Source organism: Lissotriton helveticus, chromosome 9 (assembly GCF_964261635.1).
Source record: "Lissotriton helveticus chromosome 9, aLisHel1.1, whole genome shotgun sequence".
NCBI classification, from domain to species: Eukaryota; Metazoa; Chordata; class Amphibia; order Caudata; family Salamandridae; genus Lissotriton; species Lissotriton helveticus.
The window spans coordinates 866,182,267-867,335,699 of NC_136070.1; positions in this window are offsets into that span (position 1 = coordinate 866,182,267).

A 1,153,433-nucleotide genomic window follows, 5' to 3' on the forward strand; every position below is an offset into this window, starting at 1 on the left:
GTATACAGGCAAACATACACGGTGGGGGTGTCTGGAATCAGTCTGGGCACCAATCCCACAGTCTATGTTGTCTAAACATGCAGATCCTATATAGGTTTATAGGAACTACATGACAGTTTGCCTTCTGTGGTGTTTAATGATTATTTATTGGCCAGGCTCTGTCTCTGCCCATTGTTGGGTCTGACTGCTCCTTGTTTATCTAGAGCTCTAGACATCTATAGTACGTCTATATGGCCTATTTCATTTTTACATCTGGCTGACATTTTTTTTGCTATTTTTTAAATTGGACAGTCCAGGCCCTTTCTGCATTTAGAGGAAACAAAAGGCTTTTTATACGTTTAATTTCTGTAAATCTGTTTCTGTTTTTTGTTTTGTTTCCCTCCTTCCATGTCCAATCCTACCTGGGATCTTCTAATACAGCTTCCTAGTTCCAGAAGATGACTGCACTGGTATTATGAGGCAGTGGTGGGGCTGGAGGAAATCTCTGTGAGTCACCATTGCAACACTGCTCCTCACCAGTATGGGGCTGTTCTCTTTTGACACCCCCTCTCTTACAACATTCCATTTTTATCTTCATATTGTGCCTAAATTGTCTTCAGCATACCTTCTTTATTAAACGTGCCCAAGGCTCAGCATGTGGACATCTGCCACAAGACTCTGCTGCTAGGTGTCCTCCACTTTTCAGGAGAGCTCCAACCATTTTGCAGGAGTAGGAGGGGTTAGTGTAAGTTTTCAGGGGGGTAGGGTTAGTTATTAGGAAGTTGGGGGGTTTGCTTAGGTGTTTAGGGGTGGGCGGTGGGGGGTACAGTGTAGATTTTAAGGAGTGGGAGAGGTTCGGAATAGATTTTAGAGGGTGGTTTACCAGCATTCCTTTATCACGAAAATTTGTGGTAAAAGAATGCGCGGTAGAACAAATTGTTATTGAGATGCGGTTGTAGTACAGACCGCATGGTTTAGGGAGTCGTTGTTGAGGAATTTGTTATTCCAACATACAACTCTGGCTTAATCCTACTTCCCTGAAAGGTCCTGCAGGGTGTTATATCCAAAATACAATAGGTAATGGAGACCTGGCCTTGTAGCTTGGTGTGGTCTGGTGAAATAGGAATAGGACAAGACCAAGGCAGATAAGCAAATTTCTGGTGCTTGCTTGAGGTGGCATTTTGGCAAAAAAAGATGGGCTGGAGGGACACTCAGAGTAATTGCCAGTTGTGAGGTTAATTTTAAAGAATCTGTCCATCACTTTTTGTGGTCCTTTCATTTCATTTTATTTTCATCTCATCTCATGTCCACTCTAACAACAGAATACCACACGGTTCTGCCATCTCTCTTTTTGCCTTCAATGTATACCTCAGTCTCCCCTTGGACCTCATTAACCCATTCAATTTAGGATGATAATAAATTTGGACATTACCAAGTTCATCCTCAAACTCCAAAACCAGGAAAACCTGAGTTCCTCTGCCATACACAAGTGCCTTTAAGCTGTGGCCTTATGGATGGTGGACAATCAGTTGAATGTCAACACACTAAAAGCCAGATCCTCATTTGAGGAACTGTCACTTGCTATTATCTGGCACCTAAATCCCCAATCATCTCCACAGAAGTCGGAAATCTAAGAGAAAATATGGCCTCTGAACTATTTTTACTAGCACAACACATCAAATACCAAAAAGCACCTTCCACCCTAACTAAATCACATATTCCATCATCTAGGCTTCCTCATAAGGTAAAGATCAGAATTGACTTTTCCCTGTAATACTGTAAAGTTGTCTTTTTTCGAAGTTCATCCACCCCACTTTTTGCTGCTAGATTTGATCTGAAAGTGTGCTGGGTCCTGCTAACCAGGCCCAGCACCAATGTTCTTTCCCTTAAACTATAAATGTGAATTGCTACTCCCAATCGACAAGTACTGTTGCACCCCTGTAAGGCCCCAGTATATGGTACCAGTGGTACCCAGGCAGGGATCTAAAATGGGTACCAGCCCTGCAGCCCTTATTGTGCCACCATGAGTGCCCCGAGCAAAACCGAAGTCTGCAGGTCTGCCATATTAGCCCTACACGAGCAGCTTGCCTGTTCCAGTTTGTCCCTGAGCACACCATGTGTGAAAGGGTCACCTCACTGTATCTAATATATTTCATATTTATTAAGCATCAAAAGGAGAGAGAGGATTAGAGAACTAGTCCTTATCCCCAAAGTTAATACATATCAGCAAGAGGAACTAGTCTAAGTGTACGTGATATCGAAACTGAATGATTTTTGTAATAAAAAGAAAAAAGCTTTTTTCTTTTCATAAAGCCCTCACCGACCAACCTAGTTGGTGGCATGCTTCATCATCGGGCCCACCTGGTGACACCAAGTGTGTCCTGGGTGTGCTACAATGCCTGATTTACAGCAGAGCAGGTATATATACTGAGCGTTCAGTGAGGTGATGTGAAAGTGAAGTTAATAACTGTCCAGTGGTCCCATTACCCAAAGGGTTTATTTTAATGTTTGGGCCTCTGGCCGTAATAAAAAAAAGGTAGTAGATGTACATGGAGTGGTGATTAAGAACTCCTACATCCAAAAACGGTCTACATGTTTCAGCCAGGCCTTGAATGTGTACTGGCTTTCCTTAGGACCTAGAAATATGTGTTAAGTGTGAGATCTAAACCAGACTTATATGTTAGATCCAAAGTGTGTTGCACGCACTAAGGTGCACTATATGTAAGAGGGGAATTCCCTCTTGAGGCATTCCTGTAATTCAAAAACATATAACAAGACAAACAAACAAACATACAGATGTATACAAATTTAGGCAAAGTTGGTGTTAGTCACGTACATAAGTATTCTGCCTTAGTGTCCATGTGAAATGCGGCAAAAACAGCAGTGTAATACTGAGGTGGCGGAAAAACGTGGCAATTACCGGTGTATGCGCTGCAGTGTAAAAGGTTGATCATATTGGTAAATTAATATGCTGTATATTCTGTTGAAAACCTTTCTTACACTTGCGATTAGCTGAAATGCCTCATGAGATTCCGGCAGGGGTTCTTGTTTTTTAATTTTTTAAAAATATTTTTTATGAAAAGTTTTTCACATTTATCTTCCAATACTTTTACATCAAAGCACAGCTTTATACAGTATATCTAAACCGTCAGTACTTATATACAGTATATATACATTGCAATCGAGCTTCATTACAATATACTATGATAATATAAACTATCTATATTCGTCCAAAAGGGATCGAGCACTCCAGCCTGGAAACACTCTTATTACATTTTACAAAAGAAAGAAAAACAGGGAAAGGGTAAAGATAACTAAAAATAGAGAAAGGAAAAACAAATACACAAGATCAAGTATATCCAACAAAGAGCAACGAGTTAAATTATTCCATCACTCAGGACAGCTCCAATCCCCCTTTCCGTGCATAGATTGATTTTTCCAAGTTATAGGCAGCCAAGAGGTTTGCCAGCCAAGTTTGTAATACCAGGAGGCTTTTATCCAGCCAGGCCCTGGCTATGCATAATCTATAGACTGCCATAGCTACAAACATAAAGTCCCGCTGAGAGATGTCAACATCTGGACTAATCCCCAATAATATCCAGGTTGGTGTAAGCGTTATTTGAATGCCTATTGATCAAGCTAAGAATAACTCTATATCTCTGATAAAGGGTATGCAATTGGGGGCAAGTAGCAAAAATGTGTACAATATCTGCTTCTGAGAGAATGCAACGAGGACAGCAAATCCCCGAAGTACCGCCTCATTTTGCTATCCTTGCTGGGGTAAAATAAAGAGAATATAGTGTTTTGTAGTGCTGTGCCTGCAAAGGTGCTGAACAAAGGATTGTACGCCCCAGCTCCAATGACTCCTGGAACCAGTGTATTTCGCCGCTCTATTTCTCAGCCCATTTAGTACTGTATTTACCTATATCATCTGGTTTCCCTGCCGCTAAACTTGCATAGAAACTACGGATCGTACAGTCACCCCCCTTTTCCTATTTTATCCAGGATTTCATTAATGCCAAACCCTGCAGGCCAACCCTGTTTAGCATTAAAAAAACTCCTAACCTGTAGGTATTTAAAAAAACTCCTAGTGTCTATACCGTATTTATTTTTTAGTTCAGTGAACTGCACCATCCTGTCCAAATCCATAATATGACCAATCTGTACTACCCCATTATCAGCCCAGGCTGCCATAGTTGAATCCGCGAAGACCGCCTCTGGGAATGATCTATTTTTATACAACCTTGTGTATCTATTATATCTGCCTAGACCAAATTTTTTCAAAAAGGCAGTCCAGATTCTGATAGCAGCACTAACCATCTTGAACCTCGTCCTCTTATAATATACGAAATCAGTGCAATTTAAAAAACAATTTTCCACCTCCTCCCCAAAAACCGCTGCTTTTACCTCTGTGGAATTATTAGTAATCCTTTGATCTATACCACCACCACCAATCAACCTCTGCATATATTGTAGAGCGCCGCCCAATAGTATAGCCTAAAATCCGGGGCGCCCCACCCACCTCTATCTCTGGGGAGGGAAATAGACCTATATGCCCGCCGTGTTTTGCCATGAGCCCAGGTAAATCTATTCCGAATTGATTCTAAAGCATTAAACCACCTAGCCTCAATATATGAAGGAATGGCTCTAAAAAAATAAAGAAATTTAGGCAAAACTAACATCTTGATGACATTGGTGCAGCCAACAAGGGATAGATGTAGGTTATTCATTCTCTCTAAATCTACCCTTACTCTAGCAATTAGCAGAGTCATATTGTTTTCCACCACCTTATCCAAATCTGCCGAGATCTCAACCCCCAAATATACTGCAGGGCTAGTGACCCGTGTATGGCTGCAGCATGTGAAGGTATTTTTAACTATCTGGGTCTTAGTTCTGTTAAGCCTGTAGCCTGAGACCTCACCGAAATGCTGAGCTTCAGCTTCCACCTCCCTGATAGCTATAGTCGGGTTAGATGTTAAGATGGCCACATCATCCGCGTAAGCCAATGTTTTAATCTCCCTGCCATTTATCCTTATTGGTGGGATAACAGGATTAGCTTCTAGGCTACACAGCAAAGGGTCCAGGTATAGTGCGAACAGCAATGGAGAGGAGGGGCAGCCTTGTCTAGTCCCTCTGAAAATCTTGGCCACCGTTGAATACCCTCTATTAACCCTGATCCTGGCTGTTGGTTCTCTATACAAGGTCTGGATAGCCTTTATGTAGCCCTCTCCTATACCACACCACCTCATTGCTGCCCACAGTTAATCCCAAGAGACCCTATCAAATGCCTTTTCCGCGCCTAGGAACAAGGCCGCCATAGGGTCTCCCGGGACTCCCGCCGCATCAAACATTGTGACTACCTGTCTGACATGCTGAGTAGTGCTTTTGCCAGGGATAAAGCCATGCTGTCATGGGCTTACCAAACTCGCGATAATCCTAGCAAGTCGTTTTGCTAATATTTTAGAAAAGATTTTCGCGTCAGCATTCATTAATGTGATTGGCCTATATGACCCTGGTGCTAATGGGGGTTTCCCTTTCTTTAATATTACTATGATGTCCGCCCCCCCCATGAATTAGGAATCGATTCCCCTTGCTGTGCCTGCAACATAATGTTAAACATATCAGAGACCAGCACTCCTTGAAATACTTTATAAAATTCTACCGGGATCTGATCCGGGCTGGCAGCCTTACCCAAAGGGAGGCTGCCCAAAGCTGCGGTAAGATCCTCTAACTGGAGTGCTAAATCTAAAGCCACCTTTTCTTCCTCAGGCAGGCTCGGGGTTGGATGTCTCTAAGGAACCTTGCTATTTCAAACGACCCCCTTTCATTATCAGGAGTATATAGATCTGTGTAGAATTGCCTAAACACTTCCCTCACCATATCTGGTTCAGAAACACAGTTGTCCTGTCCATCAGTGATCTCCTTAATATCAGATGAGGCTAGTCTCTGTCTGGTACGGAAGGCTAATATGTGACCCACTCTCTCACTTAGCTCATAAGCAGTTTCCTTTTTAATAAGATAGTGCTCTGCGGTTTTATTGGCAATGCATTCTGAAGCTTCTGCTTTGAGCGCCACAATTTTAAGTAAGTGTTGCTCCAACGGGAGTTGTTGCTGGATATCTCTGGTTAACTCTTCTTCCGCCTTAAGCAGATTTTTACTCAATTCCTCTGCCCTAGCTTTTTCCCTCTTCTGCTAATGCAATGAGAAACTCAGTGTCTCTCCCCTGATCCTGGCTTTAAGAGCATCCCACACCATGCCTGGGGATGCTGACCCTCTATTTATTTCCCACAAATTCCTAATCCATACTTCCATATGTTTAAAATATGCCTCATCTTTCAACAATGCCCTCTCAAAAGTCCACTGCGTTTCCCGTCTTTGTGCCTGACCTATTTTAATCGTTAAGACTAGTGGGTTATGGTCTGAGATAACCCGGGGCTGTCTTTCTATTGGGGCGCCAGGAACCAGAGAGTTGGATATAAAAAAAATCCAATCTTACCATAACTTTGTGGGGAGCCGAGTAGAATGTACTGCCATCTATATACGGGTGTATCTTAACCCAAGGATCTACCAAAGAATTATGCTGCACCATGTCAGGCAGTGCTCTATACGTTTTCCTCTTCCTTCATGAGTACTGTCCCCCTACTTGTGTGAATGAACTAACGAGGTTGTGAATATTAAAGTTGCCGCAACAGACAATTGGTTCAGGCCACTGAGCCAACTCTACGTCTAAAAATTGGAAAATATCGGGGTCATCCTCAGTGGATCCATAAATTGTAGCAATCTTGAACTTCTCTCCTTTATATGTTATTTCCAACAGCACCCACCTACCCCATTGATCCTCTTTTTTCCTAATAATGACCACGTCTCTGTTTCTACCCAAAACTGCTACTCCTCTGGTTCTTGACCCCTGCTTAGTGTTTGCCAGTAGTGAGAACCCCAGCTGCTCCAAGAGGTACCCCTTCGCCCCCTCTATGTGCGTTTCTTGTAAGCAGAGCAGGTCTAAACGAAGTGTTTTAAGAAGTGCAGCAACTCTAACTCTTTTGTTCACGTCATTAAGTCCACAAATGTTAATCGATGCAATTTTGCATGTCATTAGAATACATCAAATGCTTTGCCTGCAAGCACATTAAACATAATAGAGCGAGAAAAAAATACAATTATACTGCATTGTGCGTACTGAAAAAGATGTGCAGACTGTGCGTGCTCCCCCTTCCGACCCCCCCTCCCTTCGGCTCCCCTCCCCCCCACTGACCCAACCTCCCATCCCACCACCCCCCCTACGGGCAAATAGGTCACACATGACCTATGTGTGACGGCTGTTGAGTGCAGTAGCCGCAGCCCCCCCTCCTCTCATTTTAACGCTCCAGTAAACCTTCCTTCTCCTGACCTCACTTAAAGTATGACAAAGTATGACACAAACCCAGATACCATACATCCGAATCATACTCTAGTTATCCGCCCTTCTTATCGCCCAGGTCCTTAATGTATTGCTGTACTGCTGGCTCAGAGGTAAACATCCTGACATTCCCCCTCACAATAGTTTTGAGCCTTGCTGGGTACAGTAGACATGCCTCATGACCCAAATTTTTTAGGGGTGAAATCAACTGTCTAAGCCTCCACCTCCTCTCCACTGTGGCATGGCAAAAATCTGGTCGCACAAAAAAGGTAACCCCTTCAAATGTACGTCTTGCCTCTGGTCTCGCCTTGTCCATGATGTCCTGCCTAGCCAAAAAGTTACCGGTATATACCAAAATTGCTCAGGGTTTTGAATCTCGTGCTGCTCCGTAATTCTGCCTCTGAACCAACGGAAAGCGGTGCCCCCTCTGCACTTCGGACTCCCAGACCCAAGATGTAATGTCCGGAAATGCACCCTTTAGCAGCTTGATTACATATGCCCTTGCGTCCTGGCCTTCCATTCCCTCCGCAACCCCCAAAAGTCTTATGTTGTTTTGCCACTGGCAATTTTCAAAATCTTTGAGTTTCCATTGTATATTCGAGGATATTTCCTCTTGCGCTTCTTTAAATTCCTGCCACCTGGTAACATCATCTTCTAGTCTACCAGTCCGTTCTTCCACGTGGGACACCCAGTCTGCCATCTCTTCGTATAGCTTGTTCATTTTCCTCATGGAGCTCTGCACCTTTTTAGCAGTCAGTTTGGCCCACCGACTCTCTGATCAAGCCTCAGATTGCATCTGCTTTAGGGTCGCATATACAAGGTCCAGTGAAGTGGCTTGAGGCGGACTCCCCCCTTTCTCGCCCTCCGTTTGCAGGCTCCCATCGGCTCCCTCGTGGTATAGAAGAGAGGTTGCTGAGTAGTCCCAGCATAATTTCGTATTTGAGCTTTGTGCTGATGGACTATTTGAGGGATTATATTTAGTTTTAATTCTTTTACGTATTTTCTGTAAGTTCTTATGTCCTGGCGGGGCTTTCTGAACCGATGACTTCCTTGCAGATTCAGATTCAGAGTCTGTACTTAAAGACAGACTCTCATCTCCCTCCTCACTTGAGAGATAAGAGTCAGAATCTTCATTTAAGGAGACAAAGCAGTCACCTTCAGGGGTTCCAGGAATTCCAGGGCCCCCCCTCTGTCAACTACTGGGGCATTGCCAACCCCCTCCTCTGAAGCGATCCCGCCAGTTGCCCCTTTTATCGCCTGGTTTTGACACCCGCTCATTGTATGATGAGCTGATTTTGCTGATTGAGACCTTCAGGGATTTCGGCCCCTACTGTCCCCTGTTTTTCCACCGTCAGAACCTCCACTGCTTGAGCTGGAGTCCCGGTAGCCTGCTTGTTCTGCCTCTGCTCCTGCTGTGGCTGTTGCCCGGCAACAGCTTTCCCGGCCTCTCCAGCTGGAGATGCCTCGCGTCTTGCCAGAGCCTCCGGGGGTTTCAAGGAAACCGATTCTTTCAGGGTTGGTTGGCTCAGTGCTGGATCTCTTGGGTCTTTGAGCATTCTCGCCGTCTGTTTTGCTGAGGCACTGTCATTACCGCTGACCTTGCCGGAGTCCCCGATCTTTTCCTTCATGATGCGCTGCTCTCCAGCGCTGCCTCAGCCGCTATTGCCACGAGACTCCGGTTGCCTTCCAAGATTTCTCCGCTGCTGGGCAGAAGTCCGTAAGGCCGCTGCTGCTAAGGCGTCCTTATCTCCACTCAGTGGCACTGGGCGTTTCAGAGGGCCCGCATCTTTCTGCTGTCTAACGCCCTTCGGTGCCATCGGTGCGATCGGTCTGCTGTCCCTGAAGTGACGAAGCCTCCAGCGCCGAGGATGCTGAAGCCGATCCCTGAGTGCTACGTTAATTTTACTCAACCAGCGAACCAGACCTGACTTCTGAATAAGGTAAGGGAGCACAATTATTCCAATCATTCCGATATTCTATTATTACAGCATCTCAGCGGCCAGGTTTCTCTTTTGGGAGGAGAGTGAGCTTGCTGCGACTGTCCGCTGCAATCAGTCAGCGGCCATCTTGCCACTCCCTACTGAAATAATTACTAATAGAGGGGTCCTGGCTGATTGGTAAAATCTGGGGGGAAAAAAAGAAGAAAGGATGGCATGGTGGCCATGGTGAACGCTGGAAAGGAAAAGCTTACCCTTGGTAGTTGCGGAAGAGCGGTTCCCCGTTGCCCAACTTACTACATCGCAGCTCATATTTCTAGGTCCTGAGGAAAGCCAGTTCACATTCAAGGCCTGGCTGAAACATGTAGATCGTTTTTGGATGTAGGGGTTCTTAATTACCACTCCATGCACACCCACTGCCTTGTTTTTATTCATGTCTGAACTGGGGTGGCAGAGTGGGCTAAAGAACGGTGATGGATTAAACCCAGATCTTTTGACTGGGTGTGAGTGTTTGATTGGTTCAGATGCTCTGTCCATCACCACCCCTTTTGTACCGCTTTGGCCGCCATAAGTGTGGCAGAGTATGCTCAGACGTGAATCCCTTGCTCACTTTGCCACTGGATTCAAGCAAGCCGGGCTGAAGACGGCTGTAATGCCAGAAACCGGTCCTCGGAAGCTTGTTTCCGGTCCAGGCAAGGCATGGCTTGGCAGTTCGGGCTGGACGTCCATCACCACCCCCTTTTGTACCGCTTTGGCCGCCATAAGTGTGGCAGAGTATGCTCAGACGTGAATCCCTTGCTCACTTTGCCACTGGATTCAAGCAAGCCGGGCTGAAGACGGCTGTAATGCCAGAAACCGGTCCTCGGAAGCTTGTTTCCGGTCCAGGGAAGGCATGGCTTGGCAGTTCGGGCTGGACTGTTCCCATGACCTGCTTTCATTACAAAAGTTTTTTTGATGTTTATGCGTAGGTCCAAGTTACCCATAAATTGTGAATATCTATTTAACGCATTCTGTAGTTCTAAAGGGGTACGGGCAAGTATCACCGCATCGTCGGCGTAGAGAAGAGCTGGAACCGGTCAATTGTTTATTAAAGGAAGGTCCCGGCTCCCCTTTCTCATGTCCCTCTCCAGCCCGTTGGTATAAAGCATGAAGAGGAAGGGAGTCAGGACACAGCCTTGTCTTATTCCTCTCTCTACCCCGAACGGTGCCGTTAACTCACCCTGTACCCCAAACCTCACCCTTGCTGATGCGATAGAATACAATTCTCGCAAAATATTCACCAGTGGTGCATCGACTCCCATTTCCGATAAAACGGACCAAAGTTTGGCATGGCAAACGCAGTCGAAGGCTGCTGATAAATCTACATATACCATATACATGGAACCTGCCTTCGCATTAACGTATCTGCCTAAGAGCATTGTCAGGTTTAGGGCTTGTTCGGTCGTCCCTAGGCCCTCCCGGAACCTAAATTGGAGGTCCGAGAGGATCCCTCCATCATCTGCCCACTGCTGGAGACGTTCAAGAATAACTCTGCCAGCCACTTTTCCCAGTGAATCCAGCAGTAAGATCGGGCGATAGCAGGATGCCTCCTGACGGTCCCCCTTTTTAAAAATAGGGACCATAATTGATTTGGACCATGAGTCTAATAGCCCCACCTCACACGATGCCTTAAGTACTCTAGTCACCAGTGGAGCCCACAGATCTAAGTTTGATTTGAATAGGTCTATAGGTACCCCGTCAGGACCGGGGGCCTTACCATTCTTGCTAGATTTCAGGGCCTGGAGTACCTCCTCAATAGTAATATCTAAGACGATTGGATAGGGGGTGCAGGGTGAACTGCAGTTGTTTTTTCTTGTCCACCAATATTGGCTAGACCTTTCGCAAAGATCTTTGAAAAATGCTCCACCCAGACTGTTTCGTCTATGGCAACGTCAATGGTAGGTGTATCTTTATTGTCAGTTAGAAATGGGGATTTAACTACTGCCCAGAAAGCAGAGCTATCTTTTTGTGTGCAGCTATTATGTAGCTGATCCCATGAAGCCTGTTTTAATCAGACCCTTCAGGATTTCGCGATTTCGCGATTTGCAAAAAAATCACGAAATCTGCACTTTTGTAAAAAGGCCGCGCTTTTTACAAAAGTGGCCGCGAAATCGATGGTCGGAGAGTCAGGGTAGAAATACTAACAATGTAAAGGGCACATAAGGTCATGTAACACCTGGCTGTATCCGCAGCCTATGAAGTCAGCAAATGCATTGATCAAGGCTTCCGTCCTTTTCGAGACATTGTTGCAGGAACCCTGGGTGGTTGTCTGTTCTGGAGCCTGTAACTCGCTGGGGTCCGCAGATGCTGAACCTGCCGCTCTGCCTCTTCTCTGAGTAATGAAGAGAAGCGTGGCCCCACCCCAAAAAGATAAAAACTCAATACTACTGGTGCGAAAAAAGCTTTAGAGGAGCAAGAATTAGAAAGGGCTTACATTACCTGTTGGTTCAGCTAAAGATCACTTTGGCAGGGAAAGTCTGGCTTCTGTTCATTTTCAGACAAAGCTTCCTACAATGTGGAAGTGCGCTTGCCTGATTCCAGAGGTAGGGCACTCCAACTTATGAGATGAGCCCGAGTTGACATTCAAAAACGTTAAACTAATTCTACTGCAAGTCAAACTAACTCATAAATGAACAGTAACAACATCACAAATCCAATTGAAGTCGATCACTCTCAAAAGAACAGCTCGCACTAACTACGCTCGTGTATGGAAGCCCCAGCTTGTGATTTTGACCATTTTTTCTTCATTTTTTGTTCCGAGACTGCACTTTAGAGGGGAAAATGTCCCAAAAACCAACATTTTAAAGCAATGTGGTTTTCTTTGTCTTTTTGGACCCATTTCACAGGGGAACCAATGAAGGTAAAAAAGAGGGTAAGTGCCGTTTCTTGAACTCAAGGGGGCAGATCTACGAGGAAGTGCCACGGCGTGGCACCGCAAGCCCTTTGGCTGCGCCACGCTGCAGCACTTCCAAAGCACAGGGATGCAACATATTTACAAGATTAAGTTGCATCTCTGTGCTTCCCCCTGCGCTGGCGCACAAAATGCAGCCATGCGCCAGCGCAGTCACCCTTGCACCATGGTGCAAGGCTGCCTGCATCATGGGGAGATTGTTTTTGTGCAGGAAGGATTACCTTGCGCAGGAAGCGGCACCTTCCTGCACAAAAACAATCACTGCAGGCATATTCCTCCTTCAATGCGTGCTGTAGAATGCATCACGCATTGAAATAGGAAAAAAAACGAGGAGAAATGAAAACATTTCTCCTGGTTGCACCTCGCTACGCCACCTCTAGGGTGGCATAGCATTCACACGCATCTCCAGATTTACGATTTCTCGTAAATCTGGAGATGTGTCTTGTTCCATGGAGGTTGCATGGGAACACCCACAGCAACACCCATCCATGAAATGCCCCTTCAACGCAAAGTGCTGCGTGTGAAGGGGCCGTATTTACGAGGAGAGGAAAAGCCACGCAGGATGCTTTTCCTCTCCTTGTAAATATGGAGGAGCCCTCTGCGCCACCAGTACGTCATGAAAAGTGACGGTCTGGTGGTGCAGGGGGGTTGTAAATCTGCCCCATGGTTTTCCGCAGGTGAGGAAGAGTGAGTTAAAGACAGAATGAGGGGAGAGGGAGAGAGAGCGAGAGAGGGGAGCATTTTTTTCTTTTAAAAAGAAATAATTTGGGCGTGCTGTGGTCAATTTTTGTTTTGCTTTTAAAAAGAAACAAACATTATTTGCCGCTAAAATGCAGCAAAATTTCAATTTTTGTGCCGCTATATTCATGTTTTTGCGCCGCTAAATTTACTAATTTATGCCGCTATAACCTGGGGGGTCTGTTTAATTCGGATTTCCTATCCTTGATCGCTGCATTATATTCCCTCCTAAGGATTGCTATTTCTTGAGGGACCCTATTCATTTTTGGAGGGCTATTTTCAATTTAGAATGTGCTACTGTGCATATATGGTTAAACCATCACTTTTTTTTGGATTGGATATTTTTCAATTTTACAGAAAGCTCCTTATTTATTGCGTTTACAATCGCCCTGAAATTACTTAGTACTTCCTCATCTGCGGTAGACAGATCTAAACACTTAAGAATTGGTAGGAAGACTTTGTTTACAACTCTCCTAGTGTTCTCTGGAGGATCCACTTTCTCCCATTTTAAGGAGAATCCATTGGTTCTATCCAAATATAGGCTATTTTGCTTCAGTGCGCTGGCTATGCTTTGCGTGCTCTGCTTATGGAGCGGTCGGAATGTTATACTAAGCGTGCAATGGTCGCTCAGTGCATTTATGTGTAGTGAAAAATTTGTGGCACGCTTTTCGAGTGTGTTAGATATAAGGATAAAATCAATGGTACTCTGCCTGCCCCTACCGAGGAAGGTTGGATCATGCAGCAAAGAGGAAGCATTCTTTTTGTTTGCAATTACAAGATCCAAATGGGAGAGTATTTCATTTAGACAATTTCCGATATTTGAATGGGAAAAATGGGCTGTTAAATCATCCTTTTCATCTGCTATCCCACAGAAAATGAGGCTGGTATGATGGCATAGTTGGTGATTAAAATCGCCCCCCCCAAATAATTGTGGCGCCTTATGCTAAACCCCTTATTGAAGCGGATAGTTCAGAACGCAGCTGTCACAGTACTGTCAATAGTTCTCCATCCAAAAGATTATTATAAAAGTTTACCAGGAGAACAATGTCCGCTTTATTAAAACAAAGACTGAGTATCTGGAAGTTAGCCTCCAATTTTATGGGGGTCACTTCCAGACTCCCTAGCATATTGGAGATGTATGTGATTAAACCTCCCTTGGCTCTGCCGGAGGCTACAGGTAGGGCAGGGGAAAAATAAGTTTTATAGCCTGCCAGATGGACTTCAGTAGTTGTCCATGTCTCCTGGAGGCATATTATTCCAAAATTCAAAATGAATTTTGCCAAATACTATTATCTGCCTTAGAGCGCTGTCCGGCAAGGTTCCAGGAAAGTACCCTTATTGAGGAATTATCTAAATCTAGATTATTTCCCAATACCATTTTAACCGATTTCAATTGCGAAACCGCTTTTAATCTCTTCCCTGCCTCTCTCCGTGTACCAATCTCCGATGTGTGTAATTGCCCCATTGTCTCTAAAGGTAATAATAATAACGTCCCCCTTAATATCCTTTGGTCTATACCCCACCCAATCAAGTCTTCTTACGTGAAGGATTTCACCATTAATGTTGGGGGGTAATGGTCTATTTTTCCTTAACCAGTATACAACTTTGTTTTTTAATTTGTGATAACCTTCAGTTTTTCCAACCTCTAATTTCGGGACCCCGGTTAATACCACAACATAGGGTGCCGCCTCTGGTGGCAAGTCTATTTTTGGGAAATTTGCTCTTAACTTCTTGAGAGAAGGGGTTTTCCTGGCAAAAATTATTTTGGAACTATCTGGATTATTAGTTTCGCCACCCACTGTTACTCCCCTATCTGTAGTAGTGGGCTTCTCTGTAGTCAGTGGTGCCAGCGTGTTCTCTACGGGGACAAGCGGTGGAGCCACACTATTCATTTTGTTTGTAAGTATTGGCCCTGAGAGTATAGTGTGTGTGGACTGGTTCTGTTTGTGAGTTGTCAATTCCCTAGTTAAATCAATATTAGTTGCAATTTCTTTTTGTATGAACCCCAGTTGTTCTGCCATTCTTTTGACCCTCTCTACAAGAGGTAATAAGAGAGATTTAACTAGTTGCTCAATACCTCCCATTAGTTCTTGGGTATAATGGGAGGGTGGGAGAAGGTGGTCTGACATAGTGTCTCTTACAGATATTCCTAAATTCATTGTAGGTCTCTCAAGAACTTTTGGTGTTTTTGCGCGTCTTCCATTTTGAATGTTCCCCCTGCGCTTTCTTTTCTTCGATGTCTGCCCTGGTCCTGTTGTTTTATTAGATGTTTTCATCCTCGGGATGAGGTTGGGGGAAATTATAGATGCATCTTCCTCGGATGTAATTTCTACTAGTGTATCTATATTTGCATTGTCTGCGTAAAGGTCCCTATTTAATTCAATTGGGTCGGTTATATCTTGTAGCTGTAGCGGAATACTAGTATCCCCGATTAAATCTTTTTGCGTACTTTCAACTGGGGGTGTGATCGCTTGCTGGATGGGACCCAGGGACGAGCGTCTGTTATATAAAGGTTCCGAAGACAGACGCCATTCCGTGATTGCTATTTTGCGTTCGAGCACTGAAGCAGCCCTCGTTATAAATTGGTCTAACGTCCCTCTGACCGACCCACCCACCAGGGATTTCCTGCCTTTACTAAGGCGTGAACTCATGGTCCTGTAAGGGATAAGTGCAAGAGCTAAAATCAGATGCAACTGGGATTACACGATGGAAGATAAAATTTATTCAAAAGACAGCACTAGGGCGATACTACAAGCTTACTGTAGATATGAATACACCGATGTAAGGGGGGGCCCCAGCCCAGCCTCGGACGGCCGCAGACGGCCCGCCCTTTGCCCGGGCTTCGCTCGGTGCGCGCCCGCGCTCGTTCCTCGAAGCGGAGAAAGGGATTGGCTAAATACCTACGGGCAAGGGGCGAGTCACCGGGAAGAGGACACAGCTGTGTTTAGAACCGGGCTGCTGGTCCTCGCAGTCCCGAGTGCACAGTTAGTCCACAGGCTCCAAAACAGTCCTACCGCTGCGAGGGGCTCCCGAGGAGCGGGGGCCGCGAGCGGTCTTAAGGTGCAGGCAAAGGGCGGAAGAGGACACAGCTGTGTTTAGAACCGGGCTGCTGGTCCTCGCAGTCCCGAGTGCACAGTTAATCCATAGGCTCCAAAACAGTCCTACCGCTGCGAGCGGCTCCCACAGAGTGGGGGCCGAGAGCGGTCTTAAGGTGCAGGCAAAGGGCGGAGTCACCGGGAAGAGGACACAGCTGTGCTTAGAACCGGGCTGCTGGTCCTCGCAATCCTGAGTGCACAGTTAGTCCACAGGCTCCAAAACAGTCCTACCGCTGCGAGCGGCTCCCGCGGAGAGGGGACCGCGAGCGGTCTTAAGGTGCAGGTCTTAAGGTGCAGTTGAGGGATAAAGTTGATGTATTCAGGGGTAATTTTGTTACAGAAGAATTTAGAGAGCTTGTTGCAAAGCTCTTGGAGGCGACAGGAGGCACAGTGAAATCTTTGATGATTTTGAGAGGACCTACCTTGACAATTCAGGCTGGGCTGTTCCTATCGGAGTCTTGCAAAGGCTGATTTGCATATAACTAGGTCTAATCTGTGGTGGCATGGTGGTCAAAAAATGATAGGGTTAATTCAAGCATAACATCCATCACTTTTTGCATTTCTCAGGGTGCCGCCTTAAGTGCTGTGGGTACGTCAGGATGTGGGTCCCGTGCTCACTGTGCCACTGAAACCAAATCCAACTGACGAGGCCCCATTAGGCTGCAACCGGTGTTGGGTTGCTTGTGCTCTGGTTCGGAGGGGACCTGGCTTTGTAATTTGGGCAGGAGTATTCCTATTAGAGCAGGTCTAAACTGAGATGACATAGTGGGTGAAAAAATGATGTAATGGAATGTGACCCGGAGTAGTTACCAGTGGGTGAGACTAATTCAAGCACTTCATCCATCATTGTTTTGTTTTCCTCAGTGTGGCGCCCTAAGTACAAAAGGTATGCCTGGATATGGATCCTGTGCTCACTGTGCCACTGGTTAAAAGCGGCACACAACTAAAGAGGACCAATTAGGCAACACCAGTCTTTAGGAGCTCGTGTTTCATTCAAGAGAAGGACTGGCTTGGCTGTTCGAGCTGAACTGTTCAAGATCAAGACTGATTTTCATATAGCTGAGGTGGTAATTCAAGCATTCCATTTCATTAAGTTAAGCACCCTAAGTGGGATGGGCATGCCCAGAGGTGGGTTCTGTACACAGTGTGCCACTGGAATCCGGCTAAATCGGGGTGATGAGCCCTGATAGGGGCAAAACGGGTCAAATGTTGCTTATATTTGAGTTCAGAGAGGACCTGGGCTGGCTGCTTGGGCTGGATTGTTCCTATGGAGCAGAACAAACATTCATTTTCATATGGCAGATTCTAATCTAAGGTGGCACAATGGACAAAACAATGAAGGCTTGGGATGTGGTCCCAAGTTATTACCGGTGGCTGGTGTTAATTCAAACATGCGTTTCACTTTTTTTTTTCCTAATTTGGAAGCTGTGCTCAACACCGAAATTATTCCCACTTAGGCCACTCTATAAGCCCGTACTCTACCACTGAAGTGCATACAATGCTGTATTAGCTGACTCGTTTCCCTGGATATTCTTTTGAGATTCAGCGCGGAGATACTCCCCTGGGAGTTTATTCAAGCGCTCTACAAACACGCAAAATAAATAAATAAATAAATAACAGCTATGTGGCGCTATGCAAATAAAATTCAATGAGGCTTTTTAATTATGCATACTTAATTACTTAGCGTAATATTCTGGCACAAATGCTCGTTGTACAACACATATTCTGCTCTCTGCGCTTGATTCATAATTTACTAGCCCAGACAAAAAGAGATGTATTAACTGATTAAGTAATCATTATCTATCGCACTTTCTCTCACGACAGGTATCCCTCTAAAGAACTAGTAGTACGTGAGGTATTTCAGTCATAAAGATAAACAAGCACAGTTTATGGAATACCGTATTTGACGTACACGGATCCCAGTTAGGTCCCCGACCCATAAACGCGACTGTGCGGCTTAACAGAAAGGCCCTGTGCCTTTAAATTCTCGTCACGCCCACAAGTCCTACCACAGTGGTAGCTGCCGGTATCGGCTTTGAGTCTCCTGCCGGCGCCTTCAGAAGCCTGGACAGGTCCAGGCTGTCCTGGCGGGGGAGAGCTAAGGATTTCGACGAGTGCAGGTTCCTCATTGGGGTATCAATAAAAGTGCAAGCAATATTAGCAGGCCCAGGACATCGTCCTTGGAGAGAGGAGGGGTTGTTTGCATGTGGCTGGGCCTCTGCCGCGGATGAACATCTGAACATAGCAGGAGGCGGGAGGGAAACTTGCAGAGCTGCTCCAGATTCACAGTGGAGTGCTGGGCTTTTCTCACGTTTATAAACTCATCTCTCTCCTCGTTGTCCTTTCCATGTGGTTATAAACAAATCGCGTTGCTTAGAAGAAGGCGACTGCAAAGCGGAGAAGAGCTCGCCAGCTCCGGGAGCTGCGCGCTGCTGTCCGTGGTGCTGATCCGAGCTGATTTCCAAAGGGCTGTGCACACCACAGACAACCAGACAAGGGGGAGTCGTACCCCCACCGCGCTTCGCAGGTGGGAATACCACATCTCTGGTGCTCCTTGCTTTTCAGATATCCCTGACAGCTGATAGCAGAGGGTGGAAGTCAGGTGATTACTGCATGCAAACCTGAGCTCCCTCTGCTGGGCTCCCGGCTCAGTCATCACTTCTGTGTGTGTTTTTTTCTAGGTCCTTAATTTCCACCAGACTCTGATCTCAGCAGAAAGCAGCAGGGCTGCGCTGGATGTCTGCAGCGGCTGCTGGGGCGCCCTCCTGGACCTGGGATCGGCCGCCAGCCTACCTTTCTAGTCTTTCCACCACATCCCGGAGCTCGCTCCCTTGTCAGCCGGGCCCCGGTTGGCGTTAGTGGCGGGACCGGATGCGGCGCACCGCAGGGGCGTCTGGAGCCAGCATCTAGCAGAGAGCTGATACACTGTGGAAGCCTCACCCACTCGCCCTTCTCCAGGGCGCCCGCACCTGTCTAAATTACTGTTTTCACCTCTGTAAAGAAGCAGGGGCTGGCGCGTGACATTGGATTACAGACACCCACTCCCGTTTGATATGGAGACGCAGGGAAGCGTTCTTGGATTTGTGTTCGTACAGATGTGACATCCTTGTGCTCACATTTCTTCGGGATTCATCTTTTTTGCTTCTTTTTTTTGTATCATTGGTGGTTAGAGTGAGAACGCGGATGTGTTCCCTCCAGTTTACAGAGCACCACTGCCTTCGAACTGGGAGAGAGTTGGCATCGGGCACCGAGGCAGCACCAGACCTCTCTGTCTGCCCTCTCTGCTGCCCGAGTCCGGGAGTTGCTTCGCCACTTCTCCAACCAAGGAGGGGCAGTTTGGCACCTGGCATCTTGCGATAAAAGCGCCCTCACTTTGTTTTCTCCGCTGGTATTTTTTTTAGTCAAGAAAGAACGAGTTGACAGCCTTTATGGATGGGATTGTAAGCTGTGTGGAACCCTGGGACCACTGGCAGCGCGGCTCGCCCCCCACCCTAAGGTAATGTGCATATGTGCCCGCAGGACATCCGACTGCCTCCAGTGTTGATGTTGGTTAGTAAGAGATGCATGCCCTTGCCCTGAGATTTGAGTGCGGAAACCAATAATACAATGGTAGAGCGGATGAACAAAATAGGGCTTTACAGATGGGGGCGTGTAAATTATGTATAGGTGGCAGGCACTGCTTTGTGTATACGTCCCGCTACGTTCTTACAAATATGTACACTTTTATATTCGCCCATTTTCAAAAATCTAATGGACATTTCGAGTTGCCTGGCAAAGGCAGCGGGCTCCTACCAATAACAACATGTGCGCTATGTCATCAGAGAGTCGCGCGCACGCACACACACACTGACACACTCAAACGCGCACATGCACACATGATGTTACACAGACACGCACTCTTCCACTCAAGCACGCACGCATCATCCGTGTGCACGCTCACTCCCCGGAAGACACAAACGCGCGCACAAAGTGTTTCGAATTGTCACACAGCCTCGTCATTCCGGTCTGCGGCACTGAAATCCCTCTCTGTGATATCACCGGGGGTGCTAGTGGGTGCGGGGTTGAGCTGCATTTATAATCCGCGTTGGAAAATATGACACTGATTAGAAAACGTTTTCCCCGAACCAGTATCCGAGCATATGGGGCAGCTCTTTCCAAGATTCTGATCCCAGACAGCAGTTGCACTGTCATCACGTGTTCCAGCACACAGCGGATCATTGCAGTGCCTCCCTTCAAGAGCAGGGCTGGCGCGTTGCAATCTAGCAATGGAGGAAGCGTTGTGTAGGAGGCAGAGCGGCTAAAGCGCCAAGGTGTGACGGACTGGCGCTTTCTGATGGTGACGAATCGCGCTGTCATTGCGAGAGGAGGTTTCGGCAGTTGAATTTATGAGTACGGCTCCTCCCTGAACACCTGCGGGAAGATAAAAGCGGGCTGGGGGGGGGGGGGGGGGGTCATCTCCAGAAGATCTCGGTGCAATGGTGAACCATAATGACATGTAGCATTTTTTTTTTAATGGAGTTGGCGTGTTTAAATGTCTCTAGCAGAAAATACTTGTTTTTACTCTGTTTCTTTGTATTATAAATTGTCAGCAAAGTGAACCGGAGAGCAAAATGGCTTGCCCAGGATCACACAGTGTGAACAAACTGGAGGAGCCGGAACTAGATGTGTCTTAATCCGCGGTCTACATAGGTCCGCACACTCTCCGGCTGTGTTGCATTCGAATGCGTGAAGGAATGTATTTTAATTTAAATATGTTAATATGCGATTTCCACATTGGCTTTGCCCTTGAACTTGAGACACCACGATTACTCGCACCTCAAATCTACGTGGTCCGAGGGTGTCCAATTCTGCGAATGCAAAGCGGACTTCAGAGCTATAAATATGTGCCTTGAGTTAATATCCTAATTTTTGGCACTTTCTTGGCAAAGTGGCACTTGACACAGGTCCGTCTTTTAACACTTAACATCGCTTGTGGCTTTTCCATCATCCTTGGGGCTCTTGTCCCATTATATACTGTGTGCCACGAGGCAGTATCCCACAGCCACTCCCAAGTGTCACACGTTGGAAGCGGATACGGCTGCACCGCCCCCTCCCTTACATGCACTGGGTACCAGGATTATGCAAAGCATTTGTCATGTGATGTAAATCACTGCGGTTGTCAATCAATGCAATGTACGCTCAATACGCTTGCCTACCAATGTGTGCAGGACCAGCCTAAAGAGTTGGGAGATGGCTTTTGGGTCTGCTTGGCACACAGCTGTTAGCAAACTCGTTGGTTATTAATGATCACAATTTTCCAAAAAAAGCAGACAAATATAGATAATTGGATTAAAATGGCACATACGAAAATAGAAATAATAGATGGAATTCTCTCGAGCAATTAATCCAGATATATTAAATTGGGCAGGACTGCTTTCTATTTGAAGTGCTTCATTATCATACTGCATCCTCGAACCAGTTGGGTATTTCAAGGGCGCTCACATCTTTTTCTATCTATCCCATCTTTGTATTTTAGTCCGACTGTGTACAATCGAAGATGTTTAAAAAATTAACAACAAAAAAAAACAATGGTTGGGCGGAAAGAATCAAAGGGTATGGTAGCTCAGTGGGTTGAGATCCTGCATGCAAACAGATGTGTAACCACACCGTCACAGACTTGGCAGGGCCCACTCATCTAACTTTCAGACTATAGTAAAAAAAAGACTATTTTGTAGGGTAATCCGAATCTTCTATTGCTTTTGTCAAGAGAAAAATCCAGTTTGTGGAGAGTGCTGTGTAAATGGTCCAATGATATTATGGGTTCAGCCTGCTGGTCACAGGTTCGAATCCCCAGTTGCACGTTGAGTGTAATTGGCTATTAGCAGAACCTCAGTAGGGCGTGGCTTATCCCCAAAATACTTTCCAGGGCTTTTTTTTTTCAGGATGAACCTACTGCGATAGCAATGACACAGCAGGTCACTACACGCCTTAGTACTTTCTCCCTAAGGGCCATGCCATGGGCTCAAAAATGACCTAGTGATGGGTATGGGAAAAGTGCACGGGAAGCCCCCACTAGCCCGGAAGGGGGCACTGCAGAAGCCATTCCTTATACTCCCACTACTGGCACAAGCACCAAACAATAGGCTGAGACTAAGCTGCTCTCTCCTACGAAAACAGGCGCCAGATCATATATCAGCCATCTCACGCGCAGTCTCTCCTTTAAATCAATAATTATTTCCAAGGGGAGCAAGGCGCAGTGTGAATCGCTGGAGTGTAAATGCGGCTTCATGAAAAAAAATATCAGTTAAACACACACCATGCGCCTGAAAAACACATGTTTACCCAAGCTTTTAGATCTGAATGCTACTGAATCCCACAGGAGCTCGAGACAAGTGCCGTGTTTTATGAAACGCGCCCACACTTGCAGACCACAACATGTGGCGGGAGCTGTCCCACTGAAAAAAAAAGAACCGGCGCTGAGGGCTGGTGCTTCCACTCTCGCGGAAGGATAATGGCCGAATTACTTACACTCAGTTTCATTTCTCCTCAGAGGCACTGCTTCCAATGGTGGATTTGAGGAGCGGCTTTGGGGCAGGCTTTGCCGCTGCGGTGAAACCATTTCACAGAGGTCACGTTACCTGCCTTTGCTATCTCGTGCACCGCCTTTCACCTTAAGTAGAGTTACAATTGTCATGCCTGAAAGGATTTTGCAAATTTGTGTTCGAGCGATGTCCGATCATTTTCCAAGCATTTGCCAATGTAAGCATTGCCCTGTTTTTGTTTGTGTGGCCCGTGGTTACAGAGCCAAGCAGGGCCCAACCATTGCCCAAGGTTCACGCTCAGCCCCTCGGAGATCATAGAGTTTTCCCTGCAGGCTCGACTCATGGGAACAGTACAGATCATAGAGAACGACGTCTTAATAAGCCTGGATTAGTGAACGATCAGCAGTAAAGCTGTATTCGGCTGCATTATGGGGCAGTGGGTGTTATTGATCGAGGGCCCAGGGAATCAGCGTTCTAACCTCAAGTTCACCATATTGTGTGATCCTGCTCAAATCACGTCATCTCATTGTGCGTCCTAGATTTCTTCTAATAAATCAATTTAGTAATGAATTCGTATTAGAGACAGATGAGTCAGATTGTTGGGCTGTTGACTGGAGCTGAAGGACCTGCTCTCTTTCCAGCGTTCCTCAGTTGACCAAATAGTGTGATCTTGTGCAAATCACTCCATAATGGTAAAACAATGGTGACGACTACAGGTTAACCAAAATGATTAAGTTGATAATCAAGTGGGATTTTTTTACAAGCTATCCAAATGGTTTAACACACTGCTAACAATTACATATTTTTCTTATTGAAAGATGAAAAATATTCTAATGTATATTCTAGCAGGAGCAAGTTATTTGAACACTTTCAGTATTTTTGAGACAAGGTTTTGTTATGTGGCTGAAATTTCTGGAATATGTCATCACAATGCTGACTCGTCATTTCTTAACTTTAATTTACCTTAAGATACTGTCAAAACACATGGCACCCCTCAACCAATCGACACTTGAGGTAAAGCTTAAGAGAATATCTTAGAAATGGAGGTGAACAATCTAGTAGGGACTGGTTTGTAGCTGTACAGATGTATCCAGATCCAAACAACAACAAGAGAGAAAGGGTTCGAGTAGACACTCCTATACCCCGTAACTCATATCTTTTAAACAACTAAGGAGTGGCTTTAGAATAGATTAATGTGACCGAGCCAAATATTGACTACATAGAAATCATAACACCCCCTTCAACCGACAGTGCCCTTTTTGTGAAAAAAGGAAATTCTTATATAAAAGGACCCTTTTATATAAGAATTTCCTTTTTTCACAAAAAGGGCACTGTCGGTTGAAGGGGGTGTTATGATTTCTATGTAGTCAATATTTGGCTCGGTCACATTAATCTATTCTAAAGCCACTCCTTAGTTGTTTAAAAGACAGATGTATCCAGAGTCAGCCAATGAGACTGGCTGTGTGATTATGTGTCCAGACTAACACTGCTGCTCACATATTTGAACACAAATCAATACCCCCCAGTTTAAATAATCTTATAAAAACTCATTATTAGTTCTTTAATTTAGAGTTTGTTCATGAAGAAGTTGGGTAGTGGGGCGCTTATTCTATTTGCCTCACGCAATTTTAAAATAGCCACTTGAGAACTTGATATAACTATCCAATGAGACACATCTTAGGATGTATTTCTAAAAGTGCCAGTTTGTTGTAAAGTGTTTTTTGAAATACAATGCTGCCACAGTTATATTTAAGTTTGCTGTTGAGCCTAGAGGCGAATTCAGACATGCCGATATATAGGTGAATCAGGTTGTGCCCAATGATATGGGCTGACAGGTCAGTGTGTGGGCCATTTTTCTGAATATTAGGCCTGTTTTCGCGTCTGCTGGATCGGGTTTTACTGCTGATTTTCCTGATATCAAACAAACATTCCTGCAGAAATCTCAAATCCATGCAGTCTCCCACACATCCTTACACAGCTTGAATTTACAAGTTCAAAACGGCCCCAATTTGCAAACATAGGCCTTTTATTAAGCTATCCGATTCACTGATGGGGGGGGCACTTAAATTGAGTACCCGGAACTACTTTTTGTCCCAGTCCAGCACAGCCTAGAGGTAGCAACAACCAATTTTGACAAAATAAATAATGTTCATCTGTCCTTGGACACTGAACTAACAATGCAAAAAACGGTTGCGGGGATTGTTAATAGGCCTTTCCTCAGCTTCAGCAGGTATGAAAATCTACGTTAGTGACTGTAACATTTCAAATGGGTAAATAAGGCCTAAAAATGATTTTAATGTCAGCTAAGAGCTCAACAAAATCATAGGTCCATGCTGTGTTTTTTTGGAAACTTTCCTACTACTTCCAAATCTCTGTAGCAAACCCCATGGCGTCAACTTATCTTTTTTGGCTGCGGCTGACTCAGCCAGGTAATCCTTCGCACGTGCTCTGTTTTTCACACTCTTTTGGCCTTCCCACGATCCTCTATGCTTCTAACGCTGAAGCTTAATTGCTGTTGCAATCCCCTAGGAAACTCACTTATTGGTTGATCCTGCAAGTCTTCCACCAGAGCGCTGACAGTTCAGGAGTCTGGCCTATGCCCTTCCCTACACTACACAGCAGTGAGAATAACTTAGGCACTGAATAAGAGACCAACCATGGGGACTGTAGTATTTGGAATATTTAGAACTGGGCTTGCTCATTTAGGCCCACATTATGAGTAGCCAAACATATAATCTGTTAGTCGCCCTGCTAACAGGCATGCAAGTAATTCCAGAGTGGACAGTAATCCGTTCCATACTTTTGGGGAATAACATGTCGTATTTCGATGTACTGTGCCAGTTCCAGCATGTTTCTTCCAGTGATTGACCTCGGAAAACTCTATGATGATATACCCTGGACACGGTATTCTAGGAAAATTTGGAATTCCGTTGGGGCTGGTAATTCCTAATACCAGCAGCACTGGAATTCTGGACCAATTGTAATGACCTAAATGTGCGTACAAGAGATTGATCAGCTTCTCCCTATCTTTGAAGGACCTTCTTTTGATTGGTTAATTCTTCTGTCTTCTGCTATCTGTCAGTGCTTTTTAACTACAAATGGGGGAATGCTATGGTGGTTATGTCACTCTCTCACTTTCAAAGCGGCTTGAAGGTGGATTTTATGGGATCCCCACCCACATTCTACCGCAATAACCACCCCTACCTCTTCCTTTACGTCACATTTTCAGCATTTTCAGTCCTTCAAATATTTTATGATTATTAATAACCTCCACATTTTACGCTTACCCATTTTGGTGATGCTTCGATAACTTGAGGGTCTGAAGAGCGGATAAAGTTGTTGTGATGATGATGAAGATCTGTCTGTGATGAAAGAAAGAAAATTAGGAAGGGTATATGTCTCTTTAACAGGAAAGTAGAAACTATATCGGTGACGAGGGCAGGTCCTTGCAGCTGTGAAGTGCTCCATGAATTGTGCTCTCTTAGTGAACATGATCAGGACATCATTAGCGGAGTCCTTGGCTTCAATTAGTTTCAACTACACAAATTACCTCCACTCTGTGATTTCTTTAGGAATAGGGATGCGACTTCCGATTAGCACATTGCACAATAGCTAGTTCGAACCTGTCCTTCATGTATTTAGAGTTGATCCCCCAAAAGTTCCCTCTTACATTCAGTTCTTTCATAACCACCTATTGAGAACTGCATACTATGGGTTTTAGCACCTTGTATACCAGTCATTCTTTACCTAGGCCTGAGTTATGCATTCTTTGCTATTCTGGCCAGGCAAGGCTGTTACAGAGAATTTTCTATACTCAAGGCCAAGAGTCAACGACTCTTACTTTGCTGTCTACAGTGGAACTTGCTTGTAATGAAGACGTAGAACCTCCTAAGAGTACAGATCTTCCACGTGTTTCGCTAGACTATGGTACTCATTGGAGACTCTCTTTGGATAAACCCACTATGGTCCTGTTCAGTATGATTTAGCGGATCATAGCATAGTGCCAATTGAATGCTCAATTAAGGTGTACCAAACATAGGTACTTGTAGTTATGACAATATAGTTACAGTTGAAACCCAGTTGTTAGTATACTTTCAGTAGAACTGAATCTGATAGTATTTGTCAGAGAAATGGAGTGTTATTCTGTCACATCTCTGATCTCCCCACATAATGAGGAAAGAAGCTCATTTTCACTTCCTTTTATCAAGACACCTTTTGTATGTTCATAATGTACAGTTAGGTTTACCACTAATTGTTGATTTTGCTAGAAAGGCAGGAGGAAAAAAATACAATTTTAGAGTATGTTGTTTACATAGAGTCACTGTGCTGGTGGTAGGGAGCCTGGTGCATTTAGCAGCAGTGGATCTTTATAAAGTTTGGTTGTCGATTTGGAGTGTTTGATGGTGTGTGTGTGCCTAATACAGAAGTGTATGTTTATACTTAAAATATGAATAAAAAAGGCTCCTGCAGAGCCTATCCTAAAACCCATAAACTGAAATGTGCTAGGATCTGTAGAAAGAACATCATGTTTTTTTCTAGAAAATGAATGGTAATGGGACAAAGTGAAAACCTGCCGTTATTGATTAGGGTCATCCAAATCACCACCTATGGAGCGTATCTCCCAATTTTATTGGTTTCTATTTTAAGACATATTTGACACTCCTGGCCCAAACCTTACCATCACTTCATAGGTTAGTTGTGAATAGATTACACAGTTTTAAATGCTTGAGTTCACATCTTAGAGGTACTAACAACCGTAGATACTTTTTTTTATACTTCTTTACCAATTTCTCAGATAATCATATCACGAAAAACACAGTACCCCATAGCAGTTGGCTGAATATGTTCCCTGTATTGCTTGTATTGCTATCCTTTCAAAATATTTTCTTTTGCCAAATGTTGACCCCACAAAAAAACACACAAGATGATGGACGGAATGTTGCACAATGGCAAAACATTCACCCCCAGTCACAGATCTAGGTTTAATCCATCGTTATTTTGCTCACCAAGCCACCCCAGTTCAGACATGGCCATATGTTGACCCCACAGCAGGGTTTGATCAAGACTAACCATAGAAATAGTGTGCTCATGATTGTGAGTTGATTTACTAGAGATCAAGGCTGTAGAACACGTGCCACCACCAGATCAACAAACATTGTGTGATTATGGGTTTTGTTATATTTTTGTTTCTTGTACAATGGAATGCGTGTTGTTGTGATATGTTGACTTATGGGGATGATTTCCAAAGAAGACAATGGTTGCAATGAGAGGAGCTTATGTAAGATATTAAAAAAATAGATCTTCATATTTTTAGAACGCCGATCTAAAATGGGTTTATTTCATTGTGAAATGGATGTAGCAGAATGTTTCTCTCAACTGAAATTAACCCTTGTTATGTACAAGCTAAATGAATCAATGTTTGATGTCTTTTTATGTATCATCACTTTAAATCTTATTTTTGTGTTATGTATGCCATATTAATAACTTACAATTTAGCATGTAAATAAATCACAGCTTTCTAGCAGTGGCGACTGCTACCGAATGGGGGTGGTGAGGAGGAATGAAAACAAATGGATGTATGTCACTACAACGCGGGCTATTACCACGCGTGCCATTACATTGCTGTTTTTACAACGCAAGTCGTTACAACGACTTGCGCTGTAAGGGCTGGATAGTGGAATAGTTTAATTTTCTATTCCAACTCCAGCCCACGTTGACAGTAGGGAAAGTGTTGGAATAGAAAATTAAACTATTCCTTTGCCAACTGCGCCCTCCAGCGCAAGTCGTTGAAACGACTTGCGTTGTAAAAGCAGCATAGTATTGGCAGCGCGTGGTAATGCCTGCGTTGTAAAGGCTGTTCCCCAAACAAATATATAGCACTTACCTGGGTATGGCCCCCGTCCTCTTCTCTTTGACTCCCTGCAGCATGGAAGCACACAGGCTCCCAGACTCCCCTAGCCAATCATGACACTGCTGTCACCAGCCTGACAGCAGCATCGTGATTGGTCTTACAGGCCTGATTCTGCGCACAGACTGGGAGTGGGAACCTGTGCATGTTCTCCACCCAGCTGTGCAATATAGCCGGGTGGAGAAATGCTAAGTGCACATGACTGGTTGGCCGGCAACAAGACGGCCACCCATACCATCATGCACACTTAGAGAGTGCCCACCACTACTCCCGCTGCTCCCGTCAGCCCAGCCCTGCCCACCCCACACTGCCCGCACCTACAATGTAAACCTACTGAGCCAGTACGGAAAAACAAAATGATAATAACATTGCGTTATTCTCAATTTATTTTTCCTTTCTGAACTGTTCAGACAGCAGTGGGGCGACGCTACTTTGCCTTAGTGGAGGAGTTGCCGTTGCTTTCTTGTATATGTCCCTGTCAATCTTCCAAAATAAAGGAATCAATGACACAAATATAACATTGAAACTTGCGTTTGAAAAAGTGTAGGTATCTCTGAAAGAGCAAAATAATGTAGAACAGATAAAGTGAACCATTATCATCCCATAGATATGTATGCAGAGGTACATGGGCATTTTGGACAAAAATCAGCATGTCATACCTGTTGATTACCTGGAAAGGACAATTCTGTAAAGAGGATGGTCTTAAAATACTGCAAACATGTTTTAATAGTTCAGACCTGGGAACTCTAGTTCAATCCTTTCACAACAAATCTATTTTAGGGTAATGTATTTCAAGGTAAAGTACAATCACCTAAAATCAATTATAAAAACTTGTGCCTCAGACACATATGGGTATTTGCGAGCTTTACAAGTTGCTTAAATAAATAAATAAATAAATAAAATTACTCATAAGTTACCAAAATGTATATTACTTTCCACTGTTTGAAGAGATTGGTAAATATTAGGCTTACTTCAGCATTAATGTTATCACTTGCTATACTTTTTAGGTCGAGCTGGAGTTAGCATCCAAAGTATGCGTCCAGCTGGAGACCTAATGTTGCCTGTCTCGGGGGAAGGAAGGACAAGAGGGTGTTACGAGCTTGAAAGCTGGATTTGTGTGCGCGAACGCGCACGTTCCGTCCCGCGCCGGGCACTTCCCTCCCATACTCCCAGCAAGTCAGCCTAACGCGCATGCATGCACACAGACACACACACGCGCGCACACGCACTTACACTTACTTACTTACTTACACACACACACACACACACACACAGACACACACGCAGGCACCCAGACAGGCAACCCCCTCCCCCCTCCTTTCTCTTACCTAACCGGGCTTCACAGGAGCCTCGCAGAGCACTCGAGCTGCTCTGCCATGCCTGCAAGATGCGGGGCTCTCCCCTTAGGCTTGGGGGTCCCGCTGGTCTTCACCCGGGCCCCCTCCTGGGTCCCGGGACTTCAGGAACGGCACTTCGCTGTCGCTCCGGGGCCGGGCTCGCGCTTGGAAACGAAACTTGGAAATGTTGCGCATGCGCAGGCAGCCCCCGCCCTCCCACTCCTCCCAGGCCGGATACTGAGCTTGTGTTCATCGCAAGTCGGCGAAGTACATTTCCAAGACCAGCAGTGCAGGGCCCACCCAACTCGTAGTTTGCAGAATATGGCCGAGAACCTGGAGTCAAACACTGGTCTCTTTCTTGCATGCGCAACGACTTAAATACATCCACTTCCGAAGGCCATCCTGGCAAATGTCCATGTTTTTGTGGCGCATTAAAAATACTACGGTCTTAGCTCGAACTTTACATTTACATTTTTTTGCCTTGCTGGGTAGGCGGGGACATCCACTGTACATAGAAAGGATTTAAGTAAACGGATTGGCGTTTTGACCTATTTCTGTCATCGTGTGGACTAGTTAATGGCGGGGACGAGAATGGTGTTGCGTTTTGAACACTGCAGAAGGTGTGGACAGAGTGAGGGATAGAAGAGCAGAGAGGCAGAGGCTGCGCGAGAATGGATTTGTTTCTCGTTTTACACCAAATTCAATATTTAGCACTATGTAGATGCACAATGGCGGACATATGTATCAAAATAGAATTGAAATACAGATATTGCAATTGTTCTGATAATTAACCTAAAGGTGTATTTTGGAAGTTTCAACGCGATCGTGAAGTCGTTGTTTTTGTGCATGTGCACCCTTCTTTTGTAAAATGATCCTTTGTCGTGTTACGAAATGAGCGTGTAAATGTAAATGACAGCAAGGCACTCGGCAGTAGCCGTCTCAATAAACCATCGCAGCCCAATTCTGTCATTCGTATTTGCTTGCATATCTGTACTCGCACAAAGGACTGTTTTAACATTTTTCAATAGGGCTTTCCATTAACAAACAGTGGGCGTGCCCCAAGTTACACCGACTCGTGCATTTGTCGTTGATGCCGCGCATACCCCTTTGTCTGATGATGTTCATATTTTCAGCTTTGTTTAAATATGTAAACTGAATTACAGAGTATACCGAACCTGGGTATAGTTCAGGCTTCCACCAATCTGACCTTTTCTCGCCCACCCTCGCCTGAAATACACTAGAGGATCAAACCTGTTTAACTCTCTGATAATGCAGGTTGCACATTAAATGTTTTTCCTCCTTACTACGAGAAGGAATCACGCGGTTATACAATAGTTTACACGAGCCCAAAGTGCTATATTTCCTAAGGAATTTAAACAGGCACCAGCATGCTTTAGTCTCGAAAGACACAAAAACATACTAATTGTTCTGGATATAGTCATATCCATAGGATACCATCTACTGTAACGTTCAGAACTACACTTTTTCCTTTTTAATCACCCATTATTGCTATTCAAATCCGACACTGCATTTATAACCTCTAACCGTATATGTTCCAGTCACTGACCTGAAAATATTGACGCATAGGGCAAAATTGGTTGATTCATCTGGATAAGACACTCTTATTTTCTCACTGGGAATCAGTCCAGATAGTTGTAGGTGTAAAGATATGAACACCCATCAAGCGTTGGTAGATGGGTGAAGTTTCCAACTGTGAAACCACTACTGTGTGAACCAGTCAAGTTCTCCCAGAGAAAAAAAAACACTGCCTTCCAAGGTTTATGCATATTATGGTAGTCCATGTGCAATGAATTATGGGTCACATGTGCCCTGTGTAAGGGCTGTTGGTGTAAATTAGACTTCCAGTGAAAGGATCACTCGTTTTGGATGTTTCTGAGACTCCGGAACGCATAATTTGATTTGTATTAATGTTTAATCTTGCCCACAGGTATTTTTTACTTCCGCTGGGCTTTCTTGTCGGCTATAATCACTAGCAGCGGTGCTGTGCCCAGCATCTGGCCAGGCCTCTATGGTGGGAATGTTCACATAGCCGAGTTTATCGATGAGAACTTCCCATGACAGCGCCTCTGCCTGCAACATGTTTCAGCGTCTCCCACACTGCGCCCTGCCCCCCTCTCCCCAGCACAGCGGGGGAATTACCCCCACAGCGAAGGGGCTAAGCTATTAGCATTGTAAATGTTTAAAAACAAAAACATAAATAAAAGGCATTGCCATTTACAATGCCAATAGCTCTAACTTTAATAATGCGAGACCTATTGCATTGCAAATGCTTGTTGAAAGAGGAACCAGATTCAGCTGTCGGTCCTCTGGTATGTGACAGTCGACAATTTCATTAGGAGGTATAATAAAAGCAAAGCCTTATTGTTGACAAACATTGAGTAACACTATTCTTAATATCTCAAAGGGGATCTTCCAGAAAACTAGACAAAGAGGAAACAGAGTTGCCCTTTGTATTTTGGAATACTGGAAACATGCCACAAAGTACTGGATCGTGTCTTCTTGTTAGGTGAATTGGAGTTATTCCAATTAAGAGTTCTGTAACATTATTTTTGTCTTCAGAACTATCTCACAGAATATCTTCAGTATCACTTTACTTAGCCTTTTAGTTGCTGACAGGATAAGTTACATTCGTATAAAACATAAGATGGAGTTTGAAGAACCAATGTATTGTTTGCTTAATTTGTGTAGCGGCAGATTTGTTTTCAGATTAATTACAGGTTACCATTTAAATATTTATTTTTCTAGTTCAGAAAAAAAGACTAAAAACGGAATTGTTAAGTGCACAGATGCGCCATCTAAATTATTATTGCATATAAAACGTGAAAACTGTTAATTAGTTCTTATGCACACCCACATAAAAACATTGATGCAACAGGAATATAGCTAGTTCCATGTATGCCTCACGTAAGCACCACAAAAACTAAACGAAATGTCGAGCATGTGAAATGATTTTAATGACATGATCAAACAATAGTGATCTGTGAAAGAGGTGACTAATTGCATACTATTTTTCAGTCAATCAGGTATGCCATCCTTGCACACAAACATCTACACAGAACACATGCTGACTAAGAGATGGTTCTCTTTGGCACTCTTGTCTTAGTCATTGTCTACTGATGAAGATCTTGAATGGTGGTGTTTACAAATGTTATAAAACCGACTGGGGACTCCCCAAAGGAGACCATTTTAAATTCAGTCACCAAAATCTTAAATGGTTATCCTTGACTAAGGGCCTTGTTTAAAGTTTGGTGTAAGCGACACTGTTAAAACGTGACGAAGGCCTCAGCTGTCATATTACAAGTTCACTGTAGTCTATGGCACTTGTAATGGTTGGGATATCCATCACCTGTTGATGGAATATCCCATTCCCAAAATTCTAAATAAGTCCCTAAAGGTCTTGGATGTGCAGTGTTCTGTCTTTTGTATGGAAATTAGCCACAAGTATCAGTAAAACTTACATCCTCGTTATAGGCCCTGATCTGGGCTTATTAATGCCCCGGGGACCACCACTCACCAGGGTTTATTTATTGGTAAATGGGTGGGCCTCTCAGACCCCGCTATACTGTTATTATTATTAAGGAATTTTATACCGCGCCTGGTTACCCTTGGGCATCCCCGCGCTTATACTGTGCCTGTTGGAACATATACATATATACATATATATATTCACTGAAAGAATCAAAGGTTACAGGGAAGTTATAGTTGGTCTCAGATTTCACTCATACAAAACCATAGAAATTCAGTAGTTAGTTACCGGAGCTAACTATAACTTACACCCCTGCAATGTGCTGCTTATGACTTTACATATTACATAATTCATGACATGTGAGTAACGTCACTGATGACATCACTGATTTCATTATCCACAGTACCACTTACACATCATATCATAAGCAGTGCTTTAAATGGGAAAAAATAAGTGCAGGTACTCATTAAAATGAGCAAGAGGTGTAGTGAGGGGGCGGGGCTAGTGAAGGGGCTAAGGGCAAGACATGATGATACTTAATGACTTCTATATTAATTGCAGCACATACCATAACACATGAGAAATGTGTTTATAAAAACAAAGCAGGTTAACTCATTACACAAAATGAATGAGAAATGCAATAATATGTTAACATTTCCTTTTTTTGCAATAGTTGCACCTTTTTAATTTCATACTGTTAATTACTGTTGCTTGGAACAATACTATATATTTTTGAGCACGCGAGTAGGAAGAAACTGAAAATGCCTCCACTTTGAACCAAAGCTCTTATGGCACCAAGCAAATTAAGTAAACAATCATGATCCTCCCCAGAAGATATCTCTTGTCTCGTTCATCAATCTATCCATTCATCTTTTCATCCTACTATTTACCTGCTGATGTCCACATTTAACCTTTATATTCTATTGTCTATTCAGTCTTTCATCCATCATTCAGTTTCTCAACCTTCCGTCTATCTGCCCTTCATATCCAAACCTACCCATCCATCGCCAAACCTATCCATTCATCCTTTCGGTCCTCCATCTCTTTATCCACCCTTTCCCTCATTCATCAATCCTTTCGCTCAGCCATCCATCAACCCTTTCGCTCCTTTATTCCATCCACCCTTTCACTCAATCCTTCATTTCACTCATCCATCATCCACCCTTTCATCTATCCTCCCTATCTTTCATTCATCCAATCTTTCACTTATCCACCCATCATCTGCCCTTTTATCCAATCATTCACCTTCTTTCACCCATGCATGCTTTTCACTCTTCCATCCATATATTCAACTATCCATCCATCTATACATCCACCCTTGCTCACTCACCCACCCACCAACCCTCCCTTTTACGTTATTTATGAATCGTTGTCACAGAGCAGACATGTACAAACAAAGTGCCACCCATTTTCTTTAAAATACCTCCTGAGAGTGTCTTGATTCTCACTCTATTTCTCTCACTTTTTTCTTACAAGCACAGCCATACAAATGCATGCAAACACATAAACATAGACACACAAAAGACTCAGGTATGTCAAAAGCCACATTTTCTCCTCACCTACCATGGCTTTTTTAATTGCCTCCAGGGGCGGACTGGCCGTAGCCTGATTGCCACTGCCAGGTGACTGACATGATTCATGTTTTTGCATAAATGCACAAGATAGTGTGAATGTGATTGACAGCACAGGGCCTGAATGGACAATGCTCTGTCAAGCACAGCGTGATAGTGAGCACCCGACCATAATGCAAATGAGCACTGCTGAATAGCTCAGCTGGGGCTCTGATCGGGGCTGCAGAAGTTGTGCCTTGGCTTCCAGACACACGTTCTACTCCTGCTCACCAGCACAGCCAATGAGCCTACCTTTTCATGAGTATCGGTACTCTGCTCGGAAGTAGAGAAGTGCCGGTACTCAGAGCTATAAATCTAAGAAGTGCTGGTACTAAGTACCGGTGAGAACCGGCCCATTTAAAGCACTGATCATAAGTGATGTCGTTTGAGATGTCATGAGTGATGGCATGAGTGATATCACTGACCATGTCATGAGTGATGTATATGTGAAGTCATAAGCAGTGCAATCCGGGGCACAAGTTATAGTTAGCTCAGGTAACTATAACTACTGAATTTCTATGCTTTTGTACGAGTGAAATCTGAGACTAACTATAACTTCCCTGTAACCTTTGATTCTTTCAGTGAATATATAGGTATATGTGCCAACAGGCACAGTCTAGCTGGAAATGTAAGGCCTAGCTCCTTCTGAATGGGAGCACAAACTTCCACAAAGTAGTTTCAGTGTTCTTGGGCTTCTTTAGTGAGGTGCAGTTTGGATCCAATTAAGCACAGGACCACACAAACACAATCTAGACAGTCCTCAAAAACAGTATTGTCATGACTGAAATCAAAAGTAGCAAAATGCCTTAATTTTAATGGCATTGCCACCTTTGACTTTTTAAATAGTTGATGTTATGTTTACTGCTGCCCTTATCCCTCACCCATCCCTATAGCAATGTTTATAATACCATGCTACTTCCTGGATTTGCTACAGCTACCATAATATGTGTATTACCTTATTGATGCTCCGTCATTTGATGAGCCATTTCCAGCCTACGTCGCTATCGCCACAGTGCACAGACCCTTCACCAATGTATTTATGTAAATCACCCTGAAATTCTGAAGTAGAGTATATAAACCCTAAATACATTCATAAACAAATAAATGCGTATATAAATAACATATAAAGAAATAGAAATAGAGCTCTAGGAGCAGATATGAAAATAGAACACAACTTGGAGACAAACTCAAGTGACATGACAGATATTTCTGCTTTGAAACACCTTCATTGCTTTGCAAGAACAGCATTAATTAGACATTTCAATCTCAATTTGTGCTAAACATAGAGAAATGAAGCACTGACTGCGATTTCCCAGCAGTACTACCACAGCAGGGCTCCGGAACATGTATGAGAACATTCACTTAGTTCCCACACCTCCAGAGTTGGATCTCTATTAAGGATTTTCTAATAAATAAGTTGATCTGTTTGCCTTAACTGCTATATTGTGTACAATATGCAAAACTAATATCACTGCACCCATGCCATGGGTTTCTGTTCATATATAAAATATCACATGACTCAAGTGTCAATTTCCCACATATATACACTTGCCTGCTAAATAGTTACATTTTTGTTATAAAGGATTGCGCAGTAAAGGTATATGCTTGGAAAAATTGTGCGTGGCAAAGGCTTGCGTGGTAAAAGCATGTGTGTGGTAATGGATGTTTGGTAATGGTATTGTGTGGTAATGACCACCTTGTAAAGGCTATTTCCAATTGAATCTTAAGAAAGTGGATAATTAAAATGAGAGTAAAGTGAAGGTGTGTGTTATCCCATTTCTGTTAAATTTGTTCATTAGTTATCTACTGGATTCCCTGCAAAGATCAAATGAAATACGCCAAAGAATGCATTCCCTTTGCATGCTGAAATATCAGTATTTGTGGACAAGATCATGCAACTTTATACAGATGCTTCTCAAATGAATATTAGTGTACTGTGAGGAGAAAAATGTATTAGTTAAAAATATCAAATTAAAGAAATTGGGATTATTCAACGTCAGTATACTAAGACAAAACAGTTCCATAATTCCAATACCTGGAGTGGCAATCTGTTATAACTCAAACTGGAGAGAACATACTGAACAGGAGATTGTGAACGGTGAGAGAGCCACAGACATAGTTCTGTGCTTCGTAGAGAACATATTGCAATATTTTCCACAGAAATGGAGGAATTTGTGTCTCTGGAAATCTGGGGAACATTAGACTCCTCAACAAATAAGAGAGGACTTCCTAGATAAACCCTCAGAGTGTTTTACTACAGTCATGGGTCATTTCTAGATTAAGATTGTGTTCTGTTCTGTTGAGCCTGAAGGCAGAGGGAGATAGGATCAGGTATGCAATAAAGGATGGAGATCCATGGCAATTTACCACATTTTGTTTTTGAGATCATACTAAGTTCACTAAGTTGACAATGTCCATGACCACAATTGCAACATTCTTCACTCTATGAGAAGGACACGTTTTTGGAATTTAGCTACAAATGCCACCAAATGGAATTTCTGGGACAATTTGAAAGGAGAACCCAATTTTAAACAAATAGAAAGATATGAAAAAAACTGCAAAATTCTACCTGAAGAAAGAAATCTTCAGGTGACATGTGACATCAAGATTATTTTTCTGTATACTCCATCCTCACAGTGCAGGAGAAGGTTTACCATGGTTAAAACGTATTGTCTTGATGCTTCCGATAACCTGGCTAAATGGTAAAGAATGTTATCACAAATTGTCGACTATCGCCTAGCAGTTGCTGGAAGCTGGTCCAACAGCTTTTGATATACCTTCACTATCATGAATTGAGGAAGAAAGTCTACTGACGCCTGTGAGAAAATTGGAAATCAAATCATATAAGAATGACCGTGTAACATTTAGGGGTCGATTAGGATCGCGGACGGACTTGCGTCCGTCAGCGACCCCAGAGCAGGAGGGAACCTCCGCATGGCATGCGGAGTTCCCTCCTGTGCAATTAGGATGTGACCGCAAGGGTTGCGGTCACATCCTCTATTTTTAACATTGCGGCGGGTGGAGCTTCAAGCTGCACCCGCCGCAATGTTAAAAATGCACGCATTGCATTTGCATGCAGTAAGAGGCAGGCACCGCGCGGTGCCTGCCGCTTTCTGCATGCAAATGCAGGGGGGTACCATAGGTACCCCCCATGTGCACCCCCCACCCCCCCTTCACCTAGGGGGCCCGCAACGGGCCCCCGCAGTGAAGTTCCGTATGTTTTTCCACGGCGGAAAACCCGCCGCGGAAAATCATACTTTACAGGCCATCCTAATATGGTGGACGGTGTCTGACAGACACCATCACCATATTAGAGCTTTTCCGCCGCGGTTGTAAGCCAGCCGCGGCGGAAAAGCTGCGGACGGAAACCAGGACCCACCAGCATCCTAATGTGGCGGTGGGTCTTTGGTCAGTCCGCTGAGGTTTTTCCGCATCCTCTGGGCCGGCGGTGCCTTCCGCCGGCCCCGAGGATGCGGAAAAACCGCGATCCTAATGACCCCCTTAGTCGGGAAACTGGAGTACATGAGGTGGACAAGATTTTCTGATGTACTATCAAACTTGTGTGGGAAGGAAGCCAGACACATATCACACACATGTCACCTAACTAATGAGATAATAATGAGCCACTTAGTTAAAACCTAACCATTGAAAGAATAATGTGTCTAATTTTCAGAACTTGAGTCCATATGAACCAACTGACCATACATATTCAGCGTGAGACAGGCTCACATTAAAGGTACTTTTCATTAGAGATATCCTAGTCAGTAAATTGCATTTATTTAGAAGATTTCTATCTAACATTTTGAGATTGTATCAACATATTCTCAAAAAAGGCCTGGATCTACAATTGGTGAAGTAAGAATTGTTTTCCTTTTGGCATTTTACAAAATGTCATCACTGCCATATACCGTACAGCAAACAGCTTGGGCGACTCCTTAACAAGGAGCTATTGCACAAGAATAGGCAGTGGGTGGCATAGTTGGAGTGCCCTGGACAAGTAAAATGGGTCACCTCTCCCCAGTGCGATAGTAGACACAGCCAAAGTTGTGGCAGAATTGGTCCCTCGCCCCACTGGGTCACTGCCACCGCACCTGCTGCATTATTGAAGATCACGCCCCTGGGAATATGACCACATTAGACTCATCCAATAAAATGAATATTTGAGACGCTAGCGCATTCCTACAGATATTGAACAATAGATAAAAAGTGTTCCTGGCTTACATCAGCGTCATTTTGGGTATAGACTTAAACTGGGCACAACAGCTTCCTGGCCAAGTAACATTTACACTGAACATTTTTCGAAGTTTGCCCCCGATTTTTACACTCTGCAAAAAAAAAAAAAAGCAATTCCTGGAACTGACATTTTGATCCATTTTCCACACGTTTTCTCTTCATTTCTGTATATTCCAAAGTATTTTTATAATTCCCAATAGCTGAAAGATAATGGTAAATGCGAGTACAAACCATGAGGGAGCGCCCAACTGTATGCAATTCTAATTCGTTGCTAAAGTTAAAACAGGTGTAAATGCTATTTGTGTCCAAATTAGCACTCTGGTGTGAGGTTCACACTTGTGAAATAGTCTGTAAAATAACCGATGAAGATTAAAAGCCGGAAAAACTAGAGACCAGAATGAATGATACACGATGAAAGTAACAGAGCACAACAGTGTAGAGTACAATACATCAATTCAACTGATGCACAGTAAATTAAAAAATAAATGAAATACGCTCGGTTACTTAACAAACAAAATGATTACATATGAATTAAAAACAACATGTAAGCAAATATAGTTTGAGTATTTGGAATATAGGAACTCTCCAGGTGTATTAATATTTGTTAAAGAGACACTTTTGGTCTCATTTTGGGCTCATCCGAATCGCTGGCCAGTTTGGTATGTAACGTTTTGTTTCATGAAATTAATAAAAAATCATAAAACTAACATGAAACTTTGCTACATCAGTTTTACACTACCTTACATTAAAGCTGTATGTGAAAATTCCAAAAATATTTGGACATAGAAGCTAGGCCTGGTTCTTGAAGAAGGTGTCTCCAGGAAGACGTTTTCTGTTCAAAACAATCTCCTTCTGAAAAAAATGTGCAAAATTGTGCAAATGTTCACAGCCATGAATTTGGTGAATTGTGAGAATCTAGTTTAATGTGATTTTAACGGACACAATAAAAATGTCATACAAGTCTAACATTAGTGTTTTAATCCTCCGTCCTCATTACACCAGAGGAATACAACACTCATTGTGCAATGGGACTACCGTACTGTAAGAATTTGAGCCCTGGTGTGGCCAACTCTACCCTTTATCTTTCCATAAGTGACAACGTAGGTGCCATTGACATTGGCAATATTAATATATGTTACTAGAGGCCCAGCGCACAATTCAGTTTGTGTTATTTACCGAAGTTAGGTGTGTATGTGTATTATATAAATATAAATAATATATATTTGTGTATGTATATATATATATTCACTGAAAAAACGATAGGTTATAGACCATATATAGTTAGGAATTAGCATTTACAAAACCTTATTTTACTCACACAAAACCATTCAAATGACATCACTGATGACATCTCAAATGACATCACTGATGACATCACTGATGACATCCCTGATGACATCTCAGATGACATCACTGATGAAATCTCATTTGACATTACTGATCACATCACTGATGACATCATTCATGTGATAATACGATGAACCTCTTCAGACTCTAATATAACCTTAGATACACTCAGTGTAAACAGACACTCACAGACTGTCACTCATCCATGGAGTTACTCACACACCTAGTCAGTCATGCAAAGAATCAATCACACCTCCATTTCCTCAACTATACAGTTATACACACCTTATTTATTCAAACATATACTAACACATATTTACTCTCTTATACAATCCCTGATACAAGTTCACAATGATCCATACAGCCACTCACACATTCACTGGCTCTTATGCACAGTTATTTATATATGTCAACTCTCACATGTACTGTGTTTTACATATGTACTTACTTTGACATGTAGCACTGAGATATCCATTCACTCACCAATACACTCATGCACACAGTCAATCGCCCATACAGCTGTTTCCACATGCACTTTTGAACCCATACATCTAGTGAATCAACTGCTCACACATCTATGCACAGAGTCATACACCTCCCAGCCACCCACACACACACTCAGTCTCCCATACAAATACTTGGGCAACCAATCAATAACCCATATACTTACTCATATAGCTACTGATCAACACATGCAGCAGTTTACAGAACAACAGACATAATGATGCACAAATTAAGACAGTTTAGTCACTAACCCATACACTCAGTGAGACACATTTAATCACTCACTCATACAGTCAGTCATGCACCTACTAAATCCTTCATCCAGACACTTATACATCCACTCATTCTTCAATATGTAAGACATATTTTAACTTTACAGAAACATACAGTCACTGGATGTTGTCATCAGTGATGTCATCAGTGATGTCATTTGAGATGTCATCAGTGATGTCATCAGTGATGTCACTGACCATGTCATGAATGATGTAATATGTGACATGATCAGCAGTGGATTGCGGGTGCGCGATATATAGTTAGTGCAACTAACTATATATGCGAATTTCAATGGTTTTGTGTGAGTAAAATAAGGTTTTGTAAATGCTAATTCCTAACTATATATGGTCTATAACCTATCGTTTTTTCAGTGAATTTTCAAGGTTTTGTAAATGCTAATTCCTAACTATATATGGTCTATAACCTATGGTTTTTTCAGTGAATTTCAATGGTTTTTTAATAGCAACTATCAAAAGCTGTAAAATGTATTCTTCTTTTAAAGGAAAAATATATTTTATATGTATTTAATATAATTTTTTTATGTATATAAATTTTTTGAGGGAACGAATTTATCAACTATCATGCTGAAGAAGAGTGTGGGGAAAAAAACCAAAGAGGAGGACTAAGAGGAAAGAACAATCAGTTCAAAAATACTTGCTTTAAAGCATGCTTTAAAGCATGAAGTGCTTTTCCACACATTTACATTTAAATACCCATATTGGAACATACAAAATATCTACAGAGGAGACGGTGTACATTGAATTTTAGACTCTTCATTGGTACCTACATGTTGGTACTTACATCACCCACACAACACAACAGCTCTATTCAGAGCTAGCCTACCTCAAAGCACTCTAAAATAATATTTTAATATTGCCCTTGGTGTTACCACTTTATTCCAATCAAGATGACTTCAGGTGTGCCATACTTTTGTCATAAGTAAGACTGTTAGCGTTCTAGTTGTTCTTTAAAACACTCTGGGACATTCTGTCACTGGGCTATAGTTGGGCTACATCTGGCTGATATTTGGGCTACATTTGTTTTTTTTTGTCTCTGGCGGCCATCTTTGGGCTACATTGGGCTTCATTGGGCTTCATTGGGCTACATTGGGCTACATTTGGGCTCCAACATATATATAGCCCAATGTAGCCCAATATATATTTTTCAAAGTTAATTTTCGTAAAAACCACTGGAGCATATATCTTGAGACATAGCAAAGGCACATCGGGCTACCAGTCCCTACAATTTTGCCAAGTTTCGTGGAAATCCATTCAGCCGTTCGAGCTAAAAGTGAGTCCAACCGCCCTATGGAAAACTCAATGTTAAAAACACGTTTTGGGACCCCCCTTTTTTCTCGGCCCCCGCTTGACGAAACCCCCCCAAATTTTCAGGGGCTGCTCAGAAACAAAATGTTCCATTTTCCAGAAAATTTCAGCCAATTCCGTCCTCAAACGCCAAAGTTATTCAACATAGAATTTTCAAAAATCCCATAGGAAAAAAATCCTAACTATATATACCTACTGGCGACCGCCAGTAGGTAATATATATATGTGTGTGTGTGTTTGTATATATATATATATATATTCACTGAAAAAAACATAGGTTTCACACCAGTTATAGTTAGGAATTAGCATTTAAAAAACCTATTAAATTCCCTGAAAAAAACATAGGTTTCACACCAGTTATAGTTAGCTGGAAATTTTACTTGCATAAAACCAATGAAATTCCCACATTATAGTTAGTTGGACTCACTATAACTTGCGCGTGCAATGCACTGCTGATGACGTCACATATTACATCACTCATGACATGGTCAGTGACATCACTCATGACATCACTGATGACACCATCCAGTGAATGTGTGTCTTTCTGAAAAATAAATGTTATGTTATGTTATGCAGGGGTTTTGTATAGCGTACGGCTACTCAAAAGAGTGTCCCGACGCTTTAGATTGCGCACTAATCTCATAACACAACAGGGAAAATAAGAGACAGAAATAAGAGACCTAAAAGGGGCCGAAATTAAGAGGAAAAGAGCCAGGTTTTAAGCCCTTTCCGGAAGGCCAACAGATTAGGAATGCTGCGCAGGGACACAGGAAGTTTATTCCATAACTGAGGTGCTAGTAGTTTAAAAGAGCGGCCTCCGATGCGGGCTCTCTTCACACGAGGAACCGCCGCAAGAGACAGGGCTTCAGACCTGAGCGGCCTAGCAGGCAAATAAAAGGCAAATAAAAGGCCTTTTAAATATTAGTGAGTAATGTTTAAATATTTAAATATATGTATTATTGTTTCACTTTCTGTATAAGTGGCTGCATGGGTTGGTGAGTAGGTACATGTGTATGTATATGGGTTATTAGATGTTTTTCTTAGTATCAGTATGAGTGTTTGTATGGTTTGGTGGGGGTATTACTTAGGACATCGATGCATGAATGACTGACTCTCTCTTTGTATGTTTTTTGAAGGCAGCATATGTGCAGGACTGTATGGGTGGATGAGTGTGTATATGTGTGTGTTAGTGAGTGAATGACTATCTCACTAGTGCCTTTATCAGTAACTACATATGTTTTAATCTAGTATATGTGAATATTGATGTATATAAGTGAGTATATGTAAGAGTGAGGAATTGTAAGAGTTCCTGTTTAAATTAGTATGTGTTTCTATAAGTGATTGTTTAAATGAGTAAGTATGTGTAAGTTTCCTTAGAAGTAAAGTGGTAATGTGTGTATAGCTGTATATGCAAATAAATGGATGTTCAATAGTTTATTTGCATGTGTGAGTATGTGTGTGAGTAACTTTTGGATGACTGTCGGTGTGTATCAGGATGTATAGGTGTATCACTACATATGATGAGTGAGTATATGTATGAGTGACTATATAGAACTGTTGGTGAATGAGTGGATGTGTATATAGATGGTAGAATTATTGAATTGGTTGTTGTAACTGGTATGGGTATCTCCATTTTTTTGAAAATTTTAGTTTCCATTTTTGAATATGTGTTTCAAGGGCTACATTACAGTGAAAGGAGGTCTGTCACTCTGTCACAAGGATGGTGTCATCAGTGATGTCATGAGTGATGTCACTGACCATGTCATGAGTGATGTAATATGTGACGTCATCAGCAGTGCATTGCACGCGCAAGTTATAGTGAGTCCAACTAACTATAACGTGGGAATTTCATTGGTTTTATGCCAGTAAAATTTCCAGCTAACTATAACTGGTGTGAAACCTATGGTTTTTTCAGGGAATTTAATAGGTTTTTTAAATGCTAATTCCTAACTATAACTGGTGTGAAACCTATGGTTTTTTCAGTGAATTTCAATGGTTTTTTAATAGCAAATCTCTAAAGGTATGAAAAGTAATATTTTTTATAACAAATTTTATATTGTATAATTATGTAATTTTTTTAATTTTTTGCCCTGGGGCGCTCCCGGGGCGCGTACCGGTGAAGTGCAAGAAGCAGAAACATAAAATGGTATTATAAATACAATTTTATGTTTCTACTTCTCAAACTGCAGAAATCAGAAGGGTTTTGTTTGGGGCATGCGGGTGGGCAGTCCTGCTCCAGGGCAGGGGAGGAGTGGCTTGCCCACTCTGAGGGCGCTGACTGTTTGGTCGGCTCCAGGGCCGACCAAGCCAGGCATATGCACTCTCCCGTTTCTCCATGCAGGTTGCATGCAGCCTACATGGAGAAAATGGCCTCCCTATAGATGCAGATGTAGTCGGTGTCCCAGCCAATCACAACAATGCCATTGCAGCGTTGTGATTGGCTTACGGGAGGGGAGGGAGGCTGCCTTCTTCTTGTGAGGAGTCGAGAGAGAAGCAGCTGTGATGCAGGAGTGGACCGGACGAAGGTAAGTTAAACTCTTTTTTTTTTTAAATAAATCTCCCTCCACGCAACCCCCTGCTACTCCACTCATGAGTCATGCCAGCCACGACTGGTGTAGATAGGGACTGTGCTCTCCTTTCAGACATCTCTCTCAGATGACGGCTGTACGAAGTAGGGTGTGTGGAGAGATTGGCCTCTCTGCTGAGACCTCTCTTTGTAATGATAGGTATGTGTAGTAGGTTGTGGGGAGGGACTGGTCTCTCCTATCAGACCTCTCAGTTAACAGGCAGGGGTTCTATAGTGTGCGGAGGGACTGATATCTGTGGTGAGGCCTCTCTCTGTAATGATAGGTGTGCAGGTGTGCAGGTGTGCATAGTAGGGAGTGGGAAGAGACTGCCCTCTCCTTTTGGACTTATTTCTCAGATGCCCGTTATGCTCAGTAGGGTGTGGGGAGGGCCAGCCATCTCCTGTTAGACCTCTCTCTCAGATGACAGGTGTGCGTAGAGGGTCTGTGCAAGGACTGGCCACTCCTTTCAGACCTCTCTCTCAGATGATAGGTATTTGTATTAGGGTAGGGGAAGGGAGTGTTTTCTCCTTTTAGACCTCCCTCAGATGAGTGGTGTGTGTAGTATGGTGTGTGTAGGGACCTCTCTCTCAGATGACGTGTGTGCTTAGAAGGGTTTGTGGATGGATTGACCTCTCTGCTTAGACATCCCTCTGTAATGATAAGAGTGCTTAGTAGGGTGTGGGGAGGAACTCGGGTCTCCTTTCAGACCTCTCTTTGATGGTTGGTGTGCATAGTAGGGTGTGCAGTGGGACTGGCCTTTCTACTGAGTCCACTCTCTGTAATGATGTGTGGGAAGGGGGCTGCCCTCTTGTTTTAGGCCTCTCTCTCAGTTGTCAATTGTGTGTAATACGATCAGTGGAGCGACTGGCCTTTCCTTTCAAACTTCTCTCACAAATATTGGATGTGCGAAGTATGTTGTGCGGCTAGATTGACCTCTCCTTTTAGATCTCTCTCTCAGATGACAGGTGTGCATAGTAGGCTGTGTTGGAGAGACTGTCCTCTATGCTGAAACCTCTCTCAGTAATGATAGGAGTGCATTGCAGGGTATGGGGTTGTACTGGGCTCTCCTTTCAGACCTGTAATATTTTTTTTTAACAAATGTAACCATTTAATCCTCACAGTACTTGTCTCCATCACATTTCTTCTCACAAACAAGGACACTAAAATGCATTCCTGCTAATAGAGTGTATTGAGAACTCATCTACTCCTTTTTTACTATTCCTGCGAGAGTCCCGGGAGATTGTATAAATAAGTTTAAAACAATATACATTTATTATCTTAACATTAGTTATCTCTTAGACAATCTAATCAATCAATCAATCTAGGGGAACAGAATACCTTTCTCCTTCCCCTTAAATAGCTTTTTTTCATAGCAAACAGTACTGCCGGCCATTTCATTCCTAGTATTCCAACAGCCGGGCAATCAGAGCGCTCACTCCTGCAAAAGCTTGAGGGCTCATGGAAAAAATAGCACACTTGCCCAATCACAGGGTTCCATTTTGGATTACTTGCTGTCGCAGGACACCCACGGAACTCTTGCAAGCCAAACTGCCAAAATACACAATTATTTTTGACACTTAATATCTCAAAAACTACTGAACGGATTTAAAACCAAAGCACAAACAGCACAATCCACAGACCAAGATCTAGCTTCTGCCGAATTTGATGTAATTCCATTTAGTGGTTTTTGATAAAACTGTCTTAAAGAAGTCCATGGAAAATGCATGGAGATTTTATGTTTTGGACCCCTTTTTTTCTCAGCTCCTGCTTGACAGATCACCCAGAAACTTTCCAGGAAGGAGCTGAGGTGGCTAAACATTTTTTCCGAAATGTTTGTAAAGATTTGTCATTAGAGAAAAAAATATTTATATTTATATATTTATATACATATTCACTAAAAAAGCAAAAGATTACAGGGACATTATAGTTAAGCTCAGATTTCACTCATGCAAAACCATTGAAGTTCAGCAGTTATAGTTACCTGAGCTAACTATAACGTACAGCACTGCAATGCACTTTCTATGACCTCTCATATTACAAAACTCATGAATGGTCAGTGACAATAATGATGACATCATTTATAACAGCACTGATGATATCATCCAGTAAGTGTTTCATAAAAGTTTCTGAGAATTAAAGATATATACTGAGCTACTGCATAAGTTAAATTATTATTCTTTTGTACTACTAATGAGTGATACTCTTTCTAATATATGTCATCTAAATGGGACTGTGACTGTCTGTATCAGTGTGGGAGTCGGTTTGTGTGTGGTTATGTGTGGGATTGGCTGTATGGGTAAATAAGTAGGTGTTTGAGTAGCTGTATGGGTGAGTGAGTGACAGTGAGTGGTTTTAAAGGTGAGCAAGTGTGTCTGTGAGTGGCTGTATCAGTGTCTGTGGTGGCTGTGTCAGTGGCTCTATGGGAGAATGAGTTTGTGTGTCTGAGTCTCTATATGGGTAACTGAGTGGCTATGTGAATGGTTCTATACGTGCGTGACCGGGTGTGTAAGTGGATGTATGGGTAAGTGAGTGGCTGTTTGGGTGTATTTGTAAGTGAGTAGGTATATGAGTGGCTGTTTTGCAAAGTAAGTATTTGTGTGAGTGGCTGTATTTATGTGTAGGTGGGTGTATGAGTGATTGTATTGATGTGTGAATTGGTATGTAAATGGTTTTCTGTATGAGTGAATGGATGTATGAGTGGCTGCATCAGTGAGCGAGTAGCTCTGTTAGTAGCTATACAGCTGAGTTAGTGGTTATGTGAGTGGCTGTGTTGATGTGTTAATGGGTGAATGGGTTTGTCAGTGGTTGTATGGGTATGTGAGTGAGTGCATAAGTGGCTGTATGGGTCAGTGAGTGGGAGTGGTTTGTAGGTGTGTGAGTAGCTGTATGGACCTGAGAGTGGCTGTATGGGTGCGAGAGTGGTTGTGTGAGTGGCTGTATGAGTGAGTGAGTGTGTGTCAGTAGTTGCATGAGTCTGTTAATGGGTATGTGAGTATGTGTGTGAGTGGGTGTATTAGAGACTATATGGAGTGTGAGTGGGTGTTTGAGTGTGTCTGTGGATGATGTAATCAGTGATGTCATTTGAGATGTCATCAATGATGTAATCTATGATGTCACTCACCATGTCATGAGTGATGTAATATTTGAGGTCATTAACAATGCATTGTGAGGGCATACGTTATAATTAGCTCAGGTAACTATAACTGCTGAATTTCAATGGAAATCTGAGCCAAACTATAACATCACTGTAACATTTGTTTCTTTCAGTGAATTTCTGAAGTTTTTTATATTCTATTTCCTGACTATAATGTAAATGTAAATGTAAATGTAAATGTGGGATACTTGTAAAGCGCACTGTTACTCTACCCGAGTGTCCTGGCGCTATAGACCGCTGGGGAACCCGTCCTGGTTTTCCCTGTGAGATGGTCCCTTTCTGGGTATCTCCAGGGTGAAACCAGGCATCCCCGGCGTCTGTGGGGGGCCGTTGTAGAGATGAGGCAAGCTTAATGCCCAGAGTTACCGAGTGTGTTCCCTGGTTAGAGTAGGCACTGAGGCGAGAATTATCGAGTCCGTTGACCCTGGTCCAAGACCCTGCCGCGTCGGGAATTGAACCCTGGTCCCGGGCCGTTCTCTGCTTACAGGTCTGCCGCCTCTAACCAGTGAGCCACACCTCTCCAATGTCCCTATAACCTTTGTTTTTTAGTGAATTTTGAAGTTTTTTAAATTTTATTTTTCAACTACAACCTGTAATATTTGAGAGTTTGAGTGAAAGTGGCTGTATAGGTGGGCTGAGTGGGCTAGTGAGTGGGTGCATAAGTGTCTGAGTGGATCTGTGAGTGGCAGTGTCAGTATCAGAGTGGGTCTATGAGTGGGTAGGTCACCAAGTATCTGAGAGGGTCTAGGAGTGGGTGCCTGAGTCTCTTAGTAGATCTATGAGTGGGTGCATGAGTCTCTGGGTGGGTCTGTAAAGAGAACATGATTGAGTGGGTTTGTGAGTGGATGGATGTGTGTCTGAGTGAGAATGTCTGAGAGTCTCTGAGTGTGTCTGTGAGTGGGTGAACAAGTGTCAAAGTGGATCTTAGAGTGGGTGAATGAGTGTCTGAGTGGGGCTGTGAGTGGGTGTGTGAGTCTCTGAGTGGGTCTGTGAGTGGGTGAATGAGTGTGCGAGTGGGTGTGTGAGTCTCTGAGTTGGTTTGTGAGTGTGTTTGAGTCTCTCAGTGGGTCTGTGAGTGGGTGAATGAGTCCTTGAATCAGTCTGTGAGTGGGGGCATGAGTGTCTGAGTGTGTCTGTCAGTCGGTATGTGAGTGTCCAAGCGAGTCTTTCAGTGGGTGTGTGAGTGTGTATGAGAGTGTATGAGTGGGCTTATCAGTGGGTGCACAGTAAATAAAATAGGGGGCATACGGAAACATGTCCTTGGGCCAGCTCCCCTGTGATGGTCCTCCTGTCCAGCTTACTTGCAGTCCACTACTCTCTGCTGCCTTCAGGTTTGTGTCTCCTCGGCTAATTTTCACCTTGTTTTTCCTCCTCTTTTCTGCTCACTCCTGCCCTCTACGTTGCCTCCGTCTGCTCGTTCTGACCATTATTTCGCTCTTTCTACACACTTCTGACGTTTATTCTGCCTCTTGTTACTTTTTTCTGACCTCGATTTTGCTTCTTGCTGCTCGTTTCTCACCTCTATTTTTCCTTTATCTGCTCATTCTGCCAATTATGTTGTCTCTTTCTGCCCACTTATGATGTATATTTTGCCTCTTTCTGCTCGTTTCTCACTTTTATTTTGCCTCTTCCTGATGGGTTCTGACTTCTGTTTTGACTGTCTGCTCATCTCTCACCTTTATTCTGTTTTTTCTGCTCCCTTCGGAAATTCTTTCTGCCTCTTACTGCTCGTTCCTCACCATTATTTATGCCTCTTTCTGCTCAATTCTGCTCCTTATTATGCCTCTTTCTGACCTTTATTTTGACTCTTTCTGCTTGTTTTGACTTTTATTCTGCTTCTTTCTGCTCATTTCTGACCTTTATTCTGCCTCTTGCTGCTGGTTTCTGTCCTGTATATTGCCTCTTTCTGATTATTTGTGACCTTTATTTTACCTCTTCCTGTTTGTTTCTGACATTTAGTCTGCCTCTTTCTGCTCCCTTTTGACTTTTATTCTGCCTCTTTCAGAATTTAAACCATTATTCTGCCTCTTTCTGCTCATTTCTCACCTTTACTTTGCGTCTATCTGCTTGTGGTTGACCTTTACTGACCTTTCTTTGCCTATATGTGCGTGTTTCTCACCTTTATTTTGCGTCTTTCTGATGGTTTCTGACTCATTTCTCACCCTTATTCTGCATTCTTTCCGCTCTCTTCTGAGCTTTTTTCCGCCTCCTTCTGATTGGTTCTGCCCTTCATTTTGCCTCCTTCTGTTTGTTTCTCACTTTTATTTTACCCCCTTTTGCTTAGTTCTGACTTTTATTCTGCTTCTTTTTGCTAATTTATGCTTGTTTCTGACCCTTGTTCTGCCTCTTGATACTAATTTCTCACCTCTATATTGCCTGTTTCTGCTCGTTTCAGATCTTAATTCTGGCTCTTGCTGCTCATTTCTCATCTTTATTCTGTCACATTCCGCTTATTTCTCACCTTTATTTTGCATCTTTCTACTCGTTGCTGACATGTATTCTGCCTCTTTCTGCTAGTTTTTTACCTTTATTTCTGCCTCTTTCTGCTAGTTTCTCACTTTTGTTTTGCTTCTCTCTGCTCATTGCTGACCTTTATTCTGCCTCTTTTAACTCGTTGTTTACCTATCTTCTGCCTTTTTTGTGCTCGTTTCCCACCTTTAATTTGCCTCTTTTTGCACAATTCTAACCTTTTTTCTGCTAATTTCTGACCCTTATTCTGGCTTTTGCTACTTGCTACTCATTTTATCTGCTTGCTTCTGAACTGTATTCAGCCTCTTTTTGTTCACCTTTATTTTGCCTCCTTCAACTCATTACTGACCTTTATTCTCGCTCTTTCTGCTCACTGCTCAACTTTATCATGACTCTTTCTGCTAATTTCTGACCTTCATTTTGCCTCTTGCTGTTTGTTTCTGAGCTTTATTCTGACTCTTTCTGCTCGTTGACAAAGTTTATTCTAACTCTTTCTGCTCATTTCCGAACGTTATTCTGCCTCTTTCTGTTCACCTTTGTTTTGCTTCCTTCTACTCATTACTGACCTTTATTCTCACTCTTTCTGATAATTTTTTACCTTTATCATGACTCTTTCTGACCTTTATTTTGACTCTTGCTGCTCGTTTCTGAGATTTATTCTGACTCTTTCTGCTCATTGACAAAGTTTATTCTTAACTCTATCTGCTCATTTCTGAACTTTATTCTGCATCTTTCTGTTTGTTTCTGACATTTAGTCTGCCTCTTTCTGCTCCCTTTTGACTTTTATTCTACCTCTTTCAGAATTTAAACCATTATTCTGCCTCTTTCTGCTAATTTCTCACCTTTACTTTGCGTCTATCTGCTTGTGGTAGACCTTTACTGACCTTTCTTTGCCTATTTGCACGTGTTTCTCACCTTTATTTTGCATCTTTCTGATGCTTTCTGACTCATTTCTCACCCTTATTCTGCATTCTTTCTGCTCTCTTCTGAGCTTTTTTCCACCTCCTTCTGCTTGGTTCTGCCCTTTATTTTGCCTCCTTCTGTTTGTTTCTCACTTTTATTTTACCCCCTTTTGCTTAGTTCTGACTTTTATTCTGCTTCCTTTTGCTAATTTATGAGCTTCATTCTGCCACTTCCTGCTTGTTTCTGACCCTTGTTCTGCCTCTTGATACTCGTTTCTCACCTCTATATTGCCTCTTTCTGCTTGTTTCAGATCTTTATTCTGGCTCTTGCTGCTCATTTCTCATCTTTCTTCTGTCACATTCTGCTTATTTCTCACCTTTATTTTGCATCTTTCTCCTCGTTGCTGACATGTATTCTGCCTCCTTCTGCTAGTTTTTTACCTTTATTTCTGCCTCTTTCTGCTAGTTTCTCACTTTTGTTTTGCTTCTCTCTGCTCATTGCTGACCTTTATTCTGCCTCTTTTTACTAGTTTTTTACCTATCTTCTGCCCTTTTCTGCTCGTTTCCCACCTTTAACTTGCCTCTTTTTGCACAATTCTGACCTTTTTTTTGCCTCTTTCTGCTAATTTCTGACCCTTATTCTGGCTCTTGCTACTTGCTACTCATTTTAGCTGCTTGTTTCTGAACTGTATTCAGCCTCTTTTTGTTCGCCTTTATTTTGCCTCCTTCAACTCATTACTGACCTTTATTCTCGCTCTTTCTGCTCACTGCTCAACTTTATCATGACTCTTTCTGCTAATTTCTGACCTTCACTCTGCCTCTTGCTTTTTGTTTCTGAGCTTTATTCTGGCTCTTCCTGCTCGCTGACCAAGTTTATTCTAACTCTTTCTGCTCATTTCTGAACTTTATTCTGCCTCTTTCTGTTCACCTTTGTTTTGCTTCCTTCTACTCATTACTGACCTTTATTCTCACTCTTTCTGCTCATTTTTTACCTTTATCATGACTCTTTCTGATCTTTATTTTGACTCTTGCTGCTCGTTTCGGAGATTTATTCTGACTCTTTCTGCTCATTGACAAAGTTTATTCTTAATTCTATCTGCTCATTTCTGAACTTTATTCTGCCTCTTTCTGTTCACCTTTATTTTGCTTCCTTCTGCTCATTACTGACCTTTATTCTCTTGCTGGAGAACAACAACGACCGCAACACCACCACCCTGCTGGACAACCTCGCCAACCTCGGTCTCAAGCAGCTGGTGACCAGCCCCACCCACTACGCCGGACACACACTCGATCCTGTATTCTCATCCAGCAAGGACATCACCGTCAGCCACGCCACCGGACTCCGCTGGACGGACCACAGCTGCGTCCACTTCAGCTTCAGAAGGACCACAATCCACCACCACCAGCAACAGGTTGCACGCAGAAGCTGGAACAAGATCACAGCCGACCAGCTCGCGTCCTCCCTGAGCATGAACCCTCCCACCAGCGCAACAAACCCAAGCCAGGCGGCCACCAACCTCACGAAATGGATCAGCAACTGCGCAGACAACCTCGTCCCTCTGAAGACCCCGCCTAGCAGACCCAGCAGCAAGAAAGCCCGATGGTTCACCGACGAACTCAAGAGCTCCAAGAAGAACTGCGGAGCACTCGAGAAAGCCTGGCGCAGAGACCCAACACCGAACAACATGACTGCCCTCAAGCTCGCCACCCGGAAACACCACCAACTGATCCACGCCACCAAGAAAACTGCATTCAAGGAACGACTGGACAACAACGCACACAACAGCAAGGAACTCTTCAACATCGTTAAAGAGCTCTCCAACCCCAACGCCGGAAACAACGACATCACCCCCTCGCAAGAACTCTGCAACGCCCTCGCCTCCTACTTCCACAACAAGATCGCGGACATACACAACAGCTTCAACACTCAACCGACGCACGCCACGACTGAACCACCGCCCCCCACCACCACCCTCCGCGCCTGGACCCCGATCAGCACCGAAGACACCATCTGCACGATGAACTCCATCCACTCCGGATTTCCGACCGACCCCTGCCCTCACCACGTCTTCAACAAGGCCGACGCTGTCATCGCACCTCACCTCACCTGCGGGACATCATCAGCACCTCCTTCGACACCACTACCTTCCCGGAGAGCTGGAAGCACGCCGAACTCAGCGCTCTACTAAAGAAGCCATCAGCCGACCCCACCGACCTCAAGAACTACCGCCCCATCTCGCTGCTCCCGTTTCCTGCAAAAGTTATCGAGAAGACCGTCAACAAGCAGCTGGCCGCCTTCCTCGAGACGAACGGATCCCTCGACCTCTCGCAGTCTGGCTTCCGGGCCAACCACAGCACCGAGACTGCCCTGATCGCAGCCACCGATGACATCCGAGCCCTGCTCGACAACGGAGAAACAGCGGCCCTCATCCTCCTAGACCTCTCCGCAGCCTTCGACACTGTCTGCCACTGTACCCTAGTGCGGCGTCTCAGCAACGTTGGAATCCAGGAGAAGGCACTGGAAAGGATCATTTCGTTCCTCGCCGGAAGGACACAGAGAGTCCGCCCCCCCCCGTTCAAATCTGAAGCCACCGAAGTCATCTGCGGCGTTCCTCAAGGCTCCTCGCTCAGCCCAACCCTCTTCAATGTCTACATGAGCCCCCTCGCAGCCATCGCACGCCAACACAACCCCAACATCATCTCCGACGCCGACGACACCCAGCTGTTCCTCTCCCTCACCAACGACCCCGCCACCGCCAGAGCCAACCTACACGAAGGGATGACAGACGTAGCCAAGTGGATGATGAACAGCCGCCTGAAACTGAATTCGGACAAGACGGAAGTCCTCATCCTGGGATCTTCACCCTCCGCCTGGGATGACTCCTGGTGGCCCCCCGCCCTGGGCAGCGCACCCAAACCAACAGACCACGCACGCAACCTGGGCTTCATCCTGGACTCCTCCCTCTCCATGACCAGACAAGTCAACGCCGTCTCCTCGTCGTGCTTCAACATCCTGCGCATGCTACGTAAGATCTTCCGGTGGATCCCCACCAAGACCAGGAAGACGGTCACCCAGGCCCTCGTCTCCAGTCGTCTGGACTACGGCAACTCCCTCTACGCCGGAACCACCGCCAAACTCTAGAAGAGACTCCAGCGGATTCAGAACGCCTCAGCACGACTCATCCTGGACATCCCCCGACGCAGCCACATCTCCGGACACCTGAGAGATCTGCACTGGCTCCCGGTCAACAAGAGAATCACCTTCCGTCTCCTCACCCACGCACACAAAGCCCTACACAACCAAGGCCCAGGATACCTCAACAGCCGCCTCAACTTCTACGCTCCCACACGCCAGCTACGATCGACCGGCCACGCCCTCGCCTCCTTCCCCCGCATCCGAAGAGCCACCACAGGAGGAAGGTCCTTCTCCTACCTGGCCGCCAAGAATTGGAACTCCCTCCCGACCCACCTCCGCCTGACCCAGGACCACCTTGCCTTCAGGAAGCAGCTCAAGACCTGGCTGTTCGAGCAGTAGCGGACCCCCCCTCCGCCAGCGCCTTGAGACCCTCCGGGTGAATAGTGCGTTATATAAATGCTTAATTGATTGATTGAATTGATTGATTGCTACTCGCTTTTCAGCTTTATTTTGCCTCTTGCTGCTTGTTTTTGAGCTTGATTCTGCCTCTTTCTGCATATTGCCTACGTTTATGCTGTTTCTTTCTGCTCATTTTGGACCTTTATTTTGCATCTTCCTGCTCTTTTCTCACCCTTATTCTGCTTTTTCCTGCTCCTTCAAAACTATTTTCTTTCTTCTTTTGCTTGTTTCTTACCTTTATTTTGCTTCTTTCAGCTCGTTTCTGACCCTTATTCTGCTTCTTTCTGCTCGTTTCTGACCTTCATTCTGCCACTTTCTCCTTGTTTCTGACCCTTATTTTGCTTCTTGCTGCTGGTTTCTGACCTCTATATTTCATCTTTCTACTAATTTCTGATCGTTATTCTACCTCTTTCTGCTCGTTTTCATCTTTAGTCTGCTACTTGCTGCTCATTTCTCACCGTTATTTTGCATCTTTCTGCTCATTGCTAACCTTTATTATTCCTCATTCTTCTCGTTTCCCATCTTTATTATGCCACTTTCTGCTCATTTCACACCTTTATCTTGCCTCTTTCTGTTAGTTGTTGACCTGTTATTCTACCTCTTGCTGCTTGTCTCTGACCTTTGTTGTGCTTGTTTCTGCTCATTGCTGACCTTTATTCTGCCTCTTGCTGCTCATTTATGCCCTATGTTCTGCATTTTCTGCTCATTTCTCTCTTTAATCTTGCCTCGCTCTGCTTTTAGTTAACCTTTATTTATTTTTCTCTGTCTGCTCCTCGTTTCTCACCTTTATTTTGCCTCTTTCTGCTTGTCGTTGACCTTTCCTGACCTTTATTTTCCTATTTCTGCTCATTTCTCTTCTTGATGGTTTCTGACTTCCATTTTGATTCAATCTGCACGTTTCTCACTCTTATTGTGCTCCGTTCTGAAAATTTTTATGCCTCTTTTTGCTTCTTTCTTGCCTTTATTTAGCCTCTTTCTGCTCGTTTCTGACCTTTTTACTGCTTCTTTCTGCTCATTTCTGACCTGTCAGCTGTCAGCTGTCAGCTCCCACCAAACAAAAGCAAAGAGATATGTTTGGGTCGCCCATTGCATCCCCCAGACATAGCAGGATCAGGCCTTGGTGGTGACCGTCCCATGGCCGTTAATAGCTGCAGGACGGGGAGTGGTGCAGCCCCACTCCTTCTTTTTTCACAGGTAGGTCCCAGGGAGGTGGTGGGCCCCGGGCCGTATAAAGCCCAGGAGGGAGGCCGTGGCGCCACACCATATGTATTTCACTTGCTGCCCGAGGAGTTGGTGGTCGCTGAGACACGGGATCTGTGTGTCCCCATTCTAAATATTCATTTTGAGCCCCAAGGAGATGATGGTCCCCAAGGATAAAAAGAGCCCATGGAGGGGGTCCGCACGCCCCCCTCTGATATTTTAAATTAAGGTCCGGGGAGCCTGCGCTTGTTTAAAAAAAAATGCATGGATTTGCGGCTCTGTTGCATTTCTGTAGCAATTTCTTTAAATAAAAATATGCTTTTTGTCACTGTTGCTGTCACAAGGCGACCCCGGGACCACATTAGGGGTCAGGGTATTCTTACCCTGGCCTCTTTTTTTTTTTTCAAAATTGTTTTGTGGACTCACTTGAAGACAAGTCCCAAGATGACTGCCAGCACTTCCTGGTTGAAGTGTTCACACCCAATCAGATTTCAGCAAAGGGATTGCGGGATCCTCAGAGAATCTGCGTCCCTATATCAAAATTTGGATTTCTTTCAATATTTCAAAAACTACTGAACAGATTTACACCAATTCACAAAAAGGTCACTTTCTGAACCAACAGCTACCTTTCTGCGAAATTTGGAGTAATTCCGTTCAGCAGTTTGGGCTGTAATCGTGACTAAAATCCCTATGGCAATTTTTATGAGGAAAAGGCATTTTGGGACCCTCCCTTTTTCTCAGCCTCCACTTTCACTCAGAAACTTTGAAGACAGCAACTGAAGTGAGTGTCGTACTAACTTTAGAACTGTTGTGAGAATTTGTGAAATGGAGCCAAAGTTATTGGCAAAACAAAAACACTTTTCCTATGGAAATAAGGTCCTAACTAATTACCTACTGGCAGCCTCCTGTAGGTAATATATATGTATATATATATATATCCACGATAGTCTGCTCTCACAACTTCCAATCCCCACACAGCAGCGGCGAAGAAGGAGGCACAGACCCCACAGGACGTCAGGCAAGATGTTTGTTTATTTAACCTCACACACAAAGCGTTTTGAGCAACAAGCCCTTATACATATATATATTACTTTCTTCTGGCGGGGATCCACAATACAGGAAACCAGAGATGGCCACGGACCCAGAGTTAGTGCTAAAGTTGTTTTATTCTTCCATTGTCGTCAATACTCGTTTCGGCTCTTGCGAGCTTTGTTCACTTGACATAGGAATGCTTTTTCTGTGTGCTTTTGAAGTGACCATGCAACTAGAACAGACCCCACGTGGTCAACAGTACTCTAGACATAAACGGGTTACTTGTGTAAATAGTTGTCTATGATGATGCGATATTAACAATGACATTCACTGATGAAAAAATAAATATATATGTTAACACATGACATGTGAATTGTTTTAAGATTAATGAACAATTCTAAAATTCGCAAATATTGTCATAAAATACATGTATATACAAATCCTATATTCACACCCTAATCTGTAAAAACCTAAATGTCGTAAGCTCATTCCTTATTTAGTAACGTAACGAAACGTAAGATGGGAGAACAAAGCATGAGTTACAAGTTATATCATGTGTACTGTGTCTACACGTGGTAAAAGACGTGCAAATTAGTGCTAAATAAAGTGCTGAAGTGCCATGAAATAATAAACATGAACAATGAAAGCAGCTAGTGAACATATCAAGAAACTCTCATGATAGGAATACCTTGTGTAGTATGCGTTGTTGTGTCAGATACAAATAATGAGATTATTCAGAAATTTGATATGTACTAGAGAAACTCTGGTTACTGAAATTCAGAATTTGTGCATGGAACAAAAGGGACAAAATTATAAATAAATAGTAATTTATACAAGTAAAATACTCCATGTTCCCTGGAAAAACATATGCTGCAGGGGAACCAGTCAACGTTCAGAAGTCAGACAAGTAACTGTGACTTTTTGGTGGTTAAACCTGAGAGAACATATATATAAACCACCTGGTTAAAGGGTAAAGTGCAAGATAAATGTCAAAAATGGGTTTTGTGTAAGATGGAGGTATGCAAAAATCGATTAGTGCAAAATATGGCAATATAAATACGTAAATGCGTTGGACAAGACACAAAATTTCAATGATCACATTATGAATAACTATATATAAATACAAAAATAAATATGAATAAATGATTCTTTAAGTATATAAATATATAAATATGTTACTCTATAAAGCCATCAACAATAAATAAGACTATCCATTAATAAAATACATAAAACTGATATATATTACTAAAATGCATAGACTGATGAAATACCCTATACACTTCACATCTTAATAGTTTTTACCTTGACTGCCTAGGCATGAATGTATAAAACCCAATTTGTGCTTCAAATCTCATCTTTATATGCATGTGTATAGATCTTCGGTTACATTAAGACCACTAGGGTGCATGGTGTCTAATTGTAAAATTTACCTGGTTTCTAGTTTTCTGAGTTTATATTCTCTGTCCCCACCGCTTCTACTGGGAGATACTGCGTCAATCACGAAGTAGCTAAGATCTCTATTGTTTGATTGATGGAATTTTTTTAATTGTCTAGCTACTGGATATGTATTATCCTGATTCGTGATTGCACGAAGATGTTGAAGAATACGCTCATGTACTTGAAGTTTCGTACTTCCTATGTATTTCAAGCCACATGGGCACATGAGTACATAAATCGCGTATTCAGTTTTACAGGTGAGGAGTTTTGTTTTTTTGTATTTCCTATTGCAGAATGGGGTGGAGTAGGTCTCTCTCTCTCTCTCTCTCTCTCTCTCTCTCTCTCTATATATATATATATATATATATATATATATATATATATATATATATATATATATATATATATATATATATATATATATATATATATATATATATATATATATATATTTAGATATTCCTATTGATTCTTTTTTGCCTCTTTGATCACCATTCTTGATTTTATACTGCAGTGGGCTTGTTTTTTTTTATTTCTAACCCATATTAATGCAATCCCCAAATATCGGCCTTTAGCGTAGTTGGCAGCCTGGAATAAAATGTAATTCTTTTTTATCCCCCTACTATCCCACTCCTCTCTTGAATTGGAACAAGCTGAGGTCAAATCCACAATGAAGTACCTTGCCCCATTAAGCAAACAGAATAGGCGTGCAGCTGAAAAAAAAAGCTTAGCATACATTTTTAAAAAGAACCCGAATTGATTTTTGTAAATAGGAGCCTGCATCTGCGTGATCTGATGCTCAGTTGTAAGCACTGTTCCAGAAGAGCAATTAGGCGCTGAGCACAGTCAATGCTTTCGCTTCCTTTCTTCTTTTAGCCATTGAGGCCATCAGCCTCGCTGGCTTGTTACAAACAAAGGCATCTGCAGCCAGTTATGTATCATGGTCAAGCTCAGATTTCAGTTCAATATGAATTACCGGCAACCCTTGACAGAGCTCTCTGCCTGCTCTCTTCAATTACTCAGAATGTAATGCAGTTCTTTTGCTTAAATGTCCAACCCGAGAATTGTTATTTCTTATATGAAGGATTGGAGTGCATTACGAGAATAGACTCTCGTGACAGCGTGACAGGAACAAACTCTGTCCTACATATTCTCTTTAGCAAATACAGTGCCAATCCCAACAGTGGCGTAGCACAAAATGGCGGGCCTCCCCCTGCAGAATGTGATTAGAGGACTTTAGAATGACACAGCTCACAGATATACATTGGCCTAGGACTCAGTGGGGGCCCCAAAACATATTCCTAAAGAGTACAGAGGCCTTCTCACAAACTAACAAAAAGCATCTGGCAAGTACGTGACCTCAAACAACTTTTTTAGATTGAAATGCAGACAAAACCTCCAACTGTTTATAAACTACTGTCAGCTTGCAAACAAATTAAAACATCGTGTAATAATACTGAATATCCCTACCTTAATTTGTAAAGAGTGATGCGAAGGGATCCAGAATCATTAAATAGAAAAATCAATTATATGTGTTGAAACGTCTCTGGGGCAGATTTATGTTAACTAGCGCATTCCAAGGGATGCACAAGTTAATGTGCGCCACAGTGCGCCACAGCTCCGCCACCCATGGTGCGCCGCATTTACAATGCGGCGCACCATGGTACAACGCAGGGAAGATGCATGACGCATCTTTCGGCGTACGGGCGGCGCATTGCTGGAGTCATTTCGCAAGTGCGACATGACTCCTGCAATGCACAGGGGCCACCCCTACAATGCATGGTGCGTCACCCTTACGCCTGCTTCAAGCAGGCGTAAGGAATTGACGTAGAAAGTGACTGAGTGAAATCTCATAGATTTCACTCAGCCACTTTTAGGAGGCGTTCCTGCGCAGGAACGCCCCCCCCCTGTGCAGGGCTTCCCAACGTGACGCATCTCCTAGATGCGTCACGTTGTAAATAGGGTGCATTGTTTGCGCCGCCGTTGCGTCGAATTAAGTGACGCAATTGCGGCGCAAAGAGGCGCAAGGGCCTCATAAATCTGCCCCTCTGTATTTATAAAATGATGCCATAACTCACTTCACTTCACGGACAGAAGCCAAAGGCTCTCTTCTCTAAACACTGAGAGAAGATGAGGCATGGCTGCAGCCTCTGCACATTTAAAGAAAGGAGGAATTAGAAAACGTCGACCTCTACCCTGGCAGCGACTCTGTTTTTGGGTGTCTGTACGGATCTCCCTCACAAAGTCAGAGGACTGATATGTGTAATCCATCTCTTGATCGTGAGAAGCCTCACAGCCCTGCTATGCAGTGACATTTTAAGGCATGGGCAAAGTGGTAGTTTAGTAGTAGTAAAGTTAGGAGTCCTAACTTTACTACTCCTAAACTGAGAAAAATCCTAACTTTAAGAGTTTCGGCATGCACAGAAGGCATTTAGGAGTCCTAAAGTTAGGAGTCCTAACTTTACTACTCCTAAACTAAAAAAAAATCCTAATTTTAATACTTTCAGCATTCACAGAAGGCATTTAGGAGTCCTAAAGTTAGGACTCCTAACTTCTGTGAATACCGAAATGAGTAAGTGTCTTCTGTGAATACCAAAATGGTAGTAAGTTTAGGATTTTGTCTTAAGTTAGTTCTGTGTATCGGGCCCTTTGTAACTTCCATGTGTGCTGCATTAAGCAGAACACATATGAGTGACAAAACAGCATTTAAAGATTGTTTATGTGGAGGAAGGGGCACCTTCCTACACAGAAACAATCTTCCCTTGCACGCAGATAACTTTGCACTTTGGCGCAAGGCTACCTGCGTTGGTGCTAGGCAGCTAAGGGTAGTGCCAGCCGAGGGGGAAACGCAAGACTGCACCATATTCTTGTATATATGGTACAGCCTTGCGTTTCTGAAGCGACAATGTGAGGCGTTAAGTCATGATGGCTATTGCCTTACTCCGCCACTTCTTTATACATATGTTCCTGTAGAAAACAGAATATCCGGTCCATTTATATGAAGCCCTGCTGATGGTCCCAGTACTATTCGCCTGGGTTTTGAAACGCGTTGGCATTTTGAAAGCATTTAGTTAATTCTGAATGCAGTGAGTGTTGGAGGAAACTATTGGGTAAATGATTGATACACTATTCAGATACTCTTTTGACGCTGTAGCTGGAATAACATATGTGATTCATAACATCGGATATGTTCATGTTTATTACTAGCTTTTGTATATGATGTAAATTGTTCTAAAAATGTGTTTTGCATCAGATTAATGCATGAATTAATTTCCTGATTTTGTCATGTTGCAAGCTGTTGCTAATCATTTTTTCACAGTTTCTAAGTCCATGTTTGTCTTTAATTGTATGTTATTTTAAATAGAATATATGTATACTTTCATATGTCATCATCATAGAGGCTTTATTCGAGTATTTCTCATAAAAGCGCAATACATACAATAATATTAAAAACAGTATTAAATGATTGCCTCTTAACAGATAAAGCAAGTACTATTCATAAAAAGCATAAATATAAATATATATACATAAAATATAGGGCTACAATGCTACTGTTAGTACCTACGTTTTTACATGCAGGTTTTAACCAGATTTGCCTAGGAACGGCATAGGAGTGACAGGCGAATAAAAAGTGGCCAATGGTCTCCCTTACAGTTCCACAAGCAGGGCAGATAGTATTTGATGAACCCCGCCACCTGCCCGTTAGGGACCTCAACGGAAGAGCACCTATCCTCAGTTGGCAAAAAAGCTTCCTATACCATGGCTTTGTTATCTGGTCCCAATAAAGTTCATGATCAGGAGAGATTTTAAATTCCAGATAACATCCTGTCATAGTTCTAGAGTCAGTATTTCTCCAAGCCCGCTCAGTCACATGGTCCCAATACAACACCTTACAATACTCTTACTTGGAAACAATGCGCCTGGCGGGTTATCCCAGAGGGTTTGAAGACCCAACAAACATAACAAGGATCTAAGGTCTTTTAGCCATTTAATTTTATGGAAGACATCCTCCTTGATTAACGCCAAAAAACCCTCAGCATAATGCTTAAGTTCTCGGGTAATCCAGAGTCGTCTCCAATACAATATCGGGCGAAGCATTGCCAAATCAACCACTGCCTTTCTGCCCAGCTCGTATCTAAGGGGGAGGAGGGGGGTACTTTGTGAATTTCATTAGTCTATGTTTCTTTTTCAGTCCCCAAAAAATTGTTTTGATTAACTTTTAAAGAAACAGAAATGGTCTAATAAAAATGCCGTTCGGACAGATAAAAGAGTTGACTGTTCGTTACTCCATGAGTAGTAGGAGTGTACGGTAGTACGGAGCCAGGTTAATTGTTTTGTGTTCAGAATTTGGAATAGCCCTACCTGGCCCCGGTCCTTTGGGCTTAACCCCTATAGGTTTTTGTAATATTTTAAAAGGGGCATTTTCAGAAGTATGAGTTAAACTCTAATTTTACCATTAAAGAAGGTTTAAAATGACACATCTTTATACACCAAACTTGACATGCCAACTTGTTCCCAAATCATAATTATCACTTATTACATGTAACAAGAAAACTCAATGTTATCATATGGGAGAGGAAGTCCTTGCTGTAGTGAAAAACAAATCTAAGAGTTTTTCACTATTATAAGGGAGGATTTTTCATTACAATTCCAAAGACGCAAAACATTAACTGATTACCTGTTCCCATTTGGAAGTTTCAGCTTATTAAATGTAATAAGGTAGCTCCAATGGTATCTTATGAAAGAGGTATGCCTTGCAGGAGTGAAAAATTAATATAAGTGTTTTTCACTACCAAGACTTGTAATACTGAAAGTACATGTCCAGCTTTTTAAATACACTTCACCCTGCCCACTATGCTGTTCAGGGCCTACCTTCGTGGTGACCTTTATGTATTGAAAAGGAAGTTTTGTGCATGGCCAAAGGTCTATTTTGCCAGGTTGAAATGCCAGTTCATAAATGCATTCACAATTAATTGAATGGTTAAAGAGAAGGGATAGGAGTCACAATTGGGTCCCCGAAATTCAGACCCCAGAGGGCCATAAACAGGGGTCTAGCGTAGATATTGCTGAGGCGTTTGCTTTGTTCTATGAGTGGATTTACCGATCGCAGACCGTAAGGGGAAAAGGACAGCAATGAACTGTTAACGGATCTGGTACTACCGACTCTCTAGGCAGAGGAGAGGGAGACGACCGAATCGGAATTAACAACAGAAGATATAGAAGGGGCCATAGGGTATTTGCAATGCGGAAAGGCAGTGGGCTGGAAGGGGTATCCCGCAAAGCTATGCAAGCGTGTGGTGGGGATAATTGCCCTGCACATGCTCAATATGTTCCATGTGGCAAAGGCAGAGGGTCAACAGCCGGTTGACTTGAGATTGGCAACTATAGTAGTTATACCAAAAAAAGGAAACCCCACGATGTAGGTAATTCTTATAGACCTATCCCGCCGCTGAATTTCAAGACCAAGGTGCTGGCAAAGGCAATAGCTAATAGACTGGGCCTAGTGATGCAATCCTTCATACACCCGGATCAGTCTGGTTTTATGCCGCACATAAGCACCAGGTTGAATCTCAGACGCCTATATGACGTAATGCATATGGTTAAAAAATAAGCGGACGAACCAGTGGCACTCTTTTTTACTCAATGCCCATATGGCATTCGACATTATCGAGTGACAATACCTATTTGCCATCCTAACCAAGCTGACATATGGTCCAAGTTTCTGTGCATGGATAAGGCTCCTATATTCTGCCCACTTAGGGTTAATGGAGCAGTGTTCAGAATATTCAAACTGCATAGGGGCACACAACAAGTCTGCCCGCTTCCACCAATAGTCTTCATGCTGGCACTTGAGCCACTGCCATCCTGGGTACTGGATGACCAGCTGGAGAGAGGTATCGACATAGGGGGATGGGGAGAATGTACCTCCCTCTACGCAGATGACTTTCTGCTCTATGCCCATAGACCACGACAAACATTCCACAGACTCATCCATATGCTACAGACATTTGGCACATACTCAGCATAAACTGGGACACATCCTTGGTGTTCTCCCTGGCAGGCGAGCCCCCAGCCCTTACTTCGGCAAGCAAGGAGCTAGTTCATAAAGAGACGTTCAAATATCTGGGCATCTGGATCACAAAGTCATATGAGGAGTTCATGTAGCCAAACGTATATGCGCAGCTGGATAGGCTGAGGTGTGATGTGGCCCACTGGCGGTGTCTCCCTTATCGGTAGAGCAGGTCTGTTTAAAATGATGGCTCTCCTGTGCCTACTGTACACAATACAGAACACACTATATCAGATATCAGAAGCTTTCTTTCGGGCGGTCGAGTCAGAGCAGCAAACGTTGTTGTGGGGAGTGGTAACCCCAGGATTGTACTGAAAAGCTACAACAGGGAGTATATGATGGGTGACTGGCCGCCCCGGATATTAGGAAATACTATAGTGCTGCACAACTTATCAATATCAATGGGTGGGTCTTCTCGCCGAATGCGGAGCCGGCTTACTGGGTCGACAGACTAGCAATGGGTAAGGGCAGCTACTTGGCTGAGCTCAACAGGAAACAAAATATATGTCCCTCCCTACACACACACAGACAGTGGCCATGGCATGGAGGAAAGCAACAAAATTGGTAGGTTGGGAGGCCAAACTTAAAGAACAATCCCCATTGTGAGAGGGAGATTTCCTAGATGAGGTGAGGCTCCTGAAAGGCTTCAACAAATGGGGTCTCATAGGCATAGACCTTCTGAAAGACTCCTGGAGAGGAGGGAAAATGACTGAATTTAGTAGCCTACATTCGGAATTCCAGACGGGGTGAGGGAAGACTTTAGATACTTGTAATCGTGACCCTGACTTCATTGTCACTTAAAGGAAGGGGAACTGCTACCGGACTACACTCCACTCGAAGATAGACTTCTACTCGACCCAATGATGGATAGAGGTAGAAACCTTACATACAGGAAGCTAGTAAACAACTCCCCAGACTGTATGGGTCTCTTGAGGGCGGCATGAGAATTAGATGTGGGCCTGCTAGAGGATGACGACTGGGATGAAGCCCTGCAGAGCTCCAATGAAATAGCCATAAGGGTATGCTTCAGGCTAATTCCGCTCTGTATATTGCATAGGTCCTACACCCCATGGACAGTACAGTATCGCATTGTTCACTGTGAGCCAGCGGAGTGTGTGAGAGGGTGTGGCGAGAGGGGCACATTCTTTCACATTCTGTGGTCCTGCTCCAAGATTCAAAGGTACTGTAGTGGCCTGGCCCAGTTGATGGCCACAGTGGTGGGTACTAAGGTCCCGGTAGAGGCGAGATGGCATATCCTGGGAGTGACGGGCGAGACAGTCTGGCCGAAATGGGCCAAGATCTGTCTTGCCTTGGCAGGAGGAGTGGCTAAAAGAAACATCGCCAAACTATGGGGTGCGGGGGAGACCCCAACACTGGAATCATGGAAGAAGGACCTTGACTGGTGTCAATGAGCGGAGCTGTCAAAATACCACAGCAGAGGCTGCCCACGCAAATGGGAAAAGATATGGGGTGTGGTCAAAATATAGGAGTTAGTGGACAGTGGCATGAGTGATGGCACAAGGGTAATAAAGGGACTGCGTAAGAGACCTGTACCCCAGACTGTGCTGACTGTAAAGGCGGGCTGCAGGGAGCTCTAAAATGTGGAATTCACTGTTTAAATGTACATGTCAAGGCATTCAGCATGTACACCATATTGTTTTTTGTCTGAAGCGTATGTTTTATGTTTAATAAAAAGAAAAGAATATAAAGAATTTTAAAAAATGCACACACAGGCTGCAATGACAGGCCTGAGACGTGTTACAAGGCTTCTTAAGTGGATGGCACAACCAGTGCTTCAGGTCCACTAGTATCCTTTAATTAACAGGTCCTGGGCACATGGGGTACCACTTTACTAGGGACTTACAAGTAAATGAAGAGTGCCAGCTGGGTATATGCCCATCCTACCTATGTTTAGTGTAGCGACCACAAGCACTTTAGAACTGGTTAGCACTATTAAAGGACACAGAGTCCGAACGCCAACAAAAACATGATAAGCAAAAATAGGAGGGATAAAGGTAAAAAGTTTGGGGAAAGACCCCCCCCATAAGGCTGACAGGTCTAAAAAAAAAAGCACCATTGAAAAATATCAGCGGATGGTTGACTGGATGCTAGTTGCAATTTCCTGCTGACTATGTTGAAATGGAGGTCAAATACACAAAGCTGGTCACCCGAGTCAAGAGATTTTTTTGTGCTGGCTTAGTCCTCAGGAGAGGTGTATAGACACCACATCTCTCTTCAGTCAGGCCCCTGCAGGCTACAGTCCTCTGAGGTCAGCTGGACCCTCTTGGAGTCAGAAGAATGATGTAGTATAATGTAGTATAATGGCAACTTTTCAGTCTTTTGACAGAATTGCACGGGGTCACCAATTCTGTCAATCTACAGATCTTTCGTGCTTTCGCAGGACAATACAGCCTGTAGAACCAGTCCAGCTTGACCTCTTCCTTATTTGCAGTGCCATCTTTGGACCCTTTTGAAGTTGGAATTTGTAACCTCGTGCATTTCTGTGAAAAGACTGAAGAGTTGTCATTATAACACATCACTTGCTATTTTGTTTGGTCCTTACGAAGGTAGATGGTTTTTCCACTGAAATGTACATCAGCGCTTTTTAATCTGCTCATTGCTGTTGGCAATACAAGGAGGAAATAATTAATTGTGTCTCTTTGATGTCTGGACTTTTGGTCTACAGCAGGGCCTTGCATTTAATTCAATGGGACTTGACAGTTAGGATGGTAATTCTGGGATGTTGATTGGGCGCTAATTTGATTGTGTCAGATCTATTTGATTTTGAAAGGAAATAAAATAAATCTCTTTAAAAATGCTGAAGTTTGTGCCCATTAATGAAAGTTGGAAGAATCAAAGTGTGTATAAACTAAAATAAGAACTTTTGAAGAATATTTTTTTTTGTTGGAGCTTAGAATAGTTGTGTCTTTAGTGTTACCTGAGGTGGTGGGAGATGCCAGTCTATCCTTTGCAGTAGAAAGTGATTGTAGAAGTTTTCCTAATTGTATTTTCCAATTTCTCATCATAACTATTACCTTTTGGTATACTTCTGCTTTACTTTACTGTAAAAAAAATCCCAGAATGCCTAAATCCAAAATGGCTAACTCCTGCAGAAGGACCTATGTCTCTTCCTAAACCACTTCCCTATTTAGATAAGGTTTCCCCCAACTGCCATCGTCAAAAACGATCTTTCCCTTGCTGAGACTGGAGCTATGTAGCACAGGCATGCCCTGGCAATGAACAGGAGCAGATCTTCGGGGCCATTTTTAGAATCCCCAAGTTAAAAGGTGATGTGAAGGATTTTCTGTGTTCTGCTGTGTCCCTCCCAGTTTGAATGTCCTTGTTATATGGCCAGTTGTTGACAACACCCCTGCCTTCCTGGATCCTGTGGCCAGACTATTGTCCTCTGAAGAACAGGGTCATTAATGCCAACATGAATTGTGTGTTGTTCTCTGAAGCTGGAATGAGTGGTAAAATTGGCTACAGGTTAGTTTTGGCTCATGCAGCAAAAAGGGCATTTTGATGAAGGTACTTTTAACATAAATTGATCGAAAATATGATTTCACAATGAAATTCATTTTTTAAGACAGTAGACAATAACTTAGAAATATTTAGCTAGCATTTTTCTAGTTGAAGAAAGAAATTAAGGGTTTTAACTAATTAAGTTTAAAGAGACTCTACCAAAAACTACACAGTGAAAACAACTTTTTGACATTTAGTCACTGCCAGTGCACACTATTCCAAATATGTAGAGTCACTAAAAATGATATATTAAGAACAAACACAAACTGCAGTGCTTTTAAACTTCAACCCAATCAGAGCATATTGGTGCTCATGACAACTATATATTTGTCATACATTCGGATGGTCCCACTCCAATACAGTTGGTGCATTTGCTTTGCGTCCTCCCAATCCCTTACTGAAAAGTTAAAAAGTGAAGTTTGGTGACACCATTTGAGCAGTGCCATTTTAGGCAAGAATAAACACACAGTGACACTGAATGACAGTGTCACAGTGGTCAAAGTTCTAGTGCTAGCAAAAGTATAGTTCAGAATAAAAGGCGAAAAATCGTGGGCCACCACATAGAATAAGCAACTCTGCCACACGTTTAAAAAAGAACGTCTATATTTTTTAGGATATAGACTTGATAGAATGTGTTGTGAAAAGTTGCTTAATGAAATATTGTAATTACTTTTTTCTTTCAGGCCTAAATCAGTGTTCTACTCTAACTAATGCAGTCTTTTTTGTTTGCAAACTGGTCTTCCATTGAAGCAAAGTGATCCATAACCGTCAGCCATAAAAAGGATAGTATAATTCGTTTCAGAAGTATGACTGGGAGTGCTTTGGATTAAAAATGTGATGATAATACTAGATCCAAATCTACTACTCATAACAAAAAAAATCACAAAAAACTATCACAGGAACAATACTAATGAATAGTTTTAATACGTTTTATGATGGGATCCTTGCTTTCAGCAGTATTAGCAGGCCACAATATATTGCAAAATAATGTTAAACCATTCCATACACTTTACTGAGGGTCCCCTAAAACTTGACATATTGGAGCCATATTACAACTTTACTAAGAATTTCAGCTGTGCAAAGGTCCCACGCCAATTTAGGAGCACACTGTAGGGGCCTAGGTTCCCCATATGTAGAACATCTTTCATGCCCGCTTGCATTAAATCAAGCTTTCTAAATACTCATTCATATTTCTGTTCAAGTATGTCAGTTCAGTACTTGTGTCAATTCAATGTAGAAAGACTGAATGACATCAAAACCCCTAACACTATTGAATCTACATACCTACAAGGACACCCATCCAAAATTATTTAATGAAAATGAACATAATTGCTTTGTGTATCTAAATAGATGTTTAACTATACAGTAATCAGCATAAACTTTTGCAAGTCAGTATATTCTTTATATTTATACAATTGACACAAACACAAATGTTACAGTCAATCAGTCAATTAGTGGATAATGAAGCATGAAAATGTACAACATACAGGCAGTGTTCATAACTTGTAGAGAGAATATGTGCTTACTGGGAACAGAACCTTTATCCAGACAACTGTCCTCTACAGAGACCTTCACCATGCCACAGCAAATGTTTGTAATTATGTTAATGACCATTCAAATGTAGTTTCTCCTCTGATAATGATTTACAGCAAATAATGTTAAACCATAGCTTCTGGGAGAACCACTTATTCATTGTTGTATCATTCTTCACATTTCACTTTGGCTTCACGTCTGGCTTTGTGTTTTAGAACATCCTTACTAACAACAATTTTATCAAAGTAAACAACAACAGATTAGATGCTGACATCTAGTAGTTGTAGTTGCTAATCTTCACAAATGTATTTTCATCAGTTTGGAAAGTTCTACTTGTTTGTTTTGGAAGTTACATTAAGTAGGTTATGGTCAAAGTCCATTACAAGGACTTGACAGTAAATATCCAGGACTACCCATTCTGCACACTTGCATTTTCCTGGTGGTCTGTCGATTAGGAGGCTGCTTTCAGAGCTGGAGGGTCTGTCATGACCCAACCACTAACGCACTATACCATATTCCAGTTATAACTCCGTCATGATTGACTGTTTTGAATATTTTTCTTAAGGCTGATTTTGGTTTCAAGTCCAGCCCTTAAAGTATATATTTTTGGTCTCTCTCGATGGGTCCTTGAAAAAAGATTCCTTCTACTTGTGTATTAACTAAGTTGTGAATACACCTGATGAAAGACTATGGGGGCGATCTTTAGAAGTGTTTTATGCTGTTTCATCCTGTAGTAGTTTTTCACACTTTTTACTTTGCATTACAAGTCGTTGGTATACCTGACCTCTTGGACTTCTTTACCCCTATTCTTATCTCAGCTTTAACAGAAAGATAAAGTGCAAACAGCATGATTAAAAATGAAATAACTTCAAGATAAGCCTTACTTTGGCGTTAACATATGAACAGCTACATAATGGTACTAAATTGTAGGCCTACATGTTGGACTGTCCCTGGAAGAAAGTCTGCTTGAAAGGCAGTGTGGTGTTTTAAATTTAGGAAGAAAACGTCTTTCTGTCCGCAACTTGGAAGGAAGGTAAAAGTTGAGAGAGGGACGAATACCAAAAACAGAAAGATACATATAAAATGTTTGGCTGCAACAGAACTGAACCCAATGAGGTATCAGTGAGTGTGGGCCACAACACCACAAATCTCCCTGCATGCATCTCCAATAACATGCAATATTTGGAGAGGACTGATGTTTTAATATGTTAAGGATTTTTCCATTGTCCAAATACACGTTGCACTTCTCAGAGTAATTAATAAAATGACTGAGTGAAACAACTATGTAAAGCCACAAGTGCAGACATAACCACTACCATTACACGGTAACATATGATGTTAACTGCCACTGCAGGAAAAAAGGCCTTACCAATTTGCAGTGCGGAGGGTCAACTGTACTGAGATCCCAAGATTTCCAACACTAAGTAACTCCAAAAGTTATCAAAAACCACTGGGCTTTCACCCCTCCCCCCCAGGCCGTGCTGAGTTTTCAACTTGAATACAGCTTTTAGAGGTAGATCTCAAAGATCAGTGTCTGGGATGGATAACTGTTGGACTTGGCAATTTCTGCAGGGTCATCCTCAGACTTTTTGTCTTCCTCCTCCAATATTTTTGCTGAGCGCGTTTTTGCAGGCCTAGGATTCTGTCCACTTTACCACTGCTAACCAGTGTTAAAGTGTGTGTGCTCACTCCGTGAAAGGTGTTAGATTGGCTTATACCCAATTGGCAAATTTAATTTATGTGTAAGTCCCTAGTAAAGTGGCACTATATGTGCCCATGTCCTCTAAAGTAATTCTACTAATGGGCCTGCAGCACTGATTGTGCCACCCACTAAGTATATTTTTAAACGTATCTCAGGCCTGCCATTGCAGCCTGTGTGCACAGTTTTTAACTGCCATGTCTACCTGGCAAAATAAACCCTTTGCCAGGCCCAAACCTTCAGTTTTTATACATTTATGTCTCCTTTAGGGTTGGCCCTGGACAGCCCAGAGAAGAGCAGGGTGCTGTGTATTTCAAATAATGGACATGCTCTTTTACGTTTTACATGTCCTTGTAGTGCTAAACTTGTAAATGTGTTTTTCAATGCTTCAAGGCCTACTTCTTCCATAGACTAACATTGGAGTTACCTTATTGCATTTAATAAGCTGCAATTTTCACATGGGAACATGCAAGAAGTTCATGTTTGGTGTGTCTGGAATTGGAATTTAAAATCCTAACTTATGGTGCAATAGGATTTTGAAATACAGTTTTTTAAAATGCCACAGTTGCAATTTTCTTACCTTAGCCATTTGGCAACCTGTACCTGGGTCACATGACTGGGCGTAGCTGACAGTTGATCTTTGTGTATTCCTCCTAAACAGCAACACAAAATAGGGAGGTTAGGGGTGCCTGAATGGGTCATCACTGACAGAATGAGAAGGAGGAGCTGGGCACAGCCCCACATTCCTTTGAATATGCACTGCCATGCCTCCACAGAAAGGGTTGCATACAACTATAGGTAGGCTGGAGTCAGGACAGAGAAGGCTGGATGCCAGGGGACTTCAAAGGAAAACTTCTAGAAGCTTCTCCCGCACTTTAAAGGCAAACCTAGGTAAAAATACTGGACCCCAGACACCAACTCTTCAATACACTTCTGGACCTGGGGATACTCTGCCAGGAAGACGGACTGCTGTGCTACTGAAAGGACTACCACTCTGCTGGACTGCTGCTCTGAAGGAACAGCTGCCTTGCTGACCTGATGCCTGTTGGTCTTTAGTCTGGGTGAGAAGGACTGGACCTGCATGTCTTGAACCAATAACCCAGAGTGACTCCAAGGGCTAGTTGACTGGCCTCCTGATCTGAAGCCTCAGGGTCACAACAGGCTTACAACAACCTTGCACCTACACCTGGACTCTGCCATCATTGACTCTAATCTGCCAAGAAGTGCCACCCCAGAAAGTGAGCTTTAGGTGGTCTGCGAGCCTCTGTGGATCGAGCAGAATTGACGCATCTCCTCTGCTGCACGGTGCAGGCCAGAGCAGAACCAACACATTTCTGTTGCTGCATGGATTGGACGGATTGCAAATACCTGCGTTGCCGCAGCAACCCCCGCTGAGTGACACATTCTTGGCACGAGTCGTCACATCCCTCGATGACAGAATCGCATCACAAACTCTCAGCTCCTCGGAACTGATGCATCGCAGCCTCTCAGCTCCTCGGAACTGATGCATCACCCCGAGTGCTTAACACATTCCCAACTCTGGAATTCACATCACAAGCCCTCATCAGCAGGATCTGCAATGCCAATGCAACAGGACCTCACACTGCAGCCTCGCCAGAGCTTGGAACCAACTAATTGTTTCGGCTGTGCTACGCATATTTGATACAGGTCCTCGCAACGCTCTGCAAACAAGGATTGAAGGTATTTTGTTTAGTGGGCCTAACTGGGTCCCTGTAGTTGGGTAAACTTGTGACTCTATACCGGCCGGGTGTGACCAGATGCACCCAGTTGACTTTTTATGCCTTTTTGTGCTATTTTTGATCAAATCTTTCAAATATCTCCGGCTCTGCTGGTTGCGTTTTTGGTGTTTTGGTTGTATTTTATGTACTAGAAATTACTCTATTTTTCAAAATCTGTAGTGAGGCGGCTCCTTTTGTGGTGTGTTTTCACTGTGTTTGAAGTGTTGCACAAATACTTTACACATTGCCTCTAAGTTAAGCCTGACTGCTCTGTGTCAAGTTACCCGAGGGTTGAGCACACTTTAATTTAGTATTTGGCTGTAACTTCACCCTGGGAAGAATTGTGGTGCCTGCTGAATAAGGATTCCCCAACCCAACCCGTAACTCAATTGACATTTTCCTCAATAGAAAGAAGTCTGTAACAGAGACAGGCACTTTGAAAAATGGAATCTAATAAGCTGCAGCCAATTGGATGAACATGGCGCCATTGATGATATGCTCTTGTTAAAGGTCACGGTTGCCACATTGTGAATCCACATGATCCACCAAACCAAATCGTCTCAACAATTGATAAACAGCTCGAGTGTAAAAATCTAGATATACCACAGGTAAGCATCCAAGGCAGGTGAAGTAAATATTAAAGAGCAACATCTCACAAACTTCATCTAGTAAAATAGATATTTGGCCTCTATAGTGATCTAGACTAAAGTGAATGTATGGCAGTAATCGTTACCCAATATCCAGGTAAAGTACTGCCTGTTATTTGAAAAGTTATGGCATTAGTACTCATCCTTCCGTAAAATTGCAGATTGGTTCTTACTGCTTAAATGTGCATTTGTACTCTCTAAATTTTGTTGAAATCTTTGCTATATGTTTAAGGAAAAGAAATAAAAAATTGCAAAAAATATTTTACCGGTGATAGGGACAATTTTTGCCATTAATAATGTAATATTTACAGTTTACCAAAACTATCATTAAAAATGTAGGGTTACCAAAACTCTATAATTTAAGTTGTATAGAGCAACAAACAACCAATAACCAAACAATCATGCAAGTTAATGTCGACTTATATGTAGGTCTCTTTTTTCTTCTGCAGAATCATGGATGCATTATTAGTTATAAGAGCTGAAAGCTGTGAGTGACCAGAGACATTTCTCTTGTTCGGTTTCATAGAGAATTTCATTAGCGCAGTTTAGGCCTCACACAAAAAAAAACTTCAAAATGAAGGATTATAGTAAGTAGTCATAATAAACCAGAAAAACGGATTAACAATGTCTAAGGTCAGTTACAGTACAGGCTTTTGCGAGAAGATGTGATTAGTTTCCAAAATGACTTTAAATCCGTTTTGTGACCTAATTGGTAAGTTGGCATGCATTTAATTCCCAATGAGAGTGGCCCGTTATATGAAAAAACGAGTCTTTGATATAGAAGTGGTGCATTGTAATTAATCTAAAAGGAAAACACATAATTCCTGGAAAGTGTTCATATCCTCCGAGTGAGCAGAACAAGTTATAGATAAATCAGTGGTATTACTTCTGAGAAACAAAAGACTCTTTGGACTAATCGTTTCTCAAACCATGCAAAGACCAAGCGAAAAAACACAATTATGTGAACATTGACTCTGGGGGACTCTGACACATATCTTAGGAGGCAAAGGTTTAATTTCTTTAATAACTTCTGCAATATATTACCAAGGGCTGCTTTGAACAAGTACAATGTCTAGGTGGAAAAATCTGAAGGGCCGGGTTTTACAAGGGATCCTGTATTTCCCAGTGCAATACCTACCTGATATTGCTGACCTGTATCAGGAATTCCTGGACATTCACAGTAAGGTCTGTTCTGAGAAATGCTCCCCAGCTCGAGTGCAAGCACATTTAAAGTAGATAAACTTGGCCATGGACTGATTGCTTGATCAGTTAAAAGTAGTTTTATCTACAGATCACAAGTGGATGTAGTGCTTGGCATCTTTGCTTGTTTGACCGTGTTGCAATTGCTGCAGTCTGTTGCCTACTCTGAGGCACCATCTGTGATTGTCCTCTATTAAGAGCCACTAGAATTATGTGGCAGGGTAGGGCAAAATAATACGGAAGTGTTAAGTAAATTATGCGGCAAGAAAAGGCAAATTATGCAACATAATTTGGCACCTTTTGTAATAGTATTACTTTGTTATATTGTTATTTTTCCACTTCTTAGCACTGTCTGGGCACTGGTAACACCCCATTAGTACCAGTTTACCACTTCAAATATAACAATAAACAACAGAAAGGTGACCAGTCTACTTTTGCATAGGGCCGTCAAGTGTGATGTAACACATGTCCCTGCGATTTTAGTAATTTTTGACCGTTTGATCTAAAAACAAAGGGGCATATTATCAAGAACGGCGTAAAAAATCATCGCCGGTTTAGCGGCAGAAAACTACAGCTAAAGCGGCGATAATGGGCTTGATAATATGCCCTTGAGAATTCCAATAGAATCCCATGCTCTGGTCTACACATGGGCTTCTATTGGAATTCTCCAGGGCATATTATCAAGCCCATTATCGCTGCTTCAGCGGCACTTTTCTGCCGCTAAACCGGCGATAATTTTAACGCCGTCCTTGATAACATGCCCCAAAGTTTTTGTGTTAAAATCTGCAGATTATGCAGCAGATTATGGATTAACGGGCATATGTATCAAATACCGTTATTGCGATTCTCAAATAGCGATTTTTAGAGAATCGCTATTTGAGAATCGCAAAACGGAATGTAAAAAAAATTGTAAATATTTTGTAATTCCTTGGCATTCCTTAATTGTGATTCGCAAATTAAGGAATACCTTTCCATTCATTCCTATGGGCTAAGAGGCCCATAGGAATGAATGAGAAGACATTCTCAATTTGCCATTCGCAATTAGAGAATCGCAAATTGAGAATGCAATTTCAAGGGTGCCAGGGTGTCAAAAACTCTGTTGCACCCCTGAAAGATGTATGTGTGCACATGTGGTGCACATTCACCACATCGGCCTATTTGCAAACGGGAAAAGGGCTTGATACATATGGCCCTATGTGGCAAACGCAGCAAATCGATAATTATGCATAGAAAACGCCGCTGTCACACAATCGTATAATTCCAGAGGCCCTGCTTATACCACTGCACCTATTCTGCTCTATAGCGAATTCCAGGTTTTCAGGCCCTTCTTACTGAAGAGTTGATTTATTTTCAAGCCAGAGGCCTCCTCCGTCCAGTGTATTCTTCTCTTGGGTTCATAAAGACTCAATGGTCAATGGAGACGTCTGCACTGCAGTGAAACAAAGAGAGGGATGTTCAATTCCAGTCTGTGATCATGTATAACTCTCCAGATCAGCATGTGATGTACAAGTATTAATACTGCTCCCAGTACTTAAAAGATGCCATTGTAATTGCATCATCCATTCTTCCAATGACTTGCTTCATAGGTCATTGACATAAGCCATAAGCAGGGCATTTGAAAGTATGCAAATATGAATCTGCATTTTACGTATAATTATAGATTTACGTCAGTTACCAGCATCTACTGCTTAATTTGTAGATTTTAACTAACAATAATGTCACACTATCACGTCTTGTTCATGGGTAATGTATTTATATATAATAGCGGAAACATGGAAAAATTCTGATTTATCAAAACAATCCCAATTGGTATGACTGATTTTCCTAGTGCTTCTCTTGTGTGATAATTCATCAGAAGACACCCTTGATACATAGGTGTTAATCCAAGGCTTGGTAGTCAAACAGTCTTCATTAACTTTCAGCTTTATTTATTTACTTTGGTGTCCAAACCAGGACCAGATTGGGGAAGCAAAAGCACCTCTGGCAAAAATGTTCAATCCAACCTCTCCCTTTTTGTAGCCTTTTGCAGTCTCACTATTTCCATCCATCTATTTTACCCCCCTTTTTCTCTGCCCTCTCTTCACCCTCTCTAATTGCTTTCTCTCTACCTTCCCTAACCCTTCCTCTCATTCTCCCTCTCTCTCTCAGCCTCCCCAGAGCCAAGGAAAGTGACAGAGGCAAAAGGAGCAGCCCTGAGCTTTCAAAACCAGCCTCCAAGGTCTCCAACCCACTGGGGAAATGCTCAGTAGACTAAAGTGCTGCATGGCCCTGCTCCATAAATAAACAGTCACAGCTGTGCAGGTAAGAACAGTGGGTCCGGGTGGGGGTTGGATTTTGACAGACGACTGCAAGGGAAAATTAATTATTTATTTAATTTTCCCTCGTGGTCATCTGTCAAATCCCCAACTCGGCCTCACCGTCCCACCGCTCTTACCTGCACAGGCTGCAGCTGTAAATAAACATATTGTTGCTACTCGGAAGTCAGAGGCCTTTAGTGCATAAGAAGATTTCCTCTGCCATCAGTTCGGAGCCTAGATGGTTAATTCAAGATTAGTGCAAACAATTCATCATTAAAGGTGCACATGGACGGACTATGTGTTTTTAATTAATGAGATGCTATTCTACACTGTTCTTCAGAACCACCACATGGGCCTGTGAACTGAAGACCTAGTGTTGCACTCTCTCTCTCTCTCTCTCTCTCTCTCTCCAACAATGTTTTTGCCACTAGAGACGGCTCTCCTTCCCACCTCACCATTTCAGTCATGAACCAGGTCCTTTGTTCCACACCATGTCCTTTCTTAAGGAAAGGAGCCACGAGACATGTAGCAATGCCCCGCGCCAGATCACAGTCCAGTATTCTAAATTTCAGGTTTTAATTTTCTTGCTTCTATGCCAATTAACTTTTTAGCACAGGCAGGCCAGGAGATAAACAGTCCCACACTGAATTATATTTTGTGTGTCAAGTATTTCCAGGATGATATTAGTCTTCAATCCATCTCTGCCATTTTTATGTGTAGAGACATAATCCACAATGTGGACTTGGAAAGTGTGCTTGGTCAAGTTTAAGTCCTCACAGTATGTTGCTGACCCCATTTTAAAGGGTCTTGTGTGGATTAATATTTCTGCAGACATTTACCTTTCTTAACCCCAAAGAGAGAAACTGCATTCACTCGGTCCTGTATTCAGTGTCCTCAAATGTTTGAGGATACATTTCTCCAACTTATTGGAAGTGGAAGGCATAGTACATAAGCTACACAATTGATGTGATCTTTTTTTAACTCAAGAGGGTTGCCACGGTATTTTACCTTGCTTGCTTGCAAGTCGTCCTCAAGACACTCTTCAAATAGTATTATCGTCAGTCTGTCAGTTAGGCTATCTGACTGTCCCACTATCAGGTTCAGAATGCAACCACCATGGTCTTTTCCCATCTTGTTTTAGTTGTTAAACATGACATTTCTGGACATCTTCACTGTCACTTCAGATGGAGAATCTAGCATCTATGATCCTCTACCATGTTGTATTATTTGTGGACCCTAATACCTGTGTCACGTCACAATTGGCCGCCATGCCCCTTACGTCTTTCAATAGTAGTGAAGTGTGGCATGTATGGTCTGCAGCAATAGAAGCAGAGTCTGCACCTCTCCACTGTGACACTCAGCTGTCATACTAGTGTTAGAACCTGGCCACTAGTCTTGTATCGGTTGTGTTAGTTGCAGAAACTGATATCTCTTTTCCTCTCTGTTGAACTGGGTTCAAGTCCTAGCTAATACTTCTCCTGTTTTGCAATATCTTATGGGAATGGCATCTCTGCTAATCTCTTTTAGTCCTAAACCTGGCCTTTACTGGCTTCTCCCTTGCTCCGCTAACTATCAAATATATTATGTCTGCTACTCTCTCTGTTGCATGCTGCTGGAAATAGCCTCAATGCTCCTCTCACTTGTTGCACTGACTGAGTGCATGCCATCTTTTTTCCTCTCCTCTGCTGCCTAGAGTGCTACATCTAGCTTCTATGCTCCTCTCCTGTGTTACATCGTCCATGAAGCCATATATTTCTTCTCTATTCAGTTGCGTCTGGTGCTGGGCTTCTCCTCTCCTCCTCTGGTCTGCTTAACAGCCCATTGCTGTGATGATCGTTCTCCTCTGCTGCATTTGGGTGCAAGTAGTCCTCATTATCGTTATGCCAATAGCCAATAACAGAGTCACTCGTTCCAGGTACATATTGCATATTCCCTTGCATGTAAACCTACTTTCGTGTTAGTCATTTAGAGAGACTACATACATTATTCAAACGAGGTTCAATCATTTCAAAATATTGCAAAACTCATGAAACAAGGAGGATTTCTTTCCAGTGTTAGTTGCATTCCACCGTGTCCAGTAATTAAAGTATGCATGTCCAACATGACCACACCTTTTGTAGCAAACTGAGCATCACCAAAAAAGATAACCATCTAGTCTCTGTTTTCACAAGAGTGCTACGTCAGACCCATTTATATCCCTATCTCCCCTTCTTGTCATAAGTTGAGAAAAACCCTCAAGACGTAGAATAGCTTGCAACTAATAAAAATGTATAAACAGTTGTATGGACACACTCCAACTTATTGGCAAAGTTCTTATGACAATCAATTGCAGAGTGGAATTGGAAGCACATTTAAAATCAATCTGACTATGTTTCATCCTTTCATTCACTCATTTGTCAATAACCTATTCTTTGTTACACACCAAGACTATTGGCCTCATTTTGGTCAGAGGCTTTCCAACCCACATCTTCAGTTTCACTTTCAACCGCTGTATTACAATGACAGTGGTCGGAAGTGAAACTGTCCGGTCATTCCGGCTGGCTTCCAACGGGCTCAAGGAGCCTGTAGGCCAGTAAAAACCAGTACATAATCCCTTCAGGTTGTCGGTTTCCCACAGGCTTTTCATGTCGGGCTTTGCGACATGAAAAGCCTGTCGGAAAGTGACTTTGGTGGCCCCAAGCAGGGCCCCTTTCTCCCTACGGCCTCCAGTTGGGGGCAGAGAGGGCCCCCCTGTAAATCTCTGCACCATATGCAGTGCCTGCCACACCATGCAGTGATTTACACTAATTTTCATTTCTCTATGGGAGCTTGTGCTGCGGGTGGAAACCACCCACAGCACAAGCTCCCATAAAGTAATGGGAGTTTGCGACTGCACCATGCGCGGTTGCATTGTAATTTGGTGATCGTAACCGCTGACCTGCGGTTTATTAGTTCCAACACCGAAACGGTGTCGGGCGGACATCTTAATAAGGCCCATTATGATATATGATTAACAAGGTTGAATTTAACACAGCCATTATATTTTCATGTACTACAGAGACGTCCATAGAACATACGATACTGAAGGGGTAGTGGAGTGCTTCACAGACAACGATATAATTACTCATTATCACAATTATTCAAGGGACCAACAGAGTTCTAAATAGATCTCTGAACACACTTTTGTATTCATTGACAGGATTTCTTTGATAACACCACTGATAAATATTATTCTCAACCCTTTTTTACAACAACCTTTTTAAATCCACTTAAACCTACAATAATTGCATTTTCATCCCCATTTCTAATTTAGAATTACACACTTTTTCTTAGTCTATGCACTTTGTTAAACTTTCCAGACGTGCAAAAATTGCAAAGGTTGTGTTGTAAAATGAGGTTTAAATTTCTAGCCATTATACCAATCAATTAACCTCCCTTCACATAGTAGCATGCCAAGTGGAGTACCCATTATTTCGGAGTCACTGATAGATTTGTCTGGGAGCCTGGGATTGTATAACAGCTGAGCTTCTCATCTTTGGTAGAAAAAAGCTAATAGATTCAACTTCTATCAGGGGAGCCGTAGAACAGATGGCCATCTCACCGCTGGGAAAAACACTGATGTTTCATTTTATTAAACCATGCATCTTTATTCAGTGATTGAAAATATGTGCTATTGTACTGTCTACAGAAGACCTTTGTGATCTGAATTTTTTGCATTTCCTAAAATTAAAAAGTTGAGTACACCCAGATTTTAATTTGCTTAAAGGTGATTAGTCATCTTTTAGTGTGCATAAAATGATTTTAACACAGCATGTGTCAATATAGTGGCATACAATTCCATCATTACATACCTACATGCTTTCGTTAGAGATAGCTATGCACTTTCATTTCTCTAGTGTTAAAATGTCTTAGTGACAGTAGTCTAAAATATTGTGAACTCTGTTTGTTCAAAGCAATTAGGGGCATATTAGCAAGAACCTCGTTAAAATTAACGCCGTTTTAGCATCAGGAAACTCCCGCTAAAACGGCGATGATGGGCTTGCTAATATGCGTTAAAGAATTCCAATAGAAGCCCAGGTTAGATGTCCTGCGATAATTTTAACGAGGTTCTTGCTAATATGCCCCTTAGTGTTTCTGTTTAATATAGAAAATACATTTGTTTTAAGAAAGATCTTATGGAGATCAAATATGATTTCAGCTTCCATATAAATTTGAAATTGTTCAGCAAAGAATATATAATCTTTAAGGAAATGCCACAGAGAGAAAATGCTTACTCATTCATGTGATGGAAGAAGGTGCATTATGATTCCTAGGAACAGCTGCATGGAAGCAACCAGTATTGGCCACATTAATTGCCGAAGGTTTGATTGGAGAAAAGCGTTTTGTGAAAAATCTAAAAGTTCATGAAGATATGACGGAAATAAAATTTTGAAAGGGGCTTCTCAGAGGCCTTCCCTCCAATACATTGATTTGTGAAGTGTTACTTTGAACTAAATCATGCTGTATGCAAATGGGAGTTTAAATATATAAATCCAACTAGGGTAAGACAAAATGAGTTCACATCTAATGTATGAAAAATCATCCATAACAATATGCTGTAAAACAATAAATATATACCAAAACGACTTGTCCATTATCTTTGAGGTTAAGAATTGTAATTTGAAAATCAATGTTCATTCACAGGGACATCTTCAAAAAGTGTTTTGAGTGGAATACATTTTCTTTGGAATTACTTGAAACTAAGATATTCTGAAGTTTAGTGTCATAAAATTGAGTACCACAGAGGAAATGTTCAGGTTTCCATTTTAGTTAGAGAGTGCTCCAAGTAAAATGAATCTATCCACAGATGGTCCTCTGATATTGAAATGTAAGCCTTTGAAAATGTGGTTATACTCTTGCAGTGTGCCTTGCTTATGCTAATTAGAAATGTGGCTATTGGGACCGGTGGGAAGTCTCCCTACACTACCCATAGGCAGACTATGCTTGTTCATCATCAACCACAGTCTCACCTTCATCCTACTAAGAGTAAAATCTTTACAAATACCAAAATCATCCGGGATCCCACAGAGAAAATTTGAAATAGCAACCAACTGTCCTCATTCACTTCATTGTTACTTTATTTCATCTCAGGACAGAATGTCATAGGCTAAGGATAAGAATGTGAACAGTGTAACTGTACTGTACTGGAATTAACCTTATTTCACCTACTCTTAAATGAAGGTCATTGTAGCATAGATGTATAAGTGATGGAGAGAGATATTTAAAATGCTTCACTGAAAAAATATTTAAATGAGTGCACATTTTGGAATAATGGAATCAGTTGATTTTTAAATTACTGTGCTTAGGCTAAAACACAAACCATATGACACCCTTTTGCTGAGTTGCTACACAACAACAGAAACATATACCCTTCCTTTCCAACTGTGTATTATTTCGTAGCAAATCTTTAAAAAATGTGCTTAATAATTGAATTTATAAATGATTAGCTAATTAAGTATCAACCCGCTAACCTTTGGTAGGAAAAACTACAAGTAAAAAGAATTCATCGTGATCACAGACACTTGAGAGTTCAGATCACTGGCGAGCATGGACACCACAATGTTTCAGTTGTAGATTAATTTTGATCTCCAGTGATGTTGTGAGCAACATGGTATTACATTTCGCAAAAATAACTACCCCCTGTTCCAAAATGCAAATAGGAGCATTTTAATTATTTTTCATAGATCTCTCAGAATCTCTGTATTCTATGGATGAATGTGCATTTATCATTTAAAGTTGTGAGCACGACTCAGTCAATGAAACTAAAACTTAAGCTATATCAGTTTTTGGAAATAAACTCTGAAATATGAAGCAAACTTGGCATTCTTAATGTGAAGTGTATTTTTGAGATGTTAAACATTGGGTACTTTATTCGATTACTAAGTAAATAAACACATATTTCACACCAGTGTTTGGATAGACTGTCCAATTATTTTATGCAAATGTCTTCCTCTGAATAGCCTCTTATATTCTGCTATACATAGCATACACACTGTAGCGGGTGAATAAAGGAGAGTAGCTATTGGCAATTTAGCAATGAATGGGAATGGAGAAGGAATTAGTGTCCACTAAGTAGCGGGGATCTTTGCTGGACTCTGCAGCTCTAATTATGGTGAGGTGTTCCTGTCTGTAGTTCTCCCAAGATATAGGGAAGGTCTTTCACTTTTAGAAGGAAAATTTAACCTGAAGAGATTTTCTTTCCAGGAGATATCATGCCACCTTGGAGGCAAGCCTAATAAGACAGCTTATAAAAAGCCATTATTTGACCTGAAGTAAACGCTCAAAGGATATCATGATGAAATGAGGAAAGAGACACATCAGAACCAGCAAGGGATTTTTTTAAGACAATAGCTTAACTATTTATCATGTCACGTGAGTGGTTTTGAATTACAATATAATGCATCTAAGTTGAACCATTTTCAAATGGACCAGCGGCCTCATATTTCAAGTCTATGCTGTTGGGTGTGTATGAAATGGGCACCTTGTGTTGCATTTATAGGCAGGCTTAAAATGGACAAATGGGTGTAAACAGATTATGCATCAATTTTTACACTTTACACCAATTGTTTGATCATCAGTTGGTGTGAAACTCTAGAATCTTCACTGGCGTATAAAAATGTTGCAGTTGTAATTCCAGAAAAAAACAGTAGCCTGATGAGGAATGCAAGACCAAAATGTGTGGATCCACAAAAGAAGGAGTAGAAAAAAGCCAAAAGAAAGGGGATGAAAGGGAGTCGAGAAGAGGGTAGCTTATCTCATGAATTGGGTGCTATCTCTTTTTTACAAATCCAACCTGATCTTGGACAGATGAATCCATAACCACACTTTGTAGCCCCAGTGTCCCACACCTAGTTTGTCTTGCATGGGAGAGCCTACGGTGCCAGTCACAGAATAGCTACATCGACCATGTACGCTTTACTATGTTTCTAAAAGTTCTAATTCTTTGTGAACTTCCTTTTCAATTTAAGATCATTCATGACAAACATTTCAGATTCCAAATTATTCATTATATTTTTCTCTGTTAAAACAAGCATTAAGAAAGACTAAGGTAAGCCCTAACAAATACATTTTCCCAATGGCAACACCCTCTTTAGCATCCAACAGTATTTATTTCATTAAAGGGTAACATATTGAAGGAAAACCGTCACAGGCAATTGAGTACAAAGTTCACTCTTTGTATTGGTTTCATTCATTTCAATGTTTCAATTATTCCTGCATCTATCATTTAACAAAGTATGATCTTTCAGTTTTATCATTGCTCTTTGAGATCGTATTTCCATTATTACCAGTTTAAACTCTCACCTATGATCATATTATCTCTTTAAATTTTGGAATAACACTGATTGTTTCCATTAATTTATTGCTATTTGAGAAACTTCATATCCGCAATTTCGATTTTTTTTATATGTTTTTGCATTAAAGTTAATATTTTCCCTTACCAAATCCAAGCTATCAAGAGTTAGACAATTGGAAGCTGTATGGCTCCCAAATTTCTTAACTTTTTTAGAGTTTTTCATCCACTGAGGATACCCAGTGATTAAATCCAAATAGTTCCACATGGACTTCAATTATTTTAAAATATGAAGCAATTTGTCCTTGACTTGATACGTTGAACATTTGACAAATCCTACTTAGGTATGTATGGTTAAAAATCTATGTTTCAATAGCATGTTTACATGTTTTTAATGTTATGCTATGTTATGGTATGTTAAGCTGTGCTTTGCGGCTTGTTGTCCAGTACCGTACAGTGCTGCATATTGTACATCAGGACGCATGTCACAATATTGATTAACTAAAAAGTATTGTGCAATAATCATGTGTAATGAATATTGAATACCACAATACTGTGAATGAAAAATATGTTAAAGCCACACTTTTAGAGCGCACGGCTACCCCAAGAGGTGTCCCGGCGCTTTGACAAAGGGGCCAGAGGTCCAAAAAACACGAAGGCAAAAACACTGCCGTCACACAGGTTACACGGAGAAGAGCAAGGTCTTCAGCTCTTTTCTGAACGCTAGAAGGTTGTTAGCTTTGCGGAGGAGGAGAGGGAGTTCATTCCAAAGGCACGCTGCCACGAATTGGAAGGAGCGTCCTCCCATCCAGGCTCGTTTAACAATGGGCACCTCCACTGTAGCCAAGTCGGCTGAACGCAGCGTCCTCCGCGGTACATAGAAAGCCATACGCTTCTTGATGTAATTGGGACCGAAAGAGTGAAGGGCTTTGAACGCCAGGGTAAGAATTTTAAACCTAATTCGTTTAGAAATAGGTAGCCAGTGCAGTCTATTTAGAAGCAGAGAGGCACTGGCTCTCCTAGGCAGGCCGAATATGGCTCTGGCCGCCGAGTTCTGGACGATCTGTAGTCTAGCCAGGAGGTACTTGGGCAGACCAGCAAAAAGGGCGTTTGCGTAATCTAGCCGTGACCCTACTAGCGCCTGGACTACCGTCTTTCGATATTGCAGGGACAACAGTGGGAGGAATTTCCTCCGCATTTTAAGAATGCCGAAGCATTTCCCAGCTAGTCCGACAATATGAGGCCGGAAGGATAGGTCATCATCAAATACCACTCCCAGATTTTTCACTTGGGAGGATGACCTTTCAGGAGGGAACATATCCTGGGGCCACCACGACTTCCAGCTCGGGTCGGGGGCACAGCCAAAGAAAAGCAACTCAGACTTGTCCGAGTTGCATTTCAGGCTGTGCTGCTGGAACCACGCAAAGACTGCGCTCAGACAGTCATTGATCCTGCCGCCGTCAAAGGCCTCTCCTTTGCCACACGTGAACAAAAGCTGGGTGTCATCAGCATATGAGATGACCCGGGCCCCGAAAGCCTCCGCTACCATCGCCAGGGGAGCCATATAGATGTTAAAAATGGTGGGGCTCAGAATGGAACCTTGAGGAGCCCCAACCTCTAGCGATGGCATTTCCGCGGAGAACGGCGGAGCCCAGATCACCTGACGGCGGCCTGATAGAAAAGATTGGAACCAGTCTAACACCGTCCCCCGCAATCCGATCTCCCTGAGTCTTAAAAGGAGACCCGCATGAGGGACGGTGTCGAAAGCCGCCGACAAGTCCAACATGATCAACATCGCCTTTCCCCCTCGATCGAGTGTCTCTCTGATGGCGTCGGTCACTTCCACAAGGGCTGTCTCCGTGCTATAGTTTGCACGGAAACCTGATTGAGAGTCATGGAGAGCGTTGTTATTCTCAATAAAGGTGGAAAGTGTATGCTGAACATGCTTCTCAACCACCTTCGCCAGAGCAGGGAGGAGGGAGATCGGTCTGTAGTTAGACGGTAGCAAAGGATCTAACAGAGGTTTTTTGATCAGCGGCAGGATGAGTGCGTGTTTCCATTCCCTTGGCACCACTCCCGAGCTCAAGGACAGATTGAGCAGGGGGTTCAGCAAGCTGTTTACTGCCGATGCCACCCTGCCCAAAGACCTTGCAGGACAGGCTTCCAAGGGTGAGCCGGATTGAAGTCGAGACAGTAATTCCAGCGACGTTTCACAGGACAGTGATGGAAAAACCGATAACGTAGAGCCAGACTCAGCCTCTAAGAATGGTTCCCGCCTCCATGCACTGCCTGAGACGTCCGCCTCAGTGGCAGAAACCACGGGGGAGAAGGACTCTTGTATGGTATTAATTTTTGCAACAAAAAAGTCAGCCAACTGCCTTATCGACTCCTCAGAATGAGAATGCGGGAGGGCACCTACGGCAGGATCAACAAACTCTTTAACAATCCTAAAAAGTACCCTACTTGTGTTGTCCGCCCGGTCAATTCTGTGCTCCAGATATTCCTTTTTAGCTTCCGAGATGTGTTTATGATACTGTTTTAACGCATCATGGTACTTTAATTTCTCCACTGGGTCGTATTTGCGACGCCAGATTCTTTCCATTTTATTGCAATCTTGGCGCATAGCCCGCAATGTGGAGGTAAACCACGGGGCAGAAACATGACAGGGGGCTATTCTAGTAGGCTTCATTGGAGCTAGCTCATCAAATCTTGAGTGCAGCCATTCCTGAAACAAGATCAAATCTGCCTCCAGATTCCCTAAAAATTTACACGGGTGTAAGCAGAGAGCGTTCGACAGCATATCTGCTGTCACTAAATGAAACGCTCTAGACTGGTGGACCACCCCCTTCTGTGCTCTATGGCAGGTACTGGCCTCATAAGGGATGGCAAAATGTATCAGGAAGTGGTCAGACCAAAGGACTGGAAGTGGCGGGGACACCTCTAACGGCACCGTAGAGAAGATTAAATCTAGCGTATGGCCTTTAACATGGGTGGGGGTATCAATAAGAGGGGCAAGCCCCAGTAATACCGCAATATCCCGCAACTTGGAAGCATCAGCATCTGATAACGTGTCCATGTGTATGTTTAGATCTCCCAACAGTAGACAATGAGCTAAGCGCATGCAGGGAACAGAAAGGGCCACCTGTAAGTCTTCCAAAAAAGAACTGATAGGACCCGGTGGTCGATAAACCAAGATCCCTGTGCATGTCTGAGAAGCAGACATACTAAGTGAGAAGCCCAAAGCTTCGCATCCTGCGATGTTCTCCACAGGAAAAGAGGAGCACCCAAGGGCCTTATCCACTGTTAGGGCCACCCCACCGCCTCTCCCCTCAGTTCGGTCTTTCCTTAAGATGGTATAGTTAGGGGGGAGAGCACAGGCCAAATCTGGTTCAGAACCAGCCCCCAACCAAGTCTCAGTTAAAAATAAACATGATAACTTGGAATCCACAAGAAGGTTCCAAATGTCATGAGAGTGGCGGGGCAGAGATCTAGTGTTCAAAAGGGCACAGTGAAGAAGCTGCCTGGGAGGCAAAGGAGCAGGTGTCGGCATAGCCGTAGGGCGCCAGCCGCACACCGAACAGCCTTTCCCCAGATGACGTCCACCGGGGAAAAGATGTTTACACCCCAGAGGGGGAGACCGCAGAGCTAGCAGCACTTCCGCACTGTAGAAGCACATCCCAGCGGGTAGCGAAAAACTCAGACCTCCAGAACAGAGGCGCCCCTCCTCCCACGTGAGCCAAGAGCCAGAGTCCCGCCTCGCACACCTCCGAGACGCTGACGAGCGCAGACGGGCAGGACTCTGGCACGACTCAGGCGCAGGGAGGGCGCGACCGCTGCGCGTCACCGCTGCGCTCTGCAGGCAAGCTTTAAATAGCGTCGTCTCGGCGTCCCAGGTGACCTGGATGCTCCAAGATGGCGCTCGCGCTTCAAACCCAAGCCAAGATGGCGCTGACACCACTACCTCCCAGTAACCCGGACCCGCCAAACAGCGGTGGTGTTTCCTCGGAAATTAGAGTGCAGGTAAGGGCCAGGACACCGTTTAAAACCAGGGGAGAAGGTAGCAAGTAAAAATAAAATAAATCCAAAACGGGAGTTTTAAAATTATGCAAAGAACAAGTAAGCGCGCGACCAGCGCGGCCAACAGCGAGGCGCCGAAGTAAATCTCGGCCTCTGGAACCTAACAGGCTCACCTCACGACCAGCTCGCCCTAAATAGCGTCGTCTCGGCGTCCCAGGTGACCTGGACGCTCCAAGATGGCGCTCGCGCTTCAAGCCCAAGCCAAGATGGCGCTGACACCACTACCTCCCAGTAACCCGGACCCGCCAAACAGCGGTGGTGTTTCCTCGGAAATTAGAGTGCAGGTAAGGGCCAGGACCCCGTTTAAAACCAGGGGAGAAGGTAGCAAGTAAAAATAAAATAAATCCAAAACGGGAGTTTTAACATTATGCAAAGAACAAGTAAGCGCGCGACCAGCGCGGCCAACAGCGAGGCGCCGAAGTAAATCTCGGCCTCTGGAACCTAACAGGCTCACCTCATGGCCAGCTCGCCCTAAATAGCGTCGTATTGGCGTCCCAGGTGACCTGGACGCTCCAAGATGGCGCTCGCGCTTCAAGCCCAAGCCAAGATGGCGCTGACACCACTACCTCCCAGTAACCCGGACCCGCCAAACAGCGGTGGTGTTTCCTCGGAAATTAGAGTGCAGGTAAGGGCCAGGACCCCGTTTAAAACCAGGGGAGAAGGTAGCAAGTAAAAATAAAATAAATCCAAAAAGGGAGTTTTAAAATTATGCAAGAACAAGTAAGCGCGCGACCAGCGCGGCCAACAGCGAGGCGCCGAAGTAAATCTCGGCCTCTGGAACCTAACAGGCTCACCTCACGGCCAGCTCGCCCTAAATAGCGTCGTCTCGGCTTCCCAGGTGACCTGGACGCTCCAAGATGGCGCTCGCGCTTCAAGCCCAAGCCAAGATGGCGCTGACACCACTACCTCCCAGTAACCCGGACCCGCCAAACAGCGGTGGTGTTTCCTCGGAAATTAGAGTGCAGGTAAGGGCCAGGACCCCGTTTAAAACCAGGGGAGAAGGTAGCAAGTAAAAATAAAATAAATCCAAAACGGGAGTTTTAAAATTATGCAAGAACAAGTAAGCGCGCGACCAGCGCGGCCAACAGCGAGGCGCCGAAGTAAATCTCGGCCTCTGGAACCTAACAGGCTCACCTCACGGCCAGCTCGCCCTAAATAGCGTCGTCTCGGCTTCCCAGGTGACCTGGACGCTCCAAGATGGCGCTCGCGCTTCAAGCCCAAGCCAAGATGGCGCTGACACCACTACCTCCCAGTAACCCGGACCCGCCAAACAGCGGTGGTGTTTCCTCGGAAATTAGAGTGCAGGTAAGGGCCAGGACCCCGTTTAAAACCAGGGGAGAAGGTAGCAAGTAAAAATAAAATAAATCCAAAACGGGAGTTTTAAAATTATGCAAGAACAAGTAAGCGTGCGACCAGCGCGGCCAACAGCGAGGCGCCGAAGTAAATCTCGGCCTCTGGAACCTAACAGGCTCACCTCACGGCCAGCTCGCCCTAAATAGCGTCGTCTCGGCTTCCCAGGTGACCTGGACGCTCCAAGATGGCGCTCGCGCTTCAAGCCCAAGCCAAGATGGCGCTGACACCACTACCTCCCAGTAACCCGGACCCGCCAAACAGCGGTGGTGTTTCCTCGGAAATTAGAGTGCAGGTAAGGGCCAGGACCCCGTTTAAAACCAGGGGAGAAGGTAGCAAGTAAAAATAAAATAAATCCAAAACGGGAGTTTTAAAATTATGCAAAGAACAAGTAAGCGCGCGACCAGCGCGGCCAACAGCGAGGCGCCGAAGTAAATCTCGGCCTCTGGAACCTAACAGGCTCACCTCACGGCCAGCTCGCCCTAAATAGCGTCGTCTCGGCGTCCCAGGTGACCTGGACGCTCCAAGATGGCGCTCGTGCTTCAAGCCCAAGCCAAGATGGCGCTGACACCACTACCTCCCAGTAACCCGGACCCGCCAAACAGCGGTGGTGTTTCCTCGGAAATTAGAGTGCAGGTAAGGGCCAGGACCCCGTTTAAAACCAGGGGAGAAGGTAGCAAGTAAAAATAAAATAAATCCAAAACGGGAGTTTTAAAATTATGCAAAGAACAAGTAAGCGCGCGACCAGCGCGGCCAACAGCGAGGCGCCGAAGTAAATCTCGGCCTCTGGAACCTAACATTTTATTTATGATTTAATACCAAAAAAGCAAAAGTACAATACATGTTCTGGTATATAAACTCACACCCCTATCTTAGTGAGATGAGCAATTATCATGATGCCCATGGTTAGAAAATCCATACCGTTCTCATTTCACAGTGAGGAAGTCTTCACACCAACTACGCTATTTGCTGAATTTATTATAGAATCATAATAGATCAATAAACTGTATTGACTTCCTTCAACTGCAGCAGCACAGACAATATAATAGTGAATGACTTGGTAATGGAATGATCTTATCCAACACGTTGGTGCCTGATGAGATTACACAATAGTGTACAGTACGTAGCAAAGCTTCAGGGTTTGATTGGTTAGTCAGCAGGAGAGATTGGAAGATCATGGATGGTACAGGAGAGTAAAGAAAGGAACAGAGGATGAGAGAAGAAAATGACAATAGAACTTAGGGGGGGAATGGCATTGAGTGGAATCGGGCCTGACACAGTTAGAAAGCATGGGAGGCTGTTACAGGGATGCTGAGTAAAAACATTTCATTGGTAGTGCCAATTTGCCATTGCATAGGCATGCCCTTTGTATAAGCACTATGTTCATTTTCGTAGGAGCAGTACAGACAGCTGAGATTACTTCTGCCATTAAAATAAAAAACCAACACAAATACCGGGTATGCTTTTATTTATAGTTCTGTTAGCACAGCTCCAGATTTGATTGGTGATTACACAACTCATAGAGAGGGCACCTAAGATAATGAGGATGAATGTACAGCATATGTTCAAGGTCATTCATTAAATGGTAGAGGACAATTCTGATCCAAATTCAGCCTGGGATTGGGGAAATTTTCATTTGTGCCAGTCTTTCTGGATTCAGGATTCATGATACATAACTTTCCTTGTCTTAGGAACAACTTGCAAATGAGATAAGGTTTAAAATGCATCATTATCACATCTGCTGCAAAAAGGTGGCCCCTTGCTTTAGAGTTGCACAGATCCTGTTTTTTTCAAAGTCCCTTGGCAATGCGGAGACTTCCATAGTATTTTGGGGATAGTTTTACAACACTTTGAGCCACTGAATAGTCACAAAAAGTGAAGCAAACTGGTAAAAGTGTTGGTTTGTTAGTTACTTTCTGTGTAAAACATATTTTTGCTTTAAAGTACAACAAAGTAGTGTTTTACGCTGTTTTGGACTACTTTGCATCAAGGGAGCATCCCCGGAGTAGTTCATGGGCATTACAAAGCTACCATCTCAGCTTTTTTGATCAAAGCTCCTATTTACTAACAATTGTAAAAAAAGATCGTTATGCTGAAATATAATGGTTCCTCAAGGCAGGCAGTAACTTCAAGAAATGTTTTTATTTCTCCAAACTTTGCATGTGTCCCGCACTGAATACATACAATACTTGAAAAGTTTACAGTATGTCTTACCATGGTTTTATGTACTGGAAGGGTACCTACTGTTATGCAAAGGTGTGTGCAACTTGTTTGAGAGCCATCACAGGGGAATATAGCGATAGTACAAAAGCTTTGTACGTATGGCTCTGCGTTTTGTTTTCCACCTTGCGCGGCCCAGCAGCTTTAGTTGCTGCACTGTGTTGCACAACTTTTTAAACCCTCCACCACACCCTCATCGACAGACTTCACACGATCGGCATACAGCAAACACCCTCAAATGGATCACTTCTTTCCTGTCAGGATGAACATAGAGTGACTGTCTGCCCCCCTTCACCTCCGCACCCAAGGACATCACCAGGGGCATACCCCTAAGATCATCCCTCACCCCCACCTTATTTAACATTTACATGACCCCCCTCACAGACTGCGATAGATCCTATGGCCTCAACATAATCTTATACGCTGATGACACTCAACTCCCCCTGTCACTCACTGATGACCATACCAATACCAAAACCAACTTCCAGAGCGCCATGAAAGACGTAACCAAATGGATGAGAGTCAGCTGCCTCCAGCTCAACTCCAATGAAACAGAAGTACTTTTCTTCATGAAGAACGCCTCCGTATGTGACCACAGCTGGTGGCTAGCAGAACTCAGAACAATGCCCACACTGGCACGCAACCACAGAAGCATCCTTGACAGCCAACTGACAATTAAACAACAAGCCAACGCAGCCGCCTCCTCATACTACCACACCCTATGTATTAAGTAATTGGGTTCATCTTAGGGAAGTCTAAATTGGATAAGGAGGAAGAAAGAGGAGTATATGAGCAGAAAACCTGATTAGGCACTTCTGATGATATCTTACCAATTTACCTGAAATGAGAGTAAAAACTACAAGTTAAGAGAAAAGGGGAATGATTAGCCCTGGATGTAGATGGCGCTCACAGATATGACAGCAATTATGTCGTTGCTGATCAAGTATTGATTGGTTGGGTGCTTAGGGAGAGGTAATCATCCAAAACCTCTGAAATGGATCCGTGGATCACCAACATACAAGTATAGCCCTATCACACCAACATCGATATTTATGTCCAGTTAGGTTAATATCATGTTACAAAGTAGGCACAGTAGTTACACCAAGAATGTTTTTAATTATAGCATCTTTCTCCGAGTCCAGCCTTTCGTCGTATGGGGTCAAAACCCACGACTTCCTCAGGGCAGGGAAAGAAAACATACAAAAAACATCATGTAATCCCGCAATACATCGGGCATTATGACAAATAAAATGCATCAAATATCATCCATGCATTGGTGACGTCCTCTGCTAAAGTGAATCTCATATTTAAGTCCCACCACCAATGAAGGTAGTGTTGGTGGATATACAGGGTGAGGGAAAGACGAGGATAGAGTTCCCCTAAAGAATAAAATTGTTATGAGAACAGGTTGAGGTCAGAGCCACACATCCAGATTTCTCACAAAGAAAGTTACCATGGTGCAAATGTGGCTCACAACCACGTCAAGTGACAGCATCCAAAATTGACCAGTATGACATATCAGTGAGACAACACCCCAAGTGTCCGCTTCCACAATAACATACAGAGCAGCATGCTCAGGCCTACCTAGTGTTGCTCTGTTTCTCTCTTTATGCCTAAAGAGGGTAGCCCGATTAGACCATCCATACAAATCAAATCGAAAACTCAGCAATTTATTCAATATACCACGCCTTCAACATACCTTCTGGCTGGTTATAATTCCGACCCAACCTAAGAGCGGCTGGGTACACAATCCTGTTCGGTATGTGAATTTATATCGATATTCTGTGGAAAAATTATTTAGGAAACTATCAGATTGCCGAGCAGCTTGATGTCGTCCAAACATCCATATTAATTGTGATATTCTATCAGTCTCTCTTAAATTATCTCACGTACTCATATCCGGTGTATCCCAATGAGTGGTTAATAAAGTTGTGCCAAATTAAAACGATCTATGAATCAAGCCAACACCCTAATTTCAATCGTTCTCAAAATCTAAGCAGGCTTACCCCAAGTAATGTGCCTAATATCTCTGCGATTTAGCCACCATATTATTCTAAGCTTTAAGGTATCCGTGCTTCATACCGACTGATTTTACAGTCCAAATGTGGATGCTGCAACATGGGTTTGGTTCAAACGGAGATAAGGAGAAAAGGGATAGAAGAAAACAAAAGGATACGTATTAGTATCCGTGCCGAAGTGAGTCGGCATGTCATACCGCGACCTTACAGTCAACAAATGCTCCTAACCTGAGTACTACAAAAGGGGGTGGTGATGGACATAGCATCTGAACCAATCAAACACTCACACCCAGTCAACAGATCTGGGTTTAATCCATCACTGTTCTTTAGCCCACTCTGCCACCCAGTTCAGACATGGCCATATGCAAATCAGTCTGACCCTGTGCCTCATGGGAACAGTCCAGCCCAAACTGCCAAGCCATGCCTTCCCTGGACCGGAAAAAAGCTTCAGAGGACCGGTTTCTGGCATTTCAGCCGTCTTCAGCCCGGCTTGCTTGAATCCAGTGGCAAAGTGAGCAAGGGACTTACGTCTGAGCATACCCTGCCAACTTATGGCGAACAAAGTGGTACAAAAGGGGGTGGTGATGGACGGAGCATCTGAACCAATCAAACACTCACACCCAGTCAACAGATCTGGGTTTAATCCATCACCGTTCTTTAGCCCACTCTGCCACCCCAGTTCAGACATGGCCATATGCAAATCAGTCTGACCCTGTGCCTCATGGGAAAATTCCAGCCCGAACTGCCAAGCCATGCCTTCCCTGGACCGGAAACAAGCTTCCGAGGACTGGTTTCTGGCATTTCAGTCATCTTCAGCCCGGCGTGCTTGAATCCAGTGGCAAAGTGAGCAAGGGACTTACGTCTGAGCATACCCTGCCAACTTATGGTGAACAAAGTGGTACAAAAGGGGGTGGTGATGGACGGAGCATCTGAACCAATCAAATACTCACACTCAGTCAACAGATCTGGGTTTAATCCATCACCGTTCTTTAGCCCACTCTGCCACCCCAGTTCAGACATGGCCATATGCAAATCAGTCTGATCCTGTGCCTCATGGGAACAGTCCAGCCCGAACTGCCAAGCCATGCCTTCCCTGGACCGAAACAAGCTTCCGAGGACCGGTTTCAGGCATTTCAGCCGTCTTCAGCCTGCCTTGCTTGAATCCAGTGGCAAAGTGAGCAATCTTTAAGGTATCCGTGCTTCGTACCGACTGATATTACAGTCCAAATGTGGATGCTGCAACATCGGTTCGGTTCAAACGGAGATAAGGAGAAAAGGGAGAGAAGAAAACAAAAGGATACGTATTAGTATCCGTGCCAAAATGAGTCGGCATGTCATACCGTGACCTTACAGTCAACAAATGCTCCTAACCTGAGAACGGCATCCTTCGAGAATCCAACAGCGTCAACCGGCAGCTCCGTGAGTCCAAACGCACAATGGATACCGGAAGCCCATTTTGTGGGTATTATTATTAGATTAGCGCTAGACCGTCAATCCCGAAACCGCGGGTCATATTCTCCGCCATCTTGGGTGAGGTTGTTGCATCCTATTTACGTTTCTTTTGAATAAGGCCACTATGAGGGTTCACTATCTACTTTAGAATTTCTGTGTCCCCAAATAGATAAAATCATTAAGGAGACTATGTTATCTCAATCCCAGAATGCATAAAAAAGTATCGGCATAAAAACGTGACAATTTCCTTGTGCACTCATTGATAGGGCTTGATAAGATAGAAAATACGAAATAGAAAAGTACATGTAGCGTGCGTTAGGAGCAGAGGATTATACTTGAACTCCTATCAACAACTATAGTGCAAGAATATCCATTTTCCAAACATGGAAATTTTGCGAAATATATCTCAGTACAAGAAAGACAATGATTGTTGACAATATAAGGATTCTAACACCAATGTGCTAACATTCATTATCAAATGTGTGAATCGGTGCCATAGAATCATTGTATAGTAAAAAATATATGAAAGAAATGTATATATACAGGACACACGTTGTAATGTTGGGGGCCCTGGGCCCTCATTGCTAAGAATGACTGACACGGACACAGTCAGGTACTGGTACAACTGGCCTCGAGCACGTGCGCTCGGCCCCTTTTATTAGAGCTGTGTCACCTGACCAGTGACATCAGTGGTGGGTGGGTGTCTAGTGTAGGGCATACAAGAAACACTAGACTGCTGGCTGTAACTCTGGATCAGTACATCCCTCCCAAACTTCGGAAAAAATGAAAACAAATGAAAGTCCAACCTGTGGAAGAAAAATGCAGTTTGCAAACCCCACGATAAAGTTCAACCTGTGGGAATGAAAAAATGTACGTGCAATATAACACTGGACTCTGTAAATTGAAATGAGTCTCTTTGGTGGATTGCAGCTCGCAGATGGTGTAGTTACTGCATTCAGGACTCATGAGTCACTGTGACATGATTTGCCGTTGTTCAGCGGGTCCTATTTTCTATCTGCGCCGCTTGGACATTGTTCTCGGTCTTGCCTTTGCTTGGCACCACTGGTGACAGTTGGTAGTTTAGATAGAAGGGTGACGTGATCCGAGTATGGGTTGTCTTCTCGGTTCTCCTCTTCAGTCCTGGTCCTTGGTGATGTCTCTGGGCAGGCTTCAAAGTATTTCTGGGCAGATGAAAGGAGTAGGTGCATACATCCCTCTCACTAGGATGCCCCTCTTCGCCGGTATTCCTCTCTCACAAGATGTCCGGGAGGACCTCTTTGCCAGGCTTCCACTGGACTGGTGTTGTCGGTCATGTTGCTCCACCATAGCCTTCGGGCCGTGAGCGGGGCGCTCCACGATCTTCACCGTTGTGTCCGAGTTCCACCTGAAGGTTACGCTGTTGACTCTTTTCTTGCACGCAAAGCTTTCCTCTCCGTGGGTCTTGCAGACGCACCGTCATGGATCCGTCTCTCTTGCGGGACTTGCTGCCACCAGAGTCCCTTGAGGCCTTTGCTTATTGGGCTGCCACGGGTTGATGTGGAGTGGTCAGTTCCTCAGCCGGATGTGTGAGCACTCTCGCCATTCAATCTTCCGCTCAACCCCAAAGGTAGAATGTTGTCAACAGTCCAAACTTGCTATCTTCTACGATCGCCACATGGATGGATGGCTTGTAGATGGATATCTTTGACTTGTGCCGCCGGTGTTCATGCCAGGCCTTGTTCTCCGCTGCACTCCGGTGTTCCGGTGCATGTCGCCATCTTCTTCTGATGGGTGTGTGAGTTGACTGGTCACACCTCTTCACTTCTTGTGATCTTCGAGTAGCACCGTGGCACTCACTACCCTTCTTCTCCTCCAATTCCTTTCACGATGTGGTCGGTCCCTTTTCTTCTCTTCAAAACACCCAGGCCATCTCCATGTGGCGTGCACTCCACACGAATCTCCCTGGTTGCGTCCTACCCCTAGGACACACTTTTCTCTTCTTCCGATGGCCAGACCAGGCATCGCACTTTTCTTCCTGTCGCTCCTTCTTTACTTCGGGTCGGTGTCATCAGACCTCTTCTGAGTCCCGTCCATGGACCTCTTCTTGATCTATTCAGTTGCTATGCCTTCGATCTTCTGGCATGTCTTTGCAGTTGTGATCTTCTGACTGTCCGCTTCTCCTTTCTTTTCCTTCCGGGTGACCAACGGCCTGGTCATCTTCTCCTTTTCTTTCCGGGTGACCAACAGCCTGGTCATCGTCTCCTTTTCTTTCTGGGTGACCAACGGCCTGGTCATCTCCTTTTCTTTCCGGGTGACCAACAGCCTGGTCATTTTCTCCTTTTCTTTCCGGGTGACCAACAGCCTGGTCATCTTCTCCTTTTCTTTCCGGGTGACCAACTGACTGGTCCGCATCTGGCGGTGACTTTTTGGCAAGTCATCTTCGCTGTGACCTACTGACAGGTCTCCGAGGACGCGATCCCTGCGTTACTCGGTCGTGGTGGCGTGGAGTTCCTTCACTCCTTGCGCGGTCCTGCGCAATGCTGTTTGGTCCTGAGGTGTGGAGTTCCTTCACTCCTTGCACGGTCCTGCGCAATGCTGTGCTGCCCTGTTGTGGGGAGTTCCTTCACTCCTTGCGCGGTCTTGCACAATGCTGGTCTGTGGCGTTGGTGTGTCGCTGGGCAGCGTCACTAGGTGCTCCTGACTTCTGGCGCTCCTGGCGCAGTGCTGCGCTGTCCTGACGTGTGGAGTTCCTTCACTCCATGCGCGTTCCTGCGCAGTCGTGGCGTGTTTCTGCGTTCCTGCGCTGTCTCGTTGCGTGTTCCTGGAGTTTCCGGCGCGTTCCTGCGCTGTCTCCTGGCGCGTTCCTGTAGATTTTGGCGCGTTCCTGCGCTGCTGGTGAGGCAGTGTTCTTGTTCTTCTGGCGCGCTCCTGCGCCGTCGCTTTTCATCTTCTCAGGCTGTGTGGCGTCTGTGGATCAGTCTTGGTGCATGCTAGTGGTTTCGCTCTTCTCCTGGCACATGTGCACTTGGCTCGACGCACCTGTGCTCTCCTGTCATTGTGTCTCTTCCTTATGCCATGCAGACCCCTTGACCTGCTGCTCACTTGTCCCGGGGCACGTTCGGTGCTTTGGCAGCCTCGTGCTTCCTCCAGTCTCTTTAGAGGGTTTGTTGGGATCTGCGGGTGCAATTTCGTACTTGGCCACTAGGTGGCAGTGTTCCGCTGCAGGGTTCAGCTTTGATTCAGCGGCAGCTTGCCTTGCAGCTGCCTTCTTCACGTGTTGTTTGTTTTCCTGAGTCGGCTTTCCTGTTTGTTGCCGGTGCGGGGCCTCGGCGCTGCTGGACACCGAGTTGCAGAGCCTCTCCTCTCGGTGAGTTAAACTTTTATGGTGTTGTCGCTGGGGGTGGGTGAGCGCATGGTGGTACCGGCTCCCTCTGTTAGCGGCCAGGTATCTTGAGCACCACTTTTGCTCCGACGTCCGCTTTGGGCAGTTCCGTCTTGGCAAGCTCCTATGCAGCGCTGCGTGGTGCTGCTCCTACCAGCCTCGGGCCATGATCTGTCCTCTGTCCTTTTGTTTTCCTCACCCCCACCGCAGCAGCCTTCAGCAGTTCACACGCTGCGGGGGTGAGGGTCTGTATTCTTTTTCCCTCTTGGTGCTGGTGCAAAGCAAGTCGGCACACTTCTTTCCCCTAGCTCCTTCTCCCCACCGCAGCAGCTTTAACCAGTCAGCATGCTGCGCGGGTGGGGTGGGGGTCGGCCGTAGCATAGAGGCAGGCAGGCAGGCACTGTTTTGGCTCCAGGGACGGGTTGCTCTGTTTGGCTGTGGGCGATCGCGGGTGGGCTCCGCTGGAGAATCTTTAATTGTTAGGCGCCTGGCAGCTCCCCTCACGCTGCGGGCGCGCTTCGGTGCAGTTTTTCTTCCCACCCCTCCGCCGCACTTCTCACACGCGGCGGGGGAGACGCTGCAGGCAGGCCGCGGGTGGGCTCCGCTGGCTCTGCTTTAGGTTAAGTTTATTATGGGCACACGCCTTCTGGCAGGCCGCGGGTGGGCTCCGCGAGCCTTGCATTATCACGGGGCAGCATTAAGGTTCATAGCGGGTAGGCTCCGCTCTGTGTTTTCGGCGGCGCCGGCTGGCGGCCGCCATTATGGCGTTTTGACTATTGCGGGTGGGCTCCGCTTTCAGTGCAGGTTACGGGCTCACCTCTGGCTGACGGGCCTTCCTCCTCCACACGGGTGGGCTCCGCGGAGGTTTCACCGGGTGGCGGCCGATGCAGGTGGGCTCTGCACGGCTCTCTCTCTCTTCACCCCAGGCAGGGGCGCATTCGCGGCCGACGCGGGTGGGCTCCGGTCGGTCCGCTCTTCTTTCCCCTCACGCCGGAGGGCTCGTGCTGGGCATGGAGGTGCGGGGTGGACTCCTGGTCACCTCCTCATGGATTTTCAGGCCCAGGGCACAGCACATGCCCCGCGGGCCTCTCGGCGGCCGGCGCCGCTTCCCCAGGGGAATGCTCTGCACATGGGCACTTCCCTTCTTCTTTCCCGGGGATCTTCAGCTGCGGCACGCGTGGCTAGCGTCCGCCTCGTCGCCAATGTAATGTTGGGGGCCCTGGGCCCTCATTGCTAAGAATGACTGACACGGACACAGTCAGGTACTGGTACAACTGGCCTCGAGCACGTGCGCTCGGCCCCTTTTATTAGAGCTGTGTCACCTGACCAGTGACATCAGTGGTGGGTGGGTGTCTAGTGTAGGGCATACAAGAAACACTAGACTGCTGGCTGTAACTCTGGATCAGTACACACGTATAGTAGCATATTTGTAATATATCTCATACATAGGATTGGTGGGTAAATACTGTTTCTGTGCTGACTACCTGATCTTTAGCACATTGCAGTCTTTGGGTCATAGTAATGTAATGATCAGTATTAGTCATTTGTGCAGTATACTTTATTATTCCCCCAAAAAGTAATGTAGCTCATGGTCGGAGTTCATCCCTTGTTCTACTGCCTGCATTTTAAGTATCCATGTGGCCTCTCTGCGTCTTAGATTTAGTTCTTGGTTGCCACCCCTGGCATCACTCTTGATCTGATCTATGCCACAAAATTGAATTGACTTGTTAGTACTTTCTGCGGGACAAGCATTAACATGTGAGGCAGTCACGTATCTTGTGTCATTGTGCCTTATTGCCCTTACATGTTCATACATCCTCTCTTTCAGACTTCTGATTGTGCTGCCAATGTAAAAGCTACCACATTTGCATTTAATCATGTAGATTACAAAACGGCTATTACAATTTATCATCTGTCTAATCTTGAACTCCTTTCCCATGCAGTTGTGAAATGACTTGGTCTTATTCATAGCCATAGGGCATAGTTTACAGTCTCCACATTTGTAGAAACCTACACAACTCTGTGTTAACCAATCTGTTGTTCCTACTGTTTTTTTCGGGTAACTGGGACTGATCCAGGACTTAATATTTCTACCCCGTCTGTATGTGATGAGTGGATGTTTCGTAATGTATTTGTCGAGTGTTTTGTCATTGTTCAGTACCCATCAATGTTTCTTCATGCTGTTTCTTAGTGTCATTGCTGCATTATTATAGCTGGTTATCAGTCTAATTGGTGCAGTGTCTTGATGTTTCTTATGTTTATCCTTCAGTGTATCATTTCTGACTATGGTGTCGATTTTTCGTTCAGCCTCTACGATGGTGTTAGTGTCGTACCCTCTAGCCTTAAATCTCAGTTTCATATTTTCCTTGCATTCCATGAAATCACTGTCTTTGCTACAATTTCTTCTAGCTCGGGTTAGTTCTCCAAAGGGAATGGATTGAATTTGATGTTTAGGATGTGAACTTCCAGCATGCAATATAGCATTGCATGATGTAGGTTTTCGGTATAGTTTGCTCTGTATTTTGTGATCTTAAATAAACAGTATCAGGTCCAGGAACTCAATTTGGGTAGTACTCATGGTATAGGTAAGATGGATAACCCTATTGTTGGAGCTTAGATATTCGCAAAAATGGGTAAGGCTCGGCATATCCCCTGACCATATTAATAGGCAGTTGTCGATATAACGACCCCAGTATATGATAGATTCATTCCATTGCGTTCCACCCGGGCCCCAGATCCACTCCTCCTCAAACCCGCCCATGAACAGGTTGGCGTATGAAGGAGAGAACCTGGAGCCCATGACCACGCCTTGTTTCTGTCTGTACCAGCTTGATTCAAACAGGAATACATAGTTTCCTAAAATCAATTCCATCATTTTCACAATCATTTCTGTGTGAGCCCATTGTGATGCTGGTCTCTTGTTGAGGAATTTCCTCGCTGCCTTTATACCCAGATCTGTCCTGATATTCGTGTATAGAGAGGTGACATCCAATGTAGCCAGTATCATGCCATCCTCCCATGGTACATCTGCTAAGATGCTAAGAATGTGCTTGGTATCTTTGCTGTATGCTGGTAATTTCCGTACTAAGGGTTGTAAAAAGGTGTCTACGTATTGTGAGAGTTTTTCCGTATGGCCACCAATACTGGAAATTATGGGTCTCCCAGGTGGAGATTTAGGGTTCTTGTGTATTTTCGGGAGTGCGTATATACATGGGAATCTAGGTTTATCAACCTTAAGATGCAAATATCCATCCCTGCTAATTAGCCCATTGTGCAAACAATCACTCAAAAGATTATTAATGATAGTTGTCAACGGTCCTATAGGGTTATCCTTAAGTTTCTCATAACATGTGTGGTCATTCAATTGTGTGGTAACTTCTAGGTTGTAGCCTCTAGTATTCATTACCACAATATTACCACCCTTGTCCGCCTCCTTGATGGTAACATTAGGTAATTTACTCAGGTCCATCAGTGCCCTACGTTCATTCCTACTTAAGTTATCAGTCAGTCCAGTGTTGCGCCGTTTATCATTTTTCAAGTGATTGTATATGTCCTCAGTAACTAGTTTGTGGAACATATCCACACTGTTGCCACACGGTAATGTCGGTGTCCACCTTGATTTGTTTTTTAGGCCACTTGATATGGGAGTATCAGGTTCAATGTCGTAATCCCATAGTAGTTCATCAATTGTCATGTGATCTCTGTCATCATCAGCACAGACAATAATAGTTCAGTATCTCTTATCTCTTGTATCGTTAGCATATCATGAGGCTCATCCACCACATTAGTATTCAAGCATTTATTAGATCTGGAATTACAATCAAAGAATTTTTTCAGTTTCAATTTTCTCGTGAATTTGAATAAATCAATCAAAGAGTTGTGCAAATCACCTTGGTCTCTAGGGCAAACACCCATACTCCTTTCTAGTAAAGATACCATATCATGGTCACTGAGGTTAACCACTTCAACACCCTTCATATTTTTGGATAGATTGCCTATTTCTTCCACAACCTCAATCTCATTCCCTGTTTTTCTTGTGCCTTTTCCCCCTCTCTTTCCCCTCCTTGTTTTCTTGATATATTTTCCCTTTGTCTTAGTTGTTCTCTGTTTCCCCGTTTTATCATTCTCACCTCTCTTAAAAAATCACTGTCCTGATTACTACCGACCGATGCTCCCTCTCCATCACTATCACTTGGAAGTGTTTCTAGTGATGTGGAATTGGAACTCACAGTGGTACTGTTGTGTTGGGGATTTCCACCCTCTTTAGCACCTTTGAGAGGAAAAACTACAAGTTAAACCAAAAAGTTAAGTGAGGCTTAGCCTACCTTCTGGTAAAGACTTACAGTTAGCAGCTAACATTACTATGGGCAGAATTAAAACACAGAGAAGCCAGTCCTGCCTGCCTTCCTCTGTTCCACGTGCACTAGACTGTGAATAACAAATGCATCTGCCAATTCAATCAACACATCACTCCGAAAATTAGATGCAATTATGCAAGCAAGACTTCGCGCACTTCAGTGGAATCATGAATCAAGGAAATGTAATGTATGTATACTTGTATGTATACTTGTAAAGCGCACTGTTACCTCGTTACGTGGTGTCCTGGCGCTGTATACCGCTGGGGAACCCGTCCTGGCTTTCCCTGTGAGAGGGCACCCCAAGGTGAAGCCAGGCATCCCCGGCGTTGCTGGGGCCGTTGTGGAGATTAAGCAAGCTATTGCCCAGAGTTGCAGAGTGGGACCCATGGTTAGCGTAGGCACCTAAGCGAGAATTATCGAGTCCGCGGACATTGACCCAAGACCCTGCCGCGTCGGGAATTGAACCCTGGTCCCGGGCCGACCTCTGCTTCAGGGTCTGCCGCTTCTAACCGGTGAGCCACACTTCTCCAGGGTGGAATTCGGACTTCCTCAGGAGGATCAACGGAGTTTCCACTCGTGGTGATCCATGTTGTTGGTGCCCTATTATAGGTGCCGTATTTCTGGCCCGCGCCCGAATTAGGTCGTATTTGGACAATCTATATATTGTCTGTTTGCAACAATTCATCGGTGTTAAATTTATTACATAATCGCCGTACTATTAGCGAGATTAATCTGATACGGGGATCTATGAGCTATACCTTTTTATTCATCTCATATTGATTACAAAATTTACACTAGTTCACACCTGATTGTAGGAAGTCCTACAATATAATTACTCACTACTGTAGCCCTTTTTGATAATTTGCCCGTTCTTTTGGCTCATATGGAGTTACAGCTCAAATTGGAAACATTGAGGGAACTAGGACGTGACACCTATAGGAATCCTTTAAGAATCCTTTCTTTGAGGACCACTTATCCCTGAATTTCCGTCCTGAACCAGTTTTCCTGATATCTTGCTTGTTGCGACCTTTATATTGATGCCCTGACGAAGCTCCCACTGCACTTAGGGAACGAAACGCGTTGGCTGTGCCTGTGCTCACTGAAAATTTACAAATTGAATAAAGAAGAAACATTCACCAAACATCCTTTGCTCCATTGACTTCATTTGAGTGCACCTTCCGCTTTGGTTTTTGTATAATGTTGTAATTTTCACATCCCTAAACAGCGGGTGTTGGAAGCGGTTGAACCACCTAATATTGAGAACATACGGAACCATTGTGCTTGACCTTGGTCTGCTGTTTGTGTGCTTTTGGGATTTACTATAAGGGAAGTGACGAATGTGATGCATAAACTGGTCCAAATTAAGACTCCTGGTTTAGATGGTCTACCATTAGAATGTAACATTAGACATTGAGAAAGCCTTTGATTCATTATCTTGGGATTACTAATTCGAGGTACTGAGGGTAATGGGCTTAGGACAGCATACCTTAGCTTATGCAAGGTTATTATACACAAACCCTAATTGTAGAGTACATATAGGAAGATTGGCTTCGAAGTCTTTTACTATAGGCCGTGAAACGTGACAGGGGTTCCCTCTGTTGCCAATCTCAATTATACTAGCCATGGCTCCACTAGAAAAGCAACTTCATTTGGGGGGAGGTAAATCGGATATCCCACTGGCCGGAGAAATCCATGCGGTGTCACTGTATGCAGATGATGTGCTGCTATATCTTCAACACTCATCGACTGACCTGTCCTCCATTTCAGTGACTTTTCAGGAGTTTGACCGAGTGGCAAACCATGCATTTTTCCACTCAGTTGTGATGCTCCAGCTAGTGTAATCCATCTAGGTGGGGAGCTATTAGCATGGGAAACAATCAAAGTTCAGTATTGGGGGTATACATTTATTACTCTCAGCAAGACTTATTAACCGGTAACTTACAGTGGGCATTAACAGCTATAAAATCTCAAATGCAGTTTTGGCAACAATTGCGGGCCATTTAAAAAATGATAGTCCTTCCTTTTCTACTATATTACTTTGCTAAAGTTCCAGTATTCCCTAAGTGACTATTCTATATTGCAGCCCCGGCCTGTGCAGGTAAGTTCTGTGGGACAGTGATGCCGTATGGGGGGTATTTTAATGGACGATGACAAGGGGAAATTATTTATTTATTTAATTTTCACTCATCATCATCTGTCAAAACAACCCCCACACAGCCCCACTGCCCCAATGCTCTTACCTTACATGCATGGGCCACGGCTGCTTTATTGACTTAGATCGGGTGCTGGGTGATTTACTATGGAATAATGGGTGACATAGGGTCACTATAAATAAGCTTGGAACAAATGGTGGGCTGCTATCTAGAATTGAGCTTTAATGCTATCTTTAATCTTCTGTTTGTATGGGTAGCTCCTTATAGGGTTGGGGTATCCGTCAATGGAGATGACGCACTGGATATATTTTGGGAGGCTTGACCTACTTGCCCACATGAAGGATTATGGATTTAACCCGACACCATAGAATACAGAGATGAGGAAGGGAGAAGAGAGAGGGGTAAATTGCCTCCTCTTGGGAATTGCAGACTTCCTACGTTTTAAGAGACAGTGTATTGTTCAAGGCAGCATTTATGATGACAAATGACTTTAAGATAATTATGAACTGTTCAATGTGCACATGGCTACTTTATTCTGAAGAAACAGTATGCACCTTAACTATGATGGTTTGAATAATTGTCGTGGGTTGATGCCACCTGGCAAGATTGAATACTTAACACTACAGCACAAAGTTTGTATTTCAGGTGCATTTTTTTGCCTGAATATTGTTATTGTGTCATGTGTCAGTGTGGGTATATAAGCACTTGGGTACCATGCATCACTAATTTGCTCACCTACGATTGAAGCTGAAATGGAATAGCCGAAACGTGTCAGGACTGTGATTTTGCTGCCAGTATTTAAAATGGAAAAACGCTTCGCTTCTTTCTGGAATTGGGCTTTGGTGCTTTCTTTGTTCTTCTGTTTTTATGGGAAGCTTAGTCTCTGCAGGTGAAGCCGCCCTCTAGGGTTGCGGGCCCGTGTCTATGGAGATTTGTGCTGGATATTCTTTTGGGGGCATGAGCATGACCCACTCATCCATGTGCAGGTTTATGGATTTAACCTGACACCATGGAACACAGAGGTGAGGAAGTGAGATGAGAAGGGGGAAATTACCTACTCTTGGCAATTCTAAACTCCGTACATTTTAAGAGACAGTGTATTGTTCAAGGCAGCATTAATGATGAGCAGCGACTTTAAGATAATTATTAACTTCTCAATATGCACGTGGCCAATTTAAAACCCTCAAAAAGATCCAATAAAACTCGGAGACCATTGGCCATGCGGGCAATCAATACTGCATCATCAGTGTAAAGGAGGATTGGTGTTGGTACGGTTCCTGTTTTGGGGAGATCTCCTCCTACCCTTGTTAGGTCACTTCTTATTTCATTTATGTAGAGTAGGAACTGGAAAGGGGCTAACATTTAGCCCTGTCTCACTCCTCTTAGCGAGCTGATCTGAGAAGTGCGTTCCCTCTGTGGCCAAAACACACCATGACTTTCAGATAGTGATGAAATTGTCGTATTAATTTGAGACAAGCTAAATCAACTCCCTAATCATCCATTATTCTCCATAGTTTTTCTAAGTTTACTTAATCGAATGCACTTGATAAATAGATAAATGCCAAGTGCAGGGCCCACTTCGCTGTCACGTATTTTCTAATAATAAGGTTAAGGTTTAGTGCTTGTTCTACAGTTCCTATCCCAGGGCCAAAATCAAACAGGACTTTGGTAAGATGCTATTTTTTTCTGATTAGGTTTCAAGGTGGGTCAGAAGAACACGCCCAAAAACGTTTACTGTAGATTCGCTATAGGAGATTGGTCTATAACATGCAGGTGAAGTTTTTCCCCCTTTTTAAAGATGGGGGCTATAATAGCAACTTTCATGATTTTGTGATAGGACTGGTCACAGCACTATTTAATACATCTGTTAGTGTAGGAGCCCATAATTGAACATGAACTTAAAAAAGTCTACTGGCACCCCATCTGGGCCTGGCGCTTTCCCTGTGGTGGACTGATTAATTGCCATGGTTACTTCACTCATTTCTATGGGGGCGGTAAAGCTATGCTGGCTTGTCTCCCTGGATAGTGGTGCCTACTTAAGTTGTCATGTGTTTGTCGAGCATGATCATCTGGGTGAAAAATTTCCATAAAGTGTTTGACTTATTCATCTTCTGGGATCATGGATTCAACCTGAGGGCTGTAATAGCTATCGAGAAAAAGATTGTTCACCACTCCCCAGAACTGAACGCTATCCTTTAGCGGTGATGCTTCTAAAAGGTTGGTACATACTTTGGATCTTATCTTCATTTTCCTTTCTTCTAGGATACTCTTATACTGACGCATAGCTTTTTGAACATCAGATGGGAATCATGGGTTTGTTTTGAACGTGGCTCTCAGGTGTGTGTGGTCAGCTCTGCAAGCAGCGCTAAACCATCAATGTAGCGATGTCACACGATTTGACCTCTTTATAGATAGTTTGTCTGATATTGATCTACAGAGAAGGTCAAACTCTGTAAGGATTATGGAACGACTAGCTTTATCCGAAAGACATGCCAAAACAGATTTAATATTTTCTTTGATTATGTCCCTATAACATTCTGGTTCACTTGTAAATGGAAATTCTCCAAATGATCGACCAGACTCTTAATTATATTGCAATTGTGTTAGTTAAAGATATTATTATAAAAGTTAATTATTAGGTTACAGGTTCCTTAGAAAATTATATCAAAGAAGACCGTTCTAGTGAGATCTGATAATCCAGTATCTGAATAGAGACAAAGATAGCAAGACTGCCCCATGCCCGCCTAGCTGTGGATGGAAGAGCTGGTTTGAACAGGGTGGAGTAACCGTCAATATGAAAAAGACTTGGACATCCAGATTTCCTGCACACATATGATGTCATAAGTTGAAGTAAACCACAACAAGTCAGGGTTTTTTAACTTTGTGCATGCTCCAGCAATGTTTCAAGAGACTATAGATAGTTCTTTTGATGGATCATTAGAATCAAACCCATTGTTTGGGGATGGGTGGCCGGGCCGCAGGCTGTGTGTCTTGTGGAAGGCCCTCCAGGCTAGTATCATGCAGAATCCGCTAAGCGCCATCTAGGTTTTTTGGCTCAATGCCAAAGGGGGTATCAGTCAATCATGCCCAGGTCACGCAAGGGATCAAATCGGCTTGACAGTGCTATATTTGAGTGGTGTTGGTAATGTATTGGTAGAACCTGTGGGCACTGGGCTCTGGGCTCTTGAGTGATTAGGTTGGGTTAGGGATGAAGGTTTATACAAAAAAACAAGTGGCTTGGCTCTGATTTCCTCATGGGTATCTACTAAATAGTGCAGATGTTGTAGCAAAAAATTGACTAGCCTTTGAAACTAACCACAATACAGTCACCCTTTGAAGTCTTTTTAGAAGAGCCAACCGATCTCATACTCCTGGAAAGCAAACTTTTGTTGATACTAATCTCCACGAAAATCAGACTTCACACGCATACAGTCTTCGAATTTACTCATTAAGGTCTCAGTGTCTGCGCTATGCCCCGGGAATGAAGGTGGAACATTCTCCAAGATCACCACATAGGCAGTGCTCTCTAGCGGAGCTCGTAATGGCATTTTGTCCACACTCTCTTTCGCTGTTACATGACCCCTTAGGTTAGCCCCTGTTTTATTTTGCTCATATTTGAGACTATAGATGTGTCTCTTCAAGGGACCTCTTTAGGAGTAGGAGGTGATATGGTGGAGTCCCGATTTGATTCAGGAATGTCCATGCCAAGGATACTAACTGATTTCACTTGGGTCAGCTGAGTGAGTTTAGAGATAGCTTGCTTCAATCTTAATTAAGGCTGTTATCTTGGCCTCTAGTTTAGTGTGGAAGTCATGTAACATAAAGTCCATTTTGGATTAAAATCATCCAGCAGGCTTCTTCCAAGGGTTGTGGAGTCTTGTGACGCAATCACCATTTTCTTTATTTTGGTTAGATATTTCAGGGTCAGTTGATTTCTTCCTTTTTTAACCTAGCTATATTTTAGGTCTGCTCTTTGCTTCCCTTCTTTTTTTGGTTGGAGCTGAATTTGACAATGAGAACGATTCAACACTTTTAGGGTCATCAATGTCATTCCTTGGGTGTGTCTGGGGACAGAAGTATGCCCTTGAAGGCTGGGTGTCTAGGCCCAATTTTTCATTGCCACCATAATAAAAAGTGGAGATAGGGGTTGGGAGTATTTCCCTCCTAGCATTGTCCGTAATAACATCTGGTTCTAAAGGGGGTTTTGTGCCAATTTCTATGTCGCATCAATTCTTTCTTCCACCTGATCTAGCCCTGTAGTAATGACCCCCAAAACTGTGGAAAGATAATTGTTGATTGTTGATTGTGAGGGTGGATTGTCATTCCCTTAGTATTCAAACCTCCAAGAGCGTCTTACCTTCCACCATAGTAGGGGCCCTGCCGTTGGTGCACCTGATGCTCGGGCTCAAGGGAGGTGGCCCAGGCTGTCCTGCACTGCAGCAGAGATGAGGCTTCTTTGAAGCAACCCAACTGGCGCTGTGATTTACTCCCGCATCCTCAGCCTCTCAGGAACTCTGGGGCTCATAGTCTACCCCTCCATGCACCATGCTAGTGCCTTCAGTGGGGATATTTACTATTCCCACTCCCTACAGCACAACAGTAGGTAAAATGTTGGACTTTGAGGGGTAAAATGAACTATTCCAACTCCAGTCTGTGAAACAGTAGGGAAAGCATTGGATTTTGGAGGGATCAAATTTAACAGTAGGGAAAGTGCTGAATGCAAAGAGGTTAGTTTTACTATTGCTACTGCAGTCTAAACAACAGTAGGAAAAGTACTTCACTTCAAATACATTACCTATAGAAGTAACACCATGAATGTAGAAAAATATTAAACTCTTATTATAAAATTTGTAATGAACATGAGAAATATATATATGCAATTTTTTTAAATCAATTTACATAATTACTACTCAATAAAATAAATAATTATCAATTAATAAATATTTGTTATTCAATTATTAATAAATTAACTTCCCACCATATACCCCACCTCACCTAAAATATAACCTTAAAAAAATAAGTATTCCATAATTTATATATTTAAAAGTCACTTAAATAATGAACAAATAATTAATTGTTAATTAGTTATTACCTAATTAATTAATTACCTTCTCAAACTAGAGCCCCACAAACCTAGAAGCCCACAGGTTAAACTATAATGAAAATCAGTAAGCATTCAATAATTTAAATATTTCAATTTAATTAAATAATTAAATTATATATAATAATAAAAACTAATTATGACATAATTATTTTCCCACCCTAGACCCCTACAAACTTAGCAGCCCCTAACTAAAATACAAGTAATATAAATAAGTATTCCGCAAATTACATATTTAAAATCAATTAAATAATTAATTAACAATTATTAATCAATTGTTAATTATTACTTAATTAACTAAATTAGCTTCTGTCTCTATACACATACAAACCTAACAGCCCACAAATAGCATTTAACAAAAATAAATCAGTATTGCGTAATGTACATAATAATATCAATTAATATGTATTAAAAATTCATAATTATTATTAACTAATTAACTGCCCACTTTATCCCCCTTTAAACCCAACAACCCGCTACAAGTCTATTAATTACAATAAAAAATTGAATAAAAAATTCTGAATTACTTAAAATTACAAGCTATATTAAAATACCCATTATATATGCAATAGTAACACCTAAAATTAAAATACCAAATAAAGCAAATTCAGATATTAAAAAAACTGTATTTTTAACGAATATGTTATTGAAAACTATATTAAAAACTTCAATATCATTTAAAACGATCTTACTTACTTCAAAAAGAGATATTCTTGTCAACGATATTTGTCTCTCACGATATTTGTGCGTCACAATATTTATTTTCCGATATTTCCTTCTCCAGATATTTTCACATCAATATTTTGTCCAAACTCCCCCACTTGCCTAACTATATCGTGCTATAGCCTACAGCCAAAAGTAGGTAGTAATGAATTTATAGGATGATATTTAAAATTGTACTACAGAGAAAGAGAGAGAGGCCTTCAATATTATTGTTGGAATGTCATATTTGCATTCAAAGAGTATTACAAGTTGTGTACAAATTGCTCCTGCTGTATGAGCTTGTGCACGTATTTCACAACATGGAAAACCAGCTACAAATTGTTGGAGCAAATTGCACAAAATGTATCTTTTTTTGCACCCAGTAATAGATGGAATCATGTCCAAATTGCACAGGATTGGCAGTCCTTGGATGTACAATATGTTATTTGGTGTAAACTGCACCTCCTCTAATTTGCGCATACTACACTAAATAAAATTAACTGTTTCAGAATTTGCATTTGCATTGCATGGGCCCATCATGATTGGGCCCTATGTGTGTCGCATCATCAATATCTCAAAGCCAAGGGCCTTCCAAGATACCACCTCCCTGCTTCTCACAAGGACCTAGGAAAATAGCGATCAAATGGGGAAAGCATGGATGAAAAATAACCTGAAAGAGTGAGATAAAGGGGAAGGCAGTGTATGGCGGGGGATGGAAGAAGCTTTAGATGGAATCAATACAAGGCACCCTTGGAATTAGTCAGTCCTGAACTCCTTCAGCACTAGCAGTGGCGTAGCAAGGCGGAGCAGGGGGCGGAGAGCCCCAGGCAACACGTGTTTTGGAGGTGGCGGTCTACCCCCACCCAGTCGCGGTCGGTGGTAGGAGTGCTGCCCAGCGGTGATGTGGGCCGGGGAGGGGTAGGGTCGGGGTTAGTAAACTATGGAATACGGCCAAATACAGGTAAGTAAACATATAAATAAATAAAACAAATGTCGTTGCGCGCACTGCATCGCATTTGGCATTTGGCGATGCACTGCATGCAACGAAATTCATTTTATTTATTTATATGTTTATTTACCTGTATTTGGCCGTACTCAGTAGTTTACTACCCTCCACCCTGTCCCTCGCCCGCCCCACGTCACTACCCCGCAGTACTCCCACCACCGACCGCTACTGCCCCCACCTCCTAGCTGGTACCAGCAGCCGTTGCGGGACGGCAGCCGCTATGCCACTGAACACTGGCAGCAGACTTCCTAACCAAAAGACATTGGGCCGCCATTCATATTTTTATTCAAAATAAGCAGAAGCAGCACGAACAGCGGTTATGTGAGCCATTTACAGAGTCACTGAAAAGCAGCCCTTACCAAGCAGTTTCTGCGTTTGGCAGTGCATGCCTCCATACATCTTCCCAATAATTTGTATAAGTGCGTAATTCTTCGGTGAAACTGAATAACTGCTCCATTTCCATTATTTGATGGGGTTAATCTGTAAAGCAAATCGCAAAGCCTATTACACCAGTAATAGAATTTTAATTAAACTCATTTCAGGAAATGTTTTCTAACAACACTATTCATCTGAGTGCCATGCTTTCCCTGTGTGCTAATGCAGGAGCCAAGTCAATTTGCAATTTATGGAAACTAAAACACATATATTTCATTTGATGTTTTTGTGGTTTTTGCATTGAGGGCGTCTGGTGTTTTCTGCAGATGTTGTATGGAGACAAATTGATGAAAGAAAAAAAAATCGAGGACTATATCAATCCATTTTTTCGACACAACCGCCTGACTGGTAAAATTACCACAGGCCATGCACGCTTTCGTTTTGAAAATTATATATTTGTGCTATGTCGATGGATACCCATTAGTATGGTGATCTCTCTTCAAGCCCTGGCTGTGCTGTCACTTACACTTAACAGATAAAGCAAAGAGCATTTGTGCTCCATGCAGGCTGCAGAGTGCCTGCGCGAATGAGACACGTTCATGTACGTGAGTCACCAAAATGCCAGAGGTAGCAGAAGAGACATCACACACCCTATTAAATCCAGTGACATCGCAGGAAGTGGCATTATATGATAGTGTACTCTGAATCATCCCAGGATGCGATGTTAAATTGACCCTGATAACATCCCAATTATTAACACTGCTGAAATGGAGGACTCCATAACTGTAAATTTCATATATATAACATGACTGTTGCTAACACAGATAAATGTCTAGTTTATCCACCTTCTGTATTTGAAATCGAGGGCTGGCATGACAGGAACATTACCCACTTCTCTCTGTATTGCATGAAACATTGTGGGTCTGATGGCGACTTCAGCGGGACTCTTGTGGAGCGCCATGTCAGCGCTCCACAGGGGGACCGCCAAAGATGTTCTGTAACCACCCATCGGATTACGATTCAAATCCTTGGTGGGTGGAAGATGCTGAGATGGTCCTACGGTGGTGCCTGTCAAAGACTCATAGGGGAGCCCTAGGCAGGCACCGCCGTTGGACATGCACTGCTTCCCATGCAGGAACTGAGGGTGCATATGTTGTGCCCCCCCCAGCATGCCCCCCCCAGGCACAGAAGCACAAAGGAGCCCTGTTAGGGTCCCATTTGTTGCCTAACCTACAACCTTTTCATGGCGGTCTCTCCGCCATGGAAAGGGTGGCGTTGAGGCAGCTCGTAATATACTTGGTGGTGCCACTGTGGTACTGCCAGCATATTACTGCGTCTGACCCCTGTGAGACTGCCACAGGATCCGGGATCCCCGGTAAATGCAGGGATCCTGTAGCGGTCAAATCGCCACACTCGAACCGCCACACTCGTTACCCCCAGGTCCCTACGTCCTTGACACCTTCATAACAAAGTGAGATAATCCATCTCACTGACAGAAAAAAAGAACGAAGGAATGCTGTACCTACCCTTCCCCTCCCGCTGGGAGTACATAAGCGTACAGGTCCCAGCATTCCCTCTGTTCTTTTTTCTGTCATTCTGACAGTGTCTTGGACGTGGCAGGAGCGAGGGCGCTCCTGTGTTTGCTGAACTTATGTGGGGGCGGATGTTCGGTCCCTCTGGTGGTGGTTGCCGCTCCCTCCCTGCCGGGCTTGGGGGGAGTGGCGCGGGCTGTGATGGATGTTTCATGAGCTGCGCGGCGGGGTCATACCGCGTGGGCTCTTATTTTGCCCGATGGCCACCCCTCCTGGTCTGCCGGGCTTACTGGGGGGCGCTGCATCTTCGTGTCTCCGGATTGGCTGATGGTTGCTTCCGCCTTCCGGTTTGGACATGCCTGTCTTCCGCCCAGGCGTGGGTCAGGCACTTCGTTTCCTGGCGGTTTTTGCTCCTGATAAAACCGGGCCGGTGGGGTGAGTGCCACATAGTGGTCTTTTCGCTGCTGCATTGCTGTTCCTGTGCTGAGTTGTTTTTTTCCTCTCCAGACGTTGTGTAGGATGGGGAAAAGTTCGAGGACACGACATCATAGGGAGCGGTCTTCCTCCTCCTCGTTCTCAGATACTTCCCTGTCTCCGTCTCCTGCCAGGTCCAGGCGCCATGGTAGGGGTGAGGATGCGCATCTTTAGCGCTTGATCAGGGAGACTTTATCTGAGATGGGTGATGTTGGGGACCGCCGCACGGGCCCGGCTCCGGTATCTTCTGATTCTTCTGGCGATGAGTCTGCCTGGGTAGGAGACAATGACCTGAAGGGCAAGTATGTGGATAAGGACGCTTTGCTTGGCATTCTGAAGCATGTGAAGGAGAATATGGGGCTTCCGGATGAGGCCGTTCCAAGTACCTCTAAGGGTCCTTTGCTGCGACAGTTTCGGAGTGCTGGCACGGTTGATGTCCTGGTGCATCCCTTCATTACGGAGGTCCTAAAGAGGGAGTGGGCTGATCCAGATCGCATTTTGATTCCATGGCTCAGCTTTATCCTCTGCCGGATATGGCTACCGAACTTCCTGATTCTCTTCCTATTGACTCCTTTGTGGCTAGTTTGGTGGGGCACACTTCCCTGGCTGAGGATGCAGTGCTGAGGTATCCGGTGGATAAAAAGGCGGATGCTGCGCTCAGGAAGGTTTATTCCGGTCCCCACCTGGCCTTGCGGGCTGGAGTCTATGGGACATATGTGTCACAGTCACTGCTGTCTGATCTTTAAACGCTCTATCAGTCGATGGACGATGCCACTGACTGTTCCGGTATTCTTGAGCAGATTGAGCGTCAGGTGGAGCTTCTGTCCGATGTCTCTTTTGATGTGGTGCGTGCTTCTGCACTGTCCTGTGAGGCTTGTGTTGCGTCGCGTCGCAGTCTTGTCCTTAAAGATTGGAAAACTGACTCTGCTCAGAAGGCTTGTGCTTTGCGTTTGCCCTTCCAGGGCAGTATGCTGTTTGGGGGGGAATTGGAATCCAAGGTGCATTAGCTGTTTAAAGAGAATAAGCACTTTTCTTCATTTAGGTCTCTTCTGCTGTTACTGTCCCTTCTAAACCTAAATCTTTCTTCAGCCCTTCCTCTCGTAGGCAGTTTGTGAGGGGCCAAGGAAGGTTTGCTTCTGGCCGGGGTCAGGATCGTAAGGCTCGGTCCCCTCCCCCTGCCAAGCCACGTTCCTGACTCTTTGGTGGTGGTTCACGGGTTGTTGGTAGGAGGGAGGCTGCACTTCCTCCTGGATGCCTGGGTTCAGTCTTGTTCCGACGCCTGGGTGTTGGAGGTCGTTCGCGTGGGTTATATTGTGGAGTTCTCTGTTCCTCCTCTGGATTCCGGCGTTCGCCCGACTCCCTGGCCTTCCTGCCAGTCCAAGAGGGCTCATCTTTCTCAAGGAGTGGAGGCTCTTCTTCTGAAGGGTGCCATTCAGGAGGTTCCTCCTTTGGAGGTGGGGACGGGCTTCTATTCCCTGATCTTTCTGGTTCCCAAAATTACGCCTGGTTTTGGACTTAAAAGTGATGAACCGGTGGGTGGTCCGGATGCCCTTTCGTAAGGAGACTTTGCAAAAGGTGTTTCCTTTGGTGCTTCCGGGTCACTTCATGTGTACCCTGGATCTTCAGGACGCGGTCCAGTCGCTTTCTGCGGTTTTGTGTTTGGGGCGTCACTATCAGTTCCAGGTCTTGCCCTTCCGTCTTCGGTCGGCCCGAGGGTCTTTACGAAGGTGGTGCCTCCTTTGGTCGCCTGGCTTCATCTCCGCGGGGTGATGGTGTATCCATATCTAGATGACTGGTTGATCCATGCTCCCTCTCGGGTCCTATTGTTGGAGGCCCGGGAGTTGGTGTGTTCTGCGTTGCGTCGACATGGGTTTCTGATCAACTTACCCAAGTGCCAGCTGACTCTGTCTCAGGACCTGGTGTTCATTGGGGCTCGCTTCCGTACGGATCTCAACCGTGTATTCCTGCCCGATCCTCGGATTGTGACCCTGGTGTCCCTTGCTCGGCGATTCAGGGCGGGGGGTTCCTTTCCGGTGCGCCTCAGGTTGCGTCCTATGGGTCTGATGGCACCGACTGTCTTTACAGTGGCCTGGGCACGTTTTCACCTGTGCCCCCTTTGGGTGTACCTCCTGTTTTGCTTGAATCCGTTGTCCCGCGATTTGGAATTTCTTCTGCCGGTGTCACCTGTGGTCCTCCCGGTTCTTCTTTGGTGGTCTGTGAGGGTCAATCTGTCTTGGGGTCTCTCCTCTGCAGGCTTCTCCTTCTCTGGCCTTAACGACGGATGCCAGCTCCTTGGGGTGGGGGGCGACATTGGGGTCTCGGTCCCTTCAAGGTCGTTGGTCCCTCCTGGAGAGTCGCCGTTCTTCCAACTGGAGGGAGTTGACGGCTGTGTCCCGTGCTGTGATGGGGTTTCGGGGGCTGTTGCTCGGCCGGAACGTTTTGGTTTGGTCCGACAATATGGTGACGGTGGCTTATCTCAATCATCAAGGGGGGTTCGCTCGGTGTCTTTGAACGCGGTGGTCATTCCCCTCTTCTGTTGGGCGGAGAGTCATCTGCTGTCTCTGACTGCAATTCATATTCAGGGATTGGACAACTGTGTGGCGGATGTCCTGAGTCGTCGCTTTCCGGGTACTCTGGAGTTGTCTCTCACCCTGGTTGCATTTCTGCTTGTGTGCAGGAGATTTGGTCTTTCTGGACCTCGTTGCCTCCCGGCACAATGCGCAGCTTCCTCGCTTCTGCTCCCGGTTTCTGCAAGAGGGTTGTTGGGGGGTGGATGCCCTGTCGATTCCATGGCTGTCCCGCCTTCTCTATGCCTTTCCCCTTTGGCTCTGATTCCCCGATTTCTGGCCCGCCTGTGTCTGGAGGATCGGGAGGTGGTGGTGGTCCTGCCCTTTTGGCCTCGGAGGTCGTGGTTTCTGACAGGACTTCTTTTGGCGGTGCGGGGTCCCTGGTTTCGTCCCCTGTCCCCGTCTCCCCTGAGGTCTTCCCCGTCCCTGTCTCTTCTCCGATTGTGTCTGTCGGTGTGGAGATTGAGAGGCAGGGGTGGCAACGGCGCGGTTTCCTGGAACATTTAGCGGTGGGCCTTCAGCGTTCCCGTCGGCCGTCTACCCTCAAATTGTATGATCGGCATTGGGGTAATTTCAGTCGCTGTGGTTCGGCGTTGGGCCTTTCCCCTTTGCACTGTTCTTTGCAGGTGTTGCTTCAGTTTTTGTGGGAAGGTTTCGAGAAAGGTTGGGCTGTGTCCACTTTGCGTGCCCAGTGGGCCGCTGTTCAGGCATTTCGTTCCCCGTAAGGGAACCTTTCGGATGGTGAGGACTTGGTTTCTCGTCTGCTACGCAGCTTTTCTGTTTCTCGTCCTGTGTCGCACCCTTCCTTTCCCCTGTGAGATTTGCCCTTGGTTCTTCGGGCTTTGATTGCTCCTCCGTTTGAGCCCTTGCCTGAGGTGGACTTGAAGTTCGTTACTCTCAAAGTTGTTTTTCTGGTGTCCTTCTCGGAGGGTGGGGTGGTGCTTCGCCTTGATTCTTCGTTTGTGCTGAGGTTTGCGTCGCAGTTTCACAGGTCCCAGGAGTTGGTCTTGCCTGCTTTGGGCTCTATTCTGCATTCCCCTGGTGGTCCCCGTTGGTCTTTGTTGGATGTGTGCCGGGATTTGCGCATTTATCTTGAGCGCACGGCGGGGTTTCGCATGACTTACTTGCTTTTTTGTCTCCTTTGGGGCTGCTTCGCCTAGGGGTAGGGCTTCCTCTGTGTCGATCGGTCATTGGCTGAAGCAAGTCATTTCCTTGGCCTACTCTCTGTCTGGGTCCCCTCCTCCTGTGGGAGTTCAAGGTTGTTCTACGAGGGGGGTGGCTGCCTCTTGGGCAGAGGTCCGGGGTGTTCCTCTCTCTGAGATCTGTAGGGCGGCCACTTGGACTTCTTCTAATACTTTCATCAGACATTACCACCTTCTCAATCTGCTGGGGGATGAGGGCGGTTTTGCTTTGGGAGTGTTGGGCTGTGTTCGCTCCTGATTTCTTCTGTTTTGTCAATAAATCTCTGGGTTTCTTTGATGTCCTGGTGGTTTGCTGTGTTTTTAGATGAATGCCGGGTCTGCTTTGGTATTTCTCACTTTGTTATGAAGGTGTCGAGGACGTAGGGACCTGGGGGTAATGTCCTATTACTTACTGGTAATCTTGATTACTCCGGGTCCCGTAGTCCTCGACACCTTCATGACTTCTCTCCCTCCCTCCCGATCTGCCGGCCTTCATCCATGGCTTGGTATTTCAGAGGGAATGCTGGGACCTGTACGCTTATGTACTCCCAGCGGGAGGGGGAGGGTAGGTCCAGCATTCCTTCGTTCTATTTTTCTGTCAGTGAGATGGATTATCTCACTTTGTTATGAAGATGTCGAGGACTACGGGACCCGGAGTAATGAAGATTACTGGTAAGTAATAGGACATTATACGACACAGGGTGCTGCTGGGTGGTGGTGGAAAGACCCACCACTGCAACTATGGCGTATTAATCTTGCCCTCTGTGTTCTCCGAGGAAGATTCTGGAATGCCACAAAAACGCAGGACAACACGTGGAATCAAAATGATTTATTCCACAAATAGTTATAGTTTACCGGTTCCCTAGTGCTTACCTCAAAAGAGGTACAAAAGACGTAAAATAGTGCTTATATCGACTTGTATGAATTCATTTAGGAAATATACTGAATAAGAACCATGTTAATAGCTTTTTATTCCTCATCATTAAAATATTTTGATAATGATCACTTGCTAGCCGCTATCACTATTAGATATGGTCAGCGTAGAGGTGAATCCATCATTTTTGATGTATTCGAAATAATGAAACTCAGTGACATATTATTTCAAAGTATTTTTTTGTCAATGTAATTTTTTAATTTATGCAGAAGAGTGCGCATTGCACTGCTGAATTTGTTTTGCAGGTCTGATACCCTAATATTCTGCTCCCAATAGGAGCTGCAGCACATAAAAAGCGCTCTTGAGAACACTGTTTCCTTTCTGCATTTGACCATCTTTTACCACCTCTGAAACAGGGGGGGTCACAAGGGTAGTGCCAGGTAGTGCAAGGGGCAAGCTAAGGGTCACAGCCGCATGGAAAGAGTACAAACTTATATTTACATTAGGGCTGATATTGGCCTTAAAGAAGTAAAAATCATAAAAAATGTTTTAATTTGAATAAACTTCTATTTCAATACGGTGAATGGAATTCTACTATTTCGAGCACACAATTGTTTCCTGCTCTTCCGAGAAATTAAAAGGAGGAAGAGATCTGGCATGGCAGCTAGAACAGCCGATTATGAAGTCATGCTTGAATCTCAGCTCAACAGCCTGTGATTCTGGGCAAATCATCAAATCTCCACATGCCTAAACAAACTGTAACATATTCTGGTGCTCTATAGAGTACTCTAATGCACTTGGACCAGGTTTGCACTATATAAAACCTCAGAAAAATGGACCTAAAAATCCTTTAATAGTCTCAAAATCTAGGTTGACAAAAACAATTTTCAAACAGTTCAACAACACCTAAAAACTAGTCTTTGGGTGATGTATACACACTTTCCTACACGTCTTACAAATTGTCTACCAGCTGCAAAGCCCCCCCCCAACGTGTGTGGTAGTGTTCTTTTTTGTCATCACATGCAGTGGCAACAAAACTTGAGCCCCCCCCCCTACAAAGTACATGCAGCCCCCCACCCAGCTAGGAGCTCTCTGGCCAGGGGCTTGCTGCCTGTGCAGTGTGCTGGGGTGGGTGGGGGGGGGGGGGTGAGGGGGGTGAGGGGTGCAGGAACTTGGCTGTCACACTGCGGGGGCAGCGGGGCTAATGTTAGCCACTAACAGCATGCACCCGGCATCGATTCTTACATGATGACAATCCAAGGGGCAAATTTGCAATTACTGGCGCATCCCTGCAAATTAGCAGGGATGCGCCAGTAATTGTGCGCCGCAGCTCCGCCACCCATGGTGCGCCGCATTTGGCCATGGGGCCAAAATGGCACAGATGCGTCACGCATCTGTGCCGTAAAAGAGGCGCATTGCTGTAGTTGCGTCGCAAGCGCGACGCAGCTCCAGCAATGATCAAGGGGGCCCTCTGTGCACAATGCTGCGTCAATCCTTACGCCTGCTTAAAGCAGGCGCAGGGTTTTGACGCAGCATGGGCCCAAAAGTGACTGAGTGAAATCTTGTAGATTTCACTCAGCCACTTTTTGGGAGGCGTTCCTTACGCAGGAACACCTCCCCCTGCGATGGTACGCCTCTTCTGGCGCAGGGCTTTACAGCCTGACGCATCTGGGAGATGCGTCACGTTGTAAATACCCCGCACCATGATGCATCTTTTGCGCGCCGCTGCGTCACAAAAGTGACGCAACGGCGGCGTAACGGTGGCACAAGGGGCTTGTAAATCTGCCCCCAAGTATCTAGGTGTTCTTTTCACAGCCATTTACATTTTGCATTAAAAGAAGTGCCTGTGGGGAAAAAAACACCTTTAGCATCAGGCCATGACTTTAACTCTTGCTTATCTCTTCAATATTGAGGGCAGGAGAAGGTGGGACAAGGAAGTTACCCACCGCACAATAATAATGTATTTTCCCTCGTCTCATAAAACACCTTTGACCTTGGGGTATTGGGAGATGGAAAACAGATTTTGAATTCCCCTTCAGGGCCAGAGCAGAGCTCGGTGGGATTTATCTCGAGCAGTGCGTCTCAATTGAATGTTGGAGTGAAATTGTACTGAACAGCGAGATAAAATTAGCCGGAATCGCAAGAAAGATTAAATTGGAATGTGCATAACTTATGCAAAGCTCATCTGCAAACGATGAACTAGGAATACAAAACAAGAGCCTCACTCTGCGTCCATATTAAATAGCTAGGCTGTCTGAGGCAGATGGCCTGTTTTCTATCAATGACCTTTGATTTAGAAAGAGTAAGTAAGTGCCTCTGTGCCAAAGACATGAAGAGAATCAAGTGAGGAGGGGCAAAACAAAAACAGAACACAACATCCCAGGGTGTCAACTAAAATATACTGCAGATGCTAAAAATGGGCACTTCACAGCTGTTGAAATTACAGAGCACCAGTCCCATAAGAATGCTCGCTTTGCACTCTTCTCTTCTCTTCTCTTCTCTTCTCTTCTCTTCTCTTCTCTTCTCTTCTCTTCTCTTCTCTTCTCTTCTCTCCTCTCCTCTCCTCTCCTCTTCTCTCGATATGTTAGCCAGTAAGACAAGTTATTAGGTCAATACATCTACGTTATTAATTTGTGTTTGTGAAACATTAAGTGCCATGGTCCAAGGTATTTCACACAGGTCCTAAGGTAAACCTATAACTTGCACCCTCACCATGCACTACTACTCCACATATTACATCACTCATGACATCGTCTGTGACATCATTGATAAGATCACTGCAACATTTGCAGTGAAATTCTTGAAGATAAAACTGTGCATGGCGAAGGTGTGAGTTATAGTTACCTTAGGGCATGAGTTATGATTACTTGAGATGACTATAACTGGTGAATTTAAGTGTTTTTTAGAATTTAAAATGGTACATTGTTACAGAACTTTTCACCTAACTATAACGTTAACGTTACTTTAACCTTTGTTGTATATGTATATATATATATATATATATATATATATATATATATATATATATATATATATATATTCACTGAAAAAACCATAGGTTTCACACCAGTTATAGTTAGCTGGACATTTTACTCATACAAAACCATTGAAATTCCCCCGTTATAGTTAGTTGTACTCACTATAACTCGCGCGCCCGCAATCCACTGCTGATGATGTCACATATTACATCATTCATGACATGGTCAGTGACATCACTGATGACATCACTGAGGACATCCCAAATGACATCACTGATGACATCATCCATGTGACAATCAAATACACCTCATCACACACTAGTATCATCTTTCATCATTCACTGTAAAATAGAAAGTGCCATATTTGAAACCATTAAAACACCAATAGAAATTTCTAAACACCCACTCAGTTATTCATAGAATTATACACACATCTAATCACTTACCTATAGATTCAGTGTTATATGCAGTGAATAATCAACAGAACACTATCAAATATACTTATACGCCTATTTCAACATTACACACCAGCACACTTTGTTTTCACTTATAAAGACTTCCTTCTGACTTATGCAAACAATTGATTATACTTACATTTACTCACCTACACACTTATACAAACACCACTTCATCTATTTATATAGATAGTAACTCACAGTTAGTGTGTTATAAAATCACTATTACAAGTATACAGTTATCCATATAGTGACTCATACAATCACTAAGTCTTAGGCACACGTAATTAGATATAACTGTCACATACACGGCCTTTTTTTTCAAGTTTAATGGAGATGGACCATTGAGAGAGATATTTCATCACCACCACACCCATAAACATATACACTCACTGAAACAACTGTTATAACATGTCGTCTTAACCTTATATACCTACTGAATGAACTATTCACACATTTTTTGGCAATCTCACCCCGCAACCAAACCACATAGACATTCATTTACCCGTACAAATACTCAGTTAAGAAACCAATAACAAATTTGGGGCCCGATGTAGGTAAATCTGATTTACCGACACTAGAATAGCGAATTTTACCGATTCGGTATTCTAGATTCGGTAAATCAGATGTAGGAAAAAATTCAGTAATTTTTACCGAACCTGTATGATTCTGTAATTACCGGATTGGTATTTACCGATTCGGTAATTGCCATTGATTTCTATATGCCTTGAGGCCCATAGGAATCAATGTTCCGAATTTGCAAGGGGGACAGGGTGTCACTTTGACACCCTGTTGCACCCCTGATTCTGGCTTGTGTGCCATGTGGCACACATACATGCCCTTAGGGCATGTATGTGTGCCACATGGCACAGGTGTACATGCACAGATATATATATATGTGCCTTGCAATGTTTTTGGAGCGAAGATCTGCCAGCGTGATTCTCACCATCACGCATGCATATGGCACCAGCTGCGAGTTCGGCAGTATGGTGAAATTGGAGCAATGTGTAGTAATTAAACTGCCTGAACCACCTCTGAAGAAGTGGGCTGTCGACGAAAGCCACTATGCAGGTTCCTGCCCTTCAAGGAGGGGGTCTGTAGAAGAACCAGGTTTTGAGGTTTCTTGTGAAGATGGGGAGTTATGTTGTCTGTCTGAGGTGGAGTGGGAGGGCGTTCTAGGCACTGGCTGCGAAGTAGCAGAAGGAACGGCCGCCCGATCTGGTCTTTGTGGTGCGGGGGACCTCAGCGCAGGAGAGCTGGGCTGATCGTAGGGTCCTTTGGGGTACGTGGAATTTGAATCGGCTCTTCGGGTATGCTGGTCCGGTTTCGTGGAGGGCCTTGTGAAAGTGGGTGAGAATATTGAGGGTGACTCTAGCTTCGATGGGGAGCCAGTGGAGTGTGCGCAGGTGCTAGGAGATGTGTGGCAGGTTGAGGACCAGTCTTGCGGCGGCGTTCTGGATGTTGTGTAGCTTGCGTGTGAGGTTTTTGTTTATTCCGACGTAGAGTGCGTTGCCGTAGATGAGTCTGCTGGTGACAAGGGCGTGAGTGACGGTCTTTCTGTTTTCAAGGGGAATCTGTTTGAAGGTCTTAAGTAGGAGGTGGAGGGTGTGGAAACAGGAGGATGAGATGGCGTTGATCTGGCGGTCCATTTTGAATTCGGAGTCCAGGATGATTCCCAGGTTGCGTGCGTGGTCCGTGGGGGTGGGTGAACTTCCGAGAGCAGGGGGCCACCAGGTGTTGTTTCAGGCGTCAGGGTGTGGGCCCATGATGAGTACTTCTGTTTTGTTGGTGTTGAGTTGGAGGCAGCTGTTTTTCATCCATTTGGCGACGGCTTCTATGCCTTCTCGAAAGTTGTGTCTGGTGGTGTTGGGTTTGTTGAATTGGGAAAAGATGAGTTGGGTGTGGTCTGCGTATGACACAATGTTGAGTACGTAGGTTCTAATGATTGGGGCGAGAGGAACCATCTAGATGACGAAGAGCGTAGGGCTGAGGGATGACCCATGGGGGACTCTGCAAGGGATTGATGTAGGATCCAAGAGGAAAGGGGGGTCTGACCCCCTGTGTTCTGCCAGAGAGGAAGGAGTGGATCCAGTCGAGGGCCTTATCTTGATTTCTTGCATTATTGAGTCTGTGTATTAGGGTACAGTGAGAGACTGTGTTGAATGCTGCTGAGAGGTTGAGGAGCATGAGAGCTGATGTTTCTCCTTTGTCCAGTAGGGTGTGGATGTCATCTGTTGCGGCGAGGATGGTGGTTTCCGTGCTGTGTTTTTTTCTGAAGCCGGATTGGGAGGAGTCGAGGATGTTGTGCTCTTCGATGAATGTGGCAAGTTGGCTGTTGATGGCTTTCTCGATGACTTTCGCAGGGAAGGGGAGCAGGGAGATGGATCTGTAGTTTTTGAGGTGGGTGGGGTCTGCCGAGGGTTTCTTAAGGAGGAGGTTGATCTTGGTGTGTTTCCAGTCATCGGGGAACTATGCAGTTGCAAGGGAGCGGTTGATGGTGTGGCGTAGCATGGGTGCTATGGTGTCGGCAGCCCTGTTGAAAATGTCGTGGGGACAGGGGTCCACGAGGGCCTCGGTGTGGATTGAATTTGTCGTCTTCAGTGTGTCTTCGGTGGTGAGGGCTGCCAGTTGTCGATCGCTGGCTTCATGGTGTCGGGGTGGTTGCCGAGGGTTCAGTGTGTTGGTTGTCTTGGTCGAAGTTGCCATAGATGCACTTGATTTTGTGGTGGGAAACGGTGCTGAGTTTGTAGCAGAGGTCTTGTAAGGGGGATGTCCATGGTCTCGCTGGTATGTTGGGCGAACTCCTTGATGTTGTTGAAGAGTTCTTTGCTGTTGTGCGCGTGAGTGAAGATTCTGTCTTTGATTTTTTCCTTGTTTTTCTGATGAGATTTCGGTGGCATGTTTGTGGAGGGATCGGACGTTGAGGAGGATGCATTCCAGGGTCTTCGGTTCAGTTGTGTTCTTGATGGTGAGTTGCGATGGGTCCGTGGTGCTGCAAGTGTGCCGGCAGCTGTGACATCTGAAAGGTCCGTGGGTGTCGGCTGGTGACGCTAGCTTGCAGTTGTTGTTGTGGCCTGCGTTCAGTGCTTGGAGTACCGCCCTGTCATAGTGTTGGAAGTGCGGAGATCCAGGGTTCCTGGTGCTGCTTGTAGTTGCGTCACGGAAGGGTGCAGACGGGCATGCCTTTGATTCACCTTCGGCGCGGCATGGCCGCCATTAAGTAGGTGTCGGGGAGGGCTGGACAGCTGGGAGGCGGGAGCGGGGAGGGGAGCAGGATTGGTCGTGTTCAAGGGAGGGGAAGCGGGAGCAGCAGCAGCGGGGAGAAGCAGGGCAGGAAAGGAGGACTAAGGGGGGGGAAAAGGAGAAAAATTGTGAAATAAGGCAGAAAGCAGGAATAGAACAGAAAACAGGAAAGTGCAGAACCTATCTAAAAAAAGGGTGAAAAACGAGTGAAAAATGGAGCGGACAGCGGAGCGAGACAAAGGAGAACAGAGGTCCACTGGACCATCAGGGAGGCTACGGAAATAAAAAAATAAGTGGAAAAATGAGAAAAGGCAGAAAAATTGCGGTACCGAAAAGACAGAGGGAGGAGCAAATAACGAGTGAAAAAACAGAGAAGAGAGCGGAGCGAGGCAAAGGAGAACAGGGTTCCACTGGACCACTAGGGATGAGGCGCAGGTGATCCTGCGGGTGGAGGAGGGCCTCGAACACCAGCAACACTCAAGAGTGCCATGGCTCGGGGAAGGCCTCACTCAATGGTGGAGCTGCGAGGGTGGGAGAGCAATTTCATTGACAATTAGTCAGTGGTCTTTCGCCAACTTGAAAATAGTATTAGTAGTGGTAATAGTATTTATTGTTTGACCATGCTTAGGGCCATATTACAAGTGATTATGAGTTTTGCGATCCATGGGACCTCTGAACCCGTGGTGGAGGTTCAGTGGCGGTTGTGGAACGGCTCACCAATTGTCCGACCACCACATTTTGAGTCCGGCAGTCGGATTGTAAGGGGACAGCCACAAGCGGTGGTGTGCTGGTGGTGCCACTGTGGCACTGCTAAGCATATAATGAGTTTCCTACCGCCTCACTTTTCATGGCAGTTAGCCTGCCTTGAAAAGTGAGGCAGGGAGGAAACAGAAGGGGCCCTACAAGGCCCCCTTGTGCCTCTGGGCCTGTGGATACATGCAGCCAGGCACATGTAGTTCCCTCTTCTTGCACTGCATGGACTTAACAGTTCATGTTGTGCAGGAACAACCTTTGACGTTCCCATAGCAGTGGCTTTTTGAAAGGCACTGCTGGGGGAATACCAAAGGACCACCCACTAGACTGCAAAAATATTTGTAATCTGGTCGGCGGCCGACAGTGTTCTTTGGTGGTACAGGAGCCGGGATGCTGTGTGGTGACCCGCTCCCCCCAAAGTCACATTCAGACCCTAAGTAATCAGAGAGTCTGCTCTGTTATTGTACAAACATTTACTTTTCTATACTCAGAGTAATGCTACAGTTCACTTAGTTGTGTGACGGGAAGCTTATGATAAAACACACAAAATCATGTTACTGTAGATACACTTAAGTAACGCTACACATACATTCTACCATATACACAACTGGCTTATGTCGCAGTACGTGCCTGTGTTACAATGGACATGTTCTAATGAACACATGTTTTTTTATACATATCTTTGTTACAATGTACACTCTCATGGTAGAACTTGGTCTTGTGGATAATCATGAATCCAGTTTCTCTCTGGGTTACATAGCTAATTGTATGCAGCTGGGCATAAGGAATCAGCATTATGGTCTAGAAATGAAGGGATGTCTACGTTCGGTCCTGACTTTGTTTGACCCATTGGTCATCTTTGAGAGAGTGAGCAGTTTCCGGTTATTGGTGTGGTTTTGACAGGTGGATGAACTTTGGGAAATTGAAAGACTGGATGTGTTCCCTACTGAAGGAGAGTATAGCACTCCCCCTCTTCACAGTTTATATGCAGCTGCTATCCTTCACTCTTATTTGGGAGGCCATCTGAGGAGCCTTGTAGCCACGCATGGTCCTGCTGTAGTCATTAAATACAGCAGGTACTAATCCTGGGGAATCACAGCTGCTTTGCGTGCTCACACTTCCTGTGGTATTGCCTAACATGGAAAATATATGAAGGAGATAGAGGGATGAGCAAACCTGGTACTGTCCAGATCTTCAACCGAGCAAACAAGAGCTGGTGTGGGGAAGGTACAGCAACTAGAGAAACGTTCAATAGTTCTAGCAGTTAACCATACGCTGAAGGTAATCCTCCCGTAGGGTGATTCCGGATACCCTATAGGAAACATCACTTATATCATTTTTTATAAATTCCTGTGACATGTTTGTATAGGCTGGAAATGTTCTGCGGCTGTCAAAAGCATATTCTGACCAAAAAGCTTATCACTAGACGATTCTTTGTGTTAGGTCATGGGACTCACTCGTTCAGTAGCTGTGAGAAGACAACAATATGTTAGTATATCCACAAAATATAATACCTACCTTCTTTAGCTTACAAGTGGTACATGGGCCTTATCTGGGGCCTTCAGTACTGGGTTCCTAATTTACCAACATATAGAGTTTTGATACATATAGCTACTTGTTCAATGAACTTTTGAGCTCACCTGCCTTATCTTTCTGCTCATCTTTCTTCCTATTAACTTTGTGATCTCGCTGTTAATATTTCATTAATCCAGGCTTTAAATGTGCTTTTGGCACAAGGTTAACAGTTATTAAGAAATTCAGTCTCAACTGCTATATAATTAATTTCTACCACTGAAGATGATTGATTTTTGGGTGTTCAGTGGATGGCTGTCTGATGAGTGCTGTTCCAAACATGGTCCACAGTGTGGGAATTGTTATTTGCTGCTAGGTAAAATAATGAGTACCCCTTATTGGGATAATGACCAACATATTTTAAAATCCATTTGTGTATTCAGATTGGCACACATGAAGGCAAACAAACTCCATTACACCTCATTATTTGTAAAATTAGCTCTCATGCATTCAATTTCATTTTCCTGAAAACTGCCTGGATTTGGTATTCAGTGAATGGATGCCAGACTTACTCGTGATATTAATATTCATCTATATGTAGGCAACATGTGATTTGTGAAGTTCAGAACCAACAAGATAGTGTTACAATTTGAGGATCATGTTATAAAAGATTTTCTAAATTATTTTTAAGTCATGGGCTTGTCATTGGATAAAGATCCAGCTTTAGAAAATATGATTTGAAGTGGTGTTTTGGTTATAATCCGATGTAACTCAGACTTTGGATGGTTTGTGGTGTTTAAGGTGTTAACCAAAATGTTTTGAATTTACCAAAAAAATACCTTTCAAATATACTTTGTCAGAGGTGCTTCCACCAGCCCTCTTCATCCTTCGTTCTTCCTTTGAGTTATTCAAATTTTTTCCCCGCCCTCCTGAGCACACAGCATGGGGACTCTGGGTTAAACCACTACATTCATTAAGCCCACATATTAATATTGAACACTTTAACATATACACAAGATAAAACAAACCAATACGTGTGTAAAAAACTTGTACAAATTTATTCTTATTAATAAAAACACAAAGAATCATATGTTAAAAATTATGGTAACACCATATTGCGATTAAAAAAAGGAGAGAAAGAAAACCTTTTCCTCTGACAGTGTGAAATCAAACCCAACACAATATCACGAAAAATATTAAACACAATATCCAACTGACAATGCACGATGAACTAATGGAATTATACTACAACACAACAAAGAGAGACACAGTAAGACAATACAGTTTTGTCATTGAAGCTAAACGTCCAATTAATATGGGTGAGCAACAGATCAATGCAAGATAAAAATAAATGAGTAAACTTTATTACAGATAACCCCTATGCACGTTCAATGCAAGATTTTACCAGCGAAAAAAATAACCAACAAGGAATTCCACAGCAGGAATAAAGGTAATAATGAGGCTGATATCAGTAGCAGTAAGAAATAAATCTGTGTCAGCATTATAGGCTAAGTAAAAAAATATCTCATTGCTTTTCAGGACAACCCTACATTGTAACATGCATGTGCAGGACAATCAGAAGTCCTCCCTGAGCATGCAATAAAAGGTAACATCTGATTATATCGTATGGGGCCCTGTAGATTAAAAATGATGACTAGATGCCAATAAAATTAAAAAAGTCTTGCAGTGGATACTTTAATTTAGTAATCCCGGGATATCCATCAAATAATTCATACCCAAGTCAGCCTTTTCTTTTCCCAATAAGTGGGAGGGGGATACTGAACGACAAAGCACACATGGTAATATTGGACAATTACAGGTGCTGTGATGATTAAAAATGTGAGACCTATGCTCAACCTTATGAGGTCTTAGATGGTAGCTAAGGATATTAATCCTTGATACAGTATAAGAGAATTGGAATTGATGTGTCCAAATAAGATGTTTATCGCCCCAGATGCATAGAAATCAGTTGAACTATGTGTTGATGTGTCCAATGAACAGTACAATCAATAATATGCAAAACAGATACAGATAGTAATATGTTTTTTCATAGGACCTTTTAAATATTGTGCTAGATACATAGAATTCAGTTGTACTAGACATGTCTAATGTACAGTAATATCAGTAACATGTAAAATAGACATTGACAGGAATATGTTTATTTGTAGGACCTTCCAAATCTTAAGGCAACCATCCAGTGCCCCAGATAAAGAGAGACCAAACATAACAGTCTTGATAAAGATGGCAACAAAGTGAAATAAGCCATCGAAACGCGTCGACGCAAAACAACCTGCACAACCGAGTGACCGTGTCAATTTTGTAAAATGCAATAAGTATATGTGCCCAAAATTGCCAGTCCGAGATTAATATACCCGGTGTGCTATAGCTTCAATGACAAAACTGTATTGTCTTACTGTGTCTCTCTTTGTTGTGTTGTAGTATAATTCCATTAGTTCATCGTGCATTGTCAGTTGGATATTGTGTTTAATATTTTTCGTGATATTGTGTTGGGTTTGATTTCACACTGTCAGAGGAAAAGGTTTTCTTTCTCTCCTTTTTTTAATCGCAATATGGTGTTACCATAATTTTTAACATATGATTCTTTGTGTTTTTATTAATAAGAATAAATTTGTACAAGTTTTTTACACACGTATTGGTTTGTTTTATCTTGTGTATATGTTAAAGTGTTCAATATTAATATGTGGGCTTAATGAATGTTTGGTGCCAAGGGAAACATTCTATTTTACTTTGAATAAGTACCCTATTCCCCTGGTATAAGGGGTCTCTCTCATTCAAATCAAGTACTTGAGCACGGCTCTTTTGAGTCGGAGAGGTTTGTCAATAAATAGCCCCAGTAATTAATTTAATCTGAGTGAGCTATAGACTACGAACCACCAAATATTGGTCTTTGGGGTTAAAAAATGGACAAATTTATTACATTTGGGTATACAGAAGATCAGCTTAGTAAAATGCTAAATCACAATCCCCAAATTAGAAGTACTACAATTAATAGTAAAGATGGACATGAAGAACTACTCAAAATCTTTAACCTAAGAAAAAAGCTAATAAGAACTGAACTGCACGCTGAGTTTCTTACAGGATATCTAAGAGCCGGGGTCATACCCCTAGGGCTACGAATTCGGAACGAACCAGGCCTGTTCACGGATAATGTAAAATTCCTAGAAATATGGACTCACATCGCGAATCGATGTAGCCGTGATTGGCTGATTCTTATTATTGAGACAGCCCAAGGTGTCATGATCCTCGAAAGAAAAGAACTTGAGGACTTAGAAACAGCATTTAAACAAAACTCATTAATTGAGGACATAAAAAAGAAACTAGACGAATTAATGCAGGAAACAGAAAGCTATCAAGAGTACTTAACAAATAAAAAATCGATTAAACTTAGGAAAGATATCGATAAGTTCAGCGCTGAACTTGTATATCCCTTTTTAAACAAAGACTACTACACAAATAAGAATGATCAAAGATGGGAAAAGCCCCAGTATTCCAAACAAATCTACTCTCGAGGGGGCAATAAAAGAATCACATTCTCTGAGACCTCTGGGTCCAGTGATGAGGATGATCATACTAATGATCATACAGGAAGAACAGCTTCAAACTACCAACAGGACCCCAATCCTACTTTTTTAGGACATCGCCCCTACAGAGGGAGACGTGGTTTCCGGAATTTCCCCAGGGAAGAACCGATGAGGAACCATGTACCTCAAAATCAGAATACTCCCAACTTTCTGAAAACAAGGAATGCGAAATACTGGAGGTGAATCAATTTCCCATCATAAACCTCTCTGACAGAGAGTTGTCAAATGAGGAAAAGGAGGTTTTAAAATTTGGTTTTAGTTTCGCCCCAACTGCTCCACCAAATAAATTTGAATTAGAGAAGGATATGAAATGTTTCTTTAGAAAAATTAGGTTAAATAGGTACTTTGCAGACAAGGTTTATGAACCCAGGTACAACAGAACAGGTTTCAAACCTAAATCTAACTTCACCCCAAATTTAAATCAGGTAGACAAAAATGTGGAATTATTTGAAAGAATAGTAGAAATAGAGATCAAAAATAGCCTTGACAACATGCAACCACAGTCCAACAATTTGTCAAAAGTACATAGAATTGCTTTGAAAAATCTACAAGACTCAGATCACCTAACAATAAAACCCGCAGATAAGGGCGGAGGTGTTGTGATTTTCAACACCTGTGATTATGATAACAAAATGAAGTCACTATTAAATGTGCAGGAACATTACATCCCCGCATCATTCAGAGCGGTCGATGGATTAAAACGCGAGGTAGCCACCTTTTTAAAAGAGGGCAAAGATAACGATTGGATCTGTGATGACGAATACAAATTTCTTTCAAACAATAACCCTATTACCCCGGCAATCTACGGGTTGCCCAAAATTCATAAAAACACCTTTGACCCGCCAATGCGGCCAATAGTGAGTAGTCTGGGATCCCTATTGGAGCCCCTCAGCAAGTATGCTGATTTCTTTCTAAGGCCCTTAGTCCAACAACAACGGTCCTATTTAAAAGACACTGCACACACCATTGCAATAATGGAAGGAATGAGCTTCGACAAGGTGACCCAGCTTTTGGTCACCTTAGATATCGAAGCATTATACACCAACATCCCCCAGGATCATACCATTCAAGTATTGTCATCTATTCTTGAAGGGAAGGATCTCGCAGGTGGCAACAAAGATTTCATTCTTGGGTGTGTAGAATTGGTATTAAAAAACAACCTTTTTCTATTCAAGGATGAGTTGTATAAACAGGTCAAAGGGACCAGCATGGGGGCCACATGTGCCCCCAGTCTGGCATGCCTATATGTTGGACACTTTGAAGAAAAACATATTTACAATGAATTGGCACCTTTTTATGAAAATGTGTCCCACTGGCACCGTTTCATTGACGATATCATCTTTGTCTGGAACGGTGCCAGTGAGGAGCTCCTGACCTTTCTGGAATGGCTAAATTTGGGTGACAGTAACCTAAAATTTACTGCACATTACAGTGCCAATTGTGTAGATTTCTTAGACATAAAAATCAAAGAAGTCGAGGGTTTTTTGGAAGTCGAATTATATACTAAGCCGACAGACAAAAACACCCTCCTCCAGTACCAAAGCAACCATCCAAAATCCCAAAAGGATAATATTCCTTTTGGTGAATTTCTAAGACTTCGTCGCAATTGTACAAGTCTAACCGATTTTTACCAACATGCTGAAATCATGAGCAAAAAATTGAGTGAGAGAGGTTACCCAAAGAGGCTAATAAAACAATCCATGAAGAGGGCCAGATTCTATAATAGAGATAGTCTATTAGAGACAGATAGGGCCAAGAAAAACAAGGCGGACAATAGAATTGTGTTTGTAAGCCAATACTCTGGCCTCAGCAATAAAATAAAAAACATAGTGAATCGAAACTGGAAGATCATTAACACGGGTCTGTCCACAACAATACCTAAGCCTTTGTTTTCGTTCAGACGGAACAAAACAATTAAGAATGCTCTAGTCAAAACATATAAAAATACGTCTATTTCTGTACAAACCACTTTGGTGAACAATAGCAAAGCAACAGGCAACCACAAATGCGGAACTTGTTCAATTTGTTCCAACTGTATAGAAACAAAGAAACTGATATTCAATGGAAAAACTTTGGTTCCAAGGACTCTAAATAACTGTAGGAGCAAAAATGTAGTCTACCTGCTTGTCTGTCCCTGTGGTTTAGGCTATGTGGGGGAGACGGGCAGGGAGCTACGAACAAGACTACTAGAACACAGATCTTCAATAAAAAACAAAAAAGAAAACGCACCTCTATCGTGTCATTATCAAAAGGAAAACCATGGTTGTAATGAATTCACATGGTATATTCTAGAAAAAATAACTGTAAGCAGAAGAGGAGGGAATGTAGAGGCCCTAAGAAAAACACGTGAACAATGGTACATGTGCTATTTAGACACAGTGGATAAAGGGTTAAACTCAAAAGAAGACTGGATGAAAATAGTAGCCTATATTTGAGAAAAAAAAGCAGACTGGATGTATAACATAAACTAACCATTGAACAAACAGAAGTGGCATCTATTTCATGGTGAAAACTGGCAAGAATACATTAGGGGTCGATAACCTATTAGCTATCCAGCCTTTATCGACAAATAATACTGATAAAATAATTTTGTTTAAATTACATACTTAGCGTGTGCATTTTAAAGACGGGAGGCCGGCGAAACAATACGAGCAGAGGAACTGACAACATGTATGCCCCGTAAATAAAATTACCAGTATGAGAAATCGGTAATTTTAAAAATACCAAGATGTATATTATAAATATACATTTGTGAATGCGGAAGGCTAATACAATAGTAGCTGATATCAATCACGCATGGCTCACTAAAGAAAAATACTGACAGGCGAGACTGGTAATTTTAAAACGATGTGGATATAAATAAATAAGAGTAGACCTTGCATAGGCAGAGTGACGTAATACATATGAAATTGAGGCTTAGAACGCATAGGCTAATGCGGAAATCGAACACCAACAAGCTCCGCCTTAGATGTAGGGTCACGTGAAAGATGTGAAAACGAGGCGAGACACGCATAGGAGAAAGCGTAAATAGCATACTAACAAACATCCGCCTACTAATCAAAGTTAAACAGGTGATACAGATTTAACCAATCAATGGGGAATAAAAGAGGGAACAAGCGCGGGTAAGTTGAACTTCTATTGGGAAATCGGACGCATAACCAAGAAACGCCGGTCGGGAGTGGAGACGCGATAGCTGCAGACTTTCTAGGTAAGAGGCGGTGTCGGAGGGGCTTAGGGTCAGGGATAACACCCAATTGTAAAAGCAGAAATTAACTGTAGCTCCCCTTTACATCTTAATCCTTTAGAGACAGAAAACTAAAGATTCGGGCGCAGCCAAGTATCCACTCCCTTACAGACTTTGCTACATGACGAGCAAGGTGGGTTTTTCGGAATATGCCTAAGAGATTAAAAATGTAGAAGACACCTCTCTTAACATGCTTTGGTGCGTTTATTCATGCAACGCTCGTTATATCTTTTACCAGACACAAGCCAAGTGACAACAAAGTGGGGGCTCCTTATCCAGCAGTTGCGATTAGTGCGCTATCGTTAACAAACAACAACAGATACAGGTAACTCTGGGCGAACAATTAGAATGTAAACAACAAACTTAATGCCAAAAACGTCCAATTAATATGGGTGAGCAACAGATCAATGCAAGATAAAAATAAATGAGTAAACTTTATTACAGATAACCCCTATGCACGTTCAATGCAAGATTTTACCAGCGAAAAAAATAACCAACAAGGAATTCCACAGCAGGAATAAAGGTAATAATGAGGCTGATATCAGTAGCAGTAAGAAATAAATCTGTGTCAGCATTATAGGCTAAGTAAAAAAATATCTCATTGCTTTTCAGGACAACCCTACATTGTAACATGCATGTGCAGGACAATCAGAAGTCCTCCCTGAGCATGCAATAAAAGGTAACATCTGATTATATCGTATGGGGCCCTGTAGATTAAAAATGATGACTAGATGCCAATAAAATTAAAAAAGTCTTGCAGTGGATACTTTAATTTAGTAATCCCGGGATATCCATCAAATAATTCATACCCAAGTCAGCCTTTTCTTTTCCCAATAAGTGGGAGGGGGATACTGAACGACAAAGCACACATGGTAATATTGGACAATTACAGGTGCTGTGATGATTAAAAATGTGAGACCTATGCTCAACCTTATGAGGTCTTAGATGGTAGCTAAGGATATTAATCCTTGATACAGTATAAGAGAATTGGAATTGATGTGTCCAAATAAGATGTTTATCGCCCCAGATGCATAGAAATCAGTTGAACTATGTGTTGATGTGTCCAATGAACAGTACAATCAATAATATGCAAAACAGATACAGATAGTAATATGTTTTTTCATAGGACCTTTTAAATATTGTGCTAGATACATAGAATTCAGTTGTACTAGACATGTCTAATGTACAGTAATATCAGTAACATGTAAAATAGACATTGACAGGAATATGTTTATTTGTAGGACCTTCCAAATCTTAAGGCAACCATCCAGTGCCCCAGATAAAGAGAGACCAAACATAACAGTCTTGATAAAGATGGCAACAAAGTGAAATAAGCCATCGAAACGCGTCGACGCAAAACAACCTGCACAACCGAGTGACCGTGTCAATTTTGTAAAATGCAATAAGTATATGTGCCCAAAATTGCCAGTCCGAGATTAATATACCCGGTGTGCTATAGCTTCAATGACAAAACTGTATTGTCTTACTGTGTCTCTCTTTGTTGTGTTGTAGTATAATTCCATTAGTTCATCGTGCATTGTCAGTTGGATATTGTGTTTAATATTTTTCGTGATATTGTGTTGGGTTTGATTTCACACTGTCAGAGGAAAAGGTTTTCTTTCTCTCCTTTTTTTAATCGCAATATGGTGTTACCATAATTTTTAACATATGATTCTTTGTGTTTTTATTAATAAGAATAAATTTGTACAAGTTTTTTACACACGTATTGGTTTGTTTTATCTTGTGTATATGTTAAAGTGTTCAATATTAATATGTGGGCTTAATGAATGTTTGGTGCCAAGGGAAACATTCTATTTTACTTTGAATAAGTACCCTATTCCCCTGGTATAAGGGGTCTCTCTCATTCAAATCAAGTACTTAAACCACTACAGCCATTGATTATTTTCTCTGTGAGTGAAGTTGTCTCATCAGAGCTGCACAATGCTGTCACCCACAGAGAAGAGAACCATTTCAATACCAAGGACTATTGGGCCAATTTCCTTTTTATTTATTTTTTACAATTCTCTCTTTATTTTCAACATTTGATACTCTTCAAGGGCTCAGCAGCAAACCAGACACTTTTACTGTAACATTTTTACGTTGAGGACAATCTCCACGCCTTTTCCCTAAAGACATTATTAGATGTTGATTTGTGGCTTCAGATTGCAATAATTGATTAGAAAATCCAGGGATGTCAAAAAATGCAATTTAAATGGAGTAGAATCTGGTGATTAAGTGTCTGTCTAGAGAGAAGCAGCCACCCGTGATATTTGTGAGTGTGTCAAGACACTACAAGTTGGCAGCAGTGAAATGTGATGGCTGTTTCAGCATGCACACCCCCTTTATAAATTAATAGAATAGGAAAGGTTTGTGGAAGGATAGGAACGATATCGCTAATTTAAGAAATTGTGAATGGCATTTCAACTGATAATGCGGTAAATCCACTGAATTACAACTAGAAATGGTTACAAACTATAACATTCTGCTTAGAAAACACATTGTTTTAAACATCGAAGACACTGTACAGCAGTGCATATTGCGTAACTACTCTTCCCTATGGTCCTGTTGTCCTTTATCCTAATGTACCATCAAAGGATCGAGTTAATTGAGACATCGCCCCTCATCGTTCAATTGCTCCTAAAACTTTTCATCTGCCTGTTAATTAATTGTTAACTTCCTTTCTCAAGCTTCCATGTTTCTTGCTGGCAGCCAGATCAGAATGTGGGTGGCTCTGTACTCTTTCATCTCCTTCACTTACTCTTGTCTGCTTCTACTCTGCTTTTGTGCACCTTTATTTATTGATAGAGAGGGTCTTCGATATGTTTATTTTATGAACGTTGCCATGAGGACTATATCCCAATGGCATTTTTTTAAATTTTTTTAAATACGATAACACCTTGAACACATTACATCAAAATATTGCTCTGCAGATGATAACCAATGCATTTTTGCCATATACAAAAACTATAGAAAACCACAGATACAAACTGGACCCTAAATGCTAAGAACTTTGAGTTATTCAGAAAAGGCATCACAAGAAGTGCTACTAATGTAGAAGCAGGCCTTACTTATGCATTATGTTGAAAATATAAGAGTCAACTGTATTCCTCTGAACTACTTAGAATCATTGTTTCCCCATAGAAATGGAGTAGTCCCGATTGACCCAAGTCCCCCATTTTCAGGACCTCCTTTGGACTGATGGGGAGTTTATTTCTCCAGCAGAGCTCACAGATGTTATATTGAGTGTTGCCTACAGAGACCGGTACATCAAAAGAGCGATTCCTATACTGCCATGCCTACTATACTTCGTTGGTGGTGGAATTTAACTGAACTTTCAGGGGAGTGAATTTGGGGAAAAGTGAAACAGCTGTCACTCTGTACCAGAAACTAAGCTAGTTTCTATCTTGGCCCCTTTGCACATGCCTTCATTCTCCCTTGAGGTTCTCGTATGCTACTTCTCTGAAAGAGGAACAGGGAACTCAGGGCCTACATATGGCTGAATTGTAGCTACTCGTAACCCATCTACTATTTCAGTTTTGAAGGCTGCCTACAAGTTTATCGAAACTTCATTAAAGACAGCATCGTCCTGCATGTAAGTGTAGCTGTATCATGGTTGACGTTATTTCTGGGAGGCCTCCTTTTTTGAAGTAGAGTCTATTTACATTGTCGGTTTTCTTCATAATTTATTATTGATTAATGGCCCTGTGGCCGACATGACAACAGTGAGTGATGTAAGCCCTGTACACAAATGCCTACGTCAGGCAGAAAATCAAGCCTTTGATGGTCTTAGTACAAAGATGAAGACATGATAGGGCATAAAATATGAGATGCTAGCTAGACCAGGGTTGAGGCGTTGTGTGATCAATCACATGTGCTTCAGTTTTCGACTTTGAATATGTAGTAAGTGTTGTTTAAGGAAGGAGCCACTTAGTCAATTATTTTAATGTGTTACTTTATTGGTTAAACAACCCATGCACACACCAACATTTTAAATAGGTGCATTTTAAATTCACTATAAATGTGCTCTCATAGATTGTAATATAGATTTGTGCTACTGATAGGTCATCGATTTTCTTTGTCCGAGCACAAACCTGGTTGCATCAGACTAAGGACTATAAAATAAATGAACTCCTTCTGTCACTCATACAATGTCCACACTCCATCTGAAACATTCAGACTTGCAAAGCCAACAGGAAAAATCTGAAAACATGTTGTGTGTGCCTTTCCATCCTCTTCTCTGCAAACCTGCCCTTGACCGCCCCACTTGAAACTTAATGTTTTTTAATTTAATTAAATTGTTGCAGCGCTGAACTATCCCATCATCAGTCATTTGTTGGTGGTCCCCAAACCATCTTGACTTAATTACAGACTTGAACTGATTCAGTCTTGGCCAATTTTAATTAGTTTCCCTACTGATTTAATTTTCCCTTTTACTCACTCATTTCCATAATCATGTTAATTTTTGAAAGTGTTTTAATTGTGTCATTCTAGATCTCAGAGTTGACCCCTCCCATTTCCATGCCCAGTAATTTGCATTCCTATTCTTTACCTGGTGTAATTTCCTTTGGAGTTTTTCAGCTCATGCTATTGTTGCATTACTGTTGTATGTATTCTGGCATATAATGTGAAATGCTATGGGTCTCATTTATGAGGTTTACTGTAGGGCAGCTCCCTGCGGCGCTGTCCTACGGTAAAAGAAAAGGGCAGGAATGCGCCGTAGTTATGAGATATGGTGCATTCCTTTCCCTTTCCCCTGCCCCTTTAAAGGGTACAATATTTAAGAGGCAGCATTAAGCCCAAAAAGTGGCTTATTGCTGCATCGTAAATATTGAGCAGGCTCCAGCACCATGGAATGATACAAAAATGACGTTCTGACAGTGCAGGGGGGCTCATAAATGAGGCCCTTTATTTTTGTTCCACATTTTGTGCTAATTTCTTGACACCTAAGCTTGACTCATTGATAGCTCAGAGAAATCAATCTATCAATCAATCAGGGGTTTTAAAGTGTGCTACTCACCTGTGAGGGTATCAGGGCGCTGGTGGAGGGGTGCAGCTCCGGATCAGTCGAAGAGTCAGTCTTGAGGATCTTCCAGAAGGTGGTCAGAGTAGGGGGAGCATCTGATGTTGACTGGGAGCTTGTTCCAGACCATGCTCGACCCCACAAGGGTGGGGTGGAGCACGGTGTTGCTCCACTCGGCTGGGTGGTGGCAACTTGCTGTCAGTCTACCCTCGCTCCTGTTCCCCGTGTAGTGAGGGTAGACTGACAGCAAGTTGCCGCCACCCAGCCAAGTTGAGCAACACCGTACTCCACTGTAGTTCCTGTCTCTCGGGTCACCAAAGTGCCCAGTACAGGACTTCGAGGGCCCCTAGGCAGGTTACCTTCCACTAATACAGACCTACCTTTATTAGTGCACCACACTTACTATAGGACCTGAAGAAGTGCCACCTGATTCCTTTTGGAACACCAAGGCACGAAACATGTCGACCTCTCACTAGCGATCGTCCACCGGGAACATTAGATCCCAATAGGACATCCACGTTCTTTTTGCTTAGGCAGGCACTACCATGAACATTAAAGTTTTGCACAGGACTGTGCCCTACCTATTTTAAATCACCACCTCAGTGCACACACAATCTCCCTACCACCACACCCACACGCACACTACGGCTTCCTAAAAAGATCTCCGATAAAGATCCCCGGAAACAGTGAGCACGTCGAGCATTGCATCGCCGGCACGACCAGGAGCAAGGCCCAATGATGAAGCATGACACCTTTCGGAGTGTGTGAGGGCAACATGACAAAGGATTTGTCTTTCCCATCTCCTTCCCTACCTTAGGAACTGCACTCTTCTTACTTCTTCATGCTCTATTGGGGCCACGTGTGCGCAACCTGCTTAAAGAATTGGCTCCCGATCCCCAAATCTTTCTTTTCTTACGTGGAAGGAGACTCTTTCGCTTAGGTAATCGGGTCCTATGTTGTGGAGGGATTTGTAGGCGTGGGTGAGTAGCTTGAAGGTTACTCTCTTCTCAATGGGGAGCCAGTGGAGGTCTACTGTGTCATTAGCTCATTTCGTGGGGTTCCGAGGACGAGTCTGGCTGCGGGGTAAACATCCTTTACAACAAAACTTTATCCACGCAGTACCTTTACAACGCAGGTATTACAACGCAAGTCGTTACAACGACTTGCGCTGGAGGGCGCTGTAGGCTAGGGAATAGTTTAATTTACTATCCAAAACCTTCCCTACTATCCACGGGGACTGGAGTTGGAATAGTAAATTAAACTATTCCACTATCCAGCGCCCCCCAACGCAAGTCGTTGTAACGACTTGCATTGTAAAGGCATGCGTGGAAAAAGCATGCGTTGTAACGACATACATCCAGCTGCGGTGTTCTGGATGGTTTAGAGCTTGTGTAGCAGGGATTTGTTGACTCTGGCGTAGAGAGCGTTACCGTAGTCCAGTCTGCTGGTTATGAGTGCTTGAGTGACAGTCTTTTTGCATTTGGGGGGATCCACTTAAATGTCTTGCGGAGGATGCAGAGGGGGTTGAAGCAGGAGGAGGCGACAATGTTGATCTGGCAGGTCATGGTGAGGGAGGAGTCTAGAATGATGCTGAGGTTTCAGGTGTGGTCTGTCGGAGTGGGTGGGTATCCGAGGGTGGTGGACCACCAGGTGTTGTCCCAGGCGGTGGAGGAGGGTCCAAGGATGAGGACCTCTGTCTTCTCTGAGTTCAGCTTTAGGCAGCTGTTGCTCATCAAGTCCGCAACATCTTTAATTCCTTCCTGGAAGATGAGTCTAGTGTCTCCGGGGTTCTTTGTGTGGGAGAGGAAGAGCTGGGTGTCGTTGGCATAGGATACTATGCTGAGCCCATGTTGTCTAACGATGGTGACGAGGGGCGCAATGTAGATGTTGAAGAGCGTGGGGCTGAGTGAGGATCCTTGGGGTACTCCACAATTAATCTCTATGGGTTCGGAGCGGAAGGGTGGGAGTCTGATCCTTTGGGTTCTGCCGGCGATAAAGGAGTGGATCCAGTCGAGGGCTGTTCCCTGTATGCTGGTGTCGTGGAGTCTGGCGGTGAGAGTGCAGTGGGAAACTGTGTCGAAGGCTGCCGAGAGGTCTAGTAGGATGAGGTCTGCAGTGTGGCCCTGGTCGAGTAGCATGCGGATGTCATTGGTGGCGGCGAAGGAGGGTGGTCTCGGTGCTGTGGTTGCTGCGGAATCCAGACTGGGAGGAGTCGTGGATGGCGTTCTCTTCGATGAAGGTGGTCAGCTGGGCGTTGACGAATCTCTCGGTGACTTTGGCTGCAAGGGGAAGGAGAGAGATGGGCTGGTAGTTTTTCAAGTCCGTCGGGTCAGCCAAGGGTTTCTTGAGGAGGGGATTGACCTCTGCCTGCTTCCAGTCATCGGGAAGATGCCGAATTCAAAGGAGGCGTTAATGGTCCAGCAGAGTTCGCGTGCATTGGCGGCGGCAGCTCTGTGGTAGATGTGCAGCAGGCAGGGGTCCGTGGGGGCTCCTGAGTGGCTGTTCTTCATGGTTGTGGCAGTATCTTTGGTGGTAGCCGGTTTCCAGGTGGTGATGGTGGGCTGGTTATCAATGGTGGAGAGGAGGTTGGTGTCTGGAGTCTGTTCGCTGCAGTAGTCATAGAGGGCCTTGATTTTCCGGTGGAAGTAGGAGCTAAGCTTGTTGCAGAGGTCCTGGGATTGTGTGATGTCTGTGGCTTTGCTGAGGGTTTTGATGAGCTGCTGTATGAGGTTGAAAAGTTCCTTTGCGTTACTGGCGTTGGTTGGATTTTGTTCCGGATAAAGGTCATCTTGGTGGCTCTTATGTGCTAGTGGTATTCATTCACGGCGTTCCTGTAGGTGTTCTGGTCTTCGGTGGTTTTCCTGTTTCTCCAAGGTGTCTCGAGGCATCTACAGGAGCGCCTGGCTTCTTGGAGGTCGGTAGTAAACCAGGCGGCCTTCAGGGGGCGTTGTCTGACGGGGTGGTGGAGGGGTGCGAGCTTGTCTGTGCAGCTGGTGATCCAGCGGTGTAGTTCATTGGCTGCAGAGTTGGTGTCAGTCATGGCTGAGGAGGGGTTGTGGAAGGTGGTGTTGAGGTGTTCCTCTGTGACCTAGCTCCAGTTGCTTCGTGGCGAGCGTGGGGCAGGCTTGGGTGCGGTGGTAGTGTTGAAGGTGAAGTAAACATATGTCCAGAGGGATTGCGAGGTGTGGCTGAAGTGGATGTTTGTCCCTCCTGCTAAAATGGGGTTGAGGATGTGTCCGGCTTTGTGGGTGGGGGTGGTGATGAGCTGCTGTAGTCTGAGGTTGGCGAGGTTGTCTAGGAGGGTGGTGCAGTCGGGATCGCTGCGGTCGTCTAGGTGGAAGTTGAGGTCTCCAATGAGAATGTAGTCCATGGAGGCGATGGCATGGGGTCCAACGAGGTTGGCAATGGTGGTGGCAGAAGAGGCGCAAGGCCCAGGGGGTCTGTAGACGAGGGTCCCGCTCAGCATGGTTCTGGGGCTGGTCTGGATCTGGAAGTGGAGGTGCTCTGTGTTGGAGAGGGGATCGCTCGTGTTGGAGGTGGAGTCAGAGGGAGCTCTTGTGCGCAATGGTGAGTCCTTCTCCTGGGCGGTGGGGGCAGTCCTTTCTCTGGATCTTGTATCCATCGCGGATGGCGGAGGCAACATCGGGGCCGGAGGTGTGGTTTGTCCTTGTTTCAATGAAGAAGGTGACGTCTGGCGAGAGGGTGTCAGGCAGGTCTCAGATCTCTATGGCGTGTCTGTGTAGGAAGCACATGTTGAGGAGGATGCCCCTCAGGGCTTCTGTGATACGAGCGTCCGGCGTGAGTTCAGAGGTCGTAGGGGGCTGTCGATGGTAAAGGATTGTCGGCAGTGTTGGCAGGAGAACTGGCCGTGGGCGGTGTTTGGCGTCAATCGCTAGCAGCTTTTGTTCCTTCCAGGGTTGATTGCGAGGAAAGCAGTGGAGTTGTTGCGGTGGGAGGTCATAGATCCAGGGTTCCTGGTGCTGGCTGCAGTTGGGTCACGGACGGATGCAGATGGGCTTGCCTTCAGCGTGCCGGCAGCACGGCTTTGCAGCACCAGCCATTAAGTAAGGGAGTATGGAGGGAAGCACAGCTGGGAGGTAGGAAGCAGGAAATTACGGGGGAGGGGCCGCAGGGGCAGCAGCGGCAGGAAGGGCACGGAGGGCAAACAGGCACGGAGACAGAAAATGGCTAAACAACACAGAAGACACAGGTACAATTACTGGCACAATGAAGACAGGCACAATAAAGATAGAGTGAGGAGGCTAGAATGAAGACAGAAAACGGTCACAGAAAGACAGAAAAACAGCACAAAGACAGATGCAGACAACAACGGCCAGCAGAAGAGCAAGGTTCTCCCACTGGACCACCAGGGATGAGGCGCAGGCAGATGCCTGTGGGTGGAGGAGGGCCTCGAACACCTACCGGAGCAAGCAATGCGCAGTGCTGGAGCAGTGGCACTAAACAGCGGAGCTGCGGGGGAGAGCTGGCCCCTGACCAGGAGGTCAGAGATCTTGCTCGCACTCCCTCGAGGCAGCCGCCATTAAGTAGGGGAGGGGAGGGAAGCACAGCTGGGAGGCGAGAAGTGGGAACCGGCAGTAGGGGAGGGGCCACGGGATCAGCAGCAGCGAGAAGGGTACAGAGGGCCAACGGACACGGAGACAGAAAATGGCTAAACAACACAGAGGACACAGGTACAATTACTGGCACAATCAAGACAGGCACAATAGAGATACAGTGAGGAGGCTAGAAGGAAGACAGGACACGGGCACAGAAAGACTGAAAAACAGCCCAGAGAGAGACACAGACAATAGCGGCCAGCAGAAGAGCAATGTTCTCCCACTAGACCACCATGAACGAGGCACTAGTAGGAGCCTGCGGGTGGAGGAGGGCCTCGAACACCTACCTGAGCAAGTGCCAGAGCGTGGCACTTAACAGCAGAGCTGCGGTGGAGAGCAAATACCTGACCAGGAGGTCTGGCCTTGTCATTGATAGTGTGAAGGAATAAACATTGAGGGGGGAACCCATACTACTTTTAAAATGGCAACATCATACATAAAGTTGCAAAATTAGAAATAAGAAAAAAATACAGTTTGCAAAACAATGTGCAGCCCCTCTGAATAGGATCTATCAAGAATATTTACAGGGAAAACCCTTAGAGTTTAGCAGAGTGGATGGCCAGTATCAAAACATTTGCCTACTACAGTAACCTGTGAGATTATCTGGAAAACAATATCTAGCTTCAGCCTTTAACACTATGTAATAACCCACTTTTATCGGCCTACCCACTTTAACACATTTTTTTGTAATACATATGCTAAGCTTACTGCCTTTGTCATAACTTCATATAAAGCAGCTCAGACCTATGGAATCAGACATAATGCAAGCCACTACATAAACTAAGTAAACACATACCCCAAACACTCTGATGTGCCAGCAAATAGGTAATGCTACTGTTGTACCTGGCATCCTTAGCATGGTTTCCCTTAACATTTTGCCTTCAGAACTCCTGTTTTCGCGGACTCCATTTCTGTTGACCTTAGGATTCTGCGCACTTTGCCAGAAGGCATGTGTACCTTACCTAAAAAGTAGTAACATTGGCTGATCCACAACTGGCATATTAAATTTCCTTATAATTCCTAAGTAAAGTGCACTACATGTGCCCAGGGCCTGTAAATTAAATACGACGAGTGGGCCTGCAGCACTGATTGTGCCACTCACTTATGAAGCCCTTTAAACATGTCGCAGGTGGGCCATTGCAGAGCCTGCGAGTGCAGTTTTAAACTGCCATGTTGTCCTGGCAAGTCAAACCTCTTGCCAGGCGCAAACCCTCCCTTTTAATGCATAGAGATCACATCTAGGGTGGGACCTGGACAGCCCAGAGGGCAGGGTGCAATGCATTTAAAAAATAGGAAATTTTTGGTTGTGAACCGTATGCCAAATTGTTTCCTTATACTAGTGGGGCAGTCCACTATTATACCTTTGATTTCCGCAGCTGGCCCAGTTGGAGTTGTAGTACAAAACGGGGTGGTGATGGACGGAGCATCTGAACCAATCAAACACTCACACACAGTCAAAAGATCTGGGTTTGATCCATCACCGTGCTTTAGCCCACTCTGCCACCCCAGTTCAGACATGGCTATATGCAAATCAGTCTGACCCTGTGCCTCATGGGAACAGTCCTGCCCGCTTGTTTCCGGTCCATGGAAGACATGGCTTGGCAGTTCAGGCTGGACTGTTCCCATGAGGCACAGGGTCAGACTGATTTGCATATGGCCATGTCTGAAATGAGGTGGCTGAGTGGGCTAAAGAATGGTGATGGATTAAACCCAGATCAGTTGACTGGGGTTGAGTGTTTGATTTGCTCAAACACTCCGTCCATCATCCCCTTTTGTATCGCTTTGTTCGCCCTAAGTGTGGCAGGGTATGCTCAGACGTGAGTCTCTTGCTCACTTGGCCACTGGATTCAAGATAGCCTGGCTGATGAGCATTATGAATCCGTAACCGGTCCCAGGATGCTTGTTTCTGGTCCATGGAAGACATGGCTTGGCAGTTCGGGTTGGACTGTTCCCATGAGGCACAGGGTCAGACTGATTTGCATATGGCCATGTCTGAAATGGGGTGGCTGAGTGGACTAAAGAATGGTTATGGATTAAACCCGGATCAGTTGACTGGGGGTGAGTGTTTGATTTGCTCAAACACTCCGTCCATCATCCCCTTTTGTATCAGTTGGAGTTGTAGGCGCTCTGCTGTGTAATTGTAATGCCTTTTGTTTTTCTGAAAATTAATTAAAAAATATTTAATTTATAAAAAAAACAGGACATGTACTTTTACATTTTGGATACCCTGGTAGTGAAAAACTCTTAAATTAATTTTTCACAACTGCAAAGCCTACCTATCCCATATGCTAACATTGGGATTAGCTTATTATAGTTAAAAAGCATCGTTTCCAAATGGAAAGATATAACAGGATCAAGTTTCCTGTCTCTGGAATCCTAATTTAAAACCCTGACTTATGGTGAAGTCGCATTTTAAATAACAATTTAAAATTGCCACCTTTTGAAGGAGCGATACACATACAAAAAGGTGCCCCCTTCTCGCATTACTTACACTATTGCTTTAACAATGACCGAATGAACACATTCATTAAATCCGGTCTGGTATATTTATTTATACCTTCTACTTTTTTGAATTTTTTAGAAAAAACTTTTTGGATTGACAGGGAAACAATACACATATCAGGAGATATTTACATTCTTATTTGGTCAACAAATTACATATTAATACAACATCACCATTAAACAAAACGTGAATTTACACACGAACTCAAAAAACAATACATAAACATCCAACAACACAACAATGCATCATTTCGGAATTCATATAGTTCAATAAATCAATTATTTAATTCCAATTCCTAAACAGAAAGAGATTTTATGACAAGAGCTACACTATCCATTTAATTCAGTCTAAAGAACAAAAAATGCAGTTCTTCGCTCTTGATGGATATGCCGACGCGTTTCAGGTTCGGGTAAAGATTCCCCAAACCCTCATCAGGGCTCTGTTAGTTATCTGTTGAGGATGCAAAAAAACATAAAGTTTTAATGACCCTTCAATTCCTCAATCCTCTACTACACCGTTTGGACAGGTTATATATTTACCTGTACTGTTCTGTGGGTGCCCGCTGGTAACTGTTGTTAGTTACTGCAATCCTCTCTTCAATTATGAGGGAGTCTAGGGATCAATGACATATATTCCTTAGTCTAGCTCTCAACTTATATGGAGGTAGAGAATTTCATAACATTCAATGTAATCGAAATTTATAAGAAATTCATACCTCCGTCTGCGCAGGCTGGCGCTGCCGGAGGGGGGAAGAACTTTCTATCTCTGCTTGCCTTTGTGTCCTGGTTTTGGAGACACATTCATATTTTTAGGCTCATTATACTTTCATACTTCGTATATACAAAATGTGTGCGCGAACACAAACATTACCCTACCTTTTAGGTCCATCAATGTCACAGTGCAGCTGAAATGCTTGATCCGATTTTGACACCAAGGTCCCTTCCACCTAGTTTAAACAGAACCTCTATTCAGTATATTATTCATCTATTTATAAAAGGAGGCTTTAGCGTTGTCTTTAGCCGTGTAATGAGGCCAGACAATCCCTACCTTTCCCTTTTCTTTATCCGCGAAGGAAGGGATCGTATCCTCTTCTTCAAGCTCTTCGCTGGTGTTGGGTGGGTAACAAACTAAATCTGGGGATAGAAAGATGAACGCGGTAAGCTATGAAACGCGTTCCTTGCTTATTGGCCCTACAGTGAAGGTTAGCGCATATTTCTTGGCGCGTTACCTGATTTTTCAAAAAATCCGCTCCATTACGTGGAAACGATACTGCTTGCCTCCTCAGTTACTGTTTGTAACTGCGGCCGCCATTTTGGATCTTATTAAACTTGCATCCGTGCACATGATGCATTATGGGAATCGTAGTCTGGGAGCGATCAGGGTGCATGATCGCGCCTAATTCGCCTGAATTATCGTGGAAAGATGATTTGGTAAGGTGGAACCTGATCATAAGTACGGATCAGCGGGTTTCCTTTATTGTGTAAAGCAAAATTCTTTTTTCAGATTTCACAAAGGCAGTGTGACACCAAATCTCAAAAACTCGCACCGAATGCATTGTGGGAGCAGTAGTTAGGTCATCCACTGCTCAAGTTGATTCTGGTAGAGATTGGGTATAATTCACCATTTGGGTAGATGTGAGGGGGGAGAATTATGCATGAGGTCTCAGTGTTCTACACAACAAAGTTCTTATTACAACATGTTTATATACGCTAAAGCATGTACGATACAGCAGTATAATGCCAAGTCTCAAATTCTCGACAGCTCTGACATGCTGTTCAAGCCCGTAAGTATACAGTTAAATTTCAAGATTAAATATGCTTCTTTCTCGAGGAGTATCTTCTCAATGTCGGCAGAGCGCTGCACGTTATTCATTGTGTGAAGCACTGACCACTTGAAGTCGTTTTCATTGTGGGACATTTCCACAAAGTGCTCTACCATAGGGGCAGTGAGTACCTTTTTTTAAATTCTGGACCTGTGTTTGGCTATGCGGAGGTTGACCTGTTGGTTAGTTTTTCCAATGTAAATCATGCCGCAGGGGCAGATGACCACATAAATTACGTTTTTTGTTTTACAATTTGAAAAACCAAGGTGCTTCCATTTCACTCCCTGATGTTGGAATTCAATTCCTTCGATGGTAGTCGCGCATGCGACACAATTGCCACATTTGTGGTGCCCCTCGATTGGTTTCAAATCCCAGAGGGCCAGCAAATCATGTTTAGGCTGGGGCTTTGTGAGATCAGCTCTCACAATCTGTTTTGAAGGAGGGCATTTTCTTCCCTTAGCCATTTGGTGCCTGCAGTCTGTTTCTGATCACGTCTGGGGTGGGTGACAGCTAGGTTTTGTGTATTTCACCTAGACAGCCAAACACAAAGGGACTTTAGGTGTTACTCCATGGGCCATCCTGACAGGATTGGAGGGAAGAGCTGGGCAAAACCTCACTTGCACCTGAATAGGCTGTGTCTTGTCCACCACATAGGGCTGGATATCCCCCTGTAGTGAGTCTGGAGCCAGGGCAGGAATGGAGGGCGTCTGTGCACTTCAAAGGCATCTCTTTGACATCTCCCTACCTAAAAGATAGCACTGGGTATAAGTACTGGATCTCAGATACCACCACTTCAGTACACTGCTGGAACTGCTGTGCTGCTGCAGGACTGCCACTCTGATGGACATCTACTCTGCCGGACTCTAGCTTCTATGTGCTGACCTGCTTCCTTCTGCTCTCTTGCCTGGCAGAGAAGGGCTGGACCTGCATCTCTTGAACCCAGAGTGACTTTAAAGGATAGATGACTGACAGCCTCAGGGACATAACAGGCACCCAAAAACCTTACATCAGCACCTAGACTCTGCCATCTGTGAGCCTGCCCTCCTAAGTGGTGCCACCCACTGGACCCTTGGAAGTGGACCTGAGGTGCTTACCAGCAGAACCGATGCATCTTCTCTGCTGAGTGGTGCAACATCGAGCTGAACTGTTGCATCTCCTCAACTGAGCAACACATTCTTTAGCTGAACCAATGCATCGCTGCTGCTGTGTGAATTGGGTCTGACGCAGATGGTCTGCATCAACCTCCCATCTTCAGAAGCAATGCATTGCAGAAGGTGCGGTACATCTCCAACCCAGGTCCTCATATCCCTTGTCGATGACATCACGACATCGACACTGGTCCCTGCATTGCAGCCTCACAGGTCTTTGGAATGGACGCTTTGCCTCAGCTGTGCACCGCATCCTTGATGCCCAGACTTGTAGGCCACAAGGTCCAGTTCCTCTAGGCTAGCTATTAATGTAAGTACAGCTCCAAATTTCAAAGGAAGAAAGTGATGACAGTAGGTGTATTCAGAAAGCAGAGTAGAGTTTAAAAAATGTGGACATTTGCTACCACACAATTTCAAATTTTATGAGATTTAAACCTAGAAGTACTCCAGAAACGTCTATCAATTGGGCATTTACAGGAGTATCTTTACTCAGCAAAATGTAAGCTGATTTTACAATAGGTGAAATGTCTGCAAATGGAAATGGAAACGAAATTAGTTTTGTGTTGTCTTTTTTGTATTTAACCTTTTTGGTTTGCACACATAGACACATGAGTGGATGTATGACATTACAACACATGCTTTTACCACGCATGCTGTTACAACGCAGTTTTTACAACGCATGCTGTTACTACGCATAGCGCTTTGGGGAGCTGGATAGTGAATAGTTTAATTTACTATTCCAACTCCAGTCCACGTGGATAGTAGGGAAGGTGTTGGATAGTAAATTAAAACTATTCCCTATCCTATAGCGCCCCCCAGTGCAATGCGTTGTAATGGTTTTCGTTGTAAAACCTGCGTTGTAAAAGCACTGCATGGTAAAAGTTGCATGTTAAAGGATGTTTTCCCACATGAGTGTTCCTTCTACCGTGAAACTATACTATATCCAGTCATTCAGAGAAGTAAAAGTTGCATTCATTAGCAGTAGGGGGAACTACCTGCAAAACGTTTGTGAATATCCACAAACGTACAAGTTTTCCATCCAACATCCCTGTAACATCTACTTTTCCTCCCACAATGCATTTACAATAGTTGAAATTCTGTAATACTCGTGGGTCTTCTCCTATCAAAAGTGACATTTATGATTGTAAAAATCCCCTAAATCAGGATGTGAGATTTATTATTATTGCTCTAAAAAGTGAAAACATATTTGCCTCACTAAGGGATGAGAGCAAACTGGGCATTCATAAAAAAATAGAAGAGTCCTGTCCTGTCCACCTATCTCTTAGCACCTCACCTATTTTAGAGTTGGAGGAACCTCAGTCAGTTCTGCCATCCAAAGCACCATGAAGGGGGGCCTGTTGCTGCAAACCACTGGCTCCATGGAATAGGAAGACCTGACCAATGTAGGGCTTCCAATGACAGTCATATCTACAATGTTGTTTACTGCCCCAGGTCCACCATACATTGCACAGCAGTCCTTATCAAGAAATGAAACTCACTACTATCCACATACTGGAGAAACCTCCCGCCCCTTCAGGAATATTGACAGAAATGCTTCCAAAATGATTCATTAAGGATTGAGGAATTTGGGAAAACGTAATCCTGCTGCATATGCAAATCCACTTTTGTCAAAAATTGCCCACCATGAAAGTAGGGAACTCAAAGTAAGATTGAGGGGTCTCCTGCAGGACAAGTAAATACAGTCTACACTGCCCGATTGGCATAGAGTTACTTGCCACAGTCCCAATACCCTGAACGTCTTAAATGTCTTGGGAGTTCTGGGTAATTTCAGAAAGCATAAAATGAGGGTAGTTGCATGTTCAGGTGAAATAGTTACAAGGGACTCAGCAATCTGATGCTCATCCCTGAGCCTACCACATTTTTCTGTGAGTGTCTCCCACAGTCACTTTTAGAAGGGTGTGTTGAAGAGAGGGTAAACCTGCGTACATCTTGTTTTTAATTTCTTCTCTTCACCTAAAAATAATAAGGGTTTTTAATATTTTTCAGTAGGTAATTCTAGCACTACTTCCATAAACAGGCACATTCTAGCCTACACAACGAATTTGCCTTTTTTTGTGTAAAATGTTTACCTTATGTTTGAATGCAAATACATTTACCTGACCTTGCCTTCAATATTATTTACTGATGTGATGCAATTTTCAGGTGTATCTAGTCATTTTAGCATTATTTTGTTCTGCAACTCAAAATCTGATCTTGTTCCTATTGTTGTTTGCATTTATTTTTTGCATCTTCGAAATAATACATTTTCACTTTCAACAAAGTATGCGCATGAATGTAGAAAATATCAATGCATGTGTATTGAGACATCACATGATATAACGGGAAGCAACCTTTAGAACGCAACCATTACATCGCACTACATTTACAAAGCAGGCATTACATTGTAACATCCTTTACATCGCATGTCACTACAATGCATCCATTACATTGCATGTCAGTACAACGCATGACACTACATCGCATGTCACTACAACGCAGGCATTACATCGCATGTCATTCAAACGCATACCATTACAATGCATAGTACCCCTACACTATCTACCACTTACCCTACTGTTGCACCCCCTGGAGTTAGAATAGTAATTTTTACCCCTACACTATCCAACACTTACCCTACTGTTACACCCCCTGGAGTTAGAATAGTAATTTATACCCCTAGACTATCCAACACTTACATTAAATGCAATGTAATGGTATGCTTTGTAATGGTATGCGTTGTAAAGGTATAATGCGATGTAAAGGAATGCTTTGTAAGTGTAGTTTTAAAAAATGTTGTAGTGGTATGCAATGTAAATGTATGCGTTGTAAAGGATGTTGCGATGTAAAAACTGCGCTGTAAAGGCATGCATTGTAAATGTAAGCGATGTAACGTCAAACATTCGATATAACTACATAAATAAAGAAAAGTATGTCAGCAGGCACTATCAATGCATCAAGCGTCCTTTCTTTCAATAACCATCCACCACCGATTACACCTTTTTAAGCAAGAACATCAAACAATGGATGCCAGACTGTAAGATGCGGGGAAATGAATCAAGCGATCATGCCAAACTCAGAGTAAATTTCAAACTCAATAGTGAGCAACAGGAGCAAATCGAGGCCAACCATCACTCCAGGGGTAAAGAGGATCACAAGCAATTAAAGAGAATTAAATGGAATAGAGCCACCTCGGCAAAACCGGACAAATGGTTTTCAGTGCCCTTTTAGGAATGCTTGGATGCCTACACTTAAGAAGTACCGGAAATCTAGAAGTAATCTAAAAGATAATATATGCGTAAAGAGCAGTACACACACCCAAAGGCAGACGAAAAGGATCCATCAAAAAATCGGGAAAGAAGACATGGGAAGGCCTATAAGCAAACCATAAACATCTCATCTTGAAATTAAAACAAAACATATTAGGAAGAATGGATTAAGATATATGAGCTGTGCAAAATTAACAAACAGTAGCAATTCTGGGATTACGTAGACAAATTGGAGAATGAAAAAACAGATCTGCACAATTCAGTAACGGCGGAAGGTTGGCTAGCTCATGTAGCAAGAATATAGTCAACCAACCCAGGAAAATCGCAGCAGGGGGCCAATAGTCAACCAACCTAGGGGAATCGCAGCAGGGTGCCAGGGAGACCCTAGTGGTAGATAGAGCATCATCCAGCAAAGGGTCCCCAAAGAAAGAAGTCAGGGTGCAGGAACAGCAGGTTGTATAAAAAAATATAAAAAAGATAAGAAGGGATGGGGCACCAGGGCCCAATAGCCTTTCCGGTGGTCTGTTCAGGGAAGATCCAGCGTGTTGGGTGAAGACATTATCTATTCTGTACATGGAATGTAGGCCTCAAGTAGATGTTCCAGCCTCCTTGTTGAAACTAATATATAAGAAAGATGTCAACATGTATCCAAAGAACTACAGGCTAATCACCCTGTTAGATATGGAATGGATATGAATAGCACTCTATTACATAAACTAAATAACTGGATAGAGGAGAATAACATTCTTGCCTTCTATCAAACTGGAAATGGAAGGACGGTTACACCATTTATAATAGCACTATAATACTTAGCACAGAAAGCGAATATCAAGAATAACTTCCTGATGTTAACCTGCTTTGGGGATTACTCATCGGTGTTTGATGGTGTCTCCAGAAACAAGCTATGGAAAAAATTGAAGAGCTAGAATATCCCAGATAACCTCCTGAAGGCCATTATCTCGTTATACTGTAACATCTGGGAGAGAATAAAACTGACTGCGGATACAGTCTACCAAAGGCTGCACACAGACCGAGGCTTAAAACAGGGCTGCGCCCTAGCCCTGATGCTTTTTCATCTCTATGCACCTGACTATGGCAAGACCCTCCAAGGAGCTACTATGGTCACCCCAAAAATTAGGGGCTCACAGATTGCATCTACTGCAGGACGTGAATGATCTAGTATTCTTTGACCATTTCAGAGTTGGCCTAAAAAGGGATCTGAATGTCTTGAACTCACATAATGAGGCCAAATGATTTAGTAGCCAACACAAGTAAGACAAAAGTGGTGGTCTTTAGACAATACAAAACAAAATCAGTTCATAGGAACAGTAAGAACCTATAACTATCTGGGGGCATGGCTGAGCAATACTGGGAAATCATCGGTACACCAGACCAAGATGAAGGTGTAAATACAAGCAAACATATATGCGCTATCCAAACTACAGGGGAGACTATGCAGCACAACCAAGATACTAATCAGGAGAGTAATAAAATCTAAATTGGTATCGGTTGCAGGGTACGCTCGGCAAGCTTTCCCAAGGCAAATGGAGTAGACACTGGAAAGATATTAGTGCCAAGGCTATAAACATGTCTTCAAGTTACCAAAGAACAGACACAGCTGTTTGACCCAGATGGAGTTCATATTGGTCCAGCAAAAGTATGAATGCATGAGCACCCAGGCGAAATATTGTTTCCAGATCCTCAACGCTTGTACAGGGTCATTTAAGGAAATACTCAAAACAGTATTTGAATGGGGATCGAATCCCTGGAACAGCTACATGCAAGTTGCGGTGACAAAATTGGATTTAGTAATAGCTGATTGGTCATTGGAAGAAGTAAAATATGTGGCAATAAAGAAAGCTCTAAATTAGCAAGTATCTCAGTTTTTGAGGAAGGAGAATATGGCCAGATATAAAGAAAATAGTGGTTTTACCAGAATTGACTTCCTCTTAGGAAGCAGATATCATTCAGACATCTTTAAATTACGCACTGGGTAAGAAATGCCTGAAGCACATCCAATGGGCTAGGGTAGTACAACTTCCAATCAATTATATGAACTCAGGATGGAAATGCCTAAAGCAGGTATTCAAATGTTGACTTCGCATGTACAGAGCAGTGTTCCTGCTACACCTCATATGTTGCTACCTCCCTATGCTTCAACAACATCAGGTCCTTCTAATGCCAATGTTCCTACTGAATGAGGTCAGGGCTTATGTAGAGGCAGTTTCATGGCTTTGTGCCTGTGCAGTGTTCCCGCATCTGGCCAAATTCAGGTGGTACATTAGAGTGGTCCAAACTGAGCTGAACAAGGTAACAGGCTCTGGCAAGCAAGAACAGACATTCAATAGGTGAAAACAGAACAAGAACCTTGGTAAAGGCAGAGGAAACCACCCCCCAGGTACAGGATAGCTCCGCTTGCCCCCCACCACCCCCCAGCAGGGGGTGGGACAGTGTAAATGGGACCCTTATCCACAGTGAAGTGGCACATGCATGCTGTTCGAACTTTGAACTTTGTGCCATCACATAGTAGGCCACAATTGGAAATGTTGAACTTCTAGGACTAAGTAAGTCTTGCAGGCAAAACTGTGCATATTAGCTTTTGTTTTTTGGTTCATTTCCAAATGGCTCGTATGGATTATTTGGCATAGAGTCATCTTCATCAGAAGTGGTGGGAGGGAGTGGAGACAGTAATGCCACATCAGGTACCACATGAACCTTTTATGCCATGTTACCTACAGTGTAAAGGCAAGGGTGGGTTATATTACAGCTACTGTACTCAAAGGGGTGGGGAGGCTCCCCACAGCTATGCCAAAGCGCAAGCACTTTACACATAAGGATGATCTGAAGATATGAGGTAGACTTTTACACTAGATTTGTTTTAATTTAAATTTTTCATTTCTGGGAGGAAGCCACATAATAGGAAACATGGATGTATTGGCTTGCCTTCTCACCTTGTATTGTACTTTTAATTTTACAAGTTCATGATGCCATTTGTTTGCATATATGTGTATTCGCAATGATTTTTGGTAATTATGAAACAAAATGTTTTCATTCATTCATACTGGTACTATCAATGTGCAAATATTGGCAATGTTGAGTCTTTGCAGGAGACCTGGGACTGGGTCATTATCAATTTTTGACTGGTGCTATTTCATGTCCTTGTATTCTAGAGGAGGTGATGTGTGACTAAAACATTTGTGCACATTTGTTGTGTGGTATTTTGCTGAGGGAATGTGTTCCATTTTTATGTTCTGCTGTGACTTTGTGCAGCGTTATTGATTTTGCTGTGGTGTGCTGCAGTTGTGTGAACTTCAGTTTTGTCGTGATGTACTGTGTTGTTTTAGTTGTGCTGTTACGTATCTTATTGCATTGTGTTTTGTTACTTATTTTAGATAGGTCAATGAATGCTACTATGTTCCAGCCAAAATTCAGCACACGCTTTTAAAGTTTCACTAACAAGTAATCATGTACCACTGTCTAAGGTGGTAAAATTGAGCTCAACCAACTCTTCATCTAGTTAAGACACCAGTCAGCCAAAAACTGTGGTAGAAACTGCCTCTTAACTTAACACCCCTATTGCTCACTTTATGTGGTATGGCATCTGGAGATTTGAAAACAGCTTTCAAATCTATAGTGATAAGCTACCATGATGTGCTCAATGTACCACTGGACTTTTTCCAGTATCCTAACATCTTGGGTCAACACATTCTTCAGCTATGACACTTTAATCTGCAGATATTGAGAACTCATTTTACTCAAACTATATCCCAGTGTGGACGGTGGCAATTTGTAATACCAACAACATTATGGACTGCAAATACTGGGGATGTGATGTGGTCTAGTGTAGGCCACAGGCAAATTTTAATTGCTCTGCCTTAATTGGCTTAATTTTGGGAACTGTGCATTCTGCTTGTTGTGAAACCTTTTGGAAATTATTCCATTGCACCAGGTTATGTAATGATCTGCTACTTTCGGCAATATTTCACAATGAGCACACTGGGGGCTGTGATCTTCCTATGTTAGACGGCTGTACTGTCCCCACTCGTTTATATGTAGATGCTACTGTTTTAGTTTTGAGGACAGCACAAGGTCTTTAAACTTTACTGGACCTTTTTAGCCTTAATATGGACATACTGGATCTTAGTATTAACTCGTGTAAATCACATACCATGATGATGGGACCCAGCAACACTAAAAGCAGAACACACCTCTGCCAAGGCCATATACTTACTAGAGATAAAATCTTTCCATATCTTGGCATCATGTTTGATTTCTCCCTTAGTTGGTCTTTGCTGGTAAGGAAAAGGAGACATGGTTCTGCCAGAAGTATTGCCGCTGTCTTTGACTTTGGTACTAGACTGGGTTGGAAATCATGAGGGCCATGCTTGAGATATATAAAGCAAAAGTGTGTGCCTATAGTGTGATCGGTGCGAAATATGGGGTATCTAACATTGCTTCCTTACAATGTGTTGAGAATAAGTTTTTTAGAAAGTTACTTGCATTCCGCAGTAGCTCATTTATTTTTATCATCCATGAAGAGCTGTGGCAGGGCTTTTTGGACGACACAATTCGGCTAAAATCACTCACCGTATGGCTGTCCATCTGGATTAAACTAAAATTAGAATTTAACAGGAAATTGCTTAAAGACTGTTTAGGTTTGGATCATTCTACCGTATACCCCTGATTTTTTTAAGTTAGGGCGACCTTCCTTCTTTTGCACCCCTGAGAACATTAAGAAGAGGATTACCTCATTTGGATAAAAGATGCTTTTCTCAGTAAGCTATGCAAAGAGTGAGAATCCCTTGCCTTAACAAAGGTTTCAGTCAGGTCATATTGTCTTATGGAGTGTACTCTATTTATAGAACCATGGACCATATTATTAAGCCAGGGCGATACATTATCGCCGCTTTTATCGGCAGGAAACTTCCGCTAAAGCGGCGATAATGGGCTTGATAATATGCCCTTGTGAATTCCCATAGAAGCCCAGGTTAACACCAGAACCTGGGCTTCTATGGGAATTCACAAGGGCATATTATCAAGCCCATTATCGCCACTTTAGCGGAAGTTTCCTGCCGATAAAAGCGGCGTTAATGTATCGCCCTTGCTTGATAATATGGCCGTATATTTTTTGTTTGATATGTCTAACACTCATCGTTATTTATTAACACGGTTTAGGTTAAATATGGTCGGTTTTTTATTATGCACACCCAAGAAATGGTCTTGTGATGTGGGCCACCCACCTTGCATTTGTGATGCTGCATCCCCTCAAGACACATGCACTTTAACTTATTCTTTTCTGGTTGCAAGCACCTTAGATCCTGGTTTTTCTAAAGAGCTCCTAGCTGGAAGAACTACTACCCATTCTAGGCATGCTTTTCTTTTTTACAGTTATTAAGTGATCCTTTTATTTGACGGTCTGTTGCTTGTTTTTTAAACTGTGCTGTCAGATTAAGGAATTACATGATTGATTACTTGTAATGGTTTGTTTTGTATTATTTTGGCTGTGTACTGTTTGGTTTTTACTGTAATTGACTTTTATGGATAGCAATTTCAAAACGAATAAAGTATATTCTGACTGATTGACTGACTGACCATGAGCACACAGGAATAACATGAACGGCCAGAATGAGAAGCGTGTTGCCCTAACAAGAGGATACATTTCACATTAAAATCTAAAAGATGGATGCTCATTTCGTGCAATTCTGCGCAATTTTCCTAAAATGTTCCATTATTAAACAAAAACAAATTATGAGAATGTCGAACACCCCTAGTGTAGTTGCTAGGCTGCTATCTTTGGAACCTGAAGATCCGGGTTCTAACCCCAGCTTCAGTGCTTGACTGAAAATCATGTGTTTCTGGGCAAATACATTAGTACCCCTGTGCATAAAATTATAAACATATGAAATGTAAAGTGATTATAAATATGCAATGTGATTGTGTAATTCCGAGCAATTTAGCTGAATTGCCATGCTCCATTGCTTACAAACTTGATTGTGCTAGATAAATAGGTTGTATGTCAGTAAAACGCATGCTTTTACCCCGCATGCCATTACAACGCAGGGATTACAACGCAAGTCATTACAACGACTTGCATTGGGGGCGCTGGATAGTGGAATAGTTTAATTTTCTATTCCAACTCCAGTCCCCGTGGATAGTAGGGAAGGTGTTGGATAGAAAATTAAACTATTCCCTATCCAACAGCGCCCTCCAGCGAAAGTCGTTGTAACGACTTTCGTCGTAATCCCCGCGTTGTAATGGTAGTGCGGGGTAATAGTTGCGTCGTAAAGGATGTTCCCCGATAAATAACCCTTGCATACAACCATTACGAGTGTTAGTAGCATTCACTTTCTTTGCATCCCAAACATGAAGGTAAAGATGGCTGTTTCAATGGCATATCTCATGTTAACAATTTGTAATGCTGACCAAAATCATCATACCTCCAGCTCTGGAATAGCAAGAGTATGTTATAGAATGCAACTGGCATAAGTCAGTGAGAGTAAAATTCAGGAGCCCATAGTATTAGGAACGGAGAACCTCTTGAAGGTTATAAGAGAGATGCAGGGGAGCATTCAGTGGGAATTGTTTATGGAAACGAAATGTCTTTTTATTGGCCATTTCCATAACCCTGGGTGGGGCAAGAACCTGTGAAATAGTTTAAACTCCTTAGCGTTGTCAAAGTCAAACTGTAGAGGTTATGTGGGTGTGAAGGTGGGAAGGGATCCTGGACTGTGCCTGGGATAATGCATAAAGACGAGCTAACTCACACTGAAATCTAAGATTTTCTTTTAGGAAAGTATTAATGGGTGCACAGGATCACTACCACTTTGTTTTTGGAACTTGTGTATCGGCCTGTAATGGAAACAACTTAGATTTAAGATTAGGCCTGGGCAGTAAACCCCACTCCGCTGGTGGAGTTCAAAGAGTTTTCCGACTCCATTCTCCACTTCGAGTGCGAATTTGGCAAACTCCACCAACCACGGGGCTGAGTTTACCCGCACACTTAAGGAGCGAAGTCCATTAAAACCATCTAAGGTGTGCAAAAATAGATCCAAACTGAAGACGTTAACCCGTTCTTTGGACGAAATTGATGTACAAAGGTAATTCATGGAAATAAAATGATCCACCTCTGTAACACCGTCATCAAATCTTGACAATAGGGTGCAGATGGTGAAGGCTCTCCATGTAGCAAAAATATTGATATTGGTCTGTCAAAAAAAGGTGTGTGGTACTGCACTATGCACTATCAGAACCAAAATTGCCAGAAGGCATACATCATCGGCCTTCATTTAGTACGCAGTGTTCTATTTAAGGGATGTCCAATATTGGTTGCACATTTCAACAGCATCTGTGAATTATTGCGAGATTTCCAGAATTACCATGGAATGACAGTTATTGAAAGAAACCATATAAGTGTAAGGTCTTCCAAAAGAACTACAAACACGCAGGAAACCTTCTCTAAATTATGACTACCAAATAACAGTTTACAATCCTATTCCCCCCCGAATAGCTCTCTGCACAATCCTACACATATTGCCAAAACCTCAAATAACCACAACTGAAGATACACATGGTTCAGGTCTGCCAGTTACATAGACGTCATCCACTTAAGCATGTGCCGCCACAGGGGACCAATCCAGCCAGTGACATGAGATATCACCCCTGTACCAGAACTTAACTGCATTTTCTAGTACAGGCCAACTGTCAACGTTTAACTACAGGGATTGTCAAGTGGTATTTTAAATGAGGTAATAGGATTACTATGTCATCCGATTTCCATTAGGACTAGCAGCACATTAAATGAAGCTGGGAGCCCTGGGAGGTGACTGAGGCTGCACATTAGGTTATCGCTTTGAAAACAGCTGAGTCTCAGGGTGATCATGACAACTGACTAATGTGTCAAAAATGTGAGTGAAGGTAGAAAAGATTGTCTTAGGATCCCTTCTCTGGCAGCACCAAATGCCTTAGTAGCTGAAAAACAAGGTAGACTGTCTTGATTCCACTTATGGCCTCTTTTTCCCATGACCCTACACTGCCAGTCTCTTTATCTCACTCCCACATAATCTTTTGCATCCCTGTTTTTATTTCTTTGTTGCTGTTTTCCTAACTTCACCTCCTTCTTTCGTTCTTCCTTTCTTTCCTATTTGTTCTCCATCTACCATCTAGAGGTCAAAGTTTAATGATCAAAAGTAAGCTGCAATTTGCAAAATTAATTAAGGGTGACAGTTTGAGGGGTGGGGGGGTCTCCACATTAGTTAGCCCGTTGCACACTGCCTGACCAAAAGGTGATAATGACAAGTACGGTGATCATTACCCAATTTCATTTTCTATAATAAAGGCCGAGCAAGAGCGGTCCAGGAGGGACAACAGTATCTCATATCAACAACCGATCACCCTTGCTTGCAACAACGGTTATACTCTTAAATGGGATAGGGTTGATCCTGCGGGACTATTAGTAAATCTAATCTCGACAATGAGGGAAGAAATTTATACCTGCCTGTCTCCAACTGAAAAGCCATCTAAAATCCTGGGCTCCTTTTTAAAGATACAAGCAACTTTAAAACAGCTACTGACCAGACAGTTTCGCTCACATTCAAACCGCCCGAACGGCTGGTTTGATAATAACTGCACCGCCGCATTAAAAACCCTAAAAAAGGTACTCCATGCTTCACCTAGATCTCCGCGGGAGATCCAACAAGCAAGACACTCTTATCGCCTAGCAATTAAAAACAGGGAAAAATCACTGAAGCAAGAAGCATGGCAGGTTCTGATTACTGCCTCTAAAAATAGGGATTCAACCGCCTTCTGGAAGGCGGTTAACGCCCCCTTTTTCCGGAACAATAAAGCGGCGGCGATAGATATTGCCATTAATGGGGAAACCTGGGTTACTCATTTTCAACACCTTTATGATAATGTAATTTCTACTGACCCTGTAACTTCCCCATTTGTCACTATGTCTGACCAAAAAGGAAGCTCTTGCCTGGGAGTTTTCCCACTGGGTATTTCCTTTACCTGCGACGAGGTTATCGTGGCACTAAAGGAGAGCCTTTCTGGCAAGGCGCCCGGCCCGGACAGAATACCAATTGATGTTTTTAAAACCGAAATCCATCTCTGGGCCCCTCTTTTAACCAACGTCATGAATAGTGCTAACTCTTTTGGGCTTATACCAACCTGGACAGAGGCTATAGTTGTCCCTATCTTTAAAAAGGGGGACAGACACAACCTAACCTGCTACCGGCCCATTTCACTCCTTGATGCCTTAATGAAGGTAGCAGGTCGTATAATTCTAAAGCGAATTCAACTCTGGGCTGAGGAAGGCAACATTATATCTAACCTACAGTACGGTTTCCATACCGGTATGGGAACTATTGAGCAGAGTTTAAATTTGTACCTTTTAATATCTAAGTATACTCAGGCCAGGAAAGGGAATCTCTTTATTACCTTTATTGACCTGGCTTCTGCTTTCGATTGTGTGGACCATAACCAACTATGGTCCACACTATTTGACCTGGGCATTGATGAATCAATACTCAACGTCATCAAGGAACTATATAGGGGTGCCGGGGCCAGGGTGCGCTTTGGTCAACGAGGCGAGTGTTCGTCAAAACTTTCCATCAAGAGGGGTGTGAGACAATGGGTGCATTTTAGCATCCCTACTCTTCACTCTATACATAGACTCTATTGGCGACCATCTCAAGGGCTTACAATACGATTACCCTTCATTTCAGGGCCAGCCTGTCCCCATACTTCTATACGCCGATGACGCTGCCATCATGTCACAAACAAGGCTAGGCCTGCAAAGGGCAGTCTCAAAATTCACAAATTACATGAAAGATAAGGGATTAAAAGTCAATATTACTAAAACATACACTATGGCTTGTGGGCACGGTACAAAGAAAGCACCCTGTCTTATATTCCTTGAGGGTAGGAGGATAGAGACAACGGATCAATTCCCCTATCTCGGAATATCATTTGATTGGAAATGCACTTGGCACACTGCAGTTAAAACCAGAAAATTAGCTTTCTCTAGGGCGGTTGGAGCATTGCATAATTTTGCAGCAAAACTTGGGGGCAAACCCGTTAAGGAACTGATCTCAATTTACAAGGCCAAATGTGTATACACGGCCATTTATGGATCAGGTATCTGGGGTATTGAAAATACAACATCAATTCAACAAATTGAAAATCAATACCTCAGATACTTGCTGGGGGTTCCCAAATCTTCAACAAGTTACCTTACCCACATTGAACTGGGCTTACCCTTCATTTCAGATGCCATAAAGATTGCGCCTATATTGTTATGGCATAAGGTGTGGGTCACCCCCGAGACAGCACTTAACTGTAAATTAATCTCTGACTGTCTTACTCTTGATGGTGTTAGGAATATTAAATGGCTGTCTTACGTGGAAACTTTGATGACCGAGATCGGGCATCCTGAGTATTTTACGAGACCGTCCAGTATGGAAGTGATTGCCAGGAAATCATTGAAAAAACTGGCTATGGATCATCTAGTTAATAAAAGATGGGCCATAGAAAAACTTAAAAACTCAGTCTTGGCCTTTCAGCAACTCACCACTAAGCCAGGGCCCCAACTGTACCTTGTAAGTGATTTAAACTGCTATTCGAGAATGTTAATATCACGCGTCAGGTTTGGAACTTTTTTTTGTATAATCACCTTTCCAACCTGTAATAACTGGTCGAGGGAGATGCCCACCTGCCCTTGTGACGATTCATCTCCTCAATCCAATATACAGTGTATTTTATTTTGTAAATTTTATGCGGTTCCGAGGAGGATTATCCTGAAACCAATCCTCAAAGAGTGGGGCCACCGCTCATGCAGAATAGCCTTTGTTAGACTGTTACAGTTAGCAAATGACATTGTGGCACACGCTATATACAGCTTTTTGAAACTACTGGTCAAGTTTAGGAACTCAATGTAAAACATCTTTTTGTATATATCTGTATTTTAGAATTTTTAACAACTAGTTTTTTTAACTTGCAACTCTTTTGATTGTAACAACACTGTTTTTAAACGTCTTGAATGCACTTGGCACTTTCTGATTGTATGTTCTTTTTAACCTGTATGCTTTTATGATTTCATCTTGAATATCGAATAAAGCTTTTTTGAATTTGAATTTGAATTTGACAAGAGCTTAAAATGTTAAGAAAGGGAATGAAGTGGCCAAAATATTTTCTTTGGAGGCCTACTCTGGTGTTGCCAAATGCCTTACTTGTTGAATACCAAGGCAGACTATTATTGATTCCATACTGTGCCTCTTTTCCCAACTATCCTACTTTTTCTATCTCTTTATCTCACTCATGAAGATTCTTTTGCATCCCTGCTGCCACTCTTTGTCACTGTTTTCATATGTTCACTGTCTTACTTCTTTATCCCTTTCTTGCCTTTTTATCTCTTGCTCTGGGTCAAAGTTTGATGATGAAAAATAAGTCACGGTCCCCAAAATTGAATATTGATAGCCATTACAGGCACAAATGAGGCAGGAGCAAGGATTTTCTAACAGTATTCCCACTGTTCTTTGTATTAAAGTGCAGACTGAGGATATTTACTGAAGTTGTGTGCTAGTGCTCATGCAACGCAATGCAAGCGTTATTGACAACGGTCCTCATTTATGAAAAGTGTTGCATCGCTGCTGTAAAACAGCGATGCAACCGTTTTCAGTGTGCCCTCCTTGTGACACCATGGATGCACAGGATTTACTGTACAGTGCTCCATGTCGCAAGTATTGACAGATAAGTTAGGAATCCTGACGTACCAGTCAGCACAAAAAATAGCAAATTGCTGGAGAGTGTCTGGAAACAAACGCAACTTCAGCAATGTGTCATTTCACATGGGGCAAGCCCCAAAAGGTCTGCTCCACCCCTTATGCCAGCTTCAAGAGGGCATAAGGATTTGAAACAGTGTGCCCGTAGAAGTGTTGCAGTGAAATCTCATAGATTTCACTGCAACACTTCTACGAGCCTTTTATGCTACGGAACGCCCACCCTGCATACATTATACCTGACGCAGGTATAATGTAGCGCATAGGTTTACAAAGTGACGCATCTGCTCAGATGAGTCACTTTGTACATATGGCGCAGAGTGGTGCATGTTTTAAACCACTGCAGCGTCATAAAAAGAGACGCAATGGCGGCTTAAGACCTCATAAATAAGGCCCAATGTATAGACTATTTCTTACCGTTTTAAAGGCCTGTATTCTCAGTGCTAAATTGCAATTGTATCAAGCAAATACCCACATAAACTTTAGAAATAATGGTCTTTGTATGAGGAAGAGCTAAATTAAGACTACAACCTTGAAGGCCCCTTTTGTATGTACAATTACTGTGTTAATCTCTTTTTAGTTTATTACGCTGATTGTCATTTTATTGAGGGAGTATTTGATTTTATTATTAATTCTAGAGGCACAAGTGTGAAGGTTGCAAACCACCCAATAGTAAAACCACCCAATAGCACACAAAAATGACACTACACCAATGTATGTAAAAATATGAGCTGGTTTATAAAAATATTCTTTGTTCTCTTTGTACTCACAATTTAGTATGATACATTTTGTCAAAAAGTTGTGACTTTTCTAAGCACATATGAGTAATACTATTTCTCCTGACAAAATGTATCATACTAAATTGTGAGTACAAAGAGAACAAAGAATATTTTTATAAACCAGCTCATATTTTTACATACATTGGTGTAGTGTCATTTTTGTGTGCTATTGCGTGGTTTTACTATTGAGTGGTTTGCAACCTTGTTTGGAAGCTTGTTGTTCAAACCTCTCTCCCCCATTGCCATGATTTCTGAAATATCAAAACAGATTATTTTCTGTAGGAGATATGGCATGGACTGCTGTAAGAATCTTTTAATGAAGGATTTAGTATTTGTCATCGATTATGAATATATAGAACATAAATATACGGTAGTTTCTTCTCTAAATTAGACTGATCTTCCAGTCTGAGAAATTATTGCTCTTGAAAAGTCATTTGTTTCCATTTGACAGTGGTAAATTACAAAAATAGTAGAACCATCAATATTCATTGTTAAGAAAGTCCTTAGTCAGAGCTATCCTATCTGATGACGTTCGCAAAACTTACAAGCCCTCGCAATTCAACAAAAGTTCTTGTTTTGTGTTGATAAGTATTCACCGTAAACGTGCTGCAAATTATCTACTAAAATAATACATTTCTTGAGACGATGAATATTCCGAGCATCTGAAAAAAACTGTATAAAATGGGGTGGACACGTTTGTGCCCATAAAAGAATAAGCCACTGGAAAAAGATTCAGACCACGTAAGCATGCTTTCTAATTATCAATTTATTTGATAGATTATATACCAAGAGCATGACACAACAAGAAACGGTCATACAAAGATATTTATCAGATCTACAATAATATTAGCGTTTTTTTCTCTATCATTATGAGGACATGAAAAATAACCATCTGATTTATCATAAAAGTTTAGTACCTTTGCTCGCATGTCCCTGAAAGTCTTATGTAAAAATGTATGCATTCTTGCGCTCCCAAACAGTTCCCAGGCTTACACCTTGAATATAAGCAGATTGTATTTTTTTGTGTACATTTTTAGGCACATTCACATTCGTGTCTGTTTGCTCCGGTCAATTATACACCACAAAAGTAAGAATTACTGAAATCTGTAAATGGACTTATAAAAATGTTCATTAGTCTCTCTCCAAGCAACACCTGAAAATGGAATGGTTTGGGGTAAATTCAGAGACATTTTAAGGCAATGACAAAGTGGGCTCTGGCCCAGGGCCCCCGCCTTTCAGAGGGACTCCTGGTAGATACTGCTCCCTTCTCCACACAATCCTGCCCTGAAGACCTTGAATGATTTTTTCAGCAGAGATTTCTCTCAATACCATTTTCCTTTATTTTAATTTTCATATGGATAGTGTGTGGGAGTCCATTACAGACATTTTGCAGAGAAAGTTTGTTTGTTTTTCAACACCAAGCAACATCCATAAAAATGTTCCTTTTAGATTAAAACAGGCCCCTACATATAAATAATGGCAGTGGGTTGAAGAGATTATTTGCAATAATATTAGCTGGCGGCTGCTAAATTACAATATTGAAACACACATCACTATTGCTAAATATTAGATGGAAACACATTTAGAATTTGAACCAGTACTCCTGTGCAGTGTCAGCGACCTGGCCAAAGAGGGCATGAGAAAACTGAAACTGGTTCATAATTCAAAGCTGTTCCGAACAGGGCCCCCCAAAATATGGTAGTCCCAGGGCACCCGAAATCCTTAAAATGTCCCTGGGTAAATTGCACGGTTTTTGCACAATTTTGCTGGGGAAAACCATGGGAAGGTTTATGAATGCCCACAAAAACGTTTTTGTGAATGTTGACAACATTCGTAAAGGCCACCAATCTTCCCCACCCAAACACTAACCTTAAAGTTAAAGTCACAACTGCAGGAAATTTAGCATACTGGTTGACTTTCCGCAGTAATCCGTTCCATCTACGCGCTTACATGTCAGCATGTCCTGTTTCTACGAATCAACATCTATCTTTTGGGCTCACAGATCTGCCCTGTCATGAATTGAAGTGACCTGTAGGTGTACAAAATATTTTGTGAATTAGTAGCAAAATGATTAGACCCAGGTAGTTATAACACCTCCCAGTACATACATCCACCAAACAAAATACAAAAGGCCCTCATAACATAACATACCATTCATAATGTGTATTTTGTAAAGTGCACATTCACCCGTGGGTATCTTAGTGCTGAATAACATATGTTTATTATAAGTTTCCTAACAATCCTGAATGGGCAGTGAAAATGACTTTGCGGACGAATTGGTACTACTACCACACTAAGCGTTGTTGGTGATTTTCTGTTCAGTTTTACTACTCATTTTACAGTGCAACTTATAATGAGGGACTAAACAAGTTCTGTAGTAGGTAACTGTTAGAAATTGGGTCTGTAATTACCAGAGGTTTACACCTTGTCCAAGTAGGGACCACAATTCTAGTCAGGGTAAGTCAGATACACAACCTAATTCACCTGTGCTCACCATCTGGTAGCTATGCACAGAGCAGTCAGGCTTACCTTAAGAAGCAATGTGTAAAGCCTTTGTGCAACACTTACATTTCAGTAACAGAGTGAAAACACCACAAAAATACACCACACCAGTTTCGAAAAGTGGAGAATATTTATTTGAGTAAAACACGACCAAAACAACAAAAATCCCAAAAGTAGAACTTGAGATATGAATGTTTAAATATTAAGTAAAAAACAGTGCCTACAAGTCAGGCACTTAAAAGGTTACTTGAGGTCATACTAGACTGGGGTAAGTAAAAAGTTCCAGGCTGGCCACGCTGGAGGGCAAAGCCAGCTACGGGACCCACCCATGGCCCGCTGAAAAAGCATCCTGGGGGGAGCAAGCATCAGTGTCAAAGAATCAATGCGGCAGTTCCAATTCATGCAGTCAGCCCGATGAGAGCAAACCAGCTACAGAACCGATTTCTGAGACACAGGACTGGAGAGGCACCTCAGTTTTAACCTACACAACGTATTATAATTTCTCAATGTACTCTGTCCCTCACTGACTCTATCTCCATCGCTCAACAAAAAACACCTCTGCTCCTCCCACTTTGGGAGTTGTAGTCCACGCCACAGACCTTGCAGTCCGGGTGTGAGGAGGGGGCCCAATGATGAAGCATGTCACCCTTGGGCGAGTGATGGTTCTCATCCTTAAAAAGCTCTCCTTCCAGAGAAACAACTTCATCTCTTCACACACCAGCTTATTATTTCTGACAGGGCAGGTAGGATACTAGTCCCTAGCCCTCTAAATATCACTACACCAGCTGTACTTGAGTGTGAATTTATCTAAGAGTGGCATTAGTAGGTAACCGGTTAGGCCAATCCCGTGATCCCCAGTGTGAATACTACTAAGTAGGTTAAATTGCCTGGTCGAAAGAGCAGTTTAAAACTGCAAAAATAGGCTCTGCAGTGGCAGTCCTGAGACATGTTTAAAGGGCTTATGAAGTGGGTGGCACAATCAGTGCTGCAGGCCACCCAGTAACATTTAATTCACAGGCCCTGGGCACATATAGTACACTGTCCAGGGACTTATAAGTAAATTAAATATGCCAATTGTGGATAATCCAATGTTACCATGTTTAGAGTGTAGAGCATATGCACTTTCGCACTGGTTAGCAGTGATCAAGTGCCCAGAATCCTAAAACCAGAAACATAACAGAACAGGCAAACCATGGCAAGGAGGTCAGGTGTAACAGTAACTGATTGTGACTTTAGTTGTGGCTAAAACGTCCGGAGCCCAGGGACATGCCAGAAAACAGACGTTGAGTCAAACTGACCAAAGGAGGTAAATGGTTTGTGTTGAAAATGTGTCCTCCTTGTAGGGTCACTGGGACTTCATGTCTTTATTCTGAGCTCTGTTTTTGTTGGCTGTAAAACTCTGTGCACTTATCTCTGCTAACCAGTGGTAAAGTGATTGTGCTCTTCTTGTTAAACACAGTAATCTTGGTATACAGCTGATTAGCACATTTAATTTATTTACTCTGAATCCCTAACATATGGTACTACATGTATCTAGGGCCTGTAACGTTAATGCCACTAGTGGGCTGCAGCACTCACTGTGCCACCCACTAAAGTATCTCTGTACAGCCTGGGTGTGCAGTTTTAAGTTGCCATTTTGTCCATGCAAAAATCAACCTTCATTTTTAATGCGTATACAATACTTATATGGAAAGCCTTAAAAGCCAATAGGGAGGAAGAATGGTATTAAAAAGTAGACATATACATTTAATGTTTTAAATATCCTGACAATGAAAAACCTATTTAATTTCCTGTCTAAACCAAAAGGCTTTTTTGCCAGTGTCCAGCTGTCACCTTGCCTGAATTTACTTCCCTATAGTAAGATGTGTATTGCTTCCCGAAAGTGGACTGGAAGTGGAAAGGGGGTGCCTCCCTTAACAGGATGGCCTGCTGGACTGTGCCCCTTCCTGAGCTTCAAAGGATACCTACCTTGTTGATGGCAGTTGAAGCTCCCTTATGTCTCTAGTCAGGGTGGCACCAACCCAGTGGGGGTAGAAGAACTGACCACAAATGGGTTAGAGGCAGCCAGAGGCTTGCCCTCCACCCACAGGCTGGCACTTCGCATAAACGTGGACCCCATGGACCTGTCATCAGAACACTCCTGGACCTGTAAAGAACAGACTACACTTGTCCTGCCACACCATTTTTTCTCCATAACAGTTTCCAAGTCCGAAGGAAAATTTCCCACCAAGATGAACCTGATACTTGTATCCATCCCGCGCTCAATCGCAGCCAGCTTTAACTATTGACTTTCACCCGGTCTAGCACAACCACATAACTACGTTTGATGCTTTGAGCGTTTTAGTGCTATTTTTAATCCAAACTTTTAAAAATTCATATATGCGGTTGTAATTATTGGATTTTATCATTATGGTGTCATTTTATTTATTAAAATCTACTCTATATTTATAAATTTGTTTAGGATTTTTTTATTGTGTTGTATTTTCACATTATAACTGTTTGAGTGCTGCATAAATTATCTCTAAATTAAGCCTGACTGCTTTGTACTAAGCTACTGGAGGGCTAAGCACGCGATAGAGGATGATCCGATACAGGGACCGGTGTTGGCCCGCTGAAAAGTTCCTTGGTTGCATCATCATCCAAGATGAGATGTGGGGTGCAGAGGTGACAATGTGTAATAGTTGAAGACAAGATGAGAGGCACAGATGGGGTGATGCTTTACTGATGGTCCACACAGGTAGATGAAGCATCAGTTGGTGCAACAGGGAGGATGTGTCGAGAATGGAGTTGATGCACTGTGAAATCAGCAATGCGGTGGAGTCGATCCTCGCAAAGGAGGAGATGCTTTGTGTTGGTGGCGATGCGTTGATTTTGCTGGAGCACCACTTTAAGCTACTTCCAAGGGCCCAGTTCTGGATTGGCACCACTTGGCAGGGCAGACTCACAGATGGCAGAGTCCCAGTGCTGAAGCATGTGAATGGAAGTCTTTGATGTCCCTGAGCCTTCAGAACAGGAGGCAAGCCAGCAAATGCTTGGAATCACTCTGGTTCTGGGTCCACGTGATGTGGTTCTAGTACTCCCCACCCAGGTAAGAAGGACAGCAGGCAGTATGTCAGCATATCAAGACAGCAGTTCTTCCAGAGCAGCAGTCCAGCAGAGTGACAGTCCTTCAGCAACACAGAAGTCCTTCTTCTTGACAGAGTAACCACAGATCCAGAAGTGTACTGAGTTCATAGAGTCAGAAGTCCATATTTTATACCCAGTGGTGCCTTTGAAGTGGGGAGATTTCAAAGAGGGGCTTTGAACTGAGCAGACTTCCTCCAGTCCTGCCCTTGCTTGAGACTCACTACAGGGGGTTAAGCAGTCTTTTGTGTGGGGACAGGACACAGCCTAATCAGGTGTAAGTGTGAGACTGTGTCCACTGCTCCCTCTCATCCTGCCCAGCATGCCCCATCAGGATGTGGATGACCCATTAAGTCACACCTAAGCTCCCTTTGTGTCGGGCTATTTAGAGGAAATGCACAAAGCCCAGCTGTCGTACACCTGGGTATTGGAGACATACTGCAGGCACACATGACTAAGATCAGAAAAAGACATCTTTCTAAACGTGAAATTTTTAAAATTGTAATGATAAATTAGACTTTACCAGTAAAGAGGATTTATCATAACAATTCCATAGCTACTAAACATGACACTTCTACCTCATTCCACTTGGGAATTACAGCTTATTAGATGTAACAAGGAATCCCCAGTGTTCACCTATTAGAGAGGTAGGCCTCACAGTAGTGAAATACAAATTTGAGAGTTTTTCACTACCAGGACATATAAAACGTAAATGTACATGTCCTATGTTTTAATTTCACAGCACTCTGCGCTATGGGCTACATACGGCCTACCTTAGGGGTGACTTATATGTAATATTAAGGTTAGGCAAGTAGTTTTAAATGCCAAGTCGATATGGCAGTCTAAACTACACACACACAGGCTATACAGTTGCAAGTCTGAGACATGTTTAACGGGCTACTTAAGTGGGAGGTGCAATCAGTGCTGCAGGCCCACCAGTAGCATTTAATGTACAGGCCCTGGGCACATGTAGTGCAATGTACTAGTGACTTATAGGTAAATTAAATATACCAATTATGGATAATCCAATCAAACCATGTTTAGGGGTGAGAGCACAAGCAGTTTAGCACTGGTCAGCAGTGGTAAGTAACGTGCATAGAGTCCTAAGGACAATAAAATCAAGATCAGCAAAATTGGAGGCAAGCTGGCAAAAAGAGTTCAGGGGAAGACCTGTCAGGTGTAATAACCATGACAAGTTTTGTGATTGTTATTTGAAGTGGGTTCTCACCCCCTTTAACTAATACTCCAATTTCTTACAGTTTCTTTTCACCCTCTCACTTATCACCCTTAGTATTAATCTTCATTTACATTATAAACAGAATCAGATGGTTCTTGTTAATTCCTAGGAATCCACACAAGATCCAGCACTGTAATTTTCACAAGACTAGCATTTCTCATATCAGGAACATTAGCTCAGTAATGAGGTTGAAAAAAGGGAGCCCTTGTACTTTATATTATTTTCCTTTCTTGCTAGTGGTATCTTTCCGTGGGTTGTGTAAATGCTGATCTGGGCATTCTAAGTTTAAATATAAACAGCACACAGAGAAAATGAGTCTGAATTTTCCAAGATGCAGCCAAATTGCCAAATTGTGTTCAGAGATGACTACGGTTTTACCCATCATACCTCACTGAAAAACAACATTTCCTCAAATGCTCTATGCTGATTCTTATATGCTGTCCTTCAAACCCCTCAACTAATGGAAAAATGTCTCTGTGCTCTTTCTGACAAATGTATGTTTTTTCCCATAAGCCCTTTCATTGCTATATCTTAAGTCTGAGTGTAGCTCAGTAGTATTATGTCTATTCTGCTTTGGGGCAGCATGCCCAACTACCATAATGTGAATTCAGATCTATGGAATTATACTTTCTTTCAGTTAATTCTTCAAATAACTGCTCCACCTTGCCTCCATTCCCCTTGCTCTGTGCTCTTATTTAATGTATTTTTGCCCCAAAGCACAAAGTATTTTTATTTGTTTTCTTCGAAAAGACATCAGTGAGTGAGCCAATCTGCAATTTGAGGGCTTCTATGAGTTGAACAGCATAGGTGTTTATTCTTTCGCTTTCTATTTTCGGTGGAAGTTTATTAAACAAAAAGCAAGATACGTTGTCCAAATTAATCATCCCTCCATGGTGGTGATTACAAGTACACCGTCGGGCTGATGGAGGCCAACCCTCCGTATTTAGATGTGGGCTGGTGTAACCTCTGTCTGCATCAATAGACTGTTTATCGTTGCGTAAGAGGGGCACCTCCATCGACAAAGCAGACTCCTCTGCTGGCTAACAGTACTCCATCGCCGTCAGGCTGGCGGGTTTGCTCCAAGCCTATTTAGATGTCCCCATTGTGCTGACATTGTCCTAGCAGCGGATTCCTTACGGAGTGAGTCTCTGGTGGAGTGAAGACTGGCAATTACTATTTATTAATGTGTCAATACATATATATGTTATCTTTGCTTCTAACATATATGTAAGCAATGTGTTATGCCCCTTTTTTAACATATTGCATTGCATGCAAACAGCTGATATTTATTATTGAATACACACCCACAGGCAACACAAGCACTACAGCAACATATTTTTTTATAGTGTCAATTCAGTTGTGTTCACTTTACCTTGATAAGTTGTAAAATGATAACTAATGCATTGCATATAAGAAAACAATTGCAGGTAAGAACAATTTCATAATACACGAGACTAAAGCAATTATCAACACATGATACATAGTAAGACAAATGTAAAGGAAGCTTACCATAGATCCCGGCGACAACAGAGTTGAGTAGAGTCGTATTCAAGTAGTAGCAGCAAAGGGAGGGCCTGGAGAATGAGGAAATGGATGTGGAAAAAAGGTAAAAGCTAAGTTCCTACCTTATTTACTTTGATTCCGCTAACTCAAAGTAGGTGGTATCCCTACCACAGTTTCCTCAATGGAAAGGCACTTCCTGATTGGACTGGCAGTAATCTTGGCTGGATTCCTGCCGACAGCTGCTTCTGCCTATGCTGCCATCAACATGGGAGAAAAAATCTGGCAGAGTCGGTGGCACTCAGGCGGTCTTTTATCCATGAACTTCCAACATCTAAATAAAATGGTTGGACTGCCAAGTAGGCGGGCTGTGAAACCGAAAAGTGACAGCAGGACCAGATCCACCAAGATCTAATCAGTCCCTACTGAGGATTGGAAAGACATTGGTGAAAATAAAAATATTATTTTAATTTTATGTTGATGTTGCAGAATGACTTCCTGTTTCTTTGTCATGTTGCATTCTGCATCCCAACATAATATTAAAATGTTGTAGCATATCAGATTTGAGATTGAAACCTCATGGTAGAGATACTGTGGACTCATTTTTGACTCAGAGATGTAAAGCCTATCACCAGGAGGGCTATTCTCTATTAGAGATGTCAATACATTGTGGAAGCAGTAACCTATTTACTTTCAAATTATCAGCAAGTATTTACAGTTTCAATTGGTCTTCCATACCACAAGTACAACCTATATAATCCGACTGGTGAAAATCTGTTAAAGTTATGGGAATGAAATAGTCCTTGTATCTTTAGGTCATCTTGTTTGGGTCAACATTAAAGGGTTAAAAACAAGGGGGCATATTACCAAGCAATAGCGATATTGCTTGGTTAGAGAAAAAAATTTACCACTTAGCTGCGGCGATTTTTATCGCAGATAAACCTTGGTATTACCAAGGTTTATCGCAAATGCGATAAAAATCGGCCGCAATGCATGAATATCGCTGAAAAGTCAGCGATATTCATGCATTACCGAGCTAATGCTCTTAGCCATGTTATCCACCTCCCATTGGATAACATGACTAAGAACAGCTCAGGGCAGGTGTTAGCTTTTGGAGATATTCGCGCTTGGCGCGAATATCTCCAAAAGTTGGTAATAGGAGATAGCGATGTTAGCGACTGTTTCCAGTCGCTAACATCTTGGCACGCCCACTTTGCATGTCATTAGTGATAAATATCACTGACATGCAAAGTGGGGCCCAAGATGGTCGCTATCTCCTACTTGCTGTCGCTAAGTGGTGTTAGCGACAGCTAGGTAATAGGGAGATCATTTTATCTCCGCTTTCTTGGCTTTTAAAGCCAAAAAAGCGGAGATAAACCCCCTTGATAATATGCCCCAAGGTATATCTGGACGGTTCGCCCGCAGGAGTCCTACAGGAGTCCCACAGTACTGTAAATTTACAAATTAAAGGTTTCTGATTGGCTGAAAGAGCTTTTAATGCTTTCGGCATTTCGGTCCATGGGACCTTCCTCACAGAATAACAATTATAATTGGCACATATGTGACCGTTTCTTTTGGTGCTCTGCAGAGAGGCCAAGTATTGGATGTGCGTGTAGTCTGAATACCTTTATAACCCACTGACAGGCACTATGAGAAACTCTTACTGCTTTATCTTCAGAGCCCTCAATCGTCTTTGTCCAGAAAACCCAGTCACAACGTGAACTTACCGAGGTACACTGAGGTGACTTTGTTCACAGAATCTGTTATTCTCATATGTTACATGCCAAAAAACGACAGAAACTTCAGCACCTGGAAACAGACACAACCCTTAGGGAGCGTAGGATAAAGCAAAACATGAGAAGTAAACAGGGACTTATTCGCTGACAAGAATTTCCTTAGGGGTTTTGCACTAATTTCTCAGAAATTGATCCAAGTTTGTGTCTCTAAAGTTAAAGACTCAACAATATAGGTCCCAATAGAGACTTGTTTCAAGGTCAGTTTTCATCCAGGAGGATTGCCACACTTAAATTCCTGAATGCAGTGACATACACATTAGACAGTCTAATCTGAAAAATGAAAACGTGAATTTATCATGCATGGAATAAGCGTTTCACTTTAGTACGTTAGACAGTCAAATGTATAAAAGTGAAACACTTCCGTTGCACATGTTAAAGGAAAAACACTTTTAAAAAAATGTGGGATTATCTCACTTGATGTTTTAGGAGATGCCTGGCCGGTGCCTGGGGAAAAGTGTGCGCCCTGTCTGGGATGTATCAAGGTGTGTTTGGTTGGGGTGAATAAAGTTTATCACTTAGTGCTGTTCAGTTGATGGTTGCCTGCCAAAAAATAAAGATGTGTACTACAGAGCTCCATGCATGGCGTGCCCGTGACAGGAGCAAAGGATAGTCACCGGGGACACATGATTACAGACTGGCACCAGCACTGTTAGACTGTACAAATTTAAGAAACAAAAGTATCCACCCTCAAAATAATGCACAACTGTGTTCTCGCAGACTACGTGTGTTTCCAACAGTGGTGGAAAGCACACTGCTTTGTTAAAATATCCTTCACACACCAAAAGGACCCTTGGTATCATGCTTCATCATAGGGGTCTTCCCGCCCAGCTGCGGGGCGGGGCGTGCTACAACCTACGACTATGCAGGAGCACTGTTCTTGAGAAACTATGTGTGGAAGGGTCAGGAGTGAGTGAAAGAGTGATTCTGAATTAAAAAATACCTGGCTCTACGGACTAAAAAACTTGAATATTCCTTTGAGCTGGTATTGTTAAAAGTGGGGAAAAAAGAAGGTTGGAGGTATAATGCTATGATGAGCAGTCCCTCCTATGTGGTCAACATGTTTCGAAGCCCTCCCCTGGCTCCTTCATCCGGACTAAAACAATCCCTTCTACACTCACGATATGGTACAAAGAAATGTCAAAAGAATATCAAAAAATGTGTATGTTCATTCAGTCACTACTTCGTGATGAGCCTGCCAAATAAACATGCACAATATACAACACCCCAATAGATATCCTACTTTATGTAAATTTGTTCTTAGAGGAGATAATACCCCATGAGCCTTAAAACGGGTCGGAAGGGTGCCTATAGTCACACAGACTCCAAGGTCACTGACTCTCCTCGATCCAGCCTCCCCGCGGCTCTGTGGATCCAGTACTACACAGTTGTGAACTACTCTGATTGTGGGTGACACTCCTCCCAGCCAGTGACATATCGACTGATAGTTGCTCATGCTGAGCAATTAAGTACATGGACTTGGACAGTCCTTGGCCGCAGGCCACCATACAGAAAGCAGCAGGCTCCTAATAAGTGAGACCTGCTGCTTTTCTTTTGCAAACTTTAAGACTGAGGCAGGAAGACGACCTGCCTTCTGCTGGATGGTAGGGAGAATCAGCACTGGGCCCAATAACAACATGCCCGAAGAGCCTACTGGTATGCATACAGTGAAAATACTCAATGCTTTCCATTTTTCAATAGTTTTTTTGCCAATTTGCCCATCTACATTTATTATATCCTTAACTTGCATAAATCCACTCAGTCCGTGAGTCAAGCCAGAGCTTCATATAACATCATTGAACAGTATGACACAAAGACTGATCTTTACGAAAGGCAGGGGAAACCTTTTTATAAAGTCAGATAACAATCCAACATGGGAATTGCTTGGTATGAGAGCAAGGAAAGGTTTTTAGGCATAAATCAAATAGACTGTCATGAAGTCATCCTTCATGGACGCAAGCAAAAGTTCTGACAGTTTCAGAGCAGTGGAAAACAACACTCTGGTCATAGCATGAAGTAGTATCAGAAGGCTTTTCTATAAAAGGTAAATGACATAAACCAATCAACATTATAGAAACTGTGCTTCATAAAATAAGGTACTTTAAGCTACATCTAAATCATTACAAAATATTTATCCCCTTCACCCTATAAACAGTAGAAATAACTATGCACTCTTTAAGTGAGCTAAACAATAAGCAATTTTAGAATTAATATAAAAACAGTTGTGGCTCAGACAGCATCGTCCTAAGCACAAAGATACAGTACAAGAAAACAACACCATGAAATTAAACCCATTTCAACTGATACATGGAAAGGAAAAACACGAAAGGGAAACATGTATGTGGGTCATTGTTTGTGAAACTTTAAAATGTCACACTTTATTCAGAAACTATCAAACGGATATCTGTGCAAACAAGCAAAAACCCAGTAAATTACAATTGCAGCATAGTTATGCCAAGTTAAACGTAAATAAACATTTTCTAGTTAAAGGAAAGGCATTGATCCCACACTCCAATTCATCCCTCTTTTTTAGCACATATTTAATTTTTTTCTATCCCTCAGGATAGCATTTTAAAATGAGAACTTCCTTTTTAAATCTAAGGCAGATGTTTACCATTGGGCAGACATGCATAAAGACACTGTCCACCTCATAAATTGGATGAGGGAGTTGGAAATTGAGGGGCATATTATCAAGAATGGGCGTTACATTATCGCCGCTTTTATCGGCAGGAAACTGCTGATAAAGCGGCAATAATGGGCTTGATAATATGCTCTATGAATTCCAATCGAAGCCCATGTTAGATGTAAAGACATCTAACATGGGCTTCAATTGGAATTCATAGAGCATATTATCAAGCCCATTATCGCCGCTTTATCGGCAGTTTCCTGCCGGGGCGTTACATTATCGCCGCTTTTATCGGCAGGAAACTGCCGATAAAGCGGCAATAATGGGCTTGATAATACGCTCTATGAATTCCAATCGAAGCCCATGTTAGATGTAAAGACATCTAACATGGGCTTCGATTGGAATTCATAGAGCATATTATCAAGCCCATTATCGCCGCTTTATCGGCAGTTTCCTGCCGATAAAAGCGGCGATAATGTAACGCCCATTCTTGATAATATGCCCCTGAGTACTTAATTTGAGTCTGTGGTTGCATGTGGGGACCACTGGCACTCATCATTGCGAACCAACACTTATTTTGTCTTCATCAAACTTTGAACCAGAACGAGAGAAACAAACATCAGAAAGAAGTAGGAGGAGAAATATGGAATAGTAGTGACAAAGAGAAAAAGAAAGCTTGAAAAATAGCCTGCAAAAATTTGATAATTGGACATGGGTTAACTGGTGGAGGATGCAAGAGGCATGAGATGGAATCGAGACTACGCAGCCTTGATAATCAGCACCCCCCATCATTCAGTAGCGCTGGTTGCAGGTTTCTGTCCGAACATTTGACACTGACACTAAGTAGACGATTATGATGCCGGACGGAGTGGGGGGACAACATAGGTGCCCCAAGTCCACCATTCAGCAGTCTTGCACCCATGAGGGCCCTGCTGGGGGCCTCCAAAGCTGTTGCCCACTGCCTTTTTGTGCCAGAAAGGCCGGCACAAAAAGGCAGTGGGAAACTGCCATCGTAATCCCTCAGTCAAAAAGAAGTGGCTGGGGGATTACTGTGCACCTTCCAAATGGTAGACAGGCTCTTCAAACCCTTCGTAGGACATTCGGAAGACTGGTTTGGATTCCCTTCCGACCGAGCCCATCAAAATGGCTCGGTCAGAAGGCAATCCGAACCAGTGATTATGATGTGGTAGGAGGGCTCCGACCATCGGCTGGAGCCCTTCCTGCCCACATCGTAATCAGCCCCTTATTCTTTTACAAAATAAGCACTGTGAAAATTTCACTGCTGGCCATGTCCTGCTGCGAAATACTGATGCTATTTTTCGCAGTCTGAGACTGTGGAAGCCAAACACAGAGTGCATGATTCAACTGATTATTTGCTGCAAAACACAACAGAAAGGAATCTCTAGAATGGCAGATTTGGTCACTTGGGGCAGGTTGAAATTAGAATGGGGAACCAGAATTTAATTAAGTCTCCTAATGCCAGATGTACGATGCATTTTTCTGGTCGCAAAGAGCCCACTGTGCCCTTTGCAACTACTAAAATGCATTTTCCTTTGTACCAACCTATTTTTCAGAGTCTGAACCTATTACTGACTTTGCAAAATAGGGTTTCGAGTCACTATTAGTAAGGGGCATGTAAAGGGCTCCCCTTCCTAATAGCGAGTCTCACTGGGAAGTATGAATGTTTTGCGACCAAGAATGCGGTTGCAAAATATTTACAGACTACCAACAATTTGAAAGCGGTGGTAAGCCATTAGCAAAGAATGAGGCCCCATTGTGAATGGGGGTGCCAGCTTTTTCGGACCAGACAGTGGTCCCACAGACCACGGACTGTAACAAAATGAAAAGAAAATCTTTCATTTTTATTTTTGAAATGCATCCCATTTTCCTTTAAGGAAAACGGGATGCATTGTTTAAAAAATACTTTATGTAAAAAGCAGTCACAGACATACTGGTCTCTTGCGCAGAGCAGCCCATCATTCCTGTGAGTGCCAACCATTCCCAATGGATCTCAAATTGTGACCTGCCTCATGGTTATTAGTGAGGCAGGTCCCTTGCAACCCATTTGGGAACCGCAAATAGCGTCTGAGGTACTGTTGTACTTCAGGTTTTGCAACTTTCAAATTGCAAATTGTAAAAAATCGCAATATGCTTGTCGCAAAACCTGACAATCATACATGTGGCCCTAAGTACCAGTTCTAAATTGTAAACAAAATTTTAAAAAAAAGAATAGTTATAGAGACTTTGGTGAGCAGGGTTTTTCCACAGTATCAAAGTACCTGGTTCTCCCAAAGGTCAACAGGATCTAGGACTGCAGCATCGACAGATTTGTGTTTTTTTTTTAGTTAGGCTGCCTTGATGATTGGCCACATTCTAAAAGTCACTCTATTACCTGCATTATTTTTTAGGTCGAGCCTTGGCAGCTCATGCACTGCTCTGCGAATCATGTTGTATTCTGGTATTGAATTCAAGCTCCGCCCACTCCCCACCCATATTTTTGATTGGCTTGTGTCATTGTCCTTTGGACACTGTGGCTTTTATTTATTTATTTATTTATTTATTTAGGAATTTTTAATGCGCAGCTACTACCCTGAGGTGTCTAGGCGCAGTGAGATACTCCAAGATACAGTGGTCAGGACACGATCTTATTGATTGGAGAGCCAGGTCTTCAAAGCCTCCTTGCGGAAGCTAATGAGGGTTGGCGCAGTTTTAATGTCTAAGGGGAGTGAGTTCCACAATATTGGAGTTGCTACCAAAAATCGTCTGTCGCCCCATGTTGCCGTTCTTGTACGGGGTACAGACAGTCGATAGCTTACTGCTGATCTTAGGTTCTTTTTAGGAATGTACACCTGAAATGCCTCCTTTAGGAACTTCGGTCCACTGTGATGGATGGCCTTATAGGCAATGCATAAAGCTTTAAATTTGATCCTGCTCTCCACTCTTAGCCAGTGGAGCTGGCGTATGGCTGCCGAAGTGGAGTGACGTCTGGGTATGTTGAGCAGGATCCGTGCTGCCATATTTTGGACCGATTGAAGCTTATCCAGGATGCATTTATACGTGTTGAAAAAGAGAGCATTTCCATAATCAAGCTTGAAAAACACTAAGGTAGTAATCAGTGTTTTTCCTGCTGATGCTGGTAAATACGGCAGAAGTTTTTTTTATCTTTTTCAGCATGAAGAACGCCGCAGAGACCACCTTGTTAACATGGTATCCGAAAGATAGCTTGCTATCAAACATCACTCCTAGATTCCTGACCTTGGTGGCTGGGACCGGGGGGGGGGGCCCATCTGACTGGGCCACCATGTCGGGGACCACTCTGGAGAGATATTACCGAAGGTCATCACCTCCGTTTTCTCCGCATTAAGCTTCAAGCAGTTACTGTGCATCCATGATTGTATGTCCAGTAACCCCTCCTGAAGCTTAGCTGCTACCACTGGGCCATTCTTATGCACCGCCAGCACAAGCTGGGTGTCATCTGCGTAGGTGGTTAAACGCATCCCATGAGATTTGATGACCCTCGCCAAGTCTGCGACATAAATGTTGAAAAGCGTCGGACTTAACGAGGATCCTTGAGGAACCCCGCAAGGCAGTTCAGAAGTCGGTGAGTAAAGGTTACCCAATTTGACTGCCTGCTTACGGTCAACTAAGAAAGAAGCTATAAGCTTTTTAGCCAGATGGTTAATCCCAAGGGCTGCGACACGGTTGACCAAGATGACGTGGTCGACCGTGTCAAAGGCCGCCGATAGGTCCAACAAAATAAGCACTGCCGCTCCTCCCGAGTCCATAATATCTCTGATTTCATCGGAGGCCTTTATCAGTGCTGTCTCGGTTCCGTGTCCCCTCCGGAACCCGAACTGAGTATCATCCAAGAGTCCATTTTGCTCAATAAACTCTGACAGCTGTTGGTTCATGATGGCCTCTACGATTTTAGCCGGGAAGGGAAGGCAAGCAATAGGCCTATAGTTGGCCGTAATGGTGGGGTCTAGGGAAGGCTTCTTGAGCAAAGGTTTGACAATAGCCTTCTTCCAAATCTCAGGATAGACACCGGTTTTGAAGATGGAATTACATTGGTCAGTAGGCTTACCAGTCCCTCTTTAGTACCTCCTTGTCTCATTTTGTAACCTCCTACGGCGACACCCCCTGTTAAGTGTGTTGCTGCTCGGTAGGCTTTAATTAGAGCGTCGGAGCTCTATTTTCTGAAATAGCTTAATCCTGCCTGCTGTTGCAGGCACGACACGCTTTCCCTCTATGCTTAAATTTTTTTGTTTTTCCAGTGCTGCACGCCTCCACAAGCATAATGGCTGCTGCGCTTTTATTTTCATATTTGTCGTCTCCACGTGGTTGCATGATTTACTTTTTTTATTTTTAATTACTTGTTTTTTTGTTTTTTTTACTTGGCAGCAACCGTGCTTTAGATTTTAACATTTTAACCTAAAGCGCCGGTGCAGTGATTGCTTTAAAAGTAAACATGTCGAAAAAAAAGTGGTTTTTTTTCCTATTTGTTTACTTTGAAAGCAATCGCGGCACCTGTGCTTTAGCTTAAGATGTTCAAAGCGAAAGCGCAGGTGCCACATAGTACCAAAAGTAAGTAAATAGAAAAAAAATCTATTTGCTTACATTAGTTACAATGGAAACACTCCTGCTTTCGCTTTGAACATCTTAAGCTAAAGCAAGGGTGTTGTGATTGTTTCAAAAGTAAAGCAACATAAAAACGTTTTTTTTTATATTGCTTTACTTTTGAAGCTATTACTGCACTGCGTTTTACCTTAAGATGTGTAAACTTAAATCGCAGGTACCACAAAGGTCTTGCGTTTAAGCTATTGCCATTGGAAATGACAATGCACGCTTGAAGGTTGTATATACCACATAAATAAAAGGCATTGTCATTTTCAATGGCATTACCTTAAACTCTCGCAAATGCGAAACCTATTGCATTGCAGATGCTTGTTTTCATAGCTAAATAGTTAAAATGTCAGATGATATAACTCAATGGATGCTTCCATTAACAGGAGTAGACACGCATTAATGTCCAACTCCCTATGTGACATAATTAACACGAGCTCACAGGTGTGAAGAGGTGATAACTGCCCAGCCAAAAGAATGTTACGCACCTGTTGCAAACGTCTATGAATACATGTTCTGCCAGGAAGCTAGAAGGTTGAAATACTTTGTTTACTGTTAATGCATGCTACTTCATGGACTGGATGTAAAATGAGTAAGCCCAAGATTCCTTAAAATAGTTCAATTATCCCTCATATTTAAATGCACGTGCTCGAGTCGGCATATACAGAAGGCAGTTTTATTTAAGCTATTGACTTTTAACCAGAGATAGAACTGCTTTTCTGAAGACAGCATTAAGTCATGCGTGCTTCTGTTTTTTACTTCGATATGGATCAATCTTATGGTGAATACGATTTGTTCAAATTTTATTTATACTTTCAATGTCTTATTTGTTGAATGTGTTTAACACCACATTATAGATGTTTATCTGAATGCATATTAACATATTATCTGCACCTCTCTAGTGCAATTTCAAACATTTCCAATGTGATGACAAAAAATGTCAAAGTGCGAGGGAGAAATTAGTGCACTGATTGTAAGTGCCCACCTACCGCTTTTGTTCCAACTGCTTTTGTTCTGCTAATACTCAGCCTGATTCATCAAAGACCCGTTTTGCGAGTCTATAATAGCGATTCATAAGGAATCGCTATTACAGACTCGCAAAACGGGATTCATGTAGGAATTGCAAAAAGAATTGCGATTCCTACACATTCCTTATTTGCGATTAGCAAATTGCTAATCGCAAATAAGGAATAACTCCCCATTGATTCCTATGGGCCAAAAGGCCCATAGGAATGAATGGGGAGTATTCCTTATTTGCGATTAGCAATTAGCTAATCGCAAATAAGATAGCGATTTAAAGGGTGCCATGGGTGTCCAAAGGACACCCTGTAGCACCCCTTAAATGCAAATTGAAACAGGTGTTGCGCACACACATGTCCAAAGGACATGTGTGTGTGCAACATGCAACTTAGAAAAATGCTTTTAAAAGCATTTTTCTAAGTTTTCGCTATTTACCACGAGGTTTGACCTCGCGGTAAATAGCGGGCCAAAATTGTGAATTTGCAATTTTTAAATGGATGATGAATTGCATATAAGGAATCTCAAATAGAGATTCCTTAAATGTAATTCCTCGCAAAATAGCGAAATCGCTATTACCGATTTTTGCATTTGGGATGATGAATCCCAAATGCAAAAATAGCGCTCGCAAAGGGCCAGATTCTCAGAATCTGGCCCTTTGGGAGCCGATTTCGGCTTGATGAATCAGGCTGACTTTCTCTATGAAAATAAATACATAACGAAATTAAGATAATAGCGACCACGGCAAGATACATTATTAAGTCCATTGATTAAAGCGAAACAGATGGCCCACATTTCAGTCCAACTTTGAAAACTACTTGTAGAGTCAAAATATGTGGTCTTTTTTATATTGTTTGTACTGATAACAATATATAGACACAGTGGGTCAACGGTCTGCTCCTTTGAGAAACGTACTATTATTTTTGCAAGCCTCTTTCACCCTTTGGCTTGACACTTTGCCAATCTGTCTTAGCTTATCCCAATGAACTACATATCATTCTCACATGATGCTATTGGCTGATGTTAAGCCTCTTCATGCCTCCAATCGAGTACCTGCTATGAAGTACATGAGGGACTATTTCATGGGTCCTGGACCTTGTTGCCTCCTTGCCTCTTGCTCCTATTTCCTCTTCCTGTGCCCATTCCTGCTTGCCTCTTCCTATCTTTCCACTTTGTGTCAATCCTTGTTCTTCCCTCTCTCCTTTTTTATTTCAAAGTCCACGCTAAAGACATCATGGGAACATTCAGTAAGCAGACCAAGGAATGCATTCGTCCCATTGCTGACCATTGGCTTTTTAGTTTGTAACTCACATTTTCTGGCTCTCTATTTGCTGGCTTTGTTTGTGTTAGGCCTTCCAGCTTGAGTTCGACCCTCCAGTTGCCAAAGCATTGTTTGCTGTATTCGTCAACAAACTCGCTTTTTGTAAGCGGGCCTTTAAATCAGTGGCGGCTGCCACCCACAAAAAATTAAGGATGGGGCGGGCTGGTAGAAAAATTTATAAAATTACTTACATGGCTGCCGGCTGCTGGCTCCGTCGAGCTCCGTCCTTTTCTGTTCCTGCTGGGAGCTGGAAGCACACACAGGCTCCCCTACGCCAATCACAATGCTGCTGTCACCATGACAGCAGTGTCGTGATTGGCCTGAGCGACAAGGTTTGGCACTCAGACTGGGACTATGAGCCTGTGCACGTTCTCCACCCAGGCTGTACAATACAGACGGTGGAGAACATGCAAAGTGCGCATGACAGTTTGGACGTCCCAAGACGGCCAGCCAAACCATCATGTACACATAAGTGCCCCACAGCACCTCCCCTGCTAGCTGTGACTACAGCCAAGCCCTGCCCACCCCTCCCTGCCCGCCCCACCCAGCCCCATATACCTCCCTCCGTATGAAAAAATAAATTGATAATAACCCTACTTTATTATCATTATATTTTGCATTTTCCACTGCTCAAAGAGCAGTGAGACAGGGCTCCTCCGCCTTATCGGAGAGGCTGCCGCTGCTTTAAATCTTGTTCTTATCTTGTCACATTTGCTGTGCATTCAGACATAGGTCAAATTTCAAGCTATCTTCCAAGAGAGCTTGGTGTTAACTTCATTTTTCTCTGACTTCACAATGAGACAATTTATGTGACAATCCTGTTGAGCATCCATGTAAGAGGAGAGGGTATAGGACTTTTTTCTAGCACACAAACAAACAAAATGAACGGTGCTGATGTTTCAGAATATATCAGAATTAGTACATTTTTTAAAATTCTGAAGTATGGTGGAAACAAATGCTTGATTACAATCAATATACATCAATATACTAAGTGATGACATTTGCACACATTACCGTTTGTGAGCAGTAAAACCGTATTTGGTGCAAATGTAATGGTCATTTCAATTGAAAGAGTTGTCTGCAATGGCAATGCTACCACACCATGAATACGCCACACTATGCCAATCCACTGCCCTTCCGCTCTGTACCACACTATGCCATTCCATAACACTCCACTCCACTCTGTGATATACCACTTCACGCTTTAAGACATCCTATGGCAAGTCACTCTATGACACGCCACTCCAATCAACACCACTCACTTCAAGACACAACACGTCACTCCACTCAATGCCCCTCCATTCCACACCACTTTACCTCACTCCACTCTTCCCCATTTGAATCTATTCCACTCCACTCCAGTGTATCCCAGTCTAACCCACTCCACGTTGCTACAATATACACCCATCTACTCCACTGTAAACTACCCCATTCCATTCCTTCTAATCTATCCCACTCCACTCTATCGCACTCCACTCCAGTCTACCCCACTACTCTCCAATCTACCCCACTCCAATCTATCCTGCCCCATTTTACTCCACCCATGCTAATCTACCCCAATTCAATCTACCCCACTTCAATCTACGCCACTCTACCACGTCAACCACTTATACCCCGCTCCACTCCAATCTACTCCAATCCACTCCACTACAATCCAATCTACCCCACTCCACTCCAATCTACCCCAATCCACTCCACTCCAGTGTACCTCAATCTAATCCACCAACTCCAAGTTTACTCTACTCCACTGCAATCTGCCCCATTCAACTCCACTCCACCCCACGGCAATCTATCCCAGTCCAGTATACCTCACTCCACTCCAACCTCCACTGCAATCTATCCTACTCCTTTCCACTCTAATCTACCCCACTCCACCACAATCTACCCCACTCCAATCTACCACAATCTAAAACACTCCAGACTACCAATATCTACCCCACTCCAGTCCAATCTACCACACTCCCATTCACTCAATCTGCCCTACCCCACCCCGATGAACCCCACTTCACTCTACCACATAAGGCCTCGAGAAACTACTTGCCCACTCGCTATGGCAAGTCAGATGTTATCAGGGCAAGCTATTTTAAGGGATTACTGGTCATGTGTGGCAAAGCACTCCAGCTGACTAAGAACAGGTGTTCTTATAATTAAGAAATTGAAAGAACAATAACTCCTTCGATGCTTCTGTCGGCCAACGGCCATCGCGAGCACTACCTCCGTAGTGCTGCGCATGTCCGTTGGCTGACACGGCCCAACCCACTCCACTAAACCGCCGCACCACTGTGGAATTGCCGCTGCGGTTAAGCGTATTAATATGGCTTTAAATCTTGTTATGTTTGCTGTGCATTCAAAGACAGGTTCAATGTCATCTTTTGTCTACTTACGAATTGAACCTTATTTTATCCTGGAGATCATGTTTACAAAATCCTCCAATTTAGCAGTCAGAGAAAAAAAGGTAAAGTGAACTGTCTGACAATCATGCTGTGTGTAATGAAAGGCAAACAAAAAATGTCAGTTTTGTTTCTAAAGAACATTTAAATACCTTGTAAATGAACAAATATTTAATCATATATTTCGGTAGCTGGGAAAGCACTTTTTAAAAATGCTTTCTAATTCTAATGTGTGATGTAAACAAGTATTTCAATTGGATCAAAACAAATCAGGACACTTTACTTTTTTGATGTGCAAATGATAAACATTTGCTGAATCCCAATTTTCCCATTATCGTGTGTATGCAACAAAGTTTTAGCCAGTGGAAAGATTTTTGGCCATTTCAATGGAAATGTGTTGTCTGTAAACAACAGTGCACTACCACATCATGCTTTAGTAATATATCTATTACTATTCGGAGACAGATAGAGCCGAATATAAGAAAGGCTTAAAAGAATATCACGCCCTAATCCGAAGAAAGAAAAAAACATACTATTGCACCAGAATTAAGAAAGCGAACAACTCCATGAAGGAAATGTTCCTAGTATATAGGGAACTGTCGGACCTTACCCCACTGGCAGCCCTGATAGCTGGATCAGTGAGAGCTTGTAACCAAATAGCAGAGTTTTTTGCCAGTAAAGTGGATAAAATCTATACGGCATTTCCCGAGGCAGCTAGAGTGGGAGATGGGAGAGGGGGAACTCCCCTAATTGCACAGAATAGCAACTGTCTCTCAGAATTCCTAGTTCCCGCACGGGAAGCAATATGCCAACTAGCGGGTAGCATTAAATCAGGATCACCGAATGACCCAGCCCCCCCAAAAAAACTCTATGGCAGCCTAACCACTCTGGAGCCATATATTAGTCACCTACTCGCTCTCTCATTCGCATCAGGACAAGTACCCGCTGCATGGAAGAAAGCAATAGTTCTCCCTTTAAGGAAAAAGCCGAACATTAGCCCTGCTAACCTGGAAAACTTGCGACCTATCTCCCTTCTCCCCTATTGTGCCAAAATCGCGGAGAAAGCTGTTAATAAACAGCTCTCTGCATTCGCGGAGACCAACGGACTGCTCCACCCCTCTCAGTCGGGATTCCGGGCGTTACACTCCACGGAGTCAGCCCTGCTGGCCTCAACGGAAGCCCTGCGGAGACATGCGGACGAAGGCCAGACAGCGGCACTGATCCTATTAGACCTCAGTGCCGCTTTTGACACTGTAGCACATCACACACTGCTACAGTGTCTTAAAAAGGGAGGAGTGAGAGGCAAGGCATGGGAGTGGCTGAAATCATTCCTCACTGGCCGCAGTTTCCAGGTTGCTCAAGGACAGCTCAGGTCAAATGAAATAAAACTCAAGCAGGGAGTCCCACAAGGCTCCAGTCTCAGCCCCACTTTATTTAACCTGTATGTGGCTCCGGTTGGAGCAATCACAGACAAATTTGGGGTTGAGACAATAGCATACGCCGACGACACCAATTGATTGTGTCGCTGACGCAACCAGAAGAGCAATATGCGGCCAATTTCAAGAGCTGCATGCAGGACCTCGCCAAGTGGATGGCAGAAAACTGCCTCCGTCTTAACGGAAACAAGACGGAGGTATTGATCATAGGCAAATCCCCGTCAGTGTGGACCTCAGCGTGGTGGCCGGACGAGCTGGGTGAACTGCCCACTCCCAGCAATCTAGTGAAAAATCTAGGGGTCTGGCTGGATAAAAATCTAGCCTTCGACCACCAGACCAAATTAGTGGCAGGCACCTGTTTTCACACACTTCGGGTCCTTAGAAAAACACTGGATCTTATGCCCACGCCGGTGCGCCAGACCCTAGTCCATGCACTGATAACATCCAGGCTGGACTATGGAAATGTTCTGTACTTAGGAGCCAGTGAAAAATGCGTTTCTATACTGCAACGCATACAAAATGCGGCGGCCCGCTTGGTTCTTCAACTACCCAGAAAGGCAGCATCACAAAAAGCTCTGAGAACACTCCACTGGCTCCCTGTTAGGGAACGGGTGAAGTTTAAAGCCCTCTGTATAGGACACAGGATCCTTCAGGGGAAAGGTCCCAGGTACCTGAGTAATTATCTCAAGCGGTATGAACCAACACGCCAACTAAGATCCACTGGAGTGGGGCTGGTACAGGTCCCAAAGGTAAAAAGAGCAAGAATGGGGGGAAAATTCTTCAGAGCCTTGACTGCTAGGCTGTGGAACAAGCTGCCAGAAAAGCTGCGCTTGGAAAACGCGGAGCTCACATTCCGCAAAGAACTGAAAACATTTCTATTTCCCCAAGCTCCAGTGCACTAAATAGGCCCTCCCTCCACAATCAGCTCCAAAGGCGCAATGGGAAACAACAGCACTGAGTAGCGCGGGGACACACCTGCTGGTGTAACCAAGCGCTTTATAAAATTTATAATAATAATAATAAGTGAGAATTTTTAAACATGAACTTAGAAAAATGCCTGACCCGCCCTTATAATGATGCTATTGATGAACCAAGAGACGAGTGAGGGGTCATGTGTGCCATATTGTGGGCTACATTTTTATTATAGACCTTGCAAATGTTTAGTCTCTTAAATCAAAGATAAAAAAAGTTTTTTATAGCAGATATGCTAAACTCACATATTTGAAGGTGCTCTCTTATTTAATAATGAGGAAAAAACAAAAAGGCAACTCGATGAAATAAAATATTTGCATAGGATCACACAATTTGGACCCATTTATGAGTGATGAGCATTACAGTTAGGTCGGGTAGATTATTCAATCACTAGAGCTACGAGTCCAGTAATATTTTAACTAATTTTCTACACCTGCTCTATTCAAATCTACCACACTCCTCAAATCTACCCCACTCTAATCAACCCCACTCCACTCCAATCTACCCCAATACAGCCCACTCCACTCTTCCCCAATCTAGCCCTTCCACTCCAATCTACTCCAATATATTCCACTCCACCTATGTATCCCACTCCACTCTACCCCAATCTACCCTAATCTACCCTACCCCAATCTACCCTAATCTACTGTACCCCAATCTATCCCTCTCTAATGTACTCCATTTTAGTCCAGTTTACCCAATCACACCCCAATCTACCCCACTTCACCCCAATCTACCCCAATTCAATCTATCTAACTCAAATGTACCATGCTAATCTATATAACTCCCCACTTCAATCTATCTCACTCCAATCTATCTAATTCCGATCTATCTCAATCCAATGTACCCTACTCCACCCCACTCCAATCTACCCCAATCCAACCCATTTTACTCTACCCCGCTCCGTCAAGCTCCTCTCTATTCCAATCTATCCCACTCCACTCTACCCCAATCTACCCTACTCCAATCTATCCCACTCCAATCTACCTCTCTCCAATGTATCTCACTCCAATCTACCCCACTCCACCCCAGTCCAATCTGCCCCAATTTACCCCAATCCACCCACTCCGTTCAACCCCACTCTACCCCTGACTCCACTCTACATCAATCTACCCCACTCCACCTCGGTATAACCCATTCTACTCTAATCTGCTCCACTCCAATTGACCCCACGCCACACCATGCCACTGATTTATAGCCATGTGGAACAGCAGCCACACTGGTGTACAACATGGCTAAAATGCCTTGCCAAAACCAATAGCGCTTGTAAAGGTGAGACCTATTGGCTTTGCAATGCTGGTTTTCCTTATTCTTAGCTCCTCGCAGTTCACTCTTTCTGCCTGTCTTCTCCTTCTCCATTGCTTCTGTTTCCTGTCCTCATTTACACCTCCACCTGTTTAACTCGCCCCTGCCATAAATTTCTAGCCTAGCCTTCGGGCAGAGAACCAAATTGAATTACTGGACTGTGGCAGTGTGTTCATGAAGCCTCCCATTGGCTCATAATGCAATCTTCACTGGTGCTGTCTTATAATGCTTCTTTCAGGTACTTTTCCTCACTAATTACTTTGCCTAAAGTGACTTGACATTCAATAAAATGTAAAGAACTATGGTAAAACTTTTTCTAAATTGGTGTGGGAATTGTAGTTTGCCATTTAGTTTGACAAATTAACATATGCTTTGCACTGAAATAGGGCAAAACCTGTTTCCTATGTACATAAAGGTGTTAATGTGGGGCATGCCTTTGAACATGAGGGATTCCATTTGATTACAGGTCATTTGAATGGTGACATTGACAGCCGCAGATAATTGATGCCCCTTTCAAACTTATGAAAATTCGACCCCCTTATCTTTTTTTGCTATCTTATATTGCTTGTTTTTCTAGTGCACAGCAGTTGCCAATTACCTTGCCTGTTGCAACACTTTCAGGTGGCTGTTGCTGCAGTCATCTGCAAGTACTGAGTTTCAGCTTTGGAGTAAACTTGAGAATGCATAAAATATGGACTCCTTCTTCCTGGCCCTTGGATTCTAGGTGCCTGGGATATAAAAGGAGTTATGATCGACTACAATTTGCCAATTGCAGGGTAACCCATTTTGGGCCAGATGTAGGTAATTCCTATTTACCGATTCATAAATACCGAATTTTACCGATTCGGTATTTATGATTCGGTAAATAGGAAGGTGGGAGATGTAGGCAATTCTTAAATTTGAATTACTGAATGGGTAACATTCGGTATTTACCAAATCGGTATTGCCCATTGATACCTATGGGCCTTGAAGCCCATAGGAATCAATGGGCAATACGATTCGGTATTTACCGAATCTGTAAATACCGAATCCTGCAAGGGTGCAGGGGGTGTCACTTTGACACCCTCTAGCACCCCAAATACAGGCATGTGTGCCATGTGGCACACATACATGCCCTAAGGGCATGTCTGTGTGTTACATGGCACAGGTGTGCATGCACAGATGTGCATGCACACCTGAATTCGGTATTTTACCACCCAATAGGATTGGGTGGTAAAATACCGACTCTTAAGGGCCTGTGGCACTCTCAGGAGTGTCACCTACATGTGGAATTACCAAATTGGTAAAATTATCGATTCAGTATTTTACAGAATCGGTAAATTTACCAAATCTGTAAATTTACCGATTCTGTAAAATGCTGGCCCCTACATGCCGAATCCTAAATACCGGTCGGTAACGGCCGAAATCGGCCGTTACCTACCGGTATTTCTTCTCCTACATCTGGCCCTATGTCACACAGTAATGCTCAGAGATGATTGATGGGACTAAGTATGGATTTATTACAAATTCAGAGCCAAACTGATATAAATAAATTGCCCTAACATGGTATAAAAACACAAATTCACTAAAGGATTTCCGAAATCACGTACAAAATGTATCCTCAATAACAGAAATCAAATGAGGATTTCTGAAGATGCTATACAAACAATGAGGAACTTAGGGCCTCATTAAGATGACGGGCGGACTTTGCCCGCCCGTCATCCCATCGTAAATCGGAACCGCCCGCCATAAGGGCGGGGGTCCCGGGGGTGCTATTAGGATGTGCCCGCCACAGTGGCGGGCACATCCTGTATTTTCAGCATTGTGGCGGGCGGTGCTCTCTGCACCGCCCGTCACAATGCTAAAAATGCACTTTCACATTGTCATTTACAAAGCGGCAGGCACTGCACGGTGCCTGCTGCTTTGTAAATGACAATGAAGGGGGGTACCACAGGTACCCCCCATGTTCCCCCCCTCCACCTGTACTTCACTCTGGGGGCCCGCAGGGGCCCCCCAGAGTAAAGACCGCATGCCTTTCCGTGGCGGCATCGCCGCAGCGGAAAGCCTCTAAAAACCAGACATCATAATATGGCTGGCGGTGTCTGTTAGACACCGCCACCATATTATTCCTTTTCCGCCCCGGCCGCAAGGCGACCGGGGCGGAAAAGCGGCAGACGGTCTTTCCGTCCGCCGTGGTCCCCCCCGCCATCCTAACATGGCGGGGGGGAAATCTGGTGATGATATTGGGCGGATTGCGTCCTCCAGCCTGGCAGAGGCAATCTGCCCGATATCATAATGGACCCCCAAAGTTTGGTGAGTGGGTCGAATGTTTCAATCTACTTGCCTATACATGAGGTTGTCTAATAAGATCTACTACACCTGATTCTAAACTAGAAATCATTAAAACCCTTTTAAGTCAGGGACGCACAGAAAGGTGTCCGCATAGCAGAACATCTGTAGAAGTTCTTCAAGGAAAATAATATTGTATGGCATGAAGATACGCAACAGAGATATATATATATATATTTTTTTGTACTCATACGCCAAAAAAGATATTTTCAGTATTGATTATACCGAGAATCTTTATGGATGCTCTTTTTGCAAACACCCAGAATATATCTCACGGTACCGCCATGATAACAGTCAGCTCAGTCTCCCAATTTTCCAGACCCTTAAACTGATCTTAGGGTGGTTCATTCCGCAAAAAGGCATAATCATTGGACAAAGTTGTTCATAGTCCATCGAGCCAATTAATACAAGGAGTCCAAAAATGCTTCCTTCTCTTCCAGGCCACTGTATCCAAACTAAGAGTATGCCTAATTGCCCTAATCCAATCTACATATGATGGTGCAATAGTGCTCACCCACAATTTACATATTTCCCTACGCGCTAAGATAATTAAATAAAGAAATAACTTATTACTATCTTGAGGTACTTCCTCATAATTAGAAGGGATTCCAAAAAATACTTGTTGGGTACTAACCTGTATTTCATACCCAAAAAGGGCTTTCATACCTTCTTGTACTTCAAACCAAAATTCTTTAAGTGCGGGACAGGTCATAAACATGTGGAGGTCATCTGCTTTTTCCAGCTTGCATTTTGGACAACAAGGAGTAGGCCCCTTCGAAAATGTGGCCAGCCTAGCCGGAGACCAGTATACTCTATGGAGAGAAAACCAGTGATTCCGCAACAGAGATATTACAAAGAGGTCTTTACCACTCTGAGTCTAAAAGGAATCTGAGCAAAGCTAAAGTTTAATCCTCACTTATACCTACAACAGAACCTTCGACAATCATAGGTCACATGTGTAATTAATTTCCATCTTTAAACCACAAAACTTGGTAACTGCACGCGAGAATTTTTTCCTTTGATTCACACAGTAAACATGTTTGGCTACCTCCTGTCTCCCTACTCAGAACGGACAGTTGTCCTCCATTCATTCATTAAATCTTCATATCCTTGACAAAAGATACTCCTTTCAAGTCTCCCTATCTCTTTCATACAATGTGCCTTTCTATAACCATTAGTTCATGTAGCAGCACCTGCAGAGGAGAGAAAAACATTGCATCCGCTAGCAAACATTTATGTTAAATGTTAAACATTGCAAAATCCGAAGTTTAAGGCCTTGGGTCAACTTAGCCTAGTAAACTTTTCAATACATGTTTTAACCTCTTCGCTGCGGGGTGTTTTCCCCCAGCTGTGCGGGGGGAGGGGGGCTGTGCGCTGCGCCGCTGTGCTTGTAACGAGCTCGGCTCATCATGAGGCACGGTGCAGCTGCACTCATGACGAGCGGAGCTCGTCACAGCCACACCCATTTTGGAACGTTCAGCACAGGGGGGAAATTATCCCCACGTGTGAACGTTCCAATGGTCATGACGAGCTGAGCTGGTCATGAGTGCAGCTCAACCGTGCCTGCTCGTCATGAGCATTGAAGAATGCATAATTACAGATACATACACAGTTACAATATAGATGTAAAGCACTAATCAAATGGATACATTATCAGCTGTAAAATAAATGGAGAGTATTACTTAAAAAATATGTGAATTTATAAGAATTACAATGTTATTCGTACGTCACAAATGTAGATATGTATAAGAACTGCAAACCGTTGTTACTGTAAAGGAACATTAATACAATAATATACACACTCATATAAATGCGAAGATTACACAGTAGATGGACTTTCTGTAAGTGTTCAAGTGCACTACATTACTTTAGTAATGTAACATCACACAAGTACATGAGGCCATACATACACCTACATGTGGCCTAATTAAACAACAGGGTGGAGCCAAAATGATGCTGCTCTAGACTTTTCAATTAATAGGTCAATGATATTTTGCCTATCCTGAAACATTGATCATGCTTTAACCCAAAGCAATATAGATGGGGAAGATAGTGTGTAAACTTGAGAGGGTGGAGGGTAAAGGAAGCATTTGAGGTAAGTTTCATGTTTTGTACAATTAGTGGAGAGACTTGGGTGGTTTGAAGTGCATAGGAGTGGATGATGTATGTATTATGTATGAAATGAATATAGGGTTACCAGAGCTATATTGCAATTTTTATTGCCCATGTGGTCACGTTTTGTCTTTAAGTGATTTAGTGGAGATTGAAAAGGGTTAGTTTTGTGAGGTGATTGTGGTTATTGAATGCAACAAGCTCTAAGATGGCTAGTGCACTGAGTAATGGCAATGTGTAGTTGCAACTTGTTGTGGTGAAGCAAGGGTGAAGTGAATCATTATGTTGAAGGTGGGGTGTCTCTTTTCCTTTTCTGTCTTCAGCTTGTGGCTGTTGTGATGTTTCATGGGGGTGGGCATGGTTTAGGATGTAGGGTGAGTACTCTGCTATCAATGTTAGTCTTATGTTTGATTCCTGGTTGTACATGGGTGTTAGAAAGGGGATTGGTGTCAGCTGTTGTGTGTGTTCTGTAGCTGATTGCTGAGTTACTATTTAATATGCTATAGTCAATGATTGAGATGATTCTATAGACAATTCAGCAAAGGGAGAAGGAAATGGGTTGAGGGACTTGGCTGAATTTCACAGTGTGGGAGTGGTGTTAGAAGGTGATAGAGAGGGGTTGCTAAAGTATGATTAGGTTCATTAGATTTCTTATGTGAAATTCAACAGGGGTTTAAGAGATGGGAAGGGTAGATCTGGTGCCTGAGGTGGACGTGGAGGTGTTCGGATGTTTGAATGAGAGGAGGGATAGGGAGGTAAAATCTGGAAGACGGCAGTGTTGGGCATTAAATAAGAATAGTTTGTAGATGAGGTTGTGTGAGATTAATGAGATGTCTAAGGGCTTTAGGGTAATTAATACAGGAGCAGCAGGGGGAATAACATAGGTGGGTGGGGATGGACTTATGACAACATGTTTGGAACCAAGTGATTAAAGGTTGTTTTTCATCCATATTGGTTGAGTTGGGGAAGATAGATGTGAGGTTTGAGGGGGGGAATCTGAGCAGTTGGAAAGCTCCATTTCGAAAGGTAGGTGGGGAAAAAGTAATGATTGGGCAGTTTGAGAAAGTAAGCAGGGGATAATGTGGATGAGGGAATCATGTATGATAGAAGGGAGGGATAAGAACATAAGGAAGGAGGGATGTGTTACAGCACAAGGGCTGTAGAGAGGAGCAAGAAGTGAGTGCAAAGGCAACTTGTTCAGACAAAATCAACCTTGTATTTACATAACTTATAAGCAAAATCACAAGTTGCAAATGAAATTAGATCCCACGCAGCTTTAGATGAAAGGCTCTTTATGGCTTGCCTACTTATGTTTAGATTATAGATATACGTTCCAAATAATACTTTTTTGAATTTAATTTAATTTATATTATTACTCCTGGTACATTCAATCTAAACAAATGTAAGACGTTACAACGCATACATTTACAATGCATACACTTACAACGCAGTTTTTACATCGCAACATCCACTACAACGCATTCCATAACATCGCATGACACTACGTCGTATTTTAAAAAACTACCTTTACAAAGCATTCCATCACATCGCATACTACCTTTACAACTCATACCATTACATTGCATTTAAGGTAAGTATTGGAAAGTATAGGTGTAAAAATGACTATTCTAACTCCAGGGGGTGCAACAGTAGGGTAAGTGTTGGATAGTGTAGGGGTAAAAATTAGTATTATAACTCCAGGGGGTGCAGCAGTAGGGTAAGTGTTGTATAGTGTAGGGGTTAAAAATTACTATTCTAACTCCAATGGTATGCGTTGTAATGGTATGCATTGTAATGCCTGCGTTGTAGTGTCATGCGATGTAGTGTCATGCGTTGTAATAGTATGCGTTGTACTGCCTGCGTTGTAGTGTCATGAGTTGTAAAGGATGTTGTGATGTAATGCCTGCGTTGGAAGTGTAGTGCGATATAATTGTTGCGTTGTAAAGGTTGTTTCCCATTCTAAACAGCACTTGATCCGGTATAGCCATTGGCTCTAAGTGTCTCTATTTTAACCAGCAGGGAACTCATTTGAGTGATTTCAGTGGATACTAAACACAAATCAAGCAGGCTTGATCAGTAACATATCCTGTTAAATCAAAGGTGTCTACGGAATCGTTATTTTTTTTACATTTATAAATTGAAAGTAACATGCTCAGAGATGTAAAGTCCCGCAGACACAAAGGCTTTCCATCTTATCATGATCCATAACACCCCTGACCAGCTTCTCAGGAATCAAACTAGGATGGGTGCATATGAGTTTATCATGGTGATCCGTTGGGCTGGTAATGCCGTGCCTCGACTGGGAGGGACACTCTTATGCTTGAGGCTATTTGTAGTAGAGGAGCTAACAAACACTGAATGGGCGCTGCCAAGGCAACTATATTTCCAACTGATGAAGACAAGTTATTTAGTTATTTTATTTAAATTACAGATGCACATCTGTACGCTGGAATACAAATATTAAAAGGGCACTGCACCTCATCGTGTGTGTGCTTGCTTGCGTCTGGGTGTGCTTGCCTGCGTGAGTTTGTGCTTGCTTGTATGTGTGTGTGTGTTTGTGTGTGTGTGTATGTTATTGTCTAAAAGAAACAGTTGATGGATGGAATGCTGGACATTCACCCCTAGTCATAAGGATCTCGGTTTAATCCATCATTCTTTTGCTTACCATGCCACCCCAGTTTGGACACAGCCATATGAAAATCAGTCTTGACCCTGTTCCTTGTGGGAACAGTCCAGCCCGAACTGCCAAGCCAGGTCCTCCCTGGACCAGAAACCAGCATCCTGGGACCGGTTTCAGGGCATCACCCTTCATCAGCCCGGCTAGCTTGTTATTGTCTAGTCAGCGACTATGCTGTGACATTTCCTGAAAAGATTTTACATGTAGAGTCGTATACCTATTTATTTAGTTAAGAACAGGGCCAAACTGGGCGTAGCAGGCATCTTGCATTTTCCGGGAGGTTGGAAGGGTGGGGTTCGGTTTTGCACCAGTGGGGGCCGTTTTGTTATTACGGGGGGCGGGTTTTGCAGTGGAACTGCAATATCGGCCACCAGTACCAAAAGCAGCAATGCTTCACACTGGCATCCCCCCTCTGCCGTCGGCTGGTCCTACAAAATTGCCAGAGCTGCTTTGGGCTCCCAGTCCGTCCCTGGTTGTGAAACAGTATGTGGGGGTACATTTAGTTGTATTACAAAAACATACCTACCTCAATTTTTTCATGAAATTAAAAATACAGTTGGACTTAGTAATGTCAAGATGTGAAATTAACAAACTAGCGCATGGTATCCCTGTGTGAAACAGCTGTGGAAATCTGTGTTTCTGTACTCATATAAGAATTAATTCCTTATTTCCAGGTTGTTATCTGGGGGTCAAAGTCTGCCATATCACACCTGGTGAATATGTATCCCCGGAAATCCTGAGGGTGTTGTAATGTCGCCTGCACAATTAAAACACAACCCGGAATCCTGATACCAAATAACTGTTATTAACATCCGAAAAGGGATGTCCTTCACTCTCGGAATCAAACTCAATTTGTTGATTTCTTTTTCCATTTTCTGAACAAAACGAAAGATTGTGGGACAACATAAGAAGAAATTATTGTAGCAGCTTTTTGGAAAATGCCATTACAGCTATTGTGATTCTTCTGAATGATGGAATGCTTCATGGAGATCTGAAGAAGAGTCGTATTTTCACTTTCACCATGTTTGAGTGGGTGGGGAAGGACCAGTATGATGATGAGATAGAATAAAAAAAAACAATTGCAAATATTCTGACAATATGTTTTGAAGAAGTGGATAGCTGGAGAAATGACTGGGTGACAGGACTCAACAGCTCAACACCAATCAATAGGGCAGTGACTATGACTACATTGAACAGTAATGGCTTTTGGACCTCTCCTAGGCTAATAATTATGCTAATGGGAGATAATAAGCCTAATTGAGCCAGATTTAGCTGAGAGGGGGTAAACAAATAGGGACTATTTGGGCCTTTAAACAAGCACAAATTAGCCACTTTATTCATTTAATATGCCTAATGATAAATTATTCAGTATATTGGGTGTATAGATAGATGCCAATGTTTTCAAGTGAATCAATAACAGGGTCTGGAATCCAAAGTTTGAGTCCTAGAAGGCGTGATATGAGTGATGCGGGGCACTTTGTGAGGACTGTAGGTAGCAATATGGGGGCTGTAGGCTGATGGATGAGTTGTGTGGTTTGCAAGGTGTGGTACAGTGCAGTCATGTGGAGAGTGAATACTATGGAAGATAGTGTAAATGTACTTAACATTTTCAGAGACCTGACTTTTTATCAGGCTAATGAGAGTGTCAGTTTTGCTAAAGCCTGAGCACTCTAGACCTGCGGGTTGATGTGCTGGACTTTGCAGGATCTGAGATAAAACTAACAGAAATTAATTAAATAGGCCAAGAGTGTCTAAATTGAGTCTAGTAGAGCCGGACAATGCCATTTTTGGAGTATACCCACTTAAGATGAATTTACATACAGTGAATCTAAATGAAATTCATTTGTAAACAGTCATTATCCTGAAGATTTTCACCTCTTTTCTCATCCATTTAGATTAAGAGCTCTTCTCTGGTCACATCATTCATCAAAGGTTTAGTAAGAATTCGAATAGCTTCTGTGGCTGTCACTTTTAGGAATGTGGCCGCTGCTTAAGAAAATGATATGGTCCTTATAAATTAATTTAAAATTATCCCCTTACTTTCACTCCACAGTGAATCGTCAGCCATCAGAACCAAATTTGAGCGATTTAACTTTCTTGAATCTTCAAGTACTATACAGATCTATCCCACATATTGCAAATTTTAATTTATAATCACAATTGGAAAGTGGGGAACTTTACTACAGGCTCAGACTCTGGGTAAAGTGGTTCAGCAGCACAAGGGAAACCAAGTGGCACGTGTTCCATGACATTCCCTGCTCCTCTATTCAGAATCCAACATGGGCATGGAATATTGTTTGTGCATTTATAGTGTGTTTTCTCAGTGACACACTTTAGAATCTAAAGAGAAGTTTACCCAGCCATGGCCCGTGCAGGTAAGAGCAGTGTGGCCGGATTTCGACAGACGACGAGGTGAGAAAATTAATTATTTATATAATTTTCCCTTGTGGTCATCTGTAGAATCCCCATCCCCGCCGCACCACCTCATCGCTCTTACCTGCACGGGCCACGGCTGTGCTTACCACATAACGAAGACATTGTTGGATTGAGGAGACATACTCTAAAGGATGGCCGGTGCCATAGCCACTAAGATTGATAAGTGTGTTGGCCGTATGGTGCAGAAATCTTTGCATTGCCTGTAGGTCTCAGATACAAACCTTGCAGGCTGCCACATCCTTTCACTCTATCGTGGTTGATAAAGAGAGTCCTGTAGAGTTGGGGGATAATTTATTCCATTTTTTATTTTTTTGAGAGGAGGAAGTAAAGGAAAGCAGTGAAATAGGAGCAGTTTCAAAAGCAAATGTTGGGTCTGTTGCTTCCCAGCTGTGAGTCTTCTGTTATGTCTAAAAATACTTTGCCATGACAGTGATGTGCATCATTATCCAATAAACAAAAATAGCAATTGTTTGCAGGATGTGTTTTATGAATAACCAGTGTTTTAAATAGGCAGGTACTGTCCGGTAGTGAGTACCAGCACTTCTTTAGTTTAAAAGGGGGAGTACCTGCACTTCTCAGCACATCTGTAATACATTTAATGGTAGAGAACCAGCATTTTTCAACGACCAAAAAGGTACTCTAGAAAGGGAGTTCCAGCACTTCTGTATTACCATTAAAATCACTTGACAAATCACTTAACTTCATGTACTCAAAATTTCAAATATGTGTAAAGTATTTTTTAATTGTTAGATGCAAATGCCCTTTTGCATGTGCACTGCTCTGTTGCTCCCTACTTTGTCCGTGCTGCAGTGGCGTAACACAGGCCCCGCAGCCTCTGCGGGGCAGGGGGCCCCAAGTTCCAGGAGGGACCCCTCAGCACAGTACTCTGCCCGGAGAGCTCCTTGATTGGTCTGGAGGGGGCCCCTCCACGTACCTTGCAGGGGGGGGGGCTCAAATTTCGTCATACCAGTGCCGTCCTGTAACAATTTCAAAACATATTTACCATTGATACTGACACTAACGTTAACTTTGATTTTCATACTAACCCTCTCCATAAACGACTAACTAATTTCATACTAACCCTCTCCCTAACAACTGCACTAACCCTATGGTTCAGGTTACCCCATGACACTAACCTTAAAGCTCACCTCCGACCTCATCCTTATCCTTAAATAAAAACCTAATGCTAAACCTAAACTATAGATATCGCTTTAATACATTGTACATACTTACTGTCTGTAAACTGACCTTTAAATTGGTGTCTTGTCTTTTGTGAACACTCGCACATATTTTGCTAGCTGTATTGTGGAACTGAAAGCAAGAGGTTTGCACAGGATTACATATCTTGGAGAAGGCATAATTTGAATTGATTCAGTATCATCTCCCCAGGCATAATGGCCAGGTAGCACTGTGAGGCAATGGAGATAGATGCCTTAATTTAGAATTCTAGGTAGTCACCAATCCTAGCACTCACTTATTCATTACGTTTTCAATATGTTGCTCATTCGAGAACTCATCCATTTATCCATTCTTATCAGATCGTCCAACTATACATTCATTTGTTCACTCACTTGTCTATTCATCCATTTGCTCAGTTATCATTGTCTCCAGCCATGCATTTAGTTACACATATTCATTCATCCATGCAGTCATTCATCCACCCTTTTATTCATCTTTACATTCACCCACTCTCCAATCCACACAACGAGATATACAAAACTGCCAATCCATAAAGATGCACTTTAATTTTTAAAAAGCCAGACGTGGTTGTATTTGTTGTGTTTTTTGAGACAAACAAAACCCAGTAGCAGCTGCAGTCTATCTCAATTAATCCCTGGTCCTGAATATACCAGAAATAATTATAAACTGCCCAGAAATAGAAAATAATCACAGTAATACACACGGGTCAAGCTCAAAGAGGTTATCCATCGGGTTGATGAGGCAAAAACAAATAATTAAAATCAGACAGAACATAATATTCAGAGCTGAAATTCGCAGTGGGCGGTGTGTAGGCTTTGCAGGTTTTTTTGTTCAGTTCGGAATCCAGATGGACAGGGCGAACATTTATACCTATAGTGTTTCTACTTTGAATTGGAAATTCCTCGGGTTTTCTTTGAGTGACACACGAGCAATACAGTAAGCTGTGAAGTAGAAGGCAAAAGCACAGATTTAACCAATATTTCTAGTTTCCAGTTTAGATTTGCATGCAAAGGAAATATTACTAACTTAAGACTAATTTTAATTTGTAGGAACGTTCTGTTTCACTATCGTCTCAAACTTCATCAGAGATCTTTTGTTCTGTACTTTCAATTCTTTTTTTTTACAGGAGTCTGAGGCTCTGTCTCTTGCACTTATTTCGTGATGTTTAAAAACCCCCTGACCCATTTTTATTATCTTCTTCAGATAGCCTTTCTTCTACCACTACTGCCATCCTCCATTTTGAGAAAGGAAGAGCCCTCATCACGTGCCTTCAGTGGTGCGTGCCTGTTGTTTTTGGAAGGGTGGAAGAATAAGCTGATATCTGTGTGAAGCATGTTAGAACAAGAGGAGAAAGCTATGATCGAGAAAACGGGTGCTGCTGAACAAAGAGCTACGGGCATATTAGCAAGGGCCATATCGCCGCTTTAGCAGCACTTTTTGCCGATAAAGCAGCAATATTCTTATCGCCCTGTTAGCAAGCTGTCGCTAACAGCAGTTAGCAACAGCTTTTAGGCGATAGGGACCGGTTGGGACCAGCTTTGCATGTCAGCGATATTTATCACTAATGACATGCAAAGTGGGCGTACCCAAACTGTTAGCGACTGAAAGCAGTCGATAACACAGCTATAGCCTATTAGCAAGGCAGGTATAGTGATAAAAAAATCGCTATAATCTAACGCCTGCTAAAAACGTGACTTACCTGTTTATCCAATGGAAGGTGGATTTTCAGGTTCAGTCCCCATTGGCGTTAATGCATGCATATCGCTGGATTTCCAGCGATATTCACGCATTTCGCCACTATCGCTGGATATTTTAGCACAATGGAAAAAAACGTTGCTAATAGCAGGTTTTCTCCGCTAACATATCCAGCGATAGGCAGCGATAAAAAAATGAGATAAACGCATTTAGCGAGAAATATCGCTATTTCTTGCTAATATGCCCCTCCTTGCCCCCCAGATTTTTATCTATAATTTGAGGTTTTATATAGCGAGAACTCGACCCGAAAGTATTGGAACACTTTACATGAGCACCTGTTACATTACACAAGGACACATTCATTTTTGGTAGGCATGGGGAGATTGAGGGAATTGCCCAGAATCACAGGATGTTGAGCGGACACCTGTGGCTCTGTGGCTTGAACCTGGGGGCATATTAGCAAGGGCCATATCGCCGCTTTAGCTGCACTTTTTGCTGCTAAAGCGGCGTTATTTTTATCGCCCTATTAGCAAGCTGTCGCTAACAGCAGTTAGCGACCGCTTTTAGATGATAGCGGCCGGTTTGGGGCGCGCTTTGCATGTCAGCGATATTTATCGCAAATGACATGCAAAGTGGGCGTACCCAAGCTGTTAGTGACTGAAAGCAGTCGCTAAAAGAGCTATCGCCTATTAGCAAGGCAGGCATAGCGATAACAAAAATCACGCTAAGCGTGATTATCGCTATATTCTAACGCCTGCTAAAAACATGACTTACCTGTTTATCCAATGGGAGGTGGATTTTCAGGTTAAGTCCCCATTGCGTTAATGCGTGTATTCACGCATTTCGTCACTATCGCTGGATATTTTATCACAATGGAGAAAAACATTGCTAATAGCATGCTAATAGCATGCTTTCTCCGCTAACATATCCAGCGATAGGCATCGATAAAAAAATGCGCCAATTAGTATGTGCGCTGCTGCTCGCTCCCGCAAGGTGGATGCCACCACAAGCACGAGTGTGTGCTTCAAAATGAGCAGAGCGACGGCTAAAAGCCCTCCTATGTAGCGCATGCGCGCTGCGTTGGCGAGACCTAAAAAGGTGGTAATGACTTTGAATATCCTGGAGAGAAACCTCATCCAAAGACTCAATTTCTGTACTTTGCAGGGTAATAATACTTCATTTATGTGGTGCGGGCAAACTAGATAGATTGTTAATTAAATAGGCATATTATACCCGCTCCATTATAATACACTATTAGGATGTGTCCCTTGGACATCAGTCCGTTGGTTTGGTGACCGCAGTTTGTGGTTCATGTTACTTAAAACTATCCGACCAACTAAATAAACAGATGAATTGCAATCTCTTGGAATGTTTAACCTTATTACATTATGTAGGTTTGCAAAGAGTTCTCATCTTTCCCTTGGAGTTAATTATTTCATAGTCTTTTTATGCTCTCTAGAGTACCTCACAGAACCAGAAAAATACGTAGCCTTTGAAGCTCCAATTCAAAAACTAATGGGATTAGGATTTCATTCACGGCAATTCACCATGCCCCGAAACAAGTGAAAAGAAGGTATTTAATTATAGAGCTGTGTCTTAGTAGAACATTTTGCTATCACAGTAAAACTGTCGAGAGTTTGCCATCAGTAATATTTATAATTTCTGAGCATAGTCTCTAGAAGATCCCAATTCTTGGCTTAACCATAGCTTGTATAATACTCTGTTTTCCTTTAACATATGACACCGAAATAGCTTGTTCTTGCTGGAGATTTGGTGCAAGCCAAAACGTCTCATGAAAAAGGGTGTTAGTGTTGTAACAGTATGCAAAATAATGCATTCTTATAAACAGATGGCGTTGCCCCTATTACACACTAAGGGGCAGATTTAGAAGACCCTTGCGCCACTATTGTGTCATTCATTTCATGAAGCTTTATTCGGTTCATATTATACAATGACCATAAAAGCACATAAGCAAAATGCATGATACAATACAATACAGTTAAAAAGATGCATTGTAAAAACAATACAGGTTAAAAAGAATAAATATTTAAAATAACATACTATTTCTCATCTGAACTGATTTAGAAATAAAAGTGGCAATATAAAAACATTTGTCCGGAGAATTCATATTATAAATTAGCTTCATCGCATCCTCCACATTTCCGACACCATATTTTACAAGAATCGGTTTCAGGTAGGCCACCCTAACATTCAAAAAGAGAGTGCAGATTAACATAAAGTGCAGCGTAATTTGCTTGGAATGCCCATCGCATGGGCACGGCCCAACGGGTTGCTTCTTAGGTTGGGGAAAGGCAACCAAAACATGAGCCGTACCGAATGTTAGTCTGGTTAAGACAAACCTATGTGCAGGTCTAGTTACCGTGCTCAAATAAAGCTGTGGTAAATCACCTTCAATGTATTTATTATAAAGACAGACTGTGGTAAGACGACAGTTAGCTTCCAGACGTTTCTGTGCTCTGTACTGCAAAAAGATGTTTTTCAGGTTTACTTTAGGGATATTCCCTGCAGAACATGGTTCAGCCAGTACATTGAGCCCAAAAATATCCCTGAAGCTGTCTAGGACATACTTAAGCCAGGGTATCTTGGTATAGTTGTCTAGGTCAAGGCAATCCTTAATTACGCTTTGATTAAAGGCCGTTTCATCCTTCCCCCAAATCGCAAGCCAAATCATCAGGGGTCTCAACGAAATCAGGTTGCCTAAATAGGCGACACCCAGTTCTCTATGAGTCAATTTGTTTGGGGCTGAGGTAGGTAGGCAAAGAAGTTTTTTGAGGAAGTTGTTTTCTACTCTTTGCACGACATCTACATTAGTGTAACCCCATATCCCGGCACCGTATAATGCAATTGAGACACTCCTGGCCTTGTAAATTGACATCATGTCTCTAATCCGTCTATCGCCGATCTTAGATGCAAACTTAAAGATACCGTGGGCACTCTTTACCATTTTTGTCCTAACATTTGAAAGTTCTTGGGACCAGCTATTATTATGCGTAAAGGTAACACCATGTTTCTACCAGCTGCACTTTTACCCCTTCAATAAAAAAGGCGTTCCTTTGGTTACATTTAGCCCCACAAGTCATAACAAGAGTTTTACTCTTATTAATCAACAACTTTCTTTCCCTAATAAAATCAGAGAACTTATCCATCAGGCGTTGTAGACCTAAAGGGTCCTCGAGAGAAGCACAGCGTCATCTGTGTAGAGCAGTACTGGCACGCCTAATCCGTTGACCTGTGGGACATCTGCTTGGACTTTTTTCAGAACAGCATCCATAGCGTTAACAAAAAGGGTAAACAACAGGGGGGCAAGAACGCAACCCTGCCGAATACCACGTTTTACGTTATAATTTGGGGTGCACTCTCCGTTTACCCCGTAGCGCACGCACGTTTGCATCTTTTCATAAAGTCTAGCTAAGAAAAAGATAATGGGTTCCGGTGCACCCATTTCTAATAAGACTGGCCACAGGATTGAATGGTCTACTAGGTTAAATGCACTACTCAAGTCGGCAAAGCAGAGGTACAAAGTACCCTGCTTTGCCGTAGTGTACTTGCCAATTAGGAGTTCTAGATTCAGGCACTGATCCAGTGTTCCTCGGCCCTTTCTAAAGCTATACTGTGAGCTTGCAAGGATCCCTTCATCCTCAGCCCAAGCTTCCAGCCTGGACAACAACACTCTGCTCATAACTTTCACCGACGAGTCTAACAGACTGATCAGGCGGTAGTTACTTGCTGCAGACCTGTCCCCTTTTTATAAATAGGGACAATATTAGAGTCTGCCCAGGTAGGCGGAATCATAGTTACCGCAGCCGCGTTAAGAACCAGAGTGAGGATAGGTCCCCACATTTGCGGAATGGCCCTATACACATCGATGCGGACTCCATCAGGCCCTTGTGCCTTGCCCCCTTGCTGGCCCCAATACTACTTTCAACTTCTCCCAATGAGATATCCAATGAGAGTATAGGCCAATGGCTTAGTTCTTCCACAATAGAGCCATTAGCATTAAATATAGCCAACAAATGAGACACCCAAGCCTCATTGCTGACATTAGATGCAAGGTGTGGGGCTTTATCGTCCTTTAGAAAGGGTGAATTAACCGTTGACCAAAACAGGCAGCTATCTGAGGTTTCTGCAGCACGGGATAGGTTATCCCATGCTTCCTGTTGCAGCTCCCTCTTCCTTTTAGAATGTGCCATTTTATAATCCTTTCTCAGGATTGAAACTTCATTTTGATCCCTCGGTCTTAATGATAAGGCACGTTTGAGTTGTACATGGAGTGCTGTACATACATGATCAAACCAGCCCTATTGCGTGTGGTGTTATTTGGTCTGCGTCCTGTAAATATGGTATTAATAATTTTACTGATATTAACAAAATGATTTATAATGGCAACAGGCGCACTACCTGCTGCCAGAATACCCTCAATGTCTGTCAAACATTTAGAAATAATTACAGGTAAGACTGCACTGGATTTTTCACCTCTCCATCTCAACCTTATCCCATTAGATCTGTGCGGCTCAATGCTAACTAGGGTTCTTAGCACATCATGACTTCTGCACTGAAGGGATTCAATTCTCAATACAATGCAATTATGGTCGCTTAAACTAGAATCCTCAATTACCAGGGTACTACAATGTGGTATGATGTTTGAAGAGACCATGACATGGTCTATATTAGAATTAGAGTTCCTTCCGGTAAAAGTAGGTATAATGTGGGCACTATTGTTCAACACTGGCTCTAGTAGCTCTAAATCAAAGGTCGCCATAATATTGTTAATGGCCACCCCATAGGTATTATGTGGGAAGTGATATGTATTTTCGCCACTATTATTTAACATTCCACATGCCCTAGTGGACGATAGTGGACAGGTTGGTGAATTAAAATCACCTAACCAGATATAGGTAAAAATGCATTTGGCTTCATTTACAAGCTTCATGAGAGTATTACCCAGTTCCTCGATAACCTTGTGCCGTGAGTTATCAAAAATGTTGTTATAAAAATTAATCAAAAGCAGATCTAAGCCTTCTTTTTGATGTACCCATAAAATTTGGGAATGACTTCCTACAGTTATGTGTTTAACAACAGTCAACAATAAGTCCACAGATAATAGTAGGAGCAAGCCACCCTTTGCCCGACCATACCGGGACTCCAAAGTCTCTAAGCTATAACACACATAGCCATCTAAGCTAGGTTTAGTGGTACAACAGGTTTCTTGGAAGCATAATATATTGTATGACCTGATCAAGTCCAACCAACCCAGCCTTTCACCTTTAGAGGCCCAACCGGCTATGTTCCAACTAATAATAGTTGTACCCTCAATGGAACAGCTAATAGGTTGATCCATAACATTACCATTGTCGGCATCTGAACGGGGTACAGCCACAGCTGGTCCAACATTAGTAACCTTAATACATTCAAAAGACTGAACATTCGCCAAACTCTTTACAACAAATGCAGGTTCAACCCTGTTACAAAAATGCATGTCACAATTCGCTGTTCATGGCTGCTCAGGTTCTAAACTTGTTCCGGTGTAGTTAACAGCCTGGTTATTAACCGTTAAACACGGACAAGGCCTACCACCCTTAGGCAGTCAGTCATTTAGGTCCAGTATACTTGGTGTACCCAACACCTGATATCTATTCTGAGTTGGGATTTCAAAAGTTGGAATACTTGATGTACCCAGGACCTGATATCTGTTTTGATTTAAGATTTCAAGGCTTGTACAGTTATTGGTATTGGAGACCCCACAACGGTTAATAGAATGAGGCCCCTTACTGAGATGGTTATAAAAATAACCCAAAGGGTGCACACGTACACCATTCTCCCCTGGTGTTAAAGAGGCTGCTCTGAGTAACACGGTTGCGAAATGTTGAGGGTGCTTAAAATTGACAATGACGCAATCTCCCCTACAAGTTTTCCTGGCATTTCCTATCCAGGATACCCTTCTGGTTGTAAGTATTTGGTCGGGATAAGTTGTAGGGAACCCGCAATACCTGTTTAACCAAGAGACAGTCTTATTTTTGAGTGAGTCGTGTGATTCCTGGGGGGAATAGATAGAGTTAGGTTCCAGAGGCGGGATGTTAGAGAGGACAACAACATAAGGTACACAGTCTGGTGGGAGGTTAGTAGAACGAGTTCTTCTGGGTGGTAGAACTGGGCCAGGGGCTGGGGCTGGGGGTGGGGGTGGGGGTGGGGGTGGTGCTGGTCCCCCCACCACCGTAGCTGCTGGGACCACTTTGTCTTTTACTTGCTGTCCATCCAGTAGGTCCAATCCACCAGAATCGCGAATACCAGACCCTCCCTCAGACTGCTTCTGTACAACGCTGCCAGATGATACACCCCTCTCTATCCCTAAGGCTCTCATTATTGCAGGTAAGGGTACCCAATAGGCCACCTAATCTGGACACTTCAGCTGTCAATAGTTCTATCTTATCTACTAAAAACTTAACAACCATTTTAAACTTAGCTTCTATCATGTTAGCTAATAAATCATGTTGTTCTGAGTTTATATTAGCTCCGGTATTACTAGACATAGTCATAGTCTCCTTATGTCGGGCCAGGCTCTTAGGTACAGTTTCAGGTCTTTTCTTATGGAAAGTTCCCCCCCGCTTGGTCTGTACCTTTCTGCAGGTCCTTACAGCTCTCTTAGCTGGAGAACTCCGTGTTGAGGTATCAGAGGGGACATCAAGCAAATCCTTAGTTGATACGTCCTGGAGTGGGGCCAATACACCCGGTAGATCCTCTGCTAGAACATCAGTTAAGCAAGGGGTGACCAGAGACGATACAGTACTATCAACAGAGTGCGTAAGGAATGGTGCCAGAGGGCCTTCCAGGCCCAATGACTTCCTTCATTCATTGTTAATTTTACTGACAACTTTGACAAGATAATTGTCCATAGTGGATTTCTTTTTGGACATAGTTAAAGTTCTCCGAGTGGTAACAGAGGAAAAGGTACAAACGATAAACTCAAGGTTCGTTGATTAATCTCAGCACAAGGCATACCTCATCCTGGTATCTTGAACATTAAAAAATATATAGTCAAAATAGCTTACTCAGGGGGTAGTGTGGCAGCATCAAGGGGGGTCGCCCATCCCATCCCTTGTCGTCCCCAGACGGCCACAGACGGCCCGCCCTCTGCCCGGGCTCAGCCCGGTGCCGCCCGCACGCGTCCTGCGGGATGGGAGGCGTTCGATGGTCTTATGGCACCTCCGGGCACGTGGTGAGGCGTCACGCCCTCCCTAGGGCTGCTGGGAGCAGTAGTCCGCTGGCCGGGACTGCTACGGGCGGTGGGCGGTAAGAGGTGAGGTGAAGCTTTTCGCCTGGTGCCGTTTCCCTCACGGCGGCGTCAGGCTCAAAAGAGTATCCCCCAAGAGTGCTCGGCGCTCGATGGTCTTATGGCGCCTCCGGGCACGTGGTGAGGCGTCACGCCCTCCCTAGGGCTGCTGGGAGCAGTAGTCCGCTGGCCGGTACTGCTACGGGTGGTGGGCGGTAAGAGGTGAGCTGAAGCTTTTCGCCTGGTGCCGTTTCCCTCACGGGGGCGTCAGGCTCAAAAGAGTATCCCCCACTATTGTGTAATTTTTAACATGGGAAAAGTGATGCAAAAGTGGCACAAGGGCCTAGTAAAGAAGCCCCACAGAATTCTATCTAGATGAACATTTCATTTAATGAAGGATGATTTAGAAGTCAAAATATAGTAAACCTTGCAAGCCCTACGCATATCAAGCTACAACACAGAAAAGACCTCTGTCAAAAAACTGAACAATGAGAAGAATTGAAGTAAAGGTTTTATTGGTTCTGTGCACTTGGTTTCAATAACAAAGGATCCTCTATTAAGTCAATGAAAACATCTTTGGCTGCAGTTAGTCATCTGCCTATAGGTTAAACGTGAGAATGATATTTTGACAGGCTTCCAATTGTTGGTTGACGTTCACCTACTAATGGTATATATAGCTCACCTTCTATAATTCAACATATAATATGGAAGTCTACTTAGCCTACCAAAAGTTTTGAAGTGAAATCTAACCAGGCATGTGGAAGCTGTGGTGGGTAGCTGGCAAACCTAAATATACAAGTTCTTTTTGGTCGCCTTCTTCCCTTTGACATAAGCCATATCTGGCTTTTTTCAAGGGACAGAAATTACTTGAATCTGTGTGTCTAAGCCTTATATTCCCATTATTATGATCTCCCCTAGACAGGAGGCATCTTTCAAATGATATTGCGACTGTAGAAGATCTATGTCAAGCAAACTTTTGCCTGCAGCAAAGCATCATCCACAGTCAGTTCCATACGAAAAGGTCCATGTTCATGATTATGGGATCAATGCTACTATGTCGAGAGAATGAAGGACTATGCACACAGTGTCACTTTTATTGCTTATATGCATATTTAGTTTATGTGGCTATCCTGAAAATATGGTGATTATTATACAAAAAGTGTTGAAAGGCAATCATTGAAAAACAGTTTTGAGGTTTTGGCAATGGAACAAAATGCAACAAATCTTGCTTTTAGCAAATGAGTACTTTTTGTATATTATTGACTTTTGTACCTTAGTTCCATTGGATTGTAGGGGTTTCCCCATTTATACTTGATTATTCTGAAAATATGGCCTTGGCCCTTTTTGCAGCGTTATCTCCAAACTTGTGGTTCTTCCTCCTATGTTTTCCTGACCCGTTGTTGTTGGCTATAGGACTCTGGGCACTTTAGCACAGCTACTCAGTGCTGAAGTGTATATGTTCTCTGTGTAAACTGTGAACATGATTGGTTATCCATGATTGGCATATTTGATTTACAGGTAAGCCCCTAGTAAAGGACACTGAAGTGTGTTAGGGCCTGTAAATCAAATGCTACTAGTGGTCCTGCAGACCTGATTGTGTGCCCCACATGAGTAGCCCTGAGACGGTATCTCAGACCTGCCACTGCAGTGTCTTTGCACAGTTTTTTAACTGCCATGTCCACCTGGCAAGGGCACTCACTTGCCAGGCACTAACCTTCCCTTTTCTTACATGTAAGGCACCCCTATGGTAGGCCCAAGGTACCCCACTAGGCAGGGTGCAGTGTAGGTGAAAGGTTAGACATGTACTGGTGTGTGTGACATGTCCTGATAGTGAAATACAACCAATTTCATTGTTCACAATTGAAAGGCTATCTTGCTCCATAGGATAACATGGAAGTTAATTCGTACCATCTTATAAATATAAACCTCCCATTGGGACAAGATAGGAATATACAGTTTAGGATGCCTGAACTCAGAATATAAATATGCATCTTTTAATAAAGATGATTTTTTATTGTGTGTTTGAAAATACCACTTTTACAAAGTGTGTATTTTCTTGCTTAGCCACCCTGTGTGCCTCTGCTGGTTTGTGGATTGAATGACTGGCTTTTGAATGACAAGGGCTAGGGATGAGCATTTTCTCAGATGGCCACCGGGGGGGGGGGTTGATGTGTGTTTTGCCCTTCCTGAATTAGTCAGGGCTGGGCTGAATAGACATGGGCTTCATGTAGATTAGGGGGAGGAGTTCTCACTAGCACCTGAATAGGCCCGTCAGCATTTAGGATGGTGGGAGGAGTTTCCATTGCACCTGGATATGGTCATGTCTGCCTTACACAATGCTGTCTCCACCTCCTGCCAGGCAGCTGCACAAGAGATGACACAACTGGTTTGGAATGGACTTAGAGACCGTTGCTCAAAGAGAACAAAGATATTTTGTGGTATACGTATTAGACCTATAACCCCTGAACTCTAGACTACTTCTGGAATCAAGAGGAACCTTTGCCATGGAGAAGAGCTGGAGAAACTGAGGAGAAGTACTGCCCCTTTCACTCTTCTTGCAGCTGCTTTTCTGCCGCAGCACCGCTGTGCGAGAAGAATCTCCATGCATCGCCACTGCCGAAACCAACGCAGCACTGCTGCAAGAACCGACGCATCAAGGGATCGTGGCTGAAAAAAGCAATGCAGTGCCTCTCGACAGTGGCATGTTGATTGCAGATGCATCCCGGATTTCCACGCATCGTACTTGTGCAGAAAGTTTTCCAGACGCATCACCTATGAACCAGAACCTTCTCGGAATCAATGCATCACTTCCCCCTACCGACCGGATTCGACGCATCACTTCTCCTGCGTGCAGCTGAATTGTTGAATCTCCTCCCCATGGTCTCAAGAACTGATGCATCTCTATGTTTCCGACGCTTTCCATCTCTGCGGCTGTTTGGCCTTGTGAATTTCGACGCAACTACAGGTACTTTGAGAGAAATCACACATCCATAGTTTTCTATGGTTGAAGTTGTTTAAATCCTTTTCAAACTCATATGCTTAGTACATGTATGTTGGATTTTTGTTGTTTTGGTCTTGTTGAGATTAAATAAAGATACTTTAATTTTTCTAAACTGATGTGATATTCATTTGTGGTGTTATCACTGTGTTGCTGTATGTTCTGAGTACAAATACTTTACACATTGCCTTTGGGATTGGCCTGTATGCTTGTGCCAAGCTACCCAGGGGGTGTGCAGGGGTTATCTAAAGTCCCTATTTGGACAAAGGTACCTACCTCTGCCAACTAGAGACCCCCATTTCTAACAGGTCTGGTTAAAGGCCCTCCAAAACGTACATTGGTTAGCCCTGCCCTAAAGAACTGTGTTGCTTCATTTACATTGAAGAGCTACCCAACCTCTGGTGTGCACCTGATGTAAGAGATTCCCAAGGGGAAACTCTGCTACCAGTCTGCCTATTAATAAGAAAACTTGAGAATTTACAATCCTCAAAGACATGTGTTCACCACTGGGTAGTTTCAGTTGTATCATGTTTCCATAGGAAATGTCTTTTTGTGCTGTTAATATGATGAATCTACACAAAACTTTCCAAAAAAGTGCAGCTTTTTGACTACCTTGGACATAAAACATTTTGGGGTGATTCCTTCCATTGGGGCTGGTCCTAAATGGTGTTTTCCTCATTCATTTTTGCATAGGAACTTTCGACACAGTTACAGCCCAAAACCTCTGAACGGATTTATACCAAATTTTGCAGAAAACTAGATCTTAGTCTAGAAAGAGTGTTTTTGTGATATGGTGTAACTCTGTTCTGTAGTTTTTGAGCAATTAATGCTCAAGAACTTTGTATATCTAGGGACATGGAGCCTCCACGGATCCAACAGATCAATCAATCTGTCACTCAGGGATTTATAAAGTTCAACTACTCACTCATGAGGGTCTTAAGACACGAGGTGCAGCTCCGTTCAGTGCTGGGATCATCCGAGGAGCCAGGTCTTGAGGTCCTTCCTGAACTGGGGAAGTGTAGGGGTTTGCCAGAGGTGGAGGTCCTTCCAGGCCTTGGCTGTCAGGTAGGAGAAGCTGAGGTCTAATATGCTGCCACCACATCAACCAGGATGTGGTGGGAGCCATCTTAGGTCTCAGGACTAAATTCCAAGTTCTAAGAAAAAAGCTAGAAAAAGACATATATGGGCAGGGTAGGGATTCCCTGACCCCCGGGCTTACTGGTGGTGTCCCAGAGGCACCTCTTCTGGGGCCAAAACATAAAAAAAAATGTAACTGCAAATTCCCAGAGGATCTATGAATCTGCATTAAAAAAGAAGGCTGAAGACGGTTGGAATTCCAGAAACCGGTCCTAGGAAGCTTGATTCCGGTCCAGGGAAGGCATGGCTTGGCAGTTCGGGCTGGACTGTTCCCATGAGGCACAGGGTCAGACTGATTTGCATATGGCCATGTCTGAACTGGGGTGGCAGAGTGGGCTAAAGAACGGTGATGGATTCAACCCAGATCTGTTGACTGGGTGAGAGTGTTTGATTGGTTCAGATGCTCCATCCATCACCACCCCCTTTTGTACCTGCCTAGAGGGAGCAAGCATAAATTGCTGCTCCCTCCATTTGGGAGCATTGCCAGCTCCTGTACCATGGAGCTGCCTGGGGCTTTGGGGGCGCTGGGGCTCCCCTTGCATCTCATGCCGATTGGTGGATATAATAAGGAGAAGCCCCGGGGATGGAGTTAAGGTGTGCCGTCCGTCCCCTATTTTTGTTGAGTTTGGGTTTAATGAGGCTCCTGGAGGGAGTCCCAGTGGCCCCATTCCCTTTATTAAATTAATTTGGACCAGGGATGGAGTCCTCAGGCCTAGTGAGACTCCTAGAGGGGAGCTGCAGGACCCCCCTCCCTTTTTTAATTTAGATTTACTATTTGTAGATTATTATATCATGGCTTAAGACCTGTGAGGGTATCCATGTGCTGTCCATGGGCACGGGGAGTTTAAGTGATTTTCCCAGAATAACAGAATGTTGAACCAATACTGAAACTCAAACCTGAATCCCCAGCTCCCGAGTCATACCCTCTGGCTGTTGCACCACATCTTCTCCCTCAAAGAGGTTTGAATTTAGCTCTAAGGGATGGGGTCTCCGGGGCCTACAGAGGCCGTAAGGTAACTAGAACTTGCGCCCTCACCATGCACTGCTAATTACCCCACATATTACATTACAGACACATGACATCTTCTTCATTGACATCAATCATAATACAACTCCAAAATTTGCAATTAAATTATTGATAAGAAAACTGTGCATGGCGGGGGCAGGAATTACAGTTACCTTAGGGCACAAGCAATAGTTACTTGAGATAACTATAACTATAACTGGTGAATTTCCGAGTTTTTCTTTTAGTTTAAAACATTACACCTAACTATAAAATTACTTTAGACTTATATATATATATATATATATATATATATATATATATATATATATATATATTCACTGAAAAAAACATAGGTTTCACACCAGTTATAGTTAGGAATTAGCATTTAAAAACCTATTAAATTCACTGAAAAAACCATAGGTTTCACACCAGTTATAGTTAGCTGGAAATTTTACTGGCATAAAACCAATGAAATTCCCACGTTATAGTTAGTTGGACTCACTATAACTTGCGCGTGCAATGCACTGCTGATGACGTCACATTTTAAATCACTCATGACATGGTCAGTGACATCACTCATGACATCACTGATGACACCATCCTTGTGACAGAGTGACAGACCTCCTTTCACTGTAATGTAACCCTTGAAACACATATTCAATAATAGAAAGTAACATTTTCAAAAAAATAGAGATACCCATACCAGTTACAACAACCAATTCAATAATTCCACCATCTATATACACATCCACTCATTCACCAAACAGTTCTATATAGTCTCTCATACATATACTCACTCATCATATGTAGTGATACACCTATTCATCCTGTTATACACCGACAGTCATCCAAAAGATACTCTCACACATACAAATAAACTATTGAACATCCATTTATTTGCATATACAGCTATACACACACTACCACCTTACTTCTAAGAAAACTTACACAAACTTACTCTCTTAAACAATCACTTATAGAAACACACACTTATTTAAACAGGAACTCTTACAATCCCTCACTCTCACATATACTCACTTATATACATCAATATTCACATATACTACATTAAAACATATGTAGTTACTGATAAAGACACTAGTGAGACAGTCATTCACTCACTAACTCACACATATACACACTCATCCACCCATACAGTCCTGCACATATGCTGTCTTCAAAACACATACAAAGAGAGAGTCAGTCATTCATGCATCTATGTGCTAAGTAATACCCCCACCAAACCATACAAACACTCATACTGATACTAAGAAAAACATCTAATAACCCATATACATACACATGTAGCTACTCACCAACCCATGCAGCCACTTATACACAAAGTGAAACACTAATACATATATTTAAATATTTAAACATTACTCTCTAATATATGTATTCACTAAGATACACTTAATAAACCAGTTAACCAATCATTTAAAAAAAAACATCCATGTAAACACTTATTTAAACATTTATTCTTCCATCAACTTTTACATATACATATATAACACATATTAATTTTTTAAAAAGACACACATTCACTGGATGGTGTCATCAGTGATGTCATGAGTGATGTCACTGACCATGTCATGAGTGATGTAATATGTGACGTCATCAGCAGTGCATTGCACGCGCAAGTTATAGTGAGTCCAACTAACTATAACGTGGGAATTTCATTGGTTTTATGCCAGTAAAATTTCCAGCTAACTATAACTGGTGTGAAACCTATGGTTTTTTCAGTGAATTTCATAGGTTTTTTAAATGCTAATTCCTAACTATAACTGGTGTGAAACCTATGGTTTTTTCAGTGAATTTCAATGTTTTTTTAATAGCAAATCTTTATAGGTAAAGAAAGTGAAAAATTTTAAAAAGAATTTTATATTGTATAAATATGTTACTTTTTTTATTTTTTTTTATTTTTAACACCGGGGCGCTCCCGGGGCGCGTACCGGTGAACGCACGGGTAAGCGCAATATTACTGCACGCCCCGGGGCGCGTACCGGGGAGCGTCCCGTTAGCGCTATTCTCACAAACGAAAACATCATCGTGACGTATCGCGTAGCCGCGTGATGCGTCATATGATGCACTGCGTAAGCGCACCCGGAAGCACACGAGCGCATACGATCGCGCAACGTCCTGACGCGCTTATGTGACGCACCCCGGGGCGCGTAGCGTAAGCGCGTCGGGTCATGTGACCTCAAAATAACACTTTTAATTGGTTCACAAGAGTTTTGTTTTCCAAATGATGAAAGACCCCTCCTTTTTCCTTATTCTCACTTTGTTGTTTGAGTGAAGAAGACCTGCATTCATTCTGTGAGAAATGGCTTCACTAGTAGCAGCTGCATCTTCCAAATGTAACTCATGCCCTCTCTATTATCCGAAGGAAGCCCTTCCATTATATATAAATCTACTTTACATGACTATGGAAGTGTTTTCCCAGTGTGTTCTTGTGGTCTGAGAGTCTGCCATTTTGTGCAGTACTATCTTTCTACCTGTGTTTGGTACTCATGTGTAACTTGCACCCGTCACTTTCTCTTGTAACACACTGTTTTCTACCTCCTACAATTGTTTACCTGCACAAGTGCCACCATTCCCTTCTTATTTGCTCTTGTGCTTGAGTGCCCTCCATATATTGCAGTATTATAGCTTTATGTTTACCCTGTATGCTTTTGTAACTTGCACACGTCACTTTTTCCTCCTGTAATGCACCGTTTGCTACCTCTTTTATTTTGTTGATTCACGATTGTCACTTTTGTAATGCACCGTTTGCTACCTCTTGTATTTTGCTGGCTCACGATTGTCATTTTTGCTTCATTTAATGTAACATTTGCCTTTTTATTTGGTTCACTTGTAATGTTCTCATGTACCAGTTCTGTTCCTATTGTGAAGCGCTCTGACACCTTCGGGTAAAGTCCGCGCTATATAAAAATGCACAAATAAATAAATAAATAAATCTGCACCACCACCACCTCCACCACCACCACAAGGACCACCACAAGACTACATTGGTGGTCAAGAAGAAGAGGAGGACGAAGAGGAGGAGGAGGAGAAGCACTATCTGCCTGAGGACAATCCCCCATACAGACCCAAGGAACATTTTATTTGGGAGTTTTACAAGATGCCAAGGGGTGCAAAAAAAAGTGAATGCAGCTAAGGTGACTTGCCTCATCTGTGGCGCAGAACTGTCAAGAGGGAACCCAAAGAAGAAGTACTCTTTTGGGAACCACACTATGATCAGACATATGCAGAGGAAGCACCCGAACAATTATTCGGCAGCAGAGGTCAGGGAACTGACCAGGAACCCTCCCCATCCTTCTTCTTCAAGCGCCTCCAATCAACCCACTCCATCGGGTGAAGAGGCTAGGGAGATGGTCCCTAATGTACAAATCAAGTTTGCAAAATTTAAATTTGTTTGCATATATTGCAACAAAACAATTTCATATGGTGAGCAAAGCATCACTTTACTCAATCGAGCTGCAGACAACCATCACTGCAGCAAGCTGTTTGCAATTCCCTGTGTTTTGTTTGACACCAGAAAAACTACAAAAAAAATATAAAATTGCTCAGAAAAGCCAAAAAAATAAAAAATGTTCAAAAAAACAATAAAAAAAATATAAAACAACAAAAATAAAAAAAACAGTTCTTTTTAGAACTACCTCTAATTTATAAAAAAATACTAAATTTTTAAAAACCTCTGTCATTCTTTTTCCCCATGGTACGCTCCCCAGTACGCTCCCCGGTGCGCGTACCGGGCACTCCCCCCGCGAAAATCGAAAAAAAATTAAATTTATTTTTTGTCCGCGGGACCCTTTTATGGCCCCCACATCAAACCTAGGGGGTCAGGGGGGGTGTACCCTGCCCCCTTTTGTTCATTTCCCCGTTTGTTTTTAGCCACCTCTTATGTCTTGATCCTACCGAGACACAAGATGGCGGCCGCTGCAGACTGTTTCGAGTGTTTACAGACACCCGAGAGCCAATCAGCTTTCCGTGCGCAAGTCGCGTAGCGCGCCCGGTGCGCTCCCCGGTGCGCGTACCGGGGCGCTGCCATAGATATATAATTTTTTTTTAACCTAAATTACTCAAAATCCTCTGGAGCACATATCTTGAGACATAGCAAAGGCACATCGGGCTACCAGTCCCTACAATGTTGCCAAGTTTGGTGAAAATCCATTCAGCCGTTCGAGCTAAAAGTGCGACCGACCGCCCTATGGAAATTAACATGGGGAAAACACGTTTTGGGACCCCCCTTTTATCTCGGCCCCCACTTGACGAATCCCCCCCCAAACTTTTTAGAGAAGGAGCGGAGCGCCGCGAGGCAAAGTTGCTGAAAAATTCAGGCAGATTCCTCAACCGGCGCCAAAGTTATTCCCAATAGAATGTTGCGATTTCCCTATGGAAATCAATCTTAACTATAACTACCTACTGGCGACCGCCAGTAGGTAATATATATATATATATATAGCACTGAAAAAACCATAGGTTATAGACCATATATAGTTAGGAATTAGCATTTAAAAAACCTTTTTTTACTCTCACAAAACCATTGAAATTCCATATATAGTTAGTTGTACTAACTATATATCGCGCACCCGCAATCCACTGCTGATCATGTCACATATTACATCATTCATGACATGGTCAGTGACATCACTGATGACATCACTGATGACATCTCAAATGACATCACTGATGACATCACTGATGACATCTCAAATGACATCACTGATGACATCACTGATGACATCTCAAATGACATCACTGATGACATCACTGATGACATCTCATTTGACATTACTGATCACATCACTGATGACATCATTCATGTGATAATACGATGAACCTCTTCAGACTCTAATATAACCTTAGATACACTCAGTGTAAACAGACACTCACAGACTGTCACTCATCCATGGAGTTCCGTTACGCGTCAAGTAGAGAAAAAATCCTAACTATATATACCTACTGGCGACCGCCAGTAGGTAATATATAGTTAGGATTTTTTCTCTATGGGATTTTTGAAAATTCTATGTCTAATAACTTTGGCGTTTGTGGACGGAATTGGCTGAAATTTTCAGAAAAATTAAACTTTTTGTTTCTGAGCAGCCCCTGAAAATTTGGGGGGGGGTTTGTCAAGGGGGGGCCGAGAAAAAAGGGGGGTCCCAAAACGCGTTTTTCCCATGTTAATTTCCATAGGGCGGTTGGCCTCACTTTTAGCCCGAACGGCTGAATGGATTTGCACGAAACTTGGCAAAATTGTAGGGACTGGTAGCCCGATGTGCCTTTGCTAGGTCTCAATATATGTGCTCCAGTGGATTTTGAGAAATTAACGTTCAAAAAAAGATATATATCTGTAACAGCGCTCCGGGCAGCGCTCCGCTTCACGTACTTTTCGCGTTACGGAGCTTTGCGAAGCGAAGCTGATTGGTTCTCCGGCGTCTGTAAACATTCCAAACAGTCCGTAGCGGCCGCCATCTTGTCTCTCGGTAGGATCGAGAGACAAGAGGAGGCCAAAGCGAAGGGGCAAATGACCATAAGGGGGCATAGTAGATCCTCCCTGACCCCCTAGGTTTGATGTGGAGGTTTTAAAAGGGCCCCGCGGGGCAAAAAAAAAAATCGAACGGCTGAATGGATTTGCATGAAACTTGGCAAAATTGTAGGGACCGGTAGCCCGATGTGCCTTTGCTGGGTCTCAATATATGTGCTGCAGTGGATTTTGAGAAATTAACGTTCAAAAAAAGATATATATCTGTGACAGCGTCCCGGATAGCGCTCCGTTTCGCGTACTTTTCGCGTTACGGAGCTTTGCGAAGCGAAGCTGATTGGCTCTCCGGTGTCTGTAAACATTCCAAACAGTACGGAGCGGCCGCCATCTTGTCTCTCGGTAGGATCGAGAGACAAGAGGAGGCCAAAGCGAAGGGGCAAATGACCATAAGGGGGCATAGTAGATCCTCCCTGACCCCCTAGGTTTGATGTGGAGGCTTTAAAAGGGCTCCGCGGGGCAAAAAAAAAAAAAAAAAATCCTTTTTTTTGGTGGGGTGCGCCCGGTTCGCGTAACGGGAAGCGGACTGGGGAGCGTACTACAAGGAAACAAGAATGATTGACTTTTAACTTATTGTATGTTTATAGACTTTTTTTTTTTCTTTTTTTTCTGCTGAGTGACGTCTCGGCCTATGTCCACGGGATGCAGTCCCTACCATCTCGGCGTTTAAGCCCAGGGGGACCGGTAGTGTGGGAGAGATAACGCCTGTTAACGTTCGATTCGAAGGAAATCAGGAAGTGTTGATAAACATTGTCTGCACCATCTTGCCTTTTTTCAAATGCCACACTTTTGTCGTGCACGGCAGCCATTTTAGATGCCTTGACCAGACCCACTCTCTGCACGCTGTCGATCCTTAGCAGGGCTCCCCACCCTCGCAAGCATCTCCCCCAGGCACTGGTCACCCCCGCTCTCTGTCTTATGCATGGGCAATAAACCTCCCCCCATCTGCGCTGCTCTTCCCTGAGAATCACACCCTGTGCCCGCCCGACACCTCCCTTTCGCCCTATTCACTACCGCACCCTCTGACACTCCTCTTCCTCTGTGTCCGATTGTCCAGGCCGGTCCCAGGCTATCAGGTAGCCCTGCAGATGTAGTTTATGGCCCCAGCTGTAAAGAATCACCCCTCTTCAAAGGAGTTACAGTAGATCGAGGCCCCCACCCGATGAGATCCGTCACACCACACGCGTTCCTACTATCTGAAAATCATCCTGTATTGTGATTGGGGAGGGGACCGAGCCTGAAGCGGAAGATTCCAGGGATGCCTCTTTGTACATCAAAGTTTTTACAATTATGTGTCACATTAAAAATATATAGCACTCCAACAAAGTAGTAGGATTATAAAACTTTAATAACTTATAAATATATACAATGCAACAAAAACAGTAAAAACATTTTAAAAAAATTAGGAAAAAAGAAGCAACAATGGTCAGTAGCTGTGTTTTGTGCGAATAGTTCCAAGGCAGCACAACTTGCTGAGTTCTGGATGGCACCCAGGTGATGTTGCCTGGGTGCCGCACTGGTTTTGGGTATCCTACAATGCTGCTCCGAATAACGGCGTGGGGCGTCCCGGGGGGGTGGCTCGTCAGTAGCGGTCTGTTGTGCGAATAGTCCCAAGGCAGCAGAACGCGCTGAGATGTGGAAGGGACCCAGGTGATGTCAAGTAAGTTGCCGCACTGGTTTTGGTATCCTACAATGCTGCTCCGAATAACGGCGTGGGGCGCCCCGGGGGGGGGAGGGGGGGAGGGCCGGTGAGGCGGCGTGAACGGGCCTCCCCAGGTGGAGGCTCGTCTGCTGTCGTGGGGCGCCCCTTTACCGTTTCAGTTGCCATTCCGCCCGCTTTTGGTACACTGTGCCAAAATCCGCCATTCAGCTGAGTTGCGGCCACTCTTGCGGTGCAGCGATAGGCGGCTGCCACAGGACTCTCAAAATGGCGGCAGGCTCTTTCCTTTTTCGGCACGGCGTGGGGCGCCCCGGGGGGGGGGGGGTGAGGCGGCGTGAACGGGCCTCCCCAGGTGGAGGCTCGTCTGCTGTAGTGGGGCGCCCCTTTACCGTTTCAGTTGCCATTCCGCCCGCTTTTGGTACACTGTGCCAAAATCCGCCATTCAGCTGAGTTGCGCCCACTCTTGCGGTGCAGCGATAGGCGGCTGCCACAGGACTCTCAAAATGGCGGCAGGCTCTTTCCTTTTTGGGCCTGGTCCACTGAAATGGCCCTGGGACACCTTGGAAATCGGACGCTTGTCTGCTAGGTCTTGGACCCCATTCTCGAAAGCGTCCCCTCAGCCTTGAGGATTCTACAAAAGTCTTGGGGGCCCCCGACTCCTGCAGGCTTCCGTTGGGGAGCGGCTGCCATGATTGCTCGCGGAATGACCACGACGGAGCCACGAGATGGTGGTGCTTTCATGCTGATGCCAGCTTCAGTCTGAAACATCCAGAAACAAGGTGGGGCTTTCATCGTTTGGGAAAAAAAAAAAGTTTTCATCCAATGAAAAGTGTTATTTTTAGGTCATATGATCAAGCCTTCCATCATTAGGAAACCAAAAGTAAAATGAACCAATGAAAAGTTTTATAAACAAGTCACATGACCTGTTATGCGGCATAGGGTATAAAAAGCGTAGAAAATCCATTGGCACGTGAGGCGGCGTCAGTAGCGGACCGATGTGCGAATAGGCCGAAGGCAGCAGAACGCGCCAAGATCCGGATGGCACCGAGGTGGTGTCCAGCAAGTTGCCGCACTGGTGTGGCCATCCTACAATGCTGCGCCGAAAGTCGGCTTGGGGCGCCCCGTTGGCCTGTGAGTTCGCGTCAGTAGCGGACCGATGTGCGAATAGGCCGAAGGCAGCACAACGCGCCAAGATCCGGATGGCACCGAGGTGGGGTCCAGCAAGTTGCCGCACTGGTGTGGCCATCCTACAATGCTGCGCCGAAAGTCGGCGTGGGGTGCCCCGTTGGCCTGTGAGGCGGCGTCAGTAGCGGACCGATGTGCGAATAGGCCGAAGGCAGCAGAACGCGCTAAGATCCGGATGGCACCGAGGTGGTGTCCAGCAAGTTGCCGCACTGGTGTGGCCATCCTACAATGCTGCGCCGAAAGTCGGCGTGGGGCGCCCCGTTGGCCTGTGAGGTGGCGTCAGTAGCGGACCGATGTGCGAATAGGGCCAAAGGCAGCGCAACGCGCCAAGATCCGGATGGCACCGAGGTGGGGTCCAGCAAGTTGCCGCACTGATGTGGCCATCCTACAATGCTGCGCCGAAAGTCGGCGTGGGGCGCTCCGTTGGCCTGTGAGTTCGCGTCAGTCAGTGGGGGTTGTTTGAGGATCTGACTGCATTGGAAAGCAATGTGATGCTGTGCGTCGCCCCCAAGATGAAGGTTCCTCGGCTGCAGTAGGGCGCCCCTTGGTGTTTCACTCGCTATGCAGCTGAGTTGCGTGCGCACTTGCGGCGAATAGGCCGAAGGCAGCACAACAATGTTTTCGGAATGGAAGACACCACAAGGCGCTGAGATTCGGTTGGCACCGAGGTGGTGTCTAGCAAGTTGCCGCACTGGTGTGGCCATCCTACAATGCTGCTCCGAATAACGGCGTGGGGTGCCCGAAGGGGGGGGGGAGGCGGCGTGAACGGGCCTCCCCAGGTGGAGGCTCGTCTGCTGTAGTGGGGCGCCCCTTTACCGTTTAAGTTGCCATTCAGCTGAGTTTCGGCCGCTCTTGATGCTACAGCGACAGGCGGCTGCAACAGGACTCTCAAAATGGCGGCCTGTTCTTTGGATTTGGGCCTGGTCCACTAAAATGGCCCTGGGACACCTTAGAACTCGGACGCGCGAATTTTTTTTCCTTTCCTCTACATGCAAAAAAGGTAAATGCCCGGTACGTTACCTGCCTCATCTGCCACGATGTACTCTCCAGAGGAACCGGAAAAAAATATAGTTATGGTAACTATACCATGCATCGTCATATGGAGAGGTGGCACCGATTAATTATAGTGCTGCACAAAAGAGAGATTTGGAGAAGAACCCCCGACCTGCCAGTACATTCACCAAAGAAGTGGCACTGACAGCATCAGAGGCAAGGGAAACGGTCCCAAATATTTAGAAGAACTTTGGAAAGATTAAAATGACATGTTTAGATTGTGGCAAATTAATTTCATGTGGACAGATGAGTGTTACTCTAATAAATACAGCATATGAACATCATCATAGTCGATGGTTGGTGGAGACATTTTGACTATATCCTGGACCTGCCCGTCCTCGCCCAAAATGGCGCCGGAATAAATGGGACTCGTAACTCCTTGTTGTGTACTGGTTGCAGAACCTTGATATCACGAGATACGTATGCAGTTTTGAAGCACATGGCGGGCGGAGACGAGAATTGATTGAATATTTCGACATCCCTATTGATATTAAGTTCTGATGTGTTATTGATTACTGTACTATTGAAAGTTCGAATTAACGTCACCCATGGTACTTGCCCGCAAATGTATATCTAGATAATTTTATTGTAACTGGCCCTGTCGTATTTTAATTATAAAATGTACGTCCACCGATTCCGCAACTGTTAGACACCTTAGTTCTTGCAACCTAATGGCCCGCCCGTTACGTTCCTCTACAGTGTAAATGTCTACTCATCATATACGATTACAGTTTGCTCCGTGGCCGGCCCACGTGGTTATAGGCCCGTATTTGTATACTGACATTTTCACAATAAAGGTTTTTAAAAGAAAACATGGTAGTAGTATTTACATTGATAAAGTTTTTAATAATAGTCACTGTTTTAGAATCAGTAAAAGGCAAGTGAAATAAAGCAGTCCAATTACATGAAGGGTAAAAGGTATAATACGCAGGAACGCAGTAAAGATAAATGGTCAAGGGCTGTTGTGTTTTCTACTCCTGCAACATAAAGTGATCGATAAGAATCTGATATTCAGGCGTATCGGCGACTAAGACAGCAGGCCGAGCCTCTTTTGCTCAACGGCTCCGTCATGGGACGAAGAAACGCCCTTTTTCTCGAAAAAAGAATATATTTTACTTGCAGGACAGTTGTAAATTTTCCGAGAAAGTACATTAGCCTGGAACATTATAACATATGTTTAAGAAAAAATAATGTTCGAAAGTAATAAAAAGCGTAATTTTTAGGTCATATGACCAAGCCTTTCATCATTAGAATAAGAAAAGTAAAATGAACCAGTGAAAAGTTTTATTAACAAGTCACATGACCTGTTATGCTTACGTTACGCGCTGCGCGCCGCGCCCCGGATCGCTTCCGGGAAGCTGCGCTTCGCGCACCGGAGCACTTCCGGATGCGCTAACGCGGCGCGTCATATGACGTATTACGCGACAACGCAGGTCCAGAATATAGTCAAAATGTCTCCACCAACCAGCGGTTGGAACACAACCCCTTTCAGCAGGCTAAATAGTTCTGTTAAATGACAACAGAAGGGACAGGCAACAAGAACCATCAGTCAAAGAGGGGAGGGCAAGTTCTTCTCTACCGGGTCACGTTGGGGCGCTACCGGAACTGATCGAATTGGTAGTCTACAGTGTTTCTGGATGTTTCAGACTGAAGCTGGCGTCAGCATGAGAGCACCACCATCTCGTAGCTCCGTCGTGGCCATTCCACGAGCAATCATGGCAGCCGCTCCCCACCAGAAGCCTGCGGGAGTCGGGGGCCCCCAAGACTTTTGTAGAATCTTCAAGGCTGAGGGGACGCTTTCGAGAATGGAGCCCAAGCTCTAGCAGACAAGCGTCCGAGTTCCAAGGTGTCGCAGGGCCATTTTAGTGGACCACGCCCAAATCTGAAGAGCCGGCCGCCATTTTGAGAGTCCTGTGGCAGCCGCCTATCGCTGCACCGCAAGAGCGGGAGCAACTCAAGTACATGGTGAGCGAGACGCTGTAGTCGAAAGAGCGGGCGGTAAACAGCTGAATAGCGGAAGAGGCACAGTGTAGCAAAAGCGGGCGGAATGGCAACTGAAACGGTAAAGGGGCGCCCCACTACAGCGTGTCTTTAGGTGAAACGGATTGTGGGACAAGGTCAAGAATGGAAGAGTCACCAAAAGGCAAAAAGTTCCGCTTGACCCCGGGAGCCGGCCACCTATGTCGGGGGCGATCTAAGGCCACACCAGGGCAACACGACTTGGGGAGGGGGCCGGAGCCAAGCGCCCCCTCCGAGTCCGCGCCATCACACCGTCCCTCGGGGGCCTCCGTCAAGCGGTTCAGGGTGGCACCGCATCACATTGTTTTCAAATGCAGTCACGTCCTCAAACAGCCCCCACTTACATTGAGAATAGTGAAGCTGTAGCAAGTGCAAATAGGCTTCAGACAGTGTTACAAGCACTCCTCAAAACTTTGAACTATCAGAGTGCATGAGTTTCATGCTCGATCGATTGAGCTAGCCGGATCGTGCAACAAAAAGTATAAAATAGTTATGTAAATAGTTATTTAATAAAATGTTTTACCCTGTTACTTTGCTGGTGTGTTGTATATATTTGTAATATTTGCATAGAGTTTATCGTTATTTTGGGCGGGGTGGGTGGCGGAGCCGAGCTGTCTTGCAGCCATCATGGTGTGGAGCTCAGTTCATCTCACTAGTTTCGTATTTCTCATGAGGGGTTGTTCCTAATGTTTCTATTTTAGCGAGGTCAAAAAGAGATCCCATTAGTGGCCTACTGATTTTGCTCGATTCCTTTTGTTTTTTTACACGATTGTTCACTATCTGCAAAGACTAAACAGAGTATTGCGACTCTGTGCTTGTTTGTAAATAGAGAATGAACCAAAGAGAACTAATTCTAAAATAGTAAATGCTTGGATAACAATCAATCAAATGGAGAGAGAAGCAGGCACGACGGATTACAACGGGGGCAAAGGCCTGCGTTAACTACCCTTCACTATCTGCAAAGAGAGAGTACTCCTAATAGAAATGAGGGGGAGGGGGGGCAGCATTCAAAGCAGATCAGTGTGCATAAACACGAAAATGTTTTTACTTACCATGTACTTGACATTCGACAGCTTATGATATTTGCTATTAAAAAACCATTGAAATTCACTGAAAAAACCATAGGTTAGAGACCATATATAGTTAGGAATTAGCATTTAAAAAACCTTGAAAATTCACTGAAAAAAACATAGGTTATAGACCATATATAGTTAGGAATTAGCATTTAAAAAACCTTATTTTACTCACACAAAACCATTGAAATTCCATATATAGTTAGTTGCACTAACTATATAGTTAGTTGCAATCCACTGCTGATGATGTCACATATTACATCATTCATGACATGGTCAGTGACATCACTGATGACATCACTGATGACATCTCAAATGACATCACTGATGACATCACTGATGACATCTCATTTGACATCATTCTTGTGCTAATACGATAAACCTCTTCAGACTCTAATATAACCTTAGATACACTCAGTGTATACAGACACTCACACACTGTCACTCATCCATGGAGTTACTCACGCACCTAGTCAGTCATGCAAAGAAACAATCTCACCTCTATTCCCTCAACTATACAGATATACACATTACTTATTCAAACATATACTAACACATATTTACTCTCTTATACAATCCCTGATACAAGTTTACAATGATCCATATAGCCACTCACACATTCAGTGGCTCTCATGCACAGTTATTTATATATGCCAACTCTCACATGTACTGTGTTTTACATATGTACTTACTATGACATGTAGCATTGAGGTATCCATTCACTCATCAATACACTCATGCACACAGTCAACCGCCCATGTAGCTGTTTCCACATGCACTCTTGAACTCATACACCTAGTGAATCAACTGCTCACACATCTATGCACAGAGTCACACACCTCCCAGCCACCCCCACACAAACTCAATCTCCCATACAAATACTTGGGCAACCAATCAATAACACATATAACCTCTCGTATAGCTAATGATCAACACATGCAGCAGTTTACATCACAACAGACATACTGATGCACATATTCAGACAGTTTAGTCACTAACCCATGCATTTAGTACAACACATTTATTCACTCACTCATACAGTCAGTCACGCACCTACTAAATCCTTCATCCAGACACTTATACATCCACTCATTCTTCAATAAATCAAACATATTTAAACTTTACAGAAACACACAGTCACTGGATGATGTCATCAGTGATGTCATTTGAGATGTCATCAGTGATGTCATCAGTGATGTCATTTGAGATGTCATCAGTGATGTCATCAGTGATGTCACTGACCATGTCATGAATGATGTAATATGTGACATCATCAGCAGTGGATTGCGGGTGCGCGATATATAGTTAGTGCAACTAACTATATATGGAATTTCAATGGTTTTGTGTGAGTAAAATAAGGTTTTTTAAATGCTAATTCCTAACTATATATGGTCTATAACCTATGGTTTTTTCAGTGAATATATATATATATATATATATATATATATATATATATTCAAAAACAGCACCTCCTTCTTTCGCAACAGAGATGAAACCGTCACTCCACAGGTTTTCACTCTAGTTTTATTTTCTTTCGAGTGATGGCACCTATATATATATTACCTACTGGTGGTCGCCAGTAGGTAGTTATAGCTAGGACCTAATATGCATAGGAGATCCGCAACATTCTATTGCCAATAACTTTGGCGCCAAATGAAAATTTCCAAACTTTTGGCCAGCTTAGTCCCGCTCTTTCCCTGAAAGTTTGGGGGTGATTCCTCAAGTGAGGGCCGAGAAAAAAGGGGATTCCCAAAACGTGTTTTCCCCATGCAATTTACCATAGGACCTTTAGCCACGGCTACAGCCCGAACGGCTGAATGGAATTACACAAAATTTGGCAAAGAGTTAGTCCTCAGTTCAGACGTGCCTTTTGCTTAAATGGTGTTAATATGTTCAGTAGTTCCTGAGAAAATTACGGTTAAAGTCATTTTTATATCTATGGGTGCCGGGGATCCGCGGATTGAGCGAGGATTGTCATCGTATCATAAGCGAAACGTTCCGATCACACGCTCAATGCTAATTGGCTGTCAAGCGATTGTAAACATTCGAAACCAGGAACTGTTGGCAGCCATTTTGTGCCTCTGTGGAAGCGAGGCTGAGGAAGTCAGTGGAATATGTGTTCAAAACGGAGAAAGGGGGCAGGGTAGAAATAATTGTACCCTCTAGACCTGCTTAGGGGGTCCCACATTTAAAAAAAAAAAAACGGCAGGTGCGTGTAGGGTGCGTGGACTGTACCGTAAAATAAATAAAATAAAACAGATTTTTTTTAAATAATTAGTCTTCGGGGGTTTAAATACTGGGGGGGCAAAATTATTAAATTTTATGTGGGGCCCAGAGGGGCCCCCCAGCCTCGGGGATCATCAGCCTCCGTGGCTAAAAAGAAAGAAATTGTGGGGAAAGGGGTCAAAGGTCCTCAAAGCCGCGGGGACCATCACCCCTCGGGGCTTTATGTATTGTGGGAGGGGGACTGCAAGGCACCCCTCTTTGAGCACTCGATGGCCCCGTTACCCCCGGGGATACAAAAAAAATGATGGCTGGGGAGGGGGGGCTGTAAGGTCTCCAAAGCCCCAGGGACCACCACTCCCTGGGGCTTTATGTATTGTGGAAGGGCCGGCTTTTGCCTATCCCGCCCTCTCATAGCAAGGAAATCTGTTCTCTCTTTGAAAATCTAAATCAGATTGCTTTTCCACATGGGGAGCTGCATGTTAGTAGCTCCCCATGTGGAAAAGCAATGCCGGCTCCTAAACTCGTAGAAGTTGTTCATCAAAGGCGCTGGAGTCGCGCACCCTACAGATTATGAGTCCTGCATCCAGAGCGTGCACACCAGGGGGCTGCACTGAGCGCTGCACTGGGTGCGTAGCTTTTACTTTTTCCATTAAAAAATAGCCCCTATCAGTACTTTCTAATATTCCCGGGGATTGTATCCCCCGGGTCTTATAAAAAATGTTGGGGACTGTGAGGGGAGCCACTTTGCCCCCACGGTCCCGCCGTCTTCCTGTGTTCTTTGTGAGTCCGCATTGCTTTTTCTACAAGGGGAGATGCTAACTTGCACGCAGAAAAGCAATCTGATTTGGATTTTGAAAGTGAGAACAGATTTCACTGCTCTGTCTTTCAAAATCCAAACCAAGTTTGCTATGGGAGGGCGGGAGCCGTGAGAGCCCGCCCTGTCAAAGCAAACAGCAGTGTCCCGGGGGTAGGCACCCTGGGACACTGCAGGAGCCGGTCCTCGGGCATGGCAGTCCCCTGGTGCATGACGGTCCCCTGGTCCCTCGAGGGCACCAGGCGGAGGGCCACACAGCCGGCCTCCCACAATACACAAATCCCCAGGGAGTGGTGGTTCCCGGGGCTTGAGGGGCATCGTTGAGGCCCCCACACTTCTAATTTTGCAGGGGGGGGGCCTTCGACGCAAAAGTGGTGCAAGGGGGTTGTAAATCTGGTACACAGTGTTTTGTTTTACTTTGCTTTCCTTTTTGTCTTGTAGAGGATCCTGGGTAAATATAACAGTTTTTGTACAGCCAGTACCTTTCAACCCTACCCCCAAAACACTTTCTGCCTGTTACCATATTAACAGTTCATGGAACACTTACGTGAGCACAGAGGTTAGAAGCTCACCACACTATGTTGCTAATGGAAAAAGTTACCGTGCTGGAGTTTTAAAACGTTTCCATTAGAACCGTTAGTCGTAGCTGTAGACTCTGGTAAAGATCTGGTAAAGAGTTAGTCTCAGAATTATACTTCAAATTATGAATATAATTTCTATTGGGGACCGTTACCCCAAAAAAAAAAAGACGTCATACTTTTTTGTAATTAACTTTTATTAAAACAATAAATAACTGCAAACGTAACTTAAAGATAATAATAAAATAAATAACTAGAACCATAACTTTAACAAAACAATATAATAAACAAAATGTTATATGGACTCCAATAGAAGTATGGTAGGTAATCTGCAAAACAAAAAAGAAAATTAGTGTTTAAAATTAGATCGATGTGACTAAATAAGGTCAAACATTACAAGTCAAGTCAAAGTAACACTTGACAATATTTCCTTATTTTTGCGTGAGCAGTGTGCCTGATACATTTCGCTTGTCTTATAGGCCCGCGTTCAAGCGGTGTCTGTATGGCAGTGCCTACTGCGTCAGATTTACATTACAGATCAACAGGTCTTTAAAATGATTCAGAGGTGAGACAGAATTAGGTGAGAGATCAAGTCATTATGCAGGACAATATTCTTTAGGGCTTATTTAGAAGACTCTTGCGCCACTTTTGTGTTACTTTTCTCATGTTGAAAGTGACGCAAAAGTGGCGCAAGGGGCTTGTAAATAAGCTCTTTTATTTCTAATGCATTTAATCGGAGGCATTGTATATCTAGGTCGCTCTGCTTACCTTGCGTAAGCACAACTTGAACTCAACTTTGGTTCTACACGTCAGAGTAGACAGCAGGGTCCATAACTTTAAAGAGAGAGAGAAACAATGTGAGAGAAAGTGAGCGAGAGAAATAGAGAAAAAACTACATTAAAAGTGTGAGAGAAAGTTATAGATGGAGCAGTTAATACTGGAGAAAATACTCGTAGCTCACCTTTTGCCTCTGTTGTGTGTCCAAGGATGTGCTGCTTCATAGTGCACCCTCCAGTTTAGTGATCTGAAAGATAGAATATAGAGTTAGTAATAGCATAGTACATACAAATGCACACGTATATTTTTGGTTAATTTTTTTGTACACTCAGGATATTATATTACAACAAGTTCCACTGTATGGAGGTGTTGGTGCAGTTTTTTTTACAAAGTACTATATCCCATGCATTCCCACTGCATAGCGGTGAATTCTCAATATTGGGTATCTAGACTGTTGCACCCCATTGACTCGCAGAGTCCGGAGGTGAGTTTTTTTCTTGGGAAGTCGAAGGCAGATTTAGAAGCTCCTTGCGCCACTTTTCCCATGTTAAAAGTGACACGAAAGTGGTGCAAGGGGCTTGTAAATCTGCCCCTCAGACTTTCTCCTTTTACTGATGACTTGTGGTTGTTTCGGAAACAAGCTTTTTTCATTACCTTATGCCATTGGCTTGATTCAAAGAGCTTTCTCAGAAGTTGTTATGATGGTCACGCATCATCGCAGAATCCTCGTACATTGAGTTTTAGAGGTGTTGGGGGGACGCCAATTAGTGAAACACAACCTGTAAGTTAAAAACGAAGTTAACAGTGTGTGTAATTTTTTTTTCAAAGGAAAGAGGAAGTGAGAGAATGACTTGAAAGAATATTCGCAGCTCAACTTTCTGTCACCAGTGTATTTTTCACCACGTGCTGGGACATAATGCACCCTGAAGCTCTACATCTAAAACATAGTAAAAGAAAGATGTTATGATGGGTAATTGTTACTATCTGAATGTGGAGTTGAATAACATTGTCCTTTCACACACGTTCCCTCTCATATTTAAAAGAACTATTTGTATAGTTTATATTCCGGACGTTTGAGCGATTATACAAACGTTCCTGCTATTGGAAAAACAAAATATACATGTAATTTGAAACACTATATAGGACTGCATTCGTCTAAATCGCTGCGTCGCTTTTTTGTATCCAGTCTGCAACAGCCCATCGACTCCCTCCGCTGCGCACCCAGGCCTCACTGCTCAACTTTTTGTGGACAGGACACCTTCTACATCATGTAGTCCCGATCTACCACTAAGAAGTCTCACATATGTTGCTGAGCCTTGATATCGGTATGGCTAACGACATACTCGTGCTCCCATCATCATCATCACAGGTTCTTCACCCGCTCAGTCCTTCCGGTACCACTAACTCAGTGACCAAAGAGGTCACGCACGTAGTGGTGGGCCCACTGTTCGGTGATTCGGGCCTACATGAGTTGTCCGAACCACCAAGACGGGCCGTCACAGCGCTTGCGATGGGAGCAACTCTAAAAAGGCGTAGAGCATGTGCGCCCCGTCTTCTTTATAGGTAGGGTCGTGTGTGTAGTGACGGATGCGTTGGATGGGTGTGGTGTGGGTGCATACCAGCCATGAGGGAGTGTGTGTGCCGTTCTGACAACTAGACCTCAAACTAAGAAATCACTACAATGGAAATCTGGGCCATGTAACGTTGTTGTGTTTTCCTGGAAGCGTAAGTGCAGTGGGCTGGCCTGATGTATGCCAGTGCTGCGTGAGGCTCTTAACCATGATTCTGGAGCTATGGGCGTGGTCCCGTCTTGAGCTATATGAGAAATTAAGTTATTTGGGTGTTCGTTTTGTAGTGCTGCCATCACCCGGGTCTTAAAAGCAAATGTGTCATTATATCTGTAAAGTTTTACAACTTGGCCAACATGGAAGGTACGGGGTATCACTGGCTCTATATTTGTTTATAGTTGCATTTATAAAAGATGGTGGACATGACGCATTTCTCTGATTATGAATGTTTGTTGTACATTCAGTGGAGTTTTGTAGCTGTAGTAATACAGGGCTGTGAAAGGTTTAAGTTGTAGTTTTTGGCACAGGAAGGGCAGCTAATGTATATACGTATGTGTTCATTCAGGTACACTGTACAACTTGATGCTGAAAACCAGTGTTTGAGCCTCGTAGTTGCATGCACATCCTGTTATTGTAGAGTAATGATGTAATGTATGTGTGCCTGAAAATGTATTGTTAATATGGTGCTCATGTAAATAGCTGGTATAGTTTGGGGTTGATTTTGCGCAATATAAATATAATTTAAAAAAAAAGAGGAATAGCCCACACTGACTGTCACAGGTAAGTTGGTTGCATATGCTATTTATAGCACAATATAAAGTGGTACAAACACAAACACAATAAATACACAGAGACAGATAGATAGTTGAAGTGGGAGCTCGACTCCATTTTATTAGGTTGTTGTTGGTAACAAGTAGAATAGTAATCATGATATCATATGCAGATATTTAATCATAACGGTTTATGGCTTCTGTTGTACAAAGGTAGGAACAATGCATGTGAAATAATATACAGAACATTCTATCATAAAGGGTTCATGAGTAGTGGCGCACTGAAGTAGGTGCAGTTTGTGTGGAGCCTGCGATGATGCGTGGTTCAGGCACACCGCACTGGTAAAAATGTGTTTTGACTATTGAATTTTGCCTTAACAAGGGCACGTGGCGATTATTTACGGTGTACTGAGTTAGTGGTACATGTGGTGTTTATTGTGTGCTCACCCTGCGATGATGCGTGGTCTGAGCGGGCTGCAAACAAACCATTCACTGTTGCATACTGGACTATATGAACTTTGAGAGGGGGGAAACTAGCATGGATGGTTCTCAATTGCTCTGTAGACTAGGTCTACTGATTGCCCCCATAACAAATTAAACAATTGCATTTCACGTAGTGCATTCTAACTTTCTCAAAATGGGGACGTATGTCTGGTGGCGATGTTGAAGGTGATGTCCCAGAGGTATTTGGTATTGCCGGTGTTGGAGGTACATTTTGCCACAATTTTCTACATTCTTTGTTATCATAGTTCACAGAATGCAACGATTGAAGGAGCTTGTGCATACTAGCCGTGCAACAGCACAATTTTTTTCTCTGCTTTAAATTAATCGAGGCTGAATTTAATTCTGTCTGTAGTGTAGATGAAAAGGTAAATTCAAGTTGTGAACCCTACTGTGCACAGTGTATATGGAAGCTAGTAGTCAGAACAGTTATAGAACAATGCTTTTTTTCACTTGTGTTAACAAAATAGGAATACATACAGTATAATTGTCTCTGCATTAAATAAATCAAGGTTGAATTTCATACTGTCTATAGTGTAGATGCAAAGGTGAATTGAAGTTGTGAACCCTGCTGTCCGCAGTGTACATCTTAGGGTGGAGTGCATTATCAGGAATCATAGTGGAAGTGGAAGATCGAACATGTATGCATCTTGCATTTGATTATTCAACTAAATCTATAAGTGATATACATTTTTTTTAGAAGGAACCACACTAAAGGGATATTGTGTAGGATGTGATAGGGGTTATACTTATTTTGCTTTCGACTGAGTTAGTGGTACCTGTATTAACAAGGTTATGTGTAGCATGCAAAGATGTTTGGACTGGGCAGGACATACTGATAGTAATGTTTTTTGTCTTGTGAATTCTGGCTTAGTAAGGGCAAGTGGCTTTTTTGTGTAGGTTTGAGGGAGGTTACTTTATTTGGTACTGCACTTTATACATAATGAATGAAGAATCAGTTAAATTCTGTCTGAATATGGCCATGTGGTGATGAATTATGGTGCACTGAGTTAGTAGTACCTTTGGGACTGAGCGTATACGTATCCTGCGTGGTCCGGATAGGCCGCACTGGGGATAAAAAAAATTTACGACAGAATTTTGCATTAATAAAGGCTTGTGGTGATTATTTATGGTGCACTGAGTTAGTGGTATGTCTGGTGTTTAGCCTGTGCTCATTCTGCGATGATGCGTGGTCTCAATGGGCTGCACTCAAAGAACTGAATGTTGCATAGTGGATTGTATGTATTTTGAGGGGGAAAAAAAGTGCTATCGATGGTTATGAATTCTTCAGCAACAAAATTATCAGAATCTGATGATTCTTCCAGTGGTGTAGCCCTTTTTGTCTCCAAAAAAGAAATTCAGGTTTCCAATGAAGAAAAAGTGAGGTTCAAATTGTGACCTATGCTATGCACAGTGTAGACTATCATTAAGTGTACCTTTGCACTTTCAGCGTGAAATTTATTATTCAAGAAAATCTATATGTGATATACAAAAAGTTGTTAAAGGAAGCATAATACAGGGATATTGTATAGGTTTTGATAAATGTTATACTTAGGGGCCCATTAGGATCGCGGACTGACTTGAGTCCGTCCGCGACCCCAGAGTAGGAGGGAACGTCCGCATGGGCTGCGGCGTTCCCTCCGTGCAGATTACGATGTGACCGCCAGGGTGGCGGTCACATCCTCTATCTTTAACATTGCGGCGGGTGCAGCTTCAAGCTGCACCCGCCGCAATGTTAAAAATGCATGCACCGCATTTGCGTGCACAAAGCGGCAGGCACCGCGCGGTGCCTGCTGCTTTGTTCACGCAAATGCAGGGGGGTACTATAGGTACCCCCCATGTGCACCCCCCCTTCACCCAGGGGGCCCGCAACGGGCCCCCGAAGTGAAGGTCCGTATGCTTTTCCATGGCGGAAAACCGCCGTGGAAAAGCATACATTTTACTCCATCATAATATGGCTGGCGGTGTCTGATAGACACCACCAGCCATGTTATATCTTTTCCGCCGCGGTCGGAAGGCAACCGCGGCGGAAAAGCTGCGGACGGAAAAAGATCCCCCAGCCATCCTAATCTGGCAGGGGTCTTTTTTAGTCCGCAACGGTTTTCCCGCATCCTCCGGGCCGGCGGTGGCTTCCGCCGGCCCGGAGTATGCGGGAAAACAGATATCATAATCGGCCCCTTAGTTTGGTATTGTAGTCTGCAAATAATAAATCAACAGTGTAATTAATTGTAAGCTCTGATGACCGCAGTGTAGGCAGGAGGCAGCGGTTAGCAAGAGCCCACGACTACGTGACATTGATTAGAGCTGCACAGTATTGGTAATTTAGTGTGTGCGCACGGAGGGCGATGATAAGTGGTGGAAAGAGTTAGTGGCACCTGAAGCAACATCTGTGGCGTCTGTGATGATGCATGGTCCAAGTAGGACGCACTGGTAGCAAAGTTTTTAAAATTAAGTTTTCTAATAAATATTGGTTGTCCATTCACAGAAGTATGTTGAAGTATATCTCCAAAAACTATGATATATTTTCTTCTAAATAAGTCATCTCATTCATTACGGTCACGTGGCAATGATTTCTGGTGCACTGAGTTAGTAGTACCTTTGGCGCTGAGCTTGTACGTACCCTGCGATGATGCGTGGTCGGGGGGCACAGTAATTGAAGTAATGTCTTTTGTCAATTGAATTCTGCATGAATTTCATATAAAAGTGAAAGTATGCCTCACTGTGACATAAAACTGTTCACTCTTCTTTGCGATGATTTATGGTGCACTGAGTTAGTAGTATCTTTGGTGCTGAGTTTGTACGTACCCTGCGACAATGAGTGGTAAAGGGGGGGGCCGCATTCTGACCAATGTCTTTTCTCTATTGATTTCTGCTTCAATACGGCGACGTGGCGATGAATTATAGTGCACTGAGATAGTAGTACCTTTGGGACTGAGCGTGTACGTAACCTACGATAATGCGTAGTCCGGTCAGGTCGCACTGGGAGCAATGTTTTTTGCCTAGTGAATTCTGCCTTAATAAGGCCACATGGAGATGACTTGTGGTGCAGTGAGTTAGTGGTACCTGAAGAACTCAGTGTGTGCGCACCCTGCGATGATTCGTGGTTCGGGCGGGTCGCACTGGTACAATGTCTCTTGGCTATTGGAATGCGTCATGTGCAATCGCCATTCCACCTGAATCGTGAGCCCTCACAATGTAGATCAAAGGCAGTTGTCAGCAAAGATATCGACAAATGATTTTTGTGACTTATGTAAAAAAATCTGAACATATACAGTAGAATTGTCTCTACATTACATAAATCAAGGCTGAATTCCCTACTGTTCGTAGTGTAGGCGGACAGTTGACTTCAAGCTGTGAACCCTGCTGTCGGCAGAGTAAATTTTGGCAAGAGTCCACAGAAACATCGCCAAATGCTTTTTTGACAAATACGTTAACAAAATCTGTCGACACAGTAGAATTGTCTCTGTCTACAATAAATCGAGAATGAATTCAATGTTGATTGTAGTGCTCATGTGCGTGTGGTATCAAGTGGTGAACTCTGTTGATCGCAGTGTACACTTGAAGGTAGTACTTAGTACAGACATAGATGAACATTTTTTGTGGCATCCATTAATAAAATTGACTATTTCTTTCATAAATCAAGGCTAACTTGCATGCTGTCCATAATTGTCTCTGTATTAAATTAATGAAGGCTGAATTTCCTACTGTTCAAACTTTAACAAAATCTGAGGACATAGTGCAATTGTCTCTGTTTTAAATAAATCAAGAATGAATTCAAAGTTGTCTGTAGTACTGATGCGGAACTGGTATCAAGTTGTAAACTCTACTGACCGCAGAATAGATTGAAGGCAGTTCTCAGCACAGATACCGAAGACAAATTTAGATCCAAAGTTGAATTCAAGTTGTGAACCCTGCTGTCCGCAGTGTCAATGGAAACCACTAGCTGTTACAGACGTAAGTCTGCAGTAGTGTGGCGCTGAGTTTGCAATCGGCCTGTATCGAGGAAGCACGCGGTCATGGCGGCAGCCACGTGGCAGGGTGCGGACCTTCGCTGCGGCGCAATCTCTTCTCTTTGCAGAAGTGAACCACGCCCAAGGCGTTTCCTAATTATTTATAGTCATACGTTGTTTATGTTGGACTAGCCAACTCCGCTTCTGTTTCAAAGGAGGAGGGTGAACACAGGTACATGACCGTAATATTCCGTAGTGTCTGGGATAATATGGTTGCGTCCACTATTCAGTACACTACACGTATCAATAGTATATGTACAAACTGAAAAGTTTTGGATTTCTATAGTGAATTGTGTATAGTATTTCACCGGTAGTCTTAGCGTTGTGTACATTATTGTTGATGTTTGAGTTCTTTCCCTTATACATACTTGGTTGCCACATCTCTGTACATTGAGCTAGTGTACTGTTGAGGAGATATATTATTTTGGAGAGGTCCATAGTACTGTTTTGCGCTGCCTCTGAGGTAGTATGGGGGAGGGGTCCGTGGGGATGGTTGTGGTGTTCGTGGCGTTGGATATTTTGATTTTGTTGGGTGTGGGAAGTGTATAATTAGAAACTCTATCACATATTGCTCTTTAAACATGGGTGTGAGTTGCATGTAATTCACGCAGTACATATTCGACTTTCTTACAGTACTTAAATGTTGATGTTAATTTGTTAGTGGTAAGTGGAACTATTGCCTCATTTTTTAGGTAGCATTGCAGATTTGGCTACTTGTTGAAAATATGAGAAAGTGCTCAACATTATAAGTAGGAATTGTCATTTAAAAAACGTTCGAAATTCACTGAAAAAAACCTAGTTTTCAGGCAGGTTATAGTTGGGAATTAGCATTTAAAAAAGCTTTGAAATTCACTGAAAAAACCAAAGGTTTCAGGCAGGTTATAGTTAGGACCCATGATGAAAATAGATGGAAGGAGTTGTTATCTGCATGCAATGGAAAAAACGGGTGCAGATTTTGGCATCTAATTAAGTGGGGAAGTGATCACTCTAGCCCACAACCAGTCAATAATGTTCCACCAGAAGCTTGGGTCGCGTATTTTCAGAAACAATTCTCCTATAGTCCATATGACCCAGGACACTTTCAGTGTGCAGACTCAAAGGCAATATTAAACGATGGCCCTTTAGAAGTAGAATGTCCACTTGACGTGGTGGTTGCAGGTAGAGCCCCGGGCTCGGATGGTATCCCGGCAGATATATTTAAATCTGACCGGGAGAATTGGCTAAAATATATCCTTATTCTTGCCAATGGTTAAGCTAGAGGTGCCCACATCCCAGAATCATGGCATGGGGCGGAGATAATCTCAATATATAAAAAGGGGGACCGAGCCTCCCCATCCAATTACCGGCCCATTAGTCTTATTGATACTATCCAGAAGTTGGTGGCCAGATTAGTATTGATTAAGGTTAATGGGTGGATTGATGATAATGGAGATATTATCCACCTATCAAGCAGGATTCCGCTGCCAGATCAGAACTACTGACCAAGTCTTCAGGTTTATGATGCTGTATTGGAACACCGTGGTTTTGGCTCGGGGTACCCTCTATGCAGCATTCATAGACCTCAAGTCTGCATTTGATTTAGTTCCCCGAAATAAACTCTGGGACACCCTTAGCAAAGCTGGGATGCCGGCAGAGATCCTTCCATTTATCAACAAATTACATGATTCTACCTATACCCAAGTTAGGTGGGGACAACAGGGAGAGACCACAGAACGTGTTTCAGTAAACAAGGGAATGAGACAGGGGTGCGTTCTTGCCCCCACCCTTTTCTCCCTGTTTATCAACAAAGTGGTCTCCTACTACTCTGACTATCCCACGGATGCTCCTAATCTCGCTGTTTCGAGGGTGCCTATATTAATGTTTGCAGGCGACACCCTTATCTTGTCCAAAACATAAATGAGTCTGCAAAGAGCTCTTGACCGATTTACTCTTTTTTGTGACGATCATGAGCTTGTTGTGTCAATGTTGACAAGACCAAGTCATGGTCTTGCACAGACGTAAAAATGTCAGAGCCAGAGTAGAAATGAATAATGTGCCCCTCGAACAAACTGATTCTTTCACAAACTTAGGGGTGACGCTAGGTAAAAGACTACATTGGAAGCCACAGATGGACTTACTGGTGGTAAAGCACAATCAATTAGTGGGGGCCCTCCTAAAAGAACATCGTCTATCATTAACTAAACCAGTTGCTCCAGTTATGGCTATTTATCAAGGGAAGGTCAAAGCCTAAATAATTTACAGAGCTGAACTCTGGGGATTCGGAAATGTGTCAGATCTAGTCCATGCACAGAATAAGTTTTTAAGGGCACTTACTGGCCTCCCGCAGTCCACTCCATTAATGCTGTTATTGATGGATCTGGGTTGTATGTCTTTTGAAGAGGTGGCGGGTTTTAGACCTCTTGCCTATTGGCGATGGCTTTGGACCACCCCAGAGCTGGCCCCTTATGCGCAGGCACTCAAGTATATCAAAGATGCCGATAAACCTTGCAAAATACCATGCTTACATAAGATTAAGGTCACTCTAGCGGAGATGGGTCTTAACCACCTTTGGCTGGACCCTGAAGGGAATTCTTTTCCCACAAAACTGGAGGTTAAGGCCCTATAAAGAGAGTTGGTTTGGAATAAGTCCTTTTCCCAGGTGAGTGGAGACTCCTTAACAGGCCACTTTATGAATCATAAAGTGGAATATAGATTGGAGGCTTACTGGGACACCATCACCAGTTTTAGGGATAGGAAACTCCACCACCAATTTAGAGTGGGAAGCCTCCCCATAAAATCGTTCACCAAAAACTGGGGGACTGACTTAGATCTATATTGCCATACTTGTCCCTGGGTGGAAAAGACCTTGCTGCACATCCTTTTGGTCTGCCCTGCTTATAAGGCACCTCACAGGAAATGGCTTAAGCCTGTTTGTGTACAAATGGGAATAAGATCCTCTCAACTGGCTTTACACATCTTAAAGTCTGACATCAGTGAAGTCATAGTTGTAGCTATGGCAAAATTCTGGAATTGGACTTGGGCCATAAGAAGGATTAGGATGCAGGGCATTATGTAACCTTATATGTATTGAGATATCTTTTTCGCAGTCTTGTTATTGGTGGTTACGAGCTCTAGTGTTCCTCCAACTTAAATATGCTATTTATATGCCTATATTCTTGTGTCTAATTTTGTTATAATTAACTGAGGTTTCATTGTATAGCATGATCCTATCTATTTTTTATGACACAAGTTCTCTTATATGTAATTGTACCTTGATATGTAAATGGATTTTAATAATGAGTTTTATTCTATATTTTTATACGTTTTATTAAGAGGATATTAGTTTAATGCTGTTTTGTAAATGTGTCTTTTATGATTGTTTATAATTGAATAAAGACTAATTGAAGACTTAGCATTTAAAAAACTTTAGAAATTCACTAAAAAGACAGAGGTTTCAGGCAGGTTATAGTTAGGAATTCGCATTTAAAAAACGTTAGAAATTCACTGAAAAAACCATAGGTTTTAGGGGTGTTATAGTTAGCTGGACATTTCACTCATACAAAACCATTGAAATTCCTCTGTTATAGTTAGTTGTACTAACTGTAACTCTCGCGCCCGCAATCCACTGGTGATGATGTAACATTTTACATCATTCATGACATGGTCAGTGACATCACTGATGACATCACTGATGCCATCTCAAATGACATCACTGATGACATCATCCATGTGACAATCTGATACATCTCATTTTACACTAGTGTAACCTTTCAACGCTCATTATGAAATATGGAGTGCCATATTTGAAACTGTTGACACACCAATACAAGTTTCTAAAAACCCACTCAGTGATTCCTACATCTACACACACATGTAAACACTTACCTATATATTCATTCATACATGCTAACAGAGATCAATAGAACACTATTAAATATACTTATACACCTACATCGACATTCCACACCAGCACACATCCTATTCACTTATGCAGTCAAGTCAAGTCAAATATCTTTATTCGATTGTTTGCATTTAACAATCATAAAAGTACAATTCAAAACATGTGCATTTGACGCAAATAAAATTGTAATAAAAAAACATTACCAAAAAGGGAAGGACACAAGCGGAATATGTAGTTAAAAATATAAATATACGATTAGATAAAAAGATATAACTATCAGTAGCATAATTAATTAACCTTCCATACTTTTTCTAAACTTAAGTGCTAATTTTAAAAAGCTACATACAAACATGGTACAATCACAGTTTAGCATTTGAAGGTAATAAAGTGCTGGTCTGATTTGTGCAAAATTCAGCTGTTTGAGAAGAGGTTTTAAAAACAAATTACGAGGTACTGTATAAAAAGGACAAATAAATAAAAAGTGGGCCAGGTCTTGCGGAGACTTACTGTCGGAGCCGCAAGCTGGCAGCACTTGACCTCTATGGGCCCCACTTGGTACAGCTAGCAGTAGGTGAAACAAATCAAAACGAAACCTTGACAACAAGAAGCGTTCATAACCAGACATGGGCCAAGATAAATAGGGTTCCATTTGTAAACAGGTTTTTGTCAAAGCATGCTTCCTCACACTGTCTTTCTTGAGCTCTGTCTCCTCCCTAGCTAAGTACCTAGATGACATAAAGATGTTCTTCACATAGGTTACATCTAGTTTCGTTATTGACTCCGGGGCTAGGAAGAGATCCAGCCGTCCCATTTCAAGACATTTTCTAACATATTTTATCCAAGGGATCTTATACCTCCCTTCCCACGATAGTGCTTCATATAGGATGTTTTGGGTGAGGGGTATGTCTGCATTCAGCCAGCAATTTAGCCAGCACAGCAAGGGGTTAGCAGCTATTCTGTCGCTTAAATAGGGCATACCTAATTCTTCATGAACGGAGAAATTAGCCGTTCCCCTTGGCAGACTTAATACTTGTTTTAGGAAGTTATTTTCGATAACCTCAAGATCGCCTAGGGGAACAAAACCCCATATTTCACTCCCGCAACACGCAACGGCAGTGCTTTTAGCTTGGTATAGTTTCAACAGAGCAGCCACCGGGCTATTTCCCATTTTTCTTGCGAAATCTATTACCGCTGCATTTGCCCGCACTACCTCACCCTTCTTCTTTCGTACCGCAGGTGCTCACGTTAGTTGGTGATCAAAAAGAACACCAAGGTACGAAAAGGTCTTTGTTGTCGGTATTTTTTCACCATTTACTGAAAAGGAGTATAGCTTTCTGGAACCTAATCCTGTCTTCATAACAAATGATTTCGAATTATTGATACTCAGGCCTCGGGAGTTCATAAATACAACAAAGGAGTCTAACAAAGTTTGGAGGCCAATTGCGGTTCTAGAAATTAGGACGGCATTGTCCGCATATAGCAGGACGGGCACGCCCTTTCTTCCTATATATGGGTAGTCTGTGCCTGTTTTTAAAAGATGCTCCTCTAATTCATTAATATAAAGATTAAAAAGAAACGGGGCTAAAATGCACCCCTGCCTAACCCCCCGATTTATCCTAATATCCCTAGTTACTTTCATGTCTTGGGTGTAGCGGACATTTGCTCTTGTATCCGAATGAAGGTCGGCCAGAAAATTGATCAGGTTTTGCTCGACCCCCATTTTTGACAGGACGTCCCAAAGCCTGACTCTGTCGACACAATCAAAGGCGGACGAAAAGTCCATAAAGGCCATTTGGACAGTACTTTTTCTGGCCATGGTATATTTGCCATTGATTAAATACAAATTCAGACACTGGGAGACCGTTGAGTGACCTGGTCTGAACCCGTATTGAGTTGGCGACATTACATTATTATCATTTGCCCATGCTACCAGCCTATTTAAGATTATAGCCCCCACTACCTTAGCAACTGAATTAATCAGGGAAATAGGCATATAGCATACTGCACTGTTTCGGTCACCTTTCTTAAATACAGGTACTATGGTTGAAGACCCCCAGGACTTTGGGCACCCAGTTAATACTCCTGCATTAACTACTGCAGTAAGGACTGGAGCCCATAGGTGGATGTTGGATTTGAATAGGTCAGGGGGAAGGCCGTCAGGGCCAGGAGCCTTATTACAGGTTAAACCCCGAATCCCCTTCTCTACCTCCCCAACTGTAAAGCACAAAGAAACTTCCTCAGGAGTTTTATTATCATATTCCACTTGTGGCTCATCACTTTTAAAAATTAAACTAAAATGGGAGACCCACTCTTCCTCAGGTATATTAGTGCCAAGCACTGAGACACTAGGAGCATCAAACAGTGGTTTGTTAATAATGTTCCAAAACTTTGAGCTGTTACCCAAGGTTGTAGGGTCAAGCAGAGACTCCCAGGTGCGTGCTTTTACTTCTCTTTTCCGAGATGCCAGAGTTGCCTTGTATTTAGCTCGCAAGGTTTTAATGCAGGCAGAGTCCCTTGGTTTAGTCTTTAAAGCCTTTTTAAGATTTCGTCCGGCCTTGGAGCAAGCTTGGTCGAACCATCTTGGATGGCAATCAAACTGACCCTTCACTGGTACAGTTAACATTTGACCAACTCTTTGTACCACAACAGCAAAGGCAGTTAGGGTCGTTTCAGGCGATGTGGTTGGAGAAACGCAAAGTCCAAGTTCGTGGCCGCAACTGGTGTTAATTGAGCTATACAAAATGTCACTGTTCACCATAGACCATTTCAGTCGGCGATTTCCATTTGTCGACTTTAAAGACCCACAGCCTTTGCGCATCTTCCGCTGCTCAAAAATACCTGCTCCCACTACAATGGAGATAGGGTTGTGGTCGCTGTGGATACTTGTTTGAATTGTAAAGTCAGAGGCTAGATTTGCAAGGTCAATGGAAAGTAAAATGTGATCTATGTAGGAGCCATGACCAGAGCCTTTATAAGTGGGAACATAAAAAAAATAAGAATCCGCCGTCATGGACATAGCAACAGTTAGGTTCATATCATCAATTAGGTTATTGACGTGCGTGCCACGCATGGAGTGATCAAAGTGGAAACCTGACCTGTTATTACAACCTCGGGAGCCCATGGATGTCACTTCTGGATTGCCACAGGGATGCGCATTAATGTCACCAGCAATTAGTATATTTCGGGGTAAACTCGCCACTTTGACTTTCAGAAAATTGTGTAACTGAAGGATATTGCACTCCCCTTGTGGAGTTACTGCGTTGTAGAAGTTAACCAGGGTAAGTGCCCTTTTACCCCTCCTAAGCTCCAAAACTTGAATGTTTCTATTTTCAGGTTGTCTATTGGTGACCTGGCAAATAAGTGCAAGGCTAATGTATGTTACCAGGCCCCCCTTTGATCTGCCACTGTTCGACGGGGCTGCTGGTGAAAAAAAGCTCTGGTAGCCCTCAATGTGAACATTATTTTCTTCCAGCCACGTTTCTTGAAAACACAGTACAGTATAATTCCTTATATATGCCACCCAGGTTGGATCCTTTACCTTAGCAACCAGTCCAGCTATGTTCCAAGATAGAAATTTTATGATGCTAAGTGCCTCATAGCCTGATCCTATTTCCTGGGCCAAGTTTGAAGGCGAAGATGGAACTTGATTGCCTCGGCCTGTCACTACAACTGCATGCGCTTCGCTGATAGGAAGCGGGTGATTGACCTCAATGGGGGCAGGACTATAAACTTTAGTGGTAGGATGTGATGAAATAAACCCGTTTTGTAAGAGCGGGCTCTCAAGACAGTGTGCTAGAGGCTCTGCTATACAGGTTATGTCTAACTCTAGTATGGGAACTGGTGCACTCACAGGATTAACGCTTTTTATAATATTAGGTGGTGCTACCCATTGCGAAGAATCAGAATGGGCAGGTAGGGGCGAGAGTGCTGTTAGTCAGTCAATCTCATCCAGGTAATCTTGAGCGTAAAAGGCATCAAATCTATTTGAGATGGGAACCCCATATTGCATATTTAAATGATATGGGTATGAGTAATCTCGTTGATGTATGTGGGGTAAAAACTCCCTTCTCTCATGGGGTGTTGAGAGAAAGTTTTTAGGCCTACTCTCCCATATTGGTTCCTGCCTTTGGTGTGTAAGATCCGTTGTGATGACCTGGCCATAGTGCCATGGAGTTACCCTTGGTTGATAGTGGACTGATGGCTCAAGCATCCCCCCCTGTCCGTGGATCGACTGGGGTTGTACTTTATTTGGGCCAGAAACATTGGAAGGGTAGAAATAGCTTAGATCCATCGTACGGATCAGGCTATTTGTCAAGCCACCCCTCCAGCTGCTAATAAAACTAGCCACGCGACTATCCCTAAAATTAACCACGATACAGTCGCCCTCAGTCGATTTAAATCTGGTGCCCACCCAGTCTACCCTCCTCACATGGGATATTTGACCGTTTATATGATGGGGAATCGGTCTGTGTGCGGACAGCCAATGGCTCACCTTATTTTTTAATTCCTCATGGGTCTCTGACCTCTCCCCGACTAGTTTGGGTACACCAATCATAACAATGGTGTATGGGTTGGATTCAGGGGGGAGGTTTATATGAAGGGGTCTTTTAGCTGCCGCAGATTTTAACAGTTTATCCCCTACTGTATTGGTAGTTGTGATCAAGTTTGGGGTTTTGGTATGGCGCAGGGGCTCTATGTCAACTTTAACTAACTCGACAGAGGAACCCTCAGCAGCCCATTCGCTTTCATCATTTTCAATTACAGGCAAGATTGAGACACTGCTCGGGATTGTAGCCATTATCAATGGTGTATTGTCATCTACGTGTGGATTTGTTACTGATTTAGTAGGGGGTATATCACCCTGGCAATGGAGCAGAGGCTGTTTGGTGGCAGCATTTTGTGTAACTTTCTTGGCCCTCGCATTTTTAGTGCTAGTTGAGTTAAGGGAGCTACTTGCCGGTATGAAAGTGGAAGTCGATATTGGTGCTTTCAGTATTTTTAACAAACTAGTAGATGCATCGTTTTGGGCCCTCTCAAATTTCCCTAATGCCTTCTCAATGTTGATGACTCTCTCGCTGATGGGTAACAAAAGAGAACTAACTAGGGTTTCTATTTCACTCAGGAGGGATTTATTCGTTGTCGGTAGCTGGTCTGTCTGGCTAGTCTGGTGTATTACCATATTTGTGTGCACGACCCGCTTTTCGCTTATATGTGGTTCTAGACCTTGGCTAGGTGGTGGTAGGGCCGGGGTTGCTGTTTTTGTGGCAAGTTTATCCAGTCTGAAGTTTGACCAGATATCCTTGACTGAGTGTTTCTGTTTGACTATTGGGCGGTAAATTTTCCTCGTTAATGATTTTATTTTAAATTTTTTCCCACAGCGCCGATTTACATTTGATGTAACATAACTTTTTCCAGGGGCAGGTTGTATTATAGGCGATAAATCCCCCACGGGTTCATCCCCTGGGACTGGAGAGGCTGTGGGCGGAAAACATATATTATCGCCGTAATTGCAGGTCAAAGTAGAACTACTATCCCTTCTGTTACCTATAGAAGGTGTAAACAGATCTGATGGTGTGTTGTCTCTGGTTTGAGAACTTGGGAGCCCCGTAAACGAGTGCATTAGTATGGAATCTTGGGAATTCATTGTGTTGTCCATGATGTTAATGTTATCGGTGGTATGCAATGAAAGATCAGGAAAGCACAAATCTGGAGTTAATGAAAGGCGTCTCTCTGTATTTTGTATGGCATCCGCCACTACGCCGATCGTTTTCTGTATCATAAGATCGATAGCAGTTAAAGATGGTAGTGGCGTATTGGAGACATTTTTAGTTCTTGCCGTAGATCTCGTGGCCACAGGGGTTTTCCTAACTGTAGTCATCCTTTTACTTGGAATTGAGTGTAGTATGTACTAGGTTACGCCTCAATTATCAACTATACTGCGAAAAAATAAAGGAACAGAGTTCACCTTGGATGTTGTATGTGGCAGAGAATGTCAGGGGGGTGGCCCGTCCCGTCCTCTTCGGTCCCCTGAGGCCCACAGAGGGCCCGCCCTTTGCCCGGGCTTCGCCCGGCGTCCCGCGAGACGGGTACAATGCCGCTTTTAAGCGCCTCCTGGCGCTGGCAGATGGCGCGGCAGGGCGCTGGGGCTTCTGGGCGTTGTGGTGCACCCCTCGCTCGTCTCCGCTCGGCAGCCCCGCTCAGATGGTCAGAGAGCGTAGGGCGGCGGGAGACAAGCGGTGCAGGTCCACGGGGCTTGGAGAGTGTCCACAGAAGGTTCATGTAGAATCAGGCAGTGGCAAACACGGGCTTTGAAAACGGCAAGCAAAAAGTTTCCCAGTCATCATACTCACTTATGCAAACAATTGATCATACTTATATTTAATTAGTTACATATTTATACAAACACCACTTTATTTATTCATATAGATAGTGACTCATACTTAGTGTGTTATAAAATCACTATTACTAGTATACAGTTTTTGATACAGTCACTCATACAATCACTGAGTCTTATGTATACTTATTTATATACAGCAACGGTCACATACACTGCCTTTTATATTTCTACTTTGTTGGACATGTATCATTGAGAAATATATTTACTCATCACCACACCCATAAAGAGATTCACTCACCCAAACAACTGTTTCCACATACAGTCTTAACCTCATGTACCTATTAAATCAACTATTTACACATATTTGGACAGTCACACACCTCCCACCCAATCACACACCTCCCACCCAATCACACACACATTCACTATCCCATACAATTACTCACTTAAGTATTTAATAACTAATATAGACTTTCACATAGCTAGAAACCAACTTATGTAGTAGTTTACACAACAAGAGATAGAGTGATACAGATATGTACACAGTTTAATCACTAACCCATATATGTAGTGAGACACTTTAAATTAGTCACTTAGACAGTCAATCACACTGCTACTAAATCCTCCATCCAGACACTTATACATCCACTCAGTCTTCAATCCAGATTGCTATATATATAACTTATTTAAATATCGACGCAAACCACATTCACTGGATGATGTTATCAGTGATGTCAGCAGTGATGTCATTTGAGATGGCATCAGTGATTTCATCAGTGATGTCACTGACCATGTCATGGATGATGTAATATGTGACATCATCACCAGTGGATTGCGGGCGCGAGAGTTACTGTCAGTACATCTAACTCTAACGGAGGAATTTCAATGGTTTTGTATGAGTGAAATGTCCAGCTACCTATAACACCACTAAAAACTATGTTTTTTTCAGTGAATTTCTAAGGTTTTTTTAAATGCTAATTCCTAACTATAACCTGCCTGAAACCTATTTTATTTCAGTGAATATATATATATATCTATATCCAAACAATAAAGTCTTGCCACTTGTGAGAATGCCACCCACGAAAGGTTTCTCTCTAAGGTGAGTGTGGGGCATACAGCTCAGCTCCTTTCTCTCATGCCTGCTTTCAATGGCTATTCTCACAAGTGGCAAGACTTTGTTGTTTGGATGTTTAGCGGCCGTTGCCGGGCCGCGAGAATGCCCCACCGCACGTGTGCGGATCCTCGGAGCCCGGCGGTGTTAGAGCAGCGAATAAGGAACACAAGGCTAAAGAGTGAGTGAGTTGATATTGGGCAGCAGCTGAGCAAACATCTTTCAGCAACCCACTGGGGTATTAATTTTGAACTATTGATAAACATACAGCCGCATCTGCATGGAAATTATTGTTGTTAGTGAGCACCATATCTACCATAATGCACTGCTCATTTAAAGCAGAAAGACACGCCCACTGAGGCTACTTTTCAATAAAGCTGAATGGTGCCTCACTAACCGCTGCTGGTGTTTTATTCAGGAGGCTCGTGAAAAAGAACGAAAGTTTGAAACGCGTTGGGCCATTGAAAACAGGCATGAGAGAAAGGAGCTGAGCTGTATGCCCCGCACTCACCTTAGAGAGAAACCTTTCGTGAGTGGCATTCTCACAAGTGGCAAGACTTTGATGTTTGGATATATATATATATGTGTGGCAGTAAACTCCTCCAAAAAAAGAGTAGTGACCCATGCGGAAATTAAAGGAAGCACTTTATTGAAGAATTGTTTCATAGCGAATGCATTTCGGCGTGTCTGCCTTCATCAGCGCTCCTCTACAACTGCTTCATGTGCAGTGGCATAGGCAAACCTGCCTCGAAGGAGATATGGACACCTTGCTCCGCCCCCTGATCTAATTGGGCTCTCCTGTGTAGTCCTGTGAGCACGGACTGCAAGTCCCATGATGCCGCAATATGGTGCATCCCGGGGAAGGAGAAACTGTGCGGGGATGACACTGTCGGAGTGGCCATCAAGAGCAGGCACAGAGTCAAAGTATGTTGGGAGGTGAGGCAATTCGACAGTCCAGTACCCCCTCGAATACTCCGCATATAGCCGCAGCAACCTTTTTGCCTGAAACCTTTCACGGGGGTCGGCACAGGAATATATATAGATCTATATATCTATCTATAGATCTCTCTCTATATGTATCTATATATAGACAGAGAGTTATATAGAGATATACATTCAATTAAAAAAGCACAGGTTGAAGATAAATTTAAGTTAGGAAAACATTATTAATTATTTGTATACAAAACCAACTTAGTGACACAAACATTAACCCGTTCACTGCTGGCGTCGGCCAACGGCCGTCGCAAGCACTACCTTTGTAGTATCCTTTGTATCCTCACTTGTGCCTGAAGATCTTTGTAGTGTCACGCACGTCCATTGGCTGACGCAGCCCTGTCCGCTCACGGAAACGCCCGCGGTTAACGGGTTGAACATTCTAAAGTTATAGTTATTTGTGACCCACCCAAAACTTTCCATGACTCGCTCATCTCTGTCCACAGTGTTGTGAGCTTGGTAGCCTGAATACATGAACTCTAACTTGCCCTGCTACCATGCACAATGTTCTCATAAATGATGACATTTGAGTTGTCATGAGTATTGCTATAAGTTCTATGATATAAACGATGTAATATGAAGCTGTGCATGGGGAATGCGTGTTGTAGAGTGGAGTGTTATGTTGTAGAGTGCAGTGACATGGAGTGTTGTAGAGTGGAGTGGAGTGTCGTAGTGTGGAGTGGAGTATCACAGAGTGCAGTGGAGAGTCATGGACAGGTCTGGGGAGTCAGAGAGTGAAGTGTTGTTGTGTGTCTGTACGTGTTGCAGAGTGCCGTAGAGTGGAGGTGCATAGAGTGGAGTAGAATGCTCTTGAGTGGAGTGTCATACAGTTGTATGGAGTGGAGTGGCATGTCGTAAAGTTGAGTAGCACATCATAGAATGCAATCAAGTAGCATTTTGTAGTGTCTTTTGCATATATAAGTGTTCAATTCAGTTCAGTTTATAACTTTATTCGGATATACATCATATCCATGAAAGTCCTATAACAATATTAGTAACAAGAGAAAAGTAACAATATAAACAAATAAATAGCAATTTATAAAACACATTGTGATACAATCAAGGCTAAAATGATAAATCTATTAGCAGCAGTTACATTGTCCCGTACATTTCATTATGGGAAGAAAAAGACAATAAAAACCATTAGCAGCAATTATAAAATATGTCCTTCAGTGCTTGTTGAACTCAGGGTGCTAGCATTGACTTACGCGCCTGGGTAGCAGCCCTCAAAAAAGTGCTGGTGCGAAAAACGAGCTCTTCATTGTTCAAAGCCAACATGCTGGAGTAGGCAGAATCCAAACTAACCGGCCTGCTCTTTTTAAAGAATGGCTGAAGGAACCCCTTACTATACTTTATATAATATTTGCAGAAAAACAAAAAGTGAGTAATAGATTGGCCACTTATCCCGTCGCATGGGCACGGTAGTAACGCAAGTTGCGGGTTATAGCCAAAAGGAAAACATAATGCATATTTAATTGTCCCTGCTCTGAAACGGAATAAGAGGCTCCTGTCCCAGTTACTCATCGGTAACAATAAATGATCTGGTATGGGGAAACAGCACCGCTCACGGGACATGTAGTTAGAAGCTAGTGATTTCTTCGATTCCAGCACCAGTCTATCTTGGGTATATAGTGAGTAGAGGGCACTTCTTAGTTCTTTCTTGTCCAGTGTTTCCGTCTCGCTAGGGTTTGTAAAGATGCTGCCTCTTTTGACACTGCATAGGCTCTGGTAAACTCCAGAGAGCCAGGGGATATCCATCCCTTTGTCAAACTTCATGCAGTCATTAATAATATCTTTAGTTAAAGTAGCTGCCTCGTTCTTCCAAACCGATAAACAAAAGAGGGCTGGGCTGCACAAATAAAATCAGTTATATAGTTTAAATTCAATTCCCTGTGGCAAATGTATTGCAGGGTAGAGATTGGGATTCCCAACAATGTTCTACAAAATCTATGCTCTTCCCGCTTGATGAAGGAGCTATTTGCGGTACCCCAGATTTCTGCTCCTTAAGTAGCCACAGGGACACATTTAGATGTAAAAAATGTTAGGATCGCTAGGATTGCACCTGAGTTGTTTGGGCGGGTAAGACTTAAAATTGAGTTGATGGTCTTTGAGAACTTGCTCCTGGAGTGAGTAAGATGCTCAGTCTAGGAGCCTTTCGCAACAAAGACCACCCCAAGATAGGGAAATTTACAGGTGCTTGTCAATTTTTGGTTCCCTACGGTGATAAAACTGATCTGGCGTTTCCTAGGACCACAGGACATTAAGAATGATTTATTAAAATTGACTCTTAGGTCCAGGCTGTCCATATATTTGACAAAGGACTATGTCAGGACATGCAGGGAGCTTGGGGTGCGGCATATAAGAACCGCGTTGTCTGCATACAGCAGCACAGGGAGAGGTTTCCCGTTAATCATTGGGACATCCTGGGACATAGATGTTAGAGTTTTGTTCAGGCCGTTGATATAAATAATAAAGAGGAGGGGGGCCAAGACGCAACCCTGCCTGACCCCCCTTCCAACCTTATCCGGTCCTGATACCTCCCCACCTCTACCAATCCTCACTTGTGCCTGAAGATCTTTGTGGATATGTGCCAGAAAATGGACGAAGGGCTCATCCAGGCCATAGGCCAAAAGGATTGCCCACAGCTTCGACCCATTGACAAGGTCGAAAGCTGAGGACAAATCCATAAAGGCCAAGTAGAGTGGAGACTTTCGGGCTATATTATATTTCCCCAATACAAGGCTGAGATTGAGACATTGCTCAATAGTGCCAACCTTGCATCGGAAGCCTAACTGACAGGACTCCAGGATGCTACATTCCTCCGTCCATTCCAGTATCCGGTGCCCAGAATTCCGGCTTCCATTTAATAAAATCTATTGGTAGCCCATAGCCTTATTCCTGACACTTTGATGGATAGCTTCTTCTACTTCGGGGAGTGTTATATGAATACTAACGGATGGGCCGTATTCAAACTGATCAATGTCCGGTGAGGTGGGGGCATAGATATTAGAGAAGTTTGATTCCCAGGATTCGCAGAATATAGTGCAACTAATAGGCGTTATTGACTGGCCCGCGGTTCGAAAGTCCCTTACGGCGGACCAAAATAGTTTGCCGTTTTTGTCGGTTGCAGCTTGGGATAGGATTTCCCATTGGTCCCTGAGGAGTACTCCCTTCCAATTATTAACAGCCCTGCATATATAATAGTTTTTTTTTAATTTCAATAGGTACCGCAATACTTTCTAGGTACTCTCATGAAAATACTATGGTACATCGTAAAGTAAAAAAAAAATACATGAAAATCAATAAATATTGTTTTCCCTAGCTCTACTGAGTATTCGAAGCTGACTCAAATGTTCCTATACGTAACGAAAAAAGTAATACTATGTTTCACATGAAATCACAGAACAAATGCAAAGTGTGGGCTAAACAATATGGCTGCCTTTTCATTTTGCAAAGGCTTTCATTATCTAAACATATTGTGCTTCATCATCAACCAAATACAGTTGTATACCACCAAAGTACTGCGGCACACTAAGGACCATCACATCACTATATTTTTGTCACTTATTACTTGAAAACTACTTGACCAATTTAGATCACATAAGAACAGAAAGAACCTTTCCACACCAGAATCTATATTCCTGCTAAATTTCATGAAAATCTCTTCAGCCATTTTAGCGCTATGTCTGTGCAAAGAATCAAGGGAAAATGCCTTAGTGGAAAAATTTGTTCTGGGACCCCCCTTTTATTTTTCCTCCACCTTAACTAATCACCACAAAACTTTGATATATCGGCCAATGTAGAGAATGTAAAAGGTCTGCAAAGATTTGTGAAGTTTCATCAAAAGGTGACCGAGTTACTAGCAATCAAACATCTGAGGGATTCCTAACTCTCAGAATCCTATAACTATAACGACAGAGTAGCTACCACCACTCTGTAATACACAGCTATTACACAGTGGCACTGGCAATTGTGTAATGATAGTTAGGTCAAACCTTCCATTAGAAGAATGTTTTTTGTTTTTCTAATAACTTTGGAACTATTTGGCATTCTTCAGGAAACTTTCCTAAAAAAAAGTCCATCCACCTCAGCCCCTTCCAATGTTTTATGGTGTTCCTTTAAGTAAGGGTGCGTGACAAACGTGATAACAGATCCAGTGGAGGTTCTGCCATCAGCCCCATGGGCTTTCTGGCATTCTGCTACACAAATGACTTGAGAAATATAGAATAGGCCAAAAAGGATGTTTATCTAATCCCAAGGAGGCCGCCACTAGGCCTGAACGTGAAAAACCACGTCTCTGATTAAGACATGATCACAGTATGAGTAAACATGTGGTTATAGTAAAGCAATGTTAGAGCAGGATTTGTATGCCATTAGGTCTTACATGTTAAGGCATTTTGCTGTATCCATGTTTACATGTGTTCTGTTATCTGTTTATAAAGCTTTGGAACCATTTTGCTTTTCCAAACTCTTTGCAGGATGACATTTCAACGTCAACCACTGCAGGGCATTTAGACATGCAGACCTAATGGACTGTTGCCTACCTGTGGTTTCCATTTATTCCAAACTGCTCTACTGCAATTCCCAGCCTCAGTTTCAGGACATGCATGTTGGTCCCTTATGTTTTCTGCTGTATGCTCATTTGCAAATGAATCCTTAATTGCAGCCAGGGTAAAATAACCAGTAACATGGAGAATTCACTACACCAGTTGGTTTTAGTAGAAATGACAGCAGTGCCTGGGATCAGTGGCCAGTGAAATGGCAAAGTGCTCTACTGATGGTACAATTTAGCACTTCTCTCTAAGGAGGGAGGTTTCCATTTTTAAAATGGGGCCCACACTTGAATTAAGGCTACATTAACGGTGCATGTTTCACCTGGGTAGAAAATAAATCTTCTACAGCTACCTTGCTCACATGTTTTGTGAATGGACTCCCAAAACAGCAATCCTTCCTCCTGCTGTAGTTTTTGTAAAGCAAAACATACACCACAAAACAAGTTTCTAGGTACTATGAGATTAGAGATTATAAATGATAAAAAATAGCAGGAACCATATAAATCAATAAACCGTTCACAATATAGCTATGGTAAGACCTTAAGCCCTATTTCTCACTCCTGCTCACATTGAGCGAAATTGAACAGTTTAACTACTTCCACCTTTGGGGCTCAGTGCGAGTGGCCAGTTAATTTCGATGGGCCCAGGACTTTACTGGGCACAGCACACTTAAAGGGCCACCCGTAGTTAGGTGACCATTGGAAGGCAGGGCAGCCTTTAGGGTAATGCGACTGTTGCAGGCCAACCAGGTGCTGACATATGGGGGCGCTGCGTTCAGAAACAACTTATGGTTTTAAAAGCACCTGCGTTTTAAAAGCACCTAAAAGTTCCTTGTGCGTTCAGCAATTTTCAGGCAGCAATAAAAATGTCAAGACAACTCAGGTGTCTAATGTTCCCTCATAAAGTAGCGCAGAAGGTTAATATGCATGGTGTAAAGAACTTGTACCATGCACATCTCAGAACCGGTTTTAAGTTGGTAGCTCAGTGGGTTACTGCTTTCATCACAGAGATTATTTTTTATTTGAAATAAGTTACAGTCCTAATGTCGAACAGTGGCCTATAACCTAGCACCAAAGAGCTGCATCTAAACTGTATAGTATGAGTTGGAAAGTTGTTTTATCCCCCTGTCTTCCGTTATCTATTCTTAATGTTGCTAAAAAAGGGTTCAAATAATTTTTTTTTAATTCTTAAATTTGATAAAGTTTTGTATAGCGTGAACATGACCTTTGAGGGTATCAGAGCGCTTCACATTATAGGGTAAGTAGGATATAGTTGTAGGAACAGAAAATCGTTACATATATGGGAGTAACATGGTGAAGCTTGAGTCAATGGTTGGACATCAATGTAGTGGTCATTCAGAGCAGACCAGGAAAGACATGGCTTGGCAGTTCGGGCTGTACTGTTCCCATGAGGCCCAGGGTCAAGGCTGATATGCATATAGCCATGTCTGATCTGGGGTGGTGTGGAGTGCAAAAAAACGATGGATTTAGGCCCAGATCTCTGTACTGGGGTGAATGTATGACATTATTCTACATTCTGTCCATCAATTGTTGTTTTTGCATTTGTCCCCCCGAGTGGGATGGGTATGCTCAGACGTGATTCCCATGCTCTCCACACCACTGGAGTCAAGCTATCCAGGCTGATGAAGGTTGATAGCCAGAAAACGGTCCTTGGATGCTTGATTCCGGTCCACGAAAGACATGGCTTGGCAGTTTGGGCTGGACTATTCCCATGATGCACAGGGTCAAGGCTGATTTGCATATAGCCATGTCTGACCTGGGGTGGTGTGGAGTGCAAAAACACTCCACTTCACCCCAGATCTCTGTACTGGGGTGAATGTATGATATTGTTCTGCATTCTGTCCATCAATTGTTGTTTTTGCAGTAGTCATTCAGAGCATCATGAAACATATTGTATCTTAGGGCAGAAACTTGTTCATAAGTATTGTTTTCACTTCATTTTTGAATGAAGAGGTAGATGAGATTTGATGGACATCCGGTGGCAGAGAGTTCCATATCTTGGGGCAATGCCCGAGAAGGCACTGTAGCTCGTTCTCTTTTTTTGGAAATCTGTGGTTTCAGTAGTAATGAACTTGCACTTCATGAAGGTCTACGTCCACCAGATAACTCAAGTTTTTGTGCCAGATAAATGGGAGTCTTGAAATGTAGAGCTTTATGAGTCATGCAAGCAATCTTTAGCTGTATTTTTGCTTCATGCGGAAGCCAGTTTAGAGTTTTTAGGGCTGGAGATATGTGATCCTTTCTTTATCTACTAGTTATCAGTCTTGCCACAGCATTAAGGGAGGCTTGAAAGGGGTATATTGTATTTAGGCAAACTGCAAAGAGTGGAGCTTCCATAGTCTAGTCTAGTCTAGTCAATACAAGAGCTTGGACCGCCAGCTTAAAGTCGTTGTGTGGTAAGAAGGGTTTGAGTTTCCTTAGTATTCATTTGGTAATTAGCTCCCTTGGTGGCACTGCTGATATGATTCTGCATACTCAGGTGTTTGTCTAATGTGATTCCAAGGGATTTATCGGTCTCAATAATGTGAGGTGAGCAGTTGAAGGCTGTTAGATGAGAGGTCGATCTTGGGAGTGTAGTTAAGGGAAGTGATGGGAAGGAATTCCATTTTGGAAGTGTTGAGCTTGAGATGGTTATTAGTAAGCCAGTTTTGAGTGTTCAGCAAGGTAGGGTTGAGGGCAATGAAGTCTTCTCGGGAGGAAATATTCAGATAGAATTGCGTGTCATCTGCATTCATGTGATAAACAATGTTCGCAGTGTTCAGTGGATTTGCAAGTCGTTCCAGGAATAACTTGAAAAGAATGGGTGAAAGGGCGGACCCCAGTGGTACCCCCATATTGACAACGGGGGGCTGAGGGAGGTCTTGATTCACCTTGACTCTTTGGGATCTATTGTGTAGGAATGATATAAACCATCGCAATACAGACCCTGATAGGCCCATCCTTCATTTTAGAATGGGCAGTAAGCTGTCGTGTTTAACAGTGTCAAAGGCAGAGGATAAGTCAAGTAGAATCAGAAGACATGATTTATTATGGTCTAGCATTTTTAATATGCCATCCATGATGTGAGTGAGTGCAGATTTAGTGTTGTGACCTCAACGAAAACCAGATTGAAGTTGATCCAAGACTTGGAAGGTCTCAATGTGTGTGCAGAGTTGAGTTTGCACACAGTTTTCTAGACGTTTCTTATTAGTAAAGTCAACCCCTACCACAGTACTTTAAAATAAATTACATGTATGTAAGAGAGGGGCTCTGGAGAGATGAGGGGTGCTGTTTAAGGATCTCAGGGCCAGATGTAGGTAAACCATATTTACCGACTCATAAATACCGAATTTTACCGATTCGGTATTTAAGAGTCGGTAAATATGAAGTACCGAGATGTAGGTAAATCCAGATGTGGATTTACCGATTCTTTAAAAGTCGGTATTTACCGATTCGGTAAATACCGACCGGTAATGCTCCATTAATTCCTATGGGCTTTGAAGCCCATAGGAATGAATGGGGCATTACCGGTCGGTATTTACCGATCGGTAAATACCGATTTTGGCAAGGGTGCAGGGGGTGTCACTTTGACACCCTCTAGCACCCCCAAAAAAGGTTCGGGGCCATATGGCAGGCAGACCTGCCCTAAGGGCAGGTCTGCCTGTCATATGGCACAGGTGTGCATGCACACATGTGCATGCACACCTGAATCGGTATTTCACCATCAAATTGAATTTGATGGTAAAATACCGATTTCTTAGGCCTTGTGGGACTCAGAAGAGTCCCACCTACATATCAATTTTACCGATTCTGTAAAAATACCGGTCGGTAAATTTACCGACCGGTATATTTACAGAATCGGTAAAATTACCGATTTGCCCAGTTTACCTGCCCCTACATCTCGGTAGCCAAATACCGGTCGGTAACGGCCGAATTCGGCCGTTACCGACCGGTATTTGGCTACCTACATCTGGCCCTCAGTGAGAGGATCCATGGGGGAGGTCATTGGTGGGATGCCAAAAATGATTGTCGCACCAGGCGCCACCAGCGTTAAAACCAGTCTTTTTAGAAGGCACACCCTCCCCATTTCTTAAAATAATGCTTCAGTGGCAGAGCTCATGTTTCTCATAGGACCATTGCAACTGAATAGTGTATATATCGGGTGGGATTTGTTTTAAGTCTGGCATTATTAGCCTATTATACCTATCTCATCATACTAAAACATAATACATTTTAAGTACTAAAATACAAGATGGAACTGGGTGTTAAAATCAGCTCTTTTTAATATTTTATTACTGGCCCCATATGACTTCCCTCAAGCGTATAAAGTAAGCTTGACCTTTTGCAGTTGTACCCAGTGGATGTATCCAGAAGAAAATATTTTTAATAAAAGATGAAGCCAAATGGTCCATTTATTAGCTAGCACAACTTTATACGGTATTGAATAACAGACAGAGAGTATCATAACATTTTGTAGTACCTCAGGGTCGTTCTCGGTACCCCCAAGCATTTGTTCTCCGCTGCTGCAAATATTTGATATGCCTATTGGAAAACTGCATGCTCTTACCTCAGCCTTGCTTCCGGCCACTGTTCTCCAGTATAGTATGGATTTCATTGTGCAACCATAGACTAGTCCTGCCCCAGCACAGAAACGTAATGATGAAAGGCTGAGTGAGGAACCAATGTCAACCATGGCAAAAAGGTTCAAACCAGCCCACCCCCTTCGTCTTGACTTGATATCGGTCTCTTTTTATCCGCACACGTACTCTCTCCTATCAGATCTCTCTTTTCCCTTTCTGATTATTTTCTTTCTACGTTTCTCTCCCTCCCTCTCTTTCTCTCTCTCTTGGAGCCTGCAATGGCTTGCTGCGATTAACTTTGGGGAGCTGGGGAAAGTGAACAAGGTACCAGGGGTGGCTCTGAGCTTTCCAAAGCAGAGTCCAAGGGCTCCAGCCCACTGTGGAAATGCCAGGTGGAATAAAAGGACTGTCCAGTCCTGGCTGGGTGGTTACGGAACCCACACACACACAAAATGCTTAATTGCAGGTGGTGAACTCTGGCTATTTGGATGCCTGGACTTGTTAGCAATCATCAGGCTTTGACCCAGAAGCAACAAGTAGAAAATCAAAAAAGGAACAGAGGAGGAGTATTGTAAAGAAAGGAAAATAGTGACAAAGGGAGAATGCATGGATGAAAAATAACCTGCAAGAAAGAGAAACAAAGACCCAGCCCTGATGTGTAGGGTGGTGAAAGAAATAGGCACGGTGGGAATAAGATTAGATAGCCTTAGTGTTTGGTAGCAGTGGGCTCCTAAGAAACAATTTCCGAGCATTTATTTTTCTTTTTTACAAATATAGGTGCTTATTTATGAGTCCTTGCGACACTTCTATGCCACTGGTGCGTAACTTTTTGTGACACAGCCGTGACATAAAAATTGTGCCCCGTTGCAGCCTATTTACAAAGTGACACATCTAGGCAGATGGATCACTTTGTAAACCCCTGCACCATATTATCCCTGTGTCAGGAATAATGTATGCAAGGTGGGCATTCCCCCACATAAAAGCCTTGTAGAAGCGGTGCATTGCAATCTATAAGATTTCAGTGCAGCACTTCTAGGACACCATTGCGTCAAAACCTTACGCCTGCTTCATGGCAGGTGTAAGGGTGAAGCAGTGCATTAAGGATAGGCCTCCCCACGCATTGCTGGTGTTGCGGCATGCTGGAGACACAACTCCAGCAATGTGTGACTTTTGTGCAGACAGATGCATCAGGATTCCTGACATATCTGTCTTTCCTTGAGACGTGTAGTGCTCTACAATAAATATGGCACATCCATCATGTCGCAAGGAGGGCACAATGAAAACTGTTGCAGCACTGTTTTGTTGCAGCGGTGCAACATTTTTCATAAATGAGGTCCATGGTACCGTACACCGACATGGACAAATACAGTGGCGTAATATCTTTGATACTTCTTTCCCATACTGCTGCAGATTGTATCTGCTTCCCACATATAGAAGAGAAGATTGAAGCTGAGACGTGTAGGATCTCACTGACTGGGAGAAAATATCTTCTCCTTTTCATCTGGTTGGAAAAAGAATTCCTGCACTCATTGCCAGTTCATTGTTGCACTTCATCGTCGTTAGAGATGCCATTGGAAGAGTTGAAGAGGAGCTTTTCTCTCTAGACATCTTATTGGGCATGTACCTTGAGAACATGGAAGTACTCCACACTACTAAGTTATGCTGACAACACAGTCATTATATTGGCCACTTTCATTGAAATCAAGAGCGGGTGCTACTTTAAGGCCATCATAAGCAGCTACCTTATCATGCTTCAACCAATGGCCACTAGAGGGCGCAATATTGTAACATATATCCTAAAAAGGGTTTTGTTTTCAAAGTTAAGGGAGCCCACAAAATGCTATACGTAATTTTATCTAGGACTCTGAATTCCTTTTACCATCTTTGCAAACCATTAGTGGACCGGCCTGACACTGGTGACTGCCAGGCACAGCTTTAATTGGGATGAGGCCTCGCACCCTGAATTCAGTAACTTATGAACAATGTCAATAGGCTTGCATAACTACAAAGTGTTACTCTTACTATCGTAATAAATGTGCTTGCTCTCTCACTGTGGAAATTAGGGGTGTTCAATACACGTTTGAGAGTGCTATATCCGGGCCAGATTTTCAGGACAGCTACATAGTAAAAAATTGCATGGATTTAATCTAAACTGAGCTCATTTACAAAACCATTGGTTATTCAGAAAATCTGCCATGGATTCAACCCTCTTGGACCTGCATTGGATGCTTCTGGCGCACATCAGTCACTCCAACCACACATTCATTGCTCTCTGTCGTCAGTTCCTCACTTCCCAGCTGCCATGCCTTCTAAATTAGTACTTATCACATTTTAAAAACATATGAAAAGCCGCCCCCATTGTTATCACGTGGCAGATGTTACAGGTTATCTTGTAATGAGCCTGTGTATATTCACAGAGCCACAGGCAGTGTTACCAAGCAGAAAGATGACAACCCAGCAGGGAGCTCTGCTCTTCCATGCCACTGATGCCACCTTGGCAGGAGAGTGCATTTGAGGTGATGCTGTACTCTTTGTGCCAACAAGAAGAGCGATGCAATACTGTTGTGTCTGATGCCTTAGAGGGCGAATGCACCCATTCTAGGAATCTTTGTTTGTCCTCATGGTCTCAGCTTAAGTTCCCAGCAGGTCTATTCAGCCTTTCATCCTTCTGCAGTTTATAAAATGAGTACCACTTGGATGCATACAAATAAACATTTGGGGGAGATTTACAAGTCCTGTGCATCATTTTTGCACCACCGTTGCGTCACTTTTTGTGACGCAGCAGTTGTGTAAAAATGCGGCCCATTTACAATGAGACACATCCAGGGAAGATGCGTCACATTATACCTGCCTCAAGTATAATGTATGCATGGTGAGCGTTCCCACTCAAAAAAAGCCTAGTAGAAGTGACGCAGTGAAATCTACAAGATACACTTCTAGGGCGCCACTGCGTCAAAATCTTAAGCCTGAAGCAGGCATAAGGAGTGACACAGCACAATGAGGATAGGTCTCCCCATGCATTGCTGGAGTTGTGCCGTGCTTGCAACACAACTCCAGCAATGCATGACTTTTGCTGCGACAGATGCATCAGAATTTCGGACGCACCTGTCAATCCTTGCGCCAGGTGTGCCGTATTGTACGTTGATTTGCTCAAACACTCCGTCCATCATCCCCTTTTGTTTCGTATTGTACGTATGGCGCAGCCATACAGATGCATCACTTTCTTGTAAATCTGCCCCTTTGTATTCAGCACCACAAAGAGCTAAGTGCTGAGTGTGCCCCTTACAAATACGTGTTGTGTTACAGCAGGCCCTTAGAATGCCACGTTAGAAATTAGATCACTAAATTTAATTTACAAGTTACATGGTGTCGTTCACTCTCATGAGTGAATTAGATGTATCTGAATTGATACAATTTCAACCAACATATTTCAGCAGAAGTATCCTACAGATGGGAACAAGGTGCAGTGCTCTTCAATCTCTTTTGAAGAGGATTAAAGAGCTTGAGAGATGTGGCCTTGATCCATGTCTAGCGGTACAAGGTGATTCAATGTCATTGGGGATTTTGTATCCCATTCCCATTTAACGCTACAATTTCGCGTTTTACCTGAAACCTGTTAACTTTTATCTGAACAACTCAACATTTTGCATGATTTTTTTGTCCATGGGACACTTGTTTATTTCGAAAATGTGCTCGCTGAAAGGTAGCTGCTTATGCTTGAACGAATCCCGGCAGAACCTCGATAATTTTTATATGTGAGGCAAACCCTTGACTCAAAAAGTCATGTGTAGCTGTGCAATTTTATATAATTTTTCTGAAATTTCTCACCTTTCTGGGAAAGGAGAAATGTGTCGATCACACGCAGGCCTAAATCCAAATACATGTTTCCTTCTCTATAGAATTGCAGTCTGTTATTTAAGTCCAATTGGTTGAAAAGAAATAAAGCAGAACTGCTACTCCCGCAATGCATTGCGCTGCTAAATCAAGTCCAGGGCTTGAGCGAAGACATCCGTTCACATAGTGCCATAACATCCATCAAATGCATCTGCTCTCCTAAAACTGAAAGAAATGCACTGGGTATCTCTTCATCTCGACCGATCTCCATATGAAAGGTAACAGGGAATACTAGAAGGACGGCTCTTTTGTCGAGAATAAATGGTCTTCCTTATCAAATTGCATTGAATTGAAATGAAAGTTAGGAATAAGACGATCACGCTGTCTGGCACAAGAAATGCTCAGTTCAGCGTGAAACTAAAAATAGTCCCTGCTGCTTCCTCTTCGCAAGCACATGCCTGCTGCTGCTGAAATATAAACAAGGCCCATTCCCAGAAGAACTCATTATCACCAGCAAGAGCTGCGTGGATTGGGCTTGATCGCAACAACAGATCCTCTGTAAAAATATAGTTCACAGAACTGAGCAGCACGAGACTCTGGAGCACAATAATGGCGGATACAGATATTCGTTTCTAAATTGCAGCGTTGCTTCAACACTACATTAAGCAATGTTCATGTCTAAAACATTTGATTGCATAAATGTCACGTTTCCCAGGTCCATACATGATTGGTTGCTACAGTCCAGAGTTTCACTTTGCATTCTGGGACTAGTAGTCTAATTAATCATGGGTCGCACAAGCCACACATCCTAGGGGTAAACCTAGGTTGGAGCAGCTAGTCACGCATGTACCAGGGAAACTTTACAGGGCTGGATGTCTGTATGTGCATTTGTAAACTGGGGTACTGAGTGGTGGATGACTCACCCGCATTTTTCAGACACAATATTATGCAATCAATATGTCAATCACATTTTAATGCCAGCTTTCTAGTCATACTGAGCTCTACTCTGGACTTCTCTAAAGGGTGACTTCAATCAGTGTTGTGTTTTTTCACCAAACAGCACTAATGATGCTGGGACTTACACGTCCATGTGTATAATATCAAAACTGCAAGTATTATTCCTAGAGCCCTTAGTGACACTGGCTGATAGAGCAGCCTTGGTTGGAGGTCACCATCCTGACAGCAGACCAGCTGACAACAATGTTTAAATAGACCAGTGATTCTCCATTTTTTAGCCCAGGTGTAATTATAGCTAGTAACTCAGTGTTTCCAATAGCTGACTGCCACATTTGTCATAGCTCCACTGTACCCTTTGATATATGAGATAAAATACTTCCTGCCTCATATTATGGTGATATTCGAAGTCACCAAGGATATCCATGATTTTATGGAGGAAGGAGGCTAGAGGTTGAGGTTCTCCAGTCATGGTTCTCAGATGAAATTTCTAAGAAAACTCTGAAGACATTTTTTTTTTGCGATCAGCTGTGCCTAGAGCAGTCCTTCCCAAACATATTGATAGATTATCACATGCATTGATTATTCGTATACATTGGGTTATATCGTGCTATTCTGATCTACATTATCACAAAGTATCTCTTCAGAGTTTTGCACGCACTGCTATTTATTTTCCATGGGCGAAGGGGCTTGTTCACTTTGAGAAAGGTTCATCAAGTCAAAACTCGTCGGAGCAGTTGGAATCCGTGAAATAAAGAATGTACTTTGCACACTCATCTTGATCTGCCCTTTTTTTCTATTGGCTATCAGCTGGAATTTGGTGGAAATATGTATATCGTTGTTGTTGTTGTTGCTCTTGTATAAGCTTTATTCGACAGAAAATGTCATAAAAGCTATAAAAACGAAATTTTTATAAGAGAAATACAAACAAAACGAGTGTGACATACGTCATAAAGCTTGTGTGACCAGACAATACAACATAATCGCCTATTGGACCCTTGGCACAAAAATACATTTATCAAATTCAATTAGTTGAAAATTAATATGTCAGATTAAAATATAGTTGTTGTATAACTTTATTCGATATAAAATATCATAAAAGTATGAACAACCCAATTTCATCACTTTAAAAACAATACCAAATAAAAAAAAAACACATCTTAAAAATTGCGATAAATATAAATAGTATTTAAAAACAATAAAAATAGACTGAATTGTAAACAATAGGGACAACAGTACACATAAAAGGGGCCTCACTTATGTTAGTTGGTGTTATTATTGTTATTAAAATATGCATTATGTGCAATAAAAGCAAGTTAAAAACATATAGCATTTCATCCGGATAATGAACTTTTATAATGTTATAGTTATTTGTTATTTTGAAGAAGAATTTTGGATTTTCCTGCAGTAGTAGCAAGAGTTAACAAATATAGTGCTTGTGCATGGAATCTGGTTTTGTAGTTTGGCCAAACAGACTTAGAGTCGTGACATACATTTTTCACAACATTGTTCAAGGCAAAGCTGTGCCACTCTTGAGAAGAGCTTTCCACCTGATAAGCCATGCCTGGCCAAGAAACGTTGCTACCCAACAAGCAAAAAGAGGTCTGGAATCAGACCTGTGAATGTGCAGGGCTGTATGGTAATCCTGTGTGCCTAATTGCTGACAAATCAATTTTAACCATTTGGCCCGCAAGATGTTATATGCCGGGCAGGCGAACATTAAATGGGTGATGCTTTCTATCTGGGCTCTGCAGCATGGACAATTTTTGTTGTCTCGTTACATGGGTGCCATTTCGCGATCGTCTCATGGACAGGGAGAGTCTCAAACCTAAAATGTATATACACCATCCTATCCCTAGGGACCTGGATTATGTGGAGAAAGGGCTCGAGACATCTAGTTTGTTTATGTGAATACAATTCCATTGTTAGTCTGCCCACATTAGGTTTACAGCGTTCCCGTTGGTCCACCCATTCCCAATAGAGTTGTTTAAGCTTGTCTCTCCTTGGAGGTTCCTGGCTTTCCCAATGAGCTTGTAGCCCTATAGCTGTCAGCATTTTTCGAACATTGGAAATCCAACCTATTTTATTGCCAGTATCTAGGTGGATGATCTCAGTAAGAGGTTCGGCATAGGGGAGAAGCCCTGGGGTCCGCCTAATGCGCCTAAGCGCGTAACCTAGCTACATCTCCAATCGACCGCCTGCCCATGTCTAACATTAGAGGGGTAATAGGGACATTTTAGGTACTATCATTAGATCTCTAAAAAATGTGTGCTCGGCTCTACAAAGGTCAACAAGCTTATCAAATCCCCAAACCTCTGCTCCGTAAAGAGCAGACCTGACTGCTTTGGCGTTGTGAACTGGAAGTGCAGGGGCTACTGGCCTAGTGTGTGATAAGCGGTGCTCTTTCCCTATTGCTCCAGCCACTCGTTTATGTCCCAACAGCATCTTTCCTTGGAGGGGTCTCCAAGACATTTTATCGGAGAGTATGACACCTAAATATTCAAAGGTGTCTACCAGTCCCGGGTTGCACAGAAAAAATGGAACCTATTAAGTAGGCATTGTAACCGGGCTGGGGTCTTAGATATCAGCAGGGTGTTGTCGGCGAACAACAAAGTTGGTACCTTGTTGCCCCCCAGAGTTGTCAATTCTGCTGGGCCTTCCTGGAGAAAGCTAACCACCCTGTTCACATACAGGGAGAATAGTGTTGGGAGTAGAACACAGCCCTGTCAAACTCCTCTATTGACATGGATGTGTTCTGTTATATATATACATATATGTCTTTCAGGGACTGTGGTTATGGTTGCCTTGCAGTGACATGGGTAGGCTGTTTCGAAATTGAAGATGAAAACCTTTGAAAAGGAAATGCTGTCACCCACAGAACGCTTTTGGAGTTTCATCCTGGTTAGACCGAGGTCTTCCAGAATTCACTTACTGTGTCAGCATAATTATCTTGTACCATGTCTTTCATGATGAAACAACTAAATCTGGTTTCCATTCTGCCCTGGGCATTTAATCTAGTGGACTTCTTTTCTCCACAGCATTAAGCCTACCTCAATCAGCATGGACAGTAAGTGGCTTACTTAAAAATGTGGAAATACAAATGTATTAGTACGATATAAAAATATAATTATGAAATCAGACTTTTCAATGGGAGTAGTTATATTGAATTATGGTCAGTTGCGGCCCGTGGAGGGAGTTCCGTGGGGCGGAAAAGCGGGACTGGGCAGGGTGGGGGGTAGTAAACACAGGAATATGGATGATTGGAGGTAAGTAAACAATTAAAAAAATAAAAGGAATTTCGTTGTGTGCCCGATGCAGCGCACGCTACGAAAATCATTTTATTTATTGAATTGTTTACTTACATCCAATCATCCATATTCTGGTGTTTACTATCCCCCTGCCCCTCCCCCGCCCCGCCTTTCCGCCCCACGGAACTACCTCCACGGGCCGCAACTGATTATGGTCTATTAATTTTGGTTCAACTAACAGTGAGGTTGACTGACAAAGTATGCAAACAATATGCTAAATTTTAACTAGCAAATCGCGTATTTTAGCCCCTTGGATAACTTCAGTTATTTATATTTACATCTTGCATGTGGAATGGAAGCAGGATGTCTACAATCTGATTTAGCTATCACAAATACAACTCAACACATTGATAAATGAGGGCAGAACAAAACCAGAATAAATAGTCAGTACTATGAGCCTGAGTCAGAGTAGCTTACCTCAAATTACTGTAAGCAGTACAGTTTCACAAGCCCGAAACTGTTAATTTTTATAACAATGAGGTATACAGGGGTTAAACAATGTGCCTGGAAGTTATTAATTATGCATTGTAGGTTTGATTGGGATTTACTGTGGGGTCTGATGGCAAGAGGCTGAATGAACTATTGGGTATCTTGTTTTCTTGTGGTACTATGCATTATTTTTTGGTTATGTTCTAATAAAAACATATATGACAAAAAAGCAGTTCAGTTTCACAGGATGAAGATCTCGGTCTTGCGCTGCACTGACCAAATTGAGTACTAGAAATTGAATCTGCTCACGCTGTGACAAGCAGCTCCCGGGGAATGCCAGAAATATCTCTAATTCCCAAGAAAGGAAACAGTAATCCCACACACAGAGCAGTATTACCATTTCAACTCCAGGTAAATAATGTACAATTTTGTTCAGAAGAAATGTCTGGTAACCGATTATGGGACTTTTTTTCTTCAACACTGTTACTGAAATGTGTATTCTGACTGGATAAGGCAGTAAAATACGTTTCAAGACATTTTAAATACCATCTATCGATAAATGTATTCGTGTTTCTTTAGCGGATTATACTATATGAGAAAATGTGAGACAGCGGGCAGAAAATACACCAGTCACTCAGGGGTCATGCAATTAAAAAGCATGTCCTTGGTGTGATCTTTTCACATCAAACAGGAAATCAAAACCTCCATTTCATGTGAAATGCTTTGTCCTATTGATGTCTCTCTCCTCTTTGTGTCTTTATTTCAAGGGTGCTTCAGTGCTTCACACAAAGGCTCAGCTCAAGACACACGTTTTCTGCATCTTTGCAGAATCAATCAATGGGATTGATTACCTGGCACATAGAACTAAGTGTTGATTTCCTTTGGTATACACTGCCTGTACTTCGTGAGGTACTAAGCAATGACAAGCCGGCTTCATCACTGCTGATGAACAACAGAGCCATCGTGGTGGTTGTTTAAACTGAAAGATCTAAAAGTAAAACGTGCTGGCCATTTTCTTGCCTTGGTGTTTCACGTCCGCCATTTTAAGAGAAGCAGTGTGCTTTGTTAAGTTTAAGGGCCAGTAAAACACAGGGGAATGATTCTGTTAAGGAGTACAGAGGTGGGAATCCTAATACTATATTCAAAACATGAAACCTCTGACACCATAAATACCAAAATTCGTTTCTACCAGGTTGATTTTTTTTATTTATCCCTGGTGTGCAGTTAAATGCATATCAAACATATTTTTAAGTTTTCACCAAGACAAAATGTCCCTGTGCAGGAAGTACTAGAACCAGAGTCAATTACTCTGAATGGTGTACAATGTATATACAAAAATAAAAAAAATAAAAACATATAGAGCAAAATTACATTCAACATCAATCTAGACACTTTTCGAAAGGGATAACTCTACAATTTACACAAAACAAGTATTTGTACAAATTATATACATTAAAACTGTGCAAAAAAATTTAAACTCGAATAGTCCTACTTCTCTTTTAGATAGTGGTACGGGGACTTATCTCTTTAAGATCCTCACAGTGTGCTAAACCTTTAATAAGCCAATGAGAGTTATCTGCGAGTTTTGAACCCAGATCTGAGGGGTACCAAGTGGGCTCTAAGCTACAAAGAGTTCTGGCTCATCTCTCGGGGAAAAGTAACCAATGCGTTTCGACCTTCTGCTTGGCGTTTCTTTGACCAGAGGTCTTCATCAGGGTGGATGGTTAGCAAGGAGGACTGGAAGTACCTGTGTGTAGAAGGTGGAGGAGCTAGTCAAGACATATTTCTGTGTTTGCTGTTTACAAGTGAAAAAAGGGGGGAATCAGGAGAGTATCACATACCAGTTTACTTATTCATGTAGCGTGGAACATCTTGACTCTATGGGCGGAAACTGATTTGTATACTGTGAAAGAAAATCGGCATAAGGCTTGTCACTATGTGGGGTGTAGGATCTCTTATCTTTACTCACACTATAGTTGTGGTAGGTATCAGGAACCAATGCCCGCTCGTGAGGGAGATTTCTTGTGTGTGGGGTGCTTCGGCCAGGGGGTGGAGAGTGTATGTTTCTCTACACTGGAAAGACTTGAGGTGCCATGCTACTTCTAAATCGTATTGTAACCTTCTCATTACTGGAATGTGAAGGAACAGAGCATGCACGACAGAAATGAGTGCAAGTGAGCAATCAAAGTAAAAATCTATACGTGGCCAGTGTTGCTATTAATACGGTGTAGATTAGGCCCAGTGCTACTAGACGCATATGCGCATGCCGGGTTGGTGTGACCATTGACGCAGTATAAACAACACCCAACATGGTGTATATGTGCAAGCATGGCTAAACCCCTTCCACAACTAGTGCAAGGGCAAAAACGATTTCAAAAATAATCTTTATCTTAGCGGCTGGTGAAAGGCTGTATACGCCATCCCATGGGGGGAAAAAAACTGTGTTTGGTCTAGTTCGTTTATAGCAGGCTTCCCGAACGGCGGGCGTGTGGGGCTCCGGAAGGCGATATCCTTCTTGTGCCCGTGTACGCAGCGGGACAGGGGTAATCAGCATACCAACCTCAGTCTTGCTCTATTACTGCAAGCGGGACACGACTCGTGTCGGTATTTCTGGGTCTTCAGAGAGAAGCGCCTCCCACTGGCCCTGACGTGTTTCCGGCGTGTTGCCTTGGAGCTGCCAAGCTCTTAAAGCAACCTGGTGTCGTTGGGGTTGGATTACCCCTCAAAGGCGTTCATTACTGCAACTGTGGGCGCTTGTGGCCATAGAGTGTAAATTCAGGGCTGCTCATAGCAAGAAAGTACGTACATGTATTTTTTAATTATTAGATTTGGTTTAATTCAGAACGATGAACCTTTTTTATTTTTTACACTCACATGCATTGTTTGTCCCCGTGTTACCCCCTGTGACAAGCCTGGTGTCGCCCGATAAAAAGTTGATAGTGCCCTGTGTCATAGTTTGCGTGCAGGTATCTTGAGCCAATATGGAATATTCCTTATTGTACAAAACGGGGGGAGGAAAGAGGGACTGCAACGAAGCTAGCTCATACCCAATGGTTAATCTCGCTGATTTCTTTCATACCGTTTTCAATGGTCTTCAAGTACATTATTGTTTTAGCTTCAAATCTGGACAGTAGTGTGTCAATGTTTTTTCCTGAGACATGTATAAGTATCGTCCATTTTATGTCATCGGGACTCTGCTTGTGTTCTATGCAGTGTGTTACCAAAGGTGCGCTGGTGATTTTACAGCGAATTCTTGAACGATGTTGAATGATCCGCTTCTTAATGGCCTGGGTTGTTTTGCCGACATAGGCTTTCGGGCAAGGGCACAGTACGCAATAGATTACGTTGTGGGTGTTGCAGTTTGTAAAAGATTCATGTTTGACAAACTTGTGGCCATAGTTGAAGATTGAGCATTCTATTGTGCTGTCGCAGGAGGAACAGTTTCCACATCTCCTATGAACTTTGATGGGCGGGAGTGATAGCAGATTTCGAATTGGCTGGCTGTTCTATATATATATATATATATATATTACCTACTGGCGGTCGCCAGTAGGTATATATAGTTAGGATTTTTTCTCTATGGGTTTTTTGAAAATTCTATGTCTAATAACTTTGGCGTTTGTGGACGGAATTGGCTGAAATTTTCAGGAAAATGGCACATTTTGTTTCTGAGCAGCCCTTGAAAATTTGGGGGGGGTTCGTCCAGTGGGGGCCGAGAAAAAAGGGGGGTCCCAAAACGTGTTTTTAACATTGAGTTTTCCATAGGGCGGTTGGCCTCACTTTTAGCCCGAACGGCTGAATGGATTTGCACGAAACTTGGCAAAATTGTAGGGACTGGTAGCCCGATGTGCCTTTTGTAGGTCTCAATATATGTGCTCCAGTGGATTTTGAGAAATTAACGTTTAAAAAAAGATATATATCTGTAAGCGCGGACCAGGCAGCGCACTGGTTCGCGGACTTTTCGCGCAACGGAGCTTTGTGAAGCGAAGCTGATTGGTTCTCCGGCGTCTGTCAACATTCCAAACAGTCCGTAGCGGCCGCCATCTTGTCTCTCGGTAGGATCGAGAGACAAGAGGAGGTCAAAACAAAGGGGGAAATAACTATAAGGGGGCATAGTAGATCCTCGCTGACCCCCTAGGTTTGATGTGGAGGTTTTAAAAGGGCCCCGCGGGGCAAAAAAAAATAATAATAATAATAATCGAACGGCTGAATGGATTTGCACGAAACTTGGCAAAATTGTAGGGACTGGTAGCCCGATGTGCCTTTGCTAGGTCTCAATATATGTGCTTCAGTGGATTTTGAGAAATTAACGTTCAAAAAAAGATATATATCTGTAACAGCGCACCGCTTCGCGTACTTTTCGCGTTACGGAGCTTTGCGAAGCGAAGCTGATTGGCTCTCCGGTGTCTGTAAACATTCCAAACAGTACGTAGCGGCCGCCATCTTGTCTCTCGGTAGGATCGAGAGACAAGAGGAGGCCAAAGCGAAGGGGCAAATGACCATAAGGGGGCATAGTAGATCCTCGCTGACCCCCTAGGTTTGATGTGGAGGTTTTAAAAGGGCCCCGCGGGGCAAAAAAAAAAATAATAATAATAATCGAACGGCTGAATGGATTTGCACGAAACTTGGTAAAATATTAGGGACTGGTAGCCCGATGTGCCTTTGCTATGTCTCAATATATGTGCTTCAGTGCATTTTGAGAAATTAACGTTCAAAAACAAGATATATATCTGTAACAGCGCTCCGCTTCGCGGAGATAAAATTATATCTGTATTACCTAGGTGTTGCTAACACCAGTTAGCGACGGCTAGTAGGAGATAGCGACCATCTTGGGTCCCACTTTGCATGTGAGTGATATTTATCACTAATGACATGCAAAGTGGGCATGCCAAGATGTTAGCGACTGGAAACAGTCGCTAACATCGCTATCTCCTATTATCAACTTTTGGAAATATTCGAGATAAGCGCGAATATCTCCAAAAAGTAACAGCTGCCCTGAGCAGTTCTTAGCCATGTTATCCAATGGGAGGTGGATAACATGGCTAAGAGCATTAGCTCGGTAATGCATGAATATCGCGGAGTTTTCAGCGATATTAATGCATTGCGCTCGTTTTTTATCGTATTTGCGATAAACCTTGATAATAGCAAGGTTTATCTGCGATAATTTCTGACGGTAAAAAAATCTTTGCAATGCATCGTTAGGGATAAATATCGCTTAACTTTGGTAATATGCCCCAACGTCTGTTAACGTTCGATTCGAAGGAAATCAGGAATTGTTGAAAAACATTGTCTGCGCCATCTTGTCTTTTTTCAAATGCCACACTTTTGTCGTGCACGGCAGCCATTTTAGATGCCTTGACCAGACCCACTCTGTGCACGCTGTCGATCCTTAGCATGGCTCCCCACCCTCGCAAGCATCTCACCCAGGCAGTGGTCACCCCCGCTCTCTGTCTTATGCATGGGTAATAAACCTCCCCCCATCTGCGCTGCTCTTCCCTGAGAATCACACCCTGTGCCCGCCCGACACCTCCCTTTCGCCCTATTCACTACCGCACCCTCTGACACTCCTTTTCCTCTGTGTCCGATTGTCCAGGCCGGTCCTAGGCTATCAGCTAGCCCTGCAGATGTAGTTTATGGCCACAGCTGTAAAGAATCACCCCTCTTCAAAGGAGTTATAGTAGATCAAGGCCCACACTCGATGAGATCCGTCACAGCAGAAGCGTTGCTATTATCTGAAAACCATCCTGTATTGTGATTGGGGAGGGGACCGAGCGTGAAGCGGAAGATTCCAGGGATGACTCTTTGTACATCAAAGTTTTTACAATTATGTGTCACATTAAAAATATATAGCACTCCGACAAAGTAGTAAGATTATAAAACTTTAATAATTTATAAATATATACAAGAAAACAAAAATAGTAATAACATATAAACATTTTTAGAGAAAAACAACGAAGTAGCGGTCGGCTGTGCGAATAGTCCCAACGCAGCACAACGTCCAGATTTCCGGCGTGGGGCGTCGCGGGGGGTGGGTCATCAGTAGCAAACTGTTGTGCGAATAGTTCCAAGGCAGCAGAACGCGCCGAAATCTAGATGACACGAAAGTGATGTCTAGTAAGTTGCCACCCAGCAAATAACGGCGTGGGGCGTCGCGGGGGGTGGGTCATCAGTAGCAAACTGTTGTGCGAATAGTTCCAAGGCAGCAGAACGATGGCACCAAGGTGATGTCCAGTAAGTTGCCGCACTGGTTTTGGTATCCTACAATGCTGCTCCGAATAACGGCGTGGAGCGCCCCGGGGGAGGCGGCGTGAACGGGCCTCTCCAGGTGGAGTCTCATCTGTTTTAGTGGGGCGCCCCTTTACCGTTTCAGTTGCCATTCCGTCCGCTTTTGGTCCACTGTGTCAAAATCCGCCATTCAGCTGAGTTGCGCCCACTCTTGCGGTGCAGCGATAGGCGGCTGCCACAGGGCTCTCAAAATGGCGGCAGGCTCTTTCCTTTTTGGGCGTGGTCCACTGAAATGGCCCTGGGACACCTTGGAAATCGGACGCTTGTCTGCTAGGTCTTGGACCCCATTCTCGAAAGCGTCCCCTCCGCCTTGAGAATTCATCAAAAGTTTTGGGGGCCCCGACTCCTGCAGGCTTCTGGTGGGGAGCGGCTGCCATGATTGCTCGCGGAATGACCACGACGGAGCTACGAGATGGTGGTGCTCTCATGGTGACGCCAGTTTAGTCTGAAACATCCAGAAACAAGGTGGGGCTTTCATCGTTTGGGGGAAAAAAAAAGTTTTCATCCAATGAAAAGTGTTGTTTTTAGGTCATATGATCAAGCCTTCCATCATTAGGAAACCAAAAGTAAAATGAACCAATGAAAAGTTTTATAAACAAGTCACATGACCTGTTATGCGGCATAGGGTATAAAATGCGGAGAAAATACGTTGGCACGTGAGGCGGCGTCAGTAGCGGACCGATGTGCGAATAGGCCGAAGGCAATACAACGCGCCAAGATCCGGATGGCACCGAGGTGGTGTCATAGTTGAGAGTTCTGAGCAGCGGTTGTAACACTGTCTGAAGCTTATTTACAGCTGCTGCAGCTTCACTACGCGCCAAGATCCGGATGGCACCGAGGTGGTGTGTAGCAAGTTGCCGCACTGGTGTGGCCATCCTACAATGCTGAAAGTCGGCGTGGGGCGCCCCGTTGGCCTGTGAGTTTGCGTCAGTAGCGGACCGATGTGCGAATAGGCCGAAGGCAGCACAACGCGCCAAGATCCGGATGGCACCGAGGTGGTGTCTAGTAAGTTGTCGCACTTCTGTGGCCATCCTACAATGTTGAAAGTCGGCGTGGGGCGCCCCGTTGGCCTGTGAGATGGTGTCAGTAGCGGACTGATGTGTGAATGGGGCCAAAGGCAGCGCAACAATATTTTCTACTATATTTCCGGAGTAGAAGACACCACAAGGCGCTGAGATGCCAAGATCCGGATGGCACCGAGGTGGTGTGTAGCAAGTTGCCGCACTGGTGTGGCCATCCTACAATGCTGAAAGTCGGCGTGGGGCGCCCCGTTGGCCTGTGAGATGGCGTCAGTAGCGGACCGATGTGCGAATAGGCCGAAGGCAGCACAACAATATTTTCTGACTGACACCACAAGGCGCTGAGATGCCAAGATCCGGATGGCACCGAGGTGATGTCTAAGTTGCGGACTGATGTGCGAATGGGGCCAAAGGCAGCGTAACAATATTTTTTGTATGGAAGATACCACTAGGCGTTGAGATGCCAAGATTCGGATGGCACTGAGGTGATGTCTAGCAAGTTGGTGTGGTCATCCTACAATGCTGAAACTCGGCGTGGGTCGCCCCATTAGCCTGTGAGATGGAGTCAGTAGCGGACCGATGTGCGAATAGGCCGAAGGCAGCACAACGCGCCAAGATCCGGATGTCACCGTGGTGGTTTCATAGTTGAGAGGCACTTCATCTGCAGTGGGGCGCCGAGATCCGGATGGCACCGAGGTGATGTCTAGCAAGTTGCTGTACTGGTGTGGTTATTCTACAATGCTGAAAGTCGGCGTGGGGCGCCCCATTAGCCTGTGAGATGGCGTCAGTAGCGGACTGATGTGCGAATGGGGCCAAAGGCAGCGCAACAATATTTTCTAACGAGAAGACACCAAAAGGTGCTGACATTCCAAGATCCGGATGGCACCGAGGTGGTGTCTAAGTTGCGGACTGATGTGCGAATGGGGCCAAAGGCAGCGTAACAATATTTTTTGTATGGAAGATACTACTAGGCGTTGAGATGCCAAGATTCGGATGGCACTGAGGTGATGTCTAGCAAGTTGCTGTACTGGTGTGGTCATCCTACAATGCTGAAACTCGGCGTGGGTCGCCCCATTAGCCTGTGAGATGGCGTCAGTAGCGGACCGATGTGCGAATAGGCCGAAGGCAGCACAACGCGCCAAGATCCGGATGTCACCGTGGTGGTTTCATAGTTGAGAGGCACTTCATCTGCAGTGGGGCGCCGAGATCCGGATGGCACCGAGGTGATGTCTAGCAAGTTGCTGTACTGGTGTGGTCATCCTACAATGCTGAAACTCGGCGTGGGTCGCCCCATTAGCCTGTGAGATGGCGTCAGTAGCGGACCGATGTGCGAATAGGCCGAAGGCAGCACAACGCGCCAAGATCCGGATGTCACCGTGGTGGTTTCATAGTTGAGAGGCACTTCATCTGCAGTGGGGCGCCGAGATCCGGATGGCACCGAGGTGATGTCTAGCAAGTTGCTGTACTTGTGTGGTCATCCTACAATGCTGAAACTCGGCGTGGGTCGCCCCATTAGCCTGTGAGATGGCTGTTCTTTGGATTTGGGCCTGGTCCACCAAAATGGCCCTGGGACACCTTAGAACTCGGACGCTCGATTTTTTTTTCCTTTCCTGTACATGCAAAAAAAGGTAAATGCCCGGTACGTTACACGCTTCATCTGCCACGATGAACTCTCCAGAGGAACCGAAAAAAAATATAGTTGTGGTAACTATACCATGCATCGTCATATGGAGAGGTGGCACCAATTAATTATAGTGCTGCATAAAAGAGAGATTTGGAGGAGAACCCCTGACCTGCTAGTACATTCATCAAAGAAGTGGCACTGAGAGCTTCAGAGGCAAGGGAAACGGTCCCAAATATTTAGAAGAACTTTGGAAAGATTAAAATGACATGTTTAGATTGTGGCAAATTAATTTCATGTGGACAGATGAGTGTTACTCTAATAAATACAGCATATGAAGATCATCATAGTCGATGGTTGGTAGAGACATTTTGACTATATCCTGGACCTGCCCGTCCTCGCCCAAAATGGCGCCAGAATAAATGGGACTCGTAACTCCTTGTTGTGTACTGGTTGCAGAACCTTGAAATCACGAGATACGTATGCAGTTTTGAAGCACATGGCGGGCGGGGACGAGAATTGATTGAATATTTCGACATCCCTATTGATATTAAGTTCTGATGTGTTATTGATTACTGTACTGTTGAAAGTTCGAATTAACGTCACCCATGGTACTTGCCCGCAAATGTATATCTAGATAATTTTATTGTAACTGGCCCTGTCGTATTTTAATTATAAAATGTACGTCCACCGATTCCGTAACTGTTAGACACCTTAGTTCTTGCAACCTAATGGCCCGCCCGTTACGTTCCTCTACAGTGTAAATGTCTATTCATCATATACGATTACAGTTTGCTCTGTGGCAGGCCCACGTGGTTATAGGCTCGCATTTGTATAATGAAATTTTCTCAATAAAGGTTTTTAAAAGAAAACATGGTAGTAGTATATACATTGGTAAAGTTTTTAATAATAGTGACTGTTTTAGAATCATTAAAAGGCAAGTGAAATAAAGCAGACCAATTACATGAAGGGTAAAAGGTATAATACGAAGGAACGCAGTAAAGATAAATGGTCAAGGGCTGTTGTGTTTTCTATTCCTGCAACATAAAGTGATCGATAAGAATCTCATATTCAGGCGTATCGGCGACTAAGACAGCAGGTCGACCCTCTTTTGCTCAACGGCTCCGTCATGGGACGAAGAAACGCTCTTTTTCTCGAAAAAAGAATATATTTTACTTGCAGGACAGTTGTAAAATTTCCGGGAAAGTACATTAGCCTGGAACATTATAACATATATTTAAGAAAAAATAATGTTCGGAAGTAATGAAAAGCGTAATTTTTAGGTCATATGACCAAGCCTTTCATCATTACAATAAGAAAAGTAAAATGAACCAATGAAAAGTTTTATTAACAAGTCACATGACTTGTTATGCTTATGTTACGCGCTGCGCGCCCCGGATGACTTCCGGATGCGCTAACGCGGCGCGTCATATGACGCATTACGCGACAACGCAGGTACAGAATATAGTCAAAATGTCTCCACCAACCAGCGGTCGGAACACAACCCCTTTCAGCAGGCTAAATAGTTCTGTTAAATGACAACAGAAGGGACAGGCAACAAGAACCATCAGTCAAAGAGGGGAGAGCTAGTTCTTCTCTACCGGGTTACATTGGGGCGCTACCGGAACTGATCGAATTGGTAGTCTACAGTGTTTCTGGATGTTTCAGACTAAAGCTGGGGTTAGCATGAGAGCAGCACCATTTCGTAGCTCCGTCGTGGTCATTCCGCAACCAATCATGGCAGCCGTTCTTTATCGTTATTTTGGGCGGGGTGGGTGGCGGAGCCGAGTTGTTTTGCAGCCATCATTGTGTGGAGTTCAGTTCATCTCACTAGTTTTGTATTTGTCATGAGGGGTTGTTCCTAATGTTTCTATTTTAGCGAGGTCAAAAAGAGATCCCATTAGTGGCCTACTGATTTTGCTCGATTCCTTTTCTTTTTTTTTTACACGATTTTTCGTTATCTGCAAAGACTGAACAGAGTATTGCGACTCTGTGTTTGTTTGTAAATAGAGAATGAACCAAAGAGAACTAATTCTAAAACAGTAAATACTTGGATAACAATCAATGAAATGGAGAGAGAAGCAGGCACGACGGATTACAATGGGGGCAAAGACCTGCGTTAACTACCTTTCACTATCTGCAAAGAGAGAGTACTCCTAATAGAAATGAGGGGGGGGGGCACCATTCAAAGCAGATCAGTGTGCATAAACACGAAAATGTTTTCACTTACCACGTACTTGACATTCGACAGCTTATGATATTTGCTATTAAAAAACCATTGAAATTCACTGAAAAAACCATAGGTTATAGACCATATATAGTTAGGAATTAGCATTTACAAAACCTTGAAAATTCACTGAAAAAACCATAGGTCATAGACCATATATAGTTAGGAATTAGCATTTAAAAAACCTTATTTTACTCACACAAAACCATTGAAATTCCATATATAGTTAGTTGCACTAACTATATATCGCGCACCTGCAATCCACTGCTGATCATGTCACATATTACATCATTCATGACATGGTCAGTGACATCACTGATGACATCACTGATGACATCTCAAATGACATCACTGATGACATCACTGATGACAACATCCAGTGACTGTATGTTTCTGTAAAGTTAAAATATATCTTACATATTGAAGAATGAGTGGATGTATAAGTGTCTGGATGAAGGATTTAGTAGGTGCGTGACTGACTGTATGAGTGAGTGATTAAATGTGTCTCACTGAATGCATGGGTTAGTGACTAAACTGTCTTAATTTGTGCATCATTATGTCTGTTGTTCTGTAAACTGCTGCATGTGTTGATCATTAGCTATACGAGAGGCTATATGTGTTATTAATTGCTTGCCCAAGTATTTCTATGGGAGATTGAGTTTGTGTGGGGGTGGCTGGAAGGTGTGTGACTCTATGCATAGATGTGTGAACAGTTTATTCACTAGGTGTATGAGTTCAAGAGTGCATGTGGAAACAGCTACATGGGCAGTTGACTGTGTGCATGAGTGTATTGATGAGTGAATGGATATCTCAATGCTACATGTCATAGTAAGTACATATGTAAAACACAGTACATGTGAGAGTTGGCATATATAAATAACTGTGCATGAGAGCCACCGAATGAGTGAGTGGTTGTATCGATCATTGTGAACTTGTATCAGGGATTGTATAAGAGAGTAAATATGTGTTAGTATATGTTTCAATAAGTAAGGTGTGTTTAACTGTATAGTTGAAGAAATGGAGATGAGATTGTTTCTTTGCATGACTGACTGGGTGTGTGAGTAACTCCATGGATGAGTGGAAGTGTGTGAGTGTCTGTATACACTGAGTGTATCTAAGGTTATATTAGAGTCTGAAGAGGTTTATCGTATTAGCACAAGAATGATGTCAAATGAGATGTCATCAGTGATGTCATCAGTGATGTCATTTGAGATGTCATCAGTGATGTCATCAGTGATGTCACTGACCATGTCATGAATGATGTAATATGTGACATGATCAGCAGTGGATTGCAGGTGCGCGATATATAGTTAGTGCAACTAACTATATATGGAATTTCAATGGTTTTGTGTGAGTAAAATAAGGTTTTTTAAATGCTAATTCCTAACTATATATGGTCTATAACCTATGGTTTTTTCAGTGAATATATATATATATATATATATATATATATATATATATATATATATATATATATATATAATTATTATTATTTTTTATTTTTTTTTCACTAGAAGAAAACAAAGGATACAAGGACATTAGAGTTAGCATAACATTTTTTAAAAAAAACATATTAATAAGTAATTAGTAATTCACTAAAAAAACAAAGGTTACAGGGGCGTTAAAATAGCAAATAGAATTTGAAAAACCTTAGAGATTCACAAAAAAAAGTTACAGGGACGTTATAGTTAGCAAATAGAATTTAAAAAACGTTATGAATTCACATGGTCAGTGACATCACTGATGACATCTCAAATGGTGATGTCATCCACAGCATCTCTGACGCACCCACTCACATCCCTATAGAATCTATTATAAACCCGCTGCCACTCCCACACAACCATTCACAGAGCCATACCAGTAATTACACACCCAGTAGCTGATTACTTGATCTAGACAAACATCCCTTGCTCACCCATACTGCCACTCAGAGACCCACTCACTCACTAATACAGCAAATGACATATCCACTCATACACCAATACAGGCACTCACACATTGAGTGGTCTCCAGGACTGCGTGGGGGAGCAGGAGCCCTCCCACGCTTTTTATTATACAAATTTAGCCCTGGGGAGGTGGTGGTCCCTGGGGTTGCAGGAGCCAGTGCATTATTAGCAGATTGCCCCTGGACCTGGCCCACCCAGGGACCTAATTAAACAAAGCGCAGGAGCCTATGCTTAATTTTCTTTCAGCCGGATTCGTGGATCATCCACAACTCCAGCCAAATCTTTTTTAAAGTGCTTTTCTTTGGGCCTGGGGGTCCCTGTGGGACCCCCTTAGCAGGCCTAGGGGGGTTAGGGTTTTTCTACCCTCACCCCTTTTCTTGGTTTTTAACCCTTTTTAACATTTAGTCTTGTGACTTGCTTCAACCGAGTCACAAGCTGGCTGCCAACACTTCCTGGTATGAAATGTTGGCAGCCAATCAGATCGCAGGCTCGAGATCGGGAGGGTTTTTGGTTTTTGGATCCTACAAGGCCACAGTTGTATATCTGAGAAATATGTTTCCAGCCTATCTTCCCATAGGCCTAAGATGGAGAGGTGAAGTTTAGTGTGCCTGAACTCACAATTTAATAACACATCTTTTTATGAAGGTGGTTTTTGCATTGTGTGTTTAGAAACTACACTCTTAGAAGTTGCTGGGTTTTTGTGTTTTAACATTTCTGTGTGTCTCTGCCTGGTTGTGGATTGACTGTCTGGATTTAAATGTGATAGGATCTAGGGAATGTTTTGACCCAGGGGAGGAGGTCAGACAGCAACAGGCTGACCTACATCTGGAGTGTAAGGGGAGGAGTAGCCCCTGGAGGTGAAGAGGCCCAGGCCATAAAATCATCAAACAATGGCTCCATCTCCTGCTGAGTGATTGAAGATCCAGACCCCCACTAATCAAAGGAAGAAGGTGTCACTGGCAGTGAGACACCCAGAACTGGTTTGGACAGGGGTAAGTGCCCCCCTTAGCACAAAGACTTCAAATACATTTAGGGGTATAACTATGAGAGCAGAAGCCCTTGAACATTGGAATGGATTGGATTGATCAAGACGGAAATGATTGAAAACTACTTTGGGGTTAAAAGGAACCTCTGCTAAGGAAGAAACTGCTGAAGAGACGGAAGGAAAGGACTGACCCTTGCTGTGTGTTCTGGGGCTGGCCTGCAGTTTGCTGATTTAACCAAGGAGAGGCTAAAGGTACTTTGCTGTGTGCTGTGTCCCCCTGCTTGAAAGGACTTTGCTGTGTGCTGTGTCCTGAAGTAACTTATCCCCAATGGCCAGAAGAGAGCTGGCTCCCTGTTGTGGAAATGCAGGAACACAAACGTTTCCAGGTGTGTCTCAGTGACTCTGTGTGCATGTGCGTTTTGCAGCTTGAGACCCTAGTAAGAATTGCCCTATAATCATGGGCACCAGGAGTCCAAGTGAGTCACAGTGACACTGGGTACGTGAGCTTTGTGCAGCCTGAGACCTTGTGAGGATATCCTATGATCATGTGCACCCGGAATCCAAGTGAGTCTCAGCGACGCTGTGTGTGCGTGTGCTTTGTGCAGACTGAGACCTTCGTGAGGATTGCCCTGTGATCATGTGCACTTGGAACTCACTGGGTGTGTGTGCTTGGTGCAGCCTGAGACTTTTGTGAGGACTGCCCTGCGACCATGCTGCTCCGGAGCCCAAGTGAGTCCCAGCGACGCTGTGTGCGTGTGCCCTGTTGCAGCCTGAGATCTTCGTCATTGCCATTGGCCCGGAACAGCATCCCCAGAGGAACTGTGCCGCAGGTCCAAACCTGCCTTTTACCAAGGAGGAACCTCAAACCATCTCCGTAGTCAGGGGGGCCTGAGTTCCACTGCCCAAATCAGCGAAGTCACAACGGAGGCCCAAGTCGTGAGGAGAGGTGAGGAGAGCGAGGTTTCACCCCCTGGTACCGCTCAGTGAGCGTACGTGTGTCCCTGCCTGGTGCGGGGTGCGGGCTCAGAGAGAAACGCTCTTGGCCTTTCCCATTCTTGCAGCGCGAGCCTCCGCTCAAGCTCATATCGCGGCCCGTATTTGCCGAGGAGTGGCAGTACCGGGGCCGGAGTGTGGAAATACACTTTGTTTTACACCATACCCTTGTTGGGGGCATATTTTGGCAGTAGTGGCCTAGAGACTGTCCAGAGCACTGAGATCGGTGCCGGAGTACATTATTTTGGTATAACAAACTACCTGATTGTTGCATTACGCGTTACATCATTTTGGTATTACGAACTGCCTGATTGTTGCATTACGCATTGCATTATTTCTGCATAACAAAAACCTGATTGTTACATTACGCATTGCATCATTTTGGTATTTACGAACTGCCTGGTTTTTACATTACGCATTGCTTTATTTCTGCATAACCGACTGCCAGATTGTTGCATTATTATTGTGGGAGAGGAGTGGCGCCGCGGCCAGAGCGACTGACGCTGGAATCTGGGGACCACGGTTCGATCCCCGGCTCCGGCAGCAGGTTTGCCCAGCACCATGTGACTCTGGGCAATAGCTCGCTTAATCTTCCCGACGGCCCCCAGCGCCTAGAGACCCTTACGGGTGATTGTGCGCTTTACAAATGTGGACTTTACTTTACATTACGAATTGCATCATTTTTGCATAACGAACTGCCAGATAGTTGCATGCTGAATTGCATTATTTTGGCATTACGAACTGCCTGATTGTTGCATAACGAACTGCATTATTTTGATATCATGAAGAGCCTGATTCTTGCATTATGAACTGCCTGGCCTTGCATTAGAACTGCATTGGATCATAGAGAATTGCTCATTAATAATGCAAAAACCTACAAGAGTTGGATAGCCTAATAACTGGACAGGTGAAATATTACAGATAAGCATATGTTAGATTTTTATCGTGTGGTCTCATCGAAAGTATCTTTTTATATACACATATACTCGTGTGAAGTCCATTTGTGGTGTCATCATTGGGTTGCTGAGAGCATGGTTGCAAATACTTTACACATTTGCCTTGGAGATAAGCCTGGCTGCTCGTGCCAAGCTACCGAGGGGGTGAGTAGGGGCTATCTGAGAAGGTGTCCTTCCTTTCCCAAACTTAGAAGCAAGGGTCCCTATTTGGCCTAAGAGACCTACCTCAGCCAACTATAGACCCTCAGTTCTAACACAAGTAAACCAAGTGAAACCCTCTGCCAGAAGGTGATTCAGTGGGATTCTACCTTGGGAATATTTTTTTTTAAAGGAGACAAATATTCCTTTTTGGAGCTTATTTTTTGCATAATTTGCTGACAAGCCGTAGACTTGAAAGGGAATACATGAAATATTCCCCTCCATTCCACATGAGATTTACTGGTTTGTCCACACTAGAAGAATTTTGAGAACATTATGGCAAAAAGGTAACGTTTTCATGATAATGTTTCTCTCAAAATATTTTTAAAACAAGTTGATACAGGCAGTTCAGAACCTGCAGTTTTGAATGCCCTATAGTTTACCTTTGCATATATCAAGATTTCACTTCCTTTCATTTTTCTATCTTGCTCATTCAAAGTGCAATCATGTACAATGAGGGGGATCTCTTTAGAAGAGGAAGGGGGCAAAACATTAACAAAATGCCCATATCTCACAATCTTAGGGGGTACAGTGGAGCTAGATATATTTTAGAGACTCGTGCAGCAGTGCCTTTGCTCAGGATACAAAGAATGTGTAGTGTTAGACAGTAGACTGGTTACTCTAATCTTAAAGGGTAGGTTTTCAGAAATGATTACTGATTATCATTGGAATATCTGCTATTGTATCTTCAAGCATCAGTTTGTCAGTTTATAAAAATGTTGACATTTTTCTTTAAATACATGTTTTTCATGTTTTTAAGTTGAACATGATTTGCCCAAACAAAAGCATATATTTGAAGAATTACCACCGGTATACCAAGCCCAGTGTTTTATAAAAGGGCGCATATGCTGCCCATAATATGCTAAGTAGTGCTACCAATATTCCAAGCCTGGAGTTTGACCAAGAGGTGAGCAACAATGTTTTAATGATGTCCCTAATACCCAAAGAAGTACCACTAATATGTCAGGCTCAGTGTTTGTTAATGGACGCGCATACCAAGAATTGCCGCCAACATGCCTAGGCCAGGTGCAGTACACTGGCTCGCATGCACAGCCATACATAGGAGGTTGTGCTATGTAAACAACGATTTGTAGAGTGGCATTTTGCCATTATTATTGCATCACAACGATATCACTTTAGGATGCATTCACCATTCAATAGGTCAGGAGAAGCAATGGGAGTGTGATAAAGAAGAATGTTAAGAGAATGAAAAAGGGCAGGATTTCTGGCCCTCGATGTTTCCAAGGCCCTAGTGGGCCCAAACATGAAGTCATGCATAAATTAGGAGAATAACTCAACCTGAGTGTATGTATAGTTTGTAAAAATAAATCTAGTGCTTCCAGGAAGCATTGGACGCAATACAATGCATGACTGATTTTATTTGTGAATATATATTCTGAAACAGTTTCCACTCTAAATTCTTATACCCACTTATGAGGTTACTGTAATTTCATCATGGAACCATATTGTAATTCTATCACATAGAGGCAACAATGACATTCCTTAGGGCCAAAAAAGCATTCCTGTCACTTTGCAAAATGGGGGCTCTTTCAAATAATGGAGCCACATATGTGCAACAAACGTCATACAACAATGAATCATGGAAAACAAGTACATTTAATATATAGTATTTTAAGGGAATTACAGTGGTGTATAACGGAAAACAAAATCAAGGAGGCGCTCAGCGATATGGGCCAGTGCAAGTATCTAGTAACATGAAAATAAATGTCCCCAGCAAAGATCAGTACAACAAACTAGTTTGACAGCATTGATAGTTATGCAAACTTTGATTCTCAAGGCAGTGATTATACTGCAAAGTGCCGCCTGTTAAATGCACAATTAATGAATGCCCAACACATTAAAAGTGTTGAAGTTTTGACCTATCATATCCACATATTAAAGGGACATCATCAGGAAAAACACATAGAAAACTCTAAGGTAGCATGTATGGAATTGCATATAGGAAAGAACCTAAAAAAAAGCAATCAATATGCGAATAAATACATGTTGCACAATTAAATCTTCAAACACAAGCACCTCCACTTTAGACAACTTATAACCAGCTCCAGACCATTCCTTTCTGTATCCAAACACTTGAATTTATATGCAACTTACTAGTTTTCAGTGATTCGTTGATGTATGGGTTATGTTGCATGCATGTGGTTTCTTTGATTTTTTAAGCTTTTTTAAGTTAGCCGTGGGTCACATTTATGTATAATTAAACCCTTGTTGACAGGAATACCGGGTTGACCCCTGGTTTTTGGGGTCTTTTAATTAATGGTCAGAACTTTAGTACAACCTGGAGTTCTCTGTTTCCATTAATTATATTACAGTCGAAAATAAATTGATGAGAGGGGCCAAAATGTATAAGATCATTTTAGATTCAAATGCAGTAAGTGGGAATCGTTAAATATCACAAAAGCTTAATTAGGATTGATGACACTGAAATGAGGGTAATATAATTTCAACATATCTAGTCATCTTGCATTCAGCACAGCCTGGAAACACAAGTTTTGTGAGAAATTATTTGCTTTACAATTTATGGCAGTCCTGGGACACTTCGCTTCCAATACCAAGTGAGTTTTCTGACGGATGTTTGAGTGCCTAACTTATCATTCTTTCTGCTGTTTTCTAAAAGGAGGAATGGAGACCCCAATTGTATTAAACCGCACTACTATTATAACAAACGTGGAAATGTTCCTTCTTTAATCGAAACAACCTAAACTCCAATGATGATTTTCTTTCATGAGCTAATCACTTCAGTGGTGGGTACCTGCAAATTGAGGCGCAATTCATGGTTGTAATACCTCCGACCAATGTAACTGCAGCAAAAAAGAGAATTATTATAAGAAGCTTCACAGTCTACACTGCCCCTCACAATCCTCCTCAGCTTCTTCTTGTGTGACGAGAAAAAGAGGCACATCGTGCCATACAGTGTAGAATGTGTTTGAAATGTTTGTAGTGAGAGCACCCCCTCTGTGCTTGCCTTGTCAGACCTAGGGCGAGTGGAAAACTTCAGAAACGCAAATATTTATTCATGATTCTTTTGCGCCCACTGCTTAGTCATTTGAAATCTAACACACGAGACCGAGCAAGACAGTTTTGAATTGGTTAAAAAACAGCAACTACATGGGACTAAAGACTTGTCTTAGAACTTCGTCACATGCGCTGTTGAATGCCCGGTTACTTACTGGTAATATTCATTACTTCGAGTCCATATCTGCTTCGTCACAGACCTCACACGTGAGTTTTCTGCATTTATGCAGAACCAAATTTCCAAAACGTGACTTTTCCTTCCCAATCCAAGATGGCCCCACACCCCTGATACAAATACATCGCTTCCTGGGAAGGACTTCCTGAAATAATCAAACCCAGACAGAAATCAGAGGACCACAGGGAGAGGTGGGTGTGAACTCAGGACTGGACGAAGAGGACATGTACTCGGAGTAATAAATGTTACTGGTAAGTAACCAGGCATTACCCGACATTATTTTGGGTTTCCACAGATTTTGAATTTTGCATTACAATCACAAAGTGTAATTCATTATTATACATCCAATTCCATTACCCCTTTAGTGTTAAAATAGCATTATAACGTTTTAAAGAAAAACTCAGGTGATTTAATCTTTTTTCCCAATGTGACTTTGTGTTCTAACTAACCCCCTCTTACTGACCTCCTATTGTCCTTTAGCCCATATTCCTTTCTTCTCTCCTGTGTCTGTTGCCTCACCTCTCTTGTTGTACACTTCTGATCTTCTCCTTACCATCAGCACTCATAACTCTTCAAAATGCTTTCTTGCTCTTTCAGTCCTTTTTTCTCTTCCATCTCACAGAGGTTTGCATGTTGCTTAACTCAGGCTAGTGTGCAAGCATGTTATTTACCCTAATGCCCTTTCTCTGGTGTCCTGCTTCGTTATCTAGCTGATCGGCGATTTTACGTAAAGAGATCCACCTTCCTCAGGTTGAGGGCTACACTAAAGCTACTCCTCTTTTTTCCAGAAAGGCACAGAGAGTCTGTTTTGATATTGGAGTCAAGGGCGTCTTGAACCGCCACAGCGGGTGGAATTCTTGAGGGGCTTCTTCTGTCTGCAATTCAGCAGACAAAGGTTCAGAATTGACATGAGACAGTGGGTGAGTAAATGGATGGATGGATGGATAAATGAAAGTGTGTGAAAGGGTGGATGGATGGGGAGTGAAAAGGCGAATGGATAGATAGATGAATAAGTAAAAGAATGGATTTAAGGACGGATGAGTGAAAGGGTGGATGGATGGGTGAGTGAAAAGGAGGATGGATGTATAAGTGAATGAAAGGATGGATTTGTGAAAGGATGAATGGATGGATGAGTGGATGGATGGATGAGTTAAAAGAGGGATGGCTGATTGAAAGGATGGATGGATGATTGAAAGGGAGGGTAGATTGATGGTTTGAAATGGTGGCTGGACATAGTGAAAGGGAAGGTGGATTGATGAAAGAGTGGATGGACGAGTGAAAGGGTGAATGGAATGATGAGTGAAAGGATGGATGAGTGAAAAGGTAAATAGGTAGAAGGTTTGATGGATGAGTGAAAGGATGGATGTCTGAGTAGACGGATGGATGGATTGATGAGTGGAAGGAAGGATAATGGATGAATGGATGTGTGGATGGATGGATGGAGTAGAAGGGTGGATGTATGAGTGAAAGTATCTATGGATGACTCAATGGATGGGTGGATGAGTGAAAGGGTGGATGTAGGGATAGATGAGTGAAAGGATGATGGATAGATAGATGGGCAGATGGACAAGTGTAATAGAAATGTTTGGAGATCGTTAGATAGGTTTACATATGGATGGGCAGATGGACGGAATGGTGAAAGTCTATATGATGAATGAAAGAATGAATAAGCTAATGTAAAGCTGAAATGTGGAGATCAGCGGAGGGTTGGAATGATGAATGAAGAGCGGGCTTAGATGCAAGATATAGGAGAGCTCTTCAGCTACATCCCATAATAGCCTTGGTTCAAAGTGGGTAGTATTTACATTTTCTGGCAACTTCCTTGATTGAAGTGATGGTCAGGTATGGTGGATAAGAGGTAAAAAAGGCAGAGGAGACAGACTGCTACTCAGAGCCATAGCTATTATTAGTACAGCAGGTGCAGTTGCATCGGGGCCTAGGAGTGTGAGGGCTCACAGCACCCCAATTAGGGTGAATTATGGCTATATCATGCAATTTCAATCCTATCCCTCTTTTGCCAGCAGCAGCTAAAAAACCTGAGACACTGGGTAATGGCCAGCTCTCTGCTGACCTGGAATCTAATTTCTTGTTTCATGGTTCACAACCTGGCTTCTGACAAAGGATGTGCACCAAAACTGCCATGCGGAAAGTAATGGAATACATCAAAGGCATCTTCAAGGTAGACCTTCTGCGATAGGAATCCTTTTGGACCTGTCAGCAGCGTTCAACATGGTTTCTCATGAAGCCCTCTTAGATATATTCAGATTGACAGGTATTCAAGGGAAGGCATAAGTATTTTCTACAGGACAGATCGTCAGAGGGGCCATCCTCAGCTGTTTTCATCGTCCCCTAGGGCCCTATTACATGGAGTCCTCCAGGTCTCAGCACTGAGCCCTAAATTCTTTAATCTCTACCCAGGTCCTTTGGCTCAATCGACTGAATCTTTGGGGGTACAGGTGCTGTCCAATGCAGATGATGCACAGCTTTTACTGTCCTGCCAGGAAAATTCAGTTTCTGCCCTGATTAAGTTCAAGGAATACCTTCAGGGAGTCGTGGGCTGGATGGATGGCAATTTTCCTAAACTAAATTTAGATAAAACTGAAGTTCTTTTCTTTGGTACATGTTCTCTTCCCCTTTGTAGCCTTTGGTGGCCAGAGGAGCTTGGTCCCCATCCAGCCCCCAAGGTCCTCGTGAGAAATTTAGGAAAATGTTTGATTTGAGTCGTTGTTTCTCCACTCAAATTAAGCAGGTGTCATCACTTTGTTTTGCTGAACTTAGATCCCTGAGGAAGATGTTGAATCTGATTCCAGAGAGACTCACAAGATGATGGTTCACACCTTGGTAACCTCCTGTCTGAACTATGCTAATAGTCTGTATTTGGGACTCCCTGCCTCCTAATTCACGGACTTCAGATAGTGCAAAATGTAGCAGCAAGGCCTATCCAAAGAGTCTTGTATACCCAGTCTATATCACCCCATTGGAAGCAACTGCACTGACTGCCAGTAATAAAGCGGATCAAGTTTAAAGCTCTAACACTAGCAATCAGAGCTTTTTCCGGTCAGGGTCCTGCCTATCTGCGTAAGAGACTTCGTCCATATAGGCAGTGTGGATTACTCAGATCAAACAACCTTCTACTGCTGCAAGTCCCTAAATTTGCCAAGGCAAAACAAGGAGTGAGATCCTTCACAGTCTTGACAGCCAAGCTGTGGAATACACTCCCAGTGAACCTGCGAAGAGCTGCCTCTATCTCGACTTTCATTAAAAAATTGAAAACCTTACTTTTGCGACAAAACCTAGCCCCTCTTATATTATCTGCATTGGATCTATTTAAAATCAGTTCTGTGCTTGAGGGCTGGGTTGCTTCCTATGAAGCAGGTGTGCACTATACAAATGGATTTTGATTGTTTGATTTGTTGGAAAGTGTTTTTGGTCACTTTCTGTTTGGTGTATTTGATCTTTTAAAAGTCTCACATTTAGGTGGATTATGACCTGAAGAAAAAGTACCCCAGAAAATGACCTAGCAAGCCCCTCCTACCAGTCCAGCCCCATCCTCTCCCTCAAATATTGAAATAAATGTTTGAAGGTGGAGGGGCCTTATTTTGCTTAGGGGGCTCAGAGCAAAAAACGTTTAAACACCTCTGCTGTAGGGCTACTTTTCAGCACAAATAAAGTTTTGCCCTGGAAAGTTCATTCCAAATAAATATTTTGTGCTGTCTCAGGTCACTTTTGGGACACAAAACTGATGCAAAATGTTAGTAAATTTTCCCCTAAATTTGAAATCTGTCACCAATGGCATTTGGATCCTATTTGGACCCTATTTCAGATTTCGAATACAGCGCAAATTATACTCAGACTAACATTTCTTATATATCAAACAGTAAAAATGAAACAGCTTCAAACATAAGAAACTTGTGATATCCTAGTAAAACCACCCAGGGGTAAAGTGCAAACTGCGCTGCGTCTTCGATTTGATCTTTATTCTGATGAAGTAAACATCCATACAAGTTGCAAAGCAATCCAACAAATTAAAAGCACATCAGATACATAGCAAAGTTGTTAAAAAGATACATAGCAGTCATCAACCATCATTCTTGTGCTAAAACAGTATTGACAACATGATTAAGAAAGCATTGTGCTGTGCGCCTTTACAGTAGACTTCAGGAAGGATCCAACTTGCATAATGATTTCATCATCAGATGATTGTAATAAAAGAATCTGATCTAAGATACCTATTATCACAACACTTATTACGTAAAAAGTGGAATCAAAAAATGTTTGGTATACATCTGATCAAATTTACAAAAAAAATGCTAAGCGTAGCATGGATTGACCAGGCTTGCCATCACACAGGCAGGGTAATTTCGAGTCTTGGCAAGTACTCTCATCATCCTGTGATTCTGGGCATGTCACTCAATCTCCCTGTGCCTGAGAAAATAAATGTGTCCATCTGAAACGCAACTGGTGCTAATGTAAAGTGCTCTGATATCTTCCAGTCGAGTTCGCACTATATAAAACTCCCCCAAAAAATAAATAAAGAAGCACTGCGTCATCCGCATATAAGAGTGTAGGTAGGAACATGCCTTTAATTTTAATTTAGGGGCATCAGGAGTGATAGTAGTTAAAAAAAACAGGGTAAAGTTCATTAATATATAAAAGAAATATTAGAGGAGCCAGGACGCACCTCTGTTTTCCACCCTGAAGCACATATTTATTTACCCTGGAAACTTCCCAATGGATACTGATTCTAACCCTGCCTTCATATCTTTGTGCAGATGGGCTAAAAAGTGCTCTAGTGCTTCACCCAGCCCCCAGGAGACAAGCATTTGCCAACATTTTGAATGGTTAACACAGTAGAATACCTAAGTTAAGTCCAGAAATGCCAAATAGAGTGGGGTTTGTTTGGCCACAGTATGGGGCTTACTTATGAGCCCTTGCGTCACCTTTGCGCCGCTGGTCCGTCACTTTTTGTGATGCACCATCGGTGTAAAAAATGCGACATGTTGCGTCATATTTACAAAGTGACGCATCTAGGTAGATGCGTCACTTTGTAAACCCCTGCGCCACATTATACCTGCACCAGGTATAATGTATGCAGTGGGGGCATTTTGACGCAAGTAAGCCTCGTAGAAGTGACGCAGGGAAATCTATGAGATTTCACTGCGTCACTTCCAGGGCGCAAATGCGCCATTTACTTATGCCTGCCTCATGGCAGGCGTTAGACTGACGCAGGATCATTTAACATGGGACTTGCCCATGTGTAATGACCCATTGCTGGAGTTGCGTCACTTTTGTGACACACTCCAGCAATTCGTCATTTTTGCACCTTCAGATACATCAGAAATACTGACGTATCTGTAACTCCTTGTGACATGATGCGTCATATTGTAAATATGTTGCAACATTGGTGTCGCAAGAAAGGTGCATTGAAAAGTGACGCACCGCTGTTTTCATGCAGCGATGCGTCACTTTTCAGAAACGAGGCCAATTATTTGCTGAGTATTACATTCAGGTTAAACCATTTTTAACCGTCTATTTCTAAGCCCATACTGACAGGGATATAACACTGATTCAGCTTGAATGCACTCCGTATTTTGATTAAAAAAGACCCTCCCTAAAATCTTGATCGTAGTATCGATCAATGAAATAAGCCTATAACATCCAGATTGTGATCGGTCACCCTTTTTTAAATACTGGTACCACACAATAATGGATGTGGACCAAGAATCAGGAATTGGGTTGTGGGCAAGGTTATGAAATACATTGGTTAGTAATGGTGCCCAAAAGTCTGTATTACATTTTATTAAATTATTCCCAGACACTGTATAGTGCATGATGAGAGTTAAGATCTGTTACTGCGATGGATGAATTGCAAAACTATTTTGGCTAAGCAGGCAGTCATAAATTAAGCCCCCCCCCCACTGATGCAGTTCCAAAAATAAAGTCAGACAGTGTCTGTACATCTGGTGCTTCAGACTGCTTCCTTCAGCAGCCTTATGTTATCAAATAAAAATTCTATATTGAACGCATATTATTCACATGATATATATTAACAAAATGCAATTTGGGATCATTCCTCGAAAAAAAAATAGACCTCGCCTCATACCCATTCACAAAGAAAGCCTGGTTAAGTAATGCACTTCTGGCTTTTTAGCTGTGCATTGGCTTCTTGTCAGACACCACAGTATCTGAAAAGTGGTTCTGTATCTATAATGCAAAACCCTGATGCATTGATTCGGGGCATCTCTCTGAGCCCTGCAGGATGCGGTCAGCAAGAATAGGGATATTGGCACAGTCGGTATGGGAGATTCCGGTGAATGATTTATGGGCACTATTAAAAACTTTAAAGTGACGTCATTGACGCTGGCACCTCACAGCCTGAAATGAGATCTTCCTTCTCTACTTTAGCATTATGTATTTACGAGACTATTTGTTTGTCTCTGGAGTCGAATCCACTCATTTCATAGTGTCTTAACATATTTAGGAAATTCATGTATAATTAAAAGGGGCAGGTGTTTAATTGTAAGAAAAACTATCAACCTTTCCAACTTTTGTCTTTTCCATTAGGTTATTGGCCTGATTAGGATTACTAGATTAGAGACCACAGCTCTAGTGTTTTTCAGCTCGTCAATCAGACCCTATCTAAATACCAGGGAAAAACCTTTTTTACGGCACTGCAGGAATCAAGTGCTGTATTCCCAATTCCCTTTGCAGACAGAGGCGGCTCCTCCGCAATGGCGATGGATCGTCGCCCCACTGCCTAGCTCAGAGCCAGCAAATAAAAAAATGAAATGATGTTCGAACATTGTTTTATTTTTAATTTGCTGACTCTGAGCCAGTGCGTGCAGGGAGGGGCGGGGCTGAGGCATAAATCGGGAGGGGAGGAGTGCTATGTGCACTGTGCACTTTTTAAGTGTGCCTATGTGATTGGCCGACCAAAACTTACATGCGCACTTAGGTTTCTCCAGCCCAGCTGCATTGAACAGCCAGGCTGTAGAAACCCCTACAGACTCTCTGCCCTGAGCGGAGTGTCTATTCAGCCCGCTCAGGCCAATCCCCCTGCTACACTCATAGCGTGAATGCAGCATGGTGATTGGGTGGGAGTCTGTTCCAGAGGCTGCCGGGACCAGAAGGAGCAAAGGAGGCGCGACGCGATGTGGGAGGCGGCCGGCTTCATGTAACTTAATTTTTTTATATACATTATTACTACCCCCCTCCAAATGCTCCTCTCCCCTCCGTGCTCCCCCTCCCACGTTGCCTCCACCTGCCAACCAGACTTTGTTTGTGGCAGCTGCCACTGCTTGCAGATCCACATTTCTTATAGCATACCCTAGAGGTCAGTTTTTAAAATGGGTTAATTCCCCTCCCAGAACTCTCAATCCCTGCTATGTTGATGAATTCGGAAAAGCCCAGAAGGGTGCTAGTTGGGGTAGAGAGAAGGACACCGGGTTCTTTTCTAGCTTAGTAGAAATGGGGTGCATTATGTTTTTCTGGTTAAAACTGTCAGAAGGCTAGGTTAAGAGTGCCCTGTAGGAGGAGGTAATATCTTTCACACCCAGTATAAAACGGGTCCTGCAGGGATCGCATTAATGGCCTCATTTACTATATGTTGATGCAGGACAGCATGGCATGCTTTCTTGCTATGCTGCAGTGCATCAAAATAAAAGGGCATGAATGCACATTCCTGTCCTCTTCCCTGTGATGGTGCACAGCCAATGCAGATACCCTTGGTCATGTTGCAAGGCTGCCTTCGTTGCCAAGCGGATTTTTTTTCTACACGAAGGGACAACTTCCTGCACAAAAACAACCATCAATGGCATTTTCCTCCTTCTATGCATGCTGTAGAATGCGGAACACGTAGAAAGAGGAAAAAACGAGGAGAAATACAAGTGTTTCTCCTCATTGCACAAATCCTACGCCTCCCCTGCGGAGGTGTAGGATTCTGACACTGTCCCAGCTTTACAAAACATTGTAAATCTGGGACTGCATCAGGTTCCATGGATGTTGTGTGTGAACACCCACAACAACACCCATGGAATGTCCCTTTCACACAGAGAAATGCGTGAAAGCGACCTATATTTACAAGGCCATGAAAAGAGACGCAGGGTGACTTTACGTGGCCTTGTAAACATGGGCAAGCCCACTGCGCTGCCGTGTGTCAAAAAAAGTGACGCACCGATGGCTCAATGGGCTTGTAAATGAGTCCTTAAATGTGATCAATAAATATTGCTTATACACAAATTAAGCCCTGCAAAATGAGGCATAACATGGATGTTAGGGCTTCTGCTACCAAAATCTGCATGGTCCTGGATTTACGAGGCCTTTCCCTGATACCTTTGGCCTATTGATATTTCCTGGGGTGGGGAGCATTGGAGGTTTTGGGATACATTGCAATACCTTTGTGCAGGGATCATAAATTACATAGGAACTCGTATTTAATGTACAGGTAGTGCTTTAGCACATGGCCAAAAAAGGGGATTCTGAACTTGAAGGTATTACTGTAAAGGTGAAAAGGTTGAAGGATACAGGTTTACTTGCTATTGTGAACCGTAAGGTATACCAGTGGTTAGCAAAGCGTCATACAAACCAAAAACAATAGTCAGGTATTCCTGGGATATTATAACCTAGACAGTTCACAAATTTCCCGAGGTCCCAAAAATCAGTCAGATTTCCACACCGACAAACAAAATCTTAAGGCCAAAAAGATTGAATGCTATTCATTTATGATATTCGGTCACATGCATCATTGATGGTATTTGCGATTCCTAAATTGCGAAAATTAAGGAATCACAATTTAGAAATCGCAAATACCTATGCATTAAAAATTCGCAAATATTTTTGCGATTTCTTATTTTTCCTTATTTGCGATTCCCAATTTTGCGAATCGCAAATAAGGAATCTCTTTACATTGATTCCTATGGGCCTAGAGGCCCATAGGAATCAATGGGAAGGCATTCTCATTTTGCGATTCGCAATTAAGGAATCGCAAAATGAGAATGCAATTTCTAGGGTGCAGGGGGGGTCCAAAGGACCCCCCCTGCACCCCAGAAATGTAACTTACAGTCCATTTTTCACACATACATGCCCAAGGGCATGTGTGAGAGTAAAATGAAAGTGTAAAAAATGCACTTTTGTGCATTTTTGAAACTTTTCTTAAATTAGCATGAAGGTTGACTTCATGCTAATTTAACACTTCTAATTTGCGAATTCGCAAACTTTTTCAGATGATGCATTGCATTTAAGACATCGCAAAATTGCGATTTCTTAAATGCAATCGCAATTTAAGAAATCGCAAATATTTTGCGATTTCTTAAATTGCGAAAAACCAAAAAAGGTTAATGCATCCCAAAACAAATAATTGCATTCGCAAACGGCCGAATTTTGCGATTCGCACCGTTTGCGAATGCAATTCTGTTTGATGCATGTGGGCAATTGTCTTTAAACAATTAAACGGTACCAAATCACACCAGCTACTAGCCATGGTTTGCTGCACCTATAAACATTTGGGGGGGGGGGCGATAAATATGTGGCCCTGTATGACAGTAACACATAGTTTCAAACCTCTGACCCAGTCCAATCCTAAGAATTTCCGTCGGTGACCGGGCAATGTTGAGAAAGACAGACTGTTCCGACAGATGTTGTATTTAAAGAACAGAGACCACTGATCTCAGAAATGTCTGTCGAAAAGGCCAGCTCCTTGGAGAAATGCACGAAAGAGACTTTCGTGGGCCGTGGGCATTGCAACGTTTCAAGTTGCAAGAAAAAAGAAAAAGGCGACGCTTTTGAGGACTCTTTTCATCTCACAGCCATAAAAGAGTCGAGTTCTGCCACATGGTGCGGTTTGCCGTCTTCGCTTTTCATGAACAGGATGCTGTGTCGCAGGGAGGTGAAACACTTAACAAAAGAATGTCCCGTGGATGAAAAATGTGACCAGTCTGTCAAAAAATTGAACTCCCATTACACAAACCATCTCAACAAACACAAGGAAAAGGACACAGGTTGAAGTTAGTCCTTATAAAAAAAAGCAGATTAGTTTACCCGGCCAATACATCTTTGCCTAGTGCCCTCATTACAGCTGACATTTTAATAATGATTCTTAGGGGAACACGCGTTTCCGCAGAAATTACTATTGTGAGGGTATGAAGTGACATCACATGCAGAATATCTGGAGGCAAATCCCAAGTTATTATGGGGCATATTAGCAAGGGCAATATCGCCACTTTAGCGGGACTTTTTCCCGCTAAAGCGGCGATAATTTTATCGCCCTATTAGCAAGCTGTCGTTAACAGCAGTTAGCGACAGCTTTTAGGCGATAGCGACCGGTTTGGGGCCCACTTTGCATGTCAGCGATATTTATCGCTAATGACATGCAAAGTGGGCGTACCTTACCTGTTAGCGACTGAAAGCAGTCGCTAACACAGCTATCGCGTATTAGCAAGACAGGCTGTGCGATTAAAAAAGTCGCGCTAAGCGCGATTATCACCAGAACCTAACACCTGCTCAGACCATGACTTAACCTGTTTATCCAATGGGAGGTGGATATTCTGGTTAAGTCCCCATTAGCGTTAATGCCTGAATATCGCTGGATTTCCAGCGATATTCACGTATTGAGCTGCTATCGCCGGAAATTTTATCGCATTAGAGATAAACATTGCTAATAGCATGTTATCTCTGTGATAATATCCGGCGATAGGCAGCGATAAAAAAAAATGCGCATTTAGCGATAAATATCGCTATTTGTTGCTAATATGCCCCTATATTCCTTCTCTAGGATTCAAATCCCTTACCAAATCTGACAGGGTTTTTCACATTCTAGGTAATTTGCCACCTAGAGGGGTATATTCACTAAGGTTTAGTGCTGTGTTTGCTGTGGCGGCTGCTGCAGAACAGAAGTGGTGAGGCTGCGTGGGGGAGAAAAGAAAAGAAAAGATTACTTACCTGCCGGCCACCGCCTCTGTCCTCTTCTGTTACTGTCGACTCCCGGCAGTGCACAGGCTCCCAGACTCCCCGAAGTCAATCACGATGCTGCTGTCATCCTGGTAATGCCATTATCAGCATGAGAGAAGTGCTGAGATTGCTCTAAGTGGTCTGGTTTGGCACTCGGACAGAGTCTGGGAGCAGTGGTGCAACAAAACTTGCGGGGGCCACCCAGCAAAGTACATGGAGGGGCCCCCCTCAGAAGTCAGTCAGGAGCTCTCAGGCCAAGGTACTGTGCTGAGGGGGCCCCTTGGAGCTCAGGCGCCCCTGCACTGCGGGGGCTGTGGGGGCCTATGGTACACCACTGCTTGGGAGCATGTGACTGTTCTACACCTGGCTGTGCAGCACAGCCTAAGTTGGTTAAATGCTGAGCCCACATGGTCATCCTAAGAAGGCCGGCCAAACCGACATGCGCACTTGTGGTGCCCACCACTCTTCCTCCCTGCTCCATTATTGCCTAGCCCCACCACGCCCTAGACTGTGCTAAAAAATGAAATGATAATAACATTTTATTATTAGTTGATTTGTACTGGTTGCACTGCTGAGAGCAGTGGGGTGACACTCCTCTGCCTTAACGGAGGATCTGCTGCCTGGTATTTGCATCTCAAAAGTGACATGAATTAATGCAACATCTTTTTCTACCTATTTACCTGCCAGCGCATCTTGACAGTAATACAAAGCAACCCATATTGCTGCTTTTAATTACTCAGCACTAGGGGGAAATTACAGGGGTGGTGCATGGGCATTCCCATTCAACTACCCAAGGTTTTTGACACAAACCCTATTTACTTAAAAACATACCCAGGGTTTTGCTGCAGAAAAAGGCACCCATTTCAAATAGGCACTGTCACAGAGAAATGCTATTATTGTAACTTTTTGTCTGACTCTGCATGTGGACTGCACTGTACAGCACACATACAAAGAGGAAGCTATTAAAGTTAGTTTAAATGTAGTTTTTGTACTAGAAGGGTGCCCTTGCAGTACAAAACCTATGCTAGGCTCATCCTGACACACTTGCACTATGGTGCAAAGGCATGAGGAGGAGCACAGCAGCCAATTTCAGCACCAGCTCCAGGGAGAGGGGAGGAAAGTGCCATATTTCGATAAATATGGCCTTCTCCCACTCTCTCCTTCTCATGCAACCCAGCACAGCATTGTTGGCAGCTGCTCTATTTGCTTGAGGTTTTAGTAAATCTGGACTTAGTATCTTGAAAGTGCATTGAGGCCCCTTTCATCATTGACTACCAACTTAGAAGCACCATATTAGTTGCATCTCAAGAGTACAACTTTCTATTATAGCGTTAGCAGCCAGCCGAGAATGCTAGTGGTTTTTAGTGGTTTCAACCAGCACTTAATTTAGGGGACTGGGAATCATTTAGCATCATCTTTTAAACATGCATCGCGAAACCAATAGGTGTGGAATTGCGCACCAGCCTTTTGGCTTTGTCAATGCTTGTTGTGCTTTGTCATGGTTTTCACAAAACTTTAGTGTTAGGAAAACCACCAGGCCCTCATCAATTAAAAAAAATGCAAACATTGAGGGCAAGGCTTGGCAGAGGAGAAATATGATGGCATGAGCCTGCAGTTCCTTACCACCACAGCAACGTTCCCATAAAACATGCCTATGCACTACTAAAACCAACTTCTTATCAGCAGGAAACAATGTTTTGAATGATCAGGAAACAGTTATCCAACACTAACACCCGCACTCTACCATAGCTACCATGCTCCTTCACGGATCCTCTAACTTCAGATAGCAGCTACGAGGCCGCACTGGTGATAGGCTGATGTGTTGTTGAGTGGCATCAGATGAGTATCGACAACTGAGACAGATAGAAGGGTATTGTAAACACCCCCTGCTCCATTATCGGACACATCCAAGCATAACAAGTAAGACCAGGCACTACTAAGGCACCAGCTAACTTCACCCTTGAAACACCTTGAAGGGCCGCTGTAACCTCAGATTCCGCACCCATCTTAAAATAATGCTGCGGAGTGGACGTTAACTATAGCAATAGCGTGAGCAGTCTCTGTCGCCAATTAAATGAAACCTAACCGAACTCCTGTCCTGTGCTATCTTATATGCTTATATCTATACCCCACATTGCGCACCGCCAGGATTGAGACCTGGGTGTTTGGCTCACATCAATGACAGCTCATCAAAATGGCGACACTTTAGCACATCGTGGCCCCAACCCTTACACACTTAAAGCAGCCTTCATAGAACCATGGGCAATCATAATTCAACATTCAACTGAGCCACATTAAGATGCCTTAAAACACCTCGGAAGGGCCGCTACTACCTCTGAGACCGCATGCATCGTACAATGACACCGTAGATCGAATGCAAATAATTCTAGTAACCAGATCGGTCTCTGTCAGGGGAAGCCCAACACAAATGAAACCTAACTGAACTCTTACTCAGTGCTACCTTATAAATAATTAAGAGACGTAAGGGCCCTATATTGTGACTCCACCAGGCTTGTATTCCGGTTTTCTGCTTGCATTAAAAAAGGCCCTTCAAAATGGTGGGACCTTAATACATCCAGGCTCCGTTCCTCATACACAAAGAGCAACCTTCATGAAACCGGGGCCCATCACAATCCAACATAAAGCATCGGCAAAAATACATCTCTGGCAAATTATTCTCAAAAGGACTTAAGAACTTGTGGCTATAACTCCAACCTGTGCCATCGTATCAAATTGGCAGCACCATAGTTCCCCCACGCTCATTCCTGAGAAGACTAGAGACTAATAAACAACAAGCATACAACGCTACAAGCCACTAAGCTAAAAGAACAATTCCACAAGTTTATCACCCTTAAAGTGATAAAAAAGTTGGTGACCACTAACTCGGTGGCACCCTACTGCGATCACGATCGATCCTCCATCACTCCATGGGCCGTACTGAGTTACCTTAAAGAACTCTCTAGCCCGTTGAAAGCACCGACTGGCTGCAACTTAAAACCAACATTACTACAGCCCTACATTACCAAAAGTGCTTAAAGGGCCTGAATAACTACTTTACAGACACAACTTAATGCCTCAGGTGTTCTGGCATGGTGACACACTAAAATAATGAAATAATGAGCAATTCCTAACAATTGCAGCAGTGCTGTCAACTACCTATTTGAAAGCGCTTTGTATAACACTCCTAAAACAGAGGCACCTGACTAACTCCCATTACTCACCAATAGTGGCTACCTAACGACTGTACTATCGGATATACTCTGTCAGTTAAACTGAAAATTGCTCTTCCTGCACTACTAATTGCAGAATTTTGGAGCAAGTCCATGACCCCTTACTGAGCTTACCATATCTAGAATATTACTCCTCGATTGGTAGGAAATGGAGACATCAATCATATCTGCTATATTGCTGAATGTTTTAGATCTGCAGAGCGTCTGAATCTTCTGGATCTAATAAATTTGTGAATATGCAGACTCCTCCAGCAACCACATAGTAAAACACTTGGTACAGCACAAAACTCGTCAAAACGGTAGTTTGAACACCTGAACACTGAAACTGAAATTGATGATACCATTGGCAGACCACAAGCTAAGGATATAGGTCAATAAACAAAAAAGTACTCGCCTATATGATACCAATAAAGTGGGTAAATGTCTAGCATCATACTTAAAGTACAAATTACAGAAGTATGCCATCAACTCTATTAAAGATGACCAAGGTGTAATACATACTGACCGGGGTAAGATTGCAGAGGTTTACAAAAAATTCTACCAGACACTTTACAAATGTAATCCCTCTCTAGAACATAAGAAACAAATAGATTATCTTAAAAAGGCTAACCTACATAAGCTCTCAGATGAGGAAATAAAAGATATTAACAAGCCCATCACAAAAGAAGAGCTTGCTCATGCCATAAGGAAACTAAAATCTGGGAAGGCCCCTGACCCAGACGGGGTCATTGCACAATTTTTTGAAACATTCTCTGCATCAATTATCCTACCTCTAGAAAATATCTTCACAGAAACAGGCCAATGTCATTGATTAACCTGGACTAGAAAATGTACACCACAATATTTTCAACCAGACTCCAAAAATACATCTATAAATCTATCCACCCTCCCAGGTCGGATTCTTGAACAATAAGTTATCTAGTGAAAACATATGCATAATATGTCATTTCCTAGAAAAAGCAAAGCTCTCAAAATCCCCGACAGTGGCAATTAACCTTGATGCAGAAAAAGCGTTCAACAAAATTGACTGGAGTTACTTAAAATTAGTCTTTGGTGTTAGAAAATTCAACCTAGGAGATTCTCTCATCAAAATAATAATGTTACTATACCACATTCTGACAGCAAGAGTAAGAGCAGGTGGCTCCCTATCAGACACCTTCTCACTAGGACAAGGTATAAGACAAGGCTGCACCCTATCGCCCCTCGCTTCATTCTGGCGTTAGAACCCTCTCTTTACTATCTATGCGAGAATGAAGGCATATCATAGGTTTCATTTGGTAACCTGAACATAAAACTTGCTGCATTTGCAGATTATATTTTAATTACTACAGAGGATGCTTCGGCCTCCATTACCACTCTGATGGCATCCATACTGGAATTCACAGAGGTCTCAGGTTATGACATAAATAAAGATGAATCGGAGGTGAAGCTCCTTAATAATATCAGGAACAAGAAGGTATTAGGAGACTCAGATCTTACATGTCAACCAAAATGCATCAAATATTTAGGAGTTGAATTCTCCAGCGAACTTATCACCACACTTAAACATAACAAAGACTCATTGCTCAAGAAGATCAACACATTTCTTGATGGTTGGTAAACTAAATTTTTCTCCAGGTGGGGAAGAGAAGAGATGATGATGATTACCCCCTTAATAAACTGTTTAATTATTATGTTCCCCATGCATCTATCAGAAGACTCTCTAACCAAAATAGACATCTTTAACAAATTTCTGTGGCAAGATACAAAATTAATAATTTTGCTCATAAAACTCAAGCAAAGAACAATAGTGGTTTAGGCCTTCCGATTTTTTGGATCTATCAGACAGCATTCTAATTCAATCAGGGTATCAATAGGCTTATTGAAGATGCTATATATAAACCTATGTGGGTTAATATTGCAAAATCCATTTTAAACAACAAACCAATGTGTGCATATTTGTCAATGCACACACCCCAAGGCCCATTCAAAATACATCCTGGATAACACTAAGAGAGCCATCCTATGGGTGGAATACCACTCAAAAACAAAGATCTGTAACTCTAATTTGTCCTGTTTATGGCAAAACCCGAACAAATCAAACTTCATGGCCGAATGATAATATGGGATGATTAAGCTAAAAAAGTATAAACTTAATCAAAGATACCTTCAACAATGGCTATCTTCTCCCCTTCTCAGAAATGCAATCTTGCTTCGATCTAGAGAACATAGAATTCTTGAAGTTGAAAGTCCAGATATCAAAACATCCAACCTTTAAAAATAACCCCTTTACTCCTGACTCTGATCAATGGTCTGCACAAAGTAGGATACGTCATGTCCCGGATATACAGGTCAATCTTACCTAAATATCTCGAACACAAAACCCAGAATGAGCAAAACTGGGAGCTGTACTCTTCCAAAAGTAACCTATCATTTAAATGGACCCACATATATAACTGGACCTTTTTGAACATGATATCTCAAATGATCTCCCAAACTACGTTTATGATCATCCACACAGCCTACTGGACCCCAGAGAAAGTTCATAAACCTAATCTCACACAAGACTTCACATGCTGGAACTGGAAAAGGCAATCCGGTGAACTAGCACATATGCTTTTTGACTGCTCCCACCTCCGCACTTACTGAAACTCTATCTTTACCTACATCAAAAAGACCTTACCTATCAACCTGACACACAAATTCATGTACATTCAATTGCAGTGGAAAGTGACCTACCGGACCTCCTGTTAACACTATCTTAGATATTCATTCTCACTAACCGGAAGAACTTTAACGTACGCTTTTTTTTACATTGGCGCAAATGGCTCGCATTCCTAAGAGTTGCAGACAATGTCTCCCTACAATGTTCCCCTTACCACCCATCACATAGACCATTATAGAACTCTAGATTCTGCAGCAAGCCACTTCGAACCTCCATAAATGCCTGACTACAGTTACCTATCCCACCTATGATGAGCTTTCCTCCAAGTCCTCAACTAACTGATCCAAGCAGCTATACCTTCGTGTCTGCATTTAGGACTCAAGCGGTACTGCCATACTTAAAAGAAAAAAACAGCCCTTGTGTTTACCTTTTATTCCTTCGTGCATACAGACTCCAACACTCCCTATTCATACAGTTACTATAGTGTTTTTCAGAATGTTAGGATCTTCTTATACTATTCCATGTTTGACACATATGCCTACTATAGATGTACTATTGCTGACCATATATGTACTATTGCTGAAATAAAGGTTTGCACCTCATGATTACCCCCTGCCTTCTGTACCTTCCCTAATGAAGTACTCAGACATTTCACTATATGTGGACAGGCAACACCTTTGCCTTAATTGCTTTTATGTACTGTCCTATGTTTGCATTTTATACAAACTCAATGAAAAATATTTGAAATAAAATAAATACAAACATTGGCTAAATGCAAAATATTTTTGGGGGTATAAAAGCACGCAATTCCACAATAGTCCCTAGCAATTAAGGGAACTAACGGTGTGTCAATGTGTCAAGGCGCTCCATGTGAAATGAAAGAATACCATCACTAATGGTGAAGTTAGGCAATGCATTAAGTGGGCTGTCCTTCTGCCCACACTGTCTGCTGTAGTGGGTAAGAGAAAAATGTGAATGACACAATAACACACCGATGGATGAAGAAGGCTGGCTGTAAGCCCTCGTACAGTTTTTGTAAAACCAGAAGGTCTTGGCTAGCACCAGAACCAAAGGTAAAGAAACGCTGGATGAATTTTTATGAGAGATCACAGAGGAAGGACTGCTGATGACAGTTCCTAAAAGACTCCAGTGAACTTTGCCAGTCTCGCTATACCAATTTCAGTATAGTGGGTTTCAGAAACGCAAAGCAATGGCCAACATAATTGGATCCGGGTGGCAAAGGTCACTAAAGTGTACTAAAACAGCCACCAGCAGCAATGCACTTGCTAATTCTCAGATCCTATACCAATTCTAATTGCGCCTATAAAATGACTCAGTCAAGCCAGGTATTGTATAGTGACAGGGTATTTTTTATTCTTGTTACATTTGTTTGTAGGACACATTTAGGTTCAGTGAATCACTGGATACAGACAGCAACAAATGAAAATGTAAACAGAAACATGTACATCACTTTTAAGTGCAAGATTGCCTGACACACGGAAAGAGGAGCGTAGCTTTTAATAGTGTAACTGGTACAGTGGGACCAGTAGCCACAGGAGTAAGTGGACCGCCAAACCCTAATTTTGTCATTTGCTTCCACGAGGGGCCCTTTTTCATACTTTACCCCAGTTTTTGTTTTTAAATGGAACATAATTGAGAATCTGCTGAATCTACCTTGATAAAGGTGGGCTTAATACAACTCAGGTCAAATGTCCCACCCAGCTTTGAGAAGAACCAGTGGAAGAAGTCGGTGTTAGCCTTTAAGTGAAATTTTAGCCTTATGCACGTCCCATGTTAATATCACAACTTGAAGACAAGGTCCTTCAGGGGACAGGTTGTGTGTTTGAATTCCAGAGTCAGCTCTGGTTTTGCATTCTTTAGTTGTGCATTTCCTGATTTTAATTTTTTAAACAAATGGTATTCATGTTACTCTTTTGTGACTATATTACCCCACTTTTGCATAATTTATGCTTCATAAACCGGGGGTTCACTCGATGTGGGGATAGGGTAATTTTTACCCTCCTTTCATTGTCATCCCCTTGGCCCATTCGTGCCTTCATTTAAAATATAAAGCAGCAGCACCTGGCTTGTCTGCTGTCCTCTGGCAGGGGTCTGAGATGTCATGTTACATAACTAATGGATACCGTTTTGGACACGGCATATGTGTCTTTCTTTGAATACATTTAAGGCTGCCCTTTGGTCTGTTTTAGTCTTGAGGAAAACCTGCATGATGTATAGTGAATAACACTTGAAGATAGGGTTGAAACATCAACAACATTGCGCTATGTCCTATGGCAGCTATCCTTGGAATATGTAGAGAAGATATAGGGGTAGACTGAACAAAACATTTTTGGGACATTATATATGCTTTCAAGGTCTCATGTTTGTGATCACTGGAATGTTTGAGATTTTCACTATGTATATGTTCATGTGATGTATGGTTCTTTACGTTCTCTGGACAGCATTTGAAAAGAGAAATATGAAAAGAGATAGATATACATGATTTGATATATGAAAAATAATTCATTTAAGACAAGTTAATGGTTGTGTTGTGTCCGTGGTTTTCAGATATTATTTTTTTGAAAGATTTTAGATTTTTGAGCCAGGAGAAGTTTCACACATGTTTGAGGGATAATTTGTATGCCCTTCTAGAGATTTAATGTTTAATGAAAGCTATTATTTTACAATTCTCCTTGAGGAGATTTTGTTCACCCGACAGAACTGTTTGTAGCTCATAACTGTATACCCAGGTTCCTAGGGACACAGCGTAACCCCATTATCTTTATTGAGAAGGAGCTTAAGACATTACTAAAGCATTATATGATTGAGCAATATACAGGCCCAACTCTGAGGGTTTCGCCCATAGTAGTAGTGCCCAAAAAGTACAGTGAGGGCATTCTACGCATCTGTGTTTAGGTGCACCAAGCCACCAAGGCAATTGAAAGAGAACGACATTCCTGCCCACACAATGTCGACATGATCTTACAACTAAATTGTGTCAAGGTCTGCTTGCGCCTTAAGCTGAAGAAAGACTATCATCAATCGGAACTGTTCCAAGATGTCATTCGATGCATCATGCAACCTGTCATGAATGCCTTCAATTAGACCGATGACGTATTAGTCTTCGGAGCTACACAAAAGGGACATGATAAAGCTCTTACACAAGAGTGTTATTTACTTGCTGATGCAGGCTTAACTTTAAATGTTGAGAAATGTGAGTTTCACAAAACAACATTTAAATTCTTTGGCCATATCTTTTCTGATGGGAGCATGATGCTGGATCCAGCCAAAATACAAGCTTTGCCAGCCATCGATCTCCCAGAAGATGTTACCCTGCTACATTCATTCATTGTGATGGCCTGTTACTATTGCAGATACATACATGGTTTTGCCACAGTATGTCGTCCCTTAGACTTAACAAAAAGAAATGCTTCTTTCTTCTGGACACATGATTGTAAACAAATGTTTACGAAAATCAAGCATGCAATTTAGAACACCAATGAAATGTCCTACTTTGATCCAAACCTCCATACCAAGGTTGTTGTTGAAGCAAACCAAGTAGGGGTTGAGCGCCATTCTTGCCTAACACAATTGACACCCAAATACTCAAAGGCATATTGTGGCATATGCAAGAAGACGATTCTCACAAACTGAATGTCCCTATTCACAACTGGAGAAAGAAAGCTTAGCAGTGGTGTGGGCTTCTGAACATTTCCATGTATTTCTATATGGAAAACCTTTCACTCTTATAACGGATCATCAAGCATTGCTTACCATCTTCGACAACCCAAAGCCAAGATGCCTTCTACAATTGAACTTTGGGGTTTGCGACAACAGGAATATGACTACACTACCATGCACTGACCAGTGAAGGATCAAAACCCTGCTGGCTACTTTTCACGAGTGACAGTACAGTGCCCTGATACCCCTTCCAAAGCAGCAGCCAAAGCCTACATTAACTTCATTGTAAGGTCCAATACGCCTGCCACTATTTCAGTAGAACAAATCATTGCTGCAATGAGCAAATATAGTGACCATTATTGCTCATCAATCCTGGAAACAGCACACTCAACCTCTCACACGTGACAACAAATTTCACAATTTCAAAGATTTGAAAGGTGAAATCTCTGTTACTCATGATGGTTTTTTTCTTAGGAGTTGAAGAATTGTCATACCAGAGAGTCTGCGACAACAAGTAATTGAAGTGGCCCATGACGGACATTGTGAAATGGTTGCCACTAAACCAGCTCTCCAAGATCTTACCTTGACAGGAGAGTTGAAAGCCTGTCATTTGTGCAATTGCTTATCTCCCAAAATCACTCAACATTCCTTGAATATGTCTGATTTGCCAAAAATGTATGTGAGAGAATAGCGGTTGATTTCTTTGGTCTTCTTGAAAATGGACGTCACCTGATGGTCATTATCAATGAATACTCCAGTTTTCCATTAGTAGACGATCTCTCATCGATCACTCAAGAAATATTCCTTGAGAGGTTAGATGGCATTTTTGCAACATGAAGTGCTCATTCAATTATAAAGTCTGACAATGGCCCACCATTCAACACTGGAGAATTTAGAGACTTTCCTAATCATCTCAATATGAAGCATCAGAAAAGCACACTTCTTGGGCCAGAAGCAAATGGCCTTGCCTACCGCTTTATTGGCACACCTTTAAAGACCATACAGCGTGCTACATTGCAGAAGCTTGATCTGAAGTCTGCTCTCGATGCTGCTCTTCGAGCTTAACGGTCTACTTCTCATTCAACGACAGGTGAAAGTCCTGCTTCCCTGATGTTTGGGAGAGCCATGATTGCAAAGGTAAAACAATGTACAAACAAAAGATCTACAACAGATGGTGAACTTCGTCAACCTGACTTGTGCCGTAAGCAAAAGTTGAAAATATATGCAGACAAGTGTTGATGTGCCAAAAACATTACTTTCACTAAAGGTGATTGAGTATTGGTGCGACAACAAAGAAGACGCAAATCTTATGCTCTCTTTGATGCTGAACCCTTCAAAGTTGTGACTAGTAAAGGACACATGGTGACTGTTCACTGTCCTGGAAAGTCCATTGTGCTCGATTCTTTCACTTCAGGCATTTGCTTCAACATTCACCATTACCTGATGCCAGAGAAGAGATTGGTTTGATTGAGACTGTAGCGAGCCCCTTGACTGCATCCGACCCTGCATCAGCCATGCCATTCATGGGTGCTTATCTTTTCTCTGCCCAGCCTCAGAGGACACAATCTGGGCATTTTGGTAGGACTGCCGAAGCCTCCTCAGTGTCAAAACCTTTTCAAAGATTGGGACAGCGGCCACGTCGGCCACATCCTGAGCCACACAGGGTCCTGCCCAGGAACCACTACCTACACAGGACGGCCCTTGAACAAGACAGAAGGGGGCTGCCCAGCCCCCCCCCCCTCACGAAGCCATACTTGGCCCTGGGGATCCAACCAGGGCCGGCTCCTGCTATGTCCTGGGGTGCCCATCTCAGAGAAATAGCTGTTCCTGCCAAGCAAAAGCAAACACTTCTCTTCCAGAGGGCGGGATCTGTCAAGGTGCCCACCTGCTGGAAGCGGAGTTTTCATCTCTTTCCCTGCCCTCAGACATACAGGCAAGGAAAGAGATGAAAATTTTGCTCTTGCACAAAGGAGGTGCATTTGCAGCAGTTCCCTGTGTGCAATAGCAATGCCGGCTCGGCCACAGGAGCTGGGGAGCTGGGGAGCCGGCTGGGATGGAGGGGGCCTTGAGGCCCTCCCCCACGGTCTCCATGCTGCACACTGGGTGCCCTGGGTGAGCTCCAGGTGCCCCACCCTTTAGATTATAAATATAATAAAGCTGGGCCAAAGGGTTGGGGTCCCCGGGGCCAAAAGTAGCTGAGTGGGTAAGTGAATGGCTGTGTGAGTGACTGCATTGATGAGCGAGTGGGTGTGTCACAGGCTGTATGGGTGAGTGAGACACTGTATGTTAGTGTGTGTGTGTGTATAAACTCACACTTCTTTACAATGTAGTCCCATCTGCAAACTAATACAAATAACATTAAAACATTTTAAATATAATATACCTGTCACTGTCACCTCCATGAAGAGCACGTCGAACAGGTCCGCCTCCCTATCCATTATATCAGTCTAGTGTTACACAACCTGTCATTATGTACAGCTGATTCTGGTGTGGTGGTACATGCAGTGCTGCTTACCCTCAGCACAGCGTGAACTCAATAAGGCTGCACCCATTGTCTAGCCCACCCCCAGCTGGAGGGTAAGGGTACCGCACATAAAATATTAGTGGCATCCCCTATTCTCCTATTTTGTGGTTTCAATCCATTGTGTTATTGTAGAAACTTGACCCACATCCTGAGTCTGCCATGACTACAGCAGTGGTAGGTGCCAAAAAACAAGCAGGCTGAGGAAAAAATAAAGCAGAAGAGCAAGGAAACGATGAAGGAAATGATGAAAAGTGAAAATAAAGTTAAAAAAGGAAAGGTACCTTTTTAAACCTGGACTGGGATGAGTCAGAATTGAGCAGTCTGGAGTGTCACATTCTCATCAAAATGACATCTCACATGTGTTGTTTAATGTGTGATTCATACTATATTTTAGAGCAAACTGTGTTATTGTCTTAATTTTATATTTGCGGTGTCAGAAACAGCATTATGCATAATAACACATCATTTTTCATATGTTTTTAGTATTTAGTTTAATATCCTTGAATTAAATTGAGCAAGTTTCTTCAAGATTTAGAAGGGTGTCTCTCTGCAGCCTCATATGCAACCCCATCATTTGACATGATTTTTTCTACATGGCTATACTGGAAGCCTGTTCACCTAGTTCAAAGGGCCTCTGTACTCATGGCAGAGGCCCTGCAGTCATGGCAGGTAGCTCGCACTTTTGACGGGACCTCCACAATGAGAAACTGTAAAGTGGAGGTCCTGTCACGAGAGCGGAGGCCCTTTGTGAATCTGGCCATTAGTTTGCAAATAACGTGGGAAAATGTTCATGCTTACTGGTCCTGCTTTAGCTCCCTCTTTGGTGCAACATTGACCTATATAATTGGTGCCAATGATTAAAGTAAGGAATAAATAGAGTGTAAAGTTAATTATTTTTGTAGTACCCATAATGAAAGAATTAACACTTTCTACAGGAATCATCTTGCACCTCGTCAAGAGACTGCAGACGATACTGAAATGAGCAGTCCTAGACATCCCCAAATTGTCCACATCACCCCCCACCTCAAGAAGCTCCACTGGCTCCCCATTCAGAGGAGATACCAGTTCAAGATGCTGAGCGACGCCTTCAAACCCCTCCACAACCAGGCACCAGTGTACATCAACCGCCGACTGAACTTCCACCATCCCTCCAGATACAGGCGCTCCGCCCCCTTCCGCCTCACCCACACACCCCACATCCACTGCAGAAACAGTGGTGGATGCTCCTTCTGTTACCTTGCGTCAAAGTCCTGGAAAGACCTCCCTATCCACCTACAGACCTCATTCACTCTACTAGAATTCAGAAAAGGACTCCACCTGGATGTTCGACTGAGAGACGCAGCAGCAGAACTCTCAGCGCCTGGATACCCTCATGGGTGATTAGCTGCGCTTTACAAATCCAGATTGGTTGATTGCCTTGCTAATTACAAAAACTATGTTCAATATTATTTTATATCAGGATTTAGAGCAACAATATGACTTTTTAATTTCGCTGTGGAGAGTTAAAAACAATCAGTTCACCCTGTACGTTATCCTCTACACATAGCAGGAGCTGGTAAGGGATCATTCGCAGTGGCTGCCAGCGGAAGGCGCGAGTCTGCCCAATTGCCCACAGGCATGGCAAAGCCCAGTAAAACGCAGCAGAACACAGCCTGACTATGGAAAAGGAAATTGGATTAATTGCTGCCTTGGAGAAGAAACCTAGGAAGCCTCCTATTTATTCCCCTCGTGCATTTTCTCCTCAGAAGGATCGAGCAGGAAGGCAAACGCATTCAACTAGTCCGCCCACAACACACTCCGATTAGAACAATCAAACAAAATGTCTGTCTGCTGAGTATCATCAGCTTGTCACATTTTGCACTGAATTTGAAAAAACGGTAAGCAGTTTGCAAGGTTGTTTATCATACATCCAGGAGAGCAGGATCGTGTCAGATTTTAAAGTTATATACATAAGATACATTTACGTTTAATTACATCTATTCAGCTAATATACATCGTAAGTGTACAAACCTGGCTCAGATATGGACCTATGTTGGACAGCTCTGATTTAGTTTGATTAGCTCTTACACACCCCATTAATAAAAAAGAAACACAACTTGAAAAAAGTGAAAACAATAACAGCATTTACTTCCAATGACCTCATTGCCATTCTTTAATCTAATTTGTGATAAGTAAGAAGTATATTTTCGTGTTTAAATTGGGTACATTTTAGAAAATAAGTCACACCACTAACATTAACAGAAAAATGCATTGGTCGGTCCAGATAAGAGGAAGGTGAGTAATTCTTTAAAAATGAAGTGCAGGACCCAACGTTATTTCTCAGAAGGCCACTAGCTGTGCTGCCGAATTTAGGGGCATATTATCAAGCCCCTTCTCGCCGCGTTATCGGCACTTTTCTGCCAATAACGCGGCGATATTTGCATCGCCCTATTATCAAGGCAGCGTTAAGGCAATTAACGTGGCTTAAAGTCACTTTAATTGACTTAACGCTGCCTTGGTAGTAGGGCCCCTTTCACGATAAACTCATCATGAAAAAGGGCGTGCAGTGGGTGTTGCCGTGGGCGTTCCACTGCAACACCCATTCACTTCGACGATGCCAACTATTATCAAGCTTGGTGATAATATTTGGCAGCGCCAAATTCAAGACCAGAAAAATCCTGGTCTTAAGGTGGCGAAACGAGGAGAAATGCTTCATTTCTCCTAGTTTTTGCTTTTTTCATGTGTGCTGCCTTGTGCAGCACACATGGAAAAAGCAAAATGCCAAGGTTTCTTTATGTACAGGAAGGTGTCCCTTCCTGTACATAAACAAACCTCTTTTGAAAAATGCCAATTTGTAACTTACATGTGTGCTGCATAAATCAGCACACATGTAAGTTACAAAATGGCATTTAAGGTTTGTTTATGTGCAGGAAGGAACTCCTTCCTGAACATAAACAAACCTCCCTGCTCGCAGACACCCTTGCACTCTGGTGCAAGGGTGCCTGCGCTGGCGATAAGTTGTAAAACCTATCGCCAGCGCAGGGGGAAACGCTAGACTGCACCATATCCTTGGTAATATGGTGCAGCCTAGCGTTTCCAACGTGGCGAAGAGAGGGCTTAAGCGTAGATGGCTAACGCCTCTCTTCGCCACTTTGTTGATAATATGCCCCACAGAGTTGGCCCACTTGTTATGCATGGTGTGTTAAACAATGTATGCTGACCACAAATAGAGCCAAACAGAATAAATCCTGTGGGGAGGTAAAGATGTTTATGGGACTGTGGAGAGACACTATCCTTTGTGACATGAATTGCGTCCTCCTCTCTTAAAGCATGTATTAACTGTACTGTCATTTATGTCCTCAAAACCCAAGGCTATTTGTTAAGAATTAGGATATGACTTGAAGTCCCCTAATTGGGACAAATAATGATGGGACTATTGCTACAATGACCAAAGTAAAGATGATCGCCTAATGTTCGGAATGTGACGATAATGGACTGTACATCCAAATTGTAAAAGTTGCCATGCTGGTAAAGTATATAGCAGATACTAAAATAAAAGAGTTAAGCAAGTTTTAAAAATTGGTTGGGCCCTTTCATCGGCATAAAGTGCTTCTGTCCAATCACTTGATAATTTAATAGGGAATCAATGGGCTTCCATGACACTTGAGTTTGTAACCACTTTTTAATATAACATACCAGGTGTATTCAGTGCTTAATTTCAGCCAGTGGTTGCAGGTGTGACTCACCCATGCACAAATGTTTGGGTACCGCCACTTATTGTCTCAGAGCAAACTTTGATTCAGAGCCAGAGAGAGAAAAGCACAAACGGAGCAAAGAAGTTAGGAGAAAATGGCAAGAAAAGTGACAATAAAAAACCAGGGATTAAAAATAACTTGCAGAAGTGAGATGAACTGGCAGAGAGTGTCTGGTGGAGGATTAAATTGGCATGAGGTGGGTTCAATTACTACACAGCCTTGGTATTCGGCAGCCCAAGCTTCAATATCACAAGCCATGGGCTTTAGAAAAAACTTTTGGGCCCTTGCCTTTTCTTTTTTTGTACAAATTAGGCACTGGAGCACAGGTTCACCCTCAGGAGTCTCTTACTGCTACTATCAGCAAATTTTAGAACTCTCTTCATTATAACGTGTGAAAATGCATAGTGCCAAACATTTGAGCAGCCATTGTTAGATGGAGAAGAGTCAAGTCTTCGGAGATTTCCTACAGAGCAGATGATTCTGGGTTTTCCTGAGGGAGAGAGAGAGTTCCAGAGAGAAGCAGCCTGAGCATTGAAAGAGCAACTACCCACTCTTGATCGCCTAACTTAGGGAATGGTGGTCATTTTGAGGTTGGCTGAGTGCAAGGGTCACGAGAGTTGGTATGGTGATATGAAGTTGGACAGTTGGACCGCCTTCTGGGAGTGCAGGGTCTTACGAGCGATACACAGTGTCTTGAAGTGAAAGTGCTTGTCAACAGGGACCCAGTGCACCTTGCAAAGGATACCTGAGGCAGAGCAGAATTTGGGGAGCAGAAGAGCAGCCTAGCTGCAGCATTTTAGGCCATCTGGAGTCTTCTTGTGAAGCATTTGTTGGCTCTCAGGTAACAGAATGTTGCAGTAATCTAATCAGGACAAACTTACCACTTGAATAATGCTTTGTCAGGTGTGTGAGTTGAGAAGGCCCAGGATGGCCAAGAGCCCAAAGCAAGTTCCAGCTACAGTTTTGGTTTAAGCCTCAAAAGCCAATGTCCATCCAGACTCCTAAATCTTTGATGGATGACTTGGGCTTGGTGGAGCCTTAAGTGAGGAAGACTACCAGTGGTCGCCCCAGGAGTGGACATGTTTGCCTAATAGCAGTATGTCTGTTTTATTCACGTTCATGCGTAGACAGTTGTTATTCATCCACTCTGCAACAGTAAGCATTACTTTTTGAAAGTTGGCCATGTCTTGCACAGAACTTTCAGAGATTGCTGAGAAGGAGCTGAGCATCATCAGCATACAACACCAGCGCATGCCCTGAGGATTTAAGGACCTGTGCCAATGGTTGAATAAATGAATATGGTAGGGCTCAATGAAGATCCATGGAGGGTGCCATGCTGTCAGGCATGCAGTTGGGAGCCATGAGGTGGAGCGCTCAGATAGAAAAGAGGTGAATCAGGACCCACCTAGACCGTGTCAAACGTGACACTCAAAAAAGAGCAGGATCAGGGCTGAGGCTCTGCCTTCATCCAGGGCACTGCAAAGTTTCCCGGTTACTGCATGTAGAGAGGAATCCTTGCTGTGTACAGGCCTAAAGCCAATTTTGGATGTGTACAAGAAATTATTTTCTTTCAGGAACTTAGGGTCCCATTTCGAAGGCTAAAGGATCGCCATCACAGTGCGGTTTTCCCCCCACCATATTGTGATGGTGGAGGGAAGCTTGCCGGTCGGAAAGACCGACTGCCACAGTCCAGACGAGTGGATCAAATCCGACTGCCCGTCGGACCAACTGCAAATCCCAATACCGCTATAGGGATTATGATATTCCTTTCCCCCGGTCATTCTGCGACGGTCATCCCGCAGCAAAACGGCTTGCGGAAATGGATTTTGGGGCCATTAGCAGGCTACTCTTAATCCCTGGGGCAGGGACATGTACCCTGCATGGTGCCTGCCACATGGTATACACCCGTTACAACGGATCTTTTACTCCGCAGACCCATTACAACGCGACCATTACTCCGCATACCATTACAACGCATTGCGCTGGGGGGCGCTCTAGGATAGGGGATAAGTATAATTTACTATCCAACACCTTCCCTAGGGTCCACGGGGACTGGAGTTAGAATAGTAAATTATACTTACCACTATCCAGCGCCCCAAGGCGCTATGCGTTGTAACGGTATGCGGAGTAAAAGTCGCGTTGTAATGGTCTGCGGAGTAAAAGTATGCGTTATAACGTCATACATCCCTGCCACATAGTGCAGGGATATGTCTGCACTCTATTTTTTGTATTGCGGCAGGGGTTGCTGACCGCATCCACGTCACAAGGCAAAATATAGGTAATGCGATAGCCATGGTGGTGGTCGCATCATTATTCGGATTGTGGGCAGGCCACCTCATAGGCGTCCGGTCCCAAATCCGATACGATGGCAGATGGACTGAAGTCGGTCCGCCATCGTAATGGGGCCCTTAGTCAGGATGTTGTTGACGTGTCTCTCCATTACCTTGGCTAAGAAAGGTGAGAGGGAAGTGGGGGGGCCATTTTCTGACTTAGAGACATCCAAAGACCTTTTTTCAGAAACAGCATAACTTTGGCATGCTTCCATGGGCCAGGTACAGAGGGGATGAAAAAGTAAGATTAACAGTCTCTAAGCAAGGTGAAAGGCACAAATCCTGTAGCTTGATGGAAAGTTCACATTTGATAGGGTCGTCATGTCAACCGGATTTTACTTGGCTACAGACGGACAGAAATGAAGATGGGCACAGGGAGGGCAGCAAGGCTACGGGATTGCTGTCTGCCGACAGTACAGTGCAATCTGACCTAGTGTCGGGAACAGGGAGAGAAAGTGTGTGTAGATGTCGTCCATCTTACCAGTAAAATAATCTACACATTTCTTACTGTGTGCGCTGGAGGCTTTAATGGGGTCTACTGATATCACTGGCTTTGTAAGGCTATTCATTCATTTGAAAATGTCTTTAGCAAGATTATTGTTGTTACTGATTTAATTCACAAAATATTCTGCTCTAGATTTCATGATTAGTTTATGGTAAATTTTATTGCCTGATATTTAATGTGTTTTTGCTCTAGAGCTTTACTGTGCTTTTTGGCCAAGATGAGAGTCTTGTTAAACCACGGGACAGCGTGCTTCTTTGCAGACACCTGTCTAACAGGGGTGAAGAAATCTCAGCCTGAGTTAAACCAGGATTCTAGGGAGTTTTTAGCTGCCTCCATTTTGGGGGGCAGCTGGGGGTGGCTAGCCTGAATAAAATGCTCAAATGGCTGTAGATCTAGCTTGTGCCAAGGATACTTGAGGATCGGGTAAGAGATCAAAGTATATACTTGGCCAGGTAATCAGATGGAGAGGGAGATTTTTAAATGGGCAGTCCAGGTCATGGGTAGAGGGGTCATGGCCCGTAAGGAACTGAGATATGAGAACACTGACTGTAAAAGGTGGCCAGCAGAGTGTGTGGTGCCAGTGACTAATTGGGTTATTTGCATATTGGCAAGGTCGTCTATGAAGTTGGTGATATCTCTGTTGTGTGTGGCATCAAGATGCAGATTTATATCCCCAATGACATTAAAATTGGCTAGTTTGATGACCAGTGTTGCTGTGAAATTGGTCAGTGCCTTCATGGATCTGGAAGGGCCTGGGGGGTGATAAATTAGGAGCCCTGGGAATGTAAAATTGTTATTTTGAGAGATATGTCGAAATAGTGCTTTCACAGTCTGAGATAGTGCATAGGCTGCAAACAAGTATATTTTTGTAGATCACGGCAAATCCGCCTACACTGCCACTGGATCTATTGTAATTCTTCATGTAATAGCCAGCTGGGAGCACTAAGGTGGATTATACTGCTGTAGACTAACTCAACCAAGTTTCTGAAGGAAATAGAATGTTGGTGCATTGTCCAGAATTAAATCGAAATTGTCCACACAATGTCGGACCAAGAAGTGACAATTAATGCTGCAAAACTTGAACTTGCTAAGCTGGGGAGAGGTGAGAGAGAAAGGTCTAATGATAAGTCCGGGAGAGTTGTGTTTGCTTTTGTAAGTCCTGCAGCTGAAGGATAGCTCCTCAGGCACCTACATGTGCCTGCCCATAGCTGAGTGGGGCCACTAAGTGAGTAAAGATCTGAGGAGGAATACACTAACTAACCTGTGGGGGTTGTGAGGGGCAGGGTGCCTGGCCCCTAGCGTTGTCCATGCGCCGATGGGCTTTCCTCTGGCATTCCTTCAGTGCGCCAGTGGTGTGCCTGCTGTGCGCTTCCACGTCGCTGCCTCCATTAAATGTCCGAGGAGCTCTGACAGGCTCCTCCCAGCATCTTGGTGATTGGTTGTGCTTGGAGAGAGCTGTTCACCTGCATTGGAGTGCCTGTTGTTTTGTGTATGAATGGCCAGGAAGGATCCAAAAATTAAACCAGAATTTAAATCTGAATCCTGGAGAAGGTGAAAGTTAAGACAGCCTGAAAGGTCCAGGCCCAACCTCCCCAAATAGATAGACGATCCCTTCATATCCCTTTCAAAGGGATCTGATCATGTAAGGTGCCACTCCTACAGGATGAACCAGTCACTCTAGGACGTCATGGTCATATGGAATGGTGCAAAATTAGGTGCAAGCAACCAGTGGATGCATTTTCCAAAGACATATTTAATTGGAAACCAGGATCAGGAGATGCATACAGCAAAGCCAAGACTAGTTGAAATATTTTTAGACATTAAATGGGGAATGTCCTGCAGGAAACCACACCACTGTGAGGTATAATGGTCCCAGTGGAAGACATGGGATAGGGAAGAAGAGAGCTCTTAAGGTTTGAGGTATAGTACTACCCAAGACCAAACCCTCTGCTCCGCTCAACATATTTTCCATGCATGGGATTCACATTAATATCTGATCGGAAGTATGGGACATTAGAACACTTCACAAATGGTGTACTCCCGCATAGCTGACCCAAATCAGGTATGGGACGCGTCTGGTTTACTGGTAGGGAGAGTAGGATATGACCCAGCTCCAGTGTGGAGGGTCTATATCAATCAAGAAAAGTGGGAGGGTCAGCTAGCTGAAAGTGGGAACCTCCATGTCTTTACAGTTCTTTAGAGCTTCAGGTGATTAAAAAGGTTTCTTGTTCTTGCACTGATAGAGTTTCAGAGCTTTGCTTCCTGTACCACAAAGGGAGTCCCACCAATGCAGTCATTTCTGGATGTGGATATTCTTGGGAGTGGGGCCCCTCTTGACTCTTGATCTTAGGGTACTGTTTGATTATAGGTGAGGAGCCTTTGCTAGAGGAAGAGCAGATAAACACTTTTGAATGACCGGTAGTGCAGTTCTGAAGCCTTGAACAATATATCAAGCCACTGGGATTGAGTTTTTGTCTTGAAGAGCAGGATATTATGAATGCTGCTACTGAAGTGAAGTGACTGCCAAATGGTAATATTCTGATTGTGCTGGACTCGGCATATGACAAAGAGAGAGACACTTAGGCAAGTGTTGACCTGTGCTTTGAGGTGGGCTTATCATAGGGGAAGATGCAGTGCAGGGGCAACTTGGGAAAGGCGGAGGCATTTGTAACCTACTGTACTTAATGTGAGAATTAATTTGTTAGCAAACACAAGGAGATGATGGACGGAGCGCTGAAACGTTTTAGACACTCACAGATCTGAGTTGAATCCATCATCGTTCTTTAGCTCACTTCACCACCCCAGTTCAAACACAGCTATATGCAAATCAGTCTTGATCCTGTACCTCATGGGAACAGTCCAGCCCGAACTGCTAAGCCATGTCTTCCCTAGACCAGAAACGAGTAGCCTGGAACTGGTTTCAGGCTAACAGCCCTCATCAGCCAGGCTAGCTTGAATCCAGTGGCAAAGTGAGCAAGGGACGCACGTCTGGGCATACCCTGCCAACTTAGGGCAAACAAAGCAAACACAAGGAGATGATGGGCAGAGTGCTGAAACTTTTCAGACACTCACTCCCAGTCACAGACCTGGGTTGGACCCAAAATCCTTCTTTAGCTCACCCCAGTTTAGACATGATATATGCAAATCAGTCTTGACCCTGTGCCGCGTGAGTACAGTCCAGCCCGAACTGCCAAGCCATGTCTTCCCTGGACCAGAAACAAACATCCAGGGACCAGTTTCGGGCTAACAGCCCTCATCAGCCTGGCTAGCTTGAATCCAGTGGCAAAGTGAGCAAGGGGCCCACGTCTGGGCATACCCTGCCAACTTAGGGCGAACAAAGCAAACACAAGGAGATGTGTTAGCCATGACCTCCCATATGTTCTTTATTTTGCTAGCTGTGATCAAGGGCAACCTAACTCCAATAGCCATGTTGCAAGCACTTTTTTTCTCTAGACCTGGATGTGAGTTTTGAATGGAAGCTCTTTACGTAGTTATTTAACAATCACAAGTCCACTTCTAGAAGGCAGGTTTCCAGGAAACAGGAGTGCTGTTCAAGCATATTTTCCAGTTTGAGGATCAAGTGAGTGTCAACAACATAATTAGTAGATTGAGAGGCTGATTGATTTGATGAAATGTGCGAGGTGGCTGCCTACATTAAAGAGAAGGGTGCCATGTTGTATTCTTAAAGAATGCTTGCATTAAGAAAGTAAGGAAAGGACAGGAATGGAGGGAGGAAGGAAGATCATTTGAGATAATTTTGCAGTAAGATGTGATTAAATCCGATGCTGCACAGTCACTTGAAAACTGAAGTTATTATTAATAATAATAATAATCCACATTTGTAAAGCGCGAACAATCACCTGTAAGGGTCTCCGGGCGCTGGGGGCCTTCGGGAAGATTAGGCAAGCTATTGCCCAGAGTCGCATGGTACTGGGCTAATCTGCCGCCAGCAATCAAACCGTGATCCCCAGATTCCAGCGTCAGTCGCTCTGGCTGCGGCGAAAGAAACTGGCCTGTGAGAGGCTCTGGACACTAAAACTAGAATTGTGTGTTGGCTCATGAAGATCTAGAGTTGCAATTGTAGTGTCAGGCCAGCAATTTCGGGAGGAGTTCCAGCAGTCAATTGAGCCCTTTTGTGCATTATGAGGGCTTCTGTAACTGACCAATCCTCCAGATAAGGTCTTCAGAACTGAGCAGTTCATTCCACTTCAATCCTTAAAAACTGAAATACAATCTGCCAGATTCAATTTCGAAAGCCATAGCATGGTTTTATGACAAAATGTAATCAACAACAATACTGTGACACGGCAATGTTGTGTTAAACATCTTGAAAGACCCTAGTGCTTCTGAATGATAGGGTTGCCAAATACCAAGGCTGCCTCAATTTGTTTCCACTTTATGCTTCTTCCTTACATTGCCCTGCACTTCCTGCCTCTTTTTTGAAGGTCGAGCCTAGGCAGCGCGCATGCGCTATTGGCAAGACCTATAGTATTCAGTAAAGAGAGGTAGCTCCCGCCTGCTGCTCACCATTTGTTAAGTGCAGTGTGGGTCTTCTTTGCTGCCGCATATTTGGTTTAGGCAACAAACGCCACTCCCATTTTTTTCCAGTGCAGCACCAACGAAGAACAGTTTTGTTACGCTTAGACAGCGTAACTGTTATTTGGGCAACTCATTTTTTTTGTTATTTGCATGCTTCATCCTTGTGTCAGTGCTCGATGCACGTCTGTGTGCCCCCCTGTCGTCCTGCCCACCACCCTCTGTGCAGGACCGGACTGGGAACCAAAACACGGCCTGGCAAACTGCTCGGCTGGTCCCCCTGGGGGGCTGAGGGGGTGCGGCCGAACTGTTTTCAAGGGCTGGTTTCGTTTTCATTGATTTTGTTACAGGGGGCCGATATTTCCGGCCCCCAGTAACAAAACCGGCCCCCAGGGGCCCAAAATCAGCCCCCAGCCTAGCGGCCCACCGGGGAAACGCCCTGTGCCCGCTACGGCCAGTCCAGCCCTGCCTCTGTGTCGTCCCTCACCGCCACCTGCCCGCTTCTCTTAGTTTTTAACACTTTCTCGAGTTTTCGGATTTGAGTCCGAACTGCATTTTTTAGGTTTGTGTCAATGCCACAGCGTATGCTTGGCACAGAAGCGGCCATTTCTGGAGGAAGAGACAGGAACCTTGGGGTCGCCTGGGGAGGAAGAATTAGGGCAGACAGGATGCAGGTGTGCCCAGCTCGGTCTGGCACTCATTTAAGAGACCCCCTGTTTAGTATTTCTTTCACACTTTCATTTGTTTTGAATGCTGCAGCATGCTCCTTCAAACTCTTTTTCTTCTCCCATCCCGCATTGCATTAAAGCAACGCACCCCACCTCCCAACTCGTTATTTCTTTTGCATGCGATGGTGCTCCAAGCCTGTGCTGGCTCTTGGGTGTGCCCTATACACATGTGATGTGGTTGTTATTTTCCCGCATGATAGCCTGATTGACTAACATCCCCGTGACAATGCAGGGCTATGTTTGTAACCAATTTGCCGAGATGTGGAGCTAATAAGGACCAGCTAGAAACATTGCAGATTTACACCAACTCTTTTACACTAATTTTGTAAAGTTTTGCACTGGAGCAAACCTGAAGGTGCTCAGATCATCTTTAGGGTGCATTTGGGCAAACTGAGTTTATGCTTTGCTAAGTGGATTTTAAAGATTGCCCTTGTGGCTGTACCTTCCTACAAGGAATCTTTCTGAATCTCACCTTAAGCGGCTGTTGAGAATCTGGCATGCCTAGTTTAAGTTGCTTGCGCTCTCCTAATAGCCGCTCCGAATGCCTCTCTTCACTTGAGCCCTCCCCCGCTCCAACCCCCCCTCACCCCCTCTCCCCAGCCTTGGAGCATTCGTTTACACCGGCTGATCTGCGGCACCGTCCGCAGTGGGAAGGGTAGGTGACTAGACGCCCTACGCCAGGAAGTCCGAGGTGGTCTCCACCAAGTCCTGGCCCCACCCGGTCAGCTCGAGGAAGCCTCCGTAGTGTAACAAACGGTCCTGGGAAGGGTCCTGAGGAAAGGACTGCCATACGACACCTACCAGGTCGTATACTGGGCCCCCTGATCACGGGGGAGCCCTTGCAAATCATATGAGCACCCCTTGGTCCTGACGAATTGCTCTATAAGCAAGAAACATGTTGACCATCCACTCACCAAGGGTTGAATGAGGCTTACTACCTTGATAGTTCTGCCTCTATACCCCTTGTATTTTTAATAGAGCAGTGAGCCATATCATTAAAATCCCAATTTTTGGACTCCACTGACTCCTTTTATTTCACCCACGCTCACTTTTGCACACTCACATATTACCTCCTTGCATGGTCCCCTTACATCCACACACCCTTTGGCGAAGGAATAGAAGATCCCCGCCAAAGAGCAACAAGTATTGTTGCCCGACAGGCATTGCACTGCCAGCCTGGCGCAGGGGCAGGGTACCGATGATGACGCTGAACGATCACCGGGTGGGATTACAAGTGTAGTCCAACCGGCGACTTGTGTGAGGTACCCCAAAAATTCCAAGAGAGGGTTCACTACACTCACCTTTTTACTGTTTGACCCGACAAGAGAGAGACCAATGACAGTCCTTTAGCTGACTGCAACCGGGGAACTCTGTATTTCTTTTTGTTGATAGCATTCGTTTACATCGTCAGGACCAGACCAATGGCATTTACAATGCTTGGTTAAAATGTAAGCGTTCTTACCAGAATGTCGATGTTAATGTGTTACTACGGAAAGCTGCGGGCTGCGATGCATTGTATTTTTGACGAGGAGTAAAAACGTATATTTCTTTAGGGAGTTACTGCACTGTTGCTATTGTACATTTTCTTTTTAAATGTTTTGCATGATGGAGGAGAAATAATTTACAGTTGAATATTTGGGCTGATGGAGTGCATTAACCGGTATCACTCACAATATAAAAAATGTATCCATGGTGCATTACAGCTCCGCTTTCAGTTCTCAGATGACTTCCGCATGATGACTTTGCAGTCCAAACTCTGTTGTTTATCCCTCTGATTCCTGGTTTGAACTGTGGGATTTGCAGTCCAAACTCTGTTGTTAAGAAAACAATTTTCCCTTTCTGTGATTCCTGTCTTTGCCTGTGGTTGTTACAATTTAAAATTGTATTTTTAACCTGCCTGTGATTGCATATTTTATCACCTCTTCTGTGTTTTAAACTTGTGGTTTTCCCTGCCCATGATTGCTTCCTTTTAACATGTTGAATTGTGGGATTTGCAGTCCAAACTCTGTTGTTTATCCCTCTCATTCCTGGTGACAATTCAGTTTTCCCTCCAGATTTCTCCATTGCTCTGTGCTAAGACCTGTATGTTACAACAGTGCACCCCCAGCCACCATTTTGTGTTCACAAGCCAGTGAAACCAGCCCCCTGCCTCCCCCCCCAGCAACAGGTATATTCTACATCAGAGGGTGCTTCTGTAAGCTGTTTAAACTGTGTTTACTAGTAACTGTGCACTTTGTTTTTTGGCCAGGAGAGGGAGTAAAGTTTTATTCAAACCGTATTGTTAGATTTCAGGTTAGTGAGGCCTTTACCCGCAGAAGTACAAAGTGTGGATTGAGCCTGTCTGTCTCCTAGGAGAGTCTGAACAGGAGAAGTAGCTCCCCAGCACCTACCACCAGGCCAGCATACTATTGGCTATTCAGCTACCAGGCAACTCTGAGCCCTCCCCTCACACTTACCCAGGCCCCTTAAGGCTTTGCTGGATGCACCCCAAATCATTCTCCTCCCTCTTGTGAGTTGCAGCCTACCTGTGCCCCAGATTGCAGTGAGCAGAGTCCAGGAAGTAGTAAGAAGACAGGCTAGTTCTGCCTCTTCCCCAAAACAAAAGTTGTTACAACAACGAGTTTCCCTTTCTGTGATTACTGTCTTTGCCTGTGGTTGTTACAGTTTGAAATTGTAGTTTTAACCTGCCTGTGATTGCATATTTTATCACCTATTTTGTATTTTAAACATGTGGTTTTCCCTGCCCATGATTGCTTCCATTTAACGTGTTGAATTGTGGGATTGCAGTCCAAACTCTGTTATTTATCCCTCCCATTCCTGGTGACAATTCAGTTTTCCCTCCAAATTTCTCCATTGCTCTGTGCTAAGACTAGTATGTTAAAACAGTGCACCCACAGCCACCATTTTGTGTTCACAAGCCAGTGAAATTAGCCCCTGCCTCGCCCCCCAGCAACACGGATATTCTACTTCAGAGGGTGCTTCCGTAAGCTGTTTAAACTGTGTTTACTAGTGACTGTGCACTTTGTTTTTAGCCGGGAGTAAAGTTTTATTCAAACAGTATTGTTAAATTTCAAGTTAGTGAGGCCTTTACCTGCAAAAGTCCAAAGTGTGGATTGCGTCTATCTGTCTCCTAGGAGATTCTGAACAGGAGAAGCAGCTTCCAACTCCTTGTCTGAGGTCGCTAGGACCTTATATGGTCTGCTAGTGGTTGGGACATGTGTACACTGATTGGTGGTTGTATCTGGTGTTTCTATTGGATTAGGGTTAGTGTCCTCATTGGTTGGGTATTTGAGGGTTCTGATTTGTTTCTGGGTCTGTGATTCAATCAAAGTAGGAACTAGGGCTTCCTATGTTATTGGGGGAAACATCCTTTACAACGGAACCGCTACAACGTGGTACTGTTACGACGCAGTTTTAACAACGAAAATCGTTACAACGACTTTCGCTGGAGGGCTCTCTAGGATAGGGGATAGTTTAATTTACTATCCAACACCTTCCCTACTATCCACGGGGACTGGTGTTGGAATAGTAAATTAAACTATTCACTATCAGCGCCCCCCTAACGCAAGTCGTTGTGACGACTTGCGTTGTTAAAACTGCGTCGTAAAAGGACGCGTTGTAACGGTACGCGTTGTACCGTCATATATCCGTTATTGGTTGTTGGGAATAGGGTGGGACTAGGGCTAGGTTTAGACCTTTAAATGGAAGTAGCGATTAGGGCTTCTGATGTGATTGGTTGCTGGACTAGTTGTGGGACTAAGAGTAGGGTTAGGCTTTCTATTGGAAGTAGGGACTTGGGGTTCCTGTGCCATTGGTTGCTTGGACTTGAGTTGGGACTACTGGTAGGGCTAGAGCCTCTATTGGACTTAGAGATCAGGGTTTTTTAACTGATTGGGTGCTTGGACTAGGGCTAAGATTGGCTGTAACGTCCTGCTCTCCTATTGGGTCTAGATTTTAGGGCTATTGTTGTTGTGATTGAATAGTGTTAGGGCTAGGGTTCCCATTGGCTGAAGGGGTCACCTGATTACTAGGGCTATAAAAGGCCAGGGTTAGGCCGTCTTAGCCCGGGCGTTGAGGCTAAGGGCGGAGAGGACAAGGGCAGTTGCCTGTTTGAGCTTGTGAAGGGAGGAGAGGACAAGGGCAGTTGCCTGTTTGAGCCTGTGAAGGGCGGAGAGAACAAGGGCAGTTGCCTGTTTGAGCCTGTTGAAGACTAACCAGGGCCAGGGCCAGAAATGCTGCCCATTCACCCACTTAGCAATACCCAGCCCCCACCATCCACATCCACAAATTTATGGTACTTATGAATCTATATATTTATCACTTTCTTTTAATTTAGTATTTCCAATGCACTACCCTATTTCTCAGCCTATACATCTATCAATATATCCTCTACATCCACTCTCATTTATCCCAAACCCCATACCACTACTATGATCCCCAAAATAACCCTTTCTAGACTCTCTCCTACTCTACCCCTCCTTGCATTATTTGACCCCTCTTTTTCTATACCGATCCCCTAAAACAAACCTTCCCTCTGACTCCTCCCCTCCAAAACTCCTTTTTACTCATCCAAAAGCCTCCTCGCACTGCTAAAAACAAAAAAAACCTTTCACTCTTTTATCCCTCTATCCTTTTCAATCAAAATTAACAGACTAACATTTCCACTTCTCAAAATCCATATTCAACTTTACTAATTCACCACTAATCCTTTATGGGTTCCTGAGTGGCGTGCTACTTGCCAGAAAGGTGCTTCAACACCCACAGGGGTAACAAGTGCTATATGAATGCAAACCTTTCTTCCCCTTTTATCCCTCCGCTATCCTTCTCACTCCAAATAACTGACTAATATCCCCCACTGAAATTACTTCATATTTCACTATATTAATTCACCACTAATCCTTTATGCGCTTCCTGAATAGCGTGCGTCAACACCCCATCAGGGGTAACAAGCGCTATATAAATACAAACCTTTTTCCTCCTCTATCCTTCTGCTATCATTCCAGATCCAAATAACTGACTAACCTATTCACCACTTAAAATGTACTGGCATGTTTCACTATACTTATACAACACTAATCCTCTATGGGTCCCGGAGTAGCGTGCTACTCGCGGAAAAGCGATTTGACGCCTCGTCAGGGGTAATAAGCGCTATATATATATGCAATTACAATTACAATACAATACATATAAGGGAAGACTAAATCCCTACAGCAGGGCTGTTTTTGCACTTAATGATACTAGTAAATCATGTGCCAATTGACGTTAAGCCAAATAGAACACCGCCTTGTTTCAAGTTGGAGATAAATGGTTCACCCTCCACAATCATTTAAGTGCTTTCAGGGGATTTCTTAGTTGCTGGAGTTCTCAAACATTGCTTTATTGTTTACACCAGGGACAGTCCAAGGATACGTGGGGCCCCGGGCAGAATAGGAACATTTGAGGCCCCTAAGCAGCAACGATGTGGAATCGGATTGGGCCGGTTAAGGAAAGTTTAAAAAAAAAATGTAATTAAACCAATCCCCGTGACCCCCACACCCGCGACTCATGCCGGCAGCGACTGAGTTTTGTCAATGGTTGTTAGCTGTTTAAGCTAAATGAGTAACAACAATACATTATTTTCCTTTCCCCTAGTTATGTTGACCAACAAGTAGCTCCTTCACACATATTTGCATAGAATCACAACTGGAATGCAGGATCATTGCTCGTTGTGCTCTGCAGAGAGGCCATATTTTTAATGCTCATGTAATATGAACACCTTTTTGACCCACAGACAAGCACAGTGTGAAAGTTGTACTGCCTGTATCTTCAACTCCAAGGTGCTCAACTGTAGCCTGTTGTAAACACCAGGAGGCAACGAAGGGTATATCATCCAGGAGTAATATGCAGTGAGATGAAATACAAAACACACATGCTGGAAATAGCTGTCACTCTAGGGGTATGCAAGATTAAGTAAAGCATGTCAAATATAAACAGGAACAAAATCACTGCCATTGATTACCCTAACATCAGGACCACTGCAATTATGTGGCCAGTGGCCCTGCCAAACATGCAGCATCAGACTGGGAAAGAAAATAGGCCAAATACCAAAATAAAAGGGCCCCATTAGTGAGTTTATTAGCTAGAAAGGTGTTCCATGTATGCAAACTGGGGCAGTTTTAAACTTGTAAAGATATGCTGTGTAAGTTTTTTTTATGGTATGGAAGACTGCACTCATGTGAGTTTGGTGCAGGCAAAAAAACGGCCAACATACTGACCTGACAGCAGGGCTTTAAGTGGGATGAAAAAACTGGGGGTATATTTCAATGGGGAGTTGCTGACGTAATTAAGGGTTTGGCTTAAAAACATGTAAGCTATATTAATCTGTGCTTAGCATACTCTGCCGCCTGACTGGTATTTTGTTGCCTCTGCCATTGCCTCCAGAAAAATATTACAACACGTAAAATTACACCTACAACAAGCCAGAACTATTGGCTTTGTCAGTGGTTATTAGGTGCATAAGATGAATAAGCACCAACTACAGCTTCCTTGTATATAATATTGAAATGCTCTAGTTCTGACATGATGAGACTGTGAAAGAATTATAACGAGTCTCTTTGAAGTTTCATTGAAGGTAGAAAAGGGGGGCACTGCTGAAGACTTACAAATAGTTTTTTCACTCTGAGGGCAAAAATGGAGAGGAGGCCCTTCCCATCATCTGTTTTTCAGAACTTTCATTCATTGTGCAGACACTGGATCAATATTTTTGCAGTCAAACTTAAGGACATGAATATAGGGCCTCTTTTGAATGTCCATTTTAATTCATTACCGGGTCTGAGACTCGAGTGACCCAGCACACTTTAAACCTGCTCCATCCACTTTTACATGCTGGTTCTGCTCCTCTGCGTTCACCTTATGTCTCACTGCTGTACACACACCTATCTGCTCCCTCTCACTCTATTCAGTGAGCCGTACCCCTTTAATACCCCTCTCTGCTCCCTTTCCACTTGTCCTAGGTGAGCAGTTTTCGTTCTGATACGCCAACATCACCATTCAATCTTTTGCTCTGCGCCCAGCAGGATATTCTGCTTTTCACTGATGCAGGGGCAGGGCACCCTTCACAGCAAGGGCACTTCAATAAACTGTCTAATTGCTGCCATCAACAAGGAGATGCAGCCATAAAGCCCACAGAGACAGGCCTGCAGGGGAGATTGTTCAAACAAAGAAATCATAAAAACTCTTAGGGGGCCCCTTGGGCCTCAATAGTCTGGAGTCTTTAAAGGTGCTAGGCCCCATGGCTGCAAGCAAGCGCGGGGCCCTGGGCAGCTTCCCATGCCTAGGGCCGGCCCTGGTTTACACATTTATATAGTGCATGTCAAACATTTGTATAGTTTGTGCTACTTTCACAATGTTAACACAGGAGTTTAGAAGCATTGGTGATGTCATAATGATAATGATCCTCAATATATGGGGAGGGATCCCAGTGATTTTCTCGACCTGCTGTCTATCTAGGTACCTTGCATATATCAATAAGGACTAGCTAGTTAAGAAGGATGTAGGAGACTCAGATAGGTACGTCAAAAAACAGATAAGGAAAAGCACTGGTTTCCTTATAAAGCCCTCACCCACCGACCTAGTCGGTGGCATGCTTCATCATCGGGCCCACCACAGTGGCACCGAATGTGCCCCGGGTGTGCTTCAACGCCAGGTGTCTGCGGAGCTGGTATGTTGCTGAGTGTGCAGTGAAAAGGGTGAGAGAGGTGAAGTTTTAAAAGCTATACAGAAGGTCCCAGCACCCGAGGGTTACTTATCTTTAATGAACTGGGCCTCTGTTAGCGGATAAAAAGGCAAAAAGACGTAGATTGGAGTACTGGTTATGACCTCCAACGTCTAGTGTGGTCTACATGTTTCAGCCAGTGCCTTGTAGATTTTAAGCTGGCTTTCCTCAGGACCAATGGATATGTGAAAAGGTGCAAATAAAGTAATAATAAACTTAAATTTTAAAAGATTGTGTGGTCTTTTGGTTATGTGTAGCGCACACTAAGGCGCGGTAGCTGTTAGAGGGGGATTCCCTCAAGCTTGATCTGTTTTATCTTGTAAAAAGCTTCAAGGGTCGCCTGGCAGAGAAAGAGACCGAGTATTTCGGTCTGGTTCCTCCTTGGACCTATTCGTCCTTCCGCGGCGCCCGTTATCTAGGTACCTTCACAGCCTTGTACCCAACACCTTTGATTAATATTCATTTATTTTGTTTTCAACCTTTTGGATCTTCTCAGTGCATGACATACATACCCATTTTAAGTAAAAAAGAAGCAGTCAAAGGTGGTGGGGACATACTTAACTATGTTGTTCCTGCTTTTATTTCACATTCTTTACTTAACCTTGCATTCCCTACGAGTGTTTGCTATTTCCAGGATGTTTTTTTTTCCAGCTGTCATATTACTCTGGTCTCCCCTCCCTCATGACCTATTTCCCATTTTCTGGTTCTCCAGCGCAACAAGGTCAAACGTATGGCAATAGCGCTATGCAAACTTCACTCCATTGCATACAGAAAAAAAAGTAAAAAACATTGTCATTTTCAATGCCAAGACCGCTGATTCTTGCAAATGCGAGACCTATTGCCTTGCAAATGCTTGTCTACCTTGCATGTTCATTTTCTTCCATGCTTTCGCAGTTTGTCACTCACTGTTTTCCAATATTTCTCTTCCTCCTTCTATCTCCATTTTATGTATTGACCTCTCTTGCTCAAAATTTGACAATGGAAAATATGTTCTGGTCCCCAAAAAATGAGTGCCGATGTCCACCACATGCAACCACAGAGTGGTTTCAAATTAAGATGTCTATGAATCTCGAAGCAACATTTAAGGAAGTTGAGCAAACCAACATCATTGTAATGTATAGTTAGTACATTTGCCTAGTGCTTCATAACAACTACAAGGTGAAATAGGGATTTCCCGTTGGATAGCATTATTCACGGATTTGCTCATCCGGACAACTGTTTGTTCATAGAGTTCCCTATGTTGGCTGTGCTTCTGTGCCATGTGTGCTCCTATTGTGTTATGTTTTTGCACCTTGGCAAGTGTTAGAGGCAAAGATAGGATGACACATTTTATAAGACATTGACTTCTTTGTGGAAGTGTGAGGTTTTGTAACCGCCTAACCGTGGCGGTAATTCCACCGCGGTGCGGCAGTTTAGCGCAGTGGGCGGGGCTGCTTCGGCCAACGGACGTGCGCAGCACTATGAAGGTAGTGCGCGCGATGTCCGTAGGACGACGCAAGCAGCGAAGGGGTTAATATGGTTTGTGTGGTCAGTGTTTTTGTGTTGTGTTTGACAGACAGAGTCTGTCATATGTTGCTGGAGTCTGAGAATGTTGCACATATACTTGTGTCTACTATCCTTGAAGGAGATTTGTTCTAACTCTATGTTGGAAGACTGTTATGACTGCATTGTGTTTGTGTTCCTTGTGATTTAAAATAAGGACTGCTCTAGTATATTTGACCACAGAACATACAGAGAAGAATGGCTTGTTGTTTCTCCTGCTGTTAAATCACAAACGTGCTTCTAAGTAATTTTCCCCTCCTCCAACACCCTGTGTATCTTTCTTATTTATTTTCTATTGCTTTTCTTCCGTTTTGTTTTGGAAGCGCAGCCCCATAAGGTTGATGTGAGCAGACGATGACCTTGATGTGAACCCATTTGCCGTCCAACTCCTATTCCAACAGCCCTGCAGGTTTTTTTTCCTTTGCTGGGGGTTCTCGCTTTCTGGTCCTTACTCAGATATTTTCCCATCTGCAAGTGCCATGATGTTTATTACATCAGAGCAGGACTGGCAGCAAAATCTGGTCAAAATAGAGTACCTGTTAGGTATGTAGGAGAATAAGCTAAAAGTTAACGAAACACTCACATGAAATAGTATAGCAAGGTCAATATATAAAGATTAACAGCCAAAGAGCAGCGCTTCATTCATCAGGGCTAAAATAACAATGAGTTAAATTTGAGCCAAAAAAAAGGTCTGCAGATTGGCTGAGTGACAGAAGAATCAATCCCTGAAACTACACATGTGCTTGCTGTGTGGTTGCCGAAGAGTCTCCTGTTACTGCCAGGCAGGATATACATCCCATGCAAACCACTGTAAATAGGAGGGTAACAGCAATTCAAGGGGTCCATGTCTTCCTTCTCACTAAATTATGCAGCTTTGGAAACAGCAGGCCTGTGCACAAATCTTTTAGTGAGTAATAGCATTGAGCCAACAAATAGAAAGTGCATGATTAACAAAAAAGGCATCTTCGCACTAGCTGAGCTACAGAAGTGATGATGCCCCAAGATGTGAAGGTTATGGTGCAGAGAAGAACCAAGTTTTCAAGGCCTTCTGGAAGGCCAGCAGATTAGGCATGGCATTAATGTCAAATGGAAGTGCATTCCAGGCTTTGGCAGCTCCCAGCACAAGCCTCTGCCGCCCAAGGACCAGCGATGAAATTTAGGCAGTGCCACCAGTTTGGCAGAGGCTGAGAAAAAAGATCTGCCTGGCATGTAACAATTGAAAGATTTCCTCAGAAAGTCTGGTCCTTGGGCATGCAGAGCTTTAAACGTAATACAGAGTGCTCTGTAATCAATTATTTGTCTAACCGGAAGCCAATGTAGTTCTCTAAACAACTTTGAAATTCATTGATATTTAGGAATTTTAAACAGAAGTGGAGCTGTTGCAGTTTACAGTCCTTGCAAATTTTTCATAACATGCTGATGAGCATTGAGATACCGCCCATTGCAATAGTTAGTCTTTGCCATCACCAAAGTAGTGACAGCTTGTTTCTGCAGTTGGGCAGGAATTAATGGTAGACTCTCCTTCAGCAGCCTAAACATGCAAAACGCAGTTGATTTGACTGCATTAGCCTGATCAGTGAAGGTCAGTTTGTTGTTGAATGTAACTCCCATATTTTTAGCTGTTCTGACAGGAGTAAAAAGTGAGCCAATGTGAATCGAGACCAGATGGCCGCCAAGATGGAGACCAAAATTATGGTTTGGACCCAAAGATCTAAATCTAAGTCTTAGTTGAGTGAAGTTTAAGGCAGTTTCTGGCGATCCACTTACTGACAGGCTGCATATAGTCATTGAATCTAGAGGCGTTACCTGAGACCCCTGGGCGTAAAGCCATAAAAATGTGTGTGTCATCTGCATATGATGTCGGGGAGAATTGTAGGATCTTATAAGCTCAGCCACAGAGGTACCACATATATTAAAAAGTGTTGGGCTGAGCGACAACCCTGTATGGAAGAGAGTATGCAACAGAGGTAAAACCAGGTTGACCATTTGTTCCCTTCCTTAAGGAAATAATTCAGTTTTTTGCAGGCTGTTCCTGACGGTAAACAACCTTTACAACGCAAATTTTACATCGCAGAGCCTTTACAATGCAACCATTACAACGCAAACTATTACAACGCATTGCTCTGGGGGGCGCTCTAGGATAGGGAATAGGTTAATTTACTATCCAATAACCTTCCCTAGTGTCCACGGGGACTGGAGTTGGAATAGTAAATTAAACTATTCACTATCCAGCACCCCAAAGCACTATGCATTGTAATGGACTGCGTTGTAATACTTGCGTTGTAAAGGCATGCGATGTAAAAGCATGCGTTGTAATGTCATACATCCGTTCCTGACACCCCTATTCTACTCAGATGATCTATCAGCAGCCCAAGATTAACTGCATACAAGCAGAACAAGAGTGGCTCTTCCTTTTTGGCCCAGAGCTGTCCTAAACCCCTCATTGACTTTGATTAGAGCCGTTTCTGTGCTTTGCTCAGCATGGAAGCCGAACTGAGAAGGATCGAAGCAGTTATTGGTCTGAACGTTTTTGACCAATTCCCTATTCAACACTTTCTCAATTAATTTAGCTGGTAGAGGGAGGCAAAAATATCGGACGATACTTGCTCGCTCTATGCGGATCACTGGACTTTTTTTGTTTTGGGGTTTGCCACGAAGCTTTCTTCCACAAAGTGGGAAAGACGCCTGAGACACACACCTGATGGAACATATCTGTCAGAATGGTTGCAATAGTTTTGGATGATAAGCTAGTCACCCTAGTTGGACATGGATCACACAGCGAGCCAGACTTTGATGATTTTATCAGTTTTGTGACCTCCTCTCAAGCTCAGTGAGTGTGGGCTGGTGGATAGGAATAGCAGTGACTGGAATAAGTACTGCAGTGAGGGTCTTAACCACTACAGTGCTAGCGGGGTTTCCCCGCTGTGCGCTGAAGGTTCATAAATCCCACTTTACATGACAAAGCCAGCTCGTCATGAGCGCAGCGCAGGTAACACCCATGACGAGCTGGCTTTGTCATTAGCGTGGAAGGGGTTAAAGTTGCTAAAAATATCCTTCGCTTTAAGGTTGAAAGCATCTGCCATTGAGTTACAAAAGGACTGAGAGCAATCCTTGAGGGGATTGGAGCTGATAGTAGTAACTCTTTTGATGAACAAAAACAGTTCTTTAGAAGAGTTACTAGTTGCTTCGATCTTTTCTGTGAAGTATGCTGTTTTTTCTTACGAATCCGAGCCTTGTACACATCTAGACAGTTTTTATAATTGGCACTTTCCGAATCACAGTAGGCCGAACACCTCCTATGTTCTTGTTTTCTGCAGTTCTGCTTGAGGATCCCAAGATCCTTTGAGAACCAAGGGGCTGATAGGCTGTTTTTTTGATCTGAGAACTTTTCACTGGACCCAATGAGCGTGACACACCATCAAGCTACTTGGTGTACTGTGAAACTGCGGGCCATCAGAGAGAATAAGACTAGAGCTATTTAGTCCTATATATATATATATATATATACTATATAATATTATATATATATACAGAACAGATGGCCCTGCAACACCAATGGTCCCGGGAAGAAATACTGGCAACTAGCTGTTTACAGCTTCAAGGGGTCGAGGTATCGACATTTCCGGTGACCGCCAGCAATCACGGAACAATATGGGTTAATTGAGGTAATTTACCTGCATTTGGAGCTGAGTCCACATTGACTGCCCCTGCCCTGTCTGTTGCTCTGTGAGGCTGGCTATTGCGGTACGAGGGGACCAGGGGAGACGACGGTGATGTTTCCTCTGGGTTGAACACTTCACAACCCGCCTGCACCAGCACTAACCCATCGTTTGGCTTCACTCCTCCACACCACCCCCCCGGACTGGCCGACACTGAGCCTTGTGGGAGTTGTAGTTCACCCATGGACACTGAACTACTACGGGTGTGACATCTTCATTAGGGGGAGGAGCATCGAGTGTTGGAAAGTACTTTACACAGGTGGGATCTCATAGGTGAAGGACATTTGACAGTGTTGGGCGCTGATGAAGGCTGGAATGCCGAAATGCATTCGCCGCCACTGTAACGGACGAAATTAAAGCGTACTGCCTCTCCTGGAAACCCCTTTGGCCTCTGAGTCCTTCTTGCACGGAGGGGCTTTTTCCGCATATATATATATATGTATATATATTCACTGAAAAAAACAAAGGTTAAAGGTACATTTTATTTAGGCTTAGATTTTACTCATGCAAAACCAGTGGAATTCAGCAGTTATAGTTACCTGAGCTATAACTATAACTTAAGCTCCTGCAATGCAGTGCTTATGTCCTCACATATTACATGACTCATGACATGGTCAGTGACATCACTGATGACATCTCATATGACCAAATACAATATGAAGTGACCCAAACTGCCTGGAAAATGCTTACAAAGCACTCAAAAGTCATTGATATATTAGAACCTCGCCTTACAAACAGAAACATTTCCCCAGAGAAGGAAAAAAAATGGAAAAAATAAATACTTTTTATTTATCACATTTTATCAAAATTCTAAAAAAGACATTGACATAATGAAATTCCCACATAGACAAACATATAGATAGACCAACACATACACTCTCTCAAAACACACAAACAAACACTGACACAGACATACTCATGCACTCTAAGACCTCATAATGAGTTCACAGTATTAAACATTACAAAGACACAGACTACATAAACATCCCAATACATGAATCAGTTAGAACTAGACATAGGGATACGTGATAAACATCAAGCCGTTATTAGTTTAGTGGGTTAATATAGTGCATTAACAAGTGTCTTCTTATTGGGGAAGTTGGAAACAATGGAGGCACGTGGTTCTCCAGCGCCAGAACTGGACAGAGAGATACATGAAAAATAACAAGCGGTTATTAGTTTAGTGGGTTGATATAGTCCATAAACAAGTATCTTCTTATTGGGGAAGGTGGAAACAATGGAAGCATGTGGTTCTCCAGCGCCAACAAGCGTTTCCGTGTCCAACACCTGTGGGTCACACGTTCATCAGGGCGGTCAGATCATGTGAAGGACACAAGAAAAGATGCGCTTGGGTTTAGGACCTCTAAGATGAATACCAACGGTCAGGAAATCCGTACCCCCACTTTCATTTGAACTATTTTCCCCAGGGAGATGGTGGTCCCCAGGGCTGCGTGTGGTTAGAACTTTCCCTGCATTAAAATTACATTTTGCCCCAGGGACGATGTGGCCCCTAGGCCCCCATATTTATATCATATTTTGCCCCAGAGAGGTGGTGGTCCTTAGGGCTGCGGGGCATGGGGGCCCCCCACATGAATAAAACATTCACCCTGGGGAGGTGGCAGTATCCAGGGCACGGGGTTGCCCAGGGCAGCAATCCCATGAATCATGAAAAAAGTCCTAGGGAGGTGGCTGTCCCCAGGGCTTTAGGGATCCGAAGTGGGCGGCCCCATGCTTCCCCCTCCTAAATATTTGGACATGCTTCCAGGACCTGGCCCAGCCAGGGGCCAATTAGAAATGGAGCAAGTTAGCCCGTGTTTAATTTCTTGTATAAAAAAAATATATATAATTATTGGGGGGGGGGGGGTGATTCAGATCAAATGAATAAAACCAGAAAGTCCAAAACAGCTTTCTTGCCCAAGGTTGACACGTGAAACACTGAGAAAAGACAGGTTTTCCAGATCACCACTGTAATCTACTCTATTCCTATTTTGATTGGGTTTTATGTGCAGTTATATTCATTATCATGAAATCCTTGCAGGAATCTCTTTGCGCTAACCAAATGGAAACCACTGCTATTTCTCACAACATCTAAGACTATTCAAATTAATATTGATAATGTTATTCTTTTTTTAAAAGAAAGATTTTGACTGAGTTAGGGATTAACATGTGATTTATTTTTTAAGGAACACATGTGACGGTGTGAGGGATTAAAATGTGCGATTCATGCATGCTTAAAATGTTTGCAAGCAGATGCTGGGCATGTTGCCAAAGCAGGGTCAATTGGTGCATTTTACAATGCATCCATTTGATTATTTTCTGCAGACAGAACAGAGTATGCTTAAACACCGTTCTTAAAGTTAATATCTAAAGTACCCAGAGTAATCCTACACAGTCCTGTTTGAGCAGCTTCTGGAATGCATGATCAGAGCCACTGAAATCATTCTGAAGCGGTCTATCAAATTATATGACAGGTGTTAGAAATGGGGTTTCTGGCTGGCTACGGTAGGAAGAGCCAAGTAAGTTACACCCCAGACATAACCTGTGCTCACCCTCTGGTAGCTTGGCACAGAGCAGTCAGGCTTATCATTAGAGCAATGTGTAAAGGATTTGCGCAACACACTCCTCACAGAAACACAGTGAATACCCCACAAAAGAGACGCCACACAGGAATATATAAAAATATATAGTGTATAATGTGCATAAAACATTGACTAAAACTACATATTCATTCAAAACTGTGCATGTTATGCAATTACAGAAATAGTACTTGTTATCTTGTCAATGCAGGAATCAAAACAACATGCATTATAATATCAGGGCATGAAATGCAGCAGATTAGTTTAGGAAAATCTCATAAATCACCATATGTCCCCATGCATACGTGAATGACACCAAAGTGTGAGTAATGCAACCTAGTCCGCAAGCAAAACCCACAAATTGCGGTTAAAATGTATTACACAGCACACATGTGCTCATATTATATGTTAAACATTACACAAACACAAGAATAAGAGATCCAGAAGCGATTGCCCGCCTATTGCAATTAATACGGTAATTACTGTTACCCTAAATGGAACAAGTTCCTAGTGGTGATGCCTGGTGCGCTCGGGGGCCTCCGGTGTGGTCTCACCCCATAATCCTGAAATCTAACCAACTTCCCCCAAGGTATGCCTCAAAGGGGGGAGGGGCACACACACTGATAAATCCAGTGGGGGAACCTTGATGGGTCCGCCGCATGTAGAATCAGCAAAAGCGAGTTGCCCGTGAACGTGTGTTGCACCTGCCCACAAGACAGCGCCTCTTTCTGGCTTGTAAGTCAAGGGCTGCTGTAGGCAACCCCAGGCACTCACCACGCCTAGGACATTGGTCTCGTCCACAGGAGTGGTGTCATGCTCCGGCAAACAAGCCGGTGGGTAGCTTCCTAGCAAAGCAGGCAGCATGATGCGGCTTCCATTCAGGGCCGGTGACGTCTATGTTGGGCCATCAAGCCCTGCCCATCCAATTACATTGGAAGAGTTACTCCGCTTCACTCTTGCACCTCGTTCTGCTAATTTCCTTGCTGTTTGCAGTAGCTCTTTCATGATGAAGAGGCGGTGCAGGGGAACCGAGGTAGGAAAAGGGAGCGCTCGCACCCAAAGATAGAACTGGGCCTCACTGGGTTGGTGCAGCACCAACTACGAGAGACACATCGGTCCCTGGGGATAATTAAGAAGTGCTCACCACACACTGGCCCTTCCAATGCTGGCAGCAATGTAGAGTGCTCACCATGTGCTGGTTCACAGTACATCAATGAAAGTACTCCAGGGTTACCCAGAACAAAGAACTCCATATGCTCTGCCTGAAAGGGGGCGGGGCTATTAAATAGTGCTCACCACGTGCAAATTGCTGGTGACTTGAGAGGCCGAACTCAGAGTCCCACAGCCAAATCTAGGCAGTCACCGGTCACAGAAGAACACATGGGAGCACAAGCAGAGAGCAGTAGACAGGCCGTCCAGCGAAACAAAACATGTAAGTCCAATGGTGATCTCTCCTAGCAGCACCGCAGTGCCTTTGCAGAACAGAGTCAAGGAGCATCTGGAAGCAGGTCAACAAACATAAAAGAAATCCAATAAGTCCTTTAGTCACCCAGCAAGTAGCATGCTGCAGGGCAACAGAAGAAGAGCAATCCAGATGAGTCATTTGAGTAGTGCAGCGGTCTTTCTGACAGAGGTTTAATTCCAGCTCCAAACGTTCTCTGACAACAAGGGGTCAGAGTCCCTGTACTTATACTCAAATTTGTCTTTATTCAAGGGGTGACTTCAAAAGAACCTTAGAAGTGTACAACAGTCCCTTTCAACCCAGCCCTGGCTCCAGACATCGGTAGAGGGTAACTCAGCCCTTTGACACTGGACACAGCTTATACAAATGTAAAGTGTGAATGCCCCTCTCTCTAAAAGCCAAGGAAGATCATCAATATGCAGATAAATCCAGATGTAAATCTGTCACACCCAACCCTTCCTGTGTGAAGCCTGTTTGGAAAGTATGCACAAACCCAGACCTAGACGTGGATTGGAGTCTGGCTGCAAAGGACATAGAGTTATATGTATAGAGAAATACCCACTTTCTAAAAGTGGCATCTCTAAAATAGCAATGTAAAATCCAACTACACCAGTAGCAGGATTCATAACTACCATTCTAAAGATACCAAATATGGCAATGCCACACCTTTCAGATCAGGAATTATCACTTAAACATATATAAGGGAAATCATAATGCTAGCCTATGATAGGAGTAGGCCTCACAGTAGTGAGAAACAAAATAGGCTACTTGTCACTACCAGGACATGCCACACAATAAAAGGCACATGTCCTACCTTTTACTTACACAGCACCCTGCCCATAGGGCTACCTATGGCCCACCTCAGAGGTGACCTATATGAAGTAAAAGGGGAGTTTAAGGCTTGACAAGCAGTTTTAAAGTCAGGTCAATCTGGTAGTAAACTGTGCACGCAGATACTGCAGTGGCAGTCCTGGGACAGGTTTGAAAGGCTACGTCTGGGGGTGGCACATCCAGTGCTGCAGTCCTACTAGTAGCATTTAAGGTACAGGCCCTGGATATATAGATGCCACTGTACAAGGGACTTACATGTAAATCAAATATGCCAAACAGGTGGAAACCAATCATACTTTGTTTTCAGGGGGAGAGCACATGCACTTTAGCACTGATTAGCAGTGGTAAATTGCCCAGAGTCATAAAGCCAACAAAAAGAAGGTCAGAAAAACAGGAGAAAGAATGGAGAAAGTTTGAGGATAACCCTGCAACAAGGTCCTGGTTCAACAACAGGTCGACTAAATTAGGCTGCAAGAATAGGCAAATTATGTGACAAAATTCAGCACGTTCTGTAGCACATGCAAAAAGAATAAATGATGGACGGAATGCTGAACCAATCAAACATTCACCCCCAGTCACAGATCTGATTAAGTAATAATTTAGATTTGGAAGACAATGAAAATCAGTCAGCTGTCAACACAATTTTAAAGCCTCTACCCGAAATGTATAAACATATTCAGAAGTAACCGGATGGTTTCAAATGTGCGTTCCTGTCTTACTCTGTAAAGTTTTGTACCAATGTATTTCAATGTAGGAGCCAGTGGGGCAGCAAGGGAGGGCGGGGGTAGTTGGCATCACAGGTTTTGTGGGAGGCACGGCCATCCATATCGGGACTCGCCAGCACCCCCCCTCCCCTCTTCATGCAGTCGCGAGGCGGCAAACCCAGTGACCGCCATGGCAGAATGTTAATATTAATGCTAATTAATATTTGTTTAGCGCTAAATCACCTTCAGTTCTCTTAACGCTAGAGAGGGAGTGGGCAAGACTGATAGACGACCACAGGGTCGAGCGTGAGTTAGGCTGTGCTTAGTGCTTCCCTGATCTTGATAGTTTTGAGCTCTTTCCTGAACTGAAGTAGGGAGGATTCCTTTTGGAGGTGCTCAGGTAGCTGGTTCCAGAGCTGGGCGACTAGGACAGAGATGGCTCTACCTCCTATTGATGCAGTCTTATACCAAGGGCAGGATAGGTGACAGGCCTCGGATGACCGCAGTGTGCGGCCAGGAACATAGGTCTCCAGGCGTTTCTTTATGTAAGTTGGGGCTCTGCCATAGATTGATTTATGGGTAATGCAGAGACCCTTAAACTTAGCTCTATGCCTAATAAGGAGTCAATGCAGTTTGCGCAACAAAGGGGTGGCATGAGATCTTCTAGGGAGCCTGAAGACCAACCTTGCTGCGTCATTTAGGACCACCTGAAGTCTGTTTGCTGGTTTCTGTGGGAGGCCAATGTATAGGGCGTTGCCGTAGTCTAACTTTGAGATGATAGTAGCCGAGACTATAATTTGAAGAGAAGTGGTAGACAGAAGGGGGGCACGTTTCTGCATCTGTCTGATCAGGCTGGTGCATGTGCCGACCACCGAAGAGACTTGATTGGCCATGAGTCAATTTTTATACCAAGGATCTTCACGACCGGCACGGGGTGGGAGTGGGGCCTAGCTCGTGGGGCCAGAAGTGATCATCCCAGGTGGAGTTCATTGTGGGGATGACCAGGACCTCTTGTCTTGTCTTGTCCGGATTGATTTTCAGTGAGTTAGCTGATATCCAACTCACTGTGAATCTGAGGACGTTTTGTACGTGGGCCTGTGCATGGGGGGGTGTTGTCGATGCTGAGGAGAAGTTATGTATCATCTGCATAGTTGAATATTGTACAGTCCATGTTGGCTAGGGCTGCTATCTGTGGTTGCAGGTATATATTGAAAAGGAGTGGAGACAAGGCGGAGCCTTGAGGGACTCCACAGCTAAGCGTCCCCTTGTCTGATACCTGCTCACACAACTGAATTCTTTGGGACCGGCCTGATAAAAAGGATTCGAGCCATTGGTGAGCTCAACCCCTGATGCCCAAGGTTGTAAGTCTGGTAAGCAGTTTCGCATGGCTGACAGTATCGAATGCCGCTGATAGGTTCAATAAGATGAGGGCACTGGATCTTTTACTGTCAGCCATGGTTCTGAGTTTGTCAAATACTAATATCATGACCAGTTCGGTACTGTGGTGTGATCTGAAGCTTGCTTGGCGAGCATGGAGAAGTTGGTGATCCTCCAGGAAGGATGAGAGTGTTTTAAGGACATGTTGCTCCAGGACTTTTGCGAGGAAGGGTAGTTGGGAAATGGGCCTGTAGTTCTTAGGGTTGGCTGTGTCCGCCCCTGACTTCTACAGAAGGGGTGTGACTCTGGCTTCCTTTAGGTTAGATGGCATGTACCCGGACTCCAGAGAGTGGTTGAGCATGGTGATGATTTGGCTTTCCAAACCCGCAGCGCCATTTGGAAGAATCTGGGGGGCAGGGGTCTGCGGGGGAGCCTATTTTAATCCGCTTCATAAGTAAAGGAAGGGAGACAGGATCTAGTTTAGGGAAGCTGGTGAGCATTTGCTCTGGGGGGGGGGGGGTTCCTGAGGCAGGGGAGCGAAGCTATGACTGATAGAGATATTGTCAATGTCAGAGAGAATGTCCCTCACTTTCTGCAGAAAAAAAGCTTGGAATGTGTTGCAGTCAATGCAGTCATCCTCTGATTTCTGCTCTGATTTCTGTCTGAGTTCCTTCAGGATTCTGAAGGTCTCTTTCTGTCTGTTGGCACTGTAGTGATTCTGATCTCATAGTATTCAGCTTTGGTGGTGGTAATGCATTTTTTGTATACGTTGAGTTGGGTCTTATAAATATCTCGCACAGCTGGGGCGTTGGTTTTACGTCATCGTCTCTCTGCATGGCGGACCTTTTTCTTTGTTTCCCTTAGTGATTGATTGAACCAGGGTGCACCTTTCCCCTTATCTTTGACCCTTTCCCTTATCTCTGGAGCTACGTGGTCAATGGCTGCACATAGGTGGTTTGTAAGGGTTTCGCATTCCTGATCCAAATTTCCCTTTTCAACTGTGGGGATGGGGGTCTGAGGAGGGTATCCACTAAAGCTGTAGGCTCAATAGAGTTCCATTTCCGTACTATTTTCCATTTGTGGGCGGGTTTGGGCAGATGGGTCTCTATCGGGACCCAGCAACTGATAAGATAGTGATCAGACCACAAGCACGGTCTAATCTCTATGAGACTAGACCAGGGTTGGGAGGTCCAGACGAGGTCCAGAGTCTGCCCTTTATTATGTGGGGGGCCCTCAACCATTTGATGGAGACCCAACATCTTCATAAATGTCTCCAGTTGGTGGGCATCCGGGTCTTTAGGTTTTTTGTCCCAGTGGTAATTGAAGTCCCCGACTACAAGTACGTTTTTGTACCGTGTGCGAAGGTCGGAGATTATTTCAAGGAAAAGGTCGTTGAAGTGAGGGGTTGGCCTCGGGGGATGATATACTACCAAAAGTGAAAGACAGTAGGTATTAGAGGAGGTTTTTACTCCGAGGAGGTCAGCGTTGTCGATATTTTCTGCTAGTATTTTAGTTACTGTTAGCTGTTTTTTAAAAAAATGGCCACTCCTCCACCTCTTGTGTTTTTCCTACGGTTATGCCATAGGACTTCATAGTCTCCAGGTAGGGCCGAAATAATGTCAGGGATTGAAGTGTCCTCTAACCAAGTTTCCGTAAGTGCCAGGATGTCGATGTCTCCATCCTGAAGGAGGGTGAAGACTTCGAGGTGGTACTTTTGCAGGGATCGAGTATTGAGAGTAGCTACCTTCAGTTTTGTGTGATTTATGGCCGTTGAGTTTATTTGGGGCAATGATTTTGCTGGCCGTTGGATGAGAATGCTACCTCCACTTTTCTTTTTTAGGATCTTTTCCAGCTTAAGTTTAGTTAGTGTTTTACTACTTATGGTGAAGTTGACTGAGTATAGGGCTTGTAGTTCTATTGCTGTGTATGACCGCCATTGGCCAGGGTTCCTGGCCCCTGGGCCCGGTCGAGCGCGGACGGGCGCAGACGAGCTTTCCTTTCGGCGTGCCTTCGGTGCACGAGCGGCGCACCTGCTGCGCACACGTTGAGACATTCAGTTATGTAGGCAATGTTTAAAGTATTTATGCAGTAACTCAAAAAGTAATAAAGTGAAAACACAACACAAGAAAAATCCCACACCAATTTAGAAAAATAGAGTAGAATTTAATAAATATAACAGGCCAAATAACAAAAATTCAATCAGCAGAAAGGGAGTGCAAGACCAGTTGAAAGTCACAAGGGTCGGATACAGGGACCAGGTTAGTCCAGCTGAAACAGTTACCTTCTCAGTCCATTGCAAAGGGTTCTGTTCATGGTGGAAGGGGCCGCGAAGAGCATGGGGAACATCATGAGTATCTGTCGAAGTAGCACAAAGAACCATCCAGGCATCGCTAAAGGTCGGGCCTGAAGCTTTGCACAGGTGGTCATAAATAAACCATTTACCAAGCACCTAAACCTTCCTTTTAGATAATTACATGTCACCTCTGAGATAGGGCTTAAATACTCATAGGGCTACTGGATGCGTGGTATTTAAAATGTAGGACTTGTGTACTCCTATTTTTATATGTCCTGGCAGTCAAAAATCTCTAGAGTCCTTTCTCACTGTGACTAGACTGGCTTTTACATAGCAAAGCATTGGGTTGCATTTTAACGCCTTACAATGTACAACTTCCATTTGGAAATAGCTAGAACCATGATTCAAAGTCTTAAATGAATAGCAATCTAAACTTAGATCTGATGGTAATGTCAGATTTTAAACTACTATTTAAAAAATTCCACTTCTAGAAAGCCACATTTTTTTTGCCTTAAAGACTCTAGTAGCACTTTCAGAGATCATCCCCAACTGTCGCCTGGCAGCCTGCTGGGAGCTATGAATTGCTTTCAGGAAAGGGAAAGAAAGGTTATTTTTGGTTGGGAGGGGGCATGGCCCCCTTTTCCAGGATGGCCTGGAGGATATGTCCAGCAACTGTACAAGCTTCAAGGGTGTAGTCCCTGGCACAGGAAGATGCAACTCACACCTGGGTCTTCCTCTGCCATTGTCCACTTAGCCAGAGTGGCATAAACCCCAGTTGGGGGAATACCTGTTCCATAACTGGTTTGCAGGGGGAGTTCCTAATTTCCCTAGACCCAATTCAGGGGTATACCAAAGCTCTAACCAAGGGAAGAATGATTCTGCCATGTTGGATTTTGGCCATGCAAGGCACTGTGGGATTATTTAGGGCTAAACTCTCTCCCTGCTCCCCTATCCAGACAAAGTGATTGAGAAGGATATCAACAAGCAACTCACAGCACACCTTGAACTTCACTTCACCATCATCTAGACATCCCTCAACCAGGATTCTGAAAGAACCACAGCATCGAAACAGAACTCACCATGGCTACCGACAACATTCAAATTATCCTGGACCGAGGAGAAACAGCAGCCCTCATCCTGCTCGACTTCTTGGTGGCCTTTGGCACTGTCTCCCACAACACCCTCATCAGAAGACTTCACAAAATTGGCATAAAAGGATCTGCTCTCAGATGGATCTGATCCTTCCTCACGGGAAGAATCAGGCTGTCACCCTTCACACCGGAGACCAAGAAACTGATATGCAGAGTCCCAGAGGGATCGTCCCTGGGCACAACTTTTTCTTCTTATACATGATACAGCTCGCCAACATCATCCGATCACAAGACATTACTATCATCTTCTACCCAGATGACACCCAACTCATCCTGTCGCTGACAGACAAGACAAACACCACAGACAAAACCAACTTTACCAATTGCATGAACATAGTAGGAGGCTGGATGTGAATCAGCTGCCTGAAGCTCAAATCCAACAATACAAAAGTGCTAGACTTTAGCAACAAGACCTTTCCACGAGACCCCACCTGGTGGCAGTTGGAACTAGGATCAACACCCACACCCACTGACCGCCCAAGAAATTTGGGATCATCCTAAAAGTCCAGCACAACATGACTGCTCAAGTCAATGCAGTGTGCACCTCCTGCTTCCACATCCTACGCATGCTGTAAAAGAACACTATATGGAACATCACGCAAGCGCTCATCATCAACAGACTGGACTATGGCAACACTCACTATGCTGGAATCTCCAACCAACTCCTACACATACTCCAGACCATCCAGAACACTGCCACAACACTCATACTTGACCACTCACTCAAAAACAACATTACACCACACCTCAGGAAGTTTCACTGGCTCCCCATTAACAAGCGCAGCCAATGCCAACTTCTCATGCACACGTGCAAAGTCCTACACAATGCAGGACCAGAATACATGAACAGCTGTATACACTTTCACAACCAACCAGACACCTATGCTCTGCCTCACTCTCACTCGCACATACTCCCCACGTCCGCAAAAGCTAAACTGGAGGTTGCTCATTCTCCTACATTGCACCCAAGACATGTAACCACCTCCTCCTCACTTCTTGAGTTCTGCAGGAAGCTGAAGATGACACTTTGTATCAGTACCTTGAGGACCACACACCTATGCACCTGCCCAAGTGCCTGGATACCCTTGCAGATGTTTAGTGCACTATATAAATGAATATACCATAACCCCAAGGACATTGTATCAAAGTTTGTAGGGCTGGCCCTGGGATCTTTTGCCCTATTGTTTATGGAGTCACCCCCACTCACAGGCTAGTGCCATGCATAAGAGTAGCACCCCTGGATAGCTACCTCAGAATACTGTTGGACCTAAGAAAGACAACAAAAGGACTGCATTTTCCAAACCCTGACTTCAGAAAGAGGACTGCACCACTGTAACCTGTGTAGAAAGGCCCCAATGGCTGGACCTACTCCCACTTGAACTGAGAACAGAAGAGTGGACTTAAAAAGTTAGTTGGCTACCCTTCTGTTAATCTATATGGTCACAAAAAGCTAGAAGAATCCCACCTTCCTGAAGAGCCCTACTGACCGTTCCAACTGAACTTCGCCTGGACGCGACTGGTGGCTTCTCCTTGAGTGAGTACTGACCCTCAAATTATGTATCGAGGGTCCTGGGGTGTTTGGATAAAGGTCAGAGTGTAATCCTGCTGCCTAACCCTAAATGCTATGAATCGGAATCTTGTTCAAGGATTTCCTCTACTGAGCCACATCTTGTTCGTACGGAACGCCCCTTTGCGACAACAAGTGCTGTCTTGGACGCATGACTCGATGGTAGAGGACATATGGGGGTATAAAAGACAGTATCCTGCATTGAACGCTACTTTTGGTGGCCTACGTTACGAAACGATACCAAGGAGTACATAAGAAATTGCTCCGTGTGTGCGCAGAGGAAGTCCAGCCACTCTAAACCCGCAGGACTGCTTCGACCGCTACCCATTCCTCCTCGGCCTTGGCACGCCGTGTCGATGGATTTTATCCTGGAGATGCCCCCCTGTGAGGGATACACCACCATTCTGGTGGTAGTAGATCCCCTGATGAAAATGGGATATTTTATCCCTCTGAAACGGCTACCCACCTCTTCTGAGCTGGCCCTTGTTTTTCTTCAGCACGTGGTAAAAGCCCACGGAATACCCAGCATTATCATCACTGACAGGGGACTCAGTTCACCTCATGTTTTTGAAGGGCATTGTGTAAAACCATTAATGTGGATGCCAGGCTTTCCACCAGTTACCACTCACAGACGGATGGTAAAACAGAACACCTGAATCAAACTCTGGAGTAGTATTTGCATTGTTTCACCCTGCAAAATTACGCAAACTGGTACACACTGATCTGGATGGCAGAATTTGCCTACAACAACGCGCCCTACACAACATTAGTGTGTTCCCCTTTTTTTTTACTCTATGGACACCATCCAAACATGCTCTCTTTTGAATGGCCTATAGTTTCAAGACTTCCAAGCATCTACGAACATCACGCACCTCTCAGAGAGGTATTGATCGATGCCAGACAACATCTAGTCATGGCACAAGCAGCACAGAAACAATTTGCAGATAGAAAAAGAGTCACAGAACCAGTTTATCAGGTGGGGGACAAGGTAAAGCTTGCCACTAAGAACCTTCATCTCAAGGGGGTGAACAAACTGGAACCCCGATACTTAGGTCCCTATAGTGTCGAGGAAGTGATAAATCCCGTGGTCATGAGGTTGTCCTTGCCCCGTTCGTGGCACATACACCCTGTATTTCATTTATCCGTGCTCCAGCCCTGACCCGCTACCATGAGTTTACAGGAATAACCCCTCCCTCTGGAGATCGATGGTCAGGATGAGTATGAGGTACAGGAGCTCCTGAACTCCTGGCTGGTGAGGGGCGGTGCAGTATCTAGTGGATTGTAAAGGCTCTGGGGTGGAGGACAGAACCCAGGAGCCCGTACAGAACCGCCACTGTCCTTCATTGTTAGAACGCTTTTATGCGACACATCCAGGGAAGCTAGGACGACCGCTGAGTCGGTGGTCCTTGAGAGGGGGTTTTGTCGTGATCACACAGCATGGACATGCACTCACTCACCAGGCTTCCTTTCTCTGTGTGTATGATGCCCAAATTGGATGTAGCAGGCGCCCAGTGCACTACATATCCCAGAAGCCACTGGGTTGCCACATGAGAAACTGGATATAGCATTTTCATGTGCTACGCCCCTATAAATCACCTCCTCTACCGGGAGGAGGTGCTTGACAATCTCAACAGTTTACTGATTTTCCTTATGGGTGGATGGTGTTCCCCGCCGGATTAGCTGAGTTCCTGTTTAAGGACCCGGATGACCTCCCCGCTACTCCGGTATCCCGACTGGTTGCCTGACTGAGGACCGGGGCACGACGTGCTCTCTGCAGCCGCGTTGCTGTCTCCCCACTCCCCCATCTCCCGGTGCTGGAAGCTACAGGTATCTTACGTAGTGGTCCAGAGAAAGAGATTCCGGATCGCGTCTCTCTCACCCAAGACTTGGTTTGCTTTCCCCCTATGGTGGTGATTCCAGTGCCAACAGTGTGCAGGCACTCTTGCTGTGGACAGAAACAGTGATCGGAGTGCTTGTGAGTCCACGACCCCATTTAACCTGATACTCGCCAACCTTTTGCTGTGTCTCTGAACAGCGGCAGGGGGCACCAACATTTCCTGTACTATTGTTTTCCCCGCTGTGGCATAATTTAACAGCACCTGGGATACGCTTTCCTTTTTTTTCATTTTGTGAATGCAATTGAGAGTCACCTAGTTCTTTCTCGTTTGGGCACAGCTTCGTGCCTGAGTTGGTATGAGAGCCGATTGCAGACATTCTTACCTTTGAGATTATTATTCTGTGAGCAAAGCAAGTCTTAGTTATTTGTGGCAGCCTCATGGTATCAGACTCTCTCCCCAGGAGTGGTGCTCTCTGCTTGACATGTGGTTTTTGCTGCCATTTACATTGTGAGTGTCAGAAGGTATTAAAAGGTCTCCTGTGTATGTCTGGTCTTTACTGTACTTGCTCTCATACCTCTCTCTCTCTTCTTTTATGCACAGTAGTCCTTGTGAAGAGAGTGTTGACGACTTCCAAGACCCTGGTCCTTACATAGGGAGACGAGGAACCATCCTTGCAGCAGTATTTTTTGTTTTATCCACTTCCCTTTTCCCTGGGGTGCTCCCTTACACAGTAGTGTCTATTTCTCTGTGGGAGGTTGCACTCAGAGGAGGCGCAGGGCTCCTCATCAGCCATCCTCCCCACTGGCCGATACTTGAGTTTAGTGGCATTTTCTTATCTTGCGCTGCTGACACAGCGCAACACTATCACGGACCACCTTTACCGATTATGTAAGGACTACAACACATTCAGAACTCGGCTGCCAGACTACTTTTACATAGAAAGCCCCAAGACCACATCTCCCCCTTCATTGTTTACCAGTTGCCAGAAGATCCACTTTCAAGCTGCTTTGTATGACCCACAAAGGAATACACGGAACAGGACCACGCTTCATCAGGAATAAAATCACTAAACACATACAACAAAGGAACCTCTGCTCTAGAGTGGCATCTTGCCTCAAAATCCCAAAGCACAAGAATGAAAACATGGGTGACACATCCTTTTCTGTTCAAGCAGCCAGACTATAGAACTCTTTACCCCCAACATAAGATCCATTGATCACCACTTTATCTTCAGAAAACTGCTGAAGAATTGGCTCTTTCACACATAATCACCATACAGAAACAGAAATAACTAGCAAATCCCTCTGTATATAAGCATTTATTTGTGCTATAAATATGTACCTATATATGTATATTGCTTTGTCTAAACATTTATAATCATTATGTTTTTAAAAATATAGATATTCGTTAATTCTGCTTAACAAATGTACATATTACTGATAATTACATTATTCTATGTTTTCAACATGTATATAAGTGACTGCATAAATAAGTTAGTAAATCCTTATCATAACTATCTGCAATTGCTTCGTTGAATTACAAAATATAAAAAAACAAATATATTAATTTAAAGTACTAGAACCCATGAATGCCAGAGTTTATTATGCATCTTTAATCTACATACACTACCTTCCTTATGCATATATATACCTTCCATGTACTTATGTATATATATATATTTATTACTTTTCTTCTAATTCAGCATATCCAATGCACTACCCTATTTCTCATCCTATACCGCTCTCACTATATCCTCTACCTCAACTCTGACACATCTCGAACCTCATTCTACTACTCTTTCCAATGCACTGCCCTATTTCTCACCCTGTAGCTCTACCAATATATCCTCTACCTCCACTCTCTCATCCATCTAAAACCCCATACCACTACTATGATCCCCAAAATAACCTTTTCTAGACTCTTACCCTTCTTCCATCATCTTGTACCTCTTTTTACTATTCAGATCTTCCAAAGAAACCTTAATAAACCCTTCCCTCTGACTCATCCCCCTGCCTTTTACCCATTCCAAACCACCTCCTACTGCTATGAGCTCCCCCCAAAAAATTCTAAATCCTTCCCTCTTCAGTCCCTCCACTATCCTTTTCAATCCAAATAACAGACTAACATGTCCACCATTCAAATTAATTTCATATTTTACTATACTAATTCACCACTAATCCTTTATGGGTTACAGGGTAGAGTGTTACTCACATAAAAAGCGCTTCAACACCTCATAAGGGGTAGTAAGAGCTATATAAATTCAAACCTTTTCCCTCTTCTATCCCTCCACTATTCTTCTCAATCCAAATAACTGACTACCATATCCACCACTCAAATTACTTTCATATTTAAATATACTAATTCACCACTAATCCTTTATGGGTTCCAGAGTAGGGTGCTACTTGCCGAAAAAGAGCTTCAACACCTTATCAGGGATAGCTAGCGCTATATATATATATGCAAACCTTTTTCCCTCTTTTATACCTCCACTATCCTTCTCAATCAAAAACACTGACTAATAGATCCACCACTCAAATTACTGCCATATTTCACTTGATTCATTAACCACTAATCCTTTCTGGGTTCCAGTGAGCGTGCTACACACCGAAAAAGCACTTCAATACCTCATATGGGGTAGCATGCACTATATAAATGCAAACCTTTTTTCCTATTTCTTCCCTCCAGTATCATTTTCAATCCAAATAACTGACTAACAAATCCACCACTCAAATTACTTTCATATTTAACTGTACTACTTCACCACTAATCCTTTATGAGTTCCGGAGTAGCATGCCGACGGCCCAAAAAGCACTTTGATGCTTCATCAGGGGTAGTAAGCACTACATAAATGCAATTACAAAACAATTACAACATTATCATCAATATCATTGTGATGACAACTCTCACACTGTGCATCAAAATAAAAACAATTACAACTATCTTGAATTTTGGACAGAATTAAAAATTTGAAAGCTGTAAGAAACAAATAAAATGGGCATTATGCCCGTGCATGTGCCTGTTACAATTCACATGCCTTCCTTCAACACCTCTCATTTATGTGTACCGTTATCGCACCATTTGAGCATATATTGAAACCTGTTATACTTTTCTCAGCCTTCCAATGTAGATTTAATAACAACAAACCTCATTGTGAATCTGGCACTGTGGTGGTGTACCAAGGAACCTGAGACAAATCAGAGCAATTCACAATCTAGTCAGTGACATAAACCATTATACAGATGAGATGATACAATACACAGTGATAATACAGCATTTGTTCTTCAAGAGATTAACTAGTTCGCTCCAGTACTGTGTCACAACCAGTTTATCACAAAGACATTATGTTACTTATGGATACACTCATAGCCTAGGTGGGATCCTTTGTCAACTTGCCCCAGTCAACCCAACAACATGAGACCACTGCACGGGCAAAAGTGAAGGTAAAGGAAGGCCTCCCTGCTCAGTGGAACTTCAGAACTTATTGCTTCCATGATATAAGAAGCATCTGTTGATCCAAGGTGGGCTTTGCAGCACTTTACCGAGTGTATGAACTAGCAATTTAAGCACCTACTGAAAAGAATTACGTCTACTTGGTCTGAACTTAAGGGACAGCTCCTTCGTTGTTTCTACGAATGCCCTAAAACACATATTTCCACCATGACCTATGAGTGCCACTCAGACCGGGTGAAGAACACTAGTTGAGACAAAGAGGGTTAGCCATGAGTAGTACAGCCAGGTCAGCAGAACTGTTTCAACCTGCTGTGGGATCATCAGGGTGCTCAGAAAGATTGCTCACTTCCTCTCGCCCGAATCGCGGAAGCAGGTCACAGTGGCCCTTGTCTCTTCGAGACTAGACTATTGTAATGCGCTTTATTTAGGTATCAACAAGAACCTTATTCAGTGCTTACAGATAGTGCAAAATGCGGCGGCCAGGCTGGTTCTTGATCTCCCCAGACTGTCTTCAGCCTCTGCAGCCAGGAAGAACCTGCCCTGGCTGCCGGTCCAGGCCAGGATCTCTTTTAAGATCCTTTGCCTTGCTCATGGGGCCTTATATGGCTCAGGCTCGGAGGGCATTAGGGCCCTCCTCCACTCCTATTCTCCCTGTAGGGTCCTCCGCTCTTCCAATAAAAATCTTCTGTCAATCCCCCGGTTTGTCAAAAAAAGGTGGGGAGGGAGAGCCTGTTCCTCCGTGGCTCCCAGGTTGTGGAATTCTCTCCCCCCTGAACTGGCAGGACAGTCTTCCATTGCCCTCTTCCGCAAAGCCTTGAAAACGCATCTCTTTGTTGAGGCCTATCTGTAGTCTGGCTCCATAACTTCAACAAGTTGCACGATCATAGGCGCCTTGATGCCCTTGGGCTAAGTCTGCGCGGTATAAGACATAACTCATTCATTCACTCATTCATACTCCAAGACCCCGACAACAAGACCATCCACTGAATATATTAAAACACAATAAATGTCTGCCCTCTTCTCCCCTTGGACTTAAGAAGAACCCTGTTATGTGCGAATCAAGTAAAGGATGAAAGAAACAAGGGACATGGGAGCCCAACTCTGCAGGAAGCAAGCAATGAATAAGGAAGATATGACATAAGCACAGCAAACCTGATTGCTCACCCTTTGGCGCAGACTAGGGGCCAGATGTACAACCCTTTCATTTAGCACCCCGCACTTTGCGACACATTGTGAGTCGCAAATTGCGAGGCGCTAAATGAAATGTACAACAGTGTGTTTACACTGTTTTGCGATTCCCAATGGGGTCGCAAATTCCAAGGCTCAATAATATTAATTAGCCTCTCGCAATTTGCGAGCCATTTGTAAATGCCAGCCCTCCCAGGGATGGTGGCCTGCTGGGCTCAGCAGACCACCATGTCTAGGACTCCTTTTTAATAAAGCAGCTTTTTTTTAAAAATGCAGTCTGTTTTCCTTAAAGAAAAACGGGATGCATTTACAAATAAAATATATATGAAACGTTTCATTTTTTAAGGGCGGGCAGTGGCCCCTGGGACCACTGCCTGCCCTTAAAAAATATTTTGCATGCATTTGCAAAGGAGAAGAGGTCCCCTGGAGACCCCTTCCCATTTGCAAATGCATTACCACCTATTTGAAGTAGTTGGGAAATGCGAGTGTTTTGCAACTACAATTGCGGTCGCAAAACATTAGTACATTGTTTTGAGACTCGCTATTTGGAAGGGAAAGCCCCTTCCAACTAGTGAGTTGCAAAACCTATTTAGCGAGTCGCAACAAAATTGTGACTCGCTAAATAGGTTATGTTCATGGCCCAATACGTTTTTGCATACGCAAACGGGTTCACAAACCCATTTGCGCACGCAAAAAACGGGACGTACATCTGGCCCCAGCCCCTCCCTATGTCACAGGGCAGGGGTTAGTAGTGCAGTAGGAAAATAAAACTTACAAAAGCATTTCCTCACTACACTTTACTTTTGTATGGCATGTCTTTTAGCAAGTGTACTTTCTGTGTACTATTTTAGGCACCAGTCTACTTTTTACTGCTTCTCCGCTCACAGTTCAAGAATTTTGGGAAGAAAATTTGAATTGATTTACTAAGGCAGCTCCTCCAGGAAGCTGCATTTTGCTGAGCACAGTTTTTCACAAAATGTTCACACTGTTTAATGCTTTCTTAATTTTTGTGTCAGCAGCAGTTAAAGTAATTTCTCTGTAGCTTCCTGAGCTCTGCCACTTTCGAAAGCACAAATATAAATATCACCAAATACCATGAGAGCATGCTGAGTGGCACATTCAGTATCTTAGAAAATACTTACCTATCCATCTGAACTAATTAGGTCTTCCTTGTATTTTCACAAAATGTACTACACAAACACCATGCACCATTTTATGGCTAAAAAGGGGGCAAATGACTACCAGCAACCAGGAAAGTAGAAGGTAGCCTTAGCTAAGGCCCGGAGAGATTTCAAAGGCCGTCATAATTCCAATAATTTCCAATGTTTCAGATTGTGCTTTTTACTTCAAATTCCGCAAAATTATTCCATTATGACACATGGGGGCATATTTACAAGGGAACTGCGCCACTGGAATGTCACTTTTTCCAGCGTTCTGATGGCACGATGCTCTGCATCATAATTACAAAGCGATGTTCAGCCACTTTTTAAGCCTTAATGGCCCTTTGTAAATATGGTACCCTTTCAATCAGTTTTCTGCGTGGAAGGGGTGTGCAATGTGTGCTGCTGAGGGGGTTCCACCTCAACACCCATTGCTTTTTGATGCTGCACCAGATTCACAAGGATCTGTAAATCTGAGGCAGCGGCAAAAACTTACGCCATTCAAAATCAGGGATTCAATTGGTGCAATGAGGAGAAATAATTGTATTCATCCTCATTTTTGCTCTTTCTATGTTTATACAGCAAACATAGAAGGAGCAAATCGCGTTGTTTATGTTCAGGAAGGTGTCTCTTCCAATCCAATCAGGGGATTTGTAAATCGCTCTACTTACCCGTGAGGGTCTCAAGGCGCTGGGAGGGGGGGGGGGGGGGGTAGCTGCAACTGCTCGAAGAGCCGGGTCTTGAGGAGCCTTCTGAAGGTGAGCAGGTCTTGGGTCTGCCGCAGGTAGGTGGGGAGGGTGTTCTAGGTCTTGGCGACGAGGTAAGAGAAGGATCTGCCGCCTGAGTTAGTTTGTTGGATGCGCGGGACAGCGGCGAGGGCCCTGCAACACAGACACTCTTGCACCATAGTGGAAGGATGCCAAAATTGTAGGGATGATACCGTGCAACGCAGGCACCCTTGCACTATGGCGCAAGGGTGCCTGTGTTGGCACCACGCAAGGGAAAACACAGGGGTGCGCCATATTCTTATAAATACGGAACATCCCTGCGTTTTTCAAATGACGCATCACGAAGCTGCAAATTTACTCACAGCGGAGCGCTGCACCATTTCCTAGGAAATATTCCCCATGGTGTAATTGAAGGGGGTCTCCTGAATATAAATCTTATCACACAAGCACCAGAAGAAGGTGAACTCAGGGAATTTGAGAAGCTCTCGTTGGCAGCACTTGAGGTTTTTGTGCTCCTTTTTAGCACACATTTTAACTCAATTAAGCAAAGGGAAATTACGTTTATTTCGCACACCCCTAAGTGCACCCTTTATGTAGCGATACTGCATACTCAGCTAATGAATACATTGCCATGGAATTGCCTAAAAGTAAATCTTGCAACAAAAAGATGGCAACTCCCCCTTTGTGAGATTGCTTAACAACCAATGGGCCACTGAGAATCACAATTAATGCTGTGACTGAAGGTTTGAGACTCTAACACAATGAATGGAATGAGATGACGTCTAGTACTCTCCGTTTCCGTTCACCTCATAGGACCCGTCACTCAGCGCCACTGGTGAAAGTGTGGTTTATGCATTAAATATGGGATTTATAATATCACTGTGTGATAGAAATATGTAAATCGCCAAATGCTGTACACAATCCTGTATTGTCGTCTAAAATCCCCTTTAATGTACAGCGCTCCCCAGCTAGGTTCGTGCTACATGCATACATAAACATGTCCGTGCCGGATTCTTTATACAAATGACAGATCAAAAAGTAAAGATGCAAAAAAAGTGAGACTTTGTACCCAGACAAGAGGTGGTAATTGAGGGGTTGACACGCACTAAGCGGCATTAAATATCTAAAAATATGTCTTCGTGTGTGACGTGCTTTGTGCATTATTAAATAGATGTAATGTGTGTTACAACATCTGAGAATGTAAAATAGCTAAAGATGCTCATTAAAGCAGAATCCCTATCGGGCTGTGCGATCCAAAGCCGGGGTTAGAGGATTCTAGAATTCCGTTTGTGATGTCTCTCTCTTTCTACTGTTACTCTTCCAACTTTTCCTTTATCTTTGTTTTTCTGTCCTTTATTCTACTTTGCATCTATCAATGCGATAATAAATAAATAATTATATTGAAATAATGACTTGTATTCTGTTCGTATTACCATTTGTATTTCTATGCAAGATTGCAATTATCCAATTTGGTCGTTCCTTTGCATAATTCTGAGAATTAATAAGTGTCATGATTTGTTCGCGACAAATAAAGCTGTTTACATTCTGAAACTATGAAAGAATAAAGATGAGGGTGATATGGGTTATAGGGCCAGATGTAGGTGAGGGACATTTACCGACTCATAAATACCGAATTTTACCGATTCGGTATTTATGAATCGGTAAATATGAAGGAGGGAGATGTAGCTAATTTTTAAAATAGAAATACCGAATCGGTAACATTCGGTATTTACCGATTCAAATACCGAATCAGTATTTCCTATTGATTCCTATGTGCTGTGAAGCCCATAAGAATCAATGGGAAATACCGATTCGGTATTATCAAATCGGTAAATACCGAATGTTGCAATGGTGCAGGGGGTGTCACTTTGACACCCTCTAGCACCCGAAGTAAAGGCATGTGTGACATGTGGCACACATACATGCCCTAAGGGCATGTCTGTGTGTCACATTGCACAGTGTGCATGCACAGATGTGCATGCACACCTGGATTCGGTATTTTACCACACAATAGGATTGTGTGGTAAAATACCGACTCTTAAGGGCCTGTGACAATCTCAGGAGTGTCACCTACATTTGGATTTACCGAATCGGTAAATTTACCGATTCTGTAAAATAATGGCCCCTACATGTGAAAACCCAAATACCGGTCGGTAACGGCCGAATTCGGCCGTTACCGACCGGTATTTGCTCTCCTACATCTGGCCCATAGTGCCCAGCGCAAGGTGCGCTCACAAATCAGTTACCTCCATGGTTGTACCAATTACGAAAGTATAATTATTTGGATACACCCATACCAATATTTATGAAGTCTCGTAATAGTCCATAAAATATATCGATCATACAGTATATTGCCTTCATCCAGTTCACCACATGTATGGCTAATTATCCACTCTGCGCTACATTATAAAGTCTGGTAAGGTAATAGCATTTTTTATACAATTTCAAAGGCTACTTTTTCAAGGCTTTGAAAAGTGCTGACTTCATGTTAGGATTAGACAACTGTAAATAGCCAGTAATTAATTATTGACATTTCTTATATTTTCTAAACAGGTGTAGCTTGATATAGTACACATGAGTTGTCAGAAATTAGAGTCGATAAGATGATGAAGAATGCTTTTAAGAGAGGATTACAAATAGTGATCGATATGTGGGCCGGCAGGGTTCCCCCTCACCACAGTCAATTGGATGATCTGTGTAATTTATTGACAAATGTGGGGTTTCACATATGTTGATAGGAGTACCTCCAAATAATTCTATTTTAATAATGTATACAATATGGTTCAAGCCTTCATTTGCATGAGATGCTCCAAGAAATCAACTGTTATTGATATTCTTATTTCTACAGATGTTTTTTAATGTACATATTGCTTTAGAGTGGCTGGCTTTATACATTTTTAATAAAGAGGCATTTGAAATGTATCTGGGATCCACATTTGTAATGCTTTTACTGGGAATATAATGTTTTGTATTTGGGAGTATAGCCCTCTTAGGTGATGCTATGCTTTATGCATTGTTAAAGAAGTCCTTCATCGATAAAATAATATGTGTCAGGGCCCAAAGTTTTGCACCGAAGCCTGCGGCCAGTGCTATCAAATATTGCGGCACCAAATTCGAAGTCTGTTTTGTCTTGATTCCTTATCATGTCTCTTTCTTGCAACACTCTGTACTCCATGTCTCTTTATCTCACTCTTGCAGGTTCTTTTATTCCCTGCTTTCCCCCTTTATTGGGGTCTTTTTTATCTCTGATTCTCCCTTTAGCACAGCTTTCTCAGGTTTCTCTGCCTTCTTTTTGTGCCCCTTTTGTGTCTTTCTCTCGCTCAGGAGCAAAGTTTGTTGAAGAAAATAAGTGTTGGTCCTCAAAAATGAACGCTGGTGGGTCTCACCTGCAACCATCAGTTCAAATTAAGCACTCGTGAGGAGGTTGCTCAGACTTGATCAGTAAAATCCAACTGCAAATAGAATTTGCGCTAGGTGCCTCTGATGTTTTTCTACCTCGTTTACAGATTAAGGTTGAAAATGGGGAATATTATCTTTAAGTTGTAAATGGGACCCATTGCATGTACTTGTACACCATTGCGGCATTTGCACTGGTAAATGCTACCAAGTAGAATCTGGTGTTACTTAGCGGCATTTATTAATCTGTCCCTGCAGAAAGCTTGCGTCACGGCTGCCTGGAAGCAGGCCAAGATTCTTCACCTTTTAAAAAAGCCTTCCCTAGACCCCATTTTTAGGGAACTACCATCCTATCTCCCTCCTGCCCAGTTTAGCTAAGGTCTGTGACTAAACAACTCACTGAGTTTGTTGAAAGCGCAGGCGTACTGCACCCGGCGCAGTCAGGGTTTAGAGCCGCTCAAAGCACTGAGTTAGCCTTGGTCGAGGTCTCGGAAGCCATTCGGGAGTGTCTAAATGCAGGCAGCAGGGCGGCATTCATTTTACTTGATCTATTGGCGGCGTTTGACATGGTCCCACACTTACGGCTTCTCACGGGACTCACTGACATCGTGGTCTCTGGTTCATTATGGGGCTGGATCAAGTCCTTCCTGGACGGACGGGTCCAACAGGTCTGGCTTCCACCGGCCTCTTCAATTCCTCTGACAGTGACCACAGTGGTCCCCCAAGGGTCCTCCCTTAGCCCCCTTCTGTTCAATGTTTATGTCACACCATTGGTCTAGAACTGGGAGCAAAGATCATTGCTTATGCAGACTTTTTACATGGGAGAAGAATACGGACTCTGTCACTTCTGCGAAGCACTGCCTGTCTTCCATTTTTAAATGGCTTGCCTCCTCACAGCTTAAACGCAATGAGGAGAAGTCTGAGATCCTCCTGTTTGGGAATTTTCACCCTAGGTTTAGGGACTCCCTCTGGCCAGTCGAGTCCCTTATGCCCACCTCTATCGAGAAGCCCGTAAAGAATTTGGGGGTTTGTTTTGAGGAGAACCTTGCATTTCATACGCAAGTTAAGAAGCTTGCTGGCACGTGCTTCGGCCTTCTTAAAACTCTTAGGAAATGTCTCCCCCTTCTGCCTAGGGCCACAAAAGAGACAGTTGTCTGTGCCCTCATTCTTTCCCTGCTGGACTACGCTAGTGCGCACTATGTGGGGATTTCTGGCTACCTACTGAAAAAGCTGCAGGTGGTCCAGTATGTGGCACCCAGGCTTCTTTGCCTTTTAGAAGTAGTGTGAGCCATCATCTGCGAACATTGCACTGGCTGCCCGTGACGGCAAGGGTAACGTTTAAATCACTAATCATTGCCCATCATGCACTCTATGGTAAAGGACCTACTTACCTGCAAACAAGTTTTTCCTTCTATGCCCCTGTGAGACAATTACGCTCCTCGTCACAGCTTCTGGCTCTGGTTCCCCGATTTAAATGCCAGAGGTTAGGTGGCAGCTCGCTTGCAAGGAAAGCTGCCGTGTCCTGGAACGCCATTCCCTTTGCGCTTCAAATCATTAAAGATCCACTGACTTTTAGAAAGCACCTTAAAACGTATCTCTTTTCCTAGGCTTCTTTCTTTCCACCCCTTGTTGGCTCCACGCCAGGACACTCCTGAGTATCTGTTGCGCGCTATAAAAATAAATAACATAACATAACACACATAAGAGTGATTGAAATTTGTACTCAGTTTGTACGCCATTTTACACTAATAAACATGTCTGGACCCATCTCCTTTAACTTAGCTCATGGTGCCATACTATAGCCTTATAGCCGGCTGCTGAGGTCTTCCGACTGGTATCCAGTCTGCCTCTCCTTGCAAAATTAATATAAAAACACACCCATGATTAACTACTAAGCTAGGATTCAACTGAAAATTGCATGTATATCACACAAAGCTCTACACAATTCTGGTCCAAAATACTTGGCGAATAGAATCAAACTTTCAGGATGTGGAAGATAATCCAGAAGTGCTTAATCCCTCAGCCAGCCAGATAAAAAAAAGGAAAACTCAATGCCGCACTTTCACTGGATATGCTTCAAAAGTATGGAACTCCCTTCCATCCTCAACGAGAACAAATACCTCATTTACACTGTTCAAGAATGAAGTAAAAGCTTTACTTCTAAAAAAACATGGCCTAAGAGAACTACTCTGAAACTGACATTCACCCAATTGGTTAATGTATAATATTGTTTTATACCTTACTCTTCAAACTTTATAAAAGATAACTCGCTTGGAGCTCTCATTCTCCTTATTAGTTATCGTACACAATTATTTGAGATCATACTGTTGGAGCCCTATGTATATAAAGCGTATCTTAAATGATAAGGATCCGGATGTGATGTAACCCTCTTCAGATCTCTCTATGTACAGCGCTATGATACCTTGATGGTCATGTATGTGCTTTATAAAACACAAAAAAGAAATAAACCAAATAAATAAATATACCGGTTGTTAACGGACCCGAACAAGAGTTATAGGCCTGAGCCGCAGTGAGGCCCTATAATGAGGAAGATAGCCTTTAACCCCTTCGACGCTCATGACGAGCTGGGCTCGTCATGAGGTAGCCTCCTCGCACGCTCATGACGAGCCCAGCTCGTCATGAATAATGGGTTTTTGCATATTCCAGCACAGCAAGGGAAAATGTGCCGCAACGATGCGGTTAATTACCGGTGTATGGACCAAGGCAGGAGGGCTATTGGGCCATTCAAACATTCCACCCACTTAGGGTAGAAAATAGACAGAGAGTCGGTGCGGGAGCACACTGCTTCACCTCCCAGCAGAGTCGCCCCTGAGCATCATGGTAGATGCAGTTCAGATCGACAAGCGAGTACACTTGGAAAGTCTTGAGTGTTTCACCAGGTGGGTGCAGATTAGTGCTGGCCATCTCTGGACACGTGTTTCTGAATTATTATTCGTCATCAGCAGAGATTAGGCAAAATTAATCGGGGTTGCTGAGCAGGCTGCCGTATCCTTGGAACGTAGTATCTCTCCAGGCGCGCAGGTGCCTCTCCACGAGCTCGTCAGCCCACAGCGGCTCAAGGGAGCCTTTAAGTAAAGAGTCGGTGCGGGAGCACACTGCTTCACCTCCCAGCAGAGTCGCCCCTGAGCATCATGGTAGATGCAGTTCAGATCGACAAGCGAGTACACTTGGAAAGTCTTGAGTGTTTCACCAGGTGGGTGCAGATTAGTGCTGGCCATCTCTGGACACTAATCTCTGCTGATGACGAATAATAATTCAGAAACACGTGTCCAGAGATGGCCAGCACTAATCTGCACCCACCTGGTGAAACACTCAAGACTTTCCAAGTGTACTCGCTTGTCGATCTGAACTGCATCTACCATGATGCTCAGGGGCGACTCTGCTGGGAGGTGAAGCAGTGTGCTCCCGCACCGACTCTTTAGAAAATAGACAGACATTGGAAAGTTGGAACAGAATGCCTATACTAACTGCAATAAGCCCAGAGATACTCCATTTGTCTTTAGTGTAGCTCTCAACATTCCAGTGATCTCTTAAATGGAATGTATGTCTTGTTAGGTACCTCATTAAGATCTTGTGAGATTATGAGATTTCAGTTTTGTTTCAGGGCGAATTGTCATGTGGATGTTATGGGGCTGAGTATTCTATTTACCTAATCATTATGCACCAATCAATTTAGTTTCTGTGCAATTATTGTGTTCCAAGACATGCGACAATCTAGACAGGGGCCACTATATTTCTGTAATTGAACACATAGTCTGAAAACAAGTGACCCAGAATGTAGGGGCTGCTCCTCAAAATACTTGGAATTATCAAATCCAAATTCCTATTTTATTCTATTCCAAGTAGTTTAACTCTTGTATATAGCACCTGTTCTAAGCCAATGGTAAATGGAGACTGAACGATCACAGTGGGTTCCAGTGTAAGGGGCAGGAAGCAGGAAAGTACAAGTACAGTGGCCAGGCTCCTTGGTGTAATAGGGAGCATTACATGCTTCTCTTTGCCCCAATCGTTTCCTGGGTGGGCTACATGCAGTGCTCATGCCCAGAGCCACAGCTCTGATCTGTGCTCTATTTTAGTGGTTACATTTCTGTCTGCTAAAATCGGGCACAGTGCTTCCATAGGCAATATGAACTTTGTGACTGGATCCATATTAAAAAAGAATAGGATTAAGAGGTCTTGTTATTACTGTGAATGTGTTATAGTTTCACGTTGATTTGTAATCTGTTCTCATCCTATAATGATAAGGTTTTATTCATGGTTTGTTGGATTGTGAATTGTGATTTGAGGTACTACGAGACAAAAGGTATAGTGCTTTATTGCTTGGTGAGTGGAAATCTGAACAGATATTGAATAACCTGCCAAAACCAAGTGTTATGTAATAGGCAGTCTTGCGGTTTGTTCTACTTAGAATATTGTGGGCAGAATATTTTTATACAAAACATATTTCAGCCCAAATATAGGGTACAAAAATATCGCATTTGCAAGTTCAAATATACTGGGCCTCATTAATGAGAAGTGACGCATCGCTGCGTGAAAGCAGCGATGCGTGATTTTTCAGTGCGCCCTCCTTGCGACATGATTGATGCGTCATATTAACTGTATGACGCATCATGTCGCAAGGAGTTACAGATACGTCAGTATTTCTGACGTATCTGTAGGGCGCAAAAGTGACGTATTGCTGGAGTGTGTCACAAAAGTGACGCAACTCCAGCAATGTGTCCTTTCACATGGGGTAAGCCCCATGTGAAAGGGCCTGCGTCAGTCTTACGCCTGCTGTGAGGCAGGCGTAAGATATTGACACATTTGCATCCTAGAAGTAGCGCCGTGAAATCTCATAGATTTCACTGCGTCACTTCTACGACCCTTTCTTGCATCAATACGCCCCCCTTGCATACATTATACCTGGCGCATAATATGGCGCAGGGGTTTGCAAAGTGACGCATCTACCTAGATGCGTCACTTTGTAAATATGGCGCAACAAGGCGCATTTTTTACGCCAGTGGTGACTCACAAAAAGTGATGCACCAGCGGCGTAAAAGTGATGCACAGCCTCATAAATGAGGCCCCCTATACTTAATTCCCCATATCTGCACCTTGACAGTTCAGAGTATTCATTTTATGTGGAAGTAGAATTAAGTATAGTGAATCTCTACAGTACTCCTGTAGTCGATATTTAGGGCACAATATATTCGTGTAACAGTATTTTCCCTTGATATTTTGAGATACAATTGTCTAGCAGTAAAGTGGCTCTACAACAAGTATTTTGTACCTGTCAATTTGAGGGAATTTGACAAAAAATAATATTTATTACATGCAAGTTTTTCTGAAATGCAACATAAAGACGGTGGACAAGTGAGCAGTCAAAAGCTGCCATTTGATTTGTTGGAAGATGATCTTTTTATGTGAATCATTTTCACTTTCATAACTTGTATATCAATTTTCACAGGCTTTTTCTATTTTGTTCTAACCAAAGTTCGCATTTGCTTTTCAGGGACTCTTAGGAAGGGATGCCAGAATGCCAGAGAGTGCCTAACAGGAGAAATTACATCTGCATTCACTGTCAATTAAGGAAAGCAAGGTAAGATTACTGGGGAAGGGAGATTGAATTGCTTAAGAAAATTAAATTCGAGAAAACTTAAGGAAAAAGATTGACTGGAAGAAAAGAAAGTTGGACTCATAAGCTCATATTAGTAGTAGGAAAAGAGAAAGTATAGGTGTTTGCATTCCTGACACTACAGACTGACAATCCAAATCTGCCTGAAAGTTGCACTAATTTTATGGAGCCTTCGGATTTGGATGGCTGATTGTCTCGGCAGGTTGGATTAGGTGCTGCAAAAAATATAGGAAATGTTTATTGTATTGCCATGTAATATTTGTATGGCACTTTCCTAACCCTTCATCGCTGTCTCTAGGGGGGTGGGGGTGACACGTATTTAAAGCCTGGTTGTCAATGCACTGTTCAGAACACATAAGTGTCAACTGATCAGTAAAGATTTCCATTGATGCAAGGTGAAGGAAATCAGGCAATCGGATCCTGCTTTGTTTGTTTGACAAGCAATAGTTATCCATATTTTGCTACTGGTGAAGTATAGAGGAATATGGTTTCATTGAGTTGAGCATACACTGCACCTGGCATGCCTGTCAAGTTGTGCATCCTATAAGCAAGCTTGTGGTGGCATCAATTAATATTTACTCCAGTCTCTGCAGTGAATTCTACCCTACCATATATGCAGTCCGCAATTTGAGGAAAAAAAATCTGGGCGAGTGATGACGCGGGAATGCGAAAAGCCAAAATGGGGCTGTTGTCATCCAAACTTAACAGTAAGAGTGTCAGTTTTTAGACACCATGATGGTACTCCATATATTCCAGGAGGGGATTACATTTTTTGTGTTCTTCTTTTAGTCACCTTGCCATATAATAGATTGTATGACGTGTCATGTATTGTCATGCCTAGTCACAATGTATCTGTCGACTGGGGCCACAAAAATATACTTAGTAGCCCTCTGCTGCCAAATGATGGGGTTGCCAATTATTAAGGTTACCTAGTCCTGATTCTACTTTATGCCTCTTTTCCCACCACCCTTTACTTTCTTTCTCTTAGGATCATTTTTGTGGGACTTTCATTCCTGCTTTTCTCCCGTTGTAACTGTTTTCCTATTCTTCCCTTTTACCTTCTTTCCATCTTTTTGCCATCCACTCTCTTGATCTGAGTCAAAGTCTGATAATGAAAATTAAGTTAATTTCCCCAAAAGTAAACCTCGGTTTCCACCACCAGCAGCTCAAAGTGCAAGTTAAGCACTGCATGTAGACAAAACACAAGATGGTGCAAAAACAAAACCTCAGCAAAGTGGTTGCCCGATAAACAAGAGTATCGTAGGTTTGCGTCATATATAATGTAAGGGTGGGTGAATTAACTGTGTGTTTTAGAAATAAACAACTATTGTATTACCAAATATTATTCATTGTAATGCTGAAGAAAGTGGTTTGACAGCAGTCTAGTGATGGGCGTTCTTGTACTACTTTGACTGTGGCAATTGTTCATGTATCCCATCAGTTGAAGTGCCACGAAGTGCCACTGAACCATGGTGCTTCATAGACGGATTCAACTTAGTTAACTCAAGAAGTAGTTTGGTTCCTGTTTATAAATTAAATCTTCCTTCTGCATCACACTTGTGGATGTATTAGGATTTTCCCACCCGCAAACAAAAGCAACTTATTTAGATTTTTTGTTTACATTCTAATTCTTATAGACAGGATTATATATGGGATAAAATGCCCCTGCTGTACATTATAAGGATATTGCAAGTCACCAAGGAGTTCTATGACCATACAGCGATAAAAGCCAAAGGACGAATTCCATGATACGGTCATGGAGCTCTGCAAATATACAGATTTCAAACAATAGAATTCATTGTTACTAGCTTAAATGGATTAAAAGGTGCTAAAGAAGGACCACAAGTAGTAATGTCTTTCAGAGGCATGCCCTTGGGAAAGTTGAACTGCTGACCATTCATTTCCCAGCTTCTATGTACAGGTTTTAAAATGGTTTTAATGAGCTGACATGTTTGCAGAGACAGTATTAATGTGTGTTGAAATGCCAAAACATCAAATAGTACTGGTACAGAATGTGCAACATCAAGGTGCATTATTTGCCTTTTCTCGCTGCATGAAATAGTCAAACGAGCCGCATAATTTGGTCTTGTATAGCTGCACATATACAGTTAACCTTTGTATTTTTTAGTATTTCTCATAAAAGCATGGGCCTACAAACTTGCAATCATCAGATTCCTCATTGGTGCATCAGATGCCTATCGGAGGGGCAACACAGTCATATTAACCTGTATGTGAAGGATGTAAACCTTTGCTTATTCCGCAGAGAGACTACCTCTGTTTACACTAGTGAGGATGAGACCTGTCAATAGCAACACCTAATACTTGCATATTTACTGGACATGTTATCCCCAAAACTAATTTCCAGAACTTTTTCTAAGATGTAATAGTATATGAAACAACAATCATAGAGAAACAAATTTTACTTTATTGACTCTCCTGTCCAGGTTTCTTTTGCACTTAATTAAATGAATACATGAATGAATGAATTAAGACTATCATGTTCCTGAGGTGTGCTCCCACAGGAAGTCAAACACTCATTTGTGTTTGTTGAAGACTATATCACTTTTTTAAATCATTTGAAATGAGGCATTTTTTTGGGCCAAATGATGGATCCAGTAAGACATCGTTTTCTATCAGGTTTGCTGTTCGTAATTCGTAAAATTGTTTTATTACAAAACCCCACTGACCACTCAATATTATTGTCGCAAAATGATTAATCAAGATGTTACAGGACTGGAATCCCTTTGAAATGCTGGTGGGTCAGTAGTGAACATCCTTTTTCTTCACCCTACAACCATAACGTAATCCAAGCTTTCATACCACTGAGCAAAGTCATGGCCACCCCCCTAAACAAATCCAAGTAGACAGCATATTGCAGAGTCTTGAGACTTTCAGATCCTTGAGCCACATCTTGAGCCACATCTGAGAAGGGGTAGAGCACAAAATCCTTGAATGGATACCAGTCTTGAGACAAGTTGACTGAAGAGCGTGTAGGCCGCCTTCAATTCCAGTGTTAAGAATCCCAGTGGTGTCGGAAGAAAGGCAATCCACGTCGTCAAAGGCCCCGTTTATCATTAGACACATAGCTGGCCTTGCATGGTCTCTGATTTCAATGGTTCATATTCATTGACTGTGAGGGAATATTTCAATATTTCTGAACTTGGGCACAAAAGTCTTAAGAACCGATGAGAACACATAGCAGCCTCTGATATACAGAGTCTCAAGAGGATGACAGGGCTGGGATAAGTAACAGTCGCCTTTGCCAATTAGGATTTAATGGGGCTATAAGGCAAGCTCTTTTGAACCACAACACTCATGTCTACACAGACACCTCCGTCGGAGCATTTTTTAAGTCCTGTTGGAGCTTAGAGAGCACCATGCACTGCTGCCCTGATTTCTTCTCCATGTCCTTCATCTGGGACATATACTGCTTTATTTCTCCATTTATGTAGTCCAGATGCATAGCAACGGTGGCCTTGGCTTCTTCCAGGTCCTGCTTCACCAGCTCCGGCCTGATTAGTTTGAACACTGTGTTGGACCCACCCAGCAAGTCTAGGTCCTCCTTCCCAATGTTGTTATCTGTCACTTGAGCTGACTGGCATACAGTTATTGAGATCTTTTTTGTTACTGCTGATACTTCTCTACCTCAACCTGCACCTTCTTCTGCAGTTGTTCTGGCATGTCGACATCTAGTGAGCTCCTGTGACCAGGCGTGACACCGGCCTCCTCTCCACTTGCAAAGCCCCACTGATAAACTGATATGAAATACATTAACCATAATAATGATTAGAAAGGGCTTTGGTCTCATAAGGCCTGGTTACAGTTGCTACTTGAAAAGCAAATCTGGAAACCAGGTCACTGATCATCTGTTCAATGTGGCCTTATGATGAAAGATCATAGTTATAACAGAGAAAAAGAAGCTCCTCTCAATCATGTATTTCACTCTAGACGTTGAACAGATGTGTTAAAAAAATGTGAAAAAGTGACAGTTCCTGGTACAACATTTGTGCCTGCTTAAATTCTAAAACATAAGTATTCAATAGAGAACTAGACAATTTGTTGTAGTTTTAAAACCAGTGTCATGATTTCTGTTTTTGTGACAAAATATGTACCTTTCTTCGCAGTTTCAATTGAAATGTATTCATAGGTTGAGTGATTGCTCCCTTTGAACAATGCAATTTGATCATTCTCAATGGAAAAATATACTTCAGTCTAGCATCTCTTTCCACAACTGGAGATTTGGGTTTAGGAAAAAGACATAGGTCTAGCGTGAGGGAAAGCAATTGAAACGTAGCAGCCACGCATTCTTCCATGCACTTCTAGTCAATCTGTAGAAGATGTACATGAGAAGAATACAAACAAAAAAGGTTGGTTACCATGTTGACACATATTCAATTCAAGGAATATTTAATTTCATTTCATCCATTCAAAAACGTTTGTCAAAACGCTTAACATAATGCTTTAGAGTGTAAATCATGAAACTACAAATGGAGTATTACAGAAGAGATGTTCTTGTTGGAGGAAGCAAAATGATTAAACTGTTAGAACAGAGCAGGCAGGAAGTAACACAATACCCATTTCCTCAGGGCCCAGAGTAAAACAGAGTGAAATATGTTTTCAGGTTTTTTTATACACTAAATTAAATGTGTTTATATTTTTATCTATAGTAAATAATTGAACTTTATTTAACATTATTCCCTATGTGGTTTTATTTTAAGACCTGGTCTCTATTAATTTCTGTGGGCGGATGTTACCATACCAGTGGTTGGCCATGTGTGGTGCTTGACTTACTTCAGCTATGAGCTGGGTACTGTTTTGGATCCTTTTTTGGCTTTAGTAACTGTAGAAGTGCAGTGTGTGAAGAGAAATGGGCTTACTCTTTTATGGATAGGCTGACACTTGTTTGGAGACACAACACAGCTGATTCAAGTGTAAGTGGGGCTGGGTCCATCTCTTCCATCCCATCTGCCAGTGATGGCCCATCCAGTCACACCTAAGCTACCCATTGTGTGGGGGTGCCTAGGAGGAATACCCAAAGCCCAAATGTCACCCACACCCAGCCATGTGACCCAGAGACAGACTGCAGGCATCAAATAGCTAAGGCACAAAAATGCCAACTTTCTAAAAGTCCAACAAACACACAATTGCCAAAACGTACTTGCCTTTCAGGATAAGAATTAATCCAGAGACGCCATTGTCAATAAAAGCGATCACTGTTTAATCTTTTTTTGCAACATCCTACATACGTTTGAGTTTTTGTTTGTCACACACAGAAGATCAAATACAACATTTCTACAAGATCTTTTCTTCCCTCCAACCAACAACATAAATGCACAACAGTGGATACAAACAAAAGTAAATTAATACAAATACACACAAATGAACAATGCACAACAAAAATAACATAAATATAATACATCAGTCTTTATTTTACAATGTCCAAAGCAGAGACTAAAAGGGAATACATATTATTTACATCTATAAGACAATTCACAAAATTCAGCTGCTCTCTGATTTTATGGACAAGAGACATCAAAGAGTAGCTGAACGTTGTAAATTGTCTTATCTGTTTTGGTATTTGTGTGTTTGTTGGCTTTTTAACTGACTATAAGAGCCCAACCTCGTGATTGATAGAGCTTTCTAAAAGTGACATTTTCCAAACTTCTAATTCGATTTCACCATAACTTAGGTTTTTTTATTACAATTCCAGATACCCCAAACAAGAACTGGTTACCTAGTCCCATTTGGAAACCTATCATTCATTTTCCAATTTAAAAAAAGTGTGTTAAAATATTTTTAATTAAATAACAAATATGTTTTTAAGTGATTTTTTAATTCAATGTATATTTTTAATTATTTTAAATAATTTAATTTAATTTAACATTATTTGATATGAGATTTTATTTTAAGACCATCTCTCTAATAATTTCTGTAGGAGGGTGTGGACCCTCTGTGCTGGGTACTATTTTGGATTCTTTTTAGCTACAGTGGCCTTTAGTGGTAAGTATTCCCCATTTTCAAGTTACGCTATTTTGCCTCCACACATATTTAGTACTGACATGCAGTTGGGGTGGAGATCTCTAAAAAGAATAAAGAGAGGAGTGGTGGAGGCATATCCTTCTCATGTAAGTTTGTAAATAGCATTTTTTAGTACTTGAGTAGTACTATTGTTGTCGTACCAAATGTATAACAAAGTGCAGTTTGGGAATAGGCCCAAATCTGTAGAATATATTAATTTAGAACCTTGGTGTAGTCTTCTATCATTGTGTGAATCAATCAAACAGCCTAGTTGCACGGATTGCAATCTAACTTTGTAGTGCTTTTGATATATACTCCTCAAATATGAATGCCCCAGTGTGGGTAGTGGTATTTATTACACCTAATCAAATTATATATTTTGGGGCTTGGAATTTACTGAGTGTGATAAACCACACCAGTTTTGGCCAAATATGGGGCATATGATGCACATTTTGGTACTTACTACGTCAAAAGTGGCTTGTCCCTGTCCCCTTGCCCTACAGAAGATATTCCATGGCAGGTTTGACCTGCTAAAAAGATGTGGTGTGTGTGTATATTATTGCATCTGGTAATCATCAAATGTGCTGAACTTTCTATAAGTAGCAAGTAGATCCCAATCTCTACACAAACAGGTATATGAGCTGGAAAACATAAACATCTGAAGAATGTTGGAACAAAATCTCCTTATGAAAATTATGACACAAATTAAAAGGTACAAAACAAATCAGACCAGGAATTGCAATGTCCTGTTGTAATTTCTCATTTCTAAGGGGATCTCAAGAGATCCATATTTCCACAGAAACTCCACACCAAATCTGAAGTTTTCGTTATGACTCCTAAACTTGTTCCCACAATGTGTATACCTTTCAGTGTCCAAAAGTCAAGTATTTTTAGGAGAAGACACATTTTGTTCAAATCAACAAAAACTTGATAATTGTGATATCAGGTGGCTTATGGTGTTTGTTTTTCACCACAGCATATAGTGTGAGTGTGTGTTGTTTAAGTTATCGACAAGTTAATATATTCATAATGAAACAGAAGCTGCGATGGAGGGCTGACTGACAAGCAGTCAATTAATTCCCCCACCCCCTTGGGGAAAACCAAAGGAAAGTCATTTATAAGAAACTGACACATCCGCATTGATGTGTCAGTTTCCTTGCGCCTAAAACAAACATCCTTACAACACCATGGATAAGCTGTATTTACTGTACAGGGCTCCATGGCGCAAGGATTTAACTGATGCGTCAAAAATTGTAACCCATCTGTTGGCGCAAAAGTGACGCATTACTGGAGTTGGTTGTAAAACTGACTCAACTCCAGCAATGTATCAGAACACCTAGGCGAATATCATTGTAAAAGCCCTGTGTCAATCCTTACGCCTGGTTTGAACAGGTGTAAGGATTTTGACACAGTCAAGTCGTAGAGTGATGCAGTGAAATGTTGTAAATTTCACTGTGCCACGTCTACGCGGCTATTTGTGTGTGAACGCCTACCCTGCATACATTATACCTGGCAGAGGTATAATGTGATGTAGGGCTCTACAAACTGAAGCATTGGATCCAATGCATCAGTTTGTAGACTTGGAGCAGTGTGGCGCACCCATTAAGGCGCCACTGCATCAAAAAAGTGACACAGTGCAAGCTCCTCATTAATGAGGCAATTACTGTCCTATTTAGTAGCACCGACTATACCCAGGCCTGTTGCTACAGAGCTGTGTCTGTGATGCTCACCGGAGGAAGCTGCTGCATCCACTGCACCCATAAGAGGGCAGCTATAGGAGACTGGGCAAACGATTCATGCTGGTATGGGTAAGACTGAATGAAGTGCCAAAAGTCACCGGAGGAACTTGTCTGCCACATAGCGCTTCGGCCCTGGAACACTTTTGACTTTTACAACAGAGTCGGGGAGGGATTCCTGAGACTCAGACTGCTAGTGGGGCCTAATCTGAATGTTGCCTGTAGTGAATGGGGAATAACCACTACCACTAATGAGAGGGATCGGGACTCATGGTCCTATTAAACACTGGAGCCCTGACCTCAGGGGATTGTGAGTATTGATTCTGTATGCCGTATTTCAGTTTGTGTTCGTACATAAATGCTACTTTTGTCATAAAAGACAGCTTTTGACTGGACAATTATTTATTGCTGCTATTGAACTTACTTTGAATTTTGTGCCTTTGTTTACTCCCTTCAACTGAGAAGCCGCGGACTGCTTAACCCAAGCTACCACTGGGAGAAAGTGCCGGAGGGCCACTTAGCCCAGTTGCTCAGGGTCCATAGTAGGTCTGGTCCCTGTACATCAGAAGTAAAGGGCCTCAACCCCCAAGGTTGGGCTCAGTAACTCCTGCTTGCCCTGCAGCCCTCCCAAATGGTTTCTTACAATACCTCTTTCCCCAGTATATTTAACACAGTGGGAATTTGGCCCTCTGCAACACCTACTAGCAAAAAACATATAGGGACTAAATTAGAAATTAATGGCTGGGTTATTCCATTGCTAATTTGACGGATATCTTGTCTGCCTAATTACAAGTGGTATAGGGACTTTCAATACAGTGCACGGCATATGCGTCACTTTTTCCATGGAGTACCCGTCTGCCAAACTCTATATCAGGCCCAGTCTGAATTCACGTACTACATTTGAGGGGAAATTGGGAAAATATGGCTTTTAAACTTGCACCCCCATATTTATATTCTGTGTGACTGTGCAGGAGATAGCTGTTTTATTGGAATGACAGTTATGGCAATTGGAAATAAAAAAGGACTGTCCATTTAAGTGACAGCAAACTGAGCTGGATATGTCTTGTGACCCATGATTGCTGTAGATGTCAAAACACCAGCTGCCTCATTCACAAAAATGTTGCTATGAGTAGGGATGACTTACAACACAACTATGTCAGGAGTATACTTTTGGTTTAGTCCTGGAATTCAGTAGAAAGTCAGGAACAAGCCATTAGAAAGTTACAGTTAAATGTGTGTCAGGTGGGTCCCAGATGTTCATAGCATATGAAAACGCAGACAAACAGCAGAAACTAGGGTTTCCATAATATACTACTGAATGTTTTGTGTTTTGACAATCTTTAAAGGCTTCTGCTTCTGAATCTCATTGCAGCAGTATGACCACACATCAGACATTTTCACAAATGTTTATATGTTTATAGGCATTTCAGAGTCACACGCAAGAAAATACACAATGAGCAAATACTTTGCTATCTTTGCAGTTAAAAACAAAACATTGCTTTCATCTCATAATATGGGTGGCCTATAATCAGACAAGCCGATTCTGATTATCACAACATATGAAATCTCTAAGCACTCCCTGGAGGTTTTAGGTAAGTGTGAGTCAGCTATTCCAAACTAATATGAGACCAGGAGGCTTGCTAATCATGGTATGCTGCACGCTTTCTGAAAAGAACACAATCAGTAAAAAAGAAATTGAATAAGAAAAATAAGTTTGTGTCATTTCTTTACAAAGTAAGATCAATTACTCATATTATTGGTTCTATATCACATAGGCAATTTTCCAAGCTCTGAAAATGGATGATTTTGGTATTAATTTTTGTTTCAAGTGAGAATAATTGTATTAGCAATTTCCTTGCACAGTATATTAGCATGAAGCTATGCCCAGATTCTGCATTGCTAATGCAGCATAAATCTCACATTATTAATGACATCTATAAGAAAGGTCACTAAAATGAGGGGATTTTCTGATTTGCATTACAGAGCTCGCAGAGTGAAGAAGAACATTACTAATATTAAATGAAGGGCAACTGCCAACATCATCAGGAATTTAGTTGCAGAGAAAGGAAAGTGGAGAATTGAAGCTGCACACTCATTCTCTGAGAGGTCAAAACACTCATTATGGGAATGATTTCACGCATACCACACTTAGAAGCATATGTACAAGGTGATTGTGCCACCAGAAACGTCCCTTTTTTGATGTTCCAGTGGTGCAATGCCCTGCACCATATTTACAAAGCAGCGTTAAGCCACTTTTTTGTGGTTAAACACTGCTTTGTAAATATAGTACCCTTTCAAGCAGGTATCTGCATGAAAAGGGCATGCAATGGGTTTTGCTGTGGGTGTTCCACCACTATACCATCTAGTTTGGGCAGCCATTATTTCAGACTGTCATACACTTCTTTTTAATCTTGACACCATGAGTTAAACCCAATAAAGTTTTTCCTTACATCATGGTAGCCAATTTTAAGTTGCACATCTGATTTTTGTTGACACTATCTTCTTCACTGCAATTTAATTTCCCACACCATCATACCCACATACAACATCTTGGGTCGGTTCCATCACTGGAGGTTTTGGAGAGTTGGAGAAATACACACAATATGATCAGGTGTGTCTCCTTATCTAGACCATGATCTATTACCATCCCAGATGACGAGGCTCCGCCACATGGGTGGGCTGATGGGATTCATTTCCTTTCTCTTACACACTTAGTGTACCTGACATTTAGTCTCTTACTTCTGTCTTATTGCTCAGTCTCCTATGTTCAGTATAGACCACTACTAGTCTTTTGTTTTGCTGTTCCACTTCAACACCTTTGCTTTTTAACGCTGCCCCAGATTTACAAGGATGTGTAACTCTGAGGCAGCGCCAAAAACTAACGCCATGCTTAAGGAGGAGTTAGATTGGCGCATTGAGGAGAAATACTTTCATTTCTCTTTTTTTTCTTTTTCTATGTGTGCTGCATTCTGCAACATAAACAATCATCATATAATGATGATTTACTAATATTACAGCACACATAGAAGTAGCAGAGCACCATTATTGATTGCTTATCTGCAGAATGGGACACCTTCCTGCACATAAACAATCATACCAGCAACGCAAGCACACTTGCACTAATGTGCAAGTGTGTCTGTGATTTTCGCTTGACAGCTATTTTTAGCGCCAGTGCAAGGGAAAACACAGGGGTGCACCGTATTCTTGTGAATACGGCGCATCCCTGCATTTTTTAAATGACGCAGTGCTGGGAAATTGGCCGTAATACCCCGAGGCACCATTTGCTTGTACATATGCCCCTTAAATTCTTATTACATCTTGGCCCTTATTTCCAGATGATGATACCAGCCTAACTGGAATAAATGATACTAAGAGTATAGGTAACAAAAAGGCCCAGCATTGGCAGATGCATATGAATATTCGTCCAGAACTGGAATTATGTCTGCCTCTTAAGAAGGGTATTATTTAGTCATAAACGTTTGGCTGAAGTGGCACCCACAAAATAACCAGGTCCACAAAGAGCCCAGCAGGGAGGCTTCTTTCATAAGCACACAGGATCAGCTGTCTCATTTACCACCACCAAGCAGAACTGTGCCGCCTGGCGGTGCAAGTGGGTCTGCCTTGAAGTTAGCACTTAGGTCAGGCAGATAACTGCCTAGGGTGATGCCTTGCTGGCACAGGTTCTAACAGTCTGGTGGCCAAGGAGAGAAACTGGAACTCACAGTTGCTGCCTCTTTGTAGTAATACGCGTTTCAGAAGCCACAGGCATTAATTTGCACAAATGTGCTTTTACAGACCCAGTGCACTTGGTACTTCAAGGAATAGAATTGAAAAATATTTCTTTATGTTCATATCGCAGGGTCATTAAAAATGTTGCAATAGACATATTCATCCAGTTTTTCTACCACAAGTATGCGATTTGTGCATGCATTCCCATTGACCTGAATTAGATGTGGCTCTATTACAAGCTAATGAATTTTCATTTTCATTGTATTGTTTGGTAAAACTTATTAACCACATCACAGCCCCGAAGGACAGGCCATCACTGTTCAAGAAGAAAGTTCTAAAAGGATACAATGCAATTTAAAAACCGAAATGCATACAAGAAAATTCTGTGTCCTAATAAAAAAATACATGAAACGCACTGAGCCATCAATAATGTCCTAACAAGAAGAAGGATGTTAAAAATAGTGATTAAGTCCTTCGGAAATGATGGGATCTGTAAAATGACAGGAATCTTTGAGCAGCATTTCTGATGCAGGTCCAGAAAATACATTCTTGGAAAATGCAATAAGCAAAAGTTCGAATTTCAAGGGAAAAGACCATCTTGTTCCTAGTTTTCCTGGAACGATCATATATCTTTCTTTTGTCAGCTTGCTGACAGATCAAGTGTACAAGCGTTATTGAAAACTTGAACAAAGTGGCATTTGGTTTCAGAATCAATGCGGATTCTGTTCTCGTTGATTGTTTTCTGTGCCATCTTTTCAAACCTTTTGATTAAGATTCAACAAAACTGCAACCAAAGGTATATGTGATTTCTATAGTGGATTGTTTTGCAACATTTATGTGGCACTTAATTTCTCCGTTGAGGTTCAGTAGCACTTCTGAGTGGCTGAGTAAGAGCCTCACCGTTTGTTGTCCATGGTCGCGTAAGTTTATAGAGTGACCTTTATGCAAAGTGTTGAGTGTCATGGGTGTAGTTTGGAGGTGTTGTTCAATTGTGTTGCTACAAGCATGTTGCTGTACTTAAGCATGGAGATAAGCAGAACGTTGTACGATGGGTAGTCATGTTTGTGGATATTCCTACCTTCTGGCTGAGCAGATAAGAGGTGCCCCATTTGTGTGGCATCTCGGTGGAGTGTCTTGCTTGATGGCATTGTTACTCAATGCATAGCCTTGGAACTATAACTTTATGAATATTAACAATTACTGCCAATGTTCTTTCCATCACACATTGGATCCTAAACACTTCTTTCTTTTAAGTAGACATAAGTAGGGCACTCAAGGCCTTATTCACAAAGGGCCTCCGAACTCCGTAGTCGTGTCATGGCAAGGGGCCTGCACTCATGCCAGGATCTCCACAATAAGAACATGCAATGCAGAGGACCCTCCACGAATGCAGGCCCCCTGCCTCTATTGTGATGCCTCCGTCAGAAGTGAGGAGGCCCTTTGTATATCGGGCCCTGAGTGTGGAAAAGGGGGCAGAAATCACCATTGTGGAAGAGTTGTAATAAATGTTGTTCAACACATGGAAATATATTTCAATGTGAAGAAAAACGAAAACAAAAATATCAATTCAGTTGTACATTTATGCTTCACCGACAATTCACCATTTTAAGTTGGGCTGTGAGAAAACTTGTGATTTATTTTCTCATGAAATTTTATAATCATGCTTGAAAGTTTACTGAAATTGCACTTTTATAGCAAAATGTAATTTGTAGGTGTCCTCTATCATGTTTTTAGGGCACCTTACATAAAAAAGTCACCAAGATATCTCCAGGCAGACTGAGTTAAGTAGAAAATGTCTCATGGTGGGTTATTTTCTGTGTGAACCAATCTCAAAGGGGTATGGTGAAAGACTTTTAATGAGAGATGCGTGGGCGTGTAAAAAAAAGACTTCTCTGAAATTGTGTAATTTCAGGGAATTTTAAGAATGAACTATAATGCAAATTTCAGGATGTTCATGAATGTTGATCTGCTTAGTTACATTTTCCCCCATGCCTACTTTTAAGGATAGGGTTGAGAGTCGAACGTCACAGTTTCCTGTGGGAGAATATCTGACACTTCAAAAGAGCGTGAACCTAACTTCAAGGGGCATATCCTCACATGTCCGAACTTCCTTTAATTTTAATTTTTTGTGATTTGGACCTTGATGCCATTATGAAAAGTACTTATTATATCAAACATCCTCTTAGCCTCTTTAAGCCTTGTTTGGCAGGGCTACCAAAAGGAGAGGCAATGGTACCTTCTAGAGCCTGTTGCTCATTTGTCTTGATCTGGCACATTTTGCCTACAACCGCTCTTCCACTTCTGCAAGGTCAAGAGTGTCATTAAACTTTGAAATTCTAGCTTGCAAGATTCCCACAATCAAACCACCTTATGTGATATCGTTTTGATGGTAGGGTGTCAGGCCAATGTTTTAGTGGTCATGCAAATAAACCGCAGATCCTTTTATATCTGACCTTGTGCCATATCAAAAGCAAGTCTTCTTTCCAATCTTTAATCCATATAGTGCTAATCAACAACATCTCCAAGATACATATATGGGAAGTAGTCACATTAGATCAATTTGCTTTGGATGAGATGTTCTGGGGAATAAACCACAGTGGAAGGCAAAAAGCTGGTGCACTGCGGAAGTGTACCTTGACAGATACCATTCCCTAGTGAATAGACAGCATCTAATGGAATTCCAGAATATATCTTGTTTTTGTATTAAAAAATCAAAGAAATAACATAATTCAATAAAGCAAGAACTTATTGTGAACTAAACACAGTTTTACATACTATACATATTGTTCTTGATGTCTAAATGATTGTGAACACCGAAACAGCAGCTTGTGCTGCTGTTCAGCAGGGGGGCCGCATGTAAAGGTAAAGAGGGCCGCGAGCGGTCCCTGGGCCATACTTTGAGTATCACTGCATTAAGGTCATGACTCTGTTATTCAAGTACAATAGAGACATTAAAGATATGGCTCCACTCTTTTCTTTCAGTGTCTTTACATGTTTTCTCCTGGGAAACTAAACTGGCTGAACCAAGGACAGAGATGACGGGGACGTCGTCTGGATCTGTTTTTCGATCTATGGCACTGCTGGGGCCTGTCAGGATCTGTCACACTAAAGACCCAACCAACATACACTGGCCACCTGCAATAAGAACATGTTATTGCCTCCTACTGGGTTCATTATAGATAATAGGGCAATTAAATACATAGAGGCAGATTTATAAGCCCCCTGCTCCACCAATATGTCTCTTTTTGTGATGTACTGGTGGCGTATCTTACTGCTCCACATCTACAAGCACAGGAAAAGCCACCCTGCGTGGCTTTTCCCGTCCTTGTAAATATGGCCCCTTTACACGCAGCACTTTGGGTGAAAGGGGCGTTCCATGGGTGTTGCTGCGGGTGTTCCCACGCAACACCCTTGGAACGAGACACATTTCCAGATTTACGAGGAATAGTAAATCTGGAAACGCTTGTGAATGCTACACCACCTCCCCAGGGGAGGCGTAGGATGGCGCAATGAGGAGAAATGTTTTCATTTCTCCTCTTTTTTTCCTCTTTCAATGCGCGCTGTATTCTACAGCATGCATTGAAAGAGGAACGTTTCTGTAGTGATTGTTTTGTTTTTGCCCCTTCATGCACAAAAACAATCTCCCCACGATGCAGGCATCCTTGCACCATGGTGCAAGGGTGCCGGCGCCGGCGTATGGCAGCTGTTTGTGCACCAGTGCAGGGGAGAGCACAGGAATGTGACATATAGTTGTAAATATGTTGCATCCCTGTGCTTTGAAAGTGACTCAGTACGGCGCAGCCAATTGGCTTGCGGAATGCACTGAGTCACTTTCATAGTAAATCTGCCCCAAAGAGATCACATTTTGGAATGTGGTACTAATTTTACCAACTTCACAAGCAGCCGCGGGCCATGGAGGGAGTTACGGTGGGGCAGGGAGGCGGGGAGGGGGAGGGGCGGGGTGGAGGGTGCTAAAAACAGGCATATGGATCATTGCAGGTAAGTACACAATTTAATTAATAAAACGAAATTCGTAGCGCGCACTGCATGGCAAAAAGCAATGCTGTGCGCGCTACGAATTTCGTTTTATTAATTAAATTGTGTACTTACCTGCAATGATCCATATGCCTGTTTTTAGCACCCTCCACCCCGCCCCTCCCCCTCCCCGCCTCCCTGCCCCACCGTAACTCCCTCCACGGCCCGCGGCTGTTCAGAAGCTAAAAGGTTGAGAATGTTTCTCTGTAACTTATATGTTATGTACTGATATCTTAAGCAGACAAAATACCGTAACAAACTCGTGATTTACAACAAAAATTCAGCTCTGAAAGCTTCATATCACGTAGACCATCAATAAGGTGCAGGAGAACAGAAACTTGAGTAGTATGGGAATTAGAAGGAATGATTTAGATCGAATCTAAGAAAAAAAGACAGGCACAAGAAATGATGAAAGAAGTAATTGTCTTCTCGCATCCCATACCCAGTTCATTTGTAGAGCTGCTACTTTTCTTGCAGTGTTTTTAGACAAAAATGCAAAACAGTACATGAAAGAAAAGAAAGAAATATTGCAATTTGAAGATAAAAAAAGGCCTGGTTATAATTTTTGTTGTGCCATTGTAATCTCATGTGATTTCCTTTGATTGCATTACACTTCTTATGTGAAAGTCCCAAAATTGCCTAGCAGCATAAAAGACTGTTCGTGGTACATCCTATGGCGGGAGCACATGAACAAAAACAAACAACTTAGGGGTCTCCAACCTTTTCTGTACTGAGAGCTACTTATGTTAAATGAAACGGATTGAGAGCTACTAATATTATTAGTGTTGTAGAATATCAATGTTTCTATATGTATAATAATTCAACCAAGCAGAAGCTTTCTCGTTTAATAAGCTGGTCTGCAAACAGGTGAGCTACTCAGAAATAGCTGGAGAGCTAGAGTAGCTAATGAGCTACAGGTTGGAGACCCGTTACCAGCACTTGAGTGGCCGTTGTTTGTGGCACTTTTTTTTAGAACGAAATGCGTCATCGCATTGATACTCTGTGCACTAAAATATAAAGCTAAATTCCAGATTTTCATTTTGTGTACTTTTTCTGCAGTCTCACATAATTATACCCATATTAGAAAAGAGAGTCTTATGGATGTCAACTATTACACTCCATCAAAACACACAGAGTTCTAAATTCCACAAACACCAAAAAGCTACCAAAAAACTGCACTCTTAATGCAGCTGCCCGCGATGCACGCAGGGTGCCCTCCTAAGAGTGCTGCCCCTTAGTGCTGCACTCGGCACCAGCACCTGCGCTCCAACCTTGTGAGCCCCCATTCTCATGGCGCCTCTCTCCAACGCCTTTCCAGTGCCTGAGGGGCTTGTATGTGGGCATGAGGCCCACATGCTTCGTAATAACTGATGCAGACACTGTGGTGATGCTTATTCAACTGGCCACAAGCATGTGCACTAGGGCCCTTTTCTTAGCAGGCTCACGTCACTCATGACACCTGTGTTGGATGGGTATGTGTGTGGCCAGCCCTCAAGGGAGTGGCTGGTAAACCTGTGCCTGCCAAGACACTAGAAGGTGTCAAGCACGACACTACATGTCTGGGGCCAGGTATTCGCCTGTTTTTCACACTTAAATTTTTTATGGGCTGGTGCCTTGCTTTTCTAGCACATTGCTAATGTTAGCACGTTATTCATGGGCTACAACTGCAGGATATAAAAACAATCTGCAGGCAATTCACATGACATTTATTGAGCTCCCAAAGGATTTTTTTTGTGAATCCCGTTTTTGAACTTCAAAAGCATCCTATCCTTGTTCAATGCTTCATTTTCTGTTTTCAAGAGACGTCTAAAGTACTTAATTGTATCTGTGCTGTCAGCGGTGGACCCTGGGACACATATTTCGTCATCAGACTTTGACCCTTAGCAAAAGAGAGAAAGGCAAAAAAGGGTGAGAGAGAGGAAGATAGGAAAACAGTGACAAAAGGAGAAAGCATGGTTTAAAAAGAACACACCAAAGTGAGATTAGTAGGCAGGAAGTAAAGAATGGTGGGAGGAACAGGCTTATGGTGAAATCAAGACTAGGCAGCCTTGGGTGTCAACATCCTTTCTCATTTGGCAGATGCAACAGGATCCTAAGAAAATCCTTGGAGTGTGGCACTTATTTTTATTTTAAAACACTGTAAGTAAGTATAGTTACACTGCTATAATAACATTGGGGAACCTATAATTCCAGACACCATTACAGGATTTAAAAAAGCATGATTTAGAAGAAAGGTTTTGTATATTCAATTTAATTTAAAAAAAAATCACAACTTTCACTCAACTCTCTTGCTAACTTGGAATTCCTGGGCGAGTTGACTTTTGGTGTCTGTCTAGAAGATCTCTATGCTATCTCAAAGAGGACATTTTAAGCTATTTCTTTAACCAGAGAGTAGCTCAGCCAATCCAATGTATTGACATCAACTAAGCTCTTGTCTTGCGAAATTTCTTCAGGTTCCATGCCTTTAAGAAATGTCATGCCAATATAGCATTCTTCATTGCGCTTACATTGATGCACCGCATGCTGGCTTGATGAAATACTGATCAAACCTAGCCCTTGAGTCCACTCCTGCTGCAAAGACCATAATGAAAATTAGAACTTTCCTGTCGCTTTTATATATTTTAGCAAAATCTATTTTCTGGACCTTAACTACAAAAGTTTGCATTCCGCCGTTTATTTCTCAACTAAACCTGTCCTAACAGTAACTTCTTCGCACCTATACGTTGGATGTAAGTGATCTACACAGCTAATGTAAATGTATACTGAAGCCAAACACAATGATAACTTTATAACACAGGGATGTCCAACACAGGGCCAGGCAGACAGGATCCATGTCACATTTTCAGAACAACTAATGGCCTGATGAAAGTGTGCCATGTTGATGAATCGTTTGTAGATTTATCTTACATAGATATCATGAAAAGCTGGAAAGAAACTATGCCAATTGGATATTGATGGACAAATGTAGTATACAGTGCAAAAAAACTATTTGAAAAAAATATGAGATGAGCAATGTCGTTCACTTAGGGGCAAATGTTTTAAGAATAGATCTGTTATGCCCCAGTTGTTCCAATTGTTCAGAATTCTGTCTCCTGATTTCATCACTGTATCTCTGGTAATGTCAATATTTATAGAAATGGTGGGGTAAAGGGTATCTCTACACTTTTATTTCAAATGTAAAGATTTTTTTAAGCACAATGATTGACTTCAGATTGCCATTTTCATATTTGAGTATATGACAGCGTTTTTGTCAGTTTATCACTCTTAAAACCTGACACAATGACCACCAATTATAATGGGTTTACACATTGTGTAGGCTCCTAGGCGTTAATTGTACACTCTGTAAACACTGACTTCTTGAAGCTTAATATATACCGGATGCGCATAATATGCCCCAACTCACTTTGACCAACTTGGAGTGGGGATAATACACGTATGGTCTATTTCATTCCACACTCTGAGGTGTGTAGACAATACAAGTGTTCTTTTTTTACTCCCCATTTATGCTAGAATTTACCTCTTGAAAATAGTGAAGGCATTCACTCTCGCCACGCCAATCAGAATCGGAGTCTTAGTCTGTTGCTACATTTTGCCATCATCCAATTTATTACACATTCAATAACTCATAAAATGTAATTTTTTTATTTTTTTAACCACAATATAGATGTGTGTATTGATGTCATTCCTCCACGTGAAAGTTTTGACATCGAATAGTCTACCTATTTTACATCAAAAGATAAATAGCGCATTGTACGTACACAATATGCCACTCGTGCCTCCCTGAACACCTCATTCCTCACTCCCACAACGTCGCTGCAGTGCTCAAGAAAAATCAGATTCATGTTATAAGTGCCCAAGGCGTAGCCTTTTATTTACATTATACACGGTTATAAGCCAAAATGAGAAAGAGACGATTTCTTAGTATTCTTGCATTAGGTTACAAAACAAACATTCATAGTCACCAAAAAGCAGTAGGGAAGATGAGCACCTCATTAAATTATCACCTCCCCATTCTAGGCACATCCAGCCCATCTTATTTTGGCATCCACTGCACGCATTGTGGCAGGAGGTCCCAATGTGCCACAGCCCCTTTCTGGTTCCATCCAGGGCACCCATGTAAATCCTTACTGCACCCTTCAATGAGGTCTTGCCGAGAAGATAATTGCACCACTTGAAATCCAGGGTACTGCAAAGTGCACCTTCCCACCGGGGTACCTGAAATCAGACAGCCTCCCCAAAGTACCAGTCAGTCCAGACATCATGGGTTATGGCAGGAGAGCCCAGGAGCACCAGCCGGTCAGTCCTCCCTCGCCTGCCCAGTGTACACACAAAACACACCCCCTCATGGGGTCAGTCCAGTCTCCGAATCTCTATTCTTCAGTATCCACAATCACATTTATTATTATCTACCTGGGACCTATCAATCTCTCTGGGTGGGTGGGGGGGTTGACAATGCATCACTGTTGAGGCTCTGCCTCCAGACCAGCTCTGAAGGGACAAAGAGGCTGAAGAACCTGGTGTAACACCTTAAATTCCCTCCAAGGTCCTTCTTGTGCCTCCAGATGATGTCACTCACTGACTGCCCTCCACCCAACACCTTCACTTCCTGTGCAAGGTTGGTGCTCTGGCCCGTGGCGCTACTAAGGGCGCCCCTCCTCTAGGTGTGGGGGACGCCTGCTCAACAGCAAGGGAATTTCACAGTCCCATCATTTTAGGTAAACACTACAAAGTACACATTTTAGTACTGATTAGATTAAAATGCTAAATTAATTGGTCTGGATGTGAAAAACAGGAACTAGTAAAGCTAGTCCTGGCCTGGCTTCTATTGAGTTAGCATTTAATGTCCTAATTTCTTCACACACAGTTACATTTGTGGCCAGGAATGTCAGTAGCAACCAGCATTTTCACATTTTTCTGATCACAAATCCCAATTTAGGCTATTGATAATCTGCACACACAATGAAATTTCAGAAACAGTAAGAAATGTAAGCGTGCGGTGACCAGTGAAGAGATTAGGGAGTTTTGGCGGCAGGCATGGAAAATGCTAGGAACACACGGAACGTTGGTAAATTGTTCATGTCAGATGAGTGTAAATAGACTTTTACAGGCGCTGCACTAAGGGGGCCCCCACCTTAGGAGCCTCTTACCTCCCACCTGCCTCAAGCCTTTTGAGGCGCAGTCAGCCAAAATTAAATTTTGTTGCAAAGAGTAAATCCTTATTCTAAATTGCACCACAGCCATTACCACTGGTACGAGCATATACATCTCTTAAATAGGGCAGGAGCATGTGTGAAGAGTGTGTGTCCATGTTTCTCTTGGTTGGGGAATGGATTTCTCCACCTATGAAAAGATTTTGCATGTGGCACATTACTGCTGGATTCTGCTGTGGATTGCCCACTTGCAGGATCTATGGGGGCAGGGTTATGGGTACACAAATATTTTTAAGATTTCTGTAAAAGATGGAAACCTGGAAGAACTGTGGAGGCATGTTCCGAAAAAGTCTGGTCACGGAAAAGGCCTTGTGTCGCATTGTGATCAGCTACACTGTTCCAGAAGCGAACATTTTCTAAAAGGCACTGTGCAATAGTGAGGAGTACAAGCCCCCTTATACATTTTAGTCAGGTGGAAATTAGCCATATTTGCTTGACCATTGCCGTGAAAAAAGAGTAAACTGTTAGAAAATGACAACCTACACTTAGCAACTATTTCCTGCCAGGATCTTATTGGGAACCATGGCAAAATGCTCCAACCAGCCCCACTCCCTTAGTCTCTCCCCACAATCTCTCTATTTCCATAAATCCTTTTTCTTTATCTCCCTCTCTGATCGCTCTCTCTCTACTTCCCCCCATCCTTTAACCATCCTCATGCCTGCTGCAATTAATCTCGGGGAGCTGGGAGAAGTTAAATAGGCCCTAGGAATAACCTTGGTCTTCTCAAAACTGGCCTTCAAGGGCTCCAGTTCACTAGGGAAATGTGGAATAAAAAGGCCTGTATGGATTCGTTTACGGCTTGACCTTACAATTTCTGATCGTTTGTGAGCTTTTACTGCTTACTGCTGTTTTACTGCTATTTCATATAAATGTTCTTTGCTGCGCTGTTTTATGTGAAAGGAAGAGAGCAGGAACGCTCAATATTTACAGTAATATTAAACACGTCTGCTCTCGCCGTGCGCTGGTCCACGCTGTGCTGCCTAGCTCGAACACAGGCACCCTTGCACCATAGTGCAAGAGGGCCTGAGTTACGGAGAGGACTGTTTTTGTGCAGGAAAGAAATCAACAATCTTTAGAGGTTTAACCGTATGCGCGCTAGCGGTTTTCCCGCTGCGCGCTGCGTTTTTTCAAAACCCGCGTTACATGACGAGCTCAGCTCGTCATCAGCGTGCGAACGCCGTAACTCATGACGAGCTGAGCTCGTCATGAGCGCCGAAGTGGATATACTTTTTCCATGTGAGCAGCACACATGGAATGAGGCAGCGGCATAGCTAGACACTTTGCCCCCCGTAACGGTCCCTGCTTTTGCCACCCCGTGGCGGGTGTGCTGGAGATTCCTACCTGTGTTTGCAGCTCAGCGGTAAACACATGTAAGAATGGGGGAAGCCACTGGCCCTCACTCTCATGCCGCCTGGGGCCGACCTCCCCCCTTTCTACACAGCTGGAAAGAGAAAGTAATTAGTAGAAATAAAGATATTTATCCTCGTTACGCCTCTGTTGGGTAAGCGCACCATTTTGGTGCACTCCAGATTTAAAAGGGTTTGTAAATCTGGGTTTGTATCAAAATACATTATTGGGTGCATGGGAATACTATATGTTGCGCTAATTTGTATTTATCTAACAACGCACAGCCATGCAAAGCCATGCAAAGCCATGCAAAGTGGCTGTGTGGCTGAGTAAGTGCCAAAATCAGGATTTTGCATCTGGGCTGCATCACAAAAGTGATGCAACCCCAACGCAAAATGATAGTAAATCTGGACATCAATGTTTAGCGGTCAAGTGATCAATTTCATTCCATTGTGAGTGACAATGGGTGGGCAGATCCCCATTGACAGCCCAACCTCCAGCAAGTCGCAAGAATTTATGATTAAATTACATTTTCAATGGCAAATCATAAATTGCAATATACTTCCACAAATGACTTGGTTCTTTGTATTTGCAAAGTGAGCCCTACATCTTTCTGACTGCAAAGTAGTTTTATGACCCAGAAAATAAATGCGCACATTTGTGAACTTTTTAAAATATATATATCAGTCCCCTAAAAGCTAATGCAATCCTGATAAGTTAGACACAAGGGGCAATGCGAGTGTTTTATTGAGGTATTTCACTCTTTATTTTTTCAGGGTTATGCCCATGATCCTATCACGATTGCATGTGCCCTTGAAACTACAGATATTTGTTTTCGGGTTGCATTATATATACTGAAATGTAGAACAACAAGGAAATCGATAATACTATAACCATTACAACAAGCAATTTTGCCGATTTTCTAATAAAGCACAAGACACTTTATCTTGGGGTGGAAATGTTTACTATGTATTATAAGAACTCGAATGTTTACTTATGCACATGTCACTTTAATGAATAATGAATAATGGCTAAAGCATTAGTTTAAACATCCTTTAGTACTATGCATTTTATTGTAATATTCTTTTAACTATTGCTATTAGTTTGTACGTGAAAGTTTGAATTACTTGGGTATTTACTAAATAATGTTATCTCGTCGGTGTATCACAATGTGGGTTAATATACGGAATGTGCAGTCAAACCTTTTTAATTTAGTAGGGTAACTGAAATACTTGAATTACGTTGATTTTATGTTAAATGTCATTGAATGTACTTTTTTTCTCTGACTCATTGTTGCTTTTATGGTTGTGTCATGCAAACCGAATAAAGCTTTTCAAAACTGAAACTGAACTGACCATGATCCTATCACGATTGCAATGTTCAATATGTTGCAAAAACAAAAAAGCCAGGGCTTTTTTTTGTCGCAGGAAGTGCTTCATCCAGTAAACATGTTTTTTGTCCATTTTTCTAAAACTGCAGTTTGCTTTGACGTGTTACTGCATCCTCCCACATCCCTGTTTGGATTTAGGTTACACTAATTAGGCTTGAAATAGATTACAAGAAAATCAGGCACTGACTGTCATGTTGCGTTTCGAGTGGGTGTAATTTGCCATTTTGTAACACAACACAACATTTGTGTTAGCACAAGTGGCTCACTATGCGGGTTTTTACAGGTGTCAAAAAACTGTTACATCTGATAGCCATGTTAAGTATAGCACCGCGCATGGCAAATGTGTTTGTGAGCACTGCTAACTAGAGCTGATTGCAGCAGTGACATTCACCATATAACCAAATCTCCATGACATCCTTTTCTTCTACAGAACATCTGTCTCATAAATACATCACAAGCAGCTCATTTACGGGTCATTTCCAAAATTATCTCTTAAAGATGTTTCCCTTTAAGATGGTCTCGCCAGCTCCCATTCAATGGTGTCATGTTGTAATAGAATGAATGTGACACACAACTTAATATCTCAATTGAGACTTGTTTTTTGGGATAGATTTGTGGACGATTTCTCTTGCAGCACTGGTATATTAAATGGATATCCAGGTTTCTGCAAAACTCAAATCTAGATAGTCACAAATAAAGGTGAACCAAAGACTCTAGCTTACCCTTTGCTCTCCTTTTGGTAGCTATGGTGAGATCAAGACTCAACTATCCATTTTATGTCAGAGTATGCCAAAAACAACAAATACAATACAAAGGGATATAAAATAAACAACCAGTACTCCAGTCAAAAGAAATACATAGAGTTTATGAGCCTTAAAATGCATTCTCATCATAGATGCCTGTCGTAGTCTATGGCAATGTGTGAAATTGCCTGTCTTTTTTTAATATAAGTGGTTAATCCATAAGAGAGATTTACTCTATTGTCCTTTAGTGAGGGACGTTCCCCAGAAGAACTCTAGTCTCCAAATGTAGCCCCCAGATTCAAAAGCATTTTAATCAACTCTACATTAGGCCTAACACTCTTCTCTTTTGAAGGATAACCTTAAATCTGGACATAAGTGGTTTGGTTTATATAGCTGTTCTCGTAATAGGAGACTTCTCTTATGTCGAAGGTAGGAACAACTAAGTAGAGGTGGGCGAGCCCTCAGATTTACCAGGAGAGCCGAGCCAGAGCCAAGCCAAAGGTCCAGCTCGGATCTTAGTGCCCGTGCACAAACTGAGCCCTGAAAATGTTTGCTATGTAAATCACACAACAAGCTTCACATAAATGTGATAAAGTCTCTTCAAACTTCAAAAGAAAGTGTATTTCCTTAACGTGTGAAGCTTTGACATTCATAAATCACATTGGAGCACTTCACTGAAAAGTACTTATTAAAAGGGATAGTTTTTAAACATGCACCATTAGTGTACTAAGAGGAAAGACAATTGTCATGTAAACACTATACATGACCCAGAATATTATAGAGCAAAATTTAAGTCTATTCAATCACCACAATAGGTTTTTGTACAACTGGTATTCTGAACTCACATAATGGCAAGGGCTTTCATAGGCATGGTGAAATGAAATATTTGCCTAAGCTCACAAATTTAAGTGGGGATGTTGTGATTTATCCAGGTTTCCTGGTTTTACTTTGTACAAATGGGTATCTATTTTGTCTTTCCTTATGTTAAGAATTTATCTTAACCTCTTTATGCATTTTTCTGCAGTTTTTATATAGCGGGAAATCAACCCAAAGGTACTTCCCATGAGCATTAATTACATAACACAAGGTCGCATTCATTGTTTATAGGTACTTGGAGATTAAGTGATTTGACGAGAAACACAATATGTTGAGCCGATGCTGAGACTTGAACCTGGTTGACAGATGTTGTACAGTGCTTTGCTCTTCCTTGAGCCTGCACTCTAGATTCCTTCTTGTGTTCTGTATTCTGGAGCGCTCTCCCTGCCTTCTTGGCAGTTGGAGCCCTGGTCAGACTTGGAGCTGACCTACTGTCTCTGTGCTGCAATAAAGCTCAATTTAAGCTTACCTGTGCCTGTAGACCTTACTTGCATTTTACATCATTTGGCGACAAATTAAACGTAAAAAAGCACTGTTGATGACCACGTTGGGCAAAGAGGGGCAGCGTTTGTTTAGATACCTACCACAAGTACTACCTGCAGGTTCACAAGCCGATTTTGACGAATTTAAAGAAGCTGTCACAAGACTTGAAACTCGGTTTGGCAAAGAAGAGAATCTCATTCTTCAGAGATATAAATTTTATAAGAATAAGCAATTGGCTGAGGAAAGCATTGACGAATTCGTAGCAAGACTGCGTGAATTATCTATTAAATGTAACTTTGGGCAGATGGCAGACGAGCTAATAAGAGACCAATTGGTGGTGCAAGCCAACAATAGGAAGGTGCAAGAACGCCTATGGGCGGCTAAGAACCCAACATTGAAAGACGCAATAGAGCTGGCTAAAATTGTTGAGGAAAGTGAAAAATGCATGAGAGAACTGCAAAAAAGTGGGTTAGAGTCCAAGGTGACTGAAGTCTCTCATAAAAGTATTGTAAGTGACAATAGCGATGAAGAATCTGCTGCCATCGCAATCGTCAGAAAAAAAGGTTACATTCTTCAAAGAAAGAATGTGCAAGCAACATCTCTCAACAAGAATTATCATAAAATGTGTTCAAGATGTGGTACTTCTTCTCATCCTTTAGATGGGAAGTTTTGTTATGCTAATAACAAAGAGTGTCTAAAGTGTGGTAAAACGGGACACTTTGCTAAAATGTGTAAGAATAGGAATTACTCTAAAGTTACAGTTGTTGATGAATGCGATGTTTTAAGACGTGATGTGAACAAAATTTTAGTTTTGTCTGACACTGTGTGTGCGTGTGATAACCAGAGGGGTAATCCTTTCAAGGATGATTTCATAATTGATGGCAAAACTGTTACACTCATGGTTGATACAGAGTCGAAGTGGACTATAATTCCCTTTTCCCTTTTGGAAAATGTTTGGGGAAAAAGAGCTTTGAAAGAGTGCGACATCTTCCCGTCTGGTTACCAAGGGGAGAGAATAGACATGCTGGGTTTCTTTGAAGCTGAAATTGTATTCAAAGGCAGATCAGCATATGGGAAAATTTATATATCAGCTGACGGTCCAGCAATCTTGGGCCGTCATCACCAATACGATCTCCATATAGTAGTTGATCCCAGGTCAGATAACCCAGTTTCCATAGTTGAGACTTCATCTGTAGAAGACATTTTGGCCAGATTTAAAAATGTGTTTAGAGACCAGTTAGGTGAGCTTATTGGATACTCTCATCGCATAATTCTCAAAGAGGGAAGTTTGCCTGTACAGCACAAGGTTAGAAGAGTGCCCTTTGCTTTGAGGGATGAGGTCAAGGCCACTCTGGAGGAAATGCTCCAAGGGGGGATTATTGAGCCCATTGAAGCATCCCCTTGGATTTCGCCTGTTGTGATCTCGCAGAAACCGGACAACAAGATCAGGTTCTGTGTGGATCTTCGTTCCCTCAATAAGTGTGTGGTAGCGGACGTGTTTCCCCTCCCCAACATTGGCGAATTGGTGTCAACCCTTAGAGGTGCAAGGTTCTTTAGTAAGTTGGACCTTAAGCACACCTACCACCAAATTTGCCTGGACGATAGCTCAAAGCATTTAACTGCTTTTATCACTAGTGAGGGCACCTTCCAATTTACCAGACTACCTTTTGGGCTAGTCTCAGCTGCCAGCGTGTTCCAGAGACTTGTCTCTGAAGTTTTTAAAGGTCTTGACAAGGTGCTAATTTTTCAAGATGATATTTTGATTTATGGTAGTTCTTTACAGGAACACAATAAAATTCTGCAGGATGTCTTACATAGAGTAGACGAGGCTGGGTTGACTTTAAGGAAAGAGAAGTGTGCTTTTCTCTTGAAAGAGATAGAATACCTTGGTTTTTGTTTGTCAGAGGATGGCATTAAACCCAAAAAGAATTTGATTGAGGCTATTGAACTTGCAACCCCCCCGGTTGATAAGGATCAACTTCGGTCCTTTATGGGCTTAATCGAGTTCTACTCGAAATTCGTAAGAGATTTTGCCTCTAAAACAGCTTCTCTTAGATCCTTGCTCAAAAAGGGTGTCAAGTTTAACTGGACCTCTGATCACCAATCCTGTTTCAATTTGATTAAGAAGGAACTCAAATCTGCCAATGTTCTCACCCCTTTTGACACTACTCGGTCCTCCATCTTGATGGTAGATGCAAGTGCCATTGGGCTGGGCGCTGTTCTTCTACAGAAACATGGCGGTGTCGAAAAGACAATCGCATTCGCTTCTAGACCCTTGTCCTCTTCTGAGTCTAACTACTCAGTAATTGAGCGCGAAGCTCTTGCTGCGGTCTGGGGTACAAGTTACTTTCGAACCTACTTATGGGGTTATAAATTTGTGTTACGTACCGACCACAAACCCCTTGTCAACATCCTTGCTCCTAGTGGAGCTGGTAAAAGTTCTCCCAGGTTGGCGAGACTGGCTTCTCGGCTACAGGACTTCCAGTGTGAGGTTGAATTCATTCATGGGTGGAAAAACATCCAAGCGGATTGTCTGTCTAGGCTCCCCATGCCTTCCACTGACTGTAGTTCTGGGACCAAGACCGATGATCTCGCAGTTGCTGTAATAGAGGATGTCTTGTCTGTGTGTGGGGGCACATTTACTCGTGATGACTGGTCCAAAGGTATGGAGGAGGATCTGACCTTGAAGGCCGTCATCAGTCTCATTTCTAATGGTCCCAGGAGAGAAAGTGCAGTAAATCCCTCAGTCAGGCCCTTTTTAAAAATTTTGGACGAACTTTCCTTAGAAGGTAAAGATATTCTCATGAGGGGTGATCGTTTTGTTCCCCCTGTTTTGTTGAGAAAGAAAATTCTAGACTTGGCCCATGAGGGACACCTGGGTCAAAGTCTCACGCAACGTCGTGTCAAATTGAACTTCTGGTGGCCCTCTATTGATAATGACGCTGTGGATTGTGTTTTGAAATGCAATTTCTGTAAGGAGGGTGAGAAGCGCCTCAAAGTTTTAGGCTCCCACTCCTCTCACAAGATTTCTTTTGCTAATACTCCCTGGCATAGTGTATGCATTGACTTCATAGGCCCCATGTATGAGCTTCCTACCGATCACAGGTTTGCAATTGTCCTTATCGACTGTTTTTCAAAATGGTTATGTGTGCAGTTTGTAAAGGAAATCACTACAGATGCTACTATTAAGTTTTTGAAGGGTATTTTCAACAACGAGGGGTATCCTTCTGTTCTCATTTCTGACAACGGGACGCAACTCACGTCCTCTAAAATGACTTCTTTTGTTAATGATTGTGGCATCAGGCATCAGAAGACGAGCCTTTACAACCCACAGGGCAATGGCATTTGCGAAAGGGTGAATCGCCTGGTTAAGGGCGTGATTCAAATGTTTGTGGATTCTGGCTCTTTTTCTAATGAGCGTGTCCAGGAATTGGTTTGGGCTTACCGCTCCACACCCCACAAGTCTGGTGAAAAGTCTCCCTTTGAGTTAATGCGGGGTCGGTCACCAACGAGCAAATTGACCCCTTCTTGGCTGAATTCCAGCCATGAAATTCCTTTGGTCCATGACAGTGCCTCCTCACCCATTTCCGTGGGTGACTTGGTCAAAGTTAAGCCGGGCAGACTTGCTAAGGGCCTTAGTAAATTTAGAGGTCCTTACAAAGTTAGGAGAGTTTTTCCCAACTTCATTGTTCTATCCAATGGTGAGAGCTGGAATTACCGGAGAGTAGCTCTCTACCAGAAATGTAAAGCTTCTTCTTTTGATGACCTGCCTCCTGCCAATGTAGATGGTTGTAATGGCTACTTATTGTCCTCTGGTTCTCCTGCTGCTCCCATTCCACTGTCAGCTAGTCGGAGGGAGGTGAGTGGTGGTGATGCTTCCACTTCCTCGGGTACCTACCTCAATAGGTCTGTTCTTGATTTCAGTTCTACTACTCCTGATGCTCCTTCCTTACCTTGTACTCCTGCTCCTCCTTCCTCTTCCTTATCTGATGTCTGCTTGAGGAGCCCTCGCTCCCGACGCCCTCCTTTGTATTTGAATGACTATGTACATTAGCATTTCCTTTTCTGTTGCTCTTTGTCTTTTATTTTTATTGCAAGGAGAGGAGATATGTTGTACAGTGCTTTGCTCTTCCTTGAGCCTGCACTCTAGATTCCTTCTTGTGTTCTGTATTCTGGAGCGCTCTCCCTGCCTTCTTGGCAGTTGGAGCCCTGGTCGGACTTGGAGCTGACCTACTGTCTCTGTGCTGCAATAAAGCTCAATTTAAGCTTACCTGTGCCTGTGGACCTTACTTGCATTTTACATCAACAGACCTGGCTGTAAGCCACATACTCGGTAGAGGTAGGCAGGCGGTCAAAAGCCACATGAAAGCTCGGCTCGATATAGGCTCGATGTGTCAACGAGACATCGAACTGAGCTGTAACTAGGCTTCAGCCTCGAGCCTGGCTCGAGCCTTCAGTGGCTCACTTACCTTTACAACTAAGTAGAATTTATGTACATATAGTAGTCAGGACCCTTCCTGTTATTACAGGAAAGAGGTCCAGGTTTTAACTAGCAGAAGAAAGACATGTAAATCTTACAATGTGCTGAGGTTATGGATTTAGGGCCTGATTCTAAATGCTAGTGCCCATGAAAAGGAATGACTTTCACCTGAAAGAAGTAATTTAGGAATATGTTGATGCAAATTGAAGAAAAGTCTTCATGAATTGTAGCCTCAAAGTTTAAAGCAAGACAATTTGTTTTATTTCAAGCTTGATTTGCAAAGAATGGTGAATGCCCTCCTCATCTGGTTACAGGACATTGTTTCAAAGTTTACCCAGACAAAGATCAAATAGTCGTTATTAGTAAGAGTAGCATTAAAGACCTGTAGCATAAGAAAGAGATACCCTTAACCAGTTACAAAACATACAAATAAATTAGCTTATTATTTAACAACAATCGGAATTTGCTTTCCCTTTTAGAACCCGAAAAACATTACTTTAGACGTTGTGTAATAGAATGTGAAGGCTAACCTTTGCAACATTGTTAGAAATTGGGGCTCTATTTGGTAGAGGTATGCACCCTGTCGAAATAGGGACCACAATCCTAGTCAAGTTAAGTCACATACAGTCCTAAATTAACCTGTGCTCTCTCTCTGGTAGCTTGACACAGAGCAAGCCTACAGGCTTAACTTAAGAGACAATGTGTAAAGTATCTGTGCAACATCTAAATTACAATAACACAGTGAAAACACCACAAAAGACTCCACACCAGTATGGCACAATAGAGAATATTTATCTGAGTAAAACAAGACCAAAACAACAAAATTCCAACGAGTGGAAGTTAAGATATGAATTTTTAAAGATTTAATCCCAAAAGAGTCCTTAGAAGTCAATAGCGCTAATAGGTTACTTGAGGTCACACTACACCGGTGTAAATCCAAAGTTCAGGCTTACCACAATGAAGAGCAGGCCGGCTACAGTATTGAAGACTCAATGTGTCAGTTCCATTTTATGCAGTTGGATGAATGCATTGGAGTCGAGCCACAGAGTCGGAGTCAAAGGATCTGCGCTGTGTCGTCATCATGCCTCACAGTCGGGACCTTTGGATTGGTGCTGCGTCATCATCGAACCTCGCAGTCAGGTCAATGTGTCAACATCGATCCGCGCAGGGATGTCGTCGGATCTGTTCCTTTCAGGAGGGCACTGTGTCAGTTCCAGTCGGCGTAGTGATGATAACATGTTGATTTTTGCAGAAACAGCTGCAGAGCCCACTTCTGAGGCCCAGGACTGGAGGGGGCGCCTCAGGCAAGGGTAGGACTCACAGGTGGCAGAGTTACAAAAAGTCTTTAGTGTCGCAAAGAGTTCAGAGAACTGAAGGCAAGCCCTTGGCAAAACTTGTGTTCAAGGATGGAGAGAGTAGGTTCAGTCCCTCTCAGTCCCAGGCAAGAAGCAGCAGATAGCAGGCAAACACAGCAGAGCAGGTAGCAAAGTGGCAGTCCCTCCTACAGCACAGCAATCAGCAGGCCAACACAGCAAAGCAGTGAGCAAAGTGTCAGTCCCTCCTGCAGCAGAGCATATGTTCTTCCAGGCAGAATGTCCTGGGTTCCAGCAAAGTTCTTAATTGGCGGTGTCAGGGGTCCCGTCACTTATACTCCAGTGTGCCTCTGAAGCGGGCAGACTTCAACGAGGCCTTTGAAGATCGCAAAGTCCCTGTCGGTCTTAACCTGGCTCCAGACTCACTACAGGAGGGCATGAGGCACTCTATGTGGGGACAGGGTCAGCCCAATTCATATACAAGTGTCAGCTCCTCCCTCCCAATCTACCTCAGGAAAGCCCGTCATCCTGGTGATGGGTAGGGGTGGGTGGAGCTTGCACAGTTTTACTCCACAGAATTCTGCAGAATTACGTAAAAACTCGACAAAATTCCAGGGGGTTCTGTCCACTCTTAATGCCAATTTGCCCAAATTCACAACTACCCCACACTTCAAGTATATGCAGACTCTTCAACCAGTACACCTTCTGCATTACTGATCCACTTACCTGTGCCCCTCACAGTCTCCCAGTGTCCTGGGCAACCTGCAATACACCTGGTAAGGCAGCCGCTCCAGTTGAATCAGGTTGCTGAAAGCCTCCAGCACTTCCGCAGAGCCCATCATCTGTGCAGGCACCAATGCCCATAAGTGAAACAGGACTTGATGACAGTGAGAGTGTATTAGAGAGGTAAATTCAGTGACACCGAAAAAGGCCATATGCTGAAAGACACCAGGCGAATATCCGAAACAGAAAAATGCCTGTTGGCAGACTGAGCAAACAAGCCAATAACAATGTAGAGTATGTTGTAGTGTGAATATGTGTCAAAAATCGCAGCCCTCTTAGATCTAAGTTCTTTGATAGGAAGTGAATGTGTTTCAAAACCATACACAAAGTGTAGAATGACACGTGCATAAACATGTAAACATGCACACCAATTCACTTTTTGAGGGGCAGTTGTTGGGACAATTAGAAAAATGTCTATTGGGATCATCCTGTACCCTTGTGCCTCGTTGATTAATTGTGTTTATGTCACGCCAGGTGACACAATGGGCCAATTCATTTTTCTCATCTACAAATAAGAAATAACATCACCATAAAAAAAGGTCTGGAGGAAGGCACGTTCCTTTCTATCTGGCTGTGAACCTCCTGGTAAGCTGTTGAGATGGGACAAAAAAACAAAGGAGTGGAGGGCAACAAATACATGTTATTTAGCATGAAAGCAATAGTAAGGTTTCATGCACTTAACTGAGTTACATCAATCAGACCGTACTAAATGTCTTGTAATGTGTAGTCATGTACGTTAATGGTAAATCACAGGATGTGGTTCACAGTCAAAACATTTTCCTTTGTTTAGCTCAATATTGCCAAGGGGTTAAAAGTAACCATGCGGTCCATATAAAAGCACTAGTTGTACTACACAGCTTTAAAAAGCACCATTCGAGGAGTGTTGACTGGGTGGGCATCAGTACAAACCCATTTGCCAGACGGAGACCTCTGGTAGCGTTGTTGCATTGTCATGGCTTTGGAGGTGGTAGGTGGGGGGTGACTAAAATACTGGTTACACAGGCTTACACTTAGGGGGTCATTAGGATGGCCGCCCGCCATCCTCGTGCAAAACGGGACCGCCCGCCATTGGAGCGGCGGTCCCGCCTTGAGCATTAGGATGCGCCCGCCACACAGGCGGGTGCATCCTGTATTTTTACCATTGCGGCGGGCGGTGCAGAAAGCGCCGCCCGCCGCAATGGTAAAAATGCACGTTGTGCACTTCAAAGCACAACATGACAGGCACTGCGCGGTGCCTGCCATGTTGCACTTTGAAATGCGGGGGGTACCATAGGTACCCCCATGTGCACCCCCCACCCCATGGATTCCCAGGGGGCCCGCAACGGGCCCCCGCAGGGAGTCTCCGCATGCCTTTCCGTGGCGGCATTGCCGCCACGGAAAAGCATGTCAGGAAGGGCATCCTAATATGGCTGGCGGTGTCTGATAGACACCGCCACCATATTATTCCTTTTCCGCCCCGGCCGCAAGGTGACCGGGGTGGAAAAGCGGCGGACGGTCTTTCCGTCCGCCGAGGTCCCCCCCGCCATCCTAATATGGCGGGGGGTCTTTAGTGCAACGATGTCGGCGGATTGCCCCCGCCAGGCTGGTGGTGGCTACCGCCAGCCTGGCGGGGGCAATCCGCCCGACATCGTAATGGGCCCCTTAGTCTCTGGGGTGACCTCTAAATGAGCAGACACCAAGCAGGTGTCAACTTTAATATGTGCTGGAGCACAAGTTCACGGAGGCATGTAATTGTAGGGTCAGAGGGATTACCAGATGTAGTTGTTATTGACTTCAACAGGCATTAATGTAAAACCCTTCAGGTGCAGTGTGTTTAAGGAATCAAACAACAGATGTAATTACAGGCCAACCTTGGAAAAACTACAAACTCATAAACATTCTCTTTAGTTAAAGGTGAAGTTCTATCTAAAAGGAAGTCAAGTGAGCAAAAGTATCTGAAAGCAAACCGCTACTCCATTTCAGTTTGTGAAGGCATCCCAACTAGGTTTATGGACCTTTATTTTGCAAAATATTGTTGTGTGGTTGCTAACTTGTGGCTACCTTATGAGTACAGTGTGAACTGATGAGGCTTTGTGTTCCACAGTCGATGTGTTTGCACAGGAGAAGCACTTTTGACTGCTGATTAATTCTGCTGGTGGAGCGGAGTGACAGAATTTATTAGTAACTAGCTTACCCGTTGCACGCTGCTACGATCTCCGAAGAAAGGAAATACAAGGAAACTCATTATGATAACATTCAATTTACATTGTGTCATTTTTATTGAAACTTATTCATTTTAATATGGAAAATATTTCAAAGTGTCGTTTTAATTCTATTTATTTATTTGATTGCTTGTGGATACACGATTTTTTGTTTTTCATTCTTGTGCGTACATCAGTATTCGAAAGATTATGAGGGTCCTGGGGGGCCGAAATTTAAAAATCATTTATGCCAGAAACCTTTGCGGGTGTGTACTCAACAACTTCCCATCGTTTCCTGGCAATCCGATGAATGCTATTTTAATTCAATTTATTTATTCGAGTGCTTGTGGATACACGATTTTTTGTTTTTCTGTCTTGTGCAAACATCAGTATTCGAAAGATTCTGAAGGCCCTGGGGGGCCAATATTTTTAAAAAATGCATGCCAGAAGCCTTCCCGGGAGTGTACTCAACAACTTCCAAAAGTTTCCTGGCGATCGGATGAATGTGGTTTTAATTCTATTTATTTATTCGAGTCCTTGTGGATACACGATTTTTTGTTTTTCCGTCTTGTGCGTACATCAGTATTTGCAAGATTCTGAGGGCCCTGAGGGGCCAATATTTTAAAAAAAATGTATGCCAGAAACCTTCGCGAGAGTGTAGTCAACAACTTCCCAAAGTTTCATGGCGATCGGATGAATGGTGTTTTAATTCTATTTATTTATTCGAGTGCTTGTGGCTACACGATTTGTTGTTTTTCCGTCTGGTGCGTACATCGGTATTCAAAAGATTATGAGGGCCTTGGGGGGCCGATATTTAAAAAAAAGTTATGCCAGAAACCTTCGCGGGAGTGTACTCAACAACTTCCCAAAATTTCATGGCGATCGGATGAATGCTGTAGTAATGCATAAAGGGCAAACAGACAGACAGACAGACAGACATACATTTGTTTTTATATATATAGATTTCGCATTACAAGAGTAACACAGAATTACTAAACTCTTCCAATTCTGCCGGTGGATTTAAAATTACGCCCACTCCTAGGGATGGGTCATCAGGATGCAAATGTCACATCCCAGCTTTGTTTGTGTGACTGTCTAGAGGGAATGCTCAAAGCCCATCTATCACACAACTCAGAAATGTATTCAGAGACAGGCAGTGGCACAGAATGGTTAAAGTAATAAAATGTCAACTTTCGAAATGGGGCATTTTCAGGCTTACAATTTAAAATCCAACTTCTCATAAGTTGTGATTTTAAATTGAGACACCAAACTCCAAATATCTATCTCTTCCCAATTTGAATTTACACTTAAAATGTGTTTCAAGTCAATCTCAATGTTAACCGATGGGAGAGATAGCCCTTGCAGTAGTGAAAAATAAATTCAGCAGTGTTTCACCACCAGGATATGTAAAACTCAAAAGTACATTTCCTAATATTTAAATACATCACAGCCTGTCCATAGGTCTGCCTAGGGCCTACTTTAGGTGTGACTTATATGTAATACTAGGGAAGGTTTGGGGCTGGTAAGTATGTTAACTTGTCAGATCGAAATAGCAGTTTACAAATGCACACACAGGCTCTGCTGTGACAGGCCCGAGCCATGTTTGAAGGGATACTGGCGCAATCAGTGCTGAAGTCCAACTAGTAGCATTTAATTTACAGGCCCTGGGCATGTATAGTATACTCTACTAGGGACTTATAAGTAAATTAAATATGCCAATTGAAGATACGCTAATGTTACCATGTTTTGAGTACAGAGCATATGCACTATAGCACTGGTTAGCAGAGGGAAAGTGCTCAGAATTCTAAAGTCAGCACAAATGAAGTCAGCGAAACAGGAGGTCAGTAGACAAAAAGTCAGGGGAAACCACTTCAAGGATGCCAGATCTAGCAAACACCTAGTTACTGTCTACTATGTCAAAGAAAAACTACAATATTCATTTACAGGACAACACCTCTAGCTTTCCCCCAACATGCTTGCAAAGCCCAATAAGGAGATAGTTACTGTGTCTGCTTTAGAGGTAATCAGCGATCTGGGCATTACTTCTATGTAGGATGTTGGTTAGATCTAAGCCTATAATGGCTTTTTTGGTAAACAGTTCTATTACACTGCTGTCATGTAATAATTGTAGTTTACTTCTTACTAAGAGGCATACTAAATAGGACAGAGTTTTGTACCACTTGGATTCAGTACTTGGATATGATTGAAATTTCTTAAGATCCTTTCATATCTATTCCTATTAGCACATTGAAGGTAGGCTTGTACATGCAAACTTTCATTGGATGCAGACTTGTATTGGATGAATGGAAAGAAATTGCATTACACTGTAAGATTTCTTCAGGTAGACCATTTGTTATAGTTTATATGTCACTAAAATGTATGCAGAAAATAGGTAAACTTGTAAGGATTAGATTTACTGACTAATTCACAGTATGGTGGTCTTTATTTTGTCCATCAAGGTGGCTGAGGATCTTACATACGCCACCCATGTGGAATGAAGATTGCTATACTAGGAGATCATAGCTCGCCAGTGGTGACTCTATGCTTTCATAGGAACTGGTGTTACTGTGGTTCCTCTTTTAAGTTGCCACACATAAAACATTTTAGGTTTTTCTAAGGGTTGGGTGGAACTCAGAGTTCTGGGAGCAGGTGGATATTAGCACGTCGCGCTGCTCTCACTGATTGTTAGTGCCAGGAACTTGTCCCGCTCTGCAAAATGAGTGCGGACACACCCCACTGCGTGCCAGTGGGTGCTGCTTCTTTGCTACTGCTCGAGTAGATTTTTTTTACTCGAGCTGCAGCTTTCTCACAGTGAATGGTCGCAACTACCTGCAACCGCCCACGCTGAGAAAATCTCACTGGGTTGCCGCTTTAGCACCCAAAATTCGCACTAGGGGACAGCAATTCTAACTTGCCCTTTCCATCTTAACATTGGGTAGCCGCACACATAAAAAAACTCAGTTTGGAGAGGTTTTGCCAGAACTCCATGTTACAAGCATAACGCGGAGTGGGCAAAACTCTGTGAACTCTGCTGGAGGAGTGGAATTTATCGCCCACTCCTAGCTTTTTCACAAAAAACTCCCAAACAGGTGTTTATCATTGATAAATAAAAAACCTCACAACCTAAGAGTTTTCATTTAGGGTGTGGATGTCTTTTTTATTTTATTTCCTGTTTGAGACCCAAAATAAAATACATCATAAGTCTGCTCTAAAGAGGATGGCCGGTTTGATGTCCTTACTCCATTGGCTCCTACTCCATTGGTCCACCGCAGTAAGATTTTTGATGGCAGTGCACTAAATCTGCCCAATATTAGTTCTCCTTGAACGTGAAGACGTTTGCAATGGTATGGCTTCTGCAAGTAGGCTGTGCAGAATATGGCTGGTTAGTGAAACAGCATTGAAGCATAAGGGCTATGCTCGCCTTTGACAGGGAAAGCTTCCCCTTGGTCATCCAATGCTATTGAAGAGTGAAGTGTTTGGAAATAACTCCAGTCTTCTGCTTGCAATAAACACCACAGACAAATATGTATTGGACTCTGTAATAGAACTGTTGATATAGTTGTAGTCTTTTATTGATGCTTTATGATCGAATGGCTTTGAATTGTAAAAGTTTTTAAAGTAAAATTACCCCATAAACATAGAGCTATAAGGCCTCGAGTGGAACATGATGCCCTTTCCATCCTTCAACAATGGTAATACACATCATGTTACACGATTTGGATCTGCATGCATGTTTTTGGCCTGCTTTTTTTGTTGGTGTTACTTACAGAAAATATTAAAAAAATATTTAAAACAAAACCAGTATTCAAGGAGTAATTACATACAAATAATTTGAAGAGGCTTCCACACTGTTAGCAGCATGGGTTTCCTTTGTAAAGTTTTTTTAAAATGCCGTAAATAGTGTTCACACATGTCAATGTCTCTGTTGTCTGATAAAAGCATGGCATATAAAATGTGTGTTTTTTTATATACTTGTTATGTGTGTATCAGTGCATAATTTGTAATAAAATAGGTGCCAGGGCCCTTGTCATGAGGCCACTAGAGCTGGCACCAACTCATTGCCCCTGTCAGTGCAGCCAAAACATAGCTATTAACCATCACACTCCTAACATTGTGACAAGTCAGACTACGCCAGTTCCCTAAAACTGTAAGAACCTTTTGGGCGGCAGGTATTAGTAATTTTGAACGTATAATTATTAAGAAACATCTGTTGTGCTCATCTCTAAATTAGACACTCTGTGTCAGTCTGTCATATGTACCGGTGTTTACAATTAAGTGCCGGTGCGGAGCACCAGAAACCACAGACTCAAATTAAGCACAGTGCTTCAACTTTGGGTGCTAAAGGATTTCTATAGCGCTCCGGTAAAAATACACTTAAATATCCCACTATATACTGTAGTACAGTTGGGTGCTTACAATAATATTGGAGAAGAGAACACCCCACTTCTCACTGCGCAATTCAAAGAATAGGCATACTTGATAATCAAAGAAATTGTAGCACACCACTTATCAAAAACATCAACAGTTCTCTCATTTCCTCTAAGCACAAAAAACAATCTACAAGGCTCTTTTTTTTTTAAGTTTCTTCTTATTTAATTAGTCTCCAATGCCATGCCAACGCGTTTCGCCGAGGTTACTGTTAACCCATCGGCTTCCTCAGGGCTGGAAATGATACAAAGGGCGCTATTACAATGGTATTCACCAGTGCAAAAAATCAAAAATACAGAGCCAATATGGCAAAAACAAACCCTGTGCTCTTCACCTATTCCATTTGAGTGAAGACATGCAATTGAAATTAAATCAAATCAATTCTTTTAAACATTATGTGATACACCTATCATGTGAAATAAGACAGATAAAACATAACTTAAGTACATTGTGTTGCAGAAATAAAGAACTGAGAAATGTCATGCATTATTAACTTTTATCTGTCACATATATCGCTTAATCCAAGTGGTTCTATGTTCAAACTGAGATTGCTTGTGTTACTCCTTTAAAAATCACCAATGTGAAAAAAGAAACTACATTGTGAAATGTAGTTACCTCAATGTTGCTTCAGTCTAAAACCTGATATAGAGACAAAACCAATTCATTTTCTATTTGATATCTGGCACGAAAAACAGAATGGATCAATGTGCATTTTCTTCAGTAATCTAAATATTAGTCTGACGAACTCCTACCTCCTATCTGAAAATGAAACGCCTCCTTTATCTTTATCCCTCTAGGAGGTCCTGATTTGAACAAGTCGTGTCCGCATCTAATATAAAGCAAATACAAGCATACCAGGGCCTCAGTACATTTGCTTACTTTTTGCATAAAAATTCCTATTGAGAGGAAACACCGCCATTTAGTGGCCGGTCTTACCTGTATGAATCAGGCAGGGCGTGCAATTTGTTTCTCAATATCCAGCTTCCAATTCCTGTATAATACTACGTACGATCCATCTATAAGTTACAAAGTCGCGATTGTAATTACAACACTCCAATGCTGACACAATCCATAGCTAAATCCACCATGCATCTCCAAATCCGTACCTTAGAGTTGCCGTTTTATACTCAAATCCATTGTGTTCGCCGCCGCCCGTTCAATAAACGACTTCCCCTGCCAAAGACAGAAGCACAAAGTGCCATTACTAATTAGACAACATACTTCTTAGCACACCCACTGTCCCCTTATTCTGACCGCTTACCTTTCATGCTGTGTGTTCATCCCGAGTACAGGCGACACTAGGCTACTTCCTCATTCCCTTACGTAACCACCATGAACATTGAAAATGGACTACTCGTTCCTTCGAAATGGCCGCCATCTTAGACGGGTCATTTTAGCTTCTCGTAATAGTAAACCTCCAAATCGATCTTATTTTACATATGCAGATGATCGCCCCATTATATGACACAATAAAAATCTTATACAGTAACCACTTAAAAATTTGCCCCGTATAGCTATTCCTATTCAATACCGTGCTATAATACAATAATTAGAGAAGCTCCTAGAATCAAGAAACTGATACGAAATTGAATGCACATAGGTTTCATAATCTCAATGGGCAAAGAAAAAGGACTATTAGTTGCTTCGAAATGGCCGCCATCTTAGACGGGTCATTTCGACTTCTCGTGCATCACGGTAAGTGATCCATATTAGTATACCTCAAAATCAATCTTAATTTACATATGCATATAATCGCCCCAATATATGACATAATGACAACTAATACAATAAGCTATTGACATTTGTCCCATATAACCCTTCATATTCAAATGTTGTGCGGTTTTATGAAGATTAGACATGCCCCTTAGTTCAAGAAAATGCACAAATATTAAATGCCCATCGGTTTCATACTGTATTTTAGTCACCAAGAAAATATTGAAGTTCCTGATCAAAATTTAAGCCGTTTTCTACGGCCCGTAAACGCATGATCCATTTTGCTTACTGCCTCCTTCAATTCAATTCCCTATTCCCACCTCGTGGGTCAACATACACATGATCAATTCCATAAAATGTAAAACTCTTACTTGAGTCTTGCTTGTCACAATTATGTATATGTTCCGCTATCGGATACCTTACATCGTTATTTTTGACAGTCCTCAGATGCTCACTCATTCTTTCTTTCAACATGCGGATTGTGCTTCCCACATAAATCCGTAGACATTTACATTCAATAACATAAATGACATATTTTGTGCTGCATGTTATGTTCATTCTTATTTCATATCTTTTACCGTCATTAAATTGAAAACTCTTCGTTTTGTCTTTGGCACATCTACACATGCCACAGTGACCACATTTTTAAAACCCCTTAGAATGTTCATCCAGCCACGTTACAGGCTGCTCAGATTTTGGGTAACTGGGGCTCAGTAAAGACCCCAGTTTCTGACCCCTCCTGTAGGTTATTTGTGGTCTTCCTCCCAAGTGTTTCTCTAGTGCTTTGTCCATCTTTAGTACCTCCCAATGTTTATTCATGCTCTGTAATAAAACATTACTCACCGGAGTATAATTGGTGATCAGTCTAATCGGTTGCTCCTCTTTCGCTTTGCTAACAGTAGGCCTGAGTGTCACACTTCGTTCTACATTCATTACGCTTGGTTTAGCCAGATTCACATTCCATTTATCATATCCTCTTTTGATAAACCTATTTTCCATGTCACAAATACACTCATTGAATTGCTGGGCTTCACTACAGTTGCGCCTGGCTCTTAACATCTCCCCAAATGTGATAGCTTTAACCTGATGATGTGGGTGAACACTCTTCCATGTAAAATCGTATTACAAGAGGTCAGATTACGATACATCTTACTCTCAATACGTCCATTATTTACATACAATTCAACATCTAAAAATGTAATACTCGTTGTACTGTGATTGGTGGTGAATTTGATGTTCATATCATTACTATTCAAAAACAGGATAGATCCATTCCACTCACTAGCTCCCGAGCCCCAAATAATCTTCTCCTCCAGATTTGTCGGTTTCAAGTGGTCTACGGAACAGGTCTAAATGGTCACCGAATATGGCAAGTGGCAATAACATTGAGATTTTTCATAAATTGGTTATTGCTGATTTAGATGTGAATGAAACCAAAACCTTTTCGGGGAAATCTATCAAGGATAATTTGACGCAAAATGAAAGGAATGCTCTGAGAGATCTAATGAGCAACAAAGAGATAATTATTAGAAAAGCGACAAGGGTGAAATACAGTGCTGATGAATAGAGTTGATTATGAGCAGGAGATCTATTCCCAATTGAGTGGCAAAACTTGCTACGAAAGAGTTAGCCATAATCCAATATTCTCCCTTACTGTTACAATCAATACTCATCTAAAAAATTGGAATGACATGGGCCTATTTGATGAGGACGAATATCTCTTTTTAAAATGAATCGCCCTAGATACCCTTGTCTGTACACCTTACCTAAAATCCATAAAGGCCTACCATTTCCACCAGGTAGGCCTATTGTGTCAGGCATAGGGGGGCCTACAGAACGTTTATCTGAATTTGTGGATGTTTTCCTTCAACCAATTATGACTAATTTACCGTCTTATATAAAAGACACAAGACATATCCTAAACATCTTGCGGGATATTAAATGGGAAACAGGGATGATACTAGTGACCCTGGATGTAGTCTCGTTATACACGAGTATTAGGAATGAACTAGGACTGAAAGCCTTAGACCACTTCTTTTCAAAAAGGCCAGCTAGTCATTGGCAACATACACGAATGACGCTGGCCATGACGGAGCTAATCGTAAATAACAACTTCTTTCTATTTAAAGGAGATTGGTACAAGCAAAAACAGGGTGTGGCCATGGGCTCCAAATTTTCTCCAGCCTTTGCAAATATATTTATGGGCTGGCTGTAGGAGAAGATTAGTTGGGGCTTGGGAGCTAGTGAGTGGAATGGATCTATCCTGTTTTGGGGTAGATTCATTGATAATTGTATAATGATCTGGACGGGATCAGAGGAGGCCCTTGAGGGGTTTTATGTATTTTTGAATATAATGATATGAACATCAAATTCACCACCAATCACAGTACAACAAGTATTACATTTTTAGATGTTGAATTGTATGCAAATAATGGACGTATAGAGAGTAAGATGTATCGTAAACCGACCTCTTGTAATACGATTTTACATGCGAAGAGTGCTCACCCACATCTTCAGGTTAAAGCTATCCCATTTGGGGAGATGTTAAGAGCCAGGCGCAACTGTAGCGAAGCCCAGCAATTCAATGATTGTATTTGTGACATGGAAAATAGGTTTATCAAAAGAGGATATGATGAACGGAATGTGAATCTGGCTAAACAGAGGGTAATGAATATAGAACGAAGTGTGACACTCAGGCCTACTGTTAGCAAAGCGAAAGAGGAGCAACCGATTAGACTGATCACCAATTATACTCCGGTGAGTAATGTTTTATTACAGAGCATGAATAAACATTGGTAGGTACTAAAGATGGACAAAGCACTAGAGAAACACAAATAACCTACAGGAGGGGTCAGACACAGGGGTCTTTACTGAGCCCCAGTTACCCAAAATCTGAGCACCCTGTAACGTGGCTGGATGAACATTCTAAGGGGTTTTACAAATGTGGTCACTGTGGCATGTGTAGATGTGCCAAAGACAAAACGAAGAGTTTTCAATTTAATGACGGTAAAAGATATGAAATAAGAATGAACATACATGCAGCACAAAATATGTCATTTATGTTATTGAATGTAAATGTCTACGGAATTATGTGGGAAGCACAATCCGCATGTTGAAAGAAAGAATGAGTGAGCATCTGAGGGCTGTCAAAAATAACGATGTAAGGTATCCGATAGCGGAACATATACATAATTGTGACAAGCAAAACTCAAGTAAAAGTTTTACATTTTATGGAATTGGCCATTTCGAAGTAACGAGTAGTCCATTTTCAATGTTCATGGTGGTTATGTAAGGGAATGAGTAAGTAGCCCAGTGTCGCCTGTACTCGGGATGAACACACAGCGTGAAAGGTAAGCGGTCCGAAAAAGGGGACAGTGGGTGTGCTAAGAAGTATGTTGTCTAATTAGTAATGGCACTTTGTGCTTCTGGCTTTGGCAGGGGAAGTCGTTTATTGAACGGGCGGCGGCGAACACAAAGGATTTGAGTATAAAACGGCAACTCTAAGGTATGGATTTGGAGATAAATGGTGGATTTTGCTATGGATTGTGTCAGCATTGGAGTGTTCTAATTACAATGGCGACTTTGTAACTTATAGATGGATCGTACTTAGTATTATACAGGAATTGGAAGCTGGATATTGAGAAACAAATTGCACGCCCTGCCTGATTCATACAGGTAAGACCGGCCATTAAATGGGGGTGTTTCCTCTCAATAGGAATTTTTATGCAAAAGGTAAGCAAATGTACTGAGGTCCTGGTATACTTGTATTTGCTTTATATTAGATGCGGACATGACTTGTTCAAATCAGGACCTCCTAGAGGGATAAAGATAAAGGAGGCGTTTCATTTTCAGATAGGAGGGAGGAGTTCGTCAGACTAATATTTAGATTACTGAACAAAATGCGCATTGATCCATTCTGTTTTTCGTGCCAGATATCTAATGGAAAATGAATTGGTTTTGTCTCTATATCAGGTTTTAGACTGAAGCAACATTGAGGTAACTACATTTGAGTAACACAAGCAATCTCAGTTTGAACATAGAACCACTTGGATTAAGCGATTTATGTGACAGATAAAAGTTAATAATGCATGACATTTCTCAGTTCTTTATTTCTGCAACACAATGTACTTAAGTTATGTTTTATCTGTCTTATTTCACATGATAGGTGTATCACATAATGTGTAAAAGAATTGATTTGATTTAATTTCAATTGCATGTCTTCACTCAAATGGAATAGGTGAAGAGCACAGAGTTTGTTTTTGCCATATTGGCCCTGTATTTTTGATTTTTTGCGCGGGTGAATACCATTGTAATAGCGCCCTTTGTATCATTTCCAGCCCTGAGGAAGTCAAATTAAGCACTGGTGTGTATATGTTTACTGGTATTTCTTACACATTTTTCAACTACACAATGCATTATATAGTACAGACAGAGTGGGATAATGACATGATTTTTGGTTGGGCATCAAAGCTATGATTAGGTCATAGATTTTCAAGTTTTCAAGGTGATTTCGTGGGCCTTTGTACCACTTTAAATATTTCAACAAGGTTAAAAAAAGCAGTCATACTTGCTAATCCTTCCTAAAATCATATTTTTTTATCATCTGTTTACAGAGCCAACGACTTTCAGTTCAGGCGTAGTTGACATACATCACTGATATCAGACACAGGGGATTAATCTCCATTGCACAGTACCAAGATCACCATGGATGTCAAAATGAAGTTATACAATAAAAGTATAAGCTTTGAGTATGAGTCTGAGTTAGTAAAACAAGTTCTATTTATTTTTTTCAATGGGTTGGAATGATATTTTGCGCTTGTGTTGTGGTAGCGCACAACTCTTATAGTTAGGAATCTTATCTCTATTATTCCAATTGTTTAAGGGTGCTCGTCGGGTGGCGTCTTCCGACCTAGAGATGCCACTGTAAATACTATATAGTGCTTCCAATTGTCATTGGTTGCATCCCCAAGGGCACACCGAAATATCCTAAGAAAAGGTTTTGGTAAAGTTTCCTTGGACAAATCACATTCACTTGTTAGTAGTTCTTCATGTAATTCTTTACTTTATTTAATTATTTGTTCTTGAAACTTATATTCATTTCAGTTCATTCATGTAGGGATCCTATAGTAACATCACTCAGTTCAGCTCCTATGCATTTTGGTCTGTCAGCCCTTCTTCGGGGAGCATATCTACAAAAAATCATAGCACATAAATAGTTCAAACAATCCCATAACTGTTTCTTGTCCCTTTTTAACAGGAATCATAACATACAATCTCATGGTGATTTGCACAGGCTAAAACTGTGAATAGATCAGTGGTGCATTGGTGTGATGTGCGTGTGAAAATAGCATTAAAAACTGTTGATATGAAGTGCCTCTATTTCATGCTGTATTCCGGTGAGAAAACACAACTGGTAGTGTGCAAAAAAATCGCACTATTTTTTCGCACACTACCAGTCGTGTTTTATCACTGTTTTCTTATATCACGAGGTTTAGTTCCGCACAATGGAACATGTGTTTCAGGGACTGGAACGGACTCTGATGGACGTTTTTTTATATATCTGGCTTCGACAGGGCATCAAATCCCTTACCCCAGACTTCCCAGATGAGCCACAGGAGCAAGCACCACTGCACCTGTTGCTTAAGAACAAAACAACTAGAAGCCTTGTCTCCATGCTCTACCAGTCAGTTCACACACAAAGGAAATTGCCGGCTGAGCCTGGACGATGGGGGGAGGAGCTAGGTTTTGAATTGACGGATGATCAGTGGGAATACTGCTGTTTGCAGACTGAGAGGGTGTCATCTAGTAGCAGACTGTGTATAATACATTATAAATTCTTACATAGGCTATCTTATACACCAGCTAGGATGCATAGGGAGTCAGACAGATGTGACAGATGTCGAGCACCAGGGGTGGATTTTTTACATTTAGCCTGAGAGTGTCAAGGAGTGGGCGAATATTGGGCACAGGTATTTGAGGAACTGACACTAATGATAAACACGCACCTAGAACCCACACCACTGATTGCCTTGCTCAGTTATGTCCAGCCGGTACAGGTGGCATTCCGCAAATATGTCGCCCTTGCCCTTCTCCTCGCTACGAGGCAGGTGGCCTGCCGCTGGGGCAGAGGGCCGGGTACCCAAATTCAAAGATTGGATTGCTGACCTGGTGATGTGTCAGGAACAATTGGCTGCATACGCTGAATTACTATCATGTGCGTCCAGACCTAGTGATATCTGGGCCCCACTAACCTGTTACTTACTGGCACACCCACAGGAGACGAGAATGGATAACGTGACAATAACTGCGCAATAGCAGTGCCGAGACACAGATGTATAAGATGGTATACTTTTGGCTAGGCAGGGGGGAGGCGAGGAAGGAAAGATGGTATTGTATGCTTAATATGCGGACAAGGTGAGGAGCCTTCAAGCGTATGGACACTAAACATCACTGCAGAACTGAAGGGGTAGCGTGATTCCCTTGTTGTATAGCTAAATGTGGATTATGTAGGCTCCATGTATCTTGAACATGTATGTTAATTATGGCCCCCTGACATACAGGATGTGATTACTACTGCTCCAGATGTGATAAAAGATGTGTATGCTTGTACTGACTTCTGGGGAGGCAGGTTTACTCTGCTAGTGAAATACATATGGATGTAATAGAAATGTGGATGTTGGATTGTTATTGAAAACTAATAAACAGAATTTAAAAAAAAGGTTTTATTCAGGGCATCTGCAACTGTGTAGACACAGCCCGGAATAGCTCCAGGTCATGCGTATAAAATTTGCATCCAGGGGCCTACACCTAGGGCATCTAAGTGGTTCCCCACCGCAGACAACCTGGAGTCTGTAGGAGGTCATATACAACATGTGGACATAATTAATCGGTATGTATTTCAGCCTCATATTCCTGGAGTCTTTTATAGGGTATGCCAGTATCTCGCCGCACCCCTGTGGGGAAGTCATTATTGTCCACCAGATTTTCTAGGGAGAGTAGGGCGCCCTGTTGATAGCAATCACCCAGTGTCACCAGTCCAGCATCTGTCAAAGCTAACACCTGCCCAGCTGCACAAAAGGATAAAGAGTCACCATGTTGGAGACCCACCAGAGGTAGTGTGGGGACATAGAGGGGTGTTAGCACAGTCCTCTGCATGCAGCGCTTCCACCAATTTAATGCCAGTGCCAACAGCATGCTTGTGCGAGGAATTACCAACACTGGTCAAAGTAACCTAGCCAGCAGACCATCTAAATGAGTAGGTAGCCCCACTGGGCCCAATTCCTCCTGGTGCGGCCTGTCAAGCTACTGAGTAATTCATTGGAGCTGAGAAGCCACAAAGTATAGCTTAAAATCAGAGGCACCCAGGTACCCTTCATCTGGCAGGCTCATCTGGCAGGCTCAAGAGGGTCTCGAGAGATACCCTCTTATGGCCTCCATTCCATATCAGTTCCCTCAGCAGGGTGTCCAGCTGCTGAAATTAAGAAGCCGGCACTCCAATCAGGAGATTAATAAAGAAATAGAGTAATCTGGGCAGCATGATCATCTTGGATATGGAGAACCGGGCCATAATTGGCAGTTTAAGAGAACGCCATAAGGGAACGTAGGATGGGAGGGATCAAAGGGTTTTCCCCAGATTGCTTTCTCGCAGGTCCTCTAAGGAATGGAACACCTGTATGCCCAGGCATCGAAAGGAGGATGGGATTCATGTCGGATCCCATGGAAGGTCTAGGGCCACTGGGCATCTGATGACATGGGAAACAGGTGTGTCTTGGTCTTAATGACCCAGGGGCCTGAGCCCTCCTCTCATACTCCCCTAAGAGGTACAACTCTGTCATAGACACCACGTCTAACCACCAGGTAAAGTAGGAGGTTGTCAGTTTATAGAGAAATAAAAGTGTACTAAACCTTCGACTTCTATTTCTATGCCTACACCCTCCAAGCGAAAGAGTTCAGCCAGGGGCTCGATGGCTAGAATAGAAGGTGGGACAAAGGGCATCCTTGTCAGGTGCCTCTGCATACGTTGTATTGTGGGGAAATAAAACTCCCGGTTCTGATCCCTGCTGTTGGAGCAGTATAAAGTAGTCAGACCCAGCTGACCCAGCGTTCCCCTAATCTCATCCGTTGCATGACCTTGACAAAGGCTTTTTCGAGGTCCACCAACATCAGCATGGCACGTGAGCTAGACTGGACCTCTGAATGGAAAAGAACATGATAGCGCCTTCTACGATTTATTGAGGAGTTGCTGGTCACTATAAAGTAATTCGGAACAATATGTATTAGAGAGGGCATAAGAGGAAGCAGCTGGAAAGCCAATATTTTACTAAGAATTTTGAAATCCCTGTTAAGCATGGAAAGAGGATGCAACTCTAAGGTTTGGGGTCCTTGGGTTTTAGTCTTGGGGAGAGGGACCACAAGTGCATACTGGGTAGTCTTGAATTTATCCCGGGTTGCAAAGAATCTGCATATAGTGACTCCAGCTTCGAGGTTAATATCTCAGCAAATGCGGGGTAAAACTCCACAGGAAAGCCATCCTGGCCCGTGGTTTTACCTGTTGTAATTTCTTTATAGGGAAACAGATCTCTTGTACCAATACCAACCCTCTCAGGCTTTCCCTAGCCTCTTGGCTGCTTGAATGCGAGGTGGAAGCGACTCCAGGCATTTGTACAGTGTTCGTCAATATTCCCAGAATGAGAAAATAATAGCAGGAGAGTAGAGTGATTTGCTGTCGCTCATCTGAATATGTGTTATAGGGCCCCTCGAAATTCAAGTCTAATAAGCCAGGCCAATAGCCTGCCCGGCTGACCTTCCCCATCATGTGCCCTGACAATGTAGTTCTTATATTCATGGCAGGGCTGTCCATTCAGTTCAATTTCTTTATTTAGTTTTCATGAAATTACAAAAACCATAAAAGTACATCCTTTTATAAAACATTTATAAAAGTAGTTTAAAAATGTCATCCTCTGATGACAATAAATAGATTTAAAAACGTTTACAAATTCTATCAAAGAGTGCATACCAACGATATGAAGTGCCAAAGTACCGGATCATTTTTAAACGGCAGCAAATGAGGACATTAGAGTGCAGAAGGAAAACCACTGTATGCTTATGCAAAATATGCGGGACAAATCCTATTCTAAATTTGTCCGTGTCTAACACAGAGTTTCAAAAAAATGGGCTATGTTTTTTGCAAAGCACTCCACTTCCAGGAATTGCATCACGAGGTAAGCTGGGCAGCATTGTCGTAGGCCCAGAATTTCTAATATAGGTATTATCCAATGTTTCCTCGGTTCCTGATAAAAATTACAAAACAGAACCACATGCATTGATGATTGCATTGAAACTTCATCGCAGGGGCAGGTTGACAGAATTTTTGACCAATCGTTCGTTTTAGGAAAACTTATCAAACTGTGGAATATGTTCATCCTAAATCGCACCAAAACAAACCTGTCGAAGCCACTCAAGTTAAATGTTAAATAGGGCTGAATTGTTAAAGTGGTTTGGATCATTAAGATCTGTTGGACTGAATGTTTATTTGCCTCCATTGCAAATCTAAGCCCTTCCAAATGAGTCACACTAAGATGACATTATATTGCACTCTCGGAACCTGTCTAGAGATGTTGCCTCTTCAGCCAGAGGATTATCTAACATGTGCACTCTATTATCCAGGGTTTCAACCTCTCCGTTCAATTATTTCTGTACATTGATCAAGTGACCTAAACATTATCTGCGAGCCATCAACTTAAATGCCTCCCACTCAATGAAGCCAGAGGGCGAAGAGTCCTGAATGAGATCGAAGTACCCAGAGATTGCATCTTCCAGGGAGTCTTGAAGGCAATTATCCTCTAGGGACAGTGGATTACGCAGCCATTTGAGACTCTGCGGGTGTTCCCCAACAGGCTGGAAGCCCAGCAGTAGAGGGCTGTGATCTGAAAGAGTGTGCCCCAAATATTCTGAGTTTGTCACATGTTGACTAAGTCTGTAAGAACATAAAAACTTGTCTATCCTAGAATGTAATCGGTAGCTATTTAAGTAGTATGAATAATCTTTAGTTTCCCCATGTTGTATCCCCCAAACATTGGCTAGATGCCATTGTCCCAGCCAGTCGCTGAGACCCTCCGCAGTCCTATAAGCATGTGCACCTGGTGGGGGGGGAGGAAGGGGGTGGCACGTAGAGCGACCAAGTAGAACATCTGCTACACAGTTAACATACCCACCTAACAGGGGATCATCTGTCACAATGTATGCCAGGGAGGCTGAAAGGGAATGGAAAAAAGTACCCTGATCCTGATTCGGGCATAGATACTTGTCAGAGTTGTATCTCAACTCAACAGTCTACCCTTGATCAGGACGTAGTAACCCTCTTTATCTATGGAGGAGTGGATGTGTTTAATTGGTTTTCATTCAATGATCCAAATCAACGCACTGGAGCAAAACCAGAGTATGAGGTGGCAAATAACTGGTACTGCCACCTGCGGCATAGGTGATCACCTTCCTCCCCTGTGAGATGTGTCTTTTGTAGCATAGCCACCTTTCTCCCTTGCCTCCTTAAATACCTGTGAGTGGTGTTGGTCAGCCATCAGGTCTGAAGTGTGTATACCCCGCATAAAGGCCACCCACTTACAACATATAGAGAGATACTTGCAAGAAATAATTAACTGTTAACTTTTCATCCAAAGAGCAGCCCAGCAACGACCGGTCACCCAAACTTAGAATTCTGCAAACATCTTTCACAGAACTTCTCCTCCAGTCACCTGGTAGGGGTCTAACAGGGAGGGGTAGGCTGTATTGTATAGTCAAAAACTGGTGTTGTGCAGGCCCTGCCCACCTTCACTTTCCAGGCACACAGACCAGCCCATATTCAGCCACCAGCACTTCTATGGTCTTGAACCCTAAAAGGGAAATTAGAGCTATACACAGGTACTGTATCTGAGGCAGCAGCCTCTCCCGACGCCTTTACCTTCAGTGTAAGGGGTCCCTAATTCAGAACCCCTGACATACCAAAGAACTAGTGACAGTGTACAACAGATCAGGTCATCCACAGATCGTACTGTCACCACAAGCAAGGCACTTCCATCTACGTAGGAAGACTCTGACCTCAAGAGTACTGATTTACATTCAGAGGGGGTACCAGTCTCCAAGTCCGGCCTCTGTGTCATCACGATCTCAGCCTCAGCTTGGAGAGTGGTGGCCCGTTCCTGCGCAGTCTATGATGGGTATGGTCTCTTCAGTGACATGCCACATTAAGGACCACAGGAACGCCTCTTTACCCTGCATTGAGGAGCACTGGGTTTAGGGCAAGTCATCGGGAGGGCCGATCCATTTCTGCATGGTTCTAGCCAGTCTCAAGCTATGTGTGCTGCAGAACACATAGAAAGAGATAAAAAAGAAGAGAACTACAAGTATTTATCCCCATTGCGCTTTCTAATGCCTTTCCTGCGTGAAAAGGGACCATATTTACAAGGACACAAAAAGCCAAGCTTTTAAATATGGAGCACCACACTGCGCCGCTGGTGCATCACAAAAAGTGATCCACCAGCTGCTTTTGGGGCTTGTAAATAGGCCCCTATATATTTTTTGGCTGTGAGAAGATTATAATGAACCTTTGCAATATCCAAGTGGTTTCTATGGAGTATGATGATCTACGGGATATGATGAGTTTCAATGGTTTCTCTTTCATTTTATAATTAGTAGAGAGCTCATCTCTTTAGAACAAATCATTTGTATTTTGAATATCTTGGGCCGTCACTTGGGCCATCACTTTCTTACAGACACTTACAGACACTACCAGTTACAGACTGTATGCAATATATTAAGGGCCTTATTTATGAGAAGTGTTGCACAGCATGGATGCACCGTATTTACAGTACGACACATCATGTTGCCAAAGTGGCCAATTGCTGAAGTGTGTCTGAAAACAGACGCAACTCCAGCAATGCATCCTTTCACATGGGCCAAACCCCATGTGAAAGGTTGCAGTGTCACCCTTACGTCACCCTTACGACTGCCATGAGCCGTAAGGTTTTGACACATTGGTGTCCTAAAAGTGGTGCAGTGAAATCTCATTGATTTCACTGTGCCACGCCTACGGCCCTTTCTTGTGGGGGAAGGACCACCCTGCATACATTATACCTGACGCAGGTATAATGTAGTGTAGGGGTTTACAAAGTGACTCATCTACCTCAATGCTTCAAGCATACCGCAACGTGGCGCATTATTTACGCTGGCGCAGCATCACAAAAAGTGAAGCACAGCGGCATAATGTGTCACAAGGGCTCATAAATAACGCCCTAAATATCTGCAAAGACATACATTCGTTTTACCTTAAGTTGTCTAGAAGTGCATTCTGTCTACCAGGCTTTGTCCCAGTTATTTCTTCTTAGAGATACCATTAATTCCAACTCAAATACTTGTTCAGAGTCTGTATCGTTGCTACTTTTGTTAGAAGTAAGCCAGAAAACCCATGATGCTCAACATTATGATAATAGCATAAAAATGAAAAATACCACTGGCGGATTGCTGGCAGGACTGAAAAACTGGAATTACATTAAAGGCCTATCATTTCAAGGTACAGCTATTAGAGCGAGTGGCCCTTGTTTCATTTTTTATTATCATTGCCAATGTAATGGTCGGAAATGGTCAGAATGTTGTGAAATGTCCACTATTAAGATGGCTATTAAAAGCAGTGGAGCTGCTGTGATAGCGATAATTGGTATTTCTTTTCAATCTTTTCGATTTTTCAGGCAATTATTCGGTCTACATTGGTGTCTTGGATCATGAAAAGTGTTATCTGGAGTGTCTAATTTTTTTAAATTTTAAAGAAGTGTTTCACTGTCAAATTTATGAACATATCAAACAAATTATTAATGGTGTCCCTTCTGGTCTGTAATCATCGTTCTTTTCAGTATGTAGATGTTTAAAAGTGCCGTTTGTATTATTCGTTGGTTTGTGAACAGTACTCAGATGTTCTCTTTATAATTGCAGGCATTCATTCGGCTGAGGCATATGCCAGTATAGTACAATTTGCTCATGTCAACATTTTGCACTATTGGTCAAGGACATTTAGTTGTTTCCACTTTACTTCATCAGAAAATTCAAGACAGGCTTCAAGTTTGAAAGATTCCCAGCAGCAAATCATTACCTCAATCAAAAATATCCATGCTCATTTTCAACTGGTCTCTTTGATAATTCCAAAGCTCTAAAAATATGTGTATTTTCAGCCAGAGTTTTCAAGGGATTTACATGCACAAAGTAATATTTTAAAATATGTAACTATTTAGAGTAGAAATGGAAGTAAATTATGACAAGGATTTGCAATGCAATAGTTTGCACATTTGCAAGAGTTGGAGCCTTTGGTGTTGTAAATGACAATGTTTTTAGCTATGTGTTTTGGTTTGGAGTATAGTAGATGTATATGTTGTGGGCTGCATTAGAATTATTAATTGCTGAATTGTGTGGTATGGAATTGTGTGGAGTGTATTTGTGTATTTGTGTAGTGGAATGATGTGGTATGGTGAATAGATAGTGGTGTGAGCTGCGCAAAATAGATAGAAAGGAAGATTGAGAGGGCTAAGTCGGTTGTTCGGTTGTTGAGGAAGTGGTTAATGAAACAGAGGAGCAGAAACAGTGTGCGAGAAAGAGAGAAAGAAAGGGAGAGAAGGACACAGATTCATAAAGAGATAGGACCTGTGTATGCAGAAGATACCATAAGTAGAGGAGGAAAGTGTGATTTTGAGGGACGGAAACCTTGAAAACGTTTTGAAAAGAAATTTTGCTTTAAGACCTGAAGTAAACCGAGAGAGAGAGAGAGAGAGAGAGAGAGAGAGAGAGTGCGCCCCGGGAACTGCGCACATCCTCAGGGCTAAACATAACAGAAGTGCGGGGGGGACATGGCTCCATCACTGGCCCAAGGACCACCATGTCATGAGTGATGTAATATGTGAGGTCATAAGCAGTCCATTGTGGGGGTGGAAATTATAGTTAGCTCAGGTAACTATAAAAGCTGAATTTCTCTGGTTTGGTAAGAGTATAATCTGACCCTATCTATAATGTCCCTGTATCCTTTGGTTTTTCAGTGGAAAAAAAAAAAATATATATATATATATAAGCATATATATATGTTTATCCAAGGGCTCTTGCAACAGGAAATCACTCGACAGCAGTGAGGTAAACATCCCTCTTTTAATCTCATTCAGGTGGTGATTAAACAACCGTCATTTTTCTTGTCTGCTTGCCCGACGCATTTCTGAGCTGTCTACTCCTTTCTCATGGGCAATCTGGCAAATCGGTTTTGTAAGGCTCGAGCCGTCCCATCCGTAACTGCCTTTTGTAGATACAGCCTCAGCTGTTTAAGCTTAGTAGCCGCATTGAATGCTGGGACATGTAGTCATACTCGCCCCTTGTTACACCCTCAGTGAGTCCCACAGTGACATTTTGATTAACCAAGATCACAGTGAAAGAATCCAGAACCACTGAGATGTTTAAAGCACTTTAGTATGCCCCGGTGTGTAAATTTACCTCTGTTATTGTCTGATTCTGCTGTGCCTTTTTCTGCCTCGGGAGGTCCCGATTCAGACAGCCCCTTTCTCCTGCGGCTCCCATCTTCTTTCCAAAGGTGTTGCTCTCCCCACAACGAAGCTGTTGTGTAAATGTTGTGTTTATCCAAAGGGTGTTACAACAGAAAATCACTCGACAGCAGTGAGAGGTAAACATCCCTCTTTTAATCTCATTACGGTGGTTATCAAACAACCGTCATTTTTCTTGTCTGCTTGCCCGACGCGTTTCTGAGCTGTCCACTCCTTCCTCAAAGGCAATCTGGCAAAGCGGTTTTGTAAGGCTTAAGCCGTCTCATCCTTAACTACATTTTGTAGATACAGCCTCAGGTGTTTATACTTAGTAGCCGCATTGAATGCTGGGACATGTAGTCATACTCGGCCCTTGTTACATATACATACACACACACACACACACATATATATCTCAAGTACAGTTAAGTGGATAATACTCCTGATTTTGCTCATGATGATAAAAGGCAGAGCCAATGATGATGGATTCCAGTTTGTGACCTGCAGGACACAAATGTATATGTAAGATGTTTGCATGATGCCAAAAAAATAACAGGTGAGGTTTAACTGCAGCAAATGGGGTTATGAAGTAGCTTATGCCATATGTGCAAGAGCACAACAAGGGGCGGCAGAATCCCTGTACCAAGGGGTAAGGGGACACGCTGGATTAGGGAGTGTCAACCTCAAATATATGGGTGTATGAGCTGCAAACTGCGGAGCAAGTGACTGCAACACAAATAGAGGGGTAGAGCAGGTAGGTAGCACACAGGGACTATTAATCGGTGAGGTGGGATTTAAACAGAAGTGGGGTAGCCATGCTACACATAATGGATATTTATGGAAAACTTGAGGTCATTTAATTATGTGAGATGCTTTGGATTTGACCCGGCGAGTTCAGTGCTCCTGCAAACAGAGGAATGCTGTGACTACACAGAGACCCACCAAAAAACCTCAATCTTGAATTACCCAAAAGCGAAATTGATAGGGGCCGGGACTCCACTATAATGCTATGAAAAAGCACACAGCTTCAAATCACAGGGATTAACTAAAGTACCTTATTTCTGCTGTCTGATCCACACCAGCTCCCACGTCCTCATCCTCAGGGGCAGGGGCCGTATGGGGGTTGCTAAGGGTGTGGTCTAACAATAGGCCCACATGGGGGGTGAAGAGTGCATACGTAAAAGCGCACAGCTTCAAAGAGGAGGGATTAAGTGAGCCAACTCACCTCTACTGTCTGCTCCACACCAACTTCCACATCCTCATCCTCTGGGGCAGGGGCAGTATGGCAGATTGCTGGGTCACTGACGGGAAAAGAACAGGGCTGAATGGGGGAAGCAGCATGTAAAGAGCTATGCTAATGCTAAAAGCGCACAGCTTCAAAGTGGAGAGATTAAGTGAGCCAACTAACCTTTACTGTCCACTCCACACCAGCTCCCACGTCCTCATCCTCCCTGACGGGAGCAGTAAAGTGGGTTACTGGCGGCGCGGACGGGCAACGACTAAGGCTGAATAGTGGAGGGAGAGTGAAGCATATAATGAATAATGCTAACACAACCCAACTGAGAGTGGGCGCGTGTCCCCAAGATGTCCGACATGTGCATATTTCCTGGCGGATGCCCCAGGGGCACCTTAATATTATGGAATGAAAAGCATTTCTCATGGAGGAGAGGATAAAGAAAGTGAAACTCTATAAGGGTGCAGTAATTTTACTTTCAGCTGCAGGACAAGCTTATGAAACCTAACGGGCGAGGTATGTACTTTTATCATGCAGAAAAGTAAAGATTTCTCCTTTCGCTCGCCGAAAGCCAAAAAGAAATGGTAATGTTGGGCAACAGTTATTGCATCAGGCGGGCCGCGGCTAATGCCTCCTGCCATTTCATCCAGAATGGAGATATTAGTATAAAACTCGTAACATGACACTTCACGAAAACAATAGACAACAAGAACCCATACACAAAAAAACAAATCGCACGAAGCCTGACATCCATGAGGTGGGAGAAATGCAGAATGCCGGCAAACCAACTCCTGACGGGTGGATGCAGGAGGAAGAAAAGCAAACAGGGGCAAAACACTCCATCACAACACGAGCCGAGGCATGAAACAAAAAAAGAGTTCTCCACACAAAAGATAAAGAATGAAAGCATAACTAAATTGTAGTTGGTCGGTGCTAACTCGGCATAAAAAGGAAATGATGTATGGGAGCACCAAACGTGAGGAGCCAGGACAGAAGAGCAGGCAGGAGTGAACAGATGCCAAGCAGCAGGTGAAGGATTGCACTCCACACAGTGATTACAGCAGGTGTTCCAGACAGCGCATGGGCGTTGCCTAGGCTTGACCTAAAAAAGAACACAAAACACAAGCAATAAAATAGTAGTGCAACACAATACGGTGATAAAATCAGAGCGCTAGGCTCTTAGTGCTATATGACTTTCTGTTATTACCAACAAGAAGGGGGCAAGAAGGGGGCAATGGCCCTCCCTCACAGGGTGTTTCAAACGATTCCAACACCCCACTTATTAACTTGTTGGAACCTACAGTAAACTTAATGACCACGAGTAAGGAGGGGGGCACCTGTAGCTCATGGAGCGCTAATTCCCAGCTTTTAGCGAACCTTAGGGAACTATTAAAGCACTTTTTGCAACCCTTAGAACGGAGCTTAATGTCGATAGAAAAACAACTTGCAATTCTTTCCCAGAAGCCATCGACTCAGCATAGCTTGGGCCAAGTTAACCCTGGTGTGGGTATAACGAATCCCCCTAGAACAGGAATTCAAGGGGCCCACTTGGTCAGTGGAGCCAAGCCCTCTAAGACGACAAAAGCCCAGCCAAAGCAAACCAATCCTAAAAGGCCAGAAACCCCCTCCTCAATTACTCCTGGGAGTGGGTGTGTGGCTGAGACTTCGGCTACTATTTCTTCTCAGACTACCCCTTCCCAGCCCACCCTCACGCAGTCTATTCCGAACAAGGGACCTCTTCAGCTACCGAATAAAAGGCCCACCTCTCCATTATTGCCCCAGTACCCACCATCGAATCGATTAGATGAGGGAAAGAGGGGTTCCAGGTCTAAACACCCCGTCCATTTATCACCAGAAGTGTCCCCCTTCACTGTCATCCTTATGGGGGTCCCTGAACTGCCCATAAGCAAAGAGGAGCCGTCCTGGTCCCTTTTGAACAAGGTCACGCAGTGGCTTAGTATGAATAGGCCCCTACAACCCCCTCACACAAATCGAATCTCAGCGGTGCGCAGAGTCTCGTGGATTGGGGCTGAACCCAAAAACATACAGGGAGACTGCATTATAGTAACCTGCGATAACCCAGACATTGTGGACTATATTTGCTCTTGGCCCGTTTTGGCCAAGAAAGGGGGGATCGATGCTTATCGCCTCTCCTTCTTTTACCCCTATGTGCGTAGTCACCAGAACCCGATAGCTCCAAACTGGGTGTAACCATCTGAGCGCCAGCACCCGTTAGCTCCCAACTGGGTGCAACCACCTGAGCGCCAGCACCCGATAGCTCCTAACTGGGTGCAACCATCCGAGCGCCAGCACCTGACAGTCCCAAACTGGGTGCAACCATCTGAGCGCCAGCACCCGTTAGCCCTAAACTGGGCGCAACCATCTGAGCGCCAGCATCCGATAGCCTCAATCTGGGTGCAGCCATTTGAACACCAGCACCCGATAGCTCCAAACTGGGTGCATCCATCTGAGCGCCCCATGAACCATGCGGGCTCCTGGTATACACAGAGGAATAGGAGTAGAGAGTGGGAACATCGGCCGTGGCATCCTAGCAGCGATTATCATATGACGGGGGGATGGCGAGGTATTCCCGTCAGTAATAGATACGACTGCTTGGAAATGGTCGATTGACCGTCGGCCATTTTATATAGTAGTGACCCGATTCAGGGGGCCCTAGGGCCAGATGAGAAGCCAGGGAGTGCCTTAGTCTCTATAGCACCAACTTTATTTAACGACCCAAACACCACTATACAGATAGTGGGTATTCCCACCCCAGGTAGGATTTCTGATATTGAAGAAGATATATTAGCGGTTTACCAGAAGTCACTTGTAGTGTCTGCAGGGGTCGGGCTGGTTACCCCTGACATATCGCCTGCCCTTCAACGAGAAAGCGTTACTTCAATTGCAGATGCAGTTGCGGGGTACACAACTATTACCTGGAACATAGCCGGTATCTCAAGTAAATTGAATACCCCGTTTTGGAAGGAGTTTATTGGGGCCGGCTATGACATTATCTGTCTCCAGGAAACGTGGTGTCAAGAACCTATTTATGTAGAAGGCTACTCATCCCATTGTTTAAACGCCTCTAATTCTTCATCAGGCAGAGCTAAGGGAGGCTTACTGTTACTAATTTCCAACAAACTGATTAATTTTAAAACCAAAAGATACTTCATTGTTGGGACACATAGTCAGGTGTTACGGTTGGAATCTAATAAAGGTAAAGATCTAATTCTTGTAAACTTTTACAACAATAATTTTGACGCTTCCAGGGGAAATATCCTATTCCCCCTGGAAACCGAAATCAAAAGGGCATTGGCATCTTCATGCAAAATGGCAGCCATCCTTTGGGCCGGTGATTTTAATATCCAGCCCTGCCCCTTAGCAATGGGTAACCCCTGTGGTTTCAGAAAAGAGTTGGGCAACAGTGGCGTGGCAGACAGTGTGGATTGCTTACACTTTCCACACTGTAACTATGGCATGATATTGAACAGCCTGTCAGTTAAATTTGACTTAGATCTGCTTAGTTGTAACAAAAATAAGTCTAATCTTACCTGCCCTACATTCACAGGCAGGAATGCCAACACTAATATAGACCATATTTTGTTGTCTAATAATAGTGACTATACTAACCTGTGGGTAAGGGAAGAAATCCTTAGTGATCATAACATCATCTCCTTGACTCTATTGGGTTGGGGAACAAAGTCATCCACCAAGGAAATTTGCTCCATGGACATAGCCCCCACGAGACCGAACGGCCCAAGGATCAAATGGGCCGGAATCGATCCAGCGAAAAAACATAAGGAGGTAGTAGAAAAATGTAGAAGTGAGATTACCTATTGTCTTGGAGAGGTCACCAATTCTGCAACCCTGCTTTCAAGCTTTATCAGGATAAATACTACCATTAAAGGAATATTCACAAAGAAGCAATTCAAAACTAGAGCTGCCAGGTTGGGTTGGTTTGACAATCATTGCACCCTGTCCCTACGCGAACTAAAAAAGGAACTAAGTAATAAACCACGCAATAATATTAACATCAAAATATTGCGTGCTAATTACAAGGCGGCCCTCTCCAATTGGAAAAAGGTCCTGCAAAAAGAAGCATGGCATAATTTAAATTTAGCAGCGGAAACACAAAACAGCAAGCTCTACTGGGAGATTATTAACAGTCCATTTTTAAATACAGAGGGCATTCCGGAATTAACATCTTATGTAGCTTGCAATGCATGGATAGAACATTATTCAAATATTTTCAACCCTGAAGGGAAGTCCTTAGAACCCCTGGCCCATGAGGTTTCTGTCAGGCTCCCCTTACCATTGGGAATAAGCCTGGACGAGGTTTATGAAGGCCTGTCCAACAGTAAAGGAGGAAAGGCTCCGGGCCCAGACGGAGTACCTATAGACCTATTTAAAACCGAAATGAATTTGTGGGCGCCCATTTTAGTGAGGGTCTTCAATGCAGCAGCTGAGGGATGTTTTCCACCTTCTTGGGGCCAGTCGATCATTATATCACTATTCAAGAAAGGCAGTAAATCGGAGGCGCGTAATTATCGCCCCATTTCATTGCTGGATGCATCAGTTAAGGTAATGAGTCGAATCATGCTGAAGAGACTGGAAACCTGGGCAAACGAAAAGGATATTTTAACCAAGGTTCAATACAGTTTCAGGAAAGGCATGGGGACACCAGAACAGTGCGTTAATTTAGACCTTTTAATTAATAAATGTACGGGAGTCAAAAAAGGTAGCCTGTTTCTTTGTTTTGCGGACCTGAGCAGTGCGTTTGACTTGGTCGACCACTCTATGTTATAGCAGGTTCTGATAGAGTCTGGAGCACCCAAGGAGATTGTACACTTCTTGGCCAGGCTCTACGAGAGACTGTCATGCAAGGTGCGCTATGGTTCCCTAGGCGAATGCACCTCCTTCTTTAAAGTTTCAAGAGGCATCCGCCAGGGCTGTGTTCTGGCCCCCCTTTTATTTTCCCTTTTTATTAACCAAATTGATCCCATTTTATGCCAGATTCCCGCAGATGCACCACTGATAGGAGGGAAACCGGTCCCAATTTTATTGTATGCGGACGACGCTGTGCTATTGTCCCGCACACAGATCGGTCTACAGCGCCTTATCGACAGATTTATGTTGTTTATTGAAAGTAGGAAACTACTTGTAAACAAATCCAAAACCTTTGTAATGTCTTGTGGGATGAAAGCTAAAAAAGCAAATTCCAGCTTCTTTATAGAAAAGGTGAAAATGTCACAAGTAAAAACCTTTTGTTATTTAGGAATTTCCTATGCAAACAATGGTACATGGCAACCTGAGTTCGACAACATCAGTTTAAAAATGATGAGGTCCACCAACAGTATTTTTAAATTTTCATCCAAACTTGGGGTGAGGAGTATCAAAGATATGATGAACATTTATAATGTAAGATGTGTCACATCAGCGCTGGATGGTGCGGGGGGGGGGGTGGGGACATTGTGTTGTCCCAAATGTGCAGAGAGATGAAAACAAGTTCCTCAGAAAGCTGCTATGTGTTCCACCTTCAGCATCAGTAGAACTGATCCATGAAGAAGTCGGAATCGAATTTATCTCGGATTTAGCAGCACTACGTCCTCTGCTGCTATGGCGCTCAATCTGGGCCAAGACTGAAACACAATTTACCCAGGAGATAATTCTTGACTGTCTCAGGTTGGACCACTCCTCACGCATTATGTGGCTCAAGTATATAAACTGTTGGTTTCACCTCTTATTTCAGCTTGACATATTTCTTGATCCTAAATCTGTCGTTTCTATTCCCAAAAATGTCATAAAACAAAGGTTTTTAAATTATAAAAAGGAGTGTCGTGAAAGGGTGTCTAGAACGTTACAATCTGTGATGTTTTACCGAGATTGCAATCTAATTACCGGTTTCCAACCTTATCTTTCTGGCGTCACTCGTAATTCCCACCGGTTTGTTTTAACACGCTTAAGGTTGGGAATCGTACACCATCTTGTTGCATTCCCTGTAATGAAAGCCATATCTGATACCGTATGTCCTTGTGATAACATCTCACGTCAGAGTTGCTGTCATTTTTTATTGTTTTGCAAATGTTATCATCATTTTAGGGTAATATACCTAAAACCTGTCTTTTTAAAAAATAATGTTCGTCCTACGAAGAATGCTTTACAGCTATTATACTCCTTAAAGGATTTGGATACCTGTTTTTTGTAGCATCATTTATACTAAAATGTACAGCTGCTAGGAAAGCCATAGTCATTTGATACATTGGACTGTGCTCTGTTTTAATTTTGGCTTCCTGTCTGTATATTTGTCTGTATATATGTATGCACTATTAATGAATTTAGTTTTTATCGGGCAAAATGATGTGTATCGTCCAAACCCGAAATTTTACTGATCAAATTGTGTTTTTAGAATAACATATACTATGCCTATGACGGTTTTTAGATAGTTTTTAGACTTAGTGATTTTGATGTAATTTTTGAAATGTATGTTATATATGTAAATTTGTTCTGCTTATATGGTTTGTCTTACAAATCGAATAAAGCATTTGAACTGAACTGAACTGACTTTCATTATTGTCTAAATCAAGGCTGTCACTAGAACCATCCTTAAAATGAAAAAAAACAATATGTTTACTATAAAGAGGGAAAGTAACAAACAATATACAGAAACATACTGTTTGTGATTGGCAGCCTATTTCAAACACAACAGTGTGAACTAATGTATAACATGCCTACTAACAAAAAATAGTTACTTGTTTTCCGTCAGGTCGAAATGTGCATCGCCCAGCTCTACATTTGAGAAGCACTAAAATAGCAGAGGCCATACAGGTCCTTGTTGAAATATGTGTTCAGAAAGTTACAAGTCAAACCATTTGAACAGTAGCCCCAAGCCGCTGTAAAAATGAATTAATATGTTTTAGATGTGGGCAGGATTTGTCCCAGGAAGGATTAAACCTTTTGTTATATCAAGAAAACTTGCTCTGTGTGCAAAAGCTTTGGCAGAAATATTTTGCACAGAAGAATTTTTGAACAAGAAAATGTTCTTGTTAGAGAATTTTTCCACAAAAGTGATTTTTGCTGATATTTTTATTTGTCAAGTCACAATATAAACTTTGCAACATTCAAAAAGTTTGTGAAGGCTGTGAATGTTTGAGAAAAACATGACGTTTTGAGAGGAAAAATTCTGATCACTTCTGGTTTGTGTTACGTCTATTGTCTACACAATACAGAGAAAATGTAGATTTAGTGACTTGCCAAACAACGACGACAGCTGCAGATAAGGAGCAAAGTGGCTCAACAGTTACAAATTTGTATAATAGCTCTAAATAGCACAACTCTGTAAATTAGAAAGCTCTGCAAAAATAGCACATCTTCAGCCTATTGTCTGTAAAAAGCCGGGTATGTCATGTGCCTTGAAAGGGTGTTTAAATCATCAAACATGGCACAGCTCACAATGATTCTTTCTAAATCCAAACTGACTTAAAGCAGGCGAAGCTTTACAATAAACCCTCTCCTATCTCCAAAAACTACTTCATGCTACACTCACTTTAATGCTTGACTTGGCCATCGTCTCATCTACCCAGCTGGCCAGCATGTTTCCACGATATGTGGTGCTTTTTGACAGAAATCTAATGTAATGTGCTGTGACTATAATGTGATCTGACACTAGAAATTAAAGGAAAACACGCAATTCACTTACTACCAGCCGTCGTATAAATCAAAGAGGCGAGTAGAGGAGAATCAAATACCCAGGTCCTACATGGGTTAGCATGTTCGCAACACACACAACAGAAAATTCAGACTGTTGCCATTCCTAATTACCACACCATAAGCTGATTTCTTTATCAAGTTAGTGAAACGGACACAGAAACAGAGAGAGAGAGAGATGGCTCGCACGAAGAAAAGCTCAAAAATGCCCAAAGAGGCCTCAAAATGGTATTCTCACATGACCACCTAGGGATAGGCTTACATAGCACAATAGTGGTGGTGTTTCTGAACTAGCATTTGGACTCACTGACCCATGAAAAGGTGAAATGTGTACATACCAAGAGGTAGGGTGCAGCGGTCGATTGTGCAAATGTGCAAGGTGCAACACTGATGCAGTGCAATTGTGCACCTTGTTGACTGAACATTCACCTGCCCAACCAAAAAGTCTAAATAATTTTTCAGTATGTCCATGCACCTTTGACAGTTGTCTTCCTGTAACTTCCTATTAAATCCTTGCAGAAGCATCTCCATATTTTATCTGTCGTATGTAATTGGATAAAGGGGAATTTAACTGGTTTTGTTGTTCCCATCTTTCTTCTCAGGGCATAGTCTCTCTCCTCCTTTAGGTCCAAACCTGATACAGGGAGATAAGGAGGCCCTCAAGGATCTTCTCTGTTGATACTATTTAACATCTATTTGAGACAGTTGATCAAAATCACTAGATCTTTTGAGCTGGACTACATGATATTGATAGAGCGCGGGCTTATCTGCTCGTTTTACCATATTCACCTAGGCCCATAAACAAAATACACACTTTGAACAGGTAAACCTACGCTCAACCAATTTTGTTTAACCATTCAGGACCTATACCATTTGACTCACCAATTCAAATCACCGGTACCTAAGGGATCAAGGGAGTTAGCAAGAAAATAGGTAGTAAAATAACATTTGCACTCATTGAATAACCACAAACTCGGGAAAGGTTTTAAGTTCTTTTATCTAATGTAAATTCTTAAATGTCTGAAACCATAATAAATCAATAATTGCTTGTTCTATTAGAATGATGAAGATTGAAGCGAAATGTGCAATAATTTAGAAAGAAATATCATTAAGCATTTAAACATAGGGTGGGTAGAAAAGGGGAAAAAGTACAATGACAAACCCACACTTTATAGTTACCTAGAATGGTGTGAATAACAACCCTGGCCACGGGCTGGGATAAAGGACAGAACCCCAAGATTGCAGGTGCCAGCAGGGAAAACACGTGCAGACCAGAATCAGGATAGGTTCGGACCAAATTGAATCAGGACAGGACCACCACAGGTTAAGACCGGCACCCACAGCTAAAGTTCAAAACGCCAGCATTTTAAACCCTCTCTGCAGCTTACGGCCAGAACCCCGATTGGGTAATCGAACTCCTTCCAAAACACCGATTGGGTTATCGAATCTTCTGACAGAGTGCTTCGCCAGCACCTCTGCTCTCGATCACCTATTGAATGTGTTGGGTCAGTGACAGGTCAGCTATTCGGACAAGTCGGACAATCTAACTAGCTGAGCCTAGCTTAGATATACTATTTGCCAGGGCAATGTACCACCCCCCAATGTTGCAAATGTGTGAATCCCAAAATTTGATTTGTCAAAAGACAAGGAGAGGTCATCACACCATATTGATATGAGGTAACTTGCATTCTGTATTTAAATTATGTTCACTCCCATTACTTTACTTTCCCATACACTTTTATTCCACCCGGCAGTTAATGTATCAAATAAACACAATGTTTTAACAAATTGTACAATTCAGCTTCCTCTGGCAGGGTTAAGAGGTAATATTCTCATAGTTTTCACAGTTCATGTCTAATGCTGGCATTGGTTCAATGCCATGGCTTCAATAGCTTGAGTTTCTTTGCGCAGGCGCAGTTCCTCCAGCGATGGAGTTCAGAAGTACATTTCAGGCCCAAATGCGATACATGCGAAAATAGAAGAGAAACAGTTTTAGAACACAGAATAAATGAATGCACTGTATACCACTTATCTCTATTCTATTCCCATTACTTTAATTTAACTATTGCATTAAGGATTAGGCAGAACGAACAGCTTAGCAAAAGCAGGATGCAAGCTTCTTGCATGTTAAGACACAGAGCAGCCATCTTAGTTCTAGTGCGCAGAAGCAAAAGTTTCCCACCAAGCCGAGTAATACGTCATGTCAATTGAGTGTGACAGATGCATGTGCAATAGAAAATCCCGCGTAGCAGCAGCCATTTTAATGCAAACGGATTATAGTTAGTAAAAGAGATTTCAGGCACTTTCAGTAACCAGAGTTACTGGGTGAAACCCATACGTTTGTAATCCCAATGAGGCCAGTAATGCTTGTTACCAGCCCTTTGGGATTCCCAGATAACTGGAATGAAGGTTTCTAAGGATGTATGAATATTGATATAGAGACAATGTATGAGATCCTAAGGGATCAGTAGCCCTCAAAGGTGAATTTCACTAGAAACTGTTGTGGATATCATGTAGACATTACCAAGGGTGCAACTCTGCCCCTATAGTTTTGCTTCTGCCCCCTTGCTTCTGAAAACCAAGGGTATACATTTTAATAGAGACACTGTGACTCAATATTGTGAAGGCCCCACTGCACCACAATTATGGATTTCTTTTTCTCATCAACCACAGTACTGCAGTTGCATTTCCCTTCTATGCATCATGGCCTATGGTACCTTTGTAATGTCACTGTTAAAATGTCCATTTATTGATGAGGCATCTCTTCCACCAGAGGAGTTGATTGACAGATGCATTTGTAAACTTCTCACCTTTAGGAACCACCAATGAGTGGATGGTTAATTATCCCGTAGCATATTGGTTAGGCCTGGTTCACACAGATAATGTCTAACAGGTTTTTTACATGAGTGTGCACACACATAAATAAAGGTTGCACGAGATACTGGCAATCCACATTTCCTAAAAGCATAGATTTGCTAAATTTGGATGGGATTTAAAATAAACGAACATGACAAATTGTGCAATTTCTCACATTTACAATATTGATTAATTGCATAGGTTATTGAAGGATCCCCTGGCTTTGCAGCTGTAACTATTCCCATTTGCATAAACCGTGCTTGCGCTTAACTGTTTCAGCAGGACAATAAAATAACTCATTATTCGTGCTATTACTGCAGGTGTCTACAAGCTATGCTAGGCTCTTAAACTGCCTCAAAGAGTTGTGGACACTTTACAAAAAAGAGAGATAGAGATAGAGTCTCTCTCTCTCTCTTTCACTCTCTCTCGCTCTCTCTCTCTCCAACCCTCTCTCTCTCTCTCATGACTGGTATAGTGACATGCCATAGAGAGGGACTGAAGTGGGCAACTTACAATCTGGAGTTAAAAACAGAATTGTTATCTGAGCTAACTAAAAAGTATGCCCCCGCATTGCACTCTTTATGACCTCAGATATTACATCATTGCAAGACTGTAGGTGTTTCATAAATGTTTCCGAGACTTTAAGATGTATACTAAGCTGCAGCATAAGTTAAATTCCTATTCTTTCTGTTCCAGTAATTAGTCATATTATTTCTAACATATCTCACCTGAGTGGTTGTCTGAGTGTATCACTGTGTGAGTGGATGTCTGACTGGCTGTATGTATGTGTGAGTGGTTGTGTGAGTGGTTATATGGAGGTGTGAGTGGGTATTTGAGTAGCTGTATGGTTGAGTGAGTGGCTGTTAGAGTGGCTGCATAGGTATGTGAGTGAGTGTGTGAGTGGCTCTATGGGTGACTGAATAGCTGTGTGAGTAGCTGTATGGGTGAGGGAGTGAGTGTTCGAGTGACTTTATGGGTGAGTTAGCAGCTGTTTGAGTGTGTGTATGGGTGGGTGAGTGTTTGAGTGACTTTATGGGTGAGTTAGCAGCTGTTTGAGAGTGACTCTAGGTGAGTGAGTGTAAGTGTCTGTTTTAGAGAGTGAATGTCTGTGTGAGTGGCTGTAAGCCTCATTGATTGGGTGTGTGAGTGGTTGTATGAATATTGGAATGGGTATGTGAGTGGTTCTCTGGGTGTGTGAGTGACTGTGTGAGTAGTTGTATGGGTGAGTGAGTGGCTGTGTCAGTGGCTGTATGGGTTTGTGAGTGGGTGTGTCAGAAGCAGTAGCGGTGAGTGAGAGGCAATGTGAGTGACAGTATGGGTAAGTATGTGGGTGTTTGAGTACCTGAATGGGCGAGTGAGTTGCTATGTGAGTTTCCGTTTGGGTGATGGGGTATGTGAATGGCTGTAAGGGTATATGAGTAAGTGTGTAAGTATCTGTATATGTGTATGACTGGATGTGTGAATGGCTTTATTGGTGAGTGAGTAGGTGCATTAGTGGCTGTATGTGAGTTAGTTGGTATGCGAGTGGCTGTATGAATGTGTGGTTGTGTGAGTACCTCTATGGTTGAGTGATTGGATGTGTGAGTACTCGCATGGGTCTATGAATGGGTATGTGACGGGTTGTGTGAAAGTGTGAGTGGGTGAATGAGAGGCTCTATGGGGTGTGAGTGGTTCTGCGTATGTTGTGATCAGTGATGTCCTCAGTGATGCCATTTGAGATGTTATCAGTGATGCCCTCACTGATGCCACTGACCATGTCATGAGTGATGTAATATGCGAGGTCATAAAGCAGTGGATTGCGAGGGCATACGTTATAGTTAGGTTTGATAACTATCACTTTTGAATTCCTCTGGTTTTGTATGAGTGATATGTTAGCCTAACCATAATGTCCCTGTATCCTTTGTTTTTTTTAGTGAATTTATTATGTTTAAAAAAAATTGTATTTCCTAAGTATAACGTCCCTTTAACCTTTGTTTTTGTTTGGTCTAACTATAATGTGTCTGTAACCTTTGATTTTGTCAGCCAATTTCTAAGGTTTCTCTTATTTTGTTTCCATAAGTGGGTATTGTACATTTCACATGCATAATGGATGACTATTTTATGTATTTCTGTGTGTCACTCCTTCACAAAAACAAAAGCAGACATTTAATGTTCACCAGCACATTTAAAATGCATAGCTATATAAGGGGGTCTTTGCATCTCACTTGGTACATCACTATCTAAATAATACTATAAAAACATGTATGTGTCTGTAAGTGGGTCTTTGACTGGATGCATGAGTATGTCAGTGAATCTGTGAGTAGGTATATGACTATCTGAGTGACTGTTTGAAAGGGTGCATTACTCTCTGACTGGGTCTGTGAGTCCGTGCATGAGTGTCTGACTGGGTGAATCAGTGGGTGCATGAATCTCTGTCTAATCAGCGGATGTATAAGTACCTCAGTGAGTGCATGAGTCTCTTAATGGATCTGTAAGTAGATGCATGAGTTTCTGACTGGACCTTCCACAGGGTGTATTAGTTTCCAAGTGAGTCTCTGAGTAGGTACGTCTATGTCTGATTGGGGATTTGAGAAGATGTTTGAATGCCTAGGTGGGTGTATGTGTGCATGTACAATTCTCTCAGGGGTTCTGACAGTGGGTGCGTGACTAGATGAGTAGATCGTTGACAAGGTATATGAGTCTCTGAATGGATCTGTAAGTGTTAGAATTGGGGGTCTCTTATTTGCAGGGGCTTGCACCCTGTGCAAATAGGGACCATTCCTTCCAGTCAGGATAAGAGAGTTGCATTCTCTTGAAAAACCCTGCTCACTCCCTTGGTGATTTGGCACAAGCAGACAGGCTCATCCCAAAGGCAATGTGTAAAGTATGTATCCAAGCTCACATAACACAGTGAAAACACCACAAATGGATACCACACCAGTTTAGAAAAAGAAAGTATCTGTAGCTCAACCAAATAAGACAAAAACGATAAAAACCCAACAGACATATATCACGATATCACTTTTAAAAGGTTTCAAGCAATTCTGTCGATAGAAATCCATTGCTGTATGATTTTACACAATATAACTTCAGATGCATCACAATTCACAAGGCCAAACAGCTGCAGAGAAGGGAAGCATAAAAAAACACAGCCATGCATTTGTTGTTGAGTCCTCGGGGAGGCGAAGCATCAGTTCTGCTGCACACAAGAGAAGAGTTGCGTCAAATCTAGACTGTAAGGGAAAGCTAGGCGTTGATTCCAAGATGATTCTGGTCTATGGGTGATGCATCGGAAAACTTACCACACAGGGGTGTTGTGTAAAAATCTGGACACACTGGAGTTCGATGGCAAAACAGGCGCTGTGTCAATTTCATCAGCAACGGTCCCATGATGCGTCGATTCTTTCAGACGCACAGCAGAACCTGCAATGAAGCCAGTGCGGTGATCTCAGACTTCAGAGGTCTGTGCACTGGACTTGGTGTGCGGCAGAGTTTTCAGCCACTGACAGGAGCTACGTCGATTCTTTGGCCACATGATGGTGGTGCATGGAAATTATTCCAGCACAGCGGTGCTATGTCATAAAAAAGGGCGCTGGATGGGCGATTCATAATTTTTCAAGTATCTTTACTTCCTTGCAGCAGGTACAACCTCAAAGGGCCCAGAACTTGAGTTAGCACCACAAGACAGGTCAGATCTCCCAGCAATGGAGTTGTAGGATGATGCAGGTGAAGTCTTTGTGCCCATGAGACTTCAGAACAGGAGGCAAGCTCTGCAACAAGCCCTTGGAGATCTTCTTTAAGAGGGATACCACAACAGGGCAACAGTTTCAGTCCTTTCCGCTGCCCACAGACAGAAGCAGCAATTGCAGGCCAACCTAACAAATCAACACACAGCAATGGGGCAGTTCTCCTCCTGGTAGCTCTTCTGCTCTTCTTCTTGGCATCGTCCTCTTAGTTCTATAGGTGATCTAAAGTTTTGGGGATTTAGATCGAATACTTATACCCCAATTTCTCTTTGTAGTCTTTGTTTCAAGAGTCTCTAAGCTCATTAAAAATCAGTTCTGTCCTCCCTGGTCCAGCTTCACTATAGGAGGCGGAGACAGCATTGTGCAGAGCAGACACAGTCTATTCAGGTGCTGGTGATAACTCCTCCCACCACTCTAAATGCAGAAAGGTCTGTTCAGCCTGGCTATGAGTCAGACAGGAAAGGCAGAGCACACCTTAACCCTCCTTGTGACTGTCTAGAGTGAATGTACATCCCTAGCTCCTGTCACTCCAAAACCAGATGATGAATACACAAACAGGCAGAGGTATTCATGATCGTTAAACAAGAAAATGTCCTCTTTCTAAAAGTGGCATTTTCAAACACACAATTTAAAAAGCACCTTTACTAAAATTCTGAATTCAGAGTGCCTTAACTCCAAATCTCTAACTGTTCCGAATTGAAAGTTACACATGTATACATGTTACAAGGCAGCTCCAATAATAACCTATTGGAGAGCTAGTCCTTTCAAGAGTGAAAAACAAAATACACAATTTTTCACTATCAGGACATGTATAATATAAAAGAACATGTCCTACCTTTAACATACTCTGCACCCTGCCCATGTGGGTACCTTGGGCCTACATTAGGGGTAACTTACATGTAAGAAAAGGGAAGATTATGGTCTGGTAACTGTATGCACTTGCCAGGTTGATATGGCCGTTACAAACTGCTGTGCAGAAAATGCAGTGACAGTTCTGAGACCCATTTGAAAGGCTACTGGTGTGGGTGGCACAATCTGTGCTGCAGGCTCACAATTAGCATTGGATTTACAGGCCTGGGCACACACAGTCTACTTTACTAGGGACTTACCAGTAGCTCAAATATGCCATTCATGAATAAATTATCATAATTACAATTTACACAGGGAGCACTTGCACTCTGACACTGATCAGCAGTGGCAAAGTGCACAAAGCCAGCACAAACGAAGACAATCACACAGTAAAACATGGAGGAGGAAGAGGCAAAAAATCTGGGAAACTGTGCCAAGGATGCCAAGTCTCACAGTACGTATTGGTGTGATCGTCTCAGTGGATGTGTGAGTGTGGTCATGAGTCGCTGTGTGGGTATGTCACCGTCTGACTGGGGTTTAAATGGATGCATAAGAGTTTGCATGGGTCAATGAGTACATGCATGAGTCTCTCAGTGGGTGCACGACTATAGATGTTTGAGAGGGTACATGAGTCTCTGAGTGGATCTGTGAGTAGATGCATGAGTGGATAAGTGGATGTGTGGCTGGGTGCATGAATCTCTGAGTGTGTTTGCATTAGTGTCTGAGTGAATGTGCAACTGGATGTATCAGTCTCTGAATGGGTCTGTGAGTGGGTGCATGAGTCTGCACAAGTGTGTGAATGGAGGGTGAGTCTGAGGTGGACTGTGATGGGTGCATGACTCTGAGTGGGTGTGTGAGTGGGTGCATAAGTGTCTGAGTGTGTCTGTGAGTGGATATGAGAGTGTCTGGGTTTGTCTGTGAGTGGGTGCATTGAGAGTCTGAGTGGCTCTGTGAGTGCAAGCATTAGTCTCTGAATGAGTCTCTGAATGTTTTTCCAAATTTTTGTCCTTATTCAGAACATTGTTCTGATGTTACACGCTGCCGGTTGTGACGTCTTCACGAAAAAGGTGCTTTAGAAAGAATAACATATTCTACCCATCAGAAGTCCTTTAAACACTGCTATATTGAAGCCATTGGGTGAGGTTACTTTTAACCTGACCCCTTATTTAACTTTCTGCCATTCCATTTCAGCTCTGGAGAATCAACCGATTGACTAAAATGGCAGCTGCAACTCTCTGCTCAGGTTGCGGCCAGCCAATCACTGGATTCCTGTTGGCGCGCGCATTCACAAATACTTGCAAAAACGTAGCAATCCCAGATATACATTTGAATATACTTACATTTTTCAACAACTGATGAAAGAATTTACACCACATAAAAAAAAGGTGAATCTGCGTCACCAAATCTACTTTTCGGGCACATTTTGTGTAATTCTGTACTATCAGATAGATATTTACACTTTTAGCAAAATAATCTCTTACAAGAAATTATATGTACATAATTGCATTGAAGATCATTCTCAGACAAATCACAATTCATAAATATAACTTGTTGCTGATCTGAAAAAATTACAGACCAATTCTGTCCAGGGGTTCGGCCTTTAGGTGTGCTGACAGGTCCTATAGGAATTAACATGGGAAAATGCACTTTTATTTTACCTCCTTTTTCTCATATCCCGCTTCAGGGATCACCCTGAAACTTCCCATGTACAAGTCTCACTGACACAATTTTTGGGAACATTTTGTGAAGATTACGCCAAAGATATAGACAAGTCAAAAACACTTTTCTTATAGAACCATGGTCCAAATTATAACCACCTACTGGTGTTTGAATGCTTCCAGTTCTGAAGGTGAAAAAATGAATTACCCAAGTGGGGTTGGCATGGGGCAAATCAACATCTTCCCGCTTCAGCAAGTCCTCAATCGCGGACCCCCGTTCCAAACAGCGTGACCCGTGGTGGAACACTGCCGGATCCACCACAGCAGCGTGGCCTCTTTGCGACCGGGCTGGCCGCTATTAAATCCAACAAGCAAGGTTACCCTTATGAAGAGGCCACACATTGGGGAGAATTCTACTTCTTTTATTGAGGATCGCAGGAAAAGACTCTGATGCACCTCACACGCAAGTAAAAAGCCTGACGTGTTTCGAACTTAGATCATTCTTATTCACAGGCATTTCCATCTGCAGCCAGCAGCTGTGGTGTTTTAAATGTCTGCATCCAAGTTAGTCCCGCCCCAGTGGGCATCGGCAAGCAAGTGCTGCTGGTACTTGCAGTCCTTAAAAACATCGATCTCCCTCTAGTGAGTGCTGCCAGTTCTGAAGGGGAAAAAATGTGTTACCCAAGTGGGGTTGGCATGGGGCAAAAGCAACATCTTCCTGCTTCAGCAAGTCCTCAATCGCAGACTCATCCGTTCCAAACAGCGTGACCTATGTGGATCACTGCCGGATCCACCACAGCAGCGGGGCCTCTTCGCGACTGGACCGGCCGCTATTAAATCCAACAAGCAAGGTTACCCTTATGAAGAGGCCAGACACGGGGGAGAATTCTCCTTCTTTTATTGAGGATCGCAGGAAAAGACTCTGATGCACCTCACACGCAAGTAAAACGCCTGACGTGTTTCAAACGTAGATCGTTCTTGTCCACAGGTTTCAGGCATGTTATAGTTAGGCTGACATTTTACTCATACAAAGACAAGAAGTTTGGCGTTAAGGTTAGCGGAGCTAAATATAACTTGCGCCCTGCAATGCACTGCCGATGCCGTCACCTATTACATCGCTCATGACATGGTCTGTGACATCACTGATGACATCACTGGGCTTAAGGAAAATGAAGCGCAGGAGCCCGCCCCTCATTTTTTTTCTCCTGCCGGATTCACGCACCCAGCACAATTCCGGCCGAAAATAAAAATAACAAGCTTTTTGTCCCTGTGGGAGCCCCAGAGCAGGCCTAGGGGGTCAGGGTGTTTCTACCCTGCCCCCTTTTCTTGTTTTTTGTCTTTTTTTTTAAAGTTTTCTTGTGACCTAGTTTTACCAAGTCACAAGATGGCTGGTTTGGAGTGTTGGCAGCCAATCAGAATGAAGCTCGTGATCGGGAGGGCTCGCGAATCCACTGCGGTCACCAGATATTGATATTTTTTATTTTTAAAGTTCTCAGGACCTACTGAATGTATTTACACCATTTAAAGGAAAGAGTGCACTTTGGACCAAGAGCTACCTTTCTGTCAAATTTGGTGTAATTCAGTTCAGCAGTTCAGGCTGTAGCCGCAACAAAAGTTCCTAAGGAAATTAACATTGAGAAAATGCAGTTTGAGACCCCACCTTTTTTCTCAGCTCCTGCTTAATAAATCACCCCGAGACTTTACAGACAGAAGCTGACCGGAGTGCCCCATTTGTTTGAGAAAATTTGTAAAGATTCGTCAAACTGCACTAAAGATATTAGCAAATCAAAACAGGCTATTTCCTATATTATGTGAGCAGCTATGTGGCTATCTGAATCCAATGTGAGTGGGTGTCTGACTGCTGGTATGGGGGTGTGAGTGGCTGTATGGGTGTATAAATAGGCATGTGAGTAACTGTGTGGGTCAGTGAGTGACTGTGTGAGTGACTATGTTGGTGAGTGGATGTGCCCATGCCTGTATGAGTGAGTGAGTGAGTGAGTGGCTGTGTGAGTGGCTGTATGGGTGGGTGAGTGACTATAAGTGACTGTATGGGTGAGTGAGTATGTGAATGGCTGTATGAGTGAGTGACTGGCTGTGTAAATGGCTGTATGGGTGAGTGACTGGCTGTTTGAGTGGCTGTATGGTTAAGTGAGTTGGTATGCAAGTATCAGTATTGTAAAGTAAGTGTCTGTGTCAATGGATGTATGGGTGAGTGAGTGGATGTGTGAGTGCGTGTATGGATGTGTAAATAGGTATGTAAGTGGTTGTGTGGGTGTGTCACCAAGTGTGTGAATGCTTGTATGGGTGAGTGAATGGTTGTGTTGAGAGACTGGATGGGTGAGTGAATGGGTGTGTGAGTGGATTTATAGGTGAATAAGTGGGTATGTGAATACCTGTATGAGTGAGTGAGTGGGTGTCTGAGTGACCCTTGGATACGTGAGTGGTTGTGTGAGTACTTGTATGGGTCTGTGAATGGGTATGTGAGTGGTTGTATAGGTCTGTGAATGAGTATATGTGGTTGAGGTCATCAATGATGTCATAAGTGATGCCATTTGAGATGTCATCAGGGATGTCACTTACCCTGTCATGAGCAATGTAAAATGTGAGGTCATAAGCAGTACAATAGTGGGGTGTGATGTAAAGTTAGCTCAGGTAACAATAACTGTGGAATTGTACTGGTTTTGTATGAGTGAAATGTGAGCTTAACAATAACGTCTCTGTAGCCATTGGTTTTTTCAGTGAATTTCTAAGGCTTTTTAAATTCAATTTCCTAACTATAATGCCTCTCTAACCTTTGTTTTTTTCAGTGAATTTCTAAGGTTTTTAAAATTCTATTTCCTAACTGTAACCTGTAACATTTGAAAATGATTGTGTCAGTGAGTTCAAGAATGTATCAGTGGGTATGTGATTGAGGGCATGATTGTCTCAATGGGTGTGTGACTGGATGTGTGAGTGTCTGAGTGTGTCTGGGTGTACCTGAATAAGTGGCTCACTGTTTGTTTGAGTGAATTTGTGAGTGTCTGACTGAGTCTCTGAGTGAGTGTATGAGTATCTGAGTAGGTGAATGAGTGGGTGCATGAGTCTCTAAGTAGCTCGTTGAACAGATGTGTGAGTGTCGAAGTGGGCCTGTTAGTATGTGCATGAGCATCTGTGTGGGTCTGTGAGTGAGTACTAGGGGTGGGTGGAATAATCGCGTTATGCAAATCTCCGCGAAATGGTAAAAAATCTCCTCGAACACGCAGAAATTCCACGAACACGCGGAATTGCTTGTACGCAAAGCTTTTTTACCGTTCACAATTGCTGTTTGCGTGCTCGGGGAGAAATATCTCACCAACACGCATTTTGTGAACGCAAACAAGTAAAAAATTTCACGAAGTCGCGGTACGCAGAATTTTGGGCAATTTTGCATTCTCCGCGGAACGCGAAATTACCCAAATTCCGCAAATTCCGCGAACGGAATGGAATTTACCGCCCAGGCCTAGTGAGTGTTTAAGTCTCCAGGTGGGTCTGTGAGTGGGTGCATGAGCCTCTGAATGGATCTATAATCGGATGTTTGTGCCTGAGTGAGTCTGTGAGTGGGTGCATAAACCTCTGAGTGGATCTGTGAGTGGGACTCTGAGTGGGCCTGTGAGTTGGTGCATGAATCTCTGAGTAGGTTGTGAGTGGGTAAGACAAAGTATAAGTACATGGTTGCATTAGTGTCTAAGTCTGTGAGTGGGTGTATGTCTCAGTTCATCTGTGAGTAGGTGCATGAGTGTCAGAATGAGTCTGTGATGGCTGTGAGAGTGCCTGAGCTGGTCTGAGAATGGGTGCCTGAGTACCTGAGTGGGTTCTGCTCATTCTCTACTTATTTTCTGACATTCTTCTGCTTGTTTCAGACCTTTATTTTGCCTCTTTCTGTTCATTTCTGACCTCTATTTTGCCTCTTTCTGCTAATTTCTGACCTTTATTTTGCCTCTTTCTACTCATTTCTGATCTTTACTTTGCCTTTATCTGCTGATTGCTGGCCTTTATTTTGCCTCTTTCTGTTAGTTTCTAATCTCTAGTTTGCCTCTTTCTGCTTGTTTCTGATCTTTATTTTGCCTCTTTCTGCTCGTTTCTGACCTCTATTTCGTGTCTTTCTGCTGGCCTTTATTTTGCCTCTTTCTGCTCTTTGCTGACATCTATTTTGCCTCTTTCTGCTAGTTTCCCAACTTTATTTTGCCTTTTTCTATTCAGTTCTCACCTTTATATTTCCTCGTTCTGCTTGTTGCTGTCCTTTATCTTGCCTCTTTCTGCTCATTGCTGTCCTTTGTTTTGCCTCTTTTTGCTCTTTAATGACCTTTATTGTGCCTCTTTCTGCTCCCTTCTGATCTTCATTTTGTCATTTTTATTAGGGAAGAGGGGTCCACACAGCTCCCCTTCTGGGCTGGTTTTGGCTAAGGGGGACCATTCCCCTGGGTGCCTGCCATTAAACTATGGGGAGGGAGCTACGCGGCCCCATCTTTGGGCCGATTTGGCTCTGGGTAGCCCATCCCCTGGGATCAGCCATGTCACTAGGGTACTCCTAGGGCAACCAGTGTGTAATGTGACCACAGGGGGAGCCTCCAAGTCGTGCAGGAACTGGCATTGCTCTGACAGACAGGAATCTGCTGAAAGATAGCTGTCTGTCAGAGCAATGTTTTCATCTGTTTTCCTGCATGCCTATTTTCTTGCAGGGAAACAGATGAAAACTTCACATTCTGCAACCCGAATTACAGCTCCAGCTTGCAGAAAGTAGAATTATGTTTGCTTTTGATTGGTGGGAGTTGTTAACTCCTGACAAGCAAATACAAGACAGCGACCTCCTGAGGGTGAGCACCTTTGGGGGGCAGCAGGAGCCACCCTGGGGGCTGGGAGTCCCTAGGGCTATAAATGGCTCCACACAGGGGGCCATGTGGCCCTCCCTATCATATAATGTAGCCCCAGGGCTGGCGGGCCACGACGGACCCTCAACATAAATGTATTTCCACCCTGGGGAGGTGATGGTCTCTAAGGCTACAGGGAGGACGGCATTGCAGTCCCCCCACATTAATGTTTAGTCCCGGGGAGGTGGCAGTCCCCGGGGCTGTGGGGGCAGCACGGGGCCCCCCACTTTTATGTTAAATGTGTAGACCCATTTAAGTGGCGGTCCCCAAGGTACGGGTGGGCCCAGCAGGACTGCCCACAAACATAATTTTAAATGCCCCGGGATGGTGGCAGTCCCTGGGGCAGTGAGGAGGGCGTGTGGGTCACCTCACATTTATTTATAAACATTTGGCCCGGGAGGTGGCTGTCCCCTGGGGTTTTGGACCCCCACATCTTTATAATTCCTCATGACCTGGGACCTAGCCCTCAGAGGGCTAAACATTACAGTAGTGCAGGAGCTCACGCTCCTTTTTATTTATTTTTGGGTGGAAGCCGTGGTTACAGCCTGGCTCCTGTCAATAATATTTTCTTGCCCTGCGGGGTCCCTGTGGGACCCACCACCCAAGTGGTGGAGGATGTTAGGGTATTCCTACCCTGCCCCTTCTCTTTTAAAAAAAAAATTCTGCCAGCACTTCCTGGTTGAAGTGTTGACAGCCAATCACATTTCAGCATGGGGACTGTTAGATCCTCTGAGGATACGTGTCTACTGAATGGATTCACACCAAATCTAAAAAAGGGACTTCTCTGGACTAATATCTACCTTTCTGCCAAATTTGGCGTGATTCAGTTGAGCGGTTCAGGCTGTAGTCATGTCTAAAATTCCTACTGGAATTAAGATGGGAAACGTGCAGTTTTTGACCCCCCCTTTATCTCGACCCCCGCTTGACGGATCGCCCTAAAACTTTCCATGCACAACAAGAAGCACAGGGGCAATATTTTGGGGGACATTTTGTGAAGATTCAGCAACTGGTGTCAAAGATATAGGCAAGTCAAAAAATGCTTTGTCTACGGAAACATGGTTTATATATATATATATATATATATATATATATATATATATATATATATATATATATATATATATATATATATATATATATATATTATTATATATATTTATATATATTGTATATTCACTGAAAAAAACAAAGGTTGCAGGGGCTTTAAAGTAGGAAATAGAATTAAAAATCCTTTGAAATTCAGCAGTTAAAGTTATCTGAGCTAACTATAATTTGTGCCCCCGCAATGCACTGCTTCTGACCTCACATATTACATCACTCATGATGTGGTCAGTTACATCAGATACTACAGTATTTTGCACACTAGGGGTTTCTTACACTATTCTCTAAAGTCGTGTTTTTCTAGAGACCTGTGATGAGTTGGAATGGAAAGTGACATTGCCTTTGATGTTATAAAGCTGCTGAATGTCTCTGCCATATATGGAATTTTAACCTTGAAAGCACGACGAGGGACATTTGAAACTTTTACCTTGAGATGATGAATTAAATAAAGATGTTGAAGGAGTGGCACATTTTTAAAAAACCATTACAAAGCATTATGGTATCTGTGGTCCTAAATGTGATGAACAAAAAACAAAACCGGCATTGAAACCTGTGCTTAAAACAGTGCTCATATAATGGATTGATTATTCAGCTGGAATTCGGGTTGCTAAAACAGTCATTGGCCAGGTGGGGAAGCGTACCTAATATGCTTGAACAAAATCAGGAAAGTGGAGCCTAACACACTGAACTACCTACTATGGAAGGAGCAGCAGGACCGACGCTTGTTGCCGGCAAAGGCCTACCTTTGGGACATGCCAACCAGCCATCAAGTCTTCAAGATGCTGATTTGGAAATCAATAAAAGCCTGCTCGACACCAAAGATAAGGCTTTACTCACACAAAGAGCTCACGGCTTGATGACATTAAATATTTACAAAAACCTGGCACCCCAAAAATATTTCACCACTGAACATCCATCCAATGTGCGGTTCCTAAGGTATCGGCTGGGGTTGCTGCCTTCAAAATTTCACCTTCCTCCCTTCGGCAGGAGGGCCTCCCTGACACATGCTGGGCCCAGAAGGAAGACTTCCTTCATCTTGTCTGCTTCTGCAAAACGCTGCTGGGCAAAAGGAGACAGTTGCTAAAAGCCTGTTTAACCAAAGAGGCATATGCTCATGGAGGTAGGTAGTAATGGCCTGCTTTGAACCATGGGACCCTCAACTGAACTAATGCTTTGTCAAATTTCTGCTGAAGGTGGAAATAAATGATGCCCCATAGTACGCCTGGTCAACTTGTTGTGCCAGCAGCGACTTAACTTAACACCTTCGCTGCGGCGGCTATTCCGCCACAGCGCTAACGGTCGCGGGAGGGCACGCGGCTCACCTGCTCGGGTGACAGAACCGTTCCGTCACGGCTCGCAGGTGAGCTGTGCTTGTGACGGAACGGTTCCGTCACGGCCCCGCCCGCTTAATGAAATGCGCCGCGCAGGCGCGAAATCAGCGCCGCGCAGGCACGGCGAGCGGGCCGTGACGGAACCGTTCCATCATGAGCACAGCCCACCCGAGGGGCGTGACGGAACGGTTCCGTCAATAGCGTCGAAAGAGCTAAAGCTGAGTGACATCTCTCTAGTGCACTGCTCAGTCGGAGCCAGCAGTAAACTAACTATGTGCACTGTACTGCTGTGACCAAGAGGGGAGGCCTGCTTGGCTCAGCTCACTGTGTGAGGGTGAACGCCAAGAAGCTCACCTCTCCATCAGGCCCTGTTGGCTCCCTGGGTGCACTCACCCTGTGTTTTGCACTTTAACTAGGACACCTAGCACTCTTGCCTCCTCATTACTCTGATCAAGTGAAGGTCAATACCTGCCGCTCCTGTGGACACAGATTTGATCGACTGGACCTAATGAAGACAGACTAATTGAGGCCGGCAGCCCACCTTTTAACCACCGCTCATAGAGCATATTTGAATAGCGAATTTTAATGGTTTTTATTACCTCTGGTATTTTACTTTAACCTTATAAGGTCTGTTTTATGTATATGATCTGATTGCTCATGTGAGGGGCCTTTTAACTATGCCTATTATATTAAAGGAGACTAATGGTGTTCTACCTCCTCTTCATTATGTGATTAACCCAGTACACTTAACAATAGTCCTATGTCGACTCTGAGAACATAACATACTTGATGAAGCACTTTAGGTGACAGAACAGTTTCTGAATCTTGCCATTTCCATGTACAGGCTTAGACCACACCTCATCCCCTAGAATTGCATGTGTGCAGGGTGAATTAAAAGTCAGGATAACAGATTCACTTGCAATTGGGTCAATCCAGGCTGGTGTTCTATTGGTATACACACACTCACAGACACACAGACATACCACTCAGTTTACATTTCTCTCCCACCCTCTGTCCCTAATATTACTACTGCTAATGGGCTGGATGCCCATGTTCATCAACAGATCACTGCTTCTGGTACTACCATTCAGGGTAAAGGGACAGACTTGTGTGACAATGATCCCTTACTTTAGCTTAAGGTCCAAATTGTTGCTACTTTTTAAAACTTAAAACAAGTGCTGTAAGATATGGATGTTTTTCCAATACTCAGAGTATTATACAAACCAAAGAACATAAACCTACTTTGACTTGCGTTTTTTTCAGATGTCTATTTACTTGCTTCTATAGCACTGCTTGACATACTCAGAAGTGTCCTTAAAACTGACCATTTGCCCTGAATTTCTGTCCTAAATGTTGACCTTTTAGCCTGAATTTGTACAGTCACTGTCCAGAATGTGCCTCCATGGTAGGTGGTCACTTTAGCTACAAACTGCATGGCATAATCTTTTGGAATTCGGCCGGATCTCCGTGTTTGAAGTTACCCTGCTCTAATCTTCTGTTCTTCTGTGGTTCCCAAATATGTCTCTCTGCAGTTTAAATAATTGGGCGCTAGTCATGAAAACAGAATGCTGTCTTCCCATTTTTTGTTAATCAGAATCTTCAAAAAGTAACAAGCAAACATATGGTTAAACTGTCATACAATCAGGTTTTCATCCTTTTGTGAGTCATCTAACGATATCTCAATTAATCTCTTAACCTCCTTCCTTGTCTCTCACCACCCACTCACGTGCAACTGTTCTCATGCCCACCCGCTTAGGCTAATATACACAGGGATGTGGGACCAGACCAGGCCTACAGAAGGTGGTACAAAATTAGCAGAGCTGGCAGACATTGACAATGTGCTGATTTGCTGTACAGCAAAAAAAGTCCTGCACATAAAGTATATCACTTGATGTTTTACCAGCAAAAACTCACGTTTACATACTCAATGCAGAGAATTCCGGATTTTATTCTCATCTCTAGTACCAGCGCCATCTGGGTCCTGCCTAAGTATGTACTTAATGAGAGCAATATATGTGTCTGAATGTAAAAAATCTCTCTCTGTGAGTCTGATACGCACATTACAGTCCACCCCTTTCATTAGTAGACTGTAACAGCCAATTACTATATTGTAAGTGATTTATGTTCTTACAATTATTAACATCTTTTCACCATTCGCATCACTATATAATATCTGATAAAGAACATGTGTGCAAAAACTGTGTCAACAAACTCAACCAGTTTAAACCAATTTTGAAGGTTCCGCATTGTCTTCTGACAAGGAAAAAATGTCAGTTGAAGGTTAGTTCCGTCTCAAGGATCCCTGCACAAGTTGGCACTGACATTTAAATCACATTCCTTTAAAACAACTCTGATCTATCAGTTAACTGCTAACTATGACCTTGAACCACTTTGAAAATGGCCTCGGTCCAATTCTTACCACTCTCAGCCTATGTCAGATGGCTGCTTTAAGGGAATTAGAAAAAAAGCAAATGTTTGTTTAAATTGCCAATTTCTAAACCATTAAACACATAAAAATCAACTCTAGGTCAGAGGCAGTATTGCCTCACATCTCAATCAACATATGCTTCCTAGATCCTTTATGAAAATTATGGGGCAGATGTATCAACCGTTTTGCGACTCGCAAAGGCCGAGTCACAAATGGTTGTTTTGCATGTTTTAGAATGTATCAAAAATTCGCAAATTAAGAAATCGCAAAGTTTTGCGATTCCTTAATTTGCCATAACATTTATGGAATCGCAAATGTTGTGATTCCTTAAATGCTATGTATGAAGCATTGTTTTTTTTGCGAATTTTTGTTAAGGAATCGCAAATTACCACCAACTTGTAGTTGATGGTAATTTGCGAAGTCCTCAAAAAATGCACAATTTTGCATTTTTAAAGGTGGCATGTGACGCGCACACATGCCCATGGGGCATGTATGTGCGCCATATGCACACACATTTACATTTCAGGGGTGCAGCAGGGTGTCTTTCAGACACCCCTGCACCCTTGAAATAATTCTCAAATTGCGATTAGCAAATTGCGAATTCGCAATTTGAGAATTAGTTCAAAATCATTCCTATGGGCCTCCTGGCCCATAGGAATGCATGGGAAATCATTCCTTATTTGCGAATTTGCAAAATACGAATTCGCAAATAAGGAAGTGTAAGGAATCGCAAAAAAATCGCGATTTTTTTAATACATTCCATTTTGCGATTTCTAAATAGCGATTCCTTAAAAATCGCTATTTAGGAATCGCAAAATTGAATCTTGATACATCTGCCCCTATGTGTGGAAACCACTAGTTTGGGCCAGACGTGCAACTTTACTTTCTTTTGGAACATGGACACCTTTGCTGTAGAAGGATGTATTCCCTGTGAGATGCTCTTCGGTCGCTCTCTTACGTATCAAAGGGGGAAAAGAATAAGGTTCAATTAGAGTACTGCTGAGAATCACACTCCAGTTTGGTGAAGTTTAGCCATGTGGATACAGGTGTTCTGAACATTATTATCCTTCTGTTTGAAGCATCCTTCCAGTATGAGCTGGGTACGTCACAGCTCGTAATATGGCATGCCACATGGCTATGACAAGGGAGTTATGGACATTTCTTTGTTTACTCAGAAACACAGCTCTCTTGTTCCTTTCTGCACAGAATGATTTAAATTCCCCATCTACATTCAGTCTTCTTGTCTGGTGTGCAAAATGTATAAGGTCTACCTGAACAAGACAAATCACTCCTCTACCAAGGAAACCTTCAATTCATATCTCTCTTCGGAGTCTCAAGTCAGCACTTTATAACACCAGCCCACATCCACTCCCAGAAGTTGTACATCGGAAATCTTTTGTGCTGTTTTTGTTCGTCACAAGATATTTCCTCAGTTTTTTGGGTATTATTTCTTCAGCTGTGGGTTTAGTTGCTGTGATCAAACAATGTTCGATATAAATAGAGATTAAAAACATTTATGACTGCACTGCATACAGTTAGAAAAAAATCACCGTACCTCAAGAAGTAGAATTCCATTTACGTACATTAATGACACACCTGGCCATCTAGAGATCATTGTGGTGCAAACATTTTAGGCAACGAAACCATTTGTGTAGATGAGTTAGTCGAAAAGAACAGATTTTACAACTCTATTTAAAGGTAAATATAAATTCTGGTAATTTTAGTCTTCTGTAAAAAGAATGCACATTTTATGTTTGTCTCCTCTTAGTTAGCAGTACGGTAAGCATCCCTCTTTCACTGTATTTCACGGTATATTTTCTTTTCTTTCACATACAGGCTTTGTGCCTTAACGATATATAGTCATCCTTCTCTTTCTGCCTGCTTTACCTAGCTTCCTAATGCTGTGCTATATGCTTGGAATGGATTTATATTTGATCATACAGAAACACTAACACTGAGCGGAATACCATTACAACAGTAACACATAACATATGAGGTTTTTCATTAAAACACAAAAAGGATAAACAGTAGGGTGACAAAAACGAGACAAAAAGTAGAAAGGTGGAACATTATTCCACAAAAAGTAGAATATATGAAAAAGTTATAGAAAATAGTGAAAATGCATAGGTTTGAGGTATGGCAAAAGATGGTGTTAGAGAGAAAATTAGAGTAGGTTTTGATTGTTTTTAGAAGTTAGTCTGAAATATGGTGCAAGGTTTGATGTAAGGTAAGGTATACGGGTAAAGTTAAAGGTTTGGTAGCATTGGAGCTGGACTAATGAATTGGATTAGGGCTAGGTTACTGTTAGGGATTGGATTAGGTTAGAGTAAGGGATAGTGTAGGAAAGGTGTTATTGTTAAAGTTGGCATAGGGTTTAGTGTTTTGATTGCAGTAAAGGTTAGGAATATATTATGGTTGGGAGTATTTAGGTGTTAGGATATGGTGGTGGATAAGCATTGGAAGTGTAACTGATTGTGTAAGAGTTTGGTGCTCGGGAGGGGTCGCATTGGTGGGTTTACTTGTGGGTATAAAGTTATACCCTTCTACAATGACAGGGGCATCATGGTGTATGGGAAATAATGTTAGGTTAACAAGCAAGGTGCAAAAAAGTGTTCATGTATGTTTTAATATAATTCACAAAGGTAGTGGGAAAAGTTCTCATTTTATTTCTCCATTTCCTGTAGTTTCCATAGACATTCACATTATTCACAGCTTTTGTACCTCTATTTTTACTAATAATTGTTATTTTCGATCTACTTTTTCCTCTTTATTTTTTATATATACTCGAACAGGGGGCAAGTATCTAGGACTTACAAATGAAACATTGTGGATATTTCATTCCTTTGCAGCACCTCTTATCGTGGGAAGAGCGTGTCAGGGTATTCTGCAAGAGCACCATCGCCGAGATTCAGCATAACACTAATGCAAAGTCGCTCACTGTAGTTCTCAGAGGTATATCGCACATAAATCTAAACATTTTTGCAATCCTCGATAATACTCAGAAATGTAATCTTTAGACAGGTACTCTCATAAACACTTCTCTTGCAAAACAAATATGCCTATGTTTTTATATGCAAAAAGAACAAATGATGGACGGAATGCTGAACAATATCACCCCTTCCCCCCCCTCCCCCAAGTGCAGAGAGCTGGGCCTAAATCCATATTTTTTTTGCTCACCACGCCATTCCAATTAGGACTCCGGTGGCATGGTGAGTACTGGACCCACATCTGGGCATCTCCATCACACTTAGGGCAACAATTGCAAAAAACAATAAATGATGTAAGGAATGCTGAACAATGTCGAAGTGATGCCTAGACATGGGTCCCGTGCTCGACATGCCACTAGATTCAAGCTATCTTGGCTGATGAAGGGACATACCCTGAAACGGTCATAGGAGGCTTGTTTCTGGTCCAGGGAGAAACTGGCCTGGCAGTTTGGGCTGGACTGTTTCCATAGGAAGCAGTATCAACACTGATTAGAATTTATATGGGTCCAAACTGGGGTGGCATGGTGAGCAGAAAAACAATAGATTTAGGCCCAGATCTCTGTACTGGCAGTGAGTGTTTGACACTGTTCAGCATTCCGTCCATCGACTGTTCTTTTTGCATTTGCCACCCCTAAGTGGGACGGGGATGTCCAGAAGTGAGTCTATGCTCACCATGCCTCTGAATTCTGGCTATACTGGCTGATGATGGGTAATACCCCAAAACCAGTCCCAGGAATGCGTGTTTCCAGTTCAGACAGTACCTGGCCTGGCAGTTGGCCTAGACAGTTCCCATAGAAAGAAGGGTCAAAACTGGTTTGCATATGGCTGGGTCCAAACTGGGGTGGCATGGTGAGCAAAAAAACAATGAATTTAGGCCCAGACCTTTGTACTGGGGGGTGGGTGTTTGACATTTTTCAGCATTCCGTCCATCAATTGTTCTTTTTGTGTTTTTATATGAGCAGGCGCTTGGCCATTTCTCTATGTCATAACATTTAGGTACTGATTATGGGTCAGGCAGAGCATATTTATGGCATGGATTTCTGCTTTGCCTCATTCAGAGTGGCTGGTGTTACCACATCCAGGTTTCCAAGGTATGGGAACACTATACCTGATTATGCGAGTGTGACATTTCTGCTGCAGCACCTGTTTTTCAGATTCCCCCCTGTGCCAGAACATACCTCTCCCTCAACTACTCTACACATTCCATCTGTCCCTCAGACCCCATCCTGAGGGAGAAGCTTATATTTACCACCTGCTCAGAACATGTGCTAAATGTATGTGTTAAACCCCACATAATTGAACATTCTATGTGACTTTACAACTAGTAATTCTGGTCCTGTAGAATCATTCCCCATTTCATGGTGTTTACTTGCAAATGCACAATCCCAGTATGGGTTTACAGTATGGTAAAGGTACATTTGCATGGAAATTTACTTCCACCTCAGTACTGTGCAACTCCAAATCAGGGACTTAGTAGAGAACACAGGAAACCACATAGACAATAGCTGATCAAAGCAGATATCTTATCTTGCATGAGATTATTAACAAATCATTGCTTGTGTTCAAGGCTGGGTGAGAATTTAACTCTACATTTCTGAACTTATTAGAGTTCAAATTAGAACATTTTGCTCTCATTGATATGTAAAACAGCGAGTTGATCTTGCATTCCAAATAGCAGTGGCTAATTTCCTCATATATTTACATCTAATCTCTATAAAGCAATTTAAAAAATGGTTGCTTGCTCTAAACACTGGGTCCCATAATGAATGAACTAGCCCATGCCAATTAGCTAAAATAGCGAAATTAGTCTGTCACTATCAAATCAATTCAAACCAATTCAACGTTTTCGGCTCAACTGACATAACAGTCCATAAAAACACATAGTGCAGTATAAAACATAAGTAATTAATACATAATTAATTAAATTCATAAATACAAGTCTGTCTGTATCCTCAACATGCACTAACGCTCTATTATCACCCTGTCTTTAATTTTATTGTGAACTATAATCAGCTCTTGCCAATATCTTGTGGTGTAAGGACCCTTAATGTATCAAAACAGCAACTAAAATGGAAATATCAAAACCCATTCCTAACAAAAAAATCAACTACTGAATAACTCTGAGAGAAAATAGCTACATTTCTTCTGTTATTTGTCTAGCATACTATCAGTCCCTAAACGTTGGTAGTCACTGTTCAAAAAATATTTTCCTGTTTGAAATGTAAAATCTCTTTACCTCAGGCCAAGACAGCCAATATAATATAAAGAGTGAACTAAACATTCCTGTAATGAGCAACCCACAATTCCAATTTAGGTTTCAGAAGACATTAAGTACCCATAACCCAGATGAACTTTAGGTTTGTGGTTTATATGCCACTAGAGAACCTCTGTATCTTAATTGTCTTGTAATTTACTCAAAGCAACCTGATGTCTAACAGAAAGAGAAACGCATAAAAACAAGTAATACTACACACAGGCAGGTAGGCTGATATTCAGATAATTAATTAATTAATAATTGTTTGAGAAAGTGTTAAATTAACTTTTGAGAGTTGCAGACTGATTAAATACAACAGGGACAAAAAATCGAATGTGATATCCTATTTTAAAAAAATCATGATATGGTAAAAACCATTAGTTTGCTAGAAACAAAAATGTGTTTAATAAAATAGGTCTGGTAACCAATGATGACAATGAAATGCATGTACAATGGTTTAATCAAGACTTATATTTCGATCAAGTATTAACTAAGTACAGTAGTGAGTAGACATGATATCATGGACAAGGGTACATACATGAATTTTCCTTCGTTTTGACTAATTGTTCCCAGCAAGCCAAAAGTTGACGCTCTTTTTCAGGCCCTTTTAACTTTCTACAAGGCATTCCACGAGGTTCCAACTTAGCTTCATCATTATTCAGTCTTACATTGATGATACTTAGTCAGAACTCTTTGCAAAATGACAACTCTCATCTGATTTGAATGCTGCACTTTCCTCCACTTTGCCCTCTCCTCTGTCTCTGGTCCTTTCTTTCCTTACATTTTCCCCTTCTGATGCTGACAACTATGTTGTTTTGCCATTACCTATACAGATTTCAATTTTCCCTTTAATCTAGTTACCTATTGTAGGGTATTTGTCCTTCTCATTAATGTTGATTCTCTTACAGTTACACAAATTTAAGCATTGCCTTACTTAGTGGTGCTTTTTTTTCACATCATTGACTAAGGTGGTATTCTAGAGATTGGTGGGTTGGGTACCGTACCGAAAATTGATAAGTTCTCTCCCTACTAAAATCTGGCAATTCACCCACCTTAATTAGAGGCGGAGAAGTACTGATTGACAGTAGGTGGAACCCTTACAAGCTGCTCGAGTGAAATGAAAATGAAATGAAAAGAACATTTATAAAGCGCGGTAGCTACCCTGAGGCGTCCTAGTGCTGCAGACAAATGCGGGCAGGGCGGCTGCCGAGGTCTATAAGAATGAAATGAAATGAGTGGTCAGTCAAAGACAGTGATCCATCTACAACAGGTTTGCTGCATTTCATTCATTGAAGGGTTTGCCTTATTTAGGATATTCCTACCAGAACATATGTTCCCTAACCAGAGATTTAATGCTACACATTAAGGTCCCGAACAGGAAACCATTAATAGTCCCTACACTTGGGGGGAAGCCCTCGGCATGTCCCGGCCACAGTTTTATTTTATTTTTCATAAATAAATTCTGTCTTAGGGAATTTTTTGTGAAAAACAAATGTAACAAGCATTTGCAATACAATAGGTCCCGCATTTTGAAAGTTAGAGCTGTTGGCATTAATAATGACAATGTTTTTTACTTTATTTTTATTTTGCATGCCTGTTCTGTAGCTTGCAGATTGTCAGATAGCTGTGGAGGCATTGTCAGGAAGAGTAAGGGATGGCGAAGGATAGAAGGGATCGTAGGATGTGAGAGCAGTGCTTTAAGTGAGATGAGAAAAGCTGCGGTGGGCTTCAAAATGGATCCTCTTAAAAAGATGTGGTGTAGGAGATTCAAATGTATGGCTTAAAATATGTACAATAAGCTCACATGCTTTTCTGTGATGAGATGCAAAAGAGGGCTGTGATATTTTAGGAAGAATGGAAGGTGTCAGCTAACTTTTAAGCCAGCCTCAAAGCTTAGCACAGTTAAGTAATCATTTTATTACAGAAGACTAATATTATCACTACTAAATTATAGTAAGGAAACAACATATAGGTATTTATGAGAGATTCTTAGCTTATAAGGATTTTATGTCATACAATATTGCTTACTACAGTTATTTAGCACACTGAATAAACAAAATCATATCCTCTCTAGGTGCCAATAAGAAGCATTAATAGTATCACCCAACTCAACAGTCCTAATTTCATCAGCTTTAACCAATTTAGAGCAAGAGAAGAGTGAACCAGTCAGGACTCACACTTGTGACCTTCGGTCATATTTGTGCGTTGGCTGCCTAAGGCGACTGAGCTACAGTTTGGTGAAACACCAAACATAAGTGATATACTCAATCTCTTTAGAGCATAGCTAAAGCAACATGCCTCCCAGCAATTCCAGAGCAGTCCTGATTCTAACTGTATGCAAGATCCTGGGTCCCGAGTGATCAGTGATCAGTATGTGGTGTTGATGCTCTTTGGAGGGTACTCTTCAATAATGAACCATAAATTAAGAAGTGCATACTGACATATTGGAAATGTACATATTAGATTGCTTATTAGAAAACAGAGATAATTTAAAAGTGGGCATCATGCTGCATCATAAAGCACAGCACCCATAATGATATTGAATGCGGGCGCCGTGGGCTGTGACCTGTGAAAGGAATAAAATTATTGAGCTGCATGGCCGCCATTGTTTAAGTTAAAGAGCAGCATGTATAGCCCAATGGCTAGGAAAAGGTATAGAGATGCTGTCAGTAAAAGGAAAAATGATTTACGGACCAAGGCATGGGAAGATCTAGAAAAAGCGGCTGATTTAAGGGATAATAGACTTTTCTGGGAGGTAATAAACCGGCCTTTTTTGAAAACAGGTGAAGAAAGTACTATTCGAGTACATATAACAGGTGAAGAAAGTACTATTCGAGTACATATATCTGAAGACTCCTGGGTAGCTCATTATAGCAAAATCTTTAACCCAAACGAGATATTGTTGCCTGCTACCACGGGAGTAGGTGATTTTAATGCGGTGTCAGCAAAATCAGTTAGTGACTCCTTAACGCTTACAGAGGTTAAAATAGCCCTAACCAAGGGGGCTGCCTTAAAGGCCCCAGGCCCAGATGCAGTCACCTTGGATCTTTTTAAATATAATTTGGAGGTTTGGTCCTCATTACTTTTGAATGTTTTTAAGGCAATAATTATGGGCCCCATCCCAACTTCTTGGAAAGAAGCAGTGGTGGTACCCATTTTTAAGAAGGGTGATAAGTCTGATCCATGCTGCTACAGGCCAATATCACTAATAGATGCATCATGCAAACTAATGGGTAGGGTGGTATTGGCTCGCCTTGAAACCTGGGCGGAGACAAAGGGGGTTATTGTGGATTCCCAATATGGATTCAGAAGAGGGAAAGGAACCACCGAGCAGTGCCTAAATTTAGCATTAATTATGGGCAAGTACATGGGTGCCAAGAGTAGTTCCATTCACTTGGCATTTATGGACTTGTCCAGTGCTTTTGACACTGTGTGTAGGGATAAGTTGTGGCGGATGATGGAGGCTATGGGGTTTGAGGAGCCTTTGGTTACCTTGCTTCGTAGGCTCCACGCCGCAACAATGGTGAGAGTGCGATATGGCCCTGGTGGGGAGAGGACTAGACCTATATTGTCCACTGAAGGTGTCCGTCAGGGATGCATTTTAGCTCCCTTTTTATTTCTGGTCTATACTAATGGATTAGAAAGTTTTCTGTTAGAAACCTGCGCTGATTTTCCACAGATCAATGGCAAAACAATCCCAATGTTGTCATACGCAGATGATACTGTTTTAATGACCCTCACCCCCAATAGCATGCAGACTTGTTTAAATGCTTTTGATAAATTTATGGGAAATTTGGATTTGGGGGTCAATTTTACTAAATCATTTGCCATGACTTGCGGTTCAAGAAGTGTTAAAACCCGCAAGTATATAGTGAGGGACTCAATTATAGAAAAAGTTGATAACTTTAATTATTTGGGTAACCTTTTTAACAAAAAACTGAATTGGGAACCCTTGATATTAGTTCGGGTCCAAAAGGTTACACAATTAATTGAAGCGCTTTTTCGTTTTTCCAGCAAATTAGGACAGCGGCGAATAGCAGAAATAATATCCTTGTATAAAGCTAAGTGTGTTTCTGTTATAACTTTTGGTGCTGGAGTTTGGGGGTCACAAAATTGTGAAAAGCTCCAGATTATGGAGAATACATTTATAAAACGTCTCCTATCAGTCCCATTGGGTTCCTCAAATAGTTTTTGCCATGGGGAGGTTGGAATGGAGTTTGTGACCGATACCATACATGTAGCTCCATTATTACTATGGGCTAAAGTTTGGCAATCGGAGGAATTGAAACTGACAAAAGAGATCCTCCAAGATTGCCTTAAACTTCATTACTATAGGGAGATTCCATGGCTGCGATATGTTGGGGATACCCTTTATAAGATTGGCTTAGGAAACATGTTTAAAAACCCTGACGTGATCGAAAAGGATGCTAAGCTAATCATAAAAAATGTTTATGGTTCTAAATTGGGTACCTTAAGGAACAGTGAACATGCTTTATGTGTCAGGGGCAAATTGGCGCGACCTTTTTATCTGTCATATATTATTAATACACAATGGCGTTTTTATTTAACAAGGTTTCGCCTTAACACTCTACACTTCCTTTTTGCTTATCCAAAGCAAGGGGGGTGGTGTGAGAAATTACCTTTCTGCCCCTGTAATAATAAGGTGTCGCAAAATACTTTGCACCTTATTCTTTTTTGTGCCCTGTATAAGGTCCCAAGAAATACTTTTATTAGACCTTTACTATTATCCTTTGGATCATGTTATTACAAAGAGGGATATGAATACTTATTATCTTTGTCAAACCCAAACATCTGTAATGCTGTACTAAGTTTTATTAGATCTGCACTTGCTATTAGAAATCGATATTGAATGTATTGGAACCCAGAAATATGTAAAATTGTATTGTAGTTTTATATTGTGTTTTTATAATGATGTATACTTTTATGATTCCTCTGTGGAACCGAAATAAAGTTATTTGACTGACTGGCATAGCCCAATGCTTTAAAACAAAGGGGAAAAAGAGGATAGGATTGCCTACCTTTTAATTAAATAGGCAGACCCAGCCAAGATGCAGGTTTGGGGCAAATGCAAATTCTGCCGGAGCTGAGGGCATGGTGGATGGAGTGTTTATGATGATGTTGTGCCAAGCAGCTGCAGCACCAGCATGGCTCTGAGGCAGTATCAGCTGCTCTGGTGGAGAGTGGGAAGCTCCTCCTCAAACTGTGGTGAGGGGCTGGTCCTACCCCCTATCAATAAAATATGAATAAATAATAAGTTTTGATGTCGTAAGTCTGCGGGACAACTATATGTATATTTTGGATGTACCACCAATGATGTTATAAATAGTGGAGGAAGATCTTGTATTTTGCTTGTGTTTATTTCCCTGCTCTCTTCCTCCCCATTGAGATTTTAGGGACCCTCTGCTCTCCCTATGAAGCAGGATGGGGGAAGTAAAAGAGCTTAAAGGAGCATGCTGTGGCATGCAAAACAAAGACAGAAAGAAATACTGAGTGGGGGAAGGGCTCTTAACGTGATGCGGGATGGGTGAAGAAAAAGAGCTTGAAGGAGCACGCAGCAGTGTGCAAAACAATCGTGGAACAAAATACTGAGTTGGGGAGGGCTCTTAAGGAGAAGCGGGAGCGGGGAAGAAATAGAGCTTGAAGGAGCATGCTGAGTATTGCAAAACCAAAGAAAGGCGGAGCCCACTTAATGCCTGGGTGATACCGCCGGGCATAATGTGAAAGTCAGCAGAGAGTTGAAAAGCAACCCCGTTGAAGGAAAGTATGTTGTGCCTGCAATAGGAGAAAGCTGTTTAAGAAAACAGTGCTCACAGACTGTAAATAAAACATACAGAGTAACAACACACATAAAAAGGGACAGTCCTCATGCGAGATTATAATAGGAGAAAAGACGGTACTAAGGAGGGACTACTTAGCCTATTGACAAATCAAAAGCAACTATTTCGAAAGGTCAGTAACAGGAGCCCTTTCAAAAGATGATCGTAAAATGGATGGAGCTTTAAGTCCATACTTGAATACAGCATGTCTCAAAGAGACCGCACAAGGGCTGCCCTGGCGAGATCTCAAAATGAGTGTCACGCCGTCACAAGTGAACATGCTTCCTTATCATTCATTTCTGGCATGTGTGTTCACACAGAGCTGGTCTGAATCCTTTCCTATAAAATGACCAGCATGGCGGCAGCCATCTTAAAGTAGGTCAGTGTGCCTGTGGCAGGGTGGTCGGCGGCGGGGCCTTCACAGTGCCAATGGCCAGAGTTCAAATGACTCCCTAGTTCTGTTACTTGTATTTGAGTGTTCACTTCATGTGCTATTGTTTCAACATAGTTTTTATTTACATAATTCCATGTTTATTGTTATTGTTTATTTTTTACAGATGATTTGGTATTTTTAGGCACCTCCTTATATGTGTATCTGTTTGTCATTTAACAGAACATCTGCAAAGTTGTTTGTTTTAGACATAAGGCACTTTATGCTAATACACTTGGGCTATGTATGTGTACTGTACAAAATTAGATCACAAATAGGTGAATTAAAAAATATATACAGATATCACCTTGCTTCATCGACTAAATAAATTAAAAGCCGCTAGTGTTTTCTTGGGGGGCAATCTTCGACAGCACTAGAACCTTTAGGAGAAATATCTTTGCAATGTGTATAGCCAGTCATCCTAATCATTACCAACAAAATAAACATGTACAATCCTTGCCTTCAGGAAGCCCTCCCAGTGTGACTCGAAACCAACAGAACTGATCATTAAAAGCAGGACCAATGCTATTTTATAGTGAGCCTGAAATGAGTCGTTTTCCCACTGTGTACACTAAAACTAAAGTCAATAAAATTCATGCACCAGGAAAGACTTTGATCATTCATGCCATTGATCGCTCTGTCTTGGTTTGAAGGAAGAAACATAGCTAAAAAGAGACAGGGGTGTTATAAAAATCCAATGCTATCCCTGTACAGAGGCTCCAATGATGGCCAGCCTCTATTTGATCCATCGCCCCCCGTTGACAATAACATGTAAAGGGTATACATAATGGGTTAACTTAACAAATCGTAACACCATCTCTAAATCAGAGGATATTAAAACTTGTGGTTCTCAGACACAAATTTCTCAGTGGTTTTGTTGTGCATTTTCAGAATCATATTGTTTAGGTATTAGAAAACAGTACATGTAAATCAAGAAATGCTAGAAGGTGCATATGGTCATTATTAGATAAGATTTCTGGAGAGGCTAAATTATATATTGTGAATATATAATCAGATACTTAATTGTAAAAATAAAATGCAAAGAGACCTATTGCATCGATATGACATAATCCCACTATTTGTAAATTAACAACTATGCAAATACTTTGTCTTTTGTGTAACAAGTGCACTTGCAACATTGAGGATGTATGATGCCCACGTATGACAAAGCCACACACCACTTCTTCCTCTTTCCTTCATTGTTTCAAGGGGTGTCTGAATGTAAATCAACTGAGTTTCCTGCCAGGGCAGTCTCATGAACGGTGTACCTGGATTACTACTTTTAGGTAGAGACACCTGGTTGGTATTTGCAATCCCTGGACAGGACCTTTCAGGACCTCAATTTTGTGCTGAGAAACTTTAACTTGGCTGATCATTTGAATTTGTTAGAGGCACTAATTTTTCAATAGCATTGGGACTCTGCAACCCACCTAAGTTTTCAAATTTAAGCTGGCTTGAGCTTGCTAAATGTTATCTGGGCCTGCAAGGACCCTGCTTCTGTCCCTAATTTCAGAGTCCGGAGTCAAGTGTTGCCACTTCAATCGGCTCAGAAGAATTCTAAAGGCTCTGATGCAGCTACAATTGTCAGTCTTTCTGCTGAACTTGCCTGAGCAGAAGTCCCCATCCACCTCAAGGTGCCCAGTAAAGTAGGCATAATGCCTAAAAGCCCTCGCTATTTGTAACCAGAGATTCATCAAAAACCCTTAACTGCAAGAACAATTGAGCCGAGTGATGATATGTTAGTGGAGCATACACTCTGAGAATACTACAGTTATGCACTATTAGGTATCCTCGTCTGAGGTTAATTTGTGTTGTGTTCAGGATACACAGGCCGTCGCCCTCCTGGGTGGCATGCTTGATCATCATCTCATGCACGTTGGGTGATGTGTGCAATACCCAACGGGTTCCATGGTGGAGCTATTTTTGGAGATTTTCAATATCAAAAGGTGCTAAGGTTGATGTAGGTACCTTTATGTTTCTGTCTTCTTGTCCTCATGGGTCATAGGAGTTCTTTAGGACCTCTATTAATGATATACCCCAACCTTAATATTTTTCTCTCTTGGGTATTTAGCAGCATGTTTTTGGTAGGGTGCAACATTAATGGACAGACATACATATGACATGGATAGTACATCTTAGCAGGTAAAAGTATGGTTATCTGAACCTGATATTTAGGAGTCTCTTTGGACCTATAAAATAAAATGTAATTAAATCATATTCGAAACATCCTAAATATGAACATAAGCCAGGATGCTTCCTTATTGCTGATGTCAGCTGCGGCCGGCATGGTTAACGGGTGGCAGGGGGGTGGGTCGCGGGTTGCACGTGGGATTGCGTGGGGAAGTCTCGCGGGGGTCACACATATATTTTTTAAAACATAAAAATAAAATAAACTTACCTTTGCGCCGGGTCTCCCATCTCCACTCCTGTTCTTCTCCCTCTCGGACGGAAGCACAGCCTGGCCCCACTGACCAATGACAACGCTGCAATGCAGCATATTAATTGGTAGGCACCCAGGCTCCCCTCACCAATCGCAACACTGCAATGCAGCAATGTGATTGGTTTTGAGTGTCCTAGTAGGACGCTCAACCAGGGAATGGGAGCCTGGACTTGTTCTCCCTGCAGGCTGCATTGCAGCTTGCATGAAGAACAGGGAAAGTGCGCAGGTAAAGAGGGCTGACCAAAGAGGCATTGAACACTTAGGAGTCGGCAAACTACTACTCCCCTGCTCCCAGAGCAGAGCAGCCCCACCTGCAAATCAGCAGGAAGCATAAAATTATAATAACTGACATGTATTATAATATTATGCTTCTTCTTTGCGCTGCATAAAAGTAGTGCGGCGACGCTCCTCCGCCATAGCAGAGGAGCTGACATGTATGTGTGATGTATACTTGTCACCACCTATGGACATAGCAAATCATACTTCAATACACTCATGAGGTTCTGGTCAAGGATCTAGTGACAAACAACACACATTTATCATTGAAAATTAGCAAGTTTGTATGAGCATGGAGGGACGGCTTACCCTAACCCTGAGGTTCCTGGACTTCAATGGGAACAAGACCCTGGTATCCTTGTAGTCACAATCTATAAAAGCGGATTAAATATATAGGCTCCAATCATTCCATGTTTTAGAATGCTTTAGATAAGAAAGCTTTTAAATTAAGTATTAAAAATCGCATGCAACTTTGTTCCATACTGTTGGACAGACAGATTCTAACCAAATGGAAACACTCACAGGCAGTAATTAATTCGTATTAGCAGGCCTCTCCCTTGCCACATCTGGCCTGTTCTTATTCCTTACATCTGAAACAAAGATTCTTGGCCCTTAGGATGGGCAAGTGGCTTTTCTTGAAACATCTACTTCTACGTCGAAGCACCGCAGTCGACCTTACATGCAGAGGCTGTGGCAAATCAGACGAATCCTTGGAGCATGTTGTTTGTATTTGCTGTCATTGCCAGCATTGCTGTCTTTCTGCAGAACAAAGCTGAGAAAATCTTGTGTAGCGCCGCCAGCCCCGGTCCGTGGAGGGAGTTACGGTGGGGCAGGGAGGCGGGGAGAGGGGGGGGGCAGGGTGGAGGGTGCAAAAAAACGGCATATGGATAATTGCAGGTAAGTACACAATTTAATTATTAAAACGAATTTCGTAGCGTGCACTGCATCGCAAAATGCGATATTTCGTAGCGCGCACTGCATCGCAAAATGCGATGCTGTGCGCGCTACAAATTTCCTTTTATTAATTAAATTGTGTACTTACCTGCAATTATCCATATGCCAGTTTTTAGCACTCTCCACCCTGCCCCTCCCCCTCCCCGCCACCCTGCCCCACCGTAACTCCGTTCACCGGCCGCGGCTGAGCGCCGCTGCTGCTTCCCCGCTCCACGAAGCTAGGAGCTTACTTGGGGGAGCAGCGCTTATAACCCCCCCCCCGGAGTCCTTTCCGCCTTGCTGGCGGTTTCTCCTATTGGGGGTTTGTATCCCGCCCAGGCCCCAATTGGCCGGGGCGCTGGCGCCTTACTGGTGGCCACCGCGGCGGGGGGGCGGTGCTTCTCCCGCTTTTGAGCGCCTCAGCGTGCCAAAAACGTGTTCTTTCAGGGGCTCGGCATCGGTTATGCAGCAGGCCTCTGCAAAAGTGGGAGTAGGGACTTGCAGGCAGAGCTTTATAGCTGCATGGAACCCAGAGAACGCGGTTTTACTATTAATCTCACGATTTTTATCCACGTGGCTTACCGTCAATTCACGCTCCTCCAGCGTAAATTTAACTAAGTCATGCTGAGGCTTCCCTTCTGCTTGACCCTTTAAAGGCCCACAATGAAGAAGCCGCGGGTGCCAGCTGACGGTTTGAACTGTCGTATTGACTTAATGGGTGTGCTGTCACTTTTTCTTACCCTTTCTAGTGATTAATTTCGCTCTTCCACCTTTAAACGTTCTTTTTAAGCATGTTTTAATGATGACATTTGTACTAAGTGCTTTTATGATTTATCTTTTAAATCGAATAAATCTTGCACTAACACCATGTTAAAAAAAACATATTTCGAAAAAATAATGTTTTAGAAACCACACTCGCTCCTAGCTCAGCAACCAGTATTTACGGCTTCAGGAGGATGCACCAGAGTTGTGTCTAATGGTTATTTGCTCTTGTCTTTGGATATAGCAGGGTGACAGATTTCCTTCCCTTAAGAAGGGAAAGCATACTGCTGCCCTTGGCCTCCACCGCTTGCGTGCTTGTCACATCATGTCATGGTAAACGCATCCCAGGTGTGAGCGTGTGATAGGCATAATAGCAGAACACACATTCGTACAAAATACATCTCACCTGTGTGTCACCTAGCATTTTATTTCATTCATCTGCTGGTGTGGGAATTTAGGGGCATATTATCAAGGGGGTTTATCTCCGCTTTTTTGGCTTTAAAAGCCAAGAAAGCGGAGATAAAATGATCTCCCTATTACCTAGCTGTCGCTAACACCAGTTAGCGACAGCTAGTAGGAGATAGCGACCATCTTGGGCCCCACTTGGCATGTCAGTGATATTTATCACTGATGACATGCAAAGTGGGCGTGCCAAGATGTTAGAGACTGGAAACAGTCGCTAACATCGCTATCTCCTATTACCAACTTATGGAGATATTCGCGCTAAGCGCGAATATCTCCAAAAGCTAACACCTGCCCTGAGCAGTTCTTAGCCATGTTATCCAATGGGCGGTGGATAACATGGCTAAGAGCATTAGCTCGGTAATGCATGAATATCGCAGTCTTTTCAGCGATATTCATGCATTGCGGCCGATTTTTATCGCATTTGCGATAAACCTTGGTAATACCAAGGTTTATTTGCGATAAAAATCGCCGCAGCTCAGCGGTAAATTTTTGTCTCTAACCAAGCAATAGCGATAATTATCGCTATTGCTTGGTAATATGCCCCTTTACTTCGCACTCAACCTACGCTACAGATGCTATATTGATTGCACATTCTGATCAATTACAATTTTTTTTAAACAAATCACATTTAGATGATTAACAAACTTATCCCTATGAAGGGTACTCAGACTTATCCTTCTGAGAAGAAGATTCTCTACGTATTAGAGATGTGCTTTATGCTTTAAAAAGGTAATATATGTGATATTTGCATGCGTTGTTTCCATGTGCCATTTTATTTATTTGCTGTGTAACAAATTTCATTAACGTGGCTAATTGAATTTGTGTCAGAGGACAGTTGCTTAAATGTGATCCTAAATATGTTTCACAACCTACTGATAAGAACAACCTTTTGAGATTCAACACTAGATGAAAACCTCCTCCCATATGGCCCGTTTTTACACCTTGGGTGAAAAGGCTGTGAAACTAACACCTTCGGGATTCAGGCAGCGCAATTATTAAGGAAATTAAAAGTGAAGAAATATTCTGACAAGGTGATCAACAGAACTACAAAACGTGCCGGACACAACAATCACAAGGCACTTTTAGAAACAAATACCAAAAAGAAAAATGAGGGGCACACTTGCATAAGTACCTTTTTTCCCCATCTCAAAAAATATACAGAAAATAATGAAAAAGAATTTGCATATGTTAGACACTGGAGCCTCTCTATTGCGCCCTGTTCTATTTTCTTTCAAAAGAAGTCGCAAAATAAAAGACATCCTGGCCCACACTGGCTCTAAAAATCTTTGACAACAGAGACTGTAACTACACCCAGCGGCAGCTCCTCTGCTAATGCGGTGGAGAGTCGCCCCACTGCTGTTTTCCAGTGAAATACGGGGAAAATAAAATATTAACTCGACATATTATCATTTTAATTTCTCCTGCTTCCACCCACAGCTTTGCATGAGAGGGCAGGGGAGGAGTGGTAGCACACTCTTAAAGTGCACAATCATGCTATCAATCAGGGATTTATATAGTGCCACTCACCCGTGAGGGTCTCAAGGCCCTGGAGGGGGCGGCAGCTCTGGATCAGTTGAAGAGCCAGGTCTTGAGGTCTTTCCTGAACGTGTGCAGGGTTGGGGAGCATCTGATGTTCGCAGAGAGCTCGGTCCAGGTCTTGGCTGCGATATTGTGGAAGGCTCTCCCACCTGTCTGTTTCTGCGGATGAAGGTGACCTCTGCTAGGGCGAGGTCGGCGGATCGGAGGTTCCTCTTGGGTGCGTGTAAGAATAATCTTTTGTTTAGGTATTTGGGTTCAATGTTGTTAAGTGATTTGTAGGCGTGGGTGAGGAGTTTGAAGGTGATCCTCTTCTCGACGGGAAGTCAATGGAGGTCTTGTAGGTGTTGGGTCATGTGTTCGTGACGTGGTGTCCCAAGGATGAGTCTGGCTGTGGCGTTTTGGATGGTTTGGAATTTTTGTTGAAGGGTTTTGTTGATACCGGTGTATAGGGAATTGCCGTAGTCCAGTCTGCAGTTTATGAATGAGTGGGTGATGATCTCCTGCAGTCGGGGGATCCATTTGAAAATCTTGCAGAGGACGCATAGGCAGTTGAAACTGGTGGAGGAGACAGCATTGATCTGGCAGTTCATGGAGAAGGAGGAGTTGAGGATGATGCCAAGGGTTCGTGCGTGGTCTGTGGGGGTGGGCGGGCTACCGAGGGTGGCGGGCCACCAGGTGTTGTCCCAGGCGGAGGTGCAAGGTCCGAGGATGAGGACCTCAGTCTTCTCAGAGTTGAGCTTCACACAGCTGTCTTTCATCCAGCCTGCCACATTCTTCATTCCTTCCTGGAAACAGAGTCTGGTGTCTTTGGGTTTCTTTATGAGTGAGAGGATGAGCTGGGTGTCGTCAGCGTAGGATACAATGCCGAGCCCATGCTGTCTCACGATGGCGGCGAGGGGGGCCATGTAGATGTTGAAGAGCGTGGGGCTGATTGATGATCCTTGGGGAACTCCGCAATTGGTATCGGTGGGCAATGACTGCTTGGACTGCCCTCTCGGGCCACCAAAATCAGTCTTGCGCACTACGCATGTTCTCCATGCAGGGCTGCATTACAGCTTATGTGGAGAACAAGCTCAGGCCTCCAGTCAGTGTTCGAGCGCTGAAAAACAGCACTCAGACCAATCACAACACTGCTAAGGCAGTGTTGTGATTGGCTTACTGGGAGCCTGGGTGTGCTTCCAGTGGCCGAGCGAGGGAGTACTACGGAGGAGAGACGGGCGAAGAAGTGGCGAAAAGGTAGTTTTAAAATTTGTATGTATTTTTTTCATAGCCACTTCCCTTGTGTTCTCCCCCTCCCACGTGCTCCCCCTACATCACGCGTCTTCCCCCCACCCCCTACCTCCGATCGGTGCCAGGCGCCATGGTGTCTTCCACCTTTTGTTGCCCGCATGCCTTGCGGCCACTTCACTGTCTCCACTAGAGAATTGGATCCTGGCTTACGAAATCAACAGAAAATAAGCAAAACATGAATACTGCTACTCTACCCACACAATTTGTATGCTCATCTGCCCCTGCCAATTCAAATATTTTGGAATGAAGCCAAGAAAAGTAAGAATCCGGATTAATGAGCCCAGAGGTTCCAAATGTGCATTTGTTGCTGTTCATAAGTGGTCGGGTGTAATAGAAATTAAGTTGTTAACCTTTTGTCGTTTTTCATGTAATGCTTAAGTTCTTTCCTTCAAAGTAATTTTATTTGTGGATAGAAAAGATGGATCGTTGCAAACACCAGATTGCATCAAAGTATAAATACGGTGAAATAGACCCGAGGGAGCGTGAATCACTTTCCATTCAAGCCCACTCAATTCCAGCAACCTTTTCTGTCTGTTGAAAATCACATTTTGTAACTGAAACTCAGCATCCGGAGAAAAGCCCATCAATATATTTCGGTGTTTGATCATTGGCTCTTGTTATTCTTATGTTTTTTGTACTAGGGCAACTCAAGCAAGAAGTGCACAATGTTGAACTTCACTATAAAGCCATTAATAAAAAATAAGATGACTATTTATGTATTTAAATTGAGTAACTACTATAACCCAACTAGGGCTGTACCCAGTGGTGGCTGCAATGGGGCTGTGGTGGTGAGGCAGGCAGGGGGTTAGGCAGGAGGGGGGTTTAATAGACAACTGTACTTACCTGACCGCTGTCTCTCCTCCATTCTTCTTCTGTTGGCGACACAGGAACAGGAAGCACCCAGGCTACCAGTCTCTCCCAGCCAATCACGACGGTGCTGATAGAAGCGTCGTGATTGGTCTGAGCTCCGTGGTTTGGCACTCAGACAGGTAGTGGGAGCCGGGGCATGTTATCCCCCCAGGCTAGGCACGCAACACCCATTGGGTTCACGGGGCTTCACCCCCCCCCGTCGTGTCTGTCAGCCCGGGCGGAGACAGCTTCGAAGGCTGGCGAGCACCTGATTGCAGCCGCACCGAGTACTTAAGAGGTCTTTAAAAGACCATTTAGTTGTAAATGAGGCTTTTGTAGTGTGTTCACCCCTTCCTACAGCCACTTTGTCCGTGGTTGGAAGAATTAGCCCCCCCCAAAATATTTCCCAGCCCCCCCCCCCCGAAATTTGGCTCCAGTTGCCCGCCTGGCTGTAATACATGATGATTTGGCCGGCATGAGACAGCCGGCCAAATCATCATGCGCACTGAAGTACATATACCACTCCTCCCCCTGCTGGCTGAAAACACAGCCCAGCCCAGCCACTTAAACAAAACTGGGATAGTACCGCAAAATAAAATGATAATAGCGTTATGTTATTATCATTTTATTTTTCGTGTGGGGCGAAGCTCTTCCGCTTAAGCGGAGGAGCCGCTGCTGGCTGTACCATAATGTCTGCGCAGGCTCAGTGCAGAGCTGAGCCTTTGTTTTTATGCGCCTTTTATGTGTAAAGTGAATTAATTTAACCCAATATTTTAATGCACTACATTACACTACCCTGCTCTCTGTTTCCGAGCAGTGTTATCTGAAAATCAATCCCTTACTTGGAGAAATTTCAAGTTAAATGATTTCATTTCACACAGTGCAGGTACCTAAAAACAAGCACTCAGATAGGTGCTGAGGCTGTGCAGTCCATCACGATACAGCCCCATATGGTGTTTTAGAGCACATGGTTCTGACTGATTTCAAGGCAGACACAAAGAGGAGCTAATTATGACTCCAGTAATAAAAGGATGCGATAATACCACATGGGGGATTACCGAAGGAGCAGTCATTTTGGCTTTAATAAGGTATTTTTCTGCTGCGAATGAAGCATAGCATGAGGATTTATTTATTTTTATTTTAAAAGCTTTTATAACGCGCTCCATTACCATGGGGTATCCTGGCGCGGTGAGTAGTTCTGCCTCGAACATTTGAGTACGTCTGTTAAAGTGGAGCATTAAAAAGATAGGTCTTAAGATCTTTTTTGAAGACAGTGATGGTTGGAGAGGCTCTAAGAGAGAGGGGGAGGGCATTCCAAGCATAAGCTGCCTTTACTGAAATAGATTGGCCTCCCAATCGAGCATATCTGTATTTAGGCACAATCAGTTGGCATTGGTTAGCCGATCGCAGGGCGCGATTAGGGATGTAAAATGAAAATCGTCTCCGCAGATACATCGGGCCCTGACCATGTGCTGCTCTAAATGCCAACACCAGAATTTTAAACAAAATTCGGTGTGGTACCGGGAGCCAGTGCAAGCTACGTAAGTGGCTCCGCACGCTCGTCCTCCTAGGGAGCGAGAAAAGCAGGCGTACTGCGGCATTTTGTATCACCTGAAGGCGATGAATCATATACCCAGGCAAGCCGCAAAATAAGGCGTTGGCATAATCGAGCCTAGACACTATCAGGGCTCAAAGAACAGTTTCCTTAGCAGCCCTGGGGAGGAGAGGAAAAAATCTTCTCAGGGTCTGCAAGGTGCCAAAGCAGATACCAGTTAATTTTTTTACGTGATCCGAAAACTTCAGGTCCTGGCCGAACCACACCCCCAAGTTCTTAGCTGGGCCCCCCATCACATTAGGACAGGGTAGGTCTGAAGGCCAGATCTGGTCCTTGAAGTTAGCAGGAAAGGAGCCAAAAAGCAAGACCTCCGACTTGTCTTCGTTGCACTTAAGCTGGACTTGTGCAAGCCACCGAAAGACTTCCGACAGACAGAGCTGGATGGCTGATGGATCCAACACATCCTTAGGCCAGGTGAAAAGCAGCTGTGTGTCGTCAGCATATGCCATTATTTTGGCTCCCAGCTGTTCCGCCAGATAGAGTAGGGGGGTCATATAAACGTTGAACAATAAAGGGCTCAACGTAGACCCCTGCGGAACTCCAGTTGTCAGTCTCTTTGGGGCCGAAGAATGAGGGGGCAGCCAGACCTGCTGAGTTCTATCACTCAAAAATGATGAAAGCCAATCAAGGGCCAGCCCTGAGATGCCAATGGCACCCAGTCTTGCGGTAAGCAAGGCGTGGGGCACCGTATCGAAGGCAGCAGAGAGGTCCAATAAAATCAGGACCGCTCTGCCGCCCCCATCCAGGCACTCCCGAACTGCCTCGGAAACCTCAACCAGTGCCGTCTCGGTACTGTAGGCCGCCCTGAACCCCGACTGAGCAGGATGCAGGGCGTGAGAGGATTCGATGAAGCTATCCAGCTGCTTAAAGGCCACCTTCTCACACACCTTAGCTAGAGCTGGCAGTAGTGAGATAGGCCGGTAGCTCGATGGTATTGATGGATCTAAACCAGCCTTTTTTAACAGCGGAAGCAGTTTTGCCTCCTTCCAGCTTCTCGGAATCGAGGCAGTGGAAAGGGAGAGGTTGACAATCTGGGTCACCTCTTGCGCAATGGTATCCACTATCCCTCCCAAAACCCTGGCAGGACAAGGGTCCGAAGGAGATCCGGACTTTAAGGCCGCCAGGATTTGCCGTATGTCAGATTCCGATGCTGGCCGGAAGGCAGCAAACTGAGCCTCAGGACATCGTCTATCGGGTAGTAAAAAGACAGAAGAGGTCACAAAGGCCTTTTGAGCAGCTTCCAGGTCCAGTTGGATTTTTTTTATTTTGTCCGTGAAGTAGCAGGACAGTTCTTCACACCATGGTGCAGAAGAAGGAAGCAAGGATTGGGCGGCGCAAGGGGATAGGAAGTTTTGGACAATCGAGAAGATCTCTTTGCTGTTGTTATCCGCCTTCTCAATTCGGTCCGAATAGTACCTGCTTTTAGCTGCCTTGATCGCGGCATAATAATCCTTTTGTGCAGCCCGTAAGATCTTCTTATCGGCTGGCAGATAAGCATGTCTCCAAACTCTCTCTAGTTTCTTGCAAACCAGGATTCAAGAGTTGTATCTCTATTTGAACAGTTCACCTTTTTAAAGTTTTTCCTAGGAACATATTAGGAGGAAAGAAATGTCTGCGGTATAGGTTGTCCCCACATAATTTAGAAGCCTGAATCAGGATTACAACAGGACTAAAACTGAGCCTTTGACTGCTTCACGCCTGATGCTGAAATCGCTGTTCAATATTGAATTTACAAGCAGGCAATAGCTGAGTTATAGATCAGCATACCACAAAAAGGCTTCCCATTAAAAATGCTGTTACATTTTTGCAAATACTCAATGAACAGTCATCTATAGACAAAAACTCACTGTTTAGGTAGTGCCAGAATTAAGAAAGATCTGGATTACATAGAGCCTTCCTGGCCTTCGGCCCTGCATCTTATTGGGCTCATAATTGTAGAAGGAGTGGCTGAGTGCTAGCTAACCCTATTAGGTGACAGCCCGCACAAATGTGTGACCCTACATTGGACAAGGGGAGAGTGTGGGAAGTTTAGCACTGAGGTGCTCCACTCCATCTTTCTTTGACACAGCCATTGGGAGACACCTTTCTCCTCCAAGGGGGCATGTAACCTCCCCTGCAGGTCAATAGACATGCTGAGAGTGTGCAAAGGGTTTACGAGATGTTCTTCCTGCCTTGGAGAATAGTGTCTCTCAACTATTGGCAAGTTAGGGCGGGTTATTGCTTGTCCTTGGATGGGCGACACCTGTAGTATTCACAGACTTCAGAAACCTTAATCATTATCAATTTCTGGCTATAAAAGCTATTAATTGTGTTTCAAATTGGAAGTTGGGGAATGAAATAAGCTATGATCTTTGTAAGCAGGTTGGTGCTGTATTGCCCACCAACCCCCAGCACAGGAGCCTGCACCCCATCTGTGGGGATGCTCCTGTTAGGTGAAAAAACTGGTTCAAGGTCCTGAAGTAGTGGTGATTATTATTTGATCTCTTATATTCATCAAAAGTGGTGCTGCTTTAAATGAGTTTTTTGATTAAACTTAGTTACAGCTACTCTCTATACAGCTGAATATATGAGGGATGTTTGCCCTGAGCATGGCGCAGGTGAACAAAACAGAAGTAAAAAGGGGAAACCAGGTGCTTGTGCATAACCTCGGCTAATAAGTCACACTTTATCACACTGTGAATCCAGAGATGAACTAACCTTCCCAATTCACCTGTTCCTCATTAGCATGTACATATTTATAGAGAATACAATGATCCATCATTGGCTTCATAATATCAGAGCAAGTTGAAATATGGTTAAAAAGTATCAACTGAGTTTTGTAGTGTAGTTCCTATCTTCCCAATAGGCTCTGCGCATTGGAATAATACCTACAGCAGTAAAGGCCTAGACCAGACGTTAACTAGGTCTACTACTGTCGATACTAGACTTAATTTTTGGGTTTGCCAGCTAAGCTCAGAGTTCGCTAGAAACTTTCTCGAATGTTCAGGAAAGAATTACCTCCCCTGATTAGACAAGAAGGGATTTAGTTTCTGACAACCATAGAACATGACAACTTTGCTCTCCCCTAATCAAGAGTCAATCTCGAGAGTCGTGTGAGCACAAGGCAATTATTTTACTCAGTCAGTACGTGCATTCTTAGTCTCATCAGAATGTAGAGAAAAGGAAGAGACGGGCGTGTTCAATAAAAAGGTGTTATTTATTGATCAGTCTCTTTTCTCATACATGAGAAATGGATCGATATTATTGCAATACTTATAGTTAAGTAAAGTGCATACATTAAAAGCAATAGTATAAAATAATACTGTAAAAACATTGATATGGTTTCTGAGCCATATGATGTTTTAAATGATTAAAATATATTTACATACACATATACATTTGACTAAACGTACTCAACTGGTGTTTCTAAATACGCCTACCCCGTGTACCTGACCTAAGTCTAATACGTGGGCGGGAATAGAAAGTTACAGTTTAAGTTAAGTTTGTTTTTGCCAAGTGAATAACTAAGGAATTCTCTGTGAGGGGTTATTCAGTTCTGTACCTGGAAGTTAGGATGAATGAGGAATGGTATCTCTTTCTCTGCTCTCGATATTCCAGGCTGCCTGCGAGGGCTGCCCGAAAGCGCCGGTGCTGGGTCTCTCGGCTTGAGATAGCAGCGCGTCTCTCAGCGCGTCAGGAAGGCGGGGCTGCTGCCAGCGGGGTCTGCTTCTGCTCTCGGCTTCGGCAAGTATGGTTGCTCCGTCTTGTCACCACGCGTGTGTTTGCATAGGGCAAGATCGGCAATATTTATACCTTAAAGGTGCCGGGATTGACGTAAGGATGGACATAGGTACGTCAATAAAGATGTCATACGACTTGCTCGTTAGCACATTCTTTACTAAAGTTCTCGGTGAAATCAAAACAATGGCCGCAGGGTTTTTCCCAGGTTGTCATAGGTTTGATTTGTTATGAGAACGTCGTATGCCTTATCAGGGGCTGGAGGAATGTCGCTTGTCTAATTAGATCTCAAGCGTTATGACCTAATCAGATAACACGTTCCTGTGCCGTAGTGTGACTGCGTCAGATAACGGTATCTGCATCATGGGGGCTTGTCTTGCCTCATGGGCTGACTGTTAGTTAACTTGATAGTTAGTTTAACCAGAATAGGGTCAGGAATAGGGGGATTGATTCAGAACCTATAGGAATACATGACAGTTTCACCCTTACAATGGAGAATAGATTGACTACATTACTCCAAGTCATTATGGACATTATCTCCAGTCCTGAAATGAGTTAGTCTAGTTTTGTGGTCTTCAACCTGTGGAGTGCACTGCCCCGGGGGGCGTGGAGTTCTCTGAAGGGGATGGGGAGCACAAGCCCCAGAATGCACTCACTTGTGGTTTTCATGAGTATTTTTTTTATAGCCTGTGCGCATCATTGTGCGTTGTTGTCTTGTTTTTTTAAAGCAGATGCGCTTGTACTGAAAATGGCTTGATCTCGAGGGTACGATTGGTGCTTTCAGTGAGGTGAAGCAATTGTGCATCTGGCTAGGGGCACAACAGAGTTGTCAGGCTGGGGCTTTCCAGAAGGAATATGTAGTGGCATTTATATAGAATGTTTGGATTGGACTTTGGAAATGGTGTCTTGTGAGCAGGGCCAGTTCAATGAAGTGGCAGAAGAGGGAAAAATATGCTGTGTAGTTGAATAAATTAAGCAGCAAATAAAGACAAATTATGCAGCTTAATGTTGCAAATATTGAGATATTATTATATGATTATTTCGCCATTTGTATACATGTTAATATTGTCTGAGCAAAGGTTTCACCTCTCTAGTACCAGTTTGACACCCAAATACGGCAAAAAGCAATTGAAAGGTGGCCAGTCAACCATTGCAAAGAGCCTTCCACTGCATAGCAACATGTTACTGCATTTCTCATAGCTTTAGATCCATTTGATCTTGAAACAAACTTTTTTTGTTTAGATCTGCATATTATGCAGCAGATGACAGATTATGGAGTCTGAATGGGAGTTTGAAGATGGGTGCTGGTTGTGGTTTGAAAGAAGACACCACAATGGTAGTTAGCAGAAGTGTTTTGAATGGGCATTTTAGGAGGAGTTTCAGATTGGGTTTTTAATATAGGTGGTGGTGCTTTGAAAAGGGGTGCTAAATGCGGTATAAAGTGGGTGCAAATTGGTGTCTTTGAGAGGGGCCTGGATAGGGCTTGGCAAAGGATGTCTGAATTGTGCTTTGTAGAATGGGGCCTAGGTATTGCTTTTGCAGGTGGGATCTGTGTGGTGCATTCAGAGAAAGTCAAGGTAGGTCTTTGCAGAGGGGGTCAGTTGTGGATTTTGTTGTGAATGTCTTGTTGAAGGCTCTGGAGAATGAGTCTGGTGTGAATTTAAAAGATTTTCAGGATGGGACGTTTTAAGTATAGGTCAGGATCAGGATGGTGCTTTGTACATAAATTCTGGATGGGGCCTTGGTAAGTGGACCTGGAAGGGACTTTTGCCCTGTGGAATTCCCAATGTGCCAGCAATTTAGTTAGCCTTTTTACCCTTGTCTCAATATGCCTTTCAGAATGTTTGAAGGGGGTTCCGCCCCAAACATTTTGATCAATGGTGGGGCGGGGCACAACAAAAGTATTAAGACTACTGGTATAGTTTGTTAATTAGAAGTAACGCAAGGTTACAAAACCCAGCATGCACTAGATTATCATTAGAAAGTCCAGAACTGGAAAAAGTGAATATAATTACATGGAAGGAGTTGGTCGCCTTGGTGGAGAAATGCAGAAGAACAGAAGCAAACTGGTGGTTCAATAGTATATATGGTAACTCTGAACCTTTTGAACAATGTGACAATGCTGGATGGTAAAGGAGATGCAAGAGAAAAGCAAAAGGAGAGGCACACCAAACAGGAAGGTGAGTGTGAGTCAAATGAGTGTTGGTATATGTTAGATTGGACAACCTTAGGTTGGTCTTTCCTGCAACCTAACTTATGCCTTCGGCCTCCATTTTTTCTGACCTCGTTGTCACTGGCCCTAGGACTCTGAGCACCTTACCACTGTTAACCAGTGCTAAAGTCCATGTACGCTCTTATCTGAAAATGGTAATAACAGGCATGTTAAATTTACTTATAAACCCCTAGTAAAGTGGTACTATATGTATCTAGGCCCTGTATATTAAATGCTATTCATGGGCCTGCATCACTGATTGTGACACCAACTTAAGTAGACCTCTAAACATATCTCTAGTCTGCAACTGCAGAGCTTGTGTGTGCAGTTTAAACTGCTATTTTGACCTGGCTAAATAAACCTTTTGCCAGGCCCACACGTTACTTTTTATTATACATACGTCCTCCCTAGGGTAGGTCCTGAATAGCCCAAAGGATATGGTGCAATGCTGGTAAAAGGTAGAACATGTACTTTTAAGTTTTGCATATCCTTGTAGTGAAAAACTCTTAAAGTCGTTTTTCAGTTCTGCAAGTCTTATCTCTTCCATGGGATAACATTGGTGTTGCTTTATCAATCAATCAATCAGTTGGTACTTATATTGCACGCCTTTTCACCCAAGAGGGTATCCAGGTTCTGTGCTGCGGGAGACAGTTGAAGCGCCAGGAGTGTGAAGTACAGAAGTGGAGGGGAAGAATGTTCCAGGACTTTGCAGAGAGGTGAGAGGAGGAGCGTCCTCCAGAGCAGCGGCGGTGGATGCTTGGTGTGCGAAGGTGAGGTGAGCGGAGCAAAGGTTCCTGGGAGGTCGGAGGAAATTCAGGCAGTGGTTTATGTAGGCAGGTCCTTGCTCACAAAGGGCTTTTTAGGCGTGGGTCAGAAGCTTGAATTGGCATCCTTTATGTACAAGGAGCCAGTGGAGGTCTTTCATGGGCTGGGTAATATGGGTCTTCTTGGGCAGGTTGAGGCTCAGTCTAGCTGCTGTGTTCCGAATCATCTGAAGTCATTTCATGAGTTCGGTGAAGGTGCCTGAATAGAGTGCATTGCCATAGTTCAGCCGGCTGATGATGAGGGTCCATGTTACCACTTTCCTGGTGTTGATGGGAACCCACGTGAAAACTTTGAGGAGCATGCGGAGGGTACGGAAGCAGGCTGAGAAGACAGTGTTCACATTACGTTTCATTGATAGTTAACTTTCCAGGATGATGATGAGTTTTCTGGCATGGTATTAGGGGTGGTGATGAGTCCGACTTCCAATGGCTACCAGGAGTCATTCCAGTTAGTGGTGTGTCTGCCGAAGATCAGAACATTTGTTTCTTCCACGTTGAGCTTCACACAGTTGTTCTTCATCCAGGCTGAGACTTCCTCCTTACAGTTGTGGAAGTTGGTCTTCGTCAGGGCAGGGTCTGCTGAGAATACGAGCTGGGTATCATTGGCGTAGGAGATGATATTGATGGCATCGGTTCTGATGATGTCTGTGAGTGGTGTCATGTATATGTTGTAGAGGGTTGGACTGAAGGATGAGCCTTGTGGGATGAGGTAAATGGTGTGCTTGGGTTGTGATGTGAATGGAGAGAGACAGATTCTCTGGGAGCAGTAACATGGGATGGTAGTCCTGGAGCTCACTCAGTTCAGCCAAGGGTTTTGTGAGGAGGGTCTCACCTCTGTGTATTGCTAGGCATTGAGAAAGGTGGCTATGGTGATAGAGACATTGAGGGTGGGGTATAGCTGGTGGCTGATTTCATCTCTTCCTAGGTTAAAAAGTCAATGGGGCCATGGGTCGGTTGCTGATCCCGAGTGGATCGAGTTCATTAGACTAATTGCATTTGGAGTGCTAAGTTGTGCCCATGCAGTGTGCGGGTGGTTGGCCGTGTGGTTGTTGGGATGCTGAGGAGGTCAGTGGGTTGGGGATCAAAGTTTCAGTAGATGGTTGCTATCTTGTTGTGGAAGTGGCCAACAAGGGTGTTGCAGAGTTCCTGTGAGGAGGGGATCACATTTTTAGTGGTTGACGGGCAGGTGAATTCTTTGACAATGGTGAAGAGTTCATTGTATTGGTTAGTGCTGGTTTCCATCCGGTGTGTCAGGGCCTCCTTTTTCGCTGCATTGAGCTGGCGGTGGTTGTTGTTGTTGAGGGCTGACTTGAAGGTGGCTCAGTTGGTGTTGTTCCTGCTGCTGCATCATTTATTTTCTTTCCAGCTGTTTACATCTGCATTTCGATGTGCTGAGTTCCAGGATGTACCAGCTGGCTCGTTTGGAGGATCTGTGTGTTTTGGCTGGTTTGATTTGGCACTCAGTTTATTCTAGATAAGCAACTAGGTTTGTTTATACCCAATCTTCTAAATGCAATCTGTAAACATCATGCCTCTGCACTGCTAACAAGAAATGAGCCTATAATAGATGGACATTTATTGATGTTATTTAAGTCGTCAACACATTGTTGGTGCTGTGTTCAATTTAGACAACTTGCAGTGTATTGGAATTAGGTCTTTGGACCTAAGTACTTGGTAGCAGAGGACTGTTCAGAAGTAGTGTATCATACACTTGAAGCTGATAGGTGTTACGTCTTTTGTTACATGGACGGTGAGACACTTTCAATGTTGATGGGTGTGAAAATGGAAGCTTGTCAAATGGTGCCCCCCTTCAGAGGAGGATACGTGGTTGTTAGACCTGGATTTTCCAGTGGGTTTGTCCTCAGACTTTTTACTTCTTGGCCTCCTGTTTTGGACCCTGTTGGTTTAATGACCCTGGGCACTTTACCACTGCTGATCACTGCTATAGTGCATATGCTCTCCCTGTAAATTGTGATTATGGATTAGTGTTTTCTTAACTGGCATCTTTGATTTACTACTAAGTCCCTAGTACCGTGCACTGTGTGGGCCCAGGGTCTGTAAATCAAATGCTGCTAGTGGCTCTGCAGCACTGATTATGCCACCCACACAAGCAGCTGTGTATAAGGTTCTCAGACCTGCTATTACAGTGTCTGTGTGCAGCTTCATACTGTCATGCCGACCTGGCAAGTGTCCCCACTTGCAAGGCCCTAACCTTCCCTATTCTTACATGTGAGTCACCCCTAAGGTAGGCCCAAGGTACCCCTGTTGGCAGGGTGCTGTGTATGTGAAAGGTTGAACATGTCCTGATAGTGAAATAATGCCAATTTCGTTTTTTCACTATTGAAAGGCTATCTGTCCCATAGGATAGAATGGGAGTTTATTTCAAACATCTTATCAATATAACTTCCCATTGGGACAAGATTGGAAGGTAGAGGTTAGTATGCCTGTACTCAGAATATAAAGATGCATCTTTTATTGAGGATGGTTTTTACATTCTGTGTTTGAAAAAAACACTTATAGAAAGTATCTATGTTCTTGCTTAGCCATCCTGTGTGCCTCTGCTAGGTTTGTGTATTGACTGTCTGGCTTTGGAGTGACAGGGGCTGGGGATGTGCATTCTTTTCAGACGGCCACTTGTGGAGTGTGAGGTGGTCCTGCCTTTCCAGGGTGAGTCAGGGCTGGGCTGAATAGACCTGGGCTGCATTCAGAGTAGGGGGAGGGGATGTCTTTCACACCGGAATGGGCCTGGTCTGCCTTGGACAATGCTTCCATCTCCTGCCAGGAAGGTGCACGAGAGAGGACAGAACTCGTTTTGGTTGAAAAAAGAGCTTCTCTGCCATCAGAGAACAAAGGAATGTGTGCTATTAAAAGTGGGGCCCAGACCCCAGACTTTTGGATTATTTCTGGAATTCAAGAGGAACCTTTGCTAAGGAGATGAGCTAGAGAAACTGAAGGAGAAGTACTGACCCTTTGTTGTGTGCTGTCTGGGGGTGGCCTGCAGTGCCTGTTTCTACCAAGAATGGACAAGGACTTTGCTGTGTATTGTGTCCCCTGCTTGAAGAAGATCTTCAAGGGCTTGAAGTAGAGTTTGCCTCCTGTTTGGAAGTCCCAGGGATACAAAGACTTTACCACCAGCTCCCCTGGACTACCTTGCTGGGAGTTCTAACCATCAGTAAGTGCCTGTGCTGTTCTGGGCCTCTGGAGGTTATTTCTGCTGCTGGGAGCTGGAAAAGTAACACAACATCAAAAAGTGTGACGCATCTGCACCTGTTTCTAACGCTCGCCGAAGAAACAAATGCAGCACCTGCTCGCGGCAAGAAATTGCAGCACACCGCATCAAGTGCACCGATCTACAAATGCCAAGTTCACCGCACCAATTCTGATGCAGGCCCTGCTGTGCAGCTGCGAGAACCAACGCATCATGAAACTGTGGCTGGAAAAACTAATGCAGCCCCATTGCTACCACCGCACCGAGAACTGACAAATCCCCGATCCTCATGCATCGCAGCGCCAAGTCAACATGAACGTTGGGGCTGCAGTAAGAAACCGATGCATCACATCCTCTGCACAGTAAGAAACCAACGTATCACCTCTCCTTCAGTAAGGAACTGACGCATCACCACTCCTGCGTGGCAGTAAGGAACCAACGCATCACCTTCCCTGCGCATAAGGAACCGACGCATCACCTTCCCTGCAGCTGTTGTTTATGATTTTGATGCATCTACGGTACTTTGTGTTGAAAGTGTCGCATCTATAGTTTGCTATGGACAGAACTGTTCCTACCTTTTAAAAGTCATATTTCGATTACTGTTTTATGGATTTTTGTTGTTTTGTTCTTGTTTGGTTAGATAAAGGTTACTTCTTTTTCTAAACTGGTGTGGTGTCCATTTGTAGTGTTTTCACTGTATTATTGTATGTGTGTACAAATGCTTTACACACTGCCTCTGTGATAAGCCTGTCTGCCCGTGCCAAGCTACCAATGGGGTGAGCAGGGGTTATTTTATAATTGTATCCCCCTTACCCTGACTAGGAAGAAGGGTCCCTACTTGGACAGCAGTGCAAACCATTGCCAACTAGAGACCCCCATTTCGAACAGTGTCTTGTACAGTGTTCAAAGATTCTGCAAAAGGAATTTCACGGAGCCTGGTGCTGTTTCCTAGAAACTGAAAGCAATAGAGTAGAAATATAACTAGAAATTCAAATAATACATATGAATATTAAACACACAACGATGTTTAGTCATTCAACACTCCTGAAGTGAACAGGTTGTTTTTCTCATAGAACAATCCTCGCCTTTGCATCAGACTATTTGTTATGTATGATGGATCAAGGTACAACAGAACCAAGGCTCCATTACTAACTGGTACTCATGTGGGACAGTATAGAAAGCCCAAACATAACATTCTGTAATCATGGCACCGTGTCGGCATAATAACCGTTTATACATTTTTCACTGTGATGGCAGGTCACAGAAAGAATTATTTATATATTTGTGAGTTTTGTAAAACACAGGGATACGAGTTAAAACTTGGCAGAGAGGTTGCTCAGTGGAGTGCGGTAAAATGAGTGCCACTGTAAATGCCTGTAATTCAGAGCAAACTTGCCACAACCAGTGAGCTTGTGCTTTACTAACACCCTCGTTACATTACGGTTAGCCTGGTGGGGGAAGGGCTACTGGAATGAGCTTTCTAAAACATACCACTATTAGCAGAATGAGTAACTTAAACATTTCTGACAGTAAATTCCCAAAATGGCGGACTTCAAACCGTGATTAAAATGTGACACTTTTTACCTTGAAAATTATGTCCAGATTTTGGTGTTTATTGCTTTCAAATGCTGTAAGGTTAGGTTATAATATTTACAGAGCAGTAAATCCCAGGGAACATAGAGGCTCTAGTGGAACTGATGATAAGTTTTCAAAGCACCTGAAAGACTGAAGATTGTTTACACTCTTCCTAAAGTGCAGTGAGGTGAGTCTGTGGAGACAGCTATAGTTTCTCATGCTTTAGAAGCTGAACTCGCCTTGAATCTCGAAGGATTAATTACTTTTTTTCCATCAAGTTTCCTAGCTGCCAAGAAATATCCTTTGGGCCCTTCTCAGTTTGGGTTATCCGCATCTTCTTCACTGTACACAAATGCTCAATGGAGTTTATACTCTGAAGCTGCAGCAAGGATTTCCCATGCCGTGATTGCGTCATTAAAATTACATTGAAGGTTGCCCAATGTCTGCCTTTTTTGTATTATTATATGTGAAATATGATGGCCTACTGATAAATACCTTTGCCCTGCACCTGTTAAAGGGCGTCTGTCCTTTAAAAGAATAACAGCAGCACTTGTGCAGACGTGAAAGTGCAGTGCAAAACTAACAAGACACACAAACCCACGGTCTTGGTTGCCACAAATCTAAGGTCACAATGTATCAAAGGCACATTTTGATTTTAAAATATGCTTCCGACTTTGAATGGATGTGGCAAGGAAACGCTTAAATTAGCCGAATTCACTGTCCACTGTGGGGTTCACTGACAGAATATCGAGTTTAAAATGTCAACATACACAAATATTGAGTTTTAAATATCTTGATACAGAAATATTGACAGGAAGAATATTGTGGTCAAGAATATCGACTTGCAGGTAAGAAATATCATTTTTGGAATTATCGAAGTTGTCAATATCGTTTGCAAAAATATAGTTGTTTAAAATATCGATGTTTTAATTAGTGTTATGTATTTTAATATGTATTTTAAAAGTGTGTGATCTATTTTTTCGTAAGAATTTGTTTTGTTTTTTAATATATGTGTTATTAATTTTATCCTAATTACATTTTGCATTTTTAAGTTCTGTAGCGGGTTGTGGGTTTAAAAGGCAATAGCTTCGGAAGTAATTTAAATATAATAAATTAATGATTATTTTCTATGTATTAGCATTTATTTAATTTAGATTTTATAGTGTTAATTGTGGGAATTAATTTATTGTTAATTATTTATTAGTTGTTAATTATTTTTAATTAATAAATTAATTGCCAACTATGTTAATTGTGTCAATTATTTCGGAGCCGGTTGTGGGTTTACCGGGGAATAGGGTGGGAAGTAATTGAATTATAATAAATAATTATAATTTGTTTATGTATTAGTATTAATTTAATATAGATTTCATAGTGTTAATTGTGGGAATTAGTGTATTATTACTTATCAATTAATTGTTAATTATTATTAATTAATTATGTCATTTTTTTAGGAGTGGGTTGTTGGTGTACAGGGGAATAGGGTTGGAAGTAATTTAATTATAATACATGTATTAACAAATTTAATTTATTAACATGTATTTAATTTATATTTTATAGTGTTAATTGTGGGAATTATTTTATTATTAAATATGTATTAATTGGTTGTTAATTATTATTAATTAACTAATTTGTAATGAATTATGGTAATTATGTCATTTTTTAGGAGTGGGTTGTGGGGTTTATAGGAGAATACTGTGGCAAGTAATTTATTTATAATGAATTATTAATTGTTTGTTAGTTAATGTTACTTAATTTATTAAAATGAAAATATGGCAATTGTGTAATTATTTTTTGATGTCAGTTGTGGGGTTTATAGTGGTAAAGGGTGGGAAGTAAATTCTTTTAAATTAATTAATATGTTGTTGTTAATTGATAATTTATTAATGTAAAATTAGTTATGGAAATTGTGTAATGATTTTTAGGTGTGGGTTTTGGTGTTTATTGGGGTAGAGGGTGGAAAGTAATGTGTGTTTCATTAATTAATAATTAGTTGATTATTAATATCAATTTATCAATTGATCAATATTCATAGTAAGTGGTTATTGTTATTTTGTGTGTGTGTTTTGTTTTTATAGGGGTAACGTGTAGGGAGTAAATTCATTTGTATTACTTAAAAAAATTGTTTTTATAATATTTGTTTAATTCATAATTAATTATATTAATTATGGAGGTAGATTAAAAAAATGTGGGTTGTTAATTGTGTGGTGTTATAGAGTAGGAAATAAAAAATAATACATTATGTAATAAATCATGTTTTTTTATAAAAATGTTTATAAAAATAGTTTTTTGTTTTTAAATTATTTTTTTTAATGATCTTTCTAGGTATTTGTTAGATCTTTTAACATTCTAATCTGTTTTTATCTTTTGTAATATTTTGTTTTTTTAAAATCTTTTGTGTTGTTGTTAATTTGTTAGTTTTTAATTTTGAACGGAGTCCAGTGGAAATAGTAAGTTTTACCCGCCTGTAATCCAGCACTTTCCCTGCTGTTGCACCCACTGGAGTGGGAATAATCATTTTTACCCCTCCGCTATCCAACACTTTCCCTACTGTTGCACTCACTGGAGTGGGAATCATAATTTTAACCCCTCCGTTATCCAACACTTTCCCTGTCGATTGAAAAAATGTCATTTTAAAGACTATAAAATACTTTAATGTTTTAATTTATAATATAATGTTTTTTTATTAGATTTTATGTCATAAGTGTATGTAAATATATATATATATTTATTTGTAAATTCCTATATATTTATAAAATTATAAAATAAATACAATTAATAGTTTACTAATTGTCTCAAAAGAAATATATATATATTATATATGTATGTTTAAGTAGTTAAATTAATGTTATTATATTTGTTAAAATGTATATTAAATCTAAATAATTTTTTACCTTAATTTTATTATTTAATATATTAAACATTAATGTTTTTTTAAATACATTTTTTTGATATTTTGTACATCTATATTTTTATATCGATATTTTTGTCCTTGCAATTTTAAATATAGGATGTCGTTATTTTTTACATTGATATTTTTGCATCAATATTTGTGTACAGGGATATTTAGGGAATCGATATTCTATCAGTGAACCCCACTGTAGCAGAGGGTTCTAATATTATATTTAATCTCAGTTCTAAATTTGTGACCGCTAGCCCTATTGGCAGTGCCATATGCCAACTGAATCTGTGCCATGGATTAACAAAGACATAGCCTGGCAGGGCTGATCCTCCAGAATGGCGGAGGAGTGTCACCCCACTGGTCTGTCAATCAGTGATCTTGCGAAAAATAAAATGACCGCTGACTGAGACAATTCCAGCAGTGTAGGGCGGAGTGGGGATGGGCATAGCAGAGAGGAGTAGAAGGCAGTAAGTGTGCATGTCTGTTTGACCCGCCGACATATGCACTTAGGTTTCTGCAACCCAGCTGTGTTGCACAGCCGGGTTGCAGAAATGTCAAAGGCACCAAGTCACTGTCTGAGTTCACAAACCATGCTGCTCAGACCAATCCTGGCGCTGCTCTCATAGTATGAGAGCAGCACCGGAATTGGTTGGGAAGTCAATGCCCCAGTGCATGCTGGGACTCAAGGAGAACCAGAGAAGAGGACTGAGGCAGCCGCGTACTCAGGTAAGTTGTAAAAAAAATAATATAGTGCTGCCCCTCTTCTTCATTTTTGCAGCAGTCGCCACAGTAGCCTGGTAGCACCAATTACATGTTCACACCAGCATCTGTTGCAGGCCTTCACAACCTGTGAGTGGACCCACAGTCACGCAGAGTGTTGGTGCATTGCAAGAATCCACACTTCCTCTTCATGAGCAAATTAACCCCTCTTCAAAGATCAGGGAGTGCACTCTAAAACCCTTTTGGCATTTCCCCCTCCATGTCCCCAGCTAAGCCAAAGGCAGATGCACCTCCAGCACTATTTGAGATACAGTCCATGCATGTTTTCCAGCACATGAGGGCAGCTCTCTGTGAGTTCCATCCTTTGATTTTAAACCTCAAACCGAGGCATTCTGTATATGTGCCTGCTTATGGGTGGCAGATATTCAGCACATACTTCAGGGCCCATAGTCTTTATGCATGCTTCTCTTTGTAGAGTATGTGTAGGGCCAAAAAGATCTCTTAATTTGCCTTGGAAATATACCCTTGGAAATGTGAGATTGTCCAATTTACAAGGCTGGCAATTAAAACACTGACTGCACATCTAGTGCTACTCAAGGGTCGAAGTGACCCTTCTGTCACTGGAGTTGCATGTCTGGGTGCCCTTTGAGAAAGATTGTCCACTTGCACTTGCTTACATTTGATATAGCGTGATATCTCTCAGTGCAACTTGTGACCAAGGGTCAGATTCTTGGAGATGCTGCGGGAGGGCAATAGTTTGCGCTGGATTATAATCAGCCTCAGACTTTGTGCGACAAAGGATTCCCTAATCCTTTGTTGAGCAGACGAACTGTGCATTGTTAGAAGTAGTCTGACCATTACCATTAAGAAAGCAGGAATAGGCTTATTGAATGTAGTTGCTAATAATTGAACAGAAGCCTGTGTGGGGCAACCGACCATCATCTCAGCAATCTAATTAGCAAGGGAACAGCATTACAAAATATCATCAATGATGCCACGATGACACACAAGGTGACGCATTGTAAATGGTGCACGAGGGGTACCTGCAGAGCTCATGGGATCCCACTCTGCTCCTCCTGATGCCTACAGTCTACATAAACTGAGTGTATACTGAGAGTACTTGACAGCTTATACTGGGTGAATGCTTACCGCCTGCTCTCAGCATTTGGTTACCATTCATGGTATGCGGCTGCAAAACTAACCACGAAATGTTTGGCTTTCCATTTTATTTCACCAGAGGGGAGTAAAGTGTGTTCTAAATTGAAACTGTGGGGGTTTTCATTTACAAAGTGCCTTTTTGAATCTGATCCTATGAGTCATATAATAACAATAATCTGTATTCGCTAATCACAACCATACAAGATAAAAACAGTATAAAACACAACAGCAATACAAATAGAATCCATTTGATAATTATGTGCAAGGTCGCAAAGTCCAAACAGTCCTCAATCACATCTGGAATGTCTAGATCTGAATGAGTTATCTCAATATGGGCACCAGTTTTATGCAGACAACAGCTGATTGTGTAAAACCACAAGCCTTCTCTGAAATAAAAGGCATACTCAATTTTGCTACAGAGACGTAGTTTTAAGCCAGTCAGACATTTGTATAGATTCGCGCTTACCCACACCTCTCAAACAATTAACCATAGATCTGATCTTGTACATATGTGACATAAGGTGCCTACACACCCTTACTGATGAGGTTGTCCTTCCTGCATGCAAACTGTTCACCAGCCAACAGTTTTTAGAGCATGCTAGTAATCACTAATTAACACACTCTGAACGTGTTAGAGTTCCAATGCAGGAACACATGCTCGGAGACTTTTAATGAGCTGAGAAGGAACCTCGCAGATAATGAAGACTCGTTTAACTTCTGCCAGTTTCAGAATATAAATGAAGAAGGAATTGCTTCATCTGATGGCAGGGAACAGGATGAACAAGATATGCTGTCAATCTTCTACAACTCTTGGTTCAACCTAAGTTCCCGTACTTGAGTCTAACTAACCACAGCGGTCAAGTAGTGCGGACAGTTCTCCTACTCCCAGGGGTTACTACTTTTGTGCCTAAGTGGTATTCCTGTAATAACTATTGGACTCCCGTCGAGCAGTAAAGTGCTTTAATTTAGCTAAATTAATGTTGTAATGATTGAGATAAGTCAGATGAGTCTAGACAAAATTCCGTCAATATGTAGGTACTAAGTGGCAAGCTGAAAGAAAATGGAATGTCCGAATACTTTCCTAAGAAGACATTTCTCATTAACATTCTGCCCCTCTTGCCTGTCCAGCTAATTTTCAGGAACAAAAGAAGAGCACTTTGCTGATCGCTGACTGCAAGAACCATGCAAGTGTCATAGAAATCGATTGATCAAACCCCAGAAATGTTTCTATAATGTTGTTCACGATATTACATTCTCTCCATGGAAACATGTAACATCTGAATAGATCTAAATAGGCCTAAGCAAAATTTAAATTATGCTGGTGTACTTTGCATAATTTCAGGTATTTTGCCCTATAGATATTAAGCAAAACAACCCAAATTACGTTATTACACCACGTCAAGTAATCAGACCATAGGGGCATATTATCAAGCACGGCGTTCACATTATCACCGCTTTAGTTGCAGAAAACTGCCGCTAAAATGGCGATAATGGCCTTGATAATACGCCGTAGAGAATTCCCATAGAAGCTCATGTTCACCCCAGAACATGGGCTTCTATGGGAATTCACAAAGGCATAGTATCAAGCACATTATCGCCCCTTTAGCGGCAGTTTTCTGCCTCTAAAGCGGTGATAATGTTAGCCTTTTCTTGATAATATGCCCCATAGATTTTGGCAGAATTAGAGCACAAAAGCACTGGAATAATGCAAACAACCGGAATGTGAGTAACTGTTGTTCGTGGCAACTGTGGTTTTTGTGCTTGTTTTAACACGAAATGCCTCCTCGCTTCAAAAATTGACTCAAGAACACATTTTGCACTCAAATATAGCGTAGAATGACGTATTAGCATTTCAAGTAATTTTCCCAGATTTTGCATAATAAGTTAAAAGTAAATAATGCTAATTTCGCACACCCCTATTTCTAATAATCATCTATGCACTGTTTTTCCAATTCTGGGAGTTCATTCCCAAATCTTATTCACAACATATTGAGTCAGTATTTCAACTGTCACTGAGGAAAGACTGCATTAATGCTGCATACCATTTAGAAGAGACAGAATGTAGCAACCTAAAATCAGCATCATATTACTGCTAGATTTGAGAAACCCATACAGATGGGTGTGACTGGGGTTGGAGCACACTAGCAGTAAGTTGACATTCATTAAAGAAATTTCTAACAGCAGTATCAGTGAAAAATAGAAGAAAAGAGTGCTGGAACGTGTCAGTGTGTTTTGGATTGAAGAGGGGCCAACGTATGCTGGTGATTCTTAGTCAGTGGTAATTATGAACTCTGTTTGAGTCCCAACAGCTTCACCTGGATTACTTTACTGATTTGAGAGTCCTGAATGTCTTGGTTTCTAAAGACCGAGGGGCATATTATCAAGAACGGCGTTAAAATTATCGCAGCTTTAGCGGCAGGAAACTGCTGCTAAAGCGGCTATAATGGGCTAATAATATGCCCTTGAGAATTCCAATAGAAGCCCATGTTCACACCAGACAAGGGCTTCTATGGGAATTCACAAGGGCATATTATCAAGCCCATTATCGCCGCTTTAGCGGCAGTTTCCTGCCGCTAAAGCGGCGATAATTTTAACGCCGTTTCTTGATAATATGCCCCCAAGGAAGACAATATGGATGGAAAGTTTACCAGTTTATCTTTTGTGGGACAGCAGTTATAGGGTGGCTGAGCTGGGTTCAGCACTACTGTGATAGAGATATACGTGGATTTTAAGATGGAAAGCCTTGCATCAATGCATGTTAGGAAGGGTGTTAAAGTCTGGAGCAGTTCAATTTGAGTTTTCAGTTTATCCGATTGCCAATTTAAGGCTGAAAATGTAGCTTCTTAAGAGCAGGATAAATTAGTTGCAGGTTTATTTAAGTTATATTGGCTGTTGCCACACCAATCTGATTATGATGTGAAGCAGTCATCATGAGTAGACATTGGGCAAGTAGTCTGAGTGTCTGAGGAACGGAATTGGGTGGTTGTCAGTAAGAATTGATTTGTAAACTTGTGATGAGGAGACCAATATCTTAAGAGGTGCGTGGTCTAAAATTCTAGATGGATTATGAAGTGATGCAAAACTATTTTGGAGGGAGGACTGCAGACTGTGTACCATCTAAAGTTAAAAGAACTGTGTTTCTACCCGCTTGAGTTTCTCTCCTGGGGCATGCATTTTGGCTTGAAAAATCAAAAGCTTATTGGATGGTGATTTGTGAAAGCTGGGTGCCAAAAAGAGGGATACATGGTTTCTTTATTATGCTGAGTTACACAGTCTGAGAAAGGAGAACAATGACTGTGAGACAGTGGAAGCACTTTTAAAGTAAACAGGTGTCTAGCCCCGGGCCCATATGAGTGCTATCTTTCAAATATCTTGCTATATTCTACCCGAAAGGCATTGGTCCTCTGATGGACATTTCTTCGCCACAGTAAAGGGTGGAATATAGGGTAACCAAATATTGGTCTATCTAGTGGGTATGAGTAGCTGAATAACTAAACTTTGCTGAATTTAAAACTGTATTTTGAGCTCGAGTATGGCTTTTATTGGATCACCCGCCTACGGAATGCCAAAGATTGTGGGCTAAAAATGCTGCACAAATGTTTGTACGCATAATGCTCAAAACAATAATGCAAAATCTCAGTTCTGAACGAAAGTCTATTCAAAATTGTGTGCTAAAGTGGAAAGAAAATGACTGTTTGCGGAAGATACTTTATGCATAAAGTAAAAAACTTCAGGGTTTGTATAATATTTGAACACAGCATGTTTACCAAACGTTGTCAAAGTCAATAGAATGGAAAACAGGAAAACACATGGTGGCCCTCTTACATTGTCATCAAATGGCGAAGTCATCTGACGCCTTTGCCAGCATGTATTACAGGACAAAGAAATCTGCTGTGTTTAGTATCCAATCCATTCTTCAACAATCATTACTTCTTGTATAGAAGCTCCCAATATTTTTCCAAATGGTACCTTGTTTCAGCTGGATTGAGAGGCACTTGCTATTTTTCCATGATTGCCTGGAGAAAGTCGAGTGTGCTGAGGAGTTTTGGAGTTTCAAAAAGTTTTAAGAACCTCCACCAACCGCCCTATCGCAGGCCCTCACCTCTACCGGCTCCCAGGATAGGCAATCACATACAGAGGCTCACCCACCCGGGGGAGCCATGCCTATGGTGGTGACGCTGGGGCCCGAACTGGGGGTCGCGGTGCGAGTCACCGCGACCATTTGGGCATCCTGTGCTGGCAATGGGCAAGTGACTGAGGTGGAAGTGGATGGCACAAGAAATTACAACAAATACCTCCCAATGAAAATCCTTTGGCCTTGGCGCCTAATTCTTTTAACACACTAATCACTCATAAGCAAAGTTAAACTATCTTTTTCGAAGCGACATAAGACACAGCTGCACGCACACCTTTTTAATCTGCTTTATTATTTTTAGTGTATGTGCAAATTGACATTATGTGCACACATAGAGGGAATTGTTAGTATTATTAAGCTATTGTCATCATGTAACATTGAGCACTGAATAAATTGTATCCTTTTTTCGGTTAAGAAAATATAGCAGCCCAACAAATAGCATTAGGTGACCAAATATAGACACGACTTGGGAGTCTCCATTTCACTGCATGAAGTGCCACACTTTCACGTCCTTGAGTGGCTAAATGTGGACTCTAAGCATTAAAAAAGCACCCAAAAAAACTACATCCAAGAACATTCATAATAATAGCTCCCTGAACTTTTTGTTGTTTTTGCTTTGAGTAGCATTTGTAAGGTCCAAAGAGAATATAGCAGCATAGTCTCCAGGCGGCCAGTGCTTAATTTGTGCAGATGGTTAAAAGCGGTGAGTGGGGATTCAGGGGGAATATTACCAAGGGCCTTATCGCCGCTTTAGCGAGAATTTTTCCCGCTAAAGCGGCGATAATTTTATCGCCCTATTACCTAGCTGTCGCCAACACCAGTTAGCGACAGCTAATAGGCGATAGCGGGCATTTAGGGGCCCACTTTGCATGTCAGTGATAATTATCGCTAATGACATGCAAAGTGGGCGTGCCAAGATGTTAGCGACTGGAAACAGTCGCTAACATCGCTATCTCCTATTACCAACTTTTGGAAATAATCGCGCTAAGCACGATTATCTCCAAAAGCTAACGCCTGCCCAGAGCAGTTCTTAGCCATGTTATCCAAGGGAAGGTGGATAACATGGCTTAGAGCATTGTCACGATAATGCATGAATATCGCTCTCAAACGCACAATACTGCTTTAGAGCCAAAAGAGGAACCTTAGATCAGTGCCTAAACTTAGAACTTATTATAAACAAATACGTAGTCGCCAAGGGGGGTTCCCTGTACATGGCCTTTATGGACCTCTCATCAGCTTTTGACCTGGTCAACAGGCAAAAGCTGTGGAGGATCCTTCTGACCATGGGCATCGACCCCCCTCTGGTTGGATACCTAGCTGAGTTACATAGGGACCTTATGACTTCGGTCAGAGTGACCAAGGAAGGAAGATGCACTTGCCACTTTAATTCGGAGAGGGGGGTTAGGCAAGGGTGTATCCTCGCCCCCCTCCTCTTTACACTCTATATAAATGACCTGGAGGTAGTTATGGCAGCATCCCATGTTGATATTCCGCGTGCAGGTGAGACAAAGTTACCTGTCCTCCTGTACGCGGACGATGCAGTCTTACTGGCACGCTCCGGAGTGGCACTGAATAAACTTCTTTCATCTTTTGGAGATTTCATGACCTCGCTGGACATGAAAACTAATACAGAGAAATCTCATGTTATGATCGCAGGAGCTGCAGGCAGAAAAAGAAAGACGAAAACATTTTTCTGTGCTGGGAAAGAGGTCAGGAGAGTCCCATCCTTTCCATACTTAGGGGTGACCTTTGATGAAAAGGGCACTTGGGGGCCCCAGCATTCCGTAAAAAGCAACGCTGTTGCAAGAGCGGCAGCAGGGTTGCTTGGTTTTGCTAAGAAATTAGGTGCCCGTCCCATGGATAGCATCATTAAGGTCTATAAAGCGAAATGTGTGTCCGTTGCCCACTACGGCTCTGCTATTTGGGGGTATACTAGTCACGATAAAATCCAGAAAGTAGAAAATACATTTCTGAGATCTCTGCTTTCAGTCCCCCAATCGACTACTACTTATGCATTACATACAGAGCTAGGATTGGGCTACCTAACTGACACCTTAAAATTAGCCCCAGTTATTGGATGGATCAAAACTTGGCTTAACCAGGAGCTCACATTAAATCACATTATTTTAAAAGACTGCTTAGCCCTGGATAGAGCCCTACACATTCCGTGGGTAAAATATGTACAAACGCAGTTGACCTTAGCCGGCCGACCAGAGCTTTTCTCATCTCCAGACTTGATAAGACAGGAAGACCTTAAAACAGTAAAAAATACCCTGATTAACTTATATGTCTTGGAGAGGGAAGCCATAGAGTTAAAGAAACCCACGGTAAGGAAACACTGTATGCTGACATCTGTCCCAGGAATGGAACCATACCTTTTCCTGGTAACCAAACCATACCATCGTTTCCTTTTTGACGAGATTTCGTTTTGATTTGATCCACCTCATTCTGGGCAATTTTAAAACTTGGAATAGACCCGACGATGCTGAACCATGTGACTGTGACCACTTTTCCACCCAGGATACGACTCATTTTATTATGTTTTGCGAACATTATATTGAGATAAGAAAAAGATATTTGTTTCCAATTCTGCGTAATCAGGGCTTTACTCAGGTTAAACCAGCACTGATGTTTTTGCAACTCCTTCCAAACGTAAAAGAAGCCTTCCATGTTGCTAGTTTTTTAGTCGCAGGAGCACGTATAAATAAGCATCGTATAAGAGTTAGGCACTTTACTCCTGAACACTGACTTCCCTTTTTATCTTATTTATTTCAAGTGTTTGTCTTTTACAGGGTCTCTTTTTAATATCTTTTAAAGATTTTTATACAATTTCTATACAATTTGTTTTGTATATTGTGATATTAGTGTATTTTTAAAAATTGATTATTTGTCAAAATTATGTATTAACTTGTGTTCTGATGAATTATTGCTAAGTAATCATGCTCGTTCTTTTATGATTTTTAATAATCGAATAAAGATAATTGACTGACTGACTGGCATGAATATCGCTGATATTACTGCGATATTCATGCATTTCCCACGATTTTTACCGCTTTTGAGATAAACCTTGATAATATCAAGGTATCTCAGCGGTAAAAATCGTCGGAGCGCGGCGATAATATTATACACGCTAACCAAGCTTAGCGATAATTATCGCTATTGCTTGGTAATATGCCGCTCAGTTTTTGTGCCGGATCATAATTTTTCATGCTCAGACTTTGACCCACAGCAAAAAAGTAAAAATCCGAAAATTTATGTATATGGTATTTCTATACCGCAAACTTAGCCACAACTCAGAGGAGCGCTGGTTGTTCTTCCAACCCCCCAACACTTACATCTTTTTGTCTCACTTTTTGCAACCTCCTTTTATTCCGACTTTCTCACTTTGTCGCTTTTTTCCTAAATTTCTCTTCCTACTCTGTACATACAACAAGCCATGAGGTTAAATCGAGTCTAGCTAGTTTAGTATTTGGAGCCTCTCAGCAAGCAAACTTCAGGCACCTGCACTTCTTTTTCATTTATATACTTTTTAAAAGAAATTAAGCACTTCTTCCTGCTATTCTGAAGCATTGTTTTCTTGGCCTGTTTGCTCCAGTGCCTTGATGGCAAACTATGAATAAACGGAGGCAACTACAAGGTATTTCTCCAGGTGGCCATAATGCGGATGGGTTTGATAACAGCCTTGTTGTCAGAAAACACATATTTACTGCTGCTAGTGCTGTCAAGTCAGTCAATGCTCTTAGCTTAACAGTTCATTTGGCTTCTAAGCCTGGAAGCGGAAACAAAGGCGGCACAGCAGACATGAATTTATCCGGGGTGCGGCGTGTCAATACTGCTTAGAATTTGTGGAAAGGTCATTATGGTTGACACTCGCTAGATTGGTCCAAACACACGGATAGTATGGTTGCCGAGTGCCTCTTTCCAGACCTCTAATTAGATATTTCTGTCGTAGAAAAGAGACGCGCTTTACTGGGAAACAACAACAAAAAACAGGATATAAAACAACAACCGCTAATTTGTTTGCCTGGCAGGTGACAGAACACTGGATCAAACGTCCGCCTTCGCTTAATTGCTCATCCAGGCGCACGTTCTTCCTTCATTAAAGAGGAAAACAAATTATTTGCCGTTCACATTTTACTGGGCCAGGCTTTTAATATTGCAATCAGATACGAAATTAGATTTCGGTGCTGAGTGGAGCCCAGTTTGCATGTGGTTACTTGCTAACGACACACATGCGGCTCTGATTTTGGAGTAATTATCCTCCACTTACGAAATGGAGCTTTTGGATGTCAATATTTAAGCAATGGATATGTTATTAGGGATGCTTATCACACAGTGTGCCTCATTTGATGTGTCTTTTCATTACTTTCTGTACAGTTGTCTAAAGCTTGGTCTGGTACTTAATCTTCAAAGTAAAAATAATTAAGTGGAGAGGACAAAAGTTTTTCTTAGGAGCTGTGTCCACCCTAATCTTGATTCTGTCTTATGCCTCTATCTTCCACCACTCTACACTTTCTGTTTGTTTTCCTTCCTGTTGCTGTTGTAGGCACTTTTTCAACACTGCTTTCACTTTTGCCAGTTGCGGCCAGCATGACTTGCGGGTTGGTGTGGGTGGGGGGTCGCGCGGTGACAGGGTTGTGCGGGGAGGTTTAATTTAAAAGAACATTTTTAAAAAGTTAACTTACCTTCGCTGGCGTGGTCTCACGTTGTCTCTGCTCCGGTCCTGCCTCTGGCGGGAACAGGAAGCAGGCAGCCTCCCTCCATTCCCCTAAGCCAATCACAACGCTGAAATGGCATGCTGCCTACATGGAGAAAAGGCAGAGTTCACATGACTAATTTGGTCGGCCCTAGAGGGTCGACCAAACAGTCGACTCCCTCAGCAGTGGGCAAGCCACTTCTCCCCTATCCTAGAGCAACCCCGCACACTGCGAGAAAGCAGTGGGGCGAAGATCCTCTGCCCTAGTGGAGGAGCCACCCTTGCTTTTTCTTTTCCCAGTTCTGCCTTTCTCTCGCTCATACCCTTGGTCAAGATCTGTTGATAAAAATAAAGCCCAGTCCCTAACAGTGAGTGCTAGACCCCACTGTCTCCAATGCTTGGCACAGATTAAGCACTGGTTGTGCAACAAAATAGATGATGTGACTCTTAACCTTAAATGGTCTTGAAGAGTGTAATTCAAGTGGAAATCTCAAAGGTCATGGGCCTGAATTTTCCTCTGAGCTCTTTTCTGCTTGTTTTAAATGCACAATTATCTCTGTCCCATTTCACAAAGGTGTTTACTGGTGTGTGCACTGGTACTTCTTTAGTACCATTTCACATGGTCTTATATACAGTTCACAAACTACTAGGCAAAGAGCTCTGCGTATGCCGCTCTATTCTCTCACATGCAAAGTTTACAGCCTCAAGTGTGAATAATTCGGCACAAGTCTTTTTTTTGCTTTAAGTATTGATGTGGGATGGTCAAAGAGTAGTGAGGAAAATAGATGGAAAAGTTTACAAAAAAATGCGAGGAGGAAAGGGTTAATTTCTAAGGGTACACGGTGAGATCTACAAATAAAAAAATACACTTATAAAAGGGAGTATGTTGTAATTCACTGAATTTACTCCCTTATCTCCCCCAAATAACAACAGCAGAAATAGCCCAAATCTATTCCTGCACAGATTTGGAGTAAGTCACATCTCACAAGGTCACCAACAGATATTGCCGTACAGTGGTGTAACGAAAGTTGAGGTGGCCCCCCTGCAAGGTACATGGAGGGGGCCCTGCTCCTGATTTAATCCGGAACTCTCAGGCCAGAGTACTGCATAACTGAAAAGGTTTCAGATGCAATGTGTGACATTTTCATAATTTCAATGTAATTATGAGTGACATTTAAACAACTATCAGTGACACTTTCTCGCGAGCAAAATCAAGCAATGAAGTCTAGGGACACTTAAATGACTCCCATTTGAGCAACAAGAAACTCTAAGAATATCCTAAAACTAATGCAAAGCACCAGAAATAGAAGGGCACTAACCTAGTGCCCAGTTTACTTAGGCTGATGATCATGACGCGCTAAAAGTTTTCTACTGAAAACAAAACTGGCCACAGACCTATCAGCTGAGAGGCGCCAGCGTGGATTTCAGCTGGTACCATTAATCATTTAGGATTAGACCCCATCTGAGTTTAGTGAAGCGCATCAATCGACCCCAATGACACATCCAAAGTACCATACCCAAACCCTATCAACCATGCACCCAAAGAAACCTCATTGTAAGTATACACACTATATAATTGACAAAGGGTCACCTACGTACTCAGCAATTTAAAAGTGCCTTAGGCCTATCATTTGGAATGTGCCACGTAAACTAACACAATACTTAAAAAAATCACTATTAACATGTGTTACATGTGTTACTTCTTTAAAAGGCCGACCAGTATGTGACCTTACGCACATCTTTATAATCATGCACAAGAATTGGCAGTGCCATATCTCAATGTAGGCTGCCCTCTTCTCCTGTTTCAATGTTCCCACCTTGACTGCCCCTCCCGCTGACCCTGTTTCAGCACTGGAGTCCCCCACTTTACGAACCCTTCGGTTTCTTTCATAGTCACACCCTATTCACATCACACTGTCTTCTGGCTCTATCAGCCCTCAATCTCCCTCTCTCATCAACACAGCCAGGCTTTCATGTGAGGATCAGGGCCACGCAATAAGGCAGATTATAGCGGTGCTCCAAGAGCTGCATGAGACACCATAGACTGGTCTCAGGATGTGCGCCGGAGGGACACAGTGGGGAAGGGACATCAGTGCACTCAGCATATAAGGACATAGAGAGCAGACTGAGGTTTTTCTGGGAATCCAAATTGTAGGAAGCAAAAGGGTCACAGGTATCCCCAGAGGTGGTGTTGGGGGGGCACAGTAAGTAAGGAGGGGGACGAAGGGAAGGGGGCCTTCCCTGGGATGCAGATGTATACCTGAGCCTCTTTAAGGCTTTCTGACAGTGCAAAAGGCTGGCACGTGTGGCTAGGGCTGTAGGAAGCCAAATAGAAGAAGACTGGAGCAGAGTCTTGACTTACTCTGCCAGCTATGAGTAACATTGATGGTACGGGCCAGCCACAATGACTCCCCGCTGCACGGTTCAGGTCAGACACTCCGACCAACTCACGTTGCGGCAGCAGAATCGGTTGCACTGGAATGAAGGTCAGCTTTTGACCCAATCATGCAGCAGTGGCACCACTCTCCAGCTGCGGTCACCATCCGGTCCAAATCATTACGCCGGCGGGTCAGGCATTTACTACAAGCTGCCATCCAACTTTAAACTATGCAGTGTGCACCTACCCGCGCTGGCCCACCTACACTGTTGGCTAATTAAATCATTACACTTAAGCCTTGCAACCTGACGTCAGCTGTTAGAGTGGTGTATGGTAAAACGTAGCCAGCGAGCCGTGAACTAAGCCATTCCCAACCCTGACACAACCGCTTTGGCAATGGCAGTCAGTGGAGGTGCTAACTAGCAGCGCTCCCGCAGACAGCTGAGGTGGTCCTATAAATGCGTGACAACCCATTTCAGTGCAGTGATGCGGACCACCGCACTGAAATGCATTAGTCTGATGCCTGATCGAAGCATGGTACTTGGCAGGGCTGGTATTGTGCTGAGAAGGCCCCCTGCTGCTAGGGCCCCCTGCACCACTGGGGCTGCAGGGCCTGTGTTACGCCCATGTTGCCGTACAATCACATAGATATCAATCTTTGTTGGAAAATGGCCCTTTCTGAAGGGTCCCACCTAAATGTTTTTCCTCCCTCCTCTTTTTGCTGAACTCTTTTTGTTGGTCTTAGGACTCAGAGCACCCTACTACTGCCAAAGTGCATGTGCTTCTCCCCTAAAGATGATGCCATTGGTGTAAACCTGATTGAGCTATTTAATTTATTTGCAAGTCACTGGTAAGGTGGTATACCATATCCCAGGGCCTGTAAGTTAAATGGTATTAGTGCACTGCAGCACTGATTGTGCCACCCACACCCACAGATAGACATACCCTTTCTAACCTGACTCAGGCCTTCCAATGCAGAGCCTGTGTGTGCAGTTTACTGCCACTTCAACTTGACATTTAAAGCTACTTGCATAGCCTAAAGCTCTCCCTTTATTACATATAACTCACCCCTAAGTTAGGCCCTAAGTCAGAAGCGCGTCCTCCGTTTGAGTGAAGGAGAATAGCCCCATAATAAAACCACCAGACCGGAGAAGAAAAATAAAATGGTAATGAAGTTTATTTATTATCATTTTATTTTTCAGAAATCGCCCCATCCTGAACTGAGCATCAGGACGGAGCGGAGTCATTGCTGCTGAGTGGCAGCAGGGAGTTTTCTGCTCTTGAGTTTAAAATGTGCATGTCTCTTTGGCCTGCTATCTTGTGATGGTCAGCCAGGCATGCACATTTTAAACCTCTCTAACCCAGCCAAGACAGATGGGTTAGAAAAAGCAAAGGCCTCCATTGCTCTTGTGAACGCTTATAGAGGCCGCTCCTACCAATCCTAGCGCTGCTCTCATGCTGCTGTAGAGCAGTGACAGGATTGGCTTGGGTGTCGGAAGCCTGCGTGCTGTCTGCCTCGAAGAGGGAAGGATCAAGAAAGACATTGCACTCGTGAAAAAGGCAAGTGTTTTTTATTTGTTATATTATTATGTGTGTCCCCTGCCGTATCACCCTTGGGACATGCCAACCGCCACAGCCATAAGTAACCCTAAGGGCAGGTTGCTATGTAAGTAAAAGGTAGGACATGTACCTTTATGTTGTATATGTCTGGTAGTGAGAAACATCCTATTTCGTTTTTCACTACTGTGAGGCCTACTCCTCACAATGGCTAGCTTTGAAAATTCCTTAATTCACTTTTAATTTGTAATTCCTGATCATAGCCTTTTCAGGTTTCATATCTTTGGTATGGTAATGGTAAATCCTTCTTATTGGTGAAGTTGGATTTAACATTACTAGTTTAGAAATGCCACTATTAGAAAGTGTAAACAACAAAAATGTCCCAACCCCAATTACTTCAAATCAGCTTGAATGGATGGAAAAATAAGTATTCATTCCAAACCAGGCAAATCTTTTATTGCCATTTACTTCATATTTTTTAAACAGTTTTTAAGTTATACTAGCAAAAAACAAACACTGTACATTCAATATTCAAACACTATTTACAAACATCACACAACATTATGAATAAATTAAGACAGCATCAAAGCAAGCTACAGAAAATACAGAAAGTTACAAAAAATACATATAAACAACAACAAATGAATTCTCAAAAATGTGCATGGAACTTGTGCCAAATAAATGGCAAATAGTACAAATCGCTGAACTAATAGTTCTAGTTGTTATTACAAATCAGAATATGTTCCATCAAACACAAAGGCTTTGATGGAACAAATCAGAATATGTTCCATCAAACACAAAGGCTTTGATGGAACAAATCAGAATATGTTCCATCAAACACAAAGGCTTTGTGTTTGATGGAACATATTCTGATTTGTAATAACAACTAGAACTATTAGTTCAGCGATTTGTACTATTTGCCATTTATTTGGCACAAGTTCCATGCACATTTTTGAGAATTCATTTGTTGTTGTTTATATGTATTTTTTGTAACTTTCTGTATTTTCTGTAGCTTGCTTTGATGCTGTCTTAAGTTATTCATAATTTTGTGTGATGTTTGTAAATAGTGTTTGAATATTGAATGTACAGTGTTTGTTTTTTGCTAGTATAACTTAAAAACTGTTTAAAAAATATGAAGTAAATGGCAATAAAAGATTTGCCTGGTTTGGAATGAATACTTATTTTTCCATCCATTCAAGCTGATTTGAAGTAAATTGGGGTTGGGACATTTTTGTTGTTTACATAAGTATAAGGTCTAGTCTCAATCCCTGACAAGGACCTAACTCCTTAGGGACACAACTATTAGAAAGTGGACATTTCTCCGCACTCACTGCTCTTTGAGCCTGACAGCCTGTCTCCAAAACACATCTAAGGTTAGTGACAGCTACACTTTGTGCATTCCCTCTAGACAGCCAAGGGAGGTGAGGCTCATCTGAATTCTCAGCAACCCTTCTGCATTCTGATGGTTCTTCCTGGACAGGGAGTAATTGGAGGGGCTAACACACTTCAATAGGTAGTATCCTGTCCACACACAAAGCATGTATTTACCCCCTCAGATAGCCTATCAGACAGGACTGGGTTGAAAGGTATCCTTGTGTGCCTCAGAGAGCTGCTTTGAAGTATTCCCGTACATCAAAGGCATCAAAGTACTGGGTATCTGACCCCCAAAATTAAACACTTCTGGATCTTGAACGGAACTTATGTCAGAAGGACTGCTATGCTGCTTAAAGGACTCAACTGGACTGTGATTCTGGAAGGACCACTTTTCTGATTGTTGCCCTGCTGTTCTCTGACTCTGCTGAAGAAGGGCTAGACTCTGCTTTCCCTCTAAGTGATCTCCAAGGTTTAGCTGGCTTGCCTCCTATTTTCTGAAGTCTCAGGGACACAAAAGGTGAGGCTCATCTGCATTCTGAGCACTTATATGCACTCATCTGCATTCTGATGGGGCTTCCTGGGTGGAGGGGAATGGCAGGGGCTGACACACTTCAATATGTAGTGTCCTATCCACACACAAAGTACTGGTTTAGCCCCCACGGATAGCCTGGTAGACAGAACTAGGTTGACAGGGATCCTTGTGCACTCCAGAGAGCTGCTATGAAGTCACCCTCTACATCAAAGGCACTATTGGGTATAAGTACTGACACTTCTTGATCTTGAACGTAACCTCTGTCATAAGGACTGCTGTGCTGCTTAAAGGACTCAACTGGACTGATTTTATGAAAGGACTGATTTTCTGCTTGTTGGCTTGCTGCCTGCTGCACCCTGACTCTGCTGAAGGAGAGCTGGACTATGGCTTCCCTCCAAGTGACACACAAGGGCTTGCAGGCTTACTCCTTTTTTCCGGAATTCTCATGGACAAAAAACACTTCCTGCAATTCGGCTGGTGCTGCTCGACTCCGCCTTCTGTGAGTCCTACCCTTGCCTGAGGTGCTCTCCCATGTTCTGGGCTACGGAAGTGGATTCTTCCGCAGTTTCGCTACAAAACTGGCTCATTGTCACCTTTGTGCTGATCAGAACAGTTACATTGCACTTTGACAAAGAGGCTGTTCAAGGACAGTTGTTCTACAGCCTGCATAACTCAATAAAGACGCTCTGCGCAGCTCAATGACGACACATCACCTTCACCTCTGTAAAGCTTGACAATGATGCAGTGACCCAACTGCATGGAAAAGATCAATGCATCATGCCCTCAGTGTTGACGCTTTGCAGCATCAAAGGTACTTTCTCAGCGGGCCAAGCGTGGTCATCCTGAACTTTAGATTTGCACCAGCCCCTCACGACCTTAAGTAATCTTTGGCTGCTAGTGACTTCTAAACACTGTTTTTGCATTTAAATTTTACAAATTCTTATCTCAATTTCTACTGATTTGAGTTTTGCGTGTTGGTCTCATTTTGCTTTGATAAATAATATCTATTTTTCTAAACCTGTGTGGATTCTTTTTGTGGTGTATTTATTGTGTTACTGTGTGTATGTTTGTTAGAAATAGGTTTTCTGGTTGGCTAGGGTATGTACCTAAGCCAAGCAGAATCAACCACTTTAGTAAGTATAAGGGAATTACTCATCTGAAATAACCCCCTTTGTAGCTTGGCACAAGCAGTCAGGATTATCTCACAGACATGTATAAAGCATTTGCACATAACAAACAATGATACAGTAAAACACTGCAAAAGGACACCACACCAGTTTTAGAAAATTAAACAATATTTAGCTGTGTAAAACAAGAGCTAAAATGATAAAAATCCAACATACAGTGATCAAACTATGAAAAAAGCAAAAATAGACTTTAAAAACAGCTCCTTGAAGTTGATATCTCTGTACGGGCCATCACGGCGTTCTGAGCAAATAAATCCAACAGTTCTGGCCGACCGCTGCATCAAGACCCGTAAAACAGCACCTTTGGAGATACAGGGCATGGGACCTTGCAGTGAGCTCCAGGGGAGCAGGCATCGGTTCTGAGACTCGGTGCAGAAGTCATCGGGCCCTTGAAGTCATATGTGTTGCAGGTCAAACTCTGTGCGTTTGGAGTCAGGAGCGCTGGCAGGCATAGGGACAGCGGCGTGAAGTGGAGCGATGAAGCCTGAGGTGCCCTCAGGTCGCGGTGCAGGCAGCCACTCGATGACGGTTGTCCAGTGACATTAGTGAGACCAGGGCTGTGTTGCAAAGTGGGGTGGGCACATTGCTGTGCTAACAGGTCACGGTGCAAGCAGCTGCGTCATTGTTGCTGAAGTGCTGTTGTCGGTAGACTCAAGGCTGCAGTGCAAGATGGGGCAATGCGGTGGGCAGGGCCCACAGGTCGAGGTGCAGGCAGCAGCATCGGTTGATGAACTGGAGTCGATGGCACTCGCATTGGTGGGCCGAGGCTGCGGTGTGGGATGGGGTGGTGCATTGTGTAACTTACTAGCAGTGCTCCTAAACCACGGTGCAGGCAGCGGCATCGATGTTGGCTTGGAGCGGCATCATCAGATATGACAGGGCTGTGGTGTGAAGCAAGGTGGTGAGTGTGGTGTGTACAGGTCATTGTGCAAGCAGCAGCATGGTGGCAGCATTGGACGCGATTGTTGGTGAGACCAGGTTTGCGGTACAATGTACAGCGGTGCAATCTGTGTTGCCTTCAGGTCACTGAGCCAGCAGCGGCTTCGTCAACAGTGTTGGGTTACCTTTTTCCTCTGTGGCAGCCAAAATATACCCAGAAGATGTTGAAGTCTTTGATTTCCCTGAGAATTCCAACTGGGTGCAAGCTCTACATTATGCCCTTGGAGATACTTAGGATGCAGAAAACACAGTGCAGTCCTTTTCCTAGCCAAGACAGAAGCAGCAACTGCAGGCCAACCCAACAAAGCAAAACAGGAAAGTGGCAGTATTCGTCCTGGCAATTATACCAGCAATTCCTTCAGGCAGGTTCCATAGCCCAGCAGTAATCTAAACTTCTGGGGTCAGGACCCCAATAATTATACCACATTTTCCTTTGAAGTTGGTAGAAAGTTCCACTGGCACACCTAAACAAGTTCAGTCTGGCTCAGTCCAGGTTCACCACAGGAGGTGGAGACAGCTTTATGAGAGGCAGCTTTAATCCATTTAGGTGCAAGCAACAACTCTAAATGCAGCCAGGTCTATTCATTCTGGCTATGAGTCACCCAGGAAAGGCAGGGCACCCCTCAACACTCCCCCGTGTCTTTCTAGTGTGACTGCACATCCCCTGCTCCTGTCACTGCAAACCCAGATGGCGAATACACAAATGGCAGAGGCCCTCAGGATGATTAAGCAAGAAAATGTCCACTTTATAAAAGTGGCATTTTCAAACAAACAATGTAAAAATCATCTTTATTGTAAGTTGTATCTTCAGATTCTAAGTTCAGGAAGCCTAAACCCCATTTCTCTATCTTGTACCAATGGAAATGTATGCTTGTAAAATGTTACAAAGCAACTCCCATGTTAGCCCATGGGACAGATAGTCTTGCAATAGTAAAAAACGAAATTGGCAGTCTTTCACTATCAGGACATGTAAAACACACCAGTACTGGTCCTACCTCTCCGATACACTGCACCCTGCTCAACGGTTTGCTCTACCAGCTGACCATGGGTTGCCTGAAGCAGCGCTAAAGATGCCTTCAAGGACCCTTTTAATCTGAAATGGCCTCATTTTCTTGAAATGATCCCGCGTATCCTGATGACAACTTTTTCATTATTTTGCCGGCTACATTTCCGGAATTGAAGATCTTCCAACCCTCAGATTACTTACTTTACCTTTGGCTCCACGCATACGTTATTATATCTTGTTCGTTGACCTATTTTACTGGGTCAGTGTGGGAAATTCGCAATCCCCGCGCCTTCCAAGCCTCTTCTGCTCTCGGCAATACTGTCCTGGCTCTGACTTCCAGGCATCAATTATCATGAGTCCCACACCGTCCTGTTTCGTCCTGATGAAGTTGTAACCCAGATCCGGTTTTGACACCGAAATGCACGTCGGCGTTGGAACTTCTGTGTCTCCCCTACCTCTATCTCCCTCCCAGAGAAGAATTTGCACTTTGTATTGTAGGATCATCTGAGGAGGTTGTCTCCCTTACTGCTCACCATTCTTGCTATGTTAAAATCTGTATTTGTTAATTCGTCTGGGAAAGAACTTTGGTAGCATATAAATACACTTATTGTGATCCAATGAACTATGATCTGATGGTCTGTCTGAGTATGTCTGAGTATGTGGATGTGTGGTTGGTATGACAGAATGTGTGTGTGAGACTCATGATGGTTACTTATTATTGTGATGTTCATCTTCTTATACCTTTTGTATCTTGTTGATTCAAAAATGAAAATAAATACAGAATATTTTTCTACTAAACTGTATATATCATAATTGTGAGCGTCCTTTGATTGTTAGGACTATGTTTCTTATAATGGTAACTTGTTAGCATCAGCCTAAATAAGTTTTGGGCAGAGTGTGGTTGTTTGTTATATTATGTATTTACCTACCTGTGTGGTGCCTTGCATGTAAGAGAAGGGAAGGTTAGGGCCTGGTAAGCGGGTGCACTTGGCAGTAACAACTGCATGCATACACTGCAGAGGCAGATCTGAGATATGTTTGAAAGGCTACTTGTGTGGGTGGCACAATCAGTGCTACAGGCCCACAAATAGCATTTGATTTACAGGCCCTGGGCACAGACGGTGCACTGTACTAGGGACTTAGTAGTAAATCAAATATGCCAATCATGGAAACACCCCATACACAATGCACATGGAGAGCATTTGCACTTTAGCACAGATTAGCAGTGGTAAAAGGCCCAGAGTCCTAAAACCAATAGAAAATAGGTTAAAAACAGAAGGCCCAAAAAAAAAGTCTGGGTATGAACCCGCTGAAAAGGCCCAGTCTAAAGGTGTTGCACAAAAATTTACACATTGCCTCTTTAGATAAGCCTGACTGCTCTGTGCCAAGCTACCAGAGGGTGAGCACAGGTTATCTTTTAGTATGAATCTAGTTTACCCTGACAAGAGTGACTAGAGTGGAGATTACTGCCTTGCCTGGATGCCTCAGCCAACCAGGAATCCTATTTCTAACACTCTGCCAGTACAAATCCCTATACCTAAAAAAACACAAATAATATAAAAAGAGGTCACAGGGCATTATACATTACTGGTACTTATATACACCACATTACAACAATATTTAAAATAATAAATAAAAATGAATGTAAAAGATAGTCAAATAACTTTCGACACTGAATACATCTAAATACTTGATGTTGTAGAAATGCAAAAAATAATAAACATTAAAAATTACAATTATGTAAAAAGTTAGTAATGTATACAAAATGATAACTCATCTCCCATCAAATGCTGCTCTCTATGCACTCAAATACACATCAGATCACCAGCGGCGGCCGCCATGGTGGTGGGTGGCAGGTGAGTCGCGTGGGGGTGGTGTGTATATAAAAAAAACACTTAAACAAATATAAAATAAACATACAGTTGTGCCGGGTCCGGTGTCTTCGTTCCTGCTCCTCTCCGTCTCTGGTAGAAGCACAGCCATGCCCCACTGACCAATCACAACACTTCAATGTAAAATTGTGATTGATAGGCACCCAGGCTCCATGGACCAATCACAACACTTCAATGCAACATTATGATTAGTTTTGAGCATCCTGGTTGGATGCTCAACCAGGGAATGTGAGCCTGGGCTTATTTTCCATGCAGGCAGTAATGCAGCCTCCATGGAGGATGGGGAAAGTGTGCATGGCTGGTTTGGGCAGCCCGAGAGGGCCAACCAAACAGTCATTGCACATCTAGGAGTGGGCAAACCACTCCTCCCCTGCCCTGCTCTAAGAGCAGAGCAGTCCCGCGCATCCCGGCCCGCAAAGCAGCAGGAAGCATAGAATGATAACAACTTAAAGTTAATATCATTTTATGCTACTTCTTGGCACTGCTTAAAATCAGTGGGGCAATGCTCCTAAGCCATAGCGACGGAGCTGCCACTGCATATCACTAAGCAGGTCCCAAACACAGACACATACTTAATGGCATGGAATAAAGCTGCAGCTAATGTCTGGCTCTGCAGTCTCTTGCTGCACAAGGGAAGACGGTAGAATGCGGATGTGGATTTCATTTATGATTGGTTATGTATATTATTTTCCTCAGCTGATGGCTGTCTCACTACTCTTTTTAATTAATATTTGCAAAACGCCTAGGTAGAGATCTCTAACCAGAACTACATTTGCCGTATTTATGCCTAAAATATTCTCATAAAGTTAACATTAGTAACATTATGGTCATAATTCAAGTTGTAAGAATCCACGCGCGGATTTCTACATGTAGATTTGTTTATACAAATCTCTCCTGACTTCCCCTTGCGTTTACCTCTGCCCCTATGTCCTGGACATCCACTAGCACCACTAGTACCAGCATCATGGGACATGTAGAAAGCGGTTCGGGAATTTCAATGAACAGATTGACTTCCACGTCTTCACAAACTTGTTTTGGTACCTGATCATCCTTTCAGATTGATTAAGCTCATTTAGCTTTCAGCTAGAAAACTTTGCCCTTTGTATACAATCATAATGGAAAAAATAAAATAGCATTTGCAAAACAATAAAGTGTACACACTGTGCATTAAGAAATGTTAGTGTGTCTGATAAAGGCTAAACACACGGTTGATTGGTTCAGGTTGGAGTGGAATGGTTGAGCATGGGGACTGGCGAGCCAACATGTAGGTCAGGTAACTTCACCCAATGTAAATTCAAACTTGTGTATTGTCTCCCGACTCTCTTGTTGCAGCCTGCTTCCAACCCTGAACCTTTATGAGATACAGTATATTTCCTACAAAGTTTTAAGTATCAAATGTCAGTTGCTTCCTTTGTACACATTCGGTATTCATTGTAGTTTAGCTGTGATTCTGTTTACTTTTGTAGTTCAAATTTTCCTTGATAGTGACAGAATATGGCTTACAATCTTTTTGGCCAAATAGCTCAGGTCACACAGCAGGTAAAAAATAGCAATTGCTCAATAACTGATTTCGTCACTCTTCCATCAAAGCATAGTTTGCTTCTTAAGCACTTTTTATAGTACTCAGCTGAAAAAGGGAAAAAAATTAAAGCTTTCGTGAGGTTTTGGGTGAGAACTACAAATTGCCCACTTAATGCAACAGCGTTGAGGCTCTTTGTGGAATCTGCTTGGGATGTTTTCAATTTAAGAGGGAACAATTTAGCAGTTCATTTGGATGTCAGTAGAAAGACTAATTCTGATGTGGCTCATGGTGGGAGTTCATACTGATCTGCACTTCTTTGAGGCAGGTGTCATGTAGTTCCTACTAATCCAAATGATCTGTGCATTGTTTGGAGCACATAAAGTACGGGCTTGGGGCCTAGACTGATTCTGGACACCCCCACAGGATATTTTAGCCTATAGACCAGCTAGCTCACAGTGCCACCGTAAGCCCCCTAACTTACCAGGGAGCGAACAGTTTCTGGCAATCACTCAACATGACAACCCAGAACACTCAGGAATTGTGAAATAGTACAGAACCTGTAGCTCAGTCACTCATGCTCAATTGCTGTCATGGAAATATATAGAGAATGCACAGTGGGAAGTTTTTAATATATTTATTGAGCCAATGTTATTCGTGCATAAAATACGTGTGCTGCAATGATTAGGAGACAGAGCAAATAATGGATATTACAAGCACCAAAAGAGTAAACAGTAGATACATTTCATCCATTGTGCTGAAGCAATGAAATTATGCAAGCACATATGCATACAGTAATCTAACCTACCCCTAAAATGCGACCCCTACTCTGAGTGTACCTAGAGGATTTTTAGGTGTAGAGCCAGGAATCCCTCCTAGGGATGATCCAACTCCATTACCTGATGGGAGAGAGTGTAGGACCCTGTCTTGGTCTCGAGTTGGAAACCCCTCACGGAATGCCATACCAGTGCCTGGTGATTTCTCAGCTTGCAGGGACCTTTGGTGTCAGAAGAAGTGCCTCCTCTACCAATCTATTGGGATGTCTAATATTTATAATACACAGCAGCCTTCACGATGTGCGTGCTATATTAGTGATGTTGTGGATTTGTGAATAGCTCTGTCGCCTTGTGGATAAAGATAGGACAACTTTTGTACCTAGTGTGTAGAGAGGCCTAGTACATGATGTTCAAGGCATTGTAATAATGTTGCGTGAAGCTGTATGTGAAAACAAAGTAGTTTCAGAGAAACTATTCCAACATTGTCGTGCATGCAAATGCGTGCAAAAGGTCACCGCTGAAATGATATTTCATAGGACAAATGTAAGGAATAAGCTGCCTCACTACATGGGCCTAACTCTGGAATATAACACTGAAACAGACTCAGTCATATGTTAACTATTTATGATACAGCTTCCCATCATGTTAAGACATTAAATGAAGTATTGATTGAATGCTTAAATATTTTAGTGGGCAAGTGTTAATGGCGGACTTATCCGTAGCATAGATACCGATGGTCACATGGCAAGCTGACACATTCCCAGACTAGCATTATTTATCACGCTTTAATTTCAATGCTATATGTAATAGTTTCCTACCACTTATAGGAACTTTGTAATGACGAATTCAAAATTGCAGCATGCCGCTGACTAATGTTATGGTTGTTGAGGGTGCCACAACTGACACAAGGCCACTTGGTAGTCGTGAAAAGGCAATAACGCACAAATATTTGGCTTTGACTGATCCATATATGGCTGCCAGTCTAAAAGAGAGTTAAATTAATTTCTATCTGATATAAACTGCGTCATTAGCTGAAATTAAATAGCCCTGTAAGTGACACAATGTTTCTAGAGAAATTCTGGAGGCGAGACATTTTTTTATCTTAAATCCCTACCCATTTTGACAGCTTCAATTGTCTTCAACCTCTGTACCAGAATAAACGAGACACACACCTGTGAGGGTACACAAATGTAGAATATCACAAGATGTGAGGTGGTTCATTTTTAAGCAAACTTTTTTTATATAGGCCCACGTTATAGGCACAAAATGGAAGGGTAGAATGTGGTTGATGCACACAATACAAATATAGTTCTATAAGGGTTCTTCAGTGTTGCATTGCATTACCACCGAACTTCTCCTGGTTTCGTCCCTCCAGTATATATATTATTTCTGTTCCTTGTCTTCTTTTTGTTTAAAATTCCTTGAAAATATGTTTATTTACCAGAGACACACTAGACGTTGATTTTGTTTCTGCCTTTGCTTCTTTTTAAGATACAACACATTTTTTATTTCATTCATACGAGAAACAAACATCAGAAGTTACATTTCTGATATTCTCTGCACAAATTGATATTTTTATTAATATGCCAATGAACATCTACATTGTATTGATACCCTATTTTCAAATCACTGCTGATTAAAAGCAAACACAATACTTTTCAAAGCCAAAAAAAAGGAGTTAACATGGCACATACCAGGCATTCGGCTGTTTGATAAATGTCTCACTTGGTCCTTTCTACCCTTCTTTTCAAAATATGACAGTTCTTAAAGTTGCGAAAGAAAAGAGTTTGTGGTACTGAATACCAGAGTCATGGTTAAGTAAATTTCATCTGGGTCTATTATGGGGTCTTGTCACTTTCCTACTGTTGGAAGTGACTGATCTCAGCTCCCGGAGGCCTTTGCCTTCAGTGGCGCCCTCGTGGCAGCAAACGGGTTGAGGGTTGGGCAGGCTAATCTTTATATTCTAAATGCAGTACGAAGACATTTCGCGAAAAAGCAACTTTACCTACAATTGTTCAAAACCCCAATCTACGATTTTAACTTCAAAATAACCGGAAAACGTATAATTTACCAAGTACCCAAATCAGTGCTACTTAGGTATATTTATAAAGTTAACACCATAGTGTGATACTGATGGAGGCACCCCTGAGAGCAGTCCCAAAAAAGACAAAAAAAACTTACCTGAAAACGGCCGGCCGCCGCCTCTCCTCGGTACTCTTCTTTCTGTCTGCGATCCAGCAGCAGGTAGCAGCAGGAAGCACCTGGGCTCCCACGCTCCCCTGAGCCAATCACAACACTGCAATGCAGCGTTATGATTACTCAGAGTGTGAATGGGAGGCTGGGCGTGATCCTCGCCAGGCTGTGAAGATGCAAAGTGCGCATGACTCTTTGGCCAGTCCAAGAGGGCAGGCCAAGCAGTTGTGCAACACTTAGGCAGTGCAAACCACTCCTCCCCCTGTTCTGGCCAGCCCAGCTCCAAGAGCCATTGACTGTTATAGGAAAATTAACCACTGTTAGAGGGTGAGGCAAGTTAACAAATGGTGTGAGTGGGACCAATGGAAGCTTAGACAACGCTGCAAAGGTTCAGAGCTGATGCAGTTACTAGGCTGGCCAAACTGGGAGTTTGCTCTGGACTAAGCACGTAATTGAATACAGCCTGCAGGAGTAATTTGAGTTCTCCCTGCTATCTACCCTGCAAATTACCGCAATTGGGATACGTCACTCAAAAGCAACCATGGCGGCAGCTGCAATAGTGCACTCCAAAATGAACCCCTGGATTAGTCAATGTTCACTGAAGCACATGGCATTACTTGATATAGTAGGAGTTCATTTTTTTAGCCCTCTGGAAAGACCTATTTCTGGGCCTCCTGGTCAATTTATAGCCCATTTTCAGCTAATTCAAGGGCTCGTGATGCAATGTGTTATTCAATTATAAATTACATTTTTAGAAATGGGGGAAATAAGAAAGAGCCTAAAGCGCATGCTTCCTGCTGTCCACCATAAATAAATCCTGAAAAAGCCTTGATAGTCCTTTCCTTAGCACTCAAATATAGATATTCTTTTTTTGCAACAGCAATACTAGACATGGAATTCAGTGACTTGAGGGCCTATTCTTCTGAGTATAGGAATGCCATAGTAAGGATGTCTTGGTGGATGCTTACCGGACTAGTGCTTAATGCTGAAACCTGAAGTGTGGACACAGCAATTGTGCCTTTAAATGCTGGCCTTTTGCTGTCACAAATAAAACCCCATTAATTACTGGCATTGTTACGGGACAAGGGAAAATCGAAGCACACCTCTGAGGATTTTCGTCTCTCCATCGACTAAAATCAATAAAGTCCTCCTTAATTATCTTATCTTGCTTTGCTCCTCCTACTCTCTTTCTATGGATACACGCCTCTTATGCTCTTCCTATGTGTGCACGTCTCTGTCTAGACTATGACCTTTGTTTCTACTGAGTAAGACAAATGAGTGGGGGAAGGAGACAGGAAAAAGACAGGGAGGTAAGGAGAATTGTATTTTAAGAGATCTGAAGTAGATGGACAATAAAGGTTGAGACAGAGATAAAGTAGAGGGATAGTTGGGGTAGAGGGAGATATAATGTAATAAGAGAAATGTGAGGTAGCCAGCAAGACAGACATAAAATGTATGATGAGGAAGAGCTCACAAAAGGCATTTAGGATTCCTAACTTTATAACTCCTAAATGCCTTTTCCGAAAGTCATAAAGTTAGGATTTTGTCTCAGATTACTTTTGTGAATCGGGCCCGTTCTTCCGATTCCGGGTTTGCATAGGGATCAGAATTAGGAGTTGTGTGATCCTCTCTGGGGAGAGGATATGGCCTGACGGCTAGACTGCCGACTTTGAAGCTGGGAAACCAAGGTTCGAGCCTCTGGGTCGACTCCACATCCTGTGACACTGGGCAAATCACTTAATATCCCCGTGCCTACCAAAAAAAAAGAAACAAATGTGCCCTTGTGTAATGTAACCGGTGCTCATGTGAAGCGGTCCAATACCTTCGGGTCAAATTCGCGCTATATAAATCTGCAAAAAAGAAAATAAAGATCACACCTGCGCAATATTCCCTGAAAGATTACATGAGGTCAAAGATGTAAACTTATAGGGGAAAAAATCATGGAAATAAGGCAATACATGAAGAACTGAGAAATGATTCTGCATGTTATGCCTCATTTTCACAATATAAACTCCGAACCTATATTGTTTAGATATTTAATAACTTTAAAAGTGATGTGAGCGAAGGCCAACAGCTTGTCCCTAATCATGTAAACTTGGTAATAACATAGAATTCAAAGCATCTTAAGTAAACATGTCTGAAAATCCTGCTGTGCTCTTTCTCTCACTGATCTGTAATATTTTGTTCCACCTTAAATAATGAAAACCTATTTTGTTTCTTCTACATTTTTTAGAATGTAATTTCCTTTTTTGCCATTTCTTTCGTTTTTTCTCTAATTCTATGACTTCTTCAGTGTTTGACATTAATTATCAAACCAGTATGGGCTTCGTTTTGAGATCCCACGGGGTTTGGCTTGGTAAGGCCCCACCCCCCTGAATTTACCACTCGTGGGGGCGTCAGTAGCTTTGGTGTGAGTGGCTATTATTGTGAGACTCACTGAGTTGGGCAAAGAAAACATTTGGCATATACACCACTAAACTTCAAAACGTGCATCTTCAGTGTCGAGGAGTACAAAAAGTATAAAAAGATTACACTTAGGGGGTAGATGTATCAAGCCTTTTGCGAATTTCGGCCTTTGCGAATCATAAAAGGCTTTTTTGCATTTTTTGAAATGTATTAGAAAATCGCAAAATAAGGAATCGCAAAAATTTGCGATTCCTTATTTTGCTTAAGCATTTAAGGAATCGCAAATTTTGCGATTCCTTAAATGTGATGTATGTGGGTTTTAGAAATTGCGAATTTGGGTTAAGAAATCGCAAATTTTGCGATTCCTTAAATGCGATGTATGTGGGTTTTAAAAATTGCGAATTTGGGTTAAGAAATCGCAAATTACCATCAACTTGTAGTTGGTGGTAATTTGCGATTTCATTTAAAAATGCCCTATTTGGCATTTGTGAAGGTGGCATGTGACGCACATACATGCCCATAGGGCATGTATGTGCCCCATATGCACACACATATAAATTTCAGGGGTGCAGCAGGGTGTCTTTGAGACACCCCTGCAACTTGAAATTATTCTCAATTTGCGAATTCGCAAACTGCAATTCGCAAATTAAGAAATATTTCGCAATCATCCCTATAGGCCTCCTGGCCCATAGGAAAGGATGGGAAATTATTCCTTATTTGCGAATTCGCAAATTGCGAATTCGCAAATAAGGAAGACTAAGAAATTGCTAAAAAATAGCGTTTTTCTACATACATTCCATTTTGTGATTTCTAAATAGCGATTCCTTAAAAATCGCTATTTAGAAATCGCAAAATGGACTTTTGATACATCTACCCCTTAGAATCTCCTGGGTCCTTTTATATATTCGAAGCGGATGGAGGCAGAGGGCGGCAGAGCAGGAGTAAACACAGAAATAGAATGAGGCCAAAATGGACATTATAGCATTGTCCCATGTGTTTAAACTAGCCTCCTTGCAGTGTGTTAGCCAATGATGCTGGACTTCCTGCATATTCCTAATATAAATACGGCTTGTCACGACTCAGTAATTTACAACTCTTGGCACGTACTACTGAAAAGATGAAGTGGCGTCTGAAATCCATGTTCATAAAGCATTTTGATATAAACGCTTGGAAGGGAGAATGTGGATGCCGATGTTACGAATTAATTCTGCCTATTAGAGAGGCTAGCTTGTTTTGTGCATTTCTGTGGCTCTGTCTACTTATACTAAAGAATACCAGGCAACGCATTTGACTATATTATCAAAGTATGAAAAGAGTGAACTTGCTGTAAAAATGTATGGTATAGAAAAGATTTTTTTTAAATCACATTAGAGTAGGAAAAGATAAGAGTTTTTTTGATTCAACAATGCCTTTGCCTTTGATTTTCAAGGCTGCTGTCTGTGACAAGAGTGGAAATATTAAAAATACAGTGCCCATGGAAAGGGGAAATATCAAAGAGAAATAAACATATATTGCATTTGCATCACAAAGGTGACAAAACGCACTCACTGCATACCGATAGCTCGAAGGGAGTTGCATGTGTCATACAATTTTATCTCAAAATGAAAAAAAATGCTTCAAAGGGGGTGAAATTATTTTCTTGAAACATTAGACTGGAGTGTGCGATATAATTCAATCTTTAGGTTATTTAGCAATATGAAAAGAAGGCAGATATTTTTTTTCAGGCAGGGATCTTGTGAAGGGGAGGTTAACAGAGATATCAGTTACTCTGTGATATGGTGTGAACGGTTATATGGCTTATTACAACCTTGAGGGGGGAAACTGCAGTACAAACCAGGAATAAGCAGGGGAGAAAGGACCAGATTTGTTGTATTTTGGGTGAGGATGCGGGCAGGAGCAAGATGGGAGTGGGTGCCCAAAAAAGCCAGGCATTTCTCACATGGGTCGATGGCAGGGAATCCGAGGCTGGCGGAACGGGAGGGCGAGGGGATATGGTTTTCAATGAGCTTTTGTAATTGGGCACTCCACCAAGAAGAAAGACACAGGAAAACTCATACATACGAGTGGTTTGTCTACAGACAACACACACATGTCTTTTCACTCCGAATTTAAATATAAGACCACCAACTCTTTGCTTCAATGAACTAAGAGGCCCATTATGATGTCGGGCGGATTGCCACCGCCAGGCAGGCGGTAGCCACTGCCGGCCTGGCGGAGGCAATCCGCCCGACACCTATGCCCATATTCCCCCACACCGCATCAGGATGGCGGGGGGGAGCGCGGCGGACAGAAAGACTGTCCGCCGCTTTACCGCCGCGGTCACCTTGCGACCGCGGCGGTAATGGAATAATATGGTGGCTGTGTCCAATGGACAACGCCAGCCATATTACGATAGCGACTGACAGGGGCCTTTCCGCGGCGGCAATGCCGCCACGGAAAGGCAGGCGGTGTTTGCTGCGGGGGCCCCCTGCGGGCCCCCCAGGTGAGGCCAGCTCAGGGGGAGGACAGGGGGGGTACCTATGGTACCCCCCACATTTGCATATGCAAAGCGGCAGGCACCGCGCGGTGCCTGCCGCTTTGCATATGCAAATGCCTTCACTGATGTTTTGAATTGTGGTGGGCTGTGCAGAGTGTACCGCCCGCCACAATGCAAAACATGGAGGATGTGCCCGCCACTGTGGCTGGCACATCCTAATTCCCCCTACGGGACCCCCGCCCTTATCGCGGGCGGTCCCGTTCTCCGTTAGGGTGGCGGGCGGACAAAGTCCGCCCGCCATCCTAATGTGCCCCTCAGTTTGCATTACCTTTCTTTGATACAACGCCGCTTAATAAGGAGGACGGGAGGAAACAGATGCCACTCGTATATACCTTCTTCATCAACCTAACTCATTTGCACTGGGAAAATGATCCAGATGCCAACCTCTTCTGGTGCTTGGCTTTATTCAAAGATCACAGAACCATCAGAAATGACTACCACATACAAAAGTATACATAGCTGCAAACCTCATAGGGGAGGGCCAGGCCGGCTTGTACTCATGTTAAGAACTTTCTCCATTATCCTGTCGCTGAACTTTATCTTGGTGTTAACTGTTTATATTGACAAATACATTTTGTGATAATTGTTAATTAATTATTAATTGGTAATTAATTAAAATATAATTGGTAATTAATTTTAATTGATTAATTGATAAATATTTTAATTTTAGTAATTTATTTTCTGTAGCGGGTTGTGGGTTTATAGGGGAATAGGGTGGGAAGTAATTTAATTATAATTAATTAAATATGTTATTTTATTTATTGGTATTTATTTAAAATTAATTGTTAAATAATTATTAATTGGTAATTAATTAAAATATAATTGGTAAATAATTTAATTGATTAATTGATAAATATGTTAATTTTACTCATTTATTTTCTGTAGCGGGTTGTGGGTTTATTGGGGAATAAGGTGGGAAGTAATTTATTTATAATTAAGTAAATATGTCATTTTATTTATTGCTATTTATTTAGAATTAATTGTTAATTAATTATTAATTGGTAATTAATTAAAATATAATTTGTATTTATTGTAATTGATTAATTGATAAATATGTTACTTTTATTACATTATTTTCTATAGTGGGTTGTGTGTTTATAGGGGAATAGCTTGGGAAGTAATTTAATTGTAAGTAATTATATTTTTAAAATATGTTTTTGTGTCTAATTTGTATTTATTTATATTGTAAATTAATTTATTGGTAATTGGTAAATAATTAGTATTAGTAGATAATTTTTATTATTAGTTAATTTTTATTTGTAATTGTAATTGATTAATTAATATATTTTATAAAATTTTAAAATATTTTAATTATTTTGTAATTGGTATTAATATTTATGTTATTTATATTTATATATGAAGTAATTACTTTCCCTACTATTGCACTCACTGGAGTGGGAATAGTAATTTTTACCCCTACGCTATCCAATGCTTTCCCTACTGTTGCACTCACTGGAGTGGGAATAGTAATTTTTACCCCTACGCTATCCAATGTTTTCCCTACTGTTGCACTCTCTGGAGTTGAAATAGTAATTTTTACCCCTACGCTATATAACGCTTTCCCTACAGTTGCACTCTCTAGAGTAGGAATAGTAATTTTTACCCCTACGCTATCCAACGCTTTCCCTACTGTTGCACTCACTGGAGTGGGAATAGTAATTTTTACTCCTACGCTATCCAACACTTTCCCTACTGTTGCACTCACTGGAGTGGGAATAGTAATTTTTACCCCTACACTAGCCAACGCTTTCCCTACTGTTGCACTCACTGGAGTGGGAATAGTGATTTTTATCCTTGCGGTATCCAACACTTTCCCTACTGTTGCGCTCACTGGAGTGGGAATAGTAATTTTTACTCCTACGCTATCCAACACTTTCCCTACTGTTGCACTCACTGGAGTGGGAATAGTAATTTTTACCCCTACACTAGCAAACGCTTTCCCTACTGTTGCACTCTTTGGAGTAGGAATAGTAATTTTTATCCCTACGCTATCCAACACTTTCCCTACTGTTGCACTCACTGGAGTGGGAATAGTAATTTTTACTCCTACGCTATCCAACACTTTCCCTACTGTTGCACTCACTGGAGTGGGAATAGTAATTTTTACCCCTACACTAGCCAACGCTTTCCCTACTGTTGCACTCACTGGAGTGGGAATAGTAATTTTTATCCTTGCGGTATCCAACACTTTCCCTACTGTTGCGCTCACTGGAGTGGGAATAGTAATTTTTACTCCTACGCTATCCAACACTTTCCCTACTGTTGCACTCACTGGAGTGGGAATAGTAATTTTTACCCCTACACTAGCAAACGCTTTCCCTACTGTTGCACTCACTGGAGTAGGAATAGTAATTTTTATCCCTACGCTATCCAACGCTTTCTCTACTGTTGCACTCACTGGAGTGGTAATAGTAATTTTTACTCCTACGCTATCCAACACTTTCCCTACTGTTGCACTCTCTGGAGTGGGAATAGTTATTTTTACCCCTGCGCTATCCAATGCTTTCCCTACTGTTGCGCTCTCTGGAGTGGGAATAGTCATTTTTACCCCTACGCTATCCAATGCTTTCCCTACTGTTGCTCTCTCTGGAGTGGTAATAGTAATTTTTACCCTCTCACTATCCAACGCTTGCCCTACTGTTGCACTCTCTGGAGTTGGAACAGTAATTTTTACCGCTACGCTATCCAACGCTTTCCCTACTGTTGCACTCACTGGAGTGGGAATAGTAATTGTTATCTCTACGCTATCCAACGCTTTCCCTACTGTTGCACTCTTTGGAGTAGGAATAGTAATTTTTATCCCTACGCTATCCAACACTTTCCCTACTGTTGCACTCACTGGAGTGGGAATAGTAATTTTTACTCCTACGCTATCCAACACTTTCCCTACTGTTGCACTCACTGGAGTGGGAATAGTAATTTTTACCCCTACACTAGCCAACGCTTTCCCTACTGTTGCACTCACTGGAGTGGGAATAGTAATTTGTATCCTTGCGGTATCCAACACTTTCCCTACTGTTGCGCTCACTGGAGTGGGAATAGTAATTTTTACTCCTACGCTATCCAACACTTTCCCTACTGTTGCACTCACTGGAGTGGGAATAGTCATTTTTACCCCTACACTAGCCAACGCTTTCCCTACTGTTGCACTCACTGGAGTAGGAATAGTAATTTTTATCCCTACGCTATCCAATGCTTTCTCTACTGTTGCACTCACTGGAGTGGTAATAGTAATTTTTACTCCTACGCTATCCAACACTTTCCCTACTGTTGCACTCTCTGTAGTGGGAATAGTTATTTTTACCCCTGCGCTATCCAATGCTTTCCCTACTGTTGCGCTCTCTGGAGTGGGAATAGTCATTTTTACCCCTACGCTATCCAATGCTTTCCCTACTGTTGCTCTCTCTGGAGTGGTAATAGTAATTGTTACCCTCTCACTATCCAACGCTTGCCCTACTGTTGTACTCTCTGGAGTTGGAATAGTAATTTTTACCCCTACGCTATCCAACGCTTTCCCTACTGTTGCACTCACTGGAGTGGGAATAGTAATTTTTACCCCTACGCTGTCCAACGCTTTCCCTACTGTTGCGCTCACTGGAGTGGGAATAGTAAATTTTAACCTTACGCTATCCAACGCTTTCCCTACTGTTGCGCTCTCTGGAGTGGGAATAGTAATGTTTATCCCTACGCTATCCAGCGCTTTCACTACTATTGCACTCTCTGGAGTGTGATTAGTAAATGTAACCCTCTCGCTATCCTACGGAAAAAATATTGTATATGTTTTGTTAATAATAAGTATATATATATATATATATATATATATATATATATATATGTTTTAAAATTTAACTTTTTTTTAAAGTTACATTAATTATTTATTAATTTTAAGTTTATTTAATTATTTTAAGTATGTTTAAATTAATTATATTTATTATTATATTACTAAAATTACTTTTAAGATATTTAAAAAATTCGATATTTTGACTGTCTATATTTTTTCCTATCAATATTTTGAAGTCGATATTTTTGTACTTACCTGTTTGTAGATAAGAAGTTGATATTCTGGCATTCTATAATTTTTACCTCGATATTTTGGCAAGTCGATATTTTGACTGTCGATATTCTGTCAGTGATCCCATGCAAACAAGACTGTAATTGTGCGACGCCCGCCTGTTATTGCCTACAGGTGCAGCCACCACTTAGAATCAGTTCAGAAGGGTCTTTCTACTGCCTAATTCTAGAACATTTCTTGCAACACACACAAAAATGTTGCACTTAATAATATTTGGTTCCATATCATGAGTGCATCATTTGCGCAGACCAACTTCCCTAGATCAGTGGAAGAGGCAGTTGATAATAAACCTATCTCTGTTGGAATTAACAATTACCATACATTCATCTTGAGGTTTCACTGTAGCCACAGATATTTACAAATCTGTGGAACAAACTTTAGCTCAGTCATAACATAACATGTATTTGTAAAGTGCACTTTCACCCATAGGTCTCTTGGCACTGAATACCAGATGTTTATTGCTAACCAACTCAATGGTGCTCATTTTATCGACATCAGATGGATGAAAGACTGAGTGGCCCCCACAGGATTTGAACCTGTGACCATGAGGTCGAACACAGGTGCCTGCAGTAGATGCTTTAGTCCACTGAGCCACCAGACCCTGCATGTAGAACCGACCTGTTGATAGTAGCAGGAAACAAAAAATGCATTTTGACTCTAGATGTATCAGTTAGGTTTTCAATGCCTGTGGCTCTTTTCTTAAGAATAATTCTCAAAAATCCACTAATAAAGCTCACAAGCACAGGAGTAGTACTGACTCATCTTTAAGTTCCTCCCACCCTATATCATAGGGTGCAAGGTCCATTGACTGATTGATCTGATCATGTTTTTCCCAAAATGACTGCAAATGATTGTTCTTTTCAAGCACTCATTTAAGCCGTAGGGCAAGTGATTCAGCAAAAAAATGACAAACTGAATTCTTCACACAAATGACAATCTTACCCTCAACTTATAACTCTGACACCAGCTGCGGCACGTGCATTTAAGAGCGGTGGGGCCAGGTTGGGGGGCGGGAGAATTTAACTGATGAACTAGAGGAAAATGTAAGCAAATAATTAATTTTCCCTTGTCTTCGTCTGTCAAAATCCCCCCCCACACGGACCCACCACCCTACCACTTTTACATGCACGGCCCGCGGCTGTCTGACAGACGCCTCCAATGATTTGCAGTGGTTTGGCCCTACAAGAAAGAAATTACCCGAAGATTTCTTATTTTGACAGGAAGAATCAAACTATAACATAACCATCTCTGAATACCAGATGATGAGCATGAGCTAAAGTTTAATCCTTGTCTTTTCCAACCCTCGAATTCATCTCATTTCACGGACTTTTACCCCTTCTACTGAAAGTGTGCTATTGAATTGCGGTCAAGCTGCACTGTTTGTGGCATTAATGTTCAGTGAAACTGTAATCCTTAAAGAAGAAGTCATTCATAATCATTGTCCAATAATGTGAACAGTCATTTACTGTTATAGGGTCCTCTCTTGCTCCTTGTTAGATCAACCTGCAGCAGTATCACCTCAGAGATGACTTTCTCGTGGGATGGATTTTTTGATATTTTCCTTCTTTTTCAAGCCATTACAGGCAGAAATAATACTTGAAGTGTGTTAATTATCCACTTGTATTCCTATTTTAATTTTTGTGCTTTCATAATATAGTCATTTCCTTATGGTTTTTGATTCTATTTGGTTTTTACCTTAGTCTCTGCCATACAGAATTTTATGATACATTTTCATTAATCTAGTTATCTCTAGTTTAGTTATGTGGTGTACTTTGTTGTCATTGTCTTGATGTATATCCCTTAGATAAATTGTGAGTTTCGCTTGGCACGTCTTTGCCCCTTAGGTTTATTATGAGATCTGCTTTTGTTTATGCTATTCTATATCTTCTTGGTGTGTTGTCAGAATTTGATTTGTCAAGAGCTACGCTGTTCTTTTTCTATTAAATGCTTCAAGTAATTTATATATTTTTTAGATACAAAATGATGAGTTTGTTTATTCTCAGGCTAAGCACACACACCTGAATTTTGTCTGCTCATTGAGCTGGTACAATGAGAATATATACCTCTTCTCCACTAGATGGAAGCAGTAATGTTGGTTGGCTGGGCTCTATAAATGGGAAAGTAACTCAGGGTTCTGTGTCTTAGAATGCGAATAGTCTTGTTTGGCTGAACTAGGACTTTTCACGCAAATCCTACGGGAATTACTTCTGCTCTTGGGTGGAGCACTTCTGAAAGTCTTGAGGACTGCATCTTGAGGGATTTAATTACCTTTAATTAAATTAGTGTGAGCTCAAGGGCATTTTATGCTAATGGCTGTGTCCCCCCTGCACTGACAAGGTCTAGTGCCCAAAGAATTTCCCTAAGGTTGAAAAGCTGAATATATTTTATCGTAGCATTCAACTTGAGTTGAGTTGCACACAATTAGTTAAAGTGATTTCTCTGTTGTTACACTAAAGCCCTTTGCTGCTATTTAGGGCACCAAGAACCCCAAATATCACTCCTGGTAAACCCAATTGGGCTTGTTACAGGAGTGACTTTAATCATCTGGATTAACAGAGCATGGGTACACTTCGGTCTTTGTGTCTTTTACTCGCAAACTTTACCTGCTGAAGCAGGAGGAAAGTCTGGGTAAAGTTTTGAGGAACATCACAAAAAATATACAGGGATCGGTGTTGAAACTGATTTTGAATGATCCTCAAAAAATAATAGGACTATTTCTAATCTGCCCCCACCAGAAATATTGCTACCAGTAATATTGATATCTCATGACCGAAGGAAGAATACTAGGAGTTTTCTGGACCACTGATAATGGATCCCTAAATTGGAAGGCTGTTGGAATAGTCTGCTTTGGGTTTTTACAAGACAGTACCTTTGGCATTTTATAACGTTTAATGACATTGTCTCAAGTAAACAACTCATTGACTCTGTTCCTTAAGGTCAACCTTATTTGATTCATGGGATGTGAATTCCCAACCAAACAAATGTATCTATGGATCAGTCTTCCAAACCGTATGCAGTCATGTGAGAGAGTCCATAAGTTTAGGAATGCAAAAAGAACAATTGATGGACAGAATGCTGAACAATGTCATACATTCACCCTAGTGTAGAGATCTGGGCCTAAATCCATCGTTTATGCAAATCAGCCTTGACCCTGATCCCCATGGGAGCTGTCCAGCCTGAACTGCCTGGCCAGGTCTTCCCTGGACTCTAAACAAGCATCTAGGGACCAGTTTCAGGGTATCACCCCTCATCACCAAAGCTAGCATGATCCAAGTCGAATGGAGAGCACCAGACCCACGTCTGGGCATACTCGTCCCACTCGGGGTGACAAATGCAAAAAGAACAATTGATGGAAAGAATGCTGAACAATGTCATACATTCACCCCAGTACAGAGATATTAGTTTAAATTCATCGTTTCTTTTCTGCCCATGCCATTCCTGTTTGGACCCAGCCATTTGCAAATCAGTTATGGCACTGTTCCCCATGGGAACAGTCCAGCCCGAACTGCCAGGCCAGGTACTCCCTGGACAGGAAACAAGCATCCTAGGACCGGATTCGGGGTATCATTCCTCATCAGCCGGGCTAGCTTGACTCCAGTGGCAACAAGAGCATGGGACCCATGTCTGGGCATACCTGTCCCACTCAGTATGAGAAATGCAAAAAGAACAATTGATAGACAGAATGCTGAAAACTGTTATACATTCACCCCAGTACAGAGATCTGGGCCTAAATCTATTGTTTTTCCGCTCCCCATTCCATTCCAGTTTGGACCCAGCCATATGCAAATCAGTCTTGACCCAGTTCACCATGTTTTCTTACTTTCTAAAATTGACTAAATAGAATTTACATTTGTGTGCTGAGTTCTGGCATCCTGGTTAACAATGCTCTAAATTTACACTAAATATGCTAAAAAATAACCTCTGGTTTTGTCCAGCATCCCCAGAAACTCAACCTCTTGAAATCCAACTCCCTCCTAAGGCTTCTACTTACAGGTCGTTCATGAGTGCCTCTGCCTCCCAGTAAATCACTGTCATATCAATCTGCCCTTCTCACTCTGTGCCACCACCCACATACTTCTGTTTAGTCATGCTCATACTAATACTCTGAGCTGAAATGAATATGGTGCCCACACTGAGTGTTAATGACTGACACAGTGTTCACTTACCTTACAGAAAGCCTCAATAATTACATTTACTTCTGTATATAAATGGGTGATCAGCTAAAAGCTGGTGTCTTCCTCACCATGCTTAATGGAATCACTGCTAAAGTGTGTCTGTGTTTCACAGAGTCTGGAAGACAAGAAGAGCTGATCAACAGCACAGGTGCATAGTGTTTATGAGGGGAAAATCCTTTACAACGCAACTTTTACCACGCAGTGCCTTTACGACGCAACTTTTACAACGCAAACCATGCATGTGATGTAAAAGCATGCGTTGTAATGTCATACATCCTGTTTATGAACATCTAAGGAATTAACTTTTTAAGATGATATTTGAGTGTGTACAGTTTTAAAAATTTGCATCATCAAACGCTCTTGAGGAAATGTTATTGACTAAGTAGCTCTTTTTCAGACCATAGTACGCTGTGGTTGTAACATAAGAAGCCATTGGGTAGACAAAGTTGTGTCAAGACCAGATTACATTGGTGTTCTGTTAGTCAAATGATGTATTACCCTTTAAGTTAACAGTACCCTATACCCAAACAGTTAACATTGTGTTCAGAACAGAAAACAGATGTACATTTCTCCACATGAGTCACAAAATCAGAGAACATCAAAGAACATTTTTTAAAAGCTACTGTTTTATTCAGAATTGATTAGAAGCATTACCATATCTCAGGAACACACATAATATTTGTCAACAATAATTAGACTCTGTGCTTTATTAGAACTACTTATAGAAAATATGTAACTGCAGTATGTATTGAACTTAGAGCGGTGCCCCTTGCACAAAATGGAGCAATGTAGCAATATATAGGTATACTTGTATCTTCACGACTTTTCTATAAGGACGAAGTAATATAGCACAATGCCTGAGACAGAAGGTGCACATCTCCCTTTTAATGTTCTGATCGTTCAGATAAAAGCATTTTGCCCTATTGGGAGGCATATTGCAGCCCTGGCCCTTCGTGTAGAATTTTAGATCAATCTAGGGACAGTGCAAGGAAAACATATCTGCTGATCAGTTCAGTAGGATTTTTACATCTCTGCACATCACAAATATTTGGAGAAATCTCTGAAAGATATGCTTGGTCCTACCATGATGCTCCCATTAATTTACGGAAAAAGCGTTGGTATCTCAGGACGCCATTTACCATCTGAGAGTTTGGTGTTATGAACTAGTGGAAATAAGGTTTTCACTGGTGGTCTGTCAACATCCTATGAGAAATTTAAAATATGCCAGAGACGGTTGCCAGTAATTACATTTTCAATGTATTTTAATGGAAAGTTCTACATCAGTAACAAAGTATGTAAAAAATTGAGTTTTAGCCAGATGTGGTGAAACATCCAAAGGCCCTCAATAAAAACAGTCATGCTTGTCAGTTAGAAAGGTCATGCATCTGTTCGACAAAGAATTTAGAACTATTTAGGCAAGCTCTCTATTCGCCCACCCATCAAAACCGCAGAAAAATGAAAATCACTGGGAGAATCAAATTCATTGAAGGAGTTAAAACAAAGCTCAAACTAGACAAGAACCCCCATAATTCTCATGGGAGGTCACCCCTTTCCAGAACTCGATTTCCAACCAAAATTCACTTTTGATATTGAAAAACAGGGAAAGACTCCCACCCACCATTAGCCAATCTATTGATCTTTTTCACAACTACCACATTTTTGTATGGTTCTGACTTCAGTAGTGTTGTAACCAAGTTAGCCATTTCAGGTTATGAATATATTTGTAAGTTTCACCGCTTCTTTCTTGTAAATGGCTATGATGGCATAGCTTCTCTTGATGGCATTTCTGGAGAGCCAACAGAGACATGACTAGTGAGGATTGGCTTCGATGGCTTTCACTAAAGATGTTGTATTTCATTTTTAAAATCTCCAAACAAAAAGTTCATAGAGTACATTGCAGGGAAGACAATCGTTATTGTTTTTATAGTTGGACATGTGTCCTTAGTTGTATCTCAAGCACATATTGTCCAGAGTGTCAGAATATGATCCTAAAAAGAGCTTTCAGATCCATGTTCCTTAAGTGCACAGTGGCATCAACTATGCCCAGAACTCATAGAGCAATGTCATTAATCAAAGACTTAGGCAAAGCCAGACATCAGGTTCAAGCTTGGCTCAAGCTTTTAGTTGCTCACCCACTTTTTTTACAGAAGTACATTTAATTACTGTGGCTTTCTGAAAGTTAGTGAGCTCTGCATCAGTCACTTACTCTCAGTGTGGTCACTGTTAGACATAGGTGTCTCTAGTTGGCAGTGGATTGCACCCTGTCCAACTAGGGACCCTTCCTTCCAGCCAGGATAAGGGAGTTACACACTCAAGATACCCCTTGCTCACCCCCTTGGTAGATTGGCAGGAACAGTCAGGCATATCTTAGAGGCAATGTGTAAAGCATGTGTACAGAACACACACAGTTACACAGTGACAACACTGCAAATGGACACCACACCACTTTAGAAAAATAAACAATCTTTATCTAAACCAAACAAAACTGAAACAACAAAACTCCAACAGAAGCAATGCATCAAAATCCAAAGACTGTTATGGTCTGCGGGCGATGCAGTGGAAAACTTGTTGTACATGTGGAATGCATGTAAATTCAGATGCACTGGAGGTTGAGGCAGCAGTGGCAAACAGACACTGCATTGATTTGTTCAGCAGCAGGCCAGTGATATTTCGATCCTTTCACCTGCACTTCAGTGGCTGCATCGGAGTCAGTGTGGTGGTCTCAGACGTCGAAGACACTGCGCACTTGCCTTGGGCTGCAGCGGTTCTTCAGGTCACAAACAGGTGCTGCATCATTTTCTTCAGCCACATGGCTGTGGTGCATGGAAAGTTCTCCCGCACAGTGTTTCTGCAGCGGAAAAACAGGAGCTGGAAGGTGCAGTCTTTTGCAGCAGGAACAACTGGAATTGGCACCACTGGTCAGGTCAGAACTCCCCGCAGTGGAGTTCAGGGATGCTGCAGGTGAAGTCTTTGATGGTCCATAGCACACAAAAGCACTTGGAAAACCTTGAAGAAGCAGGGTTCAAATGCTGAGTCCAGTTCTTTCACTGCCCACAGACAGAAGCATCAACTGTAGGCCAACCTAGCAAAGCAGCTTACAGCAAATGGGCAGTACTCCTCCTGACAGCTCTACAGCTCCTCTTTTTGGCAGATTCCTCAATCCAGAATTATACTGAAATTCTAGGGTTTTAGGTCCGATACTAATACCCCTTTTGAAGTTGGAATAGGTATACTTCAAAGGAGAGTCTTTGCAGTGCACAGATCCTGCCTTGCACTGTCATGGCTCCAGACACACTCCAGGGGGTGTAGACAGCATTGTGAGAGGCCAGGCACAACCCTATTCAGATGTGTGTGACAACTCCTCCCACCACTCTAGCTCAGGAAGACCCATCAGCCTGTTGATGGGCCGTCAGGATATGCAGGGCACACCTCAGCTCCTTTTGTGTGACATCCGAGAGTGAATACACAAACAACCCAGCTGTCAGTCTAAACCAGACTTTGACTTCACAGGCAGGCAGAGGAACAGACTGGTAAAGCAAGAACATGCCCACTTTCTAAAAGTGATGTTTTTAAACACACAATTTAAAAATCAACTTCCCTAAAAGGTGTATATTTCAAATCTGAGTTCCGGTAACCTTAACTCTAAATTTCTAGCTCTTCCCAATTGAAAGTTAAACGTGTAAAATGTTACAAGGCAGCTGCAATGATAACCTATGAGTGAGCCAGTCCTTGCAGTAGACAAAAACAAAATTGGCATTATTTTACTATCAGGAAATGTAAAACTCACCAGTACCTTTCACATACACTGCACCGTGCCCATAGGGGTACCTTAGGCATACTTTAGGGGTGCCTTACATGTAGGAAAAGGGAAGATCTGGGCCTGGCAAGTGGGTCAACATACAATGGCAGGCTTGGGACAGGTTTACAGGGCTCACTAGTAGCATTTGATTTACAGGCCCTGGGCACACACAGTGCACTTTACTAGGGACTTACCAGTAAATCAAATATGCCAATCATGGATAACAGATCACAATCACAATTTACACAGGGAGCACATGCACCTTAGCACTGATCAGCTGTGCTAAAGTGCTCAGAGTGTATAAACAGGCAAAACCAAAGTCCACCTTACAATCAAAAATACAGGAGGTAGAGGCAAAAAGACAGGAGAAACCGTGCCAAGGATACCATGTCTAAGAGTCACCATATTGATTTAAGCTCAGAGTCTTAATATCAGCATGATTAGGTGGCAGCAAGTGGGTTGTGGCATAGAGTGAAGAGGGCAGATTACCATGGGAACAATTTGACAGCAGGCAGTGGCACTCAGTAACCACCTGTAAGTAGAAAACTTAGCAAGGAGGTGGATTTCAAGAAATTGTGTTTCTGGGGATGCTGGACCAAATTATGGGGAGAAAGCTAAGCAGAAACCAAATGAGTCAATTTAGCCAACAAAGTGCAGTTGCTGTCCTCAGTGTGAGAGTCACCTGGTTCCCTTCACTATCCATCCCCTAATGGGGATCACTGGCTATGCTGTGACTGTAGAGTGGGGAGGCTGGGCATTGTGACTCACCTTCTGCTATTACTCTTCAAAGAGTGACTCAGGTTGCCATGAATATCCTTGTTGTGAGGGGGTGTGGGTACCCCATTCACTACCACATCAGTGAAGGACTAAGGGTGCAGCCATGATCTTCAGTCAGTGACAGACTTCTTTATTGTTTAGGATCATAGCGCCACAAATTGTTTACCATAAAAAATCATATTAGAAAGAGTAATTAGGGTAGCGACCTTCCATTTCTGGAGTGTTGTAGCTCTTGCAAGCCACTTTCTAGAGCTTCATAATGCCCAAAAGGGGATCATTTGTACTATTTATATATTTTTATATCTTAGTTTACTTATTTTAACGTGTCGCTCAAAATGTCATGTTTGACAATGGAATGCCACTCATATGCACACCGAAGCCATGGAAATGTCATGCATAAGCAATCTGAAAACTTTTCAGCTATACATTTACCTGTGCATGTACTTATACTCACAAATGTAAATATTAGACATTTGGGAGTTCCCAAACATTTCTAGTGGTACGCCAGGAGGTTTGTGGCAATCTCATGGCTCTGGGAACGCAATATAACTTCTGGACGTTCACACTCTCCTAAGGCAGAGCATACCTTGATCCTCCCACTATGAATGAATAAATGAATGAATTCATATTTATATAGCGCATGGCTACCCTGAGGCCTCCCAGCGTTGAGGACAGATGCAGATGGACTATCCATCCCTTGCCTGTGGTTTACCAAGGTATAATTGTACACAGCTGTGGCATACAGTTACAAAGTGCAAATTACTTTTACAGCTCACAGGTATACTTTTGTCAATACCTGATAGACCAGCCAGGTGCCAATTTCAGCTGTAAAATTAGGCATATGGCAATGAATGGATTTGTGAGTTGGGCCCGATAATTTAAATATGACAAGTCCATGTTCACCACCCTCAACTTCTTGGTCATCCAGAAGGGTGTTTAAAAAAAGACTTACTGCACAGAGATGTAAGACGGAAATACAGTTTGTGCGTCCCAGTATTGTAGATGGTCATGATGTGGTGGCCCTACTGCTGTCAAACTCTTTAGAGCCAAGCAGGAGGCTAAGAATACTGAGATGTCATTGTAGCTCTCATGGTTACTCAGAGGAAAACTTCTGCAAGCACCAGCTATCCACTTCTCTCTATTTTGTGCTTGTTTTTTGATTTTTTAATTGTCTGCCTCTTATAAGGAGAATGAGAGTACCTCTGAGATTGCTGACACTTAACCTTCTTTAAGAAGAACCTAACCACATAAGAAGTCTCTTTAGATTACAATGTATTTTCCATTTAATAAGATTGAAAATGTAAAAACTTGGATTACTAAAAAAAATTCTTAAATACTAAACAGAAAGGTAAACCATTAGCCTCATTCTGAACTTACAGGTAGATGCATCAAGCATTTTTGCGAGCGCAAACGGTGTGAATCGCAAAATTCGGCCGTTTGCGCCCGCAAAAATGGCATTTGAGATGCATCAAGGGTTCATGCACTCGCAATTTAAGAATTCGCAAATAATTGTGAGTTCTCAAATTGCGATTGCATTTAAGGAATCGCAATTTGATATTACTTAAATGCAATGCATGCACCATTCCAAGATTGCGAATTCGCAATCTGGGGCCGCTATTTACCGCGAAGTCTAACAATGTGGTAAATAGCAAAAACTTAGAAATATGCACTTTAGTGCATATTTCTAAGTTGTATGTTACACACACACATGTCCTTGGGACATGTGTGTGCGCAACACCAGTGAACATTACCATTTCAGGGGTGCAACAGGGTGTCTTTTGGACACCCTGGCACCCTTGAAATTGCTTCCTTATTTGCGATTCGCTAATTGCTAATCGCAAATAAGGAATGACTCCCCATTCATCCCTATGGGCCTTTAGTCCCATAGGAATGAATGGGATAGCCATTCCTTATTTGCGATTCGCAATTAGCGAATCGCAAATAAGGAATCAGTAGAAATCGCAAAAAATATTGCGATTCCTACATGCATCCCATTTTGCGAGTCTTTAATAGCGAATCCTTAAAATTCGCTATTAAGGACTCGCGACTTTGATGAATCTGGGGGAAAATCTCTTTAAACACAATCAGGCGGATCCGCTATTTAATAGAACATAGCAAGCTATCCACACCATAGTTCCTTTAATCCTTACATTTCCCGCACATGCAGATAGTAAAATAAAACGTTCATTTTCATATCGAGCCAAACAGGATTCACAAGACATTCCTCCTTTGCCTCCCTCAGGACTACATTTGTTGAACATAAAAACCCACATCAAACAGCCCCCCTCCCTAAAGAACAGTGCATGCAGTTGTTTCCGACTCATTAAGCTTATGTCCCACTAAACATATGCTCAGATCACAATTTAACCAGTGAGCAAATGATGCCCTGAAGTGGAACCAACAAAACATCATGTTGAAATTCATGCGCTCCGCCGTGAGGGGCACGTTTTTTAAAATGAAGGTTTGCGCGGGAGCGCGGCAACAGCAGCTCACCTTTCATCATAGGTCTTTTTTCACATTTTGTACGCCTGCTATGGCAACCCCTATCTCCCAGCGCACAAGTGTTTTTCTCTGGTGTGAAGAGGCTTTGCTATGAGGGACCCACTTAATTCTCTGCTGCGACATGGTGCCTTTCTGTTCCATTGAAGCCTGCGTTTGAAGTGGATTCACCCGCAGCCTGGCTGTTTGAGATGGCGCTGGCTATGCTACAACACATGCTGGGCCTGAAATCTGGTGTCTGAGATTAATTGAACATTTTTGGATCAGTATTTATAGAAGAGAACAGGTATTTCGATGATGGAAACATGGTGCTCTCTGTATATACATTTAGGAATTCTGCAAACCATACCTGTAACAAGCACTGGCAATGCCGATAGGTCTTGAATTTATGAGAGTTAGAGGTTTTGGTATTGTAATTGGCAATTGCTTTTACCCATGTATTTTGCTTTGGAGTGGAGTGGAGTGGAATTATCTGGGTTGGATTGGAATTGGTAGTTGTGGAATTGTGTGGTGTGGATTTGTGTAGTGGAATTATGTGGGATGGTGGATAGATAGGGGTGAGAGCTGGACAAAATAGATAGACAGGAAGACAGACAGGGATTGGTAGTTTGTACACGAAGTGCTGAATGAACTCCAGCCAGCGGAGCAGAAAGAGTTTGTGAGAAAGAGAGTAAGACGGGGAGAGCAGGTGACAGACGCAATAAAGAGAGAGAACTTATACACTCAGAAGACACCCAAAGAAGGGGAGGAAAGGGTGGGATGGAGGGACAGAAACCTTGAAGAGGCACAGGAAAAACTGTGCTCATGATCTTAACAACATTAATAAGGACAAGGGGACCCAATTGAAACGGGCAGGGACCGTGGGTATTATTAACTTACAAACACAAATGTCCCTGACAGGGAGAATACAAATAAACAGAGTAAATATAGACTTGGAATCAGTACTATATTAAAGCTGTCCAGCGGGACAGGGTTATTTTAATGATGCTTCCAGTTTGTAACACAAAATAAAGTGGGACACAGTCCTGCGTCCAACGCAAAGCAGACAACATATAACATAAACAAAAAACTCAGGCAGGGGAATAAGCTTCTGAACTATACAGAAGATACAACAAGCCAAAATTAACAATGACACCGTTACACTTAAATAGCAATTGCTGGGGGTCGCGTATCTAGTCTTCTTAAGTCAACAACATGAGAGAGGTGGGAAGAGTGAGTGGGAGAGTGAGAGAGAGTGAGAGAGAGGGGTGGGAGAGAATATGACAATGAGGGACTGGTTGCTCTTCTCAAAGAAACCTTATGAACCTTTAATGAAGGCAGGTCTTCAGTCAGGCAATGACCAAGCACCATCTGGCAGGGCACCGAGGATGGGCACCAGACTGAGAGAGGCTTGTGAGCTGATAGAGAGGGCAAGGAAAGAGAAGGGTTCTGCAGATCTTCCAGTTTCCAAGTAAAAGTGAGAACTATAGAGAGATGAGAGGGAGGGGTTCCCAGACAGGGGATGGGGAGAGGTAGATGAGTGCACAGTGGAGGTACAGGAAGGCAGTATAGAGAGGCAATAGGGAGTGTGAAAGAGGAATGAGGGGGCAGTGGGAGTACTAGATGAGAGGGGGAGTGGGTGTGCGAGGGAGAGATGACAGGGTTGGTGGGAGTGCAAGGGTATGATGAGAGATGGCAGTGGGAGTGGGAGAGAAAGGTTACAGGGTTGGTGGGAGTGTGATGGAGAGAAGAGCAGCCCGATACATTACACTGTGGACTTGAGGGTGTTCAATTCAGGGCTTACACTTCTGACATGGTATGAGCCACTCAGGGAATGCAGAAAGGGAACTACCTGTTAGGGACAGAATGAAGGAAGAACTATGTTAACGTGGTTAATGATGAGTAGATAAAAAGAGGGACTTGACAATTCATAAGTGAAGTGGAGGGCCAATTAATTTTCAAGTGGTGGAAGGAAAGGATGAGAAGCCTTAGCCCGGAGGACTAGCGTAAGTTGACATATTGACTCCCCAATGTACACCTTTAACACCGGAGGCAACAACTTAAAAGCTGTCTTTTGCCAACAGGCCCTGGGTAACCCTCCCCGTATCCTAGCCTGCACAGTGCAACCGTCTTGCCACAAGTAAATCAATCAGTCTCAACCTGCAAACGCAGAGTGCTCACTTGCCATCCTTTTCCCTTCTATATGCCAGCTGATTTTGTGCGCCGGAAGTTTGTCACTCCAGCATGCCACAACACTGCAGGAGATATGCACATAGAAAGAAAGAAGGGTGGCCTCAATGAAGGTAGGTAATTAAAGCAGCCATTTTGGAATGGTGATGCCCTCTATAATCGGCAGGCAGAAGTTGGAGAAATAATTAACATTTGGTCCATTGTGTATTTAACTGCTGGAAAGATTTGATCAGTCTCTCAATATTTTCGTTTGGTCACAAATATAAATATATTATAAAAGAATAACATTTGTATGGACATTGGGAGCAATTTTTAATTGATTTGGTTTGCTCCAGTGTTGATTCAATAACAAAATTATTTCTGTGCTGTGCCTCAGACGTTCTGCAGACCTAATATAACAAATGCTTTACGTGAAGCATTTATGTAACACGTCACATGAGAAGACTGGAGGCTGTGGTAAAAGGTTCCGGGGCATGAGGCTTCACATACCGGGTGTGGAGTTTGCAGTATTCAAATTTTTTTCTTGTCTTTATCAAAAGCACATAAATCAAAAAGCACATACATTAAAATTATGGGAAAGCCTTGCTAGGGGATGAGGAGGCATGGTATTTCCCATTGTGTGGGTGTGTTGCGAGGCGTTTGAGAAAGAGACAGCGCATGAGCTGCCTAGATGGGACCTAAAAAATGATGGCCCTCACAAAACCTGCTCTATAAAAGCCACAGCTTTTTTTACATGATCATGTATTGGCCACATTTACCACATTATCCACCATCTGCTACATAATCTGCAGATTTTAACAAAAACAGTGGTAGATGGCGCTTTGCGAATGTTAACTTGTAATATTTTGGTTGCTTTTTTCTGTATTTGGTTGTTTAACTGGTAGTAAAGAGGCAAAATCTTTGCTCAGGCAGTATTACATTGCTGCTGGTTCTCTTTGAAGGATTGCTTGCTAAGCAGTTAGTGGGCATACACACCACATACAAACCAGTGAGGTATCTGGAAACCAGCAAAATCAGCTGCCATGGCATTTATTTCTCTGACAATATTTATTCCTAGGAGTGGCAACCTGTGCATCTCAGACAGGTGTCCGCTCAACCTCAGTATGTGCGCCTCAGCTCGTTACCAGAGCAGCTTCCACTCTGTGCCAACCACCTATCTTTCCTAAAAATGGTAAAACCCTTATTTCTTTCAATAAAATTTTATAAAATACATTGAACATAACATTAACAACATGCTTTCGACTTCAAAATTAGGCAAACCTAATAAATAGCAATGCATTGTTCTTTTGTCATTGCCTGTCTACCTACTGTCATGGAGGAAATTGAACACATTGAAACACTGACAGCTTATATTTTACAATCTCTTCTTCTTCCCCATGTTCATCAGAACAGGGCTCCAGCTAATCATAAATGCAAAGTAAGTGATTTTATTACCCTACATGACTTCTAATTTCCATGTATCACATTTGAGCATGCTCACTAAGCATTTACTCTCTTGTCCGTCAACTGCACCCTTACTTTGCCTAGCTTTTCTCCTGCGTTGGTCCTACTATGTCATCAGTAGGCGTTAATATGATCGCACAAAGATCTAGAGTAGTAAGAGAATTTGGTTTAACTGAACTGGAGCTACAAGAATTCTTTAAAAAAAAGATTATTGTCGGCAAAAAATAGACCTGGGATAATGTAGTTTCCAATAAATAAGTATGATAATACCATGACCATTTACAGAATAGAGAGAGTCTGAAATAATAATTGACTACCCCCAGGCAATAACAGCATTGTTTGGAGGTTACGGAAAGTAGATATGTAATAAGGTAGAGGAGTGTGCTTTGATGCACAGTGAGGGAGGTATCTTGAGAATGTTAAAAGTCTATGAACAAGTGTGATATAGAACAATGTTCAGTAGAAAAACTGATTTTGTAAAGATGTGGTCCTTTGAGTGTGATTGATTTGGAACCTCAGAGAGAGGAGCCTCCTCCAGCACTGAAACATGGTGATGAAACGCACCTAGAAACTAGGTATGTGCAATGAGAGAGGCATCCTAAGAACAGCTCGGTAATCCCATTGCGTCTAGTCGCTTGCACTGCGGGTGAGGAATTACAACCTAAAATATGTACCTTGTACTTATGAAACAAAAAATCTTCATCCCCCCAAAAGTTCCTTGAGAATTAATTCATTATTGTACCACAGACTCACTTTCAAAGCTCATCACTCTTGTGAACGCTATAATCTCTTTGATATTACTTCTCTTCGGTTGATGGATGTTTTATTAGTTGCCTGAGAGGTTAGCAGGAGTTAACATCACTTTCAATTACTATAACACATAAACAATGGCAGTCATGTAATGGAGCAAAGACTACTAAATAGAGTTAAAGGGTTTTATTACAAACTCAGAAACAGACTGATATAGATAAGTCTCAAAAGCATATTATAAAAGTATGAAATGACTCGAATAAATCCGAAGCTCCTAATGGAGTTCAGTATACACAAAAGGTAGCACACCAGAAACTCTGTGACAGCAATACAGAAGACGAGGAAGAGAATCAGAAGATGTATTTGGAAAATTTGATCCTCCTGCCTAGTTAATATTATTTCTAATATAATCTAATGTATCCTACTCTATACTAATTTCAGGAAACCCTAATCAAGCTATGGGAAGCAAGGAACAGGTGCCAGTATATTGGAGTTTTTCGTAAAAGTACTCTGAGCTTAAAGAGTATAGCATAAAGCTGCACAGTGAGAGGAATAGCATTAGAGGTCTGCACCTCATGAAATCCTAAGGATCTCTGCTTTCTAGCTAACAATGCAAAACCTAGAAACACACAAAATATCCTAGGTAACTGGAGTCATCTTCTCCAGTATATGTCCATTTTTCCCTGTAGATTATTTTGCAACTCGCAGCTCTTCTACCGGACCTTGGAGTTGGGTATGGTCACCATGAGAACTCATCTCACACCTCGTTAACATGTCTTCTTCTTGCAAAAAGTTCATCTAGTACGTTACTATCGCTACAAATAAACAATGCACTTCATAAGTGAATCCTTGTATCGCACCTGCAGAGGAGAGAATATGAAACCAAAACAATTCTCACATGTAAGTTAAACATTGAATCTCTGAAACTTGAGGCCTGTAAATTTGTTAAGATAGCACAGCAGTTAAAGTGCACTTGACATTTGAATATAGGTGCACGCACATTCACAGTTAGTACATAAATGGATTAGCACATGGAATAAAATTGTGGCAACATATAACAATGTATTACATTGATAAAACATTGGTATAACTATGAACAAGAACTACATTATTTAATAAAATCTTCATCATTAGAATGCACACATTATACAATAATATAATTTTTTTATCATGGAACATTTCAGAAATACATTCAAAGTCCCATTTATTGTTAGAATGTTAGACCACAAAAAATATGCACAAATCAACGTAAATAGGGGACGTGTAAAGGTGGAGCCAGGATTAAGCTGCTTCTCTCTCGTTTTGATCTTCTAAGATGGGACATTCTTAACAAATTTTCCTGATTTGAAGTTTGCATCTATACAGAAGGTTTCATGACTAAATATTAATTATGTCTGGGTAGATTTTGTGGAGTTGCGATAAGCGGAGCTTTGTAAAGTGCTGAAAAAACTCTGCCGTGCTACACAGAGTTTTGTGAGTGGCGGAGTGCGGTACATCATGCTGTTCGCGCTGATTTTTAGCAGCAGGAGTTTCTGTTGGCTGCAAAATCAATGCAAACATCCTCATGCAGAGTGCCAGAGGCGTTGCTTCTTTCTGCTGCCCCCTGGGGGGATGGAGTCTCTGTGGCCCATTAGTGACTAGGTTATGACAACCCCACATATACCTTAAATTAAGACCCCAGACCCGTGGCTTCACCCAGATGGCCAAATATTAAAATAAAAAATGGCAGCATGCATTTTTTTCCTTTTATAGCTGCATTTAGCATGTCATAAGTGATGTAGCATGTGAGGTCATGTGCTGTGCTGGGGGTCACAAGTTAGAGTTAGCCCAGTAAACTACAACAAATGGATTTCTGGTTTGTTTGGTTTTTAAGGTTCTTTTTTATCGTATTTCAACATCTAACTATAATGCCACTTTAAGCATTTTTTTCATTGAATTTCTTGTTTTTTGTAGCTAGGATCTTATTGCCATACCCAATTATAAGGTTACTCCTTCGTTATTTCAATGAAAAAGTATTTATATGTCTTCCAAATTATGAAGTCAATAGTAGGATATTTATACTTGTCCTGTATGTACGTAAACTCCCAATATTTCGTAGTTGATGTTATGGACATAATATCTTACTAGCAAATGTTTTTGTTTTCAATATTCTCATACACAATAGATGTACTTATAGGCAGTGCTTAATGTCATCCTGTGAATGCAAGTGGTGCCTATGGCACTCATGTTTGTTGGCTGATACTTATTTGTCCGCATCAGACTTTGACCCAGAACAAGCAAAACACACACAAGTAAGGAGGAAAAGAAAAAAGGAAAAAGCATGGCAAGTGGAGAAAGCTGAACCTTGCAAGTGTGAATAAAGGGGCTTTGGGTGTTTGAGGAAGATTAAAGAGCCATGTGGTGGAATCAAGATTGCTGTCTTGGCATTCAGCACGTAAACATTCAATAGCACATGCTGCAGGTTTCTGAGCAAATCCTTGGACCCCAGCACTTATTTTTGTACAAATTAAGCACTGGTCAGTTTGATGTATGGCTTGACAACGAGTAGCAGTACTGAAGGAATCTGCCAGAACAATAATCTGCCAGTGACATCTAAGCCCCTAGCTCAGGACAGACAGCTCCTCATCATGTTCCCTCAATTGCCCCCCAATGGATCTTAGCAAAAATATTTATAGTTTAGCTAGAATTCTGGACTGATTGTCTCTATAACCTGTAAATGTTTTATGTATGGGTGGCAGATTTTTTCCTTCATCACAATAGCCCATGGGGCTCCTAGATCCCATAGGTGAATTTAAAATAAGCGTTGTGATGTTGTGTACAGCCTTGAAGTTATTCTTTTCTACAGAACATGCATTTCGCACTAGTCTGGGAATCACAGTGTTGCAAAGCTGCTGCAAGATACACTCTGCAAAAATTATTATCAGTCATGATCTGCACATATTAAATTGCAGTGATGATTATTGAGAATCCCCTGGCTACACACATTTGTTGTCGAGTCACGCCCTTGGAGGCCACAGACTTATCCGTTCAAAATTCCATTTACAAAATTTGCAGTTTCAGCATTCTTCTGGAATCACGGCAATAACTTAATAAAAGGGATTTTTTTTCAAGCGATTGATATATTTCTTACTGAATTGAATGAGACCGAGCAAAAGGGAGAGATAAAACTGATAGAAAAAAGTATGATTGTGAAAGTATGAATGTATGTCCATTACAGAAACTGGTTGAATTTCTCAGATTTTATATATGAACAAGGTTATCGAAAATAGTGCTTCCTCTCCCAACAAACATACATTTCATAAATGGGAAAGCTATACACATGTTCAATGGCTTGATCTGAGGGCCAAGGGTTCAAGTATTACATATTATGTTATCTAACAGATTTTAATACTCAAAATCCTGTCGTTCATCTCAATCATCAAGCCAAGTTTATATGTTTAAAATGTGTTTACATTTTTTTTTCCCTGAAAAAACCTACACCCAAAAGAGATCCCCCCTGGTGAAACTGACGGATGTTGCCCACTGTCCAGGGCCGGCTCTGGGGTGGTGCGACCGGTGGCACCCCACCGGGTGCTGAATTCGGGTGGAAGGGTGTTTTTTCAAGCATATTATGGTTTTAAAGCTCCTTCTGCTCAGGCAATTTTGAGGCAACAATAAAAATGTCAAGATTTTTCCGGTGATTAATGTTCTTCCTGGAGAGAGATTGGAGTTTTGTCTAGTGGAAGTTTTCTCATCTTAAGGTACCGCAGATTTGTCAGAGAGATCCTTTTGTTACTTGCAGTTTATAAATTAAAATCCTAGTATAGAACAGTGAGCTATTAACTGTCATGAAAGAGCTGCATGGAAACTGCAAGGTATAGATTAGAGCATTGTGCTTTTTTTCCGCAGTGTTTCATTATCCTAATGTTGCCAAAAGAGTTCATTTGGGTACAAATATTTCTTATTATTAAAGAGAACCTCCAACCATGGTGTTACATTTTGAATTCTGAGTTTGTGCTTCTCTGGACCAAGCACTCTTAAAGGATACTGCCTACCAGTATGGATGACATGTGACTCTTGCACATTATAGTCGTCTGTCTAATGTAACATTTCCTATTGACTGATTTACACATACATGATTAGTTGTCTCTGTGTAATGTGTGCATGAGATGCAAAGTGCTTTGACACCCTACAATGGTATGAGTGGCACTATAAAACTAATTAAAAGCATCTGAGAAAGAGTGGTTACGGAGACTTGAGGGGCACTTTTAAAGGGTAGTGGTGAGAGAATCCGTGGCAGTGGTGCTAATCGGGGGGCATCAACCTACATTGTCACACCAGGCATGAATCAGCGCTAAAACTGGCCCTATCACTGTCCAGAAATTGCCTCACTATAGCCTCGTGCTCTGATACTGAAAGCTGAAAGCCTTCTCGTGGTTCGCTACTAAAAAATGGAACACATTCTTTCAGCCTAAGTTATTGTCTAACTTCAACTACTTGGTTCACATGAATTGAATATATTTCATTTTTCTAAATTTAGATATATCATGCCATTGTAGAGCTATGAGAGATACCACAGTTCGTAACATCAGATTGAATTAATAAGGTTATTACACGTCTGAACTGGAGAGTAAGCCAAATAGCCTGAATAATTGTATACTAACTATTCACTGTTTGACCCTATTTACCAGATCCTGGTATTAAGGATACGTGCTAACTGGGAGGGATTTTCAGTGTCCAACTTTCATATCTTTGTAAATAGGTTACTATCACTCCTCAATTCACCTTATGGCCTTCCTCAAATTCCATTGGCTTATCTCTGGTGGGTACCTTGCCTGTGACGTCAACATGAATGCCTGTGCAGCACAGGCCTAGCTCCTAAGATGTTGAGATTGGAGACAGGAGCCACAGGACCTGCAGACCAGGCCTGTTTTTAGCGAGGTGAAGGATGTCCCTGCTTGTGTTGAGGAAAAGTCACACTTTGCTTAATGGAGAATAGCTTTTAGAGTTTCCTCAATAAATGGCCTAATTGCTGTTTAAGGATTTGCTCCAGGGTTGTGGAAGTCAACATCTTGGACAGGACTTCGGGGTTAATGGAGGCCTGACCTGATATGGACAGAATGATTTGCCTTCATTTTAGCTTCAGACCTGAGCCTGGTGTGCTTGAATACTTAGAAAGTCCTGTAACCGGAGGGAGTTTCCAGACCAGTGGAAAAAACCCATGTGAGTTATGAAGGACTGGAGCGGCTGGTATTCCTGCTCTAGTTGTGTGCTGCTCTTCCAGCCTTTCCAAAGGGACCGACATTCAGCAGAATAATTCCTGAAGTACCTACAAAAATGCCTTAGTTAAAACTGCCTTTGTTATTTTAGTATTGACAGTAAAGTGGGCGAAAGCTAGGATGGCAGTTTGGACATATTTCTGTTTTGGATAGGCCCACTACAATTGTTTCAAAGAGGAATTAGCTCATTGGGACCTGTACTGCAGCAAGCAATTTTAGAGATAGCTACTGGAAAGCCTGTGTTGTGTCCTGTTGGACACAGTCTACACAAGGGCTGGTCCTTACACCCACCCGACACCTATCCAACACAAGCATCACCAGTAAGGTGACTCAGCCAATAAAAAGATCCTGAAGGCATGTGCTCATGGCCAGTTCTAAGCACTATACTCCTGTGTCCATGTCACACTTATCCACAAAGTATGTGGGCCTAGAGCCTATGACTTTACAGCCCAGAACATGCCACTGAAAAATATCCTGCAGTATCCAAAGCAACTCAACTTTAGTGAAATTATTTGGTGCTCCTGTCCTCTAACAGCGGTACAAAAGGGGGTGGTGATGGACGGAGCATCTGAACCAATCAAACACTCACACCCAGTCAAAAGATGTGGGTTTAATCCATCACCGTTCTTTAGCCCACTCTGCCATCCCAGTTCAGACATGGCTATATGCAAATCAGTCTGAGCCTGTGCCTCATGTGAACAGTCCAGCCCGAACTGCCAAGCCATGCCTTCCCTGGACCGGAAACAAGCTTCCGAGGACCGGTTTCTGGCATTACTGCCGTCTTCATCCCGGCTTGCTTGAATCCAGTGGCAAAGTGAGCAAGGGACTGACGTCTGAGCATACACTGCCACACTTATGGCGGCCAAAATCGGTACAAAAGGGGGTGGTGATGGACGGAGCATCTGAACCAATCAAGCACCCACACCCAGTGAAAAGATCTGGGTTTAATCCATCACCGTTCTTTACCCCACTCTGCCACCCCAGTTCAGACATGGCCATATGCAAATCAGTCTGACCCTGTGCCTCATGGGAACAGTCCAGCCCGAACTGCCAAGCCATGCCTTCCCTGGACCGGAAACTATCACCGTTCTTTAGCCCACAGATTACAAGGGTTCTTGAAGGCATCTTTAGCGCTGCTTCAGGCAACCCATGGCCAGCTGGTAGTGCAAACCGTTGAGCACGGTGCAGTGTATCGGAGAGGTAGGACCAGTACTGGTTTGTTTTACATGTCCTGATAGTGAAAGACTGCCAATTCCGTTTTTCACTATTGCAAGACTATCTGTCCCATGGGCTAACATGGGAGTTACTTTGTAACATCTTACAAGCATACATTTCCATTGGTACAAGATAGAGAAATGGGGTTTAGGCTTCCTGAACTCAGAATTTGTAGATACACCTTACAATAAAGATGATTTTTACATTGTTTGTTTGAAAATGCCACTTTTATAAAGTGGTACAAAAAGGGGTGGTGATGGACGGAGCATCTGAACCAATCAAACACTCACACCCAGTCAACAGATCTGGGTTTTATCCATCACGGTTCTTTAGCCCCTCTGCCACCCCAATTCAGGCATGGCCATATGCAAATCAGTCTGACCCAGTGCCTCATGGGAACAGTCCAGCCCGAACTGCCATGCATGCCCTCCCTGGACCGGAAACAATCACCGTTCTTTAGCCCACTCTGCCACCCCAGTTGACTGGGTGTGAGTGTTTGATTGGTTCAGATGCTACGTCCATCACCACCACCTTTTGTACCACTTTGTTCGCCATAAGTTGGCAGGGTATGCTCAGACGTGAGTCCCTTGCTCACTTTGCTACTGGATTCAAGCAAGCCAGGCTGAAGACGGCTGAAATGCCAGAAACCAGTCCTCGGAAGCTTGTTTCCGGTCCAGGGAAGGCATGGCTTGGCAGTTCGGGCTGAACTGTTCCCATGAGGCACAGGGTCAGACTGATTTGCATATGGCCATGTCCGAACTGCGGTGGCAGAGTGGGCTAAAGAATGGTGATGGATTAAACCCAGATCTGTTGACTGGGTGTGAGTGTTTGATTGGTTCAGATGCTTCGTCCATCACCACCCCCTTTTGTACCACTTTGTTCGCCATAAGTTGGCAGGGTATGCTCAGACGTGAGTCCCTTGCTCACTTTGCCACTGGCTTCAAGCAAGCTGGGCTGAAGACGGCTGAAATGCCAGAAACCAGGCCTCGGAAGCTTGTTTCCGGACCAGGGAAGGCATGGCTTGGCAGTTCGGGCTGGACTGTTCCCATGATGCACAGGGTCAGACTGATTTGCATATGGCCATGTCTGAACTGGGGTGGCAGAGTGGGCTAAAGAACCGTGATGGATTAAACCCAGATCTGTTGACTGGGTGTGAGTGTTTGATTGGTTCAGATGCTCCGTCCATCACCACCCTCTTTTGTGCAACCCTGTCCTCTAACAGACATCTTATATCAGCCTCAGTTGATGGCTGCATTTTTACACTTTGCGTCATCCGTACAAGAATGTTTTCGCTCCACTTTCCTTATTTCCCTTTATCAGTTGTTTTTCGCTTAGTGACATTTTATTTGATTGCACTTCTTTCTTGAAACTTAAAGTTAAACTGGATTTGCCTAGAGCTTTACCTGTACCATTTTTGGGTGAGTTGTTTAACTCGGCACACCACACATTTTCTTTCAGGAATGCCCAGTGGCTCAGGCCAATTTCCCCAAGGCAAGACTAGTTTATTCCCATTGAAACGTGCTTTACTATGGGGGTCTTCGGTTTACGTAGCTTGAGAGCTCAGCCACAAACTGATCTCTCTCTCGTAGCCTCCATGACATCACTGTATCTTTGTGGGTCCTTGTTTTAACGAATGTGTGAGCTCATTCACTTTTCAGATTAAAACTGTGACCTCTCCATGCTACAGCATGTTGGTGGGAAACACAACAATAAAGAGGTGCAGTGTTCCTGAAATGTGAGAATGTCAGCAGTATAAGAGGAAAACACCAAGGGAAAGCTGCCTGCATAAAGTACCTTAATTACCCAACATTATGTACTTAATCAAATAAATATTTGCAAGCTGAAGGCTACTGCCTTTTCCATTCTCTAGTTCTTTCTAAAAGAACATGTGTGTGCTACCAAAACTGTGGGTTAAATTAAGCAAAGTAGAGAAAGGCACCTTTAAATACCATCTCCGGCTATAATTGATTCTTTCCAAGGCCAAACTTTGGACCCTAGCCATTCAGGCGGCACTTCATAATCTACTCATGATTTACGCCAAATCACTTACAAAAGTTTTAAACCATTCACATTGGCAACCTACAAATACCTAATGCTGCCCATATCATGGAAACCAAAGTAAATGTTCTATGATTCCACCTCGGGCACTTTGATATAGGCAAAATCGTTCAAAAGTAGAAGTGTCATGGGATCAAAGCAACCTGCTGCTTCTGCTTCCACCACAATGAAACACTGGCACAGGCTCTTTGTGCTTGCCCTGCCTTTCCTTGTAAGAGAAGGACATTTCTCAAATGTCCCTTCTGAGATTTTTAAATACAAGGACCGTCCAAAACGCCATATCAAGTAGCGATTGCTCTTCATACCAAGTGGTGGGTCAGGGGTGTGGGGAGGTGTTTGTGTAAATAACACACACACAAATACAAGCACTTACCTGATGCTGCTGGCCTCAGGGTTCTTATGCTACAGTCCCAACTCCGATTCCCCACTGACTGGAGCACACTGCGCTGATTCCTAGATGCCAATCGAGACGCTACTCTCACACTGTTAATACAGCATGAGAGCAGCACTGTGATTGGCCTGAGTGGGCTGGTTTGATGCTCGCTCGGGTCCTAGGAACCCGTGCCTCTTCTCCACCATGCTGTGAAGTACAGCTAGAGTGGAGAGAGATCTAAATGAGCATGACGGTTTGGCCAGCCTTACACAGCCAGCCATACCATCATGCATACTTACAGTGTGAACTACTCCTCACCTGCTGCCAGCATGGCCCTGCGCAGGCATGGCTGGCTCTAGGCAGAAAGAAAAATTTAATTATTTAAAATTGTTTTAGTATCATTTTATTTCCCTGTTTCCCTCAGCTGGCTCTCAGCGAGGGTGGAGGGGAGCAGCTTCAGGCCCTATCGCACTGTTTTAAAGAAATGGATTGCAGGCTAACAACCAGATTTGTTAAATTCATGTTTATAGTACTTGACGTCAAAACTGACCAGTATGACAGCCATCGAGCGACCAATGCTGACCTACTTTAAGTAGCAGTTGTCAAGGCGATGTGGCTTCCTAGTCCAAGTAATTCATCAACCATAACGTTAGAGTGACTCATCAAACAAAGGCTTTAGTGACAATTGAATATAGGTTACCAGTTATGATACATAGATTATCCACATTGTCATGATGTGAACAATGATGACTTTAGGGGACGATGGCACTGACAACATTGTCATCCAACATGTGCCAAATACTAACTCTCACCTCTGTCTGGCATGTCCATCAAAGCCCCTAAAGAGTTGGTGTTATGGAGGGTGCCAGTGTTTCTTTTATGACATATTGATTAATATTACTGCAATATTCTATTTTAACACTATATTATACAATTATTGTCATATGGGCCTGATCACCTAAACTAAAATGGCTTTAATTAACTATCAAATAAAGATTTACTTACTTACCAACATGTGGGTGTCTTGATACATTTCAAGAATTATGAAATACCAGAAGCAGGAATTTAAACTAAAAACAATTTACTAAACAACATATAAGTCAAGCACAGCTCATATCACATGAGCCAGGGTTACAATCATAAAACAAGCATTGGGAATGCCAATAGGTCTGTCTTAAGAATGCACTGTCAAGCAAACCTAAAAATCCAGGTACGTCAATGATTGCCCTTATCCATCTGTACTGCCACCATAGAAAAATGTGATGAATTATCCAGTTATCTTACACACGTTAATAGTATTGTAATGGCATGTGTATGCCTCTGAAAGTTCAAGCTCAGGCAGCTGGATACCTAAACAAAATGATTTCAGATGTGTGGAAGGCAAGCACTTTTTTGTGTGGAAGCTTACAGCATCTGCCCAATTGAAACATGTACTCCTGGTTCCCAACGTTTTAGGCGGAGCCAAAGCCACTGTCCTGGTGATGCTCACATACAAGTCTGTTCAGTCTTTGAAGAAGGACATTGAACTATGATAGTTTTTCCCCACAAGGTTTTTGGAGTGCAGAGTTTATTTCTAAAGATGCTTTCAACTTTTGGGACAATATTAATTCCTATCTAAAAACATGAATAGGGTATGATCATGAATTCAAGTCAATGTAGGTGCCATCTGTTTTGCTACTTTTCAGAATTTGATTTAGATACACAGACATCTGCTTCACTTGCCTTTAGATTACCCTGGAAGCACTGGCACAAGCTGGTACCACACCCCCACCCAAACAAATAAACAGTTATATGCTCCTATCTCTAAACTTAAAGCATGGGACCTACTGAATACATTAAAATAGAGACAAGTAAATAAAGTACAGTTTAAGTAAAACATGTAAAACATACACCACGCCAACAAAATGTATGTATCAATGGAAAACCAATAACAGTAAGATTGAAGGTGCATGCCCTTATGTGGGTCCAAATCAAGAGAAAAAATAATAATTTCAGGAGTATTACTGGGGAATTAGAACTTTTAAGAAATATAAACTAATGTTGTGCTACATTCAGCTTATGGGCAGATGTTTGTTTTATGTCTGAAATATTTGTGCAGCATCTGTGGATGTTGATGGCAACTGCTGTAAACTAATTACACTGAATCAAAGATATTGAAATGGGTATGGATCTACTTTTAAAAATAATGTAGTATGTATTGAGACATGTAAAACTAAAAGTGAATGCAAACACCTTAGTGCTGTAAACAGATAGATCATTATGACTATCGATGTAGCCCCAACTATAAAAACAAGATGGACTTCTTGATTTGCCAATTTGCATAAAAATATTTTAGCTTTTATTAGAACTAAACAATGTAATAGCTGGTGACTTTGCAACAAACTGTATAATCATTATTATTATATTTTTGTCTTTTCTGTGAAGGAGAAAACTAAAAGTTAAAGAAACTGAAGTTTGATTTCCATATTGACCAACAGGGCACAAAGGTAAGTACTTGTTAATCTGTACGTTTGTCACTGTATGTGTATGTTTTCTGTCTATATATGTAATTATGAAAACACCTGCTCAACTGCTGAATTTGAGAAAGCTCAGCCTCAGTGCATAATTCACCGGGAATGGGATAGGCACCCCATCTCAAAATGGTTCGAAATCCTTACGTTAACCAATCTCTTTCGCTGAAGGGATACTATTGAAAGTAATGTTGGATCTTTACTTCAGCACCAGTTAAAGAAGTTTAATAGGTTCCCAATAGCTAGATTAAAATCACTATTAAGCTATTAAGAGCTAATTTATTATATAGGATAAATCTAAGTTTCTACCCAAGAACTTAGGGACTGATTTATAGATTGCCCACCATCCTGATGAACTACCACTTCCTATATCTAGAGATCACCAGCAGCCAAGGGTCGATTAGTATTCCTTCAAAAGAACCTTGGTAAAGAGCCCCCGTCTTTCAGGTGGGTGAGGTCCAATCATTTTTTCCCTCCAATTTTGGGTTGGGGAATTTTTAGTTTTTTCTCTTCAAGATCGTAGGGATTATCCTGGTTGTGAGAGGCAGAACAAATACATCAGACCAACCACACTAAGGGTGGCAGGTCTGATGTTCTTGATGGCCCATACTTCATCAGAGTAAGCTTTCCAACAGCAGAGTGAGTGGGGGCACTGCCACTGGAAAGATGGCAGTCTGCCCAACTCACAATAGAGGGGATGGACCAAGAGTTTGATGCACACTGTCACATTTGTGACTGGCACCTTGGACTTAAACCTCTAAATTAGGCTCCTAGTTTATAAATCATTTATTTGAAAAACTTTGAAGAGGTGCTTCTAGACTGGGGAAACAAAAATGTAGTGCAGTTCGAGTAGCTCTCTACGACCATTTAGTATTTCCCCTCCTTTTAAAGCATATTCATTACTATCAAATTACTATCCTTGATATCAGTGGCTCCTGACAGAACAACCCCTCTGTGTGCAATCATTGCAATTTTTGTGGTTTTGATACTGACAGCTTTGAATCCTGGGTAACCTTATATCCAGGCTTGAAGGCACTTGATGGTCATTATGTGTCACCTACATTGGGAGCCCAGGCAGTAAAATCACATTAAGTGATGGTTCCGCTGTTTTGGAATGGCTCATCTAATATAATTTGGGGTAGAGAGCTTCTACTAATGAGAAATCTATGAAAACTTTAAAGGGGGGGCCCACAGATTAGTATTGCAAATTGTAGTTATCAGATAAAATTAACTCATCCTCTGCCAGTTATTAACATCATTTTAGTTTTTTGTATTGAGGTTTTTTATTGAGCTTCTCAGCAGACTTTTGATTTTAATGTTACTGGTTCAATTTTATAAATTATGTATTTGTTTAATGATATGGTATTAAACAGTAGGCTTCATAAATATCGAATGTTTCTCTATGGTTTTATGATATAAGAGTATTTAGTTACAAAAAAATAATAAAGTTTACGTACTCACCTGTTCATATGCTCACCATCCTTGCATGGCATTCTTACCCTGGCGTTTGAGGTGTTTCCTTAAATATGTGGACATTACTGATGTAAGGTAGGCATCCCTGAGAGACAAAAAAATGGTTAGTAAGGCCATAGTCATTTTTATTTTCGGAAAATGTCACTCTAATTTTTGGGGCAAAGTGAGTAAATATCTAAAATGTATTTAAAGCCGACATTTGAGTTAGAATAGTACTGTGTTTAAGACAATTATTGCTGATGCTATGGCATTAATGGCTTATAGCCGCATTTACATTTTGCTGTGACAGTTATTTTACTTACAATTGTTTTAGTCAAACAATTTAAGAAATCAAAATAATTCATTACTTTTCTTGAATCATACATTTTTTTTACCAAAACTTCGTATAGCTTAGGCCTTGTGTAGGTTCCCAAAGCATTAACGTTTTTGAATGTTTCAGTTTTTCATTTTATTAATTTACATTTTACATGGTCATGCCTTAAAGCCACTATAACTTGTGCCCTCGCCATATACAGCTAATTATACTACAAAATACATCATTAAGGGCATTTGCTATAACGTCATTGATAACATGACTACCACATTTGAAAGGATAAGACTGTGCATGGCTGGGTACGCAAGTTGAAGTTACCTAAAGGCACAAGTTATCATTAATAGAGATAACTCTAACTGGTAAATGTCATTGTTTTCTTTTTGCGTAAAACGTGATGTTGTCACTGAAAATTACACTCACTCACGCATACACACGCACACACACACACACATATATATATATATATATATATATATATATATATATATATATATATATATATATATATATATATATATATATTACCTACTGGCGGTCGCCAGTAGGTATATATAGTTAGGATTTTTTCTCTATGGGATTTTTGAAAATTCTATGTCTAATAACTTTGGCGTTTGTGGACGGAATTGGCTGAAATTTTCGGGAAAATGGCACATTTTGTTTCTGAGCAGCCCCTGAAAAGTTTGGGGGGGTTCGTCAAGGGGGGGCCGAGAAAAAAGGGGGATCCCAAAACGCGTTTTTCCCATGTTAATTTCCATAGGGCGGTTGGCCTCACTTTTAGCCCGAACGGCTGAATGGATTTGCACGAAACTTGGCAAAATTGTAGGGACTGGTAGCCCGATGTGCCTTTTGTAGGTCTCAATATATGTGCTCCAGTGGATTTTGAGAAATTAACGTTTAAAAAAAGATATATATCTGTAACAGCGGACCAGGCAGCGCTCCGGTTCGCGTACTTTACGCGCAACGGAGCTTTGTGAAGCGAAGCTGATTGGTTCTCCGGCGTCTGTCAACATTCCAAAAAGTCCGTAGCGGCCGCCATCTTGTCTCTCGGTAGGATCGAGAGACAAGAGGAGGTCAAAACAAAGGGGGAAATAACTATAAGGGGGCATAGTAGATCCTCGCTGACCCCCTAGGTTTGATGTGGAGGTTTTAAAAGGGCCCCGCGGGGCAAAAAAAAATAATAATAATAATAATCGAACGGCTGAATGGATTTGCACGAAACTTGGCAAAATATTAGGGACTGGTAGCCCGATGTGCCTTTGCTAGGTCTCAATATATGTGCTCCAGTGGATTTTGAGAAATTAACGTTCAAAAAAAGATATATATCTGTAACAGCGCTCCGCTTCGCGTAACGAAGGTTTGCGAAGCTGATTGGTCATTCTGTCACTGGGCTATAGTTGGGCTACATCTGGCTGATATTTGGGCTACATTTGTTTTTTTGTGTGTCTGGCGGCCATCTTTGGGCTACATTGGGCTACATTGGGCTTCATTGGGCTACATTGGGCTACATTTGGGCTCCAACATATATATAGGCCAATGTAGCCCAATATATATTTTTCAAAGTTAATTTTCGTAAAAACCACTGGAGCATATATCTTGAGACATAGCAAAGGCACATCGGGCTACCAGTCCCTACAATTTTGCCAAGTTTCGTGGAAATCCATTCAGCCGTTCGAGCTAAAAGTGAGTCCAACCGCCCTATGGAAATGAAGGAAATGAATGGGTAATTTGTAATTAGCAAATAGCTAATCGCAAACTAGGAATGGTAAAGAATCGCTATTTATTCCTTAAAGTTCGCTATTTAGGAAATGCAAAAAACCTTGATGATACATATGGCGGTTCATCTCTAACAAGATAAGAAGCATAGGGATACATTTATGATGACTGGCGCATCACCAGGGATGTGTTAGTCATTCTGTGCCGCTGTTCCGTCACCTATGGTGTGCTGCATTTACAATGCGGCGCATCATGGGGCAAAAACAGCACAGATGCGTGATGTATCTGTGCCGTAAAGGTGGCGCATTGCTGGAGTTGTATCGCAAGTGTGATGAAGCTCCAGCAAGGGTCGGGGGTGCCCCTGTCGCAGGGTTTCTGTTCTCACACAGAACTGTGGACAGAGGATTGGAACCTTGGCAAATTAGGGTGTCCCAAAACTCACGTTAGTAATCAAAAACTCCTTAGCAAGCTAGGTACAGTGTCACATTGGATATAACAAACTCTCAATGTTTAGACAATCCAGAATATGAACTTATAGTACCTCAGGATACGTGGAACTCATGAACAGTCGGTCGTTATATATTTCTTAGAAACCAGAACATGGAGTTAAGAAGAACACATGTGTATTTGAAATGTTTATTTACTAATGCCGTCTTCTCAGGCGTAGTATCTTAGATAATAGAAGTACACATATTATCAGTAGCAAAATTACCAGCATAGTTACTAGTACATAAAAAGCGAATGGTGACAGTATGTTAACATGCTGTAAATGAATAAGAGTTAGCAACACTTATAAGCAGCCGCGGGCCGTGGAGGGAGTTACGGTGGGGCAGGGAGGCGGGGAGGGGGAGGGGCAAGGTAGAGAGGGCTCCACCCTGCTTCTCCCCCTCCCCGCCTCCCTGCCTCACCGTAACTCCCTCCACGGCCCGCGGCTGCTTATATCTCACCCTCCCTAATACACATATTATATTATTTGCTAAGAAGGTCTCTTTGTGTTGGTTTAGGGCGTGCCCATACTTTAGTGTCTTAGATTTGAAGGAATCCCATCAGCATACACCAGCTCTCTCTTCATGTGAACCGCATCAACTGTTGTGTATGTGTGTTCGGCAAAGCAATATAAAACTCGCCTCATGCCCAGAATTGGCAGAAGTTGCACTTATGTTATGAGTATGAAGTCGTGGAGATCAGACCTCATAACAATTCTGTATCGTGTTGTTCTTGAAACTTTAGCACTCGCTGTACAGATATAGTTTAACAAGCAAAGCAGATAGTAGAGCAATAACATATTATTTTCATGTAAACCACGATGAACTACTAGGTGGAAAGCTAAAGCAACAACTAAGTGTCGTGTGCAGAAGTTGCAAAAAAGGAAAAATGGCGTTTAAACCGGTAATGAGCCCATGCTAACTTAACACGGTGTAAAGATATCCAGGACCTAGATGACACCTCCCCATGATCCGGAAACAAACTGAATAAGATAATAGAAGTGCCATCTCATGAGAGCAGATTGCAAGTTTATATGTGGACGGTCCGCAAGGTAAAGCATTAAAAACTAGGAAAATTTAATGCTAAAGAAAAATAAAACAGCCAAGTACTTTATCGAGTCTTAAGCCAATAGGCAAGGTAAATAATAAAAACTTGACAAATAAGTCAATGAATTGTCAATGAAATGCTAGTACTCAGCATATCAAACAGGAAAAAGGTCTATGACATAACTGTGTATGCAAAATAAGCTGCAACAGCCTCCAATAGGAAGTCACCGTCTTCATCCGAAAACAGTTCAGCCATCCAATTTAAAAGCGGAAAAGAACATACGTGCTCTCCCAGCACCGGATCCTCTATCACCATCAGAGGACAGCTCGGTGGGTTTTCAAGAAAGCTCTGTTCCAAGAAAGACTGTGCTGCCGCCAGTAAATTCCAGGGACCAAGTAGTCCATGCATCAATGCCACAGCCATAATCCTTTCGCCAGGACAAACCAACTCGTGAGTAATGATAGGAGTCATCAGCTGATTAAAGTCGACGTCAGGAGAAACCGGTCCGCAGAGACACAAATCAATGGCCCAATCGAAATCACAGGTCAGGCAGTGAAATACAGGCTGGACACAGGTGAAGTATGAGAATCGAAAAGATAATCCATATGCCGTGCTTAATATCGCCAACGGCATTGTGCCATAATATTCTAGCATGCGATTGCGGAACAGTGTCAGCAGCTGCAGGGTGGGAGGTTGCATAGGAGGGACATCCATATTTAAAAATGTAAAAAAGCACAAGAGCGTCCGCTGGTAATGCAAGTAAAAATGCCAATCCACGAACCGGAGTGGAGAAAATAGAATGAAAGGAAGCAGGGATGACTCCAAAGATTTTCTCAAATGAAGTCACGAGACCACTGGTAACAACTTTAAAAAAGTGCGCCAGGGTCTTTGTGGAGGATGCGTTAAAGATAGTCGGAACCATCTTGCTGAAATTGAAAGGCAAATCTGAATTAAAAGTATTCCTTTTATCGTAACAGTAAGTGAACGGGTTATTTGCTGCAGAAATGTTCTATTTCCTCCCACACATGAACATAGGGAGTTTTCAATCTGGCCACAAATACCAACCTTGGGACAGATTTCAACGGCATGGCAAGAATAAGAGCTCTTTTGTCTCAGAGAGAGGTGGCCTTGAGTTCGGCCCGTGAAACTTTCGTGCTTCACATAGCGAACACCCGTACAGAGGTGCAGACCCTTTTCAATTAACTCAGAACAATCTTCATTATTGAGCATCAAATAACTACCATTTTCCAACAACTTGAACGTGGGGATGATAGCAGGAACTGGCGTGCCTTGCAACACGCAAGCCATATTTGGTCGGTGTTTGTTGCATGAACCGTGTAACTGTATGTGCCTACACATTAGTGAATGATCTGGCGTCTCAGTGCATTCCTCTCCATTCAGATAAACTTCTTGATCATCTTTGAAACATCTGTATGTGTATGGAAGCGACCAAACCTCATGAAGAAAAGCACTACCTAAAGGTTCATAACGACCTATTGGTATATATTTCATACAATTTGAAAACTTATATAAAGCAAAAGGCAGCGTTATTAAACCGTGGATAAGGCACGTTGCCAAAAAACCCGCAATCCTCTGCTGATGATGTCACTGAGCATGTCATGAATGATGTAATATGTGACATCATCAGCAGTGGATTACGGGTAATAGTATCTCTAGTTTACTCCCCTATAGCTGTCTTTCTTTTAACATAAGTGTCTGTTTCCTTCCCTTATACTTACTGTTTTTGGTTCGCTTCTAGTTCGCGTACCGGCGAGCGAACTGGGAAGCGAACTAAGAGAAATAGAGGTTGGCACAGTTCCAAATATTGTACCAATTTTTTAATAACGGGGAGGTAGTTCTGAAAAGAACTTTTTTTTTAATTGTTTTTGTTGTTTTATATTTTTTTTATTATTTTTCGGAACATTTTTTTACTTTTTTTGAATTTTTCTGAAGTTTTATATTTTTTTGGGTTTTTCTTGGAGGGGGCAATGAAAACGATTCATTGTAAAGGGCTCAACAGGAGCAACAAAACAAAAAAAGAAGTATTTATTATTTTGGGCGTTTCGTACAAACTTGCATATGATAGTCAATAGCTCTGTTGATCAGAGTGATGCTTTTTTCTCCGTAGGAAATGAATCCATCGCAAAATACGCAGGTGTGTTTTACTTCACCAAATTTCATTTGTATATTTGGCACCATCTCCCTGCCCTCTGGTCCCGTTACTTCCGGTACAACAGATCTTCTGGCCATAATAGGGAGATTATCTAGGTCGTTCCGAAACTGTGCAGCACTGTAGTTGTTAGGATGCCACCTAGTCATATGGCGATGCATTGTGTAGTTTCCGAAACTGTATTTTTTCTCGGTTCCTCTGGACAGTCTATCTTGACATATAAGGCAAGTTACGTATCTTGCATTTACTTTTTTCTGACCTTTGGGAATTTTAAAAAATTGCCAAATGAAGTTTTCTTTCCGGTGAGACGTCCTGGGCTGCTCAGGCAAAAACTGCCTCTCTTCGTGCTCGTCGTCCTGTCCCTCTTCTTCTTCTTCTTGTTGAATTATAACTTGAGCAGGTGGTCCACTCTTCCTTGGATGTGGTGGAGGTGGTGGGGAAGCACCAGCTGAAGATACTAAAGAAGCCATTGCTCAGTGATCACAAAGGGTCTTTCTCTCACAATGATGAAAGTCAGAGTGAGGAAAGAAGGAGGGATTTTCATCATTTGGGAAAAACAAGAGTTCTCAACCAATCAAAAGTGTTCATTTTAGATTATATGACCTAGTCTTACATCATTAGGAAACCAAAAGTGAAATGAACCAATGAAAAGTGTTATTACCAAGTCACATGACTTGCTGTGTTTACGTTAAGCGCTTTGCAGGGCCTCCCGGTTTGCTTCCAGAAACCTGCGCTTTGCGACTCGCTTCGCGTACCAGTTCGCTAACGTAGCACGTCATATGACGTATCACGCGACAACGTGAAACGTCATGCGGACGGGAGGCGTCACGATGTTGTTTTCTAACGCGGCACTTGCGGTAAAGAAACGTTTACCGGCTCGCGGTCTATTTCGCGGCATCAAGGTCAGCTAACGGGAAGCTTCCCGATTCGCGAAGCGGGAACGAAGAAAAAAAAATATTTTAAAAAAAAATTATTCATAAACATATAAAATATATTTTTGGATTTAAAGAAGAATACATTTTACAGCTACAGATATTAGCTGTTAAAAAACCAATGAAATTCACAGAAAAAACCATAGGTTATAGACCATATATAGTTAGGAATTAGCATTTACAAAACCTTGAAAATTCACTGAAAAAACCACAGGTTATAGACCATATATAGTTAGGAATTAGCATTTAGAAAACCTTATTTTACTCACACAAAACCATTGAAATTCCATATATAGTTAGTTGCACTAACTATATATCGTGCACCCGCAATCCACTGCTGATGATGTCACATATTACATCATTCATGACATGGTCAGTGACATCACTGATGACATCACTGATGACATCTCAAATGACATCACTGATGACATCACTGATAACAACATCCAGTGATTTTTTGTTTCTATAAAGTTTAAATATGTCTTACATATTGAAGAATGAGTGGATGTGTAAGTGTCTGGACGAAGGATTTAGTAGGTGCATGACTGACTGTATGAGTGAGTGATTAAATGTGTCTCACTGACTGCATGGGTTAGTGACTAAACTGTCTTAATTTGTGCATCATTATGTCTGTTGTTCTGTAAACTGCTGCATGTGTTGATCAGTAGCTATATGAGTAACTATATGGGTTATTGATTGATTGCCCAAGTATTTGTATGGGAGACTGAGTGTGTGTGTGGCTAGCTGGGAGGTGTGTGACTCTGTGCAGATCAATCTGTACTTGTATCAATGATTGTATAAGAAGGTAAGTATGTGTTAGTATATGTTTGAAAATGTAAGGTGCTCTATGTTTAACTGTATAGACAAGAAAATGGAAGTGTCATTGATTCTTTACAGGACTGACTAGGTGTGTGAGTAACTCCATGGATGAGTGGCAGACTGTGAGTGTCTGTATAGGTGTATGAGTGCATATGATAGTGTTGTAAAGATGAGTGATTGTATGTATGAATGATTGTATGGGTGAATGAGTGAAGGTGTGTGTAGACGTAGCAATCAGTGAGTGCGTATGTAGTAACTAGTATTGGTGTGTCAATGGTTTCAAAAATTATACTCTCTTTTTAACACTGGGTGAAACAGAGGTTATATTAAAATGTGAGGAGATGCATTGTATTGTCACATGAATGATATCATCAGTGATGTGGTCATTGATGTCAAATGAGATGTCATCAGTGATGTCATCAGTGATGTCATTTGAGATGTCATCAGTGATGTCATCAGTGATGTCACTGACCATGTCACGATTGATGTAATATGTGACATCATCAGCAGTGGATTGCGGGTGCACGATATATAGTTAGTGCAACTAACTATATATGGAATTTCAATGGTTTTGTGTGAGTAAAATAAGGTTTTCTAAATGCTAATTCCTAACTATATATGGTCTATAACCTGTGGTTTTTTCAGTGAATATATATATATATATATATATATCCATACTAATATTATAAAGAGAGAGCCCAAACCTTTGAGGCGGGTAATCTCAGTAACCACAGCACCAATCACAACACCCAGTACAGCGTTGGAAAGGGCAGTTGCAGCAGAAGGACATAGGCTAAGCAGACGGCCACCATATACATTTGAAAGGTAAAAGAACTGTGCCAGCAAAGTAGTCCCTTGTGGGCGTGTCTGAGTTGTGCTGTGGGCTGGGGGCCTGACTAACGCTGGGGGCGTGTGGTACGGCCATCATATCGTGGGTTGTGGGCGTGTGCTGGGGGCGTGACAAACGCTGGGGGCGTGGTTCCGCCCTTCATGCCATGTGAGTCGTACATACAAGTGCCAATTACGTTGAAGGGCTCCTAATGTATACATATATATATACAGCAAGATACACACATATATTGTATCTTGCTACAAACCAATTATACCTTTGCTCATAATCATGTATGTGTGTCATGCATGAACAATCAACAGACTTGGTGTAAGAATTCTTCCCTTTCCTTTATAGGTAATGACACAGAGCTGTATAAAATAATTTCACTAATGTCTTTTACTAGACTACATTAAAAAAAAAACGTTTTTTCCTCAAAACAACTTCATTTGGAGCATTTATTTTTCCAAAACTGTTCTCCAGCAATCCCTTAACGAAGGCATTGTACTCTAAACATAATCACAAATCCAAATTGTAGGGTCCTGGATGCAGCAACATTGAGTCACAATTGCCTCGCGAGTATACAATGAAACACAAAGAAACTGATACCTAATGATTCATTGAGAAATGTTGTTTCGTTATTGGATGCCATTGTGTAGTAAACTGTCCACAGATGCAATGCCTTTTGCCAAGTGTTGCCGGTACTCTGTGTGTCTATGGCTAGCCTCTCCTTCCTCTAAATTAACTTAGTATGAGTGGCTTTGGAGTATTGCATTCCCATGTCCCCCAAGTCTTCAATGATAAGCCAGGCGTTCTGACAATTATATACCCAAATTATTTGAAGTTTCTGGAAATCCTATTAATTTTTTAGCTAATTTCTTGGGAAATCATCCTGTAAAATGTATTATTGCTGTTATTTTCAAATATTTTCTAATAGGAGAGATTGGCCCCAATGCCTTAAAAAACATGTGAAGGACTGGGCTTTTTCAACTAACTATGACTTATTGAACAATTTAATACCTTTCTTGAGAAGAGAATCCTCAAACCAGTATGGGTTTAAAGATATAATCCCTACCATTTTAAAAATTCAGTAGACCCTAGCAATTTCGGCCAAGTTGTGCATTGTCCAACTGAAAAACTTGCATTTTACTTACTAAGCACCCCATCTATTATGGAAGTCAATAAACTTCTGGACCTAACTTGCACCAGTCGTCATGGAGAAGTGAGGGACTTCGCCACATGCTATGCAGGTACCCTATTATCCAGTCATATTGGTTGTCTATATTAAAGACCCTGTCAAGGGACCTTTGCCAAACACTGGAGGCATCCCCCAGAGTTGCCACACTTTTGAAAAACACAAGCCAGACAGCAATGTCATGCTTACGCAAAGTGCGTCTGCCATGTAAGCAAGAAATGTTTTATTGAAAACTCCCTCAGTCACTTTGGAACAGGAAAAAACAATTACACTATAATTAAATAAAGTCCTAAAACCTACATAAACCTTGCAGCATGTATAACCTGCTGCCTTAGTGACTACAGCTGGGAAATAACCACTTCTTGCCACATGTCATTGTGAAAGATTGTCCTTTTTCAGAACTTTGTTTTTAGAGACGCACAGGTGTGCCAAACATGAGCTGGAAGTGACATTTTCTCACCTAGGATATTGAACAATGCTGGGTCTCATATCAGTTGAGTGAAAGAAAAAGAGCCCTCTCCAGAACTCTGCAAAATCACACTGACCTTTGACAAACACAGCACAGGCAAGATATTAGTTTTTCGAATGTGGACTGTAAAATAATGTTTTTTTCTAGGTTCTCTCATTTAATTGTGCAATTGGCCTCACTCATATTGATGGGTCTGTGGTGGTATCCTGGTGTGTAGAGCTGCAGCAAGCGTTACATACCAAAGACAGCCCTTCCATGGATTGAGCAAGTTTGAAATATGTTTTACGAACTTCAAAGAAAACAGATGAGCCCCTCTCAAAGCTACAACTATTACTTTTAGTTCAGCACATTTCCTAATAGGTACTAACGGCCAGATTCATCAACGTAAAATCGGCTCGCAAAGAATCTGGCCCTATGCGAGCGCAATTTTTGCATTTGGGATTCATCATCCCAAATGCAAAAATCGCTATTATAGAATTCGCAATTTTGCGAGGAATTGCATTTAAGGAATCTCTATTTGAGATTCCTTAAATGCAATTCATGAAACATTTAAAAATTGCGAATTCTCAATTTTGAGCCGCTATTTACCGCGAAGTCAAACCTCGTGGTAAATAGCGGAAACTTAGAAAAATGCACTTAAGTGCATTTTTCTAAGTTGTATGTTACACACACACATGTCCTTGGGACATGTGTGTGCGTAACACCAGCGTCCAATATCATTTCAGGGGTGCAATAGGGTGCCCTTTGGACACCCCTGCACCCTTGAAATCGCAAACTGAAAATGCGAATCGCTAATAGGCCCATAGGAATGAATGGGGAGTTATTCCTTATTTGCGATTAGCAATTAGCTAATCGCAAATAAGGAAGCTGTAGGAATCACAAAATAAATTGCGATTTGTACATGAATCCCGTTTTGCAAGTCTGTAATAGCGATTCCTTAATAATCGCTATTACAGACTCACAAAACGGGACTTTGATGAATCTAGGGGATAGTTGTGGAGTTTACACTGTTAATGCAGCACTAGGGATAGTTTTTTTAAACAATATAATTATCCGTACACTGATGGAAGCAGAGCACATGATGAGATTACATACAGGCAAACCAAACATAAAGACTAAAATAGTCCCCTCAGTAATAACACAAAATATATTTGGCTGCCATATTTCAGTGCAGGTGAAAACGCATCACCCAATAGCTTAAGTAAAGGGGGGAAATGCATGAGCACTATTTCAAAAAATTAATTAGAGAAGTTGGATTGCACATTAAATGCCTTCAGAGCTGTCAATCATTGTGCATGTACTGCATCAGATGTACAAATTAATTGCATCAGAAAATGGCCATTTTGTAGGATTCAAAGAATCCTGCCCTTTGTATAAAAATGAGGAAGGATTCCTGATTTTAATTACACCACATGGAATGCAAATGTGGGAGGGAAAACAGACCTACAATCCTGAACTCACATACACTAAATGTAACTTTCAGTTTTGTTATAGGCGGACGCTTTATTAAAAAAGTCATTCTATGTACGCCATTGAGGAGAGCTTTCAGACATACTTAGAGTGCTGTCTGCTTACCCACAGCTGAGTGCTGAGATTAAGGTGAACCCTGCCCTTTGGGACATCATGTTCTTTATGAATGGATTTTACCTCCTGCCCGGAGTTCTCATCTGATCAACAGTCAACAACTGAATTTGCAAGAGCAAACCATTGATACATTGCATTGCAATTCGTAAGATGGAGGTGACGCCACTTTCCTGCCTCCTCTGCCTTCCGACTGTCAATGTACATTTATTACATTGTGACTTGCTTTTTAGTGTTTGTAAAACTTGTGATTTCGCAAATCACTGTGTTTGTGACCACAAAAACTACAGTTACAGATGAAGTCTATCCACAGAGGTCAATGAAATTGCCACAAACTCTAGTAAAAAAAAAAGAATATATAAAAAAGTGATAATTCCCAAAATTAGAAATCTTTTTGTACTATATTGCTCATTGAATGAGTGAGGATACCGTTCTCAACAATACCTAAGCCACTACACATCAACAAGAGCTCTTAAAGATACAATTCTACAGGGTGACCCAGGCCCAAGATAACTAGATGATAATTGAGTGCATTTGGTCAACTATAGGCCTTGTTTGTTTCAAATGGACCATTGGAAATTAAGTTCCAGATCACAATGGGTTTGTAAATGAGTTTCATGCTGGATACCAAGGATGCCTAGACTTAATTCCACCCACACCTTATTCTTTTGGATCAGTGACAGAATATCAGACAATAATATTAACAAGGTAGGTGCAAATAGGTAGATATAAATGTACTACTCCTAACTCCAGATCTATGTACTTTGAAGATATATAAATCATTAAGGTTTATATATGTGGAGTTATATATAGTATTATATATGTGGAGTTATATATAGTAAAACTTTACATACCATTGAAAATGACCTACATGATATTCTTGTTCTCAATGTTTTTGACACAATATTCTGTCCCAAGATATTTGTGTTTTCGATATTTTGTCCAAATACCATTTTCCCCGATATATGCTCCTTGTTACTTTACCTTACTCTTGAATATCCTGTTTTCATCCATTCCTCCTCCCTAAGTCCCTCTTTCCCTTTATGTCTCTTACTTTGACCTGTTTTCTTATCTGTAATTCTCTTTCAAGCTCTAGATCAAAGTATCATGATGAACATTTTGACATGGTTCTCAAACATGAGTTCCAGTGCCACCCACTGCAACTAATTGCTCAAATTAAGCACTTGAAAGGAAATCTCAGTGCTGCAAAACATGCTCTCAGACTGAAACAGTGCAAAATGGCTAACCTTTGTCAGTACATCACTAAATAACTGAAAAGGATACAATCAAATCTTTATTTTGAATATAACCACATTACTGTGGCTTAAGTAACATCATTTTCAAGACATGGTACGAAGTCCACAGGCAAAATGGCTCAGTGAGTTAAATACATGGAGCTGACAGCTACCGTAGAATAATTCAGGTCATCATAAGTTGGTATTCTGCAGGGTAAACACAGTCTTCCATTTTGATATATTAGGTAATGTTTCACTGTGTACAAATAACACCTGGTACATGTAGCGTGTACCACTAAGAGTTGTGTTATATCAAAAGTAAAACATTATTATTAAACAGGCATACAGGTAAATCTGCAATTGTCAGTCATGAAGCCATATGTCCATGAGAATAATGAAAAGATTTAAATATTTACAATTTGCAATAGTTGTGTCTTCATCAAGTAACACTTGTGTGAATATTACCATATGAATATATATATTTTATCTTTTTCTGTTTAACCCTTGATTATGAACACTAAAATTGTTAGGAATCCTTCTTTAGTTAAAACAATGAATCAGTTAAATTTTAGACCAGTTCCATCTTCTAAATGCTTGGAAATGTGTGTGTCATATGTTGTGCAAGGTCATTACTTACCAAGAGACGTTATTAAAGAGTGTGTATGTTTGGACAGGAAAACAATATGAGTATCTGTCTTGTGAACACATCTCACTATTATATGTGACAAAAGAGATTTTGCATTTGTAATGATAAAATGTGATTTTCAGTCAAGAGCTCTCCTCTGGTGCTGCCAAATGCTAGGGTTTCCAAATACCAAGTCTGCCTACTCTACATTTTTATATAGCGCGAACTAGACCTGAATCGGGTATCAGAGCGCTTTACATAGCACCAGTTACGTTACATGAGGACACACATTCATTTTTGTTAGGCACAATTCTGTTACTTACTTTCTGTTTATTTTGGTCTTGCAGATCCTTACAGTGCTTAATTTGTAAAAGCATAACAATGGATGTCCATAAAATGTCTATGAAGGCCACTGATCACTACCTGATAAGCACCACCTTTTTCCTATTTGGCTCCATACATTTCATGTGCCAGCTCCGACCACTTCCAACACTGGGCCCACCCACTGCCTGCAAGTACAATGCCCACTGTCAAAGTGAGAGAGCCTTCCATTCTCAAAGTTGAGGTTCAGGCAGAGGTACTTCTCTGGAAACAATAATATGGCATATTAGCACATTTTACAGCCCACATATGACTTAAATTTCCTAAAACAAAAGTATAGGCTCCATAAGGGTACTCTAAAAGGGCAATCATGAAATATCACAGTACTTTTATGATTCAGTTTAGGAAGAGAAGGAAGACTAGGGTATGTGAAGAGGTGTTTTGCCCTTTGTTCCAATAATTCAACAAAAAGTAAACCCACATGTGCATTATGTGTCAAGATTAACCAAAACTAAAGAAAAAAAACAACCTCTAAAGAAATAAGTTGTGAAATATTAGATAATACACTTTAAGGAAAAGCTTTTCAGGTGTGGAGTTTAGGTGAGAATGGATTTAGCCCCACAGATGAACAAACTTTCAAAAAATATATGAAAGGCTACAGTTATTAGATGTAGATCATTGATCACATTACTCCCCAATAAACACATGCTTTTTTTGGAAATTCAGGAAAAAAAATAACAATTGAATATAATACTTTTTCCAAATGTAGTTTTTAACGCAAAGTGAATGCATTGGATATGCCATTAATATTTATAGTTTTTAAAAAAACACCAGAAAATCAAAAGCAAAATAGATAAATGCCAATGAAAACAACATAAAACAAGGTATGTCAGAAAGAAAAACAGATTATATAAAAATAAAAACAACTTAATACACATTACAAAATAGAAAAAATAGAAATTGCAGATAAAGGGCCATATGTTGGTAATTGCCAAATACCGAATTCCTAATACCGAATGTTACTGATTTGGTAATAGGAATTCGGTATTTGTGATGTAGGTAAATATTCGGTAAAAAATACTGAATCGTTAATATTCCTTATTACCGATTTGGTAATACCGAATCGGTAATAAGGAATACCTCCCCATTCATTCCTATGGACTTGGAGGCCCATAGGAATGAATGTGAAGACATTCGGTATTACTGGGAGGTATTCCAAGGGTGCTAGGGTGTCCAAAGGACACCCTGTTGCATCCCTGAAATCTGCACGTGTGCACATGTGTCACACATTCATGCCCTAAGGGCATGGATGTGTGCCACATGGCACTTTTAAAAAGGCAAAAATGTGCTTTTTTCAAGGAATTCGGTAATTACCACCAACTTGAAGTTGGTGGTAATTAACGAATTCCTAAGGCCCAAAAGCACTCTTAAAAGTGCTTCCTACATTGCATTTAAGGAATCGGTATTACCGATTCCTTAAATGCAAAGCCAATTAGGAATCGGTATTAAGTCAAGTCAAGTCAAGTCAAAAATGCTTTATTTCGACATAAAAATATCTTAAAAAGCATACATACATGTAAAATTCACTTCAAAGCATCGAGGATAAAACGTGTATAAAAACGTATATAAAAAAAACCCCTTGCATGATGTAAATCTGCAATTTGTACTATAATTTTTTAGGGGAAGAATGTATAAATTACCTAAAAAAGGTATGTTTATAAAACAGACCACAGAGATAAAAGCATGATTAAACAATTTGTCTAAGTCTTTTTGACCGAATCCGCCATGCCCACCCAAGGTACTTCGAGGTGGCGCATGCGTAAAATGTGCGAGTGTCTGAAAGCAGTATCCTTAGTGCCACAATACAATGTCTTGTTCCCAGTGTAAGACACATGGGTCTTAGCCATTTCATCCGTGGGACTTTATAGGCAGGACACTCGAATAAAAAGTGAGGGACAGATTCATGGCGCTGTGGGCAAAAGGGGCACCACGGAGCAGTCTGGTAAGGAATTTTCCAATGGCTTGTGAGTTCCATTACAGGGAGAAGACCTATTCTAAATTTAAAATACAGGGATCTTTCCCAAGGGGCTGAGATAATGTCCAAATACAGTTGTCTAATAGGGACATCTTTGGACTCCATAAAGTTTCTAGTTGATTTACAAATCGAGGCAGAAGAGTTTCTCCTGTTTGCCACCCAATTCCAGTAAAGTTGTTTTAGTACTGATTTGGGCGGGGCTGTCTGTTGGTACCATGCTTCTTCCAGCCCCAGATTGATAAGTAGTGCTTTGATATTCGTTAACCACTTTATTTTTGCCCAACCTGTAGATCTGATTATCTCCCGCAGGCCATCCGCATAACTTGAGAGCTCAGGAACTCTCCAGATGCGGGCCCACAGAAGCAAAGGGCGTAACTTTGCTTGATCTTCGATCGCCCGACAACCCATGTCCAATTGCAGTGGCAGAATGGGAACAGATGGACCGAGGGACATCAAGCTTCTCAAGAAGGTATTCTCAGCTCGAGTAAGCTCTTTCATATTTGACATTCCCCAGAGTTCCGCCCCATACAGAGCTGCGCTTACTCCTCTGGCCGAGTAAATGTCCATTACTGCTGCTATAGGTTTAGTGGAGGCAGCTCTCTGCTCTTTTAGCAGGGCCCCAGTTACTCTTTTCAAATTTAGCAACATTTTGGTCAAATGATAGTCCCATTTCATGGAATCCACCAGCCGAATACCCAGATAATCGAATGTCTTGGTCCTTTCCAGTGCAGTGGACCCCAGTGTTGGAGGAGGGCCAAGTTTTTGCGGAGGATTCAAGATAAGATACTTTGTTTTATCTGTGTTAATGCAGAGTCCTCTTTGCTTACAAAAGTCATCAAAACCAGAGAGAAGCAGCTGGAGGCCCATTGGGGATTTTGACAGAAGCAAAGTATCGTCCGCAAAAAGCAGAGTGGGAATTAAGCGACCTGCCAAGCGGGGTGCATCTGCTGGTATCCTGGTCAAGTGGTCCACCACCCCATTAACATAGAGCGAAAAGAGTGTTGGGGCAAGTACGCACCCTTGCCGCACGCCTCTATTCACGTCTATTCTTGAGGTCTTTTGACCATTTGGACCCCAGCGAATTTGGGCATAGTTTTTTTCGTGGAACCTCATGATCAGGTGTAGCAGGTAAGGTGGCAAGCCAAGATCACATAGAACCTTCCATAAAATATTTCTGGGGACCAAATCGAAGGCCGTCCGGAGGTCGATGAAGGCCAGATATAAGGTACCCTTCCCAATCGTAACGACCTTCCAGTGGATCATAAGTAGCCTTAACGATTGTTCAATTGTTCCTGTACCAGCTCGGAACCCAGCCTGAAGATCCGAGAGTATCCTGTTTTCATCTGCCCACTGCTGAACTCTGGTTAAAAGGACCTTGCCCGCTACTTTTTGCGAACAATCGATCAGGCTAATCGGCCTGTAGTTCGCGGGGTCTTCTCTTGAGCCTTTTTTGTGCAGAGGGACCACCTCGGCGGCCATCCATGATGCGGGCAGTGGAGCACCCGCCAAGGCAGCGTTTAATACTGATGTGATTAACATACTCCAATCGCCTAAGTCTGCACGAAGCAGGTCGCCCGGAAGACCGTCGGGACCAGCCGCTTTGCGCGGGACAAGAGATTTTATAGCACCTTCCGCTTCCTTCCTGGTAAACAGACTTTCCTCAAAACTCCCGTCACCTCGTGAGATCTGTGGTAATGCGAAATCCATCGCTTCAGCTACAGATGCTGTATACAATTTTGAAAAATGTGAGTACCATAGATCCTCGGTTATGTTACATGTGATCACAGAGTCTAGGGGTCTGTTTTTCTTGCGTATTAAGTCCCAAAAACCTTTTGCGTTTTTTTCAACGCTGGCGACACGGAGTTCCTGCCAAAATGCATCTTCCCATTCTCTCCTTGCGGTCTTTAACTCTGCTTTATAGCTCTTGCGTTTAGTGGCTATTAAGGTTGCGTCTCCACTTTTTACAGCTGATATTAGTGCTCTCTTTCTAGCACGACACTCCGTCGAGTACCAACCAGATTTGCCCTGTCTCTTATCACGGTTGTTGTTACCCTTTTTTATTTTAACCTTGAATAGGTCCCCAATCGCCATCGAGACCTCGCTAAACATTCTTGAAATCTGATTTGGGCTGACAGGCTCATTTTCAAGAAAGGCACAGGCTGTAGAGGTGACAGCTCTAATGCATGATAGTTTTTCTTCATCTATTGCCACTTTGTCCCATTTTAAGCGTCTTAGGCAGTTTGAGGGAACCACCCCACCCAATGACCCTGGCTCGGGTATATCATGATCTCCACAAGCTAAGTGACTCTCCCTCCACCAGTATGTTAGGGATAATGAAAGTGCGTTGTGGTCACTATCCAGGGAAGATAAGACTATCATATCCTTCATGTGAGCCCACATAGAGAAGTTTAAAAGGATATAATCTATCCTGGATGAGTGACCAACCCTATTATATGTATGTGCCCCCGCTAAGTCTGAGCATGTTCTCCCGTTGGCTGCCCTCAAGCCATGCTCAAGTGTAAGGGAATTTAGCTGAATAATTCTGGGGGTCCATCTATTTATAATTGGGAGATCAAGTAACGGGACACCTCTCCTTGAGTCTTCGTCATACAAGTCCAAAGATTCATCGGACAATAGGGGCTTGAATGTGCAATTAAAGTCCCCCATGACCATAATTAACGAGTCTCCACTGCACTCACCTAAAGCTACCTCCAAAGCCGAAAGAGTTGGTGACAAATCTCTCCCAGAGGCCCCACGTGTGTAAATATTAATAATCTCCAGTTTTTCAGCTTTCCTTGGGCATGTTACGGTGAGGCGCATCAAGTCTGGAGATTTTTGGGGATGATGATATACTCTCCATCCTAGGGAAATATCTACCCAAACTAAGAGACCTCCATAAGGGCGACCTCTTCCTGATGCTGGAATACCTGCCGGGACAAAGAAAGTGGCATAACCCACTCGATGCCTTGGTTCCACACACCACGTCTCTTGAAATGCACAGACTGAATGGGGTTCAATGAACGCCACCCAGTCCGGGGCATCTAACTTATTATTTAAGCCTGCCACATTCCAGCTGATGGCTTTCAGGGATGCATGATGCAGGGGCTCAGGGCGTCCTGCTTCCCCACCCTGTGTATCGGGAGTTTGTACTCCATCCACTAACTCAATAGTCTCAGACCCATCACCTGAGAAAGGGGGCATAACTGGGTTGAGCGGGGGTTGGGGCGCAGAAATGTTAGACAAGGATACCCGCCCAACTGTGCGTGGTGTGTTAACCCTGAGAGGGGAGGCTGTATCACCAAGTCACCAACCCCAGCCTTGCGGTGGGGCTGCTTGAGTTGGTGTCCATGCCCTAGCTCTGACGTCCAAGGTTGAATAATGTGGGAACCATGGACCTCTGCCCCCTTCTTGAGAAGGTAACTTGGGCCCCATTAGAGGAGGGGGGTGATAAAAGTACCCCAGATCCCTAGTTTGAATGTCGCAAAAGTTGTAATGCGACTGCTGACTGCAGATCATGCCTGCTGCTCTGGGATCATTAAAATTGATCAGCACACAGTCCCCGGTGAGATCCTTGCGTCTATTTCCAATCCATCCCACACGTCGGACAAAGGCTATTCTACCATCAATGTGCCCTGGGAGAGGTCTATTTGCTTTGAGCCAGGAGAGCGTCTTGTGTTTGAGCTCGGAATACAGCTCACAAGAACCCTCTTCGAGCTCAGGAACCCCCGTTAAAATTACCACATAAGGCTTACACCCAGGGGGGAGACTAGCATTTGGAATGTGCCTTCTTACCCTGTCTTTAGCCGGGGATTTAGCTGTGGTTTTCGCTGGAGGTTTGGGCACAGCCTGTTTGGCAGGAGTTGAAAGGGATAGGGTTATATCACCCTTTGTTGTGATCACTGTATTTCCTGCTACCTTGGTGTTTGGCACTATGGGCTTGGAGTTTGTGGCAAAATTAACCTTAAGAACCTTGGGTGCCTGGGTACTTGCTTTGTTCATTGGGCGAGCCGAACTGGGCTCAAGAGTAGGAGTTAGTGGTGTGGGTATAGTTCCGCTATTAAGTTGCTGCGATTGGGAAGCCTTTCCCAGGGCAGGCGTCTTTTGGCAAGATATGGGCTCAGGGTGAGCTATGGTGACAGAGGGAGCTAGGGGGACAACACCACTCGTTAGCCCTCCATTTACCTCAACCTGAGCCTTGGCGTGAAATTTGACTAGTGATTTCACAGCGTAAAAATTATCCAGCATTGACTGTTCAAGTGTGGCTAGTTTGCGTGTGAGACTGTCAATCTTATCTACGAGAGGCATCACCACAGACTTAATTATGCTCTCAACTTGGGGGAAAATGCTGGTGTCTAAAGAAGCCAATGGACCTGGTGTGCCCTCTAACGCAATATCTCCAGTGTGGGTCGCATGGGATTTTGGATATGGGACTTGATTAGAACTGGTACCCCCTTTGATCGCTGTATACCTACTTACTTTTCTATATGGTTTTTGAGAGCCTCCCCTGCGGGGACTGGCAGGACACTTTCTCTTCTTTAGTGGGACTGGTCCTAAAGTTAGTTTCCCTGCAGGGGTGTTTTGATGAGCCACTACTCTGGGGGTGCTAACTGCAGTGTGTACTACAGTAGGTGGAGAATTCACGGCTTCGCTAGACAGCACAGGGGAACTAAAAGTTTCATGGATTTCAGGGTTGCGATCCAGCATTTGCCCCCCCGTCGAAGGGTCAGTTTGGGAGGTTGAATTAAGGTGTGTTGGGTCAAGAACAATGCTTGGTGCGGTTGTAGTTACCCTTTCTAAACTAGCCCTAATCCGACTCACTCTCTCATCAATGTTTGGGGAATCAATTATCACCAGTGGAGTTGGGGAAACATATGCAGGGCTAGGAGCTAGAGCAATAGCGCCCAAAGATGAGCGCTTGTTGGACATGCTCATAGAATCCCGGGATAATCTTCGTTCTGCCAAGACTATCTCCTTTTCTACTATAGAGACTGCTCGAGTTATAAATTGGTCCATAGTACCTAAGACAACGTCTCCCGCAGATTTCTTTGTTTTACAAGATCGGGTACCGGAAGCCATTCTCCCGGTAATTGCGTACCCACTTTGCGGAGCCAAGAGATGTGGCCCGACCCGGCCTCTTCTGGCCCCTGATGGCCTAGGATGGTCCCGCCCTTGTCCCGGGCTTCTCCCGCGTGCTCCCGCACAGCGGGGGCTGGGCGTTCCTTTATGGGGGCGTGAGGCGAGTGGTGGGAGGGGCAATCGGTCTGCAGGTGTGCCGTGGCGCAGGGACTCCTGGTTAGTTGAGTCCCTGCAGCGGCAACGGCAGCGCTGGTGTCTTGAGCGCGACCCTGCTCCCTGAAGACCTTCCCTGGGGCTGTGAGCAAACGTGCTCCCAACAGCCTTGCACTTTCAAACTGCGACGCGGCACCCGCGCAGCGGGTGCGGCTAGCTGTAGCTGGTGACAGAAGGCTGCTACAACAGACTTTGCTGACAACGTGGGAAGACGCCGGTAAGCCCTCGGCGTTTCAGTATCCCGCTGGAATAGGGGAATCTGCTTCCTTTTCTCCTCTCCTTCAGGGCGAGTGGTGGGAGGGGCAATCGGTCTGCAGGTGTGCCGTGGCGCAGGGACTCCTGGTTAGTTGAGTCCCTGCAGCGGCAACGGCAGCGCTGGTGTCTTGAGCGCGACCCTGCTCCCTGAAGACCTTCCCTGGGGCTGTGAGCAAACGTGCTCCCAACAGCCTTGCACTTTCAAACTGCGACGCGGCACCCGCACAGCGGGTGCGGCTAGCTGTAGCTGGTGACAGAAGGCTGCTACAACAGACTTTGCTGACAACGTGGGAAGACGCCGGTAAGCCCTCGGCGTTTCAGTATCGGTATTAAGGAATTGGTATTTACCGATTCCTTAATACCGAATGTTTCCCTACATCATGAATGCCTAAATACAGGCCCGTAACGGACAAATTTACCGAATTTCACCCTTACCGACCGGTATTTGGGCCACCTACATCGGGCCCTAAGTCTTATAACTATAAAATCAATAACACTTGCAAAATACAACAATACATAGCATACAAAAAAATTCAAAAGCTTACAAATTTACTTGGGCAGCTTATATTATATTCTAAATGTATCTTATAGTCACAGAACATGTCAGGCACATTGATTTGTATATGTCAATGCAAGCCCAAAAATACTGTAAATTTGTTTTGCTGTTGAAGTCCTCTTCTTTCCATACCTTGCTTCAAGTGTTGTACGCAGCACTTTGTCCTTTTGCAAGCTGTGACTTAACTTACAGTACAGGGTTTAACCTCTGAAATGGCGGACCAACAAGTCTTAAGAACATCAAAAATGACGTGATGCCAGCCAGTAAGGATGGTCTTGCAGGCATGTATGAGATTCATTTGTGAAAAGTCTAATTCAAATTTCACAGTGGAAATGGCTTCACTCTAATTCCACAGTGGAACTAGCTATTGCAATCACAGCTTTTACAAGCTCCAGACACTCCCTTTTCATTTCTTTGCCACCACAACCCTAATGCTTCCTATAATCTTGTATTGTTTCATGATTTCCAATGTAAAATCTTTTACAGGGCAGTTCAATTTTCCATCCTTTAAAAATGTTAGGCAGTTTATTAGACCAGTACTGTTTGTGCAGAACCTTCAATTCACTGATGTTTCTTTCATATTCAGCCTGGTTGCCAATGACACAATTACCACCTATGGATAACAAATATGTCATACATTTTCTGCAAAACTACAAAAAAGCTGTGCCTCTTCAATTTTATTAGCAATCTATCCTTCGTACAGCACTACACCCAGAAATATATTGTCTTCTATGGCCTTTTTACACCGTAAATACTTGCTAGAATAAAATTTCCTCAAGCACTGTTATTTGGCAGCACGTAGCACAAAAAAGCATCAGTGATTCATGTGATAGGTTTCTGCAGCTCAAGAGATAACTTCAATACCTCTTGTAGAGCATCATATATAATGCCTAGATTAGTGGCAAACCAGACAGCTCATAACCATGGACTTCGGCTTGTGTATATGTTCCATGTTGAGATGTCACAGGAACCGTCATCAGCTGACATAGTAACATGCTTGAAGAGAGCATTCCGTTCAACCTCCAGTATTCTGAACCTTAGTACACCCATTAAGTATCTAACTCTAGCAATTCGACTAAGATGAATGTTGAAAGCATCTCCACATTATGACAGTAGTTTTTTACAGATTTGCAAAACATAGTAAACAGCTTGTCTCCAAAGTTTTAGAAATAATTTGTAGAACTAAAGACTTTCATAACATGAGTGACTCAGCAATGAGCTGAAAAGTGCCACGCTACGTTATTGGGAATGTTTCTTTCTTGCAGTTTATTTACAATACCACTACTGGTACCAGACATCACTGAGCTCTATCACTATTAATATAGCCTTACAGCCCGCCGTAGAGGGCTATACCGGCTATTAAAGGCCCTCTCCAGCGTTAAAGGCCCCGAGCCGAAGGCTATAACAAAATAAAGCCTTTTGGGAGCGTGAGGGGATTGGAATCCCCTCAGGTTCCCTGAAGCCTTTGTTCACAGCCAGAGCTGTGAACAAAGAAACATTGGAATGTTGGAGCTCCAGGCTTATACCAGCCATTATAAGCCCAGAGCACTCCATTGTTTTCAATAGAGCTCCCAACATTCCAATGTTCTAATTGAAAATAGGTTTTTGATAACAAATTCCATTCTCATTTAATTAGTGTTTTTAGTGCAGATAGTAAACATCTTACTCTGCCATCAAAAGACACATCGCTCAGCTCAATCAGCTGAATAAAACTATTAACTGGAGACTTCATGTGAAGGTGCTGCATTTGCAACGACATTACAATGCAAGATTCATCAAATATCTAGTCTGTTCATCTTATGGCAACACGTATGGCAACACATCTCTTACTAAAAAACATATGCTCGCCTGGTCTGATTTGTCTCCATGTAAGCTGTCCCCAATATTGTAGCTGTTAATTGCTATTGTTTTGATAGGGCTCTTGACTGTACTTTTAGCAAAAAGTATTGCTTGGTTATTCTAAGACTCCTAAAACAATGGCACGGGCTTAATAATCTCTGCTGTTTATATTTATTAGCATCATATGACCCTACAGTTTACTCAGCACATTCTTAATTTAAGGAAGTTTTATTCTGTTGACTTTTTTCTGCACCAAAGGAAACGATTTTGAAATCAATAGCACAGGCAAGGTTAAGATCCTTAAGTCTCAAACATGGAGAATAAAAAAAAAATCTTTTTCTGATCATATGTTAACCATTTAGGTAGCTCATGCTTCTGTAAAACTGTGCTTAAATGTGATTTAAGTGGTAATTTGTCAGACTGTTGGTAGTGCTTGCTGTTTCTCAGTCTCTTTTTCACTATACGTAAAATCTTTGAGCAAGCTATCTTCTGTCTTCCCTCCAAAAGGGATGAATTAATGAGACAATTTGTAGAGCATGCGGGTACCCCTAAGTGCAACCCGGGGTAAATGGTCTGAAGAAACTCTGCTTGTCACTCAAGTAAGACAAAGTGAATAGCCAGGTTTTTCAAAAGCTTTCAAAATGACAGTTAATTTGTGATACTACTGAGATTGGTCGACGACTTATTCCAGGCTAATGCGGCCAGAAAGTAAAAGAAAAAAACTCCCTTCCTGACCCGTTGGACATTAGAAGTCACCACCAAAGGAGTATGAGAGGACCAAAGGGCTCAAGACAGAAGGTAGGGCACAAACCGCTAAGATGGATACAAGGGGGTCCATAGAATACAAATACCTATTAGTGAGCACCAGGGTTTAAAACAGATTCCTTTTCTTAATCAGTAACCAGTGTAAGGACCTAAAATGAGAGCAGATTTTACAGCAGACGCACAGCAGCATTGTGCACCACCTGCAAGAGCTTAATTAAGCGGTCGGGAAGGCCTAGATACAAAACATTAGCATATTCTACATACAAAGTAATCAATGCATGGACGACAGTTTGCAAAAGACCCGCTGGGGCAGAAATAGGAATTTCTTGCGTGTGCGTAGCAGATGATAATGCTGCTGCTGGCAGTCTCACTCTCATGTAGTGCTTTTTGTTGCAAGTTACAGTTCCCAGTCCTCACTTCATCTTTTTTGGAACAGAATTTTTGTTTCCTCATTTGGAAATAGACTGTTCATCTTCTTTGGTGTTAGATTTTGCAGAGAACAGACACATTTTCTTCTGCAAAACACAAAGTTATCCCACACAATGCTAAATAGACCAGGTATGGAGTGTTGATATATGACATGGACAAACTCACCTTTTTTATGTAAAAAGGACCCTCACCGACCGGTATGCTTACTCATCAAGTCTCGTCCTGGTATGCTAAACACCAGGATGCACTCTACCTCAGTTAGGGAGCACTTAGGTTTTTTTTCTGTATCTATTCAGGTATTTTTAGTATACCAAGATGTGAGTGAAGTGTGGCTCAAAGGTTAGAGCGGCAGACCCTGATGCAGAGGTCTAGCCCGGACCAGGGTTCAATTCCCCGCCTCGGTGGGTCTTGGGCTCAAAATTCCACAGACCTGATAATTCTTGCCTCGGTGCCTATTCCAATCATGGAGTCCCACTCTGCAACTCTGGGCAATAGCTTGCTTAATCTCCACAACAGCCCCCACAACGCTAAGGATGCCTGGCCTCCACCTTGGGGGTGCCCAGGAGTGGACACCTCACAGGGAAAGCCAGGATGGGTTCCACAGCGGTATTCGTACAAGCGCCTTGAGACCCTTGCGGTTGAGTAGTGCGCTATACAAGTCTCAATTTATTTTACCCAATGATGAAGCATACCACTAATAGAGTGGGTGAGGTCCTTTTCACACACAAAGTTTGAGTTTGACCATATCATCTATCAACACTCCACACCAGATCTATAGAGAAGAGATTTGGAAACACCTTATGTTTTTGAAGGCTAGCTGTGAGCCTGTTTTGAGCGACAAATTTCAGTCTTCTCATTTCCATATGTGATTACATATTTTCTTCTGACAACCATGTGGCTTTCCAAATTAAAGTAAAAAAACGGATTAGGGGCCAAATTGATGAATTGGGATGCAAACCTTAACCCATATTTTTGAAGCCACGCAAAGCCACTTTGTGTGGCTTTGAGTGGCTCAAAAATATGGAATAACGCAATGCAGCGCAAATCACTGCATTGGGTTACTCTGCCCTGGGTAGGCATTCCATGGGCACTGTGTGGGTATTCCCCTGGAGAGGCGTAATGAGGAGAAATATGTTTATTTCTTCTTGTTTTTCCTCTTTCTATGTGTGCTGCATTCTGCAGGACTCCTAGAAACGGAAAAAGCCTCCCAGGATTGTTTTTGTTCAGGAAGGGGCACAATCCTCCCTACAACACACTATGGTGCAAGAATACCTGTGTTTGTGCTAGACTGCCAAAACTGTGCCTGCGCAAGGGAAAAGGACAGGAATGTGCTGTGTTGGATAAATATGGCACATGCCTGCCCTTTTCCTGGAATGCAGGGCAGTACAAGAAGGTGACTTGCTGCTTGGCCTTGGCCACTAAAGTCGTAAATATACCCCACAGTTTGTGGAGAATGCAAATTGTATCCAACCAACAGTCAACCAATATTCACAGTACTGAACACGACACAGTTAATTTGTGACAAGGTGCACTTTCAACTATGACAGCATAAATTCAAACCCAGGGAACCCAGTCAGGTCCTACCTTCGTTACCCAAATACAGTCCTTTAAATTTCAAAAGCCACTGGTATGGCATTGATACACCAGTGCCACAGACACACAGACTGTCCTCACACTGGTTATTGCACCAGTAACACAGGCCCCTGCAGCCCCTGCGGTGCGGGAGAGCCCTCACCCTCCAGGGGGCCCCGTCAGCACCGCACTTCTGCTGGGGAGGTCTTGATTGAGTCCCGATGGGGCCCCTTCACGTACCCTGCAGGGGGGCCCCCTCGAGGTTTGTTACGCCACTGTATCGCACTCCCATTCCGGATCCTATACAACTTATTTCTTGGACTCACTGAAATTATTAAGCAAACAGCAACAGGTGGAAAAGGCACTGCTCACAGATATTTGCACATCCAGTCCTGAGATTTTCTGAGAAGTACTCATAAACAAGAGAAAATATTTCTGGGTGTGCTAAATAAAACAAGCACATATGGGCTTCATCAGTGTTTTTAGGGAAGATTTGCCCAACAAACAGAAAAGAGTTCTCTTGAGGGGATAGTCCTTCCACATGCTGCTAGTGTTAGCAGTGGCGTAAAATAGGACCCTGCAGCCCCTGCAGTTCAGGGGGGACCCAAGTTCCCGCTCCCCCCCTCAGCATATCACCCTGGTCTGTGAGGTCCTGGCTACCTCAGGAGGGAAAGCCACACCTGTGGAGGCACACTTTCTGCAAGATATTGCGAATCTGACACAAGTCTAGCTAAGAGGTCTGGGTCAGTCTGTGAGTGAAGAAAGATAAGCCTGTAGGCTGTGTTTATGATGGAAACCAAGTGCTGCTGTTGTGATCATGGTTGCAAGTATTTCCTTCCGGTTCACAAAGCCTACTTCAGTACCGGCCAAGGACACTCACAGAAAGTGGCAGTTATGTGATGAGTGGAGTTGATTGCAGTACTTTTAAGCTGTCATAATTCACTATATGACAAAAGTACAACAGCCTATATTGATCCAGGGTATCTAAGCATCAATGAAATGGGGCCGTGTGAGTGTTGCTCAAAACAGCCAGGGTGATGCCCTGAACTAAACTCCTATCTCAAATTCTTAACTTAGAATGCAGAGTTTCGCCTTCAGATAAAACAATGGGGCATATTACCAACAACTAGCGATAATTATCGCTATGTTGGCTTAGCGGCAACAATTTTATCGCCGTGTTGCGGCGATTTTTATCGCTTAGGAGCCTTGCTATTATCAAGGTTTATCTCCTAAGCGATAAAAATCGGCCGAAATGCATGAATATCGCTGTAAAGTCAGCGATATTCATGCATTACCTAGCGAATGCTCTTAGCCATGTTATTCACCTCACATTGGATAACATGGCTAAGAACTGCTCAGGGCAGGTGTTAGCTTTTGGAGATATTCGCGCTTAGCGCGAATATCTCCAAAAGTTGGTAATAGGAGATAGCGATGTTAGCGACTGTTTCCAGTCGCTAACATCTTGGCACGCCCACTTTGCATGTCATTAGTGATAAATATCTCTGAAATGCAAAGCGGGGCCCAAGATGGTCGCTATCTCCTACTAACTGTCGCTAACTGGTCTTAGCGACAGCTAGGTAATAGGGAGATAATTTTATCTCCGCTTTCTTGGCTTTTAAAGCCACAAAAGCGGAGATAAATCCCTTGATAATATGCCCCAATGTTTTGCCATTATTAAGAACTTCTTTAGCTGGGAATCCAGGTTGCTCAAATGCCTTGCACCCTGGCAGATGCTGAAAGCAGAGTGGCTCAACACATCTTTTTTTTTACTTTCCCAAATTGAAATATATATTTCACCAATAAAATAACTTCAAACTGCTCTCAAGGTTACCTTAGAAAAATATGTTGGCACTATAGAAAACGCATAAAATATACATTTATGCTTAGGGTCAATGCGGAGCACTCTTTATCTAAATCTTTGATGGCGTTAACGCGTACTTTGTCATAGAATTTTGCCTCACTTCATAAAAATGGTGTCAACGAAAACATTGTTTCCCTCACGCCAAGTGCTTGAGTCGGATACTGCAAGCAATGAAACATTGTTAGTCCTAGATCCAAGACAAGACACTAGAGAATGGAGGGCATTTTATTTGAAATAGCTATTTACTTTAATCTGTGAGTGAAAAGTAGAGTAGGAAAATGGTACTTTGAGAACAAACGTGATACTCCGAAACCTTTTTAACTTAAACCCAAACATTTTCGAATTCTTCTTTTTTCTATGCAGTCCCAATTTTGTAGGTGAAGCTGCAGAGAGCAGGAAGCCACAAAGAATCAGAATTCTGATATTCTATTCACACTCCTGCATACAGTGGCCTGTTATGTGAGAATAGAGAATACCAGACAAAACGTAAATAAAGACATCAAACAATTAGCTCTAAATATACCAGTTGGTCCGTCAATCAAATAGTTTATTTTGTTTAAAAAAATGCATAGCTGTTAAAAGAGACCAATAAATAAATTGAGGGCAAAACAATCTCAATTTGACTGCCTTGTGCAGAAAGGCAGTCATGGCGGAAGATTTCGTCTAAGTAGGTGGATTTAAAAACAGCAAAGCAGGTTTGCATCTTAAGAAATGTTCCATTTCCATTAATGGTACTAAATACAACATACGGGAACAGTTGTAAAAGTTTAAAATAGAATGCATCAGAGATTGTTCTGACCTATTATCACATATGCATGGACTGCCCAAACTAGAGTTAGCCAAACCTTTAGGTAAAATAACAAATAGTGACAATGCCGGCTCTAAAACTTGTTAACAACTTACACTCAAATACATTGTGCATCCAGATTCTGTATCAAGGACTGTCTTGAAAATAATAATGGATTTTCTAATTCAGCCTATTCCCTTGATAAATGCCTATGCTAAAAATACATTTCCCATAGTCCTATCTGTTTTAATTATGTTCCTGGGGCACTTAAAGGGCTGAGGTTAGCCGAGCTGAGGGTCCGATTTAGAATTTTGGCAGACAGGTTACCCCATCACTAATATTCTGTCTGCCTTACTACGTCTATTATATATTATGGTACTTTTAATACAGTGGACGGGTTACCCATCAAATTTGTGATGGAGTAACTTGCCTTCAAATCTATAAATCATGCCTTAAGTGTGTAACCCTTTGATGTAGTTATATCAGATGAATCTATGAGTTGCATCCAATGACAAACAATCTAAAATATTTTTTCAATTTAGAGTCCCAGTGGAATTGTTCCAAACTGAAATCAAAAGTAACAAACACTGGCAAAGCTAAGAGTTCTAGTCTATGCAGGAGCTATTGGCTTTGCCAGTATGTTTTATCTATGTTGATACTAGCATGGCTAAAGGTTTGTGGAATGGAGGAGAATGGCGTAAAGTGGAGTGGTGTAGAGCGGAGAGTTGTGGAGCGTTGTAGAGGGTTGTAGAGTGGCATAGAGTGCCGTAAAGTGGAGTGTCAAAGAGTGGAGTGTCATAGAGTACAGTGGAGCATCATGGATTAGAGTGGAATAGGGTGGAGTAGAGGGCTGTAGAGTGGAGGTTGCATAGAGTGGAGGAGCATAGCGTGGAGTAGAGGGGCATAGAGTGCTGTGGCAAAGAGTGGAGTAGAGTGACGGGGTGTAGAGTGGAGTAGCATAGCATGGAGTAAAGTGTCGTAAAATGGAGTAGGGTGGAGTAGAATGTCATAGAGTGAAGTAGTATTGCGAGGAGTGGAGTGACGTAGAGTGCAATGGCATGGAGAGGAGTGGTGTTGCATGTGTAGAGTGGAGTAACTTAGAGTGGAGTCACGTAGAGTGGCTTGGCATACAGTGGAGTGTAGTAGAGTGTTATAGAGTGCCATGGAGGGTCGTAGAGTGGAGTTTTATGGAGGGGATTGGCATAAGGTAGAGCTATGTAGAGTGGAGTTGAGTAGAGTTTTGGCGTAAAATAAGAGATGGTATTTTAGACACATTTGGAATATTAATACCAAAGTTTGAAAGGTCACTACAAATACTATCACCAACTTCGGAATTAGTGACTAAATCTAACCATTGTCCACAAACAAATACATGGTCAATAGTATGATGCTGCCACTAACTGAGAATGTTGAAATTTTATCCCTGCTACTTTGGAGCTTTTGGTTGGCAAACCACAGATTCTAGCAGGCAATAAAATCAAGGAGAAATTCTTCCTGCCAATTAGCTTTACAGTAAGAGTGTAAAGACAATTGCCAAAGAAAACCATAGACCCACATTTATCAACGAAGTCTAAACTTATTGCATTAAAATCAGCATCTAAAATCACAGAGGGTGGTCGGGAAACTGATGTCAATTAGAATTTTAAAAAATCCAAGATAACAGATAATCTGTGAACATCTGAGTCCAGAGTGGTAATAAAAATATTATAAAAACTCGTGAGCAAAATATATTTGACCTTAATAAAACTCAATAAAATTGCTAATATATTTTGGAAACGAGTAAACAATTTGCTGACACAGCAGTTTAGTGTGACAGCTCGTCCGGCAAGGAGGCCCCATTTGTCTCACGCAGATGGTATAGAAGGAATGGTTTAAGGTGTTTACTCATCTAGATAAAGAGCATCAGTAGTCCATTTCTCTTACAGCAAAATAATATTATATTGACAAAAAAAACTCAAGCCACCCCATATTGTAAAACTTTAAGCTGAGTCCCTAAACATCAAGCTAGAATTAGAAGAATCATCCCTTGGAACTGAGTTCAGAGCCCCTCCACATGATGACCATAAACTCCGCAATTATCGATGTTACGAGCGGTTGCAACTGATTATAATCTATAATTGTCTAGTGAATTGAGTAACTACAGGCTAGTGACGAGTTCCCGTGGGGTTCACTGAAGATCACAGTGGCACTAGTGGTCTGTTAAATGAACCGAATGAGATGGCTGTGAGTCTAGAGTTGGAACGCAAACACTGTTTTATTATGTCAAGCAATTTTCAGAGGCACTTTCGACCTCCTGATATGAATCACAGCGCAGTCCCCTTTCATGGATTTCCCTGGGGTGCCCACCCACCCAACACATCTTACCTGGATAATTTCATCAAAACTAATAAAACTGCCACGTGAATTAAACACAACCGGTGCCTAGTCTTGTTCTTACGTTGCACTTAATCCTTGCTTTGAATTACCAATAAAGGAGGGACATCCACCAACATCATGACATAGGGCATAGGTTGTGGAGGTAATTGTAAGCCAGAACAGGTGGGATTTGAACAAGTATTAGCCAGAAGATGTTATCAGACTTACAGTCCTGCAGCAGTTTATCACCACTTTAATCCCTGTTTCTCTTCTTCTGAATTCCCTCCGTCTACGTTGCTCATACTTCACCTCCTTCTTCATAACTGTATTTTCATTGTTTCACTGCACCTTTTTCATTTTGTCTCCTCCATTTCAACATCACATTTCTGAAATAAACGTGCTCACACCAGCGGTCAAAGTGCATTAAAAAAAAAGTAAGGGAACTGTGATGCTGTGCACAATGGGGGCGGGGTGAGTAAGTGTGGGGGCGGGGTCAAAAGCAGGTCTAAAAAATAAAATATTCTGTAACTTTTTTTGGTCTCTTACCTTCAGGTAACTGTACATAAAATTAGGCACATTTTAAACGTAGAATAAATGAAAGTTAAGTTAATCCTTGGGAAGCAAATTATGAAACCTCTGCAGAGGTCTTTGTCTGTAACCAGAGAGCCACCATATATTAAATCCTGCTCGGATCAGTAGAGAATAGTTAGAGGCGTAACACAGGCCCCTGTGTGCCGTGGCCTGTGTTATGCCCCCTTAAACAGCACACTTCACAGCTCAGCTGGTAACTCTCTTCCAATACCACTCAAAAAGAATACATCGGTCATCAGGAATCGTCAAGTATTCCATCACCGGCTTATGAGCTCCCTTTATTTTTACATTACCTTCTTCACACAATTCCCCATAGAACTGAATTAAAGTTGACACCTATGTGACCATCCTTTCTCGTTGCCCTCTGCAGAGATGCCAAGGTCTGGATCAACATGTAGTGCAAATGGCATATCATGACATCTGATGGTTGCTCTGTGAAATCCTTTGACAGTACTGTCTTAATCTGCCTTAGCAAGAAGAGTTCCAATGCTCTCTTCTCTTTCAAAATGATCATGCAACTTAATCAAATGCACTGTTTCATCCATCAGTCATTACATCAATGTGTAATACAAAACCTTTGCATGCAATCTTTTCTTATGAGTATGTTCTTAAACAAAACAGAATGTCCATCCATTTATGACGGCAGGCAAAAACCAAAAACTAGCAATTTCGCTGGAATACTGAGTGCAGAGCCGCCAATCTATTTCCTCAAAATGACACCCGTACTTACAGCCACAGAATTTGCCTGCCATCTCTTTCAGAAAACAATTTCAATGCATTAGCAATGAATAGTGGTTAGGCTGGTGGAGAAACAAACACATGAAATATGGGAGATGGTGGGAGAGGGCAACCCTGCTGGTACATTCATGTGCTAATGACAATATTGACCCAGGATCCAGTTAAAACTCTAGTTATTGTTATTCAATCGCCATTCGCATGCTTGCTTATCGCTCCACAAGATGATTGGAAGCCAACAATAAAACTCATTGACCAGCTCCAAGGGCAGTACTGCTGCAGTAAATCATGGCAGACAAAAACATCGAATTAAAAAAAAACAGAACACTATCAAATTACAGCAAGATTAAATGCCATTTTACAGAGAGAATGGACATCATGGACAGATTGAATCAGCTAATCCTCCCCCTCTTTTGTAACCTCCATAGGCTGTACCACAGTTCCCCCCTTAGTCAAGTGCGTAGCATTAGCAGTGAGATTCGGGGGAGGGGGATTCTCTGATTTCTTAACTAATAACGCGTTTGGCTGTAGGGTGAAAGGGTGAGAATTACCAAGGTTTGTGAAAGACTGTTTCCATGAGGAATACAGATAGGAATGATTTGCATTATTTGGGCCTCTGTATAGAGTGGCTGAGTGGGTAAAAAACGATAGGTTGGAATGCTACCCCGAGCGATATGCCACTATTTGCAAGCATTCATACCATCACCTTTTGGGTGGTTAATTGCCAGTAGTATGCTTGAAAACTTGAGTCTCACACTGCTTTCAAAGCCTTTTATTGGCAACATGTGTGAATTGCAAAAAGTAGTACATTTTCAACCATTCAAGGAGTGCTTCAATTGGTGTACATTTTCGACTTGTCTGGTAAACCAGTCAGCATATATATTTAAGATCCCAATCTAAGAAATGAACACTTTAAATCCACTTAGTTAAATGAGAACAGCGAGAAAGAACTGATACAGATGTAGCAGACCCAAGTCAGGGCCTGCTGACCTAATTACTAAACCATCAATGCATCTAAAGAGTGTCACATCCCAAATGCCCTGCTGAAACTACTCCCTTGCCTCTCCTACCTGGCCTGGTAATTCTCCCTGGGAACACATTGCTATGGTCACATACAACTCAACTCCATAGTCTGTGCCTTGGTGTCACTTATTGTAAATGTATTTTCATGGAACACAGCTCTTCTTCATCTCTGCTGCAAGAAACCTTGATGGAAGAGTTGTCAAATCATCGGTGCATGTGGGCAGGGCACTATGTGTTTACTCCTCATCTTTTACATATTATAATATCTATAGATGCCCCATGAAGCCTCATTTGCACATACAAGAGGGCACACAGTCAAAATAATAGGATGAGAGAGCTAGAGCAAACCCAAAGGTTTCTGATTTGGTTCTAAGAGTCCATGCACAAGTTGGGTTATGAAAACATTTGGCATGTACGTCGTGCACCAAACATAATGTAAAAATAACAATCTGTTTAAAATTCAATTAAGTGTATTTCTTTAACAATTTTAAGGGTTTAACCTTAGTACATCTGATTATATCACTGAATAGACAGACATTTATTAAAAGTGATAGTTTTAGAAATATTCATTGCTCTATCCCCAATAACAATGCCATTAGAGAACAAAAAGGAAAGTCATCAGTCATGTGCACCCTACACATGGCCAAGATTCTGATTATAGATGGAGCAATATTTGAGTCTATTAAATCATACATAAGACGTTCTTGTTCAGGGCACATCATGCACTAAACCTTTTAAAAGTAGTCTTATATGTGATAATTAAGAAAAGGGAATCTCTGTGGGTATGTCCTATTTATTGGATCTGATCCGGATTCAACCCTTCCTCATGTGGCATCGCATTTGGACAGCCGCAAGACAACTCTCGCCAGGGAAATCATAGAGGATTGCACCTCTCTCGACATGTCACTAAAGATTAGCTGGATCGCTTATATTAGAAAATTCTTTAGTGACCTTGGCATGATTCAGTACTATCAATCCCCCACCACAATAGCTGTAATCCCACGTAAGAAGTTTAAAAAGATCTGTCTGGCCCATTTAGAATCTCTTCGACTTGTTAGTGAGGTTTCAAAAGTCTCGGTCCAGCATTCACTACAGATCCAAACAACACCCATGGTTCAGCCTTACTTAACATACAATTTTACGGGCTACGAAAGATTTCTATTAATTAGGTTCAGACTGGACAGCTTTCACCACCTGGTTACCTTTCCACAAATTAACATCTGGAAAAAACCTCTTCAAGCTTGTCCCTATGATGACAGCTCCCCCCAATCGACTATTCATATCACACTCTTCTGTAAATTCTACCAGGAACTGAGGTACTATTGGCTTTTGCCAATCTTCAAGATTATGGATCTACGTAAGTGCCGCCCAGCTTACCTTGCTCTGCAGTTCCTAGACGCTGAACCCTTCGCTAGAAGGGTAGCAACTTTTCTAAAGCTAGTTATCAAACATAGGCAGAACCTGGGCTGAACTAGGATTGTACTCCCTCACCAGCTACTCTTTCCCAATAAATGTCAGTACTGTAACTCGCGTACAGGGAGCCAACTTCTGAAATTTTTAAAAAACTTCTTTTGAACAATTCTTGTATTTTATTTTTAGTACTGCTAAGAATCCTAGCATTTGTTATTTTAGTAGTGTCTTTCCCTATTTATCTATTTATGGGATTTAAATTATTCTTTGGCACAAAAATATTATGGTACTTATCTGTCTAACAGCTTGTTTCCGGGTGAAACTGTATTATACATGGAATGAAAATACTTGATGTACAGTATGAAATTTTAACTTTTGCAGCACGTTCATCCCTGTTTTTTCAGTCACCTTTTTAACGAAAATTGTTATTTATTGCAACATTTTTGTAAATGAGTTTTATTATGCTTTTATGGCTGTTTTTCTTACACCTGAATAAAGCTTGTTTTGATTTGATTTGATTTGAATCTCTGTGAAATAAAATATTTGCCAAGGATCACACAATTTGGACGAGTAGTGTAGCCAATATTGATTCCAGGTTATATGGTTAAAATTGTTGAAATCCAACCTCCAGATGGGTATCTCTCTCTCACAAACATCCTACTGAAGCCACATCCTGATCGAATGTGACTTATCCAATGGTTTCCAGTAATATCAGAGTGCACTTTAAAATCCTGACATTGTTATTTAAGTGCGTTCATGGAATGGGTCCCACTCAACCTATGCAGAAAATCACTTTTCACCTACCAAGTTGCAAGAAACATTGTCCTTTTGTTTCCCTCAAACCACATGCAAAAATCTGTTAGTGACAAGAGGTTTTTGGTTGTTGGACTCAAACTGTAGAATGAACTGCCATTACGCATCCAAATAGAAGGGTCATTTTTAACACTTCCATCAAACCATTTGGAGATGGTGCTTTTCTTAGTGTGATCTGTTGCTGGCTGCTACCCTTCACCATTCTTTTCATACCTAGATCAGCATTTCCTAACGTTTTTACTTCTGTGAACCCCACTGAATCACTAATTGACTCAGTCTAAGCAGTGTCTATGATTTAGACCTTAAAACAATAAACAGAAATAGAGAAACAAGCATATATCAAACAAATGCACATATTACTTAGTTCACAGACATAAAAATATACAAAAATAGAAGTTTCAATTTTAATGGAAAGTATGGAACTTTTTAGAATGTCGTCTTTTTTGCCTATAATGCATGCTCTCTTTTTGTCAACATAGATTTGAGCTTCAACTAAGACCACCAGACAATTTCTGAAGTTGCACTGTTTCCACGAACCATGCTAGCAACCCCAATTTTATTTTTAACCTCCAACTTTAAATTCCTTCACATTTACAGAGCAGTTGAACATTTTCAATTTTAAATCTTGCTTTATTTTGTATCTATATTTTATTCATCTCTTAAAATATTAATTTCTAATCAGTTAAACAAACCGAAGGACCTGCACTCCAGTTTTAGAACCCCTGGCCTAGATGATAAGTTCCCTCATGATGATCACCCAAATGACTGCCTCTCTCAAACTATTAACCATTATTCAGCTTCTTGTGACTTCTCTGGTCTTTGCCCAATCTCTCTTCACCCCTAAGGAAGGATAAACATCTTCAAGCACAGCCTATCAGAGAAGTGCAGACAGATTCAGAGTGAGAGAAACTAGAGTTTAATGCACTTTAAAGAGAGTTCCACAGTGCTCACATCAAGCTATCCACAGACAGATGTGGGTCAAAGACTTGCACACATATGATTGTCTACCTCTTGGGTGGTTTTTACTGAGCTCCCATATAACAGCGGCAGTGGAGATGTTGAAAACAGCAGTAGTATAAAACACAGTGAAAATATATATGTTTTTAACTCAAAAAGATAGATATATAATTGGCTAAATTCTAATACAGAAATTCTAATACACACTCCTAAAACATTAGGGGTAGAAGTTAAAATAATGGGATGGTATGAATTACACTAACCAACCAATAGATGTTGAGTTATGATTGTGGGCAAAGTGCTTTACAGCATGCTAGGCCTGTCAGCCTTAGGGTATTCTTCCCCCTCACTTTTTGCCTTCCTCCACCTTTGCTGATCTCGTTTTTGCCACTTTAGGACTCTGCACACAGCTAACCTGTCCGAAAGTGCTTGTGCTCATTTCTTAAAGTATGATGACATTGACTTATCCCCAATTGGAATATTTAATTTATGTGTAAGTCCCTAGTAATAAATGAAATGCTACTAATGAGCCTGCAGCACTGATTGTGAGACCCACGTAAGTAGCTGTTTAAACATGTCCCAGGCCTGCATTTGCAGCCTGTGAGTGCAGTTTTAAACTGCCATTTCAACCTGGCAAAATAAATCTTTTGCCAGAGAAGAACCTTCCTTTTTAATACGTATAAGTCACCCCTCGGGTAGTCCCTAAACAGCCCTCAGGGCAGGGTGTAACATATTTAAAAACTAGGAAATGTAATTTTCCATTTTACATGCCTTGGAAGTGAAAAACTCTTAAACCCGTTTTTTCATCACTGTAAGGCCTGCCTCTCTCATAGAAGACATTGGAGTTACTTTATTACATTTAATGAGCTGTAATTTCCAAAAGGGAACATGTAAACAGCTCATGTTTGGTGTCTTTGAAGCTGTAATGAAAAATCCTAACTTATGGTGCAGTTGGAAATGTAATTAAATTTTTTTTTATGCCACTTTTGGAAACTTAGCATGGTCCTGCCTTAGCGATTTAGTGCCTATCGACTGTACCTAGAGCACATGACTGGGAGTAGCTAAGAGTTGAGCTTTGAGTATTCTTCCTCGACAAGCACACACAAAAGGGAGCTTAGGTGTGCCTGGGTGCGCCATCACTGACAGGATGGGAAGGAGGAGCTGGGCACAGCCTTGCTTACACTTGAATAGGCTGTGTCCTGCCTCCACACTAAGGGCTGCATAGCCCCTGAAGTTAATGTGTAGCTAAGACAGGGAAGGCAGGATGCCTGGGAACATCAAAGGGAAACCTCTAGACACTTCTCCCCCACTTCAAATGCACAACCGTATATAAAAACTGGACCTCAGACACCAACTCTTCAGTAGACATCTGGACATGTGGATACTCTGTCAGTAACAAGGACTGCTGTGCTGCTGAAGGAATGCCACTCTGCTGGACTGCTGCCCTGCTTCACAGCTGTCTTGCTGGACTGCTGCCTTGCTCTGCTGACATGCTGCCTGCTGCCCTCTTGTCTGGGTGAGAAGGGCTGGGGGACCTGCATCTCTTTAACCGAGAACCCCAGAGTAACTCCATGGGCTAGTTGGCTGACCTTCTAATCTGAAGCCTCAGGGGCACAACAGGCTTCCAGCAACGTTTCACCTGCACCTGCTCCTGGCTCTCTATCTGTGAGTCTACCCTGCCATGTGATGCCACCCGAGTCCTGGACCCTTGTAAGATGGCAGCCTCTGTGGATTCAGCGGAATTGACACATATCCTCAGCTGTGTGGCACAACCCCAAGCAGAATCGAAGTACTGCTGCTCTTGCATGGATTGGAACCATCGCCAAGACCCCCATCAAAACCACTGCTGTGAGACGCATCCATGGTGCAGGCCCTTGCATCTCTCATTAACAGCAGTTTTGACGACAATAATGAACTCTGCATTGCAGCCTCACAGCTCCTCAGAAAGAACGCATCCCCCTGACTTCGCAACCCATCCTCAATGCTGGACTCTGCATTGCAAGCCCTTGGCGATGTGATCCTCAACAACGCCACAGGACCATCACCACATATCGGAAACAATGCTCTGCTTTGGCTATGCAATGTAGCTTTGAAACGGATCCTTGCAACTCTCCACAAAACAGGATTTAAGGTACTCTGTTCAGCAGCCTAACTAGGTCCCTGTAGCTGGCCTGCGCTCCATCGCAGTAATCCTGAATTTGTAGCTTTGTTTAGATTTGAGCGACCAGATACCCACAGCCGACTCTTTACGCTTGTTGGAGCTATCTTTTATATTTGGATGTCTTTATTAGTTTTTCTGAAATATGCATCCAATATACATACATTTTCATTGTATATAGTAACATGGTATAGTGTTTCCTTTTGTCGTTACACATGTATTCCTATGGAAATGTTTAGCACTGTTAACATATTGTATAATTGCATAAATGGATATACATTAACCCTTACAACATACAACATAGGGTGAGGGCTATGCAAGTTTTATAGTTTTGCAAGATATATCCAACATACCAACCATAATAGTACATTACATTTTAATCAAGCCAAATGTTGAATGGAAGAGTGATATCTGTGTGGTCTTCATACTATTATAGCGCATGTTTCACCCCGTCCTTACATATTCCCATCTGTCCATTGGACCAGTGCAGAGTGTAATGGGATGTTGCATGCTCACTACCACATTGCACGTTTAACTTAAATATGATAGAGGTGTCATTGGAGTGTTCAGGTAATCGGGAGGGGGGCAGGTACATTGGGTGGGGGGAAATTACAGTATTACCGTTTCCCATCCAACTTGCATAATGTTGTAAGTATTACCCCATCATAACTATAGTGGGCCTAGTCGGAGGGTCAAGTGTAGCATATGGGGATACATTCAATTAGGTCTCAATGGCAGTGAGATATGTCCTCCAATCCGGAGTGTAAGTCATGCTTGATTGACTCGGACACCTATACTGAGCAATTTGTATTCCTGCCGTGAGGGGTCTTCGCAGGTCTTGTAGCCAGTCTGGTATGGGGGGTAGGTGCACCTTCCAAAACCTTGCAAGTCTATGCTTCGCGACCACCATAGCTAAATCTAAAAATGTATTCAGTGGTTTAAGTTTAGCTGAGCACTGAGTAACCCCAAATATAATGTGACGCCCACTTAATGGTACTAGTGTGTCCGTTGTTTCTGACAGTGTTTCCGATACCTTAGACCAGAAATCAACTATATTTGGGCACAACCATAGCATATGCAAGAAGGTAGCCTCTGAGGCATTGCATCGTGGACAATTATCCGCTGCTCCTGGGTACATCTTGGCTATTCTATGGCGGGTTAAATAGGTATTATGTATATATTTAAATAGGGTGCATTTAAATCTTGCATTCATTGAGATTATTTTGGGGGATCCTATATAATGTTCCCATTGCTTATCTGCCAATGTAATAGTTAATTCTTCATCCCAATGGGCACTCAGATGCGTCAATATAGGAGTTTCATCTTAGAGCATTGAACTGTATAGCACTGTGATGACCTGATGGGCTGTAGCATATGTAAGGAGTGTTTGGAGGAGTCTAGATATATTTGGTTCTGCGTGCATAGATTTTCACGTCTATCACAGTTAGTTTGCATAGGAGGCATACAACAGGAAGGAAACTAGAGGTATTCCGTAATCATTAAGTAGGGCGTCAAAGGTATAAAAAATGGAATGTGTGAACATTTCATCTCATTTGTCCAGCCCTACATTAGACCTACTCAGTGCTTCCGTTCTATGGCCCTGTGTTATGCATCCTGGTGTCACGCTCAGCAGCAGTGCAGGAGCATATAGGGGAATGGGTTTTCTCCTGTACAATAATTGACGCCAGCACGATCTAACTGTATTCATCAAGAGGTAATTTATTTTTGTTGGTATGACTGTATCTATGCTCATCAGCCATTCTAAGAGGGGAGTTGTTGCCTCTTCACCCAGTTCTGATCAATTTTGACCCGCTATCCACCTGCCGGCCATTGTAGTTGGGCAACTACGTAATAGTACTCATAATTCGGGGCTTCCAAACCCCCTTGAGCCAATGGTGCAAACAATTTCTTTAAGAAGACCCGCTTCATATTCTTACCCCATATTAGTGACACCAACAAGGTTTTCAAGTCCTTAAAATTTTTCTTGGGGAACTTGTAGTAGAATGGCTGCTCAAAAAAACAATAATCTAGGTAGTAAGAGCATTTTGGATATGGTGATGCGGTCCATGGATGAGAGAGGTAGTTTAGTCCAGAATGGATGAGAGAATCTGGCCTTAGTAACTGACCAACCCAAATTCTCTCCTAACGTATCCGCAGGAGAGTGATACACATGTACCCCTAAGTATTTAAAGGAGTCCATGGAAGCGGTATGGTAGGAAGTGCCCTCTCTGTTCAAGCATTAAGGAAGTCATAGGAAACATGATGATTTTTCCCACTTCACCCTGAGCCCAGGTAGGATCGTTGCTGTACCGCGTAGGTATAAGAGGGCATCATCCGCATATAATGACACCACATGCCATCTATCATAAGCCCTTATTCCCCAGTTCAAGACTTGATTGCCCAGTGCACATGCCAGCTGTTCTATTACCAGTGCAAAAAGTATTGGTGATAAGGGGACCCTTGATGTGTGCCTCTCTTGATATTACAGGGGTCTGGGATAATGGATCTAGTCTGGACTCTTGATACAGGAGCATTATACAGTAATTATATCCATTTGATGAAGTTTGAGCCCATACCATAACAAGTTAGTACTTCTTATAGGGAGTGCTAGCTGAGGGTGTCAAATGCCTTCTCTATGTCTAGAGCTGCTAACCAACAGTGTGCTTCACTCGATTTCGACCATTCCATTCCATGAACAGTCTACGTAGATTTTAAAAAGTGCTCCTAGTCGGTATAAAGCCACTTTGGTCTGTGTGTACTAGTAACGAGACCACCTCCAATAAACTATTAGCTAATATTTTCCCCAAGATTTTGTAGTCAGTATTCATAAGAGACAGTGGACAATATGATCCAAGCATTAGGAGTTCTTAGCCCTGTTTAGGTAGTACTATCAGGATTATCTCATGGAGGGAGGAGGAGAGTGTGTCAATGTTATATGCATCCCAAAAAACTTTGTGTAGGTGGGGTACTAGTTGAGAGCTGATGGTTGCATAGAACTCTATTGGCCAGCCGTCTGCTCCTGGATATTTACCTTTTGCCATTAGTTGTATGGCGTCTTCTATCTCCGAGGTCATTATTGGACATTCTAAGTTAGTCAGTATAGCTGGTGAGACCAGTGGTAATGTGATGCCATCCATAAAGGATTGTAGATCCGAGTTTATGCTCCCCCATTGTTCTCTGTATAGGTTGTAGTCATATGTATAAAAGGCTTTGTTTATCTCAAGTTGTGTTATAAGTATTTTTCCAGTGCAGTCTTTGATGACCAGTATTGGGTTTCTAGGTGGGTCTGTGCTTAATAACTATGCCAGCACTCTGCCGGCCTTATCCTCCTCTGCATTTTGCCTAGCAATATATTCTCTGCAGTCTATACTTCCCATACGGTGTATGGTTTCTTTATGTTTCAATTTAATTTTCATTAGAGTTAATACAAATTGTGGGGTGTCGGGGGTTTGCTGTTCCAGGTGCCTGATCTCTGATTCTACGTGTGCTATTTGCTTGTAGAGTGGCATTTTAGTGCCCAATAATGCCTTCATCATATGCCCCCTCAACTACTTTAAATGCAGTTCCTGCATTATCATGAAAATTAGAGACAATGCTCTCAGATACTGAGTTATGTAGAGATGTGTCTTTTAACGCTTCCACAGGGAGTTAGCATGTTGGGCTATTTGGTCTTGTTTTTCCCCAAACCAAACACAGCTGCAGAGGGCAGTGATCTGAGAACGTGCTGCCCAGGAATTCCGCCCGGGTCACCCTAGCGAGGGCCTCGGGAGAGCCAAATATCATTCCATTCGGGTGTGTAAATCATGTAGTCTTCAATAGCATGAGTGGTCCCTAACCTTGGAGTGTAGTCCCCTCCAGGCCTCACTTATTTGTAGGTTGATGGCCCATTGTCTCAAGCCCCGTGTCTGTGCTGTTGATTGCCCACCCAGGAGTGGAGGGTGTGAACAATCTCCATCTAGGTCATATGTACTGTTGAAGTCTCCTCCCCAGTACACCGGTGCTAACGAATCCTGGAGTAATGTAGGTGTTAGGGTCTGTAGCAACGAAGTTTGGTTGGAGTTGGGGGCATATAATGATACCAGCGATATTGAGTGCCCATCTGCTCGTCCCCCAATACCTACCACATATCGGCCCACTGGATCGATGCATGTATATTGTATCTCCAGTGGAGTCCCGGGGGCCACCCATATCAAGGCCTCCCTTGCATAGTTAGATTATGTAGTTCCGATTAGAGTCCCCCTCCAGTGTCTACGCATGTTTACCAATGCATGTGGTGAGATGAGTTTTTTGTAGGAGAGGTATATGAATCTTATGCCTACTGAGTTGAGGTATTGGTATACTCAATAGCATTTAGTATACACAGCCAGTCCATGCACATTCCAGGTCAACACCACTATTTCGATATTTAATGTATTTTTTCTGTGGTTACATATTAACATTTGTTGGTGGTTCATTAAATCCACTTTTAGTGTTTCCAGCCCCCTCTCCAATGCTCTTGGATTAAATCCCAGAGACATCGCTTCTTCCCTAAATCTTCTAATAATAGCCAATTTAACAATAAAACACATTGAGGGCAATATTCCCAAACTCCCACTCCCTAGCCAGAACCCCAACGAGTGACCAGCAGTTTCCACTAAGACGATAGAACAATATAACAGTTATAGTAAGTCACTTATAGATCTTCTTTGCCCCCATCATTAATCTTCCTTCCCACTCCGGTTGGCTAAAGAGAGGGAGAAATATATGTATATGCTGTGGCATACAACATTGCATCTGTATACATTCATGCCCCCACTCCAATCCTATGTGTAGCTAGTCACATCAATTCCTCTGCCGGCCGTCTGTGGGTGTACCACAGGGCCGTCCCAAGGCACCTTTGCGAGTTGTGTGGCTGACATTTCCAAAGGCTCATCTCACTGTGTCTGTGAGTCCGAGCTCAAAAGTTAAGTGGGACAAAAAAGTTGCTTTTTTCACCCCCTTGATTCTGTCTGCCATTGCTTGTTTTTTGGTAGGGCCTTTGGTCTATTGTGGAGATGGGCTTTACGCCTACACTGCGACTGTCTCAAGCGTGCTGCATTCAAAACCGTACAAAATTCTACAAAGCACTTGAATTCCAACTGATAAATTACACAAGGTGCTCCAATCTTGAGACATAATGGTGACGCTGCTTGCGGGCTTTGGCCGGTATAAGAATCCATCAGCTGCTGTTTGATCCTCACCTTGTTGCACAGTTCTCCCTTAAATATAGCAGTGGTAGGCTGGTCTACTCATTTGTAAAAAGCAGAACTCTTTTTATTAAGAGTGCATATTATATATGCCTTTGGTGCACGTTTTCCATACTTCTTGGGAAAAAAATGTATTTAAAAAAAAAAACGCTTGTGGAAAATATTTAATTTTCTGTGCATTGATTTCAACAGGATTCCGGTGCATGCCAGACACACAGCTCTATACGGATAACTATACTGATTGCTTCTAACGTGTATTTATAGTATACATTAATAGGTTTACAGTTGCACTAACAACATGTACCATTTTAAACATGGATGTAACTTCATGTGAAGCCAAATTGACAGGTTAAAATAATACTTTCAATTCCAATACCAAAATCTTAGCTGGACAGAAAGTATTAATACTAATGCTAACGGGTCTGCCAGCAAAGACCTAGTTATAATGTCACACTTAACCCTGCCAAAGATGAGTCATTTACTTGATAATGTTACCCACTTGCTAATTCTCTTCTCCTTCAGTGGACCACAGTAGCATGACAGCATGTGGGGCTCCCTCTACTCTGACTCATAAGTGATCACTCTTACAAGTAAAAGGAGAGGGAGTGCAACAGGTAGATAAATTGAACTAGCAAACTGAGATCTCTCCCTTCTTGATTTCGGAATAGAACTACATTTGTGTCATGGGCACCTCCAACCAAATCTGTAAAGATTTGGCACTGTAATGGCAGTGGGTTGAGGCCAGCTCAATTTGAGGGCAGGGAGATGAATTCATGCTTATAAATGACACCTGCAAGAGTAGAATCTTTAACTATTTATGGTACGCTGAGGCCCACTGACTGTTGCAGAGCTTGATCTTCAAACATTTACTGGATCCCTGGACCAAGCAGAAAAATATCTTTTGTATCAGGACCTAACTGGGTTGAATACGACTACCAGGTTTGCAGACACCAACTCCCCAAACTCCTATGGCACCAGACACAGACTTTGTTTCCTTCTTTTTGTTAACCTACGGTCAGTTGTAGCCTTACGTGCCAAGACTCCCGAATGGTCTGGTAGATGCTGAGTCCAGGGAAAAAGGAGGATCAAGAGATTCTGTTTGAAACTCCAGGTAGCTAAAAGTTTGTTTGCTTAATGCCAGGGGTTTGGCTATTTGCAAGAGAAGCGAGAGAAATATTTTTCTAGACGCTTAGTAGGAGAAGCGCCTTGAAACAAAGGCAGCTCCTAGTCTGTCTTCTTGGAGACCACATTACGCTTGGTATCTAAGAAAATTCTTTGAGTGAGAACCTGCTTTTGGGATAACATTGGAATGCCTATGCCATAGTTCATGGCCATTTAGCTGGAAAGAATGCATAACGTTTAACACACAGAAACTTGTCCTTAAAGTTAATGTTAGAAAAACTGTAAATACAAGTGTGGCTTTTGTAAACCACTTCTCTCGGTTTTTCTTTTATTACAATATAGCGTTAACAATGCATGCTAATCTGGCCTTGATGAGCAAAGGCTAAACATGTGATTAGAAACATTGATTGGGTCCATTTGTAAAAAAGCCAGAATTTACACTTCATAGTTGTAATCAAGCATCAAGACTCATGACCTAAATCCTGGTTGAGATCAACATGTAGATGACGAAATGCAAAGCATAATTGACATTACCTCCTCTCACAGTCCTTACATATGAGTTTATCCCCATTAATGCAGAACCTAATTACCAAACTTCCCTTTTCCATCTAAAATCCAAGATGCCCCCCCATATTTATGAATATAAATACATCACTTCCTGGTAAGAACATCCTGTTTTTTTTTTTAAACCTATTACCATTTTTGCGACATATGTATGTTTTTATATTTTATTGATACCTGCTATAGTGGTTTTGTTATAGTTTTTATGGTCGGGTTCGTGTACAGAACACAGGAGATCACTGGGCACGTCTGTGGATTGCTTGGCATATTGTGCTAGCCTCTAGTCTAGAGTGTTTGTTTGTTTGTATTTTCACTTATTTCCCTGGTCTCGGGTAATATGTGGTATGCATGTGGCTTCTCGGTCGCTTTATTTTGAGGCACAGCGCTTTGTTGCTGATGCACGTTGTGACATGGGGCCTGGCAGTTGCCTGGTTTCATTATGGTGCCTCTGCTTTAGCCGGGCGGCATGTCCTTGCCCTTCTGCCTGTCAGGCCCTCAGTGGTTGCAGGCAAAGAAGGATTGCACTTGTTCGTAGCATTGTCCTAACTCCCCGCCAACTGTTGGGAGAAATCGGAGGTGTCTGCTTTTCTTGTGCTGGTCTGGTTTCCGATTGTTCAGTATACAGGGGCTACTGCAGAGGGACCAGGTCTTGTGATTCTGGTGTTGAAGTCACCTCTATTATGTGGGTTTGAATCCAACCTGTGACCTTCAGGTACCTTTAGCACCATGTGGAGAATTGAGGTTTCTGGTCTTGTTTTGGATGCCTCAGAGTCCTTGGATTTTTCTGGCGCAGTGGCTGTTTTAGTAAATGCTATGATGGAGGTTGGCCATCTGTGGGGCTGTTGTGCACCTGGTCTTCTCGATATGCCTGCTGTGGTGGCAGCCTTTTAGCCCCGGGAGGGGGCACCCGCTGCTTCCCTTCCTGTGTTGGAGCGCTCCATTGGGGGTGGTATGAGCCCCTGTGAGCCGTTATTGTGCTGTGCGCTGATATTTTTCCTGTAATTGAATTTCTACTTTGTACTTGAGCAGATTTCCTCAGGTGCTGCCCCTCAGCTGGGTGATTTTGGGGCTGGCTCAGTTAGTTGTAGCTAGCTCTTGCAGCCTTCCCAGTACTGATGATCTTGCTCCTCTGCTGGGCTAAGGAGCTGGGATGGCGAACCGCAGGGCTTATGTTTTAAGGGTAACTGCGGGTATCCTGAATGCAAGAGCTGGTTCCTGCTTGGTTCTTGTCTTCTTTGCTCGTCTGGTGGATGACGGTGGGCTCCTCCTCCTCTCTGTTACTGGGTAACATGGTGTGGTGGATCGTCCAGGTTGTTTGATTGCGGGTTTATCATTTGCTTTGGCCTGTCATAGAGGGGACATGTGCTTCTACGTGACAGCATACTGCAGTCTCCTCGGAGTGAGGGTGGTCCTGGTCCACCGTACTTTGGGGGGCCCTCGCATTTTCTGGCCCTACTGCCTGTTATGTTTCAGATAGGGGTAGCTGCTCTTGCTTCTGGAGTGGGGGGCTCTGGCCCCCATGGTACATGCGGTTTTCAGGATTGGAGGATACTTTCATGGCTCAAATCTATGGTTTCTTCAAGCCCACCTTTTGGTCCACTTGTCTTTTTCAGTGTTTTGTTCCATGGATAGAGTCTGTGGTTTGTCTCTAGTATCGGTGGTGTGTGCCGGAATCTCTGCCCATACATTTAGCATTCTTGAGTGGGGAGTGGTCGGACTCATTTTTTCAGTGGTCTTTCATTATTGGTTTCTGTTGGACAATTTTGCTGTTGTTTTTTCCTCTACAGTGTAGGGTTGTTTCTCTGATGGCAAGTTATGCTTTTGGCACTTCCATGTGAACTCCCGGGGAGGCTTTCCATGGTTGTTTGTCCCTGTCTTTGCTGGTCCATTTGACACTGTGTTCTGCCCAGTTCTGTGCCTCTTGTTATTATTTTCCCCAGTTGGAGGGTCTTCGGTTGACTCCACTTTTGCTGGGGTGCGGCTTATTGATCATCTGTGTGGTGTCGGTGGTGCTGCTGTCCCTGGCTCTCCTTTTCTTAGGACTCACCTCAGTTTGAACGTAGGGTGGTTTTTAGTTTCTGAGGTTTTTTAGGGTTCTTTTCCGCTCCCTTTGCTCTCTCTTCTTCTTTGCCCCTTTGCATCAGCAAATGTGAGTAATGTTCTCTCCCTGGGCCCTTGTCTCTTGGTTGTGTATGTACCTGTATCTTCTTGTTCAGCATCTCCCGTGGCACTGACCCTATGATATTTGGTGTTCAAGTATCTGGTTCAAGTGTCTTCCTGGTTCTGCAGGAATCTCCATGTACAGGCTGGATCCAGTTCTTTTGGCCTGGGGGGTTTGTCATTAATTCACATAACTGTACGTGTTATCATGGCCTATGCATGTAGTAAGGTTTAGGGTGTCACTCTGGGGGATTTCGGGGCTCAGGAGTGATGGACTCGAATGGTGGCACTTCCCTCTTCATCTTGGTTGGAGCTGGTGGCAGTCTTGTGGGCCTTTTTGTTTTTCCATCAGCTGGTGTTGCACGCTACAGCAGACATTCAATCTATTTGTCTGCTCAATGTCTTCTCCTCTCTGGCCGACTGGGTGGCGTTTGTCCCTCTCTGTTTCTTTCTTTTCCGGAGGGTTTGCCTTTGAGCCTCATCCTTTTTCCTGTCTCTCTCGCCAGTCTATCTTATAGGGAGGGAGACTGGGCCTGCCGATGCTTTGTTTCCATGGTTTCCATCCTCTGTTTTGAGGTGTTCTGGTGGTTTTTCAGTCAGTTCTGTTTCAGTTTGGTCTCCCTTGGTGGGTTTTGTTTGCCTCCAAGGGGATTTCCCTTCTTTCCCACTTTTGCCGTTTGATCCTAGGGTGCTTGGACAATGTATTCTCTGGCTGTTCCATGGCCTGTGTTCTCCTCTATTGCTTTCCACCCATCCCTCTCCCCCTCGTATGGTTCGAGAGGATGTGCAAGTCCGGATTATACTTGTGTTGCTTGCCCTGGTTTGGTCTCCCTTGGATCCCTTGGCTTCTCCGTTTGTCAGTATGGCCCCCTTGGGATTTGTTGCTCCCTCTGCATCAGTCATGTCTTCCTCTTGTTACTCCTCATAGGTTGATTGTGGTTTGGCTCTTGGGAGCCTGTCCCCCTAGCAGCAGAGATGCTCCTTGGATGTTGAGGCATGGGATCCACCTCTCCTGGCAGCTGTCTCCCTTTCTGGCTTATGGCCATATTTGGTAGATTTTTTTCATCTGGGGACTGGTTGTGGGATTGTCCTTTTCCTTTGGTATCCCGGTGGCTGTGATGGACTTCCTTCGGGAGGGTGGTCAGCTTGGTCTGGCTGTGTCTCTCTTCCATGATTAGTGGACGACTTCGAGGTTTTCCGCGGTCTGGTGCTTTGCCTGTTGTTCCTTGGGTGGCTTGCCAATTGTGGAGCTGTTTTATTACAGGTCCTCTTGTTCTTTTCCCGGTGCCTCTCTGGTACCTGCCTCAGTTGCTGCAGGGTTTGCGGGGTGCTCAGTTTGCTCCTTGGGGGTAGGTTGACTTCTAGTTTCTTTCGGCCACAGTTGTTTTTCAGGTGACCTTTTCCTCTAGGAGATGGGTGGGGGAGTTTGGGTCATCGTTGTTGTCCTCCCCTCCATGCCTTTGTTTATTTCCGGACTAGGTGCTGATTCATTCTGGTTCGGCTTTCCTCCCCACAGTGGCATCCTCTTTTAATTTTGATTCTGCTATTGTTCTGACTACCTTTATCCGTCTCCTTTGTCTGACTTTGGGGTGCGTTTGCATTCCCTTGATGTTCTTCATGCACTTTTATGTGCATTTGCACCACATTGCTGTGTTTCTCATGTTTGCTGCTTTGTGTGTATTTTATGGTTTGGCATTGAGGGGTTTTGATCCTTTTATCTCTACCATGTCCCAATGGTCTCGGTTGACCATTACTCTTGCCCGTTCTTTGGCTGGCCTGCCTGTCCCGGCATCTTTCCCTGTGAGGTCTACTTTGGATATTTTTGCCTCCTGGGTAGCATCTCCAGAGCTTCTCTTCAGGCCCTTCATTTTGCAGCCTCTTTGGCTGTGCCCCTCATGTTATGACCCATTGCCTTTGCAGTTGGGGGTGCTGTATCCCTGGATATTGGTGCAGATGTTTTGAAGTTCTATGGCTCCTCCTGCAGTGCGTTGTTTGGGTCTTTGCATTGCATTTCTTGTATAAACTCTTTGTGGTGTGTTTGTCAAAATCAGTTTCTTGGCTTGAGTACGTACTCATACGTAAGGACTGAGAGTGGAAGACGGATGAGGAGGTAATGCCCGGTTACTTACCGGTAATATTCATTACTCCAAGTCAATGTTTTTGCTGGTCACAGTCATGAGTTGCAATGTGCCTCTCCCTATTGATCAACTGATTTCTTTCTTGCTTGGTTATTTCAGGACGTCCTTCCCAGGAAGTGATGTACTCATACTCATAAGTATGGGGGCCACTGGATTGCACTTTGACCTATAGGCCATACCCATTGTCAATGATTGTCATCAAGAGTCTGGTCACAGTTTGGAAAGGAGCTGCCAGGAATGCTGAATAGCAACATCAGCTCATCGGCAGGAAGAAAGGAGGCACGAGCATGCTGAAAAGCAGCCTCTGCTCAGTGGCAAGATGAGAGGGAAACACCAGGTGTGCAAAATGGAAGATGGATACCTAAAGCATCACAGGAACGAGAATTTAGAATCACCATCTTGGACTCAGCTCATCATCTTGTAAAAGACAATAGGAAACCATATTAGGATCAAGTTCATGCTTGAGCACAGTCAAATGCATGATGCAGAAAAATTACAAAATGTTGATTAGTGTGTAGCATATATGTATGAGATAAATAATTGAATATGCGATGATTTACTCTGCTTAAAGATGGAAAATAGTCTCAGAATAGAGCCACATATATCAATTAATAATTTAGTGGAGTGTCTTAGAAATACTGGATAGGCTTTGCAATGCTTAAAAACAACAGAAGTGTTATGTAACAATTGTATTTCGCATTACTTATTCAAGCAGCCTCTATGTTTTTAGGTCGAGCCTAGGTAGAGCACACGCACTGTCTGCAAGACATGCTGTAATCTCCTCTTGGGGCTTAAACCACGCCCATCGATTTAAATTTAGTTCTTTGTTGTGCCAATCAGAAATGATGGCTTTCTATTAGTGGGTTGTTTTTCATAGTCCCTTCTTTCGGTGCTTGCTTGACACCCAGGCGATTTCATTCATCCTGTTTACGCTTCTTCCTGTTACAGTGTGAGATGGCCCCTCCCTCCATCTGGGCATCGCAGTCACAGATCGCGTTACACCATTGCTGTTTATGGCTCTCTCTCCCTGGTAATTTGATGACGCGCCCACTTGTAGCCTCAGGGCTATGCCCATCTGTTACATAAGGTAGTCACAGGGGACTCAAATAGCCTGCATAGACCTTTCAGCATACTCGATGATGAGGAGCTTGTGGTTGTGGTGACACGCCTCTGGCGCATCTTGTGTAAATATCCACCCTGTCCCATGTATGTTCATGCATTGGTGCCCGCTTGTATGTTGACAGACTGGTGAAGGCTTGTGTGGTCATGCACTGGTGCAGGTTAATGTGTTCATGCACTGGTGGTTAACTTATCCAATCACGATGCGTTTTCCATTGTGCTGTATTTATCTGACACTTTCAGATTGTAAAAAAAGTTTTTTACCTGTAATTCTGGGCATTTTCTTTAAGTGAGTGCTTAAAGTCAGTCCATCCTGCATGGCTACACACTTACAAGGTCCCAAAGGTGAGACAGAAAGCATTGCAAATGCTTGTTTTCTCTTGTGACTAGGGCCTATACTTTCCAATTGCAAACCATAAACATTGCTCATTTTTCTTTGTTTTTGTTTACAATTAAAAAAAAACGGTCTCCTACCTTTGGATTTGACTATCTTCACATCTACCACTCGTACACGTTCTAGTCTCTGTTCAAGGAGTGCAAATGAGGACAACGTGCGTATTTACAGTAGAATGCGTTTACTCAAATGTTCATTAAACATTGCGACACCGCAGAACTTGTGAAGGCAAAAGAATAGGCCAAGAGCCCTCAGAAAATGCTTGTGTGCTACGCGATGACAGTGAGTTGCAATAACGTAAACGCCGCTGACAGGAGTAGGACTCGGTGGCTGTTGCGCACATTATTGCGAGTGTGCGTTCCTGTCTAGACAAAGACGAAGTGAACTCCCGGTCCTGCTACCGCCAGCAGTGAAGTCTGAAGTTTAATTTCCTCAGACAAGAAGTGTAAACTGCCTTCAATGGTTGTGACCTTTTCATTATGGTTTTTTGGTACTTTTATTGTTTGACTTCAAGTTAGATTTTTTGCTAGGAATGTTCTCGCTCTTCCTACTCCTTTTGGACACTCGTAGCACTAAACTTTATAGTTAGATGCCATTTCTTCAGACTAATAATGATCATAAACAAATGTATTTATTTTCAAAAGTTCATTATAAAGAAATAAAAATTTATAAAATCACATTTAAACAGACATAAAAGCTAGTAGAAAATCCTACTACATTTTATACACATCTTAAGATTATACTTTAAATCACAACATTTCAGAACACCTATAAGGATCCCACCAATTCCAAAAAGGTGCACTGTGCCACAATACCCAGTTACCACATCATAAAGTTAAATGCTAGATCACATTCCCTTCAAAGCATCTTTAATGACACCACTGATCCAGAAGAATGCACTGTGCAGCAATACACAATTGAGTTTTGTTAAAAAACCCATATACATGTATAAAAATCAAACATATAAAATCTGATTTATAATTACAATATTAAACTGTGTAGAAAGAACCTTCTACCTGTGCTCAAAGAAGCAAATACAAGGGATAAGAGCACCATAGAACCATTAATGAAGTTATCTCCAAGTGTCATGTTCATATGTGCAAGAGATAATAATTCAACTTGGGACAATGAATGCAACAATATATTATTTTGCTTGCATTTCTATGTTTACTGGATAACCTTGTAAGCACAAAAGTAACATCACAATTCTTCATTTCAAATTAAGTGCGGAGTGCATCCATTCTCATTTCAAATTAAGTGTGGAGTGCATCCATTCTTGTGCAAACTCGGTACCTTTTAAAAAAATAGGGACGAGAATTCATTTTCGCAATGTAAACGATCAAGCAATACATGAGATATAGAGGGCCTAATTATTATGTTGGGCGTACAACACAATTGTGGCCTCTGGACCGACCGACCTCCAGCTGGCGGTCCCGACACTGTGATTACAATGCAACCGCACATGGTGCGGTCTCATACTCCCATTTATCAATGGGAGCTTGTGCTGTGGCCATAAACCAGCCGTAGCATAAGCTTCCATAGACAAATGGGAGAATCTGTTCATCCCTGCATCGTGTGGCAGGCATCTCAGGGTGCCTGCAACACGGTGCAGGTATTAACAGGGGGGCTCCAAAGGTGCCTCCTAGGACTCTAACCATAGGCCGCGGCGGGCCCTGCTAGGAGCTCCCAATGTTGTTTTCTGACAAGCCTTCCATGTCAGAAAGCCCGACATGGAAAGCCTGTCTGAAACTGACATTGTAAACCCTACAGTGGAAACGCCATCCATAGGGATTACGGGCAGGCCTCTGAGTGGTAGACAGGCTCCTTGAGACTGTCAGAATCCAGCCATAATGACCAGCAGATTTCACTTTCAACCGCCTGCATCTTAATGCGGCGGTCCAAACTGAAACCTGCGATAAGACTCAGAAAGCCTCGAACCTGTGTGTGGTCGGAGGCTTTCTGAGTCTCATCGTAATTTGGCCCAGAGTGTTTCACACCAAGAACACATGGGCAAAAGCCTTGATTTTGATGAACGCCTTTCGAAAGAAGTCATTAATGTGGCGCAACTAGGAGAAATACTTTTATTTCTCCTCGGTTTTTGCTCTACCTATGAGTCCTCTTTTTATGTGTGCTGCATAGAAGGGGCAAAACGCCATTTAAGATTGTTTTTATCTAAGAAGGTGTCTCTCCCTCGCATCATAAACTGCTTTTTTTTAGCACTGACGCAGAGAGGTGTACAGGGCAAAAAGACTTCTCTTCCCCAGATTTCCTTTTACTCTTAATTATGAATAGGCATCCCTCATCCTAGTCCCTTTCACATTAATAAAGTTCCTAGAACATCCCAAGCTGTCCTCCTTTAGCCACATACCTCTCAACCATGTCTTCCTGTCAAAAGGCCTAAGCCATTTTTTCTGATATGGGAGCAATTTTCTAACTTCTTGAAGGAGAAGCACTGAAAGGGATCAGCTGCTGGCCGGCTAATTCTAATTAGCCTACTGGAGGTTCAGGCAGATAAAGTCTAACTTTTAAAAGCTATTATTCCTAAATATTTATCAAAAATGCAATTTCACAAGCGCTTTAACTAGTGGTAAAATCTAACGCCATGCTCTCCATATTTAGGGTTTTAATACATTTTCTGAAGGCATATGGTGGTCCCAATTTGATGCCAAATATAACTGCATTTAAAGTGGTAGTATAGTCAAAATGCATGCATGGTGACAAATTACTGTATTTGAGTGAGATGCGCAGCTGGGAGGGAATTGAATGGTGTTGAATATGCCAAAATCGGCAATAGTAAAGGCACCAAGGCTGAAGTACGGTATGACTTCATAGGCCTGCCTCTCTGGCTGAAGTACGGTATGACTTCATAGGCCTGCCTCTCTGACAAGGTTTGTCCTGAGTTTTTAGAATAAGGTGTTAGAGCCAAGTGAGATTAAGATATCTCAGTTATTTAAAGATGAAATCTTAACAGGTGAGATGAGCTGGGGTGTGAATCTAAGGAAGCTATGGTCATCATTGAAAAGTGATATCTATTGTGTTCTCCCAGTTGTGTTCAAATTGGGAAGAAAACATGTATCAAAGGGATGGAGGGTGGTCGAGACTAAAGTCATATGGGGTTTATGTGACTGTGGTATGAAAATGAAATCCAATAATGAGCATATGCTATTGGACTGTAACTTTTTTTAGAACGGAGCAAAGGAAATTGTTAAAACCAATTTTAAGCAAATATAGAATAGTTAGCCATTGGGAAGCGGTAACATTTCTTTCTCACATGCAATTTTTAGATTTGACTTGTTCAATAGGTGAATTTTTATTAGCTAACAGGAGGATATATAAGAATTTTGATAAAGTTTGTGATATGTGTTTCATTGGTGGGATCACTCTTTTATATCCAAAGGGAATTAGGAGTATTGTGCTGATGAATAGTTCCTGGAAGCAACGCTAATCCACCACTTAGTATGAGTAACATTTGATTATTAATGTGATATATTTTAAAACATTGGTGGCAATGCTTTTATCGTGGGTTTTAAGTGTACAGTCCGTTTTTTAATATATATATTTTTATTGGCATTTCAAGTAACAGTACAGTGTACATTGCAGTGTAATATTTTTTAACATTATAGGACAACAGACTACTGCACACGCTGGACAACAGGCTGGTTAAGTAGCAGGACAGTTTGGTACTTAATGAAAAATATATTATCATTGTGCAAAATAATCATCAACATCTGTCCGCACTTCAGCATTGAGTTACTGCACTTAGCTCCATCAAATAAACACAAAAGTACTATGATCAATAACCTAGAAATGCACAGCTTGTATTAACACTGTAGTTAGCACTTAAACCCCACCCCTCCCCCAGTCCCCCTCCCAGCTTCCATTCGGTTATTGAATAGCACAAAAAAGATTACCCTTAGTACTTTCTACAGGTCCTCAGCTACCTTTTCTCTGTGTGAGTGATCACTCGTTATCTTTTGTTCAGGCATCCTTCCCCCAGTGTACTGTATGTTATAAGTCATGTTTTATAGACCTTGGCCTAAAATAAATATATTATGATAATAAACTTTATCAGGAAATTAGATTTTTATTGAATTTTAAGAGCAGTGATTGAATCATTCCCTCAGATCTGAGCTAGTAGAAACAGTATTTTAGTCTGAACTTTTATGTGTCTAATAGGATAGATACATCTCACTGTAGGTACCTGCAAACAGTATATTCGTGCATGCACCAGTTTTAAATTCTATGCACCTTTCCTTTTGGGCTGCAAGCCCTACTTGGGTGACTTATTTAACTTTTAAAAGTAGAGATCATTCTGTCAAAAAGGGTTAATTTGACAGGTTCGTCTGCAGGTTTAAAACCTGCAGCAGTCAGGATACTAAAGTAGGCCCGGAACCATGTTTTCACAAAGACATGCTGCAGTCCACAGGTGACATTTAACTTTCCATGCAATTGGAGTAGTGTTGTGCACCATGTGTCATTATTTAAAAGCTCAAAGAGCCTACACTGAGCCTGGACAGAACTACTCATGTGTGCAGAGCTCAAAACCCAGAAGCAGATGTCCACATAAAATAAATAAACATGGACCCGCTCTTTGTTTTATCAGTCTTAAATCTTTGCCTTTTATCAAATCTAATGGGGTTGCATTAGACTATATTTGTATACATGGGTATTATGAGGATACCATCTACAGTAATTAATCAGTCCACAGTCGGGCATGTGATATCAAATTCCCAGTTGCTCGGCATACATAAGACAAGAAAAGATTGCAGGACCATCTCTTACAAAGGGTGGTGATTACTGGTCTGCCCTCCTAATGAAAAAATATAGTTTTTTATTTCACTTAGCGGCCTGGGCTATACCACATTCACCTCAATGTACTTCTAAGCAGCAGTGGCCCATCCATTAGGAACATCACCTCCCCTGCTGCAAGCACTGCAAAAATGAAAAATTAAAATGGTAATAAAATGAATGAATTACCTTTTTATTTTTCACTGCTTACAGTCCAAGCAGTGTTTGAGAGCGTCACAGCATCAGTTCTGCTGAATGGCATCAGGGGAGTGGTGCACACTCCAGTTTAGATGCGCTCGTCACTTTGGCTGACTGTCTTGCGATGGCCGGCTTGTTGCAGGGATTCTGCTCAGGAACAGAACTATGCTTGGTACCATAAAACATCAGTATGTAGAGGACTGAGCCTAAATATACCGCCCCTGTAACCTTTGTTTTTTTCAGCATTGATATGAATCACTCACATGAAATGTCTTGCATGCTTTGGTGAAATCAAAGAAGTGTGACCTGCTAATATTTGTCAAGTGAGGTCTAAAAAAGACAGAGTTAACAAATATGTTATGAACACATTGTGGACCTAGAATTGGGCAATACAGACTGGTATTCTGAAGATTTATGTTTGCACTTAGCCTGATTTTGTGAGTTCTTTTTTTGCAATCAGTCCAATAAGGGCGCCTAGTTTTATCAAGCAGCATGTTTTCATGCACTCACTAACCCATACAGCCACTGACTCACCCACTCAATCATCATACATGCAATCACAAATACCTTCACCCACCCACACAGACTCTCATACACCCGTAGTGGTACTCAGACAACCAATCACTCACCCATACAGAACCTCATGTACCCACTCACACACCACTACAGCCACTTAGACACCAGCTGACAGACTGATACAGACATTCACAAAACGATTCACTCACCCATACATACACTGAGACACCTATCCATTCACTTATACAGGCAGTCACGCACCCCCTGAATCATCCAAACAGGCACTCATACACCAACAGATTCCCCAATACACCTTGGGATATATTTAACACCCATAAACTTTTTTATTTTTTAAACACTCACAGTCAATGGATGATGTCATCAGTGATGTTATTTGAGATGTCATCAGTGATGTCTTTGACCATGTCGTGAGTGATGTAATATGTAATGTCATAAGCAGTGCATTGTGGGGTTGCGAGTTATAGTTAGCTCACTAACTATAACGGCTCAATTTTAGTGGATTTGTACAAGTGAAACCTGACCCAAGCTAAAATGTCCCTGTAACCTTTGGTTTTTTCAGTGAATTTTTGTGGAACAGCAGATAATAAAAAATAAACTAAACATTTTCATTTCGGAGGACCACTGGAGGAGGGCTATTAAATCAAATAAATGTTATGCTACAGTACAGAAACCTACTAAAGGAATTATGAAAGTGCACTACAGATCCCAGCATGCAGCCCTAAGCTGAACTCTCCTGTGAGGCCCACTGAGGGCTATTTAAATAAAGGACATGCAGAGGAGAGTGCCTTTCCACCTATCCTGCGCAGTATCATGAAGCCTGTGACCAAGGAGCTGTTGCTCTGAAAGGCAGGATATGCATCTAAAATAATACGCCAGTTTCCTTTTATTAAAGAACTAGCAGCCCGTCCCGACCTTCTCCGCGAGCAATTAGGCTTCAGGCCCGACGTTGTACGTGGGTACCCTGGAGCCTTCCTCCATATATTGCAGTATTATACCTTTATGTTTACTTTGTATGCTTTTGTAACCTGCACACGTCACTTTTTTCTCCTGTACTGCACCGTTTGTTACGCTAATGCACCGTTTGCTAGCTCTTGTATTTTTTTTGCTCACGATTGTCATTGCCGCTCCGCGCTCCTTAATAAGTAAATAAATAACCTACCTCATCCGCCGCTCACCGCTCCTCCTCGCCGCTCCTCACCACCTGTCCGCCGCTCCTCACCGCTCCTCCCCGCCTGTCCGCCGCTCCTCACCGCTCCTTCCAGCCTGTCCGCCGCTCCTCCCCGCACTGATGTCCGCCGCTCCTCTTCCGTTCCTGCACGCCGCTCCTCCCCGCGCTCCTGATGTCACCACGCAGGTCGCGGCCAGCGCTACTTGCGAGGGACTACTTTTTGTTATCGTCAATTTTTTTAAATAACGTATATTTTTTTATTTATATAGCCCATGTCCATCTGCACACCCTGAGGATTCCAACGATGTATCGGGTGTGTGGATTGGCGCTGTGGTTCCCGAGTTTACCCGCCTCAAAGCCTCAAAGTTCTTCCTTTATAATAGTAGTATAGATCAGTGGAATTCATCTGTCTTCAACTGGGGATGCTTTGTTGAAAGATTTATGACCAGCAGTCCAGCCGGGAAGACTGCACCACCCCTCAAGGTCAAGGTTAGGGGGCACCAAGGACATAGAACTGCTCCGAATCTTCCTCAGTAGAACAGAAAAAATAAACAACATTTTCATTTTTGGAGCACCACTGGAGGGCTTTTAAATCAAATGAACATTATGCTACAGTGAAACCTACTAAAGGTAAAGGAATTATGAAAGTGCACTACTGATTGCAGCATGCAACAGTAAGTTACACTCACCTGTGAAGCACACTGAGGGATAATTAAATCAAGGATGTGCAGAGGAGAGTGCCTTTCCACCTATCCTGGGCAGTATCATGACGCCTGTGACCAAGGTGGGGTTGCTCTGAAACACATAAGGCATGATGTGCATTTGAAAGAAAATGGCAGTTTTCCTTTATTAAAGATCCAGTCGAATTCACCTGCTCTTCGAGTGCGTCTTCAACTGGGGATGTTTTGTTGGAAAGAAAAAAAATAAAAAATAAAAATATATATATATATATATATATATATATATATATATATATATATATATATATATATATATATATATATATATAATATATATATATATATATATATATATATATATATATTTATTTATATATATATATATATATATATATATATAAATATTTATATATATCTTCAAGTGCATTATCACAAACAGCTTGCCCCTTCCGGAACATTCGGCCCAAGGAAAGGTGGTGCCCTAAGCCGGCGGAGCAAGCGGGTCACAAGTACCAAAAGAAAGTCCAAATGTAGAGTGCACACTCAGGTAGTCAACGTGCAGTGAACTACAAATTTATTCAATGCTGTTATGCGTTTCGATTGTCACCAGTCTTGATCACACAAGGATTGTAAAGAAAAAAAACACATACATATCCTGATTTGACATAGACAAAGGACTACTCAGAAAATTCCCAAGGAAATGAATACTTTTTGGTGGCCATCTTAGAACATGCAAATGTATATACTAAGCATGTGCCTATAGACCAATCTACAGGTTACACACAATTAAGGACATGTTTGTTGATCTGTTGCATATTTCAGAATACATTACAAACATCCTAAAAAAAACATCAATTATTGGTAGTATAAAATTCATACAATTAATACAGGGTGTAAATTCGCGAAATAAGTGATCGGTTGAAAAGCCCAATGTGAGGTATTGCTTGTCTGAGGTATCAGAATAAGGATGGCATTGTTCTGTGTATAAATTTATACTCAGATCTATGCCATCCTTATTATCACGGACGGCACTATCGTTTCGGTGATTGCCTTCCACAGGACCATGATATATATATTACACAAATGATCAGCATGTTTAGTTTTCAAGAAAAAATGTATATCTATGGTCATTAGGGTCTCCTACTAACGTATTATTTATATACCAAGGATAGAATACTCTCTTTTCCTTAATTGAGCCCTACCTGCCAAGTCACTCTACCATCTGCCTAATTCTTACTTATGAATAGTATAGATTCTGACAATGCCTGGATGTAGGTGTCAAGAGTATTTCTCCAGATTTCAGGATCGGTTCGATGCTCAATCTGATCCACCTCTCGACACCCTCAATTCTGTTTGCTATATGTAATCGGATAGAAGATTGAGGTAGTCAAGTGAAGGAAGGAAGGGAAGCGAAGAGCAAGGAAGGAGACCTAAAACAAAATAAACAACATAAGCAAACTTCTTCGATCTTCTAGATATAAATATTTTTCTAAAATAAGATCCTTAATTTACCTGTAAGATCCTTAATTTACCTGTAATAAAAGAGAATTATAAATCCATCTCATTGATAGAGAGAATATTGTTCCAGCATGACCTTTCATTCCTTCATATCACACGTCGTGTACTTTTTGCTGAAATAGGACAAAACTTTTAATAACAATTATATTAGAACACACTTCCTCTTTCTAATATGCACAGTATTCAACATATAGCCACCAAAACAATGTAAATGCCTGGCTTTACAGGGGGTAGAACCAACAACCACAGGATCTCTAGGAACCCCTGTTAATAAAGGCAAAAGATCTTTTCATGAAAGGTCATTTATATATCCTGGTGCATATTGTTAGCATAGCGCAAGCAATATGATCCAATTCCACTTTACAAATGTCAAAAGTAATCCAGATGATGTCAATTCATATTTTCATGATTTATAAAATAAGAAACGCAAAACTATACTTATGTAGTTGAAGAGAAAAGCCACTTTTACAGTAAATATCCACTGTTAAAGCGCAACGCTTAAATGTCATCAAGTGGTATAAACCTTTGTTCCTGCGACTCTGACAAATGCACTTCTTGTGTTTAAAATTACTCTTTCATAAGCTTTGTACTCAACATTCCAAACGTCGAAAAAAATGAAACACCGCATTTCAGAAATTCGAGGCCTGAATTTTTGAAAGCATAAACGTGCTCTTGGCAGAATTAGATACAAATGCTTCCATCGTCTCAGCCACCCTAACCAGTGTCACAGAAGAAAAATAAGAAAAACGAGTCCTCGCAAGAGAAGATATATTCAAATTCAGAATATGTCAGTATTGGTGTAAATACACCCTTACTGCACCGCACTTGGTAATACAACAGTTAAACTCCTCAGGAACAATCACATCTCTCTCTCTCCAGCAAGGCAATACAGGAACCAAAAATAATTTGCCCAGAAAAGTGGCCGAAGCATATTTTATGGTATACAACCTTTACAACGAAACTTTTACAACGAACTACCATTACAACGCAACTTTTACAACGCAAACTATTACAACGCATTGCTCTGGGGGGCGCTCTAGGATAGGGAATAGGTTAATTTACTGTCCAATAACCTTCCCTACTATCCACGGGGACTGGAGTTGGAATAGTAAATTAAACTATTCACTATCCAGCGCCCAAAAGCATAATGCGTTGTAATGGTATGTGTTGTAAAACTTACGATGTAAAGGTAGGCGTTGTAAAAGTATGCGTTGTAACGTCATACATCCGTAATTTTATGCATTTCCGGTGCCTACTCGTTCGCTACGTATCTAGTGTAATGCAGTTTTTTTCCACGATTTCGATGTGTTTCTCACAATTTACCCTCACATCCATTTATTGAGTAGCGGCCTGTGGTGGGAGTGCTGCTTGGCGCTGACGTGGGGCGGGGGAGGGGCAGATTGGGGGGTAGTAAACTGCGGAATACGGCCGCATAGAGGTAAGTACACAAACAAATAAAACACATTTTGTTGTGCGCGCTGCATCGCCAAATGCGATGCTGGGCCCATTTCTATTCTTGAACAGACCCACTTCTAAGGAAATGGTGTCTGAACAGGAACTATAGGAAAGTACCCTTTTTTGATATGGCTGAAAGGAAATGACTGGTGTCTGAACATGAACTATAGGAAAGTACCCCTTTTTGATATGGTCACCCCCACCTTTTGCCTAGTATCTGATGAACTTTTGACAGAAGTGCCCTGCGTTCCTGCTATCCAGGTCCCCAGTGCCAGTTCTCTTTCCCTAAAACTCTACAATTGTTCCTCAACCTTCCTGCACATAAACAATGAACAGCGTTTTGCTGTTTCTATGTATGCTGCACAACGCAACACACATGGAAACAGCAAAAACGAGGAGAAATTAAACATTTCTCCTCATTGCACCACGGTAAGACCAGGTTTTCCCCGGTCGTAATTTTGGCACTGTCCCATATTTATGCCACCCTTGAAAATATAGGGCAGCGTAAAAATCATTGGTTGTTGCGGTGGAATGCCCACCGCAACACCCATTGCCCTCTCCTTTCACGCCAGGTATGGCGTGAAAGGGTGCCTTATTTACAAAGCAGCATTAAGCCACGTTAAGTGGCTTAAAGCTGCCTTGTAAATAAGGATAAGCCCCTATCGCCACCACAACGTCGTGAAATGTGACGTTGTGGTGGCGCTAGGGGCTTGTAAATATACCCGTATAGTGCATATTTACAAGCCCTTATCTCCACCACAAAGTCGTGAAATGTAAATGTAAATGTATTTCGATTTATATAGCGCACGAATCACCCAGGGGTCTCAAGGCGCTTGCTTAGGGAACCCGTCCTGGTATTCCCCTGTGAGATACCCCGGCAGGGTATTCACAAGGTGAAAGCCAGGCATCCCGCCGCGAAGGGCCGTAGTGGAGATTAAGCAAGCTATTGCCCAGAGTCGCAGAGTGTGACCCCGTGAGTCGAGTAGGCACCAGAGCGAGAATTGACGAGTCCGTGGAATTTTTGAGCCCGAGACCCGCCGAGGCGGGGAATCGAACCCTGGTCCACGGCTGATCTCAGCTTCCGGGTCTGCCGCCTCTAACCACTGAGCCACGCTTCTCCAAAAGTGACGTTGTGGTGGCGCTAAGGGCTTGTAAATATACCCGTATAGTGCATATTTACAAGCCCTTATCTCCACCACAAAGTCGTGAAAAGTGACGTTGGTGGCGAAAGGGGCTTGTAAATATGTCCCATAGTTTTATTAATTGGCAGGTTTAATCCTCGAGCAGGTCTATTTTCATGAAAAATTTGCTGTTTTATTAAATGAAGTTGCAATAGTTCCAGGTCCTTGACAGATTCATTGTAGCAAAGCAGTCCGCATTAAATCAAGAGAGCAGAACCGGGAGGCCTTCCAGTGCTTGCTTATAAGCACTGATATTGTATTATTGGCATGAAGGCACAGAAAGAAAAGAAACCTAAATTAGGGGCTGCCAAGCCGCTGATGGACTGCGCGCCGCAGCTCCCGCGCTCTCATTCAGCCACCGCCACTAACACGCGGAGCAATTTGCAGCAGGACATAATGAGCAAAGGGCTCAGCTCTACTCGTTTGGCTGCTAATAAGACCGGATGTCATTTTTGGAGAAGAAATGAAAGAACATAATGCTAAGTGTTTAAGCTCATTGGTGTGCACGAGGAGGCAATTGTGTCTGCGGTGATGCATGTGAGGAGTAACTGTAACACGCCATAACCTGTAATTCCAGCTCTGTGGGTTGTAGTCCACTGCCTCGGTACGTAGCTTTTCCCTGGGCAAAGAGGTGTCAACCATTTGCTAAAAATGATCAATGCCACAGATTTCAATTTGACAAGACCTGGACAAGTGGAGTTAGGCGCCAATGTAGTTCCAATTTATGCCGCAGGATTGGCTTGATTCTATAGAATAAATGCAAATTATGGGAAATGAAGCACAATATTGTTTCGCCATTTTTTGCAAATGTCACCACTGGATGGGCCAACGTTTCACTTCATTAGTACAAGTATTACACCTCTGTGGACCAATCACCTGCAGAAAGATGGGCAGGCAACTTTTGCAAGAGGTTTCCCACTGCAGAATGTGGGCTGCTTCGATTAGTACATTTTGACCCCTTTCTGTTAGCAACACATTTTTGGATGTATGACGTTACAATGCATACTTTTACAACGCCTACCTTTACATCGTAAGTTTTACAACGCATACCATTACAACGCATAATGCTTTTGGGCGCTGGATAGTGAATAGTTTAATTTACTATTCCAACTCCAGTCCCCGTGGATAGTAGGGAAGGTTATTGGATAGTAAATTAACCTATTCCCTATCCTAGAGCGCCCCCCAGAGCAATGCGTTGTAATAGTTTGCGTTGTAAAAGTTGCGTTGTAATGGTAGTTCGTTGTAAAACTTTCGTTGTAAAGGTTGTATACCCACATTTTTGGTTGTATTTTGCAGTTTATGTAGCAGATGCTGGATTATGTGCAAAGTGTGTTAAATCCATACTCATGCAGTACCCGATGGAGCCGGAGAATTGCATAATGCCATGGCCCTTGACATGAATGACTGTTTTTTTTTGTTTAATAATTTTTTATTAAGATTTCAGAAAAGGAGAAACATTATCAATCAAATGAACACATTATAAATAAAATATAACAATTAATATGTAAGAGAAAAGCATGAGCAAATAATTCAAAAGATAAAAAGAGGTGAAGCATGACTGACAGTGTTAAACAGTTAGCAAAGGGCGCTGCTGAGCTGGTCTAGTTCACATTTCTGTTCCATGCCCAAGTGAAGCATTCTCAGGTTAATTTGACCAGACGTGACCTTGATGCAAGTGTAACTACAGACTCGTCTTGCAAGGACCTATGAACCATAATCTTGTATTTATTTGCAAATACTCTGCTAATATCCTTCATATGTTTCAGATATCACAGACAACAGCGCCAAGTAGGTGCAATGTATATTTCAGATATCACAGCCAACAGCGCCAAGTAGATGTAATGTATATTTTGCTCATGCAGAGTCTGTGAAGTGGCAACACTTCACTTCCATTAAAATAGTATGAACTAGGAGTGATCTCAGGGAGTGTATTCTCTTCCTTGATCCTGACAAAAACCACAGAGAAGGGTGGCTTGAACCATGTAGACCATTTAGAAAGTAGGGTCATCTAATCCAGGGATACTTTCTACTGATCTTCCCCTTTTTAATTATACCATCTGGAGGACGGAATAAAGCATAGTTTTCCTACCTGACAGGTATGTTTAACTTCAAAAGAACCCCTCAAACCCTACCATCATTTGTGTATACCATACAAGGCTCCCGTGTATTTCCGAGATAGCAGAACACTCCGTTCTACATCGGAACGGGAAGAACCCAATGATGAAGCACCCCACCCAAGGGGGTAACCCTGGTGGGTGAGGGTTATACAAAAAAAGCCTTGCACTTTTTTCCCCATAGGTAGGATTAGCACATACAATAGGACTCCAGTTTTTTGATGAATACCAGTAAAGTGTGTGGTACAAGTTTACTGTAAACTAGAAGAGCACAGGTCTGGACAAGGTCATGCCACCACTTGGCTATCCCTTCTTCCTCACTCTATACCACAAGCCCAGGCTTGGGAGGGACCCACAATTACACAGAAATTTAACTTTTCTGAAAAGCTCATAATGCTACATTTACAAATGATGTGAAAAGGTACAATTCCAGTCAAAATCCCTGAGGTGTTCTAAATAAGCAGGCAAATTGCTTATTTATTCATAATCCAACCAGCAACAGAACACGTGACCTGTTCACATAAACATTACTTTGATGCAACAATGGAGCAAATGCAGTTTTTGCATCATTTTGGTCTGCTGTGTCATAGGAAATCAAACGCCTCTATACTGCTCCGGTCCATATTTCATAAACGTTTTTGTACCAGTCCACAAAATCAGATTGTGAAAGCATTACAAAAAGTATATGAGACATATTTTACTCATAAATCCGTTCACAGAATAGAATACAGTTAGAAAACAAAAGAAACATGTCCCATGAGCCTTTATTTTTTTTAAAGGAAACTGATTTTGCATTCTTAGTAAGAAATGAAGCAACGTTGTACATTTCCTCTAATTTTGCCTTTATTAATCTGCTCTATTAAGTACTGACGTTCATTTAAATAACTCGGAACAACAAAAGGCAGTTTTATCAAATTACTGAATGAATTTCATGGAATTTCCCTGCCACCTCTTCCTCCGCCCATCCTAATATCCTAATTATATTCCTTTCATGGCATAACAGAAAAAGCCAATTAACTATATGCAAAGTACTGTTGATTATATTATAAATTACAGTGGGCTTCTTGTTCTACTTTGGCTAGATAATCACTATATGTAACTTGTGCTCCCACACATTCAAGAAAAATTCACTGGTTGACTGGAAAAATAGTTCTTGCACCGCCTCCTCCTGCTCCACATGAGGCCTAAGGAAGGCTGGCTTGTAAGAGTGCTTAATCATACACTGACAACTTCAACTCCTTGCAGCTGAGTCATAGGAAAATGGAGGGATTTGCACATTAATAATGATGACTTAAATGTAGTCTAAAGATTAAAGTAGAATATTTATATAAGAGGATCACTGCTAAAATATGGGGTAAAACAACAGGATATACAGTGGCATTAGGGTTGAGGAAGCTTTCAACAAGCAGTGAACAATATCAAACACTTGATTCTTTGCTGTATGTTACCCTAACAGCCCTAGGTTCAGTGGTTCGGATTGAGTACCACATTTTTATTTTAAGTAGTACATGGAAGATGGCTATCTGAGTGACCTTTTAGTAAAGGGGATTTGGGACTGGATAGGGAGAGATCCGGAAGTCTGGACGCAGCTGGACTCTGTCTAACACTTGCATTTTAATCCGCATCTTAAAATCTGTAATTTTAATTGTTATGTGTCGTACATCTGTTATACTCACTGTTTGCTGAATTTGTTGTTGCCTGGGAGGTGGGGATTGTTACTTCAGGGATTTCACTGGGTCTCTACTCGGTTAGGACATTGAGCGGGGCCATTTCTGGCTGGGCACGCTCTAGTCCTCATGTTTAAAGCAGAGGCACTGCGCGGATGCAGTTGGCCTCTGTCTAACTTTTATCCTGCATTCCCTCGCTGCTACTTTTGCGTTTCAATCCGCATCTCAAAATCTGTAATTTTAATTGTTATGTGACGGTGCGTCTGTTATACTCACTGTTTGCTGAATTTGTTGTTGCCTTGGAGGTAGGGACCGTTACTTCTGGGATTTCACAGAGTCTCTACTTGGTTAGAATATTGTGCGGCGCCATTTTTGGTTGGGCGTGCTCTAGTCCCCATATTTAAAAGTGGAGGCGCTGCGCATACGCGCAGTTGACGCGCACAACGGGTGCACCACTGGCGCGCCCAAGGTAAGCCCGTTTGTGCCTGTCAGTGTCCCGGAGGCATCCTGCGCCGGCCATGCTGCCGGTGCGGTCAGCAGATCTGAGCAGCGTACAGTATGACAGAGCTACGCTTCTCAGTCTAGGTAGGGCTAGGCATTGCTGGGGTAATGTTGTGGTTCTAGGGGAGCGTGGTGTTTTCAAATGTGCACGCTGTGACTATTTTTTAACTTGTGGTAAAATGTCCAGTATTAGTAAAGCGCGAACAATTACCCGAAGGTATCAAGGCGCTGGGGGCCGTCGGGAAGATTAAGCGAGCTATTGCCCAGAGTCACATGGTGCTGGGCTAATCTGCCGCCGGCGATCGAACCGTGAGCCCCCAGGTTCTGGAGTCAGTCACCCTGGCCGCTGCACCACACCCCTTCCACAAGAGTTCACCAGTAGGGGAAGCCAGTCAAGGGGGTAAATTTAAGACTTTGCTGCTAAACACTCGCTCCCTGCAGAAACACACAAATCTCATGTCTTTGACCTCCTGCAAGAATCACTCCCTGATCTAATGTTTTTAACAGAAACTTGGCTTACTCAAATCTCAAACCCCACCCTCGCCGCAGTCAGTCCCCTGGATATAAGGTTCTTAGGAAAGACCGCCCGGTAGGTAAAGGAGGGGGTGTAGCCATTAGTTTTAAGCAAGAATATGACTGTAACGCTATTTCCTTAGGAGAGCTGGAAGACGCAGAATTACTTGGTTTTCACTGCACCTTATCAGCGTATAAATCCTTCGTGGGTGCCCTTATATACAGGCCTTCCTGGCCCTGCGGGGTCATTTCTGAAGCCCATTAATGAGGCGATTGCACCACAAGTCCTTAGATACAGTCACTTTCTTCTGTTAGGTGATCTCAACATCCATTTGGATAAATCCACAGAGCCCGAGGTCATCTCCCTGACTGAGTCTCTCCCAGTTTTTAACCTTGCCCCCTATGTGTCCCACCCTATGTTCAGAATGGACCATTCCCTCTACCAGATTTACTCAAATTTAGAGCTTGAGGTGGATCTGCCCCTAGCACTGGTATGGTCGGACCATTGCCTCATCATTTTTAGGATAGCTAGTTCGGAGAGGGGCTGTCGGACCCCTGCCAATAAAATGGAAAGCAATTTAAGACCTTTCCATTAAGTCTCGCCATCATATTTAAGGGAGGCGCTGGAATCCTCCATTCTGCTGCTATCAGGGAATCCTGAGAGAGATGCACTCCAACTTGAGGCCTGGGTGCAGCATAGAGCTCATGAGGTAGCTCCTATGACTACACGTACTCCCAAGAAAGCCAGACTTTCAGCACCATGGTTTAATGAGCTACTGAGAATGAGCAAAAGTGCCTGTAAACACTTAGAAAGGAAATGGCGATAAAACTGTAACCCTCATGATAAATTTGAGTACAAACTGGCCCTGAAGTTCCATTATACAAAAATACACAATGCTAAAAAAAGCTACCGGAAAGAAAAAATGAAGTCATCTAGCAATAAAGGGAAGGAGATCTTTAAAATCTTAAAAGCCTTTTCTGTCCCGTCATCTGCTGCCAGGGTTCTCCCTCTTTCTCCCGAATGGACGAATTAACTAGGAACTTTCTTTCACAAAAAAATCGTGACTATTCAGGACTCCTTCTCAAGGGGGTCTCCAGATGATCATGATTATCCAGACCAATTAGCCCTGACGGTGGAACCCCCCCACCAAGAGAAAACCCTGCTCTCCTGCAGTTTCCTTGGTTACAACCTAAAGTATCTTTAGATATCACCAAGGGTCTTAATTCAGGATCCCCAGCTGACCCCTGTCCAGCTAAATTACTGGTTGCTGTGGCCACGCTATTAAATCCTGTGGTTAATAAGGTACTTAATTCCTCTTTAACTGCTGGCCACAGGACCACTATTGGGGAAACATGCTAAAATTCTCCAGCTGCTGAAGAAGACCTCTGCCGACCCCAAAGTGTCAGCAAACTACAGGCTCATTTCACTATTGCTGTTTTTCTCTAAGGTGCTGGAAAAGTATGTGAATACAGTTATCTCAGACTAAACTGAAAATAATAATCTCTTGCACATTAGCCAGTCAGGCATCAGAGCCAAATACAGTACAGAGACCGCCCTGCTAAAGATCTCGGAACATATTAAGGAGAAGTTTGATCAAGGGGCTAAAGCCATTCTGATTTTATTATTCCTATCTGTAGCTTTTGATACTGTTCCTCACGATAGGCTCCTGGACAGGCTGCAAAATCTTGGGATAGGCAGCTCTGCATTAGAGTGGCTTTCTTCCTTCCTAGAGGACAGAAGGCAGGAAGTTTGGACTCCATTTCCAGCCCCCATCCCAAGTCTGAACGTCGGAGTTACACAGGGCTCTATATTGAGCCCCACTCTCTTCAACTTATATATGTCCCCTCTGGCACCACTGGCGAAAGCTTGTGGGACAAAAATAATTTCTTACGCCGATGATGCACAGCTTCTCTTCACCTGAGACAGGGGAGCGGACTTTGAGGATGAGAAGATTAGAACCTGCTTCTCAAAGGTGTTTAATTGGCTGAGGAGGAATCAATTGAAATGTAATATAGAGAAATCCAAAATCATGTTTTTTGTTTCCCCGCCTTCAGAAGAGTGGAAACACTGGTGGCCTGAGGAAATGTCACCTCTTCTCACTGCACGAAATACTGTAAAATATCTGGCATTATGATGGATGGTACACTCTCGATGAAATCCCAAGTCCAGTCGGTAGTAGGCACCTGCTTCGGCCTATCTGCTCAATTTCTTACAGGTGGCCCAAAAATGCAACCGCCAGAACAGTTCTCATGCTTAAGACCAGGACTCATATATCCCCGCTCCTCAAGGCATTACACTGACTACCAGTCAAGAGGATTAGGTTTAAAGTTCTGGTGCTTTTTTCAAGGCCTTTCACAGGAGTGGCACGGGGTATCTCAGAAGGAGAGTTACCCATTATGTGCCACCAAGAACCTTGAGGTCATCCACTTTGAGCCTGGCTTCAGTTCCCAGGATAGGCTGCGTGCGATCGGGTGGCTGTTCTTTTAGGTTCCAGGGAGCCCAAGCATGGAACCTTCTTCTGATGACTCTCAGAAATGTGACCAACCTTGCAGTTTTTAAGAAAATGGTTAAAACCTGGTTATTCCACAACTGACCTAGCCACCTTTCTTCTAGAAGCAGCTTAAAACCTGGTCTCCCACATTCAAGGGCATTAGCAGAATGGATAGAGCATATTTTAGCGCTGGGACACTCTTGTTGAGTAGCTGTCCACTCTATAAATGCATTCATTCATTCAATAATATCCTTTTAGCAACTGATATCACAAGCGAGAAACAGACTCAGATTTGGTCTTTATTATTTAAAAAAAGTTCCCAATTTGACCAAGGACAGGCATCTGGCATTCTATTGGTGGCCCCACAGAAAGGCTGCCACCAGGTATAAATATTGGACCTCCTGAGCCACTCATCAGAACACTCCTGGACATAACATAACATGTATTTGTAAAGCACACATTCACCAAAGGGTATCTTGGCACTGAATATCAGGTGTTTATTGTTACCCAACTCAATGGCACTCATTTTATTGATTCCAGAGGAATGAAAGGCTGAGCGAGCCTGCTGGAATTTGAAACAGGGACAATGAGGTTGAACACATGTCCCTACAGTGCACGTATCAGTCCACTAAGCCACCAGATCCGGCTTGTGGACATTACAGACATTTATGTGGATTTTACAGAAGGAACACTGCCCTGCTGCCAGATGACTGTCCTGCTGCTGAGGACTTCCTTGCTGTCTGAGAAGGAAGACTGGAATTGGTTATCTTCATCCCAGGCTAACCTGCATGACCGCCGAGGACGCACTCCCTGCTCCTCCTTTTGTCAGCCCTAAAACTTCCTCTTCAGTACTTTTTAGTCACCCACCTGTATACCCTAAAAGCTCCTCATGCAGGGCGTATGCTATTTAAAAATTAGAGAGGCAGTGCAGGTATGCTGTTTTGACTCAAATGAATTGAGATAAAAAATCCTCTTCAATGGTAAAGTTGGGTTGTAAATCTCAATTCTGAAAATGCCACTTTTAGAAAGTTGGCATTTTCTTGCCCTAACCATTTGAGCCTTCTGTCTGTGTCCTTGGTCACATAATTGTGAATGGCTCTACTGTTGGGAGTTCCTCCCAGCCAGTAACCGAAAGGGGACTTAGATGTGGACAGTATCGGCTATCCTGGAAAATGACTAGGAGGGGTTGTACCCATCCCCACTTACATTTCAAAGGTATTTGCCTCTTGATGGGAGACCAGGCTTGCCCATTCTTTTGTCAACCCAGACATTTTAGAGCTTTGACAAGTGATGTGAAAGGGGAAGATGAAGGAGAAGAACTTTTTGGAACCAGATTTCGGTGTCCCTCCACATAAAGGCTGGCCCCAAGTTAAAATGTTGAACCTCCAGAACCACTCGTCAGAACACATCTGGATCTGTGGACATTATATACAATAATTAGTTAGTCTTTAGAGATGGTTGTATTACAGAAGCACACATGGCTGAACCACACATGCCTCTAGAATGCGGTGGCAACAATGAATGCGTCTTAACCACACATTCCTTTACCATGCATGTCTTTACCACATATGCCTTTACAACAAGTTTTGTTTTAAAGGCATGTTTGCTAAAGGGATATGCGTGGTCAATTACCACTACCACGACACCCTTTTCCCACCCTAAGCCCTAAAATCCTATCTTTCTGCCTCACCCCCCACCCTGAGCCCTAAAATCGGCTTTCCCCTTCCATTGAAAATAGCCTTTCCCCTCCCCCTGCCCTGAGGCCTAAAGCCCTTCCTCCTACCAAAAACTACCCTGACCCCACCCCCCAGCCCTAAATCTTACCCCGCCCTGCCCTTAAAACTACCCTGAACCACCCCAGAGCCCTAAAATCATGCTCCACTTTAAAAATACTACCCAACCCCCTCACCCTTAGTCCTCCAACTGGCCTCACCCCTAAAAACTATCCCCCCCAAACTCGGCCCCAGCCCTTAAGATTATCCTGACCCTCCCCCATGCCCTAAGGCCTGAAGCCCTGCCCCCTTCAAAAAGTTATCCAATCCCCCCTCCCTGAGCCCTAAAACCAACCCTCACCCCTAAAAACTAGCCTCCCTCACCTGTCACCACCCGGGGCTTCCTGTTCCGATGCTTCCTATTTCTCTCCCCACTCACCCGGACACTAGACCGCTATCTGCCTCAGCCACGCATGAGTGTGGTTAAGGTAGATGCGTGGTTCAGTTAAGCATTGCTATGCTTGTGGGGAAAAAGTCCAGGTGGCTCAGCCCGCATTGTAATGGTCGTTTCCCTTTAAAGATCTATAGAAAAACCATATTGTCATGTATGTTTGTGTTGCACACATTACACATCTTTGCTGTCTGGAAAGACAAAGTTGACCCTTCCATGTTCTGATCAGTTGTATTTTGGAATCTTTCAACCCATACAGCATGGCATGTATTATTTTTCTCTGCATTGAACAAGCTTTCTCATATTCCTTTCAAAGCCTGAAGCCACGATGTCTATTAGATGAATGTTTCCTTCTTAGTGAAAACATTTTGACTTTTCTGATTTTATTTGTTAAAAAACTGCCATTTCAGTCTGGAAACTAAAGTCTGAAGCTCCATCCATTAGTGCCTTGGAAGGATTGCTATACAAATCAAACTGTATAAAGTGCGCACACGAAAGCAATCAAAATGTCTGGATTTTAATACTGTTAGAAAATGAACCTCTCTCTTCAGTGTAAGTCGATTTGTTCGGAAAGGCATTTTAAGGAAAACAATAACCTCCACAAATTGAGAAGCTAAGTTTCAAGGACAATCAAACCTTGTTTGTGGATGCCATGAAATGATCTCACATATTTGGAAGCATATGCGGCCGACTGATCTAATTTTAAAATGTTCCATCTAAATGTTGAAAACTGTATTTCATGTCTAGTAATACATAAGTTATGAGCTCCCACGACAAACATCAGAAAGCGAGTTGCAAACATTAAATAATCTAAATGGGTAATTTTGTTAAGGAAGCAGGGTACTCAGATAATTCAGTTGAATAATGACGATTTAATACCTCCTTCTTACCTACAAATGTGCCTATCAATACTGTAGCACGTGATGGTTTTAAGCCTCCATGAATAAGTTACATTTTGTTACTAGTGTTTGTCAAGTTTCTTCAATGGATTCATTTTTATCTACATAGTCTTTCTTATATTGCTATTCATTAAATTATGCGGTTTCTAGTTTGTACCCCGTTGGAATCTTATTTCGCTATAAGAATGTAAAACATGCTATATATTATATATAGCTTTTCAATGTATCCTTTTCTTGTTAAGAATTATGTTGGCATATTTCCCTAATATTATATGTATATTGACTTTTCACCTTGCTGTGTTAAATTCTGCCATATTAGACTGCTGTGTTTTGAATGATATTTCTCTATAAGATTTAATTGCTCAGTATGCTACAGCTCTTAGTCGTATAGTATTGCTATATTGTTTTCCAATAAAGCTTTTAAACAAAATAAAATCAATATTGGCAGGAACAAATTATTATTTAGTACATTTATATTTATTGACCCATATAAACACACCCCTTACAAACGAAAATATAATTAGTGAAATATTAGCTTCAGCCATAGGAATGGTTCTTTCTGTGCCACCATTGGATGCTACCAAAAACACTAATACATTTCTACATGTTAGCACAATAGACTATAAACTTTATGGCCCTTGGAGTAGGACAATGGCTGCCTGTGCGTGCCCTGTGAAATTCCCATTTCGATTGCAAACCATGGGGCATATTATAAAGAACGGCGTTAAAATTATCGCCATTTTAGAGACAGGAAACTGCCGCTAAAGAGGCGATAATGGGCTTGATAATATGCCCTTGTGAATTCCCATAGAAGCCCAGGTTCTGGTGTGAACCTGGGCTTCTATCGGAATTCACAAGGGCATATTATCAAGCTCATTATCACCACTTTACCGTCAGTTTCCTGCCGCTTAAGCGGCGATAATCTTAACACCGTTCTTGATAATATGCCCCTATATTTCCGCTAAACAGGGAAGACCATATTCCTGCCTGAATATGTTCCCAGTTAAAAGCTTGGGAAAAACAGGCCAAAACTAGGGAATTACAAATGGAAAGTGAGATATTCCTGATTCCTACAGTGATTCCCGTTTCTTATATGACTCTTAGGGGAATACTCGTAGTACTGTAATTTCTGCAGCCATTTTTAGGAAGGCAGTGCTGTACTACAAAACATGCACTTATCCAGCACATAACAACTAACAGATTACTATCTTCAAGGGGAAATTCTTAATCATGGGTAGAACCAAATGGCTGTGAATCAGTTTACCCACAAAACCATAAGACTAAATAATCATGGGGCATATTATCAAGGACAGGCGATACATTATCGCCGCTTTTATCGGCAGGAAACTGCCGATAAAGCGGCGATAATGGCCTTGATGATATGCTCTATGAATTCCAATCGAAACCCATGTTAGATGTGTTCACATCTAACATGAGCTTCGATTGGAATTCATAGAGCATATTATCAATATTCCTCAATATTAATCTAACATTATTGCAGTCTTTATAACCAATTATACAACACACTAATTGCTTGGCAGCACCAACTCATAAATCATCATGTAGCTTTTCAGACCATTAACAAGAGTGGCACTATTGTTTCCCATACAAGAGAGAGTAATTTTGCTCTCAACTATGATATAAAAAAGGGACACACCGACTCATGTTTAAAGTTCCCGCTCCTGTAGTTAAACTTCCAAGCACTTCAGTGACTAAAACACCTACTCCCATTTCACTACTTGAGATTTGGGCAGATACTGAACTTTCAGACTTTCACAACTAATATATACATGCCTCGGACAACATCGTGCCAATTTGGCAACACATTCCTAAGCAAACAAGCATTTACAATGCAATGGTTTCGCCTTTGGAAAAGTTAGAGCTATTGGCATTGTAAATGTCAACATTTGTATTTATGTGTTGGTTTTGAAAACAGATAAATAAATGTCAATGTCAATTGCATTGCCATTAGCTTAATCTCTCGCAAATGTGAGACCTATTGTACCCTACGGACGAGCTCAGCAGACAGAAATTACTACCACACACACACACTCAGAGCCACACACACACACCCAGAGCCAGCCACACACACACACAGAGAGCCACACACACACACCCAGAGCCAGCCACACACACACCCACCCAGAGACTCACACACACACACCCAGAGCCACACACACACACACACACCCAGAGCCACACACACACACACACCCAGACCCACACACACACACACACCCAGAGCCACACACACACACACACCCAGAGCCACACACACCCAGAGCCACACACACACCCAGAGCCACACACACACCCAGAGCCACACACACCCAGAGCCACACACACACAACCAGAGCCACACACACACACACCCAGAGCCACACACACACCCAGAGCCACACACACACACACCCAGAGCCACACACACCCACCCAGAGCCACACACACCCACCCTAATAGTGAATTACAGCCACTTTCGTGTTTCACTATTGCAAGGCTAACTGTTCTCCATAGGCCAGAATGGGCTGTTAGAATTATTACATTTTATAATCCTAACAGACTCAGAGAACTTGGTTGAAATTCGAGTTTAGTATGACTGGACTCAAAATAATAAAATACATCTTTTAGTGAAGTTTATTTTAATATTCTGTGTTTGCAAATACCACTTTTAGAAAGTAGGTATTTGCTTGCCTAACCATTTAAGCCTGCTTCTGCGAGGATGTGTATTCCTTCGTCTGGTTTTGTGAGTGACAGGGCTGGGGAATTCCAAGAGACAGGCTGGGGCAACCCGGTGGTGAATAGAGAGATATGCATCTAGATGGGAGGGAGGAGTTGCACCTGGGACCTGAATAGGACTGTGCCCACCCCCCACAGTGCTGGCTCCACCCTGTGTGGTGCGTCTGATGTCTCAGCCCTGCACACTGAAAGAAGAGAAGGAAGTCTGTCAACAAAGTGCTCAAGGGCTGTACTTGCCTTCCACAATGCTGGCTCCACCTCCTGTGGGTCGTCTGATGTTCCTGCCCTGCACTGTGAAAGGAAAGGAGAAGTCTGGTAAACAGAGTGCTTCAGAACTGGTTTGGACTGGGCACAGGCCCCTCTCCCCTCAGAGAACAAAGGATTTTGGGGTATAAATATTGGTAAACAGACAAAATATCGATTTCAAAATATTGAATGGACAAAATATCGACTTCAAAATATAGAATGGACAAAATATCGAATGGACAGAATATAGTCATCAAAAATATCGTTTTTAAGGTAAGTAATGTAATATTGTATTTTAAAAATATAGAAAGTCAAAATATTGAAGTATATAATATAGGTTATTAAAATTATCAAATTTTTAATAATATCGAATTTTTATAGTGATTTTCATGTTATTATATGTGTGAAAAGTGTGTATTTATGTTATAATGTATTTTAATTAATGAATTTTATGTTATTTAATTTTTGCGTAATTTAATTCTGTAGCGGGTTGTGGGTTTATAGGGGAATAGGGTGGGAAGTAATTTAATTATAATTAATTAAATATGTAAATGTATTTATTGGTATTTATTTTGAATTAATTGTTAATTAATTTTTATTTGGTAATTAATTAAACATTAATTGCCAATTAATTTTATTTAATTGATTAATTGATAATTATGTTAATTTTACTAATTTATTTTCTGTAGAGGGTTGTGGGTTTATAGGGGAATAGGGTGGGAAGTAATTGATTATAATTAATTAACTATGTAAATGTATTCGTATTTATTTTGAATTAATTGTTAATTAATTTTTAATTGCTAATTAATTCATTGTTAATTTGTAATTAATTTGTATTAATAGGTAACTAATTGTAATAATTTATTTTAATTTGTATTTTTAATTCATTAATTATTATATTATATTAAATTGGTAATAACTTTTAATTAATTTTTCATAGATATTAATATATATATTTTTTTAAATAATATATGAAGTATTTACTTTCCCTACTGTTGCACTCTCTGGAGTGGGAATAGTAATTTTTACCCTATGCTATGCAACGCTTTCCCTACTGTTGCACTCTCTGGAGTGGGAATAGTAGTTTTTACCCCTATGCTGTCCAACGTTTTCCCTACTGTTGCACTCTCTGGAGTGGGAATAGTAATTTTTACCGCTACGCTATCCAACGCTTTCCCTACTGTTGCACTCTCTGGAGTGGGAATAGTAATTTTTACCCCTACGCTATCCAAACGCTTTCCTTACTGTTGCACTCATTGGAGTGGGAATAGTAATTTTTACCCCTACGCTATCCAACGCTTTCCCTACTGTTGCACTCTTTGGAGTGGGAATAGTACTTTTTACCCCTACGCTATCCAACGCTTTCCCTACTGTTACACTCATTGGAGTGGGAATAGTAATTTTTACCCCTACGCTATCTGACGCTGTCCCTACTGTTGCACTCTTTGGAGTGGGAATAGTAATTTTTACCCCTACGCTATCCAACGCTTTCCCTACTGTTGCACTCTCTGGAGTGGGAATAGTAATTTTTACACTTCCGCTATCCTACGGTAATAATATTGCATATTTTTTATTTATATTATGTTACTATATATATATGTTTTAATAAATATGATTGTATATTTTTTTATAACTTCAATTAATTAATTAATAAGTTTGATGTCATTTAAGTATTTTGAAGTGTATTTTAGTTATTAATTTTTAATCTTTTTTTTATTTAACATTGTTTTAAAGAAATTCGATATTTTTACAAACTATATTTTTTTAAACTATTTTTTTGACTCGAAATTTTAGTACTTACCTGTTTATAGATAGAAACTCGATATTTTGTCTGTCGATATTTTTTGTCGCCGATATTTTTGGTAGTCGATATTATGCCCGTCGATATTATGTCAGTGATCCATAAATATTGGGACCCTGATCCCAAGTAATTAGATCACTTCAGGACTTACAAGACGAAACCTCTGTTGAGGAGAGGAACCTGAAGAAACTGAGGAGAGACTATTCCCAAGCTGAAGTGCTGCTTGGGGGATTGGCCTGCAGTGATTGCCAGACTGCCAAAGAGAGGAGAAAGAACTTTGTGTACTTTACTTTCAACTTGTGCAAAGATCTCCAAGGGCTTGAAAGAGAGCTTGCCCCCTGACCGAAGTCTCAGGACCAGTAGACTTCACCAGCCTTTGTGAAATGCTGGTGGAAACTCTGTTTCAGTGGCTACAGAGGCAGGGAGCTGTGACCGACTCTCACGACCGGCCCGGTGTCCAGTAGGCACCGCATCAAGCAACGTCCGCCTCGAACAACGCAAGCTCTGCGCTCACCGAATTGGTCCTGACGCCGTCACCGAGCCATTGCCTGCACCGCGACTGGTGGACACTGTGACGTGCAACCCCTCGCTACACCGACTGGTACTGGTCTGACCGACGTGGTCACTGCTGCTGACTTCGAGTCCCATGAACGCACCGGAGTTGGGCACTGCCTCGCACTCTTCACGACGCACCGCCCGAATCGCACCGCTGTCCGGACTGATCGACACCAGCTCCCGAACTCCGGCTCTGTCGCCGCACCGCAAGCTGCAAGCACGGCATCGAAGCACCGACTCGCCCTGCAACGCACGCCTTGGGTCCACCGGCTCTGTCAACGGTCCTCTGCCTGCACCGCATCGAGTAGACAAGGCGTCCTGCAAGGCTTCCTTTCTGCATCGCGACAAACACCGGAACCGGCTCGCACACCCGTGCCGGCTGCCTCAAGTAAAAGGTACTGTGACTGAATCTGTCGACATTTGAGTGGGTCTGTACCAACGCGGTCCGCTAGATTTCCTAGACTCTGTGTTATTTCAACAATGCTGTAGCCAGACCGGGCTACTGACTCGCATAGAACCTTGATTTAAGCCTTTTTAACCAGAGCTCTTGAAATCTAATAGTACTGTGGATTCTTTTTGTTGTTTATTGGTCTTGTGGTAACCCTATATAAAATATACTTATTTTTGATATAAAAACGTGTGTGGTGTCCATTTGTAGTGTTGTCACTGGGTTACTGTATGTGGTCACAAATGCTTAACTTACAACGTCTCTGAGATAAAGCTTTGCTGCTCGTGCCAAGCTACCAAGGGGGTGAGCAGGGGTTATTTTAGGAGTGTAATCCCCTTATCCTGACTATAGGGGAAATGAAATGAAATGAAATGAAAGGAATCTTGTAATGCGCAACTAAGCCCGAGGGCATCAAGGCGCCTAACAACAAAACCATGAAAACAAATATAAAGTAACTACGGGTACGCCCTAGCGAATAGCCAAGTTTTCAAGGCTTTTCGAAAAAGCAGAGCGGAGGGCTTAGATTTAATTTCGCAAGGAAGAGTATTCCATAACTTAGGGGCGATTGAAGAAAAAGCCCTACCACCCCACTTATTCCTGCGGAAACGAGGTACCACAAGCAAGTTCTTTGAGGAGGAGCGTAAGTCTCTACCCGATACGTATGGTAGCAACAGCTTCTTAACACCCTCAGCACCCTTACCAGAGAGGGCACTATAAGTGAGACAGAGAGTTTTGAACGTAATCCTCAATTCAATGGGAAGCCAGTGTAAGGCCTTCCTGGCTGCTGTTGCTGACGCTGATCTGGGAGCGTCCAACACAAATTTGGCGGCCGCATTTTGGGCAGTCTGAAGACGCTGTGACAAGTTCTTATTCATGCCAATATATAAAGCATTACAATAATCTAGTCGCAAAGTGACAAGAGCTACCACCACTTGCTTCCGCGCCTGAGGAGCCAGATAATGTTTTATTTTCCTGAGTATTTCAATAATACCCCAGCAGGTAGCAACCGTTCTGTTTACCTGCAAGGTCATGGAGAGAGCGGGGTCAATCAACACTCCCAGGTTCCGCGCCGACTCCGTAGGCGTGGGACAGGCTCCCAGAGAGGGCGGCCACCAATCAGGCGACCAGATGTTCTGGTTAGGGCCAAACACCAAGATCTCAGTCTTCTCGCCGTGCAGCTTAAGTGAATTGTGAATCATCCACAAGGAAACAGCTTCCATGCAGTTCCTAAAGCTGAACGGCGACAAGTTACCCAGATGGGAAAGGGACACCAAGATCTGTGTGTCGTCAGCATAAGAGACTACCTCCATCCCGAAAGATCTTACAAGCCTGGCAAGCGGGGTCACATAGATGTTAAACAGGGTCGGACTTAATGCCGACCCCTGTGGGACCCCGCATTGCACCGGTAGGGATGGAGATAAGAACTCTCCCAACTTGACCCTCTGCTCTCTCTGGTCCAGGAAGGAGGCCAGCAGACTCAGAGCCGTCCCTTCCACCCCTATCTCCCTCAGGCGAGACGTTAAAACCGAAGGGGACAGGGTATCGAAGGCGGCTGTCAGGTCCAAGAGGACCAGGATGGTGGTGTGTCCCTGGTCTGCCTCCATACGGATGTTATTCAAAACGACCGTGAGTGCTGACTCGGTACTATGGTACCTCCTGAAGCCATGTTGGGATTGATCCAGGAGACCCGAGGAGTCCAGAAAAGCCGCCAGATGTTGATTGAGATAAGTCTCCATCATCTTTGCCGGTGCTGGAAGCAAAGAGATGGGGCGATAATTCTTAAGCACCTCGGGGTCAAGTGTAGGCTTCTTCAGAAGGGGCATGACCACCTCACTCTTCCATTGAGATGGAAAAATGCCCTCTCTCCCAGCCCTATTCATGATATCCAACAGTGAGGGCAATAAACAGTCTCTGCACTCCTTCAGGACTTTAAGGGGGCAAGGGTCAAGTGGGGACCCCGACTTTATCTTATTTAAAAGCAGATCAAGCTCCTGATACGATATAGGCGGAAACTCAGGCAAAGTCATTGAGATGGTGGGTAAAACCTCCTTCGAGAGCAGAACAGAGGAGACGGGCGGGAGAGAAATAGCGGATCTTTGGGATTCAAGATCCGAGTAAATGTCCGCGAATGAAAGAATCCTGCGATTTTATCGCAGAATTCCTGGGAACTTACTACGGGGTCCGGCATCTGTAACGTACAGAGTGTGTCCACTATTTTGAAAAGATCCCTGGGAGAGGAAAGAGCAACTGTCAGGTTAGCAAAGTACTCTTGCTTCACTCTGATAGTCTCCCTCTTATACTCCTTGAGGAGATTCTTGTGTTTATCCCTCTCCTTCATAATCCAGCTCTTCCGCCAAACCCTTTCTTGCTTCCTGCACCCCTGTCTCATGAGCCTAAGAGGCTCCGAGAACCAGGGTGCCGAAGGTTTTTTTCTCGCAGAGTAGCCAGAGGACAGGGGGGCCAACACGTCAACTGCTGCTCTGATGGCTTTGGACAGTTCCGAAGCAGCAAGATTAACATCCTCCGAGAGGTCCGCTTTGTAATTTTGCATCAATGGAGCCAGCGAGGCACTCGTAATGTTTCTAAAGTTCCTCCTAGATATAGTTTGACTAGGGCCCCCAATCTTTGCCGGCGGCGGGGCAATCTGCAACTCCAGGGGGACGGCAAAGTGGTCGGACCAGGCCAATGGCATGGGCACCTCTATTGTAAGCCTGGCATCATTAGAGAATACCACATCCAATATATGACCCACCTGATGAGTGGGATGTTTGACCAATTGCACAAGATCACATGCTGATAGTGAGTCCAGAAGGGCCAAGGAGTCTTTAGAGTCAAGATTGTCTAGGTGAAAATTTAAATCGCCCAGGACAGTCAGATTGGCAGATCCGAAGTAGGGCTCTAAGATATTAAGAAGAGACTGGCAAAAATCTGTCCTGGGCCCGGGGGGTCTATACACCAAGATGCCCACAAAAGGAGCGGCCTCCGGAGATTTTATAAGATAGTGAAGAGCTTGAAAAGAGTCGGAAGGCCTGGAGAGTTGAATAGTATGGCAAGTATGATAGGTCTTGTAAAGAATACCAAGGCCACCTCCTCTACGCCCCACTCTATCAAATCTAGCTAAAGAGTACCCGTCCGGCACAGCTTCTACCAGGTCCGGTCCCGAAGACTCAGTTGCCCAGGTTTCGGTGAGGAACACCCATGTGGGCTTTCTTGCTGTAACAAAATCCCGAAAGGCAATGTTATTCTTCACCAAAGATCTAGTATTAATCAAGAAGCCCAATTCCTTCCGAGAAGGCAACATAGGGGAAGTAGCAGAAGAAAGAGGAGGTCTAAGGGAGCAAGCAGTCGGAAGCTTACCACGAATGCTAAAACAATTGCAATAAAAAGCATCTCGGAGAGTGTCCGGAGAGCAGGAGAAGTGGCATGGGAGCCGAACAGGTCTCAAACGAGTGAGATCGTGATAGGAATATAAAGGTCCTGCCCCGGGAGGCATATCGAGTACACCCAAAGTCCAGAGTCACACCGCCCTTTAGCCCGTCCTTAGAGCGGACGAGCGCAGACGGGCTGGACTCTGGCGTGACTCCGGCGTCACTACGGCGCAAACGCTGCGCGAAACGCTGCGTGAAACGCTGCGCGGAGAATGGCCGCTTTATATGCAGGTCAGTGTGTCCTTGTGACAGCTGGTCTGCTAACCCAAATGGCGCCGCCAGGCGTCCAGAACTTCCCCCAAGATGGCGGCCAAAACGAGAGGTGAATCCGGCGACCCGCAAAGCGCGGTGCTTAACAATTATGGTGCAGGAGAGAGGACGGCGCAGAACATAAAAGCAAGGTAAATACAATTAAAGTTAAACAAGATACAAAACGGCAATTCTTAAAAACGCTATCGCGTAAGTAGCTAATCAGCCCTGCAACGCGCTGTTGCTGTCAGGTCAGGCGCACGAGTAGATACTAATAGGAGAGCCCACCTAGAATGCCCACCTTATATGCAGGTCAGCGTGTCCTTGTGACAGCTGGTCTGCTAACCCAAATGGCGCCGCCAGGCGTCCAGAACTTCCCCCAAGATGGCGGCCAAAACGAGAGGTGAATCCGGGGACCCGCAAAGCGCGGTGCTTAACAATCATGGAGCAGGTGAGAGGACGGCGCAGAACATAAAAGCAAGGTAAATACAATTAAAGTTAAAAAAGATACAAAACGGGAATTCTTAAAAACGCTATCGCGTAAGTAGCTAATCAGCCCTGTAACGCGCTGTTGCTGTCAGGTCAGGCGCACTAGTAGATACTAATAGGAGAGCCCACCTAGAATGCCCACCTTATATGCAGGTCAGCGTGTCCTTGTGACAGCTGGTCTGCTAACCCAAATGGCGCCACCAGGCGTCCAGAACTTCCCCCAAGATGGCGGCCAAAACGAGAGGTGAATCCGGGGACCCACAAAGCGCGGTGCTTAACAATTATGGTGCAGGTGAGAGGACGGCGCAGAACATAAAAGCCAGGTAAATACAATTAAAGTTAAACAAGATACAAAACGGGAATTCTTAAAAACGCTATTGCGTAAGTAGCTAATCAGCCCTGCAACGCGCTGTTGCAGTTAGGTCAGGCGCACGAGTAGATACTAATAAGAGAGCCCACCTAGAATGCCCACCTTATATGCAGGTCAGCGTGTCCTTGCGATAGCTGGTCTGCTAACCCAAATGGCGCCGCCAGGCGTCCAGAACTTCCCCCAAGATGGCGGCCAAAACAAGAGGTGAATCCGGGGACCCGCAAAGCGCGGTGCTTAACAATTATGGTGCAGGTGAGAGGACGGCGCAGAACATAAAAGCAAGGTAAATACAATTAAAGTTAAACAAGATACAAAACGGGAATTCTTAAAAACGCTATCGCGAAAGTAGCTAATCAGCCCTGCAACGCGCTGTTGCTGTCAGGTCAGGGGTCACAATCCCCTGCTTCCCTGAACGCATCCTTTCCTTGTCCTTTGTCTTGTCAATTTTTATTGCAGCTATTGCAGTGAGGGTCCCTATTTGTCACAAGTACCTACCTGTGCCAACTAGAGATCCCCAATTCTAACAAGTACCAAGATGGCCATCACGTTTTCTCTCACACAGGAGAAAGTTTTTCCTCTCTTGCTTAAGACTGAACAAACAGACCAGTATCAGCCAGTATCGAAACTTCCTCCACTAGCGATGACAATCCAGACGCGTCCGTAATCCCCAACACCTGTCCCTATTTATCTTAGCTGGAAACAGGTTACATACTAGAAATTGACCTCGCTCAGCACTTCTGAGTTGGCCAGCGAGGGTAGTCCAGTGTGTCAATCCACATAATCTGTAAATACGGCATTGCCGGCGGCTCTAATAATATACAAGAGAGTGTGAGATTATACCACTCTCCCACAGACTGCAATAACGCAGGTCTACTGACCCACTACAATGGTGTTTTCAGTATGAAATTTAGAGTGCATCTGCGCATGACTCGGGGAGTCTTGAGCATTACCCTGGTTGGGTAAGTTATTACCATAATCAACAGAATGTGTTGGATTTTTAAGTGTATATGTCAAGTCTTAAATGTCGGGCATTGCAGCAGCGGCCCGACGTGGAGCTCCAAGGGTACTCTGTAGAACCAACCTCACATGAGAAGACAAACACATTTCACTAGGAACTGTATACCCTTTGTACCTTGTCTTGCTCCCTTTTGAGACACACATATCTTTTCTCATTTCCTGAAGGGTTGTTTATTACATGAAACCCATTAGTACTGATGGTGGTGTCAAATTTCAATTATCCTTGTCTTTAGTAAGCCCTGATGAAGGGTCTTGGTTCCCAAAGTGCATTGGGTATATCAATATATCCTCATTTCATTCATAAGCAAGAAAGATTCCTGTTTCGTTCCTAACAAATGTAAAGAAACATTTGGCAATATTCAAAGACGATTGGAAATTAATTGAAAAATAAAATTCAACATTGTGGAAGAAGAATATGGTTTATGTCTTTAACTGTGAGGAATTTTGAAAAAATATTGTTTACTAAGTAGCCTTAGGGCAGATAGGAGTGCAGGCCGGGATTCGGACACTTAGGAGTTCTAGCTGTTTTCAGGAAGTAAATATGCCATGGGGCTCATTATTTAATGGGCACAAAATTGGAATGGGAGATTAGATTTGCTTTATAAAACAGTCATGTAAAATGGAGATGAGTGTGTGGCTGGGGCTTTATAACTGAAAATAGAGAAACTTTTGCAAAGTTCAACACTGAGAGGCATGTGCAGCTTTCAGACCCCGTAATGACTCCCATAATGCTGAAATTCATGTTCACCACAATATTTTGATTTTCTACCCTTTTGAACTTTAAGGAACATAAATTGCTAGAATACTAAGTGCGGATGCATGTATCAGTTCTAAGTACGTTAGCAAATTCTGCCACATAAGCGTTCTCTCTAAACACAACATTCTACCGGTGCTGTCCTGCTCCACCATGACTAGCCTGTGCCTTGACTCAAACAAGTCACTGGAGCGGCCATTGGCAGCTATTCGCAAATGTGGAGAGTGGCGTTTGGCCTGCATCTGATTCTTGGCTAATAAGTAATCATGGGCAAAGGCAAGTGAAAAAAACATTTGCTACCAGGAGCAAATACTTTGTACGGGAAGCGTTCCCTCCCCTCACTCCCAGCAGCAGGCAGACATGACAGCGGTAGGGAGAGGTGCAAGCACCCCATTCTCTTGGTGCACAGGAAGTGGCTCTCCCCCTCGCCTCATTGGACCATAGTTCCAGAGGAGTCAGCTGTGCAGTGTGCTGTGCTGGCCTTGTCCCCTGGTAGCCCAAGCTCTCCACGCTGCTCCGTGCAATATATTTTATTATTAGTAAGCAGGGATCTATTCCTTTGCATGGAGTCTGGCCATATGGGCTTTTTTTGCCACACACATGTTGAGCGGCACAGCCTGCTGCCTCTCATTGGTTAGAACGGTTTCATTTTCTGTTGTCTGCCATTCAGAAGGTATTGCCTGGCTTGAGAGGGAGTAGGCAACTAGTACTTAAGCAGAGAGGGCAAATTTATTAGTAATTTTGCATTTCAAGCGTAACCTGGAATTACTCAATTCCGCCAATTCCAACTGCAGAATGTAAAAATTCCGTCCACCCCTACTAGTAAGCTAAATGCCAGATGTAAGTATTCCCAAAATGTCCACTTTTATCTTTAACATTTTTGCAGATGTTCTATGAATACTTTAAGATGAAAGGTTCTTTCACCTCACATCCATCCATGTTGATTGTCATGTTCAAAATATTCTGAAGAAGTATCTTCTCTGTCTACAACAACAAATTAATATGCTCTAGTACAGCATTAACCAGATACAGACACGGCAATCAATACATATTTTGCTCTTCTAGCAAACAACTTCTAAAAATCTTGTCAGTGCCATTCCTGTAGGTCATGAATAAAATGTCAAAAAATAGAATCACTTGTTGTTGCAAAGTGGTTCCACTCTATTATTCCTCCTGGATGTGTTGCTTTTAGACGACCTGGTTTTGGACCTTTACTGTTAGTCCCTTCATCTAAGTTTTATTCACTGTAAATTCTGTGGAAATGGACTGAACATGCTATTCACCATTGTCCACTTTTTAAGATATAGTGCTGTGCAGCTATTGTAAAAGGCGCAATGCTGGTTACAGATCAGCACATTGGCACACACTTGTGCGCATTAGTGCAGTTCTGTATGTGAGACTACCGTCTTGCGCAGTCCTCTTTCTGTGAGGAGGCGGGGTTGGGATTATAACTTGTTTACTGCTTTTACTAATGCAGTGACATCCTGACAAAGTAAGATAATTAAACCCAGAATTGTGATCTTGCATCTGGTATAGGTAGAGGTATTGTTGTTATAGGTTACACATGTTAGGAGGGTGTCACCAAAGGTATTTCCATCTATCTGATTGTACATGTTTATAATATAATGCATACAATTTAGTAGTGTGTCTGTAAATAAAATACTTTTATTTTTTTACAGGAAAAAGCACTGACTGGACAATGAGTTATTGGGTGTTCTTACTGAGTTCCAGTGACCTGGGGTTACTGGCCCAAACTACCTCCTCTGAATAGATCTTGGACTGCAATGCTTTACTACTTCAGTAAAGTAAAATGCTACAATGGGGTACTTGTTTCTCAGTAAAGGGAAGGTTTCAGACTTTTTTCCTGTGAATAAGTCTCATCCTTCACAAATAATAACCATTTTTGTGAATCCACAACGAGTATAAAAACTGCTTCACAGAATAGAGGTCAAAACAGACATGGATTTAAAGTTCACTACCCTGGCCCACTTTCTTTCCCCAACAATCCTTAATCTGACAAAAGATGGACACATAAAAAATAGTTTGTGTCACTTTCTAGGAAAACAATTCCAATGAATGAGGTCACTTTATCTATACCCTTTGCTTCAAATTCAGGTGAAAGTGAAATATAGATTCTCTGTGCATAAAGCCCTGTCCTGGAACTGCCTGTAGGTCCACATCTGCTCCTATGACAATTTGCTAATATCAGTTAGCTACTCGAGACACACTTATCTTAATTTACAACGATTGCTGAATGGCACATTTAGATGTCCTTGGGTATTGTCAATATGGGTACAGGAAGCCCCTTTAACTGCATGTGCGCTAGCGGTTTTCCCGCTGCGCGCTGCATTTTTAAAAAAGCCGCGTTAGGTACGAGCGTCATCGCTCATGACGAGCTGAGCTCGTCATGAGCGCGGAAGTGGTTAAGAAATGCCATTTTACATGCTCATGTTCTTATGTTGCCTTCTCTCCCTAAACACAATTACATTTGTCACACATTCATTTGCATGCACATGCAGGATAATATTCCCCAAACTCGGTTTTGTTTACACTACCATTTCATAGGCACTCTATCAAAACACCTTGAACATCCTGTACAAGGGCTAAGTTTATCAAACAAGATGTTTTTATTTGTTTTGGCTGCTCGGTGACAGAGCTATCTAAAAAGAATAAACAATAGCAGCCTGGCTGGGGCTTTTGCATGGTAATATGGAGGATGATGTTATATATTATGACAACAAGCCCTTAGCTGAGGAGCATTTCGCTGGCACTAAGAGGTCGATCCATGTCAGAATTGCAGCTCAGCTGAGTCCTGTTTACCTCATGCGAGAGATGCTGTCCAGCTATATCTGAAGATGGGCAGTTTGATGGCACTAACCCACAGGTAAAAGGGGAGTTAGATCACCTTACAAGGATTTGGCAGATTCACTCACCCTAGACATGATAGGTTTTACTGTGTATTTCTTGCGTGTCTCTATGGGTATGCATAAGTAATTAAGCGAAAGGGTTCTAGATCTGTTTTTATTATTTCTTTGGGGAGTCAAGGTTGTCATGTTCGGTGATTGCACAATCCATTTGTTACCCTGTCAGGTTAGGGGTGCAGATGGTGCACTGTGAGATAGCAGGCCTTCAGCCAACATATCCAGACGATGTGCAGGTAATCAGTCTCGCACAGTCCTGATGGTTATGTTGTCTAACAAACGCACAGTTTTACTTGGGGAAGTATAAGCCGTACAATAGTATGAGTGCACTATACAAGGATACTGCATTAATCATAACTCAAATAGTATTTAAACTACTACATTGTGCATGATATGGCAATTACCATGCACCATACCCTGTCTCAGAGATAATATATTTAAATTGGCTGTTTCCATCTGTAATGATAAATTAACAATTCTCCACTTTTAAAGTTCCTGCATTACAAAATAGCTCCTCCAGTCTGTGATTGTGTCCTTATTCCTTTCCCTGAGAGGGAAAATAAGCTGCAGCTATATGACAACTGCCTCAGCAAGTACCAACTATATACCATCCTAAACATTTGCAGCCAAAACATGTGTGTTGCACAAACACACCTAAACGTTTATCAGGCTTAACTTGTAACCCTCTTAATAATCAAGTACATCTTTTTTATTTCTTTAGGTGTTTATCTCACATTAATCGTGTTGCTTTTCATCAACTTCAGAGTACAATAACAAATAACAGTTGGGCTTACAAAAGCAGTTAGCAGAAATAAATGACACAAGTTAGAAAGAATCCAGTAGATTAGCCAAGCAAGAAGAGATGGGTAGTGTAGTCAAAGTCATCAATGCTTTTTGAGTGTGGCCAAGAATAATGGAGAATGGTTGCTACCACAAGATAAGCTCTCCCATTTGCTTTCAAAAGTTTGTTCAAACAAGGTGGTTTTCAGAACATAAGGTTTTGAAAAACAGAGCACCTGATAGGATCTTCTGGAGAGTCTAAAGTTTAGAAGATGGCTGAGATGTGAAATGTTAATTAGTGGATCATTGGAAGCATAGAAAATTTCAACAACATTAAGACACTTATTGTTCATTAAGAGAAGGTTTATGGAAATACAGAGAGCTACTGCCCCTGTCAGTTACAGGTTCCATCTTCTCCTGTCCTTATGGCTCACATGTGATGAAGCAGTTAGTATCCTATTTCCATCACTGTGCTCTGGCTGCAGGAGATTTCTTTTGTTTGTTACAGGGATCCAACGTAGCATTACATCCATTGCCTTTCTGCTTTTTGTCACGTTCAAAGCTCTTCCAGAAAAGAGCCTTGAACTCTAAATGTGGTTCCACACCTCCCTTATCAGACTCATTCGAGCACAGGTCTGCATTGTTTTAGCATTGGAAGGCCAAGCCTATACAGTTTTCCTGTGTGTGCTCATGACACAAAGCATGGAGGTCACAAACAGGTTAAAACATATAAATGTTCCCCAGAAACATTTGTTTTGCTTCTCATCATGAACCTACTCCTGAGTAGGAGGTTTGCTTCTGAAACATAAGAGAAATGTTGCAGAGACTACTATCAAATGGTATCCTGGCCACGACAGGGCTGGTGGAGATGGGGAACTCTGTCACCAAATCAGCATTGTTATTAACCACCAAGTTCTAGATGAACCCTACTTATGATTATGAGTGTCCAGGATGAATAAATGATATTTAATGCACTTGATAAAATCGTACAACCTAGGGTTTGGATTTTTTTTTTTTAAGTTTGAGTTTATTAAAATATATGAAATACAAAGGAAAAAATCATGGGATCGGGGGACCATGAAGAAACAGGAAAATGAAAAGAACAATCAAAGGAGAGGCAATCAAATATCATCAAAAAGAGGGGAGGGAGAAAAAGGGGAATCATAACATTGGATAAAAAGCAAAGCAATAAAACAAGCATTATCTTAAAAATATGAAAAGTAAGCAGAAAAAAGAAAACAGAAATCTCATAAATCAGTATTCGAACACTGTAAGGAACTACATACTTCAGGGTGGTTTGCGACCTCGAGAGAATGAGCATCAAAGGTAATGGAAGAGGGGGAGGTGGAGGAGAGGTAGTCAGACAATGGAAGCCAGAGAAGGTCTCTTTTAATGGCCAGCGAGATAGGGGAGACAAAGTTAGTATCTAGTCTGTGATGAAAACAGATTGCATTCCACCACGACTTAAAGGAAATGGAGGAGGCCTGCTACCAGTTAGAAGTGATGTGGTGAAAGGCAACAGCCAGAAAGAGATCCATGAGATGGTAGTGAGAGCGTCCTTGGGGAAGTGCTGGAGATAGGGAGCCCAGAAAAACGTGAGTAGGTGAGAAGGGAGTGGAGAAATGGAAAATCTTTTGAAGATGTAACCAAACCAGATGCCAAAAATGGAGAGTGGAGGGGCATTCGAAAAGCATATGAAAAAGAGTTGCTACAGGGTATGGGCAAGACCAGCAAGTGGAAGGGGTATCTGCTGAGAAAGAAGATAGCGTTGTGGGAGTAAAGAGAGAACGATTATAGAGAAAGAAAAGAGTTTGGGTTGTGTTGGCAGCTCTAGAAGTTTTATGTATCTCAGTCCATATTTTGTCCCAAAGGGCAATAGGCCAAACTGAGGAAAAGTCCTGCTCCCAGGCCAATTCGACCTTCGTCTTGGTTCTATCTATGGAAACTTGAAGTGAGCAGTATAGAAAGGAAGCCGAGGGGGAAGAGTCCAGAACTGAGGCGATGGAACGATGAGAAAGGGGGATGGATTGAGAATCTGGCAAAGATGCAAGGTATGAGACGAGGACGGGATAAAGAGCGTCATATTGGGATCGTGAGCTAGCAGGCAAGGAAAATTGAGATTTGAGAACTGAGAAGGGTAAAGGGACATTGTGAGAAAGTAATTGAGAGATCCATCGGATACCACGGGAATGCCAGGATTTCCAGAAGAAAGTACGGTTGTGTAACATGAGTGATTTGTTATGCCAGATAGGTTGATCATGCGTTGAGGAAGAGAATGGATAAGTGGAGGAGAGAAATGGAAACAGAAGCTTGCGAGAGTGAGAGAGAACGGGAAACCGAAAACGAGTCAATGAGGAAGTAAAAGAGAGATATTCACGAAACTCAAAGGGAGAGAGAAAGGAAGCCTCAAGTGAAAGCCAGAGGGGAGGATAAAAAGGTAGGTCTGTAGAGAGCCACCGAGCCGACTGTTTGAGAGAAAAAGCCCGATGGTAGGTTCTGAAGTCAGGGAAGCGGACCCCTGATTGAGATTTATCCTTACGCAAAGAGGATAGAGCAATACGGGACTTCTTACCCTTCCAGAGGAATTTCAACAGGAGAGAGTCAACTTTTTTAAAGTAGTAATCGGGTATATGAATTGGTATCATTGAAAGAGTGTAGAGGAGAAGGGGGGAGAGCATCATTTTGATGGAGTTCAGGCGACCCCACCAGGATAAGAAAAGTGGATGCCAGCGAGTGATAGCGGAATCCAGTTTTTTGGAGATATAATCGAAGTTAAATTTCAAAGTGTCAGGTAAAAGGGGGGCAAACCACACACCCAAGTATTTGATTTTGGTAGGCTGCCAAGAGAAACCAGAGGCATCAAAGAGATGCCTCTGACAGGACGAGTTTAAGGGGAGAATTTCACATTTGTCGACATTGAGACGATAACCCGAAACGGCTGAGAAAGAGGAAACCTGTTGTAAAAAGGTGGGAAGGGAAGAGAGTGGGTTTGAACAGTACAGAAGAATGTCGTCAGCGTATACCGAAAGTTTAATCTGTTGAGGACCGAAGGGGAAACCAGTGATTGAACTATCTTGGCGGATTTTGGTGAGGAAGGGTTCTAAGGCGAGAACAAATAATAAAGGAGAGAGAGGACATCCCTGACGAACCCCCCTACTGAGCGTGAAATAATCAGAAACTGCGCCATTGACGAAAATCGACGCTTGAGGGCAAGAGTACAGCAGTGAGATAAGAGAGATAAACTTAGATGGTATACCGGACCAAGAAAGAGCGCGAAACATGAAGTCCCACCCAATCCTGTCAAAGGCCTTCTCCGCATCAAGGGAGATAGCGGCGAACGGAAGGTCTAACGATGAAGCTTTGCTGATAATGTTAAAAAATACTCTTGAATTGTCTGAAGCGAGACGACCTTTCACAAAACCGGATTGTTCAGGGCCGATCAGGGCTGGCAAGATAGGGTCCAATCTTAGAGCTAGAATTTTGGCCAGGATTTTATAGTCCGTGTTAACTAATGATATGGGCCTAAAGTTTTTGCACAAAGAATGATCCTTACCGTCTTTAGGAATAAGGCAGATGAGAGCCTGTTGAAAGGATCCGCTAGAGGAACCAGAGGCCAGAAAGGTGTGATAGAGAGAAAGAAGTTTTGGGAGAAGAAGGGAAGCAAAATGGGAATAAAATTCAATGGTGAAACCATCGGGGCCCGGAGCTTTACCACTTCGAAGTTTAGAAACTGCATTGGAGACCTCAGAAAGGGTAATATCAGCAGTCAAAGGCTCAAAATTCACATGTGAGGAAGGAGGGGGTGAGAGAGATTGGAAGTAAGTAAAGAGATCATCAGGGGAAGGGATAGATTCCGGTGTATAGAGAGATTTGTAAAAAAGCGAGAATTCATGAAGAATGTCTTTATCCTTAAAGAGAGTACCGCCAGAGGAGGATTTAATTTGTTCGATTTTTGAGCGTTCCTTACGGATTTTAAGGTAGTTAGCGAGTAATTTTCCCATCTTGTTTTGGCCGCCATAGTAACGGGCATTGCATTTTAAGAGTGAATTAGAAGCAGCTTCGGTGGTAAATTTATTAAAAGAAACCTTGGCCGCAATAAGTTCTTTAAGAGAAGATTCCGAGTTCGTGGAGTAAAAGGCAAGTTCCAACTTTTTGATATTAGCAAGTATAGAAGAGGATTTAGCCTTGTTGGCACGTTTCTTACGGGAGACAAAATTAATGATAAAACCTCTAGAGGCTGCCTTATAAGAGTCCCAGACTGAAACATCAGAGGTAGGAGGGATGGCGTTGAGTGAGAAAAATTCAGTGGTAAAAATAGAGAATTCTTTGCTAAAGAGAGGGTCGAGAAGAAGGGAATTATTGAACCTCCACCTGCCAGAGTGAGGTGAGAATGGAAGGAGGTCAATGTCTACGAGTACCGGGGCATGATCAGAAATTAGGATAGACCCTATGTTGGAGTGTATAGCATGTTGAGTGAGGGATTTACTGAGGAAGAGATAGTCTATTCGTGATTGTGAATTGTGAGCGGGAGAGTAGAAGCTATATTCTCGAGGGTCGGGGTTGCACAATCTCCAAATGTCCACCAAAGCATTATTACAAACAGTATTAGTAAACTGAGCATGCATCTTGGAAGGGGAGAACCTGACTTTAGAATGACGATCAAGGAAGGGGTCGAACACCAAATTACAGTCCCCCCCAAAAATAATATATTCTTCAGTAAGGGAAGAAAGCTTAGTAGATATTGAGGGCCAAAACAGCTTATCAGTACCAGTGGGGGCATAAACATTGAATAAAACAATCGGTATGTTATCAATAAGCAAGTGAACTAAAACCCAACGACCTTGGTCGTCACATTCTTGTGAAACAATAGAAACATTCAACTTTTTGTGTAATAAAATTAAAGTTCCACCCTTCTTAGAATCAGTAGGGGAGAAGAGAACATGACCCACCCAACAACGTTTCACCTTTAAGGCCTCTGCCTCAGTGAGATGAGATTCTTGAATAAAGGCTATATCAGTGTTTAGTCTAGCTAGATGAGTCAGTACTCGTTGTCGTTTGATAGGGTTATTTAAAGCCTTGACATTCCAAGTAACTACACGGAATGAAATGACAACAGGAAAAATATACAACAATGCTTAAAACTGCTTACTAAATCCAGGAAAAGAGAGAAATGAGAAAATGAAGATAAGAAAGTTGCAAGAGATAACAGGGAGATCAGATAAATAGAAAAAAAGATATGAGACAGAAAGGAAGGAGAGAGAGAAGAGAGAGAAAAAAAGAGAAAGGAGAGAGGGAGAACAAGGACAGATAAGATCAAGAAGACAGTACACATCCAAAACGGACGACTGAGTATCATACTTACGAAAAACGAAAAACACAAGCGGGAAGGGGGGTGGTAGCACCGAAAGGGGAACGACGACACTATCCAGAGCAGGAACCAAGACCCAGGAAACAGGGAATCCAGGGAATACTGTACGAAACAGAAACAAGTACATCAGGAGAGGGTGAGGGACAAAAGGACCTGCAGAGACAAAGGAGAAAACGAGATGAGTACAGAATAGGAATAAAAACTCGATAAAAACATGAGGAAAAGTTAACACAAGAACAATATGTGCAGACAACCATGAAAAAAGACTAAAAAAGCATCGTCACAAGTGGCAATGAGAGAGAAACAATCGCAAACAGAACAGGAGGAATTACAAAAGCCATTCAAGGGGGTCTGGAAATGTCCATAACATCAGAGCCTTGACGACGTAGGAACTCCCAAAGAATGGCAGGATCTTCGTATGTGGTGGTCCTGTCCTTATAGGTGACCTTAAAAAGACAGGGGTGAAAGAGACCATATCGTGCACCAAGAAGTCTGAGTTGAGGGCGGAGGTCCAGGAATTGTTTTCTTCTGTCTGCAGTGGCCTTGGAAACATCCTGCGACAGGTAAAGACGATGGCCTTCCCACACGATTTGCTTCTTGGCCTTGGAAGCTGAGAGCACCTGCAGAAGGTCAGTAAATTGGAGGAACAACATGATGACACCTCGAGGTTTGGAAGAACTTCTAGGGCCCAGACGATGAGCTCTCTGTATGTTGATGGAGGCCAGGGCAGGAACATCAAGGATTTTTGAGAGAAAAGTTGGGAAGAAGGCCGTTGGATTGGACCCTTCTGACAGTTCCGGAAGTCCGTAAAGGCGAAGGTTATTCCTGCGGTTCCTATTTTCCAAATCCTCTGTTTGTTTTTTGAGCAGAAGAACCTCAGCCTCCAAAGAAGGAAATCTTGAACAGGTAGAATGGAGAGCCTCTGAAGATTGTTCCAGTAGTGAGACCCGAGAGTCCAGAGTCGACCATTTGTCTTGCATAGCCTGCATGTTGCTCGTGGTGGCCTCTATAAATGGTTTAAGGGCCCGAATTTCCTCCAGAATAGTGTCTAAAGATGAAGGGGAGACACTATTGTCAGGTGAAGGGGGGTGTGTTTTGAGGCGCTTGATAGTAGGCGACGTTGAGGAGATCTTCCCTCCATTTTGAGCTTTAGGTATTGCACCAGAAGTGGCGTCCGGCTTTGACATTTTGGATAAATCCGTGTCTTGAAGAGGCGAGTCGGAGTCAGAGCCAGGAGGAAGTTTGGTAGTCGCGGCAAGCTTCAGATTGCGGAGTTTCCCCATAAAGAGTCACTATACAGCAGGTGGTGTGACCAAGGCCGGACAATAAAATACAGTAGAGATGCAACTGCGACGAAACCAATGCAGAGAGAGCAAATGAAAAGAAGTCGCTAGAAGGATATCTCACACCGTTGCAGAGCAAGAGAAGGAAGCTGCATAGCTCATATAAAGGTGCACAACAGCATGAGCTTCAAAGAGGCATCTTTCTCATAGATATAGCAGATAGGCGGTGCAAATCCATAAGAAGCAGGTGGCAAACCTCCATAGGCGGCAGGACACGAGTGTGATGAGAAGAAAGGCAGTCTCTGGCGTTGGCAGGCAAAGAAGACAAACGGCGCATAGCATATGAAACAAAAAACGATATGGGAAACTCCTTTAGGCGACACAGGCAAAGCAGAACCAGTGAAAAACGATGTTAGAGGGCAGCCAGAAGGTAACCGCATGTAGAAAGTCAGTGGTAGTTGTACAAAATGGCGGTCATGAGTGTAGGCAGAGGCGCTTCAGATAAACAGGCATGAAAGGGTTAAAATGTGAAGGCACATAGTGGCAGACTCACCGCTCACTGGGAAGAGCAAGTTCTGAGGCACGGGTGAGGAGTCCAGCGAGAAACGAGCATCAGAGTTCCTCAGGTGAGAAGGTGCGCAGCGCGCACAAAATGGCGGCCGTTACCGCGAAAGTTCGAGTGAGGCAGACGAACTTCGTGAAGAAGCCGCCTGAGTGCAGAAAGAGATACACACCAAGTGCCCCTCACATTCCGATGCCTGCTGGTGCAAGCTGAGGGGATTCCGGCTTCAAAAACGGTAAAAATCATCCAGAAACCGAGTCTGGGCTCCGGAGCTCCGGGACTACGCCGCCATTCACCTCGGCGCTTAAGCCACGCCCCCCAGGGTTTGGAATTTATGATATGCAATAAATAGCACCTACTGCACGCACTTTTCCTTTAATGTGGAAAAGAATGAGGCTTTCGGTGCTTACCGAACTAAAATCTGCATGTCCCAGTAAATATCAGATACCTTTCCTCCATTACATTCTGGTAGGTTTGACCTGCCAAAATATTAGGGAGGAGAATTACTGAAGAATTATTGATGGGCCTTCATTTCATCTGGTAAAAAACATTGCACCACTTTTAACTGCGAATTATCAAAATTTACCAGGGTTTGGTAATCAGGGCCTACGTCTCAAAAACATGCTTGAAGATATATGTAAGTTGGTTACCAAGGGCAAAGAGATATGGTGGAGCAACATCGCGTAGGCTAATTCTGCACAGGCATGTTATTCCCTCCAATTCAAAAGCCATTCTGTTGTACTTATGTCCTGTGACTTTGTGGCACTCAGTAAAATGTCTATGTTTACCAACTTCTGTTGTTTAGGAGAAAATATAGATTAAGCTAGAAGGCCGAGATTGCTATTTAATGGTTAGTTTCTCATCCAGAGGTGATGTTGATAGCCATTTGTTGTGGTACAAGTTAACAAATGATCGAAAAATGAAGCCAAAAATATGATTTTTAAATATATTTGTTCATGTATTTATTTACTTATTTATCAACCTCCAAAGTGAACATAGAGTATGGTAGTTTAGCAATTGCATTGAAGAATCTGGGAATGAAAAGTACACATGAGTTAGAGCTGAAAGCTATAGCTCAGGACAAAAGAGGCAAGTAACGGTGTTAGCTCAAGACACGAGACAGAACACTAGAGAGTAAGGTGGTGTATAAAACAGAGATGTGGCTATAGCTTCTGTCTTTAGAACCTGGGCAAGTAGATTTTGAATCCTGGCATTGGAATTTGCCTTAACAATATGTGAGTAAAGGCAAATCACTTAGGACCTGATTAATATCTTGCCTTTAAGGATACTCCATGGCAATAGAGTATTCTTACCATGCAGATAATGGTCCCCCACCCAATTTAGATGCGGGTGGACCATTGTTGTACCCACAGCATAGACTACTCGATCTCACCATGGTTACACCCTTCTAACCACCCGATGGAGTAAGGTCCACCCACCTGATTCAAATGCAGGTGGACCATTGGTGTAACTACAGCAGAGACTACTCTATAGAATATACATTTTTGTGTTGCTAATAACTTTGGCCCATTTGCTGAGTCTCCATGAAAGTCTCAAAAACACTGCTACGTTTTAACTAGTTTTCCAAAGGAAAGTTTTGGGGTGTTCCGCCAAGTGGGGGCTGAAAAAGGGGCGAGGGGTTTTCTCCCCTTTTTTTCCATATGAACTTTAGAAATGCTGCAGCCCAAACCTCTGAATGGATTTACTCCAAATTTGGCAGAACGCTAGATCTTGGTCCAGACAGAGTGCTTTCAGTAATTCCATGCAAATCCAATTAGTAGTTTGTGAGCTCTTGCGGAGATCTGATTGGCTGCCATCACATCAACAAGAAAATGGGGGCAGTCCTCTTAGGACTCAGGACTCAGTTCAGATAAACCTTGCATCATCTGCCAATGTAGAAAAATGAATAGGTCTGCAAGTTCCTATCTCTAAAAATCTACCACAACTTTCAAGTATGTGGGTTTGTGTGTGTGTGCGTGTGTGTGTGTGTGTGTGTATATAGATACATATATACACATGTATTTATATATATGTATATAAGACAGAAATGGGTCTGCTCTCGTTTAATTCCCATGGAGAGGATTTGCGAAATGCAAGCAACTTACAATATATATATCTATATATCACCGGAAGTCGTCCTCCAACCACACTCCAGGGATGGACAAACAGACCCAGATGGATGGTGCAATTATTTTATTTTCGTTATGTCCAACAACACCACCGCCACGACGCGTTTCAGCCCACGTGGGGCCTTGATCACATGACATGTGCGAGGGGTCACCACCTTTTTAAAGTGCAAGTGCAAGTACGTACTTCCCCTTCTGAGTCATAGATATAGAAAAGTTACTATGTTTCTGCTAAAACTCTTTGGGGGCAATAACAGACTCTTCCCTACCTGACTCTCTGAGATTGTTTCCCCCGCATTCCTGGTCCTCTCGCCGCCGCATTGCACCACCACAGCGGCCGTCGAGGAGAGGATTTCAGGACTACATCGTCCAGGCTCCTTAGCGGCTCCCCAGTGGAGGAACGCCATCACTTCATCTCTGCGCCCGGAGGCGCTTTAAATCACGGCACACCCCGGCCGAGCGGGTGTTTCTGCTAAAACTCTTTGGGGGCAATAACAGACTCTTCCCTACCTGGCTCTCGGAGATTGTTTCCCCCGCATTCCTGGTCCTCTCGCCACCGCATTGCACCACCACAGCGGCGGCCGAGGAGAGGATTTCAGGACTACATCGTCCAGGCTCCTTAGCGGCTCCCCAGCGGAGGTTTCCACCTCCAGGGTTCGGCGTTCGGCGTCCGTTGGGTTCACAGGGCACGCATGCGCAAACACACCTTCGGCAACAACAGAGCAAACTGTGCAACTGAGTGCATACTCAATACCTGCACACAGGTTTATGTGTAGTGGGTTGTGTGTTGCAGAGCTCCGTAAAAAGTGAAAAGCGGAAAGCGGAAAGCAAACGGGCTAACTAAGGAAGCGGAGCGCGGAACGCGAACACTAAGGATAATTGAGGCGCTTGGCTGGGCGAGAGTAAATGAGCGAGACGAGCACCGAGGGAAAAAGGAGCTCAGAGCCCGGGTACTTGCTGAAGTGTGACGATCTATAGAATCGGCGCCAGACACTCTCCACCAGTCACGCAGCTGTTTCACTAAGGATTTGCTGAGGCTTGCTAGTGTCTCGGGAATTCACAGACACAGGCAGGCAGAATCTTGTTTAAAAATTAAGAATCAAGCAAGAACTCCCACGCCTCTGCCTGAGCCCATTTGAACTACGGGAAGGTAGAGGGGGAGCAAGGAAGTAGGGGCAAGGAAGCAGGAGCTTGCTTGGGTGAGTCTTTTGAGTGACTTTTTAGCCTCAAACATAACCTTAAATAAGTAAAGCCTTGAGTGGAGAGAAAAGTGAGAATCCTACAAAAGAAAAACGGAAAAGGGCATGGGCAAGAGCGTAAGCACAAGAAGTAGGCACAACAGAGGTAAGTGAAGTGAAATATTAGTTATTTTAATTTAATAATTTAAGAAATTCGACTCTGTTTGAAGTGCTGAGAGAAAAAACAGAGGGAGTAAAATGGCGCCATGGAAAAATAAAAGCACATTAGGGAATACAAAGAAGGCAGAACTGAATGGGGATAATCAACAGGTTACCCAGGAGAGTCCTTCTCCCCGGAGGGTAAAGGAAAAATCAAAACGCTCCCAAAAATTAAAAGGAAAAACTCCCAAGGCTCCCAAGGAAGTACAACACGGAGGAAGTAAGGGGAGCATAGCATCTAGTACAATTAAGGAGTTCGTGGGAAAGCATTTTAAACTGGTTTTTTCTCCTGCAAAGACTATAGAAACGGAAGAAATGGAAGAAACATGGAAAGAAGGATCCTCCCTAATATTCGATGGGCATTTGGTAGACTCCATAGATTTGGTGAACCGATCAGTCCTATCCTTGACAGGGCAGAAGGGGATAATAATGTCACCGAGACTTTCTTCCTCCCCAAGATTAACCAACCTGGTGGCAGAAGAGAAAGAGGAAGATAGTCAGGCCCTTAACCATAGTGATGATTCTGCCCATAACCCAGACGGTTGTCCAGTTGGATTTGTAAAGAATGTCTTGGGGGAAGTCAATGACCAGGAAGATCTGGACAAAAGCAGTGTCACAAATGGGGAAAACCGGTCACTGGATATAAACTTGGAAGTATCAGAATCCCCGGCAGTCTGAATGTTAGAAATGATGTTAATGGTGCAAAAATCGCTACAAGGATTGTTAGAAATAACAATGCTAAACCACGATGTCCTGAAAAGTCAAAAAACTTACCTCTCTAAAATTGAGGGAGAATTACAGGGCATTAGAGGTCAAATGCCTTCAATGTTGAGACCTGTCATAGACCCGGTGGCTACGGGTCAAGGGAGGGAGGGGGATGATAGATTAGCCGATATCCCATTTGTAAGCCAAGTTGATGAAGCTCACGTTGATGGCCATGAAGTTTATGTGTCAAAATGGCCAATGTTGGTAAAAAGGAGAGGTGAATATAGGCATTATGGTCACTCTAAGCGAATAAGAGATTCAGGTAGGGAGGCACAAAGAAAGTTCAATTTAAGAGCGACGAAAAAAGGAAAGGGGAGGAAGGAGTCATTAGAAGAGGTCACACATAAGCTTAATGTTAGAAACGGGACCTCTGGCTGGCCAAGGCTTGCGCCAAGGTCAGTCAGGGATCACCATTTCCAAGGTCAGGGCAAGGGAGTCACACACCAAGACAACCCCCGCTCACCCTCTAGGTAACGTGGCGCGAGCAGCAAGGCTAATCTCGGAGGCGATGTGTAAAGCGTTTGCGCGCGCACCCCAGCGACAACAACCAAAGGCCCACCACAAAGGAAACTCCACACAAGGTTATGACAAAAATAGCCTTTGTATTATAATAATAAAAACACATTAGATAACACACACACTTTACAATGTGCCAACAGGCACGGGCAGGATTTACATGGGATTATGTACAGGACAGGGCCACCTGGACCACTGTCAGGGGTATGCACTTTTTAGAAATAACACTTGTAGGTATAACACTTTAGCACATAAACATAATGAATGTAGCACACAAAATAGTTATATGTAGCATACAACCAGTAACTACTGGTAAAGGGAAAATACCTCCTACGCCACCCTAAACACTGTAGGGAAATCACGCAGGGAACTAGGACCTTATCATCAGGACCTATGGAAGGAAAACCTATCACCTAAGCAAGTCACATTTAGCAAAGGGAAGGAAACCTAAAATAATCACCTAGGCAAGTAACATTTAGCAAAGGCAATCAAACATCAACATTCCTCTAAGCAGGTCACTTTTAGCAAAGGGAAATAAAAGCACAAGGCATTACCTAAGCAGGTCACTTTTAGCAAAGGTAATGACACAAACAATCCTCTAAGCAGGTCACTTTTAGCAAAGGGGATAAAAACATAAAGAATTACCTAAGCAGGTCACTTTTAGCAAAGGTAAAAACAAACATTCCTCTAAGCAGGTCACTTTTAGCAAAGGGGAATAAAAGCACAAAGAATTACCTAAGCAGGTCACTTTTAGCAAAGGTAATAACAAACAAGGGCACATGAAACATTAAAACACATTCAGAGGTGCAGGTAGAACATTTGCGCAGAAATCAAATAAGCAGGAATCATAAATTGCGCAGGGTGCACATGGCACAACATTAGAAATATCCCTCAGGCCAACTGGCCTCGCAAGGGGCTGGAATGCCCTGAGTCTCAAAGTCAGGGAAGGCTGCGCAGGCAGCCAGCACACAAAGCCTAAACGTAGCAACTGTCCACAAAGTGCTGGACAGTTGTAAATAACAGCTGGGCAAACGTTGGAGCCAGGTGGGCTCAAGAACAAAGTGGGCAAGGAGCCTCTCAGGGGCTCGCAAGGCAAATGCGCAATGTAGAGCTTCAGCGCTCTCAAACTCATGAATTGCCCCAGAGCCTCTCTCAGGGCTCTAACTCAATGTGGGCAGGTGGAGCCTCTCGGGCTCAAAGAACAGAATGGCCCCTCAGAGCCTCGTGGCTCTCAAAATAAAGAAATGCTGCCCACGTTGGAGCGGCCCTCTGCCAACCGGGGCCGCTCAGAAAACAAAGGGTATGCCGCTTTGAAGCCCTCGTGGCTTCACTCTCTCAATGGGCGCGAGATCGCGCTACCGGGGGGAGAGGGGGCGGACACCGACAATGTGTCCCGGCGCCCCTCCCTTCTGCCTCACTCACCGGCTGTCTCCACGGCGGGCGGGGCTCCTCTTCACTCGTCCCGGGGCTCTCCCTTCGATCGGGAGCCTCGGGCAGGACACGCCGACTGCTCCTCTCGCGCTCCCGCCTGGACCCGTCTCTGATGCACGCCGCCTGACTTCCGCCGGGGCCGCCAATGGCAGCGCGGCCCTGGGGATCAGGAGGTGGGACTTCCGGGTCGCGGTAGGCAGCGGCCCGGCAACGATTTCCAGTGCTCCCGGGCTGCGGCGGTGATCTCCTGGGCAATGCCGGGTGGGCATCGGCTTTAAAGAATATAAACACAACGGGGCAATGACGGGTGGGCACCGGCCTCTAAAATAAAGACAAAGCGAGGTGGCACTCGCTATGCCGAAAATCGGCAAATTGGCTCCAATGCCGGGTGGGCACCGGCAATGTCAACAAAGTGCTCCCAAGCGCTCTGGGAGCAAAGGAGAAGCGCACTCAGCGCTAAAAGGAAATAAAAGCGCGCCCAGCGCTATAAATCAAAGTCAGAGCGCCTCCAGGCACAGCAAAGCTCCAGCAGGGTCTGGAGGCAGGCAGAGGGGCAAGGCAGGGCCAGAGCCAGCACACTGGGTCTCCAGGCAGGGAGACAAGCCAAGTGGCGGTCCTCCTGGCCCCAGCAGCAGCAACAGCCCCCTCTGGCAAGGATCCTAGAAGAGAACAACTTCTGTGGGGACACAGCCCCATTTTTATACCATAAATTCCTTTGTCTTCAGGGTGCAGGGTGGGGGGAAACCAGTTGCAGCTGGCTTGGGAGTACCCTTGATGGCCCAACCACCCCTTTCATTCACTGGGGAGGCTAGGGTCATTAGACAAACCACAGGGGGGTGGAGCCAGCATTGTGTGGGGAAAACCCCAGCCCATCCAGGACCCAGGTGCACTCCTCCCACACATTACTCATGCTGATCTCACACTCACCACCGGGCAGACCCATCCAGACTTCCTGGAGCCTGGCATGCCAGCCAGCTCCAGCCAATCACCCTCCAGCATGCTCACTGCACACATACATCAATGTCCAGAAGTAGCACTTCCCTTCTAGACACATACATGCCGCAGACACCATCTTGCAGCATTCGCTCTCACGAGTTCATACATACTAAACTCGAGCCTGCACTCCCCACACATCAGGAACTACCAGGGACAAACACATTCCCCATGCATTCCTATGGGAGGGCAGGCCAGCCATACTACAGGCACGCACTTTCACTCTGGGACACAGGGAAAAAGTGCGCCAAGACCCAGAAATCACTACACAGGGTCACAAATAAAGGCAAAAAGATTAGGGGTGAACCTGCCCTAAGGCCCAAGTCTAACACGACCCCCTTCCAGCCAAAACGCAGGACAGACCGATCACCACCGTGATGGGCTTCCCTGCTTGGGGCGATAAAACAAGGACGCGGGCCCACAACTGCAGGGACACCCTCCGGTTTTACGCCACGGTGAACCCCTAGGGTTCCTTCTAAAACTACTGTAGGGACTAACTGGGGTACCCCACTGATACTCTCCAGCTGCCCTCGGCCAGGACCAGGCCCTAGGCCACCCAGGTGCCACTGGACCCTGCCTACTCACAAAGTGGGGGGTAGTAACCCCTGGCACATAATAGCCATGCTCCACTCTTCCTGTCTGCAAGACAGGGCTAGACTGCCACTGGTTCTCCAACCTAGGGTCTACAACCTCAGGCGGACCAGGAGTCTCAGGGAAGGCTCTCCTCCCCTTACCTCTTCTCCTAGGGTTCCTCCTCCTCCTGCGAGGGGTACCCTCTAAACACAATTCTCCCAACCTAGGGTTTAACCCCTCAGGTGGTACCGGGGTCAGAGGTGGGCTCTCCCACCCTCTGCACCCCCTTCCAGAGTCCTGCTCCCTCCCAACCGCGGCGGTACATCTGGAAAAAGAACTGGTCAGGACCCTGATTACAGTAGTCCCACCCTTCAGGTCAGGCTGATCCTGAACCTGGCCTTCCAACCTCTGGTCTAGAACCTTTGGTGGAACCAATGCCTGGCACTCCAGGACTTCTGGGGACTCACATACTATCCCCCAATCACTCCTTTCACTGGACTTCTGTACTCTCCCTACTGGAGCGGTACTGCCAGACTCCAGAACCATAGAAGCTCCGCTTACAGATGCTCCAGGTCCTCTACCCACTAGGAGATCTCCCTCAAGTGAACTAACAGGCAAGTCTAGGTTCCCTTCCTGGTGTTCCCTAAAGAAACCATCCAGGCTCTGTGACAGGGCTTCGGGCGTCTGGGGACTCTCGGTCACACACTCACTCCCGCTCCACTGAGACAGGCAGTCAGCCCCTACACCCTTCTCACTAACCAAGGACCTAGCTGGGCTACTCTCACCCTCCTCCACCACACTGGGCTGGAAGACACCTGACCCACTATTGTTGGAATCACTCACTAGTGACTCAAAAGAACCTCTCGCACTGTCCCAGCGATCTGCTTCCGCTGCAAGCTCACATGCAATAAACGATCCAAACTTCAACAGGTGCTGGCGCAACCCTGGTGGACAATAACTGAGCAGGTGCTGTGTGACAACCATGCTAAATAAACTGCCAGACTTGTTGTTCACGTGAGCCTCTCTCCAATCAAACAGTGCTCCACAACATTCGTCCTCAAAGTCTTCCCAAGACTGATGAGGCTGTTTCCTAAGTCTCCTGAACTTCAACCCAAACTCTTCTGCGGGGGAAGCAGGCAACATACTCGGGGAACTGGGAGTGGGACTGTCTACACAAATATTTAAAAAGCTGCCACCACTGGACTCCACCCTCCCTGGGGAATCCAGACAATTACAATTACACTCAGGGGATAACCTACTCTCCCTGAACAAGGCCCTCTCTTCCTTCCTATCCAACCACTCCTCTGGGGACAGGGAAAGGGATGGGGCACTGACACTAGACCCAGCAAGGGACTCCCTATCTATGGGGTCCTCACTATCTGCTGATACCCATCCACTGTCATCATCATACAACTCCCATTCTTCAGGGCTCTCCACAGACTCACCACCCTCATGGCATGCGGCCCGGGCCCTATCTCTCTCACTGCGCTCAAGATCCCACTGACCCTTTTGCCATAGGATCAGGCTGCTCCTAAGTTCTGACTGAGTATCTGACTCATCCACCCCTATGTCTCTCTCTTCACAGAATCTGACCAACTCCAACATACTGTATCTAAACAGATCACAGAAATCAAAAGTAGGCTCCATTTTGGCGGACGTTCTCAAGAAGAGTTTGACACAGGGAACCTGGGGGTCTGAGCTTACACAGGAGTACACAATTATAAAAATTCAGCAAGATTCCTATCTCAGAGAACTTGCACTCCACTGTCCAGTGTAACACACCACTCATTCACACACACCCTCCCCTCGGACCGGTAAGGCAGTTTCTACCACCCCTGATTTTCTCAACCTGACCCCAAGTGACACAGGTACCAAACTCCGGAAGCAGGGCGGGGAACAAATGTACTGAACAGAAATTACAAAATGACACCTTTCAGGAGAAGCAAAACTGAACTTCCCTAAAAAACAATAATCCCCAAAATGTGGTTATCTAAAATTGCAGAGTTTTGAAGTGTGGCCTGTCGCCACTGTGGTACAGCGCAAACGCAAGTCCAATCCGCACCGCTAGCCACCAATGTTAGAAACGGGACCTCTGGCTGGCCAAGGCTTGCGCCAAGGTCAGTCAGGGATCACCATTTCCAAGGTCAGGGCAAGGGAGTCACACACCAAGACAACCCCCGCTCACCCTCTAGGTAACGTGGCGCGAGCAGCAAGGCTAATCTCGGAGGCGATGTGTAAAGCGTTTGCGCGCGCACCCCAGCGACAACAACCAAAGGCCCACCACAAAGGAAACTCCACACAAGGTTATATCAAAAATAGCCTTTGTATTATAATAATAAAAACACATTAGATAACACACACACTTGACAATGTGCCAACAGGCACGGGCAAGATTTACAAGGGATTATGTACAGGACAGGGCCACCTGGACCACTGTCAGGGGTATGCACTTTTTAGAAATAACACTTGTAGGTATAACACTTTAGCACATAAACATAATGAATGTAGCACACAAAATAGTTATATGTAGCATACAACCAGTAACTACTGGTAAAGGGAAAATACCTCCTACGCCACCCTAAACACTGTAGGGAAATCACGCAGGGAACTAGGACCTTATCATCAGGACCTATGGAAGGAAAACCTATCACCTAAGCAAGTCACATTTAGCAAAGGGAAGGAAACCTAAAATAATCACCTAGGCAAGTAACATTTAGCAAAGGCAATCAAACATCAACATTCATCTAAGCAGGTCACTTTTAGCAAAGGGAAATAAAAGCACAAGGCATTACCTAAGCAGGTCACTTTTAGCAAAGGTAATGACACAAACAATCCTCTAAGCAGGTCACTTTTAGCAAAGGGGATAAAAACATAAAGAATTACCTAAGCAGGTCACTTTTAGCAAAGGTAAAAACAAACATTCCTCTAAGCAGGTCACTTTTAGCAAAGGGGAATAAAAGCACAAAGAATTACCTAAGCAGGTCACTTTTAGCAAAGGTAATAACAAACAAGGGCACATGAAACATTAAAACACATTCAGAGGTGCAGGTAGAACATTTGCGCAGAAATCAAATAAGCAGGAATCATAAATTGCGCAGGGTGCACATGGCACAACATTAGAAATATCCCTCAGGCCAACTGGCCTCGCAAGGGGCTGGAATGCCCTGAGTCTCAAAGTCAGGGAAGGCTGCGCAGGCAGCCAGCACACAAAGCCTAAACGTAGCAACTGTCCACAAAGTGCTGGACAGTTGTAAATAACAGCTGGGCAAACGTTGGAGCCAGGTGGGCTCAAGAACAAAGTGGGCAAGGAGCCTCTCAGGGGCTCGCAAGGCAAATGCGCAATGTAGAGCTTCAGCGCTCTCAAACTCATGAATTGCCCCAGAGCCTCTCTCAGGGCTCTAACTCAATGTGGGCAGGTGGAGCCTCTCGGGCTCAAAGAACAGAATGGCCCCTCAGAGCCTCGTGGCTCTCAAAATAAAGAAATGCTGCCCACGTTGGAGCGGCCCTCTGCCAACCGGGGCCGCTCAGAAAACAAAGGGTATGCCGCTTTGAAGCCCTCGTGGCTTCACTCTCTCAATGGGCGCGAGATCGTGCTACCGGGGGGAGAGGGGGCGGACACCGACAATGTGTCCCGGCGCCCCTCCCTTCTGCCTCACTCACCGGCTGTCTCCACGGCGGGCGGGGCTCCTCTTCACTCGTCCCGGGGCTCTCCCTTCGATCGGGAGCCTCGGGCAGGACACGCCGACTGCTCCTCTCGCGCTCCCGCCTGGACCCGTCTCTGCTGCACGCCGCCTGACTTCCGCCGGGGCCGCCAATGGCAGCGCGGCCCTGGGGATCAGGAGGCGGGACTTCCGGGTCGCGGTAGGCAGCGGCCCAGCAACGATTTCCAGTGCTCCCGGGCTGCGGCGGTGATCTCCTGGGCAATGCCGGGTGGGCACCGGCTTTAAAGAATATAAACACAACGGGGCAATGCCGGGTGGGCACCGGCCTCTAAAATAAAGACAAAGCGAGGTGGCACTCGCTACGCCGAAAATCGGCAAATTGGCTCCAATGCCGGGTGGGCACCGGCAATGTCAACAAAGTGCTCCCAAGCGCTCTGGGAGCAAAGGAGAAGCGCGCTCAGCGCTAAAAGGAAATAAAAGCGCGCCCAGCGCTATAAATCAAAGTCAGAGCGCCTCCAGGCACAGCAAAGCTCCAGCAGGGTCTGGAGGCAGGCAGAGGGGCAAGGCAGGGCCAGAGCCAGCACACTGGGTCTCCAGGCAGGGAGACAAGCCAAGTGGCGGTCCTCCTGGCCCCAGCAGCAGCAACAGCCCCCTCTGGCAAGGATCCTAGAAGAGAACAACTTCTGTGGGGACACAGCCCCATTTTTATACCATAAATTCCTTTGTCTTCAGGGTGCAGGGTGGGGGGAAACCAGTTGCAGCTGGCTTGGGAGTACCCTTGATGGCCCAACCACCCCTTTCATTCACTGGGGAGGCTAGGGTCATTAGACAAACCACAGGGGGGCGGAGCCAGCATTGTGTGGGGAAAACCCCAGCCCATCCAGGACCCAGGTGCACTCCTCCCACACATTACTCATGCTGATCTCACACTCACCACCGGGCAGACCCATCTAGACTTCCTGGAGCCTGGCATGCCAGCCAGCTCCAGCCAATCACCCTCCAGCATGCTCACTGCACACATACATCAATGTCCAGAAGTAGCACTTCCCTTCTAGACACATACATGCCGCACACACCATCTTGCAGCATTCGCTCTCACGAGTTCATACATACTAAACTCGAGCCTGCACTCCCCACACATCAGGAACTACAAGGGACACACACATTCCCCATGCATTCCTATGGGAGGGCAGGCCAGCCATACTACACGCACGCACTTTCACTCTGGGACACAGGGAAAAAGTGCGCCAAGACCCAGAAATCACTACACAGGGTCACAAATAAAGGCAAAAAGATTAGGGGTGAACCTGCCCTAAGGCCCAAGTCTAACACTTAAGTTCAATCAAATAAAACGATGAGGGTTCAGAAAGGTATTGATTTTGAGAAAGAGGCCATCTTATCAGTAATAAAAGAGAAGTATAGTAGGAAGCAAACCCAACAGGATAAGGAGATTCATGTAACCTCAAAATTAGCAAAGACACAGGCTCGGTTGCCCCCCATCAAAAATAAAGGTAATGCAAACCGGGAAAGTAGCCCTAAAGTGATACCTAGATTAAATACACTACATTATCAAGGTGTTACAAAGCCAGAAGAAGTGGTTGACAGAGGGAATAAGTGGCTTTATTTTGAACACGTAAAATTGGGAAGGGGTAACAAAAAATCTAAAAAGAGTGGGTATTTAAATAGAGCACACATACTCAAGGTTTTTGCCCATTGCCCAAATTTAAATGGAATAAGCTCTCGAGATCTAAAAATAGTGGGATTCCAAACAATTGGGGAGGGCAAGGAAGTCACTAAAGTACAGCTTTATTCGGGCTTGGTGACGTCCGCAATAGAAAACGCAGAGCAAGAAATCTGTAAAGAGGGGATTCGTCTAGTGCCCAAAGAAGAGTTAGTGCCAGTGTTTAAGGTGCCCCAGCAGAAACCTTTCTTAAGATATCATGCGGGGCTAAGCAAGAGGCAGATGAGGCTCCCTGAGGAGGAAATAGAGGAAGGGAGAGAAAATTTTAATATAGTTATAAACAATACAGATATGTTGGACTCATGGAAGAATTGGAGTAACACCTCCAGCTTAGCAGGACCTTCATATAGTTACAGGGAAGATTCAGTAGTGAATGGGCCTTTAAGTGATGTAGAATAGGCAATGGGGCAGCCACAGAGCATAAAATTGGTCTCTTGGAACATAAATGGATTGGGAACACTTCTAAAACGTGAAATTGTGAAAGAACTTGCAAAAAATAACGAAATTATTTGTATACAAGAGACCTGGCTCTGTGGTGTTCCTCAAATAGTTGAAGGGTTCCGACAAGTCCACCGTGCAGCTGTAAAATCGAACTTTGGGCGCCCGCAGGTGGCTTGTTGACAATGATATCAACAACTCTAACAACTAAAACCATTTTGATATCTGTAAAGTGTAAGTGGCTTCTTGCCTGCAGAATCCAAACCACATTTGCGGATAAGAAATATAAATTTATACTTATCCTAAATGTGTATATGCAATGGAATTCAACAAAGGATTATGGGGTCGAATTGTTACATTTTAAGAATGATTTGGATACACTTTGTGATATGTATGGAAATGACCTGATTGTGTTAACGGGAGATTTTAATCATAAACTAAATCCAAAATTGTCAGATCAATGGTACTCAGAAATTCGAGAGGCATATGATAGAAAAAATGCAGAGTTTATGGAAACCAAAACCTCTACAGATGCGGTGGAATTGGGCAACTATTTATCAAATAAAAGTTTCTTTTGTTTAAACGGAAGGATAGTCCAAGACCGCCCGGCAAAGAAGACTTTTAAATATGGGGCACATAATTGCCCAATAGACTATGTATTTTTGCCAGCATGGAATTTCGAGTTAGTGAAAGATTTTAGCATCAACCCCATGGAATGTAGTGATCACAATCTAATAAAGTTAGAATTGGAAATAGCACAATACATGGTCTGCGACAGAGTTATCTGGCAAGAGACAGAGTACCCGAAGCGGATGACCACCAGGTTATCTGAAAAATCAATAGAGACAGTTACCTCTCTCTCTATCTAGAAGAAGATTTCTTGATTTTAATCTTTATATCATAATTTTTCTTATTATAATTTAACACTGGGTTAGCACATACCTACACACTTTTCTTTTCTTAAGTAGTCCCATGAGTCAGATGCATTATGGTTGTAGTTACCAAGTTGGCTAAAAGAACCGCAGGTAATGGAACTGCGGAGCCACTTGGCGACCGTTGGAAACTTATTATGAAATCCCGAGAGATTGTTTCAGGTAGTTGGTTCAATCTTATGACATGAATAATACAGAACCTACCTATTTTTAAATGCCTGTTTTGTTGCAAACCATATTAATGTAGAACTTTTTGTTTTTGCTTCTGTGCAAATTATAATAATCAACAAGTCTCTTCCTGAGCTCTACAACAATACAAATTGAATATATGTATACTTTAGTCAATCTAAACCATTATATGAGTGCAGAGGTAACATTCAGAATTTCTTCATAAAATTCAAGAGTTAATGAATGTAAATTGTCCACAGAAGAGCACGAAATCCAAATATCCCGTTTAATGGTTGTCCTCCAAATTACTTCTTTGACAATTAACTTTCATTAACTCTTGAATTTTATGAAGAAATTCTGAATGTTACCTCTGCACTCATATAATGGTTTAGATTGACTAAAGTATACATGTATTCAATTTGTATTGTTGTAGAGCTCAGGAAGAGACTTGTTGATTATTATAATTTGCACAGAAGCAAAAACAAAAAGTTCTACATTAATATGGTTTGCAACAAAACAGGCATTTAAAAATAGGTAGGTTCTGTATTATTCATGTCATAAGATTGAACCAACTACCTGAAACAATCTCTCGGGATTTCATAATAGGTTTCCAACGGTCGCCAAGTGGCTCCGCAGTTCCATTACCTGCGGTTCATTTAGCCAACTTGGTAACTACAACCATAATGCATCTGACTCATGGGACTACTTAAGAAAAGAAAAGTGTGTAGGTATGTGCTAACCCAGTGTTAAATTATAATAAGAAAAATTATGATATAAAGATTAAAATCAAGAAATCTTCTTCTAGATAGAGAGAGAGGTAACTGTACTTAATGTTTCCTAATTTCTTATTTAACACCATTAATGAAGATAGGTATAAAAATCCTCACTGGTGTTCATTCCATTAGGCACCTTACAGTCTGATAAAAGTATGTGCCTGGGGCCTCATTTATGAGCCCTTGTGTCACTTTTACGCTGCCGGTGCGTCACTTTTTGTGACGCACCACCAGCGTAAATAATGTGCCTTGTTGCACCATATTTACAAATTGACGCATCTAGGTAGATGCGTCACTTCGTAAACCCCTGCGCCACATTATACCTGCGCCAGGTATAATATATGCAAGGGGGGCGTATTGACGCAAGGAAGGGTCATAGAAGTGACGCAGTGAAATCTATGAGATTTCACTGCGTCACTTTTAGGACCCCGTTGCGTCAAAGTGAAAGGGAGCATTGCTGGAGTTGCGTCACTTTTGTAACACACTCCAGCAATGCGTCACTTTTGCGCTTACAGATACGTCAGAAATACTGACGTATCTGTAACTCCTTGCGACATGATGCGTCATACATTAAATATGACGCATCACTGATGTCGCAAGGAGTGCGCAGTGAAAAGTGATGCATCGCTGTTTTCACGCAGCGATGTGTCACTTTTCATGAATGAGGCCCCTGGTTTCCAGTTTCCTCAGTTCAGCCTCGCGGTTCCCACCTCTTCTTCGCGGTGTAACTGTGCCAATGACAAAATATCTCAAGCCTGAGACATTGCCATTGTGTACTTCTCCAAAGTGCCTGGCCACCGGGTACCCCGTCCGCCGTTGTTAATGGCCCGTATGTGCTGGAGCACTTGCTTGTGCACCTGCAACTTAGTGCTTCCCACATAGCGCAGGCCACAAGGTCACTCCAGCACATACAAGGCGTACTCGGTTTTACAGGTCAACTTGCTTTGTATAGGTATTGGATTAGAACTCAGTGGAATTGTATATTGAGTTCTGCTTTCTCGAAACTTACAGGCCTTGCAAACTGAACACTTTATAAAACCTTTGCTACTGCTCAACCAGTTCTTATTTACTCTCACTTCAGGACTGCTGGTCACCAGATGATCAGCAAGTGATTTTGCTTTTTTATAGGCAATGCTGGGCGGAGATGTCATTGTCTGTCCCAGTATTGGATCACTGGTAATTAGACTCCAATGTTTAGTGATTATTCTGCGAATGGTTTTATGTTGGCTGCTGTATCTCATGATTAGGCGAGTTACATTTATGGCTGCTTTTGTTTGAGTAGGCCGATTAGTTGTACTTAAAGATCTATTGAGATCATTAGCTTTCCTTATGGCCTCATCCACCATTCCTGGTCGATAGCACCTCCTCAATAGTCTCGCCTTGCACTCAACTTGAGCCTTTGCACAATCCGTATCATTACTGCAAATACGTTTGATACGGAGCATTTCCCCGTAGGGAATGCTCTGGATCAAATGTGCAGGATGATGGCTTGTGGCATGCAATATCGCATTGCCTGCACTAGGCTTGTGATACAGTCTGGTACGCAGATCATTCTCCTGTACGTAGATCTCTACGTCCAAAAAACATATCGAGCTACTGTTAATCTCACTGGTCAGCTTCAAGATAAGGTCATTATTGTTCAAGTCTGCAATACATTTTTCAGCTTCCTCCACCGAACCTTTCCAAATGATAAAAAGGTCATCTATAAACCTGTACCACCTAATGATGTTGTTCTGCATGACATCTGGGAATGTTGGTATGAGGACCTGGTCCTCCCAGTAGCCCATATGCAAATAGACATAACTGGGGGAGAAACAGGCCCCCATAGCAACTCCCCTCACTTGTTGAAACACTTGACATGAAAACAGGAAGAAATTATTCTCTAAGCATAGTTTGATCATACTTAGTAACATTCTGTTATGTTCATAAAACTTCATTGGCCTCCTGTTTAAAAAATACTCCACTGCACGCAGACCATCCATATGGTTATACTGGTATACAATGTGGAGACGTCCAGAGAGATATATAAAAAGTCAACACATTTGCTTGTGTTTTCCATTATTGAATTGCATGCCAACATTATGGGTCTACCTGGAGGTTTCACATTGTCTTTATGAATCGTGGGGATAAAATATGTTTGGAGCATCCGTGGATGTTCATTTTTAAAAAAAGCATATTCCTCCATAGTGATTAAGCCCTTACTCCTCCAACCCATCAAGTTTGTATAAAAAGTGTTCCAGGCACCCTTTGCTCCTTCACTGTTAGATTTTTTATAACAGTTCCTGTCATTCAACTGTCCCAAAACTTCGTTCATATACATTTCTCTGGGCCACAAGACGACATTTCCGCCTTTGTCGGATTGTCGAACTATAACATTGGTCTTACTGCGAATTTTACTGATAAGCTGATGATATGCCCGATGCCGGTATTGACTTTTTTTTGTGGATATCAATTTCTTTCAAATGTAATTGTTTCAGATCCGATGCCACCTTTTCATGAAATGCATCAAGATTGTCTTTAATCATCAGAGGACAAAAAGTTGATTTTGGTTTAAAATTTGTAGGAGCTGTAGCCATCACATTCTCATGAAATAAATTGTTTGTTGTTTGTGTGTTTTCGGCCTGTATCTGCCGTAGATCATTATACAATTCCACATCTCCTGCTACCAAAGGTGGAGAACCGGAGCTGGGTGGTATAATAGTCCCTACTTCTTCTGCTCTGTTAGTTGTGTGGTATTTTCGAAGCTTCAACTTGCGGACATATTGATATAAGTACAACCTGGTCCCCGCATAGTCAAAATTTCTCTTGGCACTGTATGATAGACCCAAGGCTAGTAGATCAATCTCATTGGCTGAGTGTTTCAAATTGGTTAGATTAATGACAGTTTTTGAATCATCAGCTGAAATGCCACTTACTTCCTTTTCCATTGCTTGCGCGGTTTCTTCTGAACCACCTTTTGTTGTTCGCTATTTTTGTTTGTGGCACTTGCGCCTTGCCCTCCGTTTGAAGTTTGCATTTTGTTTCCACTGGCATTTCTGGCACTTGATCGCAGGGTCTGATTGCGGTCCTGGCGCACACAATCTTGCGCCAGGGTAAACTTGCGAAACCCCACCCTTTGGGCCCTTTGCTGGTCACCATCAGATTCACTGTCCACATTCGAGCTTATGTCAGAAACTGAAGATACCTCAGGTGCTGCACCAGCCACTAGTTGTTCAGTATTAGGCAAAGGTGCACTGATCTTTGTTTTCGCCTTCACGGTATCATATTTTCTTGCGAATGTAAAAACTTGTCCGTGCTCGTAGTCCAATCTGTCTCTTTGAAACTTGTAAGTTTTCTTTTTTTTTATGATCTCTTCTTTTATGTAGTCTGGCCAGCATCTCATCCCAATATTTAGGCACTAGAGGATCCTCTGATAATTTTTCTATCTCCCCATTGAATTCATCAATTTGGCTGAGCAGTTTAACCCTATCCCTCTCGGCGTATTTAACTAGAATTTCCACCAAACGCTGAGAGGACTCCAGGTTACACTCAGCCCACTCCGAAAGCATGCCTGGGTCTGGGTCTTCATATGACGGTGCTAACATGATGCGGAGACCCCTGGGTATTCGACTCACCTCCAGGTATTTACTTAATGAACGGTGTTCCCACCATTTTGCTTGCTCCACTTTGTTCGCTTTCTCTAGCGCTTTAAATAATTCTTATAATTTGGGCTGGCTGGTTTGAGGACTGCTCGAACTCGGTTGCTGGATGGATTCACTAATAGCTGAATCTAGATACATCCCCGCAGCTGCCTCCTCTCGATTCGTCACCATGTCATGGTGTTTGTTGGTCAAATTCGAATTCTTTATAAAAACCAAAACTCGTAACATGTAAAGCCAAATATTGCTTGCCCGAGTTCTGCACACTTCTCAACGGGGCTCTCAGCGGCGCTTGTACTGCAACCAAGAGCGATTATGGCAGTTCAGGTTCTCCAGTCTGCCGACCTCTGACCCTGCTCCGACTTTGTCACTCCTCTGCAGCTCCTCGTACTTCCGCTGCCCCGGGGCAACCACGGCAGCTTCTTCTTGAAGAATTGTCTGAAAACTCTGTGAACAGAGTTGCTGCCTAAATATATATATATTTTTTTTTTCTATGGTGGTCACTATTGGGTAGTTATAGTTAGGATTGTGTTTCTATAGAGAATGCATTTTTTGAGTTGCTAATAACTTTGGCCCCGTTTGACAAATCTCAATGAAACTCTCCAGAAAGGTGGTACTTTTTAACTAGTATGCTAAAGGAAAGTTTTGGGGTAATCCATCAAGTGGGGGCTGAAAAAGCTGGGTCCCAAAACGTGTTTAGATTTACACTAAATGTGGCTGAATGTTAGATCTTGGTCCAGATAGAGTGTTTTTTTTTTATTAAATGTAAATCTGTTCAGTAGGTTTTGAGAAAGTAATGATTAAAAACTTTGTATATCTAGGGATGAGGAGCCTCACTGGATCAGCTAGATCGCCTGTTTAGATCTGATTGACTGCCTCCACATCAACAAAGAGGCGGTGACAAACCAGAGTCCTACATTTCTTATTTTTTTAAAAGACATAAGGGTGCAACAAAGAAGTGTTGACAGACCAGAGTCCTAAAGAAGTTTTTTTAACAACATAAGGGTGCAGGGTAGGGATGTCCAGACCCCTCCTAGGCCTGGTGGTGGGGTCCCAAAGGGACTCAGCCTGAGGCCAAAAATTGTATTTTTTAATTTTGTTATGAATGTGCGGAAGATTCACGAATCTGCAGCAAAAAAAACAGACGCTGGCTTCTTCTCTTGTGTATTTAAAAACACCTGTGGTAGTCCAGGGCTCGGGGAGGAGGTTGAGCTGGACTATGTTCTTGTTTGCGGAGTGGGCAAATGGTCCCCTTTCCTGAGCCTCTGAGAGTCCCCAGGGACCCCTTTGCCCGGGGCTGAGGCAAAAAAGGAGGGAGATGGTAGGCTACCTCACCCGGCCATTTATGGCCCCGGGACCGTATTCCTATTTAAGGGGAGGGTCCCATAACCCCGCTCCCCAAGCCTGGACACCTCTTCCTCTTGGGCCCATTCTAGAGGAATCACCACCTTCCCCAAGCCTCTAAAGGCTCCACGAGACCCCATACACTGGGGCTGCTAATCATTTTTAAAGCAAGGGGACCGCACAGCCTCCCTCACTGAGCCATTAAGGGCCCCGAGGACCCCATTCCCCAGGGCCGGCTCACATGCTATGTCCCAGGGAGCCCACCCCAGGACACAGAAGTTTCCCTGCCCACACTGGTATGGGATTCCCACCTGGTTCCTCCAATGGGCCTCAACATCGTGGATTTTGGGTGCCGTGTTGAGCCTAGGGTACCCACCCACCTATAAGGCCCCGGTGTGTGGGGTTCCTCAGGACTGAAAATGGCTCAAGGAGGGGGGCCAAGTGCCCCCCCCTTTCAGTTAAACCGGGAACTGCAAGATGGGGTCTCCAGAGCCTTTTAGAGGCTCAGGGATGGGGGCCATGTGGCCCCCTTCCCCTTAATATTAGATTTGGAACCCTGGGGATGGAATTATTGGGCTAGAAAAAGCTTGAGAAGAAGGGCCATGCGGTGCCCCATCCCTATAAAAAAAAAAAACGAAAGCCCTGGGGATGGGGTTACCAGGGCCTAATGAGGATCTGGGAGGGGCCATGCAGCCCCCCTCTAAAGTGCATGGGGTTCCCAGGCTCAGGATTGGTGAGGGGGCTGCCTGCCCCCCTCTTTTTTGTTATATTTTTCCCCTGAGGATGGGGTCCTGGGGCCAAAGAAGGCTAAGGAAGGGAGCACATGTACCCTACTCTATTTAATTGCATTTGGACCCAGGAATGAGATCCCTAGAGGCCCAAAGGACAATCCTGCACCATGTTTATTTTGCATTTGTCACCCTGAGTGGGACGGGTATGCTCAGATGTGAGTCCCGTGCTCTCCACGCCACTGGAGTCAAGCTATCCTGGCTGAAGACGGCTGATAGCCAGAAACCGGTCCTAGGATGCTTGATTCCGGTCCAGGGAAGACATGGCTTGGCAGTTCGGGCTGAACTTTTCCCATGAGGCACAGGGTCAAGGCTGATTTGCCTATGGCCATGTCTGAACTGGAGTGGTGTGGTGAGTAAAAAAACTATGGATTTAGGCCAAGATCTCTGTACTGGGGTGAATGTATGACATTGTTCTGCATTCTGTCCATCAATTGTTGTTTTTTTTGCATTTGTCACCCCGAGTGGGACGGGTATGCTCAGACGTGAGTCTCGTTCTCTCCACACCACTGGTGTCAAGCTATCCTGGCTGAAGACGGCTGATAGCCAGAAACCGGTCCTAGGATGCTTGATTCCGGTCCAGGGAAGACAAGGCTTGGCAGTTCGGGCTGGACTGTTCCCATGAGGCACAGGTCAAGGCTGATTTGCATATGGCCATGTCTGAACTGGGGTGGTGTGGTGAGCAAAAAAACGATGGATTTAGGCCCAGATCTCTGTACAGGGGTGAATGTATGGCATTGTTCTGCATTCTGTCCATCAATTGTTTTTTTTTCTATGTGACAAAGGCTCAAATTCTTCCTCCGTGGATAGCCGAAGGCCATGCGTGGCATGAGGTTGACTACCTATGGCCAACACCCCCACCATGCATGGTCAAAGGCTTTGCGCAGCATGGGGTTGGCTACATTTGGCAGGATTGGGCCACAGGGCTTGACCGGAGGCCAGGCCCTGTAGCCAACCCTCACTGCGCATGGCCAAAGGCTGTGTGCAACGTATGGTTGGCTGCATGCGGGGGGGGGGGTTGGCCACAGGGCCTGCAGTCAACCTCCTGCCACACACCATGCCGCAAGCACAAAACTTTTACAAAAAGTGATAAATTTCTATATAAGTACTTAATAATAAACAATCTCTTTGGTGGGGGGGTGTAAAAGTGGGATAACATTGCTGCTTTTAGGCAACATCTTAAAAAGAGGCTACCTGTCATGCTGTACACAATATACAACTGTTCGAACGCATAGATTACTCCCCACAATGAGGGCACACGCAGAAAGACCCAACATGCCATTCTCACAAAAGCACCTAATTTCTAATTTCAACTATTCCAAGCAAAATCTCACATCGATTTATAAATTATAATTATCAGTTCGTGTTCTCACTTAAAACGTGATGTGTTTAACTTAAGACTGAAATGTCCCAAAACCGATATGTTTTGCGTTTGTTTGTTTTGTGCAGTTAACAAATTGAGTAATGGCACTCCGGATGTTCTTCTCCTAAAGGCTGGTAATATTGGAAAGTACATATGCATCTTCTTCATATTATGGATTTCTTTAATGTGTTCGTCTGCTTGTCTGAACCATTTTTTATGTTCAGTTGTTGACAAATGTTTGTTTTTGTAACGGAATCTATACTTTAAAATACTTTCACAATTGTTCAATAATATGGAAGTGGGTGATATTGCTTTGCATGATAGAATCCCAACTTACAGTTGTAGTTCAATAAATCACAGAAGAGGGATAGCAGAGCTTTCCTCTAAGCTAATTTGCTTTAAAAGAACCAAAGTAGTTTATTTCACATGGTTTCTGCTTTTAGAAGGAAGGGACACCACTTATTAAATCAAACAACGCCAAGAGATTGTTCTGAGAACAGGAAATTCATCTCCACGCATGAGGCAAACCCAGGGGGTGTTCAGGCTCATTTATCCAAGCAACAGTTCCTGACAGCTTTGACATGAATATACTATTCTGGGCATCTCATTTTCTTACAGTGGTGCATCTTAAAAGAAAAAAAATGTATTATCATTACGCAGCATTGTAACGCAGAAACACCACACAGATGATTGAAAACCCCGAGGCGGTAGATTCTGACTGCTTTAACTGCGCATGTAATGGTGAAACAAAAAGGAAAACTCTAGAGTATAGGAATGCTAGAGGCCGCTGGGTGCTGCCAGCAGGTGAATGGGAGCCATGTTGTCCTAGAGGCAGCAAGTGTGTTACATGTTAATTTGCTGTTTAGAATGGGTGCACAGGGAATGTTTGGGGTAAGAGGGAGAGGTGTGGCGCCGCGGCCAGGGCGACTGACGCTGGAATCTGGGGACCACGGTTCGATCCCCGGCTCCGGCGGCAGGTTAGCCCAGCACCATGTGACTCTGGGCAATAGCTCGCTTAATCTTCCCGACGGCCCCCCAGCGCCTAGAGACCCTTACGGGTGATTGTGCGCTTTACAAATGTGGACTTTAAGTGTCCCATCACCTAGGAGAGAAAGAATTTGCCCCAATCTCACTTAAGGCCTCATTCTGAGTCAGGCAGATCGGTGTCGGGGAAGATACTGCCCTACCCATTTCCAGGGGGCTTAGTACCTGCACTCTGGATTCCCAGGTACAGGGATTTCAATGTGTGCAAAAATGCCTCCATTAAAACCATTAGGGTTTCAGGGCAGATGACGTGTGCAGAAACTAAGACCAGCCTCACCCACCTACCTTTTCCACCACCAGTGGAACCTCCAATACTGCCCCAGAAGTCCCATAGCCGACGATGCGCCTGACGAGCTCCCGAACCACCTGCCGCTCTGCAGTGCCCGACATCCCCCCACACCCTCCAACTCACCACCCCGCTTTCATTTACCAGCAGCTCAGAGCAGGTAGTGTGTGAGCAGGACAATCTCTGTATTCAGGGAAAACCAGAGTATTTGGGTTTGCTAATTCCGGATTCCCCGTGTAAACCTGAGGATTTCTATCTGCTAATTTCGGGATCCCCATTGTTTTTTTTTCTTCAAAAAATTAAAATGCAAACATAAGAAGTAGACAATACAATGAAAGACAATACAGAAAGGTAGAGTCGGTGACTGGACCGGATGCCAACACTACATTGTTGTGGGATGCACTTTAGGATATTACAGGCCAGAAAACAAGTGGAGTGTGTCCATAGCAGAGTGTCATCAAAGGGAAAAAAAATCAAAAATACAAATTATACATACATACTGATTGAACCAAAGAATCAAGATGTAACTCGTGGCCTAATAGGTGAGGTGGACTCCGCACAATAAGGGATCCCCATGTTTTTAAACAGTATGCAGACTTTGCCTTGTAATAGGAAGATTTTGGTTGAGGATAACGGATGGAATTGTTAGTTGTGGCGCCAGGAGCTCGTATATTAAATCCAACCTACTCAGAATGGAGGCCTAAAAAGTTGTTCTCAAGTGTTTTTATGTCAGGACCATGGACAGTGTTTGCCTTTGGTTGTGTGGTTTCAATGTTCAGTATTTAAGAAATTGAGGAAGAGATTGTCGGAGGCATAGCTATCATTGTGCAGCAGGTGCAAAAGCCACAGCAATCACAAGTGAGGGGCCAACTGTACCCCAGTTAAGGTCTGCCTGTGGCCAAAGGGACCCATTTTTGTGGCTTTCACTAGGGTTTATGATACTCAAGCTCTGCAACAGGAGATGATCGAGGGTTATGAGCTGGATTTGACTGGAACTCGAGCCGTATTACAATAAATGTCTCAAGTTTAACAGATGTTTGCTCCCTTCTTCTTGTGACCTCTGGGGCACTTTGGTGTTACATACATGTTTTTAAAACTTTATTTAGCAAGGTTCCAGATAGCAAGCAGCATATACAAGTCAGTCTCTGTTATATGACAATTACACATTTTTGCCTGGCAGCACGAGTTCTTGTATCACATATATTACTACAGCACATCAATATCACAATGCAGCAAAGGATACATTTTGTGAGGTACGGTCATCTTACCAGGAATACATTGCCCATGTAAAGTATAAGCAGTAAATCCAAGTCCCCGTGTGTTGTGAGCTGGAGTATGGCCTTCAATCTCCCATCTCTAGCGGCACCATTACCACGTCAGGTATAAAATATGCTTTCAACCCACACCTGTGGGTTCCTTACTCTGACCCAGCTGTGTAGGCTGGGTTTGGTGTTGCATGGCCAGGAAGGTTCGGAAGGGGCCCCAAATGACTTTCGGTCTAGATGACACTGGGATAGTGTCAGCATACATATCACTTTTCGTCGTACAAGGAATACATTGCCCATGTAAAGTATAAGCAGTAAATCCAAGTCCCCGTGTGTTGTGAGCTGGAGTATGGCCTTCAATCTCCCATCTCTAGCGGCACCATTACCACGTCAGGTGTAAAATACGCTTTCAACCCACACCTGTGGGTTCCTTACCCTGACCCAGCTGTGTAGGCTGGGTTTGGTGTTGCATGGCCAGGAAGGCTCGGAAGGGGCCCCAAATGTCTTTCGGTCTAGATGACACTGGGATAGTGTCAGCATACATATCACTTTTCGTCGTACAAGATGCCATGCTCTATAGCCATCCTTTCATGGTCGGTACCCTTTTACTACCCCACAAAATCGCAACCTCTCCTTTAGCCAGAAGCAGGGAGATAGCCACAAACCTTCGGACTTTCGAGGGGAATTGTACCACATAACCCAACAATGCTATCTCAGGCAGGGGCGTCAATGGTATGTGTATCATTGTGCTAAGAAGTTCGTGGACAGCTACCCAGAAGTTTTGGATCTGCGGGCAAGACCAGGCTAGAAGTGCAAACTCCGCCTGCGGGGCTTGACAGCGTTGGCAGGAGTGTGGTCTGGATGGGTCTATTCTGTGTGTCCTGGCGGGTGTGGCATAAAGTCTACGCAAATATTTAAAATGTAGCAGTCTATGTTTACTATTCAGTGATACTGTACCCGTAATTCGGCAGCATGCCAACCAATGCTCATCCGTGATCGGGTTACCCAGATCAGTTTCCCAGGCTGAACAAACCCTTGTGTCATCTACTGGTATCAGAGCGGAGCATTCCTTGTAAAGTCTAGATACCAGGTGCAGTCCCTTATTGCAATCTATCACTAAGCTAAGAGGGGCAAATGAGGGAGGTTCTAATGGGTAGTCAGGGAATGTAGCTCGGAGTGCTGCACGTATCCTGGTCAGCACAAATCTGTCCATAAATGTAGCTTCTGAGAACATGTTTTCGTCATTCATGTCAAATATGTGGCCCCCTGGGAAGAAGTCCCCTATTTTACATAGGTTAAACTTGGTGCACGTCCTTTGAATGAACTTCTCGCCTGTTACAGGGAGTAGGCGAGGACTCGGCAAGGGAAGGAATGAGGAATATAAAGGGATCGTGCGGGGCAGTTTACCTAGTTTCAGCCATGCCCAGCTCGTGGTATATACTGGTCGAATAGCCTGGGGGTCTTTATCAATACCAGTTGGCAGCACTGAGTTGAGGGTGTCTGGGAAAACAAAGTCGTATTCTGGATGAAGGTAGGGAATTCTGGCGTCTGGGTGATACGTGCTATGTGCAAAACTAGCCTGGGCTGCTAGATAATAAAGATGTAAGTCGGGTACTCCATAACCACCCCGGTCGTAGGGGAGAGTGATTATTTGCCATTTTACTCTTAGTGTTTTGGCACCCCAAACTAATTTAATCAACAGGGAACGTAGAGTATCGAAGAATTTATTGGTGAGAGGAATTGGTATATTCTGGAATAAGTATAAGAATTTAGGGAGAATCATCATTTTTATTAGGGCAATACGACCTGCCATGGAGAGCGGGAGTTTAAGCCAGGAGTCGATCCGGTTTTCTAGCTGAATAATTGCTACTCCATAGTTACACCTTATTATCTGCTCAGTGTCACGGTGGATGTGGATACCCAGGTATTTCACGGAATCAGTGCTCCAATCCAATGGAAATTCTGGGAGCCAGCGAGGTGTGCCTTCAGTAAGTGGGAAAATGACTGATTTGTGCCAGTTGATTTTAAGGCCTGAGAATTTACCAAAGCGGACAACTTCTATCAGCAGTGGGTCTAAATTTACTTGGGGATCGTGTGCGTACAGAATGGTATCATCTGCATATAGCAATATCAATAGTGGACCCGTCCTAAATACCAAACCCCTGTGTAGATGTCGTTCTTGAAAGTGTCTTATGAGCGGGTCCATATCTAGAATGAATAGTAAAGGGGACAACGGGCATCCCTGACGTGTGCCTCGCGATAAAGCAAAGGGGGCACACAACGTCATATTTAACCGGAGCCTGGCTGTAGGGTAGGTGTAAAGTAGGGCAGTGGTATCAATGAACCCCTGGGGCATGCCCATTTGCTTCATTATGGAAAGAAAGAAGGGCCATTCCAATGAATCGAATGCCTTTTCGGTGTTTAAAAGGATTGCCGCTGCAGGAGTTCCTGGGTCTAGTCTGTGTAGGACATTGAATAGGGTTCTAAGGTTGAACGCTATGGAGCGATGCGGAATGAATCCTGATTGGGCCGGGGAAATGATCAATTCCATAAGTAGGGATAGTCGACATGCTAACGCCTTGGCTAAAATTTTATAGTCTAGATTTAAAAGGGATAGGGGCCGATAAGAGCTACAATGGAGAGGGTCTTTGCCAGGCTTCGGCAGTAAAATAATCACTGCTTCTCGTAGTGTGGGAAGGAGGTTTTGTGTCTCTAGGGCCTTGGCGTAGACATCCAGAAGGTGCGGGGTTAGGATATCTCTATAGGCCTTATAAAATTCAGGCGTATATCCGTCTAGGCCTGGGGCTGTGGAAGTGTTGAGTGCATCAATGGCCTCGTAGATACTATCTGGGGTGATGGGTTCCGCTAAGAAATCCTGCATGAATCTTTCTAGATATACTAAGGCAATTTCCGATAGGTACTCTTCCTGTCCAGATTGATCAGGCCCTAACTTAGTGGTATATAAAAGCTGAAAATAGGTTAGAAACTCTTCTTGTATTAGCAGGGGATCTATGATGGCACCGCCTGTTGCCGAATGTAATTCCATGATGTAGGACTTCGCATATTGGGGTCTAATCATTTGGGCTAGTGTCCTGCCAGGGTGGTCCCCTTCCCCATAAATTTTGGCGCTATGATATTTACCCATATAGAGTATTTCTTTCTCTGTCGCTTCCCTATATTGCAGGAGTAAGTCCGCTCGTTTTGTGTCATAGTCTGGGGTAGTAGTCGTACTATGGGAGGTGTCCAAGGTGGACAGCTCTGCTTCTAAACAGGTGAGGGTGGTACGTAGGTCTTTAAGTGTTCCTGCGCTCTTGGATATACAAATGCCCCTTAGGTAGGCTTTGAACCCCTCCCATAAGATTGCCTCTGTATCAACAGATCCCGTATTGATCTCAAAGTAGTCCTCAATGGCCTCCGATATATCCTGCCTACATTGTTCGTCGTCTAATGCGCGTGTCGGGAATCTCCATTGCCGTTCGTACCCTTCTGGGCGAGGGACAAAAAGTTTCAGCTGCACTGGAGAATGGTCAGAGTAGGATCTAGGGAGGGTATTTATGCTTTGAAACCAACCAGCCATTCCGGGGGTGACTAGCCAGTAATCGAGCCGGTTCCAGGTATTACTAGTGCCAGTATAGTGCGTATAGGTAGTCTACTCCGGATCGCGCGTTTTCCCAAAGTCTACCAGTGTGAGCTGATCGCATAAAGAATGGAGGGCCTTGCGGGCTCGCAGTTTTGGGTCGGGGGCTGATGATGTCGTGTCGAGGCATGGGTCAAAGGTAACATTGAAATCTCCACCCAGTATGATAGGAACGGAACCTATCTGTAGCAGTTTTGCATAAAGATCATGGAAGAAATCTGGGGAATCAGTATTCGGGCCGTATATACAACCCAATGCTACCTTATAATAAAACAACACTCCTACCACAATTACGAACCTGCCGGAGACATCAAGCAGCACCGAGTGGCATGTAAAGGGGAGTCGTTTGTGGATCAGGATAGCAGTGCCCCTGGCGTAGTTGCTGTAATTGGTGAAATAGCAATGCGGGCCCCAGGACGCTGAAAACCAGGAGCGATCTGTAAGGGGAAGGTGTGTTTCTTGTATTCAGTACATGAACCTTATGTCGGTTCATGTACTGTAGGACTTGCCGCCGCTTTGTGTGTCATTCAGGCCTCTAACGTTCCATGTCATCAGAATGACAGTGGAAGGGCCTGCAGTATGTCCTACGTGGGCCATAGTCGTGTGCTAATCTTTAAAGTGGTGAGCTGCCAGTACGTGTGCATTGTCAATGTGCCAAGGACTGTAACAATTCTGAACATGTTACTGTTGAAAAACCATAATTCCCAACCCTCCTCCCACCACCCAGCCTTCCCGCCCATTCCGAAAGGCAATAACCTATTGCCAACAGAAACCCACAATACACAATGTGCTCGACATGTTTGTAAGCTTAATAACATAGGGTGCAAAATGATGCAAAAATTACAATTAAAGGTGTACACCAAATCGGGGGAACGCTCGCTAACCAGCACATCTGTAACTTCTGGCAAATAAATGCTATAGAAATACCCAACGTCTTTTGAGAGTCATCAATGTAGTGGCAATATATTCAAAGGATATAATGTCAGCCTTGGCCTGTAGAGGAAAATAGATCAGCACTTGCGTCGGATCCGCTCAGAGGGGGAGAGGGAGATACAAAATCTGCCGGGCTTTTGTTGTTGGATTTGAAGGAGTGACAGAATTCTTGTGCCTCTGTTGGGGACTCAAAAATACGTGATCGTCCGTTCACTTCAACCCGCAGCCTGGTCAGGTATAACATTCCGTATTTCAGACCCAAGTTCCTGAGAGTGACCTTAACTCCCTGAAATTTCCTCCTGGCGTCTTGGACCATTGTGGTGAAGTCCGGGTATACGGATATCTTAGAGGCTTGCCATGTTAGAGCCCCCTTTTCTCTGGCCATGCGTAGTACAGTGTCTCTGTCGCTATGATGGGACGAGGAGGTAGCCCGGGATTCGGTCTCGAGCCTAGTGACCTGTGGGCGCGTTCCACCATAAAGGTCGAGGTGAACGCCTCATTGCCAAAGAGATCCGTCAGGATGGACTCTACCAGACTGTCCATACGTCCTGCTGCTGTGGATTCTGGTACGCCCACCAAGCGGATGCTATTACGGCGGCTTCTGGCTTCTAAGTTCTCATTTTTTATGGCCACCTCCTTCAGTATGCGCTCCATTCTGACTATCCTCTTCAGAGATTGAGCCGTGCCGTCCTCAAGGTTGGATGTTCCTGATTCCACCATATCCAGGCGCCGGTCGCGGATTTGTAGTTTAGCCCCCAAGTCTGCTATGTGCTTGTCAAGGGTGTCAAACCGGACATCCAGGGCCTTGAACCCCGTGCGCATTTCCTGCAGTAAGTGGCCAAGCTGACCCATGTCTTCCGAAGATGTGGAATGGGGCTGCCAACCTGCCGCCATGTCGGGGGGAGGATCTTTTTGCGTAACCGCTGATTTCTCGAAGGAGAGTTGGCCCTGCTTTAAATCTCTTCGGGCCATGCTGTGTTAGTTCGTTACAGGGGAGTCAGGGGCCACTGTGAGAGTTGGGGGGTCAATGTTAGCAGCACGCTGCGCAGCGGTATCTCTAAACTGCAAAAAAAAGGGGGCTCCTCCCAGTCCAAGAGGTAGGTTGATAGGGTCCACAGAGTGATCAGGAAAAGCAGGTGGGCAGCAGCAGGGGCCTGGGCGCGAGCATGCAACAATAGCTCTCTCAAGCTGCTGCTGAGATCTCCGGTGAGGAAATGGGGTCAGGGGCGCTGTGTCCAAATCGCCGATGCCGCCCTGTGCGCTATTGAAAAACAGAGCCGTATCCTGGAGGTGCCGGCGGGACTCCGCGTATTCTCGGCAGGCTCTACTGGGACGTCTTGGCCGTGCCGCCGCAGGAGTGAGGCAGGGGAGGGGGAGAGGGGGGGGCAGTGTGGAGCGGCGCTGTTTCTTGAGTGTGTGGGGAGGCACAATTGTAAGAGCGTCGCTCGCTGTACCCTCCGCTAGTGTGCAAGTCAAGCACTAGTTCTCCGCGCTTAGGGTGCCCCCCACCACTACCGTGCGGTATTGCCTGGACCCCCGCTGATCAAGTTGATGTTACGCCGTTGTGGCGCCCGACTCACCCGACCTCATTGTCTCGTGGGCAGCGTGTGAGGGACCGCTGGTGTCGGGCTTCATCCGCTATGTGCCGGTGGCGCTGAGTACGGGGCTGTATGAGTCTTCCAGAACGGACTCCGGCCGCCATCTTAGATGTAGCGAGCGTGCGTCGCCTCCGGAAGGTTTTCTTCCTTTTTTCCCCTTATTTCAGGTCGGATCTTGGAGTGGAGGGTCGGGTTCGGGAGCCGGTCCCTTCCGACACCTTATAGCTGATTGGGGTCGCCAATGTGGAGTTGGGATGCCGGATTAGTTACAGGTTGCTGGAGAGCTTTAGCTCGGCACGGCCATCTCGCTTGCCGGCTAAGTCACGCCCCCCAGTGTTACATATATTATAGAAGGGATACAGATGCTTGTGCACCACTTTTCTGATGTGGTTCACACTGTTTACACTTTGCATCCGCATAATCAGTTCAGTTCAAATCACTTTATTTCAGCCGCCCGGCCCATAAAAGTATAAATTAAAATACATTCAATTAACATAACATTCTTAAGAAATTCATCGACGATTCAAGAGATAAAAGTACATACATTATTACAGATATTACAGATATTGTATAAAAAGAGAAAAATACAGTAATTAAGTTCTTTAATTGTCTAAAAAGTGCCTCTATATCTTGCATGAACGAGGCAACAATAAAAGATGCAAGGTAATAATACACTTGGATGGAATCAAGTAACAGGGCTATAGAGAGCTTTACTATGGAGCACCCACACAACACCCATAAATGTAGAGGTGTAAATAGCTATTACTGGGCAGGGATCCGATCTAAGAGAATGTAGGGCTTCCTGGTGGGTGCATACTCCTAATAGCCTGCATACAGTTGCAAGCCAAGTATGACGGGATGTGTAAGCTGAACAGACAAACAATACATGGAAAATGCTCTCTTTTGAAAGGTTACAAGTAGGACAGCAGGTGTCTCCTTTGCCAACCCATCCAGAACACTCTTAATGGAAATATAATTTCCTCTGTAATGGAACAGTCACGAAGTCCCAGAATGGCCCAAACTCACGTCTAGGCTAAATATCAATATAGTCACTAGTCAATTTGGAGCTAGCTGCTCTCCGTAATTCCTCAGCCACCACCAATGACCAATACTTCTTTTTCAGCACAGCCTTAAATGGAAAAAATAGTTAAAGCTGGTTGTTCCCACAAGTCATGCAGCCCTATCAAGTACAGTAGGGACTTCATATTCGAGAGCCAAGGAATTTGATTGAATTGGTCAGCCTTCCTAACGTCCTTTACACTTTACACATAGTGGGCAAGCTCGGGCTGGCCCACAGGCATCTCCAAAAAAACAGGGTGCATTAACGGATTTTAGCTGACTCCCCTGTAACTCCCAAACCACTAAAAAATAGCTATAGTGGGGTACTGGATGGAAGAGAAACCAGATTCCTAAGGAATTTGCTCTCAGCTCTTGTAAAATCATAGTGTTTAGAACCCCCCCCATAGTTCTGCCCCATATAGAGCTGAACCTGAGATCTGTTTCAGTTTAGTAGTTGCATTGTTGATATGAAGGTGCCAGGAATTTGCCTCTGCGAATGTGACCTCTAGGTATGCAAAAGAATCACCCCTCTCGAGGAGAACTCCCACCAGGCATAGGCTGTCATTGAATGGTCTGTGTTTTGTTAAAGAACATCACCTTGGTTTTAATAGTGTTGATCAAAAAGCCATGTGTGACACAAAACTCTTTGAAAACAGTCAGTAGCTTTTGAAATCCACACAGAATCTTGGAGCTCAACAAGGTGCTATCTGCAAAAAGAAGAATCAGAGTTTTGTACCTGCCAGAGATGGGGCATCCACTTCAGTGTGAGACAGAAAAAAACACTGTTATTAATAAAAAGTGAGAACAAAGTGGGAGCCAGGACACAGCCCTGGTGAACGCCTTTACAAAGTGGTATCTTTCAGTCAGCTGGTCCTGATTGCTCCCCAGCCCCCAGCAGATATGTGCATATTTGTTCTTAGGAAGTGTGTACCTAGGATAAACTTTTCTAAACGGGAGGCTGATCATTGCGGGCAGTGCAATATTTGCCCTAGTAATGGTCTGGCCTCCTTTTTGGGTCCTTCAGACTTCACGCTGGGGTTGGGAGGTGCAGAGATGCATACTTACGATCCCCCGATGACCAGTAGACCTTCTGTTCTTAAGAGAGCACTTATTAACGCCCGTTCCATGATTAAGCATAAGACAGAAATTGCCCTGACCATTACTACGCTTAATGTGGACTGCCTCTTTATCACCGAAAACCTGGGATAAGGAACACTCGAGGCCCGACCTGACCGATGCTGTTCCCCCAGGCTACACTATCCTTAGACATGACCGACCCCGCAGAATGGGTGGTGGCCTAGCCCTTGTGGCTAGAGACTTTCTCAACTGTACCCTCACCCAGCTGGTGGGAGCCCTGGGTTCGCTTCTAGAAGCGGCCATCTTCTGTATTAAATCTGGAGAAAACTGCAAATTCTCAGGCCTTCTGGTTTATCCTCCTCCGGGGTCCAGGGCTAATTTTCCTGATACATGGGGCCAGACTTTAGAACCGTTTGCTATCATGACACATTATACATTACTTGGGAATTTCAATTTCCATCTTGAATGTAACCTGGACACTGAGTCTGTACATTTTCTTGACCTCAAGAATTCCATGGGCTTTGAGCAACTTATTAACTCCCCCACCCACAGGGCCAGCCACACTCTGGAAAGCATTTTTGTCAACCACATTAATCTTAGGATCCAGGCTGTCCTGCCTCTTAGCTGGGTTGATCATGGGCTGGTTGAGTTTGATGTCAACTTTTCCTCTCTCACTAAGGTCACAACTAATGTACCCCCAAAAAATATAATAAGTAGAAGAATACATAAGGACACGGCCACTGACTGGAAGGAGGCTCTGACCATAACCTCGGCCAGTAGCCCTACTGCTTATCCTACAATGGCAGAGGGTTTCCGTGACTGGATTACCAAGGCATTGGAAACTGTTGCTCCTGTCAAATGCTGTATTACTAAGAGAGCCAAACTCTCAGACCCGTGGTTCTCAGATGAACTTAGTACTCTCAGACAGCTCTGTCGTAGGCAAGAACGGAGGTGGTGGGTGGCCACTTGCCTTCAGGAAAAAGTGATACAGAGATCCTTGCTGAAGGACAATAAGCGTGCCATCTTACAGGCGAAATCCCAATATTTTACTGACAAGATTAGGTCAGTCATTAATTCAATTAGCACGCTCTTCAAATTAATCAGACAGATTACTGAACCTCCAGGAGCATCACTCCTGAATCCTACCCAAGACTTCTGTGATGACATAGCCCTCTACTTTCAGGAGAAAATCTTGCAAAATGTGCACAAATTCTTCCCTTCCGAGGAAAGCAAGCCTGCCACAGATTGCGCTTTGTCAGCCCTACCTGCTATGCCTAGCTTGGCACTGTTTCCAGCTATCATAGTTTTTTGCACTAAGGAACTCCTACTTTGCCTCAAGTCCGGGTCGCCTCTCGATCCTTGTAGGGTTTCCACACTTAAACTTGCCCCCAATCTTATAGCTGAGTCCCTGTGCAAAGTTTTCAATAACATTCTTCTATCCCGACACTAGTAGTAAATTACTTTATTTGATTTGATTTAAATCATAAAAATAGCGGCATTACCGCTAAAACACATAAACACATATCCCGACACTATCCAAACATTTGGAAGGAAGCCACGGTCTCAACCCTCCTTAAGAATTCTGGCTAATGTCGACCGCTCAGAACTGAAGAATTACAGGCCTATTTCCCTTCTCTACACCCCTGCAAAAATGCTGGAAAAATTTATTAATATTGAGCTTATGAAATTCAATGAAACACACAACATCTTGGATAGCTCCCAGAACTGGTTTCGGGCAGGGCACAGCACTGAATCCGCGTTGGTTGCAGCCTCAGATTGTATCCGCATGCAGGTCGATCAGGGCGGATCAGCGGTGTTGATCTTGATGGACCTCTCTGCGGCATTTGACACCATTTCCCCAGTGTACATGTTTCAGCGACTGCAGGATGTTGGTGTCACTGGGAAGGCCTTACAGCTCCTCCACTCTTTTATGCACGACAGAACCAATTTAGTCAGTTACGGCGGGTTCAAAGCCAAGTCCTTCAGTCTTCCTTGTGGGGTCCTCCAGGGCTCCTCACTTAGCCCCACTCTTTTCAATCTTTATGTGACCCCCTTGGCTGCACTGGTGAGATCTTTCAGCTTCCTGGTCCTCTCTTATGCGGATGACATGTAAATCATTATATCAATCTTTGATGATTTGCAGCTGGTTGCTCAAAGGTTTAATATATGTATGACAAGTATAATGCGCTTGATGAAGGACAACTCTCTAAAAATTAATACAGACAAAACCGAAGTTTTGGTTTTCGACCCTCAGCCTGCAAACTGGTCTGCCGCCTGGTGGCCTGAAATCTGCATCCCTCTTCCTGTCCCAGTGACAATTGCCAAAAACCTATGAGTTATCTTTGATAAGGGCCTGTCTTTCGATGCCAAGGTGAATCACCTGTTTCCATATTCTTAAAATTCTTAAGAAAGTGCTGCCATGCATTCCCTCGGATCTTCATCGGCCCACTATCATTGCCCTAGTCACCTCTCAGATTGATTATTGCAATGCATTATACCTCAATGTCAGTAAAGGCTCCCTGAACAAGCTACAGGTAGTGCAAAATGCCGCTGCAAGACTTATACAGAACATCCCCAAACATTAGTCCATCAGAGAAGGAATCCGTGCCTTGCATTGGCTTCCGATCAGGAAGCGCATCACCTTTAAGGCTCTGAATTTGGTGTACAAGGCCATGCATGGTACAGGATCAACTCACCTTACAACCTTATTCCACTGGTACACCCCGGGTTGAACCTTGAGGTCCTCCACTCAGAAGAAGCTTGTCTCGTCTAGATTTAGTCGCTCCAGGTGGGGTGGCCGCTCATTTTCTGTGGCGGCCACCAGACTTTGGAACACTCTGCCTCTTTCTATCTCCACGGAAAACATCACTTGCATCCTTTAAGAAGATTTTAAAGACCTTGCTCTTCACCTCGTAGTTGGTGAATGTTTGCTTCCCCTTTGTCCTGACTAGCGCCGTGACACCTTCCTGGTTTAGTGCGCTATACAAATTCCTATCCTATCCTATCCTTATGCAAGCTAATTTAAAGGGATGGAATATGAGGGGGCACTGCCAGGTCACCCAAGGCACTCCAGAGTACTAATCTAGAAATCAAATCAAAAGCTGATCTCAGTCCAATCACAATAGTGACTTCCCAAATTTGCATGAGGTCATTTCTCCATGCAAACGAAGGAATACACTGCCTTTGAGCCTGTCCTGTATTGCATTCATGGGTACAGAGGCAAAGAAGTTGTTAGGAGACACATTGACTATGCATCCTCCAATGGCACTCTTAAGGGGGGTTGATGCAGAGGTCAAAGGAAACCACTCAGGCATCGCATTGCAGGTGGATGCAGTAATATACTGCACCCAGCAGCTGGTATGCCTTCTTGCACTAAAAATAAACAGTGGTTTCCCTCCAGGGAAAGACCAAACTGTGATTTCAAACCAAAGCCACATTCTTTCACTAATGGCCTCTTCTTAGCCCAACTGCGAATGTTCAGAGTTTGTGTCCACACTGAGGCCAGTGCATTGTTTGTGCTGCTTTTCTCTCCCTACTAGTCTGCATATTTGAAAGGTTCAGCAATGCCCCATTGCAGTGGACTTCTAACAAAATAGAATGTTTTATTGTGTACCACTCCAACTTCATGTCTGTACTTCGAAGAACAATGCTCTACTGTTGTCAATGCTGGGTCTAGTTTCCACACCAAAGTTCAACTACTATGGTTTGAATTGGCAAAGTGGTGTTTTCACCCTAACATTCTTCACTATTTTCAACGAACTGTAAATAATAAGAATCTCATTACGATGGGACTCAGAACGACTCCGACCACAGGATGGAGGCTTTCCAAGTCACACCATGGGTTTCACTTTCAACCACCACGTTACAATGCAAAACCTGACGTTCATTCCGGCTGGATTCCGACAAGATAAAGGAGCCTGTTGAGCAGTCATAGGCCTGACCATAATCCCAATGGACAGCGTTTCTGCCGTCTGGATTATGATGTTGGTTTCCGACAGGTTTTCCATGTTGGGCTTTCTGACATGGAAAGCCTGTCAGACAGCGACTTTGGGGACCTCTAGCAGGGCTCCCTTCTCCCTGTGGCCTCCGGTTGGGGATCTAAGGGACAGTTAATCCCTGCACCGTATGGCAGTAACCTTGAGGTGCCTGCCATGTGGTGCAGGGATGAGCAAATTCTCCCAGTTCTGTATGGGAGCTTGTGCTACAGCCTATTTCCGGCCACAGCACAAACTCCCATAAAGAAATGGGAGTATGCAGTTGCATTTTAATGCTGCTGCTGGGACCCATGACCAGAGGTGAGTCAGTCCCAATTCCTCCTGACATCTGGGCAACTGGTAAGAATCAATTCTTATGATTTTAAGGGACCGAGCACTTGTTCTGGGATGCACCAGCTAGACTTGCATTGTCAAAAATGTGAATATGCCATTAAGTCCATCCAATTAAAAGCACAAAATCGATGGATACCAGAAAGAAAGGCATATTTCTCTATGCCTCCTTTCTATAGCTGTTATAAGCAGAAGGGTATGCAGTTCCTAGCGAACACTGTAGGTAGATGTGCAGTCAGTGTGTAGTAGGTCACACACTTGAGGGCAGGAGGAAAATTCCTCCTTTCGGAAAAGAGACCCATACACCCCCCCAACAGTGGGGTGTCTTGCTTCATCATCAAGTCTGCTCCTCATTGGGTCGCTGCAATACCTGATCGGTGCCCTTAACGGGGCCTTTTGGCGGAGATCTTTATATCCTTTGCAGTAAGGTGCCGTGCGTGTGAGGGCCCTAGTACGTGTAGATGTGGGAAGTGTAGAAGTGAGGTTAAAATAAGAGCTAATGGTCCACCCAGAACTATTTTAATGATTGTGGCCACTATCCTGATTAAAAAACGTGAAAGGTTGCACAGCCCTGTTATAAGGTCACCGGATTGTGTGCATTTAGGGTCAACATGTTTCTTGCCACTACTTCAATTAGAAGGCAATTCTTCAGGACCTAATAGAGATCTATCCACACTTTTTGGTGGTGGTACACAATTAAATAATAAAGTGACCACCCTTACAGCACCCTAAAAAGTGGTACCTGTAGACCTGTGAAGTCAACCTGTAGAGGATTATAAGCATAAGGTACAGCACAACATAGTATGAACCAACTTAATATACTCAGTGATCTAAAAATAGTGATAAAAGGCATGCAACACACTCAGTGGTAGTGACCATGCACTGCGATAAGAAACAGCAGAGATTTAAAATGATGTGGATTAAGGAGCATTATATGTGGAGTGTGGAAGCTCCTAACTTCCAATGAAACTCACCCAATAGGTTCAGAGAGATGTTACATCGGTGGCCGGAGGGATCAACCACTGAATAGTTCAGTGTCCTTGATTGGCGAGAAAGATAAAGAAATTGTCAAAATCCAAAAGTCCTAGTTACTGTAAGGAGATCTCTAATAGAGGGCTGTGTATATCAATTAAGAGGTTTGATGCTAATAAGGCGAGTGTTACACGTTTCTCCTAGGACACGCTGTGCAGCGAGATCCCACCGTTAATCACACCAAAATATCCTTTTATAGATGCCAAGGATATGCATCAATTTCTTGTGACCATTTTTCTGGTTTTACCCATGGTTCATGGGATAAGTACCTTCATTCAGGATTGTTGCAATTCCCCTCTACGCTGTATAAGCAAAGCAATATTTTTTGTGATATTATGATCCCTGTCCCCTTAAGGGGCAAAGCTTGGAATGCCCTACATTTAAAAAGGAGGCACAGAGGTCTGCGGTTTTTTGTCTCCATGTCAGATGCTCAATCTAACTACACACATGCACTGCATAGCATTACATACTAACTCGATGTAGGCCAAGGGTGAGTTAAGTACACAACAGCGGAAATTAACATTCGTAACTTTGTAGGCCCCACTCTAGTGGCACAGGCATGTTCACTTCTATTGAGCACTATGGTACTCTACCACCACTGGACTCATGCTACTTAACTCTTGGCAAAGGCAGTAGCCTTTCACCACTATGAGAGTACTGCTTTGGGTTCCTGTCCTAGTCCAATAAGACTGCAATCCATGAGACAGGACTATGTCATGGCACACATGCATGATCCGTGTTTGCCCTTGACCACAAAAATCAGCACCAGGGATCCAGACAAAATTGCACATGGGGCACTTAGGGCAGGGGTACACGTCTGAAACCATGTGAGGGACTTTTCCTTCCCAACACATTGTTTGTGTGTTTAAGGACAAACCATCAGTTACCATGAGATAGTCACCTTTACAAGGTTGAAGCTGAAGCAGTGGCGGCTCCTCGGCTATGGCACAGGAGCATCGCCCCACTGCTTTTAAGCAGTGCCAAGTAGAAACATAAAATGATAATAACAAAGCGATTAACATTTTATGCTTTGTATCCTGCTCTTGAAGCAATGCGCAATGACGGTTTGGTCACCCATTCAGGCCGCCTAAACCCGTCATGCGCACTTTCCCCGTTCTCCATGCTGGCTGCATACAGCCTGAATGGAGAACATGTCCACCCCTCCAGCCCCTAGTTGAGCACTGTGTCACTTCGCTCAGACCAATCACAACGCTTAATTGCAGCATTGTGATTGGCTTAGGGGAGGAAGCCTGGCTGCCTACTTCCTGTTCCTGGAGTCGGAGGCAGGAGAGTAAGATCAGAGATGCGAGACCCGGCCTCAAGGTAAGTTTTTTTTATCCCTCCCAAGACACCCCGCACCACCCATAAAACCCGTGAGCTATGCCGGCCACCACTGGTTCAATGACGAACTGAAGACTCAAAAACGTAATCTTCGCCGAGCAGAGCGCCTTTGGCGGCGGGACTACTCCCCCACCTTAAGAAACCACTATATCACCCTGTTGGCCCTATACAAAAAAATCCATTTTGGCAACAAAGAAGGCCTATTTTTCGTCTAAAATTCAGACCGCCGAAAATCGGCCCAGAGAAATCTTTGCCATTGTTCAAGATCTAGCATTTTCGGATAGGGCCACACTTAAACCCTCTCCTTCACAGTTTCTTTGCGACTCCCTTAACTCTTTCTTTCTTGATAAAATCAGTGCGATTAAAGCCAATATCCCCTCCCCTTCCCCAGCCTTCACTAGTCCTCAGGGTCCTCCGGTCGTTGCTCGTCTGGATTCTATCCCTCTTCTCACACCAGACTCCTTCCTTTCCCTCCTCCCTTTGGTGAAATCTGGCTCTCCCCTGGATCCCTGTCCAGCCCACATTCTGAAGCATATTTTTTCTTATTGCATCTCACCACCCCTTACTTTCCTTAACAGCTCACTTTCCCAGGGCATTGTCACTCCATCACTTAAATCGGCAGTAATTCTACCCATCTTAAAAAAAAACGGCGCTGACCCTTCGGTCTCAGCCAACTACCGCCCCATCTCACTCCTGCCCTTTTTGGCCAAGGTACTGGAACGCCATGTAGCAAGAACTTTGAGCACCTTGGTGGAAACAAATATTGTGTTGGTCCCCAGGCAAGCTGGCTTTCGCCCTGCACACTCCACAGAGACCGTGGTTATATCGGTCTTGGACAACCTCAGGGAGGGAATGGACACTAGTCATCCCCAGGCCTTGGTCCTCCTCGATCTCTCCGCCGCTTTTGACACGGTGGACCACGCCATCTTACTCTCCCGTGTCAGAGCGGCGGGAATCGAGGGCTCTGCCTTGGTCTGGTTGTCCTCCTTCCTGAGTGGCCGCACTCAAGCGGTTCGCTTGGGTGATTATTCGGCGAACTTCCGGCCGGTTCAGTGCGGGGTCCCTCAAGGTTCTTCCCTTTCCCCCCTGCTTTTCAATTTGTATATTGCCCCTCTTATTTTTGCTCTGCAAAAGCTGGAGGTCTCTGTTTACAACTATGCAGATGACCTCCAGCTTATTTTTTCCTTATCTTCCTCCCCCGCCTCAATATCCAATTTTCATTCTATTATGACCTTCATTCAGGACTGGATGAACCGCAACCACCTGAAACTCAACCCCGATAAAACGGAGCTGGTGTTGACGGGTGGTTGCTCCAGTCCTTGGTCCTCTCTCTTTTGGCCCCTCTCCTTGGGTCCCCCACCCACCCCCTCCTCCTCTGTTAAAACTCTCGGTTTCAAACTCAATGACCAACTCTCCCTTCACTCCCAGGTTAGCGCGGCTGTGTCTTCAGCTTTTCTTTCCCTCCGCACTATCCGTAAAGTATCCAGATTTTTTTCCTTTTCTGCGCTGAAACTTATACTGCTGGCGATGGTGACATCCCGATTGGACTACGGCAATGCCCTTTATTAAGGCATGCCGGCGTACCTCGTGAGGCGCCTCCAGCTGGTCCAGAACCAGGCGGCCCGCCTGGTTTTTCACTTGTCTAAATCACATCACGTCACGCCCCTTCTTATATCCCTACACTGGCTCCCCATTCAGCAATGTGCCCAGTTCAAGATGGGTTGCATCGTATTTAATGCCCGGTCTGGCTCGGCCCCTGCCTTCATCACCTCTGAAATTCACTCCTACACTCCATCTAGGGAATTGCGCTCATCCACTCAACATCTCCTCGCAGTCCCCCGTTTCAAACGAAAAAAATGGGGAGGTTCCAAATTTTCTACTCTTGCCCCCGCTTTTTGGAACTCTCTCCCGCTGCACCTCAGATCCTGCCCTCAGTATTCCCTTTTCCGCTAAGGCACTTACAACTTATCTTTCTACCCAAGCCTTACCCTCCTAAACCCTCCCCACGTCAGACTCTTTTTTGCCTTTGGGTTTTGTAGTACTGCATAGCGCCATGAAACCGGCTGGTGTACGTGCGCTCTAGAAATAATTTTAAACTCAAACTCAAACTCAAACACTGAGCTGAAGACCACTTAACATCTGTGACATAAAACTAAGTACCAGAAGAGGCTGATTGACTGTGCCTGATGCCCCCTATCTGCTTTCAAATCGTATCCTGCTTTGACCAAAGTTAACAGGTCTCCTTTTGTAAATGTGTCTTGATTTTAAGGCAGCCATTTTTAAGGCATAAGGACACTCATACTCTTCCAAATATTTTTGATTTAAACAAAATAACCGATATGCAGACAACATCAGGTTGTTTACTTCTGTCAATGGGATAATTGCTGTGTATTTTTGCAGTACAACAATCCACACAAACAGGAACATACTTATGAGACAAGTGTGAGTGGGCATTTCCTGCAGTCCCAATTAACTCTGAGCCAAAGTCTCAAGTAGGAAATTAATGGCTCATTATGCCTCCCTTGACAAGGTCCTTGAACCATTGGTGATATGAAGTGAACTAATGGGAGTATTTGCAAAATATGACAATACAAGTCTGAGAGGAGTGGGGGATAAATTAATGCAAACAGAAGCTAGAAGCTTTTTTCACCCATTTGTGCTGAAAAATTAATAATTTAACATTACAGCTGTGTCTCGGCAAAATATTATTTAAGCAAGCTAAATCGTGCATGAATACCGATTATTGGGTTTGCCTATATTTTGTGAATTTTGGTTTTCCTACTCTTACATGTTATTTGCATAATTTTCATCCGCACAAGACTGTTTCGAGCAGAAAGTCTTGTGCTAAGTATCAAACTGAACGAGTGGCGCACCCACGTGTGCTGCACAAGGAATGTACTTTGTAATATTTTACAACCTGGAAGGAAAATACAATGAACAGGTGTCTTGCATTAGTTTTGTATGTGACAGTATACCTGATGTTCCAACCCCCCCCCCCCCCACCCACCACCCCAAAACCACCCAATTTTTTTTTTTCATAAAATCCATGTAAAAATTTGCAATTGTACTCGGGCCTACTTAAAAAATAAAATGTTAATAAGGAGAGCAAAAGGAGCATATTCCCAGACCATGAACGGTTTTACCATGAGTGAAAGATTAAAGTGAATTAAATGAAGCACTAATCAAATATCCACTTACAATACACTTTGACGTGATTGAGCCACCTCAACAGATTAGTCCTCAAGTTTGTTTTTGAGAGATGACGGCACACAAATGAGTGGAATTAATCAATAGCTAAGATTAACGTCAAGAAAATCAAGAAATGTTACACTACAATAGCTACAGAGGTACACATGTGTGCAATTTTAATAATGGATCACACCGAGTGGCAGGCGCCAAGAACAGCAGCGCGTTCCTTCTTGCACATTTGCCTTTTTTTGCGTGCGTAGAAAGTTATGGCAGATGATCCTCAGAGGTGAAGTCCAGGCCTCTCGTTCCAGCTCCTGCGACCTTAGGCTCTCTTGTGCTACAGCTAGCACCAGATCCCTAGGGCTGTAGCTGTGTGCAAGAGAGATGACCATAGTGTGCATACAACATGCGAGTCACCCCAGCAATATGTGGCCTCCTCACCCCCTTTGCCCCGCAGAAAACATCAGGCAAATGGGTGGTCTTCACTGTGTAGTCTTTATTACACCTTCAAATAACACAATCTTTAATTGTTGATTGACTGTCAACACTTGACCAATTTTTTATGTGAAAATCCAAAACCAACACACATATTAGAGAAAAGAAATTAGGCTTGTGAAGTATACCTTTCTGCCAACAGGTTGAGATTGTATTTACATTTCAGGATCTCCAGAGACACACTTTGATGCTTGTTGTGCCAGTAGGCCACAACCAACTTGTACTGTTTTTATCTGGGGTGACTACCAGTCCTCCATCCCAGATACACTACCACTTGGGCACTGCTTAATGCATTGGCCCCTGCGGGGTACCTGCACACCAGATACCCTCTCCAAAGTTTCTTACTATACACACCGGCATCTCGGGTAGGGCATGTGAGTCCATGACCTTCAGCAGGTTAGTCCCCCCTCCCGCCAGCCCGGAGCCCCAGTTAATGCCCCGCCCTGTTTCAGGGCCAGACAGTCCATGCCAAAAAGGAGTCCCCACCATTTCTCTTGCCCGGGACCCCGCCACAAGACGAGGAGCTTACTGGTGCTCTCGCCCTCCCCCAACCAATGCTTGACCGTCAGTCGACCACCCAGCTCCAATGAAATGGCCCCTAGAATATTCTGTATGAAGATTTCAAGCCCTGTGCTAGACAAATGAACTCCATTTGTTAAGTATAAATCTGCATTAGCGTCCTGTATCAGGTTTTGCCTAATGGTACGCAGTGGTGAGCCAGCCAGTAATTTAGCCACTTCTTGATTTAATTTCTTCACCGACCTGTTCACTGCTGTTGACGGAGCATTATTAGCCCAAACCCGGCATGGGATTACCTCCGACCAGAATATCATTGTATCCAGCAGGGATTTCCTCATCTGTGAAAGCATGGAGAAGAGTGCTTCCTTAACCCCCCTTCGGCACATGGGAATCATGTCATTGCCCCCCGAATGGATCACCAGCACATCCGGTATGGGTATGCCACCCTTGTCCAATGCCCTCCGTAAATGGTGAGTCACTTCATCCAACTGCTGCCCTCCAATCCCAATCCAGTGGTGATCTATTCCCTTCGCCCTCTGTAATCTCTCCAGCCCTGATTCACGAAAAAACTGCCCTGCTCTGCGTATTAAAGAATGGCCACACAAGCATACCTGCGTCTGCTGCCTCTTCAAGGTAGGGAAGTTAAGAAACAGAGAAGGAAACAGGATTAGGCAGGGGACCCCTCGCGCCGCTGTGACCTAGAAGCTGTCTAAGCTAACTGTGGTCTCACATACCGTTCAAAACAGGATGACTTCCATCTGCCTACCCTTTTAATGGCTTCGAATCGCAAACCTAAGGAGGCTGCAGTTGTGGTAGCCCCAATGCGAAATGAGTGGGACGTGAAAAGCGACGTCTCTACTCCCAATAACACCAGGGAGCGCTCGCATAGGCTTATGAACTGAAATCTTGTCAAGGGGGCACCATCTGCATGTTTCAGCAGACTAGTATCCCCCTCCTGGACATATATGGAGGAATGCCTGCGTCAATGCCACTGGACAGTATGTGGTACCATGAGCTGCCCTTAGTTGCACCCATGTTCCTTTGACCAAAGGATCTGTCTTTGACTTCCTTACCCTGACCTGCAACATGTTTGCTGATACTATCGCATCTGCTATTCTCATACCTCCCTCCCTATCCATCTTTAAGGCCGGTATGAGTTCAGAAATTCGGAAAACCCCAAAGAATGCCAGCGAATATACTATCCTCAGCAGTTGCGTCTCATAAGGGGATGTGCAAACCTGGGGCAAGATCCCCAAAATACATGACAATCTACTGGCATCTATAGGTCTCCTGCCGTCCTTTACCCCCGGGGCCAAACGTTCCCAACCCATCAAAGCCCGCCTGACCCTCGAGTCCTTGGTAGGCTCTGCCTCCCCCTCCAGTCCTGCGAAAGAGGCAATTGCTCACAACTGTCTCATAACAGGAGATAGCGATTTCCCATTCCCTTTCTGTTTGACTATGAATAGCAGCACTCCCTGTAGTGTAAATGTCTCTGTATTCCCTGCACTATGTACGAATGCCAAATGTATCTGCCATGCCTTCTCATACATACTCTTAGTGTTGGGAGCAAGGGCAGCTGCTATCAGTTCGGGGACAATGGGGCACCAAACTTCCATAGTTCCTCCGGGAAGAACGCCATCCGGGTTGTCTGCTTGTGGTAATCATTCTCTGAACTCTGTTAACTTAGAACAAGACAGGGCATCAGCTAATGCATTGACCACCCCTGGCACGTGTTTGGCGATAAAATATACATTACGTTTGATGCACCCATGAATGAGTACCTTAAGCAGGCGAAATACCCAAGGGCATTTGGCCCTCTGTTTGTTCACCACCATCACTGCAGACATACTGTCAGACCGGAACATGATGCGCTTATTCGCAAGAAAGGCGCCCCAGATGTGTAATGCTACAATGATTGGAAACATCTTTAAGAATGTTACATTGCATGTTAAACCCGTCCTGACCCACTCCGCCGGCCAGTGTTTCATGCCCCACTTTGTGCCTAGCACCGCATCAAACCCTGCGCTGCCTGCTGTGTCTGTGTAAAGTTTCATTTCCACATTAGATTGCACCAGTTGTTTCCACAGCAAAGCGCCATTGAAACCTAACAAAAATTCCTTCCAAGTACTTAAGTCATCCTTTACCTCTGAGGAAAGCCTGGTGTGGTGAAGTTTGGCCCCTAATCCGGGCATTGCCCTGGCAATGCTCCTTGAAAATGCCCTCCCCATGGGTATTATTCTGAGAACAAAATTTAGTTGCCCCACCAGGACCTGTAACTGGTGCAATGTTACCGTGCTTGCCGCTAAACATTCATCGATGGAGGCCTTAAATGCTCTCACCTTCTCCTGTGGGAGCCTGCACCCCCCGCTATGGTGACTATTTCAATGCCCAAGAAAGTTATGCAAGTCGCTGGACCCTCAGTTTTTTCCTTCGCCAGTGAGACCCCCAAAGCTTCAGCCAACCGTTGGAAGCCCAGCAGGGCCTTCTCACAAGCCGGTGACCCTCGAGGACCTAAAAATAGGAAATCATCTAAATAGTGCACCAAGTGTCGCGATAACAACAGATCTTGTACTGCCCATTCTAAAAAAAGGCTAAATGTCTCAAACACGGCACAGGCAATAGAACACCCCATTGGCATACACAGGTCCATAAAGAAATTCCCTTCAAATGTAAAACCTAACAACTTAGTGTCATCCAGGTGCACTGGCAAGAGGCGAAAGGCAGCTTTTATATCGAATTTTGCCATTAGAGCGCCTTTGCACAGTCTCTTTAATTTGTGAATTGCTGTATCCACTGTGGTGTACCGCACCATGCATAGATATGGATCCAACCTGTCATTGACTGAAGACCCCGGTGGGGATGACAAGTTGTAAATGAGACGGTATGTCTTGGCCTCTTTTTTAGGTACCAAACCCAAAGGAGAACACACCAGATCTAGTCTTGGAGTTTCCTGTAAGGGTCCAGACACCCTCCCCATGATTTTTCCCCAGGTGACCTCGGGGTTGAGCAAGACTGAGAGCTGGTTGTGTGGGGGTACTGTGGAAGGCGGAGCATTAGACGGAATATGGAAGCCATATTTGAGCCCTTGGTATAACAGATGAGCTTCTTGTCTATGATTGTATCTATTGAGGAGATGAGCCAAGACATGTAATCGTATGGCATGGGTAGTTTCCTATGATGGCTGGGGATTGCGGCCTCTGTTCTGGGTATGGGAGTGGTTATGCTGTTCTTTTGGTTTTCCCAATTTCTTGAAGCACTTGCTTTCTGGGTGACCTTGGGCACCACAGAAGGAACATAAGTGTTTGAATTTGCAGATAGACCCCATACTCCATTCGTTTTTATTAAACTGCCAGCAAGCCTGTTTCTTGCCCCCTGCCCCTTTCTTCCCTCGAAAGGAGTGAGTGGTTTTGGTAACTGGCAGTGCCAGGTAGAATTCCACATGCCATATGTTAATCTCCCGCTGATCCCACGCCATCTCTGGCCTTACCGCCTTCATTTGCCTAAAATTTTTGTCATATTGCAGCCAGGCCGTGCCTTGGAATTCTGACGCTTCCCCATGGATCATTGACATGTAGCTAATCAATCGAGCTGCAACTGCTGGGAATTTCTCTTCCATGATTGCTGCATAAATGGCGAAACCAGTAACCCAATTCTTGATGGACCATTCAACCCAAACTTTCTTCTGTTTGAACTCCCCATCCTTGCCTGCTCTGCTTTTCCCTGAGACCACTCCTGCATTAATAAGGTCAAAAACATCCACATATTCCCCCCTGAAAACCTTCTCTCTAGTTTCTGCTGGCACATGCCATGTTATACCTGCTGATGGGGCTAAAGCGGGAGTCACAGAACCATAAACATGGGGCTGTTTGAACGTGGTGTCTGCACTAACACTACTGCCACCGGTGGCGCTAGTGGCTGCAACCCCCGCCCAGTGATGACCGGATTAGTGTGTGAAGCCTGTGATGTAGTGGCTACCACTAGCGGAGCTTGCGCCACCCCTGATTGTACCGACACTTGTGCTACCCGCTGCCTTGCTGAGCTATTAACGGTGCCGGAGATTGGGCCAAGGCCTTGGCTCCTGCGGTCGCTCCCCCGCGCCGCCGAGATTTGAGGTGCACTTGCTGGTAATTGATTTGTATGAGGTACATTGTTCTGAGTAGCAACACCCACTGTAATGGGTGAATTGTCCTGTGAGTGCTCCGCTGTTGGGGGTGACCCTCCTTTTGTCTGGCCATTATGCACTACTGCGCCAGAGCCCTGGTTAATCTCTACCGTTGTAATAGGCCGGCCCGTGACCACTGCCTCACTGGACTGTTGACCTGCCCCTCTGAACCCTGCTTAGCCTTTTCCTGCTGTGTTTCCTGGTAACGCACCGGAAATCTTCTCGTACGTGCGACATCATGCACCAAATCCCAGGGGCACACAGCCTACTCATGATCCAAGTGCCCTGGGTTACCATGCCAATGCAAGAAAAATGTCGCAAACCAGTCAAGCGCTGCTATTTATAGCAAACAACTCATGCGCTACCGACGCCACATTGCGCAAAATCCCAGGGGCACCCAGCCTACTCACGAGCCAAGTGCCCCAGGTTACCATGCTGTTTTAACCAAATGATGGAAACAAGTCCAGCGCTGCCAGTTATAATAAACAAACTCATGACCGACGAAAAACTGCGCAATGCTTTGCTGGGTGTAGGTCACCATCCCCATTCATCACTGCCGCAAACCCCCCTTTGAGGCCAGCCTGCACACCACCGATCCCCCGGAATATTGGTAATACTCACTACCTTCGTGCCCTGAGGTGGCCTGAGAACTGCTTTTGTAAACCAAAGACTGAGACCCTTTTTTTTTTACATGCTGAAACACTTTAAACCCTGATTCTTTGCTTGACTGTGCTGTGAGGCCCTCTCACCTTAAACGATGACGCAAATCAGCTTATTATCCCTCGCCTCCGCCGATACCATACTCTCCCGGGTAGTTCGTTGATTAGTCCCCGCGGTGGAATGACGATGGCCGTAACTTGTTGCTGGTCTGATGTCTTGGCATCTGCTGGAGAGAACAATGAGGGCTTCCTCCTCTCGTTCTCTGTTTTTATTATTTTCGGGGCGAGGGGCCACCTGCGCACCTTGATGACGTGCATACCTGCCCACCTATGCTTCTGACGCCATCTTCCTCCCCCGAACCGGAAGGCAGGGCGGCTCCCGCCCGAGATGCCACTAAGGACGCCACACCCCTAGGTGCAGGTGGCGTCTGCCATATCTAGTTATTCTGCGGGTCAGCGGGGGAACTTTCTGTGCAGTGGTGGTGGCAGTTCCGAATTACCAAATAGGCAAAGTAGGCACTGGTCTATGGGCCCCACTTATTTTAGGGGCCCGCGGTAACGTATAAAACTGCAACTTAAAATAGATGAACCAGAGACATCAGATTCACAAACTGCTATTGTATTGTATTGTAATTGCATTTATATAGCGCTTTCTACCCCTGATGATGCGTCAAAGCACTTTTTTGGCGAGTAGCATACTACTCCGGAACCCATAAATTATTAGTGGTGAAATATTATAGTGAAATATGAAAATGATTTGAGTGGTGGATATGTTAGTCATTTTTTTGGATTGAGAAGGATAGTGGAGGGTTACAAGAGGAAAAAGGTTTGCATTTAGTTTGTCTATTAAAAGCTCATCTTCCAGCAGCTGACAGTTCGTAAAAACATCCGGTGCACTGGGTACTAAGAGATAATTTGTGAGGGGGCCCCCGAAATTTTAACTGCCTATGGTCCTCCACAGGGTTTAATCCAGCACTGGGTGGCGGTGGAGATATAGGGATGCAAGCAGTTATTTTTGGAGCCGGAGTCCACAGTTAATTGAAGTGCAGGCAGGAAGGACACAGGAGCGCCTATTTAACGATAATGAATTTACCAAAGTTGGAAGGATTCCAGTATGAGTTGGTCCTAACTGGACCAAAAATTGTGAACAACAGATCACAATAGATGTTAGCGGTAACCTGTTGCCTCGCTGCGATGACTATGACCCGTTTCCATGGCTTTTTATGGGAATGGCGCATAAGAGTACACAATGTACTAATACTGAGAGCAGGAAAAGATTCAGATCACTGCAGCATTTTATGCTGTGGTTGATTTAATTTTTATGTGCACCAGAGCCATGTTAGAACGACAGTTTGTCCAAGTACTCCATCTCTTCCCAGTTGGTGTATGTGTTTCCCACATGGAAGTACTGCTGCTTTCCCATCTGTTTTGCTGCCTGCTGGATAATAAACAGTGTAAAAAAGAAGCTGGTTCAAACTCAGCTGTAATAAAACAGAAATATTTGCTCTTACTACCGGGGCTGCTAGTAGAAGGCACAACAGAAGTGGAGCCTGTGGATTGTGTCACAGTGTAATGGATGTTGTCAGGACCGTAGGCCTCCTGTTTGATTCAAAAGGGAATGGAAAGGGCATGCCAAGATGATGAAATCAACTATTTGTCAGTAGGATTGAAATTACATGTGTTTTTTTTGCCACACTGTAGTTATTGTGAAAATAGTCCTACGCTGGCTAGTAAAAGGGATGCTGAAACTACATCTATAGAGTATGCATCACAAATCACTACCCTGATCCATAGCAAAACACATAACGAAACAGGTATTTAATTGCGAACTTTAGGCTAAATATATCTTGGGGTCTGGTTATGAGTCAGGCGGATTGCTATCTCTAGGGATGCTGGCGCTCCCCCATATTCCAAGTAGACTGATCTTTTGGACTTGAAATTATTGGGCCCCGTAAAATGTCAATTATGCCAGTGTAATTCACATTACTTTGGAAATTTTGCATTATGCTTTTTACAAGAAATCGCCCCCAAAATATGCTGTTATGCCACATTGTGTAATTAAACTGCAGTTTTCAGCCAACATATAGAGCAGGAGGGTAGTAATAACACTAACAGCCAAAACATATGCAGCTCTTTTTTTATTTCAATTGTTTTGTGAGATTTTGCAGCTCAAAAGGCATCTTTCTGTTAAAATGGGATGTGTTAGGCATGTCATCCTTAGCGTAGTCTTTCCCCAGACTTTTTGCCTTTTACACACTTGCTGATTCTTTTTGTTGGCCTTTGGACTCTGAGCACTTTACCACTGCTAACTAGTGCTAATATGCATGTGATTCTCCACTAAACATGATGACATTGATGTATACCTGATTGGCATATTTGTTGTACTGTTAAGTCCCTTGTAAAGAAGTGGTATATCATGTACCGAGGGCCTGTACTTGAAATGCAACTAGTGGGCTGCAGCACTAATTGTGCCACCCACACAAGTAGCCTTTCAAATCTGCCTCAGGCCTGCCACTGCAGTGCCTGTGTGTGCAGTTAACTGCCACTTCGGATTGGCATTTAAAACTACTTGCCAAGCCTTAACCTCTCCTTTTTTATTATATACATGTCACCCCTAAGGTAGGCCCCAAGTAACCCAAAGGGAAGGGTGCTATGTAAGTAAAAGGTACGGTATTTACCTTTATGTTGTGCATGTCCTGGTAGTGACATACAGTCTCTTTCATGTTTCGCTACTGTGAGGACTACTCCTCTCATAGGCTAGCATTGGGAATTCCTTAATACACCTTTAAGCTGTAATTCCTGATCAGAGAGGAGTAGATTTTTCATGTTTCATATGTTTGGAATGGTAATGATGAATCCTCCTTACTGGTGGAGTTGGATTTCCATTACTGTCTTAGAAATTACATCAGAATGCAGAAATTACATTTTGTTAAAGTGGAAATTTCTCTGTATTTACTGCTCTGTGTCACCAATACAAGTCTGGGGTAGGTGACAGCTAGCATTTGTACATTTCCTCTGGACAGCCACAACACAGGAAGGATAGGTGTGTGTGAAGAACCATCTACATACATCTGCATTCTGATGGCCTTGCCTGAGCAGGATGAAAGGGATGGGCACACAGTTTACTAGGCTGTTCCCTGTCCCCGCACAATGGACTGATTACCCCCACACATAACCTGGCAGACAGGACTGGGTTGAAAGGGATAGTTGTGCACTTCAGAGAGTTGCTTTGAAGTCATCCCCACATCAAAGGCACCTCTGGGTATATGTGCTGGGCCTCTGACCCCCTAAAATAAGAAGTTTCTGGATCTTGAGTTAACCTCTGTGAGAAATACTGCTGTGCTGCTTAAAGGACTCAACTGGACTACTGAGCTGGAAGGCCTGCTTTTCTGTTTGTTTCCCTGCTTCCTGCTGCTCTCTGACTCAGCTAAGGGAGAGCTGGACTCTGCCTTCACTCCAGGTGATCTCCAAGGGTGTGTTGGTTCGCCTCGGTTGTTGAGACTCAGGGATATCAAAGTCTCTATCCCTGCTCCTATGCCTGGCTCACTGGAAGCGAGTCAGATACTTGCAACATGGATTTTGAGGCATCCCCTGCCTGCGTGTAGCAGAACTGGCACATCAACCTGGTTGCGGGAGCAAAATTGTCGCATCGCATCAGAACCAGCACTTTGCCTCCAGAGATCGACGCATCGGACAAAGTATCACCACCGCTGCAGCTTGGTGAGATCAATCCATCCCCTCGACTACGTTGCAGAATCTGAATTGCTCAATGCCTCTCAACTCCAGCACCCATCTTCGGAAATGACACATTGCATCCACTGCATGGAGACGATCAAAGCATCTCATTTGCGACCAGGAAAGGTACTTTTTTTCAGCAGGGCCTACGTGAGTCCTGTAGCCAGCCGGCGCTCTATTGCGGTCTGCCTGAACATTGACTTTCCCATGGTCAAGCGCGGCCTAATGTAAGCTTTTTAGTGCTACTTGCTTCTAAGTGCTTTACTGCACTTATTCCTTTAAAAAACGTCTATACATTGTTTTTTTGTCTTTTTCATCTTATTTTGTTCAGAATATAATAATCTATTGTTCTAAACCTGTGTGGAGACTTTATGTGTGAATTCATTGTGTTACGGTGTGCATGTGTTGAACAAATACTTTACACAATTCCTCTTTAGATAAGCCTGATTGCTCTGTGCCATGCTACCAGACGGTGAGTACATGTTCTCTTTTAGTGTGTATCTAGTCTACCGTGACTAGAGTGGCGGTTCCTGCCTAGCTTGAATGCATACCTCAGCAAAACAGAAACCCTATTTCTAACAGGATGGGACAACATATTTCACGCAAAAATATAGCCATATATGGTGGATTTCTATTTCACATAATTGCACATCATTTCACATTATTTTCCTCAAATTTTGCATAGTGGCATGAAAGCAAAGTATTTAAATGTCACACACCCTTAGAAATTATGAGGTCCTGAAAAACAGGACCAAGTAATTCTGGGTCTGGAAATCCCATATCCAAGTGTACCAGGTGCGAGTACACATCTGATTGCCTGGTGATAAGACATGGGCTGCAAGCAGAGGCAAATCCCAGATGCTGTCTCAGCTGTACATAAGAAAGTTAAGCAATCCTATACCTCACACTCATTAGGCTCGCCATATGCCTCAGACACCCACAGTAGCAACAGAGACTGTAGGCAGAGGCTTGGGGCAAAGAGGCACATTCCATATCCCAAGCAACACCAAGGAGGGTAGGCAGAGTCCCCTCAGTCTGCAGAAGCCCTCCCACACCTTCAAACGTCCTACATTGCAACCTGCCATGCTCCCTGCTTAGGGTAGATGGTAAATGAAAACATTAAGCAGGTCAGGACTGGGAAACATATGGGTTATTTTATCTGGATAAACAGCTCTTTCACATTCTGGCATTTATAACTTGTATTTGAGCATTGCAAAAACAGAATTATCGGTAGAAAACTGTAATTGCGGCCCCTTTAACCAGGACCCTGTGCAACACCCAGATCATAAGGTGATCCTTGGCACTGTACATTCTGAATGGAAACAAAAAATGGCTACTACCCTTTAATTTGATGGAAACAATTATGTCCTATGAAGTATTTTGAAATCAAGAAGGTTAGTTTCAGCTTTCATACTTACGGTTAGTGTATTCCAAGTATTGGTGGGTGGCTCACTTGATGTTGCCAAAACTATCAGTTCCTTCAGAAAACTAATGAAAACAGCACTGCAGGCTTGGCGATGAATAGGACATTAATCGTTTCTCCTCAGATCCTTCCAGAAGGCAGCAGAGTGTTGCCTGTAAGACGTTTTCAAAGGCTGTGATCAAAGAGGGTGGGAAAATTAATAGTCTCTAGGGCAAAGGTGCCACCACTGCCAAATGAACAGCGCAGTGGGTGATTTGGAGCATAGTCAATGTCTTCTGATAGACAGTCCTGTGTATCATCCTTTGAAGTGGACTTACATTTTCAGTTAAATAATTTGGAATTCATCCACTTTTCGATTCAAATTATTTCTATTATTTCTATAGCCGTTATACTAAGCTTGTGTTTCCTTTATAAGCAGTTCACTCTGTCCTGCTTTTTACTCTGTTTTTGCCAACACGAGATACAGGTTCCTTGGCTGTGCTGATAAAAGAATAATGCACTCTACTGCAGAATCAAATCAAATCAAATCAAATAATCTTTATTCGGTTTCAGATATTAAAACCATAAAAGCACATGTTAAAGATAAAATATAGTAATATGTCTAATAAAAAAAAATCCTCGAAGGGATCCACCGGCAATTTAAAATCATCAGTACCAATGGGGATGCAAAAAAATCATTGACTCCAAGTTTGTACATGCTACACCAATAAAAACAATTCAACCGGGGTCAGTACAGTAAATACGATTGGAGAGAGCAGGCAGGTTAATCACAACAGGCTCTGAGTCTAATGTCGGATTTTAAAAATTCAGGTACATAAAACACAGTGCTACCTGTCAACAATTGTAGATAGTTAAAAGCTGGGCGCACTTGCCTAAAGTTAGCTTTTTTCAGAATTGGAATTATAAAAGACTTTCTGGGATATTCATAATAACTACAAAACATCGTAAAATGGACCATGTCCTGTGGAGATTGACCATCGCAGCCACAGGACAACAAGGTTTGGCCTTTACTACAGCCCCTAGGTTGAGCAAGAAGAAAGTGAAAAAGGTCAAACCGAAACCTCGTTGGCAGGAACCTGTCATTGGAGTTTATGAATCCCAGTAACTACTGCAGAATCAAATCTATATATTTGAAGATTTGGTGTTAGCCAAGACCTTTTATTTTGATTAAAATGATATATATCACATAATTTTAAACAAGGGCTTCAGCCACCCTAAGCATCCATTAGCGAGATGCTGTGTTGTTTATGCTTTTTTTCCACCCACTATAGCATATAGTTTGGGCTGTGGATTAGCCCACTTCAGCCATTGGATAACTTCGCTGTGAGTGACAGCATTATACTCTTTCACAAGGAGCACATCCTCACAAAAAGTAGTTCCCTTTAGTGGAAAGAACTACTATGGCAATGTATGCTTTTTGGGGGTAAAAATATTTTCCTTTTTTATAGTGTTTTTATGTTGTTTTTTGGCGTGGGCCCAGCAGCTGCCCCAACAATACAATTTGACAAAACAATTCATAAAACTCATAAATCTGGAAGCGAATGCCAGACCTATTAATTTTTGTCAATGCATTTTAATGTTATATACATCGTGGAGTAGGCCCTAATAGGTTTTAAACACTGAACTTTTGATCAGTATACGAGATGCAAGTAGAAAATGAACACAACTTCACCGGAGCTAACGTGCACATGTATACATAAAATATATGAAAAGACTTGCTCTGTAGAATTAACCAGTTCCCAATGGATGTTGTAATGCTGATAATGCAAATCGTGTATTGTTGTGTAGACACAGGGGAACGATAACATGTGGTGCAGCTATTCTAAAGGAAGATCATTTTATCACTTGTTTCACACATGGTATATTCTAGGAGAAGAAATAGAATAGGAATAATATTTAAATCAGAGTTATTGAGTATGTTGAGGCATTAGATCGGGGACTAACAGCACTAACCGAAGTGGAACAAGTTACATTGTTATGGAATCTGACAATGGTGGTGTACATCAAAGATTACAGTCCTGAAGCCCAGTTTAAGCCCAATCCCATCTGAGAGGATCTTCATCTTCATAATGTTGGCCCAGTCTGGAAGCTGGTGCCGCACTGGTCTACAGGGCAATCTTGCAGTACCATAAGGGCTTGTCAGACAGGTAAGTGTGTGGTATGATTTTTGCCATTTATGGGCTTCATTTATGGTCTGGTGGGCCAGTTTTTACTGTTGATTCATCTGATATTACCACAAACATTGCCTGTAGGAAGCACATGTGCATACTGTCTCCCGCACCTTGCAAAAGACCTACACTGCATGTCATACAAGTTCAAAACTGCTCTAATTTGCAAATGTGAGCCATTTTATTAGCTGTCTGATTCACTAACAGGTACCACTTTTATTTTGTATTCTCTCCCAGTCCGGCCTTGGTGAAAACAGTAGCTCAAGGCAACGCATAATTTGCATACATCGCACTCATTTAAAGTTTGCAAAATTTCACAAAAATTACATAAGCATGGTGCATACCATTTTTGCCAATATTTAGGATGTCTTTTCTAGGCAAGAGTGTAACTTCTATAGAAAAGTTATTCGGGACACCACCAGCAAACTGATCAGGAGAAAATCTTTCTCTGCAAGACATTTTCTTCACAAACTTGTTTTCAAAGAGCAAATATCATGCAGAAATGTGTGCCATGCATCATTTATACAAAGTTTGTGAATTTTGAAGGAAGTTCTTCCTCTTATTGGGTTAACTTGCTTTGTGAGGACCTTGGTCATTCTCTGTATCAGGTCCAGATCTTCCTCTACTGGTGGGGGAGTCCAGGATTCCCAGGACTAGCTGCTTTTCCCTGCAGCCCATTTCCACAACACTATCCTGCTAAGAAAATGGATGTAGGAGCAATCCATAGAAGCTCAATTTTTACTGTGAATTATTGTGAATGGTACGTTTTAGTTGGCTTTTAAAATAAAATTGCTCATCATGTGGCAGTCTATATTTTCTGGATGGCTTATTTGATGCCAAAATGGCTTAGGTTCCTTTCATTTTCCTAAGAATATGTGGCGTTCATCTTCAGAATCACTTATCGAGGAGGGGCTCATCTTGTTCATTGTGCCAGTGCAAACCAGACCTCCCAACTTGTGAATTATTTTCGTTTGATGAAGAGTGTGGCCACAAAGGGGGCGGGTTTTAGTGCTGAGCACAGCCCAGACACTTCCAAATCCACAGCCCCCTCCCATTATAAGCCTCCACCCCTCTCATGATGCTTGCCTAAAAAGACAAAAGCAAAGCTTTTGAGGGCTGCCCCCGATGTCCTGGGGAGGATTCACATCTCATGGTGGACATCTGCTGAGCTAAACCTCAAACCCATTAGATGGAAACCTGCTCGCTGGAGGGGTTTCCAGCTAATTCTGTGCCCACCATGTGATATTGGCTTCTCACTGGGTGACTGTGTGAAAGGAGTCGATACTATGTGACACACAGTGGCACTGTGTGAGTTTGCAGGCTTGCCAGTGAGTTTTTATTGTTAATTTTGACTTTGGCCCCTTTGAGTTCCCATCACATGAACGCTGATCTTGCCCAATTTCCTATTTACTGAAGGCCAATTCCAAAGTCTTAGGAGCATATTGGCAAGCCCCTTGCACCATGGTTGCGTCACTTTTTCCCATTATAAAAGTGACGCAGCGGCGGCGCAAGGGGCTTGTAAATAAACCCCTAATTTACCAATTTCTCCTTATACCTCTCTCTTTTAAATTAATCAGTGATACATTAGAGACCACTCTCCTGTAACTTATTATTAACATTATTAGAATTATTTTTATTATTATTACTACTTCTTCTATTTTTATAGCACACCACTTAACCCAGTGGAGACCAGCTTCAGGGACAATAAACAGGCATATCACCTACACAAAGGACACTCTATCCAAAAAAGAAAAGATTTCATAACATGGCTGAGATGGTCCCCACCTCTTTCAGGTTGAGGAGCAGTTTGAAATAAACTTTAGGAGCAAGATAGCAGAAGGAGCTCTATTTGGACTGGTCTGTCATTATTTCTTTAACTAAAATAGAGGCCAAAGTAGTTATATGATTCTGCACCACCGGGTTTTCCACATAATTATAGATTTCCTGCTTTTGCCACATAATTCCACAGCTGCTGCATAATTTGTAGATTTAAACAAAAAAGGTGTTGCTACCTCAAACAAATCAAAGGCTGCAAATAAAGCACCACACCTGATGCCATGTAACGGCATACCCTTTCCAAGGGTTGACTGGTCACCATTGAGCTGCTTATTACTCTGTAAGGGTGTTAAACAGGGACATGTGGTGCTGAATCTCTTGCCAAGACATTATTAAGTGTTAACATTTCAAAACTGAAAGCAAATACTTTGCTGAATGTGCCATATCATGCAGATTAGTTTGCCTTTTGTAGCTACACTATTCCATCTACCATGCCACATAATGATCCTCCCTTGTCACTTAATTCCAGTGGCCCTGGCTAAAGTCAGGTCATGCTATATTTATCTACAATCAATTTTATGTGCAGTTCTCTCTGTACCTAAAAAAGCACAAAATGGCAATATAGTGGTACTTGTGACCAAGTCATTTTACTTCATTGGGCATCAGGCAGAAACCGTCCGCTCATTTAATACAAACCGCGACCAGTGGCCATATTGTTATGATGTTTGGTCTCTACTAAGCAACTGCTGAAGGCTTTTCCATTATGTACTTAAAGTTTTCCTACCCTTGACTCCATAGTTCTTGAGTTTACACCAGTGATCCATTTGTGCTGATGGTTGCAGATGGTGGACTTCTGCACTCATTTTAGAGAACTGGGACTTACCTTATACCATCGGATGTTGAACCAGAGCAAAAGTGAGACAGGCAGAAAGGGTGAAAGACTGATGAAGAGGAGAATGACAGGAAAACAGACAAAGTCAGGGGCGTAACACAGGCCCCACAGCCCCTGCGTGGCGGGTGGCCCCCGCTCTCGGGGGGCCTCCTCACTCACTTCATGATGAATTGAATGGTGCCCGGTGCGCATGCCACCTTTGATAAATTAAATGCAGCGCAATGCATGAATGCCTGGGCCCCCACCAGGCCTCAGAAGCTAATCACTCATGGTGCGTGCGCAGAGGCTTGCCCCGGTTTGCATGAATGGTGCGCAACAACAACTGCTGCACATGTGGGCGGGCCACGGCCGGGGCCTCTGAGGCTCTTAAATAAATGGTGCCTGGCCAGGGCCCCTGGGCTCTTAATAAATGGTGCCCGGCCCCGGCCCCCTGAGGCTCTTCATAAATTGTGCGCGGCACAAATACATAAGTGCTGGGGCCCAACGATTTTTCTCCAAGTCAGCCGCTGGAACAGCTGAATGGCAGATTTGCCATATACCAAGGCTGCTTCGTTGTGGTGCCCCTCACTTGCTAGCCCACCACACACTTCATGTCACCACAGTACACATCTACAGGAGTTTTCTCATCCATTCACTAACTCTTTGTATCTGTTTTTCTCTTTCTCTTCCTGCTTTTCTCCATTTTCTGCCATTCTCTCTCTTGTTCCGAGTCAAACTTTTATGACAAGCAAGTTCCCAAAAACAAGTTCAGGTGCACACCACCTGCAAAAATGAAGCACTGTTTATAGAATAGTGAGTTAACAAATGTACATGTTATAAAATTGGTTAAATCACCATTTGAAAATATAATTTGGTAATTATATGGTTGATAGAATCTTAACAGGAGCGGCTGCATGAAACCATGTTTCAGTGAAGCCCAAAGAACCCGGTTTATAACAGGAAGGAATGTTTCATATGTAGAAAGAATACGTCATTACTGACCAGGCATGACAACAGGACACTTCGTGGGTGCTCAGGTCAACCTACTGGATGTCTTCTTGCAGTCAATTACAGTGAAGATGTTGTGAAAGGGGAAGTGAATCAAGAGAATGGAAAACGTTACTCATGGGAATATTTATACACGTGAGACCCTGATGTTGTTCGGTGGTGTAGCTATGGGGTGACTGGCAGATCTGTGAAATATTTGTCCTCGTGCACCAATCTGCCAAAGATTGTAATATTATATCAATGGTGCGGATGGTCCCCCAAACGCTGCTGTTGTATGGCATGGCTCCAGAAGGCTCCGGTACCTGACAGATGTAAGGAACATCAATATTCAGGAGGCCCTGAACGTGACATTTGTGTTCACAAAAAAAAAACCATGCACACAGCATAGCCTCCCTTTCAAAGGCAGGCCGGAGAGCATGAATCATGCCATGCGGGGGGCGGTTGCTAAAGGAGGCCAGGAAGGCAGTTGGACGAGCTAAGGGAGGGGATACAACCAAGAATCTATTTATATATAAATAAAAATGTAACTGTTCGTTTGTTCAAAATCTCAAATCTCCGAAAATTCTTCACCGATTGCTTTGAAATGTTTACACAACGTTGCATTTGCGCATGTTTTTATATACACAATGTTGGATTTGAATACGCGCGTCTGAAATACACGCGTGTTTTTAATCGAAAGCACAAACAGACACATAAAAATGTCAATGTGCGTTTGATAAAAATCTTAAATCTACGAAAGTTCTTCACCGATTGATTTGAAATGTATATATATATATATACACAACGTTGGATTTGAATACGCGTGTGTCAAATACGCCTGTGTTTTTAATCTAAAGGACGAACAGACCCTATTGATTGGGTTACTGCGCAACAACTACAATAGACGCATTGAGACAATAGTCTACATATATTAGGATGGACAGTTGGTGTCAGGATGGCAGACCGGGAAGTGGGTGGAGGGAGGGGGGGGAGTTGGTTTACTTGGCAACATTTAGAAAGGATGCATAGAAACAATAGTTTACATATATAAGGATAGACAGTTGGTGTCAGGATTGCAGACCGGGAAGTTGGTGGAGGGAGAGGGGAGGGGTTAGTTCACTTTGCAACATTAGCGCGTGTTTATATATACACAATGTTGGATTCGAAAACGCTTGTGTCCAATACGTGCGTGTTTTTAATCGAAAGGCCGAACGGACCCTATCGATTTGGTTGCTGCGCAACAAATACAAGGGACGCATATAGACAATAGTCTACATATATTAGGATGGACAGTTGGTGTCAGGAGGGCAGACCGGGAAGTGGGTGGAGGGAGGGAAGAGGAGTTGGTTCATTTTGCAACCCGAACAGACCCTATCGATTTGGTTGCTGCGCAACAAATACAAGGGTCGCATATAGACAATAGTCTACATATATTAGGATGGACAAAAACATATTGTATACCCACAAGCATTGTGAAATTAAACATATTAGAAATGTGCGCTTACTCTTTTCTTTCTCTTCCATTTAACCAGACTGAGCCACAGCAACGCGTGGCCGGGTACAGCTAGTGGGAAATAAACGTGTTCCCGTGTGCTGCTTTCCTCCCCGGGTTTTAAATGCAGAACAATATGTAATGAACATTCCCCGATTATGAGTGCAGTGCTTACCTGCAGAATACTCAAGATTTGTGCCCAAGAATCTTTCTCTACCACCAGTGTTTCCTTGTGTCTATGTTGGTCATTGCCCAGGCAGTAACCAACAAATAAACAAAAAGTCAAGCAGTTGCTAAACAAGTCAAAACTTTTTTTTTTCTTAACAACTAAATATTCATGTTTCATCTTTCATTTTGGAAATCATCAACAACATCTCTAAGTCAACATTTCCAAACTGTGGAAAGCAGCTCTGGTGTCATCGCAGTAAGTTTGAAAATGTTCATTAAACATTAGCACTGGTAAAAAGGAGTGTAAAAGATCAGCCTTCTTATGTGTGTCAGAGTAAGTGAGACATCGAAATAGTTGAAAGTGTCAGAGAAACAGGAGATCAGAAAAAGAGGAATGTAAATAAGAGAAGATAATGTAAATGAAGTTAAGGTGAGCGAGAGCAGAAGCAAGAGGCTATTGAGAAGGCCAAGTAAAAGGGGATTGCAAATAAAATGAAAACTTGGATAGACTGAAAAACTGTGTGAGGGGAGTGTCAGAGGAGGGTTTCAGCACGTCTGCGTGAGTTGAATGCTAGGTGTGTGGAACACAAAAGAGATTCTAGGCCACAGTCAGGTAAGACTAGAAGATGAGAAAAAGTGAGGATGTAATGCAGAGGGGAGGACAGTGAGAGGACTGTCCGGAGAGAGAAGTGTGTGCGTGTATGTATGTGTGTGGTTGAGGAAGGCGAGACGTGGGGTAAGACAACTCACTGTGCCATTGGAACTAAGCTACACTTGACTAAAGAGCATCAATCAGAGCGAAACCAGACTTGGGTTGCTAGTGTTCCGGTACATACAGGGCCTGGCAGTTCAAGCAGGACTGTCCCACTTCAGGAGGGCCAAGAATGATTTGCACATGCCTGGGTCTAATCTGAGGTAGAATGATGGGCAAAAGAACAATGGGTTGGAATGCTACCAGAGCAATTGCTAGTGGTCAGACTTAATGTAAGCATTCTTCCCATCACCTTGTGTGTGTTTGATATTACCAATACAAGCAGTAAATGGGGCACCACTGGCTCTAGAGGGTGATGGTGCAGAAATATGTGCCTTCCACCAGGGTGGCAACAATACTAATACTGGTCCAAGATGGTGGAGCAGGACATAGAAACACATCCTAGGAGGAAGTACCAGAGAATGTAGGAGGGATAGAGGGTGTAAGAGTGGGAAAAGGAGAAGAGTGTGACAGTGTGTGTAAGACGATGGTGGGATAAAAGAGGGCAAGTAAGGGAAGTGTGAATGGAGAGTAAGAGGGAGGTGAGGGAAAGAAATTGGAAAGAGAAATTAAAGTTTAACAAGAGGAAGGTGAGAAGAGAAAGCATTGAAAGCCAAAGGGATGACCATGAGAGAGAGAAAAGCCAGAAAGAGAGAACGATGAAGAAAGGTTAGAAAGAGGGAAGAAAGCTAATATAGTGAAAATGAGACAATCACAAGTGACAATGGAGGGCGTAAACAGAAAAGCAATACAGAGGCACAATTCTTGCCATTTTATTTAAATATAGACCTACTGGACAGCACTGTCTATATCCCAAGCCCTTTATGTAACATAAGAAGAGAATTTCGCTGTATAGGGACAGTAAACACACATATAAACAGATGCAATAACTCAAAATATGGCAACAGTAGGATTTAGAGTGTCCTCAGCATGCTATATGACTGTAACATCGTTGACTTTAATATAGAAGGTGTGAAAGAGAATGACAGCAGGTGGAACGAAGACTATGCTGCCTTGATATTCAACAACGCCTGCACTTAGCTCTACAGTAGTATACTTCACAAAAACTTTGGGCACCTTCACTTTTTTTTATGAGCTTGGGGATCAGGCACTTTAGCTCCTGAAGAAATTTCTGAACTCATATTGTGTGACTATACATTAATTGTTAAAAATGGAATGACTAAATACATGCATTGTAAGCTACACGTATGTAAAAAACACGCAGTGATGAAACACACTGTGGCAATGGTGTGCAACTGCATTGCAAAGTTTAACAAGGAGGGGAGAGAGAGTCTCTTCGTGGGTTCGTACTCCCTAACGAATCTACATAAACAAAAAGAATCCACTCTTATGACAGACGGGTTTCTCAACTATGGTTGGGAGCACCCAGTGTTTGTTAAAATACCCCTCACACACCAAAAGGACCCTTGGTGTCATGCTTCATCATTGAGGTCTTCGCACCCCTCTACGGGATGCGGCGTGCTGCGAACTGCGGCTACGCGGGAGCACTTGTTCACTGACTATGTGTTGTGGTGTGTGTGAGGGTTTTTTATTTTTGTTTTATGTGCGTGAGTGGTGAGGTTATCGACGAGTGATGTTAAAAAGTGCCTGGCTCGTGGGGTAAACACAAAATAAATTTTAATGGGCCCCCGGGCTGGCGCTAATAAAAGGGGTGAATAAATGGAGCTGTGGAATGCAGGACAATGTGCATCACCTCCTGTGTGTGTGTGTCAACATGTTTCGGAGTGTGGAACTCCTTCTTCAGGACAAGGTACACAAATCCCCACCTTACTCACGTTTCTCTACTTTAAAAATGTGTTGAGAAACCCGTCTGTCATAAGAGTTGATTCTTTTTGTTTGTGCAACTGCATTGACCACCAGTTTTGAATAATGTGGAATGAGTCAACAGGTGTGGGTATTAGACTTTTTCAGGAGTACATGTAAAGTCATTGGAATGTGTATAACACACCTTTGACACAAGTCTATCACCTGTCAGCCATGGCTACCCATTGGTCACAAGTTTCCACTAGAGGGCAGTGGTGTAATGAAACTTGAGGGGGCCTCCCTGCGAAGTACATAGAGGGTCCCCACCATGCTCCGGACCCAGTCAGGAGCTCTCAGCCATCGCTCGCGCACAGTGCGGGGGCTCCCTGGAGATCGGGCACCCCACACTGGGAGGCTATTGTTACGCCACTGCTACAGGAATAAATGTGAAAGCACAATTGTATATGATAGTCAGCTGGAGCAAAATATTGGTATATCTTTCACGCTGGATATGGCAGACACAAAACCCAAGAGTTTATGAGACAGATTACTCACTTAAACTGAAATACATAAGCCGAAACATTACACTCGTATAGTTTTAAAGGCATTCTTACGTTGTAATGTATATCACCTGATGCAGAATATCAAAGCATATTCGTGGCCAATAAAATGCTTCATTACACACAAAGGCACTTTTGAGGGCTGCATAAGATTTGTTTGGGAATGAGAGAAGACTTGGTGCGAATTTGTGTTTTGTTGTCGCTATTTGCATCTGTTTTGTGAAACAGCCCATATAATTTCATGCAAATATGAATTGAGCTGTTAGGCTTTGAAAGACTGCAATGGTTGGCAGGCACGTTTGGTGTTATTTAGTAACAACCGCATGAACCAAGGGTTATTGTGTAAAATAAGACAATTTGGTCTCTTTTTCATCTTCTCATTCACTAAACACTTCTACTTCAATCAAGTAAGTAGCCACCATACATTCAAAGATTTCTAGACTCCTGAAAGTGTTTTCATGACCAATTTCTGCAATAAATTAAAATGAACCATATATTCATATTTACAAGTCAGGCCATATATTCAAGTGATAGTTTGGCTGGACTTTTCCTATTGCAGCAGGGTTAAGACTGATTTGTATATAGCTGGGCCCAATGGAGGAGCATGGTGTGCAAAATAACGATGGAATGGGATGTGGCCCCAAGTAATTACCAGTGGCTGAGATTACATCAAGCCTCCATCATCACTTTTTTGTATACTCAAGTGAAGCAAAATGTATATAACCCTGTTCTGTAAAACTATTTAAAAAATCATTTTATCCAGGTTAGATCACACTTAACGGGTGATGGAATGGAAGTTTCATGTTACAAGATGGCAGCCTACTTCAGCAAACAGCGCCATTTTCACTTTTTAAGACATTGTCGTGTCCTTTCCAGTGACGTACAACCAAGCCACTCACCCTGGTTATAAATACATGATTTGATCTTTGCCAGAAAAGCAAGGACACCCTTTCGAAAAGGGACGACAGGGTGAAAATGCAGTAACAGAGTTCGAAATGACATATGATGCATATTGTAAGACCAAAGTCAGGCTGGGGGACAATAGTGCCCAAGCGCCCAATCAGGATATACAAGACATGTGGGAGCACCGTTGGTCCAGAGCTTTGAACCTGACTTGTGACTTCTTCTAAGGAGGCAAAATATCTGGTTGAAACACCAGGAGAAAATGAGGAACAACAAGCGGAAGTAAGTGAACAGGAGGCAATACTCAGATTCTCAATGTTATTCTCAAGAACGTTCAGTTGGGCATATTTAATCCCAAACCACGCACTCCTTCACCCGTAATGGAGCCTCAAGTAGCATCCGTGATCTTGCTGCTGATATTGAAATGTAAGACCAGCAAAGGTACTTCTGCACAATCACTATCTGTGTGAGAAGTGTGATTTGTGTCTGTGTCCGATCACACACAAAAAGAACAATTGATGGACAGAATGCAGAACAATGTCATACATTCACCCCAGTACAGAGATCTGGACCTAAATCCATAGTTTTTTTGCTCCCCATGCTATTCCAGTTTGAACCCAGCCATATGCAGATCAGTCGTGACCCTGTGCCTCATGGGAACAGTCCAGCCCATACTGCCAGGCCAGTTCCTTCCTGGACTGGAAACAAGCATCCTAGTACCTGCTTCACGGTTTCACATGAATACTACTTGCCAATGCACCGTATAAATCATATATATGTGAATAGGCAATCATATGTTCGGTGTTTATTTAGTTACTAGCATATCAGAACATTTAACAAGGGTGAGCTCGTGGTTACTTTGGAATGACAACTAATCAAGTCTGATGTGATTAGGAATTCATAGAGTTAAATCACATATTTATTGCCATACCCAAATCTTTGGATGACTATTTTTTAAGAAAGGAGCCAATAATTTATCTAATCGCTGAATTAAACAGTCTCCGAAGAATCCACTGCTTTGCTCAAGCGTTATCTAAAAACTTACAAAAAAAAATACTTTCCCTGAGAAAATATTCTGTTGAAACAAATGGAAAGTAGAATAAATAAATAGATAAGTAACATCAATGTCTTTGAAAATTCTGGAGCTTGGCATCAGCTTTCGACAGAAAGCCCACTGTTACACTAGTTAATGGTAAATCCGTGCCATTTGGATGTGATACATGCAATTAACAGAGCAACAACATTATCAGAACCTGGCTTGGTATATATGCCCACTATGCCAAACTGAAAAAATAGAGACAGCATTTTCATGTTTCAGTCTCACAATCCAGCTTTCAGTTTGGGAGGATATATAGAGTACCGTGTTGCAAAGATAGTGTAAACATAGTTACACTGAAGATGAACATTCGCACAACCAAAAGGCCGGGCTTGATAAATAAAATAGTTTTTCTTTGTGTGTGTGACTGTGGTAGCTTGGAGCGTATATATGTGCCTGTGCTGGCATGCTTTAGCACCACACAGTCAAACCTAGTGACTGGCTTTAATTAGATGACGCATGCAAGCAAAAAGATGCACAAATGTGAACATCTGCCACAATCACACATGTGAACAATAAATGAAGTGTAGACCATCTGGAAAAATCCTGTAAACAGAAACAGATCCAATAGCCAGAATCATTGGTGCACAATCCTTTAGTCATAATCAACAATGTATCCCTTGAAACCCAGATAAACACAAATGTGAACATGGAATGTATTCTGTAAAAAAAACACACGTTATCAGGGTGGGAGGAATTGAGATTTTTTTCCCTAAATATTGAAAATCATGCCTATTATGCAAAGTGCATTTTCCTTGTAATCGCCGTGAAAATATATATTTGAGGGCATACTTGGCATAGAACAAACGGCATAGAACAAACGTAAAGAGATTTTTATTCATGGACAAACTGCCTCACAGCCACGGCACATATAAGTTACACAGTTCTCACAAAACATTTACTGATCAAACCAGTCTCCCGTTGGTGAATATTTTATGAAAAATCGAAACCAGAAGGAAAGAAAATACATCAAATTCTGGAATCCCAACCATTGAGATTTCCATGAGATTTTGCTTGCATAAAACAAACTGCCTAGGCATGCCATTCATGCTCAGTTAAGAGAAGTATAGGTAGAATAATAGTGTGTGCAAGGATAGAGTGAACAATGTGATCTGCATGAGCACACTAGAGGTTAGTTAAAAGCCCAATTCTTTAATGCAAGTAGATGTAGAAATTAGGGAAGGTCACTACTCTAGCCACTTCCACTCGGCTCATGAAGTTCAACATACCACCCTCCACATACGTCTTTATTTGACTTAGGCTCAACATATATTCAACCATGGCCATTACTATGTATGCCAGCCAGATATCTTAACCCCTTCGCAACGGGGGTAATTCCCCCGCTGTGCTGGGGGGGCGGGGGGGGCGCACATCGCCCCCGTGCTCATGACAAGCTCAGCTTATCATGAGGCACAGTACCTGTGTGCTCAGACCACACCCGTTTCCGTGGAACGTTCAGCACAGCAGGGGAATTATCCCCGCGTGTGAGCATTCCACGGCTCATGACGAGCTCAGCACACGAGCACCGTGCCTCATGACGAGCTCAGCTCGCCGTGAGCATAGAAGGTGTTAAGACAATAGCTCAATTCAATGTGCAAACTCCTAGACACATAACTGCAACATTTATGACCTTCAATGCCAAAAAAACCCTTATTTAAGCAAGCATTTAACTAATGAGAATTCACTCTCATTTCAGCTGGTGACCCACCCAGGATGCTTGTTTCCGGTCCGGGGAAGACATGGCTTGGCAGTTCGGGCTGGACAGTTCCCATGGGGCAAAGGGTCAGACTGATTTGCATTTGGCCATGTCTGAACTGGGGTGGCGTAGTGAGCTAAAGAATGATGATGGATTAAACCCAGATCAGTTGACTGGGGGTGAGTGCTTGCAATGTTCAACACTCCGTCCATCATCCCTTTGGTTTTGCTTTGACCCTCCATTCTTGTCAATATTTCCCCCAGCACTGTGATCCCAAAGGGTGTCTCTTGAACACTGCCTATCCCTATAGTTCCATAAAACATTCTAGGGACAAAAGAGTGTCCCATTATAGCCCTGGTTTTGTATTAATTGATAAATGGTAGCCAAACTCACACAACATAACATGTCATACAAAGAGTTCCCACTGTCCTTTTTGGTGATGCACATGTAGTTTGTCTATACTGTGGTCCATAAAATGCTACCAACCCTAACCAATGAGACACATGAGAAGTATATCAATATACCTGAGAGCTTACATCTGTAAAAAACGCCATTATGGGCAAGAATGTGTTTCTTTGCAGACTCATCATTCTACAAAGACTTTTGAAACATAATAACAGGATATGTCATAAAGCCAAGGCTTTACTTGCATCCAAGTGGAAGTAGTGTACATTTAAATGCACTCATGCCAGGTCTGCTCAGCACCTCCTTTATTGATAATACGTGGATATCTGCCATGAGTAACAAGCCTTGAAAGTCCATTTTTAAAGTCCCATATGACAGGCAGCAGTACTGATGACATTGTTGATGTGCTCACATTTACCCAAGCAAATCCAACTAATTTTAGTTTTACAAAAAGTGTAACTATGCACAGGGGTTAGTTGTGTTTCGATCAGGCTTATACCTGTAAGTAAGTAGGCAAATGTGTGTGTACATGCATCTGTGTATTTTCCAGCATTGACTGGAAGGGAATTCTTAACCGTTCACAGCCACATACATGCGTAGAGGGGCTCCCTGGGGGTGAGTGTGCTCTCCAAATGTCCCAAGTTATCCAGTCGGTCACATTGTAAGGCAGTCAGCCATGCAGCATTGGCCGGGAGAAGGATATTAGCCATACAGTGTTGTTGGCTGGTAGTTGAAGACCTGACTGGAAGCAGGGGCGTAACACAGGGCCCCGCAGCCCCCGCGGTGCGGGGGGTTGGGGGGCAAGCTCCGCGGGCCCCCTCGGCACAGTACTTCGGCCAGAGAGCTCTTGATTGAGCTCAGAGGGGGCACCTCTGCGTACCTTGCAGGGGAGCCCCATCTAGTTTTGTTATGTCACTGACTGGAAGGGAGAGGTTTGCTTATGAAAGCACAGAAGGGGCAGGAGGCGTGGGTGGTTGTTCAGTATCCACAGAGAGAGAGAGAGAGGCCTTCATATGCACAGAATGAATGGGGACTCTGAGCAGTCTCTATATAGAAGCACTGGGGACCCGCATGCATAAACACAGGAGCCATCTGAAGTTATGGGAGCTCACTGGAATTGGAGGCTGGGGGCGCTGTTTGATGTATACTGAATAGAGGAGTACTCTCTATAGTCGCAGTACAAACAGCCTGTGTATGCACGGTAAGGGGAGCAGTCTGTAGGAATACAGAATCCACACAGTTTGATGTATATGGAATTCCACTTGCTCGCTGAACTCTGTAGAATCTCACAGAGTTTTATGTACCTCCAAGGAATTTCGCGGAGTGGAACTCCACGAGCTCTGCACACCATTACCCTCAACCAGTAACCCAGTTTCTTACAACAACAAAAATCTTTCTCATCTTTTTCTTTTTTTCCTTGCACAATGTGGTCTAAATTTTAGTCTTTGGTGTTCCTATATGTCTTGTTTCATTTAATGTTCAAAAGTTAATGACTGAATACTGAGCAGGCTATATTGTCCCTACATTCCACTCTTTACCTTTATATTCCATGACCGATGTCCTCCAAATACAAAAGTTGTTCAAGGCTCCAGGGTGCAGTGACATTGAAAGATTGCGTACAGCACAGCTCTCTTTTACCATGCACCTTCTATTACTGATGCATACTAGTGGTTTCTGCAATGTACAGTAGATAAGTTGCTAATGGACCAGAGAAAAATATTATGTTTGGGTACATGGTTTCCCATTACATTTTGTTTCTAGAAATCAAAGTATGACAACAGACTCAATTTTAGTCAGTGGACTTGCCCATTTATGTCTTTCACCAACGAAGGGACCACAGCAGCCTTCACAGACAATAACATCAAAATAAAATGCCAATAAGGCTGGATAACCACATTATGCACAGTCAGAATCATAGCAGGGGAAGAACTAGGAAAACAGTAGCCACAGCAGCTGGAATTATACTACCAAAAAGTACTGCTATCAGCACATCCACAACTGTTATCGCTGAGGATGCATGCATGGCATGGTAAGAATTGCATACAAGTGGGGCAGGCACTCATGAAAAAATGCTGGTCCTGGAAAAATGAAGTGATTTATTGACATCTGAGGTCACCCCTCGCACATTTTGAAAAATGGGATCAACTCCTGGGCATTGGCAGGCTTTACTGGTTTGCCACACAATGAATAAAAATGTGAATATTTGACGAATGCCCTTTCAGAGCCTGGGGCTGTTAAGCAAGAGTACGTAAAAATTCTGCTTTAAAACCACTAATTTACACCACTTTTTTGTTAGACATTTCGTGCAATATATTGGGGGGGTGAATATTATCGCATAGTGGAAGTTGCTGCTCCCTTAAAGGGTTTTCTAAAGCAACAGATATGCTTTGCTAAGAGAGAAGTCCACTAGTGCCAAGAGGTTGAGCAAATGGTAGATATTAAGCATTTTAAGTTCAATGCGATAAAACGTACCCACAAACTTAGCTTGTGCCTTCATTCTGGGGGAGATGGGGTTGATAAAGATCTGCTTGCTTTTAAAGAGGTGAACATGGTGATAATATGCCATTTCTTTTTTATTGCACTTGATATGGATTTGTAGTGGCCAAGTTGTAATTACTTGTCATATCATGACCACTCCCCAAACCCACTTCTTGCTGAAATACTCACTGTCTCTGGTGGATCTGCAGTCAGGACAACATCAGACTGCAGACTAAGAAGTATAAAAAAGGACAAAAACAAGCAGGTACGTTTTTTCCCTCTAGGGATCCAGGATCTTGAACAGCATCCCTGTATCCATCAGGATTGCCACAAATCTGCAGCAATCTAGAAAATAGTTGAAGATTCACCTCTTTAGAAACCTGCGCAGCAAAATGCATTAACCATCCACAGCACAGTTTCCTCTTGTCTTAGTCTTTGATTTCATGATTGCATTTGACCATTTACAGAGCACCGCTGCCTATTGGCTAGGTTTGCTCTATAGAAATACTAAGTACATACATACACACATTCATAAATATCATTGATATGTCTGGTAAAAATATGAAGCTCAAAAAATCTATATTGCAGGCTCAGGAGAGGCCATTGTCCTTTACCTGCCTGGAGCTAAAGAGGAGTGCTCTTTGGCATCCATCTATTTGCACATCATAAACAATTTATTTAAGGGGAAATGCATTTGTATAAAAGAATATAAAAAAACAGCCCAAGTGGAATCTTTGCATCTGTTCAGTTGCCAACATATAAAAAGCCACCATAATGGAAGAGAGCCAAATTCTAGGGAATAATTGTTCCTCACCAAGCGCAATAAGTGCCCTTGAAAAGGAGAACAACATATTTAGACCTCTTCAGTATTGAAATTCAGAAAAGTGTATAGAAAGCTGCAGTTGCCTCTGTGCCAATGAAATTCCTTACAAAAAGGCAAACAAACAGATGCACAGTTACCAGCACCAATATTTCCTCTTGGTAGCAGGCTATTTAATTACTTAATCATTCCTTTAACAAAGTAATGTTGTTATTTTGAGTGTGTTTGCTTGGAGGGCAAACCTGGGTATCTTTGCTTTCAGTGCTTAATTTGTAACAGTACGAGTGCTAAGCTGTGCTCAGAAACCCACGACTGCTCCTTTGAAATATCCACGCACAGAATAGCAAGGCTGCATAGTATTGAATCAACCTCATGGCTCTTCCACTCACTATCCGACACACTTTGCCTCTTTATCTCTCACATTCTCTCTTTGTACATGGTTTTCCATCTTTCTGTTTGTACTTCTTTTCTCTTGGCCGTGCACCGGCACCAACCAACTCGAAACTAAACACTGTTTGCATCCAAGCATAAACAGCCAACTAAATGCTGTACCGAAAACGAAGGATTACTGGATTTGAGTCCTTCTCATGCCTCTTTCTTCCATAACCCTGAACGTACTTTCTCTTTTTGCTCACTCTTGCAGGTTCTTTGCCAACCCTCCCTTTCTCATTACCATTTATCCCTCCTCCTCTCTCTCGCTTACGCAGTTCCCTCTCTTTGTCTTCGACAAACTTTGTGGATGAAAATCAGATCCTGGTGGTCCCCATCAGCAAGATTAACACTATAATTCGACCATTCAGCTAAGGTTGCCACCTGGCTAAGTTTTTACTGATATGTTACAGTCCCTGCCAATAAAGGAACTAGAAAAATCACCCAAAAGCCAAACTTTTTCTCATTTTCAGTACATACTTTAAACAGTATTTTCAGAGCAATTTATTTATTTACTGCATTAGTTAATTAAAACCATTGCAATACAGTAATAGAATTAATAAAAATTAAAACATTAGAACATCATAAAATAGAGAGCCATAGTTCAGAATCAGCCTAGGCGAAAGAATTGAAAGTTCGAATAGAGTGCAGATTACTAAGAGGCATATTATCAAGCGTGGCGATAAAATTATCGCCGCTCTAGCGGCAGAAAACTGCCGCTAAAGCGGCGATAATGGTTTCGATAATGTGCCCTTGAGAATTCCAATAGAAGCCCATGTTGACACCAGAGCATGGGCTTCTATAGGACCCGGATCCCCCAGCGTGCTCCACGCCCGCTTACCCACCAAACAATCAAACCTTGAGAAAGTGGTGGGTGTAAAAAGGCCATGTTTAATAACAAACACATAAACATGACATATGATTATTATTAAAACATTATCAAATTATGAGCAACATGTCATTTATTATTTAATCATATTATTAACTAGTTTTATGCATTATTCACATTATATTCGCTCATAACTTCCTCTTCATTCCCCCAGCACCAAGGGGCCCTCTGGTTCGCATCCCCTCAGGTAGAGATGCCCACGCAAGGTGCAACCCACCTGCGCCCCTGAGCGATGGGCCCCAGCATTCGGGTCCTTGTCCGCCATTTCCAGGGCCCCACCTCTCGTCCACCAGGCTGCCTAGGAGGCTCGTACCTGTCGCCCTAGCCTCCCCAGCCAGTGGTCTCCATCCCCCTGCGGAGAGCTTACCTTCTCTCCCCTCAGTGCGGGCATAGGGATTGAGCAAGGCGGACTCCTGTCCATTTTGTAAGTCTATCAGTGGTTGAATGTCTCTTTTCCGCCACAAGGGAGACTAGGGCCCAAAGGTCCGTCGCCCTTCCCCCCTGCAGCTAAGTTCAGTACAAAGGACCATATTCCCATAATCCATGTGTCCGTGCCAATGTCAGATAAGTGAACTCCATCTTGGTGAAACATAATCGCTCCTGAGATCATTCTGTGTGGAAGATGTAGCAAGCGGCCCGTCCCTGAGCACAACTTTGCCAACTCCCTGTTGAGACGTCTGACTGACACGTTGAGAGCCCTTGCCCGAACTCCATCGCCCCACCATTGTCGTGGGATCATGCAAGACCATGCAATCGTGGCCTGGGGGAAGGTCCGCCCCAGCCAAGCAAATTCAGTGAGCAGTGCCTCTTTGACTGCCAAGCGACCTCTGTCTACCATATCATTGCCGCCCAAATGGATGATGATCAATTCAGGGGACTTCTGTCCCTCACGTTCTCTGATGTCTTCCTGTCGCAAACGCACTGCTGCCGCACAAACCAGTGTCCCAACACCCACACCACCTTTCTTGGCATACTATTAATCGGAGAGGAAATAGAAAAGTCAGGCATGGACATGGCATTGCATGAAGTCAAAGCAATTCAGGCCTAAAGTATCGCCTATAGCAGTTGGATGACCAGCGGCCCACCTTCTTTACTGCATTGACAGACAGCCCAGATCCGGCTGCCAAAGTAGCGGCCCCTATCCTGAATGAATGAGATGAGTAACCCGAGTCTCCCAGTCCCAGGTCTACCAAGGCCATCCGCAGCACCGCCTTGAATTGGTATTGTGACACACAATCCCCTCCCTCATGGATGAACAGAGCCTGACTCTTTCCCCCTGGGCGGATGGCTAGGTATGACTGCATAGATGCGACCGGGCAAATAAGGGCCTCCGGCGCGGGGCACAGCTGTATCACCGCCCCTTTACCTAACTGGTCTGTCTTAGATTTCTTAAGGATCACCTCTAGCAACCCAGAGCCCACCCTGGTGTCTCCAAACTGGAGCCCCCCTCCGTGGTCGCTGCGAGATGTCCCTACAATTTCCCCTAAGCGGAATGCCCCTTAAAAGGCAAGGGAGAACACTGCGGAGAATAACGTGCCCTCGAAACTAGAGGAGCACAGTCTCGGGAGGGCGCCTAATATGTCTTTCAAGGTCCTAATATCTAATGGCCGCCTAACATCTCGCTTGGGGCCCTCCCTTTTGGCCCAGCCTGACAAAGCCCTCCTAACTACGAATGAAGTCCCAGGGTCATACAAGCCCGCTAATCTGGCGAAAAACCCCACAGCAGACACGTGAGCCCTGGCATAGGAGAGTGACCTGCCCTGATCGCTAAGTCGCTGAAGAAAATGATACATTGCATGATCCGTGTGCCAACATGAAAACCCAGCCTCTTGAACCAATGTCCTGTAGTACAAGAAACCCTGTTGATATGCTTTCCGAGTGCGGTCACTCTGTGAGGCACCTACCAGCCCGCTAAAGCGGGGCTCCAATCTTCCACGGTGATGGTGGGAACACCGTCATCTGGTCCTCCGCCTCGGGATGATACCTCCGGAATTCCTGCAGCTTAGAACGAGACAAAGCATCAGCGGCATGATTGTCAACCCCTGGAATGTGTGCAGCCTTGAACATCAGATTCAATTTCAAACATGCCAACACCAGGCGCTTCAGTAACCTCAAAACATGCCTACAGGTAGCCCCCTGGCGGTTAATGGCCTCCACCACGGACATATTGTCAGACCAAAATATAACCGACCTATTCCTGAAGTGCTCAGCCCAAATGGTCACTGCTACCAGAATTGGGAACAATTCTAAAAAGGCTATGTTCTTAGTCAGACCACTCTTATGCCACTCCTCCGGCCATTCAGCCCCGCACCACTGAGGTCCCAGGATAGCCCCGAAACCAATGATGCCTGCAGCGTCTGTGTATAGTCCCAATTCGGAATTAGGCACCGGGGGAGAAGGCCAAACCACGGCTCCATTAAAGTTCCTCAGGAAGTCGCGCCACACCCTCAGGTCCTCTTTCACCTCTGCTCGGAGGCGCACCCTGTGGTGCTTCTGGGTTAGGCCTACCATAGCCCTGGCTATCGATCTAGAAAAGGGGCGGCCCATTGGTATTATTCTGAGAGCAAAGTTCAACTGGCCCACTAAGACCTGTAATTGGTGCAAGGTAACCTTGGGGCCAGCCAATGCTGCCTCTATTGCCTGGGAAAAAGCCTGCACTTTGTCTGAGGGCAACCTACACTCCCCCACTACTGTATCAATCTCAATCCCAAGAAAAGACATACATGTTGCCGGGCCCACTGTCTTGCCTGGGGCCAAAGGGATATTAAATTCCCTGAACATGGCCACCAGCTGCTCTAATGCCTGATGACATGCTGTTGAGGCTGCTGGTCCCATCACCATGAAGTCGTCCAGGTAATGCACCACCTCGCTGTGCCCTGTCCTGTATGAAAACAACCATTGGAGCATACAACTGAAGGTTTCAAAATACCTGCAAGAAACAGCGCACCCCATAGGCATACACTTATCAAAGTAGAACTGGTGGTGTAACTGAAAACCCAGCAAGTGGTAATCATCAGGATGGACTGGCAACAGGCGGAATGCTGACTCTATGTCTGTCTTGGCCATGATAGCATTAGGACCTAAGATCCTCACTTTACTCAAAGCTTCATCAAAAGAGGAGTAGGTCACCGAACAAAGAGCTGGGTCGATAGCATCATTCACAGACTCTCCTTTTGGAGCAGACAAATTGTGGATCATTCTAAATTGGCCCGGCTCCTTCTTGGGCACCACCCCCAGCGGAGAGCACACAAAACCAGGAAGTGGCGGGGCTGGGAAAGGGCCCGCCACCCGCCCTAGTCCACGCTCCTTCTCTACTTTAGATTCCACGACTGCTGGCTGTGCCCTGGCAGACAACAAGTTATTACAGTACCCCACAGGCGGGACGCCCTGGGCTGGGATGCGAAAGCCTTCGGAGAACCCCAGGTACAACAATTTGGCTGCTGACCGGTCTGGGTACTGATTCAGCCAAAAAATCAGTCGCCCAATGTCTACAGGAGTATGCAGCTTATGGCAGAGGAGGCTTGACCTCCTTGTCTCCTCCTCCCCTTTCTTTGGACTTTTTGATGCACTTAAATTCGGGGTGGGAAGGGTGCCCGCAAAAGGAACACGCATGCCTAAATCTGCACTTCTCTGAGGACCAGGTGCACACTTTTTTATTGAAGGCCCAGCATGCCCCCTCTTCTCTCCAGGCCCCCCCTGGGAAGTCCGAAAGGGCTGCCTGTTGCTATGTGAACCACCTGACTTGCCATTCACACTTTCAAGCCACACATTGACCTCCACCTGGTCCCAGCCCATATCCGGGTCCTGGACCTTCTCCCACCTGAAATCCCTATCATAGTCCAGCCAAGCCGTACCCCCATGCGTCGTGTGCACCTTCAAAATCTTATGCATATAGAAGATCAATGACCCTGCCAATTCTGGCTTTTTCTCAATGACCAGTGTCATGAAAACCTGAAAGCCAAAGAGCCAATTCGTAATAGATTCTTCCACCCTCAGTCTCTTGTCCCTATAGGAGCTGTCCTTTCCATCCCTGTCCTTGCTCTCAACATCCAATCTTTTCGGTCTTATCAAGGAGAAAATATCTACATATTCTCCTTTCCAAATCTTTTCCTTCATTTCCAGAGACACATGGGTAGCTAGACGGCCTGGTTTAGATAACACATACCCCTGGCCCCCTCCAGTCTTAGCATACCCTCCTGGCTCATTATTCCCGCCCTCAGGCTTACCTCCTGAAGAACTGGGAGCATTCGAATCGGCCGAGGCCACCTGATGCTCCGCCGGAACACTCACGGACTGCGCCTTAACCAATAGAGCTAGCTGTTCCCTGATCTCGCCGAGGGGGCCCTCGTCCACTCTCTCTGGGGCCCAAGGCGCGATTGCTGCTGCCGCAGACGCTACTGCCGGTAAGGGGGGTGAGACCGATACACTCGGCAAAACCCCCGCTCCCCCGCCCCCTTGAGTAGCCTGCCCCTGGGTCAGAGCCCTTAATGCGCTCAATATTTCCTCCAAGGAGCCCCTAGCCACAGCCCCCCCCGGATGCAAGGGAGGGGAAGCGCTCGCAGGAAGCGGCGAAGCCGCACTTACTACCCAGGGACCACCGGGGCAGATCCCAGCGCTGCTAAGGCACCCCGAATTTCGTCCATGATCCCCCCAGTCATATCCGCAGCAGGAGGAACTGTTGGGGCAATAGGGGCGCTGCAAAGCGGGATTACGGGCGACTGAAGCGAGGAAGGGGGGGACTATCGTGACCACAGGCTCCAGGGGAACGCTGGCTGGACGGAGGGCCCCAGAACCCTTACCGCCCACCTTCTTCTTATGTGTGCTTTTCCTACCCGGTTTCTGCACTCTGGGCTTCTTTTTTAAAGGCGGGAAGGCTGCTTTGGGAGGGACCCCCTGCCTGCGCGGGCGCTCTACGCTGACCGGAGCCTCCTCCTCTGGCTCCAAAGGAAGCTCCTCTGCCTCCCCCTCACTGCTTTCATCATCCTTATTAAATTTCTCCAACAACAGGGACAGTAGCTGCGCAATTTCGGGATCCTTGCCCTTGCGCTTGTGGCCCTGCCCCCCTCTGGCCGGCATTATTCTCGCACGCTACGCTGCTCTTCCAAGGGGTCCCTTGACCACCGTACCGCAGGCGCTGCCGCTCCCTACCCCACCACGTCGACAGGAGACAGTGTCGGAACCCCTTACCCACGCTCAAGGTACCCGTGAGCGAACGCGGGTCCCCAAGACGCCCTCCGCGCCGAGCACCAGAAACAAGGGAGGGAGGGCAGGAAAGCCTGGTCTCAGGACCCCCGCGCCCGCCCACAGCCAAAGGAGCCCCGACACCTCTCCTGACGAGCTGGTTGCTCTCTCCGCCTCGGATCGACTGCACCAGTACGCCACCGGACAATGTCGCGACCCGCTCCTCCTCAGGGTTCTCGGCACGCGATGGACAATGGCACGACTATGGGGGAGGGGAAGCTACCGGGCTGGGACAAACAAGATTTAAGCAATTATCAAAGGGGCATGGGTCGCGTAAGAGCGCAAGCAGGTCCGGTGTTGGCGTGGAAAGAGGCCGAGTTCAGGGTGATCCTGACCTAAATAGGTCATGGCCTCTGCCCCCACGCCCCCACCGGACGTGCGTCACCCCCCCCCCCGACCCGGAAGGACTTCCCCGGCCGGCCGCCCATAGGGCAGCCGGACGGAATCTCTAGCCAATGACGGCGCTGCGTGGGCCGGGGGGCCGGGCCCTAAAGGCGGGCTCATCTAGCCTTGCCCTTCGTATTGGAATTCTCAAGGGAATATTATCAAGCCCATTATCGCCGCTTTAGCAGCAGTTTTCTGTCGCTAAAGCGGCGATAATTTTAAAGCCCGTCCTTGATAATATGCCACAATGTTCGTTCAGAGCATATTTTCAGGTTTATGTTTATGTTTGTCTTGTGCTCTACAACCGGCCCCATCGCCCAACTGCTTCTCAGAGGTCCTTGTGTTAATGTTCTTCCAATCTCCTCTACTTAATCGGGCTCCATCTGTGGGACGACGTCCCCGGTAAAGTGCCTGTGGATTGCTATTTAGTTCAATTTGAAGGAGTCCTTTGATGAATAATATTTGTTGGGGGTTCCAGTCTCTGGTCGTCCTTCTAAGGTGCGGACAGAGGCCTGTCGCTATACGGAGTACTCCGACTTGAAAGGGTATTAAAGAATGCTCCTTTGGTCTTTGAACAGTATCAATGAATAAATAAATAAATAGCTTTATTCGGAAGTATGATAACAACCATAAAAGCACATACAACATTATGTCAGAATATACGTAAACAGTAAATGTTTGAAGAAAAAGGGTTAAAATGTGCTCTACAGCTGCCCTTATGACTCCTGATTGAAAATGAAATTGGATAAATACAGAAAGGGCGTGTTAAAAATTAATACATGATTTCCCATCAAGGACATCTGCAGGATCTTGAAATATTGACTGGTATTTTTCTGTGGGGAAGGTGGCGGCCCTACATTGAGAACATGATTAGTTGCTAAATCCTGAAAGGCCTTTCTTGCGATTTAAGTCACACTGACGCTGTGAAGAAGGTGTTCAGAGACGAACCGATGCAGACGGGCTGTTAATGCTGATGGGCTGTTAATGCTGATGGGCAGCTCTCCCGTTTGCTCATCATGCGAGATTCCTGTGCTAACGATACCTGGCTTCAAAGCCTGGCGGTAATAAATGCTCCGAAGGCTGCCATTGGCGGAGGCGGCGTGGTATAGATTGGCGCTGCCCTCCCTCTGCTCGGCATTCGGCTCTCGCTGTTTTCGTGTGGAGGACTTGGAACTGGGTCAAGGTTGTTACCTTAAACGCATGTCCTCTGGGAACTTCATCTATCAACTGCTTTTTGCACAGGCAGCAGGGCCTCAAAATAAGAATGCGGAGATCGTGCTCGTCAGCAGTTCATCATTTTGAAACATGGTAATTTCCGGTATATTTACGTTGCGCGTGAACTTGTACTGTCAGACCGACGTACACGTACATGCTCGCACGCGCGTTCTCTCTCCTTACGTTAGTGTGGTCAGAGATTCAGTGCTGCCGCCGACTGTATAAATGATTCCCATTTAGGCAGTGCTTAATTTGTAAAATAATAATTGCCAGGGCCCTCTCAGAAGATCACTGCTCCTTGCACCATCCACTACTCCCACCAGCGCTGCCAATAACGGTACCACCAAACACCTAGCAGTGTGACAATTCAGACTATTCGATGACCCCATAGCTATAAGAATGGGTTGCGCTACATGTTTTAGACTTTTTTTAATGTATATATTGAATTAACAAATGTTGTGTTGATCTCTAAATTAGGGCAGTCTGCCACATGGCGGAGGTGTTTGTCTAAGTGCTGGGGTTGACAGTTAAGTACCAGTGCTGAGCACCGGGAACCACTGGGTCAAATTAAGCACTACATTTACAGTTTTTATATTTTATAAGATCTTGGAGTTTAAAGATTATGGTCTAAATAAACAGAGATCTCTCTCTCACTACATTTAGGGATTACATATTACAAGGGGGCTGGAAAAGACCGAGTTGTTTACCACGCCCATTAATTAGCGCCTGCTGCATATTTTTTCCTTGTAAAATTCCACCTTTCAAAATGACGTGCCTTGTCAGAATTTGTGACTTCTGCAGCTAATTATAGATGTATTGCAATGTACCTTTTGTTTTTCTCTTGTAAATGTTCGCATTGGATACTTTGAGGCTTGTACAGGGAGAATTGCAGAGGGATGATGTTTATCGCAAATGTTGCAATTCTGATCTATGCACACATATGATTTTTGTGGAGAGAGAGGTGTTTATCTTCCACAAAACCTAAAATCAGATGATTGTTATTTGTCTAGTAATGTATCATGTGTAATGACACTAAAAACCTGACAAGGCTCTGGCTCTTGTGTAACACACTGGGAACTCCAACACAAGCCAAAGTTGTATAGTTCTCTGGTACGCAAAAGAAAACTGTTCTAACCTAATGATTGTTGCCTGTTAATGTATTTTTTTTTTGGTTGACATGTTTACCTCCATCTCAGTTTTTTCAACATTGAACTTTTGAAGCTGATATATCTAGTTGTTTAATGCCAGGCGTGATTTTTTCAGCTTACCCTTCGTGCTTTTTCTTTACTTTCTTCACTCCCTAGATTCCTTTGCTCTTACTTTACCAAGAACCGAGCTATAAGAACCAGAATCAGGGTTTTAAGTAGGCCGGGACTTGCTGGTGCTCAGCACCAGCAAGTCTAACAAGCAGGTGCTGAGACGGGTCCCTATCAGGCTCTCCATTACTCAGGATGAAAGAAATAAATCTTAGCCATGCAGCAGTGCCACCCTTCACTGCCTGTGATGTAACTTCTCATTATAATTCTTCCGCAGTCCCACCATTTCAGAACTGAAGCACTTTCAATATGCTATACTATGAAGCCATGATTGTTGCTTATTCATGTTATGCAACTAACACCCATTGACAAAGCCAATAGTACTGGCTTGTTGTTGTTTTTTTGTTTGAGTTTTATATAGACCCGAAGATATCCGGTATTAGAGCGCTTTACATGAGCACCAGTTTCGTTACAGATACACACATTAATTTTTGCTTGGCACGGGAAGATTACGTGATTTGCCCAGAATCACAGGATGTTGAGCGTCCATGCCAAGATTCTAACCCGGTTCCCCAGCTTTGAGGTCGCCCGATCTAGCCATAAGGCTACATCCTCATCTTCATCCTCTTGTTGTAAGTGTAATGTCATTTACTGTATTATATATCTGGATGTAATAACCAAAGTTGCAAAATACCAGTCGGGTGGGCACACTAAGCTGAGCATAGAGTTTCAGCTAAGTTTCTTTTAAGCCACACCCTTAATTATATCGGTAACGCCCCTTTGAGAGTCCCCGTCAGTTCTTTGATCCCACTTAAAGCCCTAACCGGAATGAAGGTTGTAAGTGAAATAAGTCAACTGGTGTACATGGGCATCTAAGAGTAACGGTCAAGAGAGCTGTCTTAGTACAAATACAAGGTAGAACATTGGACACGGGTGCTGACTTTCAGTTGTGAAAAGGCCACATCAATTATGAATAGGTCTGACCTTACCAATGAGAAACCTTGGGCCTGTCGCAGTTACAACCGCTGTAACCTTCAGATCACAAACTAATATATAGAAAATGTAACTTCTCTCTGCCCCTAAAGATCGAGATCCAACACTCATTCCAGTGCTTAAGTTGTAAAAAAAAACACAGTGCAAGGGTACAAACATTGCTCTAGGAACCTGCTATCAATTATGCCAAATCCCAGGCTCACGAATACACAGGCTAAAGAGTCTTGCTTCCATCTCTTGCCTTCCTTCACCTCCCTGCACTGCCTGTGTCTTTTGTCTCAGCCTCGCAGGTTCGATTTCAGCCTTAGTTCTGACTTTGTCATTGTTTTCTTATCTTTCTTTTTCTGCTTCATTCTACCGTTTCTGTATATTCGAGCTCTTGCTTTGATCAAATTGTTTAATGAGAGAATGTGTCCCAGTCCCCCAAAACTTTGCTGCTGCCAACCTGATATCACCACTTGCACAAACTACAGACAAAATTGACTGCTTAATATGCTGCTGATGTTTGCGCACACCTCAATCACATGTGATGACCACAGTGTAGTGGGCAGATGCAGAATGCCGTAAAAATGTGATACATTTTACAACACAGCCTTCCGTACTCACCACAGCATGAAAATAATGCAGCTATCCATCTCTGGAGCAAGGTGTCTCTGAACTCTATTTGTACGATTAATTGGAGTGCCAAAAGCTCTGAGCAGTGATGTGAGCTGCACCGCTGTATTAAAATCACTTGCTTCGCCTGTCTTACCCATCACCACTTGCTGCTCAATTTAGAGTGTGCAAATATCTTTAACTTGCCATAGCCATATCAGCTGTTGGCAAGTGCTTAATTTGAGGCAGTGGCTTCCAGTGCTTGACACTGGTACTTAATTGTCAACACTGAAATTTATGACAGTCTGCCACATGGTGGTGCTGTTTGTCTAAATTAGAGATGGGCACAACAATAGTTGTTTATTAAATCAGTGTACATAAAACATGACTGATACCTCCCACTCAAGTCGTATTCTTATAGCTTTGATGGCCTGGTATAGTCTGAATTGTCTCACTTGTAGAGTGTGATGGTTAGTACTTGTGTTGGTTTTGTCGTTGGCAGTGGTGGCAAGAGTAGTGGTGGTGCAAGCTGCATTGGCCTCTTGACAAGGACACTGGCACTTATTTTATTACAAACTAAGCACTGATTGGTCCAAAGTCGTATAGCAAGAGACCAGGATGGGGAGATGAGGACTTCTCCTCTCCGAAATAGCGTTTGGTGCTTTTTACATAAGTAAGACTCATAATTATACTTTTCTAATACATGAAAGCCTTCCTCCCTCTAAAAAACCGTTCAATAAGTTACTTATTACAAAATAGTTGTGACATCACTAGTCCCAAGTTATAACAATACGTAGCTGCTGAAAGATGACATTTATGGCACCATACTCATGTTTAGGAGCAGTTAATGTTCATTAAACAAAGTTAGGAATCTCTCTGCATGTTACCACCGGTTCTGAACTAGAGTCTTTTTTCAGTGCGATATGCATTACAATGATTATAATATATTTATACAACAAATGAATAAATGCAGGTTGCTGCGTACATTTTTCACTGAAGATTCCTCAGTTCTTGTATACATCTGCAACAGTAGTTTCCCATGTGAAAGAGCAAGAAAACAATTATTTAAGCTTAATGAGGGAAAGGTAATATTGTGGTTACCCATTAAAAGGAGTAAGACACCATCGGCCCTGCAGTACAAGGAAGTTACACGTCACCTTGGATTTCCATGATTTGTAAAAGAAAATAGCTTTCAACTTCCTTTCTTTATGTGGTCAAGGAAGTCCTTGCTGACTCTAATATCCTTATAATGTAGTGCACTCTCCTTTATCCCATGGTGACTACCACCTGTAGGTCAGCTAAGGGGATTCATTTATCCATTGCAGGCGTTTTGGTGCAAGCAGATGTTGATGAGATCTACCGTAGTAGGTTGTCTCAACCTTTAATCCATTTCAAGGTTGATAATCCCATAACAAGTTATCCATCTAAGGTTAGTACTATTGAATTATAGCAAGGAATGTTATATTAAATTACTCGGAACTTTAATGCATAGCAATCAAGTCTTAGGCATAAGTAAGAACTGTTCACTACACAAACTTAGAGCAAATATATTTCGGGCTGTTTCTATGCTTACTAACTAATCAATTTGAGCAAGCATATTTTACAGCATATCCCCATGTAGTGATGGTATATACCTTGGAATGGTACAATCATTGCTGATCATCTTTAATTTTAAGAAGGTTCAATATCAATTTGCATCTTATCTCACCAAAATACATATTTTGTATTGTCTGTCTTGAAAGCGAAGCTGTAGCTAGACCTAATGTGATCACCTGAAAAATAATAAAGCATTCCAGAGGGGGGCTTGGGCTGTGCCCACATGCTGATACCATTTAATACTGCATTTGAGTGGGGGAGACAATGTGCACCTCCCTAAAGAAGAGTACTTTTGTTGCACATTTGCCTTGCGGAAAAGCTTATGTGCAATACAGCAAGACTGATTTGATTATGGTGACATATCTGAGGATCACGACAAGAGAACTAATCTGTTTGTTATGAAAAGTTAGGACACATAGGCCTGGTGTATTTATTGTGAACAGTATATGTTAGAGCCAGAAAAAGTATTGGTATAACACTGTGTTAAAGCCCATTGTTATATGGAAATTCACTGGTTACTAAAGTAGTAGAGGGTTGGGGTGCTGTTTACCCCCTCTGGCTAACTCTGAAAGAAAATGTACACAGAGGTTGTATATTGTTTTTCCATCTGTAATTTTGTATGTATTTTCAACTTTGTGACTTTGTGCATGATGGTTGCTTGTGGTATTGCCTATGCCCAATGCAGAATGCCTGAGCTGTAGACAGTAACAAGCCAATAATAAAGGTAGTAGGCCGTCTCTGTTTATTAAGAAAATGAACAACACAGGTATAAGCATAGAGTGCTTATTGTGAAACCTATATGTTAACCTCATTGCTGCTGAGCATATTCCCCTGCTGTGCTGGTAAATCGTGAATCCCATTACTTCATGACGAGCTGGGCTCGTCATGAGCGTGCGAGGAGGCTACACCATGACGAGCCCAGCTCGTCATGAGCGGGGAAGGGTTTAAAACCAAAAGGCCTTTAAGGGTGAAATGTTGGTCCACTGTTTTTAAACCTGCATACAGATATCTTATTACAAAAAAATGCACTTATTACTGTAGTAGGCATGAGGTTTGGTGTTGATGGACTCTCTTACAAACCTCTGGGTAGATGATTTGAACTGCGTCAAAGCTGCTTAAATTTACTGAAGGAACATAAGCGGCTAACTGCTGATAAATACAAAATTTGCTGCAGAAAACTTCAGTTCTGCAAGTTATAATTGATTTTCCTTTTTAGTTTATGCCTCCTTATTGTCTTGTGGGAAAGCTTATTTTCAGTACAGTAGACCTGAGCTGGTTATGGTGATAAGCCAATTGAGCAAGACTATGGACCTGATTAGGTTTTTATGAAAAGTTATGTCAGTTGCCATTGGTCTTGTCTGTTCACTATCACAAGTTACGTCAAAGGCAGCATGTCGGACATATTTATTGTGAAAAGCCAATGGGTGTTTATGGGTAGGTTGTTACTGCACAATGTTATAACCTATAGACATGTATTTTCTTTAAACAAGCTCTCACAAATTACCAACTAGGCAAGAGTTTTGGTGTTGGCTTCCCTTTCTATCAAACACCCAGGCTACATGATTTGGACTGTGATAATGTGATAATGATTATAGATCCTCTTAGGATGTGTTGTATATTTTTTTGCAAATATAATTTTGTACATACATTTATTTCAATGAATTTATATGAATGTATTTTTATGAATTTATATGAACATATGCCTGATGGTTCTCTTGTGGAAACATTGTGTGTAATACCAGAGATGGTTGTGATGATAATCCTTATTAACAAGTGGTCACCTATTGTTTTACCAACTGTAATTATTTACATATTTGTAATTTTATAATTGCATGTGTAATGGTTGCCATGTGGGCAAGCTTATTTTCAATTTAGTAAGCCTGAAGTGGTTACGTTGACAAACCAGTTTTAAAGGTTTTAGGCCTGATTGAGTCATTAGTGAAGTATGCCAAATGCCATTGATCAGAAAAGTTTCGTAAGACAATTTATGACGAAGTCAGTAAGCTTCGCCTTTTTATTATTACAAGCATATGTTAAAGTCAATAGTTCTTTAATGATAGATTGTTATTGAACAATGCTGTAGTCTGTTTATTACATAGAATTTCACAGTGTATCCTTGTAGACAAAGGCTTTTGTATAGGTGATCGTCTTTAGCTAAGCCAATAGGTCTCGTTATAGCAAGAGCATTCACATTGTGTTCCCTACAAAAGATGCAATTGGCATTTCCCTATGGCCCTTGCCCGATGTCCCTTGGGTTAGCCACAAGTCATTAATATAGCAGCCTGAAACTTCCTTAACACCAATAAAATCTTCAGTCTATGATTTGTGCAGTATTGAATATAATGTCATTAATATTACATTGAACTATTTTACCTTTAAAGCAGGGCTTCAAATTACCATAAACTACACTGGGGGAATCTCACCTGGAGTACTGAGACTTGTTATGAAGACCACATTTACAACAAATAGAAGTTGGTCACTGTGTAGCGATCAGTAGCCACAATGGTGCACTAGAATCCATGACTATATAGATTGAACCAAATAAGGGAGCAATGTATACAAAATGCCACAAAAGTGTTTAAGGAAATAAACATAAACCAGATAAAAGGATATTTCACCTAATGATTTATCTTGAAAGTAGAGGTCATGGTTTAAGACTAGAGATTGGAAACTCAGATGTAACTACAGAAAAGGAAGTAAGTACCTGGGTCAGTTTACTAGCAGAAGTTAGAGAAAGAAAACAGGAGATACATTCAAAAACACCTGGAGTAGTCGCAGGAACAATAGCACCAACTAATGCGGGATTCCAAGCAGGTTTTGGGCTTCAGGAGAAGGCAGGAAAATGGGTGCTGTGTGTAATACTGAATGCCTGTACATATTAGGTTTCCCATCTCTTGACAGATGTGCTAAGCTTCTCATAGCATTCCAGCCTTGCCCATTATCCCTCTTCAGGCTAGACTGTAGTCCAGAAGGTCAAAGATGGAATACTGAGTGTCGACAATATCGTGACCAACATATCGACAAACAAAATGTTGAGGAGTTGAGTGCACAGAGTTACATATTTTAAAATGATTAAGTCCACTTCTAAATACCATGAAAAAAAAAAAAAATATATATATATATATATATATATATATATATATATATATATATATTCGCTGTAAATATATGTGGAGTTAGGTATAGAAAGCCTATACATACTTATCTGTCCATATTTTAGTCCTCGATTGTGACCACTCGGTATTGCATTCTCAATATTCCGGATTTACACGTTCAGCTCCCTCCACCCATCTCCATAGAAATCTAGGAGCTTATTTACAAGCCCCTTCCTTGCGCCACTGGTGCGTCACTTTTAATATGGGGAAAAGTGATGCTCCGATGTCGCAAAGGGCTTGTAAATTAGCCCCCTAATGTCCCAACGTTCTAGGGTAAATTAAGAGGTGTGCTCCAGGCTGGTCCCAGCTCTTTCTTTCCAACTCTTTTCAGCTTTTGGCTCCAGGGAAAATAAAGCTCTCTTCTCCTTTGTTCCTTGACTTTTAAGAGCCATTTGTTCTTCCCCAGCCTGTCGACTTTCCTCTTCTTCCACACTGCATTGCTGAGCTTTGAAACTCCACTCTGTCCCTTTCTCTTGGGCCCCCCTCTTTATTTCTACACTTCTTCATCTCTCCTTCTCTCTACCTCTCAGTGACTCTTTTTCCTCTTACACTGAAGTGTTTTGAATTAACAGAAAAACATCCTAAAGGCACTGTATCAAACAGCAGAAAATATTCGTTAAGAATTGGTGAACTGTGAGCAATGTTTCCCTCACATCCGTAGACTGAGGTTGTACCTTGTCAGAACACTTTGTCACGTTTCACACCTGATTGGTTTAACTGAACGAACAAAGGGCCCAGGGCTATGTGGTGTGTGCGCAGTACACAGATTATGTCCGGCTAGCTGTCCTTGGCACTAGCGTTGATTTATAAACCGGAATGTGAAACTGGAGTAGTTGGGAGGCTGCTTAAAACACATTTCAATACATTATCACAAAGTTAACAATAGTGCAGCACCTTAAAAGATCGGAAGCTTTGATGTGAACTAATGTCTCTCTCTAACACACTTTTGAATGTGCAAAACTTAATCTATCAAGGCAGTGATGCCTTCTTCCTTAATCAGCTCTGCATGTCCACAGGGTGCTCCCACTATGGTCCCATCCCTCCTTCTGCATCATCCCCTCTGCCACCAATGGCCACTATTGGTGCTAATATGGAAGAAAAAGAACATTGTCAGGTTCACCCTGTAAGCCTGGACCAGCATGCTTATATACAGCCGCGACCTGTCCGGGTAAGAGCGGTGGGAGGAATTTTGACAGACGATGAAATGAATTATTAATTTAATTTTCCTTTGTGGTCGTCTGTCGAATCCTCTCCCAACCCGGCCCCACCGCTCTTACCTGCACGGGCCGCGTATATATACACAAGCAGGGTGTGACACAGTACTCATGCTTGTTTCGTATTGGCCAATCACTGTACAGCCCACTAGAAGCTGCACAGTGTTTAGCCCAAATTGGCTTGCACCATATCATCTCTGAAATTGACTTCTAAGAGCATGGGCCTGTGGTGATAGTGCCCATATCTACTTACCTATGCACTGAGGCCGAGTGACCTCAGTATACGTATAAATAGATACATGCCTAGAGCTGCCTACTGATAACATTATCTTTCAAGGTGACTGCTGTTTTTGTGACTGCTCAGCAGTTCTGAAAGAAGCACCAGCCCACTGTAAAATATCTATTATCCCATTTGACCAGGCCACTCCTGAGTTGCGTCATGTAGGCAAAGAGATAAACACCAGCTAGAACCTACAGGCAGATTTACAAGCCCCTTGCGCCACTTTTGCGTCACTTTTCCCACGTTAAAAGTGACGCAAAAGTGGCGCAAGGGGCTTGTAAATCCGCTCCCATGTTCCTGGCCTTCGAGTCTTAGAGTGCGATGTCAAGCCTTTTCTTATTTTTACAAGCCAGGCAACTTTGCCTCTTGCAAGTGCTAAGATAGCATGGCTAATGATAGTTAAATAAGGCTAACCTAGGAGCACTAACATAGGCGAGGTAAGTTGCAACAAATGCTGCTAACCTCATGGGTACATGGTCAAAATGAAATAACGGATAATCCATTGCTGATGTTTTAGCAATGGGAGCACTGGGTTCAGAGAGCAGATTACTGGAGGAGGCTGCAAAATACTGGCATTCTATCTTGAGAGTGAGTGCTGGAACATCAGTCGATCTTTGGTCTCCATGTTCCTATGATAGAGATCTTTGGGCCCCGTGTTTGCATATGAGTTGAATTAAAAACTCATCCTTCCCGTATTTCCTCTGTGTCAGTGGCATACAATCCAGTACTCCGATAGTATGGGGGGGTGCCACCTAGCATGTCCTGATGAAGACCCTGTTTGAATTATAACGTTTGGTCGACACAATGACCATTTTGTTTGGCTTTAACCTCTTCCATGTTCATGACGGCTCCCGGCCGTCTTGAGTCACGGTGGGCCTGTGCTGATGACGTCCGGGAGCCGTCATGACCTCGCCCGCGATCGGAATGCTCAGCACTGCGGCGGAATTCGCGCCGCAGTGATGAGGTTAACTGTTAACAAAATTTCAGTGAAGAAGGATAAATATTCACAATGACCCCATTATCCTTTGAAATTCTTTCTATGACTGGCAGTCACTTTTTCCTTTTTCGTTTAAAGTTATTTATTTTCTCTCAATAGGTCACCACTTATGTGCACTGCTCTGCCCTATGTTTTATTCCTTGAAACACTCTACATATAGATATGTTTGTATTTGTCTATGCCAATATAAAATATGTACCATTGGCTGGACTGTGATTATGTAATTTGCATGCATTCCACTCAAGTAGCACTGACATCCAGAGTTCAGTATCGACAAATCCACATGAACCATTATTTATTTTAATGTATGAAGTACGTTAGTTGTAAGAAAGGGAGGGGAGATGATGTAGCCTTACGGCTAGGGTGATCGACCTCGAAGTTGGGGAACCTGGTTCGAATTCTCGGCAACGACGCTCAACAACCTGTGATTCTGGGCAAATCACTTAATCTCCCCGTGTCTAACAAAATTGAATGTGTCCCTCTGTAACGAAACTGGTGTTCATGTAAAGCGCTCTGGTACCCGATGTCTCGGGTCTAGTTCACACTATATAAAATTAAAAAAAGACATAACAATACATGATCAACCCATCAGCTATTACAGATACTTTAGCAATAGCAGCACTGTCCTCAAAGAACTAATTACTGGAGGAGGCGGTAAAATGCTAGCTGAGTGGCAACCTGCAACCGTATCTCTCAACCTTTCAGAGCAGCCTGGAGGGAGCAAGCCAGACGTCAGTGGTGGTGATAACATCAATTCAACTTTATTACCCTGACAACACATGTCCTTTGACCCAGTAATATCCTAGCAAGTCCCAAAAGCAAACCGTCAAAGTTACTTAGCATATATTAAGACCCCAGCTGATGAAGAGTAATCAGAAATTCTAAATGAAGTCTAAGATTTACAACCATTTTTTGCGGTAGCATTTTGGAAATCAGACCGTTTTGGATGGAAAAATAGCTCTGTGCAAAGTAAAACCCCTATTTTGTGAGTCGCTAACCTATTACCGACTCACAAAATAACGTTTGCGACTTACTATTTGGTAGTACCATGCCAAGCGCGTCCCTTCCTAATAGCGAGTCTCACATCTATGGACGATTGTTTTGCAACTGCAATTGCTGTCGCAAAAATTGCTGTCGCAAAAAACTTGCAGTTTGCCACCTATTTCAAAAAGGTGGAAAGCCATTCGCAAACAGGAAAGGGTCTCCAAGGGAGCCCTTCTCCTTTGTGACTGACAGTGAAAATATTTTTTAGGAGCAGGCAGTTGTCCTACGGACCATTGCCTACTCTTAAAAAATTAAACAGAAACATTTTATGTAAATATAAAAATGCATCTTGTTTTCCTTAAAGGAAAACAGGCTGTGTTTAAAAAAAAACAGCTTTATTTAAAAAGCAGTCACAGGCATGGTGGTCTGCTGACTCCAGCAGGCCACCATCCCTATGAGTTCTGGCCGTTCCCAATGGGGTTGCAAATTGCGTCCTGCCTCATGAATATTGATTAGGAAGGTCCCTTGTGACCCATTGGGAATCGCAAACAGTTTTGAGGTCACTGTTGTACATTCCATTTTGCGAGTCGCAAAACAACGCAATTATCGACTGGCAAAACGGAAGGGTCATACATCTGGCCCATCATATTTAAATACTGAGTAGGGTTAGGTTCCTTTTCCCTACAGAGATTTCATGCGGTCTAGATGTGGCAAGATGAAATGCTTTCCAAGCAAGCTGAACCTCACAGCCTGCAGGCATTTCAGGATGAGAGCCTGAGTAATGTCAGTCTAGTTTAGGCCATGGTAGGCTAGACGATTCAGCATAGTCTAGAGCTGAGTCTTAAGCACCCAGAAAGGCTGCCCTTACCAAACATAACAATGTAAGGCTTCTTTCTGCCCATTGATTCAAAGGTGGGGCAGGTACAGTTCGTTAGAGGATGCATTTAATTTGGGGGGTTACAAATGACTAACATAGGGGATTGAATCTCGATTACATTGAATACATCCATTTTCTCTGGGGCACATGACTACCACTGCTTGCCCATGGGCACCTTTTTTAAATGCCATGTTTATATCCCTGAATGCAGCTGAGATGGGTAGGAAACTTTGTGTACTAGCGCCTAGGCTTCCATTTCTATGCACTGGATTTCTGTTGAATCCCAAGAAATAGGTAGTATATATAGGGTTCGTTTTTAGTGCTCTAAATGTATCACATTGGCGGTTCTAATCTATAGTAACTCACATAAACCTTGGATAGGAATTCATTGAACAAATGTAACTTTGTATACTTCCATTCAGCGAAATACTGTGGGCACTGTAACTATTATATGTAGGCAATCAAACTTCATTATACCCTATAGACATTAACAGAAGTGGATAGGTGCTGGCAATGCACACAAGCCAGGTAAAGTGGGTTGAGTGAGAACCTAGAGATAGATGGGGAGGTGGGGAAACAGGGTAGAAGTGAAAGGTAGGGGAAAGGAGGGATTTAGCAGGGAGGGAAAGGAACATGGAAAAGAGGGAAGCAGAAATAGAGAGGGAGAAGCAAGGGTGTACGCACTCATATACAGTTCGCATGTGAGGGATAGGGCAACACTCTGCTTCTTGGGACGGTACAACTAACTGAACCCAAGTTGAGGTTAGTGGGCAGCAATCACCACTGTAGTTACAGCTTTGTTTAGTGTCTGACCACTGCACCGTCAGACACATTGAGTGGATCTGCACCAAAACATGGTTAAGGTGTGGTACACGCACTCAAAGCTACTAAGGTTCTAGTGGTGCTCCCAATGTCATGACATCACTATTGTGTAACCAACAGTTAGCCTGCACTACTCTACGTCCATGCAGGTTGCCTTGGCAACAGGAAATCTGGCCTGTGTTAACCACCATTGCAATTGAAGGGACTATGCTTGCGGGTGAAGAGAATGATGTGTGACACGTGCCAAATGTGGATGAGTTTGGCATCCCTGGCATGGGCAGCATAGCCCAGGTCAGGAGCCATGCTCAGAAGACATACTCAGGAGTGAAAAGGCGAGGTAATTTCATATTACATACTGACTGAACATTCAGTGCTGCTCATTCAGTATATTCAGAATGTAAAATCCCAGCAGCCCTTGCTTTTCTCTAAGTACTCACTCATTTTGAAGGTTGATGAAACTATCATCCTTCATAGTCAGTATGATTAGTGGCAAATGAACATTGTATTGTATTGTATTGTATTGACAGTTGTATAGCGCATGGCTACCCGGAGGCATCCCAGCGCTGTGATCGTTGCTAGGGGCGCTGTTCTTTTAGGGGAAGAGCCAGGTCTTAAGTTGTTTCGGGAACATTCGATGGTTCGGTTCCCTCTGAAGATGTAACGGAAGGTCATTACAGAGTTTGGAGGTGTTTAACGAAAAAATCCTTCCACCACTTCTCACCTTCTTGATCCTAGGGACCATTGCAAGGTGGAGTTCGTTAGAGCGGAGATTCCTATTTGCCCTCTGGGGGAGGATCATAACATTTGTAATTATGGGCCTTCCTTCATTCAGTGCCTTATGAGCTATACAAAGAGCTTTGAAGTATATTCTCTCCTGTACTGGAAGCCAGTGGTGAGATTGTAATGAAGGTCTAGCTGAGCATCGGTTAGGGGTGTCAGTGAGCATCCTCGCCATTCAATTCTGTACGATCTGTAGTTTTAAGGTCACCTCCCTTGAGGCACCTAAATATAGAGCATTTCCTTAATCCAGTCTGAATAAAATCAAGGCCTGAATCACTAATCTTTTTGCAGTCGACTGTAGGAGGGGAAGGATTTTACGAACGATTCTCAATAGGCCGTAGCATAGGGCGGCAGTTTTCCTTGCCTGTGCTTTAAAGGTGAGATTCTGGTCAAGCAAGATTCCAAGGCTTTTGATCTCTGTTTTGGGGATCAGTACTGGGCCCATGGTGGATGGCCAAAGATTTTTTGGGAGTGCACTTACAGAGTTACCAAGAGTCATAAGCTCTGTTTTCTCTCCATTGAGTTTCAGATAGGATAGGCTCATCCATTTGACCACTTCTTGCAAGCAGGAGGGGAGATTGGTCTGTTGGCTAGGGTGGTTCAGGGCTACAACCAACTGTGCATCGTCGGCGTAGGTTACCATATGGATCCCAAAAGGGGCCACCACTACAGCCAGCGGAGCCATGTAGGCATTGAAAAGAGTGGGACTCAGTGAAGAGCCCTGTGGGACTCCGCACTGTAGGGGCAAGGGCCGTGAGTTGGTACTGCCCTCGAAACTCTGAAAGGATCTCCCTTCTAAAAAGGACTGCAGCTATAAAAGCGCTGTTCCCGTCACTCCAGCTCTCCTGAGGCGGTGAGTCAAGACCCGGTGATTAACCGTGTCAAAGGCCGCACTCAGGTCGAGGAGGAGTATTGCTGCTACTCTTCCTGCATCCATTATTTTCCGAGTTTCTTCCACCACTGATAGTATGGCGGTTTCTGTCCCTTGCCCGGGGCGGAAGCCTGTCTGGGAAGGGTGGAGAACCCCATTGAACTCAAGAAAGGCGGAGAGGGAGTAATTTACATGTTTCTCCGCTATCTTGCTAATTCCTGGCAGGAGCGAGATAGGACGGCCGTTACCTGGCTCACTAGGGTCCAGGTTGGGTTTTTTAATAATGCGCTCTCCTTTGCCCTTTTCCACTCTGAGGAAACCACACCCTTATCCAATGAGGAATTAATCAAGCAAGTAACCGTGGGGGCAATGGTTTGTCCAATAAGAGACAGAATGTTGGGAGGGGCTGGGTCTGAAGGGGATCCACTTTTTACAGATGCTAAAATGGCCAGGAGTCGTTCCTGAGTTAGCATGGGGAAGGTTGTTAATTCCTGATTTTCTAACTGCTCACAGCCATTCCTATCCAGATTGGTCTTATGGGGGATCGATAGTTCCTGATGTCCTAACTGCCCACTATCTTTTGTGTCTATGCTAGTAATATTCCTAGCTTCTTGAGGGAGAATCTAAAGAATATTCTGGACGTTGGCGGAGAAGAAACTGGCCAATTCAGTACATCGCTGACTAGATGAGTCTGGTAGGGCCACCGGGCCAGGTGACTTCATTAGCTTCGCTGCAATATTGAAAATTTCTCTGGGGGAGTTAAGTGCTGACAGAATCTTTCCCTCATAGTAGGAGGCTTGGGCAGTTTTTATTTCGGCTTTATATCGGCGAAAGACTGACCTATATTCACTTTTTTTGTCAGAAGAAAAGTCTTTTCTCCACGCTCTTTCTGCTTTTTTACACTGTTGGCGTAGGATGCGTAGTTCAGAGTTGTACCACTGGGCCTTATTTGGGCCGGGTTTCTTCTGGGTAAACACTTTGGGGAGCACCAGATCGAGAGACCCCTCAATCCAATTGCCAAAGTTTTTATTAGCTGTTATAGGGTCAGTGTCAGAGTTAGGTGTGTTTTTTTCCAGCTCTGATATCCAGGTCTCCAAGGGGAGTTTAGACCATGGTCGAATTTGAGAGCTTGGCGGGGCAAAACCAGGTGTCGTGATGGAATTATTCCCACTGAAAGGGGATCAGAAAGTGGTCTGACCATGGGAGGGGGTTGGGTTTTTTCCTTCTCGGTTCTCCAGGTTAGAAAAGATGGGGTCAAGGAGTTGTCCCTCTTCATGAGTTGCTAGCGTGGCGTAGGCTAGATGGTAGGTCAGAAGGCCCTGAGTTATCTCTGTGACTAATGAGGCTGAAGGGTCGTTGAAATGTAGGTTAAAATCTCCCAGAATTGTAAAATTGGCAGCGCGACTTGCATGATTGCTGGCTATTTCTAGTAAAGTTTTGCCGAATTTGGCCCATCGCCCCAGGTGGGTGGTAAATGATAATGCCGGAGAATGTGAGGGTGGGTGAACATAAAACAGAGACTGCAGACTGCAAACTTCAGAAATTAGAACACCAGGCGAGTCCTTCTGCACCTATGTTCTTAATGCCCATTCGGTCATCCCTGTTGCTCTCTGCCCAGCAGGGTACAACCCTGAGGCAGGTGAGGACCTGTGAATGAAGGGATTCATGGTGCAACAGCACCACATAAGTACCAATACAGTACTGCTGCTTGCAATGTGGGTTTGAGCTTTACAGTGCTATGTGATGTACAGGACGAGGAAAAGTAGAGATGCTCCTCTGCTTTTCTGCTCTCTCACATTAACGGCAACAACTGGGTAGGTAGACAGGCAAACTACCTCCCTGATACTAACCAACAAGAACTAGTTTGTGTGACCTGTCATCTCATCAGTGCAAACTAATAATGACAAATGTGAACTTTGTTCAATGCCATGGGCTTCCCATCTAGCACATCCTAATGCTTGATGATTAATCACGCTGACTGCCAGACTAGATTGTATCATCATTGGCTACTGACTTGGTCTGCCTATGTTAGATGCATTCGTGCAATTATTGTAATGAGTTTGTGTCGGTTGAATACCTATGAGATCTCAGTACTATGTAAATGTGTAAGTATGTGTGTATTTTATATTGTATGGCGTGTGTACTGATGGCTCTAGGCCTTACCATACAGCTGCTGCTATTTGTAGTGAGACCTAAAAAACAACAGGAAATTGAAGTGAAGTGAAGAGACAGAGTGTAGAATCGTGAGAGAAAGAGGCATAAGGTGTATTAAAAGCTAGACGACATCTGCAGCCTAGACATTTAACAGAGCTAGTGGAGGGACTTCTAAGAAGAACTTTAGGCCACCCTTTTTGGAATTACAAATTAAGCGCTGGACTCTTGCAGGTATGACTGAACTAATTGGTCATAGCAGGGTAGTCAGCATCTAATGCTTGTCACTTTGGTGTAACCATCACATTGAGAAATGATGTGCACCTATTTCTCTTGCGAAATTCTGTCAGTGTGGGGGTCCAGATTCATCATTGTATTGAATTGCCCTTGCATCACGCATGGTGTCATGAGGGCAACCAACGCAGTATTTAAGTCAATTTTACCAAGCAACACGAGCAGTGTCAGCTGCTCGGAATCAGAAGTGGTGAGGCAACAAGGGTGGGGGGGGGGAGGAATACAAAAATAAGCACAGACAAAAAAAGAAATACAAAATAGAAAACTTTCCTTACCTGCCGCTGTATTTGCAGCATTGCTCCTCTCCCGATCCTCGACTGCAGGGCTGGTGCACACTGTGCAGGCTTCCAGATCCCAATATTGATGCTGCTCTCATTCTGGGAATTCTATTCCCAGCATGAGAGAAGCGCAAGGATTGGTCTGAGCAGCCTAGTTTGCCGCTCAGACAGTGCCGGGGAGCCTGTGGCTTTTCTCCCCCCAGCTGTGCAACACAACCGGGTAGGAGTGCGCATGTCGGTTTGGCCGGTCAAAGACTACCGGCTAAGTAGTGCCCATCACCCCTCCTCCTCACTGCTGTCATAGATTGCAGGGCACCATCCTATGACGCGGCTTTCTGGCAGCCTGCAGGTAAGAAGATACTAATGAAAACATTTGGTTTATTATTATTTTATTTATCATGTGTTTAAATCTGCTGCCACCTAGTGGGGCAACGCTCATCCACCATAGCGGAGAAGCTACCCCTGAATGCTGGGCTACCTTGCGTGGCCCTGCATTGCTTGATAAATCTGGAGTAACACAAGGCAGCGCAAGTCACTACCTTGCATTACTCTGCCCTGGGAAGGTGTTCCATGGGTGGGGCATAAATTTTTCCAGGCTTCACCCATAGATTTTAACGCATTCCCAGATTTACCAAGACTGGTAAACCTGGCAATGCATCTAAATGCTATGCTTTCCCAGGGGAGGTGCCAAAAGGAGAAATATATTTATTTCTCCTCGTAGCCTCCTCTTTCTAGTTGTGCTGCAGCATACTAGGAAAGAGGAATATGCATCTAAGACCTATTTTTGTGCAGGAAGGTGTCCCTTCCTGCACAAAAAAAAAATCTGTCTGCAATTCAGGCACCCTTTCGCCATGGCCCAAGGGTGTCTGCTTTAGCGCAAGGGACCACATTGTGTGCCAGCTCAGGCAGAGAGCAGGAATGCATCATATATTGGTAAGCATGGCACATCCCTGCCCTCACCCTTTCATACAATGCAGCAAGTTGTCTTGCTGCCTTGCGTTGCTTGAAATAATGACAAATAAGACCCTAGGTCTTTATGCTAATGGAAGTCCCAGGAGCAATGGCATATGATTTTTTGCAGACCCTCATAGCCTTTGTATTAGGAGGTGCTGGGGAATGGGATATCATGCCCTTCTGGTATACATTTCACTATATTTTGCATTCTTTTCAACCCAATCAATGACTCTCTATCAAAAGTAATAAAAAATGTGGGACACAGCAAAAAAAAATGTATTGTCTCCTGAGAAAGTCTATACCACCTAACACTTGGGAACAACTGTAATTGACGATTGCTCTGTGCCTTCAAATACTTTTTAAAGACGCTATATCTTAAAATGGATTACGGACTTCGCTAAAAAAAAAATGCTTTAAAAATATCAATAAATATTGAGATAATGGTGTCAGGTTGCACTAATGTTATCTGGCTGATCACAAGTTATGGTCCCATATTCCCGATCCTGAATTGGGTATGTACCTACTTCCCAAGTAGTGCAAATATGCAGTAGTCCGTCTTTTTTGCTGCCTCTAAAGATAATCTAAAAATGCAACGAATCCAGGTAGATAGGTTGCATTTCTGTGCACGTCTACTTCTAAGAATTGGAAAGGAAAACGTAGCCGACAAGGACTGCCTGCAACTGAAAAGAAGAAAAAAAAAGTACATTCGTCGGCAGATATTCAAGAAGACAGGGAGTCAAGAGAGGAAACAGTTTTCTTTGGGAAAAGGCTAAGAGGGCCCCGCAGAGCGGCCGGGAGGGGAGAGGAGTCCGGGCTGCAGACCCAGATGTGTCAAGGCCGGATGAAACGTGACAGCAGGAAACAGCTGCATTAGCTCCGGATGGCGGGGAAGGAGCACCCCGGAGGACTCGTCGGGGGATCCGGGAAGCCGGATATGAAAGCCTCAGCCGCAGTCCTATAAGGAACTCTCTGAGCCTGGCATATTTTATTGAGGTCTGTTTAATGGGAGGCAGCCCCCGGGTAGCTTTTTAAAAGCTAGCCACTGCCTGGCGAAGCAGGTGAATCCTGCTCATAATTAAAGTGCAAAACATTGAATAGAGAACAAAAATCCCGCGCACTATTCTATTTTAAGTTCAGGGCATTGATTTGGGTATTTCTCTGATATCTAAGAATGAAATGATACCGTAAATCACTTTCTATTGCTATTTCTGTGAAAATGGGCTCTGGTCAGTCTAGACAGGTAAAAACTCGTTATCTCGGTAATTGGCAAATCTTTCCTGTTAAATGTAACTTTTGGTTCCTTATGGACAGGACGGTCTGGGAACCAAAAAGGAGTTCTGGCAAAAATACTCAAAGCAGCCCATCTCCTTTCCTCGCGTTGTGCAAACTCTCTTTTCCATCCATCTATTCCATCTATTGCCTTCGCTCCTAGCTTTTTCCTATCTGATTGCTTTCTCCTCTGACTCTCTCTCTCTCTCTCTCTCTCTCTCTCTCTCTCTCTCTCTCTCTCTCGCTCTCTCGCTCTCTCTCTCTGTCTCTCTCATTCTCTCTCTCTCTCTCTCTCTCTCTCTCTCTCTCTCTATATATATATATATATATATATATATAAAATCCTCAGCTTCTTAAATCTTCTCCGTGGAGAAAAACAAGCGTAGACCCAGGTTTTGTGCAATTATTATTTATTCCTCACGAACAAAGTCCGCCATGACGCGTTTCGTCCGATTACCGGCCTTGATTACATGACATACATATATATATATATATATATATATATATATATATATATATATATCTCCAGCAGGTTTTGACCCTCGTGGACGCTGGCGCACTTAGACAGCGCGGTGCGTTTTTGCCGACGGGATCAAGCCTTTTGCAAAGGTGAAACGCATTGGGCTTTGGCCGAAATAAAGCCGCTGTACTTAATGAGAAAAGAAACTCGAGCTAGTGTGTTTTTTATTTTCCTTATTGGATCCTGGCGCATATATATATATATATATACATGAGAACTGTAACGTTTTGAAGAACCAATAATCACTCAGGTTCACGTTGGTAAGTAGGATTTATTTAAGCACCACATCCATCGTCTCTGCGCAAGTAACTGCCACCGCTTCACATAAACGAACCCCCGCATTCCATGTTCCTTGTTCCATGGAACCAATTACTGTAAGCCAGATATCACGCTTCTCCCCTCTTACATAGAACATATATATACTTTTTTTTTAAGATGCTTCGGTAATGATGCAAACTTATAAGAAGATCTAACAAGTCTGTCCTAAGGAATTATACAAAATGGATAACACTAAGCAAATTACAATTTCTTCAACAGAAGTAAGAATTATTTGACATAGTCCTGCAGATAGGACGGGGTAATAATTTTACACATACTTCTCATATTTTGATCTGATGGGTTTTCAAAAGAACTCTGATCATTCTTTTCATTACCCTGAACTCTGTTCCTCTCAGCAACACTTTTACTCTTCTCCACATCAGATCTAAGTACCACCAAACGGCTCATATTCCAAATCCTACCATCCTTTACCTTAATGGCATTCTTAAAACATTTTATTACTTGTGTAGATTTCGAATACTTTGACCAAGACATGGCCCCCACTGGAGCTTTCACTTGTACCCAATCTCCTGCTCTTACCGCAACTTGCTTGGTTCTTTTCCTTTCATCAAAATGTTTTTTATTCTATTGGTGTTTTGTTTTTTCAAGAAGGATTTAAATAAGCACCTCATCCATCGTCTCCTCGCAAGTAATTGCCACCGCTTCACATAAACCACCCCGCATTCCGTGTTCCTCGTTCAATGGAACCAATTACCTCAGCAACTTTTTAAGCCAGATATCACAAGGATGGCACTAGGCTTTCAGAAAAGGCATCAACAGTTCCTGCCGACCAGGAAAATGCCCAGTGGACTAAGGCATGTCCGTCCCTGCTTATGGAGCTGGCACGTCTATCCTGATGCTGCATAATCAACGTAACCTCTTCCGTGCGTCAGACGGCCCCCGGCCATCTGACGTTATGGTGGGTGTGTGGCCGGGGGCCATCGTAACTGCTCATGCGTCAAATTCCTCAGCACCACGGTGGAATTCCAGCCACAGCGAAGCGGTTAACCGCCCACACAGTTGGACACAGTTGCAACAGTAGCACCTGATGGACATTTGGTGAATTACATTAGCTGATATACCAGAGAGGGAAAGCAGTCATCTGCACCTATCGAAAGAATGGATAGAGAATTATGTATCGATGCGGAGTGGAATGGCCATACTGTAAAGTTGTGCACCCCATGCCTAGATAATAATAATTTAATCAGTGCACAACTTCACTTACTGATGTTGATCTACAGGGCACCAGAACCATTCCTACTTTCTCTCAAAATAAATCCCTAAGGCAGGCATTAACAATATAGGATGTCATTTAGAGTATGATGAGCTGTATCTGCAAGATTCCTGCACTGCCAAACTTGCAGGTCCCGCTTCCTATTTACAGTCGAGTCAAGTCCAACAAAGCATTATGATTACACCAGCAGAGTGCACGCTAGCTTTTCTAGTTGAATCCTTTGACCAGACCGCCCATTCACCAAGGGCCTTTAAGTCACATTGTCAGTAGCCCTTCTTCTCCATTGGAGTTTGTATTTCGAAAACATAAAGGCTGACTGTGCCAATCTGACCTATTTATTTATTTATTTTGAAACTTGTATAGCACGCAGCTACCCCCAACGGGGGTGTCCAGGCGCTTGGGTGTCCCGGCGCTGCGGACGGTTGGCAATTGTAAGAATCACTGAGTGGCTAAGAGTTGGTAATCAGCCAGGTCTGTAAATTGCGTCAAAATAAACCTTCAGATTCTGTCATATTAAGGGACAGTGGTAAGCTGTTCCACGATCCAGCAGTAATAACTGCGAAAGCTCTGCCTATGCCTACTGGGGCTGCCCCAATGCTTTCTACGAATCCACCACAGTTGTGGCTCCGCTGTATAGACAGAGATCCCTGGCTGTTTGGCGGGGACTTCTAAATTAAGGCAAAGATGCTGTACTGGGACAGTAGAGGTCGTAGTCTCCACAGACCTGGTGAGCCGACATGCCAGCAAGTTTTCTACCAACGTATGAATGAACCCATAGATCACCTTCCAAGTGGTCAACATGTTTGGCCTCATTTTAGTAGTCGCTTTGTATGAAGCATGTTTTTCCTGATGAGAAAATGTTTCAGGCAAAAAAGAGAATAATGTACTTTAGAATGGGCATGCCTTTATGCTACTAGGTTATTCCCCATTTTCAACATGTTAAGGCATAGGGAAATAATGAATTTACTCTGATAGGAAGGACCATAATACTATTACTGTAATTCAAAAATGAAACCCCTACATGGTAAACACAATATATTGCCATTTGTGCAGCTGGCACTAATTTCTTAACGAGGTGTTATGTGTTTCTAAAGAAAATGAAAACACCTTGAAGACCTTTAAAAATAATCACTGTGAAAATGGTGTCGAGTCTGTCGAATAAAATAACTGTGAAGTGTGTAATTATGCTCATATGAAGGTAGGCAGAATAGAGACCTGACTGTTGCAGAAATTAACACACCCTTTAGTCATCTTCCCAAGTTGAAGATAGTGCTCAGTTTCAGGATTTCAGGAGAGGCGAGACTTTCGTTCCATACTGTCTTATTAGCCCCATTTCTGTTCTCACATTGCAGAGCAAACGTGCACTCTCTCATGTTACAGTGGATGTTGAGCAGGGCCGGACTGGCCCTAGCGGGCACCGGGCAATCCCCTGGTGCGCCGCACGGGTGGGGGCCGTTTTTGTTACAGGGCCGTTTTTGCAGCATAGCTGCAAAATCGGCCCTGTAACAAAATCGGCAGAAAACTGGCCCTGGCAAAGAGCTCAGCGGCACCCCCAACCCACCCGGGGGAGGGAGGGCGGGGCGGCCGAGCACTTTGCCAGGGCCGGTTTTAGTTCCCAGTCCAGCCCTGATGTTGAGCTACAAATGCCGTAGAGAGTAGTGCAATACGTAGGTTGCAGTCATCCGTCATCAGAACTGAGAGGCAATCTGCTGCTGAAAGCTGAAAAGAGCGTGTGAGGCATCTCAGGCAGATGGTTTTATTCTCCTCTTTTTTCCCCGGAGTTTTATATAGCGCAACGAGCGGCAAACTTCACTGGAAGATATCAGGTATCAGAGTGCTATACATGAGCACCCGTTGAGTTACACAAGAACACATTCCTTTTTGTTAGGCACGGAAGATTAAGTGATTTGCCCAGAATCACAGGATGTTGAGCGTTGTTGCCAGACTCGCACCTGGTTCCCCAGATTTGGGGTCGACCGCCCCAGCGTTAGGCCACATCCTTATGAGTGAAAAGGATGGGTTTTGGGTATTGGACAGGAAGATCTGGCGCTCAAGCGTGTACGATTGTAAGTGAGACTTATGATTTTAAGCTACACTGTGCCAAAAGGTCAGGGGCAACAAACCCAAACAACAAAACAACCCCTGCAGAGGTGTGGGACAAGCCTACACCACACATATAAGTCCAAATCCTGTGCACACGTTTCAGAGTAATAGGTCCTGGTGTCAGATCCAAACAATTGAGACAATGTTCATGCGAACAAAAGTAATGAAGGTCGAACTCCAGATTTGCGTAAAGATGAGACTTATAAATCAATCTTGATCAGTACATATGACATAAACCAGCCGACACGTGTTTCGTCACACCGTGTAGAAGATGTTAGGCCACATCCTCACCTTTGCCTAAAATGACAAAAAAATAATGAGAAACTAGAATTTTACTTACTAATGCATCTATCCATCAATATACTTGCTTAAGCATTCATTTTTTTTCCTAGAGTTTTTGACACTTTTCGTTACTTGTTCAGAGCACTGAATGAGGGTAAGGGTGGAGGATGAGTTAGTAGGAATTACGTTCTTCTGGAACTTCTAGTGCTGTCTAAATCAAACTTCTCTGACCACTGTCTTTGACAGCATGGACTATCATAGCCTAATGAACATTCAGCCAGTGGACATGTGATTCACAAACTCTTTGTTGCTTTTCTTCTCCTCATTCTGATCCACTTGTTATCAACTTCTATTGGTGGGACACTCAAGATCCCAGTTTATTTATTTGAACAGTTTTATAAAGCGTGAGCATGACCCTTACAGGTATCAGTGTGCTGTAAAAAGTGGCAAAAGCAAGAGTAAAACAATACAATGGAACAAATGAGGTAGTTAAACAACCACACGGTCAAAACAAAAATCAAAATAAAGGGGGAGAACAGTCAAGGTCAAAGGGGCAAGGGGAGTCAGCTAGTCTAGAAGGCACAAGTACAGTTTCAGAACATCAATAGAACAGGATAACAAGTGATCAGAAAAACATATTACAATTTGAACAAATGATATAAAGGAGTATCAAAACCGGAAAAAGAGGAGGAATGAGAAGGTAACAAGGTTAATGCTGTTGATGGTCACTCAAGACTAGTCATTTTGCATGTTTCTTGAAAGATGCAGTAAATGGGTTGGATCTGATCTCGGGAGAAAGAGCGTTTCATATTCTTGGAGCAAGACCAGAGAAAGCACAACTGTAAATTATTTTCTTTTTGAATTTGGGTGGTTTCGAAAGTAGGGCGGTCAAGCTTCTTCAGTTCCGACTCGAGCCAGATAGTTAAAGCTTTATGGCCAGGTAAGCTGGGGTGTTTGAATGAATAGCCTTATGCGTCCAGTGATTACTAGTAACCTGCAAAGTCTCTCTAGGACACTTCATCCCTCCAATAGTCTTCAATCTCTATCTGAAGCCTATTGTAGTTCTCCTGGATAGAGGATTGAGCTCCATATTCACTCTGGTATACACAGCTCTATCTAAATTATGTTTGAGTCATGACATATTCCAACTCAAGAGCTATCTGACGATTATCCAGCCATGGATGTTACCTACCTATCATAAGGGGAATGTCAGCAAGGTTAGCTTCATCCTTAAACCAAACAGCTTGAATAATATCCATAACCAGGAAAGGGTCTAAGAGATGTGCACACACAACTCTCCCCAAAACAAAACCATTAAGTTAATCACAGACAAGAATTTCTTTTTCACGCTCCACATAACCTGGGTGATGCAAAGTGTCTAGTAGAAAATGTGTAGAAAATCACACCATACCACCACAAAGCTAGCTTACAAATCGCGGTTCATTCCTAGTCATCCTCCTCCTGAAATGTGTTAAGAGCCTACTCGCTGGGGCAGTGACCTAGCAAGGTCGGGTGGTACCCGGTGAGGAAAATTTCTTTTCACCCCTGGCTTGACACAATGGCAAAACTATGTGTTTAATACAAATATTTTTGCCATTTTGTCACCCTCTCAATGAGGACACCAGGGGCAGCCCGCACCCACCGCACCCCCCTTTTTAGGCTACTGCGATGTGGTCCACACTATCACCTGAATCCATTGACAAGATCCACCTTGGTCCAGTGAGGGTTGCCCTGCATGTGGTAGCTGACACTGACTTCACATACATCATCCACTGAGCTCAGTACCATTCTCAGAAGCTCCAACCCTTGTCGCTCCTTTTTGATTATTTATTGCCTTTCTTTATTAAGCCTTCCAAACCTTCATCCTTTGTTCTGTGCCTCTCAATGGCTTATTTAATATAGTGGTTACTGTGTCTAGTGGTTGCGGACAGCAGTCTCACAAGAAAAACTTTGAGCCTCTGAACTTATTTATTATTTTTTTACAAATGAAGTGCAGGTTTAATACCTTCAATAGGCAATCAACACCATCCTGTAAGTCAGCTGTGCTGCCACTACTGCTGAGAAACTGACCACTGATCCCTAATGTCAGGCTAACTATTGATGCATTTGTTGATTACCTTTCGTCTCTAAGATTCTCAAAAAATTACTAAATACTTCTCCCGTCATATACTCCACCTTTTACAGTCCGACTTTTGAGCTGTCCACTTTACTAAGAATGTCATTTCACATGCTTGTCACTTTATCTGTTCCGCTGAGCACAAGCACACACAAGTTGATGGTAGGAATGCTTGTAATTTTTTCTAAACAGTGGCAAGCTCTCAAGGAAGCATTCCAACCCAGCAGAAACACAATTCTTCATGCCTGCTCTTCTGGATCTTTCAAATACCTTTGGCACTGTGGGTCTCTTGATTCTAATGCAGTCCCCAAGGAAGGGGTAACATTTCTAAATTGGCAGACAAATGACTCTCGTTATTATTAACTACTTTTAACTCAAACTCTGTTAGCTGGTGTCCGGGTGTGCTTCTGTATTTTCACAAACAGATCTTCAGCTTGGCGTCCCTTAAGGTTATTTTCTCCAATGTCTTCTCATGTCACCTGTAAGCACATGGCACTCAACTCTCTTTTTCTAATTTCTCTGTCTGTCACTGCATATTCTCTGTCAATTCTCTAAATGCATATCAGCTGGGTTACCATAGGCACAGTCATGCGTAACTCTTTAAAAATGAGTATTATCAAGATCTCTGAATTCTACAAACCATCTGCTGCAACCTCCGCTGGTCTCTTTTCACTGAACTCTCCCCCTGCCCTTCACTCAGAAAACTTGACAGACAGTATTGAACCAGTTGAGATGCATTTGAGAGTGAGATTAAGACAACTAGAGCAGATGCCTGTTACGAAACATCAGAAACATCCGTGTCCCCTCCCATTTAATATCATGGAGTACATTGTTAATTCTCTAGTCATGAGTTGACTTTTAATGTTACATCCGACCAGATGGCTACTAATGCACACTTTTGGATCCATTGACAAGGTCACGAGTTTTAAGAGCTGCATACTTTTCTGTCTTCCTTGCTAGCATCCCACCTCTACATACCGCATACAGATCCACTGGCTATCGACTTGCCTCTGAACTCCACTCATACTTCTCACGGTAGTGTACGCAATTTGTGTTTAATTACTTTCTATCTGACGAGAGTGTAGCTGAACTAATCCCCACATGTATCCTCCATGCTGTTAATTTCATATTCTCATAGTACCTATGATGTCTATCCATTATCTCATTTCCAAACATTCTATTCACATGGTTCCCACCATTGCAAGGCCCTCCTCTTGGATCCGAGGGATGTGACCTCTATAGTGAAATCCAGATCTTCACCAAAGACCCATTCCCCTTGAACAAGAGTTTTCTAAATAACAGTAATCTTGGCCTGTTATTTTCACTGCTTAATGGTTAGTAGCACTGTCCCTAAAACAGCATATATGCTAATTTGCTTTAATAGGATCAACCTGAATGCAAATCTGTTGCCACGAAATCATATTCTTTTGTAGACCTAAGTGAAATGTGTTTCATATCCTGGAATACAGGACATCTCATGAAAATTTACTCCTTGCCAAAATGTCACTTAATTTTTATCCCGTGAAAGATATGCGTGCATTGATAATGTTTTGTGGGTGATATTTTCTCTATAAACGAGTTTATTGACAGTATCATGTACCAAATGTGATTCATTTCGTCAAATTATTTTTTTAAACACTAGATACCAGCAAGTGAATTACACAAAATGTTAATCACTGCAAGTTTTTATGAACATTCACAAAATGTAACAATTTGCAATCTCAAACATTCCCTTAATTGTGCAGTTTTCACCCTTCTCTGCTGAAACTCTCAACATCCCTGGCTAATGCAAATCCACTGTAAATTCACTGTTCAACCTTAGAGCTACTCTTTTTCTAATTTTAATAAGCTAATGTGTTGATTTTGAGGCTATATAAACAATGCCTAAAATGTATCTATATGTGTGTAACAGAAAAGAACAAGCTTTATTCGATTTTATACATGTAAAATCAGAAAAGCAAACACAAAGGTTTAAAACACAGCATCTCACACACAAAGATATTTTTTCAGAAAGTGCAATTGATATCAGAAATCACAGTTAAACCATTGTCTTACAGATTTAAATTCATCACTGAGTTTCAAATATCCGTACCCGTATAAAATTTAAATCGAAAAGTCTTACTCACTTTCACAGTGCTGTTTAAAAAATGAGCAATTGCGTTAGTAACGACATTCATTATCTAAAAATTGCAAAAATAAGAACGCTGGTCTGCATTGTGTCCATCCCCCTAGTCTTAAAATTAGTAGGATCCACCTCCTTCTTTGTATTTTATAAAATTTACAGAATAAACCCACATGCATCGACAATTGCTGGGACTGAATACCGCATGGGCAACTGCATAACTTATTCGACCAGTTGTCTATTTCAGGAAAGCTAATCATGCGATGAAAAATCCCAAATCTAAAGCAAGTCAGTACAAATCCATCATACCCACTTAAAGTGTACTGTATATACGGCTGTATAAAATGGGTAGTTAAGATCAGTTGGTGCGATTGTACTGATGGTTTACTTACTTCTAGAGTGAATCTATTTGCCTCGAGGGATGTAGTACAGATTCTTTTGAACTCCTTCCTGGAGGCAGAATTTATGGATTCAGGAAAGTTATAGTAGACTGGGTAGCTGCGATCATACATGACGTTTTTTATATATTTTAACCAGGAGATCTTAGTGGCCTGATCCAACTTCATGCTGTCACAGTTGAGACCAGTTCTAGGGAAGGTCCAGTCCGGTGCCATAGAAGAGCACGCTGAACTTTAATAATGTCGGAGATGTATGAAACACCCAGTTCAGTGTGGCAATTGTAAATAGAAGCGCTACCCGGGACCGCCAGAAGGAACTTTAAAAAGGCATTTTCACCCTTCTGGATAAGTTGGGTATCTTGAAGTCTCCACACATCCGCCTCAAAGGTGGCTATACTGACACATTTTGATTGGAAGAGTTGCAGGAGCAGAGCTGGTGGCCTTCTGCCCAATTTCTTGGGGAAATTGGCAAATGCTGCCGTGGATTTCATAAAAAGCAAACTCCTGCTTTTGACAGCCTGATGCCAAGACCCCTTGGAATGAAATAAAATACGTAAGTATGAGAATGTCTTGGTTGATTCCACCCTACTGCCCCTATAAACAAACTCCTACATTATGAACTACCTTTCCCACACTTCATTATATAGGTTTTTAAAGCATTTAGTCTCAAACCCAGATTATCCATGTATGCAGTGTAGGTAAGAAGTGCCTTTTGGAGACCCAATTGTGTACCGGCCATCAGCACAGCATTGTTCACATACAAAAGGGTGGCTATATGGCGATTAAATATTTGTGACGTATCCTGGGTCTTCTCCACCATTGCTTGTTCCAGGCCATTTGTGTATAATGTAAATAAAAACGGTGCCGGGACACAGCCCAGTCTGACCCCCCATTCCACGGTGAACAGTGCAGTGCATTTCTCCTGGTCCCATAGCGGACTCTAGCTGTTGCCTCACTATACAGCTGCCTCAAAAACCGGATCCTTTGGGGATCCACTCCCATATCTGTTAAAACCACCCAGAGTTTGCTGTGTATAACACAGTCAAAAGCAGCTATAAGGTCAACAAATGCTAAATAAAGTCTACCTTTTTTGGCCTGCATGTATTTCCGTATCAAGATGCTAAAATTAAGGCCTTGCTCCATGGTACCCAACCCCTGCCTAAAACCACATTGTACATCTGACAGAATATTTATGTCTTCTACCCAATCTTGAAGCTGGTTTAAGATGATCCGCCCTGCTGCCTTTACCAAAGAATCCAATAAGGAGATTGGATGGTAGCAAGCTGGATTGTGCCGGTCGCCCTTTTTAAATATGTGTACTACTATTGACTCCGACCAGGTCTTAATAAAACCGGCTGAGCAGCATGTGTGCAGTACCTGTGTTAGCAGAGGAGCCCAAAGGGACAAGTTTGATTTTAAAAAGTCAATTGGCACACCATCTGGGCCAGGAGCCTTGCCACCCTTACTCGCATTGATTGCACTAATAACTTCATCAAAAGTAAAATGGAGATCTATGGGAGATATTTCATGGGTAGTAGTTCCCAGTTGACTACAAAGGAAGTTTTACTGTCCTCGCCCGGGTGTTGATTAGAGACTTTTGTAAAAAAAAAAACATTGCCTTTCATCTATGGCGACCTCTATCAATGGTTTGTTGGAAACTGTAAAGAAAGGAGAATTAACCGAATGCCAGAATGCAGCACTATCTTTATTCAGCAAGGATTCATAGAGAGTAGCCCATGCATTATCTTTTAGTTCCTTTCTGCGTGTTCTTAGGACTTGGTTGTACACCCTCTTACACTCCCTTATTTCATCTCTATTATTTTCTGGTCTGTGAAGGGCCAGCTATAGTTTGGTATAGGCTTTTGTGCATTTTGCCCTGGCTACGTGTACGCGCTCCTTCGATCTCCACCCTGTTTTGTATTTCATGTGTAAGGTGAGCAAAAGCTACTAGAATATTGGCATGGGGACTTGATTCCTCCAGACAAGTTAAAAGTGAGTTATAGCACTTGGTCACAATGTTCTTAGTGAACTCCACTGGTTAAAACCTAGACCAGCACAGTACATAGACATGTTTTTTTCCCAGGGATAAATTTGAGCCCAGGGTATTTGGCTACTTTGATAATTTTGCATAGTGTTTGGGAACACTAGACTGAAGCTCAATGGGAAGTGGTCACTTATAGCATTTTTGTGAATGTTATCATTTAAAAGGCGTGAAGCATATCGACTAGGTAAAAAAATGTAATGAATTGTTGATTTAAAACCTCTCCTGTTAAAAGTATGCTCAAAGTGAACTGGGGGAGCACAAACTATTGGCAAAGCCCATATCGTGTGAGAATAAAATCTCATTTAAAAGGTCCCCAGAGATTGATGAGAAAAATGGGGCTAAGGGTCACTTTCATCAGATAATAGACCACAATTACCGTCCACATCTGAAGGGCAAAGCCTGGTATTAAAATCTCTGCCCCAGATAATAATCACCTCTTGCTCCCTGTCTCTCTGCAGTTTGGTCAGGTCGCTATTTAGTTTCCTCAGAAGTTCCATTATCTGATTTGGCGCATTGTTATAAAAATGTATCAGAGACAAGATATGGTGTTTATGTATTTGGATGGATATAATTTGATAGTAGATTTCTGTTATCAACATAGTTATCTTGGATAGAATAATCTGTTTGGAGATGTAAGTTGATATACCCGCTTAGGTCTCCCATGTGTTGAGGATATTGTGGCGGTATGATATGTCTTAAAACCATTTACATGGATTTGATCTGTTGCCCAAGTTTCTTGGAAACAAAGAATTTTAAATTTCCCAATAAGCTCGAGCCATACTGGGTTTGCCAGTTTCGTATGCAAGCCCGCTATATTCCAAAATAGTAAGCTCAAATTGCCATTTTGATCAATAGGACTTTCTAACCTGTCTGGAAGTACTAAAGTCCTAGGTGGGGGTTCTTGTATTAGGTTCATCATGCTGACATGTTTATTCCTCCGTGTTAGTGGGCTTCTCAGTATATTGTTAGTTCCTGAGCACTGACCTCCTCTATCAATAATTTTCCCCATAACCCCATCGAGCACATCATTCCGCTTACTAACGGAGGAACTGGAAAGGCAAAGGTAACCTCTAACCCACTGGGCCTAGCACTATTATCTTGAATGTTGAGTCATTCTATCTCCTCTAGTGTGTGTAGGGGCACAAACCTATTGGACACACTATATTATAGTGTGTTGACCAGATTCTGACACCACCAAACTATTATCTCTTTGCCCCATACTAGGAGTTGGCTGGTAAAAATAACCTAAAGAAAATACATTAATGCCGTCATGTGATGTCCTCTTATCACCAGCTCTGCAAATCATTTTTTCAACTAATTGTGGAGTTTTAAAAGTAAGGACCACACAGTCCCACTGGAGCGTTTTTCTGTCTCTACCCAGCCAACCAATTCTTCTTACCATTTTAAATTCGTAGAACAATGCGTTAACCATCCCTGTTTTGCCCCCCAGCCAATGTAGAGCCTTATTTCGTAAGGAAACCCAAGATTCACTTTCCCTGAATATATATATATATAAACATATATATGCGCTGAAGCCCAATTCCAGAACATGCAGTATTTATTGCATGAAAAAAGCAGTACATATAATTTCCTTTTCATTCCTTTTATTCCTTTTCGTTATGTGTTTCAGCACAGAGCCTTGATCACAGGTGAGAGTAATTGAATTTCAAAGTGTGTATGTGCATGCTTATAACAAAAAAGACAGATAGAGTGAGGGTCCCTGGGGAGTTTAAAGACCAAGCACAATTACATACCCCTAAGTACAACTTTTAACAACACAAAGTAACTGTGCGTCTACAAATATCAGGAGTTGTGAAAGTCTAACCATCAACCTGTTTTTAGCTCAACAGCCGTACAGCCCCCCCTCCCTAGGCAGATTTTGGCCCCCCAGAGACCCCATCCCCCGGGGCCTGTCCATTTTCTTTTTCTTTAAACAAATTTAAGGAAGGGTGTCTACTTGGCCCCCCCTTCCCTAGACCCCAGCCCCCGGGGCCAGACCTTTTTTTTGGGCGAGGGGGGCTGTGCGGCATGCCCTCCTGTGACAAATTTCAGCCCCGGGGACCCAATACCCCGGGGCCAGGACTTATTTTTTTTTTTAAATAATAAAAATGAGTAGGGGGCCTGCGTGGCCCCCCTACCTGGGCAGATATTGCCCCAATTACCCCATCCCCTGGGGCATGGCATCATGGCATAGCAGGAGCAGCGCTCCCACAATGCCATAGCAAACTGCAATGTCCTGAAGGTGGGCACCCAGGACATTGCTGGAGCCAGCCCGGGGGGTTGGCGGTCCCCAGGGCCATTTACGGCTCCTGGACGGGGCCGCGTGGCCCCCTCCAATTTGCAAAATAGCCCCAGGGATGTGGTGGTCCCCGGGGCTGTGTGGGAGTCTTGAGACACCCCACATATTATTTTGAGCATAGCCCCAGGGAGGTGGCCGCCCCTGGGGCTGTGTGGGGGGGCAGGAGTCACCCATGCCTAATTAGTAAATAGCCCTTGGAAGGTGCAAGTGCACAGCGCTGCATGGGGGGGGCAGTAGCCCCCCATGCTTTTTTTTGAACCCCAAGGAGATGTTGGTCCCTGGGGCGGCAGGGCACCTGCATGCCCCCCCCCTACAGTTAATAAACATAGCTCGTGGGAGGTGGTGATCTCCGGGGCTCCGGTGGGCCGAGTGGCCCCCGCAACTTAATGTATAAGCCCCAGCAAGGTGGCAGTCCCTGGGGTTGCAGGGACCCTCACATGCCCCTGTATATCTATTTACAATTGCCCCCGGACCTGTCCCACCCTGGGGCTTAAAGTGAATGAAGAGCGAGAGCCTGCGCTCCATTTTATAAAAAGAAATTGGCAGGATTTGCAGCCCCTACACGACTCCCTCAAATTTTTCTTTTTTTTTAAAGGTGTTTTTTTGGGCTATGGGGTTCCCTGTGTAACCCCCTCAGCAAGCCTAGGGGGTCAGGGTGTTTCTACTCTGCCCCCTCCTTTTCATTTGTAATGTTTTTCAACCTTTTCCAGTGTGACTCGGTTCAACTGAGTCACAAGATGGCTACCAACACTTCCTGGTTGGAACTGTTGGCAGATTGACAGATAGTGGCCAAGGTTTCCTTTCGCATACTCTCCTAAACAAAAAGATATCTTAATATGGGGCGTTTTTAGGTTTTCTTACAGGGGTTATGCAAAAAATGATTTGAATGCGTGAGGGAACCAAGACATAGTAGTGACACTGCATTTTGGTTTCCAATGATACAGGTATATTTTTAAACAAAGGACAGAAGCATTAAAGATTCAGTTAAGACTGATGTCATAGATTATACTTTTGAGGGATCAGAATGACTGTGTGATGTCCGGTCCAGTGATTTGGCAAATATGTAAACTAATACTACAGTTGCCCTCGGTAAACCAAAAAAAGAAATACCATCATGGATTCAGAAACAAATGTCCTTCCCGGTCAGACTCTTTTTGATATATTGGCAATTCCTAATTAATACAAATAAACAAATGCAGTGATCCATAATTCGTCTTGAGCTCCCACCAATAGCACCACTTAATTCCGATTACAGATTATGTCTAATCTTGAATCTTTGCTGACTCCCAGACCCCCTTGAAAATGCCTTTTCACATTTAAGTTATATTTTTTTAATTTGTGACCTTCTTAAATTTTGTAAAGTGTACTCTGTGGCTTTGAATCTCAATCTTGTAGGCTCTTCTTTATCCCTGTTCTCTCCTATTATCACTGAGCTTCTGTCTTTCACTTCCTCCATCTTTCTTTTCTGCCTTTCCTTCTCTTGTTCTGAGTGAAAGTCCCATGATGGGAAATAAGTTCTGGGTCCCAAAAATGAGTGCTTATTCCCACAATCGGCAATCTCCCTGCACCCCAAATGTATTGCTGTATCTTGGGTGTTGTAAGTCACCAGTGGGCAGCACAATTTTGAATGATGCTCTAGTGTATTTGGCCAATGAGTGCATTCCTTCCATTCATATAAAAACATCTTCATCTGGTGAGACTTTTTCTTCCGTTCCTGTGTTTGATGTGCAATATGTGTGTTTTTTACACGTTAAAGCTTTTATGATGTTAGATACATTATGTAACTTCATCAAAAGGGTTTTAAGTTTAAGTATGACTATCATCACAAATATCCTCTGTCCGGTGATCAATGAGTACATGAAAGAAGCAGCAATAAAGCTAAAAGTTACTAACAATAGATTCTGTCTCAACAATGACGCCAGACTCCGCATCACAGCCTCCCAGCTCCTCGGAACCGACACACTGCCCCTACTATAAGAGGTACCCTCAACGCTAGACTTTGCATTGCAAGCCCTCATTGACAGGATCCTCAATGACAATACAACACCTTGCATCATCGCCTCTCCGCACCGCGGAACAGACCGGTTACTTTGCCAGCATGACGTATCTTTGACACCCCGCAAACCAGGATTTTAGGTACTCTGTTCAGCATGCCTAACTGGGTCCCTGCAGCTGCCCATGCTCTATCGCAGTCAGCATGAACCTTTGATTTTGTCCCGGGCTGGTGAGATCAGATATCCACAGTTGGTGCGTTGAGCTTTTTGATGCTATTTTCACTAACACTTTAAAATTGCATATCTCTTGTTCTACTGATTGGATGTTTGTCGTTTTAGTCTTGTTTTATTTATTAAAGAAAACTCAGTTGTCTAACTTGGTATGAGATCCTTTTTGTGTCCTATTTTCACTATATTACTGTCTTAAGTGTTGTACAAGTACATTGCTGCTAAGTTAAGCCTGGCTGCTCTGTGCCAGGCTTCACTTAGCAGCACCACTTAGATGGTTGAGTACAGGTTAATTTACTGTTGGCTTGTGCCTCACCCTGACATTGATTGTGGTTGCTGCTCGACCAAGAGTACACCCTACTCAGCTAACAACCCAGTTTCTTACAGCCATCAAAACTCACCCCTATTTTTCACCACACTCTGTCTTGCTTAATTATAAACCTTCCTGAGGCCACTATTCATGATGACAAAATAGACGTAATTCATAAAGCTTTTTCCAGAGAGACGGAACCTCGGAACGTTAAGGACAATGACACAGGTCCACCTAATTCGCCTACCCCTGAACTAACATCCCTGTCAAAATCCCTCTTTGAATTCCATACTTTTACGGAGGAAGAAGTCATTGATAAATTAAAGAAAGTAAAATCAGGTTCCCCAAGTGATCCTGGGGCATATTATCAAGGGGGTTTATCTCCGCTTTTTTGGCTTTAAAAGCCAAGAAAGCGGAGATAAAATTATCTCCCTATTACCTAGCTGTCGCTGACACCAGTTAGCGACAGCTAGTAGGAGATAGCGACCATCTTGGGCCCCACTTTGCATGTCAGTGATATTTATCACTAATGACATGCAAAGTGTGCGTGCCAAGATGTTAGCGACTGGAAACAGTCGCTAACATCGCTATCTCCTATTACCAACGTTTGGAGATATTCGCGCTAAGCGCGAATATCTCCAAAAACTAACACCTGCCCTGAGCAGTTCTTAGCCATGTTATCCAATGGGAGGTGGATAACATGGCTAAGAGCATTAGCTCTGTAATGCATGAATATCGCTGACTTTTCAGCGATATTCATGCATTGCGGCCGTTTTTTATCGCATTTGCGATAAACCTTGATAATAGCAAGGTTTATCTGCGTTAATTTCTGACGATGCTTAGCGTTAAAAAATTCGTTGCTAAGCATCGTTAGCGATAAATATCGCTTAACGTTGGTAATATGCCCCCCTGCATCTGCCCAGATCTTGGCAAAAATAGCCCCGGCCATGCTGACTGAAATAACGGCAATTTTCAACCTATCAATAGCCCAAGCCATCTTTCCTGTATCTTGGAAAGAAGCAACTGTCAGACCCATTTTAAAAAAGAATAATGCTGACCCAGAGCAACCAGTAAATTATCGTCATATCTCCCTTTTGCCACTTTTTGGCAAAATAATGGAGTCCATAATTAATATCCAATTAACTAAATACCTAGAGGACATAATGCTACTGGACACTTCTCAATCAGGCTTTAGAGCTTGCCACAGTACCGATACCGCCCTTCTGGAGGTAGTGGATAACATCCGGCTGGCCTTGGATGCTAAGCAATCTGCCATCTTGATTCTATTAGACCTGTCGGCGGCTTTCGACACCATTTCTCATAGTGTCCTGCTAAAACGGCTGGCTGAGATTGGTGTCGGAGGTCAAGCACAGAGATGGATACAAAGCTATCTGACAGGGCGGCGGTCAACGGTTAAAATTGGTTCTTTCTCCTCGCCTTATGTGGAAAATGATAAAGGTGTCCTGCAGGGTTCAATTTTAAGCCCAACTTTATTTAATGTATATTTATCACCTTTGGCCAAGGTAATCAAAGCCTATGGCTTTGATACAGTATCCTACGCCGATGATACCCAGATTTTGATAACCTTAGGCCCCAACCACTTAGATGCCAAAGTGAGATTCCAACAGTGTATGATCTCCATTCAAGAATGGATGACCAACAACTACTTAATGTTAAATGCTGGGAAAACAGAAATCTTGCTATTTGGTATGGCCAATAAAATCTGGACGGACGAATGGTGGCCACCGTCTTTAGGCCCTTGCCCAGCCCCAAAAAACTCAGTTAGGAACTTGGGAGTCATTATCGACAAACTGTCCTTGTCCCAACACATAAATAAAGTGGTTCACACTAGCATTGGGCTAATGAGAAGCCTCAGGAAAATTTTTAAGTGGATTCCCCTTGCTTCTCGGAAACCCCTTATTCAGGGCCTTATAATCAGCCGCCTTGACTATGGCAACGCACTATTGGCTGATGTGAATGAAGGCTCTTTAACTAAGCTTCAGACCCTGCAAAATTCTGCAGCGAGGTTGATACTTGACCTTCCACCCCGCACCCCCTCAGCCCCTTGCCTTAGGACACTCCACTGGCTCCCAATAAGAAAACGCATCAAATTTAAAATATGCTGCCTGGTGCATAAGTCTATAAATGGACAGGGACCCAAGTACCTGCAGAGAAAGCTTCAGGGTTACTGTCCGGGAAGGATCCTACGTTCATCCAATAAACATCTTCTAAAAGTCCCAAAGGTTAGGACAGTCAGAAATGGGGATAGAAGTTTTTCTAAAATAGGCCCTACCACTTGGAACACCTTACCACTGTCTATTAGAACTGATCCTAACCACAAAACGTTTCGTAAAAATCTTAAAACTTGGCTCTTTTAAGTGATAAAATGTCTGTCTATCTCTAGTCCAGCTCTCCGCAAGCGCTCTGAGACCGAACGGTGATATATGCGCTATAGAAAAATAAATACATAACATAACATAACACATAACATGACAACCTTCCCTCTCACATTGTCCTTGGGGAGTCTCTCAAATCCAGCCCTGTGGAAATTGGGAGCCATCCCGCTCCTCACATGGAAACACCCCCCTCCTGTTGTGGTCAGAGATTAAAGCCAGAAAGGACTCTATAATTAGCTTCTGTCACTTGAGCCTCTTTGTGGCATATTCATTTCTTTCTATGGTAAGCTTTATTCAATTTCAATTGAAATCATAAAAGCGTTACAGCATAGAAATATATATATGTTAAAAACAAAAACAATATTAATATCAACATTTGGGCTGGCTCTTTGGCCATTTGCGAAGCAATCTATTCATGTGACGTTTCCAATGGCCCAACCCAGCTACATTTTCAGTGATTGCCACGCAAAAGTCCTCCTGCCTTTCCAGAGAGGGGACCTGTTCCCTCGCATCCCACCTCTTCACACCTAATTGGATTGGTAATTACTGCCACTTTAGGTAAGAGAAATCGAGCAGAAGTGGCTTAAGTGTTTGGCTTTCAATCAGCATAACGTATAATTGTTAAATTACCTTTCTGCTACAATTGTAAACAAACAGCGTTCACTACCAAACTAGACTTTTGATTAAAAAAATAAAGATTTGTAAGCAAATTTCTAAAATTTCCCTTGTTGAACCCGGAAGAAATACAAGTATTCCTAATCACACACCCTCATAGGAAAATGCCACTTTAACTATACAGTAACAAACAGCATTGCACAGTTTTACAGAGGACTAAAATAGCCCTATGACTTTGCATCTCACACTTGGAAATGTGTTGAGAAATGGATATTGTTTTTCCACATTGATTAGCATGTTTCTCCTAAACATTTTACCACAATGTTTTAATCTGCATCCGCCATAATGTTTCGTTCATAAAAATGAGAGGTGGGAGCTTACAGTGCACCGAACATGCAACACAGCTTCCATCCCACTGGTGCATTTTCTGCATCAGCTTACAATGGCCTTACTGGAAAGTTAAATAAACCAATTGAGAATTACCATGTTACCTCATGCTTCCAGGAATAATGCAAAGCTCTGTGACACGGAATACAGTGTCACTGCAAACATAGGGGATTGTTTCGGTTTTAGAGGATGCAGTACCCCAAAAAAACATGGGCACATGTCTCTCCTCCACCGAACTCTAAATAACCTCTAACGGTATAATAGCAACAAATATAAATTGTTTATATGTACAAAAAATTTTTAAAAAAACTATGGAGGAAACGTCACAACTGCAACATTACGATAGTACATCCTATTAAAAACCTATTTTAGTGCATTTGCTTGCCTCTTCCATCTCAATGTTGTGTGAATTGTCCTCGGGTTTAAATATGCACAGCTGTAAATCTCACTGATTTGTGAACATTTACCCCTATGAAAGCATATCTCACATTGAACATACAAAGTAGGTGTATAAGTCAAACTTCTGGACTGTGTATCTAGGTCACTGCTGAAGGAACTTGGCAATTTGTAACAGTTTATGGCCTTTAAACTCCTATACATCAAATGATGGCACGGCAATTGTGATACATTGTCACGTCTTATTTTTTCTCAGACTTTAAAAAATTCAAACATGTGGCCGAATTTCAGAATAAAAGAGCGAGACTATGTTTACAAGCAAGTGATGATTTTTTTTAGTCTTTCATGGTGTATAGATGCATAACCTGTTAACATTTCTGTTAACATTTCTGAGTTGGTATTCTGTGTGCTGGAGAGAGATAAAAGGACGGCCACAACGTTGAGTCTTTGCGTTGCTTATGCTGAAGGACTTCAAAAATGGCTTTTGTTTTAGAATTCTGTTTTATCGAACCATAAATTATTATACTCCTTTCTCCATCCAGTTTTTGCTTGCGCAATTGTGTTGCTACGTACCGGGACACGTTTGTGGTGCTATACTAAAGCTAAGTGGGTTAATGTTTCTGATTTGCTAGTCTGTGAGTAACCTTATGGTCCTACCTGAATGCTAGTCCGCACTCTATGAATGCAGCCATCGGTTACACAATAAGTGCATTGTGTATATTTCTCCCAGGTCCTCACTTATTTGTAGGACATGTGCTAATAGGAGGACATTTTTAAACGAACATTTCAACATAACGTGATAGTTGCAGAATCTATGCTGTTAATATGAGCTTTTATACATAATGGTGCGCTTATATTTTAAATGCAGCCCATTCTTTTTTCAGCTGCTATAGCTCTCTCCCTCCTTTTTCTCTCTCCCTCCACTCCCTCCCCCTCTTTTATTTCTGAATGCCTTTCTCTATCTCACATTTTTCTCATGTCTTCCTCCACTTTCTCTTTCTTTCTGTTACCTTCCCTAACCTCTCTCGCTCTAACCCCCTCGCTCGCTTGCTTTTGTCCTCTTTTCGATTCCTTTACTAAGCTCTATTTCTTTCTTTTGACTTGTCACCTGTCCCACTGTATATCTGCCACTCTTCATTTTTCTTTTCCTCTTCAGCTGTCTTTGTCTCAAAACCCATGTTCCTCTTATTTTTCTCCCACTCTCTAATTTTTGCATTCTTGTTCATGCTTTCTTTCTCTTGCAGGAAACAATTTCCTGCTTTCTCCCCTGATCTCTCCTCTTCTCTATTTCTCTCTCACTTTCACCATCACCCTCACCATTGCTGTTCTTATTCTTCTCTATTTCCATGCAAACACCTTGCTGCACCTAGATTTTTCAGCGCCATCCCATGTACTTGAAGACTCGATTTTGTTCCATTGGAATCGTCCATTTTCCCTTGCACTTTCCCTTTGACAATGATTGATTAAAGAAAACTTTCTGCTAAGATCCAGTGGACTCTTCACGCTTGCTCAGGAACTGTTATTTACAGGAGAGTGAAATTATCTCTACAAAGATGACTAGTGTGATAGCACTGAAGGATACCAACAAATGTACTTTAGGGACAGGAGGGACTTGTACAGTATGGTAGGTTGATTCCAAAGCTCAAACAAAGAGGGTTCTCTTAAGCCTCAGGGAAAAACAGTTAGATACTTTCTTGTAATCAATCAGTGCTTATCTGTGTGAGCAGAACATCTAAGCCCTAGACTCTGCACACTTTGATTGAATGTGTGGTACAGTGAATGCATGCTTTGTAAAGGGTACATTGCAGGTTCCTGTTAAGTCCGTGTCTCAAAGGAGAGTCTTTTCCTGGGGTTGACTTGCCAGAATTGATTTTAAAATCTTGTGCAAAGGTTGCACATCTATGAGTTTTCAGCAGGTGGATTAGACGTTGGAAGGGGTCATGTTCGCGCTATACAAAACTTTAAATAAATAAATACTTTACAGAATGAGTACGAATAGTGGAGTAAAAAATACTAAAACGTTAGATTCTTAACCTCTTCCACGCTCATGACGAGCTGAGCTCGTCATGAGCCACGGCGCTCCGGTGCTCATGACAAGCTCAGCTCGTCATGAGCCGTGGAACGCTCGCATGCGGGGATAATTCCCCTGCTGTGCGAGCGTTCCACGGCAGGTAATGCACCTGTGACGAGCTGAGCTCGTCATGAGCACAGGAGCGCCGTGCCTCATGACGAGCTCAGCTCGTCATGAGCGTGTGGGCGCTGTGCGCGCCCCCCTCCCCCCCAGCACCGTGGGAAAATACCCCCCGCAGCAAAGGGGTTAAAGAAGACAGATCTTGTAGTAACCCATACCTGGTGAATCAAAATTTACAGTTTCTAATTGTTCTAGATAATACACCATTTTACATAGAATATCTGTTTCGGACAATGGTGATATGTGACAGGAATTTTGCTTTTCTTATTCATAAATACCCTCTTCCAAACAGAATAATGACAGAAATCAGATAAGGAAAAAAATCAATCATAATTGATAACTAGGAGTCCATCGAAAGTATTTTGAACTGTGGGTGCTGTTAATCTTCTATACAATGTATCACAGGATATTATACGCTTTTATGTTCCTGAAACAATTTTGTGCTGGCCAGATATTGCCTGTAGCAGACAAATGTAAATAGTTTAAGTATATTTCAGTGTAAATATATGCGGGCTACTGCTGCCAAAGTTGCTCATCAGGTTTAGCACAGCCTAACATCTTACCCTCCAATTTCCATTTGGAAGTTACCTCATTATTCTGTCTACCCACTGGATTTTAACATGGACAAGCTGCTGTGATGGGACACCAGTGACCCGTTACTTTTCTATGCTGCTGATCATCTCCAAGTTCTGAAGTCTCTGGGTTAGATGGGCCTGTGTCCCCACTGACTCATCTGGCAGATGATTAAACATAAAAAGGAGAGTTTGTTTTCTTTGCTTTTCATGCATATCCTAAGTGGAGGCATGACAATTTAATCTCCACTCTAAGAGCTATTGCAGGGACTGAGGCCATAGCCAACATCAACAAAGTAGGTGGAGCAACTTTCACAGGAGAGAACCAGTCGTACCAAAATACTTTTGGCTCTATCTCTACTTGACTGACTTTTAATTTACTGTATTGAATACCTAAGATATTAGAGTGTTTAAACTAATCTCACACACTGCTAACTACTTAGGAAGTGTTGCAGCCTATTTGTTGGCACAAACCAGCAGGTTTAAAAAAGTTGCAGATGGTTAAAAATGCAGCTGCTCGGCTGGTCTTGCAACTCCCAGCATGCTCATCTGCTAGAAAAGCCCTCAAAACCTTGCACTGGTTGCTGGTCCACAAGAGAAACTTATTCAAGCTCCTTTTAACTTCTTTTAGAGCGTTTAGGAAAACAGGACCCTCATACTTGACCACTAGCTTCACACCCTATATTATTGCTAGAACACTAAGATCCTCCTCAGCTAATTTGTTTAACCCCCTCCCCCGTTTAAACTCAAATCTAGAGATGGCACATTGGTGGCCAGCCTAGGTACAAGAGCATGGAACATCTTGCCTACACAACTAAGTCTCTTGGAATCAGAAAGACTCTTCAGGAAAGCACTTAAGACCGGTATCTTTACAGATCCAGACTCCCTCTGTCACTCTTTGGTGTAATCCATAACGGGCCTAATCATCTATTAACCTCCACATGGCGCCAAGATGCTCCTGCTGAAGTGACCGTGTGCTTTATAAATGCACATCTCAAATCATACCTAAGGCATGATTTACAAAGATAACAATTACAAAAGTAGTGGAAAGAGCACTAACACTTTTTGCAATCTGATTTCATGAAGGGACATGTGTAAAAACAGATTGCAGAATGACCTGCCTAAGTAATAGTTAATAAGCATATCACAATTTGTGACTCCCTCTGATTGTGTACAGCTATAAAAATCGTAGCCGAAAGGAATAGCAACCACCGTCCATGTGAGTATCTCAATTTCCTTAAAGGAAACCGAGCTACTTTAAAAAGAAAAATAGGGTTCCAGTTTGAAAATTTCAGTGACAGGTGGCGTGGCACAATTGACCCACTGTCTACTCCTGCAGAAGCAGACACACTGATTCCCAAAATACTTTTTCCCTTCAGGAATCAAATTGTTGGAATAGGTGAATACGATGTCAATATCATGATATGTGCAGACCCAACAACGGCAATACAAATAAATGCAATATCAATGTATGCCATAACCTGTGCCCACATGACCATGCCAATACCCATCAATGCAATGCCAATGTATGTCATAACCTGTGCTCGCACAGCAGCGCGGACACCAGCAATAATGATATCAATGTATGTCATAATCCATGCACAAATGACGATACTGTTCCCAGTAGTGGCCAGTGTCTTGATAGAGCGGCAGGCAGGGGGGGGGGGCTGAGGGGATAGCGAGATAAACATAAAATAAAAAAATTAAAAAAATGCTTATCTGCTGCATCTCACTCCTCCCCACTGTAGGCACAGACTCCACTGCATCACAACTTGATGCTGCTTTCATGCATGAGAGCAGCATCAGAATTGACCTGAGAACCCTTAATTTGTGCTCCCAGTTAAATTGGAAGCCTGTGCCTGCTCTCTCCAACCCAGCACTGCAGCCACTGCAACCACTCCCCCTATTGCCTATCATCCCCTGGCCCCACCCCCAAGCCTTGGCACCGAGGGCAAAAATAAAATGATAATAAACAAGGGTTTATAATAATTTTATTTTGTTAAAAATTGGGCTGCTGGCAGGGGGAGGAATGCTCCTCCACCATAGCGGAGGAGACACAGCTGACTGTTACTAGCAAGAACACTGTCAATATTCGGTATGACCCAAGAAAGCATAACAGTATCAATACCAGTAAGAAAAATGTCAATGTATGCTAAGACAACTGTATGCACAATGGTAAGGATGTTGATAAAAATTTATATTTTTAGGCGTTTTAATGAACTCACATTGTTGTTGTCTGATTCACCCACGGTGATCTCCCCTTCAACCCCGAGTCAGAGATACACGGTTAGACAAGTCCTTCAACCCACACCCATGCCTATCAAATGCCAGGACACAGGAAGGATATCTCTTAACCTAAAGACAAATGCACACCCAGGAAAAATCCTGATCAATCCCACAGATAGTTGCACAGCAAACAGTTTTGAGGAAATTGACCCCTATAAAACACATTTGGCCAAGGCTTCATGCTCCCCAAAAATACCACATAGCTAGATACCACAATGAGACATAAACACTCAACCAATCAGGACACGACATACACACCACACGTAGTGATCACATGCTCGTTATACCAGACATCAGGACACATACACACTGGCCCACACTAGTTCTCCCCGAGGTTGAGAGCCATCTGTGTCCTTGTCAGATGACCACACTTGTTGATATACAACTGAGATGCTTTTTTGGAATGTAGAGATTGCTTTATTGTACCTCTTAAAACAGTATATAACAATGGCCAAAACTTTGTACAGAGAGATACTTTTAGCAGACGCACTCTGTCGAGACTCTCCCGGCCTCAGATTTTAATTAAACCAACTTGTTCCTGTTTTGCCAAATGCCTTATGTCTTTTAATTTATTTAAGGTAAATTCCTATCCGAGCAACAACTTACCACTTCAACATGGGAGTCATTAACAGATCAATGGTGTGCCCCTGGAAGTGAGATGGTAAACCATTGATGCATACCTTTCCAGCACAAGGTTTGAAAATAATGCCTTTAACACGCCCCTTCCAAATTGTGATTCAGTATGGGTTTCTAAACCCATTTTGTGATTCTGAAAAAGATTTCCAAATTGCAAAATGAGGTTTGTACATCAGAAAAAGTGATTTCTCTGTCGCAAATTCAGGGTTTGAATTACTTTGAAGGTCTGGCTCCTGGATAATAATCAGAGCATACTCCATTTTATCGACAATAGTAATTACAGGTATTTATTCTTGTCTACTTTATAAGGACGCCTTCCTGTATTTAAATGTTCAAATTTGCTTCCTCGAGCAGCCAGTTTATGAATAAGATAACATTTAGGAAAAATAAACAGGCAATGTAGAAGAAACCGGCAATGTCAAATTTATTTTAATAATATTAAAAAATATGCACTTTTCTTTTTTTTAATTTTTTTTTTCATACTGATGCTGCTTTAAAAGTCTGACCACGGGCAGGTTGGTGAACTCCAGTGCGCCCAGGGCTCTCCGTCCTGTGCTCAAGCTTGTTGAGAGTCCATTAGTGAATTCTTAGTCCCATATACTTGCAATGTGAAGAGCGCGTTAATAGAAGCTGGTGCATTTCCCCATCCTCTTTGTTTATCAGGTTTTTGCTCAACAATCTACCTTATGAAAAAAACCTTTTATTAGAGAGCAGCTGAATAGAAGCTTCTGGGGTTATGCTTCGACAAAGCATCTCTATTTTTAAACCACAAGATGGATGGCGTGTCAGGGTAACGGAGGTGTGTGTGCATATATCTCGACTTTTTTCTTGTTTATGAATAACTGTTTTTTACTTTTCAAGGTTGCATGAAAACCTGCTTCTAATGTCTAATGTCTAATGTCTCACCAGCATTCTCAGCTGAATGTGTGTTTATTTATGTTATGTTTGTTTTATTCATGTCACTTTCATAAAACTACTGACTTAATATAATTGCAGCCCACCTACCACGTTTCTATATAAATAACACGATCTTAAAGTGCATCTAAATTTACTTAGAAATAAATGACTCTAACCGTGAATAATATAATCTGGTGGTCATGTAAAGCGCTCCAAAGCCCTTGTGCCTAGTTCGCGCTGTATAAAAGTTAAATGAAACAAACAAAATTGTGATTGCTTTTTTCAGTTTCATCATACACGTAAATTCTAATATAAACCTCCCTACCTTTTAAAAACAATTTGTCAACGAGAATGACTTTCTTCTTTTCTCCCTTCTATTATTGATCAACACTCAGTGCCTCTTGGGTTTTCATTCAGTAAGCCAATTCTGATATTCCAAAAGTCAGAATCAGGGAGTTTTTATTGATCCTATGCTCCTATGGTAGGATTTCCCCCGAAAATTACACTTATTAACTCAAGCTGACATAACTAAATAAGTTCCCAACATAACAGTAATGCGTAATTACTCTGGTGTAATTTAAATTTCACCCAGGCCTGGTCCTAACCAGTGGTGCCCCTGGCATTGCCCTTGCTATCTCTGGTCCTAGGGATCAGAAGGCAGCAGCTGGAGAATAAAATCAACAGGTTCATTAGACCTGTTTGGATCTAGCTTTGGGGCTGCTTTAGTTGTTTCGCCAGTCACATATAATCGAAAAAAACATAAATAAAAAATACACAGCTATACATAAAGAGACAGGCTTTGGGTCAGCCTTCATATTCTACTGATCTGTTCATGTGCCATTCACATTTTATCCCCCCCCCACACGTCATACAGCATGAACCATTGTGTTAGCCCACTACAAACATTGTGTAGACTGCACGCTGAGTGATGGCTAGTGGGCTAAGTGTTGCAACGGTAATTATTTTTCTTTTTTGTCTTTGAAAGCATATGCTGCCACCTTTGGAGAGAGGCACACTATGTTTTTAACTTGAAATCTTGTATTGTATTACATATGCTTCCAAAATATGTATGTTATTGCATGCTTGCCATGCGTTGTGCGGTTGTCCTGAGCTTGTGATTTTCCCCAATCTAGCATGACCAGATAATCATGAATGGTTCTTTGTGCTTTCAGGCGCTATTTTCACTAAACCCTTTAAAATGTAAAATCTTGAGTTCTGTTGATTTTATTTTGTAATTCTGGTATCATTTTATTTATAAGAATTTGCTCTATTGTTCTTAATTGGTATCAGATTTTTCCTGTGTTGTGGTTTTGTCATACTTACCATACAGCTGGAATTGGGTCACATAGATATTCTAGCTGAGAATGTTTTGACGGGGGCAGTTTAGAATGTTGTGATGTTGTGTCTGCAGGATCTTCAAATGGATCCTCTCCGACACGATAAAAACCGTCACCCAGGCCCTCGTCACCAGTAGACTGGACTACGGGAACGCCCTCTATCAGGAACAACAACCAAGCTTCTGAGATGGCTGCAACGCATCCAGAACGCCTCGGCACGACTGATCCTCGACGTCCCCCGACGTAGCCACATCACACCCCACCTGAGAGGCCTGCATTGGCTCCCTGTCAACAACATGATCACCTTCAAACTCCTCATCCACGCACACAAAGCCCTACACAACGCCAGACCAGCATACCTCAACGACCGACTCAGCTTCTACACCCCCACCTGCAGCCTCCGCTCTGCCAACCTCGCCCTTGCCACAGTTCCATGCATCCGGAAAACCACCACCGGCGGCAGATCCTTCTCCTACCTCACCGCCAAGACCTGGAACACTCACCTGACCAGTGTACGTCAGACCCAGGACCTGCTGGCCTTCAAAAGACTTCTCAAGACCTGGCTTGACCAGTAGCACCCCCCCCCCAGCAACTTGAGACCCTCATGGGTATATAGCGCGCTTTACAAATGGAATGATTGATTGATTGATTGATTTTGAGACAGTTGAACTGTACTTGGCAGTCGGGGATCTCCTGTTTGTGCATCCTCCGCTGGTTGTATGGCATTGCAACGCGGGCTTTTACCACGCGTGCCATTACAACGCTGTTTTTACAACGCAAGCCGTTACAACGACTTGCGCTGTAAGCACTGGATAGTGGAATAGTTTAATTTTCTATTCCAACTTCCGCCCACGTTACAGTAGGGAAGGTGTTGGAAGAGAAAATAAACTATTACCTATCCAACAGCGCCCTCCAGCGCAAGTCGTTGTAACGACTTGCGTTGTAATAGCAGCGTTGTAATGGTAGCACGTGGTAATACCCGCATTGTAAAGGCTGTTCTCCCCTCCGCTACCGTGTATCTCATATATGGCAATAAACGTCCCTGAATTCTTATGAAGATCCCTGTATGCTTAATACAATTTGTTGGTGGCAAGCTGAACTACACGATGGGACCCAGAACATGTCTTGCTACCAGTCTCCTGGAAGAATTTGTCGTAGTCAGCTGCATTGCTAACAAGTTCATCGAGTCCAGGACTGGTACGTGGAACATTGGCCACTCTTCTGACGAGTCCAGGGGGTGAGTGTGCACTGCAAGTACTTTTCCGCATATCTACTGTTGCAGCCACTTATTGGCAGTTTTTATGGGCTTCTGACAGTGGAATCTAGTCAGTGGTCTAGTGTGTCGACGGACGTCATTTTGGTAGTATCTTTTCCTCAATTTACCAACAGAAGCGTTATCAATCAAATGCTCATGTAACTCAGTGACATGCAGCGTCAGAATGACACTCTTGCGTCACAGCGTCAGGCAGCCATTTTCATCTGTACGTCTTTAGTCTTTGTGCATATAACAAACAATGGTCAGCAGTCTAGTTTTATAATGGGCGCCTTTTTAAAAAAAATTCTATTAACGTATTACTTACAGCTGTATCAGTGTCCATGCTTTAACTTAACCCAGCTTCAGCTGTGACTTGGTTACATGCTCGTGTGACGGTAGCAGGTGATTGCTTTTTCCAGACCAGCTGACGTGTTACCGCTTGTGTTGCTTTCCAGTGAAATGCACACCTTGTAAAGCAATGTAAGCCTTTAGTTTCTTTTAAGTTAAGTGTTCCTTCATTGCATTATAGTGGGCATGACATTGGGTGCGTTCACCTGCGGTGATGCACACAACTTAGTGTTACAGAAGCACATAAATAGAGCACACACATTCTGAGAGATAGGATCTGTGTGTTACTTTGGTCATTCGCACATCTTTTATTGAAAGTACCTCTTGCCTTATGTTCATTGTGCATTCTCCGACTGTGATGCACACATAAGGAACCAAATTAAAGTGATGCGCCCATCTTAGTCTTACAGAAGCATATGAACAGACAAGTTCGAATACATAGGCTCTGTGTGTTACTTTCGTGATGCACACACCTTTGATTGACAGTACTACTTGCCTTAGGTTCACTGTGCATTCTCAAACTGTGATGCGCACACATGCACTAAATTGAAGAATTTATGGTTAAACAGTGGTGGTATAATCATCTCTACATAAAATGTTAAAGTGCGCTTCAAGGGTTCACTGCAACGGTAAATAGACAGCAGTGAATTGGTAGGCACAGCAGAGCTGATTTTCTTTCACGTTTTATGTGCAAAGGGGTAGAGGACAGAGATGCACAGGTGTCTGATATGATGGATGAAGGCTTTAAGGATTGCTTAATAGCTTCTCTAGAAATTGCAAAATTGAAGGTTTGTTCGGAGTAGAATATTGATAGAGGCTGTGAGGTGTGATCAGGTTTTCAACAGGTCATTGGCCTAGTTAGAGGAGGTTGAGCTAGAGAGAAAGTATTGTCTCCTTTGTTGCAACCGTATTATAAGGTGAGTGATGAGATTTCTTTTAAGGTAAGACAAGTTGATCACATCATATTCTGTGGTAAACAGTATAATTCTTAATGCCCATGAGGGAGACTTGGGGACTTCTCTCACCAAGTGACATATTTGTGAATCTTTTTGGTGGCCAAGAATGGAGATGGAACTTGATAAGATGGTGGAAGTGTGTTGTGTCTGCAGGTCAGCTAACAAGAGTCTTAAGATGGCTACTTCACCACTCATACCTATTGAGTGTCTTTCATGGCCATGGATCAAGCTGGGGATCGACATTATGCGTCAGTATGATTCTTTACATGGTGTTGCCAGATTTATTATTGTAATGGCTTATTATGGATCAAAAGGGCCTCCACTCAAGATGGTTACAGAAGCTAATGCGGATACAATTTTTGAATTTCTTAGAGAAATTTTCATGAGAGAGGGATTGCCTGAATTTTTTTTCTGATAATGGCAAACAGTTTATTAGCAAGTGCTCCTGGAGTTGTGTGGTGTAAAACATCTGAGGAGCTCCCTAAGACACCCTCAAACCAATGGCTTGTGCAGAGAATGAACCAAGTGGTGGGTGAGTGCATCAAGTGGGCAAAGAGTGCGAATCTAGATGTGATAAAGTCTGTCCGGAGCATGTTGTCGTTTCATAGAACTACACCAATTTCTACCACCAAGGTTTCGTCCTTTGAACTGCTGAGATGTAGGGAGGCCGACACCAGTTTCCACCACTCAAGTGTGCCTCTAGTTGAAAAACGTGAGTCTTACACAAGAAAAGCAGAAGGACTGGTATGACAAAAAAAGTGTCAAATTGATCACTGTGGATGTTGGCGACAAGGTTTGCATCAAGTCTTCTGTCCATGTGCAGAAAGGGAAGTAAGTTCGGTAGTCCTGTCATGGTGGAAAAGATTTGTGGTAATACCATTAGAGTTAGTGTGGGGCACTGGTGGAATCTAGTCAAAAATGTTAAGGTGAGCAAGGTGCCTGACAATGGTAAAGTTAATTGCCACAACATTTGTATTCCTTCTGATAATCTCGTATAAGTGCAGAAATGTGAACAGCCAAAAGGAGTACAAGATGACGAATGTTGAAGGCTGAATTTTACACCCAGGAGTCAATAGAACGAGGGTGAGAGAGGGCAACATCCTTCCATCAAATCTGTGTTACTGCTTTCAATTAATAAAATGATAATCAAGCCTCTTCGATTGGGCACTCAAGATTTTTCTCTGATTGCTAATCCCAATTAATTTGTTTTTGCTGCACAAAGTAGTTTTAATTTATAAATACTTACTTTTGTAAATCAGTATTTGTAAAAGAGTAACCTGACACTCCCTGTGTTGATTATACTTCTAAATCTTAGATACCAATTTTAAGCATTAAACCTAGAAGGTTTGGCACCTGATTTATTTTATGTGGTTCAGGAGTGTGTGATTTTGTACAGTGGTGTGAGTGTCCTCAATGTTTGTATTTCTCCTGGGTGTCATTTGACGTTGTTTTATGTTAGTTGTGGGAGAAGTAAAGAAATGTTATACTTACCACGCAGCTAGAATCTGATCACATAGAGATTCTAGCTGAGAATGTCATGATGGGGGCAGTTTAGAATGTTGTGATGATTTTGAGATGGTTGAACTGTTTTTGGCCACGGAGGAGCTCCTGTGTGTGCATCCCCCGCTACTGTGTAGCTCATATATGGTAATAAACTTACCTGATTTCTTATGAAGATCCCTGCATAGTTACTCCAGTTTTCACTTTGTTACTCTATGAGTGCTGCATAGACACCTTACACACTGCCTCTAAGTTAAGCCTGACTGTTTTTGTGCCAGCTACCAGAGGGGTAAGCACAAGTTAAATTAGTGACTGTTGTGGTTCACCCTTACAAAGATTGTGGTTATTGCCGGAGTGGGGATCCCATCTACCTCAACCAATTCTTAGACACCCTAACCGTACTTAGGGGCTGATTAGGATCGAGGTTTTCCCGCATCCTCCGGACCGGCAGAAGCCACCGCCGGCCTGGAGGATGCGGGCAATCCGCTGGGGAGGCACAAAAGACCCACCGCCAAATTAGGATGGCGGTGGGTCTCAAAATCGGTCCGCAGCTTTTCCGCCGTGGTCGCCTTCCAACCGCGGCGGAAAAGCTCTAACATGGCTGGCGGTGTCTATCAGACACCGCCAGCCATATTAGGATGGGGGTCAACAGATGCCTTTCCGCGGCGGATTCTCTGCCGTGGAAAGGCATACGGTGATTTCTTTGGGGGCCCGTTGCGGGCCCCCAGGTTGAGTGGGGGGGTGGTGGGTGCACATGGGGGGTACCTACGGTACCCCCCTGCATTTGCGTGCACGAAGCAGCAGGCACCGCGCGGTGCCTGCCACTTTGTGCATGCAAATGCACTGTTGTCATTTTTTACATTGCGGCGGGTGCTGCTTCAAGCAACACCCGCCCCAATGTAAAAAATACAGGATGTGACCGCCAGGGTGGCGGTCACAGCCTAATTGCCATGGAGGGACCACCGCTGCCCATGCGGACGGTCCCTCATACTCAGTGGTGGCGGACGGACGCAAGTCCGTCCGCCATCATAATCGACCCCTAACTTGGCATACAAGTACTTTAGCAATCATTAGTCACAAAGAAACTATTTGCAGATGTTTGCAGCTGCAGACCACCTCGACACAGGTATACCAATGAGTAAAACCTTCTTTCAGGCTGCCACACATCTGTTCTCTTTGGCCTGCTCATTCTCTCCCTTTGGCCTGTACCACCCCCAGAAGCTTGCTCAGATACCAATTAAGTTATCCAGCTTGGAAAGAGGGAGGAAAGACTTACAAAATAGAATCCTCAGGTATAGCCCTGAAACATTCATAGCAGACCACTATTAGCATTCAATTAACCGTACATTCCAATAATCCCTCCTTTTCTAATGAGTCCCTCGGTCTTGTCTTGGGTGGTTTAAATCGTAGAAGCCGGCGTCTTAAAAAAATAATGTTCAATTGAAAATATTAACGGTACTGGTCAAGATGAACAACCAGCACATGCTAGCAAGGTTAAGATCCATGTATCCCAGAACAGCCTAGATGTGTTTGATTGCCTCAGAACACTTGTCCTAGCCACTTGTCGCCATCTCACTGCCACCATCCCATCAACCACCTTGAATTGTATTTCTAAACCCAACCTGACATACTTATCACAGCCTCCTAGCCACCATGCCCACCACCACCAATATTAGGCGCTTGTATTCTATCTAGCTCATTGGCATCAAGGGTGTATAGCCTCCAAGGAAGCATCAGTATGTGGCCCACTAGACTGCTACCTCTCAGACACCCCTACTTAGAAATGGGCTCACACAGGCATAGGAGTCCACCATCGGTTTGGCATCTTACACGGGCATCCAACAATACAGAAATTAAAATGCGAGGACTGCTCTGATGCTTAACCCTTTATCACATGGTCTGGTACAGTTTTCATTCCTATTGCTAGTGAGAGGAAGAGATGACATCTGTTTTTTGCATCAAATGTGATGCTTTTTGATGGTAAAATATAAAAAGAACTATTTTAAAAAAGCAGATTCCATTTAAGTAATGCTGGGAAGACCTCTAGAAAAAATTGCTGCGCTTTTACCGGGCTATGTCTGGGTATGCAATGTACACATGGAGCAGTGCCTATAATCTAGAGGCTTCAGGAAAACACACCCAGCATGGACAATAGCTAGTATGGTGACACAAAAATCCATTATTAAATCAGGTGTTAGCTTTCTTTCAGTATTTGCTGATGGAACGAGTACACTCTCCAATAAAGATGTATAATAAGAAGTGCTCGTGAAAAATAAACGAGACATCTTCAAAAGCTGCCTTTACATACTGAATACAATAATACCCTCGCATCTAACATATCTACTTTATTGAAGTGTCCGTGTATACTTGTATAGTCATTTAAAATCATTACAAAACAGTTGAAATGGGTCCAAAATCACAAGACATTCATTTTTTGTATAAATGTGAAGTCAAAACTTTACATTTTTGATGATATTGTATTTTTATGAATCTTTGTTTTGCACACCAGAAATAGTTCAGGAAATAGGGCGTGTCAAGTGTTATGGTACCTAGACAATCTTACATACATCATATTTCAAGTGAGCACTTTGTTAACATACACTTATGCTGCTTTTATTGAGGAAGTCCTCTTTTCTTAGGTGGCTTCTGTGTGCAACAATTATTTCCTGCCAGCTCCTACTCAAATAAATGCTCCTCTTGCATTGTAATGGAAGCACTGGATGTTACACCCAGAAGTCAAAAGAAAGAGGGCGAGAAGGGACAGCACTCTTCCATCGAATCTGTCTTGCTGCTGTCAATTAATAAAATGAGAATCAAGCCTCTTAGATTGGGCACTCAAGATTTATCTTTGATTATTACGCCCAATCAATTTAATTTTTGCCTCACTTAGTATTGTTAATTATAATTACTTACTTTTGTAAATCGGTATTTATGAAAGAGTAACCTTACACTTAATTTGTTGTTTACACTTCTAAATCTTAGATACAAACTTTAGCTTTAAATAAGTGTTTTACTATAAAAATGTAGGTGTTTTTGTTAAATCAGATAATTTGATGCCTTTCTGTTGATTTCCGTTAAATGGCCTGAGGTATTTCTACAGTAGATCACAGAGACATCCAATATAGAGTGTATATTGTGTGGAAACTTGTGAATAATTCCCTGGGAAATTAACTTGGAATCGCATTAAAAGGAAATCTATTCCTCTGCCTGTGACTTTGTAACACTGCAGTCATCTTTGAGCTGGCTGAAAATGACCACTTTTGTTCTAAGACAATAAAGTGAAATTAAACTGAAAGTCCATCTGTCTCTTTCTGGTGTCATTCGTGATGGCACGCGGTTTTGTGACTCCCGAGTGGGTGCTGTCAAAGAGCTAAGGATCCAAACCACAACACATCATTTGCCCAACAAACCGATTGGCACCACTGTAGTTAATCATAGTTTCACATTGTGTGCAAGATGCTGAGGAGGGCGCAGATGCTGCTCCAGGACTATTACTAAAGCTTTTCCCATGGTGAGCATCATAAAGCAATACCATTATATATATCCAAGCTGCCTCGACAAAGCACTGGATGTCTGTGGTGTTAAGGATGTTTCCGAAAATATGAAATGCTAAACAAAAGTCCAACATTTTCCAAACCTAGATTTAATGTAAAGGTTGGCAAGGTTCCAGACCTAAAAAGATTTGTATATGTTGTACATGGCAGTGCATATTACTGGAGCAATAAAATTAGAGCAAAAAAGGTATGGTGACCAGTATGCAATGACAAACAGGCATTAGTTGTATTTCCATTCGTAGGTTGTTGCTGAACTCATTGGGAAATATGTGACATCATCAATGCGCTTCTTTTGACAGCCCATTGACCAATGTGCTTTTTTTTTATTATTCAAAAGTTTTTTATTGAGAAAATAAATTTCCAATACAGTACAGCCAAAGCAACATTCAAGGGCTGGGTTAACTAGGTCACTTTCCTCAGAGGAGCAATGTGCTATTTTTGATAAATCAAGCCTCTGTTCACCACTTGTACTTGCTCCATCTTTGAATGATTGAATTAACTGTCCATCTTATTTCTTTGATGGTAGACTGTGATCAGGATGATCCAAGTGCTTGAAAAATGTGTCGCTATCCTTAAATCCTTTTGCGTTTCTTTGCTCTTGAATTGCTCAGGCTAGTGCTATATCCAAATCACAACAATTTAAGTATTATTTACATCGTCTTTTCTCAACTTTAGAACCATCAATTGTTTCAAGCTAAACTTGCATACTCACTATATTGTATTAAAAAAATATTGCATCATTTGTGTCTAACTAAGTGCTACATGGGCACAGTAAGTCTAGATAAGTAGATATTGAAGTAGGAATAATAAGTGTATAAATATATACTTATTGTGACTATGTAGTGGTAGGCGACTTGTAGATGCTGAGTTTTGTGAATCTATAGTATTGATATCAATATAATGTCACCCAATCCTTCAAACTTAATGAGGGTGTAGTTATAGTTGCTTTAAAGGAGATAAAGCTCAGCCACTACGGGTTCCTTGCCTCTGCTCTTCTCTAGCAAGGTTATGAGGCCCAGGGATTGGCTCAAACCATGTTTGATGAAGGGCAGCATTTTTGGGAGTTGTATTTCTTTACGCCGAATTAGCAAGGAAATTTGAAGTGTTCTTGCCAGGTAACCTGGTTTTATGTGAGGGAATTGTACTACAGTAATAGAGTCGCATTTTCAGAACAAACATGACAACGGGTCAGTGTAATACGCAACAGATGAGCTACTATGATACAATTATTGATGTTTTAGGATGATGGGTTATTTGGATGAACATTAAACTGGAGTAGGGTGCAATGCATTTCCATTGGCCTCTATTGTTGGTATGATGGCTTCAAGTTTCAGAGTGTTTCTGAACCTCGGCTCTGGGTTCAATGACTCAGTCTATAACATTTAGGGGAGCTAGTAGTGAGGAAATGTTCCTGTTTTTAATGTGAACAAAGAATTCTAATGTGGGTATTGGAGAGAAGTGTAGGGATTTGCCGAGGGGGCTTTAATGGAGCAATATGTGAGCTAAATGTTTGAATGACTATTAGCAAGTCTCTTTGAGGTATTTAGTTTGAAATGAGGCAACAGCTTCTGATGGGTTTTAAACTATTTTTATTTTAAGGCATACTGTCTTTTCTTGAATTAAGTACAACACAAGCAACATTTTATATGTATATTTTAGTTTCTCATGTATGATGCCAATATTGTGTATTAAGTTACTCGTCTGGTTATTTTGTTACCCCTCTGGTTATGTACTTATAACGATTTCTGAAATGTATACAAACATTTAGCAAACCTTTAACACTATGGAACGTTACCCCCAGGTCCGCCTTGTCCTCTTCCCATTAATCACTAAGGAGGTATTTCTACCTCACAAGCCAGAAACGAACAAGAAAAATACTGGGTATATGCCCCTCCCATAAGGCAGCAGCCTACGAAGCTATACTCACGCATCAGTCCTCCTGTTTTTTTCTGTCTTGTAGACAGGGATGAGGAGAAGGTGGACTTTGGAGGGCTTTGTCCGCAGACATGTTGTGTGAATTTGGTGGATCTGATGATTGCTGGCAACTCTTCTGCACTGCCAGGCTTTGGCAGGAGAGACACTTTGCTGTGGCGATATTGGTGAGCAGCGAGGTGCTCTCCTTCAGAGCCTTTTGAAATTATGGGAAGATGCTCTGAGATTTGTGATGCTACGGGATGGTGCTCTCTCTCTCTTCCACTAGTTATTGGGAGTCAAAGGTATAAGTAGGAGTGTCTTTCTTCCCGTGTTAAATTATGCGCATGCGCAATGCTGGGAGTTGGCACACATGCATTGGAAATGCTGCATTTAGGTTCCAAAATACTGGTGAGAGATTTGAAAAGGAAGCTGTTGCAGGTAAGTTGCATGGATTTTGGATCATGTGAGCACCTAAAGCAGATTGGTCATTATCTTCCCTATTTGGTGATTTTGACCCTCATTATGGGGAAGCAATCATATAAGAGGAAGCCTGTAGTGTCGTCTTCCTCTTCATATTTCTCTTCCTTTCATGTGAGGATGAGGTTGGGGGATCAGATGAGCACTTAAAGCACTTTAACGGAGAGACCTTGCTTGAGTTCTCACCAGTCAAAAAGAGATGGCAGGAGTCTCTGAAGGCTCATTTTCCTGGTTCTTCAGGGTCAGATGAGGAGACTCCTGGTCCAGACGGACAAATGGGGAAGTATATTAGTAAGCATGTATTGCTCAATGTGTTGACACATGTAAAATATAATATGGGGTTTCAGGAGGAGGTATGTTAGAAATGTGATTACTGGTTAGCTGAGGTATGCATCCAGGCTAGGCAGGAACCACCACTCTAGTCAGGGTAAGCTAGATGCACACTAAAAGATAACCTGTGTTCACCCTCTGGTGGCTTCGCACAGATGAGTCAGCTTATCTCAAGAGGCAATGTTTAAAGTATTTGTGAAACACACACCCACAGTAACACAATGAATACACCACAAAAGGATTAGAAAAATAGATTATTATATTCTGAACAAAACAACAACAAAACAACAAAAATCCAATTTATATAAGTGGAGATATTGGATTTTAAAAGAACAAATGCAGTAAAGCGCTTAGGGTCATGCAGTGCTAAAAAGGTTACTTTAGGTTCCACTGGACTTCGACAAATAAAAGCTCAGACTGAACCTGAGGGAGCACTGGCCAGCTATAGGACCCACGCAGGCCCTGGTGAATAAAGTATATTTCCTGGTCTCAAACAACGAGATGCGTCAATGTCGAGGCCCGCAGGTGCATGATGCATCAATCTTCTCCACATAGTAAAGGCGATGAGTCCATTCCAAAGACAGGTGCCAGTGTCGAGAGATGACAAGCGGTGCGCTGGATTCTGCCATGCAGTCAAGGAGATGTGTCAATCTTACCAAGCTGAAGTGGTGGCAATGTGTTGTCCAATGCATCGATCTCTGGAGGCAATACACAGTTTCTAATGTGATGCGCCGGTTTTACTCCTGAAGCTGGGTCAATGCGCCGGTTCTTCTACACTCATACAGGAGACGTGCTGAAATACGCATTGCAAGTATCTAGGCCCCTCCCATTGAGCCAGGCACAGGATGAGGAATGGAGGCCTTGATAACCCTAAATCTCGAACAACAGGAGACTAGCCAACAAGCCCTTGGAGATCACTTGGAGTGAAGGCAGAATCCAGCTTCTTCAGCAGTGTCAGCTGGCAGCAGGGCAACACGCAGCAAAGTAGGTCTTCCAGATGAGCAGTCCAATTAAGTCCTTTAAGCAGCACAGACAGGCAGATGCCAGCTCATTTGGTTGGGGGGTGACTCTGAAGAGGAGGTCTCTTCAGGCCGTGTGGTCCCTCTGGGACAGCAGGCACTACTCCAACTGGAGGACGCTCATGGTAGTGTTTCAAGCTCTCTTGGGGTTTTTGCACATTGTGTAAGGAAGTAATCTAGTGGTCCCAGTAGGGCAAATATGGTGGATATCGGTTATTTAGGCAAATGGGGGGTCCATGACCCAGTCCCTAAATCATGTTGTGGCCCAGTTGTTTGATTGGGCAGAGAGGCACTTTACATCCGGGGGTTAGTGAATGTGGTGCTAGATTGCTTCAGCAGGTTGTTTCCTTCATCTTAGGAGATATCTCTATCCAGAGGGGCCTTTATTCAGATTTATGCCAGGTTAGGAAAGCTGAGTCTGGATATATTTGCCTCCCGCATCAACTCCCTACTTCTCCACTTTTGTGCATGAGTTCCTCAGGAGGTGGGTGGATGCTTCTCTGTCCCCTTGGCCACAGTCTCTTCTGTATGCTTTCCCCCATTCCTCTAATTTCTAAGCTTCCGGCGAGATTTGGGGGAATCCAGGGACATGGTTGTGGTGGGTCAGTTTTGGTCTCGTCTGTCATGGATTCCTCTTTTCCAGTCCTTGGTGGTTCAGGGTCCTTGTTTTCTTCCTCTTATTCCCTCTCCTTTGCAGGTGTCACATATACTCTCACTTCAGACACTGAGCTTCTCAGTGTGGAGGCTGAAAGGAGGGGATTGCAGAACAAGGGATTGCCTAGGCACATAGCTGTTGGCAATCAACAGTCTAGGAAGCCTTCTACACTGAAGTTGAATGGTCGACACTGGAGATGTTTTCAGAGGTGGTGTACTTTCTTTAACCTTTCTCCCTTGGACTGTCCTTTGAAGTTTATTCTTTAATTTATTTGTGAAGGATTCAAAAGGAATCTCTCTGTCTCTATTCTGAGGGCTGAGTGGTCTGCTATTAGGGTGGTCAGATCTCCCTGGGGTAATCTGGCTGACTCTTATGATTTGGGTGTGATCCAGCAGAAGGGGTGTAATTATTTATTACCAATGATCAGTTAACAATTTCCCTAAATACAAGGTTTGAGCCAACATAGACATTAGGTCCTCTGATAGATCTTTTGTGGAGCTGATAGGGACTAGGCAATGAAGAAATAGCCTAAATAAACAGTTTTGTCATCATACATTATGTCTAAACATACATTAGTAATGACAGACTCAGAATTACTTATCAAGATACCTTTATCTTATATACCAAAATGTTTGAATGGTCAATTACACAAGTATATTAGTATTTTCAAATTCCGTTATACATTAATACAGGTAATTCACAATAAAGAAACTATGTATAATCAAAATACATCAGAACAATAACAAATGAGAGGGGAGAGAGAGGGAGAGAGAGAAAAGAGAAACCTCTTTGGCAATATAACTGTGCAACTCAGATTTCATACAAACCCACATCAAGAATTACTAATGCACAGCGTGCAAAAGTCAGACTATAGCTAACCCTTCGGCTAAATGGGTATAGCTAGTGCAGCATCACCAGACGATGAAGTGCAGAGTTCTCAGAACAGTCTTGTTCAGAAATTGCAAGGATAGCCAGCCAGAGTAGCATAGAGTGTATGACAGCAAGGGCCTCTCTTCTCATAGAAACAGCTACTACTAAATTGATTCTTACAATAATTATTATACCCAAAATGTCTAAGCCCCTAAAGTTACATTCACAAATTCTTCACAATCTCATTGGCTTTCAAAATGAGGTGATCATCATCCTATCCAGCTCATCCAGGTTCCTTTAAACACTCCATTGTTAATACGAAAGATGTCATCTTTCCACGGAAGCAGGAAAATAGTCTTGCAACTTTATCCATGTCTTTGTGCATACTTTACATCAGCTTGCAACATTTGTGGGCAAAATCATTTAGCACAGAGAGGAAATTCCTAAAGATTACTTTGTGTACAACCAAACAAACAAATCAGAATTTCAGAACTAGAGAAGGACAAAATACAGTTTTTTGCAGCCTACATTCTAAGAAAGAAAAACACTACAGCATCATTTTAAGGCCTTCATAAGAAAACCATAAACTACAAACCGACAGTTTTCCTAAGGAATAAAACACACTCCATTATAAACAAAACACATAAGAAATTTGTTATGGCAAAAGATTCATTATTATGATTAAACTCATAAACATAATCTAATTAGGCGTATTGATAATAATTATGCCTCTCTCATGTTATAAAGAAAGGAAATAAGCATTTTATGAAGCATTTTCCATAAGCGTTCTTGTTATTATTATTTCATGTTTCTACGGGAAGATTTTATAATGCAACATTTTATTCAGGTCTCTCTCATAATGTTTTAGTCCATATAAAAAATACTTTATATTATTTATGCTTTCTCCATGTCTAATGCTACATTTACTACTAAACGTGTTGTGCTCCTTTTGCACGTTTTCACGTAAACCTTTAAAAAGTCACCCATGTTAATAGTTTTTCACACCAGTAGTCATTTGTTTAGTTAATAACACAAATATGAGCAGACGTGATCATGCAGGATTATTTTGCAAAAATCATGCTTCATAAGTGTCTAGAGGGTTGAAGAGTTTCTCCATCTCTAGGCCTTTTTGTACGTCCTCTATACTCATTGTGGAACTTGCCTTTGGTGCTTCGGGAACTGGTTTCTCAGCCCTTTGAGACTTTTAATGCTGTTAATGTGATGTTTCTGACATTAAAAAGGTCTTTTTGGTTGCTATTATGTTTGGTAGATGTCTGGGCGAATTGCGAGCTCTGTTGGTGAAGGATCCCTTTCTTTCCTTCTGTGCAGATGGTGTTATGTTATGTTTGGACCCCTCTTTTCTTCCTAAGGTTTTCTCTTAATTTCACAGGACTCAGGAGATCGTGTTCCTGTCTTTGGCTTAGACTGAATCTCTGGCTGATTTTGAGTGGCAGCTGTTGGATGTGAAATAGGCTCTTTAGATTTATGTGACTCTCTCCCAGTCTCTTAGATGGTCTGGTTCTCTTTATGTTTCCTTTAGATTTGCCAAAAGATGTGAAAAGGCTTCTTTGTTGTCCATTAGTTGTTGGATTAAGGAGGTCATTTCCATGGCTTATTCTGTGTTTGGTTCTCCACCTCCTGAGGGGGTTCAGGGGCGTTCTAATTGTGAATGTCGGTCTCTTGGGCAGAGGTTCATTGGGTTTCCATTGTGGAAATTTGTCGGAAGCTACTTGGGCTCCTCCAAATACTTTTGTCCATCGTTATTGTTTGCATTGTGTTGTCAGATAGCACCAATTTAGGGTGGGCATGCTGCTGTCTGCTTTGCCATGAGTTTTCATGTGCTGTTCACAAATAAATCACATTTAGGGTTTTTTCATTTCAAATATGGTTTTGTGTTTTTTAGCGTTCTTTCTGGCAAGAACTGTATTTTCGTCCAGCTTGGGGTTTGCTTTGGCATTCTCATTAGTGATTAATGGGACGAGGACACGGGGATCTGGGGGTAATGTCATATTACTTATTGGTATTATTTATTACTCCTGGTCTTATTGTCTTCATCCCATTTGTCATGCCCCTACTACCCTCCCATCAACCCGGTCTTCTGTGGTTGAGACTTGAGATTTCTGGAGGGATGCTGGGTGAGTATAGCCTTATAGGCTGCCGCCTAGAGGGAGTTGCAAAAATGTAGCATTCTTCTTGTGTTTTCTGTCTTGTGGTATAGAAATACGTCATTAGGGACAAATGGGATGTAGACAATACTACCAAATTTTCTGAAGATTACCGGTAAGAAATATAACGTTTTCACTTCCAACTGAGTACATCCTGTGATTTTTGTGATACATGAACTAGTGTCCTCTGTGTAAGAGCTCTAAAAGTGTTAAAAATAATATCTGATTAATTTGACTTACTACATTATGTACTAAAATTTAGAAGACATCATCTTATGGCCACTATTCTTACTCATAGCAAAATATCCTAAATAGTACTAACAGTTTATGATTGAATACCTTTCCCAAATTGTACTGTAAAGTAACATTTATACAGTGCTTACTACACCTGTTTGTTGCTCTGACCCATTAGCTGACATAGCTAATAGACTACACCGGGTAGGATGTGTGATTGGAAGAGTGTTTTCTTTATTTTAAGCCTTTGTGGAAGCTGTTTCCATGTCATGCTTTATGACCACTAAGGTGTGGTTATCCTGTTATGGGATGCAGGGCTTAGTAGTGTGATTGCTGAAGAAGTATGAGATAAAAGTGTGCAGTTTATGGTGTTCAGCAAGCTGAAAAGCACTGCACATCCTTTTATAATATTTCTTATGAGCATAGTCCTCTTACCTTCCTTCTGCTCTGTGTTGTCTTCTGTCTGAGATTTTTAATTTAAAGTTTAAAGGTCCTTTAGGGTAATTGTAATCATCATAGTCCACTTGGTTGGTTACTGCACTGAGAATTTTTGCTTAAAGTTTATGATTCTGTGGAGGCATACGTTGGGTGGAAAGATAGTGGAGGGTCGTGGTGGGATGGAATTTGTTACTATTTTCCCCTGTATGGTTGTCATTGTGAGATGTCATGAAGCGATTATAGCACTTAGCTGGGTGGGAAAGGCACTGGTGGTCTTAATTTGAGTACTCTGTTGGACCGCAACATGTGGCAGATGTCTTCAGTTATTCCATTTCTGTTCAGTTGGTGATGGGTAGTTTATTGCGTTAGACTTGTAAAGTACTGCATGAAAGACATGTTCCTAGTGGTTCTGTATTATGGGATTGTCAGAGGCTCGAACAATATAAGGGTATTATACTGCCTGACTGAACTACAGTCAGCCACTGAACACTAAGTGTTACAGTATTAATCATAGTGCAAGCCTTAAGGGTGATATATGAATACACATTACTATATTATGACCAAGCGAGACATAGCTCAGCACTTCATAACTTACCCGGACATAGAAAGTTGTATGCTGGTTGGACTATCCCAGATCTGTGAACTGTAGATAGTACTTGTAGATTATTTTTCCTGGTCCTATTCCAGGGTTATGGGATAATGTGATTCTCTTATAAATAGCCGTGTTTTCACCTCTCTTATGAAGTGTAAACTCTCTTGAATGTTTCCAACCTTGGCTGGTAGTGAGTTTCTGAGGTTTGTGACGTGTACCAAAAAAGTAGTGCCTCCTATGGAATTCTTATCCTAAGATGTTATAATGATTTGTTGCATAGTCCTGGGCCTCAGTGTCCTAATCTGTACAATAAAAAATACACTATCTATGGCTAGATGTATATCAGAGCTTGACTTAATACCACAGACCATTTTGTTGTTGTTGGATTTTATAGAAGTTTTTGGCCTTTTTCGAAATTAAGTTATTTTGATTGATTGACTACCACAGACCATTTGTTTATTTTCCCTTCAAAAATGCTTGTCCAGTCAAAGAGCTGAGAATGTAAATCTTTGTTTGAATAAAAAGGGTTTTGATGCAGCATTTAACTAAAATCCGTTGTATACTGCAAATTGGATTTTGCAGGCAAAGTACATCTGTTCGTGCTCATTATCCAAGTTAAATCCAGCCAGCTCTGTGAAATAGCGCCATATAAACCAATAGGCACTAAAAGCAGATGTGATCACATCAGGGCTCCGCTGTAGTTTGTCCAATATGCAGTTGACTAGAAATGGCTGTATTATTAGCGCAGTTCCCAACTCAAGTAATGAGAAAATTGCAAATGGCTCTGGGTGGGAAGGAGGTTATTGGCTTTTACAGTCCTTTAATTAGTTTTATCCGTAGTTAAAGTCTGTTTTACAAAGTCTGAGCAGCGTGTTAACAGCAGTATGGAAAGTTTTAAACTGCATATCTTCATGAGGTGCTGCAGCTTTTTTCTTTTTGTAGGATATTTAATAATGCTAGACGTCACTTATGCTACTGTACAAGCAACTGAATTAGGTTCCTTCCTTTAAATAAAGCTTTGAGCCTATAACAAAGCTTTATTGACTGCAAATCCAGTCTTGTGAGCTAGTTAGTGCCCCTCCCTTACTGCACTTTCAAGGGTCGGTATGCGAAAGAAGAGTAGCAGTCTGTAGTCTGTGATATTTTTCACTTAGGGTCTGAATACGAGATTTTCGTTTTTTTTCTGACCTGAAGGAATAACGAGTTGAGTGTTATTTAACGCATCCAATAATTATCGGATGTGTAAATATCTCAAACTTCGTTAAATTTTGGCAGACCAAACCTGCCAAAATCTAATAGGGAGAAATCATATGGTAATTACCGTATCATGACGATTTTGGTGCGTTAAACACAAAATCCGCATTTTAGTCCCCAGAAACTCATAATGGGTATTATTTATTGCACCCAATAAATAACAAACCCTGTGGCATCGCTTTTTACTAGGTAGGTGTGGAGATAACGTGCACTTTTAATCAGGCCCTTGATGGCCAGAAATGCTTTTGAAACTGGAAGGTGTCAGCATTGTCATATCCTTGCTTTGTCCTTCAACTTATACCATGAAACCTTCAAGATTCCTCCCACTCCACAGTTTTAAGTAAGTATTGTCTTCTAAGAGATGGTCGAAAGCACTTCAGTAATAACAGTCATTGAGTTCTTTCTGAGGGGAGACAGCCTTTACAATGCATTCTTTACCTCACAGACTTTACACACAGGTAAGTATTTGTACCGTTACCACACATGCCTTTAGCAGGCAGTTAAGTTTAAAAAAAACACATAATTAATATGTTATTTAATAAAAGTGGTTAGGTGCGGGTAGTGGTAAAAGAAGGCAAGGGTAATTTTAGAGTTTAAGTGCGGGCATTGCAATGGGGAGGTAAACGTTATATTAGGGTTGAGTGGTGGGTAGTGGTAAGGGGAGGTACTGTAATTATAGGGTCTTGTGGTGGGCAGTAGTGAAAGGAGGCATGGGTAATTTTAGGGTTTGAGGGATGGCCGTGGTCAAGGGAGGTAAGGGTTATTTAAGGGTTTATGAGTGGTTAGTGTTAAAGGGAGGTAAGGGTTATTTTAGCTTTACGGGTAGGGCGGTGGTAAAGAGAGGTAAGATTAATTTCAGGGTTTAGCGGTGGGTAGACTTAAAGGGGGATACATGTAATTTAGGGTTTAGGGTGGGCAGTAGTAAAGGGAGGTAAAGGCAATGTAAGAGCTTTGGGTCCATAGTGGAAAAGGGAGATAAGGGTAATTTTAGGGTTTAGGGGTGGGCAGTGGTAATAGGAGGTAAGGGAAATTTTTTAATTTCTTTAATCCAATTTTGTTTTTTTGAAACTCTTTAGGTTTAAGGAATCTAGATTTACCATGTTCTGATGAATTGATTGTGGTTTCTGAAAGTATCATTAGAATACATTAAGAGACTTGGTGCTTCATGTACTAAACGCCAGATCACAAAGCAGTTCAGTGATTTTGCACGTCAACCCCCTTATGCATGCATGTTTGTGCCTAATAGTCCTTTCCTCCCATGTAGCTGTCCTGTTTATTGAACTCCAGTGTCTTCTCAGACCAACTTAGCCAGCATTTTTGACAGCTGTCAGAAAGGACGTGATTTTTTTTGTGGTGCTTGCAATTTTTCTTACCTAATTTTGCAGGCCTTAGAACTCTGTGCACTATGCCTCTGCTGAAAAGAGGAACAGCACCAGTGCTTTCTCCATAAAACGCACTGTGCATTGGTTTCACCAAATTGACTTATTTAACTTCCATGTTAGGTCTCAACAGATGCCGCAAGAAATATGTGTTGTGTGTAGCGAGTGGTGTGGAAGATAAATGTCATATGTGCTCTGCAGTGAGGGGCATGGCCAGCCAACTAACATGGCGGATGTGGCTCTTTAGAGCTCTGGCCGATACCCCTAATTATCCGCTGAAATGATCCTGAAATGGTGCCATCTAAGCACAAAACAAGCGGGACCAGGGCACCGTTAACACGAGGCATCTGGCAAACCTAGTGGAGCCACAAAAAAGAGAAACTACTGGTCTATCAGTGCAACATCATATGAACAAGAAAGTGTCTGTGGTACAACTGTATGTGTCATAAAAGAGGTAAATGAATCCCATCAGCCTACCCAATGGCAGAGCTTCATTGTTGGAATTAGGTAGCCTGGCCTAGGGCAAGACTAGCATATCAGAGGCACAGTGTAAAGGTTGCAGACCACCCAAAAGTAATTCCACGCAATAGCACTCAAAAAGAAAACACTACACCAAAATTATATGAAAATACGTACTGCTTTATATAAAAATAATATTCTCTTTGTTGTCAAATATTAGTAGCTCACATTTAAATAGCTCAAAACATTTCAAGTCACTTTTTAGGATCAGCAATTTCACTTTTTAAATTACTAGCAGATTATCACTTTGTCTTCAAAGCAGTTACTATATTCGTGAGCTTCTATTACACTTTTGCATACAGTATATATTGTACTTTATGTTTAGTCACACCATAACCCTGACTGGTAGGTAACACTTACTCTTCCAAAGGCCAGTTGAAATATAGCCTGTACTCTACACTTGGTTCTATATCTTCCAATAACACTGCTAAACTGCTGCACAGGTTATCAATTAGTTACTCTATGTCATCACTTTTAAAATTTAACAAGAACAGCACTTGAATCCGATCAGAGCAACACTTTTCATTACATGGATAACAGTACAGTTTTCCTACTGAACCTATGTAGAAGCAATTGATTAAGCACCAATTAAACCAACAGTTAAATGAGCCCTGCCTGGGCTTCCTTGTGGACCCTGTACTCCTGGGGACAGTGTCTCAGTGAACACACTGGTGAGGTATCTACCCAGAACCCCAGTTTCTTATGTAGAAGGCTCTTCCCCCATTTAACTATCTCCTTACTTGTCACCACACTGTTGATCTGTTCTTTCCTGGGTCCGTGGCAGAGGGAATAGCGATAGCGGAGGGCGGCTCGAGGAACCGAGGCTGAAGAGGCTCTCACGCCTCAATAGACACCTCGGGGCTTCCCCCAGCTCAGGAGGACTCCTTGCTGTTGCCCTCGCGCAAAGGTAGAACCACCAGGGCAGACACCACGAGGCCCCAGACTCCTACCGGGTCTCGAATCTTTCCCCCCTGTCTGGGCCAGCTTCTCCGTGTGGCGCTCAGGCAGGAGGAACGGTCAGCTCTCACCGCAACTCGCAGAAGTCGCCGGCGCCTCCTCTCAGCGCCGAGCGGCAAGAACACTGGCACGGACAGCTCCGCCTCACAAAGCCTGGGGCTCCGTCGAGCATGCGCGGGAAGCGAGCGTCTCACGGACAGAGACCGCGCTTCCGCTCCTTTCCTCAGCTCCAGCCGGCGCCGCCTCCCAGAAACCGGCGATCTCACAGGGCATGCGCAAAGGAGCAGAGTCTCCAGCCCAGCGATCGCGCACTTGTAACAGCGCCTCCCCTCGCTCTCCTCACACTGGGGCCAGGGAAATCACCACAAGACGGCTCCGGCGTCCAGCGTCAGCCTCACTATGTCTTCAACAAGTTCTAGCGACCCAGGCAATGAACCGGCGCCACTTCACCAGCGCTGGCCTGGGGGTCGCCTCACCCTACTTCTGCCCCTTCAAGGGAGGGCTCCTCCTCGCAGCAAGTCTCCGCTTCTGCCAGTAAGTGAAGTACTTAGAAGGGGGGGGGTCAAGGCTCTGTCAGCGAGGAAAGTCACTGCAGCTTGCGGCAGACTACAATTGGCCACTGCTACTGGGGGGAGGGGGGGGTCACAGAATCTACCCCTACCTATACTGACCACTGCTCACGAAGAGCCTCTCTCTCTGCTGGGCAGAGGACTGTGCACCGCAGCACTACAGTCTCCTTCTCCTACAGGCTTCCCCTGTATAATTTTAAACAAGGGGCAAGCTAGGCGCCCAGGGTCTCCAGAAACTTCCCACAGCGGGGCCAAGACAAATAACTAAAAGGGGAGTTGTGGGCTGGACCAAATAGACAGCTTCCAAGTCCAGGAGATCAATCCAAAGTCCAACCTTTTCCCACCCTTAGCTACCACCTGTCCTCCAGCTGACTTCCACAGGTAGACAAAATGGCTGCCCCGCATTCCGCCTTATATAGGCTGCCCTTCAGTGGTCCAGAATGGACCAGAAGGTTCTGGAATGCCCTATGTTAGGCTATGGCCAAGTTCTGTTGGTGACAGTTGGGGCAGTTGGTGGCCACCATTTTAGGTGGTGCCAACTTTCCTGTCAGAACAGGCCTCTGGGCCTGAGGTAAAAGATTATGAGGGGGAGAGAGAACACCTATCCCCCTGGCCAACACCTACAAAAAGTCAGTAGACACAAAAAATTAATAAGGGTATGAGGGGCGAAAAGGGGACAAAATAAATAAAAATTAGGAGGGACTTCGCCAAAAAGCCAGACAGGTCTAACACGCGTCCCCCCCAGCTGAAAGTGGGGAGAACTACCCAACCCCTTGGGAGTCCTCATCACTAAGGCGGAAATACCTGGAGAGACCGTCTGCATTGGCGTGGTCCACTCCAGGCCGATGTTCCACCCGGAAGTCCATTCCCTGTAGGGAGATGGACCACCTCAACAACTTGGGATTTTCCCCCTTCATCTGCATCAGCCAACGAAGGGGTCGGTGGTCAGTCTGAACCAGGAAGTGCGAGCCAAAGAGGTATGGCCGCAGCTTCTTCAGAGCCCACACCACCGCAAAAGCTTCCCTCTCAATGGCACTCCACTTCTGTTCCCGGGGAAGCAGTCTCCTGGATAAGAAGACTACAGGTTGATCCAGGCCCTCTTCATTGAGTTGCGATAACACTGCCCCAATGCCATGTTCTGATGCATCTGTTTGGACAATGAACTCCTTGGAGAAGTCTGGGGCCCTCAGGACCGGTGCCGCACACATTGCCTGCTTCAACTTTTCAAAGGCTTGCTGACAAGCCTTTGTCCAAACTACCCGTCGAGGTTGTTTCCTAGAGGTGAGCTCTGTAAGGGGCGCTACAATAGTGCCATACCCCTTCACAAAGCGACGGTAGTAACCTGTGAGGCCCAGGAAAGCTCGGACCTCAGTCTGTGTCTTGGGGGGTTCCCAGGCCATGATTGCCTCAATCTTCGCCTGTAGGGGTTGCACGGACCCCCTACCCACCAAGTGTCCAAGGTACACAACCGACCCCTGACCAATCTGGCATTTACTGGCTTTGATGGTCAATCCAGCTTGTTTCAGCGCCTGGAGAACTGCTTGCAAATGTTGCAAGTGGTCCTCCCAACTGCTACTGAAGACAGCAATGTCATCCAGGTAAGCAGCCGAGAAACCCTCCATTCCAGAGAGGACCTGGTTCACCAGTCGCTGAAATGTGGCAGGGGCGTTCTTGAGCCCAAAGGGCATCACACAGAACTGGAAGTGTCCCTCAGGCGTGGAGAAGGCTGACCTTTCCTTTGCTCCATCTGTCAAGGAGATCTGCCAGTACCCTGAAGTAAGGTCGAAGGTACTTAGGTATTGGGCAGCTCCTAGCCGGTCAATTAACTCATCCGCCCTGGGGATTGGATGAGCATCAGTTTTGGTAACTGAGTTCAGTCCTCGGTAATCCACACAGAACCTCAGTTCTGGTGTGGTGCCCGGTGGGGCGGCTTTTGGGACTAGCACCACCGGACTGGACCAAGGGCTGCTGGACGGTTCTATCACTCCTAGCTCCAACATCTTGGCAACTTCGCCATGGATGCTAGCCTTCACCTTGTCCGACAGCCTATAGGTCTTGGATTTCACTGGGGGGCTGTCTCCTGTGTCCACATCATGGGTACACAGGTGGGTTCTTCCTGGGACAAGGGAAAACAGTGAAGAGTACTGCCCCAATACCTGTCGGCAGTCCTCTCGTTGCTCAGGAGTGAGAGACGGGGAGAGAATCACTCCCTCCACCGACCCATCCTTCTCTTGACATGAAAAGAGGTCTGGGAGAGGTTCGCTTTCTGCCTCCTCAGCACCATCAGTCACCATCATCAGGATGACCTCTGGCCTCTCATGGTGGGGTTTGAGGCGATTGGCATGCAGCACCCGGAGGGGCTGCCTCGGGGTCTTAAGATCCACCAAGTAAGTGGCCTTACCCTTTTTCTCCAACACCTCAAAGGGGCCTGTCCAACGATCCTGAAGGGCACTTAGCTCTCCAGGTTCCATCACCCAGACTTTCTGGCCAGGCTCCAACTCCACCGGGTGAGCATTCTGATCATACCATTCCTTCATGACTGCCTGACTGGCCTCCAAGTTGTCAGCAGCCTGCTTCCACAACTTGGCCATCTGGCTTCTGAAGGCCAACATGTAGCTCACCACATCCTGGGGAGGTTTTCTGGGAGACTTCTCCCATCCTTCCTTCACCAGGCTGAGGGGCCCACGCACCGGGTGCCCATACAACAATTCGAATGGGCTGAAGCCCACTCCTTTCTGTGGCACCTCTCTGTAGGAGAACAGTAAGCAAGGTAGGAGGATGTCCCACTTCCTCCGTAAACTCTCTGGCAGACTTCTTATGATGCCCTTCAGGGTCTTATTGAACCTCTCAACCAGTCCATTGGACTGGGGGTGATAAGGAGTGGTGAACCGGTAGGTCACCCCACACTCCTTCCACATGGTCCGCATGTAAGCAGACAGGAAGTTAGTCCCCCTGTCAGACACAACCTCCTTCGGGAATCCTACCCTAGTAAAGATTCCCATCAGGGCCCTAGCCACCACAGGTGCAGTAACAGTCCTCAGAGGGATGGCCTCTGGGTACCGTGTGGCATGATCCACCAGAACCAGGATGAACCTGTGACCAGCTGTTGTTGGTGGATCCAATGGCCCTACAATGTCGATGCCCACCCTTTCAAAGGGGGTGCTAACGACAGGAAGTGGTTCCAGGGGAGCCTTTAGCTTCACCCCTGTCTTCCCACTGGCCTGGCAGGATACACATGTCCTACAGTATGTGTTGGACGCCGCTTTCATCTGAGGCCAGTAAAAGTGGAGAACAAGCCGTGCAAAGGTCTTGTCCTGGCCTAAGTGTCCTGCCAGTGGTATCGCATGAGCCAATTCCAGCAGAAAGGCTCGGTACTGCTGCGGGACCACCAAGGCCCTTGATGAGCCAGGTAGAGGTACCTTGGGTTCACTGTAGAGGAGTCCATCCTCCCAGTAAAGATGGTAGTGTCCCGTAACATCACCTGCTGCCTGGGCTTCAGCCTGACGCCTCAGTCCCTCAAGGGTAGGGCACTCCCTCTGCCCCCTACAGAATTCCTCTCTGGTAGGACCTCCCTCCACATGCCATTCAGCAGGAATGGGTAAATCCTCCAGAGAGTCTACTCCCCCTCCACGGACTCCTGGCCTACCACCGCAGGTGGCCGATCTGTCACATGGGGCGTGGAAGCCGAAGCAGGCTGTCCCTGTCTCCGCTTCTGTCCCTTTTTGGCAGCGGGTTGGGCCATTGTTCCAGGCTCCAACCCAGGCGAACTCCCTCTCCGGGCAGTCGCAGACCGTGTGCTTACACAGGCCCAGTCAGGTGTACCCAGCATCGCAGAATGCGTCCGGTATTCCACCTCTCTCCAAGTGTTGTGCTCCATGTCATTCCCCAACAGACAATCAACTGGCACGGCAGGGCTTACGGCAACTCGAAGTGAACCTGCAGCCCCTTCCCACTCAAAGGGAACCTCAGCCACTGGATAGTGGCCCATTCTGCCGTCAGCCATCGCGGCGGGGTGGAGTACATTAGGAACAACCTGCTCTGCAGACACCAGTTGACTTCTCACCATAGTCATACTGGCTCCTGTATCTCTCAGAGCCTCCCCTCTTTGGCCATTGATGGTAACCCATTGCCCATACTTGATAGTATTTGGGGGCACCTGGATCTTTGGCACCATCTCCCGCTCTCCCAGGGACACTAAGGTGACACCCGCCCACTCACCCCCCTTATCTAAGGGCAACTCCTCCCCGAGCGCTACACTAGCTACTCCCGGTGACTTTCCTCCGGTGGGAGGGGGTGGTCTCTTTGGGCATTTGACATCTCCTTTATAATGTCCAACACCACCGCATTCAAAACAGTGGAGAACCCTTGGCTGCTGGCTTTGGCCAGGATTAGGGTTTCTGGGCGGGTTTGCCCTCGGGGTGAAACCTGCTCCCTTACCTTGGAAATTATTTTGGGGACCTTTGGAGAACTCCTTCTTTTTATCTCCTCCCTCTTTCTTCTGGGGGGCGCCCTGTCCGGCTTTTTGAGAATCCCCTCCAGTCCCCTTGGAGGACACCCGGGTACTTGCCCAAGTGTCCGCCTCCTCTGCAAGCTTCCGGGGATCGGTCAGCTTGCTGTCCACCAGGTGTTGGCGCAACTCGGGAAAGCATTTCTCGAGGAGGTGTTCTTTCAAAAATAGATTGTACAGCCCCTCATAATCTTTTACCTCGCTGCCCTTGACCCAACCCTCTAAAGCTTTCTTGGCGTAGTCTAGAAAGTCTACCCAATTCTGGTTACTCATTTTGTGACTTCCCCTGAATTTCTGTCGGTACCGTTCAGGGGTAAGTCCAAACTTTTTCACCAGTGCCACCTTCATGACAGGGTAGTGGGTTTGCTCATCCTGCTCCAGAGCCAACAAGGTGTCTCTGCCAGCAGGTGGCATGTATTTATACAGCCCACCCCCCCAATGAGTTTCCAGGATCCCGTGAGCCCTTAAAGAAACCTCATAAGCGGCCAACCATTTGGCAATGTCATCACCTGGGGTGTAACTAGCAATGACATCTTTGGGTAGGTAGGGTCTAAATTCCCTGGTGTCTACTTTCTTTTCGCTGCCACCATTATCTGGAGTGGGAGGCCTTTGTATTAGGACCTGTAGGTCCATCTCCTTGAGGGTTCGCTCATGAGCTAACCTCCTTTCCTCCCTTTGCATATCCATCCTAGCTAACTCCAGCCTCATTCTCCTCTCCTCCCTTCTATCTTCTAGCTCGGCTTCGGTTAAACCCCTGTCTGAGACGCTGCTGCTTGCCCTTGAAGGTATCCTGGGACCTGTCAGAAGATTCCCTCTCCCCACTTGGTTCAGCGATGCAGCCTCAGTAACAGTGTCCCCTTCACCCACTTCAGTTTCTGGTTCTTCCCTCAAACGAGCTTCCACCCATGCCCTTATGCTTGTCAGCAATTCTCCTTTCTTGGCACCTTTGTTAAAAAATACCCCTTTCTGCTGACACCAATCCCTGAGTTGGGCCACAGTATTGGCTTCCAGCTCCTTAAGATTCACCTCCATCTTTGCCATGGAATGTAATTACTCGCAGGAGAAAACCACGAAGTGATCTGAGGTTAACCTCCACCCACCACCAGAAATAAATTTAGAAAAAACAAAAAGACTAATTGGGAGGGCCGCAAGGAGAAAACTCCTGGTGTAGGTTGGGTGTATTACGTCAAATTACTAGTAAGTAGCTGCAACCAAGTCCGCAATCCCACCGCTAGGCACCAAATGTTGGAATTAGGTAGCCTGGCCTAGGGCAAGACTAGCATATCAGAGGCACAGTGTAAAGGTTGCAGACCACCCAAAAGTAATTCCACGCAATAGCACTCAAAAAGAAAACACTACACCAAAATTATATGAAAATACGTACTGCTTTATATAAAAATAATATTCTCTTTGTTGTCAAATATTAGTAGCTCACATTTAAATAGCTCAAAACATTTCAAGTCACTTTTTAGGATCAGCAATTTCACTTTTTAAATTACTAGCAGATTATCACTTTGTCTTCAAAGCAGTTACTATATTCTTGAGCTTCTATTACACTTTTGCATACAGTATATATTGTACTTTATGTTTAGTCACACCATAACCCTGACTGGTAGGTAACACTTACTCTTCCAAAGGCCAGTTGAAATATAGCCTGTACTCTACACTTGGTTCTATATCTTCCAATAACACTGCTAAACTGCTGCACAGGTTATCAATTAGTTACTCTATGTCATCACTTTTAAAATTTAACAAGAACAGCACTTGAATCCGATCAGAGCAACACTTTTCATTACATGGATAACAGTACAGTTTTCCTACTGAACCTATGTAGAAGCAATTGATTAAGCACCAATTAAACCAACAGTTAAATGAGCCCTGCCTGGGCTTCCTTGTGGACCCTGTACTCCTGGGGACAGTGTCTCAGTGAACACACTGGTGAGGTATCTAGCCAGAACCCCAGTTTCTTATGTAGAAGGCTCTTCCCCCATTTAACTATCTCCTTACTTGTCACCACACTGTTGATCTGTTCTTTCCTGGGTCCGTGGCAGAGGGAATAGCGATAGCGGAGGGCGGCTCGAGGAACCGAGGCTGAAGAGGCTCTCACGCCTCAATAGACACCTCGGGGCTTCCCCCAGCTCAGGAGGACTCCTTGCTGTTGCCCTCGCGCAAAGGTAGAACCACCAGGGCGGACACCACGAGGCCCCAGACTCCTACCGGGTCTCGAATCTTTCCCCCCTGTCTGGGCCAGCTTCTCCGTGTGGCGCTCAGGCAGGAGGAACGGTCAGCTCTCACCGCAACTCGCAGAAGTCGCCGGCGCCTCCTCTCAGCGCCGAGCGGCAAGAACACTGGCACGGACAGCTCCGCCTCACGAAGCCTGGGGCTCCGTCGAGCATGCGCGGGAAGCGAGCGTCTCACGGACAGAGACCGCGCTTCCGCTCCTTTCCTCAGCTCCAGCCGGCGCCGCCTCCCAGAAACCGGCGATCTCACAGGGCATGCGCAAAGGAGCAGAGTCTCCAGCCCAGCGATCGCGCACTTGTAACAGCGCCTCCCCTCGCTCTCCTCACACTGGGGCCAGGGAAATCACCACAAGACGGCTCCGGCGTCCAGCGTCAGCCTCACTATGTCTTCAACAAGTTCTAGCGACCCAGGCAATGAACCGGCGCCACTTCACCAGCGCTGGCCTGGGGGTCGCCTCACCCTACTTCTGCCCCTTCAAGGGAGGGCTCCTCCTCGCAGCAAGTCTCCGCTTCTGCCAGTAAGTGAAGTACTTAGAAGGGGGGGGGGGTCAAGGCTCTGTCAGCGAGGAAAGTCACTGCAGCTTGCGGCAGACTACAATTGGCCACTGCTACTGGGGGGAGGGGGGGGGTCACAGAATCTACCCCTACCTATACTGACCACTGCTCACGAAGAGCCTCTCTCTCTGCTGGGCAGAGGACTGTGCACCGCAGCACTACAGTCTCCTTCTCCTACAGGCTTCCCCTGTATAATTTTAAACAAGGGGCAAGCTAGGCGCCCAGGGTCTCCAGAAACTTCCCACAGCGGGGCCAAGACAAATAACTAAAAGGGGAGTTGTGGGCTGGACCAAATAGACAGCTTCCAAGTCCAGGAGATCAATCCAAAGTCCAACCTTTTCCCACCCTTAGCTACCACCTGTCCTCCAGCTGACTTCCACAGGTAGACAAAATGGCTGCCCCGCATTCCGCCTTATATAGGCTGCCCTTCAGTGGTCCAGAATGGACCAGAAGGTTCTGGAATGCCCTATGTTAGGCTATGGCCAAGTTCTGTTGGTGACAGTTGGGGCAGTTGGTGGCCACCATTTTAGGTGGTGCCAACTTTCCTGTCAGAACAGGCCTCTGGGCCTGAGGTAAAAGATTAAGAGGGGGAGAGAGAACACCTATCCCCCTGGCCAACACCTACAAAAAGTCAGTAGACACAAAAAATTAATAAGGGTATGAGGGGCGAAAAGGGGACAAAATAAATAAAAATTAGGAGGGACTTCGCCAAAAAGCCAGACAGGTCTAACATTCATCATCTGGGATTTATGCACGAAATGGTCTATACTCAGGCCGCACACTAGATGTAATCATGTGTTGCCTTGGTCATAAACCACCAGTGACAGATCATACCATCCGGTATAGAAGATGTGGTGAGCTTCAGATTTTGCAGTGAAAGACAAATGTGAGAAAAGAAAATATGTGATATTTAAAATTGACTTCCAGGATATTAAGAGACAAATTTATTAAGGAGATATCATAGTGTCAAAAGTTAAAAGCAAGTGTAAACAGTTCGAAAGAATAACTGTATAGGTTGGAAAATAGGGTCTACATGTTTCAGCCCTAGTGGGGGATAATGGCCCCCTGGCTTTCGTCAGGACCGCAATTACACTTCTGCAAAAAATCAACATGATGAATATATATCTATTTTAGGTTCAATACATCCTACCATTCGTGTTATCCGAAGTGAAAGGTGTATGTTCTCAATGAAGGATTCTTTACCAGCCTTTTGTGGGAGTATGCCTCACCTCGCCTGGCAACTGCTCAGGTGATGAGGCCCCGCTCTCTCCGTCGGTACCCCAGGCGAATCCTAAGCCGAAGGGGAGGTGTGGAGCATCATCCCACCGGGTGGAAACGCAGCTGGTATCTGGAGACGGAGTGCGGCCCAGGAAGGGTGCATGACCGGGCAGAAGTTGTGCAGAAGAGGCCTCTGCGGAGCTAACACCGGAGACGTGGCTGAGCTCGCTGCACCCTACGGTCGCTGCTGGAAAGGAATCCCTGCAGTGCTGTGGACTGCCTGAGGAAGTGCCAGAAGGGACCCCTGGGGGACGGGGCGGCGGACTTACCCCCCTGGGGCCAGCTGATGGTGGGCTGAGGATGACCGGGAGCGCCCTGGAGCACTTTGCGGTACCCAGGAACGTCCGTCACGCAGCAAGACCGAGGTGAGGAGCACAACTTGCAGGAACTGTCGTCCTGTGGCGGCCCCCCACACTGGAGCCGCTTGCAGTGACCGGCAGGGTATGCTGCTGCCAGAGGAGAGGTGCTGATTCCTGCCAAGGCCCCGCTGCGGGATGCGGGCCTTGCCGCTGACCTCCTGGGAGATGGGGGGCCCTGAAGGGGTGCGGCGCCCCGGGGGATCGCACCACGGGGTGAGCTATTGGTAGCAGGTGCTAACTAAGCGGCATGGGAGCCTGGCAGCAGAGGATGGACCAGACGGGCGCCATTTTACAGCTGGCTCCATTTTATGCGGAGTGTGGCCCATGTAAGCTGTAGCCTGGAAGCATCAGGGTGCGGCGAGGAGCTGGCAACTGCGGGCAGTAGGACCCAGTAGGGTCAGGCGGTAGGAGCAGGGCCCTGAAGCGATCCGGATCCACCAGATAGACTGGGCAGTGGATGTAAAGCGTGGGGGCACAGCATAAAGGTGGAGTGGGGGCCCTCATGACGGAGATCCCCCACATACAGAGGACACTGGGCAGTGAGCGGCGAGACAGTGTGGCGAGCGCAGAGCCCGTGTGGAGGAGGCAGCTGCCCGATCGGAGCTGCTGGGCGCTTATTGGGTAATATCACTAAGGCACGACGGCCCCCAAGCACACAGCGCAAGTCATAACACGCCCGGCACGTTGGAAGAGGCAAAGGAGGCGAAGGAGGCATACCGGATCTGGGCCAGCCTTAGAGGTGCAGGAAGTCGTGAAAGCCTATGGGCAGACTGTCACACTGTCTGGGATGAGCGGTCTGGCGGGGACATTCTACGGTATGTGCGCAGCTCCTGCGGCAGAGGTGACAGACTAACGAGGAATGTGCTGCACGCAGATAGAGCGGAATTCACAGCACCCTGCCCAGAATTGACAATGAGCAGTGGCACAGGCTGGGACTTGCACGTGGGCACATAGGGCACCCTAGGAGGCGCTGATGTAAACAGACCACTAGCCCTAGCACAGCAGCAGCTGGGTGTTTGTGAAGGAAGACCCAACAACGAAGCCCAGTCATTGGAAGGTGTTGGGAGCTGCTGCCCTGCCATGAGCCCTGACGCCTTGCCCTACGGGGCAAACATAAGCACACGCAGACTTGCGCACCCGCCAACCTAGGGAACAATTGATCATCAGTAGTGCAACTGGCGCTGGGAGCTAAACAGCTTTGCAAGTTACCTGCGAATGCCCACGGTGCAACAACCAGTGATGGGCCGAATGCATGCCAAACTGCAACAGGGATTGCTACGTGCGAGCAGCCTGGACCCTGTGCACATGGGAGCAGAGGGTGAGATGAAGCCCGCGACTACAGTCCTGGCAGCCAAGATGGACTCCGTGCTTGCTGCGGTGGAGTAAATCGGCACTGCATTGGAGCACACCAGAACTTCCCTGGAGACCCGAATAGACAATGTCACCTCTGACTTTACACTGCTGCATGCGGATCACCGTAAACTGGCTGAGAAGGTCACGGAGCAAGGCCACACACAAAGATCTACAGCCTATCACTCAAAGTCACGCAGCTGCCCTACAAGACATGATAGATTGCATACATGCCCTGGAACATCGAGCAAAAGTTGTTGAAGGGTGCTCCTGCCATAACAACATGCGCATGGTGGGGCTGCCAGAGGGCGAGGAAGGCAGGAACCTAGAACAATACACGGAGCTTTGGCTTCACATCCTGCTACCCCACGGCACCCTGTCACCGCAGTTCGTGGTGGAGGGAGCCCACCGTGTGCCGGCACAGAAACCCCAGCCAGGGCCAGACCGCGCCCATTCATCTTCAGGATACTCAACTACAGAGAGAGAGAGACGCGGTGCTACGGGAAACACGCAAAACGGATGATCTCAGAGTGAGTGGCTCCCAAGTCATGCTTTTTCCAGACTACACCGCCCTGGTGCAATGCCGCAGGAATAACTACATGGTAGTGAAGCGCCAGCTCAAAGCATTGGACTTGCCGTACTCACTGTTGTTCCCTGCTTGCCGGAGGGTGGTGGTGAAGGAGGGGACCTGCTTCTTCGACTCCCCCACAGAGGTATGGGACTGGCTGGAAGAGACGTTGGACAGCAGCAAGGCCCTCAGATCCTGAAGGTGGCAACCCAACGGGCAGGAGGAACAGACGTTGAGGACGCTGAGGGCCGCGGCGTGACATGAATTCGGAGAAGGCAGCCCGAGCCCGGAAGACAAGAGGAGGGAAAGGAGGGAGGTACTGGCAGCTGTCACTACCATCGGTTTCCCACGCGCCAAGGAACAATTTGACGTTTGTATGAGAAACACCCTTGTGGCCAGTGGCTCCTCCTCACCGTCAAACGAAATATCCGACGACCCTGACCCACCAGTGGTGACGCCGCAAACTGCTGATGGTATCATAGGACAATGAACTAACAGGCTGAACTCTGCTGCAGGACGCTCACGCAAGTAGATACGTAATTGCACCGTGCTGTGTTCTCCCTTGGGTTGCAGAGGTGGGGGGCCAGTAGGATCGCTGATCGCACCCACCATTTAGGTGATAGTTAGATGGTTGTTGCACATATGCCTGGCCACGCTCCGTATGTTGCTGCAAGGGGAGGGCATGCACAGGAGGTCAAAACACCTTGTGCTAACTGGAATCGCACACTTCTCTGAGCATTCAACTAGATGGCCCGTGAGGTACGAGGAAATGGAGGGGGATAGTTGTAGCAACACACTAACTGTGTGCGTGACCGCTAAGGCAACGTGCTGACTAAGCCTGTATTTTCTAGTTGTTACCGAAGTTTGGACGAACGCTCCACAGTGTTCGCCCTCATTGTTATGTTGTTCTCTGTTAAATCACTGTTTTGGTTGCAGCAATCTGGAACACTAGTACATGTCCTTAGCCCCCGTACACCACTGAGTGCCCCACCCCTGATGACCCTAGAGATCAAATGCACCAATAAGAATTGGAGGTTTTCTAACCTACTAAATGATCTTTTGATCTGCAAATTGTCCAAATTTCTGTAAAAAATAAGTCCTAAATTTGAGCCCTTTTTTTGTTTTGAAAACAACAAAAGTGTACTTGTTATGTACTTGTTACATGATGTACGTGGCTGTTCTTTCCCAGCTGGATAGTACTGCTGTTTCTGCTGCAGCGGCTCTGTGACCTAGATGCTGAATACCCAATAGTTTTTGAACTGTGCATTATAATTAAGCTGATTGAGCTTCCCAGCTCAGTGCTCACAGAGGAGCTCCATAAACTATCAAAAGCTCTCATCTAGCTGTCTTCATGCAGGTTCATTCAGGACAAAGCAAAGTTGCCATTGCCCTCCCACCACCTCCTGTGATGTTGCAGGACAAAAGAGGCTTTGTGCACATCATACTTATTTTGTGTTTCGTTTTATCAGCTGCTTCTTTGAGCTTGACTTTCCGGGCAGTGGACACACACAATGCTCCTAGATTCTCCAGACTGCATAACATTTTTTTTATTTACTGGCATCTCAGCTGAGTGCCATCAAGTTACTAACCGCGATGTTACAATATTCGTAGGAGCAATAGATCTTTTTTCTCTCATGGTTTGCTTTCTGGAATTTCAGATAGTCAAATAATTCAGGTATTCACTTCAGCGATGTTTCATAATGGCCTTCATGTGGCAAAGCACAAACTGATTTAAAGGTAGGTAGATTAAGGGTCGCCAAAAATAGTAAAAGAAACTGGCAATCTTCATACTTTTTGAGAACAGAATCTTGGATTACCAACATCTTACTACCAACCCTTTCAGAATGTATAATGCACAAAATGTCTGATACTCACACTTTTGTTGTGTACTCCTTGATTTCTTCAACACAAGACCTCATTACAAGTACCCCGGTTACCTGTGCGGTTATTATTGCCGACGATAAAATTGGATACTAAAGTGTTTGTGGATTTCATTATGGTTGATGATTATCACTTATTACAAGTATTGCCAGCAAAGCTGGGCGTCAGATGTAGATTTTGCGGCTTACCATGTAAAAATACTACTGCGCTCTGTATTTTATAGGCATATGTCCACTGTTGAATTGCAGCAAATCTTACCTGTCTAAATTTAATTGAGTGTAGGCAGATGCAGATGTTACCACACCTTGTGTTTACCGGGTTTGGTAAAATCCTAAGAACTCATAATTCATGTGCCAAACTGTATAGGCTGTGTATTAGTCCATATTTTGGAATTATACTAGCCAGTCATAATAAAACCCTAGGAGTACCTACTTTTTAGCAGTTTATTTGGCTTTCACTGGCAAGAAATAACATTCGTCTCTAGAAAAATAAGATAAGTCAACTGATGTAAGTCTAAGTCTAAAATGTGTCTATTCATAATTGATTTTAATGTATCTTAGGCATGTTTTGTATCTGGGATATAGTTATTATTGATTGAAGGCCTTGTATTACCTTACTGTTGATGTTTAAAATAATATAGGGATTCACTACGACCTGCATCGTGTCCGAAACTGGACCTCCCAACAACTAGTCAGTGGTCCCGCTTCCCAAATTAGGATACTTCACGGTTGACAGAAAATGTATATTTCCTATTGTGGCTTGTGCTGCGGGCTGCAGCACCAAACGCAATATAAAAATTACACTTTTTAAACACTCATTCACCATGTGTTCGACAAGATTTATGGATGTTTGGAGGGGCAGCATGGCGGTCCAACCCCATTGGAAGGCTGTTGAAATGTGCATTGTAATCTCCACAGCTGTGCCTGAGCAGGCGCCACCTCGATTTTGGGGATTACAACCCACCCTCCACCCGACAGGCTCCTTGAGCTTGTCGGAGGTGGAGCAGATTCCCCCGCAGGCATCGGCCGGACTGCCTGTATCATAATACGCCAGTCGGACTGATGCCTCAGATGTTGCATTGGGCATTTCATTGCCATTAAATCTAAATACTCCACTGGAAAGATGTTTCAGCGCTGATTGGTAGCATGGAAGACAAGTTTGATGCTATTCTCTGAGTCTTTCTTTTAACCTACAACACAATTTGATAGTCCCAGGAGCAGGCTACTTTTCTTTTAAAAAATGGGAAGGAAAAAAAGTTCCATCAACACTCTCTAGGAAGTGACAATATCAGTAATAAACCTCCTGGCATGTTCCTGTTGCATGAAAACACTGATTTTGTTTTGCTGCTTTATGTTTATGTTTCCCCAAGAGAATATAAGAAAGTCTTCAATGGTTACGCATCTGCACAGTCACTTGAGGGTGAAGGGTAAATTAATACCAAGCACATTTGTGAATGGAATCCCCCTGTCATTACAGGCGCCAGGGGCCGATTCACTCGATGTCCACATCCAAGTAAAAGAAAATCACCCAATTAGCAAGCTGTTCGGTTGAATGATCTGCAGCTTGCTTGTTAATCTTCAGTCGTTTAGACTGGGGTACCTTGAGCTATTCATATTGACTTTCGTTCAGAACGTAGGCTTTTTTGGCATGCACCCATCAAGAAATCCAGTATAACCTGAGATACTGGCATTGTTTTACAGCTCCGATTTGGGTGGTGAGTTGGTTGCGATTATGTGCTGGTAGTTTTGAGTGCACTTATTAAGTTCCTTTAGTTGCAGGAGAAGAATTTATTTAACTCACTGTGGCTCTAAGTAATTAAGAAAGTAGACATACAGTATTTAAATAATATTTTCAAAAAAGGATCAAAATGTGTGAAAATGGTTGTTACAAATGGGGTCCCTAGTTGGCAGCGGTTTGCACCTTTGTTCAAGTAGGGATCCTTCTTCCTAGTCAGGGTAACGGGGTAAACGTCTAAAATAACCCCTGCTCACCCTCTTGGTAGCTTGGCACAAGCAGACAGGCTTATCTCAGAGACAGTGTGTAAAGCATGTATGCATGCATACAGTAATACAGTGAAAACACTACAAATGGACACCATACCAGTTTAGGAAAATAAGCAATTGTTTATCTAAACCAAACAAGACCAAAACCGACAAAAATCCACAACACAGTTCTGAAAAATTTGCACGAAAACCTTAAAATTGTAGAAATATCCAGAAAACACAGTTCTGCAGAGTTGTTGCGCTGTCCAGGGCCACTGCTATGCTGAAGACAACAGAGTCTAACAGTTCCAGCTGACCACGTTGGTACGGGCGAGCTACAGCATGGACCGACTTGTGAACAGTAACTTTCTCGTTGCAGCCAACACGTTGGTGCGAGTCGGTTGGGGCAACCGTTGTTGCATTGCAGAATGGAAGCAGTGCAGGGTGAGGTGCCCTCACGACGCGGTGCAGGCAGCGGCTCGGTGACGATTGTCCAGACGGCGTCAGTGAGACCAAGGCTTACAGACCATGGGGAGGCAGTGCTCAATGCAGTGCTGCCAGGTTGCGGTGCAGACGACAGAACCGGTCGATGTTCTGGTTGTGCAGGGATGGTGTCCGTGATGTCTAGGCAGGGTGAAGCAAGGTGATGCAGAGTGCAAAGCCCACAGGACACAGTGCAAGCAACGGTTCGGTGATGATCGTCCAGACGGCGTAGATGAGACCAAGGTTGCAGTATGAAGTGTGGCGGGGCCTTCTGCGGTGCCTTCATGACAAGGAAACCTGCAACAGACTTGGTGACAGAGTTGGCTGCTACTTTCTTCTGCAACTGAAACTAGTGTTTCCAGAGATGGTGCCCAGAAGGACAGTGAGGTCTTTGCTGTTCTTGAGACCTCTTGAACAGGGGCAAGCTCCACTTTTAGCCCTTGGAGGCACTTTACAAGCAGGATACACACACATTCCTCTCCTTGGCAGAAAGCAACCACTGCAGGACAACCCTAGACAGCACACAGCAATGGGGCAGTACTTCTCCTTCAACTTTTCCCAGCTCTTCTCCTTTTCAGAGGTTCCTCATGAATTCCAGAAGTAGTCTAAAAGTCTGGGGTCTGGGCACCCCTTTTTATAGCACAAATTCCTTTTGTTCTCTGGTGGTAGAGAAGCTCTTGACCCAGCCAAAACCAGTTCTGTCCTCTCTGGTGCAGCTTTCTGGCAGGAGGTGGAGACATCATTGTCCAAAGCAGACCAAGCCCATTCAGGCGTGAAAGAGATCTCCTACCCCTACTCTGGATGCAGCCCAGGTCTATTCAGCCCGACCCTGACTCACCCTGGAAGGCAGGGCACACTTCAATCCCCCAAGTGGCTGTCTGAAAGAATGCACATCCCCAGCCCCTGTCACTCCAAAGCCAGACAGTCAATACACAACCCTAGCAGAAGCCCACAGGATGGCTAAGGAATAAAATACACACTTTCTAAACGTGATATTTTCAAACACGGAATGTAAAACTCATCCTTTCTAAAAGATGCATTTTTACATTCTGAGTTTGGGCATGCTAACTGTTATCTTTCTATCTTGTCCCAGTGGAAAGTTATATTTATAAGATGTTATAAATAAACTCCCGTTCTATCCTGTGGGACAGATAGCCTTTCAATAGTGAAAACCGAAGTTGGCAGTATTTCACTACGAGGGCATGCCACACACACCAGGGCATGTCCTACCTTTCACAAACAGTGCACCCTGCCATCAGGCGTACCTTGGGCCTGCCTTAGGGTTGACGCACATGTAAGGAAAGGGAAGGTTAGGACCTACTTGCCAGGTCGACATGGCAGTACTAGACTGCACACCGACACTTCAGTGGCAGGTCTGAGTTACCTTTTCAAGGCTGCTCGTGTGGGTGTCACAACCAGAGCCACAGGCCCACTAGCAGCATTTGGTTTACAGACCCTGGGCACAAACAGTGCACTGTACTAGGGGCTTAATAGTAAACCAACTAAGCCAATTAAGGAACCACTAATCCATGACAGCAATTTACAGAGGGAGTACTCGCACTTTGGCACTGAACAGCAGTGGCAAAGTGCCCAAAGTATCTAAACCAGCAAAAACGAAGTCCAAAACACAGCAAAATCACGGGAGTCAAAGGCAAAAATACAGAGGAAACCCCATCCAATTAGATCAGGTCTAACAGTGGTGATGATTGATAATAAGTGGTTGTTAATAATACGTGATACCCCGCAAAACTTGTCCCACTTCAAGATGGCACAAGACCATCCTGGCAAAGCTTCATAGAAGGCAGAAGGCCTGATTCACAGTTTAGCGGATAGGGTATATCTGTCAAAAAGCGGATAATGCCCCATCCTCTCTCTTAAAGTGCATTGACATCTATATGTTCCAAATAGGGCGAATTTGCCTATTTTTGGTGGATGTGGGGCATCCATCATACTGTAAATAACCCTCAGAGTGTCTAGATATTCAGCCACAGCCAAAACCGCAAATATTTTAGTCTGCTCTTCTAATTCACCACCATCAAAAACTGAATTGATATGCTTCCTATCTAAAACAAAACATTTAGGGCCTTATTTACAAGCCTATTGCACTACCAAGTGCGTCACTTTTTTAGACGCACCGGCGGCACAGTGTGCCTCCCCATATTTACAAGGCCACGTAAAGTCACCCTGCATGACTTTTCATTGACTTGTAAATACAGGCCCCTTTCATGCATTACTCTGTTCCATGGGTGTTGCTGTGGGTGTTCCCATGCAACATCCATGGAACCAGACACATTTCCAGATTTACAATGTCGTAAACTTGGGAATGCGTTAAAATCCTACGCCTCCCCAGGGGAGGTGTAGCAATTGGCACATTGGGGAGAAATAATTTTATTTCTCCTTGTTTTTTGCTCTTTCTATGTGTGCTGAATTTGCGCACACGTAGAAGGAGCAAAACGCCTTTAATAATTGTTTATGTGCAGGAAGTTGTACCTTTGTATACATGTAGTCAGAAAAACAGGATTTCTAACTGCAATGCAACAGAGCACTAAACATGTGGGGAAGGGTACCAGCAGATATGGGGGACTAGGTGGGCCAGGGTTGAGTGGTTGAAGGGAGTGGAGTGATGAGATATTGTATTGTAAGCCTTCAGCTTCACATGCAATTGGAGTAGGGTGTGAGCCATTACAAGATACTCTTCATAAGTACAAACTGTGCTCTGCTACTTAAATGAATGCTGCTCGAGGCTGCTCTGTAATAAAGCATGGATGCGCAATCCAAGAGCTGTTCATAGAACAGAACACACACTCCCTTTGGGAGATGAAGGTCCCCTGCAAGGTGAGCAGGTGTGTACTCATGCCCTGACAGCTCAGCTGCATAAGAATCTGGTATTCCTACATTTCTTTTTGTTCTAGTGTCTCACTAATTCAGCATGAGTGCAAAGGCCTCTCCCTGACAATGTGAGACTCAGGACCTGTCCTGTGACCTGAAAGAGTGTATCTGGTGTGCCCTCGTAGATAGTTTTCATGTTTGGCTTATTTGATTTACTGTTCAGTCCCTAGTATAGTGCACTGTGTGTGCCCAGGGCCTGTACATCAGATGCAGCTAGTGGAACTGCACCACTGGTTGTGCCACCCACACAAGTAGCCCTTCAAAGGTTTCTCAGACCTGCCACTTAAGTGTCTGCGTGTAGTTCTGACTGCTGGTTTGACCTGGCAAGTGCACCCACTTGCCAGGCTTAAAACCTTCCCTTTTATTACAGGTGAGTCACTCCTAAGGCAGGCCCAAGGTACCCCTGTGGGCAGGGTGAAGTGTATATGAATTCAAGTCAAATATACTTTAGTTTGGCATGCATTCCATAAAAGTTTCCATATTCACAGCATAACACCAATGACAATATATAAATCTGCTATATTTGACTTTAAATGCATAACGACAATACATTATTATGAAATCAGAGCATCTATGAATGGTAAAAAGAAACATTATAAAATATAAAATGCATACATACATCAATATTACAATTGTATTAATAAATCAATGTTATACAGTCTCCTTGATGCGTGCAATTTCTATATTAGAAACCAGTCACAAAAAAAGATGTTCCAATTGAGTCAGTGCTACCTAATGCTCATGAATGACTTTCAGGTGTGGCCTAGCTCTGTCATTAGTACAGGTAACAAGATTATAGCAATAGTATGTTAAAACAGTTTGCAATATATACACAAATAACTTTGGCCCCTATTATAATCTTCCGCCCTGGATCCTTCTCCTAACGCCCCACATGTGGCCAAGAAACTTAGCAACAGCACAGGCATACAGTGGTCTTCTGTCTGATTTAGGAATTTGCATGGCTTCCCGATAGTTGTGTGTGCCCATTTCTTTGCAAATCAGTTTTAGCCATTTTGATTTGGGCCTTGCGTAAGCTGGGCAAGCAAACACAACATGTGCCACAGATTCAATGGGTGCCTTGCACCCAGGACAGTTTGCCGATGTTAATGTATTGCTGTGCCATCTATGTTGAAAGTCGTTCAGAGGGAGGGAGCTGAACCTAAACTGAATGTACAGCTTTCTGTTGTGTGGTATTTGTATTAAGTTGAGGTAGGGTTCCAAAACGATGATCTGTTTATGAAGTCTAAATTCTGTTGTTAACTTCCCCCAAGAAGATCTCTGACAATCTGCCTCTATGATCCACTCCCAATAATGCCTCTTTATTACGGTCTTTCAAAGCAGAGATGGATTAGAATTGTCCCAGGCGTCCTGCAACCCTATGTCTGTTAGGAGCCTCCTTATGTTGCCCAGCCAGTCGATGCTTTTACAGGTGTCAAGGTGGATTACTTTACCCTATAGCATCAGCGTATGAGGAGAGTTCCGGGGTCGACCTAATTCTAGCCCAATATAACAATGGACGAAGCTTGGCTTTTTCGGTGATAGATCGTCTACCCATATCTAGCATAAGGGGATGAAGTGGATGCTCTGAGGCAACATCACCAAACTTCTTAAAAATGTATGCTCTGATCTCTTGAGCTCCTCTAATTTGTTGAAACCCCATAGTTCTGACCCATAAAAAGTGGAACTAACTGATTTTAGATCATTAACTTGCAGAGCAGCAGCAACCAGCTTGCTTAGTGAGGAGCGATGTTCTTTCCCCAGGGCCCCTGTTATCTGTCTGTGCTTCAGGGCCATCTTTGTTACATGGGGCTTCCAACACCTCTTCTAGGATAATTGTATACCTAGATAATCGAATGTATTTACTCTTTCCAATGATGCCCCTCCCAAAGATGGCCTACCCCTAAGTGATTTGTGGGAATTTAGAGTCATACATTTTGTATTGCTGGTATTGATCTCTAGACCCTGCATATCACAGAATTTTTTTAATTGATTTAAGAGTAACTAACCCCCGGGGTTTTAGACACCAGCAAGGTGTTGTCTGCGAATAGGAGGGTCACAATCTTGTACCCACCAAGAGTTGGAGCATCGGTGGGATTTTGGGAAACAAATCATACCACATCATTCTTATTTAGGGAAACGAGTGTGGGCGCCCATACACATCCTTGCCGTACTCCCCTGCCGGCTGGATTAGGATCTGTCAATTGTCCCCGTGAACCCAACCTCACCTGGGCAAAATAATCTTCATGAAGCCTTATTAATAAATTGAGGAGTTCCGTTGGAATTCCCATTTCACTAAGAACTTGCCACATCTTCTGTATGGGAACTAAATCAATAGCCGACTTTAGGTCTATAAAGGCAATATATAAACTGCCCTTACTAATGACCACAACTTTCCAGAATAGAAGAGGAAGGCGGAACGCCGGGTCTATTGTCCCCGTGTTTTCTCTGAAGCCCGCTTGGTATGGTGTTAGAATAGCTTTTTCCTCAGCCCAAGCCTTTTTCTTTTGTAGGAGGGCTCGGCAAAATACTTTTTGTATTGCATTTATTAGGCTGATGGGCCGGTAGTTATAAGGTATTTCTCTGTGCCTATTTTTATATAAGGGTACCATCTCTGTCCCTCCCCAGGACCCTGGGATGGGGACACCTCTTGCTATGGCATTTGAAAGTAATAGGGTATTGTCAGTTCACCTAAGATTGTCATATAAAAAGAGGTCCCCCAGTATACCATCAGACCTAGGGATTTTGCCTGAACTATTCAGCTAATAGATGCCTCAATGTCAGCCAGAGAGTAGAGATCGCTACCATGGATCTCAGATATTTCCTTGACAACTCCCAACAAGGGCGATGTATTGGAATCTAGGTAATGTTTTGGAAATGATCATACCAGGTTGATGCCAACATTTAATTTGGGTGAGGTGGAGCTCCTGCTTCGTTGCCCCATGCAATCAGTGACCAAAACGTATTTTGGTCTTTGGCAGCACAAAAGTCTTTGATTGACTGCCATCGAGATTCATCCCACTGCCTTTTTTCTTTTTGTAAGGATAACTTGTTAATTCTTCCTTGTCGTTCTAATTTGTCCACCATATTTTGATTTTATTACCTTGGCTAACTGGATACGAAAGGTTCTGCACTCTTTAGTAAATCATGTTTCTGGCTCCCTTTCTGTGTTCTTGAGTTTTGTGTGGTGCCCAACTATAGTGAAGTGGGAGCTCAGTGGTTCGAAGACGTGATTATGGACTTTATCTACTTCTGCTAGCCCTCCTGTTTTCTCGAGCAGGACCTGCAGTTTTACTGTGCCTGCCAACAAGTCCCTATGTAACACCGCAAGTTTGTCATCACATATAATTATCTTTCACCACTTTAGGCAGCGATTATCGCTCGATGGTAAAACATCCTTCGCCCACTGTTGGGCAATGGTCTGTGTACATGGTCCTCCGCAAACTGGTAGCATACTTAAAATAAGCAGATTACGGTCACTTTCAGTGGTTTCACCCGCAACCATGTCAATAAGAGTCTCAAATCTAACATAATACAATCAATGTGGCTCGGGCTGTTTGCCCTGCTGTAGGTGTTTGCACCAATTCTATTTGATTTTTACCTGCCATTTACTGCCCAAACCCGAAGCTCAATACTTTTACTTGGAGCACAACTTGGGACCATTTCTTGACCAGAGGAAGGTCTAGTGGAGGGACCGACCACTTGGCATCTTCCTTGCTAGTCTCTGTCACATCTTTTGTGTTAAGTGGTTCAAATGCCACCTTAAAGTCACCTGCTTTCAATAGCAGGGATTGTACTGTTCTCTCATCCAGCAACTCTTCTAGAAGATAGAATATGGCTGATAGTTTGCCCCCCTTTGTTCCTCAAGCATATATGTTGTAAATGTCGATGGATTTACCTGAGCAGCCTTCAGTCCAATCCCCAAAATATCCGGGCTTTCTGAACAAAGGAGTGTGATCTTACAACAAGGGCTATTTTTACCCATATTATCAATCCCCATGTTGAGCGGCCTTTTCCCTTTCTGAATGGAGGGTGGCAATAGGTTACATAGCCCACCTTATGTATGGGAGCTATACACAAGGTTTCCTGTGAAGGCCAATGTCAAAACTCTTTATAAAGCTGTTCCAGTGAGGGAGGGACCATTTTCTACTTAGCCCTGCCACATTCCAGGAGGCCAGCATAAAATTAGAAGCATATGCTAAGCGAGCTTGCACAGTGTTAGGCAGGCTTACAGAATTGCTAGTAATGCGGCCAACTGCCACATTCTTACATGTTGAACTATTGACTATTTGTGTACCCTTGTTCCTTATATGTCCCATGTAGTTGCTTACTAGATGGCCCCTGTTAGCCCTGCCACTGCTTCATGATACCAATCTATTCTCCCTTAGTACACAATGGGCAGACTTTCTTGATTCAGAGTAAGGATGGCTATCTATAATAGGGTCCACATTTGACAGTCAATCGATTGCCCCCAGGGTTGAGTCAGGGAATGGGCCATCTATTCTACGAGGGGAATTGCGTTTTGCTAGCCTGTAGGTATACTTCGTTTAAGTTGAATTTTAGATGGTTCTGGTGGACAGGTTTGTATATCGAGAGTTAGCAAGTTAACTGGACCACCACCTCCCTGGGGCTAAAATACACATTAAAGAGAGGGTCTGCATGGACCCCTTCCCTGGGGGCCACCACCTCCCTCTGGCTTTCTTTTTTTTTTTAGAAGGAGGGGGGCTGTGCAGCTCTCCTCCCAGGCCGTTCTCAGCTCCGGAGATCACCACCTCCCTGTGGCAGGCCCTTAAAAATCAAAGGAAGGAGGACAGAGTGGCCCTCACCCTGGAGTCAGTAATGGCCCTGGGACCGCAACCCCCCATGGCCTGCTCCTGCTATGTCCTGGCATGCCCACCCCCAGAAGATACAAAGAGATAAAAGTATTGCTCTCGCACTCAGGGAGCTGCATTTTCAGCAGCTCCCTGTGTGCAAGAGCAATGTCGGCACCTACAGGAGATGGGTAGCTGGCTGGGACTGTGCAGACATTCAGCCTCCCCTTGCGGTCCTCTATAGTAGTCACTTGGTGCCCTGGGTGTGCTCCAGGGCACACAGGGTTTCATGTCCAGGCCCTGGGGAATAGGATCACTGGGCCAAAAACGGCTGGCATAGGGGGATGTGCAGCCCCCTCCCCCATTAAATCATGGTCATGCCCTAGGGGCTGCATTTCCCAGGTCCGTTCTGTCCTGATGCTCATTTCATAGAAATTAAACTGCAACAGGAAGTACTTACAAATACAAACAATCCTCCACTTCTGTAAAGGACAAATGATTCTAGCTTGTGGGTTGGCGAAGGCTAAACAAGTCTGTTTTTTCTGCAATTCTATTCTGAAATGTTGAATGCATCAATGAGCTTTTGGAGACAATCTGTAATGACCATGAATAGTGGGTTCTTTCTTGTCCTTACCTGGTGAGAGCAGAGTCCATTGTTCTTTATTTAAATTGCTACAAGTATTCAAATGTATAAATCACTTGGAAGCTTTGCCGTTTGGCCCTGCCCACCTTAGTAGTATGCAAAAGTCTTTCTGCCTTTTGCCAGGATGAAGGGCTGCTTAACAAGTGACCCCCACCCATGCGTTTCCCGATGATTTTGGTGAGGTGTTTTTAATGCCGAGGAATATGAGGACATCTCCACCAAACACAAGAAGAACGAGAAAAAAGATCCTTGTTTGGTGGAGATTTACCTTTTTGTAGTCTAGTTATCTTCTCTATAAGAGGATTTATGCTATCACATATTTCTGGATAAAGACACACTAGGAACAATCACTTTGTCAAAACGCATACAAGGTCACTGGTGACACTTCCTCTTGCTCCGTTACATAGCTGTAGTGTGGAATACATACTGGACATTTACCCCAGGAGGTAGCACTCAGTTAAAAACAGTAAGTACACCACTTAGGTAGATATTCTGTGCAAAACTGTGGAGTCGTGTTGGATTAAGTCACAGGTGCAGTTCCTTTGTGGCCCAGTCATTCACACAGCTACTGATATACCCTCACAGACACTTATACACCCACTTGCACAGTCACAGATACTGATACACCCACTTATACATCCACTCAGACTCTCACTCACCCACTTATAAACCAACTTAGACACTCTCACACAAACTCATAGACCCACTCAGACGCTCATGCACCCTCTCACAGATGCACTCAGACACTCTCAAACCCACTCACAAACCCACTCAGGCTCTCATGCATCCACTCACAGAACTACTCAGGCACTCTCACAACAACTCACAGACCCATTCAGACACTCATGCAACCACTGACATTCTACTGAGAGGCGCATGTGCCCACTCACAGACCCACTCAGACACTCATGCACTCACTCACAGACTGACTCACACTATTAAGGAAGTACCTGCAAACCCACTCAGATACGCTGAAACCCATGCACTGATGCACTCAGACACTCACACACCCACTATAACGTATGTTCAAAGCTTTTGAGTGACATCACTGATGACACCATCCACAGAACCACTAACACCCACTCATTCCCCATACAACCTTTCAGACACTCATTCACTCAAACACCCACACACCTCAAATACACACTCACAAACCCATACACATACTTCTGCTCCCACTGACTTATGCATAGGTCCACTCACACATCCACTCACTCATTCATACAGCCACTCATACAACCACTCACTTACTCATACACATACTTAGACACCCACTCACTTACTCATACAGATAACACATGTACTCACTAACCTTAACAACCACTGAAAGAACCAAAGAGTCTCCCATAGAGCCTCTCTCACATTTACTTTCTCGCCCATATAGCCACTCACACACCCACTCACTCATTCACCCATACAGACACTGACACACCCACTCACTCACCTATACACCCACTTATACATCCATTCACACACCAATAAAGCCACTCATGTACCCTCTCACTCACCTATACACACTCATGCACCTGATTACTCACCCATATAGATACTCATGCACCCTTTCATTCACAATTTAAAGCCACTAATATACCTGCTCAATCAGCCATACACTGCTTACATACTCACTTACTCACCCACAAAAGGCACTTACACACCCACTTACTCACCCGTACAGCTACTCACACACCCACTAATTCACCAATACAGCCACACGCATACCTACTCAAACACGCATATACCTTGTAACACAGACACATACATAATCTATGTTTTAGAATAGAATCACTCATTAGTAGTACACAGAGTAAACTAATATAACTATTGAGGAACCTTAGAATATTTGTTCAACACTAAGAAACTTTTAAAAGACACAATCACTGGGGGATGTCATTTGAGATGTCAGGACTGATATTATCAGTGATGTCACTGACCATGCCTTGAGTGATGTGAGGTCATAAGCAGGGCATTGCAGGGCCCTAAGTTATAGTTAGCTGAGGTAACTATAACTGCTGGAGTTCTTTGGTCTTTTATGAGTGAAATCTGAGCCTAACTATAACGTTCCTGTAACCTTTGTTTTTTCAGTGAATATATATATATATATATATATATATATATATATATATATATATATATATATATATATATATATATATATATATATATTACCTACTGGCGGTCGCCAGTAGGTATATATAGTTAGGATTTTTTCTCTATGGGTTTTTTGAAAATTCTATGTCTAATAACTTTGGCGTTTGTGGACGGAATTGGCTGAAATTTTCAGGAAAATGGCACATTTTGTTTCTGAGCAGCCCCTGAAAATTGGGGGGGGTTTCGTCCAGGGGGGGTCGAGAAAAAAGGGGGGTCCCAAAACGTGTTTTTAACATTGAGTTTTCCATAGGGCGGTTGGCCTCACTTTTAGCCCGAACGGCTGAATGGATTTGCACGAAACTTGGCAAAATTGTAGGGACTGGTAGCCCGATGTGCCTTTTGTAGGTCTCAATATATGTGCTCCAGTGGATTTTGAGAAATTAACGTTTAAAAAAAGATATATATCTGTAACAGCGGACTGGGCAGCGGCCCAGGACGCGTACTTTTCGCGCAACGGAGCTTTGTGAAGCGAAGCTGATTGGTTCTCCGGCGTCTGTCAACATTCCAAACAGTCCGTAGCGGCCGCCATCTTGTCTCTCGGTAGGATCGAGAGACAAGAGGAGGTCAAAACAAAGGGGGAAATAACTATAAGGGGGCATAGTAGATCCTCGCTGACCCCCTAGGTTTGATGTGGAGGTTTTAAAAGGGCCCCGCGGGGCAAAAAAAAATAATAATAATAATAATCGAACGGCTGAATGGATTTGCACGAAACTTGGCAAAATTGTAGGGACTGGTAGCCCGATGTGCCTTTGCTAGGTCTCAATATATGTGCTTCAGTGGATTTTGAGAAATTAACGTTCAAAAAAAGATATATATCTGTAACAGCGCACCGCTTCGCGTACTTTTCGCGTTACGGAGCTTTGCGAAGCGAAGCTGATTGGCTCTCCGGTGTCTGTAAACATTCCAAACAGTACGTAGCGGCCGCCATCTTGTCTCTCGGTAGGATCGAGAGACAAGAGGAGGCCAAAGCGAAGGGGCAAATGACCATAAGGGGGCATAGTAGATCCTCGCTGACCCCCTAGGTTTGATGTGGAGGTTTTAAAAGGGCCCCGCGGGGCAAAAAAAAAAATAATAATAATAATCGAACGGCTGATGACCATAAGGGGGCATAGTAGATCCTCGCTGACCCCCTAGGTTTGATGTGGAGGTTTTAAAAGGGCCCCGCGGGGCAAAAAAAAATAATAATAATAATAATCGAACGGCTGAATGGATTTGCACGAAACTTGGTAAAATATTAGGGACTGGTAGCCCGATGTGCCTTTGCTATGTCTCAATATATGTGCTTCAGTGCATTTTGAGAAATTAACGTTCAAAAACAAGATATATATCTGTAACAGCGCTCCGCTTCGCGGAGATAAAATTATATGTGTATTACCTAGCTGTTGCTAACACCAGTTAGCGACGGCTAGTAGGAGATAGCGACCATCTTGGGTCCCACTTTGCATGTGAGTGATATTTATCACTAATGACATGCAAAGTGGGCATGCCAAGATGTTAGCGACTGGAAACAGTCGCTAACATCGCTATCTCCTATTATCAACTTTTGGAAATATTCGAGATAAGCGCGAATATCTCCAAAAAGTAACAGCTGCCCTGAGCAGTTCTTAGCCATGTTATCCAATGGGAGGTGGATAACATGGCTAAGAGCATTAGCTCGGTAATGCATGAATATCGCGGAGTTTTCAGCGACATTAATGCATTGCGCTCGTTTTTTATCGTATTTGCGATAAACCTTGATAATAGCAAGGTTTATCTGCGATAATTTCTGACGGTAAAAAAATCTTTGCAATGCATCGTTAGGGATAAATATCGCTTAACTTTGGTAATATGCCCCAACGTCTGTTAACGTTCGATTCGAAGGAAATCAGGAATTGTTGAAAAACATTGTGTGCGCCATCTTGTCTTTTTTCAAATGCCACACTTTTGTCGTGCACGGCAGCCATTTTAGATGCCTTGACCAGATCCACTCTGTGAACGCTGTCGATCCTTACCATGGCTCCCCACCCTCGCAAGCATCTCCCCCAGGCAGTGGTCACCCCCGCTCTCTGTTTTATGCATGGGTAATAAACCTCCCCCCATCTGCGCTGTTCTTCCCTGAGAATCACACCCTGTGCCCGCCCGACACCTCCCTTTCGCCCTATTCACTACCGCACCCTCTGACACTCCTTTTCCTCTGTGTCCGATTGTCCAGGCCGGTCCTAGGCTATCAGCTAGCCCTGCAGATGTAGTTTATGGCCACAGCTGTAAAGAATCACCCGTCTTCAAAGGAGTTATAGTAGATCAAGGCCCACACTCGATGAGATCCGTCACAGCAGAAGCGTTGCTATTATCTGAAAACCATCCTGTATTGTGATTGGGGAGGGGACCGAGCGTGAAGCGGAAGATTCCAGGGATGACTCTTTGTACATCAAAGTTTTTACAATTATGTGTCACATTAAAAATATATAGCACTCCGACAAAGTAGTAAGATTATAAAACTTTAATAATTTATAAATATATACAAGAAAACAAAAATAGTAATAACATATAAACATTTTTAGAGAAAAACAACGAAGTAGCGGTCGGCTGTGCGAATAGTCCCAACGCAGCACAACGTCCAGATTTCCGGCGTGGGGCGTCGCGGGGGGTGGGTGATCAGTAGCAAACTGTTGTGCGAATAGTTCCAAGGCAGCAGAACGCGCCGAAATCTAGATGACACAAAAGTGATGTCTAGTAAGTTGCCACCCAGCAAATAACGGCGTGGGGCGTCGCGGGGGGTGGGTCATCAGTAGCAAACTGTTGTGCGAATAGTTCCAAGGCAGCAGAACGATGGCACCAAGGTGATGTCCAGTAAGTTGCCGCACTGGTTTTGGTATCCTACAATGCTGCTCCGAATAACGGCGTGGGGCGCCCCGGGGGAGGCGGCGTGAACGGGCCTCTCCAGGTGGAGTGTCATCTGTTGTAGTGGGGCGCCCCTTTACCGTTTCAGTTGCCATTCCGTCCGCTTTTGGTCCACTGTGTCAAAATCCGCCATTCAGCTGAGTTGCGCCCACTCTTGCGGTGCAGCGATAGGCGGCTGCCACAGGACTCTCAAAATGGCGGCAGGCTGTTTCCTTTTTGGGCCTGGTCCACTGAAATGGCCCTGGGACACCTTGGAAATCGGACGCTTGTCTGCTAGGTCTTGGACCCCATTCTCGAAAGCGTCCCCTCCGCCTTGAGAATTCATCAAAAGTTTTGGGGGCCCCGACTCCTGCAGGCTTCTGGTGGGGAGCGGCTGCCATGATTGCTCGCGGAATGACCACGACGGAGCTACGAGATGGTGGTGCTCTCATGGTGACGCCAGCTTCAGTCTGAAACATCCAGAAACAAGGTGGGGCTTTCATCGTTTGGGGGGAAAAAAAAGTTTTCATCCAATGAAAAGTGTTGTTTTTAGGTCATATGATCAAGCCTTCCATCATTAGGAAACCAAAAGTAAAATGAACCAATGAAAAGTTTTATAAAGAAGTCACATGACCTGTTATGCGGCATAGGGTATAAAATGTGGAGAAAATACGTTGGCACGTGAGGCGGTGTCAGTAGCGGACCGATGTGCGAATAGGCCGAAGGCAACACAACGCGCCAAGATCCGGATGGCATCGAGGTGGTGTCATAGTTGAGAGTTCTGAGCAGCGGTTGTAACACTGTCTGAAGCTTATTTGCAGCTGCTGCAGCTTCACTACGCGCGAAGATCCGGATGGCACCGAGGTGGTGTGTAGGAAGTTGCCGCACTGGTGTGGCCATCCTACAATGCTGAAAGTCGGCGTGGGGCGCCCCGTTGGCCTGTGAGTTTGCGTCAGTAGCGGACCGATGTGCGAATAGGCCGAAGGCAGCACAACGCGCCAAGATCCGGATGGCACCGAGGTGGTGTCTAGTAAGTTGTCGCACTTCTGTGGCCATCCTACAATGTTGAAAGTCGGCGTGGGGCGCCCCGTTGGCCTGTGAGATGGTGTCAGTAGCGGACTGATGTGTGAATGGGGCTAAAGGCAGCGCAACAATATTTTCTACTATATTTCCGGTGTAGAAGAGACCACAAGGCGCTGAGATGCCAAGATCCGGATGGCACCGAGGTGGTGTCTTGCAAGTTGTGGTACTGGTGTGGCCATCCTACAATGCTGAAAGTCGGCGTGGGGCGCCCCGTTGGCCTGTGAGATGGCGTCAGTAGCGGACCGATGTGCGAATAGGCCGAAGGCAGCACAACAATATTTTCTGACTGACACCACAAGGCGCTGAGATGCCAAGATCCGGATGGCACCGAGGTGATGTCTAAGTTGCGGACTGGTGTGCGAATGGGGCCAAAGGCAGCGTAACAATATTTTTTGTATGGAAGATACCACTAGGCGTTGAGATGCCAAGATTCGGATGGCACTGAGGTGATGTCTAGCAAGTTGGTGTGGTCATCCTACAATGCTGAAACTCGGCGTGGGTCACCCCATTAGCCTGTGAGATGGCGTCAGTAGCGGACCGATGTGCGAATATGCCGAAGGCAGCACAACGCGCCAAGATCCGGATGTCACCGTGGTGGTTTCATAGTTGAGAGGCACTTCATCTGCAGTGGGGCGCCGAGATCCGGATGGCACCGAGGTGATGTCTAGCAAGTTGCTGTACTTGTGTGGTCATCCTACAATGCTGAAACTCGGCGTGGGTCGCCCCATTAGCCTGTGAGATAGCAGTTCTTTGGATTTGCGAATAGGCCGAAGGCAGCACAACAATATTTTCTGACTGACACCACAAGGCGCTGAGATGCCAAGATCCGGATGGCACCGAGGTGATGTCTAAGTTGCGGACTGGTGTGCGAATGGGGCCAAAGGCAGCGTAACAATATTTTTTGTATGGAAGATACCACTAGGCGTTGAGATGCCAAGATTCGGATGGCACTGAGGTGATGTCTAGCAAGTTGCTGTGGTCATCCTACAATGCTGAAACTCGGCGTGGGTCACCCCATTAGCCTGTGAGATGGCGTCAGTAGCGGACCGATGTGCGAATAGGCCGAAGGCAGCACAACGCGCCAAGATCCGGATGTCACCGTGGTGGTTTCATAGTTGAGAGGCACTTCATCTGCAGTGGGGCGCCGAGATCCGGATGGCACCGAGGTGATGTCTAGCAAGTTGCTGTACTTGTGTGGTCATCCTACAATGCTGAAACTCGGCGTGGGTCGCCCCATTAGCCTGTGAGATAGCAGTTCTTTGGATTTGGGCCTGGCTCGTCTGCTGTAGTGGGGCGCCCCTTTACCGTTTCAGTTGCCATTCAGCTGAGTTTCGGCTGCTCTTGATGCTACAGCGACAGGCGGCTGCAACAGGACTCTCAAAATGGCGGCCTGTTCTTTGGATTTGGGCCTGGTCCACTAAAATGGCCCTGGGACACCTTAGAACTCGGACGCTCGATTTTTTTTTCCTTTCCTGTACATGCAAAAAAAGGTAAATGCCCGGTACGTTACACGCTTCATCTGCCACGATGAACTCTCTAGAGGAACCGAAAAAAAATATAGTTGTGGTAACTATACCATGCATCGTCATATGGAGAGGTGGCAACAATTAATTATAGTGCTGCATAAAAGAGAGATTTGGAGGAGAACCCCTGACCTGCTAGTATATTCATCAAAGAAGTGGCACTGAGAGCTTCAGAGGCAAGGGAAACGGTCCCAAATATTTAGAAGAACTTTGGAAAGATTAAAATGACATGTTTAGATTGTGGCAAATTTATTTCATGTGGACATCTGAGTGTTACTCTAATAAATACAGCATATGAACATCATCATAGTCGATGGTTGGTAGAGACATTTTGACTATATCCTGGACCTGCCCGTCCTCGCCCAAAATGGCGCCAGAATAAATGGGACTCGTAACTCCTTGTTGTGTACTGGTTGCAGAACCTTGAAATCACGAGATACGTATGCAGTTTTGAAGCACATGGCGGGCGGGGACGAGAATTGATTGAATATTTCGACATCCCTATTGATATTAAGTTCTGATGTGTTATTGATTACTGTACTGTTGAAAGTTCGAATTAACGTCACCCATGGTACTTGCCCGCAAATGTATATCTAGATAATTTTATTGTAACTGGCCCTGTCGTATTTTAATTATAAAATGTACGTCCACCGATTCCGTAACTGTTAGACACCTTAGTTCTTGCAACCTAATGGCCCGCCCGTTACGTTCCTCTACAGTGTAAATGTCTATTCATCATATACGATTACAGTTTGCTCCGTGGCCGGCCCACGTGGTTATAGGCTCGTATTTGTATAATGAAATTTTCACAATAAAGGTTTTTAAAAGAAAACATGGTAGTAGTATATACATTGGTAAAGTTTTTAATAATAGTCACTGTTTTAGAATCATTAAAAGGCAAGTGAAATAAAGCAGACCAATTACATGAAGGGTAAAAGGTATAATACGAAGGAACGCAGTAAAGATAAATGGTCAAGGGCTGTTGTGTTTTCTATTCCTGCAACATAAAGTGATCGATAAGAATCTCATATTCAGGCGTATCGGCGACTAAGACAGCAGGTCGACCCTCTTTTGCTCAACGGCTCCGTCATGGGACGAAGAAACGCTCTTTTTCTCGAAAAAAGAATATATTTTACTTGCAGGACAGTTGTAAAATTTCCGGGAAAGTACATTAGCCTGGAACATTATAACATATATTTAAGAAAAAATAATGTTCGGAAGTAATGAAAAGCGTAATTTTTAGGTCATATGATCAAGCCTTTCATCATTACAATAAGAAAAGTAAAATGAACCAATGAAAAGTTTTATTAACAAGTCACATGACTTGTTATGCTTACGTTACGCGCTGCGCGCCCCGGATGACTTCCGGATGCGCTAACGCGGCGCGTCATATGACGCATTACGCGACAACGCAGGTACAGAATATAGTCAAAATGTCTCCACCAACCAGCGGTCGGAACACAACCCCTTTCAGCAGGCTAAATAGTTCTGTTAAATGACAACAGAAGGGACAGGCAACAAGAACCATCAGTCAAAGAGGGGAGGGCTAGTTCTTCTCTACCGGGTTACATTGGGGCGCTACCGGAACTGATCGAATTGGTAGTCTACAGTGTTTCTGGATGTTTCAGACTGAAGCTGGGGTTAGCATGAGAGCAGCACCATTTCGTAGCTCCGTCGTGGTCATTCCGCAACCAATCATGGCAGCCGTTCTTTATCGTTATTTTGGGCGGGGTGGGTGGCGGAGCCGAGCTGTTTTGCAGCCATCATTGTGTGGAGTTCAGTTCATCTCACTAGTTTTGTATTTGTCATGAGGGGTTGTTCCTAATGTTTCTATTTTTGCGAGGTCAAAAAGAGATCCCATTAGTGGCCTACTGATTTTGCTCGATTCTTTTTCTTTTTTTTTACACGATTTTTCGTTATCTGCAAAGACTAAACAGAGTATTGCGACTCTGTGTTTGTTTGTAAATAGAGAATGAACCAAAGAGAACTAATTCTAAAACAGTAAATACTTGGATAACAATGAATCAAATGGAGAGAGAAGCAGGCACGACGGATTACAATGGGGGCAAAGACCTGCGTTAACTACCTTTCACTATCTGCAAAGAGAGAGTACTCCTAATAGAAATGAGGGGGGGGGGCACCATTCAAAGCAGATCAGTGTGCATAAACACGAAAATGTTTTCACTTACCACGTACTTGACATTCGACAGCTTATGATATTTGCTATTAAAAAACCATTGAAATTCACTGAAAAAACCATAGGTTATAGACCATATATAGTTAGGAATTAGCATTTACAAAACCTTGAAAATTCACTGAAAAAACCATAGGTTATAGACCATATATAGTTAGGAATTAGCATTTAAAAAACCTTATTTTACTCACACAAAACCATTGAAATTCCATATATAGTTAGTTGCACTAACTATATATCGCGCACCTGCAATCCACTGCTGATGATGTCACATATTACATCATTCATGACATGGTCAGTGACATCACTGATGACATCACTGATGACATCTCAAATGACATCACTGATGACATCACTGATGACAACATCCAGTGACTGTATGTTTCTGTAAAGTTAAAATATGTCTTACATATTGAAGAATGAGTGGATGTATAAGTGTCTGGATGAAGGATTTAGTAGGTGCGTGACTGACTGTATGAGTGAGTGATTAAATGTGTCTCACTGAATGCATGGGTTAGTGACTAAACTGTCTTAATTTGTGCATCATTATGTCTGTTGTGATGTAAACTGCTGCATGTGTTGATCATTAGCTATACGAGAGGCTATATGTGTTATTGATTGGTTGCCCAAGTATTTGTATGGGAGATTGAGTTTGTGTGGGGGTGGCTGGGAGGTGTGTGACTCTGTGCATAGATGTGTGAGCAGTTGATTCACTAGGTGTATGAGTTCAAGAGTGCATGTGGAAACAGCTACATGGGCAGTTGACTGTGTGCATGAGTGTATTGATGAGTGAATGGATATCTCAATGCTACATGTCATAGTAAGTACATATGTAAAACACAGTACATGTGAGAGTTGGCATATATAAATAACTGTGCATGAGAGCCACTGAATGTGTGAGTGGTTGTATGGATCATTGTGAACTTGTATCAGGGATTGTATAAGAGAGTAAATATGTGTTAGTATATGTTTGAATAAGTAAGGTGTGTATAACTGTATAGTTGAAGAAATGGAGGTGAGATTGTTTCTTTGCATGACTGACTAGGTGTGTGAGTAACTCCATGGATGAGTGACAGTGTGTGAGTGTCTGTATACACTGAGTGCATCTAAGGTTATATTAGAGTCTGAAGAGGTTTATCGTATTAGCACAAGAATGATGTCAAATGAGATGTCATCAGTGATGTCATCAGTGATGTCATTTGAGATGTCATCAGTGATGTCATCAGTGATGTCACTGACCATGTCATGAATGATGTAATATGTGACATCATCAGCAGTGGATTGCAGGTGCGCGATATATAGTTAGTGCAACTAACTATATATGGAATTTCAATGGTTTTGTGTGAGTAAAATAAGGTTTTTTAAATGCTAATTCCTAACTATATATGGTCTATAACCTATGGTTTTTTCAGTGAATATATATATATATAGATATATGCTCAAAGACGCCATCCATCACGCTCCTTCACCTCGGGGGCAAATAACGTCAGAACGAAACCACAAGTACGTGCAAGTCTTTTCAGTGCTTTATTCGTGCAAAAATTTCCAGCCAGCAACTGTCATGACGCGTTTCGCCTCTCGTAGAGGCTTGATCACATGATGTGTCATAGACATAGATGAGGGTATATATAGTGTAATGATTAATTCAAACCCATTACAGCTGTGTGCATTATTGAAACAATAGACATAGTAAAAATACTGCCCAGAAAGGAATATTAGCAGCAAACAGCAAATTTGGGGCATGGTGCCCAACATCATGTAGATATATACTTTCCAAATGTTTAGAAAAATATATACTATATACAAAATAAATATGTAGAAAAATAGACAATTTGTTGACAGTCATATTTACATATTGTTAAAAAACCAATTAAAAGAAAGTCATATTTACAAGTGAACAAGTATTTCATATAACTTCAATATTTTCATTGATCCCGCTGCACTGGTATAAAACCTGGTGAGGACATGGGGAGGAGTGGAAGGTCCTAGATCAAATGCTATCCCGCCTCGCAATCCCCAGTCCCCTACCTTTGGTCTACCACAATTCTAAAACGTCAAAGTTAATATTATAATGCATAGCTGTTGGATATACAAATATCCCTCATAAGCATACTGGGAAAACTACCCAAAGTGAATAAAGTATGAATATTATTTAAGAAATTATAATAATTTTTTGATTTCAGTAGGGGATTTGAACACTCTGGTTTATGGTCTTGGCTTCATCTGATCCCAGATGTATAAATCATAAACCAAGAAGAGTTAATACCTAAACACTCATGTAGACTGATATACATTAATTTAAACCATTCTCATTATAAACAAGTATACATATCCACACTGGCATTGAGGCCTCCCGGGGTCTTGCTGTTGAACTCCAGAATGTATCTTGTCTCTAGTAGCCGTAATTGAGCATCTCTATTGCCTCCTCTTTTGCGGGGCGGGATTGTGTCCACTAAATAGTAGACCAATCCATCAGGGTTGCTGTTGTGAATCTGCTCAAAATGTCGTGCTACAGGGTAAGCAGGATCTTTGCCTGAAATAGCTCGGAGATGCTGCAAGATCCGTTTGTGGGCGGGCAGTCGGGTACTGCCCACATAGCATAGCCCACATGGACATTGCAGCACATAAACTACGTACTCAGTTTTACACGTGAGTCTGTGCTTGATGGCGATAGGCTTATCATGTAAGGGAATGGAGTAATGTGTTTTACTGATACCTTGTCAGCAAGCCTTGCAGAAAGGACACCTTTTAAAACCTTTACCAAGGTCCATCCAGGTCCCTGAAAGAGGCTTGTCCAAAGTGTTTCTTACCAAGGCGTTAGCCATTGTTGAGGACCGGCGGAAAGTCATTTGCGGCTTGTTGGAGACTAGATTGCCTATAATTGGATCTCTCTTCACCAAATTCCAATTTCTACTAAAGATCTTACGAATCTCAGCCTGTTGAATACTGTAAGTGGCAATTGCCCTAGATTGTATAGAGTAGGCATTTTTCTCAGTAACCTGTTCCTTGCCTTTCAGGGCTAATTCCCTTGGGATATTTCTTGTACGCTCTATAGCACTGTCCACCAAATCCGCTCTGTATCCTCTCTCTAGAAAGCGGCTCTTGCTGTCTTTTTGTGCTTTGTCACATTCATATTCAGTACTGCATAGCCGTCTCATGCGCAACATTTCCCCATAGGGAATGCTACGTATGAGGTGCCCAGGGTGCTGACTGGTAGCGTGTAACAGAGTAATCCCTGAGGTCTCTTTCCTATAAGCTCTTGTCTCCAAAACATTGTTTTTGATGTAAACTTCTACATCTAAGAAGTTTACTCTTTCCTTGTGTATTACAGATGTGAACTCCAAGTTATAGTTGTTAATATTTAGTTTACAAACAAAGTCAGTTGCCTCTTTCATGGGCCCCTTCCATATTAGGAATAAATCATCTATGTACCTAGAATACATGACTATGTTGTTATTCATAATGGCTTCGTGGTCCCCCATGAGGACCCGCTCCTCCCACAGTCCCATGTGTAAACACGCGAAACTGGGGGAAAAACAGGCCCCCATGGCCACTCCCCTTATCTGCTGATATATTTGGCCATAGAACAAAAAATTATTCTGGTCAAGACACAATTTCAGCATGCCAATAATCATCTTGTTGTGGTGTACATAGTTCATGGGGCGTTTGTTTAAATAGTGTTCAACTGCTTTGATCCCATCGCTGCATCTGATGGAAGTATATAGGGACTTCACATCTAGAGTCATCAACACGTATTCTTCACTCCAAACCACTTTCTCCAATTTGGTTAAAAAATCAGTTGTGTCTCTCACATATGATTTGAGTTGTGTTACCCATCCCTGCAGAAAATAGTCAATGTATCTTGAAATGTTCTCCGTGGAACTACCAATTGCAGATATGATTGGCCTCCCGGGTGGGACAGAAATGTCTTTGTGCACTTTTGGCAACATATAAAAGGTGGGAATAATTGGATAGTCTTTTTTCAAAAACTTAAACTCGTCCTTCGAAATTAACCCACCACTCTTCCACGCTATTAATTTGGAGTTCTGATCATTCCAGGCAGTTCTGATTGCCCCTAAGTTGCTTTTTCTGTAGCAAGATTGATCCCCCAACTGACTTTCTGCTTCTTTTATATAGAGGTCTCGCTCCCACAAAACAATGTTACCGCCTTTGTCGGTTTGTTTGACTACGATATTCTTGTTCTTGTTCAGTTTCTTTACTAAATTTTCGTAGTTTTGATTTTGTCTATAAATAGCAAGATGTTTTTTGTTAGTGGATGTATATAGTTTTTTCAAGTCCTCTATAATGAAGTCATGATAGACGTCCAAATTATCGTGGGGCATAATTGGAAGGAAAGTTGATTTCGCCTTAAACGGTGTTGTGCCAATCTCTGTTCCCACCCCTGTCAGTGGGGTTTCCATAAGGCTGACATCTGCCCCCTCTTGTTGTAATTACCATATTTCATTAAAGGAGGAAGCATCGCCTGCAGTGAGGGAAGATGGACTTTGTTGTTGCACGTTCTTTGTTTTTTTATATGGTTGCATACGATGATATTTGCTGAGCTTGAGTTTCCTTATAAATCTAAACGCATCCATACGGGTAGTAGCATAGTCAAAATTTCTGGGGGGACAGTATGAAAGTCCCAATCCAAGGATAGCTACCTCCTTCTTGGATAAAACCATATTTGTTAGATTTATAATGGTCTTAGTTCCAGAGTCACTCGCTATGTTTTCTTCCAATTTCCTCGTTTGTTTTTCCTCATGCCGTCCCTGTTTGATCCTGCGGCGTTTGCGCCGCTAGAGCCGCTTGCGATTTGCTCTTTGGCGCCTTGAGTGGCATTGGCATGTGGTTTCGTCCGGGGTCTCAGAGTGTCTCTCCGATTCTCGCACAGGCAGCTTACTTCCTGAGCGAGGGATAGTTTGGTAAACCCCACCTGCTCTGTCCTTGTGGGGTTACCTTCTACATCACTCTCAGCTGCTGAGCTTAAATCAATTGATGAGGCTGACGTACCCTTGTACCTTTTGGGTTGCCTTGCCAGCTCGTGCCTTTATATTATTGTATCTGCGGGCAAAAGTGAAAACCCGGCCTTTTAGATAGTCCAGTCTATCTCGTTCAAATTTAAACGCTTTGCGTTTCTTAATAATGTCCTCCTCCTTTTCCAGGCGTTTCTGCATATCCTCTCTCATCTTTTTAGTAATATCATCACTATTCATTGTTTTAAGTTCCTCCTCAATGGTGTCAATTTCGATTTGTAAATTCAATCGATCTTTTTCTGCAGATTCTACCAGAATCCCCATCAATCTGGCAGAATGTTCCAAATTAGCTGCTGCCCATCGCTCAAGCATCTCCGGGTCAGGGTTATCATAACTTGGCACCAGAGTTATTCGCAGCCCCCTCAGAACGCGGCCAGCTTGTAGATAGCGTGTCAGGGACTTATTCTCCCACCACTTGGCTTGTTCTCTTTTAGTCAGTTTCTCGAGTTTGCGAAACAAGTCTCTGGCTGTCGGATTTGTATTCAGATTATCTACACGTGGAGTGCTCAATTCCCCACCCCCAGCCGGGGGCACAAAAACAATTCCGATGCTTCCTCCCTTCGTCTCAACACATCACTAGACATTGTTGCATATAATGGCTTTTTCTCACGTGTGCACCGCACAGAAAAGCCGGTAACTATCCAAGTCCACAATGTGAAATGAAGTTACCGGGCACACTCCCCACTGCGCTTTGCGTAGGCTTCTCCTACCTGAGCCAGGCTGCCCGCAGATCCAAAGCGAAAACAATCCTCGATGTAGTGCCAGCTCCTTTAACCTCAAGCGGCGTGTGCCTTTCGCGCAGGGGCTCTCACGGCTTCCTCCTACCGGAGTCAACGTATCGGTTCCGGGTGACAGAACCACAGCTTCCTGCCGCTTCTCGCCCAATCAGGGAGGGGTTTCGCTCGCACCACGGACGCTGCTAGGTGCAAATTGAATGCTCAAAGACGCCATCCATCACGCTCCTTCACCTCGGGGGCAAATAACGTCAGAACAAAACCACAAGTACGTGCAAGTCTTTTCAGTGCTTTATTCGTGCAAAAATTTCCAGCCAGCAACTGTCATGACGCGTTTCGCCTCTCGTAGAGGCTTGATCACATGATGTGTCATAGACATAGATGAGGGTATATATAGTGTAATGATTAATTCAAACCCATTGCAGCTGTGTGCATTATTGAAACAAGAGACATAGTAAAAATACTGCCCAGAAAGGAATATTAGCAGCAAGCAGCAAATTTGGGGCATGGTGCCCAACATCATGTAGATATATACTTTCCAAATGTTTAGAAAAATATATACTATATACAAAATAAATATGTAGAAAAATAGACAATTTGTTGACAGTCATATTTACATATTGTTAAAATACCAATTAAAAGAAAGTCATATTTACAAGTGAACAAGTATTTCATATAACTTCAATATTTTCATTGATCCCGCTGCACTGGTATAAAACCTGGTGAGGACATGGGGAGGAGTGGAATGTCCTAGATCAAATGCTATCCCGCCTCGCAATCCCCAGTCCCCTACCTTTGGTCTACCACAATTCTAAAATGTCAAAGTTAATATTATAATGCATAGCTGTTGGATATACAAATATCCCTCATAAGCATACTGGGAAAACTACCCAAAGTGAATAAAGTGAATATATATATAGATAGATAGATAGATAGATAGATAGATAGATAGATAGATAGATAGATAGATAGATAGATAGATGTACATATCTGTATATATAGCTATATATAGATATAGATATATCTTCAAGGTAGGTAAATGTGGAATTAGAAACTTACCTTCACAATAAAGTGTAGTCAATATTATGGTCACATTATTTTGACATAGCAATAATTGTGTTCATCGATAGTCTGATATACAACATCAAGAACTGAGATAGCCACAGTGCGATCATAGTTCATCTCTTTTCTGACTTCTCTTGTCTGCTTGGATCTCCTTATTGGGACATGCAGCTGCCAAGTGGATGCTGCCATGTGTGACACCTTAATCCCGTTGTGGATGTTTAGTCAGCGACATTTTGCATTCTGAGATTTATAAGATTAATTTTACTATTACTAATCTACACTTTAAAATCTAAGGATTCAAAGGCAGAATTTGTTGAAGATGTCACACATGATAACAGGAGCAAACCATGTATTTTGCAAGTCACCTTCTGGTGTGGAGATGAAGCAAATACCTATTTCTTGAAGATATTTCAAGCTGGACGTTGCACATTTTCTGATGCAGGTGTCTGCCTAGTCTGCAGCATGGCAGTTTCCATTCAAGGAAGTTCCAACTCAGCTTTTCATCTTCCTGGGATTGATTCATCAGCATCATGGGGTTGGCTAGTTACTATAACCTACTGTGAAATGCAATGAAAGATTTAAGTTTAAATTTCATTCTATAAGGGCCATCTTATGTACAGATTGCATATGCGAAATTATAACTGCCTGTAGCTCGTGCATGGTTTTGAAAAGATGAGGCAAGCCATGCCTTTGCAGGCCAAGGAGAAACCTAAACAGTATGGCTTTACCCTGGGTTTCATCTTCCGGAAGGAACAATAATGTAGGCAGCTATCATTCTAGGTTATGCAGGAGCATGAATGTATGTAGAGATTGCAATTTTCCTGAGTGAGTTAAATACAGCTGCTCTGCAGATAGGTACAGGAACATGTAGTTTGTCTTCCTGGGACAGACCAATGAGGCTTTTGCTTTCCCAAGCTTGGCAAGTGTGGAAAGGGAGAGTCATTAACACTTTTGCGAGGATGCATAAATGGAGCGGGTCCCTCCAGGACGAAAGATAGACCATTTGGGGTCTACAAAGCCAGACGAGAACCAAAAGCAGAGCTTGCAAAATGATCAAACAAGCCCTGCTCCCTTCATATCCAAGCACTATCAATCAATCAAAGTTTTGTAGAGCACTGCTTATCACCCGTGAGGGTATCCTGGCACTGGGGGGGAGGATTCTGCTGGGAGTTGTCAGTCAAACATCCAGGTTTTTAGGCTATCTCTGAACTTCTGTAGGGTGGATGCAGTCCGGAGTAGATTGGCAGGCCATTTCAGGTTTTGGCAGCCAGGTAGGAGAAGGTGCGGCTTCCGCTTCTGCTTGTGTGGAAGCAGGCATGTGGGTGAGGGAGGTGGAGCATAGGTGTCTTCTGGGTTGGTGGAAATTCAGTCTGTGGTTGAGGTAGGCTTATTCTATGTTGTGCAGGGACTTGTAGGTGTGGGTCAGCAGTTTGAACTGGCACCTTTTTTGGACAAGGAGCCAGTGGAGAGCTCTGAGGTGGGGGGTGATGTGGGCTCTTCTCTGAAGGTCAAGGATGTGCCTGGCTGCAGTATTTTGGATGCTTTCAGTCTGCTTAGTAGTTGTGAGGTGATGCCCACATAGAGGGAGTGTCCGTAGTCCAGGCGGCTGTTGATCACAGCACTAGGTGTCTTATCCCATCCGTTCTCTCTCCTTCTCGCCTCTCTCTATTTCCCATCTCTCATCACTTTCTTTCAACCTTCCCTTCTTTCCCTCTTTCTTTCTCTGAAAAGGAGAGAGAGCCTTCTGAATTAATCTGTAAAGCTAGAGGAAAGTGACAGAGGCACCTGGAATGGCCACAGGCTTCCAAAATCGGTCCCAAAGGGCTCCAGCTCACCAGGGAATAGCGCAGTGCAATAAAAGCCATGTCCAACCCTGGAGGTTACATGAACAGAATAACCTTGGCATTACACCTCTTTGGGCCACTGGCATATTTCATGAGGCTCTCAATATCACCATCTCATCCTCGTGAGAAGGAAAGACAGTGGAGCTAATCTGGAGAAGTAAAGGGGAGATGTGATGTGAGTCATGACGATGGGTTTTCAACCAATTGGGTTCAAGGATGGATGGAATTACTCATTGATTTTTGGCTGTCAGTCAGTTTTTCAAGCCTCGCCAATTGCCAACAGGATTTCAAGACAGGGCTTTATACTCAGGGGAGAAGAGAAGGGGCCTGCTTGTACACCCTTGGTTACCTCACTATGGCGCTAAGTGTGCTAATGCTCCATGATAAGTTGGGGTCCCTTGCATGTTCCCCACCAGAATGGTAAGAGGTGACCTAACCAAAAGCGGGAGAGAGAATGAATGTCACCTGACAAAAGTGCGCTTATGGCCACAAGCACTTGAGAGATGGAGATGCAATGAGTGCCTATATTTTAAAGCAGGAAAATGGCTGTTACCCAAATTTCCAGAGGGCTGTGTTGTTTGCGTTCCTGTCACAAAGGCATCAAGTGAATACACTTGCAGAGTATGACACCCAGTATTACAATTGGTAGTTCCTGGACTCATTTAGCACAATTGATTCTCAATGCACTGTATGCCCTGATTGTGTTCCTCTAGTAGCTGAGGCCTACCATGTGAGCCTTCCTAATAAATACCCCACCAAACGAAATGTGGCCTACCTACTGCCGGCTTTGGAACCGCGCTGCCAGGTTTGAATCCAAGCCTCGCCACAACCTCCTGTATTTCTGGGCAAACCATGTAGTCTTCCAACCCATTAAAAACATGTGTACGGTCTGGTTGTCTTGTCATTATCATGCCCTTGGCCTAAGTTTGTACAATATAAAACTGCAAATTGTATTTCCCCTACCTGAGAAGAATAAGGAGTGCAGCACACCATACAAAAGGCTGTCTGCTGCTTGTTTCTCTATAAAAAAAATTCTCACCATTTTGTAGAAGGATTGCATTTTCAGAGAGCTTGAAATATAATGCTTTCATTTCTTGTTTGTCTCTTAGTCAGGTTCTGAATTTAGGCAGAGTGCCCTGGGACCTATGTTGCAGCCCAGCTGCGCCTTTGTCTCTCTGGCACTTCCTGCCAACCCCAAGTAAGTTCTCTTTTGAAAAACAAAATTAGCCAGAGGTTGAGAACGGATTGTCAACATCTACAGGGCTGGGGGAGCTTTCAATACCAGAAGGGTGCAAAAGATGCTTCAAATAGGTTAGTACAACTCCTTTAATTCAAGTGTTTTCTGTGGGGAAATTTGGATATTCTAAACCCCATCTGCTCGTCGAACACAGTGGACTATCATATCATGAATTCTTTAAACTCTATTATAATCCAGCGAGTCTTCATGAGTATTCAAAAATGTAATTATTTTTGTTCCTGCGGCTAATCCTTTTATTTTATAGTGATCTGAGGCAAACACATCAGCATGCTGTGTTTGTGCCATTACAATATAATGCAAAGACCCAGAATTACTAGTGCTTTGACAGAAAGTGGTGCAAAGAGGCACTTGATCTACTATCCAACCTAAAAGGTGCTTTACCCTGGAAAGGTGATATTTTCACAGCACCAAATCCACTTTGAGTGACTTTGCCTCAAGCTGCATTTTTGCGAGTAGATCGGGGCAAACACCCATAGGTACTGACACAAAGTCTGATTAACTAAAATAGCGTGACACAATTTGGTGCGTATCCTAATGCCTTGGGAAGCAGGTACAAATGAGGAGGAAGGCGTTGGCGATTTGCATGTGTGCTGCTTTGCACAGCACAAATCCAGTTTCCTCTGTGGGTGTCTCCATATAAGAATTTGACCAGGGTATGCGTCCAGGTCAAATCCTACCTAAGACGGTGCAATATCCCCTCTGTGCTACACCGTGAGGGTGTGCCTCACACAAGGCAGCTGTTTGAGCACCTGCACAAGGAATGACAACAGCAGCATGGCAATTTATGGAGGTATGTTCCTTCTCTGGGGTTTCCCCATTGCATTCTACAGCTGTATCATTGGCCATCAAACAGGATGTGGCGGTCCATGTTGCTGCACAGCATTGGTGAAAACTCAGTAAATTTGGGCCTGTGTTACACTTCCCTCTTTCGACACTGAGAACTAAAAGAGAACCTGAGTAAATTGGTGCATTTTCCAGTATGGTGCAGGCTGTGCTTGTATGCCCAGAAGAGTCAAGAGATTTAACGTAAACAGGAGCCTACATGCACTCAGCCCCAGCCTGTGCAGGTAAGAACGATGGGGCTGGCTGTAGGGGGGATTTCGACTGATGACTACGAGGGAAAATTCATTAATTATTTCATTTTCCCTCATGGTCGTCAGTCGAAATCCCCTCCCCCCCCCCCACCCCACCACCCCAACCATTGTTAAGGTACTCCTGTATTTTGGCCTTTGTGGGAAGCATCAGTGTCCTGCATGAGACCCTGAAAGATCCTTTGAACTTGGCATTGTGACTTCACTCTGCCTGCATGCATAGTTGTGTCAGTGGGAAGTACTGAGGTGGCTAGAAAAGCCCACTTTTGGTTAAATGCATACCCTTACTTATTTTGAGCTGTGCAGTAAAGGAGTACTGTTTCAAACTGATGCAAGCTGAAGCTTGAGGAATGGATCATTGTCTCAGTTTGTGAGACTTGGTGCCTGAATGAGTAGTTGCCGTGTGTATGTTTGATGCACTCCTGAACATGTGCTTTCTAGACTTCACGTGTGCATCGCGAAAACTGTAAAATCACCCGTACCTGAAAGATTATGGGGAAGTTACATAGGTTGGAGTTCATAAAAGAATGTTACTGAGATGTGTTTCTGTTCCATACTATCTAGTTGAATAAAACAGCATATGAAAATATTTTTTTCTTAAACCTTCTGATAGTTAATTAGACACCAGTGGTGCAACAAGGGTGGGCGGGGGGTGGTCTGCCCCTGGTGGCATGAGTTTTGGGATCGCCAGCACCCCCCCCCCTTGCTCTTACCTGTGGCTGTCGCAGGTGGCAAAAGGTCTTGCTATGCCACTGTGAGACACATGTATTGACATCAGCATACCCACCCCAGATCATGTGGGGTCATCAGTGCTTAGTCTTTAAAAATATGAAGTGCAGAGGTCCAACGTTTTGCTATACGACCAAGACCTGAGCTCTTCAAGGTCAGGATGCTGCTTGTCTCCATTCCACCTCATGCCTGTTTTATCCACCACAAAACACTCCTTGCCTCTTAATTACACTCTTGCAGTTTCTTTTTCCTCTTCTTTCTCCCCTTGACACTGCTTTTCCTACTTTCTCTCCATCTTTCTCACTTTTGTGTTTTTTCTTTGCTCTGGATCAAAGTTTGTTGATAAAAAATAAGTGCCAGCCCCAAAATGTTTTTAAAATGTGCGGGTCTGTTTTGAAGACCTAACTGAGTCATGTTCGTATCAAGAGGATGATCTGGCAAGGGCTAGCATGAGAAGGGAAATTCGTCCTGTTAACGAGATTGATAAAGCGACCCATGTGATTGTGATAAGCTGCTGTGCACATTGCACTTTACAATGTTGTACCTGAGCAAAATGAGCTGTAAGTTAATGGTTAATTTGCTATCTTTTGTCTTTTTAACATGTACTTAATAGATGTGGAACTGGGTTGTCAACCATTTGCTGTCCTTTAGCATTGGAAATTTTAAGTGTTTATATGGCTATTAGCCAAAGTCATATGTTGGTTAAATTGATCTAAATATGTGCTGCAGACTATCACTTGATGGCACTCAGGATTGTTTGCTTAAGAACTGGGTAATGTGCTATATTTTTGTAAGAATGTATTTCTTGGAAATAAAGTATTTTTGATTTGATTTGATTTGATTTGATTTGAAATGCAGCCCAAAAAACGAGTATAGGTGTCCCCCACCTCAACAACTGGCTCAAATTTGGCACCAATCTTTACTTGAAAGGGCTAATGGACAATTATCCTTCTGACATGGGGTAAAGATGCCTCAGCAATAAACGATCCTGCCAGTGCAGTGTGCACCCACAATCTCTGGGATAATAACAGTTTTAAGATGACGTGTTTATTAACCTAAAATTGATGACTAGGGAAGGAGAGCATTCTATTGCCAGGAAACTGCTATGAATATTCTGAACGATAATTGAAAATCCATAATAGTGGAAAGGCCCTAGGGTTTACAGCACAGAACTTACATCCAGGAGGCGGAGAGAACACAATAATGCACAGATTTGTGAATCAACTCATTGATGCGATATGTATGTACATTGAAATTATGTTATGCTGCGCTTTTTTTCCTCAAACAGTGACATACTGAGTTTTCTGGGGTTTTTTTCTTCTCCTTGTGCAGGATGAAACCGAGCTCATCATTCTCGTTCGATGCTGTGACCCGGAACAAGGAATAGTTCAGGTAAATTGTGAATTGAAAACGAAATTGTTCTTTGTGTATTTATTCGTTAAAAGCAGAAGCGACGGATGACCTGTTTTGCTTACATGTGCAACCAGTTCCTAATTCGGTTTATTTCTTTATGTTTAGACATAAAAGGCCTCATTACAAGTGCCCAGGTAATTCCGATGGGGCTGATTACGGAAGTTACCAGTTCCATCTGGATTGAGCTCCGCAGTATATTCTCAGAACCTGTGTGTATTTAATTTACCCTTAAATCCCTCCCTCCGTTACAAAGGTGACCCTCATGGTGTCGTTTTTTTCAGCTAACTCAATCTTCTTCTCCGGCATAGGTCAATTTGGGGGGGTTGAGGTTGCGGATTTAACAGGGTCTCCAAAGGGGGGCAAATAATGAATGCGAACTTGTTTACACCGTTAACTGAAAGGCTCAGAGCAATAGAAGTCTACAAGGTATTTGTTAAATCATAAAGCACATTAAATGTACCACATTAGTCTTTGATTATTTTTTTACACTTTTTCTAGGGATGGCTTTTAGGGATTTTGAAGTTATTTGTGAGAGCGGGGATGTGTTACTAAATCATACACAAAAATCCAAAATCTCAAGGTTGATTAAAAAAAATCAAAATTCTCAGAATTATATTCCTAACTAGGCTGGTGATGAGGTCACACAAAATGCTGAAGGATAAGAAACTAAAAAACCCACTCAGGTTATTTCACATGACCGCATTTGTCCAGGGCATGTGGTATGGTTGCAGAGTTACTCCTCACCACAGGAAGTTAAAACTTCATCTCAATTTCCACTTAGGTGTATTAGAGACACTGTTTTGGAGGTGCATTGGGCGAATCCCAATTGCTGGACAAACATGCCGCAGAGAACATAGTCTCTCACAAGCATTTAACTCATGGTGCTACAGAGGTGTGTTAAGGACAGCAGTTTTTTCCTATGTGCACCTCGACTGCATGAGTTCAACACTGGGACAAAGTAAAAGCAACTGGACAACCGGTTTATACCGCGTGCATCAGGCCTTAAAAGCAGTAACTGTATGCTCGATCTGGGGTGATGAAGAGTGCCCACTGAAGCTGGTGTATGGGTTCAAACTGAGTAAGAATTAGGGCTAGACCACTGCAATCACCTAGGCTGACTTCTTAACCGCCAATCCATGAGATATTTGATTCTGTGATGTGCTCGGAGCCAGCACAGGAAGGCAGCAGGGGGCATGACAATAATCCATAGACAGTGTGGTGTTTCATTATTTCCAGATCCATGCTCACCCCCATTTCTGCAAAACATATAGCTGCTTTGGGGTTTCTCAGTTACCTCCAGCAAGCTTCACACCAAGTACCTAGACTGTTTTTGTCATTCTGTGTACCGAAGTGTGATCGAAGATTAGACGTAAGTCCCATAAAGGCCAATGCCTACTACAACCTTGAAGCTGAAACCCCTGGTCATGAGCATGGTTTGCTATCCCAAGGATTGGCAGAAACATGGTTTTCACTTCACCTAGTGCAAATGGCTACAACCTCTTGGTTCACACCTCTAGTGCTTACCAAAAAAATTAATATCCTACTGTCGTAGTGGAAAACTCATTACTTGCATGCTCCAGGATTAACCCAATGCATCAATCCAACTGAGCTCAATAGAGTTGAGGGTTTTTGAAGGGATTCCACCGAATGATTTACCAGCAGGTCTGTCTGGTTAACAGCCTTTGTATGGCATCTACATGGTTTTTGGCTACTGAATATGTGAAAACCACTGTAGTTTTGGTAATTTGTAACAATAATCAGACACAGTGTTTACAAATCTAATTTAATTCACCAAATTCAAATAGAAATGAATGTTTTGTCCTCATTCAGTGTATGATATGCTCTAATGTGTAGACCTACACAAAATATTTAGAATGTCTTAACCTTGTCCGATTGTATCCTGTATTATGTCAAGGGACTAAGACTTACATGCAACAACAACAAAAAAGATGTCTGAGAGTACTTCACTGGTGTAATCATGGGATTGATTTCGGATTTCAACTATGAAGACGAGACCACAATGCTGATGCAACATTAACATTACATTTTCCCCGAATGGGAATAGTAAAAAATAAACCTGCCTAACCATTCTTTTGAAGTTGGAGGTATAGGGAAACAATGTGCCTTTTATATCTCTACTCTGACCAGAAGTATCAAATAAAACAGCAGCCTTTTATAGATACTGCTTAGGTCTGTATATTCAGCTTCAGCCCTGATACCAAAAATTATTAAGGGCTGACCTTTTGATGATTTCTTGCTGGTACAGTTTGATGTTTATCTAACTTATAACACTCCAATTGTTTTCATTTAGATGCCTCTGTCATCTCTCATTTCAGTGTAAAGGCACGTTTATGATAAGATGTGCATTGTTGTTAAACACAGGGCGGCTGGTGAACACTGAAAGTGGTAGGGTGTAAATTCAAATACCATTTGTAGCCCGCAAGTGATCTCAGCAAGTGAGACTGACCCAGGCTTGCTCCCAGAGGGTGGTTCCCTGGGATGGGGGGCAGATAATCTCTTTGTAAAATATGATGCATTTTTTACCTCATCTTCACTAAAACTTGACCAAAAGATCATTGTTTTCACAGGCATTTTGGAAGAGATCCTTATAGAGCACCTAAAAGAACTATCAAATTGATTAGCAAGCTTGATCTTCTGCTTGAGGCACAGGGACCTGGCCAGAAGGCTCAGTGGCTATCAGTCCAAGAAATCTGTGCTTGAAAATTGGAATCAAATGAGATATTTATTCAACATTTTAAATGAAAAACAAAACATTTGTTAACTGCAGCTAGGAGCACTCCAAAACCAACTAAAATATGCCAAAGGTTTATTGCCCGTAAATAGTTTAAGGCTGCTCAATATGCCTGGGGTGTTGCACAAATTGAGAAAGCTTATAGTGCCTAGGCTAATGCCCATACTCTGAACTGACTCACCTCTGGGTGCTTGAATGAAGATATGCTCAGGGAGTGTGAAAGCAGATAAGTTTCCACGCTCAATTGTTCTTACTACCCTTCCTTAAGACTATCAATAAGAATTCACCTGTGATCACTGTCATGATGTCTCAGAGAAAAAAGTGCACAAGAAAATGTGTGCAACAATTGCAGTATTGGGGCACTGTGGTTGTAGTAGGCAGAGATATGGCCCCATACATGAACATTATTGTAGGGAGGTGTGATATCCTCAAAATGAATGACAGTTATAAAATTAATTTGCCAGCTGCATGCCTAAATGCAACATTTTCTTTCCCTGTTGCAAAATCAATGTAGATCAATGAAACGCGTGTTGTGGTTGGACCCTACCTTTCCGTAGTGCATTTGGTCGTATTTAAAAGTCATACTAAAATAAGTTAAAATGAAAGCTGCAGCAGAAGTGGCTTCACTGTCTGTAATTTTGAATTCTTGTCCCCAAATGCTTCGTTTGTTTTTCAAAGTGAACTGAAACAGGTAAATTATTTGAGATCTGTTGTAAGCAGGTCAGTAGTCTGGACATACTGACTCAGCCTTACATTCTTCCATGTAAGTTTAAACAAGTTACAGTTTGCATTTTAAGAATTTCTTCGTAAAGTGCTTTGACGAAAAGTGTAAAATAAAAAAAAATATTTAATAATAAACCTCAGTATTTTTATTCAGAACATGGCATTTTTGAAGTGGAGCATGCCCATGGTCGTTGCTTTGCTTCAACTATCATATGAAATGGAAATCAAATTAGAGAGATCCTTTATTTCGGCCTGATAAGGTCATAAACGCATGGATAAACATATACAAATACAGTGCAATCAATACAGCTTATTTAAAATTAAAATTCAACGATCAACTTTAAAATATTTGATTGTTAAAAGATTGTGGGATGTAATAAAAATGCTAAAAAATACAAGTATCGCAATCATTCAGTGCAAAATCATGTATAAAAAAGGCGAAATCACGAGTCATAATGTGGAGGTAGGGAGAGTTGGTGGGTAAGAAATGGAGTTAAAAGGTACATGTTATGCACAATGTCTAGTTGTGCTTCTATTGTGCAAAAGTGGCACTGCGGAGTAACAGTATGTTGACAAGCAGTAAAACATCCAGAAGGTAATACATTTATTAAGGATAGTTCTAGCTGAAGCCGACCAGGTGGCGTTCAACTGACTGCTGTATTCATGGAACTGCGTGTATCAGCGGTGTAAACTCCCCTCGGGGTTGCTGGCCTCCCCAACAGTCTTCATATTAAAATGTTTTAATGTGTTAGAGCAGGTGCATCTACCTTGTAGCTAAACCAAACCACACATACAGACAAGCCTACTTAGTTACAAACAACGCACGATTGATAAAACATACATAATGCATTCCACATTTTAGGGTTTCCCTACCTGCACAAAAATAATCATCCCGTAACTCAGGCTCCCTTGTACCACAGTGCACCGTATCTGACAGATGCCGTGCATTCCTGCCCTTTTCTTTTGCCGTAGGGCAGCGCAGCAGGAAGGCCGGCGGCACTGACCCACTAGAAAACTTCATAAATGAGGCTCCTTGATGTTTTAAATTAATGTAGTGCAAAATGTTATTCTTTGACTTTTCAGTTCAGAATAAAACCCTTTGTGAGAATGAAGACTTCCAGGAACGGCGAGGTGATGGAGAGATCAGTGGGAAAATTAGGTCAAATGATGATTTAGTAAGGGCTGGGCACTACAGTATGGGGGGAAAAGTAAATTCAGATTGAAATGTAAGAGCTGCAGAGAGGGAAACTAGAATGAGAGTGAAAGCAACGGAAAAGATGTGCAGGCACATGCATTAAAGCCAATTGCATTCGCAAACGGTGCGAATCGCAATTTTCGTCCGTTTGCGAATGCAATTGACTAATTTGGAATGCTTCATGCATTTCGCAATTTTAGGAATCGCAACCATGTTGACCTTCATGCTAATTTACCGAAAACGTTCAAATATGCACAAATTGCATTTTTGAAAGTATGCATTTACACACACACACATGCCCTTGGGGCATGTGTGTGTATAAATTGCATTTGAAGTTACATTTCAGGGGTGCAGGGAGGGGTCTTTGGACCCCCCTGCACCCTTGAAATTGCATTCACATTTTGCGAATCGCAATTTGAAATTCGCAAAATGTGAATGCCTTCCCATTCGTTCCTTTGGGCCTTTTGGCCCATAGGAATCAATGGGAAGGGTTTTCCTCAATTGCGATTCGCAAATTGTGAATCGCAATTAAGGAAAAATACCGAACGCAAAAAAAATGCGCATTTTTCATGCATTGCAGTTTGCGATTTCTAAATTGCGATTCCTTAATTTTCGCAATTTAGGAATCGCAAACGGGTGCAATGATGCATGTGGCCGGTGATGACGATCAGAGCGAAAGAAAGCAAAATAAACTAGCTAGAAGAACTTTATAGAAGTCAGTGCTCGGCAGACTGAGCTGCATGCACTGCTTACTTGTGTTCTGGACTGTTGTTATTCCGGCAATTATTTTCCGATCTCCATGTTGTGGTCTCTGCATGAGTGACAGGTGGTCAGTCTACTTGCAGGACAGTCGAGTGTGATTTAGATAAAGTGTGCAAAACTGCAGGGACGTTCAACGGAAATATGTCTCTGCCAGCAATTCCATCTCACTCACATTCATTCTTCTCCTGACTTTGCTGCTTGATTCCACGCTTAACCATTTTTCACCGAGTGGGGATGGCTGGGTTCGGCGCGTCTCGCTAACCAATCTTGCCCTGTGACGAAATAGAATGGGATGGATGGCTGACGTGACTGATGCGCGGCGTCGCACAGGGATACAGCCTGCGCCGCCCAAAGGCCACATTCTATCGAGCACTACTTTTTCACCGCAAATCAACATGCATTCCTGTGGGACTTAAGAGATGTTGAAAGGTAAGTCCTGCGTCAGTAACGTGACATGCCCGCAGTGGCGGCTTCCTGCAATGGAGAGTAGTGGGGTGGGCAAAACAATAAACTAGATTAACTTCATGCTGACATGCATCACAGAATGGTTTTAAAGTTAAAATGTTTAACTTTAAAACGATAATCTAATGCTTATTGGCGATTAAGAGATACACACAAACATAACATACATTTAAAAAAAACAGGAAATACAAGTGACTTACCTCTGTCCTCTCTCTGGTGTTCTAGATCGAGCCAAGCAAAGTCTCCTAACCAAACAAATCTCATGCTTTTGCTCTGTCCCAACCTAGCTATCCAATAGTGCCCACACCGTCATTCGCTCCCGCCTGTTAGCACCCACACAACCACACCACACAGTCCCCACCCAAATGATACTCTTGACACGTGATTGTGGGAAAGAACTGTTGCAGGTTTATTTCATACAACACATATGTATGACGATTTAGGTGGGTCATTTTACGGGCGATCCAAAGCAGGCAGCCCCTCGCTGTCCCGCATGCCTAAAGAGCCGTCTTGCACAGTGAGTTGATGCTCAAACGGTGCAACACATTGCCATCCTCGTAATACTCCCGCCCCCCCTGTCAGGGCGGAGCGGTGTGGCACACCCCCGGTCAGTTCAGGCCCCCGACCGCCCGAAGGACTAACGGGGCGCCGACGCGGTTTCCAGGAACCTCCTTCGGCTTCTGGTCCTTGGCTCTGACACCCTTACTGTTCCATGCAGAGGTACCCTTACTGTACCCTTCTGCAGCAGAGGTATCCTTACTGTACCCGTCTGCCTCCAGATCGCCCTGTAACTCCGCCTGCAACACAAAAGGAAAAAAAAAAATACAACATTCTATCCATTGCCCGCCGCACGAGCAGCTGGGTCAGGGACAGGGAGGGAACAGCGCTCGGGGGCATGCAAGCAGGACAAAGAGGTCAGGCCGAGGGCGCGCTGGAGTTAAATAGGGGCGAGTACGCCCCCTCCACAGGTGAGCCCGCCCCCCCCTTCAGCCAGTGTCCGGTGGCGGCAGGGAGGGTCAGGAGTCAACTTCCTTACTCCGCCCACCCTCCATGAAAAGGCAGGGGCGCTGCGACTAGTGGCACTAAAGCGCTGCTTTGCCCATGCTCCCCTGCAGGTCACGCAATCAGCGGCATAGTGCCCACACTGTCATTCGCTCCCGCCTGTTAGCACCCACACAACCACACCACACAGTCCCCACCCAAATGATACTCTTGACACGTGATTATGGGAAAGAACTGTTGCAGGTTTATTTCATACAACACATATGTATGACGATTTAGGTGGGTCATCTTACGGGCGATCGAAAGCAGGCAGCCCCTCGCTGTCCCGCATGCCTAAAGAGCCGTCTTGCACGGTGAGTTGATGCTCAAACGGTGCAGCACATTGCCATCCTCATAATACTCCCGCCCCCCTGTCAGGGCGGAGCGGTGTGGCACACACCCGGTCAGTTCAGGCCCCCCGACCGCCCGAAGGACTAACGGGGCGCCAACGCAGTTTCCAGGAACCTCCTTCGGCTTCTGGTCCTTGGCTATTACACCCTTACTGTGCCATGCAGAGGTACCCTTACTGTACCCTTCTGCCGCAGAGGTACCCTTACTGTACCCGTCTGCCTCCAGATCGCCCTGTAATCTGCCACAGCTCTGGGGAGGCCCCCGTCGATGCCAGAGCCCCCCCACCCACTCAGCTACTTACAACCCGCCGCTGTCAGTGCCTCTTGTGTATCCAGGAGGAGCATATCCATCCCTAAACCAGACAAGTGCACCCCATCTTTATCAAAGTACCCTTCGGTCTTTTCTTGTATAAGTGCATGTATAATGAAACCCAGGCCTCTCTTCCCCATGAACTTCTGCATGGACCTGTTAACCCTCCTGCGGGAATGCTCTATTGCTGCTGGAGATCTCGCTCCCCTCCATTCTCTACGGGGGGTAATTTCTGACCACAGAAGCTCTGCAGCTCCCAACCTGCCGCTGATTGCCCCGAAGTCCCTCTGCATGACCTGTATCAGGGCTCGCCTCGCGAGTGTGACTAGATCGTTCCCTCCCAGGTGAATGATGAGGACATTGGGAGGGCCACCCCTTAATGCAAGTTGTTGCTCTAACTTGGACCTCAAGTTGCCCCATTTCATTCCCGGAAGGCCCAACCATACAATCTGTGTTTGTGCGAAAACCCGGGTCCACTTCTTGAGTGCCGCCCAGCGTTCCAATCTGGTGACATATGAATGTCCCATCACCCACACGCAACAATCAGCTGTGAAGAGAGCAAGATACTTCAATAAAGGGGGAGAAGACACCGTATTGTTAGCACACGTAGTTTAATAAATCACACTACACACTGTTTACTGGAATATGTCAAACAAACACTCCATTAAATGGCACATACTGAAACAATCTTCACTGCAAATTCTACGCCGAAGTATATGCCACACCTAAATGAACATTCACTGCAAATTCTGTTATCCTACGGACAAATGTAACGCTGGAAACAAGTGGATGACCACCGTCCTATTCTCTTGACTCCCTCGACCCCCATCCCTGCCTTGAATGCTGTCGTGGCCGCACCAATCCGAAATGAGTGACTTGAAAATTTTTGCCCTGATCCCGATAGCCCAGCTCTGGCCAGGGCTGCCCCCATGATGCGCTCCAGCTGGAACCTAGTTAGTGGTGACCCATCCGCATGCATGAGGAAGTGCCCAGCCAAGAGAGGCCTGATCTTCAAATACTCCCTGACCGTGGCAACCGGGCAGTATCTGGGATCCCCCAATGCCTGAAGCACTATTGTTGAGCCCTTTCCGGCCTGATCAGTTTTGGATTTACGGATGTGGAGCACCAGGCTGTCTCTAGCGCAAACATCCAACATATCCAAGGCTGCCCCAGATCTATCTGTATTGGCTTTGGCTACTAGCTCGCTCACCCTAAAGGCGCCAAAGAACGCTAGGCAGAAGGCTGCCGCAAATAGCTGAGCTTTGAATGGGGAGCTGGTGACTGCTGGCAGGGAATCTATCATACGTTGCAGCGCAGGGAATTCAATTGCAGCTCTCTTTTCCGCGGGCTTATCCACCTCGCGCGCCCACCCCTTGAGTGCTGCCCTCACCCTGAAGGAACCAGTAGGGTCGTCCTCCCCGTTAAGTCTGGTGTCGTGTTTCACAGCTGCCAGGTGGCCACACACCCATGAATGTGTTCTGCCAGTCTCCCTGGCCCATACCACAAAAGTCTCAACCTGCTCATGCAATCCCACTGCTGTTGCTCCTAAGGACACCATCACCGCTCTGAAAGCAGCTAGTTGTGCAGCATATCTTCTCTGGGTGGCCTGTGCCGGGGATCGTTGGCCCATCTTCTTCAATCGCTTCCCCACCGAAGCAGTCTCCACAGTGGTGCCGGGAATGGATTCATCGCCGCCCTCGCCCGCGGCCAGGCCTCTCGGAAACGGAGCCACTGAAAGCGAGAGAGAGCGTCAGCTGCCACATTCTTAACACCCTCAATGTGTCTTGCCCTAAACTCCATGTTATACTGCAGACCTGCTTTCACTAATTCCCTGAGCAAACTCAGAACTAAGGGGCAAGTGGCTGATAGCCCGTTGATGGCCTGAACCACAGCCATGTTATCTGACCAAAAGACTACCTTCTTGTTGCTAAGACCGCTTGGCCACAAATGCACTGCTGCCACTATGGGAAAAAGTTCAAGAACCGTTTTCTTCGCTGTGACTCCCTTCTTTCGCCATGCATTAGGCCAGCGCATCGCACACCACTCTTCGCCAAAGATAACACCAAAGCCCTCCCTACCAGATGCATCTGAAAACAAGCAAAGTTCCTGGCTGCTTTCCCAAGGTGCCCTCCAAATCACAGTACCATTAAAGTTCTCTAAAAAGTCGGCCCACATTTCCAGATCCGCTTTCAGACCAGGACCGAGGCGCACTAGGTGGTGTTTGCTACTTATGTTGGCCGTAGCCTTTGCCAATCTACGGGAAAAAACCTTGCCCGCCGGTATGACTCGCGCTGCAAAGTTCAGCTTGCCCAACAAACTCTCCACCACTTCTAAGGTAGCCTTACCCCTGCCCATCAATGACTTAATGTCATGCTTCGACTCGCTAACTTTGTCCGCCGGGAGCCTGGATTCACCTCTGACGGTGTCCAACTCGATCCCCAAAGAGGTCAGTATTTGTGCTGGACCTTCAGTCTTGCCAGGGGCAAGGGGCACCCCCATGTCAGCCGCCATTCCTTCGAATGCACGCAAAACTTCAGCGCACTCCTGGGTCCCTGCCCTGCCGAAAAAGAGGAAATCATCCAGGTAGTGTGTCACTTGAGAGATGCCATGCTTGTTGGTCAGCACCCACTGAAGGAAAGTGCTGAAGGCCTCGAAATAGGCACATGAGACGGCACAACCCATAGGCATGCAGCGATCAAAGAAATATGCGCCCTCCCACTTAAAACCCAGCAGGTGTTGACTCATTGGATGCACCGGTAGGAGGCGGAACGCCGATTCGATGTCAGCTTTCGCCAACCAAGCCCCCTTCCCAGTCCTCCTTATCATGTCTATCGCCATGTCCAGGGAACAATAAGACACAGAACAGGCCCCCTCGTCCAGCCAATGGTTAACAGAGTTGCCATCTGGGTAGGATAGGTGGTGTATCAAGCGGTATGCTCCTGGCTGTTTCTTGGGCACTACTCCCAAAGGCGAGACTAAAAAGTGTTCAAGGGGTGGGGCTGTAAAGGGGCCCACCACCCTCCCCAGGTCCACTTCCTTCTTTATTTTCTCACTGACCACTAGGGGGAGCTCTCTCGCTGATTTGAGGTTCAAGGCATCCCTGCAACCCATGGGTCCCCTGTATGGTATCTTGAAACCATCAACAAAACCCCCAGACAGGAGCTCCCTCTCCTTCAAATGCGGGTATAATCCGACCAATGGAAGAAAATTCTGCAGTACAATAGGTGAGGGGCCCTTGGTCGCTACCTGGGGCGGGCTTTGCCTAGCCGGGATCGGTGGGGTAATGAGATCAGTTGTCCATGTGGTCCGTCCTCCCTCCCCGACCCTACTGGCGTGCCCCGTCTGTTCTCTTGGCCTGGGCGGGAGGCAAAATCTGGCTGGAGTTGCAGGTGATGGCTGCATGCTGGGCACCACATTTGCTACAACTATGGGCGAACTTGCACGCTCTTCCTCAGGTGCATGCCCCCCCGTTAAACAGTCTGCAGGTCCCTGAATTAAATTGTCTCTGTCCAGACCTCTGGCCCCAACCCCTGCCCCACGAAAGGACTGCTTGAAAGAGCGCCTAAGGAACTGTTCCCATCTCCTATTGTCTGACTCGCCCTGCGCCTTGCATGGTACCTCCTTCTTCTCACTGACTGTCCTGCACATGTGCTTAATCCAGGACCCCCGGTTGCACCCGCCCGCCCCGTACCAACCCTGCGCAGTGCCAGCAGCCAGGGCAAACCGGCCCCCTTTTTGTCCCGACCGCCCCATACAAACCTTGCGCAGCGCAAGCGGCTAGGGCAACCGACCCCTTTAAACAACTGGGCATGCAACCTAAGGGCGAAACTGCAACGCTGGTGTCGACTCCTACACTGTACCCCGCGAGAGCCGCGAACGAGCTACCCGTGGTACTGACGCACCAGTGGCCTTGGCCACCTTAATTCCGCGCTACAAATCTTTAGAGCAGTCCCTCAACGAATTCAACAAAAGTTCTTCTGGCCGCAGGCGGAACTAGAACCCTGGGCTGCTGGGCGCAAGGCCGAGCACCGCCCGGTGACCCCCGCCGTTTATCTAAAATGTATACGCACCCGCCGCCGCTATCTAAAAGTATATGCCCTGAGAGGTCAGGGCCCCGACCAGATTCCTTGTAAATCAGCGCGAAGGCAGAGCCTGGGTCAACGCAATCGAACTGCGCGGCGGCTGGATCGGGGGTGGGGGGGGCCCGCCTAACCGCCGAATCAAACTTAGGCCTTCGGCCTTTAAACACACCATGTAGCAGTTAACTGATGTTGGGCATAATATATATCAGTATACCTCGTTGTGTTAGGGAAGAGGCGGGACGGACGGGGGGGGGATGAGGCATAGAAGCTCGCATGGGCCAACGGGCCTCTGCGCCTGATGCCACGTGGGGCCCAACGATTGGACAAACGCCTCGCTGCCAACCCGTGACCACCGCCATCATACGGGCCGTGACCGTGACACATCCGGGTCCGGCCCGCCTGGCTGCAGCGCTCAACCCCGTCCCCTCCGATGCCCCACACCAGACAGCTTTTTATCGATCCTTGCCCGCATGGAAAGATTGCATTTCCTACAATAACCCGAAAAAAGGGGGGGGGTGGATGTGAGTCGGGCTCTCACCGAACCTCGCCCGCGCGGAGGGATCATATTGCACCAAAGGATGACTCACTCTAACAATGTTCCCTCCCGTACTACACCGGCACCGACCGGGGGGGGAGGGGGGCATGAAACGAGCTCTCTGCTATCCGAGCTCTCCGTTATCCTCACCCACATGGAGGGGTTGAACTCTAATTATAATTATTCACCACCATTTGCTATTCCCGCCTATGCCGCCGACTAACCCGAGTGCCCAGGACTGTCGGAGGCGTGCGCGCTGACTATTGAACCACCTCACAGTCAGATCACCCAGTTGTCCCTAACTCCGCGTACCGACCGTGCATGAAGGGGGGGCTCTGAATACCCTCACCCGAACTTCCCCGCGCACTGTGCCCTTCGCTCGCACCGCACACACGACCCACCCGGCCCGCCGGGCTCCCCCATCCACATCCCGGGACAAGGCTCGTGCAGATCTACCCGCCGCCCGACCGCGTGGCCACCACTCACCCCCCCCCCCCGGTGGTATCTTCACCACTGGGGCCCCGTTCGACCTGGTCATGCCCAGGGACGAGGCCGGGGAGAGGCGAGACAGCAGCACGTACCTTAGGATTCGACGACGACGACGACAACAGCGACAACAGCGCTCGGGCGCGTGCGAGCAGGACAAAGAGGCCAGGCCGAGGGCGCCCTGGAGTTAAATAGGGGCGAGTACGCCCCCTCCACAGGTGAGCCCGCCCCCCCACCTTCAGCCAGTGTCCGGTGGCGGCTGGGAGGGTCAGGAGCCAACTTCCTCACTCCGCCCACCCTCCATGAGCAGGCAGGGGCGCTGCGACTAGTGGCACTAAAGCGCTGCTTTGCCCATGCTCCCCTGCGGGTCACGCAATCAGCGGCAGAGAGCAGGGTTGAGAGTTTTAACGTGCTCATGTCTGGCTGGATGCGCAAGAGGGCGGACAAAGAGACAAGCGCATTTTAAAGTGCCCAGTCCATCCCTCCTCATTGCTGATTTGTCAGCAGCCACCCCACCTCCATCCTGAGGTTCAGCTTGAGACAGGGGTTTGCAGAGCCAATAAAAAATAAAATGGTAATAATGTTTATTGTGTAAACAATGAAGAGTACGCTGTTCCCTAGGGTGACAAAAAGTGAATGAACCGAGCAATGAGTGAAGGCCCCAACAAAGGAGGAAAGGGAGGGGAATCCTCCCTTTCGGAACTAAAACCCTCACACATCCAGCAAGCTAGGTGTCATGCTTCATCATCTGGGTTTTGCTCCTCATCAGACTGGCGGTGCAATGTCTGACGGGCACCCATAAAGAGGCTCTTTACCGGAGATCTTTTGTTCCTGCCAGTTGGTGCTGTGGGTGTGAGGGCCCTAGGGATAGTGTAGATGTAGAGGAATAGTGATCAATAAAAAAGGTTTGATAATCCACTAGTTGAATTTAATGGTGTGGTCATCTACTTTACTAAAAATGGTGAGGAGAGAATACACACTGGTGTAATTATCCAGGGAAGTATGCTCTACTTTTTTGGTCAACATGTTTCATGCTATGTGTTCATATAGATGCAATGCAATTCATCAGGACCTATAGAGGGTAACTATCTACACGCTGTGGTTGGCGAGAGTCTACCTACCACAGGATATTGAGGGGCAGGCAGAGGGTCCTGCCACTTCTTAGTGGAACCTAGAAAGGGATGACAAAAAACGGGGGGTGATACAACAATGTAACTGTAAGTATCGTCATCAACCTGGTACACATTATCAAGGTTCAGCTGGCGAAGGTAAGTCAGTATTCGCATTGTGGTAGACAGGCCCAGCCAGAATGGGGTGCATTAAAAACAACATAGAGTGGGTCAATAACAACAAATTCGCAAGGAGTTAAAAGTAAGGATGAGCCAGATGGACTACAAGTCTCACCCTCCTAAGGAAAAGATTGGGGCTTCAATGGTCTTCTCCCTTGCTGAGCACCTCAAATGTAGGTACCCTATGGGGGGGAGGTAAGAAAAAGGTTCAGAACTAAGCCCCCTCTTGGGAAATAACAACCTCTAGCCAACACCACAATGAAAGCAACCCTCCCACTGGTGAACGCTGGTAGGGTCCGATTGACTCGATACCCCAATGCTGACAGACGGGGTTCCAAAAGGTTGCACCGCCGGTTAATACAAAACAGCTGTGCCACAGATTTAGCACCGCAGCTCCTCTGATCAAGCCTGTGTAGTCACGGCCCGTTACCATAAGGCATGTCATGGCGGGCACTTGCCATGGTTTTCCCGGGAGCTGACCCCACAAAACTCGTCGGTTGCCAAAGGTGAAATGCGACCAGTTGCTTATTTAACATAATGTTATGTTATGTTATGTTATGTTAAGACGGCATGCTTTGCAAATTGGATGTCGACAGAAGCGTGGGGCTAACCAAAGTTCCCCGTCAAAATAGCAAACAGGGGTCGGACTGTATCGCAAGGGTGCGGTTGAGAGTCTAAGTATCTACCAACAAATACCCACAATACTACACTTACCTGTCCGCAGAGTAGACGCCGCCAATGCACCTACCCGCACGTCACGGAGGTGTAGAGAAGCCGGAGCGGTTTGTCTCGACCATTCCATCCGCTTATATGTGAAGTGCTTGACTTCCTGGAAGCCCACGGTCACATGCTGGGTGGCCTCGGGAGGGTTGCGCATGCGTGGAGGGCAGCGTAGTGATAGCGGTTGTTCATTGTGTATTGGGCATTCAGACAACCCAAGTCGGCGGCCATCTTAGAGTGTATGTAAGGGACGTTTTGAGACTGATGATTCTGAAATACTATGCCATTGTAGGTCACGGGCAGGAGTCTATTGTGAGCCTAATGGAGAGCCAGAGAACGGAAGTGGCAGTTTCCATTCTGCTAATCGGCATTGTAATTCCATATGGTTTCTGTTGAATGAGGCAAATCAAACATGATTCTATGTGTTGTTATAGATAAAGCAAGAGACCCGCCCCCACAAGTTAGTGGGAAACTATCCACTGAAGGTGTATTCTAAAGTGGTTAGCCTTGTGACAGGATGCAATCACGAACACAGTCGTAGAGTAATTGGTGGCTTCCAAGAGCAGTGCTAGTCCCCAGGCATCAGTGAGATACAGATATTCCAAGGTGGGGAAAATGGCATTGTGTGCAGTGCCTAAGACGATGCCCAAGTGATTATGGTGTCAATGTCTGTGCAAAGCAAGGACTCCCTCGATTTTAAAAGCACGCTCGAGTACTGGATGTTATTACTAGTAGCTAAGTCAGAACTGGCAGAATGACTCGCCTGAGCACTGAATTAGCGCTGACTGGTGTAGACGGGCTTGCCTCCGGCGCGCCATCGGTGCGCCCGCTGTGCGTTCGACCAAAGCGCATTTACATAGGGTTTGGCTAATGCCGGTGTGCAACATGCAACGACTGGACCGCTGACCGCGAGGAACGCGAGTCACGTCCAAAATGGCTGCTAATCGGTAGTGGCTTCAGCAAAAGTGCACTGCAGTGGCGAGGAGTCTAACACACTCCAAGTGCAGTGAAAAAATGCCGCCGAACATAGCACAATTTTCAATTTAAAATAACTGCTAAGATCTGACCAAAAATTAAAATGACAAAGGAGACATTCCCCCCAAATTCCCCAATTCGTGACACGCTACGTACTTCACAATAATGTAATTTTTAAAAGTGAGCAAAATGACCTTCTAGAGCGCCGCACAGCCGACTGAACCCAGTTAAATAGAGTTTGCCCAATGCCGGTGTGCAACGTGCAACGACTGGACCGCTGACCGCGAGGAGCGTGAGTCACGTCAAAAATGGCCGCTAACCGGCAGTGGATTCAGCAAAAGTCCACTGCAGTGGCGAGGAGTCTAACACACTCCAAGTGTAGTGAAAAAAAGGCAGCTGAACATAACACAATTTTCAATTTAAAATAACTGCTAAGATCTGACCAAAAATAAAAATTATGAAGGAGATATTCCCCCCAAATTCCCCAATTTGTGACACGCTACGTACTTCAAAATAATGTAATTTTTGAAAATGAGTAAAATGACCTTCTAGAGCTCCGCACAGCCGGACTGAGCCCAGATAAATAGAGTTTGCCCAATGCCGGTGTGGAACATGCAACGACTGGACCGCTGACCGCGAGGAGCGCGAGTCACATCCAAAATGGCCGCTAACCGTCAGTGGCTTCAGCAAAAGTGCACTGCAGTGGCGAGGAGTCTAACACACTCCAAGTGCGGTGAAAAAATGCAGCCGAACATAACACAATTTTCAATTTAAAATAACTGCTAAGATCTGCCCCAAAATAAAAATGACGGAGACATTCCCCCCAAATTCCCAATTCGTGACACGCTACGTACTTCACAGTAATGTAAGTTTTGAAAGTGAGCAAAATTACCTTCTAGAGCCGTTTAGATACCATCCCTACTGTGCTTTCTTTTAGAATTCAAGTACAAATAAACTAGAGGACTTTGTCTCAAGATGTGCCCTTAAAGATGGGTGTCATCCATGTAACCACCTTGAGTCGGAGCCCAGATTGCCTGCCTTTGAGGTCTGCGGTAGCTGACGGTGGCAGCTTCTGCGAAATTGGACATAGGTGGACGCACTTACAACTAGAATAAGTGCCAACACTTTGTACACAAGACTAAACAGAATGTATGTGTGTTCAGAAATTGACATAGCTACACGATGTAAGGATGTTTTATTCCTGGCTGAGTCTGGTGCTTGAGGTTTATTAGAGGTTCACTGGAGAGTAAACATGTAATTCAATCAACTGAAGTCAGGTCACAAGAGTGATGTCTTCTGGTTTATTCTTGGAGTTTATTAGATGTTCATTGCAGGCGTAGCCCGTACAGGTAAGAATGGTTGGGCAGGGGGGCGGGTGGGGGAGTCGATATAGGACAACGAGGGAAACTTAAATGCAATTTAAAAAAAAGAACAATATATATATTTTTTTTATGTTTCCCTCGTCATATGTCGACTAACCCCCCTACCCCCGCCACACTGCTCTTACCTGCTTCATTGACATTTTATCCCAACTACATGGTAATGGAAGGGGAACATCCTTTACGACGCAACTATTACCCCGCACTACCATTACAATGCGGGGATTACAATGAAAGTCGTTACAACGACTTTCGCTGGAGGGCGCTGTTGGATAGGGAATAGTTTATTTTCTATCCAACACCTTCCCTACTATCCACGGGGATTGGAGTTGGAATAGAAAATTAAACTATTCCACTAGCCAGCGCCCCCCAATGCAAGTCGTTGTAACGACTTGCGTTGTAATCCCCGCGTTGTAATGGCATGCGGGGTAAAAGCATGCGTTGTACTGACATACAACCATAATGGAAGCTTAAACAATCCACTGGCATTTGAGGAATGTTTATGATTGCATACACATATATGTTTCAGAAATCTATAAACACACCCTGATAATGTGCGGATCATATAAATTAGTATGCCTTCAGTGACATAACTTTGATAGACTGAAGGTCGGCATGTGTTTAGTATAAGACTGTGTTTTTGATAGATTTTCAATATTTCCATATAACTGCTGTCCTCACACAAAAGTTAACCAACACTAGATTTCTGTTTCGGCCTGAAGTGGGAGCAGCGACATATTCTGTACTACAGCTAGACTGGGGGGATCACATGCTTTGATTCTAACAAGTCCAGTTTCAATTTCATGAACCAAGGGAATGCAGAAAAGAAAAAGCTTAAGACAAGAAAGGTGGCCATTTGTAGGCACTCATTAGAGCCTCCTCGGCTCCACAGAGGTGATGAGGTTGAGCTCAAAGTTTCATTCCTCACCTAGTCAATCTGCCACATTCTGAACCCTGTTAATACACTAGTTCACCTTTGGTTTTCATTGTAAATTAACACTGCAGGCTTCAACTACTATCTCATGATAAGAAGACTTGTTCATCGCTGGTCAGGTTTACTCATTGAGAAAAGCCGGGACACAGGATAGAGGGCATTTTTGGGGGAGACATTGTGCCAAACTATTAGCAATTCTTTATTTATTTGCACAAACTGAGAAGTCAGAGGCTGTAAAATGAGGTATTGGCTCAAGGTCCATGCAATTGCGTGAATGAATACTCATACGGGCAGGCACATGCATCAACGGTAATTGCATTCGCAAACGGTGCGAATCGCAATTTTCGGCCGTTTGCGAATGCAATTATCAAAATTGGAATGCATCATGTATTTCACAATTTTAGGAATTGCAATCATGTTGCGATTTCTAAAATTGCGATTGCATTTAAGAAATCGCAATTTCAGATTTCTTAAATGCAATGCATGATCAATTTTAAATTGGGATTTAGCTGTTTGGAAATGCTAAATTAGCATGAGGTTGAACCTCATGCTAATTTACCGAAAATCTTCAAACATGCACAAAAATGCATTTTTGAAAGTTGCATTTTACACACACACATGTCCTTGGGACATGTGTGTGTGTAAATTGCACTTAAGTTTAATTTCAGGGGTGCAGGTTTGCACCCTTGAAATTGCATTTTCAATTTGCGATTCGCAAATTGAAAATCGCAAATTGTAAATGCCTTCCCATTGATTCCTATGGGCCTCTTGGCCCATAGGAATCAATGGGAAGGGTTTTCCTTAATTGCGATTCGCAAATTGTGAATCGCAATTAAGGAAAAATAAGAAATCGCAAAAAAAATTCGAATTATTCATGCATTGCCGTTTGCGAATTCTTAATTGCGATTCCCTAATTTTCGCAATTAAGGATTCGCAAACGGCAAGATTGATGCATGTGGCAGATAGAGTCATCATGTTTGCGATCTCATTTCCTATAACATTGATGCATTTTGGGAGTTTGCAATACCGTGACAGTTTTAGGACAATGCCTAAGATACTGCCGGACTCTTCAAAACCCGTTTATATTATCTCATCTGTATTTCATATCTCCAGCCTATGAAGTCCACCTCCCCCAGGCTCATCACAGCATCAGTTTATGCTGTAGTTCCACCTAATCTAATCTTGATGTCCCACCACTTCCCAGGTTGATATCCTCTGCATGAAAGAGATCCGGTAACCAGACCACAAACATGCTTTAAGCTAAATATGATCTAAAAAGCTGTCCATTATCTGGCACTTACCTCTGTTGAGGTTTTAGACATCAATAACATTTTCTCTTTTTCCCTTGATGATACTAGCAACAGAAAATATATAGGTATAGGATAAAACAAGCAGCTGAGTAATACTGACATGTATTTTTAAAAAGGCTAAAACACTCTACATTTAATTTGCTCATTGAGCAGTGAACCCACAAGCTGTATTCCAGGAAACACCTGCACGCTTTCACTCTGTAAGAGAGCAGATAGATTGTGATACAAGTAATTTCTTATTTAAGAACAGTTTGATTGTTTAAGCATGCCCCCATGGTTATCTTTCTTCATCCCTGATGTACCTTATTGTGTCCCAGGTACTTATTTATTTTTTGTAATTTTATTTATATTATAAAGTTTTGTATAGCGCAAACATGACCCAGGCGGGTATCAGAGCTCTTCACAATAAGGGTGGGTAGGATACAATAGTGGAAAAACAACCTTTTTTTAGAAATAAGTGCCAGGCACGAAGATGATCCTGGTGGGTATCAGAGCACTTCACATTTAGGGTTGGACAGATCCAGTAATGGGGGAAGAACATTCAATATATGCAATACAAATATGTGCAAAGCCTGCTAACACTGTTAATCCCAGGTGTACTGCCATGTAATAGGCAATCAACGTGATTTCCCAAGAATTCAATATATTGGCTATCAAGCTTCCGGTGGTGCCTGCTAAGCTTTATAAAGCTTTGATCAAGATTTATATCAAGCTTTTTATGGACCGCTGCCCCCTGCTCAGTCAGACTACGGGGATGGGAATCTATTTAATGCCTTATACAGGCAAAAGTTAGTGTATCGTAGTTAGGTCCTGGTACTTTGTGACCTCTCTATAATCCTTCCTGTCCCTCTGGTGGTTGTGCAGCTTCCTTCGTTTCACTTATCTCTTTGAACAAGAGGTTGGGTAGGCGTTGAGGGGGTCATTTTACGTAATTTAGTTAATTTTGCATAACACTTGCAACACAACAGGCATATTTACAAGCCCCTTGCACCACCCGCACGTCACATTTCCCATGATAAAAATGACAAAAAAGTGGCGCAAGGGGCTTGTAAATAAGCACCAAAATGTCTAAAATTACACTATTATAGCACGTTGCTCAATTACGTTATGCTCATCACAGAAATTTAGCATGAACACAAGGGAGCAGCCAGTGGCATAACGAAACTTGAGGGGGTCCATTGCAAAGTACAGAGAGCCCCCCCTTCGGACTCACTTAGGAGCTCTCAGGCCAGGGTACTATGCTGAGGGGGCCCCTTGGAGCTCAGCCCCACCCCACTACGGGGGCCTTTGTTATGCCATAGGAGCAACACAAACGACCAGAGCGCCAGCAGCAGCTGCTTGCGGTGGTTGTGTTTTTTTTCACCTTTTTGTTTAGCACTAAATGGTCCTTCTCTCCAATATTGAATGCATTTTTAACTCAAATACAGCACCAAATGCCAGTTTTGCATTTCATGAAATGACGCATGATATAGTGTAATTTTTACAAAGTTTTGCATAATAAAACAATGGCAAATTACGTGACTTTTGCATACCCCTTGTCTTGGTTTAGGCTTCTAGATAGTTTTTACTCAAGCACACATTTTCATAGATTCTGCATTTCTTTGGTTCAAAGTCATTGATGTCTATGAAACGTTGAAGAATTCCATTAAAATATATTAATATTTGAGTGCTCGCTCACTGAATATTTAGTTCAGAATCTAGCAGCATAGCACGTGGCATTACTGGGAATTAAGAAATCACATCTGAACCAATAATAGGAGTAATTTCCTAAAAGAAAATCGAAATAAGTAAGACCAACACAGTGATTATTAGAAAACATAACCAGCTGCGAGAAGACTCCATTTGCCACGCTTCACTGGGGTTTCCGTCCAACCAAACTGGAAAGTTAAAGGGCATGACTTAGAATTTGACAGCTTTGCAATGAACCCGTTTACTGCGACCGCGATTTTGCGGAAGTGCGGCACTTCCGCAAAACGGGCGGGGCCGCGTCGGCCATTGGACGACGGCAGCACTGGAGAGGTAGTACTGCCGTCGGCCAATGGCCGACGGCATCATGGAAGGGGTTAAATAAAATCGGTTGCTTTTAAATAAGGTTTCAGATAAGGTTCTTGCAGTGCCTATCAATGTTTTTAACTATACTTAAGCTGTAAGCATAGGGCTGGTCAATGATCCTCATTTTAATCTCTCCAACAGACAGTACCCTGCGTGAGCTAGGGTGGCCACCTCGCTTCTGGTCATCACTGACATTGTTTCCAGTTCTGGAGTATAAACCTACAAATCATTGAGATTAGATTTTGCTAGTAGAAATAACTCCAACAAAGCAAACTTAGATTACACCTCCAGAATTGTTTTTGTGCTACATCAAAGTCCAGAAACAGTGTCCTAGATGACATGGACTGAGGCACCACCCTAAACTGAATGGACCAAGACCTGTACCATCGATATTGGTTCACCTGGTGGTGAGATATGAGTAAGATGACTCGGAAAAGAACATTGCAACTTTTTGCTTTGACCCAGAAGGCACTGTCTGGCTCCTAGAGAGAGAGTACAGTTCACATCCTTACATATACAGTTTATACACATTGGCCCTCCTTACGAGTGCTGGGCTGAAAAGGTGATTATAATCACACCTTTTAAAATAATAATTATCTCAAATTACAAGTCGTGCCCTTTAAAATAAGGCATAACATACAGAATCGGTATTTAACATAAGAAATTCTGAATGTCTTGCCCATTTTGAAGGCATTTACCCCGACACATTTCGGTAGCTGTGACGGAATTTACCAGGGTGAAAGTCAGAGGGTGATAATTATCACACGACTCATAATTCCTATTGCTATGTGTTAGAAATTGGGTTACTGGATGGCTAGGGTATGCACCCAAGCCAGGCAGAGCCCACCACTCTAGTCAGGGCAAGTAAGTTGCTCGCCAAAGATGCCCTGTGCTTACCCACTGGTAGCTTGTTGCAGATGAGTCCGGCTTATCATCAGAGGCAATGTGTAAAACGTTTGTGAAACACACTCACACAGAAGCACAATGAATACACCACAAAAGGACACCGGTATTCCTGCTCCACCTTTTGCCTCATCTCAGCTAATCCAGACTACATCTACCAGAGCTCCTTGCGGCAGGGGAGTGGCTATCACACAACAAGGGCGCCAGGAGGAGCACAAAACCGCACCAGGGCTCCCGCAGTGCAGGACGCTCATATTCCTGCTCCACCTTTTGCCTTACCTCAGCTGATCCAGACTACATCTGCTAGAGCTCCTTGTGGCAGGAGAGCCGCTATAATGCAAAGAGCATGCCAGGAGGTGCATACAACTGCGCCAGGGCTCCTGCAGTGCAGGACGCTCATATTCCTGCTCCACCTTTTGCCTTACCTCAGCTGATCCAGACTACATCTGCTAGAGCTCCTTGTGGCAGGAGAGCCGCTATAATGCAAAGAGCATGCCAGGAGGTGCATACAACTGCGCCAGGGCTCCTGCAGTGCAGGACGTGAAGCCGGGGCCAAGGGCAGGACCACCCATGCCCATCGGAGCCCGGAAGAGGTTGTGCTGGGCCACCCCTCTTCCATCTGGTTCTTCCTGAGGACCCCTTCTCCAAAGGTTGGGTGAGTGTGCTTGCTCTACTTCGTCTTGATCAACCACTGATTGCAGTTGTGTTCAGGCTTCGGGTCTGTGCGTATTTTCCACTTTTCTGTATTTTGGTAACAAAGTGAATCTGTTTCAAACTCGCACCACATGCTACTATAGCGGGCCTACAGTTGCAGTAACTTTTGACAAGTACAAGGATAAAGCAGGTCTGGGCTATTCTCCACTGCCAACCTTCTCCATCGCTATACCATCTTGTCTGAACAATCCATATGTCATAGCTGATCGCTAGGAGTCTGACTCATTGCCCCTGGCCGGAGCCACGAACACCATCCTGTTTCCTCCATTGACTTATGGTTCTTGAGAATTTTAGACTCTGATAGAAACGTCTGCACCTAGGGATTATCTGCAGTTTCTGTTTGACCTGGGATTGATTTGTTGTTCCTCGTTTGCTATTTGTGGTCTGAGCGCCCTTTATGTTTTGGGAGGAATCGTTATCTCAATAATTATATTAGGCCGTACTCTAACCACGAAAGACACATGATATATGATGCGTGACACATACAACATATAGATATAGCTATTACTATCTCTAAGTTCCAAAAAGTAAGATGTGGAGTGCTTCTACTTTCCCTTTTCAAGCCTCCTTTCGTGTCTATTTACGCATTAAGAATGGGGGATTTGGGTACTGTATCTGAGTATTGCACTTACCAGCCACATATTCTTGCGGTGGCTGCAGTTGTCAGATACCTTTAGGTATTTATTGATATGTAATGTGATATACTTCCCATACACACCACCGAAGATATTATAAACCACTATCTATCTACACCATCATTTTTGGTCCATCGTTATGGGGAAAAAAAGTTGTCCATTTGTGAGGGAGGGGGCGGGCGTGAAGGGTCCCGTCTGAAATCGAGCAGAAGTAAGCCGGCTCGAAAGAGTACAACCAATAACTGTGTACTTGATCGTATTGATGATCTAATAGTGCAATGCCAGGAAATCCTAACTCCTGACACACGCATTGCCACTACTGTCAATCGACAACCACCTGAGGGGCCCTCTCTTCGCTATAGTCCCACTCCTAATCCTACAAAACAGATTCCTGCAATGTTTACCAAAACGAGGTGTAGAAAAATGTTGCCCCCTTGCACCACCACCACTATATATACTACAAACAGCAATGGGATTTTGGAGATAGTTTCACTCCCACTCCCCACTGTGGATGTAGAAAAAACCCTGATAAACACTGACAGTTCCACCACCATTGTCTTATTAAACAGGTTTTTACTGTTTCAAGAACAGCCCAGCACCCAACAGGGGGAAGTCGACGAGTTAGAGACAGATCTTCTCTTGCCAGGGGTGTCCACAGAACCTTAAAAAAAAGACTCAAGTGTGCAATGGGTCAGGAACCTCCCTGTGGAAATAATCCCGCAGAGCAAGGATACCGCCAGGATTATCTTAGATCTGAGGGCAGAAATAACCTCACTAAAAACATCAATGTTAGCACTTAACGCTCAAGTCAATCTTTTGATTGATAGAGGCACCCCTGAGGTATGCTGCCCAGTGCAGGTAAAGGGACCTACACAGGGGCCATTGAACACTTTGACTAGCATAGTCCGTCTAATGTCCATTTTCACCTTTCCCCCACAACAATGACCGTCAAAGGTAGATCTGACGTAACGCAAAGCAGAGACCGCACAAAAGAAGGAAGTGGTTGCCAACTGAGTTATTGTAATAATCAGGCCCATCTATATGACAAATTTACCCAAAGTTATTTCACGTATAAAACACGAGGGCAAAGATTCCTCGATATATAAATCCATACATTGGATCTGCAAGGTGAGGGGGTGTAGATCCATCATCCGAGAGGATATTTTATGGGCAAAGAGATTATCACATCACAATTCTCCAACGGATTCTATAGAACTACATCTCAGGGATGCGAACCTAGCCCATAACCTCATAGCCCTAGAGGCAAGAACATGTTCAGCCACCCAAACGGGTATTAGACTTAAATACAATCCCTTTAGCAACCCGCAGCAGTTTACAACCACTAGCGAAGGAATCAGTCTAGGTTCTGATTCACCTTTAGCCATTAATGATTGACTGGCAAATCAAACCAATCCACTTTCCTCATCAGCCCCTTGCACTTGACAGGTTGAGCACCTAGGAACTAAACTGTGCCACTATATAGATCCAATACTACCACCTCTAAAGCCCGGTACCTGGGGACCACCGGTTTTTCAACAGCTTACAATTGCTACCCCAAGAGTGGAGGCTCCAACATGGCTTCACAATATTGTAGACTAAGTACCAGGATACAGACTGAACAAGATCCATATCTCCCGCGTGAGGGCAGCTCGAAGGTGGGAGGCTGCTGGTGAGGAGTTGACTGTGTGTGGCTCTTGGTCGCGTTTTAATTCACTCGCTGTTGTTTTAAAAATACCCTGTTCATGTTTGCCTAATGTTTAAAAAAAAGTACATTGCACACTTACCTGCGGTGGCAGAGGGGTGACTCGCCCATTCTCCTCTGGCCTTTCCCGACCTGGGGGTCCGTCCGTGCGAGCGGACCCGCCATCTTGGGAGTAGCGGAGTAGCGGTCTAGCCTCCCATGACTTTCCAGGACTCTCAGAGTGAAAAGCGGACGCTGGCGCGAGCACGCAGCGTGTGAGGGCAGCTCAAAGGTGGGAGGCTGCTGGTGAGGAGCTGACTGTGTGTAGCTTTTGGTCGCGTTTGTAATTCACTCGCTGTTGTTTTAAAAATACCCTGTTCATGTTTGCCTAATTTTGCCTCATTTTTAAAAAACATCAAAAGTACATTGCACAATTTGCACTTACCTGCGGTGGCAGAGGGGTGACTCGCCCATTTTCCTCTGGCCTTTCTCGACCTGGGGGTCTGTCCGTGACGGTCTAGCCTCCCATGACCTCCAAGGACTCTCAGAGTGAAAAGCGGACGCTGGTGCAAGCACGTCGGCGCCGCGCCAAAGGCAAGCCCGTCTGCGCCCGTCCGCGCCAAGGACGCACTTAGCGCCAGTTATGCTGCCCCCTTTGGGATGGTTCCAGGACCAGCTGTTGGTTGTGGTCCTAGGCGTTACTCCAGCAAAGACCTGAACCACATTGGAGAGCTGGGCAGTGACAAGGGGGCTCTTTTGTTTTCTGACACCGCCCTGCCCCAGTCAGACTTTCTGATGAGTGGCACTCTCGCTTGTTGGCTTTTAAATGTGAGATCCTTACCCAAGCACAGTGTGGAGATACAGTTGTTGCTTGAGGCTCATGAGCTTGATGCCTTGTTTATGATGGAAACGTGGACTTTCCCTGAGTGTGAGGTCGATGCCGGGAAGGCCTGTCCGCCAGGGTATAAAATCCGCCATAGGCCCAGGTTGTATGGTAGGGGAGGCGGGGTGGGTGGGATTTTTAAGGACACGTTAAATTTGACCGTCATTGAGATCGATGCATGTGATGGGTGTGAATTATTTGGGTTTTCTATCAAGAATGCTCAGAAGCATCTTTTAACGGGTATTATCTGCTATAGACCCCCTGGGACTTTCACCTTACTCCAGCAGCAGCTGTTATTGGAAGTGTTCACCAATATGGCTGCTACTCATAGTCAATTTGGTGATTCTCGGAGATTTTAATCTGTGGTTGAATGGCTCCCTGGATGTAGGCTTTTTTAATGTGCTCCATTCGTGTGAAGGTCTTGGCCTTTTTCAGCGGGACTTTCAGGCCACCCATATAGGTGGTCACCGATTGGACTTAATCTTTTCTGAGCCCAATCCCCTCACGGTTGGGGATATTTTACCCATGGTCTGGACTGATCATTCTTTGATAAAAAAAATGTGTGAAGTCTGGTACGTGTAAGGTCAGGACATCTAGTCAAGTGAGGGAGTATGTTAGTAGGGATTGGAAGACTCTTGTTCAGAAAATAGGCGTGTCACCTTTGTTCAAGGTCGATGAGTGCTTCTTCACTGCTAGGCGGATAGGCAGATAGAGGAGAATTATGCTTCTCTCTGCTCGAAGATCACCTCAGTCCTAAATGCTTCTGCTCCGTTAAAACTCCATAGGAGCAGGGGGAGACCTTCAGCCCCCTGGTTCACGGATAGCCTTAAGAGCTTGAAATTAGAAAGCAAACAAGCGGAGAGGAGCTGGAGGCATGCATACCTGGACAAGGATAGGCTTATTTGGAAAGCTAGGCTGATGGAATACAAAAAGGAGATCCATAAGGTCAAGGCAGCACACTTTTCTAAGGTGATTCTTGACGCCCCAAACAGTTCTCGAAGTATTTTTAATATTTTGAACAGTCTTACTAGCCCGGACTACTCCAAGAACGAGTTTCCCCCCTCTCAGGATCTTTGTGAGAACCTGGCTAGGTTCTTTCAGGATAACATTAAAAAATTATTGATGATTTGTGGGTAGAGCAGCAACAGATCAGATTGGAGCCAATCCCTCAGTGTTGGGTGGCGGTCTTTTGGAGCAGGCTGTGGTGGATCTTGGGGCCGTCTCTGAACAGGGGGGAGATAAATCCCTCTCGGAGTTTGCATTGCTGACTGCAGACGAGTTCAGTAGAGTGGCCCTTGGTATTATGTCTGGGTCTCGGCTTGATCCGATTCCATTAAAAATTTGGAAAGAGTTCAAGGCTGAGCTTTTCACTTGTAACCAGTCTCTTTCCACAGGAGTGGTTCCACCTCAGTGGAAACAAGCGGTGGTGACCCCATTGTTGAAAAAGCCTTCTCTCGATCCTGAGTGCTTGAAGAATTGTAGGCCTATTTCGCTTCTACCCTACCCAGCGAAAATTGAGGAGCAGGTGGTAGCGGGCACTCTATCCAGGTACTTAGAACAGCATAAACTCCTGGAGGAAGTCCAGTTTGGCTTTAGGCCAGCCCATGGAACCGAGACGGCTCTGGTGACCGTGTTGGATGAGCTTCGTTGGCGGGCAGACAGGGGTCAGGCAGGTGTTTTGATCCTGCTTGACCTGTCTGCCGCCTTCAACGCGGTGAACCATGGGACCGTGCTGGACAGGCGGAAAGAGGTGGGGGTTACAGGTAGTGCCCTTGGGTGGTTTCAGTCCTTTCTTCAGGGCAGACAACAAGCTGTGTCCCTCCCTCCTTAACAATCCGCCTTTTCCACCATCTCGCAGGGCATTCCTCAAGCTCGGCAATTAGTCCGATTTTATTCAACATCTATATGAAGCCCTTGATTGCGGTCATCAAGCAAAATAACATCGAGATCGTCAATTATGCTGATGATAAGCAGTTGATTCTCTCTTTGGAGGGAGATCATTCAACTGCTTTGGAAGTATTTCACAACTGTCTGCGAGATAGGGCGGGTTGGCTGAAGGCTAATTCCCTGCAATTTAATGCAGGTAAAACGGAGATGCTTTATTGCCCAAGGGCCAGGGTTCAATCTGTCCTACCTTGCAACTTCTGGCCTGCTGATTTCTCTCCATCGGCTCAGCCAGTGAAGGCGGTTCGGAACCTGGGCGTTATGTTTACCAGTAGCCTCACCTTGGAGGCGCAGGTTTCGAAGATAGTGACTGGTTGCCTGGCCATTATTAGATTGCTCAGGAAAATCCTTCCTCTGCTGCCTTCCTCCGCCCGGGCGGAGGTGGTGCGCTGCACCGTGCTCAGTAGGTTAGGCTACTGTAACTCTCTGATGCTGTAGTCCCTGAATTTTCTTATGGACAGACTTCAAAGAATCCAGTCTGCCGCAGCCAAGCTAGCCCTGGGGTGGCCTACTAGGTCTTCCTCCTCTAGGGCTCTGGCTCAGCTGCATTGGCTCCCGTTAAGACAGAGAATCCAATTCAAGTGTCTCTGCCTGGTGTTTAAAGTCCTTCATGGGTTGGGCCCTGTTCTTTTGCAAGGGAAGTTTGCGTGGCATGTGCTGAGCCGCAATCTTCGACCCTCCTCGGCTAGACTGGTGAGGATACCAAGGTTTAAGAGAGCCAAAGCAGGAGGCAGATCATTTGGTGTGGCGGCAGCGAAATTGTGGAATGCTCTTCTGGTCGAGCTTAGACAAACCTCTGACCTTCTGCCGTTCAGGAGAAGTTTAAAAACCTGGCTATTCCGAAGTCCTAGATTGTCACCAATCTTGACCCCCCCCCCTCTTGTCTCGAGCCTGCCAGGGCCAGGATGCCTGTTAGGTGACATTGCGCTTTAGAAATGAAATAAATAAATAAATAGTACATGGGGGTACGTCTCCTAGGTTTCGCACACTATCATGGAATGTTGCAGGAGTGAGGCCCAAGCTGACACTACCACATTGGTCCCAGTTTATTGAGCAATTGGATATTTGCTGTCTGCAGGAAACCTGGTCTATTACCCCTGTCTTTATCCCAAGCTATGTCACCTTTTGCCGTCCAGCAGTCGCCAGTAGATCAGGATGACCATCAGGGGGACTGATGATCTGGGTAAAAATCAATCCTCAATGTATTACCCGAGAACTTAAGATCGAAAGCTCCGACATTCTAACCATTTACATCAGGGGCAGGAACGGTACGGGACTTGATCTCTTTAATGTCTATGCCCGTGGCACCAAGGCTGGTTGTAGTTCTCCCACCATCCTGGACCTGGAAAATTGCCTAGAGGAGAGGTACTGTCAGTCACTGGTAATAGTGGTAGAGGACTTCAATACCACCTTTGAACCCCTGGACTCACATGATGTAACTGACAGCGATAAGGTGGACATGATGTGGCTCGTTCCCTCTTTAGATTTGCCACCCATTAAAAAACTGACCTGCACAGCCCTACAGCTACATGCTGTGACCCTTGAATATGGGCTCAGAGCTGCCAATGGTCGGATTAAGTCCAATAAGAAGGGGGCTAACACTTTCAACAGAACCACCAATACGAGCCGCATCGACTACATCCTCCTAGATGTTAGGGTGTGGCATGGGGTACTGGATATGGTGGTTGGGTCAACCATTGACAGTGACCACAATGATCTCTAGCTTGGCATGTCACCGCTGTGGGATACAAACTTTGGCCACCCACACAACGCGACTTACCACCAAGGAGATAGTCACATTTAACAACAACAGGCGACTGTTGGCACGTGTAGCCACTGATACTTCAAAACTAGAGGCCATGAAAGACAAACTGCTAGAGAGCACTAATGAGATATTTAGCCTACTGGAGCAGCACAACAGATTTATAAAGACTATGTCATGCCACACATGTTTTCTTAAACAGTAAACTTCTTTTTTTAGAGTTCCTTTTAGATCACAGAGCAAACCGAAACAAGCTTGTCCTCACTCCTCCTGGCATAACCAGGAATGTAGAAAATGAAGATTACAACTGGCCATGGCTATCAGATCCAACAATGAGGCAAATCAGAAAGTAGTGAGGAGCTCCTACAAGAATGCCCACACCAAAGCCAAAGAGGACTGGGAAGAGGATAGATGGATTCAGATCAAGGATGCCTGCCAAAACAAGGATTTACAGCAATTTTGGCTCTTGGTGACCAGGGGAGATACAGATAGACCAAGGCCTCCTACTAATAACATCACCACCTTCACCTGGCATGAACACTTCTCTGCAGTCTACACTGGTACATAAACATTAGTTTTGGAAGGCTTGATTCACATACCAACTACTGTTCTAGACCCCCGAATTTTTTACCCTAGCGGAAATATCACATAGCATACACTCGGTGATCAAGAACAAGGCTTCAGGGCCTGATGGCCTCCCTGGTGACGTCTTCCTTTCTGACACATAAAACTGGTCCAAGTACATATGGGCACTCTCCAATGGCATTTCTGCCGGGGCTGCAATACCACCCTCGTGGAAGGAAGTCGAGGTCATCCCGGTATTTAAAAACGGCGATCGCTCACTTCCATCCAACTATAGGCCTATTAGCCTTATTGATGGTGCCCAAAAGGTCTTCTCCTGTGCCCTTCTCATGAAGATCACGGAATGGATGGAGGAGACTAATATCTTATCTCCATTGCAAGCAGGGTTCAGAAAGAAAGTAAACACCATTGATCCGGTCTTTCCTTTTTCACTAATGGCCTGGAAAACAGTCACTATAGAGAGGGGTAATCTTTATACAGCATTTCTCGACTTGAAGTCGGCCTTTGATCTCATTCCCAGGCACAAGTTATGGCAAGTCCTGCAGGAGATGGGTTTTCGATCATCACTCCTCGCTTGGTCATCCGCCTTCACGAGGACTCGCTGGGGAGAGCAAGGGCAGCTGACAAACCTGATCAGAGTCGATAGAGGGGGTCAGACAAGGTTGTGTGTTGGCTCCCACCTTGTTTTCGCTTTTTATCAAACGGAGTGGTCAACTACTTAGCGGATGCCCCCTCGCTGTGAAAGGTCAAAGTAACAACTCTGCTATTCGTGAATGACACGCTGTCTGTCTCAAAGATCCCCAGTGGCCTCCAACTGCTGTTAGATCACTTTGATTCTTTCTGTGGGTTGATACTCCTGGAGGTCAACACATCAAAAACAAAACTTTTATTGTTGAACCCCCACAAATACTTTAAAGGAAAATTGACTCTTGGCGGGACCCCCCTCGAGAGAGTAGTCACATTTGACTATCTGGGTGTGACCCTCTCAGAGGAAATGGCCTGGAAGCACCACATAGCAAAGCAGACTCTTTGGCAGAAGCAGACCCCGGGACTCTGCTGAAGGAGCACAGACTCACCTAGTCAACACCAATAGCAGCACCACTACAGATTTACGACCATAAAGAAGTGGGCACTGCTTTGTATGGGGCTGAACTCTGGGGGGTAGAGAACTCAGAGGGTCTCTTAACCACTGAGAATACATTTTTGAGATCCCTTTGCTCTCTTCCCCAAAGTACTCCACTTCTTCCTCTAAGGCTTTATATGGGTAGGAAATCCATTGTGAACAAGGTACGACTTTGCCCTTTGCTCTTTTGGTTGAGCCTGAACAAACCCCTGAGCTTTCACATTATGCAGCTGCGGCTGATGAAGTTTGCAAACTAGACTGTTTTAACAAAATCGGGTGGTTTACCAAAGTTAGATCCCTATTCGCAGCAACAGGTTTAGGGAGGTCATGGAACTCCAGCGATCCCTGTTCTTTACCAAGAAAAAGGTTGCTTAAATCCCAATATTGGAACTGGGTGGCTCAGACTAATGTAAAACAATGTCACATGGAGGTTGCCTCACAACTGAATTTATTGACTTTAAAACCCAAAGTGTACATGAGCAATAATTGGAGGTTATCACAATCCCACAGGATAGAAAGCTTTATATCCAATTTAGACTTGGATCTTTTCCTGTGAACTCCTTTACAGCTGTGTGGCGACGACCCCTATCAGGGCAGCTACTTTGCCATGGTGACCCCAAGACTATTGAGGCTATCACACACATTTTTTTTCTTTGCCCAATGTATAACTCCCCGAGACGCAAATGGTTGGCACCCATGTGTAGGTTGCTGGGAAAACAAGGTTACCAGGATTCAAGAACATTTGTTACCTGTGCAATAGCTATATTTCTTGGAAAAATGTGGATAATCAGAAGGCGCATATTAAAGAAGTGATATGGTGAGCCTTAAAGTTGTTCTTCTCCACTCTCCTAAACTCGTTAAATGAGAACATGCCAGCAACATGATGCTTTTCTAATATCGCTTGTGGTTCGATCTTTTTATTGTGATTTTATAGTGGGTTCTTTAAGGCTCTTTAACAGGGAATTCCCCTTGGTTAACCACACTTTTTATCTTTTTAGCTTCTTAACTGATTATTTTAACTATTTTCATCATGATTGTTATTTCTTTGAATAATACATTATTGTAATGCATTCAATGATCATTTGTCATGTAATCAAACCTGAAGTTCTGTATTGAAAGCATTTGCACGTCTACGGTTCTAACACACTTAAGGTGTTATTGCAGTTTATCCATGTCTACGGGAAACATCACTTACAACACAACTTTTACCACGCAGTGCCTTTACATCGCAACCATTACAACGCAAACCATTACAACGCATTGCGCTGGGGGGCGCCCTCGGATAGGGAATAGGTTAATTTACTATCCAATAACCTTCCCTAGTGTCCACGGGGACTGGAGTTGGAATAGTAAATTAAACTATTCACTATCCAGCGCCCAAAAGCACTATGCGTTGTAATGGTATGCGTTGTAAAAAACGCATTGTAAAAGCATGGGACGTAAAAGGATGCGTTGTAATGTCGTACATCCATGTCTACCACTTTGCCCTGTAAGCATTTGCACTTTTATGGTCGGAACGACCGAATAAAGTTTGACTTGACTCCACACAGGATTATATCAAAATATACATGATATATTATACATAGCACAAGCCCAAAATGACTTGTTATCCTAACAATGCAAGATCAAAACGACATTCATTAGAAAACCTTAGTGCATGAAATGCCGCAGATTATGAAAAGGCACATGGATCATACATTACTTTTCAAGTTATGCCGATCCAGATGTACATCACTTCAAATGCACAAGAAATACCTAATAGCCTCAGAAGCACCTGCACTTCTGTTAGGTTCTCCACAGTCAGTGCATATAAAATAATTATGTCCATTATTATCATTTTATTTTTCCTCTGCACTGCTCTTAAAGCAGTGGGGTCCACTAGAGTTTCCTTACGAGGAGGGTGACCACTTAGGCCCATGTCTACAAATGTTTTGCTTTGGGTTTGTGTTACTTTTTTAATTTAGACTTAATGCAAAATCCTTCTTGGGATTCAAATTGGTATTTGCTTTGGTGTGTAAGAACATTTAACGCAAACCACTGTGTAGCGCTGCTTTGCATTACTCTGCATCAAGGGGGCATCCTGTGGTTGGTACATGGGTGTTCCACTGCAACCACCCATGGTTTTGGGCGCCAAACCCTCTATACTGAAAATACTAGACAGGGTTTTACACCGAAAAGTATGGCTACTTGAAAGCAGGCGTTAAAATCAGAAATACTTTTATTTCTCCTTTCTTTTTCGACTTTGCCGGTGTGCTGCAATGAACAGCACACATATAAGGTAGCAACAGATTTGCAGGTTGTCTAGGTATACTATTTTGTACAAAACCTATGCTCGTCTCATGCAAACATCTTTGCATCAAGGTCCAAAGGTATTTGCATTGCGCTCGGCAGCCTGATTGTGCGTTGGGGAGAAGGGGGGAGGATAGGGCTATATCTCTGCAGATATGGGCATAGATTCATCAAGGTAAAATCCACTCGCAAAGGGGCAGATTCTCAGAATCTGCCCCTTTGCGACCGGTATTTGTGCATTTGGGATGCATCATCCCAAATGCAAAAATCGCAAATTAAGAAATCGCAAAATTGTGATTACTTGCATTTAAGGAATCTCAAATTGAGATTCCTTAAATGCAATGCATTAAAGTTTGAAAAATAGCGATTTCGCTAATAGGGCTCGCAAATTACCATGAAGTTGAACTTCATGGCAATTTGCAAAAACTTTGAAAAATGCACTAAAGTGCATTTTTCAAAATTTCATGTTGCGCACACACATGCCCTAAGGGCATGTGTGTGCGCAACATATGTGCACAGATCAATTTCAGGGGTGCAACAGGGTGTCTTTTGGACACCCCTGCACCCTTGAAATCGCATTCTCAATTTGCGATTCGCTAATTGCGATTCGCAAATTGAGAATGTCTTCCCATTCAGTCCTATGGGCCTCTAGGCCCCTAGGAATGAATGGGGAGGTATTCCTTAATTGCGACTCGCAATTTGCGAGTCGCAAATAAGGAATTTTAAGAAATCACTATTTTTTTAGTGATTTCTTCATGCATTGCATTTTGCTATTCCTTAATAGCGAATCGTTATTTTTTGCTATTAAGGAATAGCAAAATGGGTTCTTGATGCATCTGGGGATGGAGCTTTACTGCTCTCTATCTGTCATGCAACGCAGCACAGCAACTTTGGAAGCTGCGCTGTGTTGTCGGAGAGGTACGTAAATCTGGCCCTACGTATTTTAGGGGTCTAGTATCCTTATCTGAGTTAAACAGACATAGACCTATGTTTTATTGTCTGCAGTAAGCGATGGATTTAATTGCTTGATCAATGTAGTCAAATAGTGTTCTTGTCTGGTTTATTGCTGTGTCTTGATTGCTCTATCTGTTCTGAATTCAGCCAAACGTGGTGTTTTTGTGAAGCACTTGTGAGTCTATATAGATGGGAACTATAATCTCAAATTCACTTATCCAGTATATTCTTTGTCTCAGTATTCAGCTGTTTGAAAAAATGTTAAGGTGTTTTGTATGTGTAACTCAAGGTTTTTTGTTCTCCTGTTCTTGTTTTGCCTGGCCATAATTCGTTAGAACAGTATGTATCGCAACGTGAAATGTACTTATTTATAAACGGGTTGGCAGTACATCCTGAACCAGTGATTTTATTTTCGGGACAGCTGGTTATAAAGAAGATATAGCTGTAAGTTCACAGCTAAGTTAATAATTATGTGAAAAATACAGGTACGGTTCCAGATTGTGGAGGCTCTACAGTCAATGTTCAGTGTAAATGCTGCTTGCTGATGCACTGATTGGCAGAACTGTGATAATAGGAGATTTTGAAAATAGGTTTACTCTAATATGGGCACATGAATTTCTTGCAGAAAATTCCGTGCTCGTGTGCACTTGTGCAAAATTCTCTCTTGCAACCTAATATGCAACACCTGACCCAAAAATGCATTTTAATTAAACTGAAAGCTCTCTATGAGATAACTGTCTGGACAATTTGTAGTAAGATTGGTGTGGGGGTAATACCATGCCCATGCAGTATACCATGCAGAGTGCTTGGAACCTTCTTCTAGGTACCACCTTCTTTTTAGCCAAGGTGTACTGCATCCTGTGATGTCTAGAAACTGCTGTTGCTCTTTGCCCTGCTTGTGTGCGTCAGTGATGACGTTCACTGTTGTGATCACGACAGCTGCACTTCTTCATTAAAGCACAACAAGGAAGAGGCACTTACTAGCTGGTTCACAGGATCTCTCTTAAAGTAGTATACATTCATTTTCATTCATTGTTAGTGAGCATGTGCATCAGTGTGCCATGTGCGTCCCTTATGCTTTTTAGAAGTGCCCTCGCTAGTCCCCTATATATCTGGCAGTGCGGTCGCACTCGATGAAGCCGCTTGTATAACTAGACCACTCCACTATTTGACTCTGGGCATTAGAGTGTCTGAAAGGTTAATTTTAAGGGACATTAGCTTTACAAACATGGGTTTGCTCTTTGAGCATGCTACATCTGCAGATGTATGACATTACAACACATGCTTTTACCACGCATGCTTTTACATCGCAGTTTTTACAACGCATACCATTACAACGCATAGCGCTTTGGGGTGCTGGATAGTGAATAGTTTAATTTACTATTCCAACTCCAGTCCCCGTGGATAGTAGGGAAGGGGTTGGATAGTAAATGAAATCTATTCCCTATCCTAGAGCGCCCCCCAGCGCAATGCGTTGTAATGGTTTGCGTTGTAAAAGTTGCGATGTAAAAGCACTGCATGGTAAAAGTTGCGTTGTAAAGGATGTTTCCCTGCATCTGCGGATACTGAAAATAGATCATGAGCTTAAACCGTGGAGAATTCAACCATCTCTTCAAGCGCCCATAGGGGAAAACATGCACATTGGACTCACATACTTCAGTCACACTCTGGCCCTCTCTCTATATAACGGTTGTGATCCTCGCTCCCGCTAGGTAGTCCAGAGCTTCTGTTTGCTGCACTATTGCGTTCATGTCCCCTTGTTGTTTTAATGGATAGAGACTAGGACCAGCTGTACAAAACACTGTGTCCAGCATTGCTGCTATCAGTTTGAAATACGCTGATCTGATCTATGTACTAATAGGCCAGGCTTCAATATTCAGAATCGTAGTGGGTTGTAATTCAACCTCCCTCATCAATAATCACAAGCTAGGTGCAAATTGAGACTCACGGAGATTGGTGGCCATCTCAGATTTGGTGGCCTGATGGGCCCAGCAGATCACCATGTCTATGATTGATTTTAGGTTTCTTTTATGCAGCCCCCTTTTCCTTACAGGAAATGTGGCTGTGTTAAAAAAAGATATTATGCTGATAAAGGGGAACTCCTCTTGGGACGCCTTTCTTTATAGGTGAATGGGTTACCTCCTTCTTTCAGATGTCGGTAAATTTGCAATGCTATGCTGTTGAATTTTGGTTGCAGAATATTCATACATAAGATAACTATTTGATACTTGGAAGGGATGGCTAGAAAACACACCTTCCAGATACTGAATTGCTGCATTCTTAATCCTATTTTAGTAGTCAAAAAAACCTTTACAGCCCTGTTGGAAAATGGCCCTCTCTGAAGGGTCACCCCAAACCTTTTGCCTTCCTCCTCGTTTTATGACCATATTTTTGTTGGCTTTAGATGGAACCATGGACACTTTACCACCGCTGACTAGTGATAAAGTGCATGCGCTCTCTCCTTTAAACATGGTAACATTGGCTCATACCTACTAGGAATATTTTATTTAATTATAAGTCCCTAGTAAAGTGCACTACATGTGCCTAGGGCATTAAATGCTACTAGTGCCCGGCCGCCCTGCTTGTGCCTCCCACCTAAGCAGCCCTCTAACCAAGTCTCAGGCCTGCCACTGCAGGGCCTGTTTTTGTAGTTTACTGCCACTTTGACTTGGCATTTGAGCCTACTTTCCAAGCCTTAAGCACCCCTTTTATTACACATATGCCACTCCGAAGGTAGGCCCTATGGGCAGGGTGCTGAATAAGGAAAAGGTATGCCAGATACATTTATGTTTTGCATGTCATGGGATTGACAAACACCCTATTTCGTTTTTCACTACTGTGAGGCCTACTCCTGTGATAGGTTAGCAGTGGGAATTCCCTTACACACTTTTAAGTGGTATTTCCTGATCAGGTAGGAATAGGTTTTTAATGTTTGATATTGTTTAGAATGGTAGTGTTAAATCCTCCTTACTGGTGAAGTTGGATTTCACATCACTGTTTTAGAAATGGCACTTTTAGAAAGAGACTTTTCCACAAGGAACCCCATTCCAATTCCACCAGGAATCAGAATGGGGTTCCTTGTGGAAAAGTCGTATTGTCACAGAGCATAGAGACGAAGCGCGAAGCAGGCATTGCACTCCATTAAAATCACAACGGAAAAAAAGGATTAAACTAAGGAGGACAAGGTGTGCATCTCTTTCCCATGAACTCATTAACTTTTAGAAAGAGGACATTTCTCTGTGCTTACACCTCTGTGTGCTTTGCAGCCTGTCTCCAGTACATGTCTGGGCTGGATGACAGCTACACTTTGTGCATTTCCTCTAGACAGCCGCAAACACAGGAAGGTGAGGCTCGTCTACATTCTGAGCTCTCATCTGCATTCTGGTGAGCTTTCCTGGGCAGGGAGAAATGGGAGGGGATGACACTTACGAAGGGTAGTGCCTTATCCCATACAAACAACTGATTACCCCTGATAGATCGACTGGGAGACAAGACTGGATTGAAAGGGATCCTTGCGCATATCAGAGAGATCCTTTGAAGTAACCCTGTAAAATTTAAGGCACTTTTGGATATAAGTACTGGGTCTTGGACCCCCCTAAAATCAGATACTTCTAAACTGGACATCTGTTAGAAGAACTGCTGTGCTGCTTAAATGATTCAACTGGAGTGCTTTCTGGGAGGACTACTTTCCTGCTTGTTGCCCTGCTGCCTGCTGCTCTCTGAATCTACTGAAGGAGAGTTCATCTCTGCCTTCCCTACAAAGTGATCTCCAAGGGCTTGCCTCCTGTTTTTTTAAATCTCAGGGCCAAAAAGACTTCTTGCAATTCTGATGTTGCTTCTAGACTCTGCAATTTGCGAGTCCTACCCTGAGGCGACTCTCCAGTGCTGAACCTCATAAATGGATACTATAGCTGTAATGCTACAAAATTGACGTATCTCCTGCCAGCATATAGCAGAACCCAAGCATCGACCCAGTTTCAAGAGTAAACTCAGTGCATCGCATTGGAACCAGCACTTTGCCTTCGGACATTGACACATCAGGCAGTGTGTCATCACTGCTGCACCTTGGTTTGATCGACGCATCCCCTTGAGTGTGTGGTAGTATCTAGCACATCGCTCTATGCTTCACAATTCGGCTCAGGCACCCATCTTGAGAACTGATGTCTCATGTTCACTGTGTGGAGAAAATAGATGCATCCTGCGTCTGCAGGACTCGACATCGATGCATCTTGTTGCTTGTGACCAAAAGCATTACTTTGTTCACTGGTACCTGCATAGGTCCTGTAGCCTGCTGTGCCACTATTGCGGTCTGCCTGAAATATGACTTTGCCTCGGTCCAGCATGACCTAAAGTAACCTTTTATAGCACTACTTGGTTCTAAGTGCTTGACTGCATTTATTATTTTAAAATTCAATATCTCAACTTCTACTATTGGACATTTGTCGTGTTGGTCCTGTTTTGTTTGTTTATAATGTAATAATCTAGTTTTATAAATATGTGTGGAGTCTTTTTGTCATGTATTCAGTGTGTTACTGTGTGTGTGGGTGTTGCACAAATACTTTACACATTACCTCTTTAGATAAGCCTGAATACTTTGTGCCAAGCTACCAAAGTGTGAGCACAGGTTGTCTTTTGGTGTGTATCTAGCTTACCCTGACTAGAGTGGTGGTCCCTGCCTGGCCGAAGTGTCATACGTCAGCCAACCAGGAATCCCATTTCTAACAAACCCTAACATGGGATTATTCCAGAGGATAGAGCATTTTACCAGTCATACATTCTTATTTAGAGCATTTGAAACCATTAAAATGCTTAGCACATCTGGTCTAAGGTTATGGTTATATAAACAGTACATTGAACACTTATTGCAACTTACCTGCACAGTGGAGAAAGCTCTCTCTAATCATGTCGGTCAGTGACAAGTAAATGCACTGTTTAAACTCTTCCCAAGCCTGTGTTTGTTGTAAATGCCCATTTCTAGGGTGCTTTCCCTCTACTTTTTGCTTGTCTACTTCTTAGTTTTCCACTTGTTGAGCGTGTTTGACACTGCCATTCAGGGCCAAAGCACTGTGCTTGTCATATACATACTGGTTATTGGTGTATGCATTACTGGATGATTTGAGTAAGCTGCAACTCCCTTGCCTAGGGGTAAGACATGTACCTAAGGCATGTACCTCAAATTCTCCTCCATGGGCCTGCAGCACTAGTTGTGCCATCAAGTAGCTTATTGATCATGCCACAGGTTTGCCCTGGTGGGGCTTGTGTGTGCAGGTTAATGTTATTCAGCTTGGCATTTAAAAAGCTATGTGCCAAGGTTTAGCATGTCTCTTGCTAAATCGAAGTTCTACCTAGTGACAGGGTGCGGTGTTGGGAAGAGGCAGGGCATGTGCGTATGTGTGTTACATGCAATAATCATGTCTGGCACTGGATGGTGTGTTCAGTACAATGGGCATGCTTCTTGCATTGGATTAGCATAGGGGAATGTAGGGAAAGGCTATTGTACAGTATTTCCTACATACATGCTAGGAAAAGTATAGTGTTTGGTATCATTCAATTCACAATGGGGAACCCTTCCGGTAGTGTGAGTGGATCTGACATTACGCATGTGGAAATGTAGCATTTCGATGCTCATGTGCCGGTCAGCCTGTCTCCAATTCACATCTGGGTGCTGGTGGGGGGCAGCTACATCTGTGAATTCATGATTGAAGACAATAAACTAGGGGCTCAAAGGAAACTGCTGACCTCTGACTTTGAGGGGCCTTTCTGGGTCGGTTAAATGGGGGTGGAATTGGCACCTGCTTTCCAAGGGCAGGGTCTTGTCCCCACTAAAGATAGTGATCACACCTCCCGGGGTAGGATGGCAGACCGGACAAAATTTAGAGTGGGCCTGTGCCTTTCAAAGGTGACCTTTTGAATTGATCTATCTTCAGAGGCCATTGTGGGTATAACTACTGGGGCTCTGGCCTCCAAAATTAGAGACGCTTTTGAATTTGGAAACATGCTACCCTGGTTCGATGTTGGGACATCTACAAGAGGAATCCTTAGGGCAGGAGGGGCTGCAATTGGATTATCTGCAGACTTGTGGTGGCCTAGAACTTGTCGCGCTCCAAAAAAGGGACTACTATCACTTGGTGGATTTTTGACAGGGTGTTGCTGGCCTGCAGCTAAATGCCAACTATTGTAGCCAGGGTCCCTAAGTACTTTCCAAGGGCCAATTGGCTGGCCTCCTGTCCACAAGATCCCAGGGACACAAAGGATATACCTGTTTCCACAAGATCATAATGACCATGCAGGGTGCTGGGCAAATGGGTGATAGTGATTGTAGGTTGGGAGACACTGTGTAGAGTGTGCTCATAAAGATCAGCATCCACCTGAGGTGCTGTAAGGTGAGGAGTTCAAGGAATGCAGGGGAAACTTGTAGAGTCCAAGGGACCCATGCTTGCAACAAAGGGGCCTGTGTTTGCTTGCATTCTGGAACGTGTGGTGTCCAAGGGTTGTTGAGGGATCTGAGCCGGGAGCTGAGGCTGTCTTTGGCTTCCAGATCAGGAGAACGGCAGTCCCTGACATCATGGCCTCTGTCCGAGGTTGTTAGCTTCCTCTCCCTGGACCCAAGCCACAAGGTACTGTGTTGGGAGAACAACGTGACAGGGCCTTAGGAATTTTGTTGTGCCTTGAGAGAACCTACGGCTAGCTATCAGGAGCTATGGCAGCTCACACCTCCACCTGAGGGGAAACAGGCTTGGAAACGTGCCAGATTCCTGGATCACAAACTTTTGTCTCCCGGGGGTAGTGATTCCACCCTCATGCAGGTGCCGCTGGGCGCCTAGAGGTCTAATCCGAATAGAATTAAGTAACTGTTTCTTTCTGTTTTAAGTGGTTTCAATAGTCTAATCAATGTGGTGCCAGCAGGGGCAACATGTAACATTGGCTGCTGCACTTAAGTGACTGAGGAGCTGGGTCACGAGGTGTAGTCAAAGACATGTGATTGCTTCAACATTCTACTAATGGGAAGGTTTGACAATTACATATAACTGTAAAGTGTATACACTACATGTATCTTGTTTTAATTTCAGTGTGTGTGTAATACAAAGACCAGTATTTTATACATGCATTATGGAGTCTTTTTGTGGCATACTCATTGTGTTGTGAGGGTAGTGTTGTGCCAGTACTTTACACTTGGGCCCTAAGGATAAGCCTGACTGTTTGATGCCAACTACCCAAAGGTGAGCACAAGGTATTGGTCACGTGTATCGTATTCATCCTATCAAGAACGGTGGAATCTGACTGTGTTCGATGCTTCCCAGCCAGCCAGAAACTGCTGGGTCTACCAGTGATCTATATCAGAGCTCTTATCAGAAGGGGTATTATAGTTCACCAAAAAACCCACAAGTTCAATAAGACTTGTTGTGGTCAGTTCACAGTTTTAACTTAACACTCACAGAAGAAGAGTCCGACTTCACCACGTGCTCTCTACGGAGACAGCATAATCTCCTTCTCATCCATGGTACTTCTCGAAAGATCACTGATTTGGCAGGAAAAACATGAACATGGATCATGTCCAGAGGCTCAATAATAACCTGCTGCAGTTGGATTGTGTTAATTGCCTCTTGTTGTCTTTGCTGGTGTTTTTTAGGACTTTCATGATGATAAACATCACAGTAAATCAACATTATGTTTTCCATTAGGCATAGGGGGTGACCCTCTGACTATATTTTGGGGTGGTTCTTTTAACAAAGTGGTGGAGCTGCCTTTTCACCCATCAAAGACATCTGTGCAATCTGTTCTATTTGCTGCTCAAACAATTTCTGAACTTATTAATCAATATAATTTATTGGCATGTGGCAAAAAAGATATCCTAGTAATAGGGCATATTGGACTTGGCCCTCTCTGCAGGGTCAGTCCCAACCTTTTGCTTTCCTCCTCCTATTTTTGCTGAATTCATTTTTGCTGGCCTTAGGAACATGTTAAATTAACTTATACCCAATTGGCATAGTTAATTTACTTATAAGTCCTTAGTAAAGTGGCACTACATGTAACCTGGGCCTGTATATGAATCTAATAGTTGGTCTGCAGCACCAATTGTTCCTCCCACTTAAGTAGCCCTTTAAACATGTCTCAGACTTGCCATTGCAGCCTATGTGTGCTGTTTTAATAATGCCATTTCGACCTTGTAAAATAAACCTTTTGCCTGGCACAAACCGTCCTTCTTAATACAAACAAGTCAACCCTAGGATAGGTCCTGGACAACCCAGAGGGCCGGGTGCAATGTTTTTAAAAACTAGGACATATTATATTTAGGTTTTACATATGCTGGCAGTGAAAAACTCTTGCATTTGGTTTTTTACTACTGCAAAGCCTAGCTCTCTCATTATATAACATTGGAGTTACCTAATTTTTTTAGAAGTCTAATTTCCAAATTGGAAGAGATAACTGATTAATTTTTGGTGTCTCTAGAATACTAATTTAAACCACTAACTCATGGTGTAATCGGATTTTAAATTCCAATTTTGAAAATGCCACTTTTAGAAAGTTGCAAAAACAACAGTTGATGGACAGAATGCAGAACAATGTCATACATTCACCCTAGTACAGAGATCTGGGCCTAAATCCATCGTTTTTTTGCACTCCACACCACCCCAGTTCAGACATGGCCGTATTCAAATCAGCCTTGACCCTGTGCATCATGGGAACAGTCCAGCCCGAACTGCCAAGCCATGTCTTTCCTGGACCGGAATCAAGCATCCTAGGACCGGTTTCTGGCTATCAGCCGTCTTCAACCAGGATAGCTTGACTCCAGTGGTGTGGAGAGCATGGGACTCACGTCTGAGCATACCCATTCCACTCAGGGTGACAAATGCAAAAACAATAGTTGATGGACAGAATGCAGAACAATGTCATACATTCACCCCAGTACAGAGATATGGGCCTAAATCCATCGTTTTTTTGCACTCCACACCACCCCAGTTCAGACATGGCCATATGCAAATCAGCCTTGACCCTGTGCCTCATGGGAACAGTCCAGCCCGAACTGCCAAGCCATGTCTTTCCTGGACCGGAATCAAGCATCCTAGGACCGGTTTATGGCTATCACCCGTCTTCAGCCAGGATAGCTTGACTCCAGTGGTGTGGAGAGCATGGGACTCTCGTCTGAGTAACCCATCCCACTCGGGGTGACAAATACAAATACAACAGTTGATGGACAGAATGCAGAACAATGTCATACATTCACCCCAGTACAGAGATCTGGGCCTAAATCCATCGTTTTTTTGCACTCCACAGTTCGGGCTGGACTGTTCCCATGAGGCACAGGGTCAGACTAATTTGCATATGGCCATGTCTCAACTGGGGTGGCAGAGTGGGCTAAAGAACGGTGATGGATTAAACCCAGATCTGTTGACTGGGTGTGAGTGTTTGATTGGTTCAGATGCTCCGTCCATCACAACCCCCTTTTGTACGGCTTTGTTCGCCATAAGTTGGCAGGGTATGCTCAGACGTGAGTCCCTTTGCTCACTTTGGCACTGGATTCAAGCAAGCCTGGCTGAAGACGGCTGGAATGCCAGAAAACGGTCCTAGTAAGCTTGATTCCGGTCCAGGGAAGGCATGGCTTGGCAGTTCGGGCTGGACTGTTCCCATGAGGCACAGGGTCAGACTGATTTGCATATAGCCATGTCTGAACTGGGGTGGCAGAGTGGGCTAAAGAACAGTGATGGATTAAACCCAGATCTGTTGACTGGGTGTGAGTGTTTGATTGGTTCAGATGCTCCGTCCATCACCACCCCCTTTTGTACCACTTTTAGAAAGTTGGCATTTTTTGGCCTTTTCCCCTTTAGTGCTTGTAGCCTATACATGGGTCACATGACTGGCTGTAGTTGACAGTTAAGCTTTGTGTATACCTCCTGGACAGCCACACATAATGGGGATTTTAAACGTGACTCGGCTGACCATCACTGGCAGGAAGGGTGGGCGGAGCTGGGTCCAGCCTCAATTATGCTTGTATAGGCTGTACCCTGTCTCCTCACAAATATACCCGCTGTAGTTAGTTAGGTGCCAGGGCCAGGAAGGCAGGACATCTGTGCACTTCAAAGGCATACCTCTAAAAGCTTCTTCCCACTTCAAATCCACACATGTGTGTAAATACTAGACCTTAGAAATCAAAAATTCAGTACACTTCTGGACCAGTGGATACTCTGCCAGGAGGAAGGACTGCAGAGCTACTGCCTTGCTGTGCTGACCTGCTGCCTGCTACCCTCTTGCCTGGGGAGGAATTGGACTTGCAACCTCGAACCCAGGACCCCAGAGTGACTCCAAGGGCTAGTCTGCTGGCCTCCTGATCTAAGCCTCAGGTACACAAAGGCTCCTCAAACAGTTCATGGACCAAGATGCAGCAAGTTCCTGACCCCCAAGTGATGTCCCTTAGGTCCTGGACCCTTGGTATGGCTCAGTAAGCTTACATCAAGCTGTTGCGCTCTATGTGACTGAACTGGCTCGTTCACACCCAGACCGTGCCACATGCACTTAAAAACCAGTGCAAAGTACCCCCAGCCCATCATTTCACACTGCAGCATTGACTGCTCGTTAGGGGTCGCCAACACGAAACTCCAGCCCTTCAGTCTGCAATGCCTGGCCACCTCTGCACACCACACTGACAGCTCTCCTTGCTCCTCGCGGCCCGCTCCAATGCTAATGGGACTCTTCACACAAAACTTGAGAAGGTAAAACTTCTGCAAGACTAATCTGGGACTATATCCGACCTGCGCTTGTGACTTTGACCCAGTTCAGGGTGACTGGATATCCCGTGTTGGTGCTTTGTGCTTTTTGGCGCTATTTTCACAAAATTATAAAAATAATAATTTCTGAGGTTCTGCTGATTGGATTTTTGTTGTTTAGGTCTTGTTTTATTTATTTGTTTTTTTTCTTTATTTCTAATCTGGTGTGGGATACTTTTTCTGTTGTGTTTTCTCTGTTTAACTGTTTGGAGAGTTGTAGCAGTATTTTACACATTGCCTCTAAGTTAATTCTGACTGCTCTGTGCCAAGCTACCAGGGAGTTGAGCACAGGTTAGTTCGGGGTTTGGCTGTACCTTATCCTGACAAGGATTGTGGTTGCTGTTTGACCAGGGCTCACACCCCAGTCGACTAGTAACCCAATTTCTCACAAGGCATGCATGTTTATTCTTCTTCAGAATGTTAATTATTGGCTACTTATGCAAGATGCATGTACCCAACCGACAGATGCAACTGTTATACCCCCTATGTTAGCTTCTCATGAAGGTACCTATACTACTAACAAAGGTGTTCTGTGCCAGGTTGTTATCATTTTTGGCCTGAATAATATGGATGGGAAAGTAGCGGAGATGTAGATAGAAGTAATTGACACTACCAAACAAACGTTGATGCTTTTTGAATACTAGATGTGAAATTACATTTCTATGCAGTAAAGCCGTAGTTTGCATTTGATTGGTTTCAGCCATTGCCAACCCTTCCTCAATTGAAGTTGAGTGGGAGACAGTGGCACTGCCAGGGGAGATCCTGCCATACATTTTTAACATTCATGCCAGACTGTTGAAGCTTCTCAGATCAATAGGCCCTCAGCTGTTTCATGACCTTGGTCGCTTAAAATCTTGCTTGCACCTCAATATCTGTTTTAAGGAACAGCCTGCATGGAATTGAGGTCTGTATATTTACAAATTTCTTAAGAAAATTCCTCTTCTTGCATGATTAACCCTAATTTTGAACTGATGCTGTTTTTGGACTCTGTACTATGGTGCCCTGATAACCAGCCCAAGAGCATGTGCTCTCACTCCTAAAAACGTGTTGATTTGATTAAAATCCTGATTGACACATTTAACTTACCTATAAGTCACTAATATATGGCCCGTCCCTGTACCCAAGGTCTGTAAGTTAAATGTCACTAGTGGTCCGCAGAACATATTGTGCATTGTGTAAATCATGGCTTCGTGCTTAAAATGAGGCAAGCCCAGTACCTACTTCAAAACACATCTGGAAGACAGGAGAAGGGTAGCACTTTATCTAGAACCTATGGAAAGAGACCCCAAGGACTGGACCTGCTTCCACTTGTATCCAGGACAAAGGAGCGGACTCCCGGTGACAGATGGCTGACCTGCTGTTAAACTACAGGGACATAAACGCTGCAGGAAGCCTTCCTTTCAGAAGAGCTCAGCTCTCCACCCCAACTGGATCTGCCCTGGACCCTTCTTGTGGCTTCTCTTAGAGCATGGGTACTCACAAACTTTCTCTCGGGGGCCAAATTTACAGTGTGGTTTGTGTCCGAGAGCCGCACTGGTGGGGGCGGGGTCAGGGGGAGGGGGCGGGGGCGGGGCTAGAGCAAAAAAAACTGTGACCATGAGGTTGAACACAGGTCCCTGCAGCGGACGCCTTCGTCCACTGAGCCACCAGACTCGACACACACACACACACGCCTCTTTCTCTCTCTCTCACCCACCCTCTGTCACCCTCACTCTGTCTCCCTCTCTCTCTCTCTCTGTCTCCCTCCCTCTGTCTCCCTCCCACTGTTTCCCTCCCTATCTCTCCCCCTCCCTCCCTCTGCCCTTCCCACCACCTGTCTCCCTCTACCTCCCTGTCTCCCTCCCTCCCTGTCTCCCTCTACCTGTCTCCCTCTGTCTCCTTCCCTCTGTCTGTCTCCGTCTGTCTCCCTCCCTCTGTCACCCTCCCTCTATCACCCTCCCTCTATCACCCTCCCTCTGTCACCCTCCTCCCTCTGTCTCTCCCTCCCTCTCTCTGTCTCCCTCCCTCTGTCTCCTCTGTCTCCCTCTGTCTGTCACCATCTGTATCCCTCCCTCTGTCTCCCCCTCCCTCCGTCTGTCTCCCTCCCTCTGTCTGCCCCCCTTCTGTCTCTCTCTCCCTCCCTCAGTCTGCCTCTCTCTCCCTCTGTCTCCCTCCCCCCTCTGTCTCCCTCCCTCCATCCCCTTCCCTCTGTCTCCTTCCCTCCCTCTGTTGGTTGGGCTGGATACCACTCCTGTCTGCTTTAAAATGCTGTAGTGTGGTCTAGTCCTTCTACTCTTGTAATTATGGATTCACTCCAAGGGGCTCATGTCTGTATGTTAATTATATACAATAACATGATTGTATCTGTCCTGCGTCCAGTCTTCGAAGTTCTTTCTCCATGGTTTCCAATCCAACTCCATCAGTTGGAGCGGAGACACTCTGGAGGAAGGACTGGTGGGAAGTGGACTCCTTACTTGGAATAAAGATACCTTATTCACGACATCTGCTGCTCCGGACTCTTTTCTGTGTGTACAGCTACCCGCTACCCGCATGCACAAACCCACTGAATTAGTTACTAGCTTGGCCTTATTTCTGAGAGCTGCTTCTAGGGTGCTGAGGAGCTGCCAGTAGCTCCTTAGTTAAATGATGGAGACTACTGGGCTCGAAGGAAAGGATGAAATAAGGTACAGAGATTGAGAGGGTGGAACAGAGAAGAGTGGAGGGGAATGAGGGGTGGTTAAAGGGATAAAGCCAAAAATGAAAAAAAGGGACAGCAAGAAAGAACGGGATTGAAGGAAGGATAGCAAGAGAATGTGTGATAGAGAAGACCGGAGTGGGCCCAGAGACAATTTAATTGAGGGGGGAAAAAGGGAGGGAGCAAAAAAGATGAAAATTAGTGGAGTGGTCAGAGAGAAAGGGTGGGATAAAGGAGATGGAATTGAACAAAAAGAGAGGTTTAGAGCGAAACAATGTGAAAGAGAAGATGGTGGGGACAGAGAGAGAGAATGGAATCAAGGGGAGGACGGGAAGGGGGACAGAGCAAGTTAGGATGGGATAGAGTGATTGTGCCCGAGAGAGGATGGGTGGGGGAAGAGGCATTGACAGAAAAGAGAGAGTAAGGGACAGATCAGAGAGGTCAGTGAGTGAGAGAAAGGAATGGAGAGAGGGAGGGATTGCATTGAGGGGAGGGGAGAGATGGGGGCGGTGTGAGCAAGGATGGGACAGAGGGAAAAGCAGAGGGAGGGAGGTAGAAAGAGGAAACAGTTAGAGAAGATGATGTAGAATAGAGGAAAATACGGAGAAGGGGCATGGAAAGGAGAACTGGGCAGAGCAAGAGAGTGGATAGATGAGAGATTGGTAGAAGATGAGTCATGGCTGGAATATATGATAAGGGAGATGGAAAAGAGTGAGAAGAAACAAGGAGAGATGGTGAAAGAGACAGCTAGAGAAAGAAGCAGAAGCGAGAAAGGGAGAAAGAGAATTGAATTTATGGAAAGATTGAGGAAAGTGGAGAAAGGAATAGATACAGAAAAGGATATGTGGACAAGCGAGAGGGAAAGAGAAAGAAGAAGAGAAAATGGGATCAAGAAAAACAATGAGAAAGATGGAGCTGACACAAGGGTGTCAGTTAGCCTGTTTAAAGGGGATTGAAGGACTCCAGACGACAGTTTATATCAGCCCCTGCAACCAGAGTTCCATTCTTCATCAATAGCACTGATAGCACTGATAGTAGTAGTTTACGAGGTAAATATTATTAAATCGGTTGTTGACCATCATATTACTATAACCTAGCCGTTTCATTTGGATAAACAACTAAAAAAGGCTACAGCTTCCTCAAATAGTCCCCACATTTTCTTTGTGATTTACAGTGGATATTCTCAAACCCATTTTTAGGCCTTGATATTGCCAGAGATGAGGCAGCTGGTGGTGGCCAGTATTTAAATGTACCGACTGCACGTCTACACCCGAAAACTGATCTCACTAGTCGGCTTTCGTCTGATGTCCTGGAACTACTTAGTCACCCACCATAAAGTGTTGTGGTGCACGGGGGTGGTGTGATTCAGCAGGGGGAGACAGCGCTAAGCTTCTGCACATTTCTGCAACGCCACTGGTCTGTTGTAGAAGTTTGGATCCAAGACGGTACCAGAGGAACAAATCTGAGTGGGAAAATCAGAGTGGGCACCAAGCTCCTAAGTATCAATACTCAACCTAAAGTCAGCGATCTTGATATTACTCATGGTTTTAAGTGAACAATGCTAAAACATGAGTAATGCAGAGGACTTCATTAAGCTTGAAGCTCACGAAACTTAAAAATATCTGCTTGTGTGTTCAAAAAAAATAACCGGGCGGTTTGTCGTAATGGGATGTAGACATATAAAATCGGTACCCTAAATACATACCGAAAGTGTTAAGATGTAATACTTTCACTATGAAATATTCTATTTTATAAACACAAAGGCACGGGTTTGTGGTAGGCTTAGGTTTAGCATTGGTTGAAGACATGTTTTAATGCATTTCATATTACTCTTTTAGAATTATAGTAACATAAATCGTTACTGTTGTTCAGGTATGGAAATGTCATTTTCAATAAAATTGTTTTTAGGCTATATATTTACGTTTTTGTCCACTTAATTAATGTGCACATCTAGCATTTGGGAAATATTAGCTTTCCTAACATGTTAAATTGTGTCAGGTTGAGACAGGAAGGCGGAAGAGCATTGTAAGGCTCACTAATTCAATGTAATTGGTATTTTAAATAGTTGGATTATGAAGAGGAAATGCCAACCTATTGTAAAGCGCTCTGATATCCTTCGGGATCTTGTTCGCGCTATATAAAACTTTACAAATAAAAAAAAAGCAACCTAAAACCCATGTTTATTTTCTGCTTTTTTACTTCTTGCCTTTGTCACTCAGCAATAAATGTGAGGTTATTGATGGGAAAAGGATGCAACAAGCAGGCAACCCTGTGTCTCCCTCCCTCTGTCATCTAACCTGGCGTGCGTGTGTGTCAGCCGGGGCTGAGACGAGACAGCTTCCAAACCGCACCCGAGTACTTCACGGGTCTTTAGAAGGCCACTTACTCGTTAATGAGGCTTTGATATGTTTCACCTCTTGGCGCCCCTGCATCTCCGCTCTGACCTTGCCTGGATTCGCCCGGCCGCATAGAGCGCTCTGCCACCGGCAGTGTTTGCGGACACAGGACACTCTTTAAAAAAAAATTTAAAAAGACACAGGTAGGATGGCTGCAAGGTCCGCGGGCCACCAAGGAAGGCTTGCTGGTCCGCGGGCCGCCAAGGAAGGCTTGCCGGTCCGCGGGCTGCCAAGGAAGGCTTGCCGGGCCGCTGGCGGCCCGCGGGCCGTACTATGAGTACCCCTGTCTTAGAGTGTGTCCTGAAACCCTCCCCCCATAGGAGTCCTTGGAGAAGGGCCTGAGTGTACTTCTCATGCCTAACTCTAAAATCTGACACTCAAAAACAGTTTCAAGTATTGCCTTGAAAACTGACAGAAGATCGGGACCAACTTGCCAAGTCATTCTGACTAAGGTGCATTGTCATTTGGCCAAAGATTTAGGTTGCTTCTGCTCTGAGTTTTTCTCCATCAGCAAATCCATTTCAGCGGGATGCTACAGAGAACCTATCTGACCTCGTGGATCTCTGTCCCGCTACACCTTGCGGCTTTGCCCCACTAGTGGAATTTGAACTCCAAAAAAAGTGACTACGCCCGAAGGTGAAAATCTTCACAGGTCAGAGGTGCCAAGATTATCTGACTAGTAGAGGGAAATTTTGAAGTTCTCCTGCTCAAAAGTCAGTGGCTTCACCAGGACTTCATCCAATGGCTATCCGGCCATCTAGTACCCATCTCAGCCAGAGCCGGTTGCCTTTCCCCCGTGAGGATTTTCGACTTTTATTTGAGAGACTAAAGACCTGATTTAGATCTTGGCGGATGGGTTACTTCATAACAACAGTGACGGATATCCCATTTGCCAAAATATAAATCCTATTATTTCCAATGGGATTTATATTTTGGTGGATGGGATATCCGTCACCGTTTTGATGGATTGACTCATCCGCTAAGATCTAAATCAGGCCCTAAGTCAGAAGGTAAAACGTCCAACCAGGGACCTTGGGGCTCATTTATGAAAAGTGACGCATCGCTGTGTGAAAACAGCAATGCGCCCTCCTTGCGACACCAATGATGCGTCATATTTACAGTAGGACGCATCATGTCGCAAGGATTTACAGATACATCAGTATTTCTGACGTATCTGTAGGCGCAAAAATGATGCATTGCTGGAGTGTGTCACAAAGGTGACGCAACCCCAGCAAAGTGTCCTTTCACATGGGGCAAGACCCATGTAAAAAGGCCTGCGTCAGTCTTACACCTGCTGTGAGGCAGGCGTAAGGTATTGACACATTTGCGTCCTAGAAGTGGCGCAGTGAAATCTCATAGATTTCACTGCCTCACTTCTACAAGGCTTACTTGCGCCAGAATGCCCACCCTGCATACATTATACCTGGCACAGGTATAAGGGGGCGCAGAGGTTTACAAAGTGGAGCATCTATCTAGATGCGTCACTTTGTAAATATGACGCAACATGGTGCATCTTTTACAGTGCTGGTGCATCACTAAAAGTGACGCACCGGAGGCGCAAAAGTGACGCAAGGGCTCATAAGCCCCTTGGTTTCTTTATGCTTCCCTCACTTCCTTGCCTTATTTTTTAACTTTGACACGGTCTAGGGCAACCAGTTACCCACAGTTGGTGCTTTCTTCTTTTTGCTTAAATGTTGTTTACATTTTAGAAATGTAGATCTCTGGTTATCCTAATTGGATTTTTTGTAATTTTTTAATATATTTCATCATTAAAATGTTATCTATTTTTATAGATTGGAGTAGGATTTTTTATTGTGCTGTATTATCTCCTTTGCAACTCTTTTGTCGCAAAAAATACCTTTCACATTTCTCCTACGTTAAGCCTGTCTGCTCTGTCCTACAGCTACCAAGTGTTCAGGTCAGGTTTAAATTGTTGAGCCTATACTGAACATGGTACGGAATTGTGATATCATTACTTGGTGAGGACTCACATTCCCGCCAACAAGTAATCCACTTTTCCACAATTTCCTAAAAGTGAATGCTAGGAAGATTGAGCTTTCATAGTGACATTTGGTGGGTAAGCCCTCTCTAGACTTCAGTCTAAGGTGCCCACTCTTGTTTTCCGGAAGGTGAAATCCCTAGGTTTTATCCATGATGTCCGAATTCTCTTTGGGTCTCAATTAAATTGGTCACATAATCTTGTTTTTGTCTTAAATATTTCTCTATTTAATGTAATCTAATTTACACTCTCAACTGGTGGCTACTTGTGTGTTTTCCAGACTCAACTATTGTAATAGTGTTTCCCTGAGGATTCAAAATAATGTGCTAAGGAAACTGCATTAATTCAAAACTGTCCAAGAGGTTTTCCCACACAGAATCTCTGTTTTATCAAGACATCAGATTTAAACAAATAATGTACAATGGGTATTAAGGAATAGCACTGTCTGCTTATGACAGGCTAGGGCATCTTAACAGCAAGGACATTCCAAACAAAAATACATAAATCAGTAATTAAAAGTTGTTGTACCTGCAAAATAAATACACCAAAGAACTCATGCCCTGTTCCATCTAAATTCTGGAAAAACAGTTACTTCGTTCTCCATCACCTAAACCTAACTGGCACCTCAGCAAGACAAGGCTGCCTTCAAAGAAATGCATTGGCCTTAATGGACAGACCAATCAAGGAATGGCAAACCATGACAACCACATGACGCCAGTGGCCTGCCTAAGTCAACTGATCAAAAGCCTACTCTTTCTTTGTTCACCATTTTGCCCTTTTTTCATAATTGATAAAAGACATGAGCTCATCATCTAAAGATGTCTGTTGGGAGAACATGGACTCATCAATTGCACTAAAATGTGATGTGATTAGAAGACATTATTAAGAGACCTACAATGCATCGAACATCAATAGCAAAACACAAAAGAAGACATTTTAAGAAGGGCACCCATCCGATCATCCATAATCTCTCCAGCCCCTTTCCTCTATAGTTGATAGGAATGTGTATCCATGATGTTTGTTTAGTTAGTTGAAAAAGATGAAAGAGTGGTTAGTTCAGTTATAGGACCAACTTTACACTTTTACATTGTGGATGTATTAATGATTTGATCAGTCTTGAGCAACAGGACATGGTAGCTGTATGTGAAGGTTTCAGTAAAACCTTATATATTTCTTGTCACAAAGAGTATTTGTTGGTGATTATTTCTTCAGGGACTGTACCATCTACCTTTACACCATTTGCTTATTTAGGCCCTCATCATAATATGGTCCATGAATATCCAGGATGTTCAGTGACTCCTGCTACACCACATACCGAAATTCTGAGTTTGTAGTAAACACTGCACCCTGCAATTTTACTTAGTAAAAATCCCTGTCAAGTATTTGTGTCTATACACATTTTGGTCAGGTAAGCAGCAAAATCCATGTTATGCCCTAATTTGCATGATTGAACTCCAAATAAATGTTAATTAAAGCAGCTTTTTAATTCTGAAGTCAAATTTTAAAAGATATATTAATTAATACACCTGGGACAGAGCCACTCATAATGAGGTGAGGGTCTATGCCATCGAAGTCCTGGGGGGAGATGATAAAATACTGCCAAGATCCAAAACTTAATTTGATTCTCATAAATAATTGAAGACATTTTTTTTCTTGAGCCTGTGATTTGATCGTTAGCAATAATTATGCAAGGAATAAGGTTGTTTTAATACAATTACTCTTTTGTCAATTTCATAGCGAGTGATCTGCAATCGGTTATCAGCACATGTTTTAAATGCAGTCCCTTCTTTAACAAAACCTAAAACAACTGGTGCCAACATACAACGTGCCACATACAAATTTAGACTAGCTTCAGTCCGAAAGGCCACCTTCGACTTCTACAGATTGGAACCTCACAGTGGCATATGGATAAAGGTTTCCCAGGGTTAGAATTTGAATTTCATTAATGTGCGCAGAGCCAAGGTAGGTGTTTAAAGCTATCCGGAGGATCCATGTTTACTTATTCTCGGCAGTGAATTATTCAACTGTGAAATATATTGTGAAAAAGAACTGACTCAAATTTCCAGCCTTTCTCAAATGATAACACTCTCCATTGGACTAGGGTGAACCTTCATCTGTTATGCTTGACTGTACAAAGGATTTGACCTTCATTGATTACCGAACTTTAAGGCTAGAAAAGTGCTCAGGTACTTCTCGAGCACTTTCATCCAAGTTACATTTAAACTTACTGATATTGTGACTGTGTTTTTAGAATTTTTTTTTTAAGTGAGTATATGATGAGGGACCACAGGGGGGACTCACTTTGTTATTCAGTGACCTGATTTCAAGGCAGCAACGGAAAGAAATGAATACCAATTATTTCCTTTGCCTCGATGTGCCTCTGTGCTGTGTCCCCCGTGCGATGAAGGCAATGGTTTGCTGCTGTTGTATATTTAACCTCTTAACTGCACTAGCTGTCTTTAATGTGGCAGTCTGTATTCATGTCATTTTCAATATTCAGAAATGGCTTTACATAATCCCTTATTTTAATTCTTAATTTATGAAATGGCCTTAGGAGGTAAAAAGTTCTTACCTTTGCTAGTCAATGCGAATGAATATTCATTTGTCATAAAAGTGATTATTAGATCAATCTATATGCTGTTTTACAAATCCTGAAAATCTTCTGGCACAGGACTTTTTAGAGGGAGGACCATCAAAGCAGTACTTAAACAAAGTGGGGATGACCTTTTTATCTCCTCGAAACCCAAGAACCCAGGGGCATATTATCAAGGGGGTTTATCTCCGCTTTTTTGACTTTAAAAGCCAAGAAAGCGGAGATAAAATTATCTCCCTATTACCTAGCTGTCGCTAACACCAGTTAGCGACAGCTAGTAAGAGATAGCGACCATCTCGGGCCCCGCTTTGCATGTCAGTGAAATTTATCACTAATGACATGAAAAGTGGGCGTGCCAAGATGTTAGCGACTGGAAACAGACGCTAACATCGCTATCTCCTATTACCAACTTTTGGAGATATTCGCGCTAAGCGCGAATATCTCCAAAAGCTAACACCTGCCCCTGAGCAGTTCTTAGCCATGTTATCCAATGGTAGGTGGATAACATGGCTAAGAGCATTAGCTCGGTAATGCATGAATATCGCTGACTTTTCAGCGATATTCATGCATTGTGGCCGTTTTTTATCGCATTTGCGATAAACCTTGGTAATACCAAGGTTTATCTGCGATAAAAATCGCCGCAGCTCTGCGGTAAATTTTTGTCTCTAACCAAGCAATAGCGATAATTATCGCTATTGCTTGGTAATATGCCGCCCAGTCCTTTATCGGGTCTCTTTCGCCTTCCTCCTCTATTGATCTCTCGCTTTGATCGACCAGTCCACGTAGAGGGAAATATTCACAGGTTTGTAAAAGATGGACAAGGTTATAATTTGGAAGAAATGTGACACTGCATTTGCTCTTCAACAAAGCAAGCTTCTTTTGTGTGTGAGTATGTCACACTGCTGGAAATGGTCCAACCAAAATCAACCTTACAGTTTGGACATAAGTTAGATGCTGTAGACAAGTCATGTTTCCAATCAGATGTAAAACTCTCAGTGGTTAGCAACCAAATCGAAAGTGTACATATAAGCTTTTGGCCAGTGTTTGTGTGACACTTTACAGAAAGGGCTCAAATGATGGAAAAAGTTTGAATTCCCGAAATTGGTTGGTGAACCGCCCATTAGTTCCCCAGATGATGGCTTGTTTGTGAATAAAAGCCCAGTACCAAGATTTAGAGACATCAACATCAGTCTTACTGACTGTGGTGGGTTCATCCCATAATCTTCACAAACCAAGTTTTTGAAACCAGTTGTAGATACATTTGAGCCAAGGTACCTCAAGAGCATTAGGTCTTTTTTACAAATTCCTTCAGTGAGTCCCTATACTCATGGAGTTCGGGCGTGACCGACAGACTGACCCAATACCTCAGTGGTTTGAGCGCAGCCAGGCTTAAAATTCTCCTGATGCCCAAATTGTAAAAAAGAAAGCTATATTAAAGGGTTACTGACAGTCAGTAAGTGCCTCATAAAGCAATTTTCAGCAACAGCCAATCGCCGTATATCAGTAATCCCCCAGATCTCTGCCCCAAATAATTCAGCACTCTGAGCTTTTACACAATATGATTGTTAAACGGGGGAAACTGAACGGCAAAAAGTTGCCTTTTGTAGTCTTACGATAGCCCTAGTTCTATGCTGGATAAAGAATGTCCTCTTGTTAAGCTGGAAATCCCACTTAAGCTTGTGTGAAATCCTGACACCTAGGTAGTCAATATAGTTAACTCTCTCTTCTCTACCTTTCATAGTATAACTTTTAACTGCCCCAATCAAACACCATGTATTTAATTTTGGGTGTGTTTATTTCTAAGCGTCTTGATTTACAGAAACCCATAGAGTTATTAATTAGGGCCTGTAATCCCATGGATGATTTGGATATTAAGAGAAAACCTATTAAAGGGATGGATGGAAGTCTTTTTGCTATTTAATGTCAGGGAATCATTCTGGCACTCCAAAGGTAGCTGGATCACATCATTCATGTATAGGGTACACAAGGAAGGAGCAAAGACGTAAACCTGTCGTACCCCACGCATGATTAGGATGCGATCCGTCAATTCCCCTTTGCTTCTCCAGCTAACCTGAAAATAATTTGTTTTGTGCAGTTTAGCTATTAAATTGACAAAGTTCATGGGAGCACCCAATTTTTTTTAAACTCTCCAGAGATTTTGCTGAGGAACAAGCACGCCCTAATGAATGCCACATATAGCTTTGCTTATCAGTATTACGTATTTCCAGTAAAGAACAGCTAGTCTGTAGACCTGATCTGAAGTGCTGGTATTGGATTAGAAGCCCACTTGAAAAAGGGACATAATATTGCTTCTGTTAACCCAGATTAAAAGTTTGTCAAGAACTTCACTTGCACATTTTTTTTACAAGTTGTCATTTGACTTTTTGGCTAGAAACTGGACAGTATGCAGGGATCACCTGTTTTATAAAATGGGATAACCTCAGCTCCCCTCCAAGAATCTGGGATCTCTCCCCCCTTAGATATTCGTTGGAAATAAGATTAGCGTAACTAGTCCAGGTTGAGGGTTCTGATTTATAGAGATCACCTGGGGCTGTTTTATGGAATACGGCACACTCTCATTGTTAGCGCCAGCTCACCTTTCAAAAGGTGCGCTCGGCGCTAACAAGGAGAATACACCATATTACATTGAATGCACTGCCCCCAGGGCAACCATGAACTCGTGCTGCCCTGGGAGCAGTGTATTCAAGTGAAATACTGAGTGGCTTTGAAGCAGCCGCTCCGTGTTTCCCTGTGCAGGTGGCAACCTGCCTGCACTTTTAAGAGGGGTGGGAGATCTCCTTGCAGGTGGGTTCGATGAGTGACTATACCTGCCTGCAAGGGTATGTCTATGGGGTCCAAAGGACCCCTTCATTCCTATAGAGGGCTGCCATCAGGGGCCACACTGACAGTGTACCACCTTTTAGGTGACGCACTATCAGTGCACCTCCTGACAGCTTCTTTGCCTGTGCACCCGCGTTTATAATACAGCACAGGCGCAGAGGCAAAGGGATTCCCTCATGCCCCCATGCAAATGAGGGAACACACTCTGGTGATAGCACTGGCGCTATATGTGGGTCAGCACTAACTGTATTACAGAAAGGGCCACACAAGTGTGTGCAACCCTTTCTGTAATACCGAAGTGCGCCGGGGGCACTCAAAGTGGGCGCACATGTCCGTTGTGCCCCCCCGGGGAACTTTGCATAATACAACCCCTGGTATTTTATCTAGTGCCTTAGCATATTTGAGAAGGGATATAGCATTGGCTGTCTCCTCTATTTAAAGAACACTGGTTCAGTTGACTCACTATCTTCTGTCATCATTCCTATACTGATTGGTGACATTAGCATCTTAGGATCAGGGGAGCTACTAACTGCTTCAACAACTTCCACTGGAGCATACAGGTTGGCAAAATGGTTTACCCAGTACTCTGGTTGAATGTGCTTTGAATATTCTAGTCCCTTCACTGGTGCTGTCTGATAATAGTTGCAAAATTATCTGTTGTCCTTCAGTTTTATGGCAAGTAGCAACTCTTGCCAGATTTTGTCACTCCAATTTTTCTTTAGGTTCGCAACAACAGATTTATAATTCCTCCTTGCTAGAGTTATCGCTGCCTGGATTAGATTCCTTACCACTTCCCTCAGCCGAGCTTTGGTCATTTTGCATTCCAAATTGAACTATTTAACTAAGGCCTTGTAGCAACTTCTTTGTAAAAAAATATCTTTCAATAATGAAAAGAAGGATTTTTGAATTGCAATAGCGATATTGGAGCCATTTCTAAAGTCAGTAAAAGGGGTCGAAAACAAATCATACATTTCTCAAGCAGCTTTTACTTAAACATGAGTTGTGGCCAAACCACTGTTCTATGGCTATTAACTAGTAGTGGTTCAGGGACAATTGTAGATAAGCCAGACCTAGTCCTTTTCAGAACATCACCTGAAATACCAGCAGTGAGTTGCGGTCACTGTCAAACAAATATCCAGTCTCATATATTTCAATAATGACCATAACCTTACATCTAAAAAGACGTAGTCAATGATGCCAGTGTAAAACCCCCACTTGATAGTGAGCCTCCTTGGAGAGTCAGAATGAGACCAGCAATTAATTACAGGCTCTATTACTTCGCCCCATGAATATGGAAGTCAGCTACAGGGCTAGTCTTGTACAGTTGCTTCTAGTCTTACCCTCTATTTTGGGAATATTCCAAAATCCATCCTCATCTTTGATAAGATTGTAAATTTATGGAAAGGGTTCCAAAAAAGTATTAAAATCGCCTGCCACTATTAGTTTTGAATTCTTATGATAGGTTTCTATTATTTCATCTAGATGAGTAAGAACAGGGGACTCTACACCTCCTGCAACAAGTCTGACATAGACATTATTCAGCAATACTGCCGGGAACATAAGCAAAACTCCCCACAAATCTTGAGAATCAAACTAAATACATGTATGGCTACAGTGAAAATCATTCTTCACCATAATAAGCAACCCTCCACTTTCTTGCCCATGATTCCTGGTCAACCTGGCTTCTACGTTATATGTTTTGGAGCCATTTAAGCTCACCCTAGATGTAGCCCGGGTTTCTTGAAACATGGACACGTCAAATTTCCCAATATATAGTAACTAATCAGATTCCAGTAGTTTTATTTTGATACTAGCCAAGTTCTAGGAGATGATAGTAAGAGTGAGAAGAGAGTCAGTGGCTCCAATCGACTTTCGGATCAGAAAGTGCGTGGCTAAGGTTGGGTCATCATTTGGCACACTGTCAAGCGACTTCCCACAAGTTGGTCGAAGATTTTATAATGATCCTAGGTTATGAGACGGGTGCTCCCAACCACAGGTACAGGGTCTAAACAAATATCCTGCCTAGACTGCTTGGGTGAGTCAAAGAGTCTGTCAACAGGATTCACATTTGACGTCTCGGGTATTGCGCCTAGACAGGGTTTCATGGATCATGAACTACGTGTTGTCATCCCAGAAGTAATATACAACAACAGTTATATGTAGACCTGTAACAATATACAACTTTAATAATCAGTGAATAAAAACCTCTTAAGACCTTAGAGATAGAATAAACACATCAATCATGTAATTTTTTTTTTATTTGGAATTTCCACTGGAGATTGGGAAGAATGCCCCGGGTTACAAAGATGTTGGATAGACTGAGACCTTGGGGTCAGGAAAATTGCTTGCCCCATAAGATGCCTCTGTAAATTGCTCTACAGATTTTGGGAAATAGTTTCTAGGTCCATGTGGATAAACATGGAGCTGTATCAGCTGTTGTGTTAAAGTAGGTGCCTTTAGAGGCAAGAGAAAAGATGCTTGTGTTTTAGATATGAGGCCTCCTAGAACATTAAGGTCCTGCTGAAGAGGTTGGTTAATGGCTACCGGAGCCTGCGGTATATCGGAAAGGCTGTTGTGGGGTAAAGCCTCATTTGCAACTTCTGAGCCATTGTTACATGAGCCATTAGGTACCTCTTATGTGACCTATTAGGTACCTTGTTGCAATAATAGTTACAGCGACACTGAAGCCATCAACTGTGAAACTGGCACTGAAAGAGTGACCAATAACTTTTTAACATTCCTGAATTGTTGATGCAGGGAGATGTAATCAAAGCCATAAGTCATGGTTTCAGTGTTGCAATAGTAGGCTGTATTGTGGAAAAGTAAATTTTGCCATGTTCTGTGTCCCTACGTGTAATCCATCATATGTTATGTGTGCATGATTAAATATGCATATGCATTCCCCATGTTCGATTAATGACGCAATTACAGTTGTGTCCACCTCTAGTATGCCAGTTTCCAGTCCTCGTGAATACTACGAATATCAGGCCTATGTAAAGCTACGTTGCCACGTTTCTCAGTGTGCACGTTATTCTATTATAAAATCCCCGTTTCTAGGCCTCAAAAGGGCCCGGACACCAGATTCAGCTCCTGTCTCCTGACACTTCGCTGAGGAGCGATACAGCCCCCACCTGTATCCTCGACCCTTCACTTACTTCCTGCCTCGCAGTGCCCGGCCCAGCCTGGCTCAGTCTCTGAGTCTGCCAAGAATATGTTATGATTCCAGTTATCAGTTCAGTCCTCCTTCTCTGCATTCCTAAGCTACTGAACTGCATCAATAGTTTCCGTCATTGTCTAGCCTTCACGTCTCCACGTTAGAGAAATACTGCATTTAATGGTCATTTAATATTCTTCATCACGCACTACATGTAGAATAATGCATGGTCCAGTCTTAGAATCAAGTTAGCCTTTCCTCTCCTGACTTCTAGTTTATATCAACATGTTCTCTAAACATCAGATACTAGATACTGTTTAGGTACATGTCGCCCTGACTCTCCAGACTTCAGTCTCTGCTCCTAGCACAGAGTTCATAGCCCCCAGCTTCTCCTAGTGATACGTCATTGCTAGTTTGCGCACACCATCAGGTTAGAGGTCCCGGCTCCTTAGGTAGCCCCCTCCATGGTTTCCGCCCTATTCATGACATATTCTGTTACGTTTGCATCACATGTCTATGTATACGCCCAGTTACACCTACTTTCGCCCTTATCTTTCGCGACTGCTACGCGTCACGCCTTCTGCTCCACCCACTGCTACGCCTACTGCAATGTAATGCTATGTGTTTGCGTTATGTATATATGCTCATGTATTGTTATTAAAAGTCAGCGCGCTCATCCCAGATCCAGCCCCAGCAGCTGCTGGGCCCTGTCATCCTATTCCTATGCAGGTTGTCCTGTTCCTGTCCTTATGCTGTAATAAACCTGCGAAACTCCTACTACCTCGAATCTTGACTCTTATTTATTGAGCTATCTGTTATGATATATGTCTAGTCAAAAAGAGAGGTATTATTTATTTATTTACCACATAATGGCGCCCGAATAGGGACTTGCCCTTTCCCCACGCGTCGGTGAAGCCACGCCGACCCCCTGACCCTCTGCAGTCGTGACGGAACTCTTCTGCGCACCGGCAGATATTTCTGCTTCAAGTATCCCTCAGGCCCACGGAGGAGACGGAGGAGGCGGTCCAGCATCCAAACGAGACGGTGGAGGAACGCGGCGAGTCCCGACCAGAGCCCAAGCCAAGAGTCCAAGGTCCGAGGTATCCGGAGGCCCACCCGTAACTGAAGTCCGAAGTTCGTCGTCCGTCGTCGTAGCAGTCCAGTCCAGTCCGAGGCCTTCCGTTCTTGCTGCCCGGTGAGTACCATTACTGGGGTAGTATCTAGACAGGGTCAATCTAAATTGACTCTGGTCCGTGGGTTGGTGGTACACAGACTCACAAACGAAGTGTTCACCTAGGTGGATACGGGTCTTGATGCGTCCCTTTATGGGACCGGTATGTTCCGTACTGTTTCAGCAGTGCATCCAGTAACTCTAGTCTGTTCCGTTCTCGAGAAATTCTTGTGTTTCTGTTCTCAGTATTCCAGGTAATATTCTGTCCGAACTGTTATGTTATGATGTTGTTCAATGTATTTCCAATGTCGTGGTATGCCTGAATTGTTTTCCCAGTTGTTATTGTTTCTCGTGTATTGTATTGTGTTCCGATTCAAGTTTACAATGTCTCTCTTTTCGAGATTACGTCAGCTAAAAACTAGAAAGGGTTTGTTAGAAGAAGCAGTTCCTGTTCCGCCGAGGGACAGTCCAGGTCATTTTATGTATCAGAAGCATGGCATAAGCGCCATATTGTATCTAGATTTATGGGTAGAGTATACCAAACAGTTAGAAGAAAAGTATAGATGGCCCGTATCGGGTACATGGGATGCCGAGTGCATCATGCGAGTAGAAGAAGCATTATGGAAAAAGAAAGCCAGACAATCACAGAAAGATGCCATCGAGTTATGGCGTAAAGAAGCTCATAAAAGAACTGAAAAAGAAATCAGAAAGTCAGAATTAAGTAGAGAATCCTTAGAACGAGCACAAGAAAAAGAACTAATCGAGATTGGTGAACAAGTCAAAGCCGAACAGTCAGACAGACAGAGGCATGCCCTTAATAGGGGTATGTATCCTCTCTTTGCCGAGGGCTTGCCAAAAGCGACCCCAGAGGCATCCAGTAATTTCCCGCCACCATTAGTTCCGATCAAGCTACGTCACAAACAGACCGCAGCTGATATTTTTATTTCGTCCTATTTGGACGACACAGTCCCAGAATATGCAAATCCTGTTCGCGCCCCGCCAGTCCCTGTAAATCAGGCACTTCCCGCTCCTCCAGACACCGGAGTACCTGTCACGGTACCCCCGGTCCAGCCCGCCATACAAGTCCAGCCTGCATTTCCATTTCCCACTCTGCCAGGACGAAGAGCCTCAGTAGACGACTCCAGTTTAGGGGCCGCAGGGGGAGGTACTCCTCAAACCCCGCCGCCACACAAGCGTTTAACGTTATCCGAATTACATGCACAAGCGTCACAGCGTACGCCTAGACATCAGACTGTAGCGGAAATAAGAAAATCCCTTGCCGAATGCGGCTATGATCCAGTCCCAGGCGAGGATAATATGGTTTTATATTCATTCCGCGTAAGAAAGGTGGCCGAGTATCTAGTCACCTTACCGAATATGAAAGAAGATCTAGACAGAATATATCGTTTCATCCGTACAGGGGATGATCCAGAAAGCATTAGCGAGGCCATGTCTCAAAGGAAAGCCGAGATCCAGCTCATGATATTAAAGTTTCTGATCAATTGTCTAATAAGAGAACAAGATTACCCGTCTAAAGATCCGGCCGAAATGAAAATCCTGACAAGGTGGAGTGATAATATAGCCGAGGGTAAGCACAAGACCGTCGGTGCTATGGAGAGTATGTACAAGAAAATCCGTAGAGAAATAATAAAATTACACGAACAGCGTAAAGCAGCACAAGTAAGCGAGAAAGAAAGTAACTCTGATACTGAAGAGGTAGAGGACGAGAATCCCGCCAGAATAGCGTATGTAGGAAAATCTAGATTTCCAGATCGCCATTTACGCCTAGAACACAAGTCTATTTTTCATTCTCCAGCACCAGAACAAGGTTCACTAGAACAAGTATTCCAAGCTACCGATCACATTCTGAAATCACGAATCGGTTACAGTGAGTTAAGTACTATGCATGAACAAGAACTAGCCCGATCAGCAGTCCGATGAATTACTGATTCTACCACTTTTCCAGACGAAATAGTGGCACAAATGTTTCTGAAAATGCCCCCAGCCGAACAACGACTGGCGGGTATGTATATGATCCAGCACCTCATTACATTGTATGAGGGTCAGCACTCTGATCCAGGCCCGTTACATGATATCCTGAACGAGTTACTCCAGTATAGATGGAAAGGTTTAGGTACCGATTTAATTAGTGTCATTCTAGAACAGCGTCACAAATATAGAACGTTTCTGAACCCGCATTTTGTTCATGTCTCACCTCCAGAAAGTAAATCATTTTACATGGAGAGACAGAATCCGTTACGAGAAGTCCACCCAGTTAAAGGAACGGGTGGCGAAATGCAGCGAGTGTTTGTATACACTCCAATAACAAAGATGGAACTCCTCGAGATGAAGAAATTAATTCCCTGTCATGACAAAGATCCAGCAGGGTTCCATAGAGAACTAAAAGACATGCTCCGTATGGTAGAATACACATACCCAGATATAATTAAAATGTTAAAGGTTCTGCTGCCCGCAGGGGTGTATGAAAAGCTCAAGGAAAAAGAATGGGAGGTGGGAGAGAAAAAGATCGATTGGGCAGTCCTAGAAGCTGAAGATAAGGCACGAGTACCAGGTACCGGTCTTGGAGATAAATGTAAAGAATTACCAGAATTATTAATACAAGTTTTACCCCGATTATTGACAACTAGAAAAGAAGACTGGGATGCAATCTCAGCCTGTAAACAAAAGCAAGATGAGGATATTAGTGATTTTTATTCTAGATTTGAAAAATGTTTTAGCATCAACAGTGGCCTCAAGACAAGTAGTGAGTCATACCCTCACCTTTTTGTTACTAAATTAGTCGAGAATTCAAGTCCACAAATTAAAAATCGAGTTTTGAAAGTCGAAAGTACCTGGCAAGCTAATACCCCGTCCCAGATGTTGCAAATGCTTCAGTATCATCAGAATAGAATCAGAGAAGAGCAAGAACACGAAAGAAAACGTATGAAAGACACGAAAATGAAAGTACTAGTTGCACAATCTGTTCCTCAAGACAGTCAGAAGAGGGGTCCGAATCAAGCCAGTCGTCCTGCAGCTCCCGTTAAAGGGAATTGCAATTATTGTAAACAGCCAGGTCATTTTATAAATGAGTGTACAGTTCTGAAACACAACATAGCTACTGGTAAGACTAAAGAAAGACCACGTCCGCCTAGACAAGAACAAGTTTCCCAGATTCCTCAGTCACAGAATGCACCACAGACAGTTACAGTACCGCAGCCTATTGCTGCAACACAGCATGTTACATCGCAGATGTACCAGTATGCACAGTCTGAGTATCCAGAGTACCAGCAGTATTCATGAAACAGCCTAGAGAGGGAGGTAGGCTTGGCTCTCATCGAGATACCTGTAGATCAAGAAGGTCCCTATGTTCACAGTCAAGTATTAGGGAAAGACAGAAAGTTGTTGATCGATACAGGGGCAAGTAGGACCACAATTAGTCATGCCGAAGTTCCAGGGGCTCCGCTCTCAGGCTCAAGAAATGTTTCCCTTGGATTTTCAGGAAAACCTATCGTAAATGAGATTTCAAAACCAGTTTCTCTAGAAGTAGGTCCATTGTCCCGCACTACTGATCTGTTACTTACTAAGTCATGTCCAGAAAATCTATTAGGTATTAAAACACTGAAAGAGTTAGGTGCAGTTATATGCTGTTCCCCAGAGGGAATACGATTGTTCCTACGTGACTTTAAGGGTCACTATGTATTACGAGATTTTGATTCAAGACTGTCTAATGTTCCGCAGCACTTGTGGGCGCAAGGTCCAACTGATGTAGGTTACATGCAAATCACACCCTATCGTGTGACTCTCAAGCCAGGTGTAGTGTTACCACGAATCAGACAGTACAGATTGCCACCTGAGGCTGTAGCAGCCTTATCCAAAATTATTGACGAGCTCATGGCTCAAGGAGTGGTTGTAGAAACTGACTCCAACGTATGTAATTCTCCGATCATTCCAGTCATGAAACGTACTGATCCAAATGCACCCCCAGTATATCGATTAGTGATTGACCTACGAGAGCTTAATAAATGTATTATTCCGCAGTACCCAGTTGTCCCAGATATCTCTTCCCTATTAACGGCCATTGATTCCGAAGCCACGTTCTTCACTGTCATAGACCTCAAGAACGCATTTTTCAGTGTTCCTATTCATCCAGACAGCCAGTTCCTTTTCGGATTTTGTTTAAATGGAAGGAGCTATATGTTTACACGAGCTCCTCAAGGTTTCACAGAAAGTCCTAGTATTTACAGTCAAGCACTCAAGAGACAACTAGACAACATTCACATGCCAACTGACACTGCCCTGCTCCAGTATGTCGATGATCTACTGATCACAGCCCGTTCTGAACGTGCTTGCGAGCGAGCATCACTTACAGTCTTGTATTTCCTAGCCGAGATGGGGCACAAGGTGTCCCCTTCGAAGCTTCAATTCTGTGTCCAGCAAGTGGTCTACTTAGGACACTTACTGTCCAAGAGGGGTAGGCAGTTGACACCAGACCGTATCCAGTTAATAGCGAGTCTTCCCCAGCCCAAGACCCAGAAGGAGGTACGTGCTTTTATCGGCCTTACTTCTTACTGCAGACAATGGATTCCCCAGTATGCATTTCTAGCCAAGCCACTGATACAGTTAACGACACAGGAGGCAGCCGTATCGACTGTCCTCCCTTGGACATCTGAACATACACTTAGTTTCAATGAGTTAAAGAAAGCCCTATGCCAAGCTCCAGTTCTAGCAACACCGAACTACAGTAAGCCTTTTACACTTTTCGTTACTGAACGTGAAGGTACAGCATTATCTGTTCTCACACAAGATCAAGCAGGACAATACAAGCCCTGTGCTTATTTTTCGAGCACATTAGATCCTGTAGCCCAGGCTCTGCCTGCGTGCCTCAAGTCAGTTGCAGCCACAGCCCTAGCTATCAGACAAAGTGATTCCATAGTCTTAGGACATTCCCTGACAGTACAAGTTCCACATTCTGTGGAAGTTCTTTTAAACCGAACACAAACTCAGCACTTGACAATTGCACGTTTAACAGGTTATGAATTGACACTGTTCCAGCCTCACATAGAAATCAGACGCTGCAACGTTTTAAATCCTGCTACACTGTTACCATCAGTTACTTCGAATTCTGCCACACATGACTGTGTGGAAGTAGTTAACATTACGACAAAGCCAAGACAAGATCTGACAGATATTCCGTTACCAGACCCCGACCTGACACTTTATGTGGATGGTTCATGTATGAGAACAAGTACAGGAGAACTAGTCGCCGCGTATGCAGTGACTACTGGCACCGAAGTTATTGAAACACACCGTATTGATACCCTGTCCGCTCAAGCAGCGGAGCTAGTTGCTCTGACACAAGCCTGTATACATGCCAAGAACCAGAAAGTTAATGTTTACACAGATTCACGTTACGCATTTGGAGTTGTACACGACTTCGGAGTGCTCTGGCAGGAGAGAGGTTTCATGACTTCTCATGGAACCAAGATTCAGCATGGTCTCCTTATTCAAGCTCTGTTAGATGCCATACACTTGCCGACATCTATCGCTATCATGAAGTGCAAAGCACATACGAAAGTTACTGACATTATTTCCCAAGGTAATGATCTAGCAGATCGCACAGCCAAGCTTACAGCACAGACTCTAGACATTCCAGTTAACATGACACACACTCCAGATCCGACCACATGTATGACAGTTAAGGACCCTACACAAGATGTCATAGATATCCAGTTACATGCTACTCCCGAGGAAATCAAGAAATGGTCCGAACAAGGAGGGGTCCAGACAGATCAAGGATGGTTAACGAAGGGTAGAGCCACATGGTTTCTCCCCGACTCTATGGTTCAAGTCATTATTAATACCGCACATAGTCCAGCACATTTAGGAGAAAAAGCTATGTTAGACAGTATCCAGAACATTTGGTTTAACAAGCATTTACGAGCTGCAGCCAAGCAGAAAGTCCGTACCTGTATGATATGTTGTCAGTTTAATCCAGGTAAAAGTGTCCCGGTGGAACAAGGTGGATTCCAGCCCCCTGACCACCCTTTTGAAGTCCTCCAGATGGATTATATTCAGATGGAGCGATGTCGAGGTTTCAAGTATGTCCTTGTAGTTGTATGCGCTTTGTCCAGGTGGACAGAAGCATATCCAGTCCCAGATTACACAGCCGCGACCACTGCCAAGCAGTTGGTTCGTGAGTTCTTCCCCCGTTATGGACTCCCTAGAGTCGTATATTCTGACAACGGCCAGCCATTCTCATCTGAACTCATGAAGCATGTTTCCCTGTTATTAGGGTACCAGTGGAAGTTTCATTGTGTACGCCATCCTGAAGCAGCCGGTCTCGTAGAGAGACATAACCAGACTCTGAAAATCCGTATCGCCAAAATATGTAAAGAGAAAGGTGTGGACTGGCTAGTAGCTCTGCCAGTCGCTTTGTTTTATATGCGCATGGTCGCACATTCCAGATCAGGTCTGTCCCCGTATGAGGTCGTTTTCGGCCGCCCCCCTAACATGTGGGGTACTCCTAGACCCCGAAGTATTACCGATGTTTCAAGTAATATGCTGACAGATTACCTAGCTTCCTTGATGTCTGCCCTCAACTCATGTCGTTCACAGGTTGCCGCCGCATTTCCAGACAATACCGAGGTGGCACCGCATGAAATCGTTCCAGGATCCATGGTGATGGTCCGCAACTTTGACAGATCAAGTCCGCTGGAGCCTCGTTGGAAAGAGCCCCGACAGGTCCTCCTCACCACCCGTACAGCCGTGAAGTTGGAAGGACGCAAAGGCTGGGTGCACCTTTCTCATGTCAAACTTTTTAATGGACTGAAACCCGTCTTAAAAAACATTTCCCAGGATTTGAAGGATTGCCAAAGCATTGTTCTCAAGGACTGTCCCGCAAAAGACATTGCTACAACCCCTCCCCTGTTAGAGAAAACTCCGCAACAGGAGTACAAGCTAAAACTCCGGTCTAGTAAAATAAGTCAGTCAGTTTGATTGTCTAAGTCCTCCCCTAGGTGAAACGGTTAGACTGTTTCTGACATGTATAAAATAGACCCCCATAGTGAGAGAGTTAGTCAAAACTCAATCCGATGTATCGTTTTTCTATGTTTCATATTGTTTCTCAGCCTTATGATTTCCTGCACCAGTTATGCATTTTTCTTGTATTTCCCAGTTCTTCATGTAAATAAGTCTGCTAATGCTACAGTAGAGCACACGTTTAGTGATCTGCCTCCTCATGAACTCTCTTACCGCCTCGCCATGCGAAATAACTCATTTATCCGCATGTTACATTACTCACACCAGTCCAGCAATGCCACTAATTGTTGGGTGTGTGGTCGACTCCCCCCTTTCCAGATACCGAAGGGAGTCCTGCCACTTTTTCCTTATCCATTCTCACATAATGGTTCGTGTGGAGCATGGTCCACGTTAACGTCATCCTCAACAGATATATCTTTTCTTAACAATACATGTTTTCCAGACAAGCAAGGTCTCCCCCACAGAACAGGGTTAGATCTAGAAAATGAAGTGTATAATCTAGGTAATTATTCGTCGAATTTCATGGTCCTGAATGTTCAGTCTGATACTACTCCAGACTTACCTGCTATTTCAGTACTACCAGTCAAAGGCGAATTATGTGTCCGAAATTATGGTTCCGTACACGTAGGACACAGTGATTGTACTACTATTGTCAAGTATAGTGACAGTGGGAAATCTATCTTCAAAGCTTCACGTCATTCTTATTTTATTTGTGGTCAAACCGCATATGTTCGTCTGCCCCTCGATTGGGAGGGAACCTGTTACATTGCCTTCCTACTGCCACCAGTTTTTCTAGCCCCACCTGATTATCATAGGAATACACATCTAGTACACATTAGACATAAAAGGGAGTCCCCAATTGTCGATTATACTGAAACTGCTCTAGAACAGTATACAGATTTCAACAGAGGTTTCTTCTTCTTTATAGGACCTATCCAGAATAGTAAACTGATCCGTAGGTTAACCAGAACCCTCGAAGCTGTAGTAAATGAGACTGCCTCTGCTCTAGGTAACTTAACCGAAGAGCAATCTGCTATGAGATTTGTCGTTTTACAGAATCGTCTCGTCCTTGACGTCATACTGGCCGATAGGGGCGGGGCCTGTAGAGTCATCGGATCTAGTTGCTGCATTTTCATTCCAAATAACGCGCCGTCTGTTTATTCAGCTATAACCAGACTCCATAAAATTGCCCATCTGATACACCAAGATCCAGGCACCTGGACATGGTCCGGTTGGTTCTGGAATATAATTTCCGCCTGGGGATGGAAAATATTGTCCTTTCTAGGTATTGCAGTAGCGATCATATTCAGCTGCTGCCTCTGTATACAATGTGGCCCTGCGATTTGCGGCATTTGTGCTACCTCTTGTATTCCTAGTCCCAAGCCCCGTTCTACATCCCGTTCCAGGATAATTCGAGACGAGCAAATGATACTGTATGAAATGATAGATGGTATCATGAATATTGATGTTTCCTGATGGAAACGTAGTGACAAGGAGGGAATGTGGAAAAGTAAATTTTGCCATGTTCTGTGTCCCTACGTGTAATCCATCATATGTTATGTGTGCATGATTAAATATGCATATGCATTCCCCATGTTCGATTAATGACGCAATTACAGTTGTGTCCACCTCTAGTATGCCAGTTTCCAGTCCTCGTGAATACTACGAATATCAGGCCTATGTAAAGCTACGTTGCCACGTTTCTCAGTGTGCACGTTATTCTATTATAAAATCCCCGTTTCTAGGCCTCAAAAGGGCCCGGACACCAGATTCAGCTCCTGTCTCCTGACACTTCGCTGAGGAGCGATACAGCCCCCACCTGTATCCTCGACCCTTCACTTACTTCCTGCCTCGCAGTGCCCGGCCCAGCCTGGCTCAGTCTCTGAGTCTGCCAAGAATATGTTATGATTCCAGTTATCAGTTCAGTCCTCCTTCTCTGCATTCCTAAGCTACTGAACTGCATCAATAGTTTCCGTCATTGTCTAGCCTTCACGTCTCCACGTTAGAGAAATACTGCATTTAATGGTCATTTAATATTCTTCATCACGCACTACATGTAGAATAATGCATGGTCCAGTCTTAGAATCAAGTTAGCCTTTCCTCTCCTGACTTCTAGTTTATATCAACATGTTCTCTAAACATCAGATACTAGATACTGTTTAGGTACATGTCGCCCTGACTCTCCAGACTTCAGTCTCTGCTCCTAGCACAGAGTTCATAGCCCCCAGCTTCTCCTAGTGATACGTCATTGCTAGTTTGCGCGCACCATCAGGTTAGAGGTCCGGCTCCTTAGGTAGCCCCCTCCATGGTTTCCGCCCTATTCATGACATATTCTGTTACGTTTGCATCACATGTCTATGTATACGCCCAGTTACACCTACTTTCGCCCTTATCTTTCGCGACTGCTACGCGTCACGCCTTCTGCTCCACCCACTGCTACGCCTACTGCAATGTAATGCTATGTGTTTGCGTTATGTATATATGCTCATGTATTGTTATTAAAAGTCAGCGCGCTCATCCCAGATCCAGCCCCAGCAGCTGCTGGGCCCTGTCATCCTATTCCTATGCAGGTTGTCCTGTTCCTGTCCTTATGCTGTAATAAACCTGCGAAACTCCTACTACCTCGAATCTTGACTCTTATTTATTGAGCTATCTGTTATGATATATGTCTAGTCAAAAAGAGAGGTATTATTTATTTATTTACCACAGTATAGCGGATGTGGTCATAAGATCAGTGTGAAGCATATCAGTCTCATCAGAAGCTGCCAGAGTGACAAATCTATTAAAAAAAGAGACATTGGAAATAATACTAACTTTAGGGCTCAGTAGATATCTGACAGTTGTAGAAACTGCCAGGGTAGGAGCTTGACTTTTGTTTATCTCCCAACTGTCCAAGGGTCCATTAGTTTCTACAGGTGGCTTATTAACTGGAGACACTCTCTCACTTCCCTCTGCTGCCCTCTCCAAAGTAGTATATACATTATTTGTCTTCTTGAACATATCTGGAACTTTAGACTTTCTAAGTCTACTACTTGTAGACAACCCCTTTGCTCCAAGTATAGTTTGAAATTCTTCATACAAATGACCAAATATATTCTAGAGTATGATAGCTAACAGCAGTTGTGGACAGTCCTACAGCTTCCCCAGCTGCTTTTTTAGATTTTTTAACAGCAGTGGGGAATTTCAAACTTCTAATTGCTTTCTGTCTACAAATTATGTTTATAATCTATATATATAAAAACGAATGTATGTCTGTCTGTCTGTCTGTTTGTCCTTTATGCATTACTACACCATTCATCCGATCGCCATGAAACTTTGGGAAGTTGTTGAGTACACTCCCGCAAAGGTTTCTGGCATAGATTTGTTTTAAATATCTGCCCCCCAGGGCCCTCATAATCTTTCGAATACTGATGTACGCACCAGACGGAAAAACAACTAATCGTGTATCCACAAGCACTCAAATAAATAGATAGAATTAAAACAGCATTCATCCGATCGCCAGGAAACTTTGGTAAGTTGTTGAGTACACTCCCCCAAATGTTTCTGGCATAAATGTTTTTTAAATATTGGCCCCCCGGGGCCCTCATAATCTTTCAAATACTGATGTAAGCACAAGACGAAAAATCAAAAAATCGTGTATCCACAAGCACTCGAATAAATAAATATAATTAAAACGACACTTTGAAATGTTTTCCATATTAAAATGAATAGGTTTCAATAAAAATGACACAATGTAAATTGAATGTTATCATAACGAGTTTCCTTGAATTTCCTTTCTTCGGAGATCGCAGCAACGCGCGACGGGTAAGCTAGTCAATATATATAAAAACGAATGTATGTCTGTCTGTCTGTCTCTTTGTCCTTTATGCATTACTACACCATTCATCCGATCGACATGAAACTTTGGGAAGTTGTTGAGTACACTCTCGCAAAGGTTTCTGGCATAATTCTTTTCTAAATATCAGCCTCCCAGGGCCCTCATAATCTTTCGAATACTGATGTACGCACCAGACGGAAAAACAACAAATTGTGTATCCACAAGCACTCGAATAAATAAATAGAATTAAAACACCATTCATCCGATCGCCATGAAACTTTGGGAAGTTGTTGAGAACACTCCCGCGAAGGTTTCTGGCATACATTTTTTTTTTAAATATCGGCCCCCCCAGGGCCCTCATAATCTTTTGAATACTGATGTACGCACCAGACGGAAAAACAACAAATCGTGTATCCACAAGCACTCGAATAAATAAATAGAATTAAAACGACACTTTTAAATGTTTTCCATATTAAAATGAATACGTTTCAATAAAAATGACACAATGTAAATTGAATGTTATCATAACGAGTTTCCTTGAATTTCCTTTCTTCGGAGATCACAGCAACGCGCGACGGGTAAGCTAGTAGTCATAAAAAGTCCACAAGAACAGGCAATTGGAGAGATTAACCAAATCAGAGCTCACAGTTATAATAAGATTTTTAGATAGAACTTACAGGACTCCACAGAGTTGGTAATCTGAAATTATGGCTGAATGAGAGAGGGCCTGATCAGACCTCTTTTGGGTGATGATGGGCAAAGATGGGCCCAGACTTGGCCCGGTCTTCACCCAGGTGCATGCCCAGGAGCATCCCACGCTGCAGGTACAGCAGTACACTTAAGAGCACTCTGTCACCAGTACTTGGGTCTGCCCTGCCGCCATGAAGACTGAGGGACATAGTCTCACCCCAGTCCGAGAAAGTTCAAGCAAGTAACCGGCAAGGCTATGAGAGGGCAGGGAAGCCTCAAGCAGAGGCCCACGCTGCGGGAACAGCAGTGCGCTTAACAGTACAATGGCACCAGTACTTGGCCACGCCCTGCTATTATGAAGACTGGTGGACGTAGTCCCAGCCCAAGAGATTTCCGACAAGTAACTGGGCATGACATGAGCGGGCAGGGAAACCGCCAGGAGAGACCCATGCTGTGGGAACATCAGTTTGCTTAAGAGCTCTAGGTCACCAGTACTTGGCCCGCACTGCCGTGGTAAAGAATAGGAGACGTGGTTCACCCCTTTCTGGTAAAGTTCAGGTAAACCTCCAGGAGAGACGGAAAGTATTTGGGGTCTTTCCACTCAAATAAAGCGCAGACATTTTAGAAGTGATGTAATGTAGGAAAATCTGTTAAGGTTCAAGCTCAGTCAGTCCGCTTGTGCCTGAATACACCAATGCTTCTAGATTTCTTTCTTCAGTGCCCCACATTGATTATTTCAAATAATGCATCTCAAGCATACACAGTTAATCATATAATAAACCATGTAGCAATACATAAAGAAAGACGCAACATGGCAGCCAACACGTTTCGCCTTCTAGTTCGATGTCATTCAAGGCATGGTTTATTTGCCTAATGTAGACATCCTTTATGGCACCACTTTATTAAAATCCCAAACTATGCTGTTTCTATCAGATGTTTGCTTTCATAAGGAGCAAATCTGAGAAAGATTCCCTTTCACCTTTTAGATTTAACCCTATCTCAAATATTTGGCCAAAATAGATATTCCTTTAAATTGCCTTGAAAATCAGTCACATCCTTATATCCTTTGTAAATAATTTATTTGTGATTAACTACTGAATTACTGGCTTGATTTTCGAAGTATAGGTCAGTCTGCAGATATTTGTAGGTGACAAAAAAAGCTTGTTCGATCTGTGCATATTTTAAATGCCCAGACCATAAAGGATCCCTTTGAATCTCCTTGTAGCGAAGGCATCTATTTAACAGTGTGCCTCATGTTTCTAAATATGTTGTTATCAGTGCCATCGGTTTGAACCTTATCCTGAAGTTCTTTACCATATAGGACCTGCCTGCCCAAATTTGTGTCTGATAGGCGTCTGTAAGCCACATTTGGTGGCTTAGTAGACTAATGCATCCACTGCGGGTCCCTATGTTTGACCTCATAGTCACAGGTTCAAATCCCAGCGGATCCACTCAGCTTCTCATCCTTTATGAGGTCAAATAAACGAGTACCGTTGGATAACAGTAAACCTCTCTTATTCCGTGCCAAGATCCCCGGTTAGGGGTGAACGTGCGCTTTACAAATACACATGTTATTTTATGCTCATTTTGTCTGCAGCAAATGTGGATTTCTTGCTGCTTTGATGATAAAAACACAGAGAGCAATTACCTCTATATCAGATAGATTTCTCTCTATGTGTGTTGTTGGGAATCCAGCAGATACATTACAAGATCTTCATTCAATCCCAGCAGGCTCCGCTCTGAGTCTGAGAAACAATCAGAGCCTATAATCAAACAGCTATTAGCGCGTGGGCGATTCCTTGAACACAGTGGACAGTCATGCGAACATATTATGGCGCAAATTAATTGCCTCGACCCATAATTGCAGGGAAGTGTACTGATTATAATCATACGTTGGAATACAACGGGCTAAAAAGGCATTGGACAACATTATCTCCAATAGGGAAAGGTGAGACTGTCTTTGGCAATTATTAATAATTGGCATTTCATGTCTCACTTTTTTGTTCATTTAATCATAGTTTTGACTCACCGGTTTCATGTTAGCAAATAAAAGTGCAAAGTAGGTACTGCCTAGAAATATGAATGTGAGCTTGTATTTTCAACACGCGGCATTTGCAATCATGAAAGGCTGCTTGAAGGACATAGCTGGTTGTTTCTGGTTTGAGTACAACGTGAAATGTTGAGCAAAGAAAGTTTTTATTTTTATTTTTGCCTGATGTGACCTGCATTCAATTTGCGATCCAGGGGTCATAATATGCATAGTGCCCTGGAGGCACACCAGTCGTGTTTGTCCACTTTGTTTGCCCCCGGGGCACTGTGGTAATATAAAAGGTGCTGCACACGCTTGTGCGGCCCATTCTGTAATACTGATAGCGCTGGTGCACATGTAGTGCCAGTGATATTTTGAAAGGTCCTACCGTCCCCTGCATGAGGGCAAAGCCCCTTTCCAAGTGAGGGAATCACTTTGCCTCTGTACCCACTCCCTATTATGGACAAATGTGCATAGGCATGCAGGTCTTTAGGAAGCACATGGACAGTACGCCAGAAAGAAGTGGTGCACTGTCACTGTCAATGCGCTCCCTGAGGGGGACAAGTGGGGATGTCTCATAGACACCCTAGACATCCCCCTGCTGTCACCCACTGCACCCTCCTGTAATGTAATCGCTGCCCTCTCCTTAAAGGGCAGGTGGCTGGCCCCCATACTGTGACACACAGAGCCACTGAGAGAGAGAGGGAGAGAGGGTAAGAGGGAGAGAGAGAGAAAAAGATAGAGAGAGAGGGGAGTGAGAGAGAGAGAAGGGCAGACCAGGAAGACAAAATAAGGAGGAGAAAAATCAGAAAACAGTGGCAAAAATGAGCAAGTGAGAGATTTGACCTAGTGGCCAAAGCTGCCAACTTTGCAACTGGGATACCAGGCTAGAGTCCTGGAATCGGCTCAACATCCTGTGAGTCTGGGCAAATCACTTAATCTCCCCATGCCTAAAAAACACAAATCTGACCTTGGGTAATCTGATGCTCATGTAACGCACTGCAATACCCTTTGGCCATCTTTGTACTATATTAAATCTGCAAACATAAATAAATAAACCTGTTGGAGTAAGTTAAAAATGCTGGAAGGGTATGGTGGTGAAATCAACACTGGGGAGAGGTCTGGTGACTTAGTGGACTAATGCGTCCACTACAGGGGCCTATGTTTCACCTCATGGTCACAGGTTCAATTCCCATTGGGTCCACTCAGCCAATCATCCTTTCTGAGGTTGATAACAATATACATCTGTTATTCAACGCCAAGTTGCCCCTTTGGGGGTGACTGTGTGCTTTACAAATACACATGTTATGTTGGTATTCAGTAATTCCAACATTAGGCCATGCTGGATCCGGGCCCTTATTTATGTTTTTTTAAGTTGAAAACTGAAGTCATTACCCATCTCATGACCTTTCAACTGTCAAAAGGTTGATTGCACAGCGTTGTACTTGACCTCTATTATAGCAGTGTGCCAGTGAGCTCTTTCTGAATATTGCCTTGACTGGGTCTCAATCCCCTGCTCTCTGAGACACGGTTTCAGATTACCAAATGACTCCTCTTTATGCCAGGTACAACTTCCCTGCTCTCCTACACATATCAGTCAATTACCTTTGCTTGTTTTATTACAATGGTAATGCTTAATAAAGGTGGAGGTGGCATTTTTTATTGGCTTGTAAGAATGAGCATTCCATGATCAGACAAGGCAGTAAAGCCATGCCAAGAGGTAGCTTTTTCAGGTCAGATGTTGAGATATAATCAGAAGTGTACCCTAAGTATATATTCGAGGAGGTGGCGCTGTTGGGTGAAGTCACCTAAAGTGCTAGACTAAGATTGAAATCCCTATAAAGGCTCAGGTAGAAGACTGTATTGCACATTCCTGAAATGTCAGAAAATAGGAGGGTTATCTGGAGGGTAGGCGATGGAAAGGAGGAAGAAAGGAAGTGGAGATGTAGGCGATGGCTTGGTCTTCATAGATACATTCCCTGCTGGACCAGGTATCTCCATCACACCTATTTTCCTGTCTGTTCAGTAATATTATGGAAGTTTCTGAAGGTGCATTTAAATGATACACATCTCATACACACCAGGGGTAGCCCTGGAACCCTGGGCAATTTAAGCATAAGAGAATGCAACGTTCAACAGTGGGCTTATTTGTCGTCAATTGCCCTTTTAGCTGGCCGTCTATCTAGGCCAGTATACTTGTGATGCAATACATAAGACATCAAATGCAAGCCACACGTTTTAAGCAGACTACAGTTGGAATTTTTTAATTCAGAAGATAATGGGGGTTTATAATAAACTTGTAATGCTCATTCAGTGCGCTAATGAGGAAACAGTGTGTATCGAAATATAGAAAAGTTGACTCTTGATTCATTGGATAAAGGATATCCTCCATGCTAAGATCAACCCACAAACAAAGAAATTGCCCCTAAAAGAAGGGTCCAGGGACTGACTGCAATCCAGTCAATGACATTTCGACCTTACCAGGAATTTCCAATGTCATCATCAATACTGTGAAGTAGTGCACATCATGCCTGATAATGGAAGTAGGAGGCATTTTTAACTATTAGGAATTTGCAATCGCTGAAAAGGAGTAAATCTCTAAAGAAGGTAGAGAACTTACTGCATTCCAATAGGTCTCAGAAGGAAAAAAAACTGAAAGAGGAGGGAGCCAGTCATTGCTATTTGAAAAACATAACTATAGTGAATTACGTGAGTCACACATGAGGCACACTGTACTTACAAATCAATTTAGGGAGAATTTTGTTATCAGTAATAAGAAGCCACCCAGTTAATGGTGAAAAAGAAAGGTCAGAACGATCCAGCTAGTCACATGGTGAACTGACAAACGAACCAAAGGTTACAGAAGAACATCATGATTAGTCAATTTGCACAGAGCTGGGCAGGTCGACCATCACATGCCTGCTGTTGAGGCATGGCTTGTGGCGCTAAAACGTCAAGTTCAAAATGGCAGCTGAGGTAAGGAATGTCAGGTCACGTGGCATGCATTGATCCGCAATGCTGCTAAAGAAAAGCAAGCGAAGGGGTAGGAAATATTTTCACCAGATATCATGTTTAATTACCTTATTATTTATCCCCAGCCACCACTTCCCTTTTGTATAAGTACTAAAAGTAACCTGTGCCATCTAGGAAATAAGGTCACAAATCAAATACAGTGGGGAAGAAACACACTGTCGACAGATCATTACTAGTTATCTCATAGGTGTCTTGCTTATGGCAGTTCACAGTTAGCTAAAATTGATTGTCACCAATTTCTACTCGTGTGTAACTCCTAGAATGCATTTTGGAGAATGGGTGCTGTTATACTGGCAGTGTGCTCCCTTTCCTTTTTAAATGGGTTGAGAGATCAGTCTCAGAGAATCTGATTGCTTCTAGACAGCATTATCTAATCACTGTTGAATAAATGTGGCTGAGGAGTCAGTGGAATCTTTTTAGAGATGGGTTAGTATCACCCACCAATGGATTGGTAGTTCTGGTTTAGGATTATTTACCAGTAGAATGCTAGTTCCCCTTTTGAAATCCCTTGCTTGGCCATCATCCTCAGAATCTTCTTGGAATAGAGATGAAGAAGAGTCTTCCTAGCTCAAAGCAAACTTTGTACAACTAACCAGGGGAGCAGCTGATGGCTTTGTTCATACTCCTGACTTGAATTTCTGTACCAAGTAGTTTGCTCTATAATTTGAAAGCCAGTTTCCTGGATTGTTTTGCATGGATATGTTGGCCTTCCTCTGCTGAGAGAAGCTATGATCCTTTGGGGGGGGGGGGTTGGGGGTGCATCTGGAGACGTGTGTTTAGATCCAAACATACCAGTGAATATTCCTGCCATTCCTAAGGAATTCCTCATGACGTGCATGTGTGTGTGTATATTTGTATGTATATGGTACTTCTATAGAACAACATAACCACAAGTTATATACTCCGCCAAGCATCTTTAACACCATTTATTTTAAAGGAACACAATTCAGCCGAAACAGTAGCCTACACAGATGGACACTATGCTCTAGATTTCAACCTAAGTAGGGTTGCTGCATTAAAACCGTGGAAGACTGTATTATTTCATCCAGGCTCTTTATTCTCCCCCGCAAAACCGCATGGCATGTTCCATTCAGCTAATAAAATATCTCATAGTTTGCAGATCCGTCAGATTTAGACTAAAGTGCTTGAGTGCGTGCAAAAGAATTGTCATTAATGTGTAATCCCTCCTTATAGGGTCAAAGCATTTTGTGCCTATAAACTTCTTAAGAGCATTCTCTTGTGAGTGAAAAAGACAGTAACCCTATCGTATTATGGCTGCCAATCCCCTTATAGAAGTGCTTACCAGACACATTTCAATGCTTAATGCCTCGATTGGCACTTAAATTGCAAATAGAAAGCAAGATCTTCCCCTCAGCTCTATGCATAAAGCGCCAATAATCTACTTTTATCATTTCGACACCATATAACAATGTTGGGGGGGATTTTCATCTTATATACAGTTAATAAATAGTTCAAATGCATTTGCTCAAGTGCTCTGCTCTATGAAGTGCTTTACATATATGTGCATGAATCAGTGCCTTAGTTATCAAATGTGTAATATGCTTTCTCTCTGTTACATTTTCCAAAAGAGTTTTCCCTAAATAGAGGTAAGAGTTAACAATTTCCAGAGGTACACTGCCCAAAAGCCAACTCTATTTTGCAGATTGCCTGGCAGCCCCTGGTACGAAACTTCATAATCTTGCTTTTAATTATGTTGACTTTCAAATAATGGATCTCTTCATATGTTGATAAAAGGTTGAGACGCTTCTGTAGTTCTTTTGGGGTCAAATCTAGTAAGACGATATCATCTGCATAAAGTAGTATTCCCATCCGGTAGGACCCTTCACTTGGGGCCTCACCAACAATACAGCTCATCAACTCTGACAAATCTGCAATGTATAAAGAAAAAAGTAGGGGCTTCAGTAAGTACCCTTATGTTACACCATTTTTGGTTTCACTTTTTGGCGTAATACAATGATCATCACCAAGCATTACATGACACCATGTTGAAGTGTGAAAACCTATAATACATTTGAGTAAACCCTCTGGGATACCCGGCCACTAAGCTTCCTCCACAGGGAATGCCTGTCTACGCGTTCAAATGTAGTAGAAAAATAAATATAGGCCTCGTAAACATATTTTTCGACAATTAGATGCAACACCGATGATCTGATTACAAGACTGCATGCACACCTGTATTATCATTGGTGGATCCGCGCCACCCTGTTTGCGGATGGCTGTTTCCCTGTGTTGTCTTTTCTTTCAATACAAAAGATTTAATACTAAAGTGGAGCAGTTAGGTCTAAAACCCTCCTGCTCCAGGGGCAATATTTTCTTTTTTTCTGTCCAATCCTTTAGCTGGAGTAGTACACACTTTGCAAAAACTGTCCCAACCCAAGGGGGACCTCAAAGTGGGCCCCCTTGGGCTGGGCGGCTGCAAACAAACAAAACACTCAGAAGCAACAAGGCAGTTGGGGAATGGGGAATGGGGGCCCCTCACCTTACCTTGGAGGTGGGACCCTTAATGTGTTGTTACACCACTTCCCAAGACACCAGTGGTAAAAGGCTCTTATTATTCATATCTGAGTTATGCAACGCGGGCTTCCCCGGGTCTCTTGAAAAAGTTTTCACATTCCCATTTCTTTACTTCTTGGAGAGTTGTATTTTAAGTTTTGCCAACTGAGCTCTTATATAACCTCTGTTTTATCTTTTAGACCTTCTTTTTATTTTTTATTTCACATCTTCCTTAATCTGATATTCATGGTGAGGTTATCCTTGCTGTACTTTGCAAGCATTTTCTTAATATCCACCTCAATTTCATAAATCATTCTAGGAGTAACCCCTATTGAAATGTCACAAATGAAATAAATCATACTTTTACACTCCCCTGAAATTTTAGTTAGCAATGGTTATTATTAACTCCCAGTATTATGGGGTAGTTCGTCATCTTTTCATAGGCTCAAAAACAACTCTACTTTTCCTTCAGGGCTGTTTCTGAGCAGAGTTTTGAGCATTTTATTTAGCAATTTTGCGTTTTGTAGTGTTTACCGAAAATAAATACTTATGACCTATACATTGTGTGGAAAACAAACAGACACGACCTGAAGATTATGAAGTACAGAAATACTGGTGTGCAGTGGATTGCGCTGTGTGTAAACATCAATGTCCTATCGACCCAAATGTGTTCCCAGTTCTTTTGAAATCCGGTATAAAAGGGCAGTGATAACAAGCAAAAAATGAGAACTGGAAGAGAACCTAGAATTATACATTTTGGGTTACCTAGCAACTCTGTAATTTCGTTGTAAAAGCAATAATTTCCGGCTCAGTGAATGAAACCAAGTTTCTACAGTACATAAGAAAAGCTGCTTTGAAAAATAAAGTGAATGCTGAGTTTCAAGGGAAGGATTATTTGTCGGGGTGGGAGCAAATGGTTTCCACTTATTGTGAAAATTAAATCGGTTACAAAAACATCCAGGAAGGAACGTGGAAACATTAATACAACAACAAATACTGTGCTTACAAGTTGTATTTCACTGCCTGTTCAATAAATAAAGGCTTTTAAAGTTATAATACTCCGCCCTACAGCCTTAGCTATTTATATTTATGTTATTAAGCTGAAAGTATTGCAAAGTTCCCAGAAGTGTGAGTACTTGACTTTAACCAACGTACAACTGCCCTCCCACATCAGAAGTCTAGGAACCATACATCGATTAATGAGTAGTGCTACTTCAGTGATTGAGTAAAACAGCCTTCAGGAGTTAGCCCCTGAGAAATTAGGAAAAACGTCAATAATCTGTGGCACTACACGGATCCAGAGCTGCCAAGTCACTCTGTGCTACTGTCTAACCTACATTATCAGCTCTAGGGATGGGCGAAATATTCTGTTCCTCCTGTAGAATTGGCGGTATTTTTGCCAATCGCCACTTGGTGGACTTACTTCTCATGGGTGGCTCCAGAACTGTAAGTTGGCAAGCGCAAGTGAAATTTACCACCCCCCAGTGCGATTTCTGGTCGTTAGGAGGACATCTGCGAGATTTTTCTAATGAAGGTGCTCACTACAGTTTGCGGTCAGAAGGCTGCTGCTCGAGTAGAAAACCTACTCGACATGCAGCAAAATCAAGTCGAGTAGGTGTGCCCTCTGGCTCACCGCGAGGCGCTGTTCGTTCCCAGCAATAAATCATAGCACGAGCAGCGCAACATGCATTTTTTCACCTGTTGGTGGGACTTCGCTGAATCTAGTAGAGTTTTATGTTACTCCATGGAAATCCACAGAGTCAAATTCTGGGAGTAAGTCCCATCCCTGATCAGATCCCTCCCTTCACACAGACTTCAGGTGAAGAGCCAATTTTTATCAAAAGATAAACTGTAAACACCTTCACTTTCCAGCTCGTGATTGGCATTCCACCACAACTGATGTTCATTACAGAATGTGAAACCCCCCCCAACCAGTAACCCAATTTCTCACAGGGGCACTAGGTGTTCATTAACACATTCAGGTATTCATACTCCCTGCTGCCAATCACCAGTTAGCAAATGAACTCAATTAGACACTACTAGAATCATGATAGATCACCTAGAACCCTAAGCTACTAGAGTTTACCTTTCATCCTTGGTGCTATTCTGTCCTAGTGAATGTTCTATTGGTTCAGGATCAAACCAGGAGCCTGAGACCATTCCCATGTTAATTATGAAAGGAGCCTCAGGTGGTACCTTAACCCCTTCCATGCTTGTGACGGAACCACGCCGTCATGAGCCACGGACGGGCTGTGCTCATTACGGCGAGGTTCCGTCATGCTGCGGCCGCTCCGCCCACGGGGCACTGATTCCCCTCCTGTGCAGGCGAATTAGTGAGTGGGCAGAGTTGTGACGGAATCACGCCGTCATAAGCACAGCCCGCCCATGGCTCATAACGGTGTGGTTCCGTCACAAGCATGGCGGCGCCGCGCTACCCGCCCTCCCCCCCAGCGCAGCGGCGGAATTATCACCGCGGCCAAGGGGTTAAGACAGGAACTACCCTAAGAATTCCTCACTTAGATAGTCTTGGAGAGGACCCTCTATCCTGTCACTTTCATAATCATCTCAAGCTACTGAATGTCCCTATCTTTAACTGACTAACTAATCTCATCGGACACTCCTTGTTTATACCAGTGTTCACATTCTATTGCGTTATCACAAGCAGTGACTGGTAACACTGACTTACAGGCCACTGCTCACTCTGCAGAACTAAAGCATAGGATTCACAAACATATATACAAAGGAATATAACCCCAGAAGAAAACTAAGTATTCAAGATGCAAACCAGCTGTCCCCTAAATGAAACAAAGCAAGACAAATACTAAACTTGGATTAGAAGTTGAATATAATGTTGAATCTCCTGTGCAGTCTCCCCTTATAACCTGGGAAAGTAATTTTAAAGTGAGTGTATGAGATCCCTCTAGTTACCCCTATGTTCCTGTTACAAATCAGTCATTAGAACCTTACAATGTGTATCTTTACCCTGCATACCTTTACTCCCCGGGCATTACAACACATTGTAATACTACGCAGAACTTTACAATGCATACCTCTACCCTGTTTTATAAAGCGTGATATGTGTGTTTGTCTGTGTGTGAGCGTGTGTTATTGGGGGTTGACCCTCCCAAACCCCCTTTTTTGTCTGTTTTGGGGTAACTCTTTTTTATAAAAATAAAACCCAACCTACCTTTACCATTTCATCCTATACCTCTATCAGCATACTTACCCTAAATTCATCCTTACCCTTTCCCAATACCGAGTCATAAACTCTAACATCACCCCTACCTCCCTTTACCTCTATCCACGCCTTAGACCCAAAATCGCATTTCCTCCATTTCCCTCTACTTACCCTCAACCCTCAATTCACCCTTTACCCTTTACCTCTACCCACCCCTTAACCCTGAATCACCCTTACCTCCCTTTACCTCTACACACTACTTAGCCCTTAAACACCCTTAACCTCCTTTACGTCTAGGCACCCGTAACCCTAAAAGCACCCTTGCCCCTTTTACCTCTACCTGCACCGTAAACCTTTATTTGTTTTTTAAAAACATAAAATTAAAATACTTGTATTTAAAAAATATTTTACCTGTGGACTAAAGTACTGCATGGTAAAGAAGGTGTGGCAAATGTAAAAATCCATTGGAATCAAAATATTGTGTGGTACTTATCTGCGTGATAAAGACTTCGGGGTGAAGGTCATGCAGGGGTAAAGGTTAAACAACTTTCAGTTACCTGTCTATGAATTAGGTCACCAAGCTCCAATTAAAGGGAGCATTATCAGTTAGGGTTCACCATGTTTTTATCTAAGCCAGCGAAGAGCCGTTTGCCAGCTTGTTTGCTAAAGATGGGAAAAAAATGAAACAAATTTACAACAATTATGCTTTTAGTAACCTATGACTAAATAACTTTTATCTAGATGTTCTTGACCGCTACCCAAGGCTTCTGTTTGCCAAGTACAATGCGAAGACTATGAATAGAAAGTATTTTACTGCTTCATCCTTGAAAAAACATTTTATATCTACCCAGCGCTTTATGTTCTGCTGCAAGGGCAACATTGTTCTGTTACTGCAAAATTGTTCTGTTACTTGCAACAAAAGTCTTACTGAGGCTGCCTGATAGTAAACAAGGATTCTGTATAAGTCTGCGGTTAAGGAAGGGATCAAGGCCCTCCCCACAGATTCCCCCTCATTTAGGTGTTTGACACAATGAGGATGGAGGCATATTGAGAACTTCAGTGTGTAAGACAATTGATAGTTTGGAAGTGCTTAAATTCTGTTTTTTTTCTAAATGAATACAAAATAAGAGAAAACCTGTACCTCAAGACTTTAAAAAATGCCTGAATCAAAGAAGTTACTATTGCAATTTCATATGAAATTATTAGACACTTGTGTTTTTCAAGGGTTCCTTGCTTGTGGCCTTTGAGGGCATAATAGAGTTAAGCATTAGGAGTTCCTCTATTAATATTCATGAAATAGTGATGGGGCCTGAACTGGAGGCAATGTAAATATCTGAGCTGGTATATGAGCAGAGGCATTCTAGATGCTGAATCTCTTTAATGGTCAGCTTTGTTGATGTGTTCATTACAATCACCTTTGGGTCCAATGGGAAGGTGAAAGCAGAACAGCTCAAAAGTTTCTGGTTTGGTATTCTTGAGACAGTCTAATATATGCTGTGTAGTGATGTCTATAGATACTCTCAGACTGAGGAAAAATGTGAAGTAAGGTACAGACGAATGTAAGGTCTCCGAGAGAACGAGCAAAAAACGAGATAAAGCTTACACTAGAGGCAATCTTAGTACAGAGAGAGAAAGATTTGCTAGCAGCCCCTACTCAAACAGTGTGATGGCAGTAGTTGATTTCACCATTATTATGAGGAAGTAGGAATGACACCACAAGGCACTTGTTCCTCATCCTCACAGCAGCCGCGGCCGGTAGTGGGAGTACCAGCCGGGCGGTGATGTGGGGAGGGGGAGGGGCAGGGTGGAAGGAGGTAATGTATGGATTCCAGACCTTAACGGGTAAGTAAACATAAAAATAAAATAAAACAAATTTCTTTGCGCGCACTGCATAGCATTTGGTGATGCAGTTCACGCAACGAAATTCGTTTTATTTATTTTTATGTTTACTTACCTGTTAAGGTCCGGAATCCATACAATACTACCCCCCACCCCACCCTGCCCCCCCCCCCTCCCCACGTCACCGCCCGGCCGGTACTCCCACTACCGGCCGCGGCTGCTGCACAGTTAATTTCTATTGCAAATTTAAGGATGTAGTATGTTTATTAAAACTGGTTTATAATAGCCAAATAAATTCAGCAAATGAAACTATCCAAAACTGAAGAAACTATGTCAGAAAGGGGGTTATGAATTTGGAGAAGGAGTACCCTCAGCAATTTTATGAACACACCCTGGTTAACTAAAATACAGTTTATAGAAAACAACTTACTCAACTCCTCGAACATGTGGCACAAGCAGCAGGCAAACCCCCTGGGAAATGTGTTAAGTTCAAGCAATTTAAAATCAAGAAACATAGTAATACAATTTCCAAACTAATATAGAAAGATAAAGTCTAAAGTAATTAGCAAAAACGCCACTTTGAATAAAACCAGATAAGTGGTACTGAAGAATTTAAAAAATGAGGATGCAAAAGCATCATAGAAAAGTAAAATGTAATGTGAAGTCTCAAGTTGCAGCTGATTCGGATACAGGCATGATTTCAGGTCGACCATGATGGATAAAAGTGGGTTGCCTCGGTCAAAGGTTTTATCTTGTGGCTTTTTGGAGATGAGAGTCTTCCTGTGGGGTAAGGTCAAAGCCTAAAGCCAGGCACAGCCCCTCCAAATCATATGTCATCGTCGAGCTGCTGTTGAAGACATTGTTTTTAGTGTTGAAAGCTCCAAACAGAAAAAAAGCTGAAAGCTTTTTTTTATAGCGGCCAACATCTCTGTGCCACTGGGATAGATTTGTAGCCTTGCTGCAATCCAAAGTTTTACCTTTGGTATTGGGCCCTCATTACAAGCGGTGTAGATGGGTATGTGATAATTATTGCTCCATTTACAATCTAATAATATAGTGATCAGAATTTGAATCCAGAGGTGGAAACAATTGCTAAGTCCCACTCTTCTCCAACTGATGGCAAAGTTCCTTCTGTTCACTCCTGCTGCCCATGTGTCCTTGGGGAAGCATCTCTGCACCTGGTCTCTCTCTAGCAGGGATCCGGCAGGGTCCATTGGGCTATTGTCAGCTGGGCCCTCTTGCATCAGGAGTCCGTGGTGCAGACAAACTGGATGTAGTCCATTTAATTAGTAGAAAGCAGTTCTAGTCCCTGGATGGCAGCAGTTGTCAATAGATTGTGAGTACTTTTAATTCAGCATGTCTTCTTTCTTAAGATGTTGGCTTCCCAGAAGCAAGAATAATTCAAAGTGTTGGCGGTGAGGTGCAGTCTTATATTCTACACCAGTCTGTGACTTCAGAATTTCCTACATGCAATCATGAATACTCTCATACACTATCCTTCATCCCTTGTCAGCACTTTCTCTTTGTTTTACTGAAAAATCCCCAGAAGCCTTAAATCTAAGATGGCTGTTCCCTTCCTCCATCTGGAGAGGCTCTGGTTCTTCCTTAGTTACTTCCCCATTCATATGAGGCGCCCTTAGCTTTCTCAGTGTCCAGAACTAGCTTTAGACCCTGCCAGATCTGGAACCAAACATTCTAAAGTGGCCCTAGGAAGGAATGGGGGTAGTTCTTGCCAGATCCATTTGGTATCTCAAAGTCAAAAGAAGAATTGTGAACGCTGTCCTTTGTTCTGAATGCTGTTCTTGTCCCCTCCCACGTGACAGATCTCTGTAAACTGTCCAGTTGATGACAGCACCCTGGCTTCATGGGCCAAGAGCTGTTATCTTCTTGGTGCAAGGTCTTTAACTCCGAGAATGTATTTTGGACCTCTGGAGTAGGGATAAGTGGAGACCATTCCTGAACCAGTTTTCACTTAGTCAATGCAAAATACACATTTAAAAAAAATACTTTCGGAATAAAGTTATCAAAAATCTACTTTAACTATTGAATTGCATTTCTTAAACAAAGTGGAGACAGTTTTTAGGGCCTGATTTTAAGTTTTGCTCCCAGACTGCCAAACGCGAACGCCGCCCACTAAATTGAGTAATTTTGTGGTCTGGCAGGCAGTGTGGCTATCCTGCGGTGGTGCAGTTCAAAGGCTTATATGTGAGCCTTAGAACTGCAGTGCTGAGGGAGCACCAAGGCAAGTCCCTGCACAGCATGGACTTTGCAGTCCATGCCATGCAGGAACTGGGGTGCATGGGCACAGGGGGCACACCACGTGCAGCCCTGCATTCAGCCCCATGCACAGGGGCATGAGGGGGCCCTGCAGGGCTCCCTTACTTTCCAGACATCACACTTTTCATGGCAGGATCACCACCATGAAAAGTGTGGTGGTCAGGAAAGTCATAATATTCTTGGCGGTGTTGCTGCTGCACCTCCAGCATTATGCTGCACCAGACCACCTCACCAACACCGAGGAATCGCAGATCTACGGCAGTTGAAGTGGTCTGACTGCCAAAGTTGTAATACTGTGGTCGGACTGCCAGTGTGGCGGTAGTCGCTACAGCACTGCAGGTTTGGCGTTCCTATTGACCGCCAAACTCTTAATTAGGCCCTAAGTCTTGTTCAGCATCTTCCCATGCTGAGATATAAAATAAGCCTTTCCATGGAAAATCTAGCTTTACCTACAGTGAAAATAGATTTTGGTAATCGTTCACTATGAGACCATGCTATTTTAAATATATATCATGAATATTTGTATAAATTAAGCACCCAAACCTGAGGGCAAACAGAGTAGGTACACTCTGGCAGTGACTTAACTACTATATAAAAATAGGTTTTCTTACATGGCAATGCATTTTTTTCCTAACTTGTGTCACTCAGGTGCTTTTAAACTGGAGCTCAGCATGTGTACAATAGTGTTCTCTGGAGCCATAGTTTTTTCTCATATATGCGGGTGGCGTAAATGGAGAGTAGCCTACGTATAACTTCCATACCATTGTTGCATTTCTTGCATCATTTAGCATGACCCCACAGGAAAGTTACATACAGGGCTGGCTTCAACATTGGTGGAGCCCAGTGTGTCAATCTTTGTTGGTGTCTGCACCTGCAAACTTATTTATGTTGAATGTATGTTTGAGTATAGTGCAGGAATATGTATGCATGTGTGGGTGTTTATGTGTATGTGTTAAGCATTTGTTTGTGTGTGTGTATGTTATGTGTGGGTGCGTGCGTTTGTGTGTTACCATGATTATTTGAAAGGGACAGTATGTGCCGGAGTTCGGTTTGTGCGTGTGCATTTATAAATATGTAGGATTGAAACATTTATTAGGGTTTGAGTTTTTCTGTACTTTGCCAGTGGCCAGTTGGCAAAAAAGTTTGGTATCTCGGTCTGAATAAAGTTATAGCTACTGACAAAATAAAGGCATCTTTTGGTCAGACTCTGTGAACTAACCCTAATTTTCTGAGTTCCCAGGTTCCATGAAAACAAACCGCTGTACTCGCAACACAAACAAAAAATGCATTACATGGGGACAGCACAGAAAATGTGAATTTGCACTTACCTGATTCTACAAATTCAAATATTATGAATGCTTATTGTATATGTAATTATATACAACAGTATGGATATTAACACAACATCTCAATATTCTGCAACAACATATTTAGCTATGTTTACAGACTTACTATGATTTTGCTCATTAAATAAGATTTGTCAAGGTGTGTGTGTGTGTGTGTGTGTCTGTTGTTCAGTCGTGATCGACTTGCAGACTGAATTATAGCTCCAGCTAATTATAATATGGTGTGCCTCGCTGAAACCTTCTTCTCCATCACATCGATATATGCTGAATGCCAAGACGATAACATCTCTCTGATTACCCATGCATAACACCAGAACATTTCCAACATAGGATCACGAAAAATACAACACTCTACCAACGGGGTATGTATGAAGCTCTAGGTACATTCTACAGTACAGCATTATAAGTCTGTCTATTTGTGTACAAGTGAGAGCACAGCAGAATCTCCGAGGACATGTCACTCAAGTGTGTGATTTTATGTCAGTTCAAAACGTTTTCCTGTGTGTTGGTATACTTGTTTTGTTTGCGTACCTTTTTGGACTAATCTGTCTACCTATGTTCTTGTGCACCGAGGCACTTTCATATTGGTGTGTTCGCATGTATGAACATGTGCAATAATATCTGTGTATGTATGCTGACATGAGATCATGTGTGTGTGAGCTTAAGTGAGCTCATGTGTGTGATTGTGCATTTCGACCCATGCCTGGGTTTCTCTGCTCTGTTATTCCGGCCCATTTCTTCCATTTCTCCTTTCACCCACAAACAGAAAATAGTAGATGATTTAGCCCAGGGGTTCCCTTGTTTTAGGGAAGAACAGTCGCATAGCTGCACAAAAAGATACTCATTCTATTCAAAGAAAGCTCTCAGATGTTCTGTTCTCATCCCTGCAAGGTGTGGCTTACAACAACCTACCCCAGGACGTGTATGCATATGGAAAGAACAGCCTGCGTCTGCCTATATTATCGGTACATTGGAGTAACTGGACCAATGGACCTCTGTGTTGTGCCTCCTAGCCATAGGTGTGTCTGAGTGTATCCACCCAGGTTTTGTTCACTGTGGTATAGCCCCTGGCCACGTGCGCTATTGTTAATAAACACTGGCCAGTCAGGTGGGGCCACGGACACCATCTACACCTGAACCCTGTGACACCAACCCTCTGGCTCTGCGAGGTTTATGCTAGGCCACAAGCTGATACACACAGTGGCTGCACAACACTCAGCACCCCCTCGACACCTGAGGGCCCCAGCATGACACTGTCGAAGAGGGTGCCCGAGTTACTCACCCTGTCGACCGGCGGCCGTGCGCTCTGTCTGAGTGTGTGGTGCTCGTGCCTCGACGGGTTGGGCAGCCTTGCTTTGCCTCACAGCTCGGCGGTGCAGGGCTTGAGCTGGCCTTTGCTCAGGGCCAAGTGCGCTGCCCCACCGTGGCTCCAGAGCTACGCTCTCCCCTGCTCTCCCTCTGCCTGCTGGTCCGCACATATGAGAACTATGCATGGCGTGGTAGAGGCCACTCCCCGAAGGTGCACTGGAGCCTGACAAGTCTCCTACTGGCAGTACCAAGGTGGGCCACACGCTCTCTCTCTGGCATATATTGGAGGACAAGCCGAAAATACAGCGTGCTCAGCCTGCACAAGCTGGAGGCTGCTAACAAATCTAGCCAGTGCCCCATGATCAGTACACAGGCCCAGGTTACAGGCAGGTCTGCTCCTCCCATCAAGCACAGCTGCTTGATTTTTGCAACGTGCTACCCTCAGTTTATGGACTGTTCCCATGAGACACAGGGTCAAGACTGATTTGCATATAAGAAGTGTGGCTCAATGGTTAGAGCGGCAGGCCCTGATGCAGAGGTCTGTCCGGGACCAGGGTTCAATTCCCGCCTCGGCGGTTCTTGGACTCAATTTCCCCAGACCTGATAATTCTCTCCTCTGTACCTAGTCTAATCATGGGTCCCACTCTGTGACTTTGGGCAATAGCTTGGTTAATCTCCACAACGGCCCCAGCAGCGCTTGGATGCCTGGCTTCACCTTGGGGGTGCCCAGGAGTGGACATTACACCGGAAAGCCAGGATGGGTTCCACAGGGGTACGAATACAGCGCTACGAGACCTCTGGGTAGAAGTGCGCTATATAAATACAAACACATTTGCACATTTGCATTTATGGCCATGTCTGAACTGGGGTGGCTTGGTGAGCAAAATAACGATGGATTAAACCCAGATCTGTGACTGGGGGTGAATGTTTTGCCATTGTGCAACATTCCGTCCATCATCTTGTGTGTTTTTCTGTTCACCCTATGTGGGAAAGGTATGCCCAGACGTGGGTCCCTTGCTCACTAAGCCAATGGAGTCAAGCTATCCTGGCTGAAGACGGCTGATAGCCAGAAACCGGTCCTAGGATGCTTGATTCGGGTCCAGGAAAGACATGGCTTGGCAGTTTAGGTTGGACTGTTCCCAGGAGGCACAGGGTCAAGACTGATTTGCATATGGCCATGTCTCAACTGGGGTGGCTTGGTAAGCAAAATAACGATGGATGAAACCCCGATCTGTGACTGGGGGTGAATGTTTTGCCATTGTGCAACATTCCGTTGGGAAGGGTATGCCCAGACGTGGGTCCCTTGCTCACTAAGCCACTGGAGTCAAGCTATCCTGGCTGAAAACGGCTGATAGCCAGAAACCGGTCCTAGGATGCTTGATTCCGGTCTGGGAAAAACATGGCTTGGCAGTTCAGGCTGGACTGTTCCCATGAGGCACAGGGTCAAGACTGATTTGCATATGGCCATGTCTGAACTGGGGTGGCTTGGTGAGCAAAATAACGATGGATTAAACCCAGATCTGTGACTGGGGGGTGAATGTTTTGCCATTGTGCAACATTCTGTCCGTCATCTTGTGTGTTTTGCTGTTCACCCTCAGTTTATGGCCCATTTCAAATCAAGGAGAAGAAAAGCACAGTCAACAACATTGCCAAACACAGCTGGCTAGGGCTACACCAGTGCTAAAGTATACCACATTGTACAATGTCTGGCACGATCCAAGTGCTGATCCAGATGGGTGCCACCTCCGAGGACATCGAATCGTCATTCCATCCAGTCTGAGAGAACAAATGGTCCAGCTTCCTGTTAGGTTGTTGACAATGATTTGTCATTTTGTTCGGCTATGACAAGCCCACTTGGGAAAAATTTATATGGCAGAACTTCAACTACCCACATGCACTGATGTCTAACTCACTTGGAGGTCCCACTTAAGGGCAGAATTGCTAACAGGTCTCTGCAACAGTTTTCACTGGATAGCCACGCATTTGGGTTGTAATCAATAAATGTTATTCAATTTACAATTAGTTAATGTCCCTCCCTGTCCCCTTCAAACCTACAAAATACAATGCTCGTCCGGCAGAGATTTCGAGGCCCATACTGCCCTGCACCAGTTGGAAGTGCCAACTCCCTAAGAACCTGTGTTTTTTAGAATCTTTGCTCTGTGATTCAGTAAGCAGACTTTGGATTACAAAGGTCTAAGGACCAGTAAAACTTTTATTCTATCTAAATTATGCTGTGGGAGCCCGCACAGAAGGGTATTCTAGTGTGGAAGACCAGATAACTTTGACAAATAGTGAGTCCGAATGGCAACAAGAAGAGAGTAAGGAATGTGGGCAACGTCCGTCTCGCTGAAAGTACTAGATGAGCAATAATGTGGACGAACCAAATGAGGGATCCAAAGTAAGAGAAAATGACTCACAGTAATTCACAGGAATGATGAGAAACCCTTTGGTTTGTTAAAAAAACCCTCAGCACGGTCTTCCCTCTAATACCTACGGTGGCCTGTAGGTATTAGAGGGAGGACCGTTGGCCCCGTAAGGCCGCCATAGGTATTAGAGGGAGGACATCCTTGACAAATGTTTGACTACAGGAGCCTCCCCCACCTCCGAGATCATTAAAGCTACTCAACACATGTAGCTTGTATTTCTCACCGCTCAGCGGTAACTATAAGTACGGTACTGTCACTGTATTACAGCACACCTTAGCACGTGTGCTCACTTTTATGCACCTTGATTCGGTCCTAATGAAAGCCTCACTACTATTTTGTTGATTCTGAAACATGTAGACCAGCTACTGGGATAATAGAAGATCAATGTTTGTCTTCATACATATCCTGACTCCATGTTTTATACTTACCTCAGAGACTCAGGAATAACATTTTATGATTCGATACTCTGGAGGCACTTTTAATTTGCACTTGCCCTTATCACAACACCACTCAAAAAAACCTGCTCCGCTTTAGTTCAGGTGTCGTAGCACAGCTGGGTTGCACTCGGCAGCCCCGCTGGTAACCCTATGATGAAGCATGCCACCAAATAGGTAGGTGGACGAGGGTTTCTTTTAAAAAACCTAAGGGTTTTTTAACATTCCTGTGAATTACAGTGAGTCATTTTCTCCTACTTTGGATCCCTCATTGGGTTCGTCCATGTTGTAGCTCACATTGTGAGTCCGACCTGTTCAGGGGACAAGCAGAGAAAATGTTAATTGACATTTCTTGCCTGAATGCATGGGATCCCTGGGGTCCCCTGCACAGCCCCATTATGAAGGGTATGTCAGGCAACCATAAACAAACCATATATGGAGAGTGAAAAGGGTTGTCTGCTTCTAGCTCAGATAGCACCCCCAGGGTGCTGTAATCATCAGGATCTTTTTCTAAAATTGGAAACCCAATTTAAATTCAGTTGCCCTTGATGCACTTATAAAACCTATTATTAAAATGGAGGAGGTGGTGGGAAAAAAGGGAGAAACGATGGGGGAGAGTTTTGTACAGTCAACAAATATTTTAAGCAAAATGTCCTTATCAACACTCATTTCCCCTACTGTAATCAACTCAATGTCAGAGGATTTCCCCAGTAGACCTTCCCTAGCTCAACCATCAGAGCCTAATAGGGGCACAAGGAGCTCAGCATTTTAGTAGATAATTCCGACTGCATATTTCCAACAATCAAAGCTGTTCACTCAGTCCCCAAGGGGTCTACTTCAAGTGTTTGGAAGGTAGGGATTTCCTTCACAACCCCGGCCGGTACATTGAGAAAGGAGGAATGGGGAGGGTTTCTCAAATGATATGCAAGACCACCCTAGTAGATACACCACCCTAGTAGATACTTCTTATGATGCTGTCATTCAATTGCCCTTGCATCTACCTCCTATGTGTTAGTATTGGCCAGCATTCCCCCTCCATGTATAAAGAAAATTATAACTATAAGCAACTCAAAAATAAAGTTGTCCATTGGCTGTCCAGTAGGGTAAACCATAGTCAGTCTCTTTTTGAAGAGATTATTATGGTTTGGAGAGTGGGCTGGATAGGGAACTCACCCAAATCCTTCCAAGGAGACAGCATTGTTGTGAATTTCTGTAATGCTGGGAGGGGGAGCTTTATTTTGAAAAATCTTATTTTTAATTTGGCTCCCCTCAGGAGAATTACAGTGTTTCCTCTGGGGTTTCCTATAAGCCCACAAAGCTGGGGGCAATGTGGCAGGGAGAGGTGAATCATGGCCTGAGATGGGACCTGGTCAACTATACCAACTTGATTGGACACCTAATCCTCCTCTCAGTAATCGCTTTGAATCATTGAGAGTACTTAATGACCAAGAGTGACTGGCCCATGAAACTGGCAATGTAGATATTCAAAGGGACTTTAGTTCCCCAGGAGAACTCAAAGTGATAAGTTGGAGCATTGACTGGTTCATGGCAAAATATGTGATGAAGCATTGATTAAGATGATTAGCTCTCATGATATTCTTAGCCTCCGGAAGACTAGGGATATGGTGGGGGTTGTACAGCTAGATGGGTATGCCACATTTACTTACAAAACTCTTTTCTCTACTCATTGGAGAGCAAGAGGAGGATTAGCAATGTTAATAAGCTGGTTTTGAATTGTAAACTGGAGGTCATTACCTCCCATTTGTCCTTTATTCTTGGCATTCTCTAGTCCATCGCAAAAAAGCTCAGGATCCTGACTGTTACTTCTACAATTCAATCTCCAGGAGGGAGAAACATAATTTTCTTAGGGACCTCAACAAATTCCTTAATATTTTTTCTATTGCACTACCAACTATACAGCTATGATGTTGATGGGAGATTTTAACCTGCAACCCTGTCTGGATTGCTATCTGTATGATGTGACTGATAATGTGAGTATAAATAGTGATCACGTGCACCTTTAGCATATCGAGCAGGGGGATTTGTTAAACAATTTTATTTTAGATTACAATCTTCTGCGTCTTATCAAGAGCGATGCTAATTCTGAAGAGAGTACGCCTACCATGAAAGGGGTTCAGGGGCTTGCCTTTAATTGACTATTTTTTGTTGCAGGTGGGCTATTTTCATCCTGTAAATTTCAGGGCAGAAAAGGATATTTGTAGTGATCACAATCTCCTCCTGGCTAATTTCCAGGGGGTTGCAAAGCCTGTGCAAGTGGACTGTTTGTTTCAAGAACCAGTCAGTCTTAAAGATCAGGGCCAAAGAGTAAAATAGGCCAAGATAGCACCTGACGATTTCAATTTCAAATTGCTGTCTACTTGTCAACCTGAATTTCAGATTTGTTTGGGTGATGACACCTTCAATGATAGAATTCTGACACCGTTTTATTCACTGAGTGGGTATATAAAGTATGTTCCTACTAAGATTGGGGGCCATCATCACCACCTCACCCTGGGTGGTTTGACAGGAAATGCTTCATGGCTCATAACAAACTGTCGGCTGCTTTAAAGAAGAAACCCTGCAACATAGATGAGGTGAAAAAGGCCAGGGCTATATATATCGACTGGCATTAAGGGACAGGAGGTGTAATATAAAAAAGAAACAGGGGAGACTTTATTAGCGGCTAGGACTTTGCAGGACAGCACGCCTTTTGTAGGGTTGTCAATCATCCACTGTCCTGGCTTAGGCCTAGCTGAATCATGATACAGCCATATATGACATCAAAGGTGCCTAATATCCTAACTAGAGTGTCCAGGAGGATGTGAGGATAACATCCCGGTGGGAAGAAGTGAAGAAAGCCATTCTGTCTTTCCCATTAGCAAAGTACTTTCCCCGATGGGGTTTATGGTGATTTGTATAAGTCTTTATTTGATCTCTGGGCAGCCCTACTGACACAACATATTAATACAGCTACTCATGGCTCATTACTCTCTGGTTGTTATCATTCTGTGAAAGTGCACATATTTGAACAGGGGAGCAGAACTATCCCTGCTTGTTTTAAACTGATTTCTTTAGTGGACTTGGAGGTCAAAATCATGGGCTGGGTGATCCTGGAATTCCTCACTTCTTGTGCAAAAGAGCAGGATATCCTATCTCATATTCAATACGGGGTTAGACCAGGTCAGGGCATGATGGAGCAGTATGCAAGAGCCAAGGAGAGCTCCATGTATCTGTTCTTCATGTGTCTCAGCTCTTGTTGCATTATTGCAAGAATTACACAATAGCCTCCCTGCATCAGTGAGGTATGGCCCCAATGGAGAATGTACACATCATTCTAATCTTGAGAGAGATGTCCGCAAAGGATGTATCCTGGCTCCCTTTCTCTTTATTCTTTATATAAACAGCCTTAAGTTGGTTCTATCTGAACATGGGCTGGATGTCCTGAGGTGGGTGGCAGACCACTGCCCATCCTCCTATATGAAGATTATGCCATCCTGGTTGCACGCATGGCCAGGGCCTTCAGTGTCATATAGATCATTTTACTGATTTCATGGATAGCCTTGATCTCTCAAGTAACTTTAAGAAATCTCATGTAATGGTGGTGAGCCCTAAGACCACCAAAACACAACTCTTTATGGAGAAAGTCAAGCATATAAGCAGGGTCTAAAACTTTTCTTATCTTGGCATCCTACTTGACTCGAGCCTCAGTTGGTATCTACTGATTGCAAGTTGCCAAACTCTGGAACTGTATGCCGCCAACTCTAAGACAGATGCACGATCTTCTCTCCTTCAGGAAGTCCCTAAAAACTTGGTTGTTCCACCAATAGCCTCTGCGCGCGTCTTTCTTAGTCAGCTTTGCCACACTCACGTAGCGCAGGGACACTCTTCCAAGTAGCTGTGCGCTCTACAAATACCCTGTTAACATAACATAACTAATAAAAAATTATATTGTGAGTTTTAAGAGGGCAAATCTAATAGAGTTTTCTCGCGACGATTGGGGCATACGTCATTTAAGGTGAAGCTAGACATTTTCAAAGGCATCCCCACAGTAAGTTTTAGTTGCGAAATCTGGGGTCATGTTTCTACTTTACTAATTCAGGTAGTGAAAAATATGTTCATGAAAGGTGGTCTTCTAAGTGTACCACAAGGTATACCCTCTGAGACTGTACATGAAGAGTTGGGGTGTTTTTCCCCTTTTTCTTTGGCTTTCAGTCTGAGGTAAACTTAAATCAGCTAATTGTCCATGACTGTGTGGGCTTGGACAACATGCTACATATACCATGGCTGCATTATATGCTGTCCAACCTGAAAGAACTGGGGAAACTGGAGCTCTTTTTATCCTGGTCACATTGTTAAAGGAGACGTTGCTTGGGTGAAAGCAGGCCTTTTCGGTCACGGTGGCAGTATAGCTTGAGGCACTTGCCTTAACCAAGTTCTCTATGAGGCAGTCCATTTTGGTGAAGTCAGTAATCGAGATGCACATCTAGCTATACCTGGACATAACCAGTCATCATAGCAGGTTGTTGACCTATTTCAGAATGCGTATGTTTCACCAGTTGATGCATCCAGCGGGTAGCTGGTCCAAAAATCTCAATACCTGATATTTTGCCTATTGTTCTAATCTGCCCTAGATTTAATTCTCTTCGCTGAAATGTATCAGGCCCCTCCTGTTATGTATCAATTTCAGACAGGTGAAACCAGCATTTCTATTTTTGCAACTCTTATCAACACCTAAAATATGTTTTCTTTTTGTGACATGGGGTTTTTATCAGGATCTTTCAGTTCGAGATAAAAAGATTCATGTTTGTAAGATGTCTTCCTGCTCGACAAATCTCGTTGTACAGGCCTTTTTGTTGTTTTGTATGGTCTGTATGGTGTCTTTTTGTGACATACTTTTTTATCCAAATACACCTGCTTTCTTTTATGGTTTTTTTTTTAAATACGTTTTTAGATTTTTTCACTAGGGAATGGTTCTTTGCACACGTGGATGATGGATTCCATTCTTGAATGATGTCTTCTCCTTATGAAATACTTCTCATTCTTATATGCGCGATATGCTGCTCATTTGTGATTTTTTTTATCAAGTTTTAAAGATTGCACTTTTGCACGTGAATTTGTTATGCTGCACCTCTTGTTGCTGTACTTTTATGCTCTGCCCCATGAACAGTTTATTGCACGTACACTTTTATGACATTTATTTTATTAATCAAATTATGTTTATGACCAATAATGCTAACTAAAGAAATAACTTTTCCATAACTTACGTATTTAAAATTCAAGTAAATATATATTTTTTAACTGTATTTTAGTGATTTTATACAAGTAAAAAGAATGAAAAAAACATACAGTGTGAGTTGATAGTGCCATAAATATTCCTACTGCAATTACAGATCAGAGGCAGCAACAGACAAGCATTATATATTAATCTCAAGCGGAAACATCGACTAGCCCAGCCAAAATCCAGGCACTTCATGTATGTAACCAAGGCTACAAGGAAGTCATTATACAAGAAAGCACCATTACCCACTAGGGGCCTGATTACAAGGTTGGCGGTGGGACTGCCACAAACCTGACACAGGACCTACCCCACCACCAGGATCCTTGGTCCCAACAGGGAGGAAGTGGGGAACGCGTCACAAAGGAGGTCCGGCAGTCAGAGCGCCAAAGTCCAATCAGCCCTTCGTTCATCAGAAAATTGACGGGATTATTACATAATCAGTTCCCTATCTCAGGTCCAATCTCAAAACTCCAATCACTGTAATTCTGGAACATACTTAACAAATTGAGCCCACAACATTATGGCAACTGCTGCCCCTTCATCAATCAATACGAGACACTCTCATGTGGTGTTCATCTGCCACTTCCCATTCCAAGAGATTTTGCAACCAATAGACCAATAGGAAGGCCCCGTACCCATCCACCCAATTGTCACCCATCTGTTTGCCAATAATAGGGCCAACTGGGCAAATCTGTAAAATATTTAGTCCTTTTGGGTGCACCACCACTCCCAACAAGTGGCCCCAATTGCACCACAATGCCCACACTTAGCTCCCTTATCAAAATCTATTTTATTCAGAGTTCAGAGTGACATAGGTACTGTGTAGAAAATGACAATGCAGCAGCTTAAATCTGTTGTTAAAAGACACAGTACACTCAAGGCCCAACACACTCACCCAATCCAGTGAGACGTGGCCACAGCCACCTGATTCCTCAAGATGGCCACATCAGTCTGAAGTTCTTCAAAGGAACACCCAGCCAACGGGACTGTCTCAGAGACATTGTGAAGGTCAATGTGCAGAAGATGTACCAAGGGCCACCCTTGATCCATGAATGGCTTCCAACAGCTCGGCTCTCTATGGATACAAAGGAAAAGGCTTTAGCTATGTGCGGTATACGATGGCACCTACTCATGTGCGCTTATGGGTGTATGTGATATTTAGTATACTACGGTGCTACAGGTGAAGGGATAACCCTGAACCCCTCAAACAGACCCAAGGACTACAAATTTATATTACAAATGACTATGCACACGTTTTTTTCAGTTGCAGAAACAGTACTGCATAGCTTCCATTCTTGAAAAATCAGGTAACACTCTACTATTCACAAGTCCATAAGTGAAATGACAACAGAACACTCCAGGTGTCTCTTGTCCTTATGGTTTAATGAGGATCGATTGCCCAGCCAACTCGTGTTTTGTCAGCGTGTGAACCCACAACTTCTTCAGGGCTCTATGGCAAATGCAATTAAATGAGTCGATCACTCCGCCGGTTGTACTTCCATCCCGGCTGGCGTAGGAAAGAAATCAATTCCCAAGGACAATCAAATAAATATGGAACTATTGAATGGAACGCTCCAATGTCACTTCAAGTGGTGTGATAATAAATCTTGGCTCTCAAAAGACAAACGGGCCGAGTTGGGCTCTATCCCAGGTCTGTTATACCCCTTGGAGATCCGTGTAACAGCAGACAATTGCGCTGCTTACTCTCGTGACCCAAGGCGAAAACCGGAAGCCAACAGAACTTTCTCAGGGACATTGTGGAGGTCAGTCTCCAGAAGATTTACTCAAGGACCACCCTAGATCAATGAATGGCTTCCAACAGCTTGGCTCTCGGTGGCTCCCCACGGATGTGTCAGACTCCTGGTAACCCCACCCAGAGGTATGTTGCGTAGTGTGCTGCGAGGCGGGGTCAGGAGTTGTATACTTCTCCATTGTGTTCTACTGTGTGGCCCCCACCCGCTTACTCCTTCCCAAGTGTACTGAGGAGCAAGAACCTCAAGGTGCACTCGCACCCGGAGCCACTCCAGTAGTAGTCTCAGGGGTCCCCTATGCACTCCAAGGGGGCAAGGTAATGTGGCCAGTAGCTGCCAGGTGAACATTTCAGCCTACAGATGGCCAAGCACTCAAAATTCAGGCTGGCAAGTAAAGCCTGAGAGTTCAACACTGTCCAGGCTGTGCGCGTCCCACAACAACAGAAGGCACAACCCAGGGTATCCAATGGCTGCCCTAGGCACTTACTTGACAACCTCCACGGGCTTCCAACAAGCCACACTCGGGTCTACAGCCGGGACTGTGACAGCAGGGGCTACCCAGACAGTGCCGCCCCCAGTAATGATGCTCTGTGCTTCGGTTGATTCCCAGCTGATGCAAGTTGCAGGACATTTCACTGGGACCTGGCCCAAGCAGTGCGACACATATTCTTTGGACCCCAATTCAGCGGTGATTGATGCCTTCAGATGCAGTCAGGACGGGGGTTTTACAGCCAACACGGCAACACCCAGCACCACGACCAGACGGCCATCAGGATCCGAGCCCCACACAGCTCTGAGGCCCTACCAGGTCACACACAACAGGTCCTTCCTGTGGGGGTGAGGGAGATACTCAGCAGCACCAGGCCCTTGCGGCTCCTACAGGACATGAACCCTGACAGGTCCTCACTACATTCTCCACTGCGCTTGAGGCAGGTTCTTTCACTGGTCAGGCAGGGTGCCCCTTAACAGTAGAACATCCTACCCTGACCGCTGCAACTCCGCTCCAGTCTTTAGGCTCAGAGGTCTCCAGCTGCTGGAGACCTCTGAGCCCGTATGTGAGTCCCAGAGCAATGCCGCACAATGGGATACAGCAGTTCCCCAGGCAATATTACAGCGTGCAGGGCTATAAATTGCTATTTAATATTGGTGGCACAAAAGGTGCTGCAATGATTGCAAGATAGCTGAACCTACCGTCCCTGGATACCTCTTGTACCATATACTAGGGACTTATACGTAAGATAACTTATACCAAAAGTGGGTGAGCCAATTAGACATAACTTGTAAGGGTCAGAGCACTGACATTGAGGCCTATTTGGCAGGACTCGGTGCATCTTCAGACTTGAAAAAGCAATAGCACCAGTCCATAAACTTCGGTATGATATGGCAAAAAAGAGTAATTTCTTTACACACACACATTAGCTGAATGTAAGGCAGTTTTCACTTCCAGTCTAAATGAATCATCCTTGTCATTATTTTGAAATTCTTGCATACTTAAAATAAAAAATAAATTGCTCCATATTTTACCACATGTACCAATATAAATCAGAAAATGTAACACATAGCAATCAGATTAACTTGCATTTGGTCCATTAAAAAACGTTGAAATGTTATTACTCTTAACAGCAACAACTAAATCAGTAATTTAAAAACAGGAGTGCAAAAAGGCCCCTTGCCAATTAGGAGATAGATGATATCACCATAAATGGAGGATAATTAAAAAGGGCTATTTTAAAGAATGTCTATCAAAATATAGTTTAAGTGATAACTTAGTTGTAATTGTCATCACATACTGAAAACCTAAAAATCGTTAACATGGCAAATTAAATGGCACTTAACTTCATAGGATTCATATTAAGCTATGAGTGCCTAATAGAAAATGGTACATAGTGTTTCTGCCTACAGTAATGCCCTGGTTACTTATCGGCAATCTTCATTACTCCGAGTATAGTCTTCCTCGCCACATGAGTAACAAAGTGAGCTTCAGCTCCACACCAGAACCCTCCAAAGCAAAAGTTAGCCTCCCATGCCTCCCATCCCCACACAACATGGCCGAACCCTATGACCCTTGACCTCTAGAAGAGGAGGGTCGGCCCAACCCTCAGCCTGAGAACTACCAAGCATAAACATGAAGCCGATAGCAACACAGGGAAAGAGGGATGGGAACTGATGTGGTGGGGGACTATACTTGGAGTAATGAAGATTACCAGTAAGTAACTGGGGCATTACCTCCTCGTAAGTTTTCCTCACCACATGAGTAACAAAGTGAGCACATACCCAAGCCAAGCAGCTTTATGTAAACTCACAAGAAACCAACGGCAAGGAGGAGATGCCAAAGAAGCAGGGCAAATCCAAAAAAACATAGATGAGTGGTAGAAACCACCCAAGAGACAGGCAACCACGAGCAAGAAGAACCAGCCGGGGACAGAGAGACACCGCAAGGGCCGAAAACCCAGGCCCCGAGACCTGTAGGCCAGCCAGAAAGCCAGCCCGAACCACCGATAGAAGGTGGACAGAGAAGGCACAGGACCAGATCGAGGGGAGCCAAAGCAACAAACAAACAGGCACCACAACAGAAAGAAGCAAGTCGGACCAACACACCCAGACAGCCCAATGGACAGTCAAAAGTGAAAAAGGGACGCAAAATCCCCAGACCACGGAACCCAAGTCAAAGATGGCAACACCACCCTAGAGACAAAAAGTTGCCACAGCAGCAAAAGGAAGCAGTCCGACATAAACACTGCTACTCAGCTGATGGATCACCAGCATCGAGAGAACAGAATCCTCCCCAAATCCAAAGACCGGAGGGAAAGAAGACAACAAAACCCACCAGGTCCAGCAGACAACCGATGGGACCGAGGACAGAAGCCGAGGAACCAGATGCAACCAAGAAGGACCGGCAGGAGCCACAAGAACGGAGGAGAGGGCAGAAAGGAACCCAGCACCCCATCCGACCAGCAGGAAGGAAGGTCCAGCACAATGCCAAAAACACTGCGAAAAAGAGGAAGGCCACGGACCCCGCTGCCCAAAGGACCCCCCAGAAGGGAGGGCAACACCAGCAAAAGAACCTAGGATGGCGCAAATCAAAAAATTCCAGGAAGCCACAGGAAACAACCCAGAAGTAAACCGGCCTCAAAAGGAAGCAAATCAGCAAACAGGGGAAAGCGGAACGCCCACAAGGCCACCCACAGAGCCTGTAGAGCAGAAGGGAACAGGCCCTGGCGAAAGCCATCAGCAAGCAAAGAGACCAACCACCACGGGGCCACAGAAACACAACACTGTCGAGATAAGACAGAAGGGCCAAGCGAATGAGCCTCAAAGCAATGGCACCACCCCCAGGGAGCATTCTCGAGCCAGCAGGCGCAACACAAAAGAAGAGGACACAAAACCCCCACAGGGAGCGGTGGGCCCTGCAACAGGGAAGAGAGAACCAGGAAAAACCCAGCACCCCAAGACAGCCGAAACCCCCAGAAGTGGAACCAAGGAAACAAACCCAGGCGAGGACCACCAACAGACCAAATGCCCCGTCCAGGCCATACGAGCCCAGAACTTGCGTAAGCAAAGGAAACGGAGGAAAAGAGTAAACTGGGAGTCTGACCAGTGGTAAGACAGCCCCAACTGCCCCACGCCCTCGAACACAGGTGGAGCAAACAAGGGAGAGGCAAATGAGCAGAGAACCAAGGCCACAAACCGAGCCCCCGCTGGGGACAAAAACCGAGCCCGGAACAAAATAGGGACAACGCCACCTGAGGGAGACAGAAGCCAAGGGAGGAGAAACCCAGCACCAGAGAAACTCCTGGCAGGTCCCCATGGAGAGAAACTGCAATGACAGACAATCCCGTCACCCTAGCTAAGGACCGAACAACAGAACCCAAAGCCAAAGGGAGTGGATCAAGTAACCCCCTGAAGAATGACAGAGGCAAAAACCACCCAGACAAGAAAGAAGAGACCCATAAACCAACCAGCCCTATGGTCAAGGAGTCATATAGGGTCACTGGACAGAGCCCCAGACCTCCAAGGCCGCCCCCCTGTAAACCCATTGGTCGCTAAGGCAGAGCCTGACCGGCCCCACACAGGACAACGGGGGAAGGAAGGGGGGGGTCCTAAAGTCCAGGAGCCCACTAGAGCATTGCCACCAACTTGGGGCCCATGTCCCTGCTACAGCAGGAACCACTTACCTGACACACGCTCTGGAGAAACTGCAGCGCAGAACCAAAAAAACAGGCTAAGGGTTGTGCCGGCTCTCCTCTTATAGATGTTGAGGGTGATAGGGGTCGGCCATGTTGGGTGGGGATGGGAAGCATGGGAGGCTAACTTTTGCTTTGGAGGGTTCTGGTGTGGAGCTGAAGCTCACTTTGTTACTCGTGTGGCAAGGAAGACTTATGAGGAGGTAATGTAAAGCACACACATGTTAAGAACCATTGATCAAAAGAGATTCATCACATAACAAGTAGACAGATGCATTGTGATGATAATTGAAGAGATATGAAAATAATTTTCAGTTTCCTCATCACCATTAGTAGAGCTGTTTTTTCTTGCTTTAAAAGAAGCTCTTGAACAGAGTTTGTAATTATTACTTCTTACTTCAAAATATAAGTTTACCCCCAAAAGAAAGGACTCAGGTTCAGCAGAAAATGTTAGATGTGCTTGATTGCCCTTACCCAGGTATCAGTCAGGAAGATTTTTGAGAAATGTAAAAACTACCTGCTCCAGCATAAAGATACAAATATATGTATTACTTTCTGCAACACATAAAGTTAATTACTATTATATGAATAAACCTGGAGTAGCTAAATGCTAACTGGTATAATTTCTCTGACATAGTAAATAAAAAATGTTTGCTGAATCTGTAGGTGTTCAATCACAATCACAGAACATCACTACTACAAATATGTATCATTAAGTACATCTCAAGTTAGAGAATAAACAGAGATATTGCAATTTTTTGTTGTGTTTGCAAGTTAATGCTAACTGTCACAAAAATAATTAAAGTTAAGTTCAGTGGTCAAAGAAAACATTGCAATGTGCACAGTAATGTAATACTCCTAATTTTCCCAGATTGCTAAAGGAACAGCGAGAGTTATACCAATGAAAAAGGTGGGAAAAATGGAGTTTAATTGGAAAGGAAGGAGTTGAGACAGTTGCGTATCTATTACCGAGTATTCATATTTCACTTTGATATGTCTTTAACAGTTGAAAAATTCAGGTCAAATGAATTATTCCCTTACTTTTCCCCTCTGATCCTCATCTCAGACAAGCTGTATATTTGGGGCTGTGTTTAAAGCATATATATATATATATATATATATATATATATATATATATATATATATATATATATATATATATATATATATATATATATATCTATATATATATATATATATCTATATATATATCTATATATATATCTCAACAATGAGGAGAGGGCTAGGGCCGCTTATGGGTCCAGCATACGAGCCCCTAGAACTAGGAGGCCAACCACTGTGTAGATAGTCATTTTACTTGTGGTCCTGATGAACTGCTAACTGATCACTTTTGCGCCAATTGAAACACGAAACATGTTGACCTTTTTGTATTAGCAAACATTGAACATCATGTACTTCTAAGTCGTTTAATTTTCCCTACTCAATTCAACACTTTTTACACTCATCTACACTTCAGGGCCCTACACTCACACTCCACATCAAGACTTGGGAACAAAAGATCTCCGCTAAAAAGCCCCTTATAGGGTGCCCGTCGGGCATTGCAGTGCCGGCCAGACGAGGAGCAAACCCTTTGATGAAGCATGACACCATGCTGGGTGTATGAGGGCCCCAGTTAAAAAAGGAGGAGACTCTGGATCCAACCTTTGGATCTATATATATATATATATATATATATATATATATATATATATATATATATATATATATATTCCTCACAAATTGCCCAACAGCTTTAGGAAGGAACACACAGCTCACCGTCCCTCCGGACTTCTGTTATGCACTCGCCACCAGTTTCCAGTATTTATTCATATTGCCAACGCGTTTCAAGTCACACAGACTCTTCTTCATGGGCTGATTTCAAATGAAGTGCTAACTCGATTTCCTGTTTGTTTGTATCTTTTATTGAACATGTGGCCCCTGATGGGCCTGGCTGACGCTGGTATCGCAGACTTGCATCATGGGAAACGTAGTCCTGGAAAAGAGTTACAATTATGCTTAGATGAATTTGTTCTTCATTTGTACGTTAAAACAGTTCATTATTCCTTATAGTAAGGTCCAGTCACTCAGTGCAAGTGCGCGATTATCTTGGCTTGCTGTACTGTAATTGACCGAGAAATAGTTCCCGATCACAGACTCCCCTGGGATGGTTCACTTCCCCACGGCTCCCAAGGCTCCCAGGAGGGACGGTGAGCTGTGTGTTCCTTCCTAAAGCTGTTGGGCAATTTGCGAGGAATATTACTGCACGGCCGCCTGAGCCGTGGGGAAGTGAACCATCCCAGGGGAGTCTGTGATCGGGAACTATTTCTCGGTCAATTACAGTACAGCAAGCCAAGATAATCGCACACTTGCACTGAGTGACTGGACCTTACTATAAGGAATAATGAACTGTTTTAACGTACAAATGAAGAACAAATTCATCTAAGCATAATTGTAACTCTTTTCCAGGACTACGTTTCCCATGATGCAAGTCTGCGAAACCAGCGTCAGCCAGGCCCATCAGGGGCCACATGTTCAATAAAAGATACAAACAAACAGGAAATCGAGTTAGCACTTCATTTGAAATCAGCCCATGAAGAAGAGTCTGTGTGACTTGAAACGCGTTGGCAATATGAATAAATACTGGAAACTGGTGGCGAGTGCATAACAGAAGTCCGGAGGGACGGTGAGCTGTGTGTTCCTTCCTAAAGCTGTTGGGCAATTTGTGAGGAATATATATATATATATATATATTACCTACTGGCGGTCGCCAGTAGGTATATATAGTTAGGATTTTTTCTCTATGGGTTTTTTGAAAATTCTATGTCTAATAACTTTGGCGTTTGTGGACGGAATTGGCTGAAATTTTCAGGAAAATGGCACATTTTGTTTCTGAGCAGCCCTTGAAAATTTGGGGGGGGTTCGTCCAGTGGGGGCCGAGAAAAAAGGGGGGTCCCAAAACGTGTTTTTAACATTGAGTTTTCCATAGGGCGGTTGGCCTCACTTTTAGCCCGAACGGCTGAATGGATTTGCACGAAACTTGGCAAAATTGTAGGGACTGGTAGCCCGATGTGCCTTTTGTAGGTCTCAATATATGTGCTCCAGTGGATTTTGAGAAATTAACGTTTAAAAAAAGATATATATCTGTAACAGCGGACCGGTTAGCGCTCTGGTTCGCGGACTTTTCGCGCAACGGAGCTTTGTGAAGCGAAGCTGATTGGTTCTCCGGCGTCTGTCAACATTCCAAACAGTCCGTAGCGGCCGCCATCTTGTCTCTCGGTAGGATCGAGAGACAAGAGGAGGTCAAAACAAAGGGGGAAATAACTATAAGGGGGCATAGTAGATCCTCGCTGACCCCCTAGGTTTGATGTGGAGGTTTTAAAAGGGCCCCGCGGGGCAAAAAAAAATAATAAAAATAATAATTGAACGGCTGAATGGATTTGCACGAAACTTGGCAAAATATTAGGGACTGGTAGCCCGATGTGCCTTTGCTAGGTCTCAATATATGTGCTCCAGTGGATTTTGAGAAATTAACGTTCAAAAAAAGATATATATCTGTAACAGCGCTCCGCTTCGCGTAACGGAGGTTTGCGAAGCTGATTGGTCATTCTGTCACTGGGCTATAGTTGGGCTACATCTGGCTGATATTTGGGCTACATTTGTTTTTTTGTGTGTCTGGCGGCCATCTTTGGGCTACATTGGGCTACATTGGGCTTCATTGGGCTACATTCGGCTAATTAGCAAATAGCTCATCGCAAACTAGGAATGGTAAAGAATCGCTATTTATTCCTTAAAGTTCGCTATTTAGGAAATGCAAATAACTTTGATGATACATATGGCGGTTCATCTCTAACAAGATAAGAAGCATAGGGATAGATTTATGATGACTGGCGCATCACCAGGGATGTGTTAGTCATTCTGTGCCGCTGTTCCGTCACCTATGGTGTGCTGCATTTACAATGCGGCGCATCATGGGGCAAAAACAGCACAGATGCGTGATGTATCTGTGCCGTAAAGGTGGCGCATTGCTGGAGTTGTATCGCAAGTGTGATGAAGCTCCAGCAAGGGTCGGGGGTGCCCCTGTCGCAGGGTTTCTGTTCTCACACAGAACTGTGGACAGAGGATTGGAACCTCGGCGAATTAGGGTGTCCCAAAACTCACGTTAGTAATCAAAAACTATTTAGCAAGCTAGGTACAGTGTCACATTGGATATAACAAACTCTCAATGTTTAGACAATCCAGAATATGAACTTATAGTACCTCAGGATACGTGGAACTCATGAACAGTCGGTCGTTATAGATTTCTTAGAAACCAGAACATGGAGTTAAGAAGAACAGATGTGTATTTGAAATGTTTATTTACTAATGCCGTCTTCTCAGGCGTAGTACCTTAGATAATAAAAGTACACATATTATCAGTAGCAAAATTACCAGCATAGTTACTAGTACATAAAAAGTGAATGGTGATAGTATGTTAACATGCTGTAAATGAATAAGAGTTAGCAACACTTATAAGCAGCCGCGGGCCGTGGAGGGAGTTACGGTGAGGCAGGGAGGCGGGGAGGGGGAGAAGCAGGGTGGAGAATACAAGTACACATATTATCAGTAGCAAAATTACCAGCATAGTTACTAGTACATAAAAAGCGAATGGTGACAGTATGTTAACATGCTGTAAATGAATAAGAGTTAGCAACACTTATAAGCAGCCGCGGGCCGTGGAGGGAGTTACGGTGGGGCAGGGAGGCGGGGAGGGGGAGGGGCAAGGTAGAGAGGGCTCCACCCTGCTTCTCCCCCTCCCCGCCTCCCTGCCCCATCGTAACTCCCTCCACGGCCCGCGGCTGCTTATATCTCACCCTCCCTAATACACATATTATATTATTTGCTAAGAAGGTCTCTTTGTGTTGGTTTAGGGCGTGCCCATACTTTAGTGTCTTAGATTTGAAGGAATCACATCAGCATACACCAGCTCTCTCTTCATGTGAACCGCGTCAACTGTTGTGTATGTGTGTTCGGCAAAGCAATATAAAACCCGCCTCATGCCCAGAATTGGCAGAAGTTGCACTTATGTTATGAGTATGAAGTCGTGGAGATCAGACCTCATAACAATTCTGTATCGTGTTGTTCTTGAAACTTTAGCACTCGCTGTACAGATATAGTTTAACAAGTAAAGCAGATAGTAGACCAATAACATATTATTCTCATGTAAACCACGATGAACTACTAGGTGGAAAGCTAAAGCAACAACTAAGTGTCGTGTGCAGAAGTTGCAAAAAAGGAAAAATGGCGTTTAAACCGGTAATGAGCCCATGCTAACTTAACACGGTGTAAAGATATCCAGGACCTAGATGACACCTCCTCATGATCCGGAAACGAACTGAATAAGATAATAGAAGTGCCATCTCATGAGAGCAGATTGCAAGTTTATATGTGGACGGTCCGCAAGGTAAAGCATTAAAAACTAGGAAAATTCAATGCTAAAGAAAAATAAAACAGCCAAGTACTTTATCGAGTCTTAAGCCAATAGGCAAGGTAAATAATAAAAACTTGACAAATAAGTCAATGAATTGTCAATGAAATGCTAGTACTCAGCATATCAAACATGAAAAAGGTCTATGACATAACTGTGTATGCAAAATAAGCTGCAACAGCCTCCAATAGGAAGTCACCGTCTTCATCCGAAAACAGTTCAGCCATCCAATTTAAAAGCGGAAAAGAACATACGTGCTCTCCCAGCACCGGATCCTCTATCACCATCAGAGGACAGCTCGGTGGGTTTTCAAGAAAGCTGTGTTCCAAGAAAGACTGTGCTGCCGCCAGTAAATTCCAGGGACCAAGTAGTCCATGCATCAATGCCACAGCCATAATCCTTTCGCCAGGACAAATCAACTCGTGAGTAATGATAGGAGTCATCAGCTGATTAAAGTCGACGTCAGGAGAAACCGGTCCGCAGAGACACAAATCAATGGCCCAATCGAAATCACAGGTCAGGCAGTGAAATACAGGCTGGACACAGGTGAAGTAGGAGAACCGAAAAGATAATCCATATGCCGTGCTTAATATCGCCAACGGCATTGTGCCATAATATTCTAGCATGCGATTGCGGAACAGTGTCAGCAGCTGCAGGGTCGGAGGTTGCATAGGAGGGACATCCATATTTAAAAATGTAAAAAAGCACAAGAGCGTCCGGTGGTAATGCAAGTAAAAATGCCAATCCACGAACCAGAGTGCAGAAAATACAATGAAAGGGAGCAGGGATGACTCCAAAGATTTTCTCAAATGAAGTCACGAGACCACTGGTAACAACTTTAAAAAAGTGTGCCAGGGATTTTGTGGAGGATGCGTTAAAGATAGTCGGAAACATGTTGCTGAAATTGAAAGGCAAACCTGTGTACGGGTGTTCGCTATGTGAAGTACGAAAGTTTCACGGGCCGAACTCAAGGCCACCTCTCTCTGAGACAAAAGAGCTCTTATTCTTGTCATGCCGTTGAAACGTGTCCCAAGGTTGGTATTTGTGGCCAGATTGAAAACTCCCTATGTTCATGTGTGGGAGGAAATAGAACATTTCTGCAGCAAATAACCCGTTCACTTACTGTTACGATAAAAGGAATACTTTTAATTAACTCAGAACAATCTTCATTATTGAGCATCAAATAACTACCATTTTCCAACAACTTGAACGTGGGGATGATAGCAGGAACTGGCGTGCCTTGCAACACGCAAGCCATATTTGGTCGGTGTTTGTTGCATGAATTGTGTAACTGTATGTGCCTACACATTAGTGAATGATCTGGCGTCTCAGTGCATTCCTCTCCATTCAGATAAACTTCTTGATCATCTTTGAAACATCTGTATGTGTATGGAAGCGACCAGACCTCATGAACAAAAGCACTACCTAAAGGTTCATAAAGACCTATTGGTATATATTTCATACAATTTGAAAACTTATATAAAGCAAAAGGCAGCGTTATTAAACCGTGGATAATGCATGTTGCCAAAAAACCCGCAATCCTCTGCTGATGATGTCACTGAGCATGTCATGAATGATGTAATATGTGACATCATCAGTAGTGGATTATGGGTAATAGTATCTCTAGTTTACTCCCCTATAGCTGTCTTTCTTTTAACATAAGTGTGTGTTTCCTTCCCTTATACTTACTGTTTTTGGTTCGCTTCCAGTTCGCGTACCAGCGAGCGAACTAGGAAGCGAACTAAGAGAAATAGAGGTTGGCACAATTCCAAATATTGTACCAATTTTTTAATAACGGGGAGGTAGTTCTGAAAAGAACTTTTTTATTTATTTTTCTGATCATTTTTTTACTGTTTTTGAATTTTTCGGAACAGTTTTATATTTTTTTGGGTTTTTCTTGGAGGGGGCAATGAAAACGATTCATTGTAAAGGGCTCAACAGGAGCAACAAAACAAAAAAAAGAAGTATTTATTATTTTGGGCGTTTCGGACAAACTTGCATATGATAGTCAATAGCTCTGTTGATCAGAGTGATGCTTCTTTCTCCGTAGGAAATGAATCCATCGCAAAATACGCAGGTGTGTTTTACTTCACCAAATCTCATTTGTATATTTGGCACCATCTCCCTGCCCTCTGGTCCCGTTACTTCCGGTACAACAGATCTTCTGGCCATAATAGGGAGATTATCTAGGTCGTTCCGAAACTGTGCAGCACTGTAGTTGTTAGGATGCCACCTAGTCATATGGCGATGCATTGTGTAGTTTCCGAAACTGTATTTTTTGTCGGTCCCTCTGGACAGTCTATCTTGACATATAAGGCAAGTTACGTATCTTGCATTTACTTTTTTCTGACCTTTGGGAATTTTAAAAAATTGCCAAATGAAGTTTTCTTTCCGGTGAGACGTCTTGGGCTGCTCAGGCAAAAACTGCCTCTCTTCGTGCTCGTCCTCCTGTTCCTCTTCTTCTTCTTCTTGTTGAATTACAACTTGAGCAGGTGGTCCACTCTTCCTTGGATGTGGTGGAGGTGGTGGGGAAGCACCAGCTGAAGCTACTAAAGAAGCCATTGCTCAGTGATCACAAAGGGTCTTTCTCTCACAATGATGAAAGTCAGAGTGAGGAAAGAAGGAGGGATTTTCATCATTTGGGAAAAACAAGAGTTCTCAACCAATCAAAAGTGTTCATTTTAGATTATATGACCTAGTCTTACATCATTAGGAAACCAAAAGTGAAATGAACCAATGAAAAGTGTTATTACCAAGTCACATGACTTGCTGTGTTTACGTTAAGCGCTTTGCAGGGCCTCCCGGTTTGCTTCCAGAAACCTGCGCTTTGGCACTCGCTTCGCGTACCAGTTCGCTAACGTAGCACGTCATATGACGTATCACGCGACAACGTGGAACGTCATGCGGACGGGAGGCGTCACGATGTTGTTTTCTAACGCGGCACTTGCGGTAAAGAAACGTTTACCGGCTCGCGGTCTATTTCGCGGCATCAAGGTCAGCTAACGGGAAGCTTCCCGATTCGCGAAGCGGGAACGAAGAAAAAAAAATATTTTAAAAAAAAATTATTCATAAACATATAAAATATATTTTTGGATTTAAAGAAGAATACATTTTACAGCTACAGATATTAGCTGTTAAAAAACCAATGAAATTCACAGAAAAAACCATAGGTTATAGACCATATATAGTTAGGAATTAGCATTTACAAAACCTTGAAAATTCACTGAAAAAACCATAGGTTATAGACCATATATAGTTAGGAATTAGCATTTAGAAAACCTTATTTTACTCACACAAAACCATTGAAATTCCATATATAGTTAGTTGCACTAACTATATATCGCGCACCCGCAATCCACTGCTGATGATGTCACATATTACATCATTCATGACATGGTCAGTGACATCACTGATGACATCACTGATGACAACATCCAGTGACTGTATGCTTCTGTAAAGTTAAAATATGTCTTACATATTGAAGAATGAGTGGATGTATAAGTGTCTGGATGAAGGATTTAGTAGGTGCATGACTGACTGTATAAGTGAGTGATTAAATGTGTCTCACTGAGTGCATGGGTTAGTGACTAAACTGTTTTAAATTGTGCATCATTGTGTCTGTTGTTTTGTAATCTGATGCATGTGTTGATCATTAGCTATATGACTAACTATATGGGTTATTGATTAGTTGCCCAAGTATTTGTATGGGAGACTGAGTGTGTGTGTGGGTGTCTGGGAGGTGTATGACTCTGTGCATAGATGTGTGAGCAGTTGATTCACTAGATGTATGGGTTCAAAAGTGCATGTGGAAACATCTGTATGGGCGGTTGACTGTGTGCATGAGTGTATTGGTGAGTGAATGGATATCTCAGTGCTACATGTCAAAGTAAGTACATATGTAAAACACAGTACATGTGATAGTTGACATATATAAATAACTGTGCATAAGAGCCAGTGAATGTGTGAGTGGCTGTATGGATTATTGTGAACTTGTATCAGGGATTGTATAACAGAGTAAATATGTGTTATTATATGTTCCAATAAGTAAGGTGTGTATAACTATATAGTTGAGGAAATCGAGGTGTGATTGATTCTTTGCAAGACTGACTAGGTGTGTGAGTAACTCCATGGATGAGTGACAGTCTGTGAGTGTCTGTTTACACTGAGTGTATCTAAGGTTATATTAGAGTCTGAAGAGGTTCATTGTATCATCACATGAATGATGTCATCAGTGATGTGATCAGTAATGTCAAATGAGATGTCATCAGTGATGTCATCAGTGATGTCATTTGAGATGTCATCAGTGATGTCATCAGTGATGTCACTGACCATGTCATGAATGATGTAATATGTGACATCATCAGCAGTGGATTGCGGGTGCGCGATATATAGTTAGTGCAACTAACTATATATGGAATTTCAATGGTTTTGTGTGAGTAAAATAAGGTTTTCTAAATGCTAATTCCTAACTATATATGGTCTATAACCTATGGTTTTTTCAGTGAATATATATATATATATATATATATATATATATATATATATATATATATATATATATATATATATATATATATATATATGTGTGTATATATACATACATATATATATACATTCACTGAAAAAACCATAGGTTATAGACCATATATAGTTAGGAATTAGCATTTAAAAAACCTTATTTTACTCACACAAAACCATTGAAATTCCATATATAGTTAGTTGCACTAACTATATATCGCGCACCCGCAATCCACTGCTGATCATGTCACATATTACATCATTCATGACATGGTCAGTGACATCACTGATGACATCACTGATGACATCTCAAATGACATCACTGATGACATCACTGATGACAACATCCAGTGACTGTATGTTTCTGTAAAGTTAAAATATGTCTTACATATTGAAGAATGAGTGGATGTATAAGTGTCTGGATGAAGGATTTAGTAGGTGCGTGACTGACTGTATGAGTGAGTGATTAAATGTGTCTCACTGAATGCATGGGTTAGTGACTAAACTGTCTTAATTTGTGCATCATTATGTCTGTTGTGATGTAAACTGCTGCATGTGTTGATCATTAGCTATACGAGAGGCTATATGTGTTATTAATTGGTTGCCCAAGTATTTCTATGGGAGATTGAGTTTGTGTGGGGGTGGCTGGAAGGTGTGTGACTCTATGCATAGATGTGTGAGCAGTTTATTCACTAGGTGTATGAGTTCAAGACTGCATGTGGAAACAGCTACATGGGCAGTTGACTGTGTGCATGAGTGTATTGATGAGTGAATGGATATCTCAATGCTACATGTCATAGTAAGTACATATGTAAAACACAGTACATGTGAGAGTTGGCATATATAAATAACTGTGCATGAGAGCCACTGAATGAGTGAGTGGTTGTATCATTGTGAACTTGTATCAGGGATTGTATAAGAGAGTAAATATGTGTTAGTATATGTTTCAATAAGTAAGGTGTGTTTAACTGTATAGTTGAAGAAATGGAGGTGAGATTGTTTCTTTGCATGACTGACTGGGTGTGTGAGTAACTCCATGGATGAGTGGCAGTGTGTGAGTGTCTGTATACACTGAGTGTATCTAAGGTTATATTAGAGTCTGAAGAGGTTTATCGTATTAGCACAAGAATGATGTCAAATGAGATGTCATCAGTGATGTCATCAGTGATGTCATTTGAGATGTCATCAGTCATGTCATCAGTGATGTCACTGACCATGTCATGAATGATGTAATATGTGACATGATCAGCAGTGGATTGCGGGTGCGCGATATATAGTTAGTGCAACTAACTATATATGGAATTTCAATGGTTTTGTGTGAGTAAAATAAGGTTTTTTAAATGCTAATTCCTAACTATATATGGTCTATAACCTATGGTTTTTTCAGTGAATTTCAATGGTTTTTTAATAGCAAATATCATAAGCTGTCGAATGTCAAGTACGTGGTAAGTAAAAACATTTTCGTGTTTATGCACACTGATCTGCTTTGAATGCTGCCCCCCACCCCTCATTTCTATTAGGAGTACTCTCTCTTTGCAGATAGTGAAGGGTAGTTAACGCAGGCCTTTGCCCCCGTTGTAATCCGTCGTGCCTGCTTCTCTCTCCATTTGATTGATTGTTCTCTTTGGTTCATTCTCTATTTACAAACAAGCACAGAGTCGCAATACTCTGTTTAGTCTTTGCAGATAGCGAAAAATCGTGTAAAAAAACAAAAGAAATCGAGCAAAATCAGTAGGCCACTAATGGGATCTCTTTTTGACCTCCCTAAAATAGAAACATTAGGAACAACCTGTTGATAATACCAATGTGTATGTACATAAGCGGCGTTCATTTGTGTTCACAGTACCCCTTGTTGATTGTTTGAATCGAGCATTGAATTGTTCGAAGTTGGTTCTCTTAAGAATCTTCTCTGCCTGCAAACGAGGAAGAATAGGAATATTCTCTCTCCCTTTGCAGATAGTGAAGGGTAGGTAACGCAAACCTTTAACACGTCGTGCCTATTTCGTTCCTCATTGATTGATTGTTTCCCCAAACATTGACTGTTTGGGAATTGGTTCTTTTTGGAGGTATTCCCTGTTTGCAAATATACGTAGGAAAATCTTTGCAAATAGTGAAAGGGTACGTAATGCGGACCTTTCTCCCCCGTTGTAATCTGTCATGCCTATCTACTCCCCACTGATTGATGCACCTGTTTCACCCGGACCATTTACTAGAGATACGTCATCTGGCCCGACCAGAGAGTACCCCTAGTGAAAAGGACATATGCAATAATAACGAAGTGATCACTGTATCCTGTTAACAGAAACTTTAGCATGAAACAACCTGGAAAGAAAAGAATAGGAAAACGAAAATCAGTAGGCCACTGATGAACATGAACTTTTATTAAACAACGAACAAAGAAACGATAACATAACGTAATGATAAAACCTATTAATGTCCTAGAAACAAGAAAACGTTAAAATATGCCAGTGGTGAGAGACCAGAAAAACAGTAAGAGAAACCAAATCACCCCTCGCTGTCCCACCGCCTGCCACGCCAAAAAAATCGATAGACTAGGGAAAATGCAAGTCAGTAGAACATCCGCCCCCACTCTGGAAACTTCCAAGGTGGGGCAGGGTTGCGTCTACGCCCAGCCGGGAGCAGCCCATATAAGGCGGGTCCTGCTGCCACGCCTCGGCCAGGAGATCCTAACGTAGGGTGTAGCCAGAGGAGAGGCCGAGGCCAGCGGGACCCGGCCAGGGGATTGCCTTTACAACGCTGAAGAGTTGCAGGGGGGGGAATATCTCCTCGACCCTCCCCTTTCTCTCCCAGTCCGGCCGCGGTGGCCCTTGACAGTTTCAGGTAGTCCCGCCACATGCTCTTCCGGTCCGGCCACCAACGGTCGGGGGGCCGAGGCCGACGGGATCCGGCTGCAGCCGATAAACCAAGGAACCCGTTCATGGGGCCAGAGCCAGGGGCGTCCGGCCGACATCCACCGGAAGCCCGGCCCGAAGACGGACGGGACACTTCTTCTTTCTTGAATAATGGCTGCGACAACACTGGGGGGGGATGTCTTGCACATGCCTCCGACCCCCCCCCCCCTCGTCCTCATCGCCTGGTCCGGCCATAACAAATCTCAAGCGAGACGCCGTGGGGTGCACTGGGAGGGAGAGACGGTGCGAACAGGCCTCTCCCGCCTCCCCAGGTGGAGGCTTCCCAGCTGCACCCTCAGCGCTCCAGGCGCCCGGAAAAGGGTTCTTCCACTGTGGCCATGCTGCAACGTCTCGCCCGGCAGGGTGGAGCCCGTCCGCTCATTTGACCCCGCGATCGCCAGTAGCTACCGAACTCTCAAAATGGCGGTCGACCTGGCAAGAGCGGGCCCAGCATAAAGAAATGGCCCGGTCACTGGTTGACTCCACCACCGTAGTCCTCCACGACCTTGAAGATTCTAGAGGAGCCGCGGGAGTCTACGACCCCCGATGGGGAATGACTGCCATGATCGCCCGTGGAGTGACGAAACTGTATCCGCGGGACGTCGGCGCTCCCATGCTGGCGCCAGCCTCACTTTGAATTACTAGAATCCTGCAGACCTCAGTTCCGGTGAAAGCACAGTGTGACCCGGTAGGAAAAATTGTTGCACCCCCTCCCCTTTTTGACTGATAGTTCAAACCACCGATCCTTTCCTTTGCCCTTTTAACGGAACTTTGGACTGCCTCCCCCTCTTTTACATTTTCTAGAGAAAACAAAACATTAACCACTACATTAGCATAGCAGTTGACACCAGAACTGTTTTCAAATTGAAAACCAACAACATCTTCAACAGAATCCTTTTTGTTTCTGCTGTGACCCTGCTACAGCACAGGCATTGTCCCCAGCAGTAATTCTGCAATGCCGGTAAGAATAGCTGTGGTGCCTACTGGACTCACTCACCCCCGCGGCGCTCTACGCCGTTATTTGCTGGGCGGCAACTTACTAGACATCACTTTCGTGCCATCTAGATTTCAGCGTGTTCTGCTGCCTTGGAACTATTCGCACAACAGACTGCTACTGACGACCCACCCCCAGGCAACATCTTCTGAATTTTCATAATTTGAAAGAACTAGTAACATGTCCTCATCAGGAATTCAAAAGAAATTGCCACGGTCTCTTCGTTGTTTAAATGTTTTTACTGTTTTTGTTTTGTTGTATATATTTATATGTTATTAAAGTTTTATATTCCTACTACTTTGTTGGAGTGCTATATATTTTTAATGTGACACATAATTGTAAAAACTTTGATGTACAAAGAGTCATTCCTGGAATCTTCCGCTTCAGGCTCGGTCCCCTCCCCAATCACAATACAGGATGGTTTTCAGATAGTAGGAACACGTGTGGTGTGACGGATCTCATCGGGTGTGGGCCTTGATCTACTATAACTCCTTTGAAGAGGGGTGATTCTTTACAGCTGGGGCCATAAACTAAATCTGCAGGGCTAGGTGATAGCCTGGACAATCGGACACAGAGGAAGAGGAGTGTCAGAGGGTGCGGTAGTGAATAGGGCGAAAGGGAGGTGTCGGGCGGGCACAGAGTGTGATTCTCAGGGAAGAGCAGCGCAGATGGGGGGAGGTTTATTGCCGATGCATAAGACAGAGAGCGGGGGTGACCAGTGCCTGGGGAAGATGCTTGCGAGGGTGGGGAGCCATGCTACGAATCGACAGCGTGCAGAGAGTGGGTCTGGTCAAGGCATCTAAAATGGCTGCCGTGCACGACAAAAGTGTGGCATTTCAAAAAAGGCAAGATGGCGCAGACAATGTTTTTCAACACTTCCTCATTTCCTTCGAATCGAACGTTAACAGACGTTGGTGCATATTACCAAAGTTAAGCGATATTTATCGCTAACGATGCTTACCAACTAATTTTTTACCGCTAAGCATCGTCAGAAATTATCGAAGATAAACCTTGCTATTATCAAGGTTTATCGCAAATGCGATAATAAACGGCCGCAATGCATGAATATCGCTAAAAAGTCAGCGATATTCATGCATTACCGAGCTAATGCTCTTAGCCATGTTATCCACCTCCCATTGGATAACATGGCTAAGAACTGCTCAGGGCAGGTGTTACTTTTTGGAGATATTCGCGCTTAGCGCGAATATCTCCAAAAGTTGGTAATAGGAGATAGATATCTTGCATGTTGTAATGCAAATTATTGTGGTATATGGAACTCATACCATAATCTCTCAGGAAAGCAGAAACTGATCCTTTTGGGACCGCCTGAAAAGGCCTAGGGGGTGAGGGGTACTCTACTTTGCCCCCTTTTCACGTTCCGAACTATTTTATTTTACTCTCTTCTGTAATTACACAAAATAGCAGCGATAAGATGCATCGGAGACACACAGTGAGAGAAAGGAGGCCGGAGATGAAGAAGAGATGTCAAATACACATTGGAGATAATATAGTGGCAGAAGGGAAGTAAATATGAGTAAACTTACCATGTAACATAAAAATGTTGCACTCTATACTATAAGTCTCATTTTATACTACAATCACTTCGCTACAACCTCATAAATTAAAAATAACAATGAATAATGTCTCAAACAATTTTTGATTTCTAAATATAAATTTATTCTTCAGAATTTTCTAAATTTGAAAGAACTAGTAACATGTCCTCATCAGCAATTTCCTCATGAAAAGTCTGCAATGATGATTCTTGTAACTCTATGGTCTCCAAACATTCGACAAATTCGCCATCAACAGATTGATCAAAAAAATCATTCAAGTCATCTCCTCCTTGTGACAATATTTCATTATTGGTGCTGTCAATTTCAATCAATGTAGTGGAATCATTCAAGTCATCTCCTCCTTGTGACAATATTTCATTATTGGTGCTGTCAATTTCAATCAATGTAGTGGAATCATTCAAGTCATCTCCTCGTGACAATATTTCATTATTGGTGCTCTCAATTTCAATCAATGTAGTGGAATCATTCAAGTCATCTCCTCCTTGTGACAATATTTCATTATTGGTGCTGTCCATTTCAATCAATCTAATGGAATCATACAAGTCATCTCCTCCTTGTGACAATATTTCATTATTGGTGCTCTCAATTTCAATCAATGTAGTGGACAATTCAAAAGAAATTGCCACGGTCTCTTCATTGTGAGCCATTTTATTTTGAAATTGCTTGCTGTAAATTGCAGAAAAAAATAATCACTTTCATTTATCGTTTTTAGTAATACATAATATAAAACTAACTTTATCAAGTATTTAGTATAACAGAAGGACTGCAAATAAATAACAGAAAACATTTTTCAAATTATCTTCAAGTGTACAACATAGTTCCCCTTACAAATTAACAACTCACCTTTTTAAAAGTAGGAGAAGTGTTAGTACTGTGTAAATCAAACACCAGAAATTCACCACCAAAAATTCCTCACAAATGTACCTCAGACAGTAGTATCACAAAATGGCTGTGGTTTCCTCTCATTTGACATATATACATAACCAATTAACACACAAATACAAAACCAAAGTAACATTTTAATTGGTTCTAAATTTCAACACTTTCAAATGTGTTTTCCCCATGCAATTTTCCATAGGACATTTACATACGTCTACAGCCTGAATGGCTGAACGGAATTACACCAAACTTGGCAAAATGGTACATCAAACCTAAGAGGTCAGGGAGGATCTACTATGCCCCCTTATCGTCATTTGCCCCTTCCCTTTCGCCTCCTCTTGTCTCTCGATCCTACCGAGAGACAAGATGGCGGCCGCTACGGACTGTTTGGAATGTTGACAGACGCCGGAGAACCAATCAGCTTCGCTTCACAAAGCTCCGTTGCGCGAAAAGTACGCGAACTGGAGCGCTGCCCGGTCCGCTGTTACAGATATATATCTTTTTTTAAACGTTAATTTCTCAAAATCCACTGGAGCACATATATTGAGACCTACAAAAGGCACATCGGGCTACCAGTCCCTACAATTTTGCCAAGTTTCGTGCAAATCCATTCAGCCGTTCGGGCTAAAAGTGAGGCCAACCGCCCTATGGAAAACTCAATGTTAAAAACACGTTTTGGGACCCCCCTTTTTTCTCGACCCCCCCTGGACGAACCCCCCCCCAATTTTCAGGGGCTGCTCAGAAACAAAATGTGCCATTTTCCTGAAAATTTCAGCCAATTCCGTCCACAAACGCCAAAGTTATTAGACATAGAATTTTCAAAAAACCCATAGAGAAAAAATCCTAACTATATATACCTACTGGCGACCGCCAGTAGGTAATATATATATATATATATATATATATATATATATATATATATATATATATATATATATATATATATATATATATATATATATACCAAACAAAGTCTCCAAATCCACGGAGCCCCCAACCCTTCAGGGCGGCCTCACGAAAAAGTGAGCATGGAGCAGCTCTCCAACACAAGCCGTGACCAACAAAAGATGCGGGGCCCATCACGGAGAAAAACAGCATTTATTTCAGAGACAGCAGCACTAGTCTTCTGTAACCTTACGCGTTTCGGCTGTCGCCTTGCTCACAGGTAAGAAGTTTAACAACTGCAAAGTGCAAAGTGCTCGCTTTTTAAACATGATGTCACATGACCGTTTTTTTAGGAATACAAGTCCCATAATGCCTTTGTACTGTTCATCAGTTCTTTACACTGGAATCATAATTGATCCTCACTCGCATGTTTGTTAACATTATTCCCTTTAGTACCTGCATTATTGTAGTGATATTACAATCCCACGGACATATATATATATATATATATATATATAAATGCCGACCGATCCTCTAAATCTCCCTTCCTGTATCCTTAAGAACTGCATACATTTTTGATAGAATTGAATTGTGTTTAAAGCACCATACTCCAAAACTGAGTCAATTTCAGAACAAGTCTCCACCAAGAACTGGAAGAGGAATCAATATAAAATCAATTATCAATAAGAAGGGGTTACCTATGGCCCTTTACATTCTCACACACAAATGTTCACATTTGTTGAAGTGCATCCATAGGTTTATGCTTATTCTAACAGGTGAACATCCAACATTAGTCTCTCAAGGCATGCATTGAACATACATAGTAACGGTTTAATCACTCCATGTTTTTATAATACATACACAAGAGGGAACTAAACATCAATAGGACTTCGAGAAAATAGTCAAATCCATTTAAACTTTAGAAGAAAACTATTAAAAGTGAGGAAAACAGAAGAAGTAGTATCACACATATGAACTCATCAGTAATTTCCTTTTTGTATTCTAGAAGGCAAAAATTAAGGAAATTACCTATAACAGACTTTTCAATACATGTAGCGGTGAAGCAAGTGATGTCATACCTCATGAATAAGGGATTAATGAAAGCAATCTGGCATGTCAAGCCTGATAAATAATGAAACATTAAGCAATCGTGGACCAGGACTCCAGAGTTTTTGTGTTAGATGTATGGAATAACATATGATTGGACTAAATAATAAATATCTGAAGCCCCTGGGATGCATTAACAATGCCATCGTTATGATAATATTCTGGGACTATCAATCTTGAAAAAAATATTAAAATACCATTAAGATGCAGATGATAATTAAAGTTACAAGTCATGATTGTCAAACAAGAAACCCTTATGGTGTGCACTGTAAGGAATTGTTTCCAGCATTGTAACATATAGTTAGTCATTCATGGGAATTAGAAGATACCCACAAATATGACGAGATGCAAGTATGGTAAACAATTATAGGAGGGGAATCATGCAAAAAGATATGCTTCTTGGTGACCAATTTCCCCACTCAAAAATCATCAACTTTTTTTCATAAGGTATTAGGCACTGGAACAAATGCTTATTTACAGAAAGTGAAGTGGCATGAAAAATGGGGCAGTATTACCCTACCCCTGATGTTACTGATATCAGCAGCACAGTATCTTGAGAGGCAGGGAAAATCAAGCTCATTACTAGCCGGAACCTAAGAGTCCTTTAAGAAATTAAGGAATGAATTAAGGAATATGTAATTTCACATCAGATTCCCCTAGTAATTCCTTATTTTGTTCGTGGTTTTCACCTAGAGATTGTAGATGGTTTAAATTTTTAGAGGAAAGTAAACAGATATGCAGAGTTCCTGATGACCTCAAAATTCCAATAGGATTGGTAGCGGCTTTTCCGAGGTTCTTTGCGCGGGTTGTCTAGAGGGTGTGGGTGCAAGTTTGGCAGGCCACCAGATGGAATCCCATGTGCAGAGTCTTTCAGAAAGAATCTTATTTCTTTTTTGTCTGCATTGAGCTTGAGGCAACTGGTTTTAATCCATCTGGTGAAATTGGGTTGGGTGTTAAGCGCCTTGTCAGAGAGGAGGTGCATGATCTGGGTGCCATCAGGATAGATATGATGTATATTCTACAGGTGTGGTTAATACTGGTGATGGGGGCCATGTTGAAGTTGAGCAGAGTCAGGTGAGTGAGGATCCATGTAGAACTCTGCAGATGAGGTTGGCGGCGTTTGAGGAGAAGTTGGCTAGGCTCACCAACTGGGTGCAGTAGGTGTCTAAATAAAATCAAAATATTGATAAAAATAATAATAATGATAATAACAATAATAATAATAATAATAAATAATAATAATAATACTAATAAAACAATAATAATAATAATACAATCAAAATAAAATCAATATATAACTTTTCTATATTGTATTAAATAAATCTGAGTTAGCTACATCCCCCCAAAAATATAGTAAAAAATAATAATTAATACAATAAAATAAAATAAATAATAACAAATAATAATAAATAAATAAATAATAACAATAAAATCAAAATATAACTTTTCTACATTGCATTAAATAATACTGAGTTAGCTACACCCCACAGAGGGTATAGCGCTTCCTTGCCTCCCAAACACTGCATCAATATATATTAGTTGGTTTGTATTCCGTACGAATTATAATAAAGATGGATGTTACACAGTCTTTTGGGAATATGACGTCTTTTTTTATGCTCTTTTGTACAGTTGATACAAATTATTTGCTGACTTTATTCACAAATATTAATTAACTCCTCACTGTATATCAAGTGAGTGCATTTTATTATTTTAATTATAATTACTTCCCATATATCCAATGTATTTAATAATAATGCTGTACACAAGTTCACCTCTGGTTTGGACAGAAGACCTGTTCTGTGTTACACACTGAAACTGAAAGCCACAATGGGGTACATTGTGTACCCTTCCATGTAGCACATTATGTGGAGTAAAGAAAACTTTATTTAAGACAATATGTAGAGGGTATACTTCGATCTTAACATAATGCTTCTTTTTGACTGAGTAGATACCCACATCCTACTAAGTAGACAATTGTCTGTAGAATTGTAACACTGAAGATAGGTAAAGAATGGTACACGGTTAAATGTACAACATTATTACATTACTACTATGTTATTATGATACCAGTTGGTAAAGCTCCTAGTACATTTAGATGAAAACTTATTGTGAATACAGAAATAAATCCATAAAAGTAAAATATAGGCCTGAATTATGCAGTGTGACATTGTACTAATGAAGAAAATGATTTGAAAGTATATAAAATTGTATTGTATGGGGCAGTCTTACAGCACTTACAGAATTAAAATGGTGGCATAAAGAAACCGTTAAATGATGTAACATATCCATTTATGTCCTTTTCTGAAGTTGTGGTGCCACTGCGTGCACCTTTGCATCCTGCGCTCAGTGCACCTTGGCATACACCAGCCCTGGCGCTTACAATGACGCCAAAAGTACCTGTCTTGTTCTGTAGGAGGGCAGAGGGACTAAGAGTTACATGTATCAACATTTGTAATAGCGATTATCAAATTGCGATATTCTGTGAATTGCAATTAGGTAATTACTATAAAAAATGAATGAAACTCCAAGAGTTTCATTTAGCGATTCATAGGGGGGTTGCAAATCAACCTACCTCAATAATATTTATGAGGTGGGTCGCAATTTGCAACCCCTTAAGAATCGCTAAAATCACGGGGATGGTGGCCTGCTGGCATCAGCAGACAACCCACCATGTCCGTGATTGCTTTTAAGTAAAGCAATCTTCTTTTTTTTTTTAAATGAAACCCGTTTTTCCTAAAGAAAACAGGTTATCTTTAAAAAACAAAATGAAAAGTTGTATTTTTAAGAACATGTAGTGATCCCTAGACCACTGCCTGCTCTTAAAAACATTTTCACCACCATTACCAAATGAGTTACCACCAGCTTGAAGTTGATGATAAATTGCGAATTTTTTGCTACCGCATTCACAGCCACAAAACATTCATACATACCACATTGATTCGTATTCGGAAAGGACGCCCTAAACACGCCCCTTCCAAATAGCGAATAACATAATGGGTTTTGATACATTTAAAAAGCCTTTGTAAAAAGCCTTTTCTTTTTGCTTTAGAGACATGTGTCCCTAAAGCTCAGAAGAAAAAAAAAACTAAAGGAAGGTATATGAGAAAAAAGCAGTAAAGACGCAACACTATTCTCATATGAAAGGAAGTTGATCAGTGAGTGGTACATGCATTTCAATAAATGTTGGGAATTATAAAAATACAGCAGCTTTGTCATTGCATTTAAATACTCATAGGCTAAAATGAAGTATATCAGAAGCAATACTGTTGAATGTCACTCACATAGAAGAATGGAGGTAAGCAAGTTTGGCATTTAAATGGGCACTAGTCTAAATATAATTCATCCAACAGAAAAAGGAGACTTTCTAAGTTAGGATAATTGGTATCGGATAATTGTTACATGTTAACGGTGTTGATGTGGGGGTTGGGGGGGAGCGTAAAATGCTTTATTTCACATTATAGGAAGATATTCTTACTAGGGATGATCTTGTATGTTGACTTCGAATCCATTTTAATATCAACATGTAGCTATTGAAAGATGTTGCTAAAATGGCTGGTTTACATCAAAATAAAAATACAAGTTGTGTGAAAGTCATGATGGACTGAAAGAGACACAGTTAGAATACTGAATTAAATTACAAAGTTAATTACAATTATTTGAAAGCTTTGGCAATTGATTTGGTGGTTGAAGTAACATTTTATATATAGAGTGAGGTTTCAGGATATACATTTATTCTTAATACAGAATATTTAAAATAAAAGGAAAGGATAATAACTAAACAGGGAATGAAAGTGGGACAACAAGCCACAAAGGAACGGATGACAACTCGTATATATTAGCATGAAAAGTACCACATGTCCAATTACGCAAACACATAAACATCTCGAGGAGGATATTTTTTTAATCATAGTTTTAAAATATGGTACCACAAGGGGGGTGGACATAATTGAGTTTAGAGTGCAAAGTTATTTTTGTACCAGAAGGGATGACAAACAGGAAGTGCATCCTTCTCCTATGGCAATGACACCCAGCTCATCCTCTCCCTCACCAACGAACGCAGAGTCGCCAACGACAACTTCCACGACGGAATGAAGGACAGCTGCCTCGAGCTAAACTCAGAGAAGACCGAAGTCCTCATCCTGGGGTCCATCTTCTTCACCTGGGATGACTCATGGTGGCCCACAGATCTTGGACCCTCCACGCCCACAGACCACGCACAAAATCTCGGCATCATCTTGGACTCCTAGCTCACCATGAACCGCCAGATAAAAACCATCTCATCATCCTGCTTCCACATGCTACGCCTGCCTCGAAAGATCTTCAAGTGGATCCCCACCGAGTAAAGAACGATGGTCACCCACGCACTCATCGGCAGCAGACTCGACTACAGCTACACACTCTGTGCCGGCATCAGCCAGAAACACCTCAAGAAACTGCGTTGCATCCAGAAGGCCTCCACCAGACTCATCCTCAATATTCCCCGCGGCAGCCACATCACCAGCCATCTTTGAGACCTCAGGGGTACAAAAGGGGGTGGTGATGGACGGAGCATCTGAACCAATGAAATACTCACACCCAGTCAAAAGATCTGGGTTTGATCCATCACCGTTCTTTAGCCCACTCTGCCTGCCCAGTTCAGACATGGCTATATGCAAATCAGTCTGACCCTGTGCCTCATGGGAACAGTCCAGCCCGAACTGCCAAGCCATGCCTTCCCAGGACCGGAAACAAGGTTCAGAGGAACGGTTTCTGGCATTCCAGCCTTCTTCAGCCCGGCTTGCTTGAATCCAGTGGCAAAGTGAGCAAGGGACTCACGTCTGAGCATACCCTGCCACATGGGGCACAGGGTCAAGACTGATTTGCATATGGCTGGGTTCAAACTGGAAAGGCATGGTGAGCAAAAAAACTATGTATTTAGGCCCAGATCTCTGTACTGGGGTGAATGTATGACATTGTTCTGCAATCTGTCCATCACCTGTTGTTTTTGCATTTGTCACTCCGAGTGAGACGGGTATGCTCAGACGTGATTCCCGTGCTCTCCATGCCACTGGAATCAAGCTATCCAGGCTGATGAGGGCTGAATGCCCGAAACCGGTCCTTGGATGCTTGTTTCCAGTCCAGGGAGGACCTGGCTTGGCAGTTCGGGCTAGACTGTTCCCATGGGGCACAGGGTCAAGACTGATTTGCATATGGCTGGGTTCAAACTGGAAAGGCATGGTGAGCAAAAAAACGATGGATTTAGGCCCAGATCTCTGTATTGGGGTGAATGTATGACATTGTTCCGCATTCTGTCCATCACCTGTTGTTTTTGCATTTGTCACTCCGAGTGAGACGGGTATGCTCAGACGTGAGTCCCGTGCTCTCCATGCCACTAGAATCAAGCTATTCAGGCTGATGAGGGCTGAAAGCCCGAAACCGGTTCTTGGATGCTTGTTTCCAGTCCAGGGAGGACCTGGCTTGGCAGTTCGGGCTGGACTGTTCCCATGAGGCACAGGGTCAAGACTGATTTGCATATGGCTGGGTTCAAACTGGAAAGGCATGGTGAGCAAAAAAACGATGGATTTAGGCCCAGATCTCTGTACTGGGGTGAATGTATGACATTGTTCTGCATTCTGTCCATCACCTGTTGTTTTTGCATTTGTCACTCCGGATGTACGACGTTACAACGCAGGCTATTACAACGCCTGCCTTTACAATGCGTTTTTTACATCGCAATCTATTACAACGCATAGCGCTTTGGGGTGCTGGATAGTGAAAAGTTTAATGTACTATTCCAACACCAGTCCCCGTGGACACTAGGGAAGGTGTTGGATAGTAAATTAAACTTATTCCCTATCCTAGAGCGCCCCCCAGCGCAATGCGTTGTAATGGTTTGCATTGTAATGACCACATTGTAATGGTAGTGCGTTGTAAAAGTTTTGTTGTAAAGGTTGTTCACCGTCACTCCGAGTGAGACGGGTATGCTCAGACGTGAGTCCCGTGCTCTCCATGCCACTGGAATCAAGCTATCCAGGCTGATGAGGGCTGAAAGCCCGAAACCGGTCCTTGGATGCTTGTTTCCAGTCCAGGGAGGACCTGGCTTGGCAGTTCGGGCTGGACTGTTCCCATGGGGCACAGGGTCAAGACTGATTTGCATATGGCTGGGTTCAAACTGGAAAGGCATGTTGAGCAAAAAAACAATGGATTTAGGCCCAGATCTCTGTACTGGGGTGAATGTATGACATTGTTCTGCATTCTGTCCCTCACATGTTGTTTTATCTTTGAGAACTCAACTGGCTCCCAGTCAACAAAAGAATCCCCTTCAAGTTCCTCTTACATGCCTACAAAGAACTACATGACATGGGACCTGCATACCTCAACCACCACCTCTCATTCCACGCCCCCACCAGAGACTTCTGCCCCGACCATCTGGCCCTGGCCACCATCCTACGTATCCGCAAGACCCCGGCTTTGGGAAGGTCCTTCTCCTGCCTCGCCGCAAAGACCTGGACCACCCTGCCTCTCCACCTAAGGCAGTCACCATCACTGCCTTATTTCAGGAAGGACCTCAAGACCTGACTTTTTGACTGAACCACAGTACCTGTGACAGATCAGCAGAACCCCCCTCCCACCCCACCGCAGCATCTTGAGACCCTTACAGGTGAGTAGTCACGCTTACAAGTGGATTGATTGATTGATATGTCAACATGACACGCCCTCCACAGTCCATCAGAAATAGACGTCCCTGTGAAGCAGCATTGCAAATAAAGTTTTATCATACTAGTTGGCAATGCTCTGTTCTGGATGATTTGTTTTCAAAGACTTGTGACATCATCATATCAGTACATCTTTTTTAACATTTTTAGTGGCAATGTATAAGTACAGAAAAATATTCCTCAAGAAAATTAATTGGTGGCATCATTGAATTCGTTTTAACTATGTTAAGTGAAATGGTAATGTCATCGGCGTTAATGAGGTCTCCAAAATATTTTGACACAGTGATCATGTGTTGTCACCACACTAGATTGTTGTCCAAGTAAACCCAAATATCCTGAGTTGAATCCAGGGCCCCACTGACCATAGCGGGCACCAAGCGTTTCCCCGGTGGGCCGATGGGTGGGGGCGGATTTCTTGCTGTGGGAGATTCTTTTGTCACTGGGGGCTGGTTTTGCAGCTGTGCTGCAATATTGCCCCTTGGTAACAAAAGTGGGATTGGTGCTTTATACTAGCACCCCCCTCCCTCCACTCCCAGGTACGATCGAGAAGCAATCTGGCAGGGATGGTTGCTATTCCCAGTCCGGCCCTGGTTGAATCAAGAAGCTCCTATAGCAACATCATCTAAGCTCTTGGAGGAGACAGAATTGCTGACTTCCTATCTGTGGACATTCAAATCATGCATATTGTTAATGAACAAAAAGGCCCTGTGAATAGAAGGTCTCTTTTAGGTGGGTAGGTTTATGCATTTAATAACGACAGGGACATCTCAGGCACCTTTAAAAGTGAAATCTAACAGGTAAAACAGGATACCCTCTCTGTTATACTTTTTCCCACCTGGTATAATTTGTCCCTTGCCGCCTTCCATTCACACATCCTGGCACTGCACGACGTTTCATTTTTTTAATAAAGACAACTACACAGGTAACTCCTGACCAACCTTTGACGTATAACTTTTTTAATCCACTCTAAGGTCTCTTTCTCTTTCCCACCTTTGCCTCACTTCCCCATGCTTTTTTTCATGGGGGACAGCCCCATCTCCCTTGCAGCAAACATCTTTAAAATTATTTATTTATTCTACTTTTATTCTTTTTTTGGGCCCAATTTCCATACCCTCATTCCTCCTATTAACCTTTTCTTTGTTGCCTAAGGTAATCTTTTTCTCCTTACCTCTATTTTCAACTTAAACATTAGACCGTGCACTTTACCCTTATTGTAATTATTTTTAACCTTTTAGACGCAGATATTCAGTACCTATCCTAAAATCTTAGGACTTTCAACAATGTAGACTAGAATGTTATTGTTTTTATATGTTATCTGATCCTGATGTGTGTTCTTCATGGCGGCTTGTTTAAAATATGCAATACGATGGCGAAAATCTATGGATTTTTAATATTTTTACATGTTTACTTTTATTATTCTATTTGATGTGTAACTGTATAGTTTAATGTGCTGATTGCTCCTGTATGATTATTTTTTAATAATGAAATAAAGCTATTCATTCATTTAAGCTATGTTCCCGACCTGTGATCCGCTAGGAGATTAGCTTTTTTTCCCTTTAAAAACAGTTTTAATAAGTTAATATACAATTTTTAGCTGTCTTTTGTTTCTATTTCTTTTCCTCCAAACTTTACTTCACTAAATAGGTTTCCGAATATTTGGCATCCCAGAAATAGATTTATATTTTTTTGCTTTTCTATTAATTATGTTGCATATTATAGTCCTAGGCCAACGAGCCCCTTAATTGAAAAGTAATTATGGTAGGGTCGTTTAAGAACCATTTTTACAATCTAGTGGATTTACCAGTGGAAGAAGTGGCAAAGGGATTAGATAAGCAAAGTCTCCATTGGGGCAGCTATAATATTCAGTTTGTTGGCATGCAGAAGAGGTCAAACTTCTATTGTGTGTGTTACAATGCTCCTCCCCTTTGAAAGTGCACAATTTACCATTGGTTCTTCTACACAAGGCTCCTATTCCCGATTTCAGAGGGAATTGGTGTCATAACCTCACACATTCTCTACCCTCCTCTGCTTCTTACAACCCGACCCCTTTCTGAATCCAACAGAAAAAAGCTCCCCACTTCCGTGGCCGCCATGTCTGTGACTGTCTCTTGTCCACAACATGAAAAAACAGCAGCACAAGAAATGGTGTTAAAGTTGAGGTGGTTCGCTATTTATGTAGCACTAGGGTATTGGTGAAAAGAAAACGGAAATTGGAAGAGACACACGAGAACAGAGAGAACAACATCGCTTGTAGTGCTCTGATCAACAACTGCATGCATCTCCTCAACTTGTAAGATTGATAAATCAGAGGGAAGTCTTCATTACACTTTTCTCCTCCATAAACTCAGCTTATTACAATGTGAAAATTTCACGGCGCATGAGTAGCATGGTAATTAAAGCACTTGTAGCGTGCTTACATGTGTACTACTAATGCTCCGAGGCAGCGGTGAATATATCAAAAAAGACTTGCTCGTTGGGGGAAGGAAGGTACTTCTTCAATCTTCTCCGAAGTCAATCTAGCTCGTAATTGGTTGTTCTTCTGTTTATTGCATCCCATACTTACATCTTATGCTAATATACATTCTCAGGGGATGAGGTTTGTGTTAAGTGTGCCTATTGAGTGTATTTTTAAAGATGGCCTTCGCCCATGAGCTATAACTGTTTATGTTGCTGCATGACTTTAATGTTTGGTACACCACACATACCCAGCTTCTTCTTAGAGCACTCCCTAGCACCCCTGCTTGGTTAAATGTGCGCAAAGACAAATATGCTTGAAATTTGGCAGACACTATGGGCCTGATTCACAGAACTAATTTGAGCCAAAATCCTAAACTTACTACTTTTGGTATTCACAGAATGCACTTACTACTTTTGGATAAACTTACTACTTTTGGTATTCAGAGAAGGCATTTAGTAGTAGTAAACTAACTTTACTGCGACTAAGTGCCTTCTGTGAATCCCACGTGACCACACGCAATGAGAAATGGGACTGCTCGTGTTGAGAAATCTCAATGGGAGGTTGAATTTTCACACTTGCGCTCACCAACTTGACGTTGAAGATTGCGAGCAAGGAAAAATATCGCCAGGAGGTGGATTTTCCTCGCTTGTGCTTGCCAAGATGAATGCAAGTTTTTCAGAACTCCGCAAGCTCTACGTAATGCTTCCATTTCTAACGATAATGGCATTACTCCTAGTCCTACTCCCTCGCCTTCCTTCAACACAAGTGAGGCCCCGCCTCCCACCCAGACCCACCCCCAGTATAAAAACTCTGCCCACCCCCACCTCCACCTGTACGTAAACAAGCCGAGCTAGCACTCAGTTGAACCGCACCGGGAGGGAGGGAGGGTCCCCGAAGGAAGGCGAGGGAGTAGGACTAGGAGTAATGCCATTATCGTTAGAAATGGAAGCATTACCTCCCGTCCCTCCCTCGCCTTCCTTCAACACAAGTGAGGACATAGCAAGCAGAAGAAAACAGAGACGGACAACTGAGTGATAAAGAACACCAACATTTAATACAGTGCCCCAAACCCAGCAGATCAACATCCCTGGCCCTGCATAGAGGTAGTCACCACAAGCAGAGCCGGGGGAGCCAGTGAAACCCCCGCCAGGAGGTGACGTCGGCTGAGCCACCAGGAGAGCTCCTCCCGGATCTGGTCCGTCATGGGCAGCAGGGACAACAGACTCTGAGACCCCGGTGACCAACCCAACAGGATCCAGTTGGCCAGGCGGAGAAGATGAAAACGAGCCCAGGGAACCAAAAACACCACGGAAGCCATGTGTCCCTGCACCCGCATCCACTGGACCGCCGGAGGAGCCCCCCGAGACATCAAGGCCCGAACCTGCGACTGAAGAGACACCAGGCGCTTGTCGGACAAGGTCACATGGCCGAGCAAAGTCTGAAAACGAGCCCCGATGAACACCAAGTCTTGAGATGGGACCAAAGAAGTTTTTCCCCAGTTCACCAAAAATCCGTGTCCCTGAAGAACCTCCAAGGTCCTCCCGATGTGCGAGAGCAAAAGAGACTCCCCTCCAGCATGCAGCAAGAGGTCGTCGAGATAAGGATGAATGAAAACCCCCTCCGCATGAAGGAGAGCCATGAGAGGCGCCAGGACCTTTGTGAAAACCCTGGGCGCAGACCTGAGGCTGAAGGGAAGTACGCAGAACTGAAAATGGGCGTCTCCCACAGCGAACCTCAGGAAACGTTGAGAAGCAGCGGCAACAGGAACGTGGAGATAGGCGTCCTCGAGATCCACGGATGCCAGGAAGTCGCCAGGCTGAACCAAAGGAATGATGGCCTGAAGGGTCAACATACGGAAGTGCACTGGCCGAACCCAGGTGTTGACCCACTTGAGATTGAGGACAGGCCGGAAGCCGCCGGTCACCTTCTGAACTAGAAACAGAATGGAGTAGGTCCCCGTCCCCACCTCTGCGACAGGAACCCGGCAGAATGCAGCCTTGGCAAGCAAACAGGACACCCCGTCCAGCAGAGCCACCCTGCGGGGACCGGAGACAGGCAGCGGAGTCAGCCGAACCCCAGAATCCGGCGGAACCTGCAGGAAGTCTATCACGTACCCACGACCCACAGTGTTCAGGACCCAGCCATCCGAAACGTCCTGCTGCCAACGAGGAAGAAACTGCTGAAGACAACCACCCACCGGCAGGGAACCGGCCAGACAGTAGTTGTCAGGGACCCTTCTTGGCAGGGCCCTTAGGAGCGGAGGCAGCGAGCCTGGGAGAAAAACGGGGCTGAAAACGCCGCCTGCGGAAAGACTGACGAGAATCGCGCTTCGGGGAAGATCTAGGGGCCCTACTCCAGGGCTTACCAGACGGAGCCGACCCGCCCTTATATGGCAAGGCACGCTTCCGCTCCTTGAAAGCCTTCGAAATCATGGCCGGCAATTGGTCCCCAAACAGAGCCAGTCCATCAAAAGGCAATTACAATAGAGCCGCCTTCTCCCCAGGATCAGCCTTCCAGGACCGGAGCCAGAGGGAACGACGAGCCGCCACCAAAGCCCCAGTGGACATAGCCGAAGACTTTATAACATCCGATGAAATGTCCGCCAACAGTCTAGCCTGCTGTTCCATAGCAGCCAGGAGGTCAGAGCACTCAGAGCCCTCCTGAACCGCTGCAGCCAATTTCTCGAAATCCTGAACCAAAGACTGCACAGAGTAGGCAGAGAAAAGGCTAGCCCTCAGCGCCAGGTTCCCAGCAGCAAAGGAGCGTTTAAGGCCAGAATCCACCTTCATATCAGTAGCATCAGCCGGGGTACAGTCCTCAGGCAGAATAGCAGTCTTGCCAATCAGAGTGGCCAGGATAGAGTCCAGCTTCAAATTGTGAGGCAAGGGGTCCTCCCCCTCCAAAAGGTAAAGTTTCTGAAGGAAGCGAGGGACCTGCAATTTATCAATCTCACGCCACTCCCTCAGCACCATGTCCTTGACCGGACCCTGAAAGGGCATGCCCAACCTGGAGGGAGAAGCATACTGGGGAAAGAGATTCCCATCCGTCTCCCCGAGTTGGAATGGAGGGAACCCTAAATTGTCCCGCACATGAGCAAGAATATCCCACCTCTCCTCCCTGGAGATAAACTTCCCTCCCGAGGAGGTAGAAGGACCGTCAACATCCGACAAGGAAACCTCCCTCGCAGGATCCAGCAAGCGTGGATGAGAAGAAGCAGCAGGCACCGGACGATCCCGGAGAGCATGAGACACAGCCGCCTCAATCATGCCCTGCACCTCCTCCTTGGACATGAGAGGCACATCACCCCCAGAAAGGCCCCGACACCGAGGGCGCTTGGAGGGAATAGGAGAAACCTCAGGAGATGAAGAAGAGGAAGAAGACACCACGTTGTTCCTCTTAAACGCCTGCTTGCGACCCATGGTAGAAGCACAAAGGAGCTAAAATCACTCGCTGCAATATGAAGGGAAAAAACACAACCGGGAACCAATGACAGCCCCGGCCTGAAAAACCGCCAAAAACAGGCCCTACCCCCGTCACAACCTGTAAAAAGCAAAAAAGAAAAAGAAAAACGGGCAGCAGCCCGTCCTACCAGGTCTTCCAGAAGAGTGCAGTCCGGGAGGAGGCATCCATGACAGCCCGACCCGGAAACACAGCCCCAGCCACAGGAGGACCGCCCAACAACGCTGCGGCTTCCCGAGTCACCGCTCCGCCTCCAAACCACGAGGGAGACGAGGAGAGGAGACACAGCCAGGAGAACGCTGCCGAGGACACCGTCGCCGCAGAGAACCAACACGAAGACTCCCCGGCACCACCACAGGGAGGAACTGAAGGTAAGTCCCACTAGGGAGACAAAAAAAAACAGGTGGAGGTGGGGGCGGGCAGAGTTTTTATACTGGGGGTGGGTCTGGGTGGGAGGCGGGGCCTCACTTGTGTTCAAGGAAGGCGAGGGAGGGACGGGAGGTAATGCGGAGTGCGGAGAACTCTGCAAACTCCACGAGTGGAGCAAAGCTCCCCACCCAGGCTTACTCAAAAGTTGACATTACCAACAGCAAGCAAACCCTTTAAACATACATTTTTTGAGGATTCATCAAATGGTGCCCAGTTTATTAGCGGAAGCATACTTCTTTCATCCCCCTTGAAAACTCCATCCCTCCTGATAGGCCTTCATGAAATAGAGGAGGGGTGGGCATATTAGCGTATTTTAGTGTGATGTAATCATGTAGAATTACCCAAGAAATGGAAGGAAGCAGCTCCTGCTTGTGCTGTGCAAGGTGCCATTCGCGATGATTGCACAATACAGACAAACACCCGGCGCTGACAATCACCGCGAACGGCCTTTATCTAATGCACTCCACCGCTTGCCCTGCATTGTGCGGCAGAGGTTTTTTGTGCATTTCGCCAATCCGCAAATTCTGCCCTGGCCTACTTTTGAGCATTTGAGCAGGTCTATCGGGTGGAGGTGAAAATAAATAGGAGAGCAATTAGAGTTTCATTTACTTATAATTGTGACACTGTCAATTTCATCTGCATGAAATTTGGTAGCTAGCAAATTATGACCGAGACAAACCCAGAAACCAGTCTTGCTGCACACAGCTGAAGATGATTGGACACAGGGCCTAGCTGAAGGATGTGAACAGGCAGAATGTGTACATAGCGTCCAAGTGGCTGAAAGGGTGCTTCAGGTTAAGCACACCGACTAGCCCTGAAGCCAGCAAAGCCTAAAGACATGCAGGTCGGGTATAGGGTCTGGCTACAAGACCCACTGCACATGGCGAAAGGTCATGCGCAGCAGAGGTTGAAACGTAAATCAATCATGACTCTCCAATGAAATTCATTGAAAAACCACTGGTAAAAAGTGAGTTATGATTCTGTCTCAAACCGGTCAAAACACTGAAATTTGCCAACTATGGTTACCATCATACACAACTTGTACCACTTTCCGTGCTCAAAACTTCAACTTGGCAAATGTACAGAAACAAACAATAGAGAGATCTCTAGAACAATGTGAGGCAACTGCAGGTGGTGCAAGATGAGTTATGTGGTGTGTGCATTGCTAACCATAACTGGTGAATTTCAATGGTTTATTTCTTCTTTCATGAAATAGATTTCATTAAAAATGGAGGCTTTCTTAGAAGTTATGGAAATCATATTCATTAATGAGAAGGCACCTATCATAACCTGAATTATCTCCAGACACTTGTGCAACTTCTGTTAATTTGCTCAGCTCATTAGTACTAAAATTGTCCATGTCAGGATTAAAGGGTAAACTGTCCCAACCACTATTTAAACGTGAGATGCAAACCTCAGAAAGGTATTTAGTCAACCTTTCTGTATTACAAGTTGTATTCGCTACTTAGAAACGTGACTAATGTGGCACTAGCTCTCGCCTGGCAACGCGAGCTAGTGTATAATATACTGTATAAATAAACTGAACGTTTTGTCATCCTAAATTGAACCTACAAAAAAACTAATTAAAGAATTTAACCCAAATGTGGAAAACAAATCATCTGTGTCTCACATTCAACAGAAAGTAATTAAAAGCATTATTCTCGTGAACGCTTCGATTTTCGAAACAGATTGTGTGCATGAAGAAAAGTAAATTTATTTGTCTGGAGCATAGCTAACAATTGTGATATAACGGCTGCTTTATTTTGCACAGTTGGAGAAGAGCTTCACCAATGGTTATGTTGTCAAGTCACCTCCAGGACCGTATCTCTTATTATTTTCAAGCTAAAGTGTCATTACAAATGAAACTGACATTTTAAGGTCATAGAGCTTAATTTAAGGAAGAGTTACTTTCAGAGAAGATTTTAGGGCTGAATTACCTCCACCCTATTCATAGGAGAGTGGAGATTCTCTTGCAATCACCAGGGTTCATTCAAAGGAAACAACCTATATTGAAAAGTTGGTGGACAGCAAAGAGTAGTGATTGCAAGTGGGCACAAGATGAGTCGTCAGCAGGTCCACTCGACAGCAAGTGAATCGGGTAGTGATGTCGTGGCACAATTTCCCTTCCTGTTGATGCTTTTGTTGTGTATAACACCCCTGTACAGGGTGATTGATAAAAATGGATATTCATTGGAATTGTTTCGAAGTTGAAAAAGGCAGTATGCACATTCGTAGACGATACAAACCAAAGACCATTCCCATCGTATTGTTGTGGTGCACTTTGCTTCTTGTCACCTCTGTCATCACAGGTGCCATGCAGAGGTTGATATCCATTATATTAGGGGGAGTCAGGAGCTTTTGATTGGTTTGATATGGTCTAATAAAATGCTTTGAATAGCCACAATACCAAGTGAATCTGTTCTAGGCACTCCCAAGTCTTTAGCAGACGAGCGTAGTAAGTGAAATGAACAGAAAATGTGTTGTTCTGGATGACACAATATGATAAAGTGAGGAAGCTGGGATCAAACCTTTAATTAAAAAAAATTATTGAGCAGAAACACAGAAGATACAGAGAAGGAAAAAACCTGCAAAACGATTTAGACAATAAGCATCTTGGTGTACATATAAATTAGCAACAATAACAAGTATAAAGTGCAACGTGCCATATTTATCTTGGATATATCGTTCTTAATAGAGTTAATGTTAGTAGCTCCTTCCCAGTTACAGTGCAATTACAGTACAATATATCATTTTACTTCCAAACGTAAAAATAGCAATTGATCTTTGCAGAAACACTGCACAAAGTGCAAGTGCAATACAATACTAACAGACATAGATAAAGTGCAAGATGTGGTATCTCACAAATATATACTATTCCTACGAATTAGGATTGGTTCCTTATAGGTAAATTTCCGGCTAAAACCCAATGTGCTGGTTGCCATCAAAACGAGATAATAAAAAATTCTTCATCCGGTCATAGCTCCATCTAAAGTGCAATATGATGATTTGTCATCTAAACATACTATAATAGGGAGAGAGAAAGAAGAAAAAAGGAAACATTAATCTTCCAAACATACGTCAAAGTACCGTCTACCACAGTATTTTCCAAGCTAACATTAACAAAAAGTGCAGTGCATCAAGTGCAAAAGTGCAACAAAAAGACAAAAACTTTATCTTTCTCTCTTCTTTTTTTCTCACCTTTTCCCCTTTTCCCGTTTCACTCCCCCTTTTTTTTTTTTGGGGGGGGGGGATCTGACCCTACGTCTCCGAGAAGGTCTCCAGCCTCTCCATCAATTGCCATACAGTACTGAATCTTTTATATAGCACCTACTCTCTTAGTGTATGCTTCTTCAAATTTCCTAGTGCGAATTAGTTTATTGAGCCATTCTGAATAAGTGGGTATTTTATGGGACCTCCAATTCTCCAATATCAGCGAACGTGCCACGAGGGAGGCAATCGCTACAAAAGTCTCCTCCCCTGTCGACATTCTGAGGTTTCGTCTCTGGCTTGCCCAACCAAAAAGTGCAATCTCAGCATCAGGGTCTAAACTTTTCTGGACTCCCCAGCTTAAAGCCAAGAAGAACTTTTCCCACAATTGTCCTAGATTTGGGTAGGTAAAAAAAGGTATGGAGCCAGCCTTCCTCGCCTGGAATCTGGCAGCGAAAGCATTTGTTCTCTAATTCCAGATAAATCTTATGGAGAACATGGGGAGTATAGTACGCCATCCAGCGTGACTGAAACGCCATTCTTTTAAAATTAGCCCCACATAGAGCCTTGCTGCCTTGCAGTGTGATGGCTTGCCAAATTCCAATTTGAGAACCTACATTGGGTCTCCAGTGACACTTTTTCTAAATGATTATTAACCATGATAGGTTCTCTTTGAGACCATATACAACAATACCAGTTGCCCATCCCTCTCAGTTTTTCTCTAAATAATGAGTCACAAGTGGAGTTTGGCCAGAGCCGGGTAAAAGGCTGTACTTTTTTAGTAATTGTAAGATCTGAATATATTAACAAAAGGGAGGCTTACTCGAGGCGCCACACCTCGCTTGGACGTCTTGCCAGGTAATGCCTCTGCCAGCCACTAGAAAGTGCCCTAGCTCTTTGAATCCCCAAATAGTCCAGGACCCTAGATGGCTGGCCTGCATTTGAAGGCCCAAGCTCTTACATTTGGTTAGTTATTAAAAATAAGATCCTGTGGAGCAGGCCTGTTTTGAATAAAAAATCTGGAGTCTGTAGGTATACTCTTGCAAGGTCTTATATCTCGGTTTTTAGGGAGTTTAGCTGTTTTCAGGAATACCTAGACCTGTTAACGACCTCTTGCACCATCTTGTCGAAAATGAAATCGTCAATAGAGCCCTTACGGTGAAGTACACAGGCTGTTAAATCTAAAAAAGCTACTTCTTAGTATGTGCAGCCTTGAGGAAGTGCAAGCCCCCCTGACTGATGTCAAGTTGAAGCACTGGAAGTTTTATTTTCGGAGCCTTCTTATTCCAAACAAATCTTCTAAACAATGTTTCTAGCTCCTTAAAATAGATTGCATTAATTTTTATAAGAATATTTATAAACAAGAAGACTAATTAGGATAAGATTGACATTTTTAGAAGAGCCACCCAACCGATCAATATAAGCGGTAGTAGCGACCACTCTTCTAACAGCTTTATAGTTTTTTTCGTCGTTGCTTCATAATTTAATTTGTAGATTTCTGTGTATTGACTAGTGACATAAATCCCTAGATATCAGATTGGATTGCGACTAAGGACTTGCTGTTTAAAATTATCGGGAAGAAAATCATACGAAGTATTCATTGTTAAAATCTCAGTCGTGTTGCGATTGTGGCCTCCAATTAATTCAAATTGTGTAAATTCAGCTAATAATAGATCAATATTCTGTCTTCCCTAGGCTCAGATAAAGAATGATATCATCAGCAAACAGCTTCAATTTAGCCATGCCTGGTATTGGAGGTTTAATCTCCATGTTATTATGGATTCTAGTGGCTAAGGGTTCAATAAAAAGGTAAAACGAGCAGGGGAAAGTGGGCACGCTTGCCTGGTCCCCCGATTGACATTAGCCATCCCAGCTGGATTTGAATTGATAATCACCTGCGCCTGAGCCCCTTGATAGATATCATAGAGCATTTTTATAACCTGGGAGGGAATCCCATACCTATTCAGACCATAAAACAGGGCATCCCAATTCACTAGGTCAAACGCTTTTTCGGCGTTGACCATCATGATGAGAGCTGGAGTTTGATTGTATTTAAAAAAAGTCAAGTGCCTCTACTAAAAACCATGTATTTGTGGACATCAACCTTCCTGCAATGAACCCTGCCTGATCTCTATGGATCACTTTTTGTGCAAGAGGAGAGAAGCACTGTGCCCAGATTTTCATTAAGTAAGCTTATTGGTCTATATCAGTTGACTTCTCTGGGGTTCTTCCCTTTCTTTACAAAGCTGACGATAATGGGTTCCTTAAAAACTGTCAAAACCAGCCCCCCCATTTTTACATAATTAAAGAGCTCTACCAAAAAAAGGTGTTAATTATTTTGCAAAAGCTTTATAAAATTCTATTGGTAGCCCATCGCTACCACATGGTTTTCCTCCCGACATAGAGGCAAGGGTGCGCTGAACTTCAGCTGCAGAAATATCGGCTAGAACCTCCTCTACCTGGCTATTTGATAGCTGTGGGAGGATGATGTCCTAAACATATTGCTGGATAGCCTCTTGCCCCACCATATATTTAGTTGCATACAACTGCTCATAGTGCTGCAGAAAAACTTTAGAAATAGTTTCTTTGTCAGTCAGTCAGTTGAGCAGGAAGCAGAATCCTCTAGCCAATCACGATGCTGCTGCCATCAGCATGACAGTAGCGTCATGATTAGTCTGTGTGCTGTGGTTTGGCACAAAGACAGGCAGTGGAAGCCTGTACATGTTCTGCTCCCAGGCTGTGCATTACAACCCGGTGGGGGACATTCTAAGTGCCAAGATGTCCAGCCAAACCCTCATGAGCACTTAGAAAGTGCTCATCGCTCTTCCCCCTGCTCTGTGGACAGCCCCATCCACACCTTCAGAGCCTTCTAAAAAATAAAATTATAATACAGTGGTGTTATTATCATTTTATATTTTCTGTGGGGCAATGTAAATTGTAAATTGATACTCCTCAGCCTTAGCATAGGAGCCGCCGCTGGATGCACAACAAAGTAATATAGTTACAGGTATAATTAAAAAACGGTGAACAAGGAAATGTCAGTCACTTGGAGTATTGTGATGGATATTTTGATAAAAGCCATGCTCCACACTGACTTTATGTATTTGCGTGTTTCTCACTATAAAGTGGCAGTGGTGGGTTTCTTTTGATCAATAACCATAGGAGCTATTTTGCACTTGATTAATGTCTTAAGCTGTAATCACAGTGGCAATTACTAGTGAGTTTCAAAATGATGTCATGTTTCTGACACATCGCCATGGAATGCGAATATGGCATTCTAAGGTGGTCTGTATTATTATTATTACAATTGGGGAGTACTTAATTTGTGCTGATGGGTGCAGGTACTATATTATGACATTTGGGATTTATTTTCAGTCATCATGCTATGACCTACTGCAATAGAAAGAAAGGCAGAAAAGTTAGGATGAGGGAGTACCAGTGCCATTTTAAAGATTTTTAAGTCGCTAACAAGAAATATTATGGGGTCCATGTATGGAACAAACTTTTATGCATTTCTACTTTTCTGCTAATTTAGGCACTCAAAGAATATTGAATTATATTTTCAACTTCCAGGTACTGGAACAAACAAATACATCAGAAGTGTCAAGTGGCTGGCATCTGCCAGAAAAATTGTACCAAAGCTATTTTTGACAAGCAGGGATAAAAACCATTTGTCATGGAAAAACAATATTTTATAAAGAATTCAGTATCTAACCACCTCCCTTTGTTGGAAATACAGGGTAAGGCTGTTCAATGGGCTGTAGCAGAATAATAAAAGAAACCCTATACGTATAGCGCTTGACTATTTTTTTATTTAATTTCCTCCAACTACTTGAGTTAGCTAAGGGTTGAGTTTTTCCAGACTACTCATTCTGAGCTGTCAAATTAAAGAATAATCTATTTTCATGCACATAATTATCAAATAACAGTGGGCCTTCTGGAAGGTTAGTGGCCTCCACATTTCCCCACTTTGCTCATGCCTTAAAATTGCTCTGCAAGCAATAACAAAATTGCCAATACTGATATTTCCTTTTAACAACAAATGATCATGGGTACACAGACTTGAATCAATGCCATCCAAAAATATTGTTATCTGAGATACTTTTTATTTTATTTGCATAAAAACAAACATATTTATTTTTTCATTTAAATGTGAATCTCACCTTTTTTCTTTTTTAGAAAGAGACATGCAAAAAGCATTAGTTAAACATTTGTACACATGTTGTTAAAGGGAAATATCAGTATTGGCAATTTTGTTGTTGCTTGTTGAGATTGGCTCAGCCTTACTGATTAGAGCCCAACCCTTCTTTGTTAAAAATTAAAATTGCTCTGAGGAGGACAGGAATGGCAGTACCAATTATAAAATGGAAAAGCAGGGAGAAATACTACTAGAAATTGGAGTCTCTAATTGGCAGAGGTATGCACCTTTGTCTAAGTAAGGACCCTTCTTTCTAGTCAGTTTAGATAACCGCTGCTCACCCCATTGGTAGCTTGGCACGAGCAGACATGCTTATTCCAAAGGCAATGGGTATAGTATTTGTATTCCAAACACACAGTAACACAGTGAAAACACCACACCACACATGGACACCACACCAGTTTAGAAAAATAAACCAAACAAGACCAAAACGACAAAAATCCAACATACATGTCTCAAGATATCACTTTTAAAATGGTTACTTACAGTAGAAACAAAATAGCTCCACCTGTAAATCAAACATGGCAATCATGGATAACGAATCATAATTAAAATGTACACAGAAAGCATATGCACTTTAGCACTGATCAGCAGTGGTAAAGTGCCCAGAGTCCTATAGCCAACAAAAACAGGTCAGGAAAAATAGGGGTGCAAAAAGGGCCATTTTCAACAATTACGAACCTGTAGGAGTGAGGATAAAAAACAAGAATTATAGCGTGCTTCTAGGAAATGGGATTCCCTGGTTGACTGAGGGATGCACCCAGGCCAGGCAGGAACCACCACTCCACTCAGGTTCAGCTAGGTACATACCAAAGGATAACCTGTGCTCACCATCTAGTAACGCGGCACAGAGGTGTCAGGCTTATCTAAAGAGGCAATGTGTAAAATATTTGGACAACACACTTGCACGGTAACACAATGAATAGACAACAAAGGTTTAGAAAAATAGAGAACATATATTTGAGTAAAACAGGACCAGAATAACAAAAGTCCAATCAGCAGAAGTCGAGATATGAATTTTTAAAGATTAAATGCAAAAACAGTGCTTAGAAGTCACTAGCAGTCAGAAGGTTACTTGAGATCACAAGAGACCGGTGCAAATCCAAAGTTCAGGCCGACCGCTATGGAGGGCAGGTGGCTACACGACCCACACAGGGTCTACTGAAAAAGTAGCTTGGATGGAGAAAAGCATTGATGCCGAGGGCTCGATGTGTCGATCTTTTCGACACAGTCTAGTCGCTGTGTTGTCATTGAGCTTTACTGAGGTGAAGGAAATGCGTCATTGTTGAACCGCGCAGAGTGGCGTCATTATGGCTGCACAGGCTGTAGAACCACTGTCATGAAACAACCTCTGCGTCGGCGCCGAAGGGTGATGCACCAGATCTGATGGGCACATAGGTGATGATGCATCGGTTTTGTAAACAAAACAGCTCCACATCCCACCTCTGAGGCCCAGAAATTGGAGAGGGCACCTCAGGCAATAGTAGGACTGGCAGATTGCAGAGTCCAGCAGCATCAGCAGGGTTTCAGGAAGTCTTTAGTGTCCCTGAGACTTCAGAAAACAGTAGGCAAGCCAGCAATCCCTTGGAGATGACTAGGAGGGAAGGCAGAGTCCAGCTCTCCTTCAGCAGAGTCAGGGAGCAAGCAGCTGGGCAACAAGCAGAAACAGAGTACTTCCAAAAAAGCAGTCCAATTGAGTTTTTTTAGGCAGCATAGCAGTCCTTCTGACAAAGGTTCAGTTCAAGATCCTGAAGTGTCTGATTTTAGGGGGTTAGAGACCCAGTACTTATATAGCAAACGTACCTTTGATGTAGGAGGTGACTTCAAAGCAGCTCTCTGAAGTGCACAAGGATCCTTTTCAACCTAGTCCTGTCTGCTAGGCTATCTGTGGAGGGTGTATCAGTGCTTTGTGTGTGGATAGGACACTACCTATTAAAGTGTAAGTGTCAGCCCCTCCCATTTCTCCCTGTCCAGGAAGACCAGTCGGAATGCAGATGAGAGCTTAGAATGCAGATGAGCCTCACCGTCCTGCTTTTGTGGCTATCGAGAGGGAATGCACAAAGTGTAGCTGTCACCCACCCCAAGACATGTATTGGAGACAGACTGTCAGGCACAAAGAGCTTAAAGTTCAGAGAAATGTCCACTTTCGGACAGTGGCATTTCTAAAACAGTAATGTTAAATCCAACTTCACCATTGAGGAGGATTTATCATTACCATTCCAAAGATGTAAACATGAAATGCTACTTTTCTCTGAGCACGATTACAGCTTAGAAGTGTATTAAGGAATTGCTAATGCTGGCCTACGAGGGAGATAGGCCTCACAGTGGTGACAAATCAAATAGGCTGTTTGTCACTATTAGAACATGCCAAACATAAACATACATGTCCTACCTTTTACTTACATGGCACCCTGCCCTTAGGGCTACTTACGGCTGCACGCACAAGCACTGCAGTGGCAGGCATGAGACAGATTTAAATGGCTTCTTCTGTGGGTGGCACAATAAGCATTGCAGCCCACTAGTAGTAGTTGAAGTACAGGCCCTGGGTATATGGTGTACCACTTTTCAAGGGACTTACCAGTACAACAAATATGTCAATCAGGTATACACCAATGTTATCATGTTTTAGAGGAGAAGCACATGCACTTTAGCACTGGTTAGCAGGGTAAAGTGCTCAGGGTCCTAAGGCCACCAAAAAGAATCAGCAAAAATGGTAGGCAAAAGGCAGGAAGTCTGGGGAAAGACCACGCTAAGGATGACAGGTCTAACAGTGCTGTTATCAAGATGCAACGGCATTGGAAACCCACAATTTGAATGGACTGGTTGGGGGCTCTTAATAGAAACTTTGAACCCTAAATGAAGTTTTTACAAATAAAGGACGGGAAGAAGATGTAGCACAGGTCACATGGATGATTATCACAGCCTTTAGTGGCAGTTTTTATTTGTAAACAGTATGGGCCTGATTATGTTGGCGGTGGGACCACCACCATCAGACTGTCGATAGCAGTCCCACTGCCATCGGACTATGTAAGTCGGCCTGCCACATTAGGTTGCCGGACGGATGGTAAGGGCAGAAAGAACGTACAACACTCACCATACTCCAGAGATCTGCAGAAGTGTATTTTTTGTACTACAATGTGTGCTGCCTGCAGCACATGCCCCAACACAAAAAATACAGTTTGCGACTACCTTGAAGGCAGTTATATTGTAATTCACATGGTGGGACTGCCGACAGCCAGTCCCATCTACTATATGATGGCGGTCGACTTTCGTCCAACTGTCAACAAAATGAGGCCCTGTATACAGGACCTCAAGTTTCTATAAGGAGCCTACAGTCAGCACATTCAAATTGCGGGATTACACTTTTAATCTGATAAACTCTATTTAAAATCTACAAGGTTCTACTCCAAGCATATTCCTGGCTTACCTACAACTTCAACACCCTCACTCAAAATATTGGAACCATGTTACAATCTGAACTATGAGGATCAGATGATCTAACAATTGGTCTGAGGTGCTGTTCTGTATTGCCAATGCCCTGGTATGCTGCAATGGAGTAAAGTATGCTGCCAGGAAAACACAAATTATATGGCACAATAGGGCACAATCTGTGGCAATATTACTTTGCTATTTTATCATTTTAACATGCAGTAAGGCCAAAGGTCAAAAGTTTCACCTTGTTAGTGCCAGTTTAACAGCAATGAGCAACTGAACAAGAAAATGAGTGCAGTGGCATCATACATCATTATAGCAGAAGGATATTGCTGCTCTTGATACAGTATACAGTGATACAGTAGTAACTTGTGACTGTGACAGCTCAGAATATTACTTGGAGATCATCATACCGCTAGTAAAAATGACTTTGGAGAGACATTGTGGTATCCAATGAGTATATATTATGAACATAATGCCCCACTTATTGGAACTGTGGAAGTAGGTTACAACAACATGGGGACAAAGCAAGCAAATCAGGGTTAGGGAGATTGCCTGAGACCTGCTGCCTGGTATGTTGTCAAGTGAGATCCCTGTCAGTTGTAGCTGTTTATAAATTAATTGATGTCAGGCCTAGCCTATATCAGTAGAGCTCTGTTCTTCCTGGGCCTCTACATGTGCACTTGCTGAATCCAATTGTTGGATAGGTTGCCATTGTGTCTCTCCTTGTGTTTCCTCGGCGACTGCTACTAGGCCCTGTAGGTCTGCTACTATGGCCTCCCAGTTACTAGCCAAGGGAAACTTGCACAGCCCCAGCAGGTCTTCTCTACATAAGGCCAGCCCCTCTTCCCTAGCCCAGTTAAGCAGTGATCACTGCCAGGCTATTGTGTGGGGAGCTATCAGGGACTCCCATTTTTTTTAGATCAAGTGTTTCGCAGTAACTAGGTCCCCGGTCTAAAAATCGGGAAGAAGCTCTGTTTTTCTTGTTTCTACTAAAGAGGTGCAAAATATATGTCTTCCTCGGAAGGAGATGTCACGTCCTGTGCTGTTGGCCAAAGTGGCTGCTGCTTCAGACTACTATTTGCCTTGAGCAGGGCAAGGCCATAACATGTGTAGAATGTCTGTGCTCGGTAAGTGGCAACTGGGGCAGGCTGCGTCAGTTTGGTGAAAATACTTATTAATCTGGGCCAGGGCGAGGTATGCCCGTGCACCACGAAAAATGTAATCTGCTTGAATCGCTGATTAGGAGGTACGTACGTCGGACCCTCCAAAGCAGTCACCCATTCCTTGTCCGTTAGTGCGCATCCCAGATCGTCTTCCCAGTACTGTCTCAGGGGGGTCAGGACAATTGCAGTGTGCTGTAGTATTGATGACGCAAACCAATGAGTCAGTTGTCCCCATCTCCCTTCACATGCAGGTATTGAATTGTGTGGAGCATGGGCGGTTCTGAGGTCAGATTGCCCCACTTGGAAGACAGAGAGGTGATGAGTGCTTGATGTGCTAGGAATTGTCCAGGCTGCATATTTACATCAGATATAAGCTCTGAGTATGGGATGAGGGAGCCATCAAGAAAAAGGTCTCCCGTGTCTTGAATACCCACCGTGTCCCAGCTACACAGTTCACTTCCCGTGGTGTATGTGCTTCCTTGTGGAGACCCCATTAAGGGGAAGGCTGGGTCGTAAGGTATAGGACCTTTACTGAGAAAGAGGCATCTGTGGTAGCATTTATATGCAATGTTGAGTAATAGTGACCCCAGGTCACCAGGTTTTACACATGGATTAAATGCACTAAGTAGGGCGTGGTGTGATACTGGAGATTACAAAGAGGCTGTGTCTGTCAGGTGTCTGGAAGACAGCCATCTGGCTATCCACTGCAGTGGTGCAGATAGATAGTAATGTTCCAAAGTGGGTACTGCTAGCCCTGCTGGCAAATATAGTTTCCTCAGAGAGACTCTATGTCTCGACGATGCCCAAATGAAATCCCTGATTGTCTTTTCCCACTTACGAAAGTATGGGGGGAATGAAAAAAGGTAGGGTAGTGAAGTAATAAGAGAGGTGAGGAAGGATCACCATCTTTGTGAGGGCAACTCTACCGGAGACAGCTAACGGGAGGGTCTTCCAGAAACCCATTTGTGACTAAATGGCAGGGATGGCTCTGATGATGTTGCCCTCAAAGAGGTCCCCTCTGTCACGGTACACATGTACCCCCAGATATCTAAAAGCTTCAGTGCACCATGGCACCGAGACCTCTCCGAGGGTGTAACCTGGTTCTACTGTTGTCCTCAAGAAAGGAGGGAGAATGGATTTTGAAGCATTTATGTGCAGTCCTGACGCTTTGGCGAACATTGTTAGTGCCAGGTATAGTGATGGCGGGATAGTGTGTTGATCTCTCACATACAGCAGCAAGTCGTCCGCATATAGTGAGATTGTATTTGCGCCCATGGCTCTACTGCAAGCGGGAAGAAGAGAGGGGACAACGGGCAGCCCTGTCTCGTCCCACACCCCACTTTTATAGGATCTGAGATATAAGGTCCCATCTTGACCTGGACTGTCGGGCGTTTGTATAGTAGCCTTACCATGTTAAGAAAGTAAGACCCTATGCCAAATCTAGTCAAGGATGTAAAGAAATACACCCACTCCAGAGAATCAAAAGCTCTTTCGAGGTTAAGCATCAGGCAGCCCGAGCTAGGCCAATTCAAAGGGGCATATTTTGCCATCCTAAAATAGCGACGGATATTGAGGACAGTGTTAGGAGCAGGAACACACCTGTTCTGGTCCGGTGCACCGGCAACCAGATAAACTTTGAGAAATGTCTCCCACTGCACATCCCCAAGTGTGGTGCATTTTTACTAATGTTACATCTGTTTGAGCAGGGAACGTATTTTTCATGGACATCTTCAAATTTTGCTGCAGAAGTTGGACTATTTTGCAAGTGTTGTAAAGCTTTAATTATGAAGAAAACAAAAAAGCGGTGACTAATTACAAGTTGAAAGGAACTTGGGTAACGGGGATTTTACCATTACTGAGCAGTAAATCCACACCAGTACCATGCAATTATGAGTCAAAGCCAATGTAATGAGGAATTACTGCTTGGAACTGATTTATCCAAGTGTAACGCCACATGGGGGTTTTAACACATACATTGACCAATCACTCTGAGCAGGTGGTTTATGTATGCGGAACCTGTGTGTGGGGTGGGGTTCAGGATAGTAGGAGAGGCAAGTGGAAGGCTCTTATGGCACAAAGGAGAATTGTATGTTCCACTTTGTAAAAAGAAAAACAGGAAATTAGCTTTTGCCGCTGCAGCAATTAAAGACTCATGCTATCATTCTGGCTGAAAAAAACTGGGTATGGTTCTCCAGCACGTGGAAAACTGGGTCCGAAGAAACCAACCCACCCTAAATGGGTGGGGTGAAATTCCATGCAAGCGTTTTGCTCCATCTGAGTCAGAATCGAGGGCAGTTTGGAATAAATAATTACCTTTAAAAGTTTGTTAAGGCTTGCTTTAATAATCCAATCAGAACTCCACATAAAATACAGATATGTTCTTTTCAGCATGCATATTAACCCTCGGTGCTACAATATGGTGAGTCAAAACTGCCACAAAACTCCGATCTCTCTATAAGGAACATTAGTCACAAGAGTTACCTTGACATTTGTATTGCTCTCTGAAAGCTGGATGTACAAGGAACTCTTCATCAGGTGCTTTTAAATCTTAAGTTATGAACCACAATGCACCCCTGAGGTCAGTGCACCTCCTTCAGGTGTGCACCCAGTGCAGCTGCACTTATCGCACTGACCTAAAGCGGGCCTTGCATACATTTATATTATTTAAAGTACTGAAAAATTAATTGTTTTGTTTGGGTACAAAGCTTAATGGATATGAAACGTTTTCCTGTCTTCTGAGGGCAAAAATCACATTTTATGAAAAGTAAACATTTTGCCTCATTTGATGTTTAGTAATTACACATGATTACGCCAGTTTAACTAAAAAAAATTGCATAGGCCTAATCATAGATTTTGAAAGGTCCATGAACGTATCCCTCTCTTCACTTCCTGTTTCTGTTGCAGGAAATACATATATCTGCCACGCCTATTTCTTGTCAAAGTCAATTTAGCATGTTCTTGGTTCATGTATGTTAGACCCGGGATGGCTGAGGTAGGTACCATAGGCCAAATAGGGACCCGCGATTCCAAGTTAGTGAAAGGAAGATCACCTTCCCAGATAGCCCCCGCTCACCCCCTTGGTAGCTTGGCATGAGCAGCCAGGCTTATCTTCAAGGCAAATGTGTAAAGTATTTGCAAGCATGCTCACAGCAGCCCAATGAGGACACCACAAATGGACTACACACGAGTTTCATAAAAAAACAAGTATACATTTATATAAAAATCTATACGATAAGACCACACAATATAAATCCAACATATGCGTATTTCTAATATTTCTCCTGGCCGATTGTTAGGCCAGCCAGCCCTTTGTAAGTTCTGGCGATCTTAATGAGCACTTCTAAATGTTCCATTACAGTCCTAATACACTGCTATCCAGTTCGTAGTGCTAGAATCAAGCACTTTGCCATGTAACAATAATGCAATGCGTAACACAATAATCAGGTAGTTCGTTATGCAGAAATAATGCAATGCGTAATACACTAATCAGGTAGGTTGGTATGCAGGAATAATGCAATGTGTAATACGCTAATCAGGTAGTTCGTTATGCAGAAATAATGCAATGCGTTAAACACTCCAGCACCGATCTCGCTGCCTCAGGCTGCCTCTTCGCCACTCATGCTACCTTTCCGTCAGCCTCGGTCAGCAGTTGCCCCCTCACGGGTATGATGTGAACAAAAAGTGCAGCTCCGCACTCCGGCCCTGGTACTGCTACTCCTTTGGCAATCATGGGCCGCGATACGACCCGAAGCAGAGGCTCGCACTTGCAGGAATGGGAAAGGTCGAGAGCGTTTCCCTCCGAGCCCGCACCCCGCCCCAGGCATCCACACGTTACCTGGGGGGCGCGACCTCGCTCTCCTCTCCTCTTCCCGTGACTTGGGCCTCCGATGCAATCTTTCAGAATTCCAGGAAGTGGCACTCGGGCCCTCCCTCGACGAGATTGGCTTGCGGTCCCTTGCTGACAACGGCGGGCTCGGGCTGGCGGCTCAGCTCCTCTGAGGCTGCAGGTCCAGGCCGCTGACGCTACGAAGATCTCAGGCTGGCTCAGGGCACACACACACAGCATCGCTGAGACTCTCTTGAGCTTCGAGTGCACGATCACAGGGCACTCCTCACGAAGGTCTCAGGCTGCACGAAGCACATGCACACAGCGTTGCTGAGACTCACTTGAACTCTGGTGTGCACAATAACAAGACAATCCTCATAAGGTCTCAGGCTGCACAAAGCACATGCCCACAGCGTCGCTGAGACTCCCATGGACTCCAGTGTGCACAATAACAAGGCAATCCTCACGAAGGTCTCAGGCTGCACACATCACATTCTCACAACGTCGCTGAGACACACTTGGACTCCTGTGCGCACAATAACAAGGCAATCCTCACGAAGGTCTCAGGCTGCACAAAGCACATGCACACAGCGTCGCTGAGACTCACTTGAACTCCGATGCACACGATCACAGGACAATCCTCACAAAGGGCTCAGACTGCAAAAAGCACACGCACACAGCGTGACTGAGACTCGCTTAGAGTCCAGGTGCCCACGATCACAGGGCCCTCCTTACGAGGGTCTCAGGCTGCAAAAAGCACACGCACACAGCGTCAATGAGAATTTCCTTGAAACTTTTGTGTTCCTGAGTTTCCGCAACAGGGAGCCAGCTCACCTCAGGCCCTTGGGAATAGGTTACTTCTGGACACAGCTCACAGCAAAGTCCTTTCAAGCAGGGGGACCCAGCAACCAGCAAAGTCCCTTAAGCCTCTTCTTGGATAAAGCAGCAAACTGCAGGCCAGCCCAGAATACACAGCAAGGGTCAGTCCTTTCCTTCAGTCTCTTCAGCTGTTTCTTCCTTGGCAAAGGTTCCTCTTGACCATGAAGTAGCTTCAGTCTTGTTCACTCTTGATCAAGCCATCTCTCCAAAGTTCAGGGGCTTCAGCTCCCATAGTTATACCCCTAAATGTCTTTGAAGTCTTTGTGTTCAGGGGGCTCTGAGCCCTGTTCAAACCAGTTCTGGATGCCTCACTGCCAGTGACTCCTTCTTTATTTCTTTAGTGGGGGTCTGGATTCTCAATCACTCAGCAGGAGATGGGACCATTGTTTTATGGCAGCAACCCAGGCCTCTTCACCTTTAGGGCTACTCCTCCCTACACCCTAGATGCAGGTCAGCCTGTTGCTGTCTCACCCCCTTCCCTGGGTCAAGATATTCCGCAGATCCTATCACTTTCAAATCCAGACAGTCAATCCACAACCAGGCAGAGACAAACAGAAATGTTAGAGCACAAAAATCCAGTGACTTCTAAAAGAGTGGCTTCTAAACGCACAATGCAAAAACCACCTTCATAAAAAGATGTGTTATTACATTGTGAGTTCAGGCACACTAACCTTCACGCTCCATCTTAAGCCTTTGGGAAGATAGGCTTGAAAATATATTACACAGCCTCCCCATTCTATCCTATGGGCAAGATGGCCTTTCCACAGCGAAAATCTAAATGGAGATTATTTCACTGTCAGGGCATGGTAAAAACCTTAGTACATGTCCCACCTTTCACATGCACTGCACCCTCCCCAGTGGTTACTTAGGACCTACCATAGGGGTGTCTGAGGTTCATAGAAAGGGATGGGTAAGGTCTGGCAAGTGGGTGCACTTGTCAGAACAACATTGCAGTTTAACAAACTGCGCACAGGCACTGCAGTGGCAGGCCTGAATTCCTTTTTTAACCCCTTGGGTGCTCATGACGGCTCCACGCCGTCATGAGTCACGGTAGGCGTGTGCTCATGACATTGTGGAGCCGTCATGCTGCTCCCATCCGCCCACGCGGCACTAATTCCCCGCCTGTGTGGGCGAATTAATGAGCGGGCAGGGTCATGACGGCACCCCGCCATCATGAGCACATGCCTCCCATGACTCTTGACGGCGTGGAGCCATCATGAGCACCGAAGCGCCACGACCACCCCCTAGCCCCCCCGCTCCGCAGCGGAATTCGCGGCGCAGGAAGGGGTTAAGGCTACTTGTGTGGGTGGCACAATTAGTGCTGCAGGCCCACAAGTAGCATTTGCATTACCAGTCCTGGCACACATAGTGCATTTTACTAGGGACTTTACTAGTAAGGCAAACATACCAATCATGGAGAACCAGGTACCATTACACTTTACACAGGGAGCACTTTAACACTGATTAGCAGTGGCAAAGTGTCCAAAGCATCTAAGTTGACAACACCATGTCAGAAAAAAGGTCTGGGGGAAAGCAAAAAGTTTAAGGAACTTTAGCCAAAAAGGGCTAAGTCCAACAATATACATCATTATGATACCTTATAAAATCACACATGGTGAAGTGAGGCTTAAATACTGCAGGATGAGATCTGAGAGCTGCACTACAGGCTCCTCTACAAGTAGGATCATTGACTATAGTTAGTGAGAAGTCAGAGTGTGCAGTATTTGTGACTTTTTGTGAGAAATATGCATATTTCTTGTGCATTAAGCATATTTCGCTAAACAAATCTAGTTGATATTTCGAGTAATTTTTTCCACAAGGGTATGTATATCTCGCACAAAAAATTGGCACGCGGCAGGTGACAGGTTTGATGAGAAATGTTTTCCCCTGAAGACAAAATGTATCTCTGAGAGACATTTTTTATTCAAACCCTTTTGCTCGGAAAACAGTGTGACATCTTGAGTTATGCGGTGTAACAAAAATGTTGCACATTTTACATAAAGCAAAATTTGGGATTTATGCAAGATTACTACAACCTACATTTGTCCACAGGTCTAGCGAGAAGCCACTGCTTCATCTGGGTCCCACACCATTTCCAGGCCATTACCTGAAAGTATCAACTCTATTGCACGATTAAATTCCTAAACCCATTCAGCGAATTTGAAAGTGCTCGTTAGTCCCACCTGGGGAGCATGCACTTAATTAATCAAATTCTCGTAATTAGCATGACAATGCTTCTTTTTCTAGGGTGTTCCATAATTAGTATAGTTGTCGAGATGTTCTTGACACAATTCAAGGTACACCTCATTTTATACGTTTAAACAACTTCTTTGAGAAATTAGTATATTTTTTTAAAAGATTCATTTTGTTTACCTCAGTATTCCTCAATGTCACAATAAAAAAAAATGATCTCACAAAAAATCGTTTTGTCTGCCTCAGTATTCCTCAGTGTCACAATAATGTCACAAATATTTGCATGTTTTTCATAACCTTTCTGTGCAAAAACTTGGCGCGGGACTCCAGTTTGTATACCCCTACTGTAATATTTCGTCTTTATCAAAATAAAGATAGGGTAGATCAACTTTTATAGGGAAAAACCTTGTGCGCCATGCCCAGAATCTTTCAGAAAGTATGTGAGAGAAAAATGAATGTCTGCACACAGAGTTGAATCCCCACTGGGGCACGCATTGAAACAGTAAAATGTGCGCCCACCATTTTAGGCTTGAACACAGATGGCCACATTTGTCATGCTGCCGGGACTTATCCACAAGGACTGCACATGGTCAGCGACTAGCTGCCGCCTCCCCCCCAATCCGGCACCCAACACCAAGGAACGTGGACACGAGACGTGTTTACTCTTTGGAAGGCGGGCGCTAGTCGCCCGGCCGTATTTATTAAAGTATGAAATTAAAAAAGGGTTTTAATTGCATAATCAACGATGAAATACAAAAATCAGCAGGACATTCAGTTATACAATCGTTATCAACAAGTTTGAGAGCCTGACCTTAACAAAACTCTAATACAAGTTGTTCCTAGCTTAACTAAACATCCTATCTTGATTTTTGTACATTTCTGGCCATATGGCAGGGTCACTACCGGTGTCAGGTCCTACAAGCTGCGCCTTCCCCTTAGAAGTGCGCATGCGCAGTGTTACCCCGGGAATTGCCCGGTCTACGCCCCAAACTCCATTTACCCACTAAAGGAGGGCCCTTACTCTGCGCCGGTGGCGTCATGAGTCCACGCGCGCGGGGTGGCTACCAGCCTAAGGAAAGCGTGAACTACTCCTACCCGCGCTCCTTTGCATATTACCTTGCCCCTGGAGTACTGGGAGTGGCCCGCAGGCTCCTCCCCCTGGGCGGGAACCTCCATAGGATGATGCCCGCCCCCTCAGACCTCAAATATGTGCTCACCGATAATGACCTTACCGCATGCCCCATACCTAATAAATACGACGACCTATGGAAAAAAGTCTAAAGGACAACTACACTGGCTAATAAATAACAGTATCCACGCATAGCTAAAGGGGAAAAAAGCCCTGACGACACATGGCATAAAATTACAATTCAGTTCACGCATGTTGCTCATAATCACAATATCTACGTATATCTACAAAGGGAAAAAAGGCCTAACGACACATATCTTCAAATATAGTTCACTTCACACATCATTTTTCTACAAAGGGAAAAAAGGTCCTGACAACAGATCACAAAATACCACAACAACCTACTCTCTCCCGCGGTCTATACCTATGAAACTTACCATTAGACCGGCCATAACGCTGCTTAAGCTTTGTACTAAGGGATGGTGGGTGGGAAACAAAGAAGCCCCGAACGCGGGGCACAACGTTCAGCGAGGGAGCGTCCAGGGACAAGGGAGTCTCCTGGGCGCTCCCTACTTCTTATTCCCGAGGGGCCGGGTGGCCCCTCCTCACGCCCGCCCCCCCCGACCCGGAACCAGTCCATTGATTCCGGGTCAGGAGGGGCGCCGGCCAATCGGCGGTGGGCCGCGCCCCCAGGGCACGCCCCCACCGTCGAAGGACCCGCGGGGAGAGGGGGTGAGGCGGTCGCCGCGCCGCCATGCGTGCGGGGGGGCCGAGGGCCCCCCCTTTTCACATGGTCAGCGACTAGCTGCCGCCTCCCCCCCAATCCGGCACCCAACACCAAGGAACGTGGACACGAGACGTGTTTACTCTTTGGAAGGCGGGCGCTAGTCGCCCGGCCGTATTTATTAAAGTATGAAATTAAAAAAGGGTTTTAATTGCATAATCAACGATGAAATACAAAAATCAGCAGGACATTCAGTTATACAATCGTTATCAACAAGTTTGAGAGCCTGACCTTAACAAAACTCTAATACAAGTTGTTCCTAGCTTAACTAAACATCCTATCTTGATTTTTGTACATTTCTGGCCATATGGCAGGGTCACTACCGGTGTCAGGTCCTACAAGCTGCGCCTTCCCCTTAGAAGTGCGCATGCGCAGTGTTACCCCGGGAATTGCCCGGTCTACGCCCCAAACTCCATTTACCCACTAAAGGAGGGCCCTTACTCTGCGCCGGTGGCGTCATGAGTCCACGCGCGCGGGGTGGCTACCAGCCTAAGGAAAGCGTGAACTACTCCTACCCGCGCTCCTTTGCATATTACCTTGCCCCTGGAGTACTGGGAGTGGCCCGCAGGCTCCTCCCCCTGGGCGGGAACCTCCATAGGATGATGCCCGCCCCCTCAGACCTCAAATATGTGCTCACCGATAATGACCTTACCGCCACAGGCCAGTATTGTTAACCGACGATCTGGCCTCCCCCTCTAGCCCCTATCTAAGGACACATCCTCCTACCCCAGCCCTCCAGCCAAGCCCAGATATTGTCAGCCCATAGGACATTACCCTCTTCTGTCAGATGAACCCCGTCTTTCAAGTAATACTTTTGACCCCAGATGCACCCATGAGGAATTGACTGTAACACGGGAGTTCGGAACAACCTATCCAGCCGTGTGTTGATCCTCTTTACCGAGTGATTCAACGCCCTGACTGAATCGCCCCCCCGCCACTGAAGTCGAGGTATTAGTTGTGACCATACTAGCGTGCACCCGGGGCAGGTCCTAGCTATCCAACCCGCTGTTGAGATAATCTCCTCAATCAAGGTGCGCCTGCCCAGTGTTGCCAAATCGTTCTCCCCAAGGTGAAGTATCACCACTGACGGTGGAGCCCGCTGGCGTGCTAACAGCCCTTGGAAGAATCCCCTAAACTCGTGAAGACACAACCCTCCTCTGCCAAAGAACGTGATATTCAACCCTAGTTGTGCCGCCTTTTCCTTCTTGACACCTGACAGGAAGACACATTCCGCTCGCTTCACATATGAATGACCAACAATCCAGACATTGCTCTTTGTTGTTTCCTGGTCGCCGCTCCGTGCCGATGAATATTGGCGGTGCCCGACGACAAATTCCTCCCCTGCGTAACAGGTCTGAGAAACTGTAAGAGAGCGGAAAAGAGACCAAGCGTGAGTGACAGGTAATCATAGCATGTCAATCCGAACATAACGTTTATAGCAGTCTGACGACCACCTCCCAATTGTCTTCACTCTTTCCACTGGGAGGCCCCCCGCCACCGCCTCAGTTGCTGCCCCAATCCTGAAGGAATGAGATCCAAAATCTCTAGGATCAAGACCCGCTTTTGTAACCCCTAATTCGAACACTCTCCTGAATTGATACCTGGTTAAGGGGCTCCCGTCGGCGTGACAGAGCAACGCCCTGCCTGCTGAACCGACCAATAACCCTATGAGTGATTCCACGTGCCTCACCGGGCAGCACGGGTTGGCGGGGGCCCGTTGCAGAACTATGGTGTGACCCCTAGCTTCTTGATCGGTCTTTGATTTCTGGATAATCACCCACATGGTGTCACCCCTTATCGTCACCCCAGCCTTCTGCAAGCCACCTAGTATGTCAGCCTTAGATCCTGCCACAAGTTCACTAATTCTCAGTGCCCCATAAAATGCCAGGGAGAATGCCGCCCTAAAAAGAAGCACTTCCCACTCTGAGTTACAAACAAACTCCAGCGTGCCCAGTAAGGCTGTTAGCCGGGCCAACCCCATGGGCTTCCTCTTATCCTTCTGGTGTCCCTGAATACGGCGCCATCCCCTTAAAGCCTTGCGTATCATAAAGGTATTGGTGGGATCCCGGAAGCCCCTAGCTTGAGCGAAGAATGACACTGCTGCCCTATGTCTGGTTGCCGCTGCTACTGAGCGCCCCTCTTTGTGCATCCATTCTAAATAGGCTGCAAACCCATCCTCCTTCGCCCACAGCACTTCCCACTGTGGCCCCAAAAAAGAACAATAAGACAGAAACGCCCCTTCGTAAGCCGTCTTGGTCCTGGGGGCTAGGCTAGCGACCACGAGGTCTTGTAATCTGGGGCACCAATCTGCCAAAGTACTGCTGGAAAGTGTGCCGGCGAGGGGTCTGCTGTGGGGAGATGTTCCCTGAAAACCTGCATTTTGAAGCGAGAAAGGGCGTCAGCAGCATTGTTTAAAACACCAGGGACATGTTTGGCTCTAAAATTAGCATTCAGTTTAAGGCAACGCAGAACAATTTCTTTGATCAAACGAAGTATGAAAGGACACCGTGCCCCCTGCTGATTGATACATTCCACCACTGTCATGTTATCTGACCAAAACACCACTGATCGGTTACATAGGTGTTCGGGCCAAACCATCAGTGCCACCCATATTGGAAAAAGTTCCAGGAAGCCAATGTTGCCGAGCAAACCCCATGTGTTCCATTCTTCTGGCCATTGTTGAGCGACCCACCTATTCCCTAGGATGGCACCAAAGCCCACACTACCGGCCGCATCGGTCCATAGTCCCAACTCCGCTGATGTAGTGAGCGGGCCGGGCCAGACCACCCTACCGTTAAAATCCTCCAGAAATGCCATCCAAATAAGCATATCCTGGCGAATTTCAGACGATAGGCGCGTGCGGTGGTGCTTTTCCCTCAGCCCCTGCATCGCGTGCGCGATGGAGCGAGAGAAGGGGCGAGCCATTGGGATGATTCTTAGTGCGAAATTCAGTTGCCCTACCACCTCCTGTAATTGCTGCAAAGTGACCTTCTCCTTGCGGAGGCATAACCGTAGCGACGTCTTGAATTTGCGCACCTTGTCCTTAGGTAGTCTAAAACATTTCTCCATCGAGTCAATCTCGATGCCCAGAAATTCCAAGCAGGTGGTCGGGCCCACCGTCTTCCCAGGCGCAAGCGGGACCCCAAAAGCCCGCATGAGCACGCAAAATTCCTGCAATGCTAGTGCGCACTCCTGAGAACCCGCTGTACCGAGGAAGAGGAAATCATCTAAGTAATGCATGACCCTCTGATGGCCTGTCACCTGTCTCATGGCCCATTCAAGAAATGAACTAAACATCTCAAAGTAGGCGCAAGAAATAGAACAACCCATAGGCATGCATTTGTCCATGTAGAACCTATCCCTAAAGGTGAAACCTAAAAGATGTTGATCTGCCGGGTGGACCGGGAGGAGGCGGAAGGCGGACTCTATGTCTGATTTCGCCATCAGCGCCCCGGGTCCCGTGGCCTGTAATAAGGTCACAGCCTGATCAAAAGAGGCGTACTTAACACTACAGATACCTTCGTCAATGGCATCATTCAGTGAGGCCCCCTTTGGCGCTGATAGGTTATGAATCAATCTGAATTGCCCCTTCTCTTTCTTGGGGACAACTCCCAGTGGGGAACACACAAAGTTGTGTACTGGCACTGCGGAATAAGGGCCAGATATCCTGCCTAAGGAAAGCTCCTTGTCAATTTTGGCAGCCACAACAGCCGGATTCTGTGTGACTGATAATTGATTTCTACAGTGCGCACTGCCTGTGTATCCCCCGGCCGGGATCCTAAAACCTTTAGAAAAACCTTCCTGGAGTAGGGTGGCCGCTTTGTGGTCAGGGTATCTGTTCAAGAATGGAATCATTGCCACCACATCCACTGGAGTGGGGGGGCGTGACGTGTCTGACTTATAGTGGCTTTCCCCTACCCCTCTGTCCCGTGTTACCTTGCTTGGACCTACAGGTAGATTCTGGATGAGAGGGGTGCCCACAGGAGGCACATGCATGCCTAAACTTACACGCGGCCCTTGTGCAGGTACGCTTATTAAAATCCCAGCACACTCCTTTCTTCTCTGGCCCACCCGCCCTAAATTTCCCAGGTATTTCACTCGTTTGGGGGGGCCGAAAGGGCTGCTGCGGTCCAGTGAACACCCTGCCCGCACCGAACTGAGGGGGAGGTGCAGTGTCAGAGAACTGTTTGTGCCAGGCCATGGAATCTACCGAGTCCCATGGTAATGCTCTATTGAATTCCAATGCCTTCCTAAAATTTACATCATAACCCTTCCATGCTTCCCCAGAATACTGCTGACTCCACCCCACAATCCTGCTCGAGTAGCAAGCCAATGCAGCCTGCAGATCTGGAGGACGCTCAGCCTTAACTGCAGTGAAAACGGCCCATGCTTGCATCCAATTATTGAGATTTTCCTCAACCCTGAATCTAGTGCACTGCGCCCTCCATTCACTTGGGAGCATCCACTCTTTCAGTGCTTTCGCCTGCTCCATTTCCCTATTATCCAATAATAAAGAATAAATGTACACGTATTTATCAGCCCAAATCATTTCTTTAACAGCTAAAGACACATGTTGAGCTAGATTTTCGCTCCTGGAAGGTACTACACCGTCCCCCAAGAGCGGCAATGCCACTTCCTTACCAAGCGCGGGCACCGGGGGCGGCTGCCCTTGTACTCCGTCCAGCTGGGGAACACTTGGACCTGCAAGGGGAGAAGAAATTGGCAATGCAACACTGTCGGCGATCGGTGCCGATCTGATTTTTTCTACGAACCTTGCCGCCTCTGCCGCATGGTCTGCCGCATTCGGGAAGGCTCCTCCTTTTTGGAGCCATGGCATCATGGCCGTTAACTGAGATAACAATTCGGGTGGCATTGAATCTACGTTACCCCCCGGGACAACAGGTACCACTGGGGTTATGCCCAGTGGTCCTGGCACAGCTGGCAGGGCGGGCGTCGGGTGCGGCCCGCCTGTACCCGGGATTGTGGGCACCGGTGCGGAAGCAGCCCCAGCGTCTACTGGTTGACCTGCCGGCACCGGCACCCCAGGGGCAATGGGTGTAGGCACATGCGGGGGTGGGACCACCGCGGGCGGTGCGGCGGGTAACGCATCCCCTGGGCCTGGGGTGGGTACCGCCTCCTTGGGTCTTTTGGACCTAGGTTTCCCTTGCGGGGTGACAAATTCCCCTCTTGGCACTGGTGCCACCCTCTTGCGGACCGGTCTCCCGGACGGGCCCGGTGCCTCGCCATCTCTATCCTCCAGCCGGGCTTCCCGCTCCTTAATTTGTCCTAGCTGTTGTTTAATGTCACTCATCTCCCGCATCATAGCCCGCATCATAGCCTCCATGTTGGACCCCCTTTTTCCACCCCTTGGACCTGGCATGATGCTAACCCCCCAAAAACACCCGCTGCCTACTTAATTCCCAACAGGTCAGCTGTGTGTACCTTTCAGATGGAGGGTCACCAGGGGGCTTTCAGCACCATGCAACGGCGACCGCAACACTAGCGGCTTGTCCGCTTATGTAAGGGGGTGAGTAAACCTAATGTAGACCCACCCGGCGGCCACCAGGAGCGATGAATGCCGGCCCCCCGTACCCCTCGTACCGACCAGTCCTGCGTCCTCGCCGGCGATAAAGATCAGTGGTTCAGGTCGACACCACGTTGCACGCTGACCGCCTTTCCGCTAGAGAATCGCACCAAAATTGTCGTTGAATTGCCTGCAATTGAGACTTGTATTAACACAGTGTACTGAAACAGGGACGGATTTAGGGAAACCAAGTTTAAATACAATTGTACCCCCCTGTCCACCTCCCTGGTGCTGTGCACCACAAAATCAATATCAGCTCACTTCCCAACAATATTCCGCCTAAACAAGATCAGGCAAAACAATGCACCCTAGAACCGCACTGTACTGAACACTTGTGTAATGATTACGAGCACCAGGTCACTTATTTACTAACACCCCGCTTTCCTGTAAAATTGTACTTCGTTTCTAATGATGACACCCTATTACTTGTTCATAAATACATGGCAGCCGTGTAACAATCTTAATTGTTCCAAACAAACTGTGCAATATTCCCTTGGGGACTCTGCTCAACTTCCTTTTCAGCGTGAGTGAGGATGCGCGCCAAAACAACCGCCTATTCAAATTACCCCGCAGTCTCTACACTACCTGGACGGCCACAGAATGCGCGCGAATGCCACACAATTGAGAAAGGGGGCGTCAGAGTACTTTGTTAACTATCCCGCTTTCTAAACCAACAGAGCCACAGAATGCCTCCGCAATTCCCAGGCTCTTTATTTCCCCTTTCCCAACAGCGCGCTCACCGCTCGTGCAGTCCGCGCCTCTACCCCCTGTCCCCACACGATACCTCCTGCGCCTCAGCAACGGGCCGCTCCGCTTGTGGAGTCCGCGCCTCCACACCCCTGTCCCCACACGATACCTCTCCGACCTCCGTAAGGGGCCGCACCACGCCTCGTCCGCCCGCGGCTTGGATTCCTCGATGAGTCGCCGCCTCCGCAACCCGCGATGCGATGTTCCTCGCCTCGCCCTAGCTCCACGACGCTGAAAAACAAGCGGGAATAATTAACAAAGGCAGCCCGCTCCTCTACGACGCGGCGGCTCCGAATGTCCGATTTCTGCTCCGCTCCACGTGCTCCGCTCCACGGTAAACGCACACCTGAAAAATATAAAGAGAGATTACTAAACAAAGAAGCCCCGAACGCGGGGCACAACGTTCAGCGAGGGAGCGTCCAGGGACAAGGGAGTCTCCTGGGCGCTCCCTACTTCTTATTCCCGAGGGGCCGGGTGGCCCCTCCTCACGCCCGCCCCCCCCGACCCGGAACCAGTCCATTGATTCCGGGTCAGGAGGGGCGCCGGCCAATCGGCGGTGGGCCGCGCCCCCAGGGCACGCCCCCACCGTCGAAGGACCCGCGGGGAGAGGGGGTGAGGCGGTCGCCGCGCCGCCATGCGTGCGGGGGGGCCGAGGGCCCCCCCTTTTCATTATAACTGTATCATAGAAAGATATTTTTTTTAAACTAGCTATGCAAGGTATCAAACAAAATCTGCTGCATCCCGCTTATTCGTTGCTACTTTTTAATGAGCTGGCTCCCTCCGAGCCAGCAAGCTGGGGTCATTTGTCACAGAGTCGGCAGGGCTGAAGGTAATGAATGAACATGGCGTCCGGGCCACAGTTGCGTTCCAGCAATTAAGAAAGGGCATTGGACAAAATGCCGACACCACAGTGGGATGGAAAATAAATGCAGGACTTCTGTCTTCCTACTACCACTGAGACTTGATATCTAACCCATTCCAGCAATGCCTTTGGATTTATTTTCTTCCAACAGTGCCCCAAACTTATTTCAGTGAAATAACTATGAAATCAATAATTATTTACAGGGAGACTGGATTTATCCCAAAATGCCCTCAATTCTGACTCAGATGGAGCGAAACAGCTGCATGGAAGTTCACTCCACCCGATTCAGGGTGGGTTGGTTTTAGGACTGGGCAGTAAATTCCGTTCCGCTCACAGAATTTGGGTAATTTCGCATTCCGCAGAGAACGCTGAATTGCGAAAAATGCCGCGATCCACGGCTTCGCAGAATTTTTTGCTTGTTTGCGCTTTCAAAATGCGTGTTCACTAGATATTTCCCCCGAGCACACAAACAGCATTTGCTAACAGGAAAAAAGCATTGCAAACGGGCAGAACAAACAATTCCGCGTGTTCGCGGAAACTCTGCGTGCTCGCGGAGATTTTTTACCATTTCGCAGAGTTTTGCGTAGCGCGACTACTTAAATTCTGCCCACCCCTAGTTGGTTTCTTCGAACCCAGTTTTCCAGGTGCTGGAGAACCATACTTAATTAAATATATACGAGCTAAGCCGCATTAAGCATTAAGCTTAAGCCCCTATGGAGAGATGAGGGGCACTTGTGATGGGTGGTAGTGAAGGAATCCGAAGAGGGGGTCATTGGGTAGGCGCCCAAAAAGATCGTCTCACCGGGTGCCACCAGCATTAAAGCCGGCCCTGAATATATGGAGAGTGTCAATAATGTTCCAGAGAGCAAACTGGAACAAATTTGTTGTTTGCTGCTGAAATTTGTATCTGATGTGCACAGCCCAATATTTAACAAAGGTTGATATACTGAGCGAGATGTACTAATGTCATCTGGAGTGGATGACTTGACATGCACCAGGTGACGGTTTATGTTTTTGGGTAGAAAAGTTTTAGATGCTAATTGACTGGAAGACTGGCACTTTGGCACATGAATAATGCTCTGTATGCCAAACCGTGACTTCTTGAATTTCACACTAAAACATGTGTCACTTGGATACAGTTTGAAGTGTGCAAAGTAAGCAAGAAGTAATTGGTTCTGACAAACATTGAACACCCCGTAAAATAGTGTAAAAATCACACCTTTTCATTGAAAAGACCCTTTGCACCACCTCGCCTTTGTCAAGCAATCTGACCTAAAATGTAGTTCTGCAAAAGAGAGATTGGCAAGTGACTCTTAAAAATACGTATTATTTTGTAATACTTTTTTGTTAATGAAAACCTATGGTGCAGGAAAATGGATCGGCAAATTTTCTGTCTTATGTAAAAGCAGGGATGAAAATCAGGATAGGAGTTTCAATATAATTCTAAAAACCCTCACAATATGAAAGAAAGGGAATATTCGACAGAAAAAGTATGTTTACAATAATATTTCCAGGTTGCAATCGATAACAGAATTACCCCCAGATGCATCAACAACCCATTTTGCGATTCCTTAATAGCGAAAAATACCGATTCGCTATTAAGGAATAGCAAAATGGAATGCACCAAGCAATCACAAAAAAATAGCGATTTCTTAGAATTCCTTAATTGCGACTCGCAAATTGTGAGTCGCAATTAAGGAATACCTCCCCATTCATTCCTATGGGCCTAGAGGCCCATAGGAATGAATGGGAAGACAATCTCAATTTGCGAATCGCAATTAGCGAATCGCAAATTGAGATTGCGATTTCAAGGGTGCAGGGGTGTCCAAAGGACACCCTGTTGCACCCCTGAAATTGATCTGTGCACATATGTTGCGCACACACATGCCCTTAGGGCATGTGTGTGCGCAACATGAAACTTTGAAAAATGCACCTTAGTGCATTTTTCAAAGTTTTTGCAAATTACCATGAAGTTGTACTTCCTGGTAATTTGTGTGCCCTATTAGCAAATTTGCTATTTTTAAAACTTTCATGCATTGCATTTAAGGAATCTCAATTTGAGATTCTTTAAATGCAAATAATCGCAATTTAGCGATTGCTCAATTTGCGATTTTTGCATTTGGGATGATGCATCCCAAATGCAAAAATACCGGTCGCAAAGGGGCAGATTCTGAGAATCTGCCCCTTTGCGAGCGTATTTTTGTTTGATGCATCTAGCTGTATGTTTCCCTAACACCTACTCGATTTATAGTCAATCTTGACATGACACTTATTTAGTGAAGAATGATTGTGGCGGGACATTAAAGACATTTTGAGCAATATGTATGATGAAGTGGCGGAGCATGTCGTTAGCCTCCTGGGCTTAACAACACACTCCGCCACTTCGGAAATGCAAGTCTGCACCATATTCACTAGGATGTGGTGCAGCCTTGCGTTTCCCCTGCGATGGCGCTAAGTTTCACAACTTAGCGCCAACGCAGGCACCATTGCGCCAGAATGCAAGGGTGTCTGTGTGCAGGGCTGCATTGGTTATGTGTAGAAAGGTGTCCCTTCCTGCACATAACCAATCCTAAAATGCCATTTTGTAACTTACATGTGTGCTGCTTCATGCAGCACACATGAAAGTTACAAAACGGCATTTTTAAAAAGGTTTGTTTATGCACAGGAAGGGACACCTTCCTGTACAAAAACAAACCATGCATTTTGCTTTTTCCATGTGTTCTGCACAAGGCAGCATGCATGGAAAAAGCAAAAACAAGGAGAAATAATGCATTTCTCCTCGTTTCACCACCTTAAGACCAGGGTTTTCCTGGTCCTAAATTTGGCGCTGCCTCTTATGTACGCCACCCTTGTACATAGGGGGCAACTTCAAATACAATGGGTGTTGAGGTGAAAAGCCCACCAGAACACCCACTGCAAGCCCCTTTCACGCTAAACACAGCGTGAAATGGTGCCGTATGTACAAGGCAGCATTACTGCTGCCTTGTACATAAGGCAAGGCCCCTATCGCCACAGGAATGCTACAAAAAGTGACGTTCCAGTGGCGATAGGGGCTTATACCTATGACCCTTTGTATCCCCTTAGGTATGCTAAATCAAGAGACTTTGAAAATAGTCGCTTTATAGAAGAAAGCCCTCCTTTTCTATGTATACATTAAGGTTTGCACTTGAAGCAGCATCAGCACAAACATTATTGATCTGCTGTATTTGGCCAGTTGATTCCAATGCATGTGTTGTCTTCCAGTAATTCAGCATCTTCTGAATGTATCACATTCCAATGTTTTTTTTTTCTTTTTTTAGGTCATTGTGTTACTTTTACATGCAGATGCTTGCAGAAAACAAGCTCAAAGTGGGCAAACGTTACAGTTGCATTTCCGCAGGCATAGCAATCTCAGGAAAACAGAGTTGGTTTGCTCTGCTCTGAGATCACATATCGACCTGACACTTTATTTTAGAGGTGACCCATCAGTCAGTGCGATGTGGGTGCAACATTCTTAAAGAACATTGTTGAAAATGGCAGGGGATCTTGAAAACATTGTAATGGCGGTTCTTGCACAGTTACTTTCAGCACTGACCATGATGGGTCAACCCAATAAATATCTGTTAGCTTGAAGTTTGAACCACATGGGAGTTCTCTCTTTCCGGCTTTAGCAGTAACAGTATTTTTGTGGCAGCACTAACAAATCCACATTTATGGATTGAAGTCATAGCAAGATTAATGCCAGAAGGTGCCATTATGCTCAGGGACATGGCACTCAATTTAGTCCAGTTTATATCTCCTTATACATTTTAGTCAAGTTAATATATGTTCCTCAAAATCCACTGAGAATTTAATTTAATTTTTTTGCAGTTGTTTGTAGAGGAAAGTTAACCCGAATTTTTTTGAGCAATTTAGATGTGTACCAGTTAAATTACACAAGATCACATTCATATTTGCCGCAGGTAGTTTAAATGATTTGCCCAGAATCATAGAATATTGAGCCGACGTTGAGACTCAAACCTAGTTTCCCAGCTCCAAAGTTAGCAGCTCTTGAACTGCATCTTGAGGCCTGATATTGTGGACCCTTAATGTAGGACCAAGTATCTCCTTTTAGCACTTGCCTCTGAAGATAATGAAATAAAACAGTCCACGGCTCATTCAGGAAGGTGCTGTGGCTAGAAACTCAGAACTCAGCAATGCATAACAATAACACTCAATAAAGCATTGTCCAGCCAGTGCTTTTACATTAAAAAATAACAGTTTAATGCATGTATAACTAAACTGTATACAAAATTATAAATATATGCAAGACTTTAGTGAGATTGACACATTGTAAATATTCTAAAACGAACCTTACAGAATAAACATGTTGCATTTCATGGACTCCAATGTTTTACCACAGAAGGCTAGTAACCCCAAAGTATGTATTTAACTGTCGTCTGCAAGATCGTATGTGACAATGTGTGTGCGGCAGGCATTAAGTAACCTTCAAAACATCCATATAGCCCCATTGCAGCACCATGTGGCTTTTAACAATCAAAATAATTAGACATATAGGCTTTGTCTGGCGTTTCACAATTCAAAGGGCAGGCCTACTGCCTTTAACAATTTATTTTTTCTCAATTAGTGACACAATCCTAACTTTTTAAGTCTCTCCTGCACAACGCACATGCGCTGCATAGGAAAGACCTGTAGCCATCGCCACAGCTTTGGGGGCAAAAACGTGCACCTGTTGCATTGCAAGCAATGCAACACGTGCATATCTTGGCGATTTCCTTTCGGGAGCGCACTGCGCCATATGGTCACCCTCCCGCTAGGGAATCTCGCCGGCCCCTTCCCCCTGCTGCCGCGCGAGGCGCGCGCTATTTTTATTGCAGATTTCGCTTTCACAGCCGCACAGCTTTATTGCCGCGCGACCAATGCTTGTTTCCTTAGTGCATGTTCTGTTGTGGATTTGAGGAACGATATATCGTAACAGAAGCAGGAGCTATTTCAGAATAAATGGCTCCATGCCGGTTGGTTTAAGTTTTGAACCCCGTGGGGGGCTTCCAAAACAAGGAGCGGTACGTGTTGTCGAAACCGCAGACCTAAAGTGGCGCACAAGCAGCGCAACACCCCCTCCATCCGGTACACTGAGCAAGATCCTCTGCAGTGTACTGCACGGAATCCTACACCGAAATTGAGGCAACTGCCTGCATTACATCTTAAGCCTTGTGCCCAGTATTTGTAATTAACTACAGCTTTGTGTGGGTACAGTGCTCATCTCGGTAGGCTATATTTAGAATCCATCTGGAGACCATGCACCACACTGAATGGCGCTCATCTGGGTCTTGTACTATTGTGGGTACAATAGAAAAATAATTGCAGTGATTATTTTTTTTTGCCTCAATATTAGACTCAATGCGTGGGCACGTTTTCACCGAGGAGTACTTGACTTTTCCTTAGGGTGACCAGATTTTTAAAACCAAAAACCGAGACACGCCGGAAATAAAAGTAGTCCTACTTTTATTTCTGGTCTGCCACGGTTTTTGCATAGTCTTGTAATTCTGTATGTGTATAGACTTTTAAACACACACATACACGCGCTCATACACACACACATGCGCATACATTTACAGTGCCCCATTTACTTAACATTATCTCCGGCAGGACCTCTACCCCATGCCCTTCTCCACAACCCCAACTCCTCCTGTGCTGCCTGACGGAAACTGAATACATTTCTTAATTTTTTCATTTTTCTGAAGAGCCCGTCTAAGGAAAGCATGTGGTCCAATCTCCTTAAAATTGCTTTTACCTAACATTTGCCCCAAAAGCCGGGACATTTATGCAAAATGAAGAAATATCGGTACACCGGGACAGTCCATCGAAAACCGGGCCTGTCCGGGGAAAATCGGGACGTCTGGTCATCCTATTGCTCTATTTATGGTGTAATGCAACACCATGTTCAATATGTTTATTACCCAAAGCTTTATCTTAGATGTTCCGCTCTCTCAAATCTGTTTGACTATGTACCTTAACCTAATACTAAAGGACGTAGGACAAGTAGTGTTAAAGCTGGAGACCTTGTAGTGCCTGTATGCCACTATTAAGTATGGTGTGCTTGATGGAGCTATATTTGCTGTCCGAATCCATATTTCTACTGAGCCATGCCATGTTGTCTCTTGCTTATATTTTCCATCAAATACAAAGTCTAGCATATTACCAGCCCAGTGTCATGGCACTCCATCACACTAAGGCCAGCAGGCACTGTCAACTTTGTATCAGCCGTCATATGCCCTACTATAGAGCTCTTAGTTCGTATACAGCCAGCAAGCACACCAACATCAAAGAGCTCCATCAAACCACGGTGATGGTACAGAACAGTTCAAGCCACCATGCCCTCTGCCATAGAGCACCATCAGAAGGTGTTTGCACGAGGCTCCCACTGCTCTAGCAGCCAATACAGTAGGTTATGTTATAGGTTTTTTATAGCGCTTGATTACACTAAAGTGTCTTGGCGCTATGTTTTCAAACTTTTCTGAATTGAAAAAAGATTTTGTGAATTTTTAAGATCCAACGGAAAAGAGTTCCACAATTTGACAGTACCTATCGCAAAACTTTTTTCACTCCAACACACCTTTCTGAATTTTAGTTATCGAACCACCCACAGTGATATTACTGAACAATGCCAGCCCCAAGCCTTGTGTAATTACTACATTCCATGGGCAGACCTCGCCACTATGTCCTCGACTGTCAATAGAGCTCCATCTTTTATTGATTACACTGAGCCCCATGTACACTCTGCCGTAGAGGTCCCATGATGTGACAGATTACTAAGCATTTACTGACCCTACCTCATACCCCCTACAGAACAAGGCTGCCTAGTTGCGCAAGCAAGCCCCCCATGTGTACTGACACAGAGCTCCCATGAAACGCAGGGTGATAGCACTTATTAATGAGTGTACTGATGCCCTCCCATCTCGGAACACTGAGGCAGTGCCTGCCCAGGACCAAGCCTCTCTGATGCCTAGGGCAAAGCCAGCCTAATACCATCATCTAAGATGTTGAGAATATGACCAGTTCACATGCGTATCCAAACCCAAGGATAGCTCAGCCTCCATGTCGTGCATCTCAAATCCCCAAGCCATTACCGGTCCCCATGCCATGCAGCTACTGATCGAATACTGTTTTGTGTAGAGTAGTTCCAGGTGTTATAATGGCTATTGTTAGAACTGGGGGTCTCTAGTTGGCAGAGACAGGTACCACTGTCCAAATAGGGACTCTTGCTTCTAGTCAGGGTAAGGAGGATATACTCTTTAGATAACCTTTGCTCACCCCCTTGGTAGCTTGGAAGAAGCAGTCAGGCTGATCCAAAAGCAATGTGTAAAGTATTTGTACTAACACTCACAGTCACACAGTGAAAACACCACAAACTGACTCCACAACAGTTTAGAAAAATAAAGGTATTTAATCTGAACTACACAAGACCAAAATGACAAAAATTCAAAATACACAGTTCAAGAATATGGTTGCGAAAGAGTTCTTAAAGTTGCGATAAAATAGTTCATAGTTGCGTGAAAAGTTCACAGTTGCGTCACGTTTAGCCAACAGTACCTTTAAATGCGACAAAGTTCCAAAACAGAAGCTGGTGCGGTGGAAAACAAACGATGCGGTGCTCCTGAGACCCTGGGGAGGCGATGCGACAACCCCGCTGCAGCAGCGGGCGTGTTGCGACGAATCCGGTCTGTATGGGGAGGAAGGCGGACTTGTATGGATTCCAGTGCGTAGGTTCCGTAGGAAGTTTTCTCTCGCAAAGGCACGATGCGATGATCTTTGGAGTTGCGATGATCTCCGGGGTGACGATGCGCAGACCAGCGGTTATCTCTCTCTTGCAGCTCCTCGATGCGATGGCTTCTGCGACGATACTCGCAGCGATGTTATGCGTCCTGCAAGCAAGCAATGCAGCGATCTCACCCTGCGACGACAGGCTCTGCGACGACACTCGCAGCGATGGTAATCTTCCCGCACCGGTCTGGTGCGTCCCGCAAATGAAGGATGCGACGGCTCTGGCAGCGGCAACAGGTGCTGCAACGATCTCGACCTTCGTAACGGCGGGAATTTCCTCGCACTGTCGGGGATGCGCTCCGCAAGCGAGCGATGCGACAAAACTTGCAGAAAGTCTTTAAAAGCTTGGTTTCCAGCTTCCCAACACAGGTACAACTTCCAGAGGCACTACATCTGGCCCAAGCACTCTAGGAAGGACAGAACTCTCTCAGCAGAGTTCAGGGAAGCTGGGGGTGAAGTCCTTTTGTTCCTGGGACTTCTTAACAGGGAGCCAGCTCTTCTCAGGCCCTTGGAGATTCCTTCAAGCAAGGGGACACAGCACAAAGCAAAGTCCTTTCCCTCTCCTTGGCAGCAAAGCAACAGCAGGTCAGTCCAGAAGAGCAACAGCAGGACAGTCTTCCTTCTTCAGTTTCAGCTTTCACCTTGGCAGACGTTCCTTCTTGATTCCAGGATTCTATATGATGCTTACCATTATCCTTTGTGTGTGTGTGACCATGTGCATGCTATTTGTGAGTTAGAGAATTAGAATCTCTGCCCAGTATCTACCTGTGTTTTTAGTAATCAACCGAATAAGGGCTATTTTTGCTGCTCTCAAGTTTGTGTACTTGGATCGTTTAACATTCATTTGCTGTTTTTGTTGCCACAAGTTTCGCTGTAAGGCTTTTACCTGCTTCCTCAACCTTCTTTAAATTCAGATTACCCACATATTTATTTTGTGTTTTTTTTGCATGGTGTACTTATCAAATTGAAGTATTTTTGGAACACATTGGGTTACGGATGCATAAAGGTGGGAGAATATAGAGTGAATAAATGTGAAAGCAGACTAATTTGACATTCTGCCAGTGGAAAGGGGGAAATCTGCTGGTGCACCCTCACCCATTTATTTCCCCCAAAAGAAAACATTTCTTAGACACCAATAAAGTCAAAGGATATACAAGACATGGCTTAACTTAAATATCGGGCTGGCTCAACAGTGGGGAATCGATTTAGTTGCCAATTTGCGCTAAACATAAGAGACCATGCAAACCCACGAAGAGGTCAGTTTCTAGAGATCTCCTGAATTTGAAAATTATTTTCCAGTCCAAGTTGTAATGGTAGAGAGCTCCGCAGAGATAAGCTCTGTACCTGAAGGAATTTACCTCCAAATGTCTTGTATTTAATAGGTTGAGTAATCATTCAAATCGATTGGTGAACCATAGTCTTAAGGCCTCTCGTTTTCTAGCTTATGTCAATTTACACAGACGCTTACCTTGGGTTAAACTCCATTAGTGGGGCTTAATCACAGCAGATGTAAAAAAAAACGAAGGATCAGATGCAAAAAAAATTTGGCTTTATGGGTCACTTTCACTTTCTCACAAATATCAAACATTAACTTACATTTTCGCACTATAGAAGCACATTTTTAGAGGCAAGGCCTAAAAATGTGTGAAGTGTTCTATAAGGACTCACCTTAAAAAGCGTCGTAAACTCTGGATACACAGAGGGGGATATTCACAAGGAAGTGGTGGAAAGAGATGTTAGACTTCTTTGGCTTAACGCCTCTCTCTGCCACTTCGGAAAAGCAAGGCTGCACCATATTCACAAGAACATGGTGCAGCCTTGCTTTTTCCCCTGTGATGGCGCTAACTTCCACAACTTAGTGCCAACACTGGCACCCTTGCACCAGAGTGCAAGGGTGTCTGCAGGCAGGGAGGTTTGTTTATGTACAGGAAGGGACACCTTTCTGTACATAAACAAACAATTGCATTTTGCATTTTCCATGTGTGCTGCACAAGGCAGCACACATTGAAAATGCAAAACGAAGAGAAATAAAGCATTTCTCCTCGTTTTGCCAACTTAAGACCAGGATTTTCCTAGTCTTTAGTTTGGCATTAGCTCCTATTTACGCTGCCCTTGTGAATAGGGGTCAGCGTAATAATCAATGGGTGTTGCGGTGGAACGCCCACCACAACACCCACTGCACGCCCCTTTCATGCTAAACACAGCGTGAAAGGGGGCCTATTCACAAGGCAGTGTTAAGCAACACTGCCTTGTGAATAAGGCGAGGCCCCTATCGCCACCACAACGTCACTGAATATTATTGCCTGATGTAAATTTGTTTCAACTTCCAAAGAATTTAATCCTGAGGGTACTTCCATACGATGTGATCCTGATGGTATGTGGTGACTAACATGTTGATAAAAAATTTAGTCAAATTATTTTTGTTAAATTGTTTCTTCTTAGGTAATCCTAAAAAGAAAGAATTTAACAAAAATATTACCAACGATGGCAGCCTGGCTAAAGCACTCATCCCATCCTACATGATCAGGCACATCCATAGTCTTGCCTCGTCTGCCTTCATCCCAATCTGATGAATACTGTTTTGGCCAAGAGGCGAGGAGCAGACAAAACTATGAATGGATCAATAAAGGCAAGGTTGCTGGGGCCCAGACATTTGGTACAAAAACAATATTGCCCTCTCGAAGCGGGAGTGTTGGTGGGGATGGAAATCAAGGTAAGAAGTGACAAGGCTGGGCCACCTTTATATTGAAAGGCTGCATCATGGATGTCTTCTAACTGTACATTTTCTAGTCAATAATATGTCACATTTAATACAGTGCATGTGTAGGGGATATTTTCACAGGTGATATTTTGAGTCCATATTATTGTAATCTTTCATTTTTACATACAAGCAGCCTGTATCACTCTTTTCGCAAATTAAATGTAAGATTTAATTATCCTACAACGATCTAATATTCTAGTTCTTGCCTCGGTGTGCTATAGCTTCTGTATATGTTACTTTTAAATATAGAGCAGAGTTAGGAGTGGGCAGAATGTTTATTGCAGGGGCAAAGTTTATCCAGATCCTAATTATTACCCGAACTGCAGATCAGTTAGCTTTCTACCTTTACTCTCTAGTGAATATTTCCTCTCAAGTGTTAGCTGCAGCTGATGAATAGATGTGCATTTTATCATGATTTAAGTTTATTTGAAACCGAAATGGTGGTGCGATGCTTTTCTTCTCAAAACTGTTAAAGAGAGGCCTAACGAGCCAGCTTTCAATGCAAAAATCTACATCCAGAAATCATAAAGACTTCCTGGTATTTTACTATAATATGTGATTTCACTTGTAATGGAATGGAACTGTTACAATATGGCTACTGCAAGACTCTGATGCCTGTCAATAGGGGGCCTATAATAATGATAATATTTACTTGTTTATACTTAGCGCTTCACGTAGGGCTACTGCATGGATGGCACTTCATCATGCATTTCTGCTGTTTGTAAGCACTAAAAAAGTGTTTGTTTCACCTATTTTTATAGTAATCATTTTTTTCAGCATTGGAAGGATAGATGACTATGGGCCAGATGTAGGAGGCCATTTACCGACCGGTAACAGCCGATTTTGGCCGTTACCGACCGGTAAATGGGTCTTTGGGATGTAGGGGCATCATTTTACAGATTCGGTAAATTTACCGAATCGCTAAATTTACCGATTCTGTAAAATACCCAAAGGCCTTACAGATTCGGTATTTTACCACCCAATCCAATTGGGTGGTAAAATACCGAATCCAGGTGTGCATGCACACCTTGCCATGTGACAGACAGACATGCCCATAGGGCATGTCTGTGTGCCGCATGGCACACATGCCCGTCTTTGGGGTGCTAGATGGTGTCAAAGTGACACCCCCTGCACCCTTGCTGGAATCGGTATTTACCGATTCGGTAATGCCCATTGATTCCTATGGGCTTCAATGCCCATAGGAATCAATGGGCATTACCGAATCAGTATTTACAGAATCGGTAAATACCGAATCTTAACGATTCGGTATCTACCGAGTCTGTGTTACCTACATCCCCCCCCTCTATTTTACCACTTCTTAAATACCGAATCAGTAAAATTCGGTATTTAAGAAGTGGTAAAATAGAATTACCTACATCTGGCCCTACGATGTCCTTGCCAACATTCAACCTAGTGACCTATTGATCAATTTAACGTTTATCTCAGTGATCACAATTTAACCCACTGAGCTATCTTGCTGGCTGATGGTGTCTATCAGCATCCCAATTGCTCTGGTCATGACCAGTGGCATGGGGAAGCATCCCAAGACTATGATGTAGTCAACAAGGAGTTCTCAGTTTTCATCATTGACAGTCTGCCATTTGTTCCTAAATTGTACTTTATATGGCACTGTTGGGCCTGGCGTTTTCTGCAGGGTCACCCCAGACTTTGCTTCCTTCTACCTTCCTTTGCTGAACTCGTTTTTGTCGGATTTTAGGACTATGCACCCTTTTTTCCTTTCTAACCAGTGGTAAAGTGAATGGACTCTCTTACTAAAGCATGGTGAAATTGGCCTACACCTGATTGGTACAGTTAATTTAATTGTGTAGTCTCTAATATATGGCACTACATGTACCCAGGGCCTGTCAACTAACTGCTTCTAGTGAACTGCAGCACTTATAGTGCCACCCACTAAAGTAGCCTTTTAAAACATGTCTAAAACCTACCACTGCAGCATGTAGGGCAGTTTTTAAACTGCCATTTCTTCATGGCAAAATAACCCTTTTTTCGAGTCCAACAGCTTCATTTTCCCTAGTCACTCCTAAGGTAGGTCCTAAAGACTCATAGTGCAGGGTGCATGGTATTTAGAAAGTAGGAAATGCATGTTTAAGTTTTACATGCCATGACAATGAAAAAGTAACTTTTCATTGTTGTAAGGCCGGTCTCTCCCATAGGCTAACACTGGGTAACCTTATTTCAATTAATAAGTGCTAACTTCAGATTGGTAGCAAATAGAGAAAAGATGATAGAGCAATTATGTTTGCGTTCAAATAAATTGTAATGCAAATTCCTACTTAAAGGTAAAGTCGGATTTTAAATAATTTTGAAAATGTCACTTTAAAAAAGTTGGCATTTTCCTACCCAAATTTTCTGAGTCCTTTATAGGAGTTTTCATCTGCCTTGACCTGGTAATGGTTCACCAACAAGAATGTGTATTGGGCCCATACTGGGAACAATGGGATCTGGGTGTAGCTGGGAGAGCATCTTCCAGGCAAGATGGCTCTGGAACAGCTGTACCTTTCCCTGATAAAATTTCAAAGGGTTCAGCCCGCAGCACACGCAGAGGAACCTGTCACCAAGCCTGCCCTGCCTTTTTGTCACTCTAGAAAGTTTGGATCCAAGCTCGGGAGAGGAGCTGACTGGAACCAGTTTTGGAGGTAGGTCAGGGAACTCCCTCGCACAAAGGTTGGCACCATGAATAAAAAGAGGCCTTGAAAAGACAGGACTATATCCCTAGCCCAGCCGCGGCCTGCTGTGCAGGTAAGAGCGGTGGTGCGGTGGGGCCGACTGGGGGGGATTTGGATGGACGATGACGAGGGAAAAATAAATAAATAAATAATTTTTCCTTGCCATCGGCCGTCGAAATCCCCCTCCGCTTGCCCGGCCCCACCACCCTACCGCTCTTACCTGCACGGGCCGCAGCTGCCCTAGCCTAGTGTACAATAGTGTATTCCCTATAAGAGAACACCTTTGCTCTACAGTCAACAGATGGAAAGGCATGGAAGAAGCCAGGGCGGGGGACTGAAATGTTTGCGGGATCTCTCTTTCTGATGGAAGGAGCAGCTCGCAATTAAAATTATATTTAATGTATGGAAAGAGAAAACATAGTATTTGGCGCCACCTTGTGGTGTTGCTGAATTAATAGCATCAAGAAGGAGCAGATCAGGTACATAATTGTTTATATTTAAAACACATTGTTTAAGAGTGTGGCCTTAAAATTTGTGGAGTTTGGGGCAAAGTGCCCTGACTTATCTCCACTGTGAGGGTTGTGCAGATGAATGCCCTGCATAAATATATGTATATTAGAAAACTGCGAAAATTCGCCCCATATTCAAGATGTCTGCGATGGTTATGTGGGGAACCCCTTCATACATAAACTTTACCTAAAAATCTGCAGCACACAAGCTATACAGCAGCCCAGATGGCAATTCTGCAAGCTACGTTTCTATCACCCATAATCATGTAAACACCTCCTTTTCGCCGGATACGGAGAATGTTCTTCTCATTTAAGGATCATTTGCATCCTTTGTTGATGCCTGAGCAGCAATAAAACAGCATATTTAGAATCTTAGGGATTTGCTGGAGATGAGAAAGCCTCAATTGGTACACTAATAACCATAAAGGGCTGAGCTGTGATGTAAAGCATGGCGCCATCTTCAAGCGCAATTTTAATTAGTTTTTACCGCTCCCTATTGAATAGCAACATGTGTTTCCTCTCCCTTCATTGTGTACAGCCTATTTCACCTGTACATCTGAGTTTTAAATCCTGTTAGCACAAAACCGGAAGTGACATCCAAAAGGATAACTTCATTTACAGTTTTAGGCAACTTTAAAACTGCACAGGATCCTTGTGGTATGTATGGAGTGCGGGGCCGGGCACGTGCACAAGGGTCAATCCCCCTGCAGCCCACCACACACGGTTCTGGGAAGCCTGATTTAACCGTGTGCATGTAAATAACCCAAACGGTTGATACACAGGGAAGTGGCACATTGGAAGCATTTCCTATTACACTGCTCGTATAATTATAGTATATTCAAAGAATACTACCCAAAAGACGCAATGGTTTGTGGATGCAGGGTTTCACCTAAAAAGCTGGCGCCACAGGCTTCTCTGTGAGGCTTATTTATGAACCCTTGCGTCACTTTTGCGCCGCCGGTGCTTCACTTTTTCTGACGCACCAGCAGGGTGAAAAATGCGCCATGTTGCATCATATTTACAACAAAGTGACGCATCTTGGTAGATGCTTTACTGTATAAACCCTTGCGCCACAACATACCTGCGCCAGGTATAATGTTTGCAGGGTGGGTGTTTTCACGCAAGTAAGCCTCGCCGAAGTGACGCAGTGAAATCTATAAGATTTCACCGCGCCACTTCTAGGATGCAAATGCGTCAATATCTTACGCCTGCCTCATGGCAGGCGTGAGACTGACGCAGGCACATTTCAAATGGGACTTGCCCATGTGAATGACCCATTGCTGGAGTTGCGTCACTTTTGTGACACACTCCACCAATGCGTCATTTTTGCACCTACTGTAATTTCTTGTGACATGATGCATCATACTGTAAATATGATGCATCATTAGTGTCGCAACGAGGGCGCAATGAAATGTGAGGCATCGCTGTTTTCTCGCAGCGATGCCTCACTTTTCATAAATGCGGCCCTGTGTCTTTAACTGTTTCGAAAAGAAGAAAAAAATCGCAACACCCATTCAGTTTCGAAATTAAGAGGAAAGGAAACTGGTTATAAGGTAAAAACATCAGAAAATGTACATCCGTTTATCAACCTCTGCCAGGAAATATTGACAGTTTTAGTAAAAAAATACACCAGAGCGGAAAAGCAGAAAACTCACTGATCTGTAGGACGGGTAATAATCAGGATATTGACAGAAGTGTATTACTTCAGTTTTCCCAGCCTTATGCTAGTACTGGTAAGTTATAGCAATGAGGTGGTTAAGAGTTTTGAAGCCAAGCAGATATGAACAGAGAAGTGCTGTCACATGACACGGTACAAAATGTTTTTCCAAGCAAAAATAGTTCTGTTTTCCAATTCTATTACAATCGATACATATTGTTTTTGATTGTGTAAACAGGCAAAATAACAGATATGTTTGATGGGCAGAAAAGTAGAAAAGTATTTGCAGATCACAATGTTAGGAGTCCTCAGGCAGTCCCCTGGAGTACTGTACATTGCATAATTCTTATTAGAACAATGGAATGTTGGGAGCTCAATTGAAAACAATGGAGTGCTCCAGGCTTATAATGGCTGGTATAAGCCTGGAGCTCCAACATTCCAATGTTTCTTTGTTCACAGTTCTGGCTGTGAACAAAGGCTTCAAGAAGCCTGAGGGGATTCCAATCCCCTCACGCTCCCATAAGGCTTTGTTCTTTTTTGTTAGAACATTCTGCCCTCTAGTGGCAGAATGTTCTAATACGTAATAAACAAAAGGGGGAGGGAGAGGAGAAGTGGATTCTGTCTCCCCTAGAAATATGCATAAACAAAAGGAATCCACTAACATGGGTTCGGTGATCCCTACAGTGGTGGGGAGCACTCAGTGTTGTTTAAATACCCCTCACACACCAAAAGGCCCCTTGGTGTCATGCTTCATCATCGGGGTCTTCGCAAACCTCTACGGAATGCGGCGTGCTGCGACTCACGACTACGTAGGAGCACTTTCACGTGAACAATGTGTTGGTGTGTGTGAGGGTGATTTAATGTGAGTGGTGAGGTGAAAAAAGGAAAATTAAAAAATACCTGGCTCGTGGGTTTCTGAAAACAATTTTATTCAATCCCCGGCTGGTATCATTAAAAAGTGCAAAGGAGGTTATCCTTGCTAATTAGGGTAAGGTAACCTCACAGGTGCGTCGTCAACATGTTTCGGAGTAGAAAACTCCTTCTTCAGGACATGGATGTGCACTAGGTATCCTCACCTTACTCACATGGGTGTAGATGTAAAAGTGTGCTCTACAAAAATAATCCTAGGTGAAATGTACCTATCTGTTTTTTAAAAGTTTGTTGCGCCCAATTGGCGATTTTGCTGAACCTGTGAATGGACAAAAAGGTCACAAGGATAACCTCCTTTGCACTCTTTAATGATACCAGCCGGGGATTGAATAAAAACGCCGCATTCCGTAGAGGTTTGCGAAGACCCCGATGATGAAGCATGACACCAAGGGGCCTTTTGGTGTGTGAGGGGTATTTAAACAACACTGAGTGCTCCCCACCACTGTAGGGATCACCGAACCCATGTTAGTGGATTCCTTTTGTTTATGCAGAATGTTCTAATAGCCTTATAGCCCTTCGTAGCTGGGCTATACCGGCTATTAACCCGTTGGCTGCGTCGAACGTTCAGCTCCAGTGCTGAATGTTCGAAAAACAGGTGGGGCAGTGTCGGCCAAAGGACGTGCGCAGCAGTACCAAGGTAGTGCACGCGACGACCGGCCCTCGCCTTCGGCTCGGGCCTTTAGCGCTGGAGAGGGCCTTTAATAGCCGGTATAGCCCTCTACGGTGGGCTATAAGGCTATACTGTGTTATTCGGCCAGGGTACCTTATCAAATGTACGTGTTTTCTTCTTTGTGTAACTGTTACAACATGTTCGGATGGTATAGAATGTAATCAGAATTCATGAAGCCATAAAAGCAAGTGTTGGAAAAAATAAGCTTGTTTGTCAAAGCACAATTGCTTTTCTGACTTTCAGTAACATATAGAATTTGCATGATATAGCAGGCCAATCAACATTGTCATCAAGGCTACCATCTATGGGACGTAGGAGTCACAATCTTCCAATAAAGTGCCTCCCCGAAAATGAATGAGAGAAGCAGGCATGCATGACAACAGGGATGGGCAGGACCAGCAGGGAGAGGGGAGGGTGCATGAACAACAAGTATGATAACTAATCTTGGCCCCTTCCCTCTGAGGTGATTACGTCACATGAGGGCACAGTAATAGCCCACTGCCTGGAGCTGGGAGGGGCCACACACACCACTTAAATTTGGTAGTGGCACTTCAGGGCTGGAGCCTGTGGAAAGATACTGTCCCAAGAAAGCGGCGGTGGGCACAGTGGGATGACAGATGGGTATGTGATGGAGACCAAGTCAAGTCTTTAACATGAGAAAGTGAAGATGCTGGCAACAACATTAGGAGGCATGAAGGAAGATGACAGAGATTCAGGGAGGCTGAGGTGACTTGAGTGGGAAGCAACCAGTGAGCAAGTGTGGAAGGAGATCCACAATGGAGATTCGTGATGAGGAAATAATCTGTGATGGACAGAGGAGAACAGGTGGGGTGCAACAAAGAGCAGTGGATAAGGTATTGGGAGCCAGTGTGTGTATGCTTGTGTGTTCAACAATGAGCATAGGCACTACTATTAGGATGTTCTCATCTGCCAAGTGCCTCGAGCTGACTAACACTGCTGATCAGTCCTTTTAGCCAATACCTACATCCAGCTGTACCAGAGTTGCTAAGGGCAAAAGGGGGCTGTCCAAAATCGCCATTTTTGGTGTGTTTCTACATGTGTGTAAGTTTTGTGGCGGTGTGATGTGTCTTTTGCGTGACAGCAATAACTCTCTCCACAAAGCTAATGCTGTCTGTTGGCAAGTGCTAAATAGCACTCTGTTTCATGAGAATGAGATCCCAGGGTGCAGTTAGAACGAGAAAAAGCCCTTTCTGCAAGGTCCCTATTTGTTCTCGAGGACGGCGCCATCAGTTTCACGGGTTGACTCGCGCCTTGTCCACAGCACCACAATGCCGTCAGAGTCAGAGAGGAATTAACCTTAGTAGCAACCACCACGGTTGTCAGCAGTGGAGCCCGTCCAATGTCGACTTCCTCCCAGCAAACTTCTTCAACATGGACAGCAAGATCCCTTTTCCATGACAGCTACATTTCATCTTCCTTACTGAGAATAAAAGCTAACCTTCTGAGGGCTCACCGCAGCAGCATGGCAGGCAGGGCGATGACCCGGGGCTGAAGAAGATTATCAGCTAAATCCTTCCAGCCTTTAAACGTGGAGAGCCGGGGAGGGTTGCACCGGGAGCCTGCTTTTTTAATTAATTTGATTCTGAAGCAGTAATTAGTTGCTAGAACATGGTATTGTGTGAGTAGGATTAAAGGTTTCAGTATGTTATGCAGGGCTTGTGCTCAATAGACAGACTTGAGCTGAGACAGAAAATATGCCATGGGGCAATATTTGGCGCTAGACCTAAATTAGCATTTTTTGATGTACCTTTGGTGGTAAAATGATGGCATATGCATTTTGAGGCATAATATGCAGTAAAAATTTGAAAATGGTATCTTAGCTTAGGTTCTTTCACTGGGCTTTATGGGTTCTTTCTCGAGTACTCCTGAAATAATTGAAAAACAGTCTGGGTTTTAAGCGATTTACGGCTAATGTTTAGGGGAAGGGTTGAATGTTCTCTCCTAATAGGAGACTGAGGGCCCCCGTGTAATGCAGCGGCGTCACTAGGGTTGGTGTCACCCAGTGCGATAACTCATGGTGTCATCCCCCGTGCGGGGATGTATGACGTTACTCCGCATACCGTTACAACTACCTACCATTACAACGCGACCATTACAACGCATACCATTACAACGCATAGCGCTTTGGGGTGCTGGATAGTGGTAAGTATAATTTACTATTCTAACTCCAGTCCCCGTGGACCCTAGGGAAGGTGTTGGATAGTAAATTATACCATTCCCTATCCTATAGCGCCCCCCAGCGCAATGCGTTGTAATGGTATGCGTTATAAAAGTCGCGTTGTAATGGTAGTGCGGAGTAACGAATGCGTTGTAACAGGTGCATACCCCCGTGCGGTCCACACCCCTCGCACCCCCCTAGTGACGCCACTGGTTGCTTGTACAAGATGCCGTGTCTAGCAAACATAGCTCCCACCACAGAGTTTAACAACAACATTTTGAATACAAAAGAATGCGATGCTGCAGTGTACATGTTGGGCAGGCCTTATATAGCTCCAACTTACATGATGCGCCTGGTTTGCCAGTCCTACCGGTTTAAATTGTGAATTTCTTTCTGCATTACGGTTACTGTAATGTAGGCCACAGTGTGAACGTTCATTGTAACGAAGTCCCTCGTCTGTGTTTATTCTGACAGTGAGCTCGACTTCATGCAGTTCTGCACCAGTATCAGAGCTGTGAACCACGACTACCTCCAAATATTCAGAGCACTTGTCAGAAATGCATCTCCACCTTCCCCTGGCGCGCCTACTATTCAAGAGCCAGGAGGATCGCTAATAAGTGTAGCCAGGAGGATCCTATACATTAATAATGTGAAAAAATGGTCACGTTTTTCACGTTATTAATGTATAGGACCCTCCTGGCTACACTTCTTAGTGAGTACAGATCCGTCACCAGTTTTTAATAGTTACCAAATCACCTGGAATAAATTATTTGATAGGTAGTATTTGGCGACTTTTTAAATTCACAACCCCCCCCCACACAAACAACCAGCTCTGCTGCAGTTGCAGACGTTGTAGCACACCGGGGAAGCACTCAGCTTCCTAGGTGGGGACCCCATGATGAAGCATGTCACCACCAGGCTGGTGAGTGAGGGTCCTTAAAACAAACCTGTGTTGTCCCTTTAATGTCAGCTGCTTCAAGTAGCCACTCTAATATCTAAAGCAGGGGCCTGTAGGGGCCAAAAATATGTCAATTGGAGACGCTTAGGAAAACGCAAAGGAGGCGTGGATGCCGTGATTTAGGGAGCAGCGACACATGGCGGGCACTGCTGAGCATTTGAGTAACTTCGAATGAATTGGACAACAAAGCCTCGTGTTAGTATTGTTACTGGAAAGAAGGCGCCTCGCTTGTCATTATCCCTTTGACATGAAAGAGGGATGTCTTGGCATCAAGAAGGTGCATTCCGAAGTATTCTGGTGTTATTTATTAATAGGATTTTGGTGCCATGGGTGTCACCCCATCTGATGGTGTCACCTGGTGCGGTCCGCACCCCCCTAGTGACGCCACTGGTGTAATGTAGGGAAACCCCTTGACCAGGGTTGGATTGGGATTAAAAATCTGTCCGGGCATGCTAAAAAAAGTGGCCCACCTTTGCATATTGCCCTTCCGCAAAATATTGCTTCAGTGAAATGTCATAATAAAGGGGGGCGGGGGAGGGGGTGTGGAAAGGTTTAAAAACAATGCACAGATTAGTTTACACTGGTGAAACACACCTGAAAACAAGTGAGGCCACTTTTTCTCAGGCCCCCTGCCCTGTTCAATATGCATATAATAATTGGCCGGGCCAGCGTGAGAAAGGGAGTGACACCTCTGCTGTTGATAAAAGGGAGGTAATGGACGCCCATCTGCCGCCAGAAAGGCCACTCAGACACCCACTGGGCCGCTGGCGGCATCGAGCAAAGCAGAAACCACCCAAATCGGCCCCCTGGCTGCTTAAAAAAGAAGCCCACAGCTGGAATTCGGATACCGGCCCCCCGGGCATTGCCCGAGTACCCTCGTTACCAATCTGATGCTGCCCTTGACCCTTCCCTACTTCAATATTTTCCTAAAGAGGTGACCACATCAGGTTATTTGAGAGTTGGTTAAGAACGTCTCTCTTTTATGCCTTTGGTCTTCAGTGATGGTAGACTCCCGACTCCCTTCCCCACCACCACCATCCTTCTGACACTTCATGACAAAGACCTTGGCTGCACCAATCTGAGAGAAATACACAAAATGTAAAGCATGCCCCAAACAGGGCCCAGATTTGAACTTGTGCAATTCACGAACTCAGTTTGCAGACTTGGTTCAAGGATGGCACAGAAACTATCCGTCAATGTGTCAAAATGTCTCTGTGTGAGTCTGTGGTCCCACCGCTGTGGCCACCAAAAAGCTTTTTTGTACTCTAAGGTTGGAATATTGACTGAAAACTCCCCCTCATCGGATTTCGAACCAGAAACCTATGATCTTCCTAAGTCTCCAATGAAGAACTATTTTGGGCCTGCCTAGAATAAATGAATTGACTGAGTTCTTAGGAGGGATGCTGGAGTTGCTTTTGCAAGAGGAAGACAAGGATTAGAAGAGGGGGACTGCAAGCTGCTGAGGCAAGACTAAGGGATGCTGCCAGCTGTAACTGGAGCATTGCTAGGCTGTGGGGTGAACCCTTGCACCCACAATATCTCTGCTGCATACATGAGGGCTAAAGCGTCTGTCTACAAGGCACCCATAGAAACCATACACATACCTCAAAGGTTTTCGGGCTATAAAAGACATAGAACATGTTACTGTTTAGTGTATAGATTGCATAACCACACACAAGGATTTTACACGAAGAACTGAAGCTTCAGGAGAGGTGTTGCAGTAGGCTGTGATCAATAGAGTGAATGCTTTTCCTTGTAATTTACAGTGGCTAAGATTAATTCAAACACTCCCATTCACTACTTTTCATTTTCCTCAGTACGTTGCCAGGGAATGTGTCCTGTAGCTCACCGGGCCATTCGGACTTGAGATGCTGCTTGCAGAGGAAGTCCATCAGGGAATATTTGTGTGGGTGCTTTTGTTCCTCTTTGCAGTGAACATGGCCTACCAGTTTATGCTAAACTGTCCTATTGAGGTGTGTTCAAAATGCATTGTCTTATGATTGGTGACTGTTTGCAATGGTAGAGTGAAAAAAACAAAATAATCGAAAGCCCCTGAGAGTGACTACCAGTGGTTATGATTAAGTCTCAAATTTCTGTGCATCATCTTTTTATTTGTCCCTAGTAATTAACTTTAGCGAGTGTTTGAATTAGACATTTCCATGCCGTTGAGACAAAAGAGGCTGACTTTAAGTACTTTTTAAGGTTAAAAATTTGCTTTCTTACATTAAGCTCAACCGTGATGTACCTGTGAAAATGACACCTGTTCTCCCAAGTCTTTCCACAGACTCTTAATAGAGGCCTAGCAGCCAGGGCCACTGGAAGAGTAAACAAGCATTTGCAATGCAATAGGTCTCGCCTTTGGAACCATACATGTATTTAGCTATGCAGCACATTAGCCTGGGTGCTGAAACATATACAGTTCTTTAACATGGGGAGAAAGTAAGCACCAAACTGCATGATATGCCAGGTTTGGGAACACATTTATAGAAATATTGCCTTTCATTGGGAAATGGTATTGACCGAAGCTCTGTTTTTATTATAAAAGCGGGGCCTTCTGTGGTCATATCACTGAAAATAAAAGATTTGAAAAAAATATTATTGTCTACGGGTGCTTGTGGAAGACAATTTCTATGTACTGGAATCTAGAGAATGCTAAAGTGATTCTGGTATTTTACTGGCCTCTGCTGGTCGTTTTCTATCTAGACAGTTAAATAGAGGCAGTTGAACAGAAAAAAAGTCCTTAAGTGGAGGCAGACAATTCCTATGGCTGTTCTCCAGAGCCCACAAAGTACATACACATATAAGTATGTACTAAAGTATATACAAGAGGTCTAGAATGCTCGACCTAACAGAATGATGGTTCACAATCCACCAAAACATGTGCTTCAATGCAATTTTAGATGTAACTAGTTGTCCTGCATCCAACGCTGGTTCTTCTCAAGGCACTCTAGCACTGCAGTCACACCCTCAGAATCCCTGTGCAGATTCTAAAAGAATCTGGGTTCTTCTGGGTATCCTCATCCTAAAGCTCTTACTACTGACTAACTTTGGTCACCTGACCAGTTAAAACATATAACTGCTAGATATTCAAAGAGCAGATGCTTGGGGGCCCTTGGGTGTGTTGTCAATTCCTAGTAACTTTATGGGGTCAAGTTTGATTTATGGGCCTTTGCCACACACAAAATATTAAAATCCCAATATGAATTTGCTGACCCCGAAATTAGGGAAAATAAAGTGTCTGAGCCTGCCAAATGCAACCAAGTGAAGCGATAAAGTCAGTGCCACACTGGTCTCATCAGCATGGACTGTCTCTTGACAAGCTCTTCTGAGACAGTTCTGACTCACACTTTTTCTTAGATGATGGACTTTCTACTCCACCACTCACAGGGAGCAGCTATGAACTCAGTGGGATCAGATATGTGGGAGAGGTGGTTTGAAAATCAGTCTTTTTTCATTCTTTCCTGTGTTTAAGTAGGGAGGAAACCAGATGCAGAGTGCAAATGTTCTCTAAATTCTGGGTCTGTCACTATCTAAATAATACTTGGGATGCAAGGCTGAGAGCCAAAATGTACACAGGGACTCATTTATAAGGCCATTGCACTGCCGGTGCATCACTTTTTTCATGCACCGCCGGCATAGTGTGACTGTCCAAACCCACAAGGCCACGTAAAGTCACCCTGCGTGACTTTTCATGGCCTTTAAAATATGGGCCCCTTTCATGCACTACTCTCTGCGAAAGGGACATTCCATGGGTGTTGCTGTGGGTATTCCGATGCATCATTCATGGAACCTGACATATTCCCAGGTTTACAAAGTTGTGTAAAGCTGTGAATGCATCAGAATCCTGTACCTCCCCAAAGGAGGCATAGGAGTGGCGCACGAGGAGAAATACTTTGATTTCTCCTTGTTATTTCCTCTATCTATGTGTGCTGCATTCTGCAGCATGCATAGAAAGAGGAAAATGCCATCAAGGCAAGAGGTGTCCCTTCCTGCACAAAAACAATCATCCCGGCAATGCCGCATGGCGCACGGTTGCCTGAACTGGCGCAAGGCAACCAATTGAGCTCGAGCGCAGGGATAAGCATATGGATGCGTCATATTGTTGTTATTGTGACGCATCCCTGTGCTTTTACAATGACGCAGCTCAGCACAGCAAAATGGCTTGCGGCTCCATTCTGTGTTTGTGTTTTTGTAAATGATGACCACTGTTCTTATATTCTTCACATGATACCACATGGTGGCCCCTCAAAAAACAAAAAACATTGGAAGGATAGATGGCTGAGCTGGCCTTCCCAACATTCAACCTCGTGGCCTGCCGGTCCACGTTTATCTCCGTGGCAAACATTTAACCCGCTGAGCAATACTGCTGGCTGATGGTATTTTTCTGTTTATCAACATCACAGTTGCTGACAGCACTAACACAGAATCCTTTTTGAAGGTGCTTGGCATACCCAGCTGGAGAGGCCAATGGTTGATTATTCCCAGTATAAAAACAGGACACGAGGAAAGTGAGTCTTTGCAGAGCAGAGGCTAGACTACATCAAGGAATACTGCTGTGAAAATGTAACGTCTGCTTCTCCTAATGCATTTCTGTCTGACGTAATTTCTAGTGCTGCCAGTCCTTGATTGATATGTCATTGAACGACTAATATTTAGACATGCCTGTCAGTGTCCTCCTCTCAGACTGCAGTGCCTTACAAAGGCTGAAAACATTCCTCTTTCCAGAAGAATGTAATCTTTCTAAAGCACCGAACATGTATTATATATTCTTTTAGTCAATACGCAGTCAATGAAATAAATCAATATACAGAAAATGAAATATACTTTTGTTATTTTTGTTTATTTTAAACTGTGCTTTGTATGTTTAGTTCTTTTGGGAATATTTCAGTTATCCCAGCCCATCCAGCACAAGACACTTGCATTGATAGCAATAGTGCATGCTGGTTGAAACAATGTAAAAAGCCAGTCGCAAAAAAGTGTGAATTAATATTTCAACTTGCTCATTATTTTCAAGTCACAAAATGCTCTTAAATTAATTGGGTCTGATAAAAAAAATGGAGTACCTCAGTTGAACCTAAGAACTCAGAGCTCATAATTACGATTATGAACGTATCAATTCTAGAACTTGAAACACGCCTGCAAACTGTATTTGTGAATTTGCCACACATTTCAGTATTCAACACAGTCTCTCACCCCATCCTATTAGATCGTCCAAAGGACATAGGCATCCAGGGAACTGTGATGAATTGGCTATCATCCTTTCTACATAACCCTACGCAACAGGTCCTGACTCACCCCTTCACTTCACCCGCCAAACCTCTTAAATGGGGAGTTACCCAGGGTTCAGCCCTGAGTCTGCTCCTCTTCAATGTCTATCTAACTCCAAAACTGGGATTAAAGTAACATCACACGCGGATGATACTCAGTTACTGTTTACCTTTAGTGGTGTGTCAGCCTTCACCTTTGACCCGCTAAAAGAATGCCTCAAGAACATCGCCATCTAGATGAACTGCAATTTTTTTAAACAACGCGGATAAGACCGAGGTCCTGTTCTTTAATCAACCCTCCCCTCCCCCGCCTACTGCTTGGTGGCGTTTTATACTGGGTAACGCTCCCACTCATAAGGACTCGGTAAAAAATGTAGGTGTGAGTTGTGACAAAGATCTGTCCCTCTTGACGCATGTTCAAACTGTCTCGACAGCCTGCTTGGCAAAATAAAAATTATTAGGAAATGTATCAACTTTCTGCCTAATGCTACCCGTAAAACCGTGGTCCATGCTTTGATTACCTCTCACCTTGATTATGCGAATGGCCTATACATGGGCCTTCCGCTTGGCCTGATCCGTAGACTCCAGATCATTCAAAACACCGCAGCCCATTTGGTCTGTGGTGTCCCGCTTCGACACCACATCTCCCCGTACCTTCGGCAACTTCACTGGTTGCCAATAGCCAAACGGATTGAATTCAAGGCCCTGACATTCACATATTGGGCAGACAAAGGAAGAGGGCCGATCTATTTGTGGAGGAGACTCCGACCCTATAAACAAACCAGATCTTTAAGGTCTAACAACAAACGCTTGCTCTCCACTCCCCGATTTGAAAAAGCTATAATGGGAGGTAGAACATTCGAGGTGGGTACCACCAAATGTTGGAGCAACCTACCTCCCTATCTGTGCATGATACAGTCTGAACACAAATTCTTCAAGTCCCTGAAAACCTGTCTCTTTAGTCGTAATGACTAGTTCTGCGTGGCACCTCTCCCTGCCCTCTGTCTGCACTAGTGCCGGGACACCCCATTTGGAGAAGCTACACGCTCTACAAAAGCCTTTTATTATTATTATTATTATTATTATTATTATTATTATTATTATTATTATTACTATTATTATTATTATTTCAGGATAAAGCTGTCTTTGAGGTGTTTTTGGGTTTGCCTACCTGCACATTTACTTGAACACGCACAAACTGATACGTTCCTTTGAATTACTGTGCCTTTTAAAGGTAGATGCCGCCTCTTAAATCTTATATATGCTTACTCCTCTTGAGGAAGTGTTCCTCAAGGTTGGGAATAGGGAAGGAACAAATCTATATTTAATGGGGGCATGGGAGTTTTTTTCCCCCAGAGAAAAAATATTTTCTTTGTGGAAACCAGAAAAAAAAGGCTTACGCCATCATACGCTCAAGTCTGCTCATTTGCCACTCCAGTCTATGTGTTCTGTTGTTTATCAACACTATAGCCCTCATTACAAGCTTAAAACTACATTAGGACTAAATTCCAAAATTTTGAATTGTGTGATTGTTAGAAACGGGATCTCTGGCTGGCCAAGGCTTGCGCCAACGTCAGTCAGAGACCACCACTTCCACGTCAGGGCAAGGGAGTCACACACCAAGATAACCCCTGCTCACCCTCTAGGTAACGTGACTCGAGCAGCCAGGCTAAACTTGGAGGCTATGTAGGTTAAGTGTTTGCGCGCGCACCCAGCAACAACTCCCAGGCCCACCACAAAGGAAACTCCACACAAGGTTATATAAAAATAGCCTTTGTATTATACCAAAAACACATTAGATAAGAACACACATTTTACAATGTGCCAACAGGCACGGGCAGAATTTACAGGGGATATGTACAAGACAGGGCCACATGGACCACTGTCAGGAATCATCACTTTTTAGGAATAGTAATAAGCACATAGAACACTTTTAGAACAAATTTAGAAAATGTAGCACACAAACAGTAATTACTGGTATCCAGGACCTCACTAGCACCACCTGCACTAGGAGGAAAACAACCACCTAAGTATCACAATACCTGTAGGGTTGTAAGAACATAACACATGATGCAATGCATAACATTCATTCGGAGGTGTAAGGGAGGAAAACACATGATGCATCAACAATACATTCAGAGGTGTAAAAACAAGGCACATGACGCATAAAAACACATTCAGAGGTGCAGGAAAAGTACAATGCGCCAAACTCCAAGACATCACCACCTGTGACTGTCCCTAGGCCAACTGGCCTCTCTAGGGCTAGGACGCCCTGTGTCCCAAATGGCAGGGGGCCTAAACATGGCAGCTGCCCACGAAGTGCTGGGCAGCTGAAAGAACAATGGTGGGCCAAAGCTGGAGCCTTGCAGGCCCTGGCCAAAAGCACTGTCCCTGAGCCTCTCTGGGCTCTTAAATGAAGATGTGCCCCCTAGAGCCTCTCTGGGCTCTTAAGATCAAATGGAGCCTTTGAGGCTCTCTGGGCTCTGATACCAAGCAATGCCCCAAGAGCCTCGTGGGCTCTAACTAAACAAATGGGGCCAAACACACTCGGGGGCCTCGTGGAGTCCCGCTGCTGGGGGACTCTGGAATGAAGACAATGGCCCCGGGGAGCCTCGGGGCTCCAAATTGACAAATGCCCAAGAGCCCCTTGGGCTCTGTACAAATGCGGCCACTGGTGGAACCTTCAGGGCTCGAAACAAACAATGCCCCCTTCTGGAGCCCTCGTGGCTCTGAGTAACCACTGAGCCTCTCTGGGCTCGAAAACAAGAATGCACCCCGAGTGGAGCCTCTCGGGGCTCAAGCGACCCTGCAATGCCCCCGGAGGTCGCGCTAAGGAGAGGGGGCGGGACGGACACCGGCAATGTGTCCCGACGCCCCCCTTGCCTCTTTCAAAGCACCAGCACTCACCGGGTTCTGGCGGGGGTCGTCCCTGGTGCTCCGGCTGCTCCTCAGGTTCCGCGGGCGGGGCTCCACTCCTCCGGGGCCTCACCGGCGGCCACGCCTCTGCTCCTTTACCCCGGGGCTCTCCCTTCACTTGGGAGCCCCGGCAGGCAACTTTCGGCTTCTTCTCTCTCCAGGCAGGTCCCGGGCCGGCAGCCAATCAGAGCGCGGCCCGGGGAACTACGTCACGGGGTGTCCCGTCAGCTTCCTGGCGTCCCGCTCGTCCCGCCCCCGGCCTGCCTGACTTCCGGCCGGGCGGCGGCGGCGATACTGGCCAAGAAAAATACGTCAAGGTGCGGGGCAATGCCCGGTGGGCACCGGCTGAACAAATAAAGCGCTCCCAATGCGCTTGTGACAGGGTAAAGCACAAGGTCCTTGGCAGGGTGGGCACCTGCCAGGGGACTGTCACATCCGCAAAAAGCGGCGTGGGCAGCCGCGAAAAGGGAGAGTAAAGCGCTCCGAGCGCTAAAAGACGATTCGCAGCTCTCTCAGCGCTAGGGGTGCAGACACAGCGCTCCCAAGCGCTATAAGTTAAGGCACAGTGCTCCCCAGCGCTATAAATCATCTAAAAGCGCTTCCAGGCGCTATAAGCAAAAGGGGTCTCACTCCACCAGGGTAAAAGGGTCCCAAGATGTCCTGGGCAGCAAAGATGGAGCAAGCAGCTCCCAACAAAGGAAAGCCCATCAGGCATCCAGGGGCTTGGCAGGGCCCAGGGAGGAAAGCCTTCCCCTGGGCCCAAGCAGCAGCACGCCCCTGGTTGATTCAAGCTGGTAGAAACAAGAACCACTTCTGTGGGGACACAGCCCCTTCTTATACTCATAACTCCTTTGTTTGGAGGTGCAGGGTGGGGGGAGACCAGTCGCAGCTGGTCTTGGAGCACCCTTGATGGCCCAACCACCCCTTTCATTCACTGGGGAGGCTAGGGTCGTTAGACACACCACAGGGGGGCGGAGCCAGCATTGTGTGGGGAAAAACCCAGCCCATTCAGGACACAGGTACACTCCTCCCACACATCACTCATGCTAATCTCACACTCACCACCGGGCAGACCCATCCAGACTTCCTGGAGCCTGGCATGCCAGCCAGCCCCAGCCAATCACGCTCCAGCACCCTCACTGCACACACACATCAATGTCCAGAAGTAGCACTTCCCTTCTAGACACATACATGCCGCATACACCATCTCGCAGCATTCACTCTCACGAGTTCACACATACTAAACTCGAGCCTGCACTCCCCACACATCAGGAACTACCAGGGGCACACACATTCCCCATGCATTCCTATGGGAGGGAAGGCCAGCCATACTACACACACGCACTTTACTCTGGGACACAGGGAAAAAGTGCGCAGAGACCCAAAAATCACTAACACAGGTTACAGAAACAGGCTAGGCAAAAGCAAAAAGTTGCGGGGTGAACCTGCCAAAAGGGCCAGGTCCAACACAACCCCCTTCCAGCCAAAACGCAGGGTAGACCAATCACTCTACTGATGGGCTTCCCTGCTTTGGGCGACAAAACACGGACACGGGCCCGCACGGCAGGGACACCCTCCGGTTTTTCGCCACTCTGAACCTACATGGATTTCTCTCAACAAGAACTCTCTGTCCCAACTAGGATACCCCACTGGCACCCTCTAGTGGTCCACGGTCAGGACCAGGCCCTAGGCCATCCAAATGTCACAGGTCCTGACCACTTCACAGAGTGGGGGGCAGTAACTCCTGGCACACAGTAGCCATTCTCCACTCTCCCTCTCAGTGTAGTTCCAAACTACCACTGATCCTTCATCCTAGGGTCCGCACCCTCAGGCTGACCAGCGGTCACGGGCAAGAATGCCCCACCCTACCTCTATTTCTGGGGTTCCGGACCCTCCCAGGGAGGCACCCACCAGAACAAAACTCTCCCACCAGATCAGGACCTCACTCCATCAACTGGTCTACCACCTGGGATCTACCTTCCGGCTACATCGGGGTCAGAGGCGAGGACTCCCTCCCTCTGCACCCCCTTCCAGTTCCATGATCACAGGGTGAGTCCCAGTATGTCTCAGGCTAGACAGAGCACACGCCAGTGGCGTATCAGTGACACACTTTCCTCCAGTACTCCCTATCACAGGGTGATTCTCAGTATGTCTCAGGCTAGACAGAGAACACGCCAGCGGCGTATCAGCAACACACTTTCCTCCAGTACTCCCTATCATAGTGGGATTCTCAGTATGTCTCAGGCTAGACAGAGCACACGCCAGCAGCGTATCAGCAACACACTTTCCTCCCAACTGTTCAGGACCCTAATCACAGACGCTCTTCCCTCCAGGTCAGGCTGAACCTGAACCTGGCCTCCCCCCTCCTCGGGGAACGACCTCCAGAGGCCCCACAAATGGTCAAGCACTCTAGACGGCCAAATGCCCAGCGAACCAGGACTTCACGGGGAGCACGCATGCCCCACTACGAGGGTGACACATAACTACTGTGTCTTGTGACAGTCTGCCTGGCTCTAATCTCGCGACCTCCTGCCCACCTGGCAGGGCGCAGAGATCCCCCAGGACAGAAGTGGCATCACCATGGTCACTCACAGGTGGCCCAGCCCTTCTGGCTGGACCCTGACCCACTGGTTCCTCCACTGGGGACTCTTTCCCCCCTCTCACTCCTCAACCAGGACTTCTGCACCCTCCACTTAGGAGCGGTACTGCCCAATACTAGGACTGCCGGAGTTCTGGTTACAGAAACTCCCCATCCTCTAGACACAGGAAGATCCTCCTCAAATGACCTGTAAGTACAGCCTAGGCCCCTGACCTGGCGCTCCCTTAGGGCACCTTCCAGGCCCTGAGACAGGGTTTCGGGCCAACGTGAGACACACCGTCCCACACTCACTCCGCCTCCACTGAGACAGGACGTGAGCCCCTACACCCCACCATCCTAATGGGACCTAGCTGGGCTACACATGAACCTCTTCACCTACACAGGATCATCAGATACACAAGCCACTACTTTTAGAATCACTCCCTAATGCCTCTGCAAGACATCTAGCACACCGCCAGACATCCACCTTCTTGTCCAGTGCCTCTGCAGGACCTCCTGCACACCACCAGAGGTACACCTCCTATGCAAGCTCCTTTAAAAAAAACTCACACCAACTCCTCTAGTTCAACACACCACTCATCCACACACTCCCCCTCCAGACTAGCGAGACAGTTCCTCACTGCCCCTGACTCTCAACCTGTACCCCTCTTACTGAGCACCAGGCACCATACGCTGGGAACTGGGAATGGGACTTCACGCTCTGGACATATTTTAGCTGCCACCACTGGATCCTACCATACTGGTGAATCCAGACACACATACTACACTCAGGGATACCCACCCTCCTGAGCTAGCCATTTCTCCTCCACACCCCCTCTCTCTTCTCTATCCACACCTTTGGGGACAGGGACGGGGATTGGACACTGGACCCAGGAAGGAACTCCCTATCCACTGGCGTCCCGCCCTGTCATTTTCTCTCTTCTGCCACTAAACATAAAGCGCAGGAACACCATTTGAAAATGACACTCTTGAGGAAAAATAAAATCATAACAATAATCCCCAACATGTAATTATCTAAAAATGCAGAGTTTTGTAGTGTGGCCTGTTGCCACTGCGGTACAGCGCAAACACAAATCCGGATCCTCACCGCCTGCCACCAATGTTAGAAACGGGATCTCTGGCTGGCCAAGGCTTGCGCCAACGTCAGTCAGAGACCACCACTTCCACGTCAGGGCAAGGGAGTCACACACCAAGATAACCCCTGCTCACCCTCTAGGTAACGTGACGCGAGCAGCCAGGCTAAACTTGGAGGCTATGTAGGTTAAGTGTTTGCGCGCGCACCCAGCAACAACTCCCAGGCCCACCACAAAGGAAACTCCACACAAGGTTATATAAAAATAGCCTTTGTATTATACCAAAAACACATTAGATAAGAACACACATTTTACAATGTGCCAACAGGCACGGGCAGAATTTACAGGGGATATGTACAAGACAGGGCCACATGGACCACTGTCAGGAATCATCACTTTTTAGGAATAGTAATAAGCACATAGAACACTTTTAGAACAAATTTAGAAAATTTAGCACACAAACAGTAATTACTGGTATCCAGGACCTCACTAGCACCACCTGCACTAGGAGGAAAACAACCACCTAAGTATCACAATACCTGTAGGGTTGTAAGCACATAACACATGATGCAATGCATAACATTCATTCAGAGGTGTAAGGGAGGAAAACACATGATGCATCAACAATACATTCAGAGGTGTAAAAACAAGGCACATGACGCATAAAAACACATTCAGAGGTGCAGGAAAAGTACAATGCGCCAAACTCACAGACGTCACCACCTGTGACTGTCCCTAGGCCAACTGGCCTCTCTAGGGCTAGGACGCCATGTGTCCCAAATGGCAGGGGGCCTAAACGTGGCAGCTGCCCACGAAGTGCTGGGCAGCTGAAAGAACAATGGTGGGCCAAAGCTGGAGCCTCGCAGGCCCTGGCCAAAAGCACTGTCCCTGAGCCTCTCTGGGCTCTTAAATGAAGATGTGCCCCCTAGAGCCTCTCTGGGCTCTTAAGATCGAATGGAGCCTTTGAGCCTCTCTGGGCTCTGATACCAAGCAATGCCCCAAGAGCCTCGTGGGCTCTAACTAAACAAATGGGGCCAAACACACTCGGGGGCCTCGTGGAGTCCCGCTGCTGGGGGACTCTGGAATGAAGACAATGGCCCCGGGGAGCCTCGGGGCTCCAAATTGACAAATGCCCAAGAGCCCCTTGGACTCTGTACAAATGCGGCCACTGGTGGAACCTTCAGGGCTCGAAACAAACAATGCCCCCTTCTGGAGCCCTCGTGGCTCTGAGTAACCACTGAGCCTCTCTGGGCTCGAAAACAAGAATGCAGCCCGAGTGGAGCCTCTCGGGGCTCAAGCGAACCTGCAATGCCCCCGGAGGTCGCGCTAAGGAGAGGGGGCGGGGCGGACACCGGCAATGTGTCCCGACGCCCCCCTCTCCTCTTTCAAAGCACCAGCACTCACCGGGTTCTGGCGGGGGTCGTCCCTGGTGCTCCGGCTGCTCCTCAGGTTCCGCGGGCGGGGCTCCCCTCCTCCAGGGCCTCGCCGGCGGCCACGCCTCTGCTTCTTTACCCCGGGGCTCTCCCTTCACTTGGGAGCCCCGGCAGGCAGCTTCCGGCTTCTTCTCTCTCCAGGCAGGTCCCGGGCCGGCAGCCAATCAGAGCGCCGCCCGGGGAACTACGTCACGGGGTGTCCCGTCAGCTTCCTGGCGTCCCGCTCGTCCCGCCCCCGGCCTGCCTGACTTCAGGCCGGGCGGCGGCGGCGATACTGGCCAAGAAAAATACGTCAAGGTGCGGGGCAATGCCGGGTGGGCACCGGCTGAACAAATAAAGCGCTCCCAATGCGCTCGTGACAGGGTAAAGCACAAGGTCCTTGGCAGGGTGGGCACCTGCCAGGAGACTGTCACATCCGCAAAAAGCGGCGTGGGCAGCCGCGAAAAGGGAGAGTAAAGCGCTCCGAGCGCTAAAAGACGATTCGCAGCTCTCTCAGCGCTAGGGGTGCAGACACAGCGCTCCCAAGTGCTATAAGTTAAGGCACAGTGCTCCCCAGCGCTATAAATCATCTAAAAGCGCTTCCAGGTGCTATAAGCAAAAGGGGTCTCACTCCACCAGGGTAAAAGGGTCCCAAGAAGTCCTGGGCAGCAAAGATGGAGCAAGCAGCTCCCAACAAAGGAAAGCCCATCAGGCATCAAGGGGCTTGGCAGGGCCCAGGGAGGCAAGCCTTCCCCTGGGCCCAAGCAGCAGCACGCCCCTGGTTGATTCAAGCTGGTAGAAACAAGAACCACTTCTGTGGGGACACAGCCCCTTCTTATACTCATAACTCCTTTGTTTGGAGGTGCAGGGTGGGGGGAGACCAGTCGCAGCTAGTCTTGGAGCACCCTTGATGGCCCAACCACCCCTTTCATTCACTGGGGAGGCTAGGGTCGTTAGACACACCACAGGGGGGCGGAGCCAGCATTGTGTGGGGAAAAACCCAGCCCATTCAGGACACAGGTACACTCCTCCCACACATCACTCATGCTAATCTCACACTCACCACCGGGCAGACCCATCCAGACTTCCTGGAGCCTGGCATGCCAGCCAGCCCCAGCCAATCACGCTCCAGCACCCTCACTGCACACACACATCAATGTCCAGAAGTAGCACTTCCCTTCTAGACACATACATGCCGCATACACCATCTCGCAGCATTCACTCTCACGAGTTCACACATACTAAACTCGAGCCTGCACTCCCCACGCATCAGGAACTACCAGGGGCACACACATTCCCCATGCATTCCTATGGGAGGGCAGGCCAGCCATACTACATGCACGCACTTTACTCTGGGACACAGGGAAAAAGTGCGCAGAGACCCAAAAACCACTAACACAGGTTACAGAAACAGGCTAGGCAAAAGCAAAAAGTTGCGGGGTGAACCTGCCAAAAGGGCCAGGTCCAACAGTGATAATAATTGCACCATCACAGTTATTCCCTTTACAAATTAGACAGGTCAAAAAATCCAAGATATAGCTGTAAAAAAGGCACGTTAGAAAGGTAAAATTTGAGGAATTTGATTTCATGCCTCATTTGCAAGCTGAAAACCATGAACAGGAGCACCAATGTTCGTATCAGGGGAACATTCTTATTTGAAACATCTGGAAGCCCATATGACACTCCAGCACTCATTTAGGCCCTGATTACAATGTCGACCAGCCCGCCTTCACAGGCTGACATGGCGGCGCAACCAACTGACAGCCCTTTGGTATGACCACCGGATTACAATTCAGTCGGTCAGACCCTAAAGAGTCAGGGGGAAGACCGCTACCTCCGACAGGATCAGTAATCCTTTGGGGGCAGTGGCCGAAACCACAATCTTTAATGAAGGCAGTGCTGAGTCAGGCACTGCCGTTTGGATTATGATATCCCTTTCCGAGATCCTTTTCATATCAGAAAGCCTGCCATGAAAAGGCTGTCAGGAACAGATAATGGGGCCCCAAACAGGGCCCCCTTCTTTTGTGGTCCACAGTAAAGTGGCCCTGGGGCACATGTAGTGACCTCACGCACCTCCATGGACTGTGTGCCATGCACCACATGGTGCATGGCGCACTGTGCACAGAGGTGCAGGTAGTGCTACTTTACATGGCAGCTTGTGCTGCGGCCCTTTTCCTGGGCCACAGCACAAGCTGCTGTGTAAAGGAGCACTTTATTACCGCTGGCCTAACGGTCGCATCTTAAAATGGCGGTCGGACTAGCGACTGCTCGTCGGGAGGCCTATAGTGTCTCATTCATGGTGCCTCAAAGATGTGTTAAGGGTGGGGTGATCAGATTGCAGTTCATTTATCAATTTTTGTCTTGTTGAGAAAAATGCAGGTCAACTTCATAAATGAAACCCAGTAGCAAGGCATTTAGGATGCAAGGTAAAATGAGAAACAACCACTCTAACGCAGTCCGTACAACGCACTGCCTTTATAACATGGCTGTATTTACATTGCATGCCATTACAACGCAGACATTGCAACGCATGTCATTACAACGTATGCCATTACAACTGATTTTAAGGTAAGTAATGGTTATTTTTTTGTTTTGGAGGGGTATGGGTTTGAGGGTACATGGGAATAGTAATTTTTACCCCTAAACTATCCAACACTTACCCTACTGTTGCACTCACTGAAGTGGGAATAGTAATTTTTACCCCTACACTATCCAACTCCTACCCCACTGTTACCCTAAAAGTATTATGCATTGTAATGGTATGCGTTGTAATGGTATGTGTTGTAATGGAATGCGTTGTAAAGGCAGTTTCTAAAAAAACGTTGTAATGGCATGCGTTGTAAAGTCATGCGTTGTAAAGGTATCTGCGATGTAAAACCCGCATAGTAAAGGAATGCATTTTAATTATTTGCGCTGTAAGTCATATATTCAGGTAAAATATGCAAATCGAGGGGTAGTTCTGCATTTCCTCACTGCAGTAAAGTTTTAACCAAATTAACTAAATCATGGTCATTTTTGTGATAATTTGTTGGGAGCGAGCATAGCGTAGAATGTAGAGCGTTGTGGGCAGCGAGGAGAACAACTTCCTGCAAACATGATTATCAAAATTATTGAACACTCATGTACAGAAAACTTCATATCTGCGGTACTGATGATCCGGAAGGTGGTGGCATAATCGGCTCATCACAGTATTACTGCTGACTTAGAATGGCAGCCGAAAGTAGGTTCTCTTAATTATACTGAAAGGCATTGTATTAAAAGCCTAATTGAGAGACATATTTTTGTGTCATACCTTTTTTGTACTTGCTGTTGTTACTTTTTAAGGCCACGAACATTTTTGCTAAAGTCCTTAAATGTCTAAAGCAGTGTTTCCCAAATGGTGGGTCACATATTCTTGGTGTGTTGCGAAAGCCCAAGGAATAAATAAAGATGCCTCTAAAATTTGAGTCTCATTTACAAGGCCACAGCACCAGCACCTTTTTTTAATGCATCCGTGGCACAGTGTGCCTGCCCATATTTACAAGGCCACCTAAAGTCACCCTGTGTGACTTTTCATGGCCTTGTAAATATGGCCCCTTTTACTCATTACTCTGCATGAAAGGTGGCGCTCCATGGGGTTGCTGTGGGTGTTCCTATGCAGCATGGAACCCGACATGTTCCCAGATTTACAAAGTTTAGTAAAGCTGGAAAGGCGTCAGAATCCTACACCTCCTCAGGGGAGGCGTAGGAGTGGCGCAATGAGGAGAAATACTTTTATTTCTCCTCATTTTTTTCCTGTTTCTTTGCATGCTGCATTCTGTAGAATACACAGAAAGATGAAAATGCCATCAATTATTGTTTTTGTGCAGGAAGGTGTCTCTTCCTTCACAAAAACAATCACCGCTGCAACACAGGCACCCTTGCAATATGTCACAAAGGTGCTTGTGCTGGCACATGGCAGCCAATTGTGCGCCAGTGCAGCGGAAAGCACATGGATGCATTGTATTGTTGTTAATGTGACGTATCCCTGTGTTTTTAAAATGATGCATCTTGGCGCAGTAAAATGGCGTGGGGCACCATGCAGCATCATTTTTTTTGTAAATGAGACCCCCAGTGTTTAACTCGTCATATTTACTGTGCTTCAAAGACAGAGGTCAAATGTCAGGCAATTTCTCCTGATATCTTGTTGCTTATTTTTTAGCACAGAAACTGGTATTTGCAAACCACTCTCGCTTGGCAGTAAGAGAAATAAAAGTAAAGTGAATTATGTGACAATCTTGCAGGAGTAGAGAGAGTGTGACAGGAATGGCTGTAGAGTCTCATTTATGTAACATAACAAAATGTAAATATCTCTAAGTAAACTGTAAACATAAATTAGCTGTTAGGAAAGCAAATATGAAGCACATTTTTTGCAGTTCTGAAGTGTGATGGAAGCAAAGATTTTAATAGGATCAAAACAAATCAAGACACTTTCCTGGAAAACAGCCTTTATACGATGGCTCGAACCACACTTTGCCGTAATAGCACGCCTGAACTACAGATGCGTCTTTGCAACGCATTCCTTTACCACACAAGTCATTACAACAACTTGCCTTAAGGAAAGCATTGTTGGATTGATGTTGGTATTTAAGTCCAACACTTTCCCTTCTTTTGCACGGACTGGAGTTGGAATAGTAAACTATACTATATCCAAGTTCAGCTCTTTTCTGTAGACAAGTCATTGTAATGACTTGTGTGGTAATAGACTGCATTGTAAAGATGCATTAGTTGTTCGGACTGTGTTATTAAGTAGACGTGATTAACGCCTGCATGGTTCCGACATACATCCCACTTTACTTGGTAATGGACAAATGATGAATATTGACTGAAATGCGATTTCAGCATAGTTTTATCAGTCTGTGCACATTTTGTGACCATTTTAATAGAATATGTACTGTATATAAATGAGAGTGCGCTGTTACATGATGCTTTAGTTACATTAAAAGGTGGCCCGTCTTAAGGCCATTAATGCTAGGTGGGTCAAAAAAGTTTGTCATTCAAAAAAGTGGATCATAGTTCTAAAACATTTGGAAAGCACTGATCTGCAATTTTGTAATATTTTGTAGAGTTTTTATAATTCAAATCTCTGTATTAGGTTTTAGCATAACATATACTTCAACTACATGCAGCTGCCAGTGAGGATTAGCAAAGGTGAAATATCACAAACTGGGGGTGGGTAGGTTTGAAGGCATACTGGTGGGAGAGGTGAGGGGATGACATGGTGATGGAAATGGGATTTCTGGTTGGCAAGGGATTGCGCCTAAGCCAGGCTGAAACCACCACTCTAGTCAGGGCAAGGGAGTTACACGCTGAGGATAACCCCTGCTCATCCCCTTAGTAGCTTGGCACGAGCAGTCAGGCTTATCCCAGATGCAATGTGCAAAGCGTTTGCGCAACACACACACACAGCATCAACACACTTGGCACACCACAAAAGAAACTCCACACAAGGGTATATAACAATAGCCTTTATATTATCCAAAGCACATTAGATCATAACCACACATATACACTGTGCCAACTGGCACTAGGCACTATTTATAGGGGATTATATACATGACAGGGCCAATCTGGCCACTGTCAGATCCATCACACAGGACAAGTAGCAAATGTAAAACACCACCAGTAACTACTGGCACAATAATGACCACAGCATTATATCACATTAGCATTAGGCATAGAACACATTGAGCATAAACCACAAGCATAAACACATTATGCACAAATTACAAGCACAAACACATTATGTGCAAATCACTTGCATAAACACAATATGCAGATGTGTAGGGCCTTGAGTTCTACCAATTTCACCCAAACATGACTCCAGGTCAACTGGCCTTTCACCAGGGCTCAAATGCCCTTTGTCCCGAAGGTCAGGGCGTAAATGTAGGGCCTCTCAAGTAGCCCTCTGGCTGCCAATGCAGCGAAGACACTGCACAATGCGCTGGGGGCGTGGGGTGTAACTCACCCCCTCCTCATCATGAAACAAAAATGCCCCACTGCTGCAGCTGCCCGCGCTCCTGCGGTGCACCTGAGGAATCACCATTAGCACTGCCGTGCCTCCTGAGCCTCCACTGGGACTCTAAAACATTACTGCCCGCAAGACAAATCAGCCATGCCTCCTGAGCCCCCACTGGGACCCTAAAACGATATTGCCCCAAAGACAAATCAGCTGTGGTACCACGGTGCCTCCTGGAGTGCCCTCGCTGCTCTGCTTAGCCCCTACTCACCGGGACTTCGCTTGGTGCCTTCACGGCACCCTCCAATGCTTCTAGCTCTGCCCCACTCACTGGGGCATTGGATATGCAGGCTCTGTCTCGTCCAACGTGTGGGAAGCTCTGCGTTGGGACCTCTCGGGGCTCCGGTCACTCCTCCAACCAGCATCAGCAGGGCGCCTCTGCCAGTCCCACTGACCGCGGCTTCTGTCTGCCTTCCCAACTTCGGCATACACGCAGGGCTCTCCTCTTCCGCACAGGGAGCCCCGCCTACCATCAGGCACCATCATGCCTGGCTTTCTCTCTGCACCGGCCGCTTCTGCTGGCTACCAGAAGGTGGGTGGGCTCTGCCGGAAGGTCAATGGCGCCTGTGTCTCTCTCCTAAAGCCCCGCCCACAACCAGGCATGTTGCTTGTCTTCCGCGTCGGGCTGCGGCAGTTCCTCTCTTCTCTGGCAAAGATGGGGTGGGCTCCTGCTCCTTGCAGCTGCAATTGTGGGGTGGGCTCCTGCTGTTGAAATAAGCACAAAACTCTTCAACATTGGCAAATCCAGCAGAACATAAACAAATGTGGGGTGGGCTCCCATTCCCCCACCAGCAGCACGGGGAAATCCTTATGCTGGGATTCCCTTTCAGGTACTTCGCAGCACAATGCTGCACGGCCCCACATTCCTCCTTTCCTGGAATCGGGATACAGCGCTTCACAAGGCGCTAGGGGCCACAGCTCCAAAGAGCAAAGTTTTAGTGGCACAAGGCTGGGTCCAGGCATGCCAGATCACAGAGCCCTCCAGAGGGGAGGCAGTCCCTTGTGGCGGTATCTCCTGGAGCCCAGCAGCAGCAAGTCCCCAGAAGCAGAAGCAAGTATACCCAAGCATGGGGTCACAGCCCCATTACTTCTGTTCTGCCCTGGCACAGGGCTGGGGGAAACCAGTCCCAACTGGTATTGGGGCGTATTGGAGCACTTTGTTTACAGGGCTCCTCTTCCCCTTTGTCAGGTGGGGGCTCGGTCATCAGACCACCACAGGGGGGCGGAGCCAGCATTCACCCAGGCAGGCACAGACCTATTCAGGGTCAGAGGACTACTCCTCCCTAGCGTTGACTCACCCTGCCCTCCCTGGAGCCACACACACCTCACCAGCCCCTGTCACTCCAGAGCCAGACATGCAATACACATCAGGCAGACAGACACATAGCACACAGAAATGCCACCTTTAAAGGTGGCATTTCTAAAATAGTGATAAGAAATCTGCGCACACCATTGCGCAGCATTTATTGTTACTATTCCAACCTTACCAAACTTGACCACACTGCTCCTCTCATATCAGGAATTACCACTGAAACACTTATCAGGGAATCACCAATGCATTCCTATGGGAGGGAAGCCTCAAAGCAGTGAGAAACCCAAATGGCTGTTTATCACCCCCAGGACATGTCACGCACTTAAGGTACATGTCCTACCTTTTAACTACAATGCACCTTGTCCATAGGGCTTGCTAGGGCCTACCGTAGGGGTAACTGACATGCAGTAAAAGGGGGGTCACAGACATGGCACACACTTTAGGTGTCCCGTCACAGTGGCAGTGAGACTAAGGCTACTTTGGTGGGTGGCACAATCAGCGCTGCAAGCCCACCAGTAGCATTTAATTTACCGGCCCCGGGTATCTGAGATACCACTTTACAAGGGACTGACAGGTAAATTAAATATGTCAAACAGGTGTAGACCAATCTTACCATGTTTACCACAGGGAGCACAAGCACTTTACACTGGACATCAGTGCTAAAGTGCTCAGAGTCCTAAAACCACCAACACCATGTCAGAAAAAAAGGCTAGGAGGAAGGCAAAAAGTTCAGGGATGACCCTGCAAAAAGGATCAAGTCCAACACATGTTGATTGGGATGCTTAGGTTGGGACATGAAAGGGATGATTGGAGAGACCAAGAGTTGACAGTGTGTCCGTCGAGTACACGGGTGGAGTTCATCAGGTCACCTGGGTCATTACTAATGTTCCTGTTTTATTAATAGCCCTTCAATTCAGTGCTAGTTAGTCTAAGTACCATGAGGTATTCTCGGCATGAGCGTTCTTGTGTGTCGCTGGCTAGGAATTGGATACAGGAGCCCCACATCCTATCAAAGCGGGGCATTGTTCCTTCCACGAAGTCAGAGATTTTTTCCATAGCTAATTTTTTCCATAGTTTGCGGAACCAGCCCAAGTGCATTGGTATGTGTTCACCACCTACCCCCTGTCAGAGTAGAGTGGGTATGTCAGTGGATTGGGGAGCCCCAGCACAGTATAACTGTGAAAGCGGGGAATGTTAGCCATGAACATTTCATCTACTTCGTTAAGGACCTCTTCCCACTATTGATGGAGTTTGGGGCTGTGCTATAGGAGGTGGGTAAGTGTGCCTGACTGGTCACAGGTGCACCAACAGCAGCCTGGAGTGTTGGCCATCCACAGGGCCACCCTGGCAGCGGAATAATATTAGTAATGAGCCATTTTCAGCATTGATTCCTTCCTTGCAGCACTAATGGAGGATGTGTGCACTCTATGGAGAATGTCCGACCATTCCTTAGCTGTAAATGTGCCCTCTAGTTAAGCATACCACCAACGTTGAGCTGGGGATTTACTGGTGTCAGTAGGTGAGTTCAGTGTGTGCTTGTCATCCGCCTTGTGGTTAACCATTTTTCAAATTTTATAAGTAGCCTACTAGCGTGTGAATGGATCATGGGGTGGAAGAACCAATGTTTTATCGATACATAATGCTGGACCTCACTATCAGGAAGGCCAAAGTTGCCCTGGAGATGCAGGAAATACAATGACCTCAGGTAGTCAAACAGATCTCCAATCTTTGGCAATTGGCTGTTTGCCATTCATGGTATTCTGATCATTTGCAAGCTGGTGAGAATGCCGGGTTTCAGTGACAGGGGAGATGTATATCCCTGCTGGCTGGTGTTTTTTATGCAGCCAGACGACCCTCCATATTTGAATCGCAATAGTTTAATCAATCAAGCGCCAATGTTTCTCTGTAAGAGGCCTGGTCCATTCAACAATGTACTGTTTTGGGTAGCTAAATAGTAGTGTATGAGGTGGGGAATACCAAGGCCTCCATTAGCGACTGACAAGTAGGCTCACTTTTTAGCCATGCGGTGTTTCTTGCCTTCTCAGATGTATATTTCTTTAATGCTCTGAAGTTTGGTAATTAGGTATGGGGTGGGCATAAGGGGAATGTCTGCATTACATTCAGGATTTGGGGTAGCAATTTCATTTTCACCGCTGCGAGCCTGTCCATCCAGGAAAGACCCACTTTCCTTAAGTTCAAGATATTTATGCGTGCTGTGTCTAGAAGGGACAAATAACTGTGCTCCACCGTCTCCCTGAGAGAGGAGAACAATGTGAGTCCTAAATATGACACCCCTTCCTGTGCCCATGGAAAGGGAATTGTCAAATTTTGAGATGCTTTAAAAGTATCGCCACAGATTGCAGTTGATTAGCATAACCATGTCAACTTAGACATTCCAATAAATTACGATTATTTTCATCAATCTTTTTGTATTTTGATTTAGGATGGCATTTAGAAGTGTTTTTAAGATTTAAGACACTTTTAGTTTGTAAACATATTCATAAATTTGAGATATCGGTTAGAAGTTAACTTCTGTGTAACAATCCAGCGATGGTAGCAACTGTATTAACAGAAGAAGTAAAAAATGAGGCATACCTAAATGGAGGCAGTACGGAAGCGGGTGGATGGAATCCCTGGGGCTCCTGGAAGGATTCTTGCTGAGGGGACTCCATGACCTACACTCAGCTGGCTATGAGATCCTCAAAGGGCCAGGTTTAGGGATTTCTTGGAATCTCATATCTGAGTCCTTCTTTCTGAAGGTAATCATTATAAGAAAGTCCCCAAGGAGAGCCAAGGCAAATTTCCCTCTGCCTGGGAACAAGGGTTTTACCGAGTTTGGGGAAGAGCCCAATTTTTTGTTACTCCACATGCAAAGCAGATTTATGTTAACTTCAAGTTCTGCGAGGGGTTTGTGAGCATTTAGAAATATATTGGCGCACAACAGGTAGTGGTTGGGTCAAAAGAAATGAAAGCTTGTGGTTGGTGCAAATGGATCAGAGAGAACCCTAAACTCTGAAAAGCAGGGGTGGAGGAATTCCTTCCCTGTAGTCAATTATAAGCAAAGTCCGATGCACACAACAAGTAAGTGTGATATGAATGATCACTAGCAAGTGACAAGGATGGAGTCACACAAATGTGTTATTTTTGTGTCGTTTTATTGGAATGCATATGTTAGGAACATGAGACCAGCCGACACGTGTTTCGTCAAGCAGGGTGTTAACCCGTGACGTCTTCTCCGCACCCGGCGAGACCCGCCATCAAGAATACCCGGAGCTACTTCGAACCCCAGTTTCAAAATACCGCGGCAACCAAAGACGGCATAATTCGCCGCCAGCACCACTATCTGGATTTCTCATGACGTTTTCCAAACTGGAACACATAACACGTACCCTAAAGTACGTTCACAATCTTGTGAAACACCCGATCAGGACCGGGTTGGAAATATCACCGCTCCCCGACCCCGCCCTTCATGACCTCCCAACAGCCCTGAAGAGTCACGGGTTAACACCCTGCTTGACGAAACACGTGTCGGCTGGTCTCATGTTCCTAACATATGCATTCCAATAAAACGACACAAAAAGAACACATTTGTGTGACTCCATCCTTGTCACTTGCTAGTGATCATTCATATCACACTTACTTGTTGTGTGCATCGGACTTTGCTTAAGATTTATGTTAACTGTGCTTAGCTTTGTGGGTAACTAAAAAAAGGGTGAATCCCACCCATTTTTCTTTTTATCGGAAAATATCACCCACCCCATACTCAGAACTTTGTGGGTAAACGCTTAGACTTGCTATGCCTCACACTCAGTCTTCTAGTTCTAAACGTTGCATGGAATACAAAGGTGCAGCTATTATTGAAAGTGTGGGAAAGTGCGTGGAACAAGCACATGTTTCTGTTTTTTCAGTTTTGGACAATTGTTTCCCCTGTAAATGAAAACAAAAACAAATGTGAAATAACTCGTTGAACCTACATTTTGCCTGTGGGTTTTCTCTGATCGAAAGATGTAGAGCTAAGGAATATAGGTGCAGATTTCCTGTCACACAAATGAAGCTTCTGAGGAGGAAGTCAGAAATAACAGCAAGATATAAGCATGCACCCATCTTCGGGGACTTACAAGTTCTGTATTAATGTATACCTTTTTGCATAAGCATGTGGGAAAGACATTTTATTTTTAGTACTATATTTTTTATTGCCATTTTAAAGCAACATACAAACGTTCAAGTATTACATAGCTCTTGCGAGGCATATAAAAAAATGTAACATACGTATTAGGAGGAGTACATAAAAGTATCAACATGAGAATCAGCAGACATTCATAAATTGAATGATACAGATCTACTGGTAACGAAACTAAATGTGGTGCACCCGTATTTATTCTCCCTTGGTGAGATAAGTACCCTTTAAAATAGGAGAATAGGGAATAATATACCTTATACCGCTGGAGTATGAGATATGTCTGCTGCATTAGAAATATGCAAGACAAAGAAGATTGTAACCAGGGGATGGTTTGGGCCATGCAGAGGAGAGGAAGGGGCTGTGGTATATCCTATTCCAGGCGTGGGACATTATCTAAGATCCCAAATTTGGTGATGAGAATTGCAATTGCTGGCTTTTCTGCAGAACATTGAACATGTCAAGAGAGGGCCAGACTGCAGAGGAGATCTGGGGATATATCGGTCGGTTGGCTTGTGACCCATGAGCTCCTCTCAGGCAAGAAACCCAAGCCCACCATGTGTGGAAAGAAAGATGGTTGAAGGATTTCGACTCAGAGAAGATGACCTTCACAGCAATCGGCAGTAGTAGATCAAGCAGTGCCATGCCTATGTTTCGAAGGTTCATCTTAGTCCTAAAAACCCAAGGACCTAAGATAAGCATGGAGAAGTCTAATAAAATAGGGGTGTTGAAGATAACAGATGGGCGAGTCTGAATTTGGTCCCAATACTGAGTAAGGAGAGTGGGAAAGACATTTCTACTAAATGGATCCTTACAGCTTCAAGGGCTGAATTGAAACTACCTTCTCCGCGACACACCACCACATGCTCTGTCCCAAACAATTGTACACCTGTAAAAGCAAGTGAGAAGATAGGAGTTAATGTCAACGGTTGCCACAAAGACCCTTTGGGGGAGACTTACAAAAAAGGTGCGAAAAACAGCCCAGCCCTCAGCGAGGCTACGCTGCGTTGCGCGACAGGGAGGGTGCAGGGGAGAGCCATGTCTTCAAAGATATGGCTCTCTCCTCCACTTTTCCTTGTGCCAGCGCTGATTTCAGCTGCTGTGCACCATGCACACACCTTAGCGTTGCAGCGCTAGGGTGTGTGCATAAGTCTAGCATAGGTTTTGTACAGGAAGGGTACCCTTCCTGTACAAAATACTATGCTCGACACAAGGGAAAGCTTTTCTCACTTTGTATGTGTGCTGCACAGTGCAGCATGCATGGAAAGTCGGGAAAGGAAGGCGAAATGAAAGCGTTCCTCCTTCCTTCTGCCTAGTTGAAGTGGGTGCAGTTTTCTCACGCTAAATCATATCCACTGTTTTTAGTAAATTGGGTTTATAATCAAAAGCCTTGGGTGGTTGCATGGGAAAGCCCATACACTACCCTTGGTACGCCCCATGGCGCAAAGTAACACAGTTCGCACTACTTTTATGTTATTTCCAGTGCAAAATAAGTTTAGAGCTGGAAAGTTAATTAGGAAAAAAGATTTCGCGTCACTGTTGCAAACACAGCGCAAAATCTTAGTAAATCTCCCCCTTGGTGTCTTTGGTGACTTCCAAATAAATAATACTGTACATTTTGGGGCTTGTACCAAAGACACAACACACAGAGTAGGGTTAATAATACTCCCTAGATTTTGAATGCCAAGCACTGTACAAAGTACAGTTGTATCGCTGATGCATCTTTCCGCAGACGGTGTAAACAAATGAATCAGTAATGGCAAGGTTCGTCAGTTTATAAAGGTTGTCCATTGACCTTTGGAGCTGCAGCATTTCAACATCATGATGCAAACCTCCTGCCTAAATATTCACTGTATTAAAGAGCAAAATCTAGTTTCACAGCAGGCATGCAGAGAAAAGAAGCGGCCACCTCTTGTCTATAGCTTAAAAGCCCGATGTAGAGACATTTTATAAAATACTTTACCCTTTTCCGAAAATAGCACTGCTTACTTTTGAAAAGAAGAACTTTGGCCTTTTCCGGCTTCTGTGCCTTTACGCATAACTTCTTTTGTGAGAAAAACACTGCGCCTTCAGATTGACAGGTGACAAAAGCGAGGCTGGACTGGCAGATTAATTTCTGGCATTCAATACAGAAACAGTTTTTTCTTTTTTTCTAAAGGAGGGATATGGCATGCCTTGCTGCAATGCGCCATCTTGCAACACGTTGTGCCACGAAAAGCCCTGTGACTGTACATTCTCTTGTGTTCTGCTATGTTAGGTTATGTAATGTTCCTGCAGCACTTCTCAGCATTGTGCACGGGGGAGAGGCGCTTGTCTCAGAGTTGTGGAAGAGAGAAAGACGCCTATAGGGATCACACTCTGAGCAGGGCCAGACTGGCCGTAGCGAGCACCGGGCATTCCCCCGGTGGGCCGCCAGGGTGGGGGGCGGTTTTGTGCCCCTGGAGGACCGTTTTTGTTACCGGGGGCCGCAATACGGGCCCCCTGTAACAAAATTGGCCAAAACCGCCACTTTCAAACAGCTCGGCTGCATCCCCCCGCCCCCTAGGGGTGCCGGCCGAGCTGTTTGCCAGGGCTGATTTCGGTTTCCAGTCCGGCCCTGCCTCTGAGGCTAGTTTGATGGAGGATCGACCTTTAGTGAATCAGGTAAGTCGGGTACGGGGGATAAGGAAGCTGTACTACTACTAACCAAGGACAGAGAAAAAGGGCATTGGCCGGTGCACGGTTGTGGCGCAGAAGAAGCTGTTTGTCAAACTGGAATCTGACGAGTGTATTTGTAATAAGGGTAAATATGTCCAGTAGCTGAAATGTAGATAGATGATGAAGGTTTATTGATGAAGTTCTAGATGTAGATAGGTAGATAGAATGAGCCCCACCAGGAGCAGCTCCCTTGCTGCTCAGCCCATACTCCCAACTGGCACTCCACAACCAGGCATCCCAACATTCCATTACCTCACCATGCACACCAGCATTCCACAGCGCATCCACACTGGCTGAGCAGCAAGGCAGAGAAGCAGGAAAGATGCATAGCACTGAGAACCAGATACCACAAGATTCATCCCCTGATTTCTTACAATAAGGGCCTCATTTATGTTTTTTGGCTGTAGGGCAGAACACCAGGCCTTGCTGCTGCACAGCCCTACACCAAAAGAAAAGGACAGGAATACGCTGTATCTATTAGAGGCAGCGCATTCCTATCCTTTTACCCTGGGCGGGTGCACAATGGGCTGCCGTGCACCAATGCAGGTACCTTTGCAGCATGATGCGTTGCAGGCATGATTATTTTTCTGCAGAAAGGGAACACTTCCTGCACAAAAACAATCATATGATAACGATATTTCTCCTCGTTGTGCCTCCCAAGGCTTAGGATTTCTCGTAAATCTGGGGCAGTGTCAAAAAGCCACGGTTGTTGCTGGGAATGCCCTTCGCAACACCCATGGAACACCCCTTTTGCGCAGTTTTCTGCGTGAAAGGGGTACAGATGTATAAGGTTATGAAAAGCAATGTTGCCTGGCTTTACATAGCCTTATAAATACGCCAGTGGCACATTGCACCACTGGAACGTCAAAAAAGTGCTGGGAGGCCCTAAGAGCCTTCACTCTCAGGGAGGTGTGAGTCAGGGGAGAAACAGAGAGACATACCCGTGATGACACCTGAAAAGTCACACAACAGGTTCCCATTTGTCTCCTTCCAATCCTAGAGGAATAAGCCACGTCAGGTTCCAATATAACCAAATGGATTTACCAACTCCAAGTTTATACTGAACAGTGATAAAAAAGATGTTATGATTAATAAACAACAGAAAAATATATATGTATATTAACAAATTGCCTGATGGTGACCTACCCTCTTTAATTTATGTACTTTCTGTCTTGTTAGGGCTGCACTCAACTGCTTATTAATTTTGCAGATCTATAATTGGACGACATCAGTGCTTAATTACAAAAATGCAGGCATACAGAATTTCTCTTTAGAGCCCGCTTTAAAAAAAATGCTGGTATGCCGAAGTTTTCTTTGGAGTCCGCATTTAAAAAATGCAGACATACAGAATTTTTCTTTGGAACTCAATGCTAAAGCTGCTGAATGTCAGGGTTGTTGAATGTTAGGGTTATCTAGTCTTGATTCCATGTCTTGCCTCTTTCTTCAACCTTACTAGACATCGTGTCTCTTTATCTAATTACTAGCAGCCCGTCCCGACCTTGTCCGGGAGCATTCAGGCTTCCCCTACCCCCGCCTGCCCCGACATTGCCCAGCAGCCCGTGCCCCCACCCGCCCCGTCCCCCGCCTGCCCCGACCCCCGGCTGCCCCAGTGTAAGGTGCGTTCACCTGTCTTCGTGGTGGGGTCTACTACCAAGTAGATTCTGACAGTGAATGGGAAGACAGATGAGGTGGTGATTGTTATGCCCCCTAGACTCTGACTTTCGTCTCTGTGCTCCATAAAGACACACATGCATTTATTCATTATTAAAGCGTGTTGCAGTAACCCCAAATGGTAGCAGGAGTATCTGTGCATCCCAACATCTCGTCCCCCGCCTGGCCCGACATACTACAGCATGTTGCAATAACCCCAAATGGTAGCAGGAGTATCTGTGCTCAGCCGATCCCCGTCCCCCGACTGGCCCGACACCCGCCTGCCCCGACATTTTTTCATTATTAAAGCGTGTTGCAGTAACCCCAAATGGTAGCAGGAGTATCTGTGCATCCCAACATCTCGTCCCCCGCCTTCATTATTAAAGTGTGTTGCAGTAACCCCAAATGGTAGCAGGAGTATCTGTGCATCCCAACATCTCGTCCCCCGCCTGGCCCGACATACTACAGCGTGTTGCAGTAACCCCAAATGGTAGCAGGAGTATCTGTGCTCAGCCGATCCCCATCCCCCGCCTGGCCCGACACCCGCCTGCCCCTACAGTTTCCCCAGAGGCTTACCTGATCCGCCGCTCCTCAGTTTACCGCTCCTCGCCTCTCTGCTCCTCACCGCGGCCCGACACCCGCCTGCCCGGACATTGTCCCTGGAGGCTTACCTGATCCGCCGCTCCTCAGTTTCCCGCTCCTCGCCTCTCTACTCCTCACCGCCTGTCCGCCGCCGCTCCTCCCCCGCGCCATGTCCGCCGCCGCTCCTCCCAGTGCTCCTGACATGAGCACGCATGTAGCGGCCAGCGCTACTTTTGAGGGACTACTTTTTTTTTAATATAAATTTGCTAAATAACGTTTATTTTTTACATTTATATAGCCTATGTCCTTCTGCTTGCCCTGACGTTTTCAAACATGTATTAGGTGTTTGGATTGGTGGTGTACTTTTCGAGTTTACCTGGCTCAAAGGACACAGTTCTCTCTTTATAATAGTAGTATAGATATAGGTTGCAGGTTCTTTGTCATTCCTGCTTTCTCCATATGTCACTGTTTTTCCTATATTTCTCTTCCTTCGTCTTTCTCCCTGTTCTGCCTTTCCAGCCCTCTAGCCCTATGTCAAAGCCTGGTGAGGAAAAATAAAAGTCCTATTCCCTAATAATGAGAGTCAGATAAGTCCTGTTGCCTAATAATGAGGGTCAGTGCTCACTACTTGCAAAACTCAAGCACTGGAGGTAGGATGACCACCTCCATCCAGGTCATTACAGACACTGCTTCGGTCCTGTAAATGATGGGCATCGCCTTCTATGACTTTCAAAGAAACTGGGCTACTTTGGGCCTTACTTTTCAGAGGTTTAAGGCATGCACGGTGTGTGTGCGGAAGACTGACGTTCATACATGTGTATATCTATTCTATATAATTCTTTTCTTCAAAACTTAAAAAGAGCATAGCTACCCGAATCGGGCTTCCCAGAATGAGAGGAGTGAGTGAATTAAAGAAAAGAGAATAGGGCAAAGCTAAGGGAAAGATTTCCCTTCAATTTTTCAGAACGTTGGAAAATTGTCACGCAGTCGGAGGCCATTAGGAAAAGATTTCCAAAGCCTAGGTGTAAGGTAGGCAAAAGACCTGCCCACACTTCTAGCTTTTTAATTCTGGGGACAAAAAGCAGTCCACAATTGTTTGATCACAGGTCCCTATTGGCATGGTAGGGAAGGGCCATTTGCTGCAGAACAGATAGGGCTGTGTGATGCTTTGCCCGTTATAAGATGCATAGGACTTTAAATTGCGTTCTGCAGCTTATGGGAGCCAATGAAGCATTTTGAGCGCAGTTCTTGGTATATTACTTCAACGCATTATTAACGGTAGTTCTATAGTCCATGATGGATCTTCCTGTGTGCTTATAAATTATTTTCAGTTCGCTCTTGTTCTCCAAGCGTTCTTTGGGCATCCTTCTCCTATAAGACCAGCCTCTTGTGATTGTTTAGCTATTTGCTAGCCACAGGGATCATATGTCAACCTAGGACTAAAACTTTGGGCAGGGTCGACTACATTTGGCCACCTTGCTCTGCCACCGCGCAGCACCATGTTACGTTTTTTATAACTTTTGATCCGTTAGTTGTAGAAACACATTTTCGTATGCACATTGTGGAGCAGATGGATTATGTAGCAACTGCGGTAAATCCATATTTATTCTGCGGTGGCAGAATTGCATAATTGCAGTGGCCTTGGCTACTTTCTAAGTATACTAGCAATGGGACGCCCAGATCTTAACAAGCAGACCTTCCATCTTCAAACGATTGACCATTTTCGCTTGAATTCAACCCAACCAGAAGCTGCTTTTTCATCAAAGACCCCTCGCCTCAGGTTGACGCAAACATCAATGATTTCATATGCTTTCAAAATATTTTTTTTAACACGCTTAGAATTATGCAGTACAGAAAGTGTTACAAATCCAGGGCTTATCTGAGCAGGGGAATTGTGGTTGGGTTATTCAGAAGGCATTTCAGACTGAGCGCCGGGAACACTTCGTCTAGCATTTAAATCAAGAAGTCCTTGTTACTATGGCATTACCGTGGCATTTTATTTCTGTTGTATGGCTGCAACAAAGGATTCGAGCTCTGCGAGGAGCTATCATTATGTGAGTTCACATAATCAAAAGAGGGGGGCTCAAGGGCAGATTAGCATGTAGAGCTCGCGGCAGCGACTTCGGTGACATTCAATTTCTCACTATGAATCTGGTACACAAAGGCGCAGTGGGCTAGTGAGAAACTGTATCCCACAAGGCATCAAAATCAATAAGCGACTGCGATAAATACCCACGTTGAGGTCTGCCTGCTGACGTGCTCCGGCGCAGAGAGGGCACCCGGAAGTCCCAGAGACCCGCGCGCCGTAACCAGTACACGGGTTGCACGCGGCTGGGCGGGAGCGCCTTTGTTTGGCTTAGCTGGTGAATATATAATGAGCGCGCAGATATGTCATCTGTCACTCTCCTTATGCTTAAAACATCAAGATTAGAAACAACAGCAGTGTAGGCATTCCCATGCCGCATTAAACGCCTCTAAAAGCAAATGTTGATCAAAAGATATCTAATATTTTATGTCTGCCCGCAACCTGTCTAACACATCTCTCACTGTTGAAGCAGCTAGGATGATTTAAGGGCAAATGCTGCATCCTTGGGAGATATATTACAAACAGGCTCCTTACTCTCTTCTCAGGGCTGTATGGGTTACTTAGCACTAGAGAGGGCGCTATCCGCCGGAAATTTCCAACCCCACAGTTATGAGCCCGAGATGAACAAGAAGGTAATAATGAGGGTTTGAACAATTGCCTGCAGTTGATGCATAAAGGCTGGTGAGAATAAGAGTATTGGTACTGATAACGGTAATCCCTCTCATCAGCAGATAGTGAGCATGCAGACTGCTTCAAGTTTCTGAACTGCACATAAAACTCACAAAAACAATAGTAACTAGCCCCAACATTCTAAGCATTCTGATGGTCTGAGTTAATCTCAGCAGTCATTAAAGCGGGCTACTATGTGCGAAAAGGCATATCACCCCATTCATTAATGGCTAAAGAATGGTTATTCGGGGTCTGAGCTCTACTGAGTGATCATCCATAGAGTGCAATGGACGTTTTGATTTTTTTGGGGGATTTTATCCTGACTTGTAGCTTGACTAATATTGATGAAGTGTTAGAGTACCATGCCTCTTTACAAAGGTGGCTTTGGGCCTGGCACAACAAGTATTCAGGTTCTGTCATAGATGGGTTTATTGCGATTTCTTAGGCGTGCATACTCAGCAGTGAAGTCAACTGGCACTGCCAGCTGTAGTGACAGGAATGCCAGCATGCACGTTGGTCAGGGAATTCTTGAGCCCCGGCCACTTCTTGGTGACCAAGGCAGAAATCTGGTGGACATTCAAGAGCAGTAATGGCTAGATAAAAACTGCTCTGCTACATAATCAAGAGTTATGCTTTTTTGGAACCTTGAAAGTAGACTAATGGGAGGTGTGAGCATTCTTGCCAATAGATAATCAAAGTTTAGCATCACTAACAATCATCATCAAGAAGCTATCCATAATGTTCCTTTGTTTGATGATGTCAGCTAGGGTTTTGAAACATACAGTGACGTCATTCATGGGATGGAAATGTATACATGCATAATGGAGAAAACCTTCAATTATATTGAATTGGTAGGCTGCGTACAAAATAACAAGACGGGGAGAATTGGGGCGGATTTACTTAGAATTCATGCAATGCTGTGCCGCAAGGCAAGTTGCTGCTATGTGTTGCGTGAACGGAAAAGAGGGGAAAAGCGACATATCTACTAAAATATGGCGCTCTTCAGCTGTCTCTCTGCTCTGATTTGATAAGAAATCAGGGGCGGCTCCTCCGTAATGGCGGAGGAACCTTGTCCCACAGCCCGTGCCTGCAGATGATAAATAAAATGTTAATAACACATTATGTTATCATCAATTTATTTATGCTGTCTGAGCCCCGCAATACAATAGGTATAGCGCGGAGCGGGGCCTGGCATCTATTTTATTTCTCATCCCCCCCTCCCCACCCCGTCACACTCTCCACCCTCGGCCGCCCTACCACTTTAGGTGGCCGAGGGTGAAGAAATGCAAGAAATGTGTAATAGACACAATGATCAATTACTCATCAATCTGCCTCTTTTGTATTTAAGGGTTTAGAAAGAAGGACTAAGCAGAGGCTAATCGTGGCCAGAAGCTAAACTGGACCATGCTGTAGAATCGGGAAGACAGTGGGATTGTGCAATATGTGTAACTCCTCAATTCTGTGCCAGAAACCCAGAACCCAGATGGGGATTTTCAGGGCTCACTGCATGAAGCAGACCCTGAAAGGCAGATAGCACATGGTGGTTTACCTAATTCCTCATCCTGCAGATGCATATAAGGGGTTATGTTCCCATGTGGCTCTGGCTTGCTTCGACTATTTTTGTTCTGTACCTGAATCAACGGGGCAGATGCCAGCAGCCCTCCCCCACCCTTCATCCGTGGCCTTATGGTGCCTCCTCTCTGTAAATTGCATGCGGTATGGGGAGGAAGCGACATTTTTTTGCAACAGTATACTTGAAGGACTCTCGGATTCTGAAGAAATAAATCAATTCTATCTTGCTCAGCCTGGATAGTTACTGCTTCAAACTCGTGAGTATACATGGTTCAGGAAACCTCTGGAAGTATGTATTTGAAGTGACTGCAAGTAAACTCCAAACAATTCTGACGCCAAATATATAAACTAATACTGTTATGAAGGCCGTTTTGAGTGAACTCATGATTAAAAACATAATTCATCAACTACGAACACAAATGGCTAAGGAATCTGTCCAGTGCAGCAAAGAGTCTGATTACATTTGCACAAAAAGTGCACTACTTCTACAGTACACTTTTTATTTTGTTTTGTAGTTTGAAATAGCATGAGCTCGAGCCAAAAATATTGGAACGCTTTTCATGAGCACCAGTTAAATGAAACAAGGTCATATTAATTTTTTAGGCAGGGGGAGATTAACCCCTTCCCTGCGGCGCTAATTCCGCTGCGGTGCTGTGATTTAATTAGGAGGGGTAATCCCTTGCGTGCTTAGGACGGCCCCCGGCCGTCCTACGTCACGCTGGGTGGGTGCTCAGGACGGCCGGGGACCGTCCAAACTCCACCCTCTAATTAATTCTTCCACACAGGTAGGGAATTTGCCCTGCGCTGGGGAATCGGCGGTGTTCGGAGGGGCCCCGGCCGTCCTGAGCACACGCCCAGCCTGACATTGGACGGCCGGGGGCCGTCCTGAGCACACAAGGGGTTAAGGGCCTGATTTAGATCTTGGCTGATGGAATAGTCTGTCACAAAGATCAACATCAGGCCCAAAGTGATTTGCCCAGAATCACAGGACGTTGAGCCCATGCTGAGACAGGAACCTTGATCCCTGCTTCCTTAAACGGCAGCTCTGGCAGTAACACCACATCCTCACCACAGTTACATTAGACCACCTTTGCTGGGTAGTAAGCTGATGCATTCTCTCTTGGACAATTGGGGGTTATGCGCTTTACACTCAGTCCTGGCAGTATTCACCTGGTATTGAAGTTTGGCAATTATGATTTATGCCTTTCCTGCCTAAAGTTCTCCTTGATGTGGCCCGTGATGCAAGAGCCCTCAACCTTCAGAACTATTTAGGCACATTTTCCGTTATGCTGGCATAATCTCACATCATATACCAAAATTTACATTACACCTGTTACGCAAAATGTCTGAAATTACTTGTTTACGGCTTGTGGAATAACTATGGCAAAAGTGTAGAGCAGGAACACCTGAATCACGCAAGCAACTAGAACTCAAGTGGCTGTTGTTCGCAGGACTTGTGATTTTTGCACAATTTTTTTAGCTTGATATGTGATGCAAGGATGCATTTTATGCCAGTAAGTTTTGCATTTCGCATAATTTCAATAATTTATTCAAAAGCAAATTACACAAATAGCACACATCGTGAAAAAGACCATGATGTTAGGTTAACAGGTTTTGCCCTTAGCTTGATTACTTTCACTGGGGGCAGTACCATTTGCTGTGCTGTCCTACAGCAGATCCAGTTTCGACCTCTGGTGCTGTTTACTCTCTTGTTTATTTATCTTTTTGCTTTTGCTCACTTGAAAGGGCCGAGCACAGGTTGTACTCTCCTGTCAGGCCCATCCCTAACCAGAACTCAAATGTTCAGAGGGCACTGCTCTGATGGCAGGGGTGACCCGGCTTGTTCTTAATGTGGCTTTTTGGGGCTTCCCTTGACCCTCGGTCCTCCAGTCTTTGGGCTCAGAGGTGAATGAGTCCCCTGAAGCACCCAGATACCCCTAGGGGTGAGAATGCGGTGCTGTACAAAGGCTTTTTGATTGATTTGAATATTGCTCACAGAGATATGTAAGGGCAAGAAGGTTTAACTGTCACAAGCACTGTACCTTTCTATCGTGTTCTGTGGAATTGTTATTTGGGGGAGCCAAGGATGCAATCGGGTGGGCCACTGCAGGCCCGATCTGTCACTTATAGGTCTAGCCAGGCCTGCTTCAGGGACCTCCTTTATCTTTCCTTAGTCTCAGAAGGGCCCAGTAAAACTCATTCTTTTCTTTCCAAATCTCTTTCTAAATGTTATCACTCTCAAAAAGTGTTTTCCATGTAATGTCCATTTGATGGGAAGAGGAGGTTTCTGAGGTGGGAGTATCTGGCAAGTGACACTTCTCGGGCTCTCCCTCATGACTTCCTCCTCAGATTCCCTCACTGCCACCCTCCACCAGTGCCCCTCATCTCTCTTTAGCCCCCAATTGACCTCCTACTCGGATTCCCTCACCGCCACCCTCCACCAACGCCCCTCAACTCTCCATAGCCCCCCCTCTATTGACCTCCTCCTCTGACTCCTTCACTTCCACCCTCCACCAGCGCCCCTCATCTCTCTGTAGCCCCCCTCTATAGACCTCCTTCTTGGACTCCCTCACTTCCACCCTCCACCTGCACCCCTCATCTCTCTGTAGCCACTCTCTCATATGCATTTCATTTGTTGTATAGGGTTACTCATATCAGTGTAGGGTGTCACAGTACTTGACATCATGGACACATTATACAGAGACAATCAATCATGTAAGTATGTAAATCAATCCACAGGGAATGTCACATAAGCCAATGAGGATTACAAGGTGTAGGAATCACGTGTCATCCATACTGGTGGGCAGTATATTTTAAGAGTGTTTGGTCTGGAGAAGCACAAACTAAGGATTTACAGCATACCCCAGTGGTTAGAGGTTGTCTTTACTGATAAAATGTATATCTGCCCAAACAAACTCTTTTTAGCAACATTAGAATAATGAACGACTGGGAAAGTTCTAACTATATTACAACACAAAAAAAGAAAAAAAGTAGGTTCTAACTATATCATTCAGGTTTGCATGCAGCTCTTTGATGACAGTTCATAGGTCACTGTCTGTAACTTCTGAACTGCAAATAACACAATAATCTCAGTGACAAAGGCAGTAAACCACTGAGCTATCCACATAAAATACAGTTTATCTGCATTTCAAAACCACCAACAGACAAAGGATTTGTAGGATCATTTATCACCAGGTAACTGGACATTTTTATTGTTGTCTTACATACGTGGCAGAGCTGGCCTTGATAATGAAAAAAAAACTGTTTAAATAAAGCATTCAGGAAGTATGTCTCTTGTTGGGCCTTCCCTGATGATTTTAAAAAGAAGAACGAATAGGCAGACATTCTCTCACCTGCTTGGTTGCTCATCACAGCCCGATCTGATAAGCTGCTGCAGGGGCCAGGAAAGGTGGATCCGGAGAAACAAACTTTTTTTTTCTCCAGCATGGAATAGAAAAGGAAATATTTACACAGCAGAATGGTTAAGGTTAACCGGTGCCAAAGAGAGGATTTGTCCCCTATGATATGCCCCGATTTTACCTGCATGAGTGGGCAGGAGCACAACCAACCATTCTAAAAGGAGATGCGTGATTGTGGGTGCCTGTGAGAGAGAGCCCAGGCCCAATCACGCAACTCCCAGAAGAGGAAGAAAACCAATGTTCGGAGGAAAGTTTTCAATGAAAGTGGCCATTTACTACTGACGTTCGTGACGTCACTGCCAGGGCCAAGGCTCATGCTTGGGTGGGCCAGGCTTATGTTTCGGTGGGCCAGGCCAATCTGGCCCACCCGCTAGAACTGGGCCTGATGTGAATGAAGACTCTAGTGGTCGTTGGCAGACTCCTTACAAGTATTTCATAGTCTGATGGGTGTGGCTGGGTGTAGTTGATTAAGTTTGGGACGAAGTGCATTCAGTTAAAGAGCATGCTAAAGAATAAAGATGTTCAAACAAGAGCTCTGTGTGTGGTATGGGCTGTTACATGCTCCAGGACTAGGAAGAACCCTCAACTTTCCACAGTTCAACACAATTAACCAATGTTCGATCACTGAACACAGTCAGGTTGAAATGTGTTGTGTAAAATAAAAACACAATTGTTTTAAATGCCTTGATTTTCATTGAACTTGGGAATTAAAGCAAATTTTGGGTGTTCCCTAATCTCGGAGTTTCTCACAGGCATATGCATGCTTGATCTATTTGTGTCAGTCGTGTCCCTGCTGCATTAATGCTGCCTTACATGGTTCGCACTGGCAATGATTCCTTGATTTCAGGGAGCACTGTGAAGTAGGTAATGCTCAATATTTCAGGTGATACAGAACTAAGGATATCCCAAATAACATTGCCCTGCTGCTCCCTGAGTAAGCTGAAGGAGAGCTGGACTCTGCCTTCCCTCCAAGTGATTTCCAAGGGCTTGCTGGCTTGCTTCCTGTTCTCTGAAGTCTCACAGACACAAAAGATTTCCTGTAATTCTGCTGGTGCTGCAGGACTCTGCCTTCTGTGAGTCCTACCCTTGCATGTGGTGCCCTTCTCCAAGGTCTGGGACTCAGAAGTGGATTCTGCAGCTGTTTTGGTACAAAACCGAAACATTGTTACCTTTGTGTCGATAGAAACCGATGCATCACCAATCAATTTGGATGCAGAGACTGTTCGACGACAGCGATTTTACAGCCTGCACGGCCTGACAATGACGATCAAAGCAGCTCAACTACGACACATTGCGTTCACTTCAGCAAAGCTTGATGACTATGCTGGACCCAACTGCGTGGAAAAGATAGACACTCTGGGGTCGATTCCGATCCGGTAAAAAGCGCTCCGAATCGTCGTACAGAGCGTTTTTTCCCCGTACGAATCGTACCTGTAAACGTCCCGTACTTACGACGAAGTACGATTCGTACCAGGAGCCGTACTCCGTACGAGTCGTACAAGACACCATACGACTCTAATCTCTGTATGATTCTCCCTCGGAACCCGCTATACGCGACATCTGTACGGTTTGCGGCTTGTTTTTACGACCCAGCAAGTACGATACGTGTCGGGTACACACTGTATGACCCTTTTTCTACGGGAGCTGAAAACAGCCGTAAAAGCAGAGTTCGCGCCAAAACAGGTACGGAACGGCCCACCCGGGTACGGTGCGTACCCCCCATGATCGCAGGGGTACGCACCGTACCCCTGCGATCATGGGGTGTACGAGCCGTACCCCCATTGTACGATCGGTGTACGAGCTGTACCCCATGTACGATCGGTGTATGAGCCGTACCCCCATTGTACGATCGGTGTACGAGCCGTACCCAATGTACGATCGGTGTACGAGCCGTACCCCCATTGTACGATCGGTGTACAAGCCGTACCCCATGTACGATCGGTGTACGAGCCGTACCCACATTGTATATTTTGGTGTACGGCTCGTACACCGATCGTACATGGGGTACGGCTCGTACACCGATCGTACATGGGGTACGGCTCATTCACCGATCGTACATGGGGTACGGCTTGTACACCGATCGTACAATGGGGGTACGGCTCGTACACCCCATGATCGCAGGGGTACGGTGCGTACCCCTGTGATTATGGGGGGTACGGACCGTACGGTGTGTATGTGTTTTTGTGCTTTTCCGTACGACTCGCCCTTACCTGACGTGGACCGTACGAATCGCGTCCTCATACCCCGGTCCGGATCGTACTCGTCAGGTCGTACGGCATGTGTACGAGTCGTACGGTATGTGTACAGGTCGTACAGTTCACGGTTTCAGCCTTGCAATACGTACGGATCGCGACGATTCAGACGGATTCACGGAATACGGATCGTACTTTGCGACTCGGACGGACGGGTACGATTCGTACGGAGAGGGCTCCGGATACAAACCGTACGGACATTTTTTTTCCCCCGAATCGGAATCGACCCCATAGTGTCCTTAGCTACGACGCGTGGCTCTATTCAAGGTACTTTCTCAGCGGACCGTACATCAGTCCAGTAGCCGGCCTGCCCTCTATCGCGGACGGCCTGAAATTTGGCTTTGCACTGATCCCTCGCGACTTTAAGTAAATATTTGACTGCTAGTGACTTCTAAGCACTGTTATTGCATTGAATATTTAAAACTTCATATCTCGACTTCTACTGATTGGATTTTTGTTGTTTTAATCTTATTTTACTCATATTATCAATTTTACTAAACATGTGTGTAGTTTTTTTGTGGTGTGTTCATTGTGTTACAGTGTGAGTATGTGCTTTGCACAAACACTATACACTTCTCCTCTTTAGAAAGTCTGACTGCTCTGTGCCAAGCTACCAGGGGGTATGCACAGGTTATCTTTTAGTGTGTATTTAGCTTACCCTGCCTAGAGTGGTGGTTCTTGACTGGCCTGTAAGCATACCTCAGCCGCCCAGGAATCCCAGTTCTAACACACTACATGCATTTTATGTGGGAAATACCTGACAAATACCAAACAGGATATCAGATAAGAGTACGTAGCACACAATATTTAAAAGTTTCTCTGGTCTGACATTCTGGCACATGCAGTCATCTGTCATGGTTTCATTACATCCCAAGTCGTCACCACAACAGGTTTTTCATAGAAGATGTTTTAATGAGGTGCCAAAAAACAATACCTCACATCACCTAAAAAATGTAAATAAATTACTGTTCCAACGAGGGACTTCTTTACAGTAACAGCTGGCCCAGGTAAGCGCGTTGGGGCAGGGCTGGGGGAGTCAAGAGACGACGGAATAGAAATTATTTATTTATTTTATTTTCTCTATTCCGTTGCCTGTCGACTCCCCTCCCCAGCGCCCCACTCGTCTCGCTCCACTGCCTCACCACGCTTACCTGCACCAGCCGCCACTGCTTCTTTATGACAGTATCATTACTTTATTTGCATTGTACAATGACTTTCTATGTGCTTGCCACGAAAGTATTGTGATGCCTCCGAAATGTTTTTTCTGCAACCACCTTTCTGAGTTCCCAGCAGCATTCAACAGGGCTCAGATCACACAGCTCTTTAATTAGATTCTGAAATAAGCCAACACCGCCTCTGTGAATTCAAGCCTATTGCTTGCATCTTAAGTTAATGTTACTGCCATGTAATGGCGCTAGCTCTGCATGAAGAGTGCAAGAGGTCAAGCCTCCAGCACAGAAGCAACACAGCTCCTGATAATAACTCTTCATAACTGAAGCTAACAGTTGTCACCTGTGTCAGTTCTTGTTTCTGTGGTCTTGGTGCACGGCACGGACTAGCTCCAGCAACAGTAAGATTGTTGGTCTGCATGTGTGCAGGGTCATGTTCATATTTTTGGCCGCCTTTGGTAAGACGTATTTTAGGGAACACATTAAACATTTATTACCCATTTCCATCTAACTGAAGCGGCATGCGCCAAACAATACTGAATTATATGTTTAACTTTCCAGAGTCACAAAAAACTGTTGGAATTTGTCCGGGTCGAGGCCCCAAAAATCCTTAAAATGGCACTGGGAAGAGAGAGAGTGAGTCAGAGGTACAACTATGTAAGAGGGGCAGACAATTTTAGAGGTTTCAGAGGTTTAATAGGAAGACACTTCACATTTCCAGCAGGCGCCTTGGAAGGTGGGGCCCTGGGCAATTGATCACATTACCCATGCCTCAAAACATTTCTGCATGTGTGCATAACCGTGATAATTAAGCGTGCATCCCCAGTACAATTACTGCTCTACAATGGGGCTCATTACTACGGAAGATCAAAAACGTAAGTCACTGCATCGCTAGTGATTTATCCTTAAATACCAAAGGACGCCACTAAGTAGTTAGTATTGAATACAAATTTAATTAAATGTAATTTAATTTACACAGAACAGCAATTAAGTGATAAGCAATAACATAAAATAAAATAAAAAGCAGTAATAATATAATTAAAAGTCAAATGAGGAATTAATATATATTAATAGAATTAAACTGTATTTAGATGAATATAACTTTTTACTAAAGATTGAGAAAAGAAACTGGAAATAAATAAATATAGTTAAATTTATATTCAGGTTGAATAAAATGGGTTTAGTTGGGTCACCCACCATAGAAAGAAACAAACATTGGCAAAGCCAATAAGTCTCGTCTTTGGGAACTATTGGTTTGCCTATGGTTTTAACCATTCAGCACAGCATCCCTAATGCCGTGCCACATGGCTAAATAATAGTTTTAAAAAAACTGATTTTTACTTGGACACCTTCTTTTTCTTTTTAGTTACAGATCAGAGTTGGATCAATAACTAGAAAGAAAAAATATGTGAAACCATTTCTTTTTAAAGCTGACGTGGGCAGCAAAACAGGGTAGGACGAACAAACATGGGGCAGAGAAAAGGTGGTTGGGGCAGCAGCACAAGTAGTGCAGCTGGAAAGTTGAAACAAAATGGGTCACAGGTAGGCAAATCAACATGGGGTCGGGGGATCAAATGGGGGAATTATAACAAACTGGAGTTGGTTGGGCTAAAAGCACATGGACAAAATGGCAATGTGAGGAGTGGTGGAAAGAAAAACTTTGGCAAGATAAGTCATGCATGCTTTTAAAAGAAAAAGGACCTCAATGGTCAAAAGTAAACTTTGTGCACTAACAAATTTGCACATAAGTTGTGTTACACAAATAAAAAGAAATGGCATTGAAAAGCAAAATACAAACAGATAATGCATGTAGCCATCTGTTGTTCTACAATTGTATAGATACCTTATGGACGGTGGTATAGTAATGCATGTAAGTCAAGTGACCATGATAGGCACCCACAGGAAATGTGAGTCTGGCCTGACCTAGACATTATGTAGGAGTGAACTAGGGGTAATGTAGGTCAAGTGACCAATGGTAGCAAGAATGTGACATGGAGTGTACCACATCTGAAGATGGCAAGCCCTAAAGTCCCCATGCTCACTGATCCCTGTAAGGTTGGATATGGTCTTGGAAGCCAGACTGGCGACCCGTACCTATAAGTCAAGGGCTGTAGTGTCAAGGTACTGCTCTGACTGCGAGTATCTGAAAAGTGAGAAATGTTTTCCCCTGTGAGAAGCACATGGAGTGGGATGGGACACCCAGGATGCCTGCTGTGTAGTCCTCACAGAAGAGGGGAGTATGTCTCATAATCAAATCGGTGATGAAAATTCAGAGACGCGGGCAAAAGACTTGGAGGAGGAAAGCAGCGGTCAAGGTAAAGATAACTGTGGGTGTAGAGAATCTGACACAGAGTAAAAATAAGATAAAAGAAAGGAAAGTGTGAGGGGAGAGACAGAGGAAGAGATGGAAATCATGGCTGAGAGAATGCAGAATTTCAGTCTATCAAATAGGCAGAGGAGAATGACAGAACGAGGGGGTATCCTAAATATACATGAATTTCCTCATCCTGGTTGAGGCCACCCGAGTGTTTACTGTTGAGACTGATGATGTATCAGGATTAAAGTCTTCTGAGTGCCCATTCTCTGTCACCATCTTGTATTTTGACTGGAGCCCTGTCAATTCCAAAGAAGGACATTTTAAGATTCTCAGGGTTGGTAGGATCATGCAAAGTGTTACAGTGTCTGGCCATAGGATATGTTACATCCTTGTTCCTGATGGCCCTAAGATGTTCCAGAACTCTCTTCTTGTACACCACACATATTTCAAACCACAAGCACGTGTTGGGACATATACTACGAAATCACTGTTGCAGTTGATAAATGGTTTGATCTTGTGTTGTTTACCATTTGGCATGGATACCACCTTAACATTGGTGCTGTGGGTGCATGCTTTACATTTGCCACATTTGTGGAAACCAGGTATTTCCCTCAACCAAGTATCGCCTTTAGGGTTACCTGGTTCATTAAGAGTGTGTACCAGCATGTCTCTTAGAGAATTGCTCCTGCGATATGTGATGTATGGTCTAGGGCTCATCAGTTTTCCAATGGTTGGATCCAACCTAACCATGTGCCAGTGTTTCCTAACAATGGCCTGTACTGCTGTGGAGTTAGAGTTGGAGGTGGTGATAAATCTGATTTCTGGTTGGGTCCCTTTCTGAGATTTAGGTTTAAGCAAGCTCTCTCTGGTGATTGTACTGACTTTTAGTCTAACCTCCTCTTCCACCACCTTGCATGTGTACCCTCTCTGGTAGAATATCCTCACCATATATACCTCCTCATGTTTGTATGCCTCCAGTGTGCTACTGTTCCTCCTGCCTCTCAGGAGTTCCCCATAGAGGATACTGCATTTAAGTTTGGTAGGGTGGTGGCTGCAGGCATGCAGAATACTGTTTTCTGCGGTCACTTTTCTATATAAGCTCTTCTATATGGTGTCATTTTGCACCTCCACCACTACATCCAAGAAGTCTACGTTTTCGGTGCTAGTTTTACTTGTGAACTTAAGGTTAAAATCATTAATGGATATTTTATCAAAAAATTCATCAAGGCTTTCTTGTGGTCCATCCCAAATAAGGAAAATGTCATCAATGTATCCGGTCCACAGGGCCAGATGTTCTATATATATGTCAAATACCTCAGATCAGATATACTCAGACTCCCACCAACCCATTAGCATGCAGGCATAATTGGGCCCAAAACAACTGCCCATAGCAGTCCCTGTGAGCTGCCTATACTACTTATTTCAAAACAAAAAATAGTTATTCTCCAGACAAAACCGAAGCATTTTTAGGAGAATCATGATATGGTTGTATGATGCTATGGGTCTGCACCTGAAGAAATGCATGAATCCCTTCAAACCCAGATCATGCTTGATACAAGTGTACAGTGAGACAACATCTACTGTTGCACAGATATAGCTGGATTTCCAAGGGATACCTGAGATCTTTGAAATGAAATCCATGCTGTCTCGGCAGTAAGACAGTAAGCTACAAACATATGGAAATAGGAAAGGGTCTCGATAGATCGAAGCGTTCTCTAAGAGACTGTCATTGGCTGATATGGTGGGTCTAACTGGTGGGTTGGGGTTGTGCTTATGGACTTTGGGCAGCATATAGAAGAAGGGGTTCATTGGTGTCTTACCAGTTAGAAATAACAATTCATCCTGATTCAAAAGTCCATTGTTGTGGAAAGGAAGGACAAGGCCCAAAGGACGATAGCTCAGCTCTGCACCCCAGAAGGTGGGGTAGTAACCACTCCAGCGGACATCGTAGATACCTTAGCAGACTATTATGAGACAGTCTATACCCCCACCGCCCACATGTCAACAGAAGAGGCGCAGACTTATATCAAGGATATACGAATGCCCTCACTGTCAGACTCCGAAAGCCACACTCTTGGAATCTGTATTCACGAAGGATGAGGTCCTGACTTCGATACATTCCTTGCAATCGGGTAAGGCCCTGGGACCGAACGGAGTCCATATAGAATTCTACAAGCGCGTCTCTGACCTCACAGCCCCACATCTTTTGAAGATGTTTGTAGGTAGCCTAAATAAGGGGGAATTGCTGCGAGACCAGCGGACAGCCACGATAATCGCTATACCGAAACCCGGCAAGCCTCCGGACGAGTGCACATCTTATCGCCCGATTTCATTGTTAAATGCGGAGGCAAAAATATTGGCGAAAGTGATAGCTAGTCGACTGACCCCGCACTTGGAGGTGCTTATCCACCCGGACCAATCCGGGTTTATGCCAAACAGGAACACCGCTCTAAATTTGAGACGGGTCCACGGGGTAATGGCACAGGTACCTAGTCTTTCATTGGATGCCCGAATGGCTTTCGACATGGTCGAATGGCCTTATCTCTTCGCGGTTCTTCGGCATCTGGGCTTCGGCCCCAAGTTTTGTGCTTGGGTGAAGTTATTGTATACAAGACCCCTCGCGCATGTAGTGGCTTTTGGCCATATCTCCAGGGACTTTCAACTTGGTCGTGGCACGCGTCAGGGATGCCCTTTGTCGCTACTGCTCTTCGCACTGATCCTGGAGCCTCTGGCGGTATGGATACGGTGGGACCCCATGATTAAAGGACTTAGCTGGACGAGTCATGGGAGGATCACATATAGTTGTATGCTGATGATATCCTTCTCTATTTGACCCTGCCCTGGCAATCAATCATAGTACTCCTTAACATCTGTGAAATTTTTGGAAGGGCTTCAGGATAAACTATCAATTGGTCCAAGTCGGTATTATTTGTCCTTAAGGGACCCCCACCACTGCTTCCGGCTGATTGCCAATTGGTAATCACTGATGGGCCCTTTAAATATCTAGGGGTCTGGGTGACGCCCAACCAGGAGGCCTTTTTTCGCCATAATTTGTTGCCTCCGCTTGAGCGATTCCGTACGGATGTGAAGCATTGGCACACCGTACCACTGACCCTTCTGGGGAAAGCGGCGTTATTCAAAATGACGACTTTACCGTGGCTATTGTATATCCTTGAAAATAATCCGTTTCTTGTGCCTCTAAAATATTTTATAAATGCACTGGTCTCGGGTCTCGTCTGGGGGGACAAACCAGTGCGCGCATTTTCCGGCAAAAGTTAGTTAGGGGCTGGTTTGATGGAGGCATAGCACTTCCGGACATTCAATTATATTATTGGGTGGCCCAGTTAAAGACCATAAACCACTGGCTTCACGCTCCACAGACTGAACCGGTGTATAAAGCGGACAGGTATGACCTAGGTGGCAGAGGGGTGCTGGCCGCGCTCCATGACCCAAAAAGTACGGCGGCCTTACTGGGCCCAACGGCCCACACAGTTAGGTTGTGGTACTTGGCCTCGGCTTGCCTTAAATGTAAAGATAAGATCACGCAGATGACGCCACTCTGGTCATTGCGTCGACTCGTCCGACTCTGCAACAGTAGGGGATTTGAGTCCTGGGACTTGATTGGCATCTCAACGGTTGGAGACCTTTGGAGGCGGGGTGCCGTCCTTACATTTGACCAACTAGTGGATCACTTCGATTCCGGTACTTTCAGGTTAGCCATGCCCTCAAGTCAGTTATTCCATCTGGTGAAGAGCTGCCTGAATCTACCCCACTAGAAGATAGACTGCTTACGGAGCATATGCCCAAAAAGGCGACCTCGTTCGTTTACCGTAAGCTTGTCAATAACCTGCCTGACCCCACTCTGAGGCTAAGGACAGCCTGGACTGCGGAGATAGGTGATTTTGACGAGTCAGACTGGCAGGCCGCACTTTCCTCTCCTCAGGAGGTTGCTGTGCCATCCCGGCTCTGATTGATACAGCTGAAAATGTTACACTGAGTTTATTATACTAGGGTCACTCTTCACAAGATAGGGAGAATTGCACATCAGTATTGTTTGCGGGGATGCGGGGAGGAGGGAACCTTCTTTCATACCATTTGGGACTGCCCCTTGATTGCCTGTTTTTGGGCCACGGTTATGCGGACCATATCACAAGTAGTTAAGGTCTCACTTATTCCGGAACCGCGCTGCTGCTTGTTGAACATTTGGGAGCCTAACGGTCTTAATCACCCCATGCAAGACTGGGCCACGCTAGGTATTATGTATGCTAAACGTAATATAGCCAAAGTTTGGGGGTCCCCCTTAGTGCCGGCGTTCAGGGATTGGTGTGCTGATCTGGACTCTGCGATGGTAGCGGAAAGAGCGGTGTATATGAATCGGAAATGTCAGCGGAAGTGGGATGAGTATAGATGGCTCATTTGCGAACCACCGCAGTTAGACAGTGATAGCGACTCCGAGTAGAGGGGGGGGATGAGGGGTTCCGGGAGCGGGGTGGAGGGGCTGATGTATTGCCACAACTGTATTGTTTTTTTTTTAAATGTATCGCTGTATTTGATTTTAGTCGTCTTTTTGATTTGCCCAATTACTGTATGCCTTGAATGTCTTCTAAAATGCCCATTGTTTATTTTTGTACCAATAAAATTGTTTAAAAAAAAAAAGTCACTTTTAGTGCCAATTCGAAAGCATATTCTGAAAAGCATCCATAGTTAAGCCATACTGGCCAGCATTAATTTTGGCATAGCTGCCTAAGAAGTCCAGTTGTCTCTTACCCTCAGCCATATATTTCTTGACATCCCACAAAACAACATTCCCCCCTTTATCAGAAGGCTTAATGACAAAGGTGATCGCCTTTTTCAGGGATTCCAGAGCTGCTTGTTGGCCTTTCGTTAGATTTTCTGCAGCACGATTGCTTCTGCTGGCTCCTAGTTCGAAAATATCATGTACAACTGCCTCATGGAAGGTATCAATGTTATTATGAGGGGTGGTAGAGTTGAATCTGGGTTTGGGTTTAAAATCACTACGTCGCCTTCTATCCAGATTGCATAGAAGTTCCCGTTCTGAGACCAAGTCCCTATTGCCTAGTTCCAGTTCCCTCAAGGAAGCCAAACCTATATATATATATATATATATATATATATATATACGTGTGTGTGTGTGTGTGTGTGTGTATATATATATATATATATATATATATATATATATATATATATATATATATATATATGCAGAAGACAAACCATGCGTTCTTACAAAGATCCACGAGCCACACCAAATGTGAGTGTAATAACGTTTTCTATTCAGGCAGATAAATGATGTGTTTCGACCACAGTCGTGGTATGTATGTATGTATGTGTGTAGAGCGGACCCAAAGGTGAGTGCAAATGTTATTATTTATTCACCGCCTCAACATGTCTCGCCATATATATATATATGTGGAGAGAGATAGAGAGAGTGAATATATGAGGGCAACTGTGTAGTATGGTCAAATATTGCCATCAAGGGGGTGTTCTGGTGACATGACATCATAAACCAAAAAGTGGAAGGCCATGTGGTTTGTAAATTTCATTAGAACCCCAAAATGGAGCCATGTTAGTCATGGTGCCCATTATGTATTTTTTATATTGCATATTTTGTGGTACTTAACTTGAAAAAAGATGTTTTCTTTGTAGTGCATCTAATAATAAGCACTGATTGGAATGATAATGCTTAGGCTTTGTTTATCTTTAGTGAATACATTGTAACTAATATAAAAGACAATTCTGAGTCACTGGATTTAGCTGATTCTGAGACGGCAGGATTTACAACACAGTTATTTATGTACTGCATTTACCACATAATTTGTAACATTTTAACATTCAATAGAAAATGTTGTAATGATCTCAAATGGATAAACATATATACTGACAGAGAGGGTGCCACATAATTTTGCATTTTTGTGCCTCATAATTTAGATAAGGTGGTCCTCTATGCCTCATAATCGTACACTCTGCAGGGAGGTTTCAGGGCTCTCATTGTGATAATGAAACCCGTTTTTATAGGGAACTGTGAAATATGGGTTTTTATACCACGTATACATTAGACAACAATTAACTTACCAGCACCCAATCCTCAGCAGGTGGCCAATCCCTGATGCAGATGGGCTGAGAGTGTTCCTCTGCAGGTCCCGAACTATAGCTGCGCACAAATGTTGTCGACCAATATTTTTTGTGTTTTAAAATTAGGGAGCTGGTAGTGACTGAAAAGATGTGCATGGTGAGTAAAACAGATGTGGAAAGAGAACGTTGTACTTATTCAGACTTCTCTGGCTTTAACAATTTTTTGCTCCTTTTTAAAATGCATCATGCTATAAATTACCAAAAAACCCATATCTCTGCTCACATTTTTAAGCCACTGGTTTCATACGTGCATTATCAATGCCTATTTGTTTCAGCCTGCTTCTCAGGAAACGATACAGAAAAGGGGGTGGTGATGAACAGAGTGTCTGAATTAAGCAGACCACTCTTACCCAGTCCAAAGATCAGGGCTTGATCCATCACCGTTATTTATCTCACTGCCCCATCCCAGCTCAGAACCTGGCTGTATGCAAATTAGTCTGTCCCTGGCCCAGTGCATCATGGGAACAGGGCAGACCAAACTACCAAGCCAATTCTTCACCAGAAAGGAGACAAGCTACCGGGGACCGGTTTCTGGCATTTCAGCCTCTTCGGCCCGGCTTGCTTGAATCCTGATGGAGCAGTGAGAAAGGGACTCATGTCTGAGTATACCCTGCCACACCTATAGTGGCCAAAAACGATACAGAAAAGGGGGTGGTGATGAACAGAGTGTCTGAATTAAGCAGACCACTCTTACCCAGTCCAAAGATCAGGGCTTGATCCATCACCGTTATTTATCTCACTGCCCCATCCCAGCTCAGAACCTGGCTGTATGCAAATTAGTCTGTCCCTGGCCCAGTGCATCATGGGAACAGGGCAGACCAAACTACCAAGCCAATTCTTCACCAGAAAGGAGACAAGCTACCGGGGACCGGTCCCCGGAAGCTTGTTTCCTTCCCAGTGTAAGAATTGGCTTTTGTAGTCTGGTCTGCCCTGTTCCCATGATGCACTGGGCCAGGGACAGACTAATTTGCATACAGCCAGGTTCTGAAACTGGGATGGTGCAATGAGCTAAAAAACGGTGTTGGATCTAGCCCTGATCTCTTGACTGGGTGAGAGTACTCTGCTTAATTCAGAGACTCTGTCCATCACCACCCCTTGTTGTAAATAATTTTGTCCACCCTAAGCGTGGAAGGGTATACTCAGATGTGAGTCCCTTGCTCATTGCACCATCAGGATTCAAGCAAGCCGGGCCGAAGACGCCTGAAATGGCAGAAACCGGTCCCCGGAAGCTTGTTTCCTTCCCAGTGTAAGAATTGGCTTTTGTAGTCTGGTCTGCCCTGTTCCCATGATGCACTGGGCCAGGGACAGACTAATTTGCATACAGCCAGGTTCTGAAACTGGGATGGTGCAATGAGCTAAAAAACGGTGTTGGATCTAGCCCTGATCTCTTGACTGGGTGAGAGTACTCTGCTTAATTCAGAGACTCTGTCCATCACCACCCCTTGTTGTAAATAATTTTGTCCACCCTAAGCGTGGAAGGGTATACTCAGATGTGAGTCCCTTGCTCATTGCACCATCAGGATTCAAGCAAGCCGGGCCGAAGACGCCTGAAATGGCAGAAACCGGTCCCCGGAAGCTTGTTTCCTTCCCAGTGTAAGAATTGGCTTTTGTAGTCTGGTCTGCCCTGTTCCCATGATGCACTGGGCCAGGGACAGACTAATTTGCATACAGCCAGGTTCTGAAACTGGGATGGTGCAATGAGCTAAAAAACGGTGTTGGATCTAGCCCTGATCTCTTGACTGGGTGAGAGTACTCTGCTTAATTCAGAGACTCTGTCCATCACCACCCCTTGTTGTAAATAATTTTGTCCACCCTAAGCGTGGAAGGGTATACTCAGATGTGAGTCCCTTGCTCATTGCACCATCAGGATTCAAGCAAGCCGGGCCGAAGACGCCTGAAATGGCAGAAACCGGTCTCCGGAAGCTTGTTTCCTTCCCAGTGTAAGAATTGGCTTTTGTAGTCTGGTCTGCCCTGTTCCCATGATGCACTGGGCCAGGGACAGACTAATTTGCATACAGCCAGGTTCTGAAACTGGGATGGTGCAATGAGCTAAAAAACGGTGTTGGATCTAGCCCTGATCTCTTGACTGGGTGAGAGTACTCTGCTTAATTCAGAGACTCTGTCCATCACCACCCCTTGTTGTAAATAATTTTGTCCACCCTAAGCGTGGAAGGGTATACTCAGATGTGAGTCCCTTGCTCATTGCACCATCAGGATTCAAGCAAGCCGGGCCGAAGACGCCTGAAATGGCAGAAACCGGTCCCCGGAAGCTTGTTTCCTTCCCAGTGTAAGAATTGGCTTTTGTAGTCTGGTCTGCCCTGTTCCCATGATGCACTGGGCCAGGGACAGACTAATTTGCATACAGCCAGGTTCTGAAACTGGGATGGTGCAATGAGCTAAAAAACGGTGTTGGATCTAGCCCTGATCTCTTGACTGGGTGAGAGTACTCTGCTTAATTCAGAGACTCTGTCCATCACCACCCCTTGTTGTAAATATGCTTCTCAGGAAAGGCTTTACATTCAGTAGGTCATATTCCAATAAAATGGCATTCTGGAGTGCCTCACTTTTTCCTAGAATACAAAGTATGGTAACTCTAGTTGTTTATTAGAACTTTGTGGTGAAGCTGCAGTTGATCATTAAAGAGTTATAGACCGCTTGCTGGTGTTGGAAGTTCATGTTTCGCTCTTCATGTCAGAAGGTTTTACTGATATGGATGAGGAAGATATTTGAGAATTCATTGAAAATATGTCCAGAGTGGAATACTTCCGGAGCACTAAACATAATTCCTATGAGAAAACCCCCCCATCATATCCTCATTCACTGCTGTAGCCTCTATGCAGACTTAGTGCATCACAGTGGTAGCAAAAGCTTAGGACCCGATTCCGATCCCTTCCGGAAAGCCCGCCGTACAGCTTGGATCCGCAGGGCTTACTGTATGAAACTTGCTTCGGGAGTCTGAGCGAGCGAGTACGATGCATATGGACTCAATTTGCTCGGACTTCCATTGAACTCTATGGGAGCCTGCATGCAGACGCATACACAGGCTCCCGTAGCAAAAAAGGGGTGGATGGGAAAAACATACACCCTGTGGCGGACATGGCGGACACCCCATGGTGACCACTACACTGTGCATGCTGGGATCGGGGGGACCCATGGGCACCCCCCGTGACAGATTCAGAGGACCCCAGTTGAAGAGGAGCCTGCTATGGCCCCTCAAAGTACGCTTCTGATAGCCGTTTTGTCTCACTGAGACCCAGGTGAAGTGGCTGTCCAGATCGTGCATCGTACTCGCTCGTCGGAATCCGTCTCTATTGCGCAGCACGTTTCATCTACGTACGAGTCGTACGGACAGGTTCGGGTCCTGGAAACGATTTGGTCGTCGCATACTCGAACTTCGCATTGTACTTGGTCGTTCAGACCTGTAAATGATTCGGTTGTAAACAAGGGCTACAAATTGGATCCGATTCGGAGGCCTTCCGAACAACATCAGAATCAGTCCCCTAGTGTTTTAGTGCACCTCGCCACATGTTAGGATTATTTGAATGACCTTACTACCAGCAATTGTACCACCTGGAAATGTGAAAATGACAGCCTTTACATTAAAAAGCATTAAATAGCAAAACACTTTCAAGCAGCCACCTATACACTTAATGGTTTACAGATGTGTTAAAAGAAAAACGTGTATGGTATACTGTATACACAATTCATCTTTATCATATGTGCTTCCTTGAGATTAGCTTTGTTTACAGTGGTGGCTGGCATGGCTCACGGGTGGCATGGCAGGAGAATGGGGGTAGCAGGTGGCGCGGGGCACAATGTTAAATTTAAAAAATATGCTTACCTTGCCGCCAGGTTCCGCCTCCCCGCTCCTGCTCTCCTCCATCTTGGACTCCAGGAAACACAGTCAGGGTCCCCTGACCAATCACAACGCTACAATGCAGCGTTGTGATTGGTTTGAGTGCTGTGGTTTGGCGCTCAGCGAGGGTCTGGGGGCCTGAGCATGTTCTCCATGTAGGCTGTAATGCTGCCTGCATGGAGAACAGAGAAATAGTGCACATGACTGTTTTGGGCGGCCCGTGAGGGGCAACCAAACAGTCATTGCGCACTTATGAGGGTTCTACCACTCCTCCCCTGCTTGGCAGCGCCGTCCGCCCCCTCACGCAAAGCTGCCACAGCAGGACGACAAAATAACATGATAATAACATTTACGTTATTATCATTTTATGTTTTCCTATTTCTTCTGCTTCAAGGCAGCGGGGCAACGCTCCTCCGCCTTAGTGGGGGAGCAGCCAATGTTTGTTCACCCATGTTAATCATGATTCTCATTAGATATTCTTGTTTTTGAACTATTTTTTTTTTTAAAACAGTGCAGTGAAATTACATAGAACATGATAGAAGCTTAATCCTTTCCACTTCTTCCTTTCGAATGCCTCCGCGGGTAATTTATTGTATACCTCCGCTTCTTTAGAGACGAAACAGCTCTAATAGTCTTGGATGGGATAACTGCTGTAAGCCCCAGCGACTGAGAACCACGTTTGTCTTTTACTCTTTCGGTAATGGCTTCCTGTGCCAATCCGTGCCACCCACATCTCCTGCATTGTCAACGCTAGCAGTCAAAGATGTGACAAACTGCTGCACTGCGCCTGCCTCCCTTCTTACTGCAGGTGGCTGTAAATGTTTCCGGCAATGGCGGAGTGGGAGGATGCTTGTCTTCTTTGCCCCTTTCAGCTTCACAATCTTCCCTGTTGTTTTGCTTTATGTCATTGCGGTGACGGAAAATGGGGCTGCCTCTTGAAGGTGGTAAAAAGTTTTCTACCTAGTTTAAATAACACCGTTTTTATTCACAGTGGGTGTTAAACCTATTTTCCCAGCCGTAGTAGGAAACAAAAAAGGAACAGCCCCATTGTATCAAAAGAATCTGAAAGTTTTATGAACAAAGCAGCCGGTTTACTAAAGGCAAGGTTGCTGTGATCGCTGAAGGATGCTGTTCTCACGTGTCCAGCTATAGCCCACTTATAAACATGAGGCATTCATTCCCAGTGAGCGGTTACATTCTATGCACGGTTGTGTTGAAATCATTTGCTTGAACCCAAATGCTTTTGTCATCTCTCTAGTGAAGATCTCCTGCAGAATTGAGAGGTAGAAGTACGCCATATTCAAACCTTCTATGATGATTCAAAGGGGCAGATGTAATAATATTTGATGCAACACAGTGCAGCTTGCATTGGGTGAGTGGGAGAGAGAAGGACAGTGTCATATTTACTAAGATATGGTGCTGCTGATCTCTTCCCTAGTGGGGAAGCACAGTCAGGCTGCCTAGTGCGGTTCACGTAATTTTGCACCATAGTGCAAAAGTGTGCATGTGATGTCTAGCTTAGGTTTTGTACAGGAAAAGTATCCTTCCAGTATCAAATATTGTTTTGACACGTGTTAAAACTTTACACACTTTTTGTATGTATGCTGTGCTGTGCAACGCATATGCAAAGTCAGAAGTATGAAGAAATAAAAACATTGATCATTTTTACCGCCTGCCTCCCAGAAATGTTATTTTTGGTGAAAAGCCCTATCATTGTGAGAAGATAGGACTTTGTGCCGAACTTAATTGGTGGTAGCATGGGAGCACCCATACACAACCCATGGTAGCCTACCATGGTACAAAGCAATAGAAACGTTGTGTTACTATAGAGCTAATTTTCAGAGGAAATTAAGTATTGCACTGAAAAGCAAATCATGACTGATAACTTGGAGTCAATTTGTGTCACTTTTGTGATGCAAACCTAGCACAAACAGTTACTAAATCTGCCCCACAGAGTAAACAAGGTATATGCTTACATAAGTCTTAAGGCAAAATATCCAATTATGCCTTGTTTTACACGATGCAATTGACCCAGCCTCACATCACACTCGTCCACATTTCCAGTTTTCTTTTTTTGTCTGTTTTTGCGAAGTTAATTTATACTGAAAGGCACTCTGGAATCCTCCTTACTCCATCCTGCTCCATCATCCCCGCAGGAGAGAAGATATATCCTTGTCAATAAATAATCAATTCTAGGTCTGGGAAATCCACATTCTAAACTTGGCTTTCCAACATTGTCAAATTGTGTGTCCCTGATCACATCACTTTGTCCTTATATTTGCAAAAGAGAGAATTAGAAATGGGTTGGCAAGCACTAAAGTGAAATACATTTACACCCACAGGAGAAGACCTATTGTAACTCAGACATTTGCATTTAAAATAAAATAAAGCAAAACAATATAACATCACTCTCAACTATGCAAGAAACATGAGTAATATTTAGGTGGGTTGCATTGCTGGTTATGTCCATGAATGGAGAAACATCATCACATTGGTGTTTCCTCTTTTTTTTGGGTATCATTGTTTCATCACATTGTAGCATGCATACATAAGCATGGGTACATTTCTCAAAGGTAGTACGTAGGTGCAGTATATCAATGTACACTTAGGTAAACTCACATGGCTGTGTGGGTATGAGGTCATCATTTCTGCATAATTCAATGAGCGTGTAGCATACAGCATTGAACCATAAATTAAGCACAAACAGATGCAACACTCCCTCCCAGCTGTCCTATGCGTTGAATCACATTACTTTCTCCGGCCTCCTTCAAGCTCTCGCCTTTGGGCTACTGGACATATCAACTTGATCGGGCACGTGGTCAATTCCAGATCCTTTAACTGTCCATCAGCCTTCCACTTTCCTGTTATAACCCCAGTGTGGATCAGTGACCATACAAGACCCGGGACAGTCCTTTCTCACAAGCTCCCAAATCACAGTGTTTGTGTGTCTGATTTCCATTACAATTTCTCAAGATACATTTCTAATTGATCCATATATAGGCATCTCCTAGCTCATTTGTCTCTTCCCACTCCTCTCTCAGCCATTTCACCGGATCCTACCTCCATACCTCCATTGCTAGAACTGAGTTGGATTTCCACTCCATAGCTATACGACACTACCATAACACTAGACCCAGGCTCTGGAAGCAGACAAGCATCTTCGTTCGTTCATTAACTGTGCACACGTCCAGCAAGCATCTAAGTGCATTCTGTGGCAGAATAGAGGTGGTCCATTCCAAAATGCATTGCATTGCATTTCTCCAGATTGTGGTTATTACTTTACAGATCCATACCATGTGCACAAAGTCCACCTCCTCCGTGCGACATTAAGAGCAAGTAGATTTAGCGTACATTTTCCTTATCCTGTGTGGGGTGAGATCAGCACGATTAAATAATTCCTAGATGCAGTCTTTATCGATCCCAAAAGGTGAACCCATGAATTCAACAGTATCTCGGCCGCCAATTTGTCTTACCACCAGATCTTGAGAACCTGCGATCCCCAATGTACTCTGCAGCAGGGCTCGATACAGTCCCATGACGACTTGTTTTGTCTGTCTCGAATCCAAAACCATCTCTAGATGCCCTGCAATGTTGGGTACATTTTGTTTTAGAGCCCCACATCTTACCCATAACCCTTCATAGGGAAGAATATCAGAGGAATTGTCTTGGTCCTAGAGCGTATGTGGCCATCATTTCCTCAAACTGACCTATTTTTAGAATTATTCATTTTCAATACAATTTTCTAACCAGCTCATCTATCCTCCCGACCCATGAAGAATCAAACACATGTCCTCTTTGCTGAATTGTAAGAGCAATGCACTTTCTATATCCCAACACAGAGATTGATTATTTTTGTCTATGGCTGCCTATGTTTTTGTATTTAACCTAAACATGGTTTGAAGTTGGGTACCATTTAAGATGGACATTGCTCAATTCAAGTATTGCTGCTCACATGGTATCCCTGCTGCTTATTAGCAAAAAGAATGACTTTCCCCAGTTATGGGACCGCATGGTTTAAGCTCCACCTGTTGTCCTGAATGACTATGTATATATTGAGCACCGTGATTGATGCATGTGAGATGTTTAATAATGACAGGTGGAAGTTCGAGATCTTCTCTGCTCTTGAATACAAGATATCAAGTTCCTCATTGGTCTTAGTGCTGGTGCCAGGTTCTTTCATTTGCCTAATTGCCTGTAATATTGAGGCGTGACATGGCCCGTGTCATGTTCAGTGAATTAAATCTTGATGGCTTCTGTCCGTTATTTGAGTCGTCTTGGGAAGATTGTTCAAGACAGCTTGAACTTTCAATTGGAGATTGTGCAAATCCTTCATGATTTGGCTTCTGTCCGTTATATGAGTCGTCTTGGGTAGATTGTTCAAGACAGCTTGAATTTTCAATTAGAGATTGTGTGAATCTTTCATGATCGTCAGCCGGATTGATGGTCTACACCTCCATTGCCTGCACTAGTACCATTGCCTGCACTAGTTATTTGTTAATGAAATTGAGCGAAGCCAGGAATTAACCACCCCATCAATAAATTTACTAGTACTAGTGCAGATGCTGTTTTTCGAGCAAAGAGGACTGGATCGGGTCCGGTCTTAGGGCAGGTCTTGGTGTTGAATAGAGATAGGTTGACGTAAGGACCTCTGCCTGTGTCGTGATGATGTTACTGCCTGGCATATCACTCTGTACAGGGACTGTTGTGTTTATAACCTCTTTTGGATTTGAGCTAGACGGTTGATCAGAGTATAATATTGAATCTGGCTTTTGAGGCGTGAGTGAATTTGGCAGACTCACACTTTTTTCTGTTGTTGAGTAGATGACTGCCGCTGGATCCTTTAAAAATGTGAATTCACCACTACGATTCATTGTTCCGAATAATGTCTGGATTGGTGATATCAGTGGGCTGACCTGACTTACACTTGCTTTTGTTCGTTTGCTTGTAGGTTTTTCACTCCTTAAAATTATCCCAGCACCAGCACTGTATTTGTTTGCAGACAGTAAACATGGATATAATAAATATTAGCAATTTAAATCAATGTGTTAAGGTTACTTATTAAACACTGGCAAGAGGCTAAGAAAACAGTGATCCTTGTGATGTATAAAAAGTAGTGTTAAATAACACAACAACACATAATATAATGAACACATGAATACATCAATTTCAAACAAAAATCGTTAGATAAACCTTAATATTAATTAATTCTGTTTTTTCTTTAAGTTTGAGACAATATTGGCTGCATATGCTGGGTCTGTAGGCATTGTGGATATTTCTGATCCTCGAGATAGGGGTTAATATAAATCGGTGGGCTAACACTTACATGTCACATGAGTATGATAATGGTTAAATCATTGAAGAGAGCAATTTATGACTACATTCTTAAACAAATGGTATATATCAGTTTTATAAATAAATGAACTAAGGGGTTAATGAAATCTATAGAAAATAATTGAATGGGGTAATATGGAAGACATTTTGGGATGGAGAAGTTTTCCGTGTTGGAGTAATGAATTTAGGAAATTCTGATTTTATCTTATTGGGATATTAAGTGGAAATGAAATGATAAATTATTAAGAAATGTAAAAAAAAAAAAAATTCTGTTATACAGAGGAACCAAATGAAAATTATAATGGGAATTTGAAGTAATGAAAGATGACTTGGTGCTTTGTCACACTATCAAGGCGTAAATATGTATTTATTAATGTGATTTTGTCATCAATATTAAAAACAGTGGTGGGCAAGGAGGTTATTACAGAATATGCAAATTACGATTGGGGTAACTAAGTATAAAAAAGGAATGGAAATTGTGGCGAGATCCAATTTGATTTTCTTTGATCTAAGCTCATTTGTTTGTTCAGTCAAATATGCAGATTTTCAAGAAAATTCTTTGGTAATGATTTTTCAGCCTTGGAAGGAAACACATTGCCTGGCTGCTTTTAGTCATGGAAAATTTGCCAAAATAAAGAATTTGAAAACTGGAGCTTCTTATTTGAGGAATCAATAATTTCTTTAGAAATGTGGACCTCACCCCAAGGATATTGATTTTGGGAAGCACATTCAAAGCTAGCTTAGATGATGTGAACAACATTCACAGTGCTAATCTCAATTCTGTATAGATTTCTCTGTATTTTTCGTTATTGAAGATGTGGGTGTCTGTGATGGTTGGATTCTTGGGTGGTAGCACCTGCATTTGAATTATTAATTCGCACCAAAAGAAGCAGTACAGTAAAAGTTTCCACCAGCTGTTATTTGTAAATCAGTTCAACTTCTGTTAGTTCATACACGAACTACAAACTAAAGTGAAACTGAAGGGATGTAGGACAACTAATGAAAGTTTTAGAATTTGTTTTCCGCCTGCATTACTACTTCATTATTTTCCCTCAGTGCTGCCTCTTTTATTCTTCTGCATGACAATGCCTCCCTTATAATCTGTCCCACACTGAGTGTACCCTCGAGGTTTTATTTGATCATTGTCCTACATTTGTTTTCTGAATATTTCATATATTGTATTTTGATTTCTGTCCACAATTTACCTGTTAGTTTTGCGTCTTATTCTTTCGAGTATGCTTGTGGTATTTTTTAACCTTTGCCTTTGTAAAGTGTTGAGCAATGTTCGCAAATACATACTTTCCCCAAATCAGTTCCATAAAACCATGAACAAGGTTTCACAAATTCAGAGGATGAGTGTTAGAAATGGGGGTCTCTAATTGGCAGGTTGTTACCCTGTCCAACTAGGGACCCTTCTTCCTAGACAGGAAAAGGGGGATACACTACTGAAATAACCCCTGCTCACCCCCTTGGTAGCTTGGCACAAGCAGTCTGGCTTATCTCAGAGGTAGTGTCTAAAGCATTTACCCATAGCCAAGAGTAATACAGTGAAAACAAAAGGATAACACACCAGTTTAGAAAAATATCCAATATTTATCTGTGTAAAACAAGACCAAAAATACTAAAAATCCAACATACAATAATGAAAATATGCACATTGCAAGAATAGCCTTAGAAATGTCGTTCCTTGAAGTGGGTAGCTCCGTCTGGTGCTACAGCAGTGCTGAAAACAACCAAATCCAACAGTTTTGGGCGACACATCGGTGCCGACCTGTGTCCGTGTCAGAAGTACCTTTTGTTCTGGCTAACCGTAGTGGTTTGGCCGGCGGTGGCAATGGTCATAAAGGCTGCGGTGTATAGTGGAGCGGTGTGGCGTGCAGTGCCTTCAGGTTACTGTGCAGGCAACGGCTCGGTGACGGTCATCCAGCTGCATTTGTGAGACCAAGGCTGCGGCGCAAAGAGGGACTGTACTTGTCGCTTTGCTAACGGTCATGGGGCTGGCATTGGTGGGCTGCGGCTGCGGTGTAGGACGGGCAGTGCTTCAAGGTAGCATAGGAGCGGTGCCCCCTGACCACGGTGCAGACCACGGCGGTGATGTCAGCTGGCAACAGCGCCGTTGGTGAGACCAGGGTGGCATAGTGAAGTGAGGGAGTGCGGAGTGCAGTGCCGACAGGTTGCCATGCAAGCAGCAGCTCTGTGGCGGCGGCGGTCATCCTCTTCGGTGAGACCAGTGCTGTGGTGTGAAGTGCAGAGATGCCCTCTGTGGTGCATTCAGGTCACGGAACTGCCAGCGGTCTTTGGTGATGACATCGGGATGACATCGGGATTCCCTCTGTGGCGACTGAGACCCACCATCCTAGAGGTGGTACCCAGAGGAAGGTGAAGTCTTTGAGCTCCTGAGACTTCTTGAAGCTCTACCTCAAGCCCTTGGAGAAATTCAAACAAAGAAGTTGCAGAAAGTACAGTCTTGTCCTTTCTCTGCACAAGACAGAAGCAGCCACTGCAGACCAACACAGCAAAGCACAATCAAAGTGGTAGTTCCTCCTCACAGCTTCTCCAGCTCTTCTTCTTGGCAGGTTTCTGAGTACAAAAGAGTTCTAAAACCCTGTTGTCTGGGTCCCAATATTTATACCACATTTCCCTTTGTCCTCTTGTGGCAGAGTCTCTGTGCTAAGTTCAAATCAGTTCTGTCCTCTCTGGCCCAGCCTCCTGGCAGGAGGTGGAGACAGCATTGTGTAAGGCAGATTAGGCCTATTTGGGTGCAAGGAAATCTCCTCCCACTATTCTAAATGCAGCCTAGGTCTATTCAGCCCAGCCCTGACTCATCAGGAAAGACAGGACACACCTCAACCCCCCCAGTGGCTGTCTACAGTGAATGCACATCCTTAGCCCCTGTCACTCCAAAACCAGATAGTCAATCCACAACCCAGTAGAGACAAATAGGAGGGCTCAGGAAGAAAATATCCACTTTTTAAATGTTGCCATTTTCAAACACACAACATAAAAATCATCTTTACTAAAATTGCATTTTTACATTCCGAGTCAGACATACTAAACTCCATTTCTCTAGCTTGTCCCAATGGGAAGTAAAACTTATAAGATGTTACAAAGCAACTCCCTTTCTATCCTATGGGACAGATAGCCTTTCCATAGTGTAAAATGAAATACACCGTATTTCACTATCAGGACATGTCACACACACCAGTACATGTCCTACCTTTCACCTACACCGCAACCTGCCCATGGGGGTACCTTGGGCCTAACTAAGGGGTGTCTTACATAAAAGAAAAGGGAAAGTTAGGGCTTTGCAAGTGGGTGCATCTGCCAGGTCGGCATGGCAGTCACAACTGTGCACAGACACTGCCATGGCAGGTCTGAGAACCCTTTTAAGGGCTGCTTGTGTGGGTGGGACAACCAATGCTACAGGGCCACTAGCAGCATTTGAATGACAGGCCCTTGGCTCACACAATGTACTGTACGAGGGACTCAAAGGTAAATCAAAGAAGCTAATCATGGAAACACTAATCAATAAACACAATTTACATGGAGAGTCAAAAACAGGAAGTCAAAAAGCAAAATGACTGGAGCTAAACCCTCTGACAAGCCTAACAATGAGATGACAGTGAATGTTGATTTCTAAGTCATGGTCATTTGCCACTGGACACATTCAGAAGTTTTAATGTACACACAGGTTTATCGAAGTGTAAGTGTTGTGTCACAGGGTTGTATGTCTGTCTGAAAACTTTTGTTTGAGATGACATAGCAGGAATACTTTTAGAGTGTACATTTGGCTCTGAAGAAAACAGCTTTACAATCCTGTCTAATTTTAGTAGGTATTTTAATTTTTGGAGGCATTGCACACATGTGCAGGTTAAAACGTTAGGCCTTAGCACCTAAAGGTTTATGCATCTTCTATGCGATTATTTTTTTATTCTACAAATTAAGCAAAGGTTTTGCAAGATAGTTAAAATGAATGTACAACAGAAGCCTAGTTTCCCCCAAACAAGGGAAAGACACAGAAACATGTATGAAGAAGAGTAAAACCCTTGGGGATGTACCTTGAAGGCAAGAGGATTGGGGTAAATGTTGACAACACCGGACTCCATTTTCAATCATTATTGTGGTGCACAGGAGGTTAGCTGTTTTGTACTCTTAAAAGGAATGTCCATAAAATTAGGTTTTGCCGAACAGATCTAATGTGAGATCTTGATAAGCATACAAATGTGTCTAAGGCATGAAGTCATGCTTTTTTATTAAGAGGTTGAACCAAAGTAATAAATAGTTTAATCCAGAGACATGATATCATGGTGTAAAATGTGACCGGAGGTTCACTAGGTGGTTTCAGTAAGAAATTAGACTTAACTGTTAACACATATAAATGTTAGTAATACAACAGGAAGAGTCTTAATAAAATAACACACCGTTTTCTGTTCTATTGTCCTTTAACCAATCAGCGGGAGCAACAGAAAGAATAAATGACTGCAGTAGGAATCTTTGGCCAAATTTAACAAGGTTTTGCATTGTCCTTCCAAGGGGGCACAAGGGTGCTGCGAAACCTAAGTAAAATTTAGCAAGCCATGCAAGGCCACTTTGCCGTGGGCCCTTGAATTATTCTGTCACAGGGAGGCATTCCATGGGTGAAGCATGAGTGGTCCTACGCATCCACCCATGGAGTTTGGCACATTCCCAGATTCACCATTACTGGTAGACCCAGGAATGCGCCAAAATGCTACACCACCCCAGGTGAGGTGCAACAAGGAGAAATATGTTTAATGTTCCCCGTTGTTTCCTTCTTCCATATGTGCTGCATTCTGCAGCACACTTAGAAAGAGGAAAATAAATATGTGGATTGTTTTCTGCAGGAAGGTGCTCCTTCATGTACAAAAACAACCCTCCTACAATGCAAACACCCTTGCACAATGGTGCAAAAGTACTTGTGTTGGCCACAGGCAGCAGTTTATGCACCACAGTGGCCATAAAGCAGGAAGACGCTTATAATGTTAAATATGGTGCATTCTTGCCCTTTCACGCAGTGCAGAAAAGCGGCCAGTGCATTGCATTGCGTGACTTGTTGATAAATATGCCCCTCGTGTTTACACACTCTGGTTAAGGATCTAACATGTCCCGCTTTTAAGTTTACCATTTTAAGTGCATTATTGCAGCAGAGAGCTTTCATTTTTTTTCAGAACTGAGTTGTTGCTTGTTATTGAGTGAAACAAATAAAGACATTCCAAGGGCGGATGTAGCCGATAATTACAAACATTGGCATAGCCTCGGGAAACACAACAGCCTAAAGCCTTGAATTACCTGAGAGAAGCGGACCTGTCAAATCTGGCTCTTCTAATTACAGAGACAACATTAAGAAGTAATCAATACTAGTTTCCCGTGTTGCTCAGCTCCAACTCCAGGTGCTGGCCTGTAAGGCTTTGTTCTTAAGCTCATATGGATAATGTTTGCTTAAAGATAGCTGATATTTGCTGTGGATTCTGGCCTGTTAATGAGATACAATATTGTAAGTTGTGTTAGATGTGTTTTCTGAACATGGTAACAGATAATGCTAACCTTCTCTGCATACACCCAGTGTAACTTAAATACTAAAGCAACTTCACATTTTACTAAGGGGGTGCCCAATTGTGTGAAGAGTCAGGGAAATTTGACATGCAACTTGCATGAAATGTACTTTGGATATCTAAAAAAAAAATGGACACAAGAGCAAACAACGCATTCAGCCATAACTTAAGTAGGAGCGGCCCATGCAAGTAAGAGCGGTGGGCCGGGTTGGGGAGGGATTCAACAGACGACCACGAAGGAAAATTAAGTATCTAATTAATTTTCCCTCCTTGTCGTCTGTCAAAATCCCCTCTGACTCTTCCCCACCGCCTCACTGATAATAACTGCACAGGCTGCTACTGCACTCAAGGTAGCAGCAAGGGATCATGTTTGTTAAAAAGATTTCTCTACCGACTCCTTTTCATCTCAAAAGTCCTCTGGAGCTAAACAAAAATTGTGAAACTTCACACAGGCATATTTTCACAAAATGGGCGAATTATGCAAATCATGCAAATTGAACAGAAAATACTGCACTTGCCTGACAGTCTCATTTATAGTGTAGAAGTCAAAATGCTGATTAAGAAGAACAGTTCTTTTTTGGGTTTCAGTGGAGGAGGGTGTTTACCTCTCTAAGGGCCATATGTATCAAAGCAAAATGGGTTCGCAAACTCCGAAATTCGCAGAATTCCGGCGTTTGCGAACCCATTTTCGCTAAATGGTATGTATGAAACATTTTTGGTGCAAAATAAGGAATTGCTAAATTTGCCATTCCTTATTTTGCGATTGCATTTAAGGAATTGCAAATTTTGCGATTCCTTAAATGCAATGTATCAAGGAAAAAAACATTCCGAAATGCCATTAAGGAATCGCAAATTACCACCAACTTTTAGTTGGTGGTAAGTTGCGAATTCTTTTAAAAAAGCATTTTTTTAAACATCAAAAGGTGCCATGTGACGCTCATACATGCCCTTAGGGCATGTATGTGCGCCATATGCGCACACATGTCATTTTCAGGGGTGCAGCAGGGTGTTCTTGAGACACCCCTGCACCCTTGAAAATATTCACAATTTGCTATTAGCAAATTGCGAATTGCAAATTTCCCCTTCATTCCTATGGGCCTCCTGGCCCATAGAAATGAATGGTAAATTATTCCTTAATTGCGATTAGCAATTTGCTACTCGCAATTAAGGAATTTTAAGGAATCGCTAAAAAGAAGCGATTTCCTACATACATACCATTTTGCGATTTCTAAATAGCGATTTCTTAAAAATCGCTATTTAGGATTCGCAAAACGGAATGTTGATACATATGGCCCTAATTGTGTTTGGAGAATTATGTGTTCAGAATTGCAAGGACGAATCAATCACCAAAATATTTTCTTTTATTGAACTGAGAGCATTGTATTTACATTTTAGTTGTCATTTTATTGCACAGCCCACCCCCCACTGCAAATTTAGTGGTCTTTAGGGACACACTTGATGTATCTTAACATGTTTAAGACTTCCCATTGGTCTCCCCTTCCTGTAATTTGAGGAAGTGCCCCCCTTCCGGCCTCTTTCTCCAGGCCATGAATTGTAGCAACAGGTTGTCATTTTTAGTTAGTTTTGTTGTGCCCAGTGATGATTCGCTAAAATCAATTGGATGGTGGGCTGCTGGGGTCAACAGACCACCATGTTCATGATTGCTTTTCAATAAAGCAGTCATTTTTTTTAAATACAGCCTGTTTTCCTTAAAGGTAAAAGAGATGCGTAAAAGTTTTCTTTAATTATTTTAAGAGCAGGCAGTGGTCCGTGGTGCCACTGCCTGCTCTCAAAAAATTAGGTTTTGCCACCTTTCCCAAAGGCGAAGATGTCCCTTGGAGAATTCTTCCAATTTGCAAATAGGTGTTGTAAAATGTGAATGTTTTGTGACCGCATTCACAGTCATAACACATTCACACATATCATTACGATTCGGAATTTGGAAGGGATGCCCTAAACAAGCCCCTTCCAAATACTAAAATGGCAAACAAATTCTGTGATTCGGTAACAAGTTACCGAATAGTAAATTGGGTTTGATGCATGGGAAAAGCCTTTTTTTGCATTTGCAAACAGCTCATTTCTGCGACTCAGCCTGTTTGCAAATTCAAAATTGCTAGATATATGTGGCTCTATATGTTTTTGTTTTGCAGTAATCGTTCTTTACAAGCAACAATTGAAATGGGGAGACTGGTTGCGATCAACTGTAGATGCGCACTTGTCATTAAGTTTTCCCCTAAATGAACCCAGACATATTTGCATTTTAAAATTATGAGTGCGAATTTAAGGATGTCTGCTCCTTTCAAAGAAATAATCATCATCCCCATCCTCCCTTCTTCATGTCCCGCGCCCTTTGCCTCCAGATTCTGTTTTTGGGTAATGCACATATTTTCTGCTAGAACAGTAGCATGGAAATTATGCAAGCTGGGCATAACATTAGCATTACCTGCACACAGTATCCTAGGAGCAGGGCAAGACTAGTCATCATAGAAGCCACTCTGAGGAGTTAAACTATGGCCCAAGCAGTCTGTTTGGAGTTTCAAAGTGTTTAGATATGGCTGATTATGGCCACTAGCTAATTCTAAATATAAGAAAACCTATTAAACCACAGAATACAAAAGATGCAATCTGACTGGGAAAGAACAAGGTCATAGCGTTATTCATCAAGGGGCATATTTACAAAAAGTTCACACAACACAGCACAGCAAGAAAAGTTGCTCTGCTGCGTTGCATGAACAGGAGAGAGCAGACCAGCACCATATCTACTTAGAAGTCACACAGCTCGTCTCTCTCCCTACGCTGGTGCACTTGTGGCTGGCATGCGCCAATGCAGGCACCCTTGTGCCATAGTGTTAGGGAGTCTATGCTGTACTCATCATAGCTTTTCGTGTCCCCTCCTGCACAAAAACTATGCTTTAAAGCATTTTCCTCTTTGTATGTGTGCTATAGAATGCAAGACACGTGAAAAGAGGATAAAAAGGGTCAAACGAAAACAAATCTCTGTGTTACACCTGCCTCAGGGAGTTGCAGAATTTTGGCACAAATCAATGTCTATAATTATTTATAAGAAACACTGGTTTTTGGAGCACACAAGCACAAAATAAAATCTCAATTGTGTAAAGTCACAGAAAACACAAAGCATAATTCTTTAGCAATACAGTAGAGCTCTGGTAATTCTTGTCTTTATTTTCAAATCAATCCAATCCCTTGTGCCAACGCGTTTCGCCGTGGTCATGCAACCTGCGGCTTCGTCAGGGCTTAGCTTCTATAGCGTTTAGATGCCTCACTGTTGTTAGTGTCACCGACTATAATATTCCTCAATAAGTTTTAACTTCAGAGTCCAAAATAGGGTTTCCCATAACGTTCAATTCTCAGCAAGCATATAAATGTAGTGAATATAAGCTTTAGTTTATAAGAAAGCCAGATGATATCCTCTATTTTATAAAGTAAATGTATCCAGTTATTTAGAATCACGTCAGGCCAGTAAAATGGGCTTTGATGTCCTGTGTATATTAGAAGTGCCGCGAGGCAAATTCTTCTTTAATCTCGTAAGATTGGATCCGAAAGTCACGATTGTGTCCAGCCCGTGTACAGGCGAGCCATATAATTATTTATAGGTAGAGATTTGCATCAAAATTCATAGATGGTTGCATAGAAACTCCCATGCACCACCCATGGAAATCCCCTGTGATGCAAAGTAACGCAAGGCAGCTCAGTGTGCTGCATTGTATTACTTTAGGTTACAAACCAACACACATCATGATGGCATCGGTTGGTAAATAATTAAGATGCGAGGGTGCACAGTTCCTAGGAAGAGGAAAATGTACTAGTAATCTATCAGGTCATTGAAATATCCTCCAATTGGAGTAAGTGCCCTCAAACATACCGAGTGGTGTCATGCTTCATCATCTGGGCATGCTCCTCGTTGGGACAGCTCTCCAATGCCCGACGGGCACCCGTGAATGAGCTCTTTGGCATAGATCTTTAGATTTTTGCTGTTTGATAAAAATGGGTGTGCAGGGTGTGGCGAGTAGTGTAGTGAAAGGGGTGATTAAAAAGGTTTGGTGATTCTAGGTTTGAGTCAACTTTATTAATGGAGCTCACTAAGGTTAGTGAAGATAACGCATGATACCTCTAGGGGTGTGTGAGGACACTTAATCCAATTGAAGAATATTCTACTGACCTGATAGATTACTAGTAAATTTTACACTTCCTATGAACTGCACACACTTGCATCTTAATTACTGACGAAGGGAACACGTGTGCTGGAAATAACCAATATCTCGCGGTTCCTCTTGTTTGAATGATTGGTTTGTAAATCCCAACAAATGACGTTTTGTCTGGTTGTAATAAAAAATTAACCACAAACCAGAAGTAATCTCATTGTAAATCTGGGCTCAAATATTTGCCCCCCGATTCTGAAGGTTTGAGTGATCAAATACATCAACTTCTGCCCTCAGTGTATCCACCTTCAGCTTATGTCTGTTCCAGTGCAGTTTCTAATATAATGTAATAATATAATCCGAAGTTCTTTCTCCATTCCATTCATTTGATGGCATGTTAGCATTTGTCTTCCTAGGCAAATTATTTAAAAAGCATAAAAACAAAGGAACTAATGCTTCAACAGTAAACAGGAAGACCAAGCAGAATGTGTTTGTCCAAGAACAGCCAAAGCTCTGGATATAGCTCTACCAGCAGACAAGCCATATTTGCTAAGAAAATCTGAGCCTAATGGGCAAGCCTTTTTTGCATTAATCGTACTTTTATAAACAAAATGACTGTATTAATGCTAGGTTTCCACAAAAGGATATCTGGCAAAAGTAAATGTATCCTTCTGTAATTGTTCACCACACTACATACAATTACACAGTAGTAATCCTCACGCAAGTCTATCATGATCATAGCTGCCAATGTTTCAGATGGCTATGTGTGACATTTTCATAATTTCAGTGTAATTATGAGTGACATTTCCACAAAAATGAGTGACACTTTCACGCAAGCAAATCAAGCAATGAAGACAAGGGACACATATAAATATCAGAAATTGCACACATTAAAGCACAGGTGTTAATGTTTCAGATTGCTTATGTGTGACATTTTCATAGATTCAGTGGATTTATGAGAGACATTCAGTGACTAAATGTGACACTTAAAGTGACACTTTCTTGCAACCAAAATCATGCAATGAAGTCCATGGAAACAGACAAATATCAGAAAACACACTCATTAGTACAACATGAAAGTCATACGCTGCAGCAGGTGCTTTTTAAGCTATTTTTAAATTTCTAAATAATCAGCACCCTCCACCCCAACCTCAGCTCTAGCTGAACCACAAGTAACAAAGGGAACTATGTGACAAAAGCAGCAACCCACTGAGCTATCCACATACAATACAGTTCTGCAATATGCTGGTAAACTTTCTTTATAGCAAGCATATTAACCCTCTGCACTACTCTATGGTGAGTGAAAACTGCAAGTAGAGAACAGTATGACCTCTATCCAGTGGGAACTTTAATAACCCTACTTATCTGTGACTTTCACTTAGCAAGTCTCTTAGTGTTGTGAAAATAAAACAGGCTGCTTTGTACTGTCAAGCAAGGATATTAAACCCTTTAAACTAATAATGCATCAAAACATCTGCTAGTTTAATTAGACAAAACTCCCACCTTAGATGGCCCTTTATTTACAACACAGACAACTTTAGTGTGCCATTTGCATGGCGCTATGCTGTGCTGGAGCCCCCTCCCCATTTTCTTAATAAACATTTTAAATGGCAGGAGTACATTATATTAAAATATGACTTACTAAATCTCTTGATAGAATGATCCACCAAGAGGTGCTGCTGCGGGACCCTGGAGATTGCCTGCGTGTGTGTCTTCTTCAATCAGAGCAAGCCGTGCTGCACTGCCTAAGCCTGTGACACCTGCTCCGCCTCCCACTATGAGACTCATCCTGTTAGTGGGGAGTCCGGGGCACAAGTTAGGCTCTGCCTGGACAGGGTACAGCAACAGCACGTGACAAGGTCAATTTAGAGCATGAGTGCTTGCTGGCGGCTAGCACACAATGCACTACTCGTGAGGTTTAACTCACGCCGTGTGGATGTATCAGATTGATTGGATAGAGCCCGAGGCCATTGAAGATTTTTCACACATCTTCCTCGGAGTCCTAGCCGGGATCGAACTGTTAGTGGTGGCACACGGGTCACCGGACAGTGAAACAGGACTTGAGCAGAGCTGTGACAGGCTCTCGGGGCACGTATGCTCAAGACGCTTTCAGAAATAGGCCATGATGCGAGACTGCGTCTGAGTCTCGTACGCCGCACTCTAATCCCCCGCCGCTTCTGCACTTCCTGTTTCCTCCGGACGTGACGGCCCTAATCCCAGGCCGGCACATGACATCCGGATTAATCCTGGCCCCTGTGGTGCGCCAGTGTGATTGACAGCTCTGAGGCTGTATCGACTGAGCGGGCAGCCCGGCCCGGCCCCCCTGCAGACTGCACCATTTCGCATCCAGGGCAACAGACTCGTCGGACTGGCAGAGCAGAGAGATACATTGTAGCGCGGTGCCGCTCACAAGCTCAGAGAGCTCAGCTGCAGTCTTAACTGTTTAGGCACTAGTCGGGCTGAGAGCAGCACTCTCATAACAGTAGAGAGAGCCCGGGCACAGGAGCTGCTGGCTCGCTGGCACAGGTGGCAAAAATGCGTGACAAATGCATTCAGTGCGGTGATGCGGATCACCACACTGAAATGCGTTAGTTTCACACCTGTTGCGTGACGCTTGGCAGGACTGCATGATGTGGTTTGCCATGAGGTTTTTTTAAACACCTCAAACTTTGGAACTTGTGGGCATTCACTAACTACTAAGCAACCATTGCCAACTATGGAAATGGCATCAGATTTTCCCAGCAATGGGCTGGATTAAATCTGTGTCCGGAGATGGAAAGAACACAGAACACCCACATGCCTCATAGGGAGGTAGAAAAAGGGTTCCTCCACAGGGAAAATGTTTTTTATCACGGAGAAAAAAAATATTAGAGAATTGCAAAAACGGGCTGCCGTTGTCCACTACACATTCGGGGAAAAATAAAATGTACTTGTGTTGCAGTTTTCTAGATGTGCTACTGGCAATGTTTAAAAACAACAAAAAGCAGTAAATCTGCACGTGTTCATAGTATTTTCATCCTGTGTGTCCGGTCTTATCCGATTTCTTGCTGCACTGTTTAACAACTGAAACGCAAACCAACATATCTTTCATTTGTACTGGAATAGGTGAAGCCTACTCCTTGATATTTAGTAGTACATTCTCAATAATCAGACCCTCGGTGGTCGAAATCGAAATAAATATGCAATTCGGAATCATAATAATTTTCATGCTTTCAGGGGACTGGAATAATAACCAATGACACATAATACCATACGTTAGAAATTGAGATTTCTGGGTGACAGAGAATAAACCCTGTCCAAGCAGGAGCCACAATCCTAGTCAGGGTAAGTCAGATACACAGCCCAAATTAACCTGTGCTCACCCTTTTGTAGCTTGGCACGGAGCAGTCAGGCTTAATGTAAGAGGCATGTGTAAAGTATTTGTCCACACTTTAATTACAGTAACACAGTAAAAGTACCACAAAAAGAATCCACACTAGTTAAACAAAATAAAGAATATGTATCTGAGTAAAACAAGACCAAAACAACAAACATCCACTAGATAGAACACAAGATATGAATTCTCAAAGAATAAATATGAAAACAGTGCTTAAAAGTGACTGCAGTCAAAAGGTTACTTGAGGTCGCGAGGGACTGGTGCAAACCCAAAGTTCGGGCTGACCGCGATCGAAAGCAGGCCAGCTACAGAACCCAGGCTGAACCTGCTGAAAAGGTACCTTGTATGGAGCAAGTCATCGATGTTGAACAAACAATGCATCACAATTTCCCTGCAGTTGTCACTGTGTCCGAGATGAGCCTCGCAGATGGTGACGAAGATTCGGCATTGCGTTGTCATCGAGTATTGCAGACGGTGTTGAGAATCGGGGGTACGTCATTGGCCAGACTTGCAGTTGGGACCCGCGTTGCTGTTGATTCTGCACTGCATCAACGTTGGGGATAGATGTGTCAATTTCTCTCATCCATCAGTAAAACAGCTTCAGAAACCATTTGTGAGGACCAGGACTGGAGAGGGCACCTTATGCAAGAATAGGACTCACAGATGGCAGAGTCCAGCAGCACCAGCATAGTTGTAAGTAGTCTTTTGTATCCCTGGGACTACAGAACATAGAATGCAGGCCAGCAAGCCCTTGGAGAATCTTGGGTTCAAGGATGAAGACAGCAGGTCCAGTCCCTCTCACTCCCAGGCAGGAAACAGGAGGCATCAGGCCAACACATCAGAGCAGGTAGCAACGCTGCTGTCACGTCTCTCTGAGATGGGAGTTGAGGGATCGGTCCATGCCTGGATACAATCCTTCCTGGCCAATAGGAGTTTTCAGATGCACTGTCCCCCTTTTAAATCTTCCTTGCGGAAGTTGAGCCATGGGGTTCCTCAGGGCTCGAATTTGAGCCCCACTTTGTTCAACCTATACATGGAACCCCTGGCTCACATAGTGGAATCGTTTGGGGTGGGTATTGTCAGTTATGCTGATGACGCCCAACTGATGTTCAGGCTTACGCCGGACAGCAGAGAAGATGCCACCAACTTTTCCAACTGCCTGTCATCCGTGGCAACATGGATGAACAATAACTGTTTACGCCTAAATGGCGAAAAAACAGAATTGTTGGTCGTGGGGAAGTCTTCTTCAGCTTGGTCGCATATGTGGTGGCCCACTGAACTGGGTAACCCCCCCTTCCTGCTGACTCCGTGAGAAATCTAGGAGTAATGCTTGACTCTGATCTCTCGTACAAGTCCCACGTCAGCAAAGGGACAGGCAGGTGCTTCAGCATACTGAAAACTCTTCGAAAAATCCTAGATCTCCTCCCTAATAGCGCTAGAAAGACCATTGTCCATGTCCTAGTCACACCCCATCTTGACTATGGTAATGCTATACTAGTGGGTCTGAGTAAAAAACACCTCACCAATTGCAGTGCGTTCAGAACGCAGCTGCACGTCTTGTACTCAACCTACCATGCAGAGCATCTGGGAAGACTGCTTTAGCCAAACTCCACTGGCTCCCAGTTAGGGAGCGAATTAAATTCAAGGCTCTCTGCTTTGCGCATCGTATAGCCCATGGCAAAGGCCCAGGCTATTTGCAAAACCTTCTTGCTGTCCACCGCCCCACCCTTTGAGATCGTCCGGAGCGATGCTGTTCAAGCCCCCTCGTATTACCCGAGCCAGGATGGGCGGGTGCTCGTTCAGGTATCTGGCTTCTAAACATTGGAATGCTCTTCCTCTCAATCTTCGTATGGAACCCTTAGAAGCCAGATTCCGCGGAAAACTTAAAATGTTCCTCTTCCCTTCGACTTAATTCTTTTGTATGCCTTGACCTTGGTCTTTCGCCCTAACTTCTGCCTCTCGATGACTTAGCAGCATCTAGCGCGGGGACACACTGTTTTTGTGCAGCCAGGCGCTTTAGAAATGGCTTATTATTATTATTATTAACGTGTCTGTCTCTCCTACAGTACAGCAATCAGCAGGCAGCATGCCAACACAGAAATGCAGGTAGCAAACTGGCAGTACAGCACAGCAGCTCTTCTTCCAGGCAGAATGCCCTTGATTTCAACAAGATTCTGCTTTGTGGTGTCAGGGGTCCAGTAAGTATCCAAACATGCCTTTAAAGAGAGGGAGAGGGGTTGGCCTAACGGCTAAGGCGCTCGACCTCGGACCTGGGGATCTGGGTTCGAGTCTGGGTAACGACGCCAATAACCCCCTGTGATTCTGGGCAAATCACTTAATCTCCCCGTGCCTAAAAAAAAAAAAAAATGAAAGTGTGTCCTCATGTAACGTAACTGGTGCTATGTAAAGCGCTCTGATAACTGATTCGGTTCGGTTCTAGTTCGCGCTATATAAAACTCTACAAAAAAAAAAAAGAAAGGGAGACATCAAAGAGGCATTTGAAGATCACAAGATCCCTGCCTTTTCTGTCTTGGTTCCAGACTCACTACAGAAGGGTATGCATCTCTTTGTGTGGGTACAGGCACAGCCCTTTTTAGGTTCAAGTGCCAGCTCCTCCCTCCCAATCTACCTCGGAAGGCCTATCAGCCTGGTGATGGGCCATCAGGATGCAAATGTTGCACCCCTTCTCCCTTTGTGTGACTAACTAGAGGGAATGCACAAAGCCTAAGTGTCACACAAACCAGACGTGTATTCAGAGACAGGCAGATACACAGAATGGTTAAAGTAAGCACATGCCAGCCTTCTAAAAGTGCCATTTTCAGACTTACAATTTAAAATCCAACTTCATTATTACTTGTGATTTTAAATTATGAGTCCAGAGACACCAAACTCCAAATTTCTATCTGCTCTCAATTGGAAAATATACTTAAAAGATGTTTAAGACAACTCCAATGTTAACCTGTGGGAGAGATAGGCCTTGCAGTAGTGAAAATCAAATGTAAGTGTATTTTACTACCAGGACATGTAAAACTTAAAAGTACATGTCTAACGTTTTAGGTATACTGTAATCATGGAGCTACCAAGTGGCCACCTTAGGGGTGACATACATGTAATTTAAGGGAAAGGTTGGGCCTCGCAAGTACGTTAACTTGCAAGGTTGCAATGACAGTTTAAAACTGCAGACATACGCCCCGCAATGGCAGGCCTAATCCATGTTTAAAGAGCTCCTGAGCGGGTGGCACAATCAGTGCTGCAGGCCCACTAGTAGCATGTACTTTACAGGGTCTAGGCACATATAGTGCTCTTTACTATGGACTTATAACTACAATAAATGTGCCAATTGTGGATCAGCCAATGTTACCACAGTAGAGAGCATATACACTTTAGCACTGGTTAGCAGTGGTAAAGTACACAGGTTCCTAATGTTAACAACATGAATTCAGCAAAAAGGGGAGGAGGAAGGCAAAATGTTTGGGGTGATCCTGCATTTCCAACACCATAACAGCCACCCTTTGGTAAAGACAATACATCTGGCTACAATGTGCTAATGCATAAAAAATGCATATGCGTATTTCAGGGTCTCTCATAGCCAAACCTTTTGGCATAGCTGATGCTTATTTTTGTTTGAGCAACTGGATTGTACTCTTGTATCTGTGTTTGTTTGTGGAAACATATATGTGTGCATGTAAGTGTGCTTCACATGCTGCATTAACAAAAGGAAAACAGTTTGATTTTTGTATACAGTGCACGTATGAGATAAAAATTAAATGATGATGATTAAGGGTGCTTTTGAGATGTAGTATGGTCCCCAACGAGTGCAAAATAAGCACTCCAAAGGAAGTGCAAAGATACATCAAGCAGTCCATGCCATGAGATGAGAGAGTAATACTGCCTGGGTAGCCCTAAACCTCACTTCATGTATATTTTATAGGGTTGATGGAAATAGATCTTTGAGGCAGCTGCACTTCTACTCAGTTACATATACGCTTTGTGATATGGCCCGGGCTGCCCAATAATTCCACTGGGGATTTTCCCAGTGGGATGTAGCCTTTGGAAGTTGGTTTCATTTCAGGGGACCACAGTTGGCACACCTTTCAGCTTTTCCAGATAACCCAGGAAATTAGAGCAGGCATGGGATTGGTTTGCCTCTGAAAAAAAGAGAGAGGAGAGGGCGAGAAAGCATGAGCAATCAGAGAGTGAGGAAGAAGGGAGCAGGGCTGGTTTGAACATTTTTGCTGAGGCTGCATTTGGTTTCCAGTCCGGCCCTTTCCATAATGGCGTTCAAGTCTAGGGCAGCCATTTGGCAGGATTGCAATCTATATTTAGTAGATTGTAGCCGTATGTAAACATATCTTTCTTAGAGACATTAAAACAACCAACTGACCGAAAAACAGTCACTAAAATCACAAATTGATACTTGTTCTAGGACCTCGTATTTACCCATGAGTCACAGGCTCTTTTGTAGTATGGAAATCCCAGTCTTCCAACACTGATTAGAACATTGGAATGTTGGGAGCTCCATTGAAAACAATGGAGTGCTCCGGGCTTATAATGGCTGGTATAAGCCTGGATCTCCAACATTACAATGATTCTTTGTTCACAGCTCTGGCTGTGAACAAAGGCTTCAAGGACCCTGAGGGGATTCCAATCCCCTCACGCTCCCATAAGGCTTTGTTCGTTTTTGTTAGAACATTCTGCCCTCTAGTGGCAGAATGTTCTAATAGCCTTATAGCCCTTCGTAGCTGGGCTATACCGGCTATTAAAGTCCCTCTCCCTTGTTAAAGGCCCTCGCCCTCGGCTCGGGGCCTTCAACGCTGGAGAGGGCCTTTAATAGCCGGTATAGCCCTCTACGGCGGGCTATAAGGCTATATTAAATGAATAATATTCAGTAAAATAATACTACTTGCAAAAGCTAACATATGTAGATTTTTATGTTATGGTATGTTGTTATGTTATGCTGTTATGTTATATCATGTTATACTATGTCATGTTATTCAGCTATGTTAGATTATGTTATGCTATATTGTGGTATGCTATGTTATGATTTTATGCTACTATTTGACCAGAGGTTCTTGTTAAGCATGTTTAGGGGCTTATGGCACTCCATAATAGAGACCAGTGGTGTTGGACACTGTAGTCCAAAAAAGGATATTCAGAAATTAGACCTCAACAATTTCAATATCGTCAATTTTTCCCAACTGTTTGACGTAGGTGATTCTTATACAGGTGGAAATAGGAATTACAGACTTGTGGCCCAAACATAAAACAGTCTGGTTATCGTATATGCTATAAAAGTGGTGGTTAATAGCACCCTACAAAATGTTGCAATTGACTAAGTCGCTACAGTGGCTTAGAATGCAGGCAATTCATTTTGTCTCTACACTGGGTGTTCAGTGCAAAGTGCAAAGAGATGTAGCAAGCACAGACAGTTAATCTGAGTCTGTCTGTGGGGCAAGGAGAAAGGTTGGTGAAATAGATGTCAATTTGATGGATTGCACACATTCTGCCAAGAATTATTAAGTGATTAATTTCTTTTCACATATTATGCACACTCAACTTGGGCTCTGGGCAATAATTTGTGGGTGGGCAATTAATAGAGTCTAATGCCGCTATCAAACGTCAAGAACACTTGAATCTCACTTTTATTTTTACTATAATGAAGTTTCAATTATGGTAAGAAGATACTTGGGTATTAACTATAATGAAACAATACACTAGCATTTGTCTTACGAGGTTTATAAATTCAGTTGAAAGAAATAAAAGAGAAAATCCGCCCAGTATAGTGCTGTTGCTGAAGCAACCATTCTCGTAAACGCAGAGCAATGTTGTTGTTCTCATGTTCATAAGATTGATTGAACCAGTATTGCCATTGCATTGAACTGTGAGCCTGCTGTGATTGCTTCTGAACCAATTAAATAATGAGTAAAAAGAGACAAGTAATGCATACTCTTTAGCACCTATTGACATGGCCATGCTTTGAAATATGTGCCCAATTGTGTCCACGTCAATATGAAAAAAGACAGAGACAAATATGATACAGTGTAGAGAGCAATTGCAAAGTCAATGAAATGCAAATAGGTTTTAGAATTCATTATGACTCCAACGTGGGAGGTTCTGATGGACGATAAAACATAGTAAGCAAATCTAGTGGTATGTACAGTGCCAAATGGCCATGTAACACATCTCTCTGACCATTCAGTTCTAACAAAACCGCCCCCTAACATTTACATCCATTACAACGCAAAAGAGGATAGAGGGGCCACTGTAATGCAGTTTTAATAAAATATTGTATTAAAATAGTTTACTGACATCAAAGAACATACATTTCATCCGATATTAGGACGAGCCAGATGTACTAATATCGGTTTCTCAAAAAGTGGATGCTAATTACATACCAATGTTTTGCAAATCTAATCGATTTTTTGTACCCACCTATGTTCTAATATATCAGTTTTGCAAAATAGTGAAAGTAAGGAGTTGCTGAATGGCCAATCTAATTAGTATTGATACAGCGTGTTTGAATTTGTGAGCCTCTGATTTGGCTGAAATCCTAGGGATGTTGGTCACGAAGGAACAGCAGACCACAATCCCTGTGTTTATATTTCAAAATAGACACCCTTTTTTGAAAAAGCAGCTGGATTTCCTTGATGGATATAAATGAGGCTGCTTAAGAAAATCTTATACAAAGTATCTAAGAGGAAAATCTAAGAACCAATATGTGCATTAATTCTCTAAACAACTATGCAATACACAAAAAGATGCACACAGTCAATAAGATCAGTGAATATTATCAGTTGTAAGAGTGATTAATTTCTTTGGCTAACAGCAAAATATATTTTTTCTATTTTAACTTAGACCCTCACCCATCCATGTGTGGCATGCTTTATCATCAGGTCCCTACTCACACCATGAATATAGTTTTGATGGTGTGGGCTACAACTGCCTTTTTTTTTTAGCAAAAAGCAGGAGAAAGGAGGAGCTCTCAAGAGTGTTTTTCTAACAGATGTAGTGTCTCTTTAAGAGCTAGGTGTGGGTAAGGTGTGCAGAGTGTGAAGTGAATGTGAAGAGGAAGATAAAACTACCTTATGGTGGACTAATAAGAATGTTATTAAATGTCCCCAATAGGCAGTTTAAAACTCAGAGGGAAGTGAATAACTTCAACCAAATCTGTACTCCAGGGTCAACATGTTTTCTGCCCATCTCATGACCATATCAAGAGGTTGTCGGCATTCGTCAGGACCAATATATAAGTAGTCAATCTAGCCCCTCCTTCAACTGATAATATTCACTTATCCTATTAACAATGTGCACCGCTTTGTGTATTGTAAAAAAAGCCTTCCATTTTGGAAAACTTACCCCCAAATTTGCCACTCTGAAATCCAAAGCAGAATGGATCCAAAGTGAACACCTTTCTCTTTCCAAATGCAAATTCCGCTCTATCTTGGAAGTTAGAAACTGATCATTGTTTGAAGCTGAAATTGCAGTCTCGAACAACTGATAGATACCTTATTGACTCATAGGGGCCGATTATGATGGCGGACGGACCTGAGTCCGTCCGCCACCATTGAGTAGGGGGGAACGTCCGCATGGGCAGCGGCGTTCCCCCCGTGAAGATTAGGATGTTAATGCCAGGGTGGCGGTCACATCCTCTATCCTTAACATTGCGGTGGTGCAGCTTTAAGCTGCACCCGCCGCAATGTTAAAAATGCATACTTTGCATTTGTATGCAGAAAGCAGCAGGCACCGCGCGGTGCCTGCCGATCTCTGCATACAAATGCAGGGGGGTACCATAGGTACCCCCCATGTGCACCCCCCCCCCACCCCCCTTCACCTAGGGGGCCCGCAACGGGCCCCCGCAGTGAAGTTCCCCATGCTTTTCCACGGCAGAAAATCCGCCGCGGAAAAGCATCTTTTCAGGCATTTCCTAATATGGTGGACGGTGTCTGAGAGACACCGCCACCATATTAGAGCTTTTCCGCCGCGGTTGTAAGCCAACCACGGCGGAATAGCTGCGGATGGAAACCAGGACCCACCAGCCATCCTAATGTGGCGGTGGGTCTCTGGTGGGTCCGCTGCGGTTTTTCCGCATCCTCTGGGCCGGCGGTGGCTTCCGCCGGCCCGGAGGATGTGGAAAAACCGCAATCCTAATAGGCCCCTTAATTTGGAAGAATCATCCAAAGACTGCCCTTCCAAATTGCTATACGATTAAGGTCAGAAACCCCATTTTGCGATTTGTAAAAACATTTCTGAATCGCAAAATGAGGTTAATACATTAGAAAAAGGGTGTTGCTGTCATATACCCTGTTTTTGTGAATCACAGGGTTTGAGACCTTAATATGCTGTAGTACATGTGCCCCTTACATCAATGTCTTTACATGCTTCCTCGTTGATGGTTATGGTTGAACATACATGTAAAGGTTCTCGTTGTCTTTTGTGTTTGGAGTCCTAACAAAAAACAAAACAATACCAATAAAATTTTAAACAAAAATATATGTTACTTGTCACTTTCCTTCAAGTGTTCCATGTCTTAAATGAGGAATTATAAAGCTATCCATTATTTTAACATTATTAGATTATACCATATTACCAATGATAACCATTGTCCTAACCCGGACTTTTATTTGAGTGTCCCTAATGCATCCTAGGCGCTCTTGTCTTGATTAAGCACATTTGATCCTCTTAGACATCATTGTCGTTAATTTCCCAGAATGCAAGGAATACCTTATACAAGTAAAACTCAAAGGAACATTCATCCACATATACTGTCGTTGAACTGTAACACAAAAGCAGCTGGGCAGTTTTTTTCCCAAAGTGTAATAAAAAAACTGCAAGCTGATCATTCTGATACTCCTTACCAAACCAGAATGATTATTATTAATTTGGGCAAGACATGGATAGCCAGGAAGTAAATTAATTCCTTGTAAAATGTGGTAATTGAATGCAAGCGAAATCTGAAGTCTAAAAATACTTAAACAAGTATTTTCACTGAAAATGACACAGAATTGCATTTCTATAATAAGCTTTGTTTTTGCCAGTACCTCAATTATTACCTTCCTTTAATGTTCTTCCACTGTTACATTTTCAATAATTGCTCAAAATATAGCAAAATCTGGTTGACTTGTGGAGACAGAATTCAATCCATTGAATAAGAAGTAAGAATTTACCCATATTACTCTGCACAAGGCCCCCCCACACCCCTTCCCGCAGCATTACAATTTTTCCACTACATCATCATATGGCCAAAAGGGTTTAGTCCTGCATGGCAGGATAGTCAGCAGGACTAATTCCAAAGGCAAGGTCTTGCTTTTCACAGTAACGTAATAGACGTCTTAAAGGATCCATTGAGGGTATAGAAAATGAACAGTTCTCTTTGCCTACTTCTGTATCTGTAACAGTGAGCAACAAGAGTCATTCTAGAATGTTCCTTTGTTTAATGATGTCAGCTGGAGCTTTCAGCTCTGTTGTTGTGTCAGTTAAAAGATAAGGATTGAAAATGCTAAAAAAAAAACACAAAGTCAGTTAGGGCTAATCAGAGGTACTCCAACTTCTGCAAGTAAGCAGAATGCTCTATTCAACTAAACCTGTGGTACCACCGCCTCATATAGAGGTACAGGAATGTTTGGTTTCAATGATGAAACCTCTGCCAGCTCTGCTGTTAGAAACATTACTCAGTGACCCATCCACTTGAGAGCTAATAGCACTGTTACATCTGAAGGCCTGTTCTTTTTAGGGTAGGTCTTTTGATGTCATTATTTCCTGCTCAGCATCACCAGGCAACATACCGGTACCGAAAAAATCATCAATGGCCTCCACAATCAGAAAGAAAGGTCTGAAAGGGTCGGGCCCATTTGTTCAGTTCTCATCCGATGTTGATCCTTCAATGGTTCCTTTTAGCAGCATGAAAGTGTAAAGGGGGCAAGGTTTCATAAATCAATTTAATATACAGTATAACTCAATATGGCTACACAATAACTCAGGTTGACAACCAAATGAAGGTTAGTCATGTTTTATTACAAATTTACAAATAGTTGCACATATATGAATCTCAGCATGAGAGTATAAAAATACAAATAAAATAGAAGAAATCCAAATCTTCTGTAGAGATTTACCTTCTTGGTGCAGCAAGAAAAGAACAATAGGTTATGTGACTATTATGCATGTAATCAGAAAGGAAAAGCTAAGGTTCCCCTGCATCGGCACTTCATTGGAGAAAAGTGTCTATCCCTACTCTAACTAAGAAGTGGCAGCCCTAATTTAGAATGTAAGCAAAAAGTTTAAACGAGAAAAGGCGTCAGTGGTTAGAATCTTCCTAAGAAGTCGCTCTACCATCAGATGGGTCAGCAGCATAAAGCCACAAGCAGGAAAGAAACAAGCTAGCACGCAGGTGCTCTCTGTCAGAGATGCAAGACGGAAATGGGCATCTGTCTCTCTCTACAATACATCACATACTCAAAATTGAATTCAGACAAATGTCCCATAATGCTTTTCTCACACATACTCTACAGTAGGCTCAGCCACAAAATGTTCCATGATGTCGACTCCTGTCATGTCCTTCTCCATGGACGCCCCCTGCAACAGTTCGTCCTTGGTCTCCTCTCCTTCTCCCATGTGAACACACGTCCCTTGACCTTATCTTCACCAGGCCAAGCTAACTGTGACTCCTTCATTCCTCAAATATCTAATGGAAACAATACCTTTAACTCTTCACTTACAGAGCATTTGTCCACCTGTAATGTAAAGCATGGAAACAAATAACATTCTACAATTTCAGAAACAAGAACTTCTAAAATGTGCTGTGGATTCAGGCCTACATCTAGGCTAAAATATTAAATGCACCATGCTATTTAAGTTTAGCATATTCATAAAATCATTAGCATGCTCAATAGAAAAGTTCACTAAATGTCATAAGTACATCTGTTTCAACTACATCATTGGCCTAATAAACATTAATATACCTGCAATGTGTCAATACGTTACATCACTAATGAGTCCTATATAAATGTATTACATCTTTTCTATGTGTTCAGTGCAATGCTATGAATCATTTGTTAAGCTTCACATTGAATCATGTTAATATCACAAGATCATGTTACTTGGTTCACATTTCCTCTAACATCTAGTTTCACCAATAACACAGAATAATGTCAGTGCATACTATAAGAGGTTTCATTGCACTCCTAACAGGTAACCCATGTAGGATACGAATTTCCGTACGTACTATAAGCTCCTTCCCAATAGGGTCCATGATATCAGGGCATGCTCGGCATGCATTTTTGACACGTGGTTGTGGGGGCACTTTTGGCAAACATATTCCACCAAAGTGGCAGGGAACTTATAAAATTATAAATAAAAACCCCAAGTTATTCTATTTGTAGCAAAAGGTGGTGTCTTTGCTTTCCCTACTACTTGTTGCACATAGTTTTATATGGTTCAATCATGATATGTTTTCTCTGCAAACTGGGACTCCTGCGATGGGTAAAGCATATTTATGCTTGAAATATTTACATGAAAATATGCAAAAGTGCAAAATATACCAAGTACCTCAAGCACTCCTCTTTAACTGGCGCTGCTTTTGTATCCAAATAAATACAAGCATTTACAATGCAACGGTTTCGCCTTTGGAAAAGTTAGATCTATTGGCATTGTAAATGACAAAATTTATTTTTATGTGTTGGTTTTGAAAACAGGTAAATAAATGGCATTGTTATTTACATTGCCAATAGTGTGTGTGTGCGCATCAGTGTGTGTGTGAATGCCTGGGTGTGTGTGCGCATCTGTGTGTGTTTGCCTGTGTATGTGAAAGCATCTGTATGTGTGTATGTGTGTTTGCCTGTGTATGTGAAAGCATCTGTGTCTGGGGAGCAGTGCGAGGCACTGTGGGACCAATCAAAGTACTGAAAGTTCTCATTGTACCACCCAAAGGGAAAAGCCAAAAAGACACACAAAAAGAGACAGATGAGGAACTACAAATAGAGAGAGTCACCACAACGTCCACTAAGGAAGCAGCAGGAGACATCTTGAGAGTGACATTGTAAGACTAAGAGAGCGATGAGAGTCACAGAGATAAACACAAAAAGAGACAGACTAGGATGTAAAGACAAAGCCACTGCAACATTCACTAAAGGAGTGGCAAGAGACATTATGAACCAGAAACTGAGACAGGCACTAAAAAGGCAGATTAGGATCCGGAAGAAGATGGAGCAGCCTCAACATCCACTAAGAGGAGTAGAGAGAGGCACTCGGAGACAGACACACGGGCAGTTACAAAAAGAGGCAGACGGAAACCTACAAAAGGACTGTGGTGCCAAAATGTCCACTAAGGGAGCGACAAGAGGTATTCTGAAGGGACCAAAGTCTTGAGTGTTCTTATCGTAACACCAAAAACAAGAAACAAAGCGACACACAAAAAAAGAGACATATTAGGACCTAAAAAAAGACAGCTGCCACCATGTCCACTAAGGGAGCGACAAGAGACATTATGCGAAAGACATTGAGACAGTCCAAAGATTTGAGCATTATCGTTGTAACACTAAGAGAGCAGAGAGAAACACTCTGTGAGACACAGAGACATACAAAAAAAGAGATAGCCTAGGACCTACAAACATACGTAGCTACCACAAGGTCCACTAAGGGAGTGACAAGATACATTATCAGACTGAAACTGAGATAGACCCAAGCCTTAAGCGTTCTCATTGTGACATACAAAGGTGACAGACCTGCCACAGACTCAAAAAGAGACAGACGAGGATCTACAAACAGACAGAACTGCGGCAATATCCACTAACGGATCGACAAGAGACACTCTTACAGACGAAAGACTGGAGTGTTCTCATTATAACACCCAAAGGGGGAGACGTGAGACAGACACAAATAGATTATGGTCTACAACAAGACAGTGCTGCCGCAGCATCCAGTAGGGCAGCATCAAGAGACACTCTGAGACAGACACAGACATAGACACAAAAAGAGACAGTGTATGAACAAAAAAAGGGAGAGCTTCCACAACGTCCACTAAGGGAGGGACGAGAGACACTCTGAGAAAGAGACATTTACAAAAAGAGACAGGCAAGCGCCTAGAAAGAGACAGAGCTGCCACAAAGTCCCTAAGAGAGTGACGAGAGACACCCTGAGACAGACTCAAAAAAGTGATAGAATAGCACCTACAAAAAGACAGAGCCTTATAACGTCCACTAAGGAGGCGGCAAGAGACACTCTGAGACAGACACAGAAAAAGACAGACTAAGACACCTAAAAAGTCAGAGCTGTGCAACAACCAGTAAGGAAGAGGCAAGAGACACTCTGAGACAGACACCGATCTCTCTCTCTCTCGCCCCCCTCCCGTTTCCCCACGAGAGGTCATTGAAAACAGATCACAGCCTCCAACTCGGGGGATTTTGTGTTTAGGCAGACAATATTTCTGTGAATTACCTAAAACTTCTAAATGAAAGTTCTTCTATTTGTTCTCCGCTCTCTATGCACGCCAACAATACTGCACCCTGCTTTGCTCATTTTACATGAGCATGTAAGACTCCTCGATAACACCGCACATATTAAACGCTGCTGTCCTAAGGACACCTGGGCGTGCGTATCTGTATAAGAGGGGGGAACAAGAGTTAACTCAAAACACGTGTGTGCTCACATTTCTGACCAGTGGGAACATGCTTCGAAATAACAAAATGCCAGACCTCGGCTCGCCCCTCGCCTGAACCACGACACTGAGCTCCGCCTGACCTAAAACACACTTCAGGCTGGAGGGAAACAGCTAATTGGAACTCCATGTCGAGGCCTGGCCACATCAGCATTCTTTTTATTCTGACAACGGCAAATGTGATACAAACACATAACATTCATTTTTATGTTAATCTTGACAGTAGTGCAGGATTGCATTGCCCTGGACACGTACGCACACACACACACAGAGGCACACACACACACACTCACACATGCTTTGACATACACAGGCAAACACACACACACAGATGCTTTCACATACACAGGCAAACATACACAGGCATGCACACGCAGATACACACACACGCCCAGGCACGCACACATACACAGATGCGCACACACGCCCAGGCATACACATACAGGCCCAGTTACGCACGCACACACACACACACACACAGATACCACACATATACAGGCACACACACACATAGGCAGGCACACATCCCCAGACACACGACATACTAAGTGTGTTACTTGCCCTCAGAGCACCTCTATGTGATCGTGCACACAGCCGCCGTCCACGCTCTGCCCCGGTGCCACTACAGATTTGCAGACAAAAATATCCCATTTGGGCACCGTGCTGTCTGCATACGAGCACGCAAATAGCACCCCGAGCACAATAAACAGATGCTCGTGGCTTCCACGCGGCGTGAAGAGCCCCGCGACGCTTGCTCCGTGCTTCCTAAATATGTATTCTGCCAACATACACTGCATATGGAACCTGGGCTGCAGACGTGCACCTCCCACCAACGTGGAACCGTGCCCGCCTGTACTCGATCGCGCAAACATAAACCTTCCATACTACACGTACGGAGAACTCCTGAACCAGACTGCAGATATGCCTGCAAGCTGAAACGCAAATGAAAACCTGGCACCGTCCAACTTTTTGTGAAGGTGGGACACAGCGGGAGGGGCGGTGGGAACGGACAACGCAAATGAAAACCTGGCACCGTCCAACTTTTTGTGAAGGCGGGACACAGCGGGAGGGGGGGCGGGTACGGACAGAGGAGGGGGCAGGAAGGCAAGAAAATTAAACCAAGCACTCACCTGGACTTCTTCCGGCGGCTTTTGGGCTTCAAATTCGGGAGTCTACCGCCTCCCGAAAACGAGCTGTCGACTGAAAGCACAGCGCGCCCTGTAGGGATTCGGGGGCGTGTTTTTCGTGGTCTCCCCTTCCCATTGGCTGGAAGGTAAAATTCCAGCCAATGGGAAGAGGTGAGGGAGTGACTTAAAAAAAAGACATGGAAACGCCCCCGAATCGCGTTTTCACAGGGAAAGCGTGATTGACAGCCAATCTCTTCCAATGGCTAGCCTCCATTTATGGAGCTAGCCAATGGAAGACAGAGGCGGGACTAAGCCCCATAGTGTAGGATCATAAGATTTCGCCCTGGGCGGAGCACCTGCTTCGCAGGTGCTACGGCCAGGTCGAAACCTAAAAATTACTATGTTCAAAGACACCTTCGAAAAACACAAACGATGACGTGTTGAAGTGCATAATTCATTATGTTCACGTGTGTGCTTTATTCATGGAGGCTGCGTACAGCATGATAGAGACACAAGAAGAAACAGCCCTTCATACTGTCAAATTAATTAACTTTTTCTATTTTTCTTGTGGCTATTGTTGTAAGTTAATCACTCTTGTCCAAATTAATGCCCTTAAGTGATCTGAATAGCACTCACTTCCTTACGCTTTTGCGGAGCTATCTGTGCATGCAATATGTCTTTCAGGCTAAACTACAATGCTTTCTCAAGGGAAACTGCGACAATGCACTAAGCGTGTGTCCACTTTCTGATTCCTTTGGCAATATTGCGCATATTCCAGGAAATACACTTCTGCATATTTCGTGTAACTTTTCTCTGCAAGGGGTATACCTTGGTTAAAAAAGCCAATACTAGATCGCTGGAGGAGACTGGTTCCAGGAAAACCTTATTCCTTCATGAGAAATTATCTCCCAGCGAGATATTTTGTACTTTAATCAAACTCCTACAGCCAAAGCTTATACACATTTTCACATTATTTTTATTGATGAAAAGATTGTGCATTTTACACATGCCATTTCTCAACATAAACTCGTTGATGCCTGGCGATTATGTAATCCGACCTGTAAGGAATTTACTTTCTACTCCCTGGTGCACCACTCCCAATCACGTATCGATTATATCTTCTTATCACGCCACTTGTCCCAGTCCCTTACTCAGGCTGAGATTGGTCCCATAATGTTTTCTGACCACGCCCCAGTTTTAATTAACATTGATATTTTACCCAGATCCACTGGACCCAAGAGATGGCGCTTTAACAACACTCTCCTTCTCAATCCCAAATTTACTGCCTCCTGTACTGACTTTACTACCGAATTTTTTGCTATTAACGACACTCCCTCCTTAGCTAATCACACCATCTGGGACGCCTATAAAGCTGCGGCCAGAGACTTTATTATTAGACATGTTTCCGCAAAGCGTAAAGCTGCTCGTACTCGCACCAATGACCTCCTATCTCAGATCAAATCCCTAGAACATTCCTTCTACACCTCCCACACTCAGGAAAGTTTGACAGCTTTAATGCATGCCAAAATGAACTATAACAAACAATCCACTGAAGATGCCTCTTTGTACCTACTGAAATCCAGTTCGAAATTTTATGGTGGGAAGAATAAGGCGGGGAAAGTTCTTGCTAATTATTTGAAAGTTAAGCAAAACAAATTCAACATTGAGTCTGTTTTTGATGTTAACTCAGTCCTGCAACATAAAGATGCTGATATCTTGGAAGAATTTTCCCGTTTCTACTCTACACTTTACTCTTCTGAGACTCAACCCTCTGCTCATTCTCGTTCCACCTTCTTTGCAAGCATTCAACCTCCTCCCAATTTTCCTGTTGACCTTTCCACCCTTGAATCCCCCATTACCATTCGCGAATTACATACTGCCCTTCACTCCCTTAAGAAAGACAAAGCTCCTGGCCCAGACGGATTCACTGTCGAATTTTATCAACACTTTGCAACCCTTTTGTTACCCAAACTACACCGCCTTCTCGACTCCTTCAAAGCCAATGGTGCTTCCTCAGGTACTTTTTCAGATGCTTACATTTGTATCATACCCAAGGAGGGGAAGGACACTCAGCATTGTAAAAATTACAGACCGATATCACTTGTCAACATCGATTACAAATTATATGCCAAGTCTTTAGCCATCAGATTGGATCCTTTTCTTCCAGAGCTCCTCGGCCCGAACAATCGGGATTTGTCAAAGGACGTTTAATTTCCGATAACACCAGGCTTCTCTTCAATGTCCTTTCTAAGTCATCACGTTTTCACGACTCCCTTGCCGCAATCGCCTTAGATGCTGAGAAAGCGTTCGATCGAGTGGAATGGTCTTTTCTTTTTTCTGCATTGAATTGGTTTGGGTTTGGCCCTAATTTTATTTCCCTCATTTCCTTCCTTTACACGAACCCCAGAGCAGCGGTTTGCGCCAATGGCTTAATCTCTTCATTTTTTAGCCTTGGCAAAGGAGTTCGCCAGGGATGCCCTCTTTCCCCTTTCCTCTTCAACCTGGCCCTAGAACCTTTTCTATCTAAATTGCGTCAAAATCCAAACATTCACGGTTTTCAACTTTCTAGTTCGCAGGTCAAATTAGCTGCTTATGCGGATGACATTCTCCTTTTCATATCCAACCCATCTGTTTCCATCCCCGCTTTCCTTACCGAAGTCACCGTTTATTCTCAACTCTCTGGATATAAACTAAATAATGATAAATGCGAAATTCTCCCTCTTACCAAATTCACCTTCAAACCTGATTTTGCGGCATCTAACTTCAAATGGAACACGGCTCATATAAAATACCTTGGTTTGCATATAACCTCTTCTATTTCAGATACTATTTCACTATGCCTTAATCAGTGTGTCCAAAAACTGTCAGACCTTACCTCCAGATGGCACCCCCTCTACCTCTCCTGGTGGGGTCGCCTCGACACCATCAAGATGATGTTATCCCCAATCGTCCTCTATATCATTTCAAATATTCCTGTTCCTATCCCTGTCAAATTTTTTACTAAGATTAACAAAATCCTCTCCTCCTTTTTATGGTCTGGTAAGAAACCACGTATGTCTTTACTCCAATTGCGTCTCCCCAAGTCAGAAGGCGGGGTTAATTTCCCAAATTTCCCTGCATATCACAAAGCTTTTCTTCTGAAACAAGCTTCCCTATGGCTCAAAGATCCTGCTGAGCCTCTTCCCCTTTGGGCTGAACTTGAACGCCTCTCTCTCTCTCCTTTTTCCTTTGCCGAGTATCTATCCTTCTCCCGCAAACCCCAATTCATCTCTACTCCAATTCACAAATATACTGCGAAATTACTCTTAGCTTCTGTTCCAGACCCTCCCTCCTCTGTTACTGAGTTCCTCAATACCACCATTTGGTATAATAATAGCATTCTCATCAACCGGAAGCCTTTTTTCTGGAAAACTTGGAGATCGCGAGGCCTAATCTGGGTTTCCCAACTCTTTCACGGGTCTGTTTTCCAGTCTTTTTCTGTCCTTAGTCGAGCATTCTCGCTCCCTTCCTCCTTTATTCGCAAATACGTCCTACTTAGGACTGCAGTTATGTCTGTATATGATTCCATTTCTCCCTCCCCTCTTCCTGTTGTTTCTTCCAACCCAACCTCTTCACTCCATTCCCTATTACGTTCAGGCCCTTCGGCTTCTTCCATTTATCATTCCTTTCATATACCTCCAGCACCCAGGCCGAAATCCATAGTGGAGGAGCAGTGGGATTCTGACTTTGCCACATCTTGGCCTATTTCCCTCGGGGATAAAATCTGGACTAAGCTCCGCAAATCCTCTAGAGCTGCCTCCCTCACACAAACACTTTTCTTCCTTTACAATCGACTCCTCTATACGCCATCTCTCCTTCACAAGAGATTCCCCTTGGTTCCGGACCTTTGTTGGTCTTGCTCTCTTCCCAACGCCACGCTCTTTCACATGCTGTTTTTATGTCCCCTCACACACACCTTTTGGACTCGAGTATGGGACCAAATTAATACTATATTCCACACTTCTATCCCCTTTTCTCTTACTGATATTTTCCTCGGCTCACTTTCCTCTTCCTGGACTGGTGTTGATGCAAATGTTCAAATTATAGATTTGTTAATAGCTGTCGCATTCCAACAGATTACTGCAAACTGGAAAAACTCAACTGACATTACTTTCAAAGCTTGGTGGTTTAATGTTTGTTATAATCATAGACTTGATACTGCATTTGTTTATCCCCTTAACCTCGCCCCGAAGAGGCACGCCCTTTGGCTTCCCATTACTCTGTACCTTGATGTTTGTGCCAAGCGTTCCTCTCATTTACCCCCTTCTCAGCAAGAGGTTTCTAAACCTCCCTAAGCTGCCTTTCGTTCCTTTATTTTATCTAGTATTCATTTTTCCACACATAATATATAGTGCTTCTCCCCATTTACATAGCCTCATATATTTTACATTGCTAGCCTTATTTTCTTTCTCCTTCCCTACAATCTTCACTTTTGGATAATTATTGTTGTAACCTAATTTATCTTACTTATGAACGATATTGTATTTCATTTCGTTTGTTGCAATGACACCTCTGTTATCCTAATAAAAAAAATTCTTGAACTTAAAAAAAAGATTGTGCATTTAGCGTAGTATGAAATTCATAAGTTAACCAAGATTTTAACAATATTCAAAGACTGTGATGACCTCACTTTTATGTTCGTGCCGGTGAAAAATAATGCATATGAAAATGCCTAGTATAACAAAATGTAGGACAATGCAAGCTGCACATAGACATACTTGGAAAAAGTTTGGAGCAGGTCTGACATCTTTCCTGTGTACCATAATAATAGCTTGCCTTTCAAAATATGAACGTTGGTTTATGGTGATGGTTTTTCCGACATTCATCTGAAAAACCAAGTTTCTCTCTTTTTTTCTGCAGTAGTAGTTCAAGTTCTTTCTGCCTGAAAAGGATTACACTCGTCTACTTTTAGAAAGCAGATCATTAATATGGAAAATGGCCACCCTGTCAAAAAAACACAATTTTGTTAGGTTCCAACTGAATTAATTTAGAAAGCTCTTCTCAATCGCTGGTAGCTGTGGCTCAGGCAAAAATGATTAAAAAGTGATTAAGGAAGGGCTTCTCTTGCACCAAAATTTAGGCACGGGTAAACTTTGCATTATACAACGCCATTCGAAACATTTGGGAAATTTTCTATTACTCTTGTTACGCAAAATTCCAGGATCACACTATAATGCTACACACAGTTCATAAACATTTAGGACAGGCAGATTTACAAGCTTCTTGCACCACTGGTGCCTCACGTTGCATGACGCACTGGCAGCGCAACCTGAGTGCGGTTATTTACAAGCACACTTAAAGCAACCCTGTGTGGCTTTACCTGTGCTTGTAAATATCGCCCCTTTTCATGCAACATTTTGCATGTTAGGGACATGACATGGATGTTGCTGTGGGTGTTCCCGTGCTACACCCATGTCCACTGATGCATTTTCAGATTTACGCGCAATCGTATATCTGGAAAAGCATCTGTATGCTACGCCGAGGTGCAACGAGGAGAAATGTTTTCATTTCTCCCCGTTTTTTTCCTCTTTCAATGCGTGCTGCATTCTACAGCATGCATTGAAAGAGGAAATCACCTCAATTGATTGTTTTTGTGCAGGAAGGTGCCCCTTTTTTAGTTTTTAAATACTTTCAATCTTTCAATTGACCTCCTGGGAAAACTCCAGTCAAAGCTCCAATGGTGAGACAGGCCTCACTGCCCATCATCTTTCTACAACCAAGATTTCCAATTTTGGTGCTGGGAATACATTCCAATGTACAGCTCACAGGCCCTGAGAGGCGTTCTGTAGGGTCCAGGTCTCTCCAGCCAGAACTCCCACATGTTCCAGTGTAACTCACTTTCCAACTGGGAAGTCGGTGCTTCCAGAAAGAAAGGAGCCCCTTGTCAGCTTTTTTTTAGCAAGACAGCGGATCACTCAGTTCCGTCCCTGGGTGCAAATGAAGAGCATTACTCTTCCATGCAGACTTTCTTAGGAAGCCAGGTAAATTGTTCTTTCTTCACATGTTTCTTCCAGGACTGTGTACAGCCTTTTTTGCTAGACTGCCCCGTTGCCCTTTTATATCAAATGCAGTTACTGGTAGTTGTAGATTTTTTGGCCAATCTGTGGCAGAATTTCCACCAAAACTCAACTCTCTTTTTCACCATTTTCTGTTTCACTCCTTCATAAATATTTTCAATTAGCTTTATCTATGATGACAGGGGTGAGGCTTCTCTCTCGGGAGCTCAGTGCCCCGTCCCGAACCCAACGCTATAGAAATGGACCCCCTCCACCCCACCAGGACTGAGAATAGCTTTGCTTTCTACTATGGGTTGAGACAGATGAGGCAACCTCTGAATGAGAAGCGTTTGTCATGTGTAGCATTTTCATGTGATTGTAAAGGTGATACCACCTGCTCCTGTCCCATGACAAATTCCCCCCTCCCAGGAAGATGGCCATTGTTTGCCCTACATAAATCTTCCCAGCTTTAGATGCTGGTGTATTAATTTCTGGTAGCATACTATTTCATGTCTAATTGGTATGCAAATTCAGTCACTAGAGAAAAAACAGACCTGTACAACAGGCTTAATTGTACTTGGTTGTCAAGTGCTACAGAGTGCTCACTTTGAAATGTACTTTTGTACAACACATATCAAAAGTCTACTTTTATGACTGAACTAGATGTTTGATAAACTTTAAGCAAGTTCATAGATTTTTCTCAAGTGAAATTGAAAAAAATACATGTATTCACAATTAGGCCTTCTTATAGGAGAATAAAATTTGCGATCCAAGTGACAAAAAGCTTTTTCCTTAACTTTTGTGTTCACCCCAATTCACTCTTACAGTACTGAGCAGGATACCATGATATTGTTTCTCTGAGCCTACAGCAGTTTTCTAACAGTTCTGGCAGAGCCTACAAACACAGGTTTCTGTCCATGGATATACTCCACTATGCAGTTTGTTCAAGTCACCTGCGCCCACACATGCATGATGTGCATGCACATGTCGGTGGGTGGCACATACTGGCATATCCCCCTTCCTGAATAACCTTACGAAGCCTATGTTGCACATATGTCCATGGTAGCAGTAATCCTCTCTCACTTGCATGGTCTAGCTCTTGCATGCACTGCTGACTTATTGTTCACAAAGGATAAGGTGGCACTCGTTGGTAGTAACTTTTTAATGCAGCCTAAAATTGGACCAAGCACACAAGAAAAGTACTTCAGCATTAACAGTCAAACGTTGAACCTAGCCTCGGTGGGGGTAAGCTTGACAGAATAAACTCTGCAGTACCTACATAAAGCTCTGTACAACTGAACTCACTGCCCTCATAGGTCTAGTTGCCTTAAATGAGACACTTATGATTCAGCCAAGCAGCTTGATAAAGTTCACACAGTAGACTGTATGGCACATATATTTATGGGAGATAGTGCTGACAGCTGCCACTATACATGTGTTTTAAGCGGCAAATTGCAGTGAAATAATCAATCCATCAGGTTTTAGTGGAAGAACAAATGCAGATTTAGTTAAGAAAATAACATCAGCTAACCATTTGTCTCAGAAGAACCCTAACAATTCTAAGGCCCAGATTACAGTTTGAGGGGCAAGGAAGGGTGTGGTGAGATATTTTGGTGCACATGATATATTTCCTAGTCTGAGTTTCCATTGGAGAATGAGGAAATATTTGCAGAATTTGGGTTTCCAGCACACAATTCTGCATATGTCAGAATTTACTGCAAGGTATGACCTCCTACAGTGTATGAGGGGAAAATTATGGCCACCAATAATCAGTGTCAGAATGCGAAAAGAGCTGGAATATGCAGGAAGAATGACCAGAAGGTTCATCATTTCAGAATTATTGAGACCGCATGTCAGACTCATGAAATTGCAGGCATACATTTGCAAGGAGAATTTTCATCCCCACAGATATGGAAGTTGATTTTTCCAATATGCAGCTGCACAGCTTGGTACAGTTTGCCGACTTTACATACCAAACTATGCAAATGCCTCCACTTTGGTATACATATGTACCCTGAGTCTTGCCATGGCACAGGTTCATCCAAACACCTGGTTAAGACAGTGCAATTACCTGGAAAAGCATTAACATCCCATTGGCTAACATCAGGGATCCCATGCATTTTATTACCAATTATGCACTTATAGTTGAGTTTTGAAGGAGACTATTATGAGATGTAGGAGCATATTAGCAAGAACCTCGTTAAAATTATCGCAGTTTTAGCAGCAGGAAACTACCGCTAAAACGGCGATAATGGGCTTGCCAATATGCAGTATATAATTCCAATAGAAGCCCAGGTTAGATGTCCTGCACATCTAATCTGGGCTTCTATTGGAATTCTATAACGCATATTAGCAAGCCCATTATCGCCGCTTTAGCAGCAGTTTCCTGTCGCTAAACAGCGATAATTTTAACGAGGTTCTTGCTAATATGCCCCATAATCTCTCCAGTATCTGGTTTGGGTACAATCATTAAATACAGGATGGTTAGAGCAATTATAAGTGCTACTGATGTCTGCAATGCTTGAAGACAATAAAAGTATTTCTAGGTGTCATTATATATAAACTTAATTGATAAGTACAATGATTTATTGTCTCCAATCTGGTGACCAACAAATGCACATACCACTTTATATACAATAAAATAGATAATGACAACAGCATATCCAAGGGGTGACTATGGACATAGGTTTGCAGTAAAGGACAATGGTGCTCTGTGAAAAAGTGATCACATGGTGCAAGTGAGTGAAAATTAAACAGCCAAGTAGCATGATTGATTATCAAGGCGATAGACTCAAGGTGGGCAAAAAAACGAATACATCAAATGACTAATTGGAGCTTGTGTCAATTAATAAACCCTGGAAACATAATAAACAGTCGCATTTGTTATTACGCCACGTGGTGTAATGGCAAACTTTTGGGAATTTTGTGCACCAAGTGAAATGAAAAAGTCAGAAACAACACAAATTATGGCAGCGTCATTTCACTCTCGCCCAGGCCTTTTCCAGATATACAAAAAGATGGCATACAACATACCTCCCGGAACTGGTGAATGAGGGTAGGTCAAAAGAAACGCGAGCAACACAGCATCCTACACATACAGGAGCAAAGCGTTGTACGTAGATTCACCGGGCACTGTTGAAGGCTGGGGACCACAAATAGTGGGTAGATCCAGGCAGACAAAGAGCCCCTTTTAAGGAAGCCCGTTGGGTATTGCACTGCGGACCCAGCGAGGAGCAGCACAGATGATGAAGCATAACACCTGTAAGGGTGTGTGAGGGCATTATGATCCAACATATGGATCCCCACCTATGCTCTTTCTAGGGTACAGTGGGACCAAATCACTAGTGATTCCAACCAGCACCCTTTATAGAGGAACAGCATAATATCCTTTGTTGCAATACTATGTAGCATACCAGCTCTCTCATCCAACCTCTGTGGCGATCTACTGGTATTCAATATGAACAAAAGTGATTCTCTGAGGGAGTTCTTTACCTTTGCAACCCAATGAGCTGAGGAACATCTCTTCTCTCTAACACCCGACGAAGCAGGTGCCTATATTTAAATTCTCCAGCTTATTGGATTGGTCAAGGCATGTTTTAATGCTACGTGGAAAACACAAAGTTTGGTTTTTCTTTGTATCTGCAAATCGATAACCCCAGCCAATATCACAGGTAGAACAGTCAAAGCTCACATAAGCACATTCACGAAAAAAGAAGACTTCTAGCAAACAGAACACCATTAACAAGATCATCAGACATTAGACCTCAGTCTGCATGCTTGCTACCAGTAACATAGGGCCGAATAATGAAGCCATTTTCTGCGCTGCACCAGCACAGGAGTCTTTCCGCTTCTTTTTGTGTCTTGATTGCATGCACTCAAAATATGTCCTTCTTAGTTAATATTATCCTCACAATAGATTCAGAAGTACAAAGAGGCAATTACTGCACTGTGCTTTAGAGGTCTACTGTCAACAAAACATGCATTAACTTGGATATATTCAGGGCACAAGTCCTAAAAAAAGAAGTGGGGGGACTAACCTAATTAATCAGTATGCAAGTGGCATCACGCCGCGTGATATCGCCGCGCGTGAGGTGCGTGACATCACAGTGCGTGACATCACAGGAAGTGGCATCATAAGAAGTGACATCAGAACTTAAGCCCTCACATATATGTTTAGTAGGTCTGTCATCAGTACATTTGAGCACATTTCGAGTATATTTGCAAACCCTCCAGATTTAGGCAGAAGATTCACACTTTTGTAAGCTTCACATAAACCAATGTTGCCTTTTGTCATTGTAAAGCTTCCTCTACCCATAGTGTTTTAAAAGAAGAAATTGCGATATTTAAATTATTACAACGCCTCCTCAGCAGTAGTAAGTGTCTTTATAAATGCTATTTATATTGTGCAAATACTGGGAAAGATCAACACATCTAACGTTCTAACAATGCATGCATATCTCCTAAACAGAGCCTGAGCAAAGTGAAAAGCTGCCTCTCAAGTATGTGTGTAGTGCTAACAAGGTGTGAGCATTTGTATCCCCTCCGCTGCATTTGCTTCTAGGTGTGAGGCTCCTGACTGCTGCCAGCCAGGAGACTTGAACAAAAGAAGGCCTGATGACCCCTCAAATTTGGCCTTTGTTATGGGCCGAGCAGGGGTAAAAAATAAGAGAGTCCCATCCTGTCCTCGTCTGCATTTTGTTGTGGATCAGATTACAACGTACAGGTGCTGCTGAAAGTGTCCTAGTGTTTGGAAATTACACCGAGACGAGCATCTTTTTCATTGGGGCCCAACTTCTTCACAGGGTGGATGGTGTCCACCCTGTGAAAAAAGTGGATGGACACCATCCACCCACGTGTACCCCCAACTCGTGCTCTGGATATATTTCGAGGTAATATATGAATGCACTCAAAACGCCCAAAAGAAACTTCTGTGTTGGCGCAGCTCAGGAAATATTATCAAAATACACCTCTATGGGTGGTGTCACAAATGTGCAGACAGCGCATAAGTTAACTTGGAAACTATCTAAAACTTTTCCAATTACTGCAAGAACTGCAGGCAGCTCAGTTAAAACAACTGAATGGCAAACACAGTTCTATATCTCTGCGCTGCCTGTCTGCTCATGCACTAGCTCGTACGAATACAGCATTAGTATATGCACATATAAACAGTCTAAAACAAGCACATATCTGCTTTCTGCACTTATGTTCCTCTTTCTTGATACCGCTATCTGGAAATGGTGCTCACACTTTACAAATCGATTGAAACCATGCAATAGCACACTTTTCAGACAACCCATCACCATACAACAAGGCAACACTAATGATATACTTGCATTAAACAAGTACAATAATTATGTAGCAAAAGTATGTGACAATATTCAGGCTCTCAAACGTGAGTGAGCGCAAATCAGTTCCGTAGCCAGTGCTTAATTTTTGCAGTGAGCACCCACTGGCGCTAATTCTTGGGGACTGCCACTTATTTTCCCTCATCAGACTTTGACCAGAGCAAGAGAGAGAAAAACCAAAGCGGAAAGAAGGAGGTAGAGAAAGACAGAAAAACAGTGACAAAGGGGGGAAGCAGGATTAAAAAGTACCCACAACAGAGAGTTAATGATGGAGGGAGTGTCTGGTAGCAGATTAAACAGACTTAAGGTGGCAAGGTAGTACCCAGAGAAAGAAAATTCCACCCACTCAGGGCCAGACTGGCCAAAGCAGACCCTGGGCATTTCTCCAGTGCGCCGGAGGGGTAGGGGCCGGTTTTGTACCCATGGGGGCCAGTTTTGTTACTAGGGGCCAGTTTTTCAGCAGTGCCGTGTTAGAACTGGGGGTCTCTAGTTGGCTGAGGTAGATACCTTAGTCCAAATAGGGACCCTTGTTTCTAGTCAGGGAAAGGAGGGACACACTCTTAAAGAACCCCTGCTTATCCCCCGGCAGCTTGGCACGAGCATCCAGGTTTATCTCCACGGCAATGTGTAAAGTATTTGCAATCACACTCCCAGTAACACAGTGATTACAACACAAATGGACACCACACTGATTTAGGAAAATAGTGTTATCTTTATCAAGAAGAAATACTATGAGACCAAATGATAAAAAAATATCCAGCATATGCGTATTCGTAATATTTCACTGGGACGGTTATTAGGCCCACAATCACTTGTAGGTTCTTGCGGTATTAATGAGCAGTTCAGGATGATCTAAAGCAATCCTAATGCAAGGCTATGCAGTTCGTAATGCAGTTCATAATGTAAAAACAAGACAGTCCTTAATGCAAGTAATAATGCAGTTCGTAGAGCACGTATTAACGCGGATCGTAAAAGCAAGTAATAAGGCAGTTCGTAGTGCACGTATTAATTCGGATCGTAAAAGCAAGTAATAATGCAGTTCGGCACCGATCGCGGTGCTTGTGAAGGTCTCTCTGCCAGTCTTGGCTGACTCGCGGTCAACCTTTGCCAAAATATGCCCCTAATACTGTGACGAAGGAAACAGAGGGCAGCTTCCCAATCCGACCCCCGTGTATTGCCACTCCTAGGCGAGTACGGGCCGCGATACTGACTTGAGCGGAGGCACGCGCTGCAAAGATGGATAAGGCCGAGAGTGTTCTCTCGTAGCACGCACTCTGCCCTAGGTGGTGACACACACACTCGCGGAGCATTACCTGGGGGGTGCAGTCTCTCTCTCCTCTCCGCACGGCTTGGGCGTCACGCTGTGCGGCTTCGGGGTGGCGGTGGCTGTTCCTCGCTGTGAGAGTCTGGCTACAGCCTCGCAGCTGATCGGCTCCTGTCGCGACTCCGTTGATCTTGGGCAAAGGACCTCGGACCCACGATGGTGAAAGTTCATAGGTCTCTCCTTGTCAAAGCCAGGCTCGGGCTGGCGGTGGTGATTTCTCATGGCTCCCTCTTGGGACGACGGCCCGGGCCGATGGCGCTAACGATCACAGCACTTCTGGTCACGCTGTCGATCGAAGCAGAGCGCAAGCCTGCTCCAGGGCACACTGTCACAGGGCAATTCTCCCGGCGGTCTCAGGCTGCAAAAAGCACACGCACACAGCGTCGCAGAGACACACTTGGAAACGTTTCTGTTCCTGAGTTTCCCAAGACTGCTCCGGGGCACACGGTCATGGGGCAATTCTCTTGACGGTCTCAGGCTGCAAAAAGCACACACACGCAGAACCGCTGAGATACACGTGGAAACTTTGATGTTCCCGAGTTTCCACAACAGGGAGCCAGCTCCTCTCGGGCCTTTGGAGACAAGTTACTTCAGGACACCACACACAGAAAAGTCCCTTGTCCTCTCCCTAGTCAACTCAGCAAACTGCAGGCCAGCCCCAGAACACACAGCAAGGGCAGTCCTTCTCTTCAGTCTCTTCAGCTGTTCTTCCTTGGCAGAGGTTCCTCTTGATCACGAAGTAGTTTCAATCCTTTTTCAGGCATGGGTTCAGTCTTGAGTTCAGGGGTTTCAGCTCTCACTTTTATACCCCTAACTGCCTTTGAAGTCTTTGTGTTCAGGGTGCACTGAGCCCAGTCCAACCCAGACCAGGGGTCTTCCTGCCAGTGCACACCCTCTTCCTTTGATAGTGAAGGTGTGGGCCCCAGACGCTCTGCAGGAGGTGGAGCCATCCTTTGGTGGCAGCAACACAGCCCTCTTCACATCCAGGCGGCCACTCCTCCCCCCACATCGAATGTAGGCCAGCTTGTTGCTGTCTTATCTACTCCTCCCTGGTGTCAGGACACTCCCCAAACCCAGCTAGTCAATAGACAACCAGGCAGAGGCACACAGGATGGTTTAAGACATGAAACCAGACACTTCTAAACACACAATTTAAAAAACATCTTTACAAAAAGATGTGTTATTAAATTCTAAATTCAGGCACACTAAACTCCATCTCTCCATCTTATGCCTATGGGAAGATATGCTGGAAACATGTGACACAGCATTCCCCATTCTGTCCTAAGGTCAAGATGGCCTTGGAACAGTGAAAAACAAATTAGGCAGTATTTCCCTGTCAGGACATGGTACACACCTCAGTACATATCCTACCTTTCACATACACTGCACCCTGCCCAGGGGGGTACCGCGGGCCTTCTATAGGGGTGTCTGATGTACATAAAAATGGATGAGTAAGGCCTGGCAACTGGGTGCACTTGTCAGGACAACAAAGCAGTTAACAAACTGCGCACAGGCACTGCAGTGGCAGGCCTGAGGTCTCTTTTTAGGGCTACTTGTGAAGGTGGCAAAATTAGTGCTGCAAGCCCACTAGTAGCATTTGCATTACCAGCCCTGGCACACATAGTGCCCTTTACTAGGGACTTTACTAGTAAGACAAACATACCTATTATGGACAACCAATTACCATAGCACTTTATACAGGGAGCACTTGCACTTTGACACTGATCAGCAGTGGCAAAGTGCCCAAGCATCTAAGCCAGCAAAACGAAATCTAACACAGCATCAAAAATAGAGGAGGTAGAGGGAAAAAGTCTGGGGTAACCACGCCAAGTAATGCCAGGTCTAACATGCTGCAATATATTCCCCCTGTAACAAGAGCAGGAGCGGTGCTTCTCACAAGCACCCCCTTCACCCCCACTCCGGGGGCTAGTCGAGCAGCAATCTTCCAGGGCTGGTGGCTGTTCCCAGTCCGGCCTTGCACTCACTGTGAACTATATAGCTGCTGCTGAGTGAGAGAGTGAAGCATGAAATTCTGACCCCTTCAAGGAAGGTGCAGAAGATCTGTTTGACAGAGAAACATTTTCCTCTTTCTTCCTTTTTCTCCTTTTTATTTTTCTTTCCTTTTTGCTTTTGTTCCTTTCAGCCTTCTTTCTATACTGTTTTTTCCATTCCATCGGTCTTTCCTTCTATGAATTCTTCTTTCTTCCTTTCATTAGCATTTTCTTCCATTTTCCTCTCTCTTATAGTTCTTTTACAATTTTCATAATTTAGATTTCTTTCTCTAACACTATTAGTTCCTTTCCTACCTCTTGGCCTTCACCACACAACCTGATCAAGATATCTTCTTTCTTGGAGTATTTTTTCTTAGCTTCTGTTTCTGTCTTGAAAACTGGAAGGTAAAGTTCAAAGCGCAGAAGAACCAACAATACCAACATAACTTGTCCTGTGACAACCACGCCCAAGGTGGTTCAGTGGTGTTTCACTAAGTCCTTGTGAGGTTGAATCATGACTACGAAGCCCTGGTATGCTTTACTTAAACCTTCAATTGCTTCCTCTGTGGGCTTCAGAGCAAAATTTTAGGTCCCGGCACTCATTCTGTTACTGATAGACCTGGCATCTTTGGCGTGGTTTCCCCCTATCTTTTTGCCTCTACCTCCTGTATTTTTGATGTTGTGCTGGATTTCGTTTTTGCTGGTTTAGATGCTTTGGACACTCTGCCACTGCTGATCAGTGCCATGGTGTTAGTGCTCCCTATGTAAATTGTTATTCTGATTGGATATACATGATTGGCATATTTGTATCACCATGAAGTCCCTAGTAAAGTGCACTGGGTGTGCCAGGGCTGGTGATGACAAATGCTACTAGTGGGCCTGCAGCACGGATTGTGCCACCCACATGAGTAGCCGTAAAATGGTGTCTCAGGCCTGCCACCGCAGTGCCTTCATGCAGTCTGTGAACTGCCATGTCCTCCTGGTCAGTGCCTTCCCTTTTCATGCACATTAGTCACCCCTATGGAAGGCCCAAGGTACCCCCTGGGCAGGGTGCAGTGTATGTGAAAGGTAGAGCATGTACTGGTGCAGGTGACATGCTTTGGTAGTGAATGGCAGCCATTTTCGTTTTTCACTATTGTAAGGTTATCTTGCTCCATAGATTAACATGGGGGATGCTGGCTACAGTGGCTACCTGCATTTCTTCTCATAGGAACAAGATAGGACATAATAGTCTAGTATCCCTGAACTCAGAATTTAATAACACATCTTTTAGGAAAGGTTGTTTTTAGATCCTGTGTTTGAGAACAGCACTTTTAGAAAGTTGCTGTTCTCTTGTCTGACCCTTCTGTGTGCCTTGGCCTGTTTGTGTATTGACTATCTGGTTTGAGAATGACAGGGGCTGGGGATTCCCCAGGAGGTTGGCTGAGTCAGCCCTAGGCTGAATGACTGCATTTGCAACTTGAGTGGTGGGAGGAGTTAGCACATGGGCCTGAATAGGGCTGTGCCTGCCTTCCACAATGCTGGCTCCACCTCCTGCTGGGCGGCTGACGACCCTGCCCCTCACTCTGAAAGGAAAGGAGAAGCCAGGAAAACTAAGTGCTCAAGAAACACCCAGAACTGGTTCAGACCGGGCTCAGGGCCCACTTGCACCAAGAGAACAAAGACTTTTAGGGGTATAAGTACAGGACCCCTGACAACAGAAAATTAGATCATCCTGGAATCAAGAAGGAACCTCTGCCAAGGAGAAAGCTGAAACTGAAGAAGGAAGACTGTCCTGCTGTTGCTCTGCTGGACTGACCTGCTGTTGCTTTGCTGCCAATGAGAGGGGAAGGACTTTGCTGTTGTGCTGTGTCCCCTGTCTTGAAGGAATCTCCAAGGGCCTGAGAAGAGCTGGCTCCCTGTTCTGAAGTCCCGGGAACAAAAGGACTTCACCCCAGGCTTCCCTGAACTCTGCTGAGAGAGTTCTGTCCTTCCTAGAGTGCTTGATCCAGTTGTGGGGCGTCTGGAAGTTGTACCTGTGCTGGGAAGCTTGAAACTAAGCTTGAGAGACTTATGCAATTGAAAAGTTATAGCATCGCTCGCTGCGGAGCGCATCCCCGACAGTGCAAGGAAATTCCCGCCGCAACGAAGGCCGAGATCGTCGCAGCGCCTGTTGCCGCTGCCAGAGCCGTCGCATCCTTCGTTTGCGGGACGCACCAGACCGGTGCGGGAAAGTCTAACATCGCTGCGAGTGCCGTCGCAGAGCCTGTCGTCGCTGATTGAGATCGCCGCACCACTTGCTTGCGGACCGCATCACATCGCTGCGAGTGTCGTCGCAGAAGCCATCGCGTCAAGTAGCTGCAATAGAGAAGATCACCGCTGGTCCGCGCATCATCGCCCCGGAGATCGTCGCAACTCCAAAGATCGTCGCATCATGCCTTTGCGAGAACGAACTTCCTACGGAACCTCCGCACCGGAATCCATAAAAGTGGCCTTCCTCCCCATACAGACCGTATTTGTCGCAACACGCCCGCTGCTGCAGAGGGGCTGTCGCATCGCCTCCCCAGGGTCTCAGGAGCAATGCATCGCTGCACCAGTTTCTGCTTTTGGAACTTTGTCGCAACTAAAGGTACTGTGAGCTAAACGTGTCGCAACTGTGAACTTTTCACGCAACTGTGGATTATTTTATCGCAACCTGAAGAACTCTTTTGAAACCATATTTTTGAACTGTGTATGTTGGATTTTTGTTTTTTTGGTCTTGTGTAGTTTAGATTAAATACCTTTATTTTTCTAAACTGTTGTTGAGTCAGTTTGTGGTGTTTTCACTGTGTTACTGTGAGTGTTGGTACAAATACTTTACACATTGCCTCTGGTTAGCCTAAACTGCTCGTGCCAAGCTACCTAGAGGGTGAGCAGGGGTTATCTCCGAGGGTTTCCTCCTTACCCTGACTAGAAGCAAGGGTCCCTATTTGGACAGTGGTACCTACCCCTGCCAACTAGAGACACCCAGTTCTAACAGTTACAAATGAAGTACTGCCTGTAGTGACGTTTTCTCATTTGAGTATAGTTGCCCGAACGAGGCATGAGGAGAACATTTTTAGAGCATATTGTAAATGGAAGAAAAGAAGCGAAACAATAATAGCTAGGGGGAAAAGCTCCAGGATCATTAGGCATTCTAAATTAGAATAAAATATTCACAAGTAAGCTTGCCTTTTATAACCTTTGGGAAAATGTCTCCTCTCGTGAAAATTTGAAGAAACATAAAGGTTACAATGAGATAGTAAAAATTATTACATTATATATTCCATTTTTTTGGGGCACAGTAGAAATAATCAGATGTAGAGATTTTGACTTTGTTCTATTGATGGGGTAATCCACGTGAACATTAGACTGCTGACTATTTTGTGCCTTTTGTAAACTTGCCTGGAACTTTTCTACCGCTGTTGTCAACAGAGCTATCAGATTGTCAGTTTGAACAAAGCGTTTAACCATGATGTTGTTAGCAGCTAAAAATAACTATAAAAGTCAGTTTCAAGGAGTAGTTTGTGATAACATAGCATTTCTTGCGATCTTTCACATACACCGTTCCTCCAGTTTTTTCAACCGTATTTTCATCCTTTGGAATGGTGCTAAAAAGGTTGGAACATTCCGCACATGGCTCTTTTTTATGGCACTCCTAAATTAAGTCAATAATTGGGTCTAAATCCGCTATGGTATCCTGGGAAATTAATAGACAAGAAAGAAGCCTTTGAATTGCATATTAAGGTGGAAACTGATGGTATTTGTCTTGGGTAGACCAGTTTTTTTTATGTTTTCAGATTTGTTTGTGGTAGCTATGTGGGTTAAAGGGAATGAGGATGTTGGTTCGTGGGTTTTGTAACCTAAAATAAACATGAAAGAAAACAATCACAATTGTAGGGCATATTTTGCCTTGATCACTGACAGAATATTGGAAACAAAATCAGAATATCAGGTAAATGCAAATAGGTAAGTTTACATTTACTCTTCTTAACGCCACATCTACGTAGCTTGACGGGCTCATAGGTGTGGAGTTATATATAGTAAAACGCTGCTTACCTATAGAAACTTACCAATCACAATATTTTTGTTCTCAATATTCTTGCCAAAAAACACTGTTTTGCCTGTTTTTTTTATACAGGTTGACTTAATGGGCTAATGCATTCTCTCCTGGAATCTGTGATTGAACTTATAGTCAGAGACTCAAATCCAGGTGGGTCCGATTAGTGTTTTACCCTTCCAAGGTAAGCGATAGGAGTGCCATTGAATTGAGAAGCAGCTGTGCCATGATGCCCCAAGTGGTGAGAGTGTGCTTTACAACTACATTTTATGAAATTTGTAGAATATTGACAGGACCCACAAAGATTATATAGCATTCTCATTTCTTATGGGCTTGACACTATTTTAGTAAATTTGTTTGGCCCATTTACATGAGGGTGAGAAGGCTAGAGTCAGCATTAGTTAACAGGGAGAAGTCACAGGAGAAATAAAAATTCAGCGTGCCGTCAGGCAGGGTTGTGTGTTATCCCCTCTTTTGTTCATTTTGTATGTGAATAATCTCCATCCCTCATGCTTAGGCGTAACTTAAATCATCCCAGTAATTAGGGGTAACTAACTCCCATCCCTCTTGTATGAGGATGACGCGGTGCTCATAGCACGTACACCTAGGGCACTGCGTCTCCTAATATACGCTTTTTCCAACTTCATGGCCTCCCTCGTCCTGCAAACCAATTTTTCCAAGTCCCACATCATGTTTTGTGACCCATAGTGCAGGCCCCAATCAAACCTGTCAATTGGCCGAACGCTTTGACCAGTACAAGCTCCTTCCTTTATTTGGGTATTTATTTCTCCACCCTAGGGTCACGGTCTTTCTACATATCTCATCGCACATCAAACCTTTCTTTGGCCAAAGGGTCCCTATGCTCTCTTCTCCAACCTGTGGGCGGTGGATTCTTAAACATATTGTTAAAAATGTATAAATCCTAGTTCCATCCAACTGCTATGTACAGTGCAGAGTTATGGGGTACTTCCAACTGTAAGGTAATCCAGCAAGAAGAAAACAGATATCTAAGGAGACTGCTTGCACTTCCCATCTCTGCGGCCATGTACATTAATCGCAAAGAACTGGGGCTGCAATACCTGCAAGATTTGATCCTCGTCTGGCCGGCCCTGCTCTGATTTTCAATATGGAAAAACCAAGGGGCCGTCCTAACAAGAGACATAAAATTGGATTGCCTCTCCCTGAATAAAGGTTTGCAAATTCCCTGGATTAGTTATGTTAAGACCATTAATAGTCATATAGGGATGGAATCCTTTTTCATGGATCCTTCAAACTGTGTTTCACAAAGTAAAAGGATTAGTCCCAAGTTTAGTCCCAGAGGCTCAGGATTCTCTAGACATGCCCAACCGTCATAAGATATATGCACTTATGTGACTCTGATAACATCACAAATTAACTATGGGCTGCTCGCAGCAGATTAAATTGTTCACTCTTATTTAGTTTTAGATCAGGCACCATTAAGTACCTGTTATGCTTTCCCCTTCGTTATACCCAGCATCTTGATTCCATATCTTGCCTGTGTGACGATGCTTCATTTGATCTTTTTCTGTACTTTATTCCAAGTTGTATTTAACCCCTATTTTAAAGAAGTACTGTTATGGCCTAAATCAATGCAGACCCACTCTTAGATTCTTATTACTTTTAAATAATGATGGAGTGTCTTTTAATGTGGCCACATTTTTAAAGGCTGCCATGCGGGCACAAACTTTGATGCACTGATGAGATATGATGCTGCAATTTGTTACTGTACGTGATATTTTATCTTTCTAGCTGAGGCATTTTGTGTGCTGGTTAAATTTAAATTGTTATGATGTAAAATGTTCTTATCAAGTTTTTTTCATGAACAACTTTTATGGCTGCCACCATGCTGCCATATAAAGTTTTGAATGGAATTGAATTGATATAGCTTTATCTTGGTAGTATTGTGACTATCGCAATGGTGATCTTGTTAAGTATGGAGGCACTCCTAAGTAGTTTCCAAGAAAGCTTTATTAGCTGGTAGGTAAAACACGCGAGAGCCAGGCAGCGTGGCTTCCACTTCAAGGCATCCGTAGTATCTGATGCCCCGGACTGGAACCCGCAGTAGAACACAGCATGCATTCCATGCCTCGCTCTACTCCACGCTCCAAAGCATAATACAATATATAACACATCCCCCCTTTACAACGCAATAAATGAACAACAGCATTAAAAAATTATAAGGAGCAATTATAGATTTTGCATATAAAAACATGAGAAAACTAAAAATCACATTACGTATTCCTTCAGCCATCCCGGAAGTACGCTTTTCCTTTGACCATAGTCACTAACATCCTCATTTCCCCCTACTGGTTCAACTATTCCAGACTGCACCTCCTTACTCTTTCCAAAACATGCCCCTCCAGAGCAAAAGTGCCATCAACAGTTTCTTCCATGGTTTCCAAAGTTTTCTGGCCCCCACCACACTTCCCTCCATCATTCCATTATCTTGAACGATGTCTGAAGCCAACCTGGATTGAATGGCACTCCAATCAAAGTAATCTTCCACCCACTCTAAGTCCATTTTATCTTTTTCTCGTAAAGTTTCCAAAGTTTTGTCTAAAACCTTAAGCAATGCTTTTAAGATTTCAGACCCTACCATATTTCAGCCTCAATGCATTGTGCAGAACCTCCACCACTTCTTGCGGTGCTTCAAACTGATTCTCACCTTTGGGAATTTTACCAGGTCTCTTAACTCAAACCCAATCACCAACCTTCACCAGTACTTCCTTTGCACCATGACTCTCATCACAATACACTTTACCTTTATTGTGTACAACCTCCATACTGTTTTTGACAGCCGTAGCAGACCATTGCTCCACCGTACCATCAGAAAACCAACTGGGTCTAAACTTACACCTGGGTTTCCTACCCCTCATTATAACAAAAGGAGATAAACCAGTGGTGCTATGAGTGGTTACTCTATACGCCCACACAGCTTTTTGTAGTTCCAACTTCCAATCCATTTGCCTACACATGGCCGCTTGAATAACACCCTTCAACACACGTTTGAACCGTTCCACAGTGCCATTGCCACTGGGATTGTAAAGAGCTGTAGCCTTGTGTTTAACACCAATTTTCTCAAAATAGCTCTTAGCACTTCTGGAAGTAAATTGCACCCCATTATCACTGAAAAGTCTAACAGGTAAACCCTCCATCACAGTCACACAAGAAATCCAAGCACTGTATTAGTGTCTACCCTTTCCACAATTTCCACAACTGGCCATTTTGAAAATAAGTCAATGGCAACTAAACCATATTCTTTAAATTAGCCAACTGGTTCAAAGATATCCACCGTCACAACTTCCCAAGGTAAATTAGGAATTAAAGGAGGTCTTATGGTCTTCAAACACTTGTCCGCTGAACAACACACATCACACTCTTCAACAAATCTCTCCACCTCCTGGTCCACGCTTGGCCACCAGAAAATACCTTTGACAACAATCTTGGTCCTCACAACTCCAAAAAACCCTTCATGACACAATTGCAACACCTTGTGTCTCAAACTCTTAGGGGGAGTGACCCTGTCTCCTCTCATGATCAATTCTTTGTCCACAGATATCTCCATTCTAACCTCTCCAAAAGGTCTCAAATCTTCAGGTATACTGTCCTTCCTGTGCCAACCCTTGCATATATGCTCTGACACCGCCTGTAAATTATTGTCTTTAATTTGTTCCTCCGTCCACTCAGCTTTTGTAATAGCTGGTTCTCCTAAATCGTGAATAACTGCAATACTAAACTTCTCCAAGGATCATCCATGCATTCTTTCATAGGAACTGGCAACCTCAACAAGCAATCGGCCACAACATTCTCCTTGCCCGGCACATAGACTAATTTGTACACATACTCTTACATTCTCATAGACATTCTAGCCAATCTGGCTGATGCTCCAACACTCTCATCTGTAGTCAAAATGTTCACTAAGGGCGTGATCGGTGCGAATAGTGACAAGTGGATGTACGTCGTTACAACGCGATGTTTTACATCGCAGTACTTTACGACGCATGTTTTACAACGCAAGTCGTTACCACAACTTGCGTTGTTGGGGGCTGGATAGTGAATAGTTTAATTTACTATTCCAACTCCAGTCCCTGTGGATAGTAGGGAAGGAGTTGGATAGTAAATTAAACTATTTACTATCCTGGAGCGCCCCCCAGCGCAATTCGTTGTTACAACTTGCGTTGTAAAAGTTGCGTCGTAAGGGAACTGCGGTGTAAAATCCGCGTTGTAAAGGATGTTCCCCGTGACAAGTTTGCCCCCAGACAAAGGCACAGAAGTGCTCTAAAGCCCAAGCGCAATCTAACGCTTCTCTTTCTATAATTGGATATTTAATCTCAGTAGGCGATAACGATCTAGATGGAAACAAAATTATTTTCTCACAATCTATCAATACTTTTTTGTGATAAAACTGCCCCCAAACTATTGTCACTCACATCAATCGTCAAATAACATTCTGAATTTGGGTCAAAACTACTCAACACACTCACTTTTTTAAAATCAGATTTAACTTGACAAAACTCAGTCTCACATTCTGCAGTCCATTCAAATTTTGCATTCTTCTTCAAAAGTAAACGTATGTTATAAACAATGCTGGCAAATTTTGGGATGAAATTTGCACAATACTTGGCCATACCTATAAATGACCTCACTTCATCTTTAGTGGTTGGGGCCGGTGAACCCACAATGGAATTGACAAAAGAAGTTTGGGTTTTATACCTTCACTTATTACATGTCCCAAACAAGGCACATTCCTCTATGCAAACTTGCACCTGCTCAGTTCCACAGTCAAACCAACCTCTTGCAACACATCCAAAACATCATCTAAAATGCGATCATGTTCTTCTTTGCACCTGGCTGAGACTAAAATGCCATCCTGAAAGAAACTTACACCACTTAGTTTACCAAACAGCCTATGCATCAACCTCTGAAATACAGTGGCCGCTGAAGCAAGGCTGAAAGGCATCCGCCTGAATTGGTAATTCCCAAACGGCGTTATAAAGGCAGTGAGTTTCCTTGACTCGGGCGTAAGTATAACTTGATGGTATGCCACCGATAAATCAATGGTGGAAAACTAAGTTGCCCCCTTAAGGGACGACACTATTTCATTGGTTTTAGACAAAGGAAGCTTTTCAATTACAATATTATTATTTAAGTGGCGCAAGTCAATGCACAAACTGATTTTTCCATTGCTCTTGTGTGCTGTCACCACCGGAGAAATCCATTCAGAACTCTCCACCTCTTCAATCACGTCCTTTTCAACTAAGCCTTCTAAATCTTTAGCCACTTCGTCTCTTATTAACATATGAATTGCCCTTACTTTGTGAACTTTGGGTTCTGCATCCTTTTTAAGCACAGTGGTAGGTTCGAAACCTTCAAGAGCTCCCAATTTTTTTCCGAAAACGGTAGGAAATCTTTTAACCAAAACATCTTCCATCTTACTGATCTCATCTACAATAAGTACTTACTCTTCACTGTTGGGGTCTAAAATGATATGCAAATTCTTCTGATCCATCCAATCTAGAACTGATGGACCTAGTTTAGCCACATAAAGTTTCCCTCTTGCTGACCTTCCTTTAAATAGAAATGTCAGCCACCTGAAACCTAACATATTAATTTTCTCACCAGTAAAACTTACAGGGTTGACATCAGTGGAAAACAACTGGTGTCCAATTTTCTTAATTAACTTTTCTTTCCAGCTCTCTTCACTTATGATAGTATAAGGTGATCCTGAGTCTGCAAACATCTTGACTGGAACACCCCCTATAGATATATCACACACAGGCTTCCCTTTTACCGAGTTATCAGAGACATTCAACATGAAATTAGGATTTTCATACTCTACCTCGCCAACTGTACAGCTCTATTTATGCCACACATAATTAACATTGTTTTTTCTTCCTCCTACACATTTTACTGAAATGACCAATTAAACCACAAATACTGCATTTCATTTTTGCTGCTGGACAATATTTGCTAAACACCAAATGTTCCTTGCAATCAATACGGTAACATCTTCTTTCCTCAGGTTCCTTCTCTTTGTACGTGTTCCTCTGTAGTTGACTTTGACCACTGGCCATGCTTTGTTGATATTGACTTCTGCCCATGTTTTGTACTTTGAAAACTCACCCAGAATCTTAGTCGGATTCTTTTAGTTGAGTGGCGTATCGTCCATACATATCTCTCCTGTTTCATAAGTCTTGAACAGCATTAAAACCGTACAAAATTTCCCTCTGATGCAAATAAGGTTCGAAGGGAACTGCTCAGATATCTTTCCGATACAGCTCCGATGATGAAACAAATCCAAATGCCCGCCACACAAGGTCATGCAACGTGACCTTGCGTAATGATGTATTGTGTTCCACTCCGCCCTGACGTCACAAGTAACATTCGTGAGAGCCAGAATGGATGTGCAAGCAGGGATGTATGACGTTACAATGCATACTTTTACAACACATACCGTTACAACAAATTTTTTACAACGCAAAAACTTTTACAACGCATACCATTACAACGCATGTTTTTACAACGCAAATACCTTTACAACGCATACCATTACAACGTAAGTATTGGTAAGTATATAATATTTTTTTATTTTAAATTAATTGTAATTAATATAATTTAATTTAATGTAATTTAATTAAATTTTTTTTAACCTGCACCCCTGTACCCCAAAAAACCCAAATTAACCCAGAACCCTAAAAATACCCCTGTACCCCAAAAACCCAAAACTGTCCCTGAACCCTAAAAATACCCCTGTACCCCAAAAACACAAAACTGTCCCTGAACCCTAAAAATACCTCTGTACCCCAAAAACCCAAAACTGACCCTGAACCCTAAAAATACCCCTTTACCCAAAAACTGAAAACTGACCCTGAACCCTAAAAATACCTCTTTACCCAAAAACTGAAAACTGACCCTGAACCCTAAAAATACCCCTTTACCCAAAAACTGAAAACTGACCCTGAACCTTAAAAATACCCCTTTACCCAAAAACTGAAAACTGACCCTGAACCCTAAAAATACCCCTTTACCCAAAAACTGAAAACTGACCCTGAACCCTAAAAATACCCCTTTACCCAAAAACTGAAAACTTAAAAAAAAAAAAAACATATAAAATATTAAGTATTATTATATACTTACCAATACTTACGTTGTAATGGCATGCGTTGTAAAAGTACTTGCGTTGTAAAAACATGCGTTGTAATGGTATGCGTTGTAAAAGTTTTTGCGTTGTAAAAGTTTTGTTGTAATGGTAGTGCGTTGTAAAAGTTGCGTTGTAAAGGTTGTTTCCCACAAGCAGAGAACACTGCTGCAGCTCGAAAGATGCGGCCGGTGGCAGTTTCCCCCAACGGCTTCAAAACAAAGTAAGCTTTTCTTACCCTAAAACTTCCAGCCGCCGGGTACTTAAAGTCACGTAATTCCTTCTTTCACGGCGTACAGATATCCATTTCGTAAACATTTAACAAGGTGGAGGATAATTTAAATAATAAGATAAATGTAATCCTCTTGTAAGTTTCCTATATAAAATCTTCTTTTCATGCCGCTATCCGCATGAATTCATATCTGAATTGTCGCCAATTGTTAAGTATGAGGCATTTTGTGTGCTGGTTAAATTTAAATTGTTATGATGTAAAATGTTCTTATTAAGTTTTTTTCATGAATAACTTTTATGGCTGCCACAGTGCTGCCAAATAAAGTTTGGAATGGAATTGAATTGATATAGCTTTATCTTGATTGTATTGTGGCTATCGCAATGGTGATCTTGTTAATTATGGAGGCACTCCGAAGTAGTTTCCAAGAAAGCTTTATTAGCTGATAGGTAAAACAGGCAAGAGCCAGGCAGCACGGCTTCCACTCAAAGACATCCACAGTAACTTATACCCTGGACTGGAACCCGCAGTAGAACACAGCATGCATTCCATGCCTCGCTTGGCGCCACACTCAAAAGCATAATACAATACATACCAGATCTTCATGTGTAGTGAGAACAAGATAGCATTGTTAATGCTTACCCTGCACTACTTAATAAATCAAATAGTAGGCATAGATTATTTTGCAGTCTCATTTGTGATTAGAATGTCTCCAAGGAGTCTAGACAGATAGTATATTTTGTGGATCACTCACAATCAGTCCCTCTGTTTTAGGTCCCTTATTCTAGAGGTAACTTTGTTTCATCCACTGTTACAAGTAATCCAAGCCACCTGTATCAATGGTCCAGCCCCAGAATCCACTTTCTAGATTTTAGATGAAACTGGCTGTCATCTGTGTACATCTGCAGTTACGCTGGCACTGTTAAATTATCTGTGTTACGTGGTGCATTCATTTATCAAAGGGTAAGGGTTCTTGTTACTAATTTATTATAGCACATGCCAGATTCAATAGTGTAGTAAACACTACAGAGTTATACGTACATACTACAATGGAGGGTATATGGGACTAGCTTTGGATTCAAACAATAAAGAATGGGTACGAATAGGGAAAACAATCTCCCACAAAGAGAAGGGACTTGCATTGGAGCACATGCAAGAATAATCAAGGGAGAGGGGAAAATAGAGAGCCCTCTGGATCTACCATGGAAAGCCAAAGAAGATATTCTTAACTACTTGTGATTGTACATCAGGCATGCCAGAACGTGTCCAAAGGTGTATCTCAGTCAGCTCTAGAAGTGCTGAAGAAAAAGCACAACGTTTAGATTTTTCTTGAAGTTTTCATAGGAGGGAGTTGTGGGGACAGAGTTCCAAATTTTGGGAGAGAAATGTGAAATTAAAGGGGAATCCCTACATTTCTATGCAGGGTAGAACAGGGTTGATCCAGATTAGAGCAGTTTTTTGAGATTTCTCTTCACTTTTACTAATGTTTTCGTTAGATCTCATGATACATCACATGTACTAGGCTGTACACATCTGAGGAGCAATTCTTTATGGATGCTGACGTCCTTTTGGATGTCTAACAATGAGGGTTGGTTTTAATTTAAAAGAAATGTTTACTAAAGAGAAGGGTAAGAGAACAATCCATAACAAGTAATCACATTAAACATCTATATCATTATCCATTGAATATAAATGACAATGCGTCAAAACATTTTGCTGCCAATTAATGTTTATAGTTATTAGGTTTACTTAAAATATTGAAAAATAATCTGGTGCTGTCAGATAAATGTCAACCTTTAACAAAACCTGTTTGTTCACACCCTATCAGATTGGGTAACAATGCTTCAAGTTGTAGCACAAGTTTTGCTAAACTGTTATAATCCAAATTGACTAAAGAAATAGGTATATGATTTTTATGGACCTTAGGGGTTCATTATGATGGTGGGCGGACATCAGTCCGCCCGCCATCATATCGGTGATGGGATCGCCCGCCAGACGTGCGGCGGTCCCACCAGCCAAATTAGGATGCGCCCGCCATACTGGCGGGCGCATCCTGGCCTTTTACCATTGCGGATGGTGCTGATGGCTCCAGCACAGTCCGCAATGATAAAATAGAATGCACATTATTTTCCTGCACCACGTGGCAGGCACTACACGGTGCCTGCCATTTGGTGCATGGAACTGCCCACAACGGGCCCCCAAACCCAATCCCCGTCAGCCGATGTCGCCATGGAAAGGCCTATACATCACCCACATCCTAATATGGCGGACTGTGCCTGCTAGGCACCGCCGCCATATTAGTGGCCCAGCTCCGCACGGCAGGCAATTATAACAATTGCCACTGGCGGAAAAGCGGCGGACGGACTTTGCATCCTCCGCGATACCCACAGCCACCCTAAAATGGTGGTGGGTAATTTTCATCACATTGGCGTAACGATTGCCACTGCCGGCACGGCGGTGGTGATTGTTACGCAATTGTAATGAGCCCCTGAATATATTCAGGCATCTTGAAATGTCCCCTATGCATATTTATTTTTACTAAAGAAGGGAAATAATGGGAACATATTTAGTAGATTAAGAACAAGAAAGATACTATCCTATTGAGAATCCATTCAGACCCACAGCTTTCTCTTTTTTAATCAAGTTCATTGCTAAAAATATTTTCTTAATAGTAATTTCATCTTCTAGAGGAGACACAAATCAGTAGATAGGTCAAATTCTTTTGGAGTATGTGCAAATATTCATAATAGAATCTGAAGATTTGGCTACTTCAGGAGTGTACAGGTTAGAGAAATAAGATTTGAATTCATCTATAATTTCAGAATCTTTGAGAAAGGAAATATTATTGTATCTTAAAATTGACTCAATATTGGGTAATGTAAGCTTTTTATAAATGAAGGAGATGAGATATTAGCTAGCCAAAGCTTTAGGTGTCCAATAAAATGTGAGGGAAAATATTAGGCGGTTCTTTAAAAAGGAAACAATTAGTGGATAAACGATCCAAAACTATGAGTAAACTGAGTATCTAAAAATAGAAAATTATTAAATCTCCATCTTTTATTTGCTTTAGAAACCGGAAGTAAATCCAATTCCATAAACCCTGGTGCATGATTTGAAATTAAGATAGAACCAATCTCTGAGTTCAAAAGTTATGAAGATAAAAGTGTAGAAATAAATAAATTATTCTAACTTGGCTTTTGAAAAGTGGACTGGGGAAAAGAAGGTTTATTCTCTCCATGTCTGGGTACAGAGTCTCCAAGTATCTACCAGAGATTGTTGATTAATTTTAGATTGAAGCTGTTTGTAAATAATGAAAGGAATAAAAGGAACAGTTGTTAAATTGGTCCATTACCAGATCACAAACCCCTCCTAGAAATAAGTAATCCTCTGTGAGAGACAATATTATATGAACAATGTCGCACCAAAGGTTTTTGTCAGGTTGTGTAGGTGCATATATGTTAAATATCAAAAAGGGGATTTTGTTTATGATCAATCTTACTAGAGGCCATTGTCCATCCACACCACAATTTTGATATTTTAATTGGCCAGTCAGAGATTTTTTTTCACAAAGAACCATAACACAATTACTGGGGGAGGAAAGCACTTGGTCTACCCAAGTTTGAGCAAGTTTGTTAACCTCAGTTTGAACTACACATGTTTCCTGTAACAAAGCCACATCGGTTTCCAGCCTAGCCAGATGTCATAAAACTTGTTGAAGTTTAGTAGGTTAAATCAACCCCCTAACATTCCATAAAGTTATTTGTAAAGACATAAACCTGTATCTTTAAACTTGATATAATTATAATAAGATATACAAAAATATAAGGAAAATGCTGTTAGTGATAATTAATAACAGAATTGTATATAACAAAATGAGATAGAAAATAAAGCAAAGGGATAGAAAAGAGAATAGAAACGAAAGGAGAAAAGTAATTGAACAGGCAAGGAAGAATTAGACTACTGTAATAAATAATAACATATATAACATACATAAAACACAGACAAAAACATCTGGGGTGGTGAAACAACATGAGGAAGACGACACACTAGACTTCGGACACAACGGAGTGGAAGTCAATATACACAAACAGGTATAGCTCCTTTTCAGCAGGTTAAGGTATCATATCTAAATGGAAAATATACAACAAATATTGTCAGCATCAAAACAATATATGATATTTAAGACCTTAAGCAGAAGCAAAATTGTCACAGTCATTACTTGCAACTGTCAATTCATTTCTGTAAAAGCCATGGATGTTAATATGTGGTGGTTTTGTTCTCGGTGGCTACCTTAAGTAAGCACGGATAAAACGAGCCAAAACATGGTTTAAGGGATCAGAGAGTAGAACGCATCTCCAGAATTGCCTTACAACTATCAGCAGCAGCTTTGGCTAAATCTTGTTTAAAAGATAAGTTAGATCCCAGCAATGAAACACAAACTTTACTCTTAGATGCATTAGGAATCATTAACAAGTGTATTCCAGAAAAGTATCTTGGCCCCTCTGGGTTTCAGAGAGGTTGCCACACGTTAAGGAGCATGGCCCAGACAATGACCTTTTGGAATATTTAAAGATGTAGCTTCTGGCATGCCAAGAACTTTTGGAAAAAGTTTTAGAAAATGAGATAGGATATGATCCTTCCTCTAATCCATGAATCCAAAGACTATTTCTTTGGTGTCTATATTCCAGTTCTTCAGCGTGTTTTTTTAGTTAACATACCTCTGATTGCAATATTACATGTTGAGTTGGAGCATCATGTAGAATTTCAATATTTGTTCTTTTCTTTAACCTTATTGTCAATCAATGACCATTTTTCATCCAAGATTTCCAGGCATTGTTTAGTTCCTTCCACATATAGTTTCAGAGCACAGATTTCCTTCAAAATCTTTTCCATGTTAATAGGCAAGGAAGACTTGACTGGAGAAGTAGACTCTTTTTTAACTCTTCTAATGAAGGAAAGAGTAGAGGTGCCATTCGTTTAGAAGTAGATTTTTAGAAGAGCTTGTCACCAGAGGAGAAGCGATTCATGAGTTAGATGCTGATTAAGTTTGAGGAACAGGATCTGAAGGTTCCATGGCAGTAAATAATGCCAAGAATGGATTAGGGTTTGAGAATGTAGAAATGGTGGAAGAAGATCTAATATGAGGAGCATTAGATTTCAAAGCACGTGTTTTTCCCTTAAAAGATTATCGAGGTCTATGCAATGGAATGTATCATCAAGGAGCCAGCTGAAGTAGAAAATATCAACAGGATACCATCTGAAATGACCCCGGCGTAGTTAATGGTGGAAGGCAGAAGCTAAAAAAAGAAGAATTACAACATTTGCAGTTAGAAAACTGATTAAACTGAAGAACAATATGCAGGTAATAGTAAACAGTCTGCAGACATTGTAAATGCCTGGGGACAAAGGCAGGTGAATGTATATTGTAATACCATTTCCAGAGTATGTGTCACAGTTAACTGAAAGTCAGTTTTTTGGTGGGGAATTACTAAAACAAACTGGCAGGTGTGACTCATTCAGTCAAGGGTGCCTGCCGTCCGGATGAGAAAAACACCAGTGCAACCATGGTTCTATGCGGTGGTTTGATAAAACAATAGAGGAGCATTTCCCCCGATGGTATCTCCTCCAGTCAGCACACCATGAAGGAGAAGACTCACCTCAGGCCAACCGCTTCCTCCGTCAGCCCCAGAACTGCATTATCAAGCCGTCATCTTCCAAAGTGTCAAGCCATGGCCCTCCCATATGATTTGTGTTGAGGTTTTGTATGATAAATATCAACAAGCCTCTAAGTATCTGCGCAAAACCACAAACTGCACTAGGTGGTATAACTCAAATGTAATTTCAGGAGGAGTGCTAATAGAGCCAGGCATTGAGAAGACCCTGAACAATAGAGAACTGATGCTCATTTAAAATGGGTGACCTATTCAAAAGCGTGCTCACTCACCAAAGAGTCATCAAAACATAAGCACAGTTTACAATTGTCAGTCTCTTATTGGAGTTGGTTATACGTATGAAGGCAAAAATCTTTTCTTACCTAGGATGGAGCTGGCTCTAACATGCTCCAATGCCAAAAAAAACTACCTTTTTCTCCTATCATAAGATAATGGCCATGATAAAGAGGCTTGCATTTCCATAAGCCAAGGCAACTTGAGTTTCACATTCAGTAGTACCTATTTATTATGAAAATACAAATCTCTGCATTGCATTTCAGTTTATAAAGAATTTGTTGTCAATGAGGAACAAAACTCACAGATGTGTTCGAGGCTATATGTGATGCAGCTAATATGTTTAGAAGTGAGTGATCTGGATATTCAAGACTATATATAAGCTGGTAATGATTTTGTAGATGAGCAATGTGACCAACCACATTCCCTGTAAAATATGCTCTGGAAATATAGGAGTTTTTAACCTATTTTCTCTCGCTAATAAAACCATAAAGAACAAGATCACAGACAGCAGCAATATTTACCAGCTGGTCACCAAATAGAAATCAGGCACTAACCTGAGGCAATGAGGGGTGTAGGGTCCATTTGATTAGTTTACAGCATCTATTTATAGACATTTTCATTCCTCATTCTTTTTCCCTTATTCCCCATTTTTCATGTCTAATTCCTGTCTCATTATCCCTTATTTCTCATGATGTTTTGCATTCATCACTCCTCTACCGTGGTTGACCACATGCTCCTAATACTATTCCTTACCTCTGATTCCTCTTCCCTCTATTCCCATGCCTCATTTCACATCCCACATTTATCAACCCCCACTCCTCATTCATCACTCTTCACTCTTCAGCCCTCACTTTTCATGCCTGATCACTCACTCATTGAACAAATCTATTATGTTCTAAATATAGTGTAGAAAAATATCACCCCTTTTGAGGTATTAGAAAGTATGTACCCAATGGAAAAATAATTTTGTATATGATATTTAGGGCACAATATTTATATCAGATTCATTTTTGGATATGATGTTCTGCCATTCAACTTAACTCCTTATCCATCAAGCCTCATCCTACAGACCTCATTCGTTTTTCCGCTATCCTCATTCAACATTCCTTACTCTTCACCGCTTATTCCCTGCAGATCACTTGTCACGTCATCTCTCACACTTCATCCCAGAGTCTTCATCTCTATTCCCACATCTCTCAGTCATCATATTTTACTTCTAGTCATTCATCCCTCACTATGCAACCCTCTATCTTCATCATTCTTTCTCAGTCCTCTTCCCTCACTCTTTCCCTCTCTCCTCTTCCCTTGCTCTCCCTCCTTATCCCTCTGCTATTACTCCTAGTCAATTTCTTTGGAGATAATCTGATTAGTAGTGGGTGGTAATGGAAGGGAGAACTCTGTAGACATGAAGCTACCCTTAAACACCTTGGATTTTAATACATAAAGAACAACTGGAGATGTTTGGTGCCACGTGACACAGAAACAACATCATATCGAGGTCAAAGTGGGAATACCGTATGGGAACATTATACCCATTGGCTTGATGCAACTCATCAATTGGGCACTAGTTTCAGGTTTAACAACTTGTGCTTTGGGCAGTAACATTTTAAACACAGTTTAGAAAACAGAAGGAGAGGGAGGTGTCCTGCCTGTTGCAAGAAGACATTCTACTAGTTTCCATCGAAATTATGGAAATCTATTTTTCTCTCTGGAATGAGTCTGATCCAGCACTGGGGAAGCCATTTCTAAAACGTGTTCAATGTCAATGCTAAAGAAACCATAGCTCCTTCAGTCCCTTCGTGGCTGATGCTGCAGCTTCCTTGAGACAGAGGTTTCATAACTTGTTGTCAGAGGTGAAGCAGCACCAGTACGTTCTAGCCAGACTGTTATGATTCGCCTTCATCTGCACACCACCTTATCTGTTGTTTATAGATTAAACTAAATGCCTTGCAAGTCAGAAGGTTAAATCTCCATTAACTCTTAAAAGGGTTATACCCAATGACTTCACTTCACTTTTTCCCTAGAGGAGGAGGACGTTACTGTCTTGCTACTTTTTTAAGTAAATTGTGAAATCTTTTTGCTCTGTTTTGTTATGTCTACAATTCCATATTTTCCCTCACTATTTGTGTATCCTTTAATGGTTTATATTTTCTCTTTTTTGTATTATTGAGTGTTTTTAAGTTACATCTGTGGATGTCCAAAGGTTTCTTTATTTTAAAAGCCTTGTTTTTGGTGGTACTTTGATGGACAACACAACACACATTTTCCTCGGAGGACAACCTTGTTGCCCTGGCATAGCTAGCCATAGCGGGCACCGGGTGTTTCCCCAATGGGCCAGAGGGGTGGGGGCTGGTTTTGCAGCCGTGGGACCCAGTTTTGTCACTGGGGGGCAGTTTATCAGCAGTCCAACAGACCTGTTTCTTCTGACGAACATGTATACTTGTAAAGGATATGCGATCTGATGTAGGCCCAGGTGAGATTTAAATTATGGCCGCATAATTTGTATAATTTTAGGAATTTCTTGTTAGGATTATTACGAGAAATTCATAATTTTATGGCATCGTACGTTGTGTGATTATGCTGCTTTGCCGGTTAAATTATAGCACAGAAGCAGGACAACAAGGTGAATAGTCAGAACAAAAATGGCTGTTGTTTGAAGCTCTTCTGTTTTTAGTTATGTTTTTCAGCACAAAATGCATCCCTGTGTCCAAAATAGAAGCAAGGGCGCATTTCACACTAAAAATATAGTGTGAAATGCTGGATTTAAAGTTTGGGTAATTACACCTAATTTCCCAGAAATGTTGCATAATCATGCAAAAGCAAATTACATAAATTTCACACACTCCTAGTCTAGTGGCTCCCATATCTGTCATATTGGGAGGTAACTCAACACCAGTAATAAGCACTTTATATATAGAAACAAATACTATATTCGTCTGTTTCACCTGGAAATACCTCATCCAGAGAAAAATTATGAGAAGTAGATAAAAGCCAGAGCTGTTTATATTTTCGAAACAAGTGCTTTCATAAAAAAACAGCCACATTTATATCTTTTTTTTAAAGCAGTACCAGGATGACAGTGTGATGTCTAAAGTTAGAAATTTGTTGCCACAGATTTCATTCTAAATACATTGACTTTTGTGCAGTTGCAACATTTAATACAGTTTACTTATTCTTTTTTTATCCACATCTTGCACGCATTCATTTTTTTTCTTCATTTGTATATTTTTTAGGAAAAAGCAAAAAACCACAGTTTCTAGGCAGAATCCATATATATTCAAACATAAATATTAAAAATACTAACAACTCAAAGTTGGTACGGTGCCTTTCAGTTATATTCAAGCCAATAGGAATTATGCGGCAGTCGAGAACCAAATTATATTGCAGGGTTGACTAAATTATGTGGAAGAAAAGTAAAAATATGGAACATAATGCAATACATATCTGCTTGTATTCATTAATTACTTTGTCATTTTTATGGTCTAGCTTGACAGCACAGCTGTCACCAGACAATTATATGAGCAACCCTAGAGAGGGGCCATGGCATCAGCCATATGTTGAGAGCCAGGAGTACATGCTTTGATTGTGCAGTAACGGTGTGCTTCCACATAAAAAATGCTTGGCCTCAATGCAGCTGTGATAAAAAAAAATTATGTATCCAGCTGCCTAAAGTTTAAATTTTCAGGGGCACACACACTGGAATGCAATTAAAAAAGTCTTGGATAACTATTAAGTTTTTCTGTGGCAGCAGCATCGATGAGAGGAGGGCAGCCATTGACCTATATGGATTTTTAGGTCTGTCTTGAGAGTGAAACGGTCACCTGACTTTATAACCTGCACCAATATTATTCTATGGTTCTTTGCTTCCACACAAATACATATTTATTCCCATGCGATTTACTTGTAATTAACGCTTCACATTACCAAACAAAAATTCTTTAAAGCAAGACCTATTGCCGTTGCCAATGCTTGTTACACATAGTAACACTGTCTGGGCAAAGATTTTACCTCATTAGTACCAGTTTAACCAACAAACACATCACTAAGCAACTGAAATGTGGAAAAGTAAATTTTGCCATGTTCTGTGTCCCTACGTGTCCCCCATCTTATGTTATGTGTGCATGATTAATATGTATATGTATCCCCCATGTTCGATTAAAGACGCAATTACAGTTGTGTCCATCTCTAGTATGTTAGTTTCCAGTTCTCGTGAAAGCTACGAGTATTAGGCCTATGTAAAGTTGCGTTGCCACGTTTCTCAGTGTGCACGTTATTTTCATTGAAAAGTCCCCGTTTCTAGGCCTCAAAAGGGCCCGGACACCAGATTCAGCTCCTGTCTCCTGAGCCCTCGCTGAGGAGCGATACAGCCCCCACCTGTATTCCTGACCCTTCACTTACTTCCTGCCTCACAGTGCCCGGCTCGGCCTGGCTCTGCCTACGAGTCTGCCAAGAGTATGTTATGATTCTAGTTATCAGTCCAGCCCTCCTTCTCTGCATTCCTAAGCTACTGAATCGCATCAATAGTTTCCGTCATTGTCTAGCCTTTACGTCTCCATGTAGGAGAAATACTGTATTAATGGTCATTTAATATTCCTCAACACGCACTACATGTAGAATAATGCATGCTCCAGTCTTAGAGTCTGTTAGCCTCTCCCCTCCTGACTCTTAGTTTATATCAACATGTCCTCTAAACATTAGATACTAGATAGGGTATAGGTAGATGTCGCCCTGACTCTCCAGACTTCAGTCTCTACTCCTAGCGCAGAGTTCATAGCCCCCAGCTTCTCCTAGTAACACGTCATTGTCAGTTTGCACGCACCATTAGGTTAGAGGTCCCGGCTCCTTAGGTAGCCCCCTCCATGTTTCCGCCCCATTTATGACATATTCTGTTACGTTTACATCACATGTCTATGTATACGCCTCTTGTTACACCTACTTTCACCCTTATCTTTCGCGACTGCTATTGACCACACCCACTGCTCCGCCTACTGTATTCACTGTAATGCAACTGTTTTAGTATATATGCTTGTGTACTGTTATTAAATGTTACGCCGATTCCTTTTCCCTAGCGCGCTCATTCCCTGTCCCCCCTGCAGGGCCCTGCCATCCTGTTCCCGTGCAGGTTGTCCTGTTCCTGTCCTTTATGCTGTATTAAACCTGCAAACTCCTACTACCTCGAATCTTGACTCTTATTTATTGAGCTATCTGTTATTGCTATGTCCAGTCAAACCTAGATCCGGTATTATTTATTTATATACCACATAATGGCGCCCGAATAGGGACTTGCCCTTTCCCCACGCGCCGGTGAAGCCACGTATGCCCCCTGATCCTCTGCAGCCGTGACGGAACCATACCGTGCACGTGCAGATATTTCTGCTTCAAGTATCCCTCAGGCCCACGGAGGAGACGGAGGTTGCGGTCCAGCATCCAGACGAGGCGGTGGAGGAACGCGGCGAGTCCCGACCAGAGCCCAAGCCGAGAGTCCAAGGTCCGAGGTATCCGGAGGCCCACCCGTAACTGAAGTCCGAAGTTTGTCCGTCCGGCGTCGAAGCAGTCCAGTCCAGTCCAAGGCCTTCCGTTCTTGCTGCCCGGTGAGTACCGTTGCTGGGGTAGTATCTAGACAGGGTCAATCTAATTGACTCTGGTCCGTGGGTTTTGGTGGTACACAGACCCAAAACGAAGTGTCCACTTCGGTGGATGCGGGTCCTGACGTGTCTCTTTATGAGACCGGTAAGTTTCGTACTGTTTCAGCAGTGCATCTAGTTTCTGTTCTAGTCAGTTCTGTTCTCGAGAAAACTCATGTATTCTGTTTTCAGTATTCCAGGTAGTATTCTGTTCGAACTGTTATTTTAAATGTCATTCATGTATTTTAATGTCGTGGTATGAAAGTGGTGTAGTTATCGTGTTCATTGTGTATTGTATTGTGACTAGATTACAGTTCAGTCATGCCCTTATTTTCCAAACTACGTCAGTTGAAAACTAGAAAAGGTCTGTTAGAAGCAGCAGTTCCTGTCCCGCCTAGGGACAGTCCAGGTCATTTTATGTATCAGAAGCATGGCATAAGTGCCATATTATATCTAGATTTATGGGTGGAGTACACCAAAGAGTTAGAAGAAAAGTATAGATGGCCCGTATCAGGTACGTGGGATGCCGAGTGCATCATGCGAGTAGAAGAAGCATTATGGAAAAAGAAAGCCAGACAGTCACAGAAAGATGCCATCGAGTTATGGCGCAAAGAATCTCATAAAAGAACCGAAAAAGAAATCAGAAAGTCAGAATTAAGTAGAGAATCCTTAGAACGAGCCCAAGAAAGGGAACTAATCGAGATAGGTGAACGAGTTAAAACCGAACAGTTAGACAGACAGAGGAATGCCCTTATTAAGGGTATGTACCCTCTTCTTGCCGAGGGCTTGCCAAAAGCGACCCCGGAGGCATCCAGCAATTTTCCGCCACCATTAGTTCCGATCAAGCTACGTCACAAACCGACCGCAGCTGATATTTTTATTTCGTCCTATTTGGACGACACAGTCCCGGAATATGCAAATCCTGTTCCGCCAGCTCCTGTAAATAATGTAAATCCTGCTCCTCCAGTCACCGGAGTACCTGCTACGGTACCCCCGGTCCAGCCCACATTACAATTTCCCGCCGCGCCAGCACGAAGAGTATCAGTCGACGATTCCAGTTTAGGGGCCGCAGGAGGAGGTCCTCCTGGTACCCCGCCACCACACCAACGTGTAACGTTGGTCGAGTTACATGAATGTGCGTTACAGCGCACGCCCAAATATAAGTCCGTTGCAGAAATCCGACGAGCCCTTACTGAATGCCGCTATGATCCAGTCGCAGGTGATGATAGTACAGTTATATATTCCATCCGTGTAAGACGGGTGACCGGGTATTTGGACACCCTACCGAATATGAAAGAAGATCTAGACAGAATATATCGTTTCATCCGTACAGGGGATGATCCAGAAAGTATTGGCGAAGCCATGTCTCAAAGGAAAGCTGAGATCCAGCTCATGTTATTAAAGTTTCTGATTAATTGTTTAATAAGAGAACAAGATTCTCCGACTAAAGATCCGGCCGAAATGAGAATCCTGACAAGGTGGAGTGATAATATAGCCGAGGGTAAGCACAGAACCATCAGTAGTATAGAGAGTATGTACAAGAAAATTCGTAAAGAAATAATAAGGTTACACGAGAAACGCAAAGAAGCACTAGTAAACGAGAAGGAAAATGACTCTTCTACTGAAGAGGTAGACGGCGAGAATCCCACTAGAATAGCGTATGTAGGTAGAACTAGACTTTCCGACCGACATTCACGTCTAGACTACAAGAAAACTGTTCCTCATCCAGCACCAGAACAAGGTTCTCTAGAACAAGTATTTCAAGCTACCGATCACATTCTGAAATCACGAATCGGTTACAGTGAGTTAAGTACTATGCATGAACAAGAACTAGCCCGATCAGCAGTCCGATGGATTACTGATTCTACCACTTTTCCAGATGAAATAGTGGCTCAAATGTTTCTGAAACTGCCCCCAGCCGAGCAACGACTGGTGGGTATGTATATGATCCAGCACCTCATTATTCTGTATGAGGGTCAACATTCTGATCCAGGTCCGTTACACGATGTCCTGAACGAGTTACTCCAGTATAGATGGAAAGGTCTAGGTACCGATTTAATTAGTGTTATTCTAGAACAGCGCCACAAATATAGAACGTTTTTGAACCCGCATTTTGTTCATGTCTCACCCCCAGAAAGTAAACCCTTTTACATAGACAGACAGAATCCGTTACGAGAAGTACACCCAGTTAGGACAGCGGATGGTGAAA